The sequence below is a fragment of the Marmota flaviventris genome, chromosome 17 (genome assembly GCF_047511675.1).
Source record: "Marmota flaviventris isolate mMarFla1 chromosome 17, mMarFla1.hap1, whole genome shotgun sequence".
In the NCBI taxonomy this organism is placed as follows: domain Eukaryota; kingdom Metazoa; phylum Chordata; class Mammalia; order Rodentia; family Sciuridae; genus Marmota; species Marmota flaviventris.
Window position 1 is genome coordinate 41,975,081 of NC_092514.1, and position 908,214 is coordinate 42,883,294.

General features: G+C 38.6%; 5 protein-coding genes and 4 pseudogenes across 14 annotated transcripts; 8 read left to right on the forward strand and 1 right to left on the reverse strand.

Moving 5' to 3' along the window:
- The first annotated feature begins 5,117 nt into the window (after positions 1 to 5,117).
- On the forward strand, positions 5,118 to 6,706 carry LOC114104194 (importin subunit alpha-1 pseudogene; annotated as a pseudogene).
- A 13,277-nt stretch (positions 6,707 to 19,983) lies between these two features.
- On the forward strand, positions 19,984 to 20,110 carry LOC114104299 (small nucleolar RNA SNORA70; annotated as a pseudogene).
- An 867-nt stretch (positions 20,111 to 20,977) lies between these two features.
- LOC114104233 (large ribosomal subunit protein eL39-like) lies at positions 20,978 to 21,214 on the reverse strand (the record flags this gene model as incomplete). The annotated part of the gene is made up of 1 exon (XM_034637213.1): positions 20,978 to 21,214. A coding segment is annotated over one exon (237 nt), but the record flags the coding sequence as incomplete, so codon positions are not given.
- Positions 21,215 to 22,977: 1,763 nt separating this feature from the next.
- On the forward strand, positions 22,978 to 23,132 carry LOC114104197 (large ribosomal subunit protein eL39-like; annotated as a pseudogene).
- A 17,732-nt stretch (positions 23,133 to 40,864) lies between these two features.
- Positions 40,865 to 41,473, forward strand: LOC114104234 (transcription factor BTF3 pseudogene; annotated as a pseudogene).
- Positions 41,474 to 46,681: 5,208 nt separating this feature from the next.
- On the forward strand, positions 46,682 to 92,228 carry Ppm1d (protein phosphatase, Mg2+/Mn2+ dependent 1D). The gene is made up of 6 exons (XM_027950332.2): positions 46,682 to 47,365; positions 66,962 to 67,190; positions 71,459 to 71,583; positions 79,543 to 79,733; positions 84,323 to 84,565; positions 90,759 to 92,228. The coding sequence occupies exons 1-6, from the start codon at positions 46,894 to 46,896 to the stop codon at positions 91,314 to 91,316; spliced, it is 1,818 nt and encodes a 605-aa protein (XP_027806133.1). The 5' UTR covers positions 46,682 to 46,893; the 3' UTR covers positions 91,317 to 92,228.
- Positions 92,229 to 97,909: 5,681 nt separating this feature from the next.
- Bcas3 (BCAS3 microtubule associated cell migration factor) lies at positions 97,910 to 673,423 on the forward strand. Of its 9 annotated transcripts, XM_071603381.1 has the most exons (27): positions 97,912 to 98,061; positions 99,473 to 99,560; positions 104,091 to 104,145; positions 112,487 to 112,562; positions 119,303 to 119,409; positions 142,573 to 142,654; positions 177,441 to 177,513; positions 236,983 to 237,090; positions 246,556 to 246,632; positions 259,046 to 259,122; positions 263,206 to 263,289; positions 269,996 to 270,166; positions 279,885 to 279,978; positions 303,561 to 303,694; positions 327,207 to 327,471; positions 351,401 to 351,551; positions 360,913 to 360,957; positions 369,556 to 369,680; positions 372,126 to 372,291; positions 374,306 to 374,406; positions 399,603 to 399,703; positions 402,485 to 402,681; positions 410,219 to 410,316; positions 649,678 to 649,845; positions 660,712 to 660,777; positions 669,299 to 669,389; positions 672,617 to 672,742. In XM_071603381.1, exons 2-27 carry the CDS (start codon positions 99,478 to 99,480, stop codon positions 672,651 to 672,653), a joined length of 2,832 nt encoding a protein of 943 aa, XP_071459482.1. In that variant the 5' UTR covers positions 97,912 to 98,061; positions 99,473 to 99,477; the 3' UTR covers positions 672,654 to 672,742. The 9 variants fall into 9 exon arrangements, 7 of the variants coding, with proteins under 7 accessions (XP_071459482.1, XP_071459484.1, XP_071459485.1 ...); XM_071603383.1 differs by lacking the exon at positions 660,712 to 660,777 and having other exon boundaries at positions 97,913 to 98,061; XM_071603384.1 differs by lacking the exon at positions 669,299 to 669,389 and having other exon boundaries at positions 97,914 to 98,061; positions 672,617 to 673,423.
- A 7,022-nt stretch (positions 673,424 to 680,445) lies between these two features.
- On the forward strand, positions 680,446 to 689,881 carry Tbx2 (T-box transcription factor 2). Its single transcript, XM_027950318.2, has 7 exons — positions 680,446 to 681,161; positions 682,261 to 682,528; positions 683,481 to 683,627; positions 684,885 to 684,961; positions 685,054 to 685,217; positions 685,651 to 686,285; positions 688,420 to 689,881. The coding sequence occupies exons 1-7, from the start codon at positions 680,767 to 680,769 to the stop codon at positions 688,870 to 688,872; spliced, it is 2,139 nt and encodes a 712-aa protein (XP_027806119.1). The 5' UTR covers positions 680,446 to 680,766; the 3' UTR covers positions 688,873 to 689,881.
- A 46,641-nt stretch (positions 689,882 to 736,522) lies between these two features.
- Positions 736,523 to 761,861, forward strand: Tbx4 (T-box transcription factor 4). 2 transcript variants are annotated; one of them, XM_027950326.2, is made up of 8 exons: positions 736,523 to 736,708; positions 737,457 to 737,551; positions 745,618 to 745,737; positions 747,570 to 747,717; positions 757,364 to 757,516; positions 758,516 to 758,604; positions 758,705 to 758,940; positions 761,242 to 761,861. In XM_027950326.2, exons 1-8 carry the CDS (start codon positions 736,523 to 736,525, stop codon positions 761,859 to 761,861), a joined length of 1,647 nt encoding a protein of 548 aa, XP_027806127.1. The 2 variants fall into 2 exon arrangements, with proteins under 2 accessions (XP_027806127.1, XP_027806128.1); XM_027950327.2 differs by having other exon boundaries at positions 761,245 to 761,861.
- Positions 761,862 to 908,214: the final 146,353 nt, after the last annotated feature.

Consider the following 908,214-nt stretch of genomic DNA (forward strand, 5'->3'; position numbering starts at 1 on the left):
AGGGGTTAGATTACAAAGGAACAGATGAGCATAGCTTCACCCATGAGGCTGTAGCAAGACTCACCCATGCATGAGACATTGACCCTGGAACCCAAGAAGGGTGGGGAAAGCTCTGCCACATTTCTGCGACTGAGCGCCTCAGCCCCCAGCCGGGGAGTGTGATTCAGTTATGTACAAGATTGGTCTCCCACAGGTTGGCAGCTATCCAACAAGTATACTATGGTATTGCTCTGTTTAGCCTCACATTCTATGGTCCCAGATATTCAGGAGGCTGAGGCAGGAAGATCCCTTGAGCCCAGAGTTTCAGGGCCAGCTCAATACCCTGTCCCTTTTACTTTGTATTTTTTTGGTACTGAGGATCGAACCCCCAAGGGTGCTTAACCACTGAACTACATCTCAACCATATTTATTTTGAGACAGAGTCTGGCTAATTTGCAATCTTTCTACCTTTGCTTCCTGAGTTGTTGGAATTCAGGCAAGTGCCACTACGATTAGAATGGTTGGTGTTTTAAACTTTTATTGTATTTTTTTTCTTCATAGGGTATTCACATTTTTTTGAGACAACACTTACAAATCTGGATTTTTCACATAAAAATTCAGAGATATCCACACTTAAAAAAATTAGAAAGTCTATGGGAGAGTGAAGCAGGAGTTTCTCAAATTCTAAGCCAGCCTTGAGCAACTTTAATCAGATCCTGTATCAAAATAAAATTAAAAAGAGCAGGGGTATAACTCAGTAGGAGAGCACCTGCCTACCATGTTAAAGGCCCTGGGTTCAATCCCAAGGCCCAACCCCCTTTCTACCAAATTATAAGATCTATAATGTGAGGGCCCTACACTTCCAGGTAACTGAATGGCAGCTGGCCCCCATACATGAGGTATGTGTTCTCTGGTTTATCACAGTTCCCACCATTCTGTATTATTTTTCTCAAGGGGAAGGTACAGTTTAGTTTATATATGATCTTTGCTTGCAATACTGTTTTCTTATGTTTTTCTGTTTCTAAAGTTTTATCATTTTTATGAAAGACCCAAGAGGGCCCCATTTCAAGAAAAAAAAGTAAGATGCCCACTTCTCTGTTACCTCTCTGATCCCTGTGGACTTTTGAGCTTTCAATTTTTGTTTAACTTCTTTTTTCTTTTTTTTTACTAGTGGTTACACACATAAATTGTTAAGAAGTATGATATGAACCAATATATTTTAAGACCACCAAGAAACAGTATCTATAATTATACTCTTTCATAGAAAACAAAAAAATAAATAGAGTTGGGGTATAGCTCAGTGATACAGCATCCTTGGGTATTTCATCCACAATATCAAAAAAAAAAAAAAAAAAAAAAAAAAGCTGGATCTCAGCCAGCTGAACACATTGGTTATAAATTGTCATTTCAGAGATAGCCAGGTATAACACTGTTTAATCATGATCTTTGTCCGTTAAAACAGTAAACACCATTCCATTTTTTGTTTATTGCTTTTGTGTGTGTGTGTGTGTGAGAGAGAGAGAGAGAGAGAGAGAGAGAGAGAGAGATACTGGGTATTGAACTTGGACATGCTAGTGTAAGGGTAAAAAAAATTAAAGTTAAAGTGTAAAAGACCAGGCATTATGGGGCTGGGGATGTGGCTCAAGCGGTAGCGCGCTCGCCTGGCATGCGTGCGGCCCGGGTTCGATCCTCAGCACCACATACAAACAAAGATGTTGTGTCCGCCAAAAACTAAAAAATAAATATTTAAAAAATTAAAAAAAAAAAAAAAGACCAGGCATTGTAAAGTTTCTAAGCTGCAAGGCCTGAGTTAAAAAGTAAAGGACCAGGTATTGTTAAGTTCCTATGCTACACCCCCAAAACCTGAAATTCCTGTAGCTGTTAGGACAATACCCGGAACTGCCCAGTAAATATTCCCCCTGACCATCTGGTTGTTTAATAACCTAGGACTCTGTGTGGCTAGGCACGTAGACATCGCAGGGCCTAAACCAATCAATTTGAATGTACCTCCCCCCTTAGAACTCACCTATCACTCCCGCGGGAACTGTTCCCGCCAATGAATGAACTAATCATGTTTAGGAATTGTTGTTTGATTTTCCCGCAGTGTATGATGATTTGTTAAAGGAGACTGTGATGTATGTAAAGTCCCCACCCTCCCCAAAAAGTGTACTTAAGCATTGCTCAACCCCTGTTCTGGGCTCTGGGCTGCTCTCCATTCTTGAGTGAGCACGGAGCCCCAGCACACTGGATTGGATCCTCAATAAACCCCTTTTGCTGTTGCATGAGCCTCCCTCTCTTGGTGGTCTCTTCCTCCGACGTTTGCCGGACCCTTACACTAGCTAAATTGCTCTACTACTGAGGTACATCCCCAGTCCAAGAAAATTTTTTGGCGGTGGTGGTGTTTTTTTCTGAGTTTTTGTTTATCTTTGGAATTTGGAAAGTCACCAGGATTCACTTGGAATCATCTTCAATCCCTGTCTTTCACACAATTTACATTCTATCCATCAATAAATCTTGTTGGTCCTACCTTCAAAATACAGGTAGAATCTGATTACTTCTTACTTGTTTATTGCTACCACCTCAGTTCAGGCCACATTGCCTCTCACTTGGATGACTGGGATAGCCTCCTGAAATGGCCTCACTGAATTCACCCTTGTCTTTTCTCTGCTCAAAACACACTGTTTCCGGGCTGGGGTTGTGGCTCAGTGGTAGAGCGCTTGCCTAGCATGTGTGAGGCCCGGGGGTCAATCCTTAGCACCATTAAAAATAAACAAATAAAATGAAGCTAATGTGTCCATCTACAACTAAAAAAAAATTTTCTTTTTGAGAGAGAGAAAAAATTTTTTTAATATTTATTTTTTTTTAGTTTCAGGTGGACACAACATCTTTGTTTGTATGTGGTGCTGAGGATCCAACCCGGGCTGCACGCATGCCAGGCAAGCACGCTACCACTTGAGCCACGCCCCCAGCCCCTAAAAAAAATTCTTAAAAAAAAAAAAAAAAACAACTCCCATTTCACTCAAAGTAAAAATGGAAGTCCTTACAGTGGCCAGCACAACTTTAGATCCACACAATCTGAAGTTCCCTCTACCCTACCACTGCTCTGTGACCAGACTTCTTACTGCTCTCCTCCATTCTGTTCCAGCTACAGCGGTCTCCATGCTTTTCCCAGGAGCACTCTTCCCCAGTTGCCTCAACTATTAATCATCTTCTTCAAGTCTTGCCCAAATGATACCTTTTCAATAAGGCCTTCTGTGATGACCATAAATAACAGTGTAACTGGCCCTCCAAACCATTTATTTTGAATCGACTCCTTTCTCTCTCTCTCTCTCTCTCTCTCTTTCTTTTTTTTTTTTTAAGCACACAACACAGTCTATCACATAAACTAGTAATTACTATGTTTATTATTATTTCCTCTTGCTAGAATTTAAGTTCCATGACATTAGGGACTTTTGTCCTTTTTGTTCACTGCTCTACATCTGGTAACATGAACAGCACCCCCCACATCACAGGTGCTCAAAAAATATTTGTTGAATTGAATGAATAGAACATATATAGATATCCTCTGATATCTAAATATCAGGTTTACTGATACTGTTTAGGTTACTGGTTCCTCAATCAGTAACTTGGAGTCTAAATAATCTGAGTTTATTTTTCCCAAGTAGAGGGAATTCATGGAAAATTCTCAAAACACCAGTTCCCCTTTTCATATCCAAATGAGAATCCTAAACTTTAAGAAATTGTTTATACATTTGGTTCTCTCCTCCAAGCCATTCATCTGACTCAGCTTCATGGGAATTACTTGAAGACTAAGGGATAAAAGGGGTTCCTCTTCAATTTCCAGCATCATGACAAAAAATTTTCCTTTTACAAATCTCAAATCATTTCATTAGGAAGTAGGAGAAAGAGGAGATGGGATGGGTGTGATTTGTTTACCACCTTGGCCAATTCAACATCTGTCTTATATTAACTTTTTTACAAAACAATATTTAAAATATTCCTGACTTTAAAAAAAAATGTGGTTTAAACAAACTGCATTTTCTGCCCAAAATTTCCCTTTTTGCCAAAACTCCATTATAATAACTGTAAAGGTTTTTTTTAAGTCATAAACTAACAGGAATAAAGAAATGGCAGGCACAAAATTTTGATAATTGGAATGTGAGCCCTGCACCACCTCCTGTGGAAGCCTGATGGGTATTAAGTGCTTTAATAGACCTAGAAAAACACAAATGTAAGCCAGCAACAGAAAATAGAGACAACCTGATTCACGTCACTGAACTCATAAAAGGCTCAGAGTTGGTGGCACAATATGGAATTGTGGGAAAAAGAGAGGCTAAAACTGGAAGTATAGACTGAAAAATCTGATTAGGAAATATTAAGCTATCTGAGGCCCACCTGCCCACATCCTGCCAAGCAATTCTGCTTCCTTCATTCTGGCAAAAGAATGGAGATTTATTGGACACAGGGGGTAAAAGATGGGGTCTCTTGTCTGAGAATTACCAGATTCAGTGATAGGGGTTCTATAGAAAATAAGATATATTAAATGATTTTTTTTTCAGTCTGGGAATTGAACCCAGGTAGAAGACATATGCTCTACCACTGAGTCCAGTAGCTTTTATGATAGATGTTAAGATCCTCCTGTTACCCTCTGCCATCTTAGCTTAGCTCCCAAAATACTGACAACCAAGTCTGTACCTTCCTGGTAAGAGAAGAGGCTTCTCTAAGGAGTTTGAACAGCCCAAATGAGGGAAAGAAAGCGACATCAAGTTTTCCTCAATAAAAGACTTGAGCTAGGTTACCATACACTTAAGGTCACGATCAACAAGCTCCATCCATATATTGAGCCTAGAGGCAACTCAGTATTAAATATATAAGCCCTCAACTAAGCATTGTCAGACATTAAATAAAAACAACTAATACAGAACACAGTGTTCAAAACAGACAGAAAAGAGCAACTTGGAGGAAACCCATATGATAGAGGAGAAGAAAACAAATGAAAAACTGTTACTCATGACACTGTCTCTGGGCTGAGCAGAGGTGAACGTTTCGAGGGCAGCCATCTATAACCTGTGAGCCCTGCACCACCTCCTGTGGAAGCCTGAGCCCGCTGTGCAGCTTTCTCCCTTTGTCTCATAACCATGTCCACCAAGGAGAAGGCTAATTCACCAGCTGCCTGGCTTAACAGATTCAGGAACAAGGAAAAGACTGTTCAAAAATGAGGCAGCACCAAATAGAAGTTAATGTGGAGTTAAGGAAAGCTAAGAAGGATGACCAGATGCTGAAAAGGAGAAATGTAAGCTCCTATCCTGATGTCACTTCTCCACTACAGGAAAATCATAACAACCAGGGTACTGTGAATTGGTCTGTTGATGACATTGTCAAAGGCATATACAGCAACAATTTGGAAAGCCAACTCCAAGCTACTCAAGCTACTAGGAAATTGCTTTCTCAGGAAAAACAGCCCCCCATAGACAACATAATCCCGGCTGGTTTAATCCCAAAATTTGTGTCCTTCTTGGGCAGAACTGATTTTAGTCCCATTCAGTTTGAGTCTGCTTGGGCATTTACTAACATTGCTTCTGGGACATCAGAACAGACCAAGGCTATGGTGGATGGAGGTGGTATCCCAGCATTCATCTCTCTCTTGGCATCTCCCCCTACTCACATCAGTGAACAAGCTGTATGGGCTCTAGGAAACATTGCAAGTGATGGTTCAGTTTCTGAGACTTGGTTATTAAATATGGTGCAAAAATATGGTGCAGTGGCCCCACTGCTGGCTCTTCTTGCAGTTCCTGATATGTCAACTTTAGCATGTGATTAATTACATAATCTTATCAGGACCCTTTCAAACCTTTGTTGCAACAAGAATGCTGCACCCCTGTTAGATTCTGTTGAGCAAATTCTTTCCACTTTAGTTGTTTCCTGCATCATGAGGATCTAGCAATATTAGTGGATACCTGCTGGGCTATTTCCTACCTTACTGATGGTCCAAATGAATGATTGAAATGGTTGTGAAAATAGGAGTTGTGCCCCAACTTGTGAAACTTATGAGAGCTTCTGAATTGCCAACTGTGACTCCCGCTCCAAAAGCCATAGGAAATATGGCTCGAACAGATGAGCAGACTCAGGTTGTAATAGATGCAGGTGCACTTGCCATCTTTTCCAGCCTACAAACTGACCCCAAAACTAATATTCAGAAGGAAGCTACATGGACAATGTCAAACATCACAGTTGGCCAACAGGACCAGATATAGCAAGTTGTCAATCATAGATTAGTCCCATTCCTCACTGGTGTTCTAAGGCAGACTTTAAGACACAAAAGGAAGATGTATGGGCTATGACTAATTATACAAGTGGTGGGACAGTTGAACAGATTGTATATTTCCTTCATGGTGGCGTAATAGAACCACTGATGAACCTCTTAACAGCAAAAGATAGCAAAATTATTCTGGTTATTCTGGATGCCATTTCAAATATCTTTCCGGCTTCTGAGAAACGAGTGAAACTGAGAAAACTGAGGATAATGATTGAAGAATGTGGAGGCTTGGATAAAACTGAAGTTCTACAGAACATGAAAATGAGTCTGTGTTCAAGACCTCGTTAAAACTGATAGAGAAGTATTTTTTCAGAAGAGGAAGAGGAAGATCAAAATGTTGTGCCAGAAACTACCTCTGAAGGCTATACCTTTCAAGTTCAGGAAGGGACTCCTGGGACCTTTAACTTCTAGGCTATACAACCGAGGCATAAATTTTGTTGTGTACTGTATTCGTATAAGTTTGTCTTACTGTTTCTCTACTGAGAGCTCTTTTTAAATGTGGTTTGTTATCGTAGAATTTTTTTTTTTAGAGAGAGAGAGAGAATTTTTTAATATTTATTTTTTAGTTTTCAGCGGACACAACATCTTTGTATGTGGTGCTGAGGATCGAACCCTGGCCGCGCATGCCAGGGGAGCGCGCTACCGCTTGAGCCACATCCCCAGCCCTAGAATTTTTTTTTTTAACAACAAAACTATACTTGAACATTTCCAAACTCTACATACTGTATAAAATTTGTCCTCTAAATGAGTTTCTTATTTCTATATGGAATTTCATATCTTACAGTGTCCTGTAAATAAAGATTAAATTCTATCCTTTTCTCTAAAAAAAAAAAAATGTTACTCATATCTTCAGACAGTTCATCTATTAAACAACAAAAAGATGAAACTTCAAAATGAAACATTTAGGGATAGGGATGTATTTATTAGTGGAATGCTTGCCTAGAATACATGAAGGCCTAGGTTTAGTCCCTAGCTCACTAAATAAATAAATAAAGGAAGCACTTAAAGTCTAACTTTAGAGAGCAAAAGAGATATTGGAAATTTAAATCTCAATAGTGTTTTGGAATTCAAAGTTGAGAAAATGTCCTGGAAAGATGGCAAATAGGAGCTGGGCGTGGTGGCACATGCCTATAATCCCAGCATTTTAGGAGGCTGAGGCAGGAGGATCGCTTCAGTAAAAGCAAAGGGCTAAGCACAGTGACACCCTGTTTCTAAATAAAATACAAAATAGGTCTGGGGATATGGCTCAGTGATAAAGTGACCCTGAGTTCAAGCCCTGGTCCCCCTACCACCACCCAAAACAAAGATGTCAAATAGGACAAGAAAATAAAAGAAGGTGGGAATGCCAGGAATGTAATGTAGTGGAAAAAACGCCTCTAGGTTCAATCCCCAGCACCAGGAAGACAAAAAGATACAATAAAAACAATGACCTCACCAGGCACAGTGGTGCAAGCCTGTAATCCCAGCTGCTCACAAGGCTAAGGCAGGAGGATCCTAAATTGGAGGCTAGCCTGGGCAATGTAGTAAAACGCTGGGGCAGGGGATCAATGGTAGGGCGCTCGCCTAGCACATGTGAGGCACTGGGTTCCATCCTCAGCACCACATAAAAATAAATAAATAAAATAAAGGTATAAAAATAATAATAATGAGAATGTAATTCAGTAGTAGTGCCCCTGGGCTCAATCCCCAGCACAGGAAAAAAAAAAAAAAAAAAACAGTGACATCCAACTTCTCAGTAGCAACGCTGTTGTGAAAATGTTTATTAGTATATGGTCTCAGGAAATTCCTTTGGGAGAAAATTATTTCCAACCTAGAATTCTGTAGTCAGACCAATTATCAATTAAGTGTGAAGGTAAAGGAGAAGTATTTTCAGACATAAACATATTTAAAAAAATGTTTTCTTTGTACTCTTTCTAAAAACAAGAACAGATTTATGGGCTAGGGCTGTAGCTTAATGGTAATGCACTTGCCTCGCATGTGTGAGGCACTGGGTTGGATTCTCAGCACCACATAAAAATAAATAAAGATACTGTGTATTCATCTACAACTAAAAAAAATATCTAAAAAACCTGATTTATACAAATGGAGGAATTTGGGATTGAATTGATAGCAAGACACTTAGAAAGCTAAGCAAATGAACAAATAAGATAACCCATAAAAGACAAAATGTGAAAGGAAAAGTAATCATAATATAACATTAACGCTGATAAGAATAGCATTTGCATAATCACAAGAAAGTAAATGCTCTGTATTCCTTTAGTAATACTTTAAGTATATGGAAGAAAAAGAAATGGGAAGGGTACATCTGTGACATGGTAGGGGAATGGCACAGGAGGTGGTGCAGGGCTCACAGGTTACAGATGGGTGCCCTCGAAACGTTCACCTCTGCTCAGCCCAGAGACAGTGTCATGAGACATGGTGGACATGGTTATGAGACAAAGGGAGAAAGCTGCACAGCGGGCTCAGGCTTCCACAGGAATGGCAAAAGAGAATTAAATTCTCATCTTCCTTTAAAGGAAGAAAATAGATAATGCCCATATTTTTAAAAACTATTTCATCAAAAGGGAAAACAAATCACAAAGGTATCAAACTTCTCACCAGGAACACTGGTGTTAGGAAACATAATTAGTGCCTAGACTCACTGAATGACTGAAGGAAAAAGCTATTTTCAATTTAAAACAATTTGTGAATAGAAAATGGAAAGGAGGACTGCTATTTTATATGATGCCATTTATAGGGGCCAGGTGTGTAGTTCAATGGTAAAGCACTTAACTTGCAGCCTGGGGTCCTGGGTTTTAATCCTTAGGACCACTAAATAAATAAATTAATTAAATAATACAACTTACAGAATTATGTGACTCTTTATGTGAATGTGTAACCCAGAAAAACAAATCACAAATATTTTATATAATTCTATTTGGAATACTAAATTAAAATTTAAAACTCATAATGTGTAAATAAGCTGGCTAATTATTATCCTTGCATGGATATTAAAAGCTAAATTTTTTACTTGATAAAGTAATAAATTATTAAATTAAATGTCATGAAAATATTTATTAGCATATGGTTTCAATGAATTCCAATACAAGCCAGTAATCTGAAATTTCCTAGTAACCAAAAATACCAAAAAAGTGAAATTATTTTAATAATGTATTTCCTTTAACTCAATATATCTTGTTAAAGCACAGAATTATATGAAGTAAATAAGACAACTCCATCATTTTACTCTGAAACGTCCCAGATTCCACTCATTCCTAAATATTAATTTTTCAACTTTTCCTTTCTTTTCATGAAATACGATATATTTCATTGTCCTCAGAACTACCCAGAGTCTGTATCTTTTGCTTCCAATCAGAAGAAACTTAACAATATAAAAATGAACATACCATAATTTAATCTACCTCTTTGTAATAAATACTCACATTATTTCATTTATAATATTAATAATATTACCACAAGCTGGGCAAGGTGACACATGCCAGTAGTCCCAATGACTCAGAAGTTTGAGGTAGAAGGATCACAAGTTCTAGGACAGCCTCAGCAATTAATCAACACCCTCACTTAGCAATTTAGCAAGGCCCTGTCTCAAAATAAAAAATAAAAAGAAATAGGAATGTAACTCAGTGTTACAGTGCCCCTGGGTTCAATCCCCAGTACCAAAAAAATTAATAAATAAAATAACAATAATAATAATACCACAAACATCCCTTCCAGTTTGCACATCTGCATGTTATCTTTAAGATAAATTCCCAGAGATTAAGTTGCTGAGTGAAACTGGAAATACATTGAGAAATTTGATAAATATTGCCACATTTCCCTGTAAAAAATATCATACCAGTATCATTACTCGTAAACAGGGTTAAAGATTTTGGATGCTACTTTCCCCATCTCCACTCAAAATCTGATTAATAGAGAACATTTGGTATTATCGATTGGAATTTAAAAATGGTAAATAGGAATTGAAGTACAATCTCATTAATATTAACAAGACTCCAGTAAACTGGAATTTAGTTTAGGTCTGAGGCCTCTTATTGCCATCTTGTGACTCATATACTCAGGCATTCTTGTGGAGAAATCAAAGTTAAAAAAATGAAGTTCCCCAGGCTAAGAGTACAATTTACAGAGCACATGCTTTTTTTTTTTTTTGGTAGCAGGGATTGAAAAGCAAAAGCAGGGGTACTTTTACCACTGAGCCACGTCCCCAGTCCTTCTTTCTTTCCTCTCCCCCTCCTCCTCCTCCTCCTCTTCTTCTTCTAGATGGACACAGTATCTTTATTTATTTTTATGTGGTGCTGAGGATCAAACCAATATATCACACATGTGAGGCAGGCACTCTACCACTGAGCCACAACCCCAGCCCTATTTCTTATATTTTTATTTTTAGAGAACAGGGTTTCCCTGAGTTGCTATGGGCCTCCCTAAATTGCTGAGGCTGGCTTTGAACTCAACAGGTTCTCCAGCCTTAGCCTGTTAGCCACCTTGCACAGATAGATTATGTGCTTTCATGCACAAGGCCCTGGGTGTGGTCTCCACTTTTCCTGTGCCAAATAAATAAATAAATAGGGGCTGGGGATGTGGCTCAAGCGGTAGCGCGCTCGCCTGGCATGTGTGCGGCCCAGGTTGGATCCTCAGCACCACATACAAACAAAGATGTTGTGTCCGCCGAGAACTAAAAAATAAATATTAAAAAATTCTCTCTCTCTCTCTCTCTCTCTCTCTCTCTCCCCCCCACTCTCTCTTTAAAAAAAAATAAAATAAAATAAAAAATAATAAATAAATAAATAAAAATTAAAGAAAGAAAAAAGAAAAGAAATTCTCCCTTCTATAATAAAGTCCCAAATTTGATCCTCCCCAATTTCTATTGGACCTGATGAGTCTGGTTTCTACTAACAGTAGCTAAATCTCAAGTTTCTCCTTCCCAAATGGTGGAGCCCCTGTGAAATACCTCCAAAGTGAAACTAATCCCCCCTGTGATCAACGAAGGAGACATTCTATGTGATGAATGCACTCAGAGATCCATGACAAAGAAGAGCATAAGCAATTCTGAAGGATTCTTCTTGTTGAGGAATAAAACTGGTCTGTTTTTCACATCTGGTTTGAAAAAGAATTGACTGGGGGCTGGGGATGTGGCTCAAGCAGTAGCGTCCTTGCCTGGCATGCGTGCGGGCCGGGTTCGAGCCTCAGCACCACATACAAACAAAGATGTGTGTCCGCCAAGAACTAAAAAATAAATATTAAAAAAAAAAAAAAAAAAAGAAAAGAAAAAAGAATTGACTGGGGACTGGAAGAGCTCTGCTTCATTGTTAATTTTCTGGCCCACTGGGTGGATAGGTAAATAAAGTCCTGATTCCTGCTGCCAATGGCTATATCAAAATATGTTCCTTGAAGCAGTTAGCTAGAAAGGTGAGATGTTGGCTCCCTGTTACATAGTTACTGAGACCAGGATATATTTCAAAAGTATAAATATACCATTTTACTTCCCCAGTTGAAGACTTGTGATGATTCATCATTGCCCAAATCACAAAGTCTACATTTCATAATGCAACTTTTAAAGCCGTTTGCAATCTAATCTAAACCTTTTTTAAAAAATATTTATTTTTTAGCTTTAGGTGGACACAATATCTTTATTTTATTTTTATGTGGTGCTGAGGATCAAACCCAGTGCCTCACGCATGCCAGGCTAGCGCACTCTACTTGAGCCATATCCCTAGCCCTTTAAACCTTTTTTAACCTCTTTCCTTATTCCCATCCTACCTCTTACCATATTCCCCTATTTTTATTTACTTTTCCCCCTGATACTGGGGATCAAATCTGGAGCCTTTTGCATGCTAAGCAAGCACTCTGCCACTGAACCATACCCTTCAGTCCCAGTATTTTTTGAGACCTGATCTCCAACTATGCTAAAAATTTGGCCATTGCCTAATAAGGTAGTATATGATGAGTCATGCTCCCTGTGCTCTTGACACATATTACCAATGTTGAGAACACCTATTTATCCTGAATTACTTAGAATACATCCTGCCTGAGCTGTCAGGAAGCTTAAAGTTAAATTTGTTGCTACTCACTAAACTTATTCTTGCTAGTCTAATTCTTACTAGCCTAATTCTCTTTTCCATTTCTTTTGACCATGTCTTTAGATTTCAGACTTAAGACTACTTTTGTGTGTGTGTGTGTGTGGTCCTGGGGGCTGATCCCAGGGGTGCTCTGTCACTGAGTTACATCCCTAGTCCTTTTTATTTTTTAATTCCAAGATAGGGTCTCACTAAATTGCTGAGAATCTTGATAAGATTATATATATATATATATATATATATTTTTTTTTTTTAAGGAATACCAGGGCTGGGGCAATAGCTCAGTTGGTAGAGTGCTTGCCTCACATGCACAAGGTGCACAAGGCCCTGGGTTTTATCCTCAGCACCACACACACACACACACAAGGAATACCTCTGAGCAAGGCACAGTGGCACATGCCTGTAATCCTAACATCTCAGGAGGCTGAGGTAGGAAGATAGCAATTTCAAAGCCAGCCTCAGCAATTTAGTGGGCCTACGCAAGTTAGCAAGACCCTGTCTCGAAGTTTAAAAAATAAAAAAGGGCTGGGGATGTGGTTTGGTGGTTAAACAGCCTGGGTTCAATCCCAGGTAGGAAAAAGGCAAAAAAAAAAAAAAAAAAAAAAAAAGGAATACAATACCTCTGTGTGTGGTGGCCCAAACCTATAGTCTCAGCTATTTGGGAGGAGGATCACTTGAACCTAGGAGTTTAAGGTTAGCCTGAACAACATACAGAGACCTTGTCTGGAAAAAATACATGCTGTTGTTCAGTTACCAAATGGGGCTGGAGGTGTACCTTGGTGGTTGGTAGAGCACTTGCTTAGCATGTGGGGGGTCTGGGTTTAATCCCCAGAACCACAAAAATAAATTAATTAAGATAATGATAAGTACTTAAGTGTATAAACTGTGCAGTTCTGGATACTTCCCTAGTCTACTCCCCAGAAATAGCTACTGGTAAATGTAATACATACATTTCCAGATTTTTAATATAAACAACTGAAAGTCTTACATTGTTGGTGGGAATATAAACTGGCACACCATGTTGGAAAATTGTTGGGCAGCGTCTATCAAAACAAAAAATACATGCCACACACACATACACACATACACACACACAACATACACACTCATGTTTCATTCCCAGGTATATGCTTAGCAGAAATATAGACACGTGTGAACTAAAAAAAATACATAAAAGAAGTGTCCATAGAAGTTTTATTCCTAGTAGTCCCAGTTGGAGAATAGATAAATAAAATTGTGGTATGTTCACAAACAATAATGATCGCAGAAACGAGACACAAAAGAAAATGTACTGTATGGTTATATTTATATAAAATTCAAAACAGGCAAAACTAATCTATGATGATAGACAGGAGTGGTTACGTCTGAGGACTTGGTTGTGAATAGAAGGGTACATGAAGAGGCATCTGGGCTATTAATAGGTATAATTGCTTTATAATAATTTATTGAACCAAATGCAGATCCAGAATCTTGCATTGGATGGACGTTTACTTATTTATTTAATCATTTCCCTACTGATTGGACATTTATTCTTATTGTAATGCTGCTCTAAACAATTTTGTACATATCTTCTTACATCTGTATAAATATATCCATGTGTTGCTTTACATAGGGAGATATGTTCTGAGAAATGTGTTTTTGGGCCATTTTGTCATTGTGCGTACATCATAGATTACACTTACACAAACTTAGACACTGTCATGTCACTAAGTGATATAATTTTGTGGGACCAACATTGTTCAATCATTGACCAAAATATCATTAAGTGGCACATGACTTTGAAAAGAGTACTTGTGGCTCTGAAAGCAATATATGTTATAAATGTTGATGGGCATTGTCATATAACCTACAAAAATTCTATGTCAATTTGTATCTTCACCTGTAGTTTAGAATTGCCAATTTTTATAACCTAGAAATTTGCTGGTACAAGTCTTTTAAATGCTGTCTCTCTAGTAGTTGAAAATATTTTCTCCCTGCTGCCTCCATTCATACTTTTAAATTGCTGAAGTGAAAAACTTTCCATGTTCTTAGTTGTTGTTATTTTTAAGGAGCTTCTTATTTATGTCTTTTTCTTCCTCCTCACAGAACTTGTAATGTTTCAAACATAAGTTAAGAATACTGGGTAGGGGGCTAGGGATATGGCTTAAGTAGTAGCACGCTTGCCTGGCATGCGTGAGCACTGGGTTTGATCCTCAGCACCACATTAAAATAAACAACAACAACAAAAAAAGAATACTGGATAGGTGTGGTGGCACACACCTGTAATCCCAGTCACTCTGGAGATGAGGAAGGAGGATGGCAAGTTCGAGTCCTGCCTCAACAACTTAGGGAGACCCTGTTTCAAAGTAAAAAATAAAAAAACACTGGGAAGGGCTAGGGTTGTATCTCAGTGGTAGAGCACTTGCCTCGCATGTGTGAGGCCCTGGGTACGGTCCCCAGGACAACATAAAAATAAACAAATAAAAATAAAGATATTGTGTCCATCTACATCTAAAAAAAATATTAAAAAAAAGAAGTACTGGGAATGTAGGGCAATGGTAGAGTACCCCTCGATTCAATCCCTAATAACACACACACACACACAAAAAACACACATACACTTACAAATTATTTTTCTTGGATTGTCATTTGGAGTGTGTTTTTATTTATGGTGATTACATGGCCTAAAAAACAACAAAAATTAATTTTTATGCATAATGTTTCTTGTTTTTAATGTTTTCTAGTGTCTTTTCCAACTTAAAGCTAATCAAGTTTTTCAGAATTTGTCTTATGCTGACAATTTTATATCAGTTTTTTCAGGAACACAGTGTACTCTATGAATATTCTAGGGGGAGGAGATCAAGGTAATATTGGACAAGTCCTTCCCACACATCCTGGGTTAGCCTCCTGGACACTGGTCTGGGGCAAATAAGACAAGCTGTCTTGCTTCTCAAGGCTGTCATGAATGCCTCTTTGATACAAGCCTCTGAAGCCTTTGAAATGGGTCAAGGCAGAATATTTACTTTTTATATCAGCCACATTACACACAAAATGAAATGTCACAACGTTTTTAATACTGTTACATTTTCAAATCTAGCATATTAGATAATGCCACCCAAATAACACTGCTTCAGTTATTTTTTTAAAGATCATAATACTTGAAATTTAACAGTGTGATCCCTTGCCTTTATGTTTGAAGAGAAATTGATGTTCCCAAAATGAATCTTCCTTTCTTCTCTTCCAAAGAAACATTACAATCCCCAAATTTCTCCTTTCCCAATTCTTCCTTTACCAGAGTGTAGCTGGAAAGGGCTCATCCAGATGAAAGCTTATTGTCAGGGTTGTTTTTTTTTGGACAACCGCAGCTCTGTCCATCTTCTATTAAGACCCATGGTGATTCTTCCAGCTCTTCCCGGGATGTTCCAGCCCAATCCTGTACATTTCCTGAGTTCTAGAAGGACAGAAGAAAATATTGCACAATCTCTTAAACTACAAAACTTCATTTTCCAAGCAAGAGTGATTTTTCTGCAATGTAGTAGCAATCTTAATCTAAAGTCTAGGTACCCATTGCTGGGGCACAGGAACTTCTTTGTTTCAGATCTGCTGAGAGTTTTATCAGTCCATTCCAGATATTTAGAGCACATCATATGTGAAATTAAAATTCCATTGGGAGGGGACTGGGGCTGTAGCTGTAGCTCAGTGATAAAGCACTTGCCTCACATATGTGAGGCATTGAGTTTGATCCACATAAAAATAAATAAAGATACTGTGTGTCTATCTACAACTAAAAAAAAAAAAAAATTAAACTGGGAGGCACTGAGGGTATGCTCAGTGGTAGAGTACTTGCCTAAAATGCACAAGGGCCTGGGTTCAATTCCCAGCATCATTAACTAACTAAATAAATAAAATAAAGCTGGGTGTGGCACACACCTTTAATCTCAGTGATAGGAAGTCTGAGGCAAAAGGATCATAAGTTTGAGGCCATCCTCAGTGATTTAGCAAGACTCTATCTCAAAATAAAAAAGGGCTGTGAATATAGCTCAGTAGTAAAAAGCCCCTGGCTTCAATCCCATAACCAAAATAATAAAAATAGCAAGAAGAACATGAGAATAATTTAATTGGGAGAAGGCCCACAATAAGAAGTATGACAGTAAGGTTCACATGGCCTCAGAAGAGAGATTCATCCCATATATAAACTTCCATTTGTCCCTGACGATAATAGCTCCTGCATGACTTTTGTCTTTTTTTTTTTTAATGATCCCTTCTCTCCAGCAGCCAAAACATAAGACCAACAAATGCTCCTACCCCAGAATTTAAATGCTGCACAAGTGATGAAAAGATGAAGTGATGGTCAGAACTCACTCATAAGAGGGGTTGTATCAGTGTCTGGCCACAGCAGGGACAGTAAACATTTTTTTGTCTTCATATTTTTTATTGGTGCATTATAATTATACATAATGGTGGGATTCATTGTTACATATTTGTACCTGCACACCAGTAAACACTTCTTGATAAAAGACAGCTGCAGTGATTCCTGTTTCTTGGGCCTGCATTGTCTTGGCCTTGGTTCATTTTCTGACTTTGATTCCTCAGTGTTGAATTGATGTTATGAGCCCAAATATCTTTCCACCAAGAATACAAAAGGTAAAAAATTCCACCAAGAATACAAAAGCTAAAAGATACCCCCAAAGAAGGGAGATTGACACTGAATAGTCAAAAACTGTAATAAATGGTTCACTACATCTTCCTACTTTCCTTTAGTGTTATTTCCATATATTTAAAACTTCTGAGTTTCCATTACACCTTTGATTTCTCTATTCCTGACACCCCGGTGCTGAGGAGAGTCATAGGATGTGGCCTCCACTCTTGTTTGGGATTTGATTCCACATACTTACAATGGGCATCTGTTGAAGAGTTTGTTTTCCCTGCAGTGTTATCTCTGCTGCTTCTACAACCCTCTACTGCTGTGGGTGTTATAGTGGCTTCATCCTATTCCTTAGAGTTGCAATTTCTGCTTTGTGGGTGAGTTCTCCTTTTATTTACATTCCTGGACCCACTGAAAAATTTCTCCTACACCAGTTCAGTGTTCAAAAAGCCAGCCCAAGATTTGAATTTTATGTTGTTTATTCTTTGTGTGATGCTGGGATCAAAACCAAAGCTTTGCACATGATAGGCAAAAGACTCTTCAGCGCTCTTCCAGAAGAATTAGTTCTAAACCTCCTATTGCTTTGGGAAAGTGGGTGAAGGGTGAGAACATCACTGTGGAATGTCAGGAATGAAAGATGGTACATTTTGGTTCTTAAGTTCAAAAGCTGTTTGTGTATCATGAAGCAAAAAAAAAAAAAATTAAGAAAGTAGATAAGGGGCTGTAGGCATAGGCCAGGCATGTGATAGAGCCTAGCATGCATGAGTCCCTGGGTTTGACACAGAATCCCACCCACTACACACAGAGAGAATTATAGAAAAGTTGTATTTTATATACACCAGAACTTGCAGGATCCTGAGAGTGAGCACCTGTTTACTTACATTGTACATATAAGTACCTCAATTACCTCACCCTAGTTCCATTCAGCTGTGCTTTCTATTTGCTGTTTTCACAAGGTACTTTTTTTTTAACCATTTCAAATTTATTATATGGACATTAAATGGACAGCCAGAATAACTATTAGATTCACAGGGTGACTTTTAACATTTTCCCAAACTATGGCTTTCTCTGAGGGAGATCAAACTACTTCAGAGATTATTCCAACTACTGAACTCACACTTTGTAAAATCTTAGATAGGCCCCAAACATCCTCTCTATTTTTCATATACATTCCTTTCATTTCTAAGATCACAGGTACCCTCACATTCTGAGAACCTCAAGTCTACCCTCTGTCAGTTCTGTATAAAAAGTTTATTGTCAGCCTAGATGACACCTGAATCTCTAACTCACTAAGGGCTATCAACAGAAATCTCTATTACATTCTAACAATTCATATTTCTTCTATACTAACAAGGGTTCTTAAAGAGGATTTTTTTTTCTATGCCATGGCATTTATTGCTTTCCTTTTCATTCAAACATTAATGGCACTATTAGGACTTTCTATGAAACCAGCAAGTAGTTTATTTTTTTGTTGGTGCTTTATAGTTGTACATAATGATGGATTTGTTGTTACATATTTGTACATGAACACAATATAACAATATAATTTAGTCAATATCACTCCCCAGCACTCCCCCTCCCTCTACTTCTCCCAATCCCTAGGGGATTGTTTCTTCATAAAGGACACACCTATCTGAAACTAGATAATCAAATTTACAACTTTGGAACATTATCCAGTTAAGCAAGAGCACATCTTGCGACATAATTTTATGCATTCTAGTTTGGAAACGCCCCCTGGTGGACAAACTAGTATAGTTAACATTATAACAACCAGGGCTGAGGGTGTAGCTCAGTAGAGAGCACTTGCTTACAGTCCCCTGATAATCATTAGAGCGAGCCCAGAGGGTTAACATGCCCTCCAGTTGGGTCTACTCCATTATGAAAACCAGCCAAAATAGACTGTGATAACTTCACCACCTTTTACTCTTGGCTTTTCTGCTGCCCTACCTTAAAAAAAAAAATCACGATACAATCATTAATAGAAAAATATTCAGGGGTTAAGAGCCCATGGGTTCAATTTCCCAATACCAAGAAGAGAGAGAGAGAGAGAGAGAGAAATATTTATTGTTCCAATTCATGTTATTATGCTGTCCAAGTTATTAGCTACTATAATGGCGAAATATTTTGGGAAAATGCATGGGAGCGGTAATGAACCTATGCAATGACAGGAAGTAAGTAATTAGTATGTCCATTCTCCAGCAGCACATAATACTTAATCCCCACTGGAAAAAGTGTTTTTAATGTATATATATTTAGTTGTAGTTGGACACTATATTTTTATTTTATTTATTTATCCTTATGTGGTGCTGAGGATCGAACCCAGCGCCTGGCACATGCTAGGTGAGCGTTCTACTGCGCAGCCACAATTTCAGCCCCAACAGGAAAATTATTAAACCAAAATTCCATATATCAAACAAGAATGCAGTAGGTATGTTATTATTTGAAAAAAGTAAAAATTTTATAAAATAAATATATAGTTATATATATTAATCTCTTTTAATATATTTTTTAATTTTTAAAAAATATTTATTTCTTTTAATTGTACACAGTATCTTTGTTTTATTTATTTATTTTTGTGTGGTGCTGAGGATCAAACCCAAGGCCTCGCATGTGCTAGGCTAGCGCTCTACAGCTGAGCCACAACCCCAGCCCCTATTTTTAAAATTTTTAGTTAAATTATTTTGTTTACTTGTGTTTATGTGGTGCTGAGGATCAAATCCAGTGCCTCATGTGTACAAAGCAAGTGCTCTGCCACTGAGCCACAAACCCAGCCCTATATATTAATCTTTAAAAACAATTTTTTTAGTTGTAGGTGGGCACAATACCTTTATTTTACTTTTTTTTTTTAACATGGTGGTGAGGATCAAACCCAGTACCTCACATATTACCACTGAGCTACAGCTCTAGCCTGTACCCCCCAACACAATTATTTATTTATTTATATGTATATTCATGACTGTTTCTTTCTCCCCAACCCTAAGGGCCACAATTATCTATAGTCAATGAGACAAATCAGGTTATTTAACTTGTGGTGGCCCTGTGTGCAATGGCTGCATACAGTAGACTCTTCGGTAGCATACACAGCTTTAATGGGTATCCTAAGGGACCTTAGAGACAGTCCTTCCTATTGTACATTCATGCCTCTGATCTTCTGCTTTTCCCAGTCTAGGCTCCAGACAAGTATGCAGGTGCCTTTGAGAAGCCCAAGGCACAGTGGCAAGGATTTACTTTGGCCAACCCATAGTATCCATCAGCACCAAGCTGAAAAACAAGCAGCATATGATGGAGGCCCTAAATAGGGCCAAGTTCTATTTCCATGGCTACCAGGAGATCCACATTTCAAAAAAGTAGGGGTTTACCAAGTTCAATGCAGATGAATTTGAAGACGCTACTGAGAAGCAGCTTATCAATGATGTGTATAGGGTCAAATACTTCCCCAATTGCAGTCTCCTGGTCAAATAGCAGGCCCTGCCCTCATGAGAATTCCACTGTGATACCCTCTCCTAAATCATGCCCACTGATAAATTTTACTTCCTTTCAAAAAAAAAAAAAAAAACAAAACAAAGATAGCAATTAAAAACTCTGGAAATCTTTTCAACAAAGCTAGGAAGCCTCAAACAGAGAAAGCTTACAGAATGGATCCTTAAAACCTTTTTTTTTTTTTTTTTTTTGGTACTGGAGATTGAACTTTACCACTCAGTCATACACAATCCCAGTCCTTTTTATTTTAAGACAGGGTCTCACTAAGTTGCTTAGGGCCTCATTAAGTTGCTGAGGTTGGACTTGAACTTGTGATCCTCCTCTTCAGCATCCCAAGTCGTTGGAATTAGGCGTGTGCCACTGTGTTTTGTTCCTTTTTTTATTTTTCCAAAGATTCACATATTTATTACTGAACCAACTGAACTGGGTACTATGATGCTTTCATACCTAAAGAAAGATTAGCTTCCCAGGTAACTATGCCCATCTGTCCTAACAGTGATGATATTTTCAGCTTGACATGGAAAGTTGATCAGGACCATGATACAGCATAAATACATGATACAGCATCTCATGTGGAATTCCTTGTAGACCCAGGTTGATTTTCCTCCACTGTCTCCTCTTGGAGTTGTACCTGATTTTATTAGCAGTTTCCATCTGAATCCATTGGGGAATGGAATGATTTTGCTTTTGTTTCTTGGTTAGGAATTTGTTGATCCTGAAAGCCTTGTGAGAAGACGCAGTGAGGGATGGAATCAAGCACACACATCATGACAACAGGAAAAAGCCCTGAAATAATCTGTTTTTGTTTTTGTTTTGGTACTGGGGATTGAACCCAGGGGCACTTAACCACTGAGCCATATCCCCAACCCTTTTTATTTAGATAAAGGGCCTTGCTAAATTGCTGAGGCTGGCTTTGAATGTGCCCTCCTACCTCCTGAACTGCTGGGATTACAGGTGTGTGCCACCTCACTGGGCTATATTTCCATTTTTTATCTCCTCTGTTTTCAATATGATGTTGCCATCCTGTCCTTCCTGTTTCTCAAGCAAACCTGCCTATCCCTGTCTTAGGATTTTTGGAGTAGCTGTTCCTTCCGCCCAGAACACTTTCCTTCTATGGTTTCATGTGGCCGGCAGCTTCTTGTTATTCAAAACTCAATGCAACTATCACTTCCTCAAAGTAGCCAGTGTGCATGAAAGTGCTGGCACATGCACACACACACACACACGCACACACACACACACACACCCATCACATGAACATATCACCATGGTTTATTTTCTTCATAGCAGATATGGATTTATCTATTTAATTTTCCCACTTGTTTATAGATCATTTATTTCCTCTCCAGTTAGAACCCAAGATACAAGTAAAAATAGATACTCAAATTACTGGTTAATAAGTCTCATTTTGCTGATTAATAAATCTATTTTTCTTTTTTGCCTGTTTGGGATTGATAATATTTTTCTGAACTCATGCTTAAGATCAATACAGACTTTTCACAGAGGCTGCTCAGCCAGCCAGGAAATGGGAAATTAGCATCTCCTTCTGTATACATATATCAAAAGGGAAGGATTGAGCTAGAGCATTCAAAAGAATGATCCAGGGGCTAGAGTTGTGGCTTAGTGGTGGGGCACTTGCCTAGCATGTATGGGGCCCTGGGTTCAGTTCTCAGCACCGCATATAAATGAACTAATAAAATAAAGATCCATCAATATCTAAAAAAATATATTTTTTTTAAAAAAGAATGAGCCATGTAGAAGTATGGAATCTGGATAAACTATTAACTTCTGCATGTTCTGTGAATAAAATAGAAAATGTCCAATATGAATTCTGCTTGGAGTAGAGTAATGTGGGGGTTGAATGGGTAGTGATGTTGAGCAAGGAAGGGAAAAATAAATTATGTCCTGGGGAGTTAGTATACTGGGCCTATTGTGTTATTTCTGATCATCTTGACACATCATAGAATGAAAGAACTTCTTTAAGAACAAAAATTTAAGGAGAGAAGAGACTTAGGCCTATCTGACAAATCAAGTTTCATTGGGAATGTTGATGGAAAGGTGACTCCAGCATGCAGTGCCTAGAAGCCTTGCTAACTGTGCAGACTTTGATGAAAGCGACTGAGAGGTAGAGGGTCTATTAAAAGGGCCCATCCTGGAGCACTCAGAGGCAAAAAGAAAACCTAGTCTCCACATCCTCATTTGACAAAGAATTGACTATGAAATTTCTCCCCCACACCTTCCCAGTCTATTTTCTGCTCTAAGGATATGAAAATAGAGACCCAATGCTCACATATGGGGATTCAGCTCTACCCCCAGACAATTTGGTTACATCCTACACTCAAAATTAGTTTCCTTCCACATAGAATCAAAACTTCCAAATTAGCAGTCATTATCTTTTTTTCCCCAGTACTGGAGCTTGAACTCAGGGTTACAGTCATTCGCATTAAAAGGCAATGCCTGCCTTTTTTCAGCCATTGTGGTGCAAGCACTGAATTTGGTTTCTCACCATGTCTTCTCATAAGACTTTCAGGTTCAAGAGATTTTTGGCCAAGAAACAAAAGCAAAATCGTCTTATTCCCAGTGAATTAGAATAAAAACTGGTAATAAAATCAGTTGCAATTCCAAGAGGAGACACTGGAGAAGAAACAAGCTGGGTCTATAAGGAATGACAGGAAATGGCACACGTATTTATCAAGGCTGTGATCATCTTGTCATCATGTCCACCAAAAAATGTCTGTACTCTCTGAACAGTTGGGGAAATTTAATTGGGAATGTGTGCTTTCTTTGGTGTCACAGCTGGAGTACTGGTTTTGGTTGGTTTGCTAATAAATATGTGAAACATTTGAACTGCAAAAAAAAAAAAAAAAAAAGGCAATACCCTAGGGCTGAGGCTGGGGCTCAATGGTAGAACACATGCCTGGCATGCGTGAGGCACTGGGTTCGATCCTCAGCACCATGTAAAATAAAATAAAGATATTGTGTCCACCTAAAACTAAAAAATAAATATTAAAAAAAAGGCAATGTCTTAGTCAGGCTTGGTATTGCATGCCTATAATCCCAGTAAATCAGGAGGATCACAAGTTCCAGGCCAGCCTTTATACCCTGTCTCAAAATAAAAATAAAAAAGCACTGGGGATGTAGCTCAGTAGTAGAGAACCCCTGGGTTCAATTTCCCAGTAGCACACATGTGTACACATACACATACACACACACCCTAAAGCTGTCCAAGAAAGAATATCTTTACAAATGTATAACATGAAAGTGATATGAAGACTAGTCAAGAGTAAGTTTCAGAGTGAGTAGCTATGGATATAAGAGTACGTGAGGTGAGCGGGGGAAGCTTTGAATGGTGAAGGAGAAGAATGGGAGAGGAGGCGACAGACCAAGAACAAAGATAAGGTTTCGTGAGTATTACTAGGCCTACAGGTGCAGAAACTTGTAGTAGCACTTATCCTCATAGCATTTTTTTTATCATTCTTGGTACAGGGGAAGACAACACAGCACAGGATTTATTCTGGAAGTGACACTTTGAAATGTCCAGGTTGATAGAAGGAAGGGATGCAAGGGACTTGAAAGTACTCCTGAGACAGTAGCACAGGTGACTATGAGGTCAGACTAGAAAGGGAAAGAAGAGGGAGGTCAGACCAAAGAGGCTACCATGGGACTAATAGTAATTGGGAAAACATAAGGATAGGATTGGAATAAGGACGGAAGGATAAGGGGCCTACAGGTCTCTGTGTGATCCAAGAATAAGAGTAGTAAAAGCGAAGGCATGGGAGAGCTGGAAAGAAAGGTGGAAGATAGAATGGTAGGTACCTTGGAGTTAAAGATATGTAACATAATTGAAGCAATTTCTAGGATGGTCACATGTAAGTCTGATTGACCTGGAGTGAAATACATGTCATTTGAGTTGACTAAGTCATGTAAGTATGAGGTATGGGGTTTGGTTTTCTTTCCTTTGCAGTTCTAGGAATGAATCCAGGAATGCTTTAACATTGAACTATATCCCCGTCCCTTTCATTTTTTTACAATTTTGACATAGGGTCTCCTAAGTTGCCCAGGCCGGCCTCAAACTTGCAGTCTTCCGGCCTCAACCTCCCAAGTTGCTGGGATTACAGGGATGTACCACTGTGCCCGGCAAGGTTTAGTGTTCCCTCCAAAGGAAAGGGAAGTTACCAGGCTATGCACAACATGGGTTTTAAGAGGTGCATAGTGAGCAAGGTGCTATGGAATCTTATAAATGTAAAATAGTAAGTATAAACTTGTGGATAAAAAATAAAAGTTGTAGAGAGATTTTTTCTCACCTGAGAGGAGTACTGGTTTGGTAATAAGAGAGAAAGCAGAAACATTCAAAATTCTCCCCTGCTCCTGTCATGTATGAATTATTGGAGACCACGAACCCCCAATGTAAAAAAGGTAGTACCAAGAGTAAGATTTTCAGAATAAGACAAGAAGAAGATTTGGGAGGAAAAAATATGAAGGAAAGGAGAATATCAAAGGAATCTTTGATAAAGGAAATACATATCTGGAAATTAGAGTAGAAAGATATTTTAGGGAGGAAAGCAATGGGAGGAGGAGGCATTGGTTTGGAAGTAGAGAAAAAGAGAACAGCGAATAATAGAGACTAAATGGTGAGATGTTTTTATTTTGAGTAAAATCTCTAAGAATAACGATTCAGCTGACCTTTACAAATGTATACCATTAGATGAATGGAACTCTGGAGTCCTGTTCGTGCGGTCTCCTGACATGGCTATACTCTGATAAGGTCTCAGTGGTTTCTGGATCATGATATCCAGGCTGGAGAGCTAGGGGCTATGTTGGAGTGAGTCTAGGTTGACTCTATCATTCAATAAATTTCAGATATTATATACAGTTGAGTGGTCAATATATTCATTATTTATCCAATGAAAGATGTACTGGATGTAGTCGTAAATAAATAAATAAATAAAGTCTTCAAAAGGATGAAAATATTAACAAATCTCAGTCTGCCTTTCTTTTCCTTTTCTTTCCTGCCGCAGTCTGGCTGGGCAAATAACCGGGAGGTGAGAAGCAACTTGAAGGTTGAGGCGGGAACTACTTTATTGCAAGTGAACTCAGCGGGAACTGAGTGAAAAAGTAGCGGGCACCCAAGGTAGCAGAAGCCGCTCCTCTGCGGGACAGCAGAGGTATATATACCTAACTAATTACACACAGCTTGACTCAATTAACATCATCTAGATACAGCAGTCAGCTATTAAGGAATCCTCATCATCTTAATGGCTCGCTGGCGTTGCTTCACAAACCACTCCTCCTGGCAAACTGCCAAGTGCCATCTTGACTTGATTGCATCCCCAACACTTTCCCTACCCTTTCTTTCTTTCCTTCCTTCCTTCCTTCCTTCCTTCATTTCAATAGTTATAGGACTGAAATAGAGTGGGGTTTGAGTCTGTTTCCTCAGAGGAATGGAGAAGCTGAGAGACTATCTTGCCTAAAGATATGTGTATTGACCAGATGAACTTAATTTTAGGTAGAAAGGTGTGTTTATTGAGCAGGAGTTTGAGAAGGGGGGGAAGAATTTATTGTACTCTATCTATGAGACATGTCCAAGAGTTAATCACTGGAAGTGTCTATGACTCAAGCCTCTGACATAAATGTAGGGAAATCAATCCATTGCTAGATTAAGTACAGGAAATGTTCTTCTTTGTTTTGAAATAATTATTTTCATTATGGGGGTGTAGCTCAGTGATAGAGTGTTGCTTAGCATGTGCAAGATCCTGGATTTGATCACCAGGAAGGAAGGAAGGAAGGAAGGAAGGAAGGAAGGAAGAAAAGAAAGGAGGGAAAGAAAGAGGGAAAGAAAAGAAAAGAAAGTTTGGAAAACCAGGAAAAATTTCTTGTCTTCCAACAATTTTTTTTTTTTTTTGAGACAGGGTCTTATTATGTTACTCGGGTTGGCCTGAAATCTCTGAGCTCAAGTGATCATTCTGCCTCAGCCTCTTAAGTAACTGACACTATAGATGTGCACCACTGCTCATGGACCCTCCAACAAACTTTCAACTTTATAGAAACATTAGTATTTATCTTTGTAGAGTTATTGTATTAAGGCTACCATATACATGGAATCTGGCACTTATTATCATTCAACAAATAGTAACCATTATTATCATTTTTAGTCCATACAAACTATGTTATTTAAGTTTCATCACAGTCTGGTAAAATAAGAATAATTATTTGGCCACCTAAAGAGGAATATATTTAGAATTTGTGTGATATAATATACATGCTCTGATTGATTGGTGTCCAACCCAAATGGTTAACCACTAGGTCATCTTTTTGGAGTCTGTGTGAGAATAGAAAGAGCTTTTCCTGATACCAAATGCTAGGATCTGGACTCCAAAGATTCACTTATACTAAATGACTGTTACCTCCTCTGACCCAGTTATTTGATGCCTACTCAGAAGTTAATTCACTACACAGAGCCCTGACTATATGGTGTGTGTGTGTGTGTGTGTGTATGTGTATATATATAAAATATATAGCATGGTGTATATATATAGTGTATGTATGTGTGTGCATATATATGTGTGTGTATATGTGTATGTATGTGTATATATATGTGTGTGTATGTATGTATATATATATATGGCCTATACTGGGAGATGAGTAAGACTATAGGCCTGGAGTTAAATTAGCTTTGTTCAAATTCTACCATTTGTTTTCTGTGTAATCTTGAGCAAGTAATTTTCTACAAATTTCTATTTCTTCATCTATAAAATGAGGATAGTGATAGCATCCATCTCTTAGAGGTGTGAAATCCACTGAATTCATACAGGTAAAGTCCTTAAAATAAAGCCATGTGCAAGAAATGGCCAATAATGTTAACTATTGCAATAGTAATGATATTATTTTTGGATAATTTCACACAAGTGTTCACCTTGAATTATGGCTGAGGGCAGATGTGGCTGTAAAGTTGATTTTATCCAATTCTGTTACAATACTTTTGAGAAACTGAATTCCCAGAGAAAAATTGACTTCTTGGTGAGATACTAATGTAATAAGCACTGTGTTAAAACCCCTTAAACATTATCCCATTTGTTGAGGTGGTACAGCATAGTGATAGAAAAGCTTGCCTAGCATGCGCAAGGTCCTGGGTTTAATTCCCAGCAAGAACAACAGCAAAAACAAACAAACAGACAAATAAATAAATAATAAAGGCAAAACCACTACACCAGAGTCATAAATTCTAAACCAGTCTGCTTTTTCAATTCCCAGTAGCATACATGTTGTTGTAAATCAACAACATGACTTTATTTTATTTGCTTATTTTTATGTGGTGCTAAGGATCAAACCCAGTGCTTCACACATGCTAGGCAAATGCTCTGCCACTGAGCCACAACCCCAGTCCCCAGTCTGCTTTTTAAAATTAATTGTGGGGATATGAATGTACTTCAGAGGTAGAGCACTTGCTCAGTATGTGCCAGGCTCTGGCTTCCATCCCCAGTACCATGAAAAAAAAACTAAATTCCCAAATGTCTACACCAAAGTACTGGATCGGAAATTTCCAAGAAGGTGTTACTTGTTGCCATCCATAGGAAAATTTTAATAACTGCAACACAACTTGTCTGGAATAAATTAATTGCAAAATATTTTTTTAATAAATAACAAAACAAAATGGCTTTCTGTGTGGTGTTATAAGCTAACTGGAGGGCAATGAACCTTCACCAAATGTTTATACTTCCCTACCCTATCATTCTTGCCTTTGCCCTCTTTCCTTACCTTCTCAGTGACAGCACTCTCCTAAATAGATCTTCTTCATATATACTCTAAATCAGTGGTTCTTCCAGTGTGTTACCTGGATGAACAGCATTGGCAGCAGCTGAAGATTGTTAGGCATATTTTTCCCCCCTCTGGTATCCAGGGATTGAACACAGGGACACTTAACTACTGAGGCTTTATTTTAATCCTCAGCTTTTTTTTTTTTTTAGACAGAGTCTTGCTAAGTTGCACATGTCCTTGTGAGGCTGAGGCTGATCTTGAACTGAAGATTCTCAAACCTTAGCCTCCTGAGCCACTGGGATTACAGGTGTGTGCCACCATGCCCAGATCTAGAAATAAATATTCTTATGCCCCATCTCAGACTTACTGAAAGAAACTCTGAATGGGGCCCAGCAATCTCTTAGCAACAGGCACACTGAGTGATTCTCATGCACACTAAAGTTTAAGAACAACTATTCTGAATCTTTATATTCAAAGGGGGTCCCACAGACCAGTTACAATAGCATGACCTAGGAGTTTGTTAGAAATGTAGATCTTGGAGTGGGATGTAGTGGTATGTGATTGAAGTCCTAGCTACTGAAGGCTGAGGCAGGAGGACCACTTGAGCTAGCAGTTTGAGACCAAACTGGGCAACTTAGTGAGACCCTGTCTCAAAATAAAGTTCCTTGGCTGGGTGTGCTGGCGTACACCTGTAATCCCAGCAGCTCGGAAGGCTGAGGCAGGAGGATTGCGAGTTCAAAGTCAGCCTCAGCAACAACAAGGCGCTAAGAAACTCAGTAAGACCCTGTCTATAAATAAAATACCACATAGAGCTGGGAATGTGGCTCAGTAGCTGAGTGCCCCTGAGTTCAACCCCCAGTACCCTCCAAATAAATAAATAAATAAATACAACAACAATAAAGTTACTTGGGAGGCTGAGGCAGGAGGATAGCAAGTTCAAGGTGGCCAGCCTGGAAAACTTAGCAAGATCCTCTCTCAAAATAAAAATTTTAAAAAGAAAAAGAAAAGTGACAGGGGATGGGGGTAGGAGGAATCTCATGAAAATCAAAGGACATCAATAGTGGAGAGTAAAGGGAAGGGGGAGGGAGGAGAGGAGGGAAAGGGGAAATACTGGGGGAAAGGGGAAATAGTGACCAATTATATTGTTGTGTTGTGTGCAGGTACAAGTATGTAACAATGCATCCCACCATATTCACAACTGTAATGCACCAATAAAAATATGGAGATAAATAAAATAAGAAAGTCTGGGATGGTATTCTATTCCCAGTATTCTTCCAAAACATTCTCTTCACCCTTTAGCCATTTCTCTCCCTCCTATTCACAGATAAGCTTCTTAAATGACTTGACTATACTATGCTCAGAGTCAGTCTCTGATATTACTTCACTCACTCCTCAATCCCTCTCAATCTAACTTATCCCTACCACTCCACTGGAATTTCTTGGAGTTACTCAGTAATGAGTAGTAACCTTTGTGGATAAATTCAATGGATGATTTTTCAGTGATGAACTTACTTGCTCTCCCCACAGCACTTGACATTGTCAACCATGTTAGCTTCTTAAAATCCTCCTTTGACTTCCGAACAATACATCCTTTTCTATTTTTTTTCCACCTCTCTGACCACACATAATCATCTTCCTCTGGAACTCACCACTCCCACTGCTAACCTGGGAGTTAAGAAAAGGCGCTAAGAAACTCAGTGAGAAGCTGTCTATAAATAAAATACCACATAGGGCTGGGAATGTGGCTCAGTGGCTGAGTGCCCCTGAGTTCAATCCCCAGTACCTCCCAAATAAATAAATAAATAAACAAACAAACAATAAAGTTACTTGAGAGGCTGAGGCAGGAGGATAACCTGGTAGCTGGAGGACAGTAGGCCCACTTGTCTAAAATAGTGCCCCAACCTTGTCACTCTCTACTCTTTCTTGTGAGAGCTTTCCTGTGTATCCTAGGATGTTCAGCAACCTATTAGATGCCAGTAGCACTCCCTCTATCCCAGTGTGACAATAAAAAAAAAAAAAAGGACCCTTTGCAGGAGAACTTGCCCATAGTTGAGAATTACTGGACTAAAAGTAATCCTGGGTGGGCTGGTGGTGTAGCTCATAGTTGAGCACTTGCCTAGTAGGAACAAAGCCCGAGATTCTATCCCCAGCACTGCAAAAGTCCAATGTGACCCAGTTCTGGCAAACACTAAGAGAGGCTTGATAAAGACTTCTCAGAAAGTTCTTTGCCTGAAAAAGAACTATGGGAAGCTCTTCTTTCTTTCCCATCACATGATGAAGCACATAACTTTGATTGCTATAAGTAGGTCTGGATGAAGAAAGAGATGGTCACTGAACTTCTGCATCAACCAGTTCTTTATATATGTATATATATATATATATATATATTTAGTAGTTGGTTCATCTTTATTTACTCATATGCAGTGCTGAGAATCGAACCCAGTGCCTCACACATGCTAGGCAAATGCTCTACTACTTTGCCACAACCCAAACCAACCTGTATCAACCAGTTCTAACAGCTGTCCTTCCTCTGGATTTAGTCCTAATACACATTCCAAACTTGCTAACTCATATTGTCTGCTGTTATTTTGTGTCCTTCTACTGGTTCTCTTCAGATTGACAGTTTGACAGTTCCAACTATGTGGTTTTCTATTCTTTTTTAAATTTTGAAACAGGTTCTCCCTAAATTGCTGAGAGTCTTGCTAAATTACTGAGGCTGACCTTGAACCTGAGATTCTGCTGCTTCAACCTCCAGAGTCTCTGGGATTACAGGTGTATACTAACAAGCTGTTTGGTTTTTCTTTTTCTTTTTTTTTTGGTACCAGGTGCTTAACCACTAAGCTACATTCTTGGCTCTTTTTATTTTATTTTTGAGACAGGGTCTTGCTGAATTGCTTACGGCTTTGTTAAATTGCTGAGACTGGCCTTGAACTTGCAATCTTCCTGCTTCAACCTCCCATGTCCCTGGTATTACATGGGTGCAACATGGTATCTAGCTCTGTTTGGTTTTCTACTTTGGTTTTCCCACTGGATGCTAATTTTACTTTCTTCACATTTGATATGGCAGCTCTCATCTCACTACTGTCACCATAGTTTCCAACTCTCAGATCTGAGCCTGAAATCTCAGTACAACTGAGAGGAACCTGGAATATAGAGTAGAGAAATCTGGCTGGGGTTCAAAATTGCAATGTGTGGCATGCTCAGTTGCGCCCTCTGCTGATACTGGATCAGGAGGTCGAATATCTTCAACTTGAAACAGCAGGAGTTTGAACAACCTCTGCTTTCTCTTATTGAAGAACTAGAATTAAGAAATAGAAATAGAAAATCCAAGCATGATGAGTTTTTAGAATTAAAAGGACATGTAGACTTTAGAACTCATATAATATGTTTTTGTCTGTTTGATTCCATCTCTATTCTCAGTGCCTGGAACAATCTTAGTCACATTAAATGCTCAGTACATATTTGCTAAATGAATGTATGCTGATGAGCAAGTAAAGGCCTACTTGGCTGAGAAAGACATAGTTGAGACCTTTTATTCTCCTAGAAAGATAAGGAGAACAAATTCCTTGGTTTTAGAAAACTCCCTGTTCAAGGTCTTTATTAGGCCTCAATAGGGCTTATTTCATTAGGCTAGAGTTCCTGTCCTCTGGTTCCAAAATATGTCATCTATATAACAAATCTTTATTTTGATTTTATTTTTTATACTGGGGATTGAACCCAGGGTTGCTCTACCCTTTTATTTTGAGATTTGGTCTTTCTAAATCATCCAAGCTGACCTTCAATCTGTGATCCTCCTGCCTCAGCCTACTGAATAGCTGGGATTACAGGTGTGTCCCACCACACCTGGCTAACAAATCCTTTTTTACTTATACTGCCTTGAGAGGTTTGGCATAGACTGCTAATAGCCTTCTATTGTAATGGAGTTTTTATCTGAGCACACAGTCCTCTCAGAAAAAAGAATTAATTTCTTGGCCTTCTATAATTTAGATGTGGCCATGTGACTAAAATCTGGTCAATGGAAATAAGAGTTCTGGGGCAGTTCCACATGACACATATGTTTTGGACCACTCTTAGGATATCTATTCTTGGCTCAAGGATTAACCTGGGAATCTCTGGATCCCAAAGAGTAAAGATATTGGTGACCAAGCATTCCTAGAATACCTTGAATATCACCTCAGAAATGACCCTTTCTATAGATGTAACATTGTCCTCATAGTGGCATATTTTATTCCTAACATAATTCCCAGCATTCCAATCATTAGCAATACTTTTCAATGGTATCTGCCTCCTTAAATGGTCCAGTCCTTTCTAACCATTGTCTTCATGTGGGAGGCCAACCTTACCGGTGACTGAGTTACACTCCCCAGCTGGGTGCTGAGGCGCTCAGTCACAGAAATGGGTGTGCCTTGCTACAGTCCCATGGGTGAGGCTATGGTCACCTGTTCCTTTGTAATATAACCCCTTGCCCTGTTTAGGATAGAATCTTCCATGGAAGTGCCTTGTGTGTGTCCCCTCCTCTTACTGTGCCCTTGGGTGTGGCCTGCCCAGGTGTCAGTCAACCTGCTGACAGTGGACATCATGAAGATAGACTTAGCCCCCTGAAACCTGACCCCTTGCCTCATTTGAATAGCTTCTCCTCAATAAAAGGGGTCAGCGCGTGCTCTCTCTCTCTTTCTGTGGACCCTTAAGGTCAGAGGAGCCGTCACAGCAACCCCAAAGAAAAAGGTATTTGTGTCTCTTGTGTGGTTATTTCGTGCAGCCCAGTTAGCCCAGTTTAACTAGAGTGACCCCTGAGCCTTTTAGTCGCGAGAACAGAAACTCGGCATCTTCAATTTAAATTCCACTTTTAGAAATGAGGGGAGGGGGGGCTGGGGATGTGGCTCAAGCGGTAGCGCGCTCACCTGGCATGCGTGCGGCCCGGGTTCGATCCTCAGCACCACATACAAACAAAGATGTTGTGTCCGCCGAAAACTAAAAAATAAATATTAAAAAAAAAAAAAGAAATGAGGAGAGGGTCTGGGCACTGTGGTTCATGCCTGTAATACCAGTGACTAAGGAGGCTGAAGCAGAAGGATCACCAGTTGGGTCAATCTCAACAACTTAGTGAGGCCCTGTCTCAAAATTAAAAAATAGAAATTAAAAAGTCTCTATCTCAGGCTGGGGATATAGTTCAGTTGGTAGAGTGCTTGCTTCACATGTGTAAGGCCCCAGGTTCAATTCCAAGCACTCACTCCTTCCCGGCTGCCATGAGATTAAACACTTTCCTCTGCCATTCTGTTCTACCAGGATACTTCTGACTTGGAGCTGACCATGAACTGAAAACTCTGAAACTAAGAGCCAAAATAAATTTTTTCTTCTCTTAAAAAAAAAAAAAAATTAAGTTGGGTGTGGTGGCACATGCCTGTAATCCCCCTGGCTCAGGAGGCTGAGGCAGGAGGATCTCAAGTTCAAATCCAGTCTCAGCAACTTAGAGAGATCCTAAGCAACTTAGTAAGACCCTGTCTCAAACTACAAAATAAAAAGGGCTGGGGATGGGACTCAGTGGTAAAGCACCCTGGGGTTAAATCCTTACTACCACATAAAATGAAATAAAATTTTAAAAAATGCTTGAGGTGGATGGTGGCAGGGGGTGTGGCTAGCAGGTGTCAAGCAGTGGGATGAATAGTGTGATTTGGGCCATAGGGAGATGCTGTGGTGACTGTAAAGTGTAGAGAACTGAGGCTGAAAACAGGAGTCCAAAGAAGAAATATCAGTTGTCTTAGCCAGAATGCAGATTCAAGCTGGTGGCAGCCTTGCCATGCATGGTGGCACATGCCTGTAATTACCAGCAACTCAGGAGACTGAAATAGGAGGATTACAAGTTTGAGGCCAGCCTCAACAATTTAGCAAAGCCCTAAACTACTTAGTGAGACCCTGTCTCAAAATTTAAAAAATAAATAAATAAAAAGAGCTGGGGATGTGCCTCAGGGGTTTAGTGCCTCTGGGTTCAGTCCCTGGTACAAAAAAAAAAAAAAAAAAAAGAGCTCAGATGTAACTCAGAGGTAATGTGCCCCTGGTTTCAATTCCTAGTACAAAGAAAGAAAGAAAAAAAAAAAAAAAAAACAAGAAGAGGATTGGGAGTGTAGACCAGTAGTGGAGCACTTGCCTAGCATGTGTGAAACCCTGGGATCATTCCCAGCACTGAAAGAATAAAAAGAAGTGAGATAAAACATTTATCTGCTGGAATGCTAGAATGCTAAAGCAATTCCCTCTCCCCCTGAATAGCTTAGCAAAGAGGTAGCTCAGCACCAGCTACAGAATGTCATGGCCAACCTTGCAACCAGAAAACTGGTTGATTAGTGTTCCACTTCCTCTGAATTTGCCTATAAATACAGACAGAAGTTTAGGCAGATTCCTTTCCTAGACCTTGGTTTGTAAAATGTCCAACTGTGCCTGGCTCAAGCTACCCTCTCGGAGGATCATGAAAGGTTGTGGGTTTGGGGGTGTCTGTGTGCACTCTGCTCCTGCTTCTGTAAACTTTTCCCACTGAGTTTTGTGTTATGCTTGCATCGTGTGTTCCTAGCAGCATTTGTCAAAACATATGTGCCTGATAGGATTATACTCCAAGGATCTCTAAGTTCATCATTGCTCACTAATCACAGAGATGGAAGCCATGCCAATAATTTAAAATGGATATTCAGAGTGTCCATATTTCTATACTTTGTGCTTTGAGTATGTCAGATCCACCTATTTTACCATTACAGGATTTGTTTAGCAATCACGGTATTCTTCTTAAGAGGAATGTCTTGTTTCATAGTAAGTATTGTTTTAAACCTGCTACTTCTAGGCATTCTTGGGACCATTTAAATCCTCTCTAGATGGCCCACTCAGAACCTGAATAAAAATAGACTACACAGGACAACCATCTTCAAGACTTTCCAGCAAGATAAAGTACGAGGAAAGGAGAGCTACTGCTTAACTTCTGTCTAGGAATGCGCTCTTCCCTCAAAGCAAGACTGTTACAGTGGGTTTATCAAAGTTCTAGGTAAATTATTTGCCTTCTGTTTTCAGACATCGACTCACAACAAACATTTTATAATTTCCTTTCCAATATACACATCTGGCATAATGAATTACACTATTATGTGTAATTATAATGCACCAATAAAAAATAAATTAAAAAAATTATTTCCAATTGCATCAAAATCAAAAGAAAGACATTTTAAAGGGAAACAGAATTTATAAGATGGCTCCACTTCTCCCCTGACTCCTTGGCAATCCATCAGTGGGAGAGTGTTTCCATCCCCTTGCCTCATCTGGTGCCATGCATCATGCATGAATGCAACTCCACCCACATTGGCCAAGCTGGTGTCCAGATTAATGCCTGCTGGGAGCTCTACTGCCTGACTTGGCATCCAGCCTAATGGCCAGATGCCAAATGACAAGACCATTGTGGAAGGAGATGACTTCTTCAATACCTTCTTCCCTGAGATGGGCCCAGGCAAACATGTACCTAGGCAGTGTTTGTAGATCTGAAACCCACCATCATTGAAGAAGTTCATACTGACAACTGCTGCTATCTCTTCCACCCAGAGCATTGTGTCATTCATGTTTGTTTGCAGAGAGGAAAAGCAGTGCCAGGTGTATATATCTTGATAACCCCAGAAATATTCCATTTACATCTTAGACATCATTATTTTCCAAAGGCCCAAATGCAATGGAGGTTAGGAAAAAGGGATAGTTAACATTTTCAGTCCCTATAGAGAAGGTAGCTAATGGAGAAAACAGTTAAGAATAGTTGATGGGTCAATCAATGTCGATCAACTATTCCTCAAAGAACATTTCCTCCAACAGTAATCAGAGTCACACAAATGTGCCAAATTTTCTTATCTACTCCACTACTGAATGATGTTTCTAATTTTTGATATTTCAAACAATAGTGCAATGAACATCCTTGTATGTCTTCCTGTGGGTTTGTAAAAACCTTATCACTTTCATTGTACAAAAATACTGGCTGTGATGAATTGTTATTTTTGCATACCAAGACCAAGGTTTTTTTGGGAAAAAAAAAAGCTGAATGTTTAACATTTTTCCCCTCTAACACCATTTTCCTGGGGCTTAAACACAACTGTCTTCAAGAAAGGGAAGGGTCATGAGATAATAGGAATTTCTGGGTATGGAAGACCAATAAACACATAAAAATAATTTTCTGCTACAAAGAAATTAATAGTTTCAACATATAATAATTGAATGCTGGATTAGTACATAAGCAAAAACTAGGACATATCAGAAGTGAACATGAAGAAGCACAAATCTCAGAACAGACTACATGGGATCAAAGCAAAACTGTAACACAAAAGAATGCAGGATATTTCAGAGACCAAACAAGATCAACAGGCTGTCCTGAGCTCCTTAACAAGGAGGAACAGATTCTATCTGTGGCAATAAAGATTCTTTTGTGTTGCAAGTGAAGAAAAATACAAGGCAAACTGGTGTCTTTAGAAGAAGAAACCAAAAAGACTGTTGTTAAATCTAGGGATTGTCAAAGTTCAAATAATGTCATCAGGGACTAGCTCCCTAACCTTCTCAGTGTTAACTTCATCTTCATTTTGGTTTCTTCTCAGAAAGGCTGCTGTAGTCCCAATTTCACATTCATAAAACACCAAGTCCTGAGAATTAGTTTCTCTTCCTGTAGATCTATTACTAGGGAGAAGTTGTTCTCTCTCAGAAGTGGCAGCAAATGTTCTCATGTATCATTGGCTTCTGATTAAGTTTTGAGTTCATTAGTGAACTCGTTACTAAGGCCATGGAGATGGAATATGTTGACTGACCTAATCCAGTTTAAGCTCTCTCCTAAAGATAGGGCTGGGAACATTCTACCCAATCACTTGACTTGAGAATGAGGGACGGAGTGATTATCCAGAAGAAAATCATTGTTGTTTTACTAAAGGAAAGATGAATGAATGTTGGAAAGGAAAAAACAAAATGTCCACTAGAGTACTGAAATAAACTTTATGTGATTTTTTAAAATTAATTGTATGTAAGTAGGCTAAGTAACCTATATGATTCTCATTACAGAGATGGTCTCAGTCATTATCTGTGAGTCCTTGGATTGTTTTCACTTCATTTTTCATTAAAACTTATCCATGAGTAATTCAATAGAAACTCTCTCCAACAATATATACAATGATATACCACTTAACTGCTGTACCTGATGAATCAATGCTTTCCACTGCCTCTAAAAAAAAAAAAAAAAAAAAAAAAAAGATACTGAATCCCAGTGCATGTTAAACCATTGGTAATAAACTTCAACTCTCAGACACATGCACACACTACTGCTCCACAAGTTGAGTCACTGCTTGTTCAAAAACTTGTTTGTTCCAGTTGTTCTTGTTTTAATTACATGCTTAATTAAATGTTACATAAAAAGAGGTTTGGAATATTTAATACATGAATGGAAGAAAAATAACTTCTTTCTATGAAAACCAAATTGAATATTTTAGAAAGACTTAATAAAGGCAAGTCAATTTTTAAAAACTGCTGTCAGTTAGATTTGAATAAGGTTACCTATAAAAGACTGATGGTATGGTAGGGAAGTCATAAAACTCAGAAGGATTTTCTATTGAGAGCACTTCGTCTATGTTTTAAGTTCGTATTCCACTTTAAAGAAATCAAAGCTGGGGCTGGGGTTGTGGCTCAGTTTGAGAATGCTTGCCTAACATATGTGAAGCATTGAGTTCGAACCTCAGCACCACATAAAAAAAATAAAATAATAAAGGTGTCCAATTTTTTTTTAAAGAAGTGATCTTTGTTAAAAAATAAAAAAAGAAATCCAAGCTGAAAGTCATAGGTGATGCATTATTGATGTGGTTTATGGGGAAAAAAGAGTGATGCTGAATTACAAACAGTAGACTCATCCAAAGTCAAAGTCTTGGCCTTACATCAAAAGATTGGCAAATGAATGTGTATTGATACTATTAGTTAAAATGTTTAAGGTACAAATATATGTGTGCTGAAAGCTGTGAAAATGAAGCTGAGAGGACAGTGAGCAAGAGAATTGGAACTAATTTGGTCATTGGGAGGTAGGAAGTGGCTGGTTCAGGAAGGTGAAGAAGATGGAGCAATTTATCAAGTCAAAGCTTTCAAAAGAAAGACAGGACTCCCAACTCAACAGATCAATGATGAGAATAGTAAACCCTGAAAGATTGAAAGATAAAGAAAATCTTGCTACCTAATAAAGGGATTATGACTAGCCAATGGATAGTTCTATAAGACATTGGGAAACATGGGGTGCAGTGGTGCATACCTGTAATCCCAGCAGCTGAGGAGGCTGAGGCAGGAGGATCAGAGTTCAAATCCAGCCTCAGCAATTTATTGAGGTGCTAAGCAATTCAGTGAGACTCTGTCTCTAAGTAAAACTCTCTCTCTCTCTCTCTCTCTCTCTCTCTCTCACACACACACACACACACACACACACACACGGCTGGGGTTAAGTGCCCCTAAATTCAATCCCCAGTACACACCAGGAAACATATCTATTTGAAAAAAATTCAAATTCACTTCATGCCAAAATAATTCTACATAATGCAGAATGCATATTTAATTGATTTCAAAGTAAAAAAAAAAAAAAAGCACAAAAACCCATGGAAATACAACACAGGAAGGTTCAAGAGTTTTTTTTTTTTTCCCCCCTTTATTTTGGCAATGCCACTGGGGATTGAGCATAAGGGCATTCTACCACTGATCTACACTGCCAGCCCTTTTAAATTTTATTCTGAGACAGAATTCTTGCTAAATTGCTGAGACTGGCCTTAAACTTACAATCAGCCTCCCAAATCTCTGGTAGGCATGGGCCACTGTGCAGGCCATTTTTTTTTTTTTTTTGGTGCTGGAGATCAATCCCAGGGCCTTGTGCATGCTAGTTGAGCACTCTATCACTGAGCTACATTTCCAACCCCAAGAGGTTTTTTGTTTTTTTTTTTTAAAGAGAGAGAGAGAATTTTTTAATATTTATTTTTTTAGTTTTCAGCAGACACAACATCTTTGTTTGTATGTGGTGCTGAGGATTGAACCCGGGCCGCACGCATGCCAGGCGAGCGCGCTACCGCTTGAGCCACATCCCCAGCCCCCCAAGAGGTTTTTAAGTATGTTTTATCACATGTTGTATTTAAAAAAATATTCATATACTATTATAAACAATGCAATAGTGAAAGCCCTTGTATGTGCACCTTTTACAAAGGTGCTTACATGGTAAATTCCTAGCAGTGGAATTTCTAGGTCCAAGGATGTGTGTAGTCCAAATTTCAGTTGATATGGACTGAAATAGAAATATCAAATTACATTCCCACTAATGAGAGTACTTCTCTGCTACATCTTTCCCAGCCTGCATATTATTGAAGTTTTTTTTTTTTTGCTAACCTGATAGGTGAACTATATATCTCATTGTTTCTTAGTGTACTAAAATATTTTTCCCCCTTAATTTTAGCTCTTAATTTTTTTTTTGTACTTTTAGATGGACAGTATACCTTTATTTTGTTTATTTTTATGTGGTGCTAAGGATCAACCCAGGACCTCACACATGCTAGGCAAGCCCTCTGCCACTGAGCTACAGCCCCAGCCCCAATTTTAGCTCTTTAATCCATATGCCATTTTATTTAAATGGATAGACATGTCTCCTAACCTCAGTTAGTGAATAAATCAGCTATTTCCCCAATTATTTGCAATGCTACATTCTTACCATGTATACTTTACATATATACTTTGATCCATTTATGGACTCTCTGTTCTATTCTGTTAACCATTTTGGTCATTTCTCTCTCAAGGCCAACTTTATATAATGTTCTCATATCTGTAAGGCAACAAATTACCTTCTTTTTCAATAACATCTTGGCTATTCTTATTTTCTCTTCCAGATAAATTTTATTGACTTATTATTTATTTATAGTAGGAATTGAATGAATCCAGGGGTACTTTACCACTAAGCTACATTCCCAGCCCTTTAAAATTGTATACACACACACACACACACACACACACACACACGTTGTTGATAGACCTTTATTTTATTTATTTATATGTGGTGCTGAGAATCGAACCCAGTGCCCCACACAAGCCAGGCAAGTGTGCTACCACTGAGCCACATCCCCAGTCCCCCTTTTTAATTTTTATTTTGAGAGGGGCCTCACTAAGTTGCTGATGCTGGCCTCAAACTTTCAATCCTCTTGGCTTAGCCTTGAGAGTTGCTGTTATTATAGGCATGTAGCACTGTGCTAGGCCCCTTCCAGATAGATTTGAGAATCAATTTGTCATGTAAAAGAATTCCAGATGGAATTTTGGTTATAATACATTTGTATATGAATTTGAGACAAACTGAATTTTTTAAATCTAGGAACATGGAATGATTTTCTATTTGTTCAACATTTTTTTTCTTTATTAAAGTCCCATAGTTTTTCTCATATCAATTTTATGCAGCTCTAGGTGCCATCTTGCGTCCCTGCATGTGTGCGCCTAATCTCAGCTGGTCTGGCTGAGACCCCCACTGAGCGCCAACCCTAGTCTCCCGCCTGGCCCCATTTCCGCTCCCACAACATGAAAGAAACTATTAAGAACCAGAAAAACTGCAGGCACAAGTGCGCATCAGTGGGAACTGCTCGCAGAAAGAAGAAGGTGGTTCATAGAACAGCTACAGCAGATGATAAAAAACTTCAGTTCTCCTTAAAGAAGTTAGGGGTAAACAATATCTCTGGTATTGAAGAGATGAATATGTTTACAAACCAAGGAACAGTGATCCACTTTAACCACCCTAAAGTTCAGGCGTCTCTGGCAGCAAGCACTTTCACCATTTCAGGCCATGCTGAGACAAAGCAGCTGACAGAAATGCTACCCAGCATCTCAAACCAACTTGGTACAGACAGTCTGACTAGTTTAAGAACACTGGCTGAAGCTCTTCCCAAACAATCTGTGGATGGAAAAGCACCACTTGCTACTGGAGAGGATGATAATGATGAAGTTCCAGATCTTGTGGAGAATTTTGATGAGGCTTCTAAGAATGAGGCAAAGTGAATTGATCAACTTCTGAAGAAGAGAAACTTGAAGAAGTTACTGGGAGCTGCTATTTTATATTATGACTGCTTTTTAAAATTGTTTTGTTTATGGATCTGATAAAATCTAGATCTCTAATATTTTTAAGCCCAAGCCCCTTGGACACTGCAGCTCTTTTCAGTTTTTGCTTATGCACAATTTATTCTTTGCAGCTAATTAAGCTGAAGAAGCCTGGGAATAAAGTTTGAAACAAAAGTTAATAAAGTTCTTTGCCTAGTCAAAAAAAAATGCATTTCTTGGTAAGTAATTCATCAATTAATAATTTTTGTCCTAGGCTCAGAGTGTACCACAATGAACAAGGCAAGTTCCCTGTCCTCAAGGAGCTTATATTCTAATTGGGAAAGACAAACAATAAAAAACACCAGATAGGCAATCAATGTGGAAAGCAGTATGGAGATTCCTTGGAAAACTTGGAATGGAATCACCATTTGACCCAGCTGTCCCACTCCTTGTTTTATACCCAAAGGACTACAGTATACTACAGTGATGCAGCCACATCAATGTTTATAGAAACACAAATCACAATAGCTAAATTATGGAACCAATCTAGATGCCCTTCAGTAGATGAATGGATAAAGAAAATGTGGTATATATACACAATGGAATATTACTCAGCATTAAAAGAGAATAAAATCATGACATTTTCAGGTAATTGGATAGAGTTGGAGAATATTATGCTAAGTGAAGTAAGCAGATCCCAAAAAATCAAATCCTAAATGTTTTCTCTGATATGAGGATGCTGATCCCTAATGGAATGGGCGGGGGAGCATTGGAGAATTGGAGCAAATTTACATAGGGCAAAAAGGAGGGAGGGGATAAGAGAGGGTAAAGGGGTAGGAAAGATGGTGGAATGAAATGGATGTCATTACTCCAAGTACATGTATGAAGACATGAATGATATGACTCTACTTTGTGTATAATCAGAGACATGAAAAATTATGCTCTATATGTGTACTATGAATTGAAATGCATTCTGCTCTTATATACAACAAATTCGAATAAAAAAAAATTTTAAAAAACCCTTCCATTTTCTCACTTATAGAGTGGAAATAATATGTATCTCACATGCTTGTAAGGATTAATAAATATTTTAAGTTCTTTTGTAAACAAATCAAACCAAAAACAAACAAAAACAAAAACAAACACAGATAGTAGGAAGCTCTCTGTAAAGAATTAAAATGAAGTTATGTGATAGAAAGATATTGAGTGGTTACTTTAGATGGGATGGTTAGGAAAGTCTCCTAATTTCTGAAAGATCTAAATAGCCAGAAGAATCCATTCTTGTAATGATTCTGGGGATGAGGAGATCATTATAAGGAAAAAAACCTTAAGGCTCATAATAGCTTTGAATGTGAGAGGAACAGAAAGGTCAAGAGGGTAGTGGGACAGGGAAGTGTTGTGAGATGGTGCTGGACAAACATTTAAGGGCCAAGTAGATGATATAGATGTTCACAAGGAGTTTGATATTATTTTATTTTTTAGGATGCTGGGGATCAAACTTTGTATATGCTAGGTAGGCACTCTCCCATTGAGTCATATACCCAGACCTGCATATTATTTTAAATGTGATAGAAAGTCACGGGGGAAGTGAATTATCTGACCTGATTTATACTTTTTAAAAGATCATGATAGGGCTGTGATTGTAGCTAAGTGGTAGAGTGCTCACATAGCACATATAAGGCACTGAATTCAATCCTTGAGACCACATAAAAATAAATAAATAAAGGTATTGTGTCCACCTACAACTAAAAAAAAAAAAAATCAAGACAGTAGCTAGCAGAAAAAGAATTTCTTTTGCCAAAATCAAAAGAAAATGAATGTAGTAGATGATGATGTGATTTAGGGATGAAAGAAAGATTGAGAAAGGAAGAGATATGGGGAAAAATAATCAAGAGTTTGTTTTGGATATATTAATGATTTTTTAAAAAATATTTTTTTCAGTTGTAAATAGACCTTTATTTTTTTATTTACTTATATGTGGTGCTGAGGATCAAACCCAGTGTCTCACACATTCCAGGCAAGTGCGCTACCGCTGAGCCATAGCCTCAGCCCTGTTTTGTCTATTTAAAGTTGAAGTACATGTTAGAATCTCTGTGGAACTATCAAGTATGCAATTGTCTGTGATGCAAGGTAAAGCTGAGGTTTGGAACATAAATTGAGGAATCTTCAGCAGATAGTCTTTAGAACCATGGTTCTACATGGAATGTATAGGTGAAGGAAGGGGGCCCAGAACAAGGTCCTGGGGGTGTTAGAGTCTGTAAACAAGTCAGGATGGCTCAATGTTAGAGTCTGTAAACAAGTCAGGATGGCTCCTGGCATTTTGCCAGAGAAATGTTAGAGTCTGTAAACAAGTCTGGATGGTGCCTGGCAAAATGCCAGAGGGAGTGGTTTGTGAGATGGAGCCAGCAAGCCATTAAGTGTGGAGATTCCTTATTGATTGACTGATGTATCTAGTTTATGCTAATTAGATAAGCTGTGTGGAATGTATAAATACCGCTCCTGTCCTGCAATAAACGGCTCCTACTCCTGCTGTATCAATGTACACAAGTTATTCGTGCCCCCCCCCCCCCCCCCCCCCCCCCCCGTTTATTTTGCTGCAGCGATACTGCGGCATGGGGGCACTTCCAACAATTTGAGATCTGGCTGGAAAGAAATCAGCAAAGGAAAATGAGAAAGGATGGTCAGTCAATGAGGCAGGAAGAAAACCAGGAAAGCATAGTCTCCTTAGAAGCCAAGAGAAGAAAGTTTCAAGAAGGAAACAATGGTTTGATGGGCTACTAAGTTTCAAGAAGTAAGCAATTCTTTCACTTGCTACTTTAGGTGGAATAGAAGAACAGAAACATTTATCATTAGCTTTGGAAACAGAGGTCTGGTTATGTCATAAAAACAATCTTAGGATATTGATGGAGGTGGTGGCCCAATTGGAATGGGTTAAGGAAAAACCATGAGGTAGGAATTGTAAATATCCTCTTGATAGAGAAAAGCCAGGCGAGGTCGTGCCTGCCTGTAATCCGAGTGATTTCGGAGGATTGCAAGTTCAAAGCCAGTCTCAGAAATTTAGCCAAGCCTAAGCAACTTAGCAAGACCCTTTCTCAAAATTTTAAAAAAGGTAGGCTGGGGCTGTAGCTCAATGGCAGAGCACTTCCCTAGCATGCATGAGGCACTGGGTTCGGTCCTCAGCACCATGTAAAAATAAACAAATAAAATAAAAGCATTCTGTCCATCCACAACTGGGGGGGTGGGGGAGAAGGTGGGCTGATGGTGCTGGGGATGTGGCACAGTGGTTAAGCACCCTTGGATTCAATGTCCAGTACAAGACAACAACAACAAAACAACCATAAAACACAACAGAACAAAACCCAAACAGCACCACCACCACACACACAAACAAAACAAAACCAAATAAAAAACCCCAAACAAAATCTAGCAACTTTTGCCCTGCAGGGGAACAGAGAAATGGGGGTAGTACAAAGTCAGGTTATGTAAGATAGAGACCAGACCATGTTTATATACAAATGGAGATGACCCAGTAGAAATGAAAAACAGACAAGGCAGGAGCAAGAAAGGTTAATTATTTATGTAAAAGTTTTTGAAGAGAAGGGAGGAGAAAGTATCTAAAAACACTAAAGGAAGTGTTGCCTTTAATGATAGGAAGGCCATGTCACCATGAAGAGGATGAAAAATTTTGTGTATGTGTGTGTGTGTGTGTGTGTGTATATATATATATATATATATATATATATATATATATATATATGTATATATATATACATATGTATATGTATATATATATAAAAAACTGTATATATACAATATAAATATATACTGTATGGTTTGTTTTAAGATTAGTATATAGAGTCAGAAAGTAGAAGAGCATAAGTAGAAAGTATTACAGAGATAAGAGTCAGATTTATGATGGATGATTTGTAGGCACCAGTTGTGACTGGGATGAAAAGGATTTTAAAGCATATAGAATTGCCTTTTGTAAATCTCTTGGGCAAAACGTTTAAGCTGAATAAAATATAGAGCTAGATAAACTTTTTTCTTGTAGGCTTGTGTATGGAGGCTGCAGGATTACAATAGTTAGTATTTCACTTAGGATCTTTTTATAATTATAAAAATAAGCAAAACTTACAGGTTTTCTTTGAGTGTTAAAATTATTAGTTTTTGTATTGGGGATTGAACCCAGGGGTGCTTAACCACTGAACTACATACCCAGCCTTTTGAGACAGGGTCTCTTTAAATTGCCCACGGGCCCTCCAACTTGCAACCTTCCTGCTTCAGCCTCCTGAGTGGCTGGGATGGTAGGCGTTCACCACCATGCCTGGCTTCTATTTGCATTTCTTGTGCCAACGGTTTGTATTTTTTCCCCATCCCCATTTTAGTATCATTGAATTTGAAAATCCCAAAGGCTGTACAGGAAATTGCATATAAGAGAGTTGGTGATTAAGTGACCACAAGTGGAAAAAATGAACTTGAAACGGACTCACTACAAAAACGTTTGGTATTGAGAACATACTAATTTCCGTGGAAATTTGGGCAAAGATTTCAGCGCTTGGATTGACGTATGGGGAGAGTTGGGAAATAACCAAATTGTTAGGGCACTGGAGGTCCTGGAGTAAGTTTCTATAAGCTATTTTTAAGTGATAACCTGGAAGTGATACCATAGGAATAAAAAGCTGTATCCAGAGCTAGTCAGAAAAAGTATTAGGTTAACAAAAGCTAAAAAGAGGTCCAAGAATTGGTTAAATCCAGCCCTCATAAATCTTTTACATACCTAATTACGTGAAACAGAATTGCGCAATCAATCGTGGAAATTTACCAAGTCTTTTTTTTAAACCACTAAACTGACTGCCTTCCTCAATTCCCAGGATACGTCCCACCCCAAACCAGTTCATTTTTTTCCAGCCAGTTCACAAACGGCCTTCGAAGGAAAGTTTCCCGCCGTTTCACTTTGAGAAGCGTAAGGTCAAATATTCCCCCGTCCTTTCCCCCCATTTTCTACACTCAACGGAGGCCCAACCTTACTCCGCTTTACCCGCAAGGCGAGCAGCGGGACGTGAAGGGCAGGAACTAGAACCTCGGTCCTGAGGACCGAGTACAAAGGCGACAGACCAAGGCGCTCAGCAACTGCAGAAAACCAGCAGGGCGCAAAAGCCCGAGGGGAACAGACACCGAGAGCTTAGAGCGCGGGCCCGCAGCTCCAGGCGGGAGGAGCAGAGCGGCCGTTGCGAGGAGGAGCGAAGGCTGGGGGCGGATGGTGGGTTCGCCCCCCTCGACTCCGGATTGGTGGCGCCCAGAGAGTCGAGTGACGTCAGCCGGGGAGAACGCCTGATTTGTGTGATGGGCGCGGGCAGGCGGAGGAAGCTCAGTGCGCAGGCGCAGCTTGTCGACTCTCTCGCCCCAGCGCTCTGGCCCAGCTCTCGCGGACAAGTCCCGACATCGCGCGCCCCCTCTCCGGGACCGCCCCCTCCTCCCTCTCGGCGTCGTCGAAGATAAACAATAGTTGGCCGGCGAGCGGCGAGTGTGTCTCCCGCCGCCGGATTCGGCGGGCTGCGTGGGACCGCCGGGATCCCGGCCAGCCGGCCATGGCGGGGCTGTACTCGCTGGGAGTGAGCGTCTTCTCTGACCAGGGCGGGAGGAAGTACATGGAGGACGTTACTCAGATCGTGGTGGAGCCCGAGCCGACGGCTGAAGAAAAGCCGTCGCCGCGGCGGGCGCTCTCGCAGCCGTCGCCTGCGCGGCGGTCCCTGGCCGCTCTTCCAGGCAGCGAAGTGTCGGGGAAAGGCCCAGCGGCGGCAGCCCGAGACGCTCGCGACCCTCCCCCGGACGCCGGGGCCTCACCAGCGCCCGGCCGCTGCTGCCGCCGCCGTTCCTCTGTTGCCTTTTTCGCGGTGTGCGACGGGCACGGCGGGCGGGAGGCGGCACAGTTTGCCCGCGAGCACTTATGGGGTTTCATCAAGAAGCAGAAGGGTTTCACCTCGTCGGAGCCGGCGAAGGTTTGCGCTGCCATCCGCAAAGGCTTCCTTGCCTGTCACCTCGCCATGTGGAAGAAACTGGGTAAGTTCCCTGGCTTATTTGGCGCCCGTCTCTTTTTTTTCAGGCACTTGAGGGCTTTTGTAGTATCTGCACCGCGTGGGCCCCCAGAGAGAGAGTGGTGGGAAGGAAGACTCTGCTTGGGCTTGTAGCGCTTTTTACGGAGGAGGTCAGGGCACACAAAAGTGGCCTTGCCAAAGATAGAATTGCTGTCTCCCTGAAACCGCTTCTCGCTTTATTTCCACCCCTGAGAGATCAGGGGGAAGCAGTCCTCTCCCTTTGCTAATTCGCTTTCGTGGTGGCCAAAGAAAGTGTTTGAAACCCAGCGCCAGGTTTTGATCAAAAGATAAATCGGAAAGACGTTCCTATGTGGGTCAGGCTAAGAAAGCGGGAAATGGCAAAAATCGTACCATTTCCTTACAATCTGTCATAATTTTGCTCTTGATGAACTTATCCCTCTCGGTTGCCTCCTATCGGCGGTGTCATTTCTCTCGGAGTAAAATTAGTAAAAGCTAATTTAGAAGGACTGAAATGTAATCATCCGGCAGTTTTAAAGTCTTTTTAGAAAACAATGTTTTTAGTTGTTGATAGATCTTTATTTTATTTATTTATATGCGGTGCTGAGAATCGAACCCAGGGCTTCATACATGCCAAGGCAAGTGCGCTACCGCTGAGCCCCAGCCCCAGTTTTAAAGTCTTGAAAGGAATTCTGTTGTGATCATAAGATGTTTTAGGAAAACATGAAAAGAAAAAAGAGTGGAACGTGTTGTTACCTTTTAAACTGGCCCCTGCTGGGGGTGCGTCGTTAACTTGTTAGGACTGTTTTGTTTGGTAGGTGCCTTACCTAAGTGCTTTCAGATAGTTTTCAACAGTTCTTCATTAAAAGCACTTTTATACGATGTAATACCTGTCAAAGTAACAAAGCTAAGGAGTTACTGTATACCAAATGGAAATAGAGACCTTAATTTCTAAAAATTCGGTGTAGTAGTTTCATCTAAGTTTCAAATGTTTGTAAAGCAACCTGTATTTCTGTACACAGCATATATCATTGCACAGAATTATAGCTGCTTATCTATTGCTGTGAATAAATGGCATGCAAGTTTGTTAGAGAAAAGAAATGATACTCTTTTGTCATTAAAAACAACCTTTGTGGGGCTAGGGTTGTGGCTCAGTGGCAGAGCACTTGCCTACCATGTGTGAGACACTGGGTTCGACCTTTAGCACTGCATACAAAAATAAATAAAATAAAGGCATGATGTCCATCTACAACTACAAAAAATATTAAAGCTTTGTTTATGATAGCATAATAAAGTTGCTCTATATTCGGCAAAGAGAAAAGAGTGTTACAGAATTGTAAAACAACATTTTTAGAAAGGTATTATTATAGAGTTGTAGACTAGTTAGTTTCAAAGTCTGTTTTCCATTTGCTTGGCTTTTTGCCAAGAAATATTTGATTGACTTAAAGACCAACCACTGGGCCTTTTGGAGGAGGTTCCCATCCAATCCCAGGGGCTCCCATTACGGATTTATTTATTTAATGGGCAATAGAGCAGAAAGCACTGGTAGTATATTCTAGAAATATATCATCATTGACTTCAGGGGAACTAGAGATGGACAGAAAGGCAACAAAACAAAATAGGGGGAGATTTGACACACAAAGAACTATTTAGAGTCCTGTTTATTTTCAGTACACTTTTAGCAATGTAAATTTACCATATGTTTGAATTTTAAGAATTAAAAAATCTTTTAAACTTTGCTCCTTGAACTTTTTTTTCTTGTTACTGAGATTGAACCCAGAACTGACTGAGCTAGATCTGCAGCCCTCCTCCCTGCCCTTTTATAAACAATTCTGTAGTTTGTGGAGACTTGAATCTTTTTTTAAATTTTTATTTTTTAATATTTATTTAATTATTTTGTGGTGCTGGGGTTGAACCCAGTGCCCTGTGCATGCAGGGCAAGCACTCTACCAGCTGAACTATATATCCCCAGCCCCTGATCTCCAGCCCTTTTTAGTTTTTACTTGAAATGTAAAAAGGGCTGGGGGGAAGAGCTGGGGATTGAACCAAGGGCTTCTCCTCTGGTGAACACAAGCTCTACCCCTGAGCTATACCCCCATCGCCTTAGGCATTTTTTAAGGAAGCAGGGGCCATACTATTAAATGTGTGTATTTTTTTTTTTTTTTTTTAACATGTACATACTTTTTTGAATCAAGCTTCCAATGATGAATGGTTTGGAGCCTTGCACTATACTTGTACTAGAGACACATGCCTTGTACCATGGCTAAACCATCCTTAAGACTTAAATAAAAAAAGAATATTCTGAGTGTATTCTTCACATAGGAAGTGCCGAAAATTGTTTAAGTTCACAATTTTTCAGCACATTTTCTTTTCTCTCTCTCTCTCTCTCTCTTTTTTTTTTTTTTTTTGGTAGTACTCTGTATTGAACCCAGTGCCAGTTATGTTCCCAGCCTTTTCTTTTTTGTTTTGAGATAGGGAACAGAATTTTGCTAAGTTGTGAAGGCTGGCCTTGAACTTGCAAATCTTCTGCTTCAGCCTGTGGAATAGCTGGGATTATAGGCATGTGCCTTCACAACATCTTATTATACTTTTTCTTTTGGTACCAGGGATTGAAACAAGGAGTGCTTAACCACTGAGCCACATCCTCAGCCCTTTTTATTTTGAGACAGGGTTTCATTAAGTTGCTTAGGGCCTCGATAAGTTGCTGAGGCTGGCCTTGTACTTGGAATTTTCCTGCCTCAGCCTCCCAAGTTGCTGGTGTTACAGGTGTGTGCCACTGCCCCCAGCTACTGTAATCTTAAATTATTAAGGACCCACAAAAGATTTTATTTTTGTGGGCTACATTTAATATTTCCCAGATGAGAAATTTTAAAAAATTCTATTTTAAAACAATAATAAACTGTATATAAATGTTTTTCATGAAAAAATCACTTTATTTCAAAATAAGTAATATTAGTGAGAAGAATGGCATTGTTTTATATTTTGCAGTCTTTTTAAATTTTCAGCCTAATAGAAGACAGCTGAACTTTAATATCTGCTTCTGCACTTAGTCTCTTGTGCTGTTTGATTGAAGTATATAAACAAAAAAGCAAATTCACACACATATGTGGGATGGTAAAGGGATATTTTTGGTGCCAAAGTGGTTGTTTCTGTAATGTTTGTCAAATGGGAATCTGAAATCTCATTACTGAACTTTGCATATTCTTACATTAAGATCTATTGGTCTTTCACTTTGAATGAATCTTTTACTCACGTGTGATTTTGTGACATGTTATATTAGTCATTTGGAAAATAATGGTGCACTGAGTTAGAAATATCTTCTGAATGTTGATGCATTTCATTATATAATAAATTGAAAAAAAAATCACATTTGTTTATATCACTGATTTCTTCAGAAAAATCTTTATTGAGAAGGTATCCAGTTAACTGGTGAAGATGTATATTCCAGAATTGAGGTGTTTTTTTTTTTTTAAATACTTATTTTTTTAGGTGTAGATGGACACAACACAATGCCTTTTATCTATTTATTTTTTTTGGTGCTGAGGATTGAACCTGGGTCCAGCCCGTGCTAGGCGAGCGCTCTACCGCTGAGCCACAATCCCAGCCGCAGAATTGAGTTTTTAAAGCAACAATTAGAAATTTATCACTGGCAATAGATACTGTCAGTTTGTATTGAAGCAAAAAGCTCACTTGGTTTGTTCTGAAGAAAACATACACCAAAAAACTAAGTCTTATTAATACAGTTCATTATTCTTTCAGGTAAAAATGATGGTCCATGGTTAGGGCATAGTTAGGGGTTGCTCAGTGGTAGTGTTTTCCTGGCATGTGGGAGGGCATGGGTTTAATCCCCAGCATTTAAAAGAAAAGAAAAAAAAAGCATGGTTAGTTAATTTCATGATCACAAATGCTTTTCTTCTAGACAGCATGTTATCTAACAGAAGCCTATTATTGTACTCCTGTTTTTTGTCATATTGAATATTAAAGACATGTATTCATGGGTTGAAGTTTTTTCAGGGGGGGTGGTTTGATTTTATGATTCTGGGGATTGAATACATAAGTGCTTTACTACTGAGCTATATCGCCAGCCCTTTTTATTTTATATTTTGAGACATGGTCTTGCTACATACCTGAGTCTGGCATCCAACTTGCCATTCGCCTGCCTCAGTTTCCAGAGTTGCTGGGATTACAAGCTTGTACTGTGGCACCTTGCATGGGTTGAGGTTTAATAAAATTAAGTTTTAGCCAGGTGCATTGGTGTATTCCTGTACTCCTAGAGACTCAGGATGCTGAGGCAGGAGGATTGCATGTTTAAGGCCCGCCTCGCAATTTAGACCTTGCCTCAAAATAAAAAATTAAAAGGCTAGGATGTTGCTCAGTGGTAAAATCCCCAGTATTTAAAAAAGAAAAAAAAATTGTGTCAGGGACTTTTTTTTTTTTTTTATGTTTCCTAGGCTTGTGTCAAATTTGGTGATCTTCCTCCCTTAGCCTCCTGGGTAGCTTGGATTATAGGATTGTACCATCATACCCAGCTTCATTAGGGACATTCTTAAGTGAAAATGGTTTGCTTTTTTTTCTTTTAACTATAAGTGGGTAGCTATGAAGAATAAAATGATTACTAACTCATTTTGGTGCCACTGTCTGAATTGCCAAGGCACTAGCAGTATTACCAACCATTGCTTTTGTACCATCAGTGCGAATGTCTATACAATGAACAGGGCGAATGAGCTCTTAAAATTGTTATGAAAATAACCTGGGCTCTGTGATGCATGCTTATAATTGCATTGACTTTAGAGGCTGAGGCAAGAGGATTCCAGGCCAGCCCTGGCAATTTTGTAAGATCCTATTTTTTTAAAAAAAATATTTTTAGTTGTAGATGGACACAATACCTTTATTTTATTTATTTATTTTTATGTGGTGCTAAGGATTGAAACCAATGCCTGACATGTGCTAGGCAAGTGCACTACCACTGAGGTACAACTTCAGCCCGAGAGCCTATCTTAAAATAAAAAATATAGAGGTCTGGGGATGTAACTCAATGGCAAAGTACTACTGGGTTCAATCCCCAATACTGCCAGAAAAAAAAAAAAATCCAAAACTACAAAAATAGTTTTGGCCTTAAAGAATCACTGTAAAAATCACAGACTGCTGTGAAATGCCGATATGCTATAGTGTCTGCCTCTTAGCTAAATCTTGAGGTTCTTAGGGACAAAGATAATTGCCTTATTCATCTTTAATTCTTTTGCCCTGGTGCTGGGAGTCAGACCAAGGGCCTCTGTCAAGCTAGGCTAGTGCTCTATCACTGAGCTAAATCCACAGCCCCTAAAATAATGGTTTTTTTAGCCTTTTTTTTTTTTTAAATTTGTTTAGCCCCCTTTCTTGATGGTTTAAAGAGGATGGTGAACATAGTGCAGCTTGTAGCTGTGTATGATAGTCTTATCAAGAGAGCCAAAAGAAAGTGAGGCATGATGGTGCACGCCTGTAATCCCAGCTACTCAAGAGGCTGAGGTAGGAGGATCACATTTTTAAGGCCAGCCTCAACAACTTAAGTGAGGCCCTAAGCAATTTAGTGAGACCCTGTCTCAAAATAAAAAAATGAAAAGGGGGAGGGATGTAAATCATTAGTAAAGTACCCTTGGGTTCTATACCCAGTATTCCCCCTCCCCACCCCCAACATGTGCACACATGCACACACAAAAATGTTACCTGAGTGCATTGTATCTCATCCTTCCACTCCCCATGAGATGCAACTGCTGCCTCAAATTCAGTGTTTATCATCCTCATTTCTTCATAATGTAATTGTGTCACTGCATATCTAAAGAATATATAGTACCTTTTGCATATTTTTTATAACTTAAATGACACCTTACTATATGTATTCTTGTCTGTCTTGCTTTTTTGGTTCAGTATAGTTTGTGATTCCTTCTTGTTGATACATGTAGCTCAGTTTGTTTTCATCTATGGATAGTATACATACAAATATGGTGCTCATTTATTGTATTCCCTCCTCTTTTTTTGAAAAGAGGTCTTGCTTCCTTGCTTACACTGTTCTGGAGCTCCTGGACTCATGAGATCCTCCTGCCTGAGCCTCCCGAGACTCAAGTGCTGAGACTACAGGTGCATGGTACCATGCCTAGTTCTTTGTATCCTCAATGAATATTTAGTTTTCCAACCATTTATAATGAAAAACATATCTGTAACCACTTTCATGATATAGCAGTGGAATTGAGTAGTTTTTATGGAGACCATATATTTTACAAAGCCAAAAACATTTCTCTGTCCCTTAGAGAAAAGATTTGCTGACTCTGTTCAGAACAATTGTTGCATCATGGAGTGTGCACATCTTGAACTTACTAGCTATTGCCAAATTGCCTTTCAAAGTTTTTGCACCAGTTTACTCCTGAGAAGTATAGGAGAGTATATAGTTCTTCCACCTTCTTGTGAATAATTGAAGTTGTCAGACTACATATTATTTCATTCTGCTGGATATGAAATTGTATCTCATTGTGGTCTTTTTTTTTAATATTTTTTTTTTGAATTTTTTAATATTTATTTATTTCTTAGTTTTCGGCGGACACAACATCTTTGTTTGTATGTGGTGCTGAGGATCGAACCCGGGCTGCACGCACGCCAGGCGAGCGCGCTACCGCTTGAGCCACATCCCCAGCCCCTCATTGTGGTCTTAATTTTCATTGTCCTGATCACTAATTGAGATTAAGCACCTTTGCTTATATAAGTAGGACTTTTTTTTGTGTGTGTGCTGGGGATTGAACCCAGGGGCGCTTAACCACTGAGCCACATCCTCAGCCCTCTCTATCTACCTATCTACCTACCTACCTCCCTATCTATCTATCTATATTTTGTTTAGAGACAGGGTCTTGCTGAGTTGCTCAGGGCCTTACTAAGTTTCTGAGCCTGCTTCAAACTTGCAGTCCTCCTGACTAAACCATCTGAGCCTTTGGGATTGTAGGTGTATGCCACTGCACCTGTCTGTGTTTTCTTTTTATGAGACACCTTTAAATCTTTCTGTTCATGTTAATATTTGAATTGTTTTCTGTCTGATTTGAAGAAGTTCTTTATTTCAGAGGAAGTTCTTTATGTATTTCAGGTACTAATTCTTAGTTACAGAGGTTGCAAATTAGAATTTTAGTCAATTTTATGTTTATTAATCAATAAAAGATTTTACATTTAATATAGTTTTGTTAATCATTTCCTTCAAATTTCATGCTTCTTTTGAGTTCTATTGAAGAAAATTTTCTATATTTTTTATTTTACAGAAAAAAATTTTGACACTGGGAATGAAGCCTTAAGTATGCTAGGCAAACATTCTATCATTGAGCTACTTATCCAGGTCTTTATTTTTTCAGCTTATCAAGTTATATTTTGAAATGGGGTTTTCCTAAATTGCCCTGACTTGTCTTGAACTTGTGATCTTCCTGCCTCAGCCTCTTGAGTAACTGGGATCCCAGGCATGTTCCACCATGCCCAACTTTTTTCTGTACTTCAAAGTTACAAAAGATATTTTTGTGTTCTCTTCTTAAAGATATGTAGTATTGCTTTTCACAATTAAGTCCTCTTATTTTATCTGGGAGTGCTGGCACATACCTGTAATCCCAGCAAGTATGGAGACTCAGATAAAAGGGTTACTGGAGAGCAGCCTGGGTAACTTAGGGAGAACCTGCCTCAAAATGAAATTAAAAAAAAAGAGCTGGGTCTATAGTTCAGTGGTCGAATGCTTGCCTAGCATGTGTAAGGCCCTGGGTTCAAACCCTAGATCCACAAGAAAAAAAAAAGTTAATCATTTTTGTTTTTTGTCATCTATTTATGTGTGTGCTGTTCAATATAGTACCCACTGGCTGCATGTGACTACTTAATATTTAAGAAAGAAAGCTTTATTGAGATATATCGTACATACAATACATGTTACATTTTAAAGCATACCATTTGGTAGGTTTTTTATTTTATTTTTTGGTTGTAGATGGACACAATATCTTTATTTTATTTATTTAATTTTTAAATTTTTATGTGGTGCCAGGGGATCAAACCCAGTGCCTCACATGCTAGGTAAGCATGCTAGGTAATCACTCTACCACTGAGCCACAACCCTAGCCCCCCAATTTGGTAGTTTTGACACATGTAAGAGTGTGTGTGTGTGTGTGCGCACATGTGCCTGCCATACCAACATGATAATATAATAAATATCTTTCACTACCAAAAGTTTTCTCTTGCCTGTTTATAATCACAGTTGACTCTCCATATCCACAGGTTCTATATCCTCAGATTTAGCCAAGCATGGATCAGAAATATTTGGGGAAAAAAATGCATGTGCACTCAACATGTACAGATTTTTTTGTCATTATTCCCTAAATAATACAGTATAAATACTATTTACATGGTATTTACATTGTGCTAAGTGTTGTAGGTAGTCTAGAGAAAAGATATGGGAGGATGTGCATAGGTTATATGGTACTTTATATAAGTGCCTAGGGCATTTGTAGAGATTTTTGGGGGATTCTGGAACCATTCCTCCTCAGATACCCAGGGATGACTGTACTCCCCATGTTCCACAGCTTACATTCATAAGTAACCACTGCTCTGTAGATTATTTTGCCTTTTTTTTTTTTGGTACTGGATATTGAACCCAGGGGCACTTAACCACACCACCAGCTCTTTTTTCTTTTTTCTTTTTCTTTTGTATTTTATTTAGAGACAGCTCACTGAGTTGCTTAGGTCCTTGCTAAGTTGCTGAGGCCCGCTTTGAACTTGGGATCCTTCTGCTTCAGCTTATCAAGTTACTGGGAGCTTTCTAGGATTGTAATATATGGAATCTTACAGGATTTTTTTTATCTTCCTTCTTTGACTTAGCATAATTATTTTGAGATCACTTTATTGTAGAAATCATTATTTCATTCCGTTTTATTGCTGCATACTATACTTTATCTGTTCACCTTGTGATGAACATTTGGGTTGTCTGCAGTTTTGCCTATTAAATGAAGCTGATATAAAGCTTTTTTTTTTTTTTTTCATCAGTAGAATGGCTACTAATAAGAAAGAATGGTAAAACTAGAAAATCACATTTGGTAACCATTATAGTTATTTGTTCAGCCAAAAAAATATAATGTTAAAACTAGTGGATAAAATTTGAGGGAAAGAATTATATTTCCTAGGGGTACTGTCACAAATTCCAAAAGATTGGATGACATGAAAGAACAAGAATTCACTCTTTCATGGTTCTGGAGGCTAAAAGTTGAAAATCAAGGTGTCATCAGGGTTGGACAATTCTTGGGATTTCTTGGCTCCTAGATAGATCACTTAATCTCGACTTCCATGTTTTTATTGCCTTTTTCTGTCTTTTGTTCTTCTCTAAGGACACTTGTCTTTGGAATTAGTGCTTGCCTACTCTAATCCAGGATGAGCTTTTTAAACATTCTTAACCTATTTACATCTGCAAAGGCCTTTTTTCCAAATAAGGTCACATTCATAGGTTTTTGGGTGGATATATCTTTTCACTTAGAGATGAGAAATACCATTCAGCCTAATCAAAGGATATTTACAGTGTCTCAGTTTATCCCACCCCAGAATACTTTATTAAAAAAGAAAAAGATGAGAGCCGGGGTTGTGGCTCAGTGGTAAAGCACTGTGCCTAGCACATAAGAAGTGCTGAGTTTGATCCTCAGCACCACACAAAAATAAATAAACATAAATAAAGATATTTAAAAAAAGATTATAGTGGAGAAACCTGGTAGACCTCATCTTAAGTAATTAAAAATAGCAGTAGTTTTAATGAAACAAGTGGAAATTTTATACTGCCTCTAATAAGATTATAGTTAATAATAATACTTTTGTGATATTTCTAGTGCTTAATAACCTGAAAACAAATGTGAAGATATATAAAACAAACCCAAGTTGAAAGACATTCATGAATTGGCTGGCCTAGTATTCCTTAAAAGCACCAAGGGAACATGGGGAATTATTCCGGATATACGAGACATAATAAGGAAAATAACAAGAGATTATGGGTTTTATCTTTTGTTACATATAAAGCACATTATTAGGATAATTGATGAAATTTAAATGAGGTCTACTGACTAGATGGTGATGTGATGTCAGTGTTAACTTCCTGATTTTGATGGTGGTTATGGTTTGAGAGTGTCCCCCAAATTCATATGTTGGAAATTTAATTCCTTAATTTGGCAGTGTTGGGGAGTGGGGCCTAGTAGAAGGTCATGGGGATGAAGCCCTCAGAAATTCATTAATGCTTTTCTCTAGAGAATGAGTTAGCTATGGCCGGAGTTTTGCCCCTGTTCTCTTTCTTCCCTCTACCTGTACTTGTCCTTCCACTTTCTGCCATGAATTGAGGGAGTAAATGCCCCACCTAGCTCACAGGATGTGGCCACCTAATCTGAGACTTTGTAGCCTTCAGAAGTCAACATAAATGTCTATTCTTTATAAATTACCTAGTCTTAGATATTCTGTTATAATAATAGAAAATGGTTTAAGACAATGGTTGATTATGAAGGAGAATCCCCTTGTTTGTTAGGAATTAGGTACTATAAATATTTGGGATATCTTGTTGGTGGTTTACTCAATATTGGTTCAGGAAAAGAAAGTTCTTTGAAATATTGGGAAAAAAATAAAACAAGAAAGTTGAAGAACTAGGTATCATGAAGATCATAATCCCGGGTACCTCCACCAATATATATGGTATATTCATAACAGATTAAAAAAGGCTATATTTATTTGTTTTAGTAAAGAAAACCAGAAATAGCAGTTTCTTTTGTAATCACCCCTTATTTATAATAATCCAGTTATTTTCCAAAAAAAGTCCCAGAGTTTTTAATGGTCAAACTATAGAATGGAATATACAGGATCACCACCACTGCTGTTTTCATGTTTTACTATTGGCACCAGTCTTTGTGATTTAAAGGAATGCGAGAATGTCTTTAGTTTACTATTTTGGAGGACAGTATCATTGTTAGGGTGTTCTGAAGTTTTGCAGTTGGCCTGTTCTAGTAATAGGCTTCCTAACTTGTCAATTAAGAGTTATGAGGGAGTCCGGCATGGGTGGTGCATATCTGTAATCAGTGGCTTTGGAGGCTGAGGCAGGAGGACAAGTTTAAAGCTAGCCTTAGCAATGTAATGAGGCCCTAAGTAATTTAGCAAGACCTAGTCTCAAAATAAAAAAAACAATAAAAAGAGTTGGGGATGTGACTGAGTGGTTAAGTGCCCCTGGGTTTATTAGTTCCTGGTTACCCAACCCACACACAAACACACACAAAAAGAGCTATAAGGGAACCAAGTGTGAAAGATGGGTGGTATGTGCCTATAATCCCAGGTACTCCAGGAGCCTGAGGCAGGAGGATTGTAAATTTGAGGCCAGCCTGCGCAATTTAGCAAGACCTTGCCTTAAAAATAAAATTTAAAAAGGGCTGTGGATATAGCTCAGTGATAAGACTGCCCCTGAATTCAGTCTCTAGTAACACACACACACACAAAGTAAAAATAAAAAAAGATACTGTAATTAGTTTAGTAGGATGAATTAAGAACTACATTTGAGATAAATGGTAATCAAGGTTACATTTGAAACCAATTTCATTACTTTAGGTCATTACAAAATATCTCTGTACATGTTACATATGCTTTTGAACAAAAATTTGATTTAAATATTAATTTTGTGTCATGAAATGTTTTTTTTTTTTTTTTTTTGCTATTTTCCCCAATTTTGTTTCAGGTGATTTTTGTAAATGGCTGAATTACTTATATGCTGTAGGTAAAAATGCTTGAGAACCCCTCTTTTCTGGATATCTCCTTATTAACTTCCATTGTGATAATAGGTTTTTTCCTTATTTTTAGATTCTTAGCTGGAGAGAGCAACCTACTACAGCTGTTTAAAGTTTCATCAGGAAATAATAAGGGAATAACATATATTCCATGCTTATATAATTATATCAAAATTTTTACTGTCAGGTATAACTAAAAATAACCGAGAAAAGAAGAGAAATAGGTAAGACACAAAATAATTGAAAGCACTGTAGATATTTACCGCATCCTCTAAGCTGAGCTTTTAGAAATGACTTCTGTAACCAGACTGAAGAACTGAAAGGGCTAAAGAGCCATATCTGCTCTGATCTATGCTAGCAAAATTGATATTTTCTCCCTGTTTCTTTTTATCTTAAAAAAGTTATAAACTGGGCATGGTGGTATGCCCAGCTAATAATTTCAGTTACTTAGGGAAACTGAGGCAGGAGGATCCCTTGAGCCCAGAAGTTAGGGACCTCATCTAAAAAAAAAAGTTATGAAATATATGTGTGTGTGTGTGTGTGTGTGAGAGAGAGAGAGAGAGAGAGAGAGAGAGAGAGAGAGAAAACCTAAGTATACACTTTCCATCCAGTTAGGAAAGAAAACATTGTTTGTACTTAAGACACAGCTATATGTCCTTTTTTCTCCCCCAAGGTGTGATCACCATTCCCATTTTGTGATGATAGTTGTGTAGTGATTTGATTTTTATTTCTTAATAGTTTGAGCAACTTCTGTCTAAACATAGAAGCTAGTTTTTGAAGAAAATTATACTGTATGTATTCTTGTACTTCGTCCCCCTTCCCCCCTTTTGGCAATATTATTTAGTCCGGGCCTTGCACATGGTAGGAAAGCCCTGTGCCACTGAGCTGCATCCCCACTGCCTCCTCCACTCTTTAAACTTTTAAGATAAGGTTGAAATTGCCCAGGTTGGCTTGGAACTTGCTTCAGTATCCCAAGTATCTGAGATTACAGGTATTCATCAGCATGCCTGGCTCAATCTTGTGCTGCTTATGAGATTCTTATACTATGTGTATATATGGTAGTCCAGTCTCTATGTTGAAGTACATTGGGATGAGTTGGCCCATTTTTAGCCTTCGTGAACAGTGCTGCTTTGAACATTTCATATAAGTTCTTTGAATATGTACCTTAACATATCATCTACCATATGGTATACAACTAGGGGTAGTCAAAGCTATATATAAATCTTCACATTTTATAGGTGATGTCTAAATGTTTTTGAAATGTTATCATTCTATACTCCTGTCAGTAGCTGATAATTCGTGTTAAAAAAAAAAAAAAAAAATATATATATATATATATATATATATATATATATATATATATATATATATATATATATATATTTGTGGTGCTGGGGATTGAACCCAGGGTCTTGTGCATGCTAGGCAAGCACTCTACCAACTGAGCTATATCCCCAGCCCTATATATATATTTTTTGGTACTGGGGATTAAACTCAGGGGCACTTTACCACCCCCAGACCTTTTATTTTTTGTCATTTTTAATTTTGAGACAGGGCCTTGCTAAGTTATTGAGGCTGACCTTGAAATTGTGATTTGTTTCTCCTCAGCCGCCTCTGAGTTGCTGGGATAGCAGGTGTACACACTGCACTGGAATTGTCATTCCTTATTCTTTACCATAATTGCTATTGTCAGATTTTATTTTTCTTTCTTTCTTTTTTTTGGGGGGGGGGATATTGGGGATTGAACTCAGGGAAATTGTGTTCCATTTACAAGAATTTTTTTTTTTTTTTAACAAAAAGAAACAACTATTTTGCATGTGTTTTGGTTGTTTTAATTTCTTTGCTAATGCCTATTTGGGCCTTTTGTCCATTTTTCCATTTAGATAGTCTTAGTGATTTGATTTGTAGGGACATTTTATATTCTCTTCCATTCTGTGAGTTGTCTTTTCATGGTATCTTCTGAAAAATAGATGTTTTTAGATGTAGTTTTATTTTTTTATGGTGTGTAATGTGATGGTTTGATGTATGTATATATTGTGAAATAATTGCCAAAATCAAGTTAATTAATATATTTATCATCTCATATAATTACCAGAAAAGGTGATGAGAACATATAAGAGCTACTCAGCTCTGGTATATAGTTGCTAGACTGTGCATAAGATCTTGAGAATTTATTCATCTTAAACCTGGAAGTTTGTATCCTTTGACCATGTCTACTTCTCCCAGTCCCTAACCCTTGACAACCATCCATCTAGTCTCTGCTTCTATGAGTTTGATTTTTTTAGATTCTATCTATAAGTGAGGTCATATAGTATTTGTTTTTCTGTTGCTGGTTTATTTCATGTACCAAGTATCCTCCAGGTTTGTCTTTATCATTGGAAATGGCAGGCTTTGCTTCCTTCCTTTTTGGCTGAATGATATTCTATTGTTTGTAGAGATTGAATAATATTTTTATTATTAAGAAGTATCTGAAGTATTGGGACCAGAAGTGTTTCGAATTTTTTCAGATTGTGGAATATTTACATACATATAATGAAATATCTTGGGAATGGGATCTGAGTCTAAACACAGAATTCATTTGTGTTTTATATGTACCTTATACACAAAGCCTGAAGCTGATTTTATACAATATTTATTTATACAATATTTATTTATTTAGAGTGCTAAGAACTGAACCCAGGACCTTGTGCATGCTAAGCAGGTCCTCTTCTGCTAAGATACACACTAGCTGAGCCTGCATTTTTGTATACATCCTATCAAATACATAGGTCAGGTATCAAATTTTCTATGTGAGGCAGCCTGTTGGTGCTCATAAAACATTTTGGATTTCATAGTTTTGGGTTGGGGATTTACAGCTGGTATATGTTATATTTCCTTTATCCATTGGCCAAATACATAGGTTGATTCCATATCTTAACCATTGTGAATAATATTGCATAGAACATGGAAGTAAAGATCTTTTTTTAAGGTCCTGATTTTATTTTCCTTGGGTATATGCCCAGAAATGGAGTTTTTTTTGGTTTTAACATTTTTTTTAGTTGTAGATGGACACAAAACCTTTAATTATTTATCTTTATGTGGTGCTGAGGATCGAACCCAGTGCCTCACCCATGCTTGGCGAGTGCTCTATCATTGAGCCACAATCCTAGCCTCCAGAAATGGGATTTTTAAGTCATGTGGTATTTCTATTTTTAATTTAATTTTTATTTTTAATTAATCTCTATACTTTTTTCCATAATGGTTGTACCAGTTTACCTTCTCAACCAACACTTGTTACTTACAGGAAGTATCAAAAAGTAGAGTGATAACTCATTGTGATTTTGATTTGAATTTCCCTTATTAATAATGTTGAGCATCAATTTATTTATTTATTGGCTATCTGTATGCTTTGGGAAAATGTCTATGCATTTACCCATCTTCGTACCCACAACTACTGGGCATTGCACATGCTAGGCAAGTGCTACACCGCTGAGCTGTATCCTCGGCCTTATTTTATTTTATGTGTCTACTTATTTTTTATTTTAAAAAATCATTTTTATTTTATGACAGGATCTTGCTAAGGTGCCCAGGCTTGCCTTGAACTTGTCCTACTGCCTTAGCTTCCTGAGTAGCTGGGATTACAGGCATGTGCCATATCACTAGACTCCTTTTTTTTTGTTGTTTTATTTTGTTTTTTGTTACTAGGGATTGAACCAGTGCACTTAACCACATTCCCAGCCTTTTCTTTCTTTTTTGTTTTTATTATTAGAGATAGGGTCTGAGTTCCTTAGGGCCTCCCTAAATTGCTGTGGTTGGCTTTGAACTCATGATCTTCCAGCCTCAGCCTCCTGAGCCTCTGGGATTACAGGATCCCAGCTCCTTTCCCCATTTTTAAATTGGCTTTTTTCTTTGTTTTTTTTTGTTTCCTCAAATGGGTTGTATAAGTTTCTATATATTTTGAATATTAATTCTTTATCAGATACATGCTTTGCAAATATTCTCTTGTAGGTTGCTTGGATATTGGGTATCTCCCAAAGCTCATGTGTGAGACAGTGCAAGAACATTCAGAGATGAAATGTTTGCCTTATGAGAGCCTTAACCCAATAGAGAATTAATCCCCTCTTGGGGATTAACTGGATGGTACTGAGGGCAGGGTAGGGTGACTGGAGGAGATGGGCACTGGGTGCATGCCTCTGGCGGTATATATTTTGTATCTGGCGAGAGTTTTTCTCTGCTTTCTGACCATCATGTGAACTGCTTCCCTCTGCCACAATGTTTTGTCTCACCTCCTGCCCTGGGAGCTGGCTGTCTGTGGACTGAGATCTCTAAAACTCTGAGCCCCCAAATAAACTTTTCCTTCTCTAAAATTATTCTTTTCAGGTCTTTTAATGACAGCAATGAAAAAGCTGACCAAAACGGTTGCCCTGGGCTGGGGTTGTAGTTCAGTGGTAGAGCGCTTACCTAAGGTGTGAGGCACTGGGTTTGAGTCTCAGCACCACATATAAATAAATAAAATAAAGGTCCATTGAAAATTTAAAAATATATTAAAAAGATGGTTGCCTTTTCATTTTGTTGATTTTCCCCAACCCTTGGTGCTGGATCCTTGCGCATGTTAAGCGATGCTCTGCTGTTGAGCTACACTGTACCTTGACTGTTTTCAGTGCTGTGTGGAAACTTTTTAGTTTGTAGTCCTGCTTTTTTTTTTTTTTACTTTTGATATGATGGCTAAAAATAAAGTCATTGCCAAGATCAGTGTCAAGGAACTTTTATCCCTGCTTTCTTGTAGGAGTTTCATGTCTTACCATTTGATTTTATAATACATTTTCAGTTAGTTTTTGTGTATTATGTAAGACAATTTCATTATTTTACATGTGGATATTAAGTTTTTCAAATGCTGTTTATTAAAGAGACTATCCTTTCCTCTTTTGGAATTCTTGTCAAAGATTAGTTGACAGTATATGCATGTTTATGTCTGGACTTTCTGTTCTCCATTGGTTTAAACCAGTACCATATGATTTTTTTTTTTTAAGAGAGAGTGAGAGAGAGAGAGAATTTTAATATAAATTTTTTAGTTTTTCGGCGGACACAACATTTGTTTTGTATGTGGTGCTGAGGATCTAACCTGGGCCGCACGCATGCCACGTGAGTGCGCTACTGCTTGAGCCACATCCCCAGCCCCCAGTACCATATGATTTTGATTACTAATACTGTAATATAGTTCAAATTTGGAAGTGGGATGCCCCTAGTTTTATTCATTCTTAAGATTGTTGGCTATTTAGGGTCTTTTATGGTTCCATATGAATTTTAAGATTTTTTTTTCTATTTTTATGGAAAATGCTAGTGGAATTTTGATAGGTATTGCATTGAATCTGTAGAACACTTTGGGTACTAATGCTCTTGCAATTCTTGAACATGGAGTTATCTTTCCATTTATTTGAATCTTCAGTTTGTTTCATTAATTTCATATTTTTGTGTGTGTATTGCTGGGGATGTAACCCAGTTCCTCCAGTGTGGTAGGCAAGTGCTATACCACTGATCTCTCTCTACACCCAGTCCTAGAAATGCAACTATTTTTATATGTTGATTTTGTATCCTGCAATTTTATAGAATGTGTAAGGTCTTTTTGTGGAGTCTTTAGATTTTCTATATATAAGATCATGCCATCTGCAGACAGTTTTCCTTTTTCTTTGGTATCAGGGATTGAACCCAGTGGCACTATACTACTGAGCCATATCCCCATCTCTTTTTATTTTGAGACAGGGCTTCAATAAGTTGCTAAGGCTGGCCTTGAAATTACAATCTCTCTGCTTTAGCCTCCCATGTCACTGGGGTTACAGGTGTGCACCAAATATACTCAGAGATAAAATGACGTGTGTATATATATAAATGAATTTTTAGCTTGTTGAATATTAGCTGTTCTGGTTTCCCTGAGCAATTGAGAATGTCTCTATTTCATATACTCCACATAGTTCCCTTCTGTGAGTGACAGGGCATTTTGTAGGGTAATTTCAGTCTGGGGATGGAATGAAGAGATGCAGTTGCTTTGTGGTTCAGAAGGTTTATTTTCAGAGTATATAACATTGGGGAGGGGAAAAAATGAAGTCAGATATGGTGGTGTATATCTGTAATCCCAGCTACTTAGGAGACTGGGAGATTTCAAGTTTGAGATTAGAATGGGCAATTTAGTAAGCTTTGTCTCAAAATAAAATAAAATAAAAATGGCTAGGGGTGTAGCTCAATGGTAGAGTATTTGCCTAGTATGCATAGGTCCTGGTTTCAATCCCTAGTACCACCAGAGGGAGAGAGAAAAGTAAATTAGTTGTATGATTAGAAGAATCTTCTTAGTGACTATGAAAGTTGTCTGTGTATTCTGCCCAATTTTTTTTTTTTAAGGCCCTTTCTCTTCTTCTAGTTCTTTTTGAGAACCTGTTAGACTAAGAGATTTACCACTTTTCTTAAAAGAGAGATATTATTTAAAAAAAAAAAAGAAAGAAAAGATAGATAGAAGTTACAGTTAATGGCACTTCAGGGACTAAAATGTTTTATTTTGCTTTGCAGAAAGTTTTGGTACTGATCTAGCTCCTGCAGTTACAGTATTAATCCACCAACCTCCTTATTACCCATTCTTCTTTTTTTTTTAAAAATATTTATTTGTTTTTAGTTTTTGGCGGGCACAACATCTTTGTTTGTATGTGGTGCTGAGGATCGAACCCGGGCCGCACGCATGCCAGGCGAGCGTGCTACCGCTTGAGCCACATCCTCAGACCCTTCTTTTTTTTTTTTTTTAAAGAGAGAGTGAGAGAAAAAGTGAGAGAGAATTTTTTAATATTTATTTATTTAGTTAGTTTTCGGCGGACACATCTTTGTATGTGGTGCTGAGGATTGAACCCGGGCTGCACGCATGCCAGGCGAGCGCGCTACCACTTGAGCCACATCCCCAGCCCCTTATTACCCATTCTTATTCTCAGCCTTTTAAAAACTTTACTGGGACTCATTGACAGGGGAAAAAAATTTTGTTTCCTTGTTTACTGGCTTTTCTTGCTTATATTTGATTACAAGATTGCATTCTGATTTATCACTTAGCATAAGATAAGTTTGTATTTGTTATCACTTGTATTTGCTTATGATCTTTCCCTATGTTTTATGACTATGGATTTTTTTCTTACAGTCTGCCCTTAGTAGGATTCTGGTGTGGAGATCATGTGTTTAGACTCAGTCTGCCATCATGAACTACAAGTTGTCATTTAGTATTAGAGAGTATTTCAGAGTTGAGAATGTCAGATGGTATAAGTTTGGTTTCCCCGAGCAATTGAGAATGTCACTATTTCATATACTCCATGTAGTTCCCTTCTGTGAGTGGGGTGTAGCTTAGTGGGGACCTTTCAAGATTAATAAACAGATGCAAAGTGGCTGGCTTGATGGTATCAAAACTGTTAACAGAGCTGGGGTTTAGCTTAGTGGTAAAGCACTTGCCTAGCATGTACAAAGCCCTGGGTTAGTCTCTAATACTACAAAAAACAAAACAATATATTCTTTTCTCTAAATGTAGTTAGGATTAAAAATTAAATAGAAATAGTCTATCCTCTAATGTATTTCTTCTAGGATTGATTTGTTTGTTTTATTTTAGTTACATTGTTTATAAATTTTTATCAGTGTATCAATTAATAAATAAATAAATTAATAATAAATATAAATCCTTGAGTAGCTTTCAAAATAATTTTCTTACATTTTTTCCTATGCTAATTCCAATGTTAACATGCTAATTCATGGTATGTTGCTATTTGTATTCTGACAATGTATTCATGTTTATACCTGGAAAAATAATTAATTTTTTTTTCTTATTACAGCAGAATGGCCGAAGACTATGACAGGTCTTCCTAGCACATCTGGGACAACTGCCAGTGTGGTCATCATACGGGGCATGAAGATGTATGTAGCTCACGTGGGTGATTCTGGGGTGGTCCTTGGAATTCAAGATGACCCGAAGGATGATTTTATCAGAGCTGTGGAGGTGACACAGGATCATAAGCCAGAACTTCCCAAGGAAAGAGAACGAATTGAAGGACTTGGTGGCAGGTAATTATTCTGCTGTTTTGTCTATTTTCTCTTGGTTTTGTTTATCTGTTTCTCCCTTTTAATTAAATCAGTTCCTTAGAATTTTAGGTTATTTTTTTAGATTGCCTAATGCAAAAATTCCATGTGAACTCATTTATCTTTTTTTGTTTTGTTAATTGTTTGTTTGTTTTGGTATCAGGGATTGAACTCAACCATTGAATCACATCCTCAGCTCTTTTTGTATTTTATTTAGAGACAGGGTCTCACTGAATTGCTTAGGGCCTTGCTAAGTTGCTGAGGCTGACTTTGGACTTGTGATCCTCCTGCCTCAGCCTCCCTAGCTGCGGGGATTATAGCTCCACCATGCCCAGCTATCTATTATTTTGAATTGACTTTTTTATTTGTAATAGTGGCTCCAAAAGAGAAATATTTCAGTGTACTGTAAGTAATAATACATGCAAGGATTTATTGAAAATCTTTCACTTAAATGCTGATCAGCATGACCCTCAGAATCTGGACAAAGAAGAACAATTAATATATTACATGTGATGTGATGTGAGTTTTAAACATTGTTTCCAAATTTTCTTTTGGTGATGTTCCTGGGATATTTCTTTTCTTTTAATTTTTTAGTTGTAGTTGGACACAATACCTTTATTTTATTAATTTGGTTTTATATGGCAGTAAGGATGGAACCCAGGGCCTTGCATGTGGCAGGCAAACTCTCTACCCCTGAGCTACAACCCTAGCCCAAGAGTCTCTTATCTTCTGTATTCAGTCTGTTATGATATGTTATTTTGTTTGCAATACCTGAAGTGAATCTGGTTTTACATAGATATAGCTTGAAAGGGAAGGAGTCTTTTAATAACTTCTCTATGTATTCTTTGACATTATCCCCAAACTTAGAAGTGGTAGTTTTTTTTTTCTTTCCAATTTTTAATTGGTGCATTATATTTGTACATAATAGTGAGATTTGTTACATATCCATATGTGTACAATATCAAAATATAATTTGACCAATATCATTCTCCAGTATTTTCCCCTTTCCCTCCCATCTTCCCTCTCCCATACCTTTCCTCTTCTGAACTCCCTTCCATTTGTTTGTTTGATGCTTTTGTTGTTGTTGTTTGTTCGTACCAAGGAATCGAACCCAGGGGTACTCAACCCCTGAGCCACATCTCTAGTTCTTTTTATTTTTTATTTTGGAGATAGGATCTCACTAAGTTGCTGAGGGTGGTCTTGAACATGTGATCCTCCTGCCTCAGCTTCTTGAGCTGCTGGGATTGTAAGTATGCATCACCATTCCCAGCTGGGAGATCTTTTTTATGTTAGACACTTTGTTTACTATTTGGTAGACACAAGAACAGATTAAAACATTTATTATCAAGGTTGGTGTGCACTTTTCCTTTTGTTTCTGGGTATAGAATCCAGGGTGCTTTACCGCTGAACTATATCCCTGGCCTCTTCAGCAGTTGGTATTACAGGTATGGATACCTTCACCTGTCTCCTTTTTAAAATTTTATTTTGAGACAAGGTCTTGCTAAGTTGACCGTGCTGGCCTCAAACTTGTGATCCTCCTGCTTCAGCTTTCCAAGTTGCTGGGATTACAGGCATGTGCTGTGTGTGCTTGGCCTAGAATAACCCTTTAATGGAACTGCATATGGGTAGAGAACACGTTGAATAGACCATAACTTTCTCTCGCTCGCTTTCTCTCTCTTTTTTTTTTTTTTTGTTATGAGGGATTGAATCCAGGAGTTCTTGACTACTGAGCTATGGCCCCAACCATTTTTTTTTTTTTTAAAGAGAGAGAGAGAGAAAGAGAAATTTTTTAATATTTATTTTTTAGTTTTCAGTGGACACATCTTTATTTTATTTTTATGTGGTGCTGAGGATCAAACCCAGCGCCCCGTGCATGCCAGGCGAGCGCGCTGCTGCTTGAGCCACATCCCAGCCCCCATTTTTTGAGTTTCGAGACAGGATTTCACTAAGTGCTTATGGCCTTTCTTAGTTGCTGAGTCTGGCCTTAAATTTGAAATCCTCCTGCCTCAGCTTCCTTTGCTGTTGGGATTACAGGTGTGTGCTGCCTTGCTAAATTTCTTTCTAAGCACAGACCTGGAGTTCCTTAAAAGTATGGAGTTTGACTTGTCTAGCATAGTGGAGCTATAATCTCCGCAGCTCGGGAGGCTGAGGCAGGAGGATCACAAGTCCAAAGTCAGCCTCAGCAACTTAGCAAGGCCCTAAGCAATTCAGTGAGACCCTGTCTCTAGGAAAGGGAAAATACTGAGGAATGATATTGGTCAAGTATAATCATGGGCCATTGTTAGTATAAATTTTATGTGCTAAAGGAATTAGTCTAAACTAGACCATGTGGCCTTGTTTCCTTACAACTGCACTGTCATTTGGGGAATTAGAAAATGGCTTCTGGATATATATATATTTTTTAAATAAGAAATGCTTGTAATTGAGGTAAATAAAGCTGAAGTAGGAGATGGTCTCATCTATGATGTCCTTTAAGGGTCGTTTCTAAAGATAGTATCCTTGAAGCTGCCATGCAGGCGTACTTTATCCTGCAATGTAAATACACCAATTTTTTGGCTCTAGTTTATTTAATCCTATGAGTGTGACGATCAGTCTAATATCTTGAGACCTTTACTGGTAGTTATGAGAAGTGGGCTTTGCATTTATAAATAAATTTCCTGAAATATTTGGGTTCTGCAATATTTAGGCCTGATCCTTCTTAATCTTTTGAAAAAAACATTTTTAGCTATTAATTCTTTTACTTTTTAACTCGAGTTTTTAATGTTATATTTTCTTTTATTTTAATTACATTTTTTAAAAGTTTTTATTTTTTGCTTTATCACTAAAATACCATCTGGACTGTTGGAGAGATGCTCTTTGTGAGCAGGTGTCTTTCTGCAAAAATTGAGCCATTTTATGATAAGTTATTTCCTTACTTCCCTCTATCCCAACCTAGCCAATTGGCCAGTACTCTGTTTTTCTGCCTTCTGTTACTGCTCAGTCAGCTCTCTGCATGTCAGGCTGTTCCTTTTTATGTGCCTTTTAATCATACAGGACAACAGCAGGGAGTGTAATAAAAGTAGCATCTTTTCTAACATTGCTTTGTTTTGTTGATACTGAATTTAAAATTTTTATGTTTAATCAGTACCATTATAGATTCTTTTTGCTCCTCAGAAACATAGAGACCATAATATCTTTGACTATTAAGTATCAAAAGAACTCTTGTAAGTAGCTATATTGAAATGACTTAAGTATTAAGCTTTACCTTTTAGAGAACAGATTTAGGAAGGAACTATAGGGCTTTATGATGATATGCAGGCAGAATATCGACATCCCTTCTCAGTGTAATTTTTCTTTGGTAGAGTCTTGACTCATGTTTCATAGAGTCTTGTGAATGGCCAGTTCACTTAACTCTCTGTTTCCTTTCTGAGGATCAGCACTGAAGAAAGCATAATAACAAAACAATTTTCCTTGATAGTCTGTCTCTTGTTATGATGTTAGATGTTGCTTTCAGAACTGAGAGTTCTCAAAAAGGATGGTAAATGAGTGACTTTTTTGGAATTTCTGTTCTATGTTAACATAATTCTTTTATTTTTATTTTTATTTTCATGTGGTGCTGAGGATCAAACCCAGTGCCTCACATGTGCTAGGCAAGTGCTCTACCACTGAACCACAATCCCAGCCCCTGCAGCCATATTTATTTTTTATTTTGAAACAGGCTCTTGCTAAATTGCCTAGGGTCCTGCTAAGTTGCTGAGGTGTGGATCCTGAACTTGTGTTCTTCTTGTCTTCTCAAGTTGCTGGATCACAGGTGTTTACCACCATGCCTGGCTAGAAACTCCTATCTCCCCAATTATTTGAATCTTGCATTTTTCTGGGATGTGATAGTTATCAATTTTTCTTCACATTCTTTCTTTTTTTTGTTATTTTTTTAGTTGATCTTGTTTACTTTTTCATTATTTTCCTTTTTTCTTTATCTCATTTTTCTTTTTTGACTCTTACTATATATTTTCACTTTTGCTCCACATTATTTTATTTGTTTTTTTTTTTCTGGTCTATTTCAATCAGTTCCAAATTTTCCTCATGTAATCTTATCCTATTTTGTCTTTCATCATTGAAGAGCAGCTTTGGCTTATGTGTCTTTGTATCTGAAACAGATAAATCATTATTTTATGATAATATAATCTTACTTTCATTAGTTATATGACATGTTGAGCTATCTTAGGTGTTATCTTTTAATCATTTAGAGAATTCATGTGAACTTTGTTTTTTAGTGTCATGAACAAGTCTGGGGTGAACCGTGTAGTTTGGAAAAGACCTCGGCTCACTCACAATGGACCTGTTAGAAGGAGCACAGTTATTGACCAGATTCCCTTTCTGGCAGTAGCAAGAGCACTTGGTAAGTAGGACTTACTTTTGGTAAAATCATGTTAGATTTTTACAATATATGATGATAAAATAGAAGGGGACACAGAGCTAATCTAATCTCTTAGTTGGCACATTATGAGGATAGAGATATGATGATGTTAATGATTTAAAACCTGATTGAAGAAAAAGTGAAGGTATATATTTTAATGCTAGTTGTTCTTTAGTCATGAGTCATAATCAGTGTTTTGCTACTTCCATCTATACTTAGGGACATATATTATGCCTAGGCTTAATGTTACCCTTAAAACTATTTTTAAATGTCCTTTCCTACTTCAGCCCTTAATATTCCTAAGAATCTTCAAGGCTGTTTTTTTTCTTTGGCTAGCAAAATAAATTGTCCATGACAAAATAAAATGGTTCTTGTCTAGTCTACGTGGCTTTGGAAGGCAGGCTAGAGCACCATAGCTATTTTAATATCTTGCATTGACTCTGCTAGATGGGGGTAGTTTTAATATCTCTAAGAAAACACCAAATTGTTCCTTCTCTTCTTTTTCCTTCTAATAGATATTTGAATACCAACTTGGTGCTAGGCATTATGTTGGGCTTAGAAGGTATAATGCAGATGTACTTTCTGTCCTCATGGAGTAAAGCCATGTAATTGAGGAGATAGGCAATAAGGAAGTAAGTTTATAAGTGAAGTAATTACAGATTAGGAAATATCATGAAAGAAGTAAACAGTGTGCTGTGATAAATAATAATTTAGGGCTGGGGATGTGGCTCAAGTGGTAGCGCGCTCGCTTGGCATGCGTGCGGCCCTTGTTCGATCCTCAGCACCATATACAAACAAAGATGTTGTGTCCGCCGAAAACTAAAAAAATAAATATTAAAAATTCTCTCTCTCTCAAAATAAATAAATAAATAAATAATTTAGAAGGGAAAACTGTTTTAGATAGTGTTGTGGTGGAGATGCTACTTTTTAAATTGAGATTTGAAGGACGAAGAAGGAGCTAGTCTTGTGAAGAACCTGTGGAAGAATATTCTAGGCAAGGATCCTGAAATGCAAAATGACTCAACATGTACTAGGAATGTCAGAAGACTGAAGATGGTGACGTGAACATGGGCCATATCATAGTAGAAACTTACATTCTGGTTTCATTGCAGTGGGAAGCATTGTAGGATGTAAGTTAAGGAATAAGAATACCTGATCTGCCTTTTAAAATGAGCATCATACCTACCATATACAATCTTTGATGATCAAAGGCATATAGTCCTGTTCTTAACGGAGTCTATATCCTAGTTGGGGGAATAGATAATAAACAAATGAGAAAATCATTCTAAAAGATGTCATCTTTAAAGGAATTAAACAAGTGGTGTGCCAGTAGTTGATGGGAGGGATAGTGGGTATTAGGAGAGATCTACTTTAGGAAGGACTGATTAAGGAAACTTCGTTAAGGAGGTGATATTTAAGTAGGATCTCAAGGAGGGAAAGGGGCAAAGGAAAATAGCAAACAGAGCCAAAGCTTTGCCAGGGCACATAGATGGCTAGTGGACATTTGATTTGCAAAGGCGGGGGGTACCCAGTATATATTCTTGCTTCATTTTAAATAATTTCCTTTTGGGAAATCATATCTATTGTGCTATGTGAAGTCTTAAATATTCATTTTCAAGGTCTTTTAATAAAATATATAAGAGGAGCATATGATTCCATGTAGACCAATCAGATTCTCTATTCTAGACTATCAAATATAGTAAGAACAAAATATTTTAAAGAAATAGGCCAAGTGTAGTGTGGCACATGTCTATAATCTCAGTGACTCAGGAGGCTGAAGCATGACGATCTCAAGTTTGAGGCCAGCCTTAGCAAGAACCTGTCTCAAAATTAAAAAAATTTAAAAAGGGCTGAGAATATAGCTCAGTGTTAGAGCACCGTGGGTTCAACCTCCAATACTGCAAAAAATAAAAATAAAAGTTTAAAAAATTGGATGTGGTGGTGCATGCCTGTAATTCTAGCTACTTGGGAGGCTGAGGCAGAAGATTGCTTGAGCCCGCAAGCTTAAGACCAGCCTTGGCAACATAGTGGGTTTTCCATTGAAGAAATAGAGGGAGGTGGAAGTGGGGAGTTGGAGACAGGAGAAAGGGGAGAAAAAAAAAGAAAGAAAGAAATGCTTTTGTGTGTAGCTCAGCAATTTTCTTAGCATACATGAAGCCGTTGTTTGATCCCACGCATCACACACACAGAGACGAGACAAAAATAGGAGAGGAAGTATACCGTAGTGGAAAAAAGATGGACTTTAAAGCCAAAATGCCTAGTTTTCCATCTCAATATTGTTATTTATTGTGCAAACTTGGGCAAATTACTTACAATTTTTTAAATATGTATTTTCTAGTTGTTGATGGACCTTTATTTTATTCATTTATTTATATGTAGTGCTGAGAATCGAACCCAGTGCCTCACATATGCCAGGCAAGTGCTCTACCACTGAGCCACAACCCCAGCCCCAAATTACTTACATTTTGTGACATATCTTTTTTGGGGGGCCTAATAAATGGTATTGTCTCCATCTGTTTTGCATTGCTGTGACAGAAGACTGGGTACTTTATAATGAATAGAAGTTTATGGCTCACATTTTGGAGTTTAGGAAGTTCAATATCAAGATGCTGGTATCTGGTGAGGTCCTTAATGCCTCATCACATGGAGGAAGCAAAAAGATGAGCGAGCAAGAGAAGGCTAAGCTCACCTTTCTAAAGGCACCAAGTAAGGGGTGGAACTCCATATCCTAGTCTCCTCTTAAAGATCCCACCTCTTCATATAGTGATAAGGGCAATTAAAGTTCAAATTAGTTCTGGAGGGGGCACATTCAAACTATAACAAGTATTTGTCTCATACTGTTGTGATTATTGGGTGAAGTAATGTGAAGTGTTTTAAGATTGGCACATAGTACTCTATAAATGTTAGTTGTTTTTATTGTTATTTATTGAATTGGGTCAGTGACATGATTCAGTTTGTTTTTGACAATCATTTTAGCTATTTTAGGGAGATCAAAGTGGAGGCAAAGATATATCATTCAGAAGCCTATTGTAATACTCTAGGTACTTTATATATTTTATAGATTTTTTTTCAGAACTAGAAGAATAAGTTATTGAGGTCATTCATAGTATAAGCATGTAATACTATTAATCTTCCAGTGTTAGCAAGGAAAAAGAAGGGGAGAAGATGATAATTAGCTGCTGCTTACATTTCAGGTTAGAAGGTAAGTTTGGTTGATTACCATCATTTGTATCATTAGTGAGCATTGAAAATGGGGGCATGACTGGGCATGGTGGCACATGCCTGTAATCCCAGAAACTCAGGAGTCTGAGGCCAGTCTTGGAATTTAGTGAGATGCTGTATCAAAATAAAAAATAAAAGAAAAGGACTGGGATGTAGCTCAGTGGTAAAGCATCCCTGGGTTCAATACTAGAAACAAACAAACAAAACAACAACAAAAAACAGGGCATGAGAGGCAAAGAATTGACCAGAGGGGCTAAGTGCATAGCACATTCTTGTAATCCCAGCGATGTATGAGGTTGAGGCAGGAGAATCTCAAGTTCAAGGCCAGCCTCAGCAATTTAGCAAGGCCTTAAGCAACTTAGCGAGACTTGATCTCAAAAAATAAAAATCAAAGGACTGGGGATAAAACTCAGTGGTAAAGTGTTGCTGGGTTCAATCCCCAGTACCAAATAAATAAATAGATAGTGGAAGGTTTTGTTTCCATTTTGTGGTTTGTGGGGATTGAACCTAGTGCCTTGTACGGAAGGTGCTTTACCACTAAGCCATATCCCCAACCCTTTTAATTCTATTTTGAGATAGGGCCTCACTAAGTTGCTGAGCTGGTCTCAAATTTGAGATCCTCCTGCATCAATCTCCCAGTATCTGGTATTACAGCCATGTGCCATCACGTGCGGCTGAGGGTTTTTTGTTTGTTTGTTTTTAAACAGGGAACTCATTGAACTGAGGGCAGGATCTTACTCTAGGTAAGGTGAACCAAAGTAGATGTCAAGTTATTTTGTCTATGTGTGTGAGTGTGCCAAGCATTTTAAGCAAGTTTTGAAACCCGTAAGTGATTATGTAGAAGAAAAATAAGAGGGACTGATAGAGAGGTAGCAGAAAAATCTGCTGGTTTTTCTGGTTCAGATAGTCCTGCTCAGTCCAGTGATACTCTTCTCCAGCCCCAGTAATCTTTACTTACAAAGCACAGATTTACATTATCCAACTGATCTAATTGTTATTTTATTGTGAGTTAAAAATTTGCCTCCATGATTCTTTCAGATATCAGCCCTAGTTTTGTATGCTAAAACAAAAACAGAGCAGTGTACTTTATCTGTTGCATGATAGTCATTTACATATTCAAAATCGGTTAACATGTTTCTCTGGTCTTCTAGGTGAAAGTGCTAATTTAAGGTCCTTTATTATACAGTCATGTGCTGCTAAAAGTTGGAGATATGTTCTGCAAAATGTAGGCCGTGCATGGTGGCGCACACCTATAATCCCAGTGTCTTGGGAGGCTGAAGCAGGAGTATTACAAGTGCAAAGCCAGCCTCAGCTACTAGTCAAGGCCCTAAGCACCTTAGTGAGGCCCTATCTCAAAATAAAAAATGAGAAGAGCTGAGGATGTGGCTCAGTGGTTAAGTGCCCCTCGGTTTCAATCCTTAGACTACACACACACACACACAAAGTGTCCTTAGGTTATTTCATTGTTGTACAAGTGTTAGAGTGTACTTACATAAACTTAGATGGTATAGGTCAGTCACATGATGCAGCCTCTTGATGGAATTGAGATGCAATAAACAAGGTATATGAAGCTGCTGCATGGTTAACACAGCAAACTGTCTTATGTTTAACGTTTTTTTTTTTTTTTTTTTTGGTACTGAGAATTGAACTCAGGGGCATTCTACCATGGCACTACATCCCTAGTCCTTTTTATGTTTTGAGACATAAGTTGCTTAGGTCCTTGCTAAATTGCTGAGACTAGCTTGAACTTGTGATCCTGCTGCCTTATCCTCCTAGGTTACGGGAATTATAGGCATACAGTACCACACCTGGCTAGATTTGTGTTTTAAAGAGATGATTTGGTTGTAGTTTGAGTATGGATTAGAGGAGGCAAAAGTTGTTGGGAAATTCCATGGAAATCACCTATAGATGAGGGGGTATAGAAATTTTCTGGTTATCCTGTGGACAGGACAGGTGCCACAGGAACAAGCAAATGAGGGTTCCTTAGAATCAGGACAGGGCCTCCTCTCTTCTGGTGTCTCTTCAGCGCCCTCTATGGAGTAAAAAGGGGAAATGACCAGCTAGCAGTCAACAACCATGTCTGCCAATGTCTAAGTTTCCTTCCTTTAGGACCTAAGGAAATGACATTCTGTGATTTTGTTTTGGTGAGCAAACCTTCACCAAAACTTTTATTTAAAGGCCCATTTCTGACCCCTGCTACTTATTTGATCTTAGATAAAGCCATGTAAGTTGGGTGTAGTGGTGCATGCTTGTAATCCCAACAGTTTGGGAGGTTAAGGCAGAAGGATTGTAAGCTTGAGGCCAGTCTCAGCAACTTAGTGAGACCCTGTCTCAAAACAAAAAATTTTAAAAAGACTGGGTAGAGTAACTCAGTGGTGGAGTATCCCCGAGTTCAGTCCCCAGTACTGCAAAGAAAAGGGGAAAAAAACAAAAACAAAAACAAAAAACAAGTGGGGATTCAAGAATCATCCCTAAAATATGGCATGTTTGGTTGAGGAATAAATTGTTTTTGTGTGTGCTCATGGTGCTGGGTATCAAATTTAGCCTTGCTTCCTAGGCAAGTACTCTTACCACTGAGCTACATCCCCAGCCTTAGAACAGGAGTTGTCTAATTAAAGGGTCATTCTTGAATACGACTTGAACTCTTTACATCTGTCAATTCCATGAAGGACAAAACCAAACAAAAATAGGGAACTTTTCTGGGTTAAAAACAGCAAAAAATTTGACAATTAAATGTAATGAATGATTCTTCAGTAAATCTTGGATATTAAAATTGCATTATTGGAACAACTGGGAAATTTAAACATGGACTTTACCTTATATAATATGGTGTCAGTATTAAATTCTGGAGTATGGTTATGTAGGAAAACATTCACATGTTTAGGAGATACATGCTGAAATATTAGTATTTAGTGGTAAAATGTGAAATCTAATCTCATGATTCAGCATAAAATTAAAACCATCTTTATCCAGAAAAGACAAGGTTGCATTAAGAAATCCTAAAGAATTTGCTAGGAAACTACTAGAATAAATGAGTCCACTTAAGTTCACATAATCCAAATGCAATATATGCAGTCTGTCATTTGAATGAATCAGAAGTTGGGCCTGGTGGTGCATGCTTATACTCCCTACCTACTCTGGAGGCTGAGTAAGGAAAATCCCAAATTCTAGCCCAGCTTGGGCAATTTAGTAACACTCTGTCTCTAAATAAAAACAAAATTTAAAAGATTGAAGATGTAGCTCAGTGGTAGAATGTTTGCCTAGCATGTGCAAAGGTCTGGTTCAATTCCTAATATCACCAAAAGAAAACCAACCAAACAAACAAAAAAACACCTCTATAATTTTCTTTTGGGGGCAGGGTACTAGGGCTTGAACCCAGGGGCATTCTGCCACTGAGCTATATCCGCAGTCTTTTTCATTTTTTAATTTTGAGACAGATTGTTGCTAAGTTGCTGAGGCTGGTCTAGAACTTGTGATCTTCCTGCTTTAGTCTCTCCAACTGCTGGAGTTACAGGTGTACACCACCAAGCATGGTGAGGTTTTAAAAAATTTGTTCAGAGAGCTCTCTCATCTTAAATACCTCTTACTGGTACCTATTTGCTTTTGAAACTTTTATTAAGTTTATTCCTAGGTGTGTACATTTGGTTCATGTTTTAAATGGAATTGTTTTAAATTTACATTGTCATTGTATATACAGTTGATTTCTATATATAGGCTCATATTTAACAATCTTTCTACATTTTCCTGTTAACTATAATAGTTAATTTCTTTTTGGTGGTCCATTTAGAATTGAAATTATCTATGAATAATGATGGCTCATTACTTTTTCAATTTACTTACTTATTTTTATCATATTACTGTGCTCAGAAGGAACTCCAGTATAATATTGGAAGAGAAATGATAATACTAGGCATAGTTTTCTTTTTTATTCATTTTGAAAGGAATACTTTCAATAGCCTACCTTTAAGTAAGATGAGCCAAGAACATCGGTGTGGGCATGTAATTCCAGCAGCTAAGGAGGCTGAAGCAGGAGGTCCACAATTTTCAGGCCAGCCTGGGACCCAGTCTAAAAATAGAAAATAGAAAAGACTGTGACTGTGGCTGAATGGTAAAGTGTGCTGGGCTTAATACCCAGACCCCCCCCCCCAAAAAAAAAAAAAAAAAAAGTAAAATATTTGCTGCAGATTTCTGTTTGTGTGTATGTGTGTGGAGGGCAGGGGTGTGGTGAGGTTAGTTAGAGAGAGATTCATAGATGCTGGGGATTTAACCCAGGCCTACCATATGTCAGGCAAGCCTTCTACCACTGAGGTAAATCCCCAGTTCCTTCTACAGATTTCCTTCCTCCCTCTTTCCCTTCCTTCCTTCCTTTACTACGGAGAATTAAACCTACACATACTCTACAACTGAGCTATATCCCAGTTCTTTTTTATTTTGGAACAGGGTCTCACTAGATTACAGACACTGGCCTCCAAATTTTAATTCTTCTGCCTCTCTAAGTCACTGTGATTATAGCGTGTGCCACCTCATCATCGGGTTAAGGGAATTTCCTTTTATTCCTGGTTTGCTGGCAAATTTTTAATTATGAGTGGATTTTGATTTTATTAAATGTTTTTCTGTATCTATGGACATGAACATGTAAATTTTTTTCCTTTAATCTGTTGATCTGATACCATTAGCTTTGAAATAATACTACTTATTTCTTCTGCTTTCTTTCCTCAGGTGATTTGTGGAGCTATGATTTCTTCAGTGGTGAGTTTGTGGTGTCACCTGAACCAGACACAAGTGTCCACACTCTTGATCCTCAGAAGCACAGATATATCATCTTGGGGAGTGATGGACTTTGGAATATGATTCCACCCCAGGATGCCATCTCGATGTGCCAGGACCAAGAGGATAAAAAATACTTGATGGTGAGCAATTACTCAATAATTTTAATACTTATTTTCTAGGACTGAATATTTTTATTACAAACAGAATATATAGGCTTGGAATATAGCTCATCAGAGCCTGGCTTCACTCCTTAGCATCCACCCACCCCCCCAAAAAAACCAAAACAACCCAAACAACTAATAGAATATATAAATATCAATCTTTTCAGATTGTGAGTTCTTTAAGCTATGAGTTGTCTCAATTCATATTGTTGTCTTAAGACTTAATGTGTTACATTGTCAAATATCAAAGAAGATTTGATAATATGAAAATTATTTTATCTAATAGATTATAGATTTGTGGCATGGGTGGTGTTAGGGGTTGAATCCAGGGCCTTACACATGCTAGGCAGTGCTATACCACTGGGCATACTCCTCAGTTTTTGTTGGTTTGTTTTGAGATAGCATCTGGCCAAGTTGCCCAAGGTGACCTCTTTGAACTTGGGATCCTTCTACCTTAGCTTCCAGAGTAACTGGGATTAAAGGAATGTGCTTCTGTGCCTGTCGAGATTTAGAAATCTTTTTTTTTTTTTTTTTTTTAATTCAGAACTCTTTAATGATCTCAGAGATACTTGCATGACATGACAAAGACAAAAGCCAGTTTTGTAGTCTGCCAAACAGTTTCCAGAATGAGTATTGCAGGAAACATCCATATGACAATAATTACAAGTCTATAAGAATTGGGAAATAGAGAAAGACAGGAAACTCGGGGAGACTGTATTTCTGGAAGAGAGTGATATTTGAACAAGTCTTAATGATGGGGTGAATTTTCCAGGTAATAGAACAAGGGAGAAGAAAGAAGCTTACCATGCAAAGGAAATACCATGTATAAATCCAGAAATAAGAGGTGAATATGACACAGGTTTCAGGTTTCACAAGTAGCTTAGTGTGCCTTGGAAGCAAAAGGAGATGAGGCAAAAAGGTTTGGGTTGGTCTGTTATGGACTTAAATGTTTATAGTCAGGCAGTAGAGAGTTATTGGAAAGCTGATTTTAGATAGTTTGCTCATTAAACACTTGAAACTAAAATAGAAGGTAAACAATAATGGATATGAGCCTATCTGTTACTTACGAAGCACAGGAAGAATATCTAGCTTAATAATACAATCAAACAGGTACAAGTTTGGCATTGAAAGAGAATGGGTGGTAGTAATGATTAGTGAAGGATCCCTAAGAGAAGGTGAATAGTTATATAATCAGATATCCAGCTCTCTTCATATTCTTTTCTTGTTGCTAGTGTAATGAAACTTTTATTAATGGGTATATTAGACTTCCTTTTAGGGGCTAATGTTATATTCCAAATAGGAAAACTTGCAAATTTAATCTAAGGCAACAATGTTAAAAAAAAAAAAAAAGAAGAAGAAAGAAAACAGAAGAAATTCATGAGTGATAGAATTGTGATGGAATTTGGGCTTATAAGAAGGAAAAAGTGATAACATCCAACTTTCTGACCCTGGTAGAGGTATTTTTAAGGAGCAGCACATTATTTTACTTGAAGGGAAGTGTATATTTCATATGTAGATGTATTGACTTGGAGGTACCTATGGTTCATCTAGATAGATAGTATCAGTAGGCAGTTACTCATATTTGAGAGTGAAGCCTGGAAATAATTAGTGAGTTCAGAAGATCATTGACACTATATGAGATCACTTAGCAAGACTGTAAAGTTGAAAAGGACAAAATATAAGGGGATCTAAATCTGCAGAATTATAGTGAGCTGAAGCAAAAATGTAGGTATGGTAGTGAAAATAGCTTAATGTGAATTTATTTTTTCACTAATAATGTGGGAAGAGAAACAGGCATACTGAAACAGTGAGTCCTAAGCTAGTGTCTGGAAAGTGATATGTTCTAGGTAATGTAATAGATTCATGTAGTAGAGGTTAATGCTGCCTTTCCTCAATTATGAGGTGCATATTTTTTCACCTTTTAACATCTTTGAAATTAGGATAGCATGCATAAGGCCCTGGGTTCGATCCTCAGCACCACATAAAAATAAAAAATAAAAATATTGGAGCTGGGGATGTGGCTCAAGCGGTAGTGCGCTCGCCTGGCATGCATGCGGCCCGGGTTCGATCCTCAGCACCACATACAAACAAAGATCTTGTGTCCGCCAAGAACTAAAAAAATAAATATTAATAATTCTCTCTATCTCTTAAAAAAATGAAATAAAGAAATTAGGATGCTTTTGATCTCAGTGATCCAGTCAGAAAGCCATATAAAAAGAACATCAGGGGCTGCAGCTGTAACTAAGTGGTAGAGCACTTGCCTAGCATGTGTGAGGCACTGGGTTTGTTCTCAGCACTGCATGTAAGTAAATAAAGGTCCATCGACAACCAAAAAAATATTTAAAAAGTAAAAAAGAGCAGCTTCTTAAAAGAACATCAGGGTAAAGTCTCCAAATAGGAGAATGAAAATAGTAAAGAACAGAAATTAATGATCTAGAGATTCACAAAATTGGGTACGGGGAGATTGTTCTTTTAAAAAGACAAATGAGGTATGATTGATATTCTTAGAACAAGCAAAAATGCACAAGAAGTTTGAGTGGACATAATTCCACTTATAAATATCTCTAGCCAAGTGTGATGGCACATGCCTGTTAATCTCAGCTACTCTAGAGACCGAAGCAGGAGGATCACAAATTCAAGGCCAGCCTCAGCAACTTAGCAAGATCCTGTTTAAAAATACAAGTAAAAAGGACTGGGGATGTAGCTTAGTGGTAAATCACCTCTGGCTTCAATCCCCAGTACCAAAAAAGAAAAGAAAAAAAAAAGATTTAAAAAGAAAAACCCCACAATTCTAAAACAACTTTATGCAAATAAATTTGAAAAAATTATTATCTAAAAAAGGGCAAATTAACTCATGAAGGAATTTTTATTAAAGTTTTAATGTATGCATCAGTTGTAACCATGAAATCAATTTCATTGGTTTTAAAATGTATCTACCAAAACAGACACTATATAAATGGCAACAAGCACTTGTAGCATTAGATAAATTCCTGTATTATAAACAGCTTCAGAAAATATAAGACTGAGAAGACTTCTCAAGCTGTAATTTTATTAGTACCTGTATTTTATGACACTAGTAAATCTTGATTATAAACTGGACAAAGAAGGTATAAGAAAGGGGGGGAAAGGTAGTGGTAAAAAAATATGTATATGAAAAAGTCAGACTTGTCTTGGGAATGTAAGGATGGATGGCTGTGTGTGTGTGTGTGTCTTTTCCAGTGGTGGTGATCTAGCTCAGGGCCTTTCACAAGTGCTGTACCCCGAGCTACACCGCATCCCCAATATTAAAATTTTAAACAAAGTAGCTAAGCGGAGTTATTTGCCATGTGTGTGTGTTGTAGGAATGCATCCAAGATGAATAATCCCAAATGAAGATGATTTCCTTTTTTCCCAAGGAGAAGATGAAGAAAATTCAGCTCTTTATCCTATTTGAATATATAAACTTCAGAGATAGAAGACATCCAGATGAATCACTGTACTCTGCATACAGTTAATTATAAATGAATTTATATAGTGCTAGTAGTGCTCTAATAAATTTATATCATATATAATGTGCATCGTAGTATGTTATAGTGCATTAATAGTTTTGTATTTACATTATTTTTTTATCACATAAAACAATATACTAATTTTTAAAGTTTCCACATAACAATTTAAGACATTTAGCACTATTTTTGGAACACATTTTCATTTCTATTCTTTGAAACTTAGAAGAAAAAAAATTTTTTTTCTTTTGGTGCTTGGTATGAACCCAGGGCCTGGTGCATGTTAAATACATGTTGTATCATTGAGCTACATCCCCAAAACTTTTAGTAATTGTTTTGGTTTGTTTGTTGTTTGCAATGATAGGGCTTAAACCCAGGGTTATATGCAAGCTAGCTACTTGCTCTATCACTGAGTCATGTCTCCAGCTGAAAATTTAGCAAGTTTTGAATTCATACATGGTGTTCTTTTATTTCAGGGCATATTTATTTATATAACATGAGATTCTTTTCTTTTTGTTGGCATTTATTTTCTCTGTATACTGGAACTAATTTTAATACTTTTTTCCTTTTAGGAACGACACTGACCTTTTATATATCTATATTTAGAGAGAGAGCTGTTTATGTTTCCTTATCAATTTTCTTTAATAATTTGTATGTTAGGTCATCATTTTTTATTTGTAGGAGCTCTTCTAAAGAAATTAGGTCTTTGTTATTTTTTTTTTTAATTTAGAAATACTACTTCAAGGGCTGGGGATGTGGCTCAAGCGGTAGCGCGCTCGCCTGGCATGCGTGCGGCCCGGGTTCGATCCTCAGCACCACATACAAACAAAGATGTTGTGTCCGCCGAAAACTAAAAAATAAACATTAAAAAAATTCTCTTAAAAAAAAAAAATTAAAAAAAAAAAAAAAAAGAAATACTACTTCAAAATAGCTATGGGAATTATGGATAATGTTTGAAAATTTGGGAGCTTTATTTACTTAGGTCACATTGAATACCCATTTTTTAATTTGATACATATTTAGTGGCAACTAAATGTGAGTTAATGTTCTTTTCTTGTTTTTTTTTTTTTAATTTTAATACAGGGTGAGCCTGGACAATCTTGTGCCAAAATGCTTGTGAATCGGGCACTAGGCCGCTGGAGGCAGCGTATGCTTCGGGCAGATAACACCAGTGCCATAGTAATCTGCATCTCTCCAGGAGTGGACAATCAAGGACACTTCACCAATGAAGATGAGCTCTATCTGAACCTGACTGATAGCCCTTCTTATAATAGTCAGGAAACCTGTGTGATGACTCCTTCTCCATGTTCTACACCACCAGTCAAGGTATAGTTCTGTAATTTTAAGGTTCTGTTTTAATAGAATTCCTTTGGTTAGTGTTGCCTACAAATACATTTTAGATTATTGATAAAATGGAATTTTGAGCTAAATTCAAGGTGATGGATCTTTGTTATGTAGTTTGTTGTCAGAGAGCTAGCTTCACATCAGTACTAATCTGAATGTCAGCTGTGTGTATACCACTTACTAGAAAACTGTTTGGTTCCCTGAAGAATATTAGTGTTTGAAATTTATTGATCCCCTTCTGATCCTGTGAACATTTGTAAAGCTTTAGGAAGTTTTGAAGCACTCTGATCTATAATATTCATTTGAACCCAATAACTCAGAAATGGTACTGATATCAGTATTATATATCCCATTTATCGATAATATGACTGAGAGATTAAACAGTCTGGATAAGGTCATACAGAATCAAAATTGAACTGGATCTTAGAATTGCAGAACTTAGAACTGGATGTCTGTTAACATGAGTAAGAAACATATTCTTGTTTCTTAACCATGTTAATATTGAATAAGTTTAATATATGCTGAGAAACAAATTTACCTTATCTAATTCCCCTTGTCTAATTTAATGAGACCTCAAATACTTGGTTGTGTTTTCATCCTGTTTTTTCCTACCAAAATTAGTAATATTGATAATTGCTTTAATATAAAACAAGGCTAATCTGGTTTTCTGAGAATATATTTTGAGTGGCCTCACCATTAAAATGGGAAATACAGAAGAATTTTATATTGTATATTCAGGCAATTTTTTATTATTACTGTTTAACTTTTTTCTAACATGGAAATGGCAAAAATATATATAACAAAGTGGAATCTTTTCATTTAGAAATTAACAAGCTGGGTGTGTAGCTCAGTGGTAGAATGATTACCTAGCATGCTGGAAGGCCTTGGGTTCGAACCCCCAGCACTACCAAAAAAATTGACTATTTTATAGTAATATTCCTATAGAAATTCCTTGTCAAAGCTTTCTTTCCTTTGAAACTTGTTTACTTGCCTATTTCTCTCCCCCACCTTGTGGTACTAGGGATTGAACCCAGGAGTGCGCTACCATTTGAGCTATGTGTCCAGCTCTTTTTATTTTTTATCTTGAGACAGGGTCACACTACGTTGCTGAGGCTGGCCTCGAACTTGTAATCCTCCTGCCCCAGCCTCCCAAGTTGCTGGGATTACAGGTGTGCACCATATGGCTGCCTATTTGCCTTTTTCTGAATATTGTATGTATTCACTACTTTTTTATTCCCCGATTTACTTGAATAGCTGATCTTTAGTTAGAATAGAGAAGGAAACATTAGGGTTATGCATTGGTAAGGGAGCAAGAGAGTATTGTGATTGGAATAAATACTCAATGTTGACCTCAAATAAAAATTATTGTAGTCTGTTGAGTGGCATTAGGAAAACTGTACATAAAATGTTTAAAAACTATTTCTTAGGCCAGGCACATACCTATAATCCTAACTACTTGGGTGGCTGAGGGCAAGAGGACAATTTTGAGGCCAGCCTCGACAACTTAGCAAGATTTGTCTCAAAATAAAATTTAGGGGCTGGGGTTGTAGCTCAGTGGTAGAGTGCTTGCTAGCATGTGTGAGGCACTGGGTTCTATCCTCAGCACCACATTAAAAAACCACAAATAAAATAAATCTTAAATTCTTAAAAAGATAAAATTTATTTAAAAAGGGGGGGCGATTATTGTTCAGATGTAGAGTACATACCTAGCATGTGCAAGGCTCTTGGTTCAATCCTCAGTACTGATAAAAAAAAAAAAAAAAAAAATTAGACTGAGGCAAGAGGATCTTTTGAGCCTAGAAGTTTGATAAACCTGGTGGGTTTGTGAAATCCTGTCTCCAGAAAGAAAGAAACAAATCTCAATTCTGAGATATAATCACCTAATAATTAGACCAAAGTTAAAGGAAGGAGTGTTGTTGTTGGTTTTGGTAAGCACTGAGCTACAGTTCTAGCCCTTATTTTTATTTTATTTTAAATTTTGATACAGGTTATCCCTAAATTGGCAGACTGATATTCTGCCTATGATCTTCCTGCCTCAGCTTCCACTCCTTAAGTAGCTGGGATTACAGGCATGTGGCAGCAGGCCTGGGTGATAAGGAGATTTTTACATGTACTAATTTATGTACAGGGATGGTTGGTTGTTAACCTAGTACCCCTTTCCAAATATGGGGAAATATTTAGATCAATTCAGAATAATTAGAATTTGGTTGTTCTAACAAGTAGTGGAAGCAAATCTGCCTTATTTATTTATTTTATTTGGTTATCTTAATTGACTTAAAGGGAAGTATTCACTACATCTCTAATTTATTTCATTGTTGCAGTGTCCTATGTCTAATAGGATAAATAAATGTGATGACAATTGGGTTAAGATTTATTCACATTTCACTGAGTGTATCACAAGTTCAAGGACAGCAACTTAGCAAGATTCTGTCTCCAAATAAAAATAAATAAATCAAAAGAACTGGGAGGATAGAGCTCAGTGGTATAGCACCCCTGGCTTCAATCCAGTACTCCACCACCAAATGTACATGCACCAAAAAAAAAAAAAAAAAAAAAGGTTCATATTTAGACTATGCATGTCAGGTTACTCTACAGACATGTCAATTTTAGTTGGGTTCTGGTGTGTGTTATTTGTTTTGGAGTAGATACAGTGAAAATACCTTGGTTTAAGGGATTGAAATGGCTCACATTTCTTTATTCTTTCTGTAGGGAAGAACTAAATATAGTTGTTTTTATAAAAGAGCTATAGGAAGGAAGGATGAGGGAAAAGAGACAGTTTCAGAAAAAATAAAATTTACCTTCAGTTGTGCCTTAGGCATAATTTGTAATTAGTTGTTTAATACTGGCTTATAACATAGATGGGAGGAGATACCTGAGTCAGTGAAGCTTTTAAGGTAGTTTTTAGAGAGTAATCTTCCAATATATAATAAGTACTTTATGAATATAACAAGAAAGATTAACAACACAAATTAATCCGGGATGAGTCTAAGAAACCTAAGCAGTTGCTTGTGCTAACAGATGTGATGTATTCACAGAGTGCCAATAAAAGGAGAAGGAGAAGGAAAAGTTCAAGGAGGAAGTGGGACAAGAAAACCTAGTCCACTTGTAGTGTCAGAATAATAATCTGTGAATTTAAAAAAGACACAGCAGGAATAATTACTATAAATTCTATGAACTATGAAATTGTTCCTTTTTTAAAAAATAAAGGAATTCAGTCTGTGTCTAACCTTGTTATCCATGCTGCAGCAATATGTGGTATTCCTATAAATAGCTTGATTAGTCCTTGTTTTTGTTCCTAAATAGTGACAAGTGATTATTTAGCAGTAGGAAGACTTCTGCTACAGAACTTATTCACTGCTGGTCTTGTTGTATACTTGTTTCTATATTAGAGCTGCATGATTCTTTGTCAGTGATTTTTTTAAAAAATATCTTTTTAGTTATACGTGGTCACAATATCTTTATTTTGTTTATTTATTTTTATGTGGTGCTGAGGATTGAACCCAGGGTCTCACACATGCGAGGCAAGTGCACTACTGCTGAGCCATAACCTGAGCCCCTGTCAGTGATTTTTTTATGATTTATTTTTCTGTGATCAGTCAGAATATGCTTGTTACCAGTTTAAATAATTGAATCAATTAAGGGATGAATGCACACAAAAATCTCATTGATATTATTGAAAACCATGTGTCAGTATTAAAGAACAGATAGTTTTCTTTTTTTTCAGTACTAGATTCTTGAATTAAGATTGATACCCATTACTTGAGAGGGCAAAGCAGGGAGAGCACATGTTTGAGACCTGCTTGGACCACATAGAGAGACCTGCCTCTTAAAAAACAACAAAAAGATTGCTGCTTTCCATTCACTGTTAAAGCAGGCAAGAATAACCAGACTTATTTAATAAGCCACACAATGTATAATAAATTAATGAATCAGTGACTTCAGAAAGAAAGCATATTCTGTTTATTCGTTTATTGGTACTGGGGATTGAACTAGGGGCACTTAACCACTGAGCCACATCCCCAGTCTTTTTTATTTTGAGAGACAGGGTCTTGCTAAATTGCCCGGTCTATTTTTGAAGTTGGTATCCTCCTGCCTGAGCCTCCCAAGTTGATAGAATTAGAAGCATGTACCACCACTAGGCCCAACAAGAGTGTGTGTGTGTCCATGCACGTGTGTGTTTGTGTGTGTGTGTGTGTGTGTGTGTGTTTTGCGTACTGGAGATTGAACTCAGGGGCACTTGACGACTGAGTCACATCCCCAGCCCTATTTTGTATTTTATTTAGAGACAGGGTCTCACTGAATTGCTTAGCATCCTCACGGTTCTGAGTCTGGCTTTGATCCTCCTGTCTCAGCCTCCCGAGCCGCTGGGATTATAGATGTGCAATAAAAAAAGAGGAGTAATGTATTTGGGGCAGTACTAGATTCTACCCTCTCCCCACTAATGTTCACTTCTATGGTTACATTGAGATATTTAAATCTACAAGATTCTGTATGCTTTGGCTTCCCATTTGTTTCAATTCTAGATACATTAAAGGAAACTTTCTTACTATAAGTATGTATTTATACAGAACTTTTTAGAAAGGTGTTTATTGACATGGGATTTTATATCAGAGTAAGATATCATTAAATCATTTACTACTCTACATATATTAATCATATGTTAATATTTTATGAATGTAGTTGAGGATTCACTTGGGAAATTTTTACACATTTTGGAGAGAGTTATATTTGCATTTTGATTCTTTTTTTATTTGTTCTTTTTAGTTATACATGACAGTAGAACATATTTTGACCACATCAGAGATACAAGATTATCACTTCCCGTTTTTGTGGTTGAACATGATGTATTCATTTATGAACATAGGAAAGTTATGTCTGATTCATTCTACTTTCTTTCCCTGCATTTTGATTCTTGCCTTGAAAAACTACTAAGACAATGGTTTTATAAAATATTATTACTTTGGAAGAATTGTTTGAATTAGTTGGGCATTGGGGGTGCACGCCTGTAAGCACTGGTGCTTGGGAGGCTGAGGCAGAAAGATTACAAGTTTGAGGCCAGCTTGGGCAATTTAGGAAGATCCTGTCTCAAAATAAAAAATAGAAGGACTGGTGATGTAGGCTAGTGGTACAGTGCTCCTGGGTTCAATCCCCAGTATTAAAAAAAAAAAGAAAAAAAAAGTTTTCAAAATGTTTAGGTAGGCATTTGTTTGGGTTATCATAAAATTAGGATGCTGTTAATAGCTTCTTGAAGCAATTTTTTTTTTAGAGAGAGAGAGAGAGAGAATTTTTTAATATTCATTTTTTAGTTTTCGGCGGACACAATATCTTTATTTGTATGTGGTGCTGAGGATCGAACTCAGCACCGCGCATGCCAGGCAAGCACACTACCGCTTGAGCCACATCCCCAGCACATTGAAGCAAGTTTTTTAAACATTTATTTTTTAGTTGTAGTTGGACACGATACTATTCATATATATGGTGCTGAGGATTGAACCCAGGGCCTAGGTGGGCGCTCTATCGCTGAGCCACAACCCAGCCCTTAAAGCAATTTTTTGATGGTCCCTATGGAAAAATACAAGGCTTTGTGTAAAACAATTAGATTTATGGGGCTGGGGATGTAGCTCAGTGGTAGAGAGCTTGTCTAACATGGAGGAGGCCCTGGGTTTTATCCCAGTGCTGCACAACACGCATTTTAGAGTTGTTTCTTTAGTGTTTAGTTGTTGCTACATATAAAATTAAAATGTACATAGATTATGATACTTTTATCTTCATGTTTGGATACAGAGTGAAGGTGCTATAAATGTGTGCCTATAGTTATTTTTAGGGTCTGTTTTGAAATCTTATTCCTTAAAGTATCTTATTTTTAGTTACTCACTAGTAGACAGGAAATACTAATGATGAGATGAATTTTAACCCACTCCAATAGATTACTTATTTCATCTGTTACCCCATAGACAGGATTTGAGTGTCATCGTTACCTTTATATTGCTTTCCACTCACCTAGGTTACCCTCATAGAGCCTTGTAACACAGTTTAGTGACGATATAATAAATAAGTGATTGAATGCATATCGTATTTTTGCCTTCTTAATCACTTTGTAAGGAGTCTAATATGTGTTGTGGATTTATTGAGTTCTAGGATAAATTATTTCTTGTTTTACCTTCTTGTTTTTCAGTCTCTGGAAGAGGATCAATGGCCAAGGCTGAACTCCAAGGACCATATACCTGCCCTTGTTCGTAGTAATGCCTTCTCAGAGAATTTTTTAGAGGTCCCAGCTGAGATAGCTCGAGGGAGTGTCCAGGCTGTAGTTATACCCTCAAAAGATCCAGAGCCACTTGAAGAAAATTGCACTAAAGCCCTGACTTTAAGGATACACGATTCTTTGAATAATACCCTGTCAGTTGGCCTTGTGCCTACAAATTCAACAAATGCCATCTTGGACCAAAAAAACTTAAAGATGTCAACTCCTGGTCAAATGAAAGCTCAAGAAGTTGAAAGAACCCCTCCAGCGAACTTTAAAAGGACATTAGAAGAATCCAACTCTGGCCCCCTTATGAAGAAGCATAGACGAAATGGCTTAAGCCGAAGTAGTGGTGCTCAATCTGGAAGCCTCCCCACAACCTCACAGCGGAAGAACTCTGTCAAACTCACCATGCGACGTAGACTTAGGGGCCACAGAAAAATTGGAAATCCTTTACTACATCAGCACAGGAAAACTGTTTGTGTTTGCTGAAAAGTATCTGGGAATTGAGGTTTTTCCAAATTTATGATATAAGAGGGCTTTTTAGATTTGGCACCGAAGTTGAACTTTTTTAAGGGGACAAAATAAAAAGAGTATACAGTTTGACTTTTTGGAATTTAACAGTTTTATCCTGGCCTTGTATTTGCTTGTATTATAAATGTGAATTTTGTAGATGTTAGGGTATAAGTTGCTGTACACTGTGTGTAAATTTGTATCCTTCACACAAACTCAGTCTCTTATTCTGATACACAGTAATTGTGACAACAGGGCTAAATGTTTTAAAAAAATCAAAAGAATCTATTAGATTTTAGAAATACATTTAAACTTTTTAAAATGCTTATTAAAAATTTGTACAAGCCACTTGTGATGAAAACAACACAACTTTTTAAAGTAAATTATTAAGCAGACTGGAAGAGTGATGTATTTTCATAGTGACCTGTGTTCCACTTAATGTTTCCTAGAGACTACTCGTGTCTTTTAAAAAGTATTTTTTATTTCTAATTTCATAATTCAGAACTAAATTTTTCATAGAAGTGTTGAGCCATGCTAAAAGTAGCTGGATGTTAGTTTCCTTGTCCTAATTAAAACACTATGCAGTATCTTTTACTTCATTAGCATTTTTCTAAAACATTAACCATCAGATATACTCACTGAATCTTGGTGTGCGTTTGCCTAAAACAGTGCCCTTCTCAGTCTTCCCAGACCAGTGGCATTATTAGTTCTTTAAATAGTTATCCCCTTTCTAGTGTTTGCTTAAATATGTGAAGTTTTTCTTGCTATTTCAATAACAGATGGTGCTGCTAATTTCCAACATTTCTTAAATTATTTTGTATCGTACAGTTTTCATTGATTATATGAGTATGTTTGTTCATCTAATAAATCAGTGAGCTGTTCTTCACGTAACTGGATTTTTGTTGGTGGTTTGTTTTAATGGTATATATTAATAGTCTATTGTGCTATGATAATGCTTTAGAGTAATGACTTAAATATGTGTAATATTCATTTTTAAACTGAATTTTAAATTTTAATATAGAATGCATAGAAACAAAATATCCAAAAAGAATATGATTAAATTATGATTTATGAATATTTGGTGGAATATGTATCAATTAACCATGAATAAAACAGGGTCTGGAGATGTAATACAGTGGTAGAGTGTTTGCCTAGCACATTTAAGGCCCTGGGTTCCAATATCTATACCACGAGAAAAACAAACAAACTCAACCCCCCCTCCCCCCACTATTTATACTTTAGTAGTATAGCAGGGAAAAGGGACAATACTAAAGCACCAAGTGTGATGAATTGTGTTCTATGAGAAAAAAGTTAAATTTTATTAGGAATAAGAAATCTCATTGACAGATAAATGAGTTAATTCATGGGTTGGGGTTGTAGCTCATTGGTACAACATCTCCTTAGCATGACTGAGGCCCTGGGTTCAATATCCTGCACCAAATTAAAAAAAATAAAAAGAATTTATACATGCAACAATGTGTGTCACATATACTAGAAAATATATACTTGGAAGCATATCAATTTTTTATGAAAGTATTAATTGAGAACCAGTGATGGAGGTAAAATGTTATTTGTGGCTGCTTTGTTGGTTTGAATTGTTTTGTGGGTGGGGATTAAACCTAGCACTTGCAAGTTAAATATGTGCTTTATTCCAGCTACACACCCAATCCTGTGTGGCTGGTTTTTTAGAAGGATTTCTTTTCCCCCTTGGGGTACTGGGAATCAAATCCAGGGCCTCATACATTCCAGAAGTGCTCTATCACTGAACTACATCCCCACCTTATGGATTTTTGAATGTTGAAGAATTTGTTTTTCATATCTTTCCAAGATAGAGACATAGCAACTAATAGACAATTTTGGAGTTAATTCATTGTGAAGGACTTCCATCTTTTATATCTATGATATTTTATCTGTACCAAGTTGAAATTCATCAAATATATGTGTATATTAAAATCTGTTTAGCTACTTCTCACTTTTATCTCCTAGTGGTTGTAAATAAAATATTCCTATACATGAAGTTAAAATTTCCACTTGATTACAGTAATGGGTTATGTAATCTTTATTTTTCCAGTGCTGGGGATGAAACTTGGAGACTCTCAAAAGCTAAGCAAAGTGCCCTGCCACTGAGCAATATCCCCAACCCCTAACAGAGGTTTCACAAGCTGTGTACTAGGTATGTTTTCATAACAGCATTAATGAACATTGAATTTTTCATCATAAAGATACTTGAAAAATTCATGTGATGGAAGAAAGCATTTCAGTATATTTTACCCCTAAATATATTGTGCCAGTAACAAAAGTTAAGAACTTAATTTTCTTCCTTCCTTCCTTCCTTCCTTCCTTCCTCTTCTTTCCTCTTCCTTTGCCAGGGATTGAACGCAGAGCCTTGTGCATGTGGGCAAGTACTCTACCAACTAAGCTATGTCCCTAGCCCCAAGATTTTAATCTATGAAGCAAAATATTTTGCCAGAAGTAGTTGTTACATTAGGAATTATACATTCTTTTATACTCAATATCAATATTTGATCACTTAAAGTGGAATGTAGAAACTTTACCATTGTATTGCCCTCTCTATTATTGTCTAACATATGACATCTATGAACATAGAAAATCCAATCAGATACTGTTACAGTTTTTGCTATCAGTAATGAAACATTTTTTCTTGTTTCCTTCTTTCTCTACTGGGGATTGAACCCAAGGATGCTCTACAATTGAGCTACATCCTTGTCCATTTTTTATATTTATTTTGAGATAGGGTCTTGGTAAATTGACCAGGCTGGCCTTGAACTTGTGATCCTCCTGCCTCAGCCTCCCAAATTGCTGGGATTACAGGCGTGCACCACTGAGCCTGGCTATCTTTTTCTTATATGATATTTTCTCCCCCCCCCCCCCAGATGGTGTCTTGATATGTTTCCTCAAGCTGGTAAGTGATCCTTTTGCCTCAGCCTTTCAAGTAGCTGGGACTAGAGGTGCAGATTCAATCCTGTCTTTAAATTTATTGAAAATTAAATGTACACATATATGTGTGTGTGTGTGTGTGCTCCTAGGGATTGAACCCAGGGCCTTTGTGCATGCGAGGCAAGCACTCTACCAACTGAACTATATCCCCAGCCCTGAAAATTAAAATATTGTCCAGTGTGGTAGTGCACACCTGTAATACTAGGGGCTCGGAAGGCTGAGGCAGGAGGATGCCTTCATAATTTAGTGAGGCCCTAAGCAACTCAGCGAGATTCTGTCTCTAAATAAAATATTTTAAAAAGGGCTGGTGATGTGGGTCAGTGTTTTAGCACTGCTGGGTTTAATCTCTCTCTGGTAAAAAAAATTATTTATATTCACCATAGTTGTGTAAGAAAATAGATTACTTTGGCATTGTTAAAATCAAGTGTCAGCGAGGAGTGACAGTGCACACCTGTAATCCTACTTATTCCAGAAATTGAGGAGGGCAAATTCAAGGAGAGCCTAGGTAACTTGGTGAGACCCCCATCTCAAAATTTAAAAAGGCTGGGGATGTAGTCAGTGGTAGAGCACTTATCTAGCATGGGTGAACCCTTAGGCTGAATTCCTGAACTTCAAGAAAAAAATAATATGACACTTCCTAGCTGAAATTCTTCCAATAGGTTCCCATCCTATAAAAAAAATGGAAATTCCTTATAATTCTTTGTAAGACCATATTGCATTTGGCCATTCTTTATCTTCCCTAACTAGTCTGCAGTAAGATTAACTTAGTTCACTTTATTTGAGCCATATTGATTTTCTTGTTTTTTTTTTTTTTTTCTTTTCCTTAAAACTCTTCTTAGGGGCTGGGTAATTTGATCCTTTTGTCTGGACTGCTCTCTCAGAATGTCTTCCTCATTTAGTTGAGGTTTTTATTTAAATGTTCTCTCCAGGCTGGGAGTAGACTAGAGAATGTACTTAGCAAGCTCCAGGCTGTGGGTTCAACCCCCAACACAACACAAGACAAAACAACACACACAAAACAGATATCCCTGACTGTACTATCTTTTTTTGTTTGTTTGTTTTGTGCTGGGGATTGAACCCAGGGGTGTTTTACCACTGATCAACATTACCAGCCCTATTAATTTTTTTTTTTTTTGAGGCAGGATCTCACTAAATTGCTGAAGCTGACCTCTAATGTGAGATCCTCCTTCTTCAAGTCCTGGGCAGCTGGGATTATAGGTATGACTGGGTCCTGACTATATTATCTAAAATAAGCCATTTGCTGATGTATTTATCTGGATTGTTTTTCTTCATGGCATTTTACACTACTTTACCTTCTCAGTTTGTGTTTATTTCTGTCTTCCCATCAGAGTGTGAATTCTTTGGCTAAGGACAAGTGCAATGATTTGTCCATTTGTTCACTGGGCTATATATATCCCCACTCAGAACACACCTAACACTTGATAGGTACTCAGGTATTAGTTGAATTCATGAATGAATGAACTTGTGCACAGGTATATCCTTTATGATTTTGTTTGCTTGATTTTATCATAGCTATGAAGAGAAATAGAGTTATGAGGTTTAACAATGCATACAAAACTGTAGGGCACAGTGCGCATGCCTGTAATCATAGCAACTTGGGAGGCTGAGGCAGGAGGATCTCAAGTTTGAGGCCAGCCTCAGCAATTTAGTGAGACCCTGTCTCAAAATAAAATTTACAAGGGGCTGGGAAGGTAACTCAGGCTCTGAGTTCCATCCCCAGTACTACAAACAAAACCAACAAGCAGATCAAAAATCAACTCTAAACTGAAAAATGTATCCAAATGTTGATTATCCCATTTGTGATTATTAGTTATTGGTATCTAGGTTTTGTTTTTAATACTGCTCTGGGTTCTGGACAGCATATGAACAATAGTTTTTACATTCAAAGAAATCTTAATTTTTAAATTCTTGTGGATTCATGGCTGTTAGGGGTTAAGGGGGATTCAGCAATGTAAAAGGCTTGACCTACTATTGTCTAGGAAGTATTTAATGTTGTAGATGGGGGAAAAGGATATTTACAGAAAAGAAGCACCCAAAACACATTACAGAGACAATAAAGAAGCCAGTGCTGGCTCAGCATGGTGGCACAGGCCTGTAATCCTAGTGGCTAAGGAGGCTGAGGCAGGAGGATCCCATGTTCAAAGCAAGCCTCAGCAACTTAGGCTGCAAGCAACCCAGTGAGATCCTCTCAATAAAAAATAAAAAAGGACTGGGGATGTAGCTCAGTGGTTAAGTGCCCTTGGGTTCAATCCCTGGTTAAAAAAAAAGTACAACAGTAAAAACAGAAGGAATTCAGAATACTGGGAAGATTCTTTCTGTAGTGTGTTTAAGGTAGGAAGGTTTTTTTTTTTTTTTGGTCCTGGGGATTGAATCTAAGGGCTCTTAATCACTGAACTACATCCCAAGCCTTTTTTAATTTTTGAGGACAGGGTATCAATAAGTTGCTTAGAGCCTCGCTAATTTGCTGATACTGACTTTGAACTTGCCTTCCTTCTGCCTCAGCCTCTCAAGGTGCTTTGATTACAGGAGGTGCACCACTGCGCTGGGCTCTTGTTTCTTTCATCCTTTCTTTTTTGGTACAGGGGGTTGAATCCAGGGGCGCTTAACCACTGAGCTACATCTCCGCCCTTTTTTAAAAATTTGAGACAGGATCTTTCCAAGTTGCTGAGCTGCTTTGAGTTTACAGTCGTCTTGCCTCATCCTCCCACCTCGAACCGCTTGGATCACAGGCGTGTGCCACCGCGCCCGGAGATTTCGTATTTGGGAGGTAGTAGTTTTTCTACTAAACCTTTTCCTCCTGCATTGTGCTAAGATCTTTCTAATGTTTACTGTTGTATCAGCCAATTAGTTACAAAACCGTGCCTATTAATAAGCAATATCTTCATGGAGCTGTTGCAGCATTAAATTTGGTAATAAAGTATTGCATATGAAGTAAAATCAAAGACTGCGGAGTGATCAATAAATCAATTTTTCTTCTTTTAAAAAGTATGAAAAAAAATGACAATGGTTAGATCCCGATAAGGAAGATGTAAACTGTGGTAAACACTCAGTCCTGGTTCTATAAGGGAGCTCAAATCTAACAAGACCACGGCCATGCCCCTTCCTCAGAACAACACCGCCTAGGTTCCAGGGCTGATCTGCGGGGCGAGTCAGCCTAGGATCCCGGAAGGTAAACACATCGCAAAGGGCGGGGCAGAAGTCGGTTTCGGGACGTATGAATGGCCAGTTAAGAGTGATTGGCAGCTGCCACGTCCACGTGCTTTGAGTTTCGAACCAGCTGTCGCGAGAATTCGATGTAAACAGACCCCTCTCCCTGTCCTCTGGTTCCCAGTCTGAGACGCTTGGGCGAGGTCAGCAGGTGTCTGGGGTATGTTGTTTTTTCCTAAAAACCCACGATGGTACTGTCTGCCACTAAAATAGACACGTTCGTAATCCTTGCCTACCTGACTGCGCTCGCAACCGAACCTGATACATCGACTTCACCCGAACTTACATACTGTTGTGTTTTCCCTCCAGCCCCAGCGGATTGGATATGTTCAGGAGGCGGGTCCGCCTCTTTTCTACTTGCTGGTTGGCGAAGCTGACCTCCAAGGGCGGTGCCCGTCCAGGGCCAGTTTGCTTCTGGGATTGGCTAGCAGGGTGGTTCCGCTGAGGCGTGGTAGGAAGTGGAAGCCGTCAATCACGAGGGGAGACTCCAAACAGTGAGCCTGGAGCTGGGGAACAGCGTTTACCGGCGGAGCGGCCGGTGAGAGGGCTGGCGGGTCTTTGGCTTTGGGGAGGCTTGGAGCGGACGAGGGGCAGGCAGCGTGAGGGGGGCAGTGTTTGGCTGGCAGGAATTCGACGGGGGAGAGGTGTCGAGACTAGAGGGGGAGGGGAGAAGGGCAAGGGGCCAGAGGGCGGCCGGGGGCAGCGGTGGCTCTGCGTTGGAGGTTGAGTGGATAGCGCTGTGTGAGTGTCTTTTGGGAGAGTGGGGCCTGAGGGGCTGGCGAGAGTGGTCCTCAGATGACAGGGCCTTTAAAGAACAGAGAGAGGTTGGATGACTGGTTCGGAAAAGAAAGGGTGGAATGGAAATGAGAGGGATAAGGGAGCTGGAGTTGAAAGGTACCCCCTGAGGAAGGAAGGGGTAGCTGGACCAGTTGGCAAAAGGTGTAGGAGATGGGACTTATCAGTTTGGGAGTTTTCAAACAAGGTGATAGAATGCTTCCTACTTAGAAGTGATGCTTTTAGGTTCTTTTTGCATTAGTTTCGTGCTCTGGGCTTTAATATTGCTGTCAGTCCTCTTTTAACCTTAAACAAGTAGACTCCATGCTCTTAAAATCTCCTTAGTGATTCAGAGACTTATTAGACATTCAAGGATGAGGATTTAGTGATGCAATGGGGAAGGATAAGGGGCATCTCACACCATGCATGTTTATATACATATGTATTCAGCCTGGAGATTAGGTTACAATAGACAGAGGTTGAAAATATGATTTAAATGAGGCCCTGCTGTCTTACTGAGATTCCCAGCAGGTTTAATAAGAAAGTAGAGGGGTATCATATCATTGTTCCTTTGGGTCTTGAAATATTATTCCATGTGCATATTCACTATCTCAACCTAAAATTTGAGTAAATTCTTTTATTTTGACTCACCAAGGTAGAATATTTATCTAATTGCTCCTGTGCTACAATTCCCATCCCATCTCATTCTCTTATCTTTCTAGTGTATGTTAACAAGAGAACAAAGGGTCCAGCAAGAGCATTTACTGTTTTTGGTTCTGAGACATTGTCTATATAAAAAAAAACCAAACCTCATAATTTGGAATTTAAAAAATATTTTCTTTTTCTGGTTTAATAGAAATTTCAGGAGGATTTTGTACTTTGTTGGTCCCCTTATCCTCCAACCTTTCCATTACTGAGGATTAAATACAGGAGTGCTACTGAGCCACATCCTGAGCCCTTTTAATTTTAATTTTGAGATAAAGCAATGCTAAGTTGCTGAGGCTGGCTACTTCTCTGCCTCAGCCTCCCAAGTAGCTGGGATTATTTGTTTGTGCCACCATGCCAATCTTTTTAGGCATTTTTTCAGAAGGATTCTCTGGTAAGTAATCATAAGACTTTCTTCCTCTAATGACGATGATTAAGCTTTTTTTTTTTTTTTTTTGTTCTGGAACCAGGTTTTATGACTGAAGCTATGGCTACAGATTCTCCTAGAAGACCCAGTCGTTGTACTGGTGGAGTTGTGGTTCGCCCTCAGGCTGTCACGTAAGCATACTTCAGATAAGCCCAACAACTGAAGAAAACTTTACTCACAATAATAACTAACATTCAAATTTTTGTTTTCATTTTTGTTTTGTTTTGGTACTGCATATTGAACCCAGGGGTGATTTACCACTGAGTTACATCCTCAGCCCCCTTTTTAGAAAAAAATATTTTTTAGTTATCAATGGATCTTTTTTATTTTATTTATTCATATGTGGTGCTGAGGATTGAACCCAGGGCCTCGCACATGCCAGGCAAGCGCTCTACCACTGAGCCACAACTCCAGCCCCATCCTCAGCCCTTTTTATCTTTTATTTTGAATAGGGTCTTGCTAAGTTACTGAGAGCCTTGCTTATTTACTGAGGCTGTCCTCAAACTTGTGATCCTTCTGCCTCAGCCATCTTAGTTGCTGGGATTACAGGTGGGCACCCCTGTATCCAACATCAGATTTTCTTTTTAACTAGTGCTTACTTTTGTAAAAATCTTTAAAATTTTGGCTTTACAGGAACATTTGGAGAGCTATAGAGTACCTAAAGAATACTGTGCTAAACTTGGCGTGGTGGTGCATGCCTGTAATCCCAGCGGCTTGGGAGACTGAGACAGGAGAATTGCTAGTATAAGGTCAGCCTCAGCAACAGTGAGGCACTAAGTAACTCAGTGAGACCCCTGTCTCTAAATAAAATACAAAATAGGGCTGGGGATGCTGTCTGGTCAAGTACCCCTGAATTCACTCCCAGGTGCCAAAAAAAAGAATACTGTGTTAAATCCTGAAGAGTCATGGTTTTTCAAACTCTAGGTTTAACAAACTAGTGGATCATAAAATCAACTTGGTGGGTCAGGATCTGTGTTTTAATAATTAAATAGCATCTGGAGGCATAGCTCAGTGGTAGAGCACTTGCCTAGCATATGTGAGGCCCTGGGTTAGATCTCTAACATCACAAATAGAAAACATATAAAGGGAGTTAGAATTATTTCATGCTGTGCACAAATATATTCCTATGTATGTATATGCTTACTAGATTGTAATATAAAATGTATCTCTTACTCTAGGTCTCAGAATGTTTCAAAGTGTCAAGAGCAAATTTATAGATATTGGATAATCTTTGACAAAGAGTATCTATATTTTCTAGGAGTTTATAATACAGTGTGGTTTAAAGATGTACATACTTGATATTAGTGTAACCTGCAAAAAAGAAAGGATTCCAGCAAAACAGCATAAGAATTTAGAAAGTATTTTAGGAGTGTGATCAGACAAGGTTTCTTTAAGAAGGTAACAGTAAGAATGTATCTTTTAAGGGTGAAAAAATTTAGGCTTTTGGAATCAAAGATACATTTAGGGCAAAGGGAATAGGGTGAAAAGATTTGGGAAAGATAGGCTGTTTTATAAATGAAATGTAGTCCTGATGCAGGAAAAATGACCTATTTAAAATAGGTTGAGGTAGACAATTAAGACCCTTCAGGGCCTGGTAGAGATGAGGCTCGTTTTATGCCTTATAAAATGCTGTTAGAGGGAAATTGTAGTAGTCTTGGATTATTTCCCTTGGGTAGTAGTTTAGCATTTTACACTAAGATTGCTTTCTCAGATTGACCAAGGATATGTATAATATGATCTTTTACCATGATACTTCCTCTACACTTCCGAGAGATATATTTCTTTTCTAACTATGAATCATAGCAACAAGTTATACATGTTATTAGCTATGAGTTGGGTACTGTTGAGGAAATCAAAATAGGGAAAAATTGAATTCTCCTTGGTAACAGTCAAAGAGGGGCGCCACCATATTAACTTTTTTCTTTCCTTTTTTTTTTTGATGCTTGGGGATTGAACCCAGGGAATTGTGCATGCTAGGCAAGCACTCTACCACTTATACTCCCAGCCCTCAAGAAGGGGAACCAGGATCAAGCCCAGATTGTTTTGTTCTTATTTACTATGAATAGGGATCTGTGTCCTTATTTAGTATTCTGTGTTGTCTCACAATATGGTGTTCAAAGCATGTTGCATATTGCTTTTAGTTATGCAGTACACACTTTTAGTGGGGTTGGTTTTTCAATCTTTCATTCATTCATTTTTTTAATATAAGCATAGACTTAAATACTGGCTAATAGGTTTTGGTGATAAGATGATGGTGGCCAGGAATGGTGGTACATACCTATAACCTCTGCTACTGGGAAACTGAGGCAGGAGGATTGAAAATTTGAGGCCAACCTGGGTAGCTTAGTAAAACCCTATCTCAACAACAACAACAAAAGGGTTGGGGATATAGCTCAGTGGTAGAGTACTTACCTGGTATGCGGCAGGCCCCGGGTTCAATTGCCAGGACTTGTCAGTTTTAGGGGAAGCCGACACAGTGGCTCACTCCTGTAATCCCAGAAGCTCAGGAGGCTAAAGCAGGAGGATCTTAAGTTCAAAGCCAATGTCAGCAACTCACTGAGACCCTGACTCAAAATAAAAAACTAAAAAGGGCTGGAGATATGGTTCAGTGGTTAAGCACCCCTGAAATCAACCCCTGGTACCAAAAAAAAAAAAAAAAAAAAAAAGTAAATATGAGAGATGAATTCCTTCCTTCTTGTAATGGAGCTTACATTCTGGTGGGGGAAAATAATAAATAAGTAAGAAAGTACATAAATTATAGGTGTCATCCCCGCACAGTATGCCATGATAGAGAGTAACAAGGGAGTATGTGTAGGGCCATCACTGAAGATCTTTTTGAGGAAGCAGCATTTAAACTGGAGAGTTGAATGAAAGAAAAGTATGTGGGAAGATATCAGGCAGAAAGAAAGATGATGTAGAGGTCTTGATTCAAGGAATAGTGTAGTTCTGGGCATGGTGTGGCATGCTTGTAATTCCAGAGACTCAGGAGGCTGAGACAGGAGGATCTCAAGTTCAAGGCCAGCTCCAGCAACTTAATGAGGCCCTCAGTAAATAAGTGAGACCACATTTCAAAATAAAAAAAGGGCTGGGGATATGGCTCAGTTGAAAAGTGCCTCGGGGTTCAATCCTCAGTACAAAAATAAAACAAAAGAAAAAAAAAACAATAGTATACTGTATTCTAGAAATTGCAGTGGCATATAGGTTAAGCAGTGTATGTAAGCAGAATGGCAAAAAAGTGAGGTTGGAGAGGTAGGCCAAATCTTTTTTTTTTTTTGGGTGCTGGGGATCAAACGTGCTGTGCCATGGTGCTACTGTAGTCCACAGCCTAATCGTTTTTTTTTTTTTTTTTGTTTGTTTGTTTTGTTTGTTTGTTTGTTTTTAGGCCTAATCAATTTTTGTAAGTCTCCAAGGCATGTTTTAAAAATATAGGATTGGGAATGTAACTCATTGATTAGGTACTTGTTTAGCATGCATTTGGCCCTGGGTTCAATCCCTGACTCTGGGGAAAAAAAAACACAACCAAACAACAAGAAGCAATCACAGTCTAAGGTATATTTTTTTCCTAGGTTTTAGAATGTCTTGTATTATTTTGAATGTACTTTTTCATATCTTTCCTGAAATTAATTTAGTATTTTGAAGAAATTATTTTTTGCACATGTTTATACCTGTATACTTCCCATTTAAAATATCTTTGGGTGGGAGGTGGGGATATAGCTCAGTGATAGGATACTTGCCTAACATGTGTTTTGTTCTGGACTCTATTCCCAACAGCATAAAAAAAAATCTCATTTAGTGTCCTGAACAATGTTATTTTCCCTCACTTTTATGCTTTTTGATATTTTCCCAGGCTTCATGTATGCAAAAGTTCTGTAAAGACTTTTTAATAACTTGTTCTAATGTCTGCACATAGAGCAAAATGTAGACTCATTTTGCTACATACAGGTAAGGGACTAGGTTCATAACAAATTTAAAGAGGAGGTCACTAAATACTGAGTCATCAGCAACAGTTTTTCTTGCTCTAAGTAGGGCATTGTTATGCTCTGACTCAAGAGGAAGGTCTGTCTTAGCTAGGAATTCTGTCATCATTCCTTCAAACATGAATTAGAAGTTATCTCTATCAAATTAGAAGAGCATTATTATTATTATTATTATTTTGGTACTGGTGATTGAACCCCGGGGTCTTTCACTTGTTAGGCAAGTGCTGTAACACTGAGCTATAGCCTCATCAACTTTAAAAAAAAAATATTTATCTTCTTTTTGGCACTGAAAATTTAATCCAGGGGTATTCTACTGCTGATCTATATCCCCACATCCCCAACCCTTTTTTTTTTTTTTTTGAGAAAGGGTCTCATTAAGTTGCTTAGGGCCTTGCCAAGTTGCTGAGGCTGGGTTTGAACTTGTGATCCTCCTGCCTCAGCTTCCTGAGCTGCTGGGATTACAGGCATGTGCCATTAGTTCTTCTTTTAAAATTTAAGACTTACAGTCAAGAGCATATACAAAGATTCATGAAACTAGCAAGTGGATAAACAGAATTATCAAGTGATAATTTTTCCCCCTTGTTTTAATATTGGGAGTGACTTCATTTGGGCTCACATATAGAGCTTTTCCATGGTCTGTCTAAATCTATCATGTCAAATCTTATCCATTTTGCTCTTTTCCAGAGAGCAGTCCTACATGGAAAGTGTTGTAACTTTTCTTCAGGATGTTGTGCCACAGGTAAGTGTCTTTGCAGAGAAAGTAGTTTTACTTTTGTGTGATAGCAGAAATAGTGATTTTATCTTTTACTAGGAAGCTCTGAAATATTGTTTTGTGACTATTTTTTTTTGTACCAGAGATTTAACCCAGAAGCACTTTACCACTGAGCTGTATCCCCAGTCCATTGTTTTATTTATTTATTTATTTTATTTTTGGGATGGGGTCTTGCTAAAATGCTTAGGACCTCACTAAGTTGCTGAGGCTGGTCTTGAATTTTCAATACTGGTGTGTGCCACTGTGCCTAGTATACACTTGTTTTTAGTAGTGTAGATACCTTAGTTTTTGTCATGATGGTGGCGTAAGTGTTATTCCTTAAGACTTCCCCTCCTAAGAGGAATCAAAGTGATATGTTAGTTGAGAGTTAGAACTTGAGAATCTCTAGTTGAGTTCTATTTCCAAAATTGTTACCTTGTCTGAATTAAGAGGTCTTGGGCTGGTTGATGTAGCTAAGTGCTAGAGCACTTGATTATCATGTGTGAGGTTCAGGATTCAATCCATAGCAATTAAATAAAAAAAAGTTACTGGGCACACACCTGTAATCCCAGTGACTCAGGAGGTTGAGGCAGGAGAATCGGTAATTCAAAGCCAGCCTCAGCAGTTCACCAAACCTTCTCTCTAAATAAAAAAAAAAAAAAAGGGTTGAGTATGTGGCTCAGTGGTTAAGTGCCCTGAGTTAAAAAAGTACCTGCCTAAAGTGAGAAAAGAATATACCCTCTGACTTGATTAACTAGCTTTAAACTAAATATTACACCTTAGCACAAATCTTTGTTTTTATGATAAACAATATTTTTGTGCCATGTACGTGGATATTATTGTACTATTTATTTATTTTTTTATTGGTGTTACTGGGGATTGAACCCAGAGGTGCTCTTACACTGAGCTACATCCCCAGTCCTTTTTATTTTTTGAGACAGAGTCTTGCCAGGTTGCCCAGGTTGGCCTAGAACTTGTGATCTTCCTGCCTCAGCTTCCTGAGTTGTTGGGATTACAGGTATGCACCACTGCACCAGGTTTATTATGTTAATTTGTAAGATTCTAAGCCCTTTATTGTGCATTTTTTTGGTAAATGAGAAAATAATAAGAACAGCCTTACTGTCATCATCTAGTATACTATTACCCAAATTTAACAAATATCTTTTGGCATATTTGTTAAAAGTGATTGTAATTTCCACGCTCTTCTCCGACTGCAGACTTGCTTTCCCAGTTGCACTGCTCTAAAAGGGCATTTCCACATCTAGGATCTGAACTTGTGAGAGAGTCTGGGAAGCTCTGAACTCTAGATTTTACTTTTATTAAACAAAATTGGGGTTGCAGGCTGGTGTTGTGGCTCAGTGGTAGAGTGCTTGCCTAACATGTGTGAGGCATTGGATTCAATTCTCAGCACCCCATATAAATAAATGAATAAAATAAAGGTCTGTCAACAACTAAAATACACACATATATGTATGTGTGTGTGTGTGTGTGTATGAAAATAATTTTTAAAAAATTGGTATTGCTTTATTATATTCAGCCAAAAAACATTTTTTCCCCCTGGGGATTGATCCCAGGGGTGCTTTACCACTGAGCAACATCCTCAGCCCTTTTAATATTTTATTTTGAGACAGAGTCTTGCTGAGTTGCTTAGTGCCTCACCAAGATGCTGATGCTGGCTTTGAACTTGTGATCCTCCTATCTCAGCCTCCTGAGCTGCTGGGATTACAGGCATGTGCCATAATGCACAGCTGTTCAGTGAATTTTAATGAAAATAGACCATGACAGTAAGATCTGTAGGCATATATAAGAAACTATAAATCTTTCTCTCTTTTTTTTTTTGCCAGGTGCGGGTACTGGGGATTAAATTCAGGCACTCAACCACTGAGCCACCTCCCCAGCACTATTTTGTATTTTATTTAGAGACAGGGTCTTACTGAGTTGCTTAGAGCCTCGCTTTTGCTGAGGCTGGCTTTGAACTTGTGGTCCTCCTGCCTCAATCTCCCTAGCTGCTAGGATTACAGGTGTGCTCCACTAAATGATTTCTCTTCTCGAGGCACTTGGTTAATAAGTCAAATTGCTTGAAACAACCAGAGAGTATTAATAATGAGGCAGTAAACTTTACATGTACAGACTGAATATTTCATTGGTAAGGGGATGCAGAGTAAAGAAAAAAGTGAAAGAAGTTATAAGGTAGCATTAATTGGAACGAGGAGAATGATTTGGTATTTTTTGAGAGAAAGTGGCTAGGTGGATGTGTTAGACCCTCTATAGCTGTAGAGGGTCTTGTACTACATAGTATCAGGTTTACCTAGCAATTTGGGGATGAATTCAAACTTACTCCTCGTTTAAACCTTGATCCATGGTGTGAGAGTACAGTTCCAAGGAAAAGTTTTTTTTTTTTTTTTCATTTATAATTCATCTCTCCCCCACAGGGTCTCTTTATCCATTTATTTACAAAGACACCTTTTATGTGATTAGGAACCATATAGCGAGCAGTTTTTATTGGCTGGAGGAGAAAAGCATTGGTTAGAAGTTTGAGGGAAGAATTTGCTAGTGGAACAAGAATATCCAATTGAGTAGTTTCTATTAGGTGGAAAATAGAAGGGCTACTAAAACTGATAGGTAAAAATATAATACATTAGAAAGGAGGTGTCTGGTTGTTAATCTATGCAATTGGCTATGAAGATCTCGATCAGGTAGGAACAATTTATGTTGTTGGTCCCCTCTATGTGAGTCATTATTCTACTTAATGTAGGAAGGAAGTAAAAATTCATACAGTAGGTGCTGGGGTTGTAGCTCAGTGGTAGAGCACTTGCCTAGCATGTGTGAGGCTCTGGGTTTGATCCTCAGCACCACATAAAAATATATAAATAAAAGAAAGGTATTGTGTCCATCTACAACTAAAAAAATTTAAAAAATTCAGACAGCAAACAATTACTTGAGCACTCACATGGGCAGGCCCTGAGCTAAGTTGAGGGAATGGATACTCAGTGACTGTTCATAAAGCTGCATGATCTAGTACAGAGATGGGCAAACTTCTTCTGTAAAGGACTAGATAAGTTTTGCAGTTCATATGATCTCTTTTACAATTACTCACCACTGCTGTTTAAAGAAATGGGGGTAGCTGTGTTCCAATAAAACTTTATTTATGAACAGAGGTCATGGACAGATTTAGTGATTCATGGTCTCTAGTGTAACTAATATCCAGCTAAAATCATGGCCAAACATAAGTATAGTCATAACCGGCACTGTGGCACACACCTGTAATTCCAGCAACTTTTGAGGCTGAGGCAGGAGGATCACAAGTTCAAAGCCAGCCTCATCAATTTAGCAAGGCCTTAAGCAACTTTCTGTCTCAAAAAATAAAAAGGGCTGGAATGTGGCTTAGTGGTTAAATGCCCCTGGATTCAATCCCTGGTACTAAAAACAAAACAAAACAAAACAAAAAACAGGCTGGGGATGTGGCTCAAGCAGTAGCAAGCTCGCCTAGCATGCGCGGGGCGCTGGATTCGATCCTTAGTACCACATAAAAATAAAATAAAGATGTTGTGTCCACTGAAAAACTAAAAAATAAATATTAAAAAAAAATTCTCCCTCCCTCCCTCCCTCCCTCCCCCCCCCTTCTCTCTTAAAAAAAATCCTACAGATATTGATGTTAGATCTGGTTTTATATGTCAACTCTAGTTATTATCTCTGGGCAAGTTACTGATTCCTATTTCTAAATATTGGTGTCCTATTGTATAAATGGGGTTAATCTTTGTATTCATCATGAGTTTATGTTGAGGCCTAGGATACCATATATAGGAAGCATAAAATAAAGCAAAACAAATATTGAGTAGTCTGTCTTAGAGGGAGCCTGAGGAGACTAGAGATGGAGGGCCAGAGAGATTTATGGCTTATAATCAGTAGTTGATATAATCAGATGAGCCAAAAACATTATAGTTGATAATTATAAAGTGAGCTTTAGCGACTACGGAGCTAGTGGCCATATTTTGCTTAGAAGAGCAAAAATAGGGGAAACCTTTTTTACATTAGACACTTTGTATACTGTTTGGTAGGCCCGAAAACAGTGCTTTCTAACTCCTTCCACATTTAATTCAGAATCCTGCTTGGTACTTTGTGGTCAGCTAATTTTTTTTCTTAATGTTATGTTCCAAATCCTGCACTATTCTGGGAATCATCACATTCATGAAGTCTAGAAATTATTATCTGGTTCTGTAAATATCCCTGTGAAGAGAGAAAATGTGTTATTAGACTAGATACTGGCATTTGTTCATATGACCCACTGAATAATTCTAGTTGTGTTCAACTGATAGGGTTGATGGCTGGTCAGAACCGTGAACTGTGCCCTTTGATCTGATAATTTCAAAGGAGAGCATTTTGAAGATGTTGCAGAGGAATTGGGAGAATGTTGAATAAAACTGTAGATAAGATGTCTTTCAATAAGTTGGCTAAGCTGAAGGAAAGTTTGGAATGTTAGTGATTTACCAGATTAAAGAGAACCCTGACTTAGGGAAAAAAAAACAAAGTTCTTTTAAATGCAATGAAGTATACCACACTGGATCCTGGAAGAGAGAAAGGATTTTAGTGGAAAATTTTGTGAAGGGGCTGGGGTTGTGGCTCAGCAGTAGAATGCTCGCCTAGCATGTGTGAGGTACTGGGTTCGATCCTCAGCACCACATAAAAATAAATAAAATAAAGGTATTGTGTCCAACTAAAACTAAAAAAAATTTAAAAAAAAATTGTGAAATCCAAATAAGGTCTCGGGTATATTAGTAAAAATATATCAAAGTATGGTAATATAAGATTTTTTTGGATTAGTTTATATAATCAACTTCAACTAGGTGGGGATTATAATAACTCTCTGTACTGTGTTTAATAATCTAAAATTATTCATAAATAAGTTTGTTTTTATAAAAAGTTTTGAGGGCTGGGGTTGTAGCTCAGTGGTAGAGCTCTCGCCTTACACCTGCGAGACACTGGGTTTGGTCCTCAGCACCACATAAAAATATATGAATAAAATAAAGCTATAGTGTCCAACTACAACTAAAAAATAAATATTAAAAAAAAAAAAAAACTTCTGAGGGCTAGGCATGTGGCTCAAGCGGTAGCGCGCTGGCCTGGCATGCATGCGGCCCGGGTTCGATCCTCAGCACCACATACAAACAAAGATGTTGTGTCTGCCGAAAACTAAAAAATAAATATTTAAAAAAAGAAACAAAGTTTTGAAACTGAGCATGGTGGCATGTGCCTGTAATCCTAGCAACTTGGAGATGAGGCAGGAGGATCCTAAGTTTGAGTCCAGCCCTGGCAACTTAGTGAGACCCTGTACCAAATTAAAAACTAAGAAATTCTGGAAATGTTAACTCTTGAGAGTGTCCCTGGGTCCAATCCCTAGTATCACACACACAGAACAGAACAAAACAAAACAAAAAACAAACCAACAAAAAACCCTCAAGACTAAAAATAACAAGACTTAGGAAGAAGATGAGAGTGAGGTGGTTGAAGATAATCAGTCAGTTGGTTCCAGTGAAGATTTTTCTCTTCTTTCAAGAAATTAACTGTTTATACATACCACTTGTTTTTATTTTTATTTTCTTGGTGTTGGGGATTAAACCCAGGGCTTAGCACATTACCACTCAGCTAAACCTTGGTCCCTTCATATGTTTTCCTTTTTCAAAAAGATGATTGAAATTGTATGAATTTGTAAGGTAATTATTTTGGATAGTAAATCTATTAAGGTAACCCTATCTTTTAGTGGTATTTTTGATCACCATTAGCCTTGTGTGGTATAGTGTGGATACGTAAATTAGTGTTAAATTGGTATACTATGGATACTTAAATTTCTAAGAGGAAGTGCTGTAAATTTGTATGGGTTAGTAATTTTTGTATGCTTTTGGTGCAGCTTATATTAAATAATTGTTCTGCACACTAAATAACTATAAAATTTCAAAAAGTTGCAGCTATTTTGTTGATATTCAATTATTTATATGTGTATATTTGTGCAACAGTATATATTACATATATATGTTGTTGTTGTTTTGTTTTATTTATTTATATAGTTGTAGGTGGACATACTTTTTTTTTTAAGAGAGAGGGAGAGAGAGAGAGAGAATTTTTAATATTTATTTTTTTAGTTTTCGGCAGACACAACATCTTTGTTTGTATGTGGTGCTGAGGATCGAACTCCGGGCCGCACGTATGCCAGGAGAGTGTGCTACCACTTGAGCCACATCCCCAGCCCCGACACACTTTTATTTTATTTTTATGTGGTGCTGAGGATTGAACCCAGTGCTTCACCCGTGCTAGGCGAGCGCTCTACCACTGAGCGACAACCCCAGAACCTTGTTTTATTTTTTTTATTATTATTTTTTAAATATTTATTTATTTTTTTGTTTTAGGTGGCCCAATATCTTTATTTATTTATTTTTTATGTGGTTCTGAGGATCGAGTGCCTTGCGCATGCCAGGCCAGCACACTACCACTTGAGCTGCATCCCTAGCTCCCCTTGTTTTATTTTTTGAGTCAGGGTTTGCTGTGTTGACCAGGCTGGCCTGAACTCCTGGGCTGAAGTGATCCTCCTGCCTCAGGCTTCTGATTAGTTAGATTACAGGCGTATGCACTGGAGCCCTGCTCTATGCGATTTAAAAAATTTAAAATATAAACATGCTTCACATTCGGCGTCCTGTAGGCTTCTAGGATTTGGGATTCTGTCTTATCCAGAGTATACAAAGAACTCAAAAAATTAGACAATAAGAAAACAAACAACCCAATCAACAAATGGGCCAAGGACCTGAACAGACACTTCTCAGAGGAGGACATACAGTCAATCAACAAGTACATGAAAAAATGCTCAACATCTCTAGCTGTCAGAGAAATGCAAATCAAAACCACCCTAAGATACCATCTCACTCCAGTAAGATTGGCAGCCATTATGAAGTCAAACAACAACAAGTGCTGGCGAGGATGTGGGGAAAAGGGTACACTTGTACATTGCTGGTGGGACTGCAGATTGGTGCAGCCAATTTGGAAAGCAGTATGGAGATTTCTTGGAAAGCTGGGAATGGAGCCACCATTTGACCCAGCTATTCCCCTTCTTGGTCTATTCCCTAAAGACCTAAAAAGAGCATGCTACAGGGACACTGCTACATCGATGTTCATAGCAGCACAGTTCACAATAGCAAGACTGTGGAACCAACCTAGATGCCCTTCAATAGACGAATGGATAAAAAAAATGTGGCATTTATACACAATGGAGTATTACTCTGCATTAAAAAATGACAAAATCATAGAATTTACAGGGAAATGGATGGCATTAGAGCAGATTATGCTAAGTGAAGCTAGCCAATCCCTAAAAAACAAATGCCAAATGTCTTCTTTGATATAAGGAGAGTAACTAAGATCAGAGTAGGGACGAAGAGCAGGAGAAGAAGATTAACATTTAACAGGGATGAGAGGTGGGAGGGAAAGGGAGAGAGAAGGGAAATTGCATGGTAATGGAAGGAGACCCTCAGGGTTATACAGTGGAGGGGGTAGAGAGAGAGGAGGGGAGGGGAGGGGAGGGGAGGGGAGAGGTGGGGAGGGGGGAGGGTGGAGGATGGGAAAGGCAGCGGAGCACAACAGACACTAGTATGGCAATATGTAAATCAATGGATGTGTAACTGATGTGATTCTGCAATCTGTGTATGGGGTGAAGGTGGGAGTTCATAACCCACTTGAATCAAAGTGTGGAATATGATATGTCAAGAAATTTGTAATGTTTTGAACAACCCACAATAAAAAATTAAAAAAAAAACATGCTTCATATAGAGATGAATCCTTTTAAATACTGATAAGTATTATCCACACTTGCTAGCCCTTAATATTTATCTTTGTGATCCTTGCAGGCTTGTAAGAATTAGCTGATAGGTTGGATCTAGAAGCCAGATAACAGGTGAAAAAAATAATACTCTTGAGAGCTGTAGGTATTGTGTAATTGTCTGAGAAAAAGCACCGAGGGATGAATTATATAAAGGTGGTAGTTTTAAGCCTTATTCATTGACCAATACAGGTGGTATTTTAGTTTTTTTGTGCCTGTGAGTTGTTTCTTACAGATTGTGATGATTATATTTTTAGGTGTCTGCAATTTTTTAATTAGTCAAAAATTATCTTTTTAACCAAAGTCATTAGACTTCTTTATGAATATCCATCAGAGTAATAATGTTCTAAAATGTGTTAGTTACCAAGATAGAGGATTAGTGCAGTTGGAGAGGGGTAGAATTGATTTTACTGAACATCAGTAATAGAGCTGTAAAACATTTTTATTTAAACATTTCTGTTTACTATACAGGCTTACAGTGGAACATCTTTAACAGAAGAAAAGGAGAAAATAGTCTGGGTCAGATTTGAAAATGCAGATTTAAATGGTATGATTTAAACTTTTTTGGAATATGTGAATTAAATATTTGTTTGGGGTTGACCAGATCCCAGAAAGAGAACTCTTACTGTAGTCCAATTATTTTCTTTTATAGTAACTTTTTGGCTTTCAAAATGAATTCATTTTTAATTAAAAGGTAACACCCACACTACAGAAATTTCTTTAGAACAAATATATATTGTACAAGTCTTAAAGTTTAACACAATGTGTAGCCTCAAACTTAAATTCAAGTGAATTAAGATTTTCTTAGGAAAGATGTTGTAATTCAAGTTCGATCAATTTTGTAGGATTTATAACTGCAAACTAATCATTTGCAAAAATGTTGAACTTTTTAGACTTTAAAATTATTTTTGTCTGAGCAGAATTTGTTAGTCCAATGTCTGTTTTCATTCATTGCCTTTTCCCACTCTTTTTCACAAGGGGGCTGCCTGCCCCTCTATGTATTTTCCAGTCTTTCATAACTATAAAATTTCAAAAAAGTTGCAGCTATTTTGTTGATATTCAATTATCTATAATGTGTATATTTGTATATATTTGTGCAACAATATATATTACATATATATGTTGTTGTTGTTTTGTTTCATTTATTTATTTATTTAGTTGTAGGTGGACACACTTTTATTTTATTTTTATGTGGTGCTGAGGATTGAAGCCAGTGCTTCACCCATTTCTGTGTTTTTTTCTCTGTGGTTTTAGTCTCCCCTGGGCAACCTACCTGCATTCCAGTTTCTGCCAAGTGACCTGCCACCTTGCACTCCACCCTTAGCCAAGGGGTAGTGATGGCTTTCTATTGTTGCTCATTGAATAGGTTGCCTCACAGCTCCATAGATGGCCTCTCAGCTCTTTTATCACCAGTATAATCTGTTGTCTGCATTAAGTTTGCATTTTAAAATATAATAAATTATTTTAATTTCCTGTTTGGGAATTTACTAATATCATATCTTGGGTTTTTATTTCCTTAAGACTTTTTGTTTCTAGGTTTTTTTTTTTTTTTAATTGCAGATGGACACAATACCTTTATTTTGTTTATGTATTTTTTTATGTGGTGCTGAATATCGAACCCAGTACCTCACACATGCTGGGCAAGTACTCTACCACTGAGCCACAACCCCACCCTCTAGTTTTTTTAAAATTGTGATAAAATGGATATATGCTATTGTTTACCATCTTTTAAAAATATATATGTATGTATTTTAGTTGCTGATGGACCTTTATTTTATTTATATATGGTATTGAGAATTGAACCCAGTGATTCACACATGCCAGACAAGTGTTCTACCGCTGAGCCACAACTCTAGCCCCTGATTTACCATCTTAATCTTTTTTTTTTTTTTTTTGGTACTGGGGATTGAACTCAGGGGCACTCAACCACTGAGCCACACCTCCTGCCCTGTTTTATATTTTATTTAGAGACAGGGTCTCACTGATTTGCTTAGCGCCTTGCCTTGCTGAGGCTGGCTTTGAATTTGTGATTCTCCTGTTTCAGCCTCCTGAGCCACTGGGATTACAGGTGATCATCACCACGCCTGGCTCACTTTAATCATTTTTAAGTGTATAGTTCCGTGGTATTAAAAACATTCATAAAAGTTGAGTGCAGTGGCACATAATTGTAATCCCAGCTACTCAGGAGACAGAAGAGAAAGGATTATTAGTTCTAGGCCAGCCTGGGTAACACAGCCAGACTGTCTCAAAAAACAACAATGAAAAACATAATGTTTGTTGTATAGCCATCACCACCATCAGTCTCCATAACATTTTCATCTTATAAAACAAACAGTATTCATTAAAAAATAATTCTATATTCTCCTAATTCCCCATCCCCTGTCAATCACTATTCTACTTGGTATGATTTTGACTACTCTAGGTACCTTATATGTGTGGAATCAAATAATATTTGCCTTTTTTGTGACTGGCTTATTTCATATAGCATAATATCTTCAAGGTTCATTCATGTTGTAGTATATGTCAGAATTCCTTTTTTTGCGGGGGTGGTTTACTGGGGATTGAACTCAGGGGTACTCCACCACTGAGCTGCATCCCCAGCCCTATTTGTATTTTATTTAGAGAGAGGGTTTCACTAAGTTGCTCAGCACCTCACTTTTGCTGAGGCTCTCTTTGAGCTTGTGATCCTCCTGCCTCAACCTCCTGAGCTGCTGGGATTACAGGCATGTGCCACTGCGCCTGGTGTCAGAATTCCTTTTTAAGGAGTTTAACATTTCATTGCATTGTATTTACATACTACTTTTTTATTTTATTTTATTTGAGATGGGGTCCTTGTTCTGTTGCCAAGACTGACTTTGAACTCCTGGGCTCAGCAATACTTCTGTCCCAGTCTCCCAAGTAGCTTAAATTATAGGTGTATGCTACTAAGACCAGATAATACCACAGTTTTTGATCCATTTATTTTTCAGTAGATACTTGGATTGCTTCCATGTTTTGCCTGTTGTAAATAATGCTGCTGTGAGCATTGGTGTGCAAATATCTCTTTGTGCTCCAGTTCTTTCAGGTATATACTCAGAAGAATTGCTGGATCACATGGTGATTCCATTTTTAAATTTTGGGGATCTGCTTTACTATTTCCCACAATGACTGTATGATGTTCTATTCCTACTGATGATGCTTCTCCACATCCTTTTTTTTTCTTTGAATTTTTTCTTTTTAGATATACACAATACCTTTCTTTTCTTTGTTTTTATTTTTATGTGGTGCTAGGATTGAACCCAATGCCTCACGCATGCTAGGCAAGCGCTCTTGCCACTGAGCCACAACCCCAGCCCCTCCACATCTGTTTTTTATCTTTGTTTGTTTATTGTGGTCCTGGGGATTGAAATTAGGGCCTTGCTTCTGCTAGGCAAGTGCTCTATTATTGAGCTGTATTCCCAGCCTTTTTTATTTAGTGATAAGGTCTTGCCTAAGCTTATCTCAGACTCGCAATCCTTCTGCCTTAGTGTCTGAAGTAGCTGAGTTACACTCCTAGCCCCTCTACATACTTTTCAACACTTGGCATTATTATTATTACTTTATGTATTAGCTGTCCTTGGAGATGTGAGTTGTAGTTTTGATTTATGTTTCCCTAATGCATAGTGACTTTAAGTATCTTTTCATTTACTTATTGGTCAGTAGTATACACCAGTCCCTTGTTATTCATGATTTCACATTCCATGGTTTCATCTATCTTCAATTAGCTATGGTCTGAAAATGTTAAATAGAAAATTTAAGAATTAAACAATTCACAAGTTTTAAATTGCACACTGTTCTGAGTTGCCTGATGAAATCTTGTGGGTTTGTGCTCTTTCCTACTCTGTTCTTCCTGGAATATGAATCATATATTGGACAGTATATCCTCTTTATACATGCTACAAGCTTGTTAGTCACACAGTAGTCTTCTTGGTTATCAAATCAGTGGTTGCAGTACTGCAGTGTTTGTTTCTAGTAACTTTTATTTTACTTAACTAATGTCCCAATAAGCAAGAGTAGTGATGCTGGCAATTTAGAGAGGCAAAAGAGAAGCCATAAACTGCTTCCTTTAAGTGAAAGATCTTGAGTTAATAAGGGAAGAAAAAGGTATGCCGAAATTGCTAAGAATGAATCTATGTGTGAAATTTTGCAGAAGAAAAATTTTTTATTAATTTTGGTCTCATATTGCAAATAGCAGTATGACCACAGTACATGATAAATGCTTAGTTAATTTGGAAAATAAATTATTGGTATTTTTTTTTTTTACTGTCTGTGGTTTTAGGCAGCTATGAGGATACTACTATATCTGTAGAAATGTCTATTGAAGTCCTTTGCCCATTTTTGAAAATTTCCCCCAGTGTTCTCTGTATATGCTGTTTATCAATTCCTTATCAGATATATGAATTGTAAACATTTTCTCCTATTCTTTGGGTTGCTTTATCCTCTAAGACTTAGTAAGTTTTGCCTTATTTTCCTTGTGGAGCTATGGTTCAGGATGAGAAAGGATGAAAGTCACTTTTAGAGACTGAGTTTACTTAATTTTGAATTCTATTAGCTTGTTCTTTCACATGATATCAACTTCTTGGCCCTTCTTTGTGAATAACAAAACACTTATGGATGATAATTTATGATATCAATGACAAATATTTTTAGAAATGCTTTTTTATTTTGGAACATTCAAATAACCGAAATTAGTATTAAACTCCAGTCTGCTGTATGTGTGTGTGTGTGTATGTGTGTGTGTGTGTGTGTGTGTGTGTGTGTCTATGTGTGTATGAGATAGTGCACACTATTAATGTTACTGGTAGTCAAATCCAGGGCCTTGTGCTTGCTAGGGAAGTGCTTCCCCAACCCCATCTCTTTGAAATCTTATTATATTTTTAATTTTATTCTTTTTATGATTTTCTATTGGATTCCTTCCTTATTAGAATATGACTTGTCTTTCTCTTTTTTTCCTTCATTATTAATATTTGTAACAAACAACATTATAATAATTTAGGTTAACAGTGTAAGTTGGCTTTATTATTTTATTTTAGTTTTTGTAGTATGGGGATCAAACCCTGGTCCTCATGCATGCTAAGCAAGCATCTACCCTGAGTTATGTCCTCAGCCCAGTTGGCTTTATTTTTTTGATTCTAGAATCAGACAATACTTTATTCCACAAAACAGAATAAACATTTAAGTGGGTGGAGCAGAGGAAGTTGGTTTTATAGACAAAAGGGTTGAAGAAAGCAAAAACAGCAAAAAAGGAATTGATCACTTCAAAGTTACTTTCCTTGTAAGTTGGAATGGGGTAATAGAACAATAGAAAATAATTGATTAACATCAGGTTATTTCAGGTTGATTTTTTTTAATAAGGATTAAAGGATAGGGAACTTTATTTTCATACCAACTGAAACTGGCCTGTTTGGGGAATTTGGCCATTATCTCTCTCTCTCCTGCATGCCAGTGTGATCAGATAGGAGTTCTGTTTTGGTATTGTGAATGGTAGTATGAATGACTCCACTTTGGTGTTAAGTCGAAGCTGTTGGGGGCTAGAGAAGGAGCTTAGTCCAAAACAATGACACTCTATAACTTTCATTTAATAATACCTATCTCATATTATATACTCTTATCAACTTTCTTTCTTGGGAAATATTTTTTTTTTTTGCTTTGTGGAGATTAGAATGTGTTAGAGAACTTTCTTTTTAAATTTTTTATTTTATTTTTAATTTTTTTTGCAGTACTGGGGATTGAACCCAGGTCTTTGTCCTTCACAGGCAGCACTCTCCCGATGAGCCACGTCCCCAGCACTTTTAACAATTGTTTTTAAATTTTGAGACTAGATCTTCCTTAGTTGCCAAGGCAGCTCTTGAACTTTCAATCCTCCCATCTTGACCTTCTAAGTATTTGGGATTACTGTGATGCCCCTGTGCCCTGATTTTAAGGTTTAATCTTATGTTCTTGGTGAATCATTGTGGGTGCTCTTCTTCTAAACTGGGATTTGCCTTTTCATTCTTCTGATGACAGTGGCTTATGATTAACAGAAATTCTTCATTTTAATGTAATAAGGAATGGAGCAGTAGAATTTGCTTTGGGATTCAAAGCTCAATGGATGGATTTACTTTAGACCAAAAGAAAGACAACTGTAATTGCTCGGAATGAGAAGAAAATAGTTCAGGTATAAATAGGTCTTTGGCAACATGAGATTTCCAGTTTGTGTAGTGAAAGACTTTATCTGTGGAATGATAATGGTTAAGTCTCCCAACTAGCTGGAATTACAGGCATGTACTACCATGCTAGGTGGGGTTTTATTATTTTATTAATTTATTTTTTAAAGCTTTATTATTATTTTTTTTTTAAAGAGAGAGAGAGAGAATTTTTTTTAATATTTATTTTTTAGTTATCGGCGGGCACAACATCTTTGTTTGTATGTGGTGCTGAGAATCGAACCCGGGCCGCACGCATGCCAGGCGAGCGCGCTACCACTTGAGCCATATCCCCAGCCCCGGTTTTATTATTTTTTAAAAATTAGCAATGGTCACTACAGGGCAGGCCTGGTGTTGCAAGTCTATAATCATAGGGAGTCTGGAGCCTAAGGTAGGAGAACCCCAAGTTCAAGGTCAGCCTGGGCAATTTAGGGAGACTCTGTCCCCAAAGTAAACAAGACTGGGGATACAGTTCAATAGAAGAGGGTTTGTATAGCTTACGTGAGGCCCTGGGTTCAATACCCAGTACTGAAATAGAAAAACAAAACAAAACAAAAAAAAACAACCTTCTGGTTTTCCAATTTTAACTTCTTGTTCATTATTTTCTTTAAAAAAATTTTTTTTGTAGTTGTAAATGGACAGAATGCTTTTATTTATTTATTTTTTCCTGTGGTGCTGAGGATCGAACTGAGTACCTCACACATGCTAGGCAAGTATTGAGTTACAGCCCCAACCCTTGTTCATTGTTTTTTAAATAGTGCCTTCTGACTGGTCATGATGGACGCCTGTAATCCCAGCAACTCTGGAGGCTGAAGTAGGAGGATCATAAATTTGAGGACTGCCTCAACAATTTAGCAAGGCCTAAGCAACTTAGTGAGAACCTGTCTCAAAATAAAAAATGAATGTAGCTCAGTTGTAAAGCACCTCTGGATTCAATCCCCAGTGTATAAATAAATAAATAATGTACTCTATTTACTTCTGCTTGTTCTTGAATTAGAAAATTTAAATAATTATCACATTAATAACATTACAGTTGTTTTCTAGATTTATATTGTTTAATTGTGTTTTCTTAATTCTACTGCAGATACATCAAGAAATCTGGAATTTCATGAAATACATAGCACTGGGAATGAGCCACCACTGCTGGTTATGATTGGCTACAGTGATGGAATGCAGGTCTGGAGCATCCCTGTAAGTATGCAGGTGGTTGAATCCCCAAAACAAAACATCACAGCATGTTAGCTTATATGGAGGTAATTTTATACTTTTATTAAGGTCTCATCCATTTATTTTACAAGCAGTTTCCAAGACATTGTCATTTGTACAATGTAATACAAGGAATTAGGAATGAGGAGCAAGTGGCATATCAAAGATACTCTAAATGGTTAATAGAGTGCAAATCAAATGCAAGATCTCATTTTTCTTCTTGGTACCTTATTAGGAAGGGATTATTATTATTTATTATTTGTCCTGCTATGCTCAAGAATAAACTGAGGCTTGTGGAAATTTTTTTCTTTTTTTTCTTTTTTGCAGTGCTGGGGATTAAACCCAAGGCCTCAAGCATGCAAGTCTAATGCTTTTCAACTGTCTCAATTTTTATTTGAGACAATCTTACCAAGTTGATAAGACTAAAAGTTGCTAAGACTAGCAATCAAATTTTTGATCCTTCTGCCTCAGTCTCCCAAGTAGCTGGAATTACAGGCATGTATTTCCATGCTAGGTGGGGTTTTATTATTTTTTAAAAATTAGCAACCATTAAAAGTATATTTATTGGGGCTGGGGATGTGGCTCAAGTGGTGGTGCGCTTGCCTGGCATGTGCAGGGTGCTGGGTTCGATCCTCAGCACCACATAAAAATAAAATAAAGATGTTGTGTCCACTGAAAACTAAAAAATAAATATTAAAAAATTCTGTCTCTCTCTCTCTTTCTCTCTCTCTCTTAAAAAAAAAAAGTATATTAATACTGGGGACAGTGCTGTATGCCTGTAATCCCAGCATCTCAGGAGGCTGAGGCAGGAGGATCACATGTTTGAAGCCAGCTTTGGCAAGTTAGTGAGGCTTTAGGTAACTTAGCAAGACCCTGTCTCAAAATTTAAAAAAGTGAAAAAGTGTTTCTCAGTGGTTAGGCACCCTTGGAGTCGACTGAACCCAAAGGTACCTTGTTATCAAAAAAAAAAGGACTGGGGTTGTAGCTCAGTGGTATAGCGCTTGCTTCACATGTGTGAGGCACTGGGTTCAATCCTCAGCACCACATAAAAATAAATAAATAAAATACAGATATTGTGTCCATCTACAACTAAAAAAAGTTAAAAAACAAAACAAAACAAAAAAATACATATTTTTTTCAGTGCTTGGGAGGCTGAGGCAGGAGAATTTTAAGTTCTAGAACCAGTTTCAGCAACTTAATGCTGGCTTAAGCAACTTTGAGACCCTGTCTCAAAATAAAAAACAAAAAGGGCCGGGGATGTGGCTCAGTGGTCAGGCACCCTTGTATTAAATTCTCAGTACCAAAAATAAATAAATAAAATGAAAAAAAAAAAGGGTTGAGAATGTGGCTCAGTAGTTAAGTACCCCTGCGTTCAATCTCTGTTACCATAATACATACATACATAAATACATTTTGCATCAGTTAAAACTTGACATGGTACAAAATTCAATAGGTAGAAAAGTGTCAACAAATTTCTTTCTGCTCTGATCCTCTATTTCCCCTAACCTGAGGCAACAAGGAATTGTAATTTGTGATGTATTCTTACAGCTATATTTTATATAAATAAAATAGATATAATATATTTCTTTCATTTTTGTTCTGAATCTTACTGTTTTTATTCATAATGTCAGTATTTAGAGAACTTCTTCATTGACAATTTTTCTTAATTGGATGCTAGGGAATCATTAAATGCAGGTCCTCATGCATGCCAGGCAAGCACTCTACCCCATCCCCTACACAGACTTTTATAGGTACATAATAATTCTGTTATTTGAATATTCTCTAATGACTTGTTCCTTATTGATGAAAATACTTTAAGTGTCCATATTTTTCATACTAAAACAATGAGGTAGTGAACTTGCACAAAGGTTGTTCTCTATATCTGGGTATCTATGTAGGAAAAATTCCTTTTGATGAAATCTGAGCAGGAGTTTATGGCTTTTTTTTTTTGTACTGGAGATTGAACCAGGGGTGCTCTACCACTAAGCCACATCCTCAGCCCTTTTATTTATTTATTTTTTGAGAGAGTTTCGCTAAGTTGCTGAGGTTGGCTTTGAACTTGTGATCCTCCTGCCTCAGCCTCCAAAGGCACAGGGATTATAGGTGTGTGCTACTATGCCTGGCTTCCATTTGTATTTTGGTAAATATTTTACACTGCAAAATAATGATCCTGGTTTGCCTGCTGAGTTGTGTGTGTGTTCTAGCATGACAAAAAGTAAAATGTAAAAGTGGGAGAGACTGGGGAGCAACACAGCTCAGTGAGATGTAGTAAGGACCATGTATTTTGGCTTATCTCATATGTCTTCCATATGTTATATGTTTGGCATGACCTAAATATTATATGTCCCCATTAGATGGGTGAATCTGTTGTGCAATTCTTTTGCTGCTCGAGACTTTTGGCCAATAAAATTTGAATTCATATCTTTAATAAATGTAGTTACCAAACTTGCTTGACACTGTGTGTTAGTGTGTGTGTGTGTGTGTGTGTGTGTGTGAAATTTTTCCTATTTAAAAAGTTAGTTTTTTTGGGGAATTATGGTTTCTTCCTAGAAGATTTATAAGTAAACATATTACCTTATATTTAATAGACATTAAGATGCTTTTCACTATAGAATTTGGCCTTAATGCCATAGGGATTAGTATATAACAATCACATTGACTACATAATTCTTTAACATTTTCAGTTAAAAAATTATTACTTCATAAATCACTTGTGATTACCTTTTCGTCCTTTATTCTAATTATTCATAAATCATTCATATATATATATATATATACGCACACACATTTTTTTTAATAGTACTGGGGATTGAACCCAGGGGTGCTTAACCATTGAGCCACATCTCTAGCCCTTTTTAATGTTTTGTTTAGGAAAAGGGTCTCGCTGAGTTGCTTAGGGCTTTGCTAAGTTGCTGAGGCTGACATTCAGCTCACAATCCTCCTGCCTCAGCCTCCTGAGCTGCTGGAATTATAGGCATGTGCCACCATGCCTGGCCCTTTATTCTTATCAATAGTTGTCATATGGTTTAGGGTTTTTTTTTTTTTTAAAAGATTGGCTTTATGTTGTAAAGGCACAGAATCCTCCTCCTCCTCCTCCTCCAGCTGAGGATCTTAAACATGTTATGCAAGTGCTCTACTGCTGAGCTTTACCCCCTTCCCCTCTTTTGCTATTAGTTGTTTTGCAAGGCCCTGCAATGTTTTTTAGATAATTTAAGTATGCCAAAGGTGTAGACAGAGTCTGGGATTGTGGCTCAGTGGCAGAGTGCTTGCCTCACACATCACTGGATTTTATCCTCAGCACCACATAAAAAGAAGTAAATAAGATAAAGGTATTCTGTCCATCTACAACTAAAAAAATATTTAAAATTTTTTTAGTTGTTTATGGATGATGATGATGATGATGATGATTATTATTATTTTATATGTGGTGCTGAGAATCAAACCCAATGCTAGGCAAGCACACTACCACTGCCCTAAAAACATATTTAAAAGGTGTAGACAAAAGACTCAAGATCTGGCAGTTTTTTTTTTTTTAAACTTACCAATACTTCTTGGTCATGATTAGAGGAAAGGATTTTGTAAAGGAGGTGTTTATTTATTAATAGAGATTTCATTTGCTCCATATGCTGTTTGTTGACAGAGTTGAAGACAAAAAGGAAGCTATAGCTTTAACAAGAAGTTCGAGTCTTGTGTGATTAGGGGTGCTGACTGGATTGAGCACATTCCTTTGGTGGGACTTAGGTTGCTTTAACTGCCTACTTGTTTGGTTGTAATTACAGGTGTTACTTTTAATAGTTTTAAAGTTAACTTGTATTTATTTCTGAACAATTTAAAGTTCTTCATTCCTCCTTATGCTAAGATTGTGTTTTGAGGGGCTTGAATAATCTTTTCTTGATGGAATTTTCTTTTGACTAGTTTTATACTATTATAGTAGTATATTCTTTAAGTACTGTTTCATGAATTAGGAGGCAAATAAGCTTATCCTGGGAAAAAAAGCTTATTCTGGTGTATTGATTGAGCTCTCAGTATAGAGATTTATATACACATTATCCCAGCTGATGTATACTACCAGGTAGAAATTACCTTCTTTCGTAGGTGGTAAGTTCACAGTGCTTGTAAAAGTTGGAACTAGAAGTTAAAGATTAGCTGAGTTCAAATTCAAAGCCTATGACCTAAAAGCTATGATTCATTACTTCCCAAATGTGATAGCAGAAGTCAGGTAGTTTAGTTTTTGTTTTCATTTGTAAAATACCTTTAAATATTCATAATTAGCTTTTTTTCCCCTGCCTTCTTAATTATCTTTTGTAGACTTTGGTGACTGTTAGCCATTGCTTTATCTACACTTACCACCAGTCAGTCACTTTTTCTAATCATTTGCTGGATATTGGGGAGTTTTACGTTGGTCAACCTAGAAAAAATTCCTCTCGTGACTCTTTGCCCATGCTAAATCATACATGCTGCTTTTCAGTAAGTGTGGGAAAGCTGGAAGTCAAAACCTGTTTAAACCATAGTAGTTTTTGCTTCTAATGTGTGTAAAGGGCTCCCATTGGTTGATGTTAATTTAATTTTTTTTTGGCATGCTAGGGATTGAACCCAGGCATCATGGATGCTAGGCAGGTGCTCACACTGAGCTAAATCCACAGCAACTGTTTGTTGGTTTAATACAACTGTGAGCTTTCAATTAAGAGAATAAACATACTCTGGGAAAAATTTATTTTATTATTATTATTTTTTCCTTAATGGGAATTAAACCCTAAGGTGCTTTAGCATTAAGTGACATTCCCCAGCCCTTATAGTTTTTTGTTTTGAGATAGGGTCTTGCTAAGTTGTCCAGGTTGGCCTTGAACTTGTGAACCTCCTGTCTTAGCTTCTGGAGTAGTTGGGTTTATAGGCCTCTGCCATCATGCTTAGCTCTTCTCTCAATTTAGACATTGATTTACATTGATTAACTTGGTCCCATGATCTATGAAGATTTAAATCCATGTATTTGTTCATTTATACAACACAGGTTTGGGATATATAGTTAAAGCACAATAGATGTGGTCTTTTGGTCGTGAAGCTAGTAGGACAGAGAAATTTAAATAGGAACAAATTAATTTACAGCTTAAATTGAAATATGAAGAGAAGCATGAGACTAGATAAGGAAGTGGCATGAACTCAAGAATAAGATTCAGTCAGGGTCAGATTAAAACAATAAGTACTAGTCAGAAGCTCTGAGGTGGAAAATTTCTTTATACTGAAACATTGATTTATATTTTTTAAATTTCTTATTTTTAAGAATATGAAATAAGTATCTTTATGATCATGTAATTTGGAGAGATCAATATAAGTAAGGCTCTTGTTATATTTACCAAATTGCATTCTTGCAAAGCCATGTCATTTATGTTTACCCTATTTACTTATTAATTCATTCACTTAGTAAAGATTTATTGATTGCTCATCACATGTCAGACTGTTGAAGGTTCTGGGAAAACAACACTGAGCAAACAAAGCCATTCTTGTGGAATTTCCACTGTAGGTAGGTGGTTTTTGTTGCTCTGGGTTCTTATTTTATGTAGGATGGTCTTGGGCAGGCTCTCAAATATCCAGTACAACAGAGGTACAGAAGAAGAAATATCCATATGGGTATCTGAAGGAGGAGCATTCAAAACCAGGTTGAACATTGTAGTGGGACTATACTTCAGATATTCAAGAATAACGAGGAAGCTGTTTAGGTGGAGCAATGTGGGCAAGGTGAGGAGTAGAGAGAGATGTCTAAGGGCTGACATAGTGGTGGGCTGAGGCTTTCTCACCACTGTAAATACTTCTAAAATTTTGAACACAGAGCAAAATTGAAATAATTTTGTCATGAAAACATGAATACCCACTACCTAGGTTGCATTCTTTATTACATTTTATTATGCTTGCTTTATCTCATATTTATCTTAGTGTATTTAAAGTAAATGCAAACATTGGCATGCTTGCTCCTAACTACCTTTGCATGTGTATCATTCATTAGAGTTCATTATTTGGTTAGTGTTTACTAAGTAAAATTTATACTAAATTAACAAAAATTTTATTTTGGCTTTGTGGGGATTGTACCCAGAGCTTCACCCATGCTAAGCAAGTGCTGTGTTACTGAGCTGCAAACACACAACCCAAATATACAAATCTTTTTTTTTTTTTCTTTTTAATTATTGTTTTATTTATTTATTTTTGAACAGGGGATTTAAACTTGGAGCACTTTACTTCTGAGGTACATTCCTAGTCCTTTTTTTATTTCTTTTGAGACAGGGTCTCAGTAAGTTACTGAGGCTAGCCTCGAATTTACAGCCCTCTGGCTTCAGCCTCCGAATCACTGTGTTTGCGATTGTGCACCACCATGCCCAGCCAAATGCATAAGTCTTAACTGTAAATTTTCTGAGGGTTTTTTTTTTTGTCCTGTGTATTGAACCCAGGGGTGCTTTGCCACCACGTCACCTCCCCATGTCCCCTCTCCCCTACATGTTTTTTTTTTTTGACATAGAGTCCTGTTTAATTGTCCTGTCTGGCATACAACTTGTGATTCTCCTGCTTCAGGTCTCCCTGATTGCTGGGATTATGGTCATGCATCATTGCACCCAGCTCTTGGGATTCTTTTATTCTTTTTAAATAATCCATATTTCATATTAAGTCATGCAAATGTATTCATTGCAGCATGTGGAAGATGGAAGTTGTGTGAAACAGTGTATTTTAGTTACAAAAGTTAGCATTTTTGTTTTCTTGAAGCTTTGCTTATACTTCAAATTGACACTAGGTGTCACTAACACATTGATCTAAGAAAAGTTGCAGCTGTTCTTGAAAGGAAATATTTGCCCTAAAGCTTTTAGTGTAGCTTTCACACGCTGAAAGCTTTAGAACAAACATACCAGGGCAATTAGTATATTATTTATTAGAATTTTGGTGCCAATAGACCTTGCCATGTTAAGGAAGCAATTTTTATATGCTTCATTTGGGAATAATATAAACTTAGTGATTTGAGTACACTGGTAAGCATAGAATGTTTGGACCACAATCAAAATGTTGCTTTTGTTGAGAACAGGGCCTTATTTTGGTTCCATTCTCTTACTGGAAAAGTAGTAGTAGATGGCTTGTTAGTTATCTGCAGTGGAAATACTAGGTGTTATGGAGTGAAAAAAAAAAGAAGAAATGAAGAGAATATTGATTTAACTTCTGGAATACACCCATATTAGTAGACAGATATATTTTCCCTGTGTATATTTCTAATATATCATTTAGAGAAGTCTTACATCTGAAATTTAATTTTGCATTGAGTTCTGATAATGTAATAGTGGCATTATATGACTTTAGTTGATTTGATATAGGCAGTGGATACTATGTGAGTTCAAAATTTATTTTAATGAGACTCCTTGTTGGTTTTGATCTTTTTGACATTTTTTACCCTAAACCAATATATTATTTGTATACAGGCTGAATTATGAGTCTGTGGAAGGTAATTTTTTATTTTTTGCTCAGTTTTACTGACCATCTGTATATTAAAGTGTGCATATGTAAGCATATAGATTGAATTCTTATATATATATATATATATATATATATATATATATATATATATATATACATACATACATATAAATATATAAAATCTTTCAGCTGTCACCTAATTTAAGATACAGAATGCTTCTCTCACCTGAGAAGAATCCCTCATCACTTCTCTGTCAACACTGTCCTCTTTGTACCCCCAAGTAACCACTATTCTAATTTCTGTCACCAGAGATAATTTTTTTCTATTGTACTTGATTAAAAAAATGATTATAGATAAGACAGTATGTTTTCTTTTGTCTGACTTGTCTCTTAACATTGTGATGGTGGGATTTTTTTCCATGTTTTACGGGTAGTACTTATTTGTTCTTTTTCTGTATACTATCTTATGAAAATGAATGCAGAATGTTTCATAAAATTCTTTACATGACTGGAAGACGTTTTGTTTCCAGTTTTATAGTATAAAAATTCAATAAAGCTTCTGTTGAATATTCTTTAGGATTTTCTTCTTCCTCTTCCTCTTCCTTTATTTGCTTGGTATCGGAGATTGAACCCAGGGGCACTTTACCACTAAGCTATATCCCTCCTTTGTAGTTTTTGAGTCAGGGCCTGGCTAAATTGGCTGAGGCTGGCCTCAAACTGATCCTCCTGCCTCAGCCTTGTGAGTCGCTGGGATTACAGGAGTGTGCCACTGCACTCAGAAATTGAATATTTTTGTATGGTGTTTTTAGAGACATATGTCATTCATTTCTTTTGGGTATTGACCTAGTACTCAACTTGCCATGTAATGGGGTAGGTATATGTTTAACTTTAGTAGACACTTATAAACTGTTTTCCAAAGTGTTTTTTAACAACTTTGTATTCCTATTACAGTGCATAAAAGTTCTAATTGCTCCACATTCTCATAAGTAGTTATTATTTTCAGTTTTTAAAAAATTTTTAGCCATTTTGGTGTTGGTATCTTATTATGGGGCTTTAAAAATGATTTTTGTTTTGCAGTAATTTCAAATTTTATAATTATTACAAGGAATTCCTATTATCCTTTATGCAGATTCACCAGATATAGATGTTTTGTTCCACTTGCTTTTATCATTCTCTCAAGATTGTGTGTGTGTGTATGTATGTATGTATGTGTGTGTGTGTGTGTGTGTTGCTGGGGATTGAACCCAGGGTTTTTGTGCATGCTAGGCAAGTACTTTATCACTGAGCTATACCTCAGTCCTGTGCATATTTCTTTTCTGAACCATTTGTAAGTTGAAGAAATTATGTCCCCTTTTCACAAATAATAACCATAACACTAAAACCAGGACATTTAATTTGATATAATACTAGTATGGAATCCACTATCCACATTCAAATTTTATCATGATTCAACTAGTTTCCTTTACAGCTATTGTGATACTTTCACAATGTTGTCTTTCTTTTTTATTTTTCGTCCCAGGGGTTGAACGGAGGGGTGCTTAACCACTGAGCCACATCCTCAGCCTTTTAAAAAATTATTTATTTATTTATTTTTAAAATTTATTTTGAGACAGGGTCTTGCTCAGTTGCTAGGGCTTTGCTAAATTGCTAAGAATTTCTTTGAACGTGCAAACCTTCCGAGCTGCTGGGATTACAGGCATGTACCACTGAGCCTGGCCACAATGTTGTTTTTTGACGGAAGGAATCTAGTTCAGATAATTCAGTCGTGTGTGTGTGTGTGTGTGTGTGTGTGTGTGTGTCTGTGTCTGTGTGTTACTATGGGATTTACTAGGGATGCTCTACTGATTTATATCCCCAGCCCTTTTAATTTTTATTTTAAGACAGGTTTTTGCTAGGTTGCCAGGCTGGCCTGCAACTTGAGATTCTCCTGTTTCAGCCTCAAAAGTTGTTGGAATTACAGATGTGTGGCACTGCTCCGAGCCAGATAAGTTAGTCTTTGTTGTTGTTAGTACTCTTTGTATCTTTCTTTACTCTAAGGTCATAAAAATTATCCTGTTTTTGTTTAGAGTTTTTTTTTTTTTTAACCTTTAGGTTAAAGATCAATTTAAAATGATTTCCCCCCTCATGGTTCTAGGGATTGAAACCAGGGCCCCTGTGCATGCTAGCAAGGGCTCTACCACTAGGCTACATCCCCAGCCTTTTAAAATTTGAGGCAAGGTTTTGCTAAATTGGCCTTGAATTTATGATCCTTCTGCCTCAGTCTGGGATTAGAGGTGTGCATCACTGAGCCCATCTGAAAGGGGTTAATATTTTACACAGGGAATTGTCTGAAAAAATAAGGCATAAGTATGCAAATGAAAGTCATTTATGTTTGTGATTCAACATTGCCACTATTAATGTTTTTGACTAGATGATTCTTTTGTGTGGAAGGGTCTTGTACATTGAAGGGTATGTTAGCAGCATCAGTAGCCTTTATGTACTATATAAAAGATATAGCCCACAAGTGTGATAATCAAAATTGTCTCCAGACAGTGCCATGTGTCCCCTGGTTGTTAACCTCCCTAGGATGAGGAGTATTGCTGTAGAGAAAAATATGATGGAAACTGCTGACTCAGATATCTGTATTGGGATCTAGATAAACATAAAATTTAATGGGAAAATTACTTATGGGTAGATAAGAAAATCAGGAATTGACTATGTATAGGGGTATATGTATATCAGTAAGAAATGTTTTAATGTAGAATTGAAGTATCTTTGTTATTTCTAAATATTAAAGTGAAAGTTTTTCTATTATAAACCCATCTTTTGCTCAATATATCTTTCAAATTGATTGTCAATAATCATTTGGCTTATTCTGATAAAAAAGGAGTATTAAGAAATGCCATTTTTTTAAGCTTTATAGTTATATGTAGTGGTTGGTTTCATCTTGACATGCACGGATGAGGTGCTTTTTAGTTTATACAATATTTCATTATATGCAATACTACAATTTACTTATCATTAAAAAAATTTTTTTTAGTTGTAGTTGGACACAGTATCTTTATTTATTATTTATGTGGTACTGAGGATTGAACCCAGTGCCTCACATGTGCGAGGCAGGCTCTGTACCCCTGAGCTACAGTCCCAGCCCACTTATGATCAATTTTAAAAACTAGAATTCAAATCTATTTCATTTATTTATTTTTATACTTTAATTTATTTATTTCTGTGTGGTGCTGAGGATTGAACCCAGTGCCTCACACATGCTAGGCAAGTGCTTTGCCACTGAGCCACAACCACAGCCCCTTATTTATGATCATTATCTTTTTAAAAAGAAAAATACAGCTGGGTGCGGTGGTGCACACCTGTAATCCATGGCTTGGGAGGCCGAGGCAGGATAATCATGAGATCAAAGCCAGTCTCAGCAACAGCAAGGCGCTAAGCAATCCAGTGAGACCCTGTCTCTAAATAAAATATGAAATAGGGCTGGGATGGAGCTCAGTGGTCAAGTGCCCCTGAGTTCAATCCCTAGGACCAAAACAACAACAACAAAAGAATGATATAAGCAGGGCATGGTGGCCTGTGCCTATAATCCCATGGGAATCTGAGGCAGGAGGATCTTAACTTCCAGGCCAGTCTGGACAACATAGACCCTGTCTCAAAAAGCAAACAAAAAAAATGTACAAATAAAATGTACACATTTGATGATTTTTTTTCCTTGTGTGTATATATGTGTGTTAATGTAAGAATGTGTGCCTGTATGTATATTTATACAAGTAAATGAAACCACCACTGGGAAGAAAGCATAAGGACATTTTTTATATTCATGGAGTTTCCCAGTGAGTATTCCTTCTCTGTACCCCCCAGGTTAAGATAATCACTATTCTCTCCACAGATTAGTTTGCATGTGTTAAACTTTAAATTGATGCACACAGCGGGTAATCTTTTGTGTCTGACTTCTTTTGGTCAGTGTCTATTTTAGATTCATTCTACTCAAGACATAATAAAATGATGGATTAAAGGCAATCCATTTTGTATGTGTGAGTGATTATGAAGTGTTTATGACAGCTGCTAGGCCAACACTCTTTATAATGGTGTTACATTGACTTCTGAACACCTTTAAGTCTGCCTCCAGGCATGTGTGTCAGTGTAGTCTGAGTGGTGTTACATTAACATCTACCCAAAGTTAGATCTTTTGACTACAGAAGTGTTAGTTGCAAATGGGAGATACCATTAGAGCAGCTTCAAAGGAATGGAATGATATTTGGATTGGTACGTGCTGGCTGGGGTTTTGAAGTGTAATGTCTAAATCAGCGTCCCATAACTGAAGGAATGTGTGAGTTCCAAATGCTTTTCTTTGATCTTCCCTTAGAAAATCAGACTGAAGGAGAAGGTCAAAGTCTCCTTAAGATACTTGTATGTGTGCAAAAATTTGGAAGTATGAAAACAGGATCACAAGTTCCATTCATTATTTGTGTTCTGTGGTTTTCATATTGTTCTTGAAATTCACTTCAGGTTTTCTATTTTGTATTTAGTGTCAAGACCAAATACAGACTGCTTTATAAGTCTCCTTAAGTTGTTAGTCCTCACAAATATGCATTTCAGGTGGTTTTTTTGGGTTCACTTTTTTTTTCCCTTAATGGTATACATAGTAGGTTACAGAGATGCTTGATACTCTGACATTAATTGAATCATTTGTGGTCAGAAAGTCAAAAATAAAACAAAAATCTTATTCTCTTCTTCCCCCTGAATTTCAGAGCTTTCTAAAGGACTGTTCTTTATCACTAGGAAGAATTCTTCCAACAGTGCTCTCAAGTTTTTGAAAGTGTTGCATTAAAGCTGTAACACATAAAACACTGATAGTGACATGTTAGGAAAAAAAAAAAACTGCCTAGGAATTACTTTGAATACAGTATATCAATAGGAAATTCTGAGGCATTTTGAGGCTGGACAGTTTTTGGCAGTTTTTTTTTTTGTTGTTGTTGTTTGTTTCCTTATCTATATGAAAATAACGTCATCTCTCATGGGGGATTGGTTTTAAGACCTTTCCTACTCCACATGTCCTAAAATCTGTTATGAAATTAAAAATACTGGGGACTGAATTAGAGCAAATTATATTACATGCTTGCATAATAATGTCAGAATGAATCCTAATATTATGTATAATTTAAAGGAACTAATAAAAATAAATGAAAATAAAATGTAGTATTCTCCTATAACCTACAGATATCATCATATATACTTTATATCATATCTAGATTATTTATAATACCTAATACAATGTAAATGCTTTGTAAATAGTTACTATACTTATTGTTTATGGAATAATGAAAGGAAAAAAAGACCACATCTGTAGTACATTTGTAATTCTTTTTCCAGAATATTTTTGATATCCAGTTGAGAATGCAGAGATGTGGAACTGTATATCATCAAATAGTTCTTCCAGGATGATTCAGGGAGAGACCGTCAGTTCCTAATATAGTTTTCTTTGTAGTTATAATGGCCACTTAGGTAGCTGGGTAAAGTCTCTTTATTGCTTCTTACCTGAGTTCCTTAGTATAAGATGGTACCTACCATGACTTACCCCATTCCTCTTTACATTTTCTGCATTTCTCCCACTATTAAGAAGAAAATAATTGTTACTTTTTAAGCTGGAAACAGTAATGCAACAATCTTTTTAAGCAGCATTGTTCAGGTATTGTTTCTGTATTGTAAAATAGTTAGAAAATTGATAATGATGTGTTGTATATTTGAAAAGGTTGCTGAGGTCCTTTTATTGTTTTAGGAACTGAATTCTTTATAAGATCTTAATTACCTTTCCTTCCTCTCATTTTTATTTTTCTTTCATCTTTCCCCCCTTTTGTTGCTATTAGGAAAGACTAACTTCAATTTTTAAAATTTTGAAGTTTTCAGGAATATTTTCTGTATGTATTTAAATTAGTAGTCTTTATTGTTTTTTGAGTAGTTTTAGGTTTACGGAAAAATTAAGGTGAAAGTAGAGTCCCTGCATATCCCTGCAGCAGACCCACTTCTTCTTGCATTTGTATGATACATTTGTTACAATCGAGTCAGTATTGATATATTATTAACTAAAGCCCTTAGATTATCTTTTTTCCGGTAATAAAAACTTTTTAGTTATGTTATTTTTAAAAAACATTTTTTTAGTTATAGATGGACACAATATCTTTGTTTTTTATTTATTTATTTTTAGATCAGTGGTGGTAAAGAAAACATTTAAAAACATTTTATAAGCCAGATATGGTGCATGCCTGTAATCCCTGTAGCTCAGGAAGCTGAGGCAGGATAATCACATATTTGAGGCCAGCTTCAGCAATTTAGCAAGGCCCAAGCAACTTAGTGAGACCCTGTCTCAAATTAAACAATAAAAAGGGCTGGGGGATATAACTCAGTAACAGAGTGCCCCTGGGTTCAATCCCCAGTACCAAAAACAAAACAAACAAAAAATTCAAACTTTTTTTTTTTTGGGGGGGGGTACTGGGGATTGAACCTAGGGGTGTTCTACCACAGATCTACATCTCTAGCCCTTTTTAAAATTTTATTTCATTATAAGACAGGGTTTGCTAAGTTGCCAAATTGACTTTGAACTTGTAGTCCTCCTGCCTCAGCTCCTGGGTAATTGTGATTACAGGCATATATCACCATGCCTAGCAACTGTTAGAATTACTGTTGTTGTTGATGTGGGGATATTTGTAATGATGATCTGGTGTATTGTATGCCACACCCAATGATTTAGGAAAGAAGAATAAAACTTCCAGTATCTCAGATGTTGGTTGCTTTTTCTTTCCAATGCTTCCCCATGTAAATTTAGAGTCATTACTTATCCAGGGGACTTTGACATGAATGTTAATTTTGACTAAAAATAGCCTATTTAAATATACAAATGCAATTATCGATCTTTTCTCATTATTTCATATATACTAACCACAGAGACACAACAGAAGTTCTTGAAAATGAAGATTGTGTCATTAGTTTTAAACTTAAAAAATAACACAATTGGGCTAGGGTTGTAGCTCAGTGGTTGAGCACTTGCCTTGCGTACATGAGGCACTAGGTTCAATCCTCAGCACCACATTAAAACTAAATAAATAAAAAACAAAGATATTGTGTCCATCTACAACTAAAAAAATGTTTTTTAAAAATAACATAACTAAAAAGTTTTTATTAGGGGAAAAAAGATAATCTAAGGGCTTTAGTTAATAACATATCAATACTAACTCGATTGTAACAAATGTATCCTAAATTACTCAGAGTGACCTTGAATTTTCGATCTTCCTACCTCAGCCTCCCCAGTTGCTGGGATTACAGGCATGTGCCATCAAGCCCAGTTGACATATAAACTTTAGAATAGTGTGTCAGTATTCAAAAGATGACCTGCTTGGGTTTTGATTTGAATTGTGCTGAATTTGTAAATCAAGTTAGAAATGGTATCCTGACAATATTGAGTCCATGTATGAACATGGAATCTCTCTTCATTTATTTAGCTTTTAATTTATTTAATTTTTTTTTTTTTTTAAATCTGAGGTGGAATCTTGCTGTTTTTCCAAAACTGGTCTTAATTGTAAACTCAAGTGATTCTTCCACTTATCCTCCTAAGTATTTGGTATTATAGACATGTGCCACTATGCCTGGTTTATTTTGTTATTTGGTTCCTTTTTTTTTTTTACTACACTTGATATTAATCAAAAAGCCAGAAAGTGATGCTGTGTTTTTTGCTTTGATATGTTTTGTCAGTTTTGTAGTTTTCCTCATATAGATCTTATATATATTTTATTGGATTTATACTTAAATTTCATTTTGGGATGCTAATATGTTAAGTAATGTATTTTTAATTTCTCATTTTATTTGTTCATTCCATTTTTGAAATTAATCATTGTTTGCATCTTAACCTTGTACCCTGCAACCTTGCTGTAGTTTCTGGAATTTTTCATTGATTCTTTTGGATTTCATACATTAATGATTATGTCACCTGTGAACTAAGACAGTTTTCTTTTCCACAGTTTTGTGTACATTTTACAGGGTGAGTATCCCTCATTTAAAATGCCCAGCAATGGATGTATTTTTGATTTTGAATTTTTTTGGATTTGGGGAAATTTGCATATACATAATAAAATGTCTTGAGGGATGGCACCTATAACTAAACACAGAATTCATTTATGTTTCATACACACATAGACTGAAGGTGCTCTCAGGTAATATTTAAAATAATTTTCTATATGAACAAATTTTGTGTACATTGAATCATCAGCCTGATGTCATTTTGAAACTCAGAAATTTTCAGATTTTGGAGCTTTCTGGATTTTAAAATTAAAGATTATATATATATTTAAAAATTTTTAGATATAAGATATATAAATGATTTAAAACCATGTATATGGTGTTAAAAATTTGTATGTGTTTTAATTAAATTGAGGAAGTTCTATTCTATTTCTAGTTTAATGAGGAATTTTTTTTATTCATGATTCTTTTTGGATTTTGTTACATGCTTTTTTTTTTTTGCATCTGTTAATCTGAACATATGATTTTTCCTCTTCAACTTGTTAATGTGATTGTATTGTATTCGGTGGTTTTCTTTCTTTTTTTTGAATGTAGAACCAGCTTTGCATAGCTGACATCAATCTCACTCGTTCATGGTGTATCATTTTTATAATAATACATTGTTGGATTTTATTTGCTACTCCTTTGTTGAGAACTATGTTCATGAGAGTCTGTAGTTTTCTTATAATGAATGTCTTTTTTGTGGCTTTGGTATTAGGGTAATGGAGGCCTCATAAATGATTAGAAGTATTCTTGCTGACTTTTTCTTCTGGGAGAGATTTTAGAGAATTGTTTCCTTAAATATTTTTTGTAGAACTCACCAGTGAACTATCTGGGTCTGCTGCTTTCTGTTTGGGAAGTTATTGTCTGTTTCTTCTTGTGTGAGTTTAGCAGATTGTCTTTTAAGGAATTAATCCATTTCATCTAGGTTATCAAATGTGGGTGTAAATTTGTTCATTATTCTTTTCCCATTCACGGGATCTGTAGTGATCTTTTCCTCTTTCATTTCTGTTATTAGTAATTGGTGTTGTCTGTCTTTCTCATTCTTAAACTGGCTAGAGTCTTAATGATTTTTATTGATTTTTTTTTTCAGAGAATCAACTTTTGATTTCATTGACTTTTCTCTTGATTTCCTATTTTCAATTTTATTGATTGCTGCTCTAATTTCTGTTTATTTGCTTCTGTTTACTTTGAGTTCAGTTTGCTTTTTATTTCCTCATTTCATAAGATAGAATCTTAGATTTAAAAATTTTGGTTATTTCTTCTTTTTGAAATATATGTAATTAGTACTATAGATTTCCTTGTATTCACTTATTCTTGCAGTGTATCTGACAAATTTTGATTAAGTTGATTTCTTTTCTTTTTTTTTTTTTTATTTGGGTGACAGGAATTGAAACTAGGAGTGCTTAACTACTGAGTCCATATTCAGCATTTTATATTTTATTTAGAGACAGGGTCTCACTAAATTGCTTAGGGCCTTGCCAAGTTGTTGAGGCTGTCTTTGGAACTCATGATCCTCCTGCCTCAGCCTCCTGAGCTGCTGTTATTACAGGCATGTGCCACTGTGCCTGGCAAGTTGAATTTTTAATTAATATATTTTAAGATTTCTCTGGAGCTTTCTTCTTCAACCTACCTGTTTATTTACAATTGTGTTGTTTAAACTCTCAAGTATTTGTTATTTTCCAGCTATTGCCCTGTTATTGATTTGTGGTTTAATTCCACTGTGATATGAACATAGGTATTGTATGATTTCTGTTCTTTTTTTAAAATATTTTTTTTAGTTGTCAGTGGACTTTATTTCATTTTTTTATATGTGGTGCTGAGAATCGAACCCAGTGCCTCACACAGGCTAGGCAAGTGCTCTACCACTGAGCCACAACCCTAGCCTATGATTTCTGTTCTTTTAAATTTGTTTAGGTGTGTTTTTGTCCAGAAGATGAACAACTGCATTAACAAAATTTAGAGATGTGTTGCCATAACCCAATCATTGTGACTTAGCTTGAGAGGAGGATTGATTACTATTATATTTGGAATTTGAATAGGTACAGAGAACTCTACCTTCTTCCAGAGCTGCTGAACTGTATCCTTGAATCTCATTCCTATCGTGTACTCTCCTATCTTCTTGGTAGATAGGGTCTTTCAGGCAAAAGTCATCTGCCATCTGCCTTCATAGAGGTTCATTGTGATAGATTGTTTGTTTATATATTTAGTTTGAGGCAGTAGTACATATCCAGGGGAGACCGCTTTATGTTTTTCATTCACCATGCATAATAGATTTAAATGTGTTAATTTTATATATCCACCAGAATGGTTGAAACTAACTGTATGCTAGGATGTGGGGCAGATAGAACCCTTATACATTGCTAGTAGAAGTATAAATTGGTATAATCACTTTGAAAAATAATTTTGTTAAGATCTACAAAATCTGTACTTATGTTACCCTAGATCCTTATATAGAAGCAAATATACTACTATCTACTCCAAAAATACTGTTCACCAAAAACCATCTGCAAGAATATTTATAGTAATATTTTGGGGATGTTATTTTCAGAATGGTAAATAAGGATTCTTACATATAACTATAAAATGGACAAGTGGCCTAGATCTTATTTAACTTATTCATTAATTAATAAATGAAGTGGGAAATTGTTACAAGTAATTCAAAGGAGAAGGTGAAAAATAAATGTAGGCAACTATAGGCACATTAAAATGAACTTGCTGATAAATACCAACCTTCTTAATATCCTGTTGGCACTAAAATATACTGGTTGGACTGGGAACATAGTTCAGCATTGGGTATTTACCCAGCAAACCCAGTGTTAGATCATGTACTTTTCCTAGCTGAGTTTGATTCCCAGCACCACCCAAAACAAACAAACAAACAAAACAAAACAAAATTAAACAAAGCAAAACAGAAAAAACAAAACAAAACCCCAAACCCTACTGCTTTAAATCATGTTTTCTGCAGGGGGAATTTAATTGTATTTTCAATTGACAAAACTAATTTTCATTTCTGTATTCAAGAATTAATTTTATATCTATCAGTTTTCCGTAAGTCAGAGTATCTTAAGATAGCCCACTCAAAGAAAAGATGAGGATCCCTGTGGTACCAAAAAAAACTCACTGGGCTGAAGAACTATTGGAAATCTATTGAAAGAACACACGGTAATCTTTTTCCTATTTAAAAATCTTTTACAATTTTTCTTGGCATATTAAGAGCCTCAAACTAGAAACAATACAGAGATCTAAATGAAATTATAGTAATTTTATACAATGGAATTCTATATAGCAACAGAAAACAAAAACCAGAAAACTGCAATCACATGCAACAACTAATTAATTTCTTAAGCATAGTAATGTGCAAAAGAAGCCACTGCAAGAATATATACTGTGTGATCTCATTTACACTATGTTCAACAAGTAAAACTTATGTAAAGTACTAGAAGTCAGGCTTGTGGTTAGTTATCCTTAAAATGGGATTATGACTGGGAAGGGATATACCAGGACCTTTTGAGTTTCCCTAATGTGCTTTGACTTGATGTTTATTGCTGGTAACAAAGGTGCATTAATATTGAACATTCATTAAGCTGTGCATATAACTCATTTTGTACTTTTTTTTTGGTGTTGGGGGGCTTTGGGAATTGAAACCAGAGGTGTTATACCACTGAGCTATATCCCCAACTGTTTTTAAATTTATTTTAGTTTTTGGTACTGGGGATTGAACCCAGGAGTGCTTCACCATTGAGCATATCCCCACCCCTTTTTATTTTTTGAGACAGGGTCTTGCTAAATAGCTTACCGTCATCCTCAGTTGCTGAGGTTGGGTTGGAGCTTGAAACTCTTCTGTCTCAGCTCTGGAGTCTCTGGGATTGTAGGTGTGCACACTGGGTCTGGGTGATTTGTACATTTTTAAGTGTTTATTATCTTTCAGTAATGTTTGCTAAAAATCATTTGCTGACCATAGTCCTCCATTTACCAGTGTAGGGGATGATGGGGGTGTGAATATATACTGTTGTCCTAATTCCATGGTGTTATAAATTATTATTTTTATTATCCTTGGTATTTTGAATTTTCCATTTGGCAGCCAGTTGAACATCAGGATTTAAGAAACAAGTTTGGTTCTGAGGGATGGGTGACCTTTGTTTGCTTTCAGACTTCAGTATGAGTACTTACAGCTCTCCCAGCACTTTTATAACCTTTTCTGTATGTGTATTATTGTCTCCGATGTTGTAATTTCCTTTTACATTAGATTGAGTTGTGAGATTCTGAGCTTGTATTCCCCCACCCCTTTTTTAGTTTGGTATGTAATTTGCATATTTTCACCATGCGAAAGCTATTTTCTATGGTTGGAAAAGATTTTTTTCCTACAGTGTGAACAAATCATTCTTTGTTCTCGTTATTGTGCCTCCAAGCTGGTACGTCCGGTTTATGCCCCAAACAACAAAAGTCTGTCATCAGAAATTAAAATACCAGTAAGAACAAAGGCAGAGACCATGAGGAGCACTTAGGGAGGTTTCCTCCCTGTTTGCTCCTCTCCCCACGTTACCACAGATGCCAAGAAGCTGGAACACTGCTCGGTACACTCCTTCCTTGTAGTTCTGCTCTTGTATTTATTGTTATCATTGGTTTAAAAGTGAACTTACAGCTCTGTGTGACTCTTTTCAGGACTTATAAAATCCTCATCCGTGAGATTCTTGCCATTTTCAATGAGCTCTTTTTAAGAAACCTTAAAGTCATGTTTGACAGCCTTTTTAGAAAATGTTTTGACACTTGTTTATTTGAAAGCAAAATTACCAGTGAACATGCTGTGTAAAATTATTAGAGGCAATTTAGAATGGTAGCTAAAGCAGAGTTTGTAAGGATGTATACGTCCTCCGTGTGCCCTTTCCAAAAAGTGCACATCCTGTCTTTGGTAGCACGGGATTTATTCTGAAATTATATTTTAAAATAGATTTTTCACATATTATTCAGAGAATTCTCTTCTGGGAAAGTTTATATTTGTGTCTCATAGGATAGTTTAGAACTAAGCTTCTAATTTCAGTATGTTGTATAATCATGGTTTTATTATATTAACAAATATCTATAAATGTGACACAATGCTTCCTCCCCTCCTCCCTTTTCCTGTTATACTTAAACAAAGATTGTAGGACCTTAATTTAGAGGTAATGAAAAATGGACAATGAATGTGGGGATGCATTTTATAATCAATTTTAATGTTGCTTTTCTTCTCACCTGTTGCTGTTTGTATAAAGAGGGATTTAGAATAGGACTTTTAGGCTTTTAGATTTGTTTTGAAAGTTGTTTTGCTGAAGAACATAGTGTGTTCCAATTTCAAATTTTTTTTGTGCCAAAGTAAGTTTGTATTAAATTCAGTGGTACAAAAGTTATGAATATGCCAAGACTGATTTTAAATTATTTTTATTATTTTGAGTATAGATGCTCACTTAAATATGATTATACTTTCTTAACATTAGGTTTTATTTGAACTAAAAGCTAAATGCCAGACCTGTGGCACATGGAAATAATAGTACAGAACAGTCGATGTTATGTTAGAATATTGTAATTCCTTATTAGGTATAAAACTTGTGAGAAGTGTTTTTCATTATTCTGAAATTACAATTTAAATGTAAGTTATACAGTATTATTTTAAAAGGTGTTTTTCATGTTTCTTCCTAATAGAAATAGTATGTATATTGGAGAAGACTGTTACTTATTTCTTTCCCTACAAACATTTTGTTTTCAAAATATAAATGATTTGTTGCCATTCTTTTCATTCTTTGTCTATTGTTAAAATTTCAAGAGTGACACATGTGGAAGTAGGCAAAACTCATCTGTAATATAATCAGAGTACATTATGCTTCACCATTTAGTGTATGTACGCTTAAAAATTAGATTATAACTTTAGGTTTCAGAGAATATGCATTTACTGCATTGGGTGGAAAATGGAATGAAGGTGTTTTCTGTATTTTTTATTCTGTTCAATATGCATAAAATGTAGACTTAAGAACTACAGTAGATGCTGCCAATGTTTTTCTTTTTATGAAAATGAAAGGTCACAAAGGATTCATGAAGAAGCTATGTTCTAGATTACTATACTATGTTGATTGCATTTATGTGTTTGGTGATAGGTGGTGCTGTTGCTGCACAGTTGATCCTACCAATCCTCACATTTTCTGTATCCAAAGTACTATAGAAGGATTTGTTGTTGTGGCAATAAATATTTATAGGCAGAAAAACTATTTATAGTTTGTAGTTCTTAAATTCATGTAGAAGAGGTGGAAATGTAAAAAAGTATTTATGTCTAAAAGGTACCTCTACAGGTATACAGTTTAATACTGGAAGTCTTGTAATCCTCTTATAATATATATATATATATATATATATATTTTAATATTTTTTTTCTAGTACTGGGGATAGAAGAGAGGGCCTTACACATGCTAGGCAAGTACTCTACCACCAAGCTTCATTCTCAGCCCTTTATTTTGTTTTATTTTAGACAGAGTTTTGCTAAGTTGCTGAAGTTGGCCTTGAACTTGGAATCCTCTTGCATCAGTCCCCCGAGTAGCTGGGATTATAGACATGTACTACTGTGCCTGACTCTATTTTTTTTTTTTGGTACCAGAGATTGAACTCAGGGTTTCTTAACCACTAAGCCACATTCCCAGGTGTTTTTATATTTTATTTAGAGACAGGGTCTCACTAAATTGCTTAGGGCCTCACTTCTATTTTTGATATTTTAAACTAGTTGTTGGGCAGTCCTATTAAAAATATCAATAGTGTATTTCTTTTGATGGATTTGTGTCTTCATTACATTTATTATAAATTCTTGGTTATGTAGAACTAGTTTTATATTTCATGCCATTTTCTTTGATATTACATATTCCATTAAACACTAAACAATTATGAAAATATATTGAGAAGTACATTATCACTTACAGTAAGTCTGGAAGGTAGTTCTTCACTAATGCTAATTTGATCTGCTCAATTTGTCAGTCTGCAGTCAAAAAGCTGTACCTCTTTACCCTTGAATTAATGGAATGTTGTACTTTATATACCTGAGGAATAAATCTGATATCTCTCAATATGGACATTTGTATGGCATTTGGTTTTTGTGTACAATAAAAACAATGACAAGTTGGTTTATATGACTTTTATTCATAGCATATTGAAATTAAAAGTATCTTGGAGATATTTTCAGCAGCCTTTCATTCTTATTTTTTTAATTGCAAAAGAATATAGGCTTATAGAATTAAATAATTTACTCATAGTAACAGAAAGAAGTCCCAGAAGCATAGCTAGTTCAAGTTAACTGGTGAAAGTTGCTACAATATTTAAGTGGAGCTTTTCAGAACAGTATCATAGTTGCTTTGTTCTGAAATGAAAAGCTCTGGAGTAGGAACAGAACAGATTTCTAATATTTTAATAAGATAAAAATTGTGGACTTCCAGTACAGACCTTTTTTCCAGTTCATAATGTCATGTTTTTCTAGAAATGCTTATGATAATTTTAAATATGAGTTTACTTAATGTGTATGACCAGCCTAAAATAGGTGTGGGTGTATGTATGTATATTTCAGGCAAATCATACTAAAATTTAGGAAATCTTGCTTTCATCCAATAATGTGACCTACATTTTAACTTACTGATTTTTTTCCTATCTTCTCTTATGCAGATTAGTGGAGAAGCACAGGAGCTCTTCTCTGTTCGACATGGCCCAATTCGAGCAGCTAGAATCTTGCCTGCTCCACAGTTTGGTGAGTTGTAGTTCTTAAGAAGAAACAAATCATTCAGAGTTTTCCTTTTGTTGGTCTTGGACTACAGACAGCATGAATGATAACTAAAGTCTGTTTCCCCCCAAGTGTCCATTCTCTTTCCCCTCCTCCCTGCAAGATAAACCCTTAGTTCTGTCAGTTGAGATGGAAATAGGTAATCTTAACCAATTCAATATGGCTATTCACTTTCTGCTGTGGTTTTGATTTATCTTCAGCCTCTTTGATCTCAGTTTAGCCTCTGCCTTTGCTAGCTCTTTCTTGAAGCCCTCTTCTCTCTTGGCTTTTATGGCCTCCTTCTTCCCAGATCCCTTCTTCATGACTGTGCTGCCTTTGTTATGCCTCTGGCTTAGCTTTCCTGCTGTGGGTATTCCCCAGGTCTCTGTTCACATGCTCTGCCCTTCTTAGTTATACTCACTGTTGTGGAGAGCTTGGTTTTCACTATTATCTCGGGTGTAGATGACTCCGCTTTCTGTGTCTTTAGCTGTGTCAGAAGTGGAGTTTCAGGGTTTTAACCTTGTAACTCTGATGTAACAATGAATATGTGTTTAAATAATATGTATGTTTTATACTTAGGTAGAAAAATTCAAATGTATGTTTATATTAAATTGGCCTTTTCAGTATCTTAAATAACTTTTGACTCTTTCAGACTTCAATCTTTGGAAAGGTTGTATTTTCTCATTAACTTGCTTTTGTTCACTCAAGAGTATTTTGCATGTGTGCCGAAGACCTAATCAGATTAATCATGTTTGGATACTTTAAAATCTTTTTTAAAAAGAGGATATTAAAATATTTTAATTCTATTACATTTTAAAAGATTACTCTGAAGTGCAAAATCCCCTAAGACTTCTTATAGTAGTTAATTCTCTAAGTTGGTGAGAATGACATTTATTAAAACTTGGGACAATGTGATTGTGCATAAGTATTTTTAGGGATTAATTTATTGATTAAATCGGCTTACATGAAATGGGAAGAGTAGAGGTAACAAAGCAACAATATCCTGCTGTCATGTGGCGATTTTGTACCTTTCTTTAACTTTATGACATTTATAAATTTCAGGTGCATAGTGCATTCTCTGTCTCTCCCATTCTCCTTCTCTCTCTCACCTTCACATGCACATTCTTTCTCTGCCCTTTCCTCCACTCCCCACAGGTATGCTCCATTGCTTGTGCTCTCCCACCCTCTGTTTTCTTTTGCATTTGTATTTGGAAATATTTTGACAAAGAAGATTCCAGACCAACCTTTCCTATAATGTTTTTAGAAGAAACCAGCTTTATCTTTGGATGATCAACATCAACAAGAACTTTAATATGAAAGAACTCTGCTCTTTCTTTTGTATGGTATTCACAGAAGCAGAATTTCTCTCTTTATTTATAAAATTATTTATGCCAATTTCAACTTTTCTCATCTTTTACTTGTGGCAGAAATACTTTTATGAAAGTATCAAAGTAATAAAAATTATAAAAATATTACTTTTACAACTATTTAAAAGTATCTTTTATTTACTTTGCTATTTAATGGAAGATTTCTTCCACTATAATATATTTCTTTAAAATTATCGTTAAAGTATAATTTTACATGGTAAATTAAATATAATTTAATTTTAAATATAATTTACCTGGTAAATATTCTGATATATTTTAGCTTTAGACAGACACAATACACTTATTTATTTTTATGTGGTGCTGGGGATCAAACCTAGTGCCTCAATACATGCTAGGCAAGTGCTTTACCACTCAGCTACAACCCCAGACTTCTGTTATTACTTACAGCTTTTTTTTTTTGTATTTGGTAAAGGTTTTTGTTTGTTTTTCTTTTTGGTTCCAGGATTGAACTCAGGGGTTCTTAACACTGAGCCATCCCCAGCCCTTTTTTATATTTTATTTAGATACTCTGTCTTGCTGAGTTGCTTAGGGCCTCACTAAGATGCTGAGGCTGGCTTTGAACTCTCAATCCTCCTGCTTTGGCCTTGGCCACCTGAGTTTCTGGAATTATAGGTGTGTGCCACTGTGCCCAGCTGTATTTGGTAAAGTTTTTAGATTAATTGTAAAACATGCAACTGATCCTCTAAAATTTGTAATAGACAATAGCAATTCTCCACTACTTTTTTTTTTTTTTAACTCTCTTGTGCTTTATTCCTTTATTTTGATGGAAGAAATCTTTTAGTAACTTTGTAAATAAAGTATGTGTGGGAGATCTTGTATGTCTGAAGATATCTTTATTTTTCCTTAGCTCTTGATTGATAATTTGGCTGGGTAACAGCTGCTTGTTTATAATCATGTTACTTCCAATTTTGAAGGCATTCTTTTAGAGTTATGTGGAAGAGTCCGAAGCCACTTTGACATTTTTTTTTTTTTTCCTAGCTCGTTATTCTTTCTGAGAGCTCATAGAGTGTTGGCTTTGTTCTCCATGTTCTGAAGTTTTGCAGTGTTGTATCTTGATTCATACCTTGTTCTGGATTCCTTCAATGTGGAAATGCAAGACCTTTAGTTTTGAGAAAATGTTTTAAATCAGTGTTGTTCATTATTTCTTCCCCTAAGTGTTCTTTATTTTCTTTTTCTAAAACTCCTATTAATTATTTTACCTCTTGTATTGGTTAACTAAAAGAAAAAAAAAATCACTTCTTTACTAACACTTCTGTCACTTCTGTTGATTGATTCTTTTCTTTCTTTTTTTTTTTTTTGGTGCTGAGAATTAAACCCAGCTTTACTAACACTGAACTAATCCTAAGCTCTTTTACTTGTCTTGATAAATTGCTTAGAGCATTACTAAATTGCTGAGGTTGGCCTTGAATTTGAGATCTTCCTGCCTCAGCTTCCCAAGTCACTGGGATTACAGGCGTGCTCCACCACTGTCTCTGCTGTCAGGTTTTTCTTATCCTCAACTTTTCATACCTGATACCTTCTTCATTCCCTTCCCCTCTCCCTCTTCCACTCCTTCTCTGCCTTTCCTCCTTTTGGCACAATTTACATATAAATATTGCCAACTAGAATCCAGAATGTATTACTCAACAGGACCAATTGAGATTTATCCCAGGAAAACAAGGTTGGTTAATATTAGAAAATCAATGTAATTTGCTGTATTTGAATGAAGAGAACCCATATGATCATCTCAACAGAAGTAGGAAGAAAAACTTTTTGAAAAAATTGTATTGTCATTTATGATAAAAAGTTTCAGTAAATCAGTAATATAAAGAGACTACATGAGTATAACTAAAGGTTGTCTATTAAAATAATTTATAGGGCTGGGGTTGTGGCTCACCGGTAGAGTGCTCTCCTAGCACGTGTGAGGTCCTGGGTTTGATCCTCAGCACCACATATAAAATAAATAAAATAGAAGTATTGTGTCCAACTACAACTAAAAAATAAATACTTAAAAAAATCTACAGCCAACATCATACTCAATGATGTTACAGTATTTTCTTGCGGAGTTTGGGATGGCTTCTGTTATGTTACTACATCTATTTACTTAGATCCTAGTCATTAAAATAAGGTAAGAAAAATAAATAAAAGCATAAACATCAGAAAGAAAGACACAGAATTTTTAATTCATTGATAACATGATTGTGTATTTAGAAAATGCAAACAAGGGGCTGGGGCTATGGCTCAGCAGTAGAGCCCTTGCCTAGCACGCGCGAGGCCCTGGGTTCTATCCTCAGTACCACATATAAATGAATAAATAAAATAAAGGTATTGTGACAACTACAACTAAAAATATTAAAAAAAGAAAATACAAACAAATCTATAAACTGGTAGAAATAATAAGTGAATTTAGCGGACTGCAGGAAAAAGGGCTTCTTCTTCTTCTTATTATTATTATTGAACTTACCCCTCATAGTCTCTCTTTGCACTTCTTTTATTCTTCCCTTCTCTTTGAGACTAATTGCCCCAAAAACATGTCTTTGGGAATTTCTTTCATTTTCTCAAACAGCCATCCTCTTGCTTTCAGGCCTTTAATTTTCTATTTCCTTTTTAAATTTAATTTTATTTTTAGATGCTGGAGATTGAACCCAGGGGTGCTTTACAACTGAACTACATCCCCAACTATTTTTATTATTTATTTTGAGACAGGGTCTGGCTAAGTTGCCGAGGCTGATCTCAAACGTGAATCCTCTTGCCTTAGCTCTGAGTTAGAGGTGTATGACGATGCCTGACCAATTTCCCTTTTAGAATAATAAGATCTCTCTAACTCCTCCTGCTTCTCATCCACTGTCAGTCATTTGTATTCCCATAGGGCTTACTGTATTTATTTGCTCTGTTGTCTCTTGCTATTTGCATTTGTAGATTGTTTTTACCTGTTTGTTAAATATTGTATTTGTTAAATATTGTTGTGTGGTATAATCTTTTGAAATTTATGGCCTTGAAAGTGTTTGTATTGTCAATCTCTACCCTCACTGAAAGTGAGAAACTGAAGGATTTGAATGTGGCATTATCTCATAGAAGAACCATCATTGTAATTAGTGAGCATTTACTCATATGAATATAGCTTGTGTTTTCCTGCCTCTTTGGCCACTATCAATGATTAGTCACTTTCTTAATGAATTTAGACCTGCTTTATAATTTTTTTTTAATATAACATTCCAGAAAGCCAGTTGGTATTTTTGTATTAGGTAAAAATGATTACTAATCATCTTAAAAATCTGTACTTTAAGAGGCTGCAGTTATAGCTTAGTGGAAGAGTGCTTACCTAGCCTGTATAAGGCATTGGGTTCGATCCTCAGCACCACATAAAAATAAATTAATAAAATAAAGGTATTGTGTCCACCTATAACTAAAAAAACCAAAAAAATCCCAAAAACTGTCCTTTGAGAACTTGATTCCAAATAAAGTAAATTCTTAATCTTTACTCTGTGTAGCTACTTTTGTTTTTAGTATCTCACTTGTCTAATAAAATGTCTCTATATATTTTAATATGTAAGGCAAAATTTTATATGTTATTGACTTTTTGCTTATAAAGATTATTTTGGAGGATTAGAATCAGAGGAAATGTTCACTTCCTTTAGCATGTTTTTAATTTCTTAAAACCCTGTAATTCCAACAACTAAAAATATTTGTTATAAAAATTCAAAGAATACTGAAATACAGAAAGTAAACATTGTAATTCTGTGGTAACAAATCATTACCCCTTCCTTTCTTTTTATTTTTAAATTTTTTCTTCTAAGTTTTTACTTCCTCCTCCTTTTCCCTTTCTTCATTTCCTTTGTTTCCCCAGATAGCCAAGCCGAACTTAACAGCTTTAGGATATATATTAGTAGATTTTTCCCCGTAATTATTCATACTTTTGTAACTTTTGTTGCTATATCCCAGACCAGCTTCAGGTTTATTACACATATTCCCTGATATGAATGTATGTGTGATGAAGGTTTTTTGTTACAATTTATATCCTGAACTGTTTTTTTTTCAATTTTTTTAGCTGTAGATGGACACATACCTTTATTTTATTTATTCACTTCTATGTGGTGTTGGGGATCGAACCCAGTGCCTCACATGTGCTAGGCCAAGTGCTCTACCACTGAGCTCTGTATTATGAACATTTTTTCCATTTTCAAAATTTTTCATCATTGCTAAAATTTATATAACATTCAATTGTGTGAACGTTTGCATTGTTTTCAGCTCTTTCCTTTTTACTGATTATATTGTCATGTGCTTCTATATCATATCTTTCCATCCCTCAGTGTCTGCGGGTGATTGATCTCTGTTATAACAATATCCTTGGATGCTCAAGTCCTTAATATAAAATGGCCTACTGTTTGTGTGTAACCTACACACATCCTTTAGCATACTTTAAATCACTTTAGATTACTTAAAATATATAATGCAATGCAAATACTATGTGATTGTTACAATGTATTATTTAAGCAGTGACTAGAAGAAAAATTCTGTTCATTTTCAGTAGACACATTTTTTTTCCCCCACATATATTTATCTATGATGGGTTGAAGACAATGATGTGAAACCTGTGAATACAGAGGCCTGACTTTACCAATGTTTAAAAAAAATAAAAGTAGTGCCTAGGGGTGTAGCTCTGGTACAATACTTGTCCAGTATGTTTCGATCCCCAGCACTACAGCACACATATACACACAGATATAAATGCAAGGAATTATTTTTAAATATTTATTTTTTAGTTGTAGTTGGATACATACCTTTATTTTATTTATTTGTTTTTTTATGTGGTGCTGAGGATTGAACCCAGGGCCTCACCAGTGCTCTACTGCTGAGCCACAATCCCAGCCCTGCAAGGAATTTTTTTTTTTTTTTTTTTAAATAAGGATAACTCCCAGATAAGGAATAGTAACATCAAAGGATGTGTACATTTAAAATTTTGATATAGGTGGTAAAATTGCCTTTGAGAGAGTATGCCAGCAACTATACACAAGAATGCTTTTTTCCCTATTCTGTCCTATAGTGGCTATTATAAATCTTTTTTGGTTTTTGCCTATCTGGTGTAGAAAAATTCTATTCGTTTGTAATTTTTTGATCATTGATTACTGGGGAGTATGGAAAAGTCTTCATTTTTTTTTGTCTCTTATAGGTTTTGACATTTATACTTGTTTGAATTCTGTGCTCTTATTGATTCGAACTCTGCTACCGTATTATTAGTAATATATTATTATGTACATTTGATTGATATCTTGCCTTTTTTTGTTATCTATTGAATGCTGTCACATGTATGATGATTTTTGTTGTTAATTTCATGATAGAAAATCTCTTCATGGGTAGGGGTTGTAGCTCAGTGGAAAAGCACTTGCCTAGCCTGTGTGAGCCCCTGGGTTTGATTCTCAGTAATGCACAACCCTCCCTCCCCAATCATCATGTTTCACCATGCCGTGTGTGTGTGTGTGTGTGTGTGTGTGTGTGTGTGTGTGTGGGTGGGTGGTAGTGGGTGTCCAGCCCAGGATCTTGCACATGCTAGGCATGCCAAACCTGTCTAATTATTTTTCTTCTTTTTTGTGGTACAAGGGATTGAACCCAGGTGCTCACCTGTGCTAGGCAAGTGCTTTTTTTCTGAAGTACATGCCCGGCCCTTTTTAAAAATTTTATCTTTCAGACAGGGTCTTTCTAATTTGATCAGGGTGTCCTCCAAGTTGACATGCTCCTGCCTCAGCCTCTTGAGCAGCTACAATTTCAAGTGTGTGCCACTGTTCTTGGCCAACTGTGCCTAATAGGTTTTTTCCTGTGGTAAGGGGGATTGAACTCAGGCACACTCTACCACTGAGCTCCATCCCTAGTCTTTTTTTAAAATTCTGAGACAAAGTCTTGCTAAGTTTTGCTGAGAACTTACCTAAATTAAAGAAACTGGCCTTGAACTTGTGATCCATCTGCTTCAGCCTCCCAAGTAGCTGGGATTACATGTGTGGGACACTGTATCTGGCAACTATTTCTAATTTTAATTCATGACTCTCCTTCAAAGTTTAACTTTTAAAAAACATGTCCTCTTTTTCTATTACATTTTTGTTTTTGTTCACAATCAGGAAGTAGTTCTTTCATTCCCAGCTTTGAGTTTTCATAGATTTTGGAGAAATTGTTCTTGTCTTGGACTTTCCCCTCCTATAATGTTATCTTTTTGAAATAATAGGAACTGTTATTTACTATTATTTGCATTCTTTGCAGTGTCTTGCATAATGTGTGGACAGATGAGTAATACTCAAAATGAATTTATTTAATTTTTTATAGAAGAGAATGTAGAATTCTGCTTTTTAAAAAATATTTAGTTTTTTTTAGTTTTAGGTAGACACAATATCTTTATCTTATTTTTATGTGGTGCCGAGAATCGAACCCAGTGTCTCACTCATGCCAGGCAAGCACACTACCACTTGAGCCACATCCCCAGCCCCTGCTTTTTTTTTTTATACTTGGGATTGAACCCAGGGGTGTTTAACCACTGAGCCATATCCCCAGCCCTTTTTATTTTTTGAGACAGGGAATTGCTAAATTGCTGAGGCTGGCTTTGAACTTGTGATCCTCCTGCTTCAGCCTCTGGAACTGCTGGCATTATAGGAGTGTACTACTGTGCCCAGCATAGAACTCTGCTTTTTTTTTTTTTTTTTCCTAGTTATAGATGGACAGCATGCCTTTATTTTATTTGTTTATTTATTTTTTACACAGTGCTAAGGATGAAACCCAGTGCCTCTCACACATGGCTAGGCAACTGCTCTGCCACTGAGCTACAGCCCCAGCCTGAACTCTGCTTTTTTAAAAAAGATTTTTATAGGAAGAAAAAGCAGTTATCAGTGACTGAAGAGAGAATGCTTTCATTTACACTAACAACTGTTAGGAATCATATTAACCTTGTGTACATGCTGTTTCTGTACTGCTCATGGAGAAAGACAATCATTTTGGCCTGGGATTATTTCATAGGAATGCAGTTTCAACCTTATTCTTATTTTTTCCCATTTATTATTTTCAAACTCATTTTTTCTTTTTTTGTGGTACTAAAAAAAGATGTGTTGTGCCTGGTAGGCAATTGCTGTATCACTGAGTTACATCCCCAGCCCTTTTTAAAAATATTTTTTTAGTTGTTGATGGACCTTTATTCTGTTTATTTATGTGGTGCTGAGAATAGAACCCAGTGCCTCACACATGCTCAGCAAGCACTCTACCACTGAGCCACAATCCTTTTAAAAAGATTTTGTTTCTAGACTGGATTTCACCAAGTTAGCCTGGCCTTGAACTTGTGATCTTCCTTCCTCAGGCTCCCAAGTAGCTAGGATCACAAGTTGCTAAATTGCTGAAAATTTACTTAAGTTACAGAAACTGTCCTTGAACTTGTGATCCATCTGCCCTAGCCTCCCAAGTAGCTGGGATTACAGGTGTGGGCCACCACACTGGGCAATATTTTACTCAATTTTAACAGATACATAAAAGTTGTACATATTAGTCATATTAGTGGGGTACCATGTAATATTTTGATTGATCAACCTTATCATTATCCTTAGAAATTCATTGTTTTGAACATGTGAATGTTGGGAATATTCCAGTGTTTTAGGACAAATTCTTAAAGTCCAGTGCCTTTAATTCAGAGGACAGAGAACTTTTTGAAGATAAAGTTTACTGAAATATTTATGGGCCAAATTTCTGGCACTCATCTCAAAACACTTGGCAGAAACTTTTTTTTTTTTTTTTTTTGTAAATTTTCAAATATAGTACACTTTCTGTGTTGAGTATACAGTATTTTTCCTATGGTGCAAGTATCTATTTCATTCTTTGTAGACAACTTAAATGTGGTTTTTATCATGTGCAAAGAAGAACTATTTGATTTGTTCAGCTGTATGAAGTTGGAATTTATGACTAAGTTTTCCAGAAGTGTTTGCTGTAATTTTTTTTTTGATGTAGCATTTTAATGACTGGCTAAATAAGTGAACCCACTAAAACACATGTGTACGCCTGCCTGGGTTCACGCGTGCGCGCGCGCATACACACACACACACACACACACACACACAGAGTCTGTTCAGCCAAATACTAGCAAACTTCTAAAAGTAGGCCAACTGACATTTGCTTATAGTCATCACCAGTGTATTGCAAAGAAAAGGAAACAGGCTTATTGACATTTTAAATGGCTAACCTATGAGATTTAGGGCTTCCCTAATGTTTTCTGCTCCAATTACTTCTCTGTTTACATTGTGTATTGTGTATTTCCTGCATAACACCTAGTGTTTATTATTAAGGCTTTACTTCTTATGATTATTTTATAATATTTTTCTAAGCCTGTGGGTGAGGTAAATTGTACATTGGGAACATGGCTTATGTTTATGTTGAATTTTGTTAATGTTTTTGGTTAGAGTACAGGGGTTTTAGGGGGGAATGTCTACTTTAGAGGTGCTGCTTTTTAAATTGCTTTCTTAGTGTTTGGTAACGTCATGATAGTGGCATTGACATATTGATGTAAGAGTATTCTCAGCTTTATGAACCCTAGAATTGGGGCCTTTTCCTATGAGGGCTATATATAAAGAAAGCATGCAGAACAGGAAAAAGAGGAAGTAAATTTATAAATTAAGTGAATTAAAATGTGTGATTATATTTTTCTGATGACATTCCTAGGTCAATTTTATATTGTCATCACATTCCACTGTTCTGCAAGATAAGTATCTAATATACAAGTGAGGAAGCTTGAAGCTCTAAGTGACAGGCATAGTAAAACAGTTGATAAATGGTGGAGCTAAAATTTGTACTTTAAATCTCACCTCACCTTCGCCTTATTGTCTCTCAGTATATGATTTTTCCATTACTACAGGGAAACACTTTTACCAAATACACCTATTGCAAGGATGCATTTATTATTGAGGAAATCACACGCTAGTATATTTATTGAAATATGTAAAGAAGTAGCTTTGTTTTTCTCTTTCTTTTTAGAAATTTGAAGGTCTTAAATAGCTTCAATTACTATGTATCTGTCATTATATTTGAAGACCTTAGTTGCTTATTCTAAGGATCAAGAGTAATGAAAATAATTAATATGGTAACCAATTTATAGAAATGCTATCATACTACATTAAAAATATAAGCTGTTGAGATAAAGAATATCACAAAAAGATAGTCCACCCAAATGTTGTTTGCTTTTAGTTGAATCAAACCTTAAAAAAAGTGTTGATTCTCTTTTATGTGACTTGGAGTTCAGTAATAGAAGTTTGCTGGATATCTTAAATCAGATTTAGTAAAAAAAAAAAAAAAAGGTGTAACATGAAGCAATGAAATTACATGTGAGCTTAAAGATTCTGACCCAAATAAACAGATTTGTAATCAAGATGCTGATTATTATCACTGCAGCTTCAATGCCTTTTTACTGTAGAACTGCAGAGAAGAATGTGCGTTGTCTTTGTGACTGACCAAGTTTGTGGTCTCAGAAATCTGTGTTCATTTATCATAACACATTGCTAAATGTGAAAGTAAAAGTTCAAATTAAGTAAAACTTAATTTAAAATGAATGTTACAATCAGCTTTATTGAAATAATTTACAAACAACAAAATTCATCAGTTTTAAGCATGTTCATGGATGAGTTGACAGATGGATACATTTGTGTAACAATTATTACAATCAAAACACAAATCCTTTCTGTTGCTGCAAGGAAGTCCACCTGTCAACCTCATACCCACTAGGATGATTATAATACACAAGAGAGATAAAAACAAGTGTTGGGTAGGATAATTGTTCACAATTAGAACCGTGATGCATAGACCTTGGGAGTGTAAGAATAGTGTAGTCACTCTGAAAACCAACTTGGCAATTCCTTAAAATGTTAAGCACATATTGACCATATAAACTCATCAGTTGTCATTAGGTATGTGACTAAGAAAATGAAAATGTATGTCCATGGAAAAAACTTGTACATGAATTTTTATAGCAACATTACATATAAGAGTAAAAAAATGTGACTAACCAAAATGTTTATCAACTTATAAAATGCAATATATTCATACAATGCAATATTTATATGACTATAAAAAGTAATAAAGTTCAATTACATGCTGTGCTGTGATGACACTTTAAAACATTACATTAAGTACAAGAAGCCAGATATAAAATGCCACATGTTGTTTATTCCATTTATATGAAATTTCCCAAGTAGGCAACTCCATAGAGTCAGAAAAGAATTTAATGATTGCCTAGGTTGTGGGGCCAGTGTGGTGTGGGGAATGACTACTAATGTGTATAGTGTTTATTTCTGGGTGATGGAAATGCTCAGAAATTAGTTGTGTTATGGTTTTTCAACTTGGTGAGCATACTAGGACTATTAAATTGCACACTTAAATTGATGAAGTATGTGGTCTATAAATTATATGGCAGTTAAGTTGTTTAAAATAAAAGACTTCTTATACTCTCACCTCCCTACATCTTTTGCATCATATTAAATCACTCTTGCTTTTTTCTAGAATTAAAAAAAAAAGTAGAATACATTCCATTCTTTTGAGCCTGGCTATTTTTAAACTTCATATCTCGCTTTGTTTTTTTTTTTTTTAAAGTACTGGGGATTGAACCAAGGAGTGTTTTATTATGGAACTACCTCATCAGCCTTTTATATTTTTTATTTTGAGACAGGGTCTTGCTAAGTTGCTGAGACTGGCCTCTAACATGTGATCCTCCTGTTTCAGACTCCCAAGTAGTGGGATTATAGGTGTGCACCATTACATTTAGCCATATCCTACTGTTGAGTGTCATTTGTGTTGTGTGTATCAGTTTTTAGTTCTTTTTTTAAGTTTCTGAGTCATCTTCTATTGTTTGGGTACACTATAATTCCTATCCACAAGAGTGGATATTTGAGTTGTTTCCAGTTTTGCCCTTATATATAAGTGGCTCTGAATAATTGCATGTATAATAAATATAATGAGTGTATTTGTGAGGGCTGGGGTTGTGGCTCAGTGGTAGAACACTTGCCTAGTAAGTGTGAGGCACTGGGTGTGCTCCTTAGCACCACATAAAAATAAATAAATAAAAATAAAGGTATTGTGTTCATATACAACTAAAAAATATTAAAAAAGTATATTTGTTTCTCTGGAGTCAGTATTGAGGAGGGGGTTGTTGGGCCACATAACTGTATGTTTAACTTTGTAAGATATTGCCAAAATATATTCCAAAGTGGCTATTATTATATTTTGTATTTCCATAAGCCAGTGTTTCAGTCTCTAAATGACTAATGATATTGAACATCTTTTCATGTACTTATTTGCCCTTTTTATGTTTTTGTAGCTGAGTATTTTGAAATGTTTTGCTCATTTTTAAAATTTACTTTAATTTTAAATTAGAGCATTATAGATCTACACAGTAGTTGGATTCATTTTGACAAAATCATACATTCATGGAATTTGATTTCAATTAGCATTCCCCCTTTTCACTCCCATCCTCCTTCCCCTATTTCTCCTTTCTCCACTGATCTTCTTTTCACTCATTTTAAAATTTTTGATTGGTGCTTTTTACATATACCTAAAGGGGAAATTATCTGTGATATATTCATTCATGCATATAACATGATTTTTGTTTAATTAGTTCTGTATTTCCTCTCTTTTCCTGTCTATCCTCTTTTTCATTCTCAGTCTCCTCCCTACATCTCCCTGCCCCACTCGTCTTCCCTATCTCTTTGTGATATCCACCTCTGCCATCTTTTTTCTTTTATTTTGCTGTGGTTTCCACATATGAGAGAAACACATTCACCCCTTGATTTTCTGAGTCTGGCTTGCTTCACTTTCCATGTTTTCCATTTCCATCTATTTACTGGCCAATGCCATAATTTCATTCTTTACATGTATGGCTGAGTAAAACTTCACCACATCCTTGTTATCAGTTATTATTATTTTGTATTCTTGATAATTGCCTTTCTGACTGGAGTGAGATGAAATATTAGTGTTGTTTTGATTTGCATTCCCTGATTGCTAGAGATGTAAGATATTTTTTTCATATATTTGTTGGCTCTTTATGTTTCTCCTTTAAGAAATACTTATTTAGTTCTTTTGCCAATTTATTGATTTTTTTTCTATTAAGTTTTTTGAGATATATGTTTTTGTTACACACACCCACACGATATTAATCCCTTGTTGGAGGAGTGAGCTGGCAAAGATTTTCTCCCATTCTGCAGGCTCCCTCTTCATGCTCTTAATCATTTCCTTTGCTGTGCAGAAGCTTTTTAATTTGATGGCATCCTACTTACTAATTCTTGGTTTTATTTCTTGAGCTTTAGGGGTCTTGTTAAGGAATTTGGTGTCTATACCTATAAGATAAAGTGTTGACCTTCTCTTTTCTTCTAGCATTTGCAAGATTTCTCGTCTAATTCTTTTTTTTTTTTTTTTTAATAGTTATGTCTTTTAAAAAAAATTTAGGAGCTGGGGCTGTGGCTCAGCAGTAGCACACTTGCCTGGCATGTGTGAGGCACTGGGTTCGATTCTCAACACCACATATAAATAAATATATAAATAAAGGCCTATCAACAACTTAAAAAAATTTTTTTAGTTGTAAATGAAAACAATACTTTTATTTTATTCATTTATTTTTATCTGGTGCTGAGGATCAAACCTAGTGCCTCACATGTGCTAGGCAAGTGCTCTACCACTGAGCTACAACTCCAGCCCCATGGTCTAATTCTTAATTTTTTAAAAAAAATTTTTTAAAGTTGTTGATGGACCTTTATTTTTTATTTTTTGTATGTGGTGCTGAGAATCAAACGCAGTGCCTCACACATGCTAGGCAAGCGCTCTACCACAGAGCCACATTGCCAGCCCCTAATTCTTAAATTTTTGATCCATTTTGATTTGACTTTTTGTAGGGTGAAGTACATGGATCTAATTTCATTCTTCTACATATGAATATCTAGTTTTCTTTTCTCCAACATGTATTTTTGGCATATTTTTCAAGTATCAGATGATTGTATGTGTGTATGTTTATCTTTTTCTTCTATTTCATTGGTCTTTATGTCTATTTTGATGCCAATATCATGCTGTTTTTCTTACCTAGCTCTGTAATGTAATTTGAAATTCCTCCTGCATCATTCTTATTGCTCAGAATTTCTTTGGCTCTTCTGGGTCTTTTTCAAAGACTCTTTTTTTCCAGATCTGTGAAGAATGTCATTGGTATTTTGATGGGGATTGCATTGAATCTGTATCTTTCTTTTGTAATAGGGCCATTTAGACAATATTAATTCTGCCTATCCAAAAAAAAAAAAAAAATGGGGATAGGGGCCTTTCTATTTGTATATATTCTAAATATAAGTCCTTTTCTACATAAATGTAAAATATGTTTAAATATTTGCCTTCTCCTACTTTTCATACTTTTTATTCTTTATAGCACTGGGGATTAAACCCAAGGGTACTCCCCTACTAACCTATATCCTTAGCCCTTTTTATTTTGAAATAGGATCACACTAAGGTGCGGAGGGTAACCTTGAACTTGTGATCCTCCTGCCTCAGATTCCCTACTCACTGGGGTAACAGGCATGTTATGTTGCATAGCACCTGGCTGTCTTAACAAACTTTTGAGAAGGAAAAGTTTTCGATTTTGTTAAAGTCCTATTTATTGACTTTTTTCTAGTTTGTTTTTTATTTTCATTCAGCCCAAAATATTTTTCTAGGTTTGCATGTGATTTTTGTCTTTGACCCATTTGTCATTTAGAAGGATATTATTTTTATTTTCAAGTTTTGGGAGATTTTCCTGATTCTTTGTGTTATTAAATTATAAATAATTAATTATTTAGTATTTTTATTGTCTCTATATTTGACCTTTTCCATAATTTCATACAGTTGGAACTGCACAGTATGTAGCCTTTTCAGGTTGACTTCTTTCACTAATATGCACTTAACTTTCTTCCATGTCTTTCATTGCTTAATAGTTCATTTCCCTTTAGTGATAAGTAATATTCCATTGTTGTATGTTCCAGTTCATCCATTTATCTGCAGGAGGACATTTTGGTTGCATTATGCACAAATCTGCTATAAACATCCATGTGTGTGGACATAAATCTTTAACTCGTTTGTGTAAATACCAAGGAGATTGATATACAGCATTATATGATGAGAAAATGCTTATTTATTTATTTATTTATTAAAAAACTGAGCTACATTGCCAGTCCTTTTAATTTTGAGACAGGATCTTGCTAAGTTGCTGAAATTGGCCTTGAACTTTGAATACTCTGACTCAGTTTCCCAGGTTTCTGGGTTATAGGCATATACCATTATGCTCAGCCTAAGTGAGTATGCTTAGTTTTGTAATGAACTGCCAAACTGTCTTCTACAGTAACTGTACTGTTTTGCATTTCTACCAGCAATGAATGAAAGTTTCATTGGTTCGCACCTTCATTGGTTTTTGGCGGAGTCATTCTTCTGGAATTTGGCCATTTTAATATCTGTACAATGATATCTCATTGTTTTTATTCCATAATGACATGATGGATCTTTTGAGCATCTTTTTATGTGCTTATTATGTATATATATTCTTTAGTGAGGTGACTATTCAGGTCTTTTCCCCATATTAAATTCAGTTTTGGGGCTGGGGTTGTAGCTCAGTGATAGAGCACTTGCCTAGTATATGTGAGGTACTTGGTTTGATCCCCAGAACCACATAAAAATAAATAAATAAATAAATAAATAAATAAATAAATAAATAAGATAAATTTATGGTGTCCATCTACAACTAAAATATTTTTTTTGTTATTTTACTGTTTGAAAGAATTCTTTGTCAGGTTGGGAGTATAGCTTGATCTCTACACTGCCCTGTCCCCACCCAAAGTTATTTGTTAATTTTGAACAGTAGTCTTTATCAGATATGTGTTCTTCAAATATTATCTCCTAGGGTGTGGCTTGTCTTATACTTTTTATAGTGTTTTATGCAGAACATATTCAAAATTAATTTTTTTTGGACACAGTACCTTTATTTTGTTTATTTTTATGTGATGCTGGGATCGAACACAGTGCCTCACGCATGCTTGGCAAGCGCTGTACCACTGAGCCACAACCCAGACCCTCAAATTTTTTTCTTTCCCTCATCTACATGTTATTTAGCACATTCAGTGTTTTACAAAACATACTGATGTTGTGTTCATGTTTTAGTCTTTTTTCCCCTTCTGTGCTTCCAATAGTTTCTGTTGTTGCTACTCCTTCATGTTGTCTAATCTTTTCTTCTGGAGTATTTAATGTTATTAAAGTATCTGGTGTATTTTTTATCTTAGTATATTTTTTAGTGTGGGTTTGTATGTGTAGGGAAAGAAAGCATCTTCCTCTGAGTCTTTAAGGTTTCAACATTTACCATTACCTTTTTGAATAAATGAACTATGTGTATTGTAGCAATGTTAATGTTGTTACTTGACTGATGCCATTAATTGATTTTTATTCTTGTTATGAGTTGTTTTCTTGCTTCTTTGTATACTTTCAATGTTTTGTTTGAATGTGACACATTGCATATTTTATGTTGCTCTAATGCTGTTATTTTGAATTCCTTTAAATAGTTTTTGGCTTTGTCCTAGGACAGAGTGAAATTACTTGGTAATAATTTGTTTCTTTTATCACTTTCTTTTACTCTTTTTTAGATAAGCCTTGAATAATTGTTAGTCTAGAATAGGCATCTGCTGATATTTTCTTATAGGGCCAGATAGTAAGTATTTTAGTCTTTAGTCCTATGTTGTACCAGTCACAACTATTCTACTAGTCATCTCTGCCATCATTGGGAAAAGTGGTCATTGTCAATACATAAACAAATGGAGGGGCTGGGGTTGTGGCTCAGTGGTAGAGCACTTGCCTAGCATGTGTGAGGCACTGGTTTCGATTCTCAGCACCACATGAAAAAAAATAAAAGGCCACCAACAACTAATAAAATATTAAAAACAAATAAACAGGGGCTGGGATGTGGCTCAAGCGGTAGCGCGCTCGCCTGGCATGCGTGCGACCCGGGTTCGATCCTCAGCACCACATACAAACAAAGATGTTGTGTCCGCCAAATACTAAAAAATAAATATTAAAAAATTCTCTCTCTCTCTACCTCTATCTCTCTCACTCTCTCTTTAAAAAAAAAACAAAACAAAAACAAATAAACAAACAAATGGATAGTAGGGCTAGCATCAGTTGTTTTCCTTGTCGTTGTTTTGTGCTGTTTGAAAACTACTTTTTCATCATACATTTTATCTGTTGTGTAAATTTTTATGGCAAGAAAGTAAATCTATTCTGTGTTACACTATTATGGCTAGATGCTGAAGTTCATCGTTCTCTTTAATTTCATATTTTGGATAAGTTTCCTTGAGACTGCTTAGAATAACACTTGGCAAATAGAAAGACTCTGTATGACTTTTTGTAAATAAGTAAAAGAAGTATGTTTGGAATTGAATTTTATCTGTAGTAACATTTTAAAAAGTTATTGTGTCTTGGAGGAGTTAAGTCTCAGACTTTGTGAAGGATTCAAGTAGTATAGAAAAATATGGGGGGGCTGGGGATGTGGCTCAAGCGGTAGCGTGCTTGCCTGGTGTGCCTGCGTCCCGGGTTCAATCCTCAGCACCACATACAAACAAAGATGTGTGTCCGCTGAAAACTAAAAAAAATAAATATTAAAAAAAAAGAAAAATATGGGAATATATCAGCATTAATTGTGTTTCTCTCTAGTGCTAGATGTAGTAGCAAAAATACCAAGGGATTTCGTATTTCTTTTGATCTTATGAATAGGCAAAGCAGTCTTAAACTTTTTCTTCTCTCTATCGTCAAGGGTTTCTGTGATTCTTGACTATCTGAGAATAATATCATTTTCTTTTGTTCCTCTCAATGCTTTTAGTTTCATAAACTATTTTATTTATTATCCATCTTCTTGGCACCTGCTGTTTTACCTAGTTTTCATTATATTTGTTCTTCTTTTTGTGAGTGTGCTTTGCAGTTTTTATGTACATAAGGTTCACTTCTGGATTATATTGGAATTTCCATTATTTTCATTTGAGCAACAGGGAAATAAATTAATTTTAGGCCAGGTGAATTTATATAGTTTCCTGGTTAACAGCTACAACCAGAAACATGACATAATAACCTTCTAATTTTTCACAAAAGGAAAATAAAAACTGTATGGGGGGTAAAAGCAGTGTTAACCAAAAGATTTAGGATAGTTACTCCCTGATGTAATAGGTGAAAGGGTTTAGGATATGCATCTGTATAAATAAATGGAAGATATTGGCAGTGTTCTACTTCTCATGGGTGATGGGTTCATAGGCATTCATTAAATTATTACACTATGAAGAAAAGGTCCATTCGTGTACCATTGAAGAGAAATGAACCAAGGATTATTAATGGTCTAATTCTTTGTACTCTCTCCAAGGTGGAGAGCAGAAAGATGCCAATAAGAGAACTCGAACATGGTAGCCCTTATAGGGATGGAAATGAAAATTAGAAATGTGAATTATAAATTAGAAACAAGTTAGAGTGATAAATTAAAGGGAGATTTATTTTTCTATATATGTATTTTGACTTAAGAAGTTTTGTTTGTAGCTGGGAACAGTAGTGCATGCCTATAATTCTAGTGATTCAGGAGACTGAGGCAGGAGGATGGTAAGTCTGAGGTAGCCATGGCAACTAAGTGAGGCCCTGTCTCAAAATAAAATCACAATAACATCAAAAACAACCAAAAAGGTCTGAGGATGTAACTCAAGAGTTAGAGTGTTCATGGATTCAATCTCCAGTATATCCCTGCCCCCACCCTCCATGCACAAAAGAAAGTTTTGTTTATATAATATCATACCACTTAATTTGTTAATTTTAAAAATTTACTTTGTGCTGGGGATCAAATCCAGGGGCTTGCTAAGCAAACATTCTGCCACTGAGCTATACCACAACCATGCTATCATTTTAAATTTAATAGCACTAAGTTTTGCATTATTTATTTATTTGTTTGTTTTTGCAGTTTTGCAGTACTATTGGACCTAAGGGTTTGTACATGCTAGACAAGTCTCTACTACTGATATCCACTTCCAGGCCATTTTGTTTTTAGGAGTACAGTGTGTCAGTATGTGTGTGTGGGTGTGTGTGTGTACGTGGGCGCATTATGCACAAATCTGCTATAAACATCCATGTGTGTGGATTATTTTTATGGGGAAGGTGATTATTTTATTGTCAGTTGTCTCCACTACTCCTCCCAAACTCCTGAAACTTTTTGATTGCCCTCTTGGAAGTCACTGTAACATCTTTTGTAGTGCTCTTTTCCTTTGTCCTCCTTGAGGTTTTCCTTGGTTATTACTTCTCTGGTTTTGAAGAATAGATGATTTTCTCAAAATTATTGAGTTTGGAGATTTTAAATAACATACATAGATAGAAACACACAAATATAAATCATTATGATTTTCAAATATTTTTGTTCTCGGGGCTGAGGCTGTAGCATCGTGGCAGAGTGTGTATGTTTAGCATGTTCAAATTCTTGGTTTCAATCCTCAAACCAAAAGAAAATTTAAAAAAATATGTTTTTCTCTGTGTCCGTGACATTTCCTTTCACCCTCTCATGTCCAGTTTATCATTTTTAAAATCAGTTAGGTCTTTGGTATTCTAAGAATTCAGTAAGCCAATAATACTATTGCCTATAACATCTTCTTTATGTAACTCATGATTTTTCTATATCTTTCTTCTCAAATTCATTTCATCTCCATTGAGCAGAATAAATTTTTAGTTAATTTGATGAAAGTCTATTAGAATGGGTACTATTTTATGCAGTTTATTCAAATGCTGTCTTCATTATGTGGTTAAGCAAAGTTTTAAATTAATAAAATTGCCTTTCATAATTAAATAAATTATTATTTTCAGATGTGAGTGGGGACGAGACTGTTTCCTCTGGAATAATTTGCCACAAAGTAATAGAGATCCATACAAACATTATTAACTTTCATTCTTTTGGTTATCGTTTGTCAGATATTCTTATGCTTGGGAAATAGTTGCTTACTCAGCAAGATTCACTTCCTACAGTCTATAAATCTTTAAATGAACAATTTTTAGTGGTAGTTGTAATTGATATTTGACTGGTATAAGTGGTTTTATATCTCTTTATAAAAGGATATAATTACCTTTGTAAAAAGGCCAACCCTAGCATTTGACCAGGCTGTAGTGTTCTTTTGACTAAAGCTGAGAGGGTTACTCTTGTGAGCGTATGCTATAAGTAGCATATGGTTTTGTGGGAAGTTAAAGGTATGGAATGTGAATATATATATACACATACATACACACACATAATATACTTGGAGATATATACATACACACACACACTTTTAGTTACTTTTGTATTAGTGTTCATGACTTTTTTTAAAAAATTTATTTATTAATTTTTTCAGTACTAGGTACTGATCCTAGAGAAGCTTTATCTCTGAGTTAAATCCCCAGCCATTTTTCTTTTGGGACAAGTTCTCACTAAGTTTGCAACCTTCCTGCCTCAGTCTCTGAAGTTGCAGGATTATAGGCATGTGCCATCATGCCTGGCGAGTATTCTTGTCTTAATGCAACCTTGATTATTTTTAACTAGAAAATTATATACTTGGAAGCATTTGGATGTTAACTAAAGGGCTGTAACTTTTTTTTCAGTTTCAGAGTGGTATTCAGTTAACAACAACAACAACAAAAATAATTGTGATCATGTAAGCTATATCAGAGACAACTGACAATAAAATAATCACCTTCCCCATAAAAATAATTTGAGCTATGTACCAAAAAGAACATGCTTTAAGTTTCTGTGCCATTTATATCCTCAAATTGTACCAGACAAGGTTAGGGTCTATTGAAAATACCACCAGGACAGTGCTAAGGGCACATTTTGTAGTATGTTAACTATACCAAAAAAAAAAAAAAAAAGATAAAAAAAAAAAATTGTGCAAATTATTTTTAAAAAGTTTATATATATATAATTTTTTTTTTGTACCAGGGATTGAATTCAGGAGTGCTTAACCACTGAGCCACATCTCCTTCCCACTTTTATTTTTTTAAATTTTGAGACAGGGGGGCTGGAGATGTGGCTCAAGCGGTAGCGCGCTCGCCTGGCATGCGTGCGGACTGGGTTCGATCCTCAGCACCACATACAAAACAAAGATGTTATGTCCGCCAAAAACTAAAAAATAAATATTAAAAATTCTCTCTCTCTTTCTCACTCTTAAAAAAAAAATTTTTTTTGAGACAGGGTCTTGGTAAGTTGCTGAGGCTGACCTTGAACTTGTGATCTTCCTGCTTTAGCCTTCTGATTTGCTGTGATTACAGGCCTATGCCACCATGCCCAGTGTCATTATGCACTTTAAAAACAAATCTCACACAGATATACATTTCAGTTTTTTCTTCAAGAGGAATGAACTGTGAACCAAGTAATGTAAATTCTATAGGTTAGTAAAAAAAAACCCTAAAAGAACCTATTTAATCGGGCTGTGGTTGTGGCTTAGTGGTAGAGCGCTCGTCTAGCATGTGTGAGGCCCTGGGTTCGATCCTCAGCACCACATAAAAATAAATAAATAAAATAAAGGTATTGTGTCCAACTACAGCTAAAAAAAAATATTTAAAAAAGAACCTCTTTAGTCATCGTTATCTTCATCATCATCTTCCTTCTCCTCCTCTTTGTTTTCTTCTCATAAGGTTGCTTGTCATCTGCTGCAGCATTCTTCCAAAAGTCTCCCTGATAATTTACAACACCACTCATGGGTAGGCTGGAAGTTTCCCCTTAGATTTTTGAGCTATACTAAGAACAGAATAACAACAACCACCACAGCAAAAAGCCAGAGGTTTTCATTTCTCCCTTTTAGTGGGTTTTGTCACCTTTTCCATGTTTTCAAATTTCCGTTTCTCATTAGCAGAAGTTGTCTTCCTACTACTTACAGTGAATTTTTCTAAATCATGCAAGGATGGTGTGATTCTGTTTGAAAATATTCTTATGACCATTTAATAAATAGACCTTTTAAAGTGGGAGATTAGACCAAGCATGATATATTTACTGGAAGATGGTATATATTACAGTGTTTTTGGACAAATATGCAAATGGAGCTGGGAGTGTAGCTCAGTGGTATAACGTGTGATTAGCATGTGCAAGACCCTGGATTTGATCCTCAGCATAACTAACTAACTAAAATTAAATAAATAAACACCCCTCCAATGAAACAAAATTCAAATGTTTATAACATTTACCATCATGTCAATGCTTTGGTAACTTCTCATACGTAGAGATTATTGTTGCTGAGAATAGACCTTTTTTTTGGTTGTTGTTTTGTTTTGGTACCAGAGATTGCACGCAGGCATGCTTAGCCACTGAGCCACATTCCGAGCTCTTTTTAATTTTTATTTTGAGACAGGGTCTTGCTAAGTTGCTTAGGGCCTTGCTAATTTGCTGAAGATGGCTTTGAACTTGTGATCCTCCTGCCTCAGCTTCCTGACCTGCTGGGATTACAGGTGTGTGCCAGCATACCCAGTGAAAATAGACCTTTTAATATAATTTTTTAAAATGATGCTAGGGATCAAGCCCCAGGCCTTCTTGCTCATATTTGGCAAGCACTCTACCTCTGCACCACCTCAAATTCCAGTTTCAATATAAAGTTTTGAAAATTTGTTAGAAAGTAATTCCAAGTAAATTCTGAATCTTCTATTGTAATTTGTGTCCATTCATAGCATCAAAGGATGCTATCTGACTGTTATGGGAGTTTATTTGCAGCTTTTTTACTTCTCATTTACAGGTTGAGGTCCTTTATATATTTCTTAGAGTTATGGGTAAGATAGTCTTATATATTGAAATATTTTTTAAGCTAATTATAGGAAACCTTTAAATATTTTATTGGATACACATGCAGATGTTTAATGTTGACCCTTTAAGCTAATTGTACCACCATGGCTCTGCTTTATTATTTAAAGATTTTAATCATTTTTTCTTACATAGAGCTTATCGTCCTTCTTGCCCTTGTTCCCCCCCCCCCCCCGGCTCTTCAATTTCATTTATCATATACTTATTTGGATTACATTTCTTTTTTATTGTCTCTGTTCTATTTCACACTTAATGCTAATCTTTAAAAAAATTAAAAGGAATTTTATAACAATGAATTATAAAAATATTTGTTTACTCATTTATTCTTTAATTCCATTTCTTTCTGTGTCAGTTCATACAAGAGCTGGTATTCACATTTCCAGACATTTTTCTACTGTGAATTTCTTTTTATTTAATTGGAGATTTTCTGAGCTTTCCAGATCAAAAAACTGTTGACATTTTATAATTCTGGAAAACTTGGGTTATTTATCTTTTAATATCATATTTTTATTTATTTTTATCCTCTTTTCATTGCTTACAGAGCGCTCCATATAGAACTTTCGGTCAGAAGAACAACAGAAGGTGAATAACCTAGTTAGAAAATAGAAAAAACACCCTCAAAAGTGAAAGAATTCACACAGGTGCCTAGCAAGTGCAAGGTCTTGGATTTGATTCCCAGCACATTAAAAAAAAAAAAAAAAAGAAAAAGAAAAGAAACAGAAAATTACACCATACCAGCTATATAATAGTGTTTTAAAGTTAAGGAAGGACCCACATATGAGGAGTCTAGAAATTCCTGCTGAGAAATGATGGCTTTAACACTACTTTTATCTTTTGTATCCTTTCAAATAGCTTGTAGCACAGTGTGAGACCCATAATTGTTTAATAGTTGCCTGCTAGGTTACTTTTTATTCTAATTTATACATTAACCAACTTTTAATTTTAAAAATATCAAACTGATATAAAACTGGAAGAATAAAATAAAAATATTTGCATTTTCTTCCCCTATACTAATTATAAGTATTTTATCACATTTTAGATTAAATTAAAAAAAAATCTCACCCCTTATCTTGTTACTGTAATCAACTGCTGTTAATGTTGGTTCATATCATTTACCACTGAACATATTTGTTATTTCCTTAAATTTTAATGCAGCTTTAATTTATAGTACACAAATCCACGCTTTCATGTGGCATAGGTTTTTTTTTTTTTATACTGTGAGTTTTGACAAATACAGGTATCTTTGTATCAAACTCAGACCTTTATGAAGTTTGCATTTGCCTTACCCGAGGCAGTTCTCACGTGCCCTTTCCTAGTCACCCCCAGCTCTTCTAGTGGCTTCTATTATTTTGACTTTTTTCACTTCATAGAGAATACTTTAAAAAATATTTTTATTAGTTTATTTATTTATATGCGGTGTTGAGAATCGAACCCAGTGCTTCACACATGCCAGGCAAGTGCTCTACCGCTGAGCCACAACCCCAGCCCAAGAATACTTTTACTTAATTTTGGTGTTACATGCATTAGTTTATATTTCCTTTTTATTGCTGAATAGTATTCTATTGAATGAATGTATAAGTTCCATAGAATTTAGGTTGAACATGCTTTTGAGATATCATGAATAAAGCCATTATAAGCATTCTCATTTTAGGCTTTCTGTCAGAAAGTAAAGATTTGAATGTGCTGAACATATCAGTAGATTAACAATATAATGAGTATAATATAAGATCTGGTAAGTACTGTGAAGAAATAAATCAGGGACAGGATATATGGTGTAAGGGAGGGTGGTCTCAGAAAAGTCTTTCTGATTAGGAAACCTTTTAGTAAAGATCCAATAAAGTAAACAAGTGAACTATGCAGATGACTAGGAGAGAAGTGAGTATATGCAACAGAGAGAGTAGAAAGCACAGCATTACTGAACCATAGATATGCTTGGCAAACTCCAGTGTGGGTGCAGAGTGAGCATTGTAGAGAGCTATCAAAGAAATGTTAGTACCTTGGTAAAAAGAGCAAGACACCTGTCAAGGTTGTGAGCATTATTATTATTTTTAACCATAAAAATAGATAACAGCTTTTACATATTAGGGTTGCAAGAAAAAATAATAATTGCATAAACTTTCAGTTCTTACCTGGTTTAGCACTGTGCTTAGTCATTTGCACGTTTTATTTAAAAAAAAATTTTTTTAGTTGTAGATGGACACAATATCTTTATTTTTATTTATGTATTTTTATGTGGTGCTGAAGACCGAGCCCAGGGCCTCACGTGTGCACTCTGCCACTGAGCTACAACCCTAGCCCATGTATTATCTTTTTAAATAGTCACAATAATTCTATGGGATGTATTGGTACTTTACACCCTTTTTACCAATGAGAGGAGTAAAACAAACTGATTCAGTCAAATCTATTGTAAAGAAAAATAATTCCAAAAAATACATTAGCCTTTATCAATAATTTTATTGAAAAAATTCAGCAGAAGAGTTGATTATATGTATGATTATATATGTTATATATATGTTGAATATATATAAACGTGTGTGTGTGTGAGTAGGTTTTCTAGTGAGAAAGGGTAACAGGAAAGAATTCTGGGCTGGCTTTCAGGTTCTGATAGGGCATTTAGTACCATAAGAATTCGGAAAAGTTATTTAACTTTTCAAGATCAGATTACTCCTCTGTAAAATGAAATGGAAGATTTATATGGTGCTATTTTAAGTTCTGATGAGGCTAATTTGTGAAGGAAGATTTGATTATCAAAGTGAAATACAAGTTGCCACCAAGGGTTAAGGAATACCTTGTGTGTTTACTGTTCAACAATATACTGTCTTGAGCTGCAAAGTACCTCTATGGTAGACATGTGCTTAACATGCTGGAGGCCCTGGGTTCAGTCCCCAGCACCAAAAAGAAAAGGTCTTTTTCTACTTTGATGAAATTTTTGAAGTAACGGTAGAGGGTAAAATGTGTGCATATATTTTGGACATTTAAGACAAATGGCAAAGATGTCTTTTGTGATTATATTTAGGTTAAACAGTTCAGGGTAGTAAGATTTATGTCTTGCTGGGTACAGCACTGCACGCATGTAAGAAGGCTGAGACAGAAGGATTGTAAGTTCAAAGCCAGCCTTAGCAAAATTTAGCAAGGCCCTCAGCAATTCGGTGAAATCTTGTCTCAAAAAGTAAAAAGGGCTGGGGATGTGGCTGAGTGGTTGAGCGCCCTTGGGTTAAATCTCCAGTACAAAAAAAAAAAAAAAAGTCCTGTTTCTTTTGATTCATTGATAGTAAACTGCAGCCTCTGCATCTGTTTTCCTATTTTCTTCCTTCTCTTTTCATCTCATATTTTATTCCTCTGTAGTCTGTTTCAAAAAATTGCTCACATTTTCCTGTTTAGATAAGAAATAAATAATAGGATTACCCAATTCATAATGGAAATTATTTATATAAAATCTAGTAAAAACTAGTAAGTCTGAAAATTTGCACACAAAATTTGTTGACTAGAGAATCAAACTTTCTAGCTAAAATCGAGAACCAGAAAATTTGACTACATCTTAAAAACTCACATTCAGAGAATCTGTAAGCAAAACGCAGAAGAAAAACTGATTCAATCAAATCTATTTTAAAGAAAAATAATTCCAATAAAATTAAAAATCAATGGGAGACTGAAATGGTTTAACTGAGTAGTTTAAATTAATTTAGTTGTTCAGTGGAATCCTCCTGAAAAAGATTTTTCAATAGAAATTTATTAGCATGAACATACTTTTATGTAAAAATTTTATATTCAGGACATCATCTTTAACATCAAAAGACTAGAGTTGGAGTGTTTATTTCATTATCAGTTTGATTTTCATTTGCCTCTGGATCTACTTTTGGACTCAAGTAGAAACCATTTCTGTTTGATGTCTTCAAATCTTTAGGGCTGACTTATGGGCTTTAACTCTTTGATTTAAATGAGTTTAAAATGGTGTGTATGGTGGGGGGATATTATTTAACATTATCTGACAAGCAAAGTGTTTTGAATTTTGTTAAGTGGTAGAGGAGTTGGTGAATTGGTGGGCAAGCCCATTTTCATTACTTTAATTGTGTGATTTATTAGGATTTTAAGCTTTTTATAAATGTTTTAGTGTTATAGGACAGAATTAAAAGGATTTAGAATAAAAGGAGTTTAACAAAAGGACTTTGCAACAGGATTGCAATAGTTTTTATATTTGATGGATTTGGTTAGCCGCTTTTCATTTCAATCATCATGGTACATTCTGTTAAATGCTGTAGAACAGGTGTGTATAACGTCATTCTCTCTATTGTACATGCAAATAAACACACAATTTTATATATAAAAAGTTAATCCGCTGCAATTTGGAGGATTACATTATGGGAGGGTGATGACTCCATTAAGCATCATGAAGAGTACATGCTACTATTTATACAGCATGAAAAAATAAGATAATAGCTACACTGTTTATGAGATTGTAGAATTTTTATACTAACACTTTAAGAATTGTATTTATTCGGACCATCCATAATCAAATTATCTAAATGAGAATTAAAATTTTGCTACCTTGTTTTTAATTCTGGAATTAATTTTTCTTGTTGTTATTGTACTGGAGCATGCCTAAAATAAATTTGGAGGTTTTGTGATATTTATTTATTGTAGACTCCGGTCTTTTTGGCTTACATTGATCTTATAGTAGCTTTTTTTTTGGGAGGGGGAGTAATACTGTTATCAAGTTAGAAACTCTATACATTTTTTTTAATATTGATGTTTTGTGAATGTCTCTGAATAGTATAACTCTTTAGGATATGTCATGTGGCTGACATATAGTTCAAAGTCTGCTGGACTGGTATACCCTAGGAGGTCAGTAGAAACTAATGGAGTTCTTTGATTCAGTTTGAGAAGAGCAAAACAATCAAACCATTCTTGCCAGTATTATTTGCATTTTTAAAACTTGATGTTTCATTCATCAAAATATCAGACTGGTATGTACAATACAGGTAAAAACCATAAAGACCTTATAAAGACAAGGAAGTAGAATGAAAATGGGTATTGTTAAATGTGATGGTGAAATATGTAGGAGTGAAGAACTGGCCTTATATAGATGAAGTTCAGTTATAATTAATTTAGAACATAAATATTGTAGGCTTTGGACCAGTTAATTTTTAACTTGTGCTTGGATCAAAAATTGTATTGTTAATTGTGAAAACTGTTTCATTACAGGGATAGCAATACACAACTCATAGTGAATTGCCCCTGGACAATCATCAATTTTATTTATTTACTGATTTTTAAAAAATATTGTTTTAGTTGTAGATGGACACAATACCTTTATTTTATTTTTTTATTATGTGGTTTTGGGGATCGAACCAAGTGCCTCATGCATGCTAGGCAAGCACTCTACCACTGAGCTACAACCCCAGCCCCTATTTTTATTTACTTTTTAAAAATTTTTAACTCTTACATAGAAACATAAAATTTTTACATCTTTATGAGGTACCATGTGATGTTTTAAACACATTTTCTTGAAGCTTTCCCAATGTAGTTATAAATACATTTTAAATACTTGGGCACCAATAGCTATACAATTCTAAAAAATTTAGATAATTATAGAGAATTTTATTCGTAAACACTGTCTTTATCATTATGGTGTTATAGTATGGTGTCTAAGCAGAGATAGAACTTATTTTTCAGTCTTTATTATAATCATAGGTAAAAAGTTTTAAATTATGTCAGGTCACAATCTAATTGTATAACCAATAATCTGTCCTCCTTTGGATTAAACCTCATTATTTTTGGACAGATCTGTTAACATTACAAATGCTTTTTTCTACTGGGCTTGAAAAATGAAAGAGAGTTCTAAAGTCCCCCTGTTGATACTTACCAAAATATTATCTCCTTCCTAAACCTCAAAGAGGTAAATCCCTACTTTAAAATTAGTGTTTATCTTTCTATTTATACATTTAGTACTTAATATGCACTACATATCTATCCATCTGTCTATGCACACCTACAATTTATACCAACCTTATAAAAGTTTTTTTTTTTTAACATTGTGGTAGAAGTAATACAAAACAAAATTTAGTATTAGTCTTTTTGAAGTGTACTGTTTACTATTGTTATATATAATCAAATTTTGCAACAGATGTCTAGGGCTTTTTAAAAATTTGCATAGTTATAACTCTATACCTATTGAAGAATTATTCATTTCTCCGTCTCTTTTATCCCCTGGAAATCATTATTCTAATTTTTATCTCGGTGATCTTGATTACTTTAGATACTTCATGTAAGTGGAGTCATACAGTATTTTTCTTTTCGTGACTAGCTTATTTTACTAAGAATAATATTATCAGGGTTCATTCAAATTGTAGCATGTGTCAGCATTTTTTTTTTTTTTTTAAATTGTGGTGCTCAGGAGTGAACCCAGGCCCTTGTATATTGCTAGGCAAGCACTTTACCCCATTAAGTTACATCCCCAGTCCTTTTTTTTTAAAAACTTTATTTGAAAGAGGTCTCACTAAGTTGCCCAGGATGGCCTCAAACTTGTGATTCTTCTGTCTTAGTTTCTCAAATAGAAGAGTTATCTGTTTAAGGCTGAAAATTTTTAATCATGTGTAATATATGCCACATTTCTTTATCCATTCTTCTATCAGTAGATTTTTGGGTTGCTTCTGCCTCTTAGCTACTGTGAACAAGGATGTATAAGAATTTGCTACATTTTTGTTGAATAATGTTATATTTCAGAACAGTTTTACTTTTGGAGCAAAATCTAGAAGAAAGTACATAGAGTTCCTATATGCTCCTGTCCCCATAGGACACAGCCTCACTCTCTACTCAAATTTTGCACCATAGTAGTGTACATATCACAATTTGTGATCCTTCATTGATGACATCATTATCCAGCCTATAATTTAATTCAGATGCACACTTGGCATCAATTATTTACATTTTCATGAATGTATAACGTATAAAGGATATGTGCCTACTATTGGGAGTATTAAATTGAATATTTTCACTGCCTTAAAAATACTCTGTACCCTACATAGTTATATCTCCTCCTCTAGTGTATCTTTCATTTATCATCAGTTTGTAATTTTCCTTAGACAAGTCCTATATGTACTTTGTTAGATGTATTCTTGAGTTTTTGAGGTTTTTTTTAAGCAACAAAAATGGAATTTTAAATTAAAAATTTCATGTGGTCTTGGCGAATGTATATATATATATATATTTTTTTTTTTTTTTTAAAGAGAGAGAGAGAGAGAATTTTAATATTTATTTTTTAGTTTTCGGAGGACACAACATCTTTGTTTGTATGTGGTGCTGAGGATGGAACCCGGGCTGCACACATGCCAGGCGAGCGCACTACTGCTTGAGCCACATCCCCAGCCCCAATATATATTTTTATTTGTTGATCTGGGGTTCTGTGTCTTGACTCAACAAGCTTACATGTTAGATGTAGAAGTTTTTTGTTGATTCCTTGTGATTTCCTATGTAATCAATCAGGTTTTCTGCAAAAAGGCAGTTTTTTCCTTCCTTTTTGGTCTGTGTGCCATCTATTTTGTTTCTTGCCTTGTTGTAGTGGGTTGAACTTCTTGTACTATATTGTATGACAGTGGTGAGAGTGGACATTCTTGTCTTTTGTCTGACCTTAGGAAAGATTTCAGTCTTTATGATGTTAACTATAGGTTATTATGATAAGCTATGCTTGCATCACTTATTACCTAGACCAACCACTTGGACTCCTTGTCTTATAAACAATTGCTTTTCCTCTTAATATTTATAGAAGCCTCTTTTTTTTCTATTGTCCTAAAATTATGTACACTGATATTGGCCTCTTTAATGTGCTGGAATATGAAGGGCTTATAAACTTTTATTAGGGAAATTATTAAATTATTAAAATAAATTATTTCTTGGTTGATTTTGTCTTCTGTTTTCTCTTTTTGGATCTCCTATTATCTGTATCTTTGTTCTTTTTAAGATTCTTGTGTAGGGATCACAATGCTCTTTTCCTCTCATTCATGTTTTTGTTCTCACTGTGAAGTTTTCCTTGACTTTTCCATTGATACTTGTTTAAGTTTTAGAATCAAATCTACCTCATATTTTATATTGTCAAGAGACTTTAATATTTAAGTATTTATTTTTCATTGTATTCTTGTATTGTTCCATGCCTGCTATATCTCCTTTTATGTCATGGAAATTATTAATAATAATATTTTTATTTTTTTGTTATTTTCTTCCTATTGATACACTTTTTAGATGACTGTTAATCTTGGTTGTCTGGATATGATTGACAGTGCCAAATCAAAAGCTAATGGAAAGCTCTGTGTATGTGTTTGTCAACTTTCAACTTTATTGTGGGGTGCTTTGGTTGTGATGTTTGTTAGAGTCCTCTGATGGGGAATATATTTTTTGGTTTTTCCTCCTAGACTTGCTTGATTTCCCAAAGAAGATTCATAAGCTCCTGCCTAAAAGATAAAGTTCAGATGCTGGAAGCATAATGGGAGGGGAGACATGGATGGTAGGCAAGGACTGGTTCTGTACTAAGAATTAATGTTGTCACTTAATACTCTTGGTTTTTTGTTTTATATTCACCTGTACTCAGGGTACTGCTGTCTTACTAAGAATAGCCTTTCACTCTTCTGCTGGGAATAGGCAGGGTGAGTTGTCTAAGAGAGTAAAGGTCTTAAGTGTAAGTCTTTTTCAAATAGCCAATAACAAACCAGCCTTCCTTATTTTAGCTTCGTCCCCTTTCACACCCAATCCAAGTGTGTCTGCTGTTATCACTTATTGTGCCTTTTAAAGATTTAAAGGTTTAGAGTAGTTTGAATCTCAGGGCTTTTTTTCCCCATCACCACATCCCTGCAGTTTACTTAGGGCTGCTAAATTTGTCATCTTTTTTGGGTCTATTTTCAAAATTAATTGGGGGTTATTATATATTTTTAAACCCTATTTAATTCAATGTTGTTTTCTTAGATTATTTTAAAGGGATAGCTGGGCGTATTGGTATACACCTGCACTCCCAGATTATCAGGAGGCTGAGGCAGGAGTATAACAAGTTCAAGGCCAGTCTCAGCAACTTATTGAGACCCTATCTTAAAGTCAAAAAAATTTTAAAAAGGGCTGGGGTGTTATTCAGAGGTAAGGTACCCTGCGTTTAATCTTCAGTGCTGAGGAGGTGGTAGGAAGTGCATAAAGGGATAAAGTGAAATGCATGTCTTCAGCTTGCCAGATTAACTCCAGATTTGAAATAAGCATTAATTTGTCTCTTCTGGTATATGTCTCTTTATTAAAAAAAAGATTAACTATTTTGGGGATAATTTATATACTCACATGGTTTGAAAATTAAGAGGCATAAAATGTTTCTATTTCCTCCATCTCTCATTTTTTCATCCCCCCCCCATGGACAAATAATAATTATGATTTTTTATGTGTCCTTAAAGAGTCTGTATATAGGTGTGATTGTTTGTATGTATAATATATATAATTTATGTATATTTTTGCATATACAGTTAATCTTGTTTTGTCTGCTGTATACAAGGTTGTATTTTATTCTGTCTCTTCATATTGTTGTATGTATTACCTTTTCTGCTTTGTATCTTCTGTCTCATTCCATGTTTCTATTAACTACTTTATTCTTATTTATATTTTTATAGTGCTGGGGATAGAAAGCACTAGTGCTCTACCTTTAATTTACATCCCTATCCCTTTTTGTTTTATTTTGAGATAGGGTCTCACTTAGTTGCCCATTCTGGCCTTGAACTTGTCATTCCCTGTGTCAGCCTCCTGAATAGGTGGGATTACATGCATGCACCACTTCACCTCGGAGGGCATTTCATTCTTTTTTGCAGATATAGGAAATATTCCATTATACACTTGACATTTTCCTGTCATTTGCTAATTATGCTGTAGTGAGTAAACTTTTATAAAAGTTATTTCTCTCATGTCAAAGTATACGTGTAGGGTAAAGACTTAGCAGTGATATTTTTGCTTTAAAGGGTATTTGAATAATAATTTTGATTAATATAGTGAGAGAATTTGATCAAACTTTTGGATTTTCCAATAAGCTCTTAGGTAAATGTCAGTGTATGTCAATGTAGCTAAATTAAAAAATTTTTTGGTAGTTGTAGATGGACAGAATGCCTTTATTTTATTTTATTTTAATTTTTATGAGGTGCTGAGGATTGAACCCAGTGCCTCATGAATGCTAGGCATGCGCTCTGCCACTGAGCTATAGCCCCAGCCCCGTAAACTAAAATTTTAATTGGAAAATTTCTTAATTATTCAAAGTATAATGACTTGTGAAGCTCATCTTTGTATGGCTAACCCTCTTTCATTATCATCTATTCCCCCTTCCTCCACATTATTTTGATTTACATCCCAGAAAACACATCAGTTTATTGGTTCATATTTTATTTTTTATTTTGAAAAGTAAAGAATATTCAAATATAACTATAATATTATAGGGGAGTAAACATTTCTCCTCTGTCTTCTCAGGGTCTCTGACTGAATATGAGTATGAGAATTAAAATAGATGAATAGGATGAAAGAATGCAAATTTTATTTAAAACTTTTATATGTGCAATAGACTTCTCACAGGAAGATGAAGACCTAAAGAAGTGACTACGCCTGGGTGCTTATATACTAGGTTGAGCAAAGAGTGACATTTGTGGAAGAGTATCTGGAAAGATAAGGATTAGTTTAATAAATTTTTAAATGGATTTTCCTTATCCTGACTCTTGATATTTGGTGATGAGAATATTGCCCTCTTCCTGGCATGGGGAGGGCATCTTTCACATAGAAAGGGAAGATCAGAGTGTCCTTTCTTCTGTTTTTCATGTGCCTTTAGCTTAAAATATTCAATATTTTAAAGCACCATATTATAGTGTGGCATGTCCTAAACTTTTTTAGCACCATTATCATTATAGTTTTAAGGAATTTCTCTTACGTGTGAGGTTGAAAATCTTTTTCAGGGCTGGGTATGTGGCTCAAGTGGTAGCACGCTCGCCTGGCATGCGTGAGCACTGGGTTCGATCCTCAGCACCACATAAAAAAATAAAGATAAAAAAATTAAAAAAAAAAAAGAAAATCTTCTTCATAAGGTTCAAAGCCACTTGTATTTCCTGACTTTATTTTTTCTGTTTATTGCTTGTATATCAGTTTTTTATCCAGTAATATTATTGAGTTCATTTATTATTATGTAGACTAGGAATTCTTGTATAGCATTGGATGGGACCAGCAACACTGAATATTTTTGTGTCATTGCTAATTTGAATGGGACTATTCTGAACCATCACCTATGATACTTGCTGTAGATTATTTTAAATAATCAGAATTGGGTTTTCTATTGTTCTTATGATTAGGTGTAGGATTTAATTAATCTTTCTTCACTTGCTGAAATGTCAATATGATGAATTATATTAGTACTTTTTTTGTGTGTGTGTATGATGCTAAGAATTGAACCAGAGCCTTGCATAGGCGAGGCGTATACTTTGTTTCTGAGCTACACCCCTGGCCCTTGTGTAAATGTTTTAAAGCATGAAATAATGAGAATTAACTAGAACACTTCTCAAAATTAACATTTTGTTTTTATACTCCCTTACAGGTGGTCAAAAATGTGATAACTTTGCAGAAAAAAGACCCCTTCTTGGTGTGTGTAAGAGCATTGGATCTTCCGGGTAAGGAAATTTAAAAAAATAAATTGAATCAGCTACTACAAATTTGTGTGTTTATTCCAGAATGGAACCTCTGATGTCTTAAAAATCTTCGAAATCATAAGACTAAGCTCCCATAAGAGAAAAGAGAAAGGAAGTAAAACATATTTAGGGTTTTGTGATATAGCCACTGAATTCTTTATTTCCCTGCTCAGTATTTTTTCACGTATAGAGTGATAGCAGGAGGCAAAAGAAAACCAGTCATAAATAAGAATATAGTCTTTAAATAAAAGATTGCCATTATTGAAAAAATTTTTAAATTTATGTGTTTCTGTATAGTCATTGTTATGAATGTCTTTATACAATAGATTTGATGTTACTATTAGCTAATAATAATGTCATTTTTATGATAGAATAAAAATTATTAACTGTAACTAACATTTATTGGTGCAGTAACATGTGCCTGAGTCAGCTCTAAAGACAGCATAAATTTGTCTTTATTCCTATTGCAGAACTGTGAAAAAGTGCCATTCTGTTCTTCTTTCATAGTGCAGCATAAGTAAGGCACTGGATTCACACAATTAACCTGTGGATTCAAATCTAAGCAGCCATGTGCTTAATTTAATGCAGGCTGCATTTGTAATAGTAATAGGGCTGTGGACTAAGAGGACAAATTGTTATTTATTTTGAAGTCAGTTTCTTTATTTCCTCCTTATGTAAAATGGGAATAATAATCTTTCCTGTGATTTATATTGAATTAGCCATCCTTTTGTTATTGATTTTTTTTCTATATAATTCCAGTTAGAAATTACGTTTAGCCACTAGTAAAGTTACAGTGACCTACACACTTTCTGTAGTTAAAAGTCTACTGATAATGGGGTGTGGCTCAGTGGCAGAGCACTTGCCCAGCATGTATGAGGCACTGGGTGTGACCCTCAACACCACATAAAAATAAATAAATAAATGAAATATTGTGTTTATCTACAACTAAATATATATATTAAAAAAAGAAGTCTACTGATAGGCAGTTCCGATACAGTGAAATGTTTTGATGATGTCATTAGTGATCTAGGTTCTTTTCTAGCTTTGACATTCTTTTAATGTGACTCCTTTTCCTAATGATCTCAAATGGCCACTGTCTTTTCAGTTACTGCATTTCCTTCAACTGAACTCAGCTGTAAAAAAGTTGGAAAGTCATTATGGTTTTATTAGTAAGAAGATGATAAAAATGGATATTAGATTGGCAACTGGAAATCTATGACAAATGCTTTCAACTCAGTCTATGTAGATCATGGGGCTTTGGAAAAGGCACGAATATTTTAATGATATAACATGTTTTGATCATGGAGTCTTTGTTATTGCTTCATAAGGATGTATTTTAACTTCATGTACTACTAGACAAATTTCTTCAGTGCAAATTTTGGGTATGAGTAGGCCTTTGGAAATTTATTGTGTACCAAAGTACTCTGCCAGATATGGGATGAGAAAACCAAAGCTTGAAAACCTAATTTCCTTCCCCAAAGATGTAAGGATGTGACTGAAAAGAAAGTACAACTTGTGAAAAATAATTATGAAATTATGATGCATACGAGATTCAAAATAGGGAGAGGTAAATATGTATGGAGTTATGGCAGAAGGCCTAATGGAGAAGTGACACTGGCTGGATCTTAATGAATGGGAAGTATTGCAATAGATACAGAAGAGTAAGAAGGGCATCCAAAGTAGGTTATAAAATGATCATGGAACAGAAATGGTCATGGAGCAAATAGACTTAAGAATGATGAAAGTTTATGAATTAGAGGTAAGGTCATCTACACAGGTAAAAATATATATGCCCATGCCCTGGTACTCAACAAAGGCATACAAGAATCTGAAAATTTTTAGGTTTCAGCAGTTGCTGAATTCTGCACAATAACAGTGGTAATCTGTGGCATTCATGCCTGCAGCTTCCATCCCATTCTTAAGTTATCCCCCTTTCAGGCGTGGTAGATATGGAGGCTATTCCAGAGTGAGGAAGGTTGTGCAGACCAGCCCAGTACTGCCTTACTGTGGTTGAAAGATGCTCACTCAACTTGAAATGTCAGGTGTTGCCCATGTCTACCAACAGTGTTGATGGAGGTTACTATCTTGAGGGCATGTTTATCTCGAGGACCAGTGACTTTTTCAGCTTCAGTCATTAGCTCAGGATTCATGAATGTATGGAGCCATAAAAGGCACAGGGAAAAAAAATCTGGGTAGACTTGAACATGGATGAATGTGCAGATGCTTTGGCAAAGGCATCTCATCATTGGCTGACTCTGAAGATACATAGGGAGAAGGACAATTCCCTGACACCAGCCTGTCTCTTAAAGCAAGAATAAAAAGAATCAATAAAACTGAGTAGAGATATCATTAACTGCGCATTGTAGAGGAAGACATTTCATAGGATACAGGATTAGTGTACCCTATCATGTAAAATGCCTACTTTTAAATATAAAATTATAACACATGCTAAAAGAAACAAATAGTGTGGCATAATGGGGGAAAAAGACAGGCAATGGAAATAGTCCTCTGACTCTCTCCTGATGTTAAATATTGGAGACAAAAATTTTAAAGCAGCTTCTACAAATATATTGTAAAAACTAAATGAACTGTGTTTAAAGAATTAAAGGAAAGTATAATGATAAATAATTCAAAACATCTCAAAAAGGAGTAAGGAATGTGAAAGAGTAAATTAACTAAGGAACTCAGCACCATGTTCAAGACAGCACAAAAAAGATGAGGGGGCTGATAAGTTTACAAGGGAGCTGAGAGAATGGAAGCCACAGATAATGGGGAAGCTATGATGAGGAAGTCAGAATTTGTTGTTACCTGCAGAAGAGTGAAAGCTCCACAAAAAGAAGTGTTTTTGAACTGGATGGCACAGGAGGAAAGGGAAACCTTAAAAAGTTCCAACTTTTGTGTTAAGTTACTAATGGTTATATTAATTAGAAGTAGAAGGAGATTGCTTGGGAGAATTGGAATATGACTTTTCTTTTTGTCATGATATACCTCAGAGCCCTTATACAAAATCCTGGCATTCATTTTGACTGATTTTTACCTTTTTTTTTTTTTTTGGTAGTGCTGGGGATTGAATCCAAGGCCTTGTGCTTGCAAAGCAAGCACTCTACCAATTGAGCTATATCTGATAGCTGATGGAATCATAGTTTAGACCAATACTATTTATGCAGGCACCAAAATAAGGCCTATACCATTCTTCCAGTTTTTGCTGCTAATAGATAAGGGCTTTTCCAATGGTTTCTTGGCATCAAATTCAAGCACCAAGTCTTTCATTTCCCTTCCCTCTTGTGGTTTTTTTTTTTTTTTTAAGAATTTTTTGTAGGTACTTTGGCTTTTCTTCAATCACTCTGTCTTGGCTTTGTGGTTCTTTTTATTGCCCAAAGAATGGGTTTGTAAACCAGATGTCAAGATGCATGCCTGTAATCTCAGCTAGTTGGGAGGCTGAGGCAGGAGGATTGTGAGTTTCAGACACTGTCTCAAGAATTAAGGGCTTAGGAGTATAGAGCAGCCATGGGTTCATTCCCAGCATTGCAATCAATCAATCGATTACTGAACCACTTGGTATCCTATAACATGGATGATTTGTGGGCCTTTGGATTTTAGTACTGTTCAAATGTTCTTAATCTGAAACTTGTTAAGTGCTACTTTTATGCTCAAAAATTTTAAAATTTTGAAGCATTTCAGATTTTGGATTTTTGGATTAGGGGTATCCAACTGGTAAAGTCTATGCAAATATTCCAAAATATGAAAAATGCTAAATCTGAAGCATTTTTAGTCCCAAGAATTCTGGACAAGAGATACTCACCCTGTGCTGGTAGTGATGGTGTATGCCTATAATCCCAGCGGTTTGGGAGGCAGAAGCAGGAGGATTGTGAGTTTAAAGCCAGACTCAGCATTTTAGAGAGGCACTAGGCTGGGGATGTGGCTCAGTGGTTAAGTGCCCCAGAGTTCAATCCCTGATACAAAACCAACCAAACAAGAAGAGATACATACCCTGTATAATCTTAGACCTATCAAGGCTTCAATGCAAGATAAATATGATTCCTGTTCATCTGATTATGGATGTAGGGAAATCTTATGGAAATAAGTTGATAATACTATTATTTACTAATTACATTTTCTCATGTGGCTGAGGGGTATTCTTCATTTATCTGGAAATGTTAGTATTCTCTTTTATAAATCAGAGTTACTAGCATAAATGTATAAATGCAGCATTTATTTTGACCCTTGTTCACTTTTAATACTATGGCAAATTTTTAGTTTTTATATGGGGGTAATGCGGGGAGCCAGAGCATTACTCACTTAATTTATACTTAATACAGTTTTAAAATATACAGTGGACAAATCTAAGTAGAGGTAAGAGTGGTCTATTTGTATAAATTGATAAATATTATGTAAGATTATAACTATGGGAAAGTTGTTTATGTATTTATTTATTTAAAAATATAGCTTTGGAACTATGGACACACCCAAGTAGTGTACTCAGTCTACTGAAATGATTATATGCTGGTGACCAAACAAAGGACTTTATTTTTTAAACAGTTGTCTTACTTTCATGTGATATATGCATTCCTGAAAATATGTGCAGAATTCAGATAATGTCCTCAAATTGTGTATTTTGAGAATTTAAATGAAAAGAAATAAATGGGAGATGAAATTCTATATCATTTGTAAGTAAGAGGAGAGTTGTTATCAGAACATCAGTGAGAACCATCTGAAGGGTATTATTGGCAGGAACTGTGGCCTGTGGTTGAAGGGTTCAGCTAACCTGTAGTAACCTGACAGCAGGGCAGCCAGGGTTGTTCCAAACATATTCTCATTTCTCTACATGTCTTCTACAAAGTAAACACAGCTAGAAGCCAGAGGGCTGGACTCTGAAGATGCAGAGACCAATGATGCAATCCATATGATGAAGTTTATACAACCTGGTACTCAGGACAGTATTCCAATATAAAATTAGAACATTAAAGAGAAGTGTTAATAAAAGTACAAAAAAAACCCCATAAAAACCCAGTAAGTAAGTACCCAGTAAAGTACTTTTATGGAATGAAGATGAAAGGAACAATTGGGACTGTTAAGTTTGGAGGAAAGAACAAAATGGACAAAGACCAGGAGACACATTTTTAAGTCTGATCACATGGTCATTCTGAGCCACAAAGAATATTGTTTCTTCTATTTTTTTTTTTTTTTTTTGGCACTCAGTTGAACTAATGTGCTTGATACTTAGTTGCCGTGAAATTGAAGCATAAAAAACTAAAATTCTGTGAATTTTATTTATTAATGCAACTTTCTTCAAGTAATGAAATCATTTCCAATTCAGAATCATTGCAGAAGGAAGTCTATAAAGTATATATACTTTGAAATATTTTTGAGAGGTATTTGACATGCAATGAGGTATACATATTTTAAGTGCACAATTAATATCTTTCACATGTGTACACCTGTGAAACCATTGCCACAATATCTACTACTCTCAAAAGTTTCACCATATTTCTCTATATTTTTTTCCCTTTGGCTCTTCCCAACTCCTTTTCCCATGATCACCACTGACTTATTTTGTTACTATAGATTTTGTACATTTCTGACAAATTTCCAGTTCCTCTGTTTTCTCAGAAGTGCTTGACATTCTCAGTCTTTGTAATTATAAGTATTCTTGAAAATGTGAATCAATTTTTTTTCTGCTACTAGGGATTGAACCCAGGGTGCTTTACCTCTGAGCTACATCCTCAGCCAATTTTATTTTTTATTTTGTGACCAGGTCTCACTAAGTTGTTCTCTGCCCTTGAACTTGAGATCATCCTGCCTTAGCCTCTCAAGTTATTGAGTTACAGGCGTGTGTTGCTGTTCCAGGCTTATTATAGTTTTATCTTTCATTTTTTTTTAACCTTTTTCTTCATTCTTAATCCTTAATTAGTTAAATTCTTACTATCTTCCAATTATTATCCCATCTTGACTTTGTGCATTTCTGATTCGTAATATTGTTTCATGTCTAAAAGTTGCTTATTTTAGTTACCTTGCCTTACATAAAAGCTCTTGAAAAACTATACTGCTTTACATTTTGTTTTGCATAATGGTTTTCACACTAAAAAAATATAAATTAAAACAGTATTCTAGGTATGATTTCAAGAGAAGATTATTGCCAATTTGTTCAAAGCAGTAATTTCTAGTTATAGAATTTCATATCTTACAACTTTAAAAATACACTGTTTTCAATTATTATAGTAACACTTTCCAAGAATCTCACTTGTAGATGACATCTATTTAATATTCTTATGCAGTCCTTTCTCAGTTGAAAATGAGCTTATTTGTGAGACTTCTTACCAATAATATATTTGTAAATATAGCAGAAGTGGGACCTTGGTAAATGTTCTCCTATTGGGTCTTGCTCTGTTAACATCATCAATATCATGTGAAGGTGAAAGACCACATGGAAAGAAGGCCAGCCATCTTATTATTCACAGGGAGATCCCTTTCTCTTGTGAGTAAATTCTAGGTGATTTATTCTGTGCTCTGCCACTTGACTGTTATGCTCTGTTTTCCAAGCAATCCATGCTTGACTCTGGTGCCAGCTTAGGAGCAGGCTTGATGAATATTGAGTATTTATAATCCCTGCTCCATACACATGTACGTGTTGTTTAAAGTTGGTGATTTTTCTCTCTCCTAATTAAGCTGTGATGTAATTTAGGTGTGACTTCATTTACTTTGCTTGTTGATGTGTTTTGTTTTTTTGGAAGATGTTTGAAGTTGGGTTGCCATATTCACATTCTTAAAAACATTGTAAAAATATGTGGGTTTGTTGTACTTACGTGGACCTTAATTACTTTTCTCTTTTATTAATGTGTTATAGTAATTATTTAACCATGGATATTGATGCTACATCTTGCATATTATTATATTGTACACATATCTCCAAGTGTGTGAAGCAAAAATGGTAGAACTGAAAGGGTCTTGCTATGTTGCCCAGTCTGGCTTTGAACTTCTGGGATCAAGTGATCCTTCCATCTCAAACCCTGCTTCCTGCCTCCCACCAAGTAACTGGGGCTACAAGTGTACACCACCATGCTCAGCTCATGCTGTTTATATGGATCACAAATGAAAAGAGCCTAAAGCTTAATATAGACTATCATGTGCTGTCATCAGATCTCAGAAACTTTTGTTCTGCTCTGTAAGATTTTGTGTCAAAGAATGTTTGGTGTCTTAGTTTGTTTCTGCTACAATAACAAAATACCACAAAGGAATCATTCATTTCTTAACGGTTCTTCATTTTGGGAATTCTGTAGTTTTTTTTTTTTTTTTAGTACCAGGGATTGAACTCAGGGGCAGTCAACCACTGAGCCATATCCCCAGCTCTATTTTGTATTTTATTTATAGACAGGGTCTGACTAAGTTGCTTAGCACCTTGCTGGCTTTGAACTTGCAGTCCTCCTGCCTCAGCCTCCTGAGCTGCTAGGATTATAGGTGTGTGCCACCATTGCCCACCATCAGTCTGGGAATTCTAAAGTCAAGGTGATGTCTGGTGAGTGTTCTCAGTCTTTGATTCCCATATAGCATTTTGAACCCCATGTTGTCAAACAGCAAAAAGTCAAGAAAGGTCCACCTTACTTATAAGGTTGTTAATTGCTGCCCCCAACCTGGGCAGGCAGCCTAACTTAAGGTCGCTTGTGTGTATTTCCAGGGACACCAAATAAAACACAGACACACACTTTACCTTTAAACAAGCTTCAGATGGCTTTTCCGCTCTTGGCCTTAGGCTCCCCAAATAGGAGAGCAAGAGAAAGTCACTGAGACGCTGGCCAGAGAGTGAACATGTTCGGAAGTGGGCTTTTATTGGGGGTCCCTTATTCTTAGAAAGTTCCATCTAAAAAGGCCAGAAGGGGCAGGATTACAAGGGATAAGTGAGTGTAATTCAACCCAAGGGGCATCACCTACATCTGAAGACATGCCGTCAACTTCCTGTACCTGGACGATGCCCAGATCACTACGAATGTAGTGAATGTAGTGATGGTCAAAGCCTCTCACTTCAGGATGGAAGGTGTGAGTCATTCAGAGTGGCTCCCCACAGTTAATCCCATTCACTAGGGCTTAATCATCTCCTAAAACCCACTCCTTTTTATATTATCACGCACATTCATACTATTGCAACTGGTAAGGTCAAAAAGAAGAGAGTATTTGGGGTAGGTTTGCTTCCATATCATCTAATTCTGAATGTGTTAATAAATTATCTGCAAATTTATTAAAATGGGATGTTTCTAACCATTTTACTCTAGGGTATGTTTCATGTAGCAATGTTGCAAAGGTATATTTCCCATGAACTAAATCTAATCCTTGTTTTTCATTTCTTCTGAGCTATGAGTATATCAACTTTAGTTTCTCTCTAGGATTTCCTAGAGACCTAACATAAAGAAAGATCATCAGAGGAGAGTAGTGTACATTTGAAGAAAGATGTCTACAAAGCAAATTGTGGTAGTAATGATATTATGGAGATATTGGGACTTCAGTAGCAGCTTTTGTATTGTTAATTTCACAGGAACTGCCTACAGTGATATTTATGTTTAAGGAGTCAGGCTTTGATTTTGTATTCTGTTGTTTTCTTTACATGTAGGTTTACGTTCAGATTAGTACTCCATAATATTCATTGATAGTCTTGAATCTGTGGATGGAAATATAGAATAATGGAAAGAACATTGGTTTTAGAGTTGCACAGGGCTCGATATGAGTTATGAGCTATATAAACAAATAATTAGACAGTTCTGAGGCTCAGTTTCCTTTTTGAAAAGTGATCCTAATATATCACTGCTGTGCTTCTTGTGAGGATTTAATGAGGCAGTTTTTAAGTTTTTACTATAGTCTTATGTATTTGGTACACCTTGTATTATTTCATTTGAGTCAGAAAGATATGAAGGGAAGCCAGGGAATACTTTTTGTCAGGAATTGTTTTTGTGTATATATAAATATCTGTTTCTGCAGGTAGAGGTGAAAACTTTGCCTCCATGAATGTTGGAGAAACTTGGCTTTGCCCCACCTTTTCTGGTGCCTGTTCTACAGATTTGTTAGTCTTCATGGCCTAATCCAATGCTGTATCTAAGAGTCTTTACTTTCATTGGAAATTTGTATTTTGTTTATATTCCCTGAAGAAGCTCATATATTTATAAAGCTACACAGACACACACACATCTTTATTGAGGTATAATTGAAACATGATCAACCACACGTATTTAAAGTCTATGGTTTGATGAATTTTGACATCTGTTTATATCCATGAAACCATCACTCCAATCAAGATAATGAGAGTATATCCATCATCCACAATAGTTTTCTCATGCCCCATTGTAATACATCCTTCGTGCCCCTCCCTCAGTAGAAGAAGTATGTTTCTGTGTAATAAGTATCTTTGAATAGCAGTGAACTCTTCAGTTTGTAATAAACTTTCTTTGGAGATACTTGGCTATAATATAGCTTAAGGTAATAGTTAAAAATATGAAAGCAAAGTCATGAGTTCAAAGTTGTTTTTTTTTTTTTTTCGCTCTAAAACTTAAAGACCCTCTAAAAGCAAAGCTTCCTTCTAGAACCAGTTCATAAAACTACTAAAGGGCTTGCAGTTTCACTGTGTAATCATTTCAAAACAACAGTTTTTTCAGCCACCAAAGAGGATGTAGTCTTGACATATAAATAGAAAACAGATTGAGTTTTTGGCTGATATTGCTATACTGGTTTAAATATTGGTTCAGTCAACTTCAGGCTTAGATTACAAGATTTGCAAATTAAAGGAAAACCAAAAGGGAAAGAACATCTGCATAGACTCTGACTTTGTGGAATTCCAGACAGGCACGCTTATCCTACTTCTGGTGGAACGGGGCATGTACAAGTGAATCAGCCTGCAGAGAGATCACTGTTGTGTTATGATTATCTTAAAGGCAGAATTGAGGTAGACAATTAAGCAATTCATTATGGAGAATCATGACAATTTCCAAATAACTTATTTTTTTTGGAAGACCTTTGTTGTTGTTGTTGTTGTTGGGTCAGTGTCTGGCATTGTTGACTAGGCTGGTCTTGAAGTTGTGGGCTCAAGTGGTCTTCCTACCTCCATTTCCTAAGTAGCTGGAACTATAGGAATATGCCACTATTCCAGGGGAGATTTTAAAAATACAGCTTTGTATTGTTCAGCTAGAATAAAATTATGAATTCTCAATCATGTTACTTGAAGATTTTCTTGTATCAAAATATTGGGATTTGAGAAAGGTAATTTGCTTTAGCTAGGGATTAAATCTTATAATCAAGAACTATATGGATGCAGTTTACTCAGTAGATTCTAATGCTGCTTCAGACACATTTTTGAGAATCTAAAAAAATGTAAGGGATGATCATACGTTGTGTGAATGTTTGCTCTAGATCTTATAGACTGCCATTTACAAAGGAATCTCAAGGAACTGCTTGATATGAATGCTTCCCCCCCTTTTTTCTATGAAAGGACTTGATATTATTTCAAGATATACTTATAAGTACCTGGTTGGTGTGAGCTACTCTTTTTTAAAAAATATTTTTTTTAGTTGTAGATGGACACAATACCTTTATTTTAATAATTTGTATTTTAGTTGTAGATGGACACAATATCTTTATTTTATTTTTATTTTTATGTGATGCCAGGGATCGAACCAGTGCCTCACACATGCTAGACAAGCGCTGTACCACTGGGCTACAACCCAGCCCTGCTACTCTTTAATAGTAGTAATCAAGTCATCATTTCTTACTTGAGGGGAAGAAGAGAAGAGAGAAATGTCACTAAGGGACAAATGGTAGTACTTGGGGGCTTTTTTGGTTGTTATAGTGTGGGACACAGAGGTACTACCATATCTAATGATTGCCACTAAACATCCTATAATGAACAGCTCAACTCTTGACAGAAAGGAGTTATTCATCCCATCATGTCAACAGGGTCAAGGTTAAGAAACCCTTGTCTATGATAAAGACAATCAATGTGTTAGTAGAGCTGACAGTCTAATTTAGAGAGTATAACAATAAATATACAAGTATAACGTATAGTATGGTGGTAAATTTTATGTAAAAAATGGTAGATGATTAGATAGTGCTGGAGAGAGCAGTGATATTTGTTATTGACGCACAATTGCATAGTTGCTGTTTTGGGGTTGACATGAGTAGTGCTGATGTAAACATTCCCATACTTTTTTTGTGTTCGTTTCTGTTTTGTATATATAAGTAGGAGTGAATTTGCTGAGTTATAGTTATCTTTTGTTAAATAATTTCTATGAACCTTTGTTTTTTGCCAGCACATGGAATTATAATATAATTAAAACAATGTAGTAAATGTGTGTCATTTCTTATGTTGACAATACCATGAATCCTATGAGATTGCCTAAAAAAATGGGATTTGAAATCCTGTGTGTATATTTTGTCATTTTTTAGTCATGTATAGTATATATATGCCCTTGTTTCTTAATTTTCTAGTATTCTAGTTATTGAACACATTAAAATAGTATTTCTGTTTGAGAAGTATAAATCCAACTGTAAGAGTACAAAATATAATTCTGTGGTACAATTTAGTTGGAAAACTCCCTGGAAGCTACAAAAATCCTTGATGTCATTCAGACCATGAGGGAGAAAAGGTCAAATAGGAAGTCCTCGGTAGTTACTTTGTATGAAAGATTAGTCAAGTGATATGGTAGAAGAAATTTGTTGTGATGCTCTAAGTTCCTGCGTTTTGTATTCTGTGCAAAATGGTGCAGGGGGACAATTTTTCATTTCTCTGTGCAGTGTTGTTAGTTATACCTGAGGATACTGAGTGCCAAATTGTTGAAGGGATTTTTGAAAAAATGCAAAAACCTCTTTTGTAGTTGTACTTTGGTGGAAAACTTGAAAACATTATGAACCATTTGAAGAATTATTTTATGTTTACAGACAGATTACTATTATTTAAAAAATAAACTTTCTGTATTCAACAGCTTAGTTGTCAAAACTACTCCAATATCCTAGAGCCGTGATTCAGTTTTTGTTGAAAATTCTTTTCTTAAAAAACAAGTTATTTAAAAAAAATTTTTTTTAGTTGTAGGTGGACACAATATATTTATTTCTTTATTTTTATGTTCTGCTGAGGATTGAATCTGGTGCGTGCCTCACATGTTCGAGGCAAGTGCTCTGCCACTGAGCCCCAGCCCCAGCCCAAAACAAGTTATTTGAGTTATGTTGTCTTTGTTTTATTGTAACTGATTTTATTCTTTGTTCAAAAACAATTATTTTAAAAAATTTTCATTAACATAATCTTATTAACATCTTTTTTTTTTGTTTTTTCAAATATCATACACTAAGAAGGTTAGAATAGTGAGTAATTGGCATTTTAGGGTGTGGGCACTTGTGCAGATAGGGATGCAGAACAAGGGTGCCCCTTTGTAGTTTTTTTTTTTCTTTTTAACTTACACTCAAATGTGTGGCTTATGTAGATTTCTGTCACTTATTTAAATGTAGCAGTTCATATTTTTCTCTGTGGAAAAAAATGGAAGACAATAAATTTCCACGTTGTAAAGTAATATTTCCTATTATATTTTCTTTTTCTTCTATTATTTTTTCAAGCTTCATTTTCTGCTTAGTGAATTTCATGCAAAACTTGAAAGAACACATTCTGAATACATTTGTTTGTCAATTTTGTTTCCTTTTTCAAACAAGGAAATTATATGTATGTGTCTGATGAACAGAGAGCATGAGGAGAGCAGCTGCAGCTAGCCCTTCTTGAGCCGCTTGTCCCACGAAGCAGCAGCATAGGAATTATAACACACCTCTCCACTAATAAAGATAGGACTGCTACGATTGGGGCCATTTTAAATTATCAAACGCCGTAAACGCCATAAAGTTAATTAGAAGAGGAACAAACTCTACAAAGATAAATGTGTTTTCAATATGATTCTTAGGGAGGGTACAGTAGAAACCAGTGAATAGAGAGGAAATTTATTTCTGGCAGGACTCTAGACATGGAACTGTGGCTGAACTTTTTACCCTAATTACCTCCTGCTAATGCCTGCAGCGGTCTGGAATCAAAGTGGTGCTTCAGGCCCTGGAAATTCTCTGATGTGGCAAACGTTTGTTGTGTGAGGAGGGTTTCTTAAGAAAAAGCAGAATATTGTGACAGGATTTAAAAAAAATTTCTCAGTTACCACCCACCTCACTTGTTGCCTACAAAAATAGAGTAATTGTTTGCATCTGTGTGTTCTTTTTTTCCCCCCTAAGAAATAACTGTTATAAATCAATGTGACATAGATCCAGTGAACTGAGGCTTGCTCGAAGTAGGGTTTTTTTTCCCTCTCTCAAACTTTTCCTCTAATTCAAAATTGAGGCTCAAAATTTAAATTATTTTTGAAAATTAAGAAGAAGTGTTTTACCCATTTTCAAAGAAAATTTGGACTTAAAGTGTGCTTTTCAAAAGGAATTCTAATCTTTGTAGCTGATAACTATTAAAATGCTTAATTCTGAAAGTAAAAATGGGAATTTCCAGTTGCTATTTTTTCCTCTCTAACTGACTGGGACTGCCATGTAAGAGACATGCTCCTTTTAATCTTTTTGAAACTTTCCATCTTTCTCTTTATCTGTCATGTAAGTTCTGGCCTCTTGTAAACATTTTTTGGAATATAAAGAGGTTCTCTATAATTCACCTGCTTCTCTTACTCTTATTTTTTAAAAGCAGTGTTTATATACTATATTTGGATAAGTATATTGACTGTTCATTTTTTCTTTTTGTACTGGGATTAAACCCAGGAGTGCTTAACCACTGAACCACATCCCCAGCCCTTTTTATGTTTTGTTTAGGGTTAGGGTCTCAATGAATTGCTTAGGGTCTCGCTAAGTTGCTGAGGCTGGCTTTGAACTCATGATCATCCTGCCTCAGCCTCCCGAGCCACTGGGATGACAGGTGGGTGCCACTGTGCGCACAGCCGTTCATTTTATATATTCTTAGACAATCTGAATTCCAAATAGTTTGCCCTTGTGTCATATGTGCCTGTGCTAAGTTGCATCTACAGTTCTAGCCCTTTGCTAATCTTCTTAAAATACTTTTTATTTGTTTATTTGTTTTTTTTTAATTTTTTTGGTACTGGGGATTGAAATCAAAGGTGCTCTACCACTAAGCCATATCCCCAAACCTTTTTAATAATTTTTAACTTTGAGACAGGTTCTCCCTAAGTCGCTGAGGATGGCATTGAATTTGAGATCTTCCTGCCTCAGCCTCCTGAGTCACTTGAGATTACACGTGTACACTGCTGAGGCCAGCTTTCTTTTTTTCATTTTTTATTTAAATATTTTTTTAGTTGTAGGTGGATAAAATACCTTTATTTTTACTTATTTATATTTTATGTGGTGCTGAGGATTGTACCCAGTGGCTCATGCATGCATGCTAGGGAAGTGCTCTACCACTGAGCTACAACACTGGCCTGAGCCCAGCTTTCTTAAAGTACTTTTTAGGTAACTCTTGAAAAACTCTAATATTACTGTTGTTTTGCAATGCAAATAAATTCATGTCTTCTCATGGGTAGAAACTGATTTAGGATCTTTTTTGGTGCTCTATAAGGGGTGCTTTAATATTTTTTAAAAATATTTATGTTTTTTAGTTGTAGGTGGACACAATACCTTTATTTTATTTTTATGTTGTACTGAGGATTGAACTCAGTGGCTCACACATGCTAGGTGAGTGCTCTACCTCTGAGCCACAACCCCAGCCCAGGAATGCTTTAATTTGTTTTTTATTTTATTTTATTTTTTTTAGAGAGAGAGAGAAATTTTTAATATTTATTTATTAGTTTTCTGTGGACACAACATCTTTATGTTATTTTTTTATGTGGTGCTGAGGATCAAACCCAGTGCCCCGCGCATGCCAGGCCAGCATGCTTCCGCTTGAGCCACATTCCCAGCCCCTAATGCTTTAATTTTTAAAGGTAGAATGCTATGGTTTTTGTTGTTTGATTATGATAATAAAGAGAATTTTTATTTCTCATAATAAAATACTGAATTTTTTCCAACATTGTTTCAAAAATCCATGGTTTGCTGTGATTTATTTTTTATTTTTTATCTTTTTTTCAGTTGTTGATGGACCTTTATTTTATTTATGAGGATTGAATTCAGTGCCTCACACATGCCAGGCAAGCACTCTACCACTGAGCCACCACCCTAGCTCTGTTTGCTGTGATTTAAGTTATGGTCAAAAATTGCTACAGTATAGCCTTAATATTTTGTATTTTGTGTGCACATATCTTTGCATTGCAATTATGACCATGCCTCTGTATAGTAGTTTTATTTGTGCGTGATGGTTATTTCTTTGAATTTCCAAGTTTCAAAATTATGTTATAAGTAATTAATATTTATTTTGGCCAGTACATGTTTATAAAAAAATTTAAAAACAATTTTGTTTAGTTGTAGATGGACACAATACCTTTATTTTGTTTATTTGATTTTTATGTGGTGCTGAGAATTGAACCCAGTGCCTCATACATGTGAGGCAAATGCTTTACCACTGAGCCACAATCCCAACCCCTATAAAAAGTTTAATCAGTGATGAGACACTGATAGATTTTCACTTCTAATGTATTATTTCAAAGTTGTAACTGTCCACTTTTGATGAAATATTTGTATTTTTACAGCACTTTGCTTTGTCATTTATTTACCTGTCCTTGATTTTCTCAAGTCTATCAGCCTTCTGGATATAAGACAGATTAGAAAATATTTTACTTTTTTGTCCACTATGAAAACTAGTCTTTTATGGTAATAATATTGTTAAAACTTGAAAACTACTATTTCTTTGCCCACATTTGTAAATTTTAGGTATTTCAGTGCAGTTTAATTTATACTTCACTATAAAATAACTACATATTGTCATAAGAAGTATTTATAGTCTCTTTCACTTCTCCTCCCCCATTTCTGATCTCACAGGAGAGAGAAATGTGCTTATGTGGCTTTATCATAAATTATACAATATTAAAAAACTTCTATAAACTAAAATAAATATTATTCTCAACTTTTTTACTTTCATTATGAGTGAAAAGTACTGATTTATAATGGGATATTTTGTTGTCTACTAAAAAATGAGGAAATGCTTAGATTTTCTGTTATAGTTTTAAGTATTTTATTTAGTTTTATATCATCTTTCAGTACTGGGATTTGAACTTGCATGCAAGGCAGGTGCTGTATCACTGAGCTACATCCGCAGCCCTTTTTAGATCTTATTTTGAGAAAGAATTTTGCTAAATTGCCCAGGGTGGCCTTGACTTTGTGATTCTGTCTTATCATCCCACGTAGCTGGGATTACCACGTACACCACCATGTCTAGCTTTTTTTTTTTTTTGTAATGGAAAAGTAATTGTCTATATTTCTTAGGTAAAATGTGATGAGATTCAATTACATGTGTACATTGTGGAATGATCCAGTCAGGCTAATTAACGTGTATTATCTCAAATATTTATCATTTCTTTATGGTGAGAACTTTTAAAGATCCACTCTTAGCTGTTTTGAAATATAAAATAGATTTTATTAATTATAGTCACTATACTGTACAGTAGATCACAGAATTAGCATTTTAAGTATTGAAAGAGGAAATAATTGACCAGTAATTGACTTTTACACATATCCTTTTCTAAAATGTTTCTTTTTCTGTTATAATTAGTTATTCCTTATTTTTTCGAGAAGTGAACTTTATTCTTAGTTTTAGCATTATTTAATTTCTTAGTGTCTCAAGTGTTTGTTTCTTTGACACATTTAATAAAGTAGTTTCTGTTGATTTCATTTTTGTGCTCAGACTTCATGCACATCAATAGATTGTAAATTTTAAGGTGATAGTAGAATAATAAAAACAGACATGCTGTTCCACAGTGGAATATTTGGTCTCTCTGTGCTTGCTTGGCTGAGGTTCCTGTAATTAATATCTTTTGTAAGCTGATCCACACTTAAGTATTTGCATTTCAATTATCCCATGTTTTTGGGTACCAGTGGTTATACATATCTGTTGATGTGCAAAATGACTGTCTTATTTTGTTTATCATAACTGATATGCAGTTATATATTAACTTATTCTTAGGAACAATAAATCCAAGCAAGATTTTGCTCTGTTTTTTTCTTTTTCTGTTTTTTTTTTAGTTATAAATATCTTTATTTTATTTTTATGTGGTGCTGAGGATCGAACCCAGTGCCTCACATATGCTAGGCGAGCACTCTCCCTCTGAGCCATAACCCCAGCCTCTTTCCTCTGTTTTGTTATTATTGTTTCTACCATAACAACCTTACACACTTTCCTTGGTGTATTTTGTTAGTTTTCAGTTTTTATTTGTAACATCACAATGTGAATTCACTATACGATGATCTTTTTTTTAAGTATCTTCTTGATGTATTTCTTTAACTATTAATATTATTTTTATTATTTGCTGTGCTGAGGATGGAACATGGGGCCTTTTCACATGCTAGGAAAGCACTCTACCACTGGGCCATACCCCCAGTCCCTATGACGTTATTAATCATTACAACAGATTGGTGTTCAATTTTAACTTGTCTGCTTTGCCTCTCTCTTTTCTGTATACCTCTGCCAGTGATTTTCCTTATTTTGTTGTCTAACATAAGAAAGTAATATAAGAGGAATATATAGCAATATAACCAAACTAAGTTTTTGTATCTTCCAAATAAAATAGTGAAAAACATTAATATTTCTGCTTTTATTATATAAATTCATTTTTCTTTACCTAGAGATTTACAAAATGAGACTCTAGTATCCTGAATTATAACTTCCAAACAATACACTATACAGTTTTGCTGTATTTATGATGATTATAATATCTGTCACTTGAATACCAGAGGCAAATTAATTAGTTTTCTGTTTGTCTATATGGAAACTAGTTCTGATGATATCAGAGTTGCAATGCCGCCTTCTTTTTTTCAACTTTTATTCTGTGTCTATGCATGACTTTCTTCATCAACCAATAAATGAGTATCAGCCATTTAAATATCTTTGCTGTTGATAGAAATATTTTATACCATATTTTATTGTTGTATACTAAAGATTAATCTTTTTTTTAAAAAGAATGAATCAGATATTTAAAAAGAACCCCTCAAGCCGGGCCTGGTGGCACATACCTGTAATCCCAGCAGCTTGGGAGGCTGAGGCAGGAGGATCTTGAGTTCAAAGCCAGCCTTAGCAATAGCGAGGTGCTAAGCAACTCAGTGAGACCCTGCCTCTAAATAAAATACAAAATAGGGCTGGGGATGTGACTCAGTGGTCAAGTGCCTCTGAGTTCAATTCTTAGTACCCACTCCTGAAATGAACCTCTCAATTATAAATTTTACCTGCTCTGTAGGATTATTGTAAAGCCTAAATGAGAGTACATATAATGCTTTTACATAGCAATGTGTGATATTTACCAAAGGTATAATATTTGTGATTTTCTTGATAGTAATATAGATATTATACAATAGCAACAGACATACGACTTATTTAAAAAGTAAGATTCACCAAAAGGAGTATGTCAGACACTTTAGGATCTTTTAGAAATGAAATTTATCCAAGTCTGTCTCTTACATACATTTGTTCATAAATTCTTTTTAAAAATAGATTTTTAAATGCAGAGTTTTAAAAGAAAATTTTTAGGATTACACTAAAATTGAAAGGAAGGTTCCGAGATTTCCCAGAAACTTCCTGCCCAAAACATGAATAATCTCTGCCATTAACAGCATCCTCAACTAGAGTGATACACTTGTTCAAATGAATGAACCTCACTGACATGTCTTTATATAAATGTCCGTAGTTTATATTAGGACTAGTTTTTGTTGGTTTACATTCTATGGTTTTAGACATATTTGTAATGACATATAACTACCATGATAATATCTTACAGAGTAGTTAATATATGCATTGGATAATTTGTTTAGCCAATATTTTACATTAATTCTTAAATTTTTTTTTGTAGTTGTAGATGGACAGATGCCTTTATTTTATTTGTTTATTTTTATGTGATGCTGAGGATTGAACCCAGTGCCTCATGCATGCTAGGCAAGCGCTCTACCACTGAGCTACAGCCCCAGTCCCTACATTAATTCTTTTAATTAACTTTTTAACAGTCTTATTTTTGTAAGTAATACCGTGTTCAACAAACAACAATAAATAAGACACCTCTGCTTTCGGGAAGCTTATAGCTCTTGTTAAAAGGCCTTATAAATGTATAGATGTGGTTAACTAGATAATGTTTAGTCCTTTGTTTGAATTTCATCATTAAGAATGTTTTCATATCTCCATATATTAAAAAGAAAATTTGGAAAATATCCTGTTAGCATTAATGGCCATTGAACTCTGTTGTCATTGCTCTTGGAAATGTTGGGAATTTTTTATTAATATTGGTTATCATAATTTTCATTAATATGTTTATAATAGACAACCATCTCACATATATATCAAATTATGAGTCCTTATGTAATGGTATGAAATGAAGTTATGTCCTTGTTAATAACTTGGAGTTGTACATAAAAACCAAAATGTTTTCTCTGTATTAAGGTCTTGGTGTTAGTTACAATATCCTAACCATAGTTATATACAATTCATGTTAGATTATGTTTGTCATAATTGGAATGTATTTTAATTGCCTATCAATAGTCTAAAATTAATTGAATGGCTTTAAAATGGTGCAATATAATTGTGTACAATAACAGGATTTATTGTTACATGTTGGTACGTGCACATGATATAACAATATGATTTGGCCAATGTCTTTCCCCAGTATTTCACCTTTCCCTTCTCTCCTCTGTCCCCCTGCTTCATGTCCTGTACTCTAATGATCTGTCTTATATTTTCAGGAGATACCTTCTCCCCTTTCTTTTCCTTTTTCCTCTGTATCTTCCATTTGTGAAACAAAACATAGAACCATTGGATTTATGAGTTTGGCTTATTTTGCTTAACATAGTGTTCTCAAGTTCCATTTACTTTCCTGAAAATGACATCATTCATTCTTTTTTGTAAGCTTTCTGTCGAAGGAACCGCTGAGCTAGAGCCAGTCCTCATTCATTCTTTTTTATTGCTGAATAAAAACTTCATTGCTTACACACACACACACACACACACACACACCCACCCACCACATTTTCTTTTATCCATTCATCCATAGATGGACACCTAGATTGGTTCCATAGTTTGGTAATTGCGAATTGTTCTGCTATAAACATGGCTATTCTCGGAAAATGTCACTTTCTCAAGTATTACTATACTTTTATTCTTTAGGATAAGTACTGAGAAGTGGTATAGCTCATATGGTGGTTCCGTTCCTAGTCTTTTGAGGAACTTCCATATTGATTTCCATAATGGTTGTACTAATTCACAATCTCCCATCAACAGTGTAAAAGTGTTCCTTTTCCCCCTACATCCTTTCCAGCATTTATTATTGTTTGCATTCTTGATCTGCCATTCTAACTGGTGTAAGATGAAATCTTATTTTAGGTTTGGTTTGCATTTCCCTAATTGCCAAAGATGTTGGACATTTTTTCATATATTTGTTGGCCATTTCTCTTCATTTGAGAAGTGTCTGTCAGGTTCATTTGCCCACTTATTAATTGGGTTTTTTAGTGTCAAGTTTTTGAATTTTTTAATGTAGTCTAAATATTAATTATCTGTCAGAAGAGTAGCTAGCAAAGATTTTCTCTAATTCTGTAGGTTCTCTCTTCACATTCTTTATTGCTTAGCTATGCAGAAGCTTTTTATTTGATGTCATCCATGTATTAATTCTTGGTGTTGCTTCCTGATCTTGAGGGGTCCTGTTGAGAAAGACCTTGCCTGTGCCTTATGCTGGAGTGTTGACCTATATTTTCTTCTAAGAGTTGTACAGCTTCTGGTCTAATTTATAGGTCTTTGATCAGGGTGGCTTTTGTACAAGGTGAGAGACAGATCTATTCTCATTCTTCTACATATGGATAACCATTTTCCTAGCACCATCTGTTTAAAAGGCTACCATTTTTTCCCAGTGTATGTTTTAAGCACTTTTCTTTCTTTTTTTTTTTTTTTTGTGTGTGTGTGGTATAAGGTTTAAACCCAGGTCCTTGAGCATGCTGGGAAATTGCTGTACCACTGAGCTATATCCTTGGTCCTTTGGCACCTTTTTCAAAAGATCATATGACTTTATCTGTATGGGTTTGTTTCTGTGTCTTCTAGCCTGTACCATTGGTCTATGTGTCTGTTTTTATGCCAGTACCATGCTGTTTTTGTTACTGTAACTCTTAGAGAAATTTGAAATCAGGTATTATAAAACCTCCAGCAGTTTTTTTGGCTTAGAATTGCTTTGGCTATTCTCAGTCTTTTATTCTTCCAAATGAATTTTAGGACTGTTTTTTCTAGTTCTCGGAAGAATGTCCTTGGTATTTTAATGGGGGGATGGCATCGATCTGTATATTGCTTTTGGTAGTGTGGTCATTTTAACATTAATTCTGCTTATCCATGAGCCTGGGAGGTCTTTCCATTTTCTTGTGTCTTCTTCATTTTCTTTCTTCAGTGTTCTGTAGTTTTTATTGTAGAGGTCTTTTACCTCTAGGTTTTTTTTCCCTTTAAATATTTATTTATTTTTTTGTCGTAGTTGAACACAATACCTTTATTTTATTTATTTATTTTTATGTGGTGCTGAGGATTGAACCCAGGGCCCCGTACATGCCAGGCAAGCACTCTACTACTGAGCTACAACCCCAGCCCCCTCCTAGGTTTATTCCTAGTTTTTTTTTTTCTTTCTCAGCAGATTCATTATTGGTATATAGGAAAACTATTGATTTTTATATGTTGATTTTGTAACCTGATACTTTGCTGAGTTTGTCTATTAGTTCTAGCAGTCTTCTTTTATGTAGTATGTGATATTCCTGTTTAAAAACATCTGATTCCAACCTCAGTCCTAACATTACCTCCTATTTTTATGTGGAGATATTGTTTACTCCTTCCTGCCTGGTTCCTCTTCATGTGAAAACATTGTTCATACCACATTTTCAAGTGATGGGTGTTGGAGGGTTTAGTTACCCAGTGTTTATTCAAAACTCTGCAGCAGAAAAAAATGCTGAATAAAAAATTATTAAGTAGTCTAATTGCAAATTTAGCCTTTAATATGGTCAAGTTTCCATTTTCCTTGCTTTTTCTTTTTACTACTTAATAAAAAATGAGACTAACTGGCTTTTGTTCTTTAGGAGCTGAATAAGAATACAAATAATGTAATATTATCAAAAATTTTCCTCTTATATTTAAAGGATTAGATTTAGTAACATGTGTTGAAGGTTGTGCAGCTTTTTCCCATTTAAAAATAAGTGTTTCCATGCTTCTTACAATTTGTGGTAGATTTTAAATGTCTTTGCTGTTTTGTGTTTCACTTATACATGCACATTCTTGGAAAATGTCACTTTCTCAAGTACTTTGTTTCGCTTTTCCTAATTTTGTTTCAATCTGTTAAATATCATGAATGAAAATAATAAAAGTATTTGTAAAGGAAAATGGTATTAATGTTTAGAATTTTGAAATCTTAAAAGCTATATTTTACATTACTTTAAAATGATGTTCATGGTATTTCAAGAAAAAAGAAAAGCCAACCTTTTTTGAAAACTTTGTCCAGGTTAAGAAATGGCTATGATTCTAATAAAATATATGAATGTAAAAGAAAAAACCATAGAGTTCTAAATAATTAAAAATAGATGTGAGAGATAAAATATTTTGTTGAGTTTAATAATTAAATTTAATATTGTATTGGTTTTAGTTTTCATTTTTCCACTAAGCAAAGAACATTTTACATCTATCTAATGCCCCCCTTTTAGGAGGTGTTTAAGTATCAAAGATAAAATGTGAGGTATATAATCATCATACCTTTATGCATTATTATAAGATATGCTGAAGTAATTGGCATAGTACTGAAAAAGCACAAAGTACCTAACTATCATTTTTCCTTTTGTTGTGACATGGAAAATGGACAAATTGATCCTTCCAAATATAGATATCATTACACATGAGTACTTAAGTGTACATAACTAAAAATATTTTAAATTCTTGTTTTTTGAACTTATTCAGATTTTGGCTTTGTTTAGTGGTTCCTTTTGAGTAGATTTCACTGCATTCTTGACTTTTTCTGTAAGTAGTAATTGTTGAATCTGAGACACACTGTCATAGCATTTCTCCATGTTGACAGTATATATAATAGTATTTGTATGTAGGAAAGTTACAAAGTGGTTGTGTACATTTGATTAAACCTTTTATCTGATTTAGAACAAATTCCTGATATGAATTCAAAGAAATAAAAATAACTTTCGATTAAAATTGCTTAGTGCTGGCTGGAGTGTAGCTTAGTTATAGAGCACTTAGTGGTAGAGCACCTAACATGTTCAAGGCCTTGGGTGCTAAAATTAAAACTGTCTATTTATATGAATAGAATTTATTTGATAATATTCATGTGCTACTTCGAGTAATTAATTGAAATTAGATTAATATAGCAGGCATACTGTAGTGCCAGCCTTATGGAGGGCCGAGTGACACCTTTGGTATGTATAGGAGATTGCAGCAGTGAAGTGGCAGCCACCAGGGAGTGGTAGGGGGTGTTTATTTGTGGGTGGGACAGGGAGGGATCACTGAGTGGGGTAGAGATTTTGTATTGAGGGCCAGTGATGATGTTTTGATATTTTTTTCCTGCTACTTGAAATTTGAATCTGAGTGAATTGTCCCCATTTCTGACTATGTCAGTTATTGCAAAGCAACAGATTCATAAAGTAATGATCAAAAAATATAGCAGGCATAAATGAAATCATTACCCTGCTGAAATTTAGTGTTCCCTTCACATATAGTCTTTGAAAAAGCATCCTTATGTCATTTTGAAGTAGCATAATGGTAGGGAAACTAAACTTTATTAAATATTATTTAAAAGCCCTTCTGTGTCTTGGACTTAATCTTGGAATGAATTTGAGGATCATTGTGTACAAGAGGGAGAATGGACAGGTATCTATTGCTATGTACTGAGTGAGGTCAGATCTAACAATATAATAAACAGATATTTATTATCTCATACTTTCTATTGGTCAAAAGTCCATGAAGTAAACTGAATTCTAAAATTAGGTTTTCACAGGCTGAAGTCAAGATGTCAAGGTTTCATCTGGAGGCTTGACAGGGCAGTGGTGGGTAACGAGGGAGGAGAATCCACTTCTGAACGTAATCTCATTCCTTTCCTGAAGATTGTATTGAGGCCTTGGTATTGTGAGGACTGTGTGGGTGACCTACAGTTTCTGGAAGTCTTCTGTAGTTCTTTGGCATGGAACTTCGCCATATAGGGCTGCTTCCATAATTAGGCTACCAAAGAGTCTCTAATGATCGTCTTTTAGCATAATGGGAATTTATTTATTTAGTTTTTTGGTACCAGGGATTGAACCGAGGGGTGCTTAACCATTAAGCCACACTTTCAGCCCTTTTTTGTAATTTTATTTTGAGATGGTGTCTGGCTGAGTTTCTTAGGGCCTTGCTGAGTTGCTGAGGCTGGCTTTGAACTTGCAATCCTCCTGTATCAGCCTCCTGAGCTGCTGGGATTACAGGCATGTGCCACCGTGCTCGCTCGCTCTCTCGCTCTCGCGCTCTCTCTCTCTCTCTCTCTCTCTCTCTCTCTCTATATATATATATATATATATATATATATAAAAAATGTGTGTGTGTGTGTGTGTGTGTGTGTATGTATATGTAGATCTATTTTAGTTGTAGATGGATACAATACCTTTTATATATTTATTTTTTTATTTTTTTTGGTGGCGCTAAGGATCGAAACCAGTGCCTCACATGTGCAAGGCAAATGCTCTACCACTGAGCTACAATCCCAGCCTCTCCAAAGTCATTTCTAATTCCTTTTCCTTTTCTTTCTTTACTTTATTTATTCTGTGGTCCTTTGGATCAAACCAAGGTCTTTGAGCATGCTAGACAAATGTTTTAATTTCCCACTGAGCTACTACTTCTCTAGCTCCTGTGCATGTTATTTGTTAATTCCTAGCACTCAATTCATTTTACCAATTTTTGTGTTTTTATTTGTTTTGACCTACTAGAATATGTCCAGTGAGAGAAAGGATTCTGGGCTGTTTTGTTCATAGTGCCTGGCACAGAATGTATAATTAATATAAATTTATTGAGTGAATAAATTAATGAAATATAAAAGGCAGTAGTTATCTAGCACCACTCTGAGAATATGACCTAATTTTTACTTTTTTGGTACATTTTTTACTTTCATATGGGTCAGTATAATATTATAGAAAATTTTAAACCCATTTTGGATAAGTACCCCCTGTCATGTATAAGTTGTTAAGATATCCCGATATCACCTGTAGCTCTTTATGTTCCTTCCCAGTGTGGCTATATGAAAAATTTTGTTTTTTCCTTTCTGTTTTTGGGTGCTATTGTATGTCTCTGTAATAGTTTTTTTCCCACTTTAAAAAAAATTTGTTCTAATTAGTTATACATGACAGTAGAATGCATTTTGACACATCACACATAAATGGAGCACAACTTCTCATTCTTCTGGTTATACACCATGTAGGATCACAGTTGTTGTGTAATCATGTATGCACATAGGGTAGTAATGTCCAATTAATTACACTATGCTTCCTACCCCCATATCCCCTCCCCTCCATTCTCTCCCCTCTGTCTAACCCCAAGTATATCTGTTCTTCCGTAGTCCCACCCCCTTATTGTGAATTAGCATCTGCATATTGGAAAAAACATTCAGGATAGTTTTAACTCTCATGCCACCCTGTGAATTGCTGGGGTCAGATGCTAACACTAGTTAAGGAGAGGGCCTTTGTAATAAAGAGTATAACTATTTAAGACTGCTGGCTTATTATGGGACGGTGAGTATAGCTCTTTAAGACATTCTGATTTTTAATTTACCTAATGAGTAGAAGTATCACATGATCACAAAGGAAAAAAAAAAAGTATTTTGAACTAGGAAGATACTATTGTCAATCTGAAGAATTTTTAAGGCCCAAGTGTTTGGAGATAAGAATGAGATAGAGCCAGATAAATAAACAGGAGTAAAAAAAATCAGTGAAAGCATTTGGGTTAGAGTATAAGTTGTGTGAAGGGGAAGAATATATACAAGTGAGAACAACAACAATATTCCAGCTCATATTTAAAAAAAATGGAGGCCTTCATTGGTTTATATCAAAGTTCGAGCTTTATTTCTATGTCAGTGGAGTGTTACTGAATGTTTCAGAAACAGGAATTAAATTATAAGAGGTATGGTTTAGGGAGCTTACTATTATAAGGTGGATTTTTAAGTTTGTAACTTTTGAGTGTGGATTAATAAAAGAGATCATCAGGTTGTTTACATGCTCATGATTCTTAACTGTGGGCACTTCTAATTACCCTTTGTTTCTGAACATCTTGTTTTTCTTTAAGCTGTTCTGATTTCTTCTTCATTCAAAAACATTTGTTAATGGTGTACTATGTTCCAGTCATATGCTTAGGGTAGGCAAAATGCATGATAAATCATTATGGGCTTGGACAAGGTCATAGTCTATTGGAGACCTGGAAACAAAATAAACAAAACAAATAAAAGAACATTGTAGAAAGGTCATTGTTCCCCCATATTCCTTCTGTTCTGTTCTCTTGGTTACATAGTTGCTTTCTATTTTCCAGATTTCTTTACTTTTCATGTTAGAGTGCTTTCAATTCTTAAGATGGTTTATATACACACAGGTGCAATCATGCCCTCACTGATATTCTGTGTGTGTGTGTGTGTGTGTGTGTGTGTGTCTGTCTGTCTGTCTGTCTCTCTCTCTCTCTCTCTCTTTGGTGGTACTGGGGATGGAACCCAGACACTTGGGACTTGCATATGCCAGGCAAGCACTCTGCTTTTGAGCTAATCACCAGCCCCTGAATTTCTACCTTGTTTTGTAATACTACCAGTTTCTCATTGAGATTGGTTCAAAACCTTCATGTTGAAATTGATCTGTTCTTTGCTATTGTAGAATAATGCATGATTTCCACTAGTGTTGGTGAGTTGTTTTATATATATAATATTACATATGTAGCCTAGTTTTTCTATCAATTGTTGAGAGAGGTGTGTGAAACCTTTTGTTACTGTGGATTTGTGAACTTTTCAGTTCTAGTTTTTGTTTCACATATCTTACAGCTCGTTATTTGGTGTGTACACATTTTAGATTTGCCTTCCTGATGTGCTGATCCTTTTATAATTATATGCTTTCTGTGTCTCTGCTAATTTTCCTAGCTCTATAGTCTATCTTATATCGCTATGACAGGCATTCCTATATTTTTTTCCTTTTTTAAAATTGAAGTGAATTCACATAACATACAATGTAATCTTTTTTTTTTTTTTTGAGAGAGAGAGAGAGAGAGAGAGGGAGAGAGAGGGAGAGAGAATGAATATTTATTTTTTAGTTTTCGGTGGACACAACATCTTTGTTTGTATGTGGTGCTGAGGATCGAACCCGGGCTGCACGCATGCCAGGCGAGCGTGCTACCGCTTGAGCCACATCCCCAGCCCACAATGTAATCTTTTTAAGTGTAAATTCAGTAGCGTTTAATACATTGACATTGTGGTATAACCACTACCTTTATCTAATTCCAAAACATTTCCTCATATGAAAAGAGAATCTTACACCCATTTAGCGGTTCCTCCCAGTTCCTCCTCCCTTCATCCATTGGTAACCACCGGTCAGCTTGTCTTATGGATTTACCTATTCTGGATATGTTAAATAAATGGATTCATACAACTTGTGACATTTTGTGTCTGCTTATTTCACTTTGCATAATGTTTTTGAGGTTCATCCATGTTGTAGTATGTGTTAGTACTTCATTCTTTTTTATTGTGTATGTATACTGCAATTTGTAGTATCTGTTTATCTGTTAAGGAACATTTGTATGCTTCCACATTGGGGTTTTATGAATAATGCTACAGTGAACATTCATGTGTAAGTTTTTGTATGGACATATGCTTTCATTTCTTTTAGATTTTTATATGCCTAGGAGTAGAATCATTGGGCCATATAGTAATTCTATTCACTTTTTGAGACACTGCCCAGCTACATTCCACAGGATCTGTACTACATTATAGTCCCACTAGCACAGGCCCAGAGTTCTAGTTTCTCTTCTTCCTTCACCAACACTTGTTATTTTCTGGTTTTTAAAGATTATGACCAAACCTAGTGGATGCGATAGTATATCTTGGGGGGTTTTAATTTGTGGTACTCTAATAATTATTGATATTGAATATCTTTTCATATACTTGATGGACACTTGTGGGACTTCTTTGGAGAATGTCTTTGCACATTTTTACTGGGATATATGGCTTATTTTTGAATTATAATAATTCTCAACATATTTTGGACACCAAATTCTTATATGATTTGCATGTTTTCCACATTTTGTGGTTGTCTGTTTACTTTCTGGACAGTGTGCTTTGAAGTACAAACATGTTTTAATATTGATATAACCTATTTTACCTATTTTTCCCTTTTGTTGCTTGCTTTTGGTGTATTTAAGAATTTACTGCCAACTTTAAGATCATGAAGATTAATTATGTGTTTTCTTCTAAGAATTTTATAATTTTAACTGTTGTATATAGGTAATTATAATCATTTTGAATTGGGAGGTAGGGTATCCTTTCATTCCTTTGCGCATGTCTATCCAGTTGTTGTAGTATAATTTGTTGACTGTCTTTTCCCCATTTAATAGATTGGCATATTTCTTTCTTTCTTTTTTAAAAATTTTTCAGTTGTAGATAGACACAATACCTTTATTTTATTTATTTATATGTGGTCTTGAGAATCAAACCCAGTGCCTCACACATGCCAGGCAAACGCTCTACCACTGAGCCACAACCCCAGCCCCTAGATTTGGCATATTTCTTTTTCTTTTTCTTTTGTGGTGCTGGGGATCAAACCCAGGGCCTGTGCATGCAAGGCAAGCACTCCACCAACAGAGCTATATCACCAGTCCCTGGATTTGGCATATTTTTAAAAAAATCATATATGTATGGGTTTATTTCTGGACTTTGAATTCTATACCATTTGTCTGGTCTAATGTTACGCCAGTTATGCAGTGTTTTATTTAGTGTATTTTGTTCTAAATTATAAAATTAGAAAATGTGAGTCTTACAATTTTGTTACTTTCCCATATTGTTTTGGTTTTGGGGGCTTCTTGCAATTCCATTTGTTTCTTTAAAATTTATCCATCTCCTTTCTCTCTCTCTCTCTCTCTCTCTCTCTCTCTCTCTCTCTTTCCAGTCCTGGGTACAAACCTAGGGCCTCACACAGATTAGGCAAGCTCTCTACCACTGAGCAATGACTCTAGTTCTCTGTTTGCTTTAGGATTTTTAAAATTTATGCACAACAAATAAAACTATTATATTTTTGGTAGAAATTGTATTGATATTGTAAATGAAATCGTCTTCTTAGTTTGTATTTTGGATTATTTGTTTCTGGTTATGCATGTTGAACTTTTATCTTGTAACTTTGTTGAGTCCATCATTTTTGTAAATTCTCTGGAATTTTCTCTCATAGGGGCGGGGGCATGTCATCTATGAATAGAACTAATTTTATTTCTTCTTTCCAATTTGAAGGCTTTTTATTTATTCTTAACTTCTTTGGCAGAACTTTCAGTAAAATGATGAGTAACAGTGAATATCCTTGAAAGTGGTAATACTTGTTTGGTTGCTGATCTTTAAGGAAGAGCTTTCAGACTTTCACCATAGAGCATGTTGTTAGTGATGGGATTTTCATTGGATCTTTTTCATATTTAGAAATTCCCTTCTATTTAGTTTCCTTTATGTTTTTACCATGAGAAGATTTTGATTTTGGTAAATGCTTTTCTGCACTAGTTTAGATGATCATGTGAGCCCCCCCACCTTTCATCTGTTATTGTGGTGTGTTATATTGATTGATACTGTTTTGAACTACACTTGGATTCCACTAAGTTGTGGTGTATAATCCTTTTAGAATTCTTTTGGAATTAGTTTGCTTGACTTTTGTGGAGGATTGCCCCATCTATATTCATAATAGATTTTGATTTGCAGATTTCATTACTTCTGGTATGTTTCTCTAATATTGATAATATGGTAATGGTATCTTCATTGAGTAAATTAGGAAATGTTCCCCATCATCAGTTTTGTGAAAGTATTTGAGAAGGATGGTCTTAGTTTTTCTTTAACTCTTAATGACTTCACTAGTAAAGTACTGGTCCTGGATTTTCTTTGTTGGAAGGTTTTTGAATACTTTTATTTGGTTTTTGTTTTCTATAATTTTTCCCCATTTTATCTAGTTTATCTAAATTAGTAACATAAATTTTTCTCCTTCTGTTTGATAAGGTTTAATTTGATTTTTTTCTAGTTCCTTAAGATGTAGAGTTATTGATTTGAAATTTTAAAATAATAGTTATTTAAGTGTATTGATTATACAGATTAAAGGATTTCACTGTGACATTGCCATATATGCAGATACCATGCTTTGATCATGTCAAACCTCACTGTACCTTTTCTTCTCCTTCAGTTTCCTTCTACTTCCCTTGTTGTTCTTCCTCTTATATAATCTCCCATCTTCAGTGCTTCATACACCCAAGTTTCTACATATGAGAGATATAACAGATATAACTCACGATAGTGAAGCTGAAGTTTTTCCACTTCTGCTGGTGGGTAGGGCCTATGGGAGTTAGGCCTCTGCATTGGAGAAGGCATGTTTTATTGTTAACAGGTATTCAAGGCAAGGAATGCCTGCTATTGTCAGCTCTGAGGGTCACAGCTGGCAAAGCTGGAATCTTCTGAATGTTGCAGCTCTTAACAGCAGGCTGTGCCCTCCAGTGTTGTAGCAGACCTCAGAAACTCACTGCCAATTTCTTCTGAGTAGGAAGAATAGGATTTACAAATGGGAAGAAAAGAAACAGATCTCTTGTGGTGTGCAGAGCAAGAGGGGACCCAATAGGGGTTGTTGCTTGAGTGTGCTAGTCTAAGGGTTTATGTAGCACTTAGGTCAACGTTATTGGTCCAAATTTATGCTAATTATGTTTTGGAAAGTATCACTGCTATTTGTCAGCCCTTGTTTCTGAACTTTAGGGTCTGGCCCAACTTCTTTTTTTTCCTGCGGCTGGGCGTCAGGTTGGGGAGCCGTGGCTTGCCAAGGCCTTGGCTTCCTGTGCCTCAGGCCGGCACTGCCATGATGAGATCCCCTGGTCCCAGCCTATGCTCACTGCCTGAGCTCCAGCTTGCCTGGGCCTCTGCTCTGCTGCTATAGGACTAGGGCTTGGCTTCAATATTTAATTTTTGTCTCTAATTCCATCCATTTCCCTGAAAAAGACATGATTTTATTCTTCTTTATGGCTGAACAAACTTCATTGTGTGTGTATATATGTATGTATATAAAGTATATATGAATGTGTGTATATGTGTGTGTGTATGCATGTGGGTATAAATGGTCTTGGCATAAAAATAGACACATGGACCAATGGAATAGAATATAAATAAATAGACATCAGCCATCTGATTCTCCACAAAAGTGCATATACTATATATGTATATGCACACATGTATATACATACATATATAAATAAAATACTTATTTTATCCATTCATCTGTTGAGGATCATTTAAGAGGATTCCATATATTGACTATTATGAATAGTGCCTCAAGGAATATGGGTATGTAGGTATTTCTTTTGTATGTAATTAATTTAATTATATATGTAGGATTGGTATAGCTGGAAGCCTATAGCTTTTATGTATTCATTTTTTTGTGCTATAGGGAATTAAACTCAGGTTTTATGCATACTAGGCAAACACTCTACCACAGAGTCATACCACTAGCCCCCTTTTAAAAAATGTTTTCAGTTGTAGATGTACATAATATCTCTATTTATTCATTTATTTTTATGTGGTGCTGAGTATCAAATCCAGTGCTTCACATATGTGATGCAAGGACTCTATGCCCCAGCCCTCACCAGCTCTTTGTAAAATTTTATTTTGAGAAATTTTGGTTGTTGCTCAGATTTTGCTAAGTTGTCCAGACTGGCATTGAATTTGCAATTATCCTGCCTCAGCCTCCTGAGTAGTTGGGATTATAGGCAAGTGCCATCATGCCTGGCTTACTTTTAATTTTTTGAGATACCTCCTCATTGCTTTCCATAGTGGCTGTACTAGTTTATACTCCTATCAATAGTGTATAAGTGTTCCCTTTTCCAAACATCTCTGCCAGCATTTGTTATTTTTTGGTTTTCTTGAGAATAGCCATCCTGGTAGGGGTGAAACGGAATCTCAGTGAAGTTTTGTTTGGGATTTCCTTGATGGTTAACAATGAGAATTTTTTCATGTATCTTTTGGGAATTTTTACTTTTTCTTTTGAGAAGTGTCTATTCAAATAATTTTTTTCCATTAATTGATTTAACTTTTTTTGAGTTTTTGTTTTCAGAAACAAAGAACTTTATTGCTTTTGGCACAGCAAACAGCATGATCGTCATATTTGCAGTGGTTCCCTCTTACTCCCTAGTTCCCACAGTGTGGCCAGAAGGGTCCCAAGGGGATGCTATGACTGCACTATAAATTTGGTACATTAGATACCATGGAGCTTGGCAGGTGCACTGCTCTCTTCTGTATGCTTGCTTGTCCCTTTGTCATTGATTTATAAGAGCTCTTTGCCATCAGAATAAATATTTTTTGATCTGTCATTGAATATTGCCAGTCTTATCCCAGTTTGATTTTTAAAATTGGAATTTTATCAATCCTAGTCTCCCCCTATTCATGTATTTTATTGCATACATAGAAATACTGTCAGGTTACCAAAAAAAAAAAAAAAAAGATTTTTTTCCCTCTATGCTTTTATTGTTTTTAGCATTTACCATTTTCATCCTTTTGGAATTTACTTTTGTGTAAAGAATCATCATTCTTTACCTACTTTGGTTTTACCAAATGACTAGCTAGTTCCTGCAACCATATTTTCATCTGTCCCCAGCCTATTTGAAAGGATACCTTCATTATATACTAACATTTCATCTGTATGTACCTCTTTTTCTGTTTTTCATTCTATTATTTTAATTTGTTCATATGTTGCTACTCCAGCCTTGTCTTTTAATTATAATAATTTTATGGTACACTTAACTCCTTGTAGGATTTGTCCCATTATTTCTCTTTATTTTTTTTCTTCCATTTTTTAATTTGTATGACAGTAGAATGTATTTTGATCTATCATACATACATAGATTATAACTTCCCATTCTTGTGATTGTACATGATGTGGAGTTACACTGATTGTGTATTCATATATGAACATAGGAAAGTTATGTCTGATTCATTCCCATTCCCCCACTTCCTTCCATTCCCCCTGTCCAATCCCATGAACTTCTACTCCTTTCTCTCCCTTGCCTATTATGAGTCAGAATCCTCATAACAGAGAATATTTGGCCTTTGTTTTTTGGAGATAGTTTTATTTCACTTAGCATGATAGTCTCCAGTTCCATCCATTTACCTGCAAATGAAATAATTTCATTCTTCTTTATGGCTGAGTAATATTCCGTTGTGTATATGTACCATATTTTCCTTATTCATTCATCTATTGAAGGGCACCTAGGTTAGTTCCATACCTTAGCTATTGTGAATTGAGCTGCTATAAACATGGATGTGTCCATGTCACTATAGTATGCTGATTTTAAGTCCTTTGTATATATACAGAGGAGTGGGATAACTGGGTCAGATGGTGATTCCATTCCTATTTTTTTTGAGCAATCTCCATACTGCTTTTCAGAGTGGTTGCACCAATTTGCAGTCCCACAAGCAATGTATGAGGAATGCCAACATTTATTGCTACTTGTATTATTGATAGTTGCCATTCTGAGTAATGTTCCATTGTGTATATATACCACATTTTCTTTATCCATTCATCTACTGAAGGGCATATGGGTTGGTTCCACAATTTAGCTATTGTGAATTGTGCTGCTATAAACATTAATATGGCTGTGTTCCTGTAGTATGCTGTTTTTAAGTCCTTTGGGTATAAGCTGAGAAGTGGAATTGCTGGGTCAAATGGTGGTTCCATTTCAAATTTTCCAAGGAATCTCTGTACTGCTTTCTAGATTGGCTGCATCAATTCACAGCCCCACCAGCAATGTCTGAGTGTGCCTTTTCTGCTACATCCTCGTCAATACTTATTATTGTTTGTATTCTTGATAGCTGCCTTTCTGATTGGAGTGAGATGAAATCTCAGTGTAATTTTGATTTGCGTTTTTCTAATTGCTAGAGATGTTGAACATTTTTTCATATGTTTGTTGATTGATTGTATATCCTCTTTTGAGAAGTGTCTGTTCAGTTCCTTGGCCCATTTATTGATTGGGTTATTTGTTTTTTTGGTGTTAAGATTTTTTAAAAAGAGAGAGAGAGAGAGAGAGAAAGAATGAATTAATTTTTTAATATTTATTTTTTTTAGTTTTCAGCGGACACAACATCTTTGTTTGTATGTGGTGCTGAGGCTCGAACTTGGGCTGCACGCATGCCAGGCGAGCGCGCTACCGCTTGAGCCACATCCCCAGCCCCTGGTGTTAAGATTTTTGAGTGCTTTATATATCCTAGAGATTAGTGCTTTATCTGATGTGCTTGTGGTAAAGATTTGCTCCCATTCTGTAGGATCTCTATTCACTGATTGTTTCTTTTGCTGAGAAGAGGTTTTAGTTTGAATCCATCCCATTTATTGATTCTTGGTTTTAATTCTTGTGCTATAGGAGTCTTATTAAGGAAGTAGGGGCCTAATCTGACATGATGGAGATTTAGGCCTACTCTTTCTTCCGTGAGGCGCAAGATCTCTGGTTTAATTCCTAGGTCCTTGATCTACTTTGAGTTGAGTTTTGTGTATGGTGAGAGAGGTTTAAATTCATTTTGTTACATGTGGATTTCCAGTTTTTCCAGCGTCATTTGTTGAAGAGGCATCTTTTCTCCAATGTACGTTTTTGGTGCCTTGTCTAATATAAGATAACTGAAGTTATGTGGGTTCGTCTCTGTGTCCTCTATTCTGTACTATTGGCCTATCAGTCTACCATGCTGTGTTTGTTACTATTGCTCTGTAATATAGTTTAAGGTCTGGAGTAGTAATTCCATCTGCTTCACTCTTCTTGCTAAGGATTGCTTTGGCTATTCTGGGTCTCTTATTTTTCCAGATGAATATCATGATTGCTTTTTCCATTTCTATGAAGAATGACATAGGGATTTTGATTGGGATTGCATTGTATCTGTATAGTGCTTTTGGTAGTATGGTCATTTTTACAATATTAATTCTGCCTATCCAAGAACAAGTTAGATCTTTCTATCTTCTAAGGTCTTCTTTAATTTCTTTCTTTAGTATGCTGTAGTTTTCATTGTAAAGATTTTTCACCTCTTTTGTTAAGTTTATTCCCAAGTATTTTATCTTTTTTTGAGTGTATTGTAAGTGGGGTGGTTTTCCTAGTTTTTCTTTCTGAGGATTTGTCACTGATGTACAGAAATGCCTTTGATTTATGGGTGTTGATTTTATATCCACCTACTTTGCTGAATTCATTTATTAGTTCTAGGAGATTTCTGATGGAATGTTTTGGGTCTTCTAGTATAGAATCATTTCATCTGCAAATAATTTCTTTCATCTGTCTGATTCCTCTGACTAGAGTTTCAAGAACTATGTTAAATAGAAGTGGTGAAAGAGGGCATCCCTTTCTTGTTCCAGTTTTTAGAGGGAATGCTTTCATTTTCTCCATTTAGAATGATGTTAGCCTGGGGCTTAGCATAGATAGCCTTTACAATGTTGAGATATGTTCTGATACCTCTATTTTTCCTAGCATTTTGAACATGAAGGGATGTTATATTTTATCAAATGCCTTCTCTGCATCTATTAAGCTGATCATATAATTTTTATCTTTGAGTCTATTGATATGATGAATTATATTTATTTATTATTTTTAATATTTATTTTTTAGTTTTAGGTGGACAAAATATCTTCATTTTATATTTATGTGGTGCTGGGGATTGAACTCAGGGCCTCATGTGTGCTAGGCGAGTACTTTACCACTGAGCCACAACCCAGCCCACATTTATTGAACCAACCTTGCATCCCTGGGATGAACCCTACTTGATCATGATGCACTATCCTTTTGATAGTTTTTTGTATTTGATTTGCCAGAATTTTATTGAGAATTTTTGCACCTATTTTCATTAGAGATATTGGTCTGAAGTTTTCTTTCTTTGATGTGTCTTTGGTTTTGAATCAGGGTGATATTGGCCTCATAGAATGTGTTTGTAAGTGTTCCCTATTTTTCAATTTCATGAAATAGTTTGAGAAGTATTGATGTTAGTTTTTCTTTAAAGGTCTTGTACAACTCAGCTGTATATCCACCTCATCGTAGGCTTTTCTTGGTTGGTTGGCTTCTGATGGCATCCTCCATCTCCTTGATTGAAACTGATCTGTTTAAATTGTGTATATCATCCTGATTTAGTTTGGGCATATCATATGCCTCTAGAAATTTGTTGATCCTCTGATATTTTCTATTTTATTGGAGTACAAATTTTCGAAATAATTTCTAATTATCTTCTGTATTTCTGTAGTATCAGTCGTAGTATTTCCTTTTTCATCATGGATATTAGTAATTTGGGTTTTTTCTCTCTTTGTCTTCATTAGCTTAGCTAATGGTTTATCAATTTTATTTATTTTTTTCAAATAACCAACTTTTTGTTTTGTCAATTTTTTCAATTGTTTCTATTTCATTGATTTCAGCTCTGATTTTAATTATTTCCTGTCTTCTGCTTTTGGGGTTGATTTGTTCTTCTTTTTCAAGGGCTTTGAGATGTAATGTTAAGTCATTTATTTGTTGACTTTTTCTTCTTTGAAGGAATTAACTCTATGCAATGAACTTTCCTCTTATACTGCCTTCATAGTGTCCCAGAGATTTTGATATGTTATATTGGTGTTCTCATTTACCTCTAAGAATTTTTTAATCTCCTCCTTGATATCTTTTGCAACCCGTTGTTCATTCAATAGCATATTGTTTAGTCTCCAGGTGTTGGAGTGTCTTTTATTTTGTATTTTGTCATTGATTTCTAATTTCATTCCCTTGTGGTCGGATAGAATGCAGAGTAGTATCTCCACTTTTTTATATTTACTAAGATTTGCTTGGTGGCATAATATATGGTTTATTTTAGAGAAGGATTCATGTGCTGCTGAGAAGAAAGTGTATTTGCTAATTGATGGATAATATACTCTATATGAGTCAGTCAAGTCTAAGTTATTGATTGTATTATTGAGTTTTATAGTTTCTTTGTTTAGCTTTTATTTGGAAGATCTATCCAGTGGTAAAAGAGATGTGTTAAAGTCACCCAGAATTATTGTGTACTGGTCTGTTTGACTCTTGAACTTGAGAATAGTTTGATTGATGAACATAGATGCTCCATTGTTTGGGGCATATGTATTTATAACTGTTATGTCTTGTTGATGTATGGTTCCCTTAAGCAGTATGAAATGTCCATCTTTATCCTTTTTGATTAACTTTGGCTTGAAGTCTACTTTATCTGATATGAGGATGGAAATCCCTGTTTGTTTACGTAGAATATGTAAATGGTATATTTTACCCCATCCTTTAACCTTCAGTTTGTGGGCATCTTTTCCTATGAGATGAGTCTCTTGAAGGCAGCATATTGTTGGGTCTTTTTTAAAAAAAATCCAATCTACCAGCCTATGTATTTTGATTGGCGAGTTTATGCCATTAACATTTGGAGTTATTATTAAGACATAATTTGTATTACCTGTCGTTTTTGTTTATTTTAGCTTGATTTGATTTCTCCTTTGGTTGGCTTTTCCTTTATTGTAGTTCTTCCCTTTGCAGATTTTCATTGTTGTTTTTCATTTCCTCCTTATGGAATATTTTTTCCAAGAATGTTCTGTAGTTCAGGCTTTCTTGCTGTAAATTCTTTTTTTTAAAATTTTTTTCTTAGTTGTTGATAGATCTTTATTTTATTTATTTATACGTGGTACTGAGGATCGAACCCAGTGCCTCACACGTGCCAGGCAAGTGCGCTACTGGTGAGCCACGGTCCTAGCTTGTCCTGTAATTTCTTTTAGCTTTTGTTTATCATGGAAGTTTTTTATTTCATCATCAAATTTGAAGCTTAGTTTTGTTGGATAAAAGATTCTTGGTTGGCATACATTATCCTTTAGAGCTTGGTATATGTTATTCCAGGATCACCTCCTGGCTTTGAGAGTCTGGGTTGAAAAATCTACTGAGATCCAAATTGGTCTTCCCTTATAGGTAATCTAATTTTTCTTTCTTGAGGCCTTTAAAATTTTCATTATAATGTGTCTTGATGTGGATGTGTTGTAATTTTGTACATTTGGTGTCCTGTAGGCCTCTTGTATTTGATTTTCTAGTTCATTCTTCATGCTTGGGAAATTTTCTGCTATTATTTCATTGAAGAGATTGTACATTCCTTTGGTTTGGATCTCTGAACCTTCCTCTATCCCAGTAAATCTTAAATTTGGTCTTTTGATGGTATCCCATAATTCTTGGACATTCTGTTCATGGTTTCTTACTGTCTTCACGGTGAGGTCAATTTTATTTTCAAGTTTGTGTATTTTGTCTTCATTGTCTGAGGTTCTCTCTTCCATGTGATCTAGTGTGTTGGTGATGCTATCGAGTTTTTTAATTGGCTTATTGTTTCTTTCATTTTGAGGATTTCTGTTTGGTTTCTTGTCAGTATCTATCTCTTGAAGTAATCTCTTGCAACTTGTATTTGCTCTCTTGTCTCTTTTTGGTGTGATCAGTGGTTGCCTGTATTTGTTCTCTTGTCTCTTTGTTAGAGTGATTGATTTTTGCCTGTATCTGCTCACTTAGATCATTCTTTAATTCCCAAATCATTTTAGTTATGTATATTCTGAACTCCTTCTCTAACATTTCACCTACTGTACTATCTATAGATTCTGTTGTTGTAGTATCTTGGTTTGTTGGGGGCACTTTTCTCCCTTGTTTTTTTCATGATGTCTATGAGTCTTCCTTTTTTGCAGTGTAGATCTGAGGTATTACAGCTTCTGCCCTATTGTCTTATCGTGCCCCTATAGGTTACCAATACCTCAGTTTTAAGGGAGAGATCAATATTACAGCACTCAATATACCCAACATGCAGCCATATATCAGTTAGCTTCTATTTTTACATTTATAGTTTTGTCACTATAATGAGAAATGATGAGTTCAGTTATCTTCTACCATATAGTCAATAGGTTTGCATAATGGTTTACAGATTCTAATGGTAAAAGGGGGGGCTGGGGGTTAGATGAGATGTTTATGAGGTCAGATGTGAGAATATGGAGGTATTAGATTATATGACTAGTGAGAGAGTAATCATAAGAAATTGGCTGTTAATAAGAGAAACAAGAGATAGGCAACCCCATGGAAGAACCCCCGTTACCTCAGTAACAGGATAACTGTTAGCATCTCTAGTTGAGAACCCTCTGGTGCAGCCAGGCCACAGGGACCTTGGTGACTTCTTACTAGGTCCTTTTTGTTGTCCTTTGATAGAAGTGGTGATATTCCAGTTTTGTGGCAGGGGCAGGCTCAAGCCCGTATGTACCCTGATGTTAGGCTGTGGAGCCACGCTTTGGAGAATAGGAACCACAGAGCAGGGTGGCTCCTGGCATAGGCATGGGATGGGCCTCTGTTGGGATCACCAGGCCATGGTGTGGCAGGGTGGGCAGGTGGGTGGGCCTCTGTCTGGATCTCCGGGCTGTAGTGTCTTGTTATCTTTTCTTCTGTGAAGTGTTTGTTCACTTCCTTTACCCATTTATTGATTGGGTCATTTGTTTTTTTTGGTGACATTTTTTGAGTTCTTTATATATCTGCAAGATTAATGTTCTGTTTGAGGTTCAGGTGGCAAAGATTTTCTCCCATTATATAGGCTCTCTCTTCATGCTCTTGATTATTTTCTTTGCTGTGAAGAAGGTTTTTGTTTGATACAATACAATTTATGGATTCTTGATTTTACTTCTTGTGCTTTAGGAGCTTTGTTGAGGAATTCAGTTCCTAAGCCAACATGATGGAGGTTTGGGCCTATTTTTTCTTCTTTTAGGTGCAGGTTCCTTGGTTTAATGCCTAGGTCCTTGATCCACTTTGAGTTGAGTTTTGTGCAGGGTGAGAGATAGAGGTCTAATTTCATTTTATTACATATGAATTTTCAGTTTTCCCAACACCATTTGTTGAAAAGGCTGTCTTTTCTCCAATGTATATTTATGATGCCTTTTTCTAGTATGAGATAACTGTATTTTTATGGATTTGTCTGTGTCTTCTCTCAGTACCATTGGTTTTCATGTCTGTTTTGTTGCCAATACCATGCTGTTTTTGTTACTATAGCTCTCTAGTATAATTTAAGGTCTGGTATTGTGATGCCTCATACTTTACTTTTCTTGCTGAGGATTGTTTTGGCTATTCTAGGCCTTTTGTTTTTCCAAATGAATTTCATGAATGTTATAGGAACCTTAATAGGAATTGCATTAGATCTGTGTAGCACTTTTGGTAGTATGGCCATTTTGACAATATTCTTTCTCCTATCCAAGAACATGAGAGATCTTTCCATCTTCTAAGGTCTGCTTCAATGTCTTTCTTTAGTGTTCTGTAGTTTTCATTGTAGTGGCCTTTCACTTCTTTTGTTAGATTGATTGCCAAATTTCTTTTCTTTGAGGCTATTGTGAAATGGAATAGTTTTCATAATTTCTTCTTCAGTAGATTCATCACTGATGCATAGAAATGCAATTGATTTATGGGCATAAATTTTGTATCCTGTTACTTTGCTGGATTAATTTATTAGTTTTAGAAGTTTTCTGGTGGAGTTTTTTGGGTTTTCTAAATATAGAATCCTGTTGTCAGCAAATATGGATAGTTTTTCTTTTTTTCCTATCCTTAATTAAAAGAAATCCTTTAATTTCTTTTTTCTTTCTAATTACTTTTGCTAGAGTTTCCTGGACAGTGTTAAATAGAAGTGGTAAAAGAGGGCATCCCTGTCTTTTTCCAGTTTTTAGAGGGAATGCTTTCAATTTTTCTTCATTTAGAGTGACGTTGGCCTTGGGTTTACTGTGTATAACTTTTATAATATTGAGATATGTTTCTACTATCCCTAGTTCTTCTAATGTTTTGAACATGAAGGGATGCTATATTTTGTCAAATGCCTTTTCTGCATCCATTGAGATAATCATGTGGTGCTTGTCTTTAAGTCTATTGATCTGATGAATTATGTTTATTGATTTCCATATGTTGAACCAACCTTGCATCCCTGGGATGAACCACACTTGATCATGATGCACTTAATGCATTTTTCTATGTAATTTGCCAGTATTAAGCACTTTGCATCTATGTTCATCAGGGATATTGCTATGAAATTTTCTTTCCTTGACGTGGAAACTTATACTCTAATAAATAACTTATACTCTAATAATCAGAAAACTTATACTCTAATAAAATGGAAAATCTTGAAAACATCAACAACTTTCTAGTGTCATATGGCCTACCTAAACTGAATCAGGAGGACATACACAATATAAACAGATTTAACAAACTTAGAGTATAAGTTTATTAGAGTATAAGTTTGTCTGGTTTTTGGATCGGGGTATATTATTTCTATAATAGTGTCATAGAATATGTTTGGATGAGTCCCCTCCTTTTCTATTTCATGGAGTAATTTGAGGAGGATTGGTGTTAGTTCTTGTTTGAAAGTCTGATGGAACTCAGCTGAGAATCTGTCTGGTCCTGGGCTTTTCTTGGTTGGTAGGCTTTTTTTAAAAAAATATATATGTATTTTTTAGTTGTAGTTGGACATAATACTTTTATTTTATTTATTCATTTTTATGTGGTGCTGAGGATGGAACCCAGTGCCCTGCATGTGCCAGGTGAGCGTTTTACCGCTGAGCCACAGCCCCAACCCTGTTGGTAGGCTTTTGATGGCATCTTCTATTTCTGTATTTTTTTTTTTTTTTTGGTATTAGGGATTGAACTCATGGGAACTTGACCACTGAGTTACATCCCTAGCCCCTTTTTTGGTATTTTATTTAGAGACAGGGTCTCACTGAGTTGCTTAGTGCATCACCATTGCTGAGACTGGCTATGAACTCCCTATCCTCCTGTCTCACCTTCCCACGCTGCTGGGATTACAGGTGTGCACCACCACACCCAGCTGTGTCTTCTATTTTATTGCTTGAAATTGATCTGTTTATATTGTGTATGTCCTCCTGATTCAGTTTGGGTAGGCCATATGACACTAGAAAGTTGTTGATGTCTTCAAGATTTTCCATTTTATTAGAGTATAAGTTTTCTGATTATCATCTATATTTCAGTAGTGTCATGATATTTTCTTTTTCATCATGAATTTTACTAATTTGATTTTTCTCTTTCTTTCTCTTTGTTGGCTTGGCTAATGGTTTATTAATTTTATTGATTTTTTTCAAAGAATCAATTTTATGTTTTGTTAACTTTTGGGGTTGTTTCTTTTATTTCAGTTTCATTGATTTAAAATCAATGATTTTAATTATTTTCTGTCTTTTACTGCTTTTAAAATAACCTAACATAAGGGTTTGAGACATATGTTAGGTTATTTATTTGTAGGCTTTTATTTTTCTAATGAATGAGCCAAATGCAATGAACTTTCCTTTACTGCTGCCTTCATAGTGTCCCAGAGATTTTGATATGTTGTGTCAATGTTCTCATTAACCTCTAAGTATGTTTTGATTTCCTCTTCTATCCATTTGTCATTCAGTAGCGTGCTATTTAGTCTCCAGGTGTTAGCTTCTATTTTTTATTTTATTTGTTATTTATTTTATTTATTATTGATTTCTAATTTCATTCCATTAGATCTGATAGGATGCAAGGTATTATCTCTGTTTTTTTTTTTTTTTTTAAATTTTGATTTTCTAAGAGTTGCTTTGTAGCCTATGATATGGTCTATTTTAGAGAAAGATCCATGTCCTGCTGAGAAGAAAGCATATTCAGTCATTGATTGATGAAATATTCTATATTTTTTAAAGTCTAACTTATTAATTGTATTTTTTAGTTCTATACCTTCTTTAAAAATTTTTTTTTGTAGCTGTAGATGGACATCATGCCTTTATTTTATTTATCTTTTTTTTTTTTATGTGGTGCTGAGGATCGAACCCAGTGCCTCATGTGTGCAAGGCAAGTGGTCTGCCACTGAGTTAGAGCCCCAGCCCTACCTCTACACCTTCTTTATTTAGTTTTTGTTTATAGGATCTATCCAGTGGTGAGAAAGGTGTGTTAAAGTCACCTAGTAGTATTAAGTTGTGGTCTATTTGGTTCTTGAAATTGAGAAGGATTTTTTCGATGTATGTAGATGCTCCATAGTTTGGGGCATTAATATTTATGATTGTTATGTCTTGTTGATTTAGGATTCCCTTAAGCAGTATGAAATGTCTTTCTTTATTCCTTCTGACTAGCTTTGATTTGAAGTCCACTTTGTCTTATGTGATGATGGAAACCCCCACTTCTTTGTGCAATGAGTGACATGTTTTTTCCCCAACCTTTCACCTTCAGTGTGTGGATGTCTTTTCCTAGGAGGTGAGTCTCTTGAAGACAGCATATTGTTGGGTGTATTTTAAAAATCCATTCTGCCAAAAGTCTATGTCTTTTGATTGTTGAATTTAGGCAATTAACATTCAGGGTTATTATTGAGATATGATTTGTATTCTTGGTCATTTTGGTTTATTTTTGGTTTTTAACTTGACATAAGTTTCTTCTTTGGTTGACCTTTCTTTTATTGTTGTTCCTCCCTTTGCTAATTTTCATTTCCTTCTCATGGAATATTTTGCTGAGAATGTTCTGTAGTGCAGGCTTTCTAGTTGTGAATTCTTTTTAACTTTTGTTTATCATGGAATTTTATTTCATCATCAGTTCTGAAGCTTAATTTTGTTGGGTATAGTATTCTTGGCTGGCATCCATTTTCTTTCAGACCTTGGTGTATATTATTCCAAGACCTCCTAGGTTTGAGAGTATCAGCTGATCCAGATTGGTTTCCCTCTAAATGTTACCTGTCATATTTATCTGACAGCCATTAAAATTCTGTCCTTATTCTCTGTGTTAGGCATTTTCCCATTAATGTGCCTTGGTGTGGGTCTTCTGTAATTTTATATATTTGGGGTCCTGTGAGTCTCCTGTATTTGATTTTCTATTTCATTCTTTAGGTTTGGGAAATTCTCTGATATTCTTTCATTGAAAAGATCGTTCATTTCTTTCATTTGTATCTTGGAGCCTTCATCCATCTCAATAATCTTAAATTTGGTCTTTTCAGGTTATCCCATATTTCTTGGAAGTTTTGTTCATGGTCTCTTAACCTCTTTTCTCTCCATGGTCAACTTTGTTTCCAAAATTATAAATTCTATTTTCATTGCCTGAAACTCTTTGTCTTCCAAGTGATCTAGTCTATTGGTGATGCTTTCAGTTGAATTTTTTTGTCAATAATTTTTTTATTTGAGTTTCTTAAAAAAAGAAATATAAATACATATATTTATTTTAATTAGTTATACATGACAGTACAATGACTTTGATATAACATACATTTAAATCAGATAGGATATAATTTCTCATTTTTCTGAGTGTACAGGTTGCGGAATCACACTGGTCATGCAGTCACATATATACACACAGTAATAATAATATCTGATTAATTCTACTATCTTTCCTATACCCCCATCCCCTCCCCTCCCATCACTTCTCTTTACTTAATCTAAGGTAACGCTATTCTTTTTTTTTCTCACATCTTCATACATGTATTTTGTATAACGATAATGGTCTCCTTCCACCATCCATGCAATTCCCCTTCTCCCACCCTTTCCTTCCCACCTCTCTTCCCTATCTAGAGGTAATCTTCTTCCCATGCTCTTTCTCCCTACCCCATTTTGAGTTACCCCCTTATATCAGTGAATACATTCGGCATTTGTTTTTTTGGGGATTGGCTAACTTCACTTAGCATAATCTGCTCTAATGCCATCCATTTCCCTGCAAATGCCATGATCTTATTATTTTCTAGTGCTGAGTAATATTCCATTGTGTATAAATGCCACATTTTTTTTGTCCATTCATCCATTGAAGGACATCTTGGGTGGCTCCACAGTTTAGCTATTGTGAATTGTGCTGCTATAAACATTCATGTGGCTTTGTTCCTGTAGTATGCTGTTTTTAGGTCCTTTGGGTATAGTCCGAGTAGAGGAATAGCTGGGTCAAATGGTGGTTTCAATCCCAGTTTTCCAAGGAATCTCCACACTGCTTTCCAAATTGGCTGCACCAATTTGCAGTCCCACCAGCAGTGTATGAGTGTACCTTTTTCTCCGCATCCTTGCCAGCACTTGTTGTTGTTTGTCTTCATAATGGCTGCCATTCTTACTGGAGTGAGATGGTATCTTAGAGTAGTTTTAATTTTCATTTCTCTGATTGCTAGAGATGATGAACATTTTTTTTTTTTGTATATTTGTTGATTGTTTGTATATCCTGTATATCCTCTTCTGAGAAGTGTCTGTTCAGGTCCTTGGCCCATTTGTTGATTAGGTTATTTTTTTCTTTTTTTTGGTGTTTAGCTTTTTGAGTTCTTTGTATACCTTAGAGATTAGAGCTCTATCTGATGTGTGAGGGGTAAAAATTTGTTCCCAAGATATAGATTCCCTATTCACCTCACATATTATTTCTCTTGCTGAGAAAAAACTTTTTAGTTTGAATTCATCCCATTTGTTGATTCTTGGTTTTAATTCTTGTGCTATAGGTGTCATTAAGGAAATTGAGGCCTAGCCCCATGTGATGGAGATTAGGGCCTACTTTTTCTTCTATTAGACACAGAGTCTCTGGTTTAATTCCTAGATCCTTGATCCATTTTGATCCATTTTGTGCATGGTGAGAGATAGGGATTCAATTTCATTTTGTTGCATATGGATTTCCGGTTTTCCCAGCACCATTTTTTGTAGATGCTATCCTTTCTCCAGTGCATGCTTTTACCACCTTTGTCTAATATAAGGTAGTTGTAATTTTGTGGGTTAGTCTCTGTGTCCTCTATTCTGTACCATTGGTCTACCAGCCTATTTTGGTGCCAGTACCATGCTGTTTTTGTTACTATTGCTATTTAGTGTAGTTTAAGATCTGGTATAGCGATACCACCTGTTTCACTCTTCCTGCTTGGAATTGCTTTAACTATTCTGGGTCTCTTATTTTTCCAGATGAATTTCATAATTGCTTTTTCTATTTCTCTGAGGAATGCCATTGGGATTTTGATCGGAATTGCATTGAATCTCTATAGTGCTTTTGGTTATATGGTCATTTTGATAATATTAATTCTGCCTATTCATGAGGAAGGTAGATCTTTCCATCTTCTAAGATCTTCTTTTATTTCTCTCTTTAGGGTTGTATAGTTGTCATTGAATAGATCTTTCAACTTTTGTTGATTCCCAAGTATTTTATTTTATTTTTGAGGATTTTGTGAATGCGGTAGTTTTCCTCATTTCCTTTTCAGAGGATTTGTCACTGATATACACGAATGCTTTTGACTTATGGGTGTTGATTTATATCCTGCCACTTTGCTGAATTCATTTACTAGTTCTAGAAGTTTCGTGGTAGAGTTTGTTGGGTCTTCTAGGTATCGAATTATGTCATCAGCAAATAGTACTAGCTTAAGTTCTTCTTTTCCTATAGTTATTCCTTTAATTTCTTTCGTCTGTCTAATTGCTCTGGCCAGTGCTTCAAGAACTATGTTGAATAGAAGTGGTGAGAGAGGGCATCCCTGTCTTGTTCCAGATTTTAGAGGGAATGTCTTCAGTTTTTCTCAGTTTAGAATGATGCTGGCCTGAGGCTTAGCGTAGATGGCTCTTACAATGTTGAGGTAAGTTCCTGTTATCCCTAGTTTTTCTAGTGTTTTGAATATAAAGTGGTGCTGTATTTTGTCAAATGTTTTTTCTCTATCGAGATAATCATATGGTTCCTGTCTTTAAGTCTATTGATGTGATGAATTACATTTATTGATTTCCGTATGTTGAACCAACCTTGCATCCCGGGGATGAATCCCATTTAATCATGGTGCACGATCTTTTGATATGTTTTTGTATCCGATTTGCCAGAATTTTATTGAGGATTTTTGCATCTATATTCATTAGAGATATTGGTCTGAAGTATTCTTTCTTTGAAGTGTCTTTGTCTGGTTTTGGAATCAGGGTGATATTGGCCTCATAGAATGAATTTGGAAGTACTCCCTCTTTTTTCTATTTCCTGAAATAGATTGAAGAGTATTGGTATTAGTTCTTCTTTAAAGGTCTTGTAAAACTCTGCTGTATATCCGTCCAGTTCTGGGCTTTTCTTGCTTGGTAATCTTTTGATGACTTCTTCTATTTTCTCACTTTATATTGGTCTATTTAAGTTGTATATATCTTACTGACTCAGTCTGGGCATATCATATGACTTAAGGAATTTATCAATGCATTCACTATCTTCTATTTTATTGGAGTATAAGGATTCAAATTAATTTCTAATTATCTTTTATATTTCTGTAGTGTCTGTTGTGATATTGCCTTTTTCATTCCTTATGCTAGTAATTTGAGTTCTCTCTCTTCTACTCTTCATTAGCATGGGTAAGGGTCTGTCAATCTTATTTACTTTTTCAAATTACCAACTTTTAGTTCTGTCAATTTTTTTGATTGTTTCTTTTGTTTTGATTTCAGCTCTGATTTTTAATTATTTCTTGCCTTCTACTGCATTTGATGCTGATTTGTTCTTCTTTTTCTAGGGCTTTGAGATGTAGTGTGAGGTCATTTATTTGTTGGCTTTTTCTTCTTTTAAGGAATGAACTCCATGCAATGAATTTTCCTCTTAGTACTGCTTTCATAGTGTCCCAGAGATTTCGATATGTTGTGTCTGTGTTTTCATTTATCTCTAAGAATTTTTTAATTTCCTCCTTGATATCTTCTGTAACCCATTGTTCATTCAGTAGCATATTGTTCATTCCCCTTGTGATGTAGGAATTTTTCTTCCTTATTTTATTGTTAATTTCCAATTTCATTCCATTATGATCAGATAAAATGCATGGCAATATCTCTGTTCCTTTGTATTTGCTAAGAGTTGCCTTATGGCATAATAGATCTATTTTTGAGAAGGATCCATGTGCTGCTGAGGAAAAAAGTGTATCTGCTTGATGTTGGTTGATATATTCTATATATGTCAATTAAGTCTAAGTTATTAATTGTGTTTTGAGTTCTATAGTTTCTTTATTCAACTTTGTTTGGAAGATCTGTCCAGTCGTAAGACAGGTGTATTAAAATCACCCAAGATTATTGTGAATCTTGAACTTGAGAAGAGTTTGTTTGATGAACATAGCTGCAACATTGTTTGGAGCATATATATTAATGATTGTTATGTCTTGTTGGTGAATGGTTCCCTTTAGCAGTATTTAGTCTCCTTTTTTATCCCTTTTGATTAACTTTGGTTGAAGTCTATTTTATTTAATATGAGTGTAGACACCCCTGCTTGCTTCTGAGGTCTATGTGAGTGGTATGATTTTTCCCAACGTTTCACCTTCAGTCTGTGTATGTCTTTTCCTATCAGTGAGTCTCCTGTAGGCAGTATATTGTTGGATCTTTTTTTTTTTTATTCCAGTCTACTAGCCTATGTCTTTTGATTGGTGAGTTTAAGCCATTAATATTTAGGGTTAATATTGAGATATGGTTTGTATTTCCAGCCATATTTGTTTATTTTTGTTATTTAACTTGATTTGTTTTTCCTCTTTGACTAGTTTTTCTTTTACTGTACTGCCTCCCACTGTTGATTTTTGTTGTTATTTTTCATTTCCTCTTCATGTACTGTTTTGCCGAGGATGTTTTGAAGCGCTGATTTTCTGGCTGCAAATTCTTTTAACTTTTGCTTATCGTGGAAGGTTTTAATTTCATCTTCAAACCTACAGCTTAATTTTGCTGGATACAAGATTCTTGGTTGGAACCCATTATCTTTCAGTGTTTGAAATATGTTGTTCCAGGATCTTCTAGCTTTCAGAGTTCTGCATTGAAAAATTAGCCGTTAACCTAATTGGTTTACCCCTAAATGTAATCTGGTTCCTTTCTCTGTGGCTTTTAAAATTCTCTCCTTGTTCTGTATGTTGGGCATTTTAATTATAATGTGTCTTGCTGTGGATCTCTTGTGGTTTTGTACATTTGGCATCCTGTAGGCTTCTAGGGTTTGGATTTCTGTTTCATTCTTCATGTCTGGAAAGTTTCCTAAAATTATTTCATTGAATAGGTTGCTCATTCCTTTATTTTGGACCTCTATACCTTCCTCTGTCCCAGTAATTCTTAAATTTGGTCTCTTTATGTTATCCCAAATTTCTTGGATGTTCTGCTCGTGGTTTCTTACCAGACTTTCTGAGCTGTCTATACTCTTTTTGAGATGGTATACTTTGTCTTCGTTGTCTGATGTTCTGACTTCTAAGTGTTCTACTCTGCTGGTGATACTCTTCATTTGAGTTTTTAATTTGGTTTATTATTTCCTGGATTTCTGTTTTTTTTTTTTTTTTTTTTTTTTGTATAATCTCTATCTCTCTGTAGAGTTGATCTTTTGCTTCTTGGATTTTTTAATGTAATTCATGGTCAAAGTGATCTTTCATTATCTGTATTTGCTGTCTAAAGTCTGCCTTGAGACTCCAGATCACCTGAACCATGTATATCTTGAAATCTTTGACATTCTTTCTACTGTAGTTATTATCTCCTCTATTATTGAATTGCCCTGAATTGTTTGTGGTCCTTTCTTTTCCTTGTTTTTTTTTTAATGTTGCTCACGTTTTTTTTCCAGCTCTGTGTGACTGTTGTCATTATTTTTCTCCTATAGATTTGCATTGCTCTTGTATAGTTTCGAGATCTCTCTTTTGTGATGGGAGACAATGTCTAGAGATGTTGGATTCAATTATAATTTAAAATATATTCATTAGCTTCATAAAAGGCATACAGATTCTGGTGGCGTAAAGAGAACTGAGGGTCGGGCTTAGGACTTTATGTTCAGAGGGAAAGATGTGAGGGTATGGGGTTAATATATCTTAGCTACTTTGGAGGAGAACTCTAATGAAGGGGGTTATTAGAAGAATAGACAGGAGGTATTTTAGGGTAGTTAAGTACGTGGGAGGACAATAAGAAGCATAGACACAATCACCTATTTGCATTTAGTAAATTACATGTAGTAGAAATAGTAACACTTGGGAGGTTGGGAGAGGAAGAGAAGGAGTAAGAAAAGTAAAAAGAAAAGAAGAACAGAAAAAGGGGGGAAGAGGTAGAAAAAAGGAGTGAAAAAAAGAGAGAGGAAAAGAGAGAAGAAAAAGATAAAAAGAAAAAAAAGGAAAGAAGGAAAAAGAAAAAAAAATGCACTCTTAGAATTCTGTTTTTTTCTCTTCCAGTAGGTGGTGTTGTGCATTCCAGGTTAAGTCTCTGCCCTCATGGTGGAGGAAGCAATCTGTGTAAGGTGGCTCTGCCTCCCCTGCCGTGTGCCTCCCCAATCCTGGTCTCTTTAGGTTGCTCCGTTCCCTTCACTTCTCCTGCCCACCAGGCCCCAATTACTGGGACTCTTGTCTGCAGCCCTGAGTTCACTCTTGGCTTGCGGTGCCCTGGCTGCTCCGCGCTTCTGATCAACTGAGCGCTACCTCTGTGTTGGGTAGTCACTAAGTCATCACAGTTGTGGAGAGGGGGAGTTGGAAACTGGCAACCTGTTCTGTCTTATTCCCTCTGATAGCCATGCCCACGGAGAGCTGGCGAGAAAGGTTTTGGTTATCACAGCTGGGGGAGGGGGAGTTGGAGATCAGGCACCTTTTCAGTTTCACTCGGCTCTGATATTCATGCCCACTGAGAGCTGGCGAGAGAGTTTTTGAGTTATCACAGCTGGGTAGAGGGGGGCTGGGACTTATTCACCTGTTCAGACGCCTTTTTTTCCCTCCCTCCAGAATCTCTTTCTTGAAGTGATCTTTCACTTTCTATATTTTCTCTCCGACTTTATTCCTTGTACTGACCTTTACGTCTCAGATTGATTTAACTGGGTACATTCTAAACTGCTTCTCTGGATCATTTCTTCCACCATGGTGTTGATGGATTCTGTTATTAGAGTATCTTTGTTTGTTTGGGGTGATTTATTTCTTTGCTTTTTCATATTGTTTGTATTTCTACCCATCTAGTAGTAAGGATCGAGGCAGTAGAGTTTCTATGCTATGGATTTAAAATGCCTGGAGATTTCCAGCACCTCACTGGGACAGACAAAATAAGAACTAATAAGACAGACAAATAAGTACAATATCCCATGCAAACAATATACAGCATTAAACACAATAGTTCCTACTGTGATGGGTACAGTGTTGATTAGCACAGTAAACAGAAATATGTGATCAGTTATTGCCTACAATAAAAACAGCAAATTTGCAAAAGGGTTTACAATTCAAATGGTAACAGGGAGAGAACAGAAATGACATAGGATATGATTATTATGAGGGAGGAGGAGAGAAGTTAGAAGTAAAAAGTTAAAGGAATATTGAAAGAATAATAGAGTTTGGCTGTTAGTGGAAGAAAAGAGAGAAAGTGAATCAAGCAAAATAGATAGGGAACACCAAAAATATATATAAAGTACAGATTTTAAAAAATTAAAAATAAAAATACAAAACAAACTAAAATATACTAATCAAACACCCTACTCCTGAAAAAAGTGATACAGGAAAAATAACTTGCTTAAAAAATGCTAGAACTAAGGGAAAAAGCCAAATATGAATATGTATAGACTTCTAGGTCACATTAAGATCACAATTAAACAATGAGAAGAAAGGAAAAAAAGGAAGGAAAAATGAAAAAGAGAAGAAAAAAATCTCATTGAAAAGTTAAAGAATTCTTTATGTTGGAGTTCAAAAAATCTCAGCTTCTCTTCTCAGCAGTTGTAGGTGGGGGGTCTTCTGGAGTGTGATGCTTGACTCTTGGGATTACTGAAGTGAGAGGTAATCCCACAGGCGGAATTCCTAGAGGCAGGGTCTTAGGCAGGCTCCAGGATCTTCACTGCATGTCAGTTGGTCTAGAGGTTTTTAAAGCGGCTTATCTCCAAGGTTCAGTAATTGCTGGTCCACTCTATAAGACTGTACCCTAGGAATCTTCCTGGGTTCCACTGGTTCCCCTTGTGTGGTGGAGGAGCCAATTCTTAGTCTCCTAGGTCACCTGTGGACTCCATGTTTCCTGGTCTTGGATTCAGTCTCCAAACTCAATCTCTCCCTCCCCTGCCTTTCTGAATTTTCGGCCAAATGTGTTTCCCAGCCCATGTTGTAAGCAGCTGGATTAGAGTGGAAGGGGTAGAGCCAGGTGGGTTTCCATGACAGTTGTTCCTTGTGTAAATCTCTCAAGATCCTTGTTTGATTTTCTCCTGGTCATTTAAGCATACTCTGTGTTGTGCAGTTTGTTTACTGGTCCTGCATTTCAGGCCAAACTTGTGTTTGGCAGGAATTAGCTTCCTCAGGTGCCGCTCCTGAACCATGGAGGCAAAATGTTTCCTTTTTTTGTCCTCTGCACACTGTTTAGAGATATGGCTGCTTTTTTCCTGCACAGGGTTGTTGTGCAGCATGCCTTTCAGTTTAGTTGGGCAGTGTCATTGATCTTTAATCTCACGGTACCCAAACATGCCTCAGGCCTTCTAAAAATGCTGCTTCCTTTAAATCCCTTATTTTTCCACTTTGCTTCTGGAGGAACCAATCTGGCTGGTGCTTCTGGCCTGGCCACAGTAGCAGCTGTGCCTCTGGGAATTTTTTCCTTATTTTCTTATATCCAACCTCCTGAGTCCCTGATCTGCTTTGAATGTCCAATTTTAAGTCCAGTAAAGTCCCCACCCTCCTTTTTTTGTTCACCGACCTTGCTAAGAAGCTGCCTGGCTGCTTTCTTGGTTTTACGCCACAGAGCAGCCAGGAAAGTGACATCCTCTATTCTGCCATCTTGAAAAACCTTTTTTGAGTTTTTATATGTACTGTTTATTAATTCTATTTCAGACGAATATAAGATTTTTAATATTTTGTAGATTGTCTCTTTGTTGAGTATTCCATTTGCTGTGCCAAAGCTTTTTAATCTGATGTAATTCCCTTTGTCACTTTTTGCCTTTATTTCCAGAGTTATTAGAGTGCTATTCAGGAAAGCCTTGCCTATGCCAATATCTTGAAGTGTTTCTCCTATGGTTTTCTCTAATAGTTTCAAAGTTTAATGTCTTACATTTCATCCATTTCGAGTTGATTTTTGTACAGAGTGAGAGGCAGTGATCTAGTTTCTGGCCTCTACATGTGGTCATCCAGTTTTTGTAGCAGTATTTGTTTAAGAGGCTTCAAGCCTTTAATATGTTTTTGGCACCTTTGTTGAGAATAAAATGACTGATTTGTCACTTTATTTGTATTCTATTCCATTGCTCCATGTGTCTATTTTTATGCCAATATTGTGGTGTTTTTGTAACTATATACTATATTTTGAAATCAGGTATTGTGATACCTCCAGTGTTTCTCCTTTGGCCCCAGATTACTTTGGTTTTGGGGGCTCCTTCATGCTTCCATATGAATTTTAGGATTGTTTTTCCTAGTGCTGTGAAAAGTGTCATTGGTATTTGGTGGGCATTTTATTGATTGGGATTACATTTGATGGAGACTAAAATGGTAAAAAGCAATGAGTTATCATGGCAAGAAAAATATGGAGGAACTTTGAGTACATAATATTCAGTGAAAGAAACCAACCTGAAAAGATAACATACTGTATGATTTCAGCTCTATGCCATTCTGTAAATATCAAACTATGGAGACAGTAAGTTTAAAATAAAAACTTGCACATGAACATGTATAACAGCCTTACTTATAATTGCCAAAACATAGAAGCAACCAAGATACTTTTCAGTAGGTGAATAAATCAAAAAACTTTGGTATATTCATAAGATGGAATATTCTTTTCATTTATTTTCAGTGATATTTCTTGTCATTTTTACCGCACCTTTTCACTGTGATGGGTTTTGAGGTTGTTGTCTGTGTATTTGTATTTTGTTTTTTATCAATTTTGATGGATGCATTGTGGTATCTCTTAGTACTTTTTTATGCCCCTTATGTCTGATTATGCATGCATATGATATCTTTCATGATATATCTGTGCTCACTTACTTTTTAAAATAAAGGCCTGATCTAAGTTCAGTTAAAATATTTTTAATTTTTTTTGGTTTGATTATTTCATGTTGCCCTTTGGAAAGAGCTACATTTCCATTTTCTCTTGTAACAAATACCTATGACCTAGTATTTAATTATATAGATTAAATAAAAACTCAACCTTGTAGTTATTTATTGGAAGGAAATGAGTAAGGAATTGCAGGGGGAACAGATTGATAGGTTTTCAGAATTTAACCTGAATATTAGAATTTAGGCTTCAATTTATGGCATACACGATTTTTCAGAATTTTTAAAGGTTGTAGGTAAGGATAATTATTTTTGTTTAGCCAGTCTGTTCTACAATTGTGGATTTATTTAGATTAAAACATTTAGTGGTTTTGGGCTTGCCTCACACATGTGAAGCACTGGATTCGATCCTCAGCACCACATTAAAATAAATAAACAAAATAAAGATATTATGACCATGTATAACTAAAAAAAACAAAACATTTAGTGGTTTTTTTGTTGATACTTGTCTTCCATATTCTTTTTTTTAAATATTTTTTTTAGTTGTTGATGGGCCTTTATTTTTTATTTATTTATATGTGTTGCTGAGAATTGAACCCAGTACCTCACACGTGCGAGGCAAGTGATCTGCAACTGAGCTACAATCCCAGCTCCCATATTCTTGAGAGTTTTAATATTTTTCCTTTTAAAAAATCCATTTTACATATTTTGTTTTTTGGTTGATAATTGCTTAAATTAAGCTATTCACTTTTAGGAAATGAAACTTTGTTTTTGAAATTCAGCTTTAAATACTTATAGTTGTCTTCACTGAAATGAATTAAATAGAAATTCCATTTCTTTCAGCATTATAATATATAAAAATGAGGAGTTCCCCCCTTCTAAAATAGCAGTAACTTCCCTTATGAGTCAGTTTAACAGTAGGCAACAAATTATTCAGATAGAAAAATTTCAACACATATGCTTGGTAACTCACTGTAAAATAAGTTACTTAGTTAAATGATCAGGGAGAATTTTCACTCCTTCCTATTTTATATTTATCATGGGAAATATAAAATATATATTCTAATATGTACATATGCAAAGTAACACTTGCTTGGGCAGAGTTCAGAGGCTTTTAAGCAATTGTTTAATAATAAATGTTGCATAAATGTTGCACAACTTGTGGTATTTGCTTGTAGTAGATTCAGTTACATTCTAAACTTGGCTCTCAAAATTTCTACTAGGAACTTTCTGTGCTCTAAACTATCAGCCTTTAGTGTCAGATGGAAACCTTTGAAAATGTTAATCCATTTGAGCTATGTAGAAATCACATGGAGATGTATTATACAGATTTCTTGTGGCACTGTTTTCCACACCATTTGTATGGTGTATAAAAGAGTAGAAAGGAAAAGCTTGTTTCATGTCTCTTTATTTTAGCATGACACATTACAGGGCATGCATACTGACTCAAAGTTTTCTCATCAGCTAGTCCATGAGGAAAATTAAGATTGTCTTGCTATGCCCCATGGAAATGATAAGGCTTTTCAAAAGAAAAAACAGAGAACAAAAGGACGTGTCGGGCGTGCACACAACTGTGTTATTAGCAGGAAATGTGCTGACTCCTTTATGAATGTGTGAATTTACGAATATGCTTTTTTTTAAAAAAAAAAAAAGAATTATCTTTTTTTATTAGTCATTGAATGAAAAGCATTTTTCCTGATTCAGAGAAGTTTTATTCTGCTGAATTTTGTTCAGCTGTCTATAAACTGAGCTTTCACAGCATTTTTTTTCTGCCTATGGGAGTGTTTTTGATGGAAAAATCTCTTAGTTTTGATATTATACGGATAATACTAGGGAAATGATAAGAATTCCAGTATTTAGTGAGTTGTAGCCTTAATGAGCGCCTGATTCAAGTTAACAAGTTGTTTTTTCCCCCCTCCTAGTTTAGGGGAAATGCTAGATTTTGTTCATTATTAACTCATTATTTTAACAGAAGAGAACTGGATTAATTTTGGGGAGGGAGAACACTAAGAAAATAACTTTTGTGTCTTCTTAATGTCAAAGATTGAATTTTAGGCTTTTACAAATCCTCCACCATCTCCAGTTGTTCCCTTTTATTTGTATTTGTTTAAATTCCACTAAAATAATGATATAGCAACATTTTCATCACCCTGAAAAGTTTATAATGCCACTTTATACTCTACTTCCTCTGTGTCCTGTCATTACAGTTTTGCGATTGTTAACATTTTATAGAGAAGGAATCATGCAGTATTTAGCTTTTACATAGGATGACACCCCCCCATTCATCATAGTTTTGAAATTGATTTCTGTTGTTTTATGGATAAATTATTACTTTTAAATGTAGAATACTATTCCCTTGGATCAATATTTTAAGGTTCTTCTGTTAACATTTGTTTTTCATTTATGTTGTTATTAATAATAAAATACTTAACCATATATGGGGCAACATATATTAACTTTTTAAAAATAACAGGTAATCTCCTTTTCAAAGTTATTGTGCCTTTCTTTATCCTTGTCATTAATTAGCGAGAGTATCAATCACTTTGCATTTTTTTTTAATGCTTTGTATTAAACCTGACTAATTCTAGTGGTATTCCTTAGAGATTTTAATTTGCATTTCCCTGATACTTAATTATTTAAATATTGTATGTGCTTACTAGCTGTTTATATATCTTATTTGGTGAAATACCTTTTCAAATATTATATCCACTTTAAAAGTTTAATGCATAATTATATTGATTTATAGGTATTCTTTTTATATTTTAGATATAAACCTTTTGTCGGATATATATTTTGGAAAATTTCCTTACAATATCCTTTTTCATTTTCATATATCTGTTACAAATAAAATTATTAAACTTGATGAACTTTGTTATACTTGCTGTATATATATTTTCATGTGTTCTTTTTCCTATTTAAGAAGTAGGTTGCAGAGATTTTTTTCCCTAAATTTTGTTCTAGACACTGTACAATTTTGACTATTGACAATTTTAGTACCATTTGATCAAAAGACTGTTTCAGTATTTAATTATATTATGCCTTTGATGAAAATAAATTGGCCATGCAAATGTGAATTTATTTCAGGACTCTTGATAATTTTGCATGTTAAGGGATTTGTTTGTGTCATCTGAATATTTCCTACTCCTTTCTTTATATTTCTTTTATTTATTTATTTTTCAACATTTTGTCTAGAGTTAGCTCTTTTAAAAGTTAATAATGACCAGTCTTTAATTTCATTATCTTTCTTTTGCTTGCCCATATTTTATTTTATCAATTGTTTAATTTTTATTAATTCCCTCATCCAATTATCATTGGTTTTTAATTTGTTCTTCTTTTTCTACTGTCTTAAAAAATTTTTTTAGATTAAATTAATTTTTAAATCAAACCAGAAGCTTTGAAATTATATATGTTAATGGAATAGTGTGCTGTCTCAATACATGTATACATTGTGCAATATTTATTTATTCCCCAAAGACTTCATTTCTTTATGGTAAAACTTTTGAAATACATTCTTTTAGCTATTTAAAATGTACATTATTATTATCTGTGATCATCCTACTGTGCAGAGGCAAATCAGAATTCCATTCTTCTATCTAATTGTAACTTAATACCTGTTATCCACTTTGTCCACACCCTTCTCTTTCCACTACGCTCTCTAGCCTCTGATAGCCACCATTCTACTCTCAACTTCTATGAGAGCAACTCTTCTAGATTCCACAAATGAGTGAGAGCATTCTGTGTCTACGTTATTTCACTTAATCTAATGACCTCTAGTTACATCCATGTTTTCGTGAATGACAGGATTTTGTAATTTTTTTTGAAGATGAATAGTATTTCATTGTGTGTATATACCATATTTTCTTTATTCATTAATCTGTTGATGGACATTTAGGTTATATTCGTTTTTTAGCTATTTTGAATAGTGCTGCAATTAATATGGGAAAGACACAAGTCTTTTAGACGTAATGATTTTATTTCCATGGGATATGTATCAAGTGGTAGAGTTGCTGGATCATATGGTAGATATTGTTAATTTTCTGATGAATCTCTATACTATTTTCTTAATGAATAGCATTACTAATTTATATTTCCATAAACATACAAGCTTCCCATTTGTCTATATCCTCACCAGCACTTGTTTTCTGTAGTCTTTTTGATAATAACCATTCTGACTGGGGTGAGGTGATAGCTCACTGTTGTTTTTATTTCTCTGTCAGTGTTGTGTGGAGTATTTTTCATATATCTGTTAGCCATCTGTATACCTTATTTTGTGGAGGAAGGGAAATACCTATTTTGTTCTGTTTTCCGTCTTTTTTTTGGAGGGGGGTTTTACCAGGGCACCTTATTCTGAGCCACATCCCCAACCCTTTTTATTTTTTATTTTGAGGCCAGGTCTCACTAAGTTGCTTAATGTCTTGTTAAATTGTGGAGGTTGGCTTTGAACTTGTGATCCTCCTGCCCCAACCTCCTGAGTAGTGTGTGTCACCGTAGATGGCCTCTAGTTTTTCTTTTCTTTCTTTTTTTTTTTTTTGGTATGAGGATTGAACTTATGAGCACTTGACCACTGAGCCACATCCCCAGCCCTTAGTTTTTCTGAATTTACAAAAGTACGGGTGACATTTTTATAGTAACTTTGTATCTGATGACTTTGATAAATACACATATTAATTATAATATTTTGTGCTTACTGAGTAGTGTTGTCTGGATATTTTTCTACTAATAGAATTGTAGTATAAGTTTCCAACAGTCAGGTTTTCAGCAAATAATGATGTTTTTTTTCCCTTGGAATAATTCCTTTTCTTATGCATAGAACCTTCTGTACTATGTCGAATTGAAGTGATGACAGTGATCTTATCTAGTTCCTCTTAGCATTTTATAGTTGTATGTGTTGTTCACCAGTTTTAAGTCTAGTGCCCTTATCAGATTAAGGAAATATTTCTTATTGTGAATGTATTTAAAATTATAGCTTAAGTTTCTGCATCTAACGAGATTATCATATTTTTTTTTCTTCTGTAGAGTATCAACTTGGTGAATGATAGATTTTTTTCCTTTCCCCAAATTTTGTACATTCTCAAGTTTATAGGGATGTAGTATGAGTGTTTTTTTTTTTTTAATTTTGAATTTATTTACTAGTAGCATGTTAATAAGGGATTTAATATTATGTTAGGAAAATGTATTTTTTAAATGTTTTTATTATATATTTATTTATTTTTATGGTGCAGGAGATTGAAACTAGGGCCTTGCACATGCTAGGCAAGTACTGTGGCAGCTCTCCTTTTTAAAAATAATGACTTTTTTCTTCTTTTAGGACAAGCCCACCTTATTGTTGTGTGGATCTATATTCACTTCGTACTGGAGAGATGGTCAAGTCCATTCAGTTTAAAACACCTATTTATGACCTCCACTGCAACAAGCGGTAAGCATTTTTTCATGTTTCTTATTCAGGTATGATCTACATCCTGGGCATATAAAGAACTACGAGTTCCATGACTTGAAGATTTTTAAAAATATCAAGGAAATATCTTCAAAATTATGTCCTATAAAATAGCTCTAAGATCCCGTAATTGAATATTTTCAGACTTCTATCTTGAGCCATGAGGGAAATATGAATTCATTGCAATGGGATTTAACCAGTATTTTAAAAACACAATGAAAAAGAATAGAAAGTATCTGAGACATCATAGATGTTCTGAGCAACCTTTTTATATATACAATGTGTGTACTTCTCTGTGTTTACTGACTTATGATATGAACTATAATTTTTCTGGGAAGTAAGAAATACTTCATGCTACATAGTGGAGCTAAAACATGCACCTGATTGGTTTTCCTTCTTTATGATTTATTTTATTAAATTGGACATATTCAAATCTAGGTTGAACTTCTGCTTGACCTTTGGTGATAATGACAGATTATAACCACAGAATATAAGTGGAGAAAGAAACATAGTAATCTTTCATTACTGAGTGCTTTCCTTTTACACTTGAGAAAACTGAAGGCCTAGGATGATGAATGTCTTGAACCAAGAATGATGCAAGATATAAATCTTGTCATCAGAAGGAAACATATGAAGCACAACAAACAAAATATTTTTGGCATTTCAATAAATTTAGGAGAAACCAGATTCTCAGATAGATTTTAATGAGATAATGAAAAAGATATACCCAACAAATGTATAGTAAAGAAAATGTGCATTATCACTAATGACAGAACTATTTGAATTTAAGTGCAAAACATGAAAGTTATAGGAAATAGAAGAAACAGTATACTATGCCAGGATAAGGTAATTATATCCTGAGAAATCAAGTTAGTGAAAACAAAATCATATAGACGTATTAAACAACATCATTATTGGTAGTTTCATTAGATAATATATTTAACCCCCAAAACTATTTCATGTGCCATCCTAAAGTAATTTACACATTATTTAGCCAAAGAGGAACTTTAATACATTTTAAGAAGTAGTATAGAGAAGTTTTTAGATCAGTTTTCTCATATTACAAATCTGTGGATATGCTAGAAACCAGAGAAAATAAACAAAAACTACAGTTGTTTTCATTATTTGCTCAGTTTAAATTAAATAGGAAATCAAAACTAATTTTATTTCTTTCAAAAATTAATAATAAAATATATGTGTGGTGAAATTCTGCAAGATAAATAAAAGGAATTATTATTCTCCAGAGATAAATATAGTCACCTGTATTTGAGTTTATCCTTCTCCAAAAAGCATTTACATCAATAAATGCAGGTATAACCTATAGCTCATGCTTTGTTTATAACTCTGCAAGAATGAATACTATTAACTTAAAATATCAAATATGAGACTAATAGGATTTTTTTCAAGAGCTCATGCAAGAGGTGATATGGCAGATGGTGTGGAATTCAAGACAATATGGCAAGAATTTGTGCAGAAAGAACATAGGTAAACTGTGGTTCTTTTCCTGGAAGCAGAGGGTGTTAGAACCATTAGAACTTGAAATCACTAAAAAGTCAGTAGGGGTTGGGAAATGGGAAGGAACAGATGTGGCCATGAACAAAAACTCCTTCTTATTGGGTAGTAGGCAATTAGTGTCTCTAAATAAATGAATGTGATTAAGGGTAGGTATGGCTTAATGACATTCATTTATTTAGAAACTGAAACAGAGTAGCAACACTGACTGAAACAGTTGATTACTCCCCAACCTTACCAGCCTGAATGTACCATTTACAAAGTTAGCAGTTATTTCCAGCCTGTCCCACCAGTGTATTTTTGGTGTGTAGAAGAAGGTTTCTAATAACTTGTCTTCTAAATTCATAGTCTTCATATTGAGAGTAATTGTATATGAGGGGTTTTATTTAAGGAAGTGTACCAAAGGATTGTCCTCTGCAGATGTACCTGATGCAGAGGGTGAGACTCCATGTTGGTGCCATAAAGGGATGAGAGAGGGTAGACGGTGGGGGAGTAGAGTATATGCTGCTTATTTGTGGGAAGAATGTCAATAATTAAATGATTTTAATAAATTTTGAAATAAAGCATCAGGGATAGTATAAAATATTGTGTTATTATTTGATAATCTACACTTCAGGCATCAGGATTTAATTTCTCCAACCTAGAGTATAGGGGGTGAACCCAATAACTCAGTTAAAGTAACTACAATGAAGTAGAAGTGTTGGTGGGCAGCTTCAGAGATCAGGTCAAAAAATGCAGTGATGTTTCCTCTTTTCTTTTTATTTGGATTAAGGTACAGGTCTAAGAAAGTGTTTTCATGGTGGAATAGACTCTAAATATCAAATACTTCTGACATGATTAAAATTAAATAGCAGAAGAGAAAAATAAAGAGAAAGGTAAAGTGCTATAGATAGGAGTCAGATGATAAGAACCAAACAAAATTAATATCCTCAGAAAGGAAAAATAATCCTCTTCCCTGTAAAAGCAAAGCATTCACATCAGGAAGGGGCGCTAAAACCAAACTTATCAATTATATTAGTAAATTAAAGTAAATTTAAATCACCTGTAACAAAAATATTTTCAACTATGAACTCAGCCAACCAAAAGATTAATCTCCCTGATGTCCTGAGTCATATTATACCTGTATACCTTTGTGATCATAGTGAATGAAAATCTCAGTCGAGAAATAAGACCTTCCAGGTGGAGCAGTAGAAAGTGTACAAGTTGAATAGGAGAGGTAAGAAATGGAGAAACATTATCAAACTCCATTGATCTATGAGATGAGAAGATTTAAGAAGACAGGGGTATGAGAAAAAGTCTATTTGAAATTTCAAAAAATTACCCAAATTTTATGAAGAACAAAAAATTTTGTATTTATGATCACTAGGAACACCAAAGAGGATAAATAAGAAGAAAAATATTCCTGGACACATCATAATATAATTGATTGAAAGTAAAGATGAAACAGAAAACTTGATGAAATTTAGAGATATAAAAAAGTACATTAAATGTGGGGAACAACAGTATGAATATTCTTTTTTATGTTTTTCTTTACTTTTGGAATTGATTTTTATTTTGGGCTATTCATGGTAGTTAGAGCCACTGTGTCTTCAGAACAATCACAGCACGGTAAATATGTCACTGAGACGTCCAGAAAAGTCTGACTAGCTGAACAGTATGAATATTCTGAATTTCAGTCAGGGGCACACAGAAGAATCAGGAGAACTCAGAAGAAAACTTCCACTTCACCCCTGCTACCTACTTGCTACCTAGATAGTCTGTGTGTTTTTCCTCTCTGGTGAATGAACTCCCTGTGTTCCTCCCTTGTAGCATCATTTCTACATGTGTATTTGATCTCACGTACTCATCCAAATCTTTTCTTCATGACTCCACATTCTCTCTATGGTACCCACTGCAATTTCCCCAGATTGAGAGGTTTCCTTTCCCTCTTTTGTTCAATATAACATTGCTCTCTTCAAGTTGACATTGGTTCTCAGGTTCCTATATGGATCAGTTTTCAGATCTCATCATACTGCCATGTGTTCAGGACTCATTAACCAAATATTCAGTAATTTGCTATTTTATATCCAGCACTAATTTCATCCCTGTGTATTCATCTGTGATCAAAATTTCTTCTTTTTAAATATAACAACCTCATTAGGTTTTTGGGACATCCTGCTCTTGGTTTTCCCTCTAACTTTACTGAATTCCTTCACCAATGGATACATGTTGGATTGCTGTCATCTTTGAATTTCTCTTTTCAGCTGTATTTCCTCTTCAGAAGCTCTTATTTATTTTCATTTCCTTAATACAGTTAATTTACAGATGATCAATAATTTTCTCTCTGATCTGTAATAGTACTCTCTAGATCTGTCTTTAATTGCCTATTTTTATAGCTCTGTTTTGATATCTAGATGAAATCTCAAGTGTAATATTTCTGAGATGGAAACCTTATTAACCTATTCTTCCTGCCATTGTCTCCATTTTAATGAGTGGTAACTACACTGACAATTCTTTCAGCCAACATCCTTTGGGCCTTTAAAAAATTTGTGGTATAATTCACATACTTTAAAATCTACCCTTATAAAGTATACAATATTAGTGGGTTTTTTGGTATGAACACGTCTTGCAATTCCCATCAATAAACACCATGACACCACATCCCCATCAGTAGTCACTTCCTGTTTTACCTTTTCCTAGCCTGTCTAGACACTAATTTATTTTATATTGCTGTGATTATGTCTGTCCTGGACATTTTTTTTTAAGAGAGAGAGAGAGAGAGAGAGAGAGAGAGAGAGAATTTTTTAATATTTATTTTTTAGTTTTCGGTGGACACAACATCTTTATTTTATTTGTATGTGGTGCTGAGGATCGAACCCAGCGCCTCGTGCATGCCAGGTGAACGTGCTACCGCTTGAGCCACATCCCCAGCCCAGATAATTTTTAAAAAATATTTTTTTTAGTTATAGTTGGACACAATATCCTTATTTTATCCATTTAATTTTATTTGGTGCTGATGATCGAAGCCAGTGCCTTGCATGTACTAGGCAAGCACTCTACCGCTGAGTCACAACCCCAGCCCTGTTCTGGATGTTTTATGAAAATGAAATACAATATGTGATCTTTCTGACTGACTTCCTTCACATACCTTATTATTTTTTAGGTTCCTTTACAAGGAACATGTATCAGTATTTTATTCCTTTTTATGACTGAATTTTGCATGGATATGCCAACATTTTGTTATCAGTTTATCAACTGATAAACTTTTGGGTTGTTTCTATTTTCATGTTCTTGGGAATATTGCCTTGAATTTTCCTATATAGGTTTTTAATTGAACATATATTTTCATTTCTCTTGTGTTTAGATCTAGCAGTTTAACTTTTTGCGGAACAGCTAAGCTGTTTTCCAACATGGCTGCATCATTTTACATTTCTACCAACAATGTGTGAGGGTTTCATTTTCTCACCAACACTTACTATTATTTTTGGGTGATGCTGGGATTTTTACCCAGGACCTTGTAAATGCTAGGCAGATGTTCTTTGTTGTTTTGTTTTTAAATTTTTTTTTTAAGTTGTAGATGAACACAACACCTTTATTTTACTGATGTATTTGTTTGTGGTGCTGAGGATTGAATACAGTGCCTTACATGTACTAGGCAACCACTCTATCACGGAGCTACAACCCCAGCCCCTCTTCATTGTTTTTTTATTGTCTAGTGGTTGTGAAGTGGTATCTTTTTGTAGTTTTGTTTCATGTTTCCTTAATGAGTAATGATATTTAGCATCATTTCATGTGCTTATTTACCATTTGATTTGTTCCTTCCAGAAATATCTATTCTGATTCTTTGCCCATTTTAAAATTTGATTATTTGTCTTTTTATTATTAAATTGAATAACAAGTCTGTGTGCATTCTAGATAAGTTATTTATCAAATGCATTACTTGCCAAACTTTTCTCACATGCTGTGGATTATCTGTTCACTTTCTTTGTGGTGTCATTTCAGACACAAAAGTTTTTAATAGTGGTGATGTCCAATTCCAGTTTTTTCCTTGTTGCATTTACTATTGTTATGCAATAGTAAATGAATAAGAAACCATTGTCTACTCCAAGTTTATGAGCATTCACACTGGTTCTTTCTTGTGAGAATTTTGTAGATTTAGCTTTTAAATTTAGGTCTTTTTTTTTTTTTTTTTTTTTTTTTTGTACTGGGTCTTGAACCAAAGGCACTCTATCTCTGAACTACATCACCGGCCCTTTTATTTTTTACTGAGACAGGGTATCACTAAGTTGCTTAGGGCCTCACTGAGTTGCTAAGGCTGGCTTTGAGCCTGGGATCATGTTACCTTACCCTCCCAAATTGTTTGGAATTATAGGCGTGTGTCACCACACCCAACTTCTTGGTCCATTTTTAACTTCTGTTTTTCTTTGCTACCTATTGCAGTCCATGGACAAATCCTGTTCAGCTCCACTTTCAATTTTATTAATAATTTAATCGCTTCTCACTACAACCATTGCTATACTCTGTTCTAAACCACTGTCTTTTACCTGGATTATTGTGGTATTCTTCAAGTTCTCTGCTTTCAAATTGTTACTTGCTTGCCTCCATAGTGACCTGTTCTTAATATAGTGCCAGAATCTATCTTTTAAAAATTATGCCAGAATATTCCATCTTTCTATTCTATTCTCTCACTTGGCTTCCTTCCCATGGCCTATAAGAACATCTAGTATCTTTGCTTTTTTTGCTACTTCTCTGACTTCATCTCCTAAGATTTTTTTCCTTTTGCTTTTTGAGCTGCGTCTCTGCCTTTTAATTGAAATTGGATAAAATATTGTTACCTCCAGAACTTTATATATTTTGGAATTTAATTTGTGATAAGGTGGTATTTTAAATTTGTGTGATTTGTGTGTGTGTATGTGTGTGTGTGTGTGTATGTGTGTGTCAGGGGGAATATATTATTCAGAGAATGATTTGAGAGCACTGAGACTCTTGGGGAGGATCAGGTCATTTATGAGTAGAAAAAGCCACAGATCCTTTCCTTGTGAGGGTGACATGCCTCATACTGTTGGTATTGATAATTTAGCAGTATTCTTGGTTGAAATAAATTGTATTCGCTTATGCAGAAATGAACAAATGCAGTGTGAAAATTTGAAAAATCAACATATCTTTTAGCATCGATAGCTATTAAAATTCTACAAATAAAGTAAATAAAAGATGTGTAGAACATGTAATCACAGAATTTTGAATTGGAGAGGTTTAGTAAGATCTAAATAAACCAATAATAAAGACCACTTTTATGGCATGAAAGGTTTATTATTTCAATATTATTTTGACCAAAATTATATTACTATCAGTACAGTAATTTTACAGGTCTGATATTGATGAAAGAGAAATACACCAGTGCAATGGAACAGACTCTGGGATTAGACATACACTTATATGACTTGACATAAAGGTGTCCTTTAGCTCAGGTTTTTTCAACCAGTTTTGTTTGCATATTCATATAGAACAACAACAAAAAGAAGTCTTAAGTCTGACTTAACTATCAATTCTAGATGAATTGGAACTCTGAACATGAAAGGTAATACCATTTATTTGTAGGCAAAATTTCAGTTAGAAATTCAATTTACTTTATGTTTACAAGTCTTTTCAGATTTTAAAATTCTTTCTGATACTAGTTTTGATAACTTATTTGTTTCAAAAAATTTTCCCATTAGGTTGTATTAAGGTTGGAATAAAATTGTAGTATTTATTATCAATGTAATGGCTGTGAAATATCTAGCAATATCAAAGTTGTGAATGTTCTCTTTTTTTGATCAGTCTAGCTAAATATCTAATTTTGTTTCTAGCTATGACCTGTGCCTCCCTTGCCCCTTAAGAGTGACGTGAAATGCATGTTGTTTATCATTGTAGGAAGTTCCTTTTCTAGTTTGCTGACAGTTTTGTCTTTGTTTGTTAATTTGGTATTAAATTTAGCAAAGTCCTTATTAAGATGATTGTATGTTTTATTTTTGATCTGTTAAAAGAGTAAATTATTTTGGTTGATTTCCTAATGTTAAAACCATTCTTGAATCTTTGAATGGAACTTTGGTGTTGTTATCTAAAATTCTTTTTATATGCTTTTGGATTTTATTTTTGCATCTATATTCATGAGGGTGGTTGATCTGCAATTTTCTTTTTCTTTGATTTTTTTTCAGGGTTCATTTGCATATGATTGTTACTTTCTTCCTTAAATCTTCTGAATTTCTGTTATTGGATACACATAAATTTATGATTATTATGTTTTATTTTCTTGCTTTGTGATCCTTTCATCTTTATGAACTATCCTTTGTGACTTCTGATGTTTCTATTCTTAATGTTTATTTTATCTTGTAATCATTCCAACTCTTATGATTACAATTTACATGGTATGTATTTTTCCATTTTATAGTTTTAAACTACTTGTGTTTTTTTAATGTCTTGGTCTTGACATATTTAACTTGATCATTATCCAGTCTGACAGTCACCTACTTTTAAATATTCTGTGTATTTAAAAGAAATTATGAAGGACTATAAATGTAGCTTTAGTAGTAGAGCAAATACTTGGTATATGGGAGGCCCTTGGTTCTCTCCTCAGCACAACAACAAAAACAAAACAAAAGGAATAGAGAACAGTTTGCTAGTATACACACACTTATCCATACATATACATACATAAATAGATATATACCCAAACCTCATTTGGTTCTGTTGACTCTTAACAATGGTGAATATTTTCATTTTGTGTTTCGTTATTTGATACTTTTATGACAACTATTGTATTTAAAGTATGAGTGTTGATCTTGGTAAATAATATTTACATGTAAAAATGCCTTTTCTTTTACAAAGGTGTTGAGGGTGTTGTGCTGACTCAGTGTGTAAGTGAGAAGGTTTTGGGCAATCTTGTAGTAACAGAACAGAAATGTAGTTTACTATTGGGTATTTCTAAAACTTCATATTATTTCTTTTATAGGGTTATTTTCTTTGCTCTTTGAATATACAAAATGTACATATATTATCATTAACAACAAACAGCTCATTAAAAATTAGAAAATTAGAAAAGTTTTAAACAAATCCAGCTGAAAAAAATTACAAGGAACAGCAGTAATTACTCATTAGAATAGTTCTGCATCAGCAAATGAAACTGTTCTCTTTCAGCATGTGAACAAAATTAATAGAGCAGCATTTTAATATGCTCTCCCCCCCATTTTTCCATTCAAGTATCAGCATGTGTTGTTTAGATTTACCTATTCCATAGGAAAAAATTAATGTTAAATATTTTATAATAATTACAATCATTTATTGCATTTTTTGAAATAATTATTAAAACTTGGTGGTTCCTATTAATAGCTTATGAGGAATAGTCATATTCAGATGTATTTAGAAATTACATTTTGAAAATATATTTGAGTATAAATTGTTTTCCTGGTTATTTATAAATCTTAGTATCTGTGAAAAATACTATTTATACAGATTCTCATTTGAATTTTAATATATTGAGTCAATCAGAAATGACTTATTTACACCACATGTAATTGTCTTATATTTCTTTGTGTGTGAGTTATGTTGGTAATGCAGCAATCATTTTAAGTGATAGATTACATAAATCCATTTTATGTTTAATTCCATGACTCTGAAACATCAGTGGAAAAGCACTTTTAGTAAATGGCTAACAGTTTATTGATATTATCCATTCTTAATGTTGATTTATCTGATTTAAAATGAATGAAAAAATGAAACTTTATTAAGAGAAAACATTTTTTGAGGTGGTAGTTTTCCTTCAGGTTTTTTTTGTGGTAATCTCTATCTTATAAAAGATTTCATCATTTTTATTTTTAGATTTTAGAGGTAGATATTGCTAGGAAATATTTATAGGAAATGTAACTTATGATTCAATTCGTAGAATTTCACCTTCACCTTTTTTTCCCCCCCTAATTTTAGGATCCTCGTCGTAGTCTTGCAGGAGAAAATCGCTGCCTTTGATAGCTGTACTTTCACAAAAAAATTTTTTGTCACAAGTATGTACCAAATCATTTTATTTCCTGTCATATGCATTTGAGTTTATACTGCTTACTTGATACAGTCAGCAAACTAAATGTAATCGTATTATCATTATTTCATCTGTTTTTACTTATGATCTTCTGTGATTTTGTGGATATCTTTATTCAGTAGAATAATTGTATGGTATGTAAGTTCACTTTGGCAACATGGGTTCATCATATTTGTTCTTCATTGTCTTAGTTTCCCCTTAAATACTTTCCTTGAAAAGTTATGATTAATTTCATATAGCTGTTCATTTTTCGAGGTATTTGAGTGTTTTAGCCTTTCTTTCTCCCCATCTTTGCTCCATCCTCATCACCTCTAGAGCTGTCTAAAAGTTCAGAAGTAAGCATAGAATTTAGTTCACCACAGTGTGCTCAAACACAAAATTAATATATTTTGTATCATATGAAATTATGTATATGAAATTTTATAATGCGAGGGAAGGGGTGTTGGCAGGGAGGAAGGGGAAAGGAGAGTGAGAGAGAAATTAATTTTAAGAAATTGGCTTGGGGCTGGAGTTGTGGCTTAGCAGTAGAGCGCTCGCCTCACACATGTGAGGCCCTAGGTTCGATCCTCAGCACCACATAAAAATAAATAAATAAAATAAAGGTATTGTGTCCAACTACAACTAAAAAATACATATTTTTTTAAAAAAAGAAATTGGCTCATGGAACTGTAGGGGCTGGCGAGTTGAGTTTTGCAGGACTGGCTGTTCAGCTAAAAAATCCAGCAGGATCCAATGTTGTAGTCTTGAATCCTGAGGCAGTCTGGGGACAGAATTTTTCATCTTCATCATGGATATTTATTGAATACTCTATATCAAACTCCTAGTAGTAGATATTATCCTTGCCTTTAAAAGCATTTTCTTTGATGCAGTTACCACATTATGTATCATATATAACTGCATACATCATATACTGCATGATATCCTGTATAAACAGTAATTCATTATAATATCTTGTTTAACATTTTGTTGACCATGAATAGGATAACCTCAGGCTTGTAATCTTTTTCTCAGACATATATAGCTATTACACATTAATTTATTACATCTTATTTATTATAATTAGAATAATTAGGGAAATAAAACCACATCAGTTTTATACATTTCTTTCCTCATTAGGTGGGATAGAGATGAGTGAATCAGAATAGAGGAGAAGTATTTCAGCCACATTCAGCTGTGAAGTTTTCCTGAGTATTTGTCTTTCCATTTTATCTGTAGTTTTTTGCTGTTCATTGTTAATCAGAGATATGGACATCAAGGCTTCTAATGTTAGCTCTGTTGTGATTCCATTTTAACCTTCTAAGTTCCATTTTTAATTTTATAACCTGTATCTTATACTTGTAGCCGTATTTCAGGAGCACTGAGCTATCTTTTGTTCTTTTATTATTTTTGGTTTATTAACAAATAAAAATATCTTGAGCCCTCAAGTGAGTGTTAAATTGGGGGAAGAAATCCAAAATCATTTATTTGTTAAGGTAGTTTCAATTACAAAATATATTTGGAAGTTTAATCCCTATTTAAGTGTTAGATTCTACTATACTGTGTATGTTGAACTATTACATTTGTCAATAGCTGTCAGCTTCTTTGTAATAAATGTCAGAATATAAATGAGTTTTAATAGTGACTAATGAGAGGTTAAGAAAGTTAATGGTGGAGATATTTTATTTTTTTGAGGGTATGTATTTTTTAAAGCATATTTATATTATAGTTTTAAGTGAACAAGTAAATATATATATTTCCAGTAATTCATTTAATGTCCTATTTAGAAATTTAGAAGAAAAAACCTTCATTATAAAAGAATAATTTAAAATAACTAGATTTATTTATTAGCAGTATAGTTATATTTATTTTTTTATTATTGCATTACAATTATACATGGTAGTGGGATTCTTTGTTACATATTAGTACATATACACAGAAGAATAATGTAATTTGGTTAGTTTTGTCTCCTAGTACTTACCCCCACAACCTTGTTCCCTCTTCTACTCTGTTCGTCTCATGAGATGCACCCCCAACCTATTTTATTTTTCCTCTCTAGCTTCTACATATGAAAGAATATAGCTCTTGACTTTCTGAGTATGTCTTATTTTGCTTAATATAATGTCCCAAATTCCATCCAGCAAATGGCATAATTTCATTATTTTTTATTGATATTAAAACTCCATTGTGTATATATGCTATATTGTAATTAGGTTGGAAGGACACAAAGGTCTATAATAATTCTAATACTTTAAAATGGAAATATAACTTTCATAATACTGTTTTATTGACAAATCTTGACAATATTACATAATGATAGAATTTTAAAAACTTTGATCAAATAATATTTTGGATGAAATGATGTATGTGTAGCTGATAATCTATCTACACATTGTCCTCTACATGAGTGAAATTTGTTTCTACCAATATTAGGGTTTGTTAGCACTTTTTCTTTCTTTCTTTTTTTTTAAAGGAAGGAATTTTTTAAAAATACCTTTATTCTATTTATTCATTTGTATGTGGTGCTGAGGATTGAACCCAGGGCCTCACATGTGCTAGGCAAGTGCTCTTATCACTGAGCTATTGCCCCAGGCCCAGCACTTTTTCTTAATGCCTTTTTTGCTTTCTCTTTTTCTCAGTGTTTTTTTTTTTTGAGACATCTTTGTGATGTATTCCTAAATGCTTCAACTTGCATTGCTGGAACCCAATAAATAGTTGAAGGAAATATTGCTAAATTATTAGTCTCTATCTTATTTTGTGAATTGTTCGTCACTGGAAGGAAGAGATATGGAAGCATCAACAGTATTACTGGTTGTACAGTCAAGTACTTTATTAGAGGCACACAGTTTCTAAAGAGATCCTAGTTGATGGCTTGTGGTCCCTAGTAATGAATTTTCAGTTATTTTTGATCCATGAGTATTCTCACTTATTCTCTCAGAGTACTATTTGAATTTTGGCTCTTGTTGACACCTTAATGTCAATATTTAGTGTGGATTGCATAAAATCTAAACTGTTGCTTAATAGTATGCTATAATAATACCTTACTAAGGAAAAAAGAGTTCAAAAAGCAACAACAACTGAAGTTGGTGATTTCTCTACTTATACTCTAAATAGTATTTATTATAGAATTTCACTTTAGTCTTCTCAAATCTCACTTTTGCAAATACTCTTACAAATAATAATGATATATCTTATTTCACACTTCCATTAGGATGTGTGGTTATTCTTAGTCCTAAGAATCAAATTTATGCATGTGATTTTAGGTTGGTAAAATTGAGGATATTCAGCAAATATTTGAATGGAGATTTAGTTGATTTTCTTTGTATTACAGCTTTGTGTAAAATGATTTTTGGTCAATGTTAGAACCAAATTCTATATGATCAGAATTTTAAAATCAAGAAATAGAGGGTGCCACTTTGTAACTTGAAAGAAGCATATGTTTTTTCTCCAATTCCTGCATCAGAACCCTCCCCTCCCATCTCTTTACCTAGACTGAAACTCGATACAGGTTACATACATTTTGTGTATTTGGATTTATGTTATCCCATGAGTATAAACTAGTTTTGCTAGGTACTGGAGACAGGGGAGCTGGTGTTATGGCACAGTGAGATAGTTTTTGTGATAGCTCATCTGCCATTTCTCCATGGATTAGTACCCTGTTTTTAAAGAGGCAAGAGTACACCCCATGTAGAAAGACAAGATCTCCATTTAATGAGGATGTTATTTTGATCATGCAAGCATTTCAGACTGCTAAAATAGTCTGAATATCTCTTGTACAATACATTCTCAGTTGACTATCTTAGTTATGTAAGAATACAATGAAGGTACTGTAATGAAGTACTGATAGGATGTGTCCATCAGAGCAAGCATCATGGGAATTTGTGCCAAAGTTGGATGGAACAGGTAAAGAGAGCCAATGGGGAACTGTTGAGAAGGTATCCAATGTGATGAGAAAGGTGACACTCTTGTATTTGTATGCACAGAAAGTTGGCCTTGAGCAGCTGTCTGATGTGGAAATCTGAAACCCTGGTATGATTAGGAAAACAAAAGACAAAGATTGATAGATGTCATTAGTAGTCATTTGAAGTGTACTAAAAAAATCTCCAGGGAGATTAGAATGTCCAGTAATGCCAGTCCTCATGATGCACACCTGTAATCTCCACAATTCAGAAGGCTGAAGCAGGTGGATCATAAGTTTGAGTCCAGCCTCAGAAATTTGGTGAGACACTGATTTAAAATAAAAAATAAAAGAACTAGGTATGTAACTAAGTGATAGAGAACCCCTGGGTACAGTCTCCATTACCGCCCCCCAAAAACCACACACATAAAAAGATAAAGAAAAATGAAAATTTAAACAGATCAATTTCAAGTAATGAAAAAGCCATCAAAAACCTACCAACAAAGAAAAGTCCACAACCAGACTGGCTTCTCAACCGAGTTCTACCAGACCTTTAAAGAAAAACTAATATCAATCCTCCTCAAATTATTCCATGAAATAGAAGAGGAAGGAACTCTTCCAAACTCATTCTGTGAAGCTAGTATCATCCTGATACCAAAACCAGTGAGACACATCACGGAAAGAAAATTTCAGACCAATATCCTTGATAAACATAGATGCAGAAATTCTTATTTAAAAATTTTTTTTAGTTGTAGATAAACACAATATCTTTATTTATTTATCTTTATGTGGTGCTGAGGATTGAACCCAGTGCCCCACACATGCAAGGCAGGTGCTCTACCACTGAGCTACACCCCATCCCAGATGCAGAAATTCTTAATAAAATACGGCACATCACATACAAAAACACAGTAAAAAGATAGTGCACCATGATCAAGTGGGTTCACCACAGGGATGCATGTTTAACATACAGTAATCAATAAATGTAATTCATCACAAAATATACTTAAAAGAATCACATGATTATCTCAATGCAGAAAAAGCATTTGACAAAATATAGCATACATTCATATTTAAAACACTAGAAAAAATAGGGATAGAAGAAATATACCTCAACATTGTAAAAGCTATATATGACAGATTCAAGGTCAACATCATTTTAAATGGAGAAAATAAATGAAAGAATTCCTTCTAAAAATAGGATCAAGACAGGGATACCCACTTCATCACTTCTATTCAACATAATCCTTGAAACTCTAGCTTGAGAAATTTGGCAAAAGAAAGAAATTAAAGTAATAAAAATAAGAAAAGGAGAGCTCAAACTCTCTGTTTGCCGATGACATGATCCTACATTTAGAAGACCCAAAAAATCTGTACCAGAAAACTTCTAGAACTCATAAATTAACTCATCAAAGTAGCAGGGTACAAAATTTATACCCATAAATCAATTGTGTTTTTATACTCTAATGATGAATCAGCTAAAAGTGAAATTAGGAAAACCATCCCATTCACAATAACCTCAAACAAAACAAAACAAAAAAACCAAACCAACAAAATACTTAGAAATCAATCTAACAAAAGTGGCGAAGGACCTCTACATCAAAAACTACAGAACACTAAGGAAATTGAGGAAGATCTTAGAAGATGGAAAGACCTCCAATGTCCTTGGATAGGCAGAATTAATATTGTTAAAATGGCCTTACTATCAAGAAACAATCAAGAGTGGGAAGAGAGAGCCTATACAATGGGAGAAAATCTTTGCCACCTGCATCTCAGAGCATTAATTTCCAGAACATATAAAGAACTCAAAAAACTTAATACCCAAAACCCCAAATAACCCAATCAAAAAATGGGCAAAAGGGTTTTTAAAATTTTTTTAATTGATTTTATTTTATTTTATTTATTATTATTATTTTTTATTTTTTATTTTTTATTGTGGGTTGTTCAAAACATTACAAATTTCTTGACATATCATATTCCACACTTTGATTCAAGTGGGTTATGAACTCCCACCTTCACCCCATACACAGATTGCAGAATCACATCAGTTACACATCCATTGATTTACATATTGCCATACTAGTGTCTGTTGTGCTCCAAATGCATTACAATTCTTATTACACACATACAGCACAATTTTTCATGCTGGGCAAAAGGGTTTGAATAGATGCTTGTCAAAAGAAGAAATATGAATCATTAGCAAATATATGAAAAAATGTTAAACATCTCTATCATTTAGAAAAATGCAAATTAAAACTATACTGAAATTTCATCTAACTCCATTCAGAATGGCAATTATCAAGAATATAAGCAGCAATAAATGTTTGTGAGAATATGGGGAAAAGGGAACACTCGTACATTGTTGGTGGGATTGCAGATTGGTGCAACCACTCTGGAAAGCAGTATGGAGATTCCTCAGAAAACCAGGAATGGAACCACCAGTTGATCCAACTATCCAAATCCTCAGTGTATTTCCAAAGAATTTTAAATCAACATATTACAATGATGCAGCCACATCAATGTTTACAGCAGCTCAATTCATAGCAGCTAAGCTATGGAGCCAACCTAGGTGCCATTCAATACATGGATGGATAAAGAGAATGTTGTGTGTGTGTGTGTGTGTATATATGTATATATATATATATATATATATATATATATATATATATATATATATATATATATATAAATGGAGTATTACTCAGCCATTAAGAAGAGTAACTTTATGACATTTTCCAGTAAATGGATGGAACTTGAGACTATCATGCTAAGTGAAATAAGCCAATTCCCCCAAACCAAAGGTTGAATGTTTCTCTGATATGTGAAAGCTAACCCACAATAAGCCTGGGGGAGGATAGAAGTTCAATAGATCAGAAAAGGGGAATGAAGGGAAGAGATGGGGGATAGGAAAAGGAAAGACAGTGGAATGAATCTGACATAATTTTCCTGTGTACATATATGAATACACTGCAGTGAATTTCACCACGGTGTGTATCCACGAGAATGGGTTCCTAATTAGAATAAGATATATTTCATGCTTGTGTAATCATATAAAAATGTATTCTATTGTCATGTGTAACTAAAAAGAACTAGTAGGAAAAGAAACATTATATTCAAATATTAAATTCACAGAAATCTTTTTTATTTTGATTTGTTTTATATGACAGCAGAATGCATTACAATTCATATTATACATATAGAGCACAATTTTTCATATCTCTGGTTGTACACAAAGTAGAGTCACGTCATTCATGTCTTCATACATGTCCTTAAGGTAATGGTGTTCATCTCATTCCACCATCTTTCCTACCCCCATTTCCCCCCCCCCCAGCTTCCCTTCCTTTTGCTCTATTTAGAGTCTATCGAATCCTCCCATGCTCCCTGCAACCCCGTTATGAATCAGCCTCCATATATCAGAGAAAACATTTCGGCATTTGGTTTTTCGGGATTCGCTAACTTCACTTAGCATTATATTCTCCAATTCCATCCATTTACCCACAAATGCCATGATTTTATTCTCTTTTAGTGTTGAATAGTATTCCATTGTGTGTGTGTGTGTGTGTGTGTGTATACCACATTTTCTTTATCCATTCATTAACTGATGGGCATCTAGATTGGTTCCACAGTTTAGATATTGAAGTTCACAGAAATCTTCTTAAAAGTAAACTGAATTTTAAATAGAACATCTTATTTTATTTAGATTATGTATTTTAAGAATATAAACTGTTAAAAAAGAAAGAATATATGGTCTAATAGTAATTGTATAAATATTTGAGTTCATAATAAATGAATAAAATATGACTTATCATGAGTTGAATAAAGATTTTCAATTTTTAAAAAATGAAAAATATTGTTCACTAAGCATTCTCTTTCCACTGACCTCTTTAAGGAGGAAAAGTTACTTTTTATATTCTTAATGGTATTAGTGTTAGTATGCGTGTTTTTCATTTATGTTAATGATGAATAACAAATGGAACAAAACAAATGAATTTAAAGGACCTTAAGTCCCCATGATATTTTCAGAGCTTTAGTAAGTCTTAATTTTGGAAAGAGCAGCTTTACTTTTTATATTAAGAAACAATGGGGGCTGGGGCTCAGTAGTAGAGCACTTGCCTAGCATGTGTGAGGGCACTGGGTTTGATTCTCAGCATCACATATAAATAAATGAATAAAATGAAGGTCCATCAACAACTAAAGAAAATATTTTTAAAAAAGAAAAAAAAAAGGAAACAATATTTGTGACTAGAAGTGGAATTGCCATTTGATCTAACTATTCTACTCTTTGGTATTTATCCAAAAGAACTGAAATCAGCATTCTATAGCAATACATGCATTTCAATATTTATAGCAGTGCAGTTCACACTAGCCAAGTCATGGAACCAGGCTCAGTGTTGGTCAAGAGATGAACAGATTAAAAAAAAATAGAAGCATATATACACAATTAGACTTAATGATAAAGAAAAATAAAATCATATAATTTGTGGTTAAATGGTTGGAACTCAAGAAAATCTTGCTAAATGACATAAGCCAGAACAAGAAAGTCAGGGGTTGAATGTTTTCCCTCATATGCAGAAGCTAGAGAGAGAGAAAGAACGAGAATTTAAAAAAGGGATCTCATGAAAATAGAAGGGAAATTAGCAGAGGAAGGTCGGGGATGAAGGAGGAAGGGAGGGAAAGGAGAAGAACTTGGGAGTAAATTCAACCAAATTATGCTATATGCACATATGACTGTACTACTGTGAATCCTGCTTTTATGGGTAATTCTAATGCACCAATGAAAAAAAAGTGCATGTAAATAAATAGAAGGAAGACTCAAAGAGTAGAGGAAGGGGAATAGGAAGGAAAGGGGAAGCACTGGCAGATGAATTGGAGCAAATTATGTGCACATATGAATAAGTCACAGTGAACCCCACTATTCTATATAGTTATAATGCACTAATTAAAATATTTTAAAAAGAAAGAAGTTTGTAACATTTACATAAGGGCTTGGTAGAGTCATATGAGATCTAAGCCCAGTTTTAGTTAAAAGTTAAACTTGTGCTTTTGGATTCTGCACAAGGTAGACAAGGATGCCATGATATTTTCAGAGCTTTAGTAAGTCCCCAGTGCATATTAGATACTCAGTGAATATATGTGCAATGAACTAAGTTGCTACTTTTCCATTCTCTGCAAATAATTCCCACCCATTGAGTCTTACAATGGCAGTACTTTGAAGTTGATGATGTGTTTCATATATATAAAAAACTAAAAATAAAGCAGAAGTTATCTCAAAGCTAATGAAACCTAAAAAGTCTCATTATCAGCTGTATGATAGTGAAATGAATCTCATGTGATGATTAGTCTTTTGTGTGTTTGTGAGTTTTTCCAGAATGGTGTTCATAGTATTTTCTCTATGTCAATACAATCTGTAGTCTTTTGTGACTGGTGTGTTTCCCTGACCACAGATAAAATTAGTGTTCATTTTGTGACATCTATCCTTATTTCTTCTCATTGTGAAATAATATTACATGGTATGGAATATCACATCTTATCTAGTCATCATTTGAAAGACATTTAATTTGTTTATAAGTTTGGACTCTGGCTTACACTTATATGAACATTAGTGTACAAGTTTTTATATGGACATATGTTTTTAGTTCTCTTGGGTTGACTATTTGGTTACAAACTTTTTCAATTGTATGCTTTCCCCTCTTAGCTAATGATGTTGAAAACTTTTCATGTATTTATTTGCCATTTGTTTATCTTTGTTCTTTTTAAAATTTGTCTTTTCAACATTGAATTGTAATAGTTCTTTTTATATTCTGAAAGCAAGTCACTTATGAGATATATGATTTGCAAAAGTGTTTCCCCATTTTGTCTTTTCACTTTCTTGATTTTGTCTTTTGTTTTTTGTCAGGTCATGAAGATTTATTTATTTTTTTCTAAGAGTTTAATCATTTTATTCATTTCAAATTAATTTTATATTAGGTAAGGGTTCAACTTCATTTGCATGTAGATATCCAGTTGTCCAAGCATCATTTGTTGAATGGAATATCTTTTCACCAATAACTTACCTTGGTTCCTTTATCAAAAGTCACTTCATTGTAAATGTAGGTGCCTGGGTATTTAAAAAAAAATCTGAAGTTTTTATTTGGCCAACAAATAAGGTAGAGTGTCTTGGAGAGTAGTTAAACCTTCCTTTTTGAAAGGGGCTCAACCTACCTCTCCATTAGGACCAACTTTCTGGGAGGGTACCATGTAAATTTGTATCATTCTCATGTGCCTTCTTAATTACAACTTTGTTTATGGAATATTCTTCATTTCATGTGCCCTTCTTGAATTTTCTCTTTGTTTAAATTGTGAAACCCAAATATTTTTAACACCCAGCTCTTTCTTATCTAGTTCAATGACGTTGTAAGCATGTTAGAATTAGTCCTATTTTTACAGAGGTTACATCTTTTCTCCCCCTTCACTTGTTTTCAAAGTTTATTTGGAGGCAAAGGTTAATCTTTATTGGAGTCATGCTTATAAAGTTGGGATAGTGCTGAGTGGCTGATGTTCTGCTGATCCCAGCTATAAAATATTGTTTCAGTGAGCAGAAAAACTGTTTTCATTCTAATACACTATAATTCTTGAGGTCCACTGACTTTCTAAAAACATGGACTCAGAAAAAGTGGAATAAATCATAAACTGTTTTCTCTTATAATCCTTTAGTATTAATAAAAAACTACACTTAATAGCATTAAGTAATGGTTGAAGTAGTTACCAGAGTTAGATTATGTTGACTTCTGAAGAGCTAGTTATGAGATTAGATACCTCTAATGTGATGCCACCATTCATGGATATTTGGTTTTGTTTTGTTTTGTTTTTCCTGATGGAAAGTAAAAAGGAATTTAATTTCTCTAACTCTGCTAATTTCAGTGGAATATACACTCATTTATAAAGTATAATTTTGTATCAATACTATTAGTTTACTAATTGGGAGCCAAATCCATTATGTAAATACTACACAATAAATATTAGAGAATATATATTAGGATGTGTTGTCTTTGTACAACTTTCAGTGTCTTTGTCCTCTGTATACCACCAGAGCAGGCAGTCACTGAATATAGTAATATCAGGGTTACTCACAGATTGGTTTTCCAGAAACCCAAACCATCACAAACATTCCTTTAAACCATATGCAAATAATTTTTTTGAACAAGACAAAAGGTTTTGTTTTATATGACATATAGGCTTTCTCTAAGAGTCATTTTCTTCTTTGTAAATTAATTGTCTTCTTTAACAAATAAAAATTAGAAATTGTATGACAGTTTAGGGAACCCAGCTGAAAACTGTACTCTAGTGGAAATGATAGGAAAGTGGGCTTCTTCAATGCTTGGGAGTATAGGAATAGTAGCATAGTTAGAATGATGCCGTGTTTCTCGAAGGGCTTTCTGAATTTAGGGAAGCATGTAATATATACTAAAGAAGGATTTCTATTAAAAATGGCTTTAAATTAAGATCTGTAACTTAGCCTACTATTTGGATATTTGAAAAAAAATTCTTTAAAGAGTACTGTTATACCTTAATAATACCTTATAAATATGCTTTGATTAGTTTCAGTTTATTTTTAAATTTGTTCAGACCTTTATTTAGTAATTGCTGTCAGATAATGTTCAAGAAAGGGGAGACTCAGAGTTGAACAGAAGGACACAAATCCTTGACTTTATGTATCCCTCTGATCAAGTTACAAGAAGATAGAAAATGAATCAACAATAAATATATGTCATGCAACAATCTACTTTTATTACTGACTGGTAGTGGAAGTAGAAAGAATGAAATTAATGCTTAATGTAGATATTTTATGGTTCCCCAACATTTAAAAAATGTTTTTGGTTGTTGATGGACCTCTATTCATTTTTATTTGCTTATATGCGGTGCTGAGGATCAAACCCAGTGTCACACACATGCAAGGCAAGTGCTCTACCACTGAGCCACAACCCCAGCACCTCCCCAATATTTTTTATGAGATACCCTTTGGGGGTTGCTTGTCCTCATTGTCCCCCTACCTTTGTATCTGTCCTTTTTTTTTCACCACCTGGTATCATCATTTCTCTTTGGTGTATTTTGATAGTCTTATTTTTCTTTTGCTCTTAACTTCCAGAACCCATTCTTGGCTTTCTCTTTCCTTTCTTAATTTTTTTCATTGATTGTTGAAGAACGTGGGAACTTTTGAGGGGTCTCTCTCTAAACTTTATTTTCTTGTTCAGGAATAACAGTATAAAATGCCCAGTTATTGCAAAAGAATGATTAACAGTTTTCCCAGATTTGTTTCTTTAATGGGGTAGAGTCAATCCTAAAAGGAAACTAAGTAGAGGAAAAATGCACCTCATTTAGCTTTTAAAGTAATGACTAGTATTATGGGGATTTATGAGACTTGAAAAAAATATAAACATTTAATTTTCTGTTTTTCTAGTACCAACATATGATACATCAACATTTAAATTACTAAGAAATTTCTCAATACTGCCATTTGAAATTCTCAGGTTGTTATCCTTGCCCTGGGCCAAATATGAATCCTATTGCTCTTGGGAGTCGCTGGCTTGCTTATGCAGAAAACAAGGTAAGACATGGCCCATGTTTGAGTAATATGTAGTAGACCAAATGTTTTAAGAATTTTCTATATTATATATGACCTGTTGGTGATTAACAATAACAAATATTTATTTTGATTGTGCAATCAATAATTGGGCTCTTTTAACAATTCATACATGTTTGAAATTGTCATTAAACCAAGACTCAGTACAATCCTTATTTTTTAGGCTTATTTCTATTTAAAGAGTTTTACCATATTAATAAAACACAGCATTGAGATTCCCATAGTAGTAGTGAAAAGATAGCCATTTCTGTAAAGCTAGAAGTCAGGAGATGCCCTGTTTCCATTATAACATTGTTATATTGGAAAGTACCAACATTGTTATATTGGAAACAGGGCATAGAACAATTTAATTGACCTTAGACATCCACAACTAGATCTAAACAAGGGTGCAGCCATTTGCTTTAGTAATTAAATCACACAGGCTCATATTTTATTGAATTTTCCAGTTATTTATCAAGTTTACTTACCAAACTTTCATAGTAAAGGAAGATATTAACTTATAGAGTAAGTTTTATTTATGTACAATTCAAGGCAAAACAAATCTAAATTTTACATAAGAAAATGTAATATCTTTTGTCATTTAGCACCCTGCATATGAATATAGAATAAAACCTAAAAAATATTACAGACTTAAAAAGAAGATTAGTATTTTTGTTGGTTGTGTGATAAAAATTTTCTATAGTATACATGTTATAAATTATATAATATATATGTTATAAAACATTATTAAGTAGCTACTGATAAAATCAAGATGTAGTGAGTAAAGTAAAAGATGAAAGTCACAGAACTAGTAAATCTCTACCCTCTGGAATGACTGGGTTTTGCTTTGTCACTCAGTCTAGGCTTGAACTCCTAGGCTCAAGTGATCATGCCACTTCAAATCTCCCAAATGCTTGGCATACAGGCATGTTCTCCTAGGCTCAGCTTTAGTCATTTTTTAAACTAGCATGATTATTATTTTGGGTTCAAATGACAAAAGTGCGTCACTGAAAAAGGACAGATGTGTAACATGTGTCTCCAGATGTGGTGTGTGCTGTGAAAGTACCAAACATTACTTCAGTAGTCTTCTGGCCAGAACTTCATAATCTGAATTTAATCAAGAGAAAATATCAGACAAATTAAAAATAATCACACTTTTAAATTTTTAAAATCATGATTACTTAGTGCACAAATTCAACATACACTTGACAAAACTACCATCCTTAATCATTTCGAGTTTCAAATAGTCCCAGAGTTGGACAGTGGGAGTGCCTTCAGGCTTGTTCCTATGAAATCATGACATATACTCCTAGTTTTTAAAAATTTGTTTACTTAACTGGCATAAGAATATGTCCAAATTCATATTGTACTTATCCTTCCTCAGCCTTGGAATCTGTTTCTGGCTCTCCTAATTCTTTTTAATGGGCAATATTACTTAGAGAATAAACTTTTTCTAGTAGATGTGTGTGTTGCTACTGGGCTGTCTTTGCTTCTAGGCATTTTCCATCGATGAGTTAGCAAATATGCATGACGTGTGTGTGTGTGTGTGTGTGTGTGTGTGTGTGTGTGGGTATGTACAAACACATGCATATGCACATATGTGATTTAGAAATCCCAAGTTCACATTGATATTTGCACTTGGTTCTTTCTGGCATTCTCCATTTTATGTTTATATGTTCCTTCTTTAGCTTGGTAGACTTGTGCTGACTTCAGCACATTTATTAATTCTATGATATAAAAAATAATTACATATTCCTTGCCTACACCACTATAAAAGTTAAGCCAAATAAGAGAAATTCATGGTATTTTTACTTAATTATGCCTGCTGCCTTTGCTGCCTAAAACTGAAGGTGTACAAATAACTATTTTCATTAATCTTTCTTTCATCCCTCTCTTTTTTCCTGTCTTCATTTTGATTATGGTATTTTTTGAAATATAGTTGGGTACATTTTTCTTTTTTTATTTATGTGCTCATATATTTAAAAAAAAATTAGTTGTAGATGGACACAATATTTTTATTTACTTATTTTTATGTGGTGCTCAGGATCGAACCCAGGACCTCACGCATGCAAGGCAAGTGCTCTACCACTGAGCTACAACCCCAGCCCCTATGTGCTCATGTATTTTAATACATGTTATATATATTAATTTATATTTCCCTTTCTTTCACAAAAGTGAATGTAGTAGTACATATGCTCTTTGGCATACTAATTTTTTACTTAACAATATTTTCTAGAAATTAATCCACTTGAATGTTTGAATTCTACAGGGAATTCTCACTGATCTTTAATTTTTTTTTTTTTTTTTTTATTGGTTGTTCAAAACATTACAAAGCTCTTGACATATCATATTTCATACATTAGATTCAAGTTGGTTATGAACTCCCAATTTTACCCCAAATACAGATTGCAGAATCACATCGGTTACACATCCACATTTTTACATAATGCCCTATTAGTAACTGTTGTATTCTGCTACCTTTCCTATCCTCTACTATCCCCCCTCCCCTCCCCTCCCATCTTCTCCCTCTACCTCATCTACTGTAATTCATTTCTCTCCTTTTAATTTTGTTTATTCAAGATACAATTGTACTTTTCAGGCCAAAAGTTTTAGATAAAAATTTATTTGTAGAAATGCTGAGTTGTAATCAAATTGAAAAAGTAAGAATGTTGCTTATTTTTACATATTTGTCCCCAAATATTTTAATTACCAGAAGCAGGGAACAGAGAATAGCCTTTCCAAAATATTGCCTTTCTATGCTCATGCAGTAGGAGGCAGCAGAGGTATAATTTTCACAATTCTTTGAATGTGTATTTGTGGATGAATTAAGAAGAGAGAGAGATTCTTTTTATGAGTTAAAATAATCATTTAAAGATTTTTTTTAATTTTACTATTTACATTTGCTAACCACTCACCTTGAAATCTATTCAGTGTAGCAAAGCCGAGATTGCCTAACAGTAGCATGATGTTGCATATCAGATATATAAAGGTGTTCCATTCTATTATAGGAATATTTTTACAGGAATTTTTAAAAAGTAATATGAGTTTTTCTGGGACTGTCACATAGAGCTAGATCACTTGCCTGGCATATATGAAGCCCTGGGATCAATCCCTAGCACTACCCCCTCCCACCCACCTGCAAATGTGAATGATGAAGCAAAATTGTGAATAAAGAATAAAATGATTACATGCTAATCATCATCAAACATCCTGGTTTTAAGCAATGCAAAGCATTTTTAGGTTTAGATATTTAGTGAATTCCAAAGGCTTTCAAAAACTTTTATTACTATGCAGTATTGTTGTAATACTGTACTATTATCAGTTTATTTTTTTAATTAAAACATACAAAACTGGCTGATTTTTTTTTTGTTAAATATGGCAAGTGTAGGACCAGTGAAAATTTAATCCAGGTTTATTGCTTCACATTTTAGAGATTCATACATATCAAAGTAGCGATTCACTTTGAAAATTGGCAGGTTGATTTGTTTATGTCAGGCACGGATGAGGGCATGTCTTTTTTATCCTAATGGTAAAAGCAGTAAGCTCTCTGAAGTGGACCACTAGTGTATGTGTCATAGTTGATTTATGTACAATTTGTGCTGCTTTTCCACTGACAAAATTGAAAATGCAAATATGGCAAAAATCTTTTGTTTATTTTTTATGTTTCCTTTTATAATCTTTGTGGAGAAATTAAGAGGACAAAACATGCAATTTGCTAGCATGTCAAATATTTAATGTTAGGAAGTCATGTATAAATCCTTTGATTATGTTTTTGAGATTTATTTGTAGAAAAGCTGCCAGACTCCAAATCCTACCATTTCAGAGTTTATGAATTCTTAAAGACTATTCCTCTTGTAATTAAAACCGTAGTTGAGCATGAAACTGCCTGAGTGGCACCAGTAGATTATAAAAAGGGGAAAAGTGTCTCAGCAGGGCTTTTAGCTGTTTTGTCTGAAATACACTCATGCAAACATTCCCACCCACCATCATCATTATGCTCAGTAAATAAGCTCTACCTAATAGCCTTAAACAGCTTCATAGAACTTTTTCTGTCTTTTTTCCCCCCAGTTGATTCGATGTCATCAGTCCCGTGGTGGAGCCTGTGGAGACAACATTCAGTCTTATACTGCCACAGTCATTAGTGCTGCTAAAGTGAGTACCTCAGTCTTCTCTAGGAGTAGTGATTATGTGGAGTAATTATCAGGTTTGCTTCTGAAGTGTATTGGCATTGTCCCTTCCATTTTCATTCACATGTGTGGAATAAACTGAAGAAGTAAATCAGAATTTTTTTTTCTTTTTCACTCATGAGAATTGATGATTAAATAATTTGGTATTTGATCTTGAAAGGTAAATAAATTTTCTGTTCTAATGATTCTAGGGTTTGTCCTTATCCAATTTAAAATCTTAAAATCTGTTAACTGGATTAAAGTCTGGTAACTAATTAATACCACATTTGAAAGAAGCTTTACATGTTTTAAATAGTGACTTCTGCATTCTTTGTCTGCTATTTGTATCCTTCTACCTACACTGATTTCCCTGTGTATCTTTGAACATTTTTGAGGTTTTTTTTTTTAATACATAAAAAGAATATAATTCCTTATGAAAACTTGAGGCAATCCTCTGGCACATTCAAAGGTTCTTTCATGTTAAGAGCTATCCCCTTCACGTTTGTCAAATGAGTACTTTTTTGTGTGTTGGAGGGTCAATTTTGATGATGCGTGGTAAGCTTTATACTGATTATAAGATATTCTAATAACCACTATCCTTTTGAATTATGAAGTAGACAACAAAACAGTTCTAATAATAGGGATGACACAGTTAATCTAAATGACAGCATGTAATAGAAAGCACAACTATTCAGAAAAGAACAACAGTGTAAAATAAACCACAGGGAGGGAATCAAAGGTCACACCATTTTATGTAAAACAAATACAAAAATACTTCAAGATTGATCACAAATGCTTATATGTTGTGTTTTAGAATGTGTTCCTTGGTTTGATGAGAGAAACATTACATATTTTTTACTCAGAAGGAAAATAATGAATGAGTCCTTACACTTATAGCATTATGTATTTGTATTTCAAAAATGTTTTGAAGAATGCTCACTTTTCTTTTTTGCAAAAATAATGGTGGCTATTTCAAAGAGTAACCTAAGTTGGCATAGTTAAGCAGGTTCTTCCGTATTATTCTTTTAGTTTGTAACACATAACGCTGAAGCCTGTGTTTTAGATTCTTCAGACATATCTGTCTCGCTCACTTGGATCAGGATAGCTTATTATATTAGCATTTTGAGTAATTTTCTGTTATAAAGGGGAGGACAACTTTTTGGATTTTGTTTGCTATTATTATGTGTTTGTGTGTTTACATAAAAGAAAAGTGACCTGCTTTGCTCAGTGTTTTCCCTGTGGGTATACTGGATAGAGGTTATGATTAATATGATTTGAAAATAACAGTGTTGGGAACTGTGAGGTACTGTGTTAGGTCTTCTACATTTAGACTGTAAGAATTTATATCTTAAAACAACACATTAATCTAGTCAATTTCCAATAGGTCATGGGTTGATGAGAATTCATTATTAACTTTGGCAATGTTTACTTTGAATAAAGTAATAATTTATTTTAATTGTTTTTGCCTGATGTTAGTGTTGATTCATGTTGATGGTTATAAATTTACAAAATAAAGGAAAAAATACAGCCATAAACGCTAAAGCCCTCCATTTCCTGATAATCATGTATGTCTATGTATGTCTGTAAATGCACATTTAATTTTTAGAATTGTTTTCCTTACAGTTGTGTATTGTACCCTGATCTGGTAGCTTATAGTTATACCTAACTCAGTTGTCATTAATATTTTTGGAAAAATTTTTTCATATCCATATAATATTTGTTTACTTTGTATTCGAGTCAGAGAACATAGATATTTTAAAATTTCCTTAAAAATATTGTCAAATTATTTTGCTGAAACTCCTACCACAGAGTGATCCTTCATTTTACTTTCACAATTTGAATGTTTTTATGTAGAAAATATTGGATAATTGGCATTCTCTAGGAAGATATGAGATATTACTTGTTGGTAAATTGACCTTCGGAGGAATAAAATTGTTCCAGTTTTGCATAGCACCTACAGGGAAATGACTTCTTGGCATTTTAAATATATTCTTCGTTCTGTTGTTGCTACATTATGGGTTGTTGTGTGTTGACTTGTGAAAATTTATCGTGTTGTTCAGTAATTACTGTGCTTTTCTGTTTCAGGGAATATAAAATCTATTTTTAAATTCTCACAAAGAGATCTAGAAACCTTCTCTAGAGAATTTTATCTAAGATTTAAGAATAAACAATAACAATATTATAAAGACACTTCCAGAGAATAAGTGTCTTTTGCCTAATTTTGTTTTATGATGCCAGATTACTTTGATAAAGAAAATTGATAGCAGCATTATGAAGTGGGCTGGGAGGCACACATGAAATCTCAGCTGTCAGGAAGGCTGAGGCAGGAGAATCTCACGTTTGAGGCTAGTCTCAGCTATTTAGCAAGACCCTGTCTCGAAGTAAAAAATAAAAAGGGCTGGGATGGTGCTCAGTGGTAGAATTGCAGGAAAAAAGAAATAATATATAGGAAATTGTGTGAGTCACAGTCAACTTGGAATCATTCTGTAATAAAAGGCTGGTTGATCACTCAAATGTGAGTATATTTTGCCACATTTAACAGGACAGAATTATGTGATAATCTTAATAAATGAACAAAAAGTGTTGAACACATATTCCTTGATAAAATGTTTTAGAAAATAGAGATTGTTTCTGTTCTCTGGATTTCCATTTTCTCACTTTATCAAATTCACTTAGGTGCAAGACGTCATATTAACGTCTGTTCTTGATAAGTCTCATGTTTGCCTTTTGGGTCTATTTATGTTGCTTTCTCTGCTGGTTCTTATTCATGATGTTTGACTCCTTGTTTATCAGAATTTACTTCAAAAATTTTTGTAAAACTAATTTTGAGTTTGAGATGATAGTGAAGTTCTAGGACTTTGTCAGTTTTGGATCATTTTAATCCAGTTTTGGAAGTTGAGATTATTTTTATTATATAAACAAAGCTCACCTGAATGATTACCATGATTACTTTATCGAACACTAGAAGAGGTTCACTGTTTTGTTGTATATTTCTTAGTACCAACATAAAGCATGGAGAGACTCTCCAGGTAGACCCCCTTTGGCAGGCCTTTGATTCTAGGATAGGAGGTCTTTATCTTGAAATTACTTCACTGTTAACTCATTTTCTTCACAAGAGTAATCATCACCCTTTTTCTCCTGTCCGATGACAACTTTTTCTGTGGCATCAAAAGGTTATTTACCTCTTTTATTACATAGAAGGATTAATCTGTGTTTAACTTTTTCTCTCATTTTATAATTGTGAGAATAAAATATATTAACTGCATATGCACTTGGAACTCCTTAGAGGCAGTGATCCTTTAAACATTTTCTGAATTTCCAAATAGCATGTAAAAATTAATCTTCAAACTTTTAGATTTCTTACTCTTTGCTTTTTAAAACAGTTAATTTGACTTTCCTTATATATACCAATGAAGAATTTTCTATGGTAGTGTTAAAGGAAAAATTTTAATATTAAAATTGTTCAATGAGATTATTTTGATATATTTATAAAATCTTGGTCCATATATTCTAGTTTCCTCATAACTGTCATATTATGATGTTTTAAACCCTGTGTCATCAATTGATTTAGTAAAAATGTCTCTGTTTTCTCTTGTTATGTGATGACTTCTTAATGACAACTAACAGTTTTATGAGTACAGCACCATAAGCACTAATGGAGAGTGGGGAAAATGATATGGCATGGGAAAGGTTAATGATGACTAGTGACCCTTTGTTATATTTGTTTATGACAGAACAGAATATGTTCCATGCTAATTTGAATTACAGATCATCATGGATTTTCTCACACTTGTGTGAGTTTTGTTCTGTGAGTACTCTTGTAAAGACTAATCAGGGATCTAGTGAACTTTTAAATGTGGATATCTTGCATCATGAAGAGACTCTACATTTGGCCAAATTAGAGTTCTCTATTCCTGATTGATTGATTGATTTGGTGCTGGGCATGCAGGGCAAGCACTCTACCAACTGAGCTATATCTCCAGCCCTAGAGTTCTCTATTCCTAATCTATGCGTAGCCTTCACCATTCTTGAATATATTTGAGGAAATTATCACATACACATACTTTAGCTACTGAAGTCAAGTGGAAAGACAATTTACTGTGAGGTGATTTTGATTTCTAAAGATGGTATGTGAGAATTGTTAAATAACATGATATAGATTAGTTCTGGAAACTAGTGCTGATAGATGTGCATTATTCTAATGTGGAAAATACATTTATCCTAAAAACAAAGGTCTTTACTAATGCAGAAAAAATTTAACACTCCTGCTTCCCCTTCTTCCCACCCTGTTGTTAATTAGCTATGATAAATAGCTAAGTAAATAGCTAATGATACTGTCATATGACAACAAGAATTACAGATTTGATGACTGTTGAAATTTGGATTTAGATTTTTGTCCTCTAAAAGATGACTACATCAATAGTCATAATTCTTTCAAAAAAAATCAAGAACTCATGTGATATGAGCCTTGAACTATGAAATATACTACTGCATTTCCCCTTTGTACACCCTTCTCTTGTTTTCTTACGTGAACTTTTATCGTTACCTTGTGGTTTGCTTTGGTACATTACTTTCCACTTTTTATGTGCTCCAGTTCTTTTAGTTTTATTCCTATTCATTGGTATAAGAGCATGAAGTAATAGGCTCAGGGGCAAATGCAGAGGATATACAGCCAAAGACTTTAAAACTGAAAGGCATTCCTTTGATAAAGGGATAGCTACCTCTAAGTGGGAGCATCTCCATTAGCATTAATGGAATGAGTACAGCGGCTGAGGCATCTCAGAGGTTAATCAGGCTTCCTGGCCAGCTCTTGACATCAATACACTGTGGCGCCTGATTCTCTAGGTCCTTCAGAGGCTTACTCGACAACACTCTAACAGACTTTGTGTAAGTCATTTCTTGTGAATTATTGAAGCAAACGTTTGGTTGCTAATTGAGGAACACTAATGTGTTTCATAATCACTGCAGTTTGAGTTTTTAGCACTAAACAAAACAGTTACAATTGATTTGTGGTTTATTTGTTGTTTTCATTCTGCTGTATGTTATATCTTTTTGCTTGAATTCAGCAGATGGCTTTGCTGCTCATTTTATTTAAGTATTTATTAGGAACACATTATTATGGTTCTTAGTTTTTCCTCTCCCTCTTTCCCCACAAGACATTTGTGTTTTGTATCCATGAGCTGTGAGATCACAAGCAGTTGTAAGTGGGAATAGAGTGCAAGGCAGTATAGGATAGGGTAATGGCTAAAACCACCCTCTGTAGACAAGTAGTCCTTGTTTTGAATTCTGGCTCTGTCATTGGTTAGCTGTTTAAGCTGCCATTTTACTTAAATGTCCTAGGGCAATTTTCTCTTCTATAAAATAAAGAAGTCTATCGAGGTAGTTTATGTTAAGAGCCTGTGGCAATCCCTAGTACATAGTGAAGGTGCTGTGGAATGGAGCTGCAGTCAAGTGAGGCATATACTACTTGCATTTTATTGGAAAATTTCTTTGGAAAATTCTTTTCCTTTTTAAATTCTCATATAATTGTTGCTTAATCACATTTACACCTTCATAAACAAACTTCTTTGTGTACCATTTATAAATTATAATTTAAAAAATTGTGTGTATAATAATTTACAATTAAAATTTTTGCTATAGTTTATGCCTGAATATAGGTGATGATGTTTTTCCCATAATTATTTTAGAAGAGTTAACTCACTGAAGAATAGTTTAAAGTGTATTAATAAATTTCCTCACTACACAATAATTGTGAAAATGTGCATATATTGAGTTTTTGATTTCTCCTTATGATCTAGGCTGCCTATCCTGGTTCTGATTTTCAAATATTTGTTATTTACCATGTTTGTTTGTTTTGGCTTTCTTCCTTTCACATGGAAAAATAACCCTCTTTAAAACTATTTTTATTAATACATCTTATAATCAGAAGATATTTACATACTAGATAAAATATATATACAAGTTGGCTTTAACTATTTGTTCCGATTGACGTGGAATTAAAATGCAGTTTTAAAAAATATTAATTTATCTTTAATTGAAATAGTTGATTAGAAGTACTATGTTGAATTATTTTCTGTTACCAGATAGAAAAGAACCCTCTTAGATAATTTAAAATGATATTTCATTCATCTAGTAATGATGTGGAGACTATTTTCCACATCACAACTCTTGGCATATAGTATATATATAACAGCACATTATAGGTTTATTTGAGAAGCATAGTCTCTTTTCACATAATTATTCTACCAGTAACTCAGTCTTTTTCATGGTAGAAAATAGATGTAAAATTAGATATGTAATATTTCCAGAAAAAAGAATATTACAATTTTTACTTCTTTTATGTCATGTATTTTAAGATGCATACAGTAAAAGGGATGAATAAAAGAAATATTTCTATAAAATACAATTTATATGAAACAGATCTTCAATTATGATCATACTCATTTAGTTATGGCTTTATTCCCATTGTGCTGGCTTTATTAGATGCCATTTCTTTCAAGTAATACTGATTTTCTAATGAATATTCAACATGGTGAAAGTCAGATGAAACATCTATGACAGTTTGCTGGTGCAAAACAGATTGTAATAGAATCAATAATTCAATATAAAATAGGATAATTAGTAAAGTTCATATTTCTATTTAGAGTCCATATGTTGATGTGTGGTTACATATTTTGCCTTTCATTGTACAGACACTGAAAAGTGGCCTGACGATGGTTGGGAAAGTGGTGACTCAGCTGACTGGCACACTGCCCTCAGGTGTGACAGAAGATGATATTACCATCCACAGTAACTCACGACGGAGTCCTTTGGTCCCAGGCATCATCACAGTCATTGACACTGAAACAGTTGGCGAGGGTCAGGTAAGAACTGTGGGTGTATGATATTTGTGCTACCTGCAGAGATAAGGGCTAAGATCAAGAACAGTCAAAGGATATTTTGCCTAGTAGATTAATAATTTGGAATTTTAGAAATTAAAATTACTTAGATCAGGTGATTTTTTTTTTTCCAAGAAATGATAAGTAGGTAATGTATTACACCCGTTCAAACATTATTAATACATCAAACCTAACTATGAAGTTAAGGTTCCAGGAAATTCGCTTGACCTCTGTATCAGGACATTTGTTTGATAAAATAGTAATTTTGTATTTCATTACATTATTCTGTTCATAATACTTTTTTTTTTTTTTACAATGGTATGTCACCCAAATCCTAATATTAATATATTTCTTTCTAAAGGCATAGGTTTTCACATAAAACAGTTAGCAGGATTTTATGTATCTGGGGGAATTTTAAAAAAATTAAACAATGATGGTTACAAGTTACATAGTGAATAATATCAACATTTATAACCTATTTCATTATAAATATAAAAAACAATACATGACATTTTATAATAGTGTGCCAAAAAATAATAGCTTGTTGTCAAATACTGGTATCTTCGGGTAAAACAGTTATTTTTAAAATCTAGGTTTAGAAACATTTAGAAAGGGTGATTGTAAACATGGAAACTAATTTATGCTTGCATCTTTATCTTGTTGGTAAGATGTTTCTGGCAAAATGTATGTATTCCTCTCCCTTATCCTCCACTATGTATTCATGAGCTGTTTCCTTTTGTATCGTAGCCTTCACTTTGCAAATACATTTCTAAAAGGAAGTTAATTTTTTGTTCTAGTAGTTTGTGATCATTGCTATAACACATAATCTAAAACCAATTTCTGGAATAAGAGTAGAACTGCATTTGTGAAATAAATTTGTTTTGCTTTCATGTAAAATATATATTATGTATATAGAAAAAAATGCTTAGAAACTGTGAGTCTTTAAAGTATTATCATTTAATATTGCATGGTCCTTTCAGAAAATCTATTTGCACTATATATGCAGGTACTCATGTTCTAGTTTGTGTTATAAAAGATTGCTTTCTAGTTCAAGAAAAAGTAAACTTTGCTGCAATTAAAATAAAAAATTTCTTTGAAATTTGGGATTATTAAATTTAGATGTTTATTTTTTTAAAAAAATTTGAACAATAGTAATTTTTTACCCCTTCTACTTAACTTTATGGTTAACAAAATGTCATAGGCTTCTTTTTCTTTTTCTTCTTCTTTTTTTAATGAAGTTCTAGGAAACTTTACAGTTGACTATAATGACTTTCTGCGTGTGTGTGTGTGTGTGTCTTATCTGATGTGGATAGACACATATGTTTTCTTTTTAAATTGGAATTAGACATATAAACCTTTAGTGTTTTGAGCATTAATGTAAAAAAATTTCCTTTAATTTTCTGATTCTTAATACCAAGGCCACCCACATATATTAGGTAATAACAACTATTCAACATTTTCTATGATTCTAAGTATGTTGAAGAGTGTTAAGTCTATAGTCATTTGAAAGTAATTTCTTTTTCTTCTTGTTCTTCATTACCTTTTTGTGGGTGGGGATGTGGCTTAGTGGTAGAAAGCTCACCTAACTTGTACAAAAGCCCTGGGTTTGATCCATAGTACTACCTAAAAAAAGAAAGAAAGAAAAAACCCAACAATGGTAACAACAAAAAACAAAATAAAAACTAGCAAACAAAATGTCCACCCCAAATAAAAACAAAAAAAGGAGTTCTCAGCTGAGTGTATTGGCCCAGGTCTCTAATTACAGCTTCTTGGGAGGCTGAGGAAGGAGGATCACTTGAGCCCCCAAATTTAGGGACAACATAGGAAACATAACTAGACCCTCTCTCTTTAAAAAAACAAAACCCCCAAGCAAACAAACAAACAAAACCTTTGTGCCTTGTCCTTTTACTGAATAAATTTTGGGGAGGTTAAAAAAAAGTGTATTTATTTATATACAAATTCTTGGTTACAGTTTGTGTAAATGGATTATAGCTTGTGAAGTTACAAAAGTTTTCTGTAATGAATGACTAGATAATGCTTGAAACAAATGTTATTTTTTTAGGAAGAATCATAGAAGTGTTAAGTTTTAAGAGTTAAAAATCTCAAATGTTCAAAATGATAAATTTCATCTTTTCTATTTTTGTTTGTGAGCTATATTATGACATTCCAAAATTTCAGCTTACTTTAAAAATTACAAGGGAAAAGAAATGGATTTTCTAAATTATATTTTTTCAAACAGCAAATTCCTACAGTAAAATACTGTTTCCATTCTTTCCTTAATGTGCATCTGTTTTTTGTCAATAAGACATCTTCGTCTCTGATAAATATTACAATTGGAGTACAAGTCAAGGCTGTTTTTAGGTTGTACTTTATTGTATTAAAAAGACTGCAGTAGTCAGTGCCATGGACTTATCGCTTTTACTCCTTCCCATTGATATTTCACCATAGCTGTGATGTTTTTCCTTTTCCATATATATCTCAGAAGCTAAACTGAACAGTACATTGACTTTTGTTGTTTAAATCTATTGAGCCTTTCATAAAGATATTTTTGTGTTCACTGTGGTAATGTATAAAGTCTGATTCACTGTCGTTGTATCGATTAATTTGATTTTATGGTGATGGGATTATTGTGTGGTAAGTGCATTAAGGAGGAATGGATTTGATTGACTTTGTGTCCATTTTTATCTATGTTACTTTCATGTTTTATTTAAAAGCATTTCTTGACTAAGATAAGTTAAGTGGTATGATTTGTCTTTTACACATTTATATAATTGAAGTTAGCAATGTGGTAAAATCTGTAATTGAAATAAAATGCTTCAGAATGATGACACAAACCTGTTTCTTGCCCTGAAAACAAGTGTCATTTATAATAATTTAATGGTTTTGAAGATATATTTTGTTCTTATGGTGAAGTGAAGGCTTATCCACTTTTTATCAATTAAAGTGCTTTACTTTGTCTAATATAGTCCAGTTAATGTTAGAGGTCCATTGGGCTTAGGTAAATGGTGAGTAAAGATACTGAGATATCTCTGGTATTAATGATTTGATTAATGGTTTGATGTTTTAGGCAAGGTGATGATTTAATGGAGAGGATCCTTCTAGAAGTATATGGTTATTTATATTTACAAATTCTGTAAAAATAAGACTCAAAGAACCTTATTTTAGTTAGAGGTTTTGCCATGGATCATATCTAACGTGTCTTTTGATTGGGTGGCTTCTGTCTTCATTATTGCTATCAAATGCGTGCTCAATGCTAATTATAGCTGGGCATAGTGGCATATGCCTGTTATCCCAGTGGCCAGGGAGGTGAGGCAGGAGGATCAGATTGCAGGTGCAAAGCCAGCTCAGTAACTTAGTGAGACCTTTTCTCCAAAAAAAAAAAAAAAAAAGAAGGGCTGGGGATGTAGTTCAGAGGTTAAGCTTCTCTGGATTCAGTCCCTGATACCAAAACACAAACAAACAAATAAAAAAAACCTGATTTTCCTAGAAATATATATATATACACACACACAGTGTAGGGTTATAAAATATGATAGGAATGGGATTGTTTTTATTTTGAAATAAATATAGAAATGGAAAAAATGTAGAAATGACATGAAATCTATATACACAATTTCATTTGTTATGAGGATTGTAAGTTAAAACTGATACAATTTTTGATAAGCTTAAATATTTATTCATTCATGTATTTATTTATTTTTATGCAGTGCTGAGGATCAAACCCAGTGCCTCACACATGCTAGGCAAGCACTCTGCCACTGAGCTACAGCCCTAGCCCAGATACCATTTTTCACTTATCAGTATCTGAGAAACTCAAAAGCTTGCAAAATATTTTATTTTTATTTGTTAGTTTTGAAATAATCATAGACACAGTAAGTTGCAGATCTGTCCACATGCTTTTCACCCCACTTCCTCCCACTTTATCTGAATGGTGACATCATCATGTCTTACAATATCTTACATCTCTATAGTGCAGTATCAAAACTGGAAATTGACAATGGCACATTACTATTAACTAGGTTATAGAGCATTTATTTAGCTTGTTCATTTGTACATAGATGTGGGTGTTTATAATTGTATTTTTGTTTTTGTTGTGCTAGGGATTTAACTAGCATCTCTTATATGCCAGGCAAGTCCTGTACACAGTTATATTCCCAGCCCAGTTCTATAAATATTTATCCCTTGAACAGTTTCATGTAACCACCAGGATAATTAAGATATGAATCTGTTCCATCCATAGTTACCTCTTTGTATTTAAGCCATCCTTCATTCCACCATATCCCTTTCTCCAAGAAAACACCATAAGTGTGTTCTCCAACTCTAAAAGTTTTGTGATTTTTTAAAAGAATGTTCTATAAATGAAATGTCATATAGCATATGACATTTTATTTCTCATGTCATTATCGACATTCTTTAGGGATATTTTTATCTGGCATAGAATTAACAGCTTTCCTACTAGAGAGGGTTTTACTTGAATTGTTTAGAAACTGAAAACATAAGCATGCCAGTGTTCTTGTCAAATAGTAAAGTTGATAAGGAATGAGCAGGCACAGTATACTTTCCTGGTAGGCTGAAATTGCAGTTCATCTTATGGCCAGTTGAAGAACAGAGAGGAAGCTATTGATGAAATATGAACAGAATCTCAGAGGCATTTGGGCCAGCACTATATAAGCTGGCATGTTGCTCAATAGTTTGGATATGAGGTATCCCCCAATAGCTCACTTGTGAGATACTGCAACAAGGGTTGGAGGATGAATGATTGGGTTATAGCCTTAACCCAATCAGTGAATAATTTCCTGATAGGATTATCTGAGTGGTGACTGGAGGCAGGTGGGTTGTGGCTGGAGGAGGTGGGAATTGGAGCATGGCTATGAGTATATATTTGTATCTGACAGTGGAGACTTCTCCCTCTGCTTTCTGATAATGATGTGAGCTGCTTCCTTCTGCCACACTTTCTCCCCATGATGTTCAGCCTCACCTTGAGCCCCAAGGAGTGGAGCTGGCCTTTCAGGCATTTGCCATAGCAATAGTTGGTTCTTTGAAAACTAACGTCATTGATACATTTGTAGCTAGACTGGATTTGAGGTTCTAGCCAGAGCAGTAAGATAAGTAATTTTTAAGGATAAAATTAGAATTATGACATTTCAGACATTTTTATGTGATAGCTTGTTTTGATGGTTTAATACTATGTAAATATAATATATAATACTATACGAATTATAAAGTTAAAATGAGTGGCTTTTATCATATGTAAATTGTATTAGTGTAAAGCTTTCACAAACAAAAGTACTATCCCAATACTTACAGGTTTTTTGTCCAAATTTGCAAGTAAAGTAACTGATCTGGTCATTTACTGTGTCTTTCAGGGCTTGAATAGTATTTGGTTTATGCTTCCAGCATCTAGCAGGTTATTTGACATGTAATGCTTGACTCTACTAGCAATTTTGAAAGAAAAAAATGAATATTGCCTTGGTAGGACTATTTTTTAGTTTGCTGAGAATTGTATTTTCTATGTCTAAATATTGTGATCCAATATTTTTTAATATTTATTTTTTGGATTTAATATTTAATATTTATTTTTTATTTTTATGTGGTGCTGAGAGTCGAACCCAGTTCCCCATGCATGCCAGGCAAGCAGTCTACTACTGAGCCACAACCCCAGCCCTGTGATCCAATATTTTGACAAGTTTTTTCCTTGCACATTTGATAGGCAAAAACATTTCTTTTAAAATTGTTGTTCAGTGGGCATGGTGGTGCATGTCTCTAATCCCAGTGACTTGGGGGGCTGAGGCAGGAGTGTCACAAGTTTGAGGCCAGCTTGAACAAGTTAGCGAGGCCCTAAGCAACTTAATGAGACCCTGACTCAAAATAAAAAATAAAAAGAACTGGGGATGACGGGCATAGTAGTGCACACCTGTAATCCCAGCAGCTCAGGAGGTTGAGGCAGAAGAATTATGAGTTTAAAGCCAGCTTTAGCAATTTAGTGAGACCATAAGTAACTCAGTGAGACCCTGTCTCTAAATAAAATACAAAACAGGGCTGGGGATGTGGCTCAGTGGTTGACTGCCCCTGAGTTCAATGCCCAGTACCAAAAAAAAAAAAAAAAAAAAGGACTGGGGATGTAGCTCAGTGGTAAAGAGCTCCTGGGTTCAATACCCAGTCCAAAAAAATGAAAAATAAAATTATTGTTTAGTGCACTAGTGGTGGGACATATTTTATAGATTGTAAATTATATTTCAATGTATCTATAAAATTAAGGGAAAATAATAAATCACATTGGAGATATAAACCTACCTCTTCTATTGTTTTTGTGCTTTTTTATGTGTTATCTTAGTAGTATAAAATTTTCAAAGAACTCCTTGTCCATCTATAAGTAAGTAATAAAGTTGACATTTTTGTACTTTAAAATAAAAAAATTTTATTTGGTAATTATTTGTTTATTTGAATTTTACTTAAGCTATATTTTTTTCTGTTCTCGTGTTCTATTCTAATTTTTAATTCTAATGGAAAATTTTTTTCCAGCAGTCTATAAAGATAAAAAGTATATTTTATGTCCTTGAGTAAAGCTATATTTGATTATATTTTGTTAAAGACTTGAAATTACTTGATTTTCGCTTTTTGTCCCTTCATGTGTAATTGAAGAAATACTTGCCTGTGTCCTTTACACTCAGGTCAACTGTTTTTAGAATATATATGCCTATCTTCTAGGGGGCATGTTTTATTTATTTATTTTTAATTTTTTATTGTTGGTTGTTCAAAACATTACAAATTTCTTGACATATCATATTCCACACTTTGATTCAAGTGGGTTATGAACTCCCACCTTCACCCCATACACAGATTGCAGAATCACATCAGTTACACATCCATTGATTTACATATTGCCATACTAGTGTCTGTTGTGCTCCGCTGCCTTTCCCATCCTCCCCCCTCCCCCCTCCCCACCTCTCCCCTCCCCTCCCCTCCTCTCTCTCTACCCCCTCCACTGTATAACCCTGAGGGTCTCCTTCCATTTCCATGCAATTTCCCTTCTCTCTCCCTTTCCCTCCCACCTCTCATCCCTGTTAAATGTTAATCTTCTTCTCCTGCTCTTCGTCCCTACTCTGATCTTAGTTACTCTCCTTATATCAAAGAAGACATTTGGCATTTGTTTTTTAGGGATTGGCTAGCTTCACTTAGCATAATCTGCTCTAATGCCATCCATTTCCCTGCAAATTCTATGACTTTGTCATTTTTTAATGCAGAGTAATACTCCATTGTGTATAAATGCCACATTTTTTTTATCCATTCGTCTATTGAAGGGCATCTAGGTTGGTTCCACAGTCTTGCTATTGTGAATTGTGCTGCTATGAACATCGATGTAGCAGTGTCCCTGTAGCATGCTCTTTTTAGGTCTTTAGGGAATAGACCAAGAAGGGGAATAGCTGGGTCAAATGGTGGCTCCATTCCCAGCTTTCCAAGAAATCTCCATACTGCTTTCCAAATTGGCTGCACCAATCTGCAGTCCCACCAGCAATGTACAAGTGTACCCTTTTCCCCACATCCTCGCCAGCACTTGTTGTTGTTTGACTTCATAATGGCTGCCAATCTTACTGGAGTGAGATGGTATCTTAGGGTGGTTTTGATTTGCATTTCTCTGACAGCTAGAGATGGTGAGCATTTTTTCATGTACTTGTTGATTGACTGTATGTCCTCCTCTGAGAAGTGTCTGTTCAGGTCCTTGGCCCATTTGTTGATTGGGTTGTTTGTTCTCTTATTGTCTAATTTTTTGAGTTCTTTGTATACTCTGGATATTAGGGCTCGATCTGAAGTGTGAGGAGTAAAGATTTGTTCCCAGGGTGTAGGCTCCCTATTTACCTCTCTTATTGTTTCTTTTGCTGAGAAAAAACTTTTTAGTTTGAGTAAGTCCCATTTGTTGATTCTAGTTATTAACTTTTGTGCTATGGGTGTCCTATTGAGGAATTTGGAGCCCGACCCCACCGAATGTAGATCGTAGCCAACTTTTTCTTCTATCAGACGGCGTGTCTCTGATTTGATATCAAGCTCCTTGATCCATTTTGAATTCACTTTTGTGCATGGCGAGAGAAAGGGATTCAGTTTCATTTTGTTGCATATGGATTTCCAGTTTTCCCAGCACCATTTGTTGAAGATGCTATCCTTCCTCCATTGCATGCTTTTAGCCCCTTTATCAAATATAAGATAGTTGTAGTTTTGTGGATTGGTTTCTGTGTCCTCTATTCTGTACCATTGGTCCACCCGCCTGTTTTGGTACCAGTACCATGCTGTTTTTGTTACTATTGCTCTGTAGTATAGTTTGAAGTCTGGTATCGCTATACCGCCTGATTCACACTTCCTGCTTAACATTGTTTTTGCTATTCTGGGTCTTTTATTTTTCCATATGAATTTCATGATTGCTTTCTCTATTTCTACAAGAAATGCCGTTGGGATTTTGATTGGCATTGCATTAAACCTATAGAGAACTTTTGGTAATATCGCCATTTTGATGATGTTAGTCCTGCCTATCCATGAACAGGGTATATTTTTCCATCTTCTAAGATGATCTTCTATTTCTCTCTTTAGGGTTCTGTAGTTTTCATTGTATAAGTCTTTCACCTCTTTTGTTAGGTTGATTCCCAAGTATTTTATTTTTTTTGAAGATATTGTGAATGGAGTGGTTGTCCTCATTTCCATTTCAGAGGATTTGTCGCTGATATACAGGAATGCCTTTGATTTATGCGTGTTGATTTTATATCCTGCCACTTTGCTGAATTCATTTATTAGCTCTAATAGTTTCTTTGTAGAGCCTTTTGGGTCTGCTAGGTATAGAATCATATCATCTGCAAATAGTGATAATTTAAGTTCTTCTTTTCCTATTTTTATGCCTTTAATTTCTTTCGTCTGTCTAATTGCTCTGGCCAGTGTTTCGAGAACTATGTTGAACAGAAGTGGAGAGAGAGGGCATCCCTGTCTTGTTCCAGATTTTAGAGGGAATGCCTTCAGTTTTTCTCCATTCAGAATGATGCTAGCCTGAGGCTTAGCATAGATTGCTTTTACAATATTGAGGTATGTTCCTGTTATCCCTAGTTTTTCTAGAGTTTTGAACATAAAGGGATGCTGTACTTTGTTGAATGCTTTTTCCGCATCTATCGAGATGATCATATGGTTCTTATTTTCAAGTCTATTGATGTGGTGAATAACATTTATTGATTTCCGTATATTGAACCAGCCTTGCATCCCAGGGATGAATCCTACTTGATCATGGTGCACAATTTTTTTGATATGTTTTTGTATCCGATTCGCCAGAATTTTATTGAGGATTTTTGCATCTAGGTTCATTAGAGATATTGGTCTGTAGTTTTCTTTCTTTGAAGTGTCTTTGTCTGGTTTAGGTATCAGGGTGATGTTGGCCTCATAGAATGAATTTGGAAGTTCTCCCTCTTTTTCTATTTCCTGAAGTAGCTTGAAAAGTATTGGTATTAGTTGTTCTTTAAAGGTTTTGTAAAATTCTGCTGTATACCCATCAGGGCATGTTTTATCTTCTCATTTCTTAAGTGGAATTCTCATATTGATAAGAATAATTTTCCAAAATAGTGAAAGTATGTTATTTGGTTAGGGATATTGAAATGTAGCTATTTATAGTCTTCAAGCTCAGTTATTGTGTAAAAAATATTAACCTCCTTTTGTCTTTCTTTCTTTTCTGAAGGTGCTAGTGAGTGAAGATTCTGACAGTGATGGCATTGTGGCCCACTTTCTTGCCCACGAGAAGCCAGTGTGCTGTATGGCTTTTAATACAAGTGGTAAGTTTTTATTTTGCCATTTATTTCATGAGTTTTCCAGCCAAGTATTTTGGAAATGGAAAATACAAAATATGGAATATGACTTTTCTCCATGTTGTCAGTGTATATCAGAAATGTTGGTTGTCCTCAGTATATTGAATGAATGAATTTATTTACAACTTATAACCAGTCAAAGAATAATAGTTTCACTCCTAGTAAAGTGATGATTAAATTGCAGTGGTAGATAAATAGTGTTATTGAGTTGCATTGATTTTTTTTTTCCACATTTTTTATGGTCCATTATAGTTGTACATAATGATTAGATTTTTTGTTACATATTCATACATGGGCACAATATAACAATATAGTTGGCCAATATCGTACCCCAAAACTTTCCTCTCCCTTCCCTTCTTCTACCCAAGGTTCCCTTTCCTTTACTGATTTCCCTTTGATTTTCATGAGATCTGCCCCATATTTCTTTTCCTTTTTTCCACATATGAGAGAAAACATAGGAGCCTTGATCTTCCGAGTTGCCTTATTTTGCTTGACATAATGGTCTCAAGTTCCATGCATTTTCCTGCAAATGACATGATTTCCTTTTTCTTTATGACTGATTAAAAGTCCATTGTGTATATATACCACATTTTCTTTATCCATTCATCTGTTGATGGACACCTAGGCTGGTTCTATAGTTTGGCTATTGTGAATTGTGCTGCTATAAACATGGGTATATGTGTATTACTTTAGTATGATGACTTTAGTTCCTTTTTTTTTTTTCTTTTTTCTTTTGATACTGGGACTTAAAACCAGAGGGACTTTACCACTGAGCTACATCTACAGTCTCTTTTTTTATTTTTTGTTTTTAATTATGGTCTTGATAAATTGCTTAGGGCCTTGCTACATTGCTGAGATTGGTTTTGAATTTGTAAGCCTCCTGGTTCAGACTCCCAGGTTGCTGGCCACCACACCCAGCTAAAGTCTTTAGGATAAATACTGAGGAGTGGTATAGCTGGGTTATATGATGGTTCCATACCAAGTCTTTTGAGGAACCTTCATACTGGTTTTCATAGTGGTTGTACTAATTTACAATCTCACCAATAGTGTAAAAGTGTTTCTTTTTCTCCACATCCTCTCCAGCATTTATTATTGTCTAAATTCTTGATGACTGCCATTTTGACTGGTAGGACATGAAATCTTAGTGTGGTTTTGATTTGCATTTCCCTAATTGCTAATGATATTGAACATTTTTATATAATTATTGGCTGTATGTGTTTCTTCTTTTGAGAAGTGTCTTAAATTTCGTTTGCCCAGTTATTAATTAGGTTATTTGCTTTTTCAGCATTAAGTTTTTTTTGAGTTCTTTATATATTTTAGATATTAATCTTTTGTCAAAAGAGTAGCTAGAAAAGATCTTCTCCCATTCTGTGGGTTCTCTCTCTACATTCCTAGTTGCTTCCTTGAGTTGCATTGATTTTTGTATTATTATTATGACAAAAGCTTCAGTATTTTAAATCAGAATGTTAATGTATGTGAATGGCATTTTCTTTGTAACTTGAAAGTTTTTTTTTAACTTATAAGCTCATTTACTTTTATTTTCCTATTGTATTGCATATGCTCTTAGTTTTTCTGGTTTTCTAAGGAAATTTGATAAAGACTAGTATTATAGCACTATATGTGGAGTACCCTGTTACTTTTCATTTTTTATTATGAAAAGATGGAAAAATGAAATAAAAAGTAGTACAACAGTCATACATGTACCACTACCATCTAGATTCAACAGGTGTTCACATTTATGTTTCTCTGTGTGTGTAAGCACAAGCACATGTGTTTTCCTGCAACTTCCAAACATGTCATATACACTAATATTTCATCCAGTTTCATTTAATCATGCATTTCTTAAAAAAGGATCTTTTCCTATATAATCAGTATTATAGCTCAGAAAAATAACACTTTATATTGTCCAGTGTAATTCATGATTTAAAATTTCCCAAAAATATTTGCTGTAACTACTTCAAACCATGGTCTAAGGTTTGCTCCTTACATTATAGGTCTCTTTAAATTCCTTTTAATATAGCATATAGCTTGTACCTTTTTCTTTTCCCCTTTTTTTTTTTTTTTTTGGTGGTGCTGGGGATGCAGCCCAGGACCTGTGAATGCTAGCCAAGCAGTCTTTACCACTGAGTTACATCCCTAGCCCCTTTATTTGTTTATTTATTTATTTTTGCACTGTCCAAAGCATTTGTGTTATTAAAAATCTGGATTTATCAGAGTTTTTCATTATAATGTTTTGAGAATTCCTGTATTTCTTCTACCAACTGTAAGTTAGCCTAGAAAAGCTTAAAACTATTTAGTCTTCTTTGTTTATGTTTAAACTTCCTAAGAACTTCCATGTCCAACTTTTTATCCCAATAGGAAACATATCAGGTCATGTCCCTATTTCTGTTTCATCATATGGAAAAGTTGGTGACCATCAAATGACTGCATACATTTGAGATAGGGTTTTTTTCCTTGTAGAAATTAGCAAGTATTCTATGGAGAGTTATTTTGACCTCAGTTCTAAAACTTTTAAATTAATAGTTCTATTACATTAAAGGTCGAAAAATGATGTTTCTAATTCTATCATATTCCTGCATTTACTTATGCTAGTCTTCTATAAAGAAAGAATTATCTTATCAAGAAGGTATTTACCACAGTTCTCCAATATATTTAGACTGATAAATTCCTTCTTTTTTCTTTTAGCTATCAGTTTTTTTTTTTTTTTAGTAAGCTTGTTAAGCAGTTGGTAATACTTCTAGTTTTGAGAAATGAGGTATTTTTAAAATACTTTGTTTCTAAATAAATGATAAAATTGCTCTTTTGCTTTCATGGCTGATATAGTATTTAAAAATTTATAGTCTTTTCAGATCTTATCCATTTGGTTGATGTATCTGAGGAGCCTACCATTTTTATCTTATCTCTCAGAAATGATCATATCACTTCAAATTGATGGGAAAGATTCTTTATTTTTTCCTTCTTTTTTTAAATAATGAATGATGGTAAGAGAGTAATATAGAGTACTTTGAATAATATTCGTTCTAATAACTCAATTAGTAATTTTTTATGGAGAACAATTTTTTAGTGATTGGTGATCAGTAGGATTGATTTAATTAATAAAGACAAAGATTTATTGAAATTGAACGTTGTGAGAATTCAGTTAAATTTGAAGAAACATTCTGAAAGTTATGTTACTTACAGCACTCCAGTTGGGGTAACCAGTATGACTTATTTTTTTTTTTTTTTTTTGAGAGAGGGAGAGAGAGAGAGAGAATATATATATATTTTTTTTTAGTTTTCGGTGGACACAACATCTTTGTTTGTATGTGGTGCTGAAGATTGAACCCGGGCCGCATGCATGCCAAGCGAGCGTGCTACCGCTTGAGCCACATCCCCAGCCCCATGACTTATTTTTATATTCATCCATTAGGTCAAATTGCCTTTGTATTAGTGTATATTTCAGATGCCACTTCAGGTGCTTTTGTCATTTGGAGATACATTTTTCCTCTTCATGACTTTGTATTATATGAAGAACATATCATTTAATGTAAAGAATTTCATAGTCATCACTATCATTGTCATTGATTTTCCATTAAAAATTGTTTCATTTTTTTGAAGTGCATGTTGCCATTTGGTGTTGACATCCCATATTTGTGTTTATATAAGATTGTTAAAAATATTTATAACTATTTTCCATTTTCCTAGAGTGCTAGGTTTAGGAGTATGATGTAATTTATTTTGTGATAATTATTTGTTTAAATGCTTCTTTCCTTTATAAACCTCTGTCTTCCTCCCAGTTAGGGATCAGATGTTGTTTATCTTTTTTTTTTTAAGATAGTAAATTATTTATTTATTTACATATACCTTTTGGTGCCTTGCATGGATCTCAGTGTATTAAGAAAGTTATTGAATGTGTTAATTTGAAACCATTCCCAACTATGAACACTTGGCTCTCTGGTAGGCATGGTATTCCCTGTTATGAAAATAAAGCTAATAAATCAATCAATACTTCATTTTTCTCCCCCACCCCCTCAGTTTTCTATTGATATTTTGATGAAAGAATCCTAGAGCTATTTTGGAATTTATTCATTTTGAGATGGCTCATAGTGTCTATAGAGTTTTCTCATATTGATTGTATATAATTGTTTTATAAAACAATTTATGAATTTATATATCATTGGAAGTAACCTCAAAATAGGCTACTGACTCATAGATGCCTGTTAATTGAGTTAATACATGGCAATTTCAAAAAACAGCAATTTTTTCATTGAGTATTAGCTATATTTTTGAGCTTACCAGCAACAAAAATAGTGAATATTTTCATATAACTTCACTTTTGTTACGCAATTATTGGAATATTGAATATGCTTCAGAATTATTATAGAACCTACATATATCATTATGCACGTACATACACACACATACATACACATATATCTATATGTTTCATTTCATTTGTGTTATTGAGGATGGTGCTCAGAGCCTCCCACATGCTAGACAGGCTAGCTACATCCCCAGCCCTGATACATTTTTAACATCTCATGTAGTTTGTCTTTTAAATAAATATTATTTTGGGAAAGTTGTCCTTAGGCTTCATATATTGTGAAAGCAGCCCATGGTGGTGAAATGGTTAAAATTACCTCATCAAAAGTGTTGAAGCTTGCCAGGCATGCTGGAGCACACCAGCAATCCCAGTGACTTGGGAGGCTGAGGCAGGAGGATTGAGAGTTCAAAGCCGGCCTCAGCAAAAGCAAGGTGCTAAGCAACTCCTTGACAACCTGTCTCTAAATAAAGAACACAAAAATAGGGCTGGGGATGTGACTCAGTGGTGGAGTGATCCTGATCAATATCCGGTACCCCACCCCCTCCAGGCCAAAAAAGTGCTGAAACTTGAGTTGGGTGTGGTGGTGTACGCTTGTAATCCCAGCTACTAAGGAGGAGAATTTTGAGCCTGAGACCAACCTGGGCAGTTTACCAGGATCTTGCCTCCAAATTTTTAAAAACTGAAGAGCTAAGGATGTAGCATAGTGGTAGAGTGCCCCTGGGTTCAATCTACAGTAAAAAACAAAACCAAAAAAACAAGTGTTGAAGCTTGATATGGTTTTACCCATTTCAGTTGAACACATTGAAAGACAGATCATATTGCCTGGCTAGGAATTGGTAATTCAGTTAATAAAAGACAGTTCCAATATATGCAACCTGCTGGTGAGATACAAATATGTAAGTAGAGCCTTAAGGAAGGAAAATCCTAAATGCAGTATTGACAAAGTACTAGTAGATAAGTAAATATGAACCTGATTTGGGGGAGAGTTCTTCAAAAGGAAATTAGTGCTAAGTTCAAACTAAAAGATGATTAGTTGGGAAATAATTATCTGTGCCTTTATACAAGTAAGTACCGATTGAATGAGGAAGAGAAAACGGGGTACATTTGAAATATATTATAAAGCACATTCTATACAATGGACTCATGAATCTGTTATGTAGGAGATAGGTTTTTTTTTAATAGGTGTTTCAGTAACATTCTAGTTTTGTAAATTAAACATCTGTGGTAAGTGGAGGGTTTATAACTCAAATCACTCACATAGTTGCTTTGTATAATGCTTAATAGAAGCTGGTAAGTAGAGAATTTTATTTAGTTGTTTGCAGTTCATCTGAATTGTGTTTAGCTTTGTGTATTATTGCTCTTCAAAATAGTGAACTGGTATTTCTTGATTAGGAGCAAGGGTATAGAAAATATTAAGTTATTAGTTATTTGGCAATCTTAAGTTGTTGTTGTTGTTTTTTTTTTAAAGCAAGTGTTATACCTGTTTCTCACAAAGAGCCATAGGGTTTTGTCATGACTCTTCTTAGATCTTATCATTAATTGGTGTCTTATTTTTCTTATTTCTCATTTTCTTTGTTTATTTTCTTGGATTGAGATGTGTGTTCATACATGGTGTGTCTTAGCAATATGGTCACGTTGCCTATTACAAATGCATAGACACCTCAGTAATTGTGATTTTTTTTTTTTGGTTTATTACAGTTTCAAAAATATTTTTGAGAGTTAAAGTGATATATTTTGTATCACTTTCCATTTAAGTTCTCTCCTATAAATTTACTAAAGTGATCAAAGAATGTGATGTTACAAAATGATGTATTTTTCCCTCACTGACTGAATTCTATTTATTACATAATGTTCTGAGCTTTTATTAATTGGTGTTTTGTACAAAGGTATTCAATTTAAGTTGGCCTTAATGCAGTACTTAGAGATTTTTACTTTAATTTAGATAATTTGAAATATACCTTGGAGATTTTCCAGTAACATAGTCTAGTACTATATGTTTTTCTAATTTATTTATACCAACATGTTTTAATTATGCTAACCCTCTAATAATCCTTGACATTTAACATAGGAAAATGGCATTTTCATGGGATATATAAAGTGGTAATAGCAATAGTGCTTGTTAGAATATCTTTCTGGATGTTTATATAAACAAACAAAAAGTTGATTGTTTTTGTTTTAAATGCTGACATTTCTTAAACCAGTTTACCACTGTGTACTATTATTATACTAAAGAATATAGTACAGGTTCATTTAATGTGTTTTTAAAAAGAGACTTATTTTTAGAAGACAATGTAATGAAAAATGTTCTGGACAACAAAAGTCAGGGACAAACTACACCTGTGGCCACCTTCTGGAAAATGTTAAAAATACTATAAAATGTCCATGATGGATTAACACTGCAAAATGAAGTAAGGAGAAAATGTAGATTGGTTGGGTGGCATGCAGTTCTGTCTTGTATAGGACCTATTCAGAAAAGAAATTAAGGGATGCCATTAAATAAAGTTGTGAAACTTATAGTTCAGCGGCTATATTCAGTTTGTTTTTCAATTTCTCTTTCCCATTCTTATTTATTAGCTGTGACTGTGAGCTCAGAATTAAAACAAACATTTTAATCGTAGTATTTATGATTTGTTTAAAAGTACCAGATTGTCTCCCTTGCTTAGATCTTGGTAGATTCAATATGGGTGGTGTAAATATGTTACATTCAGTTATTTAGGGAGAAAATGAGTAATATTATCTTGAACTTTTTTTTGTTAAAGTACTGAACTTTATTTTTTGGAGAAATTTTAGGCTTATAGCAAAATTGAGCAAAAAGTACAGTTTCCATATAACTTCCATACAACTGCTTTTCCCATACATGTACAGTTTCCTCATCATATAGTATACATATATGTAACATATATATGTACACACACACATATATAATGTTTGAAAATATTTCTTCCAGTGATAAATTTGTCTTTTTGTTCTCTTACCTGGGTTTTTCACAGAAACAAAAATATTTTAACTATTTGCTAAATCCAATTTATTTTTTCTTTTATGGATCATGTTTTTGTTGTTAAGACTAAAAAATGTTCAACAATCTGGGGCCTGAAGATTTTCTCCTATGTAATTTTCTCATAGTTTTAGAATTTACATTAAAATCTGTCATCCATTTTGAGTTGTCAATCACGTCAGGTTTGGGCTGTGGTTTCTTTTCTCCCCCATGGATATGTGACTACCACTGAACCATTTTTTCAAGATAGTCATTCCTCTATTGAATTTCTCTTGCTCTCTTTACCAAAAGTGACATATTTATGAGTTATTTTTGGATTTTTCTTATAAAAGTGAATTTCTTTCTCTTTATTTATTTACTTGATCTTTTTAGTTATACATGACAGTAGAATGTATTTTGACATACATACCTGAAATATAACTTCCTATTCTTGTGATTGTACATGATGTGGAGTTACACTGGTTGTGTATTCATACATGAACATAGGAAAGTAATGTCTAATTCATTCTACTGTCTTTTCTATTCCCATCACCTGTCCTTTCCCTTCAAAAAGTGAATTCTTTTAAGATTTTTTTTTCTCTCTGGGAATATCTGTGTTTTATGTAAAATTTTGAAGAATATTTTCACCAGATATGATCTTTTAGTTTGATAGTTTTTTTTTTCTCCTTTTGTCAACTGTCAACTCACTTTGTTCCAAAATTTTGGTATTATTAAACTTGAACCAGTTGCTTAGTTGGGTGCCAACTTGCATAATTTTGGGGTCTGCATTCTAATTGGTGATGTTTTATTGGAGCCATTGAAAAATATTTTTAAAAGTGTACTATGTTCTGTGCTGGGGTTGTGGCTCAGTGGCAGAGCGCTTGCCTCGCACATGTGAGGCACTGGGTTCGATCCTCAGCACCATATAAAAATGAATAAACAAAATAAAGATATTGCATCCATCCTTAACTAAAAAAATATTTTTAAAAAAGTGTACTATGTTCTAAAGTGGGTGCAGTTGACAATTCTGTAGAACTGGAGACTGAGGAGGCGGGAAGATTGCAAGTTTGAGGCCAGCCTGAGCAACTCAGCAAGACCTTGTCTTAATATTTTAAAAAAAGGTCTGGGGGGCTGGGGATGTGGCTCAAGCGGTAGCGCACTCGCCTGGCATGCATGCGGCTCGGGTTCGATCCTCAGCACCACATACAAACAAAGATGTTGTGTCCACTGAAAACTAAAAATAAATATTAAAAAATTAAAAAAAAAAAAAAAGGTCTGGGGATGTAGCTCAGTAGTAGAGCACTGGTAGATTTAATCCCCAGAACGAACAAAATGAAAGGAAGGGAACAGGGAGGGAGGGAGTACTGAGTTCTTCCTACCCTCACTCATCCTGGATTCTTTTTCCTGCTTTTTTAAAAAAATTTTTTGTAGTTGTCAGGCGTGGTGGTTGCCAGGCCTGTAGTCCCAGCAACTCAGGAGGCTGAAACGGAAGGATCCTGAGTTCAAAGCCAGCCTCAGCAAAAGAGAGACAACAAGCAACTCAGTGAGACCCTCTCTCTAAATAAAATACAAAATAGGGCTGGGGATTTGGCTCAGTGGTTGAGTGCCCCTGGGTTCAATCCCAGGCACTGCCCCCCCCCCATTTTTTTTTTTTTTTTTTTTTTGTAGTTTTGTTTTTTGTTTTTGGTACTGGGGATTGAACTCAGGGGCACTCAAGCACTGAACCACATCCCCAGACATACTTTGTATTTTATTTAGAGACAGGGCCTCACTGAGTTGCTTGGCACCTCACTTTTGCTGAGGCTGGCTTTGAACTCAGGATCCTCCTGCCGCAGCCTCCTGAGGGGCTGGGATTACAGGCACCTGGCCCTGCTATTCTTCCAGAGACACGAGCTCCTTCCTTTCCTTTCCTCCCTTCCTCCCTTCCTTTTTTCATTTTGTGCTGAACTTTCACATAGAATTTTTAAACCTTGCTTTTGTTGTTTTTTCCTAGTACGTTTTCATTATAAGCAACAATAATAGCCAGCTTGAGCTGCCATAACAGCATACCGTTGACTAGCTGACCTGAAAGCAGACACTTTTCCCCCGTCACAGTTCTGAAGTCTTTAGTGCCACAGTCATCTTTCTGAACAGTTCAGATTTGGGGCAGTGATTTCTTCCTGTCTTGTAGACAGCTCCATTCTTGTTGTGTCCTTAAATGGTCTTTCCTCTGTGTGTGTCTGTGGGGTCTGGGGAGAGATAGAAGGAGAGAGCATTTAACCATAATTACATCCTCAGATCATTTCCAAATATATCCACACAGGGGGCTAGGGCTTCAACATAGGAATTTTGGTGGGGATGGGAATACAAACTCTCAGTACATAACAATACAAATGATAATCATTCTATTATTCTCAGTCTTAAAAAAAAACAATCATTTGACATCCCAAATTTTAAGTTAGTTTGTTTAACTATGGTTCTTATATTATATTTCATATTTACTTCCATTTTAAGATAATAAAACATTTTGTCAGAAATTTCAAGGTTAACGGTATTTCTATCTTTAGCAGATTCCTTATTGCTCTGAGTATATTGTCCAAACCTGGTATAGGCTGGTGCCATTTACTATTTCAACCTGGTCTCCCACATTTTTCTCCCAATATCTAGACTCCGCTTTTTTTTTTTTTTAATTGTGTGTGTGTGTATGTGTGTGTATTTCCTTTCCATTCTGCATAGCCATCCAAGTCTTTGTGAATGGTAGGCAAGTATTCTACTACTGAGCTACATTCCCAGTCCATATTTAGGTATATTTTCACTCCTTAAACATTGTATTATTTGTCCTCTGACTGATATTCTCCTGTGTATGTCTAACTCTTACTTGTCACTTAAATTCACTAAATATTATTTAAGAAAACTTCCTTGACCCTATGTAAAATGTTATGTCCTTCTTCTTCCCTTACTTTTCCACTTAAGTTGAGAAGTTAAGTTAAATCTGCTTGGCCCATGTTCAGTGCTTCGTTTTCTTCATCAGTAAAATGAAGGCAAAGATTGTTATCTAAAATAACAGATAACATTATATGAGCTCTATAAATATTAGTTGTTTTTTTCTGTAATGATAATACTTTCAGTGGTAGGGATCTAACCCAGGGCTTGGCACATGCTAGGCAATCACTGTGTCACTGAGCTGTATATCCTTAGACCTTTTTATAATTATTTATTTTGAGACAGAGTCTCCCTAAATTGTGCAGGCTGGCCTCAAACTAGCAATCCTCCTGCCTCAAGCCTCCCAAGTAGCTGGGATTATAGGTACATGCTACTGAGCCCAGCAGTTTGGTACTGGGTGTTTTTACTATTACTAACCTCCTTCACCAGTTTTATATTTATCAATACCAATTAGAGTATCCCTTCACTGTGTTTTTATTAGAAATAAGCTTTTATTTTGTCCCCACATATTAAGTCAGTAATGTTTACATACTTAATATTGCATAAATTTATATTGAATAATTGCACTAATTAATTCCACTGAAGTTTTCATAATTTTGAAAAAAACTCTAGCAGGGCAGAGACTAAATATTTTTTATTGTGATTACTCATGTATTGAATAAAACCAACTCATTTCTAAATTGTGGTATCAATAAAAATCACCTTCCTCTCTGAATTAAGGGGATGATCTATAAGGACATGTTAAATGAAGTGCAGGAATGTATACCACAGGTAATTAAGATTGGAGTACATAATAACTATTAGTATAAAAATATCTTGTAGAAACCACTTTATTTGAGAAATAATAATAGTTTGGGCATCACAAAAGAGAATATTCTTTATTACATTGGAAATTGAAAAAAGAGGAAGATATCTTCAATTCTTGGCAATAAGCTTGACATTTCTAAAACAGACCTGGATATCTTTAATTCAGTAATTTATTGATCTGCTTTCCAGTGTTACTTCTGCCAGCTGAGCTCCTGGAAGCTGCGAAGTACAACATATCTACATTTTAAATAATTACCCCTTCTTGGCAGGGAAATTGCTTTTTAATCCATTAATAAGAGCAAAATGAATGTTTATTTTCAAGTGAAACAGATTGAGCATGTACCCCTTTGAATGCTTGTCTGTGTATTTAACAGAAATTCCTCTGGTTACTAAGTGCTGCATATTTAAAGGTTATGGTGCTTTGGAGTTAAGTGTTAAAGAAGTTTAAATTGTAATTTTTTTTTCATAAAAGTTGTTCCCATTGTTTGTAGCAAGGCATAAAAATACCTTTTCTTTATTTTTGTTAATGTCTATAATACCTCACATGTGTATAGAGTAATGTGCTTTGAGATTTTTCATCTGACAGCTCTTGTTTGTTACTACCAGCCACCAATACTGTATCATTAATGCAGAGGCAGCTTTGAGAATTTTTTTGCCCTATTTTTCTGTAGAAGGAGATGTTTCCATTCTACGTCTGTATTTGCTCTCTAGTTTCATCATTTTGTACAGTGGTACCTTTTATTTGTGTAATGAATTATTCCCTGAAGTATTAATTTTCAGAAATTTGCTCTGTGTTCCCTGTGGCACTGTAATTGAATTACAGTTAGAAGAAAATGTGCAGGATGACTTACTTTTAGACATAGTAGGTACAGTGCATGGGGCTCATGATACTCTTTGGGTTCCATCATGTTTTAATTTCTTTAAAAACAATAACAACAAAAGGATAAAGTTTCATCTTAATGAAATAAAATTGATAAAATATAAATACAATTTTTTTTAGGGGAATGAGGCTCACAGAAACAAAATACATAAGTTCCACGAACCTCCTAATGTATCCTTGGGTCCTCAATTTCCACCGGTAAGTGAGGAACCCTGCCCCTTTTCACCACTACCACTACCACCACTGCACTTCCACTTGATTGAGCAGATGTGTTCAGTTAATACTCAATGAATTGGTGGAATATGTGAATGCATATATTGGAATATTATGGAGAACTGTGAATTATATATACATATATTTAAATATGCTGTAGATAGTGACATTGTTATTGAGGTGTATATAATAATTAGCTATCTTTATTATCACTCACACATATTTATACACACACCTATAATAATATAGCTATCTAAAACAGATATAATATGAATACTAAAATAAATATAAGCCTAGTACTGAATTTTCAAAAAGGTGAAAAAGCATAAATGTGGCCAAACACATACATGCAGAAAAGCCAAGGCCTGTTCTGACTTTGGTTTACCAGTATCATCAGTAATGGTTGTGAAATCACTGAAGGTTGTATATGTGTCACTTCACCTGGTTGCTTCTCTGTGATGCCCTTGCCCTTCCTTAGCTTGAAGCTTTTTTCACTGTTCTCATTCAGATTGAACGTTACTCTGAAAACAGTCCAGATATTTCTCAAGGATGCATACATTTCAAGGGAAATTTATTATGTATAATAGGGTGGGTACCTAGTTGGGAAAAAGTTGGGGAGATCTAGTAGGAGCAGGGATAGAGGTCCAGAATGTAAAGATGAAAACAGTAAGAGAAAGGGACTCTTAACAGGATGAAATGAAAAGTATGATTAATTCTTCTCTGTATCTGAAGCCTAAAAAGGATGATAGCTAGAATGCTGAGAAAGTAGAAGTTGTACATAGTAATTAGAATTCAGAATTAAGTATAATCTTAAAGTTCTAGAAGTATAACAAATTGATTAAAAATGAGCTGATTTCATTATTTAAAGAAATGATTAAATATGAACTAATTTTTAATATTTTTCCTTTTGTTGCTTTTTTCTAAGATTTAAGTGTATATAAAATGCCTGCCCACCCAGTGATTTTTTTTCATATATCAGCCATTGTTCTTATATTCTTTCTTTGTTTTGTTTTAGTTATTTGTTTTGTAGTTCTGGGGATTGATCCCGGGATCTCACACATGCTAGACAAACTTTCTACCATTGAGCTATATCCCCACACTTTTTAAAATTTTATTTTGAGACAGGGTCTCACTAAGTTGCTGAGGCTGGTGTTGAACTTGCTATCCTCTTGCCTTGGCCTCCCTAGTAGCTGGGATTATAGATGTGCCCCGCTATGCCTATTTTTTTTAATCTTATATATATTCTTTCTGAAACTTACTCATATAATCATGCATTGATAATGTTCATGTAAGTACAAATTGGGATAGAATACATGTTAAATATTTTTGAAACTTTGACTTTTGTCTACTCATACTTGGCTCCTAGGCTAAAACCCTGATTCATTTCTGTTGTCTTTTCCTGTATATACCTATGGAATGCATGGTTCTTGGTGTTTTGACCACCCATTTGTCAGAGGGCATGTTGGAGATGCATTGGCCTTTTTTTGACCCCTTGCTGTATGTCTGTCTCTTTGCTTCCTCTCTCTGCTGTATTTGAAGTTGTTGTCATTCATTCTTCCCTCCATGGGTGCAGTGGCTGTTCTAGTGTTTTCATTTGTAACTGATCCACTCAGCATCACATCTTTTTCCTTTCTCCATTTACTCCATGTGAAACCATCTCGTTTTTCTTGTCCCTCACCTATATTTTAATTTAGGCTTATTTTTACCAAAGTGTACTTTACAAAATATAAATTGTACAGATTTTAAGTGTAGAACTTGGTGAATTTACATACACACACACACACACACACACACACACCTCTCACATGCAACATCTATATCACATGTCTCTAGAAATTCCAGTAACATTTTGTATTTCTACCACTAAAAAATAGGTGGATAAAACAAAATGGTATGCATTGTGTCTCCTTGTTTATTTCTTTTCCTTTATTGTGCTGTTCTTGGTGTTTTGCTTTATTGACCATTTTGTGTACCAAATTCCTGTAAACATGTATTCAAAATGTGCTTTAATGTGAACTTTGAGCAGTTGTCTGTGATATTAATTTTCAATTAGTTGAGTGCATATTTCTGTAGATAAATTTTCTTTGAGGTCAGTTATGTCTAATATTGCTGTGTAAATACCTATAGAGTGTGAATACCTAGCATTGTGTTGAGAGAGACACACACACAAGCACTTTTATCTTTAGACTTCTAAATTTATATTTCCTACTCTGAATTTCAAGCAATCATGTTGTTTCTACGGTTCTTTTAAGATATCAAATTAAGAAAGTTTATCACTTGTTGTTTTCCTGAGTAAAGTTATGAGTCAAATTAATCTTCCCAAACCATACTTTCTTATCTTACCAATTCTCCTTCTTTATCTAAGTAATTTAACATTTTTGCAACTTTTACCATTGCAGGGAGCCTCCACTTTATTATGTGAGAACAAGAAAAAAATTATTAAATTATGATAGTAAAGTATATTTTCATAAAAATCTTTCATCACTCTTCCACCATGCATAATAAACAGTAGTGTATTACTACTGTTTACTATGGCTAAATTTATGTTAAGTGAATGTTTAAACCAAAAGTAATCAATGCAAGCTAATTCTACATTTATATAGAATTCCAAAGGAGCTAAAAGTAGCCAAATCCATCATTAAAAAGATGAGTAAATTTTGAAGACTTGCACTACCTGCATTTCTGACTCAATCTAAAGCTACATTAATCAAGACTCTTTTACAGTTTAAAAATAGATAGATCAATACAATGAAATAGAATACAGAAGTCAATCAGACTTAGTCATTTGATTTTTTGGGAAAAGTGTCAAACAATTCAACAGAGGGCAAGTGTTGATTTCCCAGAAAATGGTGCTGGAACAACTGGGATATACTTTTGGAAAAAAATGAACCTTTAGTTAACAACAACACACATACACAGTGTACACACACACACACACAAATTAACTCAAAATGGACAATCAATGTAATATAAAAATCTAAAATATTAAACTGCAAAAAGAAATCAGGGTTATATTCTTCTGACATTGAAATATAGAAACATTTCTTAGGATAACAAAACCACATATCATAATTAAAAATTAAAAGTCTTGCTGGGTGTGGTAGTTTATGCCTGTAATCCCAGCGGCTCAGGAGGCTGAGGCAGGAAGATCTTGAGTTCAAAGCCAGCTTTAGAAAAAAGCAAGGCTCCTAAGCAACTCAGTGAGACCCTAACTCTAAATAAAATAAAAAACAGGGCTGGGGATGTGGCTCAGTGGTTGAATGCCCCTGAGTTTAATCCCCAGTATCCTGTCTCCCCCTAAAAAGTTAAAAGCTGGGCCTGGTGGCACATACCTGTAAATCCCAACTACTAGGGGAGGCTAAGGCAAGAGAATCACAATTTTGAGACCCACCCAGGAAACTTAGGGATATTCTGTCTAGAGCATCCCTGATAACAAATAAATTTGTGATGGGTAGTAAAAGTAAATCCAACTAAAAATGTGCAAAAGATTTGAACAATCATATCACAGACAATATTCAAATAGCCAGTAAGCACATGTAAAACTTATCAGCATCTCTGATCACCAAGGAATATGGCAAATTAAAACTATGAGAAATTATAGAATAACTTTTATGAAAGATTAAAATATAAAAAGATGGACAATCCAAATGTTGGTGGGGCTTTGAAGATTATGTGACTATAAATAATGTAGCCACACTGGGAAATAGTTTCTTTTCTCTTTTTCTTTCTTTTTTTTTGTGGGGGGATTGGATACAGAGGATTGAACCCAGGACCCTGCACCTGCAAGGTACATACTCTGCTACTGGGCTTCATCTCCATCTTTTAAAATTTTTTGGGGGTCAGGGTTTCGGTACTTCCTAGATTGGTCTTGAATTTGGAATCCTCTTGGCTCACCTTGTGAATAGCTGGGATTACAGTTGTGTATCGGCACACCTGGTTCTGGTTTGTAGCTTCTCATAAAGTTAAACATTTTAATATATGACCCAGTCGTTTACTTCTAAATAATTACCATAAAGAAATAAAAATCTATCCATACAAAGACTAGTACTTGAATCTTCTTAACAGTTTGAGTCACAATATTAAAAATCTGGACACTGCTGAGGAATAGGTATATAAATTGTGGTTTATTCTTATAATGAAAGAGTATTCATTAATATAAGTCAATGAATGAAGTTCTATTACTAGCAGCAAATAGGCTCAGGAAATACTATTATTATATTTACATTAAATTCTAAAGAAGGCAGTATTAATTCACTGTGACAGAAAGCCAATCAGTTGGAGCCAGATGAACGGGGAGGAGGTGATAGACTGCAAGTAAACACAAGGGAATTTTTTCTGACTTAAAAAAAAAAATCTTAATTCTAGTGGTAGGTACATAAGCTGTCTATACTTGTTAGAGTCATCATACTGAATATTTAAAATGAATGCATCGGTTGTATTTTTTGACAAATGAGAAGAAATATACTGAATCACTTTGGAAGAACACACGTAAACATATATTACTTTCCTAAATGTCTATTTCATAAATAAATCTATTGGAAATGATGAATAATATAATACTTCATATTAAAATCTATTGGGGGGTCAAAGATGTCTTCCTTAGCCCAACAATTTTACAATTCAAAGTGAAATAAAATAATTTAAGTAAAAAAATACAAAAATACTTAATTTCTTACTGCTAAAAATTCAGAGGATGCATATAAGTTAATGAAACACATGAGTAAGAAAAGTGTCACTGATTTAGACTTTTCTGCATGGAACATATTAGGGCAATATTACTTACTTTGTTTTCATTTATATTGGTTATGGACATACAGAACTTTAGGAAAGAATCATACAAATCATCTCCTGTGTTTTATTTGGTAGTGTTTACTTCATTGCCTTTTACAGGATGTTATGTAGCGTGGTTTATAAAGATTTATTCTGAGGTCTGGTGGTGTAGTTCAGTGATAGAACTCTGGTGTAACCTTGCACAAGGTCCTGGTGTGATCCACACTGGGGTTGGGGGGAAGAATAACAATAATAAAACAATGTGAAATTGCAAAGATTTTACTATATTCTGCGCTCCTTAAGTGGAAAAACACATTGATGAGTTTGATTATTGGCATTTTTGGACAGCTGAAGAAATGTGCTGCTCTAAGCTTCTTAAAAAATTGATGCTTTGTATATGGACCTTGAAACCATTATTTTTAAGCATTCTTATTCAGTAGAAAGTTTTATTAGATTTTAGTAGGCTATAATATTATTAATGGTTTTATGTAATCTGAGTGGGTTAGAGATTTCTATTGGTATGAAAATTCTTATAGTTATATTTACAAATTTGGTTTTAAACATTATAAATAGTTTGTCAGTTTTCATCTATAAAAGTATTGATTGAAAAGTAGTACACTACAAGTATTTTTGCTAAAATATGCAATTTTTTTTGAGTGATGCAGAATGAATTCTTGTAAATATTTGTTTGACCTAGCATATCAATGTTTATGTCTCTTTTTGGAAGAGAGTGTGAATAACTGGTAATTTGTCTTCCAATTCACATGTGGGCACATGATAAAGAACCATACAATTAGATAGGTGTTATAAATAGGATATGGGAAAAAAGACAAACCTCCTCATGTTTCCAAGATTTTATAGCATATTCCCAGTGCAGCTTTGCTACTCTTTAATTTTGCTTTTTGGTCTAACCAGCTGACGCCCAGTTGAAAAGACTTATGTTCTTATGAGGCCGCAAAAGACTTAATGTTCATTCTCCAGCTACCTCAGATTTGGGAGAACGATGTGTACCATCAGCAGCTCCAGTCCCCACCCTCTAACACTAACGCTCATCTATCAAGCCTGAGGTTGAGAGCGAGGGAGAGGAAGCTTCCAGATAAACATACAGCAGTGCCTAAACAGCTAATCACTCTAGGCTTCCGCTTCCAGGCCCTATAATTAGAAGTCCTTCTTTTCCTTGTATTCCCAGATGACGCAAATGCTTTTTGTGGCTTGGCACCTCATTTGGGGTGTGGGTTTAGTTTATGGCCAGGCCAGAGTCTGGTTTAGTCTTCTGATGCTGCATAAATAGGTCTCAAGCCACAATCTACTTTGCATGAATTTTTCCTATTATGTATTTGCTTTTTAACTTGTTTTCTAGAAAAAAGAAAACGCTTACCATTTCCTTAGAATGTGTGCAAAGGAGGAAATTGTAAATTAGAAGAAAGCACATGACTATGCAGCTCAATACTAGCTATTTCTTCCTTTTCTCTCTGCTTCTTCAAAATTTTTATAATATTTTAAACCTTTTATAAGAAAATAAAATTTATTGGTGGATTACAGAAGCTCCCACATTTATTATGGAGTAGTGAAAATATAAAATACTTGAGATACAATGACAGTAGGTAGAAGTTTTCATTGGACTCGTTCCTGAAAAATATGAATTGGTTTTACATAGTAACAACTAGGCAGAGAAAAATGTTTGTTTAGAAATCTAGGAGCATATTGACAAGTGTTTGTGAATGATTATAATTCATATATAAAACAATAATAGTTGATTTGGTAAATTAGGCCTTTTATTTGAATGCCCATTCTGAATAAAATGTCAACATGATTTTAAAAGAAGTATATATAGCAAAGCTTGTCCATATTATAAAGGAATACATGTGGGTTATAAACCCTAGTTCATCTTATCCTGTCAGAATGATCTTTGTATTAAATTGTCAAATGCAGAAAATCATTATTTTGTGTGAGGAGGTGAAGTCAGAATACAGTAGTAAAATTGTTATAAATCACTCAGCAAAAAAAGTAGGAGGGATGGGAAAAATACTACCCCCAAAGACAAAATGATTTGTTGTTTAAATAAAAACAATAGAAGAATATAAAGTGTGTCACCAAATGACCATAACTTGGTGCATAATTATTAAATAAATCATTAAATATATGTTATAGTTAATAGGTTATTAAATTAAGGGTAATAAATAATACTTTTCACCATCTAAAATGTGTTCTCTTTGTAATAACTAGGAAAGCATCATCTGATATTTTACCCTAGCAACTAGAGTCATACCTTAGTCACAGAAATAGCAAGCTCAATATATTTCATTTTCATTAAATGACTACTTTATGTCCCCACATATTTTTAATATTCTTTTTTTGGAGGGAGTACCAGGGATTGAACTCAGGGTTGCTCGACCACTGAGCCACATCTCCAGCCCTTTTTTTTTGTATTTTATTTAGAGACAGGGTCTCACTGAGTTGCTTAGCACTTCACTATTGCTAAGACTGGCTTTGAACTCTCAATCTTCCTGCCTCAGTCTCTTGAGCCACTGGGATTACAGGCATGTGCCACCTCACCCAGCTATTCTTAATACTCTTTCATGCCCTTTTCCTCTGAACAAGGTAAAGGTTTGAAAGTTAACTAATATGACCCCACTTCTTGAAAATCTGAGTAAGCTAATAAACCATCCATCTTACAGAAAACAGTTATAGTATCTGCACAAAATATAAAGGAATAAACGTACAAAGTTAGATATGTGTAATGTAATCTCTGGAACAACCCATTAATATGTAAAGATCCATAGCCCTCAAACTCATTGGTAATTAAAAAATGAGTGTTAAAAATAATCAAATGATAAACTTAGGTGCACTAAATGCAAATGATCTAAAAACACCAATTGAAAGACTGGCTTTAGAAAGAGAGAGACTGCATTTATCTACTATTTAACTCATTTTATTATTTTTTAAAACTTTAAAATTTTTAATTTGTTCTTTTTAGATATACTTGATAGTAAAGTATATTTTGACATGTTATGCATACATGGAGTATAATTTATTCTAATTAGGATCCCATTCTTGTGGTTGTACATTATGTGAAGTTTCACTGGTCATGTATTCATAGATGAATATAGGAAAGTCATATCCAATTCATTCCACTGTCTTTTGCTATTGCTATCTCCCCTCCCTTCCCTTCATTCCCTTTTATCTAATCCAATGAACTTCTTTTTCTTTCCCCTTCCCTCATTGTGTATTAGCATCCACATATCAGAGAGAACATTTGACCTTTGGGTTTTGGGGATTGGCTTATTTCACTTAGCATGATATTCTCCATATCATTCATTTACTGGCAAAAGTCATAAAGTTGTTCTTTTTTATGGCTGAATAATGTTTCATTGTTATATACCACATTTTCTTTATCCATTCATCTGTTGAAAGGCATCTAGGTTGATTCCATAGCTTAGTTATCATGAGTTGAGCTGCTATAAACATTGATGTTGTTGTCACTATAAGTATGCTGATTTTAAATCCTTAGGATATATTCCAAAGAGTATTATAACCCAGTCAGTTGGTTCCATTCAATTGGTTCCATTCCTAGTTTTTTGAGGAATCTCCATATTGCTCTCCATAATGTTGCACCAATTTGCAGTTCTACCAGCAATGTATGAGTATACTCTTTCCCCCATATTCTTGCTAACATTTATTGTTGCTTATATTCTTGATTGTTGCCATTCTGACTGGAGTGAGATGAAATTTCAGTGTAGTTTTTTTTTTACTTAAAAAAATTGTTTTAATTAATTATACATGATGGTAGAATGCATTTTGACACATTGTACACAAGTGGAGCACAACTTTTCATTCCTTTGGCTGTACATGGTGCAGAGTCACACTGATTGCATAATCATGCCTTTATTTAGGGTGATAATGTCTGTTTCATTCCACCTTCACACTCACCCCCTCCTATCCCTTCACTCCTGTTGCCCAATCCAAAGTTCCTCCATTCCCCCCTACCCCACATTATGGATCAGCATCCGCTTATCAGAAAACATTGGACCTTTGATTTTTTGGGTTTGGCTTATTTCACTTAGCATGATATTCTCAAGCTCCACCTATTTACCTACAAATACCATAATTTTATTTTTCTTTAAGGCTGAGTAATATTTATATACCATATTTTCTTTATCCATTCATTTGTTGAAGGGTACCTAGGTTGGTTCCATAGCTTAGCTATTGTGAATTGAGCTGCTATAAACATTGTTGTGGCTGTGTCACTGTAATATGCTGTTTTTAAGTCCTTTGAGAATAAAGCAAGGAGTGAGGTAACTGGGTCAAATGGTGGTTCTGTTCCAAGTTTTCTGAGGAATCTTCTGCTTTCTAGAGTGGGTAGATCAATTTGCAGTCCCACCAGTATAGTGTACCTTTTTCCCCACATCCTCACCAACACTTATTATTGCTTTTATTCTTGATAATTGCCATTCTTTTTTTTTTTTTTTTCTTTCTTTTTGTACTGGGAATTGAACTCAGGGGCACTCGACCCCTGAGCCACATCCCCACCCCTATTTTGTGTTTTATTTAGAGACAGAGTCTTACTGAATTGCTTAGTGCCTTGCTTTTGCTGAGGCTGGCTTTGAACTGGTGGTTCTCCTGCCTCAGCCTCCTGAGCTGCTGGGATTATAGGCAATAATTGTCATTCTGACTGGAGTGAGATGGAATTTTAATAACACTTTTCGTTTGCATTTTTCTAATTGCTGGAGAATTTGAACATTTTTTCATGTGTTTATTGGCCATTTGTATTTCTTCTTCTGGGAAGTATTTTTTCAGTTCCTTTGCCCATTTATTTATTGGGTTATTTGTTTTTTGGTGTTAAGTTTTCTGAGTTCTTTATATATCCTGGAGATTAATGCCCTAACTGAGGTGCAGATGGCAAAGGTTTTCTCCCCATTCTGTAAGCTTTACTTTTACATTCTTGATGTTTCCTTTGCTGTGAAGAAGCCTTTTAGTTTGATAACTGTCCCATTTATTGATTCTTGATTTTACTTCTTGTGCTTTAGGAGTCTTGTTAAGGAAGTAAGTTCCTGAGCCAGTATGTTGGAATGTTGGGCCTGCATTTTCTTCTAGTAGATGCAGGGTCTCTGGTCTAATGCTTAGGTCCTTGATCTACTTTGAGATGAGTTTTGTGTAGGGTGAGAGATAACTCATTTTAAACACAATCATCTTGATAGTTATAAACTGAAAGCTGTAATGGTGATGTTAACATCAGAGAAGTAGAATTCAGAGCAAGGAAAACAAACAGGACCTTACGTTAAAAGGGCTGATTCAAGAAGAATTCATAACAATCCTAAATGGGCTAAATGTGTGTGAATCTTGAAAGTAACTGCATTTTTTTTTCACTTTGTGTGTGTGTGTGTGTGTGTGTGTGTGTGTGTGTTTCTAGGGATTGAACTTAGGTGGATTCTACCACTGAGTCCATATCCCCACCCCGTTTTATTTTTCACTTTGAGATAGGGTATCACCAATTTGCTGAGTCTGGCCTCGAACTTGTGATCCTCTGCCTCCTCTGAGTAGCTGACATTGCAGACATGCACCACCACCTCCAGCTAGCTTTAAACTTTCTGAGCTGAAATAACTGTTGAAAAATAAGCATATCCACAATTATACTTGGATTTTTTTTTTTTGGTACTTTGAACCCAGGGTCACTTTAACACTGAGTTATATTCCCAGCCCTTTAGTCCTGCCCCTTTTGTGAGGCAGTTTCTCACTAAATTCCTTAGCACCTTGCCAAGTGACTGAGAGGCTAGACTCCAACTTGTGATCCTCTTGCCTTAGCTTCCCATGCTACTGGGATTACAGGCGTATATAACCATGCCTGGCTTTGAAATTCTAACTCACAAATATTATTCAGAAATAGAAAAAGTAAGCAAAAAATCATAAAGACATTAAAGATCCCCAAAATATTAATGATTAACTTGAATGAATATTTACAGAATACTCTAGGTGTTCAGGTGTATATGTACGTGTTACCAAGCTACATCGTGTTCAGAGCCACAAAAGAAGCTTAAACATGTAATTCCTTTTTACATTACTAGTATGATAAGTAGGTATATTGAATAAAATTGCAAAAAGATGAGTTTTAGTTCCATGGGTGTTATAATTTTCATAACTCATTGTTCTTGAAATGATTATGGATTCTCTAATTTTGTTCTTAAAGAATTTTAAAGAATTCTCTTTGGCTGGGTGCAGTGGTACATGCCTGAAATCCTAGTGGCTCGGGAGGCTGAGGCAGGATGATGGAGAGTTCAAAGCCAACCTCAGCAACTTAGTGAGGTCTTAAGCAACTCAGTGAGACCCTGTCTCGAAATAAAATACAAAAAAGAGCTGGGGATGTGATTCAGTGATTGAGGGCCCCTAGGTTCAATCCCCAGTTCAAAAAACAGAACAGAACAAAACAAAAAACTCTCTGCCAGTGACATGGAAAAATCACAATACCTGCACATTTAGTAGTCAGCTTTACTGATATATCATCAAGTTGGATGTGCACAATAAAAAGATGTTTTAATTTTTCATTTTGGAAATTTTTATGTCCTTGCTATTTTTTGTTGGTAATAATTTAATATTTACAAATAGTTTTTGAAAGTATTTATCCACATACATAATAATTTTTATTTTTATCCTGTTTGTTTTTTTTTTTCCCCCTTGTCTTCCAGGAATGCTTTTAGTCACAACAGACACACTTGGCCATGACTTTCACGTCTTCCAAATTCTGACACATCCTTGGTCCTCATCACAAAGTGCTGTCCACCATCTGTACACTCTTCACAGGGGTGAAACTGAAGCTAAGGTAAATTGTGTATTTTTCCAAAAGGTGATTTCAGTGTATAATATGACATCTAATCTAGTTGGTCATTTTTATCACGTTGGAGCTTAATATTTGTGAGAAGGTGTTGTTTTCTGTGATAGAATGGGTAAGAGTAAATTAAAAAAAAATTCTTCTTTTGACCCAACAACTACATAAGCAATAGATGACCACCTTATGGTTAAACATTCAAAGAATTTTGATGCAGTGGTGTTTCAGCTTATCAGCTTATTTTGTTCCTTCTACTCTTCTACCATTTCTTACTCCAGAGAAAACACTCCATTCACTTGATGTCTTTTTCTCCAGACCTTTTAGTATGTTATTTTTGTTCTTTTTACATATCTAAGTATGTGCATACATATGTGTACATATATATATGTATAAATACACATTGACAAGTACACAAAATAATTTATTTTCTTAATGAATATGGTTATCCTGGAGGCTGTTCACTATGGCTGTTGAGAACTAATTTTGAGGGGTAGGTACCAGGGATTGAACTCAGGACACTCAACCACTGATTCACCTCTCCAGTCCTATTTTGTATTATATTTAGAGACAGGGTCTCACTGAGTTGCTTAAGGCCTCACTAAGTTACTGAGGCTGGCTTTGAACTCTTGATCCTCCTTCCTCAGTTTCCTGAGCTACTGGGATTACAGGTGTGTGCTGCCACACCTGACTGAGAAGTAATTTTTTGCATCTGTCACCACCCCTGCAGTTGGTGACGTCAGTATGGTAGGTAGTGAAAGATCATCCATGGTGGGTCTATATTGGATCATGAAAATTGTCAAACATTACAAATCAGGGTTACCTAATCTTTTTCCTCAGAGAGCCAGTGCCTAAACATTTACACTCACAATTGGGCAAACATGCATGGCACAAGTACATTCATCCACGTACTTTACTGGGTGTTTTATTAAGCACCATGCTTACTAATTTACATGTACTTAATATTCTTAATACCAGTATTACCGGTAGATACTGTGTATCATCTAATGTAGCCTAAAAACCCAGATAACTTTTTGTTTCATAAGGACATTGGCTATCCATTCACTCTATATTTGTCATTCTAGGAGATTGTTGAATGATCCTATATGATATATGGAGTATTCCATATTTTTTCAAAAGCCTAAAGTGTTGTTTCACCAAAGTAAATGCCTATAATCAAATAAAACATCTTAAATATATAGAAATTAATCAGTGCAAAATGAAAAATAACAACAACAACAAAAGGCATTGAACTTTACTGCAAGTAACTTGTTCCTTTCTATACTAAAAATTGATAAATACAGGGATGGTATCTAGCATTTATCCTGCCTTTCTTATGTCAATTTAATAAGATACTGAATGAGGGAAAGTTTTTCTGTGAAAGAATTCCAACATAAAAATAAGTAGAAGAATAGAATTTTCTTAAATTAGTGGATAATCATTAGTCTAGTTTTAGTGGGTTAATCTTACATTGCTAAAGTAAAACTGGTCTTAAACCAATATGATACAACATGGTATTTACAACATTATCTATGATTTATTATTGCCCAGCCTTTTAAATTAAACTTGTATCTAATTTACCTTCTAGATGTAAGTAGTAAATTTTTTTTTTTTTTGGAACTGGGGCTTGAACCCAGGGGGCTCTACCAGTAAGCCATATCCCTAGCCCTTTCTATTTTTTTATTTTCATACAGGTCCTACTGCATTGCTCAGGGCTTCACTAAGTTGCCTCATCCTCCTGAATCACTGGGATTACAGGCGTGTTCTCCCATGTTCAGCTATAATTAATACTTTAAAGAAAATACATAGTGTGACAAGGGAAACAACACTATTAGAATACAACCAGCCAATTCTAGAATGTTCTAAAATGTAAATGTGACCTCTTTTTTTCCAACAAATAATTTTAATAGGAAAATAAAAGTTGGTGTTTAGTAGAGGAAAAGTGAACTGTTGTAGACTAAGGGAGACAGAGAATATCATCTGAATACATAGTGTGGGCCTCATTGAATCTTTTTTTCCCACACAAACCAAAACAGAAAAAATATTTTTCATACAAATAATAAAATTTAAATGTTTGACTTATGAGATGATTTAAAGGAATTTTGAAAACCTCATTTCTTAGTGATAAGTACTGCAATTGCTGTAAGTGATAAGTATTGCAGTTGGTATAAAGATACCTGGAATTTGATTTCAAATAATCTAGCAGTAGGAGAGCATAGTTTAGAAAATACAACAAATGAATGAGAAAAGAAAAGGTAGGGAACAATGTGTGAAGAGACATTTTTGAGACAGTTGGAGAATATTGTCCAGCAATTGGGTATTATTTGATATTTACCAAGTATTATTAAATTTTTGGTTGTTATTAAATTGCTAATTTGCATTAAAATTCTGTCAAGACAGAACAATGATATATATTTAATAAAATTTATAAAATGTTAATAATTATTGAAGGTGGGTGATGTCCTTGTAAGGTGGTACATTTTATCTTATTTTAAAATTTTTGCATTTTAACATTTTGAATATATTTAAAATTTTTTTCTCTGATAAAGTAAAAATAAAATAAAACCTGTCAGTATTATGCTTTTTTATTTACTTCATAACATGATTTACTCTTAATTTTCTAAATCTTTATTAGCTATTGTGTTTAGAGTAATTCTTTTGACTAATACAAAGGATATTGTGGAGATTTTTTGTTTGGATCACATTGAGATTACATTTCTATATTGTTAGAATTAACATTCTTATGTAAGAGAATTTTTGCATGTAGGAATTATTACAATTTAAAATTAAACCATTCTAGTATGGGAAAATACTAGTATGGCAAAATATTATTGTTTTCTACCAAATTCATATCTTCCTGCTTTGGTAGACTCTCTTATGAGATTAAATAGTTTCCAGCAAATTTTCTTTGTGAAATATATTTTCTGAAAATTGCAATAGATTTTTGCTTTTTTTAAAAAAAATTTTAATAGTTGTAGATGGACAGCATGCCTTTATTTTATTTATTTTTTTATGTGGTACTGAGAATTGAACCCGGTTCCTCACACATGCTGGGCAAGTGCTCTGCCACTGAGCTACAGCCCCAGCCCAGGTTTTTGCTTTTTCAGTTTTATTTTTCTACATTATTACATTAACTAAGAACTATAAACCATTGTGCAATATAGTAGTGGATTTTTTATTGTTTTGCTTTATTTCTACCATCTTTGTTTTATAAGTAATACATAAAAACATTTGGAAATTCAATTTTAATTTTTTGAATGTAAGTTTTGTTCAGTTTGAGGTATATGGAGCAAAACATCAAAGTTATCCATTAGTGTGTCTGCTCCTTGAGCAGCTTTGCTTTATTATGACTTGTTGTGCCTTCTTTAGATCCCTTCCATATTTACATAGGTTCCCCCTACCCTTCCCCTGTACTAGGGATTGAAACCCAGGGTTATCTACCACTGAGCTTCATCCCCACACTTTTTTTTATATAATCCCAGTGATTTGGGAGGCTGAAGCAGGATCATCTCAAGTTTGAGGCTAGCCTTGGCAATTTAACATGGCCCTAAGCAACTTAGTAAGACCATGTCTCAAAATAAAAAAAACTAAAAAGGGCTGAGATGCACCTCAGTGCTGAAGCACCCCTGGGTTCAATCCCTAGTACTGAAAAAACCAAAAACAAACAAAAATCAGTGGTTTTATCACTCTAATTTGAATTCTAATATTTACAGATTGTCTGATAGTTTTTAATAGCTACATGCTCTCATTTCCACTTAATATTTTAAGGAAAACCCCAACTTACTGCTTGATAGGCTCTTGGCATTTTCATGGTCCTAACTCTATTTCAGCTTTATTTAAAATATTTAAACATGGAATTCTTATCCCTTACTGAGCATTTTTTTCTGATTTTTAATTCTTATTGCCACAATTCAGAAGAAACTATAGATATGAAATTTAAGAGACTGTAGATATGAAAAAATATGCATTTTTTTCTTCAAATCAGTTATTGTATCCTGAAGTTAAAGTTGAGAAATCTTAGCCTTTTTTTTAATGTCATGGTAAAATGCATTTAACATAAAGTGTACTATTTTATGTATTTCTAAGTGTACGGTTCAGTGGTGTTAAGCACATTGCCATCGTTGTGCAACCATTACCATTATCTGGGTAATCTTAGTTTCTGGCAGTGTTTTTCTGGCAGCTAAGTTTTTTATGCTCTTGACATCAAACGTTTTATACTAGCTCTTCGTGGGTAAGAATCTGGAGAATATAGAGTTTTAGCCACATTCAGTATCGTCTCATTTCTTTTAGTGTTCCCACCATGCAAATTATTATTTATGTGTAAATTTTAGTTCATTCATGGACAAATATGAGAATATTCAACTTCTCATAAATACAATGTCTGCCTTCCTCCCTAGAGGTCTTGAACCCCAGAATACTGTCACAGAGCTACATCCCCAGTCTTTTCATTTGTTTGTTTGTTTTTATTTTGAGACTAGGTCTCTTAAATTGCTGAGGCTGACCTCAAACTTGCAAGCCTCCTGACTTAATCCCAAGTAGCTGGGATTACAGGCATGCACCACCATGCCTGGCTACTGCCTAATTTCTTCCAACCAGAAGAAATTTTAAAAATATTTTTACTTTCTTGAGTGTGAAACATATTTATTATATCTCTTATTTAAGAAAACATCTTATAAGAATTACTTCTAAAATTGCTGCTAAGGTTAATAACAATATCAAATTAAGACTACACTGAAATTTTGCCTCACTCCAGTCAGAATGGCAATTATCAAGAACACAAGTAACAATAAATGTTGCTAAGGATGTGGGGAAAAAGGTACACTCATACATTGCTGGTGGGACTGCAAATTGGTGCAACCACTGTGGAAAGCAGTATGGAGATTCCTCAGAAAAATTGGAATGGAACCACCATTTGACTCCTCAGTATATCCCTCAAAGGACTTAAAATCAACATACTATAGTGATACTATAGTGTTTGTTTGTTTGTTTTTATTTTGAGACTAGGTCTCTTAAATTGCTGAGGCTGACCTCAAATTTGCAAGCCTCCTGACTTAATCCCAAGTAGCTGGGATTACAGGCATGCACCACCATGCCTGGCTACTAACAGGTTTATAGCAGCTCAGTTCACAATAGCTAAGGTATGGAACTAACCTACAGGCCCTTCATCAGATGAATGGATAAAGAAAATGTGGTATCTATACACAATGGAATATTACTCAAAAGACTGAATTACTAAAGACCAAATGTTCTCTTTGATATGTGGATGCTAACACACAGTCAGGGGCAGGGAGGGAAGAATAGAAGTTCACTGGATTAGACAAAGGGGAATGAAGGGAAGGGAGGGCAGATGGGAATAGAAAAGACAGTAGATGAACATAACTTTTCTATATTAATATATGAACATGATCAGAGAAACTCCACATCATGTACACCACAAAAATAAGATCATAATTAGAATAAGTTATACTCCATGTATATATAATATGTCAAAATACACTCTACTCTCATGTGTATCTAAAAAGAACAACAACAACAACAATAATTTCACTATTTCTTTTCCATGTCTAGGTAGAGTTAATCCTTCTCTTTCTTTAAATTTCTTTTCTCATTTAATATTCTTCTTTCTTAGGCCTCTTGACTTAACTTATACTTCAGTATGGTTCTTGTTTGCATTTTGACTGGTTGTATACTTGTCTGTCTACACTAATATTGGGTTTTAATTTTAAAAAATAACTTGCGGACCGGGAATATAACTCAGTTGGTAGAGTGCTTGCCTCGCATGCAAAAGGCTCTGCGTTCCATCCCTAGAATCACACACACACACAAAAATTGTTAATATTGATTATTTTTTGCCTAGGGCCTTTCAAATATCTACACATATTTTTTTTTTCCTGGAACCATTTAAAAGTAGATTGTCAACATAGTTCTCTGTTATCCTCTATGCTTGAACATGTATTTACTACAAAAGAGAACATTCTTCTCATAACCATAAAATAATCATCAAAATACATATCAATAAATTTCTGTTATCTAATTTTTAAAGTTCCTTTGACTTTGCTGCTTGTCCTAATAACTAGCAAATGGTTCTAGTTCAGAAATTTAGTTGTCTTCATTTTGGAACAATCTACTTCATTTCAACACAGTTTGTCATTCTTTCTTTGCCATTCATGATTTCAGCACACTTGAACACTGTGACCTATTTATTTTGTGGATTGTTCTTCAAATTTTTGTCTGATGTTTCCTTATAATTAGATTCAGGTTAATCTTATTTGGTGATAATGTCACAGAGGTGTTGCATCCTGTCAGATGGAGCATGATTTTGATTTGTACCATAATTAATCATTTGGTTGGTGTATCATTATATCATTTTGTTCTCATAGATTCCTTTTTTCCAATGGGTTATATTTGTTCCATAATTATTTATTTTAGTGCTCAAAATGTCCCATGTTTGACCAGTGGGAGCCCACTACCTGTGTAATTGTGTCTTTGAGTGTAATCTCCACCATTTTTTGAAAATTCCTTACTTTAATTCATTACTAAATTGCTTACTGTCAAGTTTAATTACCATTTATTTTTGTTTATTTTGTATGGAAGTTTTAAGACAGATGAGCATTTTAGGTGAACATTTAATATTTCAGTATTCTGCTGGGCACGTTTTATTTCTTTATTGTTTTAAATGCTGTCCTGTCTCTTCTGCTATCAGTTTGCTTGACCTTATCTATAACCTTTTAGTATTTGAATATTTTAGACACTTAACATTTATTTTTGATATCTTCTTTCTGTTAGTGTTATTTCTATTTATTTTATCTATATGTCCAATCTGGAAATAGAAACTTTTAATTTTCTTGATGTCTATTGGAACAGTGTCTTATATATGTTTGGTACAATGTTTGCCAACGCTGTCCTTTTTTAACAGGTAGGCAAATCAAATAGAATTCATTAAAATGATTTTGCTCCAGGATACACCTGTAATTTAGAATTATCTAAACAGCAACTATCAAGATCTTAGATCCTCAGTCAGTGACCATAAAATTGATTTTTATGAATGTCTACTGAAAATTATTTTGAACTGATAAAGTTTAGCACCATTTATTAAATCTGTACAGCACATGATCTATCTAGCCATATTCGTGTACTTCAGAATCATATTATTCTGAATTATTCCAACAACTCTTAGGGTACTTTAATCAGACAAGGAAAAAAACAAAATTTTGGATCTAATTATGTTGAATTAAGTTGTTTTGTGGTCTTTGACTTGGAATATCCTCTGCATCTGACAGTAATTTTCCTCAGAAAGCATATATGCAGTAAGAAAAATAGTCCTTGTTTCAACAGTAAGTATAAACCTTACAAATACTTTGTTAATACACTTCTATAATATCTTCCTCAAACTGACTCAAGTAATTTTTTTAACTTAACCTGCTAATTTTGGTATATATCATAATTGCTTTTGAACCATCTATACATCAGACAAGTGTGAATTTTAGAAATAGTCCTGCCCGATAATATGACTAGTATCTTTGTCAAAGGGAAAGACACATTTAATATTGTTGATTGATACTATTAGATGGCAATTTGAGATAAAATCAGATTTTTAAAGTGTATGTCCCAAATATTGCCTAGTTATGCTTATACAGATATTCAAATTTAATTGGATTTTCTGTATTTTTATTTGGAAAATCTGGCAATCCTGTACATGCCTCTGTGGTCATGAGGTTTTCTTCAATTTCCACCAAAACCCTTAGTTTTATGCATATATAATTCACATAATATAAAATTCATTTTTAGGTGGTAAAATTCGGTGTTTTTTTTTTTTAAGCTTGTCCTTAGATGGAGGCGAACCATCACCAACCATCACAAAAATGAAAGATCATTTTTGTCACCCTTAAAATACACCCCTTCACTCCTTAGCTGTATGCTTGAATGCTGAATAGTAACTATATAACCAAAGACAAGCTAATTCTTTATCAAAGCTTCAAGTTACTCATCTTTTCTGTACCTACTTCACAGGATTTATTGAGAAGAAAATCATAAATACTATATATACAGTTCTTAGCAAAGCACTTGCCACAGTGATTGCCAAATAAAGTGTCTTTATGAGGACCTCCACTGTTGGCCAATATAGTGTAAGAAGGACAGGATTTACCCTTCTTCCTGAAACAGCTAAACATTTAATAGTGTTTTTTTTTCTAGACATTGTTCATAAAGCTTTGAATGATGATGATTTATTCCAGCATACTGCCTTGAAAGAGCTTCCAGTCCACAATACAGAAAAGGGGACCCAGTGGAACCTAATAGTCTCCCTTAGGTAATGAGATACTGCTAAGAGCCTAGGAAGTCCAAGGCCATAGATTCTGGGGACAGAGTACTAGATGCCTGAGAGCTGCAAAGAGAGAATTCCAAAGATCTGCATAAGACCTCTGAGAATGAGGAAAAAACCACCATCAAGCCCAAAAGGAAGAAGTAAATCTGCCGTTGTTCAAAGATGATGTGATGATATAGAAAATCTTAATGATTCTATAAAAAGACAACTAATGAAATGATTTTAACAACATTACAGGATATAGATCAATATACAGAAAATCGATTGGACTTCATATTAGCAACAGTCAATTGATTATTTAAAGATATTTAAAAATATAAAATACTGATATTAACATGTAGAAGACCCTTACTCTGAAAACTGGAATTGCTGAGGATAAATAAAAGCCTAAATTAATGGGAAGTTGGACCATTTTCTTGTGCTGGAAACTTAATATCATTATGAGATGATTTCTTTCCAAATTGATCATAGATTCTTTGTAATCCCCATCAAAATCTCAGCAGGATTTTTCCCCATTGAAATTAAATAGCTAATCCTAAAAATTCATTTGAAAATATGTAGGACTTATAATGGGCAAAATAACTTGAAAAATAGAAAAAAAGTTGAAGAAGGGCTGTCACTATATGATAGCAAACTTATTAAACCTATGTTAATCAATAGGGAATTCAAGAATTTGCCATATGTATGTACAGTTGATTTTTGGCAAATGTGTATAGATGAAAAAAGATTCATCTTTTAACAAATTAACTCAAATTGGATGATAGTTAGTAGTAAAGTGTGTAACTATAAACATTTTATACAGAAACAGGAGAAAACTTTGCTCCTTGTGTTATGCATAGATTCTTAAAAATGTGACCCCAATATAAAAATTTATTAAAGAAAAATTGATAAATTATAGTTCATCAAAATGAAACACATGCTCCTTGAAAGAAAACTAAAAATAAAATAGCACAAGTTCTTTTGCATCCATAATTCATTTCAGAAACTCTCAAATGTCAGTGAGTGGAGGAACTGAATTTCTCATATCTTGTATCTTGCTATTAGGAGAATGAACTGGTATAGCCAGTCAGAAAAATCTTAATATTCATTTATCGTTGATCCTAGGAAGCTTAGTCCTAAGGAGACTGTCCACAGTTTAAAATTCACATTTTTCTGGATTATGTCCAAAGTTATTAATACTAATTTCTTAAAATATTAGAAGTTTACTCTTATGGAAGTCCAAAATTAAAGTTTAAGCAAGGCTGTACTCCCTTTGTAGATTCTGAGGAAGAATCTTTTCTTTAACTTTTCTAGCTTCTGGTGGCTTTCAGCATTACTGGACTTGTAGCCACATAATCAGTCTGTTTCTCTGTACTCTGCTGAGTCTTCTAAACTATAGCAATATTAATTACTGACCTGAGAACATCTTACCCTTTTGCCATGCGTATTGGTGCATCCCTGTAATCCCAGCGGCTTGGGAGGCTGAGGCAGGAGGATTGCAAGTTCAAAGCCAGTGTCAGCAACTTAGCAAGGCGCTGAGCAACTCAGTGAGACCTTGTCTCTAAATAAAATAAAAAAATAAAAAAAAAAGAAAGAAAAAGGGGGCTGGAGATGTGGCTCAGTGGTTAAGTGCCCTTGTGTTAAAAAAAAAAAAAAGTGCCCTAGTACAAAAAAAAAAAAAAAAAAAGCCTCCATAAAGATGAGTTTTATTCTTTTCATTAGTAGATCTGTATTATAAAAAATTCTAGTGGATTATTACTATATTTTGAATCTCATCAATAAATTTTTATATTAATTTTTTTCTCTTGTATTTATAAGTTTCTACTTAATACCCTTCTTTGTTTTGGCTACTCTTTCCTATTTGATCAGACTGGGTGTGGTGGTGCATGCCTGTAATCCCAACCACTTGGGTGGTTGAGGCAGGAGGATTGCAAGTTTGAAGACGGCCTCAGCAACTTAGTGAAACTCTTTCTTGAAATAAAAAATAAAAAGAACTGGGGATGTTGTGCAGTGGTAGAGCATACCTGGGTTAAATCCAAATTACCCCCCACCCCCAAAAGCGATGGCTTTTGATACCAACTTAAATCAACCAGGATAATTTCATCTCAGAATCTGTATCTTAATCACTTATTTTGACAAAGAGTCAGCCCTTTAAAGGATTTGGACATGTGGACATGTCTTTTGGGTGGCTACCATTCCCTTAACCTCATTCCCTCATCTTCAGAATTATGTTCACGCCATGTATAATATCCCTAAAAGTCTAAGCCCATCACACGATCAACTCCAGAATTTCTTGAAAATATCATTGCCTCAAAAATTTCCAATCTGATCATTTAAATCATCCAAATTAGATATGGTTGACTCAATTTAGGGCAAAATTTGTTTCCATTAGTGGACCTATGAAATTTATTAAAATTCTAGAGTGGGATATGAATACAATAGGCATTCCAAAAGGAACAAATGGGAAGGAATCAAAGACTTACTGGTCCCAAAAAATATAAAACCCAGCAGCTCAGGTGCCATTAAGTTTCAAGTCTTAAGTTTCCTGTGTGATTTGAGGCTCCACCTCTTAGACTAATTATTTTCTTGGCGTGTGATTTTGCTCACCCTTGCCTGTATGTACTTCTCTTTGGTATTATAATCCTGTGTCCTTGCCTGGGAACCCATTCATTCATTTTTGAACAAATGTATCCATAGAAAATATGTACATAGTGAGTATGATTGGCCCATTGTTATAGGTTGCCTAACCCTGTATTAAAGTGGGGGTGTTGGCTCTCCATTATCTGGGCTGATTGCTCCTTACTTTAGTCAGCCTTCCAGAGTTGTTGGGATTATATAACTGCCATGGCCCCATGAATATCATCGTGTTTCATCTTGGCTGAACCATCAGTGGTTTGCATTTAACAGGAGCTCTGTGAATCAAGGGGCTGTTGAGCCGGTGGCATTGCTGCAGGCAGTGGAGTAGAAGATAGTGTAGGCATAAAACTCAAGGCAGGCTGGCTGGACTTTGGAATACCCGGTTCCCATTTGAATAGCAGGTCTTGTTGGGCCCTTCCCACCTCAGGTTTAAGTTAACTCATCCCACAGCAGATCTGGAAAATTGTACCTCTGTGGTTCAGCTATTCAGTCATGATTAGAACTTAGTATTAGTAGCAGGTTAATAGTTTCTTTCTAATGTACTTGGTTGCTTCATCAGGCAGGTGGCGTTGTTGTACTGGGATAACACCTCTGAGTACCCCAGCAGCCATTAAATCTACCTAAATATTTTCCTCCTGGGATTTTCTGTTGTTTCTGGTATATGACGTGGGAAGGAGCTGGAAGCCTGATAGGTGGTCTATTGTGAACTTGTCCCATTATCACCTCAGTACATGGCCAAGGATAACCTCTGACACAGTCATTTAATTGCACTCATGTAAGCCATTAATACCATTATCCATACATCAATATAAGCTACAATGACAGTACATTAATTGGACTAAAGGGCCCTCTCCTTTTATAACCCATTCCAGCATGTATTTTTCCTTATGAAAACATGCAGTCAATGTGAGTATTATCAATTGTTCCAGTGACAGTCACCATGTGGTAACATTATCCCTTACCTGTGTGGCAGGGGAGGGAACCTTTTGGATATATGTGGACATTCTGGAATGTTAGCCTTTCTTCTCACTGGCCCTTAGATCCATGATTTGTCCCCTAGCGTTGGTGCCACTTTTTCTCCTATGAGTAGCAGTTGCTATTTCCTAGCATCTGCTTCCAGGGACAGCAGGACATTCCTTCTGTCTCCCCCTCTGCTTTCCCCAGCCACCTTGTTTCATCCTGTAGTCTATGACATTTGTGGCCACTTCCCATCCTCATCTCCCGTCAAGGTTAGGCCAGCTGCATCAGGAAGCAGGCCCATGAGGACTGCTGGCCCTGTATTATTATATTAGCCAGGATTAACATTCACTGTTTTTAAATATTGAATGTTTGTTGTTTCACCTCTGCCTGTACAAAACAATAATGAAAGAGCCCATGTACACTTTACCCAGTTTCATCTGAGTACTCACACTTCGTAGAACTATGGTATCTCACAATCAGGATACTGACATTGATAGAATACACGAATCTTTTTTAGACCCCAACAGGTTTATTTGTATTCATTTGTATCAATTTATGCAAATTTATATAGTCTATGTGTCTACCACCACCTTCAGCATACTGAACCCTTCCTTCAGTTTGCCCTTTATCACCATACCTACCTCCCACAGTTTGTTGGAACAATCACCTGTTAAAGGGCATCTGGACTGTTTGTGGTTTTTCTTCTGTTATGAATATGTTATGTGACTAGTCTTAATTTCTCTGACATAGGTGCCAAGAGTATAATCACATGCTTAGCTGTACAAGCATTTACCTACAGTGAATGTTTTTAATTTGGCTGAGAGCAGATTTATCAGTTTTTCCTCTACTGACACTAATCCTTACGTAGATACTATTCCTTTGTAAAATAAGTAAGTAGTTTGCAATTTTTTTTTCTACCAACCTCTAGCTTGGTGGTTTTTTTTTTTTTTAATCCTCCTTATGTGGGCTTTCAGGGCAGAAATTTTTTAGTTTGATGAGACCCAATCTATTAGATTTTTAATTGTATCTTGCTTTTTGTATTAAGCTAAAGAACTGTTTGATTAATCCTCAATCCTGAAGATTTTATCCTGTACATTTTTCTAAGTTTTATCATTTTACATTTTATATTATCAGCATCTAGTAGCCTCATGAAATCAGTTGGAAGTTCTCTTTCCTCTTCCATTTTCTGAAACACAGTTTTAAGTTATAGGTGTATTCACATGACTTATTTCATCTTGGGTGAATTAGTTTGTGGTTTTTGAAGAACTGACCTATTTTCTTTAAGTTTCTAAGTTTATTTAAATGCAGTTACTCATAGATTTTTTTTAATCCATTTAACAAGTACTGGATCTGTAGTGCTGTCCCCTAAATCATTCCTAATACTGATGATTTGTGTATTCTTCTCTTTTGATTTTTTTCAATCTCCCTGGAGTTTTGGCATTTTTTAAATTAAAAAAAAAACCAGTTATTTTTGTTTCATAGATTTTTCTCTATTGTTTACCTATTTTTTAGTTTTATTAATTTCTGCTCTCATTTGTATTTTCTTCTTGCTGCTTCTTTGGTATCATTTCAGTCTTTTTCTTTTCTTCTTTTTTTTTCTTTTTCTTAATCTTTCATGGGTAGGAACTCAGATGGTTATTTAATATCTTTGTTTCCCAGTTAGGAAACTAGCAGTATAATCTTCCAACAGGACTACATTTATGTTGCCTCACATATTTTAATGATGGGCATATTTTAAAAAATAAATTATTGGCAAATATTTTATTTAAGTCTGGAAACACTTGGGCACTGTGGCAGCACACACCTGTAATCCCAGTGACTCAGGAGGCTGAGGCAGGAGGATCACAAGTTTAAAGCCAGCCTGGGCAATTTATAAAAATAAAACAACATAAAATAAAAAAGACTGGGGATGTAACTCAGTGGTACGGCACCTGGTAGAGCACCCCTGGATTCAGTCCCCACATCCCCCTCCCCAATTTCTTTAAACCAGAAAATATCCTTGTAGGCTAAAAGATTTGTATCTTCAGCTTCTGTGCAGTTAAAAATGTGAGAATTGGGATTAAAACCTTGATCTTTGCTGTCTGGTAACTGTCTTTCTTTTAGTCCTTCCTACCCATCTTTTCCCTTTCACCTGTCTTTTTTTGATTTCACTCCTTTTTTTCTGTCTTTTCATGAGTGATGGGTAACATTTTCCACTAAATATAAGGACAGAGAGGATAGCTTACAAGATTAGGTTATTTTTAAGCTCTGATAAAAGTCTTTTCAGAACAAAATAATATTTAAAGTCTCCATATGTTCTGATTAGTTTTGAAAATTTTGAAAATCTGGCCTTTCTATCTAGTTGAATGAGACTTCATATTACTATTGTTAGTAATAAAGAATATTTTGAACTTTATGTCTTATATAGCATTATCTTTATTTTACTGATCTAGTACTTGTTAACAGTTACACTTTAAAAAATATACTAGTTACTATTCTATTTGCTTTGTTTGTATTATCTCCTTTAATCATCAGCCAAATCCTATTGGGAACTAGGTTTTTGATGCATATTGTATGGATAACAAATTGTGTTATGTTAGACAAAAAGGATTACAGTTGAAAACTTCATTTTTCTTCTATGAAAAAGGATAAAGGAAGAACAGCAATGTCTGATCTTTTTGAGGGTGGGAATCAAACCCAGGGATACTTTACCACTGAGTTATATCTCCAGCCCTTTTTATCTTTTATTTTGAGTTGCCCAGGCTGGTCTTTAACTTGGCAATCCTCCTGCCTTAGCCTCCCAAGTTGCTGGTTTTATGGGCATGTACCACCTCAGGCATGTGCCACTGTGGCCCAGTGCATGTCAGGTCTTAATCAAACTGCACTTTTCTCCTTTCTGCTTCAACCTTCTCTCTGTTTCCAGGTAAAAATGGGCTAATTATTTACTTTTTACATGTAAAAGGGTGTAAAACACGTAATAGTAATTCAGCAATTATTTACTGAATGAATAAATGAACACGAATAATTAACAGGGGAAGAGAATAAGTAAGGTCAAAGTATGTGTAGGTTATACTTCCTGCACTTACTTTCCAATTATTTTGTCTTCAAGTAGTCTTTTACTGCTATTCACTTGGTTACAATTGCTCTGTGATATGACATTTTTAATAAAAGTGTTTTTATTGATACTGAAGGATAAAAATTCTGACAGTGTGTGGTTAATGGTTATGCAAATATTTCTTTTTATATTTCTGTATATTTTTATTACACCTGACTTGGACCTTTATACATGCCATATATATATATATATATATATATATATATATATATATATATATATATATATATTTATTTTAATCTTTTTAAATTTTGTTTATTTATTTTTTATGTGGTGCTGAGGATCGAATCCAGTACCTCGAAAGTGCAAGGCAAGCGCTCTGCTGCTGAGCTATAGCCCCAGCTCCATGCCATATATTTTTATTACATCTGCTGACCTTGACCTTGGCACATTAGTTATTGGTATATGGGAGTTGCCTTTTATGGTTGTCACTAGACATCTAAAAACTGTTGCTTTGAGACTCTATCCAAGTCTCTTTGTTCTGTTTCAACCCACTTAGGATTGGAGAACGAGTTGCTGTTTGAATAATTATGTGTATTTTTAGCCAAAGAAAAGAGTATACTTAATAGATTTTAAAATCAGCCTTTAATCAGGTGTGGTGGCATTCACCTGTAATTCCAGCGATTTGGGAGGCCGACGCGGGAGGATAGCAAGTTTGAAGCCAGCCTCAGCAACTTAGGAGACTCCATCTCAAAATAAAAAATAGAACGAGCTGGGGATGTGACTCAGTGGGTTCAGTTCACAGTATAAAAAAAAATCAGAGTTTATTTTACTATTATACAAGCAGTCTGCTGTTGGTCTTGAAAGCGCAACAATGTTGACATTTTTGCCCCTTCCTATGTGATTGTTTTATACATGCCATTTCTTTGAACATCATTTCAGAATTCCAGGCAACCAGTTGAGGAAAAAGGGCATCACCAATCGTGTTAATTTATTTTATCAGAAAACCAGATAGTTTTCTTAGAATCCTGAAACTTCCATTTGCTTTTGTCTGACCAATCATAACTTTTCTGAGCTTTGTGTAATAGAGACTAGGCAAACACATATTAAGCATCTGTAGTAATGTTAGGCGAGGGAGTGGACATTAGAGATGAGTGTTGACTTTTCTACCTAGTAGTAAATATCTTTACTGCAATCAAGATACAGAACAGTGTTTGAACTGGTTTTAGGATTACACGTGTATGCATGTATTAGGGCTTCACATGGTACCCCATTAGTATGTATAGTTTTTATATTTTTATGTATCAGTTCAATGTTGTCAAAGAAAAGGTGCAGGATATTTTTCTTATCTCAGAAATTTCTTCTTGCTCTTTACAGTCAGTGCTCTGCCCTACTCTTGTCCTACACTACCATTCCTATTATCTAATATATTCTTTAAAAAAAAACATTTTAGCTGTAAATGGACACAATATTTGTATTTATTTTTTTATGTGGTGCTGAGAATCAAACCCAATGCCTCACACATGCTAGGCAAGCACTCTACCACTGAGCCACAACCCCAGCCCATGTATTCATTTTTGAAAACGTCTTTTCCATGATCTCTAAGGTTGGTGTACAGTTGGAAGGAGTGCCATTGCTACTCATTTAATTTTGCTTTCTAACTTAATATTACTTTAGTTCAATAGTAAGTAATTTTCTGAGTGTTTTAAAAAGTAGATTTTTTGGTCATGTGTGCATGCCCCAACCCCTTAATACCTATTCAGAGTTCTGAAGGAGGGAACACAGGATTTGTATTTCTTAAATAATCTAGTTGCTTCTTATCACACTGAAGTTTGAGACTGCTTCAGATTTTAGGATGTTAAAATAATCCTAAAGTTTTATTTCTGTTATTAACTGAGGTTGTTATTTGAGGTTTTAGGGTGAATTTGCAGTTGTATAAGATGCTTTTTGCTGCATCTTAGGTGCTAAGATGTAACATTTCATTCTCTACTCCAGTTCACTTTTTTCATATATACTTTGAATTTAATCTGTTTTTGTGAATTTACTATATGGTTTTATTTTTAAGTTTTGATAAAATGTTTACTATAATTAAAATCTTGAGAAATTTCATGTTCCATGTAAGGGTATGTCTGCTGCATTAGATATTGGTTGCCTAATATTTGATTCTTAAATGAATGAAATCAATTTAAAAATGCATTATTCAGGCTGGGGTTGTGGCGTAGTGGTAGAGCGTTTGCCTAGCATGTGTGAGGCACTGTGTTCAATCCTCAGTACCACATAAGAATAAATAAATAAAATAAAGGTATTATATTTGTCTACAACTAAAAAAATATATATTTTTAAAAAAATGCCTTACTGGGCTGGAGATATAGCTCAGTTGATATAGTGCTTGCCTCACATGCACAAGGCCCTGGGTTCAATCCCCAGAACACCCCCCCACACACACACACACACACAAAATGGCATTACTCAGATTGCCCCTAAATGTTTGTATACATAGAAATTCTTGGAATATGACTACAATATGCGTTCACAAACAAATACATAAGCTTTCTAGCATCTAAGTGTTTTTAGTAATCCAAATTTACATTATTACAATGAGAAATGAGTGTGACGTTTTTTAAATATGGTAAATAATACATAAAACATTTAAGAAATAGTAAATTACATATACTAAATTTTAAAACATTCAGTTTAACACTCCTAATTTTTAATTTGTATCTCATTAAAAACCCCGACATTTTTATAACTAAAAGCGCTAAACTTGATAATCCATGTTCTAATGAGATTTTGCTTGAGTTTTTCTTCTTATGCCACACTTTTATGCTGAACAGAGGGAAACTTAATAAGAACATCTGGTTATACTATTTACCCATGTCATATTCAAATCTTTAACCTAACACCAGATGTGAACTGAGTCAAAATGGACATTAGATAAAATGTTAGTTTAGGCCTCCTAGCAGCTGCGTACCTTTCTTTAAGCATAGGACAGGACAGACATTTTTAAGAATTAGGGGACTGGCAAACTATAAAAAGAAATATAGAATTTCCCTTTTTATCAAATTGTCCACCATTATGTAGTATACAATTCCATGGTTTTTAGTATATTCACAGATCGGTATTTTTTTTTTTTTCATTACTGGAGATTAAACTCGGGGATGCTCTAACAATAAACTACATCCCCATACCTTTTAAGACAGGGTCTTTCTAAGTTGCTGAAAGTCTAAGTTGCTGAGGCTGACCTCGAACTTGCTGTCCTCTTTCCTCAGCCTCCCAAGTTACTGGGATTACGAGCATGGGGCCACCATGACTGACCCTCAGAGTTGTATGATGATTACTATTTTCTAATTCCAGAGCATCTTCATCACACCAAAATAAACTTGGTGCCTATTAGCAGTCACTCTCCATACCACCTCCTACTAGCTGTTGGCATTTACTAATCTGGTTTATATTTGTGGACTTGTTTAGTCTGTACATTTCATATAAATGGAGTGGTGTGATATTCAGCCTTTTGTGTGTGGCATCTTTTACTTTCATAATCTTTCAAAGTCCATTCATTTTTAAGCTTGCATTGGAAATCATTCCTTTTATGGATGAATAATAGTCCACTTATGTGGATATATCACATTCCATTTATCTATTCATTAGGAAAAGGACATTTGGAGCAATTTTATTTTGTGGCTCTTAGGAATACTGCTATGAACATCAGGGTACTGGTTTTTGTGGGAATGTATAATTTCAGTTCTTTTGAGCATCTAGGAGTAAAACTTCTGGGGTATATGATAACTCTGTGTTTAATATTTTGAAACACCTTATAGGTGGCTGTGTCATTTACATTTCTTCCAGAAATGAATGATGGTTCTAATGTGTGTACCACATCAATAACACTTGTTCTGGTCTTTTATCTTTTAGCTATCGTTGTGGGTATGATTTGCATTTTTGTAGTGACTTAAAGATGTTGAGCATCTTTTCATGAGTTTGTTAGCCATTTGTGTATTTTCTTTGCATAAATTTCTGTTCAAATCCATTGTTTATTTTCATTTAGTGTCTTTATATTGTTGATTTGTAAGTTATTTATATATATTAGATATGAGATCTTTACCAGATGTATTTTTTTCAAATATTTTCTCCCATTTTGTGGTTTGTCTTTTTTGCTTTCTTAGTAATATCCTTTGATGTGCAGCAGGTTTTAATGTTGAAGAAGTATAATTTATCTACTTTGTCTTGTGTTGCTTTCAGGTGGTTTCAATTAAGAGTCCAGGTAAGAGGCTAATATAGTAACCTAGTAGACAAAGGAGAGTGGCTTAGTCCACATTAGTAGCAGTGAAAACAGAGATAGGTGTTTGGACAGAACTGGAATATATTTTTTATGGTAATGTGATTGAATTTAATTGTACAGGGCTTATTCAATACTAGGTATTGTTTTAAGTGCTCTCTATATTAATTAGTTCATACTAACTGCTATGAGATTATCACTTATTCTGTACATTAAGAACCTCAGGGTGCAGAACTAGCTTATTAATTAGCTTTCTCATGGCCATATAGCTACTTAAGAATAGGTATATTTACCATAATATACCACCTTTAGGTAAAGCCTGTAATAATATATAGGGCTTTATACTTTTAGCACTGTTTCCCTCTATTTTCACAATCTTATTAAAATTTATAGATTGCTATGTGTTTAAAATTGGCCACATTTAATCTAATCATGTAGACTTTTGTATACATGCACATATCATATATATAAATGGATAACTATGTATTAAATTATGCATTAAGAGATGACTAGAAAGTTGTATTCCAAGATGAAGAAATATTAGCCTCCGGATTGTTAGATTTATATGTATGTGTTCTTTTAAACTAAGTATTTTTCTGTAATTGTCATGTATTATTATTGAATTGAGTACAATAATATTCACCTTGAAAACAAAACAAAATATCTTCTTATGATTGAATTTTTCAAACTACTTTCATCTCATTGGTCTTATGTTCATAACTCATATATTGTATGAAATCTTCTAATAAGGCTTTCTATAATCATTCCTCTGTACTCTGCTGAGTCTTCTAAACTATAGCAATATTAATTACTGACCTGAGAACATCTTACCCTTTTGCCATGCGTATTGGTGCATCCTTGTAATCCCAGTGGCTTGGGAGGCTGAGGCAGGAGGATTGCAAGTTCAAAGCCAGTGTCAGCAACTTAGCAAGGCGCTGAGCAACTCAGTAAGACCCTGTCTCTAAATAAAATTAAAAAAAAAAAAGGAAAAAATAAAAAGGGGGCTGGAGATGTGGCTCAGTGGTTAAGTGCCCTTGTGTTAAAAAAAAAGTGCCCCAGTACAAAAAAAAAAAAAAAAAACACCTTCCCTAAAGATGACTTTTATTCTTTTCATTAGTAGATCTGTATTATAAAAAATTCTAGTGGATTATTACTATATTTTGAATCTCATCAATAAATTTTTATATTAATTTTTTTCTCTTATATTTATAAGTATCTACTTAATACCCTTGATTTTGATTTCTGACCTGTAGAGCCTAAAATTACTGTGTATCCCTTTACCGAAGTAGTTTGTTGACCCCAGTTCTAAAAGACATCCGCACTGGTTTCATATATACATTCTCTCCATAATCATTCCCTGATTTAGTTTCATAGCATTTTGAAATGTGGCTTATTAAGAGCATGTACTCCTTGCTTCCCGAATCTCCCAGTACCCAAGTTAGAATTGTGAATAGGGAGTGTTTTAAAAAAAATAATTATTGATATATATTTGTTGCCTACATTTGAGAACAGGAAGTTTGTATAGCAAATTAAGGCTGTACTTGTTCAATTTCTGTTTATCACAGTTGCCTAATCCGTACTTAAAAAATGTTGTATGTGAGGATATGTGTACTGTACAATTAAGTCAGTGATACAGATTCCACTCAGCTTTCCTTTTTTTAATATTTTTATTTTTTGCAGCCCTGTGGATTGAACATGGTCTCACTAAGGTGTCCAGTTTGGCCTGGAACTCCTGCCTTAGCCTTGCAAGTGACTGGGAGTATAGGCATGTGTCACCACTCCCTGCCCAGCTTTTATGTTTTTTTTTTAATATTTATTTTTTAGTTGTAGATGGACATAATACCTTTATTTATTTATTTTTATGTGGTGCTGAGGATCGAACCCAGGGCCCCACACTTGCTAGGTGAGCGCTGTACCACTGAGCCACCACCCGAGCCCCAGCTTTTAGGTTTTATGATGAAAAAACGTTAATTCAAAACAGCATTCCAGGGCTGGGGTTGTGGCTCAGTGGTAGAGCGCTTGCCTAGCATATGCTTGAGGCCCTGGGTTCGCTCTTCAACACTATATAAAAATAATAAATAAAATAAAGGTATTGTATTCAACTACAACTAAAAAATAAATATTTTAAAAAACATAAACAAAACAAAACAAAAAAAACAGCATTCCAAAATTGAGATACAAAACTCATGCCAGTGATGTCATCATTTTATTACTAGATTGCCATTACCCCCCGCCATATACATACACACACACACACACACACACACACACACGTATACACACTCTCTCTGCTTTTAATGAATGAAACCCATCCAGCTAGTTGATAATACCAAAAGATATATCATTTTGCATTTTGTGGGTGGGTGACTTGTAATGTTATTTAAAGGATTAAAGTTTCTCTAGTTCACTTGGCAGCTAATATCTTTAGCAGCTCTGTTCATTCATGTATGCCTACATGTCTTCGGGGTCATAGAATAGAATCACTTTAATAGCACTTTTCTAAGTAAGCATTAGGTAGAATTCTATCTCCCTATTTTGATACTGATTGTTAACTCCACTTCATATTACAAGTATTCTTAAAATGAAAGAAAGAAATTACTTTTCATTAACAGACCAGGAAATGATCTTGATTATAGGTATTTTGGAAAATGGTTTTAGATAGCATGGTTCATTCTATTGCTTAAATTACTCAGTAAGTCTAAAGATGTTTTTCTTTTTATTTTTGATTCTAGCATGTGAAAATGTATTGATATTTTAAAAATTATTTTTATGTTTTTTTTTCATTTTTATTGGTGTGTTGTAATTGTACATAATGATTGAATTTGTTGTTACATATTCATACATGCACACAAGGAAACAATATAATTTGATCAATATCACTCCTCAGTATTTCCCTTTTTCCTCTCCTCCTCCCTCTCCTTGGTCTGTTTCTTCTATTCTACTGATCTCTTTTCAGTTTTCATGAAATTCCCTTCCACCCCCACCTTTCTTTTCCTTTTTCCTCCCTAACTTCCATATATGAGAGAAAACACAGGACCCTTGGCTTCCGAGTTTGGCATATTTCGTTTAACATAATGATCTCAAGTTCCATCCATTTTCCTGCAAATGACATTACTTCATTTTTCTTTATGGCTGAATAAAAGTAAACTATCTATATATACCACAGTTTTAAAAATTTTTAGTTGTAGACGGACACAATACCTTTATTTATTTATATGTGGTGCTGAGCATCGAACCCAGTGCCTCACATGTGCAAGGCAAGCGCTCTACCACTGAGCCCTAGCCCCAGCCCACCACATTTTCTTTATCCATTCATCTGTTGATGAATACCTAGACTGGTTCCATAGTTTGGCTGTTGTGAATTGTGCTGCTGTAAACATGGGTATGCATGTATTGCTATAGTACAATGACTTTAATTCTTAGAATAAATACTGAGGAGTGGTATAACTGGATCATATGGTGGTTCCATGGCTAGTCTTTTGAGGACCTCCATACTGACTTCCATAGTGGTTGTATAGTTCCACCAAGAGTGTTTATTATTGTTTGAATACTTTCATTTTGATGTGTGATGAAGTCTCAGTGAGGTTTTGATTTGCATTTCCCTAACTGCTAATGATGTTGATCTTTTTTTTTTAATATATTTGTTGGTTGACCATTTGTCTTTCTCCATTTTAGATGTGCCTATTTGGTTCATTTTCCCATTTATTAATTGAATTATTTGTATTTTTGTTGGTGTTAAGTTTTTTGAGTTCTTTCTATATTCTAGATATTAACCCTGTGTAAGAAGAGTAGCTAGCTAAGATATTTTGCCCATTTTGTTGGTTCTTTCTTCACATTTAAAATTTTTTTTCTTTGTGTGCAGAAGCATTTTAATTTGATGCCATCCCATTTATAAACTCTTGGCAGTATTTCCTAAGCTTTAGGAGTCCTATTGAGAAAGTTGTTTCCTATGCCTATGTGCTAGGGTGTTGACCTTAAGTTTTCTTCTAGGAGTTGTATAGGTTTTGTTCTAATTCCTAGGTCTTTGATCCATTTTGAGTTGATCTTTGTGCAGGGTGAGAGGTAAGGGCCTAGTCTTATCCTTTTATGTGTGGATAACCAGTTTTCCTAGCACCATTTGTCAAAATGGAATTTTGATCAATATCATTATGAAACTCTCATCTGTAAAATAAAAATTCTTTACTTAAAAACTGTTCTTAGGTAATGATGCACCCATTTCTGTTCAGATTTGGTGACAAATGATGCTCTGAGGGTATATTCAAATAATTTCAGCTCTTTTTGTATCTTTCTTTATTTCTAGGTACAGGACATCTGCTTCAGCCATGACTGTCGTTGGGTTGTGGTCAGTACCCTCCGGGGTACTTCTCATGTTTTCCCCATCAACCCTTATGGTGGCCAGCCTTGTGTTCGTACACATATGTCACCACGAGTAGTTAATCGCATGAGCCGTTTCCAGAAAAGTGCTGGACTGGAAGAAATTGAACAAGAACTGACGTCAAAGCAAGGAGGCCGCTGTAGTCCTGTTCCAGGCCTATCAAGCAGCCCTTCTGGCTCACCCCTGCATGGTAAACTTAATTTTCTCTCTCTTCACTTTTCCCTTTAGTCTTCCTTCAATGTGTCCTCAGTTTTTGAAATCTAGGCTAAAATAAATATTTTCATCACCAATCCTGTAATAAAAAGATCTTAATCTCATTGAAGGCATTCTTATTTATTAAATCATTTAAAAAATTGAACCAATACAATAATGATCTTTACCATGCTATTTTAACTTCCTAATTTTTTCAGTATAAGGGATAATTGCTATTAATAGAATAAAAATTTTTGAATTTATGTTCATAGCTTTAGAGAACTAAATCCCATTTTCATATATCTCTTTCAGAACATTCTGTCTATAATGGGCTAGTACTATAGTTCATTGAGAAATATTCATTGTTGCAGAGGAATGGTCATGATTCATGTATACTTGATATAGAGCAACATTTTCATTTTATTTTAAAATACATCTCTGTGGAATTTATACTAGTGTGTTATAGGAAAACAAACAAAAAAGGTGTATTGCCATTATTTATCTTAGGGCAAATAGTTATGTAACCATCATTCCAATCAATAAAGAGCACATTACCAAGATCCCCCTTTTCTCCTCCACTCTTTAACATTAAAGCAGAATTCTGACTTTTATGATATTTGCTTCTTTACATTTTATTTTTTACAGTACTGGGAATAGAACCCTAGGTCTTACATGCCAGGCAAGTCTAACCCCACTTATATTTAAAAACAGTTTTACTCCTAAGAAAGTATCCTTAAACATGTTTTTCCCCATTATATATAAATGGAATTATATAGAATACATTTATTCTGTTAAATTTTTTTAGCATTGTTTTTGTGAAGTTCATTCATTTTGCAGGTAGATTTAGTTCATTTGTTTCCATTGTTTATTTTTACAGTTGTTCTGTATAGTGGAGAATTAGCAAATGTAGAAAACCTCTTTAGGTATCTGTGACCTGCCTTTGTTTTAGAGGTAATGCTTCAAAAATGCTTACTTATTCCATTGGGCAAACATGCTTCTATTTATTTATCTTTTCTAATATTCTTGATATACAGTTGTGTGGTTTCTGGCTTTGAGTTATTAATTCTAATGATGCAGTGACAATTTTTCTACTGCTTCTTTGTATAAATGTGAACTCATTTTGGAGTGTGAATTTTGAGTCATAGTGTGTGTTAACCTTAGCCTTGGTAGTTAACACCAATGATTGGACCATTTAATTCCCAGCAGAATGAATGAAGATGTTAACATTAGGTTACTCTGTTTTGGGAGCATTATGTATTCTTCTTGAGAGATAACCATTTTTGCTTTGCAATATTGAGGTATTTTATAGAGAAAGATTATGGTTAACACAGAAATAATTATTTTTAATCAGTCTGAAATTTGCATAACAAAAAATTAACCAATTAAGTGTGGCATTCTTACATGCACAGTGTTGTGCAACTATCACTTCTTTCTTGTTCCAAACATTTGCTTATGCCAACAGGAAATTACATATTCTTTAAGCTGTTTCTCACCATTTTCTTTACCCCAAACATCAAGCAACCTCTACTCTGTGGATTTATCTGTTCTGTATATTTCAAATATATTTAATTATATACTATATGACTTTTTGTTAGTAGCTCTTCAATTTAATGTTTTTGAGGTTTATGCTCATTGTAATGTATATCAATACTTCATTGCTTTTTATGGTTGAATTATATTCCTTTTTATGGATATAAGCCAGTTTATCCATTCATCATTGCATGGCCATTCTGGTTGTTTTGACCTTTTGACTAATATGAATAGTGCTGTTAGGAATATGTGTGTACATGTATTTGTTCAAGTACTTCTTGGGTACATGTATTTGTTCAAGTATTTCTTGGCAATTCTTCTTGGGTATTTATACCTTTCCTTATTTTATTTAACTTATATGCTCTTTTGTAATAACTGATCAATTCTTGATATATGTATATATTTCTATAGAAACTTATAATATAGATGAAAAAGAGGTAAATGGTATCTGAAAGAACTGTTGCAACTCAAAAAGTGTGACTTCTGTGGTCTATATTCTCCTCTGTGCTTTGGCATTATTATTTTTATAAGAACAGTTGTTAAACACTTGTATTTCACTTAACTAGTAACCTTCAAGTTTGAGAGTTTTGTAAATTGAAGGTTTTTAGAATCAGTCCTGGATAAAAAACATTCATTTTAAAATGTTTTTAGAATTTTTAATGTATAAAATTTAGAAATATATGAGATATTGATATTTTTAGCCATTTGCGAGAAATTTTACTTCAGACCTATTTTTTGTAAATTTTTTGTTATATATTTAGTTGTGTAGTATAGATCCTCTGAGAACTTTTTTGTTTTGAATATTTTGTTGACAAATTTCAAGAAATGTTTTTTTTTGTAAGAGAGTCAATGTGCATGGGTGGTAGCTAGATCAATAGGAAGAAGTGCAGGTGTATTAGTTGATAATTCATGACTGATTTGCAGTCTTTACATTTATACATCTTTAGAAAACTTTCCTTTGCACGTTTTTCTGCCTATTCTTCCTTCCTTTTTTTCTTATTGTAGATAGACACAATACCTTTATTTGATTTATTTATTTTTATGTGATGCTGAGGATTGTACTCATTGCCTCACACATGCTAGCCAAGTGCTCTACCACTGAGCCCCAGCCCCCGTATTCTTCATTCTTAGTTAAGCAAACCACTTAACAGGTTCTGGACTGGGCTTTGGGGATAACATGTACAAAATTTAGTGATGTCCTTGTCCTCATGTATCTTCTACTCCAGGAGAAAAGACATATTAAATGACTGTGAACAGATACCTTATAGTATATATTTGTTGAAGGTTGGGAAATACCAAAGAAGGACTTTGTCATTTGTAGAGAGTCAGTAGTTGAAGGCTAATACTCAATTTCTTCATTGAAATATACTGTTTTCTCTCAGCTTTATTGCTTTCATAGCTCTCCGCATAGTTTTATAGAAATTGACGATTCAACATTGACAATACTTAAGATTTCCTTCTGAAAGCAGGGAATTTCAGCAGGTATTTTCCTTCTGATAACACAAATATTAAAATGTTATTATCTCAGAATTTCTCCATCACTCTTTCTAGATTTTCTCATTTTGTAAGCATAGACATAAAATGATCGTCATTTTTCTTCATTTTCTTTTTTGTATCTTACATGTCAAAACAAAATGGGCCTTGTTGTTGGTTAGTTCTAAAAATGATATATTTAAAGTTTGTGTGGGTAAGCAATCTGATGCTGGTAAAAAACAATGTAAACCTTTGATCAGGGAGGGATTCTTCTTGAAAATGAATCATGGTTTGGCGGTATTACTGTTGTTTGTCTGTGCTCTTTTTAGCAAAGTAAAGGAAACTGTTAAATAACAGTTGATATAGGGGTATTTCCTTTTTACTTTTTGGAGTCAATCCAGTTTAGGTTAGGATTATTTTATCTATTTGCTATAAAAAAAACTTTCCAGAGGATGTTTATTTATTTGAAATATATTCTAAATATCTCTTTCATTTCCTGTCTTCTTGCCTGGACCTTAGTCTAGATGAGGAGTTTTTAAATTGAGATTCATAAAGAGGATAGTAAAAAACTTATGTCTTTATATTCCTTATTCCTTTACCAAAAGTACACATTTACTTTCATTATGAATATAGAAAACACATGACGATTATATTAGTAGTACTTATGACATGTTGCCAATAAAAAACACATATGTTTTCATATCACATTATATATGAATTATATCTCTTTTTAAATAGTATCCAGGAATGAACTATGGGTGTTCTACCATTGAGCTATCTCCCCAGTTCTTTTAAAAGATTTTTATTTTGAGACATGGTAAGACTGTGTTTTGGCAGAAACCAAAACTGAAGCTGCCCTCGAACTTAGGACCCTCCTGCCTTGATCCCAAGCTGCTGGGATCACAGGCTTGCACCATTGTGCCCAGCTTAAAATATGTATCTCTAACTATTGAATGTATCTTCAGATTGTTATTTATGTTCATTGCTGTTTTGAAATTATTATGTATGATACATAATAATTTTACTTATTTTAATGTGAATTTATTACATATATCACTATAATACCACATTATTTTTATTATATTTATAACTGTTTTTGCTGGGAGAGATGAACCCAGAGGTGCTCTACCTCAGAGCTACACCCCCCAGCCCTTTTTATTTTACTATATTTGGGTCTCAGGTTGCTGAGGCTGACCTCAAACTAGCAATCTTCCTGTCTCAGCCTCCTGAGTCAATGAGATTGCAGGTGTGCACCACCATATTTTATAACTGTATTTTAACTTAGTTTACTTCCTTCTGGAGTGTAAGTATTTGTAAGTATTCTGAGAAGGAGTCTAGGTTTTCCTCAACTGTCCAAATAGTCTGTGATGCAAAAATTATTATGAATCTCTGATCATCATATCTCCCCTCATCTGTTTCAATAAACTTTAACTATTTTTACTATATAATAAGCATTTTCTTTGTTAACCATAAAATGATCAGCTAATTTTCTGCTTAAAATCATGTGTCTCATTGTGTTGTTAAAATTTTAGATAATTTCCTTCTAATTTCCATATTCTTCTTGCATCATACCTAGATTCTTGTACCCTTCCATCAATATGCCACATATATCCATTTTAAAAAACTTTTCCAGTTGCACTCTTTTTTACTTGAAAATAATTGTTACCACTTTGAATGCCTACTAAATCAACTAAAATATCACTTTATCTCTAAAGCCTTCTCTTGATGTTGTATCATGTGTAAACCACAGTACTATTACCCTGTACAAATGTTACATCACTGTCACATGGAAATTATTCATTGACATGTCTATGCTTCTAGATTAACCTCCATAAAGACAAAATTTTCCTGTTTGTATTTGAAATCTTGGCACCTCACATATTAGTTGGTTAATGTAGACCCTAATGCTTTAAACACCTTTAGAAGTTTTCCTATAAGGATGATTGGAATTTTAAATCATTACTTACCAGAATGAAGAGATTTTTATTCCTGGTAGCCTTGCTTTTCAATTTAATATATGTAAGGTATATTCATTTATCCAACAACTGTGAATTCATGTTTAGCATGTCCAGGCACTGCACTCTGGGAGTGTAACAGCAGATGTAAGGGGAAATGTGCCTGACCCCATGCAGCTATGGAGAAAAATTAAAAATGGAAAGGAATAGGAAATTCCCAGAGAAGATCTCAATTTCAAATTACATCCTTTTTTAGGTTTTTATTGAGATGATGACATGTGAGCAAAGACCTGATGGAAATCAGGGAGAATATTATGCATATTGGAGTAACCAGTGTAGAATTTAAAGGTGGGAATACATCTGTACTCTTGAGGCGGGGGCAAGGAGTTCAGCATGGCTAAAGCAGTATGTGAGGTGCAAGAGGGGTGATGAGGTCAGAGAGGTATCATGACCAGATCACGTCAACTTGGGACTTTCACTCAAGAGGGAAGGGTGGGCTCGGAGCATTTTGAGAAGAAGAATGGCATGGTAAGACTGTGTTTGGGCAGAAACCAAATGGAAATATGTATGGAGACTATGGAGTTGGTACATGGACAAGGGTGGAAACCTAGATAGACTAGTAAATAGAGCATTTGAAAAATCCAGGAAAGAGAAAATGAAGTTTGGACCTGGTTGTCTATAGTGGGGCTTGTCAGCAGTCTTGATATATTGGTTATGGGAGGACCATTGGCATTTCTGGTTTATTTTATGATATGTATGAAAGAACAAGTGAGTCAGGATGATTAGTGAAGCATTTTGGTGGAATAACTGGAAAAATGAAGTTGCTATAAACTGAAAAGAGCAATACTATGGATAAATCAGGTTTGGGAATGAGGACAGAATCAGGAATGTTGCACATGTTAAATTTAAGATCTTTCTTTGATTTCCTAGATGGGGGGTAAGAATATTACTGATTTTACAGAGTTACTGTTACCATCAAAGCACATTGAATAGTGTTTGGCACATATCAAATACTTAATGAAAATTTTTGTATCTTCACTGATCTACTGTTAATTTATCTTTTGTATCTTCACTGATCTACTGTTAATTTATCAGTATATAGGATTGATTTATTTTTCCATGTTTTTTATATATTGCCTTTTATCTAGAAAACAGAATAAAGGAATAATTGACCAAATAATGAATGAATGAAACACAATTCTGAACTTATTCTGTACAGGCTTTTGTGGAGTTATAGTGCTCAATGTTGATATTAACTTGTAACATTGTTTCTCAAATGACTCCAATGCAAAATTGTGATACTAGTATTATTTTAATCTGTCCTGCTTGTTTTGATCTATATCTCAGGTTATATAGCTTGATAAATTAATCCACCTGTTTTTGAGTCTTGGCATTTCTTTATTTTGCAAAATAGTTTTCCATGTAAGTTTAAGAATATAGGGTTTACCATAGCCCAGGACTTTGAAGGAATTTATTTATTTTTCCTCCTGTTTCCACTGAGTAAATGGAGATCTTGAATTGTCTTTTGCAGTTCTTTAGATTCCTTGGAAGTGTCTTCTTTTCCTTTAAGACATTCTTTCTTCTCAGAGAAGGAGTTGTGTTCCAGTCGCAAATTTTGGCAACTGAATTCCATATCATGCTTTTTCCAAAAGAAAGTAGTTGGTTAGATTTGAGGCCTTGTTTCAAGCAGGCTTCTGATTCCTTGGACTTGAAACCTCCATAATTTCAGTAAAGCACTTTTGAAAAACTAGCAGTATCACTTTTCTTTTTAGCATTTATATGAGGCATTCATTTTACCACTTGGAACTGTTTATAGCTTTCATTTGATGGTTTATTGTAATTATTTACTTTTGTTGATCATGAGTTTTCTTGATTCAGACCACATCACAATTGTAAATACAAAGCAACCACACATTTCAGCCTTATATAGTTTCACCTACTTAAGAGAATCAGTAATAATGTGATGTTTCTTGACTTCTCCTTCCACATCACTGTTTACTTATGGATTGAAGTTTCCATGAGTATGTTTTAATTTTTGCCAAGAAAAATCAATCATGTGCACTGTAGCTCTGCTTTAAATTTTATGCCTCATATGACATAGAGTATATAAATAGTATATACATGTTAAATGGGGAGCAATTTTTTAGGATAGATTAGTACCTGGGTTTTGTTGGTTCCCTGTTCTTTATTGCCTCAGCTCAGATGCAGTATTGTTTCTAATCTTTTATTTGGAAGACTAACATTTTCCTGCTGAATTTGTTTTCCTGTAAGTTTTTTAAAAAAATCATTCTTTTAAAGTATTGTAACATTATGTTAGTTTTGACATGTACTGTATACCAAAATCATATTTAAATATTTCTCAAAGATAGCAGATGAGTTTTTTTTTTTTTTGAGTTTTTTTTTCTTTTCTTTTTTTGGTGGTACTGGTGATTGAATGCAGGGTGCTTTACCACTGAATCCACTCCCAGTCCCCTTATTTATTTATTTTTTATTTTGAGACAAGGTTTTACTACATGGTGGAGACTGGCTTCAAACTTGTGATCCTCCTACCTTAGCTTCCTAAGTTGCTGGGATTACAGGGTGTGCCACTGTGACTGGAAGCCAATGAGTTCTTTATGGAAAAGAGTGATCACATAATATATTTCTGATAAATAATATGGTTTAAGAATCACTAATTGAAGAAATTTTCTTCTAAAGAAAACTATTGCTGGACCAGGTAGCATACACCTATCTATCATCCCAGTGAATTCCAGAGACAGACGCAGGAGGATTATAAGCTTGAGGTTAATCTCAATAATTTAGCAAGACCCTAAGCAACTTGGTGAGACCTTGTTTCAAAGGAAAAAAAAAAATAGCATGTGTATAGGTATATAGCTCAGTGGCAAAGCTCCCCAGTGCTCCCCCCCCAAAAAAAAACCCCTCAAATAAACAAAGAAACCAAACAAAACAAGAGAAAGATGTTATAACTATATTTTATTTTTATAGCAGTTGTAGGTTTGTAGAAAAATCAAGAGGAAGGTATAGATAGCATAATTTTTGGGAGAAACAATCTGTGGATAACCTTTTAAAACTCCAGATAATACAGTACCTCTAAATTACACTTTAAAATAAATGTCAGTTTTTGTAATTAGCACTTGAGGCTAGCTCAGAGTTTTTTGTTTTGCTTTTTACTATTTGTAAAGTGTTTTTAGTTTTCTGTACAGTTTTTACATTGAAAAAATCATAAATTCTCAAGTTCCACCATAGTTTTATTTTCAAATGGTTAAAGTGACATGCCTCTAGAGGGCAATATTTTCTCAACTTTTCTGTATTGTAATCACAGAAATCCTGGGACAAACATTGGAGTACTGTGAATGTCGATGTGTTGTCGGGCCTTGTGTATAATACTACTTCTTCTTCTTCTTCTTTTTTTTTTTTTAAATTCTGTTCTATGGTTTATTCCTCTTTGACTTTTTAGAGCTTTGGACTTTAGAAATATGTTACTGTCAATTCATATCCTCTTTGAATACTCTATTTACCTAGTTCCTGTGAATGAGTTCAGTTATTGAATAGAAAAAAAATTGTTTTAGTTATCTCACTCAAGTAAGTATTATCAGTATGTTCTAAAAATTCCTTCCTTTTATTGTCTATAAAATACTAATTAAGGACTTTTGATCTGTGTACTTTGAGGTATAAGAGTGAGTAGATTCTATTATTGAGGCACTGAGGCATTATTAGGGCTAGAACTTATTATCTTTCGTTTTCTATTAGTGTTGGTTGGACCTTTATTGTTGTTTACTTTTTAATATAGATTTCATTTCTTGTCAAAGACATATATACATTTACTAGAAAATCTAATAATACCATAATTTTTGAGTTAAAGTCAGTCTCCTGCCCTGTCCCTCCCACTCTGTCACTCCTCAGAGGCCACTTTTTCCAGCTCTTTGTAATTTTTTCTCTGCTATTTTCTTTTTTTGCCCTTTTCTGGGATTTCTGTCAGTTGAATAATGAATCGCCTTTCTTGGGCCCCTAACTTTCTTGTATATTTTTTCTCTCTTTTATTTCTTCACTTTATGAGGGCATCTCCAACTTTAACTTCTACTCTTCTCATTGCGTTTTTATTTCTGTGATACGTTTCTGATATACTTTTCTTTCAATGTTTCTTTTATGGCCATACCCTTATTTTATACATCATAGTGCTATCTCTTTAAGTGATAGTTAATAATTTTTAAAGTTTTGTTGTTGTTGTTCCTTGTTTTAGCTTCATTTCCTCTGAATCCCTTTTTCAATTTTTTTTAGTTTTGATCTTTCTCTTTCATATTTGCACCATGGTTGTTAACCCTGATTGTACATTCTACTTAAACTGGATGGATTTAAAAAATACTAATGCCTAAGCCTCATCAGATTGATTAAACCAAACTACTGATTTCAGTGTCTGGTAATCTTTGACTGATCATTCTTATTTTTAATTTTTAGAGTATTTTGTTTATTAATTTATATTTGTCATTTTATTTTTATTTAGTCAATGAATCAGTGCTAAGGAACTAATTAGAACCTCTTTGAATATAGCAAGGCACACCAGCTTATAGGTCTCAGGTAGGACTGGCTATTTTTTTAGGGTACCCCCAATAATTACTATTCATAGGTCTTCTCACTTAGCTTGGTCAGTTTCCCAATTAAGTATCCTCTATCCTCTGTTCAGGGTGCCTTTGGGGTAGGGAAAGCCTTTCCGGCAATAAACTTAGAAGTTGATTTTCAGAGAGTTGAAGGAGTTATATTATTTTAGGCTAGTGATTAAAATAACAAAGAGGATCTGGAGAATCTATTTGCACGGTATTCTTGCTTTTTCCAGTGAGGAGGCTACCTAACTAAGAATTCTGGTCTGCTTCTATTGAAATAGAAATCTTTCTATGGAAACCAGGAGGTAGAATTTTTAGATGCTTGAGTAAAAACTAAAAACTATTTATCAATAACTCTTTCTGAAGAAGGGGATAAATGTTTATTTCTTTTTATACTTATCAAAAGGAATATCTGGATTATTTTTACATTATTTGGTTTTGAAAAAAATTAAAGGGAAGAGAGTCGGTAGGCTTCTTAGAATATGTAATAACCAGTGTCTTAATGATAAACCCAAATGAACAGATTAAGAAATTATCAGACCTGAGTGTAGCAGGCATGAGTATAGTCTTGAGGTGTAAAAACTGAGCAGAATTACTGTTGATATTTATAATCTACAAAATGGCAAAAAGACTAGGGTCAGTGCCATACTAGGGTTATATATAATGAGAAATAAAATCTATGATAGTTCTTACCATAATTGGGTAAATGGCATTCTGAATTTGGAAGAGGATGAGAAAAGGAAAAGGATTTAAGGTTCATTGGAAGAGTTACTCACATTGGTTGATGTATTTTTTCAGGTGAGAATATTGAAGCTAGAATGAGGCACCAGAGAATTTCAGAACAGATAGAGGAATTAATGTGGGCATTGTTATTGGTAGCTTCAGAAGAAATATCCCTTTCAGCATAAGGAAACATCCTTGTTAGGGAATGCTTAGTAAGTGTTCAATAATATTTCACTCTGGCAGAGTAGACTAGATTGAAATGTGTCCACATTTGATAAAATTATGAATGAAGAAATATAAGGTGACAGTATTGAAAATGAATATAGTTTTCTGGCAGTGATCTAGCTGATTAAGAAACAGTATTTCAGGATTGGGGCTGTAGCTCAGTGGCAGAGCGCTTGCCTAGCACATGTGAGGCACTGGATTCAAGCCTTAGCACCACATAAAAATGAAACGAATAAAATAAAGGCACGCTGTCCGTATAAAGAGTATTTCTGTTAGAGGAGTCATTATTTCTTCCATGTAGTTTGCCCAAGGATAGCCATGGTATCACACCTCTTTGTGGTTCTTACGCTCAAGGATTTTTTTATAAAATGAGTCTTATAATAAAATTTATATAGGTAAATTCGGGGATATGGTTTTGGAAAAATAATTAGAAGACCAGGACTTGAACTACTTATTAGTGTTCGGGTGATATGCTAAGTTTAAATTTTTGCGTGTGAATAATTCTTTTTTACAAACTGTTGATAATTTAGGCAGCAAAATTGAGTGTTGGTTTCCAGTTTTCTTCTTGAACAAAATAGTAGCCAGATTTTGATGGAAATATATTTAAATGTTCTGAAGCTAGAAATAAAATGTATGTGAGTATAATAAAAGGGTTTATCTTCCCTCTTGTCAAAACTGCTGATTTGGCCCTTTTGCACTATACTCCCATCTTTGTATGGCTGTTAAAATCTGTTGCTCTTTCCCATCTAAAGGAAATGCATCTTTGACACTTCTCATGACCTGAGTCATGATGCTGAAATAGATCCAGAAAATATTCTCAACAGTCATGGGTAATAAGGTTTCCGCTGGGGGGTGGGGGATGGGGGTGCGCAGGAAGGAAGAACTGGAAGAATTGGAGGTTGTGGGGAGAAGAGAATCCTTGCTGTGTTGGTTTATATCTTTTTAATTATTAGGAAAATTATTTACATTTTACTGTTATACTTATTATTCAACAGAAAACACATTGATTTTAATATTTAATTCTTCCTCAAGTATGTATTTAATGTAATTGAAAAAGACAATTGCAAATGTTAAAATTATTTTTGAAGTTCTTCATGTCTTAAGAAAATGCTCCTCATATATTGTAATTAATTCAGTATTTCATCTTATTATATGTTTGTTTTTATTCCTGAACCAACTCTCAATACTTCTATGTCTTACATGTTCTCCAGTTTAAGTAATAAAGACATATTTCTTGAATTAAGTAGACAAAATTTATATTTTTTTCCTTGAACAATGAAGTGCTCTGTTTGCTTTGTTGATAAGCCACAGAATTAATTGTGTGATAAGAAAGGGAGAATTGGGTTATACTATGGTTAAGAAATAATTTTAATGATGACTTGTACTTTGGGACACTTAATTTTATCCCAAATTTGGTTTAAGGGTATTTGATTTTGGGTTTGTAATTCTGGGGGTCTTTTACTAGGGTTAAAATTCTTCATTCTGAACACTGAGTTTTAGAACTATATTTGAGTTTGATTTAGAAAAGTGGGAAATTTGAAGGTGCTCTGATATGATAGATTTATGAATAATTCAAATCTCAAGAAAAAAAGCTCCAGCTCTTTTTCTCATTTTTTGTATGTGTATGCAGAAGTTACTTCTCTAGTTCACATAGACTGCTTTTATTGTCTGTAGTCTATTTACCATTTAGAGAATTTTCCCCTTTTGTCAAACTATAATCTGATATTTAGAGATAAAAATTTCGGAAACTTCTTCAATACTAATAATGCCAGCTGGCAGTATATTTCCCTCATCCCAGAATCTTGGAGTGCTCTAATGATGAGTTAAAGTAACGAACTTCCCACTTTTATGGAGGAGGTTTTATTCATTCAGCGTATAAATTGGGTTAACTGTGTGAGATTAAGTTGTATGATATTTTTAAAGTACATTTTTTTTTGTATTTCAGTAGCATTCTTGATAGCCATTTCTTTTATTTTCCCCTGTTTGTAACATTGTCCATAATTCCTGATCTCTTCTCTTTTTCTAGACTTATTGTTTTCCACCTATGTTTTTTAGACTCCTTATTCCAGCTCACTTTACTTCCTTGTTTGAATAGTATAAACTATACTTGCTCTACTTGTAATTTTAGCACATTATTTCTTTATGACTTTTTTTTTAAAGATTTTTAGTTGTAGATGGACACAATACTTTTATTTTGTTTATTTAGTTTTATGTGGTGCTGGGGAATGAATCAAGGGCCTCACACATGCTAGGCAAGCACTCTACCACTGAGGTACAACCCCAGCCCCTTATTTATGACTTTTTTATGTATCGAATTTCTGAATCCATTGAGTATATTTTAGCTTTAAGGAAAGAAATATACTTAAATTTACATGTTATGGTAGCCAGCACATTAAGAGTAATAATGAACAGGTGAGAATTCAGATAGAAGAGGAAAATCTCCTAGCAAATTATTCATTGAATTATCATACATAAATATACATGCAAGTATATAAATAGCTATTTCATTGTTAGTACAATATCAATTCTTCAAAGTAGTTTTATTTCTATTGATACTTATTTATTAAGTACTAGTGCAAAGTGTCATGTATGCCCCTTTCTATGTAGTAGCAAGAAGTAATGACAGTATCATTAAGAACCTCAGTCATCTGGGTACTGTGGTACATGCCTGTAATCTCAGCTACTGAGGAGGCTGAAGCAGGATTATCACAAGTTTGAGGCCAGCCTCAACAACTTAGTGAGGTCCAACCAACATAGCAAGACCCTGTCTTAGAAAATAAAAATAAAAAAGGCTGAAGATGTAAATCAGTGGTAAAGCACCTCTAGGTTCAATCTCCAGTGCTCCCTAGCTCCCTCCTAAAAAAAGGACCTCCATTATAACCTTGAAAAATAATATGGAGTTTTGTTTTTAATGTATTTTGTGCTTGATTTGTCTTCTTACCTTCCTAGTCTTTCCACTAGTACCTATGGTAGTATCTATGATGATGTGAGCTGTTTACTTGAAAAAAGCAACAAGTGTTTTTGCTTGAAATGCATAAACATTTGCAGTATTTTTTCTTTACTATCTATTGCCTTAAAAAAAAAAGTTGTAGCAAGAATAAACCAAGTAAGAATTGTCCTTGAACATTTTTTCTTTAATTACGTCTCAACTATGTGTCGTGTTAATAGTCTTTTAAAATATGTGTATCTGTATACGTATGTGTGTGTGTGTGTGTGTGTGTGTATAAAATTTATTTTCTTTTAATTGTGTGTTCTATTCCCCTTGACTCCTGTGAACAAGCATTGCTTCCGCCCAGCTTGGTATGTGGGTCAGAAGGCACTGTTTCTCACCAGGGCGCTGCTGTTTCCTTTTCCTACTTGAGTAGATTACAGATTATACTGGAACATGCCTGAGAAAAGGTCAAAAAGGAGGGTGAAAGTCCTAGAACTGCAGCTGGGAAGCTTGTCATTCTCATCTAGGAAAGGGGAAGAGAGAGAGGCTCCCATCTCAATCCAAAGTAGCCCACATACAGAAAATTCCCATTTGAAAAGGATACTTCTTATATATTCTGAACGGATTTTATTTGATTTTCATTAAATAATTATTGAGTATAAGGTTGGAAGAGCTTGAATGTCAAATTAGATGGCAAGTAAGAAGTAAGCAATGTTTTTAAAATTTCAGATCCTAAATTTGCAGTGATTGCTGCAGAACAAGCTACCATTGGGCTCTTTTTGACAGCATCAAAATTCAAAGCTCTTCAACTCCAGAATTAACTTAAACTCCTTGGTAAATTTTAGATTTTTATCCCTGTCAGTTCCACAACAGTATATTAAAAACAGACCAATAGTTTTGGCCTTCTGTGGAATGCTAAAATGCACACAAAAGACTCATAGAATTGATTACCCAGTTTTTCTTTTGGTAAGATAAGATGGTATGGAATAGAGCATCTATATGACGTTTCAGAGTAAGGAAATTGAAAAGGGGACAAAGGTAAAGGAAATAGTTGGAAATTGGGCTGTTGCTGTAGATCTGTCTTCTTTGGAGTGCCTGGGGTCTGCATTAACATTGATTGTTTTAGTGTACCTCATTAATCCGATTTCAAAATGCAAGAATTCAGAATAGCAAACCAGGGACACTGACTTGGGAATCTTATATTCTTATACAGTGAATCTTTTGGATGTGTGAGGCAATGAGATAAAAATTTGACTCAGTTGAAAGGAGTAAAGTATGAGTATATACTTTAAGAGGATTTCTATTGTAAATCTTCCAGAAAAGTACCTGAAGTGAATAAGGCCTGCATCTGTGATCAGAATGGAAAAAGTCAGATGATCAGATGAGTTCAGATCTCCTTCTAACAGAACTGTCCTATGAGGCACTGTTTATGCTGTCTCCTTTCCTTTTGCTCTTTTGTAAATGAATCTGTAACATTTTTGTACTTATTTGTCCCCAAATCCCTAATGACAACAAAAGCACAATGTTCCTTTGCTCTACAAATGCTTCATTTAGTTTACCTTTTTCCATTGTAGTGCTTAGTTTCTCATACATTCTATTCTTAAAGAATCTTCCTTTGACCCCCATTGGCGACAACCTATAGCTTGTGATTCTAGAAACTTATGACAAAAGGTCTCATTGACATCCTCCTCCTCCTCCTCCTCTTCTTTCTTTTTCTTTTCTTTTCAGTCCTGGAGATTGAACCTAGGGGCACTTACCCACAGAGCCACATTCATAGCCCTTTTTATTTTTAAAACAGGATCTTGCAAAAATTTGTCAAGGCTGGACTCAAACTTGCAGTCCTCCTGTCACATCCTCTTGAGTTGCTGGTATTGCAGCTGTGCACCAATGTGCCTGGCTGATGTGATACTCTTTTAATGTGTTTTCTATGACTATTATCCTTTAATTGCTTAGTATTATTTTAGGTGATTTTATTCCCACTGGTTCATAATCTAATGGGATAACAAAAAAAAATTAGGTTGAGAGGAGGCTTATTTATTATTCTTTCTTATTTTAACTCTTTTTATTTGCCCTGGAGATAAGATGCATGCATACTTACATGCACAACACACTTATATTAACTTTACTATTTAGTATAATGTGAAATGTTCAACATTTTCAGGGTCTTGCTTGCTTTAGAAAGTTCTTGCAGTTGGCAGTTTGCCACATTCACATGTTCTCACATCACTGCATTCAGAAGCTAAGAATACCAACCTGGCAGCTTCTGCACGGAGGATAAAGATAAAACAGAAAGGAGTCTAGCTTTCCAGCCACATTACCTGGGAGTTACTGCTGATGTCTTTTCCACAAATGTCCAAGTTTGTCAAAGCCCAGTAAATCTTGGAAAGTTTATTTTCCTTGTAGCATCTGTGTTTTATAATGGGTCTTTTAATTTGTTTTTACTTTGTCTGCAGGGATTTCTTTTGTCCGGAGTTTTCAGACTCTTGTCTTTTTTTTTTTTTTTTTTCCTGTGGAAGTGAGTCCGTTAATGATGACTGGTTTGGGAATATGCCTCTCTGCAAACCTGACCTGACAAGCTCTTTCACCAGTGCAGCAACAAAGGCCATTGTTATTTTCTGTTCACTTCTTTCCTCTGTGTTTTTATAGTATAAAACGTCTGGGAAAGCCTAAGTTGCGACAATGCATAAATAAGGTGCCACTTTGAAGTTAACCAAACTTTTAGTAAACGAATCAAACCATGTCGATCTCCCATATGCAGACTGTAGTACTGTGTGTCTATATGGAGACTGAGAGGACCCTTTCCACAAAGTACAGTGTACCTGCGGGCATTCTTAATCCAAAGGGCAGTGGAGAAAAGAGGTCTATGAGGTTGTCATCTTAATTCCTTCTTTGAAAATGCAAATTTGTTCACCATACACACAGAAGTCAGTGGTTAAACTCCAAAGTGAACTGTTCTGGCTTAGTGCTTTGTATTATAACTTTAAAAAACAATTACAACAGTAATCATACTACTGAAAACAGAACAAAATATCATGGCTTTAAACATCAGGGGATGTTTGTTAAATTCTGATTTTAAAATGATTTTCTATTCTCAAGTAGAATTCCTGCTTCAGTTTACTGAGAAACCATTTTATTGGAACTTGGGATTTTTCCCTGGAGAAGCCCATCTATCATAGATACTGGTAACCCTCTAAAGGATCAAAGCTCTAGTGGATTTGGATAAAGACCCAAAAGCCTGAAGGCTTATGCAAGTTTATCTATATAGACTAAGCCCAAAAAACTGGGATGAGAGTCTTAGAAGAGCTTATTTTCTCATGAGATTTTTGGGACTTCCTCTGTCTGGTTGTGCCAGAAATACTGTGAGAATATCCATTCTCATGGCATTTGTCACTTACAGGTCTTGTCCCAGCTGGAATTTGAAAGTATAATGGTGTGTGAAATATTTTTTGTATCTTAAGGCTTCATGAAGCCCACTAGTAAGACCAAAATTAAACAACCCCTGCTCTTCCCATTGTGCTCATATGGTAATAGCAAATAAAAGTATGGGAAGGAGTATTAGTAAAGATGACACTTTTATGTAGTGGCTCTCTTCATGGTTGTCAGAAAAAATTCACTTTATTATTACTATCATATATATTCTTGAGAGGTCACACAAAGAAAAAGAGCAGGGCAAGTTTTAATCCAAATCCAAGGCAGACATTATGGGTTTCTTTTTCCCGAACCTCATTATATTACGAAGTTTGAGGTTTAATGAAACTTCCTGACATGGAAATGTTAGACTTGATTTAACCACAGAGAAGTTTCTAAATGTCTGGGATGCTTTTTGTTGTTGTTGTTGCTGCTGTTTCAAGTTCTGGGATTAAACCCGGGGCCTGGTGCATGCTAGGCAAGTACTGTACAATTGAGCTACATTTGCAGCCCTAAATATCTCTTCTTGAATTTTCTGAGTTGAGGCTCCTTGGCCTCTTCAACATGAGACTAGGCGGGGTCATGAAAGCCATGGTCTCCAGTCATTTGACTATCTTATGAAGTACTTTGTGTCCCCTCCAGAATTATTTTTTCTATAGATCATAGTGCTGTATTTTCCTCTACCTCTTGGGTATGGGAAAAATATATTTCTTTCATTCACTTAATAATCATTTATTGAATGGATGGTCATTAAATGTCAGCTATTGAGATTTCCTGGCTAAGTTGGCTTTCTCATTTTATTAACTCCTGATGTTATTTGTTATTCATCTCTCTTTATTCTTTATTTTCTTTTAGAAGAACAAAATAAGTATAGGTTCATTTCTCTGTGCTCATATTTTATATATTTTATCTCCCTTTGTAAGTTTTCCTCCAAAAACACTGGAAAAATGATTCCTTTCTCTTCATTCCTCAAACATTTTCCAGATATCTTTATTAGTATGTTTTTCTCTAATTTTTCATTTTTTTCTAATGCTTTTCTGTACCACTATGTTAAGCCTCTAAAACTGTGTAGTAGAAAAGTGAATGTTGAATGAAACCTTTACTCTGTATTGTCTCATCTTGTTCCTATCTTATCTCAAGTCTCAATCTTTAAATCTTTGTTTTACATTGATTACCTTTATCATTTCCTATTCAAGGTCCCTTTCCTTATCTATCACATTTGACTTTTCTTTCTATTGAAACTACCCTGTTGGAGGCTATCAAAGTTAGTAGCTTTTCCCCTTGGTTTGCCACATTAAACCTACTCTTTATTGACCATTTCATTAACATACTTATTTCTTTTTTAACAAAATGCAAATTTATTTTTATTGCTATATTTTTATTTTAATTTGTTCTTTTTTTGTTGTACATGATAGTAAAATCTATTTTGATATAATTATACAAGCATGGAATATATCTTATTCTAATTAGGATCCCATTCTTGTGGATGTACATACACCATGTTGAAATTCACTGTGGTGTATTCATATACATTCATAGGAAAGTTATGTGAGAACATTCCACTGTTACTCCTATTTCTATCTGCCTCCCTTCCCTTCATTCAGTCAAATCCACTGAACTTCTGTACCCTTCCCTCTGCTTGTTGTGGGTTAGCTTCCACATATCAGAGTGTGTGTGATGAAAACATTCCATCTCCTTTCTTCCAATAGGAATATGAAGTAATATGCCAGAACTTATTAAACTATAAACCAGTTCTATTAAACTATAATTATAACTATAGTTTAGCACTCATTGACCATACTTTCCCCATTCCTCCCACCCCAGCTCAACCTCTGGTAACTACCATTCTACTCTGAATTTCTGTGTGATCAACTTTTTTTTAAATCCCGAGTATGACTGAGATCTTTCAGTACTTATATTTCTGTGCCTAGCTTATTTCACAATTACATAATGACCTGCACTTCCATCCATGTTATCATAAATTGCAAGATTATATTATTTTTATGACTGAATAGTATTCCATTATACATATTTACCACATTTTCTTTATCTGCTCATTAACCAATGGACACTTAGGTTATTTCCATTTCTGGCCATTGTGAATAATACTGCAATACACATAGTAGCACAAATGTCTCTTTGACATGCTGATTTCATTTCCTTTGGATATTTGCCCAGTAGTGGGATTGCTGGATCATATGTAGTAGTATTAATTTTTTGAGGACCCTTCATACTGTTTCCACAGTGAATGTACTAATATTTTCCCACCAACAGTGTGCAAGCATTCCTTTTCTCCATATCCTCGCCAGCAGTGTAATGCTTTTTGCTGTTTTTTTTCCCCCTCTCAAGATACTTTTGGCTATTTGTTGTAGTTGTTCCCTACAAATACTAGGATTTTATCTTCTGTTTCTGTGCCACTCATATTTTAGTAGGTATTTGCATTGAATGTATAGATCAATTTGAGTAGTATGGATGTTATAACAATATTCCAATCTCTGAGCATAGGATGTCTTTCCTGTGTGTGTGTGTGTGTGTGTATTCTCTTTGATTTCTTTTACAAATGTAATATTATTTTCATTATAGAGAAAATTTGCCTCTTCAGTTAAAATTTTCTTGGGTACTTTATTTTATATCTTCTTATAGCTATCATAAATAGGATTGATTTCCTGATTTCTAGTTTAGATAGTTCACTATTAAAATACTGTTTTTTTTTGTAAATTTATTTGTTCATTAAAGCTATGTTTATAAATTACTTGCCAAATCCCATAGTATATAAGACAGACACTATTTCTATAAACATAAGCATGAACATAACTCTATACACTTATTTTATGCTCTCAGATGTATTGGATTTCAGACAGACTACCTCATGAATACAGATGACAAGAGCAGAAGGCTACAAATAGTTGGGTGTTGCTAGAGAATATAGTACAAGGCTGAGAAGAATAGATATCAAGTACCTTGTATGCTTTCTGAGGTTGTTTTTTTGTGCCCTAGAGACAGTGAATTCTTTTTAATTATGGCTACCTAAACCATGACATTTGGAATTTTTCAGTGAATCAGTTCATTTTTCTGTACCACTGAACTTATTTGTTTATTTGTTTGTTTTTATTGCTGTTCTAGAGGTTGAACTCAGAGTCTCACACATGCTAAACAAGGGCTGTACCTCTGGGCTACAGCCCCAGCCCTACTGATCTTATCTATAAAGGTCATTGATCTCACTGAACATGATGGAGTGGCACATGCCTGTAATTCCAGATACTCAGAGGCTGAGGCATGAGGACCACAAGTTTGAGGCTGGCCTCAACAACTTATCAAGGCCCTAAGCAACTTAGTGACCCCGTTTCAAAATTTTAAAAAAGGGGCTAGGAATGTGGCTCAGTGGTTAAGAGCCTCTGGGTTCAATCCCCAGTACAACCCTCCCCCCAACACCCTGCAGAAAAAGTTCAGTGACCTTAATTATCCATACTCTTCCCTTGCTGAAAAAACTTAGCTTTTACTCTTCTGTCTCAGTTGAAAGGTTCTCCTAAAACTGAAATAATTTTCTTTCTATTGCTTTTTACTGTGTATTTGCAACTCTCATTAACAATGCCTCATGTCCACTCACATGGTGCCATCCCTTTTTACTGCTTTCCCTCATTTTATCCTTCATGTATTCCTTATGTCCTACTCTTAACTAGGTCATGTCTCATATGTTCCATGAACCTGTTTCCAAATAATTGTTCTTATATGTAGTTATTTTTAGTCCTAAACAATTAGCCCTTAATCATTCCTGTTTCATACATATTATACTGTAAGCTTCATGATAAAGAGAATACAGCATGTTATTGTAGGCTGAGGCACTCAACAAATATTTGTTTACCAGCTAAGAAATGTGTTTGGTATGCACAGTTCTTGAATTTTAATTAGTTTATGATATGTTTAATGTTGGAGTATCATGTCAGTTCCCAATTAATATTAGCATAATCATTTAATGAGGAAGTCATACAACTATTTTTATCTACATTGTTCTTGAGAGTGTGATAATAAGTTACTTTCTAAATATAGTTTTTTTTCTTATTCCTCCACAAATATAAAATATTTTAATGGACTACCCCATTTATCTTTTCTACAATGTTCAGTGTTGTGTGAGTGTAATGTTGTTGTCTAATTCACTAAAAAGCCTAAAACATCTTGTGCACCTTATAAATGCCATTTTTGTCCCCATAATACATAAAAATCACTTTTATTACCTTTAATGTGTAATCTTAATTTGAAATTGTTGTAGATTTCTTATCATTCTCTTTATTTGCAAAAGAGACATTTCTTCAAGTTTAAATTGTGTGTGTGTGTGTGTGTGTATATATATATATATATATATATATATATATATATACACACACACATACATACAGATACGTGCCCAAGGAAGAAGTAGCTTTTGGTTAAGTCATAATCCTAATTCTAAAGGCACTCTCATCTTGTAATGAGTTGTAAAAATTTGACTCTTATCTTTTCAGACTTTCTGAAGATACCATCAGATACTGTTTGGTAGTTCTGTCTCTATCTGAATCATGATATTTTGAAAGTGAATGTCTTTTATAAACAGTGTATCATTATAAATGCTGCCAATAAATTTTTTTTGCATTAATTCAAATTAGTAAGAATTTTCTGTGCTTACTCTGCATATTTTTAAAAAAATATTGTATTTACTGCTAACAATATAATTGAGGTTAATTTTTATCAAAAGTCAAGAAATTAAATTAGGTCAGTAAGATGGTTTTTGTCTGAAAGTATTATTGTTTTAAAAACACTAGACTCATAACAAACTACAGGATTCATGGAAAACCTGGTATTGTTGAAAAAATAGACACATAGATCAATGGAATCCAAACATAGGCTCAAATGTATATGGTCAAGTGATTTTTGAAAAAGGTGGAAAGGCTATCAGTGGAGAAATAATTGTTTTAATGATGGTATAGAACAATAGGACATCTATATTCAAAAAAAGATGAATAATGAAACTCAGCTCTCACCATATATATAAAAATTAAATATAAATAAATGGCCATCTGTTCTTGCCCTCTCTATTTAAAATTATATTAGTAGTTCCAGCAATTAGGCAACAAAAGTCATCCATACTAAAAAAGTAGAAGTAAAATTATTTTCTTCAAAGATGCCCTTATCTTTTTTTGCTTGTTTTTGGTGCTGGGAATTGAACCCAGGGCCTTGTATATGCTAGGCAAGTGCTCTATCACTGAGCTACGACTCCATAATCTTTTATGTAGAAAAATCTTATAGAATTCTCAAGAAAATGTAGAATAAAGCAGTAGAATATAAGATCAGGGTACAAAAGTCACCTGTACTTCTTTACCCTTGCAGTAAACAATATGAAATGTGGGCTGGGAATATAGCTCAGTTGGTTGAGTGCTTGCCACACGTGCACAATGCTCTGGGTTCAATCCCCAGCATCACAACAAACACATAACAACAACATCAACAACAAAAAAAGTATGAAATGTGAAATTAAGGAAACAATTCCATTTATAAATTTCATTGAGAAATCTAAAACACAGTAGTAAATTAAAGAGATATAAGCCGGGTGAAGTGGTTAGTGCTTATCATCTGAGCTACTTGGTAGCTACTTGAGGAGCATTGCTTGAGTCAGGAGTTCAGAGCTACCCTGGGCAACAGAGACTTTGTCTCTTAAAAAATAAAAAAGAGGAAGAGGAAGAAGAAGAAGAAGAAGAAATGATAATATAATATGAGATTCATGACCTGAAAAGTACAGAATAATTTTGAAGGAAATTGTAGAATACATGAGCAAATGGGAAGGTGTCCCAAGTTCTTGGGTTACAAGACTTAATATTTTTAAGATTGCAATAGTCACTTCTTGGTGTGCTAAGGTGATCCATTCCAGAACTAAAGTGTTTACCAAACTCCGTGGTGCCCCAGTCCTATATATAAAATAGTATAATGTTGCATATAATCTTTGCATAGCTTCCAAAATACTGTAAATCATCATTAGGTTTCTAAGAAGACCTAATACAAAGTCAATGCTAGGTAAATAGTTATACGTTATTATTTAGGTAATAAGGATGAGAAAAAAAATGGCTCTAGATGTTTGGTATTGATGTAACCATTGTAGACCTAACTTCATAGTGCAGGAACAAGATCTATGCCTAACAGTACTCAAATAATACTGAAGAGAAACTGAGGATCTCTAAAATTGTGGGTAGCTACAGCAGAATATACCCACACATTACTTCATTTACATGGATTCAGAGTAACCCTCAGTGCCTGGCAAATTCAAATTATGCTTTGGGAACTTCTTAGAATTTTTTCCCCAAATATTTTGAACAGTGGTTGAATCCATGGATGTGGAACCTGTGGAAAAGAGAACTGACCATACTCCTGAAATTGATCTACAGATTAAATAGAAAACTCAAGTGGCCCCCATATTTTTTTCAGAAATTAATCAAGTATAGGAGAAAGCAGCAGATTTTGTTGAATTCAATGATCCATTGAAGATGGGCCACAAGCCAGAAGTGGTAGTGCATTCCTATAATCCTAGCAACTTGGTAGGCTGAAGCAGGAGAATCACTAGTTTGAGGCTAGCCTCAACAACTTAGGAAGACCCTTCATTAAAATAAAAAATTAAAAAATGCCGGAAACATAGCTCAGTGGTAGAGGGCCCCTAAGTTAAATCTCTGGCACCTCCCCATCCCCCCAAAAAGATGGGTCTCAAACTACTATGTCTTTCTTTATAAAGTAATTCAACCCCATACCCTATTACCAAAATCTCTGTAATTAAGTCTCATTTCTCACTAGAGTACTTTGAATTTTTCCCATCTATATAACGTTTTAAAAAGCATCTTTATTTCTATTTATGTGGTGCTGAGGATCAAACCCAGTGCCTTACACATGTGAGAAGAGCACTCCACCACTGAACCACATCCCCAGCCTCCATCTATATAACTTTAAATCTCCTGGAATCAATTCTACCTTTGATGCCTTTCTGAAAGGATTGATGGAGTCAATGAAAACCCTGTCAGAGGTAGGGAAGCTTCCATTGGTGATGCTTTTCTGTTTTTCTCTTTGTAGGAAAACTGAACAGCCAAGACTCTTACAATAACTTTACCAACAATAATCCTGGAAACCCCCGGCTCTCTCCTCTCCCCAGCTTGATGGTAGTGATGCCTCTTGCTCAAATCAAGCAGCCAATGACATTGGGGACCATCACCAAACGAACAGGGTAAGGCCTCAGGCTCAATGTTTTTTCACAGCTGTTTAATAGGGTTGAATGAATAAAAATAAAACATAACTTTTTCTTTGTGTGGTTTTGATTATGTTCTTCATTTCCAGCCCATATGAGCCTTAATGGCAGCAGATTAAGTACAAAGTATAGAATGTGCGCAAACATACTTGCACACATCCGTGTACATACACATCCACAGAAAAAGCAAGGCAGTGACAAGTTGTGAAAACTAGGATTGGCTAATAAAAAACAGGCCCACCACTCAGTCCTGTACTCGCTGCTTCATGGCATTGCCTGATAGCACAGTTTGATTTTCATGACTTTTACAGACATGATTGGCATGTAAAATGACTCCAAATTTTGACAGACATAAATAATGAGAGACAATCATGTTTCTAATGCATTTTGAATACCATCTGTACTGAGGTTTAATTTACATATAATAAGCCTTCATTTGTGTCAGGACAATGTGATGTTACAGGTAGTTTTCTAAAATTTGGACTTTTTTTCAAAACTGATTCTTGAACATCCTTAAAGACTTTTGATGACTCGCTCGATTTCTTTGTGCTTATTTTAACTATTTAAAAAAACTTTGTCCCTGTTAGGAATATATAATTATTGCTTCTTTGCACTTCTGGAAATAAACTATGAAGTCTATGATATCATTAGATATTATGTGATAACAGAAATTCATTTTGTTGTTTAAAAATATATTTGCTATAGTCAAATTACTTGTTTTTCTCAATGAGCAATCCTAAAATTTAACCTGATTTGAAATGGAATAAATTCTATATTAAAATTCTTTATTAAAACTGCCAGGAGAAACCCTGTCTGGATCTCAAATGGTCCTTAGGGTCTTCCCAATGAAAATAACAGATTAAATTATTTGTGTGGCAGGTCAATATCTTTTGATATTATTATGCTAGTGTTGTTGTTTATAGAAGTCACTTTCATGACAAGACGTACTCGAGGCTCTCAGGAATGGGTCCTTGGAACTTCCAGTATCACCAAGGACCCTCAACCTGGGTATAGTGATGTCTATATATTAAGTGATCCTATTGCTATATGGAGAAATAAAATTGAATTTGTGACTAATTAAGGGAAACAATAGGAAAAAGATAGAAAATGTATATCCCAAATCACATTTTATGGTACAGATCATTTGGCCTGTCTTTTAATTCAACTCTTTTTGTTCAATAGAAGTGTGATTTAAAATAGAATTTTGATTTTTCTTCTATTAATTTCTTGATTTTAAAACAAGTTAATAATAGTGGCATAAAGAGTGAATGGGTTATGTCCTTACATTTGCAATTAGTTTGTTTTTTCATTTTATGACATTGTGTTCCCTGGATATAGAACTAAACAAAAACAGGACTAAGTTTTAAAACAGGACTAAGTTTTTAAACAGAACTTTAAAGTTGTTTTTCATTTGCTGAAGTTAGTTTATAACTCTATCTTCTAGATTTACCTCAGCATTGTACAGTTCTTCAAATTTCTTACAAATTTTGTCTGTCTTTCCTGAATCCAAGTGAAAGCATCTTCAGACTTGTTCCTTGTAAATTAATTTTACATCCATAGTGAGGTGAACATAAGAACCTGGTTCAGAAGTTCCTGGTAGACATGAGAACATATTCTGGTGTTTTGTTTCTCATGTGTGTGTTTGTTGTTGTTTCTAACATAAGAACTAATGCTGCCTTATAATGCAAAGAATAAGCTGTCTTTAATAAGGCTTTCTAAAATTACTCTGAGACTATGACTAAAGTTTTATTGATAAAATAATATGATGTTAAAATTTAAAAATATTTGTGGGCAGAGTTGGGAAATAAGTCTACTCTTGCTTATATTTGAAATTTTCTAGAATACAAAGATAAAGTCTGTCACTCTTTTACTCTTTGTCTTTCTACCCTCTTTTCACTAAGATGGAGAGAACCTTTATCATCTGGTGTCCTGCTGTGCGGCCATAATTCATCAGCATAGATAAATTCTTTGTTTCTTTTTCTTTGTTAAAAACCTGCTCAGAATTCTCATATTTTTGGAGCATACCTAATGTGTTCCCTCATATCATGTATAAATTAATAATTATTAATGAAGCATTATTAATTTATTTTCTGTGTTTTGAAATTAACATAAAGTATACAATACTTGTAACATATTGTTGATTAGGCTTTGTATCTCTATTTTCAAGTCATTTGATTTCTGTTAAGTTTTAAGTTGTTTAGAAAGAAAATTCGTACCTGTCCCAAATGAGGACTTGACTTTAATTTTTCAGACTTAGTATATACTTACAGAAACATTGTAAGAATAGTAAAAAGATTTCTGTATATCCAAATTTCCCAGATCTTAAAGTTTTAAGGTCTTTTAGTATTCACATTCTCTCACTCTGCATAGACAAGGACACACGAGTTGCAGACTCAGCACCCCCTTATTCCTACATCCTCCATGCACAGTATCTGAAGGCAAGGATAATCTTTCACATAACCATGTTATAATTACCAAAATAAGAGATTTTACAATGAATTTTGTTAGTTGGGTTTTAAAAAATTCCATATTCTCTTGTCATGAATTCTCTAATTATGACAAACTTTAGAGTACCACAAATTACTCAACCTACTATTCTTTTTTCCTCTTCCTTTAGTACAGAGTACAGTGACTAATAAGTGTGCTGATGACAGTGATTGTAATTTGCATTTGACCAATGCTGGATCACAGGACTTAATACACTTATGAAAGTGTTTGCTGATTATAATCAGAAATTGCTATTGTGACTTTATCATTATTTTATTATACGTCACCTAAACCTTGGCTCATAGTTTTCAGATATAATTTTTGGTTTCATCATCTTAAAATTCAACATTTTTCTCATTAAAATACACATATTTTGCCTTATCAAAATTAAGATTTGATTTGTGTGAAAAAATATATTCTGTTTCCAATTTTGCCATATGCTGAGTTTTGAAGCAAATCCTAGATGATATTTTATCCTTTTTGATTTCATCCAATTAGAATTTAAGCATACTTTCTTAAACATTTATTTAAAACATTTAAAAAACTGACCAATTCTCAACACTGCAGTTAGCTAATTCGTGCTCATTTTTTCCACTACATTTTGTTTTATGTACTGAGACATTCAGTTTTCTTATTAAGGTGATGAGCAAATAAAGTTTTTAGTTTCCAGGTCTCCCTTCAGTTTGGAAATTTTGGTTTCATGGACCTCCTTTTCTAATTTTTTTTTTTTTAAATAAAAAGAAGCATTCATATGGATAATGTAGAAAAAGGATCCAGAATCCACCCATTACAGATGTGTAACTTCTGTCTACCTCTAATATGCCTAATAATATACCTTAAAAAATTATATACTTACTGAGGTTAGCTCAGCTTCCACTTGTCCTAGATATTTTGCATAAAGATGTAAAATAACAACAAAACATTATATTTTTATGGCAGAAATTTCCAAGGATTGCCTAGGATCCAATATTTAAATATCCAAATTGAGATAGAAGCCCCAACTTAAACCTTCAGGGGACAAAATGTGTGTTTACCATATTTAACATCTGCCCTCTTATTTTTACAAATACATATCCCTGTGCAGTGTCAAGGACCATCTGTCTCACTCCAAGACATTCATGAGGTCAGTAAAACTACAAATGGCAAAAGACAGATGTATTTACACCTTCTTGTTCAGTACCTCGAAGCAGCTCTTGGAGGAAAAAAGGCCTGTGTTGGCAACAGCTGCTACTGACCTCTGAGGATGTATGTGGATGAAGGCAAAGGAAGTGCTAGAAATTATTTGGCTTCAACAATCACCCATTCAAACAGAATCCATTTTCTGTTAGTCTAAGACTGGAGTATTGGAAAGTCCTGCTTTCCACACCATCATGTTTATATCATATAAAATCAAGAATTATTTAATTATTTAATCTCCTTGCTTATTTAAAGTAACATTAGCCAGGCACTGTGGCGCGCGATTGTAATCCCAGTGGTTTGGGAGGCTGAGGCAGGAGAAATGCAAGTTCAAAGCCAGCCTCAGCAATAGCAAGGCGCTAAGCAACTCAGTGGGACCCTGTCTCTAAATAAAATACAAAATAGGGTGGGGATGTGGCTCCATCGAGTGCCATTGAGTTTAATCCCTGGTACGAAAAATAAATAAATAGATAGATAAACACATAAATAAATAAAGTAACATTATATTAAGGGATTGTTCCAGTTCTTGGAAGTTAGGTTTTTGTGGTGGGAATTTATTATCAGTATTTCACAGATGTTTGGTTAAATTAATGAATCAAATTAGAATAATATTTTTAATATTGCTTTCTAAGTAATTACAGAACAAAAAATTTTTATCAGTATACGATTTTATCTGCTTTGAATCTTAAATTATTTAGGTATATACATTATTTTGTGGTAAAAGCAGAAAACAACAAATGTCAGAGATCAAACTAATTTCATGGGAATTAAAAAAATACAAAAATTAAGAATTAAAGTTATATCTTTGCTCTAAACTAGTAGAAAGTGGACATAACATAATTTATTCTCTCATAGTTTACTTTTTCTTAAATGAAAGTAGCTTCCTACTTTCTTCCTCTCTCTCCACTTTTTTATATTTATTATTTTCTCTGTAAGAAATTTGGGGTAGTCATTAGGAAACTTGGGCTTCATCCTATAGAAATAGAAAGGTAGTAAAAAAATAATTGTGAGTCTGAAGCTTTCTTTTTTCATGTTGGTTTAGCCACTGACTGTCTGTGTGTCCTAGGTCAGTTTCCTAATCTAAAAAAGTTATATATTTATATAGATTATAATTTTTTGGCCTTACCATGTGTGAGTTTCCATTCATTCTTCGATTTAATATACTCATTTCAAAGCCTCCCCACTGTTGAGCTGTCCTGAGTAGTGCTGAACATAAGCCCCAACACAGGGGTGTTTGCTTATGTTCAGAAATGGAAGCAATTAATAGCATTTATTTGAATATAACCAATTGATATTTGTAAAATAACTGTCATCAGAGCTTACTACGTGAGTTAGTGACATTGGCATACTTTGAAGAAGGTCCATTCCTTATTTATGTTAACTCGAGTCAACTTAGCTTATTTATTTAGTCAATTTGACCTGATCCCTGAATCTTATAGGCTAAGGTCTGAGAGTTAGGTAGGAAAGTTATGCAGAAAGACCTGTCAGATACAATTGCAATGGCAAATTCCCACTTCTTATCTCGGTCCTGTGGAACTATTAGTTCTTGATTACTCAGTTCTGAATGTTTCGTTCCAGATATAGAATAGTGGACAATATATTTTCATTAGACTATATATGCTTGTGTTTACATGTGTGATGTATTTAACATAGTTTGAGTTTTTATTTATTTATTTATTTTGTGTGTGTGTGTACAAAATAAGTAGAGTACTTAAACCATACCATAGTTTATTGCATCTTACTGTAAATCTGGGTACTTTTTAAAATGAAGTCTACTATTATACCATATTAAAAGTCAGCAAGCATAACATTCTACAGAAGTTTGACATTATTGAATTTGAACATTATCTCTATTTTTCTAATGAAAATCTTTTATATATTGAGTTTGTGATTTAAATTGGCATGTCGAATATGTCTCAAATTAGACAGTTGTCTGTTTCAGGTTCAGTTTGCTCTACAGAGCAGTAGATTGAGAGCCCCAGTGCCATAGATCTCTTTGCTTTGAAGCAATTAAAATTAAATTAATGAAAATTTTAAAAACATGAAAATGACATGGGGATAATTTGCTTTTATGCAGGTGGGAGGTGTGAATTCACTTCCGTTGCTACTTGAGAGAAGGCGCACACAGTGTGAAGGTAGTAGAGGTCCTAGAATTTGTTTTTAGAGTAATGTGACTTCGTTTTAGTGTTTTCCATGTAACACACTGTGAATTTTTCTCTGTTCAGTACATTTATTTATGGTCTCGTTCTGGGGTCTGCTTTGTGTTAGAACCTGCTGATAGAACATGATCAGTTAAAAATAGAATTAATACAGTATGTATATATAATTCATCTCTTAGACTCCAGATACTTTTTTTCACTCTGAAGATACTAAAGAGAATCATTATTAATAACCTTTTAGTGTTAAAGTCAGGTTTAGAGAGTTTGAGCATGTTCATTTCAAATCTGGTTATACTTTTTCCTTATATGAAAAAAAAAAAAAAAACTTGGCATTTGCCTTTTTTTTTTTTTTTTCCTGCTAGTAGAACCAAAGACTTGTGGTGTTATGTGGTGTTCAACAAAATGATTAAGAGTTTAATGACTTAAATAACATGAATCGTATGTTATAAAACATAATTCTTTCCTTTTCCTAAGAGACTCCCGGAGAATTCCTTGGAGAACTAGTGGCCAGGTCACTTCCAAGTGGTCAATAAATAATTCTGTAATAAATGTTGCTGGATTTTTAATCTCTTGACTAGATTTTCCTAAGGTTTTTCAATTGGAATTCAGTTCAAAGTGGTCATAATTATCACATAGTGAACAGGTTTTGTATGGCAGGATGTTTAGGCCTGCTAAAACTTGATTGGAAAGCACAAATTCTTCAAGTCCAAATATAGTAATTTGAGTTGCCTGTTGTAATGCACACGGTCTTTAATTCAACATGCACTTGCACTCTCATGCTTGGTTTTCTCCCTGCCCTCTTTCCACTCCAGTACAAAACTACAGCTGTGGGCCTCTGGAGGGAGGGGAGAGTCATAGGTGAAGACAGCTGAATCAGGGACTTATACTTTGTGACTTCATATTTTCATTCTTTTATTACTGAGGAAAGATTAAGTAGGCTCATTTCAAAAGAACAGCTGACACTTTCCTTACAAAGTCAGTAATTACGTCAGTTACTATATTTCTTTGGAGTTTGTAGATCTTCTTTCCCATGTATGTGGCAGAGGTCCAGTTGTGGGACCAGGCAAGAAGGGGGGTGAATATAGATTGAGTACATGCTGAGTCCATGTATTAAGCCAGGTTTTCACCTTGTCACCCCAGTCCTTGTCCTTTTTGTTGAGCTATATTAACCTAGTGGATTCCTATTTGATTGAAGTTGGATAAGTTTTAAACAAGTGGGTTTGTGACATTGTGGGTAGTAAGTAGGGTCTTTCAAGTTGACAATGCCATTATTCACTACAGGCCTGTTTGCTACAGTGTCTGGAGACTTACCTACACTTTGGCATCATGGGGTAAGGAATCTCTTGTTGGTAGTGTGTTGTTACTGACTGGAAAGGAATATCTAGATTTGCTTTTCAAGTTTATGTATTGTTTGTTGGTATAACATGTTTCCATTTTATATATCAAGATATTTACTAGCTATATAGGTAGAGAACATCAGGTTGTTTGAAATGTAGAAACTTCAAGGGTTTGTTTCAGTTTTGCTTGGTTGTTTTTTGGTGTCTATGGAGAATTCTTTTAAGTCATAAAGAACTAAGTAAAAACTTTCAAATTCCTTACCATCTATCAGTTGTATTCTGATGTTTGAGATGAGATGAGAAACTGTTCATTGTAGGTACATTGAAGAGCAGGTTAGGTCTGGTTCTTCAGACTCCAAGAATTTCTGCCAGAATCATTTGGACTATTTGGTTATTTCACATGTCCTGCCTAACAAAGTAAAATTAAAGATTTTGTGTACTGTGTGCCAGCCCAGAGCTTTTCATTTTGGAGGTTTTTCTAAGCATATAGAAATGACTTGAACCTTTTTGGCTTTCTGATCATTTCTGCATTTTATCACTATGCTGTTGAAAGACTCAGGTTTTTAAATCTGTGTTTTTCAAAGTGCAGGGTGAACTCTAGCAATATTTTGGTTTTGATGTGATTAATGAGTCTTGAAATCAGATAAAGAGATTGTGACTAACATTTTTTCTTTACTGAAATAGAATAATAAATGAAATTTTGCTATTGGTTTTACAGATCAGCAGCATTGGTGTTTACTAGTAGCTTTTTGGAGATACAGAATCTGAGACTCTCTAGCCATCAATATGCGTTAGAATATGCATTTATTTGCACTGTAACAAAAACCCAGCATTAATGTTTACAGAATGTGAAATGGAAAATATAGTGATTATGACAAATAAAAACCACATTCACTGAATTGTTACTTCAGTCTTTTTGTGTGTTCATGCACATACCAAAATGTTCTCTACAGTTCCCAGTCAAAAAAGTTTCAAATCCATTAAGTGTGAGTGGTGGTGTCATAGCCCTGGTTGTGTTCTTACATTAAGTGTAGGAGGGCTATCCTTGCTTTGCCTTGCTATCATCTTTAAGTTTTTAAAATTGATTTCTCTTTTCTATCTTGCTTTCTTTTAGTCATCTCTCACATGTTTCTGTTTCTTCTTTGTATCTCCTGTGCTTCAAGGAGATTGTATAACTGTTGTGAAAACATTGCTCAAGTTTTAATTTGTAGCCAAATGTACTCAATTTAATGGCAAATTAATGCTAATTAGCAGGATTTTAAAAAGATGTTCCAAGCTCCAAATTTGAAGAAGGAAATACCCAAGTTTTACTAATATGCCTTCCTGTTTCTTTGTTATATCTTCCAAACGTCAGATGCAGTGAATATAGTCAAATTTTGTTTTGGATATAATTAAATCATTGAATCTTACTTGTGTGTAAATATGCACGGTATGTCATAATTCTGGGAACAGAATTTTAAGTAGAACTACATGTACTACTTACATGTAGTCTGGCTTTGCATCCCTTGTTGTGTTTAAAGCATGCAGTTGTATGCTTACTATATTCCAGTCTAGCCCAGAAGAGGACAGGTAGAAGAGGCTAACCTTTTGTACTACTATTAAGAGAGATGCTTAATTACCTGAAATGTGACCAAAATTAGAGAAAAATCATACTGTATATATTTAGCATTTGTTCCTTTGACCAACAATATGTAGTTCAACTTACAACAAAAAAACAGCTTAAAAAGTAAGTTCTTTCTTTGTGTGGCTGTGAGACTGCAAACAATGGCATATCAAAAATTTTATTTAGTCATCTTTAGCTAATTTTAAACATTTTGTGTCACACTACTGCACATGGATTGCTTGTCTCCATCTGATTATTCCATTTAATTTGGGCCTTATTTTAAGGGCCTTAGCAGTGAATATTATTTTAAGCTAGAAATGCTATAGGTGTGCTCCAGAAAAGGGGGAGAAATAGAAATATTTTAAATTCCTAACTCTGAAAATTAAGGGCCTTGTTACTATACATCATTCTATTTCTTGGATTATATCAGACTGTACTACACCAGAATTGCAAATGATTGCTAATTTTTTAGTTATTTTTATCCATACTCTATAACAGTATTATATACATGTATTTGTTAATGTTAATTGAGTTTTCCTCTAATTTTTTTTGTGCATTTTCCCCCCTTTTCCATGAAGGCCTTATCTCTTTGGAGCGGGGTGTTTTTCCATAAAAGCTCCATGGTGAGTTCCAGTTCAGTCCCGCATGCCTAATTCATTTGCTGTACTCTCAAAAAGTTACTCTGTTTTGTAGTTTTGTTTTCAGTTGCATGGCCTGTTCACAGATAGATGCACCAAGTTATTGAATAATTTGTAGATAAGACATGAATGTTGATATATAAGCTTTAAAAAAGCAATTTTCTTGGTTTAACTTCATTCCTTGGAAAGTTAAAAAATATCAGATGTGTTTGAAAAAAAAAAATGGAAGAATTCTCTCATGGTGTTGGTGGATATTACAAGACATGACTAACACCCAAGTTTAGAGCTTTGGATATTGAAGTGATGGAAGTTCCCCACATATCATAACTCACATGAGAGGATGTGAGTTATTTTGAAATATAAATATACTCAAGGTATTCTAAAAATGCCCTCTAAAGTTTTACTGCATTTTATTTGGTCCTAAAAGGGCAACATTGAGTTGTTTGGGGGTAGTTTAGTATTTAAAGAGCTACGGGATGAGGAAATATATATTCATATGAAAACTCCTAAGTGATTTTTAAAATTTTGAATTATTAGCACTTATTCATACCTAAATTATTTAGTAAATTATCTTATAACAGTATAAAGAATATAGCTTTGTCAGTCTTGGGCATGATGATCATAACAACAAAGTAGAGTATGTTTCATATTTTAATTTAAAGATGTGAATTAGAATGCATTAAGAATCTGATATAAAATGTTTTAGTGGTTTAAAGTCAGGGATACAGAATCATATTGCTTGTGTCTTAAATCCAAACTCACATATTTAATAGCTATATGATAATTTTCTAAAACCTGGTTTTTGTTTTCCTTATCTATTTAATGAAATCAATAAACCTTCTTGGTTTATTGTCAGAATTAAATGAACTAATTTGTAAGTATATATAAAATTAGTAATATATATAAATATATACAAATACATATATATATATAAAATCAGTAGTACATAACAGAATATAATAGCAATATATAGCAGTGCCTGGCGTATAGTAACTACTCACTAAATGTAAAAAGTTATTGCTACTATAACTACTGTATCTTACCCCAGTACCCTGTTTAAGGGGTAAATCCCATGTTTGTAGAGGTGCCTCTTTAAATTAGATTGTGGGTTTTTTTTTTTTTTGCTTTTAAAAGCATGCTAACCAAAAGGAAGTTTTGGGACATGTAAGGTATATCGGTTTTACTAAATGAGAATACTTACAAGAGTGCCACACATATATGTGTTGTTCTCGTGGTCGCTTCTGAGATTCCTTCATTGTCCTGTTATATTAGAAACAACATTTTGCTTTCTCTCATGGACAAAATAAGCTGAATCATTCTCTAAAGTTGATTATTATTTCACACAGACTATTTTCAGTGTTCATATACCATGAGAACATCTGAAATTTTCTTTATCATGTAAGATGACATAAAACAACTCACTATGAATGTGCCTTCTTGAAATGCAGAACCAAAATTAAAAAGAATTCACAAAATTATTCTTAACAAATTCAGGGTACACATGAGTATAAATCCTCTAAAAATTTATCTTAATTCTTTTTGTTAACCAGATTTTGTCTAAAAACAACTAAACTTCATGAATTTTTTGAACTTATAGTGAGCAGTATGACTTTCAAATGCCATATTCAACATATCACAACATTTCTTTGTACACCAAACTTAGAATTAAATTCCATTTTAGCGTAAATTCCTCATTCTGAGTACAAAGAAAAGAGTTTTTATATGGTAATAAAGATTGAAGTTTTCACATAGAACCAAAGATGGAGTAACAAATGTTGTATGTTAAATAAGAAAAGTCCATTCCCCCAACAGCTCATGTGAGCCTCACATTTAAGCAAAAGCACTTGTCAACCAGAAATGATTTGAGGTTGAAACAAGATTAAAAGAGCCAGATTAAAGAAAGGGATATATGAAATATAGTAGACTTTTAAATCATTGCCTGTCTTTTAGAAGACTGCTTTTGTGGTTTGTTTGATGCCATCGTTAGCTCACAAGAAACTCGTTTTTAGTCACTTATACTAGACTAAAAGGTCCTCCTTTAAAATATGTTACTTCACCAGGGGTGCATGTTTTTTCCATTAAGATCTTAATGAAACCTCAAATTAAGACAGCAAAATGAATATCAGTTTGACAACTTCTTCCCTGTTGTTTATAAGAGCGCCTTTGTTTTAATAGTTTTTGCTGTTTTTCCATGATATTTAACATTCAACTTGACAATGTTTTTATTTACTCTTCTGAAATAAAACATCATGCTAAATATTTATAGTACTTCCAGTTGTAGGGAAATATTTACATTTTAGATGAAAATGAAATTTTTACAATTTCTCTTAAAATGTAAACTTCTTACATTTTTTTTTAAATCAGTTTCAACTTGTGACATTTGTGCATGGTTAAGATTTTGCTTTGGTATGTCACAATTTCTACTAATTGTTTATTCTTCACCAGTAGGATTTAATTCTTTAATTCATGCAGTTTCAAATGAGTCAGTTTAAAAATTATGTCTTTTCTTTGATATAAAAATAAGTTTATTGGAAAGCAGACTGTGTGGGCCCTCCTTGACCTTAAAGTCAGTTTAGACTTCCCAGGATTTTGCATTCTCTAGGTTAGTTAAGAATAGTGGATCTTGAATGACCATATTAAATAATGTGAAAGATTTACACTTGTAGCATACCTATTTAAATATAGGAATTTAAAATAAATAATTCCAGTGTAAATTTTTTTCTTTTTAAAAATATTTTCCAGTGTAAATTTTTAAGACTGAATTTTGATTTCAATATTACAAATAGGTAACAAGAATTAAGCTCGTAAATCTGTAGTACAGATTCTAAGCTACTGTTATTGTTTAATTGCTTTGGGTAGAAATACACATACACACATACATAAAGGACATGCTGTAGATAGTCCACATTGAACTATCCCTTACTCATAAATTGTTTTTGTATTATCTAAGGTTAATTTTAAAGAAAAATTAAAATTTACTTTATCAAATTATATTTGAAGTTTTAATTAGTATTTTCTATGAGACTTGATTATAGTACAAATAGTTCATGTAAAGAACTCTTGTTTTCTTTAGAATATTTAAGAATTTTATAATTTCATTTTTAAAGTTAAGATTTATATGGAGAATAGACTTCTTACCCGCTAAATTTACAATAAATTGTGATTAAAAGAATAATTTTAGGTAGATGATTAACATATTTCATTATTTAAAATAAAATGCTTCCAGTTTCCTTTCTTAGGGGTCTTATTCCACAAAAAAACAATTGAGACTGAGAGAATATTTCTAAATTCCTTCTAAGAGTTTAATCTTAGAGATGAATATAAAGAAAATTATTTCTGGAGCAGAAGGTTATTATACTACTTATGGTTCTTGAATTGGTATTGTGTTTTCCATTTAAACTCAAATATTGATGATTCGTTTATGTTATTGAAAAAGAAAGAAATGGTGCTTCTATCTCATGTTAGTACTTCTCATGCTGTGTCCTGCTGAAGAGGGCACTGCTTCATTGCTGCTTTTCACGCTGTCCACAGTACACCACGGACTTCCTATCCTATGGTGCAGAGTAAACTTATCCAGATGGAATCATGGTTCTGTGTTTTTAAAGCAGATACCACTAGAGGTTTTTTTTTCCTTTTCTTTTTTTCTCCTCTTGTTTGCAGTTGAGTGTGGAGAAAAGACAGGCAAGAGAAATTTAATATGTTAATCTGACTGGAGATCATAATACAGTAGAAGCCAATGGGAGAAAGATGCAGAACTTCAATAGGCTTTCTAAATATTGTTGAAATCCTAGGGATGTTAATATCCCTATACTTCCTCTGTCGTCAGTGAAGATATTTGCAATGGTTAAGTCTTAAAGAAATGACAGAGTTAAACTCCTGAATTTTCATTTAGTACCTTGTTTGTTTATTTTGGTTTGCTTATATGTTTTTTATTCTTTTGATTTTATTCATTTGTATTAGGCTTAGTAAATGAAATGTTCTATGACCGTTATTTTTTCTGACATGGTGAATGTGGGATTCATTGCATTTTTCTTTTATGTTTTGCTTCAAAAGTTAAACGAAATTAAAAAAAATGAATGTGGGGTTATTTGTAAAACATGAAAAGGAATAAAAGAGCAGGAGTAATCTGTAGAAAGGAGTTCATCAGGACTATCAGTTATGTTTTGTTCTTATGTATAATCATTTGAAAAAGACTGGGCTGGGCTTAGTGGCTCACTCCTGTAATCCCAGCAACTTGGGAGGCTGAGGCAGGAGGATCATAAGTTCAAGCTCAGCCTTAACAATTTAGTGAGGCCCTAAGCAACTTAGTGAGACCCTGTCTCAAAATAAAAATTAAAAGGACCTGGGATGTGGCAGTGGTAAAGTGCCTCTGGGTTCAATCCCAGTACCCCTACTCCTACCCTCTCAAAAAAGGAAAACAGAAAAAAAGAAAAGGATGAGTCCACATGATCCAGTTAAATTTTTAGGCACCAATATAAATTTAAATATTAAATATTATTTGATATCATACTGTCAGTTTAATAAACGAATAAAGAAAGGTCAACTAATAAAAAGAGGGCCTTTAAACACCCAGAGTTAGTCTTTTTAAACTTGCAAATATTCTTTGATGGGATTTGTTAAGTCCCATTTAGGAGGACAAAGAGGGATATTTAGAGCAAACACTGAAAAAATGTTTAATAAATATCAGGGCACTTTCTTATAAGGATTGAGTCACCAATCTGTAAATTTACACTATTTACAAGGCTAGTACTTTCTTATTCTATTTGCATATGTATCACTTTTTAGTGTTTTATCTTAAGGTCAACAAAGTTTACTTTGTGATAGAAATATTTTGGGTCATTGTGTAAATGTTCGTGTATAGTGTATAGCTGACACATTTTAGTAGAAAAGCCATTCTGCTTCTACCAAGCATTCCTGGACAAAGTCTTTGAATGGTAGGACAAAGGACAAATTGAGCAAAAGAGAGAATTTCTAACTTTGCGTCTGTTACACAGAAAATATTTTATTAATGGCATTCTTTTCATTAGATTGCTTCTCCTTTTTATTCCTCTGCAAGCCCATATGCACATATTTTTATGATTCTGTTTTGCTTAAATATCAAAATTGTTCCAGATGTAGATGGATGATAGAAAAAACTCAATATGAATGTGTTTGCCCAGTACCCTCCATCCCCAGTGTAAAGCACTATGTCATTTTATACGTAGCAATTTGTCATGTTTGGTGGGTGTATACCAGGGGTTGAACCCAGAGGCACTTCATCACTGAGCTACATCCCTAGCCCTGTGTTGCTGAGGCTGACCTCAAACTTGCAATCCTCCTGACTCAGCTGCTTGAGTTGCTGGGGTTAAGTCGTGTACCACACCTGGCTGATGGCAGGCTATTTTGAGGGATGTAAACTCTTGATTCCTGATTAAACGCAAATGTTTACCTATGAGATTGATGAAGGTCCTATCAGAGAAAAAAGAAGAAATGATGAAATCTAGGAATAAAAATGACAATCTTTTCATAAACTAAACACAATTTTACCATAAAATATTCCCTGTAGGAGATAATGGTCTTCTGTAAAATGGCACTGCATTGATTCTTTTCACTTCTGTGTTCCCAAACTGAAACATGTGTTACTTATAGAAGTACTAGAGATTTTAGCTTTGGACATAGGTTTATCAGACCGTCAGCTAATAAGCACAGAGAATATATATATTTTTTTGTCCAAAAGACTAAATTTATGTCCTATCATTTTTCTACTCATTATATGATATTAGAAAAATGGCCACCCAGCCTAGTAACAACGATTTTTAATCTGTTTATATGCATACCTTAGTGGAACCATATTTTCTCTTACTAAGTGGTATACTCATCACCTCATGATTTAGAAACAACAACAAAAATCACATCCAGTAATTTGCAAAAAGCTTTAAATATGTCCCTGTAAGCTCATTTTCACATCGTAGTATCATTATTCCCTGATGGTGATTCTAGTAAAACAAACAAACAAACAAACAAACAAAACACCTGGTCACACAGTTGTAAACACCTTGCAAAAGATTCTAGAATGGTTTCCTCTCTCCTCTTCCCCACCCCTCCCAACCTCTCCAACCTGTAAGGATAAAAATAACCAATGGTACTTCACAGATGCCAGTTGCAGGAACTTTTCAGCTCAATGATAGTGGTTCAGTTATGTAAAGAAAAGCTTTGAAGGAAAACATACATTCTAATGTAATGCAGCAAAGAACACCATAACCAGAAAGAATTCTGATGCCAATGACCCACATACCAGGGGAAGGGACATGCTTGTTCAGGTGTAGGGTATAGGGGCATCTTCTTTTCTGGAAGTAGCTTATTGCAGTTGTGACATATCCAACTAAGAAGAAGGCAAATCGTATAACCAGATTCATTTTCTCACAGAAATATCTGTTTAAACTGTCATAATTCCCCCCAACTGAAAGTTTTATTATGACTGGTTTTGATTATTTATGCATGGGTGCGATTCTTTTGGAGAGTGGTGTGAAATGTATAGTCAGTGTTAATGATGGAAAGAAGACTCTTTTTCACATACAGCAGTGTGCAAGGATTTGGTTCAAAGGAGGAGAGCAGTGGGAACAATCATAGTAGCATCTGATACAGAGGTTTTGTTTCCATAGAGGGAAGATGTCAAACAGAAGGCGCAGGAACTAAGATATCTGAGAGACTATTTCAAGTGTCATAGAAATTGGGAAGCTGAGATTGTCAAAGCAAAGTCTGACTTTGAAAATTAGGTGAGGTCTGTGAGCTAAGTAAAAGAGAAATGTATTTGAGTCCTATGATTGGGAAAGCACCTGCCTGGGAATTTTACATGCTTTATCAAATAGAATGTCAAACATGAACATACATCAGAATATTTTGGAGGGTTTAAATACATAGTTTGTTGGGTTCTGCCCGAAGCTCTTGGTTTAGCGGGGTATAGTGGCATATGCCTGTAATCCCAACAATTTGGGATTGCAAATTCAAAGTAGGTTTTGGCAACTGAGCAAGACTGTATTGAAAAATATAAAAGGGCTGGGAGTGTAGTTCAGTGGTGAGTAACCCCGGGTTCAATCCTTAGTACCACCAAAAAAAAAAAAAAAAAAAAAAAAGAAAAGAAAAAAGAGTAAAGTTTTTGGCTTAGTGAGTCTGGCATGTGGTCTGATCAGTATTAGCCTGCAAGTCTCAGAACTTTCCAGGTGGTATTACTAGCTAGGGACTAGATTTAAGAATAAATATAATACTTAAGATAACTATGTATGATAGGAATTACTATTTATATTTTACATATTGGTAGTTTTAGCTCTCAGAGGTTAAATAAATTAACCAGAAGAACCTAGCTAATAAATGGCAGCATTGGGATTCAAATTCAGGTTTCTTCTAGAAACTAATCTCATTCCATCTGCCTATACTTTATTAAAAGATAAAGGGATAAAGTAAAGTGAACAAAAGAAGGCAGAAACATTATGGTTTTATATTGAGGACTAACCTGCAGGGCTGGAACGTCAGAACTCGAGTTCATTGTATTCCATCAAAGTTGTGATGTTCACCAATAACCAGTGAGATTATTTTCTGGTCTATGAGTTGGAGAAAATAATTATCTAAGGTGGTTGACAGAATTCCTAATGAACTTTGGGGGAAGATCTTGATAAATTAAAAGAGAACAGAAGTATAGCATTTGAAAGAAGATGAAAGATAAATATTAGAATTTGAGGGTGTGAACTCTTATTTGTGAAAAACAAAGAGGAAAGCAAGTTTTTTATAATGGAAGTCCTTTGAAGGAGTAACAGTTACTAAATGTGTCCTCAGACATAGGAAAAGCAGAACAGATTTATGTTTCAAATGCTACGAATATTGAACTCTGCTTTAATGCCACCCCTTACCCAGTAATAGACACATTATTTTCACAAATCCATGAAGAAAAAGAAACAACAGATAGGAAGAATACAATTGCCGTAGATCACTAGATCTTCTGCAGGATCTGACTAGACATAGCACTGTGGCTGAGAGCACTTTCAGGGTTTCATCCTGTATTGTTTCATTTTCATAATGCTGTTGCCATTCACCCATATTGTTAACCCCATGTTTTATGTATCAAAATGAAATGATAATCCATTTTGTTATTGCGAGATATTTAAGTAACTTGTCTTGGATTTTGCCAGCACATACTTCGAAATGAAATTTTTGTTGCTTTTGTTATGGAGACTGGACCTTACTGTTTTGTCCAGGCTGGCCTGGAACTCCTGGGCCCAGGTTTTCTTTCTGCCTCCACCTGCTTGGCAGTTCAGACTACAAATGCACTCCACTGCACCTGGATAAGAATTTTGTTTTAAAATTCCCCAAACCAAAATTTAGAATTTTGGTTTTGGTCATATATTTTTCTCTTTTGACAAGACTTTGTGACTTTGAACTAGTTTTAATTTTATTCCCAAACATAGTCTCACATTATTAAGGCAAAATGCATGTCCATATTATAGCATTTGAACACGTGGGGGTGGAACTGAGAGGAAAATGTTTTGTTGTCTGCAGTGATCAAGTCATTTCATCATGGTAATTTTTTTTAATGTCATTTTATTTTTTAAGCAAAGTTAAACCACCTCCACAAATTTCACCCAGCAAATCGATGGGCGGAGAATTTTGTGTGGCTGCTATCTTTGGGACATCCAGGTCATGGTTTGCAAATAATGCAGGTCTTAAAAGAGAAAAAGGTATGTATTTTTTACTGAAGTTCAAATTTGCAATTTACAATTTTTGCTTCTTAAGGAAAATTGGTAGTAGTTCCCCTAGAATAATCTTGTACCAAATAGTCTTAGCTTTTGCTAAAAGAAAAATTTGTTATTTTTTTTTTTTAGTTAGTAGTCTTTCTTCAACTACTCAAACTTAGTCAAGAATAAAATCTACCCTCTCACAAAGAATGAAATTCTATGAAATGGAATGAAATGGAATGAATTTTCCACTGTGTGATTTTTGTCTTGTTTCATTGATGACAGTGTACAAGTGATTACAATGATGTAAATTCCATATTCATATTATAACTTTTACATTTTTACAAGCAGATTTTACATCATTGTCTCTAAAGTGTGGAAGAAAACCTTGCTTGTCCATATTTTAGAGATGAGGAATTTGAAATCAGAAAGTTTAAATAGCTTAACTAAAGACCATAGATTAGTAGGTGATGGAACCAGAGTTTGAAATCACCTTTCTAATGCTAAATCTTGACTTTAGGAGAAAAACATAAAACCAGCAACAACTCTGTCATGTTTTTTAACAGACAAACCAGCCTGTCACTGAGAAAAATGAGTCAATTTTTGTGGCGACCATTGGTCCTTTGAATTGATATAGTTATTATGTTTTTAATTCCTGATTTGATTTCCAGGATCAATACCTAAAATGTTTGTATGATTAATGTTTTAGTATGTGATTGCTTATTGTGTCTGTATTGAAGAGAATTCCTACATTCATAAACTAAGTATGAATGTTAAGGAACAATTTTCCCTATATTATTTTAGTATTATTTAATTAGGTCACTAACTGGGTTGTTACTGAGGCACTTCTGGTGAGTTCCACAGACTGTATTGTTCTTGGCAAAATGGCTCTCCTTTACACTTAATCCTGGCAGTCAGACATCAGCCCTTTCCCTCGTTATCGCCTTTCAGTGACCCTTCCCTCAGTAATAGGATCTCAGGCACAGCAGGTTCTTTACCTAAGTGAGAGAGGATACCGTGAAGTATGCAAGCCTTCCATTTCCTTATCCCATCTTTATTTTTTTGTTACCTCCTTAGGTTTAATGATGCTATCGAAAGGACTTTTTGTTACTCGTTAGAAACTTCTGTGGAGCTCAGTTTCCAATGCTTTTCCCTTCTGTTCTAATTACCCTTTTAACTTGCTACTCCTTTATGTCCCACTGGCTGGTCATTAGCCATTTTCTCAAATCAGCTGTAATTGATTCGTCTGACACAGAGATAAGATGACCCACCCAGCATTCATGAGTGATTTTATATGCTCCTTGGTTTACTGTAAAACCTGAGAGTAAGCATTAAACCTGTTTTGGCAGTGAGTACATGTGTATTCCTTATAAAGTCATTCGATTAGATCCATATTCAGCACCTGACTTCTCAATGCATGACTGATCTTCACTTGAGAACCAGTGATCCCGTTGAGAGAAAGCACGGGTTTAAGTGAGGAGGATGAATGTGTGTGCATGGGCACACATTTTTAATAGATCTCATTTTTCTCTAGTCATTCCAGATTCACAGCAAAATTGAGAAAAAGAGAATTCTCTTACATCCTACCCCATATGTACACGGCTTCCTCCATTCTCAGCCTCCCTCCCATCATCAGATTGGTACATTTGTTTCAACTGATGAACCTCCATTGAAGTTGATGTAATTTTCATTTGTTTTGATCTAGAAATTTGAGTTTTAAATTTAAGTTTTCTGAGGAAAAAGTAGATGAGGGGTTCGGCTCATTTAGGCATAAAGGTAGCTTTTCATGCAGTTCAGTTGCTGTATCCAATGTAACTAAATCCTAGTGTGTAGATTATTTCTGTTTAGTGATTCCTTCCCTGCTCCAACTGACACTCATTTTTCTTAATGTGGAACAAATTACATGATAGACAAATATAAAAAGTATAGAACTACATTGTTTAGGTGTATTTGAATTTTGAGCATAGTCATATTATTCTTGAAATAAATTGTTTGATATTTGGAAATTCTGTGATAGCACAGAGCTTTTCCCACTCATTAGCATCTACTCTTTTTTTTTTTTTTTCTGGTACCAGGGATTGAACTCAGGGGTGCTTACCCGCTTAACCACTGAACCACATCTCCAATCCTTTTTTATATTTTATTTTGAGGCAGGGTGTTTTTAAGTTGCTTAAGGTCTTGCTAAGTTGCTGAGGCTTGCTTTGAACTTGGGATTCTCCTGCCTCAGCCTCCCAAGTCCCTGGGATTATAGGCATGTGTCACCCTAGCATCTGCTTATGCCAGTCAGCCTTTAGGAAAGGAGCAGGCACCATATAACAACATTCCTATTTTTTCATTTTCTCTCAGCAGCCTCAGGAGCAGACCAGTACGATCAATAACTTCTACAGATTATGCTGTGCGATTTTTGTGCCACCGTCACATATTCAGGTTCTGTTTGTCTGTTTGTAGATCAGTCCAAACAAGTCGTAGTTGAATCTCTCTACATTATCAGTTGCTATGGAACCTTGGTGGAGCACATGATGGAGCCTCGACCCCTCAGCACTGCTCCCAAGATTAGTGATGACACTCCACTGGAAATGATGACATCACCTCGAGCCAGCTGGACTCTGGTTAGGTAGTAACTCCTGTCTTTCTTCCTTTTGAAAAACAGGTTTACTGAGGTATGAAAGATTAAAAATGTACCATTCAATAATGTTCAACATACATATACAGCTATGAAATTATCATCAGGATCATCTTGATATATTTATCATTTCCAGAAGGATGTTTGTGCCCATTTAGGATCTCTCTTTTCACCCATCTTTGTCACTAGAATTTTATACAAATGGAATCATGTAATATGCATTTTTATTTTAAAAATTGGTTCATTATAATTATCCTTGAGAGTTGGATTCATTGTGCTGTACTTGTAAATACACTTAATTTGATCAATCTCATTCCCCTTGACCTTTTCCCTTCCCCCTCCCTCTCCTGAAGTACAACCACTTGCTGTACTTTACTGATCCCTTTTCTAATATTATTATTATTGTTGTTGTTGTTGTTATTTTAATTAGAGTAGGCATTCTCTTGCCTGCTTTCTTTCACCTATCAAAATTATAGTTCATGACCTTTTTCCTTTGACCTAATTTATATTCAATAAAATCCAACTACTAAACATTACTTTTCACAGAGTTGTGCAATCATCCCTATATTCAGTTTTTATCTCCACATAAAGAAACCCTGTAGCAGTCATTCTACAGTTTCCCCTAACCCTGGATTTCTATTTAAGCACCAATCTACTTAATGTTTCTGTGGATTTTCCTATACTGGTCATTAAATAATGATGGAACCATACAATATAATACCTTCTGTGTCTGTGTTTGTTCACTTGGCATGTTTTCAGCATCCATCCATATACTGCCATGTGTCAGAACTTCAGTCTTTTATAGCTAAGTTACATTCCATTATGTGGATATACCACATTTTGTTCACCCAGTCATGTGTTGATGAACATTTCTACTTTTGAGCTTTCTTTAATAATTGGGCTATGAACATCATATACAAATTTTTGTGTGGACATATGTTTTAATTGTCTCAGGTACAAACCTGGAGAACAACTTTTTGTGAACTCTTTGCATCTTTGTGTTACCTTCACTTACATTTTCCTTACTTACTGTCTCTGGTCACTGAAAATAATGAGTAGCATTGAGGCAGCCATTAGGGGAATAAAAAGTAATATAAATAGATTTGAAGGTTTCCTTTAAAGGGATCCCCCAAGATACAATGGTTAAGCACTGTAGAATGTTTATTAAGAACCAGAGTCCATCTCAAAAGTGCATAATAATGAGAGTCTTAAAAGAGTCACAAAGAGGGAGAAATGAAACCTGGAATAAAAGCTGCTCAATATAGTGCATTGTCCAGGAGAGAAGAGATTGCTCCTGACATATATGGAAGGAAACAGACAAAAATTGATATGAAAATGACCCCTCTCCTTTTTGACATTTTAAAATATTCTTATATTGATTTTTGGCGGCTCCAGCATTCTTTACTACTACTTTACTGTGCTGGATTGATTTGATCAATATCTGATTTATCAAGCTTATTTAGAATTGGGCAGATCTGATTAAAATTACTGCAGCATCATTGTTGAAATAGTGGCCTATTTTGGATTTCAGATCCTAATTAGATCTAGAAGAAGTCATCCATTTACACAGCTGTGTTTTTTTTTTTTTTTTAACCATTTTACGTGACTCATTTCATTTTAAAATATACACATATTCTAAGAATAGAGAAGGTCCTACTCTGGTCAAAAACTACATAAAATTAGAACCCTTTAGTTGTGGCTTTGAATTCCACATTCCCTCTCTGTTCTACATTCTGAATGTTATGTGTCTGCTATTGGAGAGCCTTCTTCTGTTAGACAGTGTTGGCTCCATATCACTGTATGACACATTGCCATCTTTTTATTTTTTCTAATCAGATGGACTTGTATTTCAGGTTTTAGCACCTTTGTTTTAATGATTACAACTTCATTTTAATGATTACAAAGATAGTGTGAATTTCTGTCAGTGTCTATAATGATGACAGTCATGGTGATTTACATTCCATTTATTAAGTTTAAATATTAATATTCTTCACTGTTTCTTTAGAACGCCTCAGTGGAATGAATTGCAACCACCATTTAATGCAAACCACCCTCTGCTCCTTGCTGCAGATGCAGTACAGTATTATCAGTTCCTACTTGCTGGCTGTAAGTAGTTCTGGTTGGTTCTTTTTTTTTTTTTTTTTTCCTTATATTTGATCTTTTCATAGTTTGTCTTAAAATACTGACTTTTAAAACATACATGCATATTACCTCTGGCCCATAGGCCTTAGGACTTATAATCAGACTGAAGCAAGTATGATATTTAATGGCAGTTGTAATCCATAAACCTTAGCACCCATGAAGTGTGTCTCTGGCTGTTGTATTCCCTGCCCACTAATTATAATTGATAGGTGATGTCTGGTAGGCTCCAAACTTTTAAAAAATAAATAAAAACAAAAACCTAAAGCTTGGAATACACTTCTAAAAAGACAAAAATTAAGTACTTTTCACCATGCGAACTATGTCAGCAAGCTTTTCTTTCTGTAGAATTTTGACTTGCAATAATAAAGTAATGATTTCAACGTCATTAGGTTAGTTTCAGTTTTGAAGTGCTGAGGATTGAACCCTTGCATGTGCTTGTCAAGCACTCTACCAATGAACTAGATTTTTGTTTGTTTGCTTTCATGTTTAAGTTCTCATGTGTGTAGAGACTGAATAGGGTTCACTAGGCTAGGTACATACCTTTTTTTTTTTAATATAGGAGGCATGAAAAGACAATTTAATACTTATTATCCAGTTATTGTTGATAGAATTTAAAATGCTTTACAATTATAATTCAGTTTTGTAGGATGGACTGAATCCTAATTTAACTTGATGGCTCTAAGGACTGCATGTTTTTAAGAAACTCCCTAAAAATTGACATTGACATGTTTTTAATTGAGTTTTGCTGTATCCAACTTACTGTCTTGCCTAGTGTATTATAAAGTATGAATTTAAATAGTTTTAGAACTATATTATTTCATTTTTATAATATGTCACATATTATGCTGGAATCAGAAAATAATTTTATACACTTTGTTCTACAGTTATGAAACTCTACACCTGTAATAAATAATTGGCAGTCTTTCTCACATAAACTCAGTGCTTTTTCTAACAAGTATTCATCAAGTGCATACTATATGTCAGGCATTTGTGATTTAAGGGTGAATTGCATGCGCTTCTGTCCTTAGTCACCTCACTACGTAATTCCAGAGACATTTAGTAAATGAGTAAAATGCAATGGTATGTGTGTGCATCAGTGAAAGGTTATACGTTCAACTACAAGAACAGTGCGTAAACTGCCAAAGGTTTCACAGGGGTAAAATGTGGTTTTCAGATTTGTTCAAGAAACAGCATATGTAGAAGTTGTTAGTTTCTAGTTTTTTATGCATATGTTTAAGTATCCTATGAACTGGAAAAAACGTGACCTATATATTGTATAAAAAAGAATCATGAGCATATTTTCCACTACCTCAAAAGGGGCAAAAATAAGCATAGTTGATTCTTTCAGAGTTAACATTGCTTTTTATTTTATTATTTGGATACCTGTTAGGTCTGTTTAGTAGACAAACTATAAGAAATCTGAAATACGTAAGAAGACATTTTTTAAAACGTAGCTGTATCTCTTTAATTTTTTTTTTGTTCCAGTAAGTAAACTGGTTGGTATTTCTTGATTTTTAGCCACCATAGACACCTTTGTCCAATTTAACAAAAGTCCCCAAGTGCATAGTTTAAAAACTACCATTCTGAACAGTAGCCAGCCATCAGTTTTCAAATATAGGAGTGACACTTACAGAATTAGATTTTATTTATTTATGCTAATTTTCCTTAGTGGTCTTGGGGATTGAACCCAGGGCCTTGTGCTTGTGTTTCACTCCTGAGCTACACCCCCAGTGCCCCTGCATCCTGTTTCCAAAAGCTTACTCTTCTGGCAGCATCACAGCTGAAGATTCATAGGAAGGGAGTGGAGGCTAGGTGATCCTGGCACAAGATGAGAGCTTTAATTAAGATTATATTACAGAAGATAGACAGACGTTCAAGCTGTTAAGGAGTTGGAATGGAATTCGTTAGAGACAATTTGAAAGAAAGTAGTCACCATTGATTCTGTGGTTTCTAATTAAAATACGGAATATAATACATTATATATTAGTCTTTGGAATTCCAGATGGATTAGCATTATTATAAGGATGAAAAGGCCTGAGTTTTATTTCTAACCACATCATAATAACTTGCTACATGTAAAATATCAGTTATAATACTTGTTCTTATCTTACAGAGGTTTTAATATTGATCAATGAAATGATGGTAAAGTCCTTTTAAAAACTGTGTGAAACAATATGTACATTCAAACATCATGACATGCCTTTGTTTCTTATCTCAGAAGTACTTATTTTCAAATAATAGGCTTCTGGGACTTTAATAAAATTCACAAAATTTCTTTGGAAATTTTTTATTAATAATGTACTAACTATTCTGTAATTCTGATCATGTTGTAATATCATAAAATATTATAATCAATATATTTGATCTTGTGAAATATATACTTAATAATATCTAAGAGATGGATGATTCTGCAATAATTACTATTTTGCTTTTTTATATTGAGATGAGAGGTACAGAACTAGCATGGATTTTTAAGAGAGGTTTTTTTTTCTTTTATATATAAGGTATTTTTTGAGGGTGGCGGGGGTTACTAGAGATTGAATTCAGGGGCACTTGACCACTGAGCCACATCCCCAACCCTATTTTGTATTTATTTAGAGACAAGGTCTCACAATGAGTTGCTTAGTGCCTTGCTTTTTGATGAGGCTAGCTTTGAATTCGAGATCCTCTGGTCTCACCCTCCCAAGCCACTGGAATTAAAGTGTGCACCACCATGCCTGGCTATATAAGGTATTTTATTGAACATCATGTGCCGCAGTCTGGCTGGGCACAAATGCCGCAGTCTGGCTGGGCACACAATCACGAGCCACCACACAGCTTGTAGATTCAAACAGCAACTCTTTATTCCCGAACTCACACCAGCCGTCTACAAACACGTTCTGGGGAAATCCACGTTCTCTGCCCAAATCCACCTCCACTGGGCTTCTATCTCCCAAATATACTGTCTGAATCCCGTGAGAACTCAAGGGGAACTCAGGCAGCAGGATACGCCCTATTCCCAGGAGGAATAATCTTAAACCTTAAACCTGGAACCTAAACTGGGAACACCCTAAACACGATTATCTTAAAACCGGGAACACCCTAATCTGCCTTGGTCCTTGAGCAAGGTCACCTACATTCAATGTCGCTGCAACATGTCAGCAACATGGGGTACGCTGGCAAGGAAATTGTCATACCTACTTGGCTAATGGCTCCCAGCAATCATGGATATGCCAGAATATTACATGGCTGAAACTATTACGTGTGCAAAAATGTGGACATTTGGGTAAGAGGAATAAAAATACAATAGAAGCAATACTGGTGCCACTTTAGAGGCAGTGCCTTTACCTGCTCATCTGGAAGTTAGAGCCTCATTCTTATAATTTGATTTATTTTTTATTTTTAGGTGGATAAAATATCTTTATTTTTATGTGGTGCTGAGGATCGAACCCAGTGCCTCACATGTGCTAGGTGTGCACTCTACCACTTGAGCCACAACCCCAGCCCTAGAGCCTCATTCTTTAAAAGACTATTACTCTTCAGTTTTCTTTCCAAGTCCTCTCATTGAAGCCATTTTAAATGGTACCTCTTAAAACACAAGTGTAACATAACAAAAGCCAGGGCTTTTGTTGATGTTTTATGTATCCATATTGAAAACCTCTGGTGGGCTTAGAATGCAGCTCAGTGGCAGAGTACTTGAGTAGCACAGGCAAAACCCTGGGTTTAATTCCCAGCACCACAAAAATAAATAAAAGCAAATTACCTGTTATTTCCCAACTTGATAACCTTGATAAATATCTTTTTAAAACTATTTTCAAATAAAACTCTATAGAAAATTCTAGAACTCTAATACAGACTTCGCAAATGTTACAAACATTTTCTTTTGCTGTATTTAGAGTGTGGATCAAGTGAAGCAAACTTTTACAAACTCCGGAAATTATAATTATAGTAGACAAAGAATGATGTAAATGGAAATAGGAAAGAGACTGTCTTCTCAGGGAGAAGAGAGAGGATGTTTAGCAAGGAATCTCTACTCCCCTTCCAGCCTGTAATCATAATAAATACACTACCAGTTGATAAACAGTTCTGGATATGTGGCAAACGGGGAGCTGGTGGGGAAGGAAAGGGAAACCGCCCCAAACACTATAGACTTCTTGCCTACCTATAAGATAAAGTAAATAAAAGACTCCAAATGCTGTGCTTTTAGCTGTAGTAGCACTTGATCCTTATTTTAACTAAATAAAATTTTCAAGATTGAGAAATACTGATGTGTCTTGAGAAATTTTGGTGTATCATAGATGAGGTTGTATTAGAATGGTCTATGCAGAAGTCACAATAGAGAGGACTTCTTTAATTGTTCTGTTGAACCATATAATGCCATTTAAAAAAAAAGTCTAATATCAGCAATTTTGTATGGCTCAATGCAGTAGATTTGTTAATTTATTTATGGAAACTAAATGCACAGGTGGTAATCTAAACTGGCTATTTATCTCAGTGAAGTTTATAGACAAAAAATTATAATCCAAAATGTATTTTTCCTTGGACATAAAAATCTGGGGAATTTTTATAAAAGTTTATAAAAAGATTACAGCAAAGGAGATCAGTGATTGTGTTAACACTATATTTTCCATTCAGAATAAAAATTATATAATGTGCTTACCTTTTCTAACAAAAGCATTTTATTACAGTGTGTTCCTTTGAAAAAAACAAAGCTACGCCTCAGAACATACCAGTAAATATCAATCAGTTTTGAATATGATCCCAAAGTAGATAATAACTTTATCTTTAGTTGGCTTTCAACCTTCCAAATTGTAAATTAAAAGCAGGGCTTACTGAGTCAATTTGGGAAACCTTTATTTAGAGGAAAAATAATATTTTCTCCTTTTCTTTCAGGTAATTTACCCACAGCATATTTATTTATTTATTTTTGGTACCAGGGATTAAACTCAGAGGCGCTCAACCACTGAGCCACATACCAAGCCCTTTCTTATATTTTATTTAGAGACAGGGCCTCAGTAAGTTGCTGAGGCTGCCTTTGAACTTGTGATCCTCCTGCCTCAGCCTCCGAGCTGCTAGGAGGTGTGCACCACAACTTCTGGTTCACAGCAATATTTTTAAGTTTCTGACATTAAATGGCTTGGTGGGAGCTTGGGTGTCAGATGTTGAAATTATTTCTTTCTAAAATAATCCATGGGTGTGTGATCCCAGGTGAATTTGTGGTTCACAGAAGAAATCACAAGGGAGATTAAGAATTATTATAAACTCAGTAATATTGAAACCAGAATGTATTCATATCTTAGACTATTATGTGTTTTTAAAAGTCCATCTGGTTATTAATGCATGCAACAAGTTTGATAACTCTCAAGGAAATTATGCCAAATAAAAAAGCCAATCTAGGAAATTTGCATAGTTCAGATCCATGTATCTATCGTTCTCAAATGACAAAACTGTGGAGATGGATAACAGATTAGTGGTGACCAGATAGGTGCAAGATGGCAGAGGGGGTGGAATCTTCTTGCTGATAGAAGATTAGTACAAGGTAGAACTTTGTGGTAATGGATCAGTTTTGTGTCTGTTTTTACTTTTGGTACCAGGGATTAAACCCAGGGGTGCTTAACCACTGAGCCATATCCCCAGCCCTTTGTATTTTTTATTTTGAGGAAGGGTGTTGTTAAGTTTCTTACAGTACTGCTAAGTTACTGAGGTTAGTCTGGAACTTGCGATCCTCCTGCCTTAGCCTCCCAAGTCGCTGGGATTATAGGTGTGCACCACCAAGAATAGCCCTGTTTTGTACCTTGATTGTAGTGGTGGTTACACAAATTTATACCTGTGATAAAACAGAATACACCCCCATATGAATAAATTGAATTTGCTTGTAAATCTATTGCTTATTTCTGAATAAGGTGCCTGAATTGTATCAATGACAATTTCCTAGTTTTGCAATTAAAGGATGTACCCAGAGTATCACTGTAGCATTTTACAACTTCTTGTCACTTTATAATAATTGCAAAATAAAGATTGTAAAGAAAAACAGAAAAAATTGTGGGATGGCCCTAAATGAATACTCACAGGAAATTGATAGGGCTGAATGCCTATGGCTGTAACAGAGCAAGGTCTGGAACCAATGGCTTCAGCTTCTACATAGATAAACTGGAAAAAAATAAAGCCAATTAAAACAAAAGAAGGGAAATGGGAAATAATAAAAATCAGAACACATGAAAACAATAGAGAAAAATCAATGAAACCATGGTGTGATTTTCTTCTGCTTGAGGTTTGTGGGATTATTAGATCTGTGGGTTTGTAGTTTTACCAAATGTGACAATGTTCATCCAGTTATATCTTTAAATATTTTTCTGTCACTCCCTTTCATTCCTTTTGAATTGAATTTTGTTTATGTTAACTATGTGATACTTTCCTAGATCACTGAATCATTGTTTAATTTCTTTTAGTCTAATTCTCTGTTTGATTTTTATAGTTTTTATTTCTATGGTCTTGCATATATTGATTATTCTATTCTTTGTCTTGTGCTAACTTCTTTCATCTTATTTTTATTTCAGATATTATATTTTTTACCTCTAGAGTTTCCATTTGGGTCATTTTTAAAACTTTTTTTCCCTTATTATGTTCATATTTGACACCATGGAATATTATGGAACCCTGCACAGCATGACATATTAGAAAATTGCAGATGAGAAGTAAAAGCAAATGATTTAGAAGTGGTATAAAGAAGAAGTCATGGGTAATACTTTGGGAATTAGAGAAAAGTATAAGTTAATCATTCTGAAGCATCTAACTGAAACCTGACTTTGAAGTAGTAGTGGTACTTCTGACAGAATCATTCTTTTTATTTTGCTGAAGTGAATTAAGTCTTCTGAATAGTGTGGCTGCATATTGATATGTCTGATTTTTAAAAATGTTTTTACTACTTCCTTGAATACCTCTGGAGTTTTTATTTTGGTCTTTTCATACAATAAACTGGGTAGTATTTAAAGCCATTTTTGAGCTTTTTCTTACATGTAGAAATACTAAAATCAGAAGTCAGCAGTGATTTAAATTACATTCTAGGGATTTTGACACCCAATTAAGTTTTGTGCTACTGGCTTAACAAACACAATCGTGAGACCAGAGGAGTTTATATTTTTCATTCTAACATTAAGTGAGAGGTTGGGTTTAGTTTAGAATGTTTTAGCATCATATTATTGTTGAACTGGTTGTTTTTTGTTTTTTGTTTTTTTTGCCTAGTGAAGTATATGTTTGTGCACATTGCTAATACCAACTCACAGTTTCCCTACCTACAAAGAAAAATGATACACAAATTTAAAACAAAAAAGTATTGCTCTTCTCTATGATGGACATTGTACAGTGCCATGGAGAAGCAATTAAAATATGCAGCATTTTCTTCTAAGCTGCTGTCTCTCAACTGTCACGTTAGATTTAAGCTAACATCCTGATCTGCATTGCTATTGTGGTATGTGCCCAGTGTGATGGAGGCACTCAATGATATTTCCTTGCATTGTCCATAATAAATATTTGCCCAAGAGTGGGTAGAGGTGGAAGGGGAAAAAAGAAATGTTTTTCTCTTGTAGAGGAAACTTGTAATGTAGGACTTATTTAAAGAGTATTTATAGTCCATTGTTGCCCATAGGGTGTGTCCTGCTGTTGTATCTTATGTTTGACTATCTGAACTAGCTAAGAAGCCACTTAGATTGAAATTTCACTTATTCATACTTAAACTTATCAATTCACATAGAGATATTTTAGTGAAACTAACATTTCATAAAATGTTTCAAAACATTTAGTTAAGTTTCATTTACATTTCTGAAGAAACAGTCAAAACTTTTAGACCAGATTTTAGCCACATATATAACTTGTGGGAACATTATGAAATTGAAGTTTATTATTCTATGAAACAATGTGAAATAATTAATTAAAAGTATGATGTACAGTCAGTAAGCTTTGTAAGTGATGAATTTGAAAGTTTGTCTTTTTTTTAGTTTCTTTTTTTAAATTTATATATGTCAGCAGAATGCATTACAATTCTTATTACACATATAGAGCACAATTTTTCATATCTCTGGTTGTGTACAAAGTATATTCACACCAATTCATGTCTTCATACATGTAGTTCGGATAATAATGTCCATCACATTCCACCATCATTTCTAACCTCGTGCCCCCTCCCTTTCCCTCCAACCCCTCTGCTCTATCTAGAGTTAGTCTATTCCTCCCATGCTCCCTCTCCCTATCCCACTATGAATCAGCCTCCTTATATCAGAGAAAACATTTGGCATTTGGTTATTTGGAATTGGAGAGCTTCAGACCAATGGAGTAATTCATTGATATTTTGTCATTGCTGATCTTAAGATGTTTAAAAGTCCCAAAAAAGGGGGCAGGGAGAGATGTTTCAATCTCCCAAGTTCTATTACTGCCTAATGATCTGTGTCGTATTCTAAAGTGAATCTTGTCATTTGTATCTTCAAGTTGGCAAAAAAAAAAAAAAATTGTACATGTAAGCTACATTCCTGTCATAATTATTCTTAAAATTGAAATGAAACAAAAGTATCTACAAAGAGCTTCTTTTTGCTTTTAAACATCTTTATTTTATAAAATTGTATGTAATATTACTACCTCAGTATTCCTTTAGATTGTTTTATGACCTGCTGTATTCAGTACAGTTGAGAGTAGGCATTTTTTTCCATTGATGCTGGTAATATATATCATATTGAATTAGCAGTTCTGACTGGGGAAGGACATTGATTCTGATAGATTAAAGAAAAACAATCTATTGGTCAAAATACTATAAGCCACCAGTACCTCTGCTTCTGATGTCATTTACTATGTTCCTAAGATTAAGATTTTTATGTACAGATACTGCTGTTGCTGAATATACATTTTGACAGTTGGGGATGAGGGGATGAGGGCATAGGTGCAAGGATATCTATTGGCCACTTTCTCCAAAAGTAAGGAGCTGAAATAGAACGGTCAGTCTCTGCTTACCTGCAGTAATGGAATGAGCTGATATTGGCAGGAGCTCGCGGTTTGATGTGCCATCACTTCCATCAGTAAGGTTAATTGCTAATAAATGACTAAATGGGAATTTAGGGGGAATGCTGCTGCTGTCTGCTATGTTAGTGGTAACAGGAGTTCTGGCGCCATTTCAGGGTCACTGTTTGTATCTGTCTGTCAGAGTTAGAATACAGTCGTTTCTCTCAGTTTCAGTCTTCTCTATAGAATTTCTGTCGATTGTTTGACTCCATTAAGTGTGCAGAGGAAATAAAAGCCTGAATGACCAATCCACCAGGGGCTATGGATAGACCCTTTCTTTGTCCATAGTCGGAGCACTGCATTAGGTCTCATTATCCATTTATAATAAGTGACCTCTGCCCCTTTGGTCATTGGAAAATATTCAGTGTGCTTTTCTGACACATAGGGTGCCTTTCTCACCAGACATGAAACAGTGGTGGTCTGCAGGACCAGTAAACATTTTTGTAGGTTTTTAAATAAATACACACCCTTGTGCCAAATCACTCTGGTAAAGTGTTTTTTCCTTCTCTTACATGATTCATAAATAGGCCAATGGGAGCCTAATATCTGGAAAATGAATATAATGTTCTTTGTTTCTTATCCTTTTTATTTTTAAAAAAAGTTTTTCTATGCTTTTCCATTTTGTTTTCTAGAAATGGTTTGTCTCCAACTCTGATTTTGCATTTCCTGATGGAGAACTGTAGAAAGTCTAGTGAATAGAAAGCCATCACCTTTGGAAAATATTTGCCTGATATACTGAGTATGGCTGTCTAGGTTATTTGTGATATGTTAAAACCCTGCCCTCTGGCCCTCTGTTCTGCCCAAACTACTAGTGACTAAGTCTCCATTTGAGGACTTTGGAAATGAACTTGACCTTTCCTTGTAAGTAGAGTCCAGTTTTGTTTTATGGTATAAATTTGGACCACTTGCCAAAAAGATCTGCATATCTAGTTGTTCTGTCTCCAGTGCCTGGTATGTAGACTGACTTGGGAATCGAAGAAGATGAAATACTGATTAGTGGTTGGAATATATAGAGAAAACTGTTATATCCAGAGCTTTACAGAATATCAGCTGAAGGACAGCTTTCTAAGAGTTGGAGTCTTGACTACCAGTAACTGGGTGGCCTTAGTACAATCTCTGTGTCAGTTATTTATACTAAGTTTTGGGACAGGAAAAATAAAGGGTAGAGAACCACTTCTCTAGCAAGTTATATGAATAAACTTTAAGAATATGAGTTCAATTTTTTAAATCCATTTTTATTTTTAAGATTTTTGTTGTTTTTGAGGACCTTTATTTATGTGTGGTGCTGAGAATTGAACCCAGTGCCTCCCACATGCTAGGCAAGCACCCTGCCACTGAGCCCCAGCCCCTATGAGTTCCATTTTTAATTAACATTTTATTTAAGTATTAAAAATTCTTTAAAATATACATTTTTATAGAGTATTTGTAGGTTTCTAATGCATACTTTATGTTAATAAAGTCTAGTTCTTCCTTAGATGTCTATTTATTTTGTATGCATTTTCACATGTGCTGGCATGCTTATTTTATTAAAAATATATGAGATGGGAGTTTGAACAAACACAGATCATTACAATAAATTAGCAACTACTTTGTCTATTAGATACAGGTGTTTTAGATGCAATAGTTTTTCTGCTTTGATGTATTACTATGTGCTCTCAGCTATAGGGACACAAGAGTTGTTGTTTTTGTTTGTTTATGTGTTTGTTTGTTTATCTCCACAGAATGATCATTGTAGTCAAAGTGCAGATTTCTATCTCCAAACCAGTTATAGAAAACCCAATAGTTGTTAGTACTCTCTCCATGACAAGAATTAATATATTAACTGGATTATAGCACTGTTTGACAAATTGCTTACTAAATACATCAAAATTGATTGGGCATTCTGTATTTGAATTGACAAATGGCTGCATTAAGAGGAGGAGGGAAATCCATTAATTATAGCTGCTCTCAACTATAGGAAATGTAATCATATAAATATGGATTTTACTAAAACAAAAATCTCTTCTTCAGAATAGTGTTGCTTATGTGTGTATCTGCCCCTCTTTACCATTAAAAGAATGGCTGCTCTCAGCTGCTGTCCTTTATAGAATTAAAAAAAAAAAATCTGCTGTGTATAGCCATGTTTCTAGTTCTTTTAACTGCATGATAGTTTTTTTAAAAAAATATTCCAGAAAATACCAGGGAAATCCTGCAGGTCTGCCTTTCTGCTTAGTTTTCATTAGTACCTCTACCTGTCCATCTTGTGCTCAGGTGTTCCCTCTGTTTCTGAGATACCCTTACAAATCTGTGACTGACCCAGCATAACAGTATACATGGCAGAACCTTTACCTGGGAAACAGGGAATCTGGACACTAATGCCTCTGCCTTCTTTAACACTATTGCTTTGGACCAGTCATTACTTTCTATGCCTCAGTTTCCTCTTATTTATAATTAAGGGATTACAAATCCTTTTCAACTTTCAGATTTTGAGTGATCTATACACTAGAAGCTCATAACTTATCTTGAAACTTGTGAAAATTAAGAACCAAGCCATGTTAAAAGAAGAAAACAAGTATCTTAGACAACGATAACAACAACAAAATTTTAACCCTCTGGGTACTTTATTACGAGCCACATTCCCCAGCTCTTTTTATTTTTTGAGACAGGATTTCACTAAGTTGCTGAGGCTGCCTTTGAACTTGTGATCCTCTTGCCTCAGCCTCCCAAATTGCTGGGATTAAAGGTGCACACCACTGCAGTTGGCTAGACTCCAAAATCTTAAAGATTATCCTTGTTACTACTCTTTCTTCATATTTTTATGTAGAGGCAGAATTAAAAAAAATATTTTACTAGTAATTCCTGGTTATAAAATAATGGAAACAAAAGAATCTCTTGTATTCCTTATAGAAAAAGTATGTTTGATAAACATTTTTAAATAATCCTTTTGTACTAATCTTTAGTTATAGGAATACCTGGTAGAAATTTCTTCTTTCAAATTAAAGCATAGGACTTGGGATATAGTTCAGTGGGAGAGTATGCTGTTAACATGCATGAGGCCCTGGTTTCAATCCCCTGCTCTGAAAAAAAGAAAAATCAGTGCATATATTACTTTGGTTTTTTTCCTATCCTTTTCTTTACTCTCTGTCTGTAAATAATAGTCTTTTTGTCTTTATTTATTTAGGTATCCAGGATTGAACTCAGGGATGCTTAATCACTGATCCACATCCTCAACCCTTTTTATTTTATTTTGAGACAGTGTCTCACTAAATTGCTTAGGGCCTCACTAAGTTGCTGAAGCTAGCCTTGAACTTGCCATCCTCTTGCCTTAGCCTCCTGAGCTGCTGGGGTTACAGGTGTGTGCCACTGCACCTGTCTTTAGTCTTATATCTTTATATTGTAACCTCTTTTAACCCACAAATTATCAAGGCTATATGCTTAATATATTGTTTTTGTTTCTTAAATTCAGATGATTTGTTTCATTTGCCAAATGGTTTATTCTTGTCCTGATGGTGTATAAGCTTTCATCATTCCTGAGTTTCACTGGCAGGGGTTGGGGGGCATCAATGGTGGTTCTTATGATCTTTCTTATTAAAGATAACCAACACAGTGATCAAGCCATGAGGGAGGTGGTATAATGCCATAAATTTCTCCCTATAATTTGAATGTGTTCTTATTGTTGTCATGTGACAAGAGACTTTTAACCATGCAGTTTTGTGGAACTTTGTGGAGAGATTAAAAAAACATTATACTGTCTTCATTCCCTTCATACCATCAGTTTCTGGCTTTTTCTACTGTGCTTTCTTTACAAGTACAAGAAGAACATCATCCATAACCACCTGCATGTGGTGTGGGGTCTGGGCTGAGATTCTATAGGGAATTGGGGGCGGGGGGTACTGGTGTTTTATGCTGCCTTTTTTGCTCTTTTCCAGGCACAAGTGACCCATCAGTGGCTGTGTCAAATTCACCTTTAAGTATGAAGCCAACTAAGATGATACATTTTAACTGCTTAGGGATATCATAAAGAATGTAACATAGTGGGCCAATGTATTTTGTTTGTTGCTTTCACTCTTCCTGAAATGGCTAATATACTCCTTTATTGTAACTTCTGGTTGAAGTTTTAAGTTTTCTCCAGTTTTTGATCACATTGTATATTATGTCTGCTCTGGATACAGAGGTGTGTATTAAAATGAGAGCAAACTTTATATGTAATAGGTAATGAAGTGATGAATTGTGCCAATTTTACTTAGTTTTAAGAATATGATCTTTGGAGTCTGCAGTCGTGAATTTTAATTTCATGTTGATTACTTGGTAATGTAGGTGACTCTGGGGAAATGACCTTCCTGGACTTTTGTTTCCTTTCAAATGAGAATAACATCCACCTTACAGGATCATCATTAGGTTAAATGAGATTATTCATCCAAAAACTTTATCCAGTAGGTTGCATGGAAAATATACTCCCTGAAAATAGCCTTTGTTTCTAAGTGGTGGTTATAGAACAAGTATCCTCGTTCCCTTTGAAGTCTTTTCTTGCCTTGAAATTCCAAGTTTGACTCTGTATTCTTCTATGTATGTCCAAAACTGTGGAGAGGAATTTTACTTTCCAATTCTTATTTATCTATGCAAATTCAGATTTTCTCTTAGACCTTTTTCTTTGAACATCTTCATTCCCCTAATAATTTATCGGTAGTGAGATTTTTTTCCTTGATGTTCAGTGTATCCTCAATGGCTAACTTTCTGGAAATTTTCTCTTCCTCGTCCTCCTCATCATCTCCTCCTCCTCCCCCTCCTCCACCTCCTCCTCCTTCATCTTCATCTTCATCTTCGTCTTTTTGTTTTTTTGAGAGTTGCCTTAATACTCTGTTTTTTTCCCCCAAATATAATAGTCTTAATATTAAAACTTCTGAAATGGGGCTAGGGCTATAGCTCAGTGGTAGAGCACTTGCCTTGCATGTGTGAGGCACTGGGTCCGATTCTCAGCACCACATATAAATAAATAAATAAAATCAAGATATTGTGTCCATCTACAACTAAAAAATATTTTTAAAAAACTTCTGAAATGGCAGGATGACATTTGACTTTATGAGATCATTATTGCAATCACTATTTCAGTGAGTGAGCTGGATGAAAAGGACTTTTATTTTTCACTCCATATTCTTTGAAGTTTACAAATAATAAATATTCAAACCATATTAATAGTTAATTTTCCAAAAGATTTTTTTTAGAAAAGTATGAAGGAAGAGGAAATAAATGAATGCGAGATGAATCATGAAAATGATAGAAGAGTTAGAGGAAGGATTCCCTCAATTTGTCACAGAGAATAGAAATAAAATGTCCTACAGCAAATAAAGTATAAATATCAACATGGACGGCTCATATTAGTGTTCTGGGTGAAAACATTATTTTAGAAAAATATCAGTATGATTTATTTTAATTATGGGTCACTGAATAGTCCTGAATATTCCACATTTCTCATACCCCAGCCAAGAAGAGGTGACTCTGTATCAGTCTTCAGAATAAGAAATGTTTGTTCAGTTTTTTCCAAACATTCACAAAACAGTTTTTATTTTATTTTCCATAATAAACTTTTATTATGGAAATATTCAGGCATGCACAAAGTATAGTGAATTGTGTAACAAGTCTACCTGTCACTTACCTTATGGAATTAATAAAATTCAGCTCTTGTTCCTTCTATTTTCTTCAAAACTTTTTTTGTGTAGGACAACATAGTATTATAAGCCACCCACTATTATAACTTTTCCTGAATAAATATTTCCATATGCATCTATGAAGACTTATAAATACCATACACTGACATAATACACAGATGAGGCAGTGGCGGTGATTTTGGAAAATAACTTTCTGGTAGTTTGACGTTGTGGAGCACTAGAGGAGATCAAGTCTTGGCAAATGCTCTCTTCCTTTGGGAAAGCTAGAGAGAAACTCCTACACTGGTTATGAATTAGTATTCACTGTCTCATTCCTACCCAATAGTTTGGGTTCTGTGAGTTTTCTGATATATTTAGAGTTAAAATAAGGAGCACATCATGGATCCTTAATGATTATTTGTAAAGATTTTAAATTATATTCCTATGTATAGGTTGAAAATGTTGGTGTCTTCCAGGTCTAAAAGCTTTTCTCTCTCCTTGCCAAGAAAACTTTGCCTCTTTTGCTTAGGCAAGAGAAAATCTGCATTTAATTCTTCCTGCTGTATAATGACTTGGACTTTTCTAGTATAGTAGTAGATAATAAGTAAGTGGAACATGGAAAAAGTTATGTTAACTCTTTGCAAAAAAAAAATTATTTTGGCCATTTTTACATTTATAAACAACCTTACCCTTTAGGGTTATTTTATAGGTACCTGAATGATTAAACATAGTTTAAAATCAAAAAACAGTGATTCTTTACTTTACAATATCAATTCAAAATACATTCTACATACCTGTTACTCATCTTGGTTTCTTAAAGAGAATACTATATTTTTAAAAATGTTCTTTGAATTTAAAATGGAGAATTGATTACTTCTGAAAGAAACGTGTCTTACACAAAAGTCAAGTTAATTGGCTGTGAGATTCTGTTGCCACCATTGAAGGGTTACACCTGTGATTCTATACAGAATTTTGACTTGGATACTTTTAGCTTCTAGACAGTAGACATTATCCTAAGCAGAAACACTCTGTCATGTGTTTTAGTAGTCAGTAAGCTGGTCTTACATTTGATATTTCTGAATGTGAAAATAATAAATGGATATATATGGAGAAAGTTGCTTGAATGTGAGGTAGCACCCTCTTTAAGAAAAAAAATCATAGGACCTAATAAAACAGGAGGGGGACATGCTGAAATAAGCAGTAGAGTCAGCTTTTTTTTCATATATCAATTTCAGTCATCTCTTTGATTTCTTTAATTTCATTTTATGACTCTGGCTGTACTGACTGACTTAATTACGTTGATTGTTATGTTCTTATCCCACACTTTTATTAAATATAAAGTGGGTACAGGTACACAAGATATATAGTTGAAAGGTACCAAAACTATATTCATTGGAATTTAGGTCCTCCCTGAAGGAGATTGGTATTATTAAAGTCTTGTATTCTGCACAACTGTAAAGGTTAGCTCTAATAAGAATGATTTTATGGTTAGATTTACAAATAGGATGATTATGTAAACTGTGGTAAGACAAAGTCCCCCCCCCCCCCCCCGCCCCGCTGCAAGCTCTGAGGATGATACTATGCAATTAGGATACCACCACCTCCACCCCCCCAAAAAAAAGTCAAGATGGACTTATTTTTCTGGTTATCCTACTGCTGTTGATTTAATGTGGCTATATTGTAGTTGTGCTGTTAAACAAGTTGAGATAATAGGTATTAAATGGCACTTTTGTACAGACTTCCAAGTGAATGAACTCCAACTTGATCTTAGTTGCAAATGTTTTCAAGGGATTGTCAAAGACTGTTCAGTTCTTAGGAATATGTTGGGGCACTTTGGCATTTTTGCTCAGTGGAATTGCTTAACTGGCTGATTGCACAAACCCATGATTTTCTGTTCTTTTCTCCATTTTATAAGATATTTACAGTCCTACTGAGAAGTAGAACTAACTTGTGAGCCCTGCAGTGCTACCCCCACATGCAGCTTGCTCTGATACTAAATGTCAAATGAGCAGCAAGAGTATCAAGTGAAGCCCCTCAGTTTGTGTCTTCTGTGGTAGCACTGTGATGCTCTGTGCATGAGAAACTGGAAGGTGGGGAGCAGAGTGCAGGATGCACCCTGAGCTGTCAGTTCTTCAGGGAAATCTGTTATCTCAGACAATGAGGATATGTCATTTTCCTACTTATGTATATTGCCTGTGACTGTTCTTCTGGGAACATGGAATAAAAGCAAAGTGAAACCAGAGATGTACAATAACTGACTGTTAGAAAACTTTAATAATTAATTAGAGAACATCTATGGTACCACAGGGTCAGGGTGCAAGGAAGATCATTGATCTGTTTAACATATAGCGTAGGTAAAGCTTGTTCCCTGTTCTGTGTTGTAACACTTCAGTTGTGGCACTGGAAGAAGGAATGGCTGCTGATGAGCAGAAGAGCCAGTAATACATAATTATGTATGAATTAATGGAATTCCTTTATGTTTAAATTATGACATCTATAAACAGGGGGTGGACTCTAATGGTACTCTTCATTTTGGTAATTTCCATTTTTTCTCCAGATAAGTGAGAGTGTGAGCTCATTTGGGTGTATTGTTTTTAACACCCCCCCACCACCACCTTTTAATTCATTAACAAAAGTCTTTAATTTTTGCCCCTTTGATAGGTATGAAACAACTTGTTTAAACTTGTAAATCTCTCATTACTATCATTTACGTGTATAAGTTGACTGCTATATTTCCTCATCCATGATTTGCTAGGTCATGAGGCCCTGCTTTATCTGTGTTGTTTTTGGATTCTTTGGTTTTGGAGTCTCTTTAAAAAGCAAATTTTGTTTTTTGTACTAAGTAACTACATTCCCCAGCAGAATTTCATCCTCACATCCTGAGTGCTTTCTGATCAGAAACAGAGTTTAGTAAAGATCCTTCTCTTCTTGTATGGCTGCTATATAAATTCTGTTTTTAATAAGAACTCAAAATATATTGAAGTTTGTCCTTGAATAAGAGTTTATCATTGTTGGCCTTTGGGTGAACTTTGAGCCCGAGCTGTTTCATTCATGGCAGCATGATGTCATTTAACTCACAGATTTCTCTGTTGCTAGAAAAAATAATGTTGTTTCCTTAAATAACCTAAAGGACTAAAAAATGCTATCACAACATTACTCACCTCTCAGGTCTTCACTTAAGGCTCTAGCTTGGTAGGCGTTTTTTCATTTGCAGAGGAAGGGGGGGAGGTTATTGCATAGAGGAGGGAAAAATGAAAACTCTCTGGTCCTGAATCTGAAGAATATGTTATCCTTCCTCCCACTTGAAACTCAGCTGCCAGGATGACCCTGCTCACACTCCTTCAAGTTAAAGTCTCTATGTACCTCTTTGATTCTCCACTTATAGATCAGACTGAGTTTGAAATTTATAATTGAATTTATAAATGAATTTAATCTTATTTATAATCAGTATGAATTTGCAGATTAAAAGATTAGCTAAGTCTCATTCTAAATCAACACATGCAGCATATGAATATATTATAGATTTTCAACAACAAAGAGCCATACGACTCTGTTACATAAAAAACTAGATACCATTTGAGTTAGGAGTTTTGGCCTTACTTGAGAAGCAGGTTTCCCTGATACCAGAAGCATTGCAGTTACTTCCAGGGAGTAGGACAGCTTCTTGACATCTGTGAAAATTTTTAAAGACTGGAGTTTACCATCAGTGGTAACTAATCAGCTGTGCCCTCTAAAGCTTCCAAAGTCACAGCTGAGATGAGTTGACACTGGCACCTCAGGAATTCTTGGGATGGACGAACAGAACCAGAGTTTGCCCTATTGCTTCATAAATAAGTACTTCTTAATTTTTAGTATTAACCTTTGTGTTAGTTTGTGTGAAGAGAGCGCCCATAACCTGTATGTGGTTATTAGTTTTTTATAGATGTATAGGCAATTTTTTGTCATTGCTTTGAATCAAAAAGTGTTAGGTACATTTTTTTAATTCTATCTTAAAGCAATGCGTATATCCTATTAACTTCATTTTTAAGAAGCCTGATTTTTTTTTCCTGAATATCTAAAATCCAAACCCAATATTCTAAGACTAGTTATCTGCTCTAATAGTAAGTATATTCAGTACTTATATTTAATTTTATTTATTGGTGCAATATAATTATTCATAATAGTGGGGTTCATTGTGTCATATTTATACATGTACATAATTCAATCAATCTCATTCCCCAGTACCTTAACTTTTCCTCCTCTCTACCATCCTCCTGATCTGCCTTTTTCCTCTACTGTTGTCCCTTCAATTATTATTGTTATTACTATCATTATTATTATTATTTTACTTAATGCATTATAATTTTATATATGTGTGTGTGTGTGTGTATATATATATATATATATATATATATATATATGCAGGATTCATTATAGTATATTTGTACACAAACATAGCATAATTTGTAGATTTCATTCCCTAATACTTTATTAATGATAAAGCTTATTTCTGAGGTACAAGACAAGATTTGTTGCAGATGTAATTCAGTTATTGAGAGCTAATTGTTTCTTTGTTTGTATTTAGAAACAATTTGATTCTATGAAATTGAGGTTATATACTCTTATTATTTTGGAGGAAAAGTGGAAATGACAAGAGATTTTAATTTTTTAAGAACTAGTAATGACTCATTCTTGCAACTTTGGTTCAAATATATCTTAACCTCTATTATTAACAAGTGTTAAAGAGGTGGATATTTACAGAAACCTAAGGTTCTCCATTTAGATGTCTGTTAATACAATGCTATGACTCTTTCATTGAGTAATTATTATTTAGATAGCCCTATTATTTTGTACCTATAGTTTAACATTATGTAAAGCAATACTTTAAACTTTCTCAAACTCATAAATACCTTATTTTCTTTTTTTAAAATTTTAATATTTATATATGACAGCGGACTGCATTACAATTCTTATTACACATATAGAGCACAATTTTTCTTATCTCTGGTTGTATACAAAGTATATTCACACCAATTCGTGTCTTCATACATGTACTTTGGATAATAATGTCCATCACATGCCACCATCATTTCTAACCCCATGCCCGTCCCTTTCCCTCCCACCCCTCTACCCTATCTAGAGTTCGTGTATTCCTCCCATGCTTCCCCTCCCTACCTCACTATGAATCAGCCTCCTTATATCAGAAAAAACATTTGGCATTTGGTTTTTTGGGATTGGCTAACTTTACTTAGTTGTGAAGCCAATATGGAAAGCAGTATGGAAAGCCAATATGGAAAGCAGTATGGAGATTTCTTGGAAAATTGAGAATGGAACCACCATTTGACCCAGCTATCCCTCTCCTCAGTCTATACCCAAAGAACTTAAAAACAGCATACTACAGGGACACACAGCCACATCAGTGTTTATAGCAGCACAATTCACAATAGCTAACCTATGGAACCAAACTAGATGCCCTTCAATAGATGAATGGATAAAAAAAAAAATGTGGCATATGTACACAATGGAATATGACTCAGCAATAAAAGAGAATAAATACTTATTTTTATATGGGGCAATTAAAAAAAATTCTGTATGCATTCATGGTTATAGTACAGAAGACATCTAAAAATCCCAAAAAGGAATTACCCATAATTTTTTTTTTCAAGAGTTAGAAAGTTATATTTTGAAAGAACTTTCTGGAATTTTGAGAATTTTATTATATGGAATTCAGATTTAGTGACATTATTAGGGAAACATTTAATTTTTCTCTTTACAATCCTATTTATGTTATTCTGTTGATTTCAAAGTATATTGGGCTTAGATTAACAGGACTAGTTTGTGAAGGTCATCCCTGAAGCAGCTTAATTTTTGTTGTCTTTATACATAAACACATATGAAAAGATACAAATATATACATAGCAATACACACATACGTGCATACACCCATTTATCACTGCAAGACAGAAAAATACACATAGTGATTTTTTTAGCTCTTATTTACTCACTGTAAGCATCATCTGCTTTCCTGAGCACACAGTGTAAACAGTCTGTTTCCCAGTTACCTCATGATGATCCTGTATCCTGCCCTTCCTTGTTGATCTCTATTTATCAGATGCCTACTGGAAGCACTTTTGGAGTTACATTCTAAAATAAATTGATGGTATATCCTTTTTAGGTAGGTAGATAAGGTGCATTTTAAATTACTGTGCTGAAAGTAGAGATAAAACATAGCAGGATTTATACCTTAAAATTCTATATCCCTTTCTATTACCAACTTAATTAATTACCTATGAATAGTTGATAAAGTTTCATAAAAATGCTGATTTAGGTAGCTGCTGTGTGTCTTGCTCCATTGTATTTGAACATAAGCATTTTTCTTTATATAGACTTTTTTGGGGGGAGGGGGGTACCAGGATTGAACTCAGGGGCACTTGACCACTGAGTCACATCCGCAGCCCTATTTTGTATTTTATTTAGAGACAGGGTCTCACGGAGTTGCTTAGTGCCTTGCTTTTGCTGAGGCTGGCTTTGAACTCACGATTCTCCTGCCTCAGCCTCCTGAGCCACTGGGATTACAAGCATGCGCCACTGCACCCAGCCTTTATATAGACTTTTAAGTTCCCTTTTATATCTACTTATTAGAAATGTGGGGAAAAGTACTCTCAATTGATTGTGCCCCCTTCCAAAATTACATCTAAATTCTGTAGCACTTACAGAGTATAATATTATGGGGTAAGGGATTAGGGGACATTTTATCCTGGTTGTCACTATTGAGATGTTCCAGTTCCCAGTGAGATCACTAGTCACTGGCTCATATAGGTTTCTGCAATATCCATTTGTGTTTCTACTTCAAATCCTGTCAGTTCTCTGGAGTGTGCCTGCATTACTCTCTCACACACACAGGAAACATTCTCACCTAAACCAGGGCGAGCACTGTGTGGCTGTCACCACTGTGGCTGTGCTACGTACCATATATGTGTGGATCTCTTGGTACTTTCTTAGACTCAAGAATGAAGATTCAGTTTTTCATGGCTGTTGGTCCAGGAAACGCCCAGATTGTCATTCTCTATTCTTTCTTGAGGGCCCTCTATTCCCCACTTTCTGTTTCTGACACTCTTGCTCCAGTATTAGGGTTATCATTTCCCAATAATTGGGTGGTTGGAGAGGATTCAAGCTCTTTTTCTCTTGATATTTTCTCTTGATGGTTTTTATTCTCATCGGTTTCAAGATTTAAATTATTTTTTCCTGTGACCTGTTATATCATTATTTTCCCAAGGTATAAAATGTTCTTCCTATGTGGATTGGGGGAAATATTTAAATATAAATGTATGTAGGGGAGAAGGGAAGGATTTTATTTGATTTTGAAAAGTATTTTCCCTCTGAACTTACATTTTTTATATTGCCCATTTTCTGATGACTTCAAAACATTTTTACTTAGAAAACTAGTGAATGAAAGGCATGGAAATCCTTCTTCCAATCTCTGTTTAGGAGTTTGGGATTCAGATTTATGGTTGTATTTCTTAGATGTATATTTGAAATATTTACTGCTTCCTTTGGAAAGCAGATGAGGGCAGAAAGGATCCTCCCCTTTCCCTCTCCTCCTCCTCCTCCTCCAACGTTTCACTGTGGGAAATTCCAAACATACACAAAACTAGATAACAATAGTGGAATAAGTCTCCATGTATCTCTCATTCAGCTTCACTACCAATCAACTCATGGCTAATCTTTTTTAGTTTATAATTCTACTCACCATCTTTACCCCTGACACAAAGTTATTTTGAAGCTAATCCCAGATGTCATATTATCCCCACTTTGATAATGGATAAATAAGTGTTCAGTCATTCTGGTGCCATTACGTAGTCCAGAATGCAAAACTCCAACCATCTACTCACAATACTTATTGAATGCTTATTCTGTAATTGGTCCTAGTCTAGGCTTAATATATGTGGAACACAGCATACACTCTTAGAGAATTTCTAGTAGGTACTAATTACATACACAGGGGCATAATTTCTCACTTTTACTTAGAGATTTGTAATCCTGTTCTGTCACAATACTCTAATTTTACTTGGAAAAAAAAAAAGAAGGAAAAAAGTATCAAGTGTGCTGGTGTATACATAATCCCAATGACTCAGGAGGCTGAGGCAGGAGGATTGCAAATTCAAGGTCAGCCTCAGCAAGTTAGGGAGGACTTAAGCAACTTAGCAAAACCCTGTTTTAAATAAAAATAAAACGGACTGGGGATGTAGTTTAGTGGCAAAACTCCCCTGGGTTAAATCCCTATTGCTCTCCCCGCCCCCCAAAAATAAAAGCCCTTTTTCTACCCATGGGCCTCTCTCCCTGCCCCTCATCTTCCACTTGCAACCTGACTCACCCCCTCAACCACAATGGCATGACAGTTCTTACTAAAATATCCCCATTATATTTCAACCTCAAAAATCTTTGTACTTGATCTTGCCATTGTAATAGTTTACCCTCAGACATCTGTATGACTTACTCCCACCTTTAAAGATCTTCTTTGCTCATCTGCTTTCCGAAGCACATTGTAATACTTGGTATTTGTCATTGTTCAGCTTTTTGACTATTTACTCAAATTTTTGGGGATTTGAGGGATCCTATCTTTCTATCTTTGTTAATAATTTAATATCAAATTTATTATAAAATTGATGATTTGGGAACAACTCAGCCTTTTGAAAACATCAGTTGACTTATATTCTTTGTAAAACATACCATAATTATTTCTCCAAGAATGCTTAAATAACAATTGATAATTATTATGACATTCTCTGCCTTATGATACCATTTCCATCACAAGAATTTAGGTGTATCCCTTCATGGTCATCTATGTTTTGTGCCGAACCCCAGCTTGCCTCTCAGTTATAGAACTATGATTTTGAAGAAGTAGCAGCTAGCTAGCAGTTTTAACTACCACAGATCTTCATTTCAACACTGTATACATCTGCTGAGTAACTGACTGAACTCAGTCCTATTTCTCCTCTTGTAAGGAGTTAAGATAAGCTTTTGGTGAGCATGTGTCTTTTAAGTCTTGCCCTAGGTTATACTGCGTATTCTTCATTTGTATCTGTTTCCCTAAGATTTTGTTCTAAATACCTTGTTCTGTCAAGATTGCATTAAGATTGACATCCTTCTTTACTGCTCATGGAAGTGTATAGCTCTTTCTGGGAATATGTAGGAAGAAATTTTAAAACATTCACATCCTCTGATTCCATTTTCAGGAATCTAGCCTAAGAAAACTTTTGACTATACATGTATATACTGCATTATTGCATGGTACAAGTGATGAGATTGTTTTCTGTTTCTCATTCTTTTTTATTTTGTCCATATTTCTTTAATGCTCTTCTACTTTTCTTCCTACTGTTGCTGTCCCATCTTTTATTTTTTTTCCATTTTCTCATTACTTCATTGTTTGATTTCTCAGAGTATTAAAATGATACATGGGGGTAGTGGGTATATTGGAAATCTGTGCACTTTCATTTCTATTTGAATGTGAACCTAAAACAGCTCTAGACAAAATAAAGTCCATTTAGAGATGGATGGATAGAATGAGTGAGTGGATCTTCCAAAGAAGAGGCTAAGATTTGGGAGGATAAAATATTTATATTTATTGAATTGTTTTTCTGTTTCCACTAGGCAAATGTTCTTTTTGTATGAGAAAGTAGACTGTAGTTTGACTGTATCTTACCGAGTCAAAGTCAGGGAAAACTGAAATATCCAAGAAAGTGAAATATTGGATAAATAAAAAAAAATTTAGCAACTGAAAGTGTTTTTAATTAAATTTACATTCTTATGCCCACCATTTAGTTGATACTAATGGGTAAGTAGTTTGTTTAAAAGGAAAAAAATTTGTACTGAACATTGAACCTGGGAGTACTTTAACACTGAGTTACATTCCAAAATTATTATTATTATTTTTTTAATTTTAAGATAAGTCTCACTATGTTGCTTATGACCTTGCTGAGGTGATGAGACTGGCCTCAAACCTCAGCCTCCTGTAGTCCTCCTACCTCAGCCTCCCAAGTTGCTGAGGTTACAGGCATGTACCACCATGCCTGGCTCTTCTAAAGACTTTTAATGTAGTCCACCAGTGAATAGATTTGTTGCTATTCCTCAATGCATTTTGATATTAATATGAAGTTAGTTGTTTGTTTATTTTATAGTGATAAGATATCATTTTTTAAAAATCTGGCATCTTATGTTGCCCAGGCTAGTCTCAACCTTGTGGACTTCAGTGATCCTCCTGCCTTAGCCTCAACAAGTAGCTAGGGCTGCGGGCTTGTGCCAGCACACCTGGCTAGCCCTACAGATAGTTTTTAAAGTATGCTCTTAATTGAAAAATTTTCTTATTCTTAGGAACTTCAGTTTTATTTATTCATTCATTGTATGAGTTGCCTCTGTGTTTTAAATGTCATCTTTATCTTATACATAACCACAGTATTTGAGCTGGCTATATTCATACCCATTTCTCCACTGCATAAATTAAAGTGGTTGAAATCTGTGTTCTTTCTCCCACAGTGGTTCCCCCTGGAAGTCCTGGACCCATCACTCGACATGGGTCCTATGACAGTTTAGCATCTGACCATAGTGGACAAGAAGATGAAGAATGGCTTTCGCAGGTAAAAATAATGATGTATTTGGAGCATTAAAATAAAACGGAATCCATTGTCTGTTTTTATTCTTTTCCTTAGACAAAAATTATAGAATTGGTAATTCTTTGTTGAATCATTAAGAATGAATCATTCTCTGTATATTTAAAATTTATCAAAAATATTCCCTGAGGTATATACACACATATTCCTCTATATTTTGCACATACATGTGTTATACATAAACATTCCTTTCATATATAAGAATCTATGTTCATATATATACACAGAGAGTGAGTGTGTGTATGTGAGTTAGCTTTAATACAGAGAGCATAAAATGTATATATCTTTCCAACAGTCCATTTAAGGTCATTGAGACCTTATACTTTAGACAGACTCTTTGGAACACATTTTCATCAGATTTAAAGTAAGAGTTTTGCTTGTTAAAACAATGAAGCCATTCAACAGTGTTTGGGAATCATTTTGTAGAGCCAGCATTTTCTGAAGATGGCCCATACTTTCATTATGGAAATTCAGCATTGTACTGTGCACAAATCCTGATGGTGCCTGACTAGGTTTCCTTTCCTAAGTTCAAGTAGTGCTCTAAACCTGTCCTGTAACAGCTTTAACTGAAGGTCCTGTACCTTACTGGAGCTGTCTTTAACTCGGGAGCTTTGAAATAAAAGATACATGGGCAGTTGTCAAATGATGAGATTACAAGTGATTTCACTACAAATAATGTTATGTCTGCCTCAAGTCTGACATCATTTGATGAAGTTAATGACCTGTCTCAGATTACCAATCTGGCAGCTTTGCATCAGACAGATGCCTCAGAAAAAGTGGAATCCCTTTGTTGTTTCATTTCTTTCTCAGGGAAGGTAGCCTGAAAAGTGAAAATGAATCTGGCAATTGGAGAATCAAGAAGTTTCTAAGTAACATCTATTTAATTTATTACACCACAAATACTCAAGGGAATCTCCTTGAATGAAGGCTCAGATTCTGACATATGAAAGCCCATCCTCTCTTGATGATACAAGATAAATTAAACCCAAAATGCACATGCTTTTTCCAAAATCAAAATATTGTCCAAGAATGCTGGCAAAGAAACCACTGTCCTTCACTTCAACTTTTCAATTAGAAGAAGGGGTAATGTGTGCTGTCAGTGTGAAAGTATATACAATATGTTTGTCCTGCGCACAACAGGAGCGGAATACAGGAACATCTGGCCATCGCCTCAGTGAGATTGCACAGGCATCTGTTTACCTCTCGGCTCTGTGACACTGATGGTTCTGAGCTTAAAATACACAGAATGCTTTATCTGTGGCCTAATTTACATTGCTGAATACAACTATTTGAATCAGAAATCACTGTCCTCAATCTCAATGTTTTTCTCCCTGTGATTAGTGGGAATGTGCATATTGTTCCAAGACCATGATGCTTTTGCCCTTTCAGACTCAAAAACACAGAACTACACTCTATGAACCTTTTCAGTTATGTTTTGTTAAGAATTAATCACTGCAATCAGAGAAATGTGATTAAATATAAAAGAACCAGGGCAAAGATTCAAGGAATGGGGGGAAGTCGCTCCCTAAAGTGTTTGCGTAGACACAGATATAGCAATGACAAGACTTGGAGATAATACAGTAGTTTTTCACCAAAGGTTTGCATATTTAGTTTCTTATTCAAGTTGATCATTTGTAAAACCATGAAATACACACATTTTCAGGTTTTGCACATTGTCTTCTATATGCTTTTTCTTTACAGTGTTTAAGATAATATTGGCAACATTTCCCTATCCATTTCATAGATGATGAAATTTATAAAGTATTTTGGTATTACTATGTATGTGTTTTGTGTGTGTGTGTGTGTGCATGTGCGTGTGTGCATAAAATGCCTGTCAGTGTTTGTGGCTGTTGAGGAAACTAATTAAATAACAATATTTTAAATATGAAATTTAGTTTGAGAAAATACATATGATTTTCCATTTAAAAGTAGGGTTTTTTAAAATTTGAAAGCAGCATAAATATTATAATATTGAATTATAGAAACTAGCTGTGGTGTTAAAAAGTATGTCAGACCTTTTCTTTCTAATACTGGTGGAGATTGAACTCAGGAGTGCTTTATCACTTAGCCCTATCCCTAGCCCTTTTTATTTTTTATTTTGAGATAGGATTTCACTGAGTTGCTGAGACTTTCCTTGAACTTGTGGTCCTCCTGCCTTAGCCTCCTGAGTTGCTGGGTGTTTTGGGGGGGTTTGGGTTTTTTTTTTTTTTTTTGGATGGGAGTACTGGGGATTGAACATCCAGATGCTTACCATTGAGCTAAATCCCCAGTCTTTTTTATTTTTTATTTTGAGATAGGTAAAGTTTCAGGAACAATTTCAACTTCTTCATGAGTTTGATGTTGAGTGAAGGAATTGCTTTTAATATGTGGATTAGTAGGTATAGTATCCAGGGATGCCCACTAGAAGGTAAGTAGTGTAGAATGAATGAAAAAAGATAATCCCTAGGGAGCTAATATTAGTTATATAAGTCCAGAAACTAGTCTTTTCTCTTTCATAATTTTTGAATTGCGTATGTGATGCATGTGTGTGTGTATTTACACAAATGAATTTTTATAATGTCAGTGAAAACCAGTAAAGGGATATAGTGAATGTGTATTTAGGCTATAACTATGATCACCTTTGATTGTGGGTACACCGACCCTTTCCCACATCAAGATGGGCTTCAAGAATATGGGATTCAGGTATTGTGAAAGGCCCTCAAATTCTACTTGTGATTTGTTTAAATCATGATTCCAACTCTTTTTCAGGTTGAAATTGTTACACACACTGGACCCCACAGACGGCTGTGGATGGGTCCACAGTTCCAGTTCAAAACCATCCACCCCTCAGGCCAAACCACAGTCATATCCTCCAGTTCATCTGTGTTGCAGTCTCATGGTCCAAGTGACACTCCACAACCTCTTTTGGATTTTGATACAGATGACCTTGATCTCAACAGTCTCAGGTAGGCAATGAGAACGAGGGAGTTACTTAATGGTAGGATTGGCAAATTCATTCAAAATGAGCATCCTTGGTAACATTTGTGACATGATATCATGTTGCCAACAGTATGCACTGTTACCTGTGATTCACTGTCATCTCTTAACATCTGAACACATGTGATCAATATTTGTGTTTCAGATTGTGATTTCTCTAAATTCAGGACACTTTGAATAGCCATCCTCATTTGTGATATTTGGCCCACATTTCTAAATGTTGAAATCTGATTATGATTTTTTTTTCCTTTCAATTAGACTTCATCTAATCCTGAATCACCCTTCTTTTATTTTTTTTATTGGTTTGTTCAAAACATTACAAAGCTCTTGACATATCATATTTCATACTTTAGATTCAAGTGGGTTATAAACTCCAATTTTTACCCTGTATACAGATTGCAGAATCACATCGGTTACACATCCACATTTTTACATAATGCCATATTAGTAATTGTTGTATTCTGCTACCTTTCCTATCCTCTACTATCCCCCCTCCCCTCCCCTCCCATCTTCTCTCTCTATCCCATCTGCTGTAATTTAATTCTCTCCCTTGTTTTTTTATTTTTTTATTTTTTTCCCTTTTCCCTCACAACCTCTTATATGTAATTTTGTATAACAATGAGGGTCTCCTTCCATTTCCATGCAATTTCCCTTTTCTCTCCCTTTCCCTCCCACCTCATGTCTCTGTTTAATGTTAATCTTTTCCTCTTGCTCTTCCTCCCTGCTCTGTTCTTAGTTGCTCTCATTATATCAAAGAAGACATTTGGCATTTGTTTTTTTAGGGATTGGCTAGCTTCACTTAGCATAATCTGCTCTAATGCCATCCATTTCCCTGCAAATTCCATGATTTTGTCATTTTCTAGTGCTGCGTAATACTCCATTGTGTATAAATGCCACATTTTTTGTATCCATTCATCCATTGAAGGGCATCTGGGTTGGTTCCACAGTCTTGCTATTGTGAATTGTCACCCTTCTTTTAGATTATAGAAAGTTTTAGGATGAGAAATTGAGTGTTATTATATGTTACCCTACACTCCTTTTTTGCCAGAACCATAGTTCATGTATACAAATTATGCTTTTTATTATTATTACTTACATTTTAAATGCAATACAGGTATTTTTTGCTTTCGTGGTCTCACATTTGCTTAGCAGTTTAATTTGCTCCCTCAAGACTTGCCATACTGAGGTGCTACAAATAATGAAGGGTTCAGTCTAATGCCGTATAATCTCCTGTGCCTTTTTTCTCCCTTACACACACACACACACACACGTACACATACACATACCTGGGACTGTAGCTCTGTGGTAGAGTCCTTGCTTATCATTACAAAGGCCTGAGTTTGATCACCAGCAGCTCCCCACCTCCCCACCTCCCACCCCCAACACAAATCTATGCTTCTAGATTTTTTTTTTGTGTGTGTGTGTGTGTGTATGATACTGGGGATTGAACCCAGGGCCTTGTGAATTCGAGGCAAGCAGACTTCCAACTAAGCTATATCCCCAACCCTCTAGATTTGATTATAAAGCAACTGTATGACCTTCTTGAATATTTTTTAAAATACAATTGTGGTAAAAGATATTCCATTCTCATGAAATTTTTATCTCTTTGCCAACAGCAATTAAACATTTAAAAAAATTTTTTCTAGTTGTAGATGGAAATAATACCTCTGTTTTGTTTTATTTATTTTTATATGGTGCTGAGGATTGAGCCCAGTACCTCTACCACTGAGCCACAACCCCAACTGCAATTAAACATTTTTTTTTTTAATGGAGACAATTCCTTTATTTTATTTGTTTAGTTTTAATGTGTTGTTAAGGATCGAACCCAGTGCCTCATACATGCTAGGCAAGCACTCTACCCCAGAGCCACAACCCCAATCCCTGCAATTAAACATTTTTTAAAATATTTTTTTAGTTGTAGATGAACACAATACCTTTATTTTATGTACTTATTTTTATGTGGTGCTGAGGATCGAACCCAGTGCTTCATATGTGTGAGGCAAGCACTCTGCCACTGAGCCACAATGCCAGCCCCTAAACATTTTTATGACAAAAAAAAATATATATATATATTGCAAAGCTGGATTAGGTCTTTCTTGTTTATTTTTAAATTTAGTACATATTTGTTGAGTACCCGCCAGGTGCTCTACAAGGCTCTGGGAACTACACCTGGAGTAGAGCCAGCTGCCTGGTTGATGTTTCCTCTCATGGTCTCCAAAGTGTCAAACACTCCCCTGTCTGAATCTCAGCTATTCAGCTCATCCCTAATCCTGCTCTTCCCCTTACCTTTCTCATCTCTTTACATGAGTCTTTAAGCAGCTAGTACTCAAGCCAGGATCTAGGGGTTATTCTAGTCATCTCCACCTTTCTCACTTGCTGCATGTAACTCATCAAATTTTATCTCATATTCCAAAATATATTGGGAATCCTTCCACTCTGTTTTTCATTTGCCAGCAGCCACACCTCCAGTCACTTGGTTCCTTTTTATGTCTCCCTGTTTACGTATTGGCTTTCCACTCACTGATGGATCTTTGTAGAAAGGAAAGTTCCTAAGGAGAAACCAAGTCCTTGTTTAGTGTTTGTTTTTGTATGTTTTGTCTGTTTTTGTATGTTTAGATGCTTACTTTGTGTGATTTTCTTCTTCCCTAAATTTTTGTTTGGTTCCAATACATTTTACAAAACTGACACTTTTCTACCACGATGTCAGTCAACAAGGACAGGATATCATGGGTGTTAGATGAATTTTCAGTGTTGCTTATCATAAAATATGGTCTCGTTAGTTAGTCGAGCCATTCTCAGGTAGTCACATTGAGTCAGCCGTTAACTTGATGATTGAATGGATCATTATCCATTTACCACAGTCATTATTTAAATGTTAATAATAAAGCTTTTAAAATAGGTGACCCACTTGTTCTCTTTATAATTATGTAACCTGTTCATTCTCTTTGCTGAAACATGTACAAGAACCTATCACTATTTTTTTTAGTGCCTGTCAGCAGCTGTTCTTGGAAGGCCCTGTCTCTAGTCTTGGGAAGCCGTCTTGAGCTTCTCCACACAGCTCTGCCTCCAGCAGTCATCACTGTCCTTTACCTCGGACACCACCCTTTTCCTAAGATCTTTCTATCTTGCTTTTTTTTTTTTAATGTACTTACATTTCCAAAATCCTTTAGCATATTCCTCAGAGACTTTCCTTCTTATACAAAAGAGCTCCCAGTATTCTTTTTTTTTTTTTAAAGAGAAAGAGAGGGAGAGAAGAGAGAGAGAGAGAGAGAGAGAATATTTTTTTAATATTTATTTTTCATTTTTTTCTGTGGACACAGCATCTTTATTTTATTTTTTTTTAATGTGGTGCTGAGGATCGAACCCACAGCGCTCCGTGCATGCCAGGCAAGCGCATTACCGCTTGAGCCACATCCCCCGCCCAAGCTCCCAGTATTCTTTATATCAAAATGACTTTAAATTGTTTATGTTTGATTAGAATATTGTTCTGTTTATTGACTACTAAAAATATTTATATTAACCAGTTTTATAAATCTTTTTTGATTGCCTTTGTAATTTATATTTTAAAATTTGAGCAAATAGACTTGTTTAGACTCTTTTTTTAAGACCTTAGCTCCCATTGCAGCATAGTTTTAATGAGAAATTCAGATTTAACTCACATCAACTTTGTGTCTTTTTACATATCATTTCCCACCCCAGCATTCAACTAGGACTCAACTAAATGAAATTCTTATTGCCATAATCCCAGAGACTCAGGAGACTGAGGTAGGAGGATCACAAGTTAGAGGCCAGCCTTGAAATTTGGTGAGACCTTCAGCAACTCCCTTCCTCAAAGTAAAAATTAAAAATAAAAAGGGCTCAGGGTGTAGCTCAGAGGCAAAGCATCCCTGAGTTCAATCCCTAGTACAATGCAATAAAATAAAACAAATTCTCCTCGTTGTTGCTTACTCTCTTCTAGTCCAGTGCTTCACCTGTGGTACATCTACATTTTTCAGACTTATACACAATGGCACTATGGCTGGGCATCAGTCTTCCGTTCTCCTTTAAACTGTGAAGAATTTTACTAAATTTTTTTTGTATCAGTTGATCCTTAGTACCTATTACACTGTCCCTGTACTCCATTAATATATCATAAATTGGGCTGAGGATGTGCTTAAGCAGTAGCGCACTCGCCTGGCATGCGTGGGGCGCTGGGTTCGATCCTCAGCACCACATAAAAATAAAATAAAGATGTTGTGTCCACCGAAAACTAAAAAATAAATATTATAAAATTCTCTATCTCTCAAAAACAAAAAAAAGATATCATAAATATGTTGTACAGTCATAGTCTGCCTGCCTACATCTCCCAGTAGGAAGTAGATAAACAATATGTTGACTGTCATAAAGAAATCAGATAAAGTTTAACCTCATGGCAGTTCCTTATCCACAGCAAGGATCCAAAATGTAAAAAATTTAATGATATACTTGTTGATTGACCTAAAAAACATAATGTAAATGAAGCTGAGTATTCAGAATCACCCTTTCTACTCACGCCTATCTCCTCAAAGATTGGTAACAATCATTTTATTTTAATTGGTATATAATTCACATAACATAAAATTCACCAATTTTAAGTGTACGGTACTGTTGGTGGAGGTATAGCTCCATTCTCGAGCACATGCCCAGCATGCACAAGGCCTCGGGTTCAATCCCTAGCACCCCCCCATGCATAAAGTGCACAGCAGTGTTTAGAATATTCACCATCGTGTGCATCCATCTCCACTATTGAATTCCAGAATGTTTCTATAATCATAACCAGTTTATCTTTTTTAATTATGGAAAAGTGTAAATATACATAAAATAAAGAGATAGAAAAAAAGACCTATGTATTTGTTGCCCCGCTGTAACACATTAATTCATGGCCAATCTATACCTGTCCCCAACTCTGGATTATTCAGAAACCCTAATATAAGCTTAATAAATAATAGAAAATGAATTATTCCAAATAAGAAAGTGTTTAGATTGGATGGGGCCTTTACTGTGGATGAACTGACTATCTTTGACAAGCTAGCTTCTTGTTGTTCTCAAGAACAAGAAACTTCAAATATGCTATCTTTTTGTTACTGGGCCATATTTGCTTAGGCTTGCACATCCCAGAACTAAGTGATTACTGCCAAGATAGGAGGGGTTACCATGACTGCCTTAGAAAAATTAGCTGCAGTGGAATGCTAGATGTTCTTCCATAGCTGTGTCCAAGACCTGTACCACAACAAACACACATACTTTCAAACTTTATTTTCAATAACTGATTTCTTTATCTGCAATTGGCATTTCAAGCTTCTGGAATCTGTTTCGTGTTTTTATCATCACTTCTTATCCCCCACCAATAATAATGTTATGAACTCTTTTTTCAGCCAAATCCTGTACATCAAGAATGCATGCATTTTTCCTACTTCGTTAAAATTCTAAGGCTCTGCCTGTTCTAGTCTTGTGCTTCAAAGACACTTCTTTCTCCTCTTCATCTCTACATATCTTATTATAACTATCCCATGGTATCCACTGGAAATTGGTTCTAGGAAGCCCTGAGGATGCCACAATCTAAGGATGCTCAAGTCCCTTTTATTGTGGTATAGTATTTGCATATAACCTATGCATATCCTCTCTTTAAATCATCACTCTGTTATGAGTAACCCTTATATGATGTAAATGCTATGTAAATAATAGTTACCCAATATTGTTTAGGGAACAATGACAAGAAAAAAGTCTGTACATGTTTAGTACAGATAACAGTTTTGGTTTTTTGCTTTTTTTTTTTTCTTGAATACTTTTGGTCCATGGTTGGTTAAATCCAAGATACTGAAACCATGGATACAGAGGAGTAAGCATACTATATACAGATCCATTTCTGTAGAGTCTGCATATACGGTTATGTATTACTTAATGAGAAATTATTTGCTAGCTTATTTTGTCATTACTGATTTCATATTGTGTAGTAACACAAACCAAGAGAGTTATGCAGTATGCTCTTACCTAACCACTGTTATACATGCAGTTGATCATTGATCTGTACATACTAAATGATGCATATTCTCCCTTCTCATTCTGAACTTTTTTAATGTTATTTTCTAATTCAATTTCTTTAACATCAATTCATTAATGTTCATGTGCTATGTCATATATCCACATATAGACCTTGTGTTTCATTTTTTCCCTACTTCTTCCTAAAATAATGGTGACATGCAGTCAATATTCAGTAAATAGCCATTTATGAATGAATTACCAGAAATACATGTAAAAGTTTCCTTGAACTCCCAAGACCTTTTTAAAATTTTTTTCTTTTAATTTTTTTATTTATATATGACAGAAGAATGCATTACAATTCTTATTACACATATAGAGCACAATTTTTCATATCTCTGGTTTTATACAAAGTATATTCATTCACACAAAGTACATACATGTACTTTGGATAATAATGTTCATCACATTCCACCATCATTTTAACTCCATGCCCCTCCTTCCCCCTCCTACTCCTCTGCCCTATCTAGAGTTCATCTATTCCTCCCATGCTCCCTCTCCCTACCTCAGTATGAATCAGCCTCCTTATATTAGAGAAAACATTCAGCATTTGGTTTTTTAGGATTGGCTAACCTCACTTAGCATTATCTTTTCTAACTCCATCCATTTACCTGCAAATGCCATGATTTTATTCTCTTTTATTCCATTGTGTATATATGCCACATTTTTTTTTATCCATTCATCTATTAAAGGGCATTAGGTTTGTTTTTTTTTTTTTTTTATAACCTTGTTCACTATCAGACTCAGGACCTGGATATCCCAACTCCAGATATTTATATGTTAATAATATTTATTCTGATGTAGCTAGAAAACTTCCCTTGGTGTTTAAACATTCATTATTCTTACACTACTTTTTGTAATAAATTGCCATTTTGCTGTGGTCCCAATTAATTCTTGTATATTAATTGGGAATTTTATGGAAGTTACTTGGTTAGTACTGGTCCTAAATTAGACCCCTGCACTCACAACACAGCTTTGTTATCCTGTGTTTTGTTGATAATTATAAGGAAGTTTCTTAAAATTTTGAATCATGCATTGCTGCCTTTTATGGAACTCATTACTAGCTATGATTTCATTAATGAATTTGAAGAGTCTTGGAGCTCTTCATATGTGTCCCTTGTGAAAGCCAAAGATTTCATTATAAAGTATTTTGTTCCCTGTCCCATTCTACTCTTTCTGTCACTTTAATATCATTTTTTTAAAAAAATCCCTTATTTAAAAATCTGTTGAGTAACACACAAAAATGAGTTAGAAAGGGTGTTGGAGTGGAGGAATATAGTTTGGCTGTGTACAAGACTTAGGGACTCCAACTCCCATTTTGTCTGGATTTAGAATGAAGGATTCTCTAATGGATTGAGCTGTTTCAGCATTCCTGATTTAAGGTCTGTTGTAGCAAGCAATAGTGTTCATGCCAGTAACATATGTGATTTAAATTAAATTGTGTTGCAGGATCCAGCCGGTCCGCTCTGACCCAGTCAGCATGCCAGGGTCATCCCGCCCAGTCTCTGATCGAAGGGGAGTTTCCACAGTGATTGATGCTGCCTCAGGTAGAAAACCTCCTCACACATGTTTACTGGACTTTTTTATGCATTTTAAATTTATTTCCTTGCACAATGTAGAGGATGATATTCATTTGCCTTGGTTGGTTTTCTTTTTTGGTGGGATTGTCTGTGTATTAATTCAGTTCCTTTCCTGTATTTGTTACTAAACAGCGCCATGCATTTGAACTTTCTTAAGGTTGGTAAATAATACGTTGGAGTTGGCACTTGATTAAATGTAATGAACATAGTATTGAAGGCTACAGGGTTGATGACTGTTTTGCCTTTGATCACTGAAATGTAGAGAAGCAACCTTGACAGAGAACGTAAATACAATATATGGATTCAATTTACTCAACCTGTTGAGTATCAGAGTGCCTGATCTGTGGATGTCGAGAGAGTCCAAATACTAAAGCTTGAGTAGTTTTATTATTGGAAGCATAAAGTTAAGAAATTCATTAACTTTACTCTAGCCTATCTATCACAGTTATTAATGTCCTATCCTTGGACTCAGTCTGTGAGAATGGATCATTAGTACCTGGCAGGAGCCTTTTGCCTTTGTAGGTGATAGTTGCTGCCTTAGTATTATAAAAAATGCTTTCAGTGAAGCCTGCTAAATAGTTGAATTATTAGTAATATATTTCCGCTTCTCTCCCGTGAGTGGTGAAGCAACTAAGTAGTTTGCTTTGCACTGTTGTGCAGCTGTGGGACATCTGAAGGTAACATGCATCAGGATTTTTGTCCAAAAAGTCTCTCACAAGTAGAATTATTAAATACTCACTCAGCGTTAGTGAAACAGTTGAGTCAGAGAGGATTTTAATCTATAGTGATTTCAAAATCCCTGAAGACTGCTGATCTGATTGAGGCTTAAACTGCAAAAGAAAATGGGAACTATCACAGAACTGATTTGTGAAGGTCACTTTTGAAAAAAACCAAAGCTTCTGCCTGTGCCTGCGCCTCCCCCCCCTCAACCCTCCCCACCCCTGCCACCGCCAAGTTTCAAAGCTAGTGAAGTTTTTTTATTTTCTTAGCTTTCTGATTTCTTAGTGAGGGAGTTGTACCTTGTAGCTTATTGAGCTGTCCACATCCAGGGCTATACCTTAATTTTTAATGTGGACACTTTCTTTAGAAGACTCATTTTTGTTTCTCTGCTTTAACTTGGCAAATATAGATGTCCCCTGGAAACAACACAGAAATGGGCAATCTAGCTCCTGGCTTCCCTGCATTGAATGGGATATTGTGATGGATAACTTAAACATGCATTTTTGATAGTCTCATTGTGAGAGTACTAACAGTTCAGGCTGATCTGGAATTATCGTTTAAAATTCTGGAAATGTTATATATTTTAACCTGAAATATATAGGTTGAAAGAGTAGGTCTTGTTGGGCTTCTGAAATGTTCTTAAATTACCATGTTATTAATGTGTTATTGTCAAGTGACTAGCTGTCTGGAATACATGTTGCCAGAATGCTACAATGTTTTTAAGTTGGCAGATTCAGTATGGAGTCTAAGGCAATACTCCATATTTATCATGTAACCATTTTAGCTCTGTGTAAAATTGCCTTCCATAACAAAGAAATAGTTCCGTGTTTTGTTGTTTCCATAGTTTCTCTCTGTTGCAAAAAAAAAAAAATTTCTTAAATTTATTTTTTTAAGAAAGAAATTAGGCCTTTGCTATTAGTTCACCTATATTTTTATCAGATCTACTATACCTCCTAGAAGTTTCTGAATATTGCTCTATGGCATTGGGCCTTTACATGAAAGCGTGGATCTTTTGCATAGCAAAGGGACTTTTTGGTGGCTAAGTTTTAGTATTATTTTTTCTAGGCCAATTTTTCCTCCAGAAAGCCATGGTTCCTTTCTGAAAGATGACCAAAACAATGAAATGTGTGTGCCACTTTCTTTAGCATTGACTAAGATGGTCCATAGATAAGGAATTGGAATTTTATGAATAATTCTTTCTTCAGTTACCTCTCAAGTGGTTTGAATCCTTTTTGAATGAGAAGTACATATTGTCTAACACATTTTTTGAGTAAATAATGTTTTGTTGTAGAACCTATATCTGCTTTATCTAACAGGATCACTAGTAACAGAATTACTTTCCTACTGATGTTTAACAAAATGAGGGTAAATAATGTGAATTCTTTATGAGAAATTTTTATTTTAGTTTCTTATATTAAAAAGACTCTAGATGGGTGTGGTGGTGAATGCCTGCAATCCCAGGTGTGTAGGAGACTGAGGCAAGAAAATCATAAGTTCAAAGCCAGCCTGAGCAACTTAGCAAGACCATGTCTTAAAATAAAATAAAATGGGTGTGGTTGAAACTGTGTGGCAGAGTGCTTGCCTAGTATGTGTGAGGCCCTAGGTTCTATGCCTAGCACTGCAAACGTACACACATATGCACACACACACACACACACAAATAAATAATAAGGAGTCTAATATGTTTTATAATTGCATCTGAAACAGGAAGTGCTTACCTCATTGTGGACCCATGCTTTGGAGTCCACTGTTTATGAGGAAGATGCTTATCTTGGAGTTTGATGCCTGTGTGGGGTCTCCTTCCTTGGGCTTTCTTATTTTGTCTTACTTTCCAACATGTTATATGATGTCATGTATTGTCTTTGTAACTGTTTTGTGGCTTATTTTATGGCAGTCCTTCTATTTCAGTGGCAGCTCTTTCTCTAACCTGGTAATTTATCATTTTTTTCATGTAATTAGTTTTCAGAGATACTGAAACAAAACTGAATGTGATATACCTAAATCTTTTGGGTCTATAGTTTGTTTTTAGATATCTGTGTGTTAATCTTGCTATGATGAGTAGGGCATTGAACTACTTTTGCTAAGTATTTTTTTTTCTCTCTCTGTTTTGTTTTTGTTTTTACAGTTTCTTGATTACATAATGATCTCCTTCACATAGAAACATATTCCCTAACGTACACATTTTTTACATATTGACTTCAGTGAATTAATCACAGGGTAAATTCTATGCCTTTAGTTAATTTTAGACTAGCTTTTTATATCTCTATAGAAATATGTATATTTTAGTTCCTTAGAAACTCATCAGATGCTTGATGACACCTGTTTCATCTTATCTTTGCTGATACAAAAAATACCATGCTGCTAAAATTTGCAGGTTAGATAATTGTGAAATGTTCTCTTCTTGGTAAATGAGAAGACCATTCTAGAAATGGATACTTAAGAGAATCTGAACCTCAGGCAGAAGCTACCCAGAACAAATGGGCATTGAGGCAACTACTCAAATTCCCCACATTCAACTAATTAAAGAGTGGCTTCAACTCATAGATAGTATTTTTAGATAAAACACTGGGTTGATTTCTTAATCTTCCCCCTGTATATTCTTTTTTCTTTGGATATTTTAAGAATCACTTCTTTTGTTTAAATTTATTGTATATGTTCTTATTTTAAGGTTTAGGACTTGCGGGGGTGTTGGGTTTTTTTTTTTTTCTGTACTGGAGATTGAATCCAGGGGTGCTCTACTACTGAGCTACATCCCCAATCCATTTTATTTTGAGACAGGGTCTTCTAAGTTGATGAGGCTGACCTTAAACATGAGATCCTCCTGCCTCAGTTTCCTGAACTGCGGGGATTACACTGTGACCACCACTCCTAGCTTTCACTCTAAAGTGAAAGCAGAAAATAGCGGCCGATGCCTTGTTTAAACTTTGTTTCCCAGATTGGTGACTGGTGTTTTTCTTGTAAGAGTTGTGGGCTGTACCTTCTAGATAACTTAATAGTACCTTTACGTGGTTTGGGGCCATCAAATAAAACAGCTTATAATGATCTGCTTCACCCTGAGTTTATTTGTCCTCATTTGTAGTTTTACTCTGGAAATTGAATTTTACCAACAAAGAATTTAAAACAAATCAAACAAAAGGAGAAATTTGTCTGGCTTACATGAAGAAGAAACATCCTTGTCACACTCTAATATAAAGTAAAAAATTTTACGAAGAAAAATTATTAGAAGTACAAGAGGATAATTTATATACATTTCTGAGGAAGATGTTAGGGGAAGAAAGAAGAACAGTCACAACAGATGAACAGAATCAATTCTTACCCTTCAGAGCAGACTTGGATAATAATAAGGACAAAGTCACAGACCTAGTTGTTTGTTGATGTTGTTGTTGTTGTTAAAGTAAGAAAAATATTATTTTTTTTGTTCAATCAAAATAATATAAATATTTCTAAGAAATTAAAATTAAATTAATTTAGGGAAGAATTTTTGAACAAACACCTAATTTTTCCCAATATTAAGTTTTTTAACTGAAAAAAATTATAAGTTTACAATTCCATACTAGTTTCCTTTGATTCCTTATATAATGATTATTGGTACCTACTTTCTATATTTTCCACTTGGTACTGCAGATCTTTAAAAAATTTGGGTTGGGTTGTAAATCAGTGGTAGAGCATGCACTTATCATCTGTGAGACTCTGGGTTTGATCCCCAGCACTAGCCACCCCCTCACCCACTGACACAAAATATGTCTTAGAGAACTGTGACTGCACAAGTGATGAGGACATTGACCAATTTTCAGAGATTATGTTGCAGTAAGGGCTGTGCTGAAGGGACATTCTTACAGAGGCATGCTTTTATCTTGTGGAGATTTTTGTGTTGTGCTGGCAAGAGGATTCCTAAGGATTATATATCTCTGTATCTACAGTTGCCATTCTAATCTGAGGCAGACAGACTTAGCCATTGTATCTCTTTTTCTTTTTCCTTTCTTTATGTTTTTATTAGTGCATTATAGTTATATGTAATATTGGGTTCATTTTTACATAATCATATGAGCATGGAATATAATTTGCTGTATTTCAGTCCTCAGTACTTCACCTTTCTTAAAGCCATCCAAGACACAGAGATGCTGATGGTTAAGAGGCAAAGAGATTTAAGAGACATCATCCAGTCAACCATGGTGAGGATGTGTAGCTCTGTCTTCTTAACTAGAACTGAAGAACAGAACCATGTTTATAAGCCTGGTCTTAAACTTTGGGTCCACCTAGAAATCCTATTTCCTATCTCACCATTCTTTTCTGCATCTGTAATGGGAAGTTAAGTTTGCCTATGCAAAGTTTTGTTTCACCTTGATTGAAAGAGGTGACTTCAGATTATTTCCTAAAACAATTTGCAGATACAAAGGATACACAGTTCTTTAGAAATATTAAGATTTTTCTTTGAATAGATGATATGGATTTCAATTAATAGAGTTCCAGATAGCCTTTGTGATTATAAAGTGACGAAAACTCCAGGCTTGTACCTTGGGCAATCAAAGCCTGTGTGGGATCAGTAAGAGGATTAAGGATAAGGGTGAAATTAAAAGAAGGCTCAGGGCTGACCTGTGAACAATCCCTTGGAGAGGAAAAATATTTAAACTCAGATAGTAAGATTGGCTTTTTCATTAGAAATAACAAAATATATGCATATTAGTTCTCAGCCTTTTGAACAACTCTCACTTTAAATTTCAGAGATCAAGAACTTTGGAGAAAAACCTGATCTCCCTATAAGGAAAGTATTCAGCCACATCTTTCTTATTCTGATTTAAATATTTCTCTCATAACTACTTCTAATACAACAAGGAACAGGTTAGCTCAGCAATAATTTTAAAAAGCTATTATTTCCCCAATTGAAGATGAAGAAAGATAAAAAAAATAGAATAAACAATGTCCTGGGGATTACCAGGAGATCTGGCTCTGACTAGTTGTCCAAGTGAGGTCCTGGGCTGCTCTTTAATTGCCCACTAGGCTACTATTCAAGGAGTATATCTTCTGATGACATGTGTCTCCTTTGAATGAACCTTTTAAATGCCCAGTAAAATCTTGCATATGCTTCTGTATTGGAAGACCATGATCCTTGGCACCATTGTCCTTGATGTCTTTTCTGATAATTTTAAGGAGTGGATAGAATTCCTGTAACGTTTGGCATTCTAGGATACCACATATTTACATGGGACTTTTTGATGAAAAGACTTTTCTCTTTTGTGCTTTTATTACTACCTCCCTAATAAAAAGCTGAACTGTTTATGTAGTCACTTGCCTGAGGATATGGTGGCATGGGGACAGTGTTGGGGGCAGTATTAGAAATTGTTTAAGTCTGAACCGGGAATTCTATTTGTCTTCATGACATGACTGTCAAATTGTTAGTGCAACACTATTTTAAATTGTGTCCAAGAGCCTGAGAGGCTTGTGCTTATAGGTGCTATCTGTAAACTTAGAAACAAACAAAGAGCCCCTCTCCTTGAATAGTAGCCTAGTGGGCAATTAAAGAGCAGCCCAGGACCTCACTTGGACAACTAGTCAGAGCCAGATCTCCTGATAATCCCCAGGACATTGTTGAGAACTGTCACAGAAAAGCTAAAGTAAATAATCACAGTGAAAAATATTTGTTTCAGAGAAAATTCTTGTTCTGGAAGCTTGATGTAGTGAAAAGAATAAGGACAATCAACTTAAACCTTGGGTCACAATCTAAGCTCCGCCTGTAACTATTTGCTTCAAAACTTCAGTGAAATTTGTCAGGCACAGTGGCATGAATGTGTCAGTAGGCATCTTGGGAGGCTGAGGCAGGAGGATTGTTTAAGGCCAGGAGTTCAAGGCCAGCATGGCAACATGAAAAGACCCTATCTCAAAGCAAACAAACAAAACCCCCTAATATATTCTTCCATAAAATGAGGAAATTGAATGAGGTCATTTCCAGAGTCCCTTTCAGCTTGAAAAATTGATGAATCTGTACTTTGGAACACCTTTAAAGACATTTTTAAAATAGGGTATAATTTATGTATAGCCAAAGTGCACATATGTTAATCATACAGCTCAATGAATTTATATAGCCATGTAATAACCACTTGGACAAAAATATAGACTATTTCCATCAAACCAGAAAGTTCCCCTCCTCCCCTTCCAGTTAGGGAAGTTAGTTTCCTCTAACCTACAGGTAACCACTTCTATCACCCTAATTAGCTTGGTCTATATTGAGCTTCATATACTTGGAATCACATATATGTTTCATTCTTTGCTTAACTTTATGATTTTGAGATTCCCAAATGTGATATTTGTCAGTATGATTTTTTTAAAAAAATTTTTTGTAGTTGTAGATGGACAGAATGTTTTTATTTTATTTGTTTATTTTTACATTGGTACTGAGGATGTGCTTCACACATGCTAGGCAAGCGCTCTACCACTGAGCTACAGTCCCAGCCCTCAATGATTTTTAACATTAAAATTTAGTATTCCACTATGCATATATATACTAGACTTTACATATCCATTTCCAGCTTTGGAGTATTAAGAATAAACTTGCTGTAAACATTCCTGTACAAGTATTTTTTTTTTAACCTTGGCATGTTTCCTTTGGGTATATATCTAATATTGGATTTGCTCGGTCACAAGGTTAACTACTATTTATTATTAGCTGCCAAAAAGTGTTCCAAAAAGACTACATCTATTTTGCATTTTTGCTGGCATTCCAGTTGCTCCACTTTCTCATCAACACTTGGTATTGTTGGTCTTTATTATTAGTGAGTGTGAAATGATGTTTCAATTTGCTTTTCTCTGATGAGTAAAGGTACTGAACAGCTTTAATATACTTACTGGCCATTTAGATGTCTTTTTAATGCATAAGTCTTTTTGTTTGTTTCTTTGTTTGTTTGTTTTGTACCAGGGATTGAACCAAGGGGTGCTTAATTTACTGAGCCACATGCTGAGGATGGCTTTGAACTTGTGATCCTCCTGCCTCAACCTCCTGAGCCTCTGGGATTTCAAGCCTGCACCACTGGGCCTGGCTTGTTTAGTCTTTAACCAGTTTTTATGTATCTGTTGTTTTTCTTGAATATCAGGAATTCTTTAAATAATCTGTATATACTTTTTTATCCGATAAATGTGGTATAAATATTTTCTACCTATTAGCTCACTTTCACTTAATTAATGGTGTCTAACAAGTGGAAGTCCAATTTTCCCATTGTTATTTCTTTTATGTTTTGTGTTTTTCATGTGCACACACATATGTCCCTTTCCTCCAGGCTTTGAAGAGTTTCTTTTCTTCAGAGATTGTATAGATTTAACTTTCATGTTTAGGTCTGTGGTCTCTTTCACATTGATTTTTATTAGGATGGATGGTAGGGATCAAGGTGTTCAGTTTCTTCCACACAGATATTCAATTGCCACAGTACTAGTTGTTAAAAAAAAATATGCCTTTCCTCCAATGAATTGAATTGATGCCTTTAAAAAAATAATACTTTTCTTGGATTCTCTGTTGTGTTCCATTCTCATCATAAATTACCTTTGTCTGTGTTGAGTTTCATATAATTGGAATCATTTTATACATGCACTTTTATATCTTGCTTCTTTTAAACCAGTATCATACTATCTTCATTGCCATTAACTTTTTAGTAAGATTTGAACTCTAGGCGTTTAATGCCTCTACCTTTGTTCTTCTTTATGGTTTTCTTGGCATTATAGGTTCTTTACATTTTCTACACACATGTACTTGTATAAGCATAGCAATGGTTCCCAAAAATGCAGTCCACAGCACCCTGGGAGTTCCCTAGACACTTTCAAGTGGTTTGTGAAATCAGAACTATTCTTAGAGTAGTACTAAGTCATTATTTGTTTTGCTTCATTTATGCTTTAGAAACATTTAGTACAGATGGTCCAGAAGCAATTGTGGATCAAAATGGTAGTGTCTTATGGCACCCACTATACTAGTAGCCACTGCTACTCCAATCAGCATTTTTTAAAAACTATATACACTTAAGAATATCTTTAAAGTAGCAAAAATCATTAATTTAAATTTTGATCCTTCTGTAACTTTTTAATATTCTATATATTATACAAGAATGAATGTACTTATAGTTGTCTTGAGGAAAAACGCTCATGTGATTGTTAGGGTTGTGAACTAAACTACTGTGTTCTTGGTATGCCACTCTAGCCAAAGGAACTGATGAAGCTGTACTTACTCAGTCATTGGTATATGGCAGAAAACTCCTCAAAAATATACAAAGTACGGGGCTGGGGATGTGGCTCAAGTGGTAACGTGCTCGCCTGGCATGCGCGAGGTGCTGGATTCGATCCTCAGCACCACATAAAAATAAAATAAAGATGTTGTGTCCACCGAAAACTGAAAAATAAATATTAAAAAATTCTCTCTCTTCTTTTCTCTTCTCTTCTCTCTCTCTCTCAAAAAAAAATACAAAGTAAGCTTGTCACTTTGAGGAAAATAAGTGATAAATATTCATTACCAATGATAAAATTTAACTTTCTTTTGAGAATTAGAAATTTGGAAACCTTGTATCCTTATTGCCTACTTTACAAGTTCCCAATACTTACTGATGTTGTTGGTGAGATAAATGGTGATATTAACTAATATCATTTTGTTTTATGTCATAAAATAAAAGATTCAACATTTGGGAGATGTTCAGTATTTTCCAGATGATCAAATTCATGATTGAGTGAAAGATTCATTTCCAATGCAAGATAGGACAAAACATTTTAATATAAAAGTAGGAAAGGTAATTGATATGATTTCAGATTCCACATTGCAATTAACTTTTTAAGTGTCACATCAACAAAGAGTATCCTCCAAATGTGAAAGTGCTCCTAAAATACTCTGTTCTTTTCAATTAGATATTTGAGGCAGATTTTTTGTCACATATTTTAACAACAACAACAACAACAAAATCACAATAGATTGAATACATAAGCAGATATGAGAATCCAGGTGTTGGCCTAGTAGAGATTTCCCAAATAGTTAAAATGTTATTTTTCTATTATGTTTTGATTTGGAAAATTTGTTTTATTTAGAAAAATACTACATATGCTAATACATTAAGACTTGGTTATTTTTAAAAATTGTTAATACATAATTGTTTTAAATATTGTCAGATATAATGCACATAAACCAAAGCTCTTTGGAGTGTTGAGGTTTTTTGAGCATAAAAGGATCCTGAGTCAAAAAAAAGTTTGAAAATCACTGATTCAAACCACTCATACAAACACGTATGTGTATATTAGGTAATAAGTTTATTCATTTTTATCAGTTCAGATGACATTTGAATGGGATTTCATCAAATATGTACTCCAAGTTTGGGAGAATTACCATCTTTAAAATATTAACTATTGCCATGCATGGTGGCCCAGGCACATACTGCCAGCTACTTGGGAGATGGAGGTGAGAGGATCACTTGAGCCCAAGGGTTTGGATCCAGCCTGGGTAGCATAGTAAAACCCTGTCTCTGAGAGGGGAAAAAACATCAAATTTTCAAGTACTTAAACTTAAAAAAAAAAGAATTTTTTTCTGTTGAAGATGGATCCAATACCTTTACTTTGTTTATTTTAACATGGTGCTGGGGATTGAACCCAGTGCCTCACACATGCTAGGCAAGTGCTCTACCACTGAGCCACAACCCCAGCCCAAGTGCTTAAACTTTTGTAGATATCCATTTTAGACATCTTCTATAAATTTTATTTATTTCTGTTTGGTATTATGATTTAGCATATTTTATTTCATTTTTCAGTTTTTTCTTTATAGCATATTGAATAAAATACTTTGAATACTGAATTTGTACCCAGAAAACTTCTAAATTCATTAATTAGTTCTAATAGGGTCTTTTGGACTTCTTATGTGTACTTCTGTCATCTACAAATAAAGTTGATTTTATTTCTTTCCCATTTTTATATTTTCCATTTCTTTTTCTCCATTATTATTTCTCCCTAGATTTACACAACAGTGTTGGGTAGACATGATGATCTTGAACATTCTTACCTAATCAACCCTAGGGAGAAGTATTACTATTTCACTATTATAATGTCAGTTTTAGGATTTTAAAAAATATGTTATTTAGAACATTTTCTATATTGTAATGAGAAGAAAATGGGAAAGATCTGTAAAGGAACCAAATACATATTCTTTAACTCAAAAATATACTTTCTGAAATAATTCATTGAATGGGCCAATCAGAGACTAAACATAGGAATTGAAAGAATCAGAGACTCAAAAAACAAGTAAATATTTGTTAAAACTGAAGCAGAATTTATAATGGCTAAGTCAGAGAGGCCTACAGGTAAATAGCCACTGTGTTACTGGGTATCTGTTGCACGTATGGAAGGAAAACGAAGCACAGAAGAACTAGAGGAAGGATTGAGAATTTTCCAGAATTAATGGAAGTCATCAACCTCAGGTTCCAAGAGCTCAGTTACTCCTAGTAAGATAAATACAAAGAAAACCATGCAGAGAACATCACAATCTGTTGAAATATAAACATAAATACAATTTTAACAAGTACTATGTTTCTTTCCTTTTTTTTTTTTTTTGTAGGTTCATATTAGGGTGATGGTTTGGAGTTTTAATAAAACTGGAAGTTGGAAAAGTACAAGTGTGATTTTTAACTTTCCTTGGCAGTTTGAGGTCTTTGTCTCACAATAATTATGCACTGAGTGGGGAATTTTTAGGATATCTGCCAGTAGAAGGAAAAAATATTCAAAACTAGGATTATTTATAAACAGCAAGGTGCCCAGTACTGTGCTAAGTGTTTTCAGATGTCTTGTTTCATTTAATCTTATTTAATTAGGATCACAGGTCCACTTCAGAAATACTCAAAGAGGAAGACCTAGGACACCTAGCTCCTGATACTTAGAATTACTTAAAGTGCATTACGGTGACACCTCAGATAAGTCCAAATCTCTTTCTACCCTGCCTGATCAAATATTCATTTCAAAACACTATATGCTGAAATGAGCCATGTGGGAGTTCAAGAAAATCAACTATTCAGGTGGTGAAAATGTGTGAATGCAGCTGGCAGATGAAGTTCCAGTATGATGAATTCCCAGCTTGTCCTTATTGCTTCAGGCAACAACTGACAGGCCTGACTGGTCATTGGCTTTCCATTTCTGGCATTGATAGGATTGAAAATTCTTAGTGTCACAGATACTTAAAAGCTATCCCTGTTACAGTGGATGCAAACAGCGCTGGAGGGTCCTCCTTCCATAGAGATGTAATCAATATGGTCTGGAGTTCTTGACCTGAACCTATAATTATTTGGACATTATAAAGGTAGCTTGTTGTTACTAAAAAATGCCTAAATTCAGAACACTGGGGCTAAGTCGTGCATGGAGACAAGAAAAATAGAGGCTTTGTCCCTCTTTGTATTCTTCACAGTATTTAAGAGGCTTTTATAATAATCACAGAACAGGGTGGTATTATAGGATTAGAACAATGTATCTTTAGGGTTATGAGTGCTGAAGTTTAAATATCACCTCTGAAGTGATTCTGGTATCTTGCAAAAATTCTAACTTTAATGTTCTGTTTCTTGTGGCTGTGAATTCTCCAATATCAAAGTAGATTTTTTTTCCTTGATCCAAATTCTTGATTTGAAGTGAGGCTTTTAGTAATAACATTTGAATTTGAGTTCTTCTTGCAGCCAAGTGGTAAGCTGGAAAAATGCATTGGGCAGGCAGATTTTGTGGCATTCATGATTCACAGGCAGGCATGAATACAGAAAATGACATTGGTAGTAGTTCTTTTTAAAACAGTTTTCAATTTATTTATTTATTTTTTTTAGTTTTAGGTGGACACAATATCTTTATTTTACATTTATGTGGTGCTGAGGATCAAATCCAGCGCCTCGTGCATGGTAGGCGAGCGCTCTACCACTGAGCCACAATCCCAGCTTGGTAGTAGTTCTTATGTCTTTGTATGTACCAGTTTGTCAGTTTATTGTGATTGTGATTGCTTTGCCTCATGAAATGGAGACATAAAATGTCCTAATAGTAGGTATGGATCCTGATTGCTCAGTCACTGTTTGGCTTTAAGATACCTTTGGTTGGGCCAGGTGCAGTGGAATATGCCTGTAACTCTCAGCATCCCAGGAGGCTAAGGCAGGAGAATTACAAGTTCAGGGCTAGCCTTCCTGAGGCCCTAAGCAACTCAGCGAGACCCAAATAAGTGTCTCAAAATAAGTGATAAAAATGGCTTTAAAAAAAAAAAGGAAACAAACAAACAAAAAGGGCTGGTAAAATGCTCCTGGGTTCAATCCCCAGTACCACTAAAAAAATAAAACAACAACAACAACAAAACAATCTTTGATTAGGATCATTCTTGGAATACCCTATGTGTAGGAAGTCTTAGAAAAGGAGGACACTAATCCCTTGTAATATGGGGCTCTTTGAGAACAAGTATCACCCTTGTGTCTCCCTGGTCATGCATGCCACAGAGCAGATAATCTATAGTAGTTGCATGGTTGATTCCTGATAAAACAGAAGCTTTTATATGATAAAGTGATGAAAGTTGATACTACAAAGGCTGTATTTCCGTATATTACATAAACCTGGAAAACACTTTCTCAGTCTGTCATCCTTTATTAAGTTTTCCTTATGTTATGGTCACTATTTATTTGGGTCCATGGTAAACTTATGTGATCAATTGAAATATTTTGCAAAGTGTTTCAAATTATCTTTTATGTATTCTTTTAAAAATGCATATGTTTTAAGCAGAATGTTTCTCAGCTTTGATAAATTTTACTTATAGGGGCTAGGGATGTGGCTCAAGCAGTAACGCGCTTGCCTGGCATGTGTGGGGCGCTGAGTTCGATCCTCAGCACCACATAAAAATAAAATAAAGATGTGTCCACCGAAAACTAAAAAATAAATATTAAAAAATTTTCTCTCTCTCTCTCGCGCGCGCTCTCTCTCTCTCTCTCTCCTATTTTTATAGCAGGCAATATAAATAAAGGATTAATAGCCCTCAAATCAATTGCACTTTGATCTGTTAGGCCTAGTATGTAAATTTTTGTCTTACGGTTATTTTATGGAAGGAGGGAATATTGCGGATTGAACCCAGGAGAGCTTTACCACTGAGCTATATCCTCAATCCTGTTAACTAATTTATTTATTCATTATTTTGAGACAGGATCTTGACAAGTTGTTGAGACTGGTCATGAACTTGCAATCCTCATGCCTCAGCCTCTAAAGTAATTGGAAGTTACAGCAGACATGCGCCACTAAACCTAGCTGTTTTAAGGTTACCTTGTAAGGCATTAAGTATGAACAAGTTTTGCTTTCCTGGTGTCCGTGGTCAAGACTGGCAAACATCTAATAAAAGTAATGGTATGCTTTTGTATTATGGTCACATGAGGCTATCTTTCAGATATGCCATTTTGTGGATATTATGGGTTATCTTTTAAGCTAGTTCCACTTAGCCTGAAAGTTGTTATTGTTTTTAAAGACTCTCCAAAATTAGTAAGTCATGACAATTTGTTATACTTTTATTTCAAACAGCTCCAAGAGACATAGTAGAATTGATCTCCATTATGTTAGATGGCATCTTGAATCTTAAACCTGTTTTTACTTGGAAGGCACACGTTATTTTGTAAATGCTCATTGTAAAGATTATGGAAGCCAGGTGAGGTGGTGTTTGTTCATGTGTAGTCCCAGCTGCTCTCGAAGATAAGGCAGGAGAATCCTTGAAGCCTAGAGTTCAAGGCCAGCCTAGGCAACATAATGAGTCAAAATCTCTCTTTCTCTCTTTCTCACACACACACAGCTATAGACAACACCATGAGTTGAACTTGAAACTTCAGTTGAACTCCCCAATAAGTAATCCCTTTATTAGATAAGTTTTCTGTTGAAGAATGTTTGCCTGCTTAGGAAGAGAACTCTTTGACCCGTTTGTTTTCCTGTGTCAGAAACTCATAGCCATGAGTGTGAAGACCTTTAATTAGAGGAACCCAATTCCTAAAGCAGCAAGTCTAAACCTGGCACTATGGTGCCTTAAACATTTTTATTTACTTCAAACTTGTTCTTAATATTGATCATTATGTCAGGCCACTCCCTTGATTAAATTGGTTACTTTTACCTCTGTTCTAAAAATTTTACCGTTATATTTCTCACTTCCTATTAAAGTTCCTGAGTATCATTTTCCTCTAGCCTGTGAGCACATCTTGATATTCCTCACAAATCCCTCAATGGTTTGGAAACAAAATAGACACTCAGTAAACATTAACGAATTCAACACGTCAGTATGGAATATTGAAACCAAATTTTTGATTTTGAGAACAGTAGTCATCTCCTACAGTTGGAAAGGATAGGGCACAGAAGTGGGGAAACCATGTTTTCATTTTGGTCATTTAGAACATGTGCATGCATTCTTTCTTCAAAACAACTGAACAACCTTTTCAAGAAATTTTGGTTTAATGAATGAAGAAGCTGAGGTAAGGAATTTTAAATAACTTGTATATTGTCATAAAGCTCTTAAGTGGTAGAACAAAATGTGACTCTTTGAAATCTATACTTTTTCCAGGACCTTTACCAGCATTTCAGCTTAGTTAACCTAATTCAGTTTTATTCCTATAATTATCAGGGGGTGTGTGTTACCTAGAAATTATGCATTTATGTCACCTGCCACCTGCTTGTTTAAGGGACAGGTTCTTGCTGTGTTGCCCAGGCTGGCCTCCCAGCTCCTGAGCTCAAGTGATCTTCCTGCCTCAGCCTCTCAGTGTATTTGTCTTTAATATCATATACTATATGCATCATACAAGTCACATAATATATCACTTCCACTCTTAAATGACATCTTTATCTTAAAATGCTATTGGCAAAACCTCTTTGGTGAGGTTTGGTGATTGAAAACTCTAGTCATGGCTCACCCAGATTTCCTTGCAGGTCACAAAGAGACTCTTATCCTTTAAGTAGTAAACAATTATTTTCAGCTAGGAAAGCCACTTCCAATCAGGTAATGGTTTCTTCCGCTGAAAAAGGCTTTCGACTAAAGAATGGTGATAGCCCAAGGTCACATTTCTTTTCCATCTATGTGTAGGAAAATGCAAACTAAAGGAATACTAATGTTTAAAACCTGTCATTAATTCTGTATGGTGGGGGAGAAGGGAGACAAAGTGATTCTGTTGCTCTTAGAAATATTAATTGCTTTTACAAAATATGTGTTAAAGTTTAAAATAAGCCAAAAATGTACTGATTTTAAATGGAGCTGACACCTTGATCTTCAATCATGGAATAACATATGAGTGAGGATTCCCAAAGGACCGCCATACACTACAATATTTATTACTATAAAGATCTACAAGCTCTTAGCCACTTTGAAACTTGTAAGAGCTATTCAAGTCCCATCCTCTTGACTTGCATTTTCACATTTTTTAAAAATTACTCTTGTTTTTGTTTTGTTCTGTAGTGTATTCAGAAATATCTTTTTACCTTATTTTAGAATAGGTAATAATATTTGACTTTTCAATAAATTTAAGGGAGAGTTTGGATACAGAAGTATACCTGAAAGGTAAATGTATTCACTTTTCACTTCTTGCCCATCAATGTTTGGAGACAACAAGTCCTATAACTGTACAATTTTAATGCCTCCATTTTTTTCACATGCAGAAGGCTCTGGTTGATATGCTCAAAATACAAGTAGAAAGGCTCCATGGTGATACATTTACTAGTTCCTGTGATTGTTGGTGGAGTTTTCACTGTAGTTTGCTTTAATATACATGGTTTCAAGAGTTTAAGAAAAAAGGAAATTAATAAAGAACTTCCGGAATACAGTATCATTCACATTTAGAATAATTGCTTTATACAAATTAATAGATATCCCTGGATAAGATGCATCATTTTGAGGTTGTTATCATAAAAATTAATATAAATTATATAATTTTCCACTTGTGCTTCCTTACTTATAAAGAAACCTATTTGGACTTGTTTATTCTTAGAAACTTGTAGAATTAAAAGTAAATAAAGTGGATATTTACATCTTACGTAAATCTTGAGTTATATGTAGCTCTTAATTTCTGTGCTGGACATGAAATTATAGATAATGAACTAATAGTAGTGGTTTTAGGTGACATTTGATTGCCTGATACACTGTGCTCAGCATTTCACATGTATTCTCTCCTTCGCTCTTTAGAAAATCCTATGAGATAAGGAATTACTGTAAATTCCATTTTTCAGATAAAGCTATGATTCAGAGTATTTAAGTATACTATACTACCTCCTACTTCCTCTTACTTTAGCAGTGTCATTTGAATTTCTTTGTGATGAACATGTTTTATATAGCTTTATATTTAAAAAATTTTTTCTGGTAGTAGGGATTGATCCCAGGGGCACTTTACCATTGAGGTTTTTGTTTGTTTGTTTGTTACCAGGGATTGAACCCACTGTTGCTTAACCACTGAGCCATATCCTTGTCTTTTTTTTTTTTTTTAATGTTTTTATTTTGAGGCAGGGTCTTGCTAAGTCCTTAAGGCCTTTCTAAGTTGCTGAGGCTGTCTTTGAATTTTGTGGTCTCTTGCCTCAGCCTCCCGAGTCACTGGGCTTACAGGTGTGCACCACCACACCCGGCTACCACTGAGCTCTTTTTTAATTTTTATTTTGAGATAGGTTTCATTCAGCAAGGGCTGGCCTCAAATTTGTGATCCTCCTGCCTCAGCTTCCCTTGTAATGGGATTTCAAGGGTGTGCCACCACAGCCTCCTTAAAATATTTTAATAAATGCCTTTTTTAGAGTTGACTGATAAGTTACATAAGTACATGATTTTTGTGGTCAAATGTTGATTTAATTCCTATTATTATAGCTGATTAGGTAAATGACTCTGAGTTTCTTTGTCCCTAATGAGAATATAAGCACTGTCTCCTGTGTTGTGAAAATCAATAGATGTAATATGTGTAAAGCTTCTGATAACATAATAAATAGGACTCCTTAAATGTTAGTCTCTTCCTTACCATCTTTCCATAATAATATAATTGCTTTTACTATGTCCCAAAATTTTTGTTTTATTCATTATGTGTATTTTACGTGTTATGTTTATTCTATGTGACCATCCTACAAATTAGGATGTAGTATGGTCCCGCTTTAGAGTTGAGAAAAATAGAGCTTCTGTAGATCTTAGGATGTATCACATGCAGTTTATTCCAGAGCCTGTGTTATTAACTGCTATACGATTTGATATGAGGATATGTTCTAATAATAACAGATTAGATTCTAATATTACAGGCCAAAATCTTAAGTCCCCAAATCATCCTCCTCCTTCCTTTCCCACATCCAGTTCTTCCATTATCTGATGATGCCAGCGTAATAGTATGTCCCCATCTGCATTTGACTCCTGCAAAATGTTTGTTATTCTAGATGTTTAAACACCTTTGTCATTCAGAAAATTTTTGGACCTAAATTTGATCAATTTACAGTGCTCTAAGGTGCCTGGAAATCCTTTAAGGGAAAGGCATTCATTTATGTAAGTTAGTAAGAAATATGTTGACATTTTTTCACTCAAGGAACCTGTGCTGACCTGAAATTATGGAGTGTTTGTCTGGACTAAGGAACAGGAATTAACTCCCAAGCGGCTTCTCCTTGAAAGAAGGGCCTTAAAAATATTCTGTTCAAATGGATTATTTGGTCATATTTGATGGTTTTTTTTTTTTTTTTGGTGGTAGTACTGGGGATTGAACCCAGAACCTTGAGCATGCTAGGCAAGCACTCTGCCTACTGAGCTATATCCTCAGCTCCTATCATATTTGTTTTTAAATGTAAATACATCATTCTCAGCCAAAATCAATTAAACAAATGAAGCCATTTGGTTGCCAGTGCAGCACATCACTGTCCTGATCATGTCAAACTGGCTGTTTAAATTTGGTTTTGACTCTCTTCATCTGACTTGGTTCTTTCTGTTTCAGTATGTCTTCTGTTTCTCAATCCTTCTTGGGTCTCTCTTCCTGTTTGGATAATGCTGTTTCACCTCTGTAAGGGAAAGACTATCATAAGGATGCTGAGCATGGCAGTATTTTTGTACCAAGCCATATATGCACAGAGTATGTCACTGGCTATAAAAGTTTGTTCTTGGCATGAATTTGGCAGATAGTTTTTAGCCTCAGTGAGACTTCTCATTGGGATCCTGGAAGTGTTGAGGCACTACTGCCCACTATTCTTGCTTTGTAAAGTATGACATTAGTGGTTTTAGCTCTTGTTGACCTTTCTCTAAACCAAAGCTTTATAGGCTTTTAGAGCACAGTGTGGATTTTTCTTATGATACATTGGAATGAAAGAAAAAGCTTCTCTAAAGTTTTACAAATGGTTTCATTTACCAAAATGACTATTTCACTTGGAAAGTTGTGTCTTTTTTGTAGAAATTCCAGGAGTTGGGTGGGCTTGATGTCCTCTCTTCCACTCCACCTCCCCACCCACACATTCATGTCAGCAAAGATGCTAAGAGTTTTATTGTAGGCGTCTAGGAGGCAAGACATTGAGCAAAGAATAATTAAGACACAATTTTCTACTTTTATTTAAAAGAAACATTACAAAGAAAACCAGGTCTCTAGGACTTTTTCATCTTGTATAACTGGATAAAGAAATTTTTTCAATTGGAATGAAAGTTATGAAATTCCATAGGATTGTGTTTCATTGTAGAACATAGAAAAAATGCTTTAGAACATCCATAATTACGAGGCAGCCTTGGAGATATTGGGATCTATGTCTTTTTGATCTGTACTAATCTCATCTTGCATCATTTATTATATCACCTGGCAGTCTCATTTACTCAGGATTCAAACTAGCACCCTGGACTCCACATTACACACCGGTAAAGATTTTCTGCATTATCCCTATGTACTCTGCTTAATTAAAGGACTCATTATAATAAGCATCTGTATTTTCCTAAGGAAATTATTAAAAGCAAACTCTTGTTCTCAATGCTTTAAAGAAATGAAAAATAATTCCTCTCTCCTTAAAAAAATAATACTTAAAACTTTAATCTATGGTTTGCTTAGCAGAGTACCTCTGTGCAGCCCGGAGCAGAACATTCTTAAAGTAAACCCCCAAGACCTGAGCTTCTGATGGTTCTACAAATAACCGCTGTACAAAGCATAAGAATTTCCTGGTCAATGAGACTGGGAATGTGGCTCAAGTGGTAGTGTGCTTGCCTAGTATGCGTGAGGCACTGGGTTCGATTCTCAGCACCACATAAAAATAAAGATTGTGTCCACCTAAAACTAAAAACTAAAAAAAAAAAAAAAAAAAAGAATTTCCTGGTCAAAGCAAGTAGTGTCCTTGTGGTCCAAGTAGATACCAGCTTGTGTCACAAATCTAGGAATAGTTCAAAACTGAGAAAATTGTAAAGCTTTTTATCATCACAAACTGTAGAATACATATTTCAGGTAACCTCTGTGGATTTGCTCCCTGCTCTTGGCTCAGCTGTGGCTTTTATTGTAGCCATATCTGTACCTCCACCTCCTTTAGCCCTCCCTTTTTATGAGAATAAAAAGTAAATCGGGTGCTATTTAAATATTCTCCACTTACGTTTATTGAAAACTGCCCAGCTGCAGGGCATTGTAGTTTGGACAAGTGCCCTGTGCCAGGCCACTTTTCCTCTCAGGTGGTTTACCCCAAAACCTTAACTCTGCTTTCCTTAGACCTTTAATTCTTTTAAACCAAGTGATCACAGAAGAACTTGGGAGGAGCCAACTTTCATTTGTGAGGTTTTCAATAAAACTTAAGTGGAGTGTGGCTAGAAAGCCAAAGCCATGAAAAGCTGTGACTCTGCTGACACTAGAGGAAAACCTGCAGAATTCATAAACCTCTTGGTTTCAGTGGGGGGCAGAGGGGAGAGAAGGTGGAAGAGCCTTAGTGCTGGTATATTTTGGGAAAGAAAGGAGATAGTCTGGTTTGATTGAGTTCATTTTTCATATATTGGGGTTTCATTTTTAAAAAATCATCCTGATTATGTGTATGAGGTGTATTTGTGTGTGTGTGTGTGTGTGTGTGTGTGTATTTTCATTATAGAAGTTTGGGAAAATGCAGAAAAGCATAAAGAATAAAATGTAATCACCAGTTTCATTCCACAGATACAGTGTGACATTATGGTATATGACTTTTGTTTATAAAATATTTTCTTAAATTGATAACAGTAATATTTTGAAACTTGCCTCATTTATCAGCAAATTTCCTTCAATTCATTAATGATTTTTGAAAAAGAGATATTGAAATGGCAGCTGAATCATTTATTTGTCTAGTGTTTTCTCATTATACTTTTAGGCTCTATCTAGTTTTTATTTTCAACCATATAAATCTTTGTGGTCATCTTCAATTATTTGTTTAGACTCAGTTCCTAAAAGGGGAAATTCTGGGATCAGAATATGTATACTTTTAAAAATAGTCAGTGGACCTTTATTTTATTTGTATGTAGTGTTGAGAATGGAACCCAGTGCCTCACACATGCTAGGCAAGCACTCTACCACTGAGCTACAACCCCAGCCCCAGAATGTGTATATTGTAAATCATTTTATACTTAAATATTGCCAGATTGCTCTTGGTCACATAGTATCAATTTATGCTCCTTTCAGCTCAGCATGATGTTCCTCATTTCCTTCCTTTATTCTTGCTCCCCTGATTCTGGGATTTTTTATTTTTATTTTTTTCCTTTAAGGATTTCTAGTTGGTAAACTATAAAGAGTAATCATCTGTTATATTCTGGTGGGAATGTCAAATGTTGTACTCACAGTACAACATCTTGGCAATTACTCAAAACTAAACAGTTCTTATATGACCCAATTGTTTGACTCTTAGGTAAATAACCAAAATAATTGAAATCAGCAACTTGAGTGACAGTGTTCATTGCAGTTTTATTCACAATAGCTTCAATGTGGAAACAGCCCAAATATCTATCAACAGATATTGAATAAACAGAACATGAATTAATAAAAAATAATTAAGCCATAAAAAAGAAAGAAGTTCTAATATTTATATAATGTAGATGAACTTTAGAAATGTTATGCTGAATTAAATAAGTCAGAAGCCAAAGGACAAGTATTGTGATTGCACATATATAATATATACAATGGGCAAATTTGTGGGGACAGAAAATAGATTAGAGATTACTAGGGGTTGGGGAAAATTGGAATTGAGAATTACTGCTTAATAAGTTACAGAATTCCTGAGGTGATTTAAAAGTTTTAGGAATAAATAAAAGTGATAATTGCCCAATATTGTGAATGTATTCAAGTTCAGTGAATTACATTCTTAAAAATTGTAAAATTGCAAAATTTATATATATATATTGAAACAAACAGCAACAAAAAAGAACAGGAATGCAAAGCTTTATTTGGGAAAGAAGAGTCATTTCATTTTATAGTTTTAAAAAATTCCTATTGGTGTTTGTTATGGCTTAGATATGAGGTATCCTACCAAAAAAATTCAGGCATGTTCCAAGGTAGAATGATGGGCTTGTGAGAGCTGTAACCTAGTCAGTCCATCCTAGTTTGAATGGACTGACTGGGTGAGAACCTTACAAAGGTGGGGCGTGGCTGGAGGAGGCATGTCATTGGGAGCCTGCTCTGGAAGGGTGCATCTGCCCAGTGGCTCCTTTCCCTTGCTCTCTCTTGCTGCTGTGAAGGGGCCAGTTTCCCTAAGCCATGCCCTTTCAGTGTGATGTGCTGCCTTACTTGGTCTCAAAGCAATGGAATGGGTGGGTCAGTTGTCTGTGGACTGAGACCCCTGATACTGTGAGCCAAGATAATTTTTTATCCCACTCTGTTATTCTTGTCTGATATTTTGGAAACAATGTTGAACAATGAAAAAGTATTAATTTACCATTGCTTCGTTGTTTTAGAAACAGCTTCGTAAAAATATATAGAAAGGGAGAGCATGGGAAGATTAGATTAATTCTAGATAGGGAAGAGGGGTGGGAGGGAAAGGGAGGGGGAAGGGGATAAGTAAGGATGGTGGAATGTGATAGTCATCCTTATACAAAGTACATGTATGAAGATTTGAATTGGGTGTCAACATACCTTATATACAAATAGAGATATGAAAAATTGTGGTATATGTGTGTATTAAGAATTGTAATGCAAAAAAAAAGTACACGTATAATGGCATAAATTGATGTGAACATACTTTATATACAAAGGTAGGAAAAATTGTGCTCCATATGTGTAATAAGGATTGTAATGCATTCCACTGTTGTCATGTGTTTAAAAAAATAATAAAATCAATAAAAAAAAGAAAACAGAATATATAAAAAGGAAGAAGGAAGAAATTCAAAGTTATCTTTAGACAAACCTTTTGTATATATGTGTGTTTCTGCTTTCACTCTGTATATCATGAGCATCCTTTCATGTCAGTTTTTAATTACTGTATTGTTTGCAATTGTGTGTATATGTTCCACAAATTATGTAACCAGTCCTCTATTTTAAGGAGTCAGCCCTGTATAAGGTTTACTACAGGAGACAGCTTAGTGTGGAAGTGCCTCACCAGCCCTTGGGTGACTTTGTAAGGTTCCTTCAACATCAGGCTCAAGCTCTCTCAGTGACACCCACTGCTTCCTATACAGTGGTTATTTATACTTACAAACTGATGTTTTTACTGCTATAGGTGAGAAAATCATTGTGTTCCTTATGTTGAGCCATCTTGTCTAAGTAGAGTCTGAAAAAAGTAATCTAGGAAGCTTCTAATCCTGCCTAATGTTTCCAATGTATAAATACACTTACTGGGCAAAGTTATTGTCCCACTTCCATATTTTACAGAAGCAAAAGAAAATTGACATTGGTACAATGTTGCACACCTTTAGTCCTAGTGACTTAGGAGGCTGAGGCAGGAGGATCCCAAGTTGAAGGCAAGCCTCAGCAACCTAGCAAGATGTCTCAAAATTAAAGATAAAAAAGGCTGGTGAGGACTGTGGTTGTGGCTCAGTGGTAGAGCGCTTGCCTAGCATGCTTGAGACACTGAGTTTGATTTTCAGCACCATATAAATGTAAAATAAAGATATTGTGTCCACTTAAAAATTTTTTAAAAAGTTAAAAAAGGCTGGTTATGTGGCTCAGTGGTAAAGTACCCCAGGGTTTAATCCCCAGTTCCCCGTCCCCACAAAAGAAAGAAAGAAAAATTGATGTTGGGCTAAAGTACATATACTTGCTCATTATCTTAGCACATATATAGCTTCATATAACTACCACCACAATCAAAATATAAATTTATACATTGCCACAGATAACTTTCTTATACCACATCTTGTAGCCACACAGTTCCCTTCTCACCATCTTTAATATATGGCAGCCTTTGTTCTCCATCTCTATAATTTTGTCATTTTGAGAATGTGGAATAAATGAAATCAGAGCATAACATGTGACCTTTTGATATTGCCTTTTTAAAAAAAATGATCATAAGCTCTTGAGGTCAATCTAAGTTGTTAGATATGAGTGGTTTCTTTTTGGTTGAGGATGTAACTATGTGGTAGAACGTGTGCATAGCATATGTGAGGGCCTGGGTTCAGTCTCTAGCACTCCCACAAAAAATGTTTCCTTTTTATTGCTGAGTAGTATTCTGTGATATGAATGTACCACTGTTTATATAACTACTCATCTGTTGTAAGACATTATGATTATTTCCAGGTTATAACTATTTCAAGTAAAGCTGCCTTGAGCAATCACATAAAGGTTTTCTTGTGCATAAAAGTTTTCATATCCATGTGGTTGTAATTATATGTTTAATTTTTCAAGAAGCTGCAAAACTTTTCTCTATAATGGCTATAATTTTATATTCCTACCAAAATATTTGAGATATTCAACTTTTGAGAGAGGCTTGTTGAACTTTCCAACAATAATTGTGGACCTGAGTCCACAATTGGACTGGACTTTGTTTCAGTTCTGTCTGGTTTTGCTTCATATATTTTGTAGAGTCATTGTTTGGTGCATACATATTTAGGATTATTGTTTTCTTTTTATACTTTCTCATAATTATATAATGTTCCTCTCCAGTAATTTTCTTTGCTTTCAAATTTATCTTATATTAAGATAACTACATATGGTTTCCTTTGGAGACATTTGAATAGTATATCTTTTTTGAACATTTTACTTTTACTCATTCTATATTGTTATGTTTTAATTGAGTGTCCTTATATATGAGTCATTTTAAACACATTCTTCCAGTATTTGTTTTTTAATTAGTGTTTGTAGGCCATTTACATTGAATGTGATAAATAACATATTAGGACTGAAGTCCACCATTTTATTTATTTTTTTTATTATCTAGTTGTTTGCTGTAGTTTTCTTTCCCTGCTTTCCTATGGGTTGTTAAACATTGTGTAGAATTTCATTTTGACTTAACTACTGTGGTGTTTTTGTTTGTTTGTTTTTTGTGATGCTCAGGATGGAACCCTCGCACATAGTAGAAAAATACTCTACCGCTGAGCTGCATCCCTGGCCCATAGAATGTTTGTTTTTCTGTACAGTATTTTTTAATTATATTTTTATTTTGTTGTATTTCTTTATATAATTTTATTAATGGTTAAGCTATGTGTATTATATTATGTACATATATGTATCTTAACACAGCCTTCCCTCTTTGTTTCCCTTTAGTATCCCTATTTATAATATAATAATCTTAAAAATGACATATATTTAGAACCACACTAGAGAATGTTACAGTTTTTGCCTTAACTCTCATATATACTTAGAAGCCTGTAGAGGAGAAGTCTAGGATATTTACCCATATTTTTGCTTACCTTGTTTTTTCCTCCTACCTAACATCCCAAGGTTATGTGCTTTTTTGTTTGTGTGTGTGTTTGAAGTTTTTTGATTAGGAGAATTTCCTTTACTTGTTTTTTTAGAGCAAGTGTACTAGCAATACATTCTCCTAGTTTTTCTTCATCTGAGAATGTCTTAATTTTCCCTTCATCCCTGAAGGGTAATTTGTCTGGATATAGGATTTATGGTTGACAGCTCTTTTATTTTAGTAGTCAAAAAAACAAACAACAACAACAACAAAAAAAAACTGTGTGTTGTATTGAAACATCAAACTATACTCCACAAGTATGTATAATTATTACATGTCAATTAAAAATAAAACATAAAAAATATATTGCATCACTTCCTTTTATTCTGTTTTCTGGTGAGAAATCTAATGCCATTCAATGTGTTCCCCCCCCACACCCCAACTCCCCATCATAAAGTGTTATTTTTCATTCACTGCCTTCAAGATTTTTTCTTTTGTCTTTAGTTTTCAGGAGTTTTAATTCAGATATGTCTTTTAGTTGATTTCTTTGGGAGTATTCTCTTTAGGGTCCACTCAGTTTCTTTAATATGCTATTCTGTCTCCACTGTCAAATTTGGGTTATTTTCAACCATTATTTTTCTAGTGCTTTTTTTAATATTTATTTTTTTAGTTTTAGGTGGACACAATATCTCTATTTTATTTTTATGTGGTGCTGAGGATCAAACCCAGTGCCTCATGCATGCTAGGTGAGCGCTCTACCACTGAACCTCAACCCCCAGCCCTCTAGTGCTTTTTTGACCTGTATTTTCCTATCTCCTTCCATGCCTAAAATGACTAATATGTTAGACCTCTCAGTATGATTCAGTAGATCCCTTATACTGTTAGTTTTTTCATTCTATTGACTAATTTCTATTTTCTCTTTACTAATTCTTTCCATTTTCTCTCTAGTCTGCTACTTAGCTTGCTTTTATTTTTATTTTTTTGAGCCCAATCTTGTTATATTACCCAGATTGGCCTTGAATTCTTGGCTTCTATCAGTCCTCATACCTCAGCCTCCCAAGTGCTGGGACTACTGACACCCACTACCACATAAGGCTCTCTTAAATTTTTAATTTGGTTATTGTATTTTTCAGTTCTAAAAATTCCCTTTGATTTTCTTTATATTTTCTCTTTGCTAAGATTCTTTCTTGGCTGAGACTTTTCATTTTTAAAAAATGGACTATCCAATAGATTTCTTTTGTGCAGCTTTAGGTTCACAGCAAAATAAGCAGAAAATACAGAATTTTCCCATATCCCCTCACCCCCACACATGCATAGACTTCCACATTATCAACATCCCCATCGGGGTAGTACATTTGTTACAACTGGTGAACTTACTATGTCACATCATTATCACAGCTCATAGTTAATTTTTTTTTTCATTTTTCTTGCTTGTGTTTCTATCATGTCTTTAATTGCGCATTGAAACCTTTTTTTTTTTTTTTAACCACGGCTTCTTTTAAATCTTAATCAGATAATTTTGACATCTCTGGCATTTTGGTGTTTGTCTCTATTAAATGTATCTTTTTCATGAGGTTTGATATCTTCTCGGATCTAAATGTGTTGAGTCATTTTCGGTTGAAACCTGGCCATTTGCCTATATTTGGATCTTTTTCAACCCTTCAGTTGTACTACCTTCTGGACACCTTCATGGCCAGGGAAGTGGAGTGTTCTTCCATTTCTGCCTGGGAGAGGTAGAAGTCCAGGTTCCTTACCTAACAACTATTTCCACCAAAAGTCAAATTACTCCTAGCCATAGATGTGAGTTCTTGTACTCCACTGAGAGGGTAGCAGAGGTGACATCATTACCACTAGACGGAGGTGGTCACAGTTCAAGGAGGGCTCTCCCCTAGGCCTCTTTCAGCTAGCACTTGAGTCAGGAGAAAGGGTGCCTCTTTCTTGCCAAGTGCAGGTGGAAAAACAGGCTCCCTGTTACTTCTGCACTGGAACTACATGAGTGTGTGTGTGTTACCAGAGGCAGGGATGAAACTTCCGGCTCTCTACTTGTCCTTTCCTAACACCGCTCCACTAGGGATGTTGGGTACCTCTTGAGGTGGGGAATCTAGACTCCCACTTAGCTTTGATGTGGGTGGTAAGGATCCCAGAGTTTGTCCTGTTATAAGCAGTTACTATCTGAAAGTTTCTTACTACACTCGCTTCCTCTTCCTTGGGATAGAGTGTGTGAGCTCTCATTGAGACCAGCAAAACCATAGGCAAACTTGAGGTGTAGAGGAGCTGGGAGTGTAACTCAGTGGTAGAGCTCTTGCCTAGCACATGTGAGGCACTGGGTTCGATCCTCAGAACCACATAAAAATAATAAATAAGTTAAATAAAGTTGTGTTCATCTATAACAACAACAAAAAAATACTTGAGGTGTAGAAATGTTCAGCCATTATAGGGAGTAACTTCTCAGGATTCTGATGCTGATATTTGAAATGTACACTATTTGGTGTGTTTTTCTAACTTGATTTTTGTTTCTTATTCCATGTTAACACTACAAAAATTTATTATGGTTTTTAAGTTATCTTCCGAAATGTTGACAGTCCCTATGTTTGTCAATTACTCTAATTTTCGACATACTCTTCAATGATGCTTGGTTGGGAGTCTCTAGACACCGCACTTCATACTAAGTAAGGCTGACGGTTAAGTGACGTGGAAGCCATTATCTCACCTTTTGTTCTTGCAGGCTGTGGCCTTTCCCTGTTTCATAATAAATAACATTAGCATTGAGGAACTTTTTAACACCTATGGAGACAGGGTTTTTCTGATCTCTTCCAAGCAAGGCTTTTAAAAATGAATGACTAAATCCTACAAACATAACCTACAGAGTCATGCATTAAGCTTAGATATAAATTTAGAATTATAAATCCCAAGCAAAAACACTAACAAACCAAAATTCACATTATATTAAAAGAATTATCTATCATGACCAAATATTATTTATCCTATAGTATCAAATTTGTCCTTGTAATGTATAGTAGTTCTTGGTCTAATAACAAAATGTAATAATCTCAATGTTGAAAGGGTATTTGATAAACTTTAACATTTATTCATCAGTTATTCTGGAATAACTAGGAATAGAAAGATACATTTTTAATATAATAAAGAATAGCCACCTTAAACCAAAAACCAGCATTGTATTTAATTGGAAATACTTTTAGCAGTTCTTCTAAAATATGGGAAAGGCAATCATTCTATAACCATTATTATATAATTATTTTAAATGGTCTAGACAATGCAATGATGTATAAAACATAGATATATACTATAGAATCATCATTTACACACAGTATAAATTTTTAACCTAGAAAATCCAAAAGTATCAACTTTAAAGAAATTATTAACTGACCAGATGTTTGGTAAATATGCAGAACATCCATACTACATCTATAAACCACTAAAAACTAATTATGTGGTCTAGTGTTTAGAATATTTCACTCATGATAGCAATAGAAAATGTAAATGACTTAGGAATGACCCTAAGAGAAATATAAGAGCCTATGTAAAGAAAATGGAATCTCTACCATGATAGAAAGATATTATTTACATAAATTAACATGTTATGATCTGAATAAGGAGACTGAGTATTTTTAATTTTAATTTTTTATTTTTTGATAACATGGATTGAACCCAGGGGCTCTTAATCAATGAACCGAATCCCCAGTCCTTTTTATTTTTTATTTTAAGATAGGGTCTCGCAAAGTTGCTCAGGACCTTGCTAAGTTCCTGAGGCTGGTCTCAGTCTTGCAATTCTCCTGCCTCAGCCTCTACAGCCACTGGAATTACAGGCATGCACCACTGTGCCAGGCTGAACATTTTTAAAAAGCAGGTATTTCAAAATTAATTCAGAACTTTTGTGCAATGTCAGTTAAAATATTAGTGGATTTAGACTTTTAATAAAGTTATTCTTTAGCATATATCAAAGTATAAAGGGCAATATTTGCTATCTTGACAATGAATAGGAAATTTACTTCACAAAATACTATTATGAAAAATTTCACAGAAAAAAATTTAAATATTGTGTAATGGATATCTAAACATTTCTATATTCAAGTAGCTAACATTTCTGTTCTTTCTCTACACAGAATAGAAGCTTCAATAAGAATAAATGAATCACAAGGTCTATTTTAAATTTAGCTGCAGAACCATTTTGTTTTTTTCTATGAAACATAACTCTTCAAAAAGAATTATCTGTCCTTTCTGTCATAGATATTTTTTGTTTGCATGCACATGCACACACAAAACTCGTATACTTAAAACGTGAAGCAAATTCTCATGCTAATAATATGTCTATTTCTCTAGTTTTGCTGTGTAGAGTCTATTATATTATTTGATATATAGACATTCATAACCATTTGGACTTTATCACAGAATAAAATGAAACATAAATTTTCTACATGTCCTTTTTCTCCCCCCTCATCTAATTAATGCTTTTTGCACATTTAAGTTTGTGAGCACTGGTTTGCATTATAATAAATTTTATTTTGTTTTTTGGGGTACCAGGTATTGAACTCAGGGGCACTCGACCACTGAGCCATATCCCCAACCCTTTTTTTTTTTTGGTATTTTATTTAGAGACAGGGTCAAATCACTGAGTTGCATAGCACCTCACTTTTCAAAGCTGAGGCTGACTTTGAACTCATGATCCTCCTTCCTCAGCCTCCCGAGCTGCTGAGATTACAGGCATGCGCCACCATGCCCGGCTATAATAAACTTTGAAGGGCAAAAACCCATACAGTTTTGTGGGGAAAAAATGACATAGTCATGGATATGTACAACTTTTATAGTATTCAGATATATATAGTATTCACATGAACAAATTTATATATATGTGTGTGTGTGTGTATATATATATATTTTTTTCATGGATGACAGACTAAAAGAAAAGAGAGCAAATGAGTTGTAAGATTATAGGTAGTTTTATTTTTTAAAAATTTTCTTTCACTGTTTTCTATAATGGGCTTGAGTTAATTTTGATAAGGTTCCAGAATACTTTTTGTTGTTACTGTTTTATTGCAGATTGAATCCAGGAGTGCTTTACCACAGAGCTATACCACCAGCTAGCCCTTTTTATTTTTTATTTTGAGACAGGTTCTTCATAAATTGCTGAGGCTGGCCTCGAACTTACCATCCTTCTGTCTCAGCTTCCCAAGTAGCTGGGATTACAGCTATGCACCACCATTCCTGGCTCATAAATGCTTTTACAAAAGAAATTTTACAAGAAAGTATACAAATGTAGTATGGTTTCCTTAATATTTTCAGCTTATTCTTTGACACAGCCAAAATAATGAAGTAGGAACAGTATTGAACAGGCCCCCTCCTACAATTTTAATCACAACTGAAATCACACAAGAGAATCTCCAATGATGCATTTGAATAATGGAAACATTTGGCTACTAGAAATGATTACATAAGTAAGGAAAAAGTTACCAGAGTCTCTGATATGACCTGAGTATTAGAAGGAGAATATTGAAGGTCTCCTGAAAGTCTGTCTAACATTGCTCCAGGCTCCTCTTGGTTTTAGGCCAGATAACAAACCCTTTGGTTGAATTTCTTCTTCCAGACACTAGCTTAAATGAAGGTATACTTAACTTGGAAATGTCATTTAGCTTTTGGCTGGAGTAACTGCTGCAGAGGAGCTTCTTCAGATGTGAAGCCACGAGGGAATTCTCTGAGTACATGCATTTTCACACATCTGCTAATGCAAAAGACCCAGTGTGAGCATTAGTACTCAGGAATGTGATGTGGATTTGAGATGATCTCCACAGGATTTTGGCAGGTCAGGACAAACATTATCTTGCTCCCAGATGCTTTTTCAGAGTCTTAAAGGAAAAATCATATGCATTTCCTTAAACTGACATGCTAAATTTTCCCAAAAAAAAAAAAAAAAAGCCCTACACAGCAAAAATCAATTTAAGAATATGTATATGTACCATTCATATATTTAGTATCTGTTGTCAAACAACAGCTTATGGCTATTGGAATTCACATACAGTTTGTATTTACTTTAATTTATGTTTAATGATTTATCTCAGAAAACCTGGCCCAACAGATAAAAACTGAAAGATCCCATATTTTGGAAAAGTCCTTTTTATTTCTTTCTACTCTGCATTTCCTTAGGTGCAGTGTGTGTGTGTGTGTGTGTGTGTGTGTGTGTGTGAGAGAGAGAGAGAGAGAGAGAGAACCAGTTTTCCTCATCTCCTCACTTCCCAGTTGTAGTGTTATTCCTCCAGATGGACATGCTTCTCAACTCTTTTGTAGAATCTGATACACATCTGACATATTCAATATGAAAAACAACCTGGGAACCCCTGTGAAGCTGAAAACTTTTGCTTTCAAAAATAATAATGACGACATACACTACATATGAAGACTGTGTCTGTTTTTTATCACTCTTGAGCAAACCCAGTGCCCTTCATATGAGGTTTGACATACAGTAAGCACTCACTGAATGTAGACTGTCCTTTTTCCTATGTCTTGTTTTCCTCTAGTTTCTAGTCCCTCTAGACAATGGTATGTAATCTACTCAGTAGTTTGGCTCCTTTTCTCTGTAAGCACATTATTAGAAGTTGAATAAACAAATAATTCCTGTGTCAGCAACTTAGTGACCCATGTGTCAAGGAGAGCATTTTGGTTGCTTCTCATTGGCATAGAGGCTGACAGATTTAGTCTTATTTCATTTTCTGGCACACCCAGGCCCTCCTGAAGAACTCATCATAATTTTCAGGAGGGAATAATTTCTAATTGCTATTTGTTTTCGTGTTTTGTTGATGGGTTTTGTTGCTGCAGTGTCACGTGTATGATCAAATCATCCCTCTGTTCTTTTCTGTGCTTATAGAACATAGATTTCAGTCTGACATTATTTAAAAATTGTATCTAGGGTATAATTCCTTCCTGTTCCCTGCCTCACCTCACCCTGCACATCTGGAGAGAGGTCTTATATCTTTGACTTCATTTCTTTTGTTTTGTGTTTGTGTATTTAACACCAGTGGTTTCCTAGTGGATTATTTACCTAGCAAAAATAATTTCTAAGAGCAATAAGTCCTAGAATTCTGCTGCACAAGATGAAACATAAGGTGATCATATTATCAGTGATATATTAATAAATGATTGATCCTGAGTTCTTTATCAAGGTCATATAACTTTACTTGGTCAGCCTATAATAGCAGGGATTATAGAATCACAATACCTCCTCCTTATTTATTTCATTAGCTACATGCTGTTGTAGAACAGTTATTTTTAACATCTCAGAGTTCCATAGAAGTATTGGTCTCTTTTGTATCATCAGACTTCACAGCTTGTTGGTATTTTGGTTTCTCCTGTTTTTCTGGTTTTTTTTTTTTTTGGGGGGGGGGAGGGGCGGTTTAAGTAGAGGGAATGTGGAAAAGATTTTTTGATTTTGCTTTTCTTCTAGCTTTCCTTGGTGAATTATTCAATTAGTCACATAAAAATGTTCTCCATTTCTAAAGTATGGGAGATTTTTTAGTCCTTTGAAAAAAATTATTTTAGACCATTTTCCATATATTACTCAACATTACGGATCTGCCTGCCAAATGATCCCAGGTGTGGGATTGCAGCAGGTAATTTCCTGAACAGTATGGTACAGATGATTTTCTGTGTTAGAAGATGCTATCGGTTCACCTGGCCTCTTAGTGACAGAGAAATCCTTTGTTTATTCATTTAGTAGGCAGATTAACCCTAATGAATATTGGCTTCCTGGAAATAGATACAGGTGACAATGGCAGAGTGAGGAGTGGGAAGAAGTAAGACAAATTCCCTTTTCTTTCTTCACTTATAAATAATGGTGGCTTTCATAGGAGAGTGTTTTAAATCAGAAAGGAATGCAAAATATTTGAGCTAAAGAGCTAGATCAGCCTTTAATTTTTGGTTTGAATGTCTATGTACGTAGATGTATATTCTCTTCAGAAGAACTAAAGATGTTCTTATTTTGCAACAAATTGAAAGTTTTATATTTCCATTACTTTTTTTTTTTCCCCCTGAGACTGTAGCCCAGGCTGGCCTTAAATCCATTACATTTAAATTAAAATATTTAATTAAATACTTCATGCTGGTTTGGGCAGAGCTATTCAGTTGAACAGGAAAATGCATTCCTAATACTCACAATCAGTTAAAATTTTTGTAATTTATAGAAGTATAGCATTCAGCAACCTCTCAGCACATGAAAAGAAATGTGCATTATTGTGTGTGAATTCCTGATATTTGCTTTCTCAGGAGTAAGCTAGTCCAGGCATCCGAAAATTCTTCATACAATTATGCAATGAATTATAAAATTTATTAAGTTGTTTTGTTATTGCTCTTAGCAATATTGGCAAAGTAATTTTTAACATGCAATTTTATGAAAATTTGATGTAATTCTCAATAATATAAAAGTGAAATATTTGTAAATACAACTCAAAGTTTTGCTTATTGAAGGACAGAGTACCTAACAGAATTTTTTCCATGAATGGTTTTGGAGATACATTATCCCCAAGACAGGAATGTATAGACACAGATGTGAAAATCTCTTAACGCTCAACCAAACTTTTCCAGATCTTACAGCTATGATTTATTCTGTAATCTCCAAAGACTCCCAGAATGTCTTCTTTTACATAACTATATCCATTGGAGGAAAAGTTAACATTCTTCCCTTCCACATGCTGAATGCTGAAGATATGCTTTTCATGATGCCTTTTGTAGTTGACTATAAAAACTCTAGAATTTCAAGGAAGAAGTGAAAAAACAGAGTTTACCTTTCCATGAAGATTTAAAATTTACGACTTTTCTTAGGTATGGGGTTGAAATTCTGCTTGAATCATGTTATAGGGAATTCTGTATAATGTGAGGTATATATGAATTGGAGACTGTAATAAATTCTGAATGAATCTTTTGGTTTTTACTTAAGATTACTTTATCCTTAAAGCTAATGTTTCTATAACCTCTGACCGAATACAGAAGGTCCAAAATACTTCCAAGGGTGAGAATTTTTCCTTGCCTGTTTCAAACAGTTTAATTCATTCTAATTATGTGGTGCACTGTGAGGCAGGGGGCTACATCAGAAGTATATTTGCAAAATCTTAATTTACATATCACCTTTGCCAAAATATGAGGCAACGCTTTGCTGAGTTGTCGGCAATATTTATTTTCTTCGAAATTGCGGGGGAAAAAAAAGAAAGTAACTTGTGTGTCATGTTATCTTCACACAAACCACTGCCTATGTTTAATGGAATTTTCTTTCCTTTTAGTGAAAAGCTGAAGGACAACAGTCATTATACGATTTTGTATTTTAAGTATTTTCATAATCCAACATAAATTGGCCCACCCAAGGATTATGTCTGTCTTGTAAAGATGTGTTTATATAGTCATTGGGTGAAAGATTGCAGAAGTTGAACCACTAGTTTTGAAAGTTGAGCCAGACCAGGAAAAATCAGGATACAATTTGGCACTTATGGAGACGAAATGATTTCCTTTTTAGCTGCTGATTTCTACTGGGAAATGTATCCTTGGACTGAAAATTGCATCCGGAAAAATGTTTATGTAGTGTTTTTCAAGTGACTGATTATTCTTCTAACCTTTAACATGAACTGTGTCTAATTTTGGTCTCTCTTAACTCTTTCATGACTAGTAGATTTTTTTCTTTGTGGGAAACATTACAAACAAACAAATCACTACTTTGGAGACAGAAATATATTACTTACATGGTGACAAGAATGTAAAATGTGTTTAAATTGGATATTTTTCCAAGCAAGTAGTAAAATGCCCAAAGTTACCCCCCCCTTTATTACAAGTACCTAAATATTGTATTATGATCCACCTTTAGAGACTAATTCAGTCTGCTTGAGTAGCTATATCTTCACTCTTATTCCTCTATCACCTCCTCATATAAATAGGAGGTTCTTAATGTTTTTGTAGGTATAGTATATGACCCATATGATGTTCAAGAAGATGGATACCTGCTATGTTTTCTTTATATACAGTAACTCTTCTGTGTAACTTATTCCTAAATATCCCAGATTGTAGGAGTCTCTATTCCATGTTATCTCTACTCAGGGACCTATGTTGGTGAAGCCTTTAACATTGAATTATTGCCAGTGACCATGGTAGGATGAAAGGGACATTGGAGGTTTTCCAGTTGTCATTTCTATTCATAGCTCATGGACTAGAACTGTACTGTCCAATACAACAGCCACTAGATATATTTTTTCCTTTAAATTATAATTTAGTTTTTTAGTCAACTAGCCACATTATCATATTTTAGGAATCACAAGATATAGAACACTTCCATCATCATCAAAAGTTCTATCGCAGACTACTGGACTAGAATTTCAAGGGAGTTGGAACATACAGTTCTTTTATGTAACCCCAAGTATTACCAAACTGCCAAATAATCTGAGCATCCCTAATCTTAAAATATGGAATCTACCAACATGATTCTTAAAACATTTTGAATTTTGGAGCATTTTGAATTTTTGGAGTAGGGATGCTCAGTCAGTAAAGTCTATGTCACTACTCCAAAATTGTACATACTTCTGGTTCAGAGTATTTCAGAAAAGGGATAGTCAAGCTGTAGCGTCTAACATCATTGGTAAACTAATGCTTTCATGTTACTCCTCAGATGCTCTTCTCTTTTTGTTCCTTTCTTTTTCTGACTACAAAGTGAGAAAGGTGATATAACAAAATAAAACATACATATACACACATGCATACATACTGCTTCTAGCTGCCTGAAAAAGATAAGGAGTACACCCTTGAAAATAACATTCTGCCAAGGGGGGAAGCCCGTTTGTTAGATATCTCTTTGAAGGAAGAATCTGTACTGCATTTGTGTGGCTCTGGAGAAGATATTCAACAAAGAAACACCACAATTCCCATTGAGCTCAGAAAATGTGATTAAGGAATTTGAATGTAATTACCCAAAGTTTGGCTTTTCTTTTAAAGAACGCGTTCCCTTTAGAGATTCCTTGATACTGTAAATCTGACAACTAGGTCTGGTTTTCTTTTGGAAGCCTTCCACCAGTAATAGTGTGAGTCAGTGATGAGCACATAAAGAAGAAGCCCACGCAGCAGGGACAGCCTGAACAGTATTGTTTTGACTTCACTCAGATTTTATCTGTGGCCAAGAGTCATAGGGGCTACTTATTGGAATGTGCAAAACTCCATTCGGGTTCCCTATGTTTATTTGATTTGTTGTACAAGCTTATTTAAGTAACATGGGTGAGGGGGACACACCAATAGATATACACTCAATCAAATTGAACTGCAGTTATTGCTGAATACAGTAATAATAAAAATCGATTTGGAGAATTTTCTGCATTTTCAAAGCCAGAATTTGAGATATGATGGATTGACCTTCAGTTCTTCTCTTTCTTAACTCATTTGATGACTGTATAGAATCCACAGTACTTGTAAAAATTGTGTGTCCAGAAGAGAGAAGCAAATGACCCAGCAGAGTTTGTGTCAGAAACTGTTGGCCCTCCTTTGTATTGTTTCTACACTGTCTTGTCAAACATCTGGAAATCAGGGTGGTTGCAGTCGTCTCACAACATGATTCTGCATTTACATCATTGTGCTAACTGGTAGATTTTTTTTTTTTCCAGGAAAAAAAAAATCGGCAACTTTTGGTCTGTCATAAGGTCAAGTGATGATTAGTGATTCAGTCTCTCCTAAACACATGGTTAGCACAGAAAAATTAAATCAGTTCCCCCAAATTTGGTAACCATTAGAGTACTTCCTAACTCACTTCCGGATGTCAGGCCTAAGGTGGAGAGGGGGACAGAGCTATATTGAGTTCTCTCCAGTTTTCTTCCAAAGGGATTTAATTTGGCAGCTGATCCAGCCAAGGAAGCACTCACGCAAGTGCAGAGCTAGACAGGAAACACTTTTGAAAGTGCTGTTTTGATAGAGGATCATGAGATCAGGCAAATAGCTGTGAACTTTATATGTTGCCTAGGCCATGTAGCACACGGCTAGTGACCTGAGGGTATAGAATAAGAAAGGAAATTAAAGGAGGGAGCAGGGCCAGAGAACTTTTCTCAAAGGAGGAGTGCTAAAAATTAAGGATTTCTTTGAAGTAGGGGAACATAATTCATGAATTCCTTTGTTGTTGTTTGTTTGTTTTTCTGTGAAACATTCCACTGTGATTATTCATCTTTACGTTTTTTAACCTGGTTGTTAGTGTAGACTACTAGAGCTAACCTCATCAATTCTAACCACCTTTTTATGGCTCTCAGAAGACTGTCCTTCCAAGGAAAACATTGCAAATGTTGTACTTTTAGAAGATGGACGCTTTATAATGATCAGTTTTGACATCTTGCTCTGGTTGCCATGTGTCTCCCAGTCCTGCCAGTGGGTGGGTATTTGTCAGGAATGAGAATATGTCTGAGATGGGCTGCTTTATAGCAGACAGATTGGATTTTCAACTTCTAGGGCTTTCAACATCCTTAAAGCATTCTGGTAACAGAGGAGAGGTGCTGTGCTGCTCTTGGATGTGATGTTGGAGAAGAGGAGGCCTTGCATGGCCTTGAGAGGCCTGTGTAGGGAGGCCTCAGTTTTAGAGCCTTTGTTTACACCTTTTATTCAGCCATGGACTTCCTTATGTCTTTTTTTCCCCATGTAACTTAGAAACTGCAATTTTAATTTCTTCTGTTGAGCGTTTCTCAAAGGTCTATAGAAGCTGGACCTGATCATTTCTCATGGCAGATCATTAAGATATATATATAGCTTAGTTGCAAAATTTAAAGAAACAATAAAATCATTATCTGTACTTACTGGCTGCAACACTACTGTAGATGAGCTAGGCTTCTTGCTTTGTTGGGTTTTGTGAGTGAAGGAGATGGATTCCGCAGCATCATCACCACACTGCTGCTGTGACTCAGACAGCTGGCAGTTCCAGGAGAGAGCATATGGATGGTGCTCCAATGGCATCTGTCCAGTTGTTGTAATCACATATTTGGGAGACAGCTGAAAGATCCACATTTACCTTTACCGAGTTTATGTGACTAATCTTTAATTTACTGTAAACACTTTTTTATGTAGAGCTTATTCAAATGCTTATTAATACTTAATAATAATTGCACAAGTATGTCTCTCAATTGTAAATCCCAGAGCTCCTTAAAAACCAGTTTACAAAATACCTTCCCAATTAATCATGAGAAACTAATCTGTACAATTTCCTTATCATCATTAACTCTTATATCCAAAAGAACAATTAATGCAACCCACAGACCCCACTCATCAGAATAACCACAGAGCTGGTCCTAATCACCTCTGGCCTATCCACAGTGGTCCCATAGCCTTCAGTATCTCCAACCCTGTTACTTCCTCCAGTTCATCTTGCATGGGGTAATAGAAACTTCTTCCTAAAATATTGATTTTATAATGTTACTCCTGTCCTCAAGACCCTTTGATTGTATCCCATTATACAACATGAGGCTCAGATGTTTTGAGGGAGATTTAAGCCACGCTTCTTGGACACGCCCTCTGTGAGCACCCTCACTCTACTACAACTGATCTTCTTTGTAGTTGGTTTGGGCTCCTAGCAGTTCTGATCCCAGCTTCTACTGTCAGCATCAAAAAATGATTCTCCTGAGGTCTTCTGAGGGATTTTCATCCCAAAGTCATGACAGACAAGGGTTCTTGTTGAAACATGAAAAGCGGGGGGCTAATTGTGTTATCTGGGTTCAGAAAGTGTTTCTCATTTTGATGGATGTTATTTCCTTATTTATATTTTATATTTATAAGTATTAATATTGGAAAGAAGAGAATACTAGAATTTCTTGACCACTTGTGACACTGCGACTCTAAGAGGGTGGGGGAGTGTAGAGGACAAGGTTCATGCTGGTTGTCCCATGTAGTGAGATGGCATTATAATGCCATTGGTGTTCATATACATAGAGGATCAAAATGTCAATGAAGTTGGAAGAGCTCTTGGCTCCTAGGCAGGATGGGATGTCTTTATTGCCACAGAGCATTATATATTTGGCTAAATGTTACCTGTGATTTCTGTCTGGAGTCCATGCCATATATGCTTTCATTGGCAGATTGATATTAAAAGAAGGTTTTAAATTTTGCATTAAAAACTTAGCATCGGTTTTGGAAGTCATGAACTCAGCTCTTTGCTTGCTTATTTGCATAGCTGACAATGATTTGGTTTCATATCTCTGGGATGATTTCATATCAGAGCTTGTATCCAAGTGTCCTGGAAGTATTGGCCATAATCTAGATCTATCTTCCTATGAAAAATTTATTTTCTCCATTTTACATGAATCCTGTTAGCTCTTATAACCCATTAGCACTTTCAGAAGAGCTATTTATGATAGTTTTTAAAACACCTTGGATTTATGGACAATTTTAGCAACTCAGTACTATGTGAGAAATATGTAAATCCTATTTCATAGATAAAGAAACTGAGATTCAAACTGTTCCATGATTTAGCCTAGGTAAACCAATTAGTTGTGAACATAAGACTAATAGCCACATTTGCTAACTCTTATTCTGTTCTTCTTTTCATTTTGCTACCTCTTATAAATGTTATTATTTTGTTATGTAGAATCCTAAGTTCTAGAGTAAACTCTGTTTCCTCTAGTTATTCCTAGAATACTTTGCAATGGAAAAATACTATGTGTTTATAGTTGTATGAGTCTAATTCCATTTAAGTAATTGTCATGCTGTGAACATTAAAGAGTTCTTACCCAGAATGTTTTATTTTTTAATGATATCACTGAAAGGTGAGGAGGTGAGGAGAGTTGTTGACTTTAATGGTTTTTAAAATGTGTATATTTATTTGGGTACTAGGGGTTGAATCCGGGTGAGCTTTACCACTGAGTTACATCTCTAGTGCCTGCCCCCACCCCTTTTGGTACCAGGGATTGAATCCAGGGGTGCTTAACCACTGAGCCACATTTCCAGCTCTTTTGTATTTTACTATATTGTATTGTATTTAGAGACAAGGCCTCACTGAGTAATCTCAACCCTTTTTAATTTTTGAGACAGGGTCTCACTGTTTCTTAAGGCTTAAGTTGCTGGTCTTGAACTTGCAGTCGTCCTGCGTCAGCCTTCCAAGGCTTCTGGGATTGTAGATTGTGTGACCAACCCCGGCTGATGGTTTTATTTATTTGAATTTATCTTCTATTCTTCTACCCTGGGCTTACTAAGTTTCAATTAGGCTTGAAAATTATTAACCTGGGGGTACAAATTATAATTGATTAAATAAATTGATACTCATTTTATACTATTAAAACAAAATTATATTCCAAACTCTTAAAATTAAGAATTTGTGATTGAGATTTGAAAAAACATTTCCTAAATACTGAAGTCCTGTTCCACCTTTGCTAACTTATTTCTGCAAGAGGCCTTTCTTCCTTGAGGCCTGTGGGCCTCTGAGCCTTTTCAGCTGTAGTGGTCTGCACTTCTCTGTTTTTCTTTCCCTGAGAGTGCTGATTAGTGACTTGCGGTGTGGATTCTGATTTATCGCAGACCAGAGCTGCCCCTAAGGGGCTGAGCAGAAACACTCATGAAGGAGCCCTGATTAAAAAGAGTGGTAATGAAGACAAATGTTTCAGAGGGAGTTGAGAGAAAACCAGTCTTTGGCATTCCCCGTAGCTCCTCTGAGCTTTTGAAAAGGAGGTAGTGGTAGCCAAAGGAAATATTTCTTCTTTGTTGTTTATTTCTCATGGCACTGGAAACATTTTTCTTTTCCTCCTGGGTGTTCTAATTCTCACTTGTTAACTGCTTTTCATGCAGGGCTGCAATTAACCCCTGGCAGATACCTCACCATGTTCCCCTTATAGCTGCTCCATCCCAGAGAAGTTTTTAATGCTTTGACCTATAACCATTTTTAAATTCGTCAGAGTTGACACTTTTGCCTAACTTCTCAGACCATTAAATCACACTGCTGGTTTTTTCCTAGTGATTTTTACTAAATTTGACATTGGGTCCCTATAATCACCTACCATTCTTCTTTCTTTCCCCCCTTATTGGAGATTGAACCCAGGGATGCTCTACAACTGGGCTACATCACAGACCTTTTTATGTTAATTTATTTTGAGACTGTTACCCACTCTAAAACTTGAGATCCTCATCTGCCTCATCTTCCAAATAGCTGGCATTACAGGTGTGCACAATTGTGTGTGGCTTCTTCTTATTTTTACAATGCAGAATGCCAATAGAAAAAGAAAAATCCTATTCACTTGGTGATTTTAATCACAAATAGGTTGCAGTTTCACATCTAATGCTATGTTCATGACTAAAAACACCATTCAAGAATTACTTGAGTACTAAGTGTAAGTGGGAACTTTGCAGATAACTATCATTGTTTGAACTTGGTCTATGGGAATCCACCAACTATTGTCTGTGGGCATGTGGACCACTATTTACTACACTCATCAAACTTAGCAAAAATTCTGTTTTCTTTTAGAAGTTCTCCAACATTGGAATAAAATGACAAGGCTGTAGATTAGTTGTGAAAGGCTTATACAATGGATCTCTGAAATGATCAGAATACACATTCAGGATACTTGGAAAAAGATAAAGTGCCTTGGAAACTATTAAGTATTCTGGTAGGCAAAAGCACACCATTGTTGGATGCACCTGTATACTTTGTTAATGCTAAGGGAGGAAGAAAGACAGGATAAATAGAAAATAGAAGCCATCCCTCCACCCTGATCCCACCATGAATGAGAAGCTCCTTACCAGGATTAACAGAAAAATATCAAAGAATACAAGCAAAGTTCATAAAATTCCACCCCCCTGATTTATGACCTGACCTACTGAAAGATTTGAATTTCAGAGGCACATAGTTTCTGATCCCATCAAGTGAATTCCTCTTTGTGGAAAAAGTCTTTCTGTGCTTGGAAAATTTTGTCAAATATCCAAAATTATCTGGGTGTGGTAGCACATGCCTAGTTTAGGAGGCTGAAGCAGGAGGATCACAAATTCAAGGGCAGCCTGGACAATTTAGGAAGACCATGTCTCAAAGTAAAACATAAAAAGGACTGGGAATATAGCTCAGTAAAGCATCCCTGGACTCAACCCTCAGCTCTTCCACCTACACCAAATCCAAGGCAGAAGTTCAAATTAAATCTAATCCAGTTCAATGAACAAATTGAAAAATATATATATAGAATGATTACTGTGAACAGCACATTTAAAATTAACCTGATGCATTTTGGGTATTTTATACCTCTGTCTCATGCAAAAGAAAACAAAAACAAACCAAAAAAAAAAAAAAAACCCACAGAATAACAACAAATAATTAGTAATTATTGTCCGATATAAGGGAGTATTGAAGTTACCTCACTCTGAGGAACAGTGAGATTAAAGAACACTCATTGAGAGGCTGAGTTAGACCTTTCACACTCTTGTCCTTTCTATTGAGGTTGGGTCTCTCAAGAATTAAACTCTACCCTAAGTACAAAGGCAGGGTCAGTTAGGGTCTGAGTCTAGGCTAAATGATGTCAAGTACGAGGTCTGTAGAAAAAGCCAAAAATCGCTACAGCTCATCTGCCAAAAGATGAAGATTTAGACTGCTGGACGTATCGCCAAATTTCTAGGATTACTGGATGAGCATGCTCCAGGGTAGTAGGATTCCATGCACGTTGGAGCCAGTTAACATTGCTTCTCTGTTAACAGGAGAAGAAAGATTTAGTAATTTTTTAGACTGAATCAAATTCTCCCTCAAGTACTTCCCAGTCTACAATACTAGCATACTGTTCTTTATTTTTCCTGGCATCAAATAGGCATATTAAGATTTCATGGATATCTGAATCTCTCTTTGAGAATCTGGGAACACATCAGAAGAGCCAGAAAGAAAAGAGGGAAAAGGAAGTAAGTTATTTCCTTTGCCTCTTGAAGCAAATGAATTGGAAGGGTGATCTCTGTGACATTCACTGACCTGTAACAGCCTGGATTCTGCCGAAATTACTGTATTTATCTCCTTATTATGTAATCCTTTAACAAAGTATTTTATAGGAATACTCAACGTATTACTTTTCACAAGATCCATAGAGTAAGGTTGGCAAGATGGAAGTTTTGGAAGACCACAACCTAACTTGAAATTGAGGGATATGGTGGGGCTGGGGTTGTGGCTCAGTGATAGAGCGCTCACCTCGCACGTGCGGGGTTCTGGGTTCAATCCTTAGCACCACATAAAAATAAATAAATGAAATAGAGTATTATGTCCAACTACAACTAAAAAAAATATAAATATTTTTTAAAAAGAAATTGAGGGATACAGTAATAAAGGAGGCACACACAAAAGAGATAGAGTGGAAAATAAATAAAATAGTCTGCTTCACTCAAACCAGTATGGCTAGTTAAAAATCATATTCAAAATTAACATAGGATCAGTATACGCATGTGTCTTCCAAAAAGGAGTGGAAAAAATGTAATTTCAGGATAAGAATGTTAGATCGATAGTAACAGGGTCAGACACCTTGGTACCTACTTGTAATTACAGCAACTTGGGAGACTGAGGCAGGAGGATCACATGTTTGAGGCCATTCCATGCAACTTAATGAGATCTTGTCTTAATAAAAAGAAAGAAGTAAATAAAAGGGCTGGGGATATAGGTCAGTGGTAAAGACCACCTGGTTCAGTCCCAGTATCACAAATAATAACAGGGAATAGGATTTTTTAAAAATGTGTCATGCACCTGTGTTCTTGCTTTATGAACATTATCTTATTTAATCTCCTTTTTATAAATAAGGAAATCAAGGCTTTGAGAATTATGTGCCTGAATTATTGAAGCTGATAGGCTGGTAGAGCTGTAACTCACAACTATGCATGTATGGTGCCAAGGCTCTCACTTTTTAAAAAACTATACTTTTATTTTTAATTGCCATAGTAATTATGCATATTTATGGGACACTATATAATGTTTCAGTACATGATACAATGTGTAATAATCTGATCAGGGTAATTGTCTTGTATTACTTCATAGATTTATCATTTCTTCTGTCAGGAACCATTAAAGTTTTACCAACTAGCTATTTTGAAATATCCAATAAATTATTGTCAACCCTAGCTATCCTGCTGTGCTGTAGAACATTAGAAGTTGTTCCTCTCCAGCTGTACTCCTGTACCCGTTCACTATCCTCTCTCTCCAACTTCCTTTCCATACTAAGCTGTTTTACCTCCCTCTGTGACTTTTATCTGTTAATCCATTTATAAAATGGTATCAGTCTGGACAATTTGGAGCTCCTTTGGATTCTAGAATTATACAGAATTATAAAGTTGGCGGGACTATGTCATGGTGGGACATTTAGAAACAAACTGAAATAGTGATTGTAATGTTATTTCAAGTTAATAATAGCTACCATTAATTGAGCATATGCTGTATAATTATGTAATTAAATTTATAAACAGCTCATTTAATCCACATTTTAACAGCATTGTATTGTCCCTAGGAAATGCTAAATAAATTCCCCCAAGATCACAGAATCTATTCCTGAAGAACCACATCAAAGAGCTGGAGATATGGCTCAATAGTAGATTGCTTATCTAGCTTGTGCAAGGCCTTGGGTTTGATTCCCACTACTGCAGGGGGGAAAAAAAAGCCACATCAAAGATCCAAAGATACATTTTTAGATTTCATATGACTTTAGTCATTTGAATCTAACACCATACATTGTTCTTACAAAGTAATAAAAATTTAGAGTTATGATGAAGCAAGTTTTTTTGTTTGTTTGTTACTGGGGATTGAACCTAGGGAAGCTCAACCACTGAGCCACATCCCCAGTTCTTTTCTTTTCTCTTTGCTTTTCCCTCCCTCCCTTCCTCACTCTCCTTCTCTCTCTCCTCCCACCCTTGCCCCCTGCTTTTGGAGACAGAGCCTCACTAAGTTGCCAAGGCTAACCTCAAACTTATGATCCTCCTGCTTCAGTCTCCCAAACCACTGGGATTACAGGCATGTGCCACTATGCCCGGCACAAGTTTTTAAAAGATGTGTTTCCCCAGATTAGTGCTCTGCTTTTCTCTTAGCATCTTTAATAAAGCAAGTAAAAGCAATTCAAAATTAACATAGGATCAGTATACACATGTGTCTTCCAAAAAGGAGTGGAAAAAATGTAATTTCAGGATAAGAATGTTAGATCAATAGTAATAGATAGATTGGAGATCAGTGTTACCAGATGCCTCTCTCGAAAATGGTTTCAATTTAAATGTATGAGTAGCTTAAAAATCAGGCCTGAGAGAGTGGGCCCATCTAGTCTACTGTGTATCATGTGTTGGGTCTCATACCTCTCATAATGACACTGTGAGGTGGTTAGCATTATCTTCATTATAACAGATGATTATAAATGGTTTCTTAACAACTGGTACTTTTTGTCACTTAGCCCCAATTCTTTTAATTCAAGGACATACTGTCACTTCTGGGGATCTAGTTTAAGGCTGACTTTGCCACACTAATCAGATTACATCAGTGTCAAGTGCCCACTAATTAACACGAAATTTATATCTGCATTAGGTAAATGTCATTTCACCACAGTGGCCTGAAATAAGCTTTTTATTCCTTTGAGTTAGCATACCATCTCGTTGTAAGTATTACAAACAAGCTAATGACGAAAGTTAAGCCCGTGTGCATTTGTTCTTTAGCAGGAAATAGCTCAAAGATAGTCAGTACTTCCAGAGATCTGAAGGGGAACATTCTGCTTCATTTTTTATTAGTCAGCTAACTTGTCACCTTGAGGTCCTAGGCACCATAGCAGGCTTCGTCAGACTACTGCCACCACCTGTTTATGTGCAGTGCATAGCTACGAACAGTTTTCACATTTTTAAATGGTGGGGCAAATTAAAAGACTAGTATTTTATAAAAACTGAAAATTCTATGAAGTTCAAATGTTAATGCTCATCAATAAAGTTGTAATGGAATATATATAGTCATTCGTTCATGCGTTGTCTATGGCTGCTCCCTCACTATGTGGTTGTAACGGAAACTGTATGACTATATGACCTGATTCTTATTATCTGGCTCTTTACAGAAAAACCCTTACTGACCCTAAGGTTGAGTTCAAACTTCTACACACACACACACACACACACACACACACACACACACACACATATATCCATATCTCTCCCCCCGCACCCACCCCTTCCATTCCCCAGCCCTTTCTGTCTTAACCTGAGCGCTAACCATTCTGAGCTTCTGGCATTTCTTGGACTCCCAGTATGCTTCATATATGTCTGGGCTTTTTTCCATGTTATTCCCTCTACATGAAATCTTTCCTTTCCATCCTCAGCGCCCCTGGAAAATTCCTACTTGGCTTCTCATATTTTGACTGAAGCATTCCATCTTCTCTCCAACCCTAGTTAGCATCCTGAGGCATAGCTTCATTTCTACCTTGTACTCCCTCACCAGGCAGTAAGCTTTTTCAATACGGATGTTGTTTTGGTGTTCAACTTTGTATTTCTAAAACAGGGTTTCTCAGTCTAAGAATTATTGGTACTTTGGACAGGATCATTCTATAAAGAATGTGAAGCTGTCCTGTGTATTGTAGAATGTTTAGCAGCATCCCTGGGACTCTGCTCATTAGAAATTAGTAGCAGACCCTCCTGCCCCAAACATTGCCAGGTGTCCCCAGGTGGGTATAATTGTTCCCATCTGAGAACATTGCCCTAGAAATCAGCCATAGTGGATGCTGAGTAATTGTTGAATTGAAAATTCAGTTCACATTGAATTATATAGTTCAAATGTATGAATTATATCTCAATAAAACTGTATTTGTTTATTATTGTATCTATCTATTTATCATTTTGTAGTACTGAGGATTGAATCCAGGTGTGCTCTACCACTGAGCTACATCCCCTGCCGTTTATTTTTTTCCCACATTTTTGTTGGTACATTATAATTGTACATAATAATGGGGTTTGTTGTTATATATTTATCTGTGCACACAATCTAACAATATAGTTTGGCTAATCACTCCCCAGTGCCATTTCAAGATCACCAGTCTTGTAAGTCATATCTGTTTTAGTGCTATTTCTCCAAAGTGTCATCTGAAAGATAATGCCAGCTCTTCCTCTTCTCTTCCTCTGGTCCCTTCCCTCTACAGATCTCCCTTTGATTTTCATGAGATCTGCCTCCACCTTTCTTTTCCTTTTTCCTCTTTTTTTCTGCATATGAGACAAAACATGACTCTTGACTATTGAGTTTGACTTATTTCATTGAATATGATGGTCTCTAGTTTCATTAATTTTCTTGCAAATGACGTGATTTCACTTTTCTTTATGGCTGAATAAACTCCATTTTGTATATGTACCACATTTTCTTTATCTATTCATCTATTTGGTGGACAGCCAGGCTAGTTCCATAGTTTGGCTGTTGTGAATTGTGCTGCTATAAACTTGGTTTGTTGTTGTTGTTGTTTCTTGAGACAGGGTCTTGCTAAGTTGCTGAAGCTAGCCTCATTATAGGAATGTGCTACCACATCTTTTTTTAAAAGAATTTACTTACTAAGAGGTAATTATTAGTAGCATTATTATGGTGAATTTTTTTTGTTTTCCACAGTGGTTGCTAGTATAACTGTGTTATATGCTATACTAGTTGGTGCCAAATATTTATTATCTTATTTAATATTAACTTCAAGCCTGGGAAATTGACCTCAGTGTCACCTCTTACTCTTTGGAAAATGCAGATAATTCTGTAAATTACTCAAAAGACATATTAACTAGCAGGCATATATGAAGGGATACAGGATTTAGCACCTATCTAGTTTCAAAACCTGTGTTTATTCCACCTGACCATGTTGCTTCCACAAGCCAAATGTTTGCCACATAATAAACTTCTTTGTTAGGTAAAAGATTTTAATTTGGAGATAAAAAGTAAAATTATAATAAGTTGATGAACTTTCATCAGTAATACATTCTGAAGGAGAAGAAAATATAATTGAATATCATCCTAATTAGCAACAATCTTTGAAAAGTTGTATTGAAAACACTTTGTTTTGTTTAAATACATTCATGAAATCTATTGGATCTAGGAGGGGAAAGCAGCTCAGTTATAATGGAGAGAAGAGATGAACTTTTGATTCTTAGAATTCCGTGAATAATTGTTATATTTTTATTTGCATTTACCTCCCCCTGCACTTGCCTCGTACTAATTGCCAGTACTTTAAGTTCTAAATTATGGATATGTTCATTTGTTTTTGTTTATTGTTGCTGTTTGGTACTAGGGATTGAGTCCAGGGTTGCTTTACCACTGAGCTACATCCCTAGTCCTTTGTGTTTTATATTTTGAGACAGGGTCTCACTGAGTTGCTGAGGACATGGCTAAGTTGCCCAGGCTGGACTTGAATTTGCGATCCTCCTGCCTCTGTCTCCCAAGACACAGGCATTACAGACATGCATCACATGCCCCAGCATGGATATGTTCTTATGCTTAAACATTACATTTTTTCCCTTAGAGTTATAGATAATCATACACACACACACACACACACACACACACACACACATAGTGTGAACTGGGAGTGATGGCACATACCCAGAAGCCAAGGAAGGCTGAGGCAGGAGGATCTCAAGTTCAAAGCCAGCCTTTAGGACCTTGCAACTTAGTGAGACCCTGTCTCAAAATAAAACATAAAAAGGTCTGAGGATGTGGCTCAGTGGTTAAGCACCCCTGGGCTCAATTCCCAGTGCTAAAAAAGACCAAAAAATACCCAAGCGTAAAGATATTTTTTTCCTTCCTGTTTCCTAATTTGTTCCTTTTGTAAGGTAGTGTGAGGAGGTTAAAGAAGTCTGTGATTTGACCAAAAGAGGTTTACAAATACTGTTTCCAGCTTTGTGCTTTTGATGCTTCCTCTTACACATGTGTCTCCCTCAGTTTCTCATCTCTTGACAGAAAGAACTGACTGATCCCTTTGTATTCTGGGCACATATTATATGAGCTCAGTACAAACTTTTTCTGTAGCAGAAATCATCTCCATCATAGTTGGTAAAGCTAATTTTAAGAAGTTCCCTCAAAGGTTTCCTTGTGTGGAATACCTATTTTAAAGGTGTAAATGGCTGTTATTGATGGCTTCCTAGATGGCATTGTGTGGCATATTTCTGTGTAATTTAACCATGCTCCTTGCTTAAGAGGGTAACAAAGTATGAAGAAGGCATGCCCTCTGGCCCCCAGAAGTTTGGAATTCAGTTGATAACAATAAAACCCTAGTGACCATAAAACAAGGCAGATGGAATTCTCTCTGGGCACAAAGGAGGGAAAGGTTAGTTTTAACAGATGAACAGAGAGTTTCCTGAAAAAAAAAAGAAAAGAAAAATTGCCATTTGAACTAGAATGTGAAGAATAAGTGGAATGTTGACAGGTGAAGATTGAGGAAGAGGACTCCTACTGGCAAGAAACAAAGGCACAGGCAGGCACATGCTGGACTAATTTGGAAAAAACAGCAGTCTGCTTTGAATATATAGCAAAGAATATGTGAGGAGAAGTTGTGGAAGATCCAACTGTCAAGGGAGGTTAGGACCAGACTGAAAGGAAAGTGCTGGAGGAGAAGTGGGAACAGGGATCAAGAATGAAGGGATTGAGGTGGGGAAGATCATTCTAGCAGCAGGATTGAGTAGACGTGGGAAAGACTAAGGAAAAGTAATCTATTAAGAGGTCAAACCCGTGAGAAATGTCCCAGATGAACTCCACAACTGAGCCACAATTTGTGAAGCCACATAAAAGTTTCTATGCCCATCCCTCTTCTTTTCCTGGAGAAATCATTTTTGGATCTTTGGTCATCTCTGTTAGCATAGCCTTTCTACAACTTTGAAATGCAAAAGAAATTAAGAATACTCTCATTGTAAAGTCAGTGAAAAGCTAGCTTGTGGTTTTTAATTAATCAATTGTATTAGACAATTCTTACATGAAATCTTATGTCAGTTCTTTAAGAAATAACTATATGACATTGGGGTTTGATAGTGTATGCATTGAGAGACATTTTCTTCTAATCTCGAAGTGTTTTGACAAATGCTATGTAAGTGAAAAGAATGCCTCCCTATGCACTTTGTTTATTTAAGTCGTTTTTCCCCCAAAGTATAAAAATGAAATGGTGCAGGCACGAAGCTGGTGAGAGGCCTGTTGCCGGAACTGGAATTACTTTTGGTTATCTGTACTATCGCTGTGGCCTGGCTTACCTGTCCAGACTGACGGGGCTAGTTCTTTTGGAGAGAGGAATGAGCCTTCATTCTCTGTTACCTTGAGTACTTACAACAACCAGTTTAGACACAGTACATTCTTCAGGCAAGGTCCCTTTATGTGTGTTTGGGGGTGGGGGTGGGAAATGGGTTTGCTTCTGTGTTTTATACAGTTATGTAGAGGTTGAGTCACCCATATTTTAGATTATAAGTTCATTGAAAGTTCCCATTGAGCAATAACACAGATACTCAACTTCTTGAAAGAAGTTAGTTGAAGATAAGATCTAATAATGTGGAGTATTTTTACCCCCATTTTTACTCTCTCATTTCCTCCTTTTCCCCTTATACCTTCTCCTTATTGATTTTTATTACTCTCTTGGTTGATTTTTTTTTTTTTTTTTTTTTTAAAGATAGAGTGAGAGAGGGAGGGAGGGAGAGAGAGAGAGAATTTTTAATATTTATTTTTTAGTTCTCGGCGGACACAACATCTTTGTTTGTATGTGGTGCTGAGGATCGAACCTGGGCCGCACGCATGCCAGGCGAGCGCGCTACCGCTTGAGCCACATCCCCAGCCCCCTTGGTTGATTTTTTTAAAAAATGAGCTATGTTTGTTATCAACGTGCTTGACTATGCACTTTGTATACATTATCTCGTTTAATCTTCCTGACTATTCTGTGTGGTATTGTGATTAGTTCTGAGGAGACAGGGTATCAGAAAGGTTAAACAATTTAACTAAGGACACAAAGCTAGTAATTGGGAGGACCCAAGTAAAATTCAGACTTGTATGATGGACGCTGATGTCTTAATTACTATAGTATGTTGCCTTCTGTAGTGCTAAATATGTGACCCAGTTTTGGTAGCAGAACACTTTTCAAAAGTGGATATTTGCAGAGAAGAATCCTAGAATTTTAAGCTTGGAAGAGTATATGATCATCAGTCCTCATAAAAAATGCAAATCCTGCGTATCTAATAAGGGCTCTATTTGTGCAGTTCCCTGGGAATACCAGTTATTACTAGTAATGATGCTCTGAGTTGGGGGGATTTATCATCTTAGTTGATTTGGAGATGCAGATGAAGGCAGGAAAAGGCAAGCACTGTTGATAAGTGCTGTGAAGAGCTATGATTTTCCATGTACTGTGTCTAACACAAATGGGGTTGATGACATCTGGGATTTGCTCTAAAATATAGAGGGAGGGAAATAGAGGGTGTGGGTGGAGCAAGATTGCCTGGTTTGGTGGTTATTGGGTTTGTGTGATGGGTGTGTGCATTCTTCTGTTTTTCTGTTTTGGTATACAAAATTCTCCATAACATTTAAAAATTTATTTGTGGGCTGGGGTTGTGGCTCAGTAGCAGAGCGCTTGCCTCGCACATGTGAGACGCTGGGGTCAATCCTCAGCACCACATAAAAATAAATAAACAAAATAAAGATATTGTGTCCATCTATAACTAAAAAATAATATATATATTTAAAAATTTATTAGTAACCAGTGTTTCTATGATTTGTAGTATTTAGATCAGATATACATTTCTCATAAATTCTCTTAAATATTTTTTATTAAAAGAAGCATTTTCTTCTTGCATTTGTTCTCTTTTATAATTCTCCTCATTTCTCTTTCTGATTATTTTTTAGAGAAAAAGCTCAGCCAGGTGCAGTGGGTCACACCTATAATCCCAGCTATTCAGGAGGCTGAGGCAGGAGGATCACAATTTTGAGGCCAACCTGAACAACTTAATGAGACCCTGTCTCAAAATAAAAATAGAAAGGGCTGAGGATGTAGCTCAGTGGTAGATTGCCCCTGGGGTTCAATTCCAAGTATCAACCCCTAAAAAAGAAAGAAAGGAAAAAAACCATTTTCATTGGTAAAGTTCACTGAAAGCTACCTATATACCTGCAGTATTGGGGAAATTTATCCAATGAGTAAGTTCTCTTTGGCTTTATTTTTGAACCCAGAGACTTGCTTGCATTGTTCTTTTTAGTGAAAAACATTGCTAGGATGTACTTAGTAATTGGAGTCAGCTGCACTTAAGACTATCCGGCCAGACTGTTATTTTAGCCTTCACTATTAGGGCTTTTAACACCAGTTTGACCTTACTTTGAAACATTCTCAAAATACCATACTTTAATATTAATTTATATACTTTCATATTAAGGCAGGTCATGGTCCCTGGGTGGGGTAGGGGTCATAATGAAATACTCTCCACAAATTCAGAATAAAGGTAGATATTCTGATTTTGTTTTTAAAAAGAAGGATATGGGGAAAGATTTTGGATAAAATTTTTCTTTTGCAAATGCATTCTAAAGTATACAGCTCATAAAGATAAAGCACCCACCAATTAGAGGCATGATTCACTTAGCCTGTGGCTCCACTTGTGCTTGAAAAAAGAGATGGAGTCCTCCAGGCAGAGCACTTAGTAGGAACTCAAAGAAGTATTCTTCTGAATACTCAATCATAAATTCCCATAATTCTGTGACAAGTGTATTTTAGGCAAGTAATGCTCAAATTTTGTAAAGTTTTTTCTGAAAATAAGTTGTAACTTTTTGCTCATACCACAAGAGGATAGTTTCCCGACTCCTTATTTTTGCTTTTTGCCATTGTCCCTATTACTTTTTGTTACTGATCAGCTGGTGGAATATGAGAGAGTAAATTTAGGAGTACTGATGTTCCTTTTTAGATAGATTGAGAGGTTACCGTATCTCAGGACTTTGCTTCCCTCTCTGAAGACAATCACAAATCCATATAAGGCTAGGGACTCCCTGCCATCTGTTCTGAGTCTAGTACTTGTATGTCCAGATACTATGACAGATCCAGTGCCCATGAAGACCTCGAACATTGCAAACCATAACTCAGGCTTGTTTTCCTGTGCTATATGTAGGAACTGAGTACGCATTTTATAACAAAATGTCCCCTCAGGCATTCTGCATCTTTTGGTATTGCAAAACTCTCAGTCACCCAGAGAGCAGTCCTTGTTGGGTTTAAAATGTTGGCTGCTTTATCTGTTACCTCTCTGAAATGGTTGGCTAAGTCAGTTATTTTTCACAATATAAAATCTATGAATGCTTGAAATTTCATGATTTCAATAGCTAAAAAAAAAAGTCCATTTAACAACCTGGTATTTTTCTTCATGTTCTTGAGCTTGTCGTTAAGATTGTAGTAATTAACCCTTTATTTTCTTCAAGTCAGCTATTGGAATTGTTTTTACCAGTTGCTGAAGAAGCCAAAGGTTAAAGATATTTTCTTAGTCAGTTGATTTACAGCAAAGAATTACTTCATACATATTAACTGAAATAATGACACCGGTTGGATTACCCAACCTAAGATCATGACGACATTTTGAGTAGGGCCTCAGTGACAAATCGCTCTAAACCTGTTTGGCTCATCACCATAAGGTTTAAAACATAAAAATATAAAAGTGTTTAAAAATCTTTTTCTGTTTCCTTATCAGAAATGTTCATTTAGAACATAACAACTGTTAGAGCAAGATAACAACTCCAGGCCAGCTGTCAAATGTTTACCATTATCAAAACTCTCCCTGGAGGGAGAGGCAACTTTGGCTCGCCTCACCGGCAGTAATTTAATTTTTCCTTCATTCTGACTCGGAAATGGCAGCATTTTTCAAAGCTTCCTCCCACTGATGGCTGAAATTTTCCTTGTGAAATGATTTCCACCAGTCTTGCATCTTCCTTGTTTCTGCCGTCTTCACCTTTGCTGATGGTTCTGCAACTCGTCACCAGCTATGCAAACTGACAGTTCACATCCTGGGGCAGCAGCGGGGTCTGGCCTGCAGAAAGGAGCAGCCTGACCAAATTTACGCTCACAAGATCTCTTAATTCACAAAAGCATTTGCTCTAGTTCCTGTTCTCTGCTGCAGGGGCTACGGAGAGGGGGGTGCTGGGGGAGGACCATGGGGAGAATGTTGGGAGGAGAAGAGAGGCTCTCTTCACACTCTACTGAGTACACAGACTTGGGAGATGAAAAACAGACGGAGAGAGAGGCATTTCCAACCATCTTGCTGATCCGTGCGGGAGTTCATTGAACTGTACAGCATAGCACCAGGCCCTTGTGTCATTTAATGTTACTTTAAAAAATTGTGCTTAAATGTTCAGCACAGATATCCCTCCCCCTTTTACTGCAGCTGACCAAGAATAAAAATTAATAGGAAATCTGAGTCTAAATCATGCAGTGAGAATGACCAGAAATTGTTTTCCTCTGGCAAGTTCGGTTGATTATGAAAGAGCTCTTAACAGAAGTGGACAGAGGAAGTTTTAGGTTTGATTTGAACTTTGTATACATAGTATATTTTATTTATTTTCTTCCATCACAAATTTCATCCGAGGCCACTTGTTTGTAGAAACCACCAAGATATGAATGGTTCCCAGATAACTCTGGCTGTCTCCACGACACTCCTGGAATTTGGGATGATCTTTTATCATCTTCTTTTACTTTTTCTTTCTTTTATTTTTTGGGTGGGGGGCATTACTGGGGATTGAACCCAGGGGCCCTCTACCACTGAACTTCAGCCCTAGCCCTTTTTATTTTTATTTTGAGATAGGGTCTTGCTAAGTTTGAGGCTGGCCTGAAATTTGCAATCCTCCTGCCTCAGCCTCCTGAGTAGCTGGGACTGTAGCCGTGTACCACTGTACCTAGTCACCTTTTATTTTCTTCCTGGTGGAGTCATGTTTTTGTCCTTTTCCCTGAAGTCCTTCCCTTGCTCTGTTAGCAGATGAATTCCCCTGTGTGCGGTCCACCCCTGAAGGCTGCTACAGTACTAACACAGGTCACTTATTTGTGAATCATTTTGGGCCACTCTAAAAATTGCTTTAGAATTTTTGTTGTTTTAAATGATTGACCTCTTATGAGTGTTTCTACCCACTACTCCTCAGGTGTATAAGGCCATCTAATCAATTGGTGAATTATTTCATGGCTTTGAAAATAGATCCAAAATTAAGATAAACATGAAAGAATGCTGAGTTCTGGTGGAAGATTTGAATTCTGGGCATTGCTGTTTCACTCTCTATGTTCTTCAGTTTTTTGTTTTTGTTTTCCCCTTGCAGCCCTTGCAAACATAGTAAAAGGATGGTGTTGTGAGTGATAGCACTGTCAGGTCAATAAGTAGGGATCCCACAAATTCAGAATGTATGCTTATGCTCAAGTGGGGCTGTTCTTTGAACTATAAGTTGGTTATGCATTATGTGAATTAGAATTTTAAATAATATTTCAGAGGAAAAGTTTTTCTTTTATTCTCTCTTATTTATTTATTTATTTATTTACTTATTATTTTGGTACTAAGGGGTAAACCCAGTGGTGCTTTATCACTGAGCTCCATCCCAGCCCTCTTTCTTTTTGATTTTGAGACAGGGTCTCAATAAGTTGCTGAGTTTGGCCTCAAACTTGCAATTCTCCTGCTTAAGCCTCCCAAGTTGCTGGGATTAACAGGAATGTGCTCACAGGCTGGGTGGGAACTTTCACTTGTTATAGAAAAGGAAGACCCTTCAAACCTGCATGTATAGTTCCATTCTAATGACAGGTGTTTTGTATATTGAAGTAGATCTAATGGATTTCTATACTTCAAAAAATATTAGTCTTTAGTATAACTCACCTGTTTCATTATTTCAGCCTAGCCATTTTCCTAATTGGCTAAATAGGGGCATTTTTATATTCTCAACCTACTTAAGGAGTTCATATTATTCTTTAGGAATGCAAATGCCAATTACAAGATATAATATGTGCTAAATTTCACAAAAAGCATTACAAAAATTAAGTGCAATAAGAATTTAGATAAGTCAAGACATCCAGAAGGTTTTTTTTTTTTTTTTTTTTTTTTGTGGGGCTTTTTGGTGCTTGGGTGGTACTGAAGAATAAACCCTTGAACCCAGGGTTTCTTTACCACTAAGCTCAACCTGTACAACACCCCCACTTTCTAAAAATTTGATACAAAGCCTCACTAAATGGCTAAGGCTGGCCTTGAATTTGCAATCCTGCCTCAGCCACCCATGTCACTGGGATTACAGGTATGCACTACCACACCCGTAAGGTGTGTGTGTGTGTGTGTGTGTGTGTGTGTGTGCGCGCGCGCGCGCTCGTGCCTCACATAGAGGTTTCCCCAGAACTTGATATATTCTCTGCCTGACAAAAAGTTTAGCTGATACATCTATAAAACTTCCCTCAACTTTGGAGAGAGGTGATTTTGTTTGGTGTCATAGTTCTTCTTGCAATACCTTTTATTGAGTACTTACTGTGTACCAAACATTATGTGCCAGACACTATTCCAAATACCATGGTAAACCATTCCATGGATGGTTCAAAAACTCTGCTGCTGTGTTGGTCAGGCTTAAGTGGTAGGGGCTTTAGCAAATTACCATTTAATGTTGCTGCTGCTCTCCATTCCACCTTGCCATTGCAGAATGTGGGCTCAGCATTGCCAGACCATCCATTTAGTCAAAGGAGACAGGAAATTCAAATTTTTATAGATATTTCCTGATTTTTAAAACAGTTTAGGCTAGCTGAAACAGTTTAGGACTTTTGTATTATATATACTCAACTCCATTTTATCCTTACAATATCCCTACAAGATAGGTGCAATTGTACTTACCCACTCACAGCACAGCTAATATGAATACAAAAGTGCAAATCTAATCCCTGTCTCACTCCAAAATATACTGTAACTGTACTTCCTTCTCTATTCTACTGGAAGAGGTTCTGTTGGCAGAAATGTGTTGTTTGTTAAAGCCAGGCCATTAACAAAATGACCATATCACATGGTACTGTACCATAGAGTATCATCATCCAGAAAAGTTACTTATAACTTTTGTGGAATTCATTATAACATGAATATATTGGTAAAAATCATACAAAAGTAAACTGCCCTGTTACCTTTACTACACATTTATTTTTTTCAACCCCATAATACTTCTAGAGAAGCTGCACAAATACTCTTAAGTCATTTGTAGAGTTCTTCAAGTTTCACAAAGAGTGGCAAAGTATTAGTGGCAATTTTACAAGGCCTGACCTTGCCAGAGACAGAGGAGAAATCAGTAGTTCTCAGGATCTACTAAATATTTAATCACTTTTATTAAAATTCTAAATGAACTTTGTGGCCTGAAGGAGTTAACACACCTCTACAAACCTGCCTTCAGCTGGTAAGATCAGGCCCATTATTATTATTATACACAGCTGTAAAAAGCTGGTTACGTAGCATAAATTGCAGTGAAATACTTAGGCCACAAGATTACTTGAGAAGAATTGCATTGCTTGCTCAGTCATATATTTTGATCTTTATTGCTAGTAGTTTATTCTCATGAGAGTTGGGGATTAGCCTTGCTTTTAATGTAAAAAGTGTATCTGTGAGGGTAAAAATATAAAATGAAAATAGATTTTTAATGGCAACTTTGGTTCTTAGCATCAATTTTACATGCATTTTTCATTCTGAACTTTTAAACAGTTTTGAGAAACATATGAGAGATTTGTGAACAAGGGCAAGAGAGGGTCAAATGTATCAAATCCTTGGATTCCAGCAAATGTAGGATTTGTGGAAGAGGGGAGAAGCACACATGTGTTGGGAATGTAAATTAAAATAAAACCCCACTTTGGAGAGCCTTTGAGACGTGAGTCCACCCTGTTATGGCAAATGTCTGAGGCGTTTGTCTTCTTAATGAATTAAGCAAATATTAAAATAAACATTAATTTTATCAGTCTGCATTTTTTCTCTGTGGATGAAAGTGTTTCAGGAAAAATCATAAAAGAATCTATGGTAGCTCACGAGAGGTTAAACTCAACAGTTGTTTTCTTTGAAGTCTCTGGCCATGAGGTTAATTGCCAAAACTGCTTGTGGAAAAGGTGGTAACAATTTAACAAGACTGTACAACTGCAGGGACTTAGATGAATATCAGGTGTTTGCAGATGTTTTTCCTAACAGGAAAGGGGGTGGGGAGGAGAGCCGGAACAGAATGAGAAACAGGGGAAGAGAGGGGCCTGAATAAAGTCCCAACTAAACAGCCAATAATTCTTTGTTTGCTTAGCCAATCATCCTGTAATTGGCCAGGAGGTTAATAGGAGTCTATTGATTGGTCAGGAGGATTGCTTACTGTGGCTATTTTTACAGTATACTCCCAGACAGAAGGCTGCAATTACTGGAGCTCTCATTCCCACTCTTTAGGGCCATTGCTGCTCTGATTTATGAAACCTGATCAGGTTACTGTTGGCAGTTTATGTTTTAAGTGTTGCCTTCTGGGTCTTTGCTGCTTATGGGTCAGTGTGCTATTTCATCATTTATTGTGGTCATTTGAATAGGTAAGCTTATTTATGACTCACTGAAGTAGGAATGCATTAAAAATAATAACCACCACCCACGTGGACTGAAAAGTGGGAACAATCATACAAGATGTTTGACAGAGTCCCACCTGTCCTAGAAGTAGAAATTTTGTCACCACTGTGATCCTACAAAAGATCAAGAAATAAAATAATATAGTGTGTCCCATATCTGTCTTACAATTCCCACTAATTGATTACACTTGGATTTGTTTACCTATAACTTCTAATAGTTGGATTTTTGCTGCTGAAGTGTTTCAAGTTAAGGAAACTGAGGCCAAGTGTAAAATGTCTTCAACCAACCAGGCTGCTTCTGTAGCCTGTGCCAGGGCTCTTCCGTCTTAACCCATCCTGACCCGGTCTTGACCTCAGCATTACTAATAAGGTTCTTACCTCATCATTTCATTTCTCACTTGCTAAACGTGACTATAAATCCTTCCGTTACCCAAGATCTTGGTTTTCCACCCTTGTTCAAGCCTTCTTTTGTAGTTCAGAGTTCCCTGGGAGCCAGTGGAAGGGGAGTAAATCTCAAATGCCCAGTAGGCCTCTGAGCCACAGGTTTCTGTGGAGCCACATCTACGCACCTGGATCTCACCCGCATTTCCAGCTGGCCATTTAAAATAAAACAACTACTACTGTTACTGCTTCTCCTTCTACCTCCTCCTCCTCTGTTTCTGCTACTTTTTTTTCTTTCATTACTACTTAAAAAAATGTTAAGAACTTGTGCAGATCCTTTCATTGCTTGGAAAACTCCCCATTCTGTAACATCCAGCTCTCTACTGACTATTGTTAGGCAGGCCCTCGTGCAAGCACAGTGGACACAGAGCTCGCGGGATGGACTCCGGCAAGCTCATGGTAAGCCTGAAAGCTTGGGAAATGTTCCTAAGATGTCCACACTTTTAAAAGAAGTGTGGCAGGTCCCAGCTGCATGAAGTGAGACAATACAAGGACGAGGACTCTCTGCTGTGAGGAAACATAGTGTTATAACAGGAAGCAGAGTACAGTGTGGAGACTAAGCCAATTTTCCAGAAGAGGCTAAAACTATAAAACTATGAAGGTGATAGTCCTGGGGATTGAAGGCATTGAGCCAACTGCAGATCATGAGAATGATGACCAGGAAGTGAATCAAATATTAGAATGAAGAGAAGAGAGAAAGGGAAGCTGATGTAGGCGTGAGAGGTGAGGCAGGAGGATTCCAAATTCAAAGCCAGCCTGGGCAAAATAAACATAAAAAGGGCTGGGGATGGAGCTCAGTGGGCAAGCACTCTTGGGTTCAATTCCCAGTAACTAAGAAGAGAGGCGGGGGGGGGGGGGGGGGGCGGGCATACAATCCAGTAATGAGTTGTATCTTTTTTTAAAAAAAAAATGAATACAATAAAACCTTGAGGTTATATTTTGGAAAGAAAAATAACAAAACCACAGCCTCCCCAATATTGCAGATTCCTTGTCTTTGTCCTTCTCCATCTCTCAGTAAAAGATATTACTACTGTAACTGGGGCAGAGGATCTGTGACCTCCCAGAGATATTTTTTTTTTCTAATAAGGGACCCACTTATTATTGAACTATTATATTTTGTACTGTCTGGGCTTCATGGGAGATAATGCCTTTCCTAGTTTGTTTAAAAACACTTTCTATCTTACTATGTTAACTTACAATTTTTCCTGTCCTCCTGGGCATACTAGAGCTCAGAAGAATCGTCTTCATTTTCTCCTCTGCCTGCCTATTGTCATGGAACTCTCCTCCTATAGCTTCTGCAAATGAGGCGCATGCACTTTTCCTGTCTGTCCCCCATGTCACTTTAGAAGTCTGTTCTGATTATAATATCACCTTTCATAAGAGCCTTTTCAGCTATTCTGACTAACCTGTTGTTACCATAAAGAGATGATATGGAACAGCATTAGTCCGCCTTGTCTTTCCGTGTGGCAATTATGGATCAAGAAAAGCAAAATGTTACTAGTTAATGCATCCATAAGGGACCCAGTTCCATCACACTTTGAGAATATCACTCCTGCATTTCTTCCTGATTCATACCCAGGTGAGATTACCCTTTCTGTCTGCTTTCTTAGAACTTTAATAATTGTTTTTTACTATGACTACCAATGGGAAAGAGGTAACGTGCTTAAAAGATGCTATCCACATGATCTCTCCAACCCCACCAAGCATCAATATAATGTAACATGTCCCATTGACCTAGAGAAGGTGACTTGTTACTTTTGAATAGAATAGCCTCCCGTTTACCATAACCAAAAACTCTGAGCCCAAAGGTCCCTGAAAATGCATTTTCTTACCATTGTATTTCTTCAGAATCTTTATGCTGCAGAACTCAACAGCATTTATAATAAGATTTTTGGTAATTTAGTAATGTGTGAACTTTTATTTTCTCATTTATGGGTAGAATCTGCTACTGTTTTCCAAAGGAATTCACAACCAGCATGACCAATAGCAACAGTAAAGTTGGACAGTCCATGTTCTGAAACTAGCCAGTTGAAATGTCTCATTGTTTTAGTCTTCTTTCACTGTTGATAAGACAACAATCCTTTCATTTAGAGACGGGAAGCAAGGGTTGAGTAAGTTAACACGATGTTCATCTCCCTAGTCCCACTCTGTTCTCTTCCAGGACCTCTCCTTAGATGTTTGTCACACTGCCTGCCTTCAATCTTTGTCTTCCTTTGTTTTGTTTTGAACCAACATGCCCTTGGCTGGGAGAAGGGAGGGAGGAAGGAAGGAAGAAAGAAAAGAGAGGAGGAAGGTAGAGTGGCAGTCAAGGAGGGAAGAAAAAGAAATCATGTAATAGAGCAAAGATTGTGATCTGAGAATTTGAACAAATGCGATATTTGAAGGTGTAATTGTTTTTAAAACTTTGGGTGCTGACCCAGCCATGACACATTCCCCTTTTTGGGAGAACTTGATGGATTTTTCGCACACTGCTGTAATTTGGTTTTCATAGTTTTAGAACAAAACTGCCACCACAGTCTTTGACATTCTTGAGAAATAGAACATGTCTTAAGTTAATCACGAGAATGTGTTTAATCTAAAAATAAGTAAAATTTTAATATTTGAAGGCACTATTTTTAAAAAGCAAAGTTGAAGTATCCTTTGGATTCAATGAACTGTTTTTGTTGTTGTTTTTGTTTATTTGTATGCTTTGGTTTGGTTTTGACTTACAAAAGACAAAAGAAATCATTTCAGAAATGTGTTCCTCTCTCACTTTTTCAAATGATCAATAAATAGTACAGAGAATTTTTAAAAGACATTTCAGGTACCGTGGAAGGTACATGAGTCACTCAGTCAGCCCATTTTACTGTACGCTGGAAAAAAAAATTGTAGGACGCTTACAAGTAATAGATAAACAGGCAGGTAGGTAGATAAAATATTTTTCTATGTCAGACCATGTATAAAAGAAACTTTAGCAGGGCTGGGCTACTCAGTGATAGAGCACTTGCCTAGCATGTGTGAGACACTGGGTTCAGTTCTCAGCACGGCAAATAAATAAATGAATAAAATAAAGGCCCATCAACAACTAAAAAAATATATAAAAATATTTTAAACTTTAGCAAAGAGTAAAAAAATAATAAATGTATAGTTTGATATGAATTTTGGTGAAACTGGAGACAGATAATAAAGTGATATATTTATAGCAAAACTTGAATTGGAGCAATAAATATGTCCTGAGGCTTTGGTGCCATCATGAAGTATTGGTGCTTTATTCTTTGTGATTTATTGTTTTCTCAAGAAAAGGGAGCATTTGTGTTCAAAAATGGATAATTCACACTCAAATCTTGTTTTTTCCTTATTTAATCAAGCTTAAATTACAGGTTAGAGCGATGCAGGGGCAGCTACAGGGAAAGGGTAATATTTAGTTTGAATCTCAACTTAAATTTGCCACCCAAGGCTGAATTTTTATGTCGGTCGAGGAGCAAGCCTCTCTGGTATTTGTCAATAAGCAAGAGAAAAATATTGGCTCTCAGATAACAGGCATTTGGTGAACTGGCGACAGTCATGCAAGCGAGAATGTTCAAATGACTTCAGCTCTTTCTAGCTTCATTATGTCAGGCTGGCAGATCACATATGGCATTATGGAAATCAGCAAATGAAAACCATATTGATCTGCATTGAGAACAAATGTAAAAAAGGTGGTCTCCAGAAGGGGCAGAGAGGAGGAATGCTTTCCTGGTCAACCCGATAGGCCCTTGTTAAGGCCTTTTAATCATTTATTAACGTAACCCTCCTTCTTCCCTCTCCACTCAGATTACCTCAGCCACAGAGCATCCTGCTCCATTTATCTTTTAATGTTTCCTTTATTTAATTTATTTTTAAGCTCTAAGTTATACTCTTATTTCAGAATTGAGTTTTACTTTTCATGGGATTGTTTTAAGTGACTTAAATGACTTTTCCCAACAAGCTCACCAGGCATTCAAAGGAAGAAAAGCATTTGCTGAGATTCACCTATCAGCAAATAATTTACTTGGTATGCACCAAAACCAAAAGCAAAGAGACAGAGACAGCCCGCCAGACACATTAAAAAAAAAAAAAAAAAAGTAAAATCCGAAGTTGTTTCGAAGCCAAATTCTCTGATTAAGGTTTGGGTCAATGTATTAATTTTAAAGTCTTCTTTTCAGGGTTTGGAATTTAGCCTGGTAAAATTACTTCTGGTTTCAACCTGGAATCTCAGTCACCTTGCCTTTCCCTTGTCATCCTGTGGCTTCAGGAGAAAGGTGGCATTTCTTTCTTTTATCTTGTTTCTCCCAGCAGTATTTGATCTGTCAAAATGAGGTAGAGAAATGAGATTGTGTGGTTTGGGGAAATTGTTTTCCTCGACTTCCCCAGCTGGAATGGCCCCTTCCTCTTTGTAGTTGGCTGCCTTTCGTAAATCACATTCCCACCTGGATTTGAACTGGTTTCTTCTCTCTCCCCACTGTCTTCCTGACTCTAGCAACTGCCTCTCCTTTATTTTTATGTCCAGGTTCATCATTTTGTAAGAAATTTCAGAGGTCTTTTTCTATGGAACCTGGGTCCTTTTGTAGTTGATCAGTAACCTGTAGATGTGAGTCCTTGGTGTACTAACTGGCATCTAACAATAACTGTTTATACCCTGTGCTGGGACATAAATGACTTCTAAAAAAGACACACGCACAAAAGATCTGGACTATGGACATAAGTTAGTGCCCTGAAACTGGTACATACAAACCAATTCAATGAGAGACTCCCTCACAAATTATTTAGCTAATTGACAAAATTGAATATTTGCAATTTTTTCCTTTTGAAACCTTTGAAAACAAATTCCACAGCATTTAAATGACTGAGACATCACTCCTTTATAAATTTAGCATTGAATTCTGAAATAGGTAGTTATGAAAAAGAAAAAGAAACATGTCCCTCTCTGAGTGCTCTGGACGATCAGATCGGTGGAGGTTTCTCTTTGCTGTGGACTCCTTGTTGCAGGCCTTTTGGGAATGATTCTTTTGAACTTTGCTTTTCTGTTTCTTTACTTTCCCAGTGTATCGTGAGGAGTATCTCTGATTGGGCTACCAAAAGATGCACAATGTGTAGATCTAATTTATCTAAATAGAATTCAGAAATTTTATTTCATTTTGGTTCTCCCTGGAGACCCAGAGATATATTCAGTAATATATTTGAAAAAAAAAAATCCATGTATGAAATCTATTTTCTCATTTCTCCTCCTTGCATACTCATTGATTTCTAAGTGCTTTCCCTCTTAGACTCACATTACTATCCCACTTTTTTTTTTTTCCTGGGCTCTACATCAAGCAGTGTATGAATTACAGCAGGAGTGCTCTCTGCGGAGGACTTACTCCCCTTGTTTGTTGCAGAAGAGCAGAACATTAAACAGTGAGTGGACCATGCAGAAACGCTCTCCCTCTCTGCCTCTTTTTCTGCCTCCCTCCCTCCCTCCCTCTTTTTTTCACTCTTCCTTCTCCTTCTCTTCCTCTCTTTCTCTCTCTCCACCCCCATTCCCAATGGGAGTGTTGTTTATAGAGCATTATAATTTATAACTGAAGAGAGTGGATTTAATTTCAGTGGAGAGGCTCGCCAGCAGGGCGCCAGCCTGCAATCATATGAATCAGCAAGCTGCAAACTCTATTGAATGGAAAGTATTATCGCTGGCCACAAACGGACACTGTTTCTCCTAAACAACTCCCTTGGTGCAGGAAGACCTTGTCTTCATTCATCTATTTTACATATCTACTTCTGTTTTAATTTTGCCATTTCCTAAAAGTGTTTTCTCTTTAGATTGCAACTTTTCTCTAACTACCTTATTTCCTGACCCAACATTGGATCAGGAATACAAACTGCTATTGTATATATCTTTCTGACTGATTTGATCTCTCTTCTATCCCTATTCCTTACCATGCATGACTTCAGTTTTTTATTTGTTTCTTTCCTTCATACAGCTCTTTTTTTTTCCTTTTTAATGGGGGCTGTTAAACATGCAAATTAGACTATGATGAACCATTAGTATTAATATTGTAAAATCCTAGTCAGTTTCAGTCACCTAAAGTTTTTATTTAATCATGCACATTTTGTTTAGACTCTTATTTTTAAAAAATTCATTTAAAGATTTATTTTCTTGTCTTGCAAACATATGGGAGATGACTGCTTAGTCTTTACATGCCCATCAAATGTCTTGTAATGTTAATACTTGTACCTTTATGCCACATTTTTTCTTAAGTGTTTCAGTCATGTTTTAGAAAGAGTGATAGAATATATGCATGACTTTTTGTGATCGCTATTTGTTTGTTCCTTTATCCCAGCATCAACTACTTTAATGGAGTTAAACTAAATCTCTGAGTCATTTTAAAATCAAATTAGACTTAACATGGCTGGTACCTTTTAAAAAGTATTTTCCTGAATTCATAATTGTTGGGAATTTTGGTAGTGGATCTTTAAGATTAGACAGATTGCAGTAATATTGTATCAAATATCAGGCTATCTTCATCCAGACTTTTAAATAATTTCAACACTCATGTTTTAACAATAAAATTCAAGTCACACAAAGAGCTGGTTAACTGATACTGATATTTGTTTAAAGAGGGAGAGTAATGGTACATGAAGCAGTGAGGCAGCTCTCCAATAAAGAAATTCTGTTTAGTTATCAGAGGGAAAAGCCAGCCTCGTCTGACTATATTTATTTAAAATGAGGGTCTTACACATTTTAAAAATACTAACAGAAATACAAAATGTCAACAGCACAGAAATTTTTTATGAAGTTCACATTATTGTCAGAAATATATTTTCTTGTGTGTATGTAAAGAGATACCATATGTCAGCTTGCATATTTTCTTGACACAATTTAACATAAACAAATAAAAATTTATATAACTGTCATTTTTCTCATTTCAAACACAAACTGATGAATTAATATCTCTTTGTAAATTTTCTTCCTTTAAAGTCTAAGAATAGAATTATAGTTTTCAGTCTTCACTGTCTCAGCTAGGATTTTTTTTTTTTTTTTTTGCCTTTGATTACTCAATAAGAATTACACATAGGAACAGAAAATCAATGTGTTTATCTTTTCTTACTTGCGAAATTAAAGGTTTGATATCAGAGAAAGTGTACCGAGTATCAGCTTTGAGATGTTCTGTTTGGTTTAGTTTTAAATTCCTCAGGCAGGTGGTTGTTACCTCTAACAAAAACTTAGTATCCACAAAAGTAAAATTTCTATTTCTTTTTCTATGAAATAGTGTGTGAAAGGAGGAATTAAATTGTGAGGCGATTTCAGGTGAACATGTTTCTAAACCTTTTATACTAATTTAAAACTAGTTGGTAAGACTGACCCATTATTTGTGCATTTTTGTTGTCAAGATTACAGCAACTACAGGCAGCTCTGGAATATATATATACAGAAGTCATGTACACTTTTAACATCCGTGAGGAGGTGAGAACTGTATTGGAGCACAAAGTTAGATTAGGTTGGAACACCCCCAGAGGAGGGCAGAGGCCCCTGGCTTCATCGTTTCTTTTCAGAAGCCTAAAGAAGGAGGCGCTTTGTCTTTTCACTTAAGTCGTGTGTTCTTTGTTTTATTTTTGTCTAAAAGATGTTCCTCTCTACCTGAAATGTAATGTAATGTTCAAGACAGATCTGGCTTACTTGTATTTCACTTTGAATACTTTCTATCTTTAAAAAACTGCCATAATAACTGTCAAAACTCAATCCTAGAACAGATAAATTCTGTTTACCTATGTATTCTATTAGCTCAGCTTTTATAAATTAGTGCCCATGAGTTAAATTAATTTTCTGCAGTTGAAATAGAAGAAAATATGCAGTAGTTAGCCTTCATATAAATAGAAATATATGTTGAAAATAGAACTATCTATAAATACATTCATTCAAAAGCTTCATATGCGACTGGGTTCAAAGATTTAGATTAAGTACAGGGAAATACCATTCGATAAAAAAATTGCTTTTTATCATGTAAAGATGTTTTTTGTTTGTATGTTTTGTTTTGCACTCCTGCATGTTATAGTGACCTGATTTCTTAGCATATTATCTGATTCCTTGAGCAGAAAAACTTAAGAAAAATATTGAGTAGATTTTTAGAAATTTTCAGTGACCTTGAAAAAAATCCCTGCACTGGTCACAAACTGAATATGTCCCACTTAAGCAATTGCTGATGGTTACCATGCAGTTTCCAAGCTTTGCTTTAATAAAACTTATTCAGGCATCATGGCAGACAAGTCTGTTTCCCTCTCTGTCACCGTGCTCCTGCACAGTGTGCTTGGCAGACTTAGCAAAGCTTAAAAGTCAGCTGCATGTGAGTGATCCAGCTCTGCTTTGACTGGGAGCAATTGAGTACACCATTTGTTTTCTTTTCTAAATATGACAAAAGTTTTATTTTCCATTCACTGGGGCTCGCTCTTCCTTCCTTCCTTCCTTCCTTCCTTCCTTCCTTCCTTCCTTCCTTCCTTCCTTCCTTCCTTCCTTTCTTTCTTTTTTAATTGTCAAGGGCTGAGGGCTTACCAATGTTTCTGTGTCTTGCCTCCTAAATATAAAAAAGGTCTTAGCCTCATTACTGGCTATAGCAGATAATGCTATGATCACTCCAGTTAAAACTATAAACTTGAATGGGGTTTCTGGTGAGGAAGACCGTACTGGTGGGTACTTTCCTCGATATTTGGAGCTTTGAGGTGTTCCTGCAGTTGACATCAGTAGAGGGTGAGGGGGTGTCAGGGAGAGGCAGCTGGCTGGCAGCGACATATTAAAATATTTCTGAGGGACAAAAGTAACCAAATGCCCATATTTCTTCATTTAACATAATTAATACCTTGTATTTCCATTGACTTTGATAAAGTGCCCTTCCTCTTCCCACCCCATCCCCCACTTTCCTCTGTCAGCTTTGGGAAGACTGCAAGAGAGCTATAGTTAAAATACTCTGCAGATGACGAAGGATAGCAGGTCTTTTAAAAAGTTAACATCAAAAGTCTCAATTAGGTTGCTGCCTAGCAGGAAGCTCATAACCACATTAAAATGGAAAAGTTTTTTTTTTTTTTTTTCATTTTTCGTACACTGTATTTCAGCAGAAATGGTTGTGATCTGAGAGCAGTATGAAACATTTTGGTTTGGCTGGCAAGTAAATCCACACTTTGTTATAAATGTTTAATTACAGAAAATACATGAAAAGTGTTAAACATTTCTTATCAAATATTGGTCAAGGGGAATTATAGTTGCATTTGGAGGTTACAAAAGACCTGGGGTGGATTTTGATTGTGTTACAAGGTCCACTCATTGTATTTAATTTAAAGCAGTTGTCCTTATTTCATTACCACAGAGCGTAGTTTTTTTCTATTTATTCTTTAAAAGACAGAAACAGTGGCTCAAAATGCACCTCTGTGTTTAAGCAATATTTGACTGATCATGTGATTATATCAGTGTCTTTTTTTTTTCATTTTTGCCTCAGTGTACACATTTCTGGATGAAAAAGTAGACATTGGCCTTATTTCAAAATATCATAACAGTTGAGGAAGCCATCTGGAAAAGTAGTGGCCACAGAGGGCGAGGGTGGTGAGGATCTGCTTGCTGGTGAGGATCCTTGGCCACTCTTCCTCTCCAACACACACACCAGCCCCCACAAATCCAGTTTCATGGTGCCTGAGTAGCTGTCTGGTTGGTTGAACTCATTCTCCTTAGCAGATATTTAACTAGTAGCTTGTGCAGGCAGACTGTCAGTACTGCCTTCTCAGGTCCTACAAAAATCAACAGCACTGATATGCTATGATGGGTAGAATTCAGTTTGATTACTCTCTCAGAGGGCAAAAAAGCACATGTTTAATGCCATAACTGTACTTATTCTTTCTACCAAGAAATCCCAAACGTATGTTCAATAACCAGCTTACTATAGAGCTGATTTACATTTATAAACTCTAGATTTAGTTGATAGAATATATGAAATTTGATCTGCATATGAATGGTTTTATTAACCCAGATGAAATATAAATATCCTGGTCCTGCACCGCTACCCCCACCCTTAGGTAAAAATTAAACTATTTTATTGTAAAATATCCCGGGAAATTTAGGTAGTGATTGAAATGCATTTGGAGACATGGTTCCTCCCAGAGGGAGTATGTATGGTTCTTATGGGATGGGGAGACCCCATCATGATTCTGATTCTATAGGAGGTAAATAGATAGAGAACCATTTCTCTGGAGAAGGAAAGCTCACCAGTGGAATTACAAACATGTTCCTGCCAGCCAGATTTTCTTCTTTTCTCAAAAATTGAATGTGTTCAGATGCTTTTACCTCCGTGGAAGGAATTTTCTCACATTGTAGATACAGATAAAGTAAAAATATACCATATTTTATTTGAAAATATCCTGACAGAGTTTCTCAATACCTTTTTCCATGTCTTAGTCTCTTGTGCAGCAGAAAGACCAGGATGATCCCAGTAGTAACCCTTATTATGGTTCACTGAGTTTTTTGGACTCTGCATTTATTTTAGCAGACTTCTGATAGCATTTTGCAGTTTTCAGCTTTTTGTTGTTGGAAACACAAATAATAAGTAAACCAGCTCAGGGATATATTTCTCTTTCTAAAACTGATCCCATGTCATTATGCCCTCCTTGGGGAGGAGCAACATCTCTTGCCAAGACAGGAACCTGAGTAGCCACTCATAATGGAAGATGAAAAAGAAAAGGGCATTGTTGACATTGTTAATGTTTCTGCCTTTTCTTATTATTTGGGACATTCAAGAGAACCAACGAGGTGTTGGAATTTTTTCCTAAAAAATTATATATATACTTGCATATCTTCTTTGAGTTTTATACCTAATTCTGTACAGTTAGTCATACTTTGGGGAAGATTAAGGTGACATTCTATTCACATTCATTCAATTGGTTTTGTTGTAACATATTAGTATCTAGAACAATTTACTAGAGTAGATGTTGTTGGTCCCACTATATGTCTAAATTGCTACCGCACATGTGATAAGTAGTATTTTATAAAACCCTTTTTTAACATTAAAATTTAGCAGATTGATTCTTCTCCACCCTCAGGGATAGTTTCTGTTCTCTTAACACTGAATGAATACACTATTTTCGGCTTGAAGTCATCACTCCTGTATCTTTTCAATGCAGAGCTGCCCCAGAATCTTTATTTAGTTTAGACTAAAGGCTTCATTCTAGAATCCTTTTTGGACTATAAGGTTTAGAAGTGGTACTATTGCATTTTTCCAAGAGTCAGACAAACAAAGCAACTCAAATAAGCCAAAGATTTCACAGAAGTCACTATATTATTGGGCAGTGAAATCAGTTATAAAGGTATGACATTTTGGGGGTATAAAGGGAAACATCAATATTGGGAAATTTGTGAAACCCTTAATAGAGGGCAATAAAAGTAGCATGGAATATGTGTATAGAGATTCTGACACAGTGACAAGATGTTGAACTGTTTTCTAATATTAAAGATATATTCAGTATAGTTTTTGTACTAAGCAATTTCGTAATTTTCTGGTTCCTTATTAGTTAGTATTCACATATGATAGATATGATACCTCTTCGTTAATGTTCTGTTAACCCCCAACATGTTGTTTCCTGGTTTGACTTCTTTCCTGGTTTATTATGGGGAAGCTAAACCAAACATCCCCACTATGGGCATTCCCTTTGAAAGGTGATGATCCCTAGTTGGTTCTCCATGGCAAGATCTGTCAAAGAAGCAGAGTGCTGAGCAGGCCTCCCTGGGAGAATGCATCATTCTCATTCATTCTCTGCCACCCCCACCCCGTACTGGGGATGGAACCCAGGGGTGCTTTACCACTGAGCTACATTCTCAGACCTCCCCCCTTTTTGAGACCAGGCCATGCTAAGTTGCTGAGGCTGGCCTTGAATTTGCTATCCTCCTGTCTCAGCCTCCCAAGTTGTTGGGATTAGAGGGGTGCACCACTACATATGGCTTTCTTTTCTTCTTATGCCCTTTCCTTACCCAGGAATTTTTTCAGTGGTCTGTTATGTTTGGAAATAATTCCCATTAGGACCAAGCATACTTAACTACTTTTCTCCCAAACAGAAATGAGTCTTGGAATCCAAAGGCATTGGAACAAATTCACCTAAACAGCCAGAGACTCTCTACAAGATGATGGAGTGCCAGCAATATGTAACTTGACCACATGTATTTCAGTAATGTCATGTACTCTGAGGGCATTTACATGGTATTTAAGGAATTATTCTTCTAACATGTTACAGTTTATGGAGAACTCTTCACGTACAATACTGCAAGTAATACTGGGAAGAACTTGAAAAGGCAGGAAACACTTTTTATTTTATAGATGAGTAAACTGAGGCTCAGAGATGTTAAGTAATTTCAGCATCTTGACTGATAGAACTGAGTGTCAAACTGAGGTTTTGCAAATCCTACCCTGTCTTTCCACCACCTGAGACTGCATAATTCTTGGGCTCATAGTGATCATAGCTAAAGTACACAATTGATCCTTCAGTTTCTTGATGAATGAAGGCAAGCGGGCCTCATGATTAGTTTTTCCCCATTGTGACTGGTTTAGTCTTTGCAAAACAAAACACCTTTTTGGGAGCTCCTTTTGGCAGATTATCAACAGCAAGGGCTGTTGAATTCCTTCATATCATATTTTAGTCCTACCAGGTAACTTATGTAACCAATATCTCTCTCACAGGTGTACTTCCCTACTACTGGTTAAGAGGAAGTTAGATTCGGGGCCCACCAAGGTTAGCTTAGAGTCCTCTGGGCATTTTCTTATAAATTCATTCGTCTTGAGAATTAGGTACATGTTTATTGGCTGATTATTGTGTTCTTAGCAGTGTGGGGGATGAGAAAACTGTGTTCCTTTCTGCAGTCACGGAGCATTGGTGGGGAAAGGTGAGGCATACAAGTGTTCAACTTACTTAAAAGATGAAGAAATGCTGCAAGGCAGTATGTGATTAATTACAGAATTAATGGTCCAATATTAAATACTTTGCATTCAAAGATGGGAGAATCATACACTTAGAATTGAAACACAGAGTCCTTATCTAGTCCTACTTCCTTAAGAGAAGGTAAAACGTGGAACAGCTAGTGTGCGTGCTTAAAGTTACATACCCGGACCTCAAGGTATACTTCAGCAAATGCCACAGAGGAGCCCAACATGATATCATGCTGTGGGAGCCCAGGGGAGGGGGAAAACCCATGCTTATGAGGACAAGGGCTTCCTGTAAGGACACATTTAAAGGGGCAGTGTTCGGAAGGGCACTCCGTGCAAAAGGGAGTGCTGTGATTTGTGTAATGTTTGTTGATATTTTCACAACTAGTTTTCATTTTCCTCTACTCTTTCTAGTCTCTTCTCTGTTCCCCTAGTGTATTCCTTACCATTATAGACATGTGGACATGTGCCTTACTAACCCTGCTGTTTGCTATTGGCTGTAGCTATGGGTTTACTTTCCCTTCTCTTTGGTGTCATGTGGCATTGCTTGCCTCCTTATGGTAGAAATAATTTTATTTCTTCATTGACTTTTATCATTCTTTAGAAACAAATGAAATTAAAACCCACTGACAAAGCTCAACATTAGTTTATTTCACTTGCAAGGTCAGGCCTGGCTTTTCTTTTTTTTTTCCCTCTCTCATTCTGTTTTTCTTTTCTCTAACTCAGGGCTTTTTTATTTTTATTTTTATTTTAACCCTTCCACAATTTGTACCCTGTAATGCCCCCACTCTGGAAGATCTTTCTGGTGATTCTTTGACACCAGCTCTATATCCATTCACACCCACCATGCGGCCCTGTCTTCTCTCTTGAGCCTTTTCTCCTTTCTCCTACATCTGTATTTGTCATTTAATTGCCACACTGTGAGATGGGTTGATACCATTTTGTGTTAAAAAGTAAAAATGCAGTCAAACGAAACTTAATTTCTTTTTAGCAGCAACTTTGAACGCATGGAGGGTAGCTCTTAATTTTCTCACTTTTTCAAATATTTATCCCTAGTTTTCCTTCCTGCCAAAGTCTAGAATTCCAGAGTGTTTTTTTCTTCAGTAATTTAATTAGGCCACAAGTTTGAGGCTTAATGGTAGATCAAAAAATGTATGATATGCTTGAGAGATCAAGACAGCAAATTGATTACTCTTGTAGCAAAGGTTGGCAAATGTGGGAGAGGGAGCAGGTACCGCCCTGTGCTGCAGGACCTGAGCCAGTGATCAAGGTCAGTCTCAGTTCATTAACTTCTGAGGGCCTATAGTCATTGTAAATGTGACTGCTCAAACCTTATATTACAATTACAGTATAGTATGGTTGTAGAATGACTTATGTTCCCTTCAGTCATGTCCAAGAGTAATGTTGGATGCTAAAAGTGCAAGAGTAGCATTAACTGATTTCTGGCCACGTTGCCTAGTTTTCTGATGCCTACATGGAAAAAATCTCACCTCTCAAGGTATTGAGTGTGGATAAATACACTCCCCCATGCTTAGCTAAGACAGGCATCTATTCCTAAACTAACCTATAGTGAAGAGTTATATGGCCATTGTGCTTTCAACTAACACATCATTTGAAACTGGAATGTATTTCATAGTAATTATTGAGATCACACCATCAAGAAATATGTTTTGTCAACAATCTAATACCTATTTTTGTTCCTGTGCTTGAAAAGCATTGTGAATTACTTTGACTATAAATTACTATTAAGCCTACTTTTAAATGATTTTTAAAGGATTTCACTTGGGCTGGGAATGTAGCTCAGTGGTAGAGCTCTTGCCTATCTTGCCCAGCACCACAAAAAGAAATAAGTAGAAATCATTTTAAAAATGAAGTATTTCTCTTGAGAAAATATGACAGATCATTTTAAGCTTAACAGTTTTAAAAAACTGGGATAAAGATAACATCTATATGTTAGGTCCTTTATACAGAGAGAGATAATAACTTGGTTTGGGATTTTGAAGATGGATAACCTAACTGTACTATGTGTTTGGATTCCGTTGCTTATGAATTCTTCAGTGTACTTTAGACACTTTCCATGCCAGCCTTCATAAACAAACACAAAAACTGAAAAATCAATGTACTTTTAAATTTGTTAAACATGTTAAAGACCATTCGAATTGCTCGTGCTGGTGATAAGATATATGAGGTTTTTCTTGAAGCCAAGACTATGGGTATTGGGCCATTTTTAATTTTGCTCCTTCTAATTTCCATTAGTTGATTTTTCTAAAAGTGAATTAGTTAACATTCATTTTCTAAGCATTAATCGAGTGTGCCATGAATAGGATTTTGCAAAGTCTTCAGTAAATGCAGGTACCAGATTTCCCCTTCCATCTGAAATAAATAAACTGGACAATTATGTGACAAAATGATTTTCAACATATTGGGTATCAAGCCATTAAAGACAGTGATCCCTAGAACTTGGGGAAAAAGTGAAGTGAACCCTACAGTTGTCCCCACTCATCGTCAATACATAGGGAGGGGAAATCTGAGTGGAGTAAAGAAATCTCCCTGAATGGGCAAAAAATGAAGCTGGGGTCCCCAAAGGACAAGAGTTCATAGGTCAGAATGAGCAAGAGGAAAGAGCTGCAGAGAGAGTGGGGGAGAGAGAAAGAGAACAACCATAAACGTTTATCTGCACAAAGGGGATCCTACAAGCCTTCAGAGCACTGATCAGAACATGGGAAATTGCCCAAGGTCCAGGAAAGCACCATTTAGAAAGATTGGAGGAAATATTTATTGGAACTCACACAGGCTGGGCATAATTTCTGCCAGAATGGGAAAATGTCATAATTTATAGGCAAATAGATAGAAAATTATTTGACTTAACAGAGGGGCAAAATTTCTCCTAGACTAAACTGCTCCAGTTCTACCTAACATTATTTAAAAGAAAGATCCAAAACATATCATCATCATTAAATTGCTTTTAACCAATGATGAAGAAAAAATGTTGTACGATTGCTACACTACAAATGAAGTGTTATAATGCTCTCTAAGGGAAGATTTAAGTGATCTAAGTGCCCAAGTAAAATACAGAAAGTATCAAATTGGATAAAAATGGTAAATCCAGGGCTGGGACTGTAGCTCAGTGATAGAGCACTCACCTAGCATGTGTGAGGCACTGGGTTCAATCCTCAGCACCACATAAAAATAAACAAATAAAATAAAGGCATGCTGTCCATCTACAACTACACAATTTTTTTTTAAATGGTAAAATTCAATTATAGGTTTCCTACAAGAAACCTGCTTAAACAAAAAGATAAAAATAGGATAAAAGTACAAGAATAGGAATAATGATATACCATGCTAACATTCATTTTAAAAATGAAGAAATGAATTATGTCAAAACTGATATACCATCTTATATGACTAAATAAAGAACCAATAAAAATAAAATAAGTGCAGGAATGGCTATTTTTAAAGACAGAGTAGACTTGGGGAACAGGGATTTTATCACATAATAATGGAACATCTCATAATTATAAAAGTTGTTTATGAACACAACTTTTCAATTCTAATTGTTTCATGTCTCTGATTATATTGTTTCAAAAATAAGAAACTGATAGAACTATACATAGAACTAGATAAATGTAGAGTTATACTTGAAGATTTCACCTCTTTCTCAATATTAATGGAGGAATAGAAGAAGTTCATCAAGCAGAAAGAATATTTGAATGTCTGTAATAACCAACCTAATCTAATTAACTTTTAGCAATGAATTTTACTACCAACACCTGAACCACTTTCTTTTCAAGAGCATGCAAGCAATTTTCTTTTCTTTCAATTTTTTTTTAAATTGTAGATGAACCTTTATTTTATTTATTTATGTAGTACTGTGAATCAAACCCAGTGCATCACCCATGCTAGGCAAAAGCTCTACCACTTAGCTACAACCCCTATGCAAGCTATTTTCTACAATAATCCATCTGCAAAAGTTAAAGAATTTAAGTAATACAAAGTGTTCTCTGATCACAATGAAATTAAAACAGAAATAAGTAACTATTGGATATTTGAATAAATTATCAAGTGTTTGGTAACTAATACTTCATGGATTATTCAAGAAGTAAAAGAAGCCAGGGATGGTGGCACACCTGTGGATGGGGAAGCTGAGGCAGGAGGATCACAAGTTCCAGGCCAGCCTCAGCAACTTATCAAGTTACTAAGCAACTTAATGAGACCTTGCCTTTGCCTCAAAAAAAGGTATGATGATGTAGCTCAGTGGTAAAAGTGTCTTTGGGTTAAGTTCTCCAGAAAATTTTTTTTAAATGAAGTAAAAGAAGAAATTAGAAACTTTTTAAAATCTGAATGCAAGTTAAGACAGAGTCTGTCAAAATTTATGGGCTGCACTAAATTAGTACTTAGAGGAAAACTTATAGCACTAGATATCTCTGGTAGGAAAAAAATCTCAATTCAGTGATCTCAAATTATATGTTAAAAAAAACAGAATATGGAGCTGGGGATGAGCTCAATGGTAGAGAACATGATTAGGTTGCATGAGATCCTGAGTTCAAACTCTAGTACCACATTAAAAACAAAACCAAAAAGGAATAATGGTCAAATTAGAAATTATTTAAATAAAAACAGAATAGAGGAAAAAACACTAAAATCTTTATTTCTTAGTTTTAGTACCAATAATATGATTCATTTTTAAAAAAGATAAATTGGAGCTGAAGATATATATCAATCATAGAGTGTTTGCTTATCAGGCACAAAGCTCTGGGTTCGATCCCCAACACTGGAACAACAACAACAATTAAAGACAAATCAGACTTCATCAAAATTCAGAACATAAATTTTTTTTAATGATTCATAACTGTAATGGAATGTTACATACTCAGAAAAAATTTCTTTGCTTTTTTTAAAGTTGGGAAATAGAAATTGTATTTTTGGTGAACATTGTTCTTTGTTTATGATGAGAACATTTGAAATTTATTAGCAATAAATTGAAATATTTTGAAACATATAGTACTTTATTAACTATAAATCACCACACTGTGCATTAGATCTCAAGAAATTTATTCCCCCTGTTCAACTGAAACTTTGTTCCCTCTGATCAACATCTCTCCTTACCCCTCAAATGTTGCTAACTACCATTCTTCTCTCTGCTTCTGTGAGCTTGATTAATTAGGATGGAAACAGGCCTCATGGTTGTAAAATGTACTTGAAGTTCAAGGTGTACCTTTCTAGGAGACGTTCTTGGGAGAGAGTTTGATCATCCTAGTATAGATCCTCAACATGCAAGGTCCCTTGATGGTTTGGAGAATAGCTCAAAGTTTTATAGAACAGCCCTGCTACAGCCTAAGCTCTCATTGTGTCTTGTCAAAATCTTGGATTTATATATGTTTTGAAAGCTAGTGGGTAAGGCCAATAACTCACCTGTGCGGTCTGATAAGGCATGATTTAGCATTCTCTTATGGAGGAGCATTATATTCCATCTTCTTATATAGCAAAATTTTATATCACTCAGGTAGCAAATCACGTAAGTATTTGGAATCATTTCAAAACAACTGGATTATGTGGGAGTTTTATTTTTATTTTTACGGAGGTACTTCAATACTGTTTTCAATAATGATTATACTAATTTACATTTCTACCAACAGTATACCAGGGTTCACTGGGAGAAATATTAATGCAAGCCACACAGTGGAAGAAAATATTTTCAATCACATATCTGATAAAGGACTTTATGTCCAAATATATGAATGTATAAAAGCTCAAAACTCAATAATAAGAAAACAATCATCTCAACCTGTATAACAGTAGTAATAATTTGGAAGGTTTAAAGTTTGGAAAAAAAACAAGTAAGGTCATTAGTTTAAGGAAAAAAATATAATATTAGAAAAACTCTTTATCCAGAGAATTTTTATCCCTAATTTTGTTTTGTTTTTACTCAGTGACACAATTTTTAGTTTTATTTCCTCTTGACAAAAGTTCAGAACAAAAATCCCAACCCTAGCCGGGCACAGTGGCACATGCCTATAATCCCAGCAGCTCAGGAGGCTGAGGCAGGAGGATTACAAGTTCAAAGCCAGCCTCAGCAACAGCAAGGTGCTAAGCAACTCAGTGAAACCCTGTCTCTAAATAAAATACAAAACAGGGCTGGGGATGTGGCTCAGTGGTCTATCGCCCCTGAGTTCAGTCCCCGGTATGCCCCTCCCCCACAATAATAACCCAACCCATAAAAATCCAAAGTTCCTTCCCCCTGTGTTAGTGACTGATTATTTTCTGATAGTTTGGAAGTTGTGTAATAAATGTAATGACATTTTCATTTTTTATTGTAAAATGTGAGCAAATAATTTGAACAGATTTCACTAAAAAAATGCAGATGATAAAGAAGCACACACAAAATTGCAAATTAAAACCAACGTTATATGCCACTACAGACTTATTAAGTTCTCTAAAATAAAAAAAATACTATCAATTTTCATCCATGTCAAGGACAGAATGCAACTAGAACCCTCATACGTTATTGTTGGAAATATTAAGTCATACAAACATTTTGGAAAACAGTCTGACCGTTCCTTCTTTGCATTGAACCAAGGGCTTTCTTTGTGCACATTAATCATGTGCTACTCCTCCACGCCTCCAGCCCTAACAATTTCTTAAAACTTTAACCATGCACCCAGCCATTACACTTGTAAGTATTTAACCAAGAGAAGCAAAAACTGTATTAGTAGTAGCCAGGAACTGGAAGCAACTAAATGTCTATAAGCACATATTGGGTAATTGATATTTATCCATATAAATGGATAAATTGATATTTATCCATAAAATGAAATACTACTCAGTAATAAAAAGGAATGTGTTTTGATAAATAATATGAGTGCATCTCAAATAATGAAGGGGCCAGATCACATGAATACATGCTGTGTGGTTGAATATATATATACCATGCTGGAGGATGCTAACTAATCTGGGTAATAGAAAGGAATGCTAGTGTCCTGGATATGGAGATAGTGCAAGAAATGAGATGGATTACAAAGGAGGCTGCCTTGCCTGTCTTGGTTATGTTCATAATCTTGATTTTGGTAAGGGGTGTATACATATGTCAGGACTTGTAAATTATACACTTAAAATATACATTTATTAGTCATATTGTTAGATTTTTCAAGATTGGTGACTTATACTTTCATTCGAAATTCTGTTCAGCAATGCTATTTTGGGATTTGGGGCTTATTGTACCAATTAATCTAGTATTTCTTTTAACTGGAAGTTAAATAGTGTGTAGTCATTGTACCTGACTTGTTTCCAAACCCATAGCTGTTTAATGAGAGAAATAAATCCATAGAATTTTGATTATGGACTAAACCAATAGTACACGCCTCCAGCCCTAACAGGGTTCACTGGGAGAAAATATTAATGGAAGCTGCACATTGGAAAAATATTTTTGTAATGGGTACATTACATAAAAGCTTATGTATTATAGCTGCTAAATGGGTAATCTCTTATCTACATTCTATCATAAAGTGAATATTAGACACGTATCTTTGAATGTTTGGGTTGGTATTTTGCTTTGGACTCTTCAAATGCAGGCTTAAATCTTAATTTTATTATTATTTTATTTAAATTTACTTTCCCAAATTCATAGGTTCTGCTTTGGTGGGCTATTCATACCCAATCTGCTATTTCATTCTATGGAAGTTTTGCTTGGACGTTTTATTTTGAAATCTGTATTACAAAGTCTTTTATCCTTTTATTGGTTTAGTACTTTAAGCTTGAGACATAAAAAAGAAGACTATCAGTGAAAATCAATTGAAATGCAGTTAGATAAAGATCTGATGTACAAGGCAGAAGGCTTAGTCGCAGCACAATGTAATCAATTAGGACCCTCCAGCTGCATACAGAGTTTTACCCATCCAATCACTTTTCACACATTTCCCCCATTAGCTTGACTAGAGTTCTTCTTCTTCTTCTTCTTTTTTTTTTAATGTGAATTATGATGAATGGGATTGTTGTCATGAATGTAGAGATGGGTCATTATCCTACAGAAACCAGACTGTGCTGGCGTTTAGTGATTAGGACTATCTGCTCCTGCTATCAATAAAGTACAGATTTATCTGTCTCAAGCTATGATTGGGAAGCTGTAGTCATTGTTATCTAATTCATTATCTAATTCATTTAACAATGTTACAATACAAATTTATTACAATACAAAATTGTTTTTGTTCATCTGGGTAGTTTACATAATTTTTTAGTTAGTTGTGCAATAAAGGAATATAATTTATCAAATAGAAGTGGAATATTTTTTGAGGCTTAAAATCAAATAAATATCCTTTAGAAATTAGTATCCTCAAATTTAACAACCTGAGTGTAACTCTTCGAAGTTGTTAAAAAATGGAAATAGTAGATGAAGCTTGCATCCCCTACATGAAGATGTTGGAAGTTTGAACAGTTAATAAGCATGAGCTTATTACAGAAGTTCTATAGATGTTACATTTTTTAAAATGATCTGATTGTTTTTCTGGGCTTGGGGATTTCAAGAGGCAGTAAGGAGTTATTGGATTTGGTTTAATGCACCACATGACTGAGCGCCATTTCTAGGTAAATTGGGCCAGTCAGCCAAACATTAGCATGCTTTATTTAAAAAAAAAAAATCAATCCTTCCAAAACCTCTACCCAGGTAAATTAGTAGAAAAGGTTCTGCAAGAGACAGGTATTGAATTTTAATCAAACTAGTTTTTCTTTGCCCTTAAATTTTTAATGTGTCACTCCTCTTCCTAAATCTTACTGTCTCAGAATCTGGAATATAGAGATGTAGTGCTTACAATGCTCTGCCCTTATGGATGTCAGTGTAGGGCTGGAAAATTTTCATTGTCTGCAAGTGTGGGTAATTTTAAAGTTATGTGGAAAAGGAGGAACTGTTTGCTGACTGTGGCAGACACCAAAAAGAAGTCCTGGTGGAGATGCTGTTCTTAGAAGCTTAAAGATAAAGCAGGGCAACTTTTGAGGTCCATTGATGAAAACTCCTCTGTGTTTTGTGCCTTGAGTTTGGGGGAGGAGCGTTCAGTGCTAGAAGAGTTAATAAACACCAAGAGCTGTGCTCATCTTGTAGCTTTAGTGGGGCTTAATCTGTAAGCTTGATTACCTCCTGACCCTCTCTTGTCTCTCCCTTCAAGCACTGTGGGGGCTTATGGCAGTATTAGTGGCATTGTGCCCATCATTGGCTTTAGGGAAATCATTCTACAAGAAAGAAAAGCAGAAAGACTGGATTTGTGTGCTGTGTGTTGTCATTAACACAAGAATAACCTCAGGGGCTCCACCGGGCAGGAGGGGATGTCTGTTCTTACTAGAAAACTGTAGGTGAGATGTCACTGTCTTTTTTTTTTAAGCCCACCTTGTCTCTCGCCTAGTGGCATCATCATGTGGAAGGACATGGTTTTACACATTAAGCAGGATCTCAATTACATGGAGAGTGCTTTGTATTCTCTGTGATATTTCATAAAAATACAGGCTGGGATTTTTTTTTTTTTTTTTTGAGACACATTCACAGATTTGTCATGTAATTAATTCTCAGCATTGAGATATTCTGGAGTCTGAAATCAGATTGAGTGCTCCCTGTTTTGCCAAACATCATTAAATCATTAGTGTAGGGGACTTGTTGTGAAGCACCGATTAAAAGCTCAGAGAAGCCCTTGTACATTTTTATATTAATCCCAAGAGCTTTCCAGTATTCCTTTTCTCTTTCTAATGAGGAGTCTGAGAAGATGATGTATTATTTCGTTTTAAAAATCTTGGAAGATAAACAAAGACAGAAAATGATTATGGCTATGGATAAGGGATTAAACTATTCAGCCAACAAGCTGTAATAAACAAACAAATACTTAGCCAATATATGTTAAACTGGAAGCCAGAAGGTAGAAATAATGTGGCTTAAATTTTGACTCCATGCAGTCAGAGGATGTGAGAGAAACAGGGCGAGTTCTCCCTTACCCCCAGGGTGTTACAGATTTAATTGTCAGGTCTGCTAAAGAACAGGTCTATCTTTCAAATATGAGGAAACAACTCAGGGCTGAGAGCAAGTGATGGCCTTGATAGCACGGAATGGCTAGAGCTTGCTGCCTCTACAGAGAGCATCATCCCATGCTGTGTGCCTGTGCCATAGAACAGAAAGCTGTGGGGCAGACCTTACAGGTGGCATTGGTGTTATCTGCACTAAGCTTTGTGATTCACGCTAGAATCAAGTTATCTTAGCCACCTAGCACTGGGAATGATAGGGAATAAAGATGACCAGGTAGAGCCTAAGGATGGAATATAAGCTCTGTGAGGACAGTATCTTCCCTGTCATTGCATTCCTAGCAGTTGGAATAGTCCCAGGTATATAAGGGCAATTTGATTAAAATTTTTATGTCATTAATTCACATAACTGTCGAGGGACAAGATGCTATTAGATCCTTGCCTGATCCTGTGCTTTTGTGGTAAGGCCTGAAACTCTCGGATCCCACTGGTTGCAGTCACCTATAGGATTCTAAGCAGATCAGAGTAAACTACACAGTTGCCATGAGATAATTCTGACAAGCACTCAGAGAACTAAGCAGTTGCTCATTGCTGTGGGTAATACGATCTTTGAGCCATTGCTCAACTATGTCTGGATCAATATACCCAGAAACAATCTTTTGCATACTTAAGCAATCAAAGAGCTTGAATATTCCAATCATTTCCTTTTGCTGGTCTGAAGTAATTTCTTTTGTCTTTTGAAACAAAATCTGCAAATTGATGTTTGTTTCTGAGTTGCCAAATGATTATAAAGTGGGCAGTTTCAGGATGAATTCAGTAAAGACAGTCTGATCGCTGACCTTCGATACTGATTGCTTAATTTATATTATGTGCTGAGTGAAAGGGGACCCACTGTGGTTGCAGACTGCACACCTACCATCTTAAAAAGATTCCTTGAGGGGGGAAAAGAAGCATAGTTAGGAATTTGTAGAAGGTTAAAAAAAAAGGATAGAGGGAGTTGTGCAGAAGGAAGAAGAGAAGATTTGATGCTCAGTCAATTGGCTTCTTCCATTTTTGTTTTTTCCCTAATGAATTCACAATATCCAGAAAAGGAAAATTGGCCATTTTGTACAGGAGGATGCTTGAGAAAACATTAGGGGAATATATATAGTACTTGATGAAGCTTTGGAAAAGATAGAAAAGCCACTAAATTTAGATTCAAAAGATGACAACCGATTAAAAAAAAAAAAGAGTAGAGTGGACAACATTGTGGAAAGGCTAATTTAGTCAAATCACCCAAGGTCAGGAAATGGTAGACCCTTCCCACCTAGTGCTGTCTGTCTTGAATGCTTCAAAATGTGGTGTGAAAAATGTTAAATTTGCAAGCAAGGGGTTTTGCAAATGCAAAAGAATTTTTTAAATATCAGCTAAGAGTTATACAGGAAAAGATTATTTTGAAGAGCAATTTTCAACACTGTTGAGACTGGCTTGTGACCAGTGCTGCTAAGACATTGGCAAATGAACCTGTATAATGTAAATGGCATTTTAAAAAAAAAATGTTTTATTTTTAGTTATAGTTGGACACAATACTTTATCTATTTTGATGTGGTGCTGAGGATCGAACCCTGGGCCCCACACATGCCAGGTGAGTGCTCTACCACTGAGCCACAAACCCATCCCTGTAAATAGCATTTTAGTTGACAAAAATGTTGTGACCCAAGTCTTGGAGGAACCTAACTCACTTTTATCATAGAAAATTTCTATCTGATGTGTAAGGGGTAAAGATTTACTCCCAAGATGTAGGCTCTCTATTCACCTCACAGATTGTTTCTTTTGCTGAGAAGAAACTTTTTAGTTTGAGTCCATCCCATTTATTGATTCTTGATTTTAATTCTTGCACCACCGGAGTCTTATTAAGGAAGCTGGGGCCTAATCCCACATGATGGAGATTAGGGCCTACTTTGTCTACTATTAGACACAAGGTCTCTGGTTGTATTCTTAAGTCCTTGATCCATTTTGAGTTGAGTTTTGTGCATGGTGAGAGATAGGGGTTTAATTTCATTTTGTTGCATATGGATTTCGAGTTTTCCCAGCACCATTTTTTGAAGAGGCTATCTTTTCTCCAATGCATGTTCTTGGCCCTTTGTTTAATATAAGATAATTGTAGTTTTGTGGGTTAGTTTCTGTGTCCTCTACTCTGTACCATTGGTCTACCAGTCTGTTTGAGTGTTAGTACCATGCTGCTTTTGTTACTGTTGCTCTGTAGTATAGTTTAAGGTCTGGTATAGTGATGCCATCTGCTTCACTCTTCCTGCTAAGGATTGTTTTAGCTATTCTGGGTCTTTTATTTTTCCAGATGAATTCTATGATTACTTTTTCTATTTCTATGAGGAATGTCTTTGGAATTTTGATCAGAATTGCATTAAATCTGTATAGTGCTTTTGGAAGTATGGTCATTTTGATAATATTAATTCTGCCTATCCAAGAGCAAGGTAGATCTTTCCATCTTCTAATTTGTCTTCACTAACTCACTTTTCATGGTCACTGTATTAATCAAGAAATTATACTCACACACACAAAGAAATCATACACAAAATATGGAAAGAACTCTAATAATTCAATAATGAGAAGACAGCTCGATTAAAAAGTGGACATTTGAGAAAAAGATGTACAATGGAAGAATATAAAATGTATGATTTCGCTCATGTGACATTCCAGAAAAAACAAAACTATAGAGATGCAGTGCAGATCAGTGATTGCCAAAGACCAAGAGTTGGGAGAAAGGGATTAACTTAACAGAGATGTAAGGGGAGTTTTTGGAGTGAGAGATATTCTGTATCTTAAGCCCAGTGCCTCAGGAGGCTGAGGCAGGAAGATCACAAGCTCTAGGCCAGCCTCAGCAGCTTAACAAGGCTCTGTGAAAAAAACAAAACAAAATAGGGGGAAGGAGGTTTAAATGAAGGTAAATTAAGGCCATTATAAAGGTAAGTAAAACAACAGTGACATAAACTCCAAGGCCCTGCATAAAACTAGTGCCTAATTTTTCAACTTAAAAATAATAAAAGTTGTATTTATTTGAATCAGTGGGTCTTTAGCTCAGCAAAATCTAGTATTGGGAAAGGCTATCTCCATACAAGGCAATAATAATTAAAATTTTTCTTTCTGCGAATTGCTAATGGGCTAATGGTTTAAAGACTTCTTATCCATATTCTACTATGTTCTTCTTTTCATGACCATGCTGTGACCTTTCAAAACAAAAGTTAGAGATCGGAAGTAACTGACTGACAATTACAGTGGTTGATACACTCCAGTTTAAATAGAAGTGTCCTCGGTTGAAATATGGTTCATTCATCGGTCAAACTGTCCTTATTTCCTTTAATTGAATTAAGATGGACAAATGAGAGATGTGTGCAAGACAGAAAAAAAATCCTTTCACAAATCACTGTTATCCTCCCTCCGAGTGTAAAACGAATCAATTAAAAGCATGTCAAAGCATCTTTTACTCTTGAGCAACTTTAGCACAGAAAACATTTTGTAAAAGCAGAAATTTGAGTGAAAAATTTGTCACCTTTTACAGTTAAATATAATTTAATATTATCTCTGAGAATTATGGATAGTTTATTTTGTATGTGCTTGTTTGGCCACAGATGATAACTTTGTGCAAAAAAAAAAAAAAAAAAAAAAACCCTTTACTTTTCATTTCGACTTCAAGTTCAAAAAACAAAATTATAAGAAAATGCACAATTCACAACTGTATATGAGCAATTTGCTTTTATCTGATTGTGTACTAAATAGTGTTCCTTGGGGAGAGGTGTTAAGATCAGGATAGAAGGTGAAATATGTGTTTTATTTTTCTGTTTAATCATCTGCTCTTTGAAAAAATACAGTGTCCTTTTTTTGAGTGCATTAAATTACTTATTGTATTGTAGCTTATTTATGGATTCATGCACATTCTATAAAATAGAATGTCAGGTTGGTTTTATTAAAATTAGTTACCTGTCCCTATATTTTTGCCTATATTTTCACTCACATACACACACAGGTTTATACTGCTTCACTCAGAACCTACTTTCTGTTTGTAATTCATCGCTTTCCATACTTGAATGTTTTTTCCTGCTGTCTAAATCTGGTCATAGATATGCTTACAAGTTGTTTTGTTTGTTCATTTGAATATTTTTCCAGAAATGTTGTATCAGTATACATTGGGGGTGGGGTAGGGCAAGTCTTATTTACTTAAACTTTCAAAAATATTGAAATGCTTTCAATTTCTACATGTTAACTTTTAGAGAGTCAACTCGCCAACACAAACCAACTCTAAGTTGTTTTTAATGTTATCAGGAACATCACGATAGACCCTTCGCTAAGAGATCTTAAGAACTCACTCAGAATGCTCTGAATGTCAGTCTGTAGAGTCTCCTATCTCTGAACTTTACGTCTGTGACATGTGTTCTCTGCTAGCTTTCTGGTATTTCTGTGAAACTCTTATCATTTGTCTTTTATTATAGACCGAACTGATAAAAGAGGGCCTGAATGTGAATCACAGATCACCAACACAGTAACCCTGGTTGTTTTCCCCTTGGTTTCGTAGTTCATTCTTTAACTAGTTAGCACTGAAAAGAATAATTTTTCCTTCTTCCCTCCATAATAAATTAATAGAATTTAAAAACAGGACAGGAAGCTATAATTATTGGCAAACATGTTTACGGTTATTTATTGATGATTTTGCTCATTGGCAGTATGAAGTGTGTGTCACTTGTCATTAGCAGTAATGCGGTAACAATTTCAGCACGTTATGTTCTCTTTTTATTTACTCTGGTGGCAACATGTTTCTGAAAAGGGCCACTGGCTGTGGGTCAAGAGGTCAGACTTTGAGGTTAAGAGTAGATGGGGTCATTTGCTATTAACCTAAGATGAGTAGCTAAGATTTGTGTTTTTTGTTGTTTTCTTTTTAACAGATTTCATCCTATTTCTGTAAAATGCCCAATTTTAGAAGAATTTCTCCTTTCTGATTTGTGTTCTATTTATTTATCATTAATGTTTTTCTTTCCTGTCTAGATCTTTTCCCAGCCCCTCTCCTAGTCCGTGAAGCACGCTTAACTTAATTTCTAAGATTTAAAAAAATTCCTCTTTAACCTCTACCTCCCAGTGTACAGAGGCAGCTAGTATTTTCTGTGCTTTTGAATTTTTGCAGACTCACCTCCTGCACACATTCACATACCAAATAACCAGTGCACAGCAGAGTTTTAGGTCTGCGATGATGAACACCCTCCGCCCCCAGACAGTCTCTCTCTCTCTCTCTCTCTCTCTCTATATATATATATATATATATATATATATATATTTCGTATATTCTTGCTATTAAGCAGTCCCCAAGTCTTTAAGTAGCAAGTTTTTTCTTGTCATTTTTTTCAACTTAAGGATCTATTGATGGTGCCCTGGTAGCTGAAACTGCTCCTCTCTCTGTACTCTGCAGCTAAAATGTCACTTGTTAGGATGTAGTTTCATCAGCTATGTCTGAAAGCTATCTAAATAGAAAGGGACTTCTTGTAACAAAGTGTTCTCTATCTAATTTACCCTCAAAAGAATTCCCACACAATGTCAATTCTGATTTAGACCACAAGCCTAAGAACTAAGTAGATTCTAGGTCCTTTATACCAAAGTTCTTTCTCTTAAATCTTGGCTCATTTGATTACTAAGAGATTCAGTGTTCATAATTTTGGTTTGGCTTAGTTTTATATTTTTTTTTTGTGGTATTAGGGATTGAACCCTAGGGTGCTCTGCTGTTGAACTGCATCCCCAGACCTTTTCACATTTTATTTTAAGATAGGGTTTCACTATATTGCAGAGGCCAATCTCAAATTTGTAATCCTCCTGCCTCAGCCTCCCAAGTCGCTGTAATTACAGGTGAACATCACCACACTTGATGAGACTGTGTATTTTAAAAAAATTATTGGTGATTCTTGCTCTCTACAACCTTAGTAGTAGGTCTAGCAGGTGAACAAGTGGACAACACATACAGTGAGTACAAGGTACAACAAGCAAGAGAAGGTCCTTAATGCAGAATTGTCAGAATGCAGTGTTGAGTTTAATTGGGTAAAATAAGGAGAGGAAATTAAAGTGTGTGTGTGTGTGTGGGGGGGGGGGGGGTTATTGTGTTGAGATTGAACCTAGGGAAGCACTCTACCCCCCAGGTATACCTTTAATCCCCATAAAAGATTTAAACCTATGATAAGCTATTAATCAGAAATTACCCAAATTTTAAAGTATATTATCCTGCAAAGAATAATACAGTTTAAAGGATGTAGTCTTTGTTATTAGGCTTTGTTGTGCTTGGAGTTGAGGAAGGTAGAGAATATTTACAGAAAGCTTTCTAGAGAAGTAGCACCCTGCATGAGGTCAGTAGCAATCCAGGTAGAGAAGAGATACATAAGTAAAATGAGAGAAGAAAGAAAACGCACAGAGTATTCACAGGACTCCAGATGTTGACTTTGCCATGATTTAAAGTCCTAGCAGGGAGTCCTAAGAGATGAATCCAAAGCAGTGTGTGCTTTAGCTAAGGAGCTTGGACTTCATCCTTGAAGGAATAGGGAAGTTTTAAACAGAAGAGTAGTGACATAGTCAGACTTGCATTTGAAATGCAATTTTGTAGCTGTAGAGAGAGCAGATTTGAAGAAAGGTCACCTGCAGTCAGGGATACCATGTAAAGGGCAGGGCTTAATGGAATTGAAATGAAAAGCAGTAAAAAATTGAGAAATATCTGAGTAAAAATTGTTAGATATAGTGATTGTGCATCAGACATCAGAAAATTGGGGAATTTAATATGAACCCCAGGTCTCTCTTTGCTAATTAAATAGAAAATATAAGAGAAGTTTACTCGGGAGTTTATTTTTAATCATGTTGACTTTGATGTACTAATATGACCACCAAGGGCAGGTCAGCCTGGCCCTATCCTAAAAACTGGGGAGTTAGCAACATATAACTATAGAAGATGAGAGGGAAAGTATGTGGTGAGACAGTGAGTCAAGGGCAACACACTGGAAATCAGCAAAATGTTACAGACCAGCAGAGGATGATTTGTTCAGAAGGAACTGTCAAAGAGGCAAGAACAGAACCCAAAAAGTACAGTGCCACTGGAAGTCATAGGGAAGTTGGTTCAGTCAGCAGTGTCATTAACTATATGTCAGGTATGGTGGCACGCACCTGTGTCCCAGCTACTTGGGGACTGAAGCAGAAGGATCACTTCAGTCCAGGAGTTTAAGACCAGCCTGGGCTACATAGTGAGACCTCATCTCTTAAAATTAAAAACATGTATGTATGTATACACATATTTTAACTTTTTAATTAAAATATATTCATATACTATTTTTTAATTTTAAGAGATGGATTTTTGCCATATATATATATATATATATATATATATATATATATATAGTCCTGAAAGATGAGGCCAGAAGTAGCCATTGGATTTAATAATGAGCAAGTCTCATAGAGGCCTTAGCAAGTTCAGTTTGCATATAGAAGTGAAGTGGAAAGCCACCTTACCATGAATTATGAAGTGAGTATAAATGACTACAGGTGTGGAAATGGACACATAATATGTCTCTTTATCATTTTCAAGAGAGGGTCTTTTATTTTTCATTCAAAAAACGTGAACATATTTGTTGTTCAAAGGGGATAAAATGCAGAAATGAGAGATGGATTAGAAATGGGAGAGATTGGATGCAGGAAATCCTGAGCAACCAGGGGGAGATTGGATTGGAGACCTTAAAAGGAGAGCTAGAATTTATGTAATAGGAAGAAATAGGTAAAGGTGGATGGGGACATATGTTGTTTTTTAAACAATCAGTAGAGATGTTAAGTTGATTGGCCTCAAGCTCATAGTATCTCCCTTCTCTTTCCTTCCATGCATGTAAGAGAATTATGTTCCCTATCCCTGCTAAATTTTACTGTTTACAAAGATTCATCTATTGGACTATGGCAGTAACATTTTATTACCATAACTATAAATGTGTGTGGAGTGTGTGTGTGTGTGTGTGTGTGTGTGTGTATGAGAGAGAGATTAGTAACATACTTCCAGGGATAACATTTTAGTATAGTTGTTTAGTTTTCTTGTGTATGTATTTGTTTATTTTTAAGTGACTATGTAGTATTCTGCTATTTATTTAACCTGACTCTTATTAATGATTATTTTATATGTTTCTTTGCTTTTGTTAGTGTTGCTGTTATTGGTTTGGTTTGGTTTTTCTTTTATAAATAATTTATTCCTTTTACATTTTGGCGCATTTATATTATTATTCCTTCAGAGTAAATTCCTCCTAGTAGAATGGCACCGGACCAATGGGTATGTGTTTTATTAGTGCTTTTGATGTCAGTTGCTAAAATTACTTTTAAAAAGTGTTGTCAGGTTTACACTCCCATATATAGTGTAAGAGAATGTTTTCTCTGTAGTCTCTTAACATGACTGTCATAATTCTTTTGTTTTTCATTGGTCTTTCTTTAGTGTGAAGTGCTTTACATGTCTTCTGATCACTTGACAGAATATATTTTCATTGTCTTTCGTTTATTACTTGAGTAAGATTGCAAGGAATTAATCATAATTAAATACATAAATATCATTTGAGTATTAGAAATATTCCTCATGGCTTCTCTATATAAGTATTTGTGAGGTAGAAATAATAAGGCCTTTTGTCTTGGTAAAAAAATCAAAAGATGAGTGACTTAGTGTTAAGAAGTTTGTGGAGGGGGCTGTAATTGTGGCTCAGTATTAGAGCACTTGCCTGGCATGTGTAAGGCCCTGGGTTCAATCCTTAGCACTGCATATAAATCTATAAGTAAAATAAAGATCCATTTACAACTAAAAAGTATTTAAAAAATTTAGAAGCCAAATAAAAGCTCAAAAACAGAATAAATATCTTCATGGACCAAAATGGACAGAAATACAAAGGGCTGAGAGGAAGTGACTATATGAGTTAGAGTCTGAAATATACAGCTCAAGCCCTTGGGAGTTCACCTTCTAAGTACTCCATTTAGAGTTACACAGTGTGTCTTCAAAATGACTCCAAAGAGCTGGGCATGGTGGCACATGTTTGTAATCCCAGTGAGTCAGGAGGCTGAGGCAGGATTGCAAGTTCAAAGCCAACCTCAGCAACTTAGTGAGGCCCTAACAACTCAATGAGTCCCTGTCTCAAAATAAAATATAAAAAGGGCTGGGGATGTGGCTCAGTAGTTGAGTGCTCTTGGGTTCAATCCCCAGTACCAAATAAAAATAATGATAATAATAATAACAACAACAACAACACTAAAGAAAGCTGATGCTAACTACTGCCAAGAACTATGGCCAAACTGCACCTATAGAGGTGGAAAAAGAAAGACAGGGCTGGGGTCGTGGCTCAGTGGTAGAATGCTTGCCTAGCATGTGTGAGGTACTGGGTTCGATTCTCAGCACCACATATATATAAATAAAGGTCCATCAATAACTAATAAAAATATTTTTTTAAAAAAAGAGAGAAAAAGGCAGCCTGAGGAGCTGAGCTATGGTGTGCCCTCTTTTCCTGGTCTGGACTTTCCCCAGTATTAATAAAGGATTGGCCCCCTCTAACTCTCTAACATAACAGATTCTGGACTGGATTCCCAGGGCTTCTTTCTCCACTAACTGCCAGACAGAGAGTGGTGTGCTTGTAGAGAAAGCAAAGAATTCAGTGTCACTCTCACTTAAGATGAGCTATGAATCAATTGTCACGATCCATAAAATAAAGTAATACATTAGTACCAAGAAAAGCAGACTACAAAACAAGTAGGATATGAAACCATTCAAATGAAAGGAAAATAATAAAACAAACTGAAAAAAAAACTTTATATTTAAGATCTTCAAAAGGATCAAGGAATAGCTTCATAAAACAAGAAATTATAAAACAAAACTAGCAGGAATGAAACAAGACAAGAACATATTTGGTTATTAGTTCACTAAGAAAAAAGTATAGATGTATAAAAATGTGAAATAGTAGTTTGAAAAAACATGGAGTTTAGAAATATCTATCTATCTATCTATATATATATATCTTCTAAGGAATCCAAAATAGTAACACAGAAGGAAATGATATTCACCTAATAATTACAAATTTTCCAAAATCGAAGAGATTAGCCCTCAGATTAAAAGCACCTTGAGTGTTGAGCATAATAAGTAAATTTTACCTATATACTTTGTAGTAAAATTGAAGCAATTTTTTTAAAGATAGCAGAGAGAAAGACATATTACCTACATAGGTATGAAACTTAGGTTGGTGATAGATTTGTCACTGGTGACAATGATGTCAAAAGATAATGGAATAATATACCAAAGTGAGGAGCAAAAATAATAGATTTACAGTTCTATACCCAGCTAAAATTATCATTCAGTACTTTTACACAGTGGCAAGAGTTATTTACTCTTGTTGAAAAAGAAAATATTTTTTTCTTTTACTTTATTCTTAAATGGAATCTAGCCATGTTGCTCAGGCTGGTCTCCAATTCCTAGACTCAAGCGACCTTCCTTCTTCAGTTTCTTGAATAGCTGGGACTATAGGCATGCTTACTGTACCCAGCTGAAAATCTTCACAGCGGGGTGTGGTGGCACACACCCATAATCTCAGCAGCTGCGGGTGCTGAGGCAGGAGAATCTTGAGTTCAAAGCCAGCCTCAGCAACTTAGACCCTGTCTCTAAAAAAAATATTTTTTAAAAGGTTGGGAATGTGGTTCAGTGTTTAAAGATCTCTGAGTTCAATCCCCAGTACCCTCCCCCACAAAAAGATGTACTTTACTGTAAGAATATGAATGTAAATAGAAAGAGTGATATGCAAGATACAAAATTATGTTGGTAATTAACTTTAAAGGCATAATAATAATAGATTAGCTTTACCTTTCATATTTAATTTACTAAATCTCAGACAATAATAACAAAGAAGATAAGGGGATGTTCCGTTGTAATTAAAACATATTCATGACAAATACTTAAATATTGAGTAACCTAGATTAATTTATAGTTAAAGTATAATACAGAAATTCAGTAGTAAGCCATTAATAGAATGACAAACTCTGGCTTCCAAACATACAGAGAAAAAGTTATTAGAGAAAACTTTCAGTGTAATAAAAACAGAAGAAAGATTATACAACATAAGAGAAATAATCCCCAGTATATTAATAATCCAACTTAAAGAATTATAGTACTGAATTTTTTTATATTCTGCTTTACAAGAAAAGTGAGCTGCAGATTGTGCCATTAACTTCTATCAATAGTAGGAAATTTTCAGTCAGATTTTGCTGCAAAAGCAACAAATGGTTTCATTTTCTTCTCCTCGTTATTACAAACACATTGAGTTAGAGAAAGAAAATATTGCCTTGTAAATTCACAGATTTGGGTCATTTATCAGAATTGATAGATGCTTCGAAGAGCTCATTAGTTAATTCTTCAAGTAGATGAAAGTTTCATTTCAAGTGAAGCTAACTGAAATTCTGAGCTGCCTTTGAAGCAATTCCAGAATTCAAACTTCATGGGGTCTCCAAGATAGAGTAAATATGTGATTCTGACATTCATAGCCTAAATTCTGAATTGTTTTTCAAAGACTGAAAATGTCTGTGAGGAAATATCACTTTCCATCCTCCAGCTCCCCTCTTTGTCAAGTATTCTATTCTGACCCAAGATGAGGCTCACAATTGGGGTGTGTGTGGATGTACTGAGGGTTGAACCCAGTGCCTCAAACAAGTTCTAGGCAAGTTCTCAACCAGTGAACTACATCCCAGACCTTTTATATTTTGAGACTGGGTCTCATTAAGTTGCCCAGGGTGGCTTTGAACTTTGTGACCCTCTTGCCTCAGCCTCCTGAGTAGCTGGATTACAGACATGCGCCATTGCTCCAGACTGGGGTTCACACTGCCATGTGTAGCTAATGGCACTCTCCACCTGCCATAGCCAGTCAGCTTGTAGGCTTGGGGGCAGGGATGGAGAGAGCTAATCCAGCTGCCTTTTTGACTCTCAGAATCTATTGCAATAATTAAATGACACTGCAAATTTTCAAATATTCCAAATCTCCAGGTTAGGTAGATAAATCACTTTAAGCATTAATAATCGATTTAGTCTTAATTGTTTCTTCATTATTCACATATGCCATTTGTACTTGTAACCAAAAAGACTTGGTAGAATATATGAAACTTGTAAAAATATGTTATATGTTCTCTTATTTTCTTTTTATAGCAAATAAAATATAGGATGTCCAGGGTAAATCATTCTTAATAAAATATTTATTATACTTTTCCCTCCTGTTAATGTGGGTTCCCTCCTCTCAATTGTACACTCTTTCAAACTCTTTCCTAATTCATTGTGACTATAGTTATCCACAAATTAAACATAGATTTATTCTGATTGGTAATGAGCATAGAAATGAGCTAGTTAATGGTTATCCTTAGGGATGATCGTAGGCTGATTTTTTTTTTCTCTGTTAATGTATAAATACCTAAATTTTTCTTTAGGGATACTGATATCAGAAGCATGTATACATAGTTTTAAAACTGCTCAGGAGGATTTCAGAGTTCAAAGCCAGCCTCAGCAGCTTAGCGAGGCCCTAAGCAACTTAGAGAAACCCTGACTCTAATAAAATATATGAAAAGGTTGGGGATGTGACTCAGTGGCTAAGTGCCCCTGGGTTCAATCCCCAATACAAAAAAACCCTGCAAATGCAACTTCTTTTTACCTCTTTTCTCACTTATAGAAACAACAGTTGCCTCTGCCGCTCTATCTAGAGAACTCTTCAGGTTTATACACGTGCAAGTCTTATTTGTTGCTCTGACTCGAACTGAAATCAGTGTAGTCTGAACTACCAAAGAGAAGTTATTCCATAACATAGTGAATCTCAGAATTTATTTTTTCAACTGATACTTCCAGCTCTGGATTCTGTGACATTTGCCCAAAGGGAAACACCGGTCCCTTGGATTGCACTGTGCATCCATTGTCTGCACTGTCACAGGAATAGCGCGTAAAGCTGTTTGCATAGCGTGCTAACTCTATCAGGGTCAGTTCCAGTCTGTGGCTGCTAAAAATGAAAACCATGCCCCAACCGGGACAAGAGCAGGGTCAACAGCTGGCAAAGGATATGGCAATCATTTATATAAATATGCTTTCTCAAGCCCACAAAAACAAAAAACCCCAACCCAACAGCTGGGAAGGGTTGGAAGTAGCCCCAAGGCTGGTTAGTCCCCTTCCAGATGGGGAGGTTAGACTGGGGCTAGCCAGACTGCTCCACATAGACTTCCGATTCGCATTAGAAATGAAAAGAGGAGAGGAAAGGGAAAAGGAAGAAAGGCTACAAGCATGACTGCTCTGTTTTTCACCTAACTTAATCAAATAAGTGAAGACTTTCCGAGACGGAAGGCTTGCATTTATCGGTATTCACGCTCCGTTTTTTCTGTTTATCATAGTGTCTAATACACTTCTTAACTGCTTAAACAGAAAGCATATATGCTCTAAAGTATAGTTTATATATAATGTCATGGTTATTTGTAGACAGATTGAAGAACCAATCTCAGATTTATGTCCTGTTTACATCTTCCAAACACTTATGTCGAACATTCAATGCTGGAGAAGATAATAATTGTGGTGTTGGCTTCCTCCCAGAATTTTATCCAAAGGATAGGGTTCGTTTTTGTAATTTGATTTACTTTATAATACATCGTTATTGTACATCTAATATATCCAACAGAATAACGAATACCATTTTTCTGGGTTCATCTTAAGGTTGCATACCATGAGGCAAAGCATTATTTTTGTAACCTGTTGATGCTACAAAAGGCAAAGGTGGAGAGACTGTGACTTTCAAACTTCCAGAGTTCGTTCCATAGTGAAATAAAAGACACCACCGTGATGATGAAGAATTTGTTCTCATTATCCAGAAATGGGCAGTCTCTTCCTAATAAATGAGAGCTCTGCTGAAGCCAAATTGAATGGCGAGCACTTTCCTTCTCTCCAGGCTTATATTTATGTAAGGGAAAGCTTATATAATGAATTCACTTATAGGTGTAGGATGAGCTCACGATATCAGAATCCATAAAGAGACATAGATTAGGGTCTGATGCCAAAATTGAGATGTTGTCTTAGAGAATTGCTGATCTGACATGGAAGTTAAATAATGTATTTTCCTTCTTGTAATGATCTGCCTGAAACAAACATTTTACCTTTATTCACAGAATGTCAAAGCTAGATGGAACTGTAGTGATCAACTCAGATACCTGCTCTCATCTTAGTGCCAGAGTAGTGGCAATCAGAAAGGTAGAATGTGTAGCTAGAGGATGATGTGGACCCCAAATCAGGTATTCCTCTTCTAACTATATACAGAGGGCCATGTGCTGAGGACAGAAGACCAACCAAACCAAACTGTATAAAGAGCTCAGGACTCTGAATGATCAAATCTGTCTGCTGATCTGGGATATATCAGATGTACTATGCAATTGTATTTACTTCCCACTTCGTTCTGTGGCTCTGTGGAATTAAAGCAAGTTTTGCTTAAGTATCAACATTTTATTAGAAATTCTGATCATTTCTAAATTATGTTTCGATCAGATATTTCCATGGATATGTAATAAGAGGAGTGTGTGAGGTGTTGACTCTGAGAGTCTATCTCCTTTCTATGTGTAGTCCTAGATTTTAACCTTTTGCAGTAGGCAAAAAAACCAGATTTGGATCCACTGAGACTGGCGAATATGAGTACCCAGTGGATGCTTGCTGAAGTGCAATTAAAATAAAGTGCAGGAGGGGCTGGGGCTGGGGCTCAGTGGTAGAGCGCTCACCTAGTGGGTTTGATCCTCAGCACCACATAAAAATAAAATAAAGGTATTATGTCCACCTACAACTAAAAAGTAAATATAAAAAAAATAAAGTGCAAGAAATACAGACTTTGAAGTCATTTACTCATTTAAATATTTTCTTCTATGATAGCTATAACTATATAATGGTTATTGTATACCAAAAACTTTTAGGGGTGGAGGTGCTTGTTATTACCTCAATTTGTACAGTAGGTAGATAATTTTTCAGGAGAGTAAGAGTAGGCAGAGGTGTTTCTGTCTAGATGTCATTTTTCTTCCTGCAATCTTCTATTCTGTTACCTGGCCCTATTTTAGTTTGTATGCATTTACTTTTACTTAATCTATTCCGTTTTAATGCATTGTTCAGTTTGTCTCAGATACTTTCTTAGCATTTATCTACAAACTTTAAGTGTAAAAATAAGACAGAGGCTTAAATGTGTGCTCAGAATTTAAGAACTAGTTATTTAATTTCCTGATTCTTAGAGTCCAAAAGTTCCTTAGATTGATGCAGATTGAACACTTAAACCTGGGAGTGTGGCTCAGTGATAGAGCTCTTGCCTAGTAGGCACAAGACCCCAAGTTCAATCTGCTACATGATGTTGCGGGTGGGGATGAGAATCCTGATTGACGCAGATTGGCATAACATAGAAGTTTGAAAGGTGTATATTTCTAAAGCTTTTAACATAATGATACTTAGAAATCACTGACACTTCCCTGAAGCCTAATGTCTTTAGAATATATCTGCAAGCTCCCAACTTATGTTTCTTGACCTTTCCTAGTCTATAATCCATTTCTGGTCTTGCTGGGATATACCAGGAAGCTGTTTCTTCCTTACATTTCTTATCCCTTTTTTCAGTCTATCTTTATCATACACAACCACAAATGCCTATATTTGTGTCTATTCCATTGTATACAACATATATGCTGCCAGCCTACCTTATTCTATCCCCTGCACACTGGCACAGCTCTGAGGGCTTCCCTGGCAGACACTGGAAGAACAGAGGTAGGAACCGCACATGTGGTTTTACATAATGACAACTTAACATCATAGCGGCTGCAACTTCTCTCCCTTAGTTTAAAGGTAAATAGTATCTATCTCAACCAAATTTAAGGTTTGATGGATACCATCCTTTAGGAGTGTGATTATCTAATAACATTTTTGTGATTCATTGTGATTATCTAATAACATTTTTTCCCCAATTTATGGCCTGACTGAACCTTGTGAAAGGTATAGAACAGTATATATAATGAACAAATCAAAAGAAATACCTTCGGTGTAGACAAATGTTAATTTTAAACAGTGAACTGGAAGGGTAATGAATTATTAACACTATAGTTTCTTTCTCAAACAACAGTGATAGCTTGATTTTGATAGGACCCCTATGATCTTTGTAAGTGTATTCATGCCAGTAATGTTGTTCTCCGCATTAGATTCTATCTCTGTCTCCTTTCATAAGCCCTGCAAAGTTACTTTGCTTAAAACTACCTGAAAACATCTTTCTAGATACCCACCTTACTTCAGGACCCTGGGGTCATAACCTTTTAACCTTACAGGTTATAGGTCCCTTGCTTTTTGATCTTTCTTGGTTCCTTGGTTTTTGCCTACTTCCTCCTCAACATTCAAGCCTTGTTAAATGAGGAAATTGGAAACACCAATTTAGGATGAGATAAGTTAACTTCTCTTCAAGAATAATGCAAAAAGATGATTTTAAACGGAAACATGCTTGGCAAAAATTGAGCAAATCTAACTTCAGCATCCTGTCTAAGCCAGTTTGTAGTTAAGCCCCTCGTTTCTTATCAAACAAAGCAAACAAACAAAAAAAAAACTTAGAATATATTGTTGACTTAATGAATAACATTTTTATTTAAGTCCTAGGTAGCTTGTTTGGGACATTAGAGGGAGTCAAAGTAGTCTAAGTGTATGAGATGAGAAGTAGATTAATAAAAGTGGTTGTTTAGCCCATTGTTCTTGCTATACTGGCCAGAATATCACGCTGTTTGATAGTAGTACAACTAAGACCCACATGCCACCTACTCTTGACAGACCATCATCACATTTGTCATTTTACAGCATAGCAACTTAAAGGCAGTGAGATTGTTGTCCTCATTTCATAGTGGACAAGCCTGAGTTTCAGAAAAAGTCCTGACTCGCCCAAGGTTGTATAGTAAATGAGTGGCAGAGCTTGTATGGAGTGTTAGCCTCCCAGGTCCTGTCCTTCTCAGTCTCTCAGCCATTCTTGTTGGAGAAGTTTTACTTAGAACTGGAACAGATTTCTTTTGATTCTCAACCAGGGTGGTGGTAAGGTAGCCTCAATTGTTTAGCCAACTGGCTTGTTTGTTATATTAATGTCTTATTGCTATTTTCCTGCATCTGTTTCAGCCATTATTTGTATTTTGTTTCTTTGCCATCCCCATAGAGCTAGGTACAGTTCACTGTCTTGAGTTTAATAACCAAGTACAGAAATGCCAAATACAATGGGTAAATGCACTTTTTTGATAGAATACCTTTCTTCTCTTTTCCTGCCTCAGCCAAAAATTTCCATCAGAAGTTAAAAACAAAAATACTTCTCATAGTAAACCCAGATTAGGAACAGAGTCATTTTTAGCAGGACAGGTGTTTATCTTTAATTCTTACTCAGCAAGTACTGTTTACCCATCTACCAGACAGAGCGAAAGAGGACATATGGTTAAAAAATGACAGGTCATCACTCAGTTGTCTTTTAGTTGCATTGAAATTATGAGTTCTTGCTTTTAGAAAACATTAAGATAATGTTTAAATAAATATATTTAAACCCAAATACAAAATCAGATGACAGCAGTGTTTCTTCTCAAATGTAGACTACCTGACATTTGCAAGTACCCACGAGAAGCAAGGTCAGGGTGAGGTGTAGCAAGGTCAGGATGAGGTGGCTTCCTAATGCTAATCATACTTGCATCCCATATCAATCACCCACTCATCTGACTCACAGGAACACTGAAGTGTGTGTATGTGTATGTTTGTTCTGACTTTGTTTAGCTTTTATATGGCTTGCCAGCTGAATAAAGGGGCAAAGAATGAAATGTGGAAACCATCCATTGCCACTGCAGAAGTGTTCCAAGAGGAATTCCTGAGCCAGGAACATGAGCTGTGAGCAACATGTTTAAAAAGCTTAATAGTCAAAGTTTGAGTCATGTCCATTTATTTTAAGGGGTACACTCTCTTCTTTGAGACATAAAGCAGTCCTTTTGACTTACGCTGTAACAAATGTGGTGCAAAAAGAGGTGAGAGACTTGAAGCCCTAGTGTTTGCTTAGCTTGTGAGAATGGTGTTGCCTCCCTTGGGAAATGCATTCCATGTTCATCTGAAAACATCTATGAATCTTATTTTTATGTTTTTTCCATCACTAGGGATTGAACCCAGGGTCTTACACAATGAACTATACCCCCAGCCCTATTTTTTATTTTTTGAGGCTGGGTCTTGTTAAGTTGCCGAGGTTGGCCTTGAACTTGCTCAGCCTCCAGACTACCTTAGCTTACAGGCATGCACCACCATGCCTGGCTCAAATCCGTGGAGTTTTAAAGAAAGTCCTCTGTATACTCTCCAATGAGCCGTGGGGGTGGGGGATGTATGGAAATAGAAGCTAACAGTTTTTACTACTTTTTATGTCCAGATGCCATTGCACATACTTTGAGAAGTATCACATTTAGTTCTATCAACAATCTGAGTAGTTGGTGATTCTTATTCCCATTTTGCAGATATGAAAACTGATAGTATCTGAAGTGGTTTTCCGGTTTAACACAAGTAATAAAGTGGGGTCAGGATTTTATCCCAGATCTGGTTTCAAAACCCATGCTTTTCTCAACTGCCTTGAGGCATTACTCAAAGCATCCATTAGCACTCTCAACAACAGTCTTCTTTCTCTCTTCTCTCTCTCTTTCTTTCTTTCCTTCACTCTCTTTCTTTCTTTCTTTTTATCTCCCTAATTTTTAAAAACCATTTAACTTTTTAATTGACAAGTTTACTTTCCTTCTGAGCTCTCTTGGTTTTTCTATAGGAGCTATCTGGGCTAATTACTCCATTAGTGGTGCCGTTGGGCCCAAAATCTTGTTTGATCTCCCAATAGACCAAGTTAATTTTTTATAAAGAAAAACTGAGAAGTATATGGCATTACCATTACCCTGCCATTGTCACAAGAGTGTGAGAGATGAGCTAAGAGTGTGTCTGACTCAGTGCCAACCCTGAAAATCAACTCAAAGCACATCATATTGCCCTCTGATGGTCTTAGTAGTCAAAAAGAAAAAAATAAATGCACCAGAAGCAGAAATAAAGCCTCAACAGCTCCTTTACAACAGTGAAGATCACCCTGTATGCCTATCCTGTTTCGTTTTGGGTGATCAAGTACTGAACTTTCTCTAAACAGTTTTATAGTTACAGAGTCAGCATTCTGCCTAAAGCAGCCTCCCTCTGTTGTGAATTAGGATTAATATTCAATTCTACATGATTGCTGGAGGAGTTTATTTGCTAATGCCTGTACTTAATACCCACTTTTTTTTGGTGGGGGGACAGCTCCTAAAAGAACAGGGTGTTTCTGCTCACGATTTCAAGATGGCCTTTCCTTCCTTTGGTCTTTTCTTCCTTTCTTCCTGTGTCCATCTTTGTCTCTGCTCTTTATGGTCAATGGATACATATTTTTGTCTGCTCTGTTCTTTTTATATAATATTTGAGGCTTTTACATTTAGTTCACTATTTTTTGAAAATAATATTCCAAATATATTTCAAATATTCCAGGTTTGGATTTGTCTTTTTTTCACCTATCACCATTCTTCTCACTGTAAGCGAATTAATTATTCTTCATATATGCCTTCATTTGCAGAGTAACATTCTCTGTGTGGGCAGACTGAGTTTGTTGCAGAAAAAAAACATAAAATTTTTTTTTAAGATTTTTTTTTTAGATGGACACAATATCTTTATTTATTTTATTTATTTTTATGTGGTGGAGAGGATTGAACCTAGTGCTTCACATGCACGAGGCAAGCGCTCTACCACTGAGCTATAACCCCAGATCCTTGAGTATGCAATTTTTTTAAAAATCATTTTTAGAGCATAAAGAAGATTGATTCAGGGCTGGGGTTGTAAGCTCAGTTGTAGCACTTGCCTAGCACATGTGAGGCACTGAGTTTGATCCTCAGCAACACATAAAAATAAATAAATAAAATAAAGGTATTGTGTCCATTAAAAAGAAGAAGACGACGACGAAGAATGATTCAGAGAACTAAATGTTAGTCCTGACAGGAAGAACATTCTGCCTGGAGTAGTTGAAACAAGTCTTTCAAAGTGCATCCTCCCTTGTCTCTCCCTTAGTAGTTCCATTACTGCTTTGTTTTTGTCTTCCTGACTTCTGGGGGACAAGCGGGGCACAAAGGGGACAGTATATGAAGAACTTAACAGTTTGCACAACACCATTTCTATAAAATCAGGACGAGGAGTTAAAAGAAATGTCATTGGCTAGGTAGGGAGAATAGTGATGAAGTGGGACTTGAAAAGATATCTTAAAGTTCATGGAAACTTCCAGCTACATATTTGCCCTCTGCTCATCTTCGTAAACTTTTTTTTTCCCCCCAGGTTGAGTGTGATTCTTTCTTCCCAGCTGGAACTTTCAGCCTAGTCCCTAGGACCAAAGGCCCAATCAGTGTCACTCTGCCAAGAATGTTTTTCAGTGTCCTGGTCTCCTCACCATGGCACTCAGTGGGGACCAGTCAGCACTGCCTTGTGGCTCAAAGCTAATTAATCGCCTAACCTTCAGAGCTCTGAAGTGACAAAGGGGAAAGGGCAAAGAATGGAACCAAGAGATGGCTCAAAATGGGGTTCAAGCTGTGAAGCCTTGCCTGGCCCCCTTCTTTCACAGCTGGGGTTTTGGCAGCATGTCCCTTGGGCCGCTCAGCATGGTGACCCGAGCTGCTGTGATTTACTAACTGTTTTACAAACATTTCCTCACTCTGGGAGGTTTGATATACTCTTCATCCTCCTCAGTTCAACAGAGTAACTCCTCTCTGAGCCAAACCTGCCTCTGTTTACAACTTTTCCGGAAATTTTCACAGAGGGGGGGAAGGCCCTCCCTCCTTTTTCAGTGTTTTATTTTTAAGTCAACACTTTCCTCAAGTTTATTTGTGCTAAACCAAATTCTCCTACAAGGTATTGCTCTATATTCAAATGGGAATTGCTGCGTTTCTATAAATAGAACGAAGGTCATGTGAACGAGTTCAGAAAAATCTAGATATCACATTTTACGGGACCTTTACATTTAGTTCACTATTTTTTGAAAATAATATTCCATGTTTGGATTTGTCTTTTTTTCCCACATTCATATTAGACTGAGCATTATGTGAAAAATTGAATTTGGGAAACATTGAGTGGAATCTTTTTAAACTAAAATACCCATGTTAAAAATAACAAAATTTGTTGTTGCTTCATCACTGTAACTTTCTTAAAAACAGGATTTATAGCCCTTTCATTAAATATTTCTAGAATATAATTGCCTTTGAAAACACAGTGCCAGGTTGTTTTGTTTTTTCTTTCTTCTTTAATTCTAATTTCCATTATGTGGCTTAGTCTCTACATTGACTGAGGATGAAAAAAAGAAGTCTTGAAATTTATTAAATATTTAGGAAAATGCAAGTGTGAGGAATAGTAGTGAGGCTCAGCTGTAGAGCACTTACCTTGTGTGTGTGAAGCCCTGGGTTCTGTCCTAGCACCCAAAAGAAAATAAGGAGTGATGGGGGGGAAAAATTAGGAATGCCGTTTCCACCAGAAATCAAAGGATCACATGTTGTCCATTCTGAGAAGTGACAAATACTATTAAATATACAATGGACTACATTTTGTTCATCTTCACAGGCCTCAGCTGAAAGTGAAGTAGAATCGCAGGGGTCTCAAAAAAAAAAAAAGAAGGCAACTTTCTTTGGAACTTTCTTTGTATGGGAAATGCAAAGAGAAGTATTGTTTTTCTCTTTTCTACCTGTCAGGGGGAAAAATGTTGGAATTGAAAGAAAAAAAGCAGGTATCATTTCTTTCCTCCTTTTCTGTCTTCTAGAGCCAGAACAGACAGACTATATCCTAATTGGATACAGCCAGAGACCAGTTTCCTGATAAAATGTGTTTTAGGAAGGAAAACTTGTTTTATTTCAACAAATCCAGCTGGACTTCCTGGTGGGCCTCCCACATTGTCAACATCAATAGCATTTATTTGTTGACCAACAGAAGACCACCAGAATGAGGTATTTCCATTTCTGCATACTTCTAATTCTACGAGAAAGGCTGTTGAGAGAGCTCATATGAAAGAAATGGCAAACAAACACCATAGGTGATCCTATGTGGCACTCAGGAACTCTTGCAGACTTCCAGAGCTCAAGACAGTCTCCTCAGCCATAATGTCATTGACCTTGACATACTCAGAACAAATTGGTCTTTGTGATTGCTACCACATGCCATAGTGTTCCTAACCCTGCTGATGGTCTAGAGTGAAGCGTGCAGGAGAAAGGGCTGCTCATCAGAGAATATGCTTCTTTTATGTTCTTAGACCTCTGCTCAGCATGCTTTTCCCACTCTGCTCAGTGTTAAAATGGCTCATTTAGAGTTCCCTTAGCCACACAGCAGCTATGGAGTATACCTAGTTTTACCCAATACTGACGTGGTGAATAGTCTATGTGTTCTTGGACTATGAAGTGTCTCAGGAGCACAGGAGCACAGGAGCAAACATAACCAAAAAACAAAACAAACAAAAAACAAAGCAGCTTTTCTGCTCAGTTACAATGATATTTATTTCTCCAAACCTCTTTTAGCAGTCTATATCAATCAGACCGTTAGAATTCTAGTTTTCTTTTGCTTCCATAGGTTTTCACATTTACCTGGGAGTTTAACCAATAAAAATTTGAATAGATCCCTCTTTCTAGCACCCTATACTTGTAGGTACTTACTAAATGTTTGTTGAACGAATAAATGAGTGAATCTTTCACAGTCTAAGATACATGGGATAAGTCATAATTTTGACCAACACCTAACTAAACATAATAAAATCACTGTGTTGAAAACAGGACCTTAAGGTAATTTTTAGCCTAAAATGGATGCATTATCTCTGGCGATGTTGTATGCTGTGATACACAAACTGGAGTACAACTAGCTGCGTAAGCAGCTGACGTGCAGGGGGCATCCAGGGCCACTCTCCATTCATCACGTCCATGGCGTCCTCCATCTTCTGAAGCAGAGCTGTCTAGATGCCTCATTAATGAAGGAATAACTTTCTGAACGATTTATAAAAAGTTAGGGCATATTTGGGGACTGGGGTTGTGGCTCAGTGGTAGAGCACTTGCTTAGCATGTGTGAGGCACCGGGTTCGATCCTCAGCACCACATAAAAATAAGTAAATAAAATATTGTGTCCATCTACAACTAAAAAAAAAAATTAAAGTTAGGCTATATTTTATCTTGATATATATATGTGTGTGTGTATATATATATATATATATATATATATACACACACACACACACACATACATACATGTATATGTACACACACACACTATATTCATGGTAGTTCCTTTGTAGCACTATGAATAAATTAAACTATATTTTTTAAAAAAAATTTTTTTTTAGTTGTAGATGGACCCAATATCTTTATTTATTTTTAAGTGATGCTGCGCCAGTGATTCACACGTGCAAGGCAGGCGCTGTACCACTGAGCTACAGCCCCAGCCCCAAAAACTATATTTTTATATTGGAAAATTGTGAGGAAGGGATTCCCCAGGTGAATGTACCAAGTTTTACTTGAATTCTATAAAGATGATTGTTTTTTAACTTGAGGAATTCTATATAGATCCAAAATAATTCTGTTTCAAAATAACAGAGGTATTAAGGAAATAAGTGGCATGTAAGGTACAAAGGAATTATCTTTTTATGTGAAGATACTGTTTAATATTTGTTCTGACTACCTTTTTGTTTTCTGCACATGAACACTTGCAGCATATCAGGGTTAGCAGAAATGTTCCTTAAACTTTTTTTTTTTTTTTTTTTTTTAAAAACCCAGGGACCTCATGTATGCTAGGTAAGTGTGCTGCCACTGAGCTATTCCTCTAGCCTGGGTTCCTTAAACTTTTATCAGCAATGTTCATAAACAACAGAAATACCCGTTTTCCTTCTGTCCTCATACTACCATATCAGCTCTTCTCACTACCATATCAGCTCTTCTCCAGCCCGTGGTCTCTCACCAGGATAAGTTGTGGACATCATTTCTCTGTCAGTACATATGGTACTTACCAGTCTCCCTGACTCTTCTTACTGTCTTCACATCAGTAATAATGGTTAGCATTTAGAGATACAGTCATGTATTCATTCATTTAATCTGACCCATAACTTTAGGATCTAGGTACTGACAGACAAGGAAACTAAACTAAGGAAGAATTATAGACATGTACAAGGTTAGCAAGTCAATGGAGGCCAGGCCGCTGTGGCTTCTTCTCCTGCTCACTGACCTTGTTCCTAGAGTGGTCATGCGGAGGTACAGACTCCCTGTGGCTGTTGTTTACAGTTCTTTTTGCTTCTACAAACAAAGCAGCAGTGAACATCCTTGTGCATATTTCCTGTGCACTGGTTAGCATCTTAAAAGCATGGATATAACTGTTCACTTACCCCATTCCAGGCAATCCCTATATCACTTTAGAACCCAGAGGAGACAAAAATCTGCCATCTCTCATGGCTTAGGGAAATTAAGCAGTCAGAGTCCATTTTTCAAAGTTTTCTTAAAGCTAAGAGACTTAAAACTAAGAAATAATATATTTTTGTGACTTAGTGAGAAGGAATCATTTTTAGTAACATGACTAAAAACATGAGTTTTGTAAAATCCTTAGTAAGAGGGCAAAAAATACTATTAGTCTTACTTTTATAGAAGAACCTAGAGAAAATAAAAGTAACTTAGGAAGTAAGCACTGGATTTGATCCTTAGCACCACATAAAAATAGATGAATAAAAATAAATAAATAAAACTTAGGAAGTAAGATTGATTATCTTTTTAAATTATCTTTTATTTATACAGTAATGATAATAGAACTATTTTTTAAATCCTTTTTGAAAATTATATCCAGACATATACATTAAAAAGACTGGAAGACTTAGGATTCAAAAACAGGTCCAAAGAAATGCCTCTCTCTGAATCTTAGGTAAAAATAAACTACTTTCACCTATGATTCTACTTCTTACCTATTATATCCTAACAAATGACTCATTTATTCTTTTATAAATTGGTCCATAAAGATTTATTCACTTTATTTTTTAAATCTCAGTTTAGGATGAGAAAGTTTCATGAACTTTCCAGAAGCTGGTGACCTCCTGTTCTACTTCCCTGTGTCTGGCATTTCAATTATTGTGTTGCCAACTTAATACATATTTGACTTTTCACTAGACGTCATTTTCTTTAAAGCTGGACTCTTCTTCCAGGGACAAGATAATTTTCTTATTATTATTCTGCTAAACCTTGCTGCTGCCCCAACTTAGCCTGACTTTGAATCTATAGTTTCGTTTTCTAACAGTACTAATGATTAGTATTAAAACACCAAATAAAAAAATTATCATAGCAATTTCTTTAAAGGACTAAGGGTTTTCCTTCTTTCCGGACATTTCTTATTCTCTGCTTAACTCAAACTTAAATCTCATTAGCCCAGCTCTATTTAAGGGTGTTCTAAAAGAAAGAAGGGGGAACAAAGTGAACATACATCCTAAGTGACAACACCAGAAAATCTCTGTTACCCATCTGTCAGGTCCACGCTTGTGTTGGAGCTCAGGTCTCCATGTTGTTGATCTCCCTGGGAGCGCAGGGGACACATTTTGTTCCCAAACAGAATTATAAGAAGAAGAAGAAAAAAAGTCTGCTTAGCTGTCTTTTTCTGTTTAAAATATAGCTGTCCCTGGAGCAGAGACACACAGCTCACCCGTCCTCTGCAGACTTGTGGTGTACATCTATGATACAAGTAGTGTGTAGTGGTTTTGTTGCTAAGAGAAAAGTGCTAAAAAAGAAAAAGGAAAACCTGTATCTCTTATGTAGCTCAGATCCTTTGGGCATTTAATGTACAGTTTCAACAAAGGACACTCCAAATAATACCTCTGGTTCAAAATTGCTTAAATGTTGAAACATATGGTCTCATGTTCCATTCGTTAGGAAACAACCAGCTGTTCTCAGCCTGCCAAATCCAAGTAAACCTCCTCCGTGTGGAAGAGTGAATCTAAAGTGGTTCTGTAAAAACATAAAAGCTGTTTTTGCTGAAGAAGAACAAGGGAAAAAACAGGCCACCCTGAAATAACAACTAGTAAAGAAAAAAAAAATCCTTCCTGATACCATGTTTCCCCGGCTTGCTTAGGGTACTATAGAATATAAATGCCTCTAGAACTGTTTCAGTTTTTAAAGAATTATAGGCATCCTTGTTCTCTTCTGTTAGTGAAAATCGTGTGCTTGTCCCCGTTATAGTAGTTATTTTCATAAAATGCAATTATCTGAATAATTAATTTATTTAGACTACTCTACTATGTCCTCCATTCACAGAGGCCAAAATGTCAAAGATCAAGTAGATTGGGAAAATAGGAAAATTCTCATTATAAAGGCAAGGGGTGGAGGGAAAGGATGAAATATTTGGAATTTCAGTGCAGTGGTTTCTATTTATCCGAAATGTCAAGGGCAGTGTAAAATGTATTTTTAAAATGTGTTTCTGTATGGTTTGTGCCCATTCTTGGCGTGGCTCTGGCTCTACAGAGCCCATTGTTCTTTGAGGAGTATGAGGGGGTGTCTTTGTCCAAAGTGACAAAAAGAAGACTTGGAAGACTGGGCTTCCTTTGTTCCTGTGCGGTGCTGTAAAATTTGGTTTGAAATTAGGACCTCAGGGAAGGACCTTCAATAGAGAGCTTTCATTTCCTGCCAGCATTTTAATCACTCTGGGGTTTAAAGTGGATGGCCGGCCAGCATAATGGCCCTATGTTTAATAGAACAGCTTGTATCTTGAAGGCCAGTTAAGGGATCTGTCATCCGCCCAATATTCATCTTTTCTGTTTCCTGTCCATTTACGAAGATCACCCACCCTTTTAGGTGGCTTCCCTAGACCATTTTGCAGGAGAGCTGCTGCCACTGCTTCTTAAAGAGGCTGAACAGAAACCCAATTGAATGTGGTCCAGCCTTCAGCCCATACAGGACAGATGTGGAAAGTGCTTTAATTAGACATGAAATTCATCAGGGCTGAGGAGTTGATTCCTTTAGCTACAGAGAGAAAGTGTCAGATTTTACAAAGTGAAGAATATATGGATGGTTAAAAGGTATCTCTCTCTCATCAGAATCCCCTGCACCTGCTGACCTACTACGTGCTCATACTCACATTGTCACTGTGGTAAAAGTTAATGCCATTCTATCATGCAGAAGAGTAATGACCTCCTGGGAAGTAAAGGAACCCAGTGGATTTGATCCTGCAAATGAGACATTTGCAGTTCTTCTGAAACAATGGTTGGTCAACTCTGAAGGCTCCTTTTGGAATCATTTAGAAATTTACCTTTCTAGTTAACTGAATTAGATCAAAATTCCTAAAGGAGTAAATATTGGGGTCACTGTTCAAAAGTTAAAAAATAGAGTCAACTTAATGAAGTCAAGTTTCTGAATTTCTTCCCCAATTCATGCCTATTGGCCAAGAATAATCATGCATATAACTAAAAAGATCAAATTTAAAAAATTATTTTTTAAAAAGATAATATCAGTAAATACCTTGGACTCATTAACTTCTAGTCTGGGGCCCATCACTGAAGTTGCTCGTGACCAGATGCTAAGCACAGGTTCTGAGTAACAATGAAGAGTGGACTGTTTGGCTGAGGTAATTTTAGGGTAGCTACTAAATAGGATTGCAGAATGTTTCCTTAACTTGGAGTGATAACAGGTATGAATGAGGGCAACGAGGGAAGGATCCTTGCAGGTAGTAAAATGCTCTCTAGGCCATCTCCCATCCGGGCACACTGGGGGGAACCAAGAACCCATTATTCCCAGGCAGTTTCTTCTGTGCAGGTAGGTATGGGTTCTGATGAGGAAATGGAGGAGTGTGTAACCCCACTTACCCCATACCTGTACAACCCCTGCAGCTGAGCCAGAGCCTTGGCTGCCAGGAGCCTCCAGCCTTCCAGGAGCCGGGTCCCAGCTCTGGGTAGAGGAAAGAAAAGAAAGCTCTTATAGAGGCCTTCTCTCCTACTTAGAAGAAATGGAATGACATTCATGTTCTCTCAAGAAAGTGCAAGAGCTAGTTCCATTCACTTCCCCCTCTATAATCAGCAATCATTGTCTGGCTAGCTCAAATAATAATCCAATTGGTCAACAAGGGGCTGTGCCTCCTTGCCGATTATATTCGTGATTCAGAAGACTTTCCCAATATGGGTTTAAACATGGAGAGACTTTCATGCTTCAGAGAGCCACTCTCCCACGGCTCCTTTTTGACCTCTTCCATCAAGTTTGTGGCTGCAGGTTTCTCTAGCTGCCCAATTTGAGTCCTTTTGTGTTGGCCTTCTTGAACGAGTAGCTGTTTGAAAGCTGATTTAAAGTGAGTGTTGCTCCATCTAAGAGCTGTTGGCTGAAAAGAGCACTATGCACAACAGCAGAGGGGGCTGAAAAAGCCAGGCCGGCTCTCCTGAGGGTGGTTTTGCATATGCGTGTTGGCCTAGTAGAATTATGCAGCATTCAACTGAGGATCTGATCTTTGCATCCAGGTCATTTTTTCATTTAAAAAAAAAAATGCCTCTGACATTTCAGCCAGGGACCCATCATTGTACTCACACCAGCAAGTTCCCACACACAAAATGTTATGCTTAAATAACTACTGAACAGATCATCTGAAGATCCAGAGTAGGTTTCCTGGGTAAAAAATGTTCAGGCAAAGATTTGAAGAGAAAGCTGCCCACCAGAGCAGGGCCTTAGCATAAAGTTAATATCGTCAGAGACCTGACTATAATCCATTTCATTCACTGCTACAGTTTGCTGTGTGGGTGTTTCCACAATGTGGGAAACTCATTTCATTGAAGAGTTGAATATTTTATAAGGATGTGAAGAGTTGCAAATAATCTTTTCTGTAAGGCTGTGAGGAGGAACAAAGCAGCTAATGTTAGAAAGAACTGGTACACTATTGTTTTCTGTCACTTGTACAACTCAATAGGAATATTCTAGACTTGACAGATTTATATCCTCAACTTGTTGCTCCTTAAGGATTATACATATGCTTACCTGTGAAAAGATCCTTTCTATTGGAAGGGGATCCTGTTTTGAAACTCAAATAGTTTTAAAAATAGGATGATATATTAATAAACTCTAAATTATTTGTCTCTAGGAAAAAATGTATATCTTCTAAGAGCTATCTAAATTCTGTTGTATTAGCAGAAGAAAAGACTCAGAATAGACTTTTTATGTATATGTCTAAATATATGAGTAATATTATAAAATATAAAATATATACAAGTATAAAATATAAATATGTATGGAGTCTAGTCAGTAGTTGTTATTTCTGCTTTAAAGCCATGAGATTATACAAGCCTTAACAATAAGCAAGACATTTGTTAGACAAAGTGATGCTAGTTTCCAGTTCCATTTCTCAGTATCTCTTTTAAACTATGGTAGAACATGAATTGGTCTTTGTGGATAATGCATGCTTAGGCAATACCATTTGGTTAGCTTTTTTCTGTGGACAACCTTCAGAAAATTGGCCTGTATCTCTACACCCTTCAAGTTCTTTCTTATGTAATCCTCTCCTGGCAGTTAATATCTGTTTTATTATATCATATACAAGTGCTTTTATGTTTTTGAATTGAATCCCCATTCAGTAGCTAACTTCTTTGTGGAAGAACCTATGTCATACTTTTTCTGTATTCCTCAGAACCTGGTGCACTAGCCACGAGTTAGTTTCCTTTGCTTAAATTGTTATCCATATGGCAAAAGTAGGAATGATGAGAAGCTATATTTAGTTCATGGGAGATTTAAAGCAAGATAGTGCCATAACCATCCTCTCAAGTTCCTAAAAGAACCTTTTCCCTCTCCTCTTGTTGTAGCAACTTCCTGACCTTCCCTGCCTCCCCAAGACAGAGTCTTACTATGTTGCCTTCCAAAAATCACAATTAAACTATGCTGTCTGACCTTTTGTAATTGTCTCGGGGTTATAGAGAAAGCAGTGCAAAGGGAAAACTAGTGAGGAGTTGCCTGAAGTGAAGGGCAAGAAGAATGGAGGACACTGGTGATTGCTGGACTCCACAGTGAGCTAGACAACCTACCCACCTTTCCAGGACTCCTTGCATGGCTGCTTTCAAAGCTCATTCCAGCTGTAGGAATGTCAATGGAATTGCTCTATAAACTGGGCAACTCAATAAGTATTTGTTTATTTTATATGAAGTGAGATAATCTTCAAATACACTATTCCATTAAGATATGGAATTAAATGTTCATTTATATTAATATAAGTTTTTCTTAATTGGAATTCACAGGTCAGTGGTCTCTCTGCAAAATCCTGAAAGATAACTGATCAAAAAATTATACTCTGCCTAAGAACATACTGTAGAGGCAGTAAGCAAGATGTAGCAATAATAAGCTTGTTATTGGTTTCATCTCAGAAAAAAATTTCACTTGCATGTACTTAATGTACAGAGTATCTTCAAGAGAAAGAAGAACAGCAGAATATATAACCAGGATTATTTCACATATTGTCTATTATAGTTTTCCTAATCTCCTTGGCTTGATCTAATTCTTTTCAGTTAAGGTAGCTAGTATCCTAGGCATGGATGTCTAGGATGCTATCACCTATGTTTAATGTTTTAACTATTTTGAGAGAGAGACAATCACTTTTGAAATCCACTGGTTAAAGAAAATATTTCAGGAGTCACGCATATCATTGGGCAAAATAAAATAACTTGGTCAGTTGTTTCTCCTTGCTCTGGATGAGTAATCTGGAAATCTGAGTTTTTACTTCTGTCGCTATCTGACTCTCTGTCTTTTGACAGTCTACTTTTCTGTCTTCTTGTTGTTGTAGTAGTTATTTGTTTTTTATTCTAAGAGATGAGGTCTTGCTATGTTGCTCAGGCTGCCCTCCAACTCCTAGGCTAGCGCTATCCTCCTACACTAGCCTCCAAGTATCTGGAACTACAGGCACACACTGCCATGCCCAGCTTCCTCTCTGTTCTTTAGATTCATATTTTGTAGAGCATTTGAACTAGATTATTTCTGATCTTGCCTTCTAGATCTATAGGATTTCTACTGAGAAATACAGGTAACATTTAAATATAAATCTCCAAACACCTACATGCAAACACCTCCATAGATGGGAGCTGCATTTGTTAGGTTGCTGACTCTAAAATACCAAGGAACCTGTTTTTACGTTTTTAGATTACTTGAGCTCAAATTACAAGAAACATGGAAAACAAATCTTCCCCAATTTCTATCTCTTTTCATATTTACCTCCCTAATTTACTAACATGATATCCAGGCTTCATTAAATGTGAAGACTTTGTCTTGGTGTAGTCATTCTTAACCTTGTGCTGCATTATAACTCCTGAGAGATGTTTAAAAATTCCCCACGCCCAGTGTACACTCAGAGCAGTTGAAGTTGGAACCTTATTCGATATTTTTCAATTTCCCAGGTGATTCCAGTGTGTGTTCAGATTTGAAAACCTTTGTCTTAGTGGAATGTCTTTGCTTTCCAGAGTGTACTATATAAGTCCATTTTTCTAAAATATTGAAATACATATTTAGGTTGGTTCCTAGAATAAATAGGTCTCTGCTATTGTAGGATGCTTTGCTGAATATTTTATTGGCTGTATATTTTATTCCATGCCAATTTCTCTGATAGCCATTTTGGATTAGGCAGCACAGAGTGAATTTTCTATTCCCATTTCCTATGATTAACTCAAAGCCAGCAGAGAGATTCTTGAGTATATCATGAGACATCCATAAGTTGGGCCTGGCCTAGACACTAGTGTGGATTTAGGGTGATGTTGGTTTGAGTTTATTCATAACAAAAGAAACTACTATTAGGATTTATATCACTGTTTAGTCATATTTTCCTTAACTCAAGTGTACAGTTATTGAAAAGGGAAGCTTTTATTTTCAGCAATTGTTGGCTATACCCCAAATAGAAATTTAAAGTGAAAAAACTTAACAGCTGAAAAAGGGGATACCCAATTAAAACATATGTAATTATAGTCTGTATCATCATATCTATAAACTGGGCAACTCAATAAGTATTTGTTTATTTTATATGAAGTAAGATAATCTTCAAATACACTATTCCATTAAGATATAGAGTTAAAATGTTCATTTATATTAATATAAGTTTTTCTTATTGATTGCCTGATTTTCAAGTCATCGATCTGCAAAGTTTTTCTGCCATGTACAGTTTAAAGTTAACACTAGTTTTAACAATGTCTTCCAGTTTTATGATAGTGAAAAGTCTAGATTCCTGAAAAGAATAGATTGTTTTTCTGCCTGAATGACTTCCAGTCCTTACAATGGTTTGGAAGCATTTGGTAAGAATATCGTGGCCCAAAATTCATTGTGGTTTTAGTTTGGCTTGCCCCAGTAAAGTAAATTATAGGAAACCTTACTTGAAAAAGATAAACAGGAACTAAGAGCAAAAATGCTCCCCCCACTCCCCTTTCTTGGAGCTATCTGAGGCCAACCTGGGAAACTTAAAGTATCAAAATAGGAAAATTTTTAAAGGAGCTAGAGATATAGCTCAATGGTGGAACACTTGCTGAGCATTGTAAGGCCCTGGGTTCAAGCTCAGTACTACACACACACACACAAAAACAACAACAACAACAACAAAAAATGGTAATGAGCAAATAAATATAAAATATTCCCAGAACCCCAAATTCCACTTTTTTAAATATCTTTATTTTATTTTTATGTGGTGCTGAGAATTGAACCCAGTGGCTCATGCATACTAGGTGAGCGCACTACCACTTGAGCCACATCCCCAGCCCCTCCACTTTTTTTTTAATCCCACTGGGTTTTACAGACCTACTGTCATTAGGACGATTCTTCCGACTTATTGATTTGCTTGAGAAATACTTTTCTTGATCATATGGCATCCCATATAGCTTTGTCTCTATTCCTCTAAGTCCTCTCCCCCTTCCCTCCTCAAAGTACTTAAAAAGAAAAAAAGAAAGAGGGAAAAAAAAAAAACCTCAGTGCCAGACACAAAATAAACTATACAAGATAAGTGTCAGATTCTCTAAATTGCCTTTGTGGCTGACTTTATTGCTCTTCTGGAAGACCTTTCTACTTTTCCATGAGTACTGCTATAACTGGTCATTGATAATTTAGGTGGACTGGTTACCACAAGAATCCTTGGGATTATCTGGTCTTTTCCAAGTAACTCTTCATTTAATCTTGTTCTATTTACAGTTCGCTTGTGGTATCACAATCTGGATCCATTCAGAACTAGGTGAACTGGGATGGTTAAAGGATTGTTGAAGTTGGGTCTTAAGAGGGCTGGAGTTGTGACTCAGTGGTAGAGCACTTGCCTAGCATGGGTGAGGCACTGGGTTTATTCTTAGCACCACATATAAATAATAAATAAAGAAAAGGTCCATCAACAATTTAAAAAAAATCACATAGAACACCTCATTACTTGTTCCTTGAGTTGCTGGCTATACTTTTTTTAGTCTTAAACTCACTCCCTGTTGCCCCATCAGTAGGCTGCTCTGAGCCTGTTATCACACTAATTAATAGCTTCCAGAAGATTAGGTAATGCCCTAGCCAAAAACTTCAGATTTGGGGGGATTGTTGGAATTACCTTAAATTCTTTTGTCCAAATAGAAAAAGCCTAACTCCCAGTCTGTCTGCCCTCTAGAGTCTATTAAAAGAACCAGAGAAAAGGACTTTTCTTCTTGTCCTTTTCCTTGTCATTGTCCTCCTCCTCTTCCTCCTCCTCCTCCTCCTCCTCCTTCTTCTCTCCCTCCCCCTTCCCCTCCCCCATCCCTTCCCCCTTCCCCTCTTTCTTTTTTGCTGTGCTGGGGATTAAACCCAGGGCCTTATGCATGCTGTTGCTCTACTACTGAGCTACATCCCCAGTCAAAGAGAAAAGGACTCTGAGACCTGCATGCTCTTGGTGTCGGTATTTGGTATATTTCATGGAAATAAGTTTCTAACTGACTGTGATTTTGTATGTAAAGCTACAGTGAGTAATTACAACTTCATTATGATTATTTTGGTAATGATTCTCTTCCTCTCACTAAGGAGAGTCAGAGCTGGGTCTGCACAGTTGAGCACTGGGGTAAAATAGCCCAGTATTTGTTAGGCAAACTAGATCTAGCTGATAGACTGAACATCTTCATCCCAGCCTATCATTTAGTTTTTGTGATAAAATGCCACTTAGTTATTTCCTGTATTGTCATATAACTTTTCAGGTCTCTGTTTACTGTGAGGGCAGGATAAGTTCCAATTTGTCTAGGTACCACTTTTTTTGTTGTGCCAGTTGATGCTCATTTTACCACCAAAAGTGTGCCAATTTGGATGGCAGTCACCTGATTTATCACCCAATGTTACACATACGGAACCAAAAGGAAGAGCTACTATTGTAAATAGAATGATACCAGAACCTGTGCTTCTTAAAATGTTAGAATTACCTTGTATATTCTGGGTTTTCTTTCTTTTGTTTGTTTGTTTGGTTTTGTTTTTTGTACTCGAGATTGAGTCCAGGGATGCTTTACCCCTGAGCTATAACCCCAGCCTTTTTTATTTTATTTTGAGACAAGGTCTCACTAAGTTGCTGAGTCTGGCCTTGAACTTGTGATCCTCCTGCCTCAGCCTCCTGAGTAGCTGAGATTACTGGGGTGCACTGCTGTACACAGCTATCCTATTATTTCCAACATAAATGTAGTGAATCCAAAAATTCTCTAAGACACCTTCCTTGTTTTCTGTTTGCTGACAAGGGAAGACTCTCTAGAATTAAAATTCTGAGCTCTGTAACTAAAATTTTTATAGGAAATCTGAAGCAGAGCAATAAAGTGCAAAATCAAGCGGGTTCTATAGCCTTCTCAGTAAGATTTGATTCTTCTCTTGGGAAATAAAGATGAGTAGATGATGCTTGAGCAGGTTGTCTTCTGACATGCCATTTCTGGGGAAAAAAAATCCTACTCAGAAATACCATGTCTCAAGTGGTGCCCAGCAGTGCCCTAGAAAGGAACATTCCAGTAATTCCTCTGGGTGTGTGTGTGGGGGGAAGTGCTGGGGATCAAACCCAGGGCCTTACACATGCCGGGCAAGCATGTGCACTGAGTCACATCCTCATCCCCCCAGTAATTCCTCTCTAGGCACATTTCCTAGGGAGTTTGGGGGAGTCATGCAGTGGGCAGGTTCAGGACCTTTGGGGCAGATCTCAACATAAAGGTCTTTCTCTCCCTAGAGTAGCCATTGGCGTGGTCCCTGTGTGCCCACATTACTACTGCTGCCAGCTCAGGGGGGTTATAAAATTTTGATGTAGAAATTAGGTTGTTGCTTATCTTGTACCTTCTTGCTCATAGTATTGACAGTACCACTGAATTGCTTGAGGCAGATAGCATCTCTGTGATCGCTGTGCTATTTCAGCTTTCTGCTGCTGACAACATCAGAAGTGTTTTAACAGGGTTTTAATGGGCAGCCTCGGTAGCTCCTTGGAGGGTTGCAAATAGCTGCCGTGAGAAACCCTCTCTGCTGCTCTGGGCTGACATGCCCTCTTTTCTCATCCAGCTGCTGCTTGTTTAGATGGCCGCCTTCCTGGTGACAAGCACTTCTTATTTGGGCTGAGCAGTACTAGGACTTGAATTCCAGAGATGAGATTGTGTAATATAAAAAAGGAAAGGTCTTCTAAGGACGTTTTCTTCCCATCCTGTTGGAGGCAGGAAAAATAGGGCGGGTTATGGGGAGAGGAAGAGTAGGGCAAGAAAGAGGGTCTAAGTAACTAGGAATAAGTCTGCCATTCCCAGAACCTTTCAGAGAAAGATCTGGTGTGTCATTAAAACCCAAGTTTCTTTTTTTGATGGTGTCACAGGAATCTGTTTGCAGAAGCTCATGCCCAGAGTCCCTGTGTTCTAGCTTACCCACATTTTAGACTTTTATTTGATGGCTGGTAGTCACACAAAAGAGAAAAACCATCTTTCTACAGAAGACAGTTTTTTTTACTACTCATAATTCTGTGGGATTTTCTCTGATCTTATGGAGCACATTTCAAGAGTTAAAGCACAGTGAGTTAATACTACTTCATCTTCCTTGATCCCATTATCTGACCTTTAGGTTCAACAAAGTAACTGAATTCCTAATCAATAACTTAAAACTTTAAGTCTTAGGATGAAAGGGAATGGATATTTACTCTTTTAGAATGGTCTTTTTACTAAAACTTCTAAAATGCTCTTTTCACTTTTTACATAGTAAAAAAATGACACTACGTTGGTTCCCTCATCTGTGATACCAAAGACAGTTCTTGTTCTCAGGCCTGGGGACAGCAGGGTAATTAGTGGTAAGAATTGAAGAAAATAGGAATGGTGGCCAAAATAACAGTAATTGGTGTAATATAATCAGGAAGGGCCTGTTGAAGAAAAGGTGTGTGTACATCTAGAAAGTGTAGTTCATGTTGAATCCCAGTGTTTGGAAGATCAGCTCCTATAATTGTTTCTTTACATCACATTCCCTTCTTGAGAGCATGGAAACAGTAGTTTGCCTGGCTCTTTTTCAAGAAGATCTGAGAATACTGCCTTCTAATGTCAGAAAGAGAGATTTCCTCCCCTTCAAGCTCTACATACTTAGAATTGGTTTTTATCATTATCACTCTCCAGTGTTTTCAGGCTGCCTGAGAAACATCTCCTATCAGACACTTAAGGCTATTTCACAGCCTTCTCTTTCCAAACCAAATTGATAGCACTGGGTTATCATCTGTCCTTCAGAGATTTAAGATTCTTAACTTCTTGTCACCAGCAGAGGCAAGACTTTAGCTATTAAGAGATAAATCTGATTATCAAGGTTGGAAGAAAAAAAAAAAAAGCCAGAACACTTCTAGGACACATTCTAAAACAGATTCTTGGGAAAGCCGAAGCCCATTTGCCCTTCACTTTCTTAGAGCTGGGCACCCTTCTGAAAGCTGATGTTGCTGGGTTCCTGTGGGGACTCTTACTGCAACTATGATCATAAAAAAATGCTTCATTAGATGTGTATATAGCTCTGCAAAGTTCTGTATCAAGAAACTGCAGGAGGTTACATAATATAAAGGGAAAACCACAAGAGTATGAACTACTGGAGAATGTATTAGGGAAAAATCTAATCCCTAGAGTTATAAAGGAAGCTAACTACATCACTAACTAGCAAGTAGATTACTTCCTTCTGCCTCAGTTTTCTCATCATGATGAAAATTATAACTTTCTTCAGTTTCCTCATAATTATGAAAATTATAACTTATCATGAATTTATTAGGGAATAAGTAAGATAATGCATTATAGTACAGTGCCTGGCATGTAATTGGGTGTTTGGTTAACGGGCTGATATTACTATAACTGTTAAGAATACACATGACTGGTGTTCTGTGTGTGTGTGTGTGTGCTTGTGTGTGTGTGTACACACGACTGCTTTATGGGTTCAAAGTACTTAATTAGGAAATTTGTTAACAGTTATATTGATATAGATATAAACATAGAGGACATATAGTGGCAGAATAAAATCACTTAACCAAAATGTGAACAAATAGTGAGGAACTATAAAGAAATAATAAAAATCAAGGACTTAGCATAAACCTTTGAATGAAAGAGCATCCGTAGGCTTATCAAACCATAAATTTCAATTTAAGAACATATGTTCCCATTTATAGACTAAAATCAAGAAATCTAGGTTTGATTAACTGGTATGGTCTTGAGATGGTCCTTCCTTTCTCTAGGCCTCAGTTTTCTCTGTAAAAGACGAATGCTACTACTCTTTTCCTTTTTAAATAAGACTTACAGAATTTTGAGCCAGAAGATACCCTGGAGACCATCTCCTCCAACTCTCCAGGGTATCTTCTGATCCAAAATTCTATAAGTCTTATTTAAGAAGGGAAAGAGGTAGTAGCATTCCTCTTTTCGCAACTGCTCACTGTATTTTGCCTGAAGTACACATGTTTTTTTGATCTCCCCTGGTAGATTTCTCTGAAATTTCAGACTCCTGCCCCATGTCTGTAGCTTAGTAATAACATGGTCAGTTCGTTCAATTTTATTGCTGATTCATATTGATGACTCATATCACATGTTGAGTACAAATTTTAAATTTTTTCTTCAGTGCCCATAGATTCTGGACAAGGCAGGCTCAGAGCCACACTGTAACCCCAGGTTGCCCCTGCTTGTTGGGCCTTTGGCTTTTGCTTTGGAGTTTCTTTTTCTCTCAGTGAGCTGCCTTGATGGTTTTCCTGTTTGCTTCATTCTCAAAAAAAGGGGGATGATACATTATTGGCCACGTAGGAGCTGGCCCTCTTGGTTTCTTTTAGTAGTAATATACCAATACTTTCCCAGTTTTGTTGTTCCCAAGTTCACCAGCTTAATTCTACACATTTGAAGAACATCAACACAATATCTCCCTTTCCTTTTTACAACTGCAGTTGATAATTGTAGAATGCATTTCTTGCTAGTGTTAATTTTACTTTCAGTATGTGACAGGATGTGGGGACATTTGTAAATAAAGATTCAAAATCTTTAAAAAGTTAGTAGGGACACCACTAGCCAGTAGATATTTACGTTTTGCTCTGGCATTTTTTTTAGAGAAGTAAGACTCATCTCTCCTCTTTTCTTTCCTGACCACATCTGCCTTTGTATTTGGATCTCTCAATGTGAGAAGAACACAGATTATGTACTAAATGGTTACCTTTCTTTACTTAGAAAAATTGCTTTCTGAATTCCCAGCACCGATCTAATTCCATTTGCTTCTAAAGTTTACCTTTTACACTTGTGTTGGTTTTAGCCAGTGGCTACTGTGTCAAAGGTCTTGAACTTGTACACTTCCTCCCCAAAGATTCACAGTATCAGTGTCTAGTTTGTCAGGATTTCTCTAGTTTAGTTAATTTTGCTGATGTTGGTGAGTTCATAACATCATAAGGTCTTTTTCTTCTCTCAAACGAATAGCAAAGGAGGAACAAAGGAGGAGAAGGGAAAGGAATGGAATTCATCAGTTTCCTTGGTATCTTAATTATCTTAGTTTTAAGTTGTTCTGTAAGTGTGTCTTTATGGATGTAGTTTTACCAGCTTAAAGCATCTAATTGAAAACAGATCCTTAAATCTCTTTGGATCAGGAAGCAGTAGTAAGCCCTCAGCGTCTTATCCCTGCAATCCGCAACCACGTAGGTGTCCTTGTATCTGATGCGTATGTAATCAGTTTATTCTCCAGCTTCTTTCTTCTACCTAAAAGCTTAGCTTGATCCACTGTGGTGATGGAGGGGATATTATTCCTGTTTGAAATGGGTACAACCAAAGTAGGAAGGGTGCAGCTTAATTATTAGTTCTTGTTCAAAAGATCTGCTTTACATTTTGTATTATGGAGACGATCCACATGATTCTCAGCTATAGACTATATGATTATACTTTTGTAACTTAAGTTTCACTTTTTCCCCTATTTCATGCTAATTCTGATTTGATATTGTTCTGTGTTCAGAAACACAGCATGATTCCTAAAATGCCTGCTGGCCAACATGGTGTCTATCACAGACACTTTCACCTTCTTGTTCTGTCTAGACTCTTCTAAAGAGGATTCAGGAAGTACTTTTTCTGTGATACCTACTTTTCACGTAATTCCATTTTGTCAAAGAAGTAGCAATATTTGAAGAATTTAAATTATGTTAATACTTTGTCTCTTGGCATAGCTAAAGAAGAAAATGTTTATATAATTTTTATAACTTTATTTTTATTTATTTATTTTGGAACCAGGGATTGAACCCAGGGGCACTTAACCACTGAGCCACATCCTCAGTCCTTTTTATATTTTATTTGGAGGCAGGGTTTTGCTAAGTTGCTGAGGCAGGCTTTGAATTTGCTATCCTCCTGCCTCAGCCTCCTGAGCTGCTGGGATTACAAGTGTCCAAGACGGTGCCAGGCTTTGTAACTATTTTGACCCTTTGTGTGGAGATCTTTCTCAAGTAAATTTCATGCTTGCTGACTTCTTAAAGCAGAATACATTAAATATACTTGGATCTAGGACAGGCCCTAGCCCATAGGAGGCATGTAGTCCTTATTTGCTGAATTATGTTGAATGACCTGTGAATGTTTAGTTTTGTACTAGGTCTTGGATCGGAAGGGTTGGATTTCATTTTGTTTTAAATGTCATATTTTTTGCTCAAATGCAAAAAGCGCCAATACTCATGTGTATTTCCTGGCATTTTGTTTCTTTTTTGCCATCAAAGCTGAGAACTTTATGTCTTAGAGAAAGAGGCCTTCTATTTGTCTATCTCACATGTGCCAGATGCATACAGTTTTACATGAGATGTCTCACTTTATCCTCACAGCAACCTATGAGATAACTGTCACTGTATGAGATTTACATATGAGGGAACTGAGGCTTATAGGGATTAAATGTGTTACTACTATCAGTTCCCAGCCTGTAATATCTGATAATATACCTTTTCTTTTTTAATTTGTTACTTCTAGTCCTGAGGACCAGAAGTCCAGGTAAATAGATGGATGACACATAAAATAAAACCTGCTCTGCTGGGTCTTCCTGATGGGACTGTTGGAGGGGAAAGGATGACAAATATTGGGAGAGGCTATCCAGGTTAGAGGTGTGTGAGCCTTTTTTTCTGGGTGCTGATGCCCCTTTCATAAAGGTTGTAGTTACTCCATGGTTAAGTTCATGTTGTATTGTTAACAGGATGGATTGATTTTGGCTAGACCATTTTCTTATCTAGAAATAGAGGAATTACCTGAATGGGTTCTGGCAGACTGTCCTAGAGGGGGTTACAGAATGCTGAGGAGCTAGTGAAATTTATGAGTCCTCTCCGGAAAAAACTCCCAGACATCCACACATGCACAGTGTTACATGTGCTTTCAGGGACCCCTCTGAAACCCATCCCTGGATGTGGATTAAGATCATTCTTTTGGCTTTTATGAACAGATATTAATCATTAATGCTGTTAGAACCAAAACATGTCCCTAAGACCAAAAACCATAATCAAGGACAGGAACCCTAAAAACTGGGGGAAGTTAGAAACAGAAGAGGGCTTTGGTTTTGGGGTGGGGGGAGTCATTTTACTCTTGAATAAAGTGGGGTCAGCAAGTATTGGCGGAGCTGATCTTGCATGCCAGGGAGACTTGTGGCCCCTTGGCTGAGAAAGGCAGGAAGAAGAACCAAAAATCAGGCACTGGTTCTGTTGAGTTGGACCAGTCCTCGGGTTGGAGCATATTACCTGGATCTTAGGCAAGTTCTTCATACCCTAAAGAACAGTTTTTAGAATCAGAAACTTTTTGTACTGTTCTCATTTTCTATGATGATTTTCTTCTGTTCTTTCCTTGATTTTATATAAAACTGGCACTTAGATCATACGCAGAAAGTGGGTTTTGCATGTATATGAGCCTCTGGAAAAGGCAGAGCAGGTGACTCGGTGGTGACAGCACTTTTCCTGTTATTTGAGAGTAGAACTCCAGAGCAGTAAAGTCAGAGGCTTAGGCACAGATGCAGCAATAGAATCCCTCCTCACGTGGAGGCGCCTCTCTCAGATTTCCAGCCCTGAAGAGTTTTGCATCTTAGATACCAGTAGTTGGATCTTCCCCATTCTTTGGCAAGTTTCACTCCTATTTGGAGAACCAGTAACATGGCTCTTAATCAAAGCCTTGAACTGTTTCAGTGATAGGAAAATCCTTTATTATTTTGCTTTGAGATTCTTTTAATTCCAGTTATGTTGAGAAAATTACAAAGAAGACTATAGACACATTGTAATCTTTATCTAGAAAAGCTGCCTTAACAGGAAGCCATAATTTACTGTGTATTTTAAAAGGATTTAAAAGTACTACAGTCATGGGTCCAATAAGTACAGTATTTTCCCAAATCTTTGAATGCTATGCTATAGAGTAAAGCTATCACCTTTAAATCACGGTCCAATTTTCTGTGTCTAAATGTAATAATATTTTCTTCTAGGCATCTCCAGTCCAAATTGGCAAGCCATATTCTATGCTTCTAAAACTTCTATTTAACTTCAATAGAGATGAAACTTGGGCATTTAGAACTTTCTCAATCAGCTCTAATCTTCACCACCTCCTTTCCATTATCCTCAAAGAGTGTTTGAGGGATAAAATAAATTTTTATTTAAAATAAATATATTTTTATTGAATCCCTTTTGCCCAATCCTCTGGCCTGCTACCAGCTTAAAATTTTCTTGAAAGTAGGGTTTTATCTTAAAATTGATATTGATATTTTATTGTCCTCGTGTATACAAACATATACACATACACATAAACACACAAATATATATATATATATATACACACACACACACTTTATTTTGATATATAAACTATTTACGTCTATCAAGTTACTTAAATGTTTTCCCTAAAAATCTCAGCTCTCCCTGGTCCACCACTACCTGCCTCTCAGAAACACTAAAAGAAAAAAGAAAAAAAAAATGATAGCACTTATATTTTTGTTGTTGCTTTCTTTTATCCCCATTTCACAGATAAGAAACAGGTTTACTAAGTTTCAGACGCTTGCTCAATCCCTGGAGAAGCTGTTTCTAACCCATGCCTCACTTGACTTCTAAGTCTATGATGCAGGAAGTGGGCATTAAGGAATCCTGCCTTCAAAATGCATGAGAAGGAGAGTTCGAAACAGTCCACAAAGTTTGTGGCTGTGTGTCATTATTTGTTCTGTTCCCCATGCCATCTAGAAACAATGAACTTGGGGGTGGACATGTGTTATATGGAACTGTTAGTACTGACAGAAGAGTTTTCTAATTAGATAGACTTGACAAAAAGGGGTGGGGTAATCTTCCTCAAAATTGTTCCCTGGCAGTTGGGGGATTATTTTTCTTTTGTGTACGTAGAAAGGTCCTCAGGTAGGAATCCTGTATTATTGGCAATTTGACAATCCCTCAGAACATAATCTTTTCCACTATCCATGTTTAGTCTCCCCTTGAAAATACCCTTGCACATAAAGGAAAAAAACAAAACAAAAAAACTTGAATCTCTTAGTTTCATCCTGAGAATCCAGGATCAGTATTCATTTTCTTAAGAGGTAAAAATATCAAAATGGTAGGAAATTCTTTGCAGGTCATATTTCAGTCTGAATTGGTCTCTCTTCTCCATTGCTGCTTTATTAGCATTTTGAACCTTCATGACTAAATGTATGAGAAATAATAATTATTATCATTATTAAAACAACTACTTTATTTTAGAGTCGTGTATCTATTTAGCAGATCACTGCAGCTAGCCTTGAGCTAGAATTGTAAGATACAAAATTACGTTGCCTGCATCAGTTGGGAATTTCATGGAATTTGCTCCTAGTTGACTGTATTTCCAGATGGAACCATGTGCCTAAGTGTTTGTTTTAAGCCTCCAAGAAGTCATTCCTTTGCAATGATCTGTAGCCAGACTCTTCTCCCTGGGGACTAACCTATGTGACTAATTTGAGTAGGAGTGTGATAAACTTTGTTACTACTTAAGAAGGCTCTAAAAATACTTCTCCCCTCCCCACCTACATGTAATCTAGCAACACTCTTTGAGGGATAATGGAAAGGAGGTGGTGAAGATTAGAGCTGATTGAGAAGGTTCTGAATGCCCAAGTTTCATTTCGGAAGCTTCACACCTTTGGGCCCTAGGGAAGAGTTTTGACCCCATGCTTTTACAGGTTTCCTAGTAAAATCTGAGCTTCCCAGAACACTGTGTGGCTAATGGCTTTTGCAGAAGTGAATTTCCAACTAAAGCTGGCTATCAACCAGCTTGTCCTAGTTCATCGTCCAGATCTAAAAATGCCTGCTAATGTGACTTATTGTGAGTTGAATATTTCTAAGAAGTATTTCTATTTAAGTTGCATTCTTCTCATCAAAACATGGTAAATAGAGAGCTTCTCTAGAAGGAGAACAAGCCAGCTTGATGTGGAGGTGAAATATGTATGGAACTGAAAGACTAGAGAAGAAGGATTCTTGCCTTGACCCTTGTCTAACTCACAGAGGGCGCTTAGACAAGTCACGGCCTTTCTGTCCCATGTTTTTCTTACTTTAAAATGAAAGGATTGGGCTAACCCTTTGGTTTTCAAACCTGCTTTATAATATCTCCCCTCCCAATAGGAGATTCTTTTTTCTAATAAAATTTTATGCAGGACCCCAATATCTAAAACAGATACAAGTAGAGATGCCTTGGTTAATGGAGGGTACTGGGAGAATCCCTCTCTGGCTTCAATTCTGGCCCCTGAGGTGCTTTCCTGGCCTAGTTTATTTGAGCTTTCTTTAAGAGCTTTTCCAGCTGGGGCATTCCATAATTTTAATTAATGTGAATTGAATATTATTAATAGCAGGTTTGGTTTTATTTTTTCACTCAGTACTCACATGAGGGAGAACAAAAATGGCCTTAAATTGCAGCATAATTTAAGGTAGTAGAAGATGTAACTCATTGCTATTAAGGACTGATATAGGTCTAAGCATATGATTTTTGGAAGTTATGGATATTCATAATAAAACCTTCTTTTTCCATACTAAAATGCATGGAGTGAGAATGCAGATAAGATAAATGATAATAAACCTTATAACTATTAGAACACACTTCCTGAACATTTCTCACTGAGTGTTAGTGTTCCATTCTCTCTTTTTTCTTCCTTGGTCTTTCAAATCCTGAATTACTGAACCACTGCTGAGCAGCTTGGAATCTTGACCTAGGAGCACTTTATTTATTTATTTATTTGGTTCCCTTGTCCCTCTCTGACTGAAGCCAGATCTGAAGTGCTGTGATTTCTACCTGTCATCTAAGGCCTTGCAGATTCATCACTAAACTCTTGTATAAGATTAAATTTTGAGCCTTCCAGGAAACATCTCAGAATATGTTCCTGTGCCGTTGTCAATTACAAAATCAACAGCTCTCCCTCCCAGGGTGAGGAGTTTCCTTCTCCTCTGGTGGGCTCCCTGTAGCCATGCGTCAGCTACTAGGAACAGATTAACACCTACAGTTCCAGACCAGTTTAGAGCTCTTGCTTCAGAGTCCTTGTCTGTAGCATTTTACCAACCCCAGGTATCTGTGGCTAATCATGTCCTGAGCCACAGCCTTTCCCAGACAGCTGCTCTTCCAATGATATTAGAACTGTACCTCTGACCCAGGATTTATTCCCCACAAAAATAATAATAGCAAATACTGTTCAGCATTTTCTCCCAGCCAGGTCCTGTCCAAGCACTTCAAATGTGTTAACTCATTTGGGCTCCTTGGCCAGGTAAAGGCTAAAGGATAGGAGAGTGTCCAGGATCCTTCTTGGCTGCTCACTGGGCATATCTCAAACAGTTGTCCTTCAATTAAAATGCATAATTTTGAAAATTTGGAGATTTTGACCAACACATGAGCCACTTGAGTTGTTTATACATGAATAGGATTGTTTGGCAGGTGGAGTTATTATTCTGTTATGTTAAAATTTATTAACAAGGGCTTAATTTCATTCCAAATATATTGTGTCAGGGCGACTGTGCGCTGCAGCCCTGCAGTGAAATATGAGAGTCCTGAGCTGTTAGTGATGCCGAGCCCGGACCCCAGCTAGTCCTACCTCTTTCTAAACAGCCACAGCCATGAAACTTTCTTGACCTTTTCACCTTTAAACTTTGTTTGAACTTGGAAAGAAGCCTTTTGAATTGTTAAAAAAAAAAAAAAAGAAAGAAAGAAAAAGAAGAGGAAAAAAGGAGAGGAGGAAGAAAGACAAGGGGGAGAGAAAGAGGCTATGAGAGATGCAGACTGGGGGAAAGGACTGATTATATGTTAGCGTAACAGTAATACCAGGAAAATAATCCTCCTCTGTGTATGAGTTTCTGCTACCGGGAGCCACAGGGTAATCAGCTCACATGACATACCCAGAGGCTAATGCTAGCCTGTGCTGTTTGTGAACATATTCAAACAAAGGCTGATTATCCAAACAAGAATTTGGACTGCAGCAGTCGGACCAGTTAAATTATAGTTAGTAAAACTTGGCGCCTTATGAGCTTGGAATGTTCCAATTGCAGCTGGATCTTCGTTTGTCAGGCAGCCTCACTAAACACTAAAACCAGAGATTTTTATCTCCCCAGGACTCCATTTAACTCCTTGGGTGCAAAGAGCAGGGTGCCAACTATCATAGCTCAGACTCCTGGCAACTTCTGCACCCCGTCCTGCCAGAGTTAATGAGCGGTGGCATTTTCCTGGTGTTCCATAGGAAAGTGGGAGGGCAAAGGCAAGTTGCTCTTTTTCTTAGATCTTACATTGGAGAGAGAATAATGGTTATTCACTTATTCTATTAAGTGCTACTATGGAGGGAACCCTGTACCAGATGCTGTTTGTGTACAAATAAATGGTACAAAATAGCTAATTGTACAAAGTTTACAAAATATTATGAGTAATTTAGTGGAGTGATAGAGAAGATAGAGAAAAGCTTTTGGAGAAAGTGTCATTTGAGCTGACTTTGATGGAAGGTAGAATTGGATCTCTAAAGATGGTTTATACAGAGGAAACCACCAATAAAGGAGCCGAGGAGGGAAGTTGGATAACAGGGCAAAGGGAACTAGTAAGAGAAGGTTGAATAAGTAGATCCAGACTATGTGTACAGGGCTTAGGAAAGATACCAGGCATAAGAGAATGGTACTTGGTAAACAAGAAGCCATTAAAATTTACATATTGGGGGGATCTGTGGTATAGCTTAATGGTAGAGCACATGTCTCACATGCACAAGACCCTGGATCGTATCTGGAACAAAACATGATTATCTTTAATGATATTTGACATATATTAAAAGTTTACCATATGTCATGAGATTGACTCCTCAAAATAATTCTCTAAGAAAGCAGAGACTCAGAGTAACTAAGTATCTTTACCAAGATCACACAGCCCATAAGAGGTAGAGTTGAGATTCAAACCCAGACTGAATTTAGACCCACTCTTCTATACTGTTCCCTGTTCCTTTTAAATTTGTTGACTTTATGATCACAAGGCAGAATGGATTAGGCACAATTTTTTTATGGCTGCTTCCTAATGGATCATCACTATTCCTAAGTTGGATGGCTATGGTAAGAGAACTATTTTACACGGATGATTTCTCTGTTGGAGAAAATACAGTTACAGTCATTACCACCCTGAGTTGGTTTAAACATATGGTTTACAGTAAGTTCCTAGGAACAAGAGTGTTTCTTTTTGACCAGTTCCCTCATAACAGGACCGTCTGCTCTGGTAGTTACTTCTGACAGTGATTTTATGGTAGTATAGAGCCTGCTGGCGGGTCCTGTGCTTTACGTGTTGCCTTTTCTGAGAAACACATTCGATACCATTAGTACACGGCTGATTCTCCATTTCCCGGTTTCCACAGGGTATCTTCACCGTATTCTTATCCTCTGCTGACCTTGCCACTGTCTTGTTTTCTTTCCTGTCCTCTTTGATATACTCTGTTATTGTAAGCCAGGCTTGTGGCTTCTGGGAGGGGTGATTGGCAGGGTCAGTCAGACATAAGCACTGAAACGTGTGTCCCAGAGGTGGAAGCCAGATTTCCTCTCGGGGCCCTGAGGCCAACCTCCTGTGATGGCGTCGTGGTTAGAAATAGCAAAACTCGAAATGGATATTGCAGATAGTCCAGACAAGCAAATAAGAAGTCCAAATACTTGGAAACTTAAGGTTTTTAAATTTATTAGTGGATATTTTTAGCAATATAGCATATCTTTATGCCAGTTTCTCCTCTGCACAACAGATGGGTTGGGGTTTCCAGTTCTTGGGTACTAATATAGTCTGCCCATTTTTTAAATGAAAAGGCACAAATGAATAAACTAGCCACTTAACACAGTGCAAACAGTAGGAGTTCTTTAGCACCAACATCTTTATTTAACTTAAAGACAGCTTATCTGCATATTGAATTTGGGGAGGAGATTATAGTTTCAATAGCAGTAACATCAAAGATAGTGATCTACCCAAGAGGAAGGCCTGGGTTTGAAATGCTGGTGTTAACTCTACAGATATTCTAGTTGGAGTTTTGGTTTTGTTTTATTCAGTTCACAAAGCCTCTAACAGCTCTGAAACCTTTGGGAAAGCTGTTGAAATTCTAGAGATAAGATTTAACTTACGATGCTTTTGGAAATTTGGTGGGATAATGATGAGCAAATCTCCCTTTCTGATGTTAATCATTTGCATTTTATCAGTGACTCTAAGATTAATATAAAGAGAGGGCTTCATTTACTCTGGCTGATCATGTTTCAGTACGTTACTGTTTCAGGAGTAGCAGAGGATAACATGCAACTGTTAAGATCTAGATCATGCTAAAAGTATTAAACTTGGCTTTCAGAGATTAGTTTTTTCCTACTTAAAATTAAGGACGCAAAGATTTTAATCAAGATAATCCTAAAATGTCTTAAGGTGCAACTAATTCTGGGGGTGATACCACTTAGAATAGTAAAGACCAAAGGAGAAATTGTGAGTTAATGTTTACTCTTTTATTACTATTTTAATCAAATGGCTTTACAACTTGACCTTTTAAATGTGAATATGTTTTTTTAAAAATACACTCAGGTATGTGAAGCTGTAACCATTTTGTTGGAGGTTCATGGTCCTAAAAGTATTATGCTTGAATTTTAAAAAATGTGTGTATAAAATATTTTGGTTGGGCTTTTCTGTATGGACAGTTTGCATTATCCTGGTGGCAAGTGGTGTAGGTAAAAGCATCTTGTGGGTGTTTGGGGTCTGTAACCATGCCACCTCAAACAATGACAGCCACAGCAGGAGCTGCCACTCACCCAACACCTACTCCGTGATTGGTACTCCTGTAGGCACTTAACGGGTACAGTTTCTTAACCTTACAATAATCCTGCCAGGTAGAATAATATTTTTCTTTCATAGATTAAAAAAAAAATTTTAAACTGAGCCTATGAGAAGATACGTGGTAGAGTCAGACTTTGAAACCGGTTTCTCTGACTCAATCCATATTCTTTTCTCTGCACCACAGTATTTAAAAAGAAATGGAAAATAAGTCTTATCTGCTTTAGCTGGGCACTGTGGTGCACACCTATAGTCCCAGCTATAGGACTATATATTCTTGAGGCTGAAGCAGGAAGATCACTTGAGCCCAGGAATTGGGGCCAGCCTGAGCAACATCCGGAGACCCCATGTTTTGTTTTTGTTTTTTTTTTTAAAGTTTTAAGCTTATATATATATATTTTTTCTAAAAAGTAATCAAACTCTATAATTAAAGGGCTCATTTCTTTAAAATTTCTTTCCAACACACTGAAGTTTATTTTAACTAAATTCCCTCCCCCATCAAAAAAGCATTCTTAAAAAATACCAAGGGTTGTTATTCTTAAAATGATTTTTGATGAAGTCAAATGTAAAAATAGTTTAGGCATTTGATTAGATTTCAATGTGCCACCCAGACTTGGGAATTTTCCTTTGGGCATTAAAGGACTCATGCCATGAGAATCTTCTCCCCTATCCCCTCAATCCTCACTCTCCATCCCTTACCCTACAGAAGAGTTCAATCAGCGATTACACTTCAATTAAGCTGGCTTTGGGTGAGTGGAGGACCTTCAGTACAGTAGGCAAAGTGGATCAGTGGATTTAATATTAGAGGCTTGACTATTGAATGTAATTCTAACAGTTGAGGAATTTGTTGTTACTACTGATCCATGGGTTAGTATACGGATCAGCGAGTGGCAAAGCCAGCAAGGGAGCCTGTTGGATCACCCAGTGCCTGCGTCCCCCTTCGCCTCTGGGTTCTCTACTTTTTGTTTTATGCTGTGATTTAAAACATACACACACAATTTAGCCAACTGCTTATACTAATGACAGGAGAGAAGTGAAAAGTAAAATAAGCTAATAATATAATAGCTCAATGCTAAAACCAGTCAAAAACCACACTTATCCTTTCTCCCAACTAACAGCATTTAACACACAGAAAAAGGTTTTGTTGAATAAGTGGTTAACTTTTCTGAGAAACTAAAAGCTAGATGCAGTTTTTTGTTTGTTTATTAAAGGGGAATAGTTTCCTAGTGATAAGTATATATACATATGTATATCTAGAACCAGAAATGATTCTTGTTATCCAAAAGAAAGAAGCCAAGAATATGCGAACAACAGTGTGAGAGTCAGAATCTGACCAAAGGAGACCTTTGGATACACCCTGGTTGGCCTTTGCCAAATCACTATACCTTAAGACACAGGAAGATGTGTACGGTGGTGTTTGAGAAACTTTCAAGTCTACTTTAGACCAAATCCATATTTGGTTCATGTCACTAGGGCTCTCACCCTCCTCTCAGATGCTTCAGACATGACAAGACCTTTCTCCCTGATTTACCTGTGATTCCCAGACCATTTAGAAGGACATCACTGAATGCAAATTTGCCAAAATCTGTAACAGAACCTATAGTTACAATCTCAGGAGATGCAAGTAGCCTGGAATCAAAAGCTAAGAGAAAATTTACATTTGGGGTCATCTCTCTTCTACCAATAAGTCTTCTTTTTGGTTAGATAAGTTTATCACACTTTTCTTAGGTAATGTTGAGCTGAAGGAACAATGAATCACGTTTGATCCCAGTTCTGTAAAGATTACATCCTTCATCGTTTTTATGAATTAACCTTGATTTCTCCCAAACAAATCTTTTATACAAAACAAAAAAAGCAGAACATCCACCAATTGAGATGTGATTGACATTCAAAAATTATGTACATGCTTGGGTTGAGGCTGTAGCTCAGTGGCAGAGCACTTGTCTAGCATGTGGGAGGCACTGGGTTTGATCCTCAGCACCACATAAAAATAAACAAATAAAATAAAGGCATCTGTCCATCTACGATTAGAAAAAAAAAATTTAAGGTAGAGGACAATTACTTATAAAAAAAAGTTGTACATGTTTAATGTACACAACTGGATGAATTTGAAGGTAAATGTATGTATATCCATGAAACTATCACCAAAAATCTATATCATAATCTGTTCATCACATCTAAAAGTCTCCTCCTGCCTTTTTTAAATATAATATATTTGTGATAAGAACGTTTACTATGCCGGCATGGTAACACAGGTTTGTAATCTTAGCAGCTTGGGAGGCTAAGGCAGGAGAATCACAAGTTCCAGGCCAGCCTCAGCAACTTAGTGAGATACTATCTCAAAATTAAAAAATAAAAGCAAGCTGGGGATGGGACTCACACATTAAGCACCCCTGAGTTCAATCCCTAGTACAAAAACCAAATTCCAAAAAACCCCCCAAATTATTATAAGACATACCTTTCTTAAAATAATTGTAAATTGTTAACTGTAGGCATATTGTACAGTAGGACCTACTCGTCCTTTATAATGAAAACTTTGTACCCTTTAACTAATGATTCCTCTTTTCTCCCTTCTCCCAGCCCTGGCAGTCACCATTCTACTTTTTGTGTTACAAGAGATTGATTAATTTATATTTGTTATGTAAGTAGCATCATGTATGGTGTTTATCCCTAACTGTCCTACTTCACTTATTATGGTGTCTACCTGGTTCACTCATATTGTCATAAATAGCAGGATTGTTTTATTTTTAGGGCTGGGTTATATTCCATTGTATCTATGTACCACGTTCTCTTTCTCCATTCATTTATCGACGGACATTCATTTTGCTTCCCTGTCTTGACTTCTGTGACTGCTGCTGCAGTGAAAATAGGAGTGCAGATATCTCTTCAAGATCCAGATTTCAGTTCCTTTGGCTATATTCCAAGAAGTCAGATTGCAGGGTTATAATGTGGTTTTATTATTAATTACAAAACATATTTTGAGTTTCCTCCATATTGTTTTCTACAATAGCTGCACCAGTTTACCTTGTCACCAACCCTGTGTAGGATTCCTTTTCTTGCCAACATTTCTAATTTTTTTTCCTTGAATATTAGTCATCCTAAGGGGTGTGAGGTGATCTCCTGGTGGTTCTGATTTGCATTTCTCTGGTGATTTGTGATAATGAGCTGAGATCCTCGGAACCACATAAAAATAAACAAATAAAATAAAGGCATCTGTCCATCTACAACTACAAAAAATTTTTTAAAAAAAGGTAGAGGGCAATTTCTTATTTTAAAAAAAGTTGTACATGTTTAATGTACACAATTGGATGAATTTGAAGGTAAATGTATATTCGTAAAACCATCACCAAAAAAATCTGTATCATAATGTGTCCATCACATCTATAATACCTTTTGGATAGTTTTAGGTCTTCTTTTTTTAACTTTTTTTTTTCTTACGTAACATTTATTATAGGAAAACTAAGAAAAAATAAAGAGGCAAAAATAAGGAAATTAAAATCATTCATAATTTCATTAACGAGAGTTATCCACTATTTTACAACATCATTATTAAGGGGTACATACTAGTCCATCATTCGATTTATTTTGGCAGTCTTAAAAGGTAGTGTTTTTTGTTTTGTTTGTGGCAATGGAGATTGAATTCAGGGCCTCACACATGTTAGGCAAGTGCTCTACTACTGAGCTACATCCTCAGTCCTTTTTTTTTTGGAACAGGGATTAAACTTAGGAGTACTCCACCACTGAGCCACATCCTCAGCCCCATTTTGTATTTTATTTAGAGACAGGGTCTCACTGAGTTGCTTAGCACCTCGCTTTTGCTGAGGCTGGCTTTGAACTCGTGATCCTCCTGCCTCAGCCTCCTGAGCCACTGGGATTATGGGCATGCGCCACTGCGCCCTGCCATCCTCAGTCCTTTTTAATTTAATTTAATTTTGAGACAGGATCCCACTAAGTTGCCAAGGCTAGACTCATACTTGGAATCTTCCTACCTCAGCCTCTCAAGTAGATGGGATTATAGGTGTGTGCCACTGCACCCTGCTAAAAAATAGTGTTCTTAAAAGACAAATAAGTAAATTTTCAATTGATTAAAAACAATAATAATAAGGAAAGTCTACTCATTCTAAGTAAATAACATGAAGAAAAGCATATGAGTTTGTACTACAGGATGACTAGAAGTTAATGAAAATCAGCCAGGTGTGGTGCTGCACACCTGTAATCCCAGTGACTCAAGAAGCTGAGGCAGGATGATCCCAAGTTCAAGGTCAGCCTCAGCAATTTAGCAAGACCCTGTCTCAAAATAAAGAATTAAAAATTAAACTTTTACTTTGGTGTTAACACCAAAGTGCCTAAGTCTCATATGCTTCATTTATTCTACATTTCAAAAAATGAGATATGTAAAAATAAAATAAAATAGAGACAACACAAGAACAAAAGAAAAACATGAGATATATAGGGAAGTAGCAATTTTTAAGATTTAATCATGATTGCATTATTTGTGATTACACTATTTATCTTCTTTGTGGGGGGGATGTACCAGGGATTGAACTCAGGGGCACTCAACCACTGAGCCACATCCCCAGCCCTATTTTGTATTTCATTAGAGACAGGGTCTCACTGAGTTGCTTAGCACCTTGCTAAATTGCTGAGACTGGCTTTGAACTTGTGATTCTCCTGCCTGTGCCTCCCAAGTCGCTGGGATTATAGGCGTGCGCCACCATGCCTGGCTTGCACTATTTATCTTCTAAATGTAGCATAATAGACTGTAATTTTAGGTAGCACTTAATCAATATTTTAAATAATTGTTTTATTTAATTTATTTTTTTTAAGGTGGTGCTAAGGATCTAGCCCAGTGCCTCACACATGCTAGGCAAGCACTCTGCCACTGAACTGCAGCCCTTAATCAAATATTTTTGATCTGGATAAAATTTCTTACTTTAAATATGAAAAATTGCCCCCAAACAGTCTGGTGTCAGTCAGTTTTTCTCCCTGGTAGAAAATTTCCTATGTACAAATCCGTGGTTGAAGTACTTCCCTGTGGTTTCAGATGGCAGCCTTGCAACCCTGAGGTGCTGGGCTCTCATAAGGAAGCAGATCCTCAGGCTGGACGTAGTGGCACATACCAGTAATCCCAGTGGCTCTGGAGGCTGAGGCAGGAGGGTCATTTGTTCAGCCTCCGCAACTCAGCAAGACCCTGTCTCTAAATAAAAATACAAAAAAGGGCCGAGAATGTGGCTCAGTGGTTGAGCACAAAAAAGTGGTTCAATCACAAAAAAGGCAGCTCCTGGGTGGTGGGGGAGCCATCTGTCTCAATGAAAGATTGTTGGTACCTTTGTCCTGCCTTCTGCAAAATCACCAGGGCTGTGGAGCTGACAGGGCAGCTTCTTAGAGTCTAGGGTACATTCTTTGTGGACATGGCATAAGATTAAATCTGGTAGGTTTCTTCTCTGACGTGGGAAAAACTAAAGACCTGAGGATTCAAATGACCCATTTGAGGACCTTGAAAGGACTGGGACTTAGAATTCTGGCTCGCTAACACCCAGATTTGGCCTGTCTCATATATGGACATAAATTCTTTTAGGTCCAGAGAGAGCACTATAACCATTGTGACCCCAGACCTGAGCTGTCTAAGGTGGCATTCTGAGGTGGTCAGGCCAGGAATAGGTTTAAAATGCGTTGAAATGATTCCCCTACGTCTCTTCTTCTAAGTGTCCTAGGAGCCCAGTGTTCCAGGGTAAACTAGGGATAGCAAATCCTATAAGGTTCTGGACATGGCTCACCCGAGTGGCCTCATGGGAATGTGTATACCTGAATCATACCTGTTGCTGCTGACTAACTCTCTTGGTAAGAGCTTTTCTGAGCCAGGCATAGAGGTGTGCATTATTAGTCACACTTATTTAGGAGGCTGAGGCAAGAGGATAGCTTAAGCTCCAAAATTTGAGGATAACCTGGGCAACATAGTGAGACCCTGTCTCAAAAGAGAGAGAGAGAGACAGAGAGAGAGAGAGAGAGAGAGAGAGAGAGAGAGGAATTCCTTTTCTTTTTAAAACTGCAAGTCTTAGTTTCCTTTTAAGACACTTGTTTTCTTTTGGGGGATAGAACCCAGGGCCTTGAACACACTAAGCAAGTTCCCCTAGCCCCATGCTTTCAGTGTTAATATAATATCAACCATTCAGCCTTGACATGATTTAAAATGAATGTGGCTAGTTTTGCCTTTAAGACTGTGTATGTGGAATAACCTAATTGACAAGCAATCATGACGTTTTCCTTGAGCTTGATGTTAGCCCATCATTCAGAGACCCATTTTGTTTAATTTGTTTTTTCATATAGTTTCTGGTGGAAAAAATGCATTGCTTTGATACTGAAATTAACTTGATTGAAATGTCTTAGACTTTGTCATTTTCCAGTGGCTGGAAAGGTTATTTCCCAAGTGTTTAATTTTTTAAGTACAGTGTATATTAATTTAACTGCTACTTTCTGACAGTCATCATTCCATGAAAAATTATCATGACTGAATACATTAAGCAGATTTTTATTTACAATCCAATTCTGACACAATGTAGAATTATTTAGCTTTGAAGATATCACATAGATTTGAAGACAAGGTTTTATAAAACTTGAACCACTTATTGATTTGTTAAATATAATTTGCACATTTTCTTTATAGTATTCTATAACATGTCTTTTAGTAGGAAAACACCTAAAAACTAATGCAATCTAAAGAAACTGTTCAATCAGAAATGATGAGTAGAGCCCAATGTGGTGGCACATGCCTGTAATAATAGCAATTTAGAAGGCTGAGGCAGGAGCATTGCAGGTTCGAAGCCAGCCTTGGCAATTTAGCAAGACCCTATCTCAAAACAAAAGATTAAAAAAGTACTGGGGATGTAGCACCATGATAGAGCACTCCTGGGTTCAATCCCCAGTTAATGCAAAAGAAGGAGGAAGGAAAAGAAATGAGTGGAGCAGTCAACTGTCAAGCCCTTATTGTTTGAAATACTTATATTAAGGATTTCTTGTCTCTGTGAAAAATATGGACTGCATTGAGATTCTGATTTCTGTACAACATGCCATGATTTTTGCTTATGGGCTAAATATAGAAAGTAAAATAAAATGTTCTTTGTCCATTTAGTTATCCTTGACTCCATGAAATTCTCCAAAGTAATTACTGGTGACCACAATACCACCTACCAGCAAGAGCAGCATTGACCATGTGCCAACTGCCTTATTGCTGACCACAGCCGCTCTTGACTAGAGCAGATGTTTCTCCTTTTGCCTTGGCAGTAAAATTTTATTGAGCAGTTTTGCAAATAGAGAGCAGCATACTCTACCTGATGAGTGGCTGGAGATCTTAGCCACTTTGTACAATGAGGTTAGGTTTCTCCTGTCCACCCTCAGCCCCACCTCTGGATTCCATGCATCTTGCTTCCCAGGCCTCAGGACTTTAAACTACAGTCCTCTTGGGTCTGCTTCCCTACCCACCCATGTCATTTTCCCAAAGAAAATAATGTTGGAAGAGCAACCACACTTGTGGCTGCGACTTGCTGCTTTAAAAGGCTGTCACACTGGAACTTGGCTCCTACCAGTGTGGGTTGACAAAAGGAGTTAGGGTACTTTGTTGGGGTGTTTTGTTAGGATGCTTTTCTGATTTTTTCCACATCTCTTTGGTTTGGATGTTGATTTGGAAATCTCCTTTGAATTAGCTTCTTTTGGAGAGCTTTCTGAGCACTTCCTGAATCTTTTCCCCATCAAGGCCTCAAAGGGAGCCCCTGTGATCCCATGCCTTTGTAGGTGGGACCCTGTTTGAGTCCTTCTGAAGATGAAGTACTAAAAGGTCTGAGGTTGAGTAGATTTAACACACTTTCTCTCTGTATTCCTTGTCCTGAATAAAAGAATAGCTGTGTGAGCTGTAGCTGATACTTTAAAAAAAAAAAAAAAAAGTGGAACTTTAAAGGACCATGTCTATGATGATTGTAGCCTATTTCCCAGGACCTTTCAGAAAAAAAAGCATCTTATAAAGATACTAGCATTGAGGGGCTAAGCCCTAGCCTGGCATGTATTCCCACAGAGCCTCTAGCCTTGGGAGGAAGAATAAGATATAAGACCAGAGTGTAAAGGTCATGTGGTAAGAATTTTCCTGGTTTGTGCTTCCTCAGCAGGGAGGAAGTAGCAGTGACCTCAGTCCTGAATAATCATCCCACAAGTGTGTCACTGTGGGAATTTATCTAGCCAGCTTGGTGGCAAGCAGATGATCAATCCTGATAGCCTGATTTTAAGACTCCTAACAAATATGACACCAGGACTTCATTGAATATTCTATGTGGTCCATATTAGGAACATAGGACAAGGTAAGTGCCTGCTTTCGATCTATAGGTCAAGAAATTTGAAGCAGTATATTCATTTTTTAACACATCAGACTGCTGGGAATAGCTTCAAGAAGTAGTACATTTGCAAATGCTAAGAACATAAAACTCCATTCTTCTTCGATTGTAAACAAAGGACAGTATTTAGATTAATATTAATACTCCCGTAATTTTTTTTTTTTTTTAAACAGGGCCTTGAAAGCAGTATACCGCTGCTAGACTGATATTTGGCTCAGGCCTGTCCCTTTTTTGATGTTCCCAGAGAAAAGCACTCCTTAAACTAGGATGAGAAAAGTTAATTTTAATCTCCAAAGGCTTATTTACTAGCACAAAAGGTCATGAAACACACCCACAAGCTGTATTGCTAAAGTCTTAAGGCAAGAGATCTCTCCAGCAGACCTCTCTGTAGTGTGCCAATATAGAACTGTGTGACTGGCTGAAGAAACAGTTTGTGTTAGGAGCATCAATTAACCCAAAGGTTATAAAATGAAGGGTTTTCCCTTAGCTGATATAAGGGAAAGCTCTTTTTTTTTTTTTTTCATATTGTTTCAGGAATCTCCAAAGAGAATTTGTAGCGTTTTTTATAAGGATTTAGAAGATAATGTTAGCAGGAGTTATTTGCAGGGATGTTCAGGTAGCTGCTCTCTACCCAATATTTTTATAATCACTATCTTTTAACCTGTCATCTGTCAAAAGGGAGAAAGACTCTCTGTGTCTAGCTCATGGACTCATAGACTACAGAACCAGGAACAGTGGTGGTCCTATGGTCCAAGCTGCTTAAGAGGCTGAGAAAGGAGGATCACAAGTTCAGGGGCAGCCTGGGCGACACAACAGGAGACCCCATCTCTTAAACACAAACAAACCAAAAAAACCCAATTCATAGAATATAAAAATGATCCAATCACATTTGAAGCTTTTAAACTGATTTCTTAGGGTATTAAAATGTCACACACACCAAAGATTAAAGATCAGAAAATATATATGAGGCAGGCATGTAGAAGATAAGAAAACAAGGTAGTGAATAATAGCAGTCATTCTAGAACTAGCAGAGGTTATGAAATGGCCTTGCTTTTCTAGAGAGAAGGTCTGAGGCGTCAAGCCTTTTCCTCGAGGTTGTTAGGGGGAAGTTTAGGGAAAGTTCGTACCCTGGGCTTGTGGGAGTTTTGCCATAATGACTGTATGTGGTTTGACAAACACGAGACCTCAGTGTTTGTAGTTCATTAGTCCTGCTCTGCACATATACAAAGTAAAGGGTTATTAAATGGGCAGGGTGAAAATCTAGTTTAAAATCTGAATTCTAGTAATTTTAAATGTAAGAAGGATATTTATAAACAAACAAGTTCTCCTTTGCACAATGGGAGTTCAGATGCATTGTGAAAACTGGGTCTGCTGAGTCCTTTGAAGAACCCTCAATACATCATGTAAGATGGAAGGAGGCTGAGAGAATGGCTTGTTTTTCATAAAACATTGCTTTAGAAACTATAGTTATAACTCAGCACCTCTCTGTACTACATCAAGCTATAATATCCAGTGAGTCATGAGGGCATTAGGGAAGCACTGGAGACATCATAAGAAACATTTGAGTTAATGTTTGAGATAAAAAAGATGATTATCTCCAAAAATAAACTGAAATTAAAGGGACAGTCTACCATTTTCAAACAACTTAAAGGCTTTCCTGTCGGTGATTAACTGATGTACATGTTCCAGGTGTGGTGAAGAGCCAATATAGACACCTAGAGATCAGGCTTTGCGCAAGTTACTGCCCATCTCGGCTTCAACTTCCTCACCTGAAAATGAGTGTGATAAGCCAAATTATCTCCATGGGACCCTTCTGGTCCAGGGAGTCTGTGAATCTGGTTTTATAATACTATCCTATGCTGGAAAAGCTCAGAAAGGTTTTATGATCTGTGGCTTGCTTCATTATCAGTGGCAGCACCTAATATCATGGACTACTCAGGAGACCGGTGTCCAATTCCACTGCTCCCTCCTGGCCCAGAATTCAGATGACCAAACACCCTCATCCTCCTGGACCTGTCCCCAAAAAACCATAGCCCTAAAAGACCACTTCATTTCATCAGTCTTATATCTCTGGAACAAGAACTGGGCACTGTTGGCCCAACTGGAAGGTAAGACAGTGGAGCCCTCAAACCCTGTGGAGTCTTTCAAGTGACCTGTCTTCCAGGGATTTATCAGCCTGGTAACAAACTGGGAGAGAATTTGTGAACTCCAGACCTGATTCTAATGAATCTGGGATTCATGGTGGAAGAAAGAATGGGTCCTGGTGCATCCAAGACTCTGCCCTTGAAACTTCTGGGTTGATGACTGATATGTTAGTCTCCTGGGGCAGGGCTGTGCAGTTGAGAAAAGTAGCAAGAGCATCAGATCTCAGCAGGTCATCTGGCCCCCATAAAAAAGCAATAGCAACTGGGAAAAGGCTAGACTTCTAGGTTCCCAGCTCTACTGGATTATTAGACAAAGCCACCCACTCCATCTTTGTTTATAGAACTCATTTTCAGGCACACGTGTTTTATAGTGAGGTGGAGGTTGTAAAGAAGCTCTTTATAATGAAGATCCCAAAATCATGAGCCTTATATCAAGCTTGCTCTAAAGGAACTTTACATGGGTGGCAGTTTAGGAGAGAAAGGGAGAGAAGGATAAGGGAAAAAAACTAATAAAAATAGCTGAGATCACTCAGCAGTTATCAAGAAACAGATACTACAGTTTTATAACATGAAGTACTAAAAGTATATGCACTCTTAAAAGGCAATTAAAACGTATGCTCTGAAACTATAAAACATTTTCTTTTCATCTGCAACATAGAGGGCAGATTACAACACATTAATAACGTTTTGTTTAGAGTTCAGTTTCTGATGGTTTCCAAATGTAGTCTGTGTAGATTAACCAGAAGGAGTCCAGTTCCCTTTTTTAAGAGCGCTTGTAAAGGAAAGCAATGTGGTAAGATTGTTATGAAAAGAGAGTGTATTTAGGAAATAGCACTTAGCAGGGTCTCTCTGAATGGCTGCCAGGTCAGGAAGCTGAAGTGCAAGGCTTGGCCCTTGTTCAGCCCCCCCAGTTCCAGCTCCTTGACCACACAGTACGTCAGGAACATGTCACAAGCCAGCCAGGAAGACTCAGCCCCGCCCATGGACCAGCTTGGCACGGCTGCTTTCACATAACCCAGGGCTCCAGAGGGGCCGGAGGCAGGCATTCCAGGGCCACGGGAACATGCAATTTTTTAAAATAGAAATGAAAAACTTAAAAAAAAAAAAGCCTGGGAATTAAACAGTTGTTGTATCCTTATGGAACATGGCCCCTCATGTTGAGTGTCAGAGGTGAGAAGGCCTTTAAAGGTTATCTCATTCACTGCCCTTGTCTTAGAGACAAGGAAATTGACCTGCCCCTATTCCTGTAGTGGTAGAACCAATTATGGAGTCTCTCTCTCTCTCTCTCTCAGCTCTCAGTCTAGTAAAACCACTGGCTCCACCTCACTAAGTTAAGCCTTGTGTCTAAGGAGCCCCATCTTGTCCTTTAGGACCAGTTGAAGTATTTGGGGGTCCTCTCCCCCTTGGATTTTAGCTGTGTGGTGATCTGCTGCTCTTCCATTTGCTCCTGCTACTTTCCTGATTGCTTTGTGCCCCAGCCTCAATTTCTTCATCTGAAAAATGGAGATAAAATCAGTGTCACTTCATAAGGACGGATTAAATAACTATGTGTAACAGTTACAGTGCCTGGTATGTAAGAAGGGCTCCAAAATGTTTTCAGTTATATTCATCAATAATAATAGCATTAGCATTACGCTATCATTTTGTTATTATTACTGCTCCTGTTACTTCTGTGTTCCACACTGAGAGTGTCCCTCAGGAATTTGGCCTTAGGATATGCAGTGTGAGACCACTAGCAGACTGCAGCAGGGACAGAGTAGAGGGGATGATGAGACGGCAATGCCCGAGATGGGCCAGTACCTCCTGAAGTCCTGCCACCGGATGCCAGCTGAGGAGCCAGGTTCAGAGGGGGTTTTGTTGTTGTCCTTATGATTCTCTGTTTGCTTTGCTTGTCTAACTTTGCTCTATACTTTTAGCTGAAAGAGTCTTTAGACATGATGAACTGTTATAGTTGGGTCTCCTCAGTCTTCTTCTGAGAAAACACCCTGCCAGCCTAACTTGGTAATTGAATAGAGCTCTTGTCTGATTTACATATAAAAGGAACACTGGAGGAGAAAGAGCTTTAGGATAATAACCCTAAGACCTAAATCCTTTAGCCTTTCTTCTGCCTCAGGACCACTGGGACCCTATTTAAAACCCCAGTTGTGACCTTGTTCCTTAGTCAGCATGGAGACAACCCTGAGGAAAAATCCAAGAGAGCTAGCTAGCCTCCTTCCTTGGGTGTCATTAGAGAACAGTCTCCCTATAAAAGTTCCGTGGATGTTTCTGATTTCAGACCTTGAGGAGACCTGAGCCTACTGGGCTGCTGGGCCTCCCCCACATCAGGGTCTGTCCTGGCTGCCCAGGCTTCCTCTCTGAAGAAGGCTCACTCTCGGGCTGCTTAAGCAACTGTGAAAGCACATTTCTCTCTCAACATAGGGCCCATTGGTTTAGAAAGTAAAATTATTGTCTTAGCTGATACCTCAATTGTCTTTCTTTGAGCTCTTCTCTCTCCTTCACGCTCATGTCAAGTCAATTTTTCTAACATTTTTTATCAAGTTTAATATTAGAAAATTTAGGGGCCGGGGTTGTGGCTTAGAGGTAGAGCGCTTGCCTAGCACGTGTGAGGCACTGGGTTCGATCCTCAGCGCTACATAAAAATAAAATAAAGATACTGTGTCCACCTATAACTAAAAAATAATAAATATTTTTAAAAGATTAGAAAATTTATATGGCTTTAAATGGCCAATAAGTATGGAGTTTAGTTTCTGGAAAGCTCTTTCTTATTAACAACACTACTCGAACAACAAAACCATTATTTACCTAGAAAAATCAAATACAAATTCATCTGAACTTAAATGAGAACATTTTAGCTTTTTTTTTTTTTTCCTTTTAAATTGTTAAATTGGAGTATTGCCTAGTTACCTTGAAATAGCACTGTTGTGGCATCTCGCTTTCTTTTTCTGGTACCTTCCTCTGTGGGCCTCTGGTTTCATTAATCTCAATTTGTTTTGAAAGCACTGAGGCAAATTTTCAAGGAGCTTTTAATTGTCAAAGAAAGAGCACAATGACTTGTTGAAGTTTCAGATGTTGCTCTTTCCCAAGCTTCCAGTGATTGGAACAGATTCTCCAACCTCATCTCCACCGCAGAATCAGATGAACATGTCAGTGTTTTCCCCTTTTCTGGTGCTTGTCAGAAAATACCATTCCCCCCAGCAGCTCTGGAGGCTGAGACTGGAGGATCGTGAGTTCAAAGCCAGCCTCAGCAAGTGAGGCGCTAAGCAACTCAGGCCGGGGAGGTAGCTCAGTGGCCAAATGCCCCTGTGTTCAATCCCTGGTACCCCCCAAAAAATACCATTCCCAGGTAATTCATTTCTAATTTGCCAAAGAGAAGAAGAACTAAAGCTTAAGAGGTAACTACTTATCTCAAAGTTATTGAAAGGGGAAAAGAGAGCTTGCCCAAGTTTCTTCGCCATATAACCTCCACAAGATCTCCAGAATATACCATCTTTAGTTTTCACATTCCACTTCCTACATTTCTTCTTCATTTGACAATTTTTTGAAAGCATCATAAGAAATTAATGGTGACTACCAAAGAGGCAGAGAGTTAAATAACATAAGAACCTATAGTCTTTCCATCCTTGGAACCATAATGAGTTATTCTCACACCTCTGGAATTGGTGCAAGTCCTGAAACCAGATTATACTTGGCCTCCTGCCTGTGCTTGGGTAGATGGTATAATTACCATATCTATATTGAGTGAAGCTTTTCCATCTGACTACTCATTCTTTGAAAGCCTCTTCTATACTCTTTTCATCTGGCCATACTGGTTGTAGGTTTCAGAGACTAACGGATTTCTGTTGTAGTTGCTCTTGTGGAGAAGAGGCTTACCACAGCTTTCTTTTTCCTGAGCTATTTTGTGGTAATGTCCTGGCAATTTGTTGAGATGTTCAGGGAGTGATACCTTATTATTTTATTAAGTGGATGGGTTTGGATTCTTAGGGAGGTTTGGGGTCTTGATGCTTTTCTTGCCAAACTACTGTGTGCAAATTTACTTTTAGACTTCAGAGATGAGAGAGGCTACATTCTCTCTTTTCCCCTGAAAATGAAGGCCATTCAAACTTAGAAATTATTTTCTGAAATTTCAAGTTATAATTATATCCAGTTTATTTTCTGACTTTTTTTTTTAACCGTCTACAGTTGCCCACCCCACTTGACCTCTGCTGGTAATCAAAAGGCAAAGGCAGCAATGTCTATGTAACTGAGGCTTCCCTTTTAACCAAAGTGTGTCATTTACCTTCTAAGTGACCCTGACCTGGACCAGACTACAAAGGTCATTAAGCCTCCTATCTCTCCCCTTTCCCTCTTTTTCTTAGTTTGCTCACTCCTCCCCTCCCTCCCCCTCCCTCCCTCCCTCTCTCTCTCTCTCTTTCTTTTTTCCCTCCCTCCCTCCCTCCCTCCCTCCCTTTCTTTCTTTCTCCTTCTTCTTCTTCTTTTAAAGATGTTTTTGTCCCTGGAATGCTGAATGTGAAAGGTTTATTTCTATTTCTTGTTTTTGAAACCATTGAGTCATGGGATGGGAGAGGGGCGGGATGCAGAGGTGAACTGGAGGGAGGGACACACAAAAATAACCATTTCTAAAGGAACCTGGAGGTTTGGGGTTATTTATATTCCTTGGCACAAGAACCCAAAGTAATATCAGGCCTCAAGCCCCTGCTCCCCACAGACATCTGAGCAGCCCACGTTAAAGGGCGGACCTTCCTACTGCACAGACGCGCATCCCTGAAATTCCTGGGAGTGAACTCAGATTCTCCTTGAAATATTTCTCTACCCAAATTAAGAGATTTTGATTTTGACAAATATTTTACGTTGTACTTTTAACTGACAACATTTCCATCTACATTATTTCCTTTTAAATCTAAACCTGAGACATGGACATTGCCATGTTAATTTTAATTATAAGGCTTAGAGAAAGAAAATCGGTGGTAAAATCACATTGCTAATAGAGAACAGTATTCTGGAATTCAACCCATGACCTCAATCATTTCTTCAAGAGTACTTTTTACCAACTCATCTTCTTTGGACCAGTACTTCAGCAACCCCAAGAAGAGTCTTTATCCCTAAACAGCAAAAGTTTTGATCATGTCAAAATATTTTTCTCCCCAAAAAGTTTAATGATGTCCCAACCTTCAAATAATAGAAATTTCTCCATTTGTGTACAGTAATTCATTCTACTGACATGTTCTAATTAGATAATTAGAACAAATAAAAAAAAACAAGAGAAATTCAGTTCACTAATGTCTTGTTTAAGGTAACAATGTGTGGTGGGAGGAATGTGGAAACTGGGATCAATCAAATAATTCAAAATTCAACTCTGCTCTCCAATAGATACATGACCTTTGCTTATTAGCCTGTTCCTTCATCTATGCACATGTGAATGACAGACCACCTCAAGGGGGCCTTCTGAGTATTAAATGAAGCTTCAGTAGGAATCCAGTGAAGAGAAGTTTCCCTTCTCACTTTCACTTTGGCTTAAACTGGTCTTTTCTACCTCAACTCCCACTTCTTCCTTAGGGGAACTCTTTGCTCATGCCAAATTGGCTTGCCATCTCCTGAGCATACTTTTTACCTTCATATTTTTGTGCACGCTAACCACTTCCTCTGAAGGGTCCTCTTTCCAGCACTTTCCTCCCATATAGTCCCTTGATCATAACACAGAATAATTAAGTGGAATAATGTTCATGCCTTATATCATGATCTTCTAAAGAAGAGAATTGTTAATATTAGATTTTAGTGGACTCATCTCACATAACAGGGATGGGGATATACCCTCTGTAACTTACTTGGGAAGCCAGGTGTCACTCTATGGAAGAACCACAGAACATGAGCTTAAATATTGACAACTGACTGTTCCATCCTGCTCTAGCATATGGATTTGTATTCGTAATTCCCCCAAGAAAAGATTTTACCGTCCCTCTTAATTTTATTAATCCATTCTAAACTGACAGATGTTGCAGTAGCCTTGAGCTCTTGGGGATTCTTATTTGGTTTCTGATTAAAAGATGAATTTCCTTCTTAAACCTGAGGGTCTAAGTATACACTGCCCTTCTCTCCTAAACAGCTTGTTTGAGTGCCAGAAGTAAACTTGTTATTCTCTGTTGGATACTAAAGGAGCTTTTCATTTCTGAACCTCTTTTAAAATGTTTCCTTGTAGTACCAGAGGAATGGGGATAGTTTAGCAGTAGTACTTGGTACATTATAGATGCTTGGGCAACAGTAGTTAGTAGCATGGTATTTACTTTTTTATTTTGAAAGATCCTGAGGAGAGTAAGCAGAACTCAGCGAACTGAGTTATTGTGTTATTCTTGACTTGTAGAGGGCACACAGAATTTGAGAACACTGAAATTCAGTCAAATAATGACCCAAAGTATGGTCAGTGTTCCAGTATGGCTCATTCTTTGTTCTTTCTTATTAGAATCCAGCTCTAATCAAGAACTATGTAATGTTTTGAACAGCCAACAATAAAAAATTAAAAAAAAAAAAAAAAAAGAATCCAGCTCTGGGATTTAATAGCACAGTAATTGCTAGTTCCTATCCATAGGGGTTGAGGGACATCAGCAGATGATTTGTTAATGCTGGAGAAGCTGATTTTGTTGTCAAAGTCATGGTCCTTTCTTGGGTTACTGGCAACTGTGTAAACTGCAACTCCAGAAAGGAAGTTGGTAAGCATAAGAATTTTAATGAAGCTATTTACGTTTTCCAGCCATGGGAGCTGGTTCTCTTGTTTTTTTCCCTTTCATCAGCCTACTTCCAAGGTGAGGCTCATGTTCTAGTTCCAGGGCACCAGCCTTAGAGTGGGCACTTGTCCATGACTGGCCTAGGACAATCATATTGGAGATCTCCCTAGACACCAGACACTTGCTATCATTTCAGCTTTCCTGTCGGCTGATCCTCTTAGCACTTTTAGGGGCACCTGAGGTCATCTTTTGCCCACAGAGTATCACTCTGTGGCATTTGAGCGAATAGGACTGGGGCTGTGCTTTCTGTTGCTTGGGGCTGACTTGATGGTGATAATAATGATCATTATTTATTGAACTGCCAAGGGAGGTAAGCTCGGTGCATATTGCTTCAACTAGATTGTCTGTTAATCCTCACCACAGCCCATTAAGGTAGATGTCGTTACACCCATTTTACAGATAAATATTGGAGAAATTAAGTAGTTTTGCCCAGGGTATAAACAGTTACTAAATGCCAGACCCCAGACTTAACTTCAAAGCCCTATTTTCTCCCTGTTTACAGAAAGCTCAAAATGCCCCTGGACCTCTGAAATCACTGTGGTATTTCCCACTAACATTACCAGAGATTCCCAGGACATTAATTCAGAGATCTGAGCTGAATGTGTGGAGGCATTAGCCAATTTGAAAACAGTAGATGGCCACAGTTTTACAAGAAAACCCAGAGAAACCCAAGTACATTAGACAAATTGGAATTGAAAAGCTTAAGTAAAAATACTCAATTTAAGATCATCTGTTTATACTGACACGAGGTCTATGGAAAACGAGGGAGCCAGCGTCATGTTTCTGAAATATGCAATTTTACAATGGGAACGTGTTATAAAATGTCCTGCCACTGTTGTTTTCCTTGGGATTTAGGGTGAGAGACATGAAGGCTGACAACTCTCTTCCTGTTGTAGGTCAGAGCTTCAAGGAACTCTGTAATCTTCCCACCAGCTTTACTCTCTCCTGGAACTCACGGGTAAAATTAGATGCTGGCTGGACTTCAGTAGTTGAGTTTGAAAGCTTTCAGAGGCCGAGTCAGACAACAGCAGCAGACTGCGTTCTCACAGCTCCACTTGGGAGACACTTAGTGCAGACTAACACAGTTTGGTAAACTGATGAGTGTCTGACAATTGCACCATAAAGCGCCATTAATAGCGATGCCCATAGGAGCAGAAGAAAATGACCTTTGTGTGTTTAATCTCCTTGGAAACAGGATCAGGCTTTTTCTTCCGTTTACCAAGTGCCCTGCCTCGATGCCACAGCGTCCCTCTGCCTTGTGCTTAATGCTGCAGTTAAAAAACAACAGCAACTCGGTGAGGCTTTGGTTGGGATTATTTGATACACATTCTGATTGGCTCTAGGAGGCAGACCCGGTTAAAAAAAGGATGTGGGAAGAAATCACTGAGAGAGTGCGTGTGCTCCCAAACCAGCATCGAACATTTATCTCATTTGACACATTTTGCCTGGAAGTCAGAGAAGTTGACTGAGGTGCCCGTGTTGGAATAGAAAGAACCAGAAACTAAACCGGACTGAAAAGGGCCAACCCATTAGGAAAGTCCCTCCCCGAGGAGCGGGTGGGCAGGGAGGGAGGTTAGATGGCAAACACTGACCCAGGAATCTGCTCAGAGAGGCTGCTACCCAAGAGAGTCCTTCTTCCCAGACTTCACTGGGCAGGGGACAGTTAAGGAAAAGGAGTTCTGCTTATTCTCTGCTGCAGGATGCCACCCCCTGACCCTTTATAAGTCAGCCTTGCTTGATTACTCTTTTAATTCAAGACTCAAAATAGCTTGTAAAGTGTTTTTTTTTTCATCATTCCTTTCCAGATTGTGTGGCCCACACTGTAGCACGAGCTTCTTTTTGTCCACATCTGTTTTCCAACCTCATTACTCTTCTGTTATTACTTTCATTAAAAAAAAAGCTGTTTATTTCTTTTCTGCATGTTTTTACCCCAGTTTCAAAAGCTGAAATAGTAAATCATGTGCTGTTTGATGTAACCATCTTCATGATTTCTAGTAAATGAATTGATGGTTGCACGTAACCACTGGTTGAACTGCCTGAATCTCGTTGTTTAAATGAGCCGTGTACCTAAGCTGAGGCTCACAGCTCATAACACTGTTTCACTGATAGACAAGTCTTCTCATTTCTATATGATAATGTCACTAGGACTAGTGCGTGGCGAGTGTAACCCTGAGCACTTTGATTTGAATATAATAACTTCAAGACAAAAGAAACTAGGAGACCAAGGGTGATTTTACTTAACGAAGAAAAATCTAGGAGAAATGAGATGGAGGCCCATTGACAACACTTCTGCCCATCATCGTACTGGAAGTACTAGCTAATAGAGTAAAATAGGAACCAGAGTTAAGAATAAGGATTGGAAAGGAGACATGGCTGACCTCATGATGTAATTTGCTACATAGAAAATCCAAGAAAAACTGGCTTGGGGGTATAGCTAAGTGTTGAAATTGTTGTCTAGCATGTCAAAGTCCTTGTGTTTAGTCTTCGGCACTGTAAGAAAAGAAAAAGAAAATTCAGGAGAATCAACAAACCATTAAAATTAACAAGAGATCTCGAAAAGATCTCTTTACCAATTTTTTTTTAATTTTTTATTGTTGGTTATTCAAAACATTACATAGTTCTTGATATATCATATTTCACCCTTTGATTCAAGTGGGTTATGAGCTCCCATTTTTACCCCATATACAGATTGCAGGATCACATCAGTTACACATCCATTGATTTACATATTGCCATACTAGTGTCTGTTGTGTTCTGCTGCCTTTCCTATCCTCTACTATCCCCCCTCCCCTCCCCTCCCCTCCCCTCTTCTCTCTCTGCCCCCTCTACTGTCATTCATTTGTCCCCCTTGTATTATTTTTCCCTTTCCCCTCACTTCCTCTTGTATGTACTTTTGTATAACCCTGAGGGTCTCCTTCCATTTCCATTCAATTTCCCTTCTCTCTCCCTTTCCCTCCCACCTCTCATCCCTGTTTAATGTTAATCTTCTTCTCATGCTCTTCAACCCTACTCTGTTCTTAGTTACTCTCCTTATATCAAAGGAGACATTTGGCATTTGTTTTTTAGGGATAGGCTAGCTTCACTTAGCATAATCTGCTCTAATGCCATCCATTTCCCTGCAAATTCTATGATTTTGTCATTTTTTAATGCAGAGTAATACTCCATTGTGTATAAATGCCACATTTTTTTTATCCATTCGTCTATTGAAGGGCATCTAGGTTGGTTCCACAGTCTTGCTATTGTGAATTGTGCTGCTATGAACATCGATGTAGCAGTGTCCCTGTAGCATGCTCTTTTTAGGTCTTTAGGGAATAGACCGAGAAGGGGAATAGCTGGGTCAAATGGTGCCTCCATTCCCAGCTTTCCAAGAAATCTCCATACTGCTTTCCAAATTAGCTGCACCAATTTGCAGTCCCACCAGCAAGTACAAGTGTACCCTTTTCCCCACATCCTCGCCAGCACTTGTTGTTGTTTGACCTCATAATGGCTGCCAATCTTACTGGAGTGAGATGGTATCTTAGGGTGGTTTTGATTTGCATTTCTCTGACTGCTAGAGATGGTGAGCATTTTTTCATGTACTTGTTGATTGATTGTATGTCCTCCTCTGAGAAGTGTCTGTTCAGGTCCTTGGCCCATTTGTTGATTGGGTTGCTTGTTATTTTATTGTCTAATTTTTTGAGTTCTTTGTATACTCTGGATATTAGGGCTCTATCTGAAGTGTGAGGAGTAAAGATTTGTTCCCAGGATGTAGGCTCCCTATTTACCTCTCTTGTTGTTTCTTTTGCTGAGAAAAAACTTTTTAGTTTGAGTAAGTCCCATTTGTTGATTCTAGTTATTAACTTTTGTGCTATGGGTGTCCTATTGAGGAATTTGGAGCCCGACCCCACAGTATGTAGATCGTAGCCAACTTTTTCTTCTATCAGACGGCGTGTCTCTGATTTGATATCAAGCTCCTTGATCCATTTTGAATTCACTTTTGTGCATGGCGAGAGAAAGGGATTCAGTTTCATTTTGTTGCATATGGATTTCCAGTTTTCCCAGCACCATTTGTTGAAGATGCTATCCTTCCTCCATTGCATGCTTTTAGCCCCTTTATCAAATATAAGATAGTTGTAGCTTTGTGGATTGGTTTCTGTGTCCTCTATTCTGTACCATTGGTCCACCCGCCTGTTTTGGTACCAGTACCATGCTGTTTTTGTTACTATTGCTCTGTAGTATAGTTTGAAGTCTGGTATCGCTATACCGCCTGATTCACACTTCCTGCTTAGCATTGTTTTTGCTATTCTAGGTCTTTTATTTTTCCATATGAATTTCATGATTGCTTTCTCTATTTCTACAAGAAATGCCGTTGGGATTTTGATTGGCATTGCATTAAACCTATAGAGAACTTTTGGTAATATCGCCATTTTGATGATGTTAGTTCTGCCTATCCATGAACAGGGTATATTTTTCCATCTTCTAAGATCTTCTTCTATTTCTCTCTTTAGGGTTCTGTAGTTTTCATTGTATAAGTCTTTCACCTCTTTTGTTAGGTTGGTTCCCAAGTATTTTATTTTTTTTGAAGATATTGTGAATGGAGTGGTTGTCCTCACTTCCATTTCAGAGGATTTGTCGCTGATATACAGGAATGCCTTTGATTTATGCGTGTTGATTTTATATCCTGCCACTTTGCTGAATTCATTTATTAGCTCTAATAGTTTCTTTGTAGACCCTTTTGGGTCTGCTAGGTATGGAATCATGTCAACTGCAAATAGTGATAATTTAAGTTCTTCTTTTCCTATTTTTATGCCTTTAATTTCTTTCGTCTGTCTAATTGCTCTGGCCAGTGTTTCGAGAACTATATTGAACAGAAGTGGTGAGAGAGGGCATCCCTATCTTGTTCCAGATTTTAGAGGGAATGCCTTCAATTTTTCTCCATTCAGAATGATGCTAGCCTGAGGCTTAGCATAGATTGCTTTTACAATATTGAGGTATGTTCCTGTTATCCCTAGTTTTTCTAGAGTTTTGAACATAAAGGGATGCTGTACTTTGTCGAATGCTTTTTCCACGTCTATCGAGATGATCATATGGTTCTTATTTTTAAGTCTATTGATGTGGTGAATAACATTTATTGATTTCCGTATATTGAACCAGCCTTGCATCCCAGGGATGAATCCTACTTGATCATGGTGCACAATTTTTTTGATATGTTTTTGTATCCGATTCGCCAGAATTTTATTGAGGATTTTTGCATCTAGGTTCATTAGAGATATTGGTCTGTAGTTTTCTTTCTTTGAAGTGTCTTTGTCTGGTTTAGGAATCAGGGTGATGTTGGCCTCATAGAATGAATTTGGAAGTTCTCCCTCTTTTTCTATTTCCTGAAATAGCTTGAAAAGTATTGGTATTAGTTCCTCTTTAAAAGGTTTTGTAAAACTCTGCTGTATACCCATCCGGTCCTGGGCTTTTCTTAGTTGGTAGTCTTTTGATGGTTTCTTCTATTTCCTCAATTGATATTGTCTTTACCAATTTTTAATTTTTATTTATTATTGCTAAGTATATTATTACTACATGCCAAGAGTAACCCACTAGGAATAAAAGGTCCTATTTGCAGTAATCATCAACAACACAAAGAAACTGGAATAATCCTTACAAAAAGTGCAAAACCTTTCTAGGAAATTTATAAGACAAAGTTGAAGAAATGAAAAAAGACCTAAGTAAATGGAAATAACATGTTCATGGATAGGAAAACTTCATATTTTAAAACCATCATTTGTCCCCTGATCTAGAAATTAAATGAAAATCATCATAAAGTTTCATTTGTTTGGTTATTAAACCAAAGGGGACTTTACCACTGGACCACATCCCCAGCCCTTTATTTTTAAAATATTTTTATTTTATTTTTTAAATTTTGAGATAGGGTCTTGCTAAGTTGCTGAGAGCTCACCAACTTGCTGAGGCTAGCCTTTAATTTGCAATACTCCTGCCTCAGCCTTCCAAATTCCTGGGATTACAAGTGTGTGCCACTGCACCCAGCTGGCCTATGATAAAGTTTTGAATCAGTAGGAGTCCTGGCAGGAAACCATTGGCACACGCAGAAGGATTCTACTAAATAGAGTTAATGAGGCACCTATTTACAAAAGTGTGGCCAAGCTTAGGAAAACCAAGAAACCAGTAGGGGAAGGTGCAATTTGCTAATTGAGCAAAAGCAAGATGCCTTCAGGGCCCCTGGGCTTGAGATGCAAGGGTTATGAGAAGCCAGACGTTGTTGTGGCTCTATCCATAGGAGATAGAGACCTGACAGACATCAGGAGAGGAACAGCACCTGTTGACCTGGGCACAGTGGTGAGGGAGCCCAGGGAAAGTACCTTGACCTGGTTCTCATTTTGCCCTTCATTCCTCTGCCACTGACTCTGATGAGCTGAATCAGGGAAGAAGGGATCCAGTTGGTGCCATCCATCAACCTCACAGAGCATGGTGGAAAAGTGCAGAATGTGGCTCTGAAGGAGCAGAGATTCTCCAAAGCAGGTTTTTTTCCATTGAATTTTATTATAAAGCTGTTATAATTAAGGCAGGTGGTATTATTACAGAGAAAGATGCACAGTGAAACAAAATCCACATGTATGTGAGAACTTGGCATTTATGACAGATAAACATTACAGATCAGTACTGAAAGATGGACTGTTCAATAAATTATGCTGGACAAATAAATGGTTATCCATATAGGAAAATTTTAATACCTAATACTATGATATCAAAAATTTGCAACTGACCCTAAGGGTCAGGATGTGGAAACTCACACCCTATTGGTAGAAGTATGAATTAATGCAGTCCCTTCAGAGGGCAGTTTTCAATGTTTAGTGAAGTTGTGTAGATTCTAGAGTCAGACCACTTCCCATCTGGAACAGGAGGATAATGACAGAACCCTTATAAGGTTATTTTGAAGATTGAGTTAATATATTTAAGTGTTTAGAGCAATGGTTGGCACAAAGTAAGGACTATTAAATGTCAGTTACTATTGTTATTGTAAGATCTTGCAGTTACACATCTACTTATAAAATCGAGAGAAAATTTTGACTTGTATGTAACTCATTTAACAATGTTCATTTCAGATGAACAAAAAGAATAAATTAAAAATCATTATGTATTCATTTTATAGCAGAGAAAATGAATGAATTAGACTTCATTGTATAAAATATCTTCCTTGTTTACCACCAAGTAGTAAGTATATTTGCCAGTGTTTGGATGTGTAATGTTGTCGTGGCTTTTGTGTAACAAAGATTAAATAACCGTGATCTTTGCCTTTTTTCTAAAAAATCTTGGATTGTACTAATTTTGTAGTAAGTACTCCTGAACTTACATCTTGTCTTGCTAACTAAGCTTGGGAATAGTTATTCTTTTCTCCCAATAAAAGACAGGGGTCCTTTTCTTGTGAGAGCCCAATGTCACCTTTTAAGAATGCTAAAAGATTTTCCTTTCTCAGTTCTAAGAAGAGTTGATGTTTGATTTTGATTTTTGTAAAAATATGAAATCCATTTGAAGGCTTTTGTAGTCAGGGCCAGGTTCTAATAGGGGCAATTTGTCCTCACTTTCATTAAAATGATGTTTATTCTAGGCACACCACTTTTGATCATTAACAAGCAATTTGATGCTTTTCATATGAACACTTCTGTAACACCAAATTAGGATTGTGTTTTAGCATTTGATCTTGTTTTTTACTGTAGTACTTGGGACATTAGTTAGGACATTCAGAGCCAAGGAGAATGTTCAAAGGGTGAAGGACACAGATGACTTTAAAGAAGAAGAGACAAACATGCCCAGGCCCATTAGTGGACAAAGGAGATGGCTGGTGCATTTGAGAAAGGGTTTGGGAAAGGAGAATTAGTTTCCTAAGGAAAGTGTGAGAAGTACCTTGGGCTTGAATGATTTAACATTTGATCAAGGCGTGGTATCTGAGAAGCTGTATCTAAGAGTGAAGAGATGATACAAGAGGCCTAGGAAAATTTTCCTGTCCTGTGTCCTCAGGGTTTACCAAGATGACCTTACATGTAGATGCTGCTTCTGAAGCTGACATATTTAGGAAATCTTTTTAAAGATCTAATTGCTACAGTAAGGCTGACTCACAGCCCTTTGCACCTTCTGCTGCTGTGCAGCCCATCGCATGTCGTGTTAGAAATTTTCTGCAATCTAAGCCTATTTAGTCTATTTTCTCCCACTTTGTAAACACCCTTTTTCCATAGTTGCAAATGTCTCCACTATTATTTGTTTCAATTTGTAAATTGCAGAAGGGCTTGAATAAACAGTGTCCTCACACACGCACCCTTATCCATTGCCAAGGATGAAATATCTCCGGCCAGAGATACATTCAAAAGGGGACCTCCATGTTTTCTTTATAGAGCCGGAGTTCCAAAAGCAAGGCTCTTTTCTTCTTGTCTTCTTTCTACCAAGAAAGCAAAGTTCATTTTTACATTCCTATAGTGTTTGGTAACTTCAAAGATATTAAGTAGTGATGCTAGGTCTTTTATTTCTTTGAAAACAATCAAGTGAACGTCTGGTCCCCCCAAAATGTTCAGACGGCTTACTGACAGTTGCAGTGTTGGACCAGGTCTTGTTTATCTTTGAATTTCCAACACTTAGCTGCATTTGGTAGGCGAGCGAGTGAGTGAATAAATGAATGGATGCCATGTTTCCAAAAAGTGTGCTTCCAAAAAGTAAGAGATGCCCACAAGAGTGCAGTCTGATTCAGTACTCAAGGGGAGATGGTCAAGGGGTAAAACATGGAATTTTCCAGACAAAGCCAGGAAGCACTATGTAAGAAAGTGACCTGAAACATGACCATTGGGTGACAGACTCTGCTCTCTTTTGTTCTCTTTTCCTCTAAGCCTAAGAACCTGTCCTATATAGGTTCACATGTGCTCAAGGCTAACTGAAAATCCATACCCTGCCCCCACCAAAAAAAAAAAAAAAACTGGGTCATGTATCTCTTGAATATTTAATGTTATGTCCTACATTTTGTGCCTGGAAAGAAACTGTTACTCACTTGTGGATGTCACTCAGGCCACAGATAGGCTGTAGGCTGTCATTCACTGACGATTCTGTATTCTTAGTCATATTTGTTGACTGAGTACTTCTGCTTCGACCATCCTTCTCTGTTTTGCATTTGCTATTCATTCATTTATTAGTGTTTTCTATAAACTAAAGGTTCTTTTGACAACTCAGACTTGAAAATGAATAAGACTTATCTTTAGGATGTATTCCTTAATTCATTTGGGAAGGCAGAATTTTCTAGAAAATGGGAAAGTTTCTGTCTGTTCCTTTCTTCATTCTAGGTAAAAAATTACTTTAATACTTATATCTCAATTTTTATTTTGTTTTTCTCATTGGGAGCTCCTAATATTGTATAGGTTTCAGGCTACCCAAAACTACATCTGCTCCTGTTCAGACACATTAGGTTTTTTATCACTTTTGCCTTATCTCTTGATATCTGTTCCACTGTGGACTTGTTGGCCTTTATGCCTGAAACAGACCATCTTTTAAGATTTCCCTTCACTGCCATGCTACGGAATTCCTTTGGCTTCCTCTCCTGTGCCTTGTTGTGTCCTATGTACTCTTTCTTGGCTTTATATCCTTATTTTGGTGCAGTATATATTCCTGTAGCTTCCATTCCCAATGTTCTTCCTTTGTGTAAATTGTAGTTTCAGTTTTTCATAATTTTCCTTCAGCCGAAAGATTTCCTTTACTATTTCCTGAATTACCAGTATGCTAGCTGGAATTTTCTCAGTTTTTATTAGTCTGAAAATATCTATTTCAAACTTTGGATTGTGCAGAGGGGAGTGAGGGGAAGGGTGGGACAGTGGGGATAGGAAGGACAATAAAATGAGACAGGCATTATTACCCTATGATACATGTATGACTACACTACCAGTGTGACTCAGCACCCTGTTCAGCCAGAGGAAGGAGAAGTTGTGCTCCATTTGTATACAATGTGTCAAAATGCATTCTACCAGCATGCATAACTAATTAGAACAAATTTAAAAATTTAAATCAAAAAATTATGCATATTTTTTTAAAAAACAGTCTATTTTATCTTTATTTTAAAGAATATAATTTTGGGTGGCTGGGGTTGTGGCTCAGAGGAAAAGCACTCACCTAGCATGTGTGGGGCACTGAGTTCAATCCTCAGCACCACATAAAAATTAAATAAAGGTATTGTGTCCACCTACAACTAAAGAATAAATATTTTTTAAAAAAATATATATATATTTTTTAAAAAGAACATATAACAGTGTAAAGATGTCATTCTGGCTTGCATTGAGTCTTACAAGAAGTCTCTGAAGGAAGATATCTAGTGAGAGCTGAAGGGATATGCAGGCTTGGCAGGTTGGCCAGTCTACCCAGCTGCAGGAGTGCCAAGTGTCCTCCGTTTATCCTTCAGGGTACACTCACTGCTGCCGTACTTCTATCTTCTATCTTCCACATGGCTCCCAAGTTTCTCTTATAGCTAATCCCAACTCATAATCACATATAGTTCCAGCCTAGCTAAACTGATACAGTACAAAGCCATCACAATACTTGGTTGTTTTCTTGATAGTCTTCATATTCTTATAGACAGCAGCCTATTCTACAAGGTTGCAGGATATAATATCAGTATACAAAAATCATATGTGTTTCTGTGAGCAAACCAAAGTTAAAAGTAGGAAAGCAATTCTATTTATAATAGCATCAAAAAAGATAAAATGCTTGGAAATAAATTTAACAAAAAAAGTACAAACTGTAAACTCTAAAAATGACAGAAGAAATAGCAGGAGACCTAAAAAAATAGAAAGCTATATTGTGTTCATAGATCACAAGACAATATTGTTAAGATGGTGTTGCTTCCCAAATTGAGCTACAAACTTTGCACTGTCCTTTCAAAAGTCCCTGCTGACTTCTTTGCAGAAATTCACAAGTTGACCTTAAATTTCCTATATTTAAAGGATGTAAAACAATCTTGGAAATGATCAAAGTTGGAGGCCTCAACTTCAACAGGGTCACCAAGCAATTCTTTTCAACAGTGGCAATGGGACAACTGTATATCCACCCATAAAATGATGAAGTTTGATCCTACCTCACACTATATTAAGAAATGAAAGGGCTGATGGTGTAGCCCAGCGGAAGAGCACATGCATAGTATGAATAAGACCCTGGGTTCCATCCCAGCACCAAAAACCAAACAATAACAACAACAACAGTTAAAATTTGTCAAATAGCCAAATGTAAGAGCTAAGACTGTAAGACTCAGAAGAAAACTGTGGATTAGATGGTGGTTTCTTAGATATGACACCAAAATACTAATAAAGAGAAAAAAAATGGGTAAACCGTATGTCATCAAAATTGAAAAGTTTTGGGCTTCAAAAGCTAACATCAGGAAAATACAACACAGAAACAGAAAAACACAGAAAAGGGGAACATTTTTGCAAATCATACAACTGATAAGGGACTTGTATCTAAAATATATAAAGAACTACAACTCAAGCATTAAAAAAAAAAAAGCTGGGTGCAGTGACACATGCCTGTAATTCCAGCTGCTCAGGAGGCTGAGGCAGAAGGATAGTGAGTTCAAAGCCAGCCTCAGCAATGGCAAGCCACTAAGCAACTCAGTGAGACCCTGTCTCTAAATAAAATACAAAATAAGACTGGGGATGTGGCTTAGTGGTTGAGTGCCCCTGAGTTTAATCCCTGGTACTAGTAGTAGTAGCAGTACTACTACTACTACTAATAAAACTAATTTAAAAACAGGCAAAGGATCTGAATAGATAGTTGTCCAAAGATATAAAATGGCCAATAACCACTTGAAAAAATATTCAGCATCATTATTCATCAGGAATATTCAATTCAAAACCATCTTGAGATGGTTGGCACCCTCTAGGATGACATTCATGAAAAAGAGAGGTGCTAATACGTATTGACAAAAATGTGGGTAAGCTGTAACCCTTATCCTCTGCTGCACAGAATGTAAAGTAGTTCAGACCCTTTGGCAAACTCTCTGGTAATTCCTCAGAAATTACCAGAATTACCATATGATAGTTAAACAGAATTAGCCATGCACTGTAATAGTCCCACAGCTGAGGATCTACCTAAGAGAAATGAACACATACCCCACAAAAACTTGTACACAGATGTGTATAACAGCATCGCTCATAATGGACAAAACGTGGAAACAAATGTCTGTCAACCCATGAATGATGCCTCTAAAGGAATTGAAAGCAGTGACAGAAACAGACGGTCAGGCATCAACATTTGTTGCAGCATGATTCACAGTAGTCCAAAGATGAAGAAGACCCAACTGTCAGGGACAGCAGGCTAATGGAAGGACAGAGTGTGGTATGTCCATAGAGTGGAATATTATTCCATGAAAAGGAGTAAAATGCTTCTACAAGCTACAGTGTAGTGGAACCTTGTAAATATCTGTGACTGATAGAAGCCATTCTCAAAGAGCAGCATTCTGTATGGTTCCATGTATATGAAATGTCCACATGGGCTGGGGATGTGGCTCAAGTGGTAGGGCGCTCGCCTGGCATGCGTGCGGCCTGGGTTCGATCCTCAGCACCACATACAAACAAAGATGTTGTGTCTGCCGAAAAACTAAAAAATAAATATTAAAAATTCTCTCTCTCTCTTTAAAAAAAAATGTCCACCATAGGCAAATCTATAGACAGAAAATAAATTAGTAATTGCCTAGGGCTAGGAGTATGCGGAGATTGGGAGGTGATAGCTAATGGGGTACAGTGTTTCCTTATAGAGTAATCAAAATGTACTAAAATAGATTGTGGTGTCGTTCACACAGTTCTATCATACGCTAAAAGCCATTGAATTGTACCCTTTAAGCAAGTAAAATATAATAGGTGATTCTCCTCCTCCTCCTCCTTCTTCCTTTCTTTCTTCCTTTCTTTCTTCTTCTTCTTCCTTCTTCTTTCTTCTTCCTCCTCCTCCTCCTTCTTCTTTCTTCTTTTCCCCCTCCTCCCGTTACTACCTCTCTTCCCCCTCCTCCCCTCCTTCCACTCCTCCCCTTTCTCCTGCTTCTCCCCTTTCTCTTGCTCCTCCCACTCCTCTGCTCCTCCCCCTCTTCCCCTTCCTTCCCTTCTTCCCCCACCCTCTCCTTCTTTGTGCTGAAGATTGAACCCAGAGGTGTTTTACCAGTGAGGTACATCCCCAGCTCTTTTCATTTTATTTTACTTTTATTTTGAGAGAGGGTCTTGATAAGTTGTTGAGGCTTGAACTTGTGATCCTCCTGCCTCAGCCTCCTGAGTCACTGGGATTACAGGCATGTGCCAACACATCCAGTGAATCATATTTCAATAAATCTCTGTGGGTTTTTCTTCTTCCTTCCTCCTTCCTTCCCTCCCTCCCTCCATCCATCCCCTCCCCCTTTCTCCTCCTCCTCCTTCTCTCTCTTTCTTGCAACCCAGGATTAACACACCTAACAGAATGGAAACTCTTGCTAATTTTTTCCCTTTTCTCTACTCAGTTATCCCTTGTGGCAGGTGTGTGAGCAGGGTGCAGCATTTCATTCCTTACTATTTGGGTTCTTCTTGAATGGATGCAGTGGCTAAGAGATCCACAAGCCACTTTATATTGTGCAAATTTCCCTGGGCCTTAGCAGGGGATATTTTTAGAAAAACTAGGGGTCTAATTTTTATGTAGCCCAGTGTCTGCTCATTAGTCTCCTTCACTGCCATTGGGATAAGCATATGTTACATTCAGTCTTATTTCCTCCAAGGGACTGGAGGACACAGAATTGTTCAGTCCATCCTGGTGTAGACCACAAATCATGTTTAAAACAGTGGGCCAAGCCATTGGGCCTCCGTGGTGAGGTGGCATTGGTCCCTCTGCTTGAGTTAAAAAAACTAAAAAAAAAAAAAAAAAGGCCAGGCAGGTAACCACAAGCCAAGTTGGGCTTGGCTGCTGCAGGCTTCCTAAATGACTGTGGCAGTGCCAGTTTTGCTAAGCCTTCTCTGACTGGTTTCTTCCCTCTCTTGGTCCCTCTCTGTGTTAACCTTTTATTTAGCCTGGCTCCATAGCCGAGTTCTTCCTTTAGTTAAATGTTCATCTCTAATGGTCCTTTTCCCGCTGTTGGCTGAACTCAAGGAGCCCTCTGGTTCAACAAAGAGTAGAGTGATTGGGACCTCAGAGCCCTTACAGTCCAAGCCCCTTGCTTCACACTGAAGGACCCTGGTGTCCAGAGAGAAGAAGTATTATTCCAGATTTCCCCAGCAAGTTAGTGTGGGCCGGGGCGTAGTACAGTTACCGCCCTACCTGTGGTTCCATGTTCTTCCCACCTCCCCCGCCCCCAAATAAGTGAGTGCTTTCCATTCATTTTTTAATAAATTTTTTATTTATATATGTCCATTCATTTTTATTTTTATTTTAATGTGATGCTGGGGATCAAACACAGGGCCTCACACATGCTAGGCATGTGCTCTACCTCTGAGCTACACCCCAAGTCCATCTTTCCATTTTGAATAAAGAAAGATATGCATTGCATTAAGAAGCAGGATTTTGTGCACATTCTAACTGCCTGCAATTCTCCTTGTGATATATGCAGAGGTAACCAATAGTCCGCCTCAAAGGCACTTACAGTTCTTTAAGTCCAAGGGGCCATTGGGTACCACTGGGTCCAGCTTCTGGAAAGGGATGTGAAGTAGTTAACCTGGTACATAGAATATGTAATTTGGAGTCAAGATCTAGGTTTGAGTCACAACATTGCCACAAAATATTTTGTGTCTTAGGTGAGTGCCCTAACATTTTCTGAGCTTTGATAGATCTGTGTAACAGGAAGGAACAACAGTACTTACCTTGGTATGTGGTTGTATACGTTTGATAAAGTGATGGGTGTAAAAACTTCTTGTAACTTGAAACCAAGGTCATATTCATGTGAAAAAAAATCAGTACTACTGTGTGTTTGTATGTGCTCAGCAAGAGGCATTCCTCCAAATATCTTGGCCTCTTGAATATATGTATATAGTCTTTTCTTTTTCCCTTAAAGATACTTAAAGAATATCCTTCTTATTTTTAGGGATTATGTAGTTTCCCAAAATTTACTTAGCAGCCCCTATTGTTTCAGTCTTTTTCATTGTAAACAGTGCTAATATAAATATCTTACATCTTTGGCCATTTGTGTGATTTTACAATAATAAAACTGTAAACAATTAGACAATTGTACAGTTAGTTCCTAGAAGTAGAATTCCCAGATCAAAAGATATGCAACCTCAGAATCTTTTTGTAATTAAATTTTCTATCATAGTTACTATGCTAATTTATACTCCCACAGTGTGTTATATGGCACTTGTTTCTCTGCACCCTGCCAGTAAGTGTTATCAGGTCTTTCAGTCTTTGCCAGGGGGGAGATTCAAGGTGTTATTTCATTGTAGTTTTCATATGCATTTCTCTTAGACTGGCATTGTGCACCTTTTCATATAATTACATGCCATTTTTCTATTGGTGTATTGGCCTCATTCATATTGATTTGGAATAGCTTTCTGTGACTAAGCAAATTAGTAAATGACTAAAATTAGTATATTTATATTAGTATATTTATTAGTTCTTTATTTGGTTTATATAGTAATTTTTTTCAAATTTGCCAGTATCTTGTGATATCACACACTTGTGATATTTTTGCCATATGGAAATTTTATGAATTTAAATTTATCAGTAATTTTAATGGTTTCTGGGGTTTGTATTATGCTTAGAATAGCTTTCTCCATTTCTCTTATTGTTTAAAACTTGTTTTCATGGTAAACATTTACTCTTCTTTTCTGTTACTTCCTTTCCACAAGAATGTTGTACACATAACAGATGTTCAAGAACTTTTTTCCTAAACAACTCTTTCAATTTAGGTGGTTTAGTACAGTGAAAGGAACTGAATTTGGATTCAGAGGCCTCATTGACAACTATTGCACTTTAAACCAAACAATGACTGTGTCTTGGCCTCTAGAATTTTCATATATATCTGAAAAGATCAAATGAATTAGTGTGAAAAAGTGCTTTTTAAAGTGTAAAGAATGCATTCATTTATGCTTTTGTTATATTTCTTCATAATTGATCTTGGGTTTGGAATGAAATTTTCTCTATGAAAAAGCAAACCTCATAAATGCAAAATTTCTTTCTTGCTTCTTTGGAAATACTTTACTAATGAGGGGGCTTTCCTGAGCCTTGGTTGGAGTTGGAAAAGGTGGAAAGAGTAGGGCCTCTAATGAGAAGTTTTCCCCAAAGGTCCAGACTAGTAACTTCTAAGAGTTGGATGCTTGGGAAAAGTGGGATATTTGGATAATATTCAGAAACAGAGAACCCAGTTCGTTTTTACTGAGCTGAAAGAGTTCAAAGGCAAGATCTTTTGGGAAGTTGGTTTACTGTGTTAGTCAAATGTGATTTCCTGTGTCAGCGAGGGAAAATTCCCTAGCTTGACCTACGGAGACTTCAAGGACATGTTGAAATTATAGGAAGTCATGTTTGGATTGGTCCTTGGTAATACAATAGAGGAGCTAGGTTGGATGAAAAGGAAGGGAACCCATTGACATAGGGTACTGTGCCCAACCCTTCCAGACTTCTCCACACTTCCCTTTGAGAGACTTGGACACTATTATTTTCACTTCCATCCTTGTTTAATGAGTTGGTCAAATTATATCAACTCTTTATGTACCTAAAATGTGTACTTTGAAACATTTTTTTATCAAGGTAAACTTCATACAGAGACATGCCCAGATCCTAAATGTGTAATTCAATGATTTTTAATAAATGGAAATACATGTTATATTTTGGACTATAATTTTTTCCTTTTAAAATTAAAAATAGAGCAGTACTTGGCAACTTATAACTAAACAGCATTGTGAGGCTGTGATGTTGTAATCTAGAAGTTGCGATGATTCTTTCACTCCACTTTGTTTCCTATGTATTGGAAACAACTAGGCAGCGGGACATTCAGTGGCCCTACCTAGTTCCTTCAGAGATTTTATCATTTATTATTTATTTATTTATTTTTGTACTGGGCTTTGAACCCAAGGACACTTAACCACTGAGCCACATCCCAGCCCTTTATTGTATTTTATTTAGAGACAGGGTCTCACTGAGTTGCTTAGGGCCTTGCTAAGTTGCTGAGGCTGGCTTTGAACTTGTGATCCTGCATCAGCCTCCCGAGCTGCTGGGATTACAGGCATGCACCACCACACCTGTCTTATTAATGTTTTAATACAAATGACATCCTTAGAAAAATCACAATTAACCCCGTTAGCTGTGGATGCCTACAGTTGACCCATCAGACATTTAAGCAGCCGCCCTTGCCAGGCACTTCACACTATTTTCATTCTCCTTTTCTTTCCCTACTTGTGGGGAGGTAGAGATGAAGAAGGGATGGCCAGGTGAATTTAGAGAGCAATTTTATCAAAATATGGCCAGAAAACTAAGTTGACTTTTAAACAGTGAGAACTTGAGTTCACTCAACTGGGAGTCTTTAATTTGTGCTTTGGTATTAGATCTGGACCTCTGGGGCTGCCTCTGCTCCTGCCATTCGCAGTGCAGTCCATGGCTGCATTTTTTTCTTCTGTTCAGACATCACTCTTTTTGGCTTTTCAACCCACCTGGACTTTCATTTGTTGCCCTGAGGCCAAGCAGACTATGGCAAAGCTAGAGAAGAAGAATCCACAGAAGAGCTATGGAGGTCCTTGCTGGGAGAGCAGGAAGCGAGGGCATTGGTGGCTCCTTAGAAGGACTGGCAGATGCCTCCTTGGCGCCTCGCTGAGGGTTCACACCTATGTGTTGAACAGAGGGTGAGTGAGGTTCTGAAAGCCCTCTCCTAGCCATCTGGCTTCTTAAAGCTTTGTTGTCCTAAATTCCTGCCCTCGGTCTCAGAGTATGCTGTTGTCTTGTGGCCTACCAACTGATGCTAACCTGGGGGCCTCTTCTGCCTCCCCGTGATTTAAACCAGCTACCCTGAAACTGCCTTTGTGTCAGCAGACTAGGGACCCAGTGAACCAGGGACACGAACAGTGTCCCTGAAGAGCTGAATTTGGATTTTCTGCTTTGTCTGTCTTCCTAGGCTGTCTTTTTGTTTTGGTTTTGGTTTTGTTTTCTTGCAAAGATGCAGAAAAGGAAGAGGGAAAAAAATATTAATACTTAGTGAACTGCAGAGTAGGCAGGATGAACTGAGTATGAGAGCGAAAACTCTGCTATGTCGCCAGCCTCGGGTGTCCCCCAGGTCTGAATACTTACCTTTGTTTTCTGCACATTTTCAACAGGTGTCAGTTACACTTTCTTGGCCCTCAAGTGAGAAGCTCTGCATGCTTGGTTTGGGGTTTACCCCTAGGCTCTGGAGTAGACTAGAGGATTGACTCAGTGAAAATGTTTACTTCTCTAATTAAGCAGAATTAAGGTCTGAACTCAAAACTGTCTTAGGCTGTGCTAGGTATAATTGAGATGCATGGGCTTTGTGTAAATAATGTACCTCTAATTGGCTTTGATTAAGTGCAAATTAGGATCACACTTCACCCCAGTGTGATTTACATTCCTGAGCCCTTTTACTAACTGAAGTACTGTGGGTGGCCGATAAGGCTTGTTTTTCCAGGAGAGGAGAGGCTAGGAGCTAGGAGCTGGGATTTGCAGTTTCCCAGAGGTAGGGAGCCTACAAGGGCCCTGCTCCTCACATCTTCCTACCCCTTCCTGGTGAGCCCTCTTTCAGCCAATAAATTCTAGCCCTCCCCCAATTGTTTTTTGATTATTAAGACTTGGTAAGCTTGTTTTAAAAATAAATAAAGTTAAGTGAATATTGAAAAATTCATGTAACTTTATTTATTTTGAAACCTCAAGCTTAAACCAGCACCAGGCATTGGCCTTCAGAATATCATGACACCTTTGTTACTGGGGAACCAGAAACATTTTACAAAGAAACCAACTAGTGGGAAGTTATCTCTGAAGAGTTCCCAGCATGTACCACCAGAGTTCTACAAAACAGCTTTTGCACTGTTCAAGAGTAGGTCTGCAGTTGGCCCTTGGTGAGCCTACACAGGAGGGACTGTGACACATTTCCTCTTGCCTCTAAGTTCTCCGAATCTGCCTCTGAAAGTCATTGTGGCCTGATGAAGCCGGAGTAGCTGGGCTCTTCCTCCTGTGTTGGAGATGACTGGCTGGTGGAAAGGCCTCTGGGTGGTGGAACCTGGACAGTGGGCAACAGGGGAGGAGGGTGACTTGGTGTTTTTGACCCTGGAGGCCATTGACAATTAGATCTACATGGGGTTTCTCCAGATTTCTCACATTAGCATGCTGCTGCTTGATATGAGACCAAAAAATAACATGACGTAATAGGAATTTTCACACCAACAGAGAGTGCTAACCATGTGCCAGGATCTGTGGGAACGCAGTGAGAAGGGGTCAGTTAACTACCCACTTCACACCCCTGTGAAAGCGCCTCCCAGAGTGCCAGAGGGGCTCCTTGAGCGTGTCACCTTCAAAGAAGTTTGGACTGTAAATATGTTTGGTCTCTAAACTCTGCCCAGGGCTTACCAGAGTGAGAAGACAGCATATGAGACAAGTTACACTGCAGAAATCCTAGCCAGAGGGAGGAAAGACTAAGAATGCTTTCTAGGCCCTTCGAACTATATTCATTCATTTACTCACTCAGAAATATTTATGGGCCACCTAAGCCAGACACTGGAGATGCAGCTAGGAATAGGCCCTGGTCTTTAGCCCTAAAGAGCTCTATCTAGTAGAGGAACAGATCTCTGTAGAGATGAATTACAACAGAATGTGGTACACACTGTGGCAGAAATCAGGAAGCATATGGCAGCGGGCTGCCACGGGCAAGACAGTCTGCCATACGGCCTTGGCTCCGAGCAGCTTGGACGGAGCTCGAGGGCCACATGCTATTTCAGAAGAGTGCATTTGTTAGTGGGCCTTCCACGTGAATGGGACCAGCCCGTGAATCTCTGATTAAAAAAAAAAAAAAGTCATAAAAACAATAAAATATTAGCCTTCCTTCAGTGCACACTCGGCGAGGTACTGTTCTGTGTGTTTTTTGTCAATTCTCCCATGTCATCTTCACAGCCATATAGATCGCATAATTATCATTCCTGTTTTAAGAGGAGTAAGCTGATGCCTGGAGAGATTGAGTAACTTAGCAACTGTCCTCTAGACGTGGGGGAATCTGGATTCAAACTCTGGTCTGATAGCTCTACCTCACTGACACTTGACCTCAAGGATTAATGGACTCTGGGTCAGGCACTCTGGGCTGTGGGGCTGACTTTCTCACCAGCTGGCTGTGGGTGCTGGAGCAAGTTGCCACCTGCCTCTGCCTCAGTTTCCTCCCCAGCCCTGTCTTCAAATGAGGTACTCGGCCAGCTTCTTGAATCCACAAAATTACATGGGCTGTGGAGAGTGAAAAAGCAAGGCCTTTGACTGCTTGCTGTTGCTACTATCTGTTATGAATTTTGTGACCTTGACTTGCCATCTGCCAGCCCTAAAGTACACAGTATCGATCTTTGTCAGTCTTCTTGACACTTGTACTTGATTCCAAAAAGCCTCTTAAAGTAGGGCTCTGTATCTTTCTTTGTCAGGAGCAGACCAGGCAACAAGGGCCCAAGGTTATTGAGTACAAGGGCTTTTCCTGGGCCATCTCTGCTGCAGATGGTCCTGGCCTTAGATGGCATGCACCTCCTGCTTCAGATTCCCAGCCATGTTGGCAGATGTCATGCTGTGATCCTTTAGAAGATGCATTTCAGCCCAAGACCTTGACTAAGGTGAGTTCTTTCCTCCCAGTGGCTTAGGAGGAGGGCCTCCTTGTCTGACTAACAGAGACAAGAAGCCAGTTATGTGGCGACCACAAAGCGTGCCCACCGGCACATGAAGAAGTTTCCCTGAAAATTTTCAGTGCAGAGATGTCCAAAAGGGAGCTCCAACTCCCATGTGCCAATCCTCACAACGGCTTTTGCCCAACGCTGGGCAAGAGTGCTATATTGAGGTCTGTGAAATCCTGGTTCGGTCTCGATTGTGGCTGGTGTTTTTCAGGTTCCTTGGTGTTGAAGGTAGCCTTGGCTCTGGAGATTTGGGTTTTGGAGGATGGGGGTGATGAGCAAGAAACATGTTCCTAGTATTTATCTATCAACAAATAAATGTTTAAAATGACCAGGGTCAGCTTCATACAGACTCCTTTAGTCCCTCCCATTTTAGAAGGACCACATGGGCCCAGCTGCCCTGGCCATGCACACTTCCTCCCAGTCGCACTAGTGCACCTTCTGTCCCCCACCTTGGTCCTCTTGTTGGAACAGCTTGCTGATGACTCTTCATCTTGTCTGCTCCTTCTTACCATATTGTGGAACTTTGACTTTGACCTGGAGTTATATTTCCAAGTACTGAGCATTAGGTGGGAGAGAAGGTGCCACCCTGATTCAGCTGGCACACTCAGAGTGGTGGGGGATGCTGACCCACTAAATTCACAGTCACACAAAAGGGCTGCTCTTCTGATCATTTCCACACATCTTCAAAGGAGCCCAGTTTGATTTTTAGATTATTTTTTGCTCTTTGCTTACAATTTCTCAGCATCATGCATAGATGTTTACCTCCATTTCCATTCCTGTAGAATGAGGCCACTTTGTCCTCTGAAAGCGAATCAACTGGCTTTAATGGGTGTGTTGTCGAGTGGCTGCTAAAGAGTTAAAAGTTTGAGCAGGCAGACTGGCCAGCAGGAGTTAGTGGTGTGGAGTAAGAGGGACGCCAGGCTGTCTCTAAACTTTTTGGCCCTCCCCAAGTACAGAGATGAAGGAAGAGCTCTATAAATCACTGGAGATTAGAGAGCCTGTTCTTGCCGACTCCGCAGGGTTGCGCTGCTTAATGTCAAAGCTTCACGTATTACTTTAACAGCACTCCTTTTCTTTATTAAATCCACTTTGAAATAAAAAAAAAAAAATGATGATCTTTCCAGTAAGGGGGAGAAGGCTAAAAGGATTTAGAAAGTATCTGCTATGTTACATTACAGAGACTAATCACTGTTTAGGGAGTAAGTAACATTTTTGCACCATCTTAAGCCATAAAAACGAAAAGAGGTATAAAGGTCTGTTCCCTAGAATCAATTTGTTGGCATGTTTATTTTGCCCTATGTCTTTGCCTTTGAGTTTCTTCAGAATGTGAGTAGAGAAACTGGGAGACGGGTGTGTTTGTGACCAAATGAGTGTGTCTGGGTACACGCTCTTCACTAGGGTACTTACTCCATGAAAGTAAGTGTGTGTGTGTGTGTGTGTGTGTGTGTGTGTGTGAGTGTGTGTGTGTGCATAAGAGAGAGAGAGACAGAGGACAGGGAGAGAGAGAAGGGAGCACAGGAGGGAGTGTGGCAGTGGAAAGAGTTGCACTTTTATACTTAAAAGAAAAAATGCAACCTTTGTGTCCCACTGGAGGCTGAGACTGAGCTTATCTCCTTCATCTGACTTTAATGGAGACACATTTTTAGCAGCTGCAGCCATGTCAAATGTCATATTTTGGCTCAAAATTTCCACCTTCTGAGTGGGAGGTTTCTTCAAAGTAAGAAGTTAGTGGTAATTATAAACTAATTGGGGAGCGCTAGGCAAGAGTCTGATTGTCATAAAGTTTAGTTACAAGTAGTTTATATCAATGAAATCAGAGTAGCCGTGAATGGGTAATTAGCAAAGCTCATGATGAGTTCATGGGACTCTTTTTGCCTTTCTAAGTATTTTTAAATTCTGTAACAGAAAAATAAATGTTAAAATAAAGTATTTAGCACTTTATAAAAAAAAACCTAACTAATGTGAACTAAAATATCTAATCACCAATCACAGCATTTTAATTTATGCTTTTAGAGAGGTTTTAAAAGCCGCACAGAGGTTCAGGGTGCCTCTAATTTGTCTGCTATCATTAGAGCCTGAAGCTTCTTTTGGTTTTTTTCCTTTATACTTAAATGGGAGTTACTTAAAAAGTATTAGTTCAAGAAGGTAGGATTCCTCGCTAAAAGCCCAACAAAAAGCATTCAAAATCCGAGGAACAAATGTGTTCAAGGGACTTTTTCAGTTTGCCTAATTTAGCCAAGTACCCACGAGCCAAGTCCATTTTGTTTTAGGGTTTCATTTGTTTATTCAGCAAACATTTAACCAACAACTCCTGGCTTACCAAGGCACTTTGCTGGCTGCCAGTGGCACAAAAGCTGGATAACACAGGCTCCTGCTTTTCAGAAGCTCACCATCCTCCGTCAAATAGGAAAACATAAACTAAATGTAATATAGGCATGAAACCTTAGGAATAAGAGTGGGGTTTTTTTGTTTGTTTGTTTGTTTGTTTTTGGCAGCAGGGATTGAACCCAGGAGTGCTTTACCACTGAGTCACATCCCCAGCTCTTTTTATATTTTTTATTTTGAGACAGAGCCTTATTCAGTTGCATAGGCCCTGGACAGTTGTTGAGGCTGGCCTTGAACTTGCAATCCTCCTGCCTCAGCCTCCTGAGTCACTGGGGTCATAGGTATGCACCACCACATCCAGCAAAGCATACTGAAATTTCTCTCTGTAGTTCCCAGATTTTGATGTGGAGAAGGATGGTGAGATTTGAGGTGAGCTAGGAACCCCTTTTTGAACTGATTCCTGTATCGGTGTTGTTTCCATCTGCATTTTGAAGTTTGGAAAGAGTTCACACCTTACAAATGTGGTTCATATTTGCCAGGAAAAAATGGCTTGCTTTGCAGTACTTCCCATCCAAAAGCTGACAAGTCGCAGCTTTTTATTCTGACAAACAGCTTGAAGGTATCACCTCTGCAGACTCCTGACACAATGAATTGCGGTTCTTCATTTATGGCAGCTTGTGCTTCGTGTGTGCTTTCATGTGTTTAGGACGGTTGCCCAGTTTTAAAGTAGCAGCTCTTAAAATAGCTGGAAATGGAGTGGAGTTCAGGTTTGGTTAAAAGTGGACTTGGTGGTGCTTGTGTGTCTACTTGTGTGTGCACACTTTCAAACCTATGTGCTTGCCCGTGCGGCCGTGTCAGTGACATGGCCACTTACACAGGAGCGCATTGTGATAGAAAATATCAGGCCTGTAGGGTGAGGAGGAAGAGGGAGGGAGGATTGCATCTAGTGATCCTGGAACAGTTGCTCAGACCAGCATTTAGTGTTTTATTAGGAGAGAACAACTCTATAAAAGGAACAAGAAGTTCAATCATTATAGAGTGGGGCGACAGGAGGCAGCTGCCAGCATGACTTTGAAACCCCTTTGAGATCCTAGAAGAGTTGCCACATATAACGTGCTGCAGCTGCTGGGATCACTTAGGAGCAATGCAGAACTCGGCACCCACCAGCCCCTGCAGGGACAGGATTCTAGATCACCCCAGTGTTGTCTTTAGATTAAGGTCCCTACCCCATCCCCAACTTCCTTCGTTGCCACTGAGCCATCTACAGCTGTTCTTATATTTTCTTTCTGTTTCAGGTAGGTTTGTGGAAAAATAACAGGAAGCAGTCTCTAGTTTTATTGGAGAGAATGAGGGGTCAGGTATGCTTGGGGGTTGGAGCAAGGAAAGTGGGACCAATACAGCGGGTCCCCTGATCTTGCCCCCAGTGTTGTCACTTGCTGAGCAAGTACCATAGCTTGCAAACTGTTGCTTATGTGATGTTATATCAGTCACAAAGTATGTGAATTTCATTTTTAAAAATCTACCTAGGATGTCTGTTTTTCATTAATACGTGTAGAATATTTGCAAAGTTGAACCCATCAAATTTAAAAATCTCCAGTTAAATCATATAAACTTAAGAACAACTAGTGTTCATATAAGCCAAAGGAAAGGTCATTTATGAGGGTGGGGTGAGCTATTCTTGACAAATGTATTACTTGATAGGTGTATGAAATTTTTTATAAAAATTTCTCAAAGTTCAAATGCCAATTACTGCTGAAAATTGGCAACCAGGAGAGTTTCTATGAACTCAGGTTCTGTGAGCAAGCTCAGAGACCAACAGCACATTCGTATAAATTATTACTGACGTAATCTTGAAAGGGACATGACCCCCAACCTCACTAGGGGGAAAATGGAGGGAAAATTAGGGTATGGGTATGGTGACAGACGTAGTTTCACATTTAGAAGTAATATTAGAAATCCTTTGGTTTGGAAACCATACTTATAGCCTGAAAAAACTCTCCTGCCCAGGAGATTCTGATAACTTCTCTTTTCTTTCCTTGCTCACCCCAACTTAAAAATCACTTCCAATCTTACTAATGGGAGAGCTGCGTATCTCTCAGATATATTGAGATGAAGAAAAAAAGTTAAGCATTGCTCACTGAACCCTCCTGGCTCATTGGTAAGATGAGAGAACCAGGATCCAGACAACTCCTATAGAGAAATACAAAATAAGGTTTTCTTATTCTGTCACTTGGAAGTGACAGTTATATGGAACCAGGCATTTCTAAGACATGAAATCACAACCTTCAGGTAGCTGCCATGTGATCAGAGATCAGCAATGATCAGGTATAAAAGAAGGCATGCTGTGGTACTTGTGGGATGATCTGAGCAACTGCATGTGGTCATGAGCTTTGAGTCCATGATGGAATGCAGGATGCATTAGTCTACATGGAAGTAGCACCTCGTCTTCCTGGAAAGTAAGGTTGTTGCTTTTGTGACCAAAATGGTTAAGTAATACATTGGAGCATTTCATTCTTGTATCTTCCAGTCTTAAGTTCTTATTAAAGAAGACAATACCTGTATAGAAGAGATCCCACTTACTACAGTTAAACTCATAAAGGAATTGCTCACCATGTGCTTCAGAGAGACCTGAAGCATAATGACTGATGTTTTTATTCTGGGCCCACAGGAATAGAGTAGCACTATGATGTCCCCACACTCACAGGTCCTTTACCTCTTTACATGAAGAACAAGGAACTTCCCACCAGCCTGAGAAGACTCATCCATCCAAAGTATCTTTAAACATTTGATTAAGCTATACAAGGAACAAGCAGAGTTATGCTAGCCACAGCATGGTATTTGGAATTCCTTTTGTTATTAAAAAATTCCACACTGGTCGTTTGGGTTCAGGAAGCCTGCAGAGGGATAAGAAATAGAGCTTTTGTCTAGTGCTGTTTTAATGAACTGCTTCAGGTGTTGGTGGGCAAACTGGCTTTGAAAGGCCTTGAGGAACACAGCTGACGCTCAGACCCAGTCTGGGTGGCAGCAGTGGCTGATCTCATTGGCTGCTCTTCTGTTCCATCTCTCCTATTTCTGTATCTATCAGAATTCTTAAAACAGTGTTGAGACACAGGAAGGCAGGGGCCACGAGACCCCAGTCACTGGGATTTAGCCTGCAGTTGATGCAGCTGGTCTTTGGGATGCGATCAGTCTTTTTAAAACATCCTAAGACAGATGATTGTCTTGGGATTTTTTTTTTCTTTTTCTTTCTTCTCTCTCTCTTTTTTTTTTGGTTGTTGTTATTGTTGGTTCATTGCTTACTTTTTTTGAGGTCTTTGCCCCCCCCCCCGGGGTGGGGGGGCGGGCAGTTCTCTGCTCCTCTGGTACTTTCCGTATGGCAGGTAGTTAAGCCTTCAGCCGCCTCAGTAATTCAGAACATAAAGACAGTCTCTGCCTACATGACCCAAGCCTTTGATGACATCACTACTCCAGACTATGGCTGACAGGAAGGTCTTGGTGTCACTTTGTGAAGGAGACAAGCTGAGAATCCCACCTTGTAACTGGCCCCTGCTGGGTGGTGAAGTCTTGATTGGGGAATGTGCTTCCCCCGGAGACTTATCTCTAGACCTTTGGAGGGTATGCTCCCTAATAAGCTGTCAGAGATGGGCAGTCCAGACAAGCCACCCCCTTAAGTGGGTCACAACATCTGGAATGATGGTGCCAGATTACCCACAGTCTAGCCAGCGACCTCTTTCTTCCTTCCTAAAACTTAATTCTCAAGTGAAGTGGTTTATGAGGAGCAGGTGATGGCGGCAAGAAGTGTTGGTGATGGAGACTCTGGCCAAAGAGCAGTCTGGCTCCTGGGGGGAATGGGCAGAGAACCTCTGTCTCTGAGACCAACCACACCCAGCACTGTCCACAAGGCAGAGGACAGGCTGGGAAGAGTTCTGTCTGATGAGTTGATGTCTGTCTCTGTCAGGGGACAGAGACACTCTTCGTGAGGCTGCTGCCACTAAGAGCTGAGATACTGCCTTCTAGATAAAGTTCTTTTACCCAGTTCTTTATCTTTTTTATGCCAAAGTCTGTTCTGATACCACTCAGGTCAAAAGACTAGTCTTGTTGAGATGTCTTTTGTCTTTTGAAATTTCCATTCTAAACTTCAGGTCCTCTGAAGAGACTGTTCTTGAGGATTTTGTCTCCTTTTGGTAAAAGATGATTCTGACAAAGGTGTATGAAACAAGGTACCTCTGCCCACATCATGATATTGTCATAATCTACAGCCCAAGCTCTCGCTCCACAGCCTGTCTTTTTCCCCCTCTTCTCTACACTTACTGTGTTTCTGTAGAAGGTGATGCATCTACTAGATCATGTGTCTACTTTTTTTTTTTTTTTTTGGTACTGGGGATTAGACCCAGGGGTGCTTAGCCACTGAACCACATCCCCACCCCTATTTTGTATTTTATTTAGAGACAGGGTCTCGCCTCACTAAGTTACTAAGGCTGGCTTTGAACTTGTGATCCTCCTGCCTCAGCCTTTCGAGCCATGGGATTACAGATATATGCCACTGCACCTGGCATGTGTCTACCATTTTGATTGGTTCATTAAGTACCAACCAGGTACCATGGAGGCTTCCTGGAGTAACTACGGCTTAACAAAGTCCTAAAGAACAACTTAGAATGAATCAGGCAGCAGAGAAGAAGAGCAGTGTGCACGAAGTACACAGACAGGAGAATACAGGGTGCAAAAGGAAGGCCAGGATCCAGGGCACATATGCTTGGAGTAGGAGGAGATGGAGATGGAGGAATGAAAGTCTAGTCACAAGGAGTTCAGACATTATAGTAAAGGGCCTAAAATTTGGGGGGAGCCCCCATGGAATTTTAAGCAAGGCAGCGTGGTCAGATATGTGTTTCATAAGCACTACTTTAGCTACAGTCTGGAAAATGGATTGAATAGGGTGAGGTGGATCCAGGAAAACCATGAGGTACTAACTGTATTGATCAAAGTGAAGAGTGATGAATATCTGAAATAAGGAGCCAGTAGTAGGACTGGAAAGAAGATTCCAAATATGAAAATAAGTTCAGGGACTCCTTGAGGGCCCGTGGCATATGGGATCCAGAATGGAATGGAGGTAGGAGTCCAAAGTGCTGGCTTGACAGCTGAGCAGAAAGCAGTACTTCTCACAGGGAAAGAGGGCAGGGTGGAGGCGAGGACATGTGTTTACTTTGGAACCTATTGAGTTTAAGGAGCTTAAAGAACTGAGGAATAAAAGCCAAAGTCATACTCCCTGACTTTTTCTTTATTGGCTTAGACTGTCTAGTGATTTGCTGGGGGTTGAGGGGCATGGAGCAGGGCATGTGGGAACTCTCAACATCCAAGTGAAGTTGCATAAACCCTCCTGTTGAGATTATTTCCAAAATTTGACCAGATGTTTAAGCAAATTAGCAAATGATTAAAGCAGCAGTCGGCAGAGACCTAGACCCCTCTGGGATTAGCAAAGGAGCAAGGCTAGGAGAAAGCCAAGCCCAGGTGTTCTTGCGGGAAAGGGGGTCTGCATGTGTGGGTCTCCAGGGCTGCCCCAGCAGAGTGCAGGTAAGGCAAGCTGAGTGTGATGGAGAGGGGGGAACAGGGGATGGAGAAGAAGTGCCGATGCTTGTGTTCACTGGGGAAAAAACCCTGCCCGATGACTGGGGTCTCAAAATATTATTCATTTTGTTAGTAACACATTTTACTTTTAAGGGATTTTATCCCTTAAAAAGAGTGGAGTTTCATTCCACCATAAAGAACAAAATTATATCATTTGCACAAAAATGGATGGAACTTTGAGAATATTGCATTAAGCAAAATTACCAAAACTCAGAAAGTTCAGGGACCTGTATTTTCTCTCATATGTGGAAGGTAGAGAGACAAAAGGAAGAAAGGAGGGAGACCAGTAGAGCAGAGGAAGGGGATCAAGAGAAGGGATGAGGGTAAGGAAACAGAAGGTGTGGGGGAATGAAATTGACCCAAGTTATGTTGTGTGCATGTGTGAATATGTAACAATGAATCCCACTAATTTGTATAATTATTATGCACTAAAAACATACATATTTTTAAAGACTGTCTTCAAATTGTCCAAGAACAGTATCAAAGAAAGACCATTGATAAGTACTTTTCAGAGCAAAACAGCTCACAGCCCAGAGCCTGATTTGAGTCCCCTTTCATTTTTATCTGTAGCTGTACATGGTGCCTTGGGCAGTCACTTACCCTCTCTGAACTTTAGCTTTCTCCCCCAGAAGAAGGTTTGAGGGGCCTATCCTCACAGGTTTCTAGAGTCACTTTTAGCCTTATCATTGTCCATCTCTATCCATTTCTGGTTTCAGAAGTCTTCAAGTCTTGCTTAGAATGGCAGATTCTTCTCCCTCACCAAAACACAGGCCTGAACATCAGCAAAATCCTTCAGTAAATTGTGCTTCCTAGCACATTTTATCCTTGGGTTTGGAGCAAGGCTGGAAGATTTCCAGAGAGACACTCTCTGCAGCCCTTAACCCACCAGAGGTCATTTAGAATGTCAGGTTTAAAAGTCAGCTATCTTCCCTCCAAAAAATAAAAATAAAAAGTCCCATCAGTTCTCTACACAGCTTTACTTAGATTCACTATTCCTCGTTGACCTTAAAATTTATTTTTTTTTAACCTTAAAATTTAAAAAAACAAAATAAGGGAATAAAATGAACAGAACTTTGGGTCCAGTGTAGAGAAGCTATCCCAAATGCCCTGATTTTTGTGCCTGTGCTAACACTGGTGGTTAACAGCATCTTCACTCTCCATGTGACTCAATTTTCTAGCTCAGATTTTCTACTGAGAGTAATGATGAAAAAGATCATTGATGACGAGCTCACTGCCTTTCCGAGTTACTTCCAAAAGAGGCAGAACACAGGCCCCCAAAGAGCGACTGGAAGGCGGCTCTCACGCTCCATCAGCTTCTGTGTCTCAGCTGCGTCCTCCATCTTTCGACTCTTCTCCTCACTGCTTCTATGGCAACAGAGAGTTCAGTGCCCTCAAGTGCAGGCTACCTTCCGATTGGAAGTAGTCACATGTCATGGTTTAAAACACACATTACAAAGATGGAATTCTTTTTTTTTTTTTTAATATTTATTTTTTAGTTTTCGGCGGACACAACATCTTTGTTTGTATGTGGTGCTGAGTATTGAACCCAGGCTGCACGCATGTCAGGCGAGCGCGCTACCTCTTGAGCCACATCCCCAGCCCAAAGATGGAATTCTGAGTAAACTCGGGATAAGGTATTTGAATTAATTCCCAACAAAACATGACAATTCTGTAACATTCTTTAGAGGGCTTGGAGTTCTTTACCAAAAGAATCTCATTAATTGCCTCTAATGTGGGGCAAATAACACATATCAAAATGTCTGTTTCACACACCAATATCAGAGATCCAAAGTTACTTGCCTATGGTCACACAGCGAGTGATCAGCAAGGATTAGGAACAGTCCAGGTGGTAACGAGACTGAAATGTTTTGGCTCTGACCCCAGAGCTCAGGAAAAGGATGTTGGCCCTAAGATGGGGAGTGCAGATTAGCCTTCAAGTCCCACTGTGATCCCAGGAGAACTGTATTTTCTACTTTCCCAAATTCTATTATGACAAGATTTTTTTAAATGATTTAAAATTTATGTGTATGTACGTGCACGAAAATATGTGGCTGCTCACAGATACATATAGAGAAGATGAAAGAGAAAAATGGACAACTTATAATTACAGATATTTTCATTCATCTGGCATCCAGATGATCTCCCTTGATTCTGACAGTTTTGACAAATCAGTTTATTAAAATTGTAAATGTAACCCAGAACTGTTTAGTGCAGAGCTAGGCAGAAGGTGCTTTCTCCTCACACTGTATTCTGCTGTTGCATTATTAGAAGTTAATGCAGCCATACTTAAGGACGAAGCAGCCAGATTCCATGAGAAAGATGTAACTCACTGCATGTAGTCCCGGTGGTTTTACTGTCCTGAAACCCTAAGGATATTTTTTCATGGAGCTTTGACCTGGATCAGGCACAGAAAAGCGTCTGGTCCACATACCCGCCCTCCTCCCCTGTGACTCCTTCCCTGCCCCTTCAAAGAGAAGGGTTGCTCCCTCAGCTCCCAGGAGGCATTATTCAGGTGACATTCGGAGAAGGAAATCATTAGTAGGGCTGATCATAATTTGGGATATATAAGCACAGCGTGCTTAAGGAACAGGCTTCATCATAAGCTCTTTGGGAACAGGCACGGCAGCAAGAGGGCATGGCATGAGAAGGCGGGATGGGATGGTTGAGTGCTGTCTGAAGCAGTGAGGGAAGAAATGTACCAGTAGTGGGACTTTATGAGGTCACTGAAAGTGGGGGAGAGGAGCTGGGTTGTGGCTCAGTGGTAGAGTGCTTGCACATGTGAGGCACTGGGTTTGATTCTCAGCACCACGTAAAAATAAATAAAGATATCGTGTCCATCTACAACCAAAATATTTTTAAAAAAGGAAAGAAAGTAGGGAGATAATTCCTTTTCCCCCCTGTCAATTGCCATAGAAAATCCAAAGAAGTTTTTATTTCATATCTGGTTAGCTGCAATTGACAATGTCTTCTGCAGCTCTGATTTTGTTTCTTTGGCTTTCCTCTTCCTCGCCACTTCAGACCTTGTCCCCGGAGTCATTTTTAAATAAACATGTAGTTCTGTGACGAGGCAGCTTAATCTTTGTGCCCATGAACTATTGACAATCTGGTAAAACCCACGGACCCCTTGTCAGATTCTTTTAAAATGAATAACATTAAATGTTTAGGAAGATAATTGTATGTATGATATAGTAATGTATATACTGATTTTAGCATATTAAATAAGCAGAACTAACCATTACCATACTTCCTTTTTTTTTTTTTAATTGGTACTGGGGATTGAACCCAGAGGCACTTTACCACTGAGCCACATCCCCAGCCCTTTTTGTTATTTATTTTGAGACAGAGTCTTGTTAAGTTGCCCAGGCTGGCCTTGAACTTGTACTCCTCCTGCCTCAGCCTCCAAAGTCTCTGGTATTACAGGCATGTACCACGGTGCCTGACACCATTACTATATTTTCAAAGTCATAACGTTTGTATGTCATGAAGCAGCAGGCTGAAGCCCACAGACTTTCTTCATAAATAAAGTTTTATTGGAGCACAGCTATGCTCATTCAGTTATGTATTGTCTATGCAGTGTTCACACCACAAGAGCAGAGTTAAATTGTTGGCCTGATACCATATGACTCTCAAAGGCTTCAATATCTGTCATCTTTTTGGAAAAAGCTTCCCAAGTCCTTGTTTAAATTGCAACAATATTGTCTGTGATAAGCATATCTGTTAGTGACACAGCAGTCATTGGGACTTCTAACTACTATTTTGGGGGGTTTTTTGTCTACATTCATCTTTAATTCAAGTGCTAAATTTCAGTGGGAGTTAGTGAAAAATCAAGGTGTAATTTGTTTTCCATCCAAATCCACAGACTACCTCATTCTATTCATAGATCCCTAGGTCTATGGAACCTGGTTTAGTAACCTCCAAATGGGATTACAATTTAAAGGACCTTTTAGCAGAAAGAAATAATTCCTTCAAAGTGTGAAAAAACAACAACTGTATCCTTTCTATCCTTCTCACAAATTTATGCATACTTTCATTATTAGGTAGGAATTCATCCCTATGATTAAGTGAATTAGAGCCACTTTGTACTCTTATTCCCATATTGCAAAGACCCAGTATCTTGCCAGAGAAAGTCTCGTTCTGTCAATTAATGCTGAGAAAAACTTGAGATTCTCTGCACATACAGTCAGCTCATTACCCCTGCCCCATCCCACTATTATCCTGCCAAAGAAGGAGCCAGAATTCCCCCCCCCCCCATTCCCAGGCTTTTCCTGTTCTCTCTGGTGTATAACTTGATTTTTCTCATCTTGTCTCTTAATGTCACATCAAGACATACCACAGGACCTGACTTTGCCATTTATGTGGCTATGATGTCTTATTCTCTAGAGACAGCTTCCAGTATTCAGCAATAACTCATGTCCACTTAATGTGAAAATTGGTATCATCTAATAGAATCTTCAGCATGCTAACCACACCATTCCAATAATGAAATGCAAATTTTTCTACTTTTTTAGTATGGTCATTTTTAGACTCTTGAGTAGTAGAATATCCTCTTTATTATGAATTGAGAACTGGAAATTAATTCCCTGGGATTTTTTGTTTTGTTTTGGTACTAGAGATTGAACCCAGGTTCTCACAGGTGCTGAAAAGGTACTTTACCACTGAGCTATATTCCTCAATCAAGAATTGGAAGTTAAGATGCAGTATTCTTATGCTAATTTTATTAGTTAATTGATTTATTTATTTTTCTTGTAGTACTGGGGGTTGAATCCAAGGGTGCTTTACCATTGAGCTAGGTCCCAGACCTTTTTATTTTTCATTTTTAAATTTTGAGATAGGGTCTCTCCAAGTTGCCTAGTCTGGCCTCAGACTTGGAATCCTCTTGCCTTAGCTTCCTGAGTCACTGGGGTTACAGATACACACCACTGCACTCAGCTCTTAGATTAGACAGTGTGTTTAGTCAGCTTGCCATTGGTATAACAAAGTACTTGAGATAATCAGTTTACAAAAAGAAAACGTTAATTCTGGGTCACAGTTTTGTAGGGTCCAGTCCATGATTAGTCCATGATGAATCCCGGTTGCTTTTGGTCTCTGACAGTACGTGACAGCAAGAACACATGACAGAGCAAAACTGCTCACCTCAGGAGCCAGGGAGCAAAAAGGAGAAGGGACTGAGACTCATGCTCTCCTTGAAGAGCATGCCCCCAGGGGTGTAGAGTCTCCTTACCTAGAGCCCTAGTCTATCTTATTTAATCTGAAGGTTCATATCATTATTACTCCCATTTTATTACTAAGAAAATTAAGATGTAGAGAGTTTAGATTACATTGATAAGTGAAGGATTCTAGAATACATTTTTTTTCTAGCTTTCAAAGAAAAGACAGACTTACTTTTTCTTTATCCTTCATTGATAGGATTATCTGTGGTCCTGGGTGTTTCTCTGTGAGAGAATCCTCTGGTAGTCCCACCTTTGTAGAGGAAGGTGGGGAGGTGGAACAGATCTTGCCCAGGCCTAGCGGTCTGCGGTGTAGATCACTTCCTAAGTTTATCTTTTATGAAATAAGGACATCAGGAGAGAAGATCAGGAAAAGGCCCCTACTGGTGCCATCTGATTATCCATGGTTCCTGACCATTCAAAGCAGAGGACAGTGGAGGCGGCCCAACTTGAGAGGAGCTCCCACTGCCTGTCTTGGAGACTAGCCATTGAAGGCGAAGGCTTGCCCGACAGTGGGGCCTGAGATAGATCAGTAAGCCCTGCGGCCATCTTCTGTGCCCGAGCAGCTCTGCTGATACAGCAAAGCTGGGGATCATATTGATTTTTCAGATAATATTTGAATGTCATCTTACTCAAACAAAATGGAGAGGACTGATGGGGAGTTAGAGCCACACACTGCCGCAGGAAGCCCAGTCCGTGGGCATCCTCTGAGCTGCCTAAAACAAGAAAAAACAGGCCTCCATCTCCGAGAGTGGGGAAAGAATGTAAACAAGTGCCTGTGTTTGGGGACACAGCAGCAGGCTGGAACTTCTGAACTGCCAGAGAAACATTCAGCGGGTGAGAAGGAACACATGGGCTTCCCTGAGCAATTAGTGCTGTGGTCTAATGGAGTTTGAGTACCGATCCAGGTTCAGCTCCGCTCGGCCTCCAGGACGGTGATTTGAACTGACAGCCTTACCACCTGTTGTTAATTGGGCTTTGGTGCTTTCTCCTCCTGCTGTCATTTCTCATTACTGCCCTTGATTTCTTTTGGGGGAGTGGGTACAGTGGGGAGTGACCAACCCAAGGAAGAGGCACAGGTACAAGTCAGTGTGCGCTCTCTCTTCCGTTGCCTAGTTCCGGCTACACGGATGTTTCCCCTTCCCCTTTCACTCCCTCGATATTGAACACTCACCACACCATGCCACAGTTTTCTGCTAACATTTCTGACTTTCTTCTGGGTTGTGTGCTCTTGGAAAGCAGAGGCCACGAAGTCATCATTGTGATCCAAGCACCAAATTCTGTGCCTGGCGCTTAGTAGGTGTTCAGAAATACTTGTTGAATAAGTGAATGAAGAGTAGGCATGTTTTCCCTGGCTCAGCCCCTTCTAATCCTCTCCTGCTCTCAGCAGGGCCATTTGTCATTAAGTCTGAATCCCAGTCTGAGCTGGTAATGGCGCCGTCCACCTTGCCACCCAAACTAGACTCACGGGAGTCACTCTCACTGCTGCCTCCTCCTGCTTCCCTTCTCCCCACAAATAAACCACTAATTCCTACTGATTTTTCTTCCTTTAAATAGTTCTCAAATATGTCCCTTCTCCTTTTCATCTCCGTTACCAATGCCTAGTTCACTGCCTCATGATTGTAATCACCTGGTCATCCTTTGGCTTCCACCCATTTCTCCTGTGACATTGACTTTGAAAGGTTGACAAACCTGAGTTGAAAGCCATTGTTTGCCATTCTGTGTCAACTTGAGCTAGTTCCCAGCACCTCATCTGTTAAATGTACAAAATACCTTACACATTAAATTGTGGGCAGAATTAAATGAGGTCATACACATACATACTTAGAAGAGTCTCTAACAAGTAGAAGGAGATCAATACTGATGGCTGCGTTTGTTGTTCTTTCTCTGTCTTGGTCCTCTGACAGGTCATTGTGCAGTGAAACGAGGTATTCCTTGATGTGTAGACTTCCTTCCTGGTTCACTGAATTTGGCCCTGAGGTTTATTCCTCAAGTCTAGCCTATAGACACTTTGCTTATAATTAAAGTACTCTGACATAATAGTGGTGGTTTGGCTAATTATTTATTAGTCAGACTTTAGGCTTCAATATAGCTATTAGAGGATAGTAGACTTTGTTTTTAAATGAAAACAAAATTTATCTTAAAAAGTAGAACATTCTCGGGGCCTGGGGATATAGCTCAGTTGGTAGGGTACTTGCCTTGCATGCACAAGGCCCTGGGTTTGATCCCCAGCACCATAATATATATATATATATATATATATATTCATTCTCTGTATCATCAAATATTAATTTTAAAATGTAATTCAATAATCTCTTTTCTTTAAGATGGTTCTTTGGCCAGGCATGTAGCCAGAATCATCCCAGCAATTCAGGAGGCTGAGATAGGAGAATCACAAGTTCAAGGTCAGCCAGGGTAACTTAGCAAGACCCTGTCTCAAAATAAAAATAAAAAGAGCTGGGGACCTAGCTTAGTGATAAAATACCTATGGATTCAACCCCCAGTAGTGTGTGTGGGGGGGTGTCATTCTTTGAAAATAAGAACATAGATAACTTTTATCTTCACTGTTATTAATCATTCCTTAATGGAACTTTGGATTTTTTTCCCCCAGGCTTAAGTAAAATGATTATTTCTAAGTCTGTGTGGTTTTCCTGGCAACAGCTCTTCCCAGGAGCAGCTCTAGGTTTCCTAGCCAATTTGGCCTGAGTGTTGGGGCCAGTGTCAGCTTCTGTGACCCTCTCAAAGGTCTGTTAGTGTTGATCAAAGTCATTCCACAGAAACCACACAGCTTCTTCTCCATCTTTCCCCAGGGGCCACAGAATTAACAAAGGAGGGACAAAGCTAGGGACCCAGCAAAGGGCCAGGCCTAAGCTAGACTTGTTAGTTCCTATCCTTCCAGACAGGAGGTCTACCCTGCATCCCTGCCTCAGCCGGGACTTCCTCTGGGACTGCTCCCCAGGAGGACACAGTTCTGCCACTTCTGTTTACTTTGGGGGGAACCAAGAATACTACTAAAAGTCTTCCCTGCTTCTCCCTCTCTCACTAGGGTTCACTAGGGTTTTACTGAAATTCCTTGCCAGTCGTCTCAGAGAAGGCTCCAGCCCTTCCTTTCTTTCTCCCATTCCATTTACCACAGCCCAAAGCCTAATAAATGTTGAATTGCCTTTCTTTAGCCTCTAGCTAAGACATAAGCAGCCCCTTTTCAACTTCATCTTCTGTGTTTGGTATCTGTGTACTTGTGTAAAATAGGAATAATCCAGATCTTCCTCAATGGAATTTTGCCAAGATAAATTAGTACTGTATTCAGAAATAAAAGAATCTGCAATTCTGAGAAACTGTGGAGGAGGAGGCCTCCAACTAATTTCATGTCCAAGTGCTCTTCATGGAATTACTTTTTCCCAAATATTCCTGAACAGGGATTTAATGGCCAACTCAGGAAATCACCAAATTAGAAGCATTTAATTCAAACTTTTTTCTAATTTCTTATAATATCTTCCACTGGACACTCCTTTGTGATCCATGTAAAATGCACAGGAAAACATCTGCCATTTACTTTACAGATGTAACACAAACAGTGTTACATGAGCAACTCTAAATAATGCATCCTTATACTGTGGAGATGTCAATTGAACAGATAAATAAGCTTTTTCATTCCGTTACCTTTTGTTTTATCTATGTAGCAAGACCTTGGAAGAGAGTGGTGTGTGGGCCTCCTAAAGAGGGATCTGGGAACTTGGGTCAGAAGCTAGCCCGACCAGGCAATGGCGTTCATGGTCCACAGTGCTGTAAACAACAGTGTGGGTACAACTGGCCAAGCCCTGTCAGTGTGGCTGAGTGTGTGGGGACTCCCAGTGTTGTTGTTTATGCCATTTGGCAAATATTTCTACTCAAGCTTTCGGCTAGTTTATAGCATTTCATTTTACAGCCCATCACGAAGATAGTAACTAACCCCAGCAAAACATCAACAAGCCGTTAGAAACCATAGTGTTGGAAGATGAATGTGACCCCAGAGACCTTCATTCCATCCCCCCACCCCATAACAACCCCCCTCTAGTGTTCAGTGAATTTGCTAGCCCAAGTGGTTGCCATGGGTCTCGGGTCAGAGGAGGATATTTAGAGGGATTTTTCTAAACACACACATATAAATGTTGAGAAATAGCTCTCTAAAAAAGCAGAAGCTGTACACAGACCCCAGCCCCTCTTGGTGAGTAAGACAAAAGGCAGCATGATCTATAAATACAGTAGAGTGTCTTGAAAGGATGAGTCTGCAGAGGGAGGGGGGAAGGGCGAGGTGGCCAAGGGAGGGCGGGCGGGCGGGCAGGAGTGCTCTGTGACACCAAGCGTGCTTTCTCCCATCAAACACATCCTCCTAAGACATTTTCCATTTCTGAACAAGGAAACAACAATTACATTTTAAGTTGCATTGGTTAAGAACAGAAAAATCTAACTTGGCACGAGTTCCCATACTGGCCTTTTAGAACGGATTGGTCTGTAACACCACACTAAGTCTGTTTTCTATCAGTGATTCTGAGCCAGCTTATTAAACAGATTTATACAATGAAAGAATCTAATAACAGAAACATTCACCTCCTTTATTACTTGGCGTTATTTATGGTTCGAGTTTTTTCAGCTACTTTTTTATGCACTGGAATCTGCCAACATTATACTTATAAAGTTTATGTACCAAAGTATAAGTAGGTTGGGGAAATATTATGTGTGTCTCCTCCATCCAGCCATGCGGCCTCCAAGGACTCCCTGTCCCATCCTCTGAGCGTATTCAGGGTATTCAGCGTGGGGTTCTGTTTTCTTAGGAGTCCATGATTCTTGACTCAAAAAAGAGTTAATTTCCCTCCCCACCCCTGCCTCAAGGAGAAATACTTTATTCAGCCTTGGGTTTGCTGTCAGGGAAAAAAGAACCTTAGCCTTTGTGGGTGTTTATAAGGGCATCAGGTAATTCTCTATTGATTTGCAAACATCTCTCAGAATTTTCAAGATGGGAAGATATCCAGAGTCTCCATTTTTCCTTCCTCACTCACTCTAGGATATTGAGAGGGTGCTGGAGGGGTAGGGTGACTGTTTTGGAGAAACTGAAAGGAGCAGATGAGAGCCCTTTGGTACTGAACTCTGCATCATCACCCCAAAACACCCTTTTGTAGAAGAGGTAACGGAGCGGAGCCACGTGGAGTAGCACAACTATGGACCCCACAGGGCGTTGGGGGATGTGGCCTGTAGTGTGACCCTGACTCTTCCCTGCCCCTCTTACAGCATGAAAGAATATTTTGATTGCTTTCTTTTTCCTGAGAAACACATGGGTGTGTCTTGTTTCCCTGAGGTGCATTCCTCCTTTCCAGGGAAAACATAAACATATGTAAAGCACTCAGAGTTGGTCTGAGCTGAAGAGGTGACCTCAGGTGCTTAGGGACTGTGAAGCAACCACTGTGAAAAAGTGGTGGCCTGTTTAAAGGTTTATGGGTTGAGGAGGAACGTCAGGGCAACAAGAAAGAGACCAGGAGCCTCCTGTGGACCCACACACCTTTGTGAGAAGAGGCCCAAGAAACCAGACGGCCAGGTATTTAAGGATGCCATGACAAAGCAGGAAGTCTGTGGTTAAGGGTGAGGGTTCAAGATTAAGGGGAAGGCTTATGCTTAAAGCAGTTTTCCTTTTAAAAACAATAGCATCTAGTGGCAGGGCATTTTGCCACATGCCTATAATCCCAGTGACTTGGGCCACTGAGGCCAGTGGATGGCAAGTTCAAGGCTAGCCTCAGCAATTTAGTGAGGCCCTGTCTCAAAAAGGACTAGGGACCGGGCATGGTAGTGCACACCTGTAATCCCAGCAGCTCAGGAGGCTGAGGCAGGAGGATCGCAAGTTCAAAGTCAGCCTCAGCAACTTAGAGAGGCCCTAGGTAACTTAGCAAAACCCTGTCTCAAAATAAAAAACGTAAAGCGTTGAAGTTTTTGTCTGTTAAATGCTCCAGATTCAGTCCCTGGTACCAAAATAAGAAAGAAAGAAAAAAGGAAGGAAAGAAGGAAGGAAGGAAGGAAGGAAAGAAAAGAAAAGAGAAAGAAAGAAAGACAAACTTTAAAAGGATGAGGGATGTAGCTCAGCGGTAGAGGTCCCCTGGGTTCAATCGCCAGTACAATAAAAATAAATAAATAAAAACTATAGCATTTAGACTATCACCTCATGTTTCCTTGTAAGGAAGTAGGACTGAGTCATTGTATTCCATGTGATTAATAGTAGTAAAAGTAAGAATTTAGAGCTTAATGAATCAGTGGGAATTACCGCGGATTTTCTTGATGAATGGATAAGAGGAGATCACTTCTCTTGTCCCAGTTTCCATCTTTCCATCTTTTCCTCCTCTGTGCTGTCATGCATATGAGCTTCCATCCCTTTGGCCCACTAACCCTGTTTTGGAAGATCCTTTGAATAATCTGGAATGAGACCATGTAAAGAACTCTGGAATCATCTGGGCCCATTGGCATACATCTATAATCCCAGCAACTCCGGTGGCAGAAGGATCTCAAGTTCAAGGCCAGCCTCAGCAATTTAGTGAGACCCTGTCTTGAAATAAAAATTAAAAGGACTAGGAATATAGTGCAGTGGTTAAGAGCCTCCAGGCTTGATTCCCAGTACCCACCCCGGAAGAAAAGAACTCTCAAATCTCTCTCTAGCTTGCATGTGTTCTTCTCTCGGGAGCTAGCATTTCCCCCTGAACCCAGGTATGAAGCCAAATCCTGAACCAAAAATTAAATGTATGACTTGAAGAGAAACAGATCTCTGTGCCCTGCCCACCCAGAGTTCACAGTCTAGTCCCAGAAACTGATGTAGGAACAAATCATTTCAGTGGTGAATACTGTGGTAGAGAAAGGACAACCAAGTCTGTTAACCTGTGTGGCCAGGGGATGCAGCTGAGCAGAGAGTAGAATGCAGAAGGAATGCGAGGTTCCAAGTGACCTAAGGATCTTCTAGATCCTGAGCATCAAGCTTAGCAGGTGAGAACAGGACCCTGGGCAGTCCACTCTAACTTCAAATCCCAGCTTTGCCTTTTTTAAAAAACATAATATTTATGCATAAAAATATAATTTTTGTACACATAATATTTATACATGCATACAATGTGTGATGATTGAATCAAGGAAATTAGCATTTCCATCACCTCAAATATTTATCATTTCTCCGGGTTGGGAACCTACAGGTCCTTTTCTAGTTATTTTAAAGTATATCGTGGGCTGGGGATGTGGCTCAAGCGGTAGCGCGCTTGCCTGGCATGCGTGCGGCCCGGGTTCGATCCTCAGCACCACATACAAACAAAGATGTTGTGTCCGCTGAGAACTAAAAAAAAATAAATAAATATTAAAATTCTCTTTCTCTCTCTCTCTCTCCTCTTTCATTCTCTCTTAAAAAAATAAAATAAAATAAAGTATATCGTAAGTTAGAGACTAGCCCTTTGTGCTATAGAGCACTGGAACTAACTCCTCCTGTCTGTTTTAGTGCCCCACTGTCTTCCCTGTCCCCCCTCCCCTCTCTAGTCTCTAGTGACCTTTATTCTACTCTTTTCTATGAAAGCTACCTTTTTAGCTCCCACAAATGAGTGAGAACATGTGGTATTTGTCTTTCTGGGCACGACTTATTTCATGTAACATGATGTCCTACAGTTCCATCCCTGTTGCCACAAATGACAGGATTTCATTCTTTCTTGAGGCTAAATTATATTCCGTTGTTTCTTTATCCATTCATCCATCAGCGGACACCTTGGTTGATTCCGTATCTTGGCTCTTGTGAATAGTACTACATTAAACATCAGAGTGCAGGTATCTCTTTGATATAATGATTTCATTTCCTTTGGGTACAATATAAACCCAGTAGTAAGATGGCTGGATCATAGGGTCATTCCATTTTTAGTGTTTTTGTTTTGTTTTACAATATTGGGGATTGAACCCAGGGCTTTGTTCTTGCTAGGCAAGTACTCTACCACACACCCCTACCCCTCATTTTTAGTTTTTAAAGCAACCTTGATACTGGTTTCCTTAATGGCTGCACTAATTAACATTCCCACAAAGTATATGAGTTCTAAAACCCTTTTCCCATGTCCTCGCCAGCATTTACTTATTTTTTGTCTCTTTGATAATAGCCATTCAAATTGGGTAGTTTCAGTTTGCACTTCCCTGATGATTAGGGATAATGGGAAATTTTTTATATACTTGTTGACCATTTGTATGTTTTTGATAAATGCCTATTCGGATCGTTTTTTAACATCATATTATTTGGGTTTTTTGTTTGTTTGTTTGTTTTTGCTTTTGAATTGCTTGAGTTCCTTATGTATACTGTATATTACCAGTTCTGCCTAATAGCTGTGTCATCTTAAGCAAGTTACTTAACCTCTCTTTGCTGCAATTTATTTGTTTATTTGTTTCTTTCTTTCTTTTGCTTTTGGTACTGAGGATTGAACCCAGGGTCACTTTATCACTGAGCCACATCCCAGCCCTTTTTATTTTTTACTTTGAGTCTTGCTAAGTTGCTAAGGCTGGTCTTAAACTTGAGATCCTCCTGCCTCAGCCTCCTGAGTCACTGGAATTACAGACAAGTACCACCATGCCTGACTGCCTCAGTTTCTTCATCTGCAAAATAATATATCTACGTACTAGTATTGTTGTGAGGATTCAATGAGTTAATATGTGCAGAACATTTAAAATGCTTGTCAATTCCATAAAAAATATTAACTGGCAGTGAATTAATTTTGGATATTTTATGAATGTATATAAATATGTGCTTATCTCTCCTTTTTCTCTTATTTGAGGTCATGCTATACAGAGAGTCTGACTTGCTTTGCATATCAGCACATGGAGATTTACCTCAAGACATTGATTTAAAATCAACTTGATTTTGAGAAATTTTGTAATTAACCCAGCAGCGATTAGAGATTCTCTATGGTGGCACTTCTCCAAGATTGGATCGTGCTGTGGTTGATGGAGCTACATCCTTCACAGTCCAAATTTGAGATCTCTATTCAGGCTGTTTGGTTTGTGAAAATTTTAGATATTTGTTTTTTAAACCCATATTAGGACATGTTATTCACTGTTTGGAGAAATTAGTGGGTATTAATTTCTAGGCTGCTTGAAGAACTTGTGGAGTAAATTGTTGCTCCTAAATCTCCCTAAAATATAGGACAGAAAGGAACTTGGCATCCTTTGTTTAAAAGACACATTTTTAATTCAAGTGTAAGGTCAAGAGGTCACCTCACATCTCAGCCTCAGAAGGCTTGTCCTGCCGGCTGTTGTGGTTTGTGGGTGTACCATTAGAACAGAGCAAGGAGAGAGAAGCTTTTGATCTGGTGCTCCTACAGTATGAGCCCTGCGTTGTCATTAAGACGTGCTGGCCCTTGCCAAGTCACACTGTCCCCCTGATTCACGCCTGGGTAACAGTGGATCCACCTCTCACTAAAGCGCGTCCAAGGTTTGCGTGTTATGGTTATTTAGTATCTATGGAGGTGTCTCTTAGACAGAGCTGTCCATAGAAATGGAAGGCAGCAAGAAGAAAGGTGACATCAGCCCAGATATGCTAGTAGTGGGTGCCAGTTCTCCCCAAAGGCAGATACCCGTGTAATTCACATCTGGTACTAGAGTGGCTGGAGTGGCTGGCACACCACAACTTGACACTGACCTTGGCCATGCTTTTGGGGTAATTGGACTTTCAGGATGATCTCCCTGAACAATCTCACCACTGTAGCTGACACAAACAGGCTTTTCTTTAGCAGCAGACATTCATGCCTTCTTGCTCCAACTTTTTTTTCTTGAACAAACATATGTATTGTGGCCAATGCAAGGAAAATCCCACTCACCATTTTGATCTAAGTTGCTTCTGTCCTGGAACAATAGTCCAGTGTACCCCGGGGCCCTGGAGAATCTGGTTTCCATGCCGGAGTCTAGTTTTGTGGATCTCTCTGGAAACCCTAAGGGCAGGAAGCCATTGATACTCCTGAAGACCTCCTACAATCATCGGTGACATCAATGGCTTTGTATCTGCAGCTTCAGGCTTAGCACTGATTATGTTGGAAAATACCCCCAAATCAAAGAGCTTTCTAAATGTCTGTCTTTTCCTCCTTGTGGTGGCCTCTTCATAACTCAAACGCGTGTAACCAAGGACTTGTATTCCTCTTTGAGTATCCGTCTCACTTAGGTAGAAGTGTGTTTCTGAGCACTGCAGACCAGTGAACAAGCAGTTTCCAAGTGTCAGGTACAAGGTTAGATGTTTCACATCTTGTATCTTGTTCATCTCCTCAAATTCCTGTGAGGTTTATAGTCACAGTCTTGGTAGTGCTAATTGAGAAACCTACTCTGGGTCAGCCTCAGTAGACTACCTAGTGATGAACAAAGCAGCTTTTGGATTCATGGAGATTTCTGCCAGGTAGAAAGTAGATGCTGTTATTTAGCTAGAAACGGAAACTGAGGTTCAAAGAATTTGTGCTTTGTCAAGGCCATGCGACTGCAGAGGGTGGAGCCACAACATAAACACTGTCTGACTCCACAGCCGTCCCTCCATTGTGCCACACTGTCTTCCTATAGGAAGCCTAATCTGTGGTTCCACTTAAAATATGAGGAAACATCTGGAATATTAGTTTTCAACCACATTTCAGACACAGAAAGTGGAGCCTAAGGAATAGCCCAGTTGGCTCCTCTCTGAGAGTGGGTAAGAGTAGAAAAGAATTGCTGATCTCAAGCATTTTGTTACCAGAATAACCCCACAGGAGAGGCCTGGCTGAACTGGGATTTGTGTGGGCCAGACAATGTGGGGGATTTATTTCCAAAGTTGGAGGACAGAACTTGGATTCCAGCGCAGCTCGGCATCCTCCCTGGAGTCCTGCTTGCTGAGAGGTCCAGCATCTGGGTGAGGACTTCCTGCGGGGGTAAAATGCCCCAGTACTGAGGCAGTTAACGACAAAACAAGAAGCGGCCTCTGGCTACAAACCTAATGGTTTGGGTTCCAGGGCACAGGATAAAAATACACAACTGGAAAGGCAAGCTCCCAATTAAGTGGAAGAGCTCAGGCAAGAGAAGTTTCAAGACGGGGTAGCCTGTGACCACACGCGGGCCCGCTGTCTCCTCAAAAGGCCCAGCTCTCCCGGCCCCATACTTAGTGCTGGCTCCAAAACCATGTGGGGGAAGTAGACTGGCAGCAACAGCCCTTTCCTCTTTTCCATTCAAAGAAAATCCTGCTTGCCTTTGGCCCAGCGATTTCTCTTGTAGAGTAGGAGAATGCCTGCACCGGAGGGTCTGGAGGGTCCCGCAGAGCTGCTCTGGTGCAGCTCCCCAGTTTAGTGCTGTGGAAGTTGAGGCCCACACCGGGGAGTGACTTGAGCAGAGTGGCCTTGTCAGTTAGCAGCAGGGAGAAGATTAAAGTCGCGGTCTTCTGATGTCCGTCTCCCACAGCCCCGCCTTCTGTACTAAGCCAGCACCATTTGGCACCCTGCCAGTAGCACCTCTTCTTTCCTCTGCTCCCCCAAACATAAGAGCTCTTGGCCCCTTCTTCTCTTACAGGAAAAGATGCTAAGGCAGGAAGGTTAGGCAGTGCCCACAGGACTGACAAGAACAGATGCCAGGAAGGAACCATAGAATCCCACCGAGCAGGCCTAGACCTTCACCATCTGACCACACTCCCTCTAAGAACGTGTGGGAGGACCGAATTTGGCCTCTTCTGGGCTCCCAGCCTGCAGCATTCCTAATGGCTCTCTATTCCTGGCTTCCTTTTGCCACTGACCCTCCAGTCTACGGCTGCCTGGGACAACCTCACAACGATAGTGACTTTGAGTCTTGCCAAGACAAGCCCAATAGTTACTTTCTGACTCAAGTTCTTGCCAAGCCTGAAATAGTAATTGCCTGAAGGGTTCCAAAAAGCTGGGCTTTATCTTCAGCAGAGACTTAGTAAATCAAAACACAGGTCTTATCTCTCTATTCTCTCTTCTCTGTTGTGTGGTCTCCTCCATGAAAAAAATGTTACCTAATTGCCTGAAACAGCTGGCCTGATGTTTAATTATTTCAGCTCGCTAACCTGATATTCTGGGCCAATAAATTGTACACAGGGAGTGGATAACGCTCTTCACAGATCAGCCTTGTCCAGGTTTCTTTTGTGAGAAATGTTGATTCGAGCCACCAGAGGGAATTCCAAATTTGAGTGCTGTTAGCAATAACTGCATTTGTCTGATGTTGGAACTCCTCTCCCACCATCTGAGGAACGGTTTGCCCAGAAAATGCCTTTAATCCTCTCCCAACATTCCAGGATGGTGCCCTTCTGCACTCCTGCGCCGCTCCGCACGCACTCCCTGTTCTGAGGAGCATCTGACCCTCAGCCCTGGGGCTTTTCTCTCACCTCAGGACGTGAGCTTCCCAGAGAGCAGAGGACCCATGGAAGAGGCAGCACAGTGTCGCTGGCTGCTGGCTCATGACAGAGCAGGATTACAGGCCAGCCTACTCCTGCACTGCACAGCCTTCTCCCTGACCTCGGGGGTCCTGGCTCCTGGCTGGGCCTCTCTGCTTTGCCCCCATGTCTTTGCTCATACCAGTCCCTGAGGTGCCCCCTGCATGTCTCTCACTTCATCTCCTCTCCCCTTCCCTCTGCCAGATGCCACCTGCTTCTGCAGGAGTCACCCCAGTGGCCACACCTTCTCCTCCACACCCTGGTGGGTGCAGAGGGTCCCATGGCTAGCATCTCATCTCCCTCCACTGTCCACCTGTCCTCAAGGGTCTCTGTTTCAGTGGGCTTCTTTTAGGGCTAGGACTTCACCTTCTCATTTGTGATTCTCCAGTGCCCAGAACAGGGCCTAACCTAGAGCAGATGCTCCGCAGCGACGTGCTGAACAGGAGATTATGTTGAAGGGAAGCTAAGGTGTCATTCTTCCAGCAGCAAGAGACTTGAACATAGGGCGATATATCATTTGTGTTTGATAGAAGAAAGGAAAGCGAGGGAAGGAGGTGAATTCCTTGGAGAAGAAAGCCATGCCCTCCGGATGGCCCGGCCCTTTCTCAGGCAAACATCTGCTGCCTCCGAGAAGGCGTCCGACTGGCCGCAAGCCTGTGAGCTGTGCTGGGTTCCTCCGGGGAATGTGCTACAATTCTGCCATTTAGGCTTATTAAATTAACAGTTCTAACTTAAATTATGTTTAGCTATTTTCCCCCTAAGGAATTCTCCATGCATTCGATCGATTTGTGCAAGACGCTAACTCCAGCCATCGCCAGTTGTTTTGTGAAATTGTTATTCTATGGTCCAAAATTCCTTTTTCACATCAGACTCTGGTGATAGAGTTTGGGGGACCCCTGTACAGTTCTGAGATGGGTGTCGCATGTACAAAATTTTGCTTTCACTGTTTAGTTTTCTTAAAAATTGTAAGAGCAGTGTCTCCTCTCTAAATTTGGCATATTTATAAATTGGCCATCTGTATCACCCAATTCCCCATCTGTGGATTCAACCACCTACAGATCACAAATACTTAGGAAGAAAATTACATCTATAGAGACCTATTTTTGGTCATTATTCCCTAAACAATACCATATAAGAACTATTTATAGACCATTTATATTGTGTTAAGTATTAGAAGTCATCTAGAGATAATAATTTTAAATTTTTTTTAGTTGTTGATGGACATTTATTTATTTATATATGTTGCGGAGAATCGAACCCAGTTCCTCACACATGCCAGGCAAGCACTACCACTGAGCCCTAGAGAGATAATTTAAAGTATATGGAGAACTGGGATCATGGCTCAGTGGTAGAGCACTTGGCTAGCATACATGAGGCTCTGGGCTCAATCCCTAGCAACAGCAAACCAAAACCCAAAACAACAGTATCTAAAGCATATGGGACAGGGCTAGAGTTGTGGCTTGGTAGTAGAGAGTTTGCCTAGCATGTGTGAGGCCCTGGGTTCAATCCTCAGCGCCACATAAAAATAAATAACATAAAGGTATTGTGTCCATCTACAACTAAAACTTTTTTTTTTTAAATATGTGGCAGGATTACATAGGATTAAATATGTGGCAGGATTACATATAGCAGGTACTATACTGTTTTATGTGTAGAACTTGATCATTCCAGATTTTGGTGTCTTCAGGGGGACCAGGAACCAGTGCTAGGTGGATACTGAGGGGCAACCGTGCGTGTGTGTGTGTGTGTGTGTGTGTGTGTGTGTGTTTTGGGTGTTTTCCCCAGGTGTTTGATTTGTGCATTTGTTTGCCAGGCTTTTAAGAAAGAGGTCTCTGCTCCACATCTTGCTACTATCCGGGTCTTTCCTGAAGGCCCTGCCCAGTCAGCACCGTCTTCCTCTCCCATTGTTATCTGCAGCCACACCCTCCCTGCAGACAGCAAATGTGGACATTCGCAAGCCTCCTGTGGCATTAACAGGAGACGCACAGCTTACTGACATGTTGAACTGCACACAGACTAAAGGCTAATTCCTATCTTTCTTCCTGCCCTGTGGTGAGGCAGCAGCCTGGTACTGGGGTTTCTGAAGAGCGTTCCTGCTCTGAGGACATGTGCTATTTCCAGCCAGAGCTGTCCACCTGCAACTTTCTGCTAGTGTTAGCAGTTTTCCTCTCCCATTATTAAAGTCCAGCTGGAGTGTCTTTGAAGTTGGTCCCATAATGTTAAATGTTAACTATAATTTCTCTTGGCCCTTGCTGGAGAGTGCATTCCTTCCTGTTGGTATGACAATAACCACAGTTATATTGGCTATGTTCTAGCTGACCACCTCAGCAATTGGTTTTGCTCCCAGAGTGACATAGAAAGAGCTTTGTGCTGTGCATCATGAAACTTGGGTCTTGATGTGCTTCTGCCAGGAAGCTGTATGACCTTGTGCATATCTGTGCTCTTCTCTGAGTCTCATTTTCCTGCTCTGGAAAGGGCTACATCTCCTCTAAAGCCTTTGCAAATGTAAGTCTGTGATCTCAAGATTCAGAGAATACAGAGTTATTTTTCAACTCCTGTTTCTCCCTCTGCCTGGGCCTTGTGCCCCATCCCACAGTGCTTCTCCATGGACATGTCCCCAGTGCCAGCCAGGATCTTGGGATACATAGAGAACCTAGGGTCATTCTGAATATTTGAACTTGAAATCCTCAGAGAGCGTTTTATTCTAATAAAAGGGCATCATATTGGTGATATGACACCCCCTACATCAAACTATATCATATTAAGGAAACCTTAGAACTCAGGTTTACAGTTGGGCTTGATAATTTACAATTCTGTTGGGATTAGTAGGAGGAATAATTATATCTATTTATTCTACTGTCAGAATCTTGACACTAGATTTTCATATTGTCTCTGTCACTAAAGATTATAATTAAATAATATGTCAAACATATTGATCATATTCTTATAAATTTGCTTGGTATGCTGTAGAGGATGTTTGTTGTTAAAGTATATCACAAGATTAAATTCAAAAGTTTGCCAGGCCATCTAGGTCTGTTTCAGAGGTTTCTTTTTTTTATTAATAAACCACAATTTTTTGATGGCTTGTCACTTTGACATTAATTAAAGTAATTTCCTTTTCCTCCCTCTTTTAGCCTAAATAACTAAAATGGCATTATAAGGGAAAGTAATAGGTATCTCTGAAGGTGAATTTTTAAATTCCTTTCTTCATAAAACTCATAATCTTTTAGAGAACAGTTTATTTTTTTCTATGCTTTTCTTGGACAAAATTTTCCGATAGAATTTGAACTCAGGTCTCTTTGACTCCAAAGCCCAGTTTTCCATTCTGCAGCAGTCTGTTTCTAGACAGTTGAGCTGTGACCCAAAGGGGCTTGGGTTCCTCATTTGTTCCCTGGACTTAGTAGGGAATATTGAAGAAGGTTATACTTAACTACAAAAATTTCCACCCCATTTCTCTTCGGCTTTTTAAAAAAAATATTTTAGTTATAGATGGACACAATACCTTTATTTTATTATTTTTTTAATGTGGTGCTAAGGATCAAACCCAGTGTCTCACATGTTTTAGGCAAGCACTCTATCACTGAGCCACAACCCGGCCCTTCTCTTCAGCTTTTTAAGTCATAAAACATTTACTTGCTTTAGCGACCATACCCAGAGTTCCTATTAGACTTTTTTCTAATATTTACTTTGGACGTCTCATATTTTCTTAATTGGCAAAGAGAGTTTCCTCAATCTGCCTGAAACATGTGTAATCAGCTCTTCCGTCATAATAATAATATATCACATGTGTATAATGCTTTAACTTTAAAAAGGGTTGTCATGTATGTTGTCTCAGGTGATCCCTAAAATATTCCGTGACTTAGGCAGGAGCTATGACTATTACTTCACTTTATAGATTTAAAAAAAAATAAATAAATTCAGAGAATTTAAGATTTTGGATATTATACAATTAATAAATAGTACAGCTGAGACTAGAACTCATGTCCTCCAAATCCTTAATCTAGTGTCTTTTGGTCTTCTGTCCCTTTTTCTAATGAGTTTTACCAACATAATTAAATATATCTCCGACTCCCCCCCACCTTTTTTTTTTTCATTTGTTTAAAACAGGCTGTCAATTTCCCTCTTACACCCAATCCTCTGGATAGACACGGCATGAAATAAAATGGTAGCACCTTAGCAATACAAGGAAGGACAGAGCAGTAGCCAAGAAGATGAGAAGATGCCTGTTAGATCTGACAGGATGGGCTCACACTCCTCTGCCTTAACCACTTATCCCCTGGCTTCTTGGGGAAGCTCCTGGCCTCTTTTCACAGAGCTTGGTTGTGGTCCTGGTTCGGGAGGAAATGCATAAGCTAAAGCAGGACGGCGAGTGTCCAGTGGCACCTGAGAAGAAGTCATTGACCCAGGGTGATAAGAGGCTGTGGCCAGGAAGTGCTTTCTTCCTGTCGGCCATCTTGGGAGCCCAGCAGCCCACTAGACTCCTGTGCCCTCATTCCTCTACCGTCAGGGAGCTTGCTCTGTCAACTGTCACTTAGCGTGGCACTTTGTCCTTGGCAGCAGGAATTCTTCACACTGCAGCAAGCTCTAGGAATACTGACCAGCAAGGGTCCTGTGGCTGCTGTAGACTGTGAGAGTCAGAGTGACCTAGTGCTCTCCATTCTGTCCCATGCTTTGAGTGAAAGGCCACAAGAGCCCCGGAAGGCTGGATTTTAGCCCTGCAGTCTGTATGACCTCAGGCATGTTGTTTGATCTCTCTGGTTTTCATTCAGCTTAGTTTCTTCCTCAGTAGTAACAACACCTATCTCCACTTATTTCCTTAGAATATAATAATATTCTATTGTGAGTTAAGAATGAGCTTAATTGGGAAGGCATTTTGCTCATGCTCACATGTAATAAGGGCCTCACTCTGCAGAAGATGCTAGTCTCTGGGACTATGTTTCGGAGGAGGTGTGAAACAACAATTGTGGGTTTGTTTTTTGTTTTTGTTTGTGTACTGGGGCTTGAGCACAGGGCCTTGTACTTGCTAAATAAGGACTCTATCACTTAGCTGCATCACCACCCCCTTATAAAAATGTTTATTTGAGGCAGGGTCTCACTAAGTTGCTGAGGATGGCCTCAAACTCATGATCCTCCTACCTCAGCCTCCAACTAGCTGAGATTACAGGCTCATACCTGGCTCTGAGCAGTTTTTAAAAACAGAAAGAATTCCTTTCTCTTATCACTCTTGGTGAGAAGCAGTGCTGCCTGCTGAAGTTATGCCCATTCGTGCTTTCTTTTTCTTTATCTTGGTAATGGGGATTAAACCCAAGTGCACTTTACCACTGAGCTGCATTCCCAGTTAGCCTTTAGCTATCTTCTTAGAAGTGAGACTGGAACTCCACCACTTTTGGGCTGTGACATTTCTTCAGACCTGAGGCTTGGCCAAGAACATGGCTCGCTCTCCCTTTCTCCTGCCTCTACTTCATTTCAGACAAGTGAGTTGTGATAGTTGTTTTTTTAATGAGGTTTTTCCAGCCTCTTCTGTTTTTGTCCTTGACCATAAAGAATTTCCAGTTACTTGAGCTGAAAATAAAATTTGGCCAGAGTTAGCTGAAAGTATAGTCTCATTGGTGTTGATATTTTTAAGACTCTCAAAAAAATAAATAAATAAATAAAGCAGCTCTGGGTGAAAGGGGAGATTTGTCCCAGCATGAATATCTGTTTGAGGACCCTAGGGTGAGGACTTTATATCTTTTCCTGAAAACAAGGCGCCTGCCTTCTTTTTAAGGAGAGTTATAGCTATTTTGATGCCTTTTGAAAGCGCACAATTAATTTGATTGAGCTACTAAGCAGTTGGCTTTAAAAAAAAAAAAAAAAAAGAAGAAAGAAAGAAAAGAAAGAGAAAGGATAATGGTCACATGAACTTAGCATCACATGGGGAAATTCACTGTAACCCAGCAGTCTTTTAGACAGCTGATGACCACGGGCCAGATTGCTCATTTCACAAAGGGGAGTCTTTTAAAGATGAGAAGACTTTTGTCTAAAGCCCAAACTTCCCTAGGGGAAAGGACTCATTTATAACTCATTCCGATTATTCTTCTTCCTCTTAAATCTTCACTAGTTAAACATGAATTCCTATGGAGCGCTCAGCTAGACCATGGAAGGAAATGGGGCAATGAGAAGCTGGCATAAGGGGCGAACTAGCCCTGGGTTCTAGGCTCAGCTCAGCTCTGACCCTCCCTAGAAAGCTACACCTTGTCAGTGGCCCTGACCTGCCTCAGGCTTTAGTTTTCTCCCTGTAAAATTTAGTTGATGTTGTACAAGTGCTTTCTTTTTCTTTATCTTGGTAATGGGGATTAAACCCAAGTGCACTTTACCACTGAGCTGCATTCCCAGTCCTTTTTTAAAACTTTGAGACAGGGTCTCCCTGAGTTGCTATGACTGGCCTTGGATTTGCTGTCCTTCTGCCTTACCTCCCAAGTCTCTGGGATTACAGATGCATGCCACCATGCCCGGCTTGTAAAAGTGCTTTGAGTATCTTAGATGTTCTCGAAATTATAATCTTTGGGACTGTAAACAGGAAATGAATTTGGGTAGGAAATTGGTGACCAAGCTCCCCACTCCTTCTTCCATATGGCATCTCAGTCAAAAGGTGGGTCTCTGTTTCCTTAATAGGCCCCACTTCCTCCAAGGTCTCAGAGACTATCCATCACAGTCCCCAGGAAGCAGGTGGCCTGGCTGGAGCATTCCCCTGCTCTAAGCTGTCCAACAGATGCAAGCAGCCTCACCTACAGGACTCCTTGTTCTCTGGGTGGGTTTCTGGGCTTTTTCTTTCTCTTCTTTTCCAGACGCTTTTTTCCTTCTTGTTTGAACATTCTTCCTGGAGGAAAAGGAGAGCTCATTGTCAAAGGTGGGGAGGAAGGCAAGAAGAGAGCCGTTAGTGAGGTACTGGGGTACTGGCTTCCAGCCGGACTCCTCATCCTTCAGTGGGGCTGCTTTCCTCCGTGTTCCCAGAATGCTCTTGTAAGCCTCTGCTGGAGCACTTAGCACACAGTGCTGTGGGTTCCCTTCTGTCAGGCTCAGAACTCCTCCAGGGGCAGAGACTGTGCTCCCCCGCTCCTTTTTCCCCTGTGTCTCCAGTGCAGGATCCATGTTAAGTACTCCATAAACGCTTAGATCAGTGAATGAATAGAGATGAACCTCCTTCTTTGTACATTGGCAAAATTATAGCCCATAACTGGAATGTGAACTAATCACAGAGAAAACTAGAACAGAGATTTAGCTCCCAGTTCTAGAATATTCTGTCTCTCTCTCTTCAACTCAGAGTTGACTCTGCATTAAAAAAAAAAAAAAAAAAACTGAAGTGGCCCCTCCCCGAAGGAAGACAGCTCTGAATGAGCCAGGCTGGGAGTCCAACCCTGCCAGTGACTGGTAATTGGACCCTGGATAAATCAGGGTCTCCCTCAGCTCATTTGCCTCGTTTATGAAATGAGAGTGTACACTGCATGAGTCCTGAGTTCAAAGTCTGATGTCCAGAGAATTCCAAGAGTTTTGGAAGAAGGCTTGAGCTTCTTGAGGAGAAATTTAAAAACATTTAAATAATAATTTAGAGAGGTATTGCAAAGGAGGTGTTTTTGTCAGAGCTGCTAAAAATCCTTATCTTAAAACCCATGTCCATTACCCCTCCACAGTTTGCCTATGCTTTCTGGGTACCTCCTTCACACCCATGGCCAATTGAGTGACTGGTGGCTTCTGAGTGTTTGACTGTCTCCTGGATCCACAGCAGGAGCCTCAGCCTGCATCACAGTCACATTTACTGAATGTTTATAGAAACCATGGCAATAGCTACCCACCACACAAACAGCACCTTGACCTCTTCATATCTGCAGGGGCTGACTCTCAGACTCCACCCTGTCCCACACAAACTCCAGGCAGCCTTTCTATGTCCAGCCCTGAACAGTTATCAGGCCTCACAGGGGTTGAACGGTGACCCTCACCTCAGGGAGTAGGCACTGCCCAGAGGGTGATGCGCTGTCCAGGGCAGACCCGTGCTGGCCCTCCCCAAGGGCTTTCCACACCAATTCATTCTTGGTCAGTGGCAGGCACATTTCACACTGAATTCCACCCCATGGGGCTGTGTCTAATTGGACAAATTTGAACAGCAGGCAGCAGAGCCACTACAGCAGGGAGCATTGATATATGGCCCAAGCAAGGGACTCAAAGTGACTGGGGTTCCTTTTCAAAGAATGATTGGCTGGATTCCAGGAGTAACAGGCCTGACAGTGACTCACATGAGAGAGATGGACCAGCTCCACAAAGCAGGGGCTCTTTTTTAAGGAGGTGTTTTTGAAAAGAGTGTCTCCATTTCTTCTGTGACAGGATAAACAGGATGGGTGGTTCCCCAGAGACCGTCATCTAGTCTTGGTGTTGTTGAATGCTTCTCCCACCAAAAAGCTCACAATATCTGGATCCAGATTAAATCTGGCTAAGAAAAAAGAAAATCATGCATTCCTAAACACCTACCATTTGTAAGTTCAGCAGCCACCGAGTATCTATTGAATGTGTGTACTATAAATGTGCTCTGTGGGACACAATGGAGTTTGTGGAGTTTATGGTCTAGGGAGGGGGAAAGACAGTATTTAGATTATCTTACAAATACAAATGATAATAAATTGAGTGAAGTATTGTGAAGGAAAATTCTATGTGGACTGAGAACATCTGAAAGGGGTATTCAGGAAGTTCCTAAGGAGGTCACTGTAAACTAAGCTGTAACGGGTGGGTGAGTCAGCAAAGGGGACAGGAGAGAGGCAGGTAAAAAGAAATGGCCATGAAGCCAAGCAAAGGCTTGTGTGGCTGGATCTCACTCCGAAGCGGGGAACAGCATGGACTGAGGCCATGGGGTCTGCTGCCCACCTGGCACTTAGTCTTCAATTATGAGCAGTGAGAAGCCGGTTCTCAGCAGAGGGTGACTGGGCACATTTGAATTTCTAAGAGACCACTCTGGTGACGGGGAAGCAGACAGGAGGTTGTTTCAGAGTCCAGTGGAAGATAATGGAAGAGATTAGGCTGTTACCAATAGCAAATAGAAGTGGACAGATATGAGTGATATTAAGAGGTACTAGGAGGTAGATTCAGTAGACTTGGTGATAGAGTGGAGATGGCTGGGTGGCTCTAAGGGTCCCCAGCACAGAAGGGATATTTGGGCTAGTTGTTTCCTGGGGAAGCATTGGGAGAGACAAATGGGAGATGATAAAAAGATGAATCCATATATCTCTCCCCTTAGGCAGCTCACAATCTATTTGTAAACACAATGGGGCTATGGAGTCACATTTACAAATTAATATATTAAATATAAATGTTCATGATTTTATTGAAATATAATGAGACTGTGTTGCAAGTTTAGATAAATGACAGCCAAATATGTGGTACTTAGAGATGAGGGAGTAGAGAACTCTTGCCAAGGTGGATTCAGTTCAAACAGGTTAGCAGTAGGTGTGACTTTATTTAAAGTTTGTAGTGCTTTTTAATGAGAGACTGTTGGTGGGAGTATAAATTGGTGCACAGCTTTTGGAAGGCAATTTGGCAGTAATCATTATATCTTAATAGTTCATTCTCTTTATTTCTTTTGTGTATGGGTTTGTGGTGCTGGGGATGGAACCCAGGGCCTCGTGCATCCTAGGCAAGCACTCTACCACTGAGCTGTATCCCCAGTCCAAATAGTTCATTCTTTCTGACCCAGCAATTTATCTTCTATGGATTCATCTTACAAATACAGGTAAAAGTATTAAGGTAGGTAAAAATTCTGTTCCACAGGTTGAGCATCCTTAATCCAAAGCTCTGAAGTCGACTGATGCTCAAATTTTAAATTTTTGGACTAGAGATGCTCAACTGGTAAAGTTTATGCAAATATTCCCAAATCCAAAAAACTTCAAACTCTGAAACACTTCAGGTTCCAAGCATTTCAGATAAAGAACACTCAGTCTGTAATGGCAAGGGAGGTGGGGAGAACCAGAGAGAAACAACCCAATTGTCAATCATTAGAGGAAAGGATAACAGTGAACTTTGGCACATACATATTATAGAATAGCATGCAAATATTAAAAAGAACATTTAAGGATTTTTTTAAACTGGGAATTGAGTCTACTGATGCTTTACCACTGAACTACATCCCTAGTTCTTTTTATTTTTTTATTTGAGATAGCATCTTGCTAAGTTGGTAAAGCTGGTCTTAAACTTGCAATCTTTCTGCCTCAGCTTCCAAATCCTTGTGATTATAGGTGTGCACCATGGCACCCAGCATTTAGGGATACCTTACAGTTTTAAAAAAGAGGTGAAAATCAATGTGTATAGTATGATGATCTAGAAAAAAAATTAGGTACTAGTATAAGCATAAAACTTATTTGATGGTGAGTAAAATATTCTTATTTTCATTGTCTTAGTCATTTCAGGCTGCTATAACAAGAATAAATTGATTGGGTGGCTTAAGCAACAGAAATTTATTTCTCACCATTCTGAGGGCTAGAAAGGCAAGATCAAGGTGCTAGAAGATCCGTAGTCTGGTGAGAATCTGCTTCCTGGTTTGCAGGTAGCTGTGTTTTCTTGCTGTCATCACATGGCAGAAATCCCAGAACTAGAAGCAGGCTCTCCTTTGATACAGGCATTAATCCCATCATGAAGAGTCCATCCTCATGACCAGATTACCTCCACAGGTCCCACCTCCAAATACCAAAATAATGGGAGTCGGGGTTTCAACATAACATTTCTAATAGGAAATTACACTTAAAAAAAATATTGGTACTGGGGATTGAACCCAGGGGTGCTTAACAACTGAGCTATATTCCCATCCCTTTTTATTTTTTATTTTGAGACAGAGTCTTATTAAGTTGCCCAGGCTGGCCTCCAACTTGCCATCCTCCTGCTTCAGCCTCCCAACTCGCTGGGATTATGGCATGCACCATTGTGCCTGGCTGGAAATAACATTTTCAAGGAGAACAAAAGTGAAGGGGCAGGATATGGAGTGACTTCTGGGTTACACTGAGGAGAAAAGGCTCCTGACTTGCATCCTTTCCTCCTCCTCCACACTCATCTTCAGTGTGACCATGAGACTCAGCACACATGCCAGCTCCTCCAGGAAGCCATCCCTGATTTTTATATTTATAATATTTGTTTCATGAGCATTTATTAAGAATTCTCTTTTATCAGACACAGTTAGGCACTGGAAATAGAAATGTAGGAGACAGTCCCTACCCAAATATAGCTTATTGTGAGTGGGAGAAACTGGTAAATAAACAAATGATCACAGTACAGAATTAGCCTAGATGCCCTCAGGTCTCTTCCAAATTGAAAGTTCAATTCATTGAAAAGAGTCCGTGAAATTTCTAGTTTTATTTCACAGACTGGGGGAAGGGCTGTGTGGGTAGTTTCATACTTTCTCAGTATTCACTCCTGAATTGGCCAGGGCCGGCCCTTGTAGGCCTTAATCCACTGGGCAGCAAACTCTTCTCCTCTGAGGAGGGTTTTAGGGAGGAAGCCATTGTGTGATCTGTGGCCAAGCTTATGATGTAGCCGATATTAGAACAGCACCTCACCTCGAGCCAAATAGAATCTGGGACCTCCACAGCCACCCACCATGGGTGTCCCACAGCCTGCCTGGTCATCCTTAGTACCAAATGCCACAGAGTACACAGAGGATACATAAAGTGCTCAGAGGACTGGGGCAGCACTGGCCTGGGAAGAAGGAGACCCAAGCTTAATCCCACATGATCACTCTGCTCATAGCCTAACCTTGGGTCAATTACCTTCCCTCCTGGGTCTCAGATTCCTATTTGCAATATCAGCAGATGGCACTGTATGTCTCTGCCAGTTTTGACATCCTACAGCCATGGTGAGAATTCTGCTATATCTCACTTGGGTCAGGTGAAGCCCCCTCCCAAAGAGCCTCCCTCGGTGGGGAGTGTGCTCTGAGTCCCATCAGGGTGCCTAGCACAGCTCCAGGCACACAGCAGGTGTCTCGCACCCAGCAGGTGTTAAACAAATACAAATCCTTGTTGCAAACCTCCTGCAGGTGCTGGACATTGTAGAGCCAAGAAAAGCATGTTAAGGCCCTGGCCTGCCCTCTAGGAGCTTCCAATTCCTTAGAAAGGCAAGAGTAATCACAGGAAGCAGTAGCAATCCTAGCATCTCTAGCACAAAGGGCTGGGGACATGGAGATGGTGGGGGCTAGGAATAAAGGCAGACTCATTAGTTGGGCATTTCCAGCAGTTTCTTCTGATCTTGAGTTTGCCTTTTGGTGAGTGTGTGGCAAGCCCTGTTACCTTTTACATCCAGGATCTCCCATTCTCTGAACCAGCTTCAGACGGGGTATGGACAGGGTATGGAATGTCCTTGGGGATTGGAAAGCAGCCAGAGGCCCATCCCTTTATTCTAGAGTTCACTGGACCACTTGGACAGAGGAAAAGTCAGCTGGAGCAAGCCCAGACTGGCTTAAGTCAACTTTAATGTCAAGAAGAAGGCCCCAATAATATAGCCCTTCCTGCATCCTACTCTCAGAGGTAAGGGAAAGAAAAAGAATTTTTGTGAAAAGAGCCCATAAGGGCTGGGGCTGGGGCTGGGGCTGGGGCTGGGGCTCGGGGCTCGGGGTAGAGCACTTAGCTAGCACGTGTGAGGCACTGGGTTCAATTTTCAGCACCACATTAAAAAAATAAATTAAATAAAGGCATTGTGTCCATCTACAACTAAAAAGAAAAAGAAAAAAATTTTAAAGAGCCCATTAAAAGAACACATTTTAGTGTCTTTTCAGTTTAGAATGGGCTTGTCACTGTGGATACACAACCATATGGCAGGTGTATGACTTGTACATTTTGACCTGAAGTGACGACCCTTCCAAATCCCCAGCCTATCCTTGGGGCTGACAGGCATTATCTGCCTGTAACTGAGCCCCTGGTGGGTTTGGGTGGTGTACTCTTTTTGGTTTGTACCAAACCAGCCTTTTCCATGTATCATCCTGTGCTGGTCTGTCTCTTGCATGTTTGGGCTAATCTTTTCCATATGTGTGTCTGGTTTGGCATGTGGGTCCTGACCTCCCATGAGCAGGGCGAGGCGCTTCAGACAAGCGTGGAGTTGCCACCCAGCCCACCAGATTCTGGAGCGGAGCTGCTGGCTGCTCTCTGAAGGGAAAAGCTGCCCCTTAGGCCTCCTGTCTCTGGAGAGGCACCCAGATGGGGTTCTCTTCAGGCTCTGTAGGGCATGAGGGGAAGGCGTTCTTTGAACAGATACTGTGTGGTGACCCAGCAGAATAGTCTCATGAGGACAGTGGCCCTGAGGCGTGTTCAGCTCTCAGCTAAGCAGTCCTCTAGAACTTCCTGTTCTGACTGCCAATATCCCTTCCCCTCCCTTCACCATCCTAGAGATCAGCTTCCTTCCCCCTGGGAGCCACTGCCTGCCATGTTGTGAGGGGCAGATAGTTTATCAGCATGTTTTATGGCTCCATATTGAAAGGAGGGGAAAATTTTGACAGCAGAAAAGGAAATCTCAAGTGAAGAGATAGATAATTTTAAAAACTTCTTTCCAAGTTGCCAGGCATGGTAGTACTTGCCTGTAATCCCAGGGACATGGGAGGCTAAGGCAAGAGGATCACAAATTTGAGGCTAGCCTCAGCAATTTAGTGAGACCTGCCCTAGCAATTTAGCAAGACCCTAGGCAACTTAGTAAAACCCTGTTTCAAAATAAAAGATTAAAGGACCTGGGATGTAGTTTAGTGGTAAAGAGCACCTGGGTTCAATCCCCATTACCCACCCCTCAAATATTTTACTGATCTCCATACTATTCTGTAATAGTTCTTATCCCATCTCACAGGGCAGACAACAAAGGTTCAGAGAAGTCACCTTGCAGGTAAGCGGGGGCAGAGGCAGGATTGTGCTCTTTGGCGAATCCTGCCCTCCCCTGGCACTGCTGCAGCCCTTTCCCTTAGACCCAGGTGCTTTTCTAGGGGCTCTTGTTGTCTCCTGGAGCTACCTCAAGCCTATCTCTGGACCTTGGTGGCACATGGGTCAGCAGGAAAGCTGTGAGAGGAACAAGAGCATTTACTGTACAGGGAGCCACTGACCCCCTCAGCCACAGCTGCTGTGGTTGAGGGTCTTGGAAAACTTCCACCTTCAGAGGGGTTTGTGCCCAGCAGCTGATCTCAATCTGTAATCTTAAGAGGGTACCAGTTCTCGTCGGGCAATAGCTGACCATGACCTCGAGCCAGGCCCGGGACAACATGGAGACATCCTGTGATGCAGGCAGGCCCTGTCTCATCATCACCAATAGCTTCTTCCTTTAGCACTCTGGCACCCTGCCCTGGCCCATCCTGGGCATACCTCAGGGTGCCTCCAGCCTTCACTGCCTTCTCGAGCTCAGGGACCCCATTTGTTACTGCTTCACTAGCTTTGTGGCTTTGCCACCTTCTTGAACCTTCCTAGTCCTTTGTTTCCCTGATTGGGAGATGAGTCAGCAGGCATGCACACATCAGCTCATTCATTCATTTATATTTATTCAACATATAATTTGATGAGCCCCCATTAGAGGCCCTGGAGATTCAGAAAGGTAACCAGACATAATCTCAGCATTCCAGATGTTCACAGTCCAGCAAAGGAGACAGATGTGTAAACAGGATCATGATACAGTAGGAACATCACCAAAGAACTCCCAGCTCATGTCAACGCTATCTCCCTTACAAGCTGTCGAGAGCAGGAGGATGTGGGGATCAATATTTCATTCCTTAGGAGTCACAGAAAAGCATGTAGGAGACAAGGGTAAGCTGGATGACCTTGGACAAGTTACATAACTTCTCTGAGCCTCTTTCCTTATCTATAAAATGGGATGATTAAAACCTCTGTTACAGAGTTATATTGTAAGGATGATAATGACTTAAGTCATTGAGCTAATGTCTTAATGTGTCACAAGAGGGCAAAGGAATCACAAAAAGTAATGAATTTTATTTTTTTTGAAAAATTAAGTATCTCAGGTGCTGCTCATTATGACAGCAAAAAGTATTTATTAGTGCGCAGTAGATGCCTGGTCTCTCTCTGGGCCTGGCCCAGTGCCTGGGTTGGGCCATCTACTGCAAACTGGGCTTCTGAGCAGAAGCTGGTCTCTGGGTTCTGAGAACTTGAACCTGCATCCAGCACAGGACCTCAGTCACCAACAGGAGAGCTCTGTGGCCAGCCACTGATGCCATGCTGGGGTACCTAGAGCCACCAGAGCTCTTCCTCACAGCCTGGCACCCCTGCTTTTGACCTCTGCATCATTTTCAGCCCATTCCTTTTTCTCACCAGTGTGACATAGGCCAGTTTCCCTCTTGGGAGCCCCATTTGAGTCAAGACTGCTTCTATTAATGCCCTAAAGGCCTTGTGTGTGCTCTGCAAATTCAAAATAGCAATTTCTTCTAGGGGTGGGGAGGGGGACACCCCCACTCAGGTCCAACATGCTGTGTTCTATTCTTTAGGGCGAATTTACATGTGTCCTTGCCTTTTGGTGAGTGTGTGGCAAGCCCTGTTACCTTTTACATCCAGTATCTCCCATTCTCTGAACCAGCTTCAGACGGGATATGGAATGTCCCTTCGCCTTCCCCTCTCATCCCTTCCCCTCTCATCTAAAACTGCTGTTTTTGGACTACTGGTCTGACTTAAGGGTCCAGACCCTTTTTTCCCAGTTGCAAGACTCTCAGCAGTGACCCCATAATACCCCTTGTCCATTTGCTCCTTCAGGGCTGCCCCAGACTCAGAAGCCATGAGTGTCGGTCCCTGTGTGTCTGGTTTTGCTGGAGAGCATCCAGTCCCCAGGGCTGCACCTTCTCGATGCTGACTGACCTCTCTGAGAAATGCCTTTCCGGCCTGGATAATTAATTGCCTTTCAAAGGGACTGAAAGCAAGGGAGAAAAAGCAAATTTGGATCGTATTTTCTTCTTGGAAATAAACTCTAGTCTGGCCAGGAAAGCAAATCACTGGAGTCTGGACTAGTGGGTGGGCACCTGCAAGGACCACACTAGCCTGGCAGCTGTGGCTGCCCAGATTGACAGCTATCTCCAGGCTGCACCCCAGGGCCGCCAGACTCCTCACCTCAGGCAGCCTCTCTGCCTGCCCTCTCTGTGCCGCTCAGACACGGATGGGGCTTGTTGGCTTTCCCTTCGTGCCTGAAGCTCCAGGGGCCTTGCCCCAGTGGTGCTGCTCTGGACCAAGACCTTGCTAAACTCTCAGCTCCCTGGTTTGCAAAGCAAACTTCAGGCTTTTACTATTTACCTTGGCAAGTCTAGGACCGGATTGATGATCTGTAAAGTGGATTTGTTATTTGGCTGTTTGCTTTGGCAGCTCTTGAAAGTGCTTTGCTGATTACAGTCCCAGATGTCATTGCATACATTACCCTGCTCTATAACGGGGCTTTGAACGCTTTAATTTGAACTACAAATACTATTAAGCTTTTTGCGCCTCTTCTGCCTTTAGTTCCTGGATGTTAAATATCAGAACAGACAGCCTGCCTTCTCTTTGGCTGCTTTCTTATCGTCTTTGTCATCCTCCTCCCATGCAGACCTTTAGGATTTCCTCCTGTTCTCTATGGATGTTTCTAGAAACCTTACCTTCTTATGTCCATTCCCAGCCAGCATCAACCTTACAGTTTTGACCTGACAGGTGACCTGCCTCTGCAGCATGAAGATGCGGTGTGTTCATTCCAAGCCTGCCTTCCCCACCGTCACAGTCCCTCGAACTTTGTACTGGTGCTCAGTTTCATTCATCCAGGAGGGTTTTCTGTATTTGTTTGTTTTAATATCACTGACAACATTGTTTCTGGTAAGCTAGATTTGATGACATGAATATGTCAGGTCATTCTGCCCAGAGAGGACAAGGGTCTTGCCCAAAAAAAGGCATTGGCAGAACCAAACATAACTTTATACTTGCCAAGCTCCAAGCCTGGCACTGCTGCCAAGACTCCCCTTCATATACGTGGTTTAAAATCCCTCAGCAGGGCATAGTGGCACACGCCAGAGACTTGGTAGGCTGAGGCAAGAGGATCGAAAGTTCAAAGCCAGCCTCAGTATCTTATCGAGGCCCTCAGCAACTTAGTGAGAGCCTGTCTCAAAATGTTTAAAGGACTGGGGGGTAGCTCTGTGATGAAGTGCCCTGGATCCGATCTCCAGTACCAAAAAAGAATTTTATTTATTTATTAATTGATTACTTAATTATTGTTCAAATCCCTCATCTGCATGGGATAGTGAAGCCCATCATGGCCTTATCTTTAAATGAAGGGTTACTGGTGGAGAGTGCTGGTGTCCTAGCTAATGGTGGGGTAGATGACTCAGTGTTCTCCAAGGTAATTGCTTCTTCCTGTTGTAAATAAACCATTAGCTGGGGTCCTCGCCTCAGGAAGCAATTTAAGGCCCAGGGGAAGTAGCAGAGAAGTCAGCTTGCAGCCTGCTGGAAGGGAGGCTCTGCTTTGCCCACAGCCCTAGGTCTTCCCTCTGTAGCAACAAAGTGCTCCCAGTCATCTATTACCAAGCTCCAGACGGGTCTCTCTTGGCCTTTGATTTGCCAAACTTCACATGAACTGCCTGGTTTGGTTCCTCTCCAGAGAAAATCACTTCGTAGTGCACCTAAATAGAATATTGGTAGAATTATTGTTGTTGTCAATGTTGCTCTTTCCTTTTTCTTTTTGCTCTCACTCCTTAAAGGTCCATTTTTATTCATTCTTTTTCCTCCAGCCTTAAAATGTCCACAAGGTTCTTAGTGGAAACCTTATAGCTTTGCACAGGACTTTAGAGACAAAAACCAAAAATTCTCTCTGGGATCAACAGTTTGTGGTATGCCTGGGAATATTTTCATGAATTGTTACACCAACCCAGGAAGGAAGATAGTCCTAGTGCCATCTTACAGTGAGGACATTAAGGCTCAGTGAGGTGGAGCACCTTGCCCAGCCCTTTGGTAGAACTAAGACCTGAGTGGACAAATCTGTGTGACTCCAAAACTGTGCTGTGTGCAGACTCACCCCGCTGGCCCGGTGTCGTGGCACACTCCTGTCACCTCAACTACTGGGGAGGCTGAGGCAGGAGGATCACACGTTCAAAGCTAGCCTCAGCAACTTAGTGAGAGCCTGTCTCAAAATATGAAATGAAAAAAGGACTGGAAATGTAGCTTAGTGGTACCGCACCACCAGGTTCCATTTCCCTGTGGCCAATTTTTGTATCAGGGACAGGAAGGGGGCAGGGCGTGGGGGGCATGAGCACTTTAAAATATTCCAGTTGAAGAAGTTAATTCACTTTGTAAGTTTACTTTAGGAATAGAGATTATTGCAGTATTTTTGGCCACTATTCTCAAATTCTTCTAAACCTTTACTATAATAAGCAAATTGAGCAGATTAAGGACATACTTAACTGCCAAATAGTGTTCTGAACTGTGTAAAGTTACCCAGGGTGGCTTTTTTATTTTTTTTCTTATATAAAAGATTGTGTGGGTTCTGTGAACTTCTCTGCTTTTTTTAGCTCTTCCTGTTTTATTGTGTTTGAAGTATCTTTGTGGTGACCTGTTGGGATTGGATTCTTCCATATGGAAGTGTTTCTTTAACTTTTTAATCATTTCTTTTGGGAAGTGGAGGGTTTGGGGTAGCAGATGTTTTTCTGGCGCTGTTTGCTGAGTGGAGGTAGGGGCTTTGGGAGCTGTTGTGAGTCAGGCTAAACCCAGCCTGGAAGGAGAAGGCCCTTCCTTCCCAGGGGTAGGAGGCCGCCCATCACCGTTGGCCGCACCAGGCTGTGTGGGAGCAGTTACTCCTGATGTCTTCTCCCTGACTAATGCCTTTAACATTTCTCAGGAAGAGTACATTTTCCCCTGTGACACTGAGGAGTTATTTTTTTTTCCAGTGTCCTTATCAGTCTTCAAAATAGGAAGCCTATCTCGTGCCCTCACCCCCCACCAAAAAAAAAAAAAAAGTAAAAATAACAAATAAAACAAATTCTTGTTTCTCTCCTTGATGGCAGTCACGTCCCTCTTCATACCTCATTTCGCAGTAAGCCAAAGCTCATCATTTGGTTTAAAAAGGAAAAAAAAAAAAAAAGTTGCAGAAACCCATCTGATTCTCTCATTTTCTCATGTTCCTCTGGACTCTTACTCAATCGGTGATATGTGACTTCCCAGGAAGGTTGTTCTGTGGAAGCTGCAGAAGGTGAATCATGGAACAGAGCTCTCAGCCTGAAATACCAGCCCTGACAGTAGCAGTTGCTCCTTGCCCTTAGTCTGTTTTACTACCTCACCCTGGTGTCCATCCCTCCTCCATCCCCAGGGAAAAACCAATGAAGGAAGGATTTTGGCTCAGTGAGTGAGAACCCCAGGCACAGGCTAACTTTAGATGCAGGGAATAAGGATATGTTGAGACAGAGGGGCCTAAAGGAGCTCAAACTAGGACTCCTTTGGCATTCTGATCCTTTCTTGACCAGACCAACACTTGGCCCATAAACTTTACAATCTCAACATGTAAAGATGAAAGCCCATGGCCATACCACCCTGAATGTGCCCATCTTGTCTAATCTTGGAAGCTAAGCAGGATCAGTCCTAGTTAGTACTTGGGTGGGAGGGTGTTGTAGGCATAGGTAGGTAGGTGATAGAAAGCTAGATAAATAAACAGACAGATGAGGAGATGAGTAACACACAGTAGTAGACTGAGGAACAGTAACCAGAAGTAGAGGAGGAAAACCAGGCAGGAGAGTGTCCTGAAACAGGTAAAAAGAGGAATCAACTTATCAGAGGCACATGTGCCCTGCTGACAGATCAGGTCAGCAGGTCATATGTGAGAAACTGCAGGAGGATTTAATAATGCAGACGTCATCAACTTTGGAACATCAGTTTCAGGAGAGAGGTGGGAGCAAAACCTGATTGAATTTAAAGAGAGAAAAGAAGGAAAGAAATTGCAGACAGTAAGTTGGGATGACTCTTTCAAGGAGTTTTGATTAAGAGAAGAGGATAGATGGGGCAGGACCTGAAGGAGGAGGAAATGGGACCAAGAGGGTCTTCCTCCCTCCCTCCCTCCCTCTTTTCTTCCCTCCCTCCCTTCCTTCCTTCCAGAAAATACTAGCATGCTGATGGCCAGAAAGGGCAGGGCCTAGTGCATAGATGGAGGGATTGGCCTTGATGGAAGGGAGGGAGATGCAGGTCAGGGGACTTGGATCCCCTTCTGATTCTTCCTTTTCTCTGTGAAGTGGTCATCTAAGCTCTCGGGTGAAAGTGAGCATGGTGGAGAAGGTATTGGAAGTTTGAGGAAAGAGGAGAGATGATGAAGTCATCATCTAGGAGAGAGGACAGTGGACTAAGGGAGTATAATTTGTGGGCAGCTTTAAAGGTTATTTGATGTTAGTGATCATTGTCCATTTAAGGTAAAACGGTCAGGATGGTGCGTTCTGTCAGTTATGAGTGGCTGTGTGGGGACAGGAGGAGGTGAGCTGGCTTTGTGGGTGTGGTTTGCCAGCGAGTCTAGCCTAGGAAAGGGAGGAGGCAGAAGCTGAGTGCTCATACAAGGCACCGGTTATGACAATTCTGTGTGATAGGAAGAGGGGACACCAGGAGAGAAGGGACAGTAAAAAGCAGGCAGGATCACTGGATTGTAGCCTCTAGCGAGGCTGGAGGGTACTGGAGGCAGAAAACAAGAAAGGCAAGATGTGGTGGCCAGTGTGGGACGTTTGGAGTTGGGGCTGGTGGTGTCTGCAGTGACTGCTAATTATGTTAAAGGAACAGCCAGAGCAGTGAGCAAGAGGTAGGAGACAAGAGCACTAGAAGTGAAGAGGTTCCGGAACTGGGAGGCCAGGCTGGTGGAAGGATCATCTGTGGGACTTACCATAGGACTAGTGTTGTGACACTGTTAGAGTGGCACTGAACCAGGGCTTGAAACCTTTAAGGAATACAGGGCGTGGGGGCCGGCCCAGGACCTGGACTGTAACAAGGAGAGGCAGTGTGTGTGTGATCTTATGAGCCGAAGATACCAGTTGGGGGTTTTATGGAATAAAGAAGAGAAGCCTGCATCTGTGATAGGCACAAATGACCTTGACTCCACTGCAAGGCCTGAGGGGTGAGGAAGAAAAACGAGGCCCCAGGGGAGAAGATTGTTGGGCAGAGAGTCCCCAGAGGAGAACCTCATGTTTCACGAAGTACATCACTTCAGGATTTATAGAGAGAGGGTGGGCTTTCTCTATTAACACTCTCTGTTTTGATTCTTTCAACAACCCTTCAGATGGGAAGAGCAGATATCACTGTCCCCAATGCCCATATGAGGACACCAAAGCTTGCAGAGGTGAAATATTCATGCTGTGACACTCAGCGGGTTGGTGATGGAATCAGGTCTACTGACTCCAGGTCTAGCACTTTCCCTACAGCACTGTGCTGCCTTCCTTAAGGGGCCAGGAGTCCTTCCGTAGAACTCATGAAAGCACATGGACTGAAAGTCACAATTAAAAAACATACTTGGTCCAAAGTCTCAACTCATACCATGATTCCTCCATGATTCAGCCTCCAGGGTCAGGTTCAGAGAAGTGGCGCTCATTTGACCTGTTCCCTTCCCTCTCAGATTCGCCTCCATATCAATGGTCATTCTTTGTGATTCCCCAAATACCATAAACTTAGCAGCTAGTAATAGGACATAAATGGACAGTCCCTTTCAGCAATGATTTAGATGACAAATCAAAATGGAAATAATGTGGCATTTTAGTTTTAAAGAATTTAAATGTCTAAGAATATCCTTGGGCCACAGATTTCTAGCAGCAATTGACATAAAAGTGATTACCAGAGGTTGACAGGCAGTTGGCCATGATGGAAATCATGAGCTTAAAGTGAAGGTTCAAAGCTTGGTTCTTTTTCTTTTCTTTTTTTTTTTTTTTTCTGATACCAGGAATTGAACAAACCCAGGGGTGCTTAACCACTGAGCCATATGCCAAGCCTTTTTTTATTTTAATTTGAGACAAAGTCTTGCTAAGTTGCTTAGGGCCTTGCTAAATTGATGAGACTGGCCTTGAACTTGTTTGTAATCCTCCTGCCTCAGCCTCCCAAGTCATGAGGATTATAGGAGTGCACCACCACTGTGAAGGTTTGGTTCTTAAGACTGTTGTTTCCTATTTGACCTTGGGCATAGCCAGTGGGGCAATATGGTAAGCTAGGACTCTCCCACCTGCCAGTTACCTCATCCCTCTTTCCTCACTGGGCCAGCTACTATATAGGTAGAGAGAACCCAAGCATGAAGAAGGCCCTGGTTTTTCATTCCCTCAAAATGCATGTGTCAGTCACAGTAGGACAGTACTTGGCCTGCAGAGGTGAACACCACCCTACAGAAAGAGATGCACTGGATGAAGAGATTTTCTTTCTTCCCTTCTTTCTTATGCTGGAAATTGAGCCCATGGCCTCACACATGCTAGGCAAACAAACACTCTACCACTGAGCCACATTCCCAACCTGAGAGTTTTCTTTTGAAAATACATCTGAGGGGCTGGGGTTGTGGCTCAGTGGTAGAGCGCTTGCCTAGCGTGTGTGAGGCACAGAGTTCGATTCTTAGCACCACATATAAACAAATAAAGATCCATTGACAACTAAAAAAAATATTTTAAAAAAATACATCTGAGGGGCTGGGGCTCAGCGGTAAAGCTGCTTGCTTAGCACATGTGAGGCACTGGGTTCGATCCTCAGCACCACATAAATATAATAAATAAATCAAATAAAGATATGAAAGAAAGAAACTATTTAAAAAAAATACATCTGAGTCACTTGGTCAGCTTTTACAGATGCAGACACCCTACATTCTTAGGCCCTGTAAACTCTGATTATGGTCTGTGTAAGCCTTACACCTCCATATGGTTTGAAAAGCTCACTAGTAGACGTGTAGCGCCCATTGAAATGTACTAATTGAGCAAATGGATGCAGGAGTTTGTGCCAAAAATACTGGATGGCAAGATAACTAACCTCCCACTGCCGTTCCCCTACAGGGTCGGAGTGTGATCAGATGTCTCCCCTGACAGATTCCCTTCTCAATATTATCCTCCAGGAACTTGTGATTATCCTCTGTCTAAGTCAAAAGCAGCTTAATTCCTCTAAAAACAGTGCCAGTTGGGCATTTTGCCTAGAAAGAGAAAAGTAAATCCGTGTCAGTGTTCTGTGCTCAATTGGGCCTCCATGGGGGCCCCCTCTCTGTGTGGACTTCCCCCACCCCCAACCTTTTCTCCTTCCACAGAGACAGGGCTGTGTGTAGTGTCTGGGTGGTAAAGTCAGGTCAATCCAGCAGAATGGGGCATGGCTAGACGCAGGCTTGAGTATATTTGGTCAGAAGAAATTCCTGGGTGTCAGAAGGTCCTGGGTAGGCTAAGACAGGCAAGAGTCAGTGATAAAATCAGATAGTAGGTTGACAAGGGCCAGGAGCCTAGGGAGCAGGCAGGCCAGCACAGAACCTCTATCCATGAGAGCCCTGCACTAAGCCAAAGACAGGCCTCACTGATACCCATAAGGAGCTGGAGCCGAGCGCAGTGATGCACACCTGTAATCCCAGCAGCTCGGGAGGCTGAGGCAGGAGGATCTTAAGTTCAAAGCCAGCCTCAGTAACAGCGAGGCACTAAGCAACTTAGTGAGACCCTGTCTCTAAATAAAATACAAAATTGGGCTAGGGATGTGGCTCAGTGGCTGAGTGTCCCTGAGTTCAATTTTTTGTTACCCCCCCCCCAAAAAAAAGGAACTGGAACATACAAACCATCTTTGCTAATGAATTCACCTACCTAAATCTTCCTCTGGCATCAAATCCCCTTGGTCTTAAGGGCCAGCCTCCTACCAGTTGCTTCTCCTTTGTCAGAGACATGAGCCTTTTCACCTAATACCCTGTGCTGAGGGCTGCAGCCATCAGAGTATGAAATCAGCTGCAGGTGACTCTGAGTCTTCTTGTCAAGATGAAGTACCAGGACTGGGGATGTAGCTCAGGGGTAGAGCACTTGCCTCTCATGCACAAGGTCCTGGGTTTGATCCCTAGCACCACAAAAAAAAAAAAAAAAAAAAAAGTAGGCAGAATTTCTCTTAGGCCCAGCTGCACCTTCACCAGGACTTTCTTCCCTCTGTGCACTGACATTAGTTTTCTGTTGACATCTGACATCCTTGATTCTCTGAGAGCAATGTTTAGGCATTAAAGAAGGTAGGGCCTAAATTTTGAGGATACCATACAGAACTCAGTAGATGGTATGTCTGCCCTCATGGGGCTTATGTTCTGTAAGAAGAAACACAAACCAGAACACAAAGCAGGGTGTCAGACTCTGAGAGGGTGGGTTCAGGGGCACCTGACCTAGTCTATGGGAGAGTCAGGAAAGGCTGAAAGAGAATTTCTTCTAGGATCAAAGGGTAAGCAAGGCAAAGCCCTCAAGGACCAGAGGTGAAAGGAAGCACAACATCTTAGTGAAACTGAAGGAGATTTGTCTGTGGCTTGCCAAAAGGGCAGGATGGCAGAGAGATGAGCCTGGAGAAGTGAGCAGGGTCCAGGCCATCAGGAACTTGACAACCATGGTAAAGAGTTGAGATGTCACTCCAGCCTCTTATTTGCTGCTGTGGACAGGCATTTTCTAACCACGGGATGACTCTGAAATACACACACACACACACACACACACACACACGCACACCACGCACACCCCTCACAGGGATGAGAGCTATTCTGCCTCTTCTCATTTGGAGGAGGCACAGGGTAATCTGGATTATAAACTTCCTTCCGCCCAGGGTGGGGCTTGCCTGCTGTACTCCTCTCCTCCCATTTTAGGATGCCACTGAGCCTCACACAGCAGCAGCTCTCTGATGCAGAGTAGAAGTGACAAGGGCAACATCAAAAACTCTGCAGAATGTATTCAGTGGGAAGTGAAAGACGGGAAGAGCTGCTCTCTCTCCTGGCCACCCCCACCCCTGCTCTCCCATCAGAGGAGACTCCTCTCCAGCTATGCCTGACTGGCTGCTGGGTGATTCTTCAGGGGCTGTGTTTTGTGCTTGTCACTCTTATACTGGGTCACTTTTAAGATGCATGGACTTCTGAATCTTTAAAAGAAGAACTAGAAAAGAAATCCCAAAGGCAGTTAGTTGGCAGGTCATCTGCCAAGAATGAGGAGAGAGCAGTGACAGGTTTGGGGAGCTTGAGAAGAGGGGGAAATGCAGGAGGGAACTGACTAGGAACAAATGGAAAGACTAAAATAAAGGGTGAAGAGCAGGAAGGGTCTGGCTGATGAATTTGTCATGGTGCCAGTTGCCACAGTGTGTGGTTTTCTCCAGCACAGTACAGCAGCCCAGGAGCAAGAGCTGAGGAATTAGATGATTGAATGGAACTTGCTCTCTGGGTCTGGCAAAGCCAGAGTGGCAGATAGACCAGGAGGGACTGGGGGGATGCTTGGTAAGGGTGCTATCAGACCTGTGACTCCTGAGCGCTGGATGACTGTGAGAAATTTCACCAGGAGGAAGCCAGTAGATTGGGAGACTTGGGAGGGCGCCAGGGGCTGCCAGCCTCAGTGAGGTCAAACAGCATTATCATTAATAAGGAAGTGAATGAGAGAAGCAAAAAGGAAATTTCTTGATGAAGATGTGCCAGTTGCACCATGTCAAAAAGGGAATGGGTTGCCAGATGGAAGGTCAAAGTCATTTGTGTGTGGAGGGCGATGCATTTCAAGGCCAGTGGTGTAGATGTGGTCATGCACCTGTATGTCACACTCTCCTGGCTCCTTGCAGGGGGGGTTGAGAAGGCAACACTGGCGTGTCACAAGCCTATATGCACCATATCAAAGGTAGCAGATATGCAGGCACCATGGGGAGATGACCACAGGGCCTCCACAAAGACAGCACAGAGGAACTGGTGCTTGAGATGAGTCTTGAATCTGCAGGAGGCAGCTTATCAGGTCCCTTGGCACCACTTCTCACGCTGAAATGCACCAGATCATTGTCTTCTCCCTCCAGGTCTTGTTTTGTCCTTCAGGGCCACAAAAATTAATCTGTTCCCTTTTCTACAAATTACTCTTCAAATATTTGAATACTGGCATCACAGCTATCTTGTTCTTTTCTCCAGATTAAACAACCTTGATTTCTTCCTTCCCTTCTTCCCACTAGGTGCCAGGAACTGAGGCACTGTGCTACACACTAGGGCCACAGAGATTAAAAAAAAAAAAAAAAAAAAAGAATGGTGCCCTCGGGCCCTCTAGGAACTCAGTCTCATAGGAAGGATAGACCAGAAAATATTTTTTTGCTCTTGTTACTGGTCTGTCTCCTTTATCCAAATCCCCAGCAACCAGCATGGTGGCTGTTGAAATTGATTAAACTAAGGAAAGAGCTCACATCAGAAGATGAGCTGAGGTGTTGTGTTCCAACAGCCCGTTGGAAGACCGAGGTCAGACTCAGAAGTGGTTGACTTCTCCAGCTGATCACCTCCTCAAGGATGAAGAAAACTTGGACAGGGAGAAACATTCCAGATGCAGAGGCAGGGTGTTAAGGTGCAGGATGGGCAGAGTCTGAAGAGATAGTAGGGGCCAGGTGGAAGACAGTTGTGGTAGAAAGATTGGGCTTCTTCCTGAGGACTGATGGGTAACATGCCCAGATTTGCATTGTAGAAAAGGTCATTCCAGAAACCCTAAGAAGAGTGAATTGAAAGGAGGCCATGTTAGGTGGCAGGAAGGCCAGTTTAAAGATTGTTGGTATGATCCCAGTGAGAGCTGGTCAGAGTCTAAGCCCAGTGGTTATGGAAAGTAGGAGTCAGGCTCAAAAGGGCTTGGAAGTAAAACACACAGCACATACTAATTCATAAGTGGAGGTGAGGAAAGGGAGTCCAGGAGAGAACTGGAATAGAGATGTGATTTTAGATGTCAGTCGTATGTAGATGGTATTTGTCACCATTCGAGTGGATAAGCTCACCTAGGAAAAGTATGCCGAGAAAGGGGAGGGCTAAGGGCGGGTCCCTTGGAAGCACCAAAATTTGAGTCACAGATAGAGTGAAGTGAGGCCTTGGGAGAGCATTGGGGCAATCAGAGAGAAAAAAGAAACATTAGAAGAAACTAAAAAAAAAAAAAAAAGATGGAGTAGTCAGCACTTTCCCAATGAAGTCAACTTTCCTTTATAGTATCAGGTTGCCCACAGGGACCCCCTTGTGATACCTAAGCTGCCATGATCATGAGAGGACAGCCACGTGCTCTTCCAATGTTAGGCAGAGATTCTTAAAACTGGATTGAGGACCTGCTACTCTCCAGCAATGGTTCTTAAAATCCCTGGATAAGAATCTGAGCCTATCTAGAACACCACCTGGGACTACCTAGGGGAAGGGCCCAAGAGTACATTTGTTCAGTAAGCGTCCCAGGTGACTCTTCTCATTGGGGAGGTCTGGAAAGGATGCTCCAGACCAGAGTTCATTTCATAATAACCTGGAGGTTCTTTCCAGCTATACAGATCACACCCCTAGTCTCCCACCCACAAACCAAAGGTGTCTACCTCCTGGCCTGAGGTTCTTGAGAGTCCCTTTGGTTGGGAGTCACTACTACTAATAGGGCTGTATCACAGAGTCCCTCTGATGTCTGGGGTGGAACTACAACCCAGTGACCTAAAAGAGTTTCTGAGCAACTGAATATTCTGGAATCAGATGGAAATCCTGCACTTAGATAATTGATCCAGTTCTGCTTCTCCAAAAGCATCTAGACTGGAGCCCCTCACTGCCCTCTGGTGTAGACAGTCTGATTGCCCATGACATTTTGTGGAATAATGGACCTGAATGTCGTCCAGTCTTCCAAAAAACAAAAGAAAAAAAGAAAGAAGAAAACACCATATGTTTAAAAGCTGACTATTAAAGACATGTGGAAGAGGTACCATATGTAGACAAAGAGGACATTTTTGGGTTACTGCCATGGAAAGAACTGGCTCAACTTGTTTATGTGTTTAAGGCCTAACATTGCTTAGTGTCCCCTGCAGTGAAATTCATGAAGTATGCCTAATACATCTACTCTCAGGAGTAATTTTGTAAATAAGGCCTTTGTCTCTACTTAAGGTATTTATTAGACATAGAAGTGGTTCAGAAGGCCTGTGCCCCTTGCGTGAAATTGAAAACTTGTGAAATTCAAACATTGTCGTTTATTAATGAACAGCCAAGATAAATAATCTTCCCTAAACAATTGGCTTTGGGATATTGCATTTCCAGGATAAATGAAAACATAAATTATACTTATTTTAATATTGCAGAGAGAAGGAACCTACTTAGTAGACGGGTTCATTCTCTAGCATTACAAAAAGGAGAGCCTGCCATTTGCCTCAGCTTAGAATTCTCGTGTGTGTGTGTGTGTGTGTGTGTGTGTGTGTGTGTGTCGGTGCATGCAGTACTGGGGATTGAACCCAGTGGCACTTTACTGCTGAGCTACACCCCCAGTCCTTTTTATTTTTTATTTTCAGACAGGCTTTTGCTAAATTGCTGAGACTGGCCTTGAACCTGTGATCCTCCTGCCTCAGCCTCCCCAGTCTCTGAGATTACAGGTGTGCACCACTGTACCCAGCGTGGGGTTATTATAGAATGAGATATTTAAGGACAGTGCTGCCTGGAGGTGGAAGGCAGGCCTCGAAATGCCTTTACTAACTCATTTTTAGACCCATGATACCATCTTTAGTCAAAATATAGTGAAGGATTATTCTTTGATCCTTTGATTCAATAAACATTTCTTAGGCAGTAAGAAGTTTTTTAGTGGGGGTGGGGGTGGGGTGGGGGCGGTAATTACTGTGGATTGAACCCAGGGGAGCTCTACCACTAAGATATGTTCCCAGCCCTTTCTGTTTTTTATTTTGAGACAGGGTATCGCTAAATTGCTACGGCTGGCCTTGAACTAGTGATCCTCCTATTGGGCGCCTTTTGTGGTAGTTTCTGTGATGGATGCTTTCTTGGTCCATCAGAATAACCTCACAGTGAACTCAGTTTGATTTGGGAGGGCAGCAGATAGGTGTCTTGTGCAGTATTAAAGCTTCAGTGAAGACATTGTCATTGACTTCACATTCCTAGTTTAGCAGTACCCTGGGCTCTGTGGACATTCATCCTGCTCAAGAAGCCAAACAGCTTGGGTAGAATCTTTATGTGTCGAAGAATCTGGAGGTGGAAGCACCAACCTAAGGCTTCCTGGCTTCTAGGAGTAAAACCAATACTGTACATTCAGATTGTACATGATAGTCTTGAAGCTTCTGCCACATGTTATTTGAATCTTAGCATAATTGAGACTTACTAATAACCAGCATTATAACATTTCTTATATAGAAAAGAAAACAAAGGTTCCAGGAGACTAAGTGCTTTGCACAAAGTCACATGGCTAGGACATACCAGAGCTAGAACTAGCACTCTGCTTCCCATTCCTGGCTACGTGCTCTTTCCACCAACAGTGAACTCGGTGACCTTGAAACTACCTCCTCCTCTCCAAAGGACCTGCCTCAACTCGTATCTCTCAGTGGTTTAAAAGAAAGTATAAGAAGGTGGACTGGGGATGTAGCTCAATGGCAGAGAGCTCACTTAGCATGCACCAAACCCTGGGTTCAATTCCCAATACTGCAAAAAAAGAAAAAGAAATAAAGAAGTTACCCAATGAATAGAAGAGCTTGCAGCTGGATTCAAAGCAGCAGCTGGGCCCTTCGGGTAGGTTCCAAGGGTAGGAGCAGAGAGAAGGGGGATGTTTCATCCATGCATTTTGGGTCTTGAGAACACAGAGCCACCTCCTGCATCAGAGGATTATAGAGCTCAGATCTAGGCCTCTTTATTTTAAAGGGAAGCCTAGTGGGGATTAATGACATGCCCAGGAAGGTTATGGTGAATTTGCAAGTTCATTGAGCTATTTGGTGGTTATTTCTACAACAAGCACTGCTTTTACTTATTTACATTTTTTAAGCAGTCTGAGGGATATAAGAAAGCTATTTTAGTAGCTTTTCTGCCCTAAAGGCCTTTTTTAAACTAAAATGAAACACAATGAGAAGTTAATTCCTTCGTTCAGCTGTTACCCCTAATTCAAGGTTAGGTGACAGCTCCAAGTCTGTCTGACAGTAACATGAGGTCTCCAGGCCCCTCCTAGAGGCCCCTGGGAGCCTTAGCTTTTATTTATTTATTTTCCTCCTCCTTATGGATGAATTTGATCTTCCTCTAATCCATTATGTACCTTGGGCCCAAAGATAAAGAGATAAGTTTCTGTGCACCCACAAACACCATCGATCTGGGCTGACTCTATAAATCTGCTCTTTGCCGGAATATAGCAGAAACAAAATATGCTGCTTCCTCCTCCTGGGAGGAATTGGCATTTCTCACACAAGGAAGGGGCAAGAGGAGGCTCTTCTGGCCTTTTTGAACTTGCTTCTTAGCTAGGGAAATGAATAACATCCTGATTGGCCTCAGTGGAATAGGAATTGGGGAGAAGGAGGGGGAGTCCTGGCCCCAAGCTCTAGCCGTGGCCTAGGAATCTCTTTACCCACAGGCGCCAAACTTGGCACACAATGAGACCAGTGAGTCGAGGGGAAATCAGAACCAGATTAACAGTTATTTGGGCATTTTTCACACTTACTAATGAAGTGGGCTTTTTACGAGGCCTAAGCAGAGCCTCTCCAGGAAGCAGGGCCTCCCCTGCCATCGTATAGGTGCTAAGGTCTGCAAAGGGAAAGGGCAGAAACAGCCGGGAGCCTTGGCCTGCGCCCTGCAGCTGTGCAGGGAAGGCCCCTGGGTGCTCCACACTCCCATTGGACTCCCAGACTGGTAGCAGGAGGCATGAATTTCTCTAGTTTGCCTTAATAGGGTGTTAACCCCGTCCCTGGAACTCGTGTTAACAACACACGGCTGGAACTGAGGGAGGAGGCCCAGGACTGGCAGCTGCAGGCAGCTTGAGGCCTGAACTCACGGGGCGGGGAGGGAGGAGGAAGGAAAGGGAGACACCAGTTGAGTGTCAGCTGGATAAAACAGCCAAGTGTAGTGGGACCAAGGTTTGTCTGCTCCTGCTTCTGTCACGGCCCATGTTGAATCCCCTCCATGGGCCTCATCTTCTTTGTTTGTAAAAGAGTAGTTAGAACCAGATATACTCTCAGGGACCAACAGCTAACAAATAGGGGACAGACAGGTTCGGGAGTGTGCGGTGCAAGGGGTGATACTCTGGCTTTAGTGTGCCTAGGTGCCCTGGGGATCTTATTAATTGCAGATTCGGAAGCAGCAGGACTGGGTGGGATCTGGGGTTGGTTTCTAACAAGCCTCCAGGCATGGTGGCTGCTGCCCTGGTAGGGACCACACTTTGGTTTTTCTTGTTTGTTTTTTTGGTACCGGGACTGAACCCAGGGGGCACTTAGCCACTGAGCAATATCCCCAGCCCTTTTTTTTTAATATTTTGAGACAGGGTCTCACTGAGTTGGTTGGGGTCTTGCTAAATTTCTGAGGCTGGCCTCAAACTCATGATCTTCCTGCCTCAGCTTCCCAAGCCACTAGCATTTTGAGGGGCACCACTATATCTGGGTGGCCCACCCTTGGAAGAGCAAAGGTGGAAAGCCCAAGACTGGCCTTTCCAACCCAGGCCCTGCCCCTCACTTTACTCCCCTGAACTTCCTCAGCTGCCAGCTGGGGACTGGAAAGTTGCCTTGTCTCCCTCCCTAGGGGTTTTGTGAGAATCGAGGGACCCAACGCCTGAGGAGCACCTTGCACAGGCTGCGAGCGTGCAGCCTGATGCTTACTGACATCATTCAGATTGCTGTGCCTTGTGCTGCCTGCGCGTTCCCACAGCTTCTCAACTCTGCCCTACATCCGCCCTGCTTTCCATGCCTGGGTGGCTGAGTCAGGGTGACCAGCCAAAACACTTTGACATGTCAAGGCAGGAAATGACAGTTCCCAGGCACCCGCATTCAGGTGTGGAACGAGCCCTGAACACACTTTGTGTGATAAATTCAAATGATACCCGGCTGAACCCGTACCACCCCCATAGGCTGCAGACCAGGAAATGAGGCTGAAAATCAGGGAAGTCGCCATAAGACCAGGGGCCTGGGCCAGGACCTGTCGGTTTCAGCAATGTCGGGCATCGGTCCACGCCACGTTCAGCTCTGTGCCCACCTCGGGCAGCCATGACTCGGGCAGCTCTGTGGGGTGTAGGTTTGTTCAGGGAGACCTTCACAGTGGGTTCCGTAAATACCCTGTGAGGTGAGAAGCTGAGGCCAAACCTTTGCCCACCCTGAGCCTCAGTAAAGGGGAGTTGAGAGCATCCATTCTGCCCAGGGTAGATGTGACTGTGATCCCACAGTCAAAATGAAATCATTTGTGAAAATACACCAAGTGTCCTGAACAACGTCTGCTCCAGTGGCCTCTCCTCACTGCCCAAGTCATGGACAATCGTGGCTTTGTGCTTGTATGTACAGGGTCTTCCACCCACCCCAGCCACCCCAGCTCCAGGGCAGGCCCCTCCACTGTCCCTACAGTGCTGCCTCCCTCTGACCCTTCTTAGGTCCTAAGGCCACACCTCTGCTGCACAGCTTCAGCGTAAAGGCCTAGACACTGGGGAACCTGTTACACACACTGCCCCTGTGTGCGAACACCATGCCAGGACAGATCTTCAGTCCAGCATCCCTGCTGCTGAAAACCTGGACTTGCCCTTTGAAGTGAGAGCTGATGATTGAGATGGCAGAAGGATATGAGAGACTGTCCACACTGCAGGTAGAAATGCCAGCCTGTGATTCCAGCTGCTGGGGAGGCTGAGGCAGGAGGATCACTGGAACCCAGAATTCAGGTCAGCCTGGGCCACATAGCGAGACCCTCATCTCAAAAATAAAAAATTAATTTTAAAAAGAAATAGACACCATTTTAAAGTTAGGCAACTATTCATTTAACACAACCAAAAAATGGGTCAGCTGTTAAACCATGCAGTCCACCTTGCAGGCACATCCCGACCCTCCTCTTCCTTCCCCAGGGCTCCGGCCCGTGGGCTTAGATAGCCTTGGCTTCAGATAGGAGCCTGTTCGCCAGCCCATCCCTCCCTGGCCTTTGAGATTCTCCAGGTCCAGCAGCAGCCTGGCCTGCAAACCTGACACTCCAGTCATGTGGGGCAACAGAGAATTCTCACTCAGAAGACATGCAGATCCTTAGGGAAGAGAGGAAAGGGTCAAAAATAATCCTAAAGGACAAGCCATACTCATGTCTGTGTGTACATTGGGTTCCACATTGGAAATCCAGTGATGATCTATCTGATAGTTTTTGAAAGATCTTCTTTAATTAATAAAAACATAAGACTTCTTGGCCCCAGGTTTCAGACTTCAGAGTTCTCACTTAACTTTCCTGTGGAGCACGGAAAGTACTGGGCTTAGGTGGGCAGCTACCCAACTGCAAGAAGCACTTCAAAATTCTGGCTTGGGGAGCTGGGGGTATAGCTCAGTTGGTAGCGTGCTTCCCTTGCACGCACAAGGCCCTGGGTTCAATCCCCAGCACCAAAAAAAAAAAAAAAAATCTGGCTTGGGGAGTGGGATGTAGCAAAGTAGTAGAATGCTTGCCCAGCATGCCCGAGGCCCTGGTCCAGTCCCCAGCATAAATAAAATGAATGAATGAATTAGTTAGTTAATTAATTCTGGAATAGGAAGACTGAGCTATACACACTGGTAATGCAGCCATACTTCAAAATCAATTTTTAGCATGAATTTTAGTGAGGAAATCATAAACTTTGGAGCCAGATGAACCTAGAACCCTGACTATGCCCTTGACATTGTCTGATATTGTCATTTTTTAGCAGAAATCTTATTTCTCTTTGCCTTAGTTTTCTGATCTGCAAATGTTGGTTAATAGCTCCATCCTTGTGAAGTTGTAGGGGAGGTTTGAAAGAGGTTTGGTGCATGTCACGTGGCTATGCCTGGCACTTAGTAGGCACACAGCAAATGCTAGCTCTCGTTACCTTTCCTGACATCTGATCTGACCCAAGACCTAATTCCCACTTGGCACTGGAACTGTCCTAGGGAAGCCATGTGCGCGTTTGCTGTCTTGAGAGATACAGTTCCGTGGAGCTCTTCCATTCCAGGAGCTGTCAGGTTTCCGGGGATAGCTTGTCGCACGGTGTATCCTGAGCTGCGCTATAGGAATCCAACAGCACAGCGTTGTGTGGACCTTCCCCCTCCGCCCTCAGAAGCAGGCCAGGCAGTGTTCCCACTGTGGCCTCGCTGCGGGATGCTTCTTCACTGCCCACCTGGACGTGGAAGCCATGATCACATCAGGTCTAAAGCAGAGGAAGAAAGGGTCTCTGGGATCCCTTCTGGGAAAACGACGATTCCACGTGACTTGGAAAGCCCTCTTGCTCTCTGCAGCTCCCCTGGGCCTGACTGAGTGTGGAGCCAGTCGAAACTCTCCCGACTGGGGTCTGCGGTGATGACTGGTCTCTTGGGCTCACAGGCAGACAGCAGGGGCCTGCTCAATGACCTCGTGATGTGTGAAGGGCCAGGCATTCCTGATAATCATGAAAGGGTGTCTCCTAAAGCCGCTGTCCTGTTTATCCAAAGGATAGAAGGGGGTGGGGGTAGGGGACCAAAGGGGACAGGTAAAGGACTTTTAAAATCGACCCTTCCAGAATTGTTCTAGAACTTTGTGATCTGATGTATGCTATTTATACAGAGTGGAATTCTTTCTGCCATTTTTCACACACAAGTCAGTGCACATTCCTGATAGACATTAAAAAGAAATATGTCATACGTACACATGGATGAGTCAACATCGCGTGCAGCCAGCCATAGCCACTGGGAGAAGAGTCAAACACCGGCCGTGGAGCCGCAGGCTTGCCTGCCCCCACCTGAGTCAAGCCTGCACACAGGGCTGGACAGGGGAGGCCACTCACAAGGGCAGGCCTCCCCTCACTTGCTTCTTATAGGTTGTCTGCTGCTCTCCGGGGGCATTTTTGTCTCAACTTTTTTTTGTCTTGCCTTTTTCTTTTTCCTTTTCATATAGAAAGGTAAAGGGTCCTTTGTAGTTCAATACCCAAAGACAACCATGGTTCTCATTTTGTCAATAATTGTTAGAATGCTTTTCTATGCTTCTTTTATGTTAGTCAATAATAACTATAGACTTTTGTCTTACTTTGTTTATTTAAAATTGTCTAAAGTATTTATCATATAGAGTATGTGTTTAGCATGCACAAGGCCCTGGGTTCAATTCCCTGCACTCCTAAAAAAAATGTTTCCCCTATTATAAACATTCATTTTTCATGACTACCTAATATTCCACTGCTAGAATGAAGTATGATTTACTTAACAAATACCGTTTTATCAAGTTATGTTCAAGTGGAAATGTGTATGTTTATACATGGAGGTTTCTTGGCTTCCTAGATAATTTTCTTTGGCTAAATTACTGAAAGTGGCATCCCTAGATCAATAGTTGGGCATGTTTTTAATTCTTCATACATACTGCCAAAGTTCCCTTCAGATAGTGGAGACCAGTGCTATTTCTGCCAACAGTGGGTCATCTCACTCCATCCTTAGTTGAGTATGATTCTGAATATTTATTAAAGAATTTAGGGAGCTGCAAAGTTCTATCCCGATTTTCAGTTATGGGGAGATCCCTGGGCTATCACAAAACTACCCTTCACCAGAGCTACGAAGCCACTTCTCCCACTTCTGCTGTGTCAGATCTGCATCTGCAAAGAAGTGGTGCACGTAAAGCTCCTTGTGTGCCTTGGCTCCCCAGCAAAGGCCCTTGCTGTGCAATTGATACATACCCGGTCAAGCTTGGTGAGCTGCTGTGGCTGCTCCCCACCCCATGTTGCTCCTCCGACTGGCCCAATTTTCTTCCATCACTTTCTAAGCCTTTCACAGATACCCCAGCCCCTAAAAGGAGCTTCTCACAGAGCTCTGGAAGAATCCTATGTGTTTGCACGGCCCTGTGCAGCTTTACAAGGCACATGTCAAAACACAAAATTATAACAAAATTTAGTTACAGATGTAATTAGCTTTTATTTGCAATTTGTGAATGCAGAGAGTTTCCACAGAATAGAATGAGCGCTCCCACTGGGAAACTGCAGAGCAGTAGGTTTTGTAATTTGGGAACAAGAAAACAGAACAACAGGGGGAAAGCTGATTGGTTAACATCAGTTGCTTCCAGTTGCTCTTCTATAAGGATTGAAGTAGAGGGGCTTCTTATTACACTGACCCTGGCAGACTAGAATCTCCTGGCTTTTGTTTTTGTGGTACTGGGGATTGTGGAACTGGGGATTGAACCCAGGGGTGCTCTACCACTGAACTACATCTCCATCCCTTTTTATTTTTTTAATTTTGAGACAGGGTCTAGCTAAATTGCCAAGGCTGGACTCAAACTTGTAATCCTCCTGCCTGAGCCTCCCAAGTGACTGGGATTACTATTGCACTCAGCTAGAATTTCCTTTTTAGGAAAAACCACTCCGTTTGGTGATCTATCTGCTTCCTGAAAGTTTCCATTTGATTCTGTGGCGTTTAACATGAGTGGCTTCATTTTGATTCGGTCGGATCTCTTGGGGCCTAATGTAAGAGTTCAGTACAACACAATGGCCTCCTTTAATTAACATGTTCACGCATACTATCTGATCTCATGCTCACAATTACCCTGGAAAGCACATGTTCATCTCCCTGTTTTATAGGTGTATTATTTTCCAAGGGCTGCTAAAACAAATCACCATAAAGTTGGTGACCTTAAACTCAGAAATTTATTCCCTCATATTTCTTGAGGCCAGAAGTTCAAAATCAAGCTGTAAGTAGGGTCACGCTCCCTTCAAAAGCTCTAGAGGAGAACACTTCCTTGCCTCTGTTGGCTTCTGGTGGTTCCTGGCATCCACTGGTTTGCAGCAGCATGACTCAAACCTGATCCTCTGTCTCCACATGTCCTCTTCCCCCTATGTCTACGATCCTCCCTCCTTCCTCTTGAAAGGACACAGTTCTTGGTGTCATCATCACTTGGGAGGATCTCATTTTGAGATCATTAATTATGTCTGCAAATGAGGTCCTATTCGGAGTCTGCAGCTGAACATATCTTTTTTTTTTTTTTGGAAGGGGAGACACCAGTCAACCACAGTAATAGGTAAAGTAACCAAGGTCCAAAGAGGAGAAATGACTTCCCCTAGGTCATACAGAAAGTAGCAGGAAATGGCATTTGAACCCAGGTCTTCTGCTTATCATGTGCCTTTAATGAGACAAAAACAAGACTCTTATAGTATAACTGCTTGATCGTTATTTGGTTTATTGAAAATGAAATTTGGTAGCTTTTGCCCTAAGGTACCTCAAACATCATTTCACCATTTGCCTATTAATATTTTTTTGTTAATTACATTGAAACCATTATTTCCAATGTGACCCCTTAAATTGTCCTCTCTGTTCTAAGTTTGAAGCAGACTTTATTGCAGTTGTAAAGGGGCCTCATTGTCAAAGTGACTGACTACTCTGTGTTAAATTGCGAACACCCTTAATGTCTCGGTGACTGTTGTGTGGCCTCTTCCCGGCTCCGCAGCATTGATGCTGGCCACACTCGGGGCCCACTCCCGAGCTCTGACCAGTGAGTGCTGTGCTGCTGTTACCACACCCGGCACCTTCGCCACCCCCGTCATCTTCAGCCTTAGTCCAGGCGTGTCTTTGCTGTTCCAGCTCCTCTCCCTTTCTCTTTGCTCAATTCACATCTTAACCCAAAAAGCAGATCCTTGGAAAATAACCCGATGCCCCAAATCCAAACCCCAAGCCCACACCTCACAAACATGGCTTACCAACTGTCACAAGGTCATTAAGCATTAGATGACCTGAGTCAGAAGAGATTTCTGGAGGCAGGTGTGGTGACACACACCTGTAATTCCAGCTACTGGGGAGGCTGAGGCAGGAGGGTCACAAGTTTCAGGCCAGTGGGGACAACTTAGTGAGACCCTGTCTCAAAATTAAAAGGTGTGGGGGTGTAGCCCAGTGGCAGAGCACGTGCCTAGAATGTTGGAGGCCCTGGATTTAGTTCCCAGCATTGCAAAGAAAAAAACAAGATTGCTGGAATTCCGGTCCCTTTGCTGTGTTCACATCTCCCTGCGGATGTGGAATCGTTCAATCCCTCATCACTTAACGACGGCGATATGTTCTGAGAAACCTGTCATTAAGTGATTTTGCTCTGCCACATCAGGAGTGCACTCATGCAGCCGCGATGGTGACGCTGCATGGCCTTGTGATGCCATCAAGAAAGGCGGAGAGCACAACATGAGCGAGGCTGCTCCTGCGCTATGCAACACACCGTTTTATAGCAGACTTGTTTTTATAAGTAGAAGGATTAGATTACAAAAATAAGTAAAATTACAAAAATAAGTAGAGTAGGTGCAGAAGCCAGTAACAGTCATTTACTATCGGATGTTGTGTGCTTTACGTAACAGTGTGCGCTATGCTTTTGTGCCACTGACAGCACAGTAGTAGGTTTGTTTCTACCAGCATCACTACAAACATGTAAGTGATGCATTATTCCGTGATGTTATCATGGCCATGAGATCACTAGTGACAGGAATCTGATAAGACTGCTGCCTTTTTTACTTTATCTATTTGTTTAGTTATTTATAATTACCACTGAGCTATGCCCCAGCCCTTTATTTTATTTTGACACAGGTCTCACTAAGTTGCCCTGGCTAACCTTGAACTTGTGATCCTCTTGCCTCAGCCCCCCAGGTAGCTGGGATTACTATGCCACCACACCTGGTGGGACCACCAGTCCCTCATTGACTAAAACATGGCTGTGCAGTGCATGATCATGGTTATTTTGGGAACCAACCTAAAGGATGGAGAAGGAAAGATGTCATCCTCATACCTCTCACCCTACCTGACATAGTATATATTGACAAAATGAAATATGCTTACAGACACACCTAGTGACCTAGCATATTGGCGTCCTCCAGAGAACCAGAACTAATAAGAGATTAGACAGATATGTAGGCAGGTAGACAGATGGATATTATGGGAATTGGCTCATGTGATTATGGAGACTGAGAAGTCCCACTGTCTCCCATCTGCAAGCTGGAAAACCAGGGAAGTCAGTGGTGTAGTCCATTAGAGGCTAAAGACCTGATGACCTAGGTTGCTGATGGAGTAGGTTGTGGTCCAAGTCCAAGGGTCTGAGGACCAGGGGCTGATGGCTGAAGGCACAATCTGAGCCTAGAGGCCTGAGAATCAGGATCACCAATGTCCACAAGCAGGAGATGATAATGTGCCAAGTCAGGACAATATTTTCCTCCCTCCACTTTTTTATTATATTCAGACCCTCAATTGGATGAAACCCACACATATTAGTGAGGGGGTATCATCTGTGTTCAGTCTACTGATTTGATCTTCCACAAATACCCTCACCAGCACATCCAGAAATATTTTACCAACTGTCTGGGCATCCCTTAGCCCAGTCAACTCAACACATAAAACTGACCGTTGCTCCAGGGAAATCTACCGTCCTCAGCCTGTGCTTCTGTGAACTGCCTACAGTGTGGCTACAGGTGTGCTTCCCACAGTGCCAGTCTTCAGCTCAGTTTGGCAGACAATTCGGTGAGCTGGACAAGAGGCTGTCTAGCAGTTACCGTCATCCTGCCTGTGATCATTATTCAGTTGTCGCAGGTGTCATTATTTCAGTTATTACCCACCTAAAAGGGCTTGTATCTTGAAGAGCATCGTTTAATGCAGGTTTTGCTTTCAGTATCTGGCTTCCCTGGTGGCTAGAAATCTGATCAACAGGTTCTCACAAAGTCCAAATCCTGAATGGATCTAATTGACACAAAGTGGAGACTGTCCCACAGACCCGTAAATAGCAGGGTGTGATTAGACACTATCAGTATAGAGGAGCATCCCACCTGCCTCCCTCCACTTCCACCCCTGGGCTCCCTTGCCCCTGTGACAGTGGTGTACAAAGGCAGAGCACGTGCTCCCAGGCCTCCCCAGCAGCTGCCAACTTACCAGCTGTCACAGCATGCCTTTAATGGGTTTGTGAAACCCAGGAACCTGACCCATTTCTCCTCTGGGGAGAGCATAACACAAGATGCCAAGCTGGATTCAGGAAGCTCCACCGTGTGAGACCAGTTTCCTCTGCCTTCCTGGGCAGGTGATTGTGGTTTATCCAGTGCCTAGAATCTCCAGATCTAAAACAAGTGCACAGAAGGCAGCAGGGTGAAATTGTGGCATTGTTTTTTGCTCACTTGCCATCATATTCTTTCCTTTTATTTAATTTTAATTCCATTTTCTGCCCACCCCAGCCCTAGATGTGCAGGCTCTGGTTCCCCTACCCAAAGGGTGTTGACTCTGCAGTGAAGGTCCGATTTCCCAGATCAATCAATGAACACATCTGTTCTGAGCAAGCATGTTAGACAGAGTCCTGTGTAGAGGAAGCCATGCCCTGAGGAGCTTCTAGTTCAGTTGGAAAAGCAGATCATGTGGACAGGATGAGGCAGCATAAGAATCCGGCCATAGGAATGATCTGTGGGATTCTCAGATTAACCTGGGTCCACAGATTAAGGAAGGGCTTCAGAGGCATCCGTAAACACCTGATGTTGCTTATAATTTGGTATATGCAAACATGCATTTCCATGGGTAAATTCATAGCTTCACTCCAAAAGTATTATCAGAGTCGGTGGCAAAGCATTTATTATGCCTCAGATAGTTGCTCAAGGTTTCACTGAGCAGGTCAGATGTGAACTCAGTCTTGGAATTGGAATTCAGAGTAACAGGGAGCCCTACAAGGAAAGATTTCCAGGCAGCATCATGGGAAGTTACCTTTCATCTAGTTACCTTTCATCTCTCAAACTCAGTAAGATATAAATCTGTAAAATGTTGATAATCACTGCTTCCCAGAGTTTTGTGAAGGACTATAAACCTCTCTTTTTTTTTTTTCCTGTCTCATGCTGTTTCCCATACCTCAGTGCAATGTTCAACTCATATCATAGTGAATACTAATCAATTAATCAATATTTGATGAACATGTAACTTAACTGAAATAGTCAACATGAGAACAAAGTATTGCTTCAGCAAAAGATCTTCATTGTCCCAGGCAAGAGGAGGCACACACCTGTAATCCCTGCAACTTGGGAGGCTGAGGCAGGAGGATTGTAAAAGACAAGGCAAGTCTGGGCAACTTAGTGAGACCCTGTGTCAAACTTTCAAAAAGTAGATAAAAAGGGCTGGGGTTGTAACTCAGTGGCAAAGTACCTCTGGATTTAATCCCAGTACCCAACACACACACACACACACCAAAAAAACCTTCGTTGCTAAGCACGTGTTTTTGGTACATTGGGAGAATAGCCAGGTGATCAGTAGCTGTGCCCTCAACACTGATAAAATGTGCAGTTTCCTAAGAGCCCAGAAGTGACCTCACCCTGCAAGAGCTCGGCCTCTTCACCCCAGCACCTGCTGATCTGCACGCACTCGCAGCCCTGCGGTCACTCCAGGGTCCTGCTGCCCTCAGCCAGGTGGCTATCAGGGGAGGACGGGAAGGACAGAACAGGGTGGGGGGGTTGCAGGGCCTCCATCGGGATTCCTCCTCCATGGGTGAGAGGGATCACTGATTGTTCCCTCTGTCACTTCTCAGGACAGCAGAAATGACAGAGTGCTCCTTTGCTGAACACTTTTGGTGTCCTCCACCTCCTCCCTGCAATTTCCTAGCCATGCTGTTGCTGAGAGAACTTCAGCCAATTTGTTTTCTTCTGTGTGCTGGCCAGTGGACAGGGTGACTCATCGTCATCGGTACTGAGATACTGCAAGAGGCTGGGCCAGTTGAGAGAGGAAAGGTTTTGTAAAAGGCACTGGTTGAAGGTGACAGGAATTCTCAAACCGAGTTGGGAAAAGACAGAGGCGATTTTTGCTTAAAGCAGTTCTCCACGGCAGGTGCCACTAAGGGAAGCCATGTGGGAGCTGACAGAATGAGCTCTGAAGAATTAAGAGCCTGTGTTCCAAATCTGTCAGTTAGAGATTTTGAGCATGTCACTTAATCTCTCTGAGCTTCCAGCTCCTCCTCTATAAATTAAGATGGTACCTACCTATATGGCTCAGGATCACTGTGATAGTAAGGAGGCCTCAAGCAATACAAAGGTATGGATACCTGTTGTTAACAGGTACATGAGCACACCTGCTGTGTACAGGGCACCTTGTGTGTGTCGGGTGCTTTTACACTTATCTGACACAGTCCTCACAGAAGCCCTCTGTGGTGTATTGGTTTTCCATTTTCAAGAATGAGGAATCAGAGGCTCCTGCAGCTAACATGTGTCAGAGTCTACATCTAAGTCTAGGTCTGTTTCCATTCTCACTGTTAAACTAGCTTATGATTCCTCTCCTATGTACTATTACTTTGTCCATTAAAATATCCCATACTCCCCTGGCCTTTACCATCCACCATGGACTGGGCCCATCCTCTTTCTGAACTTCTGTTGCTTTCTTTCTGATTTGACTTCTGATTTCCTCTTGGCCTGTTGCCAGCTCCCCTGCCCTGGCTTCCTTTCTAGAGCAGCCCTACTCTTGTGAAGCGAGAAAGAACGGTCACTCTCTTGAGGTTTCTGGACTCTGAAACCTCTCTGTAAGGAAGCTGAGTACACAGAGGAGGACTATGTTTTCTTGTCATCCTCCCTTCTGATGTCACTAAGCACAAGTGCCCCAGGCAAGACCCTTCAGGAAAACAGCAAGGCCGTAGCTCTTCACCTTGTCAGGTAGACTGGGGTGGGGGCGAGGCACTGAAGGGAAGCACAGACTCCTAGTGGGAACCCTGCTCGGTCTCTTCCTTTGAGACAAGGCAAGGAGGTGTTGGTTCTACTCAGGAAATGGAAAAAACCATAGCTGGGCGTGGTAGTGGGTGCCTATAATCCTAGTGGCTCTGGAGGCTGAGGCCAGAGGACAAAGTTCAAAGCCAGCCTCAGAAACTTAGTGAGGCCCTGAGGAACTTAATGAAACCCTGTCTCAACAACAACAACAACAAAACACAAAAAAGGGCTAGGGATGTGGCTCAGTGGTTAAGCACTTCTGGGTTCAATCACTGGTACAAAAAATAAAATAGAGAGAGAGAGAGAGAGGAGGTAGAGGAATTGCCTGACTCACTTAATGAGTGGGCATAAAACCAAAGGTTAGTTTACAGCTTCAGCCCATGTGTCTGTGGGGAGCTGGGTTCCTGGAGTTGTTGCTAAGGGTGAAGTGTTGGCCCTGCACCCCCCAATCCTTACGCCTACGTCTTGAACCTACGTGATTGAGAGAGAATGTGGGATAGGGCTGCTTCCCATTCTAGAGTTCCACCTGACAAGCCCATCCAAGCAACACACTCCCAAGGTGGGCTTCCCCTTGGGGAGGTGCATACATAGCTACTGCCCATTCTCCCAGTGCCAGGAATCTATCCTACAATTAGGTAAGAGATAAATCAAAACAAAACTTGGCTGATGAAATTCAGGAGCCATCAGTGACCCTTGCCACACATGCAAATCCCAGCAGGCTGAACAAGAGCCTTTGTCTGGTCAGGAGAGTTCAGGATTATCTGGCCCACTTTGCTGATGTATGGAGGCACCGGCTGTCGGAGTGTTTACTAACCCTTATCACCTCAATGCTTTGGCCATTATCAGAGACAGGGCCGCCTGCCGGGGCTGGGGCTCGCACCCTCTCTATTACCACCTGTCATTGGCAGACAGTGTGCGCTGACACTGCCCAGTCCTGCCCGCCCAGGGAAGATAGTTTCTGACGGCTGATCAAAGAGGAGAAGCAAGGCCTGATAAAGAGTGTGTGTTTCATGTACTTTTAACTTTGGGAAACATTGGCATTTGCATTTTTTCCTCATCTTCCTGGTGCTGGTAGAAACCAAGCCCAGTATAGTGGGTTCAGTTACCTAATCGCTGGGGAAATGGTATGTGCTTAAAGCAACAGAGCATGACCATAATCTCCTTTGGAGAGAGTGGATGAAATAAGCTTTCACAGAAGACTTGCTGTAGAATAAAGTAGAATAATTTAAATTTGGACTTTGAAGTGATCTTGCATGTGAGATCTAATCTTGGCACTTAGCAGAACACCATGTACTTTTTGGAACTGGGAGCAGCTTTGGATTAAGGAAGAACCCTTGCTGAAGATGCTATGACCCAAGTGTATTGCCGTATCCCTAAAATGGTGCCCCATTATGCCCATATCCCTGAGCAGCTGGGAGATACATATTTTTTTTTGAGACTATCTGCAATGGGGTAGGATAAGAGAATGAGTTCTAGACTGAGACATCAACATATATGAGTTCTCATACCTAGTCTGCCACAAACCTGCCATTTATTCTTGGGCCATAACTTCTCTGAGGTTCGACTGTAAAATGAGGTATAGGTTACAGGATGCAATGGTTTAGAAAGCTATTTTGTTTTTGTTTAGGGCAAGTGATCCTTTCTTTAAATGAAATTTTAGGTGGAGTCCCATGGGTCAAATAGGAAAAAGCAGAGAAGTTTGGGTTGAATCCTGTCGCTCCTCAGAAACAGTTTTCAAACCCATCTGCCTCAATGACGTGGAGGTCACTCCCCGGAGACGCACACCCTGACCCAGTGGCCTGAACTCTTTTGCTCTGTGCTGCACACCCTTGACTCATGCTGTCCTGCCTGACTGCCCTTCGTCCATCCCATAGGACTGAAGTGCCCCAGGGCACAGAGGGGCATTGGTGGTAGGTTGACCAAAAGAATGGCCTGCCCTCTGAAGGCATGGACTTAACGTCACATGTCCCATGTGTGCCACAGGTACCTTTGACCGGAGTGTGACCCTGCTGGAGGTGTGCGGGAGCTGGCCTGAGGGCTTCGGGCTGCGGCACATGTCCTCCATGGAGCACACAGAGGAGGGCCTCCGGGAGCGGCTCGCTGATGCCATGGCTGAGTCACCAAGCCGGGACGTCGTGGGATCAGGAACAGGTAAAGGTGTCATTAGACTCGTACCCTGACTTGGTCCTGACTGGCGCTTGTTGAGCTTCTTTGGCAGAGAGAAGTTGTGTGTTCGTTTTTGCCGTTTGTTTCTCTAGTTGGCACTGAGTGCTGTCCATTTTAGAAGCCTCTAGTGTCGGGATGTTCTCAGTGGAACTGTCCCCTCCTACATGGAATAGCTCATAAGGAAGTACCGCGAGAAACACAATACAATTGTGTAAGTTGCTTGGGGAAGGGAGGCCCCAAGTTTGCCAGAAGCACTCAGGCATCGAGTCCGGGGCAGCTCACCTTCTTCATCCACACTCCACGCTTTATAGATTGGCGAGTGTCAGTGGGACCTGCCCGGCTAGGAGGGAGCCAGCAGTGTGGCTCAGCCCCCAGCCAGCTTTTTCTTATGCTGCCTTTGGCTCTATACTCTTGCCTCTGAGAGGGTCCAGGAACCAGGGTCTAGGGTGGCTTCCTGCATGCATAGGGCAGTGAGAAGATATATTTAGATGAGGAGTGAGTCTTGGCCCAGGCACGCATGTGTACATGTACACACACACGCACGCACGTACGCACGCACGCACGCACGCACTCACAGACACTCTCCTATGCTCTCAGGAAAGAACACAATCCTTCCATCTCTGTACAGCTCTAAAACAGGCTGCCTCTCCTTTTTCCAAAATATTGCCACCCTCTGTCTCTTGCTGTTAGCGACTACTCCAGCCCCGCATTTATGCCGGCACAACAAGCTTTGTCCCCACTTGCTGAGGTTAGTGGGGACTTTTAATTGGGTTGAGTAGACCCTGACTGGAGGCCTTTCCTCTCTTGCTTGCCTGAGTCCTCCAAGACTCTTAGGTCTTGCTATGAACAGCTCCATCCTGCCACCTACGCCTATCTAGAAAGAGGATCCCAGTGAGGAGAAACTTAAACCCCTGGGGCAGGTCCTGAAGGAGCACTGGGGCTGGGCTTGGAGCACCTGACGTGCTCACACCATCTCACTGCCCTAGAACTCCTCTGGGACTTTAGATATTTGGGTTCAGCAGTCAGGCTTCCCTTTTCTAGTTCCCCAGCCCAGCCCTGTCCCTCTGATCCTGCACCAAGAAGGCAGAGACATCACCTCCACAGCACTAACATAGCAATCTGCCCCTGGTGCCTGTGCCATCATTGGCAAATGAGCAGAATGGAATGAATGGGAATGGAAGGGAGGAAGAGAGGAGTTTGGCTGGATATCAGGGCCTGGGAGATGGCCACCTCTGAAGACTGGCCCCCTCTACACCCTCTTCTTCCCTGGAAAGAAAGATGTGGGCCTCAGAAGCTGCAACAAGCCTTGTCCCACGCGCGCACGCACACACACACACACACACACACACACATCACCCTACCATGGCAGCCTTAGCCTCATGCCCCAAACTCATGGGTGATACATCCTCAGGCCATTGCTGTCGCACCTGGGTAAGGAGCAGCTCTGCCACTTCCCAGCCCCTGAGCCCAGACTCCTTGGGAGCTGCCTAAAGAACAGAAACTTCCCCCTTCCTGAACCTTGCCTTTCTAAATAGCCACTCACTACATATCGGGGAATCTAGCTAGCCAAGGCTCCAGTGAACCAGAGCCTGGTATCCCTGAGCTCACCCTAGGAGCCTCCCTTCCCGAGACCCTGAGAGCTCCTGGACAGGTATTGTCGGCAGCTTCCTTCTCAGAAGCCCCGTGGCACCTCAGAGTCATTGGGCAGGCAGATCTGAAAGCGCCTTCAGTCAGAGTTGTGGCGCTTCTACCTGGCATAGACAGAAACCCGGGCAAAACTGGCAGCGTCCATCTGCCAGACAGCTGAGGGATTCAGGAGAGTCCTTGTGGCCTTAAGCAGGTTTATGAAAGTAAAAAGAATGAAAAAAAAAGAAAGAGGAAATTAAAACTGCATGACCCACAGGTCAGAAAATAGGAGACTCCCTTTTTTTCAGCAGAGGGATTTTGTTTCTTCCTCAAACTGTCACTAAAAGAGATTCAGCTGGTCTTTTTTGACCATAATAGATGTATGGGTTTTTTTGTTTTTGATTTTTGGGTTTTTTTTTTTTTTTTTTTTTTTTTGCCTCTGCCTCATTTTAAAGGCCAGTAAGTAAAGCAGATACTATGGAAGTTAGACCAGTTTCCTTCTCCATTCTTGAGAATCACTTTTCACATTTTCCAACTAGAGATAAAGTATCAGCCTAGAAGCACAGCCCGGTCCACCTATGGCAAGGACAGCCTACTTAGAGATAGCCAGGGAAATATAGTACCTCATGGGTCAGAATTTCCAGCAAGTCACCCTTTGCCCATAGCAACCTCTGTCCCTCTCTTTCTTCCCACAGCCCTACTTCTTAGTGGCTCATAGGACAAACACATAGGGTGACATCGAGTGTTTGCCTCTGCTGGGTACTCTGATGTACGAGAGATAAGTCAGTTCCTTTAATGCCTCCCAACAGGCCCTTCAGGTGATAGAGCAACCAGGGCTGATGCTTCTTTATCAAAGTAGGAGCAAAGCACAGAGGCCAAGTGGAAACTTGCTTTTATGACCCCTGACCTGAAGCCTATTGTACACGTGCTTGCTGCTACATAGGTTTAGCTAGTGCCATGCTGGAGAATGATTAACAAACAGCTCTCTAAAGAGAAGCAAGCCAGCCCTGCTTTGTGGATTTCTGTAGTGTAAAAACTCCTAACAGTGCCATTTTCAAGCTATCAACATTATCAGGCTGCTAGCCAAATTCCAGAGAAGGAACCAGTCAGCTAAGCTAACTTGTACCATAGGGCCAAAGAGCTCTCCCAGAAGCAAGGCAATATCTTTTAAAACCCATTGTTCAAAGAAGGGGGGTGAGGAGCTGTTGGTCACAGGATACAAAGTGTTGGTTGGATAGGAAAAAAAAAAGTTCAAGATCTATTGTACAACATGATGACTATAGTTTATATCAATGTGTGATATTCTTGAAAACGGCTAAGCCAGCAGATTTTTTAAAAAATGGTAAGTATGTGAGGCATTTCATGTGTTAATTAGCTCAATTTAGCCATTTCACAATGAATATATGCAATTTTTGTTAATTAAAAATAAATTATTTCTTAAAGTAGTCTGCAGATCATCAGCTCCATCATCATTCAGAACCTGATTAGAAATGCAGAGCTGGCTAGGGATATAGCTCCATGGTAGAGCACAGGCTTAGCACATGTGAGGCCCTGGGTTCAGTCCCCAACACAGCCAAAAGAAAAAGAAATACAGAGTCTCAGGCCCCATCCAGTCCAATTCCATCAGCATCTGCATTTGATTTGGGGGTTTTTTGGGTTTTTTTTTTTTTTCCTTTCAGTGCTGAGGCTAGAACATAGGGACTTGCACTTCTTGCTCTGTACTAAGTTACCCCTGCAGCCCGGTATGTACATTTTAACAAGACTCCTCCACCTCCATGCATATTAAAGTTTGAGAAGATCTGTTTTAAAGCATGGCTTATCCATAGACAGGTGTTATGTTACTTCAGTCCTCTGTGATGGCTGCTGAGCAATTGGTCTAATTAGCTCACATATGTGATTTGCAAGCCCAGCTCTAACATAACTAGCTGAATTGCTTTCTTGCTAATGTCCTTACACCCTTCACCCCTGTTACCCTTCCATTGTCCCATTCAGCAAAACTACAATTTGAGGCCAGTCTAGCTGTACTCTTATAACCTGGATTGCTGAAGAAAAATATCATATATTGTTCAGATTGGTCCCTCTACAAATACGAAGCCCCTTGCCACTGAGCCCTGCTGTGTATTTCCTGGTCACGGATTGCACCCATCTTTGCAGCACCAGTGCCTAGAACAGAGTCCAGCATGTAGCAGATGCATAGCAATTATTTGCTGGGTGAAGTCTTCTGCATTCCACCTGGGTGCCAGCAGTTCTGCCACAGCCTCAGCCTGCTGCTGATGGCTTTTGGCCTATTTGTATTCTTGGTGAGATTCCCCAGCATTGAGGGTGTGCGTTTTATTTTGGATCCCTTTTTCCTGTTCTCATCATTTATTAGTATGGTCAGAGAGCTTAGTTAGTCCCTCATCTTTGAAATCAATTTCTTTCCTTCTATATTAATTCTATTTCAAACTTACCCATTCATCTCTCTTTCCCCACGTTTTCTCAACTTCTTGCCACCCAGATCCTAAGCATTCCTGCATCAACTGTCCCCTCTCCTCCTGTGGCAGAGAAGGGACTGTCATTGCCCCCAGCCTGCCCTGCCACAACTGTTCTCCCCAAAGTCACCTGACTTCCAGGTACCTCAACCCTAGCCCTGTGAGCTGCCCCCTCTTTCTAAAAGCACTGTCCCAGGGACACCTGCTGCACCACAAGCTCCTGGCTTTTCTTCTGCCTCTGGCTACTTCTCAGTCCCTTTCCTGGGTTTCCCTTCCATGTTGTCCTTAAGGCTATCTTGGCCCCCTTCTCCTTCAGTACATGACAATCTCTGCCTCCGTGGCTTCAATTATTATCCATCAACTGATGGTTTCCAAATAATTTCCAAGTTGGCTTCTCTTCTAACCTCCAGGACTACCTATCCAGTTACCTACTGATGAATCCACATTTAGCTGAAAATTGAACTCCTCTCGCCTCACCCCTCCCTTCTCCAAGTTCACCCCATCTCAGTGTGTACAGAGTCATGACCAGCCACTGCCCTCTCTCCAGACCTGCCTCTTGCTGCTCTGTCAAGCTCCAGCCTCACTGAATCCCTGAGGGCTCTGAGCACATGGGAGCTCTCTATGCATATTTTTCCTTTTGCCTGGAATGCTGTCCCCCAAAGCCCCCTCCCCTCGCGATCATCCTCCTCAAAATAACTTGACTAATTCCTTCTTAGCAGACATTCCTTTCAATATTGCCTTTTCTAGAAAAATAGAATTTAAAAAAATAAACAAAACACTGACTTATTCCAATTGTTTTCTGTCTAGGTAAAGATATAACTTAATACCAAAAGAAGGGTTTTAAATAAGCATCTGGGTATGCATTAAGTACGTTTTCTCTTTAAACTTCGACCTTTTTGCCAGGTGTGGTGGCACATGCCTGTAATCCCAGTGACTTGGGAAGCTAAAGCAGGAGGATCACAAGTTCAAGGCCAGCCTCAGCAACTTAGTGGGATGCTGTTTAAAAAAAAAAAAAAAAAATTTAAAGGGCCGGGGGTGGAGCTTGGTGGTAGAGCCCTGGGTTTAATACCCAGTATTCCCCTAAGAAAAATAAAGAAAAAAAGGAGAAAAAAAAAAAAGAAGCATAAACTTTAGCTCTTTTGATTACTAGTTAAACCTTATGTCTCTTTTTTGCCTTCTCCCACATCTCTTTGTCAGCAGCCCAGGCCTCCTGCACAAGTCCCGGCCCCTGGTTAAATACTGTGCCCACATCTCTGTGGCAGGCAGCCTACTTTTGCTACTGTTGACTCCTTAGAGCTTGTGAAGTCAGCTCTCAAGGGCATGAAGGACTGTCTCACCCCAGCAACTGTTGTTTCCTGCAGGCCTGGACTCACTATTCCTTTCTCCTTTACAGCCCTTTACGGTATTAAAGGCAGGGGAGGGACTCCACCTTTTTCTGTCTACCATGTCCTTAACGGTCTCTGTGCTAGTCCAGAAGCACTCTTTCCTGGGAACCACACTGTAGGCTCAATCTTTGCCTCTTACCTTCTGGCAAATTTCCTGACTCGATTCACCCAACTATGCAGACCTTCCCAAAACAACATTACAAGCAATGATGCATTCTAGTATTTTCTATCATTGTTTTTAAATACAGTCATGAGGCCTGGGGATGTAGCTCAGTGGCAGAGTGCTTGCCGAGCTCACAGGAGGCATTGTGTTCGAGAGCCAGCACTGCAAAAAAAAAGAAAGAAAAGGTGGTCACAACTCACTAAAATGATTCCATAACCCTTCCATGAATTGTGATCTGCCATTTGAAAATCAGTGCTCTAGCTTATTCTGCTAAATCCTCTGAGTTTTCTGGTCTGTTAATTACTCAGCAGAAAAGCCTGTAAGATTATTTCAACTAAAGCTCTTCCAAAAACTTCTGTCAGAATCTACTTTTATTTATTGTAAGAACTGAGCCTTTTTTCTTCCTAACATGCAAAACACATTTGAAATATTAGACACAGTTTTTAAATGGTTATAGGAAGTTTCAGTAAGATAATTAACAAGTATCTGTTGATTGCCTGTGCTTTGCAATAGATAACCTAAAAGCAGTATTTATTTGTGTGCATGTGTATACACATGCACACAAGCACACACACGCTAATAACATCCTTAATTTCACAACTATAGAAATTAAAATCCCAAAAGGTGGTAGCTTTTGTGACTGGAGTTGATTAGGCATGTACCCTAAACCAAAAAACTATGTGTTGGACACCCCCAGCCCACCCCCTGTCCTACCTCTAGGATTAGCAAGTTCAGTGGGCCTTGGATCTCCTGCTTGTCCTACTGCTGAGGACTGGGAACATTTTTGTGCATATCTAGGAGGGACCGTATAAGTCCCTCCCTACCATCACAAAGTGCCACAAAATCAGTTGATAATAATTGCAGGCACCAGGGCTGCGAACTAATTCTCTGATTTTTCAGACATTCCTACTCACAGGTCAACCCCTGTATTCAAAGCAAATAACTGAATCATCAGTGTTCACCATAAAAACTATTTGACCACATTGGACTTTGCAGACATTTCGGAGGATGCGGCAGTTGTTAAGATTTTCCCTTCCGCAGATGAAAAATCTGCAACTCGGAGAGAAGAACTCTGCCCCATCTGCTTGCACCTAGTGATCTTTTACCTTGCAAGGCTGTGGCAGGAGGAGCTGGCAGTGAGTGTCTGGGCCCCTCAGGTCCCTTTCCCAATGCTAAAATTTTCTAAGGGAGGGGTGGGCGACCTCTGTCCTGGGTCAGCTACCCTCTTCCTATCCTAAGCAAACCTGGGAGCTGAAAATGCCACTTTCACAGAGGTCAGGGTGGTTCATGGCCCCATGGGTGACAGTCCCTGCCTCACACAACCACCAGGCTGCTCTGATTTCCCCATAGAATCTTCTGTCCTGTCTTTCTACAGCCTCTGAGTTGAAATGGTGTTCCCCATACCCTGGGAAAGGTCACCATGTCTTGGCCTCCTGAGAATAAGAATATCTGTTCTCCCTAATGCCTAATGTGGCAGCACAAAAGATCCAGTATTTAGTCTTTTATTATTTTTTCAGTCTTACCTCTCCAGCTTCCTGAATCCCTTCCCCACTCTCAAAATGGGAGAAGATGATCCCTATAATCAGACTTTCTCACTTCCTCAAGGCATAGCTTCTGGCTTGGTCTTGCCAAAGACCTAGGGCTTCTCTAGTTAATATCCTTGAATGCCTGCTGCTCCTAAAATGCCTCCTCTTGCCTCAAGACCAGGTTCCTTGGCAAACACTGTCACCATCCAAGGAATTTAGCCAGGCACCTAGGGCCTTTCCTTTGCTTTCTCTAAATGGGCCTGGTTTTTTTCTTCTTTCTCCAACATTTACAAAAATGCTTTCAGTGTCTTCTCTCAGCACTCAGCACTCCTCGGTGGCCCCATGCACTCTCTCTGTGGTCACAGCAGGTAGGCCAGCAGGCTCTCTGTAGGTATCTGCCATGTTCCACACCAGGCTGGGGAAGAATAAATAAGCCCTGGTTCCCACCTTTGAGGAGATGATAGCCCTGAAGGAGGCAATAGAGCTGACCTAGAGGTCTGTTCTCTGACTCCTAATCCCAGCTTCCCACCAGGGCCCGTCAAATGCACTGGACAAAGCAGAGGTCAGTCTTATTCCACTGCCCACAGGGCATGTTCTTTCTAAGATGCAAAAAAAGAAACTCTAAACTTCTCAGCAATGGATGTCCTTATTGCTGAGGGTGAGAGAAGAGAGTAAGCCCCCCGACACACAGGGCCTCTCAAAGACAGAGCCCAGTCCCACAAGCAGCCCTGCTCAGGACGGGAGGGAGCAGCTACTGAGACTGTGGGAGAGTGGTGGCTGCAGCAGGGGTGGCCTTGTGGGTGTTGCTATTTGTGTCTCAGTTCAGTGTCAGATTGCCTGTTCCTAGCTATTTTCCACTGGTAGGAAAGGCCAAATCTGAGAGTCCTTTCAGTTTCCAACACCCAGCTACTGCCTCTGGGAAGAATGTTTGTTTTTCCTTTTTGGTGGGATTTGGAAGCTGTCATCAAGAAGTGGGGGAAGTGTGACCCTAGGCCTTTCCCTCTCTGGGTTCAATTTCCTCCTCTCTTAGACGATGGAGAGGGAACCAGTAAATATGGTAAGCGTTAGCCTCCTATCCCGTGGAGTGCTGGCCACTGTCCTACTAAGGACTTTGCACTAAGCACTTGGTATCACCTCACTTACCCTCACAGCAGCAACCGGGGCCACCCAGGAGGCTCCTGTGCTTGCTTCAGACTCTGCTTGCCACCTAAGTGTCTGCTGATCCTCACAGCCCTGGCAGGTAGACAGATGGCCTCTCCAACTTTCAAACAGAGAAATAAAAGACTTGAAGTAAGATCATAACCAAATGATGTGGGGTTAAAGAGGGGTATCTAGGAAGAGCACCCAGTTCTTTACATCCTGCTGGTCTCTCCTGACAAAAGATGACCCGCCCTTTTCACAAAGTAGAAGTTCCCCAGGGAAGAAGGGAACTTCCATTTTCAAGGAGGGTCTGCTCTGACTGTTGTCTCACCTTCGTAGTCAGAAAGTGCCTGGGGTCTCCACATTCACACCAGGCTCCTTGCCTTTCAATTTCCCCACCACCATGCAGTGACCCCCACCTCTGTCCAGTCTGCTCTTTAGGCCCCTCCTCTGTGACGCCTTCCCTAGTCATGTGTCTCTCTCCTGTCTGTGCCACCTGCTCACAGGACACGCAGCCATGGGCAAGTAGCATCTGTTGCCTTTTCCATTAACTACCAATGGCAGGTTCCCGTCTATGTGCCACGGGGGATAGGACCAGCTCTGGTGGTCCCTTCAGCCCCTCCCTCACCTATAGTGACATCAGTTTTGTCTAGACCCAATTCTGGTTCTTTGGGTCAAGGATTCATCTCTGTTACCTTTAACCACTGCCTGGAAGCTGAGCCCAGCATCCAGCACTGGGACAAGAGCCAAGCTGAGCCTCAGTTAATGTTTGTTGAATGACTGGATGGGCTTTTTGTGGCCTCAGAGAGGTAAATGAAAGCCAGGCAAAGCAATGGGAATAATTGTTATACTTAAAGACATACTTGTTAGTTTCAGGCCAGGTCTCAGCTCTGATTTTTTTTCTCTCTCCCCCCACCCCCTCTCTTCTTCTGTCCTCTGGAAGCTGAAGCAAGATGTAGAACTGTAATGGGACTTAAGGGCTGTGAAGCTCCTTGCACATTTCCTAGTTCCCCAAAGTCTATTTTACCTCCTTTACCAAGGCGCACTGATACTTGTCAATAAGGAGGAAGTGCCGGTGTGGCCTCCTTGGTGACCCTTCCTAGTCTCCTTTCCAGGTGTTTACCCAATCATGGAAGTGAGAGTGACTGGGGAAAACATAGAGGCTTGGACAACCAGTGGGGGAGGCTGTCAGACCCCAGAGCTAGGGCCCTGGTCTGAAGCATTAACACAGGTAAATGGTTAACCAAAGGGAGGATTTTTCTCAGTGCCTCCTTCTCTGCCAGAGAACTCACCTTTAATCATTGGCCCTTCTGTGAGGTGTGAACAAGAGGATTGCAGGCATGGATGGTTAAATGCCCACCTTTTCCTTCTGCCCTCACCTTTTCAGAAGGTAGTGGGTCTCATACAGACCAGCCCCCAGGTATCATGGCTGGAAGGAGGGGCAGACACACACGGACACAGAAAGCAAAGTTGAAAATGACTCCTGACCTCTCAGAAAGTGGCGCCTTGGCTCTGAGACTCAAGAATGAGAGCAAGAAGGCCAAGCCACACAGCAGCCTGATTGCATTTAACAGAGGACATTTTAGAGTGCCCACACCAGAAACCACTGCCCTACCTCTGACTTTTGGAGATTTCTGCTCTCTTTCCTGTCCCTAAGGACCTGCAGGCCCACTGCCTAAGACATTTTTAAGTTTGCTAACAGAATATCCCCGTGCAAGGCTGCCTAGACCTCCCGGGTTGCCCTCACATACGTCTTATGTAGTGTAACTCCATGCTTGCAGTTCCATCCCTCTGGGTATTTAATGGAGTTTGGGGAGAATCAACATCCGGTTGCTTCATTTGTTCAGGCTGATTTTTTCCATTTTGTGCCCCCTGTGCTCATTTTATTGGTACCATCCACTCATCTCCAGACCCGGCTGGCCAGGACTAGCATGCCATCTCCACTTTGATGTGTATTCCTGCTTGGTGCAGTCCTTAGGGCCGGTTGGGGAAGTAGAGGCCAAGCCTTCCAGGGGTCCCGCCTCCATTTAGCAGGGGTTGGTCCTTGGAAAGCTTGGCGCATCTTTGGTTTCATACTTTATTCATCCCCAAGCCACTGAGAGCTAAATATGAGCATATCGTTAATGCACTCGAGCACATCTCCATGATCCTTCCCCTAAGCAGCCTAGCCACTCTGCTAAACAGCTTTGAACTTCAGACCTGATTCTTAAATCCATGGAATCCAAGAGGGGGAAGAGAACCTGAGGGGCCACCTGAGAAGCCAGCTTTGCCTCCACCTCCTTCCCTACTCCAGACCTGTGCCGCAGGCCCGGATGTAGAAACTTGGTTGACTGGACTTGGGAGGAGGAAGAAGGGAAGGGTGACAACAGTTCAGGCTACTGAGAAATCTGTAAAGCCCAGATACGCCGCCTCGGAACAGACCGTGACCACCACCTGCAAAGCTCTCAGTGGTCAAACCTGATTTTGATATCTACTCAACCTGTGCTCTTAAAAGTCCATTGTGTGATCCTCTTTAAAGAAATATTTTATTTTCAATACAGACACAGCCCTTGAAGTAGCAGTAAAAAACATCACCCCTGAGAGACACGTGGCTGTGAAGTGTTTGGGTATGTAACCTGCCTTTGCCCACACGGAGGGCTTTGTCCTGCTGCTCTCTGTGTCCTCAAGTGGGTGCCCTCTTACCCGCTGTGGGCTTCTGGAGACACTGGAGTGAAGGCAAGAGGTCACCTCAGACAGGAGGTACCTTCTGCAAGGGACTGCTGTGGGATAGGGAGTAGTTGCCATCCTTCACCCAACAAGAGTTTCTTTGAGAATGCCACTCCCTGCCCCCCACTCTGAAGATGGAAGTCAAATTTTCGGACTCTGCTGTGCAGAGCAGAGAGGTCACTAGGCTCTAATGCATTTACCATTGACTGCCCCTCTTGTAGTGCGTCTATTAGTGAGTAATTTGATTTGTACCTATTCATTTGCAGTCCCTGCAGGAGCCTGGAGCTGGCCCCTGGTATAATTGGTGCTGTCTCTATTTTTACATCATTAGATTAGCCCCGACTCCTGGCCACTTGTTGTCTGCGCTTGTCTGTCCATTTATACAACCTAATGTAACACAAAATTCATTACTGATCACATTACTTTCAACTCTGAAGCCAGCCTCGTGATAAACATTTGGTTAACCCCTTCCTACCCACAGGAGGGCTGACAGAACAAATGCACTTCTACTCGACAGGCAAATCGATATCTTAATACACCAAAGTGGAATTGCATTTCTAGATTTGTTATTCCTCCTGGAGGAGCAAATGGAAAGGCTCATCTGAGCTAGCTGAATTGAATAATGAATAGCGCCCGGCACCAGCAGCCAGTCTGTGGAAGCAGCACAAAGGCACACCCGGCACCGGCCCAGCCTCTCTCATCTAGGCAGGCGGCAGGGCAGCAGCTCACTCGGATCCCGGTTCTCTCCCCACGGCCACCTGTGGGCTTGACAGCACAGGTTGGGACCCTCTGGGGGTCAGACACCTTGCCTGACTCCATTCCTTTTGCTAGGTTTGGCCTAGGACAACTGGACCAAGAAGTGGGTTGGTTTCCTTAAAATCTTATTCACTAATGTAAAGGCTCCCAGACGCGTGGCAGTGACACTAGGTGCCACCAGTTAAATCCATTGCTAAGCCTTCATATTTGAAAACAGTTATAAAAACTGTTCGTGTTTAGAGCCAGGTCAGTGAAACCAGGATCGTTTGGTTCTCATGAGCCTCTGTGTGTGTGCGCGTACACATTCATGTGTATGTGTGCGCTCTCTCCCTGGGTAAGGATTCCTTGGCATATGAATGCCATGTGTGCCTCTATGTAGTTCCTGTCCTCTGGTAGGAGTGTTTGTGAGCAGCAAGTGCTAACACAGGAGCTGGCCAGGAGTCTTAAAGAGACCTCAGCACGGCTCTATTGAATCTTGACTATTTTGCCCTACCCCCCCTTGTTCAGCCCACACCCACAATAAGTCATTAACTCACAAGATAGTATGTTTCAAAAGAAAAAATGCCCCCCACTTATTAAGAAACACTCATAAAGCCTATACCACAGTGATTAGAAAAATAGGCATAGAGGAAATAGAATGGAACCCATTACCATGAAAGTCATAAATCCCTAAGTAAAAAGAAAGCATAAACTGGAGACACTCGGGTGGGTAGGGAAGCTGGGAAAAGCAGCCCATCCCGGGAACATTCTGCTTGACCTTGTGGAAGTCCTGAGCAGGAGGCTGAGGAGAGGCGCCGGGGAGGTACCGAAGCTGAGGTTAGTGGTTAGTGAGTGTCCTTCCAAATGACAGGACACCCTCCCTCTCAGAGAGAACTGAATCTTGGACCCTGCTGTCCCTTCACCTGTTCAGAGCCCTCACAGGCCAGAAATGACAAGCACTCCTGTGAGACATGAAGTCCTGGGGAGTCCTTGAGAGGGCTCTGAAGCCACTCTTGTCCTTGTCTGTAGATGGTTCTTCCTCCCTGTGTGGGGGGTGGGGAGTAAGAAGTTTGGCAGAATTACCTCACTCTGCCCTGGGCAGTAGGGTCAGGCCAGGGCACGGGCAGCTCCTTGTCCCAAAGTCTCCAGAATCATAGCTCTCAAGCACTTCCCGTTGTGAGAAGCTGTGAAGAAGGGCATCCCTGTGGTGGGGTACTATAAGACCCCCATTATCTCAGCAGTAGAAGGAATCTGGTGTCACTGAGGTGAGCCCTGGCACAGTGGCTATCTCCTCAAGGTTGGGGGAGACCCTTTCAGGAAGAGTGGGGTCAGGACCCTCCCCCAGCCAACCACCCCTTAGAGTGCTGACTCTGCTCAGCTTTGGCCTCCACTGGTAACCCTCTCAGGTGGGTGAGTGGAGCAGGGTGGGGGCCTCTGCCTGCCCCACGCTGGCCCCGGCCCCATGAACTCTAGAAAACAGATAAGAGCCCAGAACAGGACAAACCAGTGGCAGGGAAGACAGCGAGTCTGCCTGCAGAATGAGGGGGCTGTGATTTCTTAACCTCGTTGGAAAAGGGGGAAAGCCACATCTTACCAAGCTCTTCCGCTGCGTCGTAGAGAATTTAATTACGTTTGGACATTTGAATGAGAACCAGATGTGGCTCTGGCCCCGCCGGCCAGCAATGTTCAAAGCACAGTGTCTCTCCTGTGGCCTGCAGGCCCTGTGCTATCTCACAAGGCTGCAGGCTAGCTCAGGAGGTCCCCTGCCTGGGAGCTGGGGTGGGGGTTTCCAAGCTTCGTGGCTGGACTTCAGGGGACCTGCAGGTCAAAGCCAGTTGCCAGGCACCTGGTTCCCAGGGAGATTTTCCAAGCTCTGTTTCCTCTTCTGAACCACAGGCCGTGGGCATGAGTGCCGTGTCTGAGACTCCTCCCGGACCCTCATTAGAACCCAGCACAAAGAAGTCAAGTCAAAGCCCCCAGCTGGACACTCGCCAAGCCCATAGGCATGTCGGCTGTGCTGCTCAGCTCTCGGTCAGCCTGAAAAGGCCGAGGCTCTGTCCTCAATATTGTGTTAAGGACCTGGAGCTAGGAAAGAAGGTCAGCTCTCCCAGATGAGCTGTGCGGCTGCAGGGGCCCCTACTGCTGGAGAATCTCCCATCCAGTGTCTCTACACGCACTGTGCCTCTTGGCGCCCCATCACACTCTCTTCTCATTAGAGGTTTACACACCCAGTGAGGTCCCCAGAGCACATCCTCCCCGTCAACAGATGCCGAAGCAGATGAGAAGCAAAGTGATTTGCCCAGGTCATTCAGCACGTCTGTGACAGCACGGGGCCAGAGCAATGTCTCAGCCTCCTCCGCAGCCCTTGTCCTCCTGACCATCCACAGGGAGCTCTGTCAGGGCTTCTCCTGCATCTCATTGACTTGAGGCCTGGCTTCAGCCAGTCATCAGACCCCTCAAGCCTGCAGGTGTGAGCTGGGTCAGCTTAGCTGTTTTTGTCCCCACATACAGTATGCTGTGACAGGATCTACTCTGCCTTGGCCAGGACTTAAGAGTTCTAATATGACGGACTCTGAGAGGGTCACAGGGCATAAGGTACCAACCAAGGTGGTCTGGACAGGTGATCTTTCTGCCATCTCCTTTGAAGCTGAGACTTGGGGAGGCTTGGATGGTGTGAGTTTCCTGGGAGTGGAGCGTGACTGATTCAATTCTTTCCCTGCCTAGGACTGAGGTGGCAGTCTGGATGTTGTTGGGAGGGGACCTAGGAAAAGGAGCCAGACCCTAACCTGGCCAGTGCTTCAAAGGCTGTGAAGGAGAGTCCAGGGCTCTGCCTGGAACTCTGTGCCCTGCATATGTATGTATGCATGCGTGCATACACACACACACACACACACACACAGTGGCAGCTCCAGCAGAGAGGGGATAGGGGTCATAAGGGACAGGCCTGGTGAATATGGGGCAGGACTCATAGTGGCCTCCCTCCTGATCTCCTGAGTCCTCATTCTTCAGCCTCCCTCCCTCCCACTCTCTTTGCTACTTTTATTGCCCCATATTCCAACATCTTCTGTCATAGTGCCCCCTTCCCTGTCCCTACTGGGCCCACAAGGGATTTGAAGATCTAAGCTACTTCCCACTGTCTAATGGCCTGCTGTAGTGAACAGGGTTCCTAGGAGCCTGAGAACCTTTCCTCTTTGGCTGTCAGAGGGCAGAGGGGATGTGGAAGAAGGAGTCGTGCATTTTGCCCAGTTTCTCTGGGTGGAAACTAAGGAACAGAGAGGCCTTGGCTTGCCCATCTCACAGTCTGCTTCATCATCATCCTTTCCTAGTGTTGATCACCACTTTTACCTTCTAGGGTCAGGGATACCCAGAAGCATCTGAAGTCTTCTAGGCCTTTAGGTCTCCCCTTGTGGCCAAGAGAAGCAGTTCCCAGATTCCTCAGCTGAAAGCAGCCAAGATTTACAATCACTGTTGGCAGCTGATCGTGGAGGCAGGGGTGGCAGGAGAGGCTGTGGAGTCTTGACTTCATTCCGTCACGATGTTCTGGCCATAGTACCTGAAGGAGTCATGAACAAAAGCTGGGCAAGGAGAAAGAGTATACTTGGCAGGCCCCATGGGTTGAAAGAGACTCCAGCCAGGAAGGACCCAAGCTGCAGCCCTTAGGCAGGTGTCGCAAGCACTCAGGAGTGCTAGGCTGTGTGTGGTGAGACACCGGAAGTCTGTGGCATCAGCTGGCCAGGGGTCTGAACTCAGACCCTGGGTGGTAAGCCCAAGAGAGTGCAGGCCAGAGCCAGGCCTGCTTCTCATCTGCTTCCTGGTTCCAGCAGCACAAAGCAGGATTCCTGTGATCAGAATAGGAGGAGCCTTTTCATCCTCACATCAGCTTCCAGAAGCTGCCCCCTTCCCATGCCTGGCAAGGGAACAAAAGCCCCTCCCTGCTGGAGGAGAAAGATGACTCCTGTCTCAGACCTCTCTAGCCTCAGCCCCAGCCTCCCAAGACCTCCTGGGAGTGGACAAAGAGAACCCCTAGTCTGTTGGCATCGCTGTAAGTTCTGAAGCCTGAGTTAGATTCCTGAGGGGGAAGCCTGGAGAGGGCATGAGGAGGGAAGGCGTAGGAGAGCCAGGTGGCTCAGAGGTGGGTATGCAGAGTTCCAGAAAAGTGAGGCCTCCCTGTAGGCTGCCTCCTTTAACTGTTGCCTAAAAAGTGCCTTGGGGGCTGAGGCTGGCTCCTGCCTGAGTGTGGTCTCTGACAGTGGGGCAGTCTAAGCCTGCTCCATCCGGGTCTCTCTGAACAGGCCCCCACTTCCTCAGCCATTCTCCAAGAGACAGTAGCAGTTTCTAGACCCTGGACTGGTATAAGACAAGCAGCCCCTAGCCATGTCTTCCAGGGTCACCTTTTCTAGCTAGTGTCTGGGCCAGCTCTCCAGGTTCTAGCCCCAGGAAGCTTCTGACCCTGCTTAGCCCCCACAAGATGTACTCATGCCTTCCCATCCCCTAGCCCTTCTCTCTCCAAGTGCCATTTTGCATAGCTGGTTCCAGGGCCTGTAAGCAGGCCTCTTGCTGACAAAATTGCTTGCTTAGGACAGACCCCATTTGAACCAATTTGCAGGACTTATTGACAGTCCTGTGGTCCCCTGGTGTCTTTACCATATACCAAGGGAAGATGCTGAAAATTCTAACTCCTTTTTTTTTTTAATATTTATTTTTTAGTTGTAGTTGAACACAACACCTTTATGTTATTTATTTATTTTTATATGGTGCTAAGGATCGAACCCAGGGCCTCACATGTGCTAGATGAGCACTCCACTGCTGAGCTACAACCCCAGCCCTAAAAATTCTACCTTTTTAAGGAGAGGACTACACATACAGACACACCTGACTCCCTACCCAAAACCCTCAAGCAGAAGGGTTGTTTTGTCTGTTGCATTCCTCTGAGCCAGGCAGTGGGCAAGACAGAGCAGTGTGGCTGGCCACTCTGTTTTTCTTTTCAAAAGGGGGGAAAAAAAAAAAAAAAAAAAAACAATGCCAACAGCCCAGCGTCCCAGGCAAGGGTCTCAGCCACAGCCCCTGCTAATGTGGGAGAACTGGGAGGTAGATGCAGGAGAGAAAAATCAATGCATGTCAACAGGGCTGGAAATTTATTTTCCATCTTGGAAGAGGGTGTTAGCAAAGAGGAAGGAGGGAAATGAAAAGCTGTAAACACATATCTGCCATCTACCTCCCTAGGCTATTTCTAGATTAAAAAGAATCTGCCCCAGGCCCCAGTGGGGGGCTGAGGTGGTAGGGGCCTGGGTGGCAGAGACACCTGCTGGGGAAGGAGACAGGGGAGGGACCTTGAAGTCCTGTGGATAATCGCAATGACTAATTCGATTGCAACAATAATAGTAACTCACATTTGCTGACTGGAATCTTTAAGCACTTTGTGATGCGCTCTACATGCATTATTTAATTTCATTCTTACAACCAGGCTATGAAGCAGACATTGTTAGCCTCACATTCAGGAACCTTGAGGCACAGAGACTTGAGTAATTTGCCCAGTCTCCCAGAAGCAGATGGCGGGAGCCTGCACTCTCAGTCTCTTCCCTAGACTGTTTCCACTAACCTGTGCAGAACCTTCCACTAACCTCCGCCCACCTTCTCAGCCTGGTGGAGGCTGTGGGTGGGGAGTGGAGGGGGGGGGGCAAGCCTCCCCCACCCCAGCATAGCCGGAAGTGGGCGTGGCTGTGGGACAGGCAGACTCCTCTCACAAGATCTAATCCCACTCCCACCAGGCAGCGTGGGTGGTTAGTTTAGGACTGGGGTGTGCGGCTGCAGCCAGGGCCCAATAAAAGTGCTCTGCTAATCCCTTTAATGAGCAGCATCTTGACGCTCACAGAGCAAGGCTGGCTGGAGCCTTGGAGGAAACTGGAGGGGTCAGGCAGTAGGCGCTGCTCCTTTTGTGGTGGCGGAAGTGCCAGGGCTGCCCCGAGGCTGAGCCTGAGCCCGCGCCCAGGCACCCTCTTCCCAAACATGCACAGCACTGTTCTCCCTGACCCCCAGAAACAGACTTCGTTCTAAATCCCCTAGAGAGATTCTCCACGGTGCCCCCAGGGTCTGAGGGTTGGCCTGTCCAATGAACACCCAGGCCAAGGTTGGACTTCAAAGTGTGGGCCTCTGCTGGGGTCCCCTACCCACTTGGGCTTCCCCAGCTTGTCCCAGCTCTCACTCGGGCCTTGTGCCCTCAGCAGCTCACACCCTTGCCAGGGAATAAGGGAATCAGACCACGGTTATGTGGCTGGTGTACCATCTGCCCCCAGCACAACGCTGCTCACGAGCTCCCACCCACAACTCCCAGGAGCATCGCTGCTCGTCTCTGCCATGGTCAGGGAGGCGAGGTACCCCATTGCGTGGTGAGGGGCAGGGGGATATTCAGTTGTAGGCAGTCATGTTCTACTTCCTCAGACTGAGCATGACCCTCCCTTGTGTCTTCCTCCACATACACTCCCAGGTAACCAGGGTCACTTGTACCTAAGTCCAGCCACCCCTCTCTGCTCCTCTGATACCTTTGAAGTTTGGCAGGCTGTGTATGTGGTGGAATGAAATGAGGATCCAACTTTTCTCATCCCTTTGCTTTGTAAGAACAGAGACTCCTCCCTTTTCGTTGCTGTTTCTCCCTTTGTCTCTACCCCATGTGGCAGTCCCATCCCAGCCCATGATGTGGAGGGGCAGCTGTGGGTCCAAAGCCAGTTTTCCAGGAAGAGGCAGCAGGGATGGGTGAATATAATCAGTGGTGGGGCCAGGTTTAATGGTGCCTGGGGGTGTCAGTCAGGGTCGTGTGTCCTTCCCTGGGACCACTTCCCCTCAGGTGGTAACAAACCCCAAGGCCAGTGGCTTCCTCTTCATCCTTGGTTTTGCTCTCTGGAAGTTGGGGATTTGGCACCCACCTCCCAGGAGCACCAAGCCCCTGGAGAATGTGAGGTCACATTCAGATTTTCTTATGTCTGGTCCAGGCATTTCTCTGGGGATTACTCCTCATTCCCTGCCCCCACCTCAGGACTGCAGAACAAGCTCTCTTAGAGCTCACTATCCCCAACAGCCAGAACCTCCATGCCTTTATCGGGGAGGCTGATGGGAATGTTCCTCCAATCTCAGAGTTTCCAACCTGCTCTCCTGGGGCCCAGTAGGTTTCTGGTGGACTCTTCCACAAGTTTATCTCCATACCAGGAGAGCTGCCCAAAGATGGGGGACTTGGGGATGGGGAGGAGGGCAGCAGCCTGTGCTGGCTGCAAAGTCAAAAGGTCCAAGGTGTCACTGGAAACTGGGCAGCCTATCTCCTCCCCTCTTCCTCTCCCCAAAACCTACCTGCATGGGGCCTCATCTGGCACTGCATGGACCATAGGTTCCCATCTTCCGCCCTTCCCAAAACTGTTCTCATGCTCAATGTGTGACTCCTCTTCCCCCACCCCCCATGCTGAAAGGGTCACAACAGTTCCATCTCTGGGACTCTCAAGACCTGTCAGTCTCCAGCTGTTCACATATGCATGTCACTGTCCTTGATTGCAGGATTCTGCTGCCAGCTTACCCTTTTCCCAGTGTGACACCCCCATGCCTCCTCACACCCTCTCCACCTGCTTGCAGAGATCAGTGTACTTCTCGATCATTGTCCATATCTTTTCCAAAAAGATTCCTCAATGCTTTTCTTTTCAAAAGGGAAAAAAAAAGGAAAAAAAAAACAATGCCAACAGCCCAGCGTCCGTGAGCAACCCAACAGTAACAAAGCATGCGTTCGGGATGGAGGAAGGTAAGGCCACATGTTTCCATTTGCCGCTTGCTCCTAGGGCTGGACAGCTGGGATGACTCCAAGGGGGGATCCTGCGTGCACCCCTCCTTCATGCCCCGTTCTCACATGCTCACTCTTCTGTCTTTAGTGGAAAGAAGAGACAAGGGGTTTGACAGAGGCACAAAGGAAAGTACCTAGGAGACTATCCCAGGACCTTTTCCTATTGCTTTATGCTGGAAAATGGCTTCCCAGCTTCTCTTCCATGCCATTCATTCATTCATTCATTCATTCATTCCACAAGTGATTTTTAAGCACGAGCTATTTTCTAGGCTGTAGTTTTGCTGCTGGAGAATACAGAGTTAAGGCACAGACACCCCTATCCCAGGGCTCTGCACCTGGAAGGAAATACACACTTGGGAGCACTGGAGGGCCTGCCTAGGAGTCAGCATGGAGGCTGGTGGGGCACGGTGGGTTCTGCATGGGAACAGGAAGTACTCAACAGAGGAGCAGACACCCATGCAATGCTTGGGAAAATGAGCAAACACTCTGGGGCCCAGGGAGCCTGGCAGGCTTTTCAGTCACAGGAAGACGCAGGAGCCCAGGTCCAAGGGCCTAGAGCTGTCTACTCAGGTTCCTTACTTGGGTTCCTCAGAACAGTGTGGAATACTGGGAGGCAGAGCATACAAGGCTGTTTGGTAGAGCTGGGGAGGTTAGACCTTATCCTGGGGACCATGAGGGTTCACTGATGGTCTTTAAGCAGATGAAAAGCAAGAGAGATTTGTGCACAGACCACTGTGCCTTGCTGTGGGGGTAGGTGCGAGGGTGAGGTCTGGAGGTCAGGAGCGCAGGTGGGCAACACCAGGGCAGTAGCAGTGATGAGGTGTACAGGAAACAAGTCAGCAGAGCCCTGGTTACCCCAGGATGTGGGGGTGAGGGAGAGGCATGCCCATCTCCCTCTTACCCAGGCCTAAGCAAGGAGAAAATTTTGAGCTAGGAAGCTCAGGCTGTACCTGGCCCCCAGAGCAGCAAATTCATTTTATAGTCACATGATGAATGTGGGGTGCGTCCGCTCAGATGTGTGGTGGGGTCACTGAGGCTGCTGAGGGTGTTGCTGGGGACTGACACCAAGGGTGGTGCAGTCCCACGCTTGGTCCTGGGCTACAATTTCCTCACCTTCCTTAGTGTGGATGTGTCGCATTTTGCATCAAGACTGTTGGGACTGTCCCTCTGCTCGGAAACAGGGCCACCCTTCCCCATACTAGTGGCCTTTTCTGCTCCTTTCTTCCTCAGCCTGGTGTCCAGATCTCAAGGAAGCCTGTGCTTTTCTTGCTCCTGCCATACTCTTCTCTTGCCCTCCTGGCCCTGCTGTCAGCGCCCCCTAGTGCCAGGACAGCCGCGCAGGAGGGCATGGGCCTCTGAAACCAAGTGGTAACCTCAGAGGTCTCCCCCAAACTCTTGGCTTGCTTGTGGCTAAAGAAGGGAATGGAGGGTCTCTCTTGGAGTCTGAAGCTTCCTATAGAATGTCCAGGGTCTACTCTTTGCTTTTCCATCCTCTCCCTCTTGTGGTGTGATAGCCTGTACCCAGGTTAGGGTGGTACTGAAGAATGAGTAACCTCTTGCCTTGTTTTTTATTTATACCCAGATATCTCTTGACTTTCCCAGGATCAAAGCCCTAAGGGCAACTGGTGTCTCTTGGAGATCAGGGACTACAGCCAGGCCCTCAGCCTACGTCCACAGTCCCACTCCTTCCACTGCCTGCAAACTGCTGAGAGATAGCCAGTGTCCCTATATGCTCATGTCCCAGACTAGGCCCAGGTCCACCAAGGCTGTGCAGTGCAAGTGCCCCTAACATCTGACCCAGGTGCCTTCCTTGTTCCTACCCCACTCTGTGGCTGCGGCTGCTAGGCAGCCTCGGTGCTTGTCAGGGATAGGTGGCCTCCAGAGCAGAAGGGTCAGTGGTTATAAAGTTCCTGGCAAACTGGTGATGACCAGCCCAGGAGTGAAGACCACAACACACTCATTCCCTCACCAAAGCTGTACTTTGTATGGTGGAGTGGGGGCCATGCACCTGGAGCGGGTGCAGGCTAGAGATCAAGGTCTCAAGCCAGACCAGGCAAGTGTAATGTTGGGCACACCATGTTGTTTCTGGTGCCTGCTTTGAGGTGGATAGGCAAGACCCCATAGTCACAGGCTGGTGTGCCTTGGAGAAGCCTAGGCTGCAGGCCGTATCTCAGGCTGGGGAAGACTCTAGAGACTGTCCAGGCATGTGTGCCCACACGAAAGAACTAACAAGGAACAGAACCCGGTCATCTGCAGAAAGCCAAGAAGTGCTTCCTTTCTCCTTGGATTCAACAAGCAGGGATCCTGCTCCCAACTCCTTACCCCATTGCTGCCTTGGGTGGGTCAGTTAAGGTGCTAATAGTTGAATGAAACGGTTCAGACTGCCGAATTCAAGATGGCAGTATGGATGTGCAGAGGCCAGGGAAGGAGAGGAGCTAGGTGCTTCCTGCATGCTTTACAAGTTGGCTAAACATGTCCGTTTTGAGAGGCCTTTAGGAGATTTGAAGGCTGAGAGGAAGGGAGAAGGGAAGCACTCAGGCAAGGAGAGACCCTCTCTCCCTGGGAATAGGGCCCCCCTCTAGCCAAGCATTCCCTCCTACAGAAAAACAGGACACTTTCCAGAAGGTATCAAGGATGAACCAAGGCCTGACCAGCAGACAAATTGTGTGAGTGAGAATGAGTGAACAAATAATGGCTAAGCTGGGGCAGAAGCTCCAGGGACAGGTGGGACCGGAAAGGAGAAATAGAAACAGATCAGGCTGGGAAGCTGCAGTCCTGGCTTCTCGTCACCTGTAGATCCAGGATTGCAGACGCTGTGGAGCTGGAGGAGCATGCTGGCTGACCATGAGTATGTGGGCAGGCACTGGCCCATGCCCCATGAATAACAGTGTTGTCGACCATCAGTGTGGCAGAACTTATAGCCTAACAGGCTTCCCCACAATGAGGGAAAGAAAAGACTAAGGTCTAAAATGAGTCTGCCAGCCAAGGGGGCTTCTCCATTCCCTGGCTGAGCCTCTCTGTGACCTGAGCTGCCACCTGGCCCTTCTGGGGAGCAGGTAGGAGCTCCCCTGCAGAAGGATGTGAGTGGACCCAGAATGGTGCCTCAAGGTGAGCAGCCTGGCCCAGGGTCTGCCTGCTCCCCCTGCTCCCTCCTCTGACCAGGCCTGGCCCTCTGCTCTGTCTTGCAGAACTTCAGCGAGAGGGAAGCATCGAGACTCTGAGTAACAGCTCAGGTTCCACCAGCGGCAGCATCCCCAGAAATTTTGATGGCTACCGATCTCCGCTCCCCACCAATGAGAGCCAGCCCCTCAGCCTCTTTCCCACCGGCTTCCCGTAGGTACCAGCAACCTGCTTCCAACTGGCCGGCCCACTCACCCACTGGAGGGAGGGGGAGAAGCCCCCCTCTGGTCCTGCCCTTCAGTCTGCTCCTCTTTCATCAACCACGTTCCCCAGGCTTAGTAACAACAGTCCCCCATCCTACCTGGATTGAGAAGAGACCCTTCTCTAAAGCACCTCAGCGCATCCTGACCTCTACTGTTCCCGTCAGTGGGGGCTGTGGCCAAGAAAGACTGCGGAAGCTCAGTCCCCTTCTCCATTTGCACATGATGTCCTGCATTGGATCCGCTTTTGTATTTTCTAACCATACCCACAGGGGCCTGGAACAGTGGCCAGATCTTGGGGCCTGAGTGGGGAGAGGGTGGATGGTCCAGCTGGGTATTTTGGCCCTGAGTGGATAGTCTCAGCCCCAGCCCACTTCAGGCTGTGATACACACTGCCCCCAGCGTCCCTTGCTCAGCTCCCCTCCAGTATGGGGTGAACTGAGGCCCAGAGTAATAGGGGAGGATGCTTTCCCCATCAACTCATGGGAAGAATTTATCTTTCTTATCTTTAAGCCCTTTTACCCTGGTCCTGTGCTGTTCAGTGAAGGAAACTGTGGTTACTGAGGCCCTGTTGAAAAGTGCACGTCTTGTCCAATAAATCACGCTGCAATTGGTGTCCATTCCTGAGTTATTAGGGTCAGGGTCCTCGCCAAATGCTCAACAGAGTACTGTGAGCTTGACCATGTGCCCCGGCTCACAGTGTACCCCACATGAGCTACAGTGGGAGAAGCCAGTGAGGGGCAGGCAGGGGGGGGAGGATCTGCTCTGAAGTTGGGGTGGGGCCTAATTTTAGTCCATTCTTCAAACTCTTTGCCTCTTACCAGAGCAAGTGAGTTCTGGGGGCACCAGGCATGGACCCTCCCTTTTGGAGGCCATCAAGGCCTGACCTATATGTTGGTTACTGAGAAGAGAGCTTGGTCAAGACCCTGGCCTTGCCTTCAGGACACCTTCAAATTGCCTCTTTTCAAGGTCAGAAGATGGGAGGGCAGCTAGGTGAGGGTGGGTATCCCATGAAACCTGGCTGGGACCTCAGATGGCAAGTCCAGATTGTGTTCCCTCCCTCTTCCCTAAGTGAATTGTGACAAGGAGAAGAGGTGAGTGAATGAGAAGGTGTTGAGCAGGGCGATTGAGGCCAGTTATAATCCCTCTTCCCTGGCCCACACTTCTGAGAGATCCCATCGAGGCCTTGGAGGATTGAAGAAAACCCACTGAGCCAGGTGTGGTTTGAGGTGAAGTTTAATGGAACAGTTGTAGAAGGGTTGTGTTCACAGACAAGCAGAACTTCCCATCTTCCTCCAAGGCCCCTGCCCCCTTCACACACCCCATCCCATTCCTGGTGCCTGAGAGACTTAATCTGCAGTCCCCTCCATGAGGTCATTTGGGCATGTGGGGAGAAGAGACCCACATCACACTAGACTCTGTAGGCTAAGGAGATGGTCCCTCCTGCCTGGGCTCCTGTGGAGTGAGAAACCCTGAGCCAGAGTGAGGTGTTCTGGAAATACAAGCAGGCCTGGGCACAGCCAGTGGCAGGTGCTGCAGGAATGGGTTGCACTGGAGACACTGACATGCCAGGCATGGCCCCAGCCCCCAGCTAAGGTAGCATTTCAGTCAAAAGGGAAGAGGATGTCACCAGGCTCCCTGTGTATACTGCCTGTGGCCTGGCTCTCTGGGGCTGTGAACAGAAGTTGTAGGAAGCATGAGCCCCTTTGTACCCACCCCGGGGCATGTGGATAGAGTGAAGACCTTGCTCCCGGTAGCTCTCAGCCATGCAGGGAACCAGCAGAGCACCTTGGAGTCAGGAGTCCTCCCTGGCCCAGCCCTTCCCCTCCAGTAGGGGCAAAACAGCTGTGGCCTCCTCCAGTCAGGGAAAGTGGTGGGTGTAGGGCTGGACTTGCTGGCTGAGCTTGCAGGACAATCTGGTTATTCATCTGCTCACAGTCAGGGCAACTCTTGGAGTATGTGGGGGAAGGGGAAGGATCAGAAAGCCCAGATAAGCTGGCCCCAGGACGGCTGCCACTGGAGCTCAGGTTATCAGAAAGGCCCTGGGCCTGGCCCCTGGCTAATTGGGGAGGTTATAGACCCTGCCATAGCCAGTAATCAGCTGGAAGTGTGATCTGGGCCCCAGGGCAGGGGACCTTACAGCCCCCTGGAGCAGCCAGCCTCCTACCTCTAAAGATAACTCCAGGGCAATCTCCACCCCCTCCCCAATAGTCCCAACAGACCTTATGATAGCATCACCTACAAGGTCATCAGAACTTGAATCTAATTATGGCTGGACCAGGTGACCTTGAGGAAGCCATGGGATCTCTCTGATTCTCACAGCACTACCTATTCAATGGGCAAAATACTATGGACTCAATCTGATGGAGGGAAAATATCTTCAGGATCCTGGAGTGGCAACTCAAAAGGAACAGCACTGTTTGGGGTTGACTTGAGAAAAAAAAAAATCCAGCGGTCCCAAGGCAAATTCATGCCCACAGACACAAATATTAGGACCAGCTTCTCAGGAGGCATGCAGAAGTCAAGTCAGGTAGCTACCATTCTGCAGCTGGGGTTGGTTTCTCAATGCTCATCTTTTATTTTCACAGGTCGGAGAATCTCTAAACTACAAAACTCTTTGGTCCCTGTTTTGCAGATGACAAGCCTGAGAAAGGCAGGGCTTTGCCTAAAGTCAGAGCCATACAGCTAGCCAGTTAAACCCTGTCTATACCTTGCTGCTTCCCATGCCCCAGCCAGTTCCCTTACAAGGGCCCAAATCTGACCTGAGGTCCCTGTCCTGTGCCCCCACATAATCTTGGACTCATCCTACTAACCCCAATGCCTTCCTTACCCCTTCAAGCTTCCAGGTCAGGGCCCCTGTGTAACTGGGAAGGCAGTGCTCTCCTGCAGACCTAGACCTGGAAGCTCTAAGGACAAAAGGAGAGAGCATCCTCGTATTCAAAACAAGACCTCAGGAGGGTGGAGATCCTGGAGTGTCAGTGTGACCTTGCTCTATGAGCATAAAAGGGCAGCTTGGCAGCAATGTCATCACCACCTTCTAATAAGGAGTGACTTTGGGCTTGCTCCTTTACTGTCCCAGGATTCCATTACAGCTCTGCCACCAGTAGTCATATGGCCTTGGGTGAATTACTGCACCTCCGGGCTTCAGGGTCCTCATCTGTGAAGGAAAGGGTGAGGGAAGAAGGGATCAGGAGCAATAGAACTGAAGCAGGCAAAGGGAAAGCTGCTGGTCAGAAAGGCAAAAGGGTGTTTGCAGGCAGGAGGCTGACAAGCCAGGCCAGGCTTGGTAGCTCATTGGCGGGCGAGGGGTAGGGTGGGCAGAGATGGCGCAGCCCAGCCGGAGCCCAGATTGTGCTGCCCACAAAGCTGCTCCAGAGAATCCCTGCCCCACTGCCTGCGAATCAAGAGCCTGGTGAGCACTAGCTGACTAGCCCCGCCCCTCTGTCGCAGGTGGGCTCATCCTAGCGGCCCAGTGGGTCCTTCCGAGCTTCACCCACTCTATCAAGCCACTCAGAAGAATGCGGGTTCACGTCCCCGCGATCCCAGACACCCTCACCCTTGCTCGTCCACGCATACGCAGGTTCAAGACGCGCACCTCACTATTTCGACCTTTATGTCCTAAGCGCACAGCTGCGACCCGCGAAACCGCGGCCCAGAGCAGTAAGTAGTCCGCAGTTCCTAGGATAACAAGATCCCCAAACTCTGAGGAAGTCGCTTGAAGTCCGGAGGAGGCACGGCCTGGATTCCAAGCCGCACTCTCTGTCTCAGGTGCAGAGCGACGCCCCTCGAGGGCCAGCCAGATCCATTCCGCCCCATAACAGCCAGGCTGGGCCTCGCCTTCCCATGAGCCTGAAAGACAAGGGACCTGGGCCACGCAGACCATGGCTACGGAGGCACTTCCCAGAGCCTAACGAGAGGAAGTGGTTCCGCAGCCAGTCCTAGCACAAGACCGCAGCCACACCGCGACCAGAAGGGGGTCTAGCCGCCTGCTCTTCCCGCGTCCCCCGCCCCATCCCAGTCAGTTGGCCCGACTCTGCGCGGGGTAATTGGGGCGGGAGGGAGGCGACGGGCGGGCGGCGGCTCCAGAGAGACTGCGCGCCTGTCAGCCGCAATTTGTTTAAGTGGACGGGACAGGCAGGGCCGCTGCGGGATGGGGTCACCGAGGCCGCGGCCCACACCCGGCCAGACCCGGGACCGCGGGGGAGCCCAGCTGGGCCGCTAAACCGGGCTGGCTGGCGCCAAGTCTCCTAGAGGCGCGGGTCTGGCACAGAAGCGGTGGATGGGAAGCAACTCACGGGAGTGTCTTCATTCACCCCCTACATGCGCGCGAGCGTTGCTCTCCCCACCTCCTCTCTCTCTCTCTCTCTCTCTCACACACACACACACACGCACACACACGCGCGCGCACACGCACACAGAGGACGTCAAGACGCACCGAGCAGCACCGCCAAAGCTTGTCATACTCATTGGACCACACAGGCCACCCGAGCTTAGCCGAGGGACATTCATATACCCCAGAGCGCCTAAGTGCTTGGTTATCCCAGGATCACTCCAGTGCCGGGTTTCTCGCACGCACGCATATCTGTCCCCTCTGCCACACGACCACACATCCTTCAGCGTCCCCGCCATCCACTCCACGCGGGCTCATGCAAATTTACGCCCAATCACACGGACGGAGGGGCGCCCCGAAGGAACCCCTGCGATTTTGAGGATCAACCCGAGGGAGGTCCCAGCAGTGTTCCCGGACCTGCGAGAAATTACAGGGCCAAAAGACCGACGGACAGCCTGGCCAGACTCAGGACAGCAGCCCCATTCGGCCCAGGCTGCCCCTGCCCCCCGCGATTTCGTTGTTGCGGGAAAAGCGGAGAGTACTGACCGCGCGCAACAGGCCCGAGGCCGCGAGGCCCGCGCCCGCCGACGCCGGGGCCCAAGACCGCCTGGAAGAGGGGAGGGGCGGCTGAGCGCGCGTCCCCCGCCCGTCTGCGGGGCCGGACCGATGCGAAGTGACAGGGGCCGGAGCTTTGTTGTGGAGCCTCGGCCGCCTGGCGCCAGCCGCCCCCGCCCGTGTCCTCCCCCTCCAGCCCCAGGCGGCCCGCGAGGCGCCCCCCGGGGCCTCTTAAAGAGACACGCACACTCGGCCCCGGGGACTCCCCCAGGGGCGCCGGTTCCTGGGAAGGGTAAGGGGGGGGGGGACACAGGAGGGGGAGGGGAGGAGCGGGAGCTGAGAGCCTAACGGCGCCGCTCCAGGGACTGACTGGGCCGCCCCAGCGCCAGTGTTCGATGATCCAGGGATATTCCTAGCTGGAGTGTTTGGCTTGGGGGGCGGGATTGCGGGGGCGGGGGGGGGGGGCAGATCAGTATAGAATCTTGAGAGCGGCAGTATCAGGACCTCCGGGTAATTGCCTGAGAGTGGGCGGGGCAAATGGTGGGATCCTTGACTGGCGAAAGAGCCTGTGACCGCTGCAGGGCAGATCCGTGGCTCCGTAGGTGAGATAGCGGTACCCAAATGCAGCCTCTGCACTGTCGCCACCGGATTTCCTGGGCAAATAATCCAAACCTGCGTATTTCAGACTCCCAGGTCCTCGGACCCCTGGACCAGTTACGAACTCAACTCAGAAAAATGTCCAAAATGAACACAGACGTACACTCATTCGAACAAGTACAAAAGTAAATGTTCACGCGCGCACGTACACATACGACTTTACAAATGTTTTCACGGTTTTAAGGCCCATGTCTAAGAAAGTTGTCCTAGCTATTATTTGGTCACCTCACCGGCCGCGCAAATGTGTCCACACACATTCCTCCCGGAGGGGCTATATCCCGTCAAAGTTGGAGCCTATGCAAAGCTGCAATGGATCCTGCCCCAGCTTCCTAAGCTGAGCGGCTGATAGCCGAAGATTCACTATGGCAAAGAAGGTACTAAGAGAGGAAGGACCTAGCCAAGACAGAGGTCTTGAAGAAAATCCTGTGGAGTTGACACCCACGTGTGTGGAGCTTGAGGAATTACGAAGGCCCCCAAACTAGCTCAGGAAAGAAGAAAAAAGGTCGCGGAAGCCAAACCGCTCCGGCAGGTCCCAACCCCGCACTGCCCGGGGCGATCGGCCATAACACTGCAATTTGAGCTTTCAGCTACAAGGTGCCCTGCGATCGGGTACTCACAGTGGGCAGGCAGGCAGATTGCCTTGGTCACTGTTGGATGTGCGATGTACGCACCCACCATGAGGGCATAGGGCCAGTGAGAGCAGAACTCACTTGTATTGGCTGTGCGAGAGGGAGTGTCACCCGTGGCTACTGCATACTTCTTGAATTTCAGAACAAGACTCCAGGAATCAGCCCAAGGGTCCACGCCAAAGCCGGATTTGAGGCACGTGTGTGGTCACTTTACTCTCCCTGGGCACACCTTGAGTTATGACTCTCGCTGTGCATATAGGGCACCACACTGGGCGACACACACACACACACACACACACACACACACAGGAGCGCGCGCGTACCGCAGTGTGAGGGGCGAATACTGGAGCTGCCAGAACGCGGATGACGAAAACTGATCGCCGAGGGGTGGGTGGGTTTCAGCCACAGGTGTTTAGACACCTCGACTCCCTCACGCATTACTCAGTACTCCTGAACTTCAGATCTGAGATTCTGAAAGACAGAAACAAACTATAGAAAAGTGGCTGCTAGCAGAGAAAGAATGCCAGTGTTTCGAAAGAGGGAGACTTGCGTCTCCAGTACCGGATGCGGCGAAAATTCGTTCGGAGAATCCCAGGTCTAGAATCAGCCCCGCGCGCTGCCACCCTGTGCTCAGAGGAAGGTGCGCTCACCGTCCTGGTCCCGAGGACACGCTTTTGCGGTCGCCAAGGACTCAGGGCTGGGTCGAGAACACTGGGCGGAATCCAGGGCTCCCCGGGAATTCCAGGTTCCTCCTGAGTCTCCCTGTGAGTCGAGGCGCGAGGCAGGCGGACCCCGCGTTTCCCCAGAGCAAGGCCGCGTCCCGCTCCCGCCCGGCGATTCCCATCAGGGCTTTGCCAGGACTCCACTCACCGGCTCCCGCCACCTGGGTTCTGATCCGGGGCCTCAGCCGCCCGAACCTCCCGACTTGCCCGCCCACCGCTCTGGGTTTCCAGTGACCGCAGCCTCCCTCCGGAGCACAGGGAACCGGGGCGGCGACCGGGAGCAGGGTCGGAGGCCAGGTTGGGGCGAGGCCAGAGTGGCGGGGCTTCCGGGCGCCGGAGAAGGAGGGCGCCCCCTCTCATCTCTGGGACGTGTTAATGCTTTGCACTTGGGGCCGGCATGCGGCTAGGGGTCCTTCCCCAATGCCCTAGGACCCTGGCGCCCCCAGCCTCAGGCCCTTTCGGTGGGTCAGGTCGGCCCTCCACGCTTACCAGTCCCGGCGCAGGCAGCCGCGGGAGCGGGCGGCCGGGTGGGGGCCAGGCCAGGGGGAGGGGTCTCAGGGCCCGCCGGCCCGTCATTGGTTAATATTTTATTCTGTTGACATGTTTTCTTACTGCTGAGGCTTCCGACACCTTCTCCCCGGCCCCCCCTCCCGGCCGGAGCTTGGCCTGAGCTGTCAAAACCCCGCCCCCGGAGACCCACAATTGGTCCAAAAAGCGTAAAATCAGCAATCAAGGGGGGCCTGGCTCGTTAGCGCAGGGGATCCGAGCAGGGCAGGACATGTGAGATAGTCACAGTTTTCCAGAGATCACGACAAGATCTAACCAGTCGCGCGTGGTCCCCGGCGCCGGAGCGGGCCAGCCCAGCCCAGCCCAGAGCAGAGCCCCCTCCGCCCCCGCGCCCAGAGCCCCGCGCCCCTAGCGGAGCGCGGGACCGGGAGCTAGAAGGAGCCACTGCCGCGCCCGCCGCCCGGGCCGTCCGTCCTCCGCGCGCGCCGCCGCCCGGGCCGGGGGTCCGAGCTGCGCGCCCCCGGCCCCGGCCCCCGGGCGCCTGGGCCGGATGTCCCGATGAGAGAGCCGGCGCTGGCAGCCAGCGCCATGGCTTACCACCCGTTCCATGCGCCACGGCCCGCCGACTTCCCCATGTCCGCCTTCCTGGCGGCGGCGCAGCCTTCCTTCTTTCCTGCGCTCGCGCTGCCGCCGGGCGCGCTGGCCAAGCCTCTGCCCGACCCGGGCCTGGCGGGGGCGGCGGCCGCGGCAGCAGCGGCAGCAGCAGCGGCCGAGGCGGGGCTGCACGTCTCGGCACTCGGCCCGCACCCGCCCGCGGCGCATCTGCGCTCTCTCAAGAGCCTGGAGCCCGAGGACGAAGTGGAGGACGACCCCAAGGTGACGCTGGAGGCTAAGGAGCTGTGGGACCAGTTCCACAAGCTGGGCACGGAGATGGTCATCACCAAGTCCGGGAGGTAGGGAGGCCAGAGGGCCGGCGGGCTGGCGGGCGGGCTGGGGTACCGGGACAGCACCAACCAGCACCTAGTCCACGTTCTCTCTGGGCTCCCGGCTCCAAGAGGCGCTATGCTTCGCTCCACAATCAAGTTGACTTTTTTCTCATTCGGTACTGGAGCGAATTTTTTAAAAATACGCAAACATCCCCGAACGAAATAAAACGAAAATATACGCCTGAAGAACAGCCTGGCCGTTTTGAGTCTGAAAACCAAGGAGGCCCGGCAGCTCGGCCCTGGCAGGTCTCTTATGCCCTATGGGGTCTTTCTTTTCTGCCACTGAATCAGTCTCAGCTCCAGGGAGAGGCAGCATTTGCTGAACTCTCTGCTTAAGTCCGCAGTGGGACTCGCATCCCTCTAGCGCCAGGCTGACGCTTGGTGTCCAGCAGCAAGCCCCAGGACCGCTGAGCCCACGGTCTAACCCGCCAGGAGTCTTGTCCTGGTCCTGGAGCTCGGTGGAGCTAAGGGTGCTCCTTTCGCCCCAGGATTTAAAACCAGAAGAAAGCCACAATTCCTAACTCTTCTACCCTTCCAATCGTCACTGAGAATTCCAGGCCTCAGGCTAACCCTCTTCCCCCGAACTACCGGGTCAGGATCCTGATCAGGGCTGTAAGCTAGTGCCCAAAATAAATACCTTTTTAATATATTTAGGAGAGGTTCAAATTTATTTCTGGGAGTTTCTGTCCCAAGTGTGAATTTCCCCTGAACAAGATTCAGGAAGATCCAGTAGAAAGGAGTGCATTTCTAAAGGGCCTAGATTTCTTTCCAGAGCAGTGACATTCAACTCAGAACAGAGAGAAAGAGGGTCCTCCGATTTGAGCACAGGGTTGAGGGAAGACCTTAAAAGAGAGATTCTGACTGGCAGAAATATTATCTCCCAGGAATAACAACCACAGTTTTGGTCTCCCAGGCACTGGTAAGAGGGCAGACCAGCCACAACAGGGAAACAGATGGGAAACCTTTAGTTAGGGTTGTATGGGTTGGAGGAGAAGTAAAGCGGGCAAGGGGTCATCGGAACAAGCAGCCAAGTCCCAATAGCATTTCCCCCTTCCCTCCCTCCGAGGCGGATGTTCCCCCCCTTCAAGGTGCGAGTCAGCGGCCTGGACAAGAAGGCCAAGTACATCCTGCTGATGGACATTGTGGCTGCTGATGATTGTCGCTATAAGTTTCACAATTCACGCTGGATGGTGGCAGGCAAAGCTGATCCAGAGATGCCCAAACGCATGTACATTCACCCAGACAGCCCAGCCACAGGGGAACAGTGGATGGCCAAGCCTGTGGCCTTCCACAAACTGAAGCTGACCAACAACATCTCGGACAAGCATGGTTTCGTAAGTGAGACTGAGCAGGGATGGGGTTAAGAGCATTTGCAATGCAGCTAGAATAGTAGAGGGAGCAGGCAGAATTGGGGTGGGGGAAGCCGGGCCAAACTGCCATGATGCCCCCCAACACTTCATTGCACTGTGCCTAGGACAGCTCTGCTCTACCAGCCTGGGGAACAGCAGGTCCTTAGCAGGTAATCTCTAGGCTACTTCCAATCTCAACCCTCTACAGGCCTTAGAGTCCCTTCTCAAGTTGAGTCAAGCTGGAGGCAGGTTCCCTAAGGGACTGGGTGAAGCAACGCTGGTCCTAGGGAAGTCACCCTGCTATTGGCCTATAGATGCTGAGCGTGGAAGACCTGCCCATTCCTTCACCCTTCCCCAAGACTAGGGAATTTAAAAGTCAAACCAGACCCCCAGAGCCTCCTTGAGATCATCCTCCAGCCCCCTCACAGGCAGATACCCAGTCAGGAGGAAAGAGTGAGGGGGGTCTCTCCATTTCTGTCTCAGCCAAGGTCCCAGCAAGTGGCCAGGAAGCTGGGGTTCTGTGGGGCAAAGGGGGCTGCCCATTCTGAGGCAGAGCAGTTGGTGAGCCCCCACCTCCCAGGAATCCTCTTTCCATAGGATTTCTAGGGCTTAGTAATGCCAACAGCAAGAGACATTAAAGCAGAGTTGGGTTCCACGCATGCCCCCTCCCCAGTCGCCTGCTTTGTTTTATTTCTGCTTCCAATCGAGGAAAAAATATTAATGGAGAGAGAAGCTGTAAGAAAAAAAAATGTAAGAATATAGAAAAAAAGGAAATACAGGCAAGAAAAAGCAAAAAAAAAAAAAAAAAAAAAGACAGAAGAAGGTGGAGGGTGGGCAGAACCGAGAGTCAGAGAGGTGGAAAGGAAGAAGAGGTCAGAGAGAAGAAAAGCTTGGGCAGAGGGTTGGGGCTGCTGGTTGACCCGCGCCCTCCCTGCAGACCATCTTGAACTCCATGCACAAGTACCAGCCGCGCTTCCACATCGTGAGAGCCAACGACATCCTGAAGCTGCCCTACAGTACCTTCCGCACCTATGTGTTTCCCGAGACCGACTTCATTGCTGTCACTGCCTACCAAAACGACAAGGTGCGGAGATGATGGGAGAGTGGGGTGCTCAGGCCCTGGACCACGCTTGTAACCTTCGCGAGCTCCAACCCTCCATTCACACCCACGCGCAGCAGCTCCGAGTGCTCACAGCCCACCCCTGAGCACCGAGCATCGAGTCTCACGCATCCATAGTGCAGCACCCACAGAAAACCCTCAGGCCCCCTCTCAAACCCAGGACACGTACACACAAGCTCCCCTGGGGCGCACCAACAGCTGGGCGCTCGTTCGTTCGGGTGGAGATGTTTACTTAGCAATTAGCAGAGACTCCTGGCCCCGTGCTGACATTTTTACATTTTATTCGTTTATGTCTTGGCTCGGAGATGGGAATTTAAATGAAAAGAGTGAGCCCGAGGCAATCTGCCCAAGCTCTACTAACGCTAGGAACTCGGGACCCAGTTTTTACTCTCCCGAGAGTCAGAGGGTGGGACCGGTGACACAGCCCGGAAGCACCCCTGGCTACAACTCAGAGTCAGCCCAGGTCCCAGACCCCTTGGAAGATGCTGGCAGAAATATTATAATTTTCCTTCAAGTTAAAGGGCTTTTTCTATTTACTACCTTTCTACTCTCCTTCTGGTGGAGCAAATATCACCCCCAGTAGGCCTGTGCCCATGTGCACTGCTGTCCATGTGAACTAGTGTTCCAGTGTCCCAGTGTTCTAGAGGGTCGTTTTGTCTTTATGAACCAGGGTGTTAGCCTGACTATGCGTTCACCATTTAGGTGCATTCGATATAGATGGAAGAGCTTGAATTCGTTTGCTTCTGTGAGCACTTGTTTGTTCTGTGTATGCTTGCGTGTGTGCGGGCTGGTGAGTGTGATGATTTGTCTTTACCTGCACCTGGGGACCTGTGTGTGAGCCGCTGCGTTTGTGCGCGCCCGCTCAGGTGCCGAATATTTTAACCTGTGTGACCGCACGGGCTTGTTTGCTTGCCTGGGCCAATTTCAACTCTTTGCGCACAGCTCTGGGCCTGTGTGAGCAGGTTGAAGGATTATTTCTTGAACAGTTTTTTAATTTTATTTTATTTTAAAATTTATTATTATTATTATTTTTTTTTTTTTTTTTTTTGAGGAGCCGAGACCTTGTAGCTTTCCTCGATGCCCGCCTGCGGGCATCCCATACCAGGTGGGCGGGCACCAAATCCCTTGGTCTCCACTCTGCGACTGGGAGACCTCGGGGTGCCCCTGTCCATACCGAAAGTGCCAGGTCTTGACCCAGCACTACCTCCTCGGTCCCCGCAGATTACACAACTGAAGATCGACAACAACCCATTTGCCAAGGGCTTCAGGGACACAGGGAACGGCCGGCGGGAGAAAAGGTGAGGGATAAGGCGGACAACCTAGGGCGGGTGCCCAAGGCAGCAGGAGGGATGTGCTCCTGGCTGACCCGCTCCCTCTGCACCCACCTCAGGAAGCAGCTGACGCTGCCTACTCTGCGCTTGTACGAGGAGCACTGCAAGCCGGAGCGCGATGGCGCGGAGTCAGACGCCTCATCCTGCGACCCTCCACCTGTGCGGGAACCACCGCCCTCTCCCGGTGCTGCGCCCAGTCCCCTGCGCCTGCACCGGGCCCGAGGTGAGGAGAAGGTGGTTGGTCCTGGGATAGGGAAGGGAGCAGGGAAGCGACCCCTTAGGTCGCCAATCTGTCCCTTTGCTCAGGATTTGGAGATGTGTCAGCGATGCGTGTAGGATAGGGCCTCCAACCTGGGGCTCCCCTGCTTGGTCGGTCCCTGGCAGCCAAAACACCAGGCTGAATTCCGAGTTTGGTCCCTGGCGGACTGTGTGACTTTATGACAGTAAGGTTTTCCTCCTTTCTTCTACTGTAAATATGGGATCTTGGATTAGGTGACTTGCAGCTGCTTCTTGCCTCACCCTAGAAGGTTCTGGACTCGACCTCCTCAAAATCTGGCTATTCCAAATCTACCCGACGGGTCCCAGACACCAGGAGAGGGCTTCCTGTCTGTCTGCATCCGGGTCCCTGTAACCCCGCGTGCCCTCTCTCCCCGCAGCCGAAGAGAAGTCGTGCGCCGCAGACAGCGACCCAGAGCCGGAGCGGCTAAATGAGGAGCGCACCGGAGGGGCGCTAGGCCGCAGCCCGGGTCAGGACAGCGCCAGCCCCTCTCGCTTGACCGAACCTGAGCGCGTCCGGGAGAGGCGCAGTCCTGAGAGGGGCAAGGAACCGTCGGAGAGCGGCGGGGACGGCCCGTTCAGTCTGAGGAACCTAGAGAAGGAGCGCGCAGAAGCCCGGCGGAAGGACGAGGGGCGCAAGGAGGCGAGCGAGGGCAAAGAGCCTGGCCTGACGCCATTGGTTGTGCAGACAGACAGTGCGTCCCCCCTGGGCGCGGGACACCTACCCGGCCTGGCTTTCTCCAGCCACTTGCACGGGCAGCAGTTCTTTGGGCCGCTGGGAGCCGGCCAGCCACTCTTCCTGCACCCAGGACAGTTTGCCATGGGCCCCGGCGCCTTCTCCGCCATGGGCATGGGTCACCTGCTGGCCTCGGTGGCGGGCAGCGGCAATGGAGGAGGCGCTGGGCCCGGCACAGCCGCGGGGCTGGAAGCAGGCGGGCTGGGTCCCGCGGCCAGCGCAGCAAGCACCGCAGCGCCCTTCCCATTCCACCTCTCCCAGCACATGCTGGCATCTCAGGTAAGGCCTGTGGTCTAGGGCAGCGCGAGGGAGGGAGGGGAAGTGTGCTGCACGATGAGGCGGGCAGAGGGCTTTTGAGGGATGCCTTAGGCTCTCAGACCCTCCAGGGGACTAAAACCCTGTACAGGAGAGAATCAATTCACACTAGGTCACCTAAATTTGGAGGTGTAGTCTAGGATCGGGCCAGGGCTCTGCTTCTGACTCCCATATGACCTTGGTCAAGTTCCTTACCCTGAGTCTGTTTCCTTCCCTATAACTCCTAGGAGTGAGGGAGGTTGTACTCTGGCAGACAGTGGTTGTCCCTAACTTTTGTGTAATTCACTCCTCTAGCCTCAGAGAAAAATTTCTTGGGAAGACCTTTGGCTCACTATCTGTCCTGAAAGGCTATGATGAATGGACAAAGGAAAAGGAAATTTTACATTATTTTTTGGACATTTGACTATCAAAATGACCCACCTTCCAGATATCTCTGGTCCCTTTCAAGCCCTCTAGGAAGGTGAAGCCCTCCTTCACCTTCAACACTGGTGAAGGACAGGACTGGTCTTTCCTCTACCTTGAGTCCCCCAACTCTCCTAGCCACATCTCAGGGAAGCAGGGTACTCAGCTCCCCAGAGAGAGTTTATGAAAATGTGGTCAGCGGCACAATAAGGAGATCTAATGGGGAGGGCCGCCTCTTTGGTTACTTGGGTGGAATATTCCCTGTGGAAAGATTTGGAATCTCTTCATTCATTTTCTTCCCTCTGAGGTTTCTGGCAAATTGAACCCTTGAGATCTTATCTCAAGGGAAGGAAAATAGGAGTTCAGGTCTGAGAAAGCTCCTTTGGTTCAGAAGCAAATATTTTTTTAAAGTGGGGAGGAGTTCTGAAATGAGTTTTAAGCAGAGCTCAACATCAGGTTGTGTGGAGTATTTGAGGCATCAATAATATCACATGGCTTCCAGGCTGGAGGGAAACCTCTGGAGAATGGAGTCCAAGGCCTGGAGGGTTAATCTGCTCCCTTGGTTCTTTGTGTGAACACCTCCCCAGACAAACTCTGGTGATGATCATGGGCATTGTGGAGGTCATAGGGGAAGCTAGGGCTCCTATTCACAGCCTGGTCAACAGGTGCAAAGCCAGGGTGAGGGTACGCAGCACTCAGGAGGCATCAGTTGGTACAGTTGCTGGGTAGATAAGTTCCCAAGCCAGTGCAATGGGTCCCAGCTGTCAGGTAGAGCCAAATCCTGGGGAGATATGAAACCTCTTTCCTGCCTTCCGACTTGAGAGGCCAGATCTGAAATGCCCAGTGGGGCTTAACTCTCAGGAAAGGCATTTTTCTCCCTCCTAAGCTGCTGCTTTCCTTTTCGCTGTTTGAGCCAGGACTCAGGCTTTCCCAGAGCCCAGCACAGTTAGCCCCCTAGCCCTCCTTCCCATATCCACACACTCTGAGGACAGAGCCATTATCTCAAAGGTCAGATAATCCAAAAGTCAGGCCTCATGAGTTCAGGGGCATTTGTCCAGAGTTTTCTGGCTGCTGTGCTATCCACAGGCAAAGACTTTGCATTCTTTCCTCAGCTGCCACTGAGGTGTTGCCAGTTCCTTGTGGAACATTTAGGCCAGTTTATGAACTAGTTGGCACTTATACCCTGCCCCTTGCCGAAGCAAAGGATCCCTGGGTAGGTGAGCAATCAGAAGGAGACTTTACAAAGCCTCCCCTCGCCCCCAGCCTTTCTGTTCCTTCAGCCCTTTGGAGCAGGCAGACAGGAGGGGTGGGAAGGATGCTGCTCTACATGAGCAGAACCTCCCAATCAGCCACAGCTGCCTGCTTGCCACCTGGCCTTGTGCCTGCCCTTTTTCCTCCCTCTAGGCTTCGCTCGTGTTAGTTCAGCCACCTGGGATATCCTTTCCCTTACACCTAGTGTAACAGGGAGCATAGAGCTTGATGGTGCCAGGCCTTTGCGTCATAACCTAGATGATGGGCATACCAACTGGGTTTGGCCATGGGCACACTGGCCCATGCCTACCTGTGGTTACAGTTTTGTGAGTTTGGGTTTTATATCCTGAAACACTGGAGCAAGGATTACTGTTGTATAGCCTCCAGGTCACCCTCAGAAACACCTCAGGCAGGATGTCTAACCTTTGTCTCCTTTTTCTTTCAGGGAATCCCAATGCCCACTTTCGGAGGCCTCTTTCCCTATCCCTACACCTATATGGCGGCAGCGGCCGCAGCCGCCTCAGCTTTGCCGGCTACCAGTGCTGCTGCTGCCGCCGCTGCCGCAGCTGGCTCCCTATCCCGAAGTCCGTTCCTGGGTGGTGCCCGGCCCCGCCTGCGATTCAGCCCCTACCAGATCCCGGTCACCATCCCGCCTAGCACTAGCCTCCTCACCACGGGGCTGGCGGCTGAGGGCTCCAAGGCTGCAGGTGGCAACAGCCGGGAGCCCAGCCCCCTGCCCGAGCTGGCTCTTCGAAAAGTGGGGGGTTCGTCCCGCGGTGGCCTGTCGCCCAGTGGCTCAGCCAAGGAGGCCGCCAGTGAACTGCAGAGCATCCAGAGACTGGTGAGTGGGCTGGAGAGCCAACGAGCCCTCTCCCCCGGCCGGGAGTCGCCCAAGTGAGGGGGTTACCCGGTCGCTCCGCTGCCTCGCAGGCTTCCAGGGCTGCCTGCCCCTGCTGCTTGGGACGTGTACAGCACAGAATGGGTATTTATTTAAATAAAGGAGCAAAAGTGGGCTGCAGCGACCAAAATGGAGCCTCCTCTGGCAAGCCCGGGTCTGGGACACTTCCCTGGGCCTCCACAAGAAATCAGGCTGCCCGAACAGAGTCACTTCGGAGCCACTCTGGACTCGGTCCAGATCTGCTCCAGCCTCAAGGTGGCATCAGTGGGGGTCTCCGGTCTTCCAGCACAGTGGGGCAGGCGTCCTCTTTGGCCCAGCGGTCCATTCCAGAAGCCAGAAAGTGTGCCAGGTGTGGGAGCTTCGGAGGGAGTCCTGGGGCCCCTGGCTTTGGGCCTGTACCTCGTAAGAAACCGGGCTGGGAGACGCTGAAGCCAGTGAAGACCGAAGTCAGTGTAGACTTGAGCTGGAAGGGGCCCTATCCGGTTAGTCCTCCCACCTCTTCCCCCAAGAGACAGGCGCCCCTCCCACTCCTGGGTCAGTGGAGGGAGTGGCACTTCTGCCTTGAGTCCCCAGGGAAAAAAGATATTTATGAAATAAATGGTAATTTGTGTAAATAAGCTTTAAGGTTCCCAGAATATGCAAATTGGTATTAATTTATTCAAAGGTGTACATTGCTGTGTACATATAGAGATTAACTCATAGCATTTAATTTTTTTTTTCATTTTACATGAGCATCTATATTGTACAGGGCGGGAGGGGTCCTTTGCTGCTGGAGAAGGCCCTCAAGCCCCACAGGAGGCCCCACCCCGCCGGCCCCTTGGCACCTCCGCCCGGGCTTTGTTTGCCCAGCCCGCGGGCTCCACCTCAGGTTTTCACTTTTCTCTCCGGAGCGAGAACGAAACGACAAAAACGCGAGAAAACAATAAAACGCTACAATGCGAAGTGAACGGGGCTGTGCGCTCTGTGGGCCGCGCGGGGCTGGGGCGCTGCAAGACCTTTACGGAGGTACCAAAGACGGGGGCAAAGGCTGAGCGCCCCTAGTTGGGCGGCAGCTGCACCCCGAGGACGAAAGCACCACTGGGCGGTGTACCCAGCCGCAAGGCCGGGCGGCGCCGGGGCGCGGACTGGGCCAGAAGGCGCCGCGCCGCCTCGCAACCCCCGCGGTCCCCAGTGTCGCCGCGTCCCAGGCCCGTGGCCGCGCTCCCTCTGCTGGCCACCCGCCGTCTGACTGCCGTTCCGAGCGCTCGGTGCCTGGAGCCTGAGCTTTGGAGCCAGACCAAAGTGCGGCGGAGCGGCCTGGCCTTCTGACTCCCTTTCTGGGGCACCTTCGTGGAAACGCATCCTCTTTCAACACTTCTGGATGGGTGGGCTGGGAAAATGGGTGCTTCCTGGTCCCTCTCCCCCTTCGAGGAGGGGCCTGGCCGTGTCCCTCCACACCAATAACCCCAGAATTCTTTCCCATCTCTCTGCCTTCAGAATTTCAGAGGAAAAAAAATATTCCCTATCAGGGCTGTTAAATAGTGACAATTTGGCATAAAGTGTTCCTTGTAATTCATCCAAATCCTCGGTGGGGCCTGAGAAGTGTGGGTCGATAGGCCTTTCCTTTTCCTTAGTTTCCCCTGTATAATAATGGGCTTGGCTGGGTTCTTTCTGGAATCCCTCTGGATCACTCTCCATTAGGCTGGTCCTTCCCCAGTGACCCACTCACTCCTGCGAAGACATCTGTCTCCCACCCTCATCCCTTCTCTTCACGAAGCTAGCAGGTGTCCTCAGCCCCAAACCCTGGCCATGGGGCTGGGAAATGGGTGGGAGATGGACGTCCACACTCCTTCAACATGCTCTTGGGCTTGTGGGTCACTAAACACCCCACCTCCTTCCCAGTTCCTCTTTAAGCTTTAGGGAATCTCCCCTTTTTGTCATACTGGTGATTGAGTCCAAGGGTGCTCTAGCACTGCTACATCCCCAGTCCTTTTTATTTTTAAAATTTTAGAGGAAGTTTTGCTGAGTTGCCCAGGCTGGCTGGAATTTGAGATCCTCCTGCCTTAGCCTTTGGAGTGCCTGGGATTACAGGCATGGGCCACCACCACCCACCAAACCATAGGATTCCTTGATGCCCTAGACACTAGGGAGGGTGGTGCTGGCTTCCAGCTCTACCAGGGACATCAGGGATGGTGACTTGAGGAAGGGTGAAGGTGAAATTGACAATTTCAGGGCCTCCAAATGCCCAAGACATCTTCATGGGCTGACACAACTTGCAAGGCAAGAGAATCATGTCCACCTCTTCCAGGAAGGGAACTGCTCCAGCTATGCTAAACTTGAGGGGGTGGTAGAGGAATAGGGGGCTTGGTCAGTGTACAAGTGGGAGAACACAGAGGACTGTCCAACTCCCCAAGGGTAAGTTCTTTTTTCCGGGTCTCTGACCTGCTGGAGTGTTAGAAGAATCAGGCGAGAAGAGGGAAGCCCCTTTCCCAGCTCAAAATAAACACTTCGTGAACCGTGTGTTTATTCGTGGTTGCTTTGGACTTAAACACCTCTAAAATTCGTAGAGCAGGGGTGGTATTGGCTTCTAGCGGCTTCTCACTTTTAGCGTGACTAGTGACTTGAGGAAGGAGTTGTTAGCTGCCAATCTACCGCGGCCTGCGGATAGGGCTACTGACACTAGGGGGCAGCACCCGCCTGAGGCCGTGTGCAAGGCCGCCGGCGGAGCTGGGAACCCGAGGGCGCTGGCTGAGAAGGCGGGGCGGGGCGGCCCGGTGCTGCTGCATTCTAGCCGTTGCTGTAGCAACCGGGTGGGGCGGTGGTGTTTCAGCGCCACCAGAGAGTCGACCAGCCCCCCTGCCTCCCGCTGCACACATCCTCTTCCCAAGTCGCCCACCCGCGCTCCGCTGGGCCCCAGCTGCGAGTCTGAGTGCGGCTACAGGAACCCGCAGCCGGCGGCGGGGCCTTGTCCCAGACAAAGGCCAGGCCACTCCCAGACCCAATTAAGCCACCCGCCTCCCCAGTCTCCCAGCCCTCATTGTCCCTGGGGTCGCCAATTAGCCCAGGCGCCCCGCGTACCCGCTGCTCCGGTGCCCCTAGGCCTACTTAACCCTTCAGGGCCTGCCACTAGGGGCCCAGGACAGCCAAGCCGCCAGCAGACGGAAGTGCGCACAGCGCGTGTGTGGGAGTGACGGGGATCGAGGGGTCGGTGAGGCCTGTTGGTGACCTAGCAAGTCGCCTAGGAGCTCTGTTAAGAATATGGGGGTCTGAGGGGACTGTGAGTGTTGGTGTCGGACTGTGACTCACCGGAGAACCCGAACACTTCAGGTGTGGGTGAGGGGCTCCGTGAGACCCCTAGCGTCCCAACCACAGGGCTTCTCAGCCCTAGGGGACTTCTTTTCTCTTCGGTTAATTTGATTCTTCCGAGCCTCCCCTGCTGCCGTGGAGATCCAGAGCACTGGCGGCCTGGCCCTGCCCTCCCTCCCAAAGGGCGCAGAACTGGGGGCCACCTCCCCAGCGTACAGCCAACTAGGGCGCTGAGCACTCCCTGGGGACCGTGGTTGCGTTCAGATTTGCTCACCCCAGGACACACGCATGCGAACGCCCGGTTCAAAGCCCTGGTCCCCTTTTGCCAGGTATAGGATTTTTTTTTTTTTTTTTTTTTTTTTTTTTAAGACTGAAATTTAAACTCCGAGCCTGCTTTCCTCCACTCTCCAAATCCAATTCCGCTTCCTCCCGGTTTCACTGTCCTTGACCCCCAAGTTTGGAGCACCAGCCCGTAGGCAGTGTCCGGCACAAGGCGAAGAGATAGGTGCTTTAAGAAATAAGCAGCAATTGGGAAGAAGAGAGGCGAGGTCAGGACTAGAAACTCGAGCAAAGGGAGGAAGCCCGAGCTCCGGGACCTCTCAGGTCGGTCGCTGTGCACTGAAAGTGTTGGTGCCTCTGTCTGAGCAGGCTAGGACTGTTTTGCCCTCGGGATTACTTTTGGACTCTCTGGAGTCGCAAGTTTGTTCCACCTTATTTTAAGGGCAGGGGACACCGAAGCCACTCTCAAAGTCCCGGGTTCCAAGAATCGACCGCCACTGCTTTTTAAAAGAACCATTGGGCAGAAATGCTCCCCGCCCGCAGGCCGCGGCAACTCCTCACATGGCCACGAGATGGCGCTCCAGGCCAGGGGCCGGGCCGTGACTCCACAGCCCGCCCCTCCGGCTAGATCCTCCGGTGGACTGAGAGCCGCGGTGGGATCGAAGGGGAACAGAGCCACCGACAGGCTTTCATCCAGGCCCAGAGACCCGCAGAGGCAGCCGAGGGACCGAGGGGCGCCGGACTGGGCCTGCGGACACAGGGGCCGGGGGACGCGAAGCTCTGGTTGAGGCCTTCTCCTTGAGACGGTCCTGCAGTGCCAGCTCCCGAACCTTCAAGGCACGTCTGCAAACGATGACCCTTAGCTTCTTCTGTGCGTGCTCGGGCTAGGGCCCTTTCCATCCCTCGCACGGCAGGGAGGCGACCTGATTTCTGCCTTCCTAACTTCTCAGAAGCGGGACTGTGGGCTGGGATCTGTGGGCGCTGGACATCGGCTCTGGACTGCGGGAGGCGACCCACTCGGACTTGGAGGGTGATTGTAAGGTTGAAGCCGCTCGGTGTAAGACTGGAGGGCCGGGATCCTTGCTCCTCGGCAGCAAGGTCTGCCTCAGCTCCTACCTCTGTCTCCTCACCAGTCCCAGTGGGGTCTTCCAGGTTGAATGTCGGGATGTGCAGGGCACAGACAGACTCCAGATATGCAGGATAGCCCCTCTGAAGGTGCACACCTAGGGTCCAGTCTGTGCCTGTCTCCCCTTCCCCCACCACCGGGTACCAGAGACCCAAGGGAAGGATTGGGTCTGGATTATTCCCGCGGGAGGTGGTGGGGAATGAGAAGTTCTTGAGGGTCAGTATGAGAATCTTCCTCGGATTAAAAACAAAGTCCTGAGTCGGTTTGAAAGGAGGAAGGATGGGTGTGGAGATGTGAGGCTTGGTGGCCTGGAAATGCCAGAGTTAGAGTGGGTGGCCAGGTTTGGAAGCCTGATCCCATCCTACCTTTATGTCCCCAGATGAGCTCTGCCACCCTGGGAGATTAACCCTACATGCATTTTCCAAAGGCACATGACTAGAAAGCAACCCAGTTAACACCAGTCTAGAGACACTTCCACTTCCACATAAACACCAGCTTGTGTTTGTCCTGTACTAGGCTCTCCGCATTTCCCTCTTCAAGGTATAACAGAGGATAGGAGCGAATCTTTGGTGATTTAATAATTATCTACATGTCCATCTGCTGAAACAGCTGCTTGGTAGGAAAGCCAGACAGGAGATAAGTACAAGGTCAAACTTTGCCGGTGTGAGACCTTGGATAATGTAACATTCTTCTCTGGGTTCCAAAATCCACACCTGTAAAATAAGTGGTCTGGACTAAAATCAGACTGATCAGTGAATGACCAGATGACCTTGGTCCAGCTTGCAGTGAGCCCTAGCCTCAACTGCTTCAGACAAGAGGCAAGGACTATGCTCCCATTTACTTACTGCCTGAGGAAATAGAGTAGGAGGAATAGGCGGGCCATTGCGGACCTTGGGGACCTTGGCTGTTGCTTGGGGGTAGGGGAAGGGCTGGTGGCCTGGATGAATTCCCAATTAGGAAACAGCATTCCAGGTCCTGAAACCCTCAAGGAACCAGCTGGCTCCAGCTGCCTCCAATCCCTCTGGGATGTCATTGTCATTCCCCTCTGCCTTCCACCTCAAAGCTAGTTTGGAAAGGCACCCACGGTGAGTTTTGAGTCTAGCACCACAGTTTGTTGATTGTGTGTGACTTCTCCCAAAAGAGAAAGAGTTTCAGGCGCTCCTGTTTAAGGGTATCTCCCAGATCTGGAATACTCTGGGCTAAGTCCTTATTGAGTGATAAGCTTTGCCGTGTTCAAAGCATTGTCCCATGTGGGGTCTCACTGAACCTTTACTGGCAAGGTGGAGATTTTCAATCCCCATTTCACAGACAATGAATTGAGGTCAGAGAAATGAAGTGAGGTGCCCAAGGCCATCCAGCAAAGGACAGAGCTCTTACACAATACCATGGGCCTGACCCTTGGCAAAATGCGCTAATGAAGTGATGACGGCTGAGAGGCAGCTTGTTGATGGGAAAAAGCTAAGGGCCTGGGCAAGTGCCCTCTGTGGCCGGATGCTGAGCCCTGATGTCCTGGCTAGAAGTTGCATCTGTAGGAGAACCAGAGCCAAGTCCAGGAGACTTGGCGAAGAGCAGCCTTGAGGCTTCCTGTCAGCCTAGCTGGACCTGCCAGGAATGCCTTGGTAGGAGCAGAGGCTTCTCATGTGTGAAACAATGGTGGGGACTTAGAGAGGGCTACCCAAAATGCTGTGGACTATATTCCTGCCCATTATTTCTTTCTCAAAGAGAACAGGATGTCCCCTGGCCCTGTAGTGTCTGTTCTCGGCCTGACAAGAGGAGCTATGCACCCAACTACATGAAGACGCTTGGTGGTGGAGGTTTTCCCTGGAGAAATCAGAGCAGTTACCAGCTCCCCTGGTCTCTGAGGCTTTCCCCTTCCCCTAGTTTGCTGGGGCTAATCTTTTCCCATCCAACCCCAATGTGCTCCTGAGGGTCTTGGCTGTGTGTATCTTTGCCAATACTGACCAGCCACTTCTAGTCCCCCAGCCATGCTTCCAAGGAGGTCTGGCACCCTCTGGGCTAGGAAGCACCAACTTTGTCCCCTTCCAGGGCCGGTGGGTGGGTGGAGACAATCTGGGATCTTTGGGGAAACTTCTAGCATATCTGCCCCCTCCCCCACCCCATCTTCCCTGAGCAGCAGAGGACCTTCTTGAAATGCACCTGGGGTGCAGGGGCTCTCCTTAAAGCCCTCCATAGGCTTCTCATGCTTTGGGGAAAGGTGAAGGGTGGAGCCAGCCTGTGGAGCCAGCCCTTGCCTACTTGGCCCCCACCCCAGGCCTCCAACCCCAGTGTCCTGATCTAGGTTAATCTTGATGTCCTTGTCTCACAGGCTTTCCTTTCCCTCACCTGAGATGCCCTTCCTGCTTTCCTTTAAAACTGGGCTGGCCTATTGGCTCCTCTAGGTCTTCTCCCTTCTGAGTTAGATGTCCATGCACATGTTGTTCTGTTTTTGCAGTACATAGGCCACTGGGGCATTACTTTCTTGGGCTGCCAAATCCCTGGACCCTAGGAATCTGGCCTAGACTTGGAAATGACCAGAGCATCCTGAGTCAGGGCCTTGTGCATGCTAGGCCAGCACTGAGCTACATCTCCAGCTCTGTTTATTTTTTTCTTTTGAGACAGGATCTCGCTAAGTTGCCCAGGTTGACCTAGAACTTGCAATTCTCCTGCCTCAGCCTCCCCAGCACCTGGAACTATACGCATGTGCCACTATTCCCTATATCCATATTGTTTTATGGTAGTCAATGAGTGTGAGACCTTGGCAAGTCACTTTATCCCTCACCTATCACTTCTTCAAAATGGAGATAACAGGGTTGGGGTTGTGGCTCAATGGTAGATCGCTTGCCTGGCATGTGTGAGGCACTGGGTTTGATTCTCAGCAACACATATAAATAAATAAATGTCCATGAACAGCTAAAAAAAAATGTTTTTTAAAAATGGAGATAACAGCACCTAGCTCAGGGGGTTGGTTGAAGATTAAATGTCACGCTGTTTATAACTATCTGGCACAGAGACCGGCACAATGAATGTGGTTTTCTGCCTCTCCTGAGGAGGCCTTGCCCCTTTGGAGGAGCCTAAGGGAGTCTGAGGATGCAGGCCTTGGGGGAAAATCTAGGATGAGGAAAATTCCCCTGGCCCAGGGAAGTACCAGGGTTGATCCTGTCACATGGAGGTGACCAGCCTGCACTGGAGGCCAGGCAGAGGCCACTGGGGCATTACTTTCTTGAGCTGCCAAATCCCTGGGCCCTAGGAATCTGGCCTAGACTTGGAAATGACCAGAGCGTCCTGAGTCTTAGGCTGAGCATTGAGCTTCTGAGCTGCTGCAGAGAAATCCGGAGAGCCATGGAGATCCGTGCTCTTGTGCACCAATGGGGTCCTCTTTTAAGGAACCCACAGCCAGCAGAGAGATTTCTTGCTGGAGGTGGGATTGCTGGTGACCTTGCTGGATGAATCTGGGTCTCTGGTGAGAGACAGAGCTGTGCGGGCAATGATCCCCTCCTACCACTAGGTGGGGATCTGGGGTCGTCCAGGCCTGGAACCCCTGCCCTTTTCTCCCCCAGACTCTCAGGCCAGGGTTTCCTATCTGCCCGGATGTGACTTTGCTGGGGACCTGGGGATCTGGACCACACTGTGTGCCTCCACTCTAACTTCTGGCTAGATCCTGCTTCCAGGCTGTAACACTGACGTAAGTGAATAAGGATATGGACTTTATGTAGCCAGAGACATGAGTTCAAATCCTGGCTGCACCTTGAGCTCTGTAGTTTTGACTTCTGAAGCCTCAAGATTTCCTTGTCTATAAAATAAACTCAGATCCCTTTAGTCTGTAAAGGGTAAGAGTCTGCTCAGGTTGTCCTCGAAATTAGGGGAATCAACAGTGTTCTGTGTTCTCAGATCCCTCCAGTAGGACAGATGACCCAGAAGATGCTGAACCTGGGACAGTTCCCATCTGTCCCATCCAACAAGTACTCAGAATAACGGGCATTAGGCTGTTCATTCTCCAAGACAGAACACACCTGTCTGGAATGGCCCTCTGCCTTCTCTCCTGACTCCCCAATGCCCTCCCCTTCTTCATGGCTCATTGGACCCCTCCTCCCTCCTTCTGGGCTCCAGAAACCTTGGTATGTCCCTCTCTGCTGACAGTGACTCATTGGGTCAGATATTGGGGTCAGGGACAGGCCTTGGCACAAGGCAGATGCTTGATACCCATATGAGCATGTTACCAGAAGGTGAGGAAGACTTCATGGAAGAAGTGACCTGAAAAGATGCAGTGTGGGATTCCCAAGGCCCCGGGACAGGGTATTGGGGCTGTGTGGGGAAGGGATTGGCACTGTTCCTGGCTTAGGGGACAGTGTGAACTGACTCAGGGCAAGCAACTCTGTGAGGAAGGCGCCAAGGTGCAGTGAGGAGGAGGTGGCTGGGAGACACCAGAGCCCCAGGGCTGGGATGGGAAAAAGTAATTGAAACTTAGAGGGCTTCCCGAGAGCCCAAGTCCCAAACCTGAGGCTTCTCTGGCCACACTGGTGGGAACAGAGCTGAGAACCAGTGCAGTGTCTCATGGGTCATGGTCATGCCCTCTTCGGGGGTCACACCTCCACCCCCATGCCCTCCCCACCGTACCATGCTCCACCTCTTCCTCAGCCACCCCTGCTAGGTTCATCCAAAGAATTGAAACCCAATATGGGGCTGGGAGCCCCCATGGCTGCCTGATCTCCCAGTTGGGGGCAGCTTTCAATTCTCTCCCCAGCTCAGTTTTCTGGGGAAGCAAAGTGGAAAGAGCATGGACTCGGGTCAGACAGACCTGACCTTCACGCTGGCTCTGCTCCCCTGCAGCTGGGTCACCATGGGCAGGTGGCTGAACTTCTCTGAACAGAGCCTTTTTTCCCTCCTGAGAGCCAGGTGTGAGAGCCCTTCACCCAGGTTGCTGTGAGGTTCAAGGAGCCAATGGGCTTCACCTCAAGCAGCTCTGCCACTTTTCTGCCCTTGAGCAGACTGTGTTTGACCATCTCTGCCCCTGACAGTGACCCCACAATGCTCCGCTACTGTCCCCTGCATGGCGTCTTCATGAGAGCATCTAAGCCTTTCCACTGGCCCTACCCTGGCTGAGGCATTCACTCTGGCTGTTTGTGGCATCATCAGGGACACCCTCCCTGGTTCTCACCACTTCCTGAGCCAGAGATCTCTCTCCTTGGTGTGCAGGCCAGGGCGGGAAGGGCTCCCCACAATTGCTTTCACATTATTTCCACAAACACATATTGGACATCAATGTGTGCCAGGCACACTTTCTCACTTGCTCAGAGGTTCTCATCTTGTTGTTCTTTTCTTTTTAAAAATTGAGATATTGCCAGGCAAGATGATGCATGCCTGTAATCCCAGCAGTTTGGGAGGCTGATGCAGGAGGATCCCAAGTTCAAAGCCAGCCTCAGCAATTTAGCAAGGCCCTAAGTAGCTTAGCGAGACACTGTCTCAGAATTTAAAAAAAAAAAATGGAACTGGGGATGTGGCATATCAATATGTTCATCCCTGGTACTAAATAAATAAATAAGAAAGATTTTACTCACGAATCATAAAACTCACAGTTAAGTGTGTCCATGCCAGTGGTGTTTGCTTTTGTTTTTATTTTGAGGGACAGAGTCTCACTGTGTTGTTTAGGCTTGCTTTGAATTCCTGAGCTCAAGCAATCCTCCTGCCTCAGCCTCCCTGAATAGCTGGGACTATAGGCACAAACCATTGCACCTGGCTACTTCTGTGGTTTTTAGAATAGTCACAAGATCATACATCCATCACCACTGTTTTTTCCTAGAACATTGTAATCACCCCCGCAAACAATCCTGACCCCTCAGTTGCCACTGCTTCTGCCTCAGCCCTTGACAACCATGTGTCTGCTTTCTGTCTCCAAGGACCTGACTATTCTAGACGTTTCATATGCATGGAATTACACATGTATGTACGTGATTTTTGTGTGTGCTTGTTTTCTTTGATTTAGCTTAATGTATTGAAGACTCATCCGTGTTGTAACACATATCAATATGTTCATCCTTTTTATGGCTGAATAGAATTCCATTGTATGGATATATCACATTTTATTTGTCCATCATCAATTGATGGATGTTTGGGTTGTTTCTACTTTTTGGCTATTATAAATAAATAATACTATGAATATTCATGTACAAGTCTTTGGATGAACATATATTTCCATTTTTATTGGGTTTATGCCTAGGAGTTGAATTACTGAGTCAAAAGGTTACTTTCTTTTCTTTTTTTTTAACCTGGGCATTCCACCACTGAGCTACACTCACAGTCCTTTAAAAAAAATTTTTTTTTGAGACAGGGTCTTATTGAATTGCTGAGGCTTCCTCCAACTTGTTATCCCCCTGCCTCAGTCTCCCTAGTCATTGGAATTACAAGTGTGTGCCACTGTGCCTAGCCTTTCTCCCTGCCCCTCTTTCTCCCTCCCTCTCAGTGCTGGGGATTCAACCCAGGGCCTCCCGCATGCTAGATTAGTGCTCTACCTCTGAGCCACATCCTCAAACTGTAACTTTTTGAGTAACCACCAAATTGTTTTCTAAAGCAGCTGTACCACTTTTCCTTTCCACCAGTAACTCCTGAACACACATGCTGGGTATGCTTCCCTTTGCTTCCCAATTCTGATTTAGGCCATCCTTAGCTATCTGTTGCAATGAAATAACCCGTCCACTTTTACCCTCTCCCCTCACTTCTTCCCATACTCTGTTTTGTTTTTGAAAATATCAGAGACACAGGGCTGGGGATATAGCTCAATTGGTAGAGTGCTTGCCTTGCATGCACAAGTCCCTGGGTTCTAATCCCCAGCACCACAAAAAAAGAAAATAAGTATTGGCAATTTGGGGGCTGGGATTGTGGCTCACTGGTACAGCGCTCGCCTAGCACATGTGAGGCCCTGGGTTTGATCCTCAGCACCACATAAAAATACATAAAATAAAGGTATTGTGTCCATCTACAACTAAAAAATAAAAAAAGAAGATATCAGAGATGGTATGGCTACTTTACTTATTTTATCTATTGTTTCCCCTCACTAGAATGGGAGCTTTGTCTTGTTCATTATTGTTTTGTTGCTCATGTAACAGTGCCTGGCACATAGGAGGTGCTCAATAAACCTTTGTTAAGTACCATGGATGAAGAAATGTAGGGCTCTGTGCTGGGCACACAGGTATAACATGGTCTGAGGCTGCAGGGAGGTGGACTGTCAACGAGGCTACCTGACTGGGCATTTCTCCAGCTGTCAAACCTGCTTTTGAGGCTCAGCCCAGAAAAACAAATGCTCTCTCACTTAACCAGGGGAGAAGTCAGACTCCAGACACACACACTCTCTCTCTCTCTCTCTCTCTCTCTCTCTCTCTCTCCTGGGGATTAAACCCAGGGGCACTTTACCACTGAGCTACATCCTCAGCCCTTTTTATTTTTCACTTTGAGTTAGGGTCTCACTAAGTTGCTTAGGGCCTTGCCAAGTTGCTGAGGCTGGCTTTGAACTTGAAATCCTCTTGCCTCAGCCTCCTAAACTGCTGAGATTACAGGCATGCGCCACTGTGCCTGGCCAGACTTCCCCTCTTAAATTAGGCTCTAGGTGAGAAAAGAAGCAAGTTCGTTAGCTGTGTAATCACTAGGACAAATCCGTCCGCTGGGTTGGACATTTTTGTACACAATGTCACCCTTTAGTCAGAGGCTGTGAAGGGTGGCACTTTCAGGGAGTATCCAGGTGCACATCAGCCTGTCTGCCCCTTCAAGGACTCGGGCTGTCTCCGACATCTGGAAGTGAGAGCTGCGGGGCAGGAAACAATGCTGGCTTTTCCATCCAGCTGACTCAGTGGTGCTTTCTGGTTTGACCTCAGCCAGCCTTGGACACCTTAGTCTGGAGTCCTCCAGTTATAAGGACAGATCTTCAACTCAAGCTGAAGGAAAAGAGGAGCCCATTGGCTCACACAGTGCCTGAGAAGGGCAGGGTGGGGGCAGCTGGTCTCCAGGACGCCGGAGGCCAGAGACACGTGCCCTGGGCTCTCGTGCGCTCTGCCTTCCCCTCCAGATCTTTTCTCTGTGTTGGCATCCATTCTCTCCTACCACAGCTGGAGGCAGCTGTGGCTTGCAGAAATCTACCTGAGTGACCCAAGAGGAAAGGAGCTGGTTCTACTGCTCCCCTTACAAGATCCCAGAGCAACACCCTGATTGGCCAGTTGGGATCACGTGTCCAGGCCCCTCATCACCCACATAAACTACCTTCCCATCTGCCATTGTTGCCAGTGGGGTTATACCAGAAAACCAAGTGTGGTGGCCTGTCTGTAATCCCAGCAACTTAGGAGGCCAAGGCAGGGGGATCACACATTCCAGGCCAGCCTCCGAAAATTAAATAAAAAGGGCTGAGGGAGTAGCTTCATGTATTCAATCCCCAGTCCAGTAAACAAAATAAGACAACAACAACAAAATGTCCACCCTGCCAAGTGCCAGGTAATTCACACTATGATTTCTTTTTAGGTTTTGCTATTGTGGGGATTGAACCCAGGGCCTTGCCCATGCTAGGCTAGCACTCTACCCATGAGCTACCTCCCCAGGCTAATTTCTTTTCATTGACACTGCTCTGCAAAGAGCTAAACTGGTCAGGGCTGTATGGGAAGTCCTACCACAAGAAGCCCAACTCAAATTAGTTTAAGCCATAAAGGGAATTTGTTGTTTTACATAATTGATAAAAATAGAAGTGGAAGCCAGGCACAGGGGCGCATGCCCATAACCCCAGCAACTTGGGAGGCTAAAGGAAGATGATTTAAATTCAAGGGCAATCTCAGCCATTTAATGAGATTCTGTGTCAAAATAGAAAAAAAAAAAAAAAAAGCTCTGGGATTGTAGCTCAGTGGTTGAGCATCCCTGGGTTCAATCCCCAGTACTCTCCCCTCCACCAGAAAAATAGAAGTGGACTTTAGGTGTTACTGGATCCAGGAGGCCAAATAAGTCTGAGCTATTTCTCATTAGCTGTACCGCTGAATCTGACTTTCCTTTATATAGGCTCAATTTGCAGACACATTCTATCCACACATGAGGGGAAAAAAAACTAAACTGTATGATTACAAGTGCACAACTCTAATTCCAGCTACTCAGGAGGCTGAGGCAGGAGGATCACAACTTTGAGGACAGCCTATGCAACTTAGTGAGATGCTGTCTCAAAAAATTTAAATAGAACTGGGGATGTAGTTCAGTGGTAGAGCACTTACCTATTATGCCCGAAGTCCTGGGTTCAATTCCCAGTACAGGAAAAAAAAAAAAAAGAAGAAGAAGAAGAAGAAGAAGAAGAAAGAAAAAGATGAGCTTTAGAATCCTCATTTAGAACCTCAATCCCAGGAAAAGAGAGAGATCTGGTCTCTAGCACAGAGCAAACCACCTGGGGAAATTGATTGGTTCCTATGGGCATTTATATTCACTTGGTAGACCAAAGAATGGGTCAGGCCAGGTCATGAGCCCACCCTTGCAACAAGAAGATGGGATAGAGCTATGGTTGGTAATGCTACCAGATCAGGGAAGAGCCAGACAGATTGCATCTGCCAGCTACAGCCTTCCCATTGTACAGACTAGCAAAGTGCAGCTTAGAGAGATAAGGTACTTGCTGGGGGTCACATGGCCAGAGACACATCTGGGATTCCAACCCAGGGCTGTCGGCTCTTTTTCAAGTGCTGAGTTGAAGCATCACTTGAAGAGGTAGATTCTTATTGACAGCTATAATATTCCTGGCATGTTTTCCACCAGCTGTTAGGGAGGTGTCTTGGAAGGAGAGCGTGGCCACACTCTTGGGCAAGATCTTTACTAGCTCTTTTCCAAGGTTGATAGGGTCTTTGAAGCCCTTGACTCCAGTTGCCATTTTGAATCATCCAAACAAGGTTTGACTTTTGACGAGAGTACCAAGGCCGTTCAATGAGGAAAGGCAGTCTCCCTAACAAATGGTGTTGGGAAAAATGGATCTCCACATGCAAAAGAATGAAATTGGACCCTTACCTTATACAATACACAAAAAATTAACCCCAAATGGATTAAAGGCCTGAACTTAAGAGCTAAAGTTGTGAACTCTTCAAAGAAATCATAGGAGAAGCTGGGTGCAGTGGTGCATACCTATAATCCCAGCAGCTGGGGAGGCTGGCACGAGAGGATGATGAGTTCAAAGCCAGCCTCAGCAAAAGTGAGGTGATAAGCAACTCAGTGAGACCCTGTCTCTAAATAAAATACAAAAATAAGGCTGGGGATGTGGCTCAGTGGTTGAATGTCCCTGAGTTCTATTCCTGGTACCAAAAAAAAAAAAAAAAAAAAAATCATAGGAGAAACTCTTTATGACATTGGGTTTGGCCATGGTTTCTTGAATATGACACCAAAAGTATAGATGACCAAAGAAAAAGATAGATAAATTGGGTATCACAAAACCAAATGCTTTTATGCATTGAAAGTCACTATTAAGTAAAAAACAGAATAGAAAAAAATACTTGCAAATTAAATATGTAATGAGAGTTTAATGTTTTTAAAAAAATCAAAGAAGTCCTACAACTCAATAGCAGCCCAGTTACAAAACAGACAAAGGACTTTGAAAAGGTATTTATCCAAAGAGGGTAAATTGTAGCCATTATGGAAAGCCAATCAAAACCATGATGAGATGCTCCTTTTTACTTATAGCTACTTTAGGATGGCTACAATAAAACCCATAAAAACAAAAACCCTCCAAGTATAGGTAAGGATTTAAAGAAAATTGAAACTCTCATGTTTTCTGTTGGGAAAGCAAATGATGCAGCTGTCATAGAAAATAGTTTGTAATTCCTCAAAAGCCTAAACACAGAATTACCATATGACCCAGCAATTCCACTTTTTTTTATTTAAATAGTTTTTTAGTTGTCAATGGATCTTTTTTAAAATGTATTTATATGCAGTGCTGAGGGTTGAACCCAGGGCCTCACACATATCAGGCAAGCACTCTACCAATGAGCCACGACTCTAGCCCCAGCAATTCCACTTTTAAGTCCACGCCCTAAAGAACTGAAAATAGCCATTGAATGGATACCTGCACATCAATGTCAACCACAGGATTATTCACAGTAGCTGAAATGTGGTTACAAGGCAAGTGTCCATCAACAGCTGAATGGACAAATAAAATATATAATACACACACACACACACACACAGGGACAATATATACTTGTGCCCTATGACTTTTACTCAGCTATGAAAAGCACGAAGTTAGCTGGGCGCGCGGTGATGCATGCACACCTGTAATCCCAGCAGCTCAGGAGGTTGAGGCAGGAGGATCGCGGGTTGAAAGTCAGCCTCAGAAACTTAGTGGGGCTCTAAGCAGCTTAGTGAGACTCTGTCTCTAAATAAATAAATAGGGCTGGGAACGTGGCTGGGGTGGTAACCCCGAGTGGCGTGCAAGCTGAATTTTAGCCCACACTAAATCCCTCAACCCTGACAGATGTATTTGTTCAGTGAAATGCCTACACAACCATATGTGGTGACCATGTGCTGGGTTTATATTTAATATACTTCTGGTGAATCGAAGTCAACTTGGGTGCCCATTCTGTGACCCGGTGCGTTTGTCATCTCCCCCAGCTGAGCTGATACCACGCCACCTTCCACCACTGCAGTCACACCGTGGCTTCTCAGGGAAGACTTCACGCCAGATTCGCACTGACTTGTTAACTGACTCTTAGGGATAAAAGTCCGTTCGACCTCCATCGGTCTCTGTTGTGTCCCTGGAATGACAAATTGTCAGGGTCTTCTCCATGTTTCCCCACATTATTTACAAAGATTTCAAGAGAACTTGATCAAAGGCTTTCCTGAACTCCAGACACAGACTTTCATCACCAGCCTGGACGTCCTCTTACAAAAGAAAAAGTGTCACTCTGGCCTGCCTTGATCTTTGAGTGGGTAGAAGGGTTCAGGGCAGTATTTTTCAAACTTGAGCATATGTCAGAATCACGTGGAGGGGGGCTGCTTGGCTTTGCCTGAGGAGTTCCAGACTCAGGAACTTGGGGTGGGGCCTGAGCACCTGCCTTTCTAGTACTTACTCTGTCTAGTAAGTTCTCTGTGGTTCCAGGGACCATACTTTGAGAACCACTGCCATGTGGGAATAAGAGAACAGTTTTGGAGTCAGATAGGACTTAACCTGTTTGAGCTTTAATTTTTTTTTGAAATGGGGATAATAATCCTACTTCATAGGGAAGCTGTAGATTAAAAAGACAATGCATAAAAAAAAACACTCAACTTTGGTGCCTGGAACATAAGTGATCAATAAATATTGGTTCTTTTCCTCGGGCACGGTGCATGCTGTGCAAACACTCTACCACTGCACTAACACAGCAGCCCTAAATACTGGTTCTAATATGAATCTGTGTACAAATTTGTGGTCACTGCCCTTATAAACTGTTCACAGACCGTTGCTGTTAGAATAATCCATTTATTCATTGGCAAAGAGGAGTCTGGTTGGCTACTGGCCTCAGATTTCCTTGAGCTGACCTGGGTAACAGGTTTCCAAACTGATTACCTGAAGAAAGTAGATTGACCAGGAAAGAATGGAGAGGAAAAAGTAAATTCTTCAAGGCAAGGAGGGAGGACTGGGAGACCCGTCTGCCTGGAGCTTCTCCTTTGTCTCCTAGCTGGTCATTTAGGATGCTATCAGCTTTGTACCTTCCACAGTCCATTCCTAGATATCAGGCCAAAAAGAGGGCGTCCACCCCAGGCAGGGCAAACCTCCGCTCCACGTGAACAGGGTTACCAAGACAGCCCTCACCGACAGGCCAGCCTCACCCTGAGCCCCCTCATTTCTTCAGCTCCTAAGGTGCAGGCTTCCTCCCCTGCCCTTGAAATATATTTTCAAAACTGAAATGTTGCCTCAGTTTCTCTTCTCAAGATCATTCTAGACCCTGCCTGGTACCCCAGAACTTCTGTCTCAGTGGCTGCCCCAGATTGAGGCTCTGAGATCTCTTCCACCCCTTCTACCCTTCTTCTCAACCCCTCCACACTCTGAAAGGAGAAAGATATGCAAAGCCTCCAATAGCTTTAGGGGTAACATACCTGCACTAGAACACACTCCCCTTCAGCTCCCGCTGTGGTAAAATGGTTCTGGCACTGCTCTGCTTATTTTTTGGCTATTCTATTAGACTGTTTGTTGTTACTATAAGGAAATACCTGAGATAGAATAACTATAAAGAAAAGAGGTTTATTTAGCTCACAGTTTTGGGATTTTGAGGGCGTGGTGTTGACATTGGTGAGGGTCACATGACTGAAGGAACAATACCAAGAGCACGTAAAAGATAGAGAAATTCCATCTCCAAATAGAAAGCCAGAGAGAGAAACTGGGCAGGGCCAGATTCAGGCTTTAAAAAAAAAAAAAAAAAACTCATGTGATAATCAGGATCCCATGAGAAATGCCTTAATCCCTTTCAAGGGCATGCCTCCGGCTGACCCAAGGGCCTCCCACCAGGCCTTATCAGTTAGACCCATAGGTGTCTCAACACCACCACAGTGGGGATCAAGTCTCCAACATGGGAATCTTTGAGGGTGGGGAGTGTCAGACTTAAATCAGATCCAAACCTGGGACACATCCACAAAGCTCCTGGTACCAGTGGTTTTCTTTGTCAAAATGTCCAAAAAATCATCGACCATTCTCAGCACTGCAGAGAGGTTTAAATGGGATGATCTATGTCCAGAGCTTAGGACAGATCTCGGCACAGAGGAAACTCTTAATAATATTGCCCCTCCCCTTTTTCTTTCTTTTTTTATTCTTTCTTTCTTTTTTTTTTTTTTAGTTGTAGATGGACACAACAGCTTTATTTTTATTTATTTATTTTTATGTGGTGCTGAGGATCAAACCCAGTGCCCTACGCATGCTAGGCAAGTGCTCCTCCCTCCCACTCCTTCCCTTTTGCCCTATCTAGAATTCATCTATTCCTCCCTTGCTTCCCCTCCCAACCCCACTATGAATCAGCCTTCTTAAATCAGAAAAGACATTAAGCATTTGGGTTTTTGGGATTGGCTAACGTAGCATTATATTCTCCAACTCCATCCATTTACCTGCAAATGCCATGATTTTATTCTCTTTTATTGATGAGTAATGTTCCATTGTGTATATATACCACATTTTCTTTATCCATTCTTCTAGTGAAGGGCATCTAGGTTGGTTCCACACTTTAACTATTGTGAATTGAGCTGCAATCAACACTGATGTGGCTGTGTCCCTGTAGTACACTGTTTTTAAGTCCTTTGGGTATACATTAAGGAGTGGGATAGCTGGGTCAAAAGGTTGTTCCATTCCCAGTTTTCCAAGGAATCTCCAAACTGCTTTCCATATTGACTGCACTATTTTGCAGTCCCACCAGCAATGTATGAGTGTGCCTTTTCTCCCACATCCTCACTAACACTTATTGTTATTTGTATTCTTAATAGCTGTCATTCTGACTGGAGTGAGATGAAATCTTAGAGTAGTTTTGATTTGCATTTCTCTAGTTGCTAGAGATGTTGAATATTTTTTCATATATTTGTTGATTGAGTGTATATTCTCTTCTGGGAAGTGTCTGTTCAGTTCCTTGGCCCATTTATTGATTGGATTACTTGTTTTTTTGGTTTTTAGCTCTTTGAGTTCTTCATATACCCTAGAGATAAGTGCTCTATCTGATGTGCAAGTGGTAAAAAATTGCTCCCAAGCTGTAGGCTCTCTATTCACCTCACTGATTGCTTATTTTGCTGAGAAGAAGTTTTTTAGTTTGAATCCATCCCACTTATTAATTCTTTTTTTTTTAAAGAGAGAGAGAGAGAGAGAGAGAGAGAGAGAGAGGCAGAGAGAGAGAGAGAGAGAGAGAGAGAGAGAGAGAGAGAAATTTTTAATATTTATTTTTTAGTTTTCCATGGACACAACATCTTTATTCTATTTTTTTATGTGGTGCTGAGGATCGAACCCAGCGCCCCGCGCATGCCAGGCGAGCACGCTACCGCTTGAGCCACATCCCAAGCCCACCATTTATTAATTCTTGATTTTAATTCTTGTGCTATAGGAGTCTTATTAAGAAAGTAGGGGCCTAATCCAATATGATGGAGATTTGGGCCTTCTTTTTCTTCTATTAGACGCAGGGTCTCTGGTCTAATTCCTAGGTCTTTGATCCACTTTGAGTTGAGTTTTGTGCATGGTGAGAGATAGGGATTTAATTTCATTTTGTTGCATATGGATTTCCAGTTTTCCAGCACCATTTGTTGAAGAGGCTATCTTTTCTCCAATGTATGTTTTTGGTGGCTTTGGCTAATATAAAATAACTGTAATTATGTGGGTTAGTCTCTGTGTCCTCTGTCCTGTACCATTGGTCTACCAGTCTATTTTGGTGCCAATACCATGCTGTTTTTCTTTTTCTTTCTTTCTTTTTTTTTAACTATTGCTCTGTGGTATAGCTTAAGGTCTGGTATAGCAATGCCACCTGCTTCACTCTTTTGGCTAAGGATTACTTTAGCTATTCTGGGTCTCTTATTTTTCCAGATGAATTTCATGATTGCCTTTTCTATTTCTGTGAGGAATGTCATTGGGATTTTAATTGGAATTGCATTAAATCAGTATAGTGCTTTTGGTAGTATGGTCATTTTGACAATATTAATTCCGCCTATCCAAGAACAAGGGAGATCTTTGCATCTTCTAAGGTCTTCTTTAATTTCTTTCTTTAGCATTCTGTCGTTTTCGTTGTGCTAGGGATGAAACCCAGGGCCTCATGTAGCCAGTCAGGTGGCTCTACCATTGAGCCACACTCCCAGTCCCAATATTTACTAACTTCTGAGCCAAAGTTTATAGACATTACCTTCTATAGTGGGTTGAAATATAGTGGGGTCAAAAGAGATAAATCAAAGTCCTGACTCCTGGTATCTGTGAATGTGTCCGTATTTGGAAATAGTGACTTTGTGGATATAATAGTTGAGGACCTCACAGTGACATCATCCTGGATATCCAGTGGGGTCCAAAACCTAATGACTAGGGCTTGGGTGGTGGCTCAGGGGTAGAGCACTTGCCTAGCATGTGTGTTCATTCATTCCAAATCCGCAGAACTATAAGAATATGTCTCTGCTGTTTTAAGCCACCAAGTTTGAGATAATTTGTCACTGTGCATGCCTAGGAAACCAATACACCTTTCTTTCTGTTTGTCCAGAGGCCAGCCTAGGCTCACTCTCCCTGGAAAAATCTGTCCATAGGCCCACATCTCTTTTTTCTCACAGTGGAAATTCCCAGTCTCAGGGAAATTTACCTTGGTGTTAAGTGGAAAAAAAATATGATAATTTAGTTTAAAAGTTCCTCCCTCGGAGCCACTAAACACCTTTCCCTCACACACCTGCATTCCAAACGAGGATGTCTTGGTGGAGCGGGAGTTGAGATTTTCAATGCCCTCCCAGCCTCTCTGGCTGGGCCAGCCCCTCCACAGACAGTACCTCGGCCAGGGCTGACCACACTGCAGGGCCATGAGAGCCCTCTTTGTTCTGGCTTTCTAAGCCTGTGGTGCAAGGCAGGCATGTCATGATCCTAATAAATGTTTGTTGACCTAATGAATGAGGGAGAGGGTTTTTTTTTTTTTTCTTGGTATCTCCAGTCCTGCTCACCTCTATTCCAGTGCTAGAAAATTCTGTGAGAAATGAAAACATGCCCAAACAAAGACTTCTTCATGAATGTTTATCGAGGCTTTATTCACAATAGCTCAAGCATGGGAACAATCCACATGTCCATCTACAGGTGAATAAATATGCAAATTGTGGGACGGTATATTGACATAATGGGCTTTTGCTCAGCAGTAAGAAAAACTGATCTACTTAACAGGGTGAATGAATCTTAGAATCCTAACGCTGAATGAAAGAAGACAGGCACGAAAGAATACATACTGTATGATTCTGTTTTCATGTAATTCCAGAACATACAAATTAGTCTGTAGTGACAGGAGGAAGATCAGACGTTGCCTGGGGCTTTGGCAAGTGGGGACTGACTGCAGAGGGACAGTAGAGAACTCTTCATGGTGATGGAAACGTTCTGTACCTTGATCATAGTCCTGGTGACACCAGTGTATACTTTTGTCCGAAATCATCCAATTGATAATTAACATGGATGTAGTTAATTGGATGTTAAGTTGATCCAAAAGAGGAAAATTTCTGTAAAACTGTGGACCCCAAATACTCCATCCTGTACTTCAAAAAAGATAAAGATATTGATGTAAGAAATGTACCGCTCTGGCAGAAGACATTGATGTTGGAGGAGGCTGTGGGTATTCTAAGTAGAGGGGGAAATGGGAAATTCTAGATCTTTCTCTCAATTTTGCTGCCAAACTAAAACTGCTCTAAAAAAGTATTTTTTAATGATATGCATTTTTCATACTGAAAAGTCTATTTGACGACTTATTCTGTGAACACTCATATATTGACTGTCAAATAGTTCAGGCATCTGGTTACTACTGGGGTAGCAGAGGACAAATAGGTATGCAACAGGTATGCCCTCAGGTGACCAGAGCTATAGTAGAGATTGCCAAGTTCTCAAAGAAAGAGAGGAGCTGGGATTTTTAATAAAGGATATGCCAAGGGCAAAGAATATGAATCTGCTCCCTCAGTGTTTCCAAACTTGCCCGAAGATTGCTTGTTAAAAGGATTTGAAACATGTGGGGGCTCCCTCTCTGACCTACTGAGTCAGAAAGTGCTTGGCTGGCTCTCCATCTCAGAGCCAGGAGAGAATCTCTGTCCAAAGCCAAATCGAGGACTTGGAACTAGATGGGGGTGTGCAAGGTCATCCATCCACCCACCTGCCTCTGGCCAATAAGAATCCACCATCTCCTCCTTTCTCTCCCTGACTCTAGCTTCATTCCCTGGCTTCCAGGGGAAGTTGCCCAGTCTAGTTAAATCTCTCCTCCTTTAGGAGAAGCTCCTGACCTTGAGTCCATCCTGGGAGAAACAGAAAACAGCTCTTCCTCCCCCACCCCATCATCCCTCCTGAATAAAGGTTTAGTAAGCAGTTTTGTGAGCTGAATGCACAAGAATCCTCTGAGTAGACCATGTTCTGCTCCTCTGGCCCGAGGACTGGCTTATCTCGGAAACCTAGTGAACACACACTCATGTTGGGAATGGTAGGCAGGAGGGTGGGTGGGGGAAATTCTGTCTTTTGCTCATTGGAGACCCTGAGAGAGGTGGTCACAGTGGTACTGGCCACTCTGCAGCAACCACTTTGTTTTCATGGGCAAAGTCCCAGTACCTGGAAGTTGTGCATTGGAAATGGGGTGACAACCTTGAGAGGACCGTGCCTCAGCCAGAGATCACCTGGCACCTCAGGGTCAGAATGGATCTCTTCCTAAGGCTGGCTGGGGACATTCCCAGGATGCCAGACTTTGGTAGAGGGCAAGAATTCAGATTTCTGCTGCTCTCCTTCTGCCTGGAAGTGGACATGGGTCCTCTCTGTATGATTCATGGGATCCTCTCTTAAAATCCCTGATCAAAATATTGTGTCCAATAAAGAACTTTTGAATTGATAAATGTGAAAAAGTCTTTTAAAGGTACAATCATCCCTTGTATCCATGATTCCTCGTCTTTGGGTTCAACGAATGGGGAATTGAAAATATTTGGGGAAAATTTTGTTTTGCATCTGTAATGAATATGTGCAGACTTTCCCATCATCATTATTCCCTAAACAATACAACATAGTAATTCACATCACCCTCACATTGTAATAGGTAGTATAAGTAATTTAGAGTGAGTTAAATTACATGAGAAGATGTTTATAGGTTATATGCAAATACCATGCTACTTTATTTAAATAAAGACTTAAGCATCTGTAAATTTTGGTATCCTTGGGAGTCTTGGAATCAATCTCTGGTAAATGCCAAGGGATAAATGAATGCAAGTCAAATCACAGGACTATTGAATACATTGTATTTCTGGAAAAGAATATAATTAAGGCAGAAAATGTGCAGGAAAATCTGAGTCAGTGATTCTAAACAGGTGATTTTGGTCCCTAAAGGATGTTTGGCATCATTTGGAGACATTTTTGGTTTTCACACCCTGGGGATGCTGGTGAACATCCTACAATACACAGTATGGCCCCTCAACCACAGTATTGTCATGCACAAAACACAATAGTGTTGTTATGGTTTAGATGGTGTCCCCTTGCCCCCCAAAGCTCATGTGTGAGACAATGCAAGAAGGTTCAGAGGAGAAATGATTGGGTTGTGAGTGTCTTAACCCAATCAGTGATTAATCCATTGATAGGGATTAACTGAAGAGTAACTGAAGCTGTAAGGTGTGGCTGGGGGAGATGGGAATTGGGGGCATGGTGTTGGGGAATATATTTTTATCTGGCAAGTGGAGACCTCTCTTTCTTTCTGCTTTCTGATCATCATGTGAGCTGCTTCCCTCTGCCATTCTCTTCCACCATGATGTTCAGCCTCACCTGGATCCCCTGCCGAATGGAGCTGGCTGTATGTGGACTGAGACCTCTGAAACCATGAGCCCTCAAATACATTTTTTCTCCTCTACAATTGATTTGGATGGTTCTTTAAGTTACAGCAGTGAAAAAGCCGACTTAAACAAGAACTGAGTTTGAGAAACGCTACTCTTGGCTCTCTGGTACCATGCCTGTGGGCACCAGGTGTCAGTCGGGGCCTTTTCCTCAGACCTGCTTTGGTTCTGGCCTTGACATTGTTGTCAGAGGGGAAAGGCTTGGATCTCCTCTAAGGCTCCCTTCTTTGTTGGCAGCTGCAAGGACACAATCACCTTCGGAGAGGTACCCCAGGTACCAACCCAAGCTCAGCAAGAGGCAGGCAAGGTCTTGAATGAGCATCTCCCCAGAAGAGTTCTGAGCTAAGATCAGAGGCAACCAGGGAGGGTGAAGGAAAGAGCGTTGGATTTAGAGGGCGAGTCTGACAGGGCTTTCAACTTGCTCCTTTAACTTCGGTGCCTCAGTTTCCCCCTTACATTGGGCACAGGTTCCTTGCCCCTGTCACAGGGTTGTTGTGAGGGTTGGGAAAGATGAAGGTTGTGATGGGCATGGGGGGGCAGGAAGCACAAAGATCAGGCCGCAGCAGCCCATGGAGCACTCATGGTATGTGCCAACAGGAGTTCCCAGGCTGGCCAGAGGGCAAAGGAAGGTAATTATGGACAGAGAGAATAATGTACCCCTTGGTTATGGGGACCAGCCAAAGCCTGGTATGATTAAAGCATCAAGGAGTGGCAGGCAGCATGGTGCTGGGCAGTAGGTAGAGCCTTACACTAAAGGATGCAGCTAGCTTGCTTTTCTTCCCTCCCTCCCTCCCCTCCTCCCTTCACTCTTCCCTCCCTTCCTTCCTTTTTTCTTTCTTTATTATTTCTCTCTCTCTCTTTTTTTTTTCCAGGATGCAGCTTTCTTTTGTGACTCCCAGACAGAGGGACCAGGAGGCATCTGTGAGTCAGGACACGGGCACTGCAGAGGCAAGAGCTGGAAGAGGGGCTGGGGCAGGTGGACCCCATGTGTCTGGCCACAAGCAGGTTGGTCAACAGCATGGCCTTGTGAAATGATGAAGACTGAAATTTGCAGCTGCTGTTTTGAAAGTATTAGTCTTTTTAGTTCCCTGTGAAGTGCTTTAGCAACTGTCAGATGGCTTCAAGTATTTCTGTTCGTATTTCCAAGGTATTTGAAATCTGCTTTTTAACTTTAAGTTCCTTTGTAGCTGATTATTTCTTCTCTGTATTGTATAAATTGGCAAAAAGTTGTAATAACCAAAATGCCCAACAATAAAGCATTTATTGGAACAAATAAAACATCTAACAACAAAGATTTGTGGGAACAAACTCAAACACACACATGCACTCACATTTTTAGGACTTCAGGAATTTGGAACTTTTCTAATCTATTTTTTTAAATATTTTTTTTACTTGTAGTTGGACATAATACCTTTGTTTTATTTATTTATTTTTATGTGGTGCTGAGGATTGAACCCAGGGCCTCGCACATGCAAGATAAGTGCTCTACCACTGAGTCACAACCCCAGCCCTCTAATCTATTTTAATCCATAATTTTTGGCTATGGTTTCCATGCCTCTGTGTGTGTGTGTGATTTTTTTTTAAAGAGGTATTAGAGTATTGTGGTCACAGTTCCTCAAAAATTAGAAAGAAACCCCATTTATTAGCAGTGTTACCTTTGGGTTGTTATTGGACTTCTTTCAACTTCAGTTTTTCACCCATAAAAGGAGAATAATAATATTGTTATATCAAAGGGACACAGGAACCAACTGAAAGAACTCTTAATGGCCAAAGATGGAACAATTCAAACAACAAATAAATAACATAGTGTTGGATTATAACTCAACATATGTGATAAATACTCACAATGGTATGTTTTTAGATCAATGTTATTGACCTAAATGATCGAGCATGAGCATCGCTTAGTGCAGAGGATACACAAATCTGTGAGAATCCCAAATAGTTATGCAGACACCATACTCAGGAGGTAGAGTATGACTCCCAGCTCCTGAAGAGAAGGCTGTGCATGGTGATTTCCTTCCAACTCCTATGGTATTGAGTGGCTGGGAGGAGTAGCCTTAGTGGACACCTGGCAAACACTACCTCAGATGAGGAAGGTAACATGTGATGTGATGAGAATAGACCAGAAGGAGGGACTGGGCCACAGTCCTCAGGAGAGTCCAGGGCCAGCTGGTTGAAGATGAGGGTCTTGCCTGGTCTTGAGGATGTGGCTGAGGATCCAGCTGCTGGTGGGTCGCCATGCATGATGCCTCCTGCTCAGTCAGGTCTGCAGAGAGTAAAAGTTTATTCTAATAGTGGATAATAGTTGTGGCATTCAGTAAGGAAATCTGTATCAGGCTTCCCACATGCTGGCATATGGTGATTAATATTAGCTAATATTTGTCATTATTGTTCCCATTTAATTTTCTTATTAAAACAGCAATATGTACTCATTATAAAAATATTTACAAGTAGGCCAAGGAAAAAGAAGCAAAGAAGGACAAAATACAACTCCCACAAGCCTACCCTTTAAGAGACAGCTACAGTCACAACTTGCTATGGATCCCTGCAGAGGTAAAACTGATTTTTTAAAATAAAATTTAGATCATACCCACACATACAGTTTGGAAAGTGGTCATAACTTATTTAAGTAAGTAAACCATAAATTATTTGACATTCAGGTTATTCCAACTCTTTGCTCTTATAAAGGGCAAGAGCACAAGTCAAGAATTCAACATTAAAGAAAAAAAACTGAAAAATTATAGAACCTGGATACAAATGCTTAAACATATATAAGGTATGCTCCACAGTTTATCAAAATGACTGTCATCTAAAAATTCAGTGACTGACTTTTTTTTCTGGATCATTTTGATTCATAATTTGGTTTGGTTCGGTACTGAGGATTGAACCCAGGGGTATTCTACCGCTGAGATATATCCTCAGACTTTTTTTTTTCAATTATTATTTTATATTTGAGACAGTGTCTTACTAAGCTGCTGAGGCTGGCCTTGTGAGCACAAGTTCATGCTTTGGCCTCCCTAGTCACTGCGATTATAGGCGTGCACCACCACACTTAGTTTTGTTTCGTAATTTTAAAAAAAGTTTTTTTTAAAAATAAGGAAAAAAGGAGAATCTGTAATTTTTTAAAAATTTTATTTGTTGATGGACCTTTATTTTATTCATTTATTTATATGTGGTGCTGAGAATCAAACCCAGTGCCTCACACATGCTACTCAAGTGCTCTACCATTGAGCCACAACCTCAAGAGAATCTGTAATTTTTTAGAGCATAAAACTTTATTATATATTACTTATATATTATGAAGAGAATGGTAGAAATTCCATTTGCTCAATGGAATGAGCATAGGATCTTTTTTTTCCTCTACCAGTACATTCTTTTAAAATTAATTAACTGGGCTGGGGTTGTGGCTCAGAGGTAGAGTGCTTGCCTAGCATGTGTGAGGCACTGGGTTCAATCCTCAGCACCACATAAAAATAAAATAAAGATATTAAGAAAAAAATAAAATTAATTAACTAATTAATTTACTTTTGTGGTGCTGAGCAAGTGCTCTACCACTGAGCTACACCTCAGCCATATTTGTTTATTTTTAGAATGTCATTCTATACTTTTTTATTCCTAGGTATTTTGCCATTCTACCATTTAAAATTGTATATATTGGATATATATGTATACATATATACACACACGTGTGGAATTATTTCACACATTGTGAAATAATTCCAATAAAATTAATAAACTTATCCATCACCTTACATGGTTACTGTGTGTGTGTATGTGTGTGTGTGTGTGTGTGTGTGTTCATGCACATGCATGTGTGTTGAAAACACTTAGGAACTACCTTAGTGTATTTCAAGTACATATAGTAGTGTTCCCAAAGTCACCACATGATACACTAGATCTCCAAAACTTACTCATCTTGCATAAGAGAACTTTTGTACCCCTTGACAAACATCTCCTCTTTTCTCCTTCCTTCCAGGTCCTAGTAACCACCTCCTCTCTGCTTTGTGAGTTTGGATATTTTAGATTTCCCTTATAAGATACCATGTAGTGTTTGTCTTTCTGAGCCTTGCTTATGTCACTTAGCATAATGTCCTCCAGGTCTGTCTACATCATTGTCAATGACAATATGATATTTCATCATATGGCTACATACATATATACACACACATACAAAACACCTTCCTTATCCACTTGTTTGTTGATGGATATTTAAGTTGTTTCCATATTTGTTTTTGTGAATGATGCTGCAGTAAACATAGGAATAGAGGTGTTTTAGCCTGTGCTCCTATACAAATTCCTGAAACTGAGTAGTTTATGGAGAAATGAAATTTATTTTCTCATAATTTTTGTGGCTGAGAAGTCCAAGATCAGAGTGTCTGCAGGTTTGATGTCTGGTGAAGGCCATACCTTATAGATGGTACCACCTGGGTACCTTCACATGGTAGAAGAGACAGAAGGAACTAACCCATTCTTCAGAGGACTAATCCGTACATGAGAGCAGAACTCTCTTAGGGTTCCTCAAGGCCCTGCCATCTAATACCACCACAATGGGGATTAAGTTTCAACATATGAATTTGGAGAGACAGTCAGACCATAGCAGCATAGTGTCTCTTTAAAATCCTGACTTTGGGCTGGTAGCGAAGTTCAGTGGTAGAGCATAGAGCATTTGCCCAGCATGCATGAAGCCCTGGGTTCAATCTCTAGGAGGAAAAAAAAAAGAAATCCTTGGGCTGGGGTTGTGGCTCAGTGGTAGAGTGCTTGTGTAGCATGCGCGGGGCACAGGGTTCGAGTCTCAGATCCACATATGAATAAATAAAGGTCCATCAATAACTAATTAAAAAAAAAGAAATCCTGATTTCGATTCCTTTGAAGTAGGATTGACAGATAATACAGTAGTTCTATTTTTGTTTTTTATTTTTGAAGAAACTCCATATTATTTTTTGTTATGGCTATGTCAATTTTTATTCCTACCGTGTATCAAGTTTCCTTTTTCTCCATATCCTCACCAACATCTACCTTAAAAAAATAATAATAATAACCATCCTAACAGCTGTGAGTTGAAACCCTATTAGGGTTTAGATTAGCATTTCTTTGATGATTATTAATGTTGAGCACCTTTCCATGTATATGTTGGCCATTTTTATACTTTTTTTTGGAAAAATGTCTATTCAGGTCCTTTGCCTGTTTGAAAAATCAGGTTGTTTGATTTTTTTTGCTATTGAGTAAGGTTTGCAAATCTTTTCTCTCCTTTCATAGGTTGCTTTTTCATTTTGTTGATTATTTCCTTTGCTGTGTAGAAGCTAATTAGTTTGCTGCAGTCCCATTTGCTTATTTTTGCTTTTGTTGCCTGTGATTTTGGTGTCAGATATAAAAAATAAATATGTTGCCAATACCAATGGTAACAATTTTTTTCTCTGCTTTCTTATAGGATTTTTATGGTTTCAAGTCTTTATTCCACTTGAGTTAGTTTTTATATATGGTATAAGATTAGGGTCCAGTTTCATTCTTTTGCATATGGATATCCAGTTTCTCCAGCAGGTTTTCTTAAGCCTCTCTGTTGAGGTTCCCAGTTTCTGAATGAACCTAAGACAAAGCTCCCTAGGCAGCCCCTCTGAGCAGGTGAGAACTCCAGAGGTCTTCAGGGATTTGCTGGTGTGTTATAGTCAATGCCCATGAGACCTAAGGATGGTACCAGAGGCCAATATCTTAATGAAAGATCCATAGCTCTTTCCAGAAACCCAGGGAAATCATGAGTATGAGCCTCTATGATTTGTGGTTCCTTCTAATTTATGGTATCAAGCTAATTCTATTCTCCAACAGTCTGGGAAGAAGATTAATAACTCTATTTACCCATCAGTCTGCTCTTCTTAATATTCCCAGTGACTGCTAACTGTCCCCTGCCCCTCCATCCTTACCAATATTTTACCCTGTTGTCCTCTTGCTTGCTCCTGAAAGGTTATCTTTTGTGTGCTGGGACCACATTCTCTCTTGGTCAATCTTTTCTTTTTTGCATGTATGAGGGTACTGTGGTTTGAATCCAGGCTTGCTTTACCACTGAGCTACATCCCCAGCCCTTTTTTATGTTTTATTTTGAGACAGGGTCTTGCTTAGCTGCCATCCTCTTCCTTTAGCCTCCAGAGTCGCTAGGATTACAGGCGTGTGCCACCACACCCAGCTCTTGGTCAGGCTTTTAACTGATTCTTCTTGGTTCACTTTGCTGGTTTCCTTTCTTTCTTCTAAGACATCTGTTCTCGGTGTCCTTTTTCTCTTTCTATGAATTCTCCCTTAATGACCTCATTAACTATCAGTATAAACCCTACCAAGTACTATGTGTCCTTAATTGGGATTTCCAGTCCCTGTGTTCCCAATTTTAGTCTCATTATGACTAAAACTTACCTCTGCTCACACTCACTGCCTCTTCTCTCAATGTCATCATGACCAGATAGGGCTCTAGTATCAAATCTGTGGAAATGTCCTTGGTTGGCTTCACAAGAGCAACTTGTGGAAAGACAGGGCAACTCACTGACTTCAGGAAAGGACAAAAATCCAGGTTCAGATTTAATGGTGTCCAGAGCAGCTCCGAGGAGCTGAGCAGCAGATGCAGGTGAATGACTTCTTGAGGGCAAGAACAATGAAGAATGTAGTAGAACGTCACCTACCATGTAGTGCTTATTGAACTAAAACCAAACTGTACAGGTAAGGTAATTTCATTCTTTCCCACCATTGTGCTCAAAATTAGAATTCTAGGAAAAGAGTGTTCGAATGGGTTAATTAGGGTCACATAGTCTTGGTTGGGGGTTGGCTGAACCCCTTCACTGATTGTCCCAACAAACTAGAACCAAACGCAATGATTCTTTCCCCTAAAATTCCTAGCTCATCTCAAATCTCATCCTTCTCTTTGTCAGAATATTGGACCTACAGAGAGAAAGTTCAGTACCCTTTGCTGGTGTGGTGGCACATGCCTGTAATCCCAGAGACTCAGGAGGCTGAGACAGGAGGATGGCAAGTTTGAGACCTCCTCAGCAACTTAGTATGGCACTGACTCAAAATAATAAATAAATAGGGGCTGGGGATGTGGGTCAAGCGGTAGCGCGCTCGCCTGGCATGCGTGCGGCCTGGGTTCGATCCTCAGCACCACATACAAACAAAGATGTTATGTCCACAGAAAAATAAAAAATAAATATTAAAAAATTCTCTCTCTCTCTCTTAAAATAAATAAATAAATAAATAAATCGGTCTAGGGATGTAGCTTAGTGATAAATTGCCCCTGGGCTATATCCCCAGTACCCCTCCAAATGGACTCAGGTCTTATCTCTCATAGAACCTTCTTCAATAAGCCCAGGATGAGTTTGACGTTTCCTCTTTTCTACTTTCATCACACACTTAATATGGACTTAGTTTGCAGACCTGAATCTGAGTCGTTACTGCATTTGTTCACAAGTCTGTCTCCTTCACAACATTTGAAACTCCCCTAAGTAGGGCCTAATTTTCCTCAGCTTCACTCCCCTAGGGCTTAATACTATGCCTAGCATGTAGTGCTTGGTGATTATTAAAATAATTGTACAGATAAGGAAACCAAAGCATAAAGAAGTTAAGCCACACGACTTAGTAACTTACAGTAAGGAGATGGATTTGGAAAGACTTGTAATAAATCAGATTGTGCTTGTAATAATCAAGGAAGTTGCTTAAAGACCATTTGGGGTAAAGGGTAGTATAGTAACCAGCTCTTTTCCTTTGCTCTTTGGGAAAATAAGGCTCAGTCAGCTCAAACTCAAATGGGCAGGAGGGATTTAAGTTAAATAAAAGGAAGATTTGCGCACACCTATAATTCCAGCTACTTGGGAGGCAGAGGCAAGAGGAATGCAAGTTCAAGGCCAGAGAGTACAATTTGGTGAGAATTTATCTCAAAAAAGGAGGAGGAGGTGGTGGCTAGAAATGTGGCTCAGTGGTAGAGGGCTTGCCTAGCATATGTGTTTGATTCCCTGTACAGCAAAATAAGGGGAAGATCTTTTTGTTTCTGGATTTGGCAAACAAAAATGTGAGCTGATACATGCTTGTGGATTTGGACTGTGGAGGCTTCAATAAGATGGACTTGACTGGCATAGGGGGCCACGCCTGTAATCCCAGCTATAGGAAAGGCCTAGGCAGGATGACTGCCCAGTTCAAGGCCAGTCTCAACAACTTAGCAAGAACCTGTCTCAAAATAAAAAATAAAAAGGGCTGGGGGTGTAGTTCAGTGGTGAAGTACTTGTGGTTTCAATCTAGAAAAACAAACAAAAAGAGGGACTTTATCAGGACCAAGTTACAAGTACTGCTACAAGTAGGCAAGTGGCTGAGCTGAGGTCTGAAAAGGTTACCTATTGAGGAAGCCCATGAGAAGCAAGGAACCAGCCACTAGACTCCAGTGTCTCTAACCAGGTTCCCATGGAACTCAAGGATGCTTGGGGGAGGGGGAGAGGAATAAGGGAGCCCACGCTAATTAAGTCTCTACCCATGAGCGAATGTGAGGCTAATAAGGCGGCCCCATTCCAGGGCACCTCCACACCAAGCCAGCCGGTCTGCCTGTTTATTGCCCGTATGGAGATCATTAATGCCTCCTGACACTGGGGTCACTCCTGGGGTCAATCCCAAAGCCCGTTCTGGAAAACAAGGGGAAATGAACTTCCCAGCACATGTGGCTAAGGCTTGGCAAGGAGGGGGACTCCGGTCACCCCACACCTCAGCTCTGGGGGAGACCAGCACCCCCAGGCATTCAGAACCCCCAAAACAATCCTCCTGTCCATGCTGATGGGGAGGGCAGATGAGGGTCCTGGGGAAGGGCAAAGTGGAGGCCCTTGTCTGGACCGGGACAACCCCCACTGAGGCTGTCCCAACCGACAGACGGACACTAATCCCCTGGCGACGGGCTGGGGTGGTGTCTGGGAGCTGCAGCTGCAACTCGACAGGGGCCAGGCTACCAGCCGCAGGTGGCGGGAAGGCACAGGCCGGCAACCACGTGGTCCTGAGCCTAGACCTCGGTCCCACCCTCATCGGTTTTCCACTCAGTGATTGGGCCCCTTGCCCCTCCGTAATCCAAAATGGCGGAAAGGGGCGGGGTTGCAGGCCGATCAGAGCTGCGATTGGTGAAGTGTAGGCCCTTTGAACTGAAGGACAGCCTCAGTAGCCACTCAGGGAGCTCCTGGTGGTGCTGAGCGATTAGCCACCCTACCTCACACTTAAGCAACTGAGCCGGCCTTGTAAGTCTGTCTCCGGCTGGCTGGGAAGCGCAAAAGTGGGAACGTGGAGCGCCTAGACCACCCACTGGGCAGATCCCTTACCAGTATGGGGTGTCATCTTCGGTCATGACCAGAGCTAGGAATCAGTCTTTACCCGCCCAGGAAGAAGGCAGAAAACCTCCAACTAGTTTGGAGGAAATCAATAGGATTATGAGGTTAATGCCCAAGCAGTCTAAGTGACAGTTACCAAATAAATGATCCCAGGAGGACATTGGGGGAGTTAAATGAAGCCCAATAAATACAGAAATGTGTTCAAAGAAGAAATTTAAGGCGATGCAAGAAGGTAGGGTTGGGGCTAGGGACCCTTCCTGCCCCCCACCCCGCCTTCTAGGGCCAGTTGAATCTCCTGGAGAAGCCACAGATCTGGGCCTACTTCCAAGGAACGGCCTGCTTCCCAGGAAGGCACAGACTTGGGTCTGCACCCTGTGCAGTGCCAAGAGTTGGCTTAGCTCCATAGCAAAGCGCTACTTGGACATCTTCATCCATCCAGCTTTGGGGACTGAATGAGGAAATGGAAACTCTTACTGTGGAGGTCTGAGCAGTTAACAGAGCCCTAGCACTTTCTTTAAAGAAAGGACCAACTGCAGCAAGAGGGGTTGAAGCTAGATGTTAGGAGGTACTTCCCAAATATTAGCCAAATGGAGAAAGCTTATGGATCTTGGAGGCAAGGAACAGCTTCCCATTCTGAAATCTGCAAGAGTTAAGTTTTGAGTTATTAGCGAACAAGATCCTTTCTCTAGTGTCTTCCAATTCTTCCCACTGATTGCCACATCAAGCTTCCTTCCATTTCTTTTTCTATTGTGCCTGCGCCCTTAGAGTTGGGGATGGAAAAATCCATGACTGAAGCACAGAAAGTCACCCTAGGTGAGTGAGGCCCATGGTTGCTGGAGGATGTTTGAAGGAGACAGTGTAGGTAGTGGAGGGGTACCCAGAAGACTCCAGCACAGTTTTTTGGACCTGAAAATGGAAAAGAGGCTTGAGCTTGGTACACATAGAGAGAAAGGCTCTGTGATGTGCAGAGGGCGTGGAAGCCCCAAGTGGAGGTCCCTTTGGCAAACATGCAGCATTGTTAGGTGGGTTATTTGGTTTTTAGTTTGTATGGCATCTTCATAATGACAATCATAACCCAAGGAGGAAGAGAGAAATTGGTGTTCTGAGCACATTCTGCAAAGCTTACAATGTATTACCTCTGGGGCAGCGGGTTTGTGCCCAAGTATATGGGGTGTGAAGCAGGGGAGAACAGAAGGTTCTTAGCTCAGTGGCTTGTTATAGAGAATTTAATTCTAGATGAAAGCACACTTTTTCTCATCCTCGTGTGTTTGGTGTAATCAGGAATGTGCCATTTTTGGCCATGGCTGTGTTCCCAGCTAGAAAGGGCCATCAGCGGTGTCTCAGCACATGAAACACTTGCAGTGGAGTGTGTGTGTGTACTGTGCTGTCCCATCAACAATACTCCTGGTGAGTGAGCAGCCCATACTCAGGGGTAGCTGGCTTGGGGGTGGTCAGTAGGGGATAGAGCCTGGTGTTGTCAGGACCATGAAGGATGCCGGAAGTGGCTCTCTGTGGGGGAGTCTGAAGACAGAGATGATTAGTCTTTGTTCTCTGGGTGGATATTTTATTTTTTAGAAAATTTAGCCCTAGATTTGACAACTATAATAATAGCTGATAGATATTGGGTTCTAAGTTAGATTAAGTGAAAGAAGCCAAACTCACAAAGTGAAGGGTTGTATGTTTTCTCTCATATGTGAAAGCTAGGAAGCTAGAGATGAAAAAGGGAAAGAAATGTGGGTGTCGGGGGGGAGTCTCAGAAAATGGAAGGGAGAAATGAGATGAGTAGAGAAAAGGGAGAGGGGAAGGGAGGAGGGGAGGGTAAGAGGAAATATTGAAGAATTATATTGGTCAAATTATATTCATACATTGTGTGCACATATGAGTATGTAAATACAAATCCCACCATTATGTGTAACTCTAATGTACCAATAAAAAATATGGGAGGGGCTGGGGCTGGGGCTCATTGGTTGAGCGCTTGCCTAGCATGTGCGAGGCACTGAGTTCAAATCTCAGCACCACATATAAATAAGTAAATAAATAAATAAAATTGAGGTCCATCAGCAATTAAAAATTTTGAAAAAAAAATGGGGAAAAAATACCTTGGGTTCCAGAATCCTATGGGTCCAATGACCTTTTAATTGTGAAACCTTGGACAAGTCCTGTTTTTTTAAATATATTTTTTAGTTGCAACTGGACACATATCTTTATTTTATTTATTTTTATGTGGTGCTGAGGATCGAACCCAGGGCCTCACACATGTAAGGCAAGCTTTGGGGACTGAATGAGGAAATGGAAATTCCATGAGCCACAACCCAAACCCCAACAAGTCCTATTTTTGATAATGATACTAGGATTTGAGTGTGACTATGTGTCAAGCACTATGTTACTTCTTTTTTCTTTTCCTTTTTAAGAGATGGGGTCTTTCTGTGCTTCCCAGTGGGTCCCCAAATCCTAGGCTCAAGCCATCCTCCTACTTCAGCCTCCCAAGTATCTGAGACTACATGTCCAGCTAGACACTATGTTACTTGCAGCAACACTATGAGGGAAGTACTATTATCTCTGCTTAATATGTAAAACCCACTTAGGTGAAGTGATCATAGAGCATTGTATTTAAAAGTATGGGTGCTCAAGGTCCAGACTAATTGGCTTCAAATCCTGAATTGATTTCCTGGTTATATGTCCCTGGGCAATTATCTGACCTCAATTTCTCTATCTGTAAAATTGGGTTTATGATAGTACCTAAGATAGGATAGAGAGATTGAACTGCAATAATGCATATAAGGTTCTTAGAATCCTGCCAGGCACATTGTAGGTGTGCAATAAATGTGAACAATTTGTGAGCCCTCAAATGTGGTGCTGAGGATCAAACCCAGTGCTATGCCAGCCCTCTTCCTCTGAGCCACAACCCAGCCCTCAAATTACTTTTATCTATGAGCTATCACTTCTTTCTTCCTGCTATTTTATGAAGTGGCTCTTTTTTTTTTTAAAGAGAGAGAGAATTTTAATATTTATTTTTTAGTTTTCGGCGGACACAACATCTTTGTTTGTATGTGGTGCTGAGGATCGAACCCGGGCCGCACGCATGCCAGGCGAGCACGCTACCGCTTGAGCCACATCCCCAGCCCCGAAGTGGCTCTTTTGATTAGATTAATTTGATGGATGAGGAAACAGTCTTAAAATTGATAGTGCTTCCAGGGAAGGAGATGCTCACCTGTAATTCCAGAGGCTTCCGAGGCTGAGACAGGAGGATCAAAAGTTCAAAGCCAGCCTCAGCAATTTAGCAAGGCCCTAAGCAACTCAGTGAGATCTTGTCTCTAATTAAAATACAAAAAGGGGATGGGGATGTGGGTTAGTGGTTAAATGCCCCTGGTTTAATCCGTGGTACCAAAAACAAAATCAACCGAACAAAAAAACTGATAGTGCTCTGGTGTCTCTTCGAATAGCCTGTTGAAGACCTGAATTCAGGGTTTTTTTTGTTTTTCTTAATTTTGTTAGACCAGGTCTTGCTATGTTCCCCAGGCGGACCTCCAACTCCAGAGCTCACGTGATCTTTCTACCCTCCCACCTTGGGCTTCCTAGGCTGGGACTATAGCCACACATCACCATGCCTGGCTCTAAATTCAGGTTTTTAAATTTGAATCCAAAAGTTTTCCGATAGCCCACATACTTTCTCTCCCTCCCCCTCTCTCTCTCTCTCTTTGCCTTTTTCTCACATACTTTCTCATTCTTGAATTCTAATTTGTTTCAGCTCCTCATTCAGAAATATTCCTGAGGAGCCAAATTAAAGCCAATTTTGGATTATCCACACTTAGGAAGAATAAAAGCAGAAGAAAAAAGAGTCAGTTAATCAAATAATTTCTCTGACTTAGGAAATTCTTGCACCTAGCAGGTGTACCTTCTCTTCAGGCAGAGACTAAAATAAATGTGCTTTTCAGAGAAGTCTTCCTGGAGGAAATGGAAGAAAGTGTCAGTTCAGGAGAGTATAGTGTAATTGTTGGGGGGGCGGGAGCAGGCTGATCCATTTACAGAGGAGAACTCTGGAACAGGAGGTCTAGATTGCTAGCCCAGGCTATGTACAACCCAGGTTTGAGAATCCATTTCTTATCTCTTCAGGGTCTCAATGAGAGTTGCAGGAGGGACCTACCTGTACTGGTGGAGAATCACTGTCCTCTGTTCCATAGTCAGCTCAGCCCAGCCTGCCTCATCCAGTTCAAGTATCAGGGAAACCCCATCCTCAGTTCCTTTTTTTGGTATAGGGGATTGAACCCAGGAGAGTCTTCTCATTGAGCTGTATCTCCAGCCCTATCTATCTATTTATTTATTTAAATTCTTTATGGACACAATATCTTTATTTATTTATTTTTATGTGGTGCTGAGGATTGAACCCAGTGCCTCACATGTGCAAGACAACCTCTCTACCACTGAGCTACAGCCCCAGCCCCCAGCCCTTTAAAATATATAAAAATATATATATTTTTAGTTGTAGATGGACACAATAACTTTATTTATTTATTTGTTTTTTATGTGGTGCTCAGGATCGAACCCAGTGCCTTGCAAGGGCTAGGAAAGGGTTCTTCCACTGAGCCCCAGCCCCAGCCCACTTTTTAGTTTTTGAGACAGGGTCTTGCTAAATTTATGAGACTGGCCTAGAACTTGCAATTCTTTTGCCACAGCCTCCTAAATCGCTGGGGTTGCAGGCATGTGTCACTATGCCTGGACCTCAGTTCCTTCTAACTGGAAGTTTCCTAATTCTCTTTGGTGGAAGAAGGCCTAGGAGGCTATGGTGAGAGGTCAGGTGAGCAACCTCCATCTGTGGAATGAGGGGAAGCACCTGTGGCAGCAGCTGCTGCCACCTACCTCCCAATCTACTTTGCTCCAGCCTCCAGCCTCCAGCCTCCTAGAGTGGGCTCAAATTCCTATTCCCACCCTGGCCTCCTGAGCTTGCTAGTCCCAGAGGGATGTAGGCTGGGGGATCTGGAACCAAGATTTGGAGCTACTGGATTATAGTAAAGCCACAGGGGACAGATAAATTCCCTGTGGCTTCATTCATCCTTTCCCTTTTAGAGGATTCATAAGGATCCCAGGCCTTAAACCATAGCACACACAGAATTAAATAGCTGGGAAGGAAGTGGAGGGTTTTGTTTCCTGGATTTGGGTGGGAAGGCATGCACATGCCAGGAGCACACAGACTCTTAGATATGTTTCTTTCTGCATGGAGTACTTAGTAGATGTTTTTTTTTTATGTGGTGCTGAGGATCGAACCCAGTGCCTTGCAAGGGCTAGGAAAGTGCTCTTCTACTGAGCCCCAGCCCCAGCCCACTTTTTATTTTTTGAGACAGGGTCTTGCTAAATTTATGAGACTGGCCTAGAACACTGGCTGGGACCTGTACATGTCTCAGGCATATATTTGGCTGTAGGAAACAGAAATCCAGACTAACAGTGATATAAAGGAAAAGAGCTTATTTTTGTCACATTACAAGAAGCAGCTGGAACTGGCTTACTTGCTCAGTGATGCCACAAGTAATCCAGGCTTCTTTGATCTTTTTGCTCTGATATCTTATTGCTCTTCATCTTTCTTGCCTTAAGGTCCCTAGACAGTGAGAACTCCAAGGATTTTACTCATGAGAGAAAGGAAGACTGTTTTCCCCTTTATCAAGAAAGCAAACGTTTCCCATAACCTTCCTCCCCTCATCTTCTGCTTAGGTATCATTGGCCAATGCTGGATCATGTGATGATCCCTAGCTGAAGAGAGAGAAGAGAATTTCCATGCTTGGCATAGAACAGTGGTTCTCAACCTTGGTTCTACTCTCAGAGATTCTGACTCATTTGGTCTGGGTTGGGGCTTGGCATTGGTATTTATATAAATGCTCCAAAGACCTAGGTTTTAAAATTTCTTTTTAATTAATTATTTTTTGTGGTACTGGGAATTGAACTCAGGGACACTTTACTGTTAAGCTACATCCCCAGCCCTTTTTATTTTTTAGTTTGATACAGGGTCTCACTTAAGTTGTCCAGGTTGGCTTCAACTTACAATTCTCCTGTTTCAGCCTCCTGAGTGAGTAGGATTACCAAGTATACCACCATGACCAACGACTTAGGGTTTTTTGTTTGTTTGTTTTTAAATTATAAATTGCTTTTCACTCTAGTGCTCAGTCATCTTCAACCAAATCTGACTTATGTTCTGGTCAGCCACTTTACTGTACTGACTGGGCTTCTCTAGCTTATCCTGTAGCTTCTGCTCCCTCTAGGAGTTATTATTTAGGTGATTAAGTAATGAGCTTGCAGGTCATTTGTTAGTGAATTTGCAAGCAGCACTGGTTAGCCAATCAGTTGGCTAACTAATAGAATTAGTTAATTGGCTTTTCCTCTTATTTATGTGTCTGGCATATAGTAAGTACTTGATAAGTATTTTTTTTTTGATGAATAAATTCATAGAATAGAGACAAAATGGAGTTAATACATTGTCAAATGAGCAAAACCATTTTGTAAATGGTAAAACCCTGTACAGATATAAAAACTAAAATTTACACGGAAAGCTACTTTCAAATTTTAGGGCCAGGAAAGTTTGTTCTTCTACCCTTCACCAAAGAATTACTGCTTCCACATTTCCAAAATGGAGAAATGCCATTTTTGCCCTGATGCTGGTAGGCTAGATTTGCTCTCAATTTTAGCAACATTGTCAGCACTTAGTGATAGCATGTGGGCTTTCTTCTTTGCTTTGAACCTAATTGTTTATTTGTTTGTTTTCTTTTATGGTACTGGGGATTGAACCCAGGGCATTCTACCAGTGAGCCACATCCCTAGCCATTTGTTATTTTTTAATTTGAGACAGGGTCTCACTAAGTAGCTGAGGCTGACCTCAAACTTGCAATTCTCCTGCCTTAGCCTACTGAGATACTGGGATTATAGGCATGCTCCACTTGGCAGTCTATTTGGGTTTTTGTATAGTAAATATATATAAATATAGTTGTTTATTACCAACTCTTATATACTGTACATAATCTTATGTACTATATTTTTATACACCTGGCAGCAGAGTAGGTTTGTTATATCAGCATCACCACAAACATGTATATTTGTATTTTTACTAGATTATTTTGATTATAAATCATGTTGAGCCTTTTTTTTCTGTTTTTTTTTTCTCTATTCTTTTCTCTTTCTTTCTTTCTTTTCTTTTTTATTTAGTGAGGGTTAGAAATAAATTTTTAAAATACTTAGGACACTTAATACCTTTGTTAACCATCTGTCACATGTTAGGGCATTTACATGCATTCATTTAGCCAATCCTCACAATAAGCTAATAAGTTGGTGTGATTATCCCCATTCGATGTGGGTATTAAAGGACTTGCTTAAGGTCACACAGCTCCTAATTGGCGATGCAGGATTCAAAGCTGGTTTCAAAAACCAAAGTCAAGCTGGGCATAAGGTCACAGGCCCATAATCTCACAATTATAACATGGGAGGCTGAGGCAGGAGGATGGCAAGTTCAAGGCCAGCCTCAGCAACTTAATAAGACTCTATCTAAAAATAAAAAGTAAAAGGGGCTGGGGATATAGCTCAGTGGTAAAGCAAACCTGGATTTAATCCCCAGTACAACAACAACAACAACAACAACAACAAAACCCCAAATAAAACAAAAACCAAGGTCAGCCTGACATCAGATCTGAGAACATTCCCCTAAACTAACCTAAATCAGCGTGATAAATGCTTAGCATAATGTTATTTGTTTAGCTAGTTGGGGTGGTGTGTGGGTATGAATTTCTCAAAGCAATTTTGTAGGACAAAAAAGAAGTTTTCTCCCTTTTTTTCCCTATATAGCTATTTATCAGCAAATACTACACTTCATTAGTCATTTGTAAGCTATTCTATTACTTTATGTACCACTAAGGAGAAAAAACACTGCTATGGTGCTATAACACACTATTGATTATAAGTTGTACACCAATTTCAGAGATGTCAAAATATGTCTTAGAACTATCAAAATAAGCTATCCCATTCTTGTAATGGGGAATGCACGTAGGTCACCTGACTTTCTCTCTTACTCACTTGCTGGCTGGTTTGCTGCTTCCTTTTCACTGCAAAAACCTTGCCTGTCCCTTTCATATCTCATTTCTCCATGTCATCATGAACCAGTCAGTGTTGATTTAGACTGTGTCTTGTGAGTCTTCAGAAAGACCTGCACTCATTGAAAGCTCCAGTCTAGTTTTTCCTTTTGTTTAGAAGAGCTATGTTATATGGTCTCATTATGAACTTCCTCCGATGACTGTCAAATTCTTTTAGAGCCCGGCCTAACTCTAGTCTTCCCATGTTACCTGGTGATTCACTGCTCTCCCTGTTCACCATTTCACACAGTAATTGGCTGGTTAGGTTGCCACTATTTATTTGCAAAGAACTTTCCTACAAGTTGTTGAAGAGGGCATGGGAGGGGGCTTGAGAGCAGAAGCTGTCAAGTTCTCCCTGACACAGGAAACATGACTCCCTAGGCATCTTCGAAACACCAGGGCCTTCCCTTTCTCCACTCCAGAAGGAGGCAGGATTGGGAAAGGATTAAGCTTCTCCACCTCTCTTAGATCTTACTTCCCTTCCCTGGTCTGGAACTTCAAGAGAGGAGTTATGGAGGAAAGATGAGGTAGAGGAATCTGGTACCCCTGGCTGATAGGGATTCTTGAGCAGTGGGCTGATTGTTGAGCAGACACAGGCTCCTGACAGCAGCAGCTGGCTTTATGAGTTGATGTTTTGCTTCCTCCTTTGAGTGCAGGGAGGTGAAGGAAGTATTGATTCTGGCTTTCCATTTCCTGGCATTAGAAAAGGGACAGATGCATCTAGGAGAGGAATTTTCCTGAGCTGTTCCCTTCCCATCTAATTCTGGGGTCAGAATCTGGAAAGGAACAGTGGTTGATTGAAGAGGCTGGGTACCCCAGTGGAGGGGAGGATGCAACCCTTGCTGAGAACTGAGGAACCAATCTAGGAATCCTTATTGGTGGAGAATTCTGGGGCCTTTGAGGATGGGTGGGCAGGTTTGTCCTTGCCCAGGTATTATGGACATGTGACAGGCTGTGAGGCTGGGGCATGGGCTGAGGTCCACATGGGTCTCTCTGCCTGTGGAACCTCAGGGGCCTGTGGAAAGGTACAGAGAGGAATAGAGGTAAGTGGACCCAGAAGGGGGCAGGCTGGATAGGGAGGTCTAGGCGGCTGAGCGGGCCTCACTTTCTGAGGCACGGAGACTGGGCTGACACCCACCAGAGTGTCTCTTCCTAAACTGAAGCAGCAGTCACTGGGCTTCATCTTCAACTTTGCAGCATCTAGGGGACCTGCTGGCGGAGTTCTGGCGCTGGGCGACAGTTTCCCCAAGAGGCTCTGCCAAGCCTGGCACCCTCAAGCCTGGCCTGAGCTTCATCTCAGAGACGGGCCCAGCACCTCTCCTGCGCCGCCGCTCCAGACCCGGCCACCACCAGGCCTCCTCCTTGCCCGAACGCAAGGCCTGCCCTCACCGGTGACCTCCGCTGCCGACTCCAAGGCGCTTCAGACCAGGTCCAGTGCTCGCGGCCTCCAGGCTGGGAAGAGCAGGGCTTGGGGAGCAGAGACCCAGTGCCCAGAGAGTGCAGGTGTGAGGATTGGGGTGGGCATGATGGATAAAGGGCGCGAGGGGCTACAGAGCGCGTGTGCTCCCACGGCCCTGGGAAATGGGCTGCCAAATAAACTGCGTGTATGACGGGGAGCGGGTCGGAGAGAGGGTGGGGGGTTCGTGGAAGTGGCTGTCTGGAAGTGGGCCCCGGCAAGAGCCGGGCCCAGCGGTAGAGCATCCCAGTCTGCTGGCCCCGCGGCGCCGGGCGAGCGGTCCTAGTTGACAATCCTCGGGTGGGAGCCGGGCGGCACAACAGGGCCGCTCGCCCTCTCTTCCCGCCTCTCTAATCTAAACCATGCGGGGCTCCCGGCCCCTACCCGGTCGGTCGGCGGGGCCGAGGGCCGCGGGGAGGGCACCAGGCCGCGCGGTGGAGGAGTTGGAGGCCAGCTCCGGGATTGGGGTCCGAGAGGGCGGTGGAGCCGGAGGACCCCAGAGCCCCCCTCCCCGGGGGGCGGCGGGTGCCGACTGATTGACAGCGACGACGTCAGCGCGGGCGGAGGGGGGGGGGCGTGCGGCCTCGGAGGGAGGGAGGGAGGAGGGAGCGAAGGCCCCAAAGTGCAGCCTCGGAGATCAAGGGCCCGCTCCACAGCCGGGATGTGTCCGACCCCGAGGGTGCGACCTGCAGCGCTACCCTGAACCGGCGCCCAGAGTCGGAACCCGGGTTGTCCTGCGTTCCCCAGACCCAAGCCTGCAGTGGACCTCAGGCAGCAGGCACCTCCGCATGCGGCAGTGCAGTTAGGGTGAGTGTCGTTTTCAGCGGGATGGGGGGTGAGCCGGGCTTGCGGGGCTGAGGACACCAACAGCCCAGAATTTGGCTACGGGGTCGAGGAGGATGAGCTGGGGCAAGTAACACAACCAGGATAAGAACCTAAGGAAGGTCAAGGCTACAAGGAGGGCGACGATAGCGCTTCAGGTCTAGCAGCTGCCTCGGCCCGATACCCAGCAGTTGGGGCGCAAGCCCTCTTTTCCGAGTAACGGTACTAAATGGGTTTAGGGACCCAAGAGTATGGACATGATAGAGCCAGCACTCTAGGAACAATGTTAAGCTGTGACAGGAGGAATAGTGGCCTTGAAATTGGTGTTATAGCAGAGAAAAAAGCCAAGGAAGAGAGCCCGGATACTGGCGGCAAAAATCGTTGCAAAAATATAAGTGATCAGAATACTGGACTTAAAGAGTCTTTCATACAACAGACCCTTCAAAATTAAACCAAGGGACACTGTATACAAGTAACAATCAAAAATTATCAAGATGTAAGCAATAACCAAAGAAACAGGGCTAAGTAGCATAACTGATAAAACACTTGAACTTTACAATAATAAAATAAGTCACTTTCAAAATCAAGTAAGAATTGTAATCACAACATTAAAAGAATTAAAAACAAAATAACACCAAATACAGGAACTATGTAGGAACTACTTTATTAAAATCAATTGCAAAAACATAACAAATAGTAATGCTATAACAAATTACTAAACTATAGGCAACTGTAGGAAACAAACTAGGCAAAAGGTGAACAATGAAAAATACTATGAAAGGAAATACTATTAGTACTGATAGGATGCTATCATATACTATAATATTATATAAGGTATTGATTTATTAAATACTAACAAAAGTCTTAAGGGTAATAGTAATATAAGATGCAGTAATGAGAATTGCTGGAGTAATATGACAATTTATGACCAAGGCATTAATAATCACAACATTATAAATAATGGTTGAGTAATAAGAAGTATTGTATAGATGTGATGAAAAATAATCAGAGTATTGAGCTACAGCAATATTGCAAATTATGACAAAGTAACAAGAAGTAATGATGTGATGAAAAATAACTAGCGAGTTAAGATCTGTAACATTACAAATAATGACAAAGTAACAAGATATTGTAACGATGTGATGAAGAATAGTACCTGGAGCATTATGAACAATCCTAACAAAACAAATTATGGTAAAATAACAAGAAATATAGAAAATTAATGTGAATATCGAGAACAATAATATTACAAGTTATAGCAGATAACTTACTATTGAGACAGAGTGACAAAATCTAAACAGAATGGAGAGATAGAAACGGAAACATTTGAGGGATATGGAGTAAAAATAAAATAAGGATAGATTATTAGTGACCTTTTGGAATATGGAGTCTTCCTAGATATTGGCAACAGTGTTACTGATCTGCCAGGGGCTCTGGAATGCTGAAGCCGAGATAGAAAATCAATAACATATTAAACAATGATAAATTAACGAATCAAATCAGTGATTTGACCATACAGTATTAAAGATAAAAGTACGAATAATTCGTGTAGTAGAATAAATATTCTTAATGTTACTAAACTGACCACAGCATTATTCTGATAATGGGCCCAATTAAAATATTAAAAATAGTACAAAATATCAATTTACTCAGTGCAAGAGAAACATCTTTACTGATCTAAAAGTGAAAAGAAAAATGCTGCCCTCGGAAAACGAGGCTGCCGAAAGCGACAAGCCCAAGCGCTGAGGAAGCAGAACCTGCGGAGGGTCGACGTGAAGGACCCACTCAGAGGCTGCGGCGGACGAGCGCTGGCCGCCGACCCTGGCTGATGGCGAGAGCCGGCGGTCTAGCGTCCAAGAACATTGGGGCTCAGAATCCGAGGGGTACAGCGGGGACTGCCCCTTCGGGTCAGCTGGGCTGGGGGAAAAAAGGGAATTGCCCGGGAGTTCGGAGAGGGCAAACTGTCTAAAGATGAGGATGTGGCTCCGGGACCGAGAAAAGGAGGAAGCGAACCCCGCAGAGGGAAAGAACGCATTGCAATTCATAGCCAATCCAAGCGACTAGACCCGCGTCAGTGGACACGCTCAGTGGACACGCTCAGCGGACGTGCTCTGTGTGGAGCTGGATTAAGAGTGCTGGACTCCAGTCGAACAGCGTCTCTGTAGGGCTCAGGGGTGACAGAAGCCCCTCAGAGGACCTAGGGGCCGAGGCAGCCCCTCCTCCGGTCTCGCAAGCCGTGGCGCTTGGGACCCGCCGTTCGCGGGCGCCTATCCTGGCTCGGGCCCAGATACAGTGGGAAACAGTGCCTTGACTCCAGCGCGCAACTACTTTCGTCGTCGTGCAGCGTCCCCCTGTTTAGGGGCTCCTAGGTTTCCAAGGCTCAGCCCAGCAGAACCCGCACGTGGTTCAAAGAGCCCGCGATGGGGCCGGCCACGTCCTGCGACTCCTGTTCCAGGCTGTGGCCAAGGACCCTCTAGGCTGTCAGCCTTATCTTTATGGGCTTTTCCCAGCCCTGGCCCCTTTTTATCTCCTCAGTTGCACTTGGCTTGTTTACTTTGCCAGGCCCTGGGAGCTGAAATCTTAAATCCGGGATGGGGAGTTTACTGAACAGGGTGGGCGAGGCATCTGAGCTTGGGGATACCAAGGGAGATCCAGGAGAAAATAAAAAGAAGATAGGAGGAAAAAAGGAAGAGGCACCCCGCCACAAGATAGGCAGTCAGACATACTGAAAGCCCACCAGAACTTAACCAGAGCCGGGAGGTAAGAAGTGGAGCAGAGATAGAGTAGGATTGCACTCCTGAGGGATGTAGGACACGACTAGTTGGTCCTTGCAAACTGGGGGCTCCTTCTGGTAGTCCAGGACCAGCTGCAGACTGGGAGCAGACACATGGGTAGGAGCGTGCATAGGCCCAGGCACTTAGGGAAATAGCACTGTGCCCTGAGGCAAGACTGGACTGTGCCTATGAACTGGACCTAACCTACTGGCCTGGGATCCTTAGCTAGGAAGGCTTTGGCTCCTTTGGACCAATGCACCAGTGGGAATGAGAGTCCTGAAAAAGATCAGGGCCTGAATCAAAGGAACCCTAACAAAGTGTAGATGTTTGGGCGAGTTGGATGCAGTGTAAGGGTCCTGTGTGTGCCCTTGTGTGAGGATGCTTGTGCCCGGTGGGAATGTGTAAGAGTGAAAGTCTTTGGTTCAGAAGTCTCTACCTGAGTTCCATCTGAATGGGTGGGTGAGGGCAGATGAATGAATAGAGGCCTAAAGGGCCACCCAGCTCTAGTTCTCTGCAGGTGTGGAGCTGCTGGAGCTTTGGTCCCTGCCTTCAGGCCTGGCTGTCTTCTCTTGCCAGTCCAGGGAGTGTTCTGGTTGCCTTGGACCAAGAATAGGACCTGTACTCCACTTAGAAGACCCAGGCCTCGGGTTCCATGTTGCCCAGCAGGAAGGAGGGACAGGAGTTGCAAATAGGACTATGCGGAGAGGGCGGGTCTTACCCCAGACCTACTCATCACATGTCTCCACACTGGCAGATCTCAACTGCACACAGACCCTACTAGGTCCAGAACCCTGAGCAAGGAGTTGAGGGTTCTGCCCTCTCCACACGCTCCCTCCCCCAGCTCAGAAGGGGGCGGGGTCCACGTGCGTTAGTGCTGCCTCCACGCCTGCATGAGGACCCCAGCTCTGCTGGAGAGGGCTGCGGGCCTGGGCCACTGTGGATCTGGTCGAGTGACTCGGTGTGTGCTGTGCCCGCAGGAGATGCTGCAGGATAAAGGCCTGTCCGAGAGCGAGGAGGCCTTCCGGGCCCCGGGTCCAGCGCTCGGGGAGGGCAGCTCGGCCAACACCGCCAACGCCCCGGAGCCCGCGCTGGCAGCGCCCAGCCTCAGCGGAGCCGCGCTCGGCAGTCCCCCAGGCCCCGGCACAGACGTTGCCGCTGCAGAGCAGGTAGGGCAGCGCCAGCCGTCGAGTAGACTTCTGGCGTCGGTTTGTCTGCTTGTGCAGGTCATTCAGTCTGATCGCGGGCAGAACTCTTTCAGGGCAACCTGGCTGCCTGACTGTCTGCTTTTTGGTTCTCCCTGGGCAAGCCTCATACTCTTGGTTTTTTGGATTCTTATCCACTTTGAACCCTCAGGGCTACTGTGGGGCAGGCTGGGGAGGGAGATTCCTGCGCTAGGGGAGAGAGCCCAGCCAAATGTTTAGTCCCGAAAACTTGAGAGGGCAGGGGTGAAAGCCTGAAAGCGGGTGGGACAAGCCGACCCCTTATGGTTGTGCACTGGAGTCGCTTCGCCACTTCGAGGCCCAGTGTACGTTGCTGAGGCTTCCCTGTGATAACCGGGTAATCCTCATGCACAGAATCCGAGTTGTGTGTGCCTATCTGGGTGTTCTTGTGTCTGCCCACAGCCAGCCACCTGAAGTGATTGGGTTGAAGAGTATCGTCTATCTCTGAGGACCCTAAAGGGGTCTGATTAAATTGTTTAAATTCACCAATTTAAATTAAATTGTTTAAATTCACCAATTAAATTGTTTAAATTCACCAATGTCTCAAAATAATTTTGTAGAAGGAAGTCTTGAGACGTGGGCTTCTGGGCTGGTGTGTTCTGCACACTTCCTCGGATCTGCGTTCTCCTTTCCACAGGCTCCTCTTGGAGCCCTGGGACAAACAGACATGAGTCCCCTTCCTTCACCTCCCCAGACCATCGAGAACATCAAGGTGGGGCTGCATGAGAAGGAGCTCTGGAAGAAGTTTCACGAGGCGGGCACTGAGATGATCATCACCAAGGCGGGCAGGTCAGCCGCGGGAGATATACTTGGGGGGTGGTTGGAAAGCGGGAGCAATGGGAATCATCTCAGCAAGTTCAGTTAGCAATCGTTCCCAGCCTGAGGTCCCATGGGAGTCCTGTCGAACTCTCGGATCTCAGGGTCACATCCCACAGCAGCTTGGGACCTGCAGCCAAGGCTCAGGGAATTACTCCTTGGAGGGTGCTGCTGCAAAGTTTGAGAGGGGGGCAATACTGTGCAAATGATATGCAAACGAGGATGGCTATTCCCAATCCTTTTGCCCTCCTGCAGGGTTGCTTTGTCCTCCTCTCTCTGGGGACTAGCAGGGTTTCTCTGATTGTTTGAATTGGGAGATGCTCCCTGGCAGATGGTAGAAGAGGATGAGGATGGGACTGTTTTTCAATTTATGTAACTTTTCAGGAGCAGAATGACCCACAAGTCTCTCATTCCTCTGTTTCCAAGCTGCTCCTGGGCTGAGGGGAAGGCACCCGTTGGGCTCTGTATGTGCTGTTTGGGGCAGCTCTCGGTGGCTGCCAGAGAGGGATGATTTATAAAGTGGAAACATCTTTAAAATGCGCTGGTGTCTGTGGGAGAGAACAGGGAGGAGAGAGTGAGAGGAGGAAGACTCAGATGGCAGATGACAGAGATTCGTTGGGATGGGGTGTCTGGGGTGGGGCAGGAATGACTCAGGAGAATGGTTGACAGGTGAGGGGAGATTGCTGAAGACACTGGAAAGTTCAGGTTCAGGAACACTCTCCCCACCCTTTGCTCTTTCCACATGTACACACTTGATTTTGGTCCCCAGGGATAGGTTAGGTATAAAAGTGTCCCTTTGCCTGGTTGTGGGCCCCAAATTGGGATTTTAAAGAAATTTGATGGTAAACCATCAAAAGCCAGGGATCTGGAGTTAGATCGTGAGATGGGAGAGTGCTCCTGTTCAGCTATTTCCTTCTCTGCAACCTCAGATAAGAGACTTAAGGGTCTCTGCCTGCCCCTGTCCTTAAAAGAAAAGGTCCTTATAATTGTTTGTAAAGTACCTAGCACAGCATATTCAAAAGAAACAAGTATTCAAAAGAAACAAAAAGCATCTGGTTTGTTGTGTGTGGTGTAGGGGTGCTGTGGTCATTCTTTTCTCTGTTTGCTGGCAGGCTCTTGCAATGCTTTATTTTGTTGAGGGAAGAGGTCTGGACACTTGGCCACACTCGTGCCTTAGTCAGGGAGGTGGCATGACTACCACGGGCCTCTATTAGGGAATGAGGCAGGTTGGTTTCAGGACTGAGTTTGCTGCATTTGAGGATGAGGAAGAGGATGCATGAGGGAGTTTGGTAGAGGGTGCCCTGTGGAGTAGCCATTGAGGAGAGAAGGTCCGGTTGTTGGTTGTTGCAAGTTCAGCCTTTTCCTGAGTGCACTTGGCCACTCCTGTAAGCTTTGTGGTGTCAGGTAAATGGTAGTTATAGACGTACCTGCTGCCCCCCCCCCCCTTTTTAAAAAATTATTGATAGACTCCAACCAGGGGATCATGTGAATGTTGCTGGGTAAATTGTCAAGTGGATTACAGGTGTTGAGAGGGGGATTTATTTCTTGTGCTGATGAAGTAGAGAGAAGGAAAAAAAAAAAAAGATCCAGAAGTTCCATTTTTTTAGGCAGCAGAAATAACCTTGTCTCTTCAAACTAAATGGCCCACATGTTCTCTGGATGTGTCTGGCCTCTGCCATTTTAAACAAAAGTTATTTGTGGTTCTCCTCAGAGGGTTTCCTGCACCTGTGTGGGTCCTCTTCCCTCCTTGCTCTGAGAGAGCAGCACGAACGTGTACACACACACACACACACACACACACACACACACACACACATTCCAGAGGTGACCAGCTTTAGGCAGATGTTTGTGCCTGATCCTCATGATGGCTTAGAGAGGAACCTCAGGGAATGATGATAATAGTTTCAAAATAATGGTGATGCATTGGGCGTGGTGGTGCACCCTTGTAATCCCAGTTCCTCCAGAGGCTTAGGCAGGAGGTCGCAAGTTCCAAATGAGCCTGGGCAACTTTGAGAAAATAAAATGAACAGGGCTAGGGATGTAGCTCAGTGGTAGTGTGTTTGCCTAGCATCTGTGAAACTCCTGGGTTCAATCCTCAGTACAGGGGGCGGGGGAAGGCTGGTATGATTACAGATTCATCACAGCCTTTAATTTCTGTGGCAGAAAGTTATCTTTGGATCTGGTCTAGTTCTTAAGAAAGTCACTAAGTCACTAGCCTCATTCCTCCCTACCCCCACCCCACGATTCTCATAGACCCCATGTCCTCCTGCATGGCTGCCCACTTTTTTTTTTAATGCTGGGGATCCTACTTAGGGTTTTGCACATGCTGCTCTACCACTGAGCTGCACCCCAGCTCCCAGCACCCCAATGTCTTCAGAAATCACTTTTATCACTCTGATGATTGTGCAAGGGCAGGCTCTGGATGCAGCTTGCTTTGTAGGCAACATTCTTTCCTGTGCCTCTCCCTGTTCCCCTAAACTCTGTGTTTCCACCAGAACCCTTCCTGGGATAGTTTCATTTCTTAGCAGATGGCCTGAACCTCTCTCCTAAACCTTGGATCACAGATTCCTAGACTGCGAGAACTGGAAGAGAACTGGGAAGACAAACTAAACCCAGAGCAGGGAAGTTAGGCAATCGATAGGCCTACAGGAGCCAAACAGATGATGCACCCCACACCCACCCAGAACAAGACCCTAGCTTTGAGAAATCCCCTTGATTGCATTTTTTTGCAGGGCCCTGTTTAATGTGGGGCTGTTCTGCCCTAGAGACCATGACTGGTTGGGGACATGATAACACACTGCCTGGTGGGGGGAGAGGAGTTCCTGGAAAAGGGGATGCAGAATGTTCTCAAGCCAGTTTGAGTTCTTGGCTCATAAGCCTCCTATCTGAGCCTGTCTGAGTCCTTGAAAGTGATTAGAGAATGAATTGTCAATTTTCATTTGGTGAATAAAATGCCAACCACAAGGTAACATACTAATTTCTGGATGCTCAGGAACCCCTGATGTCAGGTGTAAAATGGGGGCCAAATGGCTCCCCAGCCAGTTTCTGTCCATCACAGGCCTCTGCACCCACAGGGCTCCTGCTGGTCACTGCAGAGAGCAGATTCCACATTGCTGCCAAGCTTGATACATGTGAGAAACTGCATTTTCTCCCAAATACAGATAAAAGTGAGCTCCACAAAAATTTAAATATAAACTCCCCAAAATGAAAATTCCCTAACCGTCTGACTGCCCTACTCCTAGGTCATGTTTTGCCACCAGATAAATCTCCACTATCAGCCTTCATAGCCTGTTGAGTTCAATGTTGCTTGTGTTAGTGACAGTGAATTTGCGTTTGAAAAATGAACTACCGATGAGAACTCCTGTTGAACCTGTATTGTTTGTTATTCTGAGGCAAGGATTTGGCCAGGCTTAATCCAGGGCTTCAAAGCCAATTGCCCTCGCTCTGTATACAGAGCGTCAGAGCCCAGTGGCGTGGATGATAAGAGAAGTAAGGGTTGAAGACACTGGGAAAGTGGGTTGGGGAGAGAGTGCTTTGATCTCTTCTTAAAGTATTTTCTGAAAGCAAAAGTCTATCAAAAGGAAGTGCCTTTAAAAAAAAAAAAAATCTAAGAGAAGCAACTGACCTTCCCAAACAGCATCCATTCCACACACCCTCACCCTGCTCCTCCCCTCAGGGAAAATATTTCTTAAAAATGCTTTGGGCCAATTAGAAAACTGTGTGTGTGTGTGTGTGTGTGTGTGTGTGTGTGTGTATGTGTAGTGGGAATCAATTGAGTAGCTTGGACATGCTTTCAGAAATCTTTTGGCTACAAAAAGTTTGGCTTCAGTATAAGCAGCACCCATCCCTACCCCACCCTAACCTCAGCTTTGGTGTCTGAGCCCTGGCCTCTTCCCATTCCTACCTAGTATTCTTCCTGAGGACCCCTGGACATTAGGGGTAGAAGTCGCTGAAGTTTCCAGTGTACCCCTGTCTTTTCCCTGCAGCTTTTTTTTTTTTTTTTCTTCTTTTTCCAGACTTTGGCTCTAAGGCATGTGTGTGTGTATGTGTGTGTGAGCATATATAATTTTAATGTCGATTTTACTGCAGTATTTCTGCAGAAAAAATGTACGAATCTTAAGGGTACAGCTCTATAACTTTTCACAAAAGGGACAGAGCTGAAACTACAATCTAGAGAAAGGAAGAGAACACGCAGAGTCCCTCCTGAGCGCCCTCCAGTCACCACCACTCCCACCCTGGAAACCACTTTCCAGACTTCTCACCCCTTAGATTTATTTTTGTGCCGAATTTAAGAAAAGGCGCAGGTAGCTGCTTCTGGAGCCCTCGGAGTCCCAGGGAAGTCCAGGCTGAGGTGGGTTTGGAGCCAGGCCAGGCGGAGAGAATCAATCGGATGAGACCCCAGGTCCTCTATTGTCTGCCCCACGCTCCGGGGTTGGGGGTGGGCAGGAAGGTCAGCGCCTTGAATTTGACAACCGCGTGGCTCCCTCGGCACAGCGATCACTTGGGCGTCCCCTCTCTCTATAGTGAGTTCGCGTTTATAGATTTGTTGCCGAAATCAAAATGCCCCCAAGCCCCGGCCCGGGCTCTGCAAGCCTCCGACACCCAGAAACGTCGGAGAACGCTTATCTTAGCAGCTCATTCTAAAACCATTTCCGAGTATGAAGCAGATAAAGGCTCCAGGCCCGCACCCTTTCAGAGCCCGTCTCATGATCAGAGAAGAAACCAGGGCTTTCATCTCCTCGCGGGCGGCGAGGAGGCAGCTTGTTTATTCCCCTGGCGGAGCCATTTCCGCGCGTGCTGTGCCGGGGGAGTGCCCATGTGTCTAGTGGTACTGAGTCCGAGGGGTGCGGGGAACTGGGACAGCACCCTGCGCGCGGCGCCCGGGGAGAAGGCGCGCGGGTCCTGCGTGAAGGCTGCAGGCGGGTCGCGGGGGAAGTGGGCGGGGCAAGAGGCCTGGAGCGAACTGGGAGCGTGCGGGCACAGGGACAGCGCAGGCAGCCTGGGGCCAACAGCTGGCGGGCACTAGTGACAAGGGCCTGAGAGGGAGATGGAGATGGCGCAGTCAGTGCCTCTCTTCTTGATCCTCCCCCTCCCCTCAAGCCCACAGAGGTTTCCTTTCCCCAGAAGGTGTTGGTTTTCAGGTACATTTTATGTCATAAATCAGAGGAGTAACTTACATCTTACTCCGTGGTTTCGTATGTTTCATTAGGGAGGACCTTTACTTCACCAGTAGAGCTCAGAGGAAGTCACAGCTCCCAAATCTAGCCTGGCCTCTGCTGCCTGAGTCATGCTGATCTGATGAAAACCCTCAAGCCAGGCCTTTGGGTTCCCTTAACAACCAAGGGCAGATAGATGCCACAGGTGGAGGTGTGCCTCACCTTCTCATGCAGCCCTTCCTCCATCCCGGCTGGACCATTCATCTTCCTGGAGCCACCTAGGTGGGAGAATGATATGGGCCGTAGAGTGTTCTGCATGGTCCCAGAAGCTGTACCCTGTGCTGAAACTGTACCCTGCCAGAGACCTGGCCATCTGTTTCTCTGAAGGCAGTGGAGCTTCCTGAGCCTCAGCCACCTCAGCCTGCAGCCAAAGACTTTCAAACACCCCAGCTAGACCAGATACCTGCCCTCCCTGATTCTGAAGATTGCTTCCACAGGAAGAGGGTAATCTGTGGGCAGAAGAGGCAGAGGCTAGGAGGTACTCTCCTTCCTTGCACCAGTGCCCTAACACCTCCCTGAGACTACTATCTGTCTGGAGTCTGATCTCTGGTCAGCTTCCCAGAGGGGCCAGCTCACAAGATCCAGTTCCAAGCCCTGTGGGGGCAGAGTACAGGCTCCTAAAAGGGCTTCTAATAAGCACTCAGTCAACCCTGGCCTCTTGAGCTGCTGAGGTTAAGTGTACTAGGGAGGAGGAGCGGAAGGAAAGGATCCCTCATCCTGTTCTCCATCTGGGTTATGAAGACTGGTGAAGTGGCAGTCAGCCATTTCCTCCTGCCTGGCCCCCTGTGTGGACACTGGCCTGGGCAAGAAGCTGTGGCTGCCCTCTGCTGTTGCCACCTGGAGTGATTACAGGAGAAACAGTCTAAGTGCAGGCCACAGATGCCAGGCCAGCAGAAGCACCGCCAGGGTTGCCCCATTTTGTGGCTGTTTCTATAGCAGTTACAAAATGGTGGACTGGAGGGGACAGGATTCTTGGCCTCCCTTCCTCCCTGAAGGGAAGGCCAGGCAGCTGCTGCCCTCCCCCTTCAGCTTCAGGCCCACCTCGAAAAAGGCAGAGCCAGGAAAGTGGGTAGTGCAGGCTCCAGCTGTGCCCCCAGGCCGGGCAGAGGGCTGGTGAACAGGGCAGGATTGGGTTCCTGAGCCTTTTCACTTCCCATAGCGGGGGTGGGGTGGACATTTGAAAATGCTTTCAATTGACATCTGAGACAAATTCTTCCACACGGTTTATAAGTCCCTAGACTAGCAGCTAGAACTACCCCCGCCCTCCAGGCACGGCATACATGCGCACTTGCACCACGTGTTCATGCACATGCGCCTGTGTGCGCAGGCCCAGCACAGCCCCTCTTCTCCGCTGCAGGGCGCTCATAGGCCTTTCGCAGCAGGAGAGGAGGCACAGGCTGGGCCTGGACAGGGCAGGAATTGAACCCTTCCTCTGCCTCAGGGTCCTGGAGGGGCTTGCTATAGGGTCTGCCTGCTTGATTCTTTCTGGAAGCCCTGTCCTACCCAGGTAAGCTGGTACCCCTGTGAACAAAATGGGGACGCTGATCTGTTTGAGGTGTCTAGGGCAGCGTTTTGTGAAGGTACCCATACTCTCTTGGGTTATGAGAGGCAGACAACTTGCTGATGGTTTTCTTGGAGTGGACTGGCTGGGCAGTGACACAGCTCAGGGTGGGATGGTTCCCATTTCCCTAGTGTCTTTCAGTACTTAGGTTTGGATCCTGCTTCACTCCCTGCTAGCAAGAGTACTTTTGTGCGAGGCAGGGGGCTGCTGGGAGATAGTGAGAGGAAGATCCGTCTGCTCTTCTGGTGAAGTTCAGTGTCAGGGGCCTGGTGGCCAGGGGAGGGAGCTGTGCCCCTGATGACATGTGTGTATGTGCTCCGGGGTCTGGGAACCCTTTCTCTAGAATGTTCTCTGAGCCTCAGGATCCTGGACAGCCTCAGCATGGGCTGTAGGAACTGGAAAACTGTTTTTTGGTGAATCCATTTTCATGAAAATGGGTCATACCACAGACTTAGGGATGCGGTGAAGCAGAGAGGGGGCAGTAATAATAGTCACAAGTAGACTCATTTAATCCACGTGGCAGTCTATGATCTAGCTAGTGATGTTATCCTCAATTTAGAGGTAGGGAAACCACAGCACAGGAAACTCAAGTTGCCCAACACCTTATCAGTGGTGGAGTCGGGCTGTGGAGTATGGCATGGTGATTTCAGAATCTGTGCTCCTGGATCCAGTTTTCCTGATTTCAGTTAGGTGCACTGGCCCAGGTGAGGCATTCACAGTGAGAAATACCCCTGCTGAATACACAGGAGGAATCCAAACTTAGCAGGGTTTTCAGCAGCACTCTCCTGTTTTCCTGCAAGTTGTGTTAAAAAGCTCACAAGATTTCCACAGGATGGGACACAAAGGAGGCATCTCATTGTGCATAGAAGCAACTGACAGGGACTTCCAGGTCATGTGCTGTGGCAGTCTGTGGTGGCGCCCCCAGAACTTTAGCTATGTACAGACTAGCATACCAGGTTGCTGTTAAAATCCTCTCTCAGAATCCTGACCAGGGTTTCTGTGCTTCAGTGGCTCACAGACACTGGGCCCCAATCTTTGGAGACCTGGGGGGAGAGGGAAATTTGGGATATCATGTAAACTGTTTTCCCGGACACAGACTGAATGCTGTGGGGTTCAGAGAGCAGCTAGGGCAAAGGGAGGTGCCATGTAACTACCATAGGGCCACGATCTCTTGCTAAAAGGGCACTCTCTGCCCTCGCTCACTCTGTTCCATCTCTCCTGGTGCTCTGTCCACACTCTGTCTCGCCCCTTGATTCCCCCAGGAGGATGTTCCCCAGCTACAAGGTTAAAGTCACAGGCATGAACCCCAAGACCAAGTACATCCTGCTGATTGACATCGTCCCTGCAGATGACCACCGCTATAAGTTCTGTGACAACAAATGGTAAGAGGCCTGAGGCCATCTTCCCTCAACTGCCCTTCCCACTTATGCCCACAAAATTGGTCCAGGGATCCCCCAACTATTCTTTAAGTTACTTCCCAGAACCACAGCCTCCAGTCTACTTCCTGCTGCGGAGGCTGGGGAGGGCTTCAGGTGTTTGCACCCCTGCCCAGGTGGGGCTCAAGCTGAAATAGCTGCAGTGTTTGGTGTTTGTGGACTTCTGGGGTTCGTGCTGTCCTGGCGGGCACAGAAAATCAGGATTTGATGCCTGTGCTTTTGGGTAATGGGAAACACTAACATGGAAGATTCAAGCTCTGTCAGTGTTTCACTCAGGAGGAGAATGGGAACCGTTTTTCTTGGGGGTGTTTAATAGTTGGGGTTGATACCTGGCTGGCAGTGGCTCTCTCCTGTTTGTCCACTCATGTCCTCTTTGTCTGGCTATGGAGTATCCACCTTCAGACTGAATGAGACTGTTGCTGGGGGTCAGATGGTAGGACCCTTTAGCAAGGGCCTGGGCAGATAGGCAGGTTGAGGGGCCAGACTACACTGGGGCCAGATGGGTAAGTCAGTGCTGGTTACTTTTCATGAGCTAACTACTTAGTACTCTCTCTGCCTTTGGAGCTCAGAGCAGGGCCCACTGAAAGAGAGGGATGCTGGCCAGGGGCCTGGGCTCCATGATGGGGTAGGAGACCTGGCAGAGATTGAGTTGAGGAGGCAGGATTTGGTGGCCAAGTCCACATTTCTCTTTTTTCTCTCTTTGGCCTAGATCAGAATTCAAAGCAGGCTCTGGCTGAGAGCCAGCTGCTAATTAATTTCTTGGCATGATTTTTTGGGCAAGCAATTTAAAAGATGTCTAGGCCCTTTGAGAAGTTCCCTCTAGCTAGTACAACTTATAGCATTTAAAAATTATAAATATAAGGGTCTGGGGTTATGGCTCAGTGGTAGAGTGCTCACCTAGCATGCTTGAGGCACTGGGTTTGATCTTCAGCACCACATAAAAATAAAATAAAGATACTGTGTCCACCTAAACTAAAAAATAAATATTTTTTTAAAAATTACAAATATAAGCTGGGCATAGTGGTGCACCTAAAATCCCAGTGACTTGGAAGGCTGAATGAGGCAGGAGGATTGTAAGTTTGAGATGAGCCTCAGCGACTTAGTGAGACCCTATCTCAAAATAAGATATAAAAAGCCAGGCATGGTGGCGCATGCCTATAATCCCAGTGGCTCAGGAGGTTGAGGCAGGAGGATTGCGAGTTCAAAGCCAGCCTTAGCAAAAGTGAGGGGCTAAGCAACTCAGTGACACCCTGTCTCTAAATAAAATACAAAGTAGGGCTGGGGATGTGGCTCAGTGGTCAAGTGCCCCTGAGTTCAATCCCCGGTACCAAAAATAAATAAATAAAATAAGCTATAAAAAGGGCTGTGGATGTAGCTCAGTGGTAAAGCACTTGCCTAGCATGTGTAAGGCCCTGGGTTCAATCCCTAGCATTGCATAAAGGAAAATAAACAAATATAAATTATAAATATGGCACACAAAAGTACCTAAATTTTCCCACAGTTATCTTTGTGATTAGCCTGAACCCTTCATCTAAATTCTCATATTTCCTCCCCGTCTCTCTCTCTACTGCAGTGAAGTAAAAGAGATTCAGAACTGTGCTTCCTTCCTCTTCATTAGCACTCTCTCCCCTGCCCTTGCTCCTACCTGAAAATACTTGATTGACACTGGGATGGGAGCAGTAGCTGTTTTGGGGGTTTACTCTGAGAGGGGACAGGGCATCTGGACTTCACTAGACCCCATGTAATCAGCTGCTGCCACTCGTCTGCTCTGTTGGCAGGATGGTGGCAGGAAAGGCTGAGCCGGCCATGCCAGGAAGGCTTTATGTCCACCCAGATTCTCCGGCCACTGGGGCCCACTGGATGCGGCAGTTGGTCTCTTTCCAGAAGCTGAAGTTGACAAACAACCATCTGGACCCCTTTGGCCACGTAAGGAGCAGGATTACCTGACCTTGGGAGGCCAGTTCTGGGGCAGTGTTGGGGGGAGGGTCAGATGGGAACAGAGATGTGGAAAATTGACTCTCCGGACCTAGCCACAGGCCTTGTTGTTATAGGCCAGTTTGTGGACGGAGCCCAGACCTGCTGATACCTATACAGGCCCCCTTCCGCTGACTGCCTGGTGACTCTGGAAAAGATCTCAGGCCTTTTGAGCCACTTTTTCCTTGTTTATAGAGTAGACATGGAAGCCAGATGTGGTGGCACATGCCTGTAATTCCAGTGACTCTGGAGGCTAAGGCAGGAGGATTGCAAGTTCAAGACCAGCCTTAGCAACTTACCCTGTCTTGAGATGTAGGTCAATGGTAGAGTGTTTCTGGGGTCAATCCCCAGTATGGGGGAAGAGAGGAAGGGAGAAGGAAGGAAATATGGAGATTGCCATAGGAGTGAGATTTAAATGAGAGAACATTCAGGAATCATTTTGCAGATGTGAGGCTCTAAATAAATAGCAAATATGATAACGATGATGATGATCTTGATGTGATGGGTCAAATCTCTCAGCTTCAGTGTCCCCAGATCTGTTCTTGCTGGAATGTGACATAAGGCAAGTAAACTTTTTAAGAATGAATTCTGAAGCTCCTCTGTGATGTGCGCCATGTGCCTGGCCTGAGAGCCACCTGGCCTTGGGAAGGAAGGCTTGCTCTGGCTCCTAGGTCCACTTCTGCCTGGCTTGCCTGGGGTCTGGCTCTTGTGAAAGGATTCTGAAGCCCCTGGGATGCTGCTGTTGACGTCCCGTCCAGGCTGCCCAAGCTCATTCTTTCCCCTTCTGGCTCTGGCAGACCCACAAAAAAGAGCATTTTATGTGGAAATTTTTAGCTCAAGTTGTGGCAAACAGAAGCCTGAGAGCTGGTATTTTCTGCCAGGACGCAGGCCTGCCTCTCTGGACTCCTGAGGTTACTCTGGACGGGCAGGGCAGGGGCGTAGTGGGGCGCGGGGCAGGGGCGTAGTGGGGCACAGGGCAGGGGTGTAGTGGGGTGAAGGGCAGTGGAGGCTGCGGGGGGTGCTGTGCACTAACACTCAGGGTGAGGATGGTGGGTAGGACATGTACAGCTATGTCCCTCTTTGGTGCCTCAGTTTTGTCTCTGGAGATCTGTGTACAAATCAGAATTCTGTGAACGATAGTTCCTCTTGTAAAATGCCAGCTGTGCTTCATTTCAGATTAATAAGTAGATAACTGGTAAAGGTTCCTAGTTTTAATTTCTTCAAGTGTTCAGTTCTCTGTCATTGGTGATGTGTAAATAAGCAACTAGGAGAAGGCTTACATAACCGAACTAACTCCTGACTTACCTGTTTTATGACTCTTTGTGGTGCTAGGGCAGATGTCCAATGAAGGGTCAGCCAAATCCCAACCTCCCAGAGCAGTAGGGCCTTTAAAATGAGAGGAGAGGGGCCTCCTGGGTCTTCCTGGGTGCCATCGTGGACAAGAATTCACTCCCACTTGACTCTTGACTCACCTCCTCTGCTTGGCCAGGTTGTGGCACCAGCCTCAAAAGGTTAAGGAGGGTCTCTGTGGTGGCAGCAGGGAACCTAGATGTGGGCACATGCAACCCCATGGGACAGACTGTGAGTAAGTCCAGAGCTTGGCAGGAACTGACTTTTTGGGTGACTGGAAGTACCTAGGGATCAAGCTTCTTGATCTTTTGGAAGCTTAGGGTTCTTAGCTTCAGGGATGCCTTGGAGGACCTTCTGCCTCCCTGGCTCCCTGCAGAAAGTTGGAGGAAAAAGAGTCCAGGGTTGAAAAGCCAGACTTTTTTTAGGAAAGTAGGAGAGAGATCTGGCTTCACAGTCCAGCAGTAGGTTTTCCAAGCCTGTCTTACCTCCTTGGTGGCTCTTTCTGGTTTTCTGAGGGGTTTGTGATAATCCTGCATGTGCTATTAAGTCTGGGCCAATGGGGGCTGGGGATGTGGCTCAAGCGGTAGTGCGCTCGCCTGGCATGCGTGCGGCCCGGGTTTGATCCTCAGCACCACATACAAACAAAGATGTTGTGTCCGCCGAAAACTAAAAAATAAATATTAAAATTCTCTCTCTCTTAAAAAAAATTTAAAAAGTCTGGGCCAATGGGGCTGCTTGACAGGCTCATAAGGCCCAGGTGCCCCCTGGCCTCAGTTGCCTTGCCTACCCCAGGCTCACCCCTTTGACAATAGAGGTTGTACACATTTTAACTAGCTTTCTCTCCTGGTGGATGGGATACGGAACTTCTCTCTTCTCTCTTCCTCCCCACCCAGCACTTGCAATTTATTGGCTATAGTACCCCCTGTGGTATAGGGCTTGAGGATTGAAGAAATTGTCTCAGAAGCTGAGAGTAAGGGAGCAGCACTCTGTGCTGAGCCTTCTGCTTCCTAGTCTCACACCTTTTTGGACCCAGGGCTCTGGCTGTCTTATCTTCAGCTATTTGGAGCATCATGAAGAGGGAGCCATCTGTGGCCAGCAAGACAAGGGCTATGGAGGTGATTAACTTCCTAAGGACTTTGGCTTTCTGTCCCTTGGCCTGTGCTAGTGGAAGCAGTGAGCTCGCGTGGAAGGGGGAAGAAGTCATCCTGGGGCTGGGGTTGTAGCTCAGCAGTAGAGCACTCGCCTCGCATGTGCGAGATCCTGGCTTCGATCCTCAATACCACATAAAAATAAATAAGTGAAATAAAGGTATTGTGTCCAACTACAATTAAAAAATAAACATTAAAAAAAAAAGAAGAAGTAGTCATCCTTCTTGGTTTCTCAGTGCAAGAGCCTGAGAGAGAGCCATCTTGTACTGTGAACTTGCCTCAAACACGCCCTTCCTTTTTACAGCTCACCTCCACACTTTTAGTTTTCCCTAAAAGCTTCTAGACATCAAGGAACTTTCTCCAGAAAAGTCTCTTTGGCTTTTCCCTGGGATCCTTGTAGTATCCCAGGAGCTTTAGCAGCTGCCATCCATTGACAGCTTACCTTGGTCCCCACAAAATATCAGGATCTCTTCCTGAGAAGGGGGCCAGACCCTGTATGAGCTGGGACTGTCACCATTGTAGTGAAGTTGCAAACCAGTTCTAGTGGTGGTGGTGGTATCATCCCAGAGTCCACCAGGTGGACTTAGTGTCTTTCTAGCTTAGAGATCCAACTCAGCAAATTTCCTTAACTTGGGGGTGTCTGAGAGACCATGTGTCTACCCACCCTTAATAAAAACCAGGATAAGAGAGTCTGGTTGTGGGAGGTGTGAAGCAGCCATGTTTTACTAGTTTCTGAATCTTCCAAGACTCCCTTCTTCTATGTGCTATTTTTCTTAATTCTCTGAGGAAGGGCCCAGGGTCCAGGTAAGGGCTTGAGCTTGGAGCTGGTCCTAAGTGGCAGGTGGAGCCTAGAATAGGAATCCCTTGAACCACACAGCCAGATGCTCCTAAAAGACAAAGCAGGGTTCTGACTGGCTGACCTGCCTCCCACAGGCCTGGGATGATCTTCCCGCCCTCCTCATCTAGCTACTGCCTCCTGAACCTTGGGATCCAAGTTCAAATACAACTTCTTCAGGGAGGAGACTCAGGTTTCCCATTCTACACTCTCTGAGCATTAAGCACCTTCTCATCATACTTAACAGAGATGTAATTTAATATTTATTTGTAACTTTAAAATTGTTTTTTGAAGAGGAAATACACAGTTTAAAAATAAATCACAATTTAAAAAATGTTATCGGTGTGACGTCTCCCTCTACTTGTTCCTCATCCATCTGGGTTTTTTGCAGTCCCTCTCACCCGCACCCCCCCATAGGTAAGCACTGTTATTAATTTGTGTTGAGCATTTTCTGTGTACCTATAGGCAGAATATATAACCTCAAATACCCTCCTTTATGCACAAAAGGTGCTGAACTATATAAATGCTTTTGCTCCTTGCTTTGTAAACATGTCTTGAAGATCATTCCATCCAAAAAGAGCTGCCTTCTTCCTTTAGTATAGCCACTTACAGCTTTATTCACGGTTGTTCCATGAAGCTTTAACTTATGGTTGTTCCAGTCCTTATGGAAGAAGTTAGGTGATTTTTTCTCCCTCTCTTTTGATTAAACTTGGACATACATCATTTCACACTCTGGCAAGTATATTTGTGCAATAAATTGTCTGTTCAAAGGGTATTTGGATTTGAAATTTTGAAAATGTCAACAAATTGCCCTCCATAACATTTTTCCTGATAGGTATTCCTACCATTGCTGTGGTCTAACCAACAAGGTGGGAGGGCTTTTTTATTTTTGCCAGTTTGGTAAGGAACCATAGATATCAATTTCAGTTTTATTTTCTTTGTTGTGAGAGGTCTGCCTTTGGGCAAGTCATTTACTTTGGGAGGGTTGATAGGAATGCCCTTCTCTCTGCTGAAGTTGTCTTTTTGTCCTTCAGAGTGTAGTGTATTCAGCTGTCCTTCCTGAGGCCCTTCACGTTTTTTGTTAGGTATGTCGTATTGCAGTTTCTCTTCTACTACACTTTTTCACCATTTATTTTTGCTTGATTTTTAGGTGACTGTGTGACTTCCTCCCTAGACAGTCAACCACAAGGTTATTCTCACCATTGGGTCCGAGTGCCTAGCCCTGGGTCTGGCAAGCCAGTGGGTGCCATTAGATAGTGAGTAAGTGGGCTGCTACAGGGGGTGGTGTTTAGACAGAGGAGCACTTCCTTTATCAGGGGCTGCTGTCTCTCCAAGCTGTGCTGTTAACTTGTCAATGGGGACCCACAGCTATGGCTATGGATTGCTCTCCTTCCTTCCTTCCTTCCTTCCCTCCCTCCCTCCCTCCCCTGCATTTGCTGAGCCCTGACACTGTGCCAAACCCTTTCCTGGGCTCTGGGAGATCAGGCCCACCTTCCCCAGCCAGGTGAAGGGAAGAGTACAGGCTTGGTAATTAGTGCTGCTTCTGGCCCTGCCTCGGATCTGCTGACTGATGTTGGGCAAATGCCTTCTCTTCCCTGGTGCTTAGTCCCTTGTCTATTAAAATGATGATGCCCCGGATCAACATGCAAGGAGGTTGTGAAGATTAATTTGTTGATGTATATAAAATCCTGAGCACCAGGCCTGGCACATGAGATATGCTCTCCAGTTAATGCTGTGGCTGCCAGAGAAGTCAGGAAGGTTGTGAGGGCTCTAGAGGACCCCAGGGTTGCTATACTGGGAGTAAAGCCCAAGGCCTATCTGACCAAGGCCTCTGAGTGGACTCAAGGGCTCCCTAAACTTGGTTCTAGTTTAGATTTTCCTTAGACCACCACTTACCTTTCTGAGTCTCAGGGTTTTTTGGGTTTGGTTTTTCTTTTTAAGCTATGGATCCTGTTTCTGTCCTGACCTCTTTGCTGCAGGGCTGGGGAGGGTAAGGAGATGATGAAAAAAGTAATCACAGAAAATAAAGTATGATGCAGAGTGAATATGGTTTTTTTGGGGGGCGGGGCACGGGTATTGGGATTAAACCCAGGGTGCTTTACCACTGAACCACGAGCCCTCCCTTCCCTCTTTCTTTCTTTTTTTTTTTAATTTTGAGACAGAGGCTCACTAAGTTGCTAAGGCTGACTTCAAACTTACTATCCTCCTCCTCAGCCTCCCAAGTCGCTGGGATTACAGGTGTGCATCACTACGTGCAGCTGAATCTGGTTTTAATATGTACCAAAATGCACATTTGCCCCACTGTTATGTGGCTGGCATTTAGATATGTTGTGTTCTGTGGTGGACCATAGGGCCTGGTGGGTGTGTCTTTTACAGTGTTTGATTAGCACTTATCACTAGTTACTGAGCTTGTTGAGAGCAGCATGTGCCCTCTCAAAGGCCATTTGGAAGCTGCTCAGAACTCTGTCTCCAACCAGCTGTGTGTCCTTGGGCAAGTCATGCTCCCACCCCAGGCCTTCTGTTCCTCATCTGTAAAAATAGGGAGCTGGACTAGAATGATCTCTATGGTCTGCCTCTCCATGCCCTAATGTTCTGTAATTCTAATGGTGATAAATATGGATCTCAGTGGCAAAGCACGCTATGCTGAGCTCTGGAGGAGACGGATGTTTGGCGCTATTGCAATTGTTAAAATAGAACAGGCTCCTGAATGAGGGCCAGCACATAATGAATCCCATTTCTGTAAAACAATGATGATGATGGGCCCAGCTGTGTAGTGGGTTTGTTGACGTGGCTGGCCCATTTGGCCCGATACCCTGTGCAACAAATATAAATGTGAGACTCTGGCAAAGCAGTTTAATGTGGAGCCTGAGGAACTCCCGAGCAAAGCCAGGTATGTGAGTCATCCAGTTGGTTTCACATTCTCCCAGGCTGATGGGACTAGGGTTCAAGTTTACATTTGCATTGGTTCAGTGGGTAGGACTTTCTTCTAGACACCTGTCCTGGATTCCAGACCATCAGAGTTGGGAGGGGTATTGGGGGCCACTTAGCCCAAGCCTCCACTTTATAGATGGGGACCTCAGAGGCTGGAGGGGAAGAGCCTACTCTCAGGACTTGCAGCTGCTGAATAGAGATCCATAGAGTCTTCTGGATCTTCTTGACTTCTCTGTGGCTGATTGTACTCCCCTAGCTCCCAGCTGGTTGTGGGAGGACTGGCAGTTTCTTTTTTCCCAGGTTTCCCTGCCAGCCTGTGTGATTCCCTCTGAAGAGGTGTGTTTAGCAGCCTCTCTTTTCCCTCATCAAGGTCTTCGTCTCATGGGCCTGTATTCCAAGGGGCAAGAGGGACCCATCAAAGCTGGCATTCTGAATATAAGGCATTTACTGAACCCTGAGTACTGGCTGTGGGGCAAGGGGAGGGAATATCCAGGGCCTGCTCTCAAGCAACGTCTAGTTTCCCTGGGATCTCCAGAAGGTTCTAAGTGGGAGGTGTAGCAGGTGAAGATGAAGAGGCAGTAGATGGCGGTGGGGAGGAGGCTGTCACAGCAGCTCAGCCAGAGATAGGCCTGGACCAGGGTGCACAGAGGGAATGGAGGCTTTTTTCATAGGCTTCCAGGACTTGGTCACTAAGTGGACCTGGAGGAGGGTGACAGTGAGGAGAAGGGGAGTTGATGGAGATGCCTAGTACTTTGATTAGACTTGTGATTGCTCAGCTGTCACAGGAGCAAGGTGGCTTCTGCCATTGGTCCTAAGAGTCCCGCACAACTTCACTGAAGGATACTGCCCTCTGTTTGGGATTCTGTCAGCCCACTGTCCTTATTCTCCCTTTGGCCACCCTCCTAGGAGAGTTCGAATGTCCAGGCACTGGTCCTGCATTTGGGGAGCTCTGGCCTGGGAGTGCTTGCAGGATTTTCTGTGCATGTCTTCAATCTCAATTTTTGACCTGAAGGATGCCTTAGAGATTATCTTGTCTCTAGTGAGCTAAGTAAAGACCAGAAAGAGGGGCTTGCTGACATTCCCATGAGGGTTTGCAGTCATGGCCTAAATCTTCTGACTCCTGCAGCTCCACCTAGATCCTGTATTGGGGCCAAGGAACCTGGAGGTGCAATAGGAATAAAAGATGTAGCTCTTTCTCTGGAGAAGTCTATAGTTCAACTGAAGGGACAAGAAGAAATGGGGAGGGGCTCAGGCTGTGGCTCAGTGGTAGAGCACTGCCTTGCATGTGTGAGGCACTGGGTTCAATTCTCAGCACCACATAATAATAAATAAGGATACTGTGTGTTCATCTACAACTAAATGAATATTTAAAAAAGAAAAAGAAGAAAAGGAGCAGGCCCTGGGATCTGGGAAGCCTTCCAAGTTGGGCCTTCCTGGAAGAGAGATGGGCCTAGAAGGTGAGAGAATGAGAGAGGAAGTCAGCACAACAGAGGAAGTGCATGCACAGAGGTGCAGAGGCAGGAATCTGGGTGTTCTTGGAGACACCTAGGCCACCTCTCAGGTATTCAGCTGCTGGGTCTTAGGGAACTTAGGGTCATTGTGGGATTTTGCAGCATGGTGAATAGTGCAGGGTGACAGAGTAACCTGCAAGGGCTGGGAGGTGTTTCCCTAAACTCAGCTTCTCCCCTATAGGAACATTCCAGACTCTTGGAAAAAGACAGATGTCAGGCCTCCTCTGTAGGGCTTAGATCTTCAGCCTCTGAGTTTCTCATCTGACAGGCCCCAGCTACGGGACCTGGTTTTGGATTTGGGAAGCTCTGTACTTGCCCCAAGAGAATCCACAGGTTTGTCGCTGAGGAGTGGTGACTAGTGGAGAAAGCAGAAAGGCTGGCTCCTGCTGACCAAAGTTACTAAGCCAAACTGAGGAGCCCAGGGAAGGCCAGAGCCTGCAGCCAGCCCCTGGCCCACCCGTCTTCAGCAGAGCTTGCTCCTGGGCTGTCCCAGCCTCCAAGGCGTGATGGGTGTAGAGCCATCCTGGACTCAGACTTCAGCCAAAACTTTCCACTGAAGAGCCTGACTGGCCTTTCTTTTGGCAGTCTGGTCACCAAGGAGTTAAATCTTTCACTAGGCTGCGGCCACAAGCCTAGCCCCTGAGAACCTGGAAGGGTGGGAGCCATCAGAGGCAACCCGGGGAAGGGGCACCCCCAGGCAGAAATAAAGGAGCCCAGTGAGCTGTGGGACCTGAGAGCCAGCCTGACCAGCACGGAAACCAAAGGGTTAACAGATGTAGTGGTGCTGATAAAATGCCCCAAATTCCTGGTCCTGCCTCCCATGAGGAGGGTGTCTGGCAAATGTCAACGATAAAAAATACATTTTAATGGCACATGATGCAGTCGCTACCGTGGGGCACCGCCAAGTGAGGCAGGTTTGGAGCAGCAACTACTGTGTGTGATTCCCTGGGCTTCAGCAGCCGAGACTCCTGGGCACTTTGCTAAGCTTTGGCCAGTTGGAGTGACCTACATCCCCTGGTCCATGGCCCTTGGGTGCCTGGGGCCTCTGGCATTATTGTAGGAACTTCTCTTGGTACTGAGATCTCTGACCTATGACGAGCTGTCCTCCAGCTTGGGCAGGGCTGGGGGCAGGATGGGTTGGTGTCCCTGCAACTCCCCCAGCAGGCCTCTGTGAATGCTGAGAAATGCTTACCCAAATGAGCAATGTGATGAAAACAAAGTGGGACATCTTTCTCAGCCTCTCTCCTCTCCTCCATCCTGCAAACCCTTGGGCTCTGAAGCTGTCTTTGTTGCCAACAAAGTTAGAGGAGTCAGCCAAGCACTCATAGTGGGCCTTTCCAGGAAGGCAGGTCACATGCAGGCAGGGTGGGAAGTCAGTCTGGAGGGAGACACTGGAGGGAGGTAAGTTATGTACGATGATCCCATTTTACAGATGTAAAAACAAGGCTAAGAGTAGTTGAATGACCTACTTAAGGTCACTCAGTGAAGTCAGCAGCACCCTGAACTTCTGCTTATAACTCAAATTTCCCCCTACTGCACTGTGCTGAATTCACAGGCTTTTAAGCTGTGGAGGACACCAGGGAGGTCCTGGGAGCAGGTGTTAGTGCTGGGACAGAGAGGCTAAGTGGGACTGTGGTGTGGTCTTGGGGCCTGGGGGCCTGATTTATTACTGGGAACTTCAGGGCCTTTCCAAACTCAGTGCCTGTGGTTAGGCCCTGGGTCCTGGGCTTTTAGGAGGAGGAAAGCCAGCTCTGGGCCAGCTGAACAAGGTCAAGAACCACAAGGTGGGGACCAAAGCTCACAGTGAAACCCTTTTCTTTCAGATCATCCTCAATTCCATGCACAAGTACCAGCCACGGCTACACATCGTTAAGGCTGATGAGAACAATGCTTTTGGTTCCAAAAACACGGCCTTCTGCACCCATGTGTTCCCAGAAACCTCCTTCATCTCTGTGACCTCCTACCAGAATCACAAGGTACAGCCACAACCCTGCAGGCCCCACCCAGCATTAGCCACTGCTACAGAGAGACCCAGTGAAGCTGAGGCAGACCCAGGCAGGGGCCTCAGAAACCCACCACATCCCTCAGAGCAGTGAGCAAATCAAGTGACGAACAGAAAAGACTAGACACAAATCTCTAGCACAGAGTGATCCTGATCTTTGTACTTGGGGGATGAACAAAGTGCAGAAGGCAGGATGGCTGTTTCCTGCTGGCTGGAGCTGCGTAGCCAAAGTGAGGAGCTAGGGAAGGCCAGAGCCCACAGCCAGGAACTGTGAAAACCAGGAGCAGGGAGCCTGTGTGTGGTTTGAGTCTTAGGCCTTTCTTTATCCTGTGATCTTCTTCCTCCAGGTACATCCAAAGGTAGGATTCTAGGCCTGCAGAGGGAGGGTAGTGGATGAGGAGAGGTGCCTGGGATGGCCTAGCCCACCTCCCACCCTGCCCCGGCTCCAGCCATCGCCCTGTAGGTCCTGAGTGGGCCACTCTCCTGTCTCTCTGCTCTGTCCACCTCACCCTTTTCAGAGGGCTTCTCACATGCACACCCTTGGACTGGCCAGGCACAGAGAGGCCATTGGAAGAGGGCCATAGGTTGTGGAGGCAGAAGAATGGCAAGTCAGATTTGCATTTAGAATGATCACTCAGAACCTGTTGTGGCAGTTGCACTGGACATGGGTGACATGTGTAGGAAGCCTACTGGGAAGCTATTACAGAGACCCAAGAATGACAGCTGAGGGACTGTAGCCAGGTGATGCTGGAGAAAGACTAGGAGGGACCAGAAGAAGCAGAGGGGAGGAGAGCCAGGGACGAGCTACATGTGAATGGCACGGCCAAGGACTCCCAGCTGGCTTAGGACTAGCCGTGTGACTTCCCCAGAGCCTGCCTGAGTTATCAGTGTGCCTGGGCTGGGGGAGGAGGGTCACAGGCCAGCCCAGTCCTCTCTCCTCCCAGCGACTCTACTGTGTGTCCTCTTCTGACAGATCACACAGCTGAAAATTGAGAACAACCCTTTTGCCAAGGGATTCCGGGGCAGTGACGACAGTGACCTGCGTGTGGCCCGGCTTCAGAGGTGGGGCTGCCCCAGCCCTGGGATGGGGCGGGCAGACTGGGTAACCCTCAAAGCATCTTCACTCTCTTCCTGTCTCTCCACCTGTGCTCCCCCCCTCCAGCAAAGAGTATCCTGTGATCTCCAAAAGCATCATGAGGCAGAGGCTTGTGTCCAGCCAGCTCTCGGCCAAGCCCGACGTCAGCCCCCTGCACGGTGCCCACCAGGCGCTGCAGCACTACCAGTACGAAAATGGGGCCCACATGCAGTTCGCTGCGGCTGAACCACAGGACCTGCCTCTCAACACCTTCCCCCCACAGAGGGACTCAAGCCTCTTCTACCACTGCCTCAAGAGACGAGGTAGTGCTCCTGATCCAGAGGCCCTCCAGGGCGGGAGTAGGGGTGTCCCCCACTGTACGTGGGAGCCAGCCTGAGGCTTAGGGACCATGGCCAGCCTCAGAGCCACCTTCCCCTGCACAAGAACTCTGGTTCTCATCTTTATGTGGCCTTCAGAATCCTCACAGACAGCTTGTGGCCTTGGTGTCCCCAGATGCTGGCCCCTTGCCCAGTTCCAGGTGCTTTGCAGTCACTACTGTGGGAGCCTTCCCTGGGGGAGGCAGGAGATACAGCCAGCAGGGCTTGGCCTAGAAGCCAGGAGGAAGCTGAAGCTTCCCAGGCCACGGGTTCTTGGACCCTGGCTGTCATTTGTGAAAGCAGACCGAACCCTGGAGCAGGGAGGGTCTCAGCCCTGTGGCGGGGGGCTCTCCACCTCACCTTGCCAGGCTCCTGCACAGGCTGCCTAAGAGCTGCAGGGAGCTATTGTGAGGCAGACTGGGGGCCAGGAAGATAGGCAGTGGCACTCTGGGTGCCAGGCTCCTTCCCAAAGAAGAGCCCTGAACTGGGAACCGTAATGTTCACGCTTTGCTACCAGGACTCACCCTCCCCATGGACAGAGTAGAGATAATTAGTGTTGCCTTTCCAGAACACCTCACCTCGCCACTCACTTTCTCTTGGGAATGAGTCATGGGGAATTTTGCTTGCAATCCAAAATGTGACTACCCGGCAGAACTCGTAGTATCCCCTGCACGAGTCCCATTGACCTCAGTGACCTAGAGTAAGAGTAAGGGTCAGCAGACTGTGGACCTTGGACAAAGTCCTGTACACCATGGTCTTTACAGTTTTAAGTAGTTGAAAGAAGTCAAAAGAGTACTTCATGATAAGTGAACATGATTTGAAATTCACACTTGAGTATCCGCCGACGTTTCACTGGAACACAGCCGGACTCATGTACTTACATATGGCCTCAACTCTGCAGCTTTCCTGGGACAACAGCAGAGTTGAGTTATTGTGACACATACTGTATGGCCCACAAAGCCTAAAATATTTACTGTCTGGCCCATTGCTCATTCCTGACCTAGAGTGACTAGGTCACCTCCCAAGTCCAAGAGCTCAGTCCAAGCAGAAAGGAGGAGTTTGGCAAGAAGAGGGAGAGGAGGGATGGATGAGGGTGAGAGAGAGTCGGGTGAGAGAAGGAGCAGGTTCCCCCCCCCCCCCCCCCCCCCCGGTAGGTGAGGCACCTTCAGAAAGGCCAGAGGGCCAGCTGAGTGCAGGCTTTGAAATCACCCCCACCCCCCACCCCCCCGTCCCGGGCCCCCCTGCCCTGCCTGTGTACACACACAGCTCCCAGAATGAATCCCTGGAGAAAACAGGAGGAGGGAGGCCAAGATAAGCTGCAGAGAAGCGTTCTTACATTTGTTGAGTGGGCCACTACTCCAGCCCTTAGGCCTGGGTCATCCCAGGATCTCAGGGGAGAACATGTCATTCCAGAGAATTCAGCCCTCCCTAGACATGATTTGTGGCATCTGATGTCATCTTTCTCTAGAGTATCAGCTCAGCCTGAAAATTATGTCATCCTTTTCAGTTATTATCAGCTGTGTTTCTTTTAATTTTTTTATTCTGGGAATTGAACAGAGGGGCGCTGTACTGCTGAGCCACATCCCTAGCCCTTTTCAAAACAAGAGAGGGTCTCACTAAGTCGCCAAGGCTGGCCTCAAACTTGCAATCCTCCTGCCTCAGCCTCCCAAATCGCTGTGATGGCAGGTGTGCGCCACTGTGCTCGGCTTGTTCCTTGATTACACAGACACTGTTACGATGGGATCTGTGTATGGGTGTTCTGTGAACGCAGCAGGGTTAACTTCCTCTTCTAAAAACAACAGAATCTGGCCTGCCACTAACCTTGGCTTATTGAGGCCCTCCTTAGGAGTTGAGGGTTGAGGCAGAAACATTGTGGCCTTAATTTTCTGGCTGGTTCAGACAGATGTGGTCTCTGGGCCTGGTTTGGCCTGGCAATTGCCTGCACTTTCCTTGGCCAGGGCCAGCCTCATCGAAGAATGCTGGTGCACACTGGGGCCTCTTCCCATCCCCAGAGTCAGGCTGGCAGAGGATCAAAGCTGTGTGCTGCCTGGCTTAGCACATCACTCAGTGTCCTGTGATGTGGTGTCCCCCACGGCCTTTGAGTAGGCTCCATAATCTGACCACGTCTTGGCTGCCACCACCTTATAAAAGATGGAGCTGATTAAGATGATTCTGGGAGTGCCACTTGGGGCAAGGGCAGGTACTGAGTGACAAGCCACTCTTCCTGATTGTTTCTTTGTCTTCCAGCAGACAGTGCCCGCCACCTGGACTTGCCCTGCAAACGGTCCTATCTAGAAGCTCCCTCTTCGGTGGGGGAGGATCACTATTTCCGTTCCCCCCCTCCCTACGACCAGCAGATGCTGAGCCCCTCCTATTGCAGTGAGGTGACCCCCAGAGAAGCCTGTATGTACTCAGGTTCAGGGCCTGAGATTGCCGGGGTGTCGGGGGTGGAGGACTTGCCCCCGCCTCCACTGAGCTGCAACATGTGGACGTCCGTGTCCCCGTACACCAGCTACAGCGTGCAGACCATGGAGACTGTGCCCTACCAGCCCTTCCCCACGCACTTCACCGCCACCACCATGATGCCTCGGCTGCCCACCATCTCTGCCCAGAGCTCCCAGCCACCGGGAAACGCCCACTTCAGTGTCTACAACCAGCTGTCACAATCTCAGGTCCGGGAGCGGGGACCCGCTGCCTCGTTCCCTCGAGAGCGCGGCCTCCCCGCCGTGTGTGAGCGGAAGCCGCCCTCGCCACACCTGAACGCCGCCAACGAGTTCCTCTACTCGCAGAGCTTCTCCCTGAGCCGGGAGTCCTCCTTACAGTACCATTCAGGCGTGGGGACTGTAGAGAACTGGACTGACGGATGACTCCCCGGTCTCCTCCACAGCCCCGGGACCTTGTCAATCCACCATTAACCTCTGTGGGTGGCCCGCGCCACCAAGGAACGCGGGGAGGTATTTCAGAGGGTGCGTGGGCCTATGTGCTTGTGCCTGCATGGATGTATCTGGGGAGCATCAATCTTCTGACACATCTGAGGCCATGGCAAAAAAAATTTTGAGTTATTTAGAGGTCTTAATAATATAATCTGATTCACTCAGGGGCCGGGTGGTGAGGTCTCTACCCCAGGGAGAGAGTCTCTGCTGGGGCAGGAGGCCTCTGTGCACACCTTAGAGTTCCTGGCCTGTCCCTTGCAAGCGGAGCTGCAGATCTTGTGGGGTTGGGAGGCCCCTTTCTCTGGCTTATGGAGGTTCTGTGAGACTTATTGAACCTCAGAGTGTGCTTTGGAAGTAGAGCCGGCAGCTCAGTTAGTGGCCTGGGCGTTGACTTCCAGAGCTCGGGGTCTGCAGGATGACTTTCAGGAAGGGCCATGGGTATTTTTAAAGTGGGTTTTTTTTTTCCTTTTTTTCCTACAACAGGAAGAGAAATATAACTAATAGCATCTTTGTCATCTTTCAGGTTTTGTTGTCAAGTACAAAGCCCTTCCCCCTCCGTCCCCAACATGCAATCTCTTTCTGGTATATAAGACTTGGCCTGCCAGGCACCTTGTGCACCCTATGGTCAGCAGCTGTGAAGCGCACCTCACCTGGCAGCATCCCCCAGAGACCACATCAGAGCTGATGTCAGGCAACTCCTGGGCCCGTTCTGCTCCCAGAGAATTCATGCCTCTGGAGCAAGAGCCCAATAGAAAGAAAAAAAAAAAAGCAAACTGACAAAAATTCATTTCTTTTGGTCAGTCCAGCCAATGAGCTCAGAGGAGCAAAGATAATTTTTCTGCAGTGGGGTGATCTCCTAGTCTTTGGCCCTGTTCTTTAGCATTGAACGTCACCAGACCATTGGGGTGGCTGGTGTGAACTCGAAATCAGATTTGGGAAATCACTAAACTTTTTGCATGTTGAATAGCTATTTATATATTATATAAATAAATAAATATATATATATTATATATCTCACAAACGCAGGCCACATGTCAAATTCAGCTTTGCTTTTTTGCAAATGAATAAACTTAATAAAAATTAATGCTGGAGGGGGTATTTTGGAAAGACATCTATTTAAATTTTTATTACATGTTTGATGTTAAAAACTAAGAATGGTTTAGATAAAAACATATATATTATATAAACACACACTATGGATAAAGCTTTATTAGAAAACACATTAGCTAACAGGTGATATGGAACTTCAAGTGTTTTGTTATATAGCATGGACATTTTATTTTACATATCAGAACATAAAGCCATCTTACAACTGTGAAATGTGTGGTTACTCTTTATTACTGACTTGCCATTTCTTGACCCAGCAATGACTGTCTGCCTCCCCCTCTGCTGGTATTTTTTCTTGAGTGCCAGGTGGGGCCCTGAGTGCCTCTGAGCTCAGGGTAAAGGAATATAGGACCCATGGACAGCTGTACCTTTGATCTCGTGCTATTCCCTGGGTTATGGGGCTGGATTCCAGGGCCCACAAAGCCCCAGAAGTGTAGCACAGGCAGTAAGAATCTGTTACCTTTTAGCAGTTGACACAACCTGGCGATTTGGGGAAGTGTTCTCATAAATAGAGACTTCTTGGTGGGATTCATGCAGGTGTTTTGGAAAAGGAACTGAAGAGCAGGTTAGAGTCAGCCTGGGGCTTCCTGGAGCCGCCAGATGTGTGAGTTCATCAGCCACTTTCACTCCTGGCAGAGCGCTCCTCCTGCCTACTCCTTTGCCAGATCTCTTGGCCATAAGATGGAGACAGGATGAAATCCAGCCCAGGTTCACCCACTAGATTAGAAGAGAAGTAGGTGCAGGAAGGTGCTGTGGGGTCGCCCTCCTCACCACCCTTGGCCTTTGCCCTCATGGCCCCTTCACCAAAGCTGCTCAACTTTGTCCGCCATCTTCACTGAAGGTGGGTCTGGAAACCCAGCAGAACGGAGGGAAGGGTAGGGTACCCTTTAATCATCCTCCTCTTCAGGACTAAGAGATTTCCTGCTGGGTAAGAAGTCAACCTTGACTGCTGTCTCCCCAGAGTCCTTCCTTTGTGGGTTTGAGATGCTCTCTGGCTGAGCTTCTTCCTGCAGAGCAGAAGGCCAAGCTCCCTCCTCCCTTAGCTGTTGGCTCCCACCTTGGGCTCACTGGTCACAGAGAAAAACTTAACCAAACTTGCTCAGGGGCAGGGAAGGGGTGTCTTCCTAACTCACACCTGTCCTGCTCCTTCTGCAAACAGTATCCCACTGGGGTGGGATTCACCACAGCTTCTAGGACCCAGGTAGAGGGCTAGATGCAGGTCCACACATCTAGGACCAGGTTTCCACTCTCCAAACACTCAGTTGGCTGAGTCTGAGGAAAAGAAAGCCACTCCTTAAGGGGTATCTTGCTTTGAGGCAGCCTGCAGCTTCCTACCAGCTTTCTGGGAAGCATGAGCTCCCCTGCCTGCCCCACCTGGGCATGGCAAGAGCTGGGCCTGCAGCGGGATTTGTAGAATGTTCCTGCCCCTCTGAATCAACAACTCAATAAAAAGGGGGCACGTGGGATCTCCTGGAACAAAGGGCACCATTCAGTAGCACCAGCAGGTCATACATCATCGGCCAGAAGCCTGCCACATGACAAGTGTCTGCTGTGCCCAGCCTGGGAAGGGAAAAGAAGCCGATTACCGTTCATCTGTGTGGCCACAGGCCGGCGGCCTCCAGTGCTCTGCTGCTAGCTCAGGGACAGGCCTCTCAGGGCAGCTCAGCCACCTAACGGTCCTCAGCAACAGAAGAGCCTGGAAAAACAAAAGGGAGAAGAAAAGAGAAGCTGGGTCAGACTGACAAATTGTTAAAAAACCAAACCAACTTCCAGCCTCAGCTGGGCCCCAGAGGGTCAAGAGGCCTCGGCTCACCCCACTAATGGAGCCTGCTGGAGGAGTAGCAGCCTGGCCTTGCAGTGTCTTATCTTACAACATAAAATTAAAACCCACTTAAAAGGCCGGAGGGCATGTTAACATTCCCCCTGCTGTCTAATTGAAGTAGTTCCCAGCGCCAAAGATTTCACTTGAAAGATGTCTCCCTCCAAGCCCAGGTTCTCCTGCTCACTGGGCCTGGGAATGGGGGCAGGGCAGGGGAAGAGAGATTGTCATTTCAAAGACCTGCACAAGCTCAGGCTAGAAAAGCCCCGCTTCTGCTCGCAGCCCCCCACCCAGGCGGCAGGTGGCGACAGCAAAGGTTAGAGCAGTCTGGGTTGTTTTGTATTTTTAAAAAATTTACAAATTCATTAGTAGTGATGTCAGCAGAGGCCAGACTCCTGACAAGAAGTCCTGGTAATGATTCAAACATGGCGAACCCTGCAGTGAAACCTGGCAGCTCCTGCAGCCAAGAGATTTCAAATCCATCCCCCAACCGCCCCTATGCAAATATATTACAGGTCTCCAAGGCATACGGAATCAATCAGGGACATCCTGTAAAGGTGATGAACTTGCACTGGTCATCCTGAGTAATGGGAACCAGTCAACCTGAGGCTGGCTGGGACTGAAAGCCAAGGTACAGCTATTAAGCAATTGTGCACAGAACAAAATGGCAGAGGGGCCGGGTAATCAGTTCAATTTCGATGGGCAGCCCAAGAAACTGCAGCGTCTGTCGCAGCTGATTAGAGGGGGCTGCACTGGAGCTTTCAATGTGAGCCCATCACAGATCAGAAACAGGCCTGGATGAAAAGGGAAAGAACCGTCTCCTGAGAAGCAGGCGATGAAGGACTCTGTTTTATGTGACTTGTGTTCGTTCTTCCTTCTCTCCTTGAAGAGAGAGTAGAGGAAAAAAAAAAAAAAGCCAGCAGTTTGGAGATTAGATAGTTTTCTTTTCAGCCATTTATCATTATGAAGGAAAGTAGACAGGGCAGGGGCAGAAAAATCTCCAGTGGGATTTCTGCAAAGTCTCACTAAGAAGGACCAGGTTTACACTCCACAGCTCAAACTGCCCCTGCCTGTTACCACAGCCTGACGGGGTCTGCGGATCATCCAGGGTTCCTCTTCTCCAACCAGGGCAAACAGGCCCCAGGGCTTGGAGGATCACGGAAATTCTCCTGCAGAAATTCCAAACCACCAAATTGTATCATTTGTGAAAATTAAAGGCTGAGTCAGAATAATGGGGAGAGGAGGAAAAATGAGAAAGGAAAAGATGAGAGGGTCATGCAGGTTAGGCCCCTGCCCAGGTCAGAGTAGCAAGGGCCCCTGCTGTCAGCACTGACCCCAGACAGATGACAGCCCCTGCAGCCTGCTGAACAATTCTAGGTGTGGACTTGGTTGTTCCATTCTCTGGTTCAGGACCTCAGGCAGGTAGAGCAAAGAGCCTCCACAGGTATGGCGGCCATGAAAGGCCATCCTGTGGCCCTGTGGAGAGATGGGAGAGGCTGCCAGCAATGGAGGCAGAACCAGGGGGGAAGGGTGCATCCTGGAGCCTGAGTTGGGGCATAAATTCCTGGGGCAAGGGGGATCAGGGCTGGGATGTTTGGAGGTGAAGGAAGAGAGGCCAACTTAACTAGAGCATGTGATCAGTTTTTAGAAGATGAATCATTAACCTAGACAAAACCAAGTTCACTAATAATCTAAAAGAAATTCAAATTAAAGTGACAGTATGCCACTTTTGTCCAGCAGATTTGCAAACATTAAAGGAAAGATGTGGGAGTCTCTCTGTTATTACTGGTTGGAGCAGATTTCAGTTTTTCTGGAAAAAAATTTTTTTGTTAGTGTGGACAAAAGCTCTAAAAGTGTTCATAGCCTAAATAAAATAACCAGCAAATGTGGACATAAGTCAATGCTCTACAGAGTTAATTGTGTCATGTTTTTAGTAGTCCCAAATCGGCAGAAAGTAAATCGGTAAATTACAATGCACTCATTCTGGAACTGAAATTGTGTTTGCAAATGTTTTAATGACATGGGAATTGATTTAAAATTAAGTGAAAAAAGAGGATCATAATATAGAGTATGATCTCAAGAACATTTGAAATGAAAAAAAAAAAAGATTGGTGTAGCCAAACCATACATTATTAAATAGCAATTTACAAGAGAATGAAATACATATATCCATGGTGCAGTATGTGGGAAAAAATAGTCTGAATAATGTGTGTGGATCAAAACAAAGCACAAACTTTTGTGTGTGCCCACACTTCTGTGTGGGGGATGTATATGTGTGGTGTGTATTTGTGTGTGTGTGAGCTGGGATCAAATGATTTAGAAGGAACTGATTATGATGGTTCTCCCCAAATCTGTCTTGTGTGTATCACTTCTGTAATTAAAATATGTAATTAAAGAAAAAAAGAAAAATTTGTTGTGCTTGTAAGAAATCCCTGAAGAAAAAGAAGAAAGTCTAGGAGAAACTGGGCTCCAATGTTAATGGCAGCCGGGCGCAGTGGTACATGCTTGCGATCCCAGCGGCTCAGGAGGCGGAGGCAGAAGGATCATGAGTTTATAAGCCAGCCTCAGCAACTCAGTGAGGCGAGACTCTGTCTCTAAATAAAATACAAAAACAGAATGTGGCTCAGTGATTAAGTGCTCCTGGATTCAATCCCTGGTACAAAAAAAAAAAAAACCCGCTAACAGCAGTAACTATAGAAAGTGGTTGGTGGGCCGCAGGGGGATCCCATGGACAGGTGGCTTCAGGGTTGCCCACCCTGTTTGTTTTCCGCTTGACTCCCTGGCTCTTCTTTCCAGAAGCTTCCTATTCTGCCAGGCTTTCAGTACTGCAGCTAGTGGAGGTCTAAGGCTTCAGCTTCTCTCTTACTGAGAACTCTCCCTGCATGATGCTATCTGTTCCCACAGGTACCCATGAACCTCAAGTCTGGTCTCACTTGCCTCTCCTGAGGCTGTCTCCTGGTCATTTCTGCTTAAGAGACCCGCATTGTGGACTTAGCTCAATGCTCTAGAGTGCTCATTGTGGTATTATTTTTAATAGCCCCAAATCGGCAGAAAGTAAATTGGTACATGATGATACCCTCATTCTGGAAGAGCAGTCATTGAAATCATGTTTACAAAGAGCCTTTAATGACATGGGAACTGGCTGAAAATGAGGGACCTCCATCTCACCCTATTCAAACCTGAACCCAGAATCTCCCTCCCCGCCTCCCTCACGCTCTGTTTTGATAAAGGGCACCTTGGACCAAATGTCCAGTGGCTCAAGTCGGAAACCTGATCTTGGTGCTGGCTCTTTCCACTCCCTACCAGCTCATCCCCAAACACTCGCCAAAGGCCGATTCTACCTCCTAAAGCTGCGCTTCTGTCTTCCATCAGGTTTGGCAGTGTCTGCCATGGTGGCAAATCCTTGGGTCTGGGTGGTTCAGACATGTGGAGCCAGACAACTGCCCTGGCAGATGACACAGAGCTGCTCAAGAATAGGAGTGTCTCTGTTTTCAGCCTGGTGTGGCTGCCTCCTTGGGTGTGGTGAGGAAGCAGGGCGCTTGGCAGCTCATCTTCAGGATCACAGGCGACCCCCAGGGTCACAGGCTGTTCAAGCATCCTCTGTCCTGATGGGCCTGACCCAGGGTGTGATGCTCACACTGACAACTGACTTTTATTCAGTTTGGTCCAGACATTCTTTAAGCCTGCTTTCCTCCTTACCAGTTGAGGACTTGAGTGTTTTGGATGGTTGGTTGTTTTTGCAGTACTGAGGATCAACCCCTGGGCCTTGTGCATGCTGGTCAATGCTATCACTGAGCTCTATCTTGCCAGTACATTTCTTTCTACCCCTTTACCAAGAACCGGATCTGGCCTTCACACACCCAGCTGGTCTCCCACTCCTCTAGGCCAGCGCTGGCTCACTGAAGACGCACAGAGCATCTGTGGTTGGTGGGACAAACTGCACCTTGAATCAGAAATCTTGGGTTCAAGACTTGGCCCTGTCACCTTTTGGTTTGTGCCTTTGAGCAATGCTATCATTATCTGTGTCTGGTCAAGAAATTGGAGATGTTAATGTCTGATAACATCCTTTCTTGGAAGCGGAGATTTCATCTACGTGAAAGGATCTGGCACAGTCTCTGCCCCCGATCTTCTAACACTAAATAGATGCTCAACAAATGCTGTTCCCCTCTTTACTACCTCCTTTAATGACAGGCCAATGCTCCAGATTTCAGACTCAGAAAATGAGGGTTGACTCTGAGCTCTTCGAACTTTATTTTTCTCATCCATAAAAGAGGAAAAGAAAAATAGAATTTCCACTTAATTTGGCAATAATCAGCCATCAGGCACTGGGTGGCACTCTAATAATGATCTCTAGCCTTCCAGACAAATCAAGAAGACAGAGATCATCACTACTACCTCACAGAAGAGGAGATTGAGGTCAAAGAGGTGAAGAAACTTGCTCCAGGTTGTGGGCTAAGGGTCGAAAGTAGCCTCAGGCCCAGAAGCCTCTGACCCAAGCTATTGCTCTATGTCACTATAGCCACCTTTATTACCATCATCATCACTGTGCATACGGTCACCTGTCCTGTCATGCCTTGCCCCTTTTCCTCTGAGGCTGCTGGACTTAATAGGTGTGGACAGACATTATCCTTTTAGAGGGTAATAATCCACAGTTACCTGCATAACTGTTCCACATTGCTCCCACTCCATAGAGAGGAGGCTGATCCCAGGAGAGGGCTGTTCTTGCATTAGTTCTCACCCTCTGCACTGGATGAGTGGGCTTGATCCAAGCTAGCAGAGTCAATAAATAATTCAGGTACGTCTAAAACAATTGATTGAGGTGTTTTGGAGAAGGCCCTAAGCCCCTCTTGGCTCTGTTAGGATTGATGCAAACTATCTGAGCTGCTTTAGTAGCATTCAAATGCAGCACGGCAAGAGTCTTCTTCAGTCTGGTGGCCTGGCCTGGACTGAGAAGCCACAGATACCACCTCAAGGCAGTTGATAGACCTGAATGTACCCCTGACACAGCATGCCATGCTCGGGCATTAAGCTTTGGCCTGTCCCATCAGACACATGAAGGTAATGAACTTTGGCCTTTTTTTTTAAATCAATGCAGAGCAGTGAAAAAGTTTGGGACTGCATGCAAGGTGACATGCACCCAGTCCCAGGACTGTCACATGCTGGCTTCCTCTTCCCTCCTCCACACAGCTCCTTGCATCCCTTGTAGTGCTACAGGACTTCAAGTTCAAGAATAATGTCTGCAACTGTGAATTCCTTAGTTATAACGGGGCTCTGTCTGAATCTATGGCAGGACTTTCCAAAGTAAAGGGAGGGAAATACTAGACCTTCTTTTACTTATTTATTGAATCATATCCTTTTCAAATAGCTAATATGTCATGCAGTTTTATATATGAATAATTCGTAAGTAGGTTTATAAATAATATATTGACAGTATGTGTTTGAAAGTGTTTTGCTGGAGGGAGGGGAGATCAAGCAAGTGTGGAAATTCCAGGGGGATGGAGAGATCACCACGGGGCTCTGATGGCAGGCCTCAGCCTCTGCCGCGCCTCTGATGCTCTAGGCTCTTCACCATGCTCCTGGAGATGGCTTACTGGAGCTTTGGGCGAAGAAAGACCTGGTCAGGTAGTGGACAGAGAACAGGCCTGGAACTTATCACTTATTCAACATGTGCCTGACCTCTGTGAGCCTCTATCTCCCCGCATGTTATTTAGGGATAATAGAACACTGCCCATCTCCTCAGGCCATAGGTGAAATAATATAGATACCTGTGAGCTCCATCCAAGTTGCTTCCCTTTCCCTGTTATGGGATGCCAGTCTGCACGGGTTTCATTTGAGATGCTTAAAAGATGTGAGACACCTTTTTTCCCCCTGGGAAATTCTATTTATTGCTTTTCAGGGCTTTATGGCTTCTCCTGTCTCCCAGTTAAGCCTCCTTCACTAGATGCCAAAGCCTAGGTCTGGTGCAGCTGGGTGCCCCATGCCAACTGCAGGCAGCAGGAGGGCCACGCTGGGAAAAATCCTGCCTGGCCTTTCCGGCCCTCTTGGCACCTCACACTTCCAGGGGATTGGGGCTTGACCAGGGTGCAGGACAACCAGCGCTCAAGGACACTGAGGGAAGGCTTCGCCTCCAATGGAGCACCAGCCACCTTCACCAGTGCCTCCAGGAAGGGACAGATTAGGGTTCGCTCCCTCATTCAAAGTCCACTGTCAAACTTGGGGACACCACGAGTAAATCTATTGCTGAAACAAAGCTCCAGCTTTGCCACTATCTCGGACGCCTTGAGCAAGTCCCTAAGTCCTTCTTGGCCTCAATTTCCTCAGTTATAAAAGGGGATGAGTAATACCTGGACTGCCAACCTCCTAGGTGGGGTCCCTGGGCCCAGTGGGTTGCTTCTGAGTGAAAACAGTAAGAAACGAACAGGATTGCAATTATTAAGTTTCCTGGCCCAGTTAGTACCCTGTTCTGCATTTCTGTATTTTCATGAAAAACAAAAGCAAAACAAGTCCCACTACTTTTTATAGACCAGGAAGGGGACCAGTCACCACGACACTGACCAGTGTCCTCAGCTCCAAGAGGCGGGTGATTTAGCATCGGCACCTGCCTTATTCCCATCCTTGTGCTGCCTGCATCCTCCTCGGCTTTTGAGAAGGTCAATTTCCGGCGCACACAGAAAAGCCTGTGGCTGAGGTTGGGAACAATCAGCCACAGTGCTCCTCTTGCGCTGTTGATCCTTTCATTTCCTCCACAGACTCCTGCCGGGGACTCAGTTCTGAGTTCTGCCCTGCTCTTTTGGACTAATCATTTACAACAGCCTTAAGCGCCCGGGCCCCCTCTCTCACTTTTGCTGTCCAGCTACTGCTCCGTATGGTAAGATGGCTAATTGGGACGTGATCCCAGCCAAATGGCAAGACAGATTCAAGGAGCCTGTTCACTGGACCTTAAATATCCTGCCCACAACTTTACAGCCCAGGCAGCCATGGAGGAAGCATGAGTCATAGCCGAGAGGTGAGGCTGCTGCTTAGGAAGGCCTCCGCAATGACATTTTTCACGCTTTTAATAAACCACTGTATTATTAGAATCCACCAAAGCTGAATTTAATGGAAGTCTCAGGCCCTAAGGCCTGCATTTTTCTTTTGTATTGCAAAATGAAACCAACTGGTCCAATTCAAATTAACCCCAGAAAATGCACAGATTTTTAATTATGTTTCTTTCACTCTTTTTTTTCCTTCCTTTTTCTTTCTCTCTCCCTTTCTCCACACTCTCATTTTCAAATTTTGCTGGTGATAAACATCTCTTGGAAGCAGAGGACATGTGTACAAGAGGAAAAAGAAATAAAATAGGAGAAACGTTATCTAGATAGCTATGGATTTTTCTACAGGATTCCTTCAGGACGGTTACTGATCACCAACACACAAACTTACATTGAAATCAAGAATGAGAAGACAAAAAAAAAAAAAAAAATACCAGTCCTTGCAAATTGCACCTGAGACCCAATCTGATTTAAAATCCAATTTTATGAAAGTTCCTTCAATCAGATCTGCTAAAACATGGGCCCTGCACCACACAGGTCCTCCCAAACAAATGATCATTCTAGAAATAATAAGAGGTCAGGTTCTTTATTTTTCAAACTTCTGGGGCTGAACCCTTGGAAACTACCCTGGGGGGGTGGGGGTGGCGGGGGGGGGGGGGTAGCGAAATGTATTGCACCTGGCCCTCAAATATTCAGAAGTTGTAGCAGCAGGAAATCACTTTGTAGCAGCTTCTGTATTTACAGGAGCAGTGAAAAGACATCTTTTCCCCCTCGCAGTGATGCTCATAAACAAATGTTCGCTTTCCAACCTTCACCCCAATTTGGCGCCTGTTTACCCTACAGAGTCAGTTTTCCAACAATTTCTTGTCCTTGATGGAACAGAAAGGTACAGGCGCCCACCCTGGTAAGTGTGCTCAGGGCCTTCCAGAAGGTAGGGCAATCCGCCTCTGGGGCCCAGAACCCCGCCTTGAGCTACTGGAACTGCACAGTGACCCAAGATGTCGGGAGGGAAATGATTTCAAGGGCCTTCAGCTTGGAGAGGCAGGGGGAGAGGGGGCTGGGGGCGGCCCCCGGAGGCCCAGAGCTGCCTTTGTCTTCTCAGGGATCAGGCTCAGCTCTGATTCCTGCAGGGAAGTCCCATCAAGGCTGGCCTCAGGCATAAGATCCTAATTATTTGAATGGTATTTGTTTTCATAGCTTTTTTTTTTTTTTTAAATGTGTCCAGGTCGAGGGCATTTTAATGCCTTATTAAACAGGGGTTTTTACAGCAGTCTGTCTGTTCAGTCTCTGGCCCATGCCTGTACTTTGTGTGCAGGGATTTTATCTTTCCTGCTGGCTGAAAATATTTTCCGAATTCCCTATAAAAGTTTTTGAGATTTCCTAAGACAAATAGAGCTCCACCAACTCTAAAACGATCTTGATGCAGTCGGGAGCTACACCCAGACACACGCAGAACTGTGCTGCGCTTGTGCTCATTAACTGTCCTTCAGAGTGCACGGTTTTGCTGCACAAATGTGCATAAAAAACACAACTCTACCTGGGATGGCTCCCCAGAATCCCATCTTTTACTGGATTCTTCCATCCTCTCAGATGGCTGTGCTGGCTTTGAAGGCGGCATCAATAAAGCCTGTCCTGGCCAGGGGTTTACACAGAGCCAGCAGCAACCAGCTGCAGGGAGGGAGCCCAGGGACCTGTAGCACATCATACAGGGCTGTCAGGAAGACCACCGGCCCGGGTCCTTGACTTTATTGTCCAGTGTTGAAAATTGTATGAAAATGAATCATCTTTTCAGATGCAAGTTGGATTTAGAAAGTATATAATAAGCCACAGGTAAGGTAGTGTGAAAGAAAGAACCAGAAACTTTGAACACGGGTTCAAATCTCATCTCTGGCACAGGGTGGTATGCGATCTTGGGCAAACGGGTCTTAGTTACGTCATTGAAAAAAAGGAGGAAATTATATAAGTCTATATCTCAGGGTTATTATTGACTGTCCCGGATGTGTCTGATTTCTAGGGAAATGACTGGCGCTGGCGTTTGTAAAGAGTAGCCAATTGACTATTTCACAAGGGTTCTTAGGACTCAGCTGAGCAGAAGTACAGCCTTGGCGTGTCCTGACCCTCTGCAAAGGGTTCTGGAGGCAGGAGGAGAAGGGAGGCCTCAGGCCTGAAGGCTGACTCTGGTCCAGATACAGCAGGAAGCTATGGAACCAGAACGTGGACCCAGATCTGACTCCAAAACCTGTGCTGGTTCCACCGTCCAGATCCCAGAAAGTGTTGAAATTAAATATGGAGAATTATGTCAGCTGCCTACAACGTAACCCAATCCTGAACCGGGCCAGATGGGGCTCATTTTCCGTAGGTGGCTTAAAAGAAAAAAAAAAGTTTCCAATGCTGTTTGGCCACTCAAAAGCTCCCTGTGAATTTATATTTTGCTGGGTCATTTTTGAGCATCATCCTCCCTCTCAGTGGTGTTTATTTAAAATGCCACCTTTAATATTTAAGACAGGGGCTGGGATTGTGGCTCAGCGGTAGAGCGCTCACCTAGCATGGGTGGGACCCGGGTTCGATCCTCAGCACCACATAAAAATAAAGGTATTGTGTTGTGTCCATCTACACCTAAAAAATAAATACTAAAAAAGTATTTAAGACAGATATAGATGCCCAGGCCGTTGGAATATTCCTGCTTATTCCACGTCTACTGGCACTTAGCAACCAAAGACAGAGGGTTACTTGATGCCTGCAGTGGGAAAGGACCATTAATTAGGGACATGCTTGTGGTGAAAGCCAGTCATTTATTTAACTAAGACTTTCCACTTTCATGGAATCAATGACTACTTTCAATTTCAAGGAATATTGTTCCTTGAAATTCTATTAGATTCCTTTTCAAGACCGCTGAGTCTTTTAAAAAAAAATATTACTCTTTCTGATGTTCATGATCTCTGTTTTCATGTATTCAATCATCTTCTACATACTTTAAAATGAGCTCTGGAAGATAATCCTATTATCCAAGGTTCTCAGGAAAGGGGTGACTGATTAAAGTCTGCCATTTATTGACTCTACTTGTAGTTCACAACAAATTTTTTTTCTTCTATTATTTTATAATTTTGTAAGAACTCATGCTAAGCCAGGCTTTATCGCCAGCTAGACCCCTTCAGAATGGTATTGTCTGCTTTAGAAGATGAACCCTTTGTGTTGATATTTCAGCTTGGAGATGATGAAACTATTCAGGAAGTATAAATTCAGATCCCATTCCCAGTGGAGGACAAAATTTGTCTCGTGCTGGCTAGGGGTTTTTCCCCCCATACTTTTTAGTGGTGCATTATAGTTACACATAATGATGGGATCTGTTGGCCCATATTCTCACATGCACATGATATAAAAATATAATTTGGCCAATGTGTTGTTTATATTTTGAGTCATTTGTCTCAGGATTGACTTCTCTACTTGCCCATCCTCCTGTCAGTCAACACTGAAGTCCCTGGCAACCTTGAGGAAGATAATGCTGCATAGCTTCCTACAGGATGAGAAGACCTACCACAATCTATAGCAATTAAGGTAGCACAGCCATGGGCCACTGAACAGAACAGAGAGTCTAGAAACGGACTCACACATATACGATGCCTGAATTATGGAAAAGCAGGCACTGTTTGCAGTGGAAAAGGATGCTGAGGGGTCACTTGGATAATCCGAGGGAACGAAATATGTGATCCCTGATTCACACCATATACACACACAAAAATAATAAATTCCAGATGGATTGTGATCTAAATAGGAAATACAAAACAATAAAATACTTAAAGGAAAACTCAGAAGAATATCTCTATGAACTTGGGATCAGCAGAGAGACACAAAAAGCACTAACCCTAATGAAAGAAATTGGTCTAGATGGAACTAAAAACTTACATGTATCCAAAGATACCACAAAGATGATGAAAAGCCAACTATAAAATAGAAGACATTTTTAATATTTTGTGGGCTCAAATCCAGAAGAATAACTCAGTAAGAAAAAGGAAGGCAATCCAATAGAAATATAGACAAAAGACTTGTAAGGATGTTTGCAACAGAGGACACCTAACTTATCAAAAACATACAAAAAGGTGCTCAACTTCAACAGTCCTCAGGAAAATGCAAATTGGGACTGCAGTGCAATAGGACCTCGCCCCACCAGACCAGCAAAGATGAAAAAAGACAATACTGAGTGTTGAACTTTCATCCACAGGTGGTGGGAATGGGAATTGGCACAACCACTTTGGAAATTATCTGGCAGCCTCCTGAGCTGCTGGGATTACAGGTGTGTGCCACCATGCGCATGCAGCTTAAACTGTCGGTATCCTACAACTCTTTTTTTTTTTCCAGTTGTTGATGGACCTTTATTTCATTTATTTATTTATATGTGCTGCTGAGAATCAAACCAAGTGCCTCACCCCATGTTAGGCAAGCGCTCTACCACTGAGCCACACCCCAGTCTCTACAACTCTATTTTGTAGAAGCATAGGAATAAGACCTATAGTCAAGCAATTCCCCTCTAAGGTTCGTACCCAAAAGAAAGGCATAGACAGGTTAACCAAAACATATGCAGAGAATGCTGGCATTACTTAATTCAACTCCAAGGTGGAAACACTCCAAATGTCCATCAGCCGTATTTTCATATACTACATTATCATACAGCAATGAGAGTGAATGAATCACAACTAAATGCAAAAGCTGAATCTTACAAATTTAACATTAAGCAAAGGAAGCCAGACTTAAATGAGTGCATACCTAGTGTTTTTTTTTTTTCTTAAATACAAAGTCCAAACATGCAAGAACTAATTTGAAGTTGGGATAGGGGTTTCCCATAGAGGGATGGGCAGGGACTGGGTATATCCCAGGGAGACCTTGGGACTACTAATGAGTCTTTTTCCTGGTCCCACTGATGTATCCATTTCGTAAACATTTATCAAGCTGTATACTCCTATGATCTGAGGATATTTTTGTTTGCATTTACACTTTAAAAACTTTCACTAAAAGTCGTTAATTTTTTGAAATTTAAATTAAATTAATTGGTTTTTGTTTGTTTGTTTGTTTGTTTGTTTGTTTTGCAGTGCTGTGGGTTGAACCCAAAGCCTTGCACATGCTAGCCATGTGCTGTGTCACGGAGCTGCACCCTCAGCCCCCCAAAAGTGGTATTTAAAAAAGAATTCTTAATCAATTAAAAAAAGAAAAAGAAAATTTAAACCTCTTCTCTCATGCCAGATAGTCCCTTCTGTCTCTGAAGATTTCTCTTACTTTTTTGCAAGCTCAGCTTTTATTTAAATGAAAGTTGCTATATTTTTATCCACTTTTTTTTTTTTAAATACTGAGGGTTAAACTCAGGGTCACTTAATCACTGAGTCCATCCCCAGCCCCACCCCCCTTTTTTTTGTATGTTATTTAGAGACAGGTCTCTCTGAGTTGCTTAGGCCCTTGATAAGTTGCTGAGGCTGGCTTTGAACTTGTGATCCTCCTGCCTCAGCCTCCTGAGCCTCTGGGATTACAGGTGTGTGCCACTGTGTGCATGCAACTTATTTTTATCCATTTTTCAAGGGTTTTAGAGCAGGAACATTCTCAAGTTCCTTAAGTCAGAATATTGCAAAAGTCAGAAGTCTTCTATGAGGAGGTACTCGATATCAAATGTCCTCAGGGAAATGCAAATTACAACCACAATGCATACTACCACCCCCCCCCCCCCGTTTGTTTTTTAATTTCTTAAGCATTTTTACTTCTCAAATGACCCTGTTCTGAATGAAGCAGGAATCTAGGATGAGTCAACCATGAGGCAAAAGACACTGGTGATTGAGAAGTCTTAAGTGACTGTACATCTCCCCGATTCACGGATGTACTGTCTTCCTTGTGTGTTGTGACAAGTGATCTGTCCACCAGCAAGAAGATGAGAGACTTGGGAGAGAGGAAACTTTGTTCTTGGTTAGCAAAAGTTTGCTTTGTCTTTCTCTTGACCCTAAGAATGTTAACTCTTACCGTTTTTCCAGTAGATTCCTCTTTTTAAAATTATTTATTTATTTATTTATTTTGCAGTACTGGGGATTGAACCTAGGGGTGCTCTATCTCTGACCTACATCCCCAGCTCTTTTTACTTTTTGAGATGGTCTCACTAAATTGTTGAGGCTGGCCTTGAACTTGAGAGATCCTCCTGCCTCAGACTCCTAAGTAGCTGGGATAGCTGGGATTACAGGCATGTACCACCGTGCCCAGCCAGCAGATTTTTAAAAAGTCTTTTTATAAAAGGTGCTTAGTTGAAGCAAAGAAACTGAACAGGAAGTTAGACACTAAATCTTTTCTTGTGGAAGTGTTAGGTCTCAGGTTGTGGGGAAAGAGTTAGATGAAAATTTTTGATACAAAAATATTCTCATATTAGTTTGCAAAATGTTTCCTTCTGTTAACTTTCTGAAGTTTTGGTCAAATTGAGAAAAATGCACAAAACAGGATAAATTAGATAGTTTCCACCCTTTTTCTCTGGGCTTAGCTTCCTGGTAGATTTGCATGAGAAACAGAGGGAAGCCAGTCCTAGAGCCTAGGAGCTTGCTACTTAACTGGGGGACTCAGAAGTACATTCACAGTAACAGCAAAATAAGGGGAATGTCAGGCGTGGTGGTGAACCCCTGTAATCCCATCAGCTCAGGAGGCTGAGGCGGGAGGATCATAAATTCAAATCCAGCCTCAGCAACTTGGTGAGGCCCTAGGCAACTCAGTGAGACCCTGTCTCCGAATAAAAAATAAAAAAGGCTGGGGATGTGGCACAGTGGTTAAGCCCCTCTGGGTTCAATCCCTGGTACCAAAGAAAACCTGAGGAATAACCACCAGTCAGAACAGGGCCAGGAGGAAAGAGTCTCCTTCCTGTGTATCTGCAGACTTAGCTCTTTCTCTATTTGGGTTTTTATTGTGCGTGGTATTTATTTTAGTAGTTTCCCATTATGTTTTCCAAGTAGTTGTTTCTGAGATGTAGTAGGAAAACAGTTTTCATTTATTTTTAAGTGGCTACTATTACTCTCTTGGGTCCAGTAGTTTGTATTGGGTTTCTTTGAATTTTCTAGTCAGACAACATTATCATTTGCAAATATGGATAATATTTCAACCTCTCTTTCTTCCTTTTCTCCCTCCCTTTCTTACTTTCTGACCTTTTGTTGGATAAAACAAAAAGAGAGAAACCACTAATTTTGCCCACAGTGATAAATAAGTGTAATGACTCAGACCTTCTTGTCCTGATTCGTTTGTTGAAATCCTTCTAGTGTTTTATTCTTATATTTTCTTTTACTATGTATTTGATTATTATTGCATCTGTTCGCATTTGTTCTATGATTTCCAGAAGCATCATTTATTTGCTGCTTTTTGTATCTATCATCTTATCTCTTATCCTTACCCTTTCTTTTCCTTGGTATTCTGAGTGACTTCTGTTACAGCTGAACCAAAAGCCTAAAGTCTTGAGAGGCCACCAGTTTGAGTGCCCACATCATCATGCCTACTGATTTCTGGGTGCTGTTCTCTGATGTCCTGTAGATCCCTCAAACTTGACGCCTTCAGATGTTCAAAACTGAACTCTTCGCCGCCAGGAAAGCGCTTCCTCTGAGTTCTGAGCAGAGTCTGATGATTCCCCAGCCGCTGGACCATCTCGGCTAGAAACCTCCGGGTCGACCCGGCCTCCTTCCTCCTCTCCCTCTCCTTTCCCATCGTACTGAAATGTAAGGGCTTTTACCAAACAAGACCAGAAGACTGGAACAGCAAAGTAAGAGCCTCTCACGGGCACGTCACTATGAGGGATGTGAAATAAGGTATGGTCCCCACCTGTGTGGTGGGAAGAGCAAAATGCTCTGGGCTCTCCACACTAAGGAAGTTGCAGAATTGGTTTCCAGGGTAGACAGGACTGCTGTTTAGGAGGGGGCTTTGCTGGAACGTCTCTGGCTGCGAAAGGCCTCGATGTGGTTGACCAAGAGAGTGGGGTGCTGGGTTTCTCCATGGAATAAAGTGAGAGCCCTTGATTTTCTGCAGAAGATCAGTGTGAGAGAGATGGGGTGACCCCACAAGATGAGAGGTCAGGCCTTCAGAGGAGGGTCTAGGGAGCAGGAGGACCTAGAAGGATGGCCAGAACCAAAGGAGAGAAAGTTCTTTCTTTCTGGGAGAAATTCCCTGTAATGGGGATGGCCTGGGGACTCCGGACAGAGATGTGTCGTGTGTACGTCCATGTTGTTTGCTGTGCTGTGCTGTGCCCTTAGCCCTCCTAGGTCTCCCGTAAAACTATACCGTCCATAACCGGCGTGTGTAAGTGGTGTTGGAGGAAACTAAGGGCGAAGGCAATAAAATGAGGCGCAGCCTCCTCCCCGCCACCCCTCCCCCAGGCCAGCCTGGCGGGTAGCAGCACAGAGCAAAGGGAGGACATCCCAGGCTGTGCCCTTTCCTCCAGGTTACCAGAAAAAAGGGACCTTGGAAAGGGGGCAGGCAGATGCTTGGGGAGGAACTAACACAAGTGAAATCTCAACATGGAACAAACCAGCGGAGGATGGAAGCCCTGACAGCGGCCTGTGCAAAGGGCTGTTGGAGTCCATGGGAATCACCAGGTCAGGAGGGAGTCCTGATCTTCATGAAAGTCGAATGAGATAGAAGTGTCTGAAAATACACAGATAGACAGACCAACTAGCTGGGTGCAGCGGCACATGCCTGTAAACCTGTAACTTGGGAGGCTGAGGCAGGAGGATTGCAAGATTGAGGCCCAATCTCAGAATTTAGCAAGATCCTGCCTCAAAAATAAGTAAATAATAAATTTAAAAGTCCCCAGTACCAAATTTAAATATATATATATATATGTGTGTGTGTGTGTGTGTGTGTGTGTATACAGAGAGAGAGAAATCAACTTGCACACGAACAACCCAAATGCAAGTCTGGGGAGTGGGTGGAGGAAAGGTTTATGGCAGAGATCTCAGATGCTGAGGAACAACCCCTCTTAAGGTGGGGGAACAAACATTTGCTGAGAGCTGTGGCCATACAGCCACTTCATTAGTATCATCTTATTGATTCTTACAAGGGAGTAGGCAGGTGAAATTATTTTCATTTAGCAGACGAGGAGATACAGGGTCTGAGAGCTTAGGGCATCAGGACTGGGACTTGGTGCAGACCTTGGGTTTGCCTGGCACCACGTTTCTGCACCACTGTGAGCCCTGTGCAAGGGTATGGATTCCTTTTTACAATTTCTTACTGACTCTGGGGACTGGAAACTCTTTTTGAGACTCTGATGGCTATTTGACACTGAGCAGAATTCTCCTAGAACAGGTGAAAGTTATCAACAAAAGCCTGTTCTTTTTTGGGGGCCTCTAGAGACAGACTCCTGCTTTGGAAAAAAAAATATGTGTAAAATAAACTGAATCAACTCCAGATTCCTCCCATCAACGCTATCCAAGAGGGCTAGGGAAGCCGCTTACTAAGGGTGAACTAAATCCCAGCTCATTTTTCCTCCTGTGAGAAACACTTATGTTAGAAAAGAATGAAGATAGTAATAGCAAACTATATTAAAACTACTGCTTATCAATGGCAGCATAAATAAATGAAATGGCAAGTCAGTAATGTAAGTGCAATCCATTCACTGACAAAGAAACAGCATATATAAAGAACTCTGAAAATTAATAAGACAAAATAATTTCGTAAAAAAATGAGCAAAAGATTTGAACATGTACTTCACAGAAAAGCAAATGGGATTGACTGATAAACATATAATAAGATGTTCAATCTCATTGGAAATCAGAGAAATGTGATAAAAATCACAGAAAGTTACCAACAATTAAAACCAATGATTAAAAATATATGGGGGTCCTGGGGTGGTGGCTCAGTGGTAGAGTGCTTGCCTAGCATGAATGAAGCACTGGGTTCGATCCTCGACACCACATAAAAATAAACTAATGTATCTACCTAAAACTAAAGATACATAAATAAATAAATATTTAAAAAAATATATGGGAACTGGGCACACAGAATCCCAGTTACTCAGGAGGCTGAGGCAAGAGGATTGCAAGTTCAAGGCCAGCTTTGGCAACTTAGTGAGACTGTTTTAAATTAAAAAGAAGAAAAAAGAAAAGACCTGGGGGTATAACTCAGTGGTAGAGAGCTTGTCTAGCATGTGGAAGGACCTGGGTTCAATCTCAAGTGGGAACAAATACAGAACATACTGCTGGTGAGCCTCACCAACAATATGTACTCATCTCAATATGTACTGATCTCAACCATCTAGAAAACAAATTGGCATTATTTGGGAAGTTGCAAATTTGGGTATGCAAATTCTATGCTCCTGTAGGAAGAAATCTCTAGAGAAACTCGTGCATGATTCCAGGGACAGATAGAGTAATGTTCAAAGCAGTATTGTTTATAATAGCAAAATATTGGAATCAATCCAAACATCTATCAAGAAGACAGTGGTTAAATTTTACTACAGTCAAGCAATGGAATATTATTCAGCAGTGAAAATGAATGAATTATAGTCATGCATATCAACATGGGTAAATAATTCAAACATGTTAAATGAAAGGAGTAAGTTACAGAAGGATACATACAGGATGACACCATTTTTATGATGTTCAAAACAAACTGAGAAGTATAAGTTAGGGATACATACTACATAGCTACATAGATGAACCACATACTAAAGAAAAGGAGTAATGAACACAACAGTCAGGAAAGAGTAACCTCCAGAGAAGAGGGAGCAGTGCGTCATGTGACCTTCACCGAGCTGTTCTCCCAGAGGACATCTGCATTTCCATCTGGAGGCTGTCTTGAAGCCGGCTGGAGTGGGCCACCGATGCAGGTTTTGTGACCTTGACCAACATGGATTTGAACGTCCACTTGCTTTGTTTATAGAGTGGGGACAATGATGTCTTGTTGCAGGTTTGATGTCAACAGAAAATATCGCCTGTGTCAAATGCAGCCCTACGCATAATAGGTTGAACTTGGCTGGTAGCAACTTCCAGGTGACTCGAAGAAGCAGAGGCATGTAACTTGGTCCTTAGTGGAGGTCCTCAGACCTCCTCATTGGAAGATTTCTACTCCTCCTTTACTTCTTCTAGGACCTCTCACCAGCCCCTGAGACTAGAAAAGAGATTCCAAATCTCAGCTTAGTTGAAAATAAATCCTCAGGGGAAGCTCCCAAGAGTGAGAGAAATCATGGATCTGCAGGATGGCAGAGGCTCCTGGGGGTGAGGGCTTGAGAGGGGCGACAGCTCAGGCATTTCACACTCAGGAAACAGTGCCCCACACCAGGCCTCCTGGTCGCAAGGAAAGTTCTAGAAGAGCCTGGTCTTCTCAAGAGCCGGGGCTCAGCAACTTCCAAGGCAGTGAGAGCAAGTTGGGCACGTGCCCCCGTTGAGAGAAGGGGAGAGCAGGCCTGAAGTTGTCCCCATTGGAGACCTCCCCGTCCTGAGCAGGAGACATGGCCCTGGCCCCAACACAGGCCCAGAGACTGGGGAGTCAGGCTTATCTCAGGGGAGACAGGAACATCTGGCTCCCATCGTGCCTGCTTTGGGAGCGGGAAGAGGAATCTGTGGCTCTGAGCCCAACCCCAAGCCACCAATATAATTTCTATCTCTGGAAACGAGGATTCTGTCAGCAAAGGGATTTTCAGAAACATCTTCTGCGTGAATAGAGGTACCACCAAAATGTCCGCGGGAGATTTAGAGGTCAGTCAAACTTTTACTTTTTGAAATGTCAACAGCAAACTGCAGACCCACCAACAGTTGGCTTTACCTACTGCCGTCTAATCCCTTTATCAGCTGCAAATTCCATTCCGGAGGGAGTCAATAAGGCCAAGTAAAAGTATTTGATGAATACAGATGAGGGAGGAGGAGGTTAGTGAGGCTCCTGTTGGTACAGTTCTAAACCCTTCATGCTATCTCTCTCTCTCTCTCTCTCTCTCTCTCTCTCTCTCCGGAGGCTTGAACTTAAGGCTGCTTTATCACTGAGCCACATCCTCAGCCCTTTTTATTTATTTATTTATTCATTCGTTTTGAGACAGGGCCTCACTAAGTTGCAGAGACAGGCCTCGAACCTGAGATCCTCCTGCCTCAGCTTCACAAGTTGCTGGGATTAGAGGCATGCAGCACTGTGCCCAGCAACACTATTTCTTTATTGATGTTTTTAAATGACGTATTCAAAGGAATACATAGAATGTATCCCTTAGGTGAAAGACTAATAAGATCACACGTATGTACCTAAAAAAGACTAAGAAAAAAACATCACCCATGCCACCAAAGATCCCTGCAGCCAGACATCATTGTCCCCACTCTATAAACAAAGCAAGTGGACGTTCAAATCCATGTTGGTCAAGGTCACAAAACCTGCATCCGGGGCCCACTCCAGCCGGCTTCAAGACAGCCTCCAGTTGGAAATCCAGATGTCCTCCAGGGGGAGAACAGCTTGGTGAAGGTCACATGACTCACTGCTCTGAATCTGCGCTCGCATGAGATCCTGCAGTTTCCACGCCCAGCTCGTGGGGGAGGGAACCCATATTTCTAGTGGAACAAGATGACTTTTTCAAAACACATTTTCTGAGAACTCGCTGAGGCTTGCTGCATCATTGCCCAACCGTTTCGAGACCCGCTTTTACCCAACAATGCTTTGGGGATATTTATAGAAGTCCCCCAAATGTCCCAAACTAGAAAGGTCTCTATTTTTTGAGCAGACAGCTAAGAAACAGCTAAAAGACTGGATGCCAAACCTTCAGCCCAGAGTGAAGTTTTATGACTCGAGCTGTAAACCTATGAAATTAGGGGTTGAAAATGGAAATGCTGACACAATCCTTGCACTTCACAGAATGGCCAGTGCTGGTGTGTGGGGGGGTGCTTTCTGCTGGCTGCTGCTGGGGCCCCTGCTGAGGGGGGACACTTCCTGCCCAGCTTTCTTTACTTTGGGGCCTCTGGTTCCCTCTCTCTCTCAGACCTCCAGAGTCTCCCTCTGGCCTGGCTGGAAAAGGCAGCTCGGGTACAGGCCCATCTGGAGATGTTCAGGCGGCGGGGCCAGGACTGGCTGCAGAGCCCAGCTGCGGAGGCCTCTGCCCTGGGCTGCTGTCTAAAGGCCCTCCCAGCCTCACGCCTCCCAAGAGGCCCCGGAGAGGCTCTGCAGGGTGCTCTGTTCCTCTAGAGCCAGTCAGCACCTTCCTGAGTCCCTGTCAGGAGTGTAGAAGGGACCTTCGCAGAGGCATCCAGGGCTCCTCTTTAGCTGGGGCTAAGTTTGCATTCTCCAAAAGGAAAGCCTCTATAAAGCCTTTTTCCTTCACAGCAGCAAAGAGACAGGGATTGGCTGTTCCCTGAACCCAGTGGCTTTTAGTGTGCCGCCTCCAAATTGGCCGACCTGGATCCAAGACGTACCTACCTCTTGGGATGGTTTTGAAGATTAAATGGTCGATATGTGCCAGGTGGCTGGCACTCTCTGGGTGGGTGCTGGGTGAAGGTGGTGCTTCTTCTGTCCTGAAGCAGGTGCTGAGAGGACTGCACAGGAGGGAAGCCAAGAGAAGAACATAAATCAATGACTTCAAAATCAAGTTCTATTTGTATTGTGCTGGAGAGTTTATGTTCTCATAATTTAACCAAAGCATCCCTATGGGTAAACTCACTCCATGTTAAGTACTGAGGCTCAGAGAGGTAAAGCGACTTGGCCCAAATCATTATAGGTAGTCGATGAAAAGTCAAGGTCCGAACCTTGGCCCAAAACTAAGTTGGGTGCTCCTTTTACCGTTTCATAGATTTCATGGAACTAGAAGGAATGGCTACTGTTGATGGTGGAGGCCTCATTACCTTGTGGGTTCTTAATTTAAAAGGCTGATTTTATGTCTTTTAAAAATTGGTTCACTAGCTGGGCACAGTGGTGCACACCTGCAATCCCAGCAGCTCGGGAGGCTGAGGCAGGGGGATTGCAAGTTCAAGGCTGGCCTCAGCAATTTAGCAAGGCCCTAAGCAACTTAGTGAGACCCCATCTCAAAATTTAAAGAAAACAATTTTAAAAGGGCTGGGGGTGTGGCACAGTGGGTAAGGACCCCTGGGTTCAATCCCCAGTACCAAAAATAAAGAAAGAAAAGAAAAAAATTGGCTGTCTATCTGAAGAAAGTATCACTGAGAGCTGGGTGTGGTGGTACACATCTGTCATCCCAGTGGTGAGGTGGCAACAACAATGGCAAGGCGCTAGCAATGGTGAGACCTGAGCAACTCAGTGAGACCCTGTCTCTAAATAAAACACAAAATAGGGCTGGGGATGTGGCTCAGTGGTTGAGTGATCCTGAATTCAATCCCCAGTACCAAAAAAAAAAGAAAAGAAAGAATCACTGAGAACCCCCAAAAGAAGCTTGGTATTGGTATAAGCAAGACTCAAATGAGCATATTAATTTTTTTATGTGTGTGGCATTAGAGATTGAACCTAGGACATTATACATGCCAGGTAAGTGCTTTATTACTTAGTCATGCCCCCAGCCCAGAGTATTGACTTGAAAATGAAATTGAGTTTTCTTCTTTTTTTTTTTTCCCTCTGTACTGGAAATTGAACCCAGGGGAGCTGTATCTCTGAGTTATAACATCAGCCCTCTTTTTCTTATTTTTTAATTTTGAGACAGGTCTTCTTAAGTTGTGAGGCTGGCCTCAAACTAGTGATCCTCCTGACACAGCCTCCCAAGTCACTGTGATTATAAGCATAGTGCCACCCCTCCTGGCTCTGGAATTCAGTTTTCTAACTCAGTTTTGCTTTCTTTTATACTTGCTTCCATTTTAGCTTCATGAATTTTCTTTTCCTCAGAGATCACCTTGTAAAATCCGCGGGTCCGTGATCAGAATTTAATTGGAAAACAACAGAACGAAGCAGCATAAAAACAAAAGAAGAAAAATCTTTTCCACAATTCATTCAGATTTGCTTAGACCTGAAAGAGGTAAACAGCCAAACTCTTGTTTGCAATAGCCTCCAAGGAGGCTGTGGTGTGACCCAAGAACTACCCCTCCTGTACAGGAGCAAAGACTTTTTCAAATGTTCCAACCCAGAAATTGTCCTTTTCATAAAGAAACAGAAAAAGGGACAGAACACAAACATTAATTGTGAGCCAGAGATTTCAAAGCTGTGTGAAGACAGGGTGGGTGGCCAGGGCGCACGTTTTTCAGGGGGCACAGGGAAAGACAGTGGACCTTCGTGCTACAGCTTCACGGGTCCTGTTCAGGAGCAGATGGGGACCGTGGGGCTAGTGCTATGGAAACAGAGTTCCTAAGGACTCTAATATTAAAGCCTACACTTTGAGCCACTGCAGACAGAGAAGCTTACAATTTTCTGTGATTCGTGAAAGTCATTTGGATAACGTTGTAGATCAGTGAGGAATATAAGATGACAGGGCACACGGAGGACAGCAGTGTCCTGCCAGACCCAGAAGGAAGAGGGTCAAGAGAGCGCTGGGAGAGAGACACCCACCCATAACTCCCTGTAAAACGATTGGCAGTAAATATCAGGGCTGCATTGTTTATTATCATAGTTGTGTTTATAGATTTGTTTAAATTAACTCTTTGATAAAGTATAGCTTATTCTATAATACACAGTTAGTCACTCCACATCTAGCCAATCCATTAAAAGGATTACTTGGATCCTTTTAAAAGTCTTTATGAACTCTTGGGTTCAAACAAGCTCCTTGAACAATGGATGATACTTGAACCACATGGATTCCAGCTCACAAGGAGTCACGAATTTGACATCAAAACCTGGCAGACAAGGGCCAGGGTTGGGGCTCAGTGGTACACGCTTGCCTAGCACATGTGAGGCACTGGATTTGGTCCTCAGCACCAAGTAAAATAAATAAATAAATAAATAAAAATAAAGTTTAAAAAATTGGCGGACAAGATAAATAGCTCAGAATAGTGTCTGATGAAGGCTGTACCCCACTTGCAAGTGCATATATTATAATATTGTTTGTGTTGTTGATTTTTTATGCCATGGCCTTTACAACATTGCTTTGATATCTTGGGATTTGTCTTCTTTCTTTAATGGGTGGGAAACGATAGCCAAACCGCATCTCTTAGTCCCTCCTGATTTGTTTTCCATGGTCTCCCTCTACTCCTTGCCTAATATGTTCCATAACTGATCCCATTAGGCCACATATCTCACCTGAGCCAGTAAACAACTTAAAACTATCCAGAAACACAGCTAAAAACCAGGAAGAAAGGGCTGGGGTATGGCTTGGTGGTAGAGTGCTTGCCTAGCATGTATGAGGCACTGAGTTTGATCCTCAGCACTGCATAAATGTAAATAAATAAAGTTATTATGTCCATCTATAACTAAAAATATTTAAAAAAAAGAACAGGAGGAAAGGAAAAACTGAAAAGAGAATGAAGCCTCACTCATCATCTGCTGTGTCTACAACTCCTTTATAGAATCTATATTTATTTCTTCATCGAATGTTGTAATTCCACAATATGGATTTTACTTTTTCTGTGTTACAGATGATGACTGTGAGTTTCAGAAAGATGGAGTAACTTGCCCAGGGTCACCCAGTTAACAAGCAGAAGAGTTAAGATTCAGACTTGCGTCAGCATGACCACACTGTTTCTGAAAAGATCTCGAAACAACTAAGGGTTGTGCTACAAAGTAGGAGTCCAAGTTATGTGAAAATGTACAGATGACCCTTCACTTAGGAGAGGATTACATCCCTGTAAACCCATCCTAAGTTGAAAATACCACAATTTCAAAGTGCATTGAATATGTCTAACCTACCAGACGTCACAGCTTACCCCAGCCAGCCTTAGAGGTACTCAGAACACTAACATTTGCCTGCAGCTGGGCCAAAACAATCTAATGAAGCTTATTTTATGATAAAGTGTTGAATATCTCATTATTGAATACCAGTATCCCAGAAAAAAAAAATTCCTGGCTTCGCAGAACACCATAGAGTATTGATTGTCCCCTCCTGATCACGTGGCTTATGGAGAGCTGCAGCTTCCTGCCCCCCAGCAGCCTCCGGAGACAGTATGGTCTTGCAGATCGCTAGCCCAGGAAATGATTGCAATTTAAAACTTGAAGCAGGCCATTCGAGGTGGTGCCCACCTGTAATCCCAGCAGCTCGGGAAGCTGAGACAGGAGGATCATGAGTTCAAAGCCAGCCTCAGCAACAGTGAGGTGCTAAGCAACTCAGCGAGACCCTGTCTCTAAATAAAATACAAAATAGGGCTGGGGATGTGGCTCAGTGGTCCAGTATCCCTGAGTTCAATCCCTGTACCCAACAAAAACAACAACAAAAAACTTGAAGCACAGTTTCTAATGAATTCATATTGCTTTTTGCACCATCATAAAGGTGAAAAATTGTAAGTTGGCGCCATCTGTATTTTACTCACTCAGTGAGTAGAGCTCATGTAGAACCTGGATGCTCTTATTTTACACATAATCATAAGTCATGGTGGGGCGTTTTCTAAGCCCAGAGATGATTAGAAAGAAGTAACAAATTAAAAGCTCAGAGAAGGGTTTCTGTGAACAAGTAACTGCTTATAGTGAAATGAGTCAGATGACAGCTCCATATGATACTAAGACAGAAAACCGCATTAAAAAGCAGCTATAAAAATAAAAGCAGAGCAAGGAAGAAATGCTTTGCATTAAGCAATGCTAATTCTAATAACTGCTATCATTTAAGTGGCACCTATTAAGTGTCAGGCTCTGTGCTAGATACAATCATTTATAAAACTCAAGAGATTTTCACTATTTGTTCCCAAAGAAGTGCTGCCTAAGATTTCGTTTGTAAAAGAAGCCTTGGAGATGAAAAAGTCCTTCAAAAACAACTGCACTGTATCACCTAATCAACACAGTTCAGTTTGATTCTCTCACTCCCACTTTATAGACGAGAAACTGGAGCCAGTATTCCAAGGCAGGTCTGCTGACTTCGGAGCCTGCCCGCGTTCTTTCCACTGTCCTTGCATTTACAGGGATGGCTCTGGGTCATTAAAAGAAGATTAACATAACTGTTTAAGAAGCCAGAGGAATTCATTGGTAAAGCCAGTGGAAAAGTGTAGTCACATGGCCAGCACCCAGCTCTCTACAACAACCAGATAATGACGGTGGAAGCTACCAAACCATCAAACCCCTTGCACCTTTTTCTTTACACTACTATAATTTTGAAAATTTTGTGTCTTCCTTGTAGATGGTCTTGTAGGTCACTTCAGTGGATATTTTGAAGAAAATCCAATTTAGGAAGGATTTTTTTTTCTCAGTAGTCATGAGAATGGTACAGATGCTCCATTGGAGAATGTGCTTTCTGCCTTCATAGCAACCGTTTGATGGAACCACAGTTCATTGGTAGAATCTGCACATACACTTAAATATAATTTATGAATTGGTATTCATGAAAACGTACTTCTTATAGACTACTCATCTGTGGGTTGCAAAAGCAGGATCTTTCATGAGATCTCCCTAATGATATCGTAGGAGGGGAAAGTAGTTATAAATCATGCCTCAAATCCCCGACAGGTTGAAAAGGGAAGTAGTAACTAGTCATCTCCAGAACTCATTGGATTTACAAGTTTATCCTTGAATAGGTTCATGACTGAGGGTAGACCTCATTAATCTTAATCATATCAATCTGAGTACCTAGTAAAGTGAGGGCAGCCATAGCTATCAGAGACAGTCAGGACATGCTTCAGACAAGAATGCACTCACTCCTTAGACACACATACCCACGCCAGATAACAGCCAGGGATTTAGGAGAGATTGGCTGGAGACACTAGTAGTCTTAATAATGACAATAGCTAAAGAGGAGATCCCAGAACCAAACACACAGCTAATAAAACTCCTGAGGTTCAGGGTCGGACCAGAGTTAACCACAGAGTCATCCAGAACATTACTAACTCTATTAAAAAAAAAAAAATAGCAACAGAAACCTTGTGTCCCACAAGTGGCCAATTTGGGACACCATTGGGTAGACGATGATTGTGCTCCCAGACAGAGCTAGATATTATCAAGGTCAGGAAGCACTTTGCTCTGAGCCTTCCATTTAGATGTGGGGAGATCCACACAAGACGATGAAGAAAGGTGGGGGAGGTAAGGAGGAGTCACATAGTGTAGGCAGATCTCTGCATTCGCTGGAAAGTCTGAGTTTCTGTCACACTGTGTAGTTAGTGAACATAACAGTTGGATTAGAATTCTTTTTTTTTTTTTTAGCCTTGTGAAACATGAAAACTCGCCAGGAAACTTCAGAGGAGATATTCTCTTATCAAATATCTCCCAGAGAACGGGCACAGTGGCATAGGCCTGTAATCCCAACAACTCGGGAGGCTGAGGCAGGAGGATCGCAAGTTCAAAGCCAGCCTCAGCGACTTAGCGAGATCCTTCCTCAAAATGAAAAATTAAAAGGGCTGGGGATGTGACTTAATGGTTAAATGCACCTAGGTTCAATCCCTGCTACCAATAAATTAATTAATTAAATTAAATTTAACAGGGTTGGGAATGTAGCTCAGTGGTAAAGCACTGGGTTCAGTTCGTAGTACAAGAAAGAAAGGAAGGAAGGAAGGAAGGAAGACTCTTCTAAAACCTGTAAGTCCCTGATAAGCAAAGATAACAAATATTATTCACCTTTATTTTCCATATAAACCCTAGTACAAAATCATGCAGAAGTCACTCAATAAACCTGTGTGGATTTTACCCTCCATCTCACACAGAGAAGGCACTGTTATCACTAACTGAACCCCTAAATGTGAAACTATGAAGAAGCACAGGACTTGAAACTGACAAAGGAAGTCCTTGTCATCTACAGAGAGATCCCAACACGTGGGGTGGGAAGCTCTAGTAGGCGCTTTGATTCCAGCCAGCCTTGATTCTATGGGCTCGATTGGGCCCTCATTTAACATACCGCACCCCAAGCTCCTTCCTTCCTGCATTCTTTGTCTTTCCCTCCCCTCCCCTTCTGTCTCTCCCACTCCCCTCTTCCGGTCCTCCCCTCCCTCTCCCTCTCGCCCTCTCCCTCTTGCTCCCTCCCTCTCTCTGTCGGTCTTGCCTTCCTTGTCTGGCTTTGTAATAACATGCATTTTAAACCATTTTATTACAATTCATTGATTTTAAGTGTGTGACTCAATAACTTTTGGTACCTTCACCCAGTTGTGCAACCATTATCACAATTAGTTTAGCAATTTGTGTTGACTCAGAGATAACCCCTTTGACTGGCCCTCATATACATGCATCACACAATATGCAGTCTTCTAGGTGACTGGCTTTTTCATTAAGCATGATGTTTTCCAGGTTTATCCATGTTGTACCATGTATCAATACTTGTCCCTTTTATGGCCAAATAATATTCTATTGTACACATATACTACTTTTTTTTTTTTTTTTTTTGATACTGGGACTTGAACTCAGAGGTGTTTTACCACTGAGCTACATTCCCAGCCCTTTTTAATTTTTTTATTTTGAGACAGGGTCTGATTAAGTTGCTGAAGCTGGGCTCAAATTTGCAATCCTCCTGCCTCAGCCTTCCAAGTTGCTAGGATTACAGGCATGCACCATGGCTCCAGCTTCAAGTCCAAGTCTTAAAGCATTTATTTATTTATTTATTTAGGTGTTGGGGATGGAACTCATCAGGACCTTGTGCATGCAAGGCAAGCACTCTACCACTAACTACATCCCCAGTCAAGTACAAGTTTTTGTTTGGACATATGTTTTCATTTCTCTTAGGAATATATCTAAGAGTAGAATTTCAGGGCCACAGGTTAACTGTGGCAACCATCTGAGAAACTTCTAGAGTTTGCCAGAGAGGCTATATAATTTTGCACTTCCTGAAGTAGTGCATATGAGTTCCAATTTCTCCACAACCTAATAATTTTTTTGTTCTAATAATAAATCTAATAATTTAATCTAATAATTTTTGTTCTAATAATAATCTAATAATAAATTCTAATAATAAATTGTTCTAATAATTTTTAGTGAATTCCTTGGAGTTTTCTACATAGATCTATTTGTCATACTTATTATTGGCTTTTAAAAAATTCTAATGATTGTAGTGGGGGTGAATTATACCTCATTATGGTTTTGATTGGCATTTCCCTGACAGCTAGCATTTTTCATCTGTATATTGACCATTCGTATATCTTCTTCATAGACATCTCTATTCAGATCCTTCGTCCATTTTAAAATTTGGTTATCTTTTTATTGTTGAGTTATTAGAATTCTTTATATATTCTTGATATGAATCCTTATCAGAATAACAATGCCAAGTAAATTCTTCCATTCTATGAGTTATCTTTTCACTTTCCTGACATTGTCTTTGTAACACAAAGGCTTTTAGTTTTGATGAATTCCAATTTGCCTTTTTTTTTTTTTTGGATAGTGTCAATATCTAAGAATCCATTGCCAAATCTGAGTTTATGAAGATTTATCCCGATTCTTTCTTTTAAGAGTTCTATAGTTTTGGGCTGGGGATGTGGCTCAAGCGGTATCGTGCTTACCTGGCATGCGCGAGGCGCTGGGTTCGATCCTCAGCACCACATAAAAATAAAATAAAGATGTTGTGTCCACCAAAAACTAAAAAATAAATATTAAAAGAAATTCTCTCTCTCTCTCTCTCTCTCTCTCTCTCTCTCTCTCTCTTTAAAAAAAAGAGAGTTCTATAGTTTTAACTCTTTAATTTAGGACTTTGACCCATTTTGAGTTAATTTGTACACATGGTATGAGGTAAAGGCCCAACTTCATGTGTCACATGTGACTGTTCAGTTGTCCCTTCTCCAGTAGTTGAAAAGACAATTATTTAAAAAAAAAAAAAAGGTGTATTTTTTTTAGTTGTAGTTGGACATAATATCTTTATTTTATTTATTTTTATGTGGTGCTGAGGATCGAACCCAGCACCTCGCATGTGCCAGGCAAGCACTCTACCACTGAGCCCCAGCCCCAAAAGGACAGTTCTTTTTCCATTGAATGACCTTCACACTCTTGTCATAAATTAGTTGAGGCCCGGTGCATGGTTGTAATCCCAACGACTCTGGAGGCTGAGGCAGGAGGATTGCAATTTCAAAGTCAGTCTCAGCAACTTAGCAAGGCCCTAAGCAACTTAGTGAGACCTTGTTAAAATAAAAAAATAAAAAGGGCTGGGGATGTGGCTCCGTGGTAAGCACCCCTGGGTTCAATCCCTGGTACGAAAAAAAAAAATTAGTTGACATGGGTTTATTTCAGGATTTTCCATTCCATTCCTTAAATCTATATTTCTACCCTTATGCCAGTACCACATTCTCTTTTTTAACATTGCTTTGTGGTAGACTTTGGAATTGGGAACCATAAGTCCTTCAACTACTTTTTTTTTTTTTCAAGATTGTTTTGGCTATTTCATGGTCTATCAAATTTCCACCTGGATTTTAGAATCAGTTTGTTGATTTCTTTCCAGAAGCCAGGAAGTGTTCTGAAAGGGATGGTGTTGGATCTGTAGATGGATTTGGAGAGCTTCTTAGCAATAGGTCTTCCAGTCCATGAGCCCGCAATGCTTCTCCATTTATTTTTATATATATATTTCACAATTTCTGTTAACATTTTTTTATAGTCTCCAGAGTATAAGTTTTGCATAGGTTTTGTTAAATTCATTGTGAGTATTTCATTCTTTTTGAACTGTGATTTTATTTTTTGCGGGGTTGGAGATCAAACCCAGGCCCTGTACCTTCTAGGCAAGCACTATACCACTGAGCTACATCTCCAGTCCCTCCGAGTTGTTATTTTAAATAAAATAGTTTTAAGTTTTTATTTTCAAATTGCTCATTGCAAGTGTATTGAAATATAATTGAGTTTTGCATGTGGCTGTGTATCCTGAAAGCTTGCTGAACTCATTTATTAGTTCTAATAATTTCTTAGTGAATTCCTTGGGGTTTTCTACATGGATCTGTTTGTCTTTAGCAAACAGAGTTAGATTTACTTCTTCTCTTCTATTTTTTGGAAGAGTTGGTGACGAATTGGTTTTAATTCTCTTTACATGTTTGGTACAGTTCTCCAGTGAAGAAATCTGGTTCTGGGTTCTTCTTGTGGGCAGTTTTTTGATGTCTAATTCAATCTCTATTTGTTGTAAGTTTATTCAGATTGTCTTTCTTCTTGAGTTTGTTTTGGTAATCTGTGTGTTTCTATGAATTTTTTTCATTTCATTTAGGCTACCTATTTAGTGGCATATGATTGTTCATAGTATTCCTTTATAATTCCGTCTTTCACTTATGATTTTAGAAATTTGAGCCTCCCCCACTTAATCAACAATTTGCTAATTTTTGTTGACCTTGTAAGAACATTATTTTTTTTCTTAATGTTCTCTGTTTTTCTATTCTTTATTTCATGAATTTTGTTATTTCCTTCCTTCTGCTTGTTTTCTGTCTCATTTACTCTTCTTTTTCTAGTAGCCTAAGGTAGAAGATTAGATCGTAGTTTTGAGATTTTTAAGAATATACATTTATAGCTATAAAATTGCTTTCTCTGCATCCTCTAAGTTTTAATGTTATGTCTTCATTTCCATTCATCTCAAAGCCTTTTAGAATTTCCCTTTTGGTTTTTTTTCCTTGGGCCCATTAGTTATTTAGTGGCCTATTAATTTCCTTGTACTTGTGAGTTCCCCCAATGTCTTTGGGTTGATGACTTTATTTCATTGTGATGCCACATACTTTGTATTATTTTTATCCTTTTCCATGTATTGAAGCTCACTTTATATTCTAGCATATGATCTATCCTGGTCTGTCGTCTTTTTTTTTTTTTTTTTTTTTTTTTTTTTCCTAATTTACAGCTGAAGATCCCCCAGATCATGAAGAAACCTAATACTCTAGAAACAAGTACCATTCAATTGGGTGCTAACTCCAGCTTTTCTACGTACTAACAACACGGCCTTGGAAACTCTTATTTTCTTTCTCTGGGATTCTGTGTTTCTATTTGTATAAAGAGGAACAGTTTAGACTAGAAGATTTTAAGGCTGCAAGACTGGTTTTAAACTCCAATTCTCTCACTATCTTGGATAAATCCCTTAATCCCTCTGAAGCAACATTTCCTTATCTTTTAAATGGGGATAAAAATGCCTCAATTTGGGTCTGGGAGTGTAGCTCAGTGGTAGAGTATATGCTTTTATGCAAGAGGCTCTGGCCTCAATCCCCAGCACTACAAAAATAAAAACAAAAACCATAACAACCAACCAACCAACAAACCTCCTTAATTTGTAGAGTTGTTTTTAGAATAAAATATCCTATGCATAATTACTGTCACATTTTAGTACCTCAATAAGTAAGTCCTTTTCTCTCTCTCTCTCTTTCTTTTTTTTTTTTTTTTTGGTACCAGAAATTGAACTCAGGGGCACTCAACCCCTGAGCCACATCCCCAGCCCTATTTTGTATTTTATTTAGAGACAGGGTCTCACTGAGTTGCTCAGCACCTCGCCCTTGCTGAGGCTGGCTTTGAACTCGTGATGCTCCTGCCTCAACCTCCCAAGCTGCTGGGCTTACAGGCATGCACCACCGTGCCTGGCCTTTTTTTTTTTTTTTTTTTCTTTAATGATGATTGATTTTCAATATGATCTACAGTCCAGGAGAGAATTGTGGTGAGTTCACCCTGGCAGCAGAAAGGTAGTTCGTTGAAGCTGTTTCTGAGTTAGTCTGGAATCACTTGGCTTTCTGAGTGGTTCGGGATCACCTTAACCCAATAGACTGAGTTTATCAAATACCAAATCTTCTCTGTTTGGCATCTGCCCTCCAAAGCCACCAGCTGATGATAGGATTCCCTGTGTATGATATCCCAGTAGTGAGACATCTCATAGTAGCAGCAATCTGAGCCTCAGACATTTTTTTTTTTCCAATACTGGGGATTGAACCCATAGGTGTTTTACCCCAGAGCTACATTCCCCAGTCTACCCCCTGCCTTTTATTTAAAATTTTGAGACAGGGTCTTGCTAAATTGCCCATGTTGGCCTTGAACTTGGCAATCCTCCTGCCTCAGCCTCCCAGTCTCTGGGATCACAGGTACATCACCACCCCTGGCTTCATGAGACTTTTCACATAGTAGGATTTGACGCCTACTTTCCTCCTTGGAACTCTTCATGTTCCATAGTTTATTTTTGTTTTTGTTTTTGGTACCAGGGATTGAACCCAGGGGCCCTTAACCACTCACCCATACCCACAGCCCTCATAGTTGTTTATTTACGATTCTTTACTAGGTAAAACTCCTAGTTTCTAACCAATTTTTCTAAAATATGGAGAAACAGTCAAAGAAACCTGGGACCAAAGAAATCTGGTACTTGAGACATACTAGGTCTTAAGTCTAGTCCCCCGAATCCACTTTCATTTTAACTGCATTGACAGCCAAATTTGTTTGAGCTCCTTATTTTCAGGGAATGCAGTGATCAAGGGGAAACAAGGTGGATTTTAAAATTCAGCAGGAAAGAAAGAAGAAATTCCTGATAGGATCATGCGTGTAGGTATAAAGTCTGCTATACAGGATGTGTAGATATGAGGGGTTAAATTTGACACTAGAACTTAAGCAGGGGGTGAGGGTGGGGGATATAACTCAGTAGTAGAGTGCTTGCCTAGCATGCATTAGTCCCTGGTTTCAACCCCAAGTACCTCAAAAAATAAAATAAGAACTTAAGCAGAGTACCAGATTCAGAGATCCTATAAATATGGGAGGGAGCCATTTTTTTTTTGAAGAAAAAGAGGAAAGTTCATCTGAAGCTTGCTGAGATTTCTAACAACTGCTACCAGAAGAATCAACTCAGGTCTGAATGGTGATCGTAGGTTATACCTCTTGGGTAGAATACCTGAAAACCCCTGGTATGGGATACTGGAATAGAGAACGGACTTTGGGGTGGCAGACATTCCTTTAAGCATTGAAACTACATTTCTCTAAAGAAAACTGGCTCTCAGCTGTGCTGCAAAATATGAGCACCATCCTAATTAGGGTAATGAAGTTTGAGTAGGAAGAAAACTGGAAAAGTTTTCTCCCCGTTCACATTCTTGTTCTTTCTAAAGATGAAGACTGTGAACAGCTCCAATATCTCAATTAGCCCCGAGTTTTGGCAATCTAAGAAAGCCGTCATGGATAATTTGTTCCTGGTCAAGAATCTTCTAGGAGTCTACCAGGTGTCCCATGCCACATCCCAGGGAACAGCAAATTCACTAGAGGAACTGGCAGCTCTTCCAAACCTCTCCCCTGGACCAGGACTCCAAAATCGTAGCAGCCACAATGCTTTGCTTGGACCAACCTTCGAGTTTTTATTAGCTTTTTGCTGTTTTTCTAGGTTAAACCCATTGGAAATTGGATTCTCTTTAAAAAGAAGTCTATTTTGGTTGAGAATACAGAGTATGTGGAATAATCAAGTCAGGTAATCTCTGGGGCTGTGGACCCAGAATTCTCTGCCCATGACGCATCATATTTAGCTTTTATTTTTGGCGAAAGGCTAGTCTAAGGAATCGTGTGGAAGAAAAAACAAACAATGACAGTCCCTGGAAGGATAGGAAGGATGTCTGACTTCGCTATTCAATGAACCTTGAGGATTCTGGCTTTGTCTTTCTTTCATGTTTTAAGTTGACAGGTGTTTCCAGAAAAACGGGTCATGTTTATTCAAGGCCAGTTTTGGAAGCCAATAAAAAAAGGCTGGACTTCTTGGCTCTCAGAAGCAGTGTGATTTTGGATTTTTTTTTTCCTCTCTACTACATTAACCACACATTCCTTAAAGAGTACTTAGAGTCCTGGGAAGGATGTAAAATGTCAACACTGAACTAAGATCACAAAATTCCTGGAATCATAGCAAACATGTTTTTAAGGATCAAATTGAAGATGTGCAAATCAAAAACAATACTTGAAATCTACTGTCAGCATATTAGTTCATCCTAAAAATGCAACTATTACTAAAAATCCAGGGCCCCGGCACCTCCCTCCCCTTCTAGGTCCTCTCTGAAGAACTCGGGCACTCTCCAGACATGACTTCATTGGCTCTCCCAATAACTACCCAAGCAGGAGAGAAGAGTAGAAACTCTTCTCCCAGTGTTACATACTGAGGGAACGCAGCCTAGAAAAGAAAGTATGCTGGAGTCACACAGGGCACGGGGCCCAAGTGCCTAGGCACCTCTCCTGTCCTGGGTTTGCAAAGTTCACAGAAAGTAAAAGCTGGGAAAAAACTTAGTCGCCATCCAGTGTAGTGGCTTGCAATCTTTGGAATTTTATATACAAGTGAAATTTCAAAATGATGAAAAGGATCAACTCTTAAATTTTGCCCCCAAAAAAAGACATTGGAAAAATACTACCTAATATCTCCTGAAAGAAGAGATATTAACCTCACAATTAACAACAGTCTTTCTGGAAATGAACCATGTGCAACTTTTTAATCAACACATATACACAAACATGCTGTATTTTTCGAATTTTCCTCTTTTTTTTAAACCATCACAGACCAGTATCAGAACAAGAGTAAACATATAGGAATTTCGCCCACACCTTTACTTCACTTATGAGAAAATTAAGACCTGGAAAAGGAAGTAAGTTTGCCAGATAAAATACAGGACACCCAGTTAAATTTGAATCCCATGCAATATTCGAGACATACTTATACTAACTAATAATTCGTTGTTTATCTGAAATTCAAATTAAATGGGAGCCCTATATTTTTATTTGTTAAGTCTGGCAACCCTTAAAGGAAGTGACTTCTAGTTCCTTGACTTGAAGTAACTGTTGTTTAATGGTGGAATTAGAAGGAGAAATCGGTTCTGATTTCAGTGTTTTGTTTTTTTTTTAAAAACATATACTGTGTTACCTTTTAATACATCATAGTCCTGCTCTGACTCTTAAAAATTATTAAGGACCCCAAAGAGTTCATGAGACTTACATCTATCAGTATTTATTGTAGTACCAGAATTGAGAAATTATATATATATATATATATATATATATATATATATATAAATTTATTTAAAAACAGCAGTAACCAGCCCATTACATGTTAATATATTAATTGTATTTTACTTTCATTTTTATGATATTGGGGATTGAACCTAAGGCCTCATGCAAGCTGGGTCAGCACTCTACCACTGAGTTACATCCCAGTCTACTCTCACCCCCAATCTTTTTTTTTTTTTTTTGAGACAGGATCTTACTGAGTTGCCCAGGCTGAACTTGACTTTGTGATGCTCCTGCCTCAGCCTCCTGAATGGCTGGGATTATAGGCATGTGCCACCATGCCTGACTCAACATATTTATTTTTAAAAAATATATTTTCAAAACAGAAAGCAAGAGGAGTGGTAATGGCCATTATCTATTATTTTTGCAAATCTCCTTAATATCTAACTTAACCCAAGACAAGGGATTCTGATGCCTGCATCTGCATTTGATTTGCTGGGAAATGTCATTTTGGTTGACGTACAGGAGGAAAAAGCAGTCTCAGATGGATATGCCAATATGTGCTTGAAAAAAAAAAAAGAGGACTGGGGCTGTAGCTTAGTGGTAGCGCACTTGCCTGGAATGTGTGAGGCACTGGCTTCGATCCTCAGCACCACATATAAGTAAATAAAAAAATAAAGATCCATTGACAACTAAAAAATTACTTTTAAAAAAGTTATCTTCATTTAAAAAAAAAAAAAAGAAAGAACAAGAGCATTTCAAAAGTAGCTTTTGGATATAATTATGGGTTTTGTATTTTTATGCTACACCAAAAATAAAAAATTGACAAGTGGTAGTTTCTTAAAGCTTAGGTGCAGTGTAGATCTAAAATCTAATTTTTTTGTTTGTTTTTACTCTTTTACATTAAAGTCATTGGTCTCCCACACACTTTGACTGAATTATTTACCCAAGAATGGTCTTGTAACATCGTCCATTTGGTGATTTGTAAAATATTGGTTCCCTGAGTTATGCAGATCTTCCAAATGTTGACATATTTCATTTTTCATTATGTAATGTCAAAAAAATTACATTTGTTAATATCACCACTGATGGGATTGAAAAAACATAACTTAAATCTTTCCAAAATTCTGTTTTTACCTGGAAGCTGGAACTTCATCATTGGCAACAAATACTGTATTAGTTAAGTGACAGGCTCCCTATTTCACCATTGAGAAATGTCCGCCAGATCTGAGTAAGCAAATCTTATCTGTCAGTCATTTTTCAAGTAAAACCCAGAATTTATGAAGAAAGTAGCTCCATTGGCTCACCACTCAGGCAGACGCACAGCAATTGTCCCTGGAGTGGCGCCGTGTTGTGATCGGCAGCGGAAGTGTCCCGTTCCGTCACACTGACCATTAAGCAGTCCTGAATAAAATATAATAAAATAAATAATTGTGACGTCTTCATTAGGCACATTCTCCAAGGAAACTGGCAGTTTTTATTTGTCACTTGTTTCTGTTTTTACTGTGAGTTCTTGGTGGTGAAGAACGCAGTGACTACTAAGTTAGGTGATAATGGTTTTACTTACCATTGCTTTTCACCCATCAGTGCAAATGTCAAAATAGCAAAGAATGCCAATAGTATTTTTGTATTATTATGAAAATAGTTCAGCCCTTGTGGACCCTTGAAAGGATCTTGGGAACTGCCAGGGGTCTGTGGAGCACAACTTGCAATCCACTGCTTTATAACACCTTGGCTGTAACTTACCCACAACTAACGGAAATGCTTGACAAGAAACTCAAGTACAAAACTCACTGGGGACTGGCCCTTTGTTCAAGTCATCACCCCAGTGCATGACCTGCAGGGAAGGCTTTTGTTTCATAGTCATTGAAAGACGGCTGTGGCCTTCACAGAGAAAACTAGACTCTGTGGACAGCTCTCAGACACATGTTGTTCCCTGGGCCTAGAATGTTCCTTCATCCTTCCCTACCCCTGAAACAGTCTTCCTGTTTCAGCGGAGGCTACCCCCTCTAGGAATCTTCCTAACTCCCCTAAGACTGTTTCCATAGGATTGTGCTTACAGGGTTAGGCAGGGTTGGGGGAAAGGATCATTCAGTGCCTGCTGTATTTCAGGCATCATACGGGACCCTTAACATTCAATGCTCAAAAAACCTCATGAGATCATTTTGTAGATGAGAAAACCAAAGTTTGGAATGGTTGGACAATGTAGCTAATACAAAGAACTGCCTGATTTTAAAACGTATTGTTCTTTGCAACTTAGGTCCCGTCTCAAAATAAAACACAAAAAAAGGCGTGGGGGCTGTGGCTCACCAGTTAAGCGCCCCTGGGTTCACTCCCTGGTACCAAACAAAAACAAAAATCATGTTCTCTGTACTTGATCTTGGATCAGTTTTCTATTGCCTAGGGAAATGTGATTTAATTAAGATTTCTCTTATTTTCGTACCATTTATAGAGGGGCCGAAGTCACTGATCTCTTTGGTTCTTTTTATAAGCATTAAAATTTTAAGAGTTTATGATTCTTGATTCTTTATAGAGTTGCTGACCATTTATTTGGCAATTTATATAAACATTATTTTTTACACTTTTCTGAACGTCAGAGAGTGCAGAAGAGAGGCTGTAATGGAGATGGGGTGGGGGTGTACCAGAGACAGGGGAGAGGAGTCCGTTACAGTATGAACTCTTGCAAGACAATATTCAGCCCATCTGTACAAATCATCAGAAGGCCAGAAATTGATATTCTAAAAAAGCCAGGAATAAGTCTATTTTCAAAATCTAAGGGCATAGTTTTGAAGGAAAACAAGGTTGGAAAATTTGTCTCACCCCAAATTAAGATTTATTACAGGGCTGGGTTTGTGGCTCAATGGCTGAGTGCTTGCTTCGCATGCGTGGGGCACTGGGTTCGATCCTCAACACCATATAAAAAAATAAATAAATAAAATAAAGATATTGTGTCCATCTACAACTAAAAAAAATATTTTAAAAAAGACTTATTACAACACTATAGGGTTAAGACACAAAAAAGTATAAAGAAAAAGATAAACTTGACTATTTGAAAAATTAAGGCTTCCACTTATCAAATAACACAACATAGAAATGGCAAAAAGACACCCAGGAAAAGATATTTGAAATACAAAGAATCAACAAAGGAAAAGCGCTCAGGATACCCAAGGAATTTCTATAAATACGTATGAAAAAGACCATCACTCCCAAAAGCACAAAAGATATAAATGTAAATTTCACAGAAAAAGAAACCTGAGTCGTCAATAATTAAGTAGATATAAAACTTCAATAAGTTTACAGGGAAATTGTATATTTTACATCTGGCAGATTAACAAAAAGTCTTGCAGTGCCAAGTGTTGATGAGATAATGAAGCAGGACCTTGATGATGGGGGGTGTAATTCGGTTCCATCCTTTTGGAGAATAAATTGATAATAAACAGAAAAAGTGAATATGCACTTAGGCATGGAGCATGGGTTCCACTTTGGGGGTGTGCTCTAAAGAAAAGCTTGTATGTGGGCACAAAAAATATGCACAAGAATTTTCACAGTAGCAATGTTAATAGTAGCCCCCAAACAGCAGACAGACTAAATGTTCATTAGCAAGACGTTCACACACAGATTATTGAAAACCACGTTGTGTAATTTCACACCACAGAGAAAATCAGAGTCAGAGCTATCTATGTCAATATGGGTAAATCTCAGAGCCAAATGGGGAGAGAGAAAATCAAGTTTCATAAGAATATGCATAATGTAATAATATTTATATAAAGAGTTTTAAAATGAATATTAACACTACATATTATTTTAGGGATACGTACACATAGAGTAAAACACACAGAAATGTCCTGAAATGATAAACACCAGATTCCCCCATCTAAGGCACTAGAAGGAGGATGCATCTGGGGAGGGGGCAAATAGAGGGGCTTTGATTTTTACTGCTAATGTTTAACTTCTTAAATCAGGCAGGTAGAGAGGTGTCAGTAACATTAATTTTTTTACACAATTTTGTGCATATCATAATAACTTTTTTTAAACTCAAGGGCAAATGTTTTTGAAAAAAGTCATTCTTTTGGAATACCAAAGATATATATTCTTTTCTGGGCAGCCATGAATATTTTTTCTAGGCTTAGAAATATTGGATTTTAATAGTTGAATTACTTTAAGGCATGATTACAGGCAAAACTACCCCCAAACTCATTCTCACCAGTGAAGTTTCACATTTTTGGTGCTTTCTAGATTAAAACAATGCAATGCAGAATTCAGCATATGCCATGTGAGGTCAAAGAAAGAAAAAAAAAAGATACCTGGGAAATAGCATGGGAAACAGACCCTGCGGGCACTCGGTTTATTTGTTCAGGCTTGAAGCAAGGAGTCAGGGAAACATGAAAATACCTTGGTCATAAATTGTCATGTAAAAGACAAAGAGAAACTCTGGAATATTATGAAACTATAAATTACTTCTGCTGAAAGGGTAGAATTTGCAGTATTCCCTTAACCGAGGTTTCACCTCCCCACTTTTGACAGAATAACTCCTGTTCTTTGGAGGAAAAACACATGAAATAAATGTAAAACTCGAGAGGGAAATCATCTAATATGTACACCACCTGCCTAATAAAATGAGAATAAATTTGGTTTTTTGGCTAAGTAGATTTGCTTATGTTTTAACTTTGTTAGAGGCACACGCCACCTAAATTACATATATATTTTTATTTCAAAAGCACAACATGGAGGGACAAAATATATATATATATATATATATATATAAAATTCCATTATGTTTACATGGCATAGCCTTCTAAGCAGATGTGGTATGATAGAATTCCTGTGCATAAAGTTGAGACAGAATCAGCTCTTAGGTTAGCGTGGGACCGGGTCCATTTACTGACAGTGTTAATGGAGTCCTGAGACAGCAAAGTTCTGCTGGTGATTCTGTCCTGGGATCTCAAAGCTCCTGTGCTGAGTTTACAGAACAACACAGACAGCCCCCTTTACCCCAGACGCTGGCAGCCGTTTAGTTACGGAGCTAATGGCCACAGGTACCAACAATGACTTCCCCAAAATAAACATATCTACTCTTTTAAAACTCCTTCTCCCAAATCCTAGAAGGCAACAGGCCACATGAAGAGCTACCTGCAAAATCCTTCCTTTGAAGAAATACACAAACGAGTCAATCCCCCGTTAAGGGATTTGCTAAAAACAAAGGTCCAGGAAGCCACGTAAAAATGATTTGTGAGGCTGCTTGATGCCTGACATTTAAAAAAAAGAAAGAAAGAGGGGAAAAAAATCCCTTTCGATGCCCCATTTCAAAAAAAAAAAAAAATGCATCTGCAGGCAACTTGATTGCTATTTAAGGCTAAATGCTGGTCTCAGATGTGTATTTGAGGCGTCCATTCAATCTGGAGTTTACTAAAGCCAAGACCTAACCCATAAAAATGGAGTTGGTAATGAAAATATAGAGAACTTTAACTAGAGTCAGAGCCAGATTACTTTCCTGACTCTTCCAGCACCTTTCACTTACGGGTGGTTCCTGTGGCAGTTGCACAATGAGCTCCCCTGCATACAGGCCAGTGCGCCCATCGTTCTGATGAAAGACTGAGGCGTCTTGGAGATGCTGGTTATTGCAGTGGGGCTGGTGAAATAGGAAAGTGGGATTCAAAGGTCCACTAGAGAGTGTGCTTTGGCTTTATTTGTTATAAGCGATCATACAAGCAGGTAAATATTTCTCAGTAATCTGTATTCTATACAAGTGAAAGAATGGCCAGTATTTGGGCATCAGAATAGAGCTTCTTTCTGGTACCAGTTGGTCTAATATCGTGATTACTGGAAAGAAAAATGACAAGAAATAATCCAATGAGCACTTACTATGAATAATAACAGCTCTGATTTTTGAGGGCTTAGAAGTTAGTCACTGGTGTTTAGTTAAATTGTAATTCCTGAACTTGTCATCAATAACTTGGAATTGCTAATGTGTAAATTATGTAATCCTTTTAATATTCCCAAAGATATGTCTATTATCCTGGTTTTATAAATGAGGAAACTGAGGCACTGAGAGATTTAATAGCCTGATCCAGGTCAGACAGGCAGTAAGTGGCAAATTGGGGATTTGAATAGACAGGTAGTCAAACAATTAAAACCCTTTTCACAATACACTGTAGTGTTTCTCCAAAGTTATTTTGTATGTGAACTCCTAAAGACACTGTGAGATGAAAACATTTGGATTATATTATAAATAATATATATAATCAAATAATATATAACAAAATTTGATCAAAGAAAAATTTATTATATTTATATATTTTTTAATATATATTTATTATATTTTTCTAAAATATTACTATAGAGCTAGGTTCCAGAAATTCCATCCAGTAGAGGGAATGCTAAAGTAAGAAGAGGTCACGCAATACTGCAAGGAAGATCTGTGGTACTGACTTGACCCTCTGGACTTTATTGCTGTAAGAAAGTTATAAAATACTCCTTCTATGACTCCTCTTATTCTTACTCTTGTGTTTGATCTGACAGCAAGAGTTTACAAAACCCCTTTGTTTCCAAACCATGTTAAAGAATAGAAACAGGAAAGACCTTTTTTTTTTTCAAAGGCATGCACAAATAAGTTGGCTCAAAAAAATTTTTTTAAAAGAAAATTGTATGGTCTCTTTTGGAATTAATTTATTGAAAAGAACCATTACTGTATCTATATCCCTTCCCATCAACTTTCCCATCTGGAATTTATTTTTTAAGACGCTCATTGCTTCTCACAGGTTCAATGTTACCCATTTCACACCATTTAACTATTGAAAGCACTTGAAATTCCGGACCATAGAAGCAGAGCCGGTGTATTTCCCTGTGATGCAGCTAATGTGTCAGACTTGTAAAATAGCTCTTAGTGGCCGGCCTCCATTTAGAGAAAGACGGAAACTAGCTTTAAATACTCGGAGCTTTAATATCTAGTCCATTATACTAAAGCAGGGTCTTGTAAAGAGTCAATTATGGGATACTTCTGATTTGATCCACATGCAAGGGAAATCCGCTTCTTTGCCTTTAAATCCCCGTTGTAAGTGTCTTGTTTAAATAATTAGTGACACTTTTTCTTTGATCAAATTGATTCATATTGTTATTCTTCTATGTTAATTTAAAACTTAATCCACGTAGAACTCTAAAGCAGATTTTAATCTCTCATAAAGCAAGCTTTCTCTCAAAGAATAGAGGTTTTCATAAAACATTTTATAAATTATAAAATAAAATAAATTTATTTTTCCATACGGAAATATGTAAGTAAATCACAAGCCCAAGATGGTAATGTTATTTCTTGGTATGTACTGTGATGTATTTCAGTATACATCACACAAAATATAGAATACATGCTTAGTAGCATGTTTAAGCAACTAATATTACTGTGACCCCTAAAGACAATTAAATATGATCTCAGTTTATGGTTTGGGGGCTAGAAAGTTTATGTGTGTTTGCAACATATTGCCAGAGGGTTAATATCCCTAATTTAAACTTCGTTCATAATCAAAGAATTGATAAATACAAATAAAAACAAATACCGGATTGTACATATTAAGTTCAAGTTTTAAAAAATTATAATATCCATTGTTGGCTGGGGCAGTGGGTAACTGGTACTCTCACATGCCACTGGTAGATATTATCTAGTAGTTTTTTCAAGTACTTTTGGAAATGAATATCAAAGGGTTAGAAAATGCACATTATCTCTGGCCCAGCAATGGCAATTCTAGCAATTTAGGAATCTAGTTCTCAGGAAATAATCACAATAAGAATTTAGTTATACAGATAATTCACACTAAGCCTCATAGTGAAGTATTGGGAAAAATCTAAAAGTACAACGGGCTACTGAATGCATTGTATTTTTACTTATAATTGTATTCCTAGTATTTATTAACAATTAAAGGATTATATATCCTTATTTTTCTTTTGTTTTTCTTTTTGCAGTCTTGGGGATCAAGCCCAGATCCTTGAGCATGATAACTTGCACTCAACCACTGATTTACATCCAGCCCTACATATCCTTTTAAAAAGGATGTTGCATACCAAATATTCTTATGTTAGGGAAGATGGTCAGGATATATAATACCATTTTTATTTAAAAAAATGCATACATGTGAAAAAAATTGTAAGCCCACACATTGAAATGTTAATAGGGGCTGCTTCTGGGTTACAGACTAATTATTACTTCTCTATTTTCTTTCTCTGAGTTGTCTAAAATAAGCATGCATTGCTTTCACGATAAGGGTAATATTTCAAACATGTAATTTTTAGATTATTTATAGAAGAGATATATTCTCCATTTGCTGTTGTTGTTGGTTGGTTGGTTGGTTTGCAGTTCTGGGGATCAAACTGAGGGCTTTGTGCATATGAAGCAAATGCTTTACCACAGAGCTACATACCTGACCCTCTCCAAAAATTTTTAAAAATACCTAAGTAGATAGCATAATTATTGAAGTCCTTCCTTCCAATCCCTAACTCCAATTCTGCTCCTTTTCAATTTATACAGTAATAGTTTGGTATATCCTCCCTGACCATTTTTCTTTTCTTTTTTGAGGGGGAGGGGAGTACTGGGGATTAAACTCAGGGGCACATCCTCATCCCTACTTCATATTTTATTTAGAAACAGGGTCTGACTGAGTTGCTTAGGGCCTCACTGTTGCTAAGGCTGGCTTTGAACTCGCAATCCTCCTTCCTCAGCCTCCTGAGCTGCTGGGATTATAAGCATGCCCCACAGCACCCAGCTGAACATTTTTCTTCATATTTGTATTTTCTTATAGATGTGTATGTGTACATATGTATATGTATGTATATCTGTGTGTGTATATATATTAAAATTATATATATATATATATATATATACAAAATTAAATATATATATATATATTTAATTTTGTCAGAAAAGGAATTGTATTCCATGAATCCATAAACCATAGTCTACTTATATATGTGTATGACTATTTATTATTTGTTCCTAAATGGGATTATATTCTATGAGTCCTTAGAATCCTCATCTACTTAGGGCCGTGAATATTTGCTATTCCTCTTTTGTTCTTGCTACTGTAAACAATGCTGCAGCAAACATTCTCACACATGTGTTAACATATATAGGTGTGAGTATTTATCTAGAATATAAAACCCAAGGAGTCCAAGTAATAGGTTGATGAGAGGGGGTGCTTAAAATTGCCCTTCAAAAAGGCATCCAATAGCCCCCACCAGCATGAGACCTTTGACAAGCCTACACAGACAACATCACTATCACCCAAAGTCCACAATTTATATTCAGTGATCACTCTCAGTATTGTTCATTCTTTGAGTTTGGATAAATGTATAATGATGTGTGTGTACCATTATGGTATCATATAGAATAGTTCCACTGCCTTACAAATCCCCTGTGCTCCACTCTTCATCTCTTCCTTCCCCTGAACCCCAGGAAACTGTTCATCTTTTTTACTCTTTCTATAGTTTTGCCTTTTCCAGAAATGCCTTATAGTATGTAGCCTTTTCAGCCTGGCCTCTATCGCTTAGTAATATGCATTTAAATTTCCTCATGCTTTTTGATGGCTCGACAGCCTACTTTTCTAAAACACTGAATAGATAGACGTACCAGTTTATTTTTTCATCTGCTGAGGAACGTCTTGATTGCTTCCAAGATGGTGCCATTTTAAAAGGCTGTTATAAATATCCGCATAGAGATTTTGCATGGATGTAAGTTCTCAATTCATTTGGGTGAATACCGAGGAGTAATTACTGTACCTCATGGATAAGAATTTGCTTATTTTTGTAATAAACTGCCAAAGTTCCTCCCAGATGTCTGTATCATTTTGCATTCCTGCCAGCAATGGATGAGAGTTCCTTTTGCTCCACATCCTCCCAAGCATTTGGTACTGTCAGTTTCTGGACTTTGGCCTTCAAATTAAGTGTGTGATTTATCTCATTGTTGTTTTAATTTTCATTTACCTGATGATATATTATGCAGAATATCTTTTCATATGCCTACCTGCCCTCTGTATATCTTTGGTGTGATGTCTGTTAAGGTCTTTGGCCTTTTTAAATTTTTTGGTTGTTTGTTTTCTTTTTTAATATTTATTTTTTTAGTTGTAGATGAACATAATATCTTTATTTTATTTTTATGAAATAAAAATGCTGAGGTTTGAACTCAATGCCTCACTTGTGCTAGGCGAGCACTCTACTGTTGAACCCCAACCCCAACCACTGGTTGTTTGTTTTCTTATTGATGCATTTGAAGAGTTCTTTGTATACTTTGGATAAGACTCCTTTATTAGATATGTCTTTGACAGATATTTTCTCTGTGGCTTGCCTTTTTTGCATTTCTGCCTTTTTAGTATTGCCTTTTAGATTCCAAATTCACTTCTTCATTCCTGGTATATAGGAAATTGAAGTTTTGTACATTCACTTTATATCTTACAACCTTGTTATAATCTCTCATTAGTGCCAGGAGTCTTTTGTCAATTCTTTTGGAATTTTTACATCTTTAAACAAAGACTGATTTATTTTTCCCTCCCAATCTGTACACCCTTTATTTCTTTTTCTTAGCTTATTGCATTAACTAGGATTTCCAGCTTGATGTTGAAAAGCAGTGGTGAGAAGGGACATACTTGCCTTATTCCCAGTCTTAATGGAAAAGGTGTGAATTTCTCACTATTAAATACATTAGCAGCCAGACACAGTGGTGCCTGCCTGTAATCCCAGCTACTGGGGAGGTGAGGCAGGAGGATCACAAGTTCCAGGCCAGACTCAGCAACTTAGTGAGTCCATTAAGCAAATTGGCAAATCCTGTCTCAAAATGAAAAATAAAAAGGTCTGGTGGTGATATGGTTCAGTGGTTAAACACCCCTGGATTCAATTCCTAGCACCAAAAAAAAAAAAAAAGTAAGATGTAGCTGTAGGTTTTTATAGATATTCTTTGTTAAATTGAAGAAGTTCTCCTTTGTGCCTAGTTTAATGCATTTTTAAAATCATTAAGAGTTGTAATATTTTGTCAAATGTTTTTCCTGCATTTTCTGATATGATCGTGTGCTCTTTCTTGTTTAGCCTGTTGATGTGATGGATAGATGAACTGATTTTTGAACATTAAACCAGTCTTGCATAGCTGGGATAAATTCCACTTAGTTATATAATTCTCATACATTGTTGGATTTAATTTGCCAATATTTTATTGGGATTTTTACATCTATATTTATGAGAGATAATAGTTTATAGTTTTCTTTTAATTTTTTTCCTGGTATTGGTATTAAGGTCATACTAGTCTTTTAGAATGAGACAGGAAACGATCCCTCTGCTTCTATCTTCTGAAAGCAAATGCTGTGATTTGGATACATATCCCTCAAACACCCATGTGTCGAAGATCAGCACTATCCAGAGGTGATGGAAACCTTTCAAAGTGGAAGGCCTTGGGTTGTTGGGGGTATGCACTTAAAGGGAATAATAGGACTTCAGCCCCTTTTGTTTCCTTTCTTTCTTTCCCAGCATGAGGTGAACAGGCTTCCTCTGCCATGTACACCTACCATCATGTACTGCCCACCATAGTCCCAAAAGCAATGAGGCAAACCAACTATGAACTGAAACCTCCCAAAGTGTAAGCCAAAATAAACCTTTCCTACTTTCAGGCTGATTTATCTCAGGTATGTATTACAGTAACGAAAAGCTGACTAACACACTAAATGTGGAGTTGAATTCACCCATTTGAACGTGTTGCTTTCTATTATGGAAAGTTATTAATTATTGACTGGATTTCTTTAATGGATATAGGCCTATTCATTAGAATATCTATTTCTTCTTATGTGAATTTTCTCAGATTGTGTCTTACAAGGAATTGGTCCTTTTCATCTATGAAATTTGTTAGCTTAGAAGTATTCATAGTATTCCTTTGTTATCCTCCTAATGTCTACAGTGTCTGCAGTGAGGTTCCCTTTCATTTATGATATTAGTAATTTGTGTCTTTTATTTTTTTTCCCTTGGTTAGCATGGCCAGGGGTTTTTCAATTTTATTGATCTTTCAAAGACCTAGATTTCGGTTTCATTTTCTCTAGATTATCTGTTTTCAATTTTGTTAAATTCTGGCCTAATGTGTATTATGTCTTCCTCTGTTTACTTTGGATTTAATTTGCTCTTTTTCTAGTTTCTGGTTTGCTAGCTCAGATGACTGATTTTTAGATCTTTTTTCTTTTCCAATAAATGCATTCAGTGTTATAAATTTTCCACTAAGTGCTTCTTTTGTTGCATTCCACAAATTTTGACAAGTTGAAGTTGTGTAGTTTTATTTAGTTCAAAATATTTTAAAATTTCTCTTATGATTTCTTCTTTGATCCATGTACTATATTTTTCAATATATTTTTTAGTTGTTGATGGGCCCTTATTTTATTTATTTATATGCAGTTCTGAGAATTGAATCCAGTGCTTCACACATGCTAGGTGAGCACTCTGCCACTGAGCCACAACCCCAGCCCTGATCCATGTATTTTTTTTTTGATCCATGTATTATTTAGAATTGTGTTATTTAACTAGACGTGACGGTGCATGCCTGTAATTCTAAAGAGTCGGGATACTGAAGCAAGTTTGAGGCCAGCCATAGCAACTTAGTGAGATCCAGTCTAAAAATTTTAAAAAGGGCTGAGGATGTAGCTCAGTGGTAGAGTGTCCCTGGGTTCAATTCCTAGTATTCCCCCCAAAAAAGTATATTGTTTAATACCCAAATATTTTGTTATAATCTATCTTGCTGTACTAGTTTCTAGTTTAATTCCATTGTGTTCTGAAAATAGATATTGTATGATTTCTGTTCTTTGTGTGTGGGTATGTGCGTGTGTGTGTGTGTGCGCGCGCGCGCACGCATGTACTACTAGGGATTGAACTCAGGGGCCCTCTATCACTGAACTCCACCCCCTGCCCTTTCTATTTTGAGACAGAGTCTCCCTAAGTTACTGAGGCTGACCTTGAATTTGTGATCTTCCTGCCTCAGCCTCCCGAGTCTCTACGATTACCAGCATACACCCTGCAACCAGCTAAAATTCTATCCTTCTAAGTGAGGTTTTTATTATCATAGCTTTATGATAAGTTTTTAGATGTGGAAAGGTAATTCCCCCCTCAATGTTCTTTATCAAGTAGTTTCTCTTATGGTCTCATTCAGTTTCTTTTCAATAAAGAATTGAGAGTCCACTTATCAATTCCATGGAAATACTTACTGGGATTTTATTTGAGATTGTACAACTAATTTCTTTTTTTTTTCTTTTGGTACTGGGAATTGAACTCAGGGGCACTTGACCACTGAGCCACATCCCCAGCCCTATTTTGTATTTTATTTAGAGACAGAGTCTTGCTAAGCAAGTGCTTAGTGCCTCACTTTTGCTGAGGCTGGCTTTGAACTCCTAATCCTCCTGTCTCTGCCTCCCAAGCTGCTGGGATTACAGGTGGTGCCACCACACCCAGGTATGACTAATTTTTTTAAAGGTTTTTTTTTTTTTTGTACTTGTAGGTGGACAAAATGCCTTTATTTTATTTGTTTATTTTTATGTGGTGCTAAGGATCAAACCAGTGCCTCACACATGCTAGGCAAGCGCTCTGCCACTGAGCTACAGCCCCAGCTCACTTTTCCTAATTTACTAAAAATTATTGTTTTTTGTTTACTTAATGATGAATAGATGCTGAATTTGTTTAAATTTTCCATTCAGAGGTGGGCATTATTGAGGTTACTTTTTTCTCTGTTAATTTGATAATTGAGAATTGACATCCTTATAATGTTGGGTCTTTCAATTCAAAACAGTGGTATTTATCTCCATTGAGTCTTCTTTTTATGACTTTCACTGAAGTTCAGTAGTTTATTTCATATAGGTAATACCTATCTCTTCTTAATTTTATTCCTAGAAATTTATATAATTCATGTAATCCTGAGATAAAAGAAGTTTATTGCTGGGTATGGGGACCCACATCTGTAATCCCAGCTACTCCGGAGGCTGAAGCAGGAGGATTGCACATTTGAAGTCAACCTGGACAACTTAGAAATATCCTGTCTCAAAATTAGAAGAAAAAAAACAAAGCAGTGGTAGGGATGGTGAGGAGGTTGGTGATAGAGTGTCCTTGGGTTCAATCCCCAGTACCTCAAAAAGAAAAAAGAAATCTATTGGTTGTGTTGCACTTATCTTTAGTTGGCTACTATCTTGATCGGTTCTATCATGCTGTTACAGAATACCATGTACTGATTTATGATGAACAGAAATTCTTTTGACTCATAGTTCTAGAGGCTGAAAAGTCCAAGATCAAGGGGCCACATCTGATGAGGACCTTCTTGCTATGTCATAACATGATGGAGGGCATCACAGTGGAGAAAGAGGGAGAAAGAGGCAGGGTCTCCCTAAGTTATTGAGGTTGGCCTTGAACTTGTACACCTCCTGCCTCAGTCTCTGGAGTAGCTGGTATTTCAGGTGTGTGTCACTGTGCATGGTCCTTCATTTCCTTCACACATTGCATTAATTTTCAGTATAACATGGTAAGATATAGTTAGAGTAGGTATCCCATCTTGCTCCAGATTTTGAAATGAAAATGTATATTTTTGCTATAGACATCTGTTAAACTTTACCAAATTAAGGAAGTTCACTTTTCCTAATTTACTAAAAATTATTGGTTTTTGTTTACTTAATGATGAATAGATGCTGAGTTTGTTTAAATTTTCCATTCAGAGGTGGGCATTATTGAGATTACTTTTTTTCTCTGTTAATCTGATAATTTGATAATTTATAGTATATTAAACCATCTTTGCATTCCGAACACACATCCTAGTTGGACATAATGGATTTATTTGTGTGGATGCCACTGACTTGTGAATATCTTATGTAAATGTTTGAATCTCTCATAAATGACTTTCCTATCTAAGTGTAGGCTACCCTTGTCTAAGTTTGGTTTTGACAAATGACACACAGAGAATTTTGCTTACTCTGTGTTTTGGAGCATTTTAATCTATCAACAATAGCAGTTATTCTTCAAGGTTTTGTAGAATTCATCTGTAAAAAGCTAGGTTTGATGCCTTTTTAGAGGAAGATTTCTTTGCATAGTTTTATTTAGTTCTTAAAATTTCTTGTATTACTCTTATGTAGTAAATTATTTCTCTTCTGGAATAAATTTTGTTAAGTTGTAGTTTTCTAAAAGTCTCTGTTTAGATTTTCAAATTTATTGGTATATTGGCACTTAAACAACTTTAAATCTCTTCCCATGTTTATTTTTGCTTTCTTTTCCTTTGTTTTTGATTGGACTTGTAAGAATTTTATATATTGGCTTTTCCTTTCTTTTCTTTTTATTAGTCAGGGAATCAAACCCAGAAACTCCCCACACATTATAGGCAAGATCTATATTGCTGAGATACATCCCCAGCTCTGTATGTTGGTCTTAATAAAAAAAAATTGATATTTGGTTTTATTAATTGGATCAACCAGTTTGATTTTTCCATTAATTTCTGCTTTCACTTGATTCTTCCTTTTGTAACTTTAAATCCCCCCCACCCTGTTTTCTGAGTCAAAGGCTTTGTCAATTAATTATTAACTTTTGTAAAATCTTTTTTTTCTAATAAAGTGTTAAAGTTTTCTACAAATATCAACTGTCTGCATCTACTAGAGTTTCCTGTGTTGTGTTTTTATTAGTTTTCACTTCCAAATAGTTTGTAATTTCATACAATAGCATTGTGGATATTTAATTTTTTCCCGTAGAGAGATTTTTTTGGGGTAGGCTTTAACTATTAATTATTAATCACTGGTTTTATTGAATTGTGGCCAGAGATTCACGTCATATAAGATTTCTGTTTTTCTGGCATTAGCTAAAATTTCCTTTGTAATTTAATACATGCGTTAAACTTTGAAAAATTTCCATGACTGTTAAAAATAAATGTACATCTGTCTTTGTTGAGTATGTTTTATGTGTACCTTCTAGATTGGACTTGATTGATTGCTAGTTTAAATCCTCTCTATTTTTGCTTTGTGTGTGTGTGCACACTTGATTCCCTGATTTCAGAGGAAGATTGTCACCAGAGTCTCTAATTGGGGTTTTGTCAACTTCTTATATTTCTATCAATTTTTATTGATACTATGTATTTCAAAAATATGTTCTAGTTTATAAAAGTTCCAAATTTTTATCTTTTCTTAGTGGATTGTGCTTTTTATCAAAATGAAAAATTCTTGTTTGTCCTTTTTACCTTCTAGACTGCAACTAATATCTGCTTTCTTTTTTCTTTACTTTTTTTTTGGTACCAGGGATTGAATCCAGGGGCTCTTAATCATGGAGCCACATCCTCAGCCCTTTTTTGTATTTTACTTTGAGACAGGGTCTTGCTGAGTTTCCTAGTGCCTTGCTAAATTGTCTACGCTGGCTTTGAACTTTCGATCCTCCTATTTTAGCCTCCCAAACTGATGGGATCATGGGTTCTTTTTGTTTGTTTGGTACTGGGGATTGAACCCAGGGGCACTTAACCACTGAGCCATATCCCCAGCCCCTTTTATTTTTTTATTTTGAGACAGGGTCTATTTACATTACATTTACTGCAAAAACTATATATTTAGACCCAATCATGACAGCTTACTTTGTTTTCTATTTATTGTAATTTCTCACTTTTGCTTGTTTGCTTTAGTTCCCCTTTGTCGAAACTATGTATTCTACTTTTCTACTTTATTCTTTTTTCTGTTTCAGTGCTGAGGATGGAACCCAAGGCCTCACACACTTGAGGCACGCACTCTACCACTGATTACACCTCCAGCCCTACTTTTTTTTTCTTCAGTGCTGGGGATCAAACCTTCGTCCATAAATACGCTAGACAAGAGTTCTACCACTGATCACATCCCCAGCCCACCTTTGATATTTCTTACATTGGGCTTTAATTTTTTTTCTGTATTTACATTTGTATCCACACACCTTTTGCTCCCTGCACAATAGGAATCTTATCAAATATTCATTCACTTCTTTCTATCCTCATCTTCCATCTTCTATTTCCCATGTTGAAGTCATCTGGTCATTTAGTTTCAAGTTGCCATTCATTATTTTTCTTTATACATGAACATCATCAGACTTATTTTAGCTTTTATTTCTTTGCTCATCATTTGCTTCCTGTCTCTTACTTTCCTCTGAATTCTGCTTTGGTTTGTTCGTTTTTGTCTTGGCAGGGGAGAAGTTGGGTTACCTCTTTTGGTAATTCTCTGAAGACAAGGTTCATGGGTGATAAGCTTTCCGGTCTTGCTGTGCCTGCACATGTCTTCATTTTCTCCCCACTACTTAAATGTTAATTTGCCTGGGACTAAGATTTTAGCTTTAAAATAATTCCCTTCATTATATAGAGAGATTATCTTTTCTAAATATAATTTTATTTCTAGTCTTAGCAATGAGACACATAATGCCAATAGGATATGTTTTTATATTATTTGTTTTTCCTTGGCATATTGATATGAGCCCTTTTAATCAGAAAACTTCTGTCTTCCTTTAGATTGGAAAATTTTCTTCTATGATTTCCTCCTTTCCAGACTCTCATCCTCTGTGCTCTCTTTCAGTTCAGGAGTTCTTCAAAGTATTTCTTTTCTTTTATTATTTTCTTTTGAGTGCTGGGGATTGAACCCAGGGCCTTATGCATGCTGGGCAAACTCTACCACTGAGCCACATCTCTAGTCTCTTTTTCTTATTTTTAATGTTGTGCTTGTGACATTTTATAACTTTTTAGGAGAAGGAGTATGCATCTAATTGGATCACAATTTTAATCCAATCTCTACTTATTTTCAAGGAAATTTAAAAAGAAATTTCAAATTATATGTTTGAATGGGATTGAATTCGGGCTCTGGTTATTTTCCCAAAGAATCTGATTTTTTTTTCTATCCTTGGATGGATTCCCTTCAGAGAATCCTAGGAGCTTCTCACTCTTTCAATCAGTGTTTATCTAGTGCCTAATTTTTGCTTGACATCATTCTAGGTTCTGAAGATCCAAAGTTGAAAAAAAGACACAAGTTTACAGTTTGACACAAAATTTCTCAGCTTACTGCTGACATTTTAACTGGTTATTTCCTTGTTATGGGAGGTTGTCCCAGGTATTATAGGATGTTTAGCAGCATCTCTGGTTTCTCCCCAACAGAAGCTAGTAACAACATGCCCCACCCCTTCATAACAATAAAAAATGTAGCCAAACATTGCCAAATGTCCCTATGGGCAAAACTGAACTCCCCTCACACCCCACCCACACTCCCTACCACTGACAATGTCTGGTCTAGAAGGAGAAATAGCTACTATAATACAGGGAGTATGGGAGCGGGAAAATTGTAGAGTACAATATTGGCACAAAGCGAGCAATGGTTAACTCTGACCGGTGTTTAAAGCAGATACTGATTGGCTCATGTGTTCAAGAAACATCTAGATGTATGTCAGGTAAACAAAGAGTGAGAGAAGAAAGAAAAATAATATTAGAAAAAATAGTATGCAAAGAGAGAAAGGTTGAAATGGTTTGGTGCACTTGGGGGAAGTCTTAGTAGTTCAGCATATGGTTGGAACATAGATTTGAGGCCTCTGGTAAAGGGAGAAGAAATTAATAAGCTACAGGGACAATCAGGGATTGACTTACAAAGGAAATTCAGGCTTTGCTAAGAATTTTTTGCTTCACTCAGTAGTAATGGAAAGCCATTAGAAGTATTAGGCAGAAAAATGGCAGTTTAGAAGGTGGTTTGGGTAAATATGTAAATAGTTATGCATATTTACAAAATATGCATTGGAGAGAGATGAGACTACAATTAGAAGACTGGTTAGAAGACAGCTTTTATACAAGGGCCCCAACTAATGTAGCAGAGGCTAGAGAGCTAGGGAATGGCACAAACCATGTATAGGAGGTAGAATTCATAAAATTCATTAATTAGGGTGCGTGGCACACTCTTGTCACTCCAGAGACTTGAGAGCCTGAGGCAAGAGAATCACAAGATCAAAGCCAACCTCAGCAACTTACTGAGAACCTAGCAACTTAGAGAGAGCCCGTCTCAAAATAAAAAATAAAAAGGGCTGGGAATATGACTCAGTGGTAAAGTGTCCCTGGGTTCAATCCCCCCATACCCAAAATAAAAATAAATACATTTAGTGATTTCATATATGAAGAGTAAGGAATTGAGAGGAGTCAAGGACAATACCAAATTTTCGTGAAAAGAACGGGTAAGTGATGTTATTAGTAAATTGTGCTTTCAGGCAGAAAATTCAAATAAAATTCCCTTGGGACAAAAAACAAACAACAAAACAGAAAACTCATAAGTTTCTGTGGCTCCATAGTTCTAAACACAACATATATTAAGTCAACTAGCAGTTCTTTGAAAACCAGGACTGATCACCTTCCCCCCCTCTCAAAACCATTGTTTTTCTCCACCATGAAAAACTTTAATATTTACTCTAAATGTTTTCTCATGGTCTTTTTATTCCAAAAAAAAAAAAATGTAAGAGAATGGTTTATATATTTCTTCAAATATTCCATGGCTGAGTCAACTTGCTCTTGACACATTATTTCAGCTGTTAAAAAAAGATTGTGAAATTTCAGGCCAAGCTCAAGCAATGAGAACTAAACTTTTTCATTTATTCATGACATAAAAATAGACAATTGTACCCATAAAAATGACTAAAGGTTCTTAGGAAGCCATAAATGCCAAAGAAGTCAAGGGTAGAAATGTTTTTCAGCATCTTAGTTGAAGAACTGAGGTACTGAGGACCTCTACTGTTGAGAAGAAGAATGGCTTCATTGTCACGAATAAATATTCAGAAAAACATGAACAGGACAAAGGTGATCTACAGCCTGCCCCAAGTTCAGAAATAATTTTCAGAGGCACAACGATATTTGTGTCACTGGAGCCTGTATGGAAATACTTGTAAGGTAGGACTGAGTTTTCCTTCTACCTCCTAGGCTCTTCTTCATCACAGGTGCCCAGAATCCTGTTGCTGTTTTCTGGCTTGAGTCTATATTGGGCCTGACTAGTACAGTTTTTCCACAGATGTGTGTGTGTGTGTGTGTGTTGTTTTTTTCTTTTTCCACATTGCAAGGCAATTGAACGTTTACAGAATTTGAACCCACTGATCGTAAGAGCTGGAAGTGATCTATTATATAATGCCTCCTCCCCTATGTTTAGATCCCGTTAGAAAAGGGAGTATTTCCTCTGTCCAGCCTCTGCCTCTATGGAATGGTTAGCACTTAAAATGCATAATGGCCAATATAAATATTCTCTTTTCCAAATACCTTTTTTTTTTTTTTTTTGGTCTGCCCAGATTCTGAAGTGTTGCTAAGAGCACCAGGTTCTCCTGCAATTTACGGTCCCACAAAGTCTGAATCCAAAATATGTTTGATTTTGCCAAGCCTGGAGCAGAGGATGAACATTTTCCTTTAGATTTCCTCACAGTTCCCTCCAAAGATTTTAAAGTGGTACAATTACTTTTAAAGCTGGGGTCTTCATGAGAAGCTTTTTTCAAATGCCAAGGTTACAGGATTGGAGACTTATTTGGTACTTTAATATCTGCATGGGCACAACTCTCGATGTAATAAGCAAGTCCCTTAAGGGATGTTCCATGATATTCATTAATAGAAGTTAAACCCCAGGTGTAGTTTGACTAATAACGACCAGACATCCTAGAACTTCAACCTGGGCTCTGCTATTTATTAGTTTATTACTAAGGCACTTGTTCACACTATTTAACTTGTTTGACTCTCAAGTTTTTTCTCTGTTCAAAATGGGGAGGGGGGTAATGCTTATCTTGATTTTTTTTTTTTTTTTTGTACCAGGGATTGAACTCAGGGGAACTTAACCACTGAGCCACATCCCCAGCCCCTTTTATTTTTCATTTTAAGACAGGATCTCACTAAGTTGCTTAGGACCTCACTAGATTGCTGAGCCTGGCTTTGAACTTGCAATTCTTCTGCTTCAGCCTCCCAAATTGCTGAGATTATAAGCACGTGCTTCCAGGCCCAGTTTATCTTGAAGGCTTTAAGCAACACATAAGACAGAGATTGGCACAAAATTAACTAAGTTTCCCTTCCTTTCTTTTCCCTTCTCTTTAATATATTTAAAATAATCAATTCAAAGTGAGAGGCGGTGTTGTATTTTGTTTGGTTTGGTACTGGAGATTGAACCAGGGGGGTGTCCTACCACTAAGCTATACCCAAAACACTTTTTGTTTTGAGACAGGTTCTTGCTAAGTTGCTAAGGCTGGCCTTGAACTTGTGATTCTTCTACCTCAGCCTCCCAAGTAGCTGGGACTGCAGGTATATGACATCATACCTGGCTTGTCCGTGTTTAGAAATAAACTCATGTGGGGTCCTTTATCAACAATATGGATTTAAGCCAAATGTAAGTCAAACCAAATTCTTGCTTTCCTCGGATTATATTTTTAACAAAGAAAGTCACTCAGGTTAGGGTAGATACCGTTAAAAGGAACTGGGTGTTAGAAGGCATGACTAGATGTAGAGTACCACAGGCAACAACTGTTTTTTTATAAGAAAACAAAAGAGTCTAGCCAACTCCCACAGGCACATGTGAATTGTGAGGTTTGTTGCAAGGGCTAGTGAAGCAAAAGAGCTTATGAAAGTTTTAAACAAGAGAAACTGAAGCTGCAACTATAAAGGAGCCTGGTGTCTTCTCTAGCATTATCCAATCACATTCACCACATGCAACACATTCATTCGGGCACTCTGGACAAAAGAAAGTCCAATCTCCCATGCCTCACCTTTAAGGACTCAAGGTAGGACATTTTGTTATAATTTTTGTTGTTGTTAAAAAAGGATATGTCAAACCACATAGAGACCCATGAGCTGTATTACAAATTCAAGCTAATACATACATGTATTTTTGCACTGCCAGGAGATTGTGTTATTTCGGTGCTTGGGGTGAAATGTGAAAGTTGATGGCTGCTATTCCCTGTGCATAATGGGGAGCATCCATCTGATTGAAGGCATAGCAGGTGAAGGAACAGCAATCAGTTCAGGGAACTAAACTTTGCTTATGATGTCACTGTGTATCTGAGGGACCTAGGGCAAGTTCTCAAAATACAGTGCTTATTTCCCTACCAGAATGCTCTAAATAACAATTCTGGGTGGTATCTCAAAGGGAGGAGATAATAAGCATAAAATACTTGGCACACTGCCTTAAGGCAGTGCTATGGAAATTGCAGTCATTATGATCCCTAAGACTAGGGTGACAGCACCTGCAGATGTGTGTCGGGATGCTTTTGGACAAGCAGCAAGCTTTCACTGTGGACACTCTGCTTCTATAAACAGGTGATTCTGAATTCTAAGTAACCTCATTGTTATGAGAAGATGCGGTTTGAGCAGTTTTGCAGATCTTGGCAACACAGCTGTGACTTCATACCTGTGTAGGACTGTGGTGGCCACGTGACCAGGAGGAAAGATGCTTATGTTCACTAAGGAAACTACTTGCAACCTGGGATTATAAAAGGCCATCCTGAAACCCAACTGTAACTTTTATGGCAGACCCCGTCTCTCTAACTCATGCGGTCATGTGCAGATCAAATGTTTGGGTTGATAAATGCGGCTTACTGGTGTGAGGGACTCACTCATTGACAGAGCCCAGAATCCAAAGGTGATTAGTTGACTAAAGAGGGAAGATGAGCAGCAGACAACCTTGTTTGTCATTTCGCACACTTAATCACATAAATCTCATAACACTAAGTGCATCTGTGCAGCAGGAAATTGAACCCTGACGAAAATAACACCAAAGCTCACAAATCAATTCAGACACCTGTTTCAGTGTGTGCAGCAAGATCACCAGTGGGTGGCGATTTTTTTTTTTCTGTAGACTCTTCATATATGAATATTGACATAGATAATTTAGGATTCACTTTCCTAAGAGTGGCTGCTTTTTATATCAGGTAATTAAATGTTCTATTCCAGGCCAAAAAAAAAAAAAAAAAAAAAAAAAATCCAGACCAGATTCTAAATGGAAATAGAATATTCTTTAACTGTGATTACTAATAAACAATGTATTTCTTATTTCAAAAGGAAGCTAATTTAGAGAATTCCTTCAAAAAAAAATACAAGTGACTTATGTTTATACATACACACACTATTTGTTTCTAATCAGAATTTCCTTCTTGAATTTTGTGTTGTTTAAATTAATTCCTTATAGGGCAGACTTGAACCTTTTAGAGCTCTACTATATGAAAATATTATTTAAAGATCATTTTATCCAAATGATAAATATATATTTAAAGACCATAAAATTTATTTTCCTTGCACGCGCGCACACACACACATGGAGTCTTGATAATATCTTTTGATAACAGCTTTTTTATCTTATGTTCCATTTTTTAGTTAAAACCATAAAAAAATCAGTTAAACATTTGAGAAAACATTAGTGCAAAAAGTAAGGTGCAAAATACTCTGAGAAAAATCAACCATTTATGGATAGTGCTAATTTTAAAACTTTTTTTTTTAATTTACAAATAATTTTGAAACAGAAGACTTTTCATCAGAGTCAACTTTAGGCAGAATTCAGTTTTCCCTTAGCAGCGTACATGTCCAGAACATCCGGGAGATGTTCGAAGGCATTAGGCACCCACAGGCTCCACCCGAGCAGATAAAACTCGGAAGAGATCCAGGGAGGGTTGTCGTGGCTACTGAGGGAGTCAGCTCAGGGTACCACAACTCTTTTCAAAACATACCAAAGCAGGGGCTGCAGCATTCCAAGCACAGAATGAGCACTCCACAAGAGCTGCAAAAGAGTCTTTTACCTAATTAAAAGCTTAAATTTACAGAACTTCAGAGCACTGCCGTTTCAGCGTGGCTTTGCCAAAATAATCAGGCAGAATGAAGCAAAACAAATAGGAGAACAACAAGCCTACCACTCTGGTTTTGATTTGCTGCCCATTACAGTTGAGCGGTTTGGCCTGCTTGGGCTAGATGCTTTAAAACGTCTTCCAAATGCCCTGTAATGACATCTAATTTTACATTTAACTCTTAGAGGAAAATGTTGTTTCCCCTCTGCTGGTATTTGTTCTATTTGAACATTATCAAACTGTTTGTTCTAATCCATTAGGAAAAACCATAACAAGGCTCATCAAGAGGGCTTTCCTAGTTAGGAAGGTGGCTGGAAAGATTTAGATCTTGAGGCTGTCTTTAAATCTTCTCGATGAAAGATGATTTACAAGCAGGCTATGAAAATGTGAACACTCTCAAATCTGGAAAGTTTCAGTCTGAATCTAGGTATCCTAAATCAAGGCAAATGACTCTGTCCTACAGAACCAAATTTTACAAAAATCAGACTCGATGCTCAAGTCTCGTTAATAAATTACAAAGGGTTCACACGGTATGTTTAAGTTCAGCTAAGGCACTATCAGTTTTTCTCAAAAATGTACCAGGAAAGGAATCACAGGCCTTGCATTTAAAGATAAAATTGCATAGAGTGCCAGAAAATTGTCACATAAAGATCATTTTTTCCTTAAGAGAAAAATTACATTTCCAAATAACTGGTAGCTTGTAATAGGAGATGAGGTTTGTTAGGGTCTTCAGAAGACATCTCCAGGTTTGGATGCAAATTGAGGTTGCAATGTTTCATAACCAGAATTCTTAAATTATTTAAAATTTTGTCAAGTGAGGATTATCAAGTTTGAGGAACTCATCACCATAAACTCTCTGGTTTGCCTGTTCTGTTCTCAGCCAATGCCTGGGCCTCGTCCAGAGATCTTTTGTAACTTCCAGACAAGAAGAAGTAGAACACAGTGGGAAGAGTATGATTAGAATATTGGATTTGGATCCGGTTGTGTAATTTTAGGCAAGTTTCTTTTTGCTGGAGTTCATTTTTCCCGTCTGTAAAACAATGGACCTACCAAGTATCTTTAAGAATTCATTCCAGCTTAAAATTCTCTTGAGTTCTTGGCCAAGGAGCCATATTGGACAAGGAAGCCCTCATGATCACATTACCCAGGTCTCCCTCCAGACCATTGGTAAACACTATAAAACTATCCAACCAACTCTTTGATTATTAAAAACAAAAAATTAAAGACTCGGAAATTTTAAAAAATGAAATGAATGAGCTAGACAGATAAAAATCTTCCTGAGAGAGAAAATTGCATAGAAAACATCATTATGCATGGTATAGGTATGCAAAAGTTCCATTTCAGATAGTTAAAGCAGACAAAGAAGGAGAAAGAAAAGGGGCAAATCACAGGAAGAAGACTATGACAAGGGGCTGGGATTGTGGCTCAGTGCTAGAGCGCTTGCCTAGCATGGGTGGGACCCGGGTTCCATCCTCAGCACCACATAAAAATAAAGGCATTGTGTTGTGTCCATCTACACCTAAAATATGAATATTTAAAAAAGACTATGACAAGACAAACAGATTTGCAATACTGTGCCAGAACTGACCCTTCCAAAAAATGAATAAATAGAATTTCTCAAAAATGAATAAATAGCCGGGCCAGGGTTGTGGCTCCGTGGTAGAGCACTTGCTTAGCATGCGAGAGGCACTGGGTTTGATCCCCAGCACCACATAAAAATAAAAACAAAATAAAAAATAAATGTATTAAAAAATGGATAAATAAAATTTCTCTGTAACCTGCATGCCTGTAATCCAAGAGACTCAGGAGGCTGAGACAGGAGGATTGCAAGCTCAAGGCCACTTTGTGAGACCCTGTCGCAAAAACTAAAAAGGGCTGGGAATGTAACTCAGTGGTAAAGTACCCCTGGATTCAATTCTCAGAACACACACACACAAAAAAAAAAAAAAAAAAAGGAGGGGGGAGGCAATATACTCAAAAGTTAGAAGCTATAATAGGTAGAAGCTAGAACACTGAATTAGGACTGAGAAGACAAATTCTGTTCCAGTGTAGACTCTGCCGCTAATGAAGCATATGTGTCAGAGTAATCCCTTTGTCTGTCCAGATCTCATTTTAATCACCTGTAAGATAAGACCATCCAGGTTACTCACGTGAAGAGGAAGGATGGGACTCAGAGATCTTTAAGGTCCCTAGGAGACCTTAAATGCTATAATTCAACATGGTTACACAAAGGCATTCTTTGGTGACGTTATCTGGTAATCTAAGGAAGGCCTAAAAGTTGAGATGATAATAATAATAATATCCACTTCATTCATTTTGGAAAGATCTGGTGAAATGGTGGCTGCAAAAGTGTTTTATAAACTGTCAAATGCTAAACAAACGATAGTAGTAGTAGGTATCACTATTTATCAATATTTTAAGCAAACTATGAGTTAATGCTGATGAAAATGTCAGCAGTGCCGTAGTACATAGTCAATGATACTTTCTGAATAAATAAATGGATTAAATGTAACATGTTCAATCAAATAATGAGAAAAATTGATAAACAAATGTGCAGATATAAGGAGCAGGGGGATATCCACACTCTGGAGAATGTGGAAGAATAGGGAGACTTAGTTCAATGACAAAGCAGCAGAGGGTCTGGGAAAATGCTTTTTATTTTGCCCCAGAGAAAATTTTATATTTTGAAGATTTTTTTTGGTTTCAAAAGACATTCATGTTCCAACTAAGTGTAAGACTTTGTTAACTTCTTAAATTGAGGAGGAGATAGATGTTCTAGGATAAATAAGATGCTTTCTGCCCTGAAGAAGCTGATAATTCACAGGGTGCGGTGGCACACACCTGTAATCCCAGCAGCTGAGGAAGCTGAGGCAGGAGGATCACAAGTTCAAAGCCAGCCTCAGCAACTTAGCAAGGCCCTAAGTAACTCAGCAAGACCCTGTCTCTAAGTAAAATATTAAAAGGGCTGGGGATGTGGCTCCATGGTTAAGCGCCTCTGGGTTCAATCCCCGGTACCAAAAAAAAAAAAAAGTAATAATTAATTTGACAGAACGACAAATTCATAGTACTTAATGATTTGTAATTTGACAAGTACTAGGTCCTATGGAACCATAGAGTAGAGGACTACTTCTGTTTGGGAACAATGGAGGGTGGGGAATGGAGAAGATTTTTCTGTAAGAGATAACATTTAATCTATAAATTGAAACATGAATGGGATTTCATTAAGGTAAAAAAAGGCAGGCAAAGCATTCCAGGCAGATGACTGAAAGATAAATTAGAAACCAAATCCAGTGGGAGAGAAACCGAGGAGGAGGCTGATCAAACAACAGTTAGAATTTCAATTGTTTGAGCCATGGGAGAGAAGTCACCATCTTCACAATCACAGTCTGTTTTATAAGGGCGGTATTCTTGGGCAGATTGTTTGTATAATAGCATTGTTAATTCCAAAAGTGTCAGCATGAATACATATGTTTTTCAGGGTATTTTATGAAGAAAATTGAAAAGATAAGAAACTGATCCTTTCACAGCTTAAATTTAGACTAATACAGTTTGAAAGACATCAGACTGATCCTTTTTTTTTGTACCAGGGATTGAATTTAAGGAGGAGCACTTAACCACTGACCACATCCCTAGCCTGATTTTTAAATTTTGAGACAGGGTCTCACCAAGTTGTTGAGGCTGGCTTTGAACTTGCCATCCTCCAGCCTCAGCGCCCCCCACTGCCCCCCATCACTGGGATTAGAGGTGTGTGCCACTGAGCCAGGCTCTGTTTTTTCTTTTTCTTTTAAAACAGATTTCATATCTTAATTTGTACTCTAAAATAGGCTTAAAGGCAACATTACCTATAATAATTGCACCAAAGATTACATAGCTAAAACATATATTTAGGGTTTGGACTCTTTCAGTTTAACTCAAATCATGTTGAAGGGCTCTTATTTCTATTTTTAAGCAGCACAAGGCACTCAGTGAAGGGAACTTTCCTTACGAGGGCTCCAGCACACATCTTGCTTATTTCCATCTTTTCCAGTGTGTTCTTTTAGCTCTCTTCCAGAGGTGGCATATATTTTACCCACTTTTCTGTCACATCTGACTGCTTGCTAATTAGTCTGGTTGAAATACCTTTCCAAACCTATCCTCACCACTAGTTAATCAACCTAAGTAGTCACTTTTGAGAGCTGCAGTGTAAGGCATACTATCGTTGCCACATTCCTAGATCTTGCTGGCTTGGGTCCAGGTTTTGGGACTGGAAATTCAATCAGAACCATGCTTTCCTATGGAATTTGACCTTATATTATTTTTAACACGTACAGTCCAACAGAAACAAACAGCCACGAAAAGGGACTTCACATTCTAAGCACATAGCAAGCTGTTAGGTAAACATGCCATCTTATGCCAAGCATATAGCTGCTAAGGACAACATTATCCTGCAAGTCTCTCATGCAGGAGACTCATGTAGCCTTTTTGCTGTTAGGAGGCATAAGTCCATCCATCCGAAAACGGTTGAGTAATGGTAGAGCAGGTGGTCTGGGCCAAGGGCCTTTGGAGAAGATGGTTCTGGATGGGTGGGAGAGAAACCCTGAGGTTTTTTTTTTTTTTTTTTCTCCTCCAGTTCTTTTACATTTCCCGTGTTCCACAAAAGGTCAAACTACTTTTATAAAAGGAAATTAAATGTTAAAAACCAGCACTAAAATGAAATCACTCTATTTTCTCATCTAACCCCTCCAAAGTCAGGGCATTTGGAGCTCATATCTCCCATTTCCATGAAGCTGTGGCTTCCAATTTAGGATTTTTTTTTTTTAAAAATGTCTGTTTCACATGCTATAATTTTTCAGAGGATTGAATTCTGGTATTTCTTATTTCAAAAGCAATGAAATAGATCATGGACAGGATATTTTGACATCTGTATCACAGTTGAATTTTTCATTGATTTCTTAGACTGACAAGCAGCAAAATTGTAAGTACATGTAGTGCACACCAGTGTCTACCTTTAAACAGGCACAGGAAGGAGCCAAGCAGGTTACCTTACTTGCATGAGAGGTATGTTTTGCTTTTATAACCCTTCCTCTTGGTTTCAAGTGGAATAAACCCACTTTGATGAAACCATATGTTTTTTCAGATACATATGATGCAATAAATGGGAAGATCTAGGAGGGGGACAAAATTCATCTCTGGGGAGGACACAGAAACTACGTTTATGATAATTAATATTTGAAGGGTAGCACAGCTCCACGGTCAAGTGTGCTGGTTGTTGACTTATTTGGCTGCCTTTGAATCCAGGCTCTACCTGCTGTACCCACTTCCTCTGTCTGCCTCCGTTGTCTTATTGTGATTAGATATTAAAATAGTACCTGGTACTAAATTAGTTAAAATGTGGAATTTACTTTGTACTCTGTGGAATGCATACTAATGCTCCAAAAATGGTAGTTTTAGGCAGACTGTTCTGAGCCCAGTATGCGTGGCAGAGGGAGGAGAAGGCAAGATGAGAGGGAGGCAGGACACCTAACTGGGAGCCTGGGTAGTGGGGATGGAGAAGTTTGACCTTGGGCTGTGTCTGCAGGGCACTGACGAAACTTGGTAAAAAGCTGTTCAAAACACTTAGGCAGTTGAGGGTGTAACTCCTAAGGCCCCGGGTTCGATTCCCAGCACCAAAACAAATAAAATACTTGCAGTGGTGATACTCTCACATCACAACCATATACTACCAATTTGATAAGTTTCTTTAAAAAATGACTATTCCTGGGGCTGGGGTTGTGGCTCAGCAGTATAGCACTTGCCTAGCACATGCGAGGCCCTGGGTTCGATCCTCAGCACCACATGAAAATAGATAAATAAAATAAAGGTATTGTGTCCAGCTACAACTAAAAAATAAATATTAAAAAAAATGACTATTTCAATCGTTGGCAGGTTACCTGACTGTTATATTGTTATTATGGCTATTAAATTATGACTATCAATTATATTATTGCTATACATTAAAGATATTAATTATGCTAATGTCACTCACTCAACTGGGTAGTAAGCTCTTTGAAGGCAGTATTTATAGCTCAGTCTTGGACATGTGGTAGGTACACTATAAATAATTGTTGATTTGTGCAGCTTAATTATTATACTAGAGAAATTATTAAAAAAAGAAATATTCTCACAATGTCTAATAATTACTTTCAAAATCACTTTTATGGAATTTTTTTCTCAAGTAAAAAATAATAGGCCTATCAGAAAATTTCTAGAAAAAGCAGTTTTACCTTTAAGGAAAGTTACTGCAATGTTATCTGGGAAAGAAAACCTTTTCAGAGACATGATCAAAGGATGACTGTGTTCAATGTAAAAAGCAACACCACACACCTGCTGAAATATTTGTTTTCTATTGATGTTTACGTGCTACTAACTAACCTCTTTGGTATTTTTCTTACAGCTCTTCTATAGGATGGGAAGTCAATAAAAGGTTATTTCTTTGTACCTTTTGAGAATTCTACATCTGTCCAAGAGGCTAAAACTTGTTTTGGGCCCCTGCTTTTGTTCTGTTGTACACTGCTGTTGGCTTTTTATTTAAGTGACTCATTATTGATGCAACTTGTGAAAAGTTCAGCAGGTAACTGGTAATTAAATGAAGGCATCTTAGAAAACATTACAACTTTTGTGTTGCTGGGGTGCAACCCAAAAGATAGTGAATGTTCTCTTTCATGCATTCTGACTCCACCACATTAAAACCAGGCGATAAATAAACACTAAGTACATTTTAAAGTGTAAGGTATTATCAAGCAAAATCATTGATCTTATACCAGTTAATAATGATCAAACAATATTACTTATGAGTAAGAGTACAGAAAGAATGGCGACTCGTTCCATATCAGTTGTGAATTGCCTGAGCTCATTCAAAAATACTTTCAATTGCCTTCAAACTCTTTTCACTGAAAACAATTAGTACTAGGAACTATCATTACTGTGAAAAGGAATAATGAAGATGAAGGGAAAATGGACTGAAAAGTTCCTTAACAAACACCTCTTTTTCTATAGAGCTAAGGGGTTGTATACTTTAAAGCATTTTAAAGGTAAAAGATGTTGCAAACACCCTAGATTAACATTGAAATTGACTTCTCCACCCTGTTTTTAAATGGTGTTGATCTGACAAGAAGCTGCATGCTAATTAGCTCAGGTTTCATTTCAATTAAAACTTCAAAGAGGCACACTTTGCGAGTTAGGGTGACTAATTCTCCCTGAGATCTATTAGGTACCTTTGTTTTCTTTTCAGCGGTTCATGGTGCCTTTTTGTCACTCAAAAGCAAACCTTGGCTTTAGGTCTTGAGCTGTAGATGGGAAGTGCCTTCCCTGTATGTTGTTTCTTTGTTTTTATCCCTAGACTCAATACCCACCAGCAAAAGAAGACAGAAAGATTACATCTGAGTCATCATTGTAAGCACTGGAAACAGAAAATGTTTCTATAGATTCTAATTTCACTCATTTAACTCCTCTGTGTTTACCTAACCTATGTTGACACAGTGATTCACAGAGAAAAATAAGAACCCACACTTAAGCAGAAAGATCAACCACAAAAAAATACCACCCAGGAAAATACTATTATTTTTTTTTTTTTTTTTTTTTTATTGTTGGCTGTTCAAAACATTACATAGTTCTTGATATATCATATTTCACAATTTGATTCAAGTGGGTTATGAGCTCCCATTTTTACCCCATATACAGATTGCAGAATCACATCAGTTACACACAGGAAAATACTATTATTGAGTGGGATCAGGAGGAATATTTAGCCAGAAAGATGCATAAATGGATTGCCAACCTAATGGCTCAGGTGCCAGAGAATGTTATTCCAGCCAAACCTCTAGCCCATCTTTAGAGTTCTTACAGCTGAGGATGTAAGCAGAAAAAAAGAGGGAGGTAGGAGAGGAAAGGAGGGAGCCAGAGACTTGATTCTGTTTCTGTACCTGTAATATTTTATTTCTTCAGAAGCAAAATTGAAGCTAATCTAGAAAGACGTTAACGTCTGTTAAACCACTCGTCGATTGATGGATGTTTAGATTGTTTTTTATCTTTTAGCTACTAATAGAATAATGTTGCTATGAATGAAAATTGTGAGAGTTTTTTATGTCCTTGCCCAAACTTATGATTTCCTCTTCTTTTTTTATATGACAGCCATCCTAGTGGGTGTGAGGCAGCATCTCACTGTGGTTTGCCTTTGCATTTGCCTACTGACAAATGATGTTGACATCTTTCCATGTTCTTATTAGCCACTAACTATTCAAGTCCTTTTGCCTGTCTTTAAATTGGATTGTTGTTGAGCTGCAGAGTTTCTTTATATATTCTGATACTAAACCCTTCTCAGATAAATGCTTTGCAAATATAGTCTCCCATTCTATAGGTTTTTTCACTTTCTTGATAGTGTTCCTCAATGTACAAACTTTCCAACTTCCATAAAGTCTACTTTATCTACTTTTTCCTTGTGCCTTTAGTGTCATACTTAAGAATCCATTGCTAAATTCAAGGTCATAAAGATTGACACCTAAGTTTTCTTCTAAGAGTTTTTATTCTTTTAACTCTAACATTTAGGTATTTAATCCCTTTGAGTTAATTTTTGTATATGGTGTGAGGTAGGAACCTAACTTTATTCTTTTAAATGTGGATATCTAGTTGCATCAGCACTGTTTTTTGAAGAGATTTTTTTTTTTCCCCCGTCACCTCTTGGTCCCTATGTAGAAAATCACTTGACTACAACAGGGCGTGGAGGTGCACACTTGTAACTCCAGCTACTTGAGAGGCTGAGGCAGGAGTATGACAAGTTTGAAGCCATCTTGGGAAAACTAGTGAGACCATATTTCAAAAAGATAAAAAAGGCTAAGGATATAGCTCAGTGGTAGAGTACTAGCCTTGCATGCAAGAAGCCTTGGTAAATAAATAAATAAACAAACAAACAAATAACAGTTTATACAGACACATAGGTTTGTTTCCGGACTGCCAAGTCTGTGCTAGTGACCTATGTCTACCTTTATGCCACCCTGCAAAAGGATGGTTAGTCTATATAGAACAATTCAGAAATTCTTTTATTTTTATTTATTTATTTATTTTAGAGAGAGAGAGAGAGAGAGAATTTTAATATTTATTTTTTAGTTCTCGGCGGACACAACATCTTTGTTTGTATGTGGTGCTGAGGATCGAACCCGGGCCGCACGCATGCCAGGCGAGCGCGCTACCGCTTGAGCCACATCCCCAGCCCCAGAAATTCTTTTATAATGACACAGGATCATTACTCTTAGTATCAATTATACTGTATGTGCAGTAACAGTATCATCTCAAGAGCCACTGAAATAAACAGGGCGTTTGACTCCACATCAAATAATTCCAGACTGCTATTTTTAGTTATCTATGTTGTATATGGTTTTCTACTTTCCTCTTGCCGAGAGCTGTCACTTTTTTTTTATTTTTTGCCATGGTCAGTATGTTTCCATAACTAGTAATCTCATTTTCCCTTCCTCATTTATTATTTTTAATGCCTCTGTGAATTTTTATAGCTGAGCTGTATGTATACCTGGCTAACTGTAGAATAAAACAATGGTCTCAGTAATGGGGTGATCTTGATGTGCCGCCACTCCTGGTGTACCCTTCATTTCTATTATTAGCCACTAACCTGCTGCATGGGGGCAGGATGGCCTAACAAGCAGATCTACTACTTGAACAAGCCCTTCTACAAGAGGTAGTAGGACTAGAATGTCATGTGTTACCCAGAGAACTTTCCAAAGAAGTACCCCAAACTCATCTGGGGTCTGAAGAGGAAAAGAGGAGACTCAATGTCCAATGGAATCTAAGCTGAGTTCATTTCATGATTCATGATCTAGAACCATGTGTTCTTCTCTTTAGGTGGCTTCTTTCAAAAGAAATGAAGTATATGTGGACACCATCAGTTCAACTGTTTTTCAAATTTAATAGATAATGTGGTATAAATAAAATATAAATAAAAATTTATACTCAGTGAATACTTGAAGAACTTACATATCATTTATCCATAACCTCATGAGCTGTATTCTTCACATATTGCAAGCAGGTTATTGTAAGGGTGTTTGAGATAAAATTTCTAGTTGATTTTTCTCTCAATATGTGCCTATCTGACTTAACTTATTACTTTTGTTAAAATTTGTATGTTGCATTTTTTAAAAAATTACAAGTGTACAAGTAAAGGTAAAAATAGTTCCGTGGAAGTATATAGATTGAAATATATATATAGATAGAGACAGGCAGGGAGAGTTTGTTTCTTGGGACTGAACTCAGGGCCTCACACAGGCTAAGCAAGTGCTCTTTTCATTTTTTAATTTTGAGGCAGGGTCTCACTAAGTTGCCCAAACTGGCATTGAACTTGCGATCTTCCTGCCTCAGCCCCAAATTGCTGGGATTACAGGTGTGCGCCACCACACCTGGCAGAAATATGAATTTCATCCACAGGGATAGAGAGAGATTCCACCCAGGAAGTGGCATTTAAATTAGCCCTTGAAAGATGAATTGAGTTTTGTCAGATCTTGTCAGAGGATGGGCAGAACCATTCAGCAAAAGGGAGGACTGTGCCCAGGGAACACAATAAATGCTGATCAAATAAAGAAGCAAATTTCTGAAAACATCCACCATCCATTCCACATGTTTGGGAATCACATATACATTACAATTTTGAAGCTCTCCCAACCCACTTACTAGCCTTTCTCCTCAGAGTAGCAGCTGAAATGATTCTGAAGGAACTGATTTTGCAATTTCTAAAAACCTGCACTACATCCGGGTTCCACTACTATTCACGGTGAGATCTTGGGCCAGTTACTGAATCTCTTTGCTCCTGAATAAGCAGGAGCAAAAAAGAAAAAAAAAACTTATTTTGAAAAACTTTGTAGCAAGATTTAAATGAAATAAAAGAACCTTACCTATTCCTTGTCACATAATGAGATTTCATCCTTTACTGATTACTTATTATTTTCTTTTTTATATACATTTAAGTTAGAATATAGTTGGAAATAAAAAAAAGGGCTTTTCATGAAAAAATGTAGATGTGTCGTGCAATTAACTCAGATTATTTCAATCATCCAGAGAACTCTATTAAACTGCTTTTATTTTAGGCTCTACTGTTATCGCTCGCACCAGAATTAACCTGTTAACAAAAATAAAACAAAGTAAAACACCCCAGCCTCAAAGTCATTGCCAGTCATAAATAACTTGGAAGTTATTTAAATGAAGATATATGGCCTCTATAATGGAGTGCTGTCTATAAATCAGGAAGAAAAACAAACAAATAAAAGACCCATTAATGTGAAATGCTGACAAATCTGTGTTTTCAAAGACCCTACAATTGGTATTCTCAGAAGCTCTAATAAAATACATTCATTGTGTCTCCCAAGCTTCACAACCAGAGGAACCTTCTCAAAGCTTGAGGAGAAGTCTGGTTAGGGTGGATTTAGAGGTGGGTGCTTGCAGGGCTAAGAAAAGTTTTCATCCTCAGCAAAGAAAAATTGTGGCTGTTTCCTAATGAACAAAACAGTCCTCCAGGCACCAAAGAGCTTTTAGCGTCTTTCCCACAAATTAGCCACAGGAAGCCTCCGGAAGGATGGCTTAGTGTAGTGCTGCCATCTACAGCCAGACTTTTCATATGCCTTGATTAAAAAAAAAAAAGGGGGGGGGGGAAAGAAAGAAATACAAATAAAAATTTTAAAAAATAACAATTCTAGACCCAGCTTGTCTGCACACCCTTTTAACTGATCTTTCGAGTTGCTTCACCTACTGAGGAGGTCCTTGCTAATTCCAAAAGAATTTCTACCTGGGATTTCTTGTGATTACCAAAGGAACCTGTTTTAGTTTCACTTTAAGGGAAACTCCTTACAGAAGATGCTTTCCCCTCAGATGAGCTTTCCTGAAATTCTACAGCACACATTCTATCAGATGTTGTTACTACAGAAATCTCTTTAAAAGGAGTACATTTGGTGTGCTTGAGTAATGATGTGAAGTCACCTAGGAGTGAAGGTGTGAAACAGTCACACAGAGGCAGATGCTGACCTTGGATGCCACAGTGTTCCTGCCTGACCACTCTGCCTTGGGCTTCACCCTAAGCAGAGGAAAGAAGATGACTGCAGAGGACCACTTTCTAGAGCACAATGTGCCTAAGTAATTAGCATCCAACTAATGTATAAATTGCATTTATAAAGCAGAACCTTTCCAGAGATAACCAACCAGTTTTACAAAAACAAAAATCATACTTATCATTAATGGGCCCTCTCTCTCTCTCTCTCTCTCTCTCTCTCTCTCTCTCTCTCTCTCTCAAATCTGATCGCTGCTACTCTATCATAGTTTTTTTTCCCCTGAATTTCTCTTAAGTCTCATTATGAGTCATTTATTTTTCTCAGGATAAATTTGCTTCTCATACATCTCAATGCTCACTGAAGAACAAAATAGCAAAAATTGATGCTCGCAATCTCCCTAAAATATCATCATCTGAGTTTTCTTATTTGTATCTTTATAGAGTTCATGGGTATTTTGGATGAAGAGTTCATCTAGTTTTTCAAATGCAAATAAAGATACCACAGAAAATTTATAGATCAGATTAAAAATATTGGTTCATTGATATCTATCTGAAAAAAACAGAACACATCCAACTACAAGATGTTATATGACTGCTTTTGATCATCATAAGCAGCCATGTAACTAAACTACTGTTTACTCTCATTTGGCAGATAAGAAAATAAAGCCTGGATGGGTTAAATTACCCATTCAAGGTCATCTCTCACAATCTGTAAGAACATGTAAGAATAGAAGTTCTTGTCACTCAGGTCTGTACTGAAGTCTTAGCAAGAATATTAGACGTCCCATTTTTACCTCTATGTTTAATCCAATTTTCGTTTTACCTATAAAGTGGTTAATAATTTCTCAAATTAGGTAGTATGAAAATAACTTACCACAACTCATTCAATTCCTAAGAGATGAAATGGAGAAGAAAAATGAGATGGTATATTGGGAAGCTTATTGAGTGTAAAGGAGAAAATATTTTATCTAATTTTAAAATGGTTTTTATATCTCCAGTAGAACATGTTTTTAGAAAGACATTCAGTTTAGAAGTTATTCCACTTGTTTATAAAAGTTAAGAAAAAAAAACTACAAGCAACCTTATTATAGTAGAAAAATTGAGTTAATTCTTTCATTATTGATCTTATACTTAGGATTAAATAAAAAATGTCTCAATGGTTATCATCAGTTTAAGCCATTCCTAGCTTCTTCAAGAGACAGGCAGGTTGCTATTGTTGTTGGGTTTGGGTTTTGGTTTTCTTTTTCTTTATTTTTTCCTTCCTTCCTTCCTCCCTCCCTTCCTTCCTTCCTTCCTTTCTTTTTTTTTTCCATATGCAACTACTATCACTCTATTACCTTCAGATACTTTAGGCAAATGCTCTGCCACCCCGAGCCCTGAAAATGATATTTTTAATCATCCATTAGAATTAAAAGTTAAAAAAAGAAGCAAACATTTTAAATAACTCTAAATATTTAAAATAAATTCATTTAAATTTTATTTCCAATAAAGTCAGAAATATATGAATTCTTCTCAGCATGTTCCTCATCTTTCATGGTATTTTAAAAGCATCAAATACACATTTTTTCTATATTATGTAAACAAAAGATTTCCAGATAGGATTTGAGAGCTGGTTAGTTTCAAATTAAACTACAAATGTGCCTATAACACACACCAAATTATTTGGTTAACTGAATGGTTTTAAATCTTTTATTTTTTTCCCTTTATTATGATCCAGGGGATGGAAAATAGTGATTCAAGCATGCGAGACAAGTGCTCTATTGCTGAGCTTCAGCTACAGCCTTGGTTTAAATACTTACAATTAAACCAGGTCTTAATGAAAAACAAATCTACACATAATACTAAATCCAGTAAACAGAAACAATAATTTGTGTTGTCTAGACATTTTTATTTATATTTAAAAAATACATCTATGGTGATTGTCGTACAAATCTGCAAGTAAGCTGAAAGTCACTGAATCGTACATTTTAAAAGGGTGAAATTGGGGGCTGAGGTTGTAGCTCAGTGGCAGAGCACTTGCCCTGCATGTGCTAGGCACTGGGTTCAATCCTTAGCACCACATACAAATAAAAATAAAGGCAGTCTGTCCATCTACAACTACAAAAAAAAAATTTTTTAAAGGATAAATTTTAGCCAGGTACAGTGGTGCACACCTGTACTCCCAAGGGCTCAGGAGGCTGAGGCAGGAATATCACAAGTTCAAGGTCAGCCTCAGCAATTTAGCAAGGCCCTGAGCAACTTAGCAAGACTCTGTTTCAAAACAAAAAGTAAAAAGAGCCAGGGATGTAGCTCAGAGATGAACCACTCTAGGTTCAATCCCCAGTAATCCCTGTACCCCCAAAAGTGAACTTTATATTAAGTAAATTATATCTCAATAAGGCTTTTATTTTAAAAAACACGTCTAACTAAATATTCAGTTAAGAATATCCTGCTAGAAAAGAATGTATAATATTTTTCCTTGCTAGCACCATATTTAAGGGTATATACAGAAGTGAAATAAGCCAAGTGTTAATTGAAATTCAGATAAAATGATGTGTTTAGATTAGGATATCTTTTGTGATGTGATTATAAGACTAAGATTCATAATTTCAAAGATTTGTGTGAAATTCCCACTGAACCAGTGACCATTATGCTACAAAGCTTAGGGTGTAACTGGGCACATTCTGCAGCATATTTACATTTTTTAAAGGATTTTCTGTTATCATTTTCATCTGCTTTTGTTTGACTCACCAAAGGATCAGGTTAGGTTACACTCTTATCATGATATTTCTTTACAGTCATTCTGAATAGAAACAGGAAACTTATCCCAGTAGAGCAATATAGATTTGAACTCACTGACAGTTTTTGGAAATAAATATTGTAGGCACTCTCCACTTGGATTTTGAAAGAACTAGACGAAGCATTCTTTTCTGGAAAAAGGGTTCTGATAGTATTGAGTCAGAAGCACTTTAGAGATAATCTAGTTGAATCCAATGCTCTCCTAGATGAAGAAATAGGAGCCTCAAAGAGGCTATTTGCCCAAGTTCACACAGCAAATTAGTGAAAGAACCAGGTAGGGAATGGATCTCCTCACTCCCTACCAAAGCTTTTCACCCTCATTCCCTGGACCACTGTACTATCATCTGAGAAAAATAAAAAATTATTAGTACTCTCAATTCCAAAACAAAAGTTGTAGATAGCATAATCTCATGTCCAGCAGGTGCTAAGAAATATTTTTAAATTGTGAATAATTTCCATTTATTTTTACTGTTTTTCTACATACAACTTGAGGGATCATGTAATTAATATCATAATGAAGAAAATTGGACAGAGAAAGATTAGAGGGTAAAGGAAAGGATTGAACAGCAACCGCGTCTACGTCCAAAGTCCACTGTGCCTCAGGAAGTCTCAAGAGAGTTTAAAAAATCAGCCATTTGAGTGAGCCAGGAAATGCATTCTATTACACTGTGCTAGACCATGTAAACTGAAACAACCATTCTGGAAAACAATTTCACACTTTCTATCTAAAGCTTTTTAAAAAGGTTTTGCAGTTTAACCTAAAAAAAAAAAAAAAAAAAAGTCTTTGTATGGGAGCCAATTATATCAATATAAGCTAAGATCCAGAGATAACAATTTTGCAGGAAAATGTTCATTGCACTATTTATTATGATGATTAAAAAGTGGTAATCGCTTCTTGGCCTTTTTGCTAAGATCAAGTATATGACAAAAAGTGGCAAACATCAATAAGGAATAGTTAAGGACACCATTGTACATTCATTTGATGATTATCATTGTAGCTAATAAAAAATAGAAAAATTTAACGCAAAAATGTATTTTATGGATATAGTAGGAAGCTTAAGAAGCAGAATACAACATTGCACATGTGGTATATTTTTTAAAAATATAAAAAGCTGTGCAGAGAAATACAGTGGTTATCTTTATGTGGTAAAATTGGGAGTCTTCTCATATTTCCAAGTTATTAATGAAAAATATATTGCTTTTGTGGTAGAAAAATCTCAAATAAATGTTATTATTAAATTAAATTTAAAAATGAGTCAATCAATCAAAAAAGAAATCCAGAAAATATCTTTAGAATCTACTGTGGGAATGAAGTCTATACAGGCTCTGGGTTCAGACACGCTCCAACTATATCACATTATTATACACCCTTACTTCCCATGTCGTTGCCAAATGCTTTTTTGTTGTTGTTTTTCAGAATCATGTACGATTGATATCTAATGTAATTAACATAATATATAGTTATTTGAGAGTCCAAAGAATATCTCTCACTCCAGAGTTTACAAATACTTCCTTCCTTGCATTCTCTTGATCAGATCGTACCAATTAAAGCCAAATTGCCTGTGTCTCCCAAACTCACTTCAGGTGGGGAGGCTCCCCTGGCCGCTCCCCACATGCTGAAGTCCTGTGTTCTCTTTGTACTACGGCAGCATCTCAACTCACACAGCAGTATGAGGGGCCAGAATCCCTCATCCTACCAAATCCCAAATTAACCAAAGTTGTCACGTAGATCTGGAAGGCTATCAAGCACTTAAACAGCAATATTCTAAGAGGATAATAAAACATTGTTTTGAACAAGAAAACAAGTCCTAGCGAACTATCATGCCCAAAATGGTCTTCATTGAAGAAGAGAATTTGTTAAGGGGATTTCAAAACTCCTGAATCTCACCTTTAGAGAGGTTCCCCCTGTTGCTTATACTTTGGAACAATAAAGATAGAAGAACGCTTTATTCCTCTGTCAGCATGATTCATGTTCCCACTTTTGAAATGAAGAGGATCCTTTCCTGACTAAATCTCAATGAGACAACCACGAAGGCAAACTGACAACCCTGGTTTCTGCTGTCAGAGATTTGCACATCAATCAACGAGACTCCATATGGCATCTGTTTTCAGTGATCATGTCACTTACCATCAACATCACATTAAATCCTTGCAGTAAAAATGGGTTCTTTTCCCCATATTCACAAGCAGATGATCTCTGATTTCATCCCCAGGCCTCTCTCGTGTTGGGAAGTAAACACAGTGCAACAGTGTCTCCTGCTGCCGATTAGCGTGGTGACTCGTGTGCATGGGAGGGACTGACTCTCCCAAATGAAAAGGAATGAAGACTTAATCCCGGGCAGGACTTGACTCCATTCCAGTGTGTATTTTCTCTACATTCAATGAAAATGGGCTTCAAACTTTGCATTGCTCCTTTCAAAGTTTAAGAATATCATTATCTCTGCTGTTAGCACTCTTTTATTATTGAACAACTTCTTACCCTCCTTTGATTTTTTTTTTCCCATGCTCACTCCCTGATCGGGCTTGCTCACCTTTGCATCCTCACCCAGAAGGGGAGGAAAAAAACAATGCAAGATGGCTAGTTCAACTTGTTGTTATGTCAACAGAAGAATCTGAATTTTAGAAGCCAGAGAGAAAATAACGGGTGTCAGGATATATTCTCATTGTGTCACAGGGTTTGGCATAACATTCAGTGGGAAATCATTCTGGAAGAGTGCCACTAAAACCACAAGAATACAAGTTTCCTTTTTAGTATTATTTCAGATCCTTGATGGAAGAAAAATGTGTGTCTGGGAGCAATCATACTCCAGCATATATCTTCCTCTGATGCAATTTTGTGAATCCAAAGTGATAAAAAGAAGTTGTGACTTTTGACATTACTGAATAAATTCTGAGGCACTGTTTGAATCAATCAGTTACTTCTTCCCTCCAAATAAATCCAGTATGTTTACAGCTCTTACCATATGTCAAAAGAATGCATTGGAAATATCATGAATGAGTTAATTTGTTGGAAAAAAAATCTGGGGGTGGGGGAAATTTATATATAGAAAACTGCACATTTACCCCCATACTCTTTCTGCCTTCAAATTCCCCCACTTTTTGGCCCCCCAAATTTCTGGTCATTTCTCTAGCTTTTATGACCTGCCTCTGGGGAATGGCTGGTTTTGATTGTCTCTTGTTTTGGAAAAAACTTGACACGCAGGGTCGTTCCCATCTTAGTTGCTAAACTAACTTTGAGGGCAAAGATAGTATGCTATGCACACATTCAGAACTGGCTAAGCAAGAGCAATTCCCTGCCCTGATTTCAAGGTAACTACCAGGTATTAGGGAGTAACATGAACTTAACAGTCTATTAATGCTTCCCATTCCAAGAAGCAAAATAGCCCTTTGCTCTAAAATTAACTGTAGATCTGGTTATCTGTGTCTTTTGCTCTGATCTTCAGCACTTAGAGTTTATTTTGGCTGCAATCATGTCCAATCTTGATTTATTCTCTAATTGTTCCAGAAGTTCCTGCTTTCAGAAGAGAACTAAATTACTCAGGGTATCATAAATTCACTGTAGTCCATCCAGCCGAGAGTACCCTCATTGAAATGATTTGAAATATTTCTCCTTTTAGAAAAATCAGCGACAACACTAACAAATTATAGTGTTGTAAGAATTCACTTGTTGATATTTTTGCAGTACTTCGGAAAATTAAACCACTAAGCAATGTAGTGGAGAGCACCTTAGTAAGATAAGTTTTCATTCTAACTTGAGACCATGTAAGTATGGGCATGTTTCACTTCTAAATATTTTATTCTTTCTTTCTTGTATTGACTTAAGTGTAATAATAAAAGTTTTGATGACTCAATTTGACTGAAAGAGAAAGACATTTTTAGTTTGAATAAGCATTAGCTTTCCATTTAGCAATTCCATTTTCTTTCAGTACACAGAATATATATATATATATTTTTTCATTTTAACATGCATTTTTTTAAATGTCCATAGAAAGACTGTTAAAGGTAAAAACCAGAGCTAATCTCTAGTTTAGGGAAGCATTTGATCACTGATTTTTGTTTTGCATTTCAGCAGAGACACTCTTTAACAAGACAACCAGCCCCTCCCAGAGTGCAAAGCGACTGCTCATTTCTATTGTATATACAGTTAAACCTTCCATTGTGTGTCCCATTCATAATCATATTTGCTTTTGTAGTGTGTACTGTCTCCTGATCTCTGAGCTCATACCTATTATAATCTCTAAATAATGTCAAGTTCCATACCCCAAAGACCTGTTAGCAGAAACCATTTCTCTCCACTTCCTAACACTGTAAGACCCAAGCATACAATGAGAACAAAAAATACTTCAAAGCAAAAATTACAATGAAATAATAAGCAAAGCTTATAAGATGTTTAAATGCATTTACTGATCTTCCCCCCTCCCGCCTCCCGGCAAGATGTGGTGTTTGAACTTTAAATAACTCTCATCTTAAACTATATTTAAGATAGGAAACAGAAAATAAATGAAATAATAACTTCAAATCAATAATATAAAACCATAGAGAAAATAATTTAAAATAAAGGATTATTTTTCATTTTTATTTTTGGTACTAGGGATTGAACCCAGGGCCCTTATTCACTGAGCCACATCCCCAATCTTTTATTATTATTATTATTATTATTATTATTATTATTATTATTATTTTAGAGACAGGGCCTCACTAAACTGCTGAGGCTGGCTTTGCACTGGAGATTCTCCTGCCTCATCTACCTGAGCCCCTGGGATTATAGGCGTGCACCACTGTGCCCAGAATGATTGTTTTTAAATAAAAAATTATTTTAAAAAAGTTATTAAGTTTCATTTACCTTCTGAATATAAAGCTTAATACTATTACTTTTTTGGGGGGATGTGTGTTGAGGATTGAACCCAGGACCTCACACTTGCTAGGCAAATTCTCTACCACTGAGCTACACCCCCAGGCCTCATTACTATTACTCTTAATGGAGAGTTTATCCCATTTTTTTATCCTCAATACTTAAAACAATGACTAAACAATGAAGGCATTCAATAAACATTTGACAAATGAGTGAGAGAATGAATGAATGAGTAGATAAATCATGAATATACTTTACCAACAATGTTGGGTTTACAGACATATCTGAAACAAAAGATGTAGCAGTCAAACATAAAGAATCAGAAATAAAACAGCTATAACCTAGATTCCTTGAAACTAACCTTGGAACTCTTTTGAAAGTATTTGAGAGTGAGCTTAGTTGAATGTTGTTATGGAAGAGGAAAAGACAGACTCCTAGGTTTTTAGAAGGTCTCAGGTAGATTCTCAGGTTAAAGTTGGTGAACCTTATTGCCAACAGTTGTTCAACTTTCGTTTTAAATAATTTCTAGTATTTTTCATAAACATTATTCAGTCCTATATTGCATGCAAATACTGTTTATAGGTAAAGGATCATATTATTTCTCTATAGTCTATTTAATTCTATAAACCATAACCACAGCGGAAAAACCACAAAGCTGATGATCTTCTTGCTGAGAGGGAATACATTTGGAGTTCTCAAGGGGATCAGGGTCAAGAATACACCCAGAAGTGTGTTTATTGAGGGCGATACAGAAAATCTTGGCATATGTTCTCAATTTGGGAACAAGTATATGTATCTGCATTGGCATCAGGCAATTTGTTAAACCCAGAGGCAGGATTCTGAGTGATGTACCAAGAAGGCAAGACTAAGAAAACCATTTAAAGAGCACATCATTAGATTCAGAATAAAAACACGAACCCGACAAGTTTATATATAAAACACACCACCTCATGGAATGAGAGATAAATGCTTAACTATGTCCTGCCACTTGTGAATGATGTCACCACTGTGATTACAAGAGGAAGGAACCTCTCAGCTCCAGATGGTGACCATTCCCTCCCTCTGGTAGCTCTCATATTCATAAGCAAGCATAATTTTTTTTTCAATTCAATTGTATAAAAACACATTGCCTTTTTTCACTGATACGGGTGGATGAGCACACTGGTTTATCTCATTACTCTCTTCAGTCTTGGTTAATGTGTTTTTCTGTATGATTTATTCTTTGAGAATAGATGATTTATTCTTGGAGATCACAAGATTTCCCTAGATAATCAGAAGATACTTTTAGAAACCTCTTTACTATTAGTTTCTAAGACAGACCAGAGATTTAAAAGGAAAAAGAAATGGTTTATAAAAGTTTCAAAGATACTGCTTTACTTTTTACCCATAAGATACCAGATACCCACTGATTAGTGTGAAAAGAAGAATGGGTAATTCTTGTTTGTTAGCATTCATATACTAAATAACTATTTCAAAACAATTCCCAAGATATTTTGGAATTTAGAAACCATGTGGTTCAATGCCTTCATATTTAAAATTAGAAAATCGAGACCTAGAAAGGTTAATCGGTCAAATCACCTAAAAGTTACACTATCAGTTAACAGCTGAGCTAAGACCAAATCCCAGGCCTTCCACACTTCCCAGTGCATTTTCTAATATATAACACAATATTGTTTAAAAGGAGAGTGAATTTTAAATGTTCTTTCCAGACAGTAAAATTCATTATGCTTAGCAACCATGCTACTTATTTGAAAGCTATCAATCAGTCACGATTTTTATAATTCTTGTCTCAAAAGTGATGCGTTCACTCTGATGAAAATAAAGCTATTTTATCCATTTCCTAAGTGTGGTATTTTTAAAACATGCCTTTTACTTTGAGATTAGCTCTTTTGAATGTGTATTTTTAAAACCAAGATAATGGAAACACTTCTGATTTTTCCATTAGCTATAAAAGCAATGTATTCGCTTCGAGATGAGAAAACAATGTTTGTGATTAATCTGTTGCACATATGAATTCTGCCAGATACTTAGCAGGTCCACAGTACATAAGTCTGATGACAGCTATCTTGCAATTTCTAATTGAGGGAGCTTTAAGTAATTGTGGTAAAGCCATGTTCAGTGTGTAGAGCTCTGAAGAAGCCCAGATACTGGGGAGGAATCTTTCACTGCCGATGTTAATAGAATCCAAATTCTAGTTTGTAAAGCAGCCAACTGCAACCCACTTGTGATACATCATGTGAAAAAGATCAGATGAATTTTATACAAATGATTTATTTGAGAAAGCAGAAATCTGCTATTTAAAATTCACACTAGCTCATTTTTAAAAACAACAAATACATCTTTGCTTTTGTACTAGTACACAGAAATAAGAATAGGCAACCTACTCAAAAGCTCTTTGGCACCCTAAAAATATGCAATGCTGAACACATACAGCTTCCTTCTTTCCAAAAAGTTTTTTACAAAATGGATTAGAATACCATTTGTACCATTTCCTTTGTTTAAAAGATGAGCGTAAAATTCAGAAAAGATGTTTCTTGTATGATTCATAGTTGGTAAACAAAATGTTCTATGTTCCCAGATGAGCATTATAATAAAATATTAATCCAAGCACACTAGGTTTCTTTCAAAGAAGATGTACATCTTTGTCAGTGAGGAAAAATTAAATATCTCTCTTGTTAAATATCTCTCTTGCTAAAGTTGGCTTGGTCTAGCCTGTGCCATCCACTTACACTTAAAAGTTGTGGACAATTTAAAGCAGGGATTTCCAAACTATTTTAACCCATTCTTTGGGTCTTAACCAGAATTTTAGAAAATGTATACACAAAGTATCAAAGGTACATTACACAGAGTGTAGTACTTTGAGTCACAAGATAAAATATATTTCTTACTATGAATCATAATTTTAAAAGTGTGAAAGAGAATGTTTTAAAAACAATTATGGAAATTATTGCTAATTTCCTTCTACATTTTATGCATGTTTCTCTTAACTATTTATTTGTTAATTATTATATCCTGGAATTTATTTCACACACTTAAAGCTTTTCAGAAGGAAGAAATATGTGCACTAACAGATAACAAAGAAACATACAATTACCTGTACAATTACTCCCTGGAAATCAACTTTTTAGTAAATAAATAGGAGACTAGACATCTAAATATCATTGTACAAGTCCTGCTGTTATTTATTTCCCTGGTATATTTAGTCAGAATAATAATTCTTGCTACAAGATTGCTTCCCAGAACCCTTGAAACATTAGTAGTAGCAGACTAATAATATTGTAGTCTGCGCTGAGAAAAATGTTGGATAAATATATGGAAAGAGACCGGGCTGGGATTACGGCTCAGTGGTAGAGCACTTGCTTAGCATGTGTGAGGCACTGGGTTCAACCCCCAGCCTCATATATAAATAAATAAAATAAAGGTATCATGTCCATCCACAACTTAAAAAATTTAAATATATATATATGGATGGAGGGAGAGAGAGCTGCTAGAACAGCAGTTAAGGCTTCTATTAATTCTCCTCATTATATATTTTCTCTAAATTGTCCTTTATATCCGTGAAAATGTTTCTCTTAGATAAGTTTTTGGGATGTGTGTGTTTTCATGTGTTTAATCTTCCTGTACAATCTAAGAGGCTCTTTGAGAACAGAGAGCATGGCTTATGTGATTCTATATCATTTTAGGGCCTAAAGGCAACTTAAAAGATGCTTATCACAAAAAAATTAAATAAATGGGGATAGATGAAGAGTTAAACTTTATGATAAACTGGAAACAGTCTCTGTTGACCTTAAAATCAACTCCCAGAGGAGATGGACAAAGGAGGTGGGTTTAAAGCATGCTAGCTTATAAATTGGCAGAAAAAAATAGATACAGTTTTGTATATATTTAGGTGTACTGCTGATTTTTTTTAATATTTATTTTTTAGCTTTAGGTGGACATAACATCTTTACTTCATTTTTATGTGGTGCTGAGAATCGAACCCAGTGCCTCACGCATGCCAGGCGAGCACGCTACCACTTGAGCCATATCCCCAGTCCGTGACTTTTATGAAACAAAGCTTTACCAATTCTTTTCATTTCCTTTTGAGGGAGCTTTAAGTATTTAAGGAGCTTGAATGTTTCCAAGTCATTGGATACAAACGGCAATTTTCCTTTTTATTTTTTTCTTTTTGGTATTGGGGTGCTTTACCACTAAGCCACACTAAGTGGCTGAGAGTCTTGCTAAGTGGCTGAGATTGGCCTTGAACTTGCAATCCTCAAATATGATATCTCAAGAGCATTTTTGTAATGTTTTGAACAACCAATAAAAAACAAAACAAAACAAAACAAAAAATAACTTGCAATCCTCCTGACTCACCTTCTACCATTGCTGGGATCACAGGCATGTGCCACCTGCCTGGCATCCAAAGGGCTCTTGAGTCATAGTGTTTTTGCTTCTCGTATTCGGCCAAAACCAGATAATGTGTTAACCTGCTTACACAAGACAAATCATGCTTCTCTCCAAGCACCTCACCAAGGGCACCAGGTTAAAAGCAGTAACTTAATTTAGTTACTTGCCTTTTCCCATATCATACTTAATTATCAAGTGGTCAGAAAATTCCCTAAAGGGAAGGCTTGGTGCACTGACAGTCCACGACAGGCAAAGATGATGTAAGGCCACTTTCCAGAGGACAGGTCCTGAGGACGGGCCGGGTGGGAGCCTTCAAAACAACTTTTTTGGTCAATGAAGTTAGAAGATAGTCTCAAGAAATGTTGAGAACGTGGACAGAAAACACTGAACGTTATGGTAAAAAGTTGAGAAAAAGATAACAGAATTACTCTGATGCTCATTTTGATGAAGGTAAAGCTGCAGGAAGACTGAGACCGTTAGGGACAGACAGGCCACAAAAAGAATCAAGGTAATAGAGGTGAGATCCAAAATGTACCATCTTTGCACTTGTTGGTGGCTTGGTCCCAGTTCATTAAGTACCTTGAGTGAAGTGGGAAGAACATGGGCTTTGGAATCATGTCGATTATGGGTCCACAGTCTAGCTCTTCCAGTTGCTAGCTGTATGATAATGGGCAAATTTATTAACCTCTTTGGCTTCAGTTTCAGAATAGAAAAATAACGCTTGTGCTATTAAGTACTTCCCATAATTTCTGGCACCTAGCAGGGAGTCTAAACGAGATCTATTATTATTACTCTTAATAGGAAAGATAGATTTACTTCCATAGTTCTGTTCTTGACCATAATTTCCCACGTGACCAATAACACATGTTTCAAGATGTCTGACCAGCGTCTGAAGGCACCGTCTGTGCAGTGAACCTTGGACTTACTGGTTAACTTCAATAAACTGAGCCAACTCAGCTTCACAGTGGTTGGTACCCTGGAGAGCTATCTTAGTTGACAAAGGATTATTCTATATTTCATAACATTTTTGTTTGGGGAGGTATTTGAAGTAGGTGGGCGAAAGTAACAGCTCTGTAGTGACATGTGGCCCAATTATGGTGATGATTAATTTGTAAGTGCTTCGCACAGTACAAGGTGTTCACCATAAAGATGATGATAAATAACATTTTCTTCTAATTTATGGGCTCTATCTACTATATATGCTCTTCCTGAAGCTTTGAGAAAAGCTCATGTGTACACAGAAAGTGTGTCTACAGGAAGCAAGAATTTTTAAAACAAATTTCAAGTGTATATATCTAAATGAGCAGTGTCCCCTGCAAAGAGATTCCCTTGGGAAGTTCTACAAACACTTTAAAAATCCTGCCCTCGCTCAAAACATTTTTGGAACTTCTCTACTGGAATTGCCCTAAGACTTGGTTTATGAGCCATACAAAAAAGTCAGACCCACTAATTTATAGTCACACATAATTTTTCACCTCTGATACCGTCACCCAGCTTGATTACCCATCTTGGCTTACTACTTCCAAAATAAAATCCAATCTCAAAATGTGACTGTCTGTCACTCTCTAGGGGATTGAGGAGAACACATCACATGTTTTGAAGGCAATCCACAGAGAATTCCAGAAAGTTGGATGCTGAAAAAACATCCCCCATGGCAATGAGTTTGCTGAGGACAATTTTCCTTTGGACTGCAAGTTGTGGTTTGACAGTTACTGAGTGTTAACTTTTATCAATTTGTTCCTTCTTTTTTGGGGGCAGAGTACTGGGGGTTGAACTCAGGGGTACTCGACCGCTGAGCCACATCCCCAGCCCCTTTTTTGTACTGTATTTAGAGACAGCGGTCTCACTGAGTTGCTTAGTGCCTCACTTTTGCTGAGGCTGGTTTTGAACTCTGGATCCTCCTGCCTCAGCCTCCAGAGCCGCTGGGATTACAGGTATGCGCCACTGTTCCTGGCTTCAATTTTTTCTTTCATTCATTTGCTCGAGGAGTATTTAAGGAGCGCCCACTACTTGAAAGGCACTGTGTCCAGGATCCAGTGTGAATAGGACAGACACTCTCCTACAGACTTCATCCAGTTAGGAAGTCAAATGTTAACAGGGAACCGTAGTAAAGACAGACGATTAGGGAACGTATTGCAAGGAGACCTAAGCTAGTCTAGGGATCAGGGTAAATGTCCCTGAAAAGAAACTATTATAAAGCTGAGATTTGAAAGATGAATAGGAGTGTTACAGGTAGAGGACCAAAGAGCATCATGCTGCAGGAACAGGAAGAAGTCCACAATGGCTGGAGTGTTTGGGTGAATAGCGGAAGACTGGCAGAGGAAGACCACACAAGCCCTACTGAGCCATATTAGAGTTCAGACTTGTTTGGTTGCACATATACTGAAGCACAGGTGTGCAACTCTGGTTGGAATGAATTGGAAAGAAGAGGGACTGAAGGTTTGGAGACTGCTAACAAAGATTATTTTTAAATCCTAGGAGAGGATGATGGCAGTAGAGACAGAGGGAAACACATGGGTTTGAGAAATGCTCAGGAAGTAAAAGCCACGGGGCTTAAAGATGTCGTGTTTCATCCAAGACAAGGAAAGGGAGGAGTTACAGTGATTATCACATTGCAGGTTTGGGAATTAGGGGTCTGATGGTGAGTTCTGCTGAGCTGGGGACCCTGAGGAGAAGCTCTAATGATCCAGGGTGGGAGAGATGCTCAGAATACTTTTAGATACTTTTGAGGTTCCAGTAGAGTATTCAAGTAAAAATCATAAGTAAGTGTTTAAAGACACAAGTCTTTGTCTCAAGACAAAGATAGGATCTGGAACCATAGATCTGAGAGTCTTGAGTGAGAGGAAAGAACCAGATCATCTAAGGTGGGTGTGTACAGCCAAAAGAACACAAGGCTAGGAAAGACCCCGAGAGACACTAATATTTAAGAGTTGTGTGTGGGGGGGAAAACGGGTGACCACAATGGAAACAGAAGCATAAACCAGACAAGAGGGAGGCATCAGGAGACCAAAGAAAAGAGAACATTCCAAATGACAATTGTCAATAGTGTCAAATTTTACCAAGAGGTCAATTCAAGTCAACACTGGAAAGTAGCTCCTGTATATTTAGAGAATACAAGTTATAGATGATCCAGGCAAGGGTACTGTAGAAACCACTTATTTAATATATTGTGAATGGAGCTTGGGAACTGGATTGGTCAATGGTCAGTTCATTGAAAAATGACTAACTTGGGGAATTGTCATTTAAAATGTACATTCTTTTTTTTAAAATATTATTTATTTAATTTTAGGTGGACACAATATATTTTTATTTTATTTTTGAGAGAGAGAGAAATTTTTTAAAAATATGTATTATTTAGTTTTCAGCGGACACAACATCTTTGTTTGTATGTGGTGCTGAGGATCGAACCCAGGCCGCACACATGCCAGGCAAGCGCGCTACCGCTTGAGCCACATCCCCAGCCCTAAAATGTACATTCTTTAACACAGTTTAACCTAAAACATATAACTGTGCATTTATTTGCCAATCTTTTGATAGAAGGCCTAAGCCTTCCTTTGAGTATGATCTATTTATTGGACTTCAGCCCTAGTTTTCTTGCATAAAGCATATCCCCAGATGCACTGTCCATAATTCTATGTTTTGGTTTATTTGAATTAGATCAAGAACTAAAGGCTGCTCACAAAGCAACCTGAGTGCAGAATCCTAGGTATTTACAATTTCTCCAGTTTTTTTTTTTCCTTGCTTAGTTCAATGCAATGGAAAGATTTAAAGTGATTTTCCTTTGTAAAATCTTCCCAAAGCTTTGATTTAATTTTCACAGAGACAGACATTTTCTTTTTCCTGTTTATATTTCCTATAACCACTACATAAAGGTTCCCATAATAATTAAATTATGTGATTATGTAACAAGTATACCTGGCATAACAGGCTGAATAAACGCCTAAACCTGCCTAAAGATCTAAAGTCTCTGTGTGCACTAGGCAGAGGCATATTAGTTACAAGGACTCAGTGTGCCACAGGCATCACTCAGTGTTTTATAAAGGCCATGGAGAGTACCCGTTAACTTGCATTGTGTTGGTTAAATAGAGGTTGACCACAGGAGATTTTACTTTATTTTAGTTCTAGGAGGTGTTCAGAAGGAAGTTAGTTTGCAGTGAGCTGAGATGAAGAAATGGAAAGATTGAATTAGATCACTCTTCCAAAAGGTTTGCTGGGGAGGGAGAAGAGAGCGCAGTAACTGAAGTCGTAACTATAATTGGTGGGCAGGAAACACCTAGTCTTCTTAATATAGAGGGGACTTGAGTAAGTTTATATTCTAGAAGGAGTAGTAAAATGTAAAGGAAAGAGGGAAGGCGATCAATAAAGGCCCCAAGACATAGGCAGGAATGGAATCCACTGCATATATAAATTCTGGGTGCTGTCGATATTTCATACTAATCTTGGATAATAGGAAAGGCATCTTTTTCATTGTAGAAGAGAGACAAAAATATGGGTTGGGGTGCAGGTAGGTCTCAGGTGTGGTAGCAAAGGAGTTTACATCTGGTAACATTTTTTTTTTTTCCCTGAGAAGTCAGAGAAGCCATCTGCTGAAAGTGAGGGGGAAGGCAGCAGAGGTAAATAGAGATAATGGAAAAGACTTGCAATGATCTTTGCAAACGAGCAAGACAATAATCAGTAGAGGACTGTAACTCGGTGTTGAGATCCTGGCTGAGATAGGTAAGTACTGGGTTGAACAGGTGAATGAGAAGAGCCTGAGAAGAGAAGAAAGACTGTTTCTGTTGGTCAAATGGGGAAAAGAGACAAATAACAAATTTTAAAGGATAGAGTATATATATAAAAAAACACTGTTGAATTATGGTTCGGGAGAGAAATAGACTGTAATCCCATTTAGATAAAGTTCAAAACAGATAAAAGTATGTGTTTTAGGAATGCCTATGTATATATGTGATAAAATATAAGGGAAAGCAAAAGACCAGTTACCGTAACAGTCAGATCATGGAGAAAAGAGATAAGAATGATCTGAAAGGGACCTGTGGGGACTTTCTGGGTGCTAGCGATATTTCATTCTTGACCTGGATGATGGTGTATTTTATCGTAACTCAGCCTGGGAAGTGAACCACTTTGGGTCATAGGATAAAGGATTTATTGCAGAAATTAGACCTTAGACAATTGTGGGAGGAGATGGGGAGGTAAAATTCTTCAAGAAGGAGTTGGAGGACCAGAGGAGTCACCCACCATCTACAGAGGCCGAGCACACCCTGCTGCTGGAATGAGACTGCAAAGGGTTACAGAGAGGAAAAGTCTACGGGAAACTGCTGCCTCTGTGGGTCTGCAGCGGGGTCTGTTGAGAAGAGCCCAGGACGGCTGCTCGGAAGAGCTGCTGGGGAGCAGAGGAGCAGGAACCCGTGGGATCTCTGGCTCCACACCTAACACAACAACCTTCCTACTGTAATGTCCGCTGCTTCACTCTTGCCTCCTAAATCTCCCATGTGCTGCTCTTTGGGCCAACCCTAAACCAGAGCCCTGCAGGGAAGGAGATTCTGCTGTTCCCAGATTAGTCACTTTGAAACAAAATGAACCAACACAGATGGTCACATGAGTTGTACTTTATAATTATGTATCATAATATAGATCTACGGTTAAATACTTTTCTGAAGTTATTATAACTCATAATTGATCAATTAATGGATCAATTAATAAAAGAACAGGCATGTCTGCCATATATGATACCTTCCCATAGTGCTACCAGAGTACCGGAAAAGGTGTCAAGAATAACTCTGCCTGAGGGCATCAGGAAAGGGGTCACAGAAGAGGAAACATTGAAAATTAGAAACAAAAATAACAGCATTGATACTTACTATGCATCAGACATTGTAATATACTTTTCAATTATATTATTTCATATTAATTTTCACAGTTGTGTGAGCTAAATGTTATACTTCCCATTGTTCAGATAAAGAAACTGAGGTACAGGGCTGAGGTTGTAGATCAGTGGTGGAGTGCTTTTTGTACGTGTGAGGCACTGGGTTCGATCCTCAGCACCGCCTGAAAATAAATAAAGTAAAGGTATTGTGTCCATCTACAACTAAAAAAATGAAATAAAAATAAAAAAGTTTTTATTAAAAAAAAAGAAAGAAAGAAACTGAGGTCAGTGAAATAAATCAACTTTCCCAATGCCACATTAGCACTAAGCAACTCAGTGAGGCCCTGTCTCTAAATAAAATACAAAATAGAGCTGGGGATGTGGCTCAGTGGTTGAATGCCCCTGAGTTCAATCCCAGGTACCCCCCCCCCCCAATAAAAGGGAAAGAAACAGCAGTTGTGCTAACTCATCTTTATTTTACTTCAATTACTCTCTTTTATTATTATTATTTTTTTTTTTTTGCAGTACTGGTAATCAAACCCAGGGCCTCATGTAGCTAGTCAAGTACTTTACCACAAAGCTATAGCCCCAGTCCTCCGATCACTCTTTTTAAAAACATTTTTAAATTTTTTCTAATTAGTTATACATGACAGAATGCATTCTGACACATCATACATAAATGGAGCATAACTTCTCATTCTTCTGGTTGTACATGGTGTGGAGTTACACAGGTCATGTAATCATATATGCACAAAGGATAATAATGTCAAATTGACTGTACTATCATTCCTACCCTCTGAACCTCTCCCTCCCTTCACTCCCCTTTGTCTAATCCAAAGTACCTCTATTCTCCCTCCCATTGTGAATTAGCATTGGAATAGCAGAGAAAACATTCTGCCTTTGGTTCTTAGGGATTTGCTTGTTTTGCTTAGCATAATATTCTCCAGTTCCATCCATTTACCGGAAAATGCCATAATTTCATTCTTCTTTAAGGCTGAGTAATATTCCATTGTGTATATATACCACAATTTCTTTATCTATTCATCTGTTGAAGGGCATCTAAGTTGCTTCCATTGTTTAGCTATTGTGAATTGAGCTGCTATAAACATTGATGTGGCTGGGTCACTGTAGTATGCTGATTTTAAGTCCTTTGGGTATAAACCTAGGAGTGGAATGACTGGGTCAAATGGTGGTTCCATTCCAAGTTTTCTGAGGAATCTCCATTCTGCTTTCCATAGTGGTTGCACCAATTTGCAACCCCACCAGAAATATATGAGCGTATCCTTTTCCCCACAGCCTCGCCAACATTTATCTTTGCTTTTATTATTGATAATTGCCATTCTGACTGGAGTGAGATGGAATCTCATGTAGTTTTGATTTGCATTTCTCTAATTGCTAGAAATGTTGAACATTTTTTCATATATTTGTTGATAAAGTACTTTGTGGTAAAGTACTTGACTAGTGTCTATTCAGTTTCTTGGCCCATTTATTGACTGGGTTATTGGGTTTTTTGGTATTAAATTTTTTGAGTTTTTTATATGTCCTGGAAATTAATACTCTGAGGTGTGTCACAGTAGTGAAGATTTTCTCCCATTCTATAGGTTCTCTTCACGTTCCTCCAAACACTCTTAACCACTACTCTCTATCACCTTCCATATGAGTCTTGGCAGATAGAGAGAATATACCTTGTTGGCAAGGGAAGAGTAGGAGTGAAGAATTGGCAATGTGAAAGGTTGTATTTTGCTTGCAGAACATCAAGGAGGTCAATATGGCTGACAAATATGTGGGGGATGGTAAAAGGGGCAAAAGATAAGCTGTAATTTTTTTTAACGCATTAAATGTAAACCTCTTCTTTTAATACCTTTATTCCATTCATTTATTTTTACTTGGTGCCAAGGATCGAACACAGGACCCTGTGCCTGCTAGGTGAGCACTCTACCACTGAGCCACAATCCCGGCCCCTAAACTGTAAATTTTGTTGAAGGGTATTTTTTTTTCCCCCGAGATAAAGTGTTTGAAATGTATGGTCAACACAGAGTCATTGGAGATTAATAAGCCAGGAATAGTACAATCGTATTACATTTTAAAATTCTGATAGTAGTTATTTGATAGTTCTATATAATTTTGTATATGAGAATAATCCTTTTCTTTGAACAAGTTATTCTTTTTTTTTTAAAGAGAGAGGGAGAGAGAGAGAGAGAGAGAGAGAGAGAGAGAGAATTTTAATATTTATTTTTTAGTTTTCGGCGGACACAACATCTTTGTTTGTATGTGGTGCTGAGGATCCAACCCTGGGCCGCACGCATGCCAGGCGAGCACGCTACCACTTGAGCCACATCCCCAGCCCTGAACATGTTATTCTTTACACAGGATTCTCCATCACATTATTTTTTGAGTTTCTCACAGCCCATAAGGAATACAGAATAAGTATAATTGTTCTCATTTTTGAGAACTTTAAAACTGATAGGACTGGGGATGTAGCCAGGATGTAGCTTGGTGATTAGAGAAAGCATCTAGCACACACGAGGCCCTGGATTCAACCCCCAGTATCATTAAAAAAAAAAAAAAAAAGAAGAAGAAGACAAAGTTCACGGATGGGAATGCTAGATTCAATCCCCAACTCAAAAAACTGAAATGAAACAACCAAGACGTGGCAAGGTTAAATAATTGGTCAAGGTCACCTAGGTGGTAAGTGATGAACTCTAAATGAGGACTCCTGTTTCTCTGACTTCTTCTTTTCTCCTCTTCTTCCTACACAGTGCGCTGACCTTGACCCGAGCAAAGGTGAAGTTAAAGAAAACAAAATGAATGGAAATCCTCAGGCATGTTCCAGTGAGTTGTCTATTTCTTGAACCCTAGAAGCCGAGAACTAATTGACATCATCATCTTTTGAGAAATTAAATTTAAGTCATGGAACTTGTATTGGAACTAAAATTACATGACTCATAGATATATTTTGATTTAAGCCTAATGACAGCAAATTGGCTCATAGGAAGAATACAGTAATGCGGGAGTCCCATAAATTTTGTGTTCTAAAACGAAACAACGTTTTCTAATTGCATCGAACAAGAGAATGTAATTAGTCCCCATCGCCAAATCCAAAATTGTGCCAAGAATTTCAGGAAAGGTTTTTAAAAAAAAAAGAAAAGAAAAAGAAGGAGGAGAAGAAGAATAGTATTCAGCATGAATGTCAGGAAAAAAAATGTCCCAGAGGCACTGAGACTCCTTGGGAAGTCAGTTTCTTGGGTTCCTTAAATCTCCCTGATCCAAACCTTTCACCAACACTGAGAATTTCTTCGATTTAAAAAATGCCTGGTTTTGTGTTCTGTTTTCCTTCATTAAAACTCTCGTGGTTGTTCTGAAATCACTACCTCAGTTTTAAAAGTCTGAATTTATGAAGGTCTTGAGGATTTTATTTTTCAGTGGTATCAAGTTTTTCCTTTTACTGTAAGCAGTGAGGAGGAACGGAAATAAGGGATAGAGGTGGGCTGGCATCTCAAGGAATTCCATCCCCTTCTCCTTTCCTTGTCTGTCTCTTGGATTTCCGTCTAAGGAAGCTCCAGAGTTTCTGTCGTGATAATGAAGCTGTGCTTGGAAAGTGATGGCTGATGTGAAGCTTCCCATGATCACATTGAAATGCAAGGGTTTTACCAGAGACCATTTTCTCAATTCATCACCCTTCCAAGTGCATTAGGTATGCATCATTTTCTTAGAATGAGCAACAGCAGATGTGGAAAGATGCCACATCAGGCTCTGTCCGTTCCAATGTATATTACTGTTTTTCTGAACTGGCTTTTCAGCTATTGTAAGTATGTAATAATACTGTCTCTTTCTTTGCAAAACTGCATAGGCCTGAAGATTGGAAAACAAAAACAAAGCCATCAAAACTAAATATGTTTTTCTTTTCATGCAATAAAACATTGGGGATAGGTGTCAAACATCACCTGATCCTTGCATCTTATTAAAACTGGTGTTTTTACCCTCAGAAGCTTTTTCTCTTTTGTTATTCTCACTTGGCTGGAAAGATACTGCTTTATACTCAGCCAAAAATATGAAATATTCAAATACTAAGCATTTGAGTATATTACAGTATGTGATGCTGGCTTTGCCAACCTATTGGCTCAAACACAAGAATTCAAAATGGAAAGTGTACCTAATGAAAGTTTATACATAACTTCTGGGAAATTTCTTTGGATTTAATTTTTTTTAAAAAATTTAACCCCATTAGTCATTTCATATAAGTGGTCCCAAAGAGATCTCTCCAGAAGTGGCCAGCTTTAATTTATATACCTCAGGGATTCACAGTCCTGTAAATGGAAGAGCTGACCCTGGCCTTAAAATGGCAGTGAGCTTAGTTACAAGCAGGATACAGTGCTTCAAAATTAAGCACAATTAACAGAACCATGCATTCAACCTCTTGCTTATTTAGTGATCTGCAAGGTTAATCTAACTGCATCTGATCAAATATATTAGCTGAATTAGATTTAATCCATGGTTCAATACAAATTCCTTATGAGCACGAGATAAATTGTCTAAGTGGTTTGTCTTCCCTGTGTGCATAAATAGAGAGTATGGTCTTGCATTCTGTTATGAGATTCTGAACTTTTGCATTTGTTGCCACTATCCAAGGGCTTGGGGCTTTTTCCTGTGTTCGTGGCTTGGGAAAGCAGCCTTCCTTTCTCTGGTGTGTTCCTGGGTGCCTCTAGCAACAGGTCTTCAACATACTTTCTTTGAATGGGGAACAAAAAAGTTCTTTACTACTTGTTGAGATTTATAAAAATAAATATGTAGATTGACAATTATCCGCAGGTGAAGTAGGTCCATGATCTTTGTTAGCACAGAGAATAAACTGTAAAAAGATCTTGTTTCTGGGTACCTCTATTCTTTCTCTGGCCCCCTGCTTCTCCAATGAGTCTAATCTAGATGCTTTTCAGGTCAATTCAAAAATGAAATATTTGTCCAACTTTCCTTTTTACAGATGAGAAAGAGCTGGGCTTTGACTTGTGCTCTCCCCTCCATATTCTAGATTAGGATTCTATTAATAATTTAAAAAATGAGTTAATATATGTAAGTCACTTAGAACAGTAGCTGATATCTGATGCTAAATAAACCTGTGTTCTCTCTCTTTTTCTGTTAATAGTGATTGAGTTCAGAGCCTCACTAGCACTCTACCACTGAGCCACATCCCCTGCCCTTTTCAGTTTAATTTCAAACAGGGTCTCACAAAATTGCCCAGGCTGGCCTTGAACAGGCACGAGGCACTGTGCCTGGCTTGAATTCTTGCTATCATGATGCTTTATTATATCTTTTGTGAAGTCTTTCCTAGCTTTGTCTGGCCTCTCTGAATGGCCCTCTGTTTCTTGGGCTTTGTTTCTCATTTAAACTTACCTTGTATTTAATTGTGTATATTTCTCCCTTCCTGACAACTCTATCCTCCTCCTCCCTAGTCTCTATCAGATTACTTTTGCGGAGGATGGGAGGATGGGTACTGGGGATTATTCAGGGGTACTTTCCTTATTGAAAATACTGAGCTACATCCCCAGGCCCTTTTTTTTTTTTGAGATGGAGCCTCATTAAATTGCTGAGATTGGCCTTGAACCTGCAATCCTCCTGCCTCCGCCTCCAGATTACAGGCATGATCCAACCATACCTGGGTGGTCATCCTTATTTTTTAAATTCCTTTTTTTTGTTTAAGTTAGGAGTCGAGTTGGTTTTTCTATCTTGCCACCGAAGAACTCTAATTAACTCAATATCCCTTTATCTCCATTTTATTCATCGTTCAGTCCTGTTAATCCTGCTTTCTAAATAGATCTTGACTCTATTCACTTCATTGTAGCCACTCTGCCATCACCTACAATCCAGGTTCGATTGTTTTATTTTTGAAGCTTATTTTGCAGTGCTTGGGATCCAACCCAGGTCCTCCCGAGTGCCAGGCAAGCACTCTACCATCGAGCTCCATCCCCCAACTCCCAGCTTTATTTTTTAAAACTGCCTCCTCTCACTCAGATCAGGCAGGACTTTCCAGATTTCCTCTGTTGTCATCCTTGAATCTAATCTGTTCTCCAAATTGCCGCCACACCACTCTTACAAAATCCAAATCCAATCATGATTTTTTTTTGTCTAAAATTCTTCAATTGCTTTCCATTGCTCTTAGAAGAAAATTAAAGAAAATTAAAAATTAAATCCTAACAAGGCCTACAACATCTTTCATCATCTGATCCTTGATGACCTCTCCGACCCTGTTTTACCAGATTCTGCCCACATCCCTACTAAGCTCCAGCAACTCTGGCTTCCTTTGGATCTTGAACACTTTAATTTCCTTGTTATCGCAGAGGCATCCCATAGGCTGTGCCCTCCACATGATCTACTTATCCCCTGTCAATCATCGGCCTGGCTACGTATGGTCTATAATGGTCTCACTCCAGCTGTCACTAGAAGAGGCCTTTCCTTATCTCCTGATCTAAACTTATTCTTGCTCTTCTCTTTCAGAGCACTCTGCTCCTTTCTATCATAGTAGCCATCAGGATTTTTAAGATTCTATTTATGTCATTGTTTACATAATGCCTGTTCATGTATGTGACAACATAGGGCCATGTTCTGATGTTCTTCAGGAGGGTGAGAATCGTATCTGCTTCACTCACTGCAGAACCTTCAGCACAGCAGGGTGTCTGACTTACAGAAGATCCTAGCAGTCATCTTGGGCTGGAGATTTGGCTCACTGGTAGAGCACATGCCCAGCACGTGCAAGGCCCTGAGTTCCCTCACCAACATGGTGGGGAAAAAAATTATCTTTGAATCAAACGGCTGAATGAAAGGACAGGATTCACCACATCTTAATCTCCTTTCCATCCCTCATCATTATTTCCTATACTAAATCAATTAATAAATCACTTTCATTTAATCTCTAAATAATTATCGTTACAGATGTAGTTCAGGTTTTTTGTTGTTGTTTTGGTATCAAGGATTAAACTGGGTGGTTAACCACTTAACCCCTGGGCCACATCCCCAGTCTTATTTTTTTGTATTTTATTTAGAGACAGGCTATCACCGAGTTGCTTAGGTCCTCATTAGGTTCCTGAGGCTGGCTTTGAACTCACGATCCTCCTGCCTCAGCCTCCCGAGCTGCTGGGATTATAAGCGTGAGCCACCATACTTGGCTTACTATTTCTTTCTTGGATCTTTACAATAACTTCCTGACTGGTACTTTTATCTCCTGTCTTGATCCTTTCTCAACCATTGTTCACACTACAGCCAGAGTGATGTCTGATTTTTTTTTTTTAATTGGTACTGAGTATTGAACAAATTGAGCCAATCCAGGGCCCTCTGCATACTATGCAAACACTCTACCATAGAACTACACCCCCAGCCCTTTTAATTTTTTTTAATTTTGAGACAGGGTATTGCTAATTTGCCCAGGATGGCCTCAAACTTGAGATCCTTCTGCCTAGAACTCTCCAATAGCTGGGTTTGGAGATATGGGCCACTGTGTCTGACTGATCATGTCACTTCTTTCTTAAAACCCTCCAGTAGCTTTTCATCACTTGCAAGATGAAGATCAAATTCCTCATCAGAGCACTAGGTGACTTGGTTCCTATCTATCTCTACCTTCATTTCTCAACTCCTCTTTACCTCTCACTTTAAACACTCTTCCTTTTCCTTTGTTGTTCCCTTGGCCTAGGTCACCTATGACCGCTTTCTTGGCCTCACCAGCTCTAAGCCTCCACAGTTCCCTGTCACAGACTATTGTGCTGTGTTGAAATTGTTCTGTTTATGTGTCTGCCTCCACCGTTACAATGAAAGATCCTTGGGAGGTGAACTCTGTGTTATTCCTATTTCTATTATCCTTGTATAGTCTTTTTTAACCTTCGATCCATTAATCAGCCATCGAATCAATTTAGTGAGTTATGATTAGTATTGGTTTTAAAAATGACATAGAAGAGAAAGGAAAGTATCAGACTGCATTACAGGTAATAGGGGTAATTTTTATGTGTATGAAAGTTTTTAGTGTATACACACATATAATATACAAACATGTATAAATAAATGCATGCATTAGGTTCCTATGTACAATGTATTTTTGCCCTAAGATCATAGTAAAACTTTTTCAAAAACACTCTCTAGGGGCTGGAGTTGTGGCTCAGTGGGAGAGTGCTTGCCTAGCATGTGTGAGGCCCTGGGTTTGATCCTCAACACCACATAAAGATAAATAAATAAAATGAAGGTATTCTGTCCACCTACAACTAAAAAAATTTTTTTAAGTTGTTATAAAGAAACACTCTCTATATTCTGGAGATGCAGCTCAGTGGAGTGCTTGCCTAGCATGTGTGAGGCAGACATAAAGCAAGAACAAAAGGAGACAGAAGGAAAGGAGAAGAGAGGAGAGGAAAAGAAAAGGAAGAAAGAGTATCTAGAACACAGAAGTTTTAAATAAATGTATCTGACTCAAATCCTTTCCAAATGAGGTAAAAGGACAAACAAATTTGGTTGAATCAACCTAACTGCAATGAACACATGTTTTCTCCTGCTTGTGTGACTTCCTGTTCTTTAAGTCTTACATTATTTCACTTCACGGAGAAGATAAAACAATCCTAGATGCTTATATATTCAAAAGAGTTTCAAAATATATGAAGCAAAAACTGAAAGAAGAAACAGACAAACTCAAAATTCTATAGGAGATTTTAAAAGTTCTCTCAAAAATTGATATAATAAATAGACAGAAAATCAGTATATAAGACTTGAATAACATTGTCAACCAACCTGGACAGGCCAACTAACAACCACTGGATGCATATTTTTTTCAAGTGCTCATGGAACATTTAACAAGTTATAAAACAAGTCTCACTAAATTTGAAATAATTTAAGTCATACAGAGCATGTTTCCCAAACAGTGCAATTTAATTAGATATTCATAACAGAAAGGTATATTTAAAATCACCAGATTGTTTTGTGGTGGTGGGGGTATCAGTATTTGAACTCAGGGACACTCAACCACTGAGCCACATCCCCAGCCCTATTTTGTGTTTTATTTAGAGACAGAGTCTCACTGAATTGCTTAGGGCCTCGCAGTTGCTGAGGCTAACTTTGATCTCCTCCCTCAGCCTCCCCAGCTGCTGGGATTACGGGCATGCGCCATGGCACCTGACTTAAATTGCCAGATATTTGGAAACTAAACAGTGTACTTCTAAATGACCCATGGGTCAAAGAAGAAAACCTAAAGGAACTTAGGAAGTATTTTTAACTCGGAGAAATTTTTAGTTCTAATAGCCCATAGTAGGAAAGAAGAAATGTCTCAGTTGACCTTAACATATACCTTAAGAAACCAGAAAAGGAAGAGCAATTAAAGTTGAAGAAGAAAACAGGAAATAGGAGCATAATATAAATCAATAAATTAAAATAAAGTAATAGAGAAAAATCAATAAAGCCAAAACATCATACTTAATGAAAATCAATATGATTGAAGGAACCGTAGTTAGCTTAATCAGGTGGTGAAAGGTAGTGGGAGAAGACAACACAAATACCAATAACAAGAATAAAAGAAGGTACATTACATCCCAGAGATTGAAAAGATAATAAGGGAATATTATGAAATTATGAATAATTGTATGCCCGTATATGTAACAGCTTAAATCCCTTGAAAACTCCAAAATACCAAAGCTTACTCAAGAAGTAATTTGAATAGTATTATATTTATTAATGAAATTAAAACTACTAATAACAATTCCACAGAGAAAACTCCACTGTGAATTCTATCTAGCATTTGGGGAAAATAATATTGATTCTACACACATTCTTTAACAAAAGTAAAGAGAAGAAATGTTTCCCAACTCATTCTATTTCCTAACTCATTACCTTTGCCTGAAAACCATCAAAGAAATTATAAGAAATGAAAACTAGAGACCAATATTTCTCATGAACATAAATGTAAAACTTCTAAACAAAATGTTTGTAAATCAAATACAACAATATATAGAAAAGCGAATACATCACAAAAAAAAAGTTGAGTTTATCCCAGGAATGCAAGCTTAGTTTAATATTAAAAAATAAATCAGTGTGAATCATATTAACAACAACAAAAAAACCCAAAAGAATCATACATTCATTTTTAGACACAGAAAAAGCAACTCACAAAAACTGAACATACATTCCTGATAGAAGAAAACTTCAAGTTCATTACAAAAAATCTCTATCTAACATCATACTTAGTGATGAATGACTAGATTCTTTCTCTCTGGAGTCAAAACAAGTTTGCCTCAGCTCATCATGTCTATTCAGCATGGTACTTGTGTTTTAAGCAAATACAAAAAAAAAATAAGAAAAACAAATAAAAAACATCCAGTTGGAAAGAAAGTATTCACAGATGATATGATCATTTATGTAAAATATTCAATGCAATATACACAACCCTACTAGAACTAAAAGGTGAGTTTCTAGGGTTGCAGGATGCAAAAGCAATATGCAAAAATCAATTATATTTATGTAAATTCATGACAAATAATCATAAATCAAAGTGAAAACCAACATATTCACCATAGCATAAAATATGGAATTTTTAGGAATAAGTATGACAAAAGATGGGTGAGACCTGTAGACTGAAAACTACAAAAACAAAACATTGATGAAAGAAATTAAGCAAGACTCAAATAATGGAGACATATGCCTTGTTCATGTATTAGATAACTCAATATTTTTAAGATGCCCAGTTCTTCCCAATGTGATCTTAATCAAAATTCCTGTGATCTTTTTAGTACAGGTAAGCTGTTCTACAAGTTATATGGAGATGCAAAGAACCTAGAATAGTCACTATAACTTTGATTAAGAAGAAGAAAGTTAAAAGATTAACACTACCTAGTTTCAAGCTTTTTAAAGCTGTGGTAATCAAGACAAGGTAGTATTGCAAATATAAACAAAGAAAAACAGAATATAGAATTCAGAAATAGACTTACAGATATATGAACAACTTACTTTTTAAAAAATTTTTATTATTGGTTGTTAACAACTTACTTTTTTGAATTATTTTTTAGATGTAGATGGACACAATACCTTTATTTTATTTATTTATTTTTTTATGTGGTGCTGAGGACCAAACCCAGTACCTCATACATGCAAGGCAAGTGCTCAACCACTGAGCCATGGACAACTTAACTTTTGACAAAGGTGCAAAGCCAATCTAGGGGAGAGAAAATACCAATTTCAACACATGTTCCTGGAACAACTGGATACAAAATATAAACTTGGACCCAAACCTCACACTATATACAAAATTACTCTAAAATGCATCATAAACTTTAAATTATAAAACTTATAATTATAAGTTAAAATTATAACTTAAAATCATAGAAGAAAATGGAGAAGAAAAAAAAATCTCTGCAATTGAAGATTAAACAATATTTCTTAGATAAGATAACGAAAGCATGCTCCATTAAAGAAGAATTGAAAATGTTGATGACATCAAAATTTCTTTTCTTTGAAAAACACCATTAAGAAAACAAAAAGACAAGTCACAGACTGGAAGAAAATATTCATAAAGCACACATCTGATCAAGGAATTGAAACCAGAATATACAAATAACTCTCAAAACTCAGTAAGAAGAAAACAAACAAATGAATTCAAAAAATGAGCACAAGATTTGAGTAGACAATTATTTGCGGGGGATGAAGAGGTATTATGTTATTCAGTACTGATTTTTTTCTGCTTGTTTTATACAGTTTTATTTATCCTTACATTCCCTAAATACTCTCATGTTTATAATCAACTGTGATGATGTCACTCAATTTTCCTGACATATAATTTGTGTACAATAAAATTTCTACATTTTCAGTGTACACGTAGATAAGTTTGATAAATCTACTCCCACAACCATTATATAGATATATAGATAACACGTTTCATTTTGAGACAGGGTCTTGCTATGTTGCTCAGGACCTTGCTAAATTGCTGAGGCTGGCTTTGAACTTGTGATCCTCCTACCTCAGCCTCCTGAGTTGCTGGGATTAAGGTATATACCACCCCATCTGACTGGATGACACATTTCAACTCATGAAGAGATGCTCAACATGGTTGTTCATTAGGGAAATGTGAATTAAAATCACAATAAAATACTATAATACATTAAAGTGGCTAAATTTCAAGAAACTGACTAATGTGGAGGAACTTACACTCGTGCTCTGCTGATAAGCATCTAAAAAGATATAATCACTTTTGAAGACAGGTTGGTAGCTTCTAAAAAAGTTAAACACAGCCTGATGCAATGGTTCATGCCTGTCATCCCAGTAACTGGGGAGGCTGAGGCAGGAGAATCACAAGTTCATGGCCAGCCTCAGCAACTTAGTGAGGCCCTAAGCAACTTAGTGAGACTCTGTTTCAAAATAAAAAATAAAAAGGGCTGGGGATGTGACTCAATGATGAAGTATCCCTGGGTTCCATCCCCAGTACCAGAAAAAAAAAAAAAAAAGTTAAACACAAACCTTTCATATAATACAGTTATTCTGCATCTAGATATTTACCCAGAGAAATGAAAGCAATATGTCCATACAAAGATTTGAACATGAATGTTCATAATTTATTTGTAATAACCAAACACTGAAAATAACCCATTGATATGTGACTAAATAAATCAATTTTGGCCTATTCATACAATGGAATAGTGCTCAGCTATAAAAGAGAACAAACTATTGTTATATGTAACAACATGGATGAAATCTCAAAATGATTATGCTGAGTGAAGGAAGTCAGAAAAAAAGAATATACCCAGTATGATTGTATTATTCCATTTATAAAAATTCTAGAAAATATAAATTAATTCACAGTAAGAGAAATTCAATCAGTGGTTATTTGGGGATAGGGGTGGGAGATATGGAAAAAGAGTTGGGAGAGAAGAACTTCAAAGAGGCAGGAGACAACTTTTTTGAGGTGATGGATATGTTCATTATCTTGATTGTGTTGATGGTTTCATGAGTTATAAATGTCAAAAAATGTCAAAATCTATCAAATTATATACTCTAAATTTGTGCCATTTGTTGTGTTAATTATATATCAATTAAAATGAATTTAAACATAAATGGAACAAAACTGTCAAAAATAGTAGATGAAAATAAATAACATTATTTTCATAATATTGGGTGAGGAAAACATTTCATGACATTCACTAAAGCTAAAACTATCAATAAAAAGACTAATAAAATTCATAACAAAATTTCTCACATAAGTGGCCACAAATAAACCACATATCATAAACTGAGTTTAAAAAAAGATAAACATCAATATATGATACACAAAGGCCTAATATCTTTACTACATAAAAGGTTCTTAGAAATTAATAAGAAAATTTAGAGTACTTATATATAAAACGGTGAAAAGCCATGCTTTTCCTGGTAATTCACAAATGAAGAAAACTAAAATTGTCAATAGATGTCTAAAATGTGCTGCTTCATCAGTAATAGAAGATTTGTAGCTTAAAAACAATGAAATAGCCAGGCATGGTGGTGCATTCCTGTAAATCCCAGCAGTTGAGGAGGCTGAGGCAGGAGGATCACAAGTTCAAAGTCGGCCTCAGCAAAAGTGAGGTGCTAAGCAATCAGTGAGACCCTATCTCTAAATACAACATGGGCTGGGGATGTGACTCAGTGGCCGAGTGCCCCTAAGTTCAGTCCCATTTAATTGGTAAATAAAACACACATACAGGATGGCTAATGAGAATTCTCATACACTATTGATGTGACTATATATCTGTATGTTGATTGGTTTTAACTCTCTCAGAAAACAGTTTGGCAAGACATCTAAAATTTTTAAAGATCTCAATACATAAAATTAAAAAAAAAATTTTTTTAGTTATAGTTGGACACAATACTTTTATTTTGTTTATTTATTTTTATGTGGTGCTGAGGATCAAACCCAGTGCCTCGCACACACTAGGCGAGCACTCTACCGCTGAGCCCCAGCCCTGGCCCAACACATAAAACTTTTAAAGATCTCAACACTTAAACCCAGTAATTTGAATTTTATAAATTTACTTCAAGGAAATCATTAAACAAATGTAGTGTGTGTGTGTGTGTGTGTGTGTGTGTGTGAGAGAGAGAGAGAGAGAGAGAGAGAGAGAGAAATAATAGCTCCAAACTGGAAAAATCCTAAATGTCCATCAATAGGGAGATTCATCAAGGTTGGGGATATAGCTCAGTAATTAGAGTGCTCAAAATGTATGAGGCCCTGGGTTTGATCCCCAGCAATGCATTAAAAAGAGACAGAGAGAGAATCATCAAATAAATTGTGGTTTACCTAATACCATGTCATCATTAAAGATTAAAGAAATCATTATGGAGATCCACATATGTTGACATGGAAGGATATCCATTAAGTAAAAAGGATAGTTTGCAAAGTACTACACATAAGGATAATTAAATTTTAAAAGCATTTTGTTAAAAAAAAAAGTCCTGGAAGGATATACAGCAGAGGTTAACAATGACTTTTCTCTGAGAGACAAGATTATAGAAGGGATTTCCACTTGTAAGACTTCTATATTGTATGTTTTTTTTTTATTTTTAAAAGGGTATTAATTTTTTAAGTGTTACACATTTCCATTTTAGAAAAAAATCTGGTCTAAAAGTATTCCCCCAAAAAATTATCTATAAAATTATCAATAATATTTATTTTGACTTAGACTTTTAAATGTTCTAATTTCTTCACTGGAAGCTTTTAGAAAATATTTTCTCTATTGAAAGAACTTAAATAATTTTCCTGAATGGTGACTTTGAAGCTTTATGTGCAATAGTTTCTAACCAAACAGTTTTGAGTATGAAGAGTAAAAGATGTTGGGCTTGTATAACCAGCTCTGAGTAAAATACATCTATCATCACTTTGTGAGATGACTTCCCACAAAACAAACACCTGGGCCCAGAAAATTAATGGATAAACCAATATTGCAAGCCTGGGCTACATTCATATATATTGGATTAGTTTACATTCACATCATTATTTCTTGTTGAAAAGTATTCCACTTAAATAGTTCAAAAATTCACTTTTCATAATATATTGTCCCACTTAAACATAGACTGAAAATGCTCTGGATAACGTTACACAAAAGTTACAAAACCCTATAATCATTTTTGAAAAGACACTGTACAATCAACCGTGTGGTGTATTTAAACACACAAACAAAACACCCAGAGGAACATCAATTGTTAGAACATTGTATCTCAAAGTGAATCACCTTCCGATTTTAAAAATTCACATTGGGGGAGAGTTGGCAAGATCAAGGCATAATTAGAGATAATAATGAGTTATATATCAAACACAAATGGCAACATTTCTTTGCACCAAGTTTTATCACTGCTGCCTATGACGATTTAAACAAAAAACCCAAACACGTTATAAATCACTCGCCCACCCCCACACTCTCTGAAGCAAAACACCTACCAAGTATACAATCAAATTAAAACTGCAGGAGAGATTTATTAGCTTGTAGATGTTCCTAATTATTTGAAAAGCTTGTCTTGTGTTCAATAGCAACATCATTCAAGAGCACATTTCGATGTTAGGAAAGGGAATCAGACGCTCATAATAGTGATCATAGAGAATGTTTAGTAAATCAACATTCCAGGACAGAGTAAACTTTTGGCAGGTACGGTGGGTTTTATTCTACAATGCACACAGTTTTCTGCTCCCTCTTGTCACTATCTAGAAGGCTTGAGAAGTTTAGAAGATACAAGAATGCATGAGGTAAACTGGGGAAGGAGCAATGCACAGGGAAAGGGGGGGGGTAAGATTTATTACCTTCAATTATTTTTGTTAAAAACTTTCCTCAGGGCACAGGCACATAATATATTGTACTTTCCATTACTTAGTGCAAATGTAAAACATATCTAAAAAACACATTTCATCCTCATAACATATTAAAATAACAAGTGGGATGTCATGACGTTAATTTGACAGATGGACTGTCATCTAGCAAGGTTGTACAACATTAGTTAGCAGCAAATTAATATCATCATACCTAGTTTTTCTTAACGTCTAGAAACTATCAGATGGGGAAGAGCGTCCTAGGAAAGAATCTTATATTTGTATATTAGTTCAATGGAGGAAAACATCTAGCTAAAAATAAGCAAGTGTAATCCACATATAATTTTTAAATAGCTACTTTACAAAAAAAAAAAAAGCTTTATAATGCGTGGTAGAATGATTTAAAAATTCTGATCTCAGAACCTTCTCTCCAAATTTATCCTTCACGAAGGTATTGATTTTTTTTGACAAGTTCACATGTACATTATGAATTGACTCATAAAAATTTTCAGCATATTGTATTAGGTTTATTATAACCATCCTTACTATATATTAAGACCAGTATCTTTTCATCAACACCAGCTGCTAAGCAAACTCAAGTGACAGAGTGGATTCATGATTAGCTCATTGAAAAGAAAGCAAAAAGAGAGAGCCATAAATTAAATTTCATTACACTTTGGCATCTAAAGCCACATTTTATACCCCATTGACCACAAATGACTTCTCTATTGTAAAACAATCTTGATCTGAACAATTCTAGAAAAAAATGCCACTCACCAAGTACAGGTTAATTTTAGTCTTCCTATCAAAATCTGATGTTATCTGAAATAAGTTTAGCAGTATTAGAATAGCATGTAAACTATTTCTCAGAGATTTGTCCTCTTTGATAAATTAAGGGAGTCTACAGAGCCTTTCTGTTAACTTTTTTTTTTAATGTAATGCACAAAGATCGGGGTGAATGAGGTAGGAGAACGCCTAGCCTAATTCTAGGGTTTGGATTAAAACATCAGTTTAACTTTATTTGGCTCTTGGAGCAGTTACAGGAAGGTCTGTAAAAACAGCTTTAAATCTTCAGCAGCTACATTCTAGAAAAGCAGAACAGAGTAGTGTTATAGCATTAAAATAGACTTGCTGCTCTGTCAAAGGGGCTGTGGCACACCATACTCTTTAGCAAAGAAATCATAATTCCCTAATGGAAACAAAGAAGACCCGATTTCAGGAATGATTGTGGGCAAATTCTGTCTTCTTTGAAAATTTTAACTCATTCCACACCAATATCACATAACTTGTGTTGCTAGTTTGTTATGTACATTAATTTGGTCACTTCTATTGGGTTTTATATTCTTTGAAAGCAAGAATCATGTGATGCGTATAATTCCATAGTATTTTTTGTGTGTGTGTGTGTGTGTGTGTGTCATTTGGACATCAAAATATTTTAGAGAAAAAATAATTTCTGTTTTTGAACAGTACTATGGATAAACACTTTGAGCTTAAGCTTATGGAAAGTCAATATTCAGATGTGATTTTTTTCTAGCTCTGTTAGCTTTCTGTCAGTATAACAAATACCTGAGATAATTAATTTATAAAGAAAAGTGGTTCTGTTTGGGAGGTTCTATTCCCCTTTGCTTTGGGCTATGGTGAGGCAGCTCATCGTGGTGGAAATATTGATGGAGAAAAACTACTCATCTCATGGCTGAGAAGCAAAGACAAAAAGGAAGAGACCAGGGGCCCACAATCCCCCTTAGGGGCATGGTCCTGTAACCTAAGGACTGACCTCACGCTCAAAGATGCCACCATCACCCAACAGCACTGTCCCAGGAACCCACAGCTTTTGAACACTGAGGCCTCTAGGGGACATTCAACTTCCAAACTACAGCACTGACACCAGCGACGGGTGGCTGAAGAAATAAACTGATCTTAGTATTAGCAAAAATGTAGTGTCATAGATTGCAGATACAAGAAGGCACATAATAACTGTTTTCAGTCGGTAGAAACCATATACTTCAAGTATCCTTCATGGTTTTCGGTATTTCCTTTAAGTCTAAGGTCTTTGAATATACAAGTCAGGAATTGGAACGTGATGTTTTGTTCAAAACAAGTGACCAGTTATGGTGGGTGTTTAAAGACCTCAAGACCTTGGTAAATGTAGAAAGAAAAAAAATTGCAACTCTCTCAAGAGATTTATTCAGTGTGACTACCATTAATTTACTGATTACCATTGCATGTGAAATTCTACCCAATTATCTTTCTAAATATAGGATCTGGTTTTTTTTTTTTTTTTCCATATGACAAGTATTTGTGATTTTAACCACTGTACAAGGAAACCGGGGCAGTATGTGCATGTGACCTTTGTTCCTGGTTCTAGGCACAGATAAAAGCCCACGGCATTTTTTAAAAATATATTTTTTAGTTGTCGAGGGACACAATACCTTTATTTTATTTATTTTTATGTGGTGCTGAGGACCGAACCCAGTGCCTCACACATGCCAGGCAAGCGCTCTGCCACCAACCATAGTCGGCCCAAGGCATTTTTTGTGATAGGAATGTCTCTTATGCTAATAGGGCCCCTAGGTAGCTTCAGGAAGAGGATGGGTCATTAGAAAGACTGATCACTTGATTAAAAAGTCACAACTTTGGACCAGGAAGAGGGGTAGTCTAAAGAGTCAGTCATGGGGCCAAGGTTTTAATTAACAATGCCTACGTAATGACATGAAGTCTCCTAGCTGGTGATTAGATAGATTTAGCAGTGTCACACCCTGACTCCACAGGGACAGAAGCCCAGGACCCTCCATGTGACTTTATGCTGAAATAACAACCTTTATGCTAAAACAATAATTTAAGTATAGTGCTTTCCTGAGTTCTTTTTGTTCTTTTAAGATATACATGACAGGGGCTGGGGATGTGGCTCAAGTGGTAGCGTGCTCGCCTGGCATGTGTGCGGCCCAGGTTCGATCCTCAGCACCATGTACAGACAAAGATGTTGTGTCCGCCGAAAACTGAAAAATGAATATTAAAAAATTCTCTCTTTGTACCTGATGTGGTGTTTCACTGGTCGTGTATTCATATATGAACATAAGAAAGTAATGTCCGATTCATTCTACTGTCTTTCCGATTCCTATCACCCTCCTCCCCTTCATTCCCCTTTGTCTAACCCACTGAACTTCTTCCCCCTCCTACCTTATTGTGTGACATATCAGAGAGAACATTTGACTGTGTGTGTGTGTGTGTGTGTGTGTGTGTGTGTGTGTGGTGCTGGGGATTGAACCCAGGGCCTTGTGCATGTGAGGCAAGCACTCTATCAGCTGAGCTATATTCCCAGGCCAACATTTGACTTTTGGTTTTGAGGATTGGCTTCTTTCACTTAGCATGGTAGTCTCCAGTTCCATCCATTTACCGGAAAATGCCATAATCTCATTCTTCTTTATGGCTGAATAATATTCCATTGTGTTTATATACCACATTTTCTTTATCCATTCATCTGTTGAAGGCCACCTAGGCTGGTTCCATAGTTTAGCTAGTGTGAATTGAGCTGCTATAAATGTTGATGTGGCTGCGTCACTACAGTATGCTGATTATGGAGTGGGATAACTAGGTTAAGTGGTGGTGGCTTTCCTGAGTTCTGTGAGTCATTCCGGGGAACTACTGAACTTGAGGAAGTGATGGAAAATTACAATTTATAGTTGACTAGTAACACCCCAAATTTATGACTCATAATTAAAGTGGGGGCAGTAAGGACTTTGTCCTAAACTTGTGGAGTCTGCCATTAACACTGGGTAGTTGAGACCAGAATTAAATTGAATGTGAGATTACCCAGTTGCATCACACCTTTGGGTGTTGAAACACAGAAACAAACACTTTTTAATTTTTTTAGGGGGATGTACTGGGATTGAACTCAAGGGCACTCAACCACTGAGCCACATCCCCAACCCTATTTTGTATTTTATTTAGAGACAGGGTCTCACTGAGTTGCTTAGAACCTCACTTTTGCTGAGGCTGGCTTTGAACTTGAGATCCTCCCACCTCAGCCTCCGAGCTACTGGGATTACAGGCGTGCGCCACCACATCCATCTTTTTATTTTATTTTTTTAAAACCTACATCCAGCCTTTTTATTTTGAGACAGGCCCTCACTAAGATACCAAGGTTGGTCTCAAAACTATTTTCTTGCCTTCGTCTCCCAAGTATCTGGGATTACAGGCACACACCAATGTGCCAGTAACAAACACTTTTATGTTAAGAATTACAGTGGGGTGCAGTGGCACACACCTGTAATCCCAGCCACTGGGGAGGCTAAAACAGTAGGATTGCAAGTTCAAAGCCAGCCTCAACAACTTAGGGAGACTCTGAGCAACTTAGTGAGACCCTGTCTCAAAATAAAAAATAAAAAGGGCTGGGGATGTAGCTCAGTGGTAGTGTCCCTGGGTTCAATCCCTGGTACCAAGAAAGTAAACTTTTGGATTTACTGCCTCCAGTAATATGTAATTCAACAACTTCAAAACTCTTAAGAGACAGCTCAGAGTGATGTCACAGTCCTTACTCCAGCTGCTTTTTCTAAATGTTTTCATCTTTAGTAACAAAATTATTATCAACAAAAACTCAATTGTTACTTACTAATAAATACGCAGAATGCTCTGGACAAGGGAATTAAAAAAAAAAAAAAAACATTGTAAGTGTAATCCATGGCCTTTATTACAATAATTTTGTGGAGGACAAAAGTGAATCCCACTAGACTGTGATTCAATGGGAAAACAAGAGCTAAAATGTCCAAAACATTAAAAATTTGAAATTATAAAATGTTTCATTAATGGCTTTATAAAAGTATCTTTGTTAACTCTACAATGTTAATTCTACTACTTAAAATAGAATTTACAGGGCTGGGGTTGTGGCTCAATGGTAGAATGCTCACATAGCATGCACAAGGCACTGGGTTCAATCCTCAGCACCACTATTATATAAATGTAAAATAAAGATATTGTGTCCACCTAAAGCTTAAGAATAAATATTTTAAAAATAAAATAGAATTTACATCAAAATATAGATAAAAAGCATTTTCCTAACTTTTGTTTTTGTAGTAAAAGATGTCTTGTCATGAAAAAGATTGGGTTATAAATTAAGAGAGCCATTGAGCACAAGACTATACTGACAGTTAAAAAAAAAATCTTTGTAAACACTGGTGAATGCCACCTGTCTTAAAGAATTATCAATTTTAGAAACTGATGAGAAACAGATGAACTGCACAGCAAAGCTGCCACAAAGGTAAGTCAAAGCCTTGGCCACTATTTTTACTAACATTTAATAGTCAACAGCTCTAAAACATTTACTAAAGGCTCTAATTAGAAACCAAGGGATGTGAGAGTTATAAAAAAAAAAAAAAAAAGAAGTGCTAAAGATTCAGAGGGAAGCAGACATCAGTTTCTTTTTGATACAATGCACTTCACAATTAAAATAATTTCTCTGTTGGTTAAAAAAAATCTGAAAAATACATTTTCCAGCACACCTTATCCACTTATCGTGGTATAGGGAAATAAGTGGATTTCAATTTGGTGATTTAACCTATAGCTTTAAATCTTTAATAAACAAACTTGAAATTCCCAACTTTAATAAAGAAAAGGCCATAACTGAAATGATGTCAACCCTGGATATGAATCTCTTACCAACATGATGAAAGCCCTGCTTGTAGAGCTGCACTTCTGGTCAGCAGCTGCATTTTTGTTTTAATAAAAGGGGAGAGGGTGCCAGCACACCAGTGCGATCCAAGACATGGTTGCGACATAAGCAGGAGGATTAATTGCTTTTCCAGAAAGCTGGAGTAAGCTCTCCTTCCACTGTCCCATCAGGATCGGCTTCCATAAAATGAGTGTAATAAGATAATGTATTACATACGCCAGTAACTCCTACCCGCAGTATTCAGCTGAACAAAGCCATACATATTTATATCAATCAATAAAAACTTCATTGCTACATATATCTCAGACATCACATTTTAGCTCTGTCTTTAAGGTGGGGATAAGGTAAGCTATAAAGAAGCAAAAGTGCATTTCCTTACTCCCTGAAGGATCTGTTCACCTTTCTTCTAATATTTTCTTGTTAATGAGATGAGGAAGAATAAACATGTATTAGGGATGAAAGATTCACCGGTAGGAAAGACTTCCCTCACTTACACATACATACACATTCTTAGGGACGTTGTAATCAGCATCTGAATGGTCAATGAATGATTTCAAGATTGATGTTTTTGAGACATCACTGGATTATGTAGTGACAAGAGGGTACATTTGGGTTCATATACTATGATGACTTCATAGGCTTGTAGCATCCTTTTGAAGTGAACGTGAAGGAGAAAGTTGTTTCTAAATTTTTTTTTAATATTTATTTTTTAGGTGTAGATGGACACAACACAACGCCTTTATTTTTATGTGGTGCTGAGAATCGAACCTGGGTCCCGTCTGTGCTAGGCGAGTGCTGTACCACAATCCCAGCCCTGTTTCTAAATTTAAGAGTATCACAGAAGGGAGAATACCAATGGTCACTCTCCAATTAGAAAAAAGACCTATTTTCTTTTGGTTCCACAGTCTGAAGCTTATCCACTAAATCATCTGAATTCCCATACTGTAACCTAAATGCACTTTCTCATGGTGATGCATGGGATAATCATTGATCTGTCCCAAATTCATCAATCATTTTGGCACTATTGGAAAGCATAAAAATCATATATGTAGGTTCACTTCACAGGTACAAAAGTTCTGACACTCATATTGAAATTCTGGCCTACTTATGAAAACGATACAATGCACTATATTAGAAACTGAAGTCTTTCCTCGGAGATTTTTCTTTTAATAAAAAATGGGTCTTTCTCTATAGGAGAGTAGATAGATTGTTGCTTAAGACAACCTCTTTTCCTCCAATGAATGCTGTTTACTGAAAGGCCATGAATAATCATTTAGGTTTCTGCTTCAAAACTGGAGACAAAATAAAAATGATAGGATGATGTTAAGCTAAAAACTTTTAGTCTTACATGCCTTCTTAGTGTGTGTGAGTAGGCATTAAAAATAGATCAACAGAAGAAACCTCTAGTTTTACTCAGAAATATTTCATTATAGATTTAGGAACAATAATACCTAGAATAATATTGTTTCAAAGTAAGCTATCAGTTGCTTAAAATGTTTTAACAATATCCACCTAACATTTTCTAAATTCTTAATGAAATTATTTTTGTTGTAGCTCTTACCTACCCTAAGAAAAAACATGCAATACTATTCATCCTTTATTATGATGTCTCTGATGATTTCCAAATGTTTCTTTGCTATGCAGCAGAAGTATATGATTTCTGATCCAGATGCTTTAAAAAGCAATCCTAACAAAGAAACTTAATCTGAGCTGAACTTGGCAAAGATTCCAAAAACCTATAGGATGATGTTTTGGAAGCTGCTCAAACAAAAGCTGAAACAGAAATATGCATCCACAACCATATATCCCTGGCTGTTAGTAATAAATGAAGGATACAGACTTTTTCCATAAGTGTGGGTGAATAGAAGTTAATGCTTATAAAATGCAGTGTAAGTACCAAAACAGTATTTGAGATTGATGGTTCTTTTTTTTTTTTTTAAAGCAAAAGTCTCCATTTAATTCATAAGTAGATAAAATAAAAATTTTAAAATTATACTTATTATTTGAAAGTTATTCAGAAATTTCATCCCCATCCTTATTTTAATTAATTAGTTAATTAATTAATGCAATGCTGGAGAGTGAACCCACAGCCTTGCACTTGCTAGGCAAGCACTATACCATAGGTCTGTATCCCCAACCCTTGGTGCCTATCCTTAAGAGAGAAATTTTTTTAAGTGATATGTCACAGAATTATGGCATAATCATCTAAAAATACTAATATTAGAGAGACGAGGGTACTTTGAGTTGATTTGTCCTATTGAATATGGAATATGTTGTTCACAAAGTTTTGAGACTCATGTTAGAGTCCCAGAAGGAGAGGAGAATGTGAATGTGCCAAGCAATATTTGAAGAGATCATGCCAGAGAATTTTCTGAAACTCAAAAAAGATATGAAGCCACATACACAACAAATGCTACCCCAGGAATGATAAACAAAAAGTACAATAGGAACACAATGGCAAAAGTAGTAAAAACCAAAAGACAAAGAGGAAAAAAAAAATTAAGTACCCAAAAGAAAGGACACATGACATTCAATGAAAACAATGGAAGTCAGCAGACAATAGATATTTTTCAAAGTTGTTAGAGAAAATCACTCCAATCTAAGCTTTTATACTCCCTAAAAAATATTCTTAATAGCTGAATGTGAAAGAACCATTTTAAACAATTAAACATTGAAAGAATTTGTTACCAGGAGCCAACAGTAAAAGATATACTACTATATAAAAATATAATTTATTTTGGTACATTGACCTTTGTGTCCTAAAACCTTGTTAAACACACTGACTAGTTCTAATAGTTTCTTAAGTTCTAATAGCTTTTTTGGAGTTTATGATTTTTTTTATAGGGGTGATCTTGTTGTCTGTGAATAAAAACAGTTTTAATTCTTACTTTCTCATATGCCTTTACTTGTACTTTTTCTCCCTTTATTGCTCTGGTTAGGACATCAGTACAATGTTGTATAGAAGGAATGATAGCAGATGTCCTTTTTTCCCCTTTCTATCACAGGGAAACATTTAATCTTTTATCTCATAGTTAAGCATGTTTTTGACTGTAACATTCTCATAGATACCTTTTTTTTTAAGTTTGTTTGTGAAAATAAATGAATGGTACATTTTTTCCAAAGGCTTTTTCTACATCTACTGAGACCCCAGAATTTTCTTTATTCATTGATTTAAAAAAAAAAAACTTAAAAAATTACAGATTCAAAGATATTGCAAAATTAGTATACAAAGGTCCTGTGCATCACGATTTCCCCTATTGGATATATTTATATAATTACAGTATTGCTATAGTTTAGATCTGGAATTTCCCCAAAAAACCCATGTGCTAAAGTCTTGGTCTCTAGCTTAATGCTAATGGGAAGTAGTGGAGTCTCTAAGAAGTAAAGCCTAGTAGGAGCTCTTCAGTCATTGAAGGCATGTCCTCAAAGGGGACTGTGGGACCCCAGTCCCTGTAACCTTTCTTTTGCATATTGGCCATGATTTGAATGGTCTTGCTCCAGCATGAGCTTCCACCAGGATGAGCTGCATTGTCACAAATCCAAATGCCACGGGGGCTAAATGACCGCAGAACACAACTTCCAAAACTGAATTAAAATAATTTTTTCTTTATAAAGAGAAATACCTGGTTATCTCAGGTGTTTGTTATAGGAATGGAATACTGACAAATATCAAAACCAGGAAATTGTCTTTGGTATAAATTATGCATATAGCTCTAAGTCATCTTGTCATGTGTAGATTCACGTAAGCACCATTTACCACAATAACCACAGCCATTCTATTACTATAAAGGTCTCCCTTATGCTACCTCTTTAGAGCCATATGCATTTCCCTCCTTGCTACCATTGCTAACCTCTGAAGACCCCTGGTTGTTTTCCTTCTCTATAATTTTATCATTTCAGGGGTGTTATGTAAGCAGAATCCCACGATGTGTTTTTTGTCAAGGTTTTCCAAGGAGAAATGGATATATACAGAAAGAGAGATGAAAAGGAATTTTTTAGAGGAATTGGCTTACTTGAACATGAAGGCTGAGGAGTCCCATGAGAAGCCAACTGCAAGCTGGAAAACACGGAGCACTGGCGGGTTAGTTCAATCCAAGTGAAGAGCTCAGAACAATGGAGGCTGATAGTGGAATTATCAGTCTGAGGCAGAAAATCCAAGAGCCTAGATGTCGACTTTGTAAATCCCAGAGTCCAGAGGCTTGGAAATCTGGAGTTCTGATGCCCACGAGCAGGAATAGAAAGGAGTCCTGACTCCAGAAGAGAAAGATAATTTTTATTTGTTCCTCCTCCTCCTTTTTGTTCAAGGTTCCCAGCCAATTGGACAGTGACTGTCTACACTGAGAGGGGATCTTCTCCTCTCCGTCAAGGCCTCACATGCTAATCAATCATTCTAATTTAAAGCGATCCACCTGGATTTCCGTTTCAGCAGAAGAGAGATGGGCTAGAGGTGCTGAGGGCCTATTGAAACACTGAGAATAAATAATGCTAGAGCAGATATCTGAGTATCCCTCAATCCAGTCAAGTTGACACTCAAAATCAAGCATCAGAAGTCTACGTCTAGTCAACATGGCACTCATATGCATTTCCTTACACTGTACTTAGTCTCCAAATAAGGATAATAACAAGATGATCGTTCCACATGCCAGGATACAGCTGTCCTAAATACAATACAAATGCACTACTCCCCTCCCTCAAAGAGGAGTTAAAGTCTTTTGAGTTAGGTTTATCTCTTTCCTGATATCCCACAACTCAATACTACAATGTAAAATTACTAATACTTAAATACTGATGAAACTTATTATATCTCAATACATGAATATAAGAGAGTGAAAAACTCCAAAGATATTTGCTATAAATATATGAACACACACACACACACACACACACACACACACACACACATTCTTAATGCAATAGGGGGAAGCCCTCACTTTTGTAACTGGTCATGTGGTGGTAGCTGGTATTCTACCTTCTGACTAACCTTTTAGTATACACTTTACCTGCAATAAGCACCTTAGCTGGTGATGGCTCTTTACTTTGTAGAATTATCCAACTTTTATTCTTGAAGTATCTGTACTATTCAAGTCCTACCCAGATTGGATTGTTGTAATTTCCCAGTGACTTTAATTACAGGGAATGGCAATACTTTTCGGAGATGCCCTAGGAAACTTTCTGTATTTCATACATTTTTTCCCCTTACTTTCTTTGTGGGTTATTAATCCAGTTTCCCCTTGGTAGTCCAGATCAATCACCCTAGTCTACAACATTGTCTCTCCTTTTCGTCTACTGATTTAGAGGCACGAGGAGCCCAAAGTGGTGGTCTTTAACATTCACTTCAATAGAATCATTGTTCTGTTTCCTGGTGGAAGTGTCTTCCCTATGAAACTAAGAACTCCAAGCCAGCAGAGCATAAAGTCTCATGAAAAGCAGGCAAGGATTTCACCTGTCAGTCACTCGGTAAATGGGAATGGTGCTACTGCCATATTCATCCCTTGATTCCTGGACCCATAAATCCTGCCAATGGGAGACATAATAAAATAGAGTGAAAACTGATTCAGAGCATATAGTGTCTTTGGGAGAAGACCTGCAAAGGAATGGCACTTGTTTGCACTGTGCTGTTATAGAACCTCATTCCATGATTCTATCAAGATGCTTCAGGATGATAGGAACATGATTCGATGAGTAAATTCTACTGGCATTCTTCTATGATAAACTTGTTTGTCCAGTGAGTTCCTTGGTCAGAAGCAATGCTGTGTGGGTTGAGGATGATGGTGGATGAGGCTTCTGTAAGTTCACAAATTGTAGTTTTGGCAGAATCATTGTGTGCAGGGAAGGCAAACCCATATCTAGAGTGAATGCAGTCTTCTTAGAAATACTCTTACGGACTCACCTGAGGCATTTTTCAGCCAAAATAAAAAGTGGTTGGGGTTCCCTGTCAGCAGAAGAGAGATGGGCACAGTGCCTAGTAAAGGATTGACAATAAGTAATGCTTTCCTAGCTGAATGTCCTGTAATCCAGTCAAGTTGACACTCAAAGTCAGCCATCTCAGCATGTGATCTTTTTTTTTAACTTAGCATATGCCATTGAGATCCATCCAAGTTGTGCATATAACAATAATTTATTCCTTTTTGTTGCTGAGCAGCATCCTGTGTACAGATGTATCACACATTGTTTTAACTACTGTACCTTTTGTAGAACATTTTGGTTGTTTCTAGTTTTCAGTTTCTACAAACAAAGCTGTTATGAATGATTTTGTATCAATTTTTTGTGTGGGGCATCATTTCTTTGAGATAAAGGTCTAAGAGTGCAAATGTTGGATTGCTTAATAAGCAACATGTTTAGTTTATTAAGAAGTTGCCAAAGTATTTGCCAAAGTGGCGGAAACGTACATTTCTCTAACCATGTATGATAGATTCATTTTCTCTGTGTTATTGCCAGGATTTGATATTGTCCCTATTTTTCATTTTAGGCATTTTGATAAGCATGCAGTGATATCTCAGTGTGGTCTTAATTTGTATTTCCTTAGTGGCTATGATGGTAAATGTTTGTTTTATTGACAGATAATAGTTGCACATCTGTATGGGGTACAAAGTAATGTTTTGACACATTTATACATTATGTATGATAAGCTCAAAAGACACTTAGGTTATCTATCATCTCAAATATTTATCATTTCTTTGTAATGAGAACAAAATCCTTTCCTCTAGCTGTTTTGGGTTATATGACACAATATTCTTAGCTATAATCACTCTCTGAGCAACAGAACACCAACATTATTCCTCCTGACTGGCTTTGACTTTGTACAAAATAAGCAATCTCTTTACCTTCTGTCTCTCACCTCTGGTAATCACTATTCTGCTTTCTAGTTCCATGAGTTTAGCCTTTTTTAGATTTCATATGAGTGAAATCATATGGTATTTCCTTTCTGTGCCTGGATTATTTCACTCAACATTTTATGATTCCTGGTTCCAATGTTGCTGCAAATGACAGAATTTTGCCATTTTTGTGGCTGAATAGTATTCCATCACATATATACATCACATTTTCTTTATCTATTCATCGTTGGTATTTAAAACTTTCCAAAATTTGTGCTTTAAATACTTTTGATATAAATATTTATGATATATCATACTTTCCTTATTTACTAAGCTAAGCTCACTTAATATTTCTTAATATTTCATAATAATCCAGGATCATTGACATACATAATTTAGAATATTGAGTTGAATCTAGAACATAAGCTATTGTGTATTGAAATGTAAGCACATTGGTTATTGTGATTAGTGCTACAATAAAAATCTCTTTGATATACTAATTTTATTTCCTTTGGACAAATACCCAGTAGTGGGATTGCTCAATCATACTTAGTTCTGTTTTTTTATTTTTTGAGGGAACTCATAAAAATACTGTTTTCCACAGTGTCTATACTAGTTTACATTCTTACCAACAGTGTTCAAGAGGTTCCTTTTCTCCATACCTTTACCAATACCAATAATCTTTTATCTCTTTGATAATAGCTATTGTAACAGGCATGAGGTGCTATCTCATTATGGTTTTAATTTGCATTTCCCTAATGATTAGTGATGCTGAGCACTGCACTTTTCACTTATCTGTTGAATATATTTATGACTTTTTTTTTGAGAAATATCCATTTAGGTCCTTTGCCTATTTTTAAATCAGGTTGTTTTCTTATTATTTAGGTATTTTACTCTGTTGTTTCCTTTGCCTTGCCATATAGAAACTTTTAAGCCTTCCTCTTCCATTTTCTTCTAGTGGTTTTATAGTTTCATGTCTTAGCTTTAAGTCTTCGATCAATTTTGAGGGTGGTGGTTGTTGTTGTTGTTTTTGGTGTCATTGGCCTCACACTTGCTGAACAAGTACTAAAACAGCAAGCTGCATCCTCAGCCCTTGAGTTGATTTTTATATAAGGTATGAGATGAGGATCTAATTTCATTCTTTTGCATGTGGTTATCCAGTTTCCAAAAAACTGTTTATTAAAGGGCATGTCCTGTCCCAATTATGTAACTTAGTATTTTTGTCAAAAGCCAGTTGACCCTAATTACATGGATTTATTTTGGGGGCTCCTATCTTGTCCCATTCCTTAATGTGTCTGTTTCTATGCCAGTACCAAACTGTTTCGATTACTAGAGCTGTAATCCCAGCAGCTCGGGAGGCTGAGGGAAAAGGATTGTGAGTTCAAAGCCAGCCTCAGCAAAATCGAGGTGTTAAGCTCTAAATAAAATACAAATACACTGACTCAGTGGTTGAGTGCCCCCGAGTTCACTCCCCAGTACCTCCTCCAAAAAAGAGTTTGAAATCAGGGAGTGAGATATTTCCAGCTTTGTTCTTTCCCCCTCAAAATTGCTTTGGCTATTTTGGGTCTTTTGCAGTTCCATATGAATTTTAGGATTTTTTTTCTATTTTTTTGAAAACTGCCATTGGAATTTTCATAGGGATTGCACTGAATGTGTAGATTGCTTTGAGTAGTGTATGACATCTTAACAATATTAATTCTAATCCACGGACATGGGATATCTTGCCACTGTCTTTTATTCCTTTTATCAATAAAAATGTACAGATGTTATCTCCTTGGTTACGGTTCATCCCTTGCTCAATCCGTTATTTGCATAATTTTAAAGTCTGCCTGCCTTCTCACTGAACTGTGATCTCTAGGATTTGCTTCCCATTGTGTCTCTAGTGCCCTGAATAATGCAACTGTTTGTCAAACAAATTTAAACATTAGCAAGTTTCATAATGCTTTATAACTTCCTTAATCTATTAGTGTATCTCAAGACGTTGAGCTTTACTTCATAAATCATTTGACTATTGTTTAAAATGATTCATTTTTCTGATAAGCTACCAAACTAACATTCTTGGGACAAATCTATTTGCAACTTTTATAATTCTAAAACTTTCTTTAATTCCACTGATATTTTTAAAAATATCACGTACAATTATTACCTATCAATTAAAAATGAAATAGAGCCGCACATCTAGAGGTCCCACACATCTCTTACTTCAACAGTACTTGGATGGAACAGACCTGGCAATTCCCTTTCTTCCAGCCTCTCTGTCTTTCAAACTCTTCTCCAGTGGCAACCTCCAGGACCATCTTCTCAACCATCTTCTGCTTCCAGGACCAGTCAACGTTTTTTTTTTTGTTGTTATTTGTTTGTCTGGTTTTTTTTTTCCCCCATAATGGTTAGTTCCTTATTGCTCTCCAACCAACCCATGACCTTTCAGACTCACTAGGATTATTCCACCAAGGTGAGACCACATTCACCCTGCTGGTCAATTGACATCTGCAGGCCTCCTACACACACACCTGCCCCTGGGCTTCTATTTCCACAACAATGTGGCTCTGGACAGTGTGGGCCATTTGTGTGAGCTGGCTGAGAAGTGTTAGAACATCCAGTGTCTCCTGAAGATGTTAAACTAGTGAGGCAGCTGTTTCCTCTTCAAAGATGAGTGTAAAACTCTGGGCCCCATGGAAACCGCCATAGCCCTGGAGGAAAATCTGAACCAAGTTGTTTTAGATATTCATGCCCTGGGTTCTGCTTGCATAGACCCCCATCTCTGTGACTTCCTGGAGAAACACTTTCCCAGATGAAGAGGTAAGACTCATCAGGAAGATGGGTGACCACTTGACTAACCTCTGTAGGCCGGCAGGTCCCTGGCTAGGCTGGGTGAATAGTTCTTCAAAAGGCTCATCTTAGGTGTGACTGAGAACCTCCTGAGCCCAGCAGACTTTGAGGGGCTTTCTACAGTTCTTGGTATCAAGGCTTCTGCCTGAGCCTTTCCCTCCAGTAATTGGGCAGCTTTGTAAGCCCTCTGCTCTCCCAAGCTTTGGGCCAAATGAAATGAAAGCTTTTTGCAGCAAAATAAATAAATAACAATAAAAACTGATCACAGAGAAGTGAAATAATCCAATATATATCATTTATAGAAGCTGCACAATGTGAAAAAAATCTTTTCACTTTTTCTGTTGATTGATGTTCTGAATTCATTGCTACAAGGTCAAATAACATGCCTAAAACAAAGAAGTGACCTGTTTTCTTACTCATGGAGGGGCCAGAGGCAACCCAGTCAGGATAAAATAATATCCCACACTAAGGACTATTTATTAGGATATGCTATAATCTGATCTTTATTTCCTAATTTTACTAGCTGTTATTGTAGGTTTTAAATATATCCTGATTTCTAGTTTAAGACTACACAACCTAAAGTTTCAATTCAGGGAGGCAGAGACACATTAATTTGCAAAATGACATATGCAGAATGTTCTTTAAGCACTTATTGCAAACTATATGTGACCTTTAAATCTCACATGACAAATTTTTAAAACAAAATGACCTTTTTTTTCCTTCAAACTGCATTATACCATAACTTACAGGGGGATGATGTGGCAAAATTTAAAACCTTTATTCTCATACAGTTTACAGAAATTTATTTATAAATGAATTTATGAGGGCTAAAGTTAAATGGTGACCCAAAATACAACTATGTGTATATTAACTAATAAAACATACAGCAATTCTTTCATAAGATTTTTCAGAATATAATGATTAAGGAAAACCTGCATATACATTAATGTTTCCAAAGTTTGTTTAATACTCATCTACTTATCTAGAAATTCTAAATTGATTATATATAATCATAATTGATTTAAAGTTTAAAGAACCTTGCTAGCATTTTGAATGTTGCCTGAAATTATTGATATTTGGAAAGCTACAGTGCATATTTTTAGATATTAATAATTATATTTATTTATTTTTTTATTTAAAAAATCTTTTAGACATTGATGGACCTTTATTTTAATTCACTTATTTATACGCAGTGCTAAGAATTGAACCCAGTCATACTAGGCAAGTGCTCTACCACTGAACCACAACCCCAGCTCCAATAGTTATATTTATTACAATAATTATTTTAGCTTCAGTTTTTGTTACCTATAGAGTGAGAGATATACTTTGCTAAATTTGGAAAAGCTCTAAGTTTTTTAAGAGGCAAAAAATTACACCATTTCAAAAAGAAACTAAGTGTGGAAAAATCTTAGTTAATTAATGCAACCTCTCAAAAATAGAATTCTTGAGTGGATAACAGTTGGTATTTAAAACTTTCCAAAATTTGTGCTTTAAATATGTTTGATATAAATATTTATGATATATCATAGTTTCCTTATTTACTAAGTTGAGCACACTTAACATCTCTTGATATTTCATAATGATCCAGGATCATTAACATAGCTGATTTAGGACACTGAGTTGAATCTGGACTGATTCTGGAGCATAAGCCAGAACTGCCTTTCCTGAATAAGGCCTATGTAAGGTTTAAATGCCTTATAATTTATTTGTTTCTCATTAAATAGGTGTGTAGAAAGCATGCCTGCATCATTCTGTAATCAGGAAAATCTGACTGACATTCTGCAAAGTCAGTCTATGGGGTCAAAGAGGAAGTACCTATAGAATATTTTGGACTCCAAAAATAGTCTCAATAATTTTCATTTGCATTCTAAATTTTCTTCACTTAAATATGTGTTTATCTGCTATCACTTTGTAATTTTCCTCAATGAAATAATATTAATTAAATTTAGATGGTTCTTCAAATTTTCAAAGTGCTTCATTTAATTCTAAAAAATCCTTTTGAAGTGGGCAGCACTTATCAGAAATAATATTATTTCTGATTTACAAAATGAAATCTCTTCAAGTTTGAATAAGTTAAGTGACTTGTCAAAGATTGTATACCTAGTAATTCAAATCTGGCAAACTGATAAGCAGATCTGTAGGCTTTGTAGGCAATTAGACTTGTAATTAAATCCTGACTGTCTTACTTAATAACTATCTGACATTAAGCAAATTACTTGGCATTTCAGTGTCTCAGTTTCTTCATTTGTAAAATTTTTGGTAATGACTATTTCCTACTGTTGTAAGGAACAAATTAAATAATGCACAGGGAATGCACCTACACTTTCCAACTGAAATTGAGTATTATTTCCATGCTTTCTCCCCTATGAAAGTTCCTAAATGTGCATAAAACTTTATATTTTATGATACTTCCATATATGTGTGTGTGTATGTGTGTGTGTATCATACTTATTACTTTGAGATGCAGGAAAATCAGAACATCTCCAAATTACAGTTAAAAATCTTTTTTTTTCCATCATTGAACATGTTTATTAATTTTTATGCAACTCCTCTAAAACTAAGAGAGATGCAAAAACATTGCTCTTTATATCTTGTGGAAATTTGTAATGCCCTGAACAGAAACTCCAATGGCCTGGAAGCTTGCTTTAAGGCAGAACCTGAACACAAGGAAACACAAGTCTGTCGCAGGGTGAGAAGCATCTAAAGGTAAGGCAGACTGAGCAAGCAAAGCAAAATAAAGGGGCAAACAAAACAAACCACGCAGCACAACAGACACCCTAGCAAAGGCTTCCTGTAGCACCCCCACTTGGGTAGGTGCCCCAAGCCTTTTGTCCTTCTCAGTTATGCTTTTTATTAGTGTTTGCAGTTTCTTTTCACAATAAATAAAATAAATACATACATACATACAAGGCAGATAGGTTGGACAGGAGGACAGACACATTGTGGCCTTGAAAGCAGCTCTCCCCCTGGAGTCTCTAGAACCTGCCATGTGTAATGAGACAGTCTTTGAGGAGGGGGCTGTCCGTAGGAGCATTTCAGCAGGTACTGACCAGTGCCTTACAACCCACTGGCTGAACACCTTTCCTCCCAGGCCTCTCTGCCCCAGGGTCACTCAATCTGCTCAGTCTCTGTTTGCCGCAGGGGAATGAGTGCTGAGTGAGATGACACTTCTGAGGTGGCCTCCAGCTCTGGGGGCAGAGGAGCCAGGGAGGGGATTTCAGGGGACCACACTTCTCTGTGGTCATGGGAAAAAGCACCAGAGGAAAAAAGGGGGCAGGCAGGGGTGGCCAGCTAACAAGGCAACTCTGGCTTTTGTACTGGGGAGTGAATTTGTGCATCTCAGTTGGGAGGGTCTCGGAGAACTGATGCTTCTTTGGACCAGGGGCTTGCACAGGGTCGTCTCCTTGAAGCGTAGAACACAAGAGTGTCCCCAAACCTGGTGGACAAAAGGCTCCAGCAGGACGCCCTTGGTGCGGGGCCCCATGTCCGTGGCCCTGAAGGCTGGACTCATCCTCCAGTCGCAGGCCTCTTGTCTGTCTGATCCTCCTTCTGTTCAGTCCCCACTCTTCCGTAGGTGTAGGCCAGAAAGCTTTGCGGCCACAGACTGGTCCCGGGGCACTTCAGTCCTATTGTTTCTCTTCCCCAGATAAAAACCTTTTAAGGCTTAGGAGAAAATTGTGGTATATATGTGTAATAAGAACTGTAATGCATTCCGCTGTCATTTATTTAAATTTTTTTTAAAAAAGGCTTAGAAGTATAAGGATTTGCCCAAATTTATTGTTGTAGCAGAGTAATAAAAATTTATTGTTGATAGAAAAATTTCCTATTAGGAAGGCATCTGCATTTTGCTTAGAAAAATACTTCACTGTGACATTGGAGAATAGAAAAATGAGATTTTGAGAGCATAGGTAGCTGGAGACAAGAAAGCAGGAGATAGATAAACTGTTCTACATTAGAAATAAGCAGGAACTTGGGGATTAGGGTAGCGTAGAAGAAAGACTAGAAGAGAAAGGAAGGCAAGGGATTGTTAGCTCTCTTTGGGACCTCCTTGAAGCATCTTTAAGAAATGTTGGATATTCGTTTTTGGTTTTGTTTTTTTTTTTGGTATGGGAGATTGAACCCAGGGGCACTTAACCACATCTCCAGCCCTTTTTATATTTTTATTTAGAGACAGGATCTAGCTAAATTATTTAGGGCCTGCCTCACTAAAATTGCTAAGGCTGGCCTTGAATTTGTAATCCTCCTTCCTCAGCCCCCAGAGCTGTTGGGATTACAGGTATGTGCCACCGTACCTAGCATTGATATTCAATTTGATGTATAAATTCTTTTAATTTAACCTTCCTTCTTTCCTGCTATATATACATAAATTCTTTAAGATTCTCTTTGCCCTTTTTTATTCTCCTTTCTTCTTCTTTTTCAAACAATTATTTTTTAGTTGTAGGTGGACACAATACCTTTATTTTATTTTTATGTGGTGCTGAGGATCATGGAACACAGTGCCTCACGCGTGCTAGGCGAGCGCTCTTTCCTCTGAGCCACAACCCCAGCCCCTCGTTTCTTGTTTTTCTTCCTTTTTCTCCTCCTCTTTTAAAAACAAGAAAATTTAGGAACAAGGTCCAATTCTATGCCTGGGTCAGCACAGGGTGAGATAGGGACAGTGTGTGGAGTAAGAGGAAATTATCTATAACAATAAATTCAACAGAAGCATAAGTTTGGACTCAGTGGAAAGAAGAAAGCATGTCAATCCCACCCTCCAGAATCACAGAAATCGTGGGTAAAGCAATCAGTCTTCCATATGCCATTCTTATCTACATTTTAAGGGAATTACAGTTAGCTGAGACTAACACCTGGTTTTCAAATTCCTAGCCCAATAATCTTTGTAGAGCTGAAGAGGATTATTAACTCCGTGGTGCAAGTATAGGCCAGAAGTTAAGGTCTGCGAGTTCTGAGAGAGAGATGATTTAGATAATGTTGTAAAGAACAATGTAATGCACCAAAATGAGATTGCTTGATATGTAGTAAAAACAGAAAAGAACCAACAAAATTTGAGTGTAGTCTGACCCTGTTATGGGGCAAGTCACTCAAGCTGCTTGCCTGTGTCACTGCAATATAAAGGAAGCTCTTACTAGGAACTGTGTCAGGTAAATCAGTATATTAACACTATTAGCCTTACCCATGTGATATTGCTATTTGTGTAGTTTAAAGAGGCCAAATAATGGCAAGTTGACCTAGTTAATATTAAGTAATAGGCAAATCTTTGAATTTAACTGCCTTAGTTCCATATTCTGATGCAAGTCTCTGATTATGCCCAGTGGTTATTCATATTTAAATGTGTGGTGAGGGCTGGGGTTGTGGCTCAGGAGAGCATTTGCCTATCATGTGTCAGGCACAGGGTTTGATTCTCAGCACTGCCTATAAATAAATGAATAAAATAAAGGTCCAGCAACATCTTAAAAAATACTTTACAACATTTTTTTTAAAAGGTGTGGTGATCACTAGATTGTTAGATACTGCTTATAATTATTCTCTTCACTTTTCTTTTTGTTCTATCTACAGTCCAGTCATGCCCAGGGCTGGGTTGCAGACAGGCCAAAGAAAGTGCCTAGAGACAGCATGGGAGACAACGTGGTTTATCGGGGAAAGCTCCCAGAAGAGTTCAGTGGTGCAGGCTGACAGATAGCACCTCGGTCCCTCATGTTGCTTTGCCCAGAGATGCCTCCTCTCTCTCACTGTATTCTGCCCGGTGGCAGCCAGCTGCATGAGTGACATGTATCCTTTCCACAGTGTCCTTAGTTCCACACCCATCCCCACTCAGAGAGGGGTTGTGTCTGTCAGGCTGCAGAAGCAGTGACCTCATCAGCTTTGGCTTGCTTAGTTTGCTTGTCTGACCAACACAGCAAGGAGCAACTGCCCTGGAGTACATGCAAGAAAGTAGCTTTCTCCAGTAACATTCACTTGCCCTAGTTCCCAGTGGGCATAAAAGAGAGTCAGTGTCCTTCAAGATAATAGGTATCTTCTTCTCATGCGAAGAAGATTAACATTAAACAGGGATGAGAGGTGGGAGGGAAAGGGAGAGAGAAGGGAAATTGCATGGAAATGGAAGGAGACCCTCAGAGTTATACAAAAGTACATACAAGAGGAAGTGAGGGGAAAGGGAAAAATAATACAAGGGGGACAAATGAATGTCAGTAGAGGGGGCAGAGAGAAGAGGGGAGGAGAGGGGAGGGGAGGGGGGATAGTAGAGGATAGGAAAGGCAGAACACAACAGACACTAGTATGGCAATATGTAAATCAATGGATGTGTAACTGATGTGATTCTGCAATCTGTATATGGGGTAAAAATGGGAGCTCATAACCCACTTGAATCAAAGTGTGAAATATGATATATCAAGAACTATGTAATGTTTTTGAACAACCAACAATAAAAAATTAAAAAAAAAAAAAAGATAATAGGTATCCAGACTGCCCAGGTTTGCTCTCATTGTTTCCTTATTCTGGCTAGGTTTTGGGGGGGCATTCAGGGACATGGCGCTTTATATGCCCCTTCTTTTTAGGGATGATACACTTATATTTTTACTAGATTTTTCTTCTTGTGAATTTCAGTGCTTAGAATAGATAAGAATTTAGCTCCCATGAGAGCACCTATAGCAAGTCAGAGAAATCAGTGCTTTGCAAAGAAATTTCCTGTTCTCTAGATAAGTAAGCTAAATCTGGGTCACCTATAACTTAAACACATATTCTATATCTGCTTGAACATGTATAGTCACACATAACTTGGGTTAAAAGCACACTGATTTTATTTCATTATGCAATCTCTAGAAATAGAATTGATTTTATTTTTTGCTGTACTGCAGATTGAACGAAGGGCCTCGCACATGCCAGGCAAGCACTTTGGTACTGAGCTACATCCCCAACCCTAAAAGTAGAATTTGTTAATTCCACTGTGAAATCAGGAAAAAAGTGGGTTGGCTCACTAAAAATTAGATTTTAAAAATCAGTCTCTGTTAACATCCACTGTCTTCTAACCACAAAATAACCCTATTGTTAGGAACAAGTGAAATAATATGAATACACTGTGTATGTAGTACATACACATTCCCACCTACACCTGATATACATCTATACTTTGGAAAATTTATTCTAGAAAGCAGAATCTGGGTACCTGTAGTCCCAGCTACTGGGGAGGCTGAGGGAGGAGGATTGCTTGAACCCAGGGGTTCAAGGCCAATCAGGGCAACATAGGGAAAACCCCTCTCAAAAACAAAAACAAAAAAAAAAAAACAAGAGATATCAAAAGTAGGACCAAGAATGATAGGCGTAACTGGAAGGGTAATTAGTTTAGAGGTGTTGAATAAAAAGAGATGGTGTGGGAAATATATAATTCACTTTGATAAAACATTTATTATGTCTATATCTATCTTTCTACCTACCTATCATCTGTCTCTATTCACCCATTCATTCATTCTAGAGTTGCTGTTTCTGAAGGCTATGTTTCAATGGGAGTGGAAGACCTATTTCAGTTAAGCAGAGAATCAAAGGTTATTTATGATTAAGTTGTTAAATGTGTAGAAGAGACATGAAACATTTTCAGAAAAATGAGGGATGAATGTGGTCACAAAGGTTAAGGGAAGGCTTCACAGAGGAGATGAGTCCAAGTAGAAAAGGTAAGATAAGTCAAAGTGAATGGACAGGAAAATTCTAGAGTCAAACTTCTGCAAAAAATATCTAGCATTGAAGCAAAACTGGCCAATCGATCAGCTATATTAGAGCAGTGTTTTGTTTTGTTGACTGATACTTGCCATTTTATAAACTGATAGCATTTTGTCAAATTTGACATTGTATCATTTGTCAACTCATAATGAATTATTTTGGCACTTCAGTAACTAAATCCATTTACACTATTACTCACCTACTTGAACAGCCAGTTCTGTTTGATAGAGCTATAGAAGAGTTTGGTTCAGATTCTATAAAAAACATTTCCACTAAAGAACAAATATTTTCACTTTTAAATAGAGGCAATAGAAATAATTTTTACATAAGTAACCTTTTAAAATACTTGACAACATCTTTCATCTATATATATTATATATTACACATGAGAGAATTCAGTTCTTTCATAAAATATAAAATCATAAATATCCTTCCCTAAAACTCACTGGTCATGAGAAATGAAGAATAACCATCTAAATCTGCTTCTCAAAACTTTTAAGCCAGATTATAAAGCTAAGTCCACCTGAACCCTTAATGGGTGAGGATTTCATTTCTAAGGCTGTAATAACTTCATTTGTGGCCAAGTCTCAGCTCTAGGAGCAGACAGATTACAGATTACCAAAGACATTCAGGAGATCAGTATGAAGTACATCTTGCTTAAACCAATTAGGCTGAAATTGTCAGATCACAGACAACAGCCAATTTCATTTCCACCAAATGTACTAATCACAGTAATAGAAATAAAACAAGAAAGGTATCATTACATATCTTCTTTTGGGAAATTCAACCTTAGATGAATATTTTACAAATAAAATTCTGTGGGTCATCTATGAAAAAAACAGCATTTTTTTTTTTTTTTTGATGCTGGGATCGAACGAATCTATAGCTTTCTGTATGCTAGGCAAATGCTCTACCACTGAGCCACTTCCTCAGTGCCAGCAAATGTGATTTTAAAGAAAAATATGTTTAATGAAAATGTGGCTTTAATAAATGCATTGCTTAAAATTATACTCATGATTATTTTATTTTTATTTCATTGATTAATTTTAGGAGAAAGCTGACATGCAAGTTTAAGAATCTTTTTTTTCCCTCTGTACCATTTTATCAATCAAAGAAGATAATAAAATAGATCAAGGTAGAAGAGTAATGCTTGATTTATAGATTTCTCACTTAAACTACTTTTAACTCACAGCTTCTGGATGGTCCTCTTAAATATACACAAAATAGAACAGTTTTATTAGTATAATTAGCAATTATTTTTGTACATCCTTCAGCAGAAAATCTGTTATAAACAAAGGGAATTTCATGAGCTTTTTCTGAGACAATTCTTAGAGTGAGTTTGCATAGTAATAAGGCCTAATCTGATACAAAACAAGTAAAGTAAAAAATTAATAGGGTCATCATTTTGGTCTAATGATGCTTAAAGCAGTTTTAGCAATCTGCTCAAGACAAAAGGTAACTACCCAGACAGCCAATTATGCATTTGGGTGGCACATAAAATCTTTAATGATGAATCTGATTAACATTCAACAATAAACATACAAGCAGAGAAAACAACCAAGCTAACCTCCTGCAAACATCATCAACTAAGGCTTTGTTCAGATTGAGGTCAGACCGGTATTCCAGAAAGGCGCATTAAAGATAAAAGTTTATCAAATGTGTTAACATGGATCCACCTGAAAAACCAGCAAAATCCCTATTACACAAAGGTTACCTTTTCAACAGCTGACTTGTCCCATCAGTTGTGGAAATAACTGACTACACATTTTCTATGGGTTGCATGTATTTGATTTTTTAAGTAGTTTTAAATGAATTTAGTTTGATCTTCAAACACTGAGAGCACGATAAAACTGTATCACAGAGTCAGCAGTTCTATTGCTTACATTTTTCTACCAATGACCCACTGTGAGTGACTGAAAGAAACTCTGTTAAACTTATGCTCCTATAATGTTTTGGACATATAGGGTTTGAGAACTTCTTATATAAAGAAGCATTACTTAATAAAGTTTGGAAGCAGTTTGATGAGGATATCATTTTATATTTTGAATTCTTTTTATTGAAGTATAGCATACATGTAGAAAGTATACAAATATAAGAGATCATTGGATTTTCACAAAATAAGTATACCATTAATCCATAACCAGATTTAAAAAAAAGTCATCAAGGAGCATCCCAGGAGCCCTTTTCAGTCACCAGAAGCCTACCACCTGACTTGAAACATTAATTTCCTATTTTTGAACTTGTATCTCACCTTTTTTCTCAATATTGTGAGATACATCAATATTTTCAGTTAGAGTTCATCTATTCCCTATGCATATACACCACAATTTATATACTCAGAATACTACTGATGGTGGGGTTTTGGGTTACTTATACATTTACTGTTGCTTCCACTTTTTTGCAGCTATGAATTGTGCTGCTACAAAACATTTATATATCTTCTGGTGAATATGTATACATTTCTGTTGGGTTATGTATCCAGAAATACTGCAGGGACATGGGATATACATATGTCTGATCTTAGTAGACAGTATGAAATTGTTTTCCAAATGGTTATACCAATTCACATTGCCATTAACGATGTAATGAGAATTCAGGCTGCTCTACATTTTTTTTTTTTTTTGTACTCAGGATTAAACCCAGGGAGGCTTCACCACTAAGCTATAACCTCAACTCTTTGTATTTTTTATTTGGGACAGGGCCTCATTAATTTGTGAGGTTGGCCTCCAATTTGTTACCCTCTGGCCTCAGCCTCCTGAGTTGCTGGGATTACAGGATGTGTCACCATGCCTGGCTGGTTCCACATTCTCATGAATCTTTAGCATTTCCTGTTTTCATCTTAGTCTTCTGTTCAGTGCACAGGGGTGTTGCATTATGGGTTTTAATTTGCATTTCTCTGAAGACTGACACTGAGCATCTGTTCATAGATTTTTTTGGCCTGAATAATTGGCCATTTGAATAACTTTTTTTGTAAGGTGTTATTCATGATGATTTTGTGTTCTAAGACAAACTAATGTCTCCTGAATACAGTTATATTAACTAACAAGTATATAACATTTGAGTTTTTATTCAATTTTAGAAACATGATACAGATTGAAATACATCCACATGTTTTAAGTTTCTGAGCTTATGGTAAAACTAAGAAACAACCAAAAAAAAATTATTGTAGGATGCGAGTGAACCAACATATTACAGTAAGGTAAAATAATATATTAAATATTCATATTTGAATTATACCTCTGAATAACTAAAGAGTAGAAAAGGGGAAGTTCATTCTAAAAGTACTCTATATAATAACTGAACAAGGGATGATAGAATGAGTGTATCACTGTTTTGCAAACCCTAGCGAATAAATGTCCTTAGGTATTAAGCATCATGACAAAAGAGCCACTTTGATGTTATATGCTTCTTGATGGGAAAACACAATACCACCTATGAAGCAGAAATGCCTAGCTTCTATGTAACTATCAATTTATGGAAAATACATAAGTCAGAGGAGCTTGTTAAACCATGCCACAGGTCAACAAACAGCCAGATTCAGACTGTGGAAAATTCTACAGTACACTAGCCTACCCTGGTTTTACTTTCACCATTTCAATTAGTAGAGACAGAGCAACTGAAGTCAGAAAATATTGAAAGGTAAATTCCACAAAAGAATTCATGAGTTTAAATCACATACCATCTTGAGTTGTGTGGTAAAACCTCAGGCTGCCCCTGTGAGTCATCTTGTCCCTTTGTCCAGTGTACATGTGATGTGAGCTACCCGCCCATTAGTAACTTAGGAGCCACCTTGGTTATCAGATCAACCGTCACAGTGTCAGAGTGTTACAGTGTTTGTGTTCAAGTACCTTCTATTTTACTTAATAGTGATTCCCAAGCACAAGAATCATGGAGCTGGAAATTTGGATATGCCAAAGAGAAGCTGTAAAGAGATTCCTTTAACTGAAAAGGTGAAATTTCTTTTTTTAAAAAAATGTTTATTTTTTAGTGGCAGTTGGACAAAATACCTTTATTTTATTTATTTATTTTTATGTGGTGCTGAGGATGGAACCCAGGACCTCCCACATGTGAGGTGAGCGCTCTACCACTGTGCCACAACCCCAGCCCCAGGGTGAAATTTCTTAATAAGGAAAGAAAAAAAATTCATATACCAAGGATGGTAAAGTATAATAAAATATTCAAAGAGGGTGCTTTCACATAACTATCATTATTTCATATTAAATTATTTTATTATCATTTATTATTCTGTTAATGTTGTTAATCTCACTTCACCTAATTTGCAAATAAACTTTAATATCTATCTATCTATCTATCTATATATATATGAGAAAAAATAGTATATTTGGGGTTTGGTACTGTCTGTGGTTTTAGGCATTCACCAGAGGTCTTATAATGTTTCTACTGTTAATGAGGTGGGGTAACAACTGTACAAATCACTTGTTTGTTTTTAGTCAGACAAATAAATTGCAAGAAAAACAAGTGATAGATGGGGAAATTTGTAGATTAACAGAGACTTAAAATACATGTCAATCAACCTCAATGTAGAAGCCTTATTAGGATCCTAATTCAAAAATAATGTTAAAACTTAAGAAATTTTATAATACTTATAAAGAAACAATTTCTTATAGTAGCTCCTATTAGGCCATCCCTTCTGTCAGAAACAATTATACATTCTGAATAAAGTTTTTTTTAGGTATTAGTAACCAAAAGCAAAAAAAAAAAAAAAAAAAAAGACTTGAGGAGGCACAATTCTTGAAAGATGTGAAACTTGGTAGGGAAGATCTTCAATCAGCTTTTCCCTTGAGCAAATGTCCTGGTTCAGGTAGCAGGGAATAAACCTACAACAAAAGTTGTAGCCTTATCAGGATAAGGAAACTCAGATTGTGTTTACGACTTCTAGAATGGCTAGAAATTGAGTGAGGAATCTTGGGCGTGATTGTAACACAAAGAAGGTCACTCCAAAAATGTACAAATCTCTCTCTCAAGTCCTTGGTCAAAATTTGAACTATTGTCTGTCTGGAAGGCAGGCCTCTACCAGCCCAATGGAAAGCAGCAGCTATAACTAGAAATTGTTGAGCAGATTTCAGCTGCTGCTTGATGCTGGGGAAACCTTTTGGAGTTCAGTTCAGTAGAGGAACACTTGAGGTTTTTTGTTTTGTTGCTTTCTTCTTTTTTTTTTTTTTTTTCATGGCAGTGCCATGCCAGGCAAGTACTTTGCCACTGAACCCACTCCCACTTGAACTTTTTTATTAAACCCCAGGAAGACTACACTTCACACATAAAAACAAATCACAGAAACAGAGCAAAATCAAAACAGACCATCCTAACAAAGCTGGAAATCAAGCCTCCATAAGATGAATTGTTCTCAAGTAATTTAATTGCCTTCCAGAATAAAATTCAAAATTCTTCAGAAGGCTGGGTACAGCAGTGCATCTGTAATCCCAGCAACTCAGGAGGCTAAGGCAGGAGGATTACAAGTTTGAGGCCAGCCTCAGCAATTTAGGGAGACTCTCAAAATAAAAAATAAAAAGGACTGGGGATATAGCTCAGTGCTAAAGCAACTTTAGTTCAACTCTCAGGACCCCCAAAGCCAAAAACAAACAAAAAAACGATAAAATCAAAACAAAAATAAATCATACATAGAAATATCATAGTCAAAATGATAAAAACCAAAGATGAAGAGAAGACTTATAAGCAGTAAGAAATAAAAAGACATATAGCATACAGGGAAATACGAATGCCCTCAAATCTTTAATCAAAAACAAGGACTGGACGACACCTTTCAAGTGCTAAGGGGAAAAAATCCTGCCAGTTTAGACTTTTATGTCCAGTGAAGTTTTTCTTGAAACATGGAGATGAGATCAATCCAGGGTATAAAGAGCTTGGAAGTCACCTCTGAGGAAAAGGCTGAACAAACTGAAAACCAACAACTTTTCTGTCAGGGAATTGAGATCATGGTGCAAACTGCAATCCCCAAAACTGTGGAGACACACAGGCTGCTAAAGGGAAATTTGTATGAACCACATGGGGCAAGAAAACTTCCATTAAGGAATGGCCGGAGGCTCGGGATAGACAAGTCTGAGAGTGAAAAACAACCCAGGACCCAGTCTTGGGAAGACCTCCACAATTTATCTCTAAGAGCCCAACCAGGTTCTCAATCTGAAGATCAGAGAAAAATCCTTTCGTGTTTCTAGGTGGATAAGAGAAAAGTAGTCTGTGTTGGGCCAGCTTTTCCCTGTCGCTAAAGACCTAAGAGATTTAACTTAGAGAAGGAAAGACTCAGTGGTTTCAGGCATCAATACTTGGCTCATTGTGATCACTAATATGTTCTACCAAATCCCAAATCTGGGCCAGTTCAGGGACACTTTGACTGCTTTTTGCCCTATATATTTTGCTGTTTATTTGCAAGTTAAGTAACTTTTCATTGAAAAGTGGATATTTTAGGTAATACATTATAACAATTCTGCTGTTTGGTCCATCTTCTCCGGGACTTGTTTTTCTTGTTTACTTATTTAACAACTTTTTTTTAGGACTAACTGCATGGGTTTTGTATTCCCTGCTATTGAGTTCTTATTTTTAATCAAGGGTTGCTAGTGGTTACCTCAGGGTCACTGTAATTAAGTGGTCAGCCCGTGACTAGTCAAAAGATTGCCTGATGAAGTGCCTTGCCTTTATGTTTGCCAAGGGGAATTTGCGCCAGAGGACGCACAAACTTCACCCAGAGTGGAAGGCAGCCTTGCTTTTCACTTCTTTTTGCGGAGGAACCTCAAAGTCGTCTAGCGTTGATTGGGGTGGGACCTTCTCCTTTCCCAAATCTTTCGTAATCCTATGCACTGCCTTATTAACGCATGCAGCCTTTTAGATCCCCAGGAATACATCAGAGCTTTTCGAGGTTTTCTGGGTGAATTCTTAGCCAGGTTTTTATGTGCTCCAACCTAAAACCCAGCCTTCGGTAGCTGTGATGCTGCAATTGTTACAGCAGTGTTCTGGAAATAGCCCCCCACCTCCCACTCTGTCAAACAGTCACAACGTCCCGGGAGTAGAGATTTCCCAGGGAGCTGCAGGTTTGGACAAAATCTTGACTGTGCTGCAGAGATTTTGACTACTCAATTACACATGATCCATCTGGTTAAAAATATTTACATCTCTAGAATGCATCTCATTTTCATAAAGATCGCCAACGGTAGCTATAAAAACCATCTTTGGTAAAGCCAGAAACAGCAGAAATAATCCTTCAATTTGTACGAAGTACATTTGCATGCAGTCATTTCAGATTTCAGACTTCCAAACACCTTCACAGTTTAAAAGAACCATTCCATTAAATTAGTTAAAAAAAAAAAAAGTCTATTACTGTGCTAATATTAAGACTGAACAAGAGAATAAAAAGTGAGCCATTACTAAGAAATGCAAGTGGTGGTTATAATCAGTTAACTCATATAATAAGTAATGATGTAATTTCCTAACTCACTAAGAGTATAGTAATGGATGGATATGATATGGGCATAACTATAAAAGAGAAGGAGATATTTGAAAAATAATTCCCACTCATCTCTACCAAAATAAGGTTATGCTTACCCTCATGTCTAAATTTCTTATCAGGCAAGACAATGGAACAAAACCTTGTTACAAAATCTTTATTACATTTCCAATTGGGAAGAGTAATTTTTAAAGAATAAAATACACAACTCTGCCAGAACTTTTCAGTGTTCCCATACTGCCAATTTTCCCTTCCTTGGAAGAAAGACAAGCTTGATTTTTTTTTTTTCCCACAGAGAAGTATTAATTGTAAGGTGTAATTCACATGCCCACAAAGGAATAGTACTGAACTATGCTCTTCCTGTGAGCACTCAATTAACTGTATGCTTATAAATGGCATTTCCTCTGAATGTGTATTGAAATTCACCTTATAAAATCCCCAGCAGTCGATCCTTTCTTATTGCTAAGGGACTGTGATACTATTTCATGATGCTAAAAAAGGAATATGTAGTTTAAATTGTTCATGTGTCCAGATATCATCAGGCAATTTAAGTATCAAAATGAGACAACATTCTAATCTCTAATTATAGTAATTAATATTGGTAGAATGAATGATCCTGCACATTATTATAAGAACTAATTTTAAAAGTAATATCAATACTAATAACCATATATCATTATTATTATTATACCCAGTTAATACTTAAGAGCTATTGCACCATGCCAGGTACTATCCTAAGTGTTTTATATGAATTAACTCATGTAATTCTCATAACTACTCTCTTGGTTAGCTATTATTTCCCTAGTTTTGCACAAAAATAAACTAATGTGCAGAGAAATTAAGTAACTGCTTTAAGGTCATGCAGTTAATAAAAAGGCAAAAGTAAAATTTGATATCCAACTGGTCTTATTGCTGTGTTCACATTCTTTACTGCCACACCATATTACACTAAGAAAACATTTTTAAAAATTAAATATATTTAGTTACCTGGGATTTGATGTTTTTAAAGTGATGTTTTTCATGGTACTTTAAGAACATATCCAGTTTTACCCATAGAAAATATTTGCTGAAAGTTCTACCTCCCCTGATGGAACTGCATTTATAGTCAAATTGTTTACATTACTGTTATAACTTTGAATCTGCTTGGTTCGGGATGTGCAATAGGAGTTTACGCCGAGTTAGAAATCCGATCCTCATTTTACAAGGCTAATCTCTGGGTTACATCTCCTCTCTAGTGTACATTCAATCCTGATTAGGCTTACATGAGCAGATTAAAAAACACACAAAGAAATGCCTAGATTACTTTACCAATACAAATTTTTAAAGTGTAATTTCACTGGCCATAATATGTCTACATTTTTATGTTGATATACAAAATGCCTTTTTAGTTTTGGTTTTGATACTTAAGGTTTAATGAAAATTTACTAAAGTAATATATTTAGGAATAGTTCATGTTTAATAGTATACTGTACTCTATTTTTTATCAATAAGAAAAATAGTATTGTTAATTATTTTATCTGCACAGCAATATTTCATATCTCTTTTATCATTGCACAAGCATAATTATGAATATACAGCCCCATATTAAATTTCAAGAACAATATAAACTTACCTTTGATTCAGTAGGGTATGTAGGGTCAGTTATTTCAGCTATGTAAGGACATGGGAAAATAGGCTGATTGATACAATTTCTACACTGTAAGAAGCTGGCTAAATAAAATTCTTCCATATTCCAGATGGCATTTAAAGATAAACCTGTCTCCACACCTACAAAAAATAAACGACTTTCATAAACCCCAAACTACCAGATTCAACATCTCAATTTCACTTGTAAAGGTCTAATATAATGTGGATTGGATGTTAATACTGTAATGGTTTTGAAAAACACTAACTGACACACTAAAGGGGAAATTTCAAGAATTTTTAGTCTAGTATTAGTATAGAAATTAAAATTTAAAAAGCTTCTATTTGCTAGCACATGTTATGTAAAATCATTACTAAATTTTATCCTGATAGCAACTCTGTGAAGTACTATTGTCTTAATTTTATGGATGAGAAAACTGTTTCAGGGAGCAAAAGTAAAAGTTGCAATGCATTAGGCTGGGGTTTAAAATGTACAAGTCCAAAACTCACACTCAGGTCCTTTTGATTTACTGCCTTCTTAGGAATCAGTTTTTTTCAAGAGAAAACATAATTTCTTGTTCCCAAATAAAATTATGTGTAACTAAGAATATTAAAACTCCACCGTCTATAATAATAAAGTTCTACATTAATTTTGAAATGGAGTGTTCCAAAATTTATTTTAACACTAGTATTTTTAATACCTTTATTTTATTTATTATTTTTATGTGGTGTGGGGGATTGAACCCAGTGTCTCATGCATCCTAGGCAAGCGCTCTACCACTGAGCCATTGCCCCGTCCCTTAACACTAGTTTTTTAAAAATTATTTTTTAGATATTTTTAGTTGTTGATGGACCTTCATTTCATTCATTTATTTATATGTGGTGCTGAGAATCAAACCCAATGCCTCACACATGCTAGGCAAGTGCTCTACCACTGAGTCCAAACCCCAGTCCTTAACTCCAATTTTAAAACAGAACTTCATCATATAAAAATATGAGAATGCAATCTTTTCCATGATAGAGGCTATAATGCAAATAATATAAATCCTGAAAATTCATATTCTTCTAAGAAAAGGATATTTTAATCAGGTTTGGTGGTGCTTGCCTATAATGCCAACTACTCATGAGGCCGAGGCAGGAGGATCACAAGTTTGAGGCCAGCCTTAGCAACTTTGTGAACCCTGTTTCAAAATAGAAAGGGGAGAAGGCTGGGGCATAGCTCAGTTGTAGAACTCACCTGGGATCAATTCCCAGTACTGAACTTTAAAAAAGAAAAAGGTTATTAAAGAAAAACTTTAAAATGCAAATATTTCCTAGCATTTAGAAATAGCAAAGTAATACATCTGTGGGAATAGCATTTTTCCTTTTATAGTAAAAACAATAATAATAGGTATCACCTTTGTGCATCTGGTTTCGAGGCAAGAAGTTTCTCCTATTCTTCAACTTAACCATCAGGTAAACAATCCAAATTTCAAACTTGCAGGGATCACCTTCTCTATTTATATTGCTATTTATATAAGTTTTCATGGAGGAATTGAAAACGCTAGGTGCTGAATGACTTAGTGACTCATGAGTGAGCATATGCCACCTTTGGCAGGAATTAATGGTGCTCTACAACAGAGGTACTCATGGAGAGGGAAGACGGTAGATTAAGAGGAAACCTCTCTTACTTACTTGTCCCCCAATTTCAGTTGGGTCAGAATTACATTTGTGCTTAGAAGTCACTGTCCATGGAATAAAATAGAAGAGTGAAAATTCAGAATTGAGACACTGGATGAAGTAGGTCAGAGAATTAGTAACATGACCTTTCACTTTACACTCAAGGACATACAGTTGAAAATAGGATGAATTTGTATAATAATATGACTATGAAACTATGTAAAGTTGTAGTTCTCAGAAAAACTTGTTACAATTTTTCATTTTGCAGTAAGCCAAAATTCTTTATAACCACATATTCATTTTTTGATAAATGAGTACATTACCACAAGAAAGAATTCCCAATTCCAGAAAAAATATTGAAATTGGTCAAAGCTGCAAAGTACTAAAGGAAACTTTATTAGAACCATATGATCTGACCATATGTTTCTATAGACATTTGTAACAAAAGTAAACATACAGATTTGTCATGAATGGTTCACCTTTGAGAGGGTAGAAGCAAAGAAAATCCCAAGTTTTAGTTTTAAGTGTCTTTTATACTTAAGTGTTGGATAAATGGATATTGTTATCATTGAACTTGTTACCCTTAGATTTTGAATAGGTAGAAAAGAGAGTTTAGATGAATTTATTAATTTTGAAAATGGAGAAATAATAGATGCTGGGGCACTGGGGCAGGATTTTTAGAATATGAGTGATATGCTTCCCTTTAGCCATTACTTCTAGAAATGAGTGGAGTTCAGGATTATTATGGGGTGAGTACAGGGTCTGGGATAAAACAATGTGTGGCTTAGTCCCTTCTGTGAAACACTAGAAACAGGTATTAGCAGGATGAAAATGAACATGATAAGCAGTCTTGAGAGTATTTGGGAATTTGAAAAGGGCAACAGGCAACCTGAGAAATTTATGCAAAGGGAAAAGGACTTGGGTTGATGGGTCATTTGTTTGTACATTAGCACCCAGACCATTGTTTTCAGGAACAGCTGGTGCAAGCCAGTTCCTATTATCCTGTAATTGCCTCCTTGAGTTACTGCTCATCCTATACCCAGGTTGAGCTTGCCAAAGCATGAATTTGGATTTGAAAGTCATAGGAATGTATTCTTTGGAGTCATTATCAGAAACAGATGGATCAGTGTCTCACCTATTCCACCATGACATTTGGATTTGTACATTCCTTTGTTTTGTACAAATTGAATTTGGGATTCTGTTTTTTTTCCCCCACTTTGCAATTCTTAAGACAATAGAACATATTTTAAAAAGCAATATTGCTTTTTCATTTTGGAACTCAAATTAAAATGTAAAGGTGACTTATTTACATTTGAAGACTTCAGAAAGTGACAAGCAAAGCAGCAAAGTTTACTTTGATTCTTCTCTTAAACTATAAATGTGACCTTTAAACCATTAAAGGGCATCACTGTTACTGATGACATAAATTTTCTGTTGATATGTACTCTGACTCATTCAAGCAATGGCAAAGGAGTTTTGTACAATTTAGTTTAACATCCAGGAAGATTCTTTGGATTTTTATTGGCCCAGTATTCTTGGGAAAAACTTTCTGGAAGATATTCCTAAAAATAAAACAAGGTAAAAAAGGTTTAGGAGACACATCACACAAATAGTTATACTAATTTCCTTTTAAAATACTGCTGATTGCAGTAATTTGGGTTTTTACTTTAGTTTCTGTGAGACTGAATCTTGCTATGCTGCCCAGACTGGCCTCCATCTCCTGGGCTCAAGCTATCCTTTTGCTTCAGTATGTCTCGTAAGCTGGAACTACAGGTGTGCATCACCATTCCTCACAGTAATTTGTTGAAGTGTGTTACTCAGAAGACTCTGTGGAAGATTACTGCACAAAGTGGTAACAATGATAATAATTGTTAATAATAATAATAATAATAATAAAATATTATTTAATAATATCTCATTATTAATAATAATGAAACATCATTAAAATCTATTATCACAAATATATACTGCTTCTTGTAATAAACTCTATGGTTACATGCAGTCAAAATATGTGTGTCTTTAAATTAGTATTTTAATTCATTCACTTTTCGGTTATCTGTGATTATACCTTTCCTAAGAATGCCTTGAGACAGTCAAGTTAATATGAATTAAACTACATTAAAAAAAAAGAAGAAGCATATGGTGTGTTGCTATCAATGTAACCTTGCTCTCTCTGAGCCTTGGTTACCTCATATTTAAGGAAAGTAGTTGATTTCTAAAAATACTAGTTCGACTCTAAAAAGTAATAGGCAATATGATTAACAAATCAAAACAAATTTAACCAGTTTCAAAACAGCACAGTGAAGTATAAAAATGGAAATAAATTGTCATAATATTGAGGTTCACTAGTAAAAAGTAATTATATAGACTTTTTAAAATACAAAGGTGAAAGTGTTTTTGCACATGGACCAAGTTCTAATAGATTTACTAGTTTTTGAAAGCTCAATTTCAGGATACTGAGATATCAATTGCACTTGATCATTGTTTCAGTTTCCTGACAATATTTGGACAATGCTTCAAAAACATCTCACATATTGCACATCATCTCATGTATCCTCAAAACAATTTTGTATTCACTTTTTGCTGTTGTTGTCAAAAATAAACTGAGGCTCAATGAGGTAAAGTAATAGGACCAAGCCAATTAGTAAGTAGCAGGGCAAAGCTCAAAACCCATTCCCTTGATTCCAACTTGTTATCTTTTTCCTCACCTGATGCAAAGTTTCTATATACTGCACTTTTTCTCATGTTTGATCTATTTCTTACGAAGTTATTATTTATCACCATTTTAAGTTCAGAGAGTTAAATAGCTTACCCAAAGTGAGTTAGCAGATGGGGCTAGAACATGTTTCCAAATCGAATGGTAACAAAATCCATGTATAGTGCCAACCAACTTTAAAGAATGAAATATGGAAATATTAACATGTATTTTATTATAACATATTTTGGTAAATCTATACTGCAAATAATTGCTTAGTTTATGGTTATGCTTTATCTCCAAATACAGTGTTAAAGATGGCGCAAAGTAAGATTACTTGGGTCCTTTTACAACAGATAAAAAAGCTTAACGTTCAAGTGGATTTCAAAGAACATTTAGATATAAATATAGTATCATCAGTTGGAAAAAACTACCAAGACAACACTTCATCCCAAATAACAACAAATCAGTGCTTGATACTGCTAAAACTTTTCAAAGATATATAACAACGATGACACCAAGTTTATATAAATATGCCACTTGTACAATATGGAATTTTATAATAGCAAGGAGCCAGATTACTTTAATATCAAGTTCTGTAAAAATAAATATGTATGTATTTATTGCTGGAGTTGAACCCAGAGCCTCACACATACTAAGCATGTGCTCTATCACTGAACTACACCCCCAGCCCTAAGATTTATAAAAGTTGATATAGAACATTTTAATGTAAAATGATGAAATTTTGGGGAAAATCAAAATTATATAAATTCCTTAAGAAAGGAAGACCAAGCCAAAAAAAAAAAAAAAAAGTTATAAAAAAAGCACTAAAAAACCTCCCCAATTATAAATTGTTAACCAATGAGTCTTTTAATCAGTACTTACCATTAGCTTTTCAAAGGTAATTTCTGGGAACAGTAAGTTTCTTATGGCTTTTGTTTTCTTTTCAATACATTGAAACTTGTTTATTACAGAGTGAAATTTGGTATAAGATGGGTTATTTTGGCCCTAGTCCAAGAGGGTTTAGTTACTGAAAGCACCTCATTATAAGGTGGTCTTACCAATAAGGTGATCCACTGGCTCAGATCCCATGGATATTATAACAAGGCTCCATTGTGGAGTACAGGAAGCCAGGCAGCTAATGGTTCCATCAAATGAAACCCTTCGAAACAAAATTCTTTTTTTTTTTTTTTTTTTGAGACATGAAAATCGTTTAGGGCTAAGGGATCATAATCATAAGCCTTGGTCATTTTTCTAAATTTCCATTTCCTGAAATGATGTTCTTTATTGTATGTTTCATAGCTGCACAGATATTTCACATTAAGGTTTTAGCTTTCTTAGACATTCATTGCCTGATGTGGTCTTAAACTTTTTTGATTATGAAAAATTTCATTATTAATACTATCTTTACAAATGATTGACATCATTTTGCTATGGAAATAGACAAGAAATATAACAAGAATTCATAAAAGTTGAAATAAACTCTTGTATGGTAGGCTGAGAAATTTGAGATTAAAAAGAGTGTAAGTAAGAATAACTGTGTGGTAATCAAATATACAAAGAATGCCATCATTTACAGATGACTACAATAACCAGTCTTTCAAGTGATTTTACAACAGGCACTTTGATTTCATGAAGAAGTTTTATAAGCAGTTCTAAAGAATTAAATATTTTGAGTGTGTTTTATTATAGGAAAATAATAACATGACAAAGTCCTATTGCAGAAAAATAGTATAAGAATACTCTTTTTTAAAATTAATGTTTTGAATAGAAAGATCATAAGAATAAAAACAAAGCCTTATGTGAATGTAAAAGCAGTGCCAAACTTAAAACCATGTAAAAATAAAATGCATAGTAGGAGCGTAGTAAGAATTCTCATTAATTTCCAACACTATTTTATAAAGTTTTTTGGGGGGCGTGAGGTACTGGGGGTTGAACTTGGGGGCAGGCACTCGGCCACTCAGCCCACACATCCCCAGCCCTATTTTGTATTTTATTTAGAGACAGGGTTTCACTGATTTGCTTAGCACCTCACTGTTGCTAAGGCTAGCTTTGTACTTGCGATTCTCCTGTCTCAGCCTCCTTAGCCTCTGGGATTACAGGTGTGTGCTGTGCCTGGCTACAATTTATAAAGTTTTAAATGATTCATCTAAAATTCAAATATCATCTATTCTTTACATTGTACCTTTCTTCCATGAATAAATCCCTTACTGCAATGGTAGTTTTCATGATTCATGGCCTGTATCTATATATATTTTTAGCTCTTCCATATTATTTTATATGCATTGAATATATAAGACAAATTATCTGATAAAACAATTTCTAACATATATCTCAAAAAGTTTAAAAAATAAACCAGTCAAATAACTTTTCCTTTTCCTATAGGATGGTTCATTGTCAGATGATCTATATCCATCAATCTACAGTTAGGGAAAGCTTTATATAAAGCAAGAGTGTACATCAGATACATGATTGGTTACTAATAATTAACTGCTAACTGATAATTAATTGGTAGCCCGCCAAATGCCAAGTACTCTTT

Coding starts and splice junctions, on each gene's coding strand:
- Ppm1d (XM_027950332.2), top strand. CDS start 46,894: ATGGCGGGGCTGTACTCGCTGGGAGTGAGCGTCTTCTCTGACCAGGGC. Junction 67,191..71,458: donor ATTGAAGGACTTGGTGGCAG/GTAATTATTCTG, acceptor TTTGTTTTTTAG/TGTCATGAACAAGTCTGGGG. Junction 71,584..79,542: donor GGCAGTAGCAAGAGCACTTG/GTAAGTAGGACT, acceptor TTCTTTCCTCAG/GTGATTTGTGGAGCTATGAT.
- Tbx4 (XM_027950326.2), top strand. CDS start 736,523: ATGCTGCAGGATAAAGGCCTGTCCGAGAGCGAGGAGGCCTTCCGGGCC. Junction 747,718..757,363: donor ATCTGGACCCCTTTGGCCAC/GTAAGGAGCAGG, acceptor CTTTTCTTTCAG/ATCATCCTCAATTCCATGCA. Junction 758,605..758,704: donor CGTGTGGCCCGGCTTCAGAG/GTGGGGCTGCCC, acceptor CCCCCCCTCCAG/CAAAGAGTATCCTGTGATCT.
- Tbx2 (XM_027950318.2), top strand. CDS start 680,767: ATGAGAGAGCCGGCGCTGGCAGCCAGCGCCATGGCTTACCACCCGTTC. Junction 684,962..685,053: donor AACGGCCGGCGGGAGAAAAG/GTGAGGGATAAG, acceptor CACCCACCTCAG/GAAGCAGCTGACGCTGCCTA. Junction 686,286..688,419: donor AGCACATGCTGGCATCTCAG/GTAAGGCCTGTG, acceptor TTTTTCTTTCAG/GGAATCCCAATGCCCACTTT.
- Bcas3 (XM_071603384.1), top strand. CDS start 99,478: ATGACTGAAGCTATGGCTACAGATTCTCCTAGAAGACCCAGTCGTTGT. Junction 142,655..177,440: donor CTTGCCTGCTCCACAGTTTG/GTGAGTTGTAGT, acceptor ACTCCCTTACAG/GTGGTCAAAAATGTGATAAC. Junction 372,292..374,305: donor GCCAGCTGGACTCTGGTTAG/GTAGTAACTCCT, acceptor CTGTTTCTTTAG/AACGCCTCAGTGGAATGAAT.